Below are 1,153,433 nucleotides of genomic sequence, written 5' to 3'. Positions count from 1 at the left end.
CCCACATGAATAGGCTTAGTATCTGAAACCAACAGTGCCCCCTACAGGTAAACACCCCCATCGCTCTCGCACTCACACAGTTGGAGACACACCAAAGCAACTTCAGCTGCCAGACCAGACATTAGCTTAGTTCCAAGCACAACCAGCCATCGTGTCCAGTGTGCATGACAGCTGTAGCCAATAAAAGTAATCTGTCAATGGCCAAATAACTTATCAGCACCGGACTTTTTGTATCGCGCCCCCCATCCCCCCACTGCTCCTCCACCACAGGTCAGTATGACCCCGCAGAGTAATGGCTAACACTCAAATAGGCAGGGTGTTAATTAAGCTGAAGTTCCTGCCTTACCCCGTCAAGCTTGACTGGTCCCAGCATCCCATTTATCCTCCTCCAGTAACTGCCCATAGTCCCCGCACCCTTTTAATTAGATCACGCCACCCCCCCCCCACACACACACACACACGCGCACACACACACATAATAAGTACAGGCTTGTAGGTTCAGCGTTCTAAACAATCTGCAGATACACACACTGATACCCTCGAGTTCCCAAGATGTACCAGCATATCACGAATCAAGGATGCCAGAACTTTGGCCCACACCTTCTAAGAAGATCATTGCAGGCAGGGAGGGAAAGAAAATCAAATAAAACTCACAAGCAGATTAATAATGGACTCTTCTTTACTGGGGCCTACTTTTGGCACATTAGAGATGAAATACTGCTGAAAGACTTTGTATTCGGGTGCCAGGCACCTCGGTGCAGCTCCTCGCGATGCAGGAGACTGACAGAAGGAGTAGCTGATGGTTTGTGGTTGAAGTTTGCATGGAATACTTGTGTTCTGCCTTTTCAATACTTCTGTTTTCTTGACTGCAAGCCAGAGTCTGCCCATCCTCTTTTTGAAGATGCTTTTGCAAACTTTTGTATGGAGGACAAAATCATTTACAGAAATATTTAATGAAGCTGTGGAAAACTCCCTAAATGTCAGAAAGTTCTGTTGAGAAAATAGACGGCAAAGTCAAATTGACAGACTTTTCCTGTTTGTACGTGTTCGAAGGGGTTAGGCTATTAGTGCCAGTGAAATTAACTACCTTTCTCATTCTCTCAACAGGAAGCAGAGGCCTTAGCCAAAAGGCAACAGCAGTAGTCAGCAACTGTCTTCCACGGTCATCGGCGCCCTCTAATGTCAGCCTCCAGTACTTCAGCTCGATGCCAGTGCATTCTGGGAGGGCATTCATAATCACAATCTTTGCGTCCTCTGTTAAACTCAGTCACGCCATTTCACTTCATGTTTATTTGGGTCATTTCCTGTCATTTTGAATTCTTTAGCTTCCTGCCGGTGTTTTAAGAGCATATAACACGGGGAGGGGGGGGGAGGGGGTCCATGAATGTGTTTGTCTTTACAGCCATCCTGTTCAGTCAACTTCTGAAAACCATGAAATGCAGCCTGTCACACATGTACTCCACTGCAGATCCTACCATATACTGTGCAGCATTTTGAATGTGCTACTTTATGAAGAACTCATTCCTTTGACCTAGTAACCTTCAAACCTATGAGCCTTAATACAGCTTGCTGCAAATAGTCACCTTATTACATTATATTGAAAATCATATAGGCAAGTATATTTGCACTGATATAAGGATGTTTGTTATACTTGTGCTAAGGGTACCAGTTCATTTATCTGATGCACGAAGTGTATTTGTTTCCTAATGTAAGTCTTAATGTGCTTTTTGTTTTTTCTCCTCTGTTTTTTGCACCCTTTGTCTATTTAACAGAAGTTGACCAGATAATGCCAAAAGTAGAAGGTACATTTTAATGCCACAGACAATTATATTCTGTCTTAAAGAATGGGTTGGGAAGGTAAGATAGGAACACATTGAAACAGACTAGTGACAAAGGTTTGGTGTACTGATGGCTCACGTAGCCACTGAAGAATCGTTGAGAAAAATGCATAGAACTGTATTCATCTACAAAATTTGTGCCATTCACGTATTTGTAGTATTTTGAGGGACATTTTTTGTTCTTTTTCATTTGTTCAGTCAATTTGAGGTAATTCTGAAATGGGTATCCGTAGCATTAGTGTAGAAATAAAGCTGCATCGCTTCTAAGCCACCGGAAAAAAATAAATCAAAATTGTTTTTACGGTTGTTTTTGAAATAATAAAGACGCAAATCGAACTTTCGTCGTTTGTGCTTTTATCACTAATACTGCAGGAGAAACACGTACGCCATTGGTATGTTAATTCCCAGGCACTCACAAGACCTGATTTTTCTTATGTTTTGGCATGCACCAAATGTCTTTATAAACCCGATACCTGAGTCATTGTGACGGCGATTTTGGACGTGCGTTGCAGGATAAAATCCCAGGTGGGGGAATTGCTCTGGTACTTTGAGTAGCACTTAAGACTCCTTTGCAACCGTAATCTATCCGTGTAGCGCTATTTGCCGTGGGGAGAGATCCGTGCTGCGGATCTTTAGCAATCTATTTAATTTTTCTTTTTTATCCAGTCATTCCCCAAAAGTAGCGCCAAGAGAGTGAGGCTGAGCCAGATTGCAAGTGCTGCTGTGCTTCGGATCGGGACAAGCTTGGCTCCCTGTTAACATGGGGATTTCTGTACGCCGCCCCACCCAATTCTTGATTCGGGACACGTTTGTACCAGTTTATTCAGAAATGAATCGCATTCATTATTTCTGTTACAAATTAGAAAGGAACAAAGTTTACCCAAACCATATGTCCCCGATTCTCTTGAAAATTCTGGTACAGGGTGACGGGTAAGAATAAGACCCGGGATCGGGGGTAGAAACTGTGGGGCTTTGGCGCAGCTGCGGCACCAATAAACCGGCTGCTTCTCTGCGGCCCTGCTGGGTGTTTCACGTGGAGGGGAATACATGACTTGGTGTTTTTTGAAATGCTGGAGTAATTGTCTGTGTCTAATCACGCAATATCCACAAGGGGATTTTCTTCCTTTTCGTAATCCGTGAGAAGACGCAGTTATAAAGCTACACTAATTACGCGAGACTAGTGTTTTTATAATTTAGAAGTAGATCTGGCATTTTCACCGAATAGCCTCTATATTTATGGGGAATTTTAAAAGGAACAAATAAATATGTATATTAAACGGATGGAGGGCGAGAATAGTTTCTATTCTTTTCTCCCGTAGAATAAGAGAATGGAATCTTTCAGTTTATAATATGCATGGATATGGCTGGATTTGCAACAGTTTTTTAAAATGATCATTTCTGCTTTATCTTTTCTCAGTGATATTGATACTGAAATAGAAATAGTTCATTTCGATGGCACAAGGTACCATCCATTTTTGTGATTTACAAGCTATAAATGTAAAATATCCATTTAATGCATTGAGGTGTAGTTAATTAACTGTTAATTAAGTGCTAAATATTTATATCTGGCTTGCACATGCATGCAAATCTTGGCATTGAGAGAAAGCAGACAGAAATGGTTCAGTCTGGGCCATGTGCAGTCTGCGGAACTGGTGAATGACTTGGCTGGGGAGGGGCCACATATGCCAGAGGGGGAGGGGGGGGGCAGCCTCAGGAGGACCTCATGGCGTGGGAGACAGGCATGCAAGTCCATGGCCAGAAAACCGTGACCTAAAATGGATGCCAGCTGCGGCAGGGGGGGCCGGCGGCAGGTGGAGGGAGGCACAGCCGTGGCTGGGCGGGGCCACAGCTTGTGGCCATTTGGGGGGGGGCACATGGAGCCGACAGGGAAGTCTGCCTGGGGTCTGATGCCGTTGCCTAGGAAACAGAGCATCTGGGGCTAGAATGGTAGCCGGTTGCAGGAGACGATAACAAACAGGAGCTATTACTGCAAACCACAAAGGAGGGCTATTTCAACAATGACGCTGCTGACTCACCATAGCCATTAATACCCCAGGAGAAGCTTCTTAGAGTTCAGGAGACGTCTATTTAGCAAGATGAGCAAAAAAGTGAACGTAAACATGGCCGAAATCCTAAGAAAAAAGCAAGGCTTTCAGGCAGAGGTAGATAGTTCAGGTCCAGAAAGTAAAAATCCAGACCAAGACTTTGTCTCAACCAAAAACTTGAGAATAAAGCATCACAGTCACAGAGTGCTCAACTGATGGAACTAAATCTTGGTCTGGATTTGTACTTTCTGGACCCGGACTATCCTCTTCTGGTTTCAGGAAGCCTCAGGGTAGAATGTGACAGATGCTATGGTACATTGTTCATTGTGGGTGTCTGACAGACCAACTCAGAAGAAGCTGAGAAGGTCATCAGGTATGATGGGAGGTCAGGTGAGCAAAATAAGGGGCAGGTGTTGGTAAAGGGCAGGCGAGGGGCCTTCTAAGCAAAAGAGTGACCACAAAAGAGTGATCACAAAAGAGTGATCACAGTACGGCTTTCATTGTCTTACATAATGTGGTTATCAAAAAAATAACCTGCAACTGATTTTGTCCATTACAAAGCCTGACAGTATACAGAATCCTATGATCCTATGATCACTCCCCCTTCCTCTGATTATGGCCACGCCCCAAAGTGGTCCAAAAACAATATTAGTCAGGTGTTCATTCATCCTTTAAGGCTCCGTGTTACAGACACCTAAAGGCTCTTCTTAAAAAAAGTTTAAAAGTATCTGGGTGTATATTTCAGTGCCCACTGGTTCCTGTTTTTCTGCTGTGAAACAGTTTCAAGAGCTCCTCCTCCTCAGTGAGCATTCAAAGACAGATGACCGTAGCGCTGTGAGGGCGAATGGCGACGTGAGCGGCGTATCTGCTCTCCGCATACCGGGCAGTGTCTTCCCTGTTGGGTCTCCATCCAGAACTGCTGGTAAGGCTTCTGATGAGCTTCTCTCCTTTAATAATAATGGGTGTATTTACAGTATAGAGCACCTTTCACAAACTCAGTGTTGCTTGACAAGTAGGAGGGAAAAAAAAAGATCTATGTAGTTAAGGAAATGTTCAACAAAAAGGAAGGTCTCTGAGTCAGATTTAAAAGCGGACATTGAAGAACTGTTGTGTTCGATTATGGGTGTCTGTCAGATGTCTGTTTTTGTGGAAAGTTCTCTTTTCCTGGATGATATGATGGCTTTACGGGTAACGTCGCTGTCACGCACTTTAGGCGTTTGTTCGTGTTTTAATCTGGCTCTGGGTCTGGAGGTGGTTGTCATATGTTCATCCGTTGGGTTTCCTCTGGGTTTTCATACCAAAATTTGTGACTTGCCCCCCCCCCCCCTTTCCCCCGGCTAGCCATTACTCTGTGAGGGAACGGGCATCTGTGTGGATGACCCTGGAGATGGATTGGCATCCCACCAGGGAATAACCCACTCCATCTCCTATGGTTCCCACGGCCACAAAAGTGGTTGCTAAAAACAGATGAATGGGAAATGTCTTTTCCACTTTGGTCTTCCAGATACCTATTGCGAGTGCATCCATAATAGTGCTCAATCTCGGTTTATATTTTCGCCGAAAAATGTGTTTCCTTCAGGATATTCCACAAGAATGACCATGTATACACTGAGCTTGCTGGAAAGTTCAATGAACATGAAACATGTTACCAGCTGTTACTAGCTGATAGTTCGCAAACGTTCCTCTAACCAATGACCTGTTTCACCCAGGCCTCACGTTCGCCCCAGCTGAGTTATGCTGAGTGAGAGCTTCCTGTCTGTGCTCAGGTATAAGAAGGAGGTGGTGGACAGGACACCCCCAAGCCCTAGCATCAGAGGTACCCACACCTGCACTCACCCTGTCGAGGTCACCCCAGACCTCATAAGGCTAAAATATCTCAAAGGTGAGGGGAATGTTTTTTTTGTAAATTATGAAAAGCAATGAAGATAAACAGTGTAATTCAGTTTAATACTAATCAATTTCCTTGCTTGGTTCTCCCATGTAAAGGTCAAGACAAGCCACCAGGCATGTCAAAAGTTGTGGAGAACCTGAGCTCCAAGGTGTTGGCCCAACCAAGCCCCACCCTCTCCATCCCTGGCACTGAGGGTCACCCCTACTGTGGACTGGAGCTCTACCGCTCCTGGTGCTGCCCCAGCTTTTGCAAAGATTACCCCGATCTGCAGCTGGGAGGGGACCTCATTGGAGACAAGGCTTCAGAGAGCCCCATCCTGGACGATAAGGCCTACGGGGGCCCGTTTCTGAAGTCCGAGGATTTGGCCGAGATGGCGCCCCTGCTGCTGGAGCCGATCTTCTTGGATCCACAGTGTGATGTGGCGCCCCCGGCTGGAGAGGCAGCAGACAGCAGCATCATCCTGTCAGGGGAGCCACAATCTGATTCGATGCTCAACAGTTACCTGGAGAACAAGCAACTGGAGGTCTACTTGCAGCACCTACAGGACATGCTGGCCCGGGGGGGCTCTTCACCCAGCATGCTCCCTCCCAGCCTGGCCTCCCCTAATCTGGCCCCGTCCACACCAGCCCTGTCCAGTCCCCTCCAGTTCAACCAGCCTCAATCCACAGAACCTAGTGCAGTGGGTCCCCTGACCTCCCAGTCCAACACGGCTGTCAGCTCCCACTTCAGCTCTCCCATGCTACGTATCTCCAACTCTGACCCAGGGAAGAGGCAGCCTCCTCTCTGTCACTACGACCTGCAGGCGCCGTGCTCTACGAAGCCGGGTCAAAATCCAAACCCTCGGTGAGAACCATGCTTCTTTTGGCTGGTAGCTCTGGAAACATCCCAGATAAGTTCAGGTTTCATTCATATAGTTGTTGACAGTAGCTAGAAGTAGCTAACAGCTTGCTCTACAAAGAGCAAGTTGAGGGAGGCGTAAAAACAATTTCCCCACGGGGATCAATAAAGTACCAATTATTATTATTATTATTATTATTATTATTATTATTATTATTATTATTATTAACTAGATCACACAGGCCTTCCTTAAGAAGGAACAGTCCAGGTCATAATAGACCAGCATTACTCTAAACCAGTGTTTCTCAAAACATGTCCACCAACCCCCAAGATGGTCCATATTTTCGCTCCCTCCCAACTCCCAGGAAATTGTGAGAGAGCAAAAACTGGACTGTCTGGTGGTCCTCAATGACTGGTTTGAGAAACACTGCTCTAAAAGGTTCTTTGAGGCTGTAAAGACAAAAGACAGAAAATGCCTCCCCCCCACATTTGACATGATGTTACTTCCTGCCTACTCAGAATTCTGCACTATTTCCTGTTTCTTATGTGTGACTTGTAAGCGGGCGAGAAGATAGGAATAGCTGTGTGACGCATGTCGTTTGTGATGTCTGTGGATGTCATGTGCAGGAAGTCATATTTCTGGAACAGTAGAACACGAACCATGAACAGCAGAGCACGCAAAGTGGGAAGAGAAATCGATACCGTTCTGTATGAATGGTCCGTCCTCCCTACAGCTGGAACCACGTATTCTTCCCTGAATTAAACTAATATAAGCGTGACAGTCACTCAGACACGAAGCCACAGAGATGGGAAAAACGGGAACCTGTACAAGAAAGAAGAAATTTGCTGAATCTCATTCTTTGTAAAGCAAGATGCCTGTGGTTTACAGGATTATAACAGCACTGTATTTTAAGAAATGTGACACTATCCATTTAATTTAGCCATTGTGATTTAAATGTTATATATAGTGTACGTAGATAATGTGTTTTACAAAATAAATAGAATCGTCTTGATGTAAAATATCCATTCTCTTTTTATTTATTCCTGTCATTGCCTGTAAAGATATTTTTATTTGAGGAAGGTGCTATATGAAGTGTTGCCTCTCACCTCTGGGGCCCGGGTTCGAGTCTCCACCAGGGTTCCATGTGTGTGGAGATTGCATGTTCTCCTCGTGTCATTGTGGGGTTTCCTCAAGGTACTCTGGTTCACACCCAAGTCCAAAAACATGCTAAGGTTATTTGGACTTAAATTTTGCGCATAGGTGTGCATGTGTGAGTCTGCCTGTGATGGGTTGGTACCCCACCCTGGGTTGTTCCCTGCCTATAGCCTGCAGGATAGACTTTGGACCCCCCCCCCTCCCAGCACCACCCACCCATTAGACAAGCAGTTACAGAAAATAGATGGATGTAAACATTTCATCTGTGTCGATAAATGGCCAAAACGGCATTTCAAAGGCGTACGGCATAGACTAAGCATATCTTTTTGTAAACGCCTGCCATCTTCTGTTTCATTTTGGTATTGCGTCGTTTACTGAATCAGCCTCGATTTGAATACACTGCGAATAGAACAAAGTTTAGTAACTCAGAATCTTCGGGCCAAATGAGACACGTTTTCCTGAGTTGGCTATAACCAGCGGAATAAAATGTCGTGTTTTCAGTATATAATTTATTATTTTCCAATTTACCGATTCAGAGCACCATATGCTAACAGGGTTGGTACACAGCCAATCTCTACCAGTCATCCAGCTATCCAAATATTTTCTGATGCTCACATCGTCACGTTGTTTAAGTCTATGTTAGGACTTAAAGTCAAGTCAAGTGGGGCTTTATTGTTAACGCAACCGTATCCAGGACACTGCATACGGTGACGCAAGATTTCCCCGGACCACGGTACTACGTAAACAAGCCCACAGTTGAGCGATGAAATAAACGTCTGGTGGTGAAGTTTGTAGGGGGAACCCCCCACTAAAATGAGCCACGACAGTGTTCCTGAGTATAACCAGTGTAATAGGCTGTCATGTAAAAAAGTTATTTTCAGTATGTCATTTAAAAGCAATGAAGCTGAGTATAAGACCATGTAGTAACGTGGTCGGTGCAATCCATACTAGTCATTCAACTATCCAAACATTTTCCGAATCTCACATCCTAGTGTTTTTTAAGTAGGCCTATATTAGGATGGGGGCGCTGGTGGCAAAGTTTGCCGGGGCGGGGGCATCGGTTTATAATTCGGCACCCCCTCAGAAGACGATGCCCCCTAGGCGGCTGCCCATGTCATCTAAAGGGTTGACTGGCGCCAGGGATGTACTCCAAACAAAAAGCGCGCTGAAATTTGCTGTCAAGCAGCCCCAGTTGGATATTTTCTCGGCTACTGGGCCGTATATTTTTTCCGATCGTGATCATATATGATATTTAATGCCGGGGCATCGGGGAAGAATTTCCAGATTTTCTCAATTGCCGGTCTGCACCCGACTGGTACTGCTCTATGACTATGTAATGGATATTATTGGTCTGATGGCTTTGAATGAGTCCACATTTGATACCCGCTTCAGCGTCACGAAGTAACAATGTGCAAACTCAATATCCCAATGTAAATGATCGGATGTTTACGCTGGGAACTATTTCCAAGTCGACACATCCTCATATTTTTAAGTCTACTTTAGGATGCTTTGGGGATGCGTTAAGTATAGTTAGTCTTTTCTATTTGTTTTCGATCCAGTTTGCCAGTACTACAGGTCTTTATTAAAAATCTTCGCTTATCCTATTCTTCTGTTGGGGCATGAAAAATAACGTTTGCATTAACGTTAAGAAATTATAATGCGTTACGCGTTATAACTTTAAAATTAACGCGAATGGATTAACTTCGACATCCAATTTTTCACAACCCAATGTTGAGATTTTTTGTAGTAACTTTCATCTAAATTACTAAATGTATAAAGATCTTGAAACCAAGAACATGGTCTAGGGGTCCTGGGGTAGCTGGGTTAGAGTCCCTCTCAGCTCTGGCCTGTGGTGTTCACACTGTTATACTGTGGATGGTGCCAATGGTCTTTAAGGGCCTTTTGCTGCCAGTTATGTCCTACTGCTAGCTAAGTGATTCCTGCGCTTATTACCATCTGGGTGCTTCTAATATGGTATGTACAGCTATGGGGACAGGTTCGCTATGGAAATACCTGCTGGTGCTCCTGGCCCCCTCCTCCCCACCCGGCTGAACCTCCTGAGCATCGACTCCCAGCCTGAACGGGGCTTGGGTAAGGCTCCTCTCATCACTGGGCATAAATATCAGTGGGGCAGCTATAGGGATGTCATGGAACGCTCCTCTGCCGTATCGGCTGTCGTTATAGCTGGATAGCTGGCCTCTTGTACATCAAAAGCTGATGTGACAGTATTCGCAGGAAAGTCTTCGAACTCGGGAAACAGGCCTGTCCTATTTGTGGCATTAAGGTGCTTGTAAACATTTCCGCAGGATCGGTAACAAGCAGCTAAATAAGTAGGAGATATTAAATATCAGTTCGTTGCTACTTTGAAAAATGATGAATGAAAGTTTGTGTGGGCCCTTAGCCATCTTAGGAGGGACTGTCTAACGTGAGATCTTTGAGATCTTCCTGTATAAACCCTCCGTGCCTTTGTTTTGGTAGCCCCTCTGACCTCCTGGCTCGCCTGGATCTTCCTCTGCTTCCTCACCTCCACAGCGTAGCACTTCTGCAGCTCAGAGGGGCGAACACTTTAATGCTTCTGTTTCAATTCTGCATGTCCCGGCACACCTGTCGATGCAGCGGAACGGCCTGCGGCCTTTAAAGAAGAAATGAATCCCAAAGAGCTATGAGAACACTTTTCAGCATCCAGTCCAAAAGTATTTAAAGCCGTAGGTTTTATCGCTGCCTCTCAGGCTACACTTCCGTCCCGAGGGCGGTGAGGACCCCTGACTTTTTTCAGGTGTCCCTCTTCATCCTGCATAGATTTATTAATATACCTGTAACTCACTGAGACTCCTTTCTCTGTCCTTTTTGCTGTCCGGCCACATTATTTTTTGGGGGGGGGTTGATCACTTGCCCCTCGATAATCTCTACATGGCACTGCTGCTGTAAACTGCATTTTCCCTAAAACCCCCTGTGTACTTGGAGATTTGCATGCTCCCCTGCCTGCCCCAGAGGGTCACAGTCATGGAGGGGGGGGGGGGGGGGGGAGGTCATTGTAGTCACTACAGCTGCCAGGAACAGGCATGGATATCATATCCCCTCAGCCCCTCTCAACATGGTGGGGGAAACATTCATGCAAATCCATACATTTATGTAAACCATAATTATTACCTATCTATTAAATTATTGAAAATGAATTAAACTTTGTGGGATCATTTGTGTCGACATCTGCACTTTCTTTCTGTTTTACGTAGTGCAGTTTTGTGATGTCAGTCAGCGCCGTGAGCGTTGCCTTCTTACTGAGACCACGAAGAAGTACGCGGAGCCCAACATATCGCAGTAGTCCACTCTCATCGACTACTGCCTGAAGAAGGGGAGCAGCGTCAGCGAGACTCTGATCATTCATGATGTCTATGTGCTGAAGCTGGTTATCTATCTGTTTCACAATCTGCCTCTTCTGAAAGGTAGGTGGACTGCGTCCGTCCGAGAGCTAAGATAATTCAGCCTGCATACTCCGCCTTGGGTTCCTCTAACTCAGAGTCCATTATCATCCATAGGGATCTTCTGCAGATAGTCAATTCTTACACACCAATAAAGTGTGTGTGTGTGTGGGAGTCATATATATATTATATTGCGGGGACCAACTATTCCCACAATGTGATAAAAGCCTGTTATTTTGATGATCACTTTTTTTGTTCCTACAAGGGGAAACTACATTTTATAAAAAAAATCTGTGACTGCAATAAAAAAACTAAACCTGTCAAAAGTCTGGTTTTGTTTGGTTACTGATGGTTTAGGTTAGGGGTGTATTGGGGTTAATTAAAGGTTGTCATACCGAATCTGTGTATGTGAGGGTGGGGGATTTGCATGGTCTGATTAGTGTTATGTGTTCCTCTGAGTATTCCAGTTATTGCAGTGTAAAAGTATGCTGTTAGGTGAACTGGCAACACTAGCCCATGTCTGAATCCGGCACTGTACCAGTGCACCAGCAGCTGGGAGATATGGGGGAGCTGGCCAGCAGGGCATGGTAATAACCCATAATGCATCTTTCCCACGGTGATGCAGACCACAGCTGCTGTACTGTAATGTGGTGTTTTGATGTGTTAAAAGAAAAATTATACATGCATACAAATATCTAAAATTAGTATGCTAAGTATCTGTAAATTGCTCTGGATCATATTAGTAATAGACAAACTAATTAATAATAGACAAATGAATGTTATGACAACTCATCCTATTACTAATAATACCCAGTCTCACTTCATTTTACAGCGTGTTAAGAACTTGGCATAGATGTAGATTTCAGGATTCCTTGGAAGTTCAGAAGTTCATAATGTCCAGCAGGGGGCGCCGTTTTACTGTGCCACTAAACGCGGTCCAACATTCGTAAGTGCAGCACTTAGAGAATGAAACCGGGCGGTCTGTTTTCTTCTTGGAATCGCTTTGAAAATGTAAAAAATCTGAGCCAACATTAATGAAACAGGCTACGTTAATATAACCCGGTAGTTCAGTTTAAATTACACAAACTAAGGAATGCTGACAGGTAGCAGTAATTCTCATATACACAAAATGAGCAGTGGGGATTTAGACTAGAAAGTCTAGGTTGTCATTCATGGGAACTGGGGTTGTACCTTAGCATGTCTCTGTTCTCATGGTCCAAACTGATATAGGCTCGTAAAAAATCTTGCATACTCTCTTTGCCAAACCCATGTCTATGCTGGGATGTCTAGCAGACCCAAAGCTGACCCCTGTTTCCAGAGGAACTGGGCAGCATAGTGCAAATCCTCTCTGGGTACCATCACGAGGATGTATGAGGGTGGTGTGGCATCTTAACAAAAAGGGATCTCCAGATTTTAGGACGTTTCTCATCAAATGAAACTGGATATTTTTAGCGGGGAATGGTTTTTTCACCATTTTATTTATTATTATTTTTTAAAATGTACTCCATTTCCATTTCTTTTGAATTTGAGATCCAAACCAATAGAAGCCTGAAGAACAAGCATTTCTTTTCCATTTATATTTATTTTTAGAAGATATAAGAAAAGTCTTTTAGGTGCTGATAAACTTTGCCTCAGGTGTATATGCCTGACTGAGATACAGTGATGGGTGCAGTGACAGGTTTACCAACCACAGACAGGTACAGTCAGAGAGACACTCACTGAGGGCAGGTACAGACTGACACTCACTCACTGAGGACAGGTACAGACAGAGACTCACCCACTGAGGACAGGTACAGACAGAGACTCACCCACTGAGGACAGGTACAGACAGAGACTCACTCACTGAGGACAGGTACAGACAGAGACTCACTCACTGAGGACAGGTACAGACAGTGACTCACCCACTGAGGACAGGTACAGACAGAGACTCACTCACTGAGTGCAGGTACAGACTGAGACTCACTCACTGAGGACAGGTACAGACAGAGACTCACTCACTGTGGACAGGTACAGACAGAGACTCACTAACTAAGGACAGGTACAGACAGAGACTCATTCACTGCAGACAGGTACAGACAGAGACTCACAAACTTCAAGGCAGGTAAAGACAAAGACTCACTCACTGAGGACAGGTACAGACAGAGACTCAGTCACTGCAGACAGGTACAGACAGATCCTCACTCACTGCAAGGCAGGTACAGACAGATTAACTCACTGTAGACTGGTACAGAAAGAGACTCACTCACTGCAGGCAGGTACAGACAGCCTCATTCACTGCAGGCAGGTACAGACAGATTCATTCACTGCAAGGCAGGTACAGACAGACTAACTCACTGCAGACAGGTACAGAAAGAGACTCACTCACTGCAGGCAGAAAAAGACAGAGACTCACTCACTGCAGACAGGTACAGACAGACTCATTCACTGCAGGCAGGTACAGACAGATTCATTCACTGCAGGCAGGTACAGACAGATTCATTCACTGCAGGCAGGTACAGACAGATCCTCGCTCACTGCAAGGCAGGTACAGACAGACTCACTCACCGCAGACAGGTACAGACAGAGACTCACAAACTTCAAGGCAGGTAAAGACAAAAACTCACTCACTGCAGACAGGTACAGAGACTCACTGCAGACAGGTAGGCTACAGAGAAAGAGACTACAGATTCATTATGCATTGTGTGCCTGCAAGAAGCGGAAAAGTGAGAAGTAAGGGGGGACTCGCCCGCAGGTAACAGTGCTCATGGCCGGCTGACAGTGCAGCAGGGTTGCGGTAGGAGTGAGCCGGGAGTGCAGTGGGAGGGTGCTGGGAGTGCACAGTGTGGCCTGGGGGATTTAAGCAGATTTGTTCTGCTCAACAAAGCAAAGTGCTACGCGTCACCGGCGTTCACCGTAACCACTTATTAAATGGACGCTGAATTATAACTGTCCTCCTCCGGTAACCCACCTAATTAGTTGTAATTTTGCTCAAATTACAGGGAAGCCTGAGACCTTTCCTTCATTATTTGCGGCGCCGTGTCAGTCGCGTTGCGCATTGCAGTTGCAAATTACGGGATGCCGGGTGAATGTGTTGGTACACTGGTATCGTCTGGGTGTTATTGTTGTACTCTCAGCTCTCCCACGACACCGCACCTCACCACCATCCGTGTAATTTAACGGCACCTCTCAGTGTTGATGAGGATCAGCACTCCCTGCCCCCACTGTTTTAAATACACTCATCTCATCCGCGGTCTTCGTCTACAGACGTCGTCCATCCCGGGGAAACGCTGTTAAACGGTAAATGCCACTGTGCGCTTCTATTAATGAGCCGTACATAATTACCGAATAGTCTCCTCTGGTTGTCAATGCGCAATCTTGTGTTTGTTTAGCACACGCTAGCTAACGTCTAGCCCTTCGGCCGTTAGCCGCATTAGCGGCTCGAACATTTACAAGTGAATGTTTGCCAAAGTGATCTTGTGGGTTCAGCAGTCGTACCCCTCATTGGAATTGAACCCAGAACCCAGAACATCCTGGTTACTGAACATCCTTGTCATAGCAAGGTGATATCATCCACAGATCTTTATACAGCATCCTCAGACCCTGGCCTCAACCTAAATCCCCCACGCCATCAAAAATTGGTGTTGGGTGGGGGAAGATCCAGCAGATCTCACATGGCGAAAGAAAACCTCCCCCATCTCCCCAATCCCCAGCTTCTCCCTAAAATCTATCTGTGAGGGCTCTCCCTGTACTTCAGTAGACAGTGGTGTTTTCCAGTGTTGTTGATTAACTGCGGCTGGTCTGCTTTGCATAGCTCAGTCATTGTCATACCCTCACTGAACCTGTAAGAATATTTATAGTTACCATTCTACATTTTTGGTAAAGGATTTATTCTCTTGTAATGCCTTTTTGGTTCAACAGATTCTTCTTATGAAGCAACCCAATCTCCACCTGATGCGTGCGGCTGCCAGTCTGAACCCATCGGCCTACAGACAGTTAAATACGTTGAGCTGAGGCCGGGAGAGAAGGTTAAATGCTGGACATGGCTGACAGCTTCAAGAGGCCAACAAGTCAATGTCAAACCATTAACACCAGGAAAAACAGTTTTGTTTTGTTATCAGAAAAGTTTTGTATCTTGACAAACGCCTTGAAGGAAGGTCTCTCTAGGACTGTGAAATGAGCGGTTGGACACAGACTGTTTGCAAAGTTGTTTCCGCATAATGGGGGCCGTGTGTCCCGAAACCGTTGTCAGCTTCCATTAAAGGCGAAAGGCATGTGGAGCACTTCAAACCAGCTTTCAGAACAAACACTCCTTTCATAAATCAAAACCCGATTTCTATCCCCGGCACTGGATTCCGCAGTGACATATACGATGATGACAGCGGTGATTTTAGAAGCATGTGAAACTGCAAGGAGAGTCGTTGGAGTGGCTTATTCATGTGCCGTGGGACGGCAGAGTAAACGGGGGAGGCCCCTGGCCCTCATATGGTGTTGATCTGTAGGCCGTGGAAGGTGAGATCTTTAGTGGCGCCGAAGGTGGCTGTTAAAAGGCCACAATCAGCCGTTATATCTTGGGGCTTAAGCTTCAGGATCATGGCACAGATTTGAAAAAATTGTAACACTAGTGCTTTGAAGAAACCTTGATGTCTATCTGAGATGAGACGGGTGGGCTTTCCTTCACAGAGTGGTGTTTAGACACTTGTAAAATGGAAACGACATCTCGGGTTTTACGCAATGAGACCTCGGCACTGGAGGTTACATGTGGAACATGTGTGGAACCAGCGACATACATGAAGATAAGAAGACCTTCAACAAGCATGAGGTTTGACTGCTAAGTTTGATTCCATGGTCGGGTTGAGGGGGATCATTGTCCACACAGAATCTTCTTGTGTCCCTCTTGGGACCTTTTCTTAGCACTATTTCAATTTTGATTGACCAGTTTTGTCATATAGAACTCTATGCTACACGAAGACCATAAGATGTTCCAGCTTGTAACAATGCTCTTTCCATGAATGAGAAAGTATCAGATAAGAAAGGGTCAATGCCAGAGCGAAATGTCTCATTGCCCCCAGTCATGTCAGCTGTGTAACAGGCCTCATATATCAGTTATGATACTCCAGCTGTGTCATAGTTTGATTGTTGGCTCATTAGGTCCTAGCAAATGGTTATTGTGTGAGGGAATTTTGAATTGATCACTTTTATTTCTGTACTTTGGCTTGTAATAAAAATTATTATTATTGTTATTATAGCAGTCAAAGTCAAGAGTCAAGTGAAAGCATCCTTATTGTCATCTTCAGCTATATGACCCATGTGTCATGCCTCATGCGCTGAAATTAAATGAGTCTCATTGGTCATAATGTAAGAAAACAGCAATAGAGTATAAATATCAATAGGAAAGACATTCAAACACCGACAATTTTAACATGACATACTGAGACTTGGACATGTAATAGAAAAAATAGCCAGGTCACACTGCCAATGCTGACTGCTGTCCACTGCCAAAAGCGCCTACAATGAGCATGTAAGCATCAGAACTGGACCAGGGAGCAACGGAAAATGGTGGCCTGGGCTGATGAGTCATGTTTCCTGTTACATCATGTGGACGGCTGTGCATGTACGTCATTTACCTGGGGAAGAGATGGCACCTGGATGCACTATGGGAAGAAGGCAAGCCGACGGAGACAGTGTGATGCTCTGGGCAATGTTCCTCCGGGAAACTTGGGTAACCTGGCATGTGGATGTTACTTGGACAAGAACCACCTACCTAAATATCGTTGCAGACCAAGTACACCCCAACATAGCAACGGTATTCCCCAATGGCAAGTGGCCTCTTTCAGCAGGATAATGTACCACGTCATGCTGCAAAAAATGTTCAGCAATGGTTTTAGCAACATGACAAAGAGTTCAAGGTATTTACTTGGCTTTCAAATGTTCCAGATCTCAATCTGATCAAGTATCTGTGGGATGTACTGGATAAACAAGCCTGACCTATAAGGGCCCATTTCACAAGTTACGGGACTTAAAGGATCTGCTGCTAATGTCTTGGTGCCAGATACCACAGGACACCTTCAGAGGTCTTGTGGAGTCCATGCCTCAGTGGGACAGGGCTGTTTTGGTGGCATGAGGGGGACCTACACAATATCAGGGAGGTGGTTTTAATGTTGTGGCCGATCGGTGTATTTGTAGTTGTGTAAATGAGTAAAGAGATGTATGTACAGGAATGAACGGTAATGGATGTTTTAAAATGATGATAATATGCAGTAGATATTTCAAAGCTTCTGTGTCTGTGGAAGGTAGACCTGGACGTTTGGGTTGGTTTTAAAGCACCATCACTTCCTGCTGGTCTCACGCCTACGTCAAAATGCCGGCTGACAGTCACTCTCCAGCCCTTGGAAATGACGGGCGGAAACCCCATTATGGGAGCGGCAGTGACTCGGCTGACAAAACTGGCGGCAATCCCATAAAACCGGCTGTCACTCATTTTCAGTGTGGGGGAGGCCACCCCTCCCGCATCTGAATGCTCCCACTCATATATGACTGTTATTAGCGCTTGCTGTTTGACTGTCTCCCACCGGTCTCGGCCTCTGGGCCGCACCGCTGTCGGGTCTAGCTCGGGTGCTGGAAGGGTTCTGCTTCTTCTCACAATCAGGTCCGGATGTCGGTGGCGCTCAAATGGAAGCGGCAGTTGCATCTGTGAGCAATTGTTATGTAAGCAAAGTAGCTGGAAAGTTAGCAGAGGACGATATATACCCTAGCTAATACTTACTACTTAGAGTATTATGCAAAAATGCAGTATTTGGCAGTGAAAGAAAATGTCTAAAGCTAATTATATGGGTAGTAAGAGTATATGTGCTCAGAAAAAAAACTCAATTTAACATATGCAAATTAGCAAGGACAATAAAAACTAATAAGAATTTCTTCTGTTCTTCAAAATTAACTGTTATCTACTTAGAACCACTTTGCTTGTCAAAACTCTCCTCAAGGGCCCCCCAGCTATTCCACGTATTTGTTAAATTTCACCACCAACTAAACTAGTTAGTTACATAACTTGATGAGGTATTGATTAGCCAAACAAGGTGGGGTAGTGGCTGAGACAATACATACACTGGCATATTGGACGGTTGCTGCAAATATTGGGGTGATTTTAAGAAGAGGTTTTGAAATGGCTTCTCAGATAAACCGAAGAGGTGGATTGTGGGACAGGCTTGTGTGGTGCATTGTGGGACCTCGCAACTTTGCGATCCCCGCAAGCTGTTTTCCGAAGGAAGGCTGCACCCTGTGGTTCCAATAAGGGGCATTTCTGTGCTTTAGGGCACAGGGACGCAGGACCCCATACATGAACCCCCTCCCCCCGACCGGGTTTTACATTCAGCCCTGTAAGTAAACATGTGGGGGGAGTTGAGCAGGTGGGGAACATGAACTGCCTGATGCTTTTTTTGTCGTCAGAGGGGTGCCGTTAATAGACTGAGTCACAGAAGCTTCTGGATTCAAAGCAGTGTGACCGCAGAGCTTTATGAGTTTAGGTCTCAGCCTGTCGCACTTTCGTGACACGCCTGATCACTCATTCTCCTGTGTGTGACACCCCCAGTCTTCAGTAAGGCCCTCCTCCTTGCCCCCTCTTGCCAGCAAACCCAAAGTACGGATAATTCTTCCACCCAAAATAGAAGGTGACCCTCAGTGTGGCTCTGCCCCCCTGTTCTTTGAAGCGCTGCTGTTCCCTTCTCATCCTGTTTCTCCAGGACTCCTTGCATGGGGCTCAGGATGAAGGCGAAGCTCGTGGCCCTGATCGGGGCCATCCTGGGGGTTGTTGGGGTGCTCTGCTTTCTGGTGGCATTCACCACGGATTACTGGCTGCTGGCAAGCGATGACTGCAGGCCGCGGGCTTCGGCCACTGGCGGCTTGGCGGCGCGGGGGAATTACTCAGAGGTGAGTCACATACGCTCGGATCTCCCTGCACAGCCCTCTCAGGACACCTCTGTGGTTACTAAGTGTTACTCCTGCTGCACTGTCAATGTAGTGTTACATTTTACCATCTTGCCAAACTACATTAGTAAAATTTTTGCCCAATTCTTTACTGCAGTACCATTATATTAAACTTAATTAGTAGAAAGTGAAGGCTCTTCAGTGATTCAAATCCTTTTTGCCACATGCTTTACTGTAGTACCACTATACTATACTATACTATACTAGTATGTATAGGGTCTTCAACATCTTAAGGGTAGAAAGATCTTTAGAAAGATTTTTTGCCACATGCATCATTGTAGTGCCGTTATATTATATTATACCATACCATACCATACCATACCACGTGACTGCTGCTTTGTTTACTCTCACATTCAAAAGTATTTTCATCCACAAAAAATTCACGTTGAAAAGGAAAATTTTAATTTTAGCATGTTTGTCTGCCATTGACAATAGAGTGTTTATTCTATTACATTATGAATTTCGGTCATAATCGCTGGTCAGTTATATATCATCCTACAAAGATGTACACACATTTTCATCATAAGTTCCAAGATGTTTTTAGTTTAATTAGAAAATCAAAATGGTTGCGTCAAATAAATATCTATGTTCAGGTCTGTAAGCAGTTAAAATTGCCCTTCTGGAGCGTGCGCACGTCCGTAAGAAACACTGCGCATGTACACATGAAGCATCAGCACTTCAGAGATGGTTCGTACCGGTGGGTCATAAGGCTACTCAGAAGCCATTAGTTATGAGATGTGAGGGCAGCGGAGATTAAATCCTGGTCATTTGGACACTCGATTTATCATCACCGCTCTCTCAGTCGCTATCCATTCTCACCATATCACTCCGCTACCTTTGTCTTATTTGTTCCCCATCACGTACTTCTATGTTGTCACTGCTGTCTGCTTCTGCTACTCGTTGTTACTCCCTGTTAGTGGTACCGGCTCTGTCCTAGAAAGGTGGCTCAGTGGGTTAGAATACCGTGCCTATGATTAGCAGGTCGCTGGTTTAAATCCTTCTCTCAGCAGTGTAATTTTACCATTGGGCCCTTGAACAAGGCCCGTAAGCCAGGGACTGGCTGACTCTGATTTCTCTCAGAACAAAATGTACATCGATTCGACGTGTATTCTAAATAAATGTAATGTACTGTGAACTGATGGCCTGTAGGAGCCACGTGAGAAACCAGCCTGTTGGACTACATACGTTTGTCAATAAGCTTGATGTTGAACTTGAGATTGCTGGGGCTTTCGGAGAGGAGAGAGTGGACATGGAAGAATCTGTGTGCTCTGTCAGTTTCTGGCCCTTGGGAACCACATGGACTGCATACTTGAGTACATCTTGGGCTGATCCAGAGCCAACACAAAACTCGCATGCCACCAAGAGACCAACGGGATACATTTCCCCACCCGCACACTCATGGCATCTGTCCCCCCTTATAAGTCCTGTCAGAGGCCAGCCCCTGTGCACCCCGCCCACCCCTGGCCTCCAGTGGGTGTTGTCTGACTTGGCTCTCCTGACCTGAAATACCATTGGTAGCCGATTCCTTACTCCATGTTTTGAAAGTCCCCTCATCCAAAAGATAAATAACAAATCACTTTAATATGTATCTTTTTTTGTCCAGGCAGATGGCAATTAGGATATGAATCTAATGGCGGAAAATCAATTTTTATGGCTAAAAGCATTGATGCAGGCATTAAAAAAATAATAAATAAAAACCTTTTTCCAAAGCTGAGTCATGAGTTAATCTCTCGTTGTCCCTTCTGGGAGACTTGGGTCCTTAAGTGCACCAGTTTGGAAAGACACTTGACCATTCTTCAAAATAAATAAAGAAGAAACACACAATTTTCCGTTGGCCGTAAATTCTTTCAAACCTGAAGTGCTGAAAAGGATTAACAGAAATTAATGAGCTTCAGAATGCAGTAATGAAGACAGCCCTTGTCTGCCATGCAATAAATATGAAAACAGTATTATATGCATTTACATATAATTATTTTCATTGGCTATCATCTTGGAGCACCTGGCTGGTCATAGTCTTCGGGTCACTGGCCATTATGTCAGAATCACTGCCTATCATGTCAGAGTCCTTTGTCTTCATGTTAGAGTCACTAGTTATTGTGTCAGAGTCCCTGATCTTTGTGTCAGAGTCACTGGCCATTATGTCTGAGTCACTAGTCATTGTGTCAGAGTCCCTGATCTTTGTGTCAGAGTCACTGGCCATTATGTCTGAGTCACTAGTCATTGTGTCAGAGTCCCTGATCTTTGTGTCAGAGTCACTGGCCATTATGTCTGAGTCACTAGTCATTGTGTCAGAGTCCCTGATCTTTGTGTCAGAGTCACTGGCCATTATGTCTGAGTCACTAGTCATTGTGTCAGAGTCCCTGATGATTGTGTCAGAGTCACTGGCCATTATGTCTGAGTCACTAGTCATTGTCTCAGAGTCCCTGATCTTTGTGTCAGAGTCACTGGCCATTATGTCTGAGTCACTAGTCATTGTGTCAGAGTCCCTGATGATTATGTCAGAGTCACTGGCCATTATGTCTGAGTCACTAGTCATTGTGTCAGAGTCCCTGATCTTTGTGTCAGAGTCACTGGCCATTATGTCTGAGTCACTAGTCATTGTGTCAGAGTCCCTGATGATTGTGTCAGAGTCCTTGGCCTTCTTGTTGGAGTCATTAGTCATTGTGTCGGTCTCTGGTCATTGTGTAAGAGTCACTTGTCATTGTGTCAGAGTCATTGGCCTTCATGTTGGAGTCACTAGTAATTCTGTTAGTGTCACTGGCCATTATGTCAGCATTTGTAGTCATTGTGTCAGAGTCCCTGATCTTTGTGTCAGAGTCACTGGCCATTATGTTAGAGTCACTATTCATCATGGCAGTGTCACTGGCCATTATGTCAGCGTCCCTAGCGTTCATGTTGGAGTCACTGGTCATTGTGTCAGAGTCACTGGCCATTATGTCAGAGTCATTAGTCATGTCAGAGTCACTGACCATTATGTCTGAGTCACTAGTCATCGTGTTAGAGTTCCAGATGATTGGGTCAGAGTCACTGGCCATTATGTTAGAGCCAGTAATCTTCATGTCAGAGTCGCTGGCCTTCATGTTGGAGTCACTAGTTATCGTGTCAGAGTCCCTGGTCATTGTGTCAATGTCACAGGCCATTATATCAGAGTCGCTAGTCATAGTGTCAGAGTCCCTGACCATGGTGTCAAGGTCCCTGCTCATTATGTCGGAGTCCCTGATCATTGTGCTGCCCTCAGTCTAACGGCTATGAATGAAACTGACCTTGGGGCAGCAGCATAAAGCACTTCCCCTAGACTGTGTTAAAGGTGTGTTATTTTTGATGAGCCAGACGCACACACCTTCGTCCCACATCTGAGGTTTTCCTCGTTGTTAAACCCATTTATATGCTGGACATGTTACGCGTGTCACAAACTACCACAAACTGATTATCTGCCATTCTGGAACCCGATTACAAGGATCGTAAACGCCGCGCATTCTGACCCACCCCACCGTAGGAGTGTAAACCCTTAATGCTGGAACTGTGAAATCAGGTGCGGCTGAACATGACACCATTTGTGCAAGTGACCGTATAAGGGGAAGCATGCGGTTAGTTTTCCCGGTGACCGCAAACACTGGGGGTCCCTATCAATGGGCTGGCAGCTTTGGCGGTGGGGTTGGGGGCTCCATTAAATTGCCCCACACTCAAGTTAAAAGGGGACAGTTAGAGCCAGTCAAGGAATGGGATTGTAAGAGCGATGCTCAAGGTCCTGGGGGGGCATTTAATGCTGACAGACTGGGGCTGGGGAGACATGTAATTGAGTTGGGTGATAGAGTCTGATTTTTAACCCCGTCACAGAAAACATTGGACACTGTGACAGCCGCCGAAATCTGTGAGTGCCGGCGAGGGGCCGTGCGGCGGTCTGGGGAGGCGGGATCGGAGGGTGGAGGGGGGTTTAACGGGGGCTGGGAAAGAGCTGCTGTTTATTAGTGGCCAGGTCAGCAGCCGGGGGCTGCAGGGAACTGGGTGGTAAATGAGCAGAAGGGGCAAGAATGGAAGGGCTTTGAGCAGAGCTGTCAACTTAGTTACCCAAATTCCTTTGGTGAAAAACTATGGGGGATTGTGGGAAATAGAAAGCAACAAACAAATAATAATAATAATAATAATAATAATAATAATAATAATAATAATAATAATACTACGAATAATAAACATGAGTGTTATTCCTGACCGGGAAGTGAGAGCAGGAGATGGACGTGCGAATTAGCAGGGGAACTGAAAAGCCCCGTAACCGTGACCGTGACGTTCGATCTGCCTCCTTTGGGGCTTTCCCCCCCCGGCTATTATCCGCAGCCACAGTGAGCAGGACGCTTGATAACGGCGACTCCAGCCGGCAGCAGAATGGCACCACCATTCATTTGGCACCATCAATCACGCTGTGACAGCCCTGGTGAGGAGGCAGCGTGCAGCGTGTAGCGTGTAGCGTGTAGCGTGCGCTTCATACACCGCCGGCCAGATCCACTTTATATTCAAAGCGTGTGCTTGGCTCCAGTTTTCACTGCCGCAAGGTAGAGGAGCACTGCTGGTGTTTAACCTCCTGTCCCAGTGCTCCCTCTCGCGGGTAGCAGGTGTCGATGCTCACTGGAGGTTTGCAGCAGCCGGGCGTTGACGACACACTGGGATGTTTTAACCACCGCCCCCCCCCGACTGTGTTTCAGACGCTGCCAGTGACTGCCGGCCCCACCCCACCTCCCTTCGTCGTACATCACGAGGGTTTCTTCCGCTGGTGCAGGTTTGAGGGAGATGGCTCCACCCACATCCTCTGGGCAGTCCTGTTCAGTGAGTGACTGGGGGGGGGGTTGTGGCAATCACACGGGCAAACTGACCATCGAGGATAATAATGTGTGAACTCAGACTGGCAGGCAGACGGACAGACAGACAGCAGGACACTAGGAACAAGCCGCAGTGGAATAGTCACTCACAATCTTTTAATATTTGTGGCCCAGTCAGCATCATACAAAAATAAAATTTCATTTATTGGTGGCGGGGGGTTGTAGTGGCAGATCGATTGACGATTCTATTAAATCCTAAGATTTTAAGTTTAACCATTTCCATTTTATTTAGATGCAAACAGATCGTGTGAACGTGCAGGGTCATTTTTTTCTTTTTTTTTTATTATAATTTTTTTTTTTAACTTTTTTTAACCAATCCCTCCGCAAAACCCCCATCTTCCCACTGCATGGTGGGCAGACCCGGGACTGATGACAGACCCGTACCAGTCTGCAGACCCAGGATTGGGAACCAGCATAAAGACTGACAGACAGACAGATGGAGAGACCGATGGACAGACAGAGAGATAAATGGACAGTCAGGGGGACAGAGACAGAGAGACAGATGGACAGACAGATGGACAGAGAGACAGGCAGAAGGATGGACACTAACATATAGGTGCGGAGACAGACAACATGAATACTGAAGCAGAAATAGGCCAACTAACTATTAAGAACAGTGACAGCAAATAAATGAAATAAAGGTCACATAGAGAATTGTTAACAGCTAATCCATTGTGATAAATGTGCTTTCAGCCAGGCAGCCGGCCCCCAAAGTCTGTGTCACCGGCTACCTCTTTCCTCTGCCTGTCACCGTGGGACCGGTTCCTCACCCAAATTATGACACCACAGCAGGTGAGCGTTACGCCCCAGGCTGCTGGCTCCATGCTGCAGCGGTACGTTACAGATCTGATGCTCATCTGCCCCCCCCCCCCCCCCACCCCCCACTCTGCAGTGTTCCGTGGGTTCTGGACTGTGCTCATGGTCCTGGCCGTCTCCATGAGCCTTTCGGGGGGGTTCCTGCTCGTGTGTGCGGTGCCCTTTACCAGTGCCCGACTCTACAGGGCAGCAGGGATCCTGCTGCTCACCAGTGGTGAGTCACCACCCCAGCGAAGGAGCCCCCGTCGGCCTTCGGTGGCGCTGCTTTTCATTTCATCAGCTTCCCCAAGCATGTTTCATACCAAGACAGTCCGTCCATCCATCCGTCCATCCATCCACCCATCCAGGCAGAAAGCAATCTCAGAAAAATCAAAAAATGTAGAACGTTGAGTCTCCTGCTTGTGATCGGGACCGTTGCCATGGCCGCGATATACACACAATGCTGTCTACTGAAGCCATGATGAGTACAGACAGATACATACAGTCTACTTTTCCTGGAACATCTGCGCAGTTCTCATAGAGCACAGAAGGTCTTCAAAGTGAAGTAGTGACACATGGGAACAGTGATGGGAATTACTGACCTGTCTGGAGAAGTCAGGCCCAGGCTCGGATCCGACACTCTTACTTCTGGCGCTGCAGTGGGCTGCAGACACGTGAGTGTCGAGCTGGTGACACTGTTCTAGGCGCGCGATCATGTGACACGCAGAGCCGAGCACAGAGCCCAGCGGATCCCAGGAGGAATGCAGAACCCAGGGAATGATTGGGGGGGTGGGGGGGTTCTTTACAGCCAGATCAGTGAGAAGCTGCGTGTCATGGGTCCCATAGCCCCCCCTCCAGAGAAGCCTGCACTCTGGCATGATCGGTTTTCACCACTGAGAGCTCTTTCATGCATCGGCACTCGGGCCTAGTCTGCACCTGTACTTCTGTACTGTCTCACAAGCCCCAAATGTCACCGGTGCAGACCATGGTGGGGGGGGGGGGGGGGTCTGCTTGCACGCACAGCCCAGCAGGTCACTGACTTTCAGCACCTCCGGCCTGCGGACAAACAACCTGCCCCATCCTTCCGTGTCCCATAACCGTTATCAGCAGGACAGGACATGCTGGACACTGTAGACAAGCTATTGAGTGACACCTAAACGCCTAAACCATTTCCTCAGGCTGTAAGAAAAAACCGGCGTGACCCAGAAGAAAGCCACACAAACATGTCAACGTGAAGCCACATAAACGTGAGAACATGCGACCCTTATAAGCACACAGCTGGGCCAGGAATCGAGTCTGGAACCCTCAAAATCAGAGAGCCGACAATCGTCCATCAGCCAGTGTTCACCATCATTATCCACCCTTCTTCCAACCACTTATCTAGTGCAAGGTTATGCAGTGAGAGTACGACACTTCACTCACACGTGTGGGGGTGAGATTTGAACCCCCACCCTCCCCACTGAGTCGCTGTGTCACCATCTCCCCATCCTTTTGCTCTATATTAAAATTCAGCCGTCTCAATTATTAAATATGACAATTAAATTAATAGTCGGAGGACAATCCTCCTTCATATACAACAAGCTGGAGGTCTGCTGTGTATTACCAGAGCCTTCCATACCATTACTCTGTGACATCAGCTCATAGTCTTGCATTGCTCAAGGGGCATCAGCAAATTGGATAGCCGACCAGATGCTGCTTTGCCTACCAGTCCAGGCTTGGCACTGCTCTGTCTCGGTGGAGCAATCGTTGGTAGACGGTGGAAAGTGTGAACGTTTCTCTGGAACCTGAAGGCCTGGCTGGGCCATAACGCCAAAGGCTGTCGCTACATTTATATTCCAAGAGACTCTCTTAGTTCATTCCCCAGCAGAACTCTGACATCCCATGGAAAGGTACAACAGCTGTCCTCGCTTGGGATTTGATCTCAAAAAAACGATAGTTCAAAGCACGTTACCTCCTCGCCACCCTCTTCCCGCATAGATCACGAGCAGCAGAAACAGTTTTCGCAACTCTGCCATCTTCATTCAACATTACTGTCAACCCCATTAACACAGTTAACATTTTCCTTGAGCCATGCTTACGGGTCTTGGTGGAATGGACCACTTAACATTATTTATGGTGACCTTACTATTAAACACTGACATTTACACCTTTGCACTTTCTTGAATGCTGACATTTACAAACAAATAAAACCTCCTCATTGCCAGTATCTGCAGATGTCATCCGTTAGCCTGGGCGATTATTTAAATTTCAGATGAAGTTCAAAACATTAGTAGCTAGGATTTGTAAAAAGTTAGAGATCATTTTTGGATTCAGGCCTTACATTCACACTGGCTGATTTTTTTTTCCATTACCTCGGATCCTCAACTGCAAAACTATTACTATAAGCTTGTGATGATGCAATCCAACAGGAACTGTATATGACTCACAAACCAACTCCAAAAAAACTACATTTCCCACAAGTCTGTGAGGCTGCCATCCAATAGGAATGTTCACACATTTTCAGGGACACTTGTCACTTATGTGTCACACCTGTTATCATACATAGCATTTTACCTAGCAGAGAAAGAACCTCCACTGAGATACAGATGCAGAGTTTTGGCTAATTTAGTGTTAGATTTTAAGATGCTATCATATGTTTTTTATCAAGGAGGAAAACAATAATTCTGGCAGCCACATGATTAGCTAACACTCTTTTGGAGAATGCTGTGGGCCCCCAGAATCTGCCCCTCTGACAACTCTGACTATAAGCGATGTGTTTTTGTCTTCCAGCCTGCCTCATTTTAACCCTGGTCTGCCTCTTCGTGCTCTGGAAGGAGCTGGTAGCCGACGTGAAGAAGTACGTTTTGCAGGAACGCGGGGAGACCTGCCCCAACACTCGGCTGGAAGCTCACTACGGCTGGTCCTTCATAGTGGCTGTGGCGGGGATCCCGCTGATTTTCATCTCCGGTCTCCTTTTTTATTTTATTGGCTTGCACGTGCAGAGGTATAGATGATCAACCAATCAAAAGAGAGCGAGATGCTGCATCTCAGATTTAGTTGGTCACATGTTTCTGCAGGAAAGCTTTCTATAGTCATATAATGATTATGATGGTGATTATTATTATTAATATGTTAACTGTACCTCAAAATTCACATTGACACCAGCGAGATTCTGAGCAATTATTTTATTTTAAACCATTTCAAACTTTAAGGATTTCTACAGTTATTATTCCATTTCCAAAATGTCATATTATACAGACCTTTAAAATAATATGTTCACTTTGTACAGAAAGGTGAACAGGCAGCACATCGGTCTCCGCCGTGCGTAAACGCGACAGGGGCTCATAACGTGCATTTCGCCCGCAGTAAAATGAATAGAAACTCAAAGCTGTGGGTATTCTGCCAAAAAAAACTATCTGCGGGCAACTGTTCCACGGTTCATAAAAGGCAAGAGAAGATGACATAGAAAAATAGTAGGTTATATATTTCACTCTGTACAGGACATGACTAAGGACCCATGGCGAAAGGGACCTGTTTTTTGGAATTTAGCGACAATTAGTTCTTGTAAAAATTGAAATATAGCAGTTATTTTTATGCGAGATGCCGGGTAATATTTAAGGGTTGTGTTAATGTTGTGTTCAGTTATTTTGCATTTCTACAGAGATTTATGTTACTAGTTATTCTTTGTGTCCCCGCTGTTAAATCCACTTTGTTTTGTCTTTTGAATATTGTATTGCACGCTGCAGTACCGTTTATTATTTTGTTTAATCGCAAAATACACTTGTGAAATCGCATGGCATTCTGACGTCGAACAAAGGTCTTATTAATAAAAGTATTTAATTCCTTTTGGTGCTGATGGGAGAGATTAAGTATTTCAGGTGTACAGGATCGAGCTCTGTGAAAAAACACAAAATTAGGTCGAGATATAATGACGCCGGTTCGCTAGTCCCAGTATGTTGTGGGATTTAGGTCACCAGTCAATATAACAATGGTTTACGGTAGAATGGATAGTAGAAATGCAGAGAAGTTATGAAATATGCCTGGACAGTAGAGACGGAAATCATGATTCTTTTCCAGTGATTCAATTCTTTAAGTTTGCTCAGTTACAACATTCAGAAATTCAGACTCGCTCACTTTTTCGCTTGATTGAGACTCAAGTGATTAGCACCATTATTCCACACCTCCCGGACTGTAGGGTTTGAATCCCACCTTCTGTGTAGCCTATGTGTGGAGTTGGCATGTCGTACCTCTGCAGTCTGAAGGCACATAGATAGGTTTATATTTATACCGGAAAAACAGACTCATATTATAAGAAGCTGACTTTAAATACATTAGTACACACATTATCTCTCTCTCTCTCTCTCTCTCTCTCTCTCTATATATATATATATATATATATATATATATATATATATATATATATATATATATATATATATATATCCACACACTTCCGTGTCTAAAAAGACGCACAGCCAGGTGCATGAAGAAGGGATACTGTCATTTCCTCAGCGGTGAAACACAGGGAACAGCGGGGCACAGGGAAAGCCAAGGCGGCCGCCTATGGCGGGGAGCCGGACAGGCGTCAGTGCCGTGAAGCAGACGGAGAAAAGCCGCAGGGGCCACGGTCCACACGGGCCGTTTGAAACACCGCAAAGCGGTGACCGCACGTAATGCAGCAGGACACGTGACCGCCGAAGCTCTTTTTTCGTTTATCTTTTTTTATCCCCCTGTTTCCCGGCGTCCAACCGCGACACGTTTATGCCTTTGTCTCCATCGCCATGATACTGAGCGGTCGAGGAGGTCGCGCGTCTCGGGCAGATGACGGTCATTAAAATTCACACACAAACACACACACAGAGATAGAGACATTTGTTATTATATGTTTGTGGAGACTCTCCATTCATTTCTATGGGGAAAACTCTAATCTCAACATGACAACATTAACTCCTACCCAGCCCTAACCTTAACCATAAGTAACCAAACAAAACAAGAGACTTTTGCATTCACAGATCTTTGTGGGGAACTGAAAATGGTCCCCACAACGTCAAAAACAGGTTTTTATCACATTGTGGGGTAAATTTGGTCCCCACAATGTAATATAAACCTAATCCACACACACACACACACACTCACACTTAAACTCAAGTCACAACCTCTAATTTCCCGAGCTCAAATCTAAGGCAGCCCGAGAGTCACCATCTTGTGGGTAAGTGTAACCCTATTTACCAGTAGGCTACTCATAAAACCAGCACTGTATAGGCAAGAAGAACATTTATCTTTTGTTTATGCAAAGCATTTTATTTGATAAATTGGTCAGAGGTGTGATTTAATTTCGCAGTAGACTTTACTAAACCATGTTTACTATCCTAAATGAACTATTTTCACAATAACCGCACTGTATTCAGCTCTGGATGTGTGACAGACGATACATTTTACCGAGTTGATTTTCCCCACCTGCATGATTGGTAAACAAGATTAAGAAGTTTCTCACAAATTGATCTCACAATTTAAATTTTGATGACTTGCAGCAATTACTTTTAGAGAGCAACTGATATGGATACAGTTACGGCTGTGCTTTACTTACAGCCCTTGCCTACCCCCCCCCCCCACCCCACCACCACCATCCACAACCACTACCACTACCACTGCACACACCAGACTATGTTAAACCAGACAGAAATTACAATGTAAAAGGGAAACAGAGACAAGCGGATTAACTACCCAGCTGCCTCCAGATCTGAAATCGGATCACGCTTAAATGAACGGAAAATAATGGCGCGCTACTCCTTAAGTCTGCTTGACCACAATAGTAATGCCACCTGTCTGTTCTACTCAACTGCTCCCCCCATGCTGTCTCTCCCATAAACTCTGGTCACGTGACCGAGGGACATCTGGGGACAGGGGAGAGGGCGGGGTTTCCATGTGCCACTCATCTCGGTCATTTGCATATGACCGTTGTCGCACAGTTTTGTTTTCCGCTGAGTTAGAATTTGAATAATGAGAACGCAGCTTGTCATTGCGGATCGTGTATACCTCTTATCCGCTTTTTTAGGGTTGGAAGGAATAGGTCTGTAAATGTAGGGGCACAGTTTGGAGGTTAAGTATCAGAGCGGGAATACACAAAGAAATCTAAAGGCATAAATTGAAAACACCAGTCTGCTTTCGAACAATGTAGCTTTATACAAGAGCCTGATGTTTCCAGTTTGATGTAAGCTGCAGCCAGAGAGGCCAGAATTCTCCTTGCATATTATTCCGTGCCAGTCCTCTGTCACACATATAGGCTACACATTTACGTATACATACATCTAGGTGCGAGTATATTTTCATTAGCTTACCTATGGGTGTCTAATACTGTTTTGTTATTACTGTCACACACCTAACACCGAGTATATTCACCTGCATATTACCCGATACTGTCCCTACAGACTCCACATATGCAGTGACCAGTGTACGGCATTTCACGAACACGCCCGCATCCGCGTGCACTTACGCGACCTTGAAGGGAAGCGAGTCCCCTAGCTGCGGGGGACCGAAGCGCACGCAAACAACGCCAGGCACGCTCCCGCCCTATCCATCGGGCCTGCGCATGTGCGTGCGCACACACACACACACACACGCAGGGACACACGAGCGCATACAGTTGTAGCATATAGTACTAGAGAATGTCCAGAGAACAGAAGAAAAACTATGACAAGACACCCTGACTGAAAACAAAAGAAGGTCTTATTCTCGGTGTTTGTGACGTTACCAGTAAATCAATAGGCCTATCATTTTAATATATATTTTCACGCAACTGCGACAAGCCAAACGAGACATGGCAATTTTATAGCACCATTACTATAAAAATATTAAACCTTACTCCCCTTTTATTCTTCTGAATGGGAACCGCATAAATTCGGGGCTGGATTTACTTTTCAAAATCACAGACCATTATCTTTTATCCTTTTTTCTAAAAAAAAAAAAAAAAAGAGGGGGAGAGACGAAAAACACGCAGCCTCCTTCAAAGCGGCAATTGATCAAACTGTTGTCAGAAACGGAATGAAAGTCATGCTAATAGCCAGCTGAAGAGCTTGTTTTAATAGGCACTTGGCATACTCGCACGCACGCCCAAGCGCGCACACGGGGCTTCGGTGCACGGGCGCGGTCACCTCCTTCCACCCAAACTGTGCTACAGCAGCACTCCATTCTGCGTTTTATCCGCACAAATACACCGCAGGTAAAATCTGTCCATAGTTATAAATAAGGTAAAATATTTTGAATATTTCGTCAATAATCACTTAACATTTTACAATAATATTGAATAGCACTGTTAAGTTTCTTTGGCTAAAAAGGGGCACATGCATGACCCATGAAGTCACCAACGTTGACGGTAAGGTTTTTAAAACGTTACAGACGAACTGCAGACGGCGGTGACTGTCAGCTCATCGACTCGTACAGCCGATGAGCGGTTTCGTACGGCGGCAGTGTGATCAGTGCGTACCTGTGATTACTGAGGTACACAGCGCCTCACTCCAAGCCTGCGCAGGGGGGCAGAGGTCAGTCTCACACCTTGTTTTTGTGAAGCGCTCCCGGGCCTCCTTATCCTGCACGCGGGACCGGGATCAGGCGGCGCGGCAGTGCAACGCGAAGCGTGACAGATTTATAATCTGCTTTGGAGTTCTGCACATAAATCAAACTAAAAAAAAAAATCACCACCACATGTTGTGCGAAAGCGCGCTGTTTATTTCTGCGCACATGCGTGACCGAGTGCTACCTAAAAAATGGCTGAAAGATAGTAGAAGAAAATTGATTTTGTTAAAAAAATAAAAAAAAAGTTAAAATGCGGGGGGGAGGGGGGGGAGAGGTGCTTTTATAATTGGATCAGTGTGATGGGAAGCTGGGGGCTCCTCTACCCTCATTTTGCTGGGAGACGACCTCTCTCTCTCCGTGTATCCCCCTCCCCCCAGTGTGATTGTGGAGAGCGCCTGAACGTTTGACCATCCTATCTCTGACAGGCAGCCCGGGGCGGGACAGGTTTGATAACTCTTGTCAGGCTGGTGACAGGCGCTCTAATCCTGGCAGTCGGAGAGAGGCGACGGTCAGCTGAGCAGCGTCCCCCCGGCAATAACGGAGGCTCCTTCGTTCTGCATAAAATAAACCCCCGCGGTGCCTCTCCTGCCTGCAGCCTCGCGGGGGGACAGCTCGGCCAGGGCTCCAGCTTCTGTCTGTCCCTTTATTCCCTCATCCATGTCACCCACCGCTCTGTCTGCACAACGCCAGCGACAATACTAACCTGTATCTTCACCTTCTGATTTAGACCTCTGTGCCTTGCATTGGCTGTAATTTATTTCTGTATTTATTTCAGATCTGTTTCCTTTTGTATTTAGTGATAATTTTAATTGTGGAAATAAAGTCAGAATTTCAAATACAAGCATTTGCTTGGTAGGCATTTTCATCTGATGTAAATCTCGGGACCACGAAGCAGACGCATACACTTGAAATTATTAATTTATTTTTTTATGCAGATTTAAAAAATAACCTCGTCTTAGCTGGTGTCTATTGGTAGGACAGTTTATTTCTTCGGTGTGTGTGTGTGTGTGTGTGTGTGTGTTGGGGGGGGACTAAATTTGACATTCAGATGTGGGTTTGAATGCACGACCTGGAACATCAGCTGACTATGATATCGGAGGAAACGCAGTAGCGTCAGCTCTCTTAATTACTAATGTCATCACGGCATTTACCTATCTTAAATTACCAGGTAGGCAATTTGGCACAATATTGCTGAACAGTATTGCTGTGAAGTTGAGGGAAACGAGAGAGAGAAAGAAAAATGGGACACACGGAGCTATGCTAAGCGCTTAAATGTTTCAAGGTTTTCTGACCTCCAGGCAATTAGAAGAGTGAAAGATTTGTGAGGGGAAAAAAATGACGCAGATTTTTTTTCGCCGGATTTGGACGGTGTTGGTTAACCGAGGCGGCGTGTCGCCAATTACTTGGCCTTAAGTAGGACCTAACGGTGGGTATGCGTCACCTTGAGTGTCTTGTTAATTGCTGCGTTCCTCCTGCTTACACAGCTGCTCAGATCTCAAGCAAAACTCCCACAAACATACAGGACACTCTGTTTCTCTGTGGGGTTTTTGTGCCACCAGGCTGCTTTTACAAGCATGGCCACCAGAGGGCTCCCTCGCTCCTCTCAGCACAGAACCTTTAGGTCGGGATCCAGCAGAAAGAACAGGAAAGTGTTGTTGTGCTTCACTTAATGGAAGCCGGGGCGGATGGGGGGGGGCGGCTTATGATACAAAACAACCTCTTGAACTCGGCAGCTCTCTCTCTCTCTGCACCCTTGTTTAGATTCTGAATGAAGCTCAAATCCAAACACCTGCCTCCTTCCTCCTGAGCTGACCCCCACATCGTGTGTCCCCCCTCCCCCGCCTGTGTCCAGAATTACACAAAAGGTCGGCGGGGTTGATAAGATGGAGTGTGAGGTGTTTTTTTGGGGTGGGGGGTGGGTGCATGCATTACTGCGAGGAAGACGGGCTCATGCATAAAGAAGGAACGAGTGAATCGAGGCACAACGGTATTAAAGCGCATGATTTGTCTTGGCAGCCGTAACTCACGTTCCTGCAGGAAACTTGGCTACTCAAAAAAATAAAACCCCAAAGCAGTGACCTTCCCACACTCCTTATGACTCAACTCCGAACGAAGGAATGCAGGGGAGAGCGATCGGCGTCTGAATCAGGGTGAGGTTAATGGCATTTCCCCTGTCTCTGACTGTACTATCCCTGTGATTTTTGTGACGAGGGAGATTATGCATATCAGTGTAAACATCTTCATCCTTAAACCTGATAATCCTGTCCTCTCCGCCGGGGTGCGTCAGGCATCCCAGCTGCGGCGGCTAGCAGAGGCTCTGCGCAGATGCTGCTCAGCTCTGTGTGTGTGTGTGTGTGTGTGTGTGTGTATGTAAGGGCAGGAAAGGAGAGGCAGTGGTTGTTGTTTTTCCAGCATTCGGTGCCTAAATCAGTATCCTTCCCAGTGCTGCATGTTTCTTAGGTGACCCCCCCCCCCCCCCAAGTTGTGCCCTAGCACAGGGTGGAGATGGGCTCTCACAGCAGAGGCAGGGGGCTCAGTAAAATTTGCCAACAGGGGGGGAGGGGGTGGTTCTCAGGAAATTGTTGTAAATTCTGAGTGATCGTCTGTTATCAAAACAGACAGTCGGGTCTCCCTTGGTAAATTTTGCAGTGGCCCTCCTTGTCCCTGGTACCACCATGATACCCCCCCCCCCCCCAAGAAGAACACTGGGGTCCTTATAAAATCACTTCGGTAATAGTTTCTGATCATCATTCCTACCAGCCTACTCCATCATCCCCCTCCCCTCCACACACACACACACACACCCCCCCCCCACACACACACACACACACACAAACAGAGCACTCTAAAAGGCTAGCCCAAACGGTGATGAATCCTTCCTCCACTTCCAGCCACAAACTATTTAATTATCGTGTATGGGGAAGGAAAACAGGAACAATTAATGATATGTAAATAACCGGGATGAATCGTGAAACAATTAGGACCCAGCCTGACGTCTGAAAGCTGCCAAGTCCCTACAACGTATGTTTTAATAAACAGGCCGGATTAAAGCACCCAGACATCGATGTGTCATTCGCCATGGCGATAATCGGACCTGGCATGTGGCAGCCTAACCCCTACGTCAGCTAGCTGTGGGCCGCACTTTGAGATGAAAACTCCCTCTAGGGTTTGAGCCTGTGGCCTTTTGCTGAAAAGGAAATTTAATATGCGATGGGTTAGGATCCATCCATAGACTGCTGCATTACAGACATGAATGCAAACGATGTAAGCAGGTCATAGTTTGACATTCCAGCACGCCGGACGTGTGAGCAGCAGGCAGCTGCATGGAGCGCTGCGTTGAATTCATTTCTGTGAGACACCCTTTGCAAAGAACGTGCCCAGAAGCGTTTAGCGAAAATTTAGCAACACCATTACATCTGATTACAGCGGCTGTGAAACGTGTATTATTATAAATTATTCTCATAATTAGACAATATTAAAAGTCGGGCAAGAAAGCCAGATGAGAGCTGAGGAGAAGATGGAGGTTATGGGGGTCAGAATCATCTGGGGGGGAAGTTTCAAAGTCAGCCCTCCCTTGGATGCTGTAAGCTCTTGCAGAAAGTGCCTAAGTGTAGTTATAACCAGTGCTAAGGTCAAGCTGCGGTGGTGTTTGGCACAAGGAACTGGAAGGGTTAACGGTGTCATCATCACCACGGCAAAAATACGGGGACAGATCTGCGTCACAGGAAGTCACCTGCAGGGACAATCCTAGGATTGTTTTTTTAAGGTGGTGCACATAAGAGGGGTCATAATTTGTAAAGAACCTCTTCAATAGCCAATGATATGTTTTGAATCAATGAGCGACAGGGGAGGCACCCCGTCAGCCAATCTGCTTTCAGCTGGGGCCAATGCCCCATGTGGCCCCGCCCCTGTATCCACCATCAGGCGTCATACCAGATTGAGGGAGGTCTGATTGACCCTGTGATGCACCTCCTCATCACCTGCATCAACTGGAATGCCACCACCCCATGCCCATTCAGGTCGGGCTATAAAAAAAAAAAAACGACAGCAGTTCTGAGTGTGACAGTTCGGGGAGGGTTAAAAATGAGATGTGAATGTGGAAATAATGCAGCTTAATGATTCACAAATTAACCCTGTCTGATCCCCTAACGGCTCGCGGGGCATTAGCACACACTGGCCCGCTACTTCCGTAATAAGTTCAGCGCCAGCACCTATAAACAAACGGGCGCATTATTCGGCATGACAGTAATTACGGCGCGGAACTCCGCCCGCGTGCGTCTCGCCGGCCGAAGCGCGCTAGCCGCGGCTTTATAAGCTGTCACCGGCAGGAAAGATGAGGAGCAGGAGAATTGCATTATTAAACAAAAAATTGCTTTATTAAAGATAAAATTGCGTTTCTTGATGGCGTTGGAGGGTAAACGCGGCTGAACCGCGAGTCGGGCGGCGTTTGGAGCGGCGCCCCCCCTCTGATTTCCTGCCGTATTATCATATTTATAATCCGCAACTTTATTTATCAGGAGTTATGTTTTTTTTATTTGCTTTCTCCCTCCCGCCAACGTCAAACGCGGCTGAACGTGATTCCGCATCGACCCAGGTGGTCAGGCTTGCCACCTCCCTCCTGCTCGCCAAACCCACCGGGTCGCCATCGGTGAGTCTTCAAAGCCGTTAAACGCTTCGGTCTTTTGAAAATATTTTAACGCCCCCAGCCGCTGGAGGCACCAGTGTTCCGGTTAAGTACCGCGCTCAAGGTCACTACTACAAGACCCTCCCCCGCCCCTTTAGGATTTGAACCAGAAGCCTTCAGGATATAAAACTGCGTACTTACTCACGACCATAGCGACTACCTCGAGACCAAAAGCAGACCACCGCTGGTTTATCGCCGCATTACCGCGATAGTTAAAATTTGCGGTCGACTCCCAGTGGATAAATTAAGGTAAAACCATGTCAGAGTAGAAGCACGCGGTGGCGGTAACCCAAACAAGATGATGTGGCTCGTTTTAGGCGAATTTGTTTCTCTCGGGAGCCCTGAGCTTTTGCGTCCATGAAGGCGGGCTGTCTGCCTCCTCTTCTCGGCTTAGAACCCGTCTCCTCACGGTCAGAGCCGGGAAATTTAGATGGGAGGCGCCGGCGAGTGCAGGCTGATTGAGATTGATACCGTGCATCTGCGTTATCAAACATCATTCACTGCCGAGCTCCAACCTGACTTCCACAAGCACTTGTCACACGGAAAAGCCTCTCTGATTTCCATTCCGCCTCTTCAGTAATTGCTGTCATCAGTGGCAGGCTATTATTACAGGTGAATAGACCTGGTGTAATTACTTTTTTTTCCGCATAATTGGCAATCGAAGGCTATTCTGACAGTTGTCACTTTTTAAACCGTTTGGGGAAAAAGAAAACACATTAATTTGATTTTGTTTTTTGCCTTAAAAAATAAATTAAAAGAAAAAACCAGGATGCTTTCTGTCCTGCGATTGTTCCCGAAGAATGCGGCTCCCCGTTGTCATCTCCGTGTCGGAGCGGAGTGAATGGAATGAGCTGGAATTCTGATGCGCGTTCCTGATGTTCCTGGCATTTCAGTCGCTCTCTCTTTCATTTCCAATGAAACCAAAGGGGTCCAGCCATTGTTTCCTCCTCAGTGATCCTTATTAGGGCTTCCACCACACTCCCGACTTGTCGTCGTTTTGATGGAGACCTTCCATGCCGTTGAACGCACACACAGATGGAAGCAAACAGAATAATGGTTCATGTGTCGAAGGAAGAGGTTGTAATCCCGCCTTCGACTCACGAGCGGTTTCCAAGGCTCAGCGGGTTAGGACTATGCGCCTGTCATCAGCAGGTCGCTGGTTTGATTCCCTTGCTTGACAGAATAGCCACATTTTTGTAGGACATTAAGCAAAGCCCTTAACCACCTGAAAAATGCTTCAGGACTGCTACATAAATGGCTAACCCTGTCGCCAAGCCCCAAGGTTTGTTCTCACCTGTATATATGCGTGCGTATGTCTTAAAGGAGAGCAAGATGGAATATGTGAAAAGAAGCATTTCAATGTACCTGTTCTCATACTTGTGCAAATGGCAATTTCCAAGATGCCACCTGGAACCCTATGTTGAAATCATCAAACAGAGTTGAATTTAATGTCGAAATGAACTTGGTGTGGAGATGCAATCCAGTGGCATCCGACGGAGCTGTCAGATGCTGCGGGGGTATAATATAGAATATAGGTGCCTTCATCTTTAGGAATATGGTTAATAGGCAATGAAGAGCTTTTGCAGGCAGTGTGTTGGGATTCTGGGATGAACACACTCACACACAGAATGATCCTGTTATTTCAAACTTGTTTCATTTTCAACTTTCAGCTTTTCCTCGGGTACCCAGATCGTTATTGGCCTGCTTAGGCTGGATCAGGTGACCTATGAAGGTATCACATGGTAGATCATGTGATCATGGCCATTTGGAGCAGGGGAAAGGCCCTGACATCCCCAATCATCACTCTGAAAGCAATTTGTCAAGTAGCGGAAGCACTAGTCAGGGTGAGGTCTGTGTTCTCAGCACAGCAGTAAAATGGACAGGCTCAGAACACAGAGCACTTACATCCCTCACAACATCTGCCGGCTCAAGGTGCCGCCCTGGGTCAACTTTATTGGGTCAGTCAGGCTATGGAAAGTAAATCTTTAGCGGTTTGGCTAGGCCAGGATGCCGGTGCTTTCAGCTAGCATGCCGGCTACTGTAGCAATAAAGCTATCACACGTTACGAGACGGACAGCATGGTACCATAGCCTAATAAATCTGGTTATGGTAAAAGGCATCTTTTCTCTGCGTACAAGTCAAAACAAATCCATTGCAGTGGGGAGACAGGGCTCCCTGATCCGGCCGCCACCCCCTTGCTAACGTCTCAATCGCTGCCACACAAACGATTCATTAGAATGATACACTCGCCTTATTGTAATACATACGGTCCGTGCAAAAGCCCTTTATTAGCTCAGAGCGTGACTCAACGCTCATCGGTGAATTTATGCTCCTACCAATGGCTTGAAGAGGCCCATCTCTCTCTCGCTCTCTCTCACTCTTTTTCCGTGACAAATCCGGCATTATCATGTAGAGACCTCACTTGGGATGCGGAATCTGCGTTCTGTTTCCACCTCATTAATCGACTCGGAACCATTGACAAGATCCCCTATTCCCTGGCCTCCCGCCACAGGTTGAACCCCTAACGGACCATGTCGTAAAGCGTCACTGGTGATACCCCTCACCCTGTGTCCACAGTACGCCCTACCTGCCACCTGTGAGGTACAGAGAACGAGGTCAACAGGAATAATTCCCAATCTTCCACGGCTCCTAATAATGATTAAACGAGTCTGGGTCTTTCAGGGTAGGGTGGGGTAGGGTGGGGTGGGGGGGGCAGCCTGATTTGCAGCCTGTTAGCATAAGGGCGCATGGCCCTTCTTCTCCCCAGCATCACACACTCGGTCTTTCAGAACCATACAAGAACCACTCAAATGTATGAGCATGCATATTCACCTGTTTTAATTTAAGGATCCTGACTCTGGCTGTGGGGTGGACTCCCCCACGCAGGAGAACAAGATCAAAGACACGACCGCGCTCGGAGCTGCGCTGAGCCTTTGCGGCGTTTGCATTAATCACGTCAGCCTGTCTCTCTTCAAATCCTCCCTGCAACTCTTCTTGTGTTCCCATTCGGGGACGGGCGGCAAGCCGGGAGACCTGCGATCTGCCAGTGGGCGGGGCTACGAACATCCCTTTCTATTACCGTGATTCGAGTCACCCTTGTGGCCACGGCTCCTGAAGTCGGAAGTTTTATGGAAACGGCTCACGTACTTCTCTGGTTTGGGGCGGAGGGTTGAGGAAGCCTTTTGGGCTTCAGGGCCAAGCTGTGGGGGGGGGGGGGGGGGGGGGGGCACAGGCTTCCTGGCTCGACCTTCAGAGCCTCAGAACCGCCCAGCCCCCCTGGTCCCGTACTCAGCTTCGGCTTAATGAGTGCCTTGGGGGCGCTACCACACGGCCAGTCCCTCTCCAGAGTGTGCATCGGTCACTGTGTCAGGCACTCATGCTCAGAGCGTTTGGTGGCAGCGGAGCACCAGCAAGACCCCCTGCTAAGAGCCACACCCCAAAAATGCCCGCTACAGAGTGAATGGGTAGAAGGGGGCACAGGGTGTGGTGGGGGGAGCTAGGAGGGAGTAATGAGGCGTTAAAAATGCAGGAGCCACTGCAGATTCTGCTAAATCTCTGCCCTAGGAGCATTTCCCCCCCCTTCCGGTTAGCAGATCACCTGAAGTGCTGGGGGTTGGGGTTGGGGTTGGGGGGGGGGCACAGAGGGGCTGTCGACAGGCCCGCACAGACGCTCTGATTAAGGCTTACAGCCTGGCTATACATCCCCTCCCGATAAGCGGACATGAAAGGCAACCCTGGGAATTACCACACGCCCCCCCCCCCCCCACAGACACACACACACGTCCCACTGCCCCCCCCCCAAAAAAAAAATCCCATTTTCCTGCCTAAACACACCAGGCGCAATACCTATCCTTAGGCCTAATCTGGATCTGGCCAAGGCTGGGGGGGTGGGGGGGGGGGCGCTTTACTCGTATTTATGTTTTGAGAAAAAAAAATGACTTACAAGTCATAATTAAAAGCCGTCCGCACCTCCGGGGGGAGGGGGGCCTGCGCCTTAAGTGCCCGCTTTTTCTCGTCTCCCATTAACGGAACTAAAACAGGATCGGTTACGGCAGCACTCAAAACTAAAGTCAGAGAACAAGGAGGGGGGGAGGGGCGACGAAAGGAGAAAGATCTGTGAGCGGCGGAGGGGGATTTGCCGGCTGCGTTTGGGAGACAGACAGAGGGTGGGTTTGGGGGGGGGGCTTAAGAGCAGGTGATTCGTGAGCACCTCTTAAGCCCCCTCCACGGGCCTGTCGATTCTGCTTCCGCACCAGAGTGACGTAACCGACCTTAATCTGCCGGCATGCGGCTTATCCCTGCCTCGCCTCGCCCCGCCTCCCCTCGCTCCGCCGCGCCTCGCCCCGCCCCGCCTCGCCCCGCCTCGCCCCGCCTCCCCTCGCCTCGCCCCGCCCCGCCCCGCCCCGCCTCGCCTCGCCTCGCCGGCCGCCGCCACGGGGCAGCTGTCCGGGATGGCAGGCGGTTTCTGGAACCGGATGCAGTCCCTGAACATCCTCATGAGGAGGAAGACAGTCAGTCCAGGCTGGGCCGGGCTGCTGTTCTTGTCTCCCGGTTGAAGCAGGCTGATGTGGACCAGCGCCTGCCTCAGGCTCAGCCTCAGGCACCGGAACTTCCATGGCAGCGGCCGTGAAAAAGTGGGCCACGCTGTAAAAACAGGGAAGGCCATGCTGCCCTCCCTAAAAAAACATACTTCCCAAGGAAATAGAAAAATGACTCAACAAGGCATCTTTTTTGGGGGTCTCTATGTAAATTGCACACCCAGGACTGGCTTCCGCTTTAACGGGTAAATGATATATTTTTGTATCGCGTGAGAATGGTGGCAATTTATCCAGTTATTGGATTGCTGCAAGTATGTCACTGTTTAAGTAATAAAATACAAAGCAGAGAGAGAGAGAGTAAGAGAAAGAGAGAGAGCAGGCCGGATGAGAGAGCAGGCCGTGGCGGTTACCAAGGGAACACATCAGAGGCTGAACGGCGGAGCATGACTGTACATACATTCTCAGGAAAGTCCAAACACCATCCCCACATCGCCCCAGGGCTGGAAACGAGCCACACCATTGGCTATCAAGACGGCAGCACAGGCGAGCGCATCACTCAGTCACCGGGGGGGGGGGGGGGGGGTGTCACAGCTAATGGAAACAGATCAGCTGCCTTGAATTTCGGTCACTCTGAGGGGCCACACATTCGCTTTTCCTGACGTGGTGTCAAAATGAGCATAATTATTCCCGGGTTTACGGGGAGTTTATGTGAGGCACATAGCAGAAAGAGATCCGCAATATATGAATATGTCTTTCATTTTTTAATATGAATTCACAGCGAGAAATCGGCCTTTTCTTTTAGTTTTAACGCATCATTGTAAAGCCTGCAACACTGCAACTTGTATTCTGTACAAAACAAAACCAAACGGAAAGCTTCGGATGAAAACAGCAGTGGCATTTAGCATGTTGGACAAAACCAAGGTTTTCAAATGACATCACTGGAATGTGAGACCTTTTGGGTGCGTCCCATTCTGTATTGCAGGTGAAAGGGCGGAGTTTCGTGTTTTTGGGGATGGGGAGGAAGCTTCAGCAGGTTGGATGTGGTGGTGGTGGTGGTGGTGGTGGGGGGGGGGTTGGTAGTCCTTTACATTTGGGAGCAGGAAAAAGCAAGATGACAGTTTGCCCGCGTTTACATCTGAGGAACCAAATATTTGCCTGAAGGGAAATGGGGGGGGTGGGGGGAGTTTATTAATTAGTTTGCCTACTCACACCAAGATGAGAGCCTGTGAGACACGTCCACGGTAACCAGCAAAAAAATGGGAAATCGTCATCATCTGACTGTAGCTAAAGTCAGCAAACGTAGAGGCATGAGCGACTTCCCTGGTTTCGGGGGGTAGCAGAGCAGAAACGCCCATCTGTACCCCTTCCCCAGCCTGCATGCTCCAATGGAAATTAACATTTATATGTGTGTCTTCATCGGCTGATAAAAAATTCCTTGAGCCTCCCTAATTATTTTTTAATTATCATCTTTAAGTTAGCCACCACAAACATTAGACAGGGAGAATTAAAAGCATATTATGGGGCTGGTGTAGTGCCATAGTCGCCCTCCCCCTTCCCACAAGCATTACAACCCGGCAGACGTCACAGGGGGTTAAAATTCTGCTTCCTCATCGCTGCTGCCAAGTGGGACTCCGGAGCTGAAACCTGGTCCGCTGCTTCCCCGACCGCTAGACCACCCAATCAGACCCCCAGCCGAGTTCGGTTTTGGTACAAGCTTTGTGGGTTATTGGCCTGTTCCACCACACCTCCCACCCAAACTCCACCCAGAACCCAGACCCAGCACGTTCCACCCGGGCTGAGAGAGAGAAGGCGAATGCATGCCCTCTTCCAGGCGTCTGGCTCTTGATTCCGAACAAGTGCTCAATTAGGGAACCTCGGCGGTGGCTGCGCTTTAATATTTCAGCGTGGCGGGATGCTTCAGGCCCACGCTGGTGACATGTTGATTTATGGCGCTAATCGCCACCACGGAGGCATAATTCTGGATTTGGCTGACCCTTTTATCCAAGGCGACTCGCGGAATTCATGGACGTACTTCGGCAGACAAGATTTTACAGGAAGAAGCACTTTGCTCAAGGGTACGGCATCAGTGTCCTCCAACGAGACACCGTCTCCCGCTGCTCCTGATGTTCCCACTCTCCCGCTCCCCCGCTGCCGGCTGTTAGGAGTCAGCGGGGCTCAGCGGGGCCCCCCTGTGGTTACGCGCTGTGTGCATCTCTGCCTCACTGGGGCTGTGACGTGTCGACAGGCGGCCAGGCTGTAACTGCGCATCACCTGTGAATGCACTCTGTATCCCGATGATGGCGTCATGGTGATCTTTTGGACAGGGCTGCCTCTTATCACAACAGCTTCTAGTCACAACATGCCTCCTGCTCCATATCTGTTTTTCATGAGCCCCATGAGTTCTGCATTAGTCCATGGGTTCTCGATTGACCTATGGGTTCCCAATTATCCTATGGGTTCTCCATCAGTGCTGTAGGTTCTGCATTAGTCTATTGCCTCTTTGGCAGTCCTATGCATTCTCCATTAGCCCTAGAACCATGGGTCTCCATTGGCCCTTGGGCACTCCATTTGTCCTATAGACTTTTCACAGGCTTTACAAGTTCTCTGCACGTCCAATAGGTTATCCATGGGTTCATTGGCATACAGATTTTCCTATAGATTTTTCATGGTTCCTTTAAGATTTCTGTGTGTCCTACAGTTTTCCTGTGTCCTCTGGGTTCTTCCTGTGTTCTATGAGTTTTTGTTGTGTCCAGAAGGTTCTGAGTTTGTCTTAAAGATTTTCCTTGTGTTCTAAAGGTTCTCCGTGTATCGTACAGGTTCTTTGTGTGTCCTATGAATTTTCCATGTGTCCTACAGGTTAATCATGTATTCTACAAGTTGCTAGTGTGTCCTACACACATTCCATGTACTCTACAGGTTGCTAGTTTGTCCTACACACATTCCATGTACTCTACAGGTTGCTAGTGTGTCCTACACACATTCCATGTACTCTACAGGTTGCCCATGTGTTTCTCTCTTTAACCATGTGGGTTTTCTCCCATTATTCAAAGGTTTGTTTTGCGACCACGTGACGCTAAATTGTCCCTGTTTCAGACGCTGCTTTTAACTGGTATCCCATCTGGAATTTATTCTGCTTTATGCCTTATTCTTTTCTGAAGAGGCTCTGGACCACTAAGGCCTTAACCGCATAAGTGGTTAATGGTTGGACGGATTAATACTTGCAGGGGTCCTGAAGGATCTAAGGTCAGGAAGTGAGATGATGCTTAAGCCCATGGCCTTGTGATCTCAGCATTGCTGGTTTAAGTCTCAGAGGGGGTCTTGTGCAGTTGGTCTTAAGTTAGGGACTTAATGTAAGTCACTGCAGTGTAACGCCCAGCTGTAGAAATGAATGAGAAGCATAAGCAGCTTTGGGTAAAACCACGACCTGCACATGGGAGTCGGTAGGTAGATTAAACTCCACGCAGGGCCGATTCTGCGTGATTCTAGCTGGAGTACATGCTCCGAGATCGCTCAGAAAACGTGCATAGTCACGACCCTCTGTTACTAAGTACGGCCCCAAAGTTTGGCTTTCGGCCTCTTGTTTAGGAGATGAAAAGATTTGGCGGCTTTGTGCATTGGGAATCCTGTTTGTATGCTGTATTTAAGGGCAGCTATCAGACATCAGAGCAAACAACGAATCTGCAGTGTAGGCATTGGTGGGGGATGAACCTCAGTCTAAGTGCTCCCAGCAGCGGTATTTACCACTGCGCAAACTGCTCATTTGCATGGGGCCCCGGAGGTCTGGAGGTCCCCTGCTGGCCACAAGCAGTCTCTTCACTAAATTGTAAATAACCACGTTCCTTATTTAGGAGATGCTGAAGCAGCATGTTCTGCTAACCAGAACGGCTGGCTATAATCTTCAGACTTGTTAGTTATTTATTTTATTTTTTAAAACATTTGGGGGCTGGGGGGTTGAATTTTTGAGTGGGGCCCCAGAAGCGACACACCTGCTCTTGAGTACTATGACCCTTTGCTAATTAAATTTAGAACTCCTGTCTTCATCCTTTGGGCAGCACTGCAGAGGTTTCTGTGACATAAATGGATGTGTTGCATTCCTTCTCTACCACTGGGCATCTTCTCTGGTCCAAAAAGCAGGCAGCGCACATGAGAACCCAGCATTCCCTCATTTAGGGGAACGCCCACACAGACCAGCGCTGGGCAATTCCTGTGTCTCACCATGGCAGGGCCTGGAATACTTGCCCCCCTTACAAACGCTCACTATGAACACCCAGACTCCAATATTCCGGCATGTTCGGCGGCCCCCGTGCATATCGATGAGGGTTTCCACCCCATTTTCGGTACCCCTGATCTGAGATTCCGCGTGGATTCCCCCTCCTGGTGAAAGTGACCGTTGAGGGCAAAGCCGTTTCAGAAAACGCCGTCCTCAGGGGGAGGCGGGTGGTCCCCGCAGGATCCTGGTCTGTGCAGGATTTCATCGCAGGGGTGAGGAAGTCTCTCCCCTGGGCATCCACCAGGATTTTTGGGTTACCTTCCTGCTAGCAGCTGACTTGTAGCTGAAGCTCCAGGCCACTTTAGATCCTATCTTAATAATAGCTTCCCAGAAGCAATTAGGAGTTGAAGTAGAGCGAAGACAGGCCTGTCCTCCGGGGCGGGGGCCCCCCGCCTCGCTGTCGTGTGACGTGGATCTCCTTCATCTTCGCCCAGTCCTCCTCTGCACTTGTCCTCTGCCTTGGTCCTCTGGGTGATATAACTCTAAGTGTTAGTGGAGCATCTGACAGGTACAGTTCATCATAAGTACAGATAAATATTAGCAGTAATTAAAGACAGAAGCGTGAGATTTATGGCGCAGTGCTCTCTGCGTGTGTGTGGTTTGCATGGTCTCCCAGAGCCCAGATACTTTCATTCCTGCTACAGTCCAAACAAATGTAATTAGTTGAATTGGTGTCTCTGTATTAACCATATAGCATGACCGTGTGTGTGTGTGACCTGCAATGGACCAGCATCCCATCCAGAGTGACTCCTGCCCTGTGATTCTTGCAATGGGCTCCAGACACACTGCAGCCCAATACAGTTACTTATGGCTGAACATTAGAACAGCAGTTTTGAACGTGGCGCGATTGTTGCAGCCAGACCTGGTGGTTCCAGTGTTTCAGAAACAGCCTCCTTCCTGGGAGTGTCACACTACAGTGTGCTGAGTTTCACAGGTAATGGTGAAAAAAAAAACAACAACCAATCAGGGCAGTGGACAAAAACACCTTGTTGATGAGAGAGGTCACAGGAGCAGACTCATTAAAGCTAATAGGATGGCCACAAGTGAAAAAAATAACAGCTCGGTACAAAATCTATGTGCATGTACACCTTGAAGAGGTTCTGGACCCAAAAGAGGGTCCTACCCAGTAATATCTAGGTGTACCTAATAAAGTGGCCACTGAATTTATGAGCTGTACGTTTGTGTGTCTGTGGCATGAGCAACTGGCCTGGGGGGGTGCGGGGTGGCGGTAGGCTCAGATGTGAGACTTTCCTAAGGAGAATAAGAAAAGAACCCAAAGACAAGGAAGAGTTCTATTTGGGGTCAGTTCAGGGTGCCACTCACTGTGCCTAGCAGGGGTAGTGGACCTGCAGGACCTGCACCTTGATCAGCCAGCAGGGGGTGCCACTCAGCAGCTCCGCACCAGGCCATTGGTTTCTATCCCACTGCTGATATTCAATGCATAATATATTATTCAATATAGATTATTAGGGTTAGGGTTAGAAGATACTATGGTCATTTTCACAGAGGAAATGTATTACCGAACAGAGAGAGTTCAGAGGCAGTGTCACAATAACCTAGTGTTGGTAATGTGGCTGAGTGATCTAAAGTGCTGGATTTGGGGAGGTAGGTTTGTATCCCACTGCTGGTTTTGGTGGGGGGGTGGGGTGGGGGTTGTAGCTTGGTGGATGAAGCCTCTGTGCTTGTGATTGAAGGGTTGCTGGAGAGAATCCTTTGGCTGAATAGTGGTAAGGCCCTTGACCAAGTCCCTTAAATATATAAATAACTGACCCTCTGCTCAGACCCCAAGCTTTGGTCTTGTCTCAGTATGTGTCAAAAGAGCAAGATGTACCAGTACTCAATCATGTGCAAATGGAAAATAAAGCATCATTCCTTCTAAGGGACACTCGACAGCTCCTAAATGCCCAGACACAGCAAAACAAGACCTCTGGAATGTAAACCAGCACTAGCTTCAACGAGACATACGAACATTAGTATGCTGGATACATGTCGACAGAAACAATCACAAATGCACATAATCAAACGGAACAGCCACTAAGGCACATGGGAGTCCAAAAGAGAACCAATCACGGCGCAGATGATCTTTCTGGAGAACTGCTGCAAGGACGTGCTCTGTTCAGAAGCAAAAGGATACACACACACACACTCACACTAATTAATGTAAGGCTCTTCATTACATTTATTCATTTGGCAGACACTTTTGTCCAAAGTGATGCACAAGAGGGGAAGACAATACATAAACCTGTTATCTAACATTCATCTCTGCGTTCAGGCCTTACGCATTTGCAACATGGCTGCTCGAAGCCAAACAAAGGCAGGGGGGGGGCATTGGAAAGGAGACAGTCCATTAGTGTCAACTAACAGTGTACCAGTGGGGGGGGGGGGTTCACAGCACTCAGCCGCCACCCCCGCCCTGTGGCCCACATAGCCACCCGCACCACAATTCGCCTACAAGGGTGATCACACTTGTGCGGGTGCTGCACAGAATATGACTCAACTGAGGGTCATCTGGGGTCGAGAGAACGACTGTAAACTGATCAAGAAACTGAAGAAACAGGCCCAGGAATCCTGTCTGTGATATTTACTGTTTACTCGCTGTATGTCAGCCAGCAGCACGCACTGTGAGGAGAAAGGCACCGCATTTTGAGTAGATTTCCATCATCCATCCATCCTACTTAACCAGTACTGGGTGACAGTGAGCCTGCACCTTATCCTGCTAAAGCACAGGACAGAGGGCATAAATTCACACACTGTAGACAATTTTGAGACAACAGTTCATCTAAGCACATATTTCGTGTGAGGAAACCAGTGCAAACACAGTGAGGAGGGGGGGGGGGGAGTCGAACCCACAACCCTGGCAGTGTGAGGGTACAGTGCTATCTACCAAGCCACCATGCCGTAGAATAAATGGAATGTTCAGACCGAATCTCTGGACCGTGTCGGTTCCCAGGATGTGAATCAGTTCCCATTTCCCATCACGACGCTTCCCAAGACGCTGTGGTGCTGCTGGTACGGACAGACGCTCCTGCACGGAGGACGAGACGATCTCACCACTGCTCCTATACATGCTTCCTCTTCTAATTACCGCATGGAGCTGAGGGAACGAGTAACAAGAAAATGAAATCGTATGAAAATGTATTTTAAAATGAACTAAGGTGGGGGGCAAAGGGGTGGGTGTGATTCGGAACATACCTGTGAGGACCAGGCATCAAAGTAGCACTCGGATGCAAGGCGGGAAATCGCTTCTGTTTTCCCAACCAAAGATGAAGTCTGAAAGCCACAAAAACAGAAACTTTCTTTACTCTGGGCCATCTCGTGGAGTAAGCTTTGTTGGGGGGGTGGGGGGGGGGAGGCGCACACAATGAGAGTATCCCACTCCACACTCAGGACGCACATGAAAGCCCACATAACAACGGCAGATATTATTTTGGGGGCCCATTTGTGTTAGCGGCCCTTAAAAAGAGATGTTTTCACCACCATTCATTAAGCCAGGCTGCTGTCTTATTTTTGTTTTGCCTATTTTCGGCCGTCCGATTATCACCTTATTGCCGCCGAATTAGCAGGCGGAGAGAAAAGGCGTCTGTCCCCCCCCCCCCCCATTCTCATGCAAATCGGGCCAGCTGTTAGCTGCCGCCGCACCGGGCGCTCAGGGGCGAAAGTGTGAGATCTGCATGAGAATGGAGCCGGGAGCTGATATGAGACCGCCAACGAGGACGGATCGGGGTGCATGAGCGTGTGTGTGTGTGTGTGTGTTGGTGGGGGGGTTTATGTGTGTCTTACACTGTGGGGACCAAGTGTTCCCACAGTGTGATAAAAACCTGCTATTTCGACGTTGTGGGGACCATATTTTTGGTTCCCACAAGAGGAAGCTCAATTTTATAAAAATCTGTGACTACAATAAAAAAAACAAAAAATGCAGCAACTCTTGTATTTTGCTTGGTTATTTATGGTTATGGTTTGGGCTGGGTAGGGGTTAAGGTTGTCATAGTTAGCATTAGCATTTTTCCCATAGAAATGAATGAGCGGTCCCCATACAATATATAACATGTTTACCTGACGTGTGTGTGTGTGTGTGTGTGTGTATGTGTGTGTGAGACAGAGAGGGAACCCGCTTACCTCCAAAAGACTTTGCTGACAGAACAAAATGAGGCTGTCGCGGGCAAAAATTGGGAGTGGCCCCATGGCAAGGGGTGGGATGGCAGGGGGGGTGCCAAGATTCTCCTCTGAGAAACAAACAAAGGCAGCTGACGTTGGGTGGGTGGGGGGGGGGTTCCATGAGAAGCATAGCAAGCCACCTCTGCTGGGGCAATGTGGACGCTTTCATGCATACGGCTGTGTGTGGGTGTGTGTCCTCAGCTACCGGACACGCCAGGGCCTAAATATTCCACCCAGTCGATGAATTTATCAGGGAGAAGGGAGAGGGGGGCTGCGGGAACGCCAAGCTTGCGTCCTCAGCAGAGGGGGACAGTTTGTCAGGGACGGCATTCACGCGCAGTGTCGGGGGTTGTGAAGAGGACCAGTTCCGTGGACCCCCAGATTTTTATTCCCCATTTACGATTAGATGTGTCCGGTTTCCACTTCCCTCAGCTGAAACAGCGCCATCTGGTGTGCCTCTGTATGTTTGCATTCTCAGAGGCTCGTGTGTTTTTGCCCTAACTATGTGAGCTCTGGGGCTGCCCCCCTCCCTGCGCTTTCTGCAGAGATACATTGGCTTTGTGGCCATCTGCCAGGCACTTACCCATGATCCACCTGACCCGATAGCCATGTTTACAATCCGGGCGCCGTGATTGGTTGGCACTCGTTTTGTCATCACTTGATGAGCACTGTTGCATTGAACAGGTAGTGCTGCCGTTTAACGCAAAGTAGAGCATCAGCGTAAGTTTGAGACGCTGTGCGACACCTTCGGCACACGTGCCACAGACAGACCCACCCAGTATTCCCGGCTTTACATCAGCAACCCCCCCCGATGAGCTGAAGGTCACATTTCAGCCATTTTGCTGATTATTTCCGCTCCATTTCATTGGCTGATATGGACATTCCCAGCTGAGTTAGCCGCGAGAGCGCCCACCCCCGGTCGCGTGTGGCAGATGGAAGCATTCCAAAGGCGCCCCCCCCACGCAGACTCCCTCTCTGGCGAGCAGTGGGCAGTCTCTCCCCTTGACTGGAGGGCATGCATCCCACTCGTCCTTCTCCTCTGACAGACAGAACAGACAGATGTGCACTTTAGTGGTCTGATGCTGGCGTGGCCCCCGCCCCCACTAACGCCGTGCGTACTCTAGGCAGGGGTGGGGGCGGGGGCTGCTGATGGGTACTGGGTGAGCTTTTATCCACTGGTACCTGCCCTCCCCCACGCCAGCTGATGAATCAGGTGAGAGACAAGGCTGTATGCCCCTCCCCACTCCCTCTTCTGTTTCTGTCCTTTTTTTTCACTCGGTCGCTTTCCGTCCGTCCCCCCTGCCCTATCTTTTCCATGGCCTCCTATTCGAGTCTGCAATCCCACCCCCCCCCCCACCCCCCCATCTGAGAATGTGTCCATCATGTCAGTCCCCATTTTGTTCTCTCTATTATTTAGGAATATAAACCAAACCCAGTGATACAAGCGGTACCCCCCCCCCCCCCAACCCTGAGCCCTCTACTGACTCCCCCTACCCCCCCCATATCTGCCTCCTCTCCCCGCTCAATCCATGTGCACTGGACCAGTGCAAATGCAAATGGGTTCACTTTGTGTACGGTATTTAATCCCCACACACACACATTGGGCCGGCCTCCGAGGGGACACCATGACATCGTTTTGCCACAATCGGCAATGCTTCCATCTCACTACCCCACTTCATGGGCTGAATGATGCCCGGGGTGATGGTGGCAGGGGAAATGGCAGTGAGCAGGGGGCAATTCTAGGATTTTTTTCAGGTGGGGGTCATAAGAGGGGCCATAATTCATATAGAGGGGTCAACCCTATCATCAGCCAATGAAATGTTTTGAATTGGTGAGTAACAGGGGAGAGGGCATTCGCCCCGCCCCCTATATACTCCTCTGTTGGCGAGGGGCCTGGCAAAGGAAAGTCTCATGTGACCCAGCATGACAGGAAGTTACCTACGAACCCTTTACACAAGCGTGTCTACATGCCAGTGCAGGTACGTGTATGACCATGTGTCTGTGTGTGTGTTTCTGTGATCGATGACAGGTGACGAGCGTGTATGTCCCTCATGTCCCCATCGCCGGATTCTTCTGCCGCATCCTGTTGCTCTGATTTCATCTGATTTCAAAAGTCGGATATTTAAACGGTAGATTTCCTAAAGGCACTGCGCTTGGTTGGCCGACTAATTTTAGATTGCGTCAATTTTCGCAGCAATGAAATTCTCAAGCAATAGGAGTCTCTCGGTTTGTTATGTGAGATAACACAGAGCAGCATTTCCCCAACTACACTTCAGGATCCACATAGAACCAACTCCAGCCTCAAAATGAACTGGGATCTAATTCACATCCCTGCCAGTCTTGTGCTGTGGTCAGTTGGTGAGGACACCTCCCACAATGCACTTGGTTGACCGAGATTGACTCTGTGCTGCATTCAGATGCTGACAGGAGTATATCCTGATGCAACAGAGCTCAGGAACTCTCCTTCTTATCAACGCCATTCTCTTCCAGGTTAGCAGCTGGTGTGCTAAAATGGTAAACAGTATGTTGCAGGTTTACATTCAGTAACCATTGTTATGAACTTCAATAAGCAACTGGTTCATCTGTCAATAAATAAATACATTTTGTTTATTTAGCAGACATTTTAATCCAAAGTCCCTGGAGTAACTGGGACTAAAGAGCCTTGCTCAGGGGCCTGACAGGTGCAGCATCCAAATCCACACTGCCATCAAATGTGGGAACAACGACAATCAGACGCGGGTTTCATAGACGACCTTCACGTGTTACAGAGCTGGGTAGCGACCCTGAGATCTGTGCAGAAGGAATCCAGGCTCTCAGCGTGCCAGATGCAGGAAGATGGGCCGGAATAACCAACCCTTTCTCCCAATTTCTCCCAATCGCTTGTGGGAAGCCCACCTTGGAGGTGGGGAAGTCCGGCTCTCTGCCAAACTGGGACAGCTGCTGTATGGTGAGGCCTGGCCTCGGGGACATAAACGTGTCTGTATGACCCGGCGGAGAAGACTGAGGTTCCCCCCACCCCCCCCTTCAGCAGGGATTAAAGAAGAAAAGAAAACGTCCCGATCCATAAATTAGAGGCTGGAATGGCCGGCAAAGAGGCCCAAAGGCAAAATAATTATTTATCCAGCCCTCAGCAGCAAGGCGTGAAGAACCATCAATCAACAGCCAATTATTCACTAGTTAATCAGTGGTGGCCCTGCTTTTATTGGGGGGTTACAGTGTAATTAAGTTGGCAGAATCCTTTTCATTCATCAAAGACTCAGCACACGGTGCCGGCACCAGCCTGGCCCACGTGCTCCGACCCCCTGTCCCGGGGCCTGCTGGGAAATCTGGGGAGGGGGCGTGGCCCCATGTCTCCTATCTCTTCCGCATGCTTGGCTGTGGCAGTAACAAGCAGCAACACCTGATTGGTGTTTTATTGCCATTACTGCCGATGTCACCGGTGGCGGTGCTGGAAAGATGTGACTGAATGCATCCGTCTATGGCGCCGTTCCAGCAAATGACCTTGGAGGGGCGGGGCCGAATGGGGGGCTCGTAACCTGATCCCGCTATGACCAGACTGCCCCTATCCTCTGATCCCACGCTATAGCGAAAATCCAGGGAAGGCTGGCTGACAGAAATCAGATGACTTACGTCACAGTGTCGTGGGTAGGATTAGGAGATGTGTGTGTGTGTGTGGCAGGGGTAGGCCGCACACACACACACACACACACACACACACACACACACATATGTGTTCACGGATACACAGAAGAGAAGCGTGAGCTATAATCAGGGATCAGTCTCACATGCTAAGAAATTAATCAGAATTAAAATACCGAAATAGGCCTTTTTTATTGGGAACATTGCCTCCCCAAGGAAGGCCCAGAGGTTTACGCAGCCTCAGACAGCGCTAACATCAGCCCCCGCTCCACATTATTGATGCCGCCTTGTACAGGTAGTGTAACGTGCCATGTACCTAATTTATGGCGACAATATCGGCATTAATTAGCCGTTTCCAAAAGGCTCAGGGAGCGCCGGTACATTATTTAACATGCCGCTGCTTAAAACCACGCCGCCACCCATTTAGCGGTGGCATAGACAGGGGGGGGGGAGGGAGCTGAGTTCCAGGCCTGGGGAAATCCTGCCGAGCGGGCTGGCTTAATTGCGGGAAATAAATAAATAACGGGAGAGCGCCCCGCAGTGCCTGGGAATTATGTGTGCATGGGGGAGGAAAGAGGGGCAGAGGGGAGTAGGGGGGTGGAGAGAGAGATGGAGGTGTGAAGAGATGGAGGGAGACAAAGGAGAAGGCGTGGATGGGGAGATGGAGAGAGTGGGTGGAGGGCAAGAGGGAAAGGTGTGAGGAGAGATGGAGGGGTGAAGGAGGGAAAGACAGAAGAGGAAAGGTATAGAGAGCTGGGCAGGGAGGAGCACAATGACCTGGAATATGTGATGAGGGTACAGATGAGCCGGACCTGATATAAGAAGGGGGACTGATGGAGGCAGAGGAGGAGGTGGAGGAGAAGCCGGGGAGAGGAGCAGGGGGCGGAAGCCTCCGCAGGCTGATGGGTCACCACACATGTGAACTCCATGTGTACTCACTCTCTCCACTGCCATTGGTGTGAGATGCAGTATCGGCGCTGGCAACACGCAGCCATGGTCTTGTCCACCCCCCCAAGAGGAGGGCATTACATCGCATCACTGAGTGACTCATCAGATGGATTTGTCTCATTGCATGGTCTTCATCTATTTTTGGATATCTTTCAAGTACTCAGGTTCAAAGGTACAGAAGTAGGCCCAACCCTGAAACTCAGTCCCACAATGCTTCATTTCCCAGGGCCACTTGTTGCTTTATGCCGATCGGGGTAGGGGGGGTGGGGGTTTCTCAGCTTGCCTTTCTCCCTGGCACGGCGCTTTCTGGATGTGCGACGTTCCCATCCTCCAAATTCCCTCGCGGTCTCCATCTTAGAGTTAGGTCCCCTCTACTTGCGCTAGCTCATAGGGGTCAGGTCACCAATGCGGACCCATATGTAGTCAAGCAGTGGCGTACGGATGGAAGGGGCGCATGAACACGGGAAGCGGTGCCCATGTGCGGGCATAGAAAGCAGGAGGGGGAGCCTGCATCCTCGGTGACCAAGAGGAGCATCAGCCACATGGATCTATCACGTACAAATGCTACAGCTAACCCGACTTTCCATCACGCTCCATAAAATGACAACCCCCCCCCACTTGGCCGGCTAACGCGGAGGCTGACTCTTTCATCTCAAGATGGACGCGGAGAGCTGAAACTTTTGAAGGGGCGAATACGGTAGTGCTAAAGGTCGAGTGACGGGCGGTGGGCGTGCAGAGGCGTTTGGCTCTGAGATGTGGCCCCGAGCATCTGCTGCGTGGGCAGCAGTCACCCGCCCAGGTGTTTATCCGAAGCAGCTTGCATCAATTGGCCATTTACACAGGTGGATACTGGTTAAAACCTTGAAGGAATGCCTCAAGACCCTTCTGTTCCAGGAACACCTCTACTCCCCTACTCCACTTCATGTTCACTGAATGCTCTGAGTGTTGCACTCTCCCTGCTGATTTGAAGAGTTGTATTACTGGGCTCTTGCTGTGTTTGGAAGATGCTGTGTAGCTCTTGCTCCAGTTCTGCTTACACTTGTACCTGGGCATCCACTGGAAGCTCAGCCTAGCTGTGGCCGGGCTGAGCTGGCGCTGGCACCTTGACAGCTGTACGCTTGTGAGGTATCACCTGCCTCACTTGTATGTTGCTTTGGACGAAAGCATCTGCCAAGTAAATAAGTGAAAGACAGAGGGCAGGGGTGCAGCACAGCATCTATGGGCACTCATACCAACAACCTTCTGTGATAGCAAAAGGAAACCTGATATGAGTCTAAGTCCTTAAACACTGTCACACATGAAGGTTGCTTCCCACAGAAACGGAACTGCCTGCCCTCAATCCCATTAGTGACCCAAGGGGGGGGGGGGGGGGGGTTGGTTCATGTGGTCTGAAATAGTGATTGACTAGCTGGGATGTCCAGGGGGCCTTCTGGGGTGTCCCGGCTAGGGGGCCAGGGTGAGAGGCCAGGCTGGGAAGCTTTGGGCTTTAGGCTAGGAAATACTTTAGTGGGAAGGCTAGGCTGGGCCCAGCTATGGAGAAAAGAGGCATGCGCTTCCCCCCTCCCAAAAAAAAAAAAAACGTTTGTAGTGGCATCGTCTGTGGTGTGACCACAGGAGGTGAGCAAAGCAGAGATCTCGCCACAATCTCAGATTTCCCTTTCATCCTGCAAAGGAAAACAGGAGGCAGGCCCTGCCCCCCCCCCCCTGCCCCTCTCCCGCACCCGCTGGGGTGATGAAATGTCCTGGAGCAACCCCATTCAGGGCCTCCGTCTTCGATACCCCCCCCCCCCCTCCACCCCCGAGCAGGGATACTCTTGGCCGCCGACGTTGGTGGGGGGGGGGGGGGGGCGAGAGGTGTCTCCCGCTGGGCAAAGGGTACCTCTGGCAGTGAGATTGGCCCCCGCCATGCAGGAAAACATATCTAACCCCTCCCCCCCACCAGCTTGGGTTATGGGGGGGAGCTGGAACAGCTACCTGAAGAGGATGTGCTGGAGGGCCGGAAGATTGGAACATGCAGGAACGGGGGGGTGGCTGGCGTGTTCCATCCGCTCACAACCGGAGTGGCGGATGGACGACGGAGCTCGGCGGGTACGTGTGGGTTCACATTTCAAAGAGCCCCATTGTGGTTGGTTGCCGGTGAATCCGCAGCTGCACGGGATGGGGGATGAGGTGGACACAGCCCCCCCCAGCAGACCCATAGAGTCAGAGAAGAGGAGAAGGGGTCACAAAATGAACTGGCGCAGAGCCCAGCGGCTCAAATCGCACCGGGGCCACTGCTATTGGACCATAGAGGGCAGTACTGAGTGTGAATGAGGCCAGCAGAGCATCTGGCTGAGAGAGCTAAGCTGGAAATCAAGGGGGAGTCTGTTAATATTATTATTTAATATGATGTAATGCACCCCATCAGCGCCCTCTTGTTGTGGCCTCCCCACTCAGAGACGATGCCCCGCAGCCCCCGAGGGCCATAAGACGCCCAACCCACAACCACCTCAACCCACCTCAATCCCAAAACAATGAGTCTAATGATCTCGGCCTCAGCCCCCATCCCCCGCACCACCTCCCCAAGACGGATTCGGAATGCTGGCTGGAAAGCTTGGAGATAGTCTCTGATCCAAGACTGATAGATGCGGAGACACCGGAAGACATGAGATAGGGATTAAATGCCACCCCCCCCCCCTCCCAGCCTTATCAGAAACACCAGCTCCCAGAATTCTCTTTGGGAGTCCGCTGGGCTCCCGGACCGCTACCACAGCACTGGCCCAGGACACGTCCCGCGTGTTTTCCATTCTCTGGGCTTTTAGTAGCCTTTGAAAGATGACCAGAGGTGTGTAGATCACCCCCTCTCCCCCCCCCGCATCCCCGGTGGGTCAACCGCCAATGAAAACAGGCGAGGTGGCAAGCGAGGGCCCGCAGAGAGAAAAGATGGGGCCACACTTCTTCCCGTTTCCCCGTTTTCCATCTTTCACAATCCCGAGTCAGTGCATTCCTGCAAAAGGCAAACACGATAGGGTGTACAAAAACAACATCTTCATCTCTCTCTCCCTTTCGCTCTCTCTCCCTCTCTCTCTCTCAGAAGCCCACATGAATATGCACACTCACGCAGCAGCGCATGCACGCACGCATACATGCAGACACAAAGCACCACCATCCACAGGCTGAGAAGACTCTTTACCTAAACAGAGTATTCAGGTCAGCTCTGTCTAACAGAGGTTAATGCAATCAAGATTACCATTTCCTGCTGTTTTGCTGCTGGGGAGAGGGGAGGAGGAGATAGGGGGGTGGGGTGGGGTGGGGTTGGGGTGCGTGGGGGGTGTTCTCTAACATGACATTGACAAATTGCCCTGTATTTATTTAAATAACGTAATCCAATCTACCGGTAGGCTTGTAATATATGTGTTTAAAGTAGTTGACCTCACTGACTAACAAAAACAAATTAGCCCGCTGGGCAGAGCAACAGCACATCGTGTAATTAAGCAAATCCGTCTGCTTCACCTGAAGGCCGCAGAGCCTGACAAACAGACCGGCCCCTTCGTCACGGCGACCACCTGCCCTCAGGTGTCCCGTGATTTTCTCTTCTTCCACTCAGCGACCGGCTGGACGTCCTGGGGTTTGCTGACACTTTCCTCAAGATGCCACTAACATCCAGAGCCCCGTTTTAGCCCAATGACCCCCAGTGCCCCCCCCCCCCCCCCCCCCCCATCCTTTCCCCAAGGCCTCCAGGGATAATTAAGCGCTACTTCTTTCTCTGAGGGAACTTTTAACGGCCCCTGGCGTGAGACCCGGGGCTTATCGTGCTGTGTCTGTTGTTCGATTCGCTTCGCATTAGCGCCGAAATCTATACAAGAATCAGAAACCATTAAATGTGTGTAAAAGCATGCACTGTTGGACATTGGGATGCTTGAGCAGGGAGAGAAGATGACAAAAGAATAAATATCAGTTTCCGGTTGCATGTTTCTTTAGTGACATGGTAAGGCAAGGTAGCTCTATAAGCTATCATAGTGGAATGCTAAGCTAACACCGAATTGTGCTAAAATAATGCAGGATCATGTTAAAACATACCTATGATTAATCTGATTAAACTGATGGAGTTGCACTGGATATAAATGTAAGCTAAGAAGCTAAATGCAAGCTATTGCCATTTAACTAAATGATCTCAGCACACTTTATCTGACGCAATTTGCATTCGAGCTTCATTTTTCATCACATATAATGTCACAACAAATCAGACGCACAATAGTGGAGTGTAGTAATACTGACTGGAGATTCACCGACTACCAAGATTCACATTATTTGTTAGTTTTATTCGAAGCAATTCAGGCAGTGGGTGAGACTGCGTGATGAGCTGGTACCTATTTGTGGATGTTGACTGAAATACCCTCACCCGATTGGGTCAGAAGTGATCCGGACTTGAACCTGCAATCCCAAACGTAGTCTCCCTGAACATGCAGACCCATATGCGTGTTTGGCAGAAGACACTTGGCACTTGCAAGGACAATCGGTTTTCCTGCAAATGGAGGTGGTTCTAATCTGGGAAAGCTGTCAAGCACTGAAGATGGTGTGAACTGTTCAGAAGAGTCAGGCACCTTCTGCAGTTTACAAAAAGTGAACTTCACCTTTATCTTTACTCATAAAAAAAAAAACCACAGCATACACGGTTGACTCATTTCAGAATGCTCTTTCAGATCGCGGGCGTTTCTATACACGCTCCTCTTCACTGGGTAGTCATGGTGATTCACCGCAGAGTCACCTCGCCGAGGTTTAGGATGCAGACTTGTAGCTACAGAGGTCATTCAGGGTCCAGGAGGGCGTCTCTGTTGTACCCTTGAGCGAAGTGATAAACTGGAATTTCTTCAGTAGAATTTTCAGCTGAATAAATCAGTAAAAACAGACTTTTATTAGGACAAAAGCACCAGGTAAGTGATATAAGGTCTTCTACAGGTAGGTATAATTTATAATAGTCAGTTTCTGTACACTTGCATTCTACTTATTTAGGAGATGCCTTAATCCGATAACATCACAACCTGAAGACGTTTGCTAGGCAGATGGGGCAGCTTGGCAGGTCTCCATTGCCCCGGATTCGGCGGCTGCGACATGCCGCTGGTGTGTTTACATAGCAGTTAGAATGCTTTTATTGATTTGCCTTGAAAGAAAGGGGAAAAAAGAGAGATGAAGTTGTCTTCGCTATCGTAGACGACTGTTGGCCCCGCCTGCACTGTGGTAGTAATGTATTCCTTATCTTTACTGCCGTGGAGAGAAAGAGATTGATATGGATCAGAAGTTGGATGGCGTGACATGTGCCTAATTTGCCCACAGACTGAAAGCAACAGTTCCCAGTCTATTCTCTCGGATCAGCGGCAGTTCTCCTGCAGAGCCTGACTTTTCCATGTATTGCTCTTTGATTCCAGAGGCCTGGCCTCCCCTCCCCGCTCTCCAGCTTCTCCCAGACTTTGCTTATGTTCTGCTCCCGGATTTAACATAACCCTGCAACCCTTCTGGGGTTAAATATGCGAGAAGAAACAGACAAGTGGCGATATCCTTTCAGTGGCAGGGCTCATTTTCAGCTTGGCATGGCAGAGTCCCTATGAATCACATGTATATTGTGGTCGTGATTCTCGTCTCTCTCATACATTCTAGTCCTGATTCCCTCATGTACCCACCTTACAGTCCAATCATGACTACCTCCCACACAGTCCGGTAATGACTCCTTCCAGTCCCCATGAACCAATTCGGTAAAGACTCCCTTCAGTCCCTCCCAAAGAGTCCGGTTGTGACTCGCTCCTTCTCGTCCAGTACTTCAGTCTCAGCCCTGCAGGATAGTAGGTTAGCATTGGCATCAGCCATTAGATCAAACCACACCTGTCTCAGGGCCTATGGGTCCACATTTCACCCAGCGGATGCAAGGAGGCGTGGCCAGTGTCACATCCTCCCCTGTCTCAGGGCCTATGGGTCCACAGCGTGCCATGTCACCCAGCGGGTGCAGGGGGCGTGGCCAGTGTCACATCCTCTCCTGTCTCAGGGCCTATGGGTCCACAGCGTGCCATGTCACCCAGCGGGTGCAGGGGGCGTGGCCAGTGTCACATCCTCTCCTGTCTCAGGGCCTATGGGTCCGCCAGCGTGCCATGTCACCCAGCGGGTGCAGGGGGCGTGGCCAGTGTCACATCCTCTCCTGTCTCAGGGCCTATGGGTCCACAGCGTGCCATGTCACCCAGCGGGTGCAGGGGGCGTGGCCAGTGTCACATCCTCTCCTGTCTCAGGGCCTATGGGTCCACAGCGTGCCATGTCACCCAGCGGGTGCAGGGGGCGTGGCCAGTGTCACATCCTCTCCTGTCTCGGCGTAGGAGTGACAGTGGTGATGAGCGGCCTCTGGGGTAAGGCCCCTCATGTCCTCTCAGCGTCTCCATCTGTTGTCTGTGGCAGATGTTTACTCAGGTAGCGTGGCCGATGTGGTCAGAGAGGAGGCGACCCACTCCCTGCCCCGCCCCTCCGCCCAGCCCTCTACTACACACATAGCACCAGTGATCTGAGGTCTGATTGGTAAAAATGGACTCCTGGCACTGGGAGAAGAGGCACATTGAACAGCCATTCTGACCTTGGCCAAGCCCTCATGGACAGGCGTGCCCACACACACGCCCACACAAACGCACATACAGGTTTGTAATTATACCTTTGTGGGGACTCTCCATTCATTTCTATGGGGAAAACTCTAATCACAACATGACGACCTTAACCCCTACCCAGCCTTAACCTTAACTATAAGTAAACAAACAAAATACAAGACTTTAGGCATTTTTAGTTTTTTGATTGCATTCATGGATCTTTCTGAAAATGTTCCCCGACAATGTCAGAAAAACAGGGTTTTATCACATTGTGGGGTACATTTGGTCCCCACAATGTATTATAAACCTAAGCCGCACACACACACACACACACACACACACACTCTCACACCACATTTCACCCCAACCAAGCTGCATCAGCTTATTGACTGATGCTGGGACGACAGGGATGGTGATTTCATCGTTTAATCTCTGCTGTAATTAAGTCCTGTCCCATCCCTTTTCTATCAGGACAGTGTATTAAAAACACACAAAGGCAGAAAATGCCGGAAGCCTCTGGTCCAGACCGTGCAGGGGGTATTTTTCTGGTCCAGCTAACTCTCACTCTTGCTTGAAATAAACCTGTATTATTGCGTTACCTTCCGCCAGCTTAGCCGGACCATTACGCCAAGGGGATGCTTTTGCCCATTTCTTCAGCTACACAGCGTATAGAGCCTTTTCAAGGGAAAAACAGCAGTGTCTCCCGGGACTCTCACCGATGACGTCCAGGTTACACCAAATAACACCACACACGCCGCACGCACCGCGAAACTCCCGCCAGCCTTAAATCCCGACCGACAGTATGGAAACGGAGCCTCCCCGGATTCTCCCGCGAGCGGGTCGGGAGACGTTTCTATCTTTTTAAATGAGCAAATTGAAAATGAAAGTCCTCCCCAAAGGATCGCAGTGGTGATCAAGAATCTTTCCCTTCTTCATTTAACAGGATTATTAATTTCCTTGCAAGGTTAATTAAGGGTGCCCATTAGACAGCGGTGATTATTTCAAAGGTTACTGTATCAGTGTGACTTACTGTTCCCCGTTTCTATTTACTTGCCTCGGCGAAGGATTTGAACACAAAGGACGGCGCTGATAAACAGAGATATTGTAATGAAATACGGGAAAAAAACGGAGCCGCGGTTTAACGGACGCCCCAAGCCCCCTCATTCCCGCCCCGTTTCCGACGACGTTCATTTCCGGAAAGTCACTTAAAACCCCAGCTGGACGATCTCAGGATGGAGGGAAACACCGAGGGAGTCAGTATGAACCGTGCTTATATATCATCATATGGAGGACTGAGGGGAGGACCGTGATTTTTAGAAGCTTTAGCAACAGCAACGGAAGTCATATTTATTGAGGAGACGGTATTGAGCACATTGCTTGTGCTAAACTAACAGTGTAAACTGGTTAATATTCAAAGGCCAAACGAGGGATGGTGGGGGGTGGGGTGGGGGGGGGGCTGGTTGGTCCCTCATTAGTTATTTGCCGTCTGATTGACCCATGTTGTGTAGGGTGGTCATGACCTGTGTTGGCCTGGCCGGGTGCCTGAGGGAGGCGCTGTCTGGAAGACAATGACGGTGATCTGGGCAGCCTAAGTGCTCTCCGGGGCTGATAAATTAAGCGTCCGACAAATTGTACAATTTGTCAGCTAATAATGCTACTCTATCAGGGCAAACATATGTCTGTCGCCTTCCTGGTGCATTATTGTAAGTGCCAGAGGAAGATAATGTGCATTTTACAATGTTATGTCTTAAGTGTAATGGATCATTGACCATGAAGAAGTGTGTTAATAAATCTCCAAGGCTTTGTTAATTGAGCCCAATGAAGTGTCTCTGTTAAAACAGAAAAGATGTAATGCGGAGAGCTGAACATAATGTCTTCTAGTTTTACAATTAACAGTTCACTAGGCAAATCGACCAAACAGCTTATCATTTGTTGAAGGCTTATTAACTTGTTTCTTTCATAGTCAAGGTCATATTGTGAAATGCAAATGAAACTGCCGTGTACCTACCCTGCTTCTACTCTCCCCCCTCCCCTCCTTTCCCCTCCCCCACGGGCCTCACATGTGTGTGCGTATGTACGTGAGTGAGAATATCCCCGCTCACCGCTCAGGGTCAGTGACAAAGGTAGACGGTTCTTCGTGGACCAGGCTGTCTGCTCTCACCCACCTCTGGACCTCCAAAGCCGTGTAGGGCACAGGGTCAACGGGGCACTGGCCCCAGCTGAAAGCTGATTGGCCCCTTCCCCTGTCACTCATATATTCAAAACATATGATTGGCTAATGACAAGGTTGCCCCTCCCAGTATGAAATATAGCCCCTCTTATGCCCCCTACCTTAAAAAAATCCAAGAATCACCCCAGTATCCAGCTGGTTTCCGTTTTTCTTCATGTGGCCCCTGCTGTCCAGGCTTCCCCAAAAGAGCAGCAGCATCTCTAAATCGTTTTGCGCAGACAAATTTGTATTACATGGCTGTGGGACCGGACGGCCGATTTCCACAGCTCAGTCTGTTTTATTTCGACGGCAGTGCATTTAATTAATCAAGCATGCTTGATGCATTTCACACGGATGCTGCAGAGTAAACATATTAATAGGCGGCGTATCGCGGAAGGGATTCCTAAAATACATTTCCTAGGATGATCATTTACAACTAATAAAGATCATTTTGCCCAACCAGAAAGCAGGGGATGCCAAGGAGGATTCGGAAAGTCATTTGTCGTGGCCCGAGCCCAGACTCTCTGTCGAGATCCGGCATTTATGAGTTTGTTAGACGCTACTGGTGTCCTTGACCCATGGCATGGCATGTGGGCTCTGTGCACGCTGACCCAAACCCAATATGAGCACAGAGAGTATCCCACAATGCTGCCAAAAATGTATAAAATAAGACTATTCATATTACCTGGTGCCATCAATGGGAATATGACGTGCTTTTGTTTTTTTTAACTTCTGTAAATAGTATTCATTTATAGGGAAAATGTCAGTGCTGCATTAACAATGTTGCACTTGCTCCATTTGTAATGTGGGCAAAAGCTTTGTTTTCATTCTGTCTCTTTCTGTTTACAGTATATCACATGACCCAGTGAGGGCTGAACAATTACTATCTGCTGCCACTGCGATGGATTATTGTGATCTTTTATAAAGTAATTACCTTGCCCCATAAACATTACCTCTTTAATTACCGTCCCGCTCACGCTTTTACAGATTGGATCGGCAAACGGAACTGACGCGGCAGGTGCGTGGCTCTGAGGCGCGGCCACCACGTTTTCCAAGTGCATGAGCAGTGCGTATTTCCCTGCGAGTGCTTTGGGAATACTGCCCCCCCCAGCATATATACACACACACACACAAGCGTGTGCACCCCTCCAGGTAGAGATGATAAATAGACCGTGGGCCAGCGGCGAGACCCTCTCCTCTGCATGCCTCCCCCCTCCCCAACCCCGTCGACACCTCACAGATTTCTCATATGATCAGACGTGAGCGACGTTAGCCTTGGTTTAATTCCCTCCGTCGAATTAGGAGTGCAAGAAAGACTGGGTCCATCATTCTTCCAAGGCTGGCTCCTGCAGATAAAATGTAGGCACTCCCACAATAAATTAGGGCGAAGTGAAGCATGCATATATCTGCGGTGGGGATCTCCCAGGAGGGCCCCGCCGCCCCGCTTCTGCACAGCCTGTTCTGCTGACAGGCGGCAGCCTGTCTGAAACGCATTACAGGGTGAGCGGAGGGGCCGGGGAGGGCTGGGGTGACGCCGAGCAGGCAAACAAAATGGGCAGACACACACGAAAACAAACAGCAGACAAACACACGGACAAACAAATGGGCACATAAACGGAAAAATAGACAGACAAACGAATCGGCAAACAAACAGGCAGACACAAAAACGAAAATACAAACATGAAAATAAACAAAGAAACACAAATGATTGGACAAACAAACTGAAAAAACTGGCAAACAAATAAAGAAAGAAATAGACAGACAAACAGGAAAACAAACAGCCAGATGCAAAAATAAATAGAAAAACACAGGCATATAAACAAATTATAAAGCAACAACGCAAACAGACAGATGAATAGACAAACAAAAAGATGAACATGCAGACAAACAAATGGGCAAACAAAAAGAAGATAGACAAACAAAAAAAGAAAACGGCAATACACAAAAAGGAAAACAGACAGGCAAATATACAAAAAGCAATCAAACTGGAAAATAAACATACATACAGACAATCAGACAAACAAATGGGCAAACAAATAGGCAGACGGATTTTTTTTTTTTAATTCCTAATATGGTCAGATCGAAGGTCACAACTTTCAGGATCCATCTGTTTGTCTCCCTGGCAAGTTCGTGTTTTGAATGAATGTCTCTGAACCTTTCTGCCATGTCCCTCATCTCTCAACCTTTCCCTAATATTTGGAAAGTGTAATAATGTGGTAGGAGCATTTGACAGCACGTCTTAGTCCAGGTGACCCTCCATTCTCCAATCAGAGTCGAAAGCAATCGCAATTGAGGCAGCATGGCTGGCCTGTTCATTATTCTGAAATCTATTGTTCCAACTGTATTCTTTTGTTTGTGCATATATATAAAACAGGCCTTGAAGACTTCACATTTAATTACAGGTAATAATGCAAGCCGGGCTTTGGTGTGACTTGCGAACGCATGACCGGCTGACTTCATTACAAACAGCCTCATTTCAAATTAATGGGCTGCCCTGCGGTATGGCGGGAATATGACCTCTCACGAATTACCGTCTGAGCATGGCGCTGCCGGCAGATCGGGGGCTGGCAAGAAATGCATAGAATCGCCTCCACTGCTGTGTATAGAGTGGCCACGAATTAGCTTTCTATCTCTCACTCCCCCAGCACGCCGCCCCCCCCCCCCCTTTCCCTAGCGTTGCCGTGGACACCTAGCACTATCTCTGGCTTTACTAATGGAAGCACCCACCCCCCAAGGCCCTCGAACCGGTGACCCCTTCCTCCCTTTCCTGGTGGCACCACGCTGCGCTCTGAGTGTCCACACCTTCACAGGGGCAGAGAGGAACTGGTGGCCATTGCAAGAACACTCAGACCTCCATAGCTGCTTTAAGGAGCCAGGATCCAGACTTACTTGTGGCTTCATTCTTAATTGTCTTATCTTTTCTCTTATTTGTCTTATTTTTTCATTCATGGAATCATAAGGCAGAGCCCCCATACAGGTCTACTTGCTCCCTGTCCAATTGCACACTTCAATAGTCTAAATGGGGGGTGGGGGGTGCTACGGTTGAGCTTGAATCTTCTGGAAGCAGTGATACTGGGTAGATAATGGTTTCAGCACATCTGGGTCATCTTCTGTGCCTTAGAACAGATTGTGACTGAACAGCTTTTCAATGAGTATAAAAGTCAGAATAAGAATCACAGTAATATAGACCCATATAAAAATCATATGTAATCCATATAAAAATCACACTAGTATAATATATCTCTCAACACCGGCAGCAGGGACATTTACAACCACACTGGGATCGCAAACATAGCATCAATTTTGAACCAAAGACCAGTGAAGACTGTAACTGACTTTTAAGCTGATGTGAGCACATATGTCCGTCCTCCAGGTTGTGAGGCTGGACCACCACCTCCATGTCGTGGGCTCAGCCGGCCCAGTAGGTCTGATCTTTCCGCCGGCTGCCTCCTCTGTGTGCCGCTCTCCCTACCCTGCTCTGCTGATGTTGGGTGGTTGGTGATTATGCTGTCAGCTGTTAAAGGTTATAAACCAGGGGCAGGGAGCTGACCTACAGCTGAGTCCACGAGAGGTGATCTTAACTGGAATGTTTTGGGCAAAATTTATCCATCTATAGAATCTATCCCACAGGAAACAAGGCAGGAAGACATCCCTGGATGGGGATGCCAGGTCGTTGCAAAGTTTAGACACAAATTCAGTTTACTGTGTGTTTTTGGACCCTGGAAGGAAAACATGCATATTCTACAAAGACAGAGCAGAGGGAGAAAGCAAACCAAATAGGCCAACCTTGACATCAGCCAATGATATGTACTGAATCAGTGAGTGACAAGGGAGGGGGCACTCCAGGGGCCAATCCGCTTTCAGCTAGGGCCAGAACACCTGTGGTCCCACCCCTGTATATACATCTGCATGTGACTGTGGAGTCTTGTTTCAGTGTTTACATTTGGCTTCCTCTCCCAGTGAGGACTGCAATCACTCATGGATACAAGCACCTGAAGATATCTGGACCAACTACCTTCAACATTGCGATGAACGAGCAAGAGTGTCTTTAATCACATGGGTGATTCGATTTGGGAAAGAGATTCGACAAAACAGCACAGCGAGGCCAGGGTAATCGCCAGGAAAGAACCCTTTATATCTATAGCCAGGCCAGAGCAATCGCCAGGAAAGAACCCTTTATATCTATAGCCAGGCCAGAGCAATCGCCAGGAAAGAACTCCACATACTGCCAGATATCCAACTATTGAGAGTTTACATGCAAAGCATCAGTTTGTTTCACATGAAGACTGGGGAATCAGTGAAATATCATGCATATTCCCGAGGTCCACCTTTTCTTCTCAAGCACCTTCTCTACCTGTATAGAGCCAGGAGCATACAAACCCATGACCACTGATCTGTGAGGTGACAGCATTTGCTATTAAGCCACTGTGACTCCTCAGTAGACTCTCATATCAAGTCCCGTTAAACCCCAAACAGCATAATGTGGCTGCTTTTGAATCCCTCTTTTCTGTTAAGATGTGTGTTGGCATGTCCCTCAATGATGACCCAAGATGCACACCCTCTCACCCTTTGATTTGCATTCCTTGTCCTTCATGGTCTAACTGCAGCATACTCATCAGGTATGTCATCACCACCAGAATCCACATGTATCCTACAGAGCCTCCAATACTCCCTAACTGTGTATACGCTGTGTCCTATCCACCAGGACCTGTACTCTCTCCTCAGACGCTGTGCCTTATCCACCAGGACCTGCACTCTATCTCCCCAGACGCTGTGCCCTATCCGCCAGGACCTGCACTCTATCTCCCCAGACGCTGTGCCCTATCCGCCAGGACCTGCACTCTATCTCCCCAGACGCTGTGCCCTATCCGCCAGGACCTGCACTCTATCTCCCCAGACGCTGTGCCCTATCCGCCAGGACCTGCACTCTATCTCCCCAGACGCTGTGCCCTATCCGCCAGGACCTGCACTCTATCTCCCCAGACGCTGTGCCCTATCCGCCAGGACCTGCACTCTATCTCCCCAGACGCTGTGCCCTATCCGCCAGGACCTGCACTCTATCTCCCCAGACGCTGTGCCCTATCCGCCAGGACCTGCACTCTATCTCCCCAGACGCTGTGCCCTATCCGCCAGGACCTGCACTCTATCTCCCCAGACGCTGTGCCCTATCCGCCAGGACCTGCACTCTATCTCCCCAGACGCTGTGCCCTATCCGCCAGGACCTGCACTCTATCTCCCCAGACGCTGTGTCCTATCCGCCAGGACCTGCACTCTATCTCCTCAGACACTGTGCCCTATCCGCCAAGACCTGCACTCTATCTCCCCCGACGCTGTGCCCTATCCACCAAGACCTGCACTCTATCTCCCCAGACGCTGTGCCCTATCCGCCAAGACCTGCACTCTATCTCCTCAGACGCTGTGCCCTATCCGCCAAGACCTGCACTCTATCTCCCCAGACGCTGTGCCCTATCCGCCAAGACCTGCACTGTATCTTCCCAGACGCTGTGCCCTATCCGCCAAGACCTGCACTCTATCTCCCCAGACGCTGTGCCCTATCCGCCAAGACCTGCACTGTATCTCCCCAGACGCTGTGCCCTATCCGCCAGGACCTGCACTCTATCTCCCCAGACGCTGTGCCCTATCCGCCAGACACTGTCTCCTATTTTTTAGGACCTGCACACAATCCTCAGACACTGTTCTGTCTTCCGGGACCTGCAATCTCTCCCGAGACACTGTATCCTATCTGTCAGGACCTGCACTCTTTCCCCAGACACTTTCCTGTCTCCCAGGGCCTGCACACTCCGTGTATACACACCACCGGTTAGGTCCAGACGCCCTGCCCTCCCAAGTATCTGTTAAAAATGCCGCCCTGGAGCTGTGGAAAGTCCGAACGGGAAGCGGATCCGTAGGAACGGTCCGGCTGCAGGCAGTGCTCCACAGGGATCCTGGATCTGACTGACATGTTACCTGTTTGTCCGTATTTATACATCAGTAGCTGCAGCAAAAATGTATTTAATTATTAGTGAGTGGCAGATGAAATATGAAAAACAGAAGCTGGACATGTTTGCTTTTTAAGTTGCCATCAAAGCGAGCCCATCATTCTAAACTGTCACCGGGGGGCGGAGCAGCAGCATCCCAGAGCTGTCCCCCTCCGTCACTCACTCTCCGGATCAGTAGCTGGCACAATTCCGGGGGGGGGGGCGGGTGTGGGGAACTGAGGGCTCAGGCTATGGCCTGATGGAAAACAAACAATAAAAGTTCTGGGGGATGGGGGGAGAAGGCATTGTGGAGGATGAAAAAAAACTCTCTTTGTTTCACCGGACTCTCTGTTGACACTTTCTTCAGTTTGCTCCATTGAGACCGGGGGGGCTCTCCCTCGATCCCCGGCTTTGATATGCAAATGAGGAGTAGGCTGGGAGATTCGGGATTCATAAAAGAGAGGATGGTGGTCACAAGCTGGGCAGGGGTGTGGGGGGGGTGCAGTCTGGGTTGGATCTCCTCCCACCCCCCCGCACCCAAGGGTGCTGTCAAAGCCGGGACAGGTAGGCCTTTATTGGGCTCATGTGTGCGTCTATGTGTTCATCGACCTGGGGGGTGGGGGCTAAGCACTTATGTTCCTTAACACCCACGAATAAGAGAGGCAGGGAGCAAATTTTTTTCTCTAAGATTTTTCCAGAACCATGTGAGTGCAAGGAAAACCATCCCAGGGCACTCTGTCATGGCCAACTGATTTCCAGAGAGTTCGGTTCTACCCACTCCGGTCCATCCTGGACCCGCCTCCCCCCACCATTTCAGGCCAGGTGGCTGAGCAGAGAAAGCCCGGGTCGGACCGTTTCCCGGGCACGGTCCAATTACGGGGCCGGTACCCTGACGTGCTGCCTGGGACGTGCCGTGTGATTAATGTGGAAACGTTGCAGTTGGCTACCTTGTAACTTTGCCTATTTTGGCATCCAATTAGTATGCTAATAACAGTAATTATACTGCATGTCTCATCACCTACAGGGTTTTTAAAATGATAAAATAATGAGAATAAACAAGCCGAGGCTGACATCGGCGCGGCCGGCCTAATTACTCACCGCGCGCCCGCCGGGGACTCGCTGCGATTCGCCGAGCGCCGTACTGCTCCCTCTCGTTTCCTCTGGGGGGGACAGGTTTGGAGGGCGTGTGGAATTAACACCATGCAGAGACCTCTTCTGGGGCAGGGAGTGCCGGCACTGGAAGCCCGCCCCCACCCTGGAGCCTCAGAGCATCATGCAGACCGGAATTACACACTTGAAACACCCCCCCCCCCCCCCCGCCCCCCGTCATGGTACCCTTCAGGCCTCTCATTTGGGCTTCCTAGGCTCACGGCCACCAGCCTGCAGACCCACACAGGGAAAATGCTGTAGGGAAAACCAGCGTGACACGGAGGAACAATACCAGATGTATGGTGGAGCGTGAAAGAGAGGAGGACAGGAGAGTGAAAATAAAAGGGAAAAAAAAGAGATTAAAAGAAGCCCTTAAAGCCACAGTGAGGCCTTTAACTACATGACGATGAAAAGTGGCATATTATTCAGGACGATTTCGGAGGTGTTGTGCGACGTGAAACACATGAAAGCACATAAATATGCTGTAAATCTATATAAAGGACCCTTTCTGTCAAAGGACAACATTTGCTAATTTGTAGGACAAGCGGGAATAGGGGTTATTCTTTGTTGTGTTGCCCATATGTTCTGGGTCAGACTCCAGACCTCCACTACCCTTTATAGGACAAGTGTGTACAGAACATTGGTGGGTGGATGGATGGATGGATGGATGGATCTATTGCATGAAAAAAAACTTCCAACTCCTGCTCTCCCTGAAATATTAAATTATATTTTCTTAAATAGTTCCTCTGTCACTTTGATACTTGATATTAAGAAAATACAGGAGGTTGGGCTGAGGCTTGCAGCTGTGGCGTCTTGTATTAGGTAAATATTATGAGAAAGAGCATTTTTCTGGGGCAATCCAGCAAGATAAATATGATTAATTTGGAGAGGATCAAATAGATGAAAGGAGCAGAGGCTGATGGTGAGTTAACATGCAATCTGCTGATGGATAAGTTCTCAATTAGTGTGAAAGCTACGCCAGTACATTCTCTGTACATATTCCACATTAGCTGTAGTAAATGTCTGGTTCTATCTATCTATCTATCTATCTATCTATCTATCTATCTATCTATCTATCTATCTATCTATCTATCTGTCTGTCTGTCTGTGTGTCTGTCTGTCTGTGTGTCTGTCTGTCTATCTATCTATCTATCTATCTATCTATCTATCTGTCTGTGTGTCTGTCTGTGTGTCTGTGTGTCTGTCTGTCTGTGTGTCTGTCTGTCTGTCTGTCTGTGTGTCTGTGTCTGTCTGTCTGTGTGTCTGTATGTCTGTCTGTCTGTCTGTCTGTCTGTGTGTCTGTCTGTCTGTCTATCTATCTGTCTGTCTGTCTGTCTGTCTGTCTGTGTGTCTGTGTGTCTGTCTGTCTGTCTATCTATCTGTCTGTCTGTCTGTCTGTGTGTCTGTCTGTCTGTCTGTGTGTCTGTCTGTCTATCTATCTGTCTGTCTGTCTGTCTGTGTGTCTGTCTGTCTGTCTGTCTGTCTGTCTATCTATCTGTCTGTCTGTCTGTCTGTGTGTCTGTCTGTCTGTCTGTCTGTCTGTCTGTCTGTCTGTCTGTCTGTCTGTAACCCTGTGACTCTTTATACAACTGATTGGTTGAAACAAAATCTTGGTCTGGATTTTCACTTTCTGGACCTGAACTATCCACCTCTGATGTTTGTACTAATTCACATTTATATTCATGATGGTCATTTGTATGGATTATTTTATATTGCTGATTTTAATGAAGTTAATAGCTAGACAGTTCGCTAATTAACATCATTGTTAATTGTAAATATACAGTGAGATTAGTTTGCATCTTGTTGACACTGTTATATTTGCCTTACTTACAACAATCCACATAAGTCTACTGTACCTAAAACATTAAACTGTTCACTGCTGGCTGTGTAACGGTAGGTTTCTATTTCTGGAGCTATTTTGTTTCATGAGGTTTATTTTGTAATGTAGTTTCTAAGAAAATTCTTGCTCCTGAAATAATGGATTTTGGAGATGCGTGCTTTTCACTGGACAGCGACAATGCAGTATACATCAGTACATGTGTGCTCCTTGTTTACAGTGGTTTGACTTATGATATTTGGACTTTACAGTGATGTGATAGCAGTATACATTATGTAGTCAATTTTGAACGTTGATCCGCTTCTGGACTTAGCGGTATATTGTATAATACTTTCCACTGATGCTGGACAATGACAGCATCCAGCTGGCCAGGCTTCCAGTCTCTGTAGCAGCTACAAGCGTAGACATCTCATACAATGTTTAACAATGTATTTTAAGGCGTTTTTTTTTAACTCCAGGAGCACCTGCATTTATGTGGTATATATGAAGGCTGGGGTGTCCAGCCTCAGATGCTGCCATGTACACAGTGATGAACTACAGCTGCTTCTCTAACCAGCTCAAGGTTTCTGACCATCTCTGACCTCCACTACGCACTGGGGAGTCTGAGTCTAAGCTGGCTGATGGAGGCACCGCGCATTAAGGAACATCTGTTGAGAGGATAGGGCACGTCGGCGAGGCTGACCGCCTCCCCTAGCGAGGCGGAGCGACGACAGGAGCATCTCGCCGATCTCTCAGTTCGACAATTTCCTGAAAACCACCTGAAGGATGGATTGGTGGAACGACGCTTAGAGACTGGTGAGAGGGGGTAAGAGGAGGAGGGAATGGAAACTTTATTTGGGGGCGGATCGAAAAATTGGAACGGAGGAATGAAAGCAAAACGCAGCCATTTCAACAGTGAAAGAGAAAGTGTGAGATAATAAAACGGGTACTGGACCTTGGGAGGGACTGTGACAGGGTGAGAGGTCAGGCATGAGGTGGGCGTGTCCTGGGAAAGCAGAGCTCTGATTGGCTGGTAACGGGGCATTGTGAAGCACAAGTGCCCATCACCTGACTTTGCCCCACCCTGGGATGTCCAGCCTCCATGTCTGACACACCACTGAGAAAACACCTCGACCAGAAAGGAACATCGCGCTATAACGTGCATTTGCGCAGAGCAGAGATAACGTAGCGAAAATGGCACAGACCGCATTCGGTTAGCGGCAACGCGGCGATAGCTCTCAGAGCCAGTGTGGGTGACTCACAGACACACATGACCCCGCCAGCATCTTCACTGAGCCATTTTTATATTTACATATTTAACATGTATCAACATGAAGACATTTTGTGAGCGATGGACAGCCGGCTCTTTGTTTCCCAGGGAAGCATAATCGTGCCAATCGCACCCCTTTGAGTCGACTTCCTGCCACTTTCCTGACGTAGGTGGTCCGCCAGGCCCCTCTGGCATCTCCTCTATTCCAAAGAGATGCTTGCATTTGTGGATTAACTCTTCCGAGCTCTTTTGTGAGTCTCAGCAGCCCCTGACAATACAGTGAAATATACCCAGTATGGAATTTGTCATCTGTATGAGTGCAGATACAGTGGAATACTTTAGTTTTTACATATTCCATCTTATTCTCTTTTTAAGGATTACTTAGTCATAGGTGGCAGCATGCTAAGTTGCAGTGACCTCTCTAGGTCCAAACTTTGGCGTGTGTTGTTTCTGTTTTTTGTGCACATTGGTCATGGAGGAACAATGTGTGGTTTCACTGTATACTGTGTATATGGCTGAAATGACCAATAAAGCTACTTGAATTGACATACACAGGTCAGAATGCAACCTGGTGTTTGACTACAGGTTCAGGCTATTTGTCTGGTGGCCCTGAAGCATTTTGGTTGGGTTATGGGCCTTGCTCAAGAGACTGACTGAGATATCACTATTCTGTCAAGGATGGGATTTGAACCAGCAATCATCTGATTGCAGTGACAGGATGTCAGGGTTGCAGTGATTCTGGGGTCTTTTCCATTCAGCACAGGTGGCAGGGGATGCCCAGGATGGGATGCCAGTCCATTGCAGGGCACACACATCATCAGGTACTAGCAACAAATGTAGAGACACCAATGTACATGTTTCTGCGGGGGTTTGCAGTCATTGAGTGAGTGTTCATCTTCTGGCAGCTACTTTAACTGGGATTTGAGCCTGTCACCCCCATTTCGACACTCAGAAGCCTCGGTGGAAATCACTCCACTCCACTCCCCAGTTTGTACCCCAGGGGGTGCTCTGTTGAAAAGCGGCCAGGGCCTCCCTCTCTGCTCGCACGTCTCCTGCGGCCTCCTGGTCATGTGATCAGCTATCCCGGGGCTAATTGGTCAGGGGAATACTTTACAGCCAACGTCAGATATCTAATTGCGTTAACATGTTTGTTGTGGATCTGGCTGCTTCCCTCTGAGGGGTGGAGGGGGGGTGGAGAGAAAACTAACATCATTAAAATGGGGGGGCATGAAGCAGAGTAGAAGAGCTGCTTGCCAAAGGATCTCCTGCATTCTTAAAGTGCCAGTTCATTAACAAACACCCCCACCTCAGAAAGCCCAGCCGCATCCCTCCCTGGGCCCACGGCGGGAGAGCGACCAGTGCCCCATAGTGGTGGGGGTTGGCATTGTTCCCAGGGTCATTGTGTTGTACCTAAGTGTGGGGGGCATTGGGTTGGACAGCTGCCATTTCCATCCGCGTGATATGACGCCCTCTCATGGCCAGGCACCTCAGCGCTGAGCCAATTCCCTCCCATACCACCTCCTTCCCCCTGTAGGGAACGAAATTCCCGAGACGAAGACTGCCCCCTTTTGGTGGAAGCTGGACCATGTTTTGGCACACCATCATCTCCCATAGCTACTCGTGACGGCTGGTCTTTCAAACACCAATCAGCTGGAGTGGGTAGGGTGGCCAAGGCTCCGTCCTATGCAGACCCCCCTGCTTGGCTGCTGTTGCCCTGCCCTCCCCGCCCCTCTTACCGACTGGCACCACCTGCCCCCGGTAAATGGATAATGAGGCGTCCCGGGTTCAGCTTAGTGAGGCTCGGCACCCTTCCCGTGAAAGCTCTCCATTCTAGTCAGATGCTCTTAATTAAATGGAAACTCTTAATTTATCAGCAATATCAAGACACCCATTTGCCTCCAATAACTGCCCTGTTAATGGGTAATCAGCGGCCCTGTACCCTGTTCGCGGTGGCAGAATGATGGATTGGGTGGCGCAGGGGATAAATGTGATTTATTGTAGGTGTAACACCTTCAGAGTGCACTGAACCCTCCCCAACCCAACATGCACCCAACCCCCAAAAAAAATAAAATAAAAACCATGCTTGGGGTTGATATGCCCAATAGGAGTCACTCCGCGTTGGAGACTCCAATTTGAGATGGAAAGACCCACGCCTCCTTCTTAGGCCTTTCCCCGTGATCAGGACACACTGTGGGGACTTCCACTCGATGGCTAAGTGTGGGTAGGACCTATATCTCATGCGTTTAAGACCCTGAAGCAGCTGCTGCACCCTGGGACATAAAACCTGAATTTTGTTTATAGATTGAGCCCCTAACAACCCAAAAGTAAAGCTTCAATGGGGACATCAGTTAAGCAACAAAATGTTGCTACTATTACAAATAAAAATAATTGTAATAATATAAAGGTCTAAACACATTGGTCAATTAACCGCCCGGCAGTCCTACAAGCAGACCCCTGTGGGGAACGCCATGACAGAACAAACGAGATAAGGAGTGCCCCCTTCTGGCAGAAGGTGGACCATGTTTTGGCGAGGCATCTTCTCCCGTAACTCCTCATGATGGCTTGTCTTTCAAACACCAATCGGCTGGAGTGGGGGCGGGGGGGGGGGGGGGGGGTATCACTAGTGTTCAAAGCGCACCACAATCTGGCTCATTCTCCGGTGTGCAGTGCTGCTCGTGGCCGATGTGTGCGAGGAGAGTGCGCTCTCATTCGCTCGCTCGTCTGGTTGCGTGATTTATCTCCTGCTTTGCTAGATTACAGCCACGCGGCTAATTTGCTGTTTCAAAGGGGGCGGCGCCACACAGGGGCAATTGGCAGGCGGTTTGCGGTGGTCGGCGGAGGCGGGCCCCTCCCTCCCGCTCACACCGCCGCCGCCGCCGTTAGCCTGCGTATCGGCGTCACCGAGGTAATGATTAGCGCCACTTACAGGATGAGACGCCGGCGTTTTCTCAGACTCATAATTACGCCGGCGACTGAAGCTGGTGAGGTGTCTCAGAATTCCCCAAGAGGAGTCGCAGCCACAGTAGGACAAACAAATGGTGCAGCGTAGGGGGGAAAACGCCCCCCCCCCACACACACATGCCAAGGTGCTAACCCTCACGGTAACGAGGAGTAACCATATATTAGCAATGGTGACCAGCAGGGCGGCAGCACAGCCTGGAACAAATGGCCCGGATTTATGACCAGCCTCACCTATTTCTGAGGAAATATAAATGAATCCAGGCTTTAGTTTGTGGTGTCATTCACTCCATACGGCATATACATGGCAGTGCATAAGAGAGGGAGACATGGGGGGTGACATATAATCCGAGTGGCACACCTCCCCCCTTAAAGAAGACATGGGCTGGTTCATCTTGAAGCATTCTTGATGCACGTGTTGGTCCATCAGAGAGGTGGGGGGGCAGGGGGTTCTGATGGTAACGGTGCCACAGCCGCAAGCTTTGGTGCAACTCGGCTGTTAAAATCCACCCTGCGGTTACGTAAAGCCCCCCCCCACCTACCCCCTGAATTCCACTCAGGGCCATTTGCATAAAGTGGTCATCCATACCCGGGAAACACTGGACACAGAAAATGAACGGCTGCCGTTAAGTGGCCTGTTTTTTTTTTTTTTTTTTTTACAATTATCTCTAACGGTGTAAGCCCCCTCCCCGCCCCCCCTGCCGGCTTCAGCCCCCACTTCAAGGTGAATGCAGAGTGTCCTAGAACTGGTATGAAGTAGGTATTTTATATTTCAAAATATGAGCTCTGTTTCAATGGCTGGCCATTAGAATCGGTGCTCAGACCAAACAAAGCACCCCCCCCCACACACCGTTCGCACCCCAACCCTCCCTGTGGTGCAGATGTGGGTGCAAGTGTGTGTGTATGGGGGGGGGTCAAATGCTGTTCACATATTCCTCTCCTCAATTAGGACCGTCTTTGAAAACCAGTTCTGAGGATTGTATTTTGAAACACCTCATTGACACAAATACACCCCCCCCCCCCTTTCTTTTTTTGAAATTTAATTAAATGTATTCTTCTGCTCCGGGTTGTGATCTCGCTTCCACACATCTCCTCCACTTCCTGTTTTCATTCAGGCACATGAAAGGCGCCGCCATATTGATATCCGAAAATAAAAAGGTGGAAAAGGAGAGATAGACAGGGGTGGGGTGGAGGGTTGGGGGACTGGGGGGGGGGGGGACCCAAAGGTAACCTCGCCGCATTGCGGAGACGGAGAGTGTAGATAATGAAGTAATCGAATTTGGGCAAAAAAACAGCAACATGCTAATTAAATTAATGTAATATGCAGCTTTAGATAAAGGGCGTGCTTTTTTTAACTGCGTATTATTTCGGCGTGTGCGATTCACGCCATTGTTTTCGCGAGCCCGTCTTCCGGGGCCACGGAGACTCCGGGCGGGCAGAGCGGCCGCTGGGGGGGGGATTATCGGCGCGGGGATGAATGGGGCTTTGTGAGGGACGCAGCTGAGGCGAGAGAGTAAGAGGGAGAGAGAGAGAGAGAGAGAGAGAGGGCTGGGAACAAGAGCTACTACAGTGAAAGAGTGAGCGAAAGAAAGCGGGAACAGAGATGAGAGAGGCAGCGGGGGGGGAAGAGAGGGAGCGAGAGAGAGAGAGAGAGAGAGAGAGGGTGTACACAACACAGCCTTTGTTGAGTTGTGCGAGGCGGCGAGGCAGGGGGGTGAACAGTCAGCCCCGCACGCACTTCCCGGCCGTCGCTGTCTGCCCCCGACGCGCATGACATCAGAGGAGCAGCCTCGGCGTTTCGTGGTGGCGCTCCGGGGAGAGTCTGCCTCCCCCTGTCCCTGTCACAGCTCCAGGCAGGCACGGGAGGTGGTCCGATTCCAAGCGGAATTAGTCCCCTCTTTTGTGAGGGAAAACACGGCTGCTCCGTCTGTTCTGTCCCATCTATGAAAATGCAGCGCATCTCCCGGTCGGCCGCGGCTGGTGACGGCGCTCGCAGCGACGGGCCCTCGCTGGCTGAGTAAGAGACGCCCCCTGGGGTGTTTTTCCCGTCACTGCGGGTCAGACCGACACGGTTGGCAGGGAGACGTGTATTCGGCAAAGCTTGCCGGTACTTTGGGGTGTGGCTGTTATACTGTACCTTCATGCAATTTGCTGGTGTAAATATTTGGTCCTAGGTCTGCTTGAGATGAGGTCATGTGTACCAGTGATTCCAGATGCTTCTCTGACCAGCCCTTTCTGTATTTTGCCTTCTGCAGGCCTGATTTGGAGTTTGATCAAATTGTCTAGAGATGGTTAAGAAGGTAATCAGTTGTCTAAGTTCAGTGTATTTTGTTGACCCTCCATTGATCTAGAATCTTCAGGTGAGTTTCAGTTGGTGTCAGAGCCTGTTCCTGGTGTCAAAATGTTCTGTATCCTTGTGCACCACGTTTACCTTCCACACCATCAGTGCCATAAATAAATGAGTTACATTACTTATTTACCAGAAGCTTATACCCAAAGCAACACGCAGTCGAGAAAGCAAGATCAGCCATTTTCCATGAAAGTTAAGAATGCTGATACCACTCTGCTGACCACAGAATTTTAACCACTGACCTTCTGATTATGAGTGTAGCATCTTAACCTGCTGAGCCACACAGCGCCCCCTACCTGCTGACCCATAGAGCAGCCCTTACCTACTGAGCCACACAGCGCCCCCTACCTGCTGACCCATAGAGCAGCCCTTACCTACTGAGCCACACAGCGCCCCCTACCTGCTGACCCGCAGAGCAGCCCTTACCTACTGAGCCACACAGCGCCCCCTACCTGCTGACCCGTAGAGCAGCCCTTACCTACTGAGCCACACAGCGCCCCCTACCTGCTGACCCATAGAGCAGCCCCTACCTACTGAGCCACACAGCGCCCCCTACCTGCTGACACGTAGAGCAGCCCCTACCTGCTGAGCCACACAGCGCCGGGACACCGGGAACCTGGAGTTTTGGGTGCATTTTCTCGGCTATGGTGTCTTTCACAAAGGTGCAGGGGACAGATTCAGATATTAGCGCATTTGGTCACATGACCCAGGAAGACCACACCTCCTTAACGCTTTCCAACATCTTGGCTGGTTTTGCACACTCGCTGATCGACACAAGATGTACAAAATCCAGATGTGTCTTTGAACACTGACCCTCACTGGTGTGGGTGTGCTTCAGCCCAACAGTTTGCGGCCATATCATGCATTTTATAATGGCCCAGCTGGTCTTATCAGGGCCGACCCGCCACAGAGCAGCGCCGTCACAGGTAAATGGACACATGGGAGCTCAATCAGTCCATGGCTTTGACCAGGTAACACCCCTCCCACACAGCTCAGTCAGGCCCCCCCTCCTTCCCCCCATTGCCTGGAACATCGGTGTCACTGTCAGGGTTGAGGAGGAACTGAATTACTGATATGAGACCAGGGGTAGGGCGGGGGCCAGGAAAACGGCGGGGCGTCTCAGTGTTTGGGAGGAGACGGGGAGGGGCTCCTCTGTCCGTATGCCCCCCCCCTCCCCGTTCCGGCGGAGCTACCATCAGTTATGGGAGCGCCCTGTACAGTGTGACAAACGTTTACTGTGGAGGGGGCATATATGGTGAGCAGAGGCGGTGAGCGTGAACAGGTGTGTGGATCAACACGGAAGGGGGGGGGGGTCGCAGGGCAAACAGAGGAAAAGCAAGCTGGAAGGAGCCCCGTCGGCTTGTAAAATGTAACAAGGGAGAGGCTGCGCTCAGTTACCGTGTGCGGCTAACATGGCAACTGTCCCGTCTACCAAATGTCCGTCATTCCTCTGCACTTCTGAACTTCCTCTGTAAATGAGGCTTTCTTATAGCCACCAACCCCCCCCCCCCACCCCAGCTGCCCCCACAGCATCCTGACATCTTTCTGGATCTTTCTTAAGGCTTGGCAGTGAGCAGGTCAAGGGCTCCTTCTCCTTAAAAGACCCCGGTTCATTTAATAATCCCTCGATCCGTGCAGCATTCCCCCCCCCCCACCAGCCCCCCTCCCCCCATGGATGGTAATCCCTGGTCCGCAGAGAAGGGGTCCGTGCAGTGTCGGTGAATGAAACTGTTTTGGGATCTTTGTTCGGGGGTAATGGTCCAGAAAGTGACCCCGAATGGGGACCATGCCATTCAGCGCCGGCAGCCGAGGAGCCGTGAGAGCGCTGGGATTATTCCGGAAAGTTTACAAGGCGCCTCCCCTCGTGTGTGTCCGAATAAGGTCCCCCCCCCCCAGCCCCCGGCTGGCCCTCACCAGCCCTCCTGCTAATGGTCAAGGGAATAAGCGGAACATCAGACAGAGCTGGGGGGGGGGGGTGAGATCCCATCCATCTCCTGCCAGAGCTAGGGACCCCCCCACCCACCATTAGGAGGCCGGAAGAGGAGGTAGGGTGTTTTGGTGGGGGGGCACGAGGGGGGGCGGGGGTGCTGGCACGAGAGACAGCATGAAGTGACTGTACCATAGCCGAGATTTTACCTCGTTTAGAGATCCGCCGCAGGGCACACGGGCTGAGAGGAACTAAATTCCGTCTGGCGGATCTTTCCGGAGACTAGATGTCACCCTTCCCAAATTGTTAACGTCAAAGTGGCGCCGTGTGCACTCCGCGGGCAAAAGTCACCCGCGTAATATTGACAGCACATGCGAATATCCAGGCAGACCCACTATGTGCCGGTTTGATGCTTTTTTTGTTTCCACCTGCTGAGATCTCAGCGACGACTTAATGAATCCGAATTTAATGTTCGAAGTGTCGTCGTTTTTAAGGCCTCTGTAAATTTCATGTTCTCCCCGGCATCGTGTACGCACTGCCAGACTCGTCGGTGGACCAACGATGCCAGAGCAGTCCAAATTAATCGATGCCCGAGCGCACCCAGCCCCCTTTCAGCTCTGCCTGCATAATTTAACAGTAGAGTGACTTACACGTTATGCGTTCGCCTGCTCCCGTAACGGTAAAGTCACTGCGTCATGTGACTCCCCCCGTGCTCAGTGGTGGGGGTCGTTAATTAGGGTCAGTTCCATGTGATGGAGACTGTACTGGGAGCGGAGGTAGGCGGTCCTGGGAGAGCAGGGTTAATGAGGGCCTGCTTAGCTTATACCTTGCCCTGCGTTACACATGCGCTCCCCGTGAAAGGACAATTCATTAGCACCCCCCTGCCCCCCCAACTGGCTTCAACCTCCGAACCCCAAGCCGGCTCCACATCTTCGGGGCGGGGCTTTACCTGCTGCCTGCTGCTGACCCCAGCCATTCCCAGGTTCGAGTTGGCCGCTGTGGATGCCCACATCTCGTCACCCCCGTCTCTCTCCCCGTCCGTCTGCCCCATTAGTGCCTGATGCTGGTCATCGATGGACATTTCAGTGCAAAGCCACTGGGGCAGATGGGGACACTAGGGCAGTATTGATGAATCCCTGAGGAGTGTCCAGCACTATAGGATATCAATTTCAGATATCGATGCACCCTTCAGTTTGCATGCATTGTTTATACATGAGGTACAGAGCAGGAAACATTAAACTAAAGATTTCTCTGTGTCAATGTCCATTAACCTATTGTTAGATGTCCAAACAGTGTAGCTGCTGGATGCTTCTAGATGCTTTCTCCAAAGCTGATTACACTTCCCGTGTTTATATTAATGTTTATTTCTTCAGTAAGGTGCACATCCTTCAGTTTTTTACCTTCATCTGTTTAGCTCCTTGTGCTGTTTTCCCGATTCCTTAGCCGTTTCGCCACCTGTGCACAGTGTTGGCTACTGCATCTTCAGGAAGTCACATGACCACTGGCAGAGAGGAATGGCTTTGGGCATGAGGGAGATAGTGGATAGTACCGGGTTAACCCTCCTGCACTGCCGCTCTCCCCAATCCCATCAAGCATTGAGAGTATTTACAAAAACTCGGAATGTGTTCATTTCAGTAAAGAAACAAGGCCTGACTACTTTGAAGGCATAAAATTAATGGTTTTAGGGGGAATGAGTATGAGGAGAGGGTCACCCATTAAGAGCAGTAAAAACCAGAGAGGCATTGTCCACAGCCTTATTTATACTCAGAAATTCTGAGTACCAAATTTGAGTACCTGTAAATACCAAGTACTAAAATGTGAGTACTGACAAGTACAAGCACATTGATAAAGTAACAAAAGCAAACTGAGTACGTTGCTGAATCAAGCTGAACAGATCAAGGAATATTGCTCTGCTGCATGGTGGAGCAATAGGATTAAAATGAGTATGAGGAAAGTCGCCTGCCTCGGCTTTGCCGGTGCCCAGGGACACTCCAGAACTGTCCACAGCACTTTCATAGCCTCTACATGGTTAGACCTTTATTTATCTGTTTTCCTATTGGAAAATCTCTCCATTTAATTTGGGCTATGTTTTATGTCTCTGAAGCCACCTGAGGACACTAAGAGACCTTACACACACCGTCCACAGACTGTGGGGTTAGAGAGAGATATGAATGAGGCTGTTCTATCCATCAGTCTTCCTCGTCCATTTACCCAATACAGAGTCACATGGGTGCCTGGAGGCTATGCCAGAGTGCACAGGGCGTGAGGTAGACGATGCCCTGGAGATAAGTCAAGTCCCTCACAGGATACATAAATGCTCACACGCTATGGGCTATTTGGAGAGCCTAACCGTGTGTCTTTGGACTGCAGAAGGAGTCCAGGGTAACTGGAGGAAACCTCATGTAAGCATGGAGAGGATATGCAAAGGTATTCGAACCATCAACCCCAAGAGGTTGTTATAGGTTTATATAGCCTAAAGGTATACCAGCTGATCTAACTGGTTTTTGATCTAAATTTAAAGAGCTTTAAGAAGTGACCCAGCTGAATCAGATCCTTACCTTCCTTGTAGAAATATATATTTTTTAGATACATAAATTTTCCATAAATTACTGGAGAATTTCGGCAGCACTGGGGAGTTGCCAAAGGGGCACGATCATGCTGGCCCACGGTGTCACACGCGAAGAGAAATCCATCATGATTATCACCCCAATGTTTTGCAACTTCTTTCTTCCTTGAAATAACTTTTTGGGTCGTTCACTGATCGCGCGGTCAGAGGTCATGTGCTCAAAGCGAAAGCTGATGACCTTGCCACACGTTCACACGGGTTATAAAAGTGCAGGAGCAAAACGTGCCATCAGCAGATTTCTGCAGCAAAAGACTTCATAGCCCAAGGAAACCTATAAAATCCTTCATTATATTGCAGCAATACATTTTGTCGCTCATTTGAAATGTGTGCTGCATGTTTATGTTAAATGCATGCATAATTATGGATTAACGGGAAGTGTTAGACTGTGTACAGCCCTCTGATCCACAATAATTGCAGTGCCAACTCCTGACACTCCCCCCCCCCCCCCTGCCAGTTGGTACGGCCTTAAACATATCCGGATCCCCCATCAGTGGCGCGCTCTGCCTCCCCCCTCACCCCACCCGCTGCCTTCATCTCTGCATCTGTCCTCTGTCACTGCACGCCCCACACAGACATATGCAGGGACACCCCCCACCAGAGCCCTGAAGTGTATTTATCCAGGAGCTTGGGGGGGGGGGGAGAGCGAGATGGAGGTGTATCGGAATAGGTGGCGGCATACGGACACGGCCCCCTTTCTGGGTGTCACCAGAAACCTGCCGGTCTGTCTCAGGGTCTGGCTGCCGCGTGGCGTGACTCAGAGGCTTGGTCTCACCTCCCGTTCTTACGATGCCACCTCCTCTCCCTGCTGGCCCCCGCATCTGGCGGACGGCCCCTCTGCAATATCTCAGCCCAGCCGGCGTCCACGCCTTTGACAGGTTTGTTGACAGGTACGTACACACACACACACACACACACACACAGAGGTTTGTGATTATATCTTTGTGGGGACTCTCCATTCATTTCTATGGGGAAATTCTAATCCCAACATGATGACCTTAACCCCTACCCAGCCCTAACCTTACTCATAAGTAACCAAACTAAATTCATGGCACTTTTGTCACTTTTACTTTTTTTGATTGCATTCACAGATCTTTGTGGAGACCTGAAAAATGGTCCCCACAATGACAAAATAATAGGTTTTTATTAAATTGTGGGGGACTTTTGGTAAACCTAATCCACACACACACACACACACACAACCTCCTCTGCTCCCTCCTTCCTCAAACGGCCACATTGCCTCCTGCAACCTCTCCATACTCTTAATTGCGCCTTGCTGACATGAAATCAGGACCATGTTCCTTCAGACCCGATTAATCCCCCCAGATGCTTCTGAGACTGTGATGTGGTCGCAGGCATGAAGGGAAATGAAGCACATTTACTGTCACAGGAGTTCTGAGCTGAATGGCTCTTAGACTGCCATCCGGATATTTCCGTATCCCCCCATCGAAGGAGGAAGAGGTTGAAGGCACCCTTCCTCCAGCTCGCACTTCACCCCCCCATCCTGCCTCCAGCCCCATCTCCTTACCCTCTGTTGCCTCTGTCCCCCGTCTCCCGTTGGTGGCGAATCCATCACCTAACACTCGATGCCGTATGAAGGCTGAACAGAGTACGCATGTATAAAGCAAATCTGAAGCTGAAGCTGGGTGATAATGAAGCTCCAGCTGGATCATCTTCATACGCAGCTCACTCTCTGTAAGAGGTGGGGATATATTTGTCTTTTGTGTCAGGAGATATTTTCTGTGCTTGCTGAAGCTTCAGATACTCTCGAGAGTTTTGTTTGCTCCATCCATCCAGATTGACAGGGGCCTCTTCAAATGCACCGGTCCCCACATCCAACCGTGGACGTACCTGTAGATTCCTGCTCAGCTTTCAGTCTGCTCAGTGGCAACATCAGGACAGCGGGGGTGTCGAACCTATCAGATTTGACAATGCTGTGAACCCCACAAAACGATGTCATAGAGTGTGTATTGAGCTGGACGTGCGGGGGGGGGGGCTGATCTGTCTGGAAGTAAGGACTGCATGATCATAGATCTCGCCGCATGGCAGAAACCTCACTGTTTTGTGGCTCAGAAGGTTTGGATGCCATATCTGTGATCGGAAGGTTGTTGGTTTGAATCCCAGGCCCAGCAGCATGAGTTCACTGTCGGGTCCTTGGGCATGACACCTACTGATCCAGGGACTGTCTGACCATGCTTTCTCAATAAATCAATCAAGGGGCCTCTTCAAATGCACCGGTCCCCACATCCAACCGTGGACGTACCTGTAGATTCCTGCTCAGCTTTCAGTCTGCTCAGTGGCAACATCAGGACAGCGGGGGTGTCGAACCTATCAGATTTGACAATGCTGTGAACCCCACAAAACGATGTCATAGAGTGTGTATTGAGCTGGACGCATGGCAGAAACCTCACTGTTTTGTGGCTCAGAAGGTTTGGATGCCATATCTGTGATCGGAAGGTTGTTGGTTTGAATCCCAGGCCCAGCAGCATGAGTTCACTGTCGGGTCCTTGGGCATGACACCTACTGATCCAGGGACTGTCTGACCATGCTTTCTCAATAAATCACTTTGGATTAAGGCATCAACTAAATGAATGTTAATTACGTGTGGCCCTTACTAAGGCACTTTAAGAACAATATGAGGTGTGATCTCTAGGTTCAAATGTCCTGTAGCTGCTTTGGAGGAAGAAGGACACCCATTAAACACAACACCCACCCGTTTTTTTTCTAGCCTATTCCAAGAGACAGTATCAGAGTGTAACACTTCCATTGGCCACTAGGGGTGCGGGAGATCGTCATCAGGTTACAGAAACCAGGGTGCATGCCTGCCAATGACCTGACATCAGAATCCAGCACCATCTTGTCTGTCCCCCTCCCCCCTCAACCACAGAAGGGGGCATATAGGTACTCAGTGACTCTATGAACATCGACCACTCCCGTAAAGTGTATTTACCCGGCAGAAGCAAATGTATAACCAGACCTTATTTCGAAGTTTGGGCAATCGATGGAGGATCCGTCTCTCCCTGCCCCCTACTGCCCGCGAGGAACAGACCGGTCACTCTGAGGTACCTGGTTAAGATGGAGAAATGTGTCCTGGAACATGGTCTGACTACAGGATTCATTTACGGGCCAGGAAACTATTCAAATATGGTGGAATTAAAAGAAAACAAACAATTTGGTAATTCCAATTAACCTCAGCATGTTTTTGGACTGGGGGGGGGACTGGAGTACCTTGAGGAAACCCCACGATGACACGGGGAGAACATGCAAACTCCACAGACATGGAACCCTGGCAGAGACTCGAACCCAAGTCCCAGAGGCGTCAGGGGACAGTATTATCACTGCACCACCATGCCGCCCCTAATAAGGCATGAAAAATTTTAAGCCGTATAGTTGCATTATTAGACTCAAATTTTTCTGGAAATGAAAACTGTAATAAACTAAAGTCGAACCTCAAAAACACTCTGTAAGATTTCATTAGGAAGGTTAGTTATTAAGAACAAATGTAGGTAACACTGTAATTTTCTGACTTGTCACCAGGAAAGTCTAATGAGACATTTGACAGGATAATAATATTTTTATCTATTACAGGATTCCCTGACGTTTAAGAAATATGATTCATTGTCCATAAAAACATTTCAATTTCTATGATTCCAACTCTCACACTAGCATCTGATCCATGATCCATTCGCGTGTGTTTATTTGGTTAACGGGGTAACTAGTTTTAATAGACACACATCAAATTAACAACGGACCAGGCACGAGTGTTAACCGGTTTTTAATTTGCGTTCTTATCGGTTCGGGGCTGGATATTTCCGGAAGGACTTTGAGGACAAAAATGGGGAGGGGGTAGTTTTGCTTAGAACAAACTGATTGGGTAAAAAGGCTCTGCTGTGGTCTGATAGGGCCCAGTGTTCACTTTAATTAAACTTTTATCTGCGGGCATATTTACGGGGCACTTTCAGTGCGGTGCGTCGATAGGGAAGTCCGGGGAGGGCAGCGTATCTTACGGGACTCAGAGACCCCAGCGGCGATAAGGGGGAAGGAAATTTCATGACGTGGTTGCCAACATGGCGCTCCGCAGCGAGGCTATGTTAGATTTGCCTGTTTTTTACATGTCTTCCGGTGCAGTCGTCACCATTTCCATTATCCAAGCAGCCCAGCGTCTCCCACCCCTCCGCCACTCCTCATCCCCGGCCGCCAGGCGGGCCTGTGAAATCGCTATTCTCCCCGGCGCCTTTTGTCTCGCGGGCGCGGGTACTGCGATACGTTTATGTTTCTCTTTTGTTCGCATGCCGCGCGGATTAATCCGTGGGCCGCAAGCCGGCAGACGGCGCCGCCGCCGAGCCCCCGGATCCTCCCGGATCGCTCACTCTGCCTGCCGCGATTAGCCGTAGCAGTCGGGCTGGGTGGGAGTGGGGGGGGGGGGGGTGCAAGAGGTATCCTTTCTGCTCAAAGGCACGTCCCTCTAATTCAGGCCAGGTATTGTACAGGGAGCTTTCTGATCAGCAATTCGAAAGGGGATTAGGCTGGGAGGAGGAAGCTTCTGGATAAACCCCTCCGTGGCGTATCTGTACTGCAGGAGGAAGGGGAGCGCGAAAGATAAACACAGCGGGTCTTAGGCGTGATTTAATGTCCCAAAAAAAAAGTCACGTTACCGAAAAGCTATTCGGAAGCATTTTTTTCCTCCACAAACTCAGGCTGGCGTTCGATCCTTGACTACAGTACAGGAGGCGGGAGTGAGTCAGGTGACTCCGCTAAACACCTTTTGCTGTGGCTCAAACCCACCGTTTGCTGTTTTTGACACCGGTTCCCTAATTAATTCCTCGGCCCGCTTTCAGCGGCCTCTCTGCCAGGGACAGGTTGTTAAAAACACGATTCCTCGGCTCGCCAAAACCGCACCGGGGAAAAAAAAAACAAAAAAAAAAACACAAATCAAGCACCCAGACACGCCGGGAAAACTCAGAGCGGTCCAAACTGTCCGCGGAAACCTGGCGACTTGTTTACCCCCGTCAGAATGGACACGTTCCACCTCGGAATGCTGAGTGAGTGGGGAGCGGCTCAATCGGTCGGATCGGGTCGAGTCCGGCCCGAAATCCCAGGGGCTGTGGTCTCACGGCTTTCCGGAAATGTTTTAATTACCTCTCGATTCACACCTGAAACACCAGGCCATCCAAGCATCTGACTCAATAAACAAATTAAGGGTGGGGAAGGGGGAGGGTGAAACCAGCAATCCCCACAGCTCTTGAGAGTAGAAGATACTGAATTACTAAGTGTGTGCAGGGATCCCACTGGAAAGCTCTCTCTGCTGCCTGATCCCGGGTGGATATGAGGGCACAGCCCAGCAAGTAAGGGCTCCTGCTAATGAGAGCAGGTAGTGCGGTGCTGGTAATGATCTTACCCTCTTTGCGGGCTCTAATCTATTTGCTTTTGAGTTATTCTGACGTCGAGGCATGTTCCCTCCATTGACAGCATCATCAATCATCTTCATATTCTGTTTTGAATATTCCTCCTTTGGCTCTAATTGCTTCAGTGTGTGGCCGGGCTTTTCCATTGAGCACCACTGCCCACCACGTCCACGTCACTCCCTCCCCTCTCCTGTGACCTCATCCAGCCCCCATGGCTGCCACCACCCCTCCCTGCATGTGAAAATAGCGGCTTCAACCTGCAGGCATACTGCCGGCTGATTCTTTTGCCCGCCCCACCCCCACCGGAAGATGGCTGCGTTTTAAGGTCCACAAAATGCCCAATTCATGCCCATCATTCTTGTGATTCGTTTTGCGATAAATCTACCAGTCTTCTTCTCCGAAGCCAGAGGGAGCACGTCGTTCCACGGCTGCAGTTGAGCCGATTCCAGCATGGGCAACCCAATTCTGGGCTATGGCGGTCCTCTTGCCCAAATGGATGTGTCCCATGTGACCATAGCAACCTGGGAGCATTGGGTCGGAGGACATACCCTGCTGTCCTCATAGCACCCCCTACTGTTGGGGCAGGAGAGATACAGCAGGATCTAGCCCTACTTGCATTTTTGTTCATGTTGTTACTTGATATTTAGAAATAATAACCCAGATTCCAGTATCTCGGAATCCCAGGAAAGGGAGAGAGAGGCGCGAGCGTCCATTTGATCTGCTGGCCCTTTAACACGATGCAGAATAACCGTTTTCATTAACTTTAGAGCTAAATCAACGGGAACAAAGTTCAGGAAAACGTCTAGTGCTAACAAGATCGGAACCAGGTGTTGCGAAGGGGGTGCCGGTGTAACGTTTCGGCGTGAGACGCCGTGTGCCCTGACAGCTCTTCGCAGGGTGCTGGGGCACCGCCACTAAGAGGCCCCACTGCTGCTCGCGACACGGGGCCCCCGCTAACCAAATTTGACACGAAGCCGGGGCGAATTTTCTGCAGCGGCGTGGCGGGTAGGCGAGACCGGTGTGCTGGACGATTAGTGGCAGGAGTGAAGCTGACACCTGGAATTGGACCTGATCCGTCCACGTGTCCCAGCCGCTTAATCAAGGCCCCCGTCTATATCACAGTCCCTGCTCCTGGGCCCTGGCTGTGATGGCCATGTCATCACCAGGGCGGGGGGGGGGGGGCAGCAGAGCCCCCAGGCCAAGCTGTCATTTTCGAATCCAGACCCAGCAAAATAGTCTGGGAATATTTTCGGCAGTATGGGAAACTTCTAGAAGACGCCGTGCTCCCAGCATCAAAATAAGCATTGCCGGGGTCTCAGGGGGCGCTGGTCACACACCACGTACATGCCTGGCCAGGCTCGGGCCTCCTTTAGCGCCCGTGTTTAATACAGCGAGGGTAACCGTTTAGCACCAATAAGCTTGCCAACCGCTTCGCCCGTATCTTTAGCTAACAGGCTAGCAGCCGAGTCTGAGCGACCTTTCAGCCAACTCTATCTTTGTACATTCTTAAGGCATTGCGGCGAGGCTGATGTCAATCTAACCTTCTTTTAGGGATTATCAAAGCTTCCCGTTCCGTTAGATATAAGCCTCTGTCTAATACTGACTCTCTCAAAGAGATAAATAAACAGGCTACAAAGGGAACTTTTTACAGCAAATGGGTCCTAAATGTCCAAACAAAATTCTGCACTTCACTGTTAAATACAGGTATGGAGGTGGTCCTCTCACTGGTACCACTCATAGTTCTGCAGCACAGACCAATGTACATGGGAGATGTGTAATTGCCATGTTACGCATGGAGTCCCAGGTGAGCTGGCCAGTAACGCCCACATGCCCTTGTGCAGCGATGTGATTGGCCAGAGCGTAGCCCTGCTGATCTCTGCCCCGCCTCTGCTGGGACTCCCCGCCTTCTCATCGGCTCCTGGGGTCCTTGATGAAAGATGATTGATTGGCCTTGCAGTGCCAGGGTTTGATTGATTGAGCTCTTTTTTTTTCTTTTTTTGCGCTCTCCATCCGCTTCCCGCACGGAGAAATAAAAACCCAGAGGACTCCATTTTACATTTCTCCCTCCTCCACCGTACTTTATCTCCCCATCTAGTCTAATGACATTCATTTTTGTGTGCTACACCCCCACAGCCACCTACCCACATCTCCCGCCCCCAGCTCCCCCCACCTCCACATTCTTATGGCTTACTGAGCTCACAACTTGCCTAGCAAGACCCACATTTCAAGGCCCGGTCCCAGGATTAATGTGTGTCGCTAGGGGCTAGTGAAGGCTAGTAGAGCTAGTGGGGCAAGCAATGGCTAGCATAGTGAGTGGGGTTAGCAATGGCTAACAGTAGCTAGTGGGGCTAGCAACGGCTAGCAGAGCTAGTGGGGCTAGCAACGGCTAACAGAGCGAGTGGGGCTAGCAACGGCTAGCAGAGCTAGTGGGGCTAGCAACGGCTAACAGAGCGAGTGGGGCTAGCAACGGCTAGCAGCAGCTAGTGGGGCTAGCAATGGCTAGCAGCAGCTAGTGGGGCTAGCAACGGCTAACAGAGCAAGTGGGGCTAGCAACGGCTAGCAGAGCAAGTGGGGCTAGCAACGGCTAGGAGCAGCTAGTGGGGCTAGCAGCTGGCTAGCTGAGGGTAGCAGAGGCTAGCAGGGAGACCTTATGGATTTGCGCTGCATAGTGCTGGCTGGCATCATGAACCCCCCAATGAATCAATCTGATGCCAGGAGACAGTGTTTTCTGTTTTCTTCAATCCTTCTTTCCCTACTTTTAAAAATTCTTCCTAGTTTACTGTATAGACTGATAAACATACATATGCATTCTCACTTCAAAGGGCTCCTGTATCATTTTATTTAAATATTTTAAATTTTGGGGAAAAAAAACAGCGAATTATTATTTGTATATGAAAAGGATTCTTGCTCTTCATCTTGGAAAACATCATGGCGGAGGCGGGGGGGTAGATAAAGTTGAACAGAGATTCTCTACATGAAAGCTTTGTGATTTTAATAGCAATTTAGATTTAAGTGATTTTCATGAAAGGTGTGTGTCTTGTGAAATTTTGTTTTAATTCAGGAAATATCACATGAACAACTAGAAAAATAGCGAATAAATTTGAAGATATAAGAATTATATGTAAACATTTGCAGAAAAATTTGTAAAATCTTTCAAATGAAACTAAATTATTATATAGCATATTTCTGCTGGAGTAGAGAGATTTTTTGATGAAGTTCTGTCCTAATACACATTTAGAAGATGTATGGATGGATGGATGAATGAATGAATGGATGATGAAATTAGCTTGTAAGCTGGGCATTCATTACTTTCTGGAGAAAATCCTTTTTTCTACAGTAAACAAATGGCATTCACATTTCAGAGACCAGAGGTCAGAACATACTGTACTGTTCAGTATATTGCCAAAGCATGCTGGATTCTGGGCCGGGTGTCTGATGTCATCGGGCCCCCAAAACCCCGCTGGATCCTCACCCCGGCCGTGACACACCTGAGCTGGGCATGCGCTTCCCTGAGGATAGGCCAGCTCAGGGCTGCAGTGACAGTTAGGCTGCACCTCAGCTTGATCAGCGGCCGGGGTGGGGGGGCAGGAAGCAAAGGCTCTGTCATTTTCCTGTCACTTTCTAAAAGACATGCAGAGAGAAGCCTCAGCGAGGGATTCCCCGACATGGGGACTCCATGTGTCAGCCGTTTGGACAGTTCCCCTCTGAGCCACCAAGCATCTTGCCCTGATAAGTTTATACTCTGCCCCCGGACCCTTTATGTCCACAGCAGGCCACCGTCCCTGTCAGGATCTTTTTTTCCTTGTTACTCTCCCTGCTGTGCGTGTGTGTCTGTGTGTGTGTGTGATATGTCCCCTGCCCCCTCCCACAATGCCAACCACGCATATGGCTTCCGGTTGTGCGGAGGAGCCTGGCTTATAAATCTAAATTAGCCACACCGATTCTGCGTCGCGGCGCGTCTCCCAACGTCCTCCGTGCCACCCTCCCCCTCCCCCTCCCCCTTGACGTCGCACACGTCGGCTGGCGAGTCATTAAGCAGTCTGGGAGTGGGAGGGGGGGTGGTCGTCTGGCCACGTGGCTGCACATGTGAAAGGGCGACAGTGATGCATTCTGGTAAAGACAGGTTTGATTACTCCCCCCGGCCTTTTGCATTGGGGGAGGGAGAGTGAGCAGTAGCCCCAGACATGGTGGACATCATCGCACAAAAAAGGTTTGGTAAGAGTATAAATGCCCCCCAACAGATAGAGAATCACCAGTAACACTACACAGGAAACGTAATTCCATAAAGCCATCAAAGGATGCCTTGGTGGCATGAAGGGTGTCCCCGTATATAGAAAGATCATTTAGATTCTCCTATGACATCACGACGAGGCCTTGGGTTTAGCGGGAGGGAACTGATGCCCACGTGAGCATCATGTCTGTGGCGCGGGATTCCCGTTCCAGGAGATGAGGGGCACCGTGGACATAGTCGGGGGTCGAGGTGGCCGACTCCCTCATTTACAGGCTGATTCGTAGCGGCGTCTCCCAGCCCCGCCCCGCAGGTTTATGGAAGGAGGCGGGAAAACGCATGACCCCCCCTGGCAGGTGATGCTCACTTCACTGGGCCATCGTCTGAAATCGCCGAGCGGCCACGCGGGACATTCCGCTAACAGACAGGAAATCATTAGCCGCTTAGCCGCCAATCGGCCCGCAATCTGAATCTTTCACATGCGAGTTAATTAATTAGAAGCGGCATGTAAAGAGCTAGATTCTCACCGAAGTGCTGTATTAGAGCAAAGTGACTGCAAGCTTGAATTTAGCTACATTAATGCTTAGCCCTCAAAACATCATACGCCCCCCCCCCCCGCTTAACAACCGCCCCTCCAGCCCTTCCCTGTACTCCGAAGCTGATTCCCAGCACTCCCCGCAGTGGTTACGCCAACCGGTCCATGACAGACTCTGCATATGACCCATCCCAAAAGAGGCTGCGGTGATGTCACACCAAGGCGAAGAAAGCAGCGAATCACACAGTCATGCCTTTCGAACAGAAGGTGATGGTCCCTGGCCTCGTGAGCCCCCTCGTTCAAAAGCTCGATCCTCCGGCACCATAAATAAATCATTATGTATAATCCAGACTGCTCATACTGCGAATTTAGTACGAGCGGCGCTGTGCGGACTCGCCTGGCCCCGCCCCCATGCTGCTCTACCCAGTAACCTGCACGCCGCAGAAGCCCAGTGTCTCAGCTCCTCTCTGGGGACTTCCCTGATAACGCCCCAACATCAATTTTATCCGCTGATTAGTATTCAGCTCAGATCGTTGGACAGAAACCAATGCAACAACCAAGAGGTAGTTTAAATCACATAACTCATATATCAATGACAGCCTTCTAAGTACTGGATAGATTACAGAAAGTTTGCTTTATTTAAAAACAGATTAACCAGTTTTCCCTACATAAGGCCGAAAGTGTGAGGGACCTTGTTTTGTATTGTTTAGTTTGCATTTTTTTTCTCTCATTTTATTGGCATCCCTCGTGCAAGCTCACAAGTGCCTCGGCATGTGTGTACGTGTGCTGGTGCGTGTGTGTGGATCCTGTCCGTTTATAACATGCTGTATTTATTTTGCTTCATATACATGTAATCCGTACAATATTTTTGGGCAAAGGTATTTTACATGTTGACCTTGTGTGCGTTTATGGTTGTCCTCTGTATTTACATTTCACTTCACCCTTTTTACAAGCATGTTGTGGACTCTTGTGTTGTGCAAAGGTGTCTCTCGCACGTACTCTGTGCTCGTGAGCTGCACTGCACCCACATGGCATCACCACACCATGATGCTGGATCTAGGTGCTGATTCCGGGATGTTCAGTCAGAAACCATGGACTGGTGGGGGGGAGGGGGCACTTGAACCAACGCCTGTCAGAAGGCAACAGCAAAGACCTGACAGGCCTGGATACTGTATGAAAGTTAAACCCGACTTCAAAGCGGGCCGCAGCGCGTGCCTCAGATATCCTAACACACAAAAACCTAAACACTTATACAGCCAGAGGAATGTTCATTAGCAGTCAGATTCTTCTATTCTAATACCGTTTCCAGAGGTTGAAAACGCCATTACCTCTCCCCAACTCTCATGACTGAGCTCAGCTGTGGGTCATATCTCAATAAAGGACAATAAGTTGACAGAAAAATCTTTTACTGCTCTTTTACACCTTACTGAATAATGACTAACTTACTTTAAAAGAGTAGCAAACAGTAAATAGACCACCTAAAGATTGAAACCTGTAATTAAATCAACGCATTTAGATTCCTTGCGTGAAAAAAGTGAATTAAGCTGCAAATCATTAATGGTTAAAAAAAGGATGTACATACTCACATATATACACAGAACATCATGGCAATACCACTTTGTTAAGTACGTAAACGCCCGCGTTATTTTTAAAAAGTTACATAAAGTGCACTTGTTGAATATAAATTATTCTTTTTTATTTAAGAAAACATCCTGAGTTTACTAATCCTAAAAGTGTAAGAAGCAACATTACACACACCAACCCGTACACGAACGCGCACATGAACACACCAGCCCGTATACGAACGCCCACACACACACACACACACATGCCCCAGCCCGTACACGAACGCGCACAGGCATACACCAGTCTCTACACAACCGCGCGCACACACGCCCCGGCCCGTACACGAACGCGCGCACACCCCTATACACACACTCTGTAGCACTGCCAAGACGGGGATGGACACGGCGGAAGGGTGTGGGGGAAAGCTTCCAAAGGGGGTGGAGGGAGTGCGCGTGAATTAAGAAGGTGGATTTTCCTGTCAGAGAGACGGGAACGGGGATTAAGCTGTGATCTCACCGAGAAGAAGAGGAATTGTAATTTAACAAAAGAAGGCTGGGGGATGGGGGGGGGGCAAGGATGACGCTGCAAATGAATAAACAGATGAATAATAAGACGGGGAAATAACACGCTAAAGTTTATCGGATAAATATGAAGAGATTGAAAGATTAAAACGGAGGACTGAAAGGGGCACATTAGGCGCGTATCCGACTAATAAAGGAGCCTCGGCGTAATGTGCCGCATGCACCCGCACGGATTCGGGCGCGTAAACCCGCGGAGGCGCTGGAGCGCTGCAGCATCCAGGAGCGATGCGGTGCGCCCCTGAGGGGCTGGGAAGGCGATTTTAAAACGAGTCTTGTTTGAGCAGCCCCCAACCCCCCCTTACTGCACCCAGTTCCCCCGCTGTGTTGTTTTAATAGGGAAAATTAGCCAAGCAGAAAGGTGGATCCTGTTTGCTATGCTTGACCGTCTCTCCCCGACAGAGCCACCCAGCCGGGCGAGCACGTCCTGCATCCTCCCTCGCTTCCACCCACGGGGCTTTGGCTCTAACCTCCAGCTGTTGTCCCAGCCTACCCCCCCCCCCCCAAACACACACACTCACACACACACACCCCAACCACACACACCCCCCTCCCATCTCCTCCAACAAACACTCCCTCTCTCTCCCTCCCCTCTGCTCCACCTGGAGGAGGCAATTTTTTTTTTCCCTCCCTCCACCGGAATAAATTATTTATCGTACATTTTCAGGAGGTCTCTAAGACCATGCAGATTGCACCTTTAGAGGGCTTCCCAGCTTCTCTTCTCCTCTTCCTTGCACAGCTCGCCACCCGGACTTTCATCTGGAGAAATCTCCTTTGCAAATGCGGACACTTGACAGACCAAAAGCTGGGGAGGGGGTTGAAGAGGAGCGTAACATTCCTGGAGGTCGTGATTTATTAAAAAAACACGATTTCCTCGGTCCAGTGGCTGATTTAATGTTGCATTCACCTGCTGAGGAGAGGCAGACCCCTCCAATGTTTTTTTCACCCGGCAACTGGCCTAGGACCCTAACCCCGCCACAACCGACCCACCAAGGATGGGTTTTCAAGGCACCCGCATCTAACGGGGTTTCAGCCACCAAGAGCGATTAGCGTGCCCGTGGCGATCAGCTAAAGCGGGCAGGTGTGCGGACCGGACGCCCACGACGTCGCCTCAGAGGACCCGCTGCCTGTTCTCCATTCAGCGGACACATAATTAGCACCCCCGCTCCCCCCCCCCGCCCTCCCGGATGGCCCCTCCATGCTTCCTGCCCCCGTGCCCACGTCAGGCCCTCCAAACCAGCCCCGTCCCAGGTGCCTCTCTGATCACTCTGGCACCTTCCCATACATTTTGTGTGAATGTGTCTGTGTTAACCCCCCCCCCCCATCCAGAGCCACCTGGTCAACAAATCTCCTTGAGGGGACAAAGCCCAAGACATCCCCACCACAGTGCTACAAGCTACCGGTTATCTAGCTATCGCCCCTCTTCCCTTCAAACAAATACCCCTTAAAACTCGGGCTAATAAACCAGTTCTAAAACTTTGAGGTCACTTCCTGCCGAATAACTAATAGTAACTAGTTCTTGATCTATAACCAGCGCAGGGTTTTTAGGCTGTCTGTGTCACAGTCCTCTTCCTGCAATCTGGGGCCCCGTCACTCACTGCCCCCATGCGCCAACCACCCCCCCACCCCGCCCATCACAGCTGAAAAACACTAACAAAGGCAGCCTCAGACTGTCAGGCTGTGCCCCCCCCTCCTCCTCCGTTTCCCAGCACCCAGTACAAACGACCTTCCCTCCAGCCGCTCGCGTTTTTCCCCTAAAGGGACAATAAAGGCAGGTATCAGGAAATTGATTTCCAGCACCTGAATGGGAGCACGATTTTTATTTTATTTTATTTAGATTGTACATAAATATATATATAATTTTTTTGTTGTTGCCCTGAGTTGGTGCAGAGCGATGTCTGAATGGCACGAGAGCCGAACTGAGAGACGTGCCAGCGAAGGAGGGGGGGGTTTTGGGGTGAGGTGGGGGGGGGGGGGGAGTGAGGGGCTCCTTTGTTCTGCTCACCCTGGAGCCCGAGACAGCTGACATCTTCAGCAACCTCTGCTCTGGAGCGACCCTCCCCCCCCCCCCCCCCCCCCATTCCCAGGCGGCACTTCCCAGTCCGCTGCCCGACGATGGAGCAGGCGAGAGCGGTCGGACAGATCGCCGGCTGCGGAACCCGCAGCCCCCCCTGGCTTCCCACACGGTCGGATCGGGGATTCGGCGGATCCGCTTGGAGTCCAAAACTCCATGCTTCTGGCTCTCCCTTGCCGCATGGCTGGGGCGCTGCTGGGATACCTGGTACCCAGATGCTAATCAGCGTGTGTGATTTCAGTCCCAGAGTCCCAAACAGTAAACTCTGACGTGACAGCGATGGCGGTACAAAGAGCTTCCCGCCAGACATGCGGCGGGAAACACCGCTCGCGGAATTCGTTGATCCCGATGTTACGAGTCCCTTAGGGATGCAGAAGGACACTTTAATGAGTAATCAGACAGATGTACAAGAGGAGTAAAATAGGTGAAGGCATGAGCGGACTCCCCCAAACAACAATAAGCACAAAAATAAAACCGTACAGGACTATGTATTACAGTGTAATATTCAGCTGATTAGAAAACCAAGGAAATAGAACATTCTAGAAATATGTGGCTTATATCAACCCTCCATGTCTTCTCCATTAAAAAGTCACAGAGACCTATGACACACACACACACACACACATAAATATACAGTTAAGATTTACTCCTAAATAAATATATACCCTGCCCTGTGCCCGTAGCTTCTGGGATATAGACCCTCGTAACCCTGTACAGCACAAACGGGTGGATGGATGAAGCAGAATGATCGTGTTTGCTATGCTTGACCGTCAACAAATATATAATTATATTCATTCATTCATAGACCCATTTGTCTTAGGTCTATATATTAGAAAACCTGATACGTCTGTAATTCGCAATATGTACCACATACTATATGAATGGAGGTTATTCTGAAATGATAATGGTGTGATGTGCAGGGTGGATGAAAGTGGCGCCCTCCGCAGGGCTCTGGGAGGAAGTGCGCGGCTCTGAGTGTGGATGACACCCTTTCAGCCAGCGAGGGCAGCTTAGTCGGCGTCGGCTGACACGCGACGCGGGGCGGCGGCACGGCGTGCCAGTCCGCAAAGCGCTTTCCCCGCTTTCCTTGAAGACCTGGGCGGGGGGGGGGGGGGCGCCACCCGCGATGCCACATCTGGCTCTGGGTGGGAGCTTGCTGGAGCCCTGTCTCACATGCAGCCGCGAGGTACAGCGCAGCGAGTCGCGTCAGCGAGGTCCCCGCAGAGTGGCGGGTGGGGGGGGGGGCTGATCGGAATGTCGCGTTGGCTGGATGGCTCGTATTCGGATCATATTCCATTTTTTACCCCCTGCATCGAGTCTTTGTAAAATAATACGACATATTTCTCATTCTGATAACTTGCGTCGTTTTTTTTTTAAGTATATATTCAGGGGGGTGGGGGTGGGGGTGGCTCAGTGGGTACTGCTGTTGCCTCACAGCTCTGGGGTTGGGGGTTTGAATGTATGTTTGTAGATTTGCATGTTCTCCCTGTGTTGCACTGCCCCCCCCCTCGAAGTCCACAGACACATAATTAGGTAAACTGGTGCCTCTAAATTGCATCCCATCCAGCCCTGCACCCTGTGCATTCTGGGATAGGCTCCAGGCCCAGTCTAACCCTGCACTGGATAAGCAGCATGGAAGATGGACGGATTAAGCAGTATTACTAATATGGTACTTTTACTAATGACTAACAACTTATTTATGAAAATGGGTGCCAGTGGGTTTCTGTGGAAGCTCTAGTTACCCACACACCTCATATAGCTCACAGATATGGGAGCAGCGGAATAACAGCCGCAATACTGATGTCAGGGTTACCAAAGAATGGGGCCGGAAGCAGAGTGGGATTTTGACAGCTTTGCTTGAGGTTAAATCTTTGTATGAAGCTGTCAGGGAAAATGCAGGCGATGCAGCACAAGGTCTCACACTGATTAGGGGGACGGTGTCTGAGAACCGCAAACTTGGATATGCACCTCACTATGAAACGCTAATTTGAAGTTGGCGAGTTAGAGTTTAAGGATGGCGTGTTGGCGGGTTAGAGTTTAAGGATGGGAAATGGTCAGAGATGACGATTTCAGTGGATGAACCTGAGGCCTGTCAAACTGCGCCTGGCGACTTCATGATGGAATATTCCAGAAATATACATGTATGAAGATAATACTTAATGGTGCAATAAAGCACAGAGCTCAGAGCAAGTCTGCAGCGCAACAGCACTGCAGTGTGTTACGCAGAACCCTTAACAGCGAGCATCATTTGGGGCAATCAGGCAGAATGTGTTATGGAGGAGATTATGTATAGACATGGTAGTGGATTATATATAGAGGTGATATGTAGTACATTATGTGTAGAGGTGATATGTAGTACATTATATATAGAGATTGCATGTAGTAGATTATGTATAGAGGAGGTATGGAGTAGATTATGTATAGAGGTGGTATGTAGTAGATTACATATAGAGGAGGTATGGAGTAGATTAGGTATAGAGGTGGTACGTAGTAGATTACATATAGAGGAGGTATGGAGTAGATGATGTATAGAGGTGGTATGTAGTAGAGTACATATAGAGGAGGTATGGAGTAGATTAGGTATAGAGGTGGTACGTAGTAGATTACGTATAGAGGGGGCATGGAGTAGATTAGGTATAGAGGTGGTATGTAGTAGATTACGTATAGAGGAGGTATGGAGTAGATTATGTAGAGGTGATGTAGTAGATTATAGAGATGGTATGTAGTAGATTATGTATTGAGGTTATATGTAGTAGATTATAGAGGTGGTACATAGTAGATTATGTATAGAGGAGGTATGGAGTGGATTACGTATAGAGGTGGCATCCAGTAGATTATGTATAGATGTAATGGTATGTAACAGATTATGCATGTAGGTGTTATGGGGTCTCTTCTTGCATGTTCTCTGTCATTGACTCAAATCGCTTCAGCTGATGAGCTGTCATCCTTGTGTCTTTCACAACATCTGTCCATCAACAATATCCCCCACAATGTAATAAAAACCTATTTTTTTGTTGTTGTGGGGACCATTTTTCGAGTCTTCAGAAAGATCTGTGAATGCAACCAAAAAAGTAAAAATGCCAAACATCTCATATTTTATTTGGTTACTTATGGTTAACGTCGTCATATTGTTAGTTTTCCCCATAGAAATGAATGAGAGTCCCCACAAAGATATAATTACAAACCTGTGTGTGTGGGGTGGGCTTTTCTGATAGGTGAAATTTATTCACAGCTGAGAGGAGAGTTTCTCCGGATCTGTTTTCCTCATATTAGGACAGCATACGTCAAACATGCAGAACTTTTACTTTTTGGGTTTGTGTTTAGAATATATTTTGGTTTGTTTGTACAGAGTAAATCTTCTGGTGTTTCGCTCTAATAAAAACAAAGTTTCTGTCTGAATGACTGTCATTGACTGACCTCTTGACCCTTGACCCTAACCCTGACCTCCAATCAGATTTCATTCGTGTAAAATTGGGGATTCTCCACACAGTCCAGCCCTGGGCCAACCTCAGATCATTACACTTCTCTGCATTTTCATCCTTTTCGCTTCTGCTGTTCCCAGCATCACCATAACCATCTCATTTCTCTCTCTCCCTCTCCCCCCACCCCCCCTCAGCCTGCCGCCACTCTCTCGTTCTTCTGCAGCACGAATGTGAGAAAATCAAATTCCCCCTCACTTCTCTGGCAGGAGCAGCGGGGAGCTCATGTAGGAGGGATCGGCGGTCTGATTGCTCAAACCCTGCCCGCCGCCCTGTTGCCCTCTCACATCAGACGCGCGCGCGCACACACACACACACACACACACCCATCCCCCAGTCAAGGACGCACCATACACATACAATACATCGCCCCAAGCTCTTCATTTTTAGCTAAGGTGCGTTACACTAAAATTAACCAGCAGTGCCATGCGAGCAGCAATCAGGTTGCAAATGTATGGATGAGATTGGACCATAAATGGACCCCCTCCCTCTGCAAAATTGCAGGGGAATAAGGTGGGGGGTGCGTCTGCGGGGGCCTGATGCACACCAACGGCTGGCATGCATTGGAGAGCGGCTCGCTTCTGGGTGCCCCCCCCCCTTTTTTGCATCGTGCTGCATCCATGACAACAGGGTCAAAGTCTGGTTTTAATGCTATTATACTAAGAGACCTCGAGCAGAATACTAATGTCCCAGCCCCCGCCGGGAATCAGTGGAAGGGATCAGTTATTTAGTGAACTGTGACCAGCGTACGGAAGGACGGATCCGTGACCTGCTCCACACAGAAGCCGGGCCGGCAAGCCCGGGCCATGATCCGTTCAGAGGAGGTGGATCCAGGCTGGAACAAAAAAAGCCGCCTTTGTTTTATACAGCGTCACACGGCATGGATGCCGCACCAAAGTGCTGCCTGCCTGAACGAGCCACTGCCTTATTAGGGTGGTGGGCAGCTGTCAGACAAACATCAGGGGCAGACAAAAGGCAGATAAAACGACACGTAAATAGCACAGATCTCCTGGCGGGAAGCAGTGAGCCCGGCGTGGCTCATGGCTGCTCCCAATTGATGTCTGGCATCCAGTAATCCGTTGGTAACGTCACGGCGGTCAAACGGCCGGGACTAACGCAGACTCGTGTTTGTCCGGCATCATGCCCGTGCTTTGCCCGTTTCTGGATCAGAAAAGGAGCGCGGATCATCCTGGACACTGTGTGTTTTCCGTATCCGCGGGCTGGGACGCACGTCAGGACGGAAACAGTGAGCATGCAGCAAAACGAGCACGGCACGATAAAACACGCACCTGCGCTCCCTCTCTCTCCCTCTCCTTCTCCTTCTCTCTCTCTCTCTCTCCCTCTCTCTCTCTCTCACGCCACCTCCTCACCCGCTATGGCAAACACGCCGGCCCTGAGCAGACTAACTGAAATGGTCGGAATGAAGGGAAAAACAAACGTGGGAAATTGTCAGTAGACAGATGACGGTGGACAGAGGGAGCGGGGGTGTGAGCGTGTGTACATACGTGTGCGTGTGTGTGGAGCAGCCTGACGGGCGAGTGCGAGGTACAGCGAAGTAGGGGGGGGCGGAGGGGGCACTCTGCCCTCAGGCTGACTGACAGCATGTCTCTGGGCACCGTTTGCAGGGGGCTGGCACCGTTCCAGGTCGTCTGGGTGCGCTGCCCGATGCTGCTCTGCCTGGCTGGCTGCCCACAACGCTGCTTGGGATGTGCTGTGCCCTCAGCCGCTTCCCTGGGGGGGGGGGGTGGGGGGGGTGGCGGTGGGGCGGGGGGGATACGCGAGGCACACTTCATCAGCGCCCGTCGACCTGCCTTCATCAAAGTGCTCAGCAGCAGAAGGCATTGGAGAGAGAGGGATGGAGAGAGAGAGAGAGAGGGAGGTGGGGGGGAGAGAGAAAGAGGGAGAGAGAAAGAGGGAGAGAGGCATCGCGTCCAACTCTGGTTCGGACCCCGAGATCAGACATCCCCAGATTCCTGCCGCGATCCACCTCCACCATCCCCTTGCCGATCCCGTTGCATGCATCCCGAGAGGAGGCCATTCAAACTAAATGTATGCAGGAGCGTGGATGCCATCCTCACCTCCTGAACCCTTACCTCCCAAACCACCCCCTCTGTCTGAGGCTGGCCACCTGCCACGCTCTCTGGGGGGGGCTCTTTGTCTGCGGGACGCGTGCACCTGAAAAGGGCAGACGCCTGGCATTTGAAACGGACGTCGGCGAGATGCTGGCACCCCTGATGCCGATGGCCAGGCCGCAGCGCCTTATCAGATCTGCACAGGAGAGATCGCGAGGAATTAAGCAGCATAGAGACTGAAACACAAGCTGAATATCAGTGATTGATTATTATCTTTTTTTATGAATCTACCATGTTTTTAGATCTTCCCACTTCAAGTTTTCATTTCCCCTCTTTTTTATTTATTAACATTAATCGCTAATATTTATGAATACAACTCTGCTGCTAATTGCCTTTCTAAGCTCTTTGGGGTGACTGAGTTAGGAATGTCTTTGCATCAAAACGACCTGAAATGATTTGAATGATAAGAGGAACTTCGGCTAGGTTATCCCAGAAATCCCAAGAAAGGCAGAACTGCAGTGACTGATGAGCCGATGTGATAATCTCTGCTCAGCCTGGACTTTCAGGCCGTCGGCTCGGGGGACGGAAAAATCAGATCTGACATCACTTCCTTTATGGTCACATGGTTTAGTGCCTTGGCTTCTGGGACGTCAGCGTGGCCTTGCTGTATTGATCACATTTTTTCCTGATGCTAACGTGCAGCGGTTATTCCGCTGTGGTCGAGCGCTCTGCCCTGGATGGTCTCCTTGAAATGAAGCTCCTTCCATTTTGGAAGATCGGCACAATTAGCGCGTTCTGTATAGCTATCCCTGTGTGACCTGTCACAGAGGCTCCATTCATCGCCCCTTCGTATTACTCCTCTGATATCTCGAATCAGTAAGTGCTTTTTGGAGCGATTCATGTTTGCTGTCACTTCTGGTTGCTATGCATGTAAACTTTGAAATCCTAACACTCGTTCGCACAGCAGGTACTAGGAAATCCCCCCCAAACTATGTTAAGATTAACCACCCCGATTCGAAGGACCCCTGTAGAAGCTTCTCCTGGTTCTCTTGCCCCTGCCCTCCTCAGAGGTCTCCTCTCCGCTGCCTAGAAACACTGTGTGCTTTCAGACTCACGCTACCGGATGACATCACACAGCCTCTCTCCACCTCTGTCTTCCATCCATTTGTAATAAGTACTTAATCCAATTAGGGTCATGTCAAGCCTGAGCCGTCCCGGGAAGCTTTGGGCATGAGGCTGGACGTGTGGCGTCCATGGCGGGACGCTCGTTAGCACAAACGCTAGAGCGTTACGGGATGTGTTTAGCCTGTGGGGGGAGGCAGGTGAAGGGCACCGAACAGACGGCTGGGTTCACACACCACAAGCCCGAAGCGGCGCTGAGACGCTGTGCTATCCAGATTGCACCTTCCCCTGGACCCTCGCACCGTGCGATAGACGCTTAGCCACTGGCGTATCACCCCTGTACATGTTGTAATTTGGTATAACCGCCTTTAGCACCCATACTGCAATTTTGTGGAGTCCGTGCTACAATAAGATATCAAAATGCCTGAAAATCGATTTGTAGTTGCTTATACATTATTAGCAAGTTTTTTTTCCACAATACCACAAAGGCTCTGGAAAAGCGTAAGAGCTAAACATATATATGCAAATCTAAGCGTCTCTCATTGGGGACGTACCACTGGTCGGTTTAGGATGGGGGGTGGATATTGTGCACTTACTCAAGAGAAACCAGCATGCAATTACGGGCGCTCAACAGGTGGTGGCCCTGGCAGCGGACCCTGCCTAGACCTGTCAGACCTCCCCAAAAGGTCGTGTCTGACTTCCAGGACGTTGGCTCGGCTCAGCGGCGCAGCAGATGGACGGCGTCCAGCCCACGCTGTCCAGGAAGATAGCCATCAGAACTGGCTGGGTCTTTCTCCTCCGTCCAAGCATCAGATCCCCAGGTGAGTGAAACCCTTGCAGGCCTGGACGACTGTGCGCCCCCCCTCCCCCCCGCCTTGGCTTATGTCCTCCCCCCCCCCCCCCAAGTCTGATGCTTGTTCCCTCTGCGGGTTCTTGTTTGGGACATAAAGGGTGACTGTCCCCCAGCCGGGGAACGCACAGGCTACACTAATCAAACAGCGGGGATGGTACGGCCCATCTTCCAGCCCAACACGCTAATGAGGTTGTTACCCGACGCCTTGCCCCCATTGTGCCCCGGCGCTCCCCGCTCCTGGATAATAAATACTCATTTAGTCATACCATGACGCGCGGAAGGCGACAGAATGGCCACGGCGATAATCATGGCCTCGCGAATTGTCTGAGGGGCAAATTAGTGACCCGGGCGAAATCATTAATGCGCCAACCGGCTAAAGACAGAGGAGTAAATAAAACCAAGCTAAAACCGAAAATACTGAACAAGGCCTTTTTTCGCTCTCTTTAACACCCCCCCCCCCTCCCAACAACCCCCTCTAAAAAAAAGGAAAAGACCTGACACAGCAGATAATTACAAAGTGCAAACAAATCCAATAGAAAAAAAAGCGAAAGCATCTAAAGGAGGCGAGCGCCTGGACGACTTTGGGGTGAGTTAGGGATTAGGAATTAAAAATTCACCAGAAGCAATCAGCTCCATTTTGGAGGCTGTTTCCTTTGATTAACCTTCCCGTGACCCGGCCTGAGGGCAAGCCAGCTTCTAATTGTTCAATTACAACGGTGGAGGCTTTCCATGGCCGGCCTTGCCTCGCCTCGCCTCGCCTCGCCTCGCCTCCTCTCCACACCTGACTCCCCTTCAGAGGGCCGTGCAGGTCAGGATGGGGGCTCCACCCCAGAGGAGCGCTGATTACAGCCTGGACCAGGCAGACGGAGGTGGCAGGATGGGGGGGGGGGGGGAATCCAGGGAGGTTTGAAAAATGCAAGTAGTCTGAGACGCCATCTTGTCGCCACAGGAAGCACGTGTGCGTTAATGGTTTTTTTTGTTGTTGTTGTTGTAGGGCTGATAACACAAATAAATAGGTTTTAGCACTGTGGGTTATAGTATTTCAACTGTGTTTTAGGTTGCAAATACACAGGGACTGGTTCTGTATCTAGTTTTCTCTGCAAAAAATGTTCATTGGTAATAGGAACCATCAGTGGATCAAATATATCTGGTGATTATGACTTGGAGGTCATAAATATATACATATATTCATAAACACAACAGGAGCATATAATAAGACCCACAATGCACGTGTGGGGCAGGTGTGAGCCAATCACAGGGAAGCTCTCCTGGCTCACAAGCTTGCTGGCCTCCTCGTCCCAGCGGCCCATGCGAACCCGAGCCGTCTCCGCGTCCCTGTCGCGGACCCATGATCCCGGGCCTCTCTTCCGGCCCGGCCGCCGAAACCTGAAACTGCGAGTCCTCATTTCCCTCGCTTCCTAAGTTCCTGGACCCCAAAGCTGGGGGGGGGGGGAGTGAAGTCTGTCTCTCTTTTCACGCGTCCAAGTCAAACATGAGCTTCAAAGACAAACAGAGAAGCAGGATCCCACATGAGAAAAACAAATCCAGCCCGAGACTTTCCAAAGATTCCTGTGTAAACTTATTATGCTGTATTAAATATTTCCCATATTTATTGTTTTTACTTTGTGATAGATTCCAGATGGTGCTGATTCTTCTTTTTTTTTTTTCTTTTGGACCAAAAATTCTCGTTTTTGAGAAACTCTTGGGTTCACTCTGGCCTGAGATGATCAAATGTCTGTCCTCCTGCAGTCATATATCATGTTGTTTGTGCCTGCATTCATCCCGCGTTCATCCTGCATTCATCCTGCATTCATCCTGCGTTCATCCTGCATTCATCCCGCGTTCATCCTGCATTCATCCCGCATTCATCCCGCATTCATCCCGCGTTCATCCCGCATTCATCCCGCATTCATCCCGCGTTCATCCCGCATTCATCCCGCGTTCATCCCGCATTCATCCCACGTTCATCCCGCATTCATCACACGTTCATCCTGCATTCATCCCGCATTCATCCTGCATTCATCCTGCATTCATCCCACATTCATCACGCGTTCATCCTGCATTCATCCCGCGTTCATCCTGCATTCATCCCGCGTTCATCCCGCATTCATCCCGCGTTCATCCTGCATTCATCCCATGCTCATCCTGCATTCATCCTGCATTCATCCCACGCTCATCCTGCATTCATCCCACGCTCATCCTGCATTCATCCTGCATTCATTCTGCATTCATCCCACGCTCATCCTGCATTCATCCCGCATTCATCCCGCGTTCATCCCGCATTCATCCCGCATTCATCCTGCGCTCATCACACGTTCATCCTGCATTCATCCCGCATTCATCCTGCATTCATCCTGCATTCATCCCGCATTCATCACGCGTTCATCCTGCATTCATCCCGCGTTCATCCTGCATTCATCCCGCGTTCATCCCGCATTCATCCCGCGTTCATCCTGCATTCATCCCATGCTCATCCTGCATTCATCCTGCATTCATCCCACGCTCATCCTGCATTCATCCCATGCTCATCCTGCATTCATCCTGCATTCATTCTGCATTCATCCCACGCTCATCCTGCATTCATCCTGCATTCATTCTGCATTCATCCCACGCTCATCCTGCATTCATCCCACGTTCATCCTGCATTCATCCCACGCTCATCCTGCATTCATCCCACGCTCATCCTGCATTCATCCTGCGCTCATCCTGCATTCATCAGGGCAGATGCATGTATCACCAAGCTGTGCCGTTGCCCTAATAGAGTTTTTGCTTCATTCCCTCAGGATGTGAGAAGTAGTCTTTGTAGTCATGGCCATGCATTTCCTTTTCCACGTTGATGCGTTTCCAGCTGTATGTAGGCCGGCGGGCCAGCAAGGTGCCAAAGTCACTATATGCACAGGAATCGTCGGTATCATTGCACGGCTAAGCAGACGATCAGCCCGGAATGGGATAGCGAGATCGGGGATAGAGGTGATATATAAACACATTGAAAGAAGGGGGGGTCGGGGACAGCACTGGTGCCTCCCACCCTCTGGGTTGTGGGTTTGAGTCTTGCCTCTGCTCTGTGTGTGTGGAATTTGCGTGTTGTGCAAGTTTCTTTCAGGTTCTCCGGTTTCCTCCTATAGTCCAAAGACGTGCGTTTGGCTAACTGGTATCCCTAAATTACCAATAGCATATGACTTGGTGTATGTGCCCTGTGACGGGCTGGCATCCCATCCAGGGGGTGCCCTCAGCCCTGTGCCCTTTGCCACATGGGATCCAGGCCCCCCATGACCCTAACCAGAATAAGAGGATGGGGGGAAAGGCCTCAGATAGGGCAGCAGTACATAAGTAAAGGTGGGATCCTTTTTCCGTGCAAGGTTGAGAGTTTGACTTCCTACAAATATTTGGGTCGATTCTTTAATAAAACCCCCCCCAGTGTGGCTGAGCCAGCAGCCTATTGGAATTACAGTCGTGGCAGCATCCCTCGTGGACCCCCCAGGGGTCACGCCCCTGCCTCCCCCCCCCCCTTCCTTTTCCATAGCCTGATTTCCCCAGTGGCTGCTTTTGCGGATGCGAAATCTCCATAACTGTTTTGACGTTGAGTCACGCCGCGTAGCTTAATACACGGATAAGTGGGTGGAAGAAGGAGCGGGATACACTGGTAAATGTTAGTTTCATTGCAAGCGCATTTCACGCATAGTTAGCCCTGTCTCATAATTGGCTGCCTTAAAAGTAAGACGTCGTAGGAAATCCTTATTTTTTCCCCCCACTTGTTCGTCGGTCATTTGTGATCACACCGCTGCTAATGAATGTTATTAAAGGAGTCTTAATTCCGCTGATTTGCAGTAACGTTTTTATCTGGGCCTTTGCAGCAGTGGGTGCCTTGGTGGCTCAGTGGGCAGCCGTCACACCTGGGGTTCCCTCGAGGGGGGGGGGATTCCATTGCCCCCATTCTGTGTGAAGCGTATATCTTATTCCTATGCAAGTAAAAGATACATGTTACCTAATACAATGGATTTCAGCAGTCCTTTGAGGTACTCCAGGAATGCACTTCTTAAATATTTAATGCAGGACCAAGAGGGGGCTTTTATAGCTAACTTTTGGAGCATCATTAAGAATGCAGTGATTAATAATCACAAAAAAATTACCTAGAAATAATTTAATGCAAACCAATAAAACTTGCCCAATGAAAGCCCAAATTATTTTTAATAAAAAAGGTTATATCTGAGTTTTTCAAAAGCAAACAAACTTGCTCAGATACATTCCACAGTCTGATTTAAAATGGATTTTTAGGGTCACCACGAGTCCGTTCTGCCTCACAATGTCTTTAAGGCGAGATCTTCATCGCCACGGCTAAATTCTTCAATAAAAATAAGCAATTCTGTAAATTTTAATGGGACAGCCTCTCAACATTCAACTGTTTATAAACATAAACTGCAATGGCTGTTGCCCACCTACATGTAAGGGACTTCTCAATTCAACCATTATTCCATTTCAGAAATAACACAGTTTTATTTCTGTTCTCTTCAATGGGGATCAAATTATATTATGCCTGCTTATTAATTTTGGGAGACGGAAACTGAGTAATTTGCTTGGGCTATTTGACAGCGAAAATAATAATAATAACAGTGTTTCATTTTCACCCCTTACAATACAGGTCGAGATGATCAGACATTAACTGTCGGTGTGGTGTGTATTCACTTGGCACGTCTGGCCGGCAAAAGACAGTGAATTATAAACATGATGTTATTTTTGCCCTTCAAACTCAATCATTCAGTGCTGCGCTTTTTACGAGAGAAGCTCTTTAAACCAAAAAATTATTGTAAAATAGCAGAAAAAGATCCTCCTTCATCGCTGCTTTGTTGATTCGGCACTGGGAGAAAAATTCCCATTTTGGCGTGTGTGTGTGTGTGTGTGGGGGGGGGGGGGTGTCTCAAGCTAAAGAAGTTTAATATTAGCATACAATTATTTTCCCCAGTGCCCCGCGTCCCTCAGTACCAGCACAGTATCAGTGGCTGCGGTCACGCCACACTCCGGCGACCACGGGTTCCGGAATGTAGGTGCAGGTTGTCCTTTGATCACGGAATCCACAGCAACCGTCGCCGGGACACGATTGTTTCCACCGTGGGTGATAAAAGAAGCCCTAAAAATAACACGATCTCTATCGACGACATGCTCTGCACCACTGGAACAGAAGGCCCCCACCAGCGGACCGCTGTGCCATCCAGAATGGCGTTTATTCTCACAGGCTTCTACCCCCTTGCGAAAAAATCATAGCAAAACTGTATTATAAAAATAATTGCATTAAAAGTTAAATAAAGAAAAACTAACAGACCCAAAAGGTCTGATTTTATTTCCATCTTCACATTCACACAGATTCACTTTTTAGAAGTTATAAATAAAGATACACATGTATCTCTCTCTTATTCTCTCTCTGTCTGTATCCTTCGCTCCCTCTGTCTCTCTCTCTTTCTCTCTCTCTCCTTGATTAATTGTTTTACAGTCAATGCAGTGAGCTCTTTGCTCCTCTATTTACGGTGGCTGTAACACTCCCTGCCCCCCCTGCACCTGCGCCCATGTTATGGTGTCTGAAAGCCACCCCCCCACCCCCACTGCTCTGAAGGCACGTGGCTGCAGGGCGCTATAAAATCACTGGGTCTTCTGAATCAGTGACTGAGTGATGGACAGGGCCCTCAGCAGGTCCATAAAAGCCCGCGGAGCCCGAAATGAAGTTGGGCGCCCCCCCCCCGACTTCGCAAGGCGATTCTTCCTGCACTTCTCATAAGCAGCACTCTTAATTGAATGTGGCATATTGATTTAAGTAAAATAAATATCGAAGCGTGTCCAGATATGGAAATGTTCAGGTGGGTGTTTCATGAAAAATAGGCATCTACAGCTGGGGGGGGGGGGCATCGCACCATGGCGGCTAACGTGTCTTCCTATGGGGTCAGTACTAGCTGGCCAGCATGGAGTTTGTCCTAAGGATGCCCTGTACACTGGCCCCATGTGGTGCAGCCTCCCAGCATGCCAAGCGGCCTGGGCCATCTCAAACCCCCGCCCCCCCCCCCATCCAGATCCATGGTCTCTCCCTCAGCCTTAAAATGGAAAGCAAAAAGATTCCTGGACTCCTCTGTTACAGGCCTACGTTGTCAGGACAAATTAATTTCTGCCAAAACCCCACTGCGCCCCCTTGATACCATCTCGGAAATGTAGGATTAATAGGATCTCTCTATAGCTCCTCTGTTGGGAAGTCTGCTTGGGGATGTGGGGGGAGGAGGGAGTGGGCATCAAGGGGGGGCTGATGCCTCGAAAACAAAAATGGAAAGGAGAGGGGTAGTGGGAGGGGGGGGATCAACCAAAACACAGGGGCCCAGAGGAAGCTTTCCCTCGGCCGTCCTCTGCTGAGATATCAGTCTGAGAGCACAATGAGCCTCAGTGTGTCTCCACTCAAGGCATCTGCCTGGTTTGGCTGAAGGGAATGTGGGAACCGCGGTGGAGACGCGGCTCAGGGCTCCGCTATCGATTTCATAACTGCACAGGCAAAGGGCCGGCCTGGTGGCGGCTGGCTGCTCTGCGTGTGGGGGTGCGCGTGTAGTCTCGGGGGGGGGGGGTGGTGTGGGGTGCGTTTTCTATTATAAATAATGGATAAGCATCCACGCTGAACACAGAGGAATGAGCGTACTGGCACATTTCTGCGCGAGAGATAGCATAGCGGGCCGGTGCTCGCGGCTGGAGACACGATTAGGCCAGCGGCCTGTGGCCCGAGATCGTGGAAAACACGTTGACCGCAATAAAGCTAATAAGCTACGCTAAAGACTATGGCCAGAGACTGCAGTTATGCTAATGTGCTGAGCCACCGTCTGTGGCCAGAGATCACGGTAAAGCTAACATGCTAAGCTACGGTCTGTGGCCAGAGACCTGTGCCTGTGGCCAATGTGCCGGTAGCCAGATACGGCACTTAAGCAAATGCTGCATGCTGTGGTCTGCGGCCACCGAAGGTGCTAACACTAGCGTGCTAAGCTACAACCAGTGACCACGCTAAAGCTAACCCTCTGAGATACAGCATGCATTGAACAACCACACTAAAGCTAATGTGCTAAGCTATAGCCAGTGACCACGCTAAACCTGACGCTCTGAGCTACAGTCTGCGGTCAGAGACCATGCTTGCCACCTTGCCAGCTAACTTCAGCGTCCAGGTGCTGTGAAGAAACGGGGGGCGGGGGGGGGGGGGCATTCAACAGCAAGGGGTCGGCTTTGGAGGACGGGAAGATGAGCGTTTCTTCCAAAGACCTAAATCGGGCCCTGAATATGGCCGGAGAGCCATGTGAGGCGACCACCCCCAATCAACAGCCTGCATGGGTTGGGGAAATGTGAGGATTTACACTAAATACACAATGCACATAGCATAAATAATGCATTTCTCTCCCCCCAGAGCCGGCTGGTGATGCCGTGTCGGGACCTAGTTACATATATAAATACCCTGGGGCTGGTGTAGACCGTGTCCATCATACAGACACCCGGCAGCACGTCGAGTCGGGGGGGGGGGGGGAGTCCGCATGTGGGAAATGCTCCAGCAGCACGTCCTGAAATCAGCCAGCTGGGTTTCTGAGAAGAAACCGAATTCGATTTGAAGAAGTCACAAGCACACAACAACGGGCAAGAACCATGGGCTCCTCACCAAGGTGAAAAAATCATAATGACCATTTGGAGAATAACAAAGGCCAATTCCGCGAGTCATCCCTGGACCTCTCTGCCCGGGCTACCCCTCCCTCCTGCCAAAGAGAGCGAAAAGATGCCCCTTCCTTGGAGTACAGCACCTCAATGGGGATAGGTCCAAAGACAGCCATAAGACTGCGGGGGGGGGGGTGACTTGGATTCCTCTGCCCACCCACACATGTGGCCACTGTCAGCAGTAAATCACACTGGCCCTGTGTTGGGCGTGAGGGATTTTGGGGGGGGGGGGGGGGGTCAGTTGATTCAAGGCCTGGACAGCTGGCCATCAGTTTGGTATATGATTATGGACCTTTCGGTTGTCTAAGGACAAGCGGGGTGGAGGCCGAGGGCAGCGCGGATCAATAAATAACTAATTGAGCCTGGCTAGTTCACAGCCCCCCCCCCCCCCCATGAGCCCTATCCATATCTAAATATGAGGGTGGTGTGCATGGGTGGGGGGAGATTACGTGGCGATTACACTCGTCCACAGTCGATATCCTCGGAGAGTGAGAGGCCCATTTGGAAGGATGACAGTGGAAAAGGCACCCCCCCCCCCAAACAACAGGTGAAATGGGGAGAGGCCCCATGTGGGAAGCAGCCTTCCAGGATTCTTGTCACGCACCTGTGATCCTGCGACACTAACGAACAGGCTACCTCGGCCTTGAAGGGAATCGTCATCCTGCATCTAAAATGGAGCGAAAAAATTAGCTATGCGATGCAAGTCATTCTGGGTAAGAAAGCCGACTGGATGACACCCATAGAGTTTCCTACAATGCAGAGCCTTAGCACCAGTGGGCATGACAATAGGAGGAAGCTGACACATCCCTGCCTTCCTGTAATTGTAATTAATATGTATTAATTTCATAACAATGAGGAGGGACAAAAAAGTGTTATCAGAGTGCTGGGTAGACGGCAGAGCCTGAATGGATATGGAAAATGTTTGGAAACAAGGAGACAGCGGGTTTAGCTGGCCACAAAAAGGCCTGTTTGATATTACGACATGGCTCAGTAATAAATCGTATTACACAGTGCAAGGGCAGAGATTTGGGTATGGAGACACGTTCCTACCAATACCGTGAGAGTGATGTGTGTGTTTAGGGGGAGAGGGGCTTCAGGGCTAATTTGGCCCCTTCCCGAGGTTAAATATCGACAGAGTCTGATGGAGCGCAACTCAGCCTCCTTTTGTCCAAACCTCACCTTCCCAGAATTCAGCTTCACCTCCTCCAGCATTAACCTTTTTTGTTAACGTTCCAAAATTTTGTAAAAGATTCAAAATGAATGGTTTAACAAAGGGTCAGTTTTGCGCTAAAAATCATGTTTGTTATGAGTTTTATTGTTAATTTTCATTAGTAGCTCTGATCAGACATTCATTTCTTGAGTGGATGAGTTCCTATATGACGCCTTGATTTCTGTGTTTTAGCATTTTGACTTATTTCACTCAGCATACTGCTGCCAAACTTCACTTACTAGCTAGACTCTGCTGGAGGTAAGACCTGTGGAAGAACTCCGAAGAAACAATTCTTGAAAAACTTTCTGAAAAACATTTTCACAGGGACATTATAATTGAATAAACAAGAATATTACTTGTAGTGATAAGCCACCTTGATGCATTTTTAAGTTTTATTTACAAGTTATGTTTCCAAAAAAGCAAGTACTATTTAACCAAGCGATACGTAAAACACCCATATCAAATAAAAAATAACATTTTGTAGTTTATTTTGTATTGCTTCAAAGTGCAGTGATGGGAACACTGTGGTCAACAGGGAAGCCCATCCTGTGGTCTGTGTGGATCCCAGTGCCCCAGTGCAGTGATGGGATCACTGTGGTCAACAGGGAGCCCATCCTGTGGTCTGTGTGGATCCCAATGCCCCAGTGCAGTGATGGGATCACTGTGGTCAACAGGGAAGCCCATCCTGAGGTCTGTGTGGATCCCAGTGCCCCAGTGTATTGATGGGAACACTGTGGTCAACAGGGAAGCCCATCCTGAGGTCTGTGTGGATCCCAGTGCCCCAGTGTATTGATGGGAACACTGTGGTCAACAGGGAAGCCCATCCTGAGGTCTGTGTGGATCCCAGTGCCCCAGTGTGGCGAGAGGGACACTGTGCTGAGATGTAACACTGAGGTCCTGACTCCATCCTTTGAAAGGGTAGTGGAGGAACCTTGATGTCCCCACTAAATTGCCTGCAGTGGCCTTATCAGATCTGGTCTCCTAATCATCCCCTATATCTAATTGGTGAATCCCCTCATGCCCCTTAGCCACTGTGTGGTGAGCATACTGGTGCAGAATGGCTGCCAGTGCATCATTCAGGTGGGGGCTACACAATGATGGTGGCTGAAGTGGCTCCCCACCGCTTCTGTGAAACGCTTTGGGTGTCTAGAAAAGCACTATATAAATGCAACATTCATTCAACATACTGCATCTTTAGGATTGTGACCATTAATACATATGATAACTAATTAATGTACAGGGCAGCTTATTCTGGACTTTCCCCCCACCAAACTCTATCTTTCACAGGGCACCGCCTCCTATCTGATTCTGATTTAACCTATGGTGCCTACAAATGTTGAAACCACAGCCATGCCCTTGACACAGTGGGGTGAATGTGCAGTTCTAGTCCATTCAGACTGTTGGTCACTCCCCCCCTCTCCTGCCATTGAGTGACTCGTTTTTGAGTCTAATGTCTGAAGGTAGAACAACCTTATATAGCATTCCCTGGAGTAGCACAACTGTCTCAGTCCGTTGCTGAAGGATGGGAGGCAGGTCTCTGGTATTTTCTGGGTATGAAACAGCTAAAGCATCTCACTTCGGCACGACCTACAGCAATCAGACAGCGATGGAGCCCCCCAGGAGGAGCAGAGTCAGAACGTGGATGTCGGACGACACTCACTTCAAGAGAAGCATCTTCCTTTAAATTGGGCAGTCGCAGCAGAGGGCGTAGCATGGTTCATTACAAAAGTCATAGCTTGACCTGTCAAAAATACCTGTGAATAAAAGAACCACAACATGCCCCATCAGAAATACCTGTCAATACAGAAACCACAGCGCCGCCCATCAGAAATACCTGCATATACAAAAACTGTAGCACGACCAGTCAGAAATACCAACAAATACAACCACAGTGTGACCCATCAGAAATACCTGCGAATACAAGACCCACAGCACAACCTGTCAGAAATGCCCGCAAATACGATTTGCCTGATAATCTGCATCTGTGGGTTGTGGTGCTTCGGGGACCTGTTCTTACACAAAGCTGGGCCCCTGCTGCGTGACGCTGTCCAAACAGGGCTTTTACTTTGACCGTGGAACTTACAGGAAGAAATACGATACTCTCCAAATTATTCTGTACACCTCTGAATTACAGTTGTGATTTTTACCCAGAATACACATTATACTTACATTCAATTCACACTGACGCATGTTCACATTTGTATTAGACATTGTATTGCTTGAAACATAGGGTGATATGTTAGATCGGTGGAGAGCACTGTTGCCGCCCAGCTTTGGGTTTGGGGGGAGTCAAATCCAATCTTGCGCTGTGTGTGGAGATTGCATGCTTTTTTCTGTATACTACAGTACAGGCCCACCCTAACCCTAACCCTAACCCTGCGCTGGGTAAACAGCATGGGAGATGGATGGATTAAGCACTTTTACTAATATGGTACTAATGACTAACACTATTAACAACAACTAACCTATTTGTGAAAATGGGTGCCAGTGGGTTTCTGTGGAAGCTCTAGTTACCCACACACCTCATATAGCTCACAGATATGGGAGCAGCGGAATGGAACTCAATAGGCTTCTACTACTACTGCAGTCACCCAGCAAACCAATGCCACGCCAGTACATTAACTGATGTCTCTAAGTTGCCTATAGTCTGTGATTGTGTGTGTGCCCCACAATGTACTGTCATCCTTTCCAGGGTATCCCCAGCCCTGTGCATTCTGGGATATGCTCCAGACTCAGCATAACCCTGAATCGGACAGGCATTATGGAATATGTATGGACGCTTGAAAATCAATGGGGTGACTGATTACTCTCTGTGGGTACGAATAAGCAGAACTCCGATGAGTCCCCCTACCCCCTTGTGATGGTGAAGGGGCGCACTGTGACAGCTCTGAGGCTTCATTAGCGTCATGGGGCAAAATCAAATGTGCAAAGCGTAGCTGTAATATCCTCCCATATTCAAAGTTCAATTAAAACTGAAATAATTCCTTAATGATCCCAAACATTAGCGTTACATCCGGTGATTTTTCGCATGTCTTTGCCCCAATCCGACTCATCCCAGCGACTCGATCGCTCAGACGCTGCTTATAAGGCTTTTTCTTTAGTTTTACATAGGCACCTTCTGGTATTAATGCTGCCCTTATTGCCGGTTAATAAACTAGACACGTCTTTGTGGTCCTGAAAGGCAAACCATCGCACAAAGACAGGGAATGGGGAAAAGCCGGCTCTTGACAAACAGAGCGGGGGACAGCAACACGCTCTTCAGCTCGGCACAGTGGCTTTCCTATGCGGCCTGCCCACTCAACGGTGGCTTGATGGTCGATATATTCAGTACCGCTGTCTTATGGAACCCGGGGTATTCCTGCTACAGTGCGTAACCTGCTTCGACATTGAGCCCCTCGCCCCGCTCAGAACGTTCCAGAACATTTATCAGTGGCCTTGACATCTGGGCGATCTGGAGTAACATCTACCCCTGACGGCCGTTGAGTCTCCACCACCATCCCAGTTACTGTTCCTCGCCTAGAAATTCACCTTAATAACAATTTGCTTTGACTTTCACGTTTACAAGCTTGTGAGGGGCCGTACCGGCTCATTTTATTCCTTGGGATTGATTCACATCTGGACCAGTGGCTTCTGGATCTCACCGCCACGTCCGGAAAGTCCATCGCAGGCCCAGAGTTTTACAGAATGTTCTTATGCTGTTTTTTTTAAAAATTTGATTAGTTTTTAATTGCCTGCCCCATTATCTTTGCATAATCAGTGTTTGTTTTTGAGGTGTTTTGGTATTAAGCATGTCATCCACTGCTGAATAATCAGGCAATCAGGCTAGCCGGTGTTAAGGCGTGTTCCCCAGTGCCGCGAGTAGGCCGGTTTTCAGGCATACCCTTCCCAGTGCCACTGGCCGACTGGAGTTAAGATGTGCCTTTCCCAGTGCCATGGGCCAGCAAGTGTTAAGGCATACCCTTCCAGAGCCACAGGTTGACCAGGATAAAGGCATACCCTTTCCAGTGCCATGGGCCGGCCGGTGTTCAGGTAAGCTCCATCCAGTGTCAAGGGGTGAGCAGTGTTCAGGCATAATCCTCCCAGTGCCATGCGCCAGCCAGTGCTTCCTTAACTGTTCACCATTCGCTGTTTTAATGAGAAGCCCCCTCCCCATCACCCCTGGGCCCACACCCGTTCCTTTCCTCCAGGCCTGATTATATGTATAAAAAGGTGTCTGCAGAGCTCCCTGGTGATTTACAGGTTCACACGCGTCGCCGCAGCTATGTGAGGGGGGGGGGGGGGGGGGGGGGTCAGTGTCACAGCCCAGTACCATCTAATGAGGTTCCACTGCTACGCTGCAAGCCGCCCGTCGGCTAAGGGGCTCCGCTTTGCAGGAGGTGGTGCTCCTCCCCCTGCCCCCCCCCCCGTCCCAGGCAGATGGGAGGGTGTCTCCAAAGGCCCCCCCACCACGCCTTTAACCAGCTGGGGATCCTTTGCTAGGGGGGGGGGGCGTTTTCAAAGGTCACCGATCGTCGGCTGACGATAAGGCGGGGAGCCGCCGGGAGCGAACTGAGCGGGGCCCCCGACGAGATCTAGGAGACGTTTGCAGGCGGCCCCCGAAAATCAAAGAGGCAAAACCAGGAGAGACACAGCCGAAAATACAGCCCTGTCTGTTCGGATAAAAAGGCACCCCTGTCTGTGACGGGGCCGCGGGAAAACCGCTTCACTTTCACTTACAACAAAACTTTTGAGTTGTGCCTGCTTCCCAGTCTCTCCTCTTCCTCTCCTTGCCCCCTCTATTTACAGATTTATTCAGATAAACTCCAATTTCATACTCCCCCCCCCTACCCCCCGGATCCTTGAAAATGTCCTGCCAGTCTTCCATGTCTCTATCTCCTGTGGTACCAGCAGTCAGGCTTCTCCGCACCTTCCGCAGCGTCTATTTATACCTCTGGATCGTGAACGGAGCGGACTGGCACCCTGACCCCCCAGCCCCCCCGTCCTGTTGCGGGGCAGCTGCAGAGATCCGCGGAAGCCTCATGGAGGATGTGCCGGGTTTCCTGCCAGCTTGGGTCGCTCTCGGGGTCTCTTGGATAAGATGGCTGGGCCACTGCCAAAAGGAGGGCGTCAGGGCACTGACCCCCCCGCCCCCGCCCCCGGCTCGGGCCTAAAGCATCTTGGAAAAACCATTTCCTCTCACCGGGCAAGGGTCCTGGGCCTCCACGGGAAAGGGCATATGTGTTCTCCTCAGCCCGCCAGCGCCCAAGCCTTGGACCAGGGGCTCCGGAGTGAGATCAACCCCCCCGCCCCCCCCCATTTTTTTCAAGGGAAAGGAGAGATGTCCTCCAGCGTGGCCCAAGCCACCGGTGAAACAGGCGATGGACGTGTCCCTCCATGGCAGTCGGGCGGAGTCCCCCCTGACCGACGTGGGATATGAGGGCATCCAAAGTGCCTCTGAATTTTAGCCGGGGCCCATATGTAGTTTGGGGTGGTGTCGAGGTGGGGGGGGGGGGGGGCTTGCAGTGTCTGCACTGAAGAAAACAAAACAGCCACCATCTGCCCGGGCTCTTTAACTCACTGCTGCTAACCCACGGCCTCCAAGGTGCACCATTTGGCAAAGCCAGAAAAGGCGGCCTTATAATGGGGGGGTGGGGGGGGGGGGGTCGGAGCTGTGTGATTCAAAAGGGAAAAGGTTTACGTATTCTGCGAGGGATTTCCCCACAAGAAGAGAAAAGGGGGCATGAGAGTGGGGGGGGGGGGGGGGAGGGGGTCCAAGGTAGAGGTCAATGAATAAGTATCTGCAGGCTGAATCCCCAATCCTCCAGGGTGACTGTAGGCTAATTAATAATTAATGCCAGAGACAGTGCGTTTGAAATGCAGATGTGATAACTGCGGGCTTGGCACGGCGGTACAGAGGAAGCAGATTTGGGAGCTACGGGGAATCGGCACTCCCCGGTTAGCGGGCTGCGGCGGCAGGCTTGGGTGCAAAGCAAGGCCGATGGTTTAGATTAGATTCCCTTCAGCCGCTAATTACCTGAACCCACTTTGAAGTTCCTCCCTCTTCGGGACCAGGCAGGGTGGGGTGGGTGGGGGGGGGGGCGGGGTGGTTATGCTGGGGTTTGGCCAGGGGACTCGGGGAAAGGATCAAATGGTAATAGTCAGGGGAAGAGGGAGAGTAAGGAAGGGTAAGAAAGGAGGGCTAGAAAATGGCTAAAAACAAGAACAAGAAAAGACTATATTTATATATCTAAGTTATATAGCTGACATTTTTTATAAAGTGTTTACTTAGGTTCAAAATCTGTATTCTGGGAATAAGGGTGCCACTTAAATGTTCGTATTTCATAAAGGCTTTGTGAGGGTGTGTGTGTGTGCGTGTAAGACTAGTACCACAGGAAACATGAGAGTTTAGCAGTGAATCAGGTGGTATCCATCACACTGAGTGTCACGGAGTCGTAGTGCAGACGCACCTCTGCCACTGGGTGCGGAGAACATACCAGAACAGTGCTGTGATAGAAATTCGATGAGGCCGCACAACTTCGCCGCGATGAAGGCCCAGCGTTCCCCGGAAGATTCTGGCTTGCTTGCCGTGAGCCCAGAGGCACATCGAAATGCCGCACATCTTACCAGACAGTATGGTCATAAGCCTTATTAAACCGTTGCCAAAGAACTTATTTATCTAATCTGCTCAATTTGCTTTACTATGTCCCAAAAGTCTTAGGAATCCAGTTATACAAAATTGCAATTTCAACTTAATCTGGTTAAACAAGCTAAAACAACGGGAGCCGGGACATCACCAACGGAATGAATCGCTTCCATAAACAAGACAGCTAAATGTTTTATCCGTCCGGTGCGTCTACCTGAAAATGAAATAAAACCCACCATGAAGTTTTTTATAATCTTTAGCGGGTCTCCTAAAGTGCGACCGGCTGGATGCAGCTCATCATTTTGTTTATTTTGTCGTTATTTAACGTTTCGGTTCACGTTCGAAGGTCATGCAGTGGCGCACACTCAGCCCTCACTCAGTGAATTTCAATATTAAACAGATGAGTCACACCAGTGGTTATGGAAAACAAGGTAGCTTTAATGGTGGCATTCAAGTCCCCATCCCCCCTTGTCACCGCCCCCCCCCACACACACACACACACACCCACTTGGCCTTGAGTCCAGGTTTGGGATCCTGGTATTGTCGGAAGGGTCCAGTGGAGAGTGTTTGGAAAGGTGGATCTGTTACAGGGAGCCCCCTCTACAGGTCAGCATCCATTGTGAATGTTGTGGGGGGGGGGGGGGGGGGGTGTGTGGATGGGTGCCCATGAAGAGTCCGTTTGAAGTTAGAGAGATCGTACTGGGATGCGGCGTTGTGAAGGACATCGCTGACTCCAAGGCTCGGGGCAGAACAGGACGGCCGACCCACCTTTCCAAAAGAGACATTTGTTAGCAAACCCAGTTTAAAGACAGAAACTGCTAATTAAAAAGCTCGAAAGTATATAAGGACAGGTGGATCAATCAGGGAGGAGGGGGGGGCCATGCTGGACGAGGCCGAGGGTGTGGATCCGTTTCTGACAGTACTGTAAAAATGTTTTGGGGGAGCATTTTAATTTCTAATGAGGTTCAAAGCGCCAACAAAAGCCTGCAAATAGGAAGCTGTTAGAAAATGTAACAAATGTAACAAATACTGAGAAACCAGCAAGGTCCGCTAGGCCATGCTTTTGCCACTCATTCCAGCTTTATTAACAATGAAAAATCGAGGTAGTCTGCAGCTTATTTACCGGCCACGATGTTGTACAAATTTGCTGCTAATTTTAAGCATAAAATGTCCATTATCTCGCATTACACCCTGCATACATGTACCGATCTGTGTAGGCGGTATGAATACTCCATTGGTTATTTATGCTACGAACGTTATCATCAGAGCAACAAGTATGTTAATAGAACTGTCAGCAAGGCGAACAACGCATTATTAAGGTTGTCACTTAAAAATGTCTGTATTTTACGTACTAATCGTTTTAGGATTGCTCCACATTATTCTCCGCACATATAGGAGGAATATAACGGTAATCAGATGGCAGGGATGACACCAGCGCAAGGATGACGCATTTTAGGAAGTAACAGGAAATCTTTTCGATTTGTTTATAGAAGATCGTGTTCCACAATATTATCTTCAAGCACTTTTTGGTGTAATATGTTCAAAAGTACAAATGATTATTTAATTAGATTTAATTCTTTGGGGGGCAAAGGGTAGATTCGAGCGTTGTTTCAATATCCTCTATTTATAGATCAAATCATTTCGGTTACAGTCGCAATAAAATAATGTCTTGCCACTTTCTGCATGCATTAATACCACGTGCACTGAGAAGTGCGCACATGCTAATATAAGTATTATTTAGGTGGCAATACTTTCTTAGTAACACAACATGCTATTTGCAGTTTTTATAGCGCGGCGTGAGAATTTAACTTGAAATTGATGTTAATGTTGACGACAAGGCTCTCGTCGCATTTTCACTCCATTTGGGTGCAAACGACGGTAAATATTTCAGTAGTGAGAGCTGGTATTTGTGTCTGTGTTTTCACCTGATTATTCTGACTCTGAGACGGTTCATACCCCTCGAAAAGCACCTCGGGGCGTTTATGTATCATTCACCTCCATCTCTCTGGCGCACGGAAACTGTGCCTTCGACTCTATTTATAAGCAAACTCACAAATTATTAGGAATACTTTTGGAAATGTAATAAACGCAAAGAGACCCTTCGCGGCTGCTGTAATTTGTATTTAAACAATTTCGGTAAAATGTGTGTGATGCAGCTTATTTTTTCCCTCATACGCACAACTTGAATTATTAGCATCATAAGCATTATTAATATTAGTGCGGCTGTTGTTGTTTTTGCGGTTTATAATCAAGTTTATGACCCAGTCAACACTGTTCTGAGGAATGATCTCACACTAATAGCCTACGGATGAAGGCTATATTGCATACCTTTTTTCCATATTGGTCTCAGCCACGCGATGACACCGTGGAGGAGAGAAACTCACCCTTGGTTTGTCGCTTATGTGTCACCATGCCGCAAACGTGAAACATTGCCCCATATAAACTGTTTTTTTTTCCAGTCTTGTCTACTTACCTATCTCTATACCTGCCTTTAGATGTTACAGGTTGGCCGGCTAATTTGTCTTCTTCTAAGCAGTTTGTGAAAAAGGTTTCATTTTTATATATTGAAAAAAAAGTCTCGCATGTTTTTTGTCATCGTTTTGGAGTTGTCCCAGAAAGGAATGGTACTCCTGCGTGAGTTTTAATTGGCTCAGAAAACGAAATTGAATCGAAGTTCATTATATACGAAATGCACTTACAGGTTCATGCAAGTTTATTTTCCTGTGCTTTTGTGTCGCAGTAAAGTATAGGGTATGAATTAATGTGTCCTTGTGCACGTTATCTTATTTTTTTACATTTTCTTGAAGAAAACAATCCATTTATTTAGATAATCTGTTCGTAGTGAAGGAAGTAATAGTTACTTACGTACATTCGATATACTGTAAAAACAAATGAGTAATGGGACACGAGAGTAGAAAGTTGGAGAGTATGAATCGAACTGCAATGTTAGTATATAAGTATAAATAGGATTAAATACACAACAGCACCGCTGCATTTTCTTAAAAATTGAAGAATTTGTTAATTAAATATTTTGTAAGGGCGAGAACTGCATTTTTTCATTTCATATGAAAACAAGGAATCAAGGCACATAAAGTTTGTAATGGATATTTTAGTAGAGGTGACAAGAACATCAGAGTAACGACATTAAAAGCGGCATCTCAGGGAACAATTAACCAACTCACAGCTTATTTTAAATATAAGATTCCTGCTATTTTCCCATGACTTGAGGTAACAGATGATACATAAATATTAGTTTTTCGTTTCATTTCCGGTTAGTCTTTGACAGGCGAGTTAAACGTGGGAAGGAATGAAGAAGTCAGATCACATCACATTATTACACTTTCTACTTACTAGGTTAAAATAAAAAGCAGAGAAAGTGGATTAATGCATTGAAAAGCCGGTATAACACACTTTTTTGTTGTACATACACACACACACACACACACACACACACACACATAGCAACCTGCAGAACTGTCTTGCACACCTGTTTAGTTGTTTTTCAAAACACGTCTTCGTTTACAGCAAAAGCATAATAACCTTTATTGTACAACTGTACTGTATTCGAAGGACGGAGATGCGGTTATAACGAATTAACTTCTTAAAGTAAGATTATACTGTACAAGCCAATAGCTTGTTCTTACTAAATCCAAAACATTAAAATATTAATACTAATGAGCGGAAAAGCGCCGGTGTGCCGTAAACAGTAAAGAAGTCTTATATATTATTGCAATTACAATACACTGAATGCCGTTGGGACCCTAATTAAATAACTGGTTATTGGAAATGGGGCTATTTATGGGCAAAATGAATACTTAACAGTTTAAAAAACAGAAATGAAAAACCTGAAAACTCTGATGTTAATTTACCTTAAATATGAACGCAGAACGTCATGGATTCAAATAACAGAAGAAGTCTCTATGGAATTCATCTAAGAATAGCCATTATTCGTGAATGGTAATACGGACATTATATTAAAACAGATGCGTTTACATGCTTAAAAAAACTCAAAACACAGACTAAATAATCTATGAAGTCGGATAAGTCAAGCAGTATGGCATGGTGGTATGTGTCTGTCTTTAAATCGGACGTTGTATCTGGGGATGGACTAGGGCAGCAGCAGCAGATCAATGTGCGGACGCTGAACTTTCTTTAGGTCGAGGATCAAACAATGCACTGTCTGACGCACGGTTTCCACTTAGCGTCCAAGGAAACAGGGCTTCAAGCAGTCACATACTGTTATGGCCCGTATTTTACAGCACCGCACTAATAGAAAGCGATGCCTTTAGCAACGCTTAGAAAGCAAGAAAGTACGACAGTAACGACGATAACAGTAACAGCAAAATGAGTATAATGGTTTTTTTTTTCTTCAAATTTGTTATAATAAATCAGGCGTGTTTTAAAGTAGATAGGCCTACAAAAAAACCTAATGAATACCAGATAATAATAATATTAATAGTACGACTACTAATAATAAGAAGAATAACATTATTATTATTATTATTATTATTATTATTATGTTTACACGTGTGTCCTATATTTACACAGAATAAACTTTCAGCGAGGTGCAGGTTTAATAAAATGTCTGTTAATTCATACGCGTTTTTCCTCTTTTGTTTATGATAGACCAGCGTCTTGGTAAGCTGGCTCCGGGACTGTCACAGCTCACCCCAGTTTGTGTCCTACATCCTCTTTACTTTGGCGTTACTAATGCATTTCTTCCACTGTGGTCTCCCTGCCAAAACTGCCCTGAGGTCCCATTTCATTGGGGGCAAAATCACCATCACTCTTACGTTCTCTTCTATTGTGCGTATCTGTATAGAGGCACAAGGAGCGTTTAACTGCATAGAGTATGTTACGGGAATATTATAAACACTGGAGTGTCCTCCGTACCGAGCAGAAAGCAATGTAAGGTTCATTAAATCGACCAAGGTTTCCCGTTGCTTTCACTCATTCTCGCAATGCACCGCGATACGTGCCTGAAAGATTTTAGATACTAAACTCAAAATATTAATGGGACTATACAGCCTGACAACGGGATGATGTTAGATTTGTTTTCATTTGCCGTTAGTATGCTAAATAATATTGCAGTTCCCCCATAATTAATTAGAATTTCCTTTATTATTGCACCGATAAGCAGTTATATATAATTATCTTTTTCAGAATTGTAAATAAATAAATAGATGATATATATTTCCATGCAATCCAAATCAGAATAAGCGAGTAGAAGATGGATGGATATTATGTATTTGTGTAGGCCTGTATTTGTAAATAACTTTTATTGACGTCCGATTGATGTTTAACGTCATGATTAGTGTTTCATTGCTAAGCAAGTACAACTAAAATTACAGCCATTTGGAATATAACGTTACAGAGGCCTTTTTAAACTATACGTTTGTCTCAATATTATATAAACCCTATGATATTCGTTTTCTATGTTAATATAAATGCAATAAACGAGATAACCTTCATAACAAAATTAAATAACCCATAGATGTATACTTAGTACGTAATATGTGAGCGAGACGTGATTAATTTCAGAACAGGGTAATCTTTGCGCTCTAGCTTTTATTGCAAAATGCAGCAGTTGCTTCGCTGTTGAAAATGGTAAAAGCACCGAAAACGTGCAAACTTCTCAGCCTTAAACGTCGCAGTGTTGTATTTACAACATAGCGGGCCACAGGAATTGTTTAGTAAGGGATGGGGGGTGGGGTGGGGGGACCAGTCAGCGGTAGCTTAAGAAGGTGACTGGGATGTTGAAGAGGTCATGACACGCGGGTGACAGTTCCTGCGCGGAGCCTGATATTGTATTCAGTACACAAGTCTGGTTCGCCTTTATGTATCTAAAAAGGCAAGTGCGGCACAGCTTCTGTCGTAAATAGTCCAGAAATAAAACGTGCTCATTTATTTTTGTACTTAGTCCAAACTCAGGAGTTTAAAATACAAAATTAGGAGCTATATTATATTTGTATATTTGCATTTTGAAAATATTTACTTATATTTGTTAGAAATGTATTATTGGTTTTAGCGGTATAAATGAATATTCCTTTAAACAGAGATAAAAGGGTACAGTTTCGCTCCCGCCCGGTATGGGTAGTTTTATTCAAGCGTTTTTGGACCGAACTTCTGTATATTGAAATAATCACACTGAATCTTACTTTTGAATAAGACAAGCAACACAATATGCGTCAAAACAAAGAGAAAAATGAACCGATGGAAAGTTTTTTTGCCCGGAATATTTAACTACAACAATGTTAAAGTTGCCTGAAACTACTTTACGTTTATAAACATTTACAAGGCCCTTAAGCAGCGTGTCAAATATATTCTGTTCATCGCAATTATGCCACATCAATGATAGATGTGCTCTACTTATAAGTATGAGAGCAAATGGGTGGGGGGAAAGAAGGCGCCAAGTAAAATAGCCTACTTTTAATTTTTGATTTTTGTTAATTTGTTATCATCATTTTAATTACAGATTTTAATACGAGACGTTATGGACATTTCGGCGAGTTCGGAGAAGTGTCAAAACCCCAGTTTGTTGTAACAGTAGCTTCGGATAGTCTTATTTTCACCAGCGTATACAACGGGCCCTCTTTTGAATGAGGCTCTTTATTACGCTCGGGACGGGGATTTGTGGCCGCGGCCACCTTTTATTTCACTCTCTATGGAAACCCGGATCGCGCGAAGAAAAATGTGGGTCTGAATAAAGAGAATCGGCACAAGGAACGGCTTGAGAGCAGCATCTGTTACACTTGGAAACTTAAACTATCGAGAGAGAAGCACAGCGGCAGCCCCCTCTGCTCTCCCACCATTGCGCTGCTTTGGATTTTCACAAACCAGTCGGCTTTTGTGCAACGGGGGAACAAATAATAATAATAATTCTATCCATTCTATCTGAAACTAAACCTGTCAAACTTTATTTAATATTGAACCTTGAGCCAATTCTTCAAAAGGTCGGTAACGAGATTTCAGACTGCACCTTACTAATCTGCTAAATTAGCCTATTCAGAATAAACAGATCATAAAATTGAGAACGACTCCATTCGCTTTTGAAAATTTCACCGCATCATTCAATGTGGCATATATAAAAATATGATGTTAAGACGAAGTGTCAATATTCCATTTTTATATTAGTAACGTCACCGTTTCGGATAAAGCTTCGCTGGCAGACAATGCAAACAGCGCCTGGCATGTTTCATCTGTATTGATAAACTGAAAGCGATACGGCACACTAAGATTTCAAATGATATTCATTTAACATTTACGGCGAATTAATGTTTTTATTGCTATTTGACTCAGACTTCTTTTGAAATATGTAGTTATTGTCCAATAGTCGACTTCAATGCCCTAATTCGCATATAAGAATAATGTAATCATATTCTCGGGTTACGGTAGGACTGATAATCAATATTCAGCATGTAATTATTATCATTATTATAATTATCATTATTTAAGATAAAACACCCATAACCCACTATTACTGTCAATGTTTACATAGCATCTGGAATGCGTCGGTGCCCGGTTTTCCAGCAGACCTCAGATGAACTTTAACTCGCAAAGTAAATGCAGTAAATAACTTACGCTTTCTTAATATCACAGTAAGAGCGCTCACCTGTTCTCGCCTGAGCTTCCTCACAATTCGCTTCTGATCACTCTCCTTTAGAGAAACTGCAGTCTTTAATGAGTTTCTGCTGGCGGCTGGCCTTCTTTTATTTCTGCTAAATGTATGAAAATGTATGCAAATTTAAATCAAGCTTAACCTGGGAGCTCTTGCAATATATTTAATGGAATTTCAAACCAATAAGGGGACTCTGATGTAGTCTTCTAATGGCAAATATAATTACGCAGCTAGGTAACCTGTAAAATATGCGGAGCGGTCTTTTTTCAACTTTGTGAAGACCTGTCTAGATTCTTAAAGAACTACCAGCAAGTTTGCACAATATATACACGACTCACAAAAAAACTGTTTGCTTACCAGTCCTATGTAGAGGTTTTTATGCATTAACGGCAAAAGAAACGCAATAGACCAACCGTTACTTTCCACGCAGAATCAGTGCATGTGAAACATAAAACTTTTCCTCATTACAATTTAGGGATATCGATTTTGAATATAGTTGTATGTCTTGGGTTTGGCCTTGCTATATTTAGCCTGTTTAAAATCATTATGCGGTCAGCTAGTGACTTATTTTAGTTTTAGTCTGAAAACAAAAGCATATACTTAGTCACTCTTCTTTTTGGATCTTTTAAAAATAGCGGTGACGTTTCCAATAAAACTCACCAAGCTTAATGAACTGCATTTATAGTGTAACACCTCGAAGGAATGCAGCTATGCGTTCTGTATTTGGGAATTTTCCCGTGGGGTTCTCGAAAGTCATCAGGATGTCTCACATAACCAATAGCAACCGGACGGGATTTCATGCCCTTTTGGGCGGGGAAAACACCAATAGTAATAACCGAGGCTTAAATAAGTTAGGAAATAGTTAATAAGATCTGTGAAGCACGGACAGTCAATTACACAGCGGTACCCAATAGAGCCCGCAGACTTAGTCACTTCCTGTTTTGTGTCAGTTTTCTCTTCAAGCTCCCGCAAACCCAATTTGATAGACCAGAAACAGCCTCCCGCTTCGCCATTGGCTGAAACTGGAGCTAGCTCGCTCGAGCAGCGCTCCGATTGGAGCAGCGGCCTGCCAATTATTAACTGCTTGCTGATTTGGCTCCCTAGCCTGGTAGATGTCAAAGGCTGAAGCTGTTCCCTTTGCCACATTATAACTAGTAGGGGATCTACAGTAAGCATGGCCACAGCTGCCTCGAATCCCTACAGCATTATCAGTTCCAACTCTATGGTTCATGCAGACTCCTCGGTCATGCAACAAGGGAGCCCTTTCAGGAATCATCAGAAACTTCTCCAAAGTGAATACCTACAGGGAGTCCCGAGCAATGGACACCCTCTTGGGCACCAGTGGGTGACCAGTTTATCCGAGGGAAGCCCATGGTCGACCTCTTTAGCGACCAGTCCTCTGGAGCAGCAGGACGTGAAACCGGGACGGGAAGACCTCCAACTCGGGGCGATCATTCATCACAGATCCCCTCATGTCGCCCATCACTCGCCCCATACAAATCATCCAGGTGCATGGGGGACACCAGTGTCTCATAACTCATCTATAAACACCGGTGGACAGCCTATCAACATCTATTCGCAGCCTGGCTTTACAGTCAATGGCATGTTGGAGCACGGAGGTCTAACGCCACCCCCGAACTCAGCGCAGACCCAGAGCTTACATCCAGGGCTGAGAGACACCCCGGACCACGCCGACATCGGGGCGCACCACTGCCACGACCACTCCGATGAGGAAACTCCGACCTCGGACGAGCTGGAACAGTTTGCCAAACAGTTCAAACAAAGAAGGATCAAACTGGGCTTTACGCAGGCAGATGTCGGACTCGCGCTGGGGACTTTGTACGGCAATGTCTTCTCGCAGACGACCATCTGCAGGTTCGAGGCGTTGCAGCTCAGCTTCAAGAATATGTGCAAACTGAAGCCCTTGTTAAACAAGTGGTTAGAGGAGGCAGACTCCTCTACGGGCAGCCCCAGTAGCATTGATAAAATTGCAGCGCAGGGGAGGAAAAGGAAGAAAAGGACCTCCATTGAGGTGAGCGTCAAAGGGGTGCTGGAGACCCACTTTCTTAAATGTCCTAAACCAGCCGCTCAGGAGATATCCTCTTTGGCAGACAGCCTACAGCTAGAGAAGGAGGTGGTTCGTGTCTGGTTTTGTAACAGAAGACAAAAGGAAAAAAGAATGACTCCGCCAGGAGAGCAGCAACAGCACGAGCTGTATTCTCACAACGTCAATACGGACAACTCATCGTGCCACGATCTCTGACCAAGGAACCGGGATCCACCCTGCGAGACTCCAATACCGAATGGAAATCTAGTGGCTTTTTAAATTATGGGTCTTCTTTTTTTCCCACGTATTCCCTCTTTCTGGTTGTGTGACGATGACAAATTACTAGAGGCACCGAGAAAGAAAACAAGTACAAAAAGTTTCATTGTTTTTTCTTTTTGTCTCAAGCATTTTCAGCAATACGTCAAGGCAATCCGGTGTTTATTTCCATCTCGGCGGAACCCTTTTATTGCCTACGTTTAATTTTATTTTTTTTAATTTTATTTGACCATTATTACTCTTTTTACAGCAAGGATATAAACACAAAATCGTGCCTATTAATAACCTTCCAGCGCCTTGGTTATATATAAATATAAATATATATATATAATTTCTCGAAAATATTTTGTAATATTTTATTTTGTGAGTGTGTTGCTTGGCTATTTGATTCGATAAGGTGTTTTACTGTATTTACACGACAGCTAAACCGTCCAGCAGCATGGGATACTAAGGCAAAGAATGCTGTTTATTTATTTATTGGCTTTGAAACGGACTTTACGTGCCAACGGTTTCAAAAATCATATATATATATATATATGCTTTATAGCAATAGATCACTTAGGTAGCCATTTTAAGGAACTTTGTGAAATGCCTATTCTCAACAGTAAGACACCTTAGTGGCGGAACTCAAGGCTTCCTTTAAACCCGATAGTTCTGTCTCAGCTGTTCTGCGCCAGCATTTTCTCGTTTTCATTTCGAGCAATGAAAACCTGTGTCTGTCACATGAAGTTTTCATGATTATATTCTAGGTCTAAAGCAGCGATGCGAATCCAACACTCCACGAACAATTATTCAAGCCCAAACTTACTTTCCAAAAAGAATATATATACTGTGTTTTGAAATGCAACGCAGAGGTGTATGTGCAGTATTTTATGGTTCTTTGTGTAACCGCGAAAATTGGATTTTAGTCATATCCTCGACCATATTACTGTGCTAAATACTGGCCGTTAAACTAGAACCGTAAGATCCTCGCCAGTCTAAAAGCGTTGTGGCACATTACGGCATCATTTTATTGTACACGCTGAATATCTAAACTTTTATAATCTTCAATGCTCCAGTTATTGATTTATGTCTTTAATATTTCTTCAAATATTTGCTATTGTACAGTTTTGTATAATACGACCTTTTTGAAGTCATTAATTTAAACAAATACCTTTTAGTTTATTCATGCACCTAGTGCTGTAAAAAAAAAACAATATTTTCATTAAAAGTCGACGTTTTCAGCAGTTTTATTCCAAATATGATGGAAGTTCAAGCGATTATTTATTTTGAGTATAAACCTTGTATTATGTTTTCAAACAAACTGTAAAACCGTTATTAAAATGTATGTTGGAATAAAAACACTTGTTGTTACAATTTTGGTGTCAATCTTTAGATAAGGACCTATAGGTAATATATTTTATGTTAACTGCTATTTGGAAATGCTATTTCACGGTTTCAAAAGCGAGGGGCTGTTAAACATGAACAAGAGCGTTTAGCGCACACTCGTTAATATTTACCCATAGCCTACAATGCACAGACGCAGGCGGGTATGAGAAATGTGTGTTGCTCGTTTTCGAGAAATTTGCTGATTATAAAAGCAGGCGTTTGAAAAAATGAGTTATTTCAGACTACACGTTTAGACCCAGTGCCAATTTTCAACTTTCGTGGTGACTACAGTAATACGAATAATAATAATAATAATAATAATAATAATAATAATAATAATAATAAGTGATTTATTGAATTTCAAGAATGCACATTAATTTGTAATTATTGTTCAGATACCAACAAACAACTATATTGGTCAGTTTGCAGTAATGTAAACCGTACACGGATGCATAGAAATGTAGCTGCAGTGTCTTTTTTATGCACGTACTTCCATTGTAAACAAGGCATAGAGTATTGCTTAGTGCGTGCAGGCATATACTGCGCTTAAGTCAGGTTACCAACTTTTCTGCAGAAACCCCACTTTTCAGCAGCAAATGTTTTAAATGTTTCTGGCTTATCTGAGGTATCTAAGGTTTTCTCTTCTGAGTACATGCATATAATAATAATAATTATTATTATTATTAATAATAATAATATCCGCGGTGGTGATCGTATGTATTTATATGTATGTATGTATTTTCCTGGACAGTTTTATTTGCTTTTCACGGCAGTAACGGCAGAACCAGGCCTACTGAAATCGCTGTATAACGGGCGAGCGTAATGCCGGGGTGACCTTTCGCAAAGCCGCGATACTTCACACATCGGGCCGTTGACCGTCACGCTAGACACTTAAATACCTACATCTTTATGTTACGTAGGCCACATTCGATATGCAGGCCCGATTTCCCAGTATTAAAGGCCTATAACAACGCCATATGTCGGATGTGTGTGTTGTAGACAGTACTCGCACGTATTCTTATAAAAACTGTATAGGCCTACTCATTTAAAATACTATCTCGTTAGCCCAGTCTCGGAGGTATCCGGGAAGACTATCGGCTCGAGGTCATTGGTCAAGGGCACGGTACAAACTTAAAAATACAGATGTTGTCGCTTGATTCGACGATCTTGTTTATGAAGAGAACATCCAGACGGCACATTCTGTGGGCGAAAATATTCTAAATTACAACAAATTAAATTAAAATGAATTGCAAACATATGAATGCCGCCTTTGAATAAGCAAAGATCAATCGTGAATATAAAACCGAAGGTGAAAAAACCCTTCTGAATAAGCACAATAAAACAACAAAATAGTACAACCAGAAACAACAATAACAAAATGATAACAACAAGAATAACACAATACTACTACTACTACTACTACTAATAATAATAATAATAATAATAATAATAATTATTATTATTATAATTATTATTCCGAAACATTTTATACAAAAACACCTAAAACGTTTAAAATGTTAGAGAAGCTTATTCAATCACCACCATTATAAAGCGCAGCAAAACAGTCACTGTAGAATTACTTGCGAAGTTAACATAGTCTGTAAATATAGAAAAACCCGGAAATGTTACAAATTGGTATCTTGTAGCTTGTTGTGAATTTACAGGATAGGATTTAATGAAATTGAAAACAAAAAAAAAATAATAATAAAACACAGGCGGTTGGAGACAACCATAGAGAGAGAGAGAGAGGGAGGGAGGGAGAGAGAGAGAGAGAGCGGAAGGAGTCTTGGCCTTGCCTGGAGATGTGAGCCCTGACTGGAATACTAATTCTGCTTGATGTATGCATTTCCTCGGTCTGCAACTTAACAGGCCTGTGAAGGCGACCGAGGACTAAAGCTGAAATATTGCAGCGAGTACCAACGAAAGATAAGGAAATTGATCAACCGCAACAATTAGATCTTAAACTCATCTTTCTCCTCGCACTTAACGTAGGAAAGTTCTAATTATAAACCGTTTCAAGTGTAAATTAATATCATACTACTGTATAATACTGTATAACGTGATACTTTCAACTATGAAATACTTCGAAACGTCAGACACAACTAATACGGGCACAACAATTAAACATAAATAGCACAATAATCAGCTTTGAAATTTTGAAATACATCAGTATAAATCACTGATTCGTTTATATCCGTGGAAAGACGACAAAATGTTTTATTTATTATTATTATTGTTGCCATTAACTAATATTACAGTCACTTGTCACATTTCACAGTTGCGGGCAGAGAGAAATAGATGAGATTTGTGTTTATTTATAATGTTCGTATAGGCCCGGTGGATTCAAAGTGCTCCTCGGGCAAAAAGACAGGTAGCGATAAGTAATGTGAAATCCACCACCGGCTAATTAACGACGCGGTAACTCATCTGCGCGGGGCCCTCGTACGCCTTAGCCTGCGACAATAAAACACGTAAGAAATAAACATTATTTACTTAAAGTTCTTTAGAAGAGATGCATCCTTTTCAGAGTTGACTGAGATGTTTTTTTTTTTTTGAATACGTGAGTAGAGAGGGATCAAAGCGACTGAGATTTTATATTGCTAAATACATTATTTTCAGCCGTTTCCATTTAAAATAAGATAGGAGCGGGGCAAAGCTCCGGTTGGGGAGGGCGCGTGAAGGAGCGCTTGAAAGAGAGGCAGTGAGCCAAAGTCAGCAGAAATAGCTTGCCTGTTCAACTTCAATTCCCCTAGCTTACTGTCTGCCACAGGGTGTCGCATCCTGACACACCTGACAATATCAATAAGTAGTTTCAGATTTCATAAACACCGTGAGGCGGTTTTTGACGCGGCTGGGGTGAACAGAGGGCTCCCATATTTCTGGGCTTAATTGCTGTGATACTTACAAAACGCTAAGGCCTAATTGAGATACAAACTTTTGTTTTCGGGGATTATATCGCTATTGTATTTCCCAAATACACGAGACACGGAGCTTTATATAAAACGTTTATATCATTAATCGCCTTTTCTCTGACAAAAAAAAAATAATCATAATTTCATCTGTGCAACGTATGTTAAAAATAATTACAACAAAAGTAAACGTAACACAGAGAGTCAAATCCAAGAAGGAAACATCTAAATACCAGTATTAAAACACACAATGCACAAAAGGTCACAGAAAACATATTTTCAAGTAAAAATTAATCAAAAGTCCAGCGGAAGTTAAGTTTTTTAGAGTAAAGACAATCTTCTATTTAGAAGCGGTTCTCTTGTGAGGACTTGACAGGTTTGGCATCCCTTTGCTTTTCTGCAGGTGACTTTTTCAGAGGATAACAGTTGGGTGCCTTTAGGAGGCTGTAGTCTGGAGAACGCGTCTTCTTCCCACAGTACTGGGCTGCTTGGAACATTCATATTGAAATATCAGGGGGAAAGGCTACATATTGTATCCAAATTTTAAATTCATGTTGTAATTAGGGTCGTACATATTCCGTTATATGTAGAAGTGAGCGTCATTGAAATGCGAGATTTATTTTGGTACCCATATTCCAGCGCACTTAAAATATTTCAGCGGCACACATTGCCCAGTGGACCGTATGAAAAAGTGCGGCCACGTCAAATTAGACGCCAAACCTTAGGTAATAGATGCGGGATTGTTCCAGACCTCCCAGGGGTCAGACAAATAACTCTCAAAGCGCCACAATGCCATGATTTCAACAGCTTGTTTCGCTTTATTTTGCTCACTTCTCCGCTCTATACCTTTCCTCCCGTGTTAAACACACGTGTCTGTTGCTCGGAAGAGACAACTCGTTGGTTGCACTGTCTTATTGCCAGAAACGGAATAAAAATAGTGATAATAAATGCAATAATCGGACTGCTGCATTTGAAGAATGCCTGGGATAGCGTGCTTGAGAGATGTGTTCTCCTCGAGGAAGGGAAAGGTAGGGAGGTATGGAGCGGGATCCCGATATGATTAATCGCATTTCCCAAATCAGTTCTGCATTCAGGACTCACACACGTCTGCTGCGCACACCCATGACACAACTTCCCCGCTCCGCCTTGACGAAAACAGCCGGCTTGTAAGTAGGAGCGTTTCACAGGGCTCAGCAGTGAAGCGGCGCGTGCTCCGTGGCCCAGCAATTACGCATCGGATGAACCGAACTTCAAGCTTTTCATAAACAGCCGTCATTCCGGCTGAAAACTGTTATGGTTCGTGAGCATAAATTATATCTGATGATTTAAAGAAATGAATCATTTTATTTTTGTTAGCACACACGCTGTTTTGAATAGAAGTTCTGAGACAGTTGTTAGTGTCCACAAAATACGACGTAGAATAAGAACCAAGGACCTTTAACCTGCTCCTAAAAGAATATAATAATTCACAAAAAACACTGCTTATTAATTTTTCCACCGCAGTTGTGGTTGTCAATTGGAAACCAAGAGCATTTCATGTTTGACCACTGTTACCTCGTATTTAACCAGTTTTACAAAAAAAAATTGTATTGCTATATTGTTTTATTGATGTATTATTTCCGTACTGGAATTTATGTGAGAGTAGACAGTCATTTTTTGAAGGTTTACACAAACTGCGATGTAGGCCAACAGTGCATTTTGGTTAGCTAGGACTATACGATGATTCATAGACCATGTAGGCCTACATAAACTGTATTTTTGTAACTGTAATTTTTATACGTAAGCATTGCGTAGATCATACAATTAACCTCGGTAAACTATTTATGTATATACTTAAATATGCATGGACGACCGCAATGAACCTCAAATGTATCAGAACAGGGAACCTTGGAGTTACAAACCCAATAACGATGCACTCGAAATGTTGTGTTGCCTTTTGTTGCGGTTCAGCTTGAAATTGTTCCGTTATCATTTATCATGCACAGGCCTGTGACAATAACGTTTTTAGGCTGCTATGTACAAAATGTGGTAGTAAGGGGATTTCTCTGGTCAGATAAACGCCACTGAGAGAAAAATGTTAAGATTCAAGAAAATGCGAAGTTGGTTCCTCTGTATGTCTTCCCGTGAGAATTATATAATAGTTTAACTTTCAAACAAGCGCAGTATCCCTGCATAAATACCATTTATACTTCTTGTCCTCATAAACTTTGTGCGTATCAGGAAAGGAACAAGCTGGCTTACTATTAACTGTTGTTAATATGTTGTTACTATTAAGCTATATATCTCTTTATCCAAAGTAACTTATGAAGGGCGTAAATCTCGACTTCATCTAGTCTGTTTAATATATTTTTTTTAAATGGGAGAAGAACTTCGTGCGATTTCAGTGGTACCTGGTATAACAGACTGATTCGCGGGACCCCAGAAAGCATGGTTGCAGGTCCCTAGTGGCTGAACTGCCTACCACCCATCACATCACGTGCAGGGACAAACCATTGACTTGTGGCCGATTATTATAAAGTAGAGCAAACTGGGACTGAGTGTGGCGAAGCACGAACCACCACTAGCGATGCACAGTTTTTTTATTGAGAATTACTCTTCATTTCGGACTGCCTTTTCCCAGCCTTGTATCTTCTGCTTCCGGCTCTGTAATACCTAGATAAAGCGATCACATTTACATGACCCCCCCCCCCATTCATTAGCGCAGAATGCTGCTGTTTTTTTTTTGTACAACATTGTCAGCGACTTGAGGAAGGTAATAATGAGTCAAAACCAGGGGATGAGGCTTGAAATCAAAAGATCAAACGTTGCGTTGTCGGTCGGTTCATTATTAATAATGAATATTCCTGAACCGATTTTCGTTGGGGGCCCAAGCCGTGTTAAGAAATGTGCACCCTTTTTGATTAGAGTTGATTGCTTTCTCAGTTAAACCACGCAGGGAAAGGACTAATTGTGAATGATCTAGGAAACAAAATCGTATAAAACCAGGCGGTGACCCTGCGCTAGTCCCACCAACGACGATCTGGTTCTGCAAACTGACAGGTGACCGGACCCTCGCGCTAAAACGGATAGGATAGAAGTCTCAGCTTTTTATTAGGAGGATTCCTGTAGGGTCTGGGAAACACGGGAAAAGTACAACGGAAATTAAAAAGCCATATTAAAGGAAAGGTTCAAACGACAATGATAATAGCCCACACTTAAGTACTGCGTTTAGTCCCCACTTAGTGTCTGACAAGCACCTAATATATGAGAGAACTGAGAAAATTCACTACAGAGGAAGAAATCTTTTCTAAGTAAATGACTACCTCAATGATATCTTCATTTGAAACAGTGGGCTGATCAGTCTCTGTCCTATATGTTCCACATTAACTCATTATCTATGCTACTCAGTCCATTAATTCTGCTGGTTTTATTAGTCAAGTGTTGTGCCTGCGTCTGTACCAATGACAAGCATTTCCAAAAGCTAATCTGACAGCTAATGACTTCATTAAGTGCGGCACACTAATTGGCTTACTACAGGGGCACGCCGTTAATTGGAATAAATAAATTCACACCTGAGCATGGCTTCACCCCAGCCACGAGGTATGACGCTAATAACAATAAGATAGCGACACAGGGGTCTCCGCCAGTTTAGCGCGTTTGGGAGGAAATTGAATAAATACGGAAGGAGGAAAAAACGGGGGGAAAAATAAACAGATCGACAAGCCAGTGTTTGAATGGAAGGAAAGACGTGAGGGGAGGCGGGGTAATTAATGTTATGGGTCCCAAAACAAAGAATTGTGTGGCAATGTGATTTGCGGTGTTTACTGTCTTCGCAGGAACGGTATCAGCGCCATTGCACGCGCTCACTGATCTGAACTGAAAAGGGGAGGACTGGAGGAGGAGGAGGTGGTGTAGAGGGTGTATCAGACAGCTTCACGTCAGCGTGGGATGTGGAGCCGTCTCCAGCTGTCGCAGTGCCTGTGTGTGGGGAGGGCCAAAGGGAGGGACGAGAGAAGGAGAGGAGAAACAGGCATGGTTGGTGGGGGGCATTCGGGTGAACACCACGTGGGGAGGGTTCCAAAGGTGCAAAGGCGCCGGCACGTGGGCGTGGTCCTCGCTCCACCCGCGTGGATTCCTTGTTCTGCAGCGACACTCCTTCCCTTCATCACCCCTCGAGCCATGGTCACATGGTACAAACCAAACGTCAGAACCTATGGGGAGACTTACACTAGCTGTAGGAGAACCCAATTCTGATTTTATATATAATTTAAGGAGAAAACTGAGTGATCTTGACATGGAACTGGCCCAGATGCAGATGCATAAAAACAAACACAGTAAGCCCGTTCTTCTTAGCCATCCTACGTCCATATTCCACACATTTGCAAACACCTGCTCCCTCCTACAATGGCGCATCTCCGCACTCTCTAAATCAGAGGAATATCGATAGCCATGGGGGAGCCGCATCCCGGGACAGCGTGTTGAAAGCGCTGCCCTTTGGCAGCGCCCGGCAAAGAAACAGCGGCATCTAGAGGGAGGGCCTCATAAATACACCAGGGATAGAATAGAACGTCCGTCCATCTATCCGTTTCCCGTAAGCGTTTTTCCCTGGAGCCTTTCTCCGGAAACACAACGCACGAGGCGAATTACATTCTGGACATAAGTGCAATCCATCACAGGGTACAAACTCACTGCGGGCAGTTTAGAGCACAATTTATCCAAAGCACATGCCCCCCCCCCCCCCCCAAAGAAAAAAAAGAAAAAAATCAAACACTTACGGGGCAGGTTTCAAACCCACAACTTTGGCGGTGTGCTGTTGCCGTGGCATCCCAGAATAAAAATTTTGGAACAAAAGATATATGCTCCTTTAGTAAAAATGAGAGAAATATTTTTGACAGGAATATTTTGAAGTGGACCACGGAAGGGAAAAAGGGACAAAGACCAAGAACGTGAGCAGTATTGTAATACAGTGGCACAATACATATTTCACTGACATGGATGGGGAGCTGAATACCTTTCGCAGATCCCCATCTGCTTTTGCACACTACGAACGTGCTTTCCAACAGTTCTGTGGGTTCGCTTAATAAGTGCATCTGCAAGTCTTACGTGGCGGCATGAGCACATGAATTCTGGTTTTGCAAACTAAAAATTCGCAGAAATATTTTACCGACTCGTTTATACTCCTAGACGTATTTGCAAAGCTGATACAATAAGACATGGAAAAATGCAAATGCGAATGTTATTCCGTTGTCTTTGTCTTCTGACAGGAGGTGAGAAGGTGGCAGATGATTTTAATAAATCACTTTAGATGCAACAGAGGATGTCTGGACTGGCCCGTGTCGCTGTTAACAGCCGGCGTTGATTTTCACTTCGCGATATCACAGAGACCGCTGGTACAGGCACGTGGACTCCCCCTCCCCAAAAAAAGGAGAAAAAAAACCCACAGGGATGAGGGAGACGACCGACGTGACGGAAAGGAGGTGCTACGATCGAATATTACGACCCCTGACTGTACGCCTACCCGCTGGGCGTCTCTGCAAGCAAAGTGCGCTTTGGGGAAACTGATCAGAGAAGCGCGCGGGGAACATTGACAGGTCTTTGCGTGTAGCGAAGGCGCCCTGTGCGGCCAGCCGAACTGATTCATACGAGACAATACGTTCGCTGGAAAAGCTTAAAGGAAATCATCAGAAAATTAGGATAATCGCCCAAGTCGTGGCTCCTTCATTCCTGAGGGTTTCGGTGGAGCTGAAGATTATTACATGTCCCTCTATGAATCCCATTTGGAAGCGCCTCAGAGTCCGAGGTCTGATGGAGGAAGAAAATACGACATACGTGCTTTTATTTTTTAAACTTCTCTTAAGAAGAGTATTACAAACTACAAGAGCAGTCTGTTTGAGTTTAAGACTAAAACAAGCTCTTAAAGTTATTCGGAGGGGGGGGGGGACATAAAGCATTAGTGTTTATAGTAAAATCGGTGCAAGACATGATTTTGGAAATAGTAACTAATATTGAAAAAAGTGAACGAATGAATGCATGGCACAAATTAAAAGACGTGATCGTGACAGGGATCCACATAAGTTTTAGCTAGTGTTCTTCGGGAAAAACATTTTTTAGTCCAAGATTCTGGTTTTGCTGGAGAATTTGTCAAACGGGTTTTCCCAATTCCCTTGCTCAAATTGGTCCAGGTTGTAGGCATTTATTGCTTGCGTAATTTGTAAATATTTCCTGAAAAGAACTTAAAAGATGCGCACACACTTGGGCAAACACAGCCAGAGGCACAGAAAGGCATAAACGCGGCACATCAATAATGATCTTTAATGTCAATATATACAGGCCTCCAAAGAAAAATATATTTGTAAAAACTAAACGAAATAAATACAGTATGATACAATTTCCACAATGTCGGTGAAGAAAATCATGACAGTTCATCCCCACTCACAGACCCACAGTCCACCCGTCAGAATTAACACTGTACCAACAAGGTTTTACGTTTTAACCTGTTGCAACATTTTCGTTAAGCATGTTTGTTCAATTTAAATCAGCCCAAGAATACAATCGAAAAAGATGCTTTTAAAATAAGAAGGAAAGCGAGAAAAACGAGTAGAGTGGTCCAAAAAACACTGATCTTAAAGAGCAATACTCTGGAAAGCGCTGAACGCAGGAAACAAAATCAGTGAAATGAAAAATAAGTACGTGTTTTATTAAACCGAGCACTGAAAGAAAGCTCCACTTCCCACAAACGAAAAAAAAAAGCCAGGCACAGACTTCTGAATTAGAAACACTGTAAATTTAACGATTTATTTTTTCCTTTCTGCACCTCTAGACGTGATTTCACACTTAACGATTTCTGACTAGTCCCAGGCCACGGTCCGACGCCAGATCTCCAGCGCCGATGCCGCTTCCGAAGTGGCCAAGTTATAACGCTCCTCCCAGGAGCGTCAGCCTTTCCCGGAGATGAAAGATAAAGGGGTGTCGGCGTCTCTGAGCACGGACCGATGGCCCGGGGAAAGGAGGAGCGGATCGTCGCTCGGACGAAAACGTGATGCACAGTTCACTAAAGCAGCTTTGGGTCGGCCGGTCACAGTGAATTGAGGACGGGGGTATGTGTGTGTTTGCGTGTGTGAGAGAGAGAGCTGGTGTTTTACCTCAGCTTGTGCGAGGGAGCGCTGAGTTCTAATAGGATGAATAAATAATTTAAAAATATATATACTGTATATTTATATACATCACCAAGGATGCTTGTCAGATCACGTACACAAACATATATGTTATTAGGATTTATTCAAATTTCCCTGGGCCCTGATTGGACAGGCAGCCTCCCTGATGTCAGTGCAGGTTTTGTGGGGGTCTGGAAGGATGAGGGCTGGAATGGGGGGGGGGGGGGTGGCTGGTTGCAGTGGCAGAGTCAGGAAGGTCACTATAGGTCGGTGGAGGTGAGCTTCTTCATGCTCCTCCGCTGGGCCAGACTGGAAGCGGCCACCGGCTCCAGGACGGGCTGCCCCGACTTGTGGTTCAGCGCAGAGTATGTGGCGGCCATAGCTCCCTGTACGGCGCAAACACACACAGACAGGCAAACACAGGCACACACAGACAGGCAAACACAGACAGGCACACACAGACAGGCACACACAGACAGGCACACACAGACAGGCACAGACAGGCACACACAGACAGGCAAACACAGACAGGCAAACACAGACAGGCAAACACAGACAGGCAAACACAGACAGGCAAACACAGGCACACACAGACAGACAAACACAGGCACACACAGACAGGCAAACACAGGCACACACAGACAGACAAACACAGGCACACACAGACAGGCAAACACAGGCACACACAGACAGACAAACACAGGCACACACAGACAGGCAAACACAGGCACACACAGACAGACAAACACAGGCACACACAGACAGGCAAACACAGGCACACACAGACAGGCAAACACAGGCACACACAGACAGGCAAACACAGGCACACAGTGTCACTCCACTGCTCAACACGAGTGCCCTGTACATTTCAGGCACCATTACAAAGGTAATATGCGTAGCTCAGTGGGTTAAGGGTCATGTGCTTAGGTCCAGAAGAATATTGGTTTGAACCCCACTGCTGACAGAGTAAACAAAGATCCTTAACCAAACTAGCTGCTGACTCACCTCAAAATTTCTTCAGTCATACATCGCATTAGATGAAAGTGTGGAGCAAATGAGTAAATGTAACAGGCCACAGAAGACACACGGCATCTGACACCAAAACGTCCCACGTGTGTTTATTTACAAAGGGGTCTTGGGAGATCCTGTTTGTTTTTAGAGGTTGACAAATTCGCTTCACTTGTTAATCGTCAAGTGTTTTGCCCACGGTTTTGGCACTAGCTCACTTCAAAGTCCCTTACGGTTGTGGTTATAGTGTCTGATCCTGGTTATTTATTCATAAAAACTTGTGGCTGTTATGCAGTCGTGGCCTGGTACCCGGAAACACACAAGGGTCACGACACCACTTATAATGTCACCTTCCCCAGTTGAGCCTGAAGTGGCACCAGCTTCCTAAGCTCTTTAAGCAAGCCCCCTCCCCCCTCCTACAGCACTGGTCCAGACCCCCAGTGACACAGGGTGCGGTTCAGACACCCCCGGACAGCACACTTGCCTTGACCAGGTGCGGTGCATCGTGCCTCGTCAGCTGGAAGTGAGGCAGCTGGTCGCGGCAGGAGATCCAGGGATGTTTGAGGACCTGCTCCGCGGAATAGCGCTGGTGAGGGTCCACATGCAGCATGTGGGACAGCAGGTCCTGGACGTAGGACACACGGATAAGGGGGACACCACTCAGTAACAGGAGTCAACCAAACGCGCCTGTGTGTCACTGCAAGGATATGAGTCACCAAGATGACTTCCTGGCACTTTTCTGGGAAAGACGTCCCCAAAAACAGGTCTTGTGGAAACAGCTGCACAGCATAAGATTAAATGTTTTTGAGTTTTATTGAGCTTAGACATTATAATACACTCCTTAGCTCAACAAGTAGAGCGCTGTGCTAATAATGCAAAAGTTGTGGGTTTGAATCCCACTGAGTGCATATAAATTGTAACTCAGGAAGGTGCATGTACAGGTCAAACCTACGTAATATGTATTTGTGATGCAAATTATGATTAGCGAGGGTGCATCTGCATGTTTACTATAGATGGCGCACGGTGTCCGGGACATACTTTGGAGGTGTCGGACACGCCCTCCCAGTTGCCTCCAGTGAGGGAGAACTTCCCGCTGCCGATTCGCTGCAGGATCTCTTCGGGGGTGTCATTGGGGCCGTTGGCGAAGGGGGTGTACCTTCAGGCGAGAGGGCGCCGGTGAGCTCACGCGGGAACCGACGCAATATGAATGAGCGGATTTCGGAGCAGGCGTGAGGACGGGGTCAATCATTGAGCTAACTGGTTTTTGCCGACCTTTTAGCTAAAAACCCGGCCTTAACTGGTGAACGCCTAACATTCACCAGTTAATCACTGGCTATGATTTGTAATGATATGGAGTACTATTGCTGATACTTAAAGCTATTTTACTTACATTTTTAATTTCTTAAATTTACTTTCTATGTTGTTTGTGAATACATGCACCAATACTGGAAGGACAAAAATTGCACTTTATGAAGTTGCAGGCTGGCCAATAAAGTGAAATCGGATTCCAATTCTTAACATTTCACGAGCTCCCAGTGAGGAATGTGAAAAGATTATTTTTAAGGGGTTTAAAAGCATCATGCACAATTGTGATTAACTACTGATGTCCTTACGCTGCAGTTCATTAACAGCCATCGTCGTTGTGTATAATGCGGGTTGTGCCTCTTATTTTAACTGCCGGTAGCAATTCCTGCCGACTGACAAGAGGGAAATGATGGACGGTGAAACTGCTGCATTTTGAGCTCAGGACCCAGGACAGTTAAGGCTTTAGATTCTCCCTGATGGTCTTCATTCTGTTCCCAGAGCTTCTCCCCAGTGCCTGCCCTGCGCTGCTCTCCTCATCTGCCACTAGGGGGCACACATGACACACCGCTCATTGACCTCCCACCCACTTTGCATGAGGAGACAGCATGGCACCATGTAGCAAAGTTCCGGGTGGAGGAGTGACACGACTGTCACTGCTGGGCAGCAAACCCGGGGGGGGGGTTGACACCACTATACACAAGTGAACCAGATGTGACTCATTCACAGAAATCCACAGTCACATCTTTGCCACAATTACACCTCTGAACTGCAATTAACACCACTCTCATTTTCTCTGCTTTTGGAACTGAGGATCAAAATGCATCAAAACATATGTATCAAGCACGGAAGACGACAATTTCCTAAACCATCTACCCTTTAAAAACCTGGGTGTGTGCATAGTGTCAGTGTCCACACTTCCTGCACGCATTCCCTCTGCTTAACAGTACTTAAGATCCGGCAACTACTGAACACAGTGTAGTACCATCCATCCCTGTCAGGGTCAGGGTGGCGGGGGGGTGCTGTCTGGGGTTTATCCCAGACAGCACTAAGCAGGGTTATACCACTGCATCAAAGGCCGCATACTCACGTAATCATACACTACAGACCATTTACAACCTAATTGGATGTTTCTGAACATGTGACACATGCAAAACTCCACCCACAGCGGTGGCAGGATATAAGCCTTCCACCCGGAAGGTGTGCCGCTACCCACCGAGATGCCCCGTTTAGTGCCAGTAGGACCTAAATTAAAGGAAGCGAATAAGCATCACATACACTCAGTTTGCTCAGCATATCTGGCTGAATAGTTACAGTCTCCACCGCAGAATCACACAGAGAAGCTGTATTTTTACCAAGTTCCCACTGTTCCCACTATTACCTGACAACAGTAACGACCTGATCCTGGCAGAATGCAAGATCCTTCCTGAAACGGGAGGTCGGTCTAATTAGTTATCATATAATAATTCGCCATATGTGGGAGAGACGTCTCTCTCTCTCTCTTCTTCCTGACCCACAATAAAAAGCGACGGCTTTAATATTTGGCGAGACAATCCAGCACACGGATCAAAGGCTCCGCTCCGAGGGCTCCTTCCATCACGCTCGTCCACCAAGACGCACGCTGCGGCCGCACAGCCAATCGCTGACGCGGTTGGAAATGATTCCCGCTTATTTATAAACGAGGGGTATTCGTCATGGAAACGGGGTGGGAGGCTGGTTTGGGTGGGCAGCGTGGTGCGAATCCAGATGGAAGCCTAACAGCTGCAAACGTCACTCCGCCCATATATGGTAGGTCAGAGCGCCCCCTACGTGCGGGGCTACGTGTCGCGCTCACCCCGCCAGCATGGTGTACAGCAGCACCCCGAGACTCCAGATGTCACAGGCGGCGTCGTAACCCTGCCGCATCAGGACCTGCGAGCAAAACGGAAGGCGGTTAGGATCAGAACCACGTTATAAAGCCACAGCGTCTGTGTACCGAGGACCTTAGAGCATCAGCAGCGTTAACGCGCACTTTTAATCACCGAGCGCCTAATGGACGTAAAAGGTCACATCACGCCTCTTGCCGGTGACATTTATTTCAGACGCGCTCCAAATTCCCGCAGCTGCTCGCTGCGCACCTGCTTTTAACAGACACCCCCCCCCCCCCCAGGCTCTCAGAGCGAGGTGCACCTCGTTACGGCTTTACCCCCCACCCCCCCCCCCCCCGCACCTCAGGGGCCACGAAGTTGGCCGTGTAGCAGGGTGTCAGCAGCAGGCCGTTCTCCCCCCTCAGCTGCTTGGCGAAGCCGAAGTCGCAGATGCGGATGGAGTCGGGGTTCCCCGAATCGTCCATGTACAGGATGTTGCTGGGCTTCAGGTCTCGGTGGACCACCTGCAGGGAGGGTGGCATCATGTGACACCTTACAGCTTACCCTTCCCCCTCCCATCTCCACCCTAAACCCCAGACCCCACCTCTCCTTCAACCTCCCCCTCCACCCCAGCCTCCCCCCTCCACCCTCTCCCCCAGCCGCACCCCCTGGCAATGCAGGTAGTCCACGGTCTTGGCGATGGTGTACAGCACAGCACTGGCCTCCCGCTCGGAGAAGCACTTCTGCCTGAGGATCCTGTCCAGCAGCTCTCCGCCTTTCATCAGCTCTGTCACCAGGTACACGAAACGACCTTCGTCGTATACCTGCCAGGAAATTGGGGGGGGGGGGTGCGTTACCATGGAGACCAGGCTAAGCCACACCCACCACCACCACTCATACGCAAAGCTGGCCGAGTGCACGGCTACTGCCACAGCCTGGAGGACCTGCTGGACTTCTCCAGGTGGATGTGCTAACCGATGAGCATCACCCACCCATGATGAGCTAATGCGTTCAAGCTTGTAGGTCCTGTGGCCTATGAATGGGCCAGTTCCGTTACATACTTTACATGTGCCTTTCAAATGTTGTTTCGAAAGGAAAACAGCAGTTAACTTACATCTTTTAGCGTGATTATGTTGGGATGTTGACCATATCGCATGAGGATCTCGATCTCCTCTGATGGGTCTCTCTTACTTTTGTCTATTATCTACAAAAGATGAACAAACAAGCAAACAAATAAACAAATAAACTGAAGGAGAGAATCAGAATGAGCAATTCTGTCCTCAAAGCAAATCTTCCTGTATGCCAACCATGACGTGACGGTGATCGTGTGGAGGCATCAGAAAAGTGGTACTGTGCTGCCCTCTGCTGGCCATTAAAATAAACACACTCGATGTGTAATTCACACTGTACAGATACAGTTAAGAGTCAGAACACTTTTCAGAAACATGATTAATTCATCAAGACTTGGAGATACTGTAGAAAAAGAAAAGCAGCAGCCAGATGTGGGGAGAGCCGGAACCGGCAGACCCGAACAGGGGCTCCTGACGGTACCTTGACGGCGAACTCCGTTCCGGTGATCCGGTGGACGCAGCGCTTGCAGATGGAGTAGGAACCGACACCAATATCCTCTTTCAGCTCATATGCCTCCAAGAACTGAGTAGAACCTCCGTGCATCTGCTGCAGGGAGAACCCGATTTGGGGGGGGGGGGGGGATGTTAGCATGTAGGGAGGTGGTCCATTTCATCCCCGGTACCGGACATGAAGCTCCTTTCATAGGCAGGACACTAGTTACACAGAGACCAAGGACTCACAGCTGTGACTTTACATATTAATATTAATATTAATATTAATACCATTAGCAGCCATGGATCCAAAGTGACTTTCAGGGGGATTTCAAGGACTGGAGCTGGCCCCCCTGGGAGTGCGCCCCCTGGTGTAGTAAAGGGGGTGGTGCACCGAGAAAGGGGTGAGTCACGTTGAGGCGGCCTACCTGCATGACGGGGAGGATGCTGACGGGGGGGGCCGGCTTGCTTTCGTCCATGGAGGGGGGGGCCACGAAGCTGAAGCCTTTGAAGAGCTGGTGAGCATTGGCACTGGGGGGCACGCCCGGGGAATCTGCAGACACCAACAGGGTCAGACAGGGGTGTTTAGCCATGAGTGGTCACAAGGTGGCACTGTTGTTAGAGTTGTTGCTCTAAGGGTTTCTCTAGAAGAATGGCACGTCCCCTGCACCCCAACCATCCCCCCCCCACCGCCACCTTCCCACCCCCACCTTTGGGAGTCTTGGCGGTGAACTCTGGGTCGAAGCAGAATGTGTCATCCGGCTTCCCTGAGGCCGGTTTGAATGGAGGCTGGATCTCTCTCCTGTACAGCTCCTTTGGTGGGGGGTGGGGGGCAGAGATAAACGGCGAGAATGAAAACGAGAGAGACAGACAGATAGAGAGAGGGGTGAGGCGGGGGACAGAGGGGAAACGAGAGAGAGAGAGAGAAAGGAGAGAGAAATTGAGAGGGACAGGCAGAAACAGGAGTAAGACAGGGGGACAGAGAGAGGAAGTGAGAGAGAGAGAGCGAGAGAGAGAGACACACAGACAGAGATAGAAACGGGGCAGGCGGGCAGACAGGAGATGCCAGTTGCCAGTGTCTGCTGTTAGACACAGAGAGCTAATTACCCTGCCAACAAACAGCCTTCCATCGATCACTCGGGGCACACTGCAGCGGGCACAGGGCCAGCACCCCCACCGTTTGTTAGTCTGCATCCCCCACACAGCCTCGGCCCCCGTGCTGCCCTAAACCGACACCGACGCGGGGTCAGCGCTCTCTACTTTGGCCGGGGGGAGACGCGGCTTCGGGGGCGAGCGGCTTACTCGGTGCGGGCGTCTCCCGGGCGGCGGAGCGGCCGGCGGGACAGGCGGATTAACCTTGTCCTCTCGGCAGGGGCGGCTTGTCTCGGCTTCACGCTCCAGCGAGTGCCGCTCGCGTCTAAAGGCCGCTCGCGGGGCCCATTAGCAGTGCGCGGTCGGAGCTGGCCCGCGGCCCGGCCAGCTGGTGCCCCCGGCACCCGCTCGGGGAGGCGGGCGGGTGGGCAGCAGCCGCTGGCGCTCTCGCTCTGGGCCATACGCTTCGCTGCCCAGGGTTTCTGCTCAAACCCGAGCGGACGAGCTACATTTCCCGCACGGGGCACCCTGTGTTCCTGGGGCCTGCTCATTAGAGCGACAGCGGGGGTATGTGATACAAGCCCCTCCCCACACCCCCACCAAATCCCACTTACGTTCCAGTCTACGGTGGAAAAGAAGGGGTGTCTTTTGATCTCCTCCACGCCATCAGGACCAGCTCCTATTAAAAAATAAAAAATGATATCATAAACAATACTAAGAATACTAATAATAATAATAATATAAACAACACTACTACTAATAATACAATATAACAACAACAACAATAATAATCTATAAAGAGCTCACCCTGCTGGAGAAAACTGTCACACAGAGGTGCATATTTAAGCATACACATTGTCTGTTTTTGGCTGGGGTGGGGGGGGTGACTAAAATATTCCACAGAGAAGCAGGCAGAAACTGGGGATGGGTGTAGAGGTGATCTGCAGGACAGCTTCGCAGTTTTGGCACAGAAGCACAAACTCCCCCTGGACTGTCATGCGAAGGAGGATGAGGAGGAGGAGAAGCACAGCTGAGGTGCCCCCCCCTCACCAGGACTGCTGAAGAGTAGGAGTTTCGGCAGGCCTTACAAGGAGAGCAGAGCGGGCCGGCATACCTAAGCGATTCGCTGGGTTCCTCTTGAACAGCATTCTTAAGAGGCTCTGTGCTTCGGTGCTCAAAAACTGCGGCATTCCCAGCTTGGCTCTGTGGTAGGGGCCAGATGGGAGACATCACCGCGACAATTATCCGACTTTCCGCTAAGAACGGGATCGGCGCAAGACAGTCATCCGGAGACTCTGCGCCTGTTACTCTTAAATAAAAACAGCGCAGATCATCTCCAGCGTTCAGATTCATTTTTCACAGTGCCGTTAGTACTCAGGAAATATCCCCGAATAAAGAAAGGGTGCCTGTCTGGCCCAGATGGAGGATTTGCATGCGGAAGCTGGGATGTGTAAACAGTATATACGGTTTTAATACTTGTGTCCATTTTATTTAGGTATCCAGTGACAGCAGACGAGGGAGCTTATAAGAGGGAGATGGAGGTTATACCGCATTACCGAGCCGAGGATCAGAGGATTAGACGGCAGCCTAACTTACTTGAGGATCATGTTCATGGTCTCGTTGCGGTCTTTCCCTTGGAACGGTAACGTTCCAGTTAGCATTTCAAACTGGGGGAACAGGGAAAAGCAAATGCGGACTGTGAGAAATGTCCAGCAGAAACAGCGACGGCACATTCATGCTCTGAGGACCATGTGAAAGCGGCAAACTAAAACTGGCAACTCCAGAGGTGCAAGAGGAGCGGAAGGATTACAGCTGGGTAGCAAAGGGCTTGTGGGAGTTTAACTTACGCAAAAAAAGTTCTCAGGGCAGAACAAAAAGTGATTGGTTCAGAGGGATAACCAATCGGATTGTAGAGGAGGTGGGTTCAAGCAAATAGAATTTAGTGATCAGTGGTCATTGTTGACGCACCGCAACAAAACAACAACAACGAAATGTGTCCTCTGCATTTAACCCATATGTGATGTCGTGACATAGCAGGGGGCAGCTAATTCAGCGCCCGGGGAGCAGTGCTTGGGTGCGGTACCTTGCTCAGGGTACCTCTCAGGCTCAGTGGTGCCTTGCTGGTCGAGGAATCGAACCTGCAATCTTTCAGTAATAAGTGTGCTTCCCTAACCATTAAGCCACCACTGCCCACAGTGGTGCCCACCAGACACCTTGGTCCTGCCTCCTCTAGTCACTTGGACCCACCTCCTATACAATCTGATTGATTATCCCTCTGAACCAAATGCATTTTTCGTCCTGCCCTCAGAACATTTCTGTGCAAGTTAAACTCCCAAGAGCGAGCAAAGGTGTGTGTGGTGGCGCTGAATACACATAGTTTGTCTTCTGCTTTCGAAATGTTAAGGATATTCCAGTGTATTGTGCATTGCTATGATGTAAATAACGGCAAACCATATTAGGCTTGCAAAAACAAACCCAGCTTCATTTCTTCCGATGTGAAGCAGAAGTGGGGGGGTTCAGCGGCCAGACGTACCATGAGAACTCCGAGGGACCACCAATCAGCACTTTGGGTGTGTCCTCTTCTGTTGACCACCTCAGGGGCCATATACTCCACAGTGCCACAGAAAGAGTAGGCTTTCTTATCTTGATCTACCGACTCTTTACTGAGCCCAAAGTCTGCACAGAAGCAATGACAGGTCAGAGACGTGCAGACAACATCAACCAGGGGCAGACATCTAAAGCGTGATAATGACCGCGACGTAAACAAGAAGCTTTTAATGCAGAAGTGGCCTGGTTTGGCTCTAGATATCTGCTGGTCGTTTTAGAAACGCAAGGCCCACGTGACCACAGTTACGCTACACGGCTGCAGACAGGACATATTACAAGAGCAAGCGTCGCCAAGGGGTCCCACGCACTTTCCGCTTTCCATTCTCGCGGCTCGGCAGAGCATGTGAAACGGGGTGCCACCTTGGCACCCGGGGCCGCTCTCTTTCCGCACGTCTGACGACTGATGGCCCGCGTGCACAGCCGCGTTCACAAAATTTACAATGGAGTCGCACGGAAAAAGCTAATCCCGGTGAGAGCGAGCACACAAAACGAGGCGTCGCGAAGGAAGCCGTTTCCATGACAACAGCACGACAACGTAAACAAACGGAGGAGGAGGAGCAAATAAGTACCTGTTAGCTTGATATGTCCAGCTTCATCAAGCAAAATGCTGAAAATTAAAATCACATTCTCCAATACAGGTACACAAAATATTTTCCCACAAAATGCACATCAACAGTAAAAGCGGAAACGTTATCTGGGACATCGCTGGTAACTGGTTCTGACCTACAGTACTCGGTACAGACCCAATTGGATCAAGATCAAGGCTGTATATGAAACTTAAAACATGTATAATTCAATGTGACTAAGGAGTAAACAGGGAAACTGCAGGCAGATTTACTGATAGAGAATCACACACTGTCTCTAAGCATTATGGGTAGTTCATGTATGTCAGAGGGTTTCACAGCTTTGAAAGCTTAGAAAATCTCTACATTCACTGGCATCAGTAACACTACACCTCAGCACGCACAGGAGAGGTACACTGTATGGACATCCTCACTGGCAATCTTGGGGCAAAAACTTGGGGTCTCCGGAAAGTCTTGTCTATGCGTCTCCCATGGAGACCGTTGCCTAGGTTACTGGCGGGGCGGGGAGGGGGCGGGGGGGATCTTGGGAGATTAAGGGACAAAGGGAAGCGGATACGTTACTTTTCAGGCTTCAGGTCTCTGTAAACAATGCCTAGGTTGTGAAGATGGTCCAACGCAAGGGTCAGCTCTGCAAGGTAGAATTTCACATCCTCCTCTGTAAACATAACCTGATAAGAACTGGACAGATTTACCCTCTGATCTCTGTTCGCAGACAAACAAGACAGCATCATAGTCATCATCAACAGCAAGGGGGGGGGGGGGAAAACCACACTAGCAGAGGGACAAGGGGGGGGGGGCAAAATTAGTAAGAGCAATAGTGAGATTTTTTACTTATAATTGCAAGGTCAGGCATGCAATGGTTTGCACAGCATCGTCGTCTTCTATACCGGCTACGTCATGCAGGAACGGTTAGCGTATATTACACGGTGCTTTGATGCTCACGGCGAGAGCAGGCTGGCATGGTCAAAGGTGCGTTTAATTTCCGACACTTTCACGGAACACCTTGGCATCTAAACCGAAACAGCCACGGCCTTTGCTTCCCCGTGGTGCACGAAGCTGAGAATCTCTATGCAGCTCGGGGATGCGACACCTTCACGTATATGATAAGCGGAGAGCAACAGATGGGCACTAGGTCCCCCCCCGCTGACTGCTGACGGGATGGATGTTTCTCTTGACTTATATAGGCCTGTATGTGTGTATGTTTGCCGGGGGGGGATGGGGGGGGGGGCGATCAAGAGAAAGGTCAGCTTACCTCTTTGGATAAGCGGGTAAAGACATCCCCGCCCTTGAGAAAATCCAGTATTAAGTACAGCTTCCCTTCAGTCTGAAAGGCTGCGGAGCACAGGGAGGGAGCAGAAGGTTAGTGCCTTGTGAGATGGGGGGGGTGGGGGGGCGATCACGCTAACCGATGACCTGTTTGGAACCTGTTCAGAGAGATCCAGCATCTAAAAAGCTGAGGGCCAGAGGCTTGGATGCAGACTCCACCCCTCAACTCCCCCCAAAAGCAATGACTGGATGAGGGAGGGGTCATGTGACTCAACTCACCATAGTGTAGCTTCACAATGAAGGGGTGATTGACCTCCACCAGAATGTCCCGCTCCATCTTGGTGCGAACACGGTCCCTCACTTAAGAAAGGGGGGGGGGGGGAAACGAGTCGCAGTCAATATATCTGATGATAGGGCTAAGCACTGGAAACATGAGCTCCAACCATCATACGACATGCAGGCTCAAAGAGGAAATGCGGAAACTGTTACTGACTTTCCTGTTTTACATGGGTACAGTTTGGAGAAGTCCACAAAAATCAGAAGACTGTTATTGATGTGAAGCCATATTATTCTGACCAGTATCCATCACCCAGTAGGTACACCATGTGACAGTGACATTACAATAACTTGTAAAGGAGTATATAAGTGCAAATATGAGAAAGCAGCTATATTTGTGGTGATCTAAAAAACCAAGATCTGAATCCCATTCCAATGACCAGGTCATTAAAGCAAATGGTCGTTAATGATGCTTTTCCACTGGTATAGAGTTGTAGAAGAGCCAAACCGCGAAGGGAGACTAGGTACAGTGCAGTTCTGGCTCGCTTTGGTTTTCCCAAGCAAAAACAGAAAAAGGGTCGGCTCGGTAAATGCGTCACCAGGTTTGGGGAGCAACAGTGACGTAAAACTGAAAAGATGCTAATTTACTATTGACGCGCTAGGGCTGCACGAGATCGCAATTATTTGGGGCATATGCAATAATCACCAGGACTTTGGATGCCGGCTTCTTGGTACTATACAAATGTTTACTTGCGCCCACAATTTGGTAAGCAGATTAGTAGTATACCTAAAATAGATGCGTATTGTGACACAAAGCTTATAAAGATATGCAGAATTTATGCAGATTGCTGTTTATTAAGTCCGGTTAGCAGAGCGCACCACATGCTATTGTTTTGGTAAATCATGGAAAGAATAAGCACTGAAGTGGCGGTGAAGAAAGGGACAGCTCAGCAGCCACGACATCTTTAGAAAGAGCAAGTATTGTGGATAAACAACGTAAAAAGACGTCGGTGGTGTGGTGGTACGTTTTGCAGTATAAAGTCACATTTACACATTTAAAGACACATTTGTTAAACATAAAGATACATCTTATTTATACAGATTACTAACTTTGGGTGTCATGATACGCTTCTCGTTAATATTTTAGGGGCACTACTTCTCTGATTACCAAATTGTGGGCATAAGCAAGCTTCTGTATAGCACAGAACAGCCAGCATCTGGACAAATGTTTACACCCATCTAAAGCCCTGGTGATTGTTGCACATGCGTGATGTGATATTGTGCAGCCCTAATTTACGCCAGCAAGTCTGTGAGAATTACTGCCTAATGTTAGCGCCAAATGCTAACGGAATTCGCATTTGCTTGCATAATTTTGCATTAGGAATCCGCTCTGTCCAGCTGTTCTCTAGCACGTTTTTTAAGCAGGTGGCTGGAAATTTTCAAGTTGCAAGTTATCAGTAATGCATCAATATATTGCGACGTGCGATACTACATATAATAAATAATATACAGAATATGCCCTTTTTTCCTATATAATCCATGCATATCGATGCAGATCACTGGTATCTCCTTGCATTCCAACCAATCAGATGGTGGTGACGCAATCAGCTTGGTTTGGTCATGCTTTCAGCTCAGGCAGTAAGCAGGGCCGTGTCAGTGCAGGTATGGTTTGGGTACAGCTCAAATAATTACGATGGAAAGTTCGCGGTACCGTGTGGTTCTGGGTGGCAGTGGAAGAGCTCCATACGTGAAAAATCACGGTAGACAAGGCATGACCACGACTATAAGTATGGAAGGCTGAAGTAAAGTCATAAGCAATTTCTTTCATCCTTCATTTGCTAATGGCTAATGCTATATGCTACTTGTTAATGGCAAACAAGGTAGTCTCTAAAGGAGGAACGGTTGCATCAAACTTGTCGAAATGTTCATCGTCATTAATCCGTCATGTTTCTTACAACAATGCATACAGAAGAACCACTGCCGCCCAAACTTCACCTTTCAAAGAAGCTTTTTTCAATACTTTCATGGCATATAGCTGCCCGGCATCTGGTCCCACCATCTTCCGGACAAGGAATACCTGAGGAGGACAAGGAAAACCACTCGATAAATCATTTTCACTCTCTTCATACACCTTCACAGAATCTCAGTCACGCTGAGGGCTCCTTTGCAATACACACCCCGCACTTTTGCTATTCGGTAACTCGCATGCAATGACGTGGTAAGTAGTTATTCGGCTGCTATTGATCTCGTGCGAAATGTCAAAATCCAGCCTCGGCGTGTGTCCATTCACCGTCCTCATACTTCTGAAGAAACCACGACATTTAACGTTAAGGGGCGATCGATGTGACGTAACGAAACACTGAGAGATGAGTTAGCGCAGCTAGCATGAATTAGCATGGCAACTAACAAGGTTTGCAAAAGCTTCTCTGTCCGTATTGGTTTAATGTGGAGGTCCTGGGAGAGCGTGTGATGAAGCTAACGTGCTAACACGTGCTGAGCTGCATAGTTTGCATAACTCCAAGTGCTGGTCCACACATTTCCCTGCCATAAATGGGTGCGTGGACAGTGGGGCTGAGAACAGGCCAAGGGCATGCTAATCACTGTAGCGCCATTGTCTCAGGGTTTAATTGGCAGAAAAATAGCTGAAGTCGGCACTGAAGGTGTGTCAGTGAGGTACCAGCAGAGTGGCCGAGAGCAAGTTGGTTTGCGGATCAGGAACTGCCTCTGTTGCCACAAGGTTGCAGGTTTGATTCCACTGACATTCCACTGCCCTGTCATTACAGTACTAAGCTTAATTCATGGCCAGCTGTGAAGCTGCATGAACCATAATCTCCCCTGACTAGCAGAAGATATTAAATCTGGCTTATAGGGTACATTAGCGTATACCAGTCTATACCAGGTCTACTCCACATTTGACATACATTTCTATCCAACAACCTTATTTTTACATTTATGAGCTGAAAATGCATTTATCAGTAGAATTTCCTTCATACGCTAATGATTAAAATTTTTGCCTAGTTTCCATTACTTTTAAATTGTGTTCTATGGCTGCAATTTCAAACAACTTTATTTACAATTAAAGATTACAACCATGCATTGTTTTACTATTGTGATTCGCCTTGTAGGCGCTACATGTGCGATTATCGAAAATTAACACTCTTCTGACCAATCAGATTCAAGAATTCGACAGTGCAGCTTGATATATCGCTTTGCTTAATGAAGGTATTCCTTCAGAGGTATCAAACCGTCTTGCAGACGACAGAGACCCACCTTCCCGAAGGAGCCCTGACCCAGGACCTTCAGCAGCTCGAACTGGGACGGGTCAGCTTTCTCGCAACCTTCCTTTACATGGTGAGTGATGGGGATCTCCTTGTAGGCACCTTCTTCCTGGAGAGGGAGGTCCCAAAGCCACAGTAAGCCTTTTTCCAGAATATACAGATACACACGCGCCTCAAAGTTTCACATGCAAACAGAATGCCCAGAACAGAGCATCTTCACAGCCAATCACGACCATCTACTAGATAAGAGGTTGGAAGATGGACATATGGATGGATTTCGTAACCAATCAGTGGGACAGAAGTATTTCCATCTGGGGGAAACGGCACAGCCAATAACCCGTCTTTAAACACAAGCTGCTCCTCCCCCCTTCTGTTGTATAACTTCCCTGTACCGGATCCGGAGGTGAACAGTCTGATAAAATAAATAAAATGACAAATAAATCCTCCTGACGAGGACCGAGAGGAAGAGCGACGGGGAGTCTGGAACCTGACCGAGGACCTGGCTGGAGGTCACAGCCCCACGGACAGTACGGGGGGGTGCATACAGACTGCCTGCATTATTAATCACAGGCAGATATGTTGCTGCTGGGGGAGCAAGCCGCAGCCGCGGCGGAGCCCTGGTCTTCAAAGACTCACTAATCAGCTTAGCTGGGTGTAGGTCGGGCACACGGTGCGCGAGTGCTGGAATCACCCGCCGGCACCGGCAGCAGTGGGGCACGTACCGCGGTGGGGGGGGGGGGGGGGGGGTGTTACATACGGCAGCACAGAGGGCAGACAGATCCCAAAGGCTGACTGACATCCAGCTCGTGGTGAAGGGGGAGTGTGACACAGCCTCTCCCTGAGAGTCCAGCCCAGTGTTCAGGGGCAACAGCAGCACCGTCAAAGAGCCACTTTGCAAAGGTGAGGATGATGAACTATATACACATTCAGTGGCCATTTTATTACCTACAACTATGCTGTAGCAGGAAGGACCCATTTTCGTCTATGAAGCTGCTTCAAGCACAGATGAGGTGTGTATTCGGAGAAGCTTTTCTGCACTCTGCTCCTTCTACTTCTCCCGATTTCTATGTTATTTTTTTTACTGCCCCTGACAGTGCGTTACATTTTTTGTTCACTTGATGCTGGAACCACCACATCTGACACCACACTACATCCAAAAGTCACTTGGGTTATACACGTCCTAACACATGCATGGCACCTGAGCTTCTTGGTCCTAACTGCATGCTTGGTCCTCATCCAGCTGCAGCCACATGATTGGAGGAACATTGAAACGGGGGTACCTGATGACTGTTCGTTTACTCGTAACACTGATGTTTTTGCAAGTCAAACTCAATAATAAAACAAGACAGATGATGTCAGATAAAAGAACTTGCTGCCTTTAGACTTGAGAAATTGGCTGGAAGTAAGAGCCACACACTGATCTTTTCACACACAAAAATCAACAGCTGCTAGACTTCGCCCAGCTGTGAGATGGGGTGGGTGTGGTCAGTGATGTCACCCTGCCAGGTCAAAGGTCAGCAGTCACCCTCTTCTAGCTGGAAAACTGGCTGTTTAGACTGCAGGGTTCAGATGTAAAACTGGAGAGACAGCGGGATGCCCTTCCGTTAACCTACAGCAGTGATGACGCACCCAGGCCACGGGGGGGGGGGGGGGGGGGGTGTCGAGGTGCTCGCTTGTGTACTCACACAGTGTGGGAGAGGGTCTCCCTCCTCCATCGGCTCGTCCATGACTGGGTGCCCATTCACCTACGAAAATATCACAGGGGTGTGTCAACGGACACAGGACGGCATGTACCATAGCGGGAGGGGGGGAGGTTAAGAAAATAATACATTTACATAGCAGAGAAACATTTAAATTTCCAGATAAAGCAGGGTTAGTCGATCCCCGCAGCAACTGGGGGTTAAGGGGCAGTGAAATCACTCTGCCGATTACGGAATTTGAACAGCATCCTAAACCATCATGAGGGAGCAAAAATGTGGACTGTCTGGCAGGGAGCTCGGAGGGAGCAAAAACATGGGCCGACTGAGTCGCCGAGGACCGGACAGGGAAAGCTTGTGGGAAGCTGATCTGTAAATTATTGATATTTTTCCACCTTTTAATAATTAATATAACATGGGAATGCTAAGCATTTGTGTAGCTTACCATTTTATCGCATACTTTCGTTTTCTCATGACGCACATCGAATGCTCAGAGGGGTAAAATATTTTTACGCGCCGGTTAAATGGGGCAATTAAAATACCTCGCCTGGGGGTGTTGAGGCAGAGGCAGGGGAGCCAGCTGTGACCGCGGCAGAGTCGCGGTGCGAGAGGCTACAGGATGCGTCTGAAGGTCAGGGTCACCAGAGTTCAGGCGGTCATGTGCCCACACGTGAGGAGGGGACAGCTTAGGGTCCTTCGACACACACACACACACACACACACACACACACACACACACACACACACACACACACACACACACACACACACACACACACACACACACACACACACACGCACACGCACACACGCACACACGCTCGTGCCACCCATACAGTACACAAGCCAAAGTCATCACATCGGATACTGTGTGTTTGGTGTGTAAATTCAAGCAAATGACAAACGTACATTTTTTTTAATGATTTATCCAAAATGGGATCTAGAATCACCTATGGATCAAACTCCATGTGGAAAATTCCATTCTTCAAATAATTCATTTTTGACCGGCAAAAGTGGCTCGTACCCCTAAGCAGGTTAACAGCATGAACCTGTCACTGCTCTGGAACCCTGTACACCCAGAATACACTAAAAAAGGTACAGATTTGGGGGCAAATGCAAGACTTTATTACCATCTAACTCACCCTGTTACCAAACAGCTAGTAAAACTCAAGATAAACACACACAATAATCGTATTGTTTTGGGTGATAATGTGAAAGATCACCACCCCAGTCAGAACCCCTCCCTTATACCACACACACACACACACACACACACACACACACACACACACACACACACACACACACACACACACACACACACACACACACACACACACACACACACACACACACACTTTATAGGTGTTTTGATATTTTGATACAAGGCAACTTTGTGTGTTACATGAAATTCTAGCTTTTGATACATGCGCCCAAAACAGGCTGAGTAAACTGTATGTTTATATACGCACAGACACACAGACAGAGACACAAGCGCATGTGACATCGCGCATAACGTCGACGTTGCGACCAGAGTCAGCTGGAAGAGGAAAAAGGAAAGCGAGCCTTACATCCTGAGTAGGAGCCCTGGTGGACTATCAGGCATTCAGCTCAAACCACAGCTCTTCCTTATTCCCTAAATCACAATCCCCCCCCCCCCGCCTCACCCCAACTCCATCCTGTCTCTGTCTGGGAAGGACCCCCCCCCCCCATTAACAGTCCAGTTCCACCACACAGCAGGGATGCACATCAAGACCACGTCCATCCCCACCCCACCCACGTCTGTCTATACTTCCTGTCCGTTTGCTCTCACGCGAGTGAGCGCCATCGCTCCTTTGGTGAGTCAAGTCTCCAACACCTCCCCCCCCCAAAAAACTGTACTGGCAAGCAGGAAGAGGCAGGAGAGGATGAGCAACAGAGCAGTTAAAAAAAGCAGCAGCGTGTAAATGTCACCGGCGTCATCCTCAAGCTGGTTCTTTTTAGATTAATTAATAACGTCTCGCTCGTTTGGCGATGAGGAGGCCTGGTGGCTCCTTGCCGAAGGGGGCCTTTCAGGACCCTGGGGCAGCTGAAGCCAGAAAGATCCCGACACCTCAGGCCGGACCCCAGGAGGACTGGTGCACCGTGTGGTGGCTTGCTCGGCATTTTTTCCCCCGTGCCCCGAGAATCTTCCATGCTTCAATAAATGCGTTAGCAAGACTGTACATGTCTAGCATCAGCCTCTACTCAGACTTCCTTTAGAGAAAGAATGCAGTCTTCGTCTCCCAAGACCTCTCGCCACCATCTCTCGCAAAAAAAAAAAAAAAGAGACCGACCCCAGAGCTCTGTAGCATGCATTAGGTGACTTCACAGCGCCTGCACACGGAAACAGGCAGGTGGAGCCAGCGCGGTTCTGCTCAGGCACCGGATCTGCCATCCTAAAAAAAGACCGCACGGATGTCATTGCGGCATCGGCCCACAGAAATTCACCGAGGCTCAGAACTTCCAGATGGTCCCTGGGCTTATAAACGAAATCCTGTCTCCGAGGCTCAGGCTGGTAGTGCCTTCATCTAAAACCTCGACTGCTGACATTTCTCACGACCACGTATCCTCTGAAATCCCTCACGCTGTACTCCTACAAGACCCGCTCCGCGTCTCCTCTGTGCGTTCCCCAGGCGACTCTGTGGCCTACCGCCCGAGAAGCTTCCGGAAGCGGCATGCGGGGCGCACGTTCAGACGGGGCTCTGGCGATTCCGCTGATCTACCTCTCTCGGTTCCCTAAGCCTTTCAGTACCACTCCCTCAGCACCCACCGGACATAAATAGCATCGAGGGGAACTGCTGCATTCTTCTCCACCTGAAACGGATGTTAGAAAGAACATTTTTATATATTCTTTATTTATATCTAGCTGAAGCTTTGTGGCGTATAAGCCAGGAAAACTTGGAGCCAGAGGGCAGGACAAGCCAGCAATGCCACAGCAGCTGGGGTTGGGGACCTCACTCAGGGGACACGCCGTGATTTATAACAACTCTGCCAGACACAAGATTTCAACCCTCAAGCTCACACACAGACACAAATCTCTTCACTACTGAGCTACACATACATCCACATTTTTTCACATATTTGGCACATTTTTGGCACGTCTAAGTCTATATGACTGATCCCAAAATATACCTTTTGCGAGCTTTGGACTACTGTAAAAATATTCACCTATATAAACACAGGAAAAGTGCCGAAACCATATTCATAAGTCCTGCTATTTCATCCATCCATCTTCCATAATCTCTTATGCATTATAGGTTTGTGGGGAGTCTGGAATCCAGCCTAGAAAGCAGCAGGTACGAGGTAGGGGACACCCCCGATAAGATGGTGGTGTACTGACAGAGTCCAATTGCCTCACTCCATTTCTAATCTACTGAATCATCATTTCTTTTCCAGAAATCACTGGGTCGAAGCTACTGGAGACACAAGATAGAGGAGCCAGGCAGGAAAAACTCCCACAACCTAACATTAGAATTACAGATTTCCGCGGTCATGCTCGTGGACCTTCACCGTCAATCCCAATCCACATTTCCGACTCGCACACTACGGTACAATCAAGCAGGGTTCTATGCAGACGCCCACCAACACCTCCACCACCTCCTTCACAGCTCATACCTTCGCCCCGTGGTCTCCAACAATTACTCACCAGCCTCGCAGGATGTGCGAGGGAGAGAATCTTCCGGACACGCTCTGGTTTATGTTTTTCACCCCGATTCCGCTTTGAACCATTTTACAATATTACTCCGCCAATCAATTTAAAGTATTCTGCCTGGTACAGAGACAGGATGACTCATAGCGTTTATCAGGAGTCCTGGGGGGTGGGGGGTGGTGCAGGAGGGCTGGACAGCTTTACTGTTTTAGCCAACATATCACACAAAGCCATTTTCCCTCTAACACAAGCCTTTCATAATGGGTCAAACGAATCTTGTACAAGGAATTTAAACATTTGTTATTTTAAATGCAATATATCTTTTGAATATATCTATGACGTATATTTTTTTTAAATCAATAAACGTAATAAAGTTCCCTAATTTCCCCAATAACACTCCATATTAATGATTTAATATATGTCTATACCTATTTTATTTTTCATATCACTGCCATTCAGTTAATTTCTTAGACATGCAGATACCATCCGGTAGCAGCACATGTCTAAATACGAAGACAATAACTTACAATCCTCTGCAAAACATAATAGACTCCAATAAGATCAGAAAGGAAATGATCATATTTATACATATATGCCTATATTAAGCTGGTACAGTTATCTTCCCGGAAGAAACATACACTTGCAGAATTAGACAAAAATATATATTTTAAAAAAATCTAACCTAACAGCAGAAGGCTGCTTCTCACCACATGAGTAATGGCGCTTTCGCAGCTACCGTTCCTCAAACCTACACAGCACCCCTGACTCACGTCCACACTGACGGCCAGGATGTGTCAGCGGCCAGCCGGCTCGGTGGCAGAAGGCGGCGCCCCCTCGCCGGCCGCGGAGTGCGGAGAGCGCGGAGCGGGAGAGGAGCCGGCCGGTGCGGTCTGAAACTGCAAGGGACGAGAGAGCATTACTGCGGGGAGGGGCTCTTAGCAAGGGGGGGCATTCTCTAAATCTTCCTGCAAGTCATCTGGCAAACAAATTTCCTCTTATTTTATTTATAGTTCTTTTTCGCTACAACCAAATGCTTTAGTCTCGTTAAGTTTCTGCGGATCCTTTGTGCTCCCACGAGCTCTTCTCCGTATGGGACGGGGGGTGGGGGGGGGGCTGCGAGGTGCGGACAATGCCGACCTTTGGGCCTCTGAGCCACCGTCGAGGGACCGTGAACCGGCTCATTGTCGTGCCCCCCCCCCTGTTCCGTGTCAGCACGCAGCCCTTTGTCTCGTCAGCAGAAACCGGAGCGGAGAGGCGGCGTTCAAACGAACCGGAGCCGACGGCCAGCGAGCCGGCGACCGGACGGCCTCCGTCGGAGAATTTCTGCCCTGCCCCTAGAACCGCACCGGCAGCAGCGCACAATGGCCTGTCTGAATACGCGGATCAACTTCACATTATTAACCCCGTTTCAGCCGGGAATTTAGCAAAACGCGGCTGTTTCATTGAACAACTTAAAGGAGTGTTGCTGGAATGGCAAAGAAGTTGAACAGTGTCCAGTGTCCCAAAAACCACGGCGCAAATGCCGAATACTGAATGGAAAGTTAAAGGTCAGCACTTAAAAAGACAGGAATAAAAGCACAGATTTTAAACACCACCTCCCCAATGAAAGATCAGGCGAGATGTTTTAATAAATTTATTGAAATAACTAGAGATCCCTACAGTCGTTTTGTTCATAAAAAACAGCGGATGCTGGGATGGGTCAGTCAGTAACATTAATTAAACCACGAGTGAAAACGCAGATCCCTTTTCCGTGATGGCATCCAGCCGGACCACGCGCGGCTACACCTGCCCATTCTGGGTGGCGCAAACCTCGCACTATATCCAAAATATTTTCAAGGACAAAAAAGCAAATAATGAAGAGACCGCATCCTATGTCGGCGTTAAAACAGAAAATAACAGATGTGCACGGTGTGAATAAAACACAATGGAAGTGCCATTTGGCTTTCTAATACCATTTAACCTAATAATATTGAGCGGATTATAATGAAACTGCAAACTTAACTTTGATTCTTCTATCCACAACGGCATGAAAGATTCCCCCCGATATAACAATTAGTGCATTTACTCAATCTAATTGTCATCACCAGTTCTTATTTCTTTCAGTGCAATCGGACCATAAATAAAATATATGACGCCTTATATTATAATCGCATAGAAGGTGAAATTTTCATCAGTACATTATGAATTTATTAGAAATACGATACTTATTAAATCCACAACAGGGAGCACACAACCAGTTCGCGCAGTTGCAAAAATAAGCTTGACAGAAAGTGGCCGAGACAATACGACCATACGTATTTCAAATATCCCCCGACTATTACTTATCATACAAAAAGGACATTAAAGAGAAGAAAATAAAACTTCTCCGCACTACGCAGGCCAGGCTTGCCAACTCGTGCCGAGACGGATTTAAATGCGCGTACACACAGAGGCTACACATAACATCCCCATTACACAGTAATGCACAGAAGTTGCGGCAATCAGCAGAACCTCATTTTTAAAATGGGACGTATTGTTACTAATGCGATCGCTACATACCTCACCAGTAACGGTATGCACCTCCATTTTGTGCCAGCAATCTTGCGATTGGGAAAAAGGCATCGTGCAATCAGACTAGTCCATTATTTCACACTGCAGTTTTTTCCATTGCACAAACCGGCTGGGTTAAAAAAGCCCTCCTTCTTCAACCAAAGAGTGAATTTATAGCTTGTATCCCGGACTTCGTAGAAGCGTGTAGGGCGCCGCTGTCACCCCGTCCCCCAGCCCCTGCTCCTTATAAATTGAGAGACTCCGATATATCCCTATAGATGTGAATATGGCCGCCGCAGATTACCTGAACAGCATGGAAACTGAATACATGCCGACGTAGCTCTGACGCAGTAAATTAAGGATTTCCCCCCATCCCAGCAGCGCAAAACAAAAAACCCGGAAAATAAAATAAAACAGAAATAAATACAGCAACGTGACCGCTTGAGGGGTAGAAACGCGACATACACACCCGACTGTGTTGTGAGTGAGACAGACGTGTTTCTGGTGTGTTTTGCATGGGGGAATAAAAAAAAGCTGCGAGGTTTTAATCGCAGTGGATATTTGCAGACCTGAAGTCATCACGCCGACTGTGAACGCAGAAGGTGCACAAGAGGGGGCGCATCGGCTTTGAAAATGATTACAGGAAAATTACATAACCCGCACTGCATTACTCACTGTTTACTTACTCTGCGATCAAGACCCCTTACCATCACCATTTGTAGTTACTTACCATCTCATACCTAAAATCTCAATTAACGCATATGGTTTGTAGTTTTATGGGCGATAAATGATGGTTTTGACTCTTTTGATGACTATTTAGGACGTTGCATTCTCTCAGATGTAGCTAATTTGGAGTCATTACAGAGAAACAAAATGTTATTGTGCGCGCGGGGGGGGGATTAATGAATCATGTTTTGGTTTGTTGTCGCAATTGTAACACGGCACATATACAAAACTGGCCAATTTATTTGATATGCCTTGCTAGTACCGGGTTGGACCCCTTTTTGCCACCAGAACTGCCTTAATTTTTCGTGGCAGAGGTGCTCGAAACATTATTCAGAGACTTTGGTCCATGTTGACATGATATCATCACGCAGTTACTGCAGATTTGTCGGCTGAATCTCCCGTTCCACCACATCTAATAGGTGCTCTATCGGATTGAGATCTGTGGCCTGTACTACAAAGCGGGGTTACTGGCTTATCCGGGTAACTTGTCGGATTTAAGGTACCACAATTTAAATGGACCCGGTGTGGTTTTCTGCAGCTGTGGCCCCTCTACTTCAAGGTTTGACATGTTGTGCATTCAGAGATGCTCTTCTGCATGCCTTGTTTGTAATGAGTGGTTATTTGAATTACTGTTGACTTTCTATCAGTCTGAACCAGTCTGGCCATTCATCTCTGACCTCTGCTATCAACAAGGGATTTTCGCACAGAGAACTGCCACTCACTGTTTTTTTCCTTTTACGGCCCATTCTCTGTAAACTCCAGCTTGTGCGTGAAAATCCCAGTAGATCAGCAGTTTCTGAAATACTCATACCAGCTCAGCTGGCACAAACAACCACACCACGTTAAAAAGTCTCTTAAATCTCCTTTCTTCCCCATTCAGGTGTTTGATGTGAACATTAACTGAAGCTCCTGACTGATACACTGTGTTGCTGACGACTGGCTGATATTTGCTTTCACGAGCAGCTGTACCTAATGAAGTGGCCAATGAATGTACTTGCTAGGCACTGCTGTGCTTCACACACAAAAATTTGTGCTAAATCCGTGCTACTCGAAAGACAAATATGTTGAATTGTCACTTTCATCCTATTGCTTCCTACACAGTTTTAAGCACAGGCTGTCAGTTTAATTAAACATAAAGCAATTCAATTGTTTTGGGAAGCTGCTTCTGGTATAGTAGCGATCTCACTTTAAATATCCCATTTATTAAATGAAATATAAAATATGGACTGTATAAAAAAAAAATATTTAAACATCTTTAAACATCTCTGTCTGGCAACATGTCTTCCTCAGACAGAAACAATCGCACACAGAGAGTCCTTCAAGTCAGTGGCGTTTATTATTCTCAGACCGATCCCTCAAACAAGGCGGACAGACAGGCAGTAGAAAAAGGCCTTCAGTGCCGTAACAGGCCAGACCTTTCTGGAGGCGTCCTGGCCTCACGGGGATTTAGGCACCACTTGTCTCCTGTCATCAGGGCCGGTTAATCCTACAGTCGGCATAGGCGGCTGGCTGCCGAGGGCGCCCACTTGAGGGGGTGCCGATATGCCAGCCGATTTCACTGTGCCGCAGACGCGGGGCGCTGGCAGTGACGCTCGCCTAGGGGGCCACTTCGGCTAGCAGCGGTACTGCCTCTGATACAGAGGAGTTGCTGTTGGAAACGGAGGCGGCGACAGAATCGGCACACGGCTCTGAGCCCAGCTCCCAGTCTTCTTCCACTTCTTGAGGTAGACTGGCCAACAGCTCCTGGAGAAAAGCAGGAAGTCGGAAAGGAATTTGGAATGTGGGAATAACGAGCTGGCCGTCATGAAAGCTGGAAAGATGGCCGCCCCAAAGTGTCCTGCGTCTTCAGCAGACCAAAGCCTCCGTGTGACGTTAGCAAAAATATTTGACTGTCTAATAAATTCACAGATTAATAATAAAATCCCACCTGAAATACTAGTGTCAGGGAGGTGAAATTTGACTACTGGGGGGGTGTGTGTGTGTGTGTGGGGGGGGGGGGGGTAGGAGGGGGTGTTTGCTCGCGGTAAAATTTGCTGAATTTCTTGCCAGCAAATTTTACCGCTGTTGAATAGCGGAATGACAGATTTCCGGCGCGCTGCACATCATTCGCGGGTGTCAGGGAGCTGCCGTCAATTTCCGGAAGACTCCCGGAAATTTCGAGACAGGTGGGATGTCTGCTATTGTAATCATAGGCCACTTAAATATAGGCAAAACAGTTACATAATCCATTCGTATGACATCATTTCTTTGGCAGGTATTTTCCAAATTACCCATAATGCATTTGTGCCCTGAAACAGACAGGCATCCTGCCCAGGGTGTCCCCCTGCCTAGTCACCGTGACCCCACACTGGTCAAGGGCCCGGGAAAAGGTTCCCACCTGCTGTTTCTCCTGGTCCATGTTCTTCACGGCGCTCAGCAGGTTCTTCGTGAACATCTGTAGCTTGTAATACTTCTGTTTTTGGTTCTCTAGCTCGCTTTCGAGATACCGGACTTCTTCTTGCTGAAAGGACACAGGGAGGCTCGCTGAGACATCCAGACATGTTACCAACCTGAAATGGCCGCTACTAAAATGCAGAAAATTAGCCATGATTGTTTTCAATCAGTATGACTGACTTAAAGCCAATGCCACATTCAACCTCAGCACCTTGTGGTCCTACTTGAATGTTCTTGTATATTATATGTATATATTTTAATGTATATTATTTGTCCTATCATTCTGTTATTTACCATTTATTATTACTTTTGTATATTGTTTAAGTCAGTAGGGAGATACGCAAGCAATTATTTCATTGTACTGTATAAATGAGAGTAAAGTTTTTGAATCCTGCCTTTGCATTAGGTGTGCATTGACTAGATGAGTGGTAGCAGTGACCGTGCTGTTAACGCTACGGCCATGTTCAGACCCCAGACAGGCGGAAGCCCAGGGAGATGAGACAGCACATCACAGCTGTGCAGAATCCTTCCGGCTCTGGCTGAGGGGGGGGGCTAAAACCGGCCCAGGCCAACTGGTACTAAGGGTTAGCTTCCAGCTTGCTGAATCGTCTCCCGGCGATCTACCAGGTCCAGAAAACTGGAACCGGGCTGAGCCCCAGAGATGTGGGCCACGGTCCTGATGCTTTCAGAGGTGCGCAGTGAGGAGATGCGTCGGGGCGACAGATGGATGGATCACAGATACCCACAAGGTCGCCGAATGACTCTCGGCGTGACCAGTCGCACGTGCAATTCTGAGTCAAGCCACGTTTAAAAAAAAAAATAAAAAATACAAACACAGAAAAGCAGGTGCATCTTCCAGAAAGGTCTGTGACACACACTGTGCATCATTATGATTTTGGGGGGGTGGGGGTGTCATAAATGGCAGTCCACGCGTGAGGTGGCTCCAGACGGTTATGTCACCACTAAGACATCATGCTGCTCTCTTCGGGTTCTGTCTCATGCATAATCACACACGTTCACCCATTTTCCGAACCTGCTAGTCCCAAAGAGATGCGGAGCCTATCCCAGGATAACAGGCAAACTCCACACACACACACACACTTGAAACTTGGCCTCCAGAGATGTGTGGCAATGGCAATAACCACTGCACCACTGTGCCCCTCAAACCTGTTAATCTATCACTTAATCTTAAAAGCTTTGACAAGAGTGACATTTGATGTCAGAGTCGGGTAAATGTGAGCCTAGCGTGTCTGTGTGATTTCAAAACGGTGTTCACTTCCCTGCCGCTGTGACCTTCCCACCTACAAATGTCACCATTCTCCAGCATCCAGTCCAGGTCGTCCTCGTAAACTTTCCAAATGGCACCGACAGGAACGGTGCCACATAAACGCATCCCAGGTTTGACAGTAGGGGGCGCTCGGAGCCAGTAATCTGCTCCTGACCTGGCCTGACTTTACTGGGAGCACCATGGGAGAAAGAAACCAGCAATCCGTCGGACATCCGGCGACGTTTAGCATGTTAGCGCCGGAGGCTCGGACAGGACACATCAGTGCCGCTGTGAGCTGATGACTGTCTGTGGGAAGCAGAAGGGCAAGGAGACGACCCCAGGGGACACTGTCAGGCCAGGCATCCAGGCCAACGTGCCTCACGAGAGCCTCTCCACCACCAGAGACTCCTCCGGACTCCCAGACACTCGTCGCCTCTTACAAAATAAGAGGCACTCCGCTCCTGCGTCACCTTCGGCACTTGCAACCTTTCAAGTCGGGATTCCGGGAACAGTGATGGTTCCACGGCGTTCCCCCGGGGATGTCTGAGTCGCAGCACGATCTCCTTTCATCGCAGGACTGCGGGGATCCGGCCTGCAGTGATCTAGAGTTCATTCGGGCGATCTGGCCAGAGCTGGTGCCAATGGGTGACAATGAGCAAAAATTGCGATGTCGCAATGGCGCACCACCTTGACGAGACTGGGAAGTCTGGGAAGGAGGCTTCAGCTCATTGCAGCTTGTTCCATTGCCCATTTAATGGCATATATATAGCTTTTCTGGTGACAGATGCCAGGTGCTCAGGCTCGCCGGGAACTCAGCTTTGAACCCAAGTTGGCATCTTGACAGCTGTACGCTTGTGACGTATCGTCTCCCTCACTCGTACGTCGCTTTGGACGAAAGCATCCGTTAAATAAACAAACGCAAATAAATATAAATAAATGGAAAAGAGGGTCATCCCTGCCGCTGCTGGGAACCACACACATGCACTTCCACCCCCTGCGGAAAGCATGGAGCCTGGAGGGGACGCCGAGATCGGGAATGCCGAGATCGGGAACGCCGAGATCGGGAACGCCGAGATCGGGAACGCCGAGATCGGGAACGCCCGGCTCTGTCTGTACCTTGAATTCCAGCTGGCTGTGCACCAGGTCCACGTCTGGACCAATCACTTCATCGTCGTTATCTTCCTCCTCATCCTCGTCATCGATTATTTCGATTTTCTGCGCGAAAAATACCACTCTGAGGAAACCACTGATATGCCCCCGCAGCTCTAGTACATATTAGAAATGTTGATTTTAATTCTGTCATACAAAAACTCGACTATATTTATAGTGCTTTGTAATACTATCTAATGCTATTGAGAGCTGTTGACAGCAACTGCAAAAATACCCAATAAAAATAATCCCTTTAAAATTGCAGCCACAGTGTATTTATTTGCGAACCATCTGCACTACTAAAACATTTTATTGTCTATCGGCTAAATGAAAACGCAAATAATGGAAATGTGATATTTGCCATCAGGTACACAGCTAAATCCTTTTGTTTTCACATCTGGAACTGAAAGCTGAAGACCGCTTGAATAATTGAATGGATATCCAAACGTCTGCTTTTGGAGTTAGATACGGTGTAAATTAAATTAGCTGGAAATAGGTACTTTGTCCTCATTTAAAAATGAAACAGGAACACGGGTTGCCCAGTTACGGGCTGTAATAAAGTATCATTTTTGTCACGGAAGGTAATACTAAACAAGAAGAATCGAAGGCCGAATTAATTCTCACGCCAGGCCGCGCCGAGTTGACTTGCATGCGGCGCTTCACCCAAGCCAAGCAGCTAATTAGGCCACGTCAAGCCACTTATTGAATCCTGACTGTGATCTGACACATCTTGACATTTGCGAATAAAAAGATCAGACGTTACTTCCTGCTTGACAGGAAGCGTGCGGGAATACGCCAACAGCGCAGGCTGAGAGGCACCCTGGCGGCAAATAATGTCCGACAAGACGGATGATGGATGGATTCAACAAATGTCAAGCTAAATTTCGCACAAAAATAACAATTATCTAGTGGTCTGCACTGGACTGTGTACCATAATAGAGCAAACCCTTCACTTTTATTTTTATTTAATCCTTTTTTGAGCGATTAGCTAACGGATATATAGAAAATGATTATAGATTTTATCTATATAAACACCTGGATATTCTGCTCATTTCAACGCGATATCAGAAACACCAGTGGGGAGTGGGATCAGGGGCCAATCGGACACCGTACCACGTTGTCGGCCAGGGCGGAGCTGCCCTCCCCATCCATGTCTTCATCTTCTCTTTGGAGAGTGTCACTTGCACCATCTGGAGAGAGAGGATTTTCTTAGGTAACTGGTCTGAAGTTCAATCTCCAATCAATGTCAATGACCGGAATGGATTTAATGTATAGGCAAGGGTACAGGAGAGAGTTGGATACTGGGGGGTGGGGGGTGCACAACTTAATAATTTAAATGCACAGGTCTTTTTTGGAGGACAAATAAAGCCATATTAAATATTGGGGGATACACATCCCTCCAACCCCCCCAATTCCTAAGCCCCAGTGGATAGTTTTTAAATTTACAAATATGCCGCTAATGCCAGATTCTTTCATTCGTTTTCTGTTATTTTTCTTTATTGGTACAAAGTGTCTGTTGAAAGGGACAGTGGCAGAAAAATTAACTTTAAACTAAACCTAACATCCGAAATGAAACAAGCAGGATGTTGGCACTGATGCCCAGACACCGTGAGCTGGGGGGGGGGGGGGGGGGGTGATCGCAGGCACCAGCTGTCCCCCCACGGTGGGACGGCGCTTGTCTGAGCAGGAAGGACACCGGAACACTCTGCAGCCTCGCTGTAATTTGCCTCGCGAGCCCCATCAGATGGATGTCGAGATCATCCGAAAAGCTCGCATCTTCACCCCCCACCCCCCCCCCCCACACTCAAGCACCATGTCCTCTCTGCAGCTGGCCTAGACGGAGGCGCCAAATGGCGCGCGATTAACCAAATCTCTCCAAATAACAAGTCAAAAAAGAAAAGGACCAAACATCGGATGGCAAACCTCTGCCACCTGCTGACCGGGACGGGAGCTGATCTGCACCTCTGAGGTCACCTGGTTTGCTCTCCCCTGAAAAAAAAATCGCTCCCCGCCTCGTTCAGCGATCCGGCACAGCAGGCGAAATAAACAACGGAAAAATAAAAGTGACCTTTCAGGCCGGGCACTGATCAGCACACAGATGGCTCGGGGAAATGCCACGCAGAGCCGTCTGCGGTAAACGGACCGCCGGACGGGACGGGACGACACGAGCGCACTGCGATCCGGAGGGAACCGCCACTGGCAGTGTCTACGGGCGACACTGGAGCAAAATCAAGGCCTCTGGTGCCAACCTTTGCAAGAAATCTGGATACATCACACATAAGTAATTAATAAAATAATGCTTTTATCTAGTTGATCACAGTCTGGGGTGATGTAACTAGGCTCCTACAGCTCAACAAGTACAGTACTGCACTAACAACCCAGAGGTCATGGGTCCAAATCCCAGGCAGCACATATAAAGTAGTGACCCTTCCATCTACTGTAAGTTGCTATGGATAAAACCATATTTTCTCTGCTCCTTTAAAATGAACCTGAGCTGTCCGTGTAATAAGTTTGCATCTTGCATTAGCGCATTGGCTTGGGACACAAAACCACATTGCAGGGTAACAGCTCTTCTGCTATTTCAGCTCAAACAACAACTTTGTGAAAACAGAACATAAACACTTGATCTAATTCAATGTCTAATTGCTATGTTCCTCACTAATATGTGGTGCAATGCCATAGATCATGTGATGAATGATCTGCCCTGAAAAGACACATTCTGCACGGATTGATGCTGATTATCACGGCATCCTCACAACCGCTTAACCATGGCGATTAACTTTACGGCCGGCAAAGGTGCATCCGCCGATGGCTCCCATACCGGGGTGTTGCCGCACCCCCTGTAAAACCACACTGCTAAATTCCGCTCATGCTTGCATGCGCTCCCTGCAAATCTGTCTGCATTATGCGACTCTGCAGCTGCCACTTAATAAAAAGGCCAAAAACGGGTAAATATTTAAGCCGGAAAAGATTCTCAGGCTGGCACAGATTTCATCTTCTTGTGAACTGATCTAAAGCTGAGTTTTTTTGAGTAATTATTAATAGTTTTACTTCGTCAGCATGTGCATGGTTAGCATTTTGCATTTTCACATTGGGTACTAGTGTAGGGTCCTTCCTGGGACAACAACGTTCAGCCACTACACTCCTCTCTTACAGATTTCTAGGGGTGGGGGGGGGGGCATTTCATTCGGGAGATCCAGAAGCTTCTATGGGTCCAGTGTGTGTGTGTGTATGTGTGGGGGGGGGGGTTCCTCTCACCCTCAGACAGACAGATGGAGACCACATCGTTGCTTTCGCCGTCCTCCCCCGGCTCAGGGACGCTGACATCGTCATCCTCGGGGGTCATGGAGCGGGGTGACTCCATGCTCGACTGCTTCGTGAAAACGGCGGGGCCGCTCGTGGGGGTCGGGATCTCAATACCCATCAGGCGATACTTCCTACGTCGATTTCCAATCCATGTCTGCACGTAAGGAAGAGCACAGATCCTGCAACAGGCCACTACAGCCAAGCTGGGAAAGAGGTCGATTCTGTGTGTGACAAACATCATACCTCTACACTAAAAGAGCCAAACAGACCATGACATTTATTATTTGTTTGGTCAGGCTTTTCAGAGGGCAACCCACGGGGCCTTGACAAACCTTGATGATCTCACTGTCGACGCTGAGTTCCGTGGCCGCTGCGGAGATCTTCTCGCGACACACGGAGCCCAGGCTGGTCATGCCATTGTCCCAGTACCTCTTCAGAGTGTGCACATCCCTGTCACTGAACTGCGTCCTGTCCTGCAGCTGCGTACACAGACACCCCTTCTTCTTAAAATCAAAAGTGCGTCACACACGCCGTTCCGCTACCCCTCCCAAGACACCCCTTCCTCCCTTTCCATTCTGTGCTTATCGCACCGGGCGGTTCCTGACGTCAGGCCCCTCACTTGGGCACAGAGCAATCTTGAACACCGGAACCAGAAGAGCCCCATGAGGAGCCACAGGGGCGCTGGCCTCCTTACCGCCCCCGTTATCGCCGTTCTATTAACATGGATTGGATCTCGGGGAGCTCGGAACCCGATTAGCATGCCCCCCCCCCAATAGGAACACACAGCTGAGGAGTTTGCGTAATCAGATGGAGAAGTGGTCCTTTCAGTCTGGTGGGGGAAGGGATTTTTCAGTAATCAGGACACACGCAAGTCGCTCAAAAAAAAAATATATATATATATATAAGCTTGCACATTCCTGTTCTAATATGTCATCAGCCAATTAAACATAACTGGACTGAAAAAATGATGCAAATAAATACTGTGTGTTTATCCATCTTATGTAACTGTTTATCCAGGACAAGGTGAGTCTGGAAATTAACCAAGGATGCACAGGGCGCCCCTCCATTGCAAGTGGGGGGCATAAGAGGGGCCATAATTCATGCAGAGGGGCCAACCTTATTAGCCAATGATGTGTTTTGAATAAGTGAGTGACAGGGGAGGGGCCCCCAGCAGCCAATCAGCTTTCAGCGGGGGCCCCATATGGCTCTGACACTGTATACGCCCCTGGACATCATGCACAGAAATGTGGGCAAGAATCAGTCTGCCATCGCTGCAGATGTGAGGGTAAACTGTATCATGTGGGATACCCGCGATATTTCTAGAACAATCCGCCCATGTGCAGCAGGTAACATATCCTTCTTAGATGCATGCCTGATTCGCAGAGCAAACTCTGGATACGCCCTGCCCTCTGTCTGAATTAACGGTCACCAGACACCCCCCCCCAACACGTCATGCTTACGGTCGGCAGGCCTGGCATGGCCGCCGACGTCACGTGACACTTACTGTCCGTTTGCGAGAGTTGCTGGTAATCCAGGGAGCAGACAAGTTACCCGACACCTGCAACGGGAAAGGAAAAGGAGACTCAACCAGGTGTGACTCGAACCCCTGCCTGGTCTTCCGCTTGTATTCTAGTGACCTGGAATCCTGCTAGCCACCAAATTTACTCTACAGACCAACAAGATTCTTATAAACACCCAGAACTAAGGCTGGGGCTCTTGCTCCACCCCTAACCACAGATCCCCAGACCTTACCTGGAGGTTGGACACGCTCTTTGGCGACCCCTGCTGGTGAATCCCGACAGGGTAGCTGCCTCTAGCACCTGTGTTGCTAAGGAAGAAGCTCAATCTTGGAGGACAGTGAGACGACATAGGTTGGCTCTGATAACCTTTCGCCCCGAAAGGGTCAGAACCAAGCATCTTGACAGCGGCTGGATTCCTCCCAGTAGGTGGCGTCCCGGGATTGTCCATTCGCGGATATGCTGTGGCCCCATAGTTCACAGTGCTGCCGCTGCCTCCCACTGCCGAACATGTCTGCAGCTGTGCCCCCATGCTGGCCAGCTCCTCCTCACGGGCGTACTCGTCATCAGCATCCGCCGTTTCCATGGCAATGGAAAAGCAGCCCGAGCCGTCAGGAGGGCGCGTCTTCGACGGCCCCTTGGGCGGCCCACTCTCTGGCGCCCCCCTGTGGTGTCCTTCGCTCAGTGTGGCCAGGGAGAAGACCTGCTGGACCCTGACACCTGACTCCGGTGTGCAGGGCTGGGTGTGCGGTGACGCGTTCGACGACGAGCCGGCAGGCTGAGGGTGCGAGAGGAAGGGCCAGGGTTGGGGTGGGTTGTACTGCCTGGCCCAGGTACGATGCACGGCCACAGCGTCGCCTGCAGGGAACGGCTTCCGGACCTGGATCGATGGGCCGCAGGCGCCGCTGGGCTGGGGCACCCTGCGAGGGAGAGCCGACGGCCTCACGTTGAGCGCCACGCCGTCAATCTGCTGGGGAGGGCGGGGGTGAGCCGGCGTGGGGGGATCCACCTTGGCCTGGGGCGAGGGTTCTGTGCGGCTCAAGCCAAGGGGGCGGGCCAGCGAGTAGATCCCCGTCACGATCACATCGCTGTTGCTGCCGTTGCCGTTTCCCATGCCGCTGCCATGTGAAGAGCAAGAGGAGGGTGAGGAAGACGACGTGGTTGCCGGAGACGCCGCCGGTGTCATCAGGAGATGCGTCCCTCGCTGGGCGGCGTGAGGACCCCCCATCTCCGGCGTCAGCTGGGCCCCGGACGCCGCTGGCACCGCACCGCCGCAGCTCCCCACCGTCCCATGGCTGGCGACACCCCCATTCTGGTCCACCTTGGACGCCAGCTTCCGCCTTTTGTTCCCAACCCACGTCTGGAAGAACATGGGAGATGGAAGGTTACACCACAACTGGCACTGTCTCGGACCTACAGCTTTGCAGGGACCAGACTCTCAGTACATGGGTAGTACGGCATGGGGTCTGTACCAGCAGACCATGTGACTGACGGTGGGTGACGGTGAATACTAGATCAGAAGCTTCCGATCACATATACTGGCCTATTACAACACTTTATATCAGCCCTATGGCTGAGTTGTTTTTTAAAACAAGATGCCACCCATCCACCTTCTAAACTCATCTAACAGAGGGTCGAGGTGGTCTTGAAGCCCCGCAAAAGAATGCACAAGACACAAGATAAGAGAACACCGTGGATGGGATGGTTGTCCTTCCCAAGACATGCACTGGCACCAATTCACCCAACTGCATATCTCTGGACCCTTAAGAACCCCAAAAGCACACAAGGAGAACCTGAACTCCACACACAGAGAGCAGGGGCAGGACCTGAACCCCCGGGCCTGATGATGTGCAGCTACAGCTCCACTCACCAAGCCCAGAAGCTGCCTCTGGAAGTAAAGTGTAATTAATTTCAGGAGGTGAGGGCACGGTGTGCCCCGTCTCAGCCCCCCGTCTGGGGGCAGACATACGACCCTACCTAGACCTCTGCTAAGCCGTGCTCATTTCTCATCCTCTGGCTCACTGCCGAGGCACCCCCCACCTACCCTGACCACGCTGAAGTCCAGCTTGGTTTCCTGGGCACACTGCAGAATGAGCTGGAAGCAGCTCTTGCTCTGATTGGTCATCCCGTTCTCATAGTAGCGCTCCAGGATTCGCTGCTGCTCGGCCGTAAAGACAGAGCGCAGGTTCATCTGGGGGGGACAGGTGTGAATCAGCGATGAACTTTTACCTTTCGCCGATGCAAACAGGTTACCCACAAACAGCTACATCTTCCTTGACCCACCTGCCACAATCTCTATTTAATCAGTCTTGCTGGCAAATACAAAATCCAGCTCAACCAAACCCAGCTTGAGTAACATTTACATTACAACAATTTTCTGTGACAGTTTTACCCAAACCAACTTATAGTAGAGGGGTTAGAATTTTCTGTACTCCCCAGGATTTGATCTCACAACCTGTGCATTGTTTGCACAACACTCTACTTGTTGAGCTATGTATACCTAATGCAACTGCCCCCCTTTGGCTCAGCTGTAGCTGTTTAACTTAAACATCTTTAGGATTCACTCACAGTTTGGACAAGCCTCTTCTCCTGCCAAGACTCCTTACTCCCTGGGGTCATGTAAGAGTGCATTAGGTGACTCCCCTCTTCACGAAAGGTCAGGCTGTGTGGGGCGAGCCCCCCAGGGCGAGACTGTCCCGGGAGGGGCTCCAGTTTTGTGGTGTCCATTTTGCCTAACTCTTCATCTGGTGCGAGGGCTGCCGATTCCATCATCGCACCTCGAAGCACCGGCGCCCGGGCCGCGTGGCATCCCCCAGCCCGCAGCTGTTCTTGTTTGTTCGCTGGCTTTGGGGGGGGGGTGGGCAGGAAGGGAGGTCAGGAAAGTTCTGGAAAACAAGCAGATGTGACCTCAAAGCAACAGCATCAACTTGGAGAAAACAGCGCCCTTTTCAGTGACTGAACTATACACTGAAACACAAAAATGAAATAAAAACTTAAATCATTGTTGATGTTAAAACTCATAAGGCTGAATACAGATAAATACTCAACGATTGCCTCGGAGACACTACACTACCTGAAGGCCACTGGGAATGTACAGGCAAGGGGGTGTAAAATTCCAACAAGCAAATGTTAGATTCCCAAAGCGAGTGGCGATTTTACACCGTAATTCATCATTCAGGATATGAAAGACTCTCTGTTCTTCTTCAAGTCGCTTCATGCTCATCAAAAGAGGTCTACAGTTTTACAGTTTTTTAAGTGTGGGAATTATTAACGCAACCCCAATTTCCTAGTGAAAATAACACTAATCCAACTGTATATCATAACTCAAAAGGGAGGATCTGAGGTCACACGCCAGCATATCCAATAATAATAAATGATACTTTTATTGATCCCTGTGGGGAAAATATCTTTATGCCTCCCTCAACTTGCTCTTTGTAAAGTAAGCTGTCTGCGAAGGGCAACCACCTGCTGGGGTGCCCAGGGAGCTGGAGGTTAAGGGCCTTGCTTGAAGACCCACAGTCAGACTGAGGCTGGGCTTGAACTGGTGACCTTCTGATTACAGGCACACAGACTTAGCCCACTGAGCCACACACTGTCCCAATGTCTACCAAACAGTTTATACCGTAATATTAATAACAAATGCCGGGCTTTTGGTCAAATGGCATTAATTTATAAGGCAGTAAATATCTATAAATATCATCAGCGGAGATATCCTGGCATTACATTAGTTGTACGAGTACCACTTCAAAATTAAATTAAAACTGTTAAGTTGCTACATTTCACTACTATTATGATTTACCCGGAACCTTAAGAACGAAATCACAAAATATCCAGCAACCGGTATATGATATCGCGTCGGCTGCTAACCTTAGCTAGTTATAGGGGGATTGCAAGCTAGGTAGCAGCTCCATTGCTGTTGAAGAATAAAGTATCTCTGCACCTTAATCATGCAAAAAGAAGCGTGTAATAAACCTAAAGGGTATGGTCGAATACAATAGAAATAAGCAAGCTTTTGTTAGTTTATTTTTGCTGTGAAGAAAGAGAGAGGCGCTCTAAGGGTTACTGCCGTCCCCTTCTCCGATCCGGGGGGAGGTTCAGTGCGCATGGCCGCTGAATATAATATTGATTGCATTCGCTTAAAAAAAAAAGAAAAAACGGAGCAGCGCAGATGAAGGAAACGCACAGCCCATCCAGCTCGCCGCAAGGGCGAATTGGACGCCGAGACGGAACGACGGCGATCGGGAGACGCTCGGCAACTTCCCGGCGCACAGAAATGTACGTAGGGGTAGGCGGCACGTCGCAAACACCGAAGGCAAAAGCGAGGGCTGGCAAGCAGGGAGCGGATCCTGCTCGCAATCCAGGCCCCGGAGGCCATGCGCCCGCATATAAACCAGTCAAACTTTTTCTGCTAAATACCTCTTGTTGTTACCCGACCCGCTCCGATATGTAACATATATAACTCGGATTTTCCGGAAAGCGCCTGACCGAAACCCGGCAAAGCTAGGAAGTAAATGGATTCGTTAGATACCTTTTTTTAGCTGACAATTCAAACGAACGCTCGAATTCAGCTGATTTCTTCCGACTCCCTCCGCCAGACAATGAAATCAAAACGTCCGATCATCAATTCTAATCATGATTGTGACGTAGCGGCAGACAGGAGCCAATGGGCGCCCGAGATCAGGGCCGTGACAGCTGCAGCTGACTGAAAACTGAGCGCCGTTGTCCCGCCCCTCGCTGACTTTGTGGTGTGGAGTACGAGGGAGGGAAGAGGGAGGTCAGGCGGACCACAAAGCGGCTCGGTTTTGTTTCCGCACCCTGATGACACGCCGCTTCGTCCGTTATCGATTCATCTCATCGAATCCTATTCGACGTTTTGGCTCCCGTTCACAAGTTGTGCGGAGGACATGAAAATGATCATAGCTGCATATTGTAGATCCTTTTTTATATATATACCTGGCGCTTTTAAATCTGCTTGATGCGTTGCTAATTATGCTCCCGAGATGAATATCCAAGGTGTCTCCCTTCACGCAATAATACATAAAATGTGTATTATATCTAGAAAAATTAAGTTTGCACATTAAAAGCAATTGACATGCATTTTGAAAGTTAACGGTTTTACTTCTAAGCTAGGAGACTCAATGTAAAAATAATGTGTGTGGTTTTTGTTTCTGGTGTACAATGGGGTCACTATTGAGGCTGGGTTATTCCGACTCAGTGGTGTAGATTTAGGTATGGAGGGTAGGGACATGTTTCTCCCAATATTGCTGGAGTACTGTGTGTGTCTAGGGGTTAGGCTAATTTCGCCCCTACCAAGTTTGAACCCAAACATATCCCCTTGTTCATACGTGAATGACTGTGGCAACATTTGAGATCCATTTCTCAGCTGTTCCTGACTAGTCAAGCAGGGTGCAAAGTTGCATTTATTTATGTTCTGTTCGTTGTTAAATAGCATGTTATACCGGTCTCAGAAAATAGTAGTTAATTTAATATTTTTGTAGCTGTTCCTGATATTTCACGGGATAGGCCCTTGAGACACGGTTTTGTGTGTGTGTGTGTTTTAAATCCTTCCTGTTGCAGGATTTTTTTTTCTCCACGCGTCCTGCCATTTAGCATAGCCTATTTCTGAAAAGAGGAAGTATCTTGATGTGATATTTTTGTAACATAACAAAGATCTGTAGACATGTGGTATGAGCAGAGGAAGTTCGTAACCGCAAAGCAACAAAGAGGTTTCCATACGCGCCTGCGAAGCTGGACCGAAAGACGCCTAGTGCTGAAGCGGAGTAACGACGAACCCGGCGCAGGGCACGTGAAGTTGAGACCGGCGAATTTGGGGGAGTTTGCTGAGAAACCGCCTCAGTGCCGCAAACGACATCCACCTTGGCCAACCATGATCAAAACACTTTCATCTTTTTTTCGCTTTACCATACTTACTATGTTTCCTTTTAGCTATAGGGAATAATCGTTTCACTCTTTTTAAAGAAAATCTGTTACATTGTAATATATTCCATTAACATAAGAAAAAAAAGTTTTAATGAGTTTTACAGTATTCAACTGTAATCCTCTTTTGCAGCTGCACAATGGAAAATATTTCGCTTTGAAAATAGATTTCTATTTTAAAATATTTCCTTCATCAGCATATTTCACCTGATTTTAAGTTGTTTCTAAACCTTTTGGGGCAACTATTTTGTGAAAAGCTGTATAAAAATAATACCCGAACGGATACTGAATGTGTGATTGTACATGAGGACGTCATCCATGTTATGTGGGTTTTCTCTACTCCAGTTTCCTCTTGCTGGTCAAAGACGTGCAGTTTTAGTGCTTCTTCGTGTCTAAATTTAAGTTAATGCATGATTGAATGTGTGTGGACTGCAGCAAACTAGCGTGCAGTCCAGTATCTCCACAAGTTCCTGGGGTAAGCTCCAGGCCCTTCTTAACCCTGTCCTGGATGCAGAAGACAGATGGACACATAATCACTGCACCATATTCAACATTATTTCAACCATTATGGAATTTCTTTGAATCTTTTCTGCATCTCAGACTGCTGTTTAATAAACCTACCCAAATAGCTCATTTGGATGAGTGTCAGATTGAAGACTGAAGGACTTCAGTTTGATCCTGGTTTCTCCATTTGGGATGCCGTGTGGCTCGGTTGGTTAGAGCTCCAAGTGCCTAATCGGAAGGTTGCCATTTCAAATCCCGTGGTGTGCAGTGTGATTTCACCATCAGGTGCTTTAGTGTGTCCCTTAACCTCTATTTCTGGCTACAGGGGTCTGTCTGAACCTGCTTTCTTAGTTCTGCATTGCTTTGGGTCAGGAACACAGCTGGAAATTCCCAGCCCCCTACTAAAATGTTATCTTGCCCTCCACCCACGCTTACATTATACAATTTTATGTACTCAGGGACCCCTGTAAAGTACAGGCCCCCCGAGTCTGCCAGGGTATCCATGCCCCATACCGCACCCCTGCTTTGGATAATAATAAACAAACAAACAAATGTGACAATTTAACATTCAAAGCTAAAGTAAATGCATTTTATGACACAAGAATCTTTGCCGACAGTGGGGCAGTCAACCGGCAGAGGTTTGGGAACACGCAGAGAAGTGGCCTTGGTGTGCCGCAAGCAGGGGGAGGACGTGGGCAGCGCGGGGCGGGGGGAATTTGCTAGGAATGTGAACCGAAAAAAAATGAAGCTCCATTACTGAGCTCCAGTCTCCCAGGCGTGTCGTGGGTCCAGGGCGTCCTCGGCATAAACACTGCGCAGAATGCAGTGGGCCCGGTTTCCATGACAAAACCGATATCCCAGCAACGTCGATTTGCAGAACTTCTGGTGTCAAGGGAAGACAGGCAGCTGGGTGGTTAAGGGGTGGCATTTGACTGACGATCTCCCCAAATCTAGGCTGCCGCACGTGGCGACATCAGAGAGTCTGATCCCCTGGACCCAGGACCCTCTGCAGCTGTGGATTTGTCATGAAGTCTATCTTTTTTAGCCTGTGGCAACGCATGGCGTTTAATGATGATGTTGATCCCACTGGCTGCATTCCCTTCTGGATCCATTATCTGGGTCCAGCGTTATTTTATTTATCTGTTTGTTTATATGTGTGTTTGTTTGTTGGTTTAATTGGGAGGGACAATATATGTTGATGCTATTGCTGTGCATATATCAGAGTTAGCCAAAAGTCCCTGGGTTCTTGGATGGAAAAATTGAATCTGAACAGGTAAACAATAAACATGCATCAAAGTACAGGCTGGATAAGAGTGTCTTTCAATGGTAGGTTAGTTTGTTCACTTTGCATGCAAAGGGAGTAACACCCAATATTTCTACGCATGGCTACATTCCATTGTGAAATATTACAGGTTATATATGTTTTAGTGACACATGACACGTGACATTTTGTGTTGATTGGGCAAAAAATGGTTTCCCCTTTATGCAAGGGATTAGTTCCCCATAGCAACTGAATTGCTGATTTCAATTCAACCATGGCTTCCCAGCCATTTGGTACTTCCCAAGGTCAGCATGCACTCCAGATCACCTCTTGCCCTTTTAACGTCTCCAAATATGTTTTGTGATGCTTCCCAATTTCTCTTATTGCCTGGATATTCACCTTTTAACTGCTGTGTCCAGACTGGGATGTTATCTGAAGATCGATCATGTCCTTCTGTTGACTTTACTTTCTTCTGTTTTCTTAATATTGACCATGCTTAATATTTGGTGAATCAATCAAATCAATCAGCTTTGCGATATATGTACACTGCTCAAAAAGAATGAAAGGAATACCTTTTAATCAGAGTATAGCATTAAGTCAATGAAACTTCTGGGATATCGATCTGGTCAGTTAAGTAGCAGAGGGGGTTGTTAATCAGTTTCAGCTGCTTTGGTGTTAATGAAATTAACAACAGGTGCACTAGAGGGGCAACAATGAGATGAAACAAGAATGGTTTAACAGGTGGAGGTCACAGACATTTTTCCCTCCTCATCTTTCTAACTATTCTTTCACTAGTTTTGCATTTGGCATCAGTGTCACTACTGGTAGCATGAAGCGATACTTGGACCCTACAGAAGTTGCACAGGTGGTCCATCTCCTCCAGGATGGTGCATCAATACGTGCCATTGACAGAAGATTTCCTGTATCTCCCAGCCCAGACTCAAGGATATGGAGGAGATTCCGGGAGACAGGCCGTTACTCTAGGAGAGCTGGACAGGGCTGTAGAAGGTCCTTAACCCATCAGCAGGACCGGTATCTGCTTCTTTGTGCAAGGAGGAACAGGATGAGCACTGCCAGAGCCCTACAGAATGACCTCCAGCCGGCCACCGGTGTGAATGCTTCTGACCAAACAACCAGAAACAGACTTCATGAGGGTGGCCTGAGGGCCTGACATCCTCTAGTGGGCCCTGTGCTCACTGCCTGGCACCGTGGAGCTCGATTGGCATTTGCCATAGAATACCAGAACTGGCAGGTCCGTCACTGGCGCCCTGTGCTATTCACAGATGAGAGCAGGACCCTGAGCACATGTGACAGACGTGAAAGGGTCTGGAGAAGCCATGGAGAACGTTATGCTGCCTGTAACATTGTTCAGCATGACCGGTTTGGTGGTGGGTCAGTGATGGCCTGGGGATGCATGTCCATAGAGGGACACAGACCTTCTACAGGCTAGACGACGGCACCTTGACTGCCATTGGGTATCGGGATGAAATCCTTGGACCCATTATCAGACCCTACGCTGGTGCAGTGGGTCCTGGGTTCCTCCTGGTGCACGACAATGCCCAGCCTCATGTGGTGAGAGTATGCAGGCAGTTCCTGGAGGATGAAGGAATTGATACCATTGACTGGCCCCCACACTCGCCTGACCTAAATGCAATAGAACTCTAGGACATTATGTTTTGGTCCATCTGATGCCACCAGGTTGCACCTCAGACTGTCCAGGAGCTCAGTGATGCCCTGGTCCAGATCTGGGAGGAGATCCCCCAGGACACCATCCGTCGTCTCATTAGGAGCAGCCCCGATGTTGTCAGGCATGCATACAAGCACGTGGGGGCCATACAAACTACTGAGTACGATTTTGAGTTGCTGCAATGAAATTTCGGCAAAATGCCACATCATTTTTTCACTTTGATTTTCGGGGTGTCTTTGAATTCAGCCCTCTGTAGGTTGATCATTTTCATTTCCATCAAAAAATCTGGCATCTTTTTGTTCCTTACACATTACCCAGTCCATATCAGTATAGATATCCAGCATGATTTTTCTCCCATTGAGATCTGATATGTTTTCTTTCTTTTTTTTTTAGCAGTGTATATATATATGCTTGATTAGTTCACTCATGAATAAGTAGGGTATATCACTTTCTTGCCATCAAATCAAACTTTCCTTCCACATTCTCTTTGTTAAACGTGAACCTGCAAAGAGTAAAACATTCCCAATACAATAAAAGCAGGAAAAAGCAATAAAAAAAAAACAATAAAAGCACATAAAACAAGGCCAGTGCCCTGTACTACGAAGCTGGGTTACTGGTTTATCGGGGTAACTTGTCAGATTTAAGGTACCACAGTTTAAATGGACTTCATATTCGTTCACTTACATTTTGCCCAGACTAGCTTATATCCGACAAGTTACCCCGATAAGCCAGTAACCCCGCTTCGTAGTCCAGGCCCCAAGTAAACAAGACAGAAACACATGACCCTGTTCCAGTGTATGCAAACTTCATCACTTAAAAGCCAGTTGTGAAAAGAGGCCAGCTGAGAGAAGAAAGAATGATAAGTAACTGTACTTCTTATGTGTTCTGTTGTAATGTTCCAGTCCTGAAAAAGAATTTTAGGCCAGAACATTAGGCAAACGCTCTCCCTTTTTCTTGTCTGACGATACTCTGTACGGCTGACGAGTTTTTGCGGAGCAGGCGTACAAAGATTAAAGGATGGCATGTTCCGGGTCTCGCCGCTACTCAGCCACATCTCTCTCACATCCTTTGAGGTCTTTGTGTGTCTCGTGTCTCCGCTAGAGCTGACTGCCTTCCTCTCTCACATGTTTTGTTTGTCGAATCATCTCTGTGCTATTTTCCGGTTGCTTTTATAATGCAGCAAGAATATGTGAATAATTATATTTTATAAGTTAAACAGACAACGCAGTTGTCGCAGGGGATCGGAGGCAAGGTAGCATGCTCAGTGCCCTCTGGGCTGTTTGAGTTGTCAGAGTCCCCCTGCTATTTTCCATGACGGTGCAGTTGTCGACCAGGGGCCTCTTTAATTAAACAAGGTTAGCTGAGGCCCCTGGGCTTCAGCCTGGGTAAACCCGTGCATTAGAGGAGCGCCCCTAGAGAGGATTATACCTGGCACTTAGTGTTAATTTTTCTAGGTGAAGCAATGGAAAGGGTTTATATATATTTATTACACGGCTCTCTGGAATGCTTGATTCTGATTGGTCAGTTGAGACATTTGCAGGTTCATTATTTTCAAATAATAACCGCTCCAAAGTAATAACGCATAGTCACGTGGTACTATATCGTTTCGCGGAAAGATAAAAATGTTATTTTAAAACAAATATGCCAATAAAATGTTTCAAATTCATATTCATGTCCATGTCATTTTCCTTATGTGGCAAGTAGCCGTGTAATAAGCGGGATAATGTACAGGCAGCCGGTAGTTATCGCGAAATAAGCCCCTTCAGTGTGATACAAGACCCTCCGCTTCGCGTCGCGTCCTGATCACACTGTCGGGGCTTATTTCTGCGATAACTACCGGCTGCCTGTACATTATCCCTTACATAATGTATAGTAAAATTCAGCGTGCACATTTGCTCAATGGGAACATCGTGTTTTTGCTAATGTCGCTAATGTTTATTTAAATCAGATTAAAATTTGAAGCATACTGGAATACAGCCTTTCCTAAATGCCAGTCTGAAACATCCTGGTTTTCATCTGATGTGTTCTGCCAGACTTTGCCCTGCAGATCCTGCACTGGGTCTCTCTGGAGACCTCAGCCATCCTGAGCTCTTCAAGTACCAGTGGGAATTTATTTCTGTTTAAATGTCTGTATTCATTTACATACATTTATATAATTGTCATCCATTCCATTTTGCATAACTGGAGTAACAGATATGCAGTATCCATCATAGACGTTGGCTCTCATTAGTGGTACATTTATTTCACAGGTGCTTCTGTCTATAGTGCTGTATAAGAGAACCAGAGAGCAGGGTTACCCGGCGTCACTGGGGCAACTGTGCTCAAGGGCCCAACAGTAAAATCACTCTGTTGGTTGTGGGATTCAACCCAACAACCTTCTAATCAGGGGTATGCAGTCTTAACCCACAGAAGCACTCCCCTCCCTGCTAGATAATAATCGATACTTTACATCGATTTTTTTTTTACATCTTTACACCTCCCTTAACTTGCTCTTTGTAGAGTAATCTGTCCACACAGGGCAGCCAACTGTTGGGGCGCTCAGGAAGTTGGGGGTTAAGGGCCTTGCTCAAGGTCCCACAGATGTGCTGAGGCCTGGTTTGAACCAATAACCTTCTGATGACAGGCACACAGGCTTAGCCCACTGAGCCACACACTGCCCTAAGTGATGACATGAAAGTGGACAGACTGACAATGTGAGCCTGAAGGGGAAAATTCTATAAAGTAAAATATCAAGAAATACAACCCCACCCTCCCACATTATGGGCTACATCCACACTGGGAGATGTGAAGTTCTTTCTTATGTCAGCCTTTTATCTGTTGCCAGCTATGAACTTTTAATGAACATTATTCGGCCCATCACTGTCACATGACACCCTTGTCCCTGTCACATGACATCCAGGTCAGCATCAGCCATATTGAAGTTTGGTAGCATTTTTCACTTGAGTCACAGGGACTCTATAATAAAAAAAATATTCTGTGTCTGTTTTGACTTTAAAGTGTTTAAAATAAACTTTAAACAAAACTGTAAGATTTTAACTGTGTTCAGAATATGTGTAAAATAAGCCCTTTGTATATCGTTAACTGCTTAGCCAGTACAGGATCATGGTGAACCTGCCCCATGAATGACAGGATATGAGACAGGGATCCCTTCTGGACAGAATGCCAGTCCAGGGATGTCCTGTAAAAATCCATCTTCCAACTGCCTTTCCTGTATAAGGTTGCGATGAGCCTGGAGCCCATCCCAGGAGACACAGAGCATGAAGCAGGGGATGGAATTCCAGTGCAAAACTGCATTATAAAAATGTTATATTAAACCACTCCTTTGAGTGCAGACTGGCTTACCTCTCGCAGTGTTATTCATGTACAGGAGCTTCTTCTGGGCTTGGAGGCTGAAGGACTATGGACCCCTGCAGGTTTTTCAATGCCATTCATCTGCCTGGATCTACTGAGGCCTGTTGGGGTCTGCCCTGGACTACCAGGGTCTACTGGATTAGTCCAGGTCTATCAAGGTCTACTGGGGTCTGTCCAGGTCTATCAAGGTCTACTGGGGTCTGTCCAGGTCTACCGGGGGCCTACTGGGGTTTGTTCAGGTCTGGGTTTATCGAGGTCTTCAGAGGTCTGTCAGGGTCTACTGGGGTCTGCCCGGATCTGCTGGGGTCTGCCTGGGTTTACCGAAGCTTTGAGAGGTCTGTCAGGGTCTACTGGGGTCTGCCCAGGTCTGGGTTTATCAAGGTCTTCAGAGGTCTTTCAGGGTCTACCGGGATCTACTGGGATCTGCCTGGAGCATAGCAACTGAAGTAAGGCTAACCCCTTTGCGCAATGCTGTCACTGCACACTATTTGCTGTGCCTCATGTCAACAACAGCTGCTTGGCCACTCCCTAGCCCCCCTGACGGCTTGCAGAATGGGACCCCCTCCCGCTCCAGATGGTTCTATGGATTATAGGTTATGTCTAAAACATGATTTTTTATGTACTCAAAAGCCCCAGTGCAACACTGTCTTTTTACTATGTATGTAATTCTCTCATCCTGCTATGAATTGCAATAAACAACTCACATCCGGAATGATATTAGGATAGCGTATTGGCTAAGGGTACCAGTTGGCAATCTGCAGGGGGTATTCTTGGTGTTAAATCTTTAAGCCAGATACTTAAGCTGTATGGCTTCGGAAAATACCCAAGTGTAAAAGTATATAAACATGCAAGTCACACTAGATAAAACAGTTGATTAGCCAACACGATAATGATTGTGCATTGCTCCATGCCTCCAATCCAGAATTTCTGCTCATCAGCAAGATGTTTCATGGTCTTAATTTATCGTGTAATATACTGTATTTCAAACCCCCACAGCCCAGAATCTGGATGGCTCCTGTGATATTGTATATAAGTTCAGAGGGTGAACACCCAGGTTAGTGTCCCTCTACTGGATGCCAGAATTTCAGAGTGCTGTATTTGGCCTGAGTTCCCTTTATCAAATACCAGGATGACGTATGTACTGTACTTTAAAGGCCTGATTACAGCCAAACGAGAGTTCACTTGATTGGATGGTAACATGATAATAGATGAGGTCACCTAATATTTTCCTACGTCCAACATGACTGCACTTGGCAATCGACAACTTGAAGCCTATTTGGCATCTAGGACTCAATATAAATATCACCAGTCAACATCTTGGAAAAGAGTATATGTCATAAATAAATGTGATTATCTGATAAAGGGCTTGACAATTTCATTCTGCAGCCGGAAACATGAAAAAATTAGGCCTTGCCATGAGTGGTAGCTCCTGATAATCTTCAAGTTAGGGGCAGGAGCAGCAGTGAAATGGGGGAGGGGGGGGTTACTGGCGTCACAAAACACATTGTCTTAAATTGCACACCAAATGTGCTTATAATTTTGGTATATTCATACAATCGGGGAACAGCTAACATGCAAGTCGTTCCACATACAGTAGGTGCGTTCAGGAAGCCTTAATTCCGTGTGATCGACATCACTCAGAGCCAATGAAGATGGGGGACAGTTTACTATCCGCATCCCATTGGCTCCTTCACAGCTCGCATTAGAAGGCTCGTGGGTCATCGGCCATAGCTGGTGAAGAAACCGTGGTGGCTCATTCGGGAAGTTTATACCTATATTTATTTTAAAATTGTATTCTCTCAATTTCTTAAGGGGTAACATTTTAATGTGCTTCCTTTTTATTATTAAATAACTTATTGATGAGTCCGTTCATTCCTTTACTAGCCACATTTCACGAGTGAATCTTTTAATATAACTGCGAAGACTTATTTTCAGTGGCCGTAGAAAGTACCTTTTCGGTTAAAATTGGGGCAAGGAATCTGAGATAACTTACCCTCCTTAATAATGGCATGAACAATAAACTCATTGTTTTTTTTTCCTTGTGCAAACGTTATGTGAAAAGAAGAAGCTGCAGAAGTTACCAACATTTTTTAAAAATAAGTGTGAAGTTACAACTCGCTAAAATACGAAATGGGAAGATGCTGCGTTAATATATACGTAAAGTGTGTAAATATTTAAATAATTTTAATGAACTTTTAAAGTAGAAAAAATCGGAAGGGCAAAACAAACCATTGACATTTTTAACGTTATTTCGTTATATATGTTCTGAATAGGACTATATCTATAGTGTGATATTTAGTTGAACATCAATACTTTATTCTACCAGCATGACTAAATAAAGCAGTGGGACTGGCGCCCAATAGCATGGCACAGGGCACGTCACACTTGTTAAAACTCCGAGAAACATACTGTGAGTTTGCACTTGTTTTAAACTGGGTCACGGGTAAACTTAATTAAATGCCTTACAGATCGTCTTAACTGGACGGACGACGTTAAATCAGGTCATTGAAAACAGTCGTTTATCTACAATTTCTGTTTGGCTATGATGTCATTATATAAATAACTGGCTGTGTAGTATAGTTTAACAGCAGGGGTCGCTGTCAGTTATAATAACAGCGAATATGATTTCTTATACTCATGGAAATAAACGCCCGCTGAAGTCTTTATTTGCGTTTGCATAAGTTCCGAAACAGTAAACCAGTCCTCCTTTAACAGTTTTAGTGATGGACAGGTGAGATTAAGAAATGTACATGATACTAGCGTCATTACTCGTAAAGTGTCATATTCCTCTTTAATGTTCTGTGTACGCGCTGTCTGCGCATGAAAATAAGCAAAGGAGTACTATCACAGGATATGCATCCTTATTTTTCGTGTTTTAAATATTCATACTTTTCCCCAATTGTTTAAACATATTTGCATTTTGCATGTAGGCCTATATATTTACATGGTAGTATATCTTTATGTAGTTAACAAAAGTTTTATATATTTACACCTGTTCCTACGGAGAAAATGACATAATTTCATTATGATTGAGAAATCAGAACACTGGAAAGTACTAGAACAGCGTATCCCAAATTAGGGAAGTAATTAATCTGTACTTAATTAAATAATTAATTAAGATAGTTACGTCATACGTAGAAATGTACTAAAATAAAAATGCAAGGTAATTCTTATAATGCTTCAGGCAGGCTATATTCAACTATACTTTCTGATTTATTAACATGCTTTCATCGATTTGTGATATCGCATCATATGAGGATATATGTGATTTTAATAATACGGTCATTCCCGTTATAAAGTTTAAAAGCGCTTCGGTCGGGGTTTAACATTGTACTTAATGTACCGCATTTTCACTTTGCATGGTAAGTCTTGAACCGAGTGTTCCGCTTGCAGCGTAGTACAGCGCTTTGTATTGCACCATTCCCTATGTCTCTCGCAAAGCGCGGCTCCCGGTTAATTCTGCAGCGTGCGGGGAAGGGAGGGAGGAGGGTGCTAGACTTGCTCGTTCACGGCAGCCTCACTTCTTTACAGTATTTCAGCGAGAGTTGGCCAGCACTGGGGGAGTGAGCGGCAGAGACGTACAACGAGACGGAGGAAGCGTGCGTGTCCGCGTGGATTGCACCACCGCATCCTCTACGCTGAACATGCAACCAGCCATGCTTTGAACTGCCGCGCCAGTCTCACCCGCTTTCGGCATACATTGCATTTTTATTTTATATCGCTATATCGTCTACGTTTGCTCTGTCGGTAATTAAGAAGAGACGGTAACATCGGTGATGGCATTGGTAATGGAACCTATAAGTAAATGGACACCCAAGCAAGTACTGGACTGGATGAAAGGTAATATACTGTATATATGCCTAATTATATTATGTGAACAGTGATGTGATTGTGCATTTAAAGTATTAATGTATATATTAATTAGCGTATGGGTAGTGAATGTCTCGCATGCTAAGATGATGCTGGCCTTAGTAATGATGAAGCCGACGATCCTGACGTAATTCGTTTTAAAATAAAACGCCTGTGAGCTCACATTCTAACGCAGACCTCTGTTCACTATGTGGGCATATCTAACTCGAATTTCATTAACGCTACTATAGTTTATGTTGCTGCCATCAATGACACAGGACTGTGGCAAAGATCCGTTGGATATTAAAAATCCATGGTTTTAAATTAAGGTGGTTAATCAAGGAGTTGCTCACCCTCAGACAGTCTAATTAAGTAAGCTGACGAGGTAAGAAGTCGAATCCAGCCAGGGCAAATCTGTGGTCATGCTCAGGGATTATGTTTCTCTCTCTCTCTCTCTCTCTCTCTCTCTCTCTCTCTCTCTCTCACACTCACACACACACACACACACACACACACACACACAGACACCAATCAGCTAAAGCATATCAGGGTAAACCTAGCACCATGGACAGCGCACAACGCCGTTACTGTACGTTACATAAAGCCGATCGACGGACCTTTCTCCTATCTTACTGTAGCTTATTGGAGGGTATGTGAAGCGGGTCTATATGGCTCGACTGGTACAGAAGCAAATAAATAAATAAATAAATAAATCAGCAAGCACTGCATAATATATTTCATCTGCGTTTGGAAACATGCAATCCATTTAACCCCCTCCGTTTATACTCGGAGAAAACTACCTTGCTTCTAATATGAGAATTATGCGATATGACCGTTTAGTCAAATTAGGGGATAAGTTTATATATATTGCTTATATGCACATGCATGTACACTTACAAATATAGACCAGCGTAATATACTTGGGAAAATAGATTTATTTGGCTTGGATTCACTTTGAACGGGCACTGGATTGCTTTACCGATGATGTGCTTTACAATTATTTTGGTGTGGAAAACCTTCATGACGTCAGGGGCATAAGGATTTAGAAATGGCTGAGTAAATGCTCACACGCCAAGCAAAAGTGAGGAGATTGTACGACGTAAAGGTTTTTTTTTTTTTGTGCTACCGGCTATTGTATGGTAGGTAGCCTATATTGGCTCAAATAACGACGGGAGGTGCATAAATAGTTTCGGATCAATACAATATTGCCTATTTTGAAAGGCGAGCGGTTAGTTCCTAGAAAAATGAGAAAGATCGCGTCCTGAGCATCGGTCCAGATGTGCAGAAATCGCCGTGTCATTTGCGGATCCGCTGCACCGGTTCAGCGGGCTGGTCTCCTCCTTTCGGGGTTATTAAACACTCGTAGGTGCATTCAGAAAACGGCACTCATGATCAGCTGCCAGGGAGGGAGCCAGTGCATTTTCTCCGCTGTCCCAGAAAGACACATATTACCAAGCATTGTCAATTAACTGCTAAAGATAATCAAGATGTGATATGGCGGGAAGGTATGAGGGGGACCTTCTGCAGTTCGGGCCGTTTCGTAATGGCACTGCACCAGAGGCATCATGTATCCCGAAACTTGGGGGTTTGAAAGGGATAATATGTGCTTTCGGCTTTAACCCAGACCGCCCTTGCTCATTGCAATTATTGATTTAATTCGGCATTCCCCGTTTTAGCTGACTATAACACCTAATTCGGCGGCTTCGCGCATCGACGGCTATTTAAAATATAGAATCAATCCCTGAAATCACAAAAACGTATTATTTGTATCGACTGAAGGAACATTAAACTTTAACTGGGTATTGTGTGGTATAATACGGGGGTTATTTGATCAGTTGAATGGCGTTAAGCACAGAGAGCTTTTTATTTCTCCCCGGCAGCTGCTGTCCAGTGATTTGTGCCCTGGGCGGATCTGCCTTGACAGTCACGTTTATTCATTGCTGCATAGTTTGTTTAGAAGTAGACATTCCTTTCAAATGTCCAAGAAACTAAATTAAAAGTAATCACAGTTCTTTATAGGAATCCTCTAGTAAAGAGTGGATGCATTTTAGTACAATTACAAATAGCAAGGCGCAGGGCAAAGTTAAATTATAGCGAGGCCATAATTATTATATGTCTTGTAAATTTGAATAATGGTAATGAGGTAAAATTACCTCAGCAATTAAAGGTATCATTTAAAATGCATCTATAATGTAAATCATGTGTATGCATGCGGGATTATGTTTTGGTTACTGAACCGTAAATCAAATTGTATTTAGTGTAGGGCGTTTTACGTGGAATTTTACAGTGATTTACATGACTTTTACAGGTAGTCATAATAATAAAAAACAATGATCTCAAAGTGCCATTACTGGCAAAACTTTAAAAATAAAAATAACACGCGTATATGATTGTGTATATGAATATGTGCAGCATATAAATTGTTTTGATTGTGGAGAACTAGGGCCCAGTGATACAGCTGCTGATGGTGCGGTTCTGATCCAGACAGCTGTGCTTATCTGACTGGATAATGGCATCACCAGGGTGGGGTCTTGTTGGCTCTGCTGTTCTGCTCTAACTGGTCATTTGATAGGCTACAGCCAGAGGCTCTGAGTAAAGTGGCAGCAGGAAAAGCAGAATAAAATATGATATTGTATACTGAGGGATATATGATTGGATGTTGGTGTGCACTAGGTCTATGGGAAAGTATCGTATAATATATGATTGGATGTTAGTAACCACTGGGTCTATGAGAAAGTGCAGTATGATATATGATTGGATGTTAGTAACCACTGGGTCTATGAGAAAGTGCAGTATGATATATGATTGGATGGTGGTGACCACTGGGTCTATGAGAAAGTGCAGTATGATATATGATTGGATGGTGGTGACCACTGGGTCTATGAGAAAGTGCAGTATGATATGTGATTGGATGTTGGTGTGCACTGGGTCTGTGGGAAAGTGCAGTGTGGTATATGTTTGGATGTTGGTAACCACTGGCTCTGTGGGAAAGTGCAGTATGATATATGATTGGATGTTGGTGACCACTGGGTCTATGGGAAAGTGCAGTATGATAAATGATTTGATGTTGCTGGCCACTGGGTCTATGGCAAAGTGCAGTGTGGTATATGTTTGGATGTTGGTAACCACTGGGTCTATGGCAAAGTGCAGTATGATATATGACTGGATGTTGGTGACCACCGACTGGGTGTATGGGAAAGAGCAGGAGCCAATGCAATACTGACGATGATATCTGGTGTCTGGATCTGATTTGAAATACAGAGAGGGTGAGTCAGACATCATCAAACACTTAGGGACTCTAGTTTTGTATCAAGTGCTCACTGGAACGCGTTGCATTCAGTGCATAAGATGTGACTGCATTTCATGCATGACTTGTGATTGGATCCCAGTCCAGCTGTTGAACCAAGTTCCTTTTATCAGAGCACTTCTCTCCTGTAATTCATGTGCTTTAGAATTAAGCAGGGAGCCGCAGCTTTCAGGATCCCGAACAGGGTAGCGGTCGAACGAAATCTGCTGCCCGGAGCGTCACATAAAAGACTTGCAAACTGGGTTTTCTGTTCGAGTCCTGGGAAGGGTGCTTCTAGTGGGGCTCATGAGGAAAGTGCTTAGTTGGGACTGTTCTTGTAAGATATCCAGCTGGAATTACAGATAAAAGCTGTAAGTGGCTTCTGGGTGGGGGTGGGGGGGGGGGGGGACATGGCCGAGTGAATGTATGTAAATGTGGGTCACTCCTGGGTACGTGTTCGCTTGGTGGCATCTCGAGGGCCTCGTATCAGGCTCCCGGGCACCAATGGAAACACAGCGGGGGCCTGGTGGAGTGGGGTGGGGTCGATATGGCCGAGGACACGGCACTCGTTAAAAACAGGACTGGGAAGATGGTCGAGCGGAAAATGGATGCATCTTGGGTGGAGTGGCCCTGTGGCAGGGGTTCTTGGGGGAGGGGGGGGGCGTTCCTTTCGTTTTGTGCTATCTCTGCTTAATCAGATGGTTTTATCCCTCCATCTAGTCCCATTGCTGTTGGGGGGGGGGGGGGGAATAAACCCTCTGATGAAATGTCCCAGCTTCAGCACAGGCAGGTGGCAGATTAGAGGAGGAGGCTGGTTGGGTTTCAGTGTTTAACCAAGCCCAGAAACATCCAGCCCAGCCGCGGTATTACAGATGCAGGACGGGGGGGGGGGGGGGGACTGGTAAATGGGGCGGCCAGCTCCCGGCAGGTTGCCGGTTTGCAGGGAAACGTTCTGTGGCTGAATTGTTATCCCGGTGCTATCGATGGGATAGCAAAGGCAGGTCTCTGGCGGGATGGGGGCGGGGCGAGTGAGATCCTGCCCCTCCGGTAAAAATTCAATTAGGAGGCAGCATGGCATGACAGGGACAAGTGGCTGAAAATGCAGCCCGCCGCTGAAAATTGGATCACACTCCCCAGTGAGGCACACCGGTCCCCCCGCCCCCCCCCCCCCCCTTGCTGAGATGTCACACTTTCCCCTCATCTGAGCTCCAGCTCTTTACTGTGGTCACCCAGAATTCCTTCGCAGGGGGAAGATCGGTTCCCCTCGGACGCAATTCCTGAAATCGATGCAGCCACTCCACCGTTTGGCATGGCGGCATGAGACTGCCAACTGTACCGAGACGTCTGATTGGCTTCGGGGGGGGTTTCCACAGAGGTCTTCAAACAAAAACGACAGCAGTTCCCAGGTTGCGGGTCTTGTTGACACTTCTAATCATACCATACGTGAACGTGGGTCTTATTTACGATTCCTGTTTCTGCTCATGGACCCTTGTCTGACTCATCGTTGTTCACTGGAGTGTTTATTTCATTAAAGCTCTAGTCAGAAAATGGCCACCTAACTTTTCGCAGAAAAGCACAAGGGTCCACCTTCTGTGTGATGTATTGTAAACGTAGCTTCACTTATACCAAATATACAGTGATACAGTGGTGTTCGTGATGAAACTTCATCAGGTTGCGGGCCTTCTTTATAAAAAATGAAAGAATTATTAACGCATTCAGCTGGAGTAGTAAGCAGTACTCCAAGCATTATCATCACTTGAACAGAAGCGTTCTCTGAGTAACCAATTTAAAGTAAGTATTAATAAACCATTTAGATGATATAATTGAAATAGTTTGGATTTTAAATTCCCCTAATGCCGCCAGCAGGTTTTGTTTTTGCTGGTGGGAGGTGGGTAGGCGTGTGTGTTGTGGATCTCGGTGGGCATGTGCCCACGCAGACGCCCCCTAACACTGGCCCCTGGCCTGCGGACACACACACACACACGCACACAGGTCCGCCCCCCCCCCATGAACTGAGTCCTGGTCATTAACAGAACCCAGCTCCGTCTACACCTCCTCTGAGACATCATTAGTCTTTACTGCTCTAGTGGGACCTATTGAATTTTTGCTGCTAACTCTTTATATATTTTTTTTCAGGATAGGAGGCTGAAGTGCTCATTAACGTGAACGCGTGACTGGTGGGGGGGGGGGGGGTTGGGGTGGGCTGGAGAGGTGACCCTTAAACCGAGTATATTATGTGCAACAGGTGATATTAAAATATCCATCCACCCATCTTCCGTCACTGCTTATCCAGTGCAAGGTTGTGGGCAGCCTGGAGCCTGTCCCATAATGCACTTGGCACAAGGCTGGGGACACCCTGGATGGGATGACAGTCCATCATAGGACACACATATACACAGAGACACACACACACTCACATGCACCTCCACATACTAAGGGCAATTTAGCAAAACGAATTTCAAGCCCCTACCCTTACATGTATGAGGCTACCTACTGAGATACTGTGCAGCACTCATTCAAAATATTGCTTCAACAAAAATTAGTGTTTATATTCTAGGCACAGAAATGGTTTTGCCCATGTACGTCCTGTACAGTTAGTTATCGGTGATGTATTATTAGCTGCACTGAGATTACAGGGCTTTGAAAACAGTTTGTCCTTCAGCCCTTCTTGGTTTTCCCGCCTTTAGGAATGTCAGTGACCTCTCTGTGTCTCGTCTATTTACACGGCAGTCCACTGGGGGCACTCTGTGTTCCTTCTCGAACGTTGTGGAAGTGAGTCCGAGTGCCGACCCGGATCACAGAGCTCCCCCGCCTTTTAATTTGACCCTGCCTATCTCTCTCCCTCCCCCATCCTCAGCAGTTGTTAACTTTTGAAGGCACCCACCCCTGGCATGCTGAGAGAGGTGGTGGGCGGGGGGGATGCAGGCTTCAGCAGGCGTAGCTTACTGGGCTGTCCTCTGTCCGCAGTCAGAGCTGGGGGGGGGGGCAGGCCTCATGATTTCAGTGTACTCAGAGAATGAACCGTTTTGCCAAAATTGATTTAGTTCGGCTAATTACACTGTCAGCCCCAGGACTCGTTTGTGGCAATTTGTGCTCCCTTTTCCATACTAGACTCCCTTTTCCATACTAGACTCCCTTTTCCATACCATACTCCCTTTCCATACTAGACTCCCTTTTCCATACTAGGCTCCCTTTTCCATACCATACTCCCTTTTCCATACTAGACTCCCTTTTCCATACTAGGCTCCCTTTTCCATACCATACTCCCTTTTCCATACTAGACTCCCTTTTCCATACCATACTCCCTTTTCCATACTAGACTCCCTTTTCCATACTAGGCTCCCTTTTCTTTTGGCAGTTGATCTCTTCATGGTTATTCGTGTGCACCACTCTCAGCTCCTCCCTCACTTTTATTCTGTGCTCATGCTTCCCATCCTTACCCACCACTTGTATCCTCAATTGTTCTATGCGAACATAACAGCTGGCAACTTCCATCCATCCATCCATCCATCCATCCATCCATCCATCTATCTTCTTACTGCTTATGCTGCACAGGGTTATTGGGCACCACTAACTTCCAGGAACAGAATGTCACCACCTCCCCTCAGTTTCTGGGAGAAATTTGCAGTTCTTTTGGTCACTTAAAATCAATCAGCACTCTTTCTTCACCCCTGTTGCCCTTTCGAAATCCATCACAGACTCCGATTCTTCCCCCATCTTTCCGAACGTTGGCAGTTTGTTACGATGTTGAAGTGCTTTCTCAATCGTGCATATTAATATCCATGATGAAAATCATGCAGTATTTCATCCAGCAAATGTCACAACCGACAATTAAATAAACTAAATGCACGCCTCAAAACAGACTAAATTGTCCGTATTCCCATATTCATTAGCGCTGGCAAGATTTGCAAATATAGTGTGCGAATGTAGCTGCACTGGAATGATTATAGATTAACTGTTTTGAACACATATGGGGCAATGTGTGGCTCAGAAGGTTGGGATGCTTTGCCCGTGATCAGAAAGTTGATGGTTCAAATCCTGTGGTTGGCAGTGTGATGTCACTCTTGGGCTCCTGAGAAACGCCCTTAACCCCAGTTGCTCCAAGGACTGACTGACCCAGATTTCTCTGTTGTATTTTTCTTCAGATAAAAATCCCTCCTGAATGAATGAACGAACACTTATCAGGAGTTCTGTTGTCAAAGGCATTTGAATCCTCAGCAAGTACAGAATCTCGCAGCCCTGTGATTGGCTCTTTCGCTAGGCCACTCCCACGCACACGGTTTGATCTGGTCGTATTCCCGCCGCTCCTCTGTGCGTCTATTGGGATTTATATCGTGGCAGCCCTCAGCGAGTCTGTCTGAGAGCTTGTCAGAGCTCTTCCCTTCATGGGCGAGATATTTTCGGGTTGCCTCATTGCTGTCTATTCTGAGTCATCCCTCTTAGTGCAACACGCTTGTCTGTGTCTACCTGTCAGTGATGTTTAGGATTCTTTTTTCTCATCCCAGTCCTGTAGTTTTCACACTCTATCCTAATATACTGCAGGGTTCTAACAAGGCCCAGGCTCACAGTTCCATGTGTGTGAGCCTTGTCGAAGGAGTGATTTTGGCACTGGATCCTTAAGATTTACTTTGTTTATATGGTTTAGTGTTTACAGTTTGCATCCTACGTTGTTCTATGTTTTTAATGTGAAACAGTGATGAGATGCTGTTGTATCACAGGAGGCACAGACCTGCTGAAAAGTGAAATGTAGCTACGTCTGTGTGTTTGAAACAAAATACTGCATTTGTAAGCCTGCCCCGTGCCGATCCAAGAGACGCAGGCGCTCAAGGTCTGTAAGACAAGCCTCCTTCGTGTCCGGTCTTGCGTCTTTGCTGAGTCGATGGAGAGTGACATTTCTCTCTATCGCTGATTTCATTGTCAGCAGTCATTTGCAAACCTCCAGACCCCTGAAGATAAAAGGGCAAACATCTCGTCATATTATCTTTTTATATTTTCGGGGTTTTGACTGAATTCTGGTCCAATAAATTCACCCCTCTGTCCATGCATCTTAGAACCGCTTCTCCTGGACTGGGTTGCAGGCAGTATAGAGCACTAGAGAGGCAGCATTGGGAATGAGGCAGGCAGCATAGGGAAAGAAGAAGGCAGCATAGGGAATGAGGCAGGCAGCACAGGGAAGGAAGCAGGCAGCATAGGACAGAAGACAGGTAGCACAGGGAACGAGGCACGCAGCTTAAAGAACGAGGCAGGTAGCATGGGGAACGAGGCAGGAGGAATAAGGCACGAGACAGACAGCATTAGGTATGAGACAGGCAGCATAGGGAATGAGGCAGGCAGAATAAGGCACAAGGTTGGCAGCATAGGGCACAAGGCAGAGAGCATAAGGTATGAGACAGGTAACACAGGGAATGAGACAGGGAGAATAAGGCACGAGGTTGGCAGCATAGGGTACGAGGCAGAGAGCATAAGGTATGAGAAGGCAACATAGGGAATGTTGCAGGCAGAATAAGGCTTGAGGCAGGCAGCATAGGGCACGAGACTGGGAGCAAATGGCACTAGACAGGCAGCATAGGGCAGAAGACAGGCAGCATAGGGAACAAGGGAGGCAGAATAAGGCATGAGGCAGTAGCATAGGGCACGAGGCATGGGTACATTGTGGATAGGATGCCAGCTCATAATAATGGAAAGATACCAGTTAGCCTGGCTGCATGACTTTGGACTGCAGGGGGAAACAACACGGGGAGAACATGCAAAGGTGGGATTTTAACACCTAGCTTTGGGGGTGTGAATCAACAGTGCTACCCACTGAGCCAACTGTTAGAAATGGCTGTTTCATTTAGGTCATAAGATATTCTTAAATGATTCATACAACCATCCATTCATCAATCCATCTTCTAACCTCTTATCCTGGTCAGGGTCATGGAGGGCCTTATTCTAGGCAGCACAGAGCACGCACACACACACACACACACACACACACACACACACATGTAGGGTATACATATCCTTATGGGGACTGCTCATTCATTTCAATGGGAAAAATGGTAACGCTAACTATGACAACCTTAACCCCTACCCTGCCCTAACCATAACCATAATTAACCTAACAAAATACAAGAGTTTTTGCATTTTTATTTTTTTCATAGCAGTCACCAATTTTTATGAAATAGAGTTTTCCCTTATGGGGACCAGCAAACAGATATTTATCACGTTATGGGGACATAATGTCCCCATAAGGATAGGTAAACCCGCTCGCACACACACACACACACACACACACACACAGTGTTACACACTCATCCTCCACAGCTCCCTCCTGGACGTCCCTTAGTCTAATAAGATTCTAATAAGATTCAGGATCAAGTGGCTTGTAGGCACTTTTCACAGCTGTAGGAAAATAACGCTGCTACAGTGAGATATTACATCACATAACCCCCAGCACGCTCTCTTATGCATAGCCAGGCAGGTAGCTAACATGCTAAGCTCCGAGGAGGCTTGAGCACGTCAGCATTTACCTTTACGGCATAATCAGCATCTGCCTGGTCAGGCTTGCTTCATACATTATGCCACAGTGGTGCTTCATTTCCATGCAGAGTACGGCATTACATCTGTAATACTCCATCCGCGCTGAGGTTTTTCTGTCTGCAGCGAGGCGTTAACATTTGTAGGACGTGTTAGCACGTCAGGGTACTTGCGATGTAGTATTAAATCAGGACAGGAAGGCATGGAGATAGAAGCGCACGTGTGCAAAGGCCCCGATACCTCGTGCCGGCGAACGGCTCCTGTACCATTTCCAGTTTATTCTTTTGTACCTTCTGATTCGTCGGTAAGCCGAGGCAGAACGCAATTAGCCGAACAAGGGTTTCAGACGTGAATGTGGAACCGGGGGAGTTGGGGGAGAATTTTGGAACATCATTAAGAATGCAATGATGAACAATCATGAAAAATCACCTACAGATTAATTAATAAAGTTTTATTGGCTTGAATTAAATGAAGGCGAAATTACATCCAGGGTTGTGTAAAACAAAAATCTGTCAATTTCCCCCTTATGATCAGCTCTTGTTCAGATGTGTTCTCTGTTCCATGTTTTTGGACCTGAAACTATTTATGGGTCAGGTGTTGCTCGTAACATCAGGATACCTGTGTCCACTAATGAGCTGCTAGATGTTTATGAGTCTAATCAGAGAGCTGGACAGAAAAGGCCGCTTGAAGGTGTGTGCTCTTCTTCACGGTGATCGCGTCCCTGTTGACCATCGGGATTTATCTCTCTCTCGGGGGCACCACTCAGGAAGACAGATTGCCATTCCCGAGGGAATTCCATTCGGAAGCAGCCAGGATGATCAAAATGGATCCAGGAATCGGCAGGCGTCCTCATCACCCCGCAGTGACCGGCATCTAGAGTGGTGGTGAAGGGGCGATGAATCCACATCGTGGCACTCGTGACACATTCCTGAGACAGGAATTTTTGAGAACGAAACGGGAATCGCTCGCGTTTCATTCAGTCAAATGCCACTGGTTTCATACCGGCGCATTGATTCACGGAGGAAAGTCATTGCCCATAATTCACATTTTGAAAGGCGGGCTTGCCTCTCGGTCGCCAGGCAACCATCGCTAAGGAGTGCTGCGCGCAGGATTGAGGCACAGGCACTCAGTGTCAGAACATCTCGCCGAACAGAGGTGACTCATCGGCGGAGAGCCGTTCTCATTCGATGGGCGATGGCTGCATGCACGTGTTTACCCGGACTCACCTGGGCCCGCTTTCCACTTACGCCGTCCCTCATCACACTAGGTACAAACACCTGAGGCCACGGCCGTAACTGCATGTGCCAGAACTCATTTATACATGGTATCTGAACACAGAGTTACCCCATGGATGAAGATGTGGCAGATTGAAGTTTAGCTGTTTCAAAATGAACATATGACTACGTGCCAGAGGCATGGTGTATGACTAGAGGCAAATTGCAGTAACCGAGTTTTGTGTTCCTGATTAGTCTTCTCTGCTCTGATTTCCGGCATTAACTATACATTGCCATGTTTCCCCCGTTCGCATTTCGCCTAGATGCACTTCTCAAGAGCCCTGCACGTCCATTTTATTTGTCGGCCATAACTCCCGCTGGAGTTTTTGCACTTTTCCTGCCTGCTGTAATGGCTCCTTTTTCTCCTGTTCAGCTCTGTGTAGTATTGATCTCCATCCCGCCCCATCCCTGCTATTTCCCGAAAGAAAAATCCCAACCCTCAATAAACATGTCCTTTCCCACCGATGTGCACACTCTTCTCCCAAAGCCAACCAAAGTTAGTTCCATCCATCCATTTTCCAAACCGCTTATCCTTCTGGGTCGCGGGGGGGGGTCCGGAGCTCATCCCGGAAGCTACGGGCACGACCAAAGTTAGTTATTACTTGTCATCCTCGGAATGTTCTGCTAGGTTCCTACTGACCCTTCCTCCCTTTCCCTCTGGGGTTCCATCATGGCGGACAGAAGCTCGCGTCCCAAAGGTCTTGACCACTCAATGCGTTGCTCCACAGTGCTTCAGAACTGGGTCAGAATTGACACAGTCATTGCATGTGTTGATTAGGTACACAAATGGGTTTACCAGGTCACGCTCACATTTCACGTTATAATGCTGTGCGGAGGCGGCATGGTGGCACAGTGGTTACTGCTGTTTCCTCACACCTCTGGAACCAGAATATCTGTCCTTGCTCTGCGTCTGTGGAATTCGCATGAAAATGGATGGATGCTTATGTTTGTTTTATGCAATTCTGTACTCTGACTAGCTACTTTCAAATAGATAAGCGCAACTTAAACTGAGTGTGGATTACTGGACACACACAGACGTCCCCGGGTCTGAGTGGAGGAGGAAGAGAAGGAGGAGATACCCAGTGAGAGTGCAGTGGCAAAGGCACAGTCTCAGAATAATAAGACAGATGAACTGATGGACTCAATCTCAGTGGGAAATGAGAGACTGTTGTGTTTTCGTTTTCATGGAAAATTAGCTGAATCCAAACATTCCCCCTGGATTTATACACCGCAAGAGACACTCCATGGAGGACATCAGTACCAAATCACCGAGACGTCACAACTAGAGGCAGCGACACGCTGGACCGCCGTTACGCCTCCATTAAAGGGATGCACCATGCTGTGCTGTGCTCAAACGTTGGCAGATCCCACCACGCTTCTGTCTTGCCGCATCCAGAATACAAATCGCTCCTAAAAGTCTTGGCCCCTATGGAAGAAGGTCTGCACAGGGCTGGTCTTCCAAGGCAGAGCACAGCAACTCACTGATTGCTTTAAATTCACATAACTGAATGCATTCAATGATGTTGATATGTGTTCCTGCAACTAAGATGCATATTTTTACAAATCAAAATTCCAGGCTCACCAACCTCATAATAAAGAAATGTTTGATGCTGTCAACTCTGGAAGCCTTGAGTGGTTCAGGGGAGGGCAATCAGACATTCAAGAAGTGATTACGAGGACAGTCTTGGATCACAACGTGGGGATACCGGCACGCGGAATGGTCCGCGGGCCATCAGCAGCTACAAAGGACAGAGGAGTCAGATGACAACTTCTGATGTCACTCTAAATAACCATGTGTGGTTGGAGGATCAGAATATGGGCGAGGCGCATGGAGTTGCCAGTGAAGCAGGGGGAATTTGTCCAGAAGGTGCCTGAACAGGACATGGGAGGGGGGGCGGACTTTCTGCAAGGTCAAAGCCTGCAAAGCTGTTAGAACCAATGGTGTCCCTTCCTGTGTTCAAGAGGCATGCAGTGCGCATCTGGCCCCTGTCTCTACTGACTTCTTGAACATCTCTTTGTTCCTGGCCACTATGCCGGTGCCCCTGCTGGAAACATCAAAGGTGTCATGTCTCAGTGGCACTAATCTCAGCAGTCATGAGGTGCACGGAGAGCCTGGTCATGGGGCGTATTAACAACATCCTTCTAGACTCTCTTGACCTGCTGCAGTTGACGGAATCAGTCGGTGGATGGTACCTTCCCTGGCCCTTCACACCACCCTAGATCACCTGGATCACACCTGTTCTCACCTCTGTTTCACTGCACCAGAAGGCTGAAAGCTACAGGAACACCTACGTCAGAATGTCGTCCTGCCAGACCAGCTAGCGGACACACTCCGGGATCTGTGCCTCAGTGACTCCATCGGCACCTGGGTCCTGGACTTCCTGACAGGCAGACCCCAGGTGGTGATGATTGTGGAAAAAAAACTTCATCTCCTCTTGTGCTCAGTGTAGGGAATCTCTCAGGCTTTCGCCTGTGTTCATGGCTGTACTTGTTCTTCACTCATAACTCTGTGGCCAAATTCAGATGCAACTGTATCAACAAATATGCTGATTATGCCACAGTAATTGGTCTCATCACCTATACTGACAAAAACACACAGAGGAGTGACTGGGCGAGGTGGTGGAGGTGGCGGAGCGGTGCCGAGACTTCAGCCTGAGTATCAGTAAGACTGCTGTGGATGTCAGGAGGCACAGCGGGAGTCACAAACCCATCACCATCAACGGCTCCCCAGGGGAGTCTCTCAGCAACTTCAGGTGCCACGGCCTCCGCATCGCAGGCGGGCTGAGCTTTGACGGAAAACACCGGATCAATCCTCACGAAAGCCTGTCAGTGCCTGCACTTCCTGAGAAGGCTAGGGAAGTAGCAGATGGGCATGGCCACACTAACTCAACTTCTACCACGGCAGCATTGGAAGTGTCCTCAGTATTACAGTATGGCATGCTGGATCCTCAGTGCAGGACAGCAAGGTCACACAGAGGGACCACCTGCCGTCCATCAAGCAGATTAACATCAACAGCCACTCCAACAGAGCACAAAGTCTATCGTGGCACTCTGGAGTCTCTGGTAGGAGGTTTCACTGCACCAGAAGGCTGTCTGGCACACTGAAGAAGAATTCCTTCTCCCCCCCATGCCCCCACACGGTCAATAACTAACCTGAACCCGCTATACCTGTGCCTGCACTTTAAGTGAACTATAGCATAGTGTTACTTGTTGTCAGTGTATTGAATGTTGCATTTTACCTCTCTATTGGCCTTTGTATATTACGCAATTGTATATGTGAAATTTTGAAAAAAATAAAATTACAGTGGTACCTTGGAACACAAACTTAATTTGTTCCAGAAGGCCGATCGAGTTGTGATTTGGTCGATGTCTAAGTCGAATTTCCCTATAAGAAGTAATGTAAATAAATTTAATCCGTTTCAGACCCCCAACTGGTTGCCTATTTAAACCGATCTACTTATCTCATGATAAGAAGCATTAACAATTAATATAAAACTAATACTCACATGAAAAAGTAATACACAAAAAAAACAATAATCATGAAATAAGTGACATTTTATGAGCACTTTACCTGTATTGAGGTGAGATGATGGCAGGTGGTAGGTGGAGAGGAGGAGGGCCGGGGGGGCCGGGGGGGGGGGAGGGGGGGTCGCCACCTGGCCCTTATAATATGGGATCGGTCAAGTTCAGTTTAGATTGGTGAAGCTGAACATGTCTCGCCCCATACAAGTTTTAGCAGAAACGGTCGAGTTCCAAGATTTTGGTCGAGGTACAAGTCGAAAAAACTTTTGAAAGATCCGTTCGATATCCAAGTTGGTTGAGTTAACCAAGATCCATTCCAGATCCAAATTTCTACTGTGTGTGTGTATATATATATATGTACACACACACTATTTGATTGGGACAACTAGCCGTTACACCTACAGGAACTTTTATGACATTCCATTCTGAATCCATAGGCATCAATATGGAGTTGCCCCCCCTTTGCAGCTGTAACAGCTGCCGCTCTTCTGGTAAGACTTTCCGCACAAGATTTTGGAGTGTGTCCCTGGGAATTTTTGCCAATTCATCTAGAAGAGCATTTACGAGGTCAGGCACTGATGTTGGACGTGAAGGCCTGGCTCGCAATCTCCATTCTAGTTCATCTCAAAGGTGTTCAGTGGGGTTGAGGTCAGGACTCTGTTAGTCATTCCGGTTCTTCCACACAAAACTCACCCAACCATGCTTTTATGGACATTGCTTTAGGCACTGGGGCACAGTCATGCTGGAAGAGAAAAGGGCCTTCCCCAAACTGTTCCCTCAAAGTTGGAAGCATAGATTTGTCCAAAATGTCTTGCTATGCTGAAGTATTAAGAGTTCCCTTCACTGGAATTAAGAGGTCTATCCCAACCCCTTAAAAACAACCCCATACCATTATCCCTCCTCCACTAAGCTTTACAGTTGGTACAATGCAGTCAGGTAGATAACATTTGGCATCCGCCAAACCCAGACTCCTCTATCAGACTGCCAGACAGAGAAGCGTGATTTGTCACTCCACAGAATGCATTTCTACTGCTCCATAGTCCAGTGGCAGTGTGCTTTACACCACTCCATCCTATGCTTGGCATTGCACTTGGTGATGTGAGGCTTGCATGCAGCTGCTCGGCTATGGAAGCCAATTTCATGAAGCTCCCAGTGCACAGATTTCGTGCTGGAGTTAATGCCAGAGGAAGTTTGGAAGTTATTGAGTAAGCAGAGTGTTGGTGACTTTTCCACACTCTGTGCCTCAGCACTCGGCGACCCCACTCTGTTGCTTTACATACTTCTGTTGTTTCGGTTGTTCCTAAACACCTTCACTCTGCCATAATACCACTTATAGTTGACTGTGGAATATTTAGCAGAGACGAAATGTCATGAACTGACTTATTGCAAAGGTGGCGTCCTACGACAGCACCGCATTAGAATTCACTGAGCTCTTCAGAATGACCCATTTTTTCACAAGTGTTTGCAAATCTGCCTGCATGGCTAAGTGCTTGATTTTATACACCTGTGGCAAAGGGTCTGAATGAAACACCTGAATTAATTGATTAAGAGCTGTGTCCCAATACTTTTGCCCACATAATGTATGTTTACATATATACATGCATCAATCTATTTTACACTATAGGGTTATGGTTTTGTTATAAATACACAAAAACTATACAGTTTTATCCATCCATCTATTTTCTGTAACCACTTGTCCTATTCAGGGTCACGGAGTCTGGAGCTTATGGGCACAAAGCAGGGAACAACCCAGGGTGGGACACCAACCCATTACAGGGCACAATCACACACTATTCACACCTATGGGCAATTTTGGCAACTCCAGTTAACCTTAGGATGTTTTTGACGGTGGGGGGAGACCAGAGTACCCAGAGGAAACCCCACGACAACACAGGGAGAACATGCAAATTCCAAACACACGGAACCCTGGTGGAGACTTGAACCCTGGTCCCAGAGGTGTGAGGCAACAGTGACGTACAAATTTGTTGACTTTATTTTTGTTTTAATAGAGTGTTAGTGCCTTCATTGAGGCTCATCTAAGTGAATTGGTGCATATCATCATAAATTATTTAAATTCCTCACCATAAAATTCGAAACAGACTTTATTACCAGTTTACGGCAATGAGCTTGATGACATGTTTAATTTAGAGAAATTCCTATTACTGTGCTCTTAGTCCCTCTAAACGTGAAATAACTTGGGTTTCACTTCTCCTTCCTGTTTCATCCTTGTAGCCATCATCCATACCCATTTAATGTGCGTGTTTGTCGTTGCGATAACACGGTAAAGTACTCAGCATTCGATACCAGCCTTTAATCATTTGCTTTCTGGAAGGAGTGATTTTCTTACTCGTCACGAGCAATCAAAGCGACGGGTGTAAAAAGACGGCAATCTTCCGTTTTTTTCCCCCGAGAGAGACGTGCTGTGAGGCCTGAGTACGATCAGACGCCTTTGGTCTCGCTTCTGCTTCCCACAAACATCAGGAAATCAGCAGGATATCCAAAACACACGCACACCCTGAATCGCAGTCAAAAGCAGAATCAGGAGTGGCTGCCTTTTCTTCCTGGAGCCTTGTGGCTCACCTTCTCCTTGGTAAATAACGTTTCCCTCGGCGCCTGTGGCTTACCTGCTTTGGCATTTCATTCTGTGTGCGTTGCTGGGGGGCTCGTCCTCCGGAGAGACTCTGGCCGCCTCTGCTGCCGCCCGCCTTCCTCTGAAACCGTGGCTCCTTTTGTTTTCCCGTCTCTGCGTTTACCTTTTACCTCCGTTCACCCTGCTTTCCTTTTTTTTTTCTTCCCCCGCTACTTTCTCCTGCCTGGGCTAGAAGCTGCATTGCATGCTGGGACTTTTAGTCTATTGACACATGAGTTTATCAGTGACACAGCAGCCTCTGTGAATGACGCACAGCAGGGGATTTTGCCCTGGGGTCCACAGCCCCCCCCCCACCCTAACCCTATTCCTAACCCTAGAGCAGTTGCAGAGGGTCTGGAGAAATGGGAATTGCAGGTATTACCATCTAGTTAACTCAATGCATGAATTATTAAAGGAAGAGAACTACTAAAGTCTGGATCTTAGCTCTTAGTTACTTATGCTGCCATGTGTCAGTCAGAGGGGGGACCCAGGTCTGGTTTGTTTTCAGTATAAATATTATATGGTTCCTCTAATGAACGTTAAGCCAGCAACATACATGACTAAAAAGCATCAATGCTTTTTTCTTGCTGACTTGGATTAGTAGGAAAAGAAAAAATGGACACAGGAGATGATAAAGGAAATCCTACTCAATGGCGATTGAATGTAATGGATAGTAAAAAAATAACAGACAAAACTCGCAGTATAACTTCACTCAGTCCCAGCTGATTCATGGTGGCCTGTCACTGTGTGAATTCAGCAGGGTCACCTTTGCTCAAACATCGATTAAATGTGGACCCGTCTCACCTGGACTTCTCCCCTTACCGGCATTGTGATGCAGCTTTTTTCCAGAACTTCCACTCGACCTCTCTTTGCGAATCACCAATTCCCGAGCACCAATATCATCTGGCATTCGAACCATGAGCTTTCCCATAACCTGTCCTCTGATTCTTCCTTTCTCAAATACGAAATTCTCTTTTCTGTGCTTTGTATTGTCTCTGAGATCGCTTTTGCAAAGGATAATCTCTTTGGCAAAGTGTCTGGGCTCAGAAACAACTGACAGAGAGAGTCGGGATTCCAAATGGATGTGCGTGGGATAACCGGAGTCCCCTGTTTCCATGTTAACGGGATGACTTTCCATCTTTGGTAATGCCAGCCACAAACATGTTTAAGACACAATTCTTTTATGAAAAGAAAAACTGAAAAGAATGTGTACAAGCATCAGACCGCATAAATATCCCCTCTGGGGATTGTTCCATGTCCAAATAATGCTGGGCTGGCATCTGTGGTTTTATGAAGCAGAAGGAGACGTTTCTCATAATGATGTCACTAATGTTTGAGAACTGTCTTTCCTTGGATGCTATTGAGGCTCAGCTACAATCTGGCCATTGCTGTAGCTCAGCTACCACAGCCTGTCTAGGTCCCACATTGGTGCTGGGCATCCCTCCCCCACCATCCTGCTACATCTACACCCGCTACTCTCCACTCTGTCTGAATTACAGAACATGAGTGCAGGCAGAGAGGTGATGTCACTCCACAGTGACTCAACACGCTGCTGCTGCTACCTCTCCTGGCCTCTCTCTCTCCACATTGCCCCCTCCACATTACTCCCCCCCTCTCTCCACATCACCCATGCCCCCTCTCTCCACATCTCCTCCCATTGTCTCCAAAACACCTCCCCCTTTTTCTCCACATCACCCCCCTTTTCTCGTTGCTTCCAGCACTCTCTCTCCACATCAAATCCCCCCTCTCCTTCCTCATCACCTTTCCAGCTCTCTCCCTATTTTTCTGTGCCCTCACCATTCCCGCCCTCTTCTCTCTCCACATCATCACTCTTGCTCCTTCTATCTGACTCTTTCTCTGTCATTCCACATCACGTCTCCTCCCCTCTCCACATCTCCTCTCCTGCCCCCCCCCCACACATCTCTCATGCACTCTCTCCGTCTGTCTGTCACTCTCCCCATCACTGATCCCTTCTTCTTGCCTGCTCCCCACCATCACCTACCCTGCCCTCTCTTTCTTCCCCCTTTCCAATCCTCTCTGGGAGTTAAGATGCTCTTGGCCATGTCAGCAGGCCTTTCCCATAAATGCTCACGCGACAACATTCAGGCAAATTCCCAGCTGCTAGAAGTGGGAGCAAAGCACATCTGTCTGCAGCATGGAGCATCATCGGCCACCGTTTCTGCAGATGTGTGCCGGGTGACGGCACGAGCTCGTCCCACTAATGACGCGTGGGTGAAGCGGGGCGGCAGCTCTGCCTCGCTATGCTGATGATGAACAGGGAAGCGGATCAATGGGGCCAGAGGATGCAAAGGGGTCAGGGTGGTTCGGGGGGGTCCATTAGTCCGGCCTGTACAGTGTAAAAAGACAACATTTTGCATTTTCCAGAAAAATGACCTGTAGCCTGCACTGTCCCCCAACAGACCGTAGCACACAGGCTGCTTTTTATGAATAATGTAATCTCCACCATCTGCTGCTGGCTTCGTCCGGCGCGGGAACACAGCCCGGCTAAACGGACCGGCCTTTTCCGAAATTGGGCCACCGTACTTCTCCTGACGTGAATCACGTTACTGTTGCGTAATGTCTGCTTAGTGGCTGACCCAGTCGTGATGAGACGCAGAGAGGTTCGTTCATGCTCGTTAATGCAGCCCCCCCCCCCCTCCCCCGAGGTGTGACCAGCGTGCTGCTGTCGCCTCCGCCATGATTGTATGGAGAGATGCAGCGTTTGGTGAGCCTGGGTGTTTCGCTCATTAGGCAGGCCGCTGTTGCGAACGACCTTTTCGCGCGGGCTGCCACATTAGGCTCGCAACGAAGGGCGTGTGGAAGGAGACCCGCTGATTCACAGTGGGAGGCGCTGTACCGGGGGCCCGAATGCCCGCACCCCCTCCCCTCTATTTCTCGCTTTTTTTTTTTGTTTTTTGCTCTTTTTTTGGCTTCCTCTCTTTTTCCTGGACAGAGCTGTCAAGAGTGGAGGCTGAGGGGTGCCAGTGTGGGGGTGTGTGTGTGTGGGGGGGGTGGGATTGGGGGCTTAGCGCCAAGGGACTGGAAGCAGCTGTGCCTCATGTGACAGGGCCTCATGGGGGGGGGGGGGAGGTTGTGATGGCCAGCACAAGGACAGGGCAGCTGCTGTTCAGACGATGATGTCACACACAAGGTCTGCAGGTGTTGTGTGGCGACGGAACCCAACTTGACAGAACTGGGCTGCGGAGGACGGGCCGGGGTGGGGCCCGATGCATGCAGCGTGATGAGTTTGCACCAAACAGGGCCTCGATGCAGCAGTACGGGCGAGGAAATGTGCAATAGGCTACAGTCTTGGGCTCTCTCCACCTGGGGGCGCTCCAAAATGAGCATAAAGCTTCCAGGCCCTATTTTCACTCCCATGATGCTTAAAAGACCAGCCGACCAATTAGCAATGGAGGCTAACTGACCTTCAAAGACACCTTCATCCATTACAGTTCAAGACAAAATTTTTATTTTGAGAATTAAATACCAACACACTGCCAGGTCCATATTAAAATCATGGGATGCCTTGAGATGAATAATGTGTGTTCGGCTGGGGCACGGTGAAAGTTAATTGTTTCTTTTGTCAGTGGGGTGTGTTGTGGATGTGAGGCAGCCTCCTCTGGCAGACATATGAACAGGAGCGTGGGATTCCTGGGCCATTACAGCGAAATGAGATCAATGCTTTTTTACTATTTACTATCATAATTATGAAGGTAAGACCAACGCGAGTAATAAAAACTCGTGCGATTATATCCATTCCTCAGCGCGTTACAAGGGGGCAATTTTCCTGTAAGGAATCTTCATTTAAAACCTTTTGCTTTTTCATCGTCTAAGATGTGTCATTCTGAAACATCCTGTACAGGGATCTTAAAAAACATTTTTATCAATAACACTTTTATTGAAACAAAAGCGCAAGCTAGTAAATTATAATTATAACAATTATTTTTATTATTGTTGTTGTCGACTCTAAATGGGACACAATCATTTTTAATAATGGGTTAAAAATCAAACCTGCAGCGACTGGTTCTGAAAAGACCAAAGAGTGGTTGACCAGAAAAAATGCCTGACTTTGAATTCGGGAGGATATGCTTGTTTCTGTTTTCAAGTTACCTAGCTCAATTTATTGATGTGAAAGAATATCGAGCAAATATGTACTGAAAGTCGTTCTTTAGATATGTTAAAAATTTTCATTAACGACTACTTGGTATCTCAGTTTCTTTAGGAAAGCAAAGGGTTTTCGTTCTCCCTCCCGGTTAATAATCGCGGTGCTCCGTGGCCAGTCAATAAAAAAGCTAGCATTCCCTCCAACATTAAAGTTTTTATTTAATCGCTGAGCTGGCACCTTTTTTGCGCCCCAAAGCAACAACTTTAGCTGCAATACAGCTGGATATTTTACGACAGCAATTCTGGGTTATGCTTCCGGCGCAGACCACCAGAACAGAATCTTGTACTAGGAATGAAACAGGTGTTATGCCAAAAAAGGCATCCCTGCCGTAGAATGCATGCCTGTCTCTAAATGATCCGATTGCTCGCTGATCTGAAACGAGTTGAGCTACTTTGTCGAGTAAGGCTACCTTAGTGCTAATCAATAGCCCCAAAAAACCCGTAAAACTCTAACCCTAACCCCCAAAAAACCAAAAAACGTCTAAAACCCTAACCCCTAAAACCCTAACCCTAACCCCCAAAACACCCCTAAAACCCTAACCCTAACCCCTAAAAAACCCCTAACCCCAAAAAAACCCTTAAAAGCTCAACTCGTCGGAACACCAGCATGCATTCTAAGGCAGGGATGCCTTTTTCGGCATAACACCTGCATGCATTCTAAGGAAGGGATGCGTTTTTCGGCATAACACCTGTTGCTTTTACTGTAGGTGCAATAGCGACATCCCCACCTGCCCACACGTAGATGTACCTTTTTTGTTATTTTTTAGGAAAATATTTTTTAAACTTGCCGTCTATGAACATTTATTTGTGTCAATGTTTATAAAGTTTAAAAAATATTTTGCCCATGCAAATGTATTTTGCTCAGTGGAAACTACGGTAAATTAAACGGTGAGCAACTTTACCGTGTAGCGCGTCGCTCGTTTTTTTAATCTGCTGGTGAGCCTTTATGACAGCCACAGCCGTGCACGCAGGATGCGCCCGTCTTTAATCCTGAGGCAGGTAAACCCCTGCAAGAATAGCATGTTTTCAAAACCGTAGACAGATTTCAGCTGGATAATTGCACGCCTGATGGCCACAGACAACGGTGTTTACAAAGCATGGATTTCCAAGATGACATCTTCCATTCTGTTCCTTTCCTTCTGCTCCTAAAAAGTCTCTAACTTAAAGGAACCAACGGATTATATACCCAGATCTCTTACATGTACAGAATGAAATATTATTGGCAACATGCACATGTAATATTACTTCAGGAAGTAAAAATAGCACCAAAGTATGCAGTAATATGTACTCTCCAGATGATGATAATTTCAGAACTACTTTTGTAGTTTTATTTTGTTGTTTCAAACAAATTGTGACTTGGATTGTGCTGGTTTTGGAAATACTGGTGCTTTTGCTGCTAGTGCAAGTCCTCCCAAGCTGTCAGGTAAAGAATAGAACTATCACGCAACATGAACAGGACTCAAACTGTAAGGAGGAGAAACATTAATCTTATGTTAGTTCTGACCTCCAGTTCAGTACTGTGCAGATGTTCATGGAAATTCCATGGGTAAACACAGAGGGAGGCCACAGCTGATTGGCCCCCAGAGTGTCCCTCCCCCCTGTCACTCACTGATTCAAAGCGTATCATTGGCTAATGATAATGATGGGCCCTCTCTATGAATCATAGCCTCTGTAATGTCCCCCAGCTTAAAAAAATAATCCTCTTCTGTCAGTTTCCCAAAACACCCTGCTGCCCATTCTGAGAGGTGGCACTGAATGCCCCCCAGATGAATAATAGAGTGATAATCAGAACAATTCATCCTTTAGACGAGGGGACATACCAATACCTGACTTTGGGGATGGCCGTGAGACCGCGGCCGTGTCCTCAGTGTCATTAAGCGGCTGTCCTGAGAGGTGAGGGGCAGGGTCACGTTCAGCCGGGCCGAAACGCTGACTCACCGTGATGTAAGGCTGCGCTGCCATGAAATGGTAGCGGATCAGAACCGGGTCAATGACGGGAATGGGTTATTGAGCCTCGGTGATCCCCCACCTCAGTTCTGCCGAGCGCCAGGCCATACTGGTCACACTGTGGCTTCAGAAACAGAAAGAAACCACCCTCCCTCTCTTCCGGTCAGCATGGAGTCCGCTGCCGGCCCATTCTGTTCTCACTTCTCCTCGTTCTCCCCTCCATGTTGCCTAGTGCTGGGGTGGTTCCTGCATTACCTCTTCCCAGCGATAGGTTCTCCATGGTGTCCTCTTTGCATGGTGCATGACCCTCATGGGCAATTTTCTTCTGGGGTCCAGTACCCCCCCACGAGCAGAAGTGAACCGCAGGCGGAAATGCAAGGGCCTGCAATTCCCTGCTTGTTCTCAGGTTGTGAGGCCCGGTTTTAATTTAATTTTAATTAAAATGGGGGGAAAAATGAGCGTGGCCGGTGTGATGTGGACCACACAGAGCCGGGGATGCAGAAGTAGGTCAGGACCAGAGCTGGGGCCTTCGGGGAGGGGGCCGCGTGAACCAAAGCGAGGCCTCCTTCCCTCCGAGTCTCTTTCATCCTGGTTTTTATATAACCGTGCAAGGCGGCGTCTCTGTGGCTGAGCACCACAGGCGTGCGGCGGTAATTACCAGCGCAATACGATTTTCTCAAAAAACGGAAGACGGCAGATGTTCCTAAAGGGGACCTTGACCAGAAAATTCACCTAATCGTGAAGTTAATGGTAATTTGCAGTTAAGGCTGAGGTTACTGTGATTTTTTTTTTTACAGTAGCAGCATGGCTTCTGGTCTCCTCCCCTGTAAGGGTTGTTATCTCCATTCAAAAGGGGTCATGATATGTCTTTTTTAACAGAATCATCTCGCCATACTGGCTGAAGGACGCAAGGAAGATTCATGTTAATCAAAAGGTGACTAAATTTGAGATTTTTCTGGAGGCCTTGTGTTACGCTAATCTCTGGCATTGAAGCCTTGGGTGGGTAGGGGAAGTCTTGAAGTCCTGTTCCCCCTTTTCTGGATACTCCGACAGCCAATCAGCTTTCAGCTGGGGCCGATGGCCCCACCCCCACCACACCCCAGACGGTTCCGATTCCAGCAAGGATGATTGAACCCCTATGGCGATGCCGCACAGACCCACCCACCACGGTCCATGGGCAAGCAGGACGCTGGATGCCCATTCACTGCCCGTTAAGGGGGGGGGGGCGGGAAGGGTGCGATGGTTATCAGAGTTGAGGGACGAGCAGTGTTTCCGAAAGCGGCACCCAGATGCGAGAAACCACAGGCACCGTAAGCACCAATAAATAAAAAAACCTGCCTTTACATAAACAGGGAGCATTATAATTCAAGACACTAATTAATACCGCCAATGCCAAGGATATTGATACGTAAATACACTGTACCGAATTATATAAATATTATATAAATATAATATTTATACATTGTTAATATGTACCTGGGCTGTCTCCGATCTGCTTCTTCCAAGCTGATGAATCATCTGCTGCCCTGGGAAAATACAGGAATTGGGGCTTGTGGGTAATCGTGGTGAAACATTAAACCAAACTAATCCTCGGTTTGGTCCTCCGACAGCATCTGTGTGCCCTTAGCGTGCGGCATTAATGCATTCGCTGGGGGGGTTGCTGCATCCCCCAAATTCTGGAATCCAGTTAAAATGTAAACTGTTTACATCGGTAAATTTGTGTCGACAGTAAGGCCGCAAATGTGTGAATCGACCAGGGGCTCTGTCTGATGTGCCCGGCTGTGGGTTCAGACTGACGAGAATCAGCCAAGAGATAAGAAAGCAAATTAATTTAAAAGTATAGGAAGCTAAGTTAAGGCCATCAGTAAATAACAAGAATAATAATAGTAATGATGGAATAGATGCACTTCATTTATCCCCATGTGGACGTCAAGTACTTTTCGCATATCCTTCCGTGCTCTCCATGAGAGAAGCAGACACGCATGTACAGGTTAGAGCAAATTATGAGGTCAGCGTGTAGGATCAGCCAGTGTGCAGCCACCCTGTCGTTGGGTTAAGGGCCTGACAGTGGTTTGATCACTCTGCTGGATGCGGGATTCAAACCCATGACCTTCCAGACACAGCCACTGAGCCCTAATCTGATGAGCAACACAACACTAACAACAGCAACAATAATAATAAAAGTTTATGCTCTAGCTAGTCTAACATTGTTTTGAATTTATGCAAGACAAAGGCATAAAAGCATAGAAGCTTCAAAGTTTTTTTTTAAACTTTATTTATAAATAATGTCTATTTTAACCATACTGTCTGCATAAAACATCAGGTAATGCTTGCACCTTCATAGTGCATTCATAGAATATTAATAAGCAGCATGTATGTATGTACATACTTTAACAGCTTTAATATACATTGATACAAGCATTATATGATTATACAATTGTAATGTTTGTTATCATCATATAATGTTCATTATGAAGGTGCGGTTGATGTAAAGTGTTACCAAAAATTGGGAATCCTATTGTTAGAAACACATATGACCCATTACATGCCATAAATGAAAGATACACTGAGTTTAAAGAAGGCCACCCACTTTGCCAGCTGTCACCCCATGTGACGTCCCATGTGACCCCCCCCAGCGGCTCCAACGCCATGCCGGGGGGCACATGGCGGTTTTGGAGACAGGGCCGAAGCAGAAAAGGGGTTGGGGGCAAAGTTCCCCCTCTGTCCATCTTCACGCATGACTGGGAGTCAGCCAGCACTGCTCTAGGTCGTCTGGGGGAGTCATTCTCCTGCCTGGCATGTTCGACCTTATTTCTCCGTTAGCTGATTGTCATTTACGTGAACGTGGGTTTTACGACCGGTTTTTATCAGTAACGATAAGAAGAGCGCTAGGACTGGAAGATGCCGGTGTCCGCTTGCGTTCTGTCTACATCTCAGGCTCTCGCCTCCAGGTTTCACTGGCCTTGGTGCCGGCATGGTTAAACCGGAGCTCAGTGGCGCCCCCAGCTGGCTCTGCTGTCCCGAGCCGTCAGGGGACCACAGAGGTGTCAGCTGGAGGAGTTATTATTAGATGAGTTGAGTGTTAGTTTGTTGCGTCACGCCGTGCGGGAGGCAGAGATGTGGGCTACGTTCCTCTCTGCAACCAGGCCGTAGCGTGTTACACGTTTATTTTAACATCGATTTTCGCCGTCCTTTTGGAAGGATTTCCTTACTATCATTAAGTCTTTAAAACCCTGTATGTACTAAAAACCAGTTTGCTACACACCGGAAAACTACAACCGATGAATAAGTACCTGGTGATATTTCCCATCCATTATGATTGATAGCCTATAAGAAGGGAGAAAGGGGCACAGACACTAGGGGTCGCCCATGAGTGTGTGAGTGTGTGTAAAGGGAACTGGGACTGGTACGGGGTCATAAATAAGCCTGGAGCCCATCCCAGGCTGTCGACATCCAGAACAGGATGCTTGCCTGTCCCAAAACGCACGCCTGAGAGATATTATTATACAGCAAACTGCTTAGCATGTGATGTTATTTGGGGTACAGCCATATATAGAGTTAACCATTTTTACTTGGCCAATTCAGGTTAAGTACCTTGTTCAAGGGTACAGCTACAGGAGCTGAACTCGCACTGGTTTTTGCACACTGTCTTCACTGCAGGTGATTCAAAAGTACACCGAGTGCCCCCGCCCCGCCAGAAACTGTGTCAAGGTTTCCATGTGAAAGACTCGGGTGAATCATGCTTCAGTGCCCCGATGATAAATGCGCATCGGCTCGCATGTCATGTGAGAGTAGCGTTCAGCTAATTGTACTTTCAGCATTCTGCCTCTCCAGACTGCACAATTAGGGGCGATTCTGGGATTTTCAGGGCAGGGTTAAGAGGAGCCATAATTTACAGAGAGAGTCCAACCTTATCATTAGCCAGTGATATGTTTCGAATCGATGAGTGATGGGGGAGGGAACACTCTAGAGGCCAATCAGCTTTCAGCTGGGGCCTGTGCCCCTGTGGCCCTGCCCCCTATATATATATATATATATATATCCCGTGCGGCACTGGCATGTGCTGGCTGTACCCGGGAGCTGCTTGTCACCACTTTATACCCGGTGTTCACTTAGTGAAGCATGTTCCTGTCTGCAGTCCTTCTGAAGACAAACTTGCTCCCATTGCATCCCCTTAATCAAGGATTCAAGGATTCAAAAACTTCATCATCATTTATTCAAGTACACTGAAACACTTGCTTGCCTACCACCATACGGACTTAACATGTAACAGAATAGTTAACAATAACATATATACAATATACATACAATATGTAGAATATACCAGCAATAGAATATACAAGTTGGACAACAATGTGCCGAGGTTCCAGTGGTAGTGGTTCATAAATAATTACTAATGACTGGGATTATAGTATGAGTCAGTCTTCTGTGCCCAGAACTTGGTCCCTTGTTGCTCCTCAGATGAAAGGACATTCTCCTCTGTCGACTTGGTTTTTCAGGCACCTGAGAGCAGTACGCTAATCGCCGTTAGCCTGTGTTAAGCTACGTCCTTACACTTCTTTAATCTGCCAGTGTTGCCGAGTGGCTGACGCATTCTCTCTACTGTGTTTTTTCGCTCATAGAACGTTTACCCCCCCCTCTGTCCTTAAGTTCCCCCAAGCGTTAAATGTTCCTGGAGATGTTTCGTCTTTGTTGTTCTGCGGGAGGGTCGTCAGAATTCTCAGGATAAATTATTCAACAGAGGTTTACATTATACGCCATCCGTCTTTTACCTGCTGATCCGGGACAGGGTCACGGGAGGTTGGGAGTCTACCCCAAGCGCACTGGGAAGTCAAACTGGCCCACACATAAGCTATGGAAAAGCTAGGGAGACTAATTAATGTGTCTTTGGACTCCAGGAAGACTCGAACCCCTAACTCTGAAGGAGTGAAGGTACAGTACTACCCACTGTGCCACCTTGCTACCAACTTTATGTCATGTTCCCATGTTTTTTATTTTATTTTTTTTTGTTTGGAATGTGATTGTAATCTTAGATCGCTGGAGTGCTGTACTGATCTGCCCATGTTCATTGGCAATCACCCCTCATCTTGACATTCACAGTGTCTGGGCGTGATGAAAATCCCGGCGGAGCCTCCTTTGACCGTGTCATTCGCCCAATCAATCACGAGGCGGTCGCATACAGGTTATCTGGAATGATTTATTCCGACACCTGCGGCAGCTACTGGGGCCCGAAGGAGCTCAGCACCTTCCAGCCTGGTGTTTTTTGGGCCGTGACGGGGATTTCGGCATCTGGAAAAATGCTCTCAGCGAGGGTTTTGCGCAGACCCCATTTCCGTGGAAGCGCGGTGCATTTTTTTTTCCGTTTATGGGAACGCGGTGGGGGGGGGTTACAATAGAGTCGTGCTGTTTCCATCAGAGACCTGGTCAGTCTGAGGCTGTATTTTCCATCCTGGAGCTGTTCAGCAAGCCCGGCTTTAGAGGGATGAATGTGGAGCGCTGTCCTTCATGGGGGGAGAGGACTGTTTCTGTTTGGGGGGGGGGTGGACTTTTTTCTGGGCGCCGAGAGGAGGATCAGATGGAAAACGGAATGGTGCAGCTGTTCCTGCAGGTTTTATTATATGATAAGCTTCAAGCTTAAATGCAAGCATGAGTTTAAGCCTTAAATTTCAGTCTTTTGAATTTCTACTTGAGTTTCGGGAGCTATGAGGCATCCCCTTTGCAACCAATAAAAACCACCCAGAACACTAGTTTGGATTGGATGCCGATGGCCTCCTGCCTTCGCTGGGAACCAGCTTCTCTTTCCCAATTCATGATGTCATAATACTGGATAAACAGGCTTAGTCTAATATCCAGGCCTCATTAGCTAGAGAGAGAATCATTGCTAATGCTAACGGGCCACTGGGTCCGAACGCTTTAAACTGCCGAGATGTACATTGAGAAATCCCTTTCATGCTCTTACCAATCCTGGTCTTAGGGACCCCGCAATGACTGACAAACCAAGGCCTCTGGAAACTTCTGCGTCCTGTCTGAGAATGCTGCGGTAGCCCGTCAGCATTAGCATCTGCAGTGCCCTGTTAGCATTAGCACCTGGGCAGGACATGAAGGAGGTGGCAGAATGTGCTCTGATCCTCCCTCTCATCGCTTCGCCGTCTGCGTGGCTCAGGAGAGGGGAGATGACACGTGGCCAGATCGCCTGCCTGCTATTTCTCATTTCCCTATATCCACCAAAATGATTAGCTCGTTAGCTGAATAACAGACTAATAGAATGGAATTAGCAGTATAATCGTGTGAAATGTATGAAAAAGGCAGGCAGGTACCACACATTAAGGTGACAGGAAGCATGCTCTCCTGTGCTGGACCGTCCATCTATCTTCCCTGACCGCTTATCCAGAACAGGATTGTCCGAATATCCCAGGAAGCTATGGGCACAAGGTGGGGTACATCCTTAATGGGAGGCCAGACCATCTCTGGGCGATTTAGAGACAGCGATTCAGCCAGTCGTGTGTTTCTGGGCTGCGGGAGAAACCCTGTGCTGGCATGCGGAGAACATCCACGCTCTCTCAGGGGAGCATCAAACCGTAAGCCTCGAAGCGTGCAGCTACAGGTCCGCTGACTGATCCTCCGCGCCACCTCCATGGTGCCAGTCCGCAGACGGTAAATGGAAGAATTTTGTCCTAGTTACAGAAGTAGTCAGCTCTTAGAATACATCTCTAACAATATTATTCAAACAGATTCCCCACCGGATAAACACCAGCTCATTTGTATACAAAATATGGTCCTGGGTGGGGGGGGAGAGGATGCTTCCTATTTCTCAGAAAAATAGCTGTAATTTAACAAAGGGGCATTTGGGGAGGAAATTGCAGCTCATTGTGCTTGCACAATATGCTCAAGCACAAGATCGGCATTCCTGCATCACGACCAAAATAAGACGTCAGGTCGGGGTGTTTCTATGGGCCCCCTGGCCTTGGAGTGGTATTGCGAGCTTGGAAATTTATTTTCCCGCGCCTCCACCCCTCCACACTGTACCCCATCTCACTCCCCCCCCCCAATAACCTTCAGCAGGATAGGCCACTATCTGCCTTGTATAACTCCAGAACACAATTTCATCCCATTGTCGCTATCCTGCGTGATCCGCCATGATTAACGACACGCTGGTCGCACCTTTTCGTATAACAATTAAGAAGTCAGCAATTCCGAAAATGGCTCACTGGTGTCAGCGGCAGCACCAGACGGTGTCTTTTGACAAATCGACTTGATGACAGATCGGCGTGCTAATTTAATTCCTTCCATTGCTTAAAATATGTATTTTTCTCCTTTATTAAGCGACTACGTCGGAAGGCAATTTAGCGAATCAGATGCGATGATCTATTAGGCCTAACAGCAGTCGTTAGCAGTCAAGATGACTTAAATAAACAGCTGCGATGCAATCCGAATGTGGTATGATGTGTTACCCATATGAGCATCCTGTGAATGCAGCTTCTAAGTCCACCCTTGTGCATTCCTAAAAGATGAGACCCTGAGAACTTTACTCAAGACATGCTAATTAAAGTTATGTGTACATGTGGCAGAGGGGCGTATCGAGGGGGGGGCTGTAAAACAGAGGTATGCGAAACTGTGAATCAGATACTTGAGTCCTACCTAATGATCTTGTTAAGCAAAGTAGCACGTAAACCACCCCCAGTGAGTCGTCGCACTTGGGCTAAACGTTCTCCAATTCCCACAGGCCTGGACGACTGCCTACAGCAGTACATCAAGAACTTTGAGCGGGAGAAGATCAACGGAGAGCAGCTCCTGCACATCACACACCAGGAACTTGAGGAGTTGGGCGTCACCAGGATTGGGCACCAGGAGCTCATCTTGGAGGCCGTGGACCTACTGTGTGCATTGGTGAGTGCTCACATCAGTGTCCCGGTGTCAACTCTGTCCTCCTGGAATCCTTGCCATCTTGAACGGTGGATATTTCTTGCTGAGTCTGCTAAGTGCCTTGTGACTCTTGACATGTTAGTTGAGCTAAATCTGTTCAGCCTCAAGCAAAGGAGACTGAGGGGGGACATGATCCAGGTCTATAAGATTCTAACAGGTTTGGATGCTGTTCAACCAAATAGTTACTTCAGCATTAGTTCAAATACAAGAACTCGTGGCCATAGGTGGAAATCAGCGGGAGAACATTTCAAACTGGATTTAAGGAAGCACTTCTTTACACAGCGTGTAGTCAGAGTATGGAATAGTCTTCCTGATAACATAGTGCAAGCTGAATCCTTGGGTTCCTTTAAATCAGAGCTAGATAAGATTTTAACAACTCTGAGCTATTAGTTAAGTTCTCCCCAAGCAAGCTCGATGGGCCGAATGGCCTCCTCTCGTTTGTATAGTTCTTATGTTTTTATGTTCTTATGTTGAAGTCACTGGTTTACTGCCCCTACAAAGAGGTTAACACACGTGCAAACTTAACCAAGCTGCAGTCTGTTTTGGTCGACAACTAGGTTCAACAAGATGTGGGTGAACCTCCAAGCTTACCAGCATCAAAGTGATTAAAGCAAACCAATGAAATTGGTAGGAGGTTGATGACACGTAAAGGACTTGCGATGGGCTGCCTAGGAAAGAGCAGGCTTCCTGTTTCCCATTTTGATGAAGAGGAAGGTCGAGAGACGTGGTGGTGTTGGGTCCCATATGCGTGTCTTTCACCTTGGTGTCCACACTAGTCCGTGTTTCTGTTTTGTGTCTGTGCCCTTAAGATATGTTGTTGTTTCCTTACAGTCAACCTCACTTGTAAATTTACCCCGAGGATACGATTGACGGTCAAGCCTACCTTCGGAGAGGAAATTGCCCGCTGGATTTACTGTGCCCCATTATCACATTTATTAGGCTTTGGACATAATGCATGACATTTAAATGCAAAGACTTGTTTTTTGTTGCTGCATGAAGGGAGGGGCTATGAAGTATCACACAACACTCATCAGGAAGGGGCAGTGTGAAGATGACCTCACTATCTTTCCCCGACTCTTTATACTGATTTTCTTACTGTCTCTCTCTAACTCCTCCACACTTCATACTTCTCGCTTGCTCCCTCATTTCTTCGCATTTCACGCTCCTTCATTACGCCATTTGTCCCACTTAGCCATACGGTCTCCTTCTGACTTATAAATTCTAACCGCCCTTTTTCATCTTACTAAACTGGCTTGCCACTAATAAACTGTTATTTTCGCTCATTCTGACCAGTTAAACACACCCCCTCCCTTGTAAAAAATCGTCAAAAATGAATGTGGCAGTCACAGGAATCCCGACAGGAGGCATGATGCGTTTCCACACTGAAAGCACCTGCTGAATACATGGTTATGGCAAATCAGTGCAGAGCTTGTTGGGGTATGTACAAGGCTACGGCAAATCACTGAAGGGCTTGTTGGGGTACCTACAAGGCTACGGCAAATCACTGAAGGGCTTGTTGGGGTACCTACAAGGCTACGGCAAATCACTGAAGGGCTTGTTGGGGTACCTAAAAGGCTACGGCAAATCACTGAAGGGCTTGTTGGGGTACCAATCACAGGATTCTTTCTCATTGACTTGGCAGTGCTGCAGACCAGTCAAACGCAGGTGAACATTGTGTTAGCCAACAGCTATTGGCTATGTCTACACCAATCCATTTATACAATGGAAGATCTGCTGTCCTAATAAAGAAAAAAAAAACATTTCTGAGTAGAAGGCTCAGGGGTTAACATTGTGGACTCATACACTGTCCTCTGTGCAGCATGTGCTGTACCCTTCCTGGCTTAGGCTGAACATGAATTGGGGTCAGAAGCTGATATGCTTGGAAATAGCTGTTGGCTTCTTATAGTTAACTGTGCTAGTCAATGTCGTTTTTTTTTTATATCCATTAGTAATAACTGAGGTAGACATGGGACATTTTCTTGTCTTGCTTTTATTGAAGATCACTTAATGCATTTTATAAAAGGTAAGATTTTTACCTATTTATGCAGCCATTGATTGCACCGGTGCATCCCCGCGGTATTGCCCTCCTGTGATTTATAACGATAAACCTTGGGATCCATATTCTTAAACCACTGCGCTACCTGCAGTTCCATTCCGGATGTGGGGTGCTGACCATAGGCCCCCTAAAGTCCCCCTTACCTCGTGACACCTTTAAGAAGTGAAATAATCTCACATCATCAAACAAAACTGCCCTTGTAGTCCCTCCATTGTTCCGTGTCCATATTCGAAGCGATGCAGCATTTGAAATAATAACCGACAAGTTCCTGGTACGTGATGTAATGACGTAGTGGGTTTTTTTTTTTGGGTTACACCGACAACAAGTGAATTTTTATAAATGTCTGTGAGGATGTATATTTCAGGTCAGTGCTGAAAATAGTCAGTGAATAAATAGTCGCACAGGGTGGCACAATTAAATTATTAAAATGAGCTTAATTCCTTGTGCCTTGATGATGTCATCTGTGAAAAGACTAATAGTGTAATGTACCTTCCATTTTTTTTTGGGGGGGGGGGGTTGCCAGTGTGCTGAGCATAGCACAGCCTGCTGACCTGTTTCTCACAATGGCATACAAAATTTTAAAAATTAAAATGATTATCGTGTTGTCTATACCATAAGGCCTTTTTGGGAAGTAAAACAAATATACGGACACCTTGTATGCGTAACGTATGAGTCCGTAAATTATATTGTATCGTATGTCTAACATATCAAATTATATTTCTCACCGTTCTGTATGCATAAGGTATGAGTCCATGAGGGATTGCATTGTATCTCTGGATAGCTGAACTGATCAATGATGTCATTCATTGCATGCCTGATATATCTCAGTCATGTGTGATATCTGAATCCTCGAGTGATTGCATTGTATCCCTGGATATCTGAATTCATGCGTGATTCCGCTGCATCTGTAATTATCTGAATCCATGTATGTTCGCATTGTGTCTGATATCTGAATCCATGTTTGATTACATTGTATTCCAGGATGTCTGAATTCAAGCATGACAGCATTGTATCTGTGAATATCTGAATTTATATATTATTGTAATGGATCTGATCTCTGAATCCATATGTGATTGCATTGTATGGCAGGATAGCCAAATTCATGCATGATTGGATTGTATCCCAAGATATCTAATTCCATGCGTGATTGCATTGTATACTAGGATATCTGAATTTATGCATGATTGCATTGTATCCCTGGATATTTGAATCCACACGTGATTGCATTGTATCTGTGAATACCTGAATCCGTGTATGATTACATTGTATCTGATGTCTGAATCTGTGTGATTTCATTTTATCCCTGGATATCTGAATCCATGTGTGATTGCATTGTATCTGTGGACAACTGAATCCAGCAACAACAGCATTTTTTCCAGGATATCTGAGTCCACCAGTGACTGGATTGTATGTCTTTCTCAATCTATGATTGATTGTGTTGTGCGCCTAACTGTATGAGCGATTTCAGAGCCCCACATAATACTTAATACCCTTCACTCCCAGAGTTCCCAGTACTTTAAAACTGGCAGACTGTGGAATTTGAAGTCCATCCACTAGCAGCTTTAATCTGAACCTTGTCCCCGACCTCCGCCTTTATCACCTGCCACTTCAGCTGATTTCCAGCCTGTACTCATGTCAGATGAGGTCTTACCCGCATCTCCTTCCCACTCTCCCATCAACATGATTAAAAATGTAATCAAAAACAAATTACAATACAGTTCAGTTCATTGAAGCTCAGCCTATGAGACTGTAATTCCGACCGCTTTTCCGTGTCCATGGCAGCCAAATAAACAATCGGGAATTTTTTCTGCCCATCTGACTGCACTGAGATCTGAGATGGACTCTTGACCGAAGCTTCCGGAGCAGCTGTTTGTGGAAATTGGGGGGGTGGGGGAGCGGGTGCAATGAAGTAGGCATCAGCGTAGTTAAGGACCTGGATTTGGGTCACTGCTTCCAGCAGGGCTGGGGGGGGGGACAGTACTGAACATGAACCTCTGCTGTGAACATGCTGTGAATCTCCCCCCCCCCAGGTTAAGATTATTAAAGTGTCTGTTGTTAATTTTACTGGCACTGTAAATGCATCGGTTTGTCTCCGAAAGCTGCAAAAACGACATCTGTAAAAGGTGTTTGTGTTTGTAGTGGTCATGGTGTAAAGGGCTGCTGAGATTTGGATGGAGGGGGTTTGGAGTTGATTGGAGTGGTTTACCTCCCCCACTGCACTGCCCTTGGACCCGTGCTACAGTATCCGGTTGGAGGTTTTTATGCACCACCTTCGTCTTCAGTGATAGACAATATCAAACTCCTTTAATGAATAAAGTAATTAAATACCTCCTCACCGATCTTCTGCTAAAAAATGCCCTTCATTGCAGTCCTGCATAACTCAATTAGGTCCCAAAAGTGGAATAACAGTACCTCTAACATATAATCCTGCAGATGTCTCATGTAATTATGGGTAGTTTCTCTATTCCGTGTGATTCAATAATTACAGTATTTAAGATAATATGTTAAAGTAAGTGTTTGTAAGTACTCATTTGTATAAAAGTCTAATGGGACCCAAATGATGAATCTGGAGTTGTGTTATTAATATATAACGAAGTAAATCATAAGCATTATATGATCATTTGCAATACAGATATATATATATATTTAGTTGATTTTAATTGCAAATATATGTTCTGTATAATATGTGCATAATTAAGGTATAGATGTCTGTTTTATCCTCATGGGACACATTTAAAAAGTTTCATCACTGAATGACTTATAAAGATGTTCTGTATACAAACACACCTGTCAGTGTCAAGATGCATAAATCCTTGATTATGCTTCAGTCATTTGTCACCGCTGTCACCAATTTGGGGACCCAGCTGCTTGTGATCAGGGACACCAAGCAGATCAGATAAGGTCTGAGTCTGAGTAGCGGAGGTGGGAGAGGAGAGCTGTACTTTTGCAAAAGCCGCTTTATGCTACGTTCAGATGTATAGCACGTTCTGAGCTTTCAGGATGCCGGTGCACAGACAGTGCTGCATGGCCAGACCTTACGTTTGCACCTCAGAGGCGTCCTGGCGACTTGGGGAGACCAGCAGCAGGATGTATCGACTCATGAACATGTTGTTAGGAAAGGTTAAGACCCATGTGTGGACTCAGTTTATATTACCGCATGTCCCCCACAATGTAATGAAAACCTGGCATTTTCATGTTGTGGGAACCATTTTTCGGGTCCCCACAAAGATCTGTGAATGCAATCAAAAAACAAAAAAATGCTACAAGTCTCATATTTTATTTGGTTACTTATGGTCAGGGTTAGGGCTGGGTAGGGGTTAAGGTCATCATGTTGAGATTAGAGTTTTCCCCATAGAAATGAATGGAGAGTCCCCACAAAGATATAATTACAAACCTGTGTGTGTTTGTGTGTGTGTGTGTGTGTGTGTGTGTGCGAGCGGGTTTACCTATCCTTATGGGGACATAATGTCCCCATAACGTGATTAATATCCGTTTTTTTTCCCTTATGGGGACCAGTTTCCTGCAAAAACTCTTGTATTTTGTTAGGTTACTTATGGTTATGGTTAGGGCAGGGTGGGGGTTAAGGTTGTCATAGTTAGCGTTAGCATTTTTCCCATTGAAATTAATTAGCGGTCCCCATAAGGATATGTTTACCCTACATGTGCGTGTGTGGGTGTGTGTGTGTTGGGTCGAATCTCCTTCATGCTCAGCAAATCTCCTTGAGTGAGTCACCTTTATGCTGAGCATGTTTGTGAGTCGTCCGGCAGAATGGGATCTCGTGGCTGCATTGTGTCTCATGGAGTCATTGGGGTGACAGTTGAGGGGGGTTGGGGGTTGGCGTCAAGAGAGGGTGAAGGCACAAGGAATGGCTGTGCCAAGGTGAGTCTGGGAAGAATCCACCAGGTATCACGCCCGGTGCCACTGGGAACTATAGAGAGCCATCAGAGAAGTGGCAGGCGAATGCAAATGTGCTCCGAGTGGACCGCTGGTCCTGGGGCCGGGGAGCCTGGTAACAACCAGAGAGAGACGGTGCCGCTCTTTTGGTCTCTCTGGCCCGCATAATTCAACCTGTCTGCTCCACAGATCCCCGTTAGCCGGGCCGGTATCAGGACTTACAGGTAGCCGGAGTCTCTGTCATACACCTTTTTATGCTTGAGACTCCCCTTCATTTGCAGCCTGGTGGTGGTGGTTTGGGGGGGGGGGGGGGTTTCAGGTGAGCCTTGTGGACTCCAGGGGTTTTTGGCAGGTCAGGTGGCCTTTTCAGACTGTTGATCTGCTCCCAGACACCATGGGGGGGAGCTGTCGGTTGTGAAATTGTTACCGTCACACTTGTCTGCTCCACAGGCGCACCCCGAGAGAGGTCTGCCTCCCCAAGCACTGTCTCTCTCCCCCCGCCCCACCACGGTTTGGCTGCGGGGGGAGCCACTGGACCAGATAGGTCTCATTATTGCAGCGCCACATGAGGCAAGATGGGAGGTCTCTCCATAGGAGCATAGGAGCGAGGACCATCTGTGCAGGACCAGAACGGGGACGGCAAGCAAACCCCCGGGAATTTTGGGGGAGACGGGTATGGGGGGTGTGCTGGGGACCTCTCCCAGCAGAAATCCACTCCACGACGATGACACGCTCTGCGTCTCCGGTGACCTGCCCCTAAATTGGGTTTCCTATTAAGTTCTTGCCGAAATCTTGGCCCATTTCTAGTAGGCAAGGCCGTGCCGTCCCATTATGAATAGAGCGCGAGTACGGGGAAGAAGAAAAAAACAAATCGTAAGGAAAACGATAAAAACATCAGACTGGGTGCAATTAGTGGCAGCTCAGCCTGTGGTTGCCATGGCAACTGACGAGACTGGCGGGGGGGGGGGTGGGGGGGTGGTGGTGAATCTGAACAGTTCGTCGTCACCCGCTTTCAATGCAGGGCTGTCGATTAGTACGATTACGCTGCCACGTTTGTGTGCAGGTGACCTGTCCAGCCAGCCTGGGGGCCACGTGTCACTTCCTAGCAGCCAATGGGAGGGCTTGGTGGAGAAATCCACCACTCAGTGGTGGTTTCTAAAGCCTTCGGGAAACTTCAAGGGTAGGGGGAGCAACATGGAGGAGCTGTAACAGGGGGGGGCTTTTTATCTAGAGCATGCATGTGGTGACCTGCAGGCTACCAGATGCATCAGGACCTGTAGGATGTACCTGCTTGCGGTGAGGTTAAAGCTGTCTCTGAATTTTCTATCTCTTAGAGACCCTCCTTTACATACCACAGTTCAGATATGCAAGCAGTCGAACCAGCAACAAATTCTGCAATTCGTCTTCTGTGGAGAATTATGGCACTCAGAGCGGCACAGACGCAAAAGGCCTCGTCGATAAAGCCAGGCTCCCTCAGCACTGATGCATTTGGGAAGTGTAGTGTGTGGATGCCATGTGCTCCTGCACCAGCCAAACCATCCAGAAAGTGCTGGAGGTTGGGTGATGGGGATGGTGGTGGGTTTGGGGGTTGGCCTGGTCCAGCTGGATTGAGCTTGGGCTGCAAGGCATCAGGTGCACTCTAGTAAGATGGGCTCAGATTGTCTCCTGCACCTGACAGTTCCCTCTCCTTGGCAGTCAGAGGAAACTTTTGGAGCTCTGCCTTCTTCAAGCCTGAGTGGTTCTTCCTCTGGGGGATGTCAGACCTGAGGGGGGGGGGGGGTGGGTGGTTAGATTGCAAGGTAATGGATGGATGACTGAAGCAAGCGAAAGCACGTTGCTATGGTGCCCTTCGTACCCCTATTGCCCTGTTTGGCTCATGTTTACTCCAGGCAACGTTTTGCTGCACTTTCAGTGCCGCTCCCCACCGTATCCCACCTGCTGTCTGGACGCTGGTGACCATGGTGCGGCTCGATCACGTAAACACATGCAAACTCGTGGGCTGTGCAAGATGCCTCCAGGTGGTTAGTGCATCTTGGTAGCATTTGGTTAGAGTATCTGAAGTGTGTCCCTCGTGTGTCATAAGTCGAGGTGAGACCCAAGCCCATGTCCCAGGGACCTTGCTTGTCTCTCCAGATCTCATTAATCCTTGATTGCTTTTATCAGTGACTCTCCTGACTAATGAGATGCAATAGCTCACTTAATTAAGTTGTGAAAGATTAGGGTGAAATGGAACCAGATTTGCTATGTGACGCCCAGGGCTTGGGTTTCGGTCTCGCCTAAACACATGTCTCCCTCTCTCTTCCACCGGGGGCCTCCCGTCCCAGAACTATGGGCTGGAGACGGAGAACCTGCGAACGCTGTCCCACAAGCTGAACTCGTCCGCCAAGAACCTGCAGAACTTCATCACTGGCCGACGACGCGGGGGCCACTACGATGGCAGAGCCTCACGACGCCTACCCAACGACTTCCTCACCTCAGTGGTGGACCTTATCGGGGCAGCCAAGAACCTGCTGGCCTGGTTGGACAGGTCAGCGTCTGTCCGTCTGCTCTGCCATTCGTCCGTAGTCCATCAAGTCATTTGGTATCCGCGATACGCAGAATTACTCTCCTTGCTAATTGCACAGTCTGTATGCCTGATGAAATGGAAAGGTTAATCTCCTTCCTCGTCCTGTTAGTCTACTGTCCTTTTGACTCATTCTGCCAGCTTTATTAATACCAGCCAGATGCTGGTTATGTGCCCAGGGTCCAACCTTTTGGTTTAATGAACAGCACTACAAACTCAAACTTAACCATACTGTAGAAAATGCATTTTTTGACATATTCATGCAATTAAACCCTTGATCACTGACTCGAGATGTTGGCTGCGACTGCCTCAAGCTAAGATCTCGAGCCAGGGGTCGTCTGACGGACGCCCGTTCCTCCTGTCTCCTCCAGGTCTCCGTTCGTCAGCGTGACGGAGTACTCGCTGTTGAAGAACAACATTGTGCAGTTGTGTCTGGAGTTAACCACCATTGTGCAACAGGCAAGTCTGCCCCCCCCCCCCCCCCCCCCCAATGAGACTCATCAAGCCATCAAACGGGTCCTGGGCTGTTTTCTTAGGGACAGTCTGTGGGAGGTTAAGGGGCGTTGAAATTTCAAGGTGTGCGGACTCACTGTTTCACCTTTCTTTGTCAATCATGAGATCTTCTAGGGCAGTGTTTCTCCACCCAGTCCTCGGAAACCCCAAGACAATCCACACTTCTGTGCTGGGTGTGCTAGGGCATGGGGTCTCTGGGGGTCCCTAAAGACCAGGTTGAGGAACACTGCACTAGGGAGAAACTCTGCAGTTAGGGAGAGTCGAGAGGACCAGGTTGAGAAACACTGCACTGGGGAGAGACTCTGCAGTTAGGGAGAGTCGAGAGGACCAGGTCGAGAAACACTGCACTAGGGAGAGACTCTGCAGTTAGGGAGAGTCGAGAGGACCAGGTCGAGAAACACTGCACTAGGGAGAGACTCTGCAGTTAGGGAGAGTCGAGTGTTAGGGCCCAGTCCAGCCCAGACAGGTTAGGTCAGTTACTTAGTGATAAGCCCCCCCTACTGCTGTACATCCATAGCTCCAAGTTATCCCTGAGTAACTTCCAGCAAGGTCCCGGCTTGGTGTAGCTCTCTCCTGCACTCAGTGGGACGCTTACAGATCTGGCACTTAGAGAGTCGTGGAACGGACACCACAGCGGGCATTCCAGCACCCCTAGCTGTGTGTCAGGTATTGAGCGACATGCATGGGGAGGTATGTGTATGGGAGATGGGGGGGGGGGGGGCAGATAGTCAGAACACTGTCTCTCCAAATCCAGCAGGGGTCCGCAAAGCCGCAGCGAGCCAGGTAGACCTCTTAATGAGGTCCCTGTGCACCTCACCTTCAGGCCCTGTTATTTTTTGCCTCTCTCAGTCCTCCCCCCCAGAGAAAGTGCCGGCACATTCCCTTGTAAAAGGGGGCAGGCCTGCTCCACGTCTATCTAAGGCAATTAGCTTACTCCTCTTTCAGAAGGGGCTTGCCCGTGATTAATGTGGCCCGTCTACACAGCTGGCTGGTTTATTTGTTTACTGAGCAAGCACCTTAATCGGCCAGTGTGCCCCTAGCTCCCTGAAATGAAAGGTCTCACTGTTCCAGTTCCCTTCCCTCGAGATGCATTCAATCGCCACGGCAACGGAAGCCCGGCTCAGACCTACATCCCACGGAGAGGAAGCACACCCCAGATACATCCTCCCGCCTGGCCACCTCGTCAATGCCGACTTTAAGGGGATGGAGTCCGCGGGGGTCTTGGAATGTCCGGATTCCCGATATTGTCCCTTGTGCAGATGGTCTATCCGTTGCTCTGGGGGCGGGGGGGGGGATCTCCCCACAGTATCACATCAAAGTGCTCTCCTCCTTCTGCTTCCTTCCTGAAGTCCTTGTCAGGCACCAAATTGCTCTGAACAGTGTTGTCTGAACTGCCCCCACCCCCATTTAGGAATTGCCCACATTTTCCCTCCCAAAATAAGGCCTGTAGAATCATCCATCCATATTTTTTCTCTGTAATGCACAGCAATGCTGCATTAATACTGAGCATACACCAATGCAAGCTGTGATACCTGAAACACACTGATTATACACTGATACCTGAAACACACTGATTATACACTGATACCTGAAACACACTGATTATACACTGATACATGAACCACTGGTTATACACTGATATCTGTGGCACTGAGTATGCACGGATTATACTCTGATATCCGTGACACTGATTATGCACTGAGTATACACTGATTATACACTAGTACCTGAGCCAGTGATTAATTGCTGATTATACACTGGTACCTGAACCACTGATTGTACTCTGATATATATGACACTGAGTATACACCTAATATAGACAGATACCTGAGGCACTGATTATACACTGATACGGATACCTGAGGCTTTATTATACACTGATTATACACTGATACTTGAGGTACTGTTTATACACTGATTATACACTGATACCTGAGGCACTGATTATACACTGATACTGATACCTGAGGCTTTATTATACACTGATTATACACTGATACTTGAGGTACTGGTTATACACTGATTATACACTGATACCTGAGGCACTGATTATACACTGATACTGATACCTGAGGCTTTATTATACACTGATTATACACTGATACTTGAGGTACTGGTTATACACTGATTATACACTGATACCTGAGGCACTGATTATACACTGATACTGATACCTGAGGCTTTATTATACACTGATTATACACTGATACTTGAGGTACTGGTTATACATTGATACTGATACCTGAGGCTTTATTATACACTGATTATACACTGATACTTGAGGTACTGGTTATACACTGATTATACACTGATACTGATACCTGAGGCTTTATTATACACTGATTATACACTGATACTTGAGGTACTGGTTATACATTGATACTGATACCTGAGGCTTTATTATACACTGATTATACACTGATACTTGAGGTACTGGTTATACACTGATTATACACTGATACCTGAGGCACTGATTATACATTGATACTGATACCTGAGGCTTTATTATACACTGATTATACACTGATACTGATACCTGAGGCTTTATTATACACTGATTATACACTGATACTTGAGGTACTGGTTATACACTGATTATACACTGATACCTGAGGCACTGATTATACACTGATACTGATACCTGAGGCTTTATTATACACTGATTATACACTGATTCTTGAGGTACTGGTTATACATTGATACTGATACCTGAGGCTTTATTATACACTGATTATACACTGATACTTGAGGTACTGGTTATACACTGATACTGATACCTGAGGCTTTATTATACACTGATTATACACTGATACTTGAGGTACTGGTTATACACTGATACTGATACCTGAGGCTTTATTATACACTGATTATACACTGATACTTGAGGTACTGGTTATACACTGATACTGATACCTGAGGCTTTATTATACACTGATTATACACTGATACTTGAGGTACTGGTTATACATTGATACTGATACCTGAGGCTTTATTATACACTGATTATACACTGATACTTGAGGTACTGGTTATACACTGATTATACACTGATACCTGAGGCACTGATTATACACTGATACTGATACCTGAGGCTTTATTATACACTGATTATACACTGATACTTGAGGTACTGGTTATACATTGATACTGATACCTGAGGCTTTATTATACACTGATTATACACTGATACCTGAGGCACTGATTATACACTGATACTGATACCTGAGGCTTTATTATACACTGATTATACACTGATACTTGAGGTACTGGTTATACATTGATACTGATACCTGAGGCTTTATTATACACTGATTATACACTGATACCTGAGGCACTGATTATACACTGATACTGATACCTGAGGCTTTATTATACACTGATTATACACTGATACTTGAGGTACTGGTTATACATTGATACTGATACCTGAGGCTTTATTATACACTGATTATACACTGATACTTGAGGTACTGGTTATACACTGATTATACACTGATACTGATACCTGAGGCTTTATTATACACTGATTATACACTGATACTGATACCTGAGGCTTTATTATACACTGATTATACACTGATACTTGAGGTACTGGTTATACACTGATTATACACTGATACCTGAGGCACTGATTATACATTGATACTGATACCTGAGGCTTTATTATACACTGATTATACACTGATACTGATACCTGAGGCTTTATTATACACTGATTATACACTGATACTTGAGGTACTGGTTATACACTGATTATACACTGATACCTGAGGCACTGATTATACATTGATACTGATACCTGAGGCTTTATTATACACTGATTATACACTGATACTGATACCTGAGGCTTTATTATACACTGATTATACACTGATACTTGAGGTACTGGTTATACACTGATTATACACTGATACCTGAGGCACTGATTATACATTGATACTGATACCTGAGGCTTTATTATACACTGATTATACACTGATACTTGAGGTACTGGTTATACACTGATACTGATACCTGAGGCTTTATTATACACTGATTATACACTGATACTTGAGGTACTGGTTATACACTGATTATACACTGATACCTGAGGCACTGATTATACACTGATACTGATACCTGAGGCTTTATTATACACTGATTATACACTGATACTTGAGGTACTGGTTATACACTGATTATACACTGATACCTGAGGCACTGATTATACGCTGATTATACACAGATACCTGAGGTACTGATTATACGCTGATTACACACTGATACCTGAGGTACTGATTATACACTGATTATAAACAGATGCCTGAGGCACTGATTGTACACTGATTATACACTGATTATATACTAATTATACAGCAGCACCTAGAGCTCCGACACCCATCCTTCTGGCTGCTCTGCCATGTCCGCCTAGCCACGTTCTGCTTATTGCTCAGGCAGCTTGGAGCCTCTGAAGCTTCTCCCACTTAGCTCACCCCCCCCCCCCACCACCTCTCCCCCCTCACAGATCACTTTCCTGGACGGCGCCGGTCTCGTCCCCCAGCCTAAGAGCTTCCCCCTCAGACCTTGCTTTCTGGCCTCTCGGTGCCCTGCGAGGCTTCCCCAATGCCCTCTTGGCCCCTCCCACGCGGTGCGACCGTGACAAATGTGTGGGGTGCAGCAGCATGCCGAGTTTAGTCATTGGTCTCCACTCGGGGGGGGGGCGGTCTTACATTTGATTCGTCGTCTTGGTCAAATAGTAACATGTGGCGTCTCCTACTTGAAAAGACTCCTGCTTTATGTGTAAACAGAAAGATTTTCAGTCTCATTTTCTCAGCCGTGTGTGTGTGTGTGTGTGTCCCCTGCAGGACTGCACTGTCTACGAGACGGAGAACAAGATCCTTCATGTGGTGAGTGCTCTCCCTGCCCCCTGCCGGACTGTGATCTTGCCGCATGCGTGTGTGTGTGCATGTCGAGCATAGTCAGCTGGGTGCTCAAGTCCTCTCAGCTCCGTAAGACCACGCCTTTTAAATGCCCCTTTAAGCACCGATTGGTTGACGATTCTGATGGGACGGCCCCCGAATGGTAGTTTCGATGCACCGGCATCTCGAAATTGCCTGTAGTGCGTGAAATAAGCACTTAGGGAATGGATGGTTGTTCCCACTGCTGTCATAGGCTAGAAGTCACTGTCATAAATCATTTCCCTGAATAGCGTGAAGTGACGTCTGTAAAACTTGCTTTAGCAAATTGATAGATCTATTTTTATGAGCCGCGCGTTTTGGGATTCGAAGCGAGAACGTGTTCATGGGCACAGTGGTCTGTGTGTCAGTCTGTGATCCTTTACTTCTGTGCCGTGCTGAGTCAGGTGGTCTCGTATGTCGGTTAATTTCTTTGGCAACAGGTTTCTCTGTCCTCTTCGTCCTCCATTTTTCAAACTAAAGTGACCAAAAAGCACGTTTTTATTATTTATTAGTTATTTTGCTGGTATATGATAAATGGGAGTTAGCAGGACGTCCACACAAACACAGGAAGTGTGTGCGTGAGTTTGCATGTTTCCGACCCCACCCACTCCTCCCTGACTCCTCCCCAGCCATCACTGTCATTCGGCCACTAGAGGGCGAACCGCTGCCCTGCTCTGGATCTGGTGACACGGTAGTGCTGGACCTCCCGGCTGCTGCATACTCTGAGCTCTGAGGGTCACTACAGATGCAGGGTAGCCTGCTGTGCATGTGTGTGTCTGATGTTTATATGACATTGTAGGGACCAAATGTATAGGGACATTCTTTTGGGCCCCACAAGGGAAAAAATAATTTTATATGTGAATGTGAATGCAACCGACAAACTAAAAATGCCAAAAGTCTCGTATTTGGTTTGGTTACTTATGGTTAAGGTTAGGGCTGGGTAGGGGTTAAGGTCGTCATCTTGGGATTAGTGTTTTCCCCATAGAAATGAATGGAGAGTCCCCACAAAGATACGAGTACAGGTCTGTGTGTGTGTGTGTGTGTGTCTCTGTGACAGGAGACCCTTCCTCATTGCCATTGTAGTCAGTGTGTCAGACTCATTAAAGCGACTGTCAGCTGGGTCAGTATTACTGTAAAAATGATTGTGTCTGTCAGTGTGTGGGGGTCAGTATGAGTGTACATACACACACAGGTTTGTAATTATATCTTTGTAGGGACCCCTACCCGCCCTAACCTTAACCATAAGTAACCAAATCAAATATGAGACCTTTGGCATTTTTGCTTTTTTGATTGCATTCACAGATCTTTATGGGGACCTGAAAAATGGTCCCCACAATGTCAGAAAAACAGGTTTTCATTGCATTGTGGGAGACATTTGGTCCCAACAATGTAATGTAGACCTAATCCACACACACACACACACACAGATGTAGGGTAAACATATCCTTATGGGGACCGCTCATTCATTTCAATGGGAAAAATGCTAACGCTAACTATGACAACCTTAACCCCCAACCTGCCCTAACCATAACCATAAGTAACCTAACAAAATACAAGAGTTTTTGCATTTTTCGTTTTTTCATAGCAGTCACCGATTTTTATAAAATACAGTTTTCCCAGGAAACCATATGGGAAAAAAAACGGATATTTATCACGTTATGGGGACATTATGTCCCCATAAGGATAGGTAAACCCGCTCACACACACACACACACACACACACACACACACACACACAGACATGCCACCGTCTGGGTTATTTTAAAAGGTGCTCCTGCCTGTTCCTTTAAAGGACATTTTTGAGCTTTCCGGCTCACAGTCAATGTTCAATAATGCAAAGCCTCACTTCTGCTATCCCCAACCCCCCCCCCAGCCCAGGTCTCCTGCCTCCAGCAGTCAGATGGGGGGGGGGCTTACACGCGCACGTGAGAAAAACTGGGCACTCACCCACCGTCTGGCATGCCATCATCTGGCCACGCCCCTCCCCATACCACATGGGGTGAAGTCAGCCCCCCTGCAGCCACCCTTTGATGGCAGTGCAGTGTTTTGGGAGGGGGGGGGGGGGAGGCGGGTTGCCCGGTCATCTCACTGCGGCTGGTGGGGGGAGGGATGGTGTGGGGAGTGCGCTTTGGAGAACTTGCTGACCAACCCTTTCAAGCGGGCCGTTCACACACGGCGATAACGGCGGCCCGTAATGGCACCTATTAATCACCGCAGCCGGGCCGGCCCACAAAGAACGGCAGCCCGCCGGCCATGAAAAATGGCCCCCGTCCTCTACCTGCTCATTAAAGAAACGGGCCAGATTTATAGATATTTTTGCGCAGCGTTTTCCCTGTTGATGTGGACGCGCCGACAACGAGGCCGGGGGCTCTGTAGAGGCACCTCCCTCGGAGAAAGGGGTACCGTCTTCCTCTGATGACTCCATCTCTCAGTCCGGGAGGGCGTTGGCACCAGGCCCAGCCTTTGGGGGGCAGCCCGGAGGGATTGATGGCAATAAAAATGATGCGTGTAATCATATACCTGTGGAAAGACCCAGAAGAAATGACATACGACACAAATGTTGTAAAGTGGTTTGGAGGCTGAGTGGGTGTTGTTGTAGCCCATCACCTCTAGGGCTGTGGGTTCAAATCCCACCACTGGCTGTGTGCATGTGGAGTTTGTGTGTTGTCCCTGTGTTTGTATCCTGCCAGCTTCCGTGCCCTGTGCTTCCTGGGATTGGCTCCAGGTTCACTGAATAAGTGGATATCGCAGGCAGATGGGTGCGAGCATATGAAGCCATGTCATGTGACAGCGCCCCCCTGTGTCCGCAGTGTAAAACCCTGTCTGGGATATGTGACCACATCATCTCGCTGTCCTCCGACTCGCTGGTGTCGCAGTCTGCCCACCTGGAGGTGGTACACCTGACCAACATCATGCCCACAGAGGGTCTGGTAGGTGCCACCACACCTATCAGTGGTCTTAGGCAGGTACAAGCATGCTTGTAAGGATGACAGATGTCTAAGAAGGAGAACCGTGTAAAAGGCCATGTTTACGACGGAGAGCAGATGATGTTTTGGACCCACTTAAGATAAGGTCTAATTTTTCTTTACTGATTTCTCGATGTCATCGCTCATTCCTGGTATTCCCTCTCCTCTCCGGAATCCTCTGCCTGTCCTGTCGCTCAGGGGATGTACATCAAGTCCACCTATGACGGGCTGCACGTCATTACCGGCACCACCGAGAACGTGAGTGTGCGCAAGACGCCGCTACGCTGTTATGGAAGCAAACAGGGTGGGGATTAGGACTGGAAATGGTGGGGGGGGGGGGGGGGTGCTGCTTTATAGAACTAAAGTAAAAAAAAAACCAAAACAATGAAAAAATGTAATGATCATGTTACTGTGCATGTTCATATTTCAGTTGTCAGTGGTTTTTGGCTCTTTACTGAAAAGAGATACACACCCCCCCCCCCCCCCCCACACACACAGGTTTGTAATTATATCTTTGTGGAGAATTTCCATTCATTTCCATGGGGAAAACTCTAATCCCAACATGATGACCTTAACCCCTACCCAGGCCTGACCTTAACCACAAGTAATCAAACACAATACGAGACTTCTGGCATTTTTAGTTTTTTGATTGCAGTCACAGATCTTTGTGGGGACCCGAAAAATGGTCCCCGCAACGTAAAAATAATATAATATGTATATATGTAATATAAACATAATCCTCACACACACACACACGCAAACTTGGGAAGAGAGGATCTCACCGTCCACACGGCGCCATGCCCCCCCACATCGGATCAGCTCCGCTTCAGGGCTACTGGGCTTGCCGTCAGGTGGTGTGTTTGGCATAAGGCCCCGGTGGGGGCCCGTTACCGCGGGCTTAGCATGCTGACTTGCTAGGTGATGAAGCCGCTTGACCCACCCACAGTCCCAGAGACCTTTCCAGAGGGACTCAGTCTGTAGAGCGTTCCCTCCAAGTACACCGCCACCTGCTGGTCGGTTTGTTTTACTGCCACTAAACTGGCTGTCACCCGTTCTGCCTATGATTAAGCAGGAACTGTACTTTTCCCTTTCTAGCATTTAAGGATGACATACTCCTGAGAGACTCGTAGACTAGTGCAGACTTTATATGGCTCCATGCTGCCCCCGGTGTCTCGGTGGGGCAGCACCAAATACCGTGAGGAATTTACCCGAATCAAGACTCAGCACTCCCTTCACCCCACCCCCACCCCTCCTCCTTCCTGATGAGGGTGAAAAAGTGCACATCCGTGGCACGTGATTGGCCTCCTGAAGGCGCGCCGCTTCAGTTGCTACGCGACTCCACTGTTACCCGGGAGACGGTCGTCAGCCACTGAGAGCGGAGAGTAAGGGTGCGTCGTGCTCCCCCAGCTGGGTGATGGAATGCAACTAAACGCCTTCCCTGCGATAGGCAGCAACTGTTGAGGGCGGGGGGGCAGGCGGCAGAGGCCGCTGGAGGGACCCCTACAGAGACGGCAGTGAGACAGACCCGAACCGACGCCATGTGGCCACAGGCCGGCTTGCTTTGCGTTTGCGCTTTCCCACAAATCCTTGTTATTCTTGCTAAACTCACTATCACCTGTTCTCTCGTTAGGCTAATTGATGATGCATTTAAACACGGGGAAAGCGTGGTCTTCCTGTCTGCACCCCACCAAGGACTGTCGGTGGGTACAGATCCTCTGGTGTCCTCAAAGCTTGTGGCCCGGAGGCCAGTCACTGGGGCCTGGGTGTCCTCTGCTTCAGCCTGTCACGTGCTCAGAGATTCATTTCCAAGGGGAAACTATTCAGCAGTTAGATAGATATAGGGAGTCAGGTATTTACCCATGAGTCCCTTGGCAAAGATAAATAACGCCAACAAGGTCAGTTAAACAAAAGAACCGTTTATTGGTGATGAACAGCTGCTATGATAATTTGCATACACAGTCTGGCATCCCCATGCCAGTACCGCCGCCAAAGCCGAACAATCCCTCCTCACATCAGGGCCATGCACCCCCCCGCCCAGCCCCACGATCACAGCAATGCACAGCCTGGTAACGCACGTCGTCCTGTGATTGGGGTGGAACATCGGAGTGTTTTTGTTGCGTTTGAGGGTAAAAGGAGGAACAACAGCAGCCATTGAGTGGCCACTGATTCCCCCCCCCCCCCCCCCCCGCCCTCAGTCTCCTGCTGACCAGTGCAAGAAGATCCACGCTGGAGACGAGGTCATCCAGGTCAACCATCAGACTGTGGTGAGTTTCCTGGGTTGTGGGTGCTGGCTTGATGGCCTCTTGCCTCATGTTGGCAGAGAGGAAGGAAACATAGAGGATTCGGCCATGATTGCCCCCTATTATTAGTCGTTTACCATGTAAATGCCCCGGTGGCCTCCGCGCTTGTGGTCAGAAGGTTGAAGGTTCGACAGGTTTGACAGAATAGCGTAACCATTGGGCCCTTGAGCAAGGCTTTTAACCTCACAAAATACTCCAGGGGCTCCAGATGAACATGAAAGCTGACAAGAGGCATTCAAATACACGTATACTTTTGCAAATGACAAATAATTCAACTAAATTCAATTTCAGTTAAAATAAAGAGGAGTAGAGTATCATGTGTATGAAGGAAGACCTTTTTGTGCCATTAACAAATGCAGAAAAGCTTAGTGTGGGACATTGTAAGTACAATTATTCCCGCTGTAGTTAAATGTTAATTTTCCTATGATCCGATCAGTAGGGCAGAAATATTGAACTGTAAGCAGTTATAGTAGTCCCTTAAGTGCCTCTATACTATGTACCATGTATACAGTATGTGTTACCACCTAAGTAAACACACAATTATTATATGTACATAGGGCGTGGCCCAACCCACTGCTCTTTTGGAATTTTGCTATACCCCTTAGAAACATACTCCTGTGGCCCCCGGTTTAATGCGACGCCTCGATACCCCAGTACCGCGATGTAACAAATCTCCAAAACTCCCTGGTCTGCCATAAATGGAAAATATTGCACACGCAGCTAATGTAGTTATTTGGCCGATCCAATTAGCTCGCCAGCTCCTGCCAAGAGGTGAGTTCAGCATAGTGGTCGGCGGCCATCCCAGACAGCGACCGCCTCTTAAAGGAGAATACCTCTAAAAATTATCTCCACCGGCTCAGTCTACCCTCCGTCAAATTATGAAGATTTACGGGTCTAGAGGAAAACAGATCGGAGGAACACGGAACGGGATCTGCGACTTCCTGTGCCATTGGGTCTCACCTCTTGAAATGAAACGTTCTACTTTGAGATTTGAAAAATGGAACTTAGCTCTGCAGCCATACTCTGGGTGTGTGAGTTCCTGATTTCCATCTGCAAGTCAGCAGTTCAACTTTGTCTGTGCCCCCATAGGGTGACATCTATAGAAACGTGTGGCTCTGGGTGCTAAAGCCATTTACTTGTAATTGGAAGGTCAGTGGTTTGAGCCTGGCATCTGCAGAACAGTCACATGTTCATGGATCCTTGATCAAGGTCCTTAATCCCCAACTCCATGGGCATCTGCAGGTGGCTGCCCTTCTCTGCCCAGTTTGCTTCCCACCTCCATGTGTGTCACTGAGAGCAAGACAGGGCTGGAAAAAAGGCAATTTCTGCACTGGGATCAATAAAGTGTCATCATTATTATTGTGAATCCTTTGTGCTGTGAAAGTTTGAAGGTTCGAGTAGACCAGTGGTTCTCATACTGTTGTGCGGTAATTTGTTGTTGTGATTCACATTACTGTGATTTTTTTGTCACCCCCTGGTTCTTGGCCACTTTGGTTTCCAAAGTGGTACTTGATCCAAAAGGTTTGAGAACCACTGGTCTGGAAAATGGCTTAATTCTCACCACACTCACAGTTTCTGCATTCATCTTGTGGCCTCTTCTCTTGTGGAAGCTTCTCTTCACTGAAGGGTTAAGGTTTCAAAAATGCTGCTCAGTTTTCCATTTTTATAAAATATTTTTCCCTCCTTATACAGTAAGTCAGATATAAGCATGGTTACATCATTGCTGGTTTGTGTGTCCATAGTCCAAGTGTCCTGGGGCTTCATTTTGACCAGATAGTCAGAGTCCATAAATGGTAACATTCGTGCAGCAGAATGTCCTTGAACCGTAGCCAAAATTTGTCCGTCATCCTGAAATCGTTTTAAAAAATTATCACCAAGGAGAGATTGGATTTCTCAAGTCGACTCCCATCTTGCATTCATTAATTCATCTAAACTGCGTGACATGACCACCTGGGCAACGGGCCAGTCGGCATCTCGTTCACGCCGCTCTCCGCCACCGTTTCACATGGCAGGCTCTTGCATGTCCATGTCAGCGTTTCTCGCCTTTTCTCCTACCCTTTTTCACATCCCCTAACCCATTTAAATACCCGGGGAGCCCCAGCAGGAATCAGGGGAACAGGGGCTGATACCCATCGACTGGAAGAGTTAGCGGTAGCTAATAATTATCTGTTCGCTATGTGGCTCCCGTCCAGGGCCTCCTGTGTTCCCTGTGTGAGACGGACGGCTCAAAATCACGGAAAAACGTATTTGTGACTGGTGTTTTTTTCTTTTTCCATTTTCCGAATTTGAATTAGCTAGCGCTTTTCTTGGGACGCTGCGTGCGTGCTGGGAATGGCAGCGTATCCAGACGTGCGCAGGCAGGCAGCCTCTGCATGTGGCAGCTGTGTTTTAAGTTTCTAAACGAGAGTGAGGTCTCTCTGCGGTGAATCTGCGGTGAGTAGTTCACCGTGCTCTTAACGAATGTTGTGCTTCTTTCCGGTGTATTATTTTAGTCTTTCCCCATCGATGCTAAACCCGATTAGGTCCCTCAGTCCCCATTTTTGCCAGTGGGATGGAGAAGCAGCACAGGCGTCTGGGAAATAAGCATGACATGATGGCATCTTCATGCACATCTGGGCGAGGACGATCATAGACATTGCCTTTTTAGGTTACGAAGATCAAGATACAGTGATGCAGTCCAACCTAAACGTGCGTGAGATGGAACGTCACTCAAGTTTTTGGGAGGCTTCTTTCTGAGATTTGTACCGGAAATTTCTACCATGACTGAAGCATCCCTATCCCAATTATATGTTATTGTAACCATCACCCTTCGTACATGTGGTTCAAATAAGCTACAGAAAACCTGCTTGTAAATCCCATTTGTTCTGACACCACAACCGTAGTTAAGTCAGGTAGTGAAGTCAAGCTTTCAAGGCATGTTCAGTAGGGTAGATGCCAATGCAGTGCCCTAGGTAAGCTTCAACGTAAGTGCCCCCCCCCCCCCGCCATTGCCAGGAGGCCAACACTTGAAGTTGCCAACTGTGGGGGTGCCCATGCTATTCTATTTAGTGCCCATGGCTGATATTGCCCTTGCCAGGTTCTGCCACTGGCATTGTGGAACACCTGACATCCAACCTTCGCTATCCTAGATCCAACTCTACCTTGTTCTTTCATGATTTTTGTGTCTTTTCACAGTCAGATCATTTCCTTTGTGCACCTCTGATGATCTAATTTGCCGGCTTGATGTGCTTGCTCTCAGCCGCCCCCCCCCCAGCTGAGATCTCCGTCCCTAATGGGACGACTCGCTCCGTCCCCGGCCACCCTCCAAAGGAGTCCATCAATTGGTGATTGATTCTGAGAGGAGAAGGCGAGTGATGAACAGAAGATGAAAAAAGAATTACAGGCAGAATGACTTTGAGAGCTCTTCAGCTGGTGTGCTCCTTTAAGCTCATTACAGTCTGTGTTTCTTGGATTTAACAACTATGAAAATTAGTTTTGGTCTCAAAAGGTTGTACTTAATGTACAATCAAATGGATGCTGGTATTGAAATCATTCACTGATCTGAAGTTTCAGGTTTCTGTATGTGTGTGTGTGCGCGCAGGCATATTTGCCTAGCAACCAACGATAAGTGAATCGCGATTACTTCCTTTCCCTAAGAAGTGGTCTTTAGTGATGTAACCAGTTACCATGGGATAATAAATGAGAACAGATGTACCAAAAAAATCCATCATAGTGAGTTTTAGCCCAAATTGTACTGAGTGTAGCCCGTCTGCTAAATGAAGGGATAGCACAGGTGGCGGCCATCTTGTCGTCTGGCTTGGGGCACGTCTTGTTTGAGGCAGCCTGTTCCGTGTAGACCGCCGAGCCGCGTATGTCTGACGAGCCTCAATAACCCATCATTTTTATCCACAATGCAATGTGATGCGTTGCTCACCATTAAGGAAGTCCATTAGCATGTCGCTGCATATGCGATAGAACTCTCAATTGACACCAGCGGAAGGGGAAATGAAATTCGGATGGGGAAGTGAAACTCTTTGATCTGCGGAGCGAAAAACTGCTGCGGTTCCTCGCCACGGTGTCTGCCGCCATCTGACTGCATTAATACAGGTCCCGCTAATTGCTACCTCCGCTGGTACATGCCACCAAATGTTAACAAACTGGCTTTAAATAATCACCGTCGATGAGCCACTCATAGGGAGTATAATTTATCTTTTTTTTTGGGTGAAGGAGTGTTGAAAATGTCATCCGTTCACTTAGCGCGGCGGGAATTTGTCGCTTATGTGTTTAGCCGCGATGTCAATGCTCTGAAAATAACCGGGGGTGTGTTCCAGCTGAGCAGTGACAGCATGTTGGTGTTTGTTGGGGGGGGGGGGTGTTATGGAAAGGCTAAAAGGCTGACTGGGATCCGGCTGGTGACGCTGCAGCTGAATAATTCATTGTGTTTTGAGATAAGTTACATTTTTAATATGGCCGCTTTGATACGGGTAGGGAGGCTGAGCCCTGTGCCTTAATCAAGTCAGCCTGGGGTCTGCTGTAACCTCACTCTGGCCCTCCCCCTGCCTAATGCTCTGAGATGATCATAGGGGAGACATTGGGGGCAGAGGGGGATTCATATAAACTTACATACTCTTCCCTTGGGTGTGGTGTGCAGCTCAGCCGGCTAGGTCTGTGTCTGTGATCAGAAGGTGACTGGTGCAAACCTCATCTTTGGCAGCACATGTTTTTTTTTTTCGGCCCTTGAGAAAAACTTAACCCCCCCCCAGAAATTCTTCAGGGGTGCCAGACCCTGCCATGAGATCTTAAGCTTCGCTCTCACCGTATGTGCGTGTATGTTTCAGAAAGGAGAGCTGATGTACCTGTGCAAATGGCAAAGTAAAAGGCATGTGTTATATGTAAAGAGCACCTGTTTGGACACACGCACCGTTCCCAGCGTGCAAACGCACACACGTTCTTGCCCACGAGGGGGTTCGAGGCACAAGGTGGTGTCTGCGAATGTCGAATCAGACTGTGGGCTAGTCAGCTAGTCAGCTAGTCAGCTCCCCTGACAGTATTGCAGGCAGGGATTATACAGACGGGCACACAGCACTTGGGCTCCAGGCTTTGACAAAATCTAGACATTGGACCTGAAAGCGCATAACTATACAGTAAATAACACTTTTTTCCTTGACCCTGTTAAGAACGGTTCCCATGTCTCGGCGAGGCGGTTGCGTATTTGATCAGAACCCTGAGCCGCATACGTGCACCGTAGAGTCCCGCTGCTGCTGTTGGCGCGTGTGACGCGGCGTTGGCGTCTATGTGGTTCCGGCAGCCGGCTTTGAGCGCGGCGTCTTTATTGTGCTTGAGACTGGTGGCTGGAAATACGACGCCTTCGGTGTTTGGGGAATGGGTAGTGACAGCATACAAATCCGGCGAGGCCCAGATCGCACGCACACACGCACTCACACTTCTATCACTAGGAAAACCACAGGTAACGCTCCGTCATGACTGGTATGGTGGGTTTTTTTTCATCTGTGCTTTTCCACCCGATGATTCCCGAGGTGTCCGGGAAGTTGGTGCGTCAGAGGCATCTGAGTGGCCAGTTTTGGGTACTATGGTGGCTCAGTGGTTAGCGATGTTTCCTCACGTCGCCAGTGGCGGGGGTTTTAATCCTAGCCCCAGCAGTATGTGTTCAGTTTGCATGTTCTCCCTGTGTTTGTTGGGGTGTCTGTTGGCAATAGGATAGGCATTTCCTACAGGTGCTCTGGTTTCCCCCCCCTTTGTTGTCAAAAAATGTACTGAAGTGAATTGGAGTTGGCAAAGGTATGAATGGCATGTGAGTGAATGGCATGTGACTGTGCCCTGCAATGGGTTGGTGCCCCATTCTATGTTATTCCCTGCCTTGTGCCCGTAGCTTCCCAGATAGACTCTGGGCATCTCTAAATTACCCTCTGATGCGCTGGCATCCTGTTGAGAGTGTATCCACCTGTCTTGTGCCCTAAACCGCCTGGAATAAGATCCAGACTCACTGGCACTCTGTACTGGATAAGTGGTTATTGAAGATGAATAACAGACCAGTCACTAACAATCATGAAAGATGAAACATCAGAGCCTGTAAATGATAGGGGACTATTCTGCTGAGGAGGGGATTCAACCCCACACCCTTCTGATTGCCGGCAGAGAGGCCTTAACCCACTGAGCCACACACCTCTTCAAAGCAGCTACTGCAACTCTTTAGCAGAAGAAGGAGATGTTATTGATTCGGGGGTGGGCTATGTTTATGTATACTTCTGGGGATGGTTTAACCCAAGAGCAAAGACCCTAACTTGCCGAAAGACATGCGGATGACAGATCAAGCCCTATAACAACTGCTTGGGACTAAGCAAAGCTGCTCAGTATAGCTTTTCATCCTTTCCCGAATGCATCCCTGGAATACGGATACGACGCTGCGACAGGGAAGAGGGGGAGACGGCAGCTTTTAGTTGGAATTTGCTGCGGCAGCCCAGGCGGCGAAATGAGCCCTCCGGGGGGGATGAATCTCATCCATCTGTGACAGGTCAGCGCCGGGAGCTCCCCCCGGTGGCCGCTGCCTGTCGCACCAGCTGTCCGCCCCCAGAATTGGCGTGCTCACCCAGGAGACTCGGGCGAGGCACTGAGCTCCGAGCGCCATGGGGGCCTCTGACAGCTCATCAGCGGGGGTCAGGGACAGCGGGCTTGCGGTCCTCCTCCTACACGGGGGGTTAAAGACTCTCTGACCGGGTCGCCACCACCCATCAGGAACCCGCTGACCCCATGAGGCTCAGAAGAGCTCAGTCTGCCAAACAGAATGAACAGACGCGGGAAAGTTTCCTGCTCTTCTTTGTCCTTCTCTCAGTTCATCCATTAATTATGAATCTGTTAATTGTAGCCCATGTGTGTGGCTCAGCAGGTCATCGGAAGGTCGCCAGTTCAAATCCCATGGTCAGCAGACTGATTTCACTGTTGGGCCTATAAATAAGGTCCTGAAGCCCCGCTCGCTCCCGGGACTGGGTGACCCTGCTTCTCGATTGTATGTTGCTTCGGATGAAAGTGACAGCTAAATAAATGTATTCTCAGTTATGGTGCTGTTAGTCTTGTGTCACGTGATCCTATTCGTGACGGTACTTGCAGTGCAGAGATGTTTATGGCTCACAGGCTCTCGACCCCCACGACCCTGCATAGGACAAGCGGGTATGAAAGATGGAAGTATGGATGGAGGATGCTGTTCATAGGCTGATTCTGGTCCTTCTGCTTCTCAGGATAGTTACGGTATCAGCGATCATAGTTAATGCAGCTGTTCTGGTCACATACCTTGTAGTACAGTTCGGTTGTGGTCCAATCACTTGTGAAACTTGTGTTCCTGATTTTTAGGGTCCATAAATTATAATCATGAACATTTTTCCAAACTTTTGTTTTTGTTTTATTCCTAATACTTTATGTAATAGCTACATATTGTGACGCATTATTGCTAACATCTTCATTGTCATATGTCCAAAGGTCTTTCCTCGATTTTAATTTGATTTTTCTTCCATTTAATTCTTAATTCTATTAGTATTATCTAATAGAATTAATATACACATGCTGGATTGATGTTTCCTTTTGGTTGGGTTTCAGCTTCAGAGTAGCCAGCTGCAGTGAGGCCTCCTATGCAGTAGGGGGCACTTGGCTGGCAGGAGCACGGTTTCGTGGCATTGGTGTCTGTGCTTCCGCAGGTGGGCTGGCAGCTGAAGAACTTGGTCAACGCTCTCAGAGAGGACCCCAGTGGCGTCATCCTCACCCTGAAGAAGAGGCCGCAGAATACCCTGACCTCTGCCCCCGCCTTGCTCAAGAATGCTCGCTGGAAACCTTTGGCTCTCCAGGTACTTACACGCACCCCCCCACCCCTGCTTCTTCCAACTTCTCATGAACACCTGCTCCATGTATCCAGGCCAATCAGCTTCAGCATCATACCGCTGCCAGAAGAACATCTGATGATTTACTTTGTTGCAAATATTTCATCCTGAAATGACCGACCTGCTTTGCATTTTCTCACTTTGTTTCTTTACACATTCTGGGCGTTAGCTGGAGCTCTTCAGCTGACGAACCTCCCTCAATGGTACAACAGCTGCACCCCCTTATCTCCTGGCTGTCGAGATGAGATACCAAAGGTCCCTCATGAATGGGAGCCTCACAAAGGCCCGTATCGGATCGCGCATCAGAAACGAGTGCGCCGCAGATTTTTTTTTTTTTATACGTAACTCAGTAAATTATTCCACGATTATTCAGAGCGTGATTAAATCCGAGACGAAAGCCAATCACTCGTGGCCACGGCTGATTGTCACGTTTGATCGATAAGCGTCCTGTCGACGTCTGAATAAAACATGAAATGAAATGTAATTAAAATAAAAACAGAGCTAATGTCTCCATTAACCTTGCCGGCGGAGACAGGAGCAGGGGGAGCAGCGGAGACAGGAAGCCCAGCTCTGAAGGGGAAGTTCCCCCAAGTTCTCGGGTGGGGAATTAGGGCAATATCTATGGGAAGGTACTAGACTCCATTTATGTCATGTAACAGATGTTCCTTTTTTAATACATTCGTTGTTTCTCTTATGTGCGGTTTGTGTCACAGATCCCTTAATTCAGTTTTTCTATATAAAATGATGCATGAAAATCTGTAAAAGAAAAAAAGAAGTATCTCCAAAACTCGAAGGCAGTCTAAGAAGATGCTTAAATGGTCTTCATATTGGTTTAAAACTGTGACATAATGTCTTTACGTTGTGGCAGCATTTTCAATACATCTTCCGAAAATCACCCCAATATTTATAGCATCAGTCCACTGTACTTGTTGGCGGCTAGCACACCTTGCTTGGCTAATCAATACGTCGTCGAGTTCATTCATTAATTGAGCTGGTGGTGAAATTTAACGCATGTATGGACTGCCTGAGGTGCCCCTGAGGAGAGGTTTGGGACCTGAAGCGGCGTTCATCTAGCTATGGAACCAGACATCAGTAACTTTTTGGAGAATAGAAGAAATTCTTTTTGGTTTTCATTGAGTTACTGACAATTTAATTTGTGTATAATCTGCATATGTTATATGTAAGGAATCCACTGGGTTTATTGAACGGTAACAATAATATATCGGAAGGCAGCTCAAATACAAATTAAGGGCAGTTCTTCACCCCCTTTATACCCCAGAAGACCCTCCCCAACAAGGTGCTGTGTGTCGGTGCTGTGAGTGCAATTGCATATGAAGAGTGACCCCCTGGAGTGTGAGGGTCCTGAGGCAGGGAGGGGGCAGGGCAGGACGGGGATTTCCCGTGAGAGCAAATGGTAGCTCTGCCCACTTCTCTGGCCGCTGTAAATTCAGTTATTTCCATAGCACCCTAGTGGTGCCAGATGGAACCCCCATTCTCTCCCTGATTCCCCCCATGATCATAAATTGGTTACACTGTTTGTATTCAGATGATCAACCAAGAACATTGAGGCATATATACAGTATGTGTGTGTGTGTCTGTGGCCTGGTATCCCTTACCTTGTGGGGAACAAATGTCCCCACAACGTGATGAATACCCGTTGTTTTTTTTTACCTTATGGGGACCATTAGCATTTTTCCCATAGGAATGAATGAGCGGTCCCCAAAAAGTGTGTGTGTGTGTGTGTGTCTGTGTTTGTGTATATCTCAGCATGGGCACTCTGACTGGCCCGCGGCTACGCAGCCCCTAACGCAGCAGGACTCCATGCACTGTGTTATGAGACATTACTCTTGTGAACCTCATCAACATTAACTGCCATTTGTGCTACAGTAGCCCTCCCCTTGCTTGGTAGCACACGGGACACCCTTCATGCACATCTCACATCCATGAGTCCTGGCTGCCACACCCCCCCTCTCAGCAGGTACCCCCCACGGCTGACTGTGACACCCCCCAAGCCTTGTCGTTTCGGAGATACAGTGACCCAGTTATTTGACCAAAATGATTTGGCCCATGTCAAAGTGACTCAGATCTTTATCCCTGTCCATTTTTGTGCATTCAGCATGTCAACTATGGGTACCAAATCTTAGCTGGCAAGAACTGTATTGTTTCTTACAGTTAATAGTTTCAGCTGGATTCTGAATAGTGAATAGTGTGTTTATTCTAAGTACTATAAGTGTAATTCAGATCATTTAACGAAGTAGCTGATTTTAAAAATATCCCACATAACACCTATGTCAGCCTTGAGTCATTAAATCATGTGCGTGAGAGTGTGGCGTCCTGTTCAGGCTCCTCCCCCCATCCTGTGCTTCCTGGGACAGGCCCCACGTTCCATGGCGCCCCCTATGGGAGATGGATGGATACACGTAACGGGAGGAATCCTGGTAGCACACGTGTCCGGTGATGGTCCCAGTCCCTTCTGTTCTGGTGAAGGGGCAGGGAAATCTCCGCAGCGAGGTCGGGGGTGGGGAGTGGGGGCGGGGCTGGGGAGAGGCCTGGGGTGGTGGTGGGGGGGGTACAATTGACGTCAGAATGCATTCAGGAAAAACGCTGTCTGCGTGATTGCTTAGGGAGTCCTGTATTGCGACGCGGCTATTTTTAGAAGCCCGTTAGGTTAATTCATTTTCATGCGGAGTGCTTGCCTTGATGTCACGGCACTCCCTCTCTTTCGCTGTCGTTCCCCCTCTCTCTCTATCAGTGTTTCCCCACCGAATACCAGTTCCCATTCCATTTCTAAAAGGACCTCCCCGTCCATAAATACGTTAAACGCCATTTACCCACATCACCGAAGCCGCGCGTCGAAACGAAGGGAGCAATATCAGCGACCCCGTGCGCGTGTCGTGTCCCCCCCCCGGAATGACACCCTTGGTGGATGAAGGACGTGCGGGGAGAGGCTGTTTGTACTTAACTCTGTGTCGCAAGACATTTAGCGGAGAAAGGACTGGGCCATCTGCTCCCCTGAAGGAGGGCCCTTGCCTGCCAGATCAAGATCAGCGTTAAAAACGAAACAAGGAAGAAGCAGGATTAGCGAACGTTTTGTCGATGCGGCCCTGGCTAATCCTCGCACACCGCTCCTGAAGAGCACAATGCCGCTTTTCCTTTGTTTTTCATCAGTGGGAGCCCTAAGAAAGAACAGGGCAGGGGTCCAGCACCATAAAGCACTGCAGCACCTCTGCGCGCTGGTGTAGCTCTTTACCAAATGCAGTTCCCTGTGCCTTTCTCTATGTTTCTGTGTGCCTGCTCTCCACCCCTGCTACGGAATCAGACATTTTATGCCCCGTTCTCCCATAATGCACTCTGCCAAGAGTAATCTGCTGGGGAAATCCAACAGTCATTATTTCATCGATACTTATTTCAGCAGCAGGGGACGTGGGAGGGATGAGGGAGAGTTGGTGTCAGTGATCTCCTGGTATATGAGGTTGTACCCACGTTAACGGAGCTGTTTGACATCTAGGCTCAGTGCTGAGTAACACAGCGTTTTGGTCCCGCAGTGAAGGGCGTCACGTAGGGACGCAGTGTTCGAACTGTGCTGCGTCCCGGTTTCATTCCAGTGTGTTTTTTTCCCTTTTGGGCTGCCATGCTGTGTTCCTGGGATCTCCGTGGGGCAGATCCGTGCCAGGGACGTGCCCCAAGGTGGCTGCGGGAACTGGGTCATGACACATCCCTCTAAATTCAGATTTCAGTCTGAGACAGTTTTGGGGTGGGGGTAAATACATCATGGTGGGTGTCTAGCGGCTCCTACAGTGTCATTATAGCCCAGAACTACGCGGGACTGAAGACCAGACCCGATTAACACTGTCCCAACACGTTCATCCAACAGCCAAGCTCACCAACGACCGTTTCCACGGATACCGGTCGACTGACTTCAAACTGGGTGCACTTAGGCCACGCCCAGTTTTGAGACAGAGCTGGATACTTCATCACACATTATTTTGCGATACGTTTCTTTTCTCTTTTTTTTAACAGAAACATTTCCTTTGATATACATATTTATTTAATGCTCACTGAGTAGCTGAAAACATCAACGGTTTGGTCTTAATAAATCGTTCAGCAACACTTCTACAAAAAGTCGGTTGTGTCTGAGGGGACGAGGCTGGGGTGAGGATGCTCCTCTAGGGGGCAGCACTGCCCCCCCCGTGCATCCGCGGCCTGTACTGTAATCTTCCCATCAGGCTGCAGCACGCCCTATCAGCACAGGGCCATCTCGCAGGGACAGCCAGCCGGGCTCCGTAATTAGCAAATTGCCGTTTGCTTTCCGGTCCCTGTCACAATCCCGCTGGCGCCGTGGAAGTGACATCGAGGGGGATCGCTATGCACCGAAGCCTTGGGGGTGTCAGCCTGCATCGAGACAACGTACACCTGCCCCCCGCACCTGTCTGCGGGACAGCAGAGGCGAGCAACCTGATTCGTACCTGCAATACTAACTGTAGTTACTCCAAAGGCAGTGTATCTGTGTGTGTATGTGTAGATACACCCACATTTATACATATATTATAGTAATATATTACTATGACTGAATGTATCTATAAACAGTCTCACACATATACAGTATACAGTATAAATACCACACACAAACACACATATATAACCAGCCTTTAGAGGGACAGAGTGATAGCTTCTTCTACAAACAATACTATACAATACTCTGGGAAGCTAAGTGTTTGATACAAGAGTATATCAGTGAGTAGGGAGGCGGTGGGCTTGCAGTGGTAAAAGGGGGCTGGGTAACAATGAAACTTGCCAAGCGGACTAATTTCCTTTTGCCGGCCACTCTGTGAGGCTCACTGTCCGAAACAAAGTGAAATTCCTTATAGCGCGCACATGTGTAAACAAAACGAAATAAACTGTAATGAATATGATGAATTCTGTTTCTGAAAACTGCAAGCCACTCATTGGCCCTGTGCCATTTGATGCTAGTAGCTGACTGGCGATTCGTCGGGGACCGAGTGGCCATGTAGCATGTACACGTTTATTTATATGTACACAAATCTTTGTATACGCACCATTTGTACAACATTAATCATCGGGGCGGCTTGAAAAACCCCTCGATAGCACAGTCTCCCGGTTTTCCATTCTGCAACCTGCAAGATCAGACCTTATTTTTTAGGTATTCCTCTCTGTTCCATTCTTCACCCATAGGAACACAAATCAGATTACCGGATCACATGACGGAAACCCCAGCCACATTAAAAAAAGCAATCTCTTTGTGTTTCCATCCAAATTAGGAGATAGCCCTTGTTGTCATAGGAACAGACATCTCATGCTCGAGAGCTACCGGTTTGGGGTTCTTCAGCAATCTTTTGAAATTCATAAGAGCACAAACAGACAAATTTGTCCCCTAGTTGATTTGAAACTAATATTCTCATATTCAGGGATGTAATATCGGAACCAATCAAGTTGCTCTGAATAGTGCTACGGCATTTCATTAATTAATAACAAGAATTTTTTTTTGTTTTGAACCTTATATGATGCATCCGATTACTTCAAAGGAAAAATAGGCACCTGGGTTCTGTTAATTAGATCGATGGTTTGATGTGCTTTTGACCTCTGCCCTGTCGCACGTCTGTTTTTAGGTATTTATTAGTATTCACATGTTCTTGCTTCTGGATGCAAGAGAGTCAGGGTTGCCAGGAGACTTCTGTCAAGCGTTTCCTGGTTGCTAAGTATGTGCACATGGTTGCTAAGGGCAGAATGACAGGTCCTAACCATCCCGTGTCTGATTGGTCAGCTGGGGGAAATTCCAAGGTTAGATGTATTCATCGCGTGATCGGCTCCTCGCTGTTCCCTGTCCCCTCCTCCTCCGTTCATTAGCATGGAAATGAGTGCGGGGGGGGGGGGGGGGCAGGGGGCTTGGGGGAAACGCCAGCATGCTCGCAGGTAATAAACACGGAGGATTAATCATGCCGCCGTGACTCGGTTCTCCTCGAGGAGAGACGTGCGCTGGCCGTGTGCATCGTGACAAGGGGTGACAGCGTCACGGGTAGATAGAAATGCAGCCTGAATGAAAACCATGAGGTGGCGCCCCAGCCAGATCCCTGCATGATGCAGATCCTCTCAGACCCCCCCGCTCATTGCTCTGACCGCTGATTAAACCACCAGAGCACTGCCAGTACGCTTTGCAGTCTGTCCGGGTTCTCCTGGCGCTGGGACATCCTAGCGGTGCCTCCCAGCCGTGGCATTTGGCCAGCCGTCCCAGAAGAGGGCGCTACCTCCGATGATTGGATCTGTCCTCTGGGCCTGCCTCTCTGTCCGCAATCTCTGCTTATTCTCTCTCTTCCTTTTTTTTTTGGTCTTCTTCCCTCCCCAGCCCATCCCAACCAGTCCCAACAGCGACTCCACCACCCCGACCAGCACCATGGGCATGTCTTCCAAGATGGATGGGTCCAACATGCATGATGTCTTCATCCTGTCCCCCGTTTCTGGGCTCTATGGCGCCAGGTAGGGTCCTAGGCGGGTCCCGGTACATTCCTGCCTTCCAGCTCCTGACATTACCCATAATGCTGGCAGATATCCCCGCGTTCTGCTTACGCGGTTCCCCCCAGTGTTAATGGCTGCCCCTTTCTGCCCTTCACTGCAGGGACGAGATGGGCATTATGTCATGTGATGACATCAGCAAGTACGGCGTGGCTAAGTCGGGCATGAAGAGCTCCGACTCCCCAAGCTACTACCTCGACCACGAGAGCGGCAAGTACTACACGGTGATGGAAGGCGAGGGTCCGCCGCTGGGCCCCGAATACGACCGGGGCCGCTCCACCAGCGTCCGCCGGCGAGATAAGACCCCCACTCATGGTAAGCACCCCCCCCTCACACACACACCCCTTTCCAAGTTCCATCACCACCCACGGTACCCTCTGACTCCCCCCCCCTGTTCCGGCACGTTCTGCCTCACGCCGCATGCGCTCCTGGCTGCTGTGTATGATCCCGCTGTACGTTCCGCACGTCTCTCACAGGTTTTTTTTGTTTGTGGTGTCTGAACTGTGCTTAACACCTAAAAAGGGAGGAAGGAAAGAATGCTTTCTAGGGAAGGGGGCGCTCTCTTGCCGGAAAATGCCACACCTGCCTCTGTGGAGATAAACCTGGCGGACTGTAGTGACGTGAGGGATACTGCGAACTGGGAGGGGCCACAGATTGGTGGCCCTTACTCTGAAGGGCCCGCTCCACTTATCTGAAACCCGGGAAGAAAAATAGAGTGCTGCCCCCGTGCCCCCCACCCCCCCAACATGCTGACACCCTGCCCCCACACTTCCGCATACCCGCCTCTAGTCCCCCCCCGTTCACCTTTTCCTGCCCACACATACTTTGATCCCCTATAGCCCTGCCCCCCCCCGGCGAGACTCGCCGACTCTCCTTGGACTTCTTTCCAGGTGACCTCAGACCCGTTTCCATGCCGACGGAGTACAACTGGATGCCGGAAACAAGGGAGTCCCATGTATACAAGAGAGGTAGCCGAGGTGGGTCCCAGGAATCGGAGGACTCCCTCTGAATCCGAACTTGTCCCTAAACACGCATGCGACACGCATATGCCCCCCCCCAGCCCCATCCTCTGTCGTACCAGTGACTCACACTCGTTATCAGCCGCTGCCCTTCGTCCCGGTGGCAGCTCGGAGCTGTATCACATGCTGTCTGCATTCTGCCTTTCCGTGTTGCCCCGTGTTATGATGTAATGCCTAACGGACGTCTACACGATTCATTAAAATTCATGAACATACCGTGTGTCAGACAAACAAAAAACCCCAGTGTTTTGTCTGAAATGCCGAAATGAATGACTGAGCTATGGAATGCTTCTGAACATTTCAGAATGCCGTAAACCCCGCAAGGCAAAGCATACAATGATCAAAATCATAAATTTACCAGCCTTTGTCATTATTCGTTAATACCGCCAGCGATAAAACGGTATAGCATCATTATGAATTGAGCAATAAAACAAAACAACAGTGCAAAATCAGAATAAAAACAGCCAAAGAATACCACAAAAACGTAATAGTTTTCAAAGTCAAGTTTAGCCAAAAGCAAATGGAAAAATATGTAAAATTCTATGAATTGCATTAAACTTTTTTTCCCACTGACATCCTGTGCTCTTCTCCTGCACAGAAAATCACACGTCATGAGTCTTCTCATCTCCCAGCATGCTTAGCACCGAGAGACGCTGGTTGTTTAAGTTATCTTTGTGTATCTCAGGCCACATATAGCCCATTTATAATCCCACAGCCCTTAAATAATTTGAAGAACCTCACTGGCACACGATGCTGGACCTGTCATTTGACAGAACTATTTCACAACTTCTTATCTCAGAAATTGTTTAATTTAATATTTTTACTGTCATTTTGAAAGCCCATCAAAGCAGTCATTTCATTCATTTACAAAGCCAATGGAAACATAATTTTGTAGGGAGAGATTCCCTTTGACCTGCAAATTACTGTATGAAGTATTTAGTGTATGGTGATACATCTGGTTTCTTAAGTGCTGGGTGGTTGTAAAGATATACTGTGAAAATGTTTAATTATAAAAATGAATGTCATTTTAGTCATAGTACTTTTTTCTTACGTTGATATTATTATAACAGATTTTCTGCTATAGAAAGATCCTTACGCTCATGAAAATATTGTTTGATTGTCACTGACTGTGAAAATCAGCATCAGACAAGGTTTCCAGCAGCAATACTTACAGCAGCACGCGGGCAGGTCAATACTGTGCCCTGCTTTTTTCGAAATCCCCTTTGGGATGAAAAACAAAGTTTCTGTTTCAAGTCCTCCCCCTTGAAAACAGGTCTAGCGGAGCGCATCTTTGCGCTTGAATACTCCAGCTGCTGTTTTCCGTGTGCGAACAAACATGGAAATAAAGCTTTCTGCAGTCCAAATACAGTGGTGCAAAAAATTCCATTCTTCCAACCATCCATCCATCCATTGTCTTCCACTCATCCGGGTCCGGGCTGGGGGGGCAGCAGTCTTAGCAGGGATGCCCAGGCCTCACCTGCAGTCGCTTCCTTCTGGTCCACTGGTGGAATACCAAGCCATTCCCAGGCCAGCCAAGAGATATAATCTCCCCAGCATGTCCTGGGTCTGCCCCAGAGCCTCCTCCCAGTTGGACATGCCTGAAGTGCCTCCCCAGGGAGGCGTCCAGGAGGCATCTTAGACCGATGCCCAAACCACCTACACTGGCTCCGTTCCATGCGGAGGAGCAGCGGGTCTACCTTGAGCTCCTCCCAAATGTCCGAGCTCCTCACCCTATCTCTAAGGCTGAGCCCAGGCACCCTGGGAAGGGAGCTCATCTTAGCTCAGGACCGTAGGTGAGGGCAGGAACGCAGATCGACCGGTAAATCAATAGCTTCGCCTTCCGGCTCAGTGTAACTGCTGATGCTGCACGATCCATCTGTCGATCTCCCGCTCTCTTCTTCCTTCACTCGTGAACAAGACCCCAAGATACTTAAAGTCCTCCTCTTGAGGCAGTAACTCATCCCCCACCAGGAGAAGGGCAATCCACCCTTTTTCGGTCAAGAATCATGGCCTCGCACCTGCAGGTGCTGATCCTCATCGCGGCCGCTTCACACTCAGCTGCAAACTGCCCCAGTGCATGCTCAAGGTCAGACCCAGTGCATGCTCAAGGTCAGACCCAGTGCATGCTCAAGGTCAGAGCTCGATCACACTCATAGGACCATATCGCCTGTAAGCCAAGACATGACCATGAGGCCCCTGAACCGAAATCCCTCCACCCTTTGGCTGTGCCTAGAAATTCTATCCATAAAAGTTATTAACAGAATTGGTGACAAAGAGCAGCCCAGGTGGAGTCCAGCACCCGCTGGGAACAAGTCTCACTTACTACTGGCATGTGAACCAAACTCTCATTCCAGTTATACAGGGACCCGATGGCCCGGACCAACAGACCTGGCACCTCACACTCCCAAAGTCCCCCCCCCCCCCCCCCCCACAGGACCCCCTGAGGGGCACGATCGTATGCTTTTTCCAAGTCCGCAAAGCAGTATCCTTGTGACGGTAATCTTCTGGTCCAGTCTTCCGCATTGCCCCTCCTGGGTCTGAGGTTCGACCAATGGACAGACCGTCCTCTCCAGTACTCCGGCACAGACCACTGAGGAGTGTGATGCCTCTGAAGTTGGAACACAGCTGCAAAAAAACAAATTAAATCAAAAATCTTACATCAGTTATTATGGACTCCCCCCCCCCACACACACACACACCTGGCTGAGATTGTTTGGTAAGGGAATTCGTCTGAGAGAAACACCCAATAGTAACATGTCGATGATTAAGAATTCCACGTCTGCAGACAGCTGTGCAGACATATTGCTGGTTCATACATCCACTGGGTACATGGAGGGTCTCCATCAGGAATTTGTTGTCCCGCTCATTACAAATTAGCAAGCCATGCAAGGACATGTGTTGCTGCTTAAAATATATATTTTTACCTTGGCATCAAATCGTGTTGATATTGCTGTTTAAAAGAAACATGTTTTAAAAATACCTTTAGAAACTTGGATCAGATAGAGAATGACAAGAAAAGATTTGCCAGATAAAAAAGAAGAAAAGAATATTGATCCAATTAAGCATTCCCCCCCACGTCGTCCCTGGCCAGCGAACTGAAATGTTCTAGCAAGCCTCTCTGTGCCACATGGCAACTATTGTTCGGGATTTGACACTTAGTGCCGTTTTTTTGTCTAAGTAATTAGGGCAAATGTGCATTCCAAATCTGCACGTGTTTGGATGGATGCAAAGGAAGTGATGGTAAACAGCATTTTCCTCTATGTAATCATGCATTATAATTATAAATATATGATATTATAATTATAAAATGACAAAGATATCATCAGCAATTAATCATTATCATGAATGAAGATTATTTATTGCGTTAGCCCTTGATCCAAACAAGCATAAATAACATGAAAGTTTTAAAAGTGAATAACTTTTACAGGAAGGTGACAAAGCATTTGCACATTCAAATGAAAAGCAATCAAACGCTCCCTGAAGTAATTTCACACAAGAAGGTGCAACCTGCAACAATGACTTCTGGGGGGAGGGGGGATGATTAATTCACGATGACGACTTTCCTTCCGAAAGTCACGAACCCAGTGAGATTTTTTTTTAACCTATTACGGGCTGTCCTTTAAACAGTACTTATGAAATGAAGACATCTCGTTTTTATTAGTCATTTATTAGTCGTAGGGTTACTGTCGTTGCAGCTTTGACTGATAAGTTAATCCAAGAGTATGCAGATAAATTCGTGTCAGGAATTATAGAAATTTATCATCAATAATTCTTGTACGTAATTGTTTAACCGACATTTGTATTTAAAGTGTTAGTGTTCATACCAATTTATAGGTTTACAGCAAATTCTATTCAGAACCTTGGTGACTGAAATCCTTAGGTTATGAATCCTCGACCACTACGCCACCTTCTGGCTATTCTCCATTATTTACGAGTTGTGACAGGGAGCAGACACAGCGGGTTGAGGTACCTCTTAGTGCCCCCCGAATGCCAGTTCGGAGCAGAACAATCACTTATTTTGTGTTTGCTGTTAGCAAGACGGGTATTCACGGCAGGGGGCTTTGGGGGGCGTCCGCGCCTATAAGCGGACACTCACACACCCAGGCCGCCGCCCTTGCTTTTCCAACCAGACCGTGATCACAGGTCTACAGCTGCGCAACTAGAAATCACCTCCCAGACAAGGATGGACAGATCCCAGCAGAATGCAAGCTGAATGAACCAGTTACGGTCTCGACAGATTTATGCATTCATCAGAATAAGATGAATAATGCAGTAACGGTCTGTCCGTGCAGTGTAATATCACGCCAAAACATCTTTACTAATAATATTTCGTAAATATTGGTTTAAAGTGGGCGGCACGACGGGTTAGCAGTAGGCGCTACTGCTTAACACTTCCAGTGCTGGTGGCTTGATTCCCTCTGCCGGCTTATATATCCTGTGTGTGCAATTTGCGTGATCAGGTGAGCTAGTCTTTAAATCGCCTGCAGCTTGTGCGCATTTTCGCAGTAATCGTCTGCCATCCCATCCGGGGGATTTCCTCCAGGATCTCAACACACTATGTATTTCACAAGCGGTTATGAATGATGAATAATGCAATTGTCTATTTTGCAACTACAACGGTATAACATAACAAAAGTAATTGTAACGTTTAATAAACATTATTGTAAAATTTGTGTGAAACTGTGACGCCTCCATAAAGAGCAGGCCCTGTAAGTGCTCCAAACCGCTGATCCGTGGTAATGTCTCCTTGTTTCTGAGCTTTAACTAGGCGGAGGGTATTATAGCAATATGCAGCTTTTGCGACAGATGCACTGTAGCTTTCAGGCTTTTTTTAAACTAATCTCCAATTTATTTACCCATTTAAGCAGAGCAAGCCCGAAATACCTCTCTCCCCGTGACTTAAATACTTCCTAACAAGGCTGACTGTGGCGGTTCTTTTAATTTTTTTTTTATTTAAAATATAGCGTCGACCAGGTTCAAAGCAGCAGATCGCATCTTAGATATATGGACATATGCACCAATCAAAACAATAATTTCAGAGGCAGCTCTCTCTCTCGCTGTTAAAGTTCCCATTTTTTTCTATCGGATTCTAGCGTGTGGAACCACACAGGACAGAAGATCAAAGTCGGCTGGTCTGAAAAGCCCCCGATCACACACGACTTCCTGCGGCGACAGATCGAAACGCCCGCATTTATATCCAAGCTTATTGATTAAATATGCATTATTAAGCTTTGAATAATGCAATCACCCATGTCAAATACAAATAGCGTGTTTTTGGGAACAAAGGGAATGGATTGTTATCGTAAAAAAAAAAACTCGTAGAAATGTTCGTCTTCATACTCTGTGATCGTGCTGTGGCAATCGCCGTTTGACAGCACTGTAAATTATGAAAGAATAGTTTTTACGGTTAAAATGGCAAAAGGAGATGAGACGATACCTAACAGAAGACATTAGAAATTTAACCAGATAGTTAGCCGTCCTCAGTCCAGCAGTCATGACTGTGCAGATTTGCACCTGCTAATTCTCTCTCTTTGCCATACCCTTGATCTCAATGCTTTCTTCATCTTGGGAATTAATCCTTAATTTTCAGCATCTCTGCTTGAACAGGCCCAGTCTCGCCTTATCATATTTATTGCCTCTTCAATGAAAGGATGGTCCATTTTGCTCCCAAGAATTGTTCACTTTTTAATTTAAAGGAACAGCCCTCCCTTTTTTGATCTGGGTTATCTCCCTGACACAGTCACCGATGTCGGGTGTCACAATGGCCGCTCGTTTACCGGGAGCCAATAAAAGTCACATGGCTGAATGTTGCTTTTCAAAAGGGTCCTGTTCGTCTAATTGGCTGTCGCCGTGGGCCACGTCACCCAGGGAGACAGGGGCTCCATCCAACCCGGGAACAAATCGCACATCCCTGTCCAGAATTAGCGTCTGCTGAGACGGATAAGGACAGGTTCCCTCTGGGACCTTTTCTCCAGATGATTACCGCATTTACTTCCATCCCCTAACCTGGCATCTTAATTATTTATTTACAGAAGTATTGTTTTTTTTTTGGTTTGTTTGTTTTGACTGGAGGTATTAATGCGTAGGATTGGTTAAGTCGCTGGAGAGCTAATGAAATAACACCTAGCCTGAATGAGACCAGGTGGAGGGACAGAGGAGAGAGGGTGGGAGGAGTTGGCTTCCCTCACTCCCTCTGCCCTCTTGCTTGCTCTTTCCAGCATCACCATTAGCATTCAGGGGACACAGGCAATATGACAGAGGCTGCTTTCATTACGTTAGCCTGGCAGCCCCTGGAAAGGTGGGGGGAGGGCCAGTTGCACCCTACACACACACGCGCAGGGCTATATATAGCCTCCACCCACCAGAATGACCTCTCTCCCACACACGCCTGTGTGCACGCGGCCGCCGCTCTGATTGAGGACACACGTCGCCGAGAGTCGTGATGACTCATGCTGTGTGTGTCAGATATCCAGACCCGGACCCGTCCGACACATCCGAGGCTGCGGGGAAGCTGGTTGCCTAGCAGCCGGACGTAGCGGACGCGGCCGGCTGAGATGGCAGCCGTGCCAGCGCCGATGGGGGCTCCGGGCACTGCCACGCCCTCCTATACCCCTCTGAGCTGACCGCGCCAGCCTGACTGTCACATCAGCACAATTACCGTGAAGTGTGCCAATGAGCCTATATAAAATAACTATACTCAAAATAACTATATATTTAAAAACTAAACACATAATATTGTAAGGTTTTTAATTATTCATACATTTTGGATGAAAATTGATCTGGCCGTGAAATGGCTAACCTCTAACTATGTATGAAAGACCTGAACGTCAGCTTAGTGTGTCCTTAGCTATACAGTACGTGTAAAAAGCGAGTATCAGTCAAAGGATCTATAACATCTAGGTGATAGATGCTGACTTTGATTGCTGGCTTTGTTTTTTTTTTTTGATACTTGAAATGACAATATAGTAGCTGTGAAACATGGTACCCATGTATATGTGTGATTTACTTGTATCCAAGGTAACTTGCAATGTGGGTGTCATGGTGGCTGGCACTGGACGTTGTCCATAGGGGTGAATGGTGTCTGAATGTGCTCTGTGGTGTGTCGTCCCCCCCCCCCCCCCCCATTCTTAGGCTGTTCTGTGTCCTACACGGAAAAATGGATGAGCTTACACTACAAAGTTTTACTAGAAGATGAATCTAGATATTAAAAAAATACGTTTGCCTAGGTGCCCACTTATCGGGACAGCTGTGAAGTCCGACAGGGGATTAATCTCTCCTTTCGTAATTCAGGTGCCATTAAGCAGCTTTGACTAACCGCTACGCTCCGGCTGACAAAGACCTTCAAAGCCACATCACCTGACCGGCAACATTTTCCCCGTTCCTCCCGCGCAGATTCCGAAAGCTCGCTGCTGCACTACCTGAGCGACGACAAGATTCTGGTCATCCAGGAAGACCCCGATATCCCCCGCGACTGCAAGCGGGACACGGGCCGGCGTGCGCGCAAGAAGGGCAAGAGCCCCAGCAGCCCCAACTACCCAATCAGCCCCACCCTGCTGGCCTCCACTGTTAGACTGGACTCAGGACCCCCAGAGGGGCTGCCCTTCCCACTGCCCGAAAATAACACTGTGCCGTTTTATCACGTGAGTCTCTCCCTCCTCTTTCCTCAAGTCCACTGACCCATTTGCTGCAAATAAAGTTATACGTTGATATTAAGGCACAAGTCGAATATTCTCATGTGAAAAAAATCCTCAGTTTCGCAAACTCAGAAGGTCTTCTTTTACAAGTCAGAACTTACAGTACCTGTATTACCTATGAACTCAATAAAGTCTTTAAAAGAAGAGTCACAGCCTTGTAGGAATTTTGGTTGAAGGATAGTTACAAGACTATAATACTGTAAATATTCTAAATGCCTGGAAAGCTTTCACTGCGAGACGCCTGTTAGCTTGGGCTACTGTGGTTTTTCATTCTAACTAACCTATTTAAATTAAAATTTTAGAGCTTCCCTGGTAAGCTGTCATTCATTTCATGTGAAGAGGTGAACAGGTGGAGTTTTTTCTTCTCCCATTTGCCTAGGAGATTTTTATTAATGGCAATATAGGTTATTTAGGCCTTGTGCCTATTTTCTTGAATCAGTTCAGGCTAACTGGCCCCGTAGAGGAGAGAGAAGCCCTCTTTCTGCGGATGAAATTAGCAGCGCTGCAGTCAGAGTCTAATTACTGCCGTCCCAAAGCCAATGTTGTTGTAGTCTTGTATTTTTTTTTAATTAGCTTTTATTTTTATGCTATTTTCTATTTTCATTAGAAATCAAGTTTAATTTTAGTTAGCTAATAAGCATGTTTTTTTTGTTTTTTTTTAAGAAATATTTCTATTTAGTTTTTTATATATATTCAGTTTCAGTTTAGGTAATTTTATTTCTAGGGGTAGACTGAAAGTTGAATGTGTCTGTCCTTGAGATAGTCCTGTAGTCCTACACAAATACACAATCTGTCCTCAAAATGGGCAAATTGTGTTCTAGGTATTATCAATGGTGTTTAAAGATAAACCAATCATACGGAAAGTATTTGATGTTTGTTTTTATTTTATGTTAGTTTCTGAAGCAATATTCATAGTTTTTTTAGTTGTAGTTTTTTATTTGTCTCTGTTATTGTATTTCAGTTTATGAAAATGTTTTTTTTTTTAGCTGTAGTTAACTGTAATAACGCTGCTCACAGCAGGCCGATTAGTAGCTGATTGGTAGAGAGAGATCACAGCTGCCGATCCCAAAGCCAGAGCCGCCAACAGCCTCCCTCCCTCCATGTCCGGACCCCTCATGCCCCCTGGGTTCCTCCTCAGAAATAGCTTATGCAAAGAACAAGGCTGTTCTGCTGCTCCAAGCATGATCAGACCCTCAGAATACTGTTTCCTCCGCACTGGATCCGAGGCGACCCTCGGCCAGTCACGGAAAAGACATGAATCAATGTGGGAAAAAAATCTTTTTTTTTTTGTTTAACTTATCTCTTTATCTCCAGTGCTGACCGCCTGATTGGTTTATTCATGATGCTGGAATTCCCTTTTTAAAGTTTGGAGCTCGCCGTGTAAGTAGGGTGTTCGTGGGAGTTTTATTTACGCAAAAATGTTCTGAGGGCAGAACGAGAAATGATTGGCTCAGAGAGATAACCAATCAGATTGTGGCGGAGGTTGGTCCAAGCAATTGGTGGAGGCAGGACTAAGACATGTGATTAGTTTGTCCCGTCTCCTCTAGCTCCTTGGACCTGCCTCCTCTACAATTACAATCTGATTGGTTATCTCTCCGAACCAATATTTTTTTTGTTATGCCCTCAGAACATTTTTGTATACGTAAAACTCCCATGAACAAGTAGGGGATGTTTGTTTTATCATCCAGACCCAGAGGATACTAAGCCTGGCTGGTTTGTCTTTATCATATTACCTGTAGTGAGAAGAGTCTCTGGCTCTGTCTCCTCCAGTCGAACGCTTAGGAACATGCTGAGGGGCAATTTGCATAAAAATTGACCCGGAGCCCCACCCCATGCCCACCTGTCCAAATATGTAGCCCATCTGTGAGGCCGGCAAACATGCCCCGTTGGCCTCAGCTCTCGCACCTACAGAGTGAGACAGGAACCAGAGGACCTTTTGGCAACATTGGCCTTGAAAAGACATCCTTGTGCCAGTCAGTAGCTCCTCTACCGCTGGGTGCGGGAAGGCGTGCCATTGGCCAGAAGGCCGCCATGTGACAGGTAGTGCTCGAAACCGATAGGTGGGAATGGTGAGGACAACATGGGGCTGCCGTGACAGACATCTTGGTATTTTGCATCCGCAAGCAGGTCGAGAGTCATGCACCAGGGGGCACCTCTGAGTTATGGGATGCCTAGATTAGTCCATAATGGATGACGAGATGAGAATCGTGCTCGTCGTCCAAGTTGTTGGTCTCTCCTCCGGGTAGGGGTGGTTCAGGGTGGTGGGGGGAGTGGTTGGGCTGTGCGATAAATTGGTGCATTGAATGTATGCCACCCGCCCACTCCATAGCAGTGAACAGAGAACAGTGTGGCTCTCCCATGGTGCAATGGGGCTCCGAAGGCATCAGCATTCATCAGGTTGGCAAGGACAGTGTTCTCAGACTAATCTCTCTCGCCGGCGCCTCGATCAGGCCAAATGAAACGTTTTCAGATTCATCTCCCTCTCTTTAGCTGTGCCTTAATCTAAATGAGAATGCATTTTGGACAGCTCCTATTTTCCTGGTCACAGCTTATATATCCTCCTCATGGGTTTATAATGATGTAAATACCCTGAAACTTATAAACAAAAAATAAATGTACCCTGTGTTCTTTGGTGCTGTGATTTTCAAACTAAAGAACTGATGATTAGAAGAATTGTGAACAAGTAAGCTTTTCGGAAACATCAGGTGAGGACATTTCTGTTTTCTTCTTCAAGATCTGCACAGCCAATGGGAAAGCAGCGCTAAATCCACTTCTTCAGTGATAGAGGCTATAGACATAATCTCATTTGTGGCTCACAGACCTTTAGTTCATTTCCTCGAGGCTCTCACACCATCACTAACTGAATTAGTGTCTTCAGATTGCCCGTAGTGTGAGTGTGTGTGTGCATGCGTGTGTGTGCGTGCGAGTGTGTGTGTGTGTGTGCGTGCGCCCTGCAATAGACTGACTTCCCATCCAGCTTTGCCTTGACTACAGGACTATCTCATGCCTTGTGCCTGGTACTTAAATGCAGGGGGAGATAACGTAGGAATGTTATGGTGAGCTGTCTCTATCCGCCGCAGTGCATTTTGTGTGCCTGTGAATCACTGGCCCCTGATCTGCCTTTCTGTCCCCTTCCCGTCAGAGAGCCGGGGACACACTGCGGCCAGAAGCTGACCGGTGAGTGAAGCTGTGGAATGAAACGCTAACTGGTCCTTGTGCAGACTTGGCGCACGACCCATAATTGTAAATGCTTCGATGCAGAGCTCTTCAAAAAAACAAAAGTACGATATTTTGAGGTACGAGGTCTGTAACTGGAAAGTCGCCGGTTCAAAATTAAGACTCAGCAGAATGATTTTATTTTTGTGCCCCTCAGTCAGGCCCTTAACCCCAATTGCTCTAGGGACTTGACCCTGATTTCTTGATTCTATGTCACTTCGGGTAAAAGTGTCTGCTAAATGAAAGGGTTAAGGGTTAAGCTTGGCCCCTTAACCCAACAAGAGCAGGAAGATTATCCCTTTGATAAACACGCAGAGTGACACCTGCCGAACGGCAGTGATTTGTTATGATGGTCAGGATCACAGGGAGTGTGTTGGCATGGATGCATCAGTAAACCCCACATCAAAGCGCCGTGTGATCACATCAGACAGCCCCAGGTTCGAGGCGGCCTCGAGGATCGCCGCAGTACCAGCCCGCTAATCAGGGGGCGCTTTGATTCCCTCCTAGTTTGACCTTGGGCCCCTTGTGCATCCTGCCTGTAGAGTCATTGCATTACATTATACATATACACACACACGTATAATATGGAAATATGAGAAATGCATTGGAAGGTGTCTGCGGAGTCATATTCAAGTGCTTTGCTTGGGGTGGACATGCTACACGAGAAAACTGATGTCAAAATATCAAAAAATATCACAAAAAAGTGAAGTGTGCACAGATTATAAATGTATATAAGCAAAAGCTAACGATTTCGGTGTTGCTAAGCATAAACAAGTACATACCATCCACAACTGAAAGTGTCCTCCTCTCTTCCGTGATGAAGGCTGAAGGTCATCCCAACTTGGGGACTCGGGTAGCAAAATTAGTTCGGGAATTTCTCACTCGAAAGTACAAGTTGACGGGGGCATTGACGTGCCAACTTCCGAGTCGGCGGCACGTATTTATCATAAATCCTGTTAGCGCGTGAAGGCAGAGTGATCGTTCCTGTATTTGGGACTTAACTGTAATCATCGGGAATTTGGGGAGATTTCGACCCATGCTGATGCCGGATAGGCATTTCGTGAATGTGGGACCCTGCTTTATAACGCAGTCCTCCTTCTCCACACAGGTATCCCAGCTCTGGCCTTGAGAGACAAGCTGGTACATCTATGAGGAAGGTCAGTCTGACTCTGAGACCATTGTAGAAAAGTGAGCGACTCAGCGAATGTTCAGAGGATGTAACTCAGAAATTAACTCGAGTACCTTTGTATGGATATTGTCCTTTTCAGTGTTGTAATCGTTAATTTGTTCATCAGGATTGGGTTCAATAAAGTTTGTTATCTTATCTTAGAATTATAGTTTTGTCAAGTTTTTTATGACACCATATATCCAGTAAAGCAATACAGACTAAGACATATATTTCTAGCACACAGGAGCTGCACTGTCTCCTTCATACTGCCATGTATTGGAGGCCTTGACTAAAGTATCTTCTTGACTAGATAATGAGCCTCTACTGAGATGGTCACGCTCATTATGGCGGGGTCCTCGGCTCGATGGCCGCCCCACTTCTCAGGCGTCACGAGGACGCTGCGATTAGACTGAGGGGCCTCTTTCCATTTGCTCGTGCCTGACCGTTAACTGAGCACATTCGCTGTTCCGTAGACACACTCAGCTTGTGAGTCGCCCCACTCTTCGGTTCGATTGGACATCAACCTAATATCTCTCTCTCTCTCTCTCTCTCTTTCTCTTTCTGTCCCTCATCTAGTCTTTTCATTATGCTTCCCTGAGAACTAAAACCAAAAAGAGGACCAAAGGTAAGGTGACCCCGCCTAGCCGCCTACCATACTGCCACCGTATTGTCACCATGTTGGAAAGGGTTCAGATTCAAACAGATAACTGTGCAGACTAATGAAAGGGAGCCTGGATGCCATATGAGCACAGGCAACGTGTGGGGGGCGGGGGGGGGGGGCTTGGGTGTTGATGATGGAGCTGGAAGAGAAACGAGATAAAGACGATTGAAAAAGATGCAGTGTCGATAATGCACTAATCAGTACGCACAGTGCTGCCGGTAGGACTCGCCCTGCCGGGGTCGGGGGGGTCGGCAGATGCTGACAGTTACATTAATAGATCTGGGCTGAGAGGGGGTGTGATGAGGGTGCGATCGGGGATGAAGAGATGCTGCCAGTAAAATTTATCCATTGGGTGGGGGGCTGGAGGGAGGGGGCTATCAAATTTGCTGATTGACTGATTGCCCACGGTGGGGGGGTCATATTTGACCTATAGATCAACTGACCAGATTTAATAAGTTTGACTCTTCCATTTTTCCTGCAGCGAGGAGGGGCCCCTGATTTTGCCAGGGTCCTAGGTTTTAGCTCACCATTGTCGGTGCATTAATCCGCCTCTGGTTGTCAGGCTGGGGTTAAAGGTCGACTCTTGTCCAATGTCAACTCATGGGCTGGATAGGATTGGCTGTGAGATGCCATGTGGTTCAGAGGTCACCCTGTCACCGTCAAGGGTAACGGCTGCCCGGAGCCCGCCCCTCTCCCTGGCAGGTTCTCTGACAGTCGGAAGCCGCAGACGCATCTCCTGCAAGGACCTCGGCCACGGAGACTGTGAGGGCTGGCTGTGGAAGAAGAAGGACGCCAAGGGCTACTTCACTCAGAAGTGGAAGAAGTACTGGTTCATTCTGAAGGACTCCTCGCTGTACTGGTACACCAACCAGAACGTAAGCAGCCGGAGCGTCAGCCCGCTCGAGAACAAACGCACGGTGGAAGTACGGTTCACTTTGAGCCGTCTTCCTTATCTATTTATCCAATACGGTTGTGGTAGCTGAGAAGTGTAGGACCAAGACGGGGAGACGACTGTGGCAGACAATAACGTAGTAATACCTGTCGCAGAGTTGACATGTCATACAATATTAATCCAATCCCACTGTAGCTCAAAATATGGTAGTACATATAAAATTTAATTTTAAATCGCATACCAGGTTCTGATTTAGTGATTTAGCACTGATATGGAAGAAAGGAGGTCTCTGCTACCTGTAAATAAACTGCGATACTATATAAATGACGCGGAATGCGGTGAACCTCAACTAAGCAACATTGAGTCATCAGTGGGTTCTAAAGCCACCGAGGTGATAGGAAGCCATCAGAGCCCTTGGGAGCTGAGGCAGGCTGGCCTAGTGTAGCGGCCATCTGACAGCGGCAGCAGGGCACCGCAAACACAACATTATAACCGGAATCCCTTCAAAACACGCTAAAGCTACGGGAAAGCGTGTTCTAATCTGGCCTTAAGATCTGAGATTATATCTGATGCCCAGACAAAGCCTGGAAGATTATCCCGCTGCGGTGGGGCCTTCGCTGGCAAGAGGCCTACTTCTGGCATCACTACTTGATATTGAATATATCAGATATTTTCATGAGTTTCCAGCACCTTGAGAACAATGGGAACAGTTTTCCTGGTCTTGGAAAGTATCTACATCCTTCTAAACAAGTTGAAGGATGTTCATTGAAGTATTATAGAAGGCTGGTAATAGTTCTACCAGCCTGTTGATGTGAGGTAACAAATGCATGTGCCATCACCACCAGCAGTAACACCAGCAGCACCACCAGCAGTAACACCAGCAGCACCACCAACATTAACACCAGCAGCACCACCATCACCACCAACAGTAACACCAGCAGCACCAGCAGCACCACCAGCAGTAACACCAGCAGCACCACCATCACCACCAGCAGTAACACCAGCAGCAACAACAACATTAACACCAGCAGCACCACCAACATTAACACCAGCAGCACCACCAGCACCACCTACATTCCCCCCATCATTGATGGATTCCAGGTGTCTAGTTGTGGCGATGCTTCTGATTCCCTTTGTGTTCATGGATGTCACCTCAGTCTTTATTAACCTTATATTCAGAAAGTCAAATTTATTGAAGTCTGGGGTAATAGGACTTGTGCTTCTAGAAGATCTAGCATATGTTATCACCCAGGAAATCACTGCGGTGTCAACAATGTCTTCTTAGCTCTGATCATGGTTCTTTCTGGAAACGAATGTCAGTAGTGAGCATCCGTTATGCTGGCGAAATTAGCTAGCTGACGTTTACATTCAGGAATGCAGGTAACTCTAGCCAGCTCATTATGGCTGTGGGCTCTGCTGCTGGCTAAGTTCTTCCTTAAATGAGTCTGTCTCCATACAAAAGGGCAGAAATATTACTGGCAATTAATGAAGACCCTATTGTAGGAAACAAAACCGCTTAGTCTGCCAGAATTTTGTGACAAAATGGTGCTGGAGGCCTGAATCTTAGAATGTTAATAGAATTTATATTTTAAATTACTTCTCATTGTCTCAGGTGAACAACAATAAAAATTTAAAGATGTTCATGATTCCAGTATAATGATATCGACAGGTGTAAAATTTTGGCTTTATGTACCTTTCCCAACTTGGACATCTTCCTGTGTCTTTTAGAAACTTAAGTTCCTGAAGGTAAAGTTACTAATCACGCAGAGGGCCTTGAATGGATGTCTAAGATAAGCTGTTTCAGCAACAACAGCGACCTTTTTCAGAAGGCTTTCACGGCTATGAGTCATTGGCAGGGTCTGTTTCCAGTGATGGATGTTAAACACGTTTGGTTGAAGGACATTAGGGTTAACTTATTCTCTCTCCCTCTCTCTCACTCTCTTTCTCTCCTCAGGATGAGAAAGCAGAGGGGTTTATCAGCCTACCCGAATTCAGGATAGACAGAGCGATCGAGTGCAGGCGGAAATTGTGAGTGCATCACTGCCCCCCCCCCCCCCCCCCGCCCCCCGCTGCTCCAGACCTCCTTCAGGTCATAGTTTGTGTTCTGACAGGGGTACAGAAGGGGCATGGATACCCTGGCCGATTCAGAAAGCCGGGCATTTTACGGGGGTCCTTGAATACTTTCAGTTATCTTGTCAGGGGGTCCAGCATTTCTAGCTACGCCCCCTGCAATCTGACCTCGGTCTGATGTCATCAAACAGAAACCGTGGCTCCTTTACGGTATTGGGAGCGTGAGGTTTGACCGAAAGCAGATGTTAACTCTGATTGCGAGCAGAGAGCCTCACGGTGCACAACAGCGTGTGAGTGCTGCCTCTCCTTGGGTAGCGTCAGACCGCACCACCCTCTGCTTCATTCCCCTTTTCGAAAGTACAGAGAGACGAGCAAGGTTGTGAAAAAGGGGCCAGATGCATCCATAACGCTGCATGGGTGGCGAAAAACGATGCACGTCTGCTCCCCAAGTCACTGATGTCCACCCGAGAGGCTGATTGAGCTCTGATGTCGGTTATCACGCAGAACAGCAGTGGGGGGGCGCGCTCTGCGTGTGTGCGTGCGTGAGGTCACCCCTGCGCACGTGGGCTGGACGGTGCTGGCTGTCTCCTCCTCCAGTGACTAACTGGCTCCCTCCATCTTCTCCAGTGCCTTCAAAGCCTGTCACCCCAAAATCAAGAGCTTCTTCTTTGCCACCGACTGTTTGGAGGAGATGAACAGGTAGGTGAAGGCAGTGATGACAGCAGAATGCATGCAAGGACTCCAGGAACCCCGTTATTAAATATAGTAGGTCTAGCTGCATTCCCCACTGGTTTACCCTGGTTAACAGGGTATAACATCATTACTGCCCTCTATCGTTAATACACTAGTGCACTAGCTAAACTGTTACATTTATTTACCACTCACTGGCCGGTATCTTGAGCTATTGTCGTTCCAAAACTAAAAGCTGGTTTCAGGTTTTTAGATCTTATCAATGTATTTAGTGCAGAATACTGGAAAAAAATGCAAAATACTTGCTCAGATCGACTTGCGACTCATTCATACTGCTTTACCGCTATCCAAATCCCTGCCCATTAAAAAAATGACGAGGAGCAGGGAAAGGAAGTTCCCTCCGAAAGGATAAAAGGTCTTATCCAGTGAAGGGAGGCGAGCCCCCGACAGCCGACTCCATGTCCGTGGGCGGTGGCTCGGCTTCAAGCAACGCTCCGCGTCTGCCGAATGAATACAGTCCCTGTCTGAAAACCTCCGCGCACCGCCGGGCCAGTTTGCCTTTCATCCGTAACGGCGCCATCTGCTGCCCGCCACGATGGCGCGTCGTCTGCCTTTTTACGGCCATTTTCTCCGTATTTACGTATTATTATTATTTCGTCTGATTCGTGCTGGATTTTGTCATAGGACAGAAAATGGAAAATTGAAATGAAATATTGCTTAAAAATACAGCCAGAAGAATCCCGTTGAATTTTGTGTGTGTTGAAACAGGAGAGTGCAAGGTCCTGCATACATATATGGAGTTTTTAAGATTATATTCATTCATGCATCTTTCAACGTTTGCGGATCACGCAAACTCCACACCCACACAGGACTAGGATTCAGTCCAGTGGCGGGTCAACTGTACACTGGGCCCTGGGGCAAAAATGGACCATGCCCCCCCCACCCCCTTCCAAATTCACACCTAGGACCTGCCTACACCAAATGCAGCAGTTGCAGATGATGAAATTTAAGTAGCCCCCAAATATTGTACCCATCATGCACTATAGTAGTTGGCAAATTCCACAAACATGCTTTTTGAACAACATAGTTTGAAGTATTTTTTTTGTATGATGTTGTATACATTGTATACATTTGCATGAGATTGTATACATTGTATACATTTGCATGAGATTGTATACATTGTATACATTTGTATGAGATTGTATACATAAAAATGAGATATAAAAATCAGGAGTCTGTATTATATGCATGATATCAGAACTGTAATTCTCATGACTATTTCACACATATGTGAGACTGGAGGTGAGAGGGTGGGCCTCGACGTCGCTCTGGGGGCCCAGGCTCTGTGACGGCTGCCCCGCCTCTTAGTCTGCCCCTGATTCAAACCTCCACTCATTTTAAACATGTATTCCTTACGATGACACACTAATTAACATTGTAATAGTATTTTAAAGAGTCACTGATGTACTCCAGTCAGAAACGAAGCACTGAGAACCCACATGAGGCCAGACTTTTGAAATATTTTCATTTTCAAACCTCTGTCTCTCAGCTGGGGGTGGGGGGGGTGTGAAAGTATTTTAGGGTCCACCAGAGCCCTTCATTACTGATTGTGTATGCTCAGCCATGTCTAAGATCACCTGCAATCTGCTAAATTTGGAATAGGGCCTTCGATGACAAGGGTGCATAAATAATTTAGTCTCCCTTTTGTCCCAGAAAGAGGTTACGCTGACCTCCTTATTCATCTTCCTCGCTGGCTCTGCTCTGAGGCGTAGAGAGCCACGCTGCATTGTGGGAAGGCAGAGGACTTTTTTAACCGGTGAAAGAGAGAACTTGATGAATCTGTGATATGCCCTTTACATTCACTTTAATTAATTCATTAGGGGGTCACTAGTGCAACTTTGAGAATGATCTGGTCTCTGTTCCTGTGCTTCTTTTAACAGACCTCTGTTAGTTCCATTGATCTTGTATTTCTGCATTTGTGTTTATTTCTATTGAGTTAATATTAAGGTGACTGAAAATGTGGGGAACTCATACAACACATGATAATATAGTATCATAATGAAAGAATTTTATTCTCTAGAGTCTTTGGATCTTGCTCTAATTAGGGTTAGGGTTTTTTGATCACCGCTTAACAATCTTGTGTTTTTAATTAAAAAAAAAAAAAAAAAAAGCATGCTTAATTGCAAAATTTGAATCTTGAAGCAAGCCTACAGCATTATGAGGATGTAACTGATGTTATTTATTTATTTTGGGATGATCAGATAAATTAGCAGTTGCTTCTCCCCTTTCGCGGATGCAGTTTCGGTGGCGTTGGAAAACGGCCGGTCAGGCGGCAAGGCCAGCTGTGCTCTTTCTCTATCATAAGTTGTTTTCGATTAACCCCCATGCAGTAGCTCACCGTAACCTCACATCCTGTCACACAGCTGCCACCTCCTCTTCCCAAAGGATGGGGTATAGACTACATCCTTCATATCCTTTGCAGTCCAGAATACAGTAGATGCTACAGGGACTATGGAAGACCTCATAAGATTCCGGGAGTTTCTTTGTACCAGGTTGTCACTCTAGAACTTCAGAAGAAGGGATCAGTCTTCACACTTTGTCCTTCTAATCAAATTGCAACTCATGGAGATTAGATGTATAAAGTACCTTAGCTTGTAGCTGGTTACATAAAGCTAAATTTATGTCACTCCCTCTGTGATCGCACCTGAAATCGTGTTAGCACAATCCACAGCTAAACCCTGCAGTCCAAGTCCATCCCACTGGGCAATAATCAAAAGAATACTGTAAATGACCATGCAAGAATGTGGAATTACATGAGGACTGGATAAAAAGCATGATTATCCCCGTCATCTGCTTCAGATGAGGGGTTATGATTCACAGACACTGTAGAAGCAGTGTCCGGGCGGCTCTCACACTGGCCATCTTAAATGTACTCATGTACTGCTTTTCTATCCAGTTAATTCCAAGGGTCTTCTCTCAATCCTTATCCCCCACTCCAAGCCGTTCCACATTTTAGTTCTGTTCTGCTACTAGCACCCCTCGTTTTACTTGCCAGTTAATTATAAAACCCTTTATCACCTGGCTCAGGCACGCAAGCAGTGGACTAGAACAAATATGTGGACTGGTTGCGGAGGCTTGAGGACTGGGTTGGGACCCACTGGGTTAATTTACCCAACTCTTCTGAAGCTCACTGACAAATACCCTCCTGACACACTCTCACGCAGGAGGCGACACTGCTCAAGTCCCTCCTCGATTCAGGCTGGCATGTTTTAGAAATTCCCGTGCTTGCTGTTCCCGCACAGGTCCCGACGGGTGAGCAGAGGGTGTGATTTTAAGCTTCAGAACCTTGATGCTGCTCAGTATGCTAGTCTCTGCCTAATTCCGGAGACCCAGATTTTTAAATAGTCTGCCTGACGTCCTCGGGGACACCAAACGCGTCCCGCTGACACAATTGCTCAATCCTCCGCGTTCCAAGGTCACCTCCCTGTAGCGGGGTAGCTGAGAAGGGACTATTACTTTTTTTTTGTAATCTCTCACAAACAAATAAGCAAATAAATAAAGAAAGAAATCAGTAAGAACCACCACCCTGGACAGTATAAGCAATAAGGAAGATGGATGAATATTTAAGGTCATTATAATTTTATAGATCTGTTTTATAATACAAGTGGTCAGATGGGGGGAAGTCACGGACATCCCGGTGTGGGGCAAGGCTATTTTTCTGTGGTTGCACTACAGTTTCCTGTTTTCTCTATCGCCCCCTACAGCTCAAAAAAAAAAACTCCAAGTCCCTGTTCCAGTTTCTAGTTACCATGTGATCTGAATGGAGCAATTCAATGCATTGCAAATAATTACATTATTTCAATTATAATTACACTATTGCAGTTAAAATACAGCATTATTGGGTATTAAAAAAAAAAACTATTCCCATTCATAGGGTGAGATGCTGTATTTGTGCCACTCTTCACGTGTTTTGCACTGTGCGTCGTACAGATTGCCTGTGAAATTTACTGGAATCAACTGGAATTAACTGGTTAATTCACAAGACTGGATTGTTAATATTCCCCTTCAGTATGACATTATGCTTACATATTACACCCAAAAATAAGCACATGTGTTTATATATAGTCTATATATTGACATATAGTGATATATTGTATATTCACAAACACATACACACACAAAGTCGTGTAATCATATCTTTTTGGGGACCACTGATTCATTTCTGTGGGAAAAATGCTAATGCTAACTATGACAACCTTAACCCCTACCCAGCCCTAACCATAACCATAAGTAACCAAATAAAATACAAGAGTGCTTGCATTTTTAGTTTTTTCATTGCAGTCATGGATTTTTATAAAATTGAGTTTTCCCATAAAAAAGGGTATTTATCACGTTGTGGGGACATTTGGTCCCCACAAGGTAAGGTATACCTGGACCACACACACACACACACACTCACACACACACATAATGTGATAACTCCTCAGAATACAATGTTAAAGTGAACATATCTTCACCATGTTATGGGGAGGAATATTCCAGTACAAAAAAAAACAACCCCCCCACCCCACCTCCCGCCCCCCCCCCCCCAGAGGCAGGGCAGAATTTTATGACTCAGAATAATGCACTGGCCCCATTCTCCCCCAGTCCTCCTCATTTAAAAAAGTCCAGAGCACAAGTGACACTTCAAGTCCTTAATGTTTGCAGTGACCTGGACCTGCTTGCCATCCCGCTCGCATGCAGGGCGCTTTGTGCTCACAGCTGCACGGTACAGCAAATAAAAAGCAGCCGCGGGGGGGGAAGCAGGGGAGGGGGAGATGGGAGAGATGTCCTGTATTGTGTGTACTGCATCAGTGTCGTCTCTAACGGGGGCACGCCTCACCATTGAGGGCCGGTCACATGTCAAGGATCCGACAACTTCCTTGGCTGTCACCCATGATTCTGCAAAGGGGGGACGTTCCCAGAGCATGACCCCCCCACCATGCGCACTGCTTACAGCATAGAATGAAGACATAACCCAGATACAGCGCGGTCAGGTCCTGGGTGGAATAGGCGATTTTACTGGGGGTGAAGGGGTGCAACTGCACCCTCTACTGGTCAGATGAAAATGCCATTTGAACATATATAAAGTTATATTTGAAAATGCGGCTTGTGTTAGTCATATCAATATGTAATAATAATTCATTGTAAATCCATATAATTTTTCTTACAAAGTTATTTATCTGGTTGAATGATGGCTGGGCTCTCTCACCTTCAACCCTTTAGGAGAAAAACATAGAATCACTTATGCTGGGGTACGTTTCCCATGCAATGATAGAAGTTAGCTTTAACAAACTAACTAACATCAGAAGTATGACTGTTTTCCCAAAACCATCATACTTTGTTAGTACCACAGTAGTTTGAACCACGTTAGTTCGAACCACCATAGCTCTGGTTTCCCAACATGAATCGTTTGACTCTCATGGCGGGTCGCTTGCAAAAACTCACTTTGTGATATTATTTCTAAATACGACAGTTGTACCGATAATAGATTATTAATTTATTGTGTTAGTCATATAAGAGCAATAATAATATTAAAAACTTGAAAATATCTATAGTGTCATAATAATAATGATACTCAAATGATGATTATGGAGGAAAAAAACTATTAGTTATTTGGCTACAATGCATTTAGTGGAATCGACTCTATCCGTAATTACGTTTATTTAATTCTTACATTTTAATTACACTATTAACACATAAATTCCTGATCTGGTTTTGAATATACAGCCTATTAACTGCTCAGTGGGAATGATGGGCGATCAGGTTCGTTGCCTATGTGGCCATGGGTTTCATTCCAAACACCTGGGTTTTTTTAAAATATTTTCCGTATTGCAACGAAAGCTCTCAGTCATTAAGAAGTGATTCATTATTTGTAGCCATTAATTTGCCCGTGTTGTTTGCTTTCTCCATGTATTTTCTAATTTGTTACTGTGTGTACGTAAGCGCTGAATGATAAATCGTTTCAGCATGGTCATCGCTGTGTGCGCGTGCGTAATAATCCTATTGCATGTGTCGGCGCTGCTTTGTTTCCGTTGACACAACCCGTGGCAACACTACTAACTTACAAGACACATTTTATTGTTCTATTTGGCGATAATTTATTTTGGGTAATTCCATCTCCTTTTTGGTTTTATACATATCGCAATATGTGATATTGTGATGTCATAATCATGTAGTTTGCTTTGGGGCATGCTATTGCCCTTTTTTGTACCAAGTGCACCACCTGGTGGGGTCAAAAAATACAGCGCATGGTTCATGAGGCATCATTTTGTCCATTACTACAATATATACTTTACCAGGCTGTTATCTGTCTTGCTCAGAGGGTCCAGTTTTTAGTTTTAACATTGGCTTTGTAAGAAATCTTAAACAGCATTTACCATGCAAGAACCCCCCCCCCCCAAAAAAAAAAAACAAAATAAAAAAATAATAATAAATTGCATCGTATTTATATTTGTATTTATGTGCAGCACTATAGGGGGCACTGTGTACTTGTACTTGACATGTGACAATGAAGAACTCTTGAGTCTTGAGTTTCTTATGCAGCTGGTTTATCTGAACCACTGCAAAAAAAGCTGTGTAAGTGTTAGAATTTTAGCTCTCTGTAAAAACTTCAGGTAAGCAGTTGATTGTGCTTAAAAAGGGGAAACAGTGTCTGCTTTTGATCCCCCGGCAGGTGGATGAACCGGCTCGGACTGGCAGCTATAGGCTATACACCCGATGACAAAGTGTCTCGCCCCGATGAAGGTGAGGGAGCACAGCGGGGATCCTGCTGCGCCCTAAACGAATGCAGCCTCGCTCTCAGGCCATTTTAAATACTGCCCAGATATAGTCACCAACGTGTCTGCCGCTCCCACAGCCGGCTCCTCTCTCCATGCCGTGAAAATGTGAATCATTGAGCACGTCTCTCTGCAGATTACTGGAGCGAAAGTGACCAGGATGACATCGACGGGTCTATGACCCTCAAGCAAGAAGGTCCCTCTTCACTGTGTGAAACATACCACCGAACTCCCTCTGTAAGCCCTCACTCTCTATTTAGCAGCATACACACACACACACACACACACACACACGTGTTTGCTTTTATGATGTCATGGTGACAGCCTGTTGTCTCACTTTAATATTTACTGATCCCATTCTTTGGCTCCTTAAAAAATGATGATGATACTATAAAAGAAAGGCCTCTGACAGTTTTTATCACGCTCAGTCTCCACAAAGATGGAAGCATATGCCCACAGTCAGGGACAACCACTCAGAGATACTTTTCTGCCTTGAGGAAAGCATTATACACAACTGTCAACTGTCAGCACTCTTATTTCACTGTGTGCAAGCACAGGACAGCAGCGGGTTCAACAGAACAGTGACGGCTTTTAGGGTGAATAAAACATCACAGCCCTCCCGCTGGCACAGTAGCCCTTAACTGCCTCTCTGTTTAACTAACGTGAGAGCAGTCGACGTACAGATTCGCTTGGTGCTTAACAGGTGATGAACACTAGATGGCGCCAAATACAAATCTAAAGAGGATTATGAACTAAATGAATTGGGAGCAGTAGTGATCAAGCAAGTCATTAGGAGGATTTATTAGGGGAAATATTTTGCTACCACTTTACACTAAGGCTCTTTTTTTGCCATGTGGTAGTAACTCAATAGCAAAAAAATCTGTGTTATAAACAATCCTTTGGGATTGTGGGCTGGTACTCACTGGTCCGCAGTATCAGCACCTCTTCCTTTCCAGAGTAATGCCACCTCTCAGTATCTTCTGGTTCTGAATAACAAAGGAAGTACCAGAATCTGGTACTGAATAAGAAGTGACATACCGGCACCTGAACACTGAATAACAAGGGGAGTACTGGCACTTAGTACTGAATAACAAGGGGAGTACCAGAACCTGGTACTGAATAAGAAGTGGAGTACCGGCACCTAGTACTGAATGACAAGGGGAGTACTGGCACTTAGTACTGAATAACAAGGGGAGTACCAGAACCTAGTACTGAGTAACAAGGGGAGTACCGGCACCTGGTACTGAATAACAAGGGGAGTACCAGAAACTGGTACTGAATAAGAAGTGGAGTACCGGCACCTAGTACTGAATGACAAGGGGAGTACTGGCACTTAGTACTGAATAACAAGGGGAGTACCAGAACCTAGTACTGAATAACAAGGGGAGTACCGGCACCTGGTACTGAATAACAAGGGGAGTACCAGAACCTAGTACTGAATAACAAGGGGAGTACCGGCACCTGGTACTTAATAACAAGGGGAGTACCGGCACCTGGTACTGAATGACAAGGGGAGTACCAGAACCTAGTACTGAATAACAAGGGGAGTACCAGAACCTGGTACTGAATAACAAGGGGAGTACCGGCACCTGGTACTGAATAACAAGGGGAGTACCGGCACCTGGTACTAAATGACAAGGGGAGTACCAGAACCTAGTACTGATTAACAAGGGGAGTACCAGAACCTGGTACTGAATAAGAAGTGGAGTACCGGCACCTGAACACTGAATAACAAGGGGAGTACCGGCACCTGGTACTGAATGACAAGGGGAGTACCAGAACCTAGTACTGAATAACAAGGGGAGTACCAGAACCTGGTACTGAATAAGAAGTGGAGTACCGTCACCTGAACACTGAATAACAAGGGGAGTACTGGCACTTAGTACTGAATAACAAGGGGAGTACTGGCACATAGTACTGAATAACAAGGGGAGTACCGGCGCCTGGTACTGAATGACAAGGGGAGTACTGGCACTTAGTACTGAATAACAAGGGGAGTACCGGCGCCTGGTACTGAATGACAAGGGGAGTACTGGCACTTAGTACTGAATAACAAGGGGAGTACTGGCACTTAGTACTGAATAACAAGGGGAGTACCGGCGCCTAGTACTGAATGACAAGGGGAGTACTGGCACTTAGTACTGAATAACAAGGGGAGTACCGGCGCCTGGTACTGAATGACAAGGGGAGTACTGGCACTTAGTACTGAATAACAAGGGGAGTACCGGCGCCTGGTACTGAATGACAAGGGGAGTACTGGCACTTAGTACTGAATAACAAGGGGAGTACCGGCGCCTGGTACTGAATGACAAGGGGAGTACTGGCACTTAGTACTGAATAACAAGGGGAGTACCGGCGCCTGGTACTGAATGACAAGGGGAGTACTGGCACTTAGTACTGAATAACAAGGGGAGTACCGGCGCCTGGTACTGAATGACAAGGGGAGTACTGGCACTTAGTACTGAATAACAAGGGGAGTACCGGCGCCTGGTACTGAATGACAAGGGGAGAACCAGAACCTAGTACTGAATAACAAGGGGAGTACCGGCGCCTAGTACTGAATGACAAGGGGAGTACTGGCACTTAGTACTGAATAACAAGGGGAGTACCGGCGCCTGGTACTGAATGACAAGGGGAGTACTGGCACTTAGTACTGAATAACAAGGGGAGTACCGGCGCCTGGTACTGAATGACAAGGGGAGTACTGGCACTTAGTACTGAATAACAAGGGGAGTACCGGCGCCTGGTACTGAATGACAAGGGGAGTACTGGCACTTAGTACTGAATAACAAGGGGAGTACCGGCGCCTGGTACTGAATGACAAGGGGAGTACTGGCACTTAGTACTGAATAACAAGGGGAGTACCGGCGCCTGGTACTGAATGACAAGGGGAGAACCAGAACCTAGTACTGAATAACAAGGGGACTTGTCAGTAAGGTATGTTATTTATGCTGCATTTATTTGATCAGGTGTGATCTTATCTTTTTCACCCTCAAACCTGCCATCTCCCTCTGGGTGTGGCTAGCTGTCTTACATAATGATGCTTCACTTGCCTTTTGCACAAGTACAGGTGCACTGGAATGTCTATTTTCACACACACAGCTGGGAACAAAGCTGGGAATGAAGCTTGGCATTAGAATGCATGATCACACCATTTATCTGGTACCTCTGGAGCATTTTGGGGGTTTAGGGCATTGGTCAAGAGCCCAACAGATATATGACTCTTCTGCCGAGGATGGAATTTGAACTAGCGACTTACTGATCACAAGTCGAGTCGCACACCACCTCTCTGGTCTCAGAGCTTTAATGTGGTCCCCCTTCCTGGCCTGCCCCCCACCCAGGTGAACTCCTCCAGTCCATTCCCGGAGTCCAAGCATGGACGCCATTTCTCCAGCGAGTCCACGTACTCACAGTCATCAGCGGAGGACTCGCGGCCCGATGTAGCAGGCAGCACTCACTCATCTGGCTGCCGCTCCACGCACCGTGAGCGCCGGTCCTGGCAAGACCTGATCGAGACGCCCCTGACCAGCTCGGGTCTACACTTCCTGCAGACGGTGCCGGCTGAAGCCGAGAGCGTATACGGGGTGGCAGTAACAGCAGGCATCGGTGGCGGTGGGGGGCGTCTCCCCATGTCACCCGAGCGCCGGCGCCAGGCCACATTGCCCGTGCAGCGGCGGCACCATCAGGACCGAGACGGACCCTTCCCACTAGCGGGCAGTGAGGAGTATGGGCCACACACTCACCGCCGTGCCCACAAGCAGCGTAGCCAGAGCCTGCCCCGGAACCGCGAGGTACGGGGCCCCAGGGGCGTGCTGCACCCTGCTGGGCCCTCGGAGGAGAAAAGTGAGGACGATGAGGTGCCTTTCTTCAAGCACAAAGCCGGTGAGTTACCCATGAGGGAAGGATGTGCATTTGGCATAAACAGGCACACCATGGCGAGGTGAATTGGTCCCAGGAAAGCACCTCCTCAACTGAAGAGCAAATTCCCAAAACTCACTGTCTATTTTTTAATGTTTCTGAGATGAGACAGCCAATGATTGACAGTCAGGCTTTCTCATCGTATGTTATTATATCAGGAACCAAATCTCAGTCAGTCCTGAACCAATCTAGCAAAGAACTTTTGTTACATTTCCAAAGCTCACTGAGTCCTCAGAAATTTTCTCAAAATCATACCCCATGGATTGAGTGGGTTTTGGAAATTTGCTTGGCAATTAGTATCGATCTTTCTTCATCATATCCTAAAGGCACCCCATTCAAGGGCTTGTCAGTGACTTACTCAGATTAAAGCCACACTCCAGTGAACCGGTAATGGGGCAAAACCGTCCAGTGTAACTAGTGAAGATGGGTGTAGTGGTGGTCACTGATGTCAACTAAATGACTGGTTTTAATATTTTTTTTTAATACTGAATCAATGTATAGTTCTTACAGCTGCAATCAGTGTGAAACATTTGAGAGCCAGAGCAACAAGAAAAGATTCATAATGCATTGAGTACACAATTTAGCCTACGAATGCGCTAATATGCATGTCGATTAACATACGTGGACGCGTGAAAGTGTTATGTAAAGACAAAAAAGCACAACACTTCATCACCCCAAAAAAGAAGCGTGATGGATGTGAGATGGTATCATGGCAACAGCAGCACTCAGAGGGATGCAGGAAGCTAGGAGCCTCTCCCACCTGAGCGAATGGCTCACACCCCATGTCCCCTGGCAGAGTCACGGCATGATGAGCGTGACGGGGAGGCTCCTGACGGGCTGCGGGAGCTGTACCGCTCCCTGGAGCAGGCTAGCCTGTCGGCATTTGGCGAGCCACGACCCACCACCAAGCAGGAGTACCGGAGGGCCTTCCTGAAGCGCTGCAACGACCCCGTTGTCAACGAGAAGTTGCACCGCATCCGAGCCTTGCGTAGCACGCTCAAGGTAAGCTAGTGTGCAGTCAGTAGGGGCCAGGGCCAGGGCTTGCCTTGTTCCCTGGCCTCAAGTATTCCTTGTCTCTTTGGACAAAAGTGTCTGCAAAATAAATTAATGGCAATGTCACTGGAGTGTAGTGGAGCACGTTCTGATACATTCAGCACTTTACTGAGTATCACTAGTCATACATTTTGGCTATAGTATGGTAGCATATGGATGTGAAACTTGCAGTGGAAGAAATTGCCACAAGAGATTAAACTTCTAAATATTTTTAGAAAAGCCCCAGTTCTCTTTTTACAATCATTGTAATTATGTTATGATGTGAGATTATTTCTGGGCTAAGGCCTGGATGCCCTCTAACCCGAGAACTGCCATGGATTCATCATCGCAGCTACTGGAATTCTCATGTTGTGGTGTGAAAGCCGCTGAAATGGCCCTCCATGCAAGCTGCAGCCCGTGGCTGGCAGAATATGAAGACTTGTGATGACCAAAGGAAGCATCATGAACCATGTGCTGTGCTTTCTGACACCACTAGATGGTGCTCTCTATAAGAAAAAAGGCTCAATCCATGTTCCAAAACAAACCAAGAGTGCCATCTAGTGGGTTCAAAAATACTGAAAATGATTCATGACCTTTTCTGTTCTATTCACCTCTCCTCAAGGCCAAAGAAGGGGAGCTAGCCATCATCAGCCAAGTTCTCGAAGACCCGAAGTTGACCTCCAAGAAGTTCCGAGACTGGAAGCAACGGCACCATGAGCTGTTCCTGGACATCTGCGAGTTCGGGCCGGGCAACAATGGCACCCCAGAACTCTCACCCCTGGCCCCACCCCTCATGACGCACACCCACTCCTTCATCGAGACCCATGTGTGAGATGGGGGGGGGGGGGGGGGATCATGGAATGAAGGGGTGGTATGGAACCCCCCATCCCAGTCTAATGATCCCATCAGCCCCCACCACTGTTCTGACCCTCTCCACATATCCTCCACGCCCACCACCCTCACACCAAAATAATGACCAGTCAACCACTGTAATATGTGTAAATACTGTACTGGGAGCAGACAGAAGTAAATGCTTTGGATTAAAAGAAGAACAGCCCAAAGGTGGCATACTGCATGTCTGAAGAAGAGAGTATTACCCTTCAGTAGTCTTCTGAACTGGGAACATAAAACGAAAAAAAAAAAAGAATGAACTACAGGATAACGGAGATTATATTTTTATTTGATCGTTTTCTTTTTTACGTACTGTCTTTTAGTTGTATTTATTTAATTTTTTATTGTTTGAGCTGCAAGTAGAAGGAGCAATGTAGCAGTATGATGGGAAAAAATACCATTTTCACATGGAGCTTCTTCACGAAGGCATTTTCTCCTCGGTACTTCGGTGCCAAGCATCGCAAACCACGGCTAGGCAAAAATATACAGGCAGAAACAAACGTTTTTCGTACGGTAAAAGACGGTTCATAGGAGGAGGATCAGGCACGTAAATCCGACGTGAGAAAAAGAAAAGTCACATGCACGCCTTAGATATGAAACTTCCGGGCAGTTTTCTGTTAATACTCACGTGAAAGTAAAACCTGCATTTACCAGGATAAAAATATACAAAAAAAACCTTAATGACCTTAATTTTGCATAGAAACAGCCACTGTTGAAAACTGTGAACTATCCTTGTGAATGCAATCTATACTGTAGATTCTGTCTGCGGAATCTTTCAGAATAATTTCCTGTTTATAGAAAAAAAGTTTTAAAAACTTTAAAAAAATGAATGGAAGAAAGACCATGCACATTTTTGTTCTTGGTTACATGTTGCAGTAACGTGCAGTTAGCTTAGGGGGCTAGCGGAGTCCTCGATTTGGGCTGAACTCAGGTTCTGTGGTTCCGACCCCTTCTTGGTTCGGTACTCCTCCCGATCGCTCTCGCCGGGTGTGTCGGTCACATATGTGCAGTTTTTGGGATCTGGCAACCTTAGCCATGCGTGAGCGGGACGGCCAGGAGACAAACGGCTGGAGGAGACGCCATGTTGTATCTGCGCGTTCGTTTTACCTGGGGTTTTTTAAACCAAGGCAAGAAATGCACTACGTAGAATGCACTTTCATTTACGGCAACGTGACGTCACCGCCAGGCAACGCGAGGCTCCCGCGAAATTTATTTGCATAGCAGTACTGTTACCAGTACTAAAAATGTTATTGACCCCACCCCCCATTCACAGTCTGACTAGAAAAACAACGTATTTCAAGTCTCGGTGTCTGCAAATATATTCACTTTAACTTGCTTAAAAAGATATATATTTAAAAAGAATTACTTAAAAATATTCATAATTGCATATACATAGATTTGAAATAGCATCTATTTTAAATTTGCATATCATATTTTCAGGTAGCTGTTTTTGTGTTCTGTACTAATATTTAATGTAGTAGGATTAACCTGAGTTTAAACTACAATGACTCCCTGTATGAAGAGGGATGAACGCTAATCTGTAAACACACACACATACACACACACACACAGTCCCATTACATAGTAAAAAACCTGGCCCATTATTATATTATAATAGAATACTGCTTTGTTTTGATTACTGAGGAAGCTTTTTCTCCAGAGTGGCTGTTAAAACGGAAATGAAGACACCATAGGATACAAAACTTAGAACAAAACAAATTTCTTGTGTTTCAGGGATTAATTTATTTCTTTTTAGTTCACTTCAACATTGTTTTCCTTCTTCTTTTTTTGCTGTTCTTGTTTATCTTTCTTAAATGATTTTAATGTTCTTACAGAGAATTATTTTTGCATCAATACAATCTTGACCACGTGTATCAAGCAACACATACCGGAATGTGAATAAAATACTCTCGATTTTTTATTTATATATTTTATTATTATTGGCCTAATTCTTATTAATGCCGCAAAAGCTGTTACAGAATTAATAATCATAACCAAATTAAATCGAAAAACAAGTACAAATTTTTAGAGTAACATAACTTTTAAACTTTTACTATAAATGATTCTGTGACAGAACATTTCAAATGGATTATATGAGAGGGCATGAAGGTTATCTTACATTATGTAAGGTATTTTGTTACAATTATATGTTTTATTATGATTGTTGTTGTTATTCAGTACTGTAATTACTGTTTTTATTACTGACCTAAGTACACACATACTGTTCTACCAAAAAAGTCATGGGACATAGTTATGGATATCGACGAATAGCACGCTGGCTTACCGTCAGCCTTAATCACCTGCTGTAGGACATCATAGGTGACCTTTTAGAAAATGACCATCAGTACATTTTTTGTGCTTTACTCCACTTTCAATCCAATAGTGTGCATCACTTTGTAAGAGGGCTGTTTTGAGACTTTATCCCCATGACCTGTTCTGTGTTTTCTGGAGCAGCAGACCCATCATTCTCTCCTTTTTTCCTTTAATCAAAGGCGTGTCCCATGACTTTTGCCACAAGGGTGTAGTACAGGAGGCTTGCCTCCCTTTGCAAGATCCGGCATTGTCCGCAAACTCCAGTGGATCGCACGGCACTGCCTCCTGTTTCCAAACCGCAGCACCCATCGGCAGTGTGCACCACCCTGGGCGACAGTGTTATTTTCCCATTACAATCCGAAATAAAAGCTTAGTGGGTGCTGAAACTGACCGGGCCTGGTCTCGGAACCGCTACTTTCATTTTAGGTACAGATGGCCTTGCTTCTCTCTGTCCATGTGTCTCCATCTCCTGAACTCTGTCCAAATGGGATTCCACTGTGGGTTCATTTGAGGGAGGGAAGCCTCACGGTGCATTGCACAGGTGTGTAAGACGTAAGTTGCACTGCGACATTAAAAAAGGAACATATTGCTCTTTTTTCAAAGACAATAACTGTTATTCTGTATATTAACTGATAAAAAGAACTGATAATAAGAGAGAAAGAAAATTACATTTATTCTTCCTATGATTCTTAAGTAGCCTTTTGGTTTATAATAAGTATATATATATATATATATTTACTTGATTGTAAAACTTCGGTTGTAAAATTCAATAAAACTCTGCACTATAAAATATGTTCTTGCTTGAGCTCTTTAATTTGTAATTCATTTAAAATCTTTTGTCTTTATTGAAGCTGTATTTGTAACAAACAATTCCAATGTCAGACGAGTGTAGAGCATATAGCTGTACTGGGATAAAAATCGGCTCTGGACTTTGGAATACCCACAATAAATTGTTGCCGCAGGGTGGTCCCCCATGATTAATTTTGCCAACTGGGGGAGGGGGAGATTCTCCATGATAAATTTACATAATGCCTCATGCACAGTCATACAGTGTGTACAGTTTGGAGGGCCAGGCAAACCTACATTTCACTGCACACTGTACACACTGTGTATGTGACAAATAAAACTTTTGACTTGACTTGAATGCCAGATGGCCAGTCCAGCCCTAGTAGCCCTTGTGACTCTGCACACAATAAATGGTCCACAATGGATGAATTTTAGGTTAATGCAAGATTTATAGACTGCCAAATTCAGGAGACTGCCTTGGACACCACATTCTGAGGGGACGCCAATTTTTGTCTGGGATTTTGAGCAAGACCGTGCACTGTACATATGTCCCACGCCCCTAGAAGTACTCGCACTCGCTGCTGTGGTGTCACAGAGTAGCTACACGATGCAGGTCCTGCATTATGGGAAATGGATGGGAAAAATTAGTACAGAGGAAATGAGGTTATGCTAAATGCAGCCCATTTGAAATAAAAGCCAGTCAGTGTTTATGAGCCATGAGGTTACCCAAATCTGCATATACTTTTGAATCAACATTAATTAATTAAGGAAGAAATTATCGAGGACAGAAATTCCCACCATGATGGAAACATGAATAATAGAAATCTAAAATGCAGAAGCCTCAGTTTGCCAAGTATATTTCAAGTATAACAGTTGTTATCCAGTTTTGACTTCATTTACAGAAAATGTTATGACAGGTCTGTAAATTATTCAGGAGGTGCTTCCTCAGTAGCGGTTCTTCACCTCTTCAATGGGGGGCAGACTGGGGCTAGTTGTTCTGTTAAGAGGGCCGGATGCATTTGACCTTAATGCCCTCCATGTTTTACACTATATTGCCAGCATTAAGAAGCAAAAGACAATTTTGAAAACCGGTAAGTCATTTATGCAATGCTTTGGAGTTACATTTCGCAGTTTTTACAAATATGTCACTCCCTCTGATGTCTTGTTTAGACTGTATTGCTTCCACAAGCTTGATTCTTTTGTCTGTCGTTAACTTTTCATGAACCGAAACAGCTGGACCACCCGTCGCATGCTCGTTAAGAGTACATCAAGAAAATGTGCTTATGTTTGTGTTTCGATTGTTCCCAGCCCAGAGAATTTTGGCCCGCATCTATAAATGTACATAATAATAATAATAATAATATTTAGGGAGGCCACAGGGAGCACGCATGTTATCACGGGGGGCACGTCCCCCCAGAGAACCGCCCTTGTACGTCTTATGTCAGGGGTGCCCAATACGTCGATCGCATAGGTCAGGGGTGCCCAACTCCAGTCCTGGGGGGCTGGAGCCCTGTGTAGCTTAGTTCTTTCCCTGTTCCACCATAAATGATTCAGCTCAAGTGCTGTGTGGTAATTATCACAAGGAGTTGAATCAGGTGTGTTAAATGAGGGGAAACCCAAAAATGTGCAGGGCTCTATGGAGCTGGGCACCCTGGCATAGGCAGTGTGGGTAGATCGTATGGCATAAAAAAATAGAGGATGGTTAACGCATTCAACCGCGCCAGCTGCTGCAAAACTCCTACCGAGTCGCCTAGTTAGCCTCCAATTGATTTCTAATAACTTAAGAAACGATATAAAATGGGGGAGCTGGACCAAGTAAGAAGCCAAAAACCGACCCATTCCATACAGAATGGGAGGCGGACTATTTTTCACCATGTCATATTCGAAGTGCGTTTGCCTCATCTGTCAGTCTACCGTCGCTATTCCGAAGAAGGGAAATGTGGAGCGGCATTTTCACACTGTTCATATACTGTAAACTACGACATTAACTTCCCTCCGAAAAGCGAGCTGAGAAAGAGAAAGGTGAAGCAACTAAAATCCCAGTTCAATTCAAAAACACTTTATTTATTTATAAGGGAAATTATTACTACTATTATTATTATTATTATTATTATTATTATTATTATTATTATTAGTAGTAGTAGTAGTAGTAGTATTGATAATAATGATAATAATAATAATAATAATAATAATAATAATAATAATAATAATAATAAAATACTCTATATATTTACAAATAAATATGTTTTGCACTTTTAGAGTAAGTAGATTATTTTGTCTTGGTCATTTATAAGTAGCTAGCAAGCTGAAAAAGTGTGGGCACCCCGGTCCTACGTTAACTATTCTGGAAACGCGTTTTATCGGCTTGGGCTTTTTGTGCCCTGTTGCTTTCCGTATGACGTTTCGGTGGGCTGGTCCGTCATGGCTGCCAAGGTGTGTATGGCCTTTTTATTCAAAGTCGTTTAAATGGTATACGATGTTGCTGATGAAAGTATAAACAAAAGCAACAAACGTGAAAATCACAACTTAATAATAAAATTAATTGTATATGATATGCCACATGTTCAACATTGCACACTCGAAAGTTAGTGAGTCAGTTTGAACGCAAACCTGAACCGCGAAATAGATAAGGTTAGTAAGGGAAAACACACATGTCGAAGTAGCATACGCTTATATTTAAACAATTACTTTGATTATACCGGAAAATAATTGACCAATTACACGAAAGTGTTTTAGGAAGAGTAGTTGACATCCGTAATTTAACTTAAACATAGCATAGAGTGAGAAATTGTACACCCCGTGGCCCGCGTGTTTCGGTAGTTGTTTCATCCTTATGTGCAAAGTCCATGTGTGTGTTTGCAGGTTTTGAAGCTGTCGGCAATCCCAGCTGCACTTGGATTAGCGTCTTTTCGGATTTACGAGTTAAATAAAGAAAAGACAGAAGGACATGTCAATTCTCGGGAGGTATTTTTCCCCGGGATTAATCCAATACAATATTACATAACTGTTGACCTTTAATTTTTGTAGCCTCTTTATGTATGGCCTAACCTCGTGAGAAACAAGCTCCCTTTGCGTCCTCCCAACTACAGCTGTCCATCTACACACCAAGGTCCCAACCGTACCACTTTGTGGAGGATCAGCCTGGAAGCGTGGAGAAAGGGCTACATACCGTAAGGGTTGGACTGCAGCCCTTTGCACAGGCTGTGAAGGTACCCCCCCCCCCCCTCTCCCCTCTCCAGTTTAGAAGCCTTAAAATGGCTTGTACAGTACACCTGAAAACTCAATGTTGAGGTTATTTCCCCTCACTGGGATGTTTTTCCTTACAGGATACCTGCATTTCATTCAAAATAGGAGCTGTTAACCTGTACTATGCAGGAGAAGGTGAGAGGAAGGATTACTGTGTTCCTTTTATATAGTAAACCTATTTCAATTTTAACACAGTATTTTCTCCCCCATAGATATTTACCACTACCTTAAAGACCCTCCTCCTGGATTTTTGCCCCGAGTGAGTTTAATTACAGTTTCTGGACTAGCTGGATTGGTCCTGGCAAGAAAAGGTAACCACTTTCTCTGTAAGCATCACAGGAAGGCGAACACACAGCAGGGCTTTCCAAATGTTGCTCGGGATGCTTTAAATATGTGTATTTGAGTAGTTTGACAGTAATATTTTTTCCCCTCTGTACTTCAGTTAATCTAGTTTATATAGAAGTTTGAGACTTGGATGCATATGGGACCTTTAGCCTGCCTGTAGATTGACTGAAAACCTCTGCAAAGCAGGAGCGTGCAGTGTTTTTCACCCCTGTATTGTCTCCCGTCATGTTTCCTGCCAGGGTCACGCGCGAAGAGGATCGCCATGTCACTGGGCTTGGCCACTTTGGGTACAGCCGTGTGCTACCCGGGCCAGACAGTCAAGGTTCTGAAGGTAGCTTTCTGTGGATTGGTTTCATCAGGTCACATGACATGCAAACAAGTGGGGATGGGGATGTGCAAATAGACCGCAGTGTAGTGAATAATAATGATGAAGTACAGAGGTGGTGTTTTAATCATAGTGGGCAAAACTGTGCAGTGGGGACAGATACAAAAAAAGTGCAGTGGGGACAGATACATGTCACCGGATTAGCTACCTGCAGAGTTGGGTAATTCAGGTCCAGAGGGTAAAAGTCCAGACCAAGATTTTGTTTCAACCAACCAGTTGAGCATAAAGAGTCACAGTTATACATTGTTCAACTGGTTGGCTGAAACAAAGTCCCGGACTGTACTTTTACTCTCTGGACCTGAATTACCCAACTCTGGCTACCTGATGGGGAAAGAAACTGTCTCTGAAATGGGTGGTAATGCCTTCCTGCGGGCGGGAGCTGGGTGGCTGTTATCCCTGATGATGTCATCTCAGTCCTCTTGCATGTCCTTAGTACCTACCCCTGCATTCTGGCCTCTTAATGCTGCACATACTTCTGAACTCTGACTGGTGTCTTCCTCATCCTCAGATCACTGGGAGGAAGACGTACGCAGGCACGCAGTGGGCGGTGTCCACGGCCGCCTCGCTCTGGAAGGCCAGTCCAGCCAAAACTCAGCTCGTCGGGGTTCAGGTATGACCTTCCACTAGGGGGCTTCACAGTCATTTCTACTTTACTCCTCATGCAGTCAGTCAGTTGGGACGTTTTCCTGTTTTTCAGTCTCCCTGTCCAGTCTACACTTACATATTCCAGGACAAGACGTGCCTTTAGAATCTCAGCTTGATTAAAAAAAAAAAATAAATCTTGTTTGTTTACCAAGCTACAAGCACCTCAGAATTGTTTTTGTACTGTACCTGTTCCTCTGGCAGCCGGTGTCCGAGGCACCCTCTACAGAGCTCACACCTGAGACCCCGCCTCCCCAGGAGACTCACTCTCTCCCCACCCCCCTGGAGGAGTCTGTCCCCCAGCTGACCCCTGAGCCCAATTGGGACCGGCCTCCACACCCTGCAGAGGACAGCCCCCCTGTGGAGGGTCTGGCTTCTGTACCTCCCACTCCTCAGAAGTTAGATTTACCAGAAGCAGCAGGACTGGCACTGAATTCTGATGCCCCCGCAGGTAAATTTTCTGTCATTGGCATTTCTGTCCTGTTACCCCACCTCCCCCTGCTGTAGCTGGGCCTGTTACCCCACCTCCTTCTGCTTTAGCTGGGCCTGTTACCCCACCTCCTCCTGTAGCCCCACCTCCCCCTGCTTTAGCTGGGCCTGTAGCCCCACCTCCTCCGGCTGTAGCTGGGCCTGTAGCCCCCCCTCCCCCTACTGTAGCTGGGCCTATAGCCCCCCCTCCCCCTGCTGTAGCTGGGCCTGTAGCCCCACCTCCCCCTGCTGTAGCTGGGCCTGTAGCCCCACCTCCCCCTGCTGTAGCTGGGCCTGTAGCCCCACCTCCTCCGGCTGTAGCTGGGCCTGTAGCCCCACCTCCTCCTGCTGATGTACGATAAGCCTCCCATCATGTCTGCATTCTCCTGTCTCCCCATTATCCAGATTCTTCAAAGACGCCTCAGTTCAGCATTGACCCCAAGCTGATGGACCATGGTCAGTCCAGCCCTGAGGATGCCGACCTCTACAGCACCCGTAGCTGAGGAAGGATAACTTCAGCTGGGGGAAGTCAAACCAAACTGTGCCATCAGAAACAATATTACATCACGCCCCAGTGATTTTTGTACTTATGTGGCCCAATTCTCACACACCTCCGGTGTGTTTCAGTACTGTGCATGAGTATTCCAACACCCAGAGTTATTTGTGGAAGGTATCTGTAAATACAAGCACCTCGGAATTGGAAGCAAAATGGTATGAAGTCATTGAGTGACATATTCACTGCCGTCAGGGAACATTAACTGACCGAGAAGTGCTAGGACTTTCCACTTGGATTCTAGCTTTTCCATCAATATCTCGATTTTCCCCATAAATTTTCTGTTCCTGTATACTTTTATATATACATAAAACATATATTTCCTTACAGTGTCATTAAGTCTTGGCAAGGAAGCAGATTTGGGGTACAGGAGAATCGGGGTTTGGGCACGGCTGTGTGCCTGCAGCTGTACAGATGCCCGCATGATGTCACATGCAGATTGTTCTGAGTGCTGCTATCCCACTAAACTTAGGAATGAGTCACAGTTTGTTCAGCGTTCAGTTGTTTGAAACACAACGGGAGTGTATTTTGTCTAAATGTAAGACGATCCAAGACTATTTTTGGCCTTTTATTTAATTAAAGTAAATTATGAAAATATTGCAGAACTTATATATATCTCACAAAAAGACAGCTTGGCAATGATGGAATATTACAGAGAAAATGTTTATAGGTAAGAAATTTGAAATTCTGTGTATAAGAAAGATGCTTTTTTTTGGAGTGTTTAGGGGGGAGGGGGAGGTTGCATGCCTTCATTTGCAAGTGTTGTCCTGCTATCAACACCACAGCCCAGAAAGTCAGGTGCCTTCTATTTAGCTGCATTTTAAGAAATAGTCCTCACTGTTGCTGTAAGGGAAGTTTGGATGCTACTTTAAATCCATGGGGAATGAATGGTGATGGTTTGGTCATCGGTGCTTTCAGCGGGACCTGTAACAGAATGCTCCCAAACGTTCTGTTTCCCAGTACCCTATTAAAATGAGGTTTCACCCCTCAAATATGACTGAGCAGTTCTGTGTACAAGTGCGCAGTTCATACGGTATTGCCACTCAGTGGAATTCGCTGCAGTTCAGTACAATTCCTCTAGAGGGAGCGGTTGTGCCACAAATTATGTAGCGCTTAGCGAAAGACGTACGTGTATATACACTCGCCTAAAGGATTATTAGGAACACCATACTAATACGGTGTTTGACCCCCTTTCGCCTTCAGAACTGCCTTAATTCTACGTGGCATTGATTCAACAAGGTGCTGAAAGCATTCTTTAGAAATGTTGGCCCATATTGATAGGATAGCATCTTGCAGTTGATGGACATTTGTGGGATGCACATCCAGGGCATGAAGCTCCCGTTCCACCACATCCCAAAGATGCTCTATTGGGTTGAGATCTGGTGACTGTGGGGGCCATTTTAGTACAGTGAACTCATTGTCATGTTCAAGAAACCAATTTGAAATGATTTGAGCTTTGTGACATGGTGCATTATCCTGCTGGAAGTAGCCATCAGAGGATGGGTACATGGTGGTCATAAAGGGATGGACATGGTCAGAAACAATGCTCAGGTAGGCCGTGGCATTTAAACGATGCCCAATTGGCACTAAGGGGCCTAAAGTGTGCCAAGAAAACATCCCCCACACCATTACACCACCACCACCAGCCTGCACAGTGGTAACAAGGCATGATGGATCCATGTTCTCATTCTGTTTACGCCAAATTCTGACTCGACCATTTGAATGTCTCAACAGAAATTGAGACTCATCAGACTAGGCAACATTTTTCCAGTCTTCAACTGTCCAATTTTGGTGAGCTCGTGCAAATTGTAGCCTCTTTTTCCTATTTGTAGTGGAGATGAGTGGTACCCGGTGGGGTCTTCTGCTGTTGTAGCCCATCCACCTCAAGGTTGTGCGTGTTGTGGCTTCACAAATGCTTTGCTGCATACCTCGGTTGTAACGAGTGGTTATTTCAATCAAAGTTGCTCTTCTATCAGCTTGAATCAGTCGGCCCATTCTCCCACAGGACTGCCGCATACTGGATGTTTTTCCCTTTGCACACCATTCTTTGTAAACCCTAGAAATGGTTGTGCGTGAAAATCCCAGTAACTGAGCAGATTGTGAAATACGCAGACCGGCCCGTCTGGCACCAACAACCATGCCACGCTCAAAATTGCTTAAATCACCTTTCTTTCCCATTCTGACATTCAGTTTGGAGTTCAGGAGATTGTCTTGACCAGGACCACACCACCTAAATGCATTGAAGCAACTGCCATGTGATTGGTTGATTAGATAATTGCATTAATGAGAAATTGAACAGGTGTTTCTAATAATCCTTTAGGTGAGTGTATGCAACATATGCAGTATGTGTTCTGGATCTTTCTGAATGTAAATTATAGGCAGTGAATAAAATTGAAAAAAAAAAAACTGTTATTATTCTCTAACAAAGCAACGCAGAAGATTTAGCGCTGTAGATAATTTTTGCAAACATCCGAGGCGGCGGCGTCGTTCCGCTTCGGCAACGTGGGCCTCCGCTTGAAATGCGTGTTTTCCTCTTGGTGCGGTTAGATGGTTTGATAAGAGCTTTAGGGAATGGAAAACTGAAAAAAAAGCTTCACGAAGCACTGCGAAAGCACGCGTAGGTGTTTTAAGAGTGCCACATGTGTGGTAGGAAAAAACCCCAGATCTATTGTAAAATAGCTCGGAAAAATAATTTTCATGTGCAATTAATTTTAAGCAACCTTGACATTTTATCCTTACCGCTAACACGTCTGTCATATATTTTAAAAGGCTTTTCTGGTCTCAAATGGGTACTGAATGTGCTGTACTGTAAGGCCTAAATAAGAATTATTGCTAATTATTTTAATAAATAAGTTTGCAGGCAGGAGCTGGTCGGTGTGTTTGTAATGTATATGGCAGGTTTGCTGATTCGTGCCGTGGCGTGCGGTTGATCGGCCGCCGCACCGCAGCCGGTGACCTCCGGGTCTGAGCTCAGCAGGAGCGGCCCTTGCAGGGCAGCCCCAGTAAAACTCCAGCTGTGTAAATGAGTAAGAAGCATGACGTTTTCAATCATTTAAGTCATCAGGTTTAAGACCTATGCTGAGAAAAATAGGGAACCCGTGCGTTTAAGGGTTATGGAGTTTAATTAAACCAGCAGACGCCAGGAAATTATCCGTATTTTCGTTCTGTATCTCACGGGATCTGAGATTTTTTTCTCCTGTATTTGCTTTCCTATTAAGGCTTCGACAGTATGTATTACACTGTTTGGTTCGTTGATAGATGTAATTTTTTAAACCTTTTTTGACTTCATACTGGGCGGGTTTTACTTTTCTCTAGGACACCGTAGATCGTTGAAGATCTGCGTGGACGGACTGGTTCAGACGGTCAAGTGCAGGTATAAATTCACAGGTCTCGAGTGATGCAGATCTCAATCGAGTCTTCATAAAGATTCATTTAAATAAAAATCTGCCTGGTTAAATATTAAGTGAAATTTTACATGATTGTTTACAATACAACTAAAGTGGGAAATAATTGCTTGTTTAATTTAACGTACTAGCACACGAACGATACACTGATATCCCGACTTGTATATACCTACCTACTTTTCTGCTTTTTTTTTTTTTACTACAGAGAACCGCATGTGTCATTGCTGCCGATTAGGAGGTTAAAGGTTTAAAAGTGCCTTTACCAAGAACTAAATGCGGCGTCGTACGGGTCATATCCGATCCTTCGCTTGATTGTATGCCTACAGTTTCGACATTTCCGCCGTGGTTTTGTACTGCAGTATATTTCAAAGAGGGCAGTGTATTTTGGGAGCGTATACAGAATGACATCACCCGCTGAAGGAATGAGATGGGGGGGGGGGGAGAGATTCTGGCAAAAGTTTTCATAGCTCTGGACCAGAATCATAACCTTCTGGGAGGATGCCGAGGGACAAAGCAGATGTTGTATCGGTTCAGGGGGCAGAAAGCGCTGCCCAATAGCAGTACAGAATTTCCCATGTCCCAGCTTCGTAACTATGGCCTTAGTCCCTCATCCCTCTTTGTGTGACCCCGGGCCCTCTGTGCGTCAGCCGTTTTTTAGCCGGAACGGGGTTCGCTCGAAAGCTGGCGGAGGAAAGTATGCTTGCAGAATCTCATCCGACCCAATTTACACGCACTGCACGCTCTTGTACACTCTTGCACTGCTGGTTCAAAATGAGAGTTTCCGTAGCCCGAGGTCAATGTCAGCGAGGTTTATGCCGCCACGCTTGCAGGGGCACTGCGATGCGGCAGGCGCTGCACCGCGCACCCTGACACAGATCTGCTTTTATACCATGGGAAGGTTGTTCTCCATACTAAGATTTATGAACTATGTTGCATAACTGTATGCAAAAATACACACAGCGTGAAGGTTAAGTATTGACGTCTTGAGATTATTTCAGAGCCTAATACATACAAAATACAAAATGAATTCTGAAAGGCTCAGATAAACTGGAGCTAGGAATAATTGCTGGTAATTCAGATTTACCGGATTTTTTTCGGTAGGAGGTTGTAGGGATGGTACAGTCTAACAGTCAGTCGACATGAACCCTGTTTTTAACCCTGTTTTTATCTCACATTTGTGTGGATAATATGGTAAGAAACAAAAAACATGAAAATTGCAGAGGTCCTGCCTGGTAACCGAAGCTGAAAGTAATATGATATTTGAGAAGATAGGAAGTTTTAGACAAACTTTTTTTTTTACATAAAAACTTCCGTTCGTTGGTTTCGAGTGTTAGCTTTTCTTGTAATTGGCATACTTGGTGCAAAACCACTTCGATCCATTCTATTTATTTCCTGGGTTCCTTATTTGCTTGCCTGCGATTTAATTTAGTTTTGCAAAACATATGCAATTGATATACATAGCTGTTTTGTGGTATTTCTTGGTATGCACAGTTTTTGTCACCTTTAAGTGTGCGGCAAATCGTGGGGAAGTTGCTGGAAACGCATCACACGATTGTGCCCCCCCACAGAGGTCAGTGATAAATGCATGCATCGTATTCTTCCACTTTTGCAGCACCTATGAAGAGTAGTGCAGGCATGATTAAAAATTCGAGAGTTGCCAGCGAGTTACAAGGTCCCGACCTGCTTTGTGCTTTGTTTCGTGAGAAATCCAGATCGAGCCTTAAATGGACTGGTACGGATTAATTTTAAGGACTCGCAGTGCTGCCAGATAGGAGTTGCGTCTTTTTCTCCAGCATGTTAAGGTTCCACGTTAGTGATCTGTCTTACATTACAAAGGGCTTTTTGGCAAAATGTGTCAATATATCGTACCACTACAAACCATATCTCTATATTTGTAGGCAAAATAGCGATACCAAGATCGCCAGCTCTCACGCATCTGTCGTGACATTCACGCTTTCAGACACTCAAGTTCACGCAAGAAATCAATACTATTCTATTACATTCTTAAAAATAACTGCATCGAAAGCGCATAGGTAGTTTGCAATCCCTACAAACTATTTATAAGGTGGCAAACTGATGCATGCATACATGTAAATGCGGGGGCAGGATGCCAGAGCTTGTGATGACATTGCATATATATATGTGCAACCATATGTGTGTTCATGCCAGGCCCCATGGGCTGTGGCTGATTAACCCCTGACCAGAGGTGGAGATTTCAGGTACAGAGAATAGGCTACAAATCCAGACCAAGATTTTGTTTCAACCAACCATGCAGTTGAGTACTCTGTGACTGTGACTTTTTATACTCAACTGGTTGTTTGAAACGAAATCTTGGTCTGGATTTGTACTCTCTGGACCTGAAGTCTCTACCTCTGCTCTTGACTATGGTAGTGTTACCGCGTTTTAACTTCTGTTTTTGAGTTTGTTGTTTTCATTTCCGTTTAGGTTGCGTCTCGTGCTTTTAGTTATATGTTAATTTTTAGCCTATTACTCACTAACTGGTTCTGCATTTTGGCAAGTTTGTTTCAAGCGGTTTCTCGACAAAACTTGACACATCCAAAACTCACAGACTGGTTCTGATTGTGCTGATAACCTGCATGAGAGTTAAGAGAACCTGTTAGCCAATGTGCCAATCTCAACAGCCTCTGTGAACAGCTCTGTTGTATCCTGTTTGTTGTGATCAGATCCCCACGACCCTGAATAAAGCAAGTGGTTACAGAAATTGGATTGATAAATGGATGAATGTTGTGGCCTTGGTGTTGGTTTTTAACCATTAATGAAAGCTTTTTAGATTATAAGTACTCGACATTTTACCAGGTTCTTGGAGGCTGACTGTTTATATTTTAAACGCTAAAACCTGTTTACGTGATTTTCATTCATTTCATTTCTATAAATTGAACCGAACTTCCCATACTATTACTAATATTTCTTGGCGGGAACCAAATGATCCATAGCCAGGTCCCTGGGAGCGGCTTATTTGTTTTTCGATGAACACCTTTATTAAAAAAATAAAATTTTTATAAAATAAAAACTGTGTTCCGGCCAGCAGTGATATCTGAACGAAAGTGTCCTTCCTGATGCTCGAAAAGGGTTGGGGTTGGTTGCCGCTCAGTAATTCCAATCCCTGTTTCGTATCTGTGCCTTCCAGTTAGAAAACGGGACTGACTGTGATACGGGCGAGTACATCCTGAAATATCGCCCCACTATCTAACCTTATATTGTCAAACTGCATCGGAAAACTGCGACGCTTTACATACTGATGTTAAAACAGCTAAATAGTCAAGGTCACCAAGTTGTGTCGCTATTTATGACCACTTCTGATTGGTGTATATCCTTGAGTGCCTCTATCTATCTCCATGTGACTCCGGATCGATTTCATAAGTGATTACTGAACTTAAATGGATGGAGTAACAATTTACTGGGATCCCTTTCTGTCCGAAGGAGCTCCCCGCGTTGCGTGTAAACGAGTGCCTGAGTGAAATCATTTATCCCCCAGTTAAGTAACAGAAGAGAACCGACTTAAAATTCAATTGTGGATTTTTTTCGTTAAAAAAAAGAAAAAAAACTCCGCCGTGATTTACAGCGATTGTAGGCTTAGGGGGGGGACAGCCTCTCTCACTCAGTTCTAGGAATGATGAATTACATATGGGGGTTAGGGGTTTAAAGACACAGCCCCCCCCCCCCCCCATCGTTATGAAACATGAACATGGCACGGGAAACATCTATAGTATTTGATAAACTGTAGACGTCGCAACTGAGCGGGGTTACTCTGGGGAATGAGGCCCGTGGTTGGGGTGGTGGGGGACAGGTTCACCCCCACCCCGTACGGTTCTCCTTTGCTGGTGACACACCACGCTTTTCACGGTGCACACGCCCCTCCTTCATGCAACAGGCTGCGTTTCCTGCCAGATGTCTCGCGGCTGGCTCGGCGCTGAACCTCCTGCAACGGATTTTCCTTAAAGCGCCGTGCGATCACACCATGCATGTATTCATCCATACAACCGCCGCTCCTGTCCAGTTCTTGGGATTAAGTTCCCCGCTCTATGGTATGGCAGCTATAACCATTGCAGGACCTGGGCCATTTGGCGATATGGAGAATCATGTTGTTCATGCGCGATAGGCTTGAGTGGGCAGAGATGGATCCAGGAAGACTAATATGTACGTTTGGCTCCCTTAAATACAGCACATCGTGTAAAACCACTGAAAGCAACGTATTATTTCAAGGGAGGGGGGGGGGGGGTTTCCCTCTCTCACGGCTTTAGCCTCCCCTTCCAGCTCACTCTCCCCCATATCTGTATCCTGTTTCTCTTTTGGGCACGCACATTTTTTCCATTCACCCTGACAGATTCTCAGGAGTTTTTTTTCTCTCTCTCCCTCCAGTCTTATTTATTTATTTGACAAAATAATCCCTGCTGCAAACTCTGAACCCAGTTATGAAGGAAAAGTGTATATCTCGCACTTCAGAAAGCCAGCCAAACTCCCAATGGTGTTTACTTGTATTGTATATCTTTATTTCAAGTTGTCATTTTATGTATGATTTATTAAATCTACCCTGAAACAGACTTATTTTCATAAAGATATGTTCAGACCTCAGAATTCTGTTTTCTTCTATCACGCTCCTTAGATTCTTGATGAAATTTCCGTGGAAGCCTACAGACCAAGTCTGCTTCTGATGTACCCCACAAAGCAGGTGGAGACCGAATCGTTCGGCTGTGACCCGGAGTACCTACCTCCCTGGCCCAGCACTGGCCGCTCACCGATGAACATGCTTTCTCATGCTCTGGTACCCCTGTCCACCCGAGGATGAGTAGCTGTTTGATCGCAGGTCAACTTGCTTTACCGTATTTGGGCATATGGGGGAGGAGCAGAACACAAAAACATTCAGCTGGGTTTCGGGGGTCACCACGATCAAGGCTGCTTTTTAACTTGGCCTGTGGAGTGTTTGTGTTTGCAGGCTGTGCATCACTCCATCATGTCCCCTTTTATAATACAAAAGGGCAATGTTAGAGGGTGGCAGTGGTTAGCACTGTCGCCTCACAGCAAGAAGGTCCTGGGTTCGATCCCTGGGTCACCCAGGGTGCCTTTCTGTGTGGAGTTTGCATGTTGTCCCCGTGCATGCGTGGGTTTGCTCCAGTTTCCTCCCACAGTCCAAAGATATGCAGATTAGATCAACTGGCTACTCTCAATTGCCTGTCAGTGTGTGTGGCTGTTTGTCTGTGGTGGACTGGCGACCTGCCCAGAGTGGACCCCACCTCTCGCCCGAAGATGCTGGGATTGGCTCCAGCTTTGACCCAGATGGATTAAGTGGTATGGATGGATGGACAATGTTAGATATCATAATGTGGATTTATGCAGTGCTGGACGTCGAGGAAACCTGTCCTTGCTTCAATAGGTGCTTCCGGTTGTAACTTTAAGTGAACAAAAGAGCGCCCCCCCACTGTCAGCACCGAGGGGTGAGAAGTCATTCCTCATGCTGTGTGCCAAAGTAAAGTTTAAAAAATGCTTCTACTGTTGTTCCCTGGGGGGCTGGGGGGGGGTCTAGCTGACCGGTGGCACCAGGCCTCCTTGTGGCACTGTCGTTCCTGCATCTGGGTGGCAGCGCCGCATCTTGCCTGTTGCAGGTCACGACCCCCACCCCCCCAACTGCCGCAAAATCTTCCCAGAGCCGACAGGCATGAGGGAGTCGGAACGTTATATCAACATGTGAGATCTCCTGTGAAAAAACAAACATACCTCACCAATCCACAGCAAAGTGCAGACATGTGTGCGTGTGTGTGTGTGTGCGTGTGTGTGTGTGTGTGTGTGTGTGTGTGTGGGGGGGGGGGGGTGCGTCATTCTTCACGTGGCCTTGGGAGCCTGGTCCTTCCCATGCCTCCAGAGCTGGGGTAGCTGATGAACGCTGGGAGGGTTAGGGTCATCTGGGTGGTGCGTCCGATGGGGGAGGTGGCTTCCTGACCCCTGGCCCCTGTGCTTTGTGACCACCATCTGGATACAAGAATGCCTGTCCTGTGCATGTATATAATGGACGGACGCATATACCATATTCTTCATAACGGTACTCAAATATTCTTGGATGGCCAGAAAAATGCAGCTGTTTCCCAAAACTCAACGGGGCACCCAGCAGGTCCTGATTTTGCCAAGTTGGGTTTTTAGTTTTTTTTTTACTTTATAACAGATTTTCAAGCAATTTTTCTGAAAATACAAAATAAACCAGAATCCACAAACAGTATATGTATATATATATATATATATATATATATATATATATATATATATATAAAAAAAAATAATAATAATAATAAAATATTTTTTTTTTTATTGTGTATGCTTTTTGTTAAGGGACATGTCATAGATACAAAACATAAGAACATGCTTACCTGCAAGGGATGGATGAAGCAATATAAGGACGTGTCTTTATTTTATGGTACTAAAAGAAGAATAATAAGAAGACTTGAACCGGCAACCTTCCAATCACAGGGGCAGACATTTAGCTTGTCGAGCCACATGCCACCTCCTGTTCAATGGCAAGGAGCCTTGAGTTTGAAAATGAAAAAAAAAAGTCAGACCAATGTGGTGATGTCATACAATGAAGACTGATTGGTTGAATAAGTGAAACACAAGGCCCTCCCTTGCTGACCCAGGGTCACGTTGAGCTCGGCAAAATCAGGATGTCTGGGGCACCCCAGCCATTCAATGAATTTGATCATTTTCATCGTTGTGTATTGATTAGTCAGACAAGGTGTGTTGCATGGTAACTGCAAATACTGGGGTGTGGTTTTGTAATGAACAGGCTGACACACTTTGGCAGACAAAATCATAAAAATGACATTTTCTGCAGTACTGTTTTGGATTATCATTTCATAATGTGATGTAATGCACACATGATGATTTACAGATAAGGTTCACAGGTCAGTGGGTAGTTTTGTCTTCCCTAATATTAGAAATGCTGCAAAGCCACTTGTTTCTGCAGCCATTCACTGCCTGCAGAGCAGTAACCCCACCAGAGTCAGCCCTGGTCTCCCAGCAGCACTGTGTGGCTCCCTGTGGCCCCTGAGCCGTGACACAGTTACGCTGTTGCGCAGCCTGGTCTCCCAGCAGCACTGTGTGGCTCCCTGTGGCCCCTGAGCCGTGACACAGTTACTCTGTTGCGCAGCCTGGTCTCCCAGCAGCACTGTGTGTGTCCCTGTGGCCCCTGAGCCGTGACACAGTTACGCTGTTGAGCAGCCTGGTCTCCCAGCAGCACTGTGTGGGTCCCTGTGGCCCCTGAGCCGTGACACAGTTACGCTGTTGCGCAGCCTGGTCTCCCAGCAGCACTGTGTGGGCCCCTGAGCCGTGATACAGTTACGCTGTTGCGCAGCCTGGTCTCCCAGCAGCACTGTGTGGCTCCCTGTGGCCCCTGAGCCGTGACACAGTTACTCTGTTGCGCAGCCTGGTCTCCCAGCAGCACTGTGTGGCTCCCTGTGGCCCCTGAGCCGTGACACAGTTACGCTGTTGCGCAGCCTGGTCTCCCAGCAGCACTGTGTGTGTCCCTGTGGCCCCTGAGCCGTGACACAGTTACGCTGTTGAGCAGCCTGGTCTCCCAGCAGCACTGTGTGGGTCCCTGTGGCCCCTGAGCCGTGACACAGTTACTCTGTTGCGCAGCCTGGTCTCCCAGCAGCACTATGTGGGTCCCTGTGGCCCCTGAGCCGTGACACAGTTACGCTGTTGCGCAGCCTGGTCTCCCAGCAGCACTGTGTGGGTCCCTGTGCCCCCTGAGCCGTGACACAGTTACGCTGTTGCGCAGCCTGGTCTCCCAGCAGCACTGTGTGGGTCCCTGTGGCCCCTGAGCCGTGACACAGTTACGCTGTTGCGCAGCCTGGTCTCCCAGCAGCACTGTGTGGGTCCCTGTGCCCCCTGAGCTGTGACACAGTTAAGCTGTTGCGCAGCCTGCCTGCTCATTAACAGCTCGACAGCTCGGTGCTGAGTTCTCTTTAATTTGTTTCCGCTAATAAATTTAGAATGGCTGGGAGTGTGTAACCCTCCCCCCCCCCAGTTCTTGAATTCTCGCTGTGCCTTTAGGCCCTTAGGAATTTCACTGTTCCATGGAACACTGAGGGTTTTGGGCAGTTTATACAAAAATAAAGTATATATTTTCAAGTCACACCATTTTTTAATATGACCCTTATGTTTGCGCAATCGATCCACCGGCAGCCCCAGCTGCCCCCCCCCCCCCCCCCCCCCCGGTCTACATACATCAGTATGTTGGGGGCCTGTAACCTAAAGGATGTCTCTGTGAATTAAAGCAGATTCCAGTGCTAAGCAACCCCTCCGCAGTGCACCTCGCTCACACCATCCCTGTCTGACCTTTCATTTATCCATCGGTGGAAGAAAACCAGAAAGCTGTTTGCAGAGTACGCGGGGAGTGTGTCCACGTGTGGGATTTATGGGGAATCCACGGAGAAATGGTGTTCGTCTTAATGCTCAGCGCATGAACAGTGGTAGTGCACTCCTGTTTGACGGGGGACGGACGGACGCATGTGTCATGCATAATTAAAGCTGCATGTAACTAGGCTAATAATAAAAAGTTATAATCAGTTAAAGAGGCTACACAGGAAATTAAATTGATTACGATGTCTGTTGATTGCAGAGATACGGGTATTTATACAAGCCAAGTATTCAGATTCTGCTGTTCAGATTTTTGCTAGTAATGGCTTTCAGCTGGCCACCACACTGCTGCTGTTTGGTGTCCAAAAACACATTCCTGAGATTTAAAATCAAAAACTAAGAAGCGCAGACCACCGGGACATACCCATGTAGATCAATTCTGGCGGAAACAGTGGAAATGTAGTGTCTCTGTTTTTATTAATTTATTAGCCTGCATGAGAAATAATTGATAAGCCTGTTTTGAAATGCTTTGCCTGTTTTGATAATAGCTATCTAATAAGAGTGATCAACGTTTATCCTGACTATCTATTATCTGTTTATTCATTGCCAGAATTTTTGCCTCAAGTTGCATACGTGCAAAAATAAATGTCAAACTGACATCCAGAGATTGCATCCACTGGGCGATCTTTGTGTTTGCTCTGTTTGAGGACTAATTTCAAACATGAGTGGGTGGATTCAACTTTAATCATGCTTCATGACCCCCCTGGTGATGGGGGTAGATGTAGACCATGGGTCTCCAACCTTATTTACAGTGAGACCCCCTTCCCCAAAGAAAATAATCTGGGGAGTGCTACGCGTTTGTACGTGGATTGGGGGCAGGGGTGGTGGTTGTGGCGTTAATTATTAATTTGATTTCTAATAAGTGTCGTGCAAGCTACTCAGTGGCTCCCTGCGGCCTACTATTAGTGTGACATTGCTGTCATGTAGACTCAGTCCCCCCCCCCCCCCCCATTCAGACAGCCACTATGGGGTCATGCTCCCCCTGTTGGTGGGGTAGAGGTAAACACAGTAACTTTGCTCTGCAGGTGGTCACTATGGGCTCATGGTTCTCCCTACTGATGGAGGCAGAGTTAGTTAGAAAAATACCCCAGCTGTCTGCAGTAAGACGCAGACATGCTCTATGTAAGACTGACACAATCTTAACACTAGGGGTTCCTGTTTGCCCGATCAGCTTGGTAATCTCCGTGTATCCTTCGAATTTAGGGAGACACATCTTGATTCCATTTCTCCTTGCTTCAGCTTCTTCCTGAGCCCCTGTGGACCTAAGTCAGTTAAACCAGTGGATCGGGGTTTGCGGGGGGTGGGGGAAGACGGGGAGGTGGAGGGGGTGGGTTGGGAGTTTCTTACCCATAAGGCTGCTGTGTGTCCAGGCTGTTGATTTATATGCCTGAATCCCCGATGGACCACTGAGGAAATATAAGCAAGAACATTGAGTTCTGCTTTAGCCAGTCAGTTAACAAACTACGGACTACAGTGTTAAGTGAAAACATAGAGATTCCCATCAAAGGTAAGGTGGCATTTCATGATCACAAATATTTTTTTTAATCACTGCTGCTGAAAACACAGTGAAGGGGTTCATTCTCAGCATATGTTTTCGTCTAAACGACTTTTTCAGCTTTTATGTATTGATGATGGTGTAGAATTTTTCTTGATATCTCCGTATGTTCGCAAATTAAAATGAAATGTTTTTAAAGAGTTTTTCTGCAATTGAAAGAAAGTCTTAGGTTTTAGTAATTTTATCAATAACGAAATTGGCTTGTTACAGGCATTTGGATGTAAAAAAAAGTCATCATAAAGTGCTGACATGGGTCCATAGACATTTGAGTTTAGGGATGGTTTGACTGGTTTCTGCAACACTATCGTGTTCTTTCAGTGCTCTCAGAACTCTTGCAGAATGCGTCTGCTTGCAGCGATTCGTCACAGAGTCTTTCACTTCAACTATAATAGGCACCACAGCCAAGAGTTTGCTAAATGTGAAAGTCCATCATCTGCAACATCGACTTAAGGGAGCAATAAAACCTGTTGTTTGCATTCATCAAGTTTCCATCGTGAAGTTATCAGGGCCATTGCAAAACTTTTGCAACAGATACACTACCAGTCAAAAGTTAACACTGAAAATTTCTACATTTGCATGTTACTCGCTTAATATTTACTAAAAATATACCCAATATTCTTTGCTAACAAATATACAGTATGTTCACCATTTTAGTGCCTTTATTAGCAAGAAAATGTCATATCTTTGATTCTTTAAAGTAACCTGCTCTAGCAGTTATAACAGCAGAGAAAATTTGAGGCATTCTTTCTACAAGGGACGTTAAATACTGCTGTTTCATGGAAGGAAACTGTTAACTAGTGCATTTAAAGTTAAAGGACAGTGTAAAATTTGACTATGCCAGTATCACCCAACCAGCTAATAGGATGTCAGAAAAGCACTGTTACATACTCTTTCCATGTTATAAAGAAACTTGTTTTATTTGACTTATATTTCCATTTAGAGTTGTTCACTCCACTTTCCAATGCTCATCAAGATTAAAAAAAATCTGCAGTTTGGTGAAAACGTGTGGTGTGAAAAAACTGTTATGAAGAGCGGTAATGTTCAAAAGTCCTCAAAAAAGTGTCTTGACCTTGACCATGGAGAATTTTGAGTTTTCTTCAAAATGCATGTTTTTTTTTCTTTCTTTACTATGGCCATGGCATTTAATCACATAACCCACATTTTTTTTAATCAATTAAAACGTTTTGCCATGAACATGTTTGTCTGTGCACAGATTATGAAGCTCTTAAGGTCATGAAGCTCTTAAGTATTGAAAAAAAAAAAACTAATAAAAATGCAAAATGTGCTGTCTATCTCCCAGCAGACTTCTCTTCATGCACCTCCCCTGACTTGGTGCAGGAAATGCAGAACCTCTCCTGCTCCTCACCAGCCAACCATAAGCTTCCACTCACGTCCTCCTCCAATAAACCGCAACCAGATGCAGAGTTTCTCATACGAACGCAGGGAATCATTAAACTGAAATGTGCAGAAGGGATGTAGCCGTACCCGCAGGGAGAATTTTTATGTGTGGGGGAGCGATGGATTTTATCATTGTTTCAGAAGGGAAAAAAAAGAAAGACAACTTAAGGACCCCTCCATAGGGAAATGTCAAGGGGGCATGTTTTTTTTTAATAATTGGATCCTGTTTACCATGTTGCGGTTCGGCCTTTTCAATGGTTTCTTGGCACTGATGAGTTAAGAGAATCCCACTTATGTTACGTGCATCTGGCTCTTTAAACGGAATTTGACTTGAAGTATCGAATAACCAGCTTTCAGTTCTGCTTTCATTGACGGGTCAGGTGGTAGCATTGTGAGGCAAGGGAGACTAATGATGGGAATGACAATCAGTTAATTAACTTTCCTCCACTTCCTCCACAGAGAAACACAATCTGGTGAAGAATCCTGTCGGCCGCTTGGTCCCATGATGGCTACTGTTCCTCCTACTGGCTTCTTGACTATCAATTTGACTTCAGTGGACAATGTGACCAATGCCTCCTGTGACACCATTTTGCCCCCCCAGCATCAGAATAAGCTAATCCCCGTTATCTACAGCATCATTTTCATACTGGGATCCATGGGAAATGGCCTGGTAGTATTCGTGCTGTGTCAGAAAGGGAGCCGCAAGACGGTGGCTAACACTTATATGCTCAGCCTGGCGTTGTCCGACCTGCTCTGCGTCCTCAGCCTCCCTTTCTGGGCTGTCTACTACTTCTTTGATTATGACTGGATCTTTGGCATGTTTATGTGCAAGCTTTGCGGGACCCTCGTGACACTCAACCTGTATGCCAGTATCTTCTTCATCACATGTATGAGTGTGGACCGCTACCTTGCCATTGTCCACCCCTTCCGGTCCCAGTGCTGCCGTAGCCCGTGTCGGGCGAGAGCCGTCAGCTGCCTGGTGTGGACTGTGGCCTGCCTGACTGCTGTGCCCGCCATGATGTTTAGGAAGATCTACTACTTGGATGAGGTGGGCGTCACGGCTTGTGTGATCATATACCCCAATGTAACATGGTTCCCCAGGATGGCGCTGATGAAGAACATCCTGGGCTTCGTGCTACCTTTCACTGTCATCGCCAGCTGCTACTGCAGCATCGGCCATCACCTGCTGGCAGGCAAAGGCCTGACTAAGAGCTCCGACAACCTGGACCGCGTCCTCAGGATGGTGGTGGCAGTGGTTCTGGCTTTCTTCGTCTGCTGGTTCCCCTTCCACGTGCTCACCTTCCTGGAAGCTCTGGCTGACCTCGATGTGCTGAGAGTCTGCAGCATACGGCAGGTAGTCAGCATCCTTCTTCCCTTTGCCCTGTGCATCGGTTTGTCCAACAGTGCCATTAACCCCTTCCTCTACTGCTTTGTGGGGATCCATTTCCGGCAACAGCTCAGCGATCTGTACCAGGCTCGGATGTCCAGCCTATCCCAGAAGAGAGGGTCCATTAGCACCAGGCTCAGCTCCTTCTCCAGGAAATTGAGTGACCTTAAAGACCTTGGTCCTCTAGAAATTGTGGAGCAGCACAGTGCCCTCTAGAGAATCTTAGGATGCCAGTCAAGGACCGGATAGCTAGATTACGGCCTCTCCTGCTGAATCTTCTGGCTGAGCAGCTCTTTGCTTTCTACTGTCTAGCCCTTGCCGTTATCCAAAGCGGCTGACAAGCTGGGCATTTTTTACTCCAGGTTCGCTACAGAGTTTGAGGTCATGTGAACAGGGCCTCAGCCAGCAGTCCAACACACAGCCTTCAGGTTAAACCCACTTCAGAACCTACTGCCCTGTTGTCTTCCCATCCTTTTTAGAATGAGAGGTCTAAAAGTTTTCAAAAATACCTGTCTTTATTCTTCAAGTGGATATAGAGGCCAAGAGTTTTAACACAAGAGTGCAAGGCACCCCCGCCCCCACATGCACAGTGATGATATAAATATGTGTGCCTGCTGCTGTGGACTCCATATCCAGGACTATTAAACTATTTTATTTGTTTTAGATTTTTTTCACGTCACTCACAAAACTTGCCCTTACTTTTTATAATAATTTTATAATGCAAATTGCACTTTTTTGTTACGTTTTTAATTGATACAGACACAGCTGTGAATACATTTACATACAAGGGGACCCTCTTGCTTAGCAGTTTCTGTTATTTTTTTTAACTAATACGATAATGTGTTTATGGTGTTTCACTTTTCACGGCTTAACAAAAGGCGTTTATCGATTAAATCCACTTTTCAACACGAGGTGTATGTTTAAAATATGCAGACAAAATAGCGTAACGTTTATTTACTAGCGCTATAGCAATTCTATTTCGGTTTTCACCAGATCAGCTCACTACGAAATGCTAATGGTCGCATATGCAAAAAGTATTTTTTTTTTGTCTTGTTTTTCTGCGTACAAATGATAAACCTGAATGTTAATCGGGGTCCCTTCATTTATTACTTTCAACTTCTTCAGCCACTTCTCTCCAAGTGAATCGTAAACTCCGGGCACGTTGTGCGCCTCCGAGAACAGGAGTGAAGTCACGTGACCAAAGCACCCCCCCCCCCCCCCTCACCACCCAAACAACTGCGAAAACAGCGCGGTCACGGTACCCCTAAAAAACGAAACCTTCAGTGGGTACCGCAGCAGATGTCGAAACCCCACGGCCTCCTCTACGCTGATTAGTACTAACAGGAAGCTCAGGGGGCTTTTCATGAATGATCACTTTCATGAACGAAAGTTAAACTTACAGTTTTCTACTTCAGAGTAGGTCAAAAAGGAAGTGTAGCTCTATCTGCTCCCCCACCCCCCACATTGTCTTTTTTTTCAGATATTGTTTATTATACAGATAAATACGGAAGAGGATTAGGGCCACCATGAAAATATTATTTGAATTCTGACTTTAATATCAGAATTCTGACTTTTTTCTCAGAATTCTGAGTTTAGAAAAAAAAAGTCAGAATTCTGAGATTAAAGTCAGAATTCTGACATTAAAGTCAGAATTCTGAGAAAAAAGTCAGAATTCTGACATTAAGTCTGACATTAAAGTCAGAATTCTGAGATTAAAGTCAGAATTCTGACATTAAAGTCAGAATTCTGACTTTTTTTTCTAAACTCAGAATTCTGAGATTAAAGTCAGAATTCTGACATTAAAGTCAGAATTCTGAGAAAAAAGTCAGAATTTTGAGAAAAAAGTCAGAATTCTGACATTAAAGTTAGAATTCTGACATTAAAGTCAGAATTCAAATAATATTTTCATGGTGGCCCTAATCCTCTTCCGTAGATAAATGACACATATCTCATTCTGACAATATATATTTTTGCCCAAAAGTATTATTCAGATTAGTTATTCTCATAACTTAATTAATGTTATTCTGAAGGAGTGGTTCAGAATAATGATATCTTATACTTAAAGTATATCACTGAGTGCAGCATGCTTTTAAATTTCACTGGTGTAGTTGGAGGCATGACATTTCTGGATAATATACGCTGCTTTATGAACTACACCTAAATACAACCAAGTAGGACTCACTTTTTCCTCCAAAACCACTTCAACGGTATTGCAATTAAATCAAGCCTTTAAGTCTACCTCTACTTAAGATGGGGTAAATGTTTTGTCTTACACCTAAATAAAGAATGATTACTCTGAGCTTGTGTTTCTCAATCCTAAGTCTTATTACTACACTTCTACTATAGATGTTCCATAAGAATAATATGTTTTTTCAGTATTCATTTTAATCTCAATGTACAGTTATCTTCAAATCTTTGCTCTTTTATAGAAGGGGTTCCTTCATGGTAAGAACTGCCTTTTCGAAGGAGGTCACATGGTCATACAAGTAGCACTGAAGTTTTTAAATTCATTAAGCACACGGTTTAACCAGGCTATATAACTGTTCAATAGACAAAAGAAGTCAACAAGTAGTCGTGAAACAAAGAAGGGGACCCTGATCATGTTCTTGTTAATGCTGTTCCCTCTTTTGTTCTTAGAAATGACATCATCAGATCGGGTATTTTCTGATTACTAGTTCCTATTCAGATCCAGATGTCTGATGGGGAGCCCATTTTTGTGTGGGATGAAAAAAGTCTTCTAGTTGTTCTTAACTTAGTATAAAAAGTACATATAAAAAATGTGGCAGTGTAAGCTGTCGAGCTTTTTTAACCGTTAAAATGTAAAACTACTGCCGAATGCATTTGGGAATATATTAGCAGTGATCTATTCTGATGATGTATCTTGAACCCCATCTGCTTGGCAGTAACGTCATCCTGACATAATTAAAACTATGTGGAATGGCAAGCAGGGCCAGGATCGGATGGTACTCTCTTAGGATCGGATGGTACTCTCTTAGGACCGGATGGAACTCTCTTAGGATCGGATGGTACTCTCTTAGGACCGGATGGAACTCTCTTAGGATCGGATGGTACTATCTTAGGATCGGATGGTCCTCTCTTAGGATCGGATGGTACTCTCTTAGGATAGGATGGTACTCTCTTGCCCTGAAAAGAGACGGTTTAGCTCTGGAACCCTGAGTCAGTAGATTTCTCTCTGCTGTACTGTAAAGCTCTCAGTCGTGTGATTCTGTGCACGGCTGGAAATCACTACTTAATTTGAGCTGCATTAGTTTTTTCTGCATTTCAGCTCAACACACTGAGATGTCAGACTTTGCAAGGCTGTTTCATGCACATATAATGTTTATCTATCTATCTATCTATCTATCTATCTATCTATCTATCTATCTATCTATCTATCTATCTATCTATCTCTCTCTCTCTCTCTCTCTCTCTCTCTTCAAGTAACGCCACATGTTCCACACTGCCATCTTGTGGGCAGATGTTTATTTTACCCTTGAAGCATCACCCCAGGAATGATATTTTATTGCAACAGGGTGTTATTATGAAGGATTTTTTTTTGGGTAAGTATTTAATAATATTTTAATATTTTCATTTATTCAGAATGCAGGTACCGGTAAACTAAAAAAAAGGGACTTTGAGGTTCTCCAAAAAAAAAATATATAATTGCTAACCTCCTCTGGAGCCTATTTTGTCATTCAGTATGTAAGGACTTGTTCACCAAGGAAATAATAGTGCGCATTTTCATTGATCGTAACTGGGTAATTACCTTATTTTCGTAGCTAATGTCGCACCTTGTTTTTTTTTTTTTTTTTTTTGCTTTTTCCTTTTATCATCACCAGAGGGAGACAGAGGTTGCTTTAACTCAGTAGTGTTTTAAATATATATATTTTTGTCTCCGCTATGTTGCACTTTTGGTCACATATTTTTGTGATGATTTATTTGTTGTGTATGACAATAAAATCTTCAGGTATGAAGAACTGATTTTAAACAAAAGTATTTAATTAGGGACAATTTTTCAAGCCCAAGTGAAAAAAGGTGATCAGTCCTACCTTCTGTGGAGAAGTTGTCAGGGGCTTGTAGATGAACTCCAGAAGATGTCTTAGGGGTGGGACTGATGCTAATACTTCCAGTTAATATTCTGAAAGGAATACAAAGCATTTTATAAAGCTCAGCTCAAATGGAAATATTTAGGATGGTACTAGATTTTCCCAGAAGTAGGTGGTCCGGCAAAATACAACAGCAAGGTGAAAGATTGCCAAATAGTCACAAATGGCTACAAAAATATGTATCTTTGGGCCTATTTTTTTAATATCACCTTGCTGGGAAGACGGTGGGTTGAAATGGGAGCTTGGCCAGAGACGCACAGAACGTTACAACCTTGCTAAAAAGCGATGGTCCTAGAGCAGGGCTCAATAGACTCAAAAGTGCTACTGTCACAAGTCAAGATCTGTATGGAGAAACACAGGCCCTGTGAGCCACCATAAGAATCTCATCCCAGCAGCCTGAACATGGTGGTGTTTGTGCCATGGTTTGGCAGAAATTCACATCTTCAGCACTGATGAGAAGTATTGCACTATCCTTGACTAGAGTGTTTGCTCGCCTAACTAGCTCCAATTCAAAATCATCCATCCACCCATTTGCAAATCCCTTAATCCTCAACAGGGTCACGGGGATGGAAGCTAGAGTCTGTCCTAAGCAGCACTGGGCAGCAGGCTGGCATAAGCCCTAGACAAGATGCCAATCCGTTGCAGGGCACATACACTCACACACAAGAAGCTATTTAGAGGTGCCAAGTAGTTGTATGTCTTTGGAGTACCAGAGGAAACCTGTGCAACATGAGAGCATGCAAAATTCCACATACTCCAAATAAAGGCAGGACTCGAACCACCAACCCTGGAGGTCTGAAGCTAAACTGTCCCCACTGAGCCACCATGCCACTCCCATGTGAAATCAGTCCAATTAAATTTATTGCATTTTTTTACATAGCTTTGAATTTTCCATAATTGTTATTAATGCTACAAATAAGTGATATAGCATCACATAGGCTATCCTCTTTCTCATTAGTGTTCACTCCTGCTAAATTCTTCCTGGCTGAAATTTCAACAGTTGCTTAGAGGACAAGCAAGTGATATTTAAGAAAAACCATCACAGATTTTTTCGTTGTTGTTAACATTAAAACGAAACGTTGTTTCAGTCATTTCAATCCCTTTTTTTTTTACTATAAAAGCTGTTTCAAATATTCTCCCAGACACGGCAAAATGTCACCAGCTTTATGTATATGAATCATAATAAATGCCGATGATTAAACAGACACTTCTTGATGTCATATGGCTGTGCCTGAGGGTGTGCAGTCTACTTACATGACTTGTGGTATGACGCACTCATCGAGTAATGGTAAAGTAATGGGAAGAGTGATGAGATGATTCTGAGAAATCTCATAAGAACATAAGAACCTAAGAACTATACAAATGAGAGGAGGCCATTCGGCCCATCGAGCTCGCTTGGGGAGAACTTATCTAATAGCTCAGAGTTCTTAAAATCTTATCTAGCTCTGATTTAAAGGAACCCAAAGATTCAGCTTGCACTACGTTATCAGGAAGACTATTCCATACTCTGACTACATGCTGTGTAAAGAAGTGCTTCCTTAAATCCAGTTTGAAATGTTCTCCCGCTAATTTCCACCTATGGCCACGAGTTCTTGAATTTGAACTGATGCTGAAGTAACTATTCGGTTGAACAGCATCCAAACCTGTTAGAATCTTATAGACCTGGATCATGTCTCCTTTGCTTGAGGCTGAACAGATTTAGCTCAAGTAACCTTTCCTTGTATGACATTCCTCTAAGACCAGGAATCATTCTTGTGGCCCTACGCTGCACCTTTTCAAAGGCCGCAATGTCCTTTTTAAGATATGGTGACCAAACCTGCACACAATATTCTAGGTGAGGTCTCACCAAGGAATTGTATAATCTTAGCATTACCAAAAAGCCTTTTGGAAATCTAAGTAGATGACATCATAGGCCTTCTTATCATCAACTTCCTGAGTAGCTTCCTCAAAAAACTCCAACAGATTTGTTAAACAGGATCTACCTCTCCTAAATCTATGCTGGCTATCCCTCAAAATGTTATTTGAGTCCAGGTAATCTACCATTTTCTCTTTGATTATAGCCTCCATAACTTTACAAGTTATACAAGTTAGACTGGTTGGCCTATAGTTTGACAAATTACTTCTATCCCCTTTTTTGAAAATGGGCGTTATGTTGGCATACTTCCAATCAGAAGGTACCACACCTTCAGATAAGGATTTTTGAAACAGTAATGTTAAGGGTCGGCAAATAATATCCCTCATCACTTTTAACACTATAGGTAAGATGCCATCAGGGCCCTGTGATTTATTTATTTTGAGCTTAGCTAGGCTTTGCAAAACATCAGCCCCTCATGGATGTCATATGGTGTGAAATCAGATGATTTCATAGTGTGGCACTGAGGCCGCCGTGTATAGAATGAACAAATTTGGGGAGGGTAGGGTGCGCGTCTTGTATTTAAGGAACTAGGCCCAGTTGATCAAGCTAGTGATAACTGAAAGCAACTGGCAGCACAAAGACAGCTGCTACCCCAAGTGGGAGACAAACACAGTTATGATGCAGAGAGATGGGCATAGACACTGTCTCAGCCCGCAAGGAAACAACTGAGAAACGACTGCAGCTGGGAGACGCTCTTTACCACAGGTCATTTCCTGTGCCACAGAGAACCCGGGGTGTTAGGGCGGTACATGGCACAGGTGGAAAAAGAGTGACGATCCACGGAGCGGCTTACAAGAAGAAGCGGTTTATTAACAAGAACTAAACACAAAGGGATAAGAACAAAATAAAGGAACCACAAGTAGCCAAAAACCACAAAAATAAAATAATACGAAACCAAGCAAAAACTCAAAGCAGAACTAGCAAACAACTAAAGTTCAAGCAACATCAACACAGCTCAAATATCTACACGTCTAAGAATACACATTTAACAAAATGAGAAACTGAAGAACAGAATGAGGGCAGACTCTTAAACACATAAAGACAACAAGGGTAATAAGGGGCACGTGTGGACTATAACCAAATCAATCAATCAGGACAGGCACAGGACAGCAAGAAACAGGTGGAATAAATTCCTATTAACAACATAGGATCATAAGTACTAGCAGAACAGAATTAAAACAGAAACAAGGACAAAGAGCAAAGACAGAGATAAACAATACCAAACACTAAGGATAAAATAAAACCAAATAAATTGGCCAGACGGGGACAAAACAAATGGAACAGGCACCGACCCTAACACAGGGAGCTTATTCAACAAAGTAAATCTCTCTGCATTCCTGTCTGTCCATCCCTCTCGTGTGGGACATGATTGGATATGTTCAGGTAAATACTTATTCCATAAGCAGGGCTACCAACTTGCTGGAGTCATATTTTCAATTCAAGACAAATCTGCACACACATTTACATGTATGGAAGAGTTTTATTACCTTGTAAATAGTCTGTATGGATTTAAAACTGCCCCAATGCCTTTGATGTCACAAATTTTAGGTTTATAATGGAATAATATAGATTTGCCATTAGATTCCTTGCATGAGTGTGAGAGTCTGAAAGTGTGCATGTTGCACCAGATGCGTGAGTTAACGTGGGACCATGGTGGGTTAACAAAAATAGTGCTATTGCTGCATGCAGGGGCGGATTAACGCACAGGCTAGATATGGCTTAAGCCTAGGGGCCCCACGTGTGCCAGCCTGCAAGGGGGCCCACAGACTACTGTAGCCTAGGGGCCCCACGTGTGCCAGCCTGAAAGGGGGCCCCCATTGGCACGGAGGGGGGCGGGGTTGGGGGGCCCACAGACTACTGTAGCCTAGGGGCCTCTGTGCACCTTAATCCGCCCTTGGCTGCATGCTTCTAGGATTGTTTGTTGGAAATCCGGCACTGCCTGGGTGCTTGACACAGAAAATTAATTTGTGTCCAGCCCCCTGTTTGTGTCCAACTCCCTTGTTTTAAACTGTCCTGTGTTTTGCACTTTATGTCCTTTGAAAACCCTCTCTTTGTCACTTGCTGTTTGTATATTGCACTATGGTCCCAAGGAGTATTATTTTGCACCATTTTGCACCATTATATACTTGTATATGGAACATATGACAATAAAGCCACATGAATTAAGTTTAACCTGGCTTGTTGATGTGCGTGACACAAGCCTCAAGGACAATGGTATTGTAGCTAATCTTAAAGTCTTGGGACTGCCCAATCTGACTCCTCCTTTCCAAACATGACATTATAACCAGGTGCTGGTCAGTTTATAGTAGCTATGAGTGACTGCAGCTGTAGCCTAATGGACCTCTCTGACAAGCATTTTGAACAGCCCTTGAAAGGCGCTGTGTGACATTTTATATCACTTTTTTTCCCCATTGTAGAAGTCTGTGATGCTACTTCCTGTCGTGGTTGTTTTATTTCCTGCACAGTGCCTGCAGCAGCACACATACTTTGGCATCTCCCTCATTTGATTTCTTTCCACGTTACGCAACTCAATGGAGGCTCTGTCTTTCTACCATGGCACCATCAACAAGGAGATGGGAGAGAAGATCCTCTGTGCGACGAAGGAAGATGGCAGCTATTTGATACGTAAGAGTGAGTCCATGAGTGGGGCTTACTGCCTATGTATTTTGTAAGTATCTTCTGCATAGACTTTGGGAATCCATGTACAGAAATGTAAAGTGGGCCCTTCTGTTTTGCCCGGTGCAGCTCGCAGAGGACCGTTCAATGATCTTGAATTGTATATCTTGTGTACAGAGTACCCTGATACACAAATGTTGCAGCAAAGGCAGATTTCTGATGAAAATCTAATGTTTATTTGTTTTTTATTCTGAAGTGCATACGTTCTGACTTTATTATGCTTCCCCTTCATTATTACTGAATTTTGGAGTTATATACTGAATACTACAATTAACTCTCGAAAATGTTTATATACAACCACACAAGCTCACAATCATACATATTGAAACCACAGTTTCTGTTCCTTTTTCTATATAAATATTTCATTGGTTCACATATTGTATGAAACAGCCAAAGAGCATGATTTGCATTTAGCTTGGACTTAACCAGAAAGATTTAGATTTAGATTACATTTACACGAAGTAAACTGTTGTACATATATCATTGCCTTGGCGCTGTACATAAAATATAACAGAATATGCAGAACAAACTCAGCTGTATTCAGCTGTATTAATGAGAAAGGTTGCAGTCTATGCCATAAATAATGTAGTAGTACATGCTTACTTAATGCATTAATTAAGCAGTAACTAAGTGTTAGTTACATACAGATCTAATGCTTGTTCATCATTAATAAATAATGACATTTCATGTATTCCATTCAGGCACTATATTAGTTAACAGTTAACTCATTAGTTAATAGTGGTAAGACTACTCGAATGGGCAAAAATTACTTAACTCATTTACTACTCATGAACAAATCATGGTTTCCCCGTGAAATACATGAATTGTCACGATTGATTAATGATGAATGAACATGGGATCAGGAAGTTAGCCACTTTATCTGTCCTATTTATTTTAATAGCAGAATTGACATGTACCAACCTGAATATATTGCATATGTCACAGGTTCAAAGGTTTAGTCTACACCTACAGAGTATATCAGACCAACGACAGGCTGTGGGTTGCAGAGGTGAGACATTAAACACCGAAGACTGTCTTTTGTTTATGTTTGATTCTGTATGTGACTGGAGGGATGTAAAGGCAGAAAATTCTGATGCAACTGACAGTGATGGGGCTGTGAAGCCCGCCTCAAGTGTGAATTCTGCCTCGCATAGACCGTTGCATGCAAGAGCTCTGGTGCGAAATATGTGCGCAGCAAGAAGCCGCATCAACTGTCAGCATCAGTTTAGTGCACAAATGAAATGGGACTTTCAACTGGCTCCCATTTGTGTTATAGACAGCTCCGGGTGTCCAAGAACGAGTCTTTCGGAACGTCAAGAACCTGATAGCACATTTCCGCGAGCCGGACAAAGGCATCATCATACCTCTACTTTATCCAGTCCCAGCCAAATAACCAGATGCCGTGTCCTGTAAAGAAAGCCTGGAATGTGTTTGTGATTGGACTGCAAAATAACAGAAAAAAACCTGTTCACCCTGTCGCATATACAAAATACAGTTTGCGCAAGTATTGTTTCTTGATACACATGGATGATATCTGAAATGCCTAGACTGTGAATTTGTATAACATCTCTGTCATACAAACTTTTTTTTAAAAATCCTAAATATCCTTCTGTCCAAACTGCTTATCCAATACAGTGTCAAATCACTGTTGGAAAAAAAAAATTCTAAACTTATAAAATGGATGACCCAAGTTTTTATCAAACTATACTGTCAGAAAAAAGTACCAATGTGTACCTTTCAGGTAACAAATACTTTGTACCCTCAAGGGTCTCCCAGTTGTACCCTAGCTGTAGGTAAGTGTTCCTTTTAAGGTATAGAAATGGACTCTGAAGAACATTTTTGTACCATTGGGAGTACATTCATGTTATTTCACAAAACTGCAGCAGAGTTGCACCCATTTTTCTGATAGTGTATCTGATTTTAATGTTGGGATATGCAAACCATGAGTAAATCATCCACTGATTGGGTGGGCTAATGCTTTCACAGGAGGCATCGTTGAAGGATGCTTGCATACACACATGAGCACATGCAAGACAATTTATAGTATTTTGTAAATATTCATGCATAAAGAATTAGAGGAATAGGCCTCATTTAGATCTCAAAATAATTTTGATTTAATGCTAACCTTTAATTGAAATGGATACACATGTATTCATGTGAATTATGCAGTGATTTTGAAGAATACTATGAAAGGCGTTTAGACATTTAGCGACTGATCAATACAAATAGATCAGGTATACATTCATGGCTAACTGACATGTGTTGTGACAACAGGCAAAGGTTTTTGCTTTTGGTTCATTTTTATAGGACTGAATTGTTAATAATGTCAGTGATAAATGAGAGGACTTATTTTGGACAACAAATATTTTAATTCCTTTCATTGAGAATCATTGTAAAGGCTACCAGTATTTCTGCTAACAGTGTGACTTGTTTGAAGCTGAAACTACATTGTAGAAATTAAACATTTTGGCAGTATGAGTAAACTTCAAAAGACGGAAACTATTTGAAGAAGCTTTTTGTCCCATGTTGATGTGTAACTTCGAAACAGAAACCATTGTAGTTTTTTTGTCGAATTTATGGTAGAATAATTTGTCTTCTGTTTTTTATCTGAAATAATTTCATAAACATATGAATTTCTTCTACGGAACTTCTGTCTGCATTATTCCTGTAATAGATTAATAAAGTTTTTTTGTTCAGTCAAGCCTATTATGAACTAGTGGTGTCTGATTTTGAAAATGTTGTTTATCTTTCATTAGCCTTATGCAGGTCCGGGGACTGGGTGATGTGAAATGTAACATTGTCAAGCTGCGAAACGACAGGGTAAACAGCAGAATACAGGGACCTTTAGTTACTAAACTATGTAAATATATTTTGTTTATGTGTATGTGAGTTTTCATCCAACATTCTAGAATTCAGTATTTGCCAAAAATGAACAACATAGTTTGATGTTAATATATGGCTCTAATAATAATTTTTTTTTGTCATACAGGCTGCAAAGAAATAGGTGTTTTTACAGATGAGTTTGTTAATGTCTGTTAGTTCAGATTTACTGCCTGTGTTAAACAGTCATTTTCCTGCTGAAGAATGAGATTTGACAGTTAAGGTGTCAGATAAGCAAGTTGCAAATTTAATGTAACTACTGCAGAAGAAGCATGGGGAGAAATGGATTCCTGTGCTCAAGGAGTGGGTACCGGGTCATAATTAAAAGAAATGTATGCACGGTACTATTCTTAGAAGTTCGTAGTCTAGCATATGCATGTCCTGTAAGTCAAGCAGTGTAGACATCGCTACACTTTTTTCAAATGTGATTTCTCACCTTCAATCTCCACCTTATTTTCTGCGTGCTTTGCGTTTTTTTTTGTATTCTGACTCACACCTACATGTTTTGATCACAGTCTTTGCCCAGTGGCTGCTGGTACTTCTACAAGCAGGAGTCTCGAGTTAAATATAGGCAGTCCCCAGGTTACGAACAAGATCCTTTCTGTCTTTAAGTGCATGCATAATACAGTACAGTATACATAATAATACAGTAGAGTAATAATAATAATAATTCTACAGTAATAATAAAAGTAACTATATAGCAACACACTGCTGAAGCCGCGCAATGTTTTCACGAGGGTCACAAAGAAGTGTGTGCGTTTGTTATTACGAAGCATTGTATTTAACCTGGACATGTAATATAATAGGCTTCATGGCAGTTTGTTCGTAAGTACAAGTTGTCCATTCGTCAGACATTCTTAACCCTGGACTGCCTGTACTTGTTAGGGGAAAGTGAAGCTGTGTCGTTGATCTGATAATTATCTCCACCCCATATCTGACTTCCCCAGCATTCTGAAAAATCTCTTTTATGATGTGAGTAGATTGTACTTTTGAGAATACTAGACTGTGTGTTAATATTATAATCACAAAATGTTATTCTTGTACCTTAACAAGTAGAGCATTGTATTTCTAACCCACAACTTGTGGGTTCAAATCCCAGGGAGTGCACATAAACTGTAATCTTCCATCTACTACTAAGTTGCTTTGGGGAAAAAGCACGAGCTAAATGAGTAAATATCAATGTGGCGATATCATCAGTACATTTCCAGGTGCTAAATTGGAAAAGCGTGTAGTTTAGAGACTTAACTTCATTAAATGTTAATGGTCTAGCTTGGAGTATTGTTTGCACATTATATAACATAAGGTTAAAAAAGCTTAAATGATCGTTTACACATTTTTCTTTTTTCCTGAAATAATTTCCCCTGCTGGTTTCTAAACATTTTCAGCTGTGTCACAGACACCTCTTATAACATAATACTCTCCTTTTTTGCCTTGTAATTAACGTAGTTAACCAAAGAGCCATAGTTACTTTTATTTCATTACAATGGGAGAAAATAAAGCAAAGAACTGAGGCCTCACACTGCTGGATTTGCATGTTTATTTTTGTCAAAATTGAAAAGAGCTTCTTCTTATTGAAATTCCCACACTCAAATATTTGTTTTTAAAATTATTTACAGCTATTTGCTGTGAAGAAGATGCTTGCCTCTGGACTGAAGACTAGACCGGGAAATGCAGTCAGTCAAGCGAATTCAGGGTCGTCGTTCTGCATCACATCAGTCTACAAAGTTCTCATGGGCCAGACGGAGTGACTTCTCTCTAACCTTAGCAAGGCTAAGAGGCGAGTTTCATCGTAACACACAGTCATCAGAACATCCTACGTCTTTTTTCAATATAATATTCATCAATTCAAAATTCACAGTATATACTCTCAGGCAATATCTTAAAATGATGTATTGAGAAAATGCAACAATATATGAATTATGTATTTCATAACTGAATACTGAAGCAGAAGGTATCCATTTGCCGTAAATTGTGGATTTTTGTTTGTCCTCGTGAAATGGAACTCTCAGAAATTGCAGAACTCACTCACAGCAATTAATCACACATAATCAATTTTAAGCAAATCACTGAAATAAATGCTACGGTCTGTTAAAAATCAGACCAATTTTTTTTTTATAGTAAATATGCATAATTATTACTTAATGTTAGTTAATAATAATAATAATAATAATAATAATAATAATAATAAATTGTGAATTGTTGAATTGTGTTTTGGCTCTAATCTTTATTGTAATTTCAGATGTGTATTTAAGAATTATTCTCAGTGGACATTTTATTAGATACACCAAGTACTGGATAATATCCACTTTTGTCTCCAGAACGAATACAAGGATGGATGAGTTGTCCATTACGAAATGCCCGATATAAGGATATACTGAGCTGCTAGTTTTTCACTTGTGTCCTTCCGATTCTTGTTAGCTCCTGCTCTGACTTCTCCCATTAATCAGGTGATTTTTTTCTAATCGCACCACCAACTTCAGACAGTGTAGCGCAAAAAAAAATAATAAAAAAAATCCAGGAGCGTGACTGTTTCTGAGATTCTAGAACAAGCATATCCACCTCCCAGAATCACACCACATTCAAAATCAATGTACGTTAGCATTTTTAATGCCCAGCAAGACAGGAATGGACTCTCCTGACTCTGTCTGTGTGCCATTATCTGGTTTCGTTTACAGCCACATGATTGGCAGCATACCAAGCAGGTCTTCCTAATAAACTGGCCACTGAGTATATTCCATAAAAAACTAAATGCTGTTTAAGCTGAATTGTGAACCTTTTTAAAATGCTGCAAAACTCATGAGTTAATCACAATAAAAATATATTTCAGTCATAAGAACATAAGAAATTTACAAATGAGAGGAGGCCATTCGGCCCATCAAGCTCATTTGGGGAGAACTTAACTAATAATTCAGAGTTATCTAGCTCTGATTTGAAGGGACCCAGGGTTTTAGCTTGCACTACTTGAACAGGAAGACTATTCCATACTCTAACTACAAGCTGTGTAAAGAAGTGTTTTCTCAAATTCAGTTTAAAATGTTCCAGTCCAACTGGAAATCAGTGTGTTGAACTTAACATGAATGAATTAAATGCTACTCTTGCTGAAGATCAAACCAGAGCAACAGAACAGACCATAAAAAGGCATTTTTTAAATGACAAATTCTCCTTATTTCTTGTTTCTCAACATGAAGCTTACAGTAATGTATAGTGGAAGTTCTGGTGTATTTTCATTATATATATTTACAAAATTACTGAAAATACACCAGAACTAGAAGAGTCGCCCGCGGACCTGTTCTAAAAATAGCACAACTCACCAGTGAGCAGCGTCTAAAATTTAATTTTATCCTGTTGCTATTCTTCTTGTAGTCTAAGCCTTAAAATATCCCTCCAACGCGCTTTAAAAGCGACAGGTGAACATCCGTGACATAGAAAGACCATATAAATAAACATTTTTTATAGTTTACGCCTTAAAATGCCCCGCCCCTCCACGCCTTAAACACATGCAATCTTATTAAAACACACTTTGTAAACACATATGATATGTGGATGTCGGGCTAAGGATATGAGTAATGTAATAATAATAATAATCCACAATATAGCCGGGGGCGCGATAGCTGAACCGCGAAACAGCGGGTTATCACTGTACATATAAAATTACTGAAAATACACCAGAACTTCCACTCATATGAGATGAGTTGGATCAGTGTATTGCAGGACTTGGGGCCTGTACTACGAAGCGGGGTTACTGGCTTATCAGGGTAACTTGTCAGATTTAAGGTAGTCTGGGCAAAATGTAAGTGAATGAATATGAAGTCCATTTAAATTCGACAACTTACCCCAATATGCCAGTAACCCCGCTTCCTAGTACAGGCCCTTGATAAGGGCAATGCAGGGGTGGGCAGTACAGAAATTAAAGATCCAGACCAAAACTCTGACTCTTCATACTCAACTGGTTGGTCAAAATAAAATCTTGGTCTGGATTTTTACTTTCAGGCCCTGAACATTCCACCTCTAGGGCAATGAATAGACAATGGTGTAATCAGATCAAAACAATACTTTTTCTTCACGTCCCAAGTCATATAATACTGTTAGAGGAAAATTATTACAAATATAAGCCAACAAAAAGTAAAACAGTAAAAAAATATCCATTGACCTGCGACAAACTGGAGACCCTTCTCTGAGGAACTGAGAGTGAAGATGCAGGAGGGCAACACTAATTGATCGTTGCAAATTGGTAGAGACCGTCCATATGTCATTTATCTTTGCAGAAGCCATCAAACGCTCCGAACCACTGGGAAGCACTGCGGTTTGCACTCTGGCTGTGCTTCGAGTCACACTGTCACCTGTACAGACCTCCACTCCATGTCTGAAGACGATGCAGAGTAGGGGAGCTTGAGACTGAAAAAAGGAATGTTCTTTAATTCATTTTGCGTCTTTTTTTATGAGTTTTATTCACCTCTGATCAATGGGAAATAAGGGCAACCGCACATGAAAAATAAAAACATTGCCCGAACGTGGTAATAAACAGAGCCATCTTTTAAACGCCGTATCATTTCAAAACGACTGGTTTCAAAGTATAAGAGACGTACAGGTGCACACGATCACCGAGCCGTTCCATGAAGACTGAGATGACTAACAAATATAGCACTGAGCAACACATCCCGGAAAGGAACTTTGTCCCACTATAACATGAACACTTGAACATATGAACTCTTATACGTGAGCAAAACACACACGGTCTACGCTGTTTTCTGTTATTGTCAACAGATTCTGAAAAGTTGCACTGTGGCCAAGACGATTCTGGTCAACCAGTCTGATCTTGTGGTCAACCGTTCTTTACCAGAAACATTTTTGTATGTTTTTTCTATTCCGCATTTCAGATGTATATATCCTCAAAACAAAAGGCACAAGCTGCTTCGAAATAATGCATTATATCCATATAATGCACAGACTTTAATTTTAATCTACTCTGTCATACGATAAATCATTTGTAGAAAAGTAAATCTTCAGGTTGAATAATTTTCATAGCGCTGCTTAACTCTGCAAAAGTGTAACTCGTCTAGTTTATTTTTCTTTTAAACACTTAATGGGTCAAACCATTGTAATGCTTGTTCTTAAAGCACTTACTATTTACAACTTCTCATGAGTAAATATATATACTCAAACGATTTTGAAACATACTGAAGGCAAAACAATATGTATATGTTCAAGTTACTTTTGGACTTTTTTAAAGATAATATTTTCAAAGAAGAGGGAGAATAACAAAGGTTTTCTCACATACCAAAAAAGATGTTTTTTTTTCTTGGTGCTGTATATAAACCCAAATGTAAGCTTAGGAGCCACTTTTTTATACTGATATAAAAGAAATATCGAGATTAATATTTGCTGTCCATGTTACTTTTTCAATATGTTTAATCAAATAGGAGAACTAGTGAATACTATAGACTGGAGAAGAAAGTCAACCCAACAAAACGCCAAGCCACTCCTAAAAAACAAAAGAAACATGTCTTTTTGTATAACAAAATCATAAGCTGAATAGCGTGTGCCACAGTTATAAAGGAACATTAATAAAATACCATCATTTGTCACAATTAAAGGCAGTAGGATAATTTGATTTCTCCAGTTTTCCTTTTGTATGGTATATATTTACAGTTTTCTTGCTAGAAAAACAGTAGAACAAATCATTAAATGTCTAAAAACAGGCAGTCTTTGGTGAAGGAAAAACGGGCAGGGTGATACCACTGTTACCTCCTTCCTATTTCACTCTGTCTCATGAAGTGAATGTTGTTGGCACTGTCAGAAAGTTCGAGGTACTGCTCCACAGACAGGACAAAGTAACCGTCGTAGCCCAGCACCTTCCCTGTGGTTAGCAGCTGCTGTTTCTCCGCATCGGTCCACACCCTGGTGCCCTCCTCACCCTCCTGAACCCTCCTCTGCTCCTGAGCCCACGCCCGCTCCACGGCCCTCTGTCGGGCCTGCTCCAGCACGTGGGCCTTCTCCTCTTCCGTTGTGGCGCCATAGCGGATGTTGAAGCACAGAGCGCCGTGTTGTAGCTGGATGTCGGCAAAGCGCCTAGTCCTCCCGTTCACCACCGAGGTCATCTGGGACACGGTGACATTGACGCCGTTCTCCAGGATGCGGCCACCACCACTGTTGCTAATCGTCACCAGGTCCTCCTCCAGAGGGCCCAGCTTGATGAAATAATGTGTGTCCCGACCCTCGATGGTGAAATGCAAACCACTCAGGTAGAAGGCGTTGTTGAGGATGGCGGCAATGCGCCTGCTGTCTTCCTTGGCTACGCCAATGATAGTGGCAGAGACAACGTCGTCCACAATGGCGAACTTAATACCCTTCCCGAAGATGGAGGATATTGCCGAGAAGCTCGGCATCCGTCCGGGTTCTTGGCCCACGGAGCTGCTGACCTGGGTCATGGGCAGTCGCTCCAGCGAGATGAAGGTCCTCAGATGCTTCTGGAGTTCACACTGTATACCCAAGACCACCTTCCAAAATAAATCAATGAATGAATAACATGCTTACACATGACTACCAATGAAACATGAAGTCTGACTGCATTCACCTTGCTGGGGTCCCAGTCCTGTGTTTTGGTTTGGGTCTTCTTAAGCTCATAAGTTTGTTCCGTACTGTCTACATCAGGCTTGGGAAACCCAGGAACCACATTGTGAAGCTGAAAACCAAATAACTGTAACCAGCTGCCGATGTCTGCAGATGATAACAGAAAGCTAGATTAACATGGTAACAAAAAAGCAAGCCATCCAGTTGACAAACTAGAGACTGTTGGTGAGCATAGGGACCTCTGTGCTGACATATAAACAGCATATGTTCATATTCCTGCACTTAACTGATCAGCTTGAACATTTGCTAAATCGTTAGTGTAAAGTGTTCAAAATTATTAGTGGAGAAACACATTTTCTTGTGCTAATTTCTGGCTCTAAGGTTGAGCATACCCTACAGTCTGTTCTTCACATTAGAACATCTGAGCACATCTACTGTTAATTTTAGAGTGTAGCTAAAATGAATGCTACAGATCTGACCTAAAGAAACCAACAGCATAATGACTATATTTGTGCCTCACCTTGTGTGAACTGAGTGACTTCCTGCAGATGTCCAACTGGACAGTTATTTTTAAACGAATACAGATTGAAAGGTTTTGGGTTAGTACTCAGCTCAGCCCACAAGTCATAGTTGGGAGTGGTCCAGCGACCTGCCACTACATCATAGTCCCTTCGACCAAGGTGAACCAGTTTCGTGAGAGGATCATAAAGGCCGCCATGGAACCCAACTATCAGCTTGAAGCTAGGGTTGGAGTCTTGGTATATGTCTCCATAAGGAGTGTAGAAGATCTCTTTCACGATTTGCCCACGACTGCTAAACACAGCCAAAGGAGTTCCCAAATTGTCACAGGCAACATAGTATTCCTCACCACTGCTTAGCTCCATGGCTATAAGATGACCTTGCAGGTCATAATACAGCGATGCAATTTCCGAGCTGGTGTGATTATATATGTGGGTGACCCTAGTCGGTTTACTGAGGTCCGCGTAAAAAAACTGTAGGTACTCTCCTACATTGGACCGACTGACCACCCTCCGGCCGAGACCATCATACCGGTAATGCACACTCTTCCCAGACACTTTGTTGTAGGCCTTAGTGAGGAGTCCGTTAGAGTTATACTCAAACACGTCATTGCCCCTGAGACGCAGGAAGCCGTCCTCATCCATTTTGTACTGTATCTCTCCGAGCCTGGTGATGCGGTCCCGCATATCATACCGGAGCGGTGTAAGTCGGGCGCTATTGCCATGACTGAGCAAGTTGATGTTCCCATTGAGGTCATAGCTGTAGCGCCACTGTGGCCGGTCATTGACGGAAACGGTCTGGAGCTGGCTATCCGCGTCATACTCGTAGGAGTAGCGAGTGATATTGTTGTCGACGCCGATTCTGATATCGCAGACGGTGGTTCGGCCCATGTTGTCGTATTGCACCGTCATCCAGTACGCGATGGACTTCAAGATTTCATATTGGACCTCAATCACTTGCCCGTTTGCGTTGAAGATCTTGGTGTGCTTCATGGCATGAGTCGTGATGACCTGGTTGAGGTCGTAGTTTATCACACTAAATTTGCCAAACTGCTCGACCCGACCTGATACATCGACATAGCGATACAGATCGATGGGGAGCGGCGTCTCATTGATCATAGCTTGCATACTGGTCACTCTGAAGTTATTATAGCTATAATCAAATCGGGCATTTACAAGACCTTCCTCACTGAACCGGAAGATCTGCCGTCCTACAAGAGGACCTGTAAAAGAAAGAAATATTAGGGTGAAAAAAACAAACTTCAAAGATACCATTATGAGACATAATAGCATAAATATTAAAACAACAAGTACATGCATTCTGGCCTCACTGCTCCATTCTGCCCTAGTGGCTGCATACTTACATGTTCTACTGAGAGCTCTCACACCTAACTGTACAAAAACATGTGGTTTAGAGGGCTTGGTACCTATAATTGTCCCTTTGTTTGTGTGATGGCATGATAAAAATGTTTCCTCCAGGGTTACTGCAAACCTACCCTGGAAAGTAGTTATAGAACATAGAGTGATGTTCATGAAATATCTGCTTAAAATTGAAAAAATATATATGAATGCAATTTCCACAAGAGGGCTATTCCCGTAACGATTAATTGCTTAATGGTCTACATATAGTATCTCTCTTGTAAATGGGGAAAATTCAGGTCTGTGTTAAAATGGGAACACCCTAGAAAGGACACCAGTCCACTGCAGGGCACGCACTTCTTCATATGCTAAGATCAATAGAGAGGCACCATTTCACCTAGCCACACATTTTAAGGAATGTGGGTGGAGCACTAGGAGGAATCCGGCAAACAGACAGAAGGAGAACATGTAAACTAGCAATTGTTCACATACACTTAATAACCTTGGCTATGATTTGGCAATAAATTATTCATTATATAAATCATATGAATACAAACAAATTGTAATGCTTCAGCATTAAGTACCTCTAACTGAGGTTTGTTAATTGCATTTATGTATGGTGTTTAACCTCTAATTGCAAAGCATAATGGAATCCAAAGACAATAGTTTTGATTACACGTGCAATATGGCTGTAAATATCGGAACATTAAGTTTTAGACCACGATAAATCAGATGTTAATCTCCTCACAGAGTCAGCCTCGTTCTCATTATCTGTATCCTCGACGGTCCCGGGCGCAGTTAGGCAAAACGACCCCCAAATGAAATTTGCATGATGCTGGAGTCCATAGAGAGACGAAACACAGCTATGAAGCGCAGAGGGCGGGATCTCGCCGCACTGTCAATCACAGCCTGATCAATCCCAATTGGACACAACAAAGTAGTCAACAGGCAATGGATTTTAACTGGTCTGTGACTGACAGTGCACAACGATCTGAATCTCAGCGGGGCTTGGCTTTTACAGTCAACGGGGAAAATTTAGGTCTCTGTTAAAAAGGGAACTCATTAAATTAATAGATAATCTGATAAAGTTATGATATAAACATTGATGCTTTACAAATTTGGAAAACTCTTTTGTCCAAAGCAACGTACAAGTGAGGCAGATAGCACATTGCAAGCATACATGTAGCTAAGGAGTCGACTAGGAGTAAGACTAGAGAGACTAGATTGCCTATATTATGGGGAAGTGCTCACCAGGAGACTAGTACTCCAGGCATCTTCTGGCTTTCCCCCATCTCCTCCTCTGCCTACGATTGGCTGTAATCGGCATTATCGGCCCGCACAAAAAGAAGCATTTGCTATGGCAGAGCGGAAACGGCTAATGCGAAGCTGCAACTGAGGGTATTAGCAAAGTAAGGCTAGGAAACAGTTAGAGGGGCTGGACCGGGGCGGGGCGGGGGGGATGGGGGAGGTGAGATAAGGTTGACAATCAGCTGCAAAGGCTTGTAAAGTTCTCAGAACTGAAGGAAATTGTTCATCAGCATCAGGAATTAGGCCATTCACAGTCCAAGGCCCTTTTACAATAAGACTGATGTGGCCTCCTGCATAATCACCCGTGATGAAAGGCGGTGGGTGAATTTCTCCTCGCCAGTACATGCGTTCAAGGGCACTATGACCTGTGGTTTCTCCCGAGATTCAAGCGACAGACAAGGAGTTTTTACCATGATCGTATAGGCTGGGGCTTCATAAACATTATATTCATGTACCAGAGAAGTTTAACTTTTTGATGCAAGAATTCAATGACAACTTCTGAAATTGAATTTTAAAGAAAAAAAAAAAACTAAATTTTGAGATAAATTATGAATGACGACATAAAAATTTCATTCACTGTTTTGAATAACATACAGTATTAATAATAGACTGACATGGTTAAGCACAGCCTCTGACTTCCGGTTTGTGATTCTCCTTTACTTAGAATGCAGTGCGCCAAACTTCTGCCAGCATACCTGTTTGCCTGTATCGGATGGTACAGACGAAGCCCTCCTGCATGAGATGGATGGTTTTGACCACGCCTGAGGCCTCATCGTATGTGAACGTGACGAGAGCGGTATCGTAGAGGATCTCCGCTAGGCGTGACTGCCTGGTGTACTTGTAAAGGACGCGGCGGCCAGTGCCGAAGTAGAGGGACTGAAGGAGGCGGCCATCGCGGGTATAGTCCTGAACGACGCTGGCGCTGTTGTCCGGGGGGCTGTAGATGTTCCTGTAGTAGCCCACTGACAGCATGGACTGCAGGCTGTGGCGCACCATGCTGGGCATGGTGACGGAGAGGAGGCGGTCCGTCTGGTCGTATTCAAAGATGTACCTGCGCTGGCTGTGCAGCAGGAGCACGATGGACTGCGAGAAGACAGACAGATAGGGCTTCGTGAGCAGAATCGCGTCGCTGACACCCCTGAGAGCGCTGGTATGCGGAATTATGTCAGGGACACCGTTTACTGGCAATCGAACCAGGAACAGCCCTGACAGCATCGATACATTGAATCAAGTCAAGGATACCCATGACAGCTTTGGTAAATGGAGTCAAGTCAGGGATACCATTTCTGGCGCTGGAATGCAGAATCAAGCCAGGGATTCCCCTGACGGCATTGGTACATGGAATCAAGTCAGGGAAACCCCTGACGACGTCGGGAATGTGGAATCAAGTCAGGGATGCCTGTGATGGCGTCGGTATGCAGAATCAAACGATGCAAACCCCTAGCGGTGTCATTGCATGGAAACAAGCTTGTGTTGGTGCATGGAATCGTGTCAAAAACTTCCTTGACGGTGTCAGTAGATGTCATTGAGTCAAAGACACCCATAACCGTGTTAGTACACGGAAACGAGTGAGGGACACTCGAGACGGCATCTGTACATGGAATGAAGTCAAGAATACCCCTGGCAGCCCTGGTACGTGGAATTAAGTTGGGGATACCCTTGCTGGTGTCCCTGCACGGGATCAAGTCAGGGACACGCAGAAGGGACACCCTCGACAACATCAGAGCATGGACATAAATCAGGGACAAACTTGATGGTGTTGGTATGTCCCATTATGGTCCATGCACAGGGGGAGTGATGAAAATTTTATCAGCAGGGGTGTGTCTGGACAGTGCACGTGCGGCCCGGATTGTTGTGCACTGGTGCACTGTGATGGAAATTGGCAGCGTGGTTCCATGCAGTGGTAGCAGAGCAGTTGTAGTTGGACACTTAAGATAAGCAGCTGTGTAAGGAGGTGCAGTAGTTACCCACATATATATCAGAGATGGCACAATATATTTCTTTCTAGTCTGATCTCAATACAAATAAAATCATTTTGAGTATCTGCCAATTTCGAGACCAATCCGATATTTTTTCTCCTTTATCAGCTACTAAGCTTTAAATGAGATTTGTATCGATACATTTCAATGAACATGGCAAACTATCTGCATTTAGTGTTATAACCCCGTTGCTTGAGTTTGCTAAGAACAGGAAAATATAATGGTCATGTTGCTCAAACAAAAGGTGTGTCACTGCGCTCCAGGACGGAGTCCACGGCCAACGGGATTTACACAAGTCTGCTTCTTTGTTTTATTCAATAACTTTCACAAAAATGAGCAGAAGTATTTCCTAAAGTGCAAATTGTGCAGTCTGTTGCCAAATTTAATATGATGAAATCAATCATGAAAATATCACTGTATGCCCGAACTAACAATTTCTAGTCAAAATGCACATACTGTACTGTAAGGCTCTAGTACAAAATATACAGTGGAGCTCAGATAAAACTTAAGTAGTAATTCACGAAACTTTAGATAGAATACAAGACTGAAGACATCTAGTTTGTATAAATTTTACTGTGTTCAGACTAGCCTTACGTACATTGCAGTCTTCTGAATTAAGCAAGTGCCCCAAAACTTTCTGTGAGCACTAACACAAACTAAGACAAACCAATTTTATGTATTCCTAGCATTTTTATATTATATGCTTTTATGTTATCCAAATCATTTTCATTTCTGTTTTTGGCCTTACTTGTTGTACTGTATGCCAGTCTGCGATCTTTCGGTAAGCTCCAAAAATATTTTCATTTAATCGTACATGGCCAACTCGCAGATAATTCAAACTGAGACCATCAGATGTGTGAATCCACACAGCTGCAGGCTCCCAACACCACTCTCAGACCACTTCCTATATGCAGAGAACAAATAAACATGTAGCCTATTTTATCAGGTTCATGTGTTTTCAAGGTCTAGTTCATCTGTTTAACGTGTTTGAAAAAAAATATCCCATGCATGTATTTATGCATGACCTATGTTATAATTATCAATCTATTCTAAATCTATTATTACCAGTTTAATTTTGTATTTAAAGTTTTACTGTTTATGTTAAAAATTCACACAGCAAAAACCAAAAAGCATTTTTAATGATATCAGCAGTTACCTATGATTACTTGTCAAAGTTCTGCCTAGATATTTAAAATATGAAACATTATAAATGTTAGTTATAACATTCTCAGTGGTATAATGCTGTGGAGACATCTATTGCATTACCTATTGCATTAGTCATTCTTGATTCAGGAAATACAGTTGCATTATCAAGCAATATCATTACACGCTAAGCAATATTTATATTATATTTACATTATCAAGCAAAACCATTACTTGAGGAATCTTTTAGTCTTTTATTCTCTTTTGCGTATGCGGGGTCCTAAGAGTGGTGAGGCTTCAGAGTGGTGAATTGTTCGGTGTATTCGTGGACCAGAAGGGGCCTGAGAGCGGCAGGACCGAAGCAGGGAGGTTGCAGTTGGTTACCTCGCGACAAGTCAGCTCTGTTGCACATGCGTTGCTGAACAACTAGCCAACCCATGGCTTCCACTTCTGGTTACTGTATGTCACACAAAGTCTACAAGAATTTTCACGATTTTTCAGGCTAGATGTAACTGTGATGGAAAATCAGATTGATTCTTGCTCCCCCAATATCAGACCCAGCACTTCTGTTGTATGTATACTGTATGTAGTATGTACTACAGAGCTGTACATCTCCATCCTGTCCTCACGTGTACCAAAACCATTCCCACTCTGTCCCTGTATACACCAAACCCGTCCTCATGTGTACCAAAACCGTCCGCACCTTATCTCCGCATGTACCAAAACCGTCCCCACCCAATCCTCTCACGTGTACCAAAACCGTCCCCACCCCATCCTCTCACGTGTACCAAAACCATCCCCACCCCATCTTCTCATGTGTACCAAAACCATCCCCACCCTATCTCCACATGCACCAAAACCGTCCACACCCTATCTCCAAGTGCACCAAAACTGTCCTCACCCAATCCTCTCATGTGTACCAAAACCGTCCCCCCCCTAACTCCGCATGCACCAAAACCATCCCCCCCGTCTCTGCGTGCGCCAAAACCATCAGACCTGACACACATGCTCCTCATTCAATATAGTAACAGCACATAGTAAGATCAGGTACGATGACTCAGTATTGAATTTACCAGGAACTGCAGCTGACTCTGAAGAGCATAGATCATTTTTTTATATAAAACTGTGCACAACTCAGATAAAATGTCTAAGAATTTCACTAATCTTTATATTCTGGAGCACCACCAAAAGTATAATAAAATCTCGGGTTTAAAGCTTTTTACTTACAAAAAAACAAACAAACAAACAAAAAAAGCTCCATGAAAACAGCAGACGATGGATGACAATTCTGCCGGAATTTACCTTCTCTAGGAAGGTGTAGCTCCAAATCCGTCCATTGGCCCACGTTCTGGAGACGAGCCTGCCATTGTCATACTCCAGCTTCTCAGACCAGTTCCCCCGCTGAATGGTGGTGACAAGGCCAGCTGGCGAGTATGTGACATTTACCTCGTTGTATTTGCTACTGGGAGACCACAGGATGGGACGGCCCATTGGGTCATAGAGGATCCTGAGTGTAAATTTGCGATGGTCATCATAGATCTTGCCCACTCGTGTGGCCTGGTCAAAGTCTATGGACAGCAGATTTCTGTTATGAGCCTGATGACGAACACAACAACACAAGATCAGTGATGTAATCATGGAACAACAGGCAAAGCAGAATCATCAAAGCACTGTAATAATAATAGATACTTTTATTGATCCCCATGGGGAAATTGTCTTTACACCTCCCTCAACTTGCTCTTCGTATAGCAAGCTGTCTGTGAAGGGCAACCACCCATCGTGGCACCCAGGGAGCTGGGGGTTAAGGGCCTTACTTAAGGAGCCACAGATGTACTGAGGCTGGGTTTGAATCAGTGACCTTCTGATCATATGCACGCAGGCTTAGCCCACTGAGCCACACACTGCCACACAGCCCTTAGTGCATTTTTCTTGAAACACACAGATTTAACGAAATATACAGAAATCTACTCTAAAACAAAAAGACTTCTTGAATATAGTTTTATTAATATTGTCACAAGTTAGGGCACTTTACTAACTGGGGTTGAGGGAATATTAAACAATTATCTATATTCATTAGCTAAAACCTGAAATATACATATGTAAATTGTTTCCACATAATTTACATACTGACTTTGATTCCATTATCTCAACATTTCATTCCCCTCTAACAGCGTGGTGGAATGTGTTGACATTTGGCACCCACCTGCACTATTAATTTCCTTTTTCTAATACATTTCTCCTTTTATCAAAACCTTTATAGCGAGGTTATGTTTCCCCCTTTGACTGTGAAAATGTGGTTTCTCTGAGCTCCAGAAAAAAAACCCCAGAAATGTCATGCAAACAGTCTTGCTTCAGATTAAACTCGTATGAGTTATTGCAGAATAAATACCAGAATCTCCATTGTCGCACATAATTACTGAAACCAACCGAAATGGAGAGTCAGCCTACATCCACGCACTTTGTCCCAGTTTAAGTTGGGACTTACGGTTTATTTCCAGCGTGCGGTTAAGGTGGCTTTGAAACCGCCATTGGGGTTTAAGAAAATGAAGAACATTTTTTTGTCGGGCAACTTTCGTGAAACCCTTCTCAAGTTTATGTGTGGTTGCTTTGTAAAGGCGCCACAACATGGATCAAGATGGCTGCCATGTGGCGGGGGGTAAATAAGTATACATCCTCTCTCCATCTGTGCCCCCCCCCCATGTTCGACCCGCAGAGATGGCGGTCGCCACGTACCCTCAGCCTGCGCTCGTAGGCCGTGTGGTTGCCCTTGGCCTGCTCCCTCCTCTGCCTCCATTCGATGAGGCTTGGAGCGTGTTCACTGGGCAGCGTGATGTTGCACTTCCCCACAGCGGGGCTCACGACTCCGGAGGAGATGTGCGCCTCCGTACTGAGCGTCACCTCCATGCCACTGGCGAAGGTGACGCGGAGGGAGCCATCCGAGCTGACGCGGTACGTGTTCTGAGCATGGTCTGTGCAAGACAGGGTTTAACAAAGAGTCTCACACACTTGTTTCTAACAGGGGTTGCCAGCTTCGGTCAGTTGGCTGGATTCAGATTTTCAGTTCCACACAAATCCGCACACGTTTACATGTATGCAACAGTTTTATTACCTTGTAATTTGTCTGTAGGGTTTGCAAACTACCCCAACGCTTTCAATGTAGCTAATTTTAGGTTTATAATGGAAAAATACAGATTCGCCGTAAAATTTTCTTGCATGAGCGTGAGTCTGAAAGTGCGAGTGTCACGCCTGATGCGTGAGAGCTGGCAACCCTAGATTCAGGCCTTTATGAAGTCACTACACACTGTCAAACAAACTTCGAGTATGGATGAGGAAAATATCTTCTTTCTCAGACTTTTTGATATAATAATTCTTTATATGCTTTAAAACCTGTAGTATCTGTAGCTTGAAAGTGTATGTGAAGTAAGTATGTGGCCCCAGCCCACCTCAGCACCATCATCTGGTCTGTTTCCTGTTTATGCAGTCATGGCTTCACACTTTTGCAAAAATCTCACATGCAGAAAACTGAGCCACTATGGAAACAAAAGAGCCTTTCCATTGTTGCGAGATCGTACTGTTCCTCCCTCCAAAGAGATAAGGGCATTTCTAAAATTTAGAATACAATAAGTCTACATTTTACCTTGTTGCGTTTTCATTGAGCTATAATTGAATAAATGGATTCACTTAGAAAGATGAAATATTTGCATCGCATAAAACCACAGTTCATAATTATAAGCCATTTGTATTCCTTGACGGCCGGGCCACTCCCCATGCAATTCCCAAACCCATTAAACAGCTAAGCTGATTTAATATTGTCTAATTAAATGCATCACCCCCAGAATAATAAAAACACATCGACATACATAAAAACAGAACTTTCGTTATGAGACTAAATGAACACGGAACGCGATCTACAAAATGCGGTCAAGCCGACTGAAATTGTCGGTTAGTGTAGAAGAATTGCAGATATTTTGTCATTGGGTTAATATAAGTTTTAAGCAACCAATGGGAAATACGATTATATTTATGTTATGTCTGTGTTCAGCTTAGCCATTTCAAAACCTCTCCTTAAGTCACCCCCGTATTTGCAGTCACCATCCAATGCACCAATGTACTTGTCAAACTCATCCACCAGTAAACCTTTTTAGGTAACTCGTACGTCGTGAAGTTAACTGATTAATTAAGCTGATGAACTAAATGAGTAGTTGCTGAAGTTTAACGAATACATTGAAGGGTGGAGAAAGCCCCAAGGAGCGGCTTAGGGACCATAGCTGTACTCCTCAATCCAAATCTTCATCCATCAGGTTCTCAGCAACAATTTGGAGAACACAAGAAATTCTTAAAAATCATATTACTGCTTCTGTATATTCTGATATTCAGATGGTTTTCCTTTTGCGCAAACATTCATTTACTGCATAGACATCTTTAAACATCACTTCCTTTTGACTGCGTATGATTTTTGCACAGTAGAAGATAGTCACCACTGGTTTCCCCTTTGGTGAGCTGGTGAAGGTTTTCACTGCAGGCGGCATATAAGAGATGGTTTGGTTTGACACCTAGGGCTTCTCAGTATCACACCAGTGGGCCATGCATCGTTGGAAGACGTTGAGGGTGGGAATAAGTGAGCACGTTAAAGGTGTTGTTTTTTATCACCATGGAGTGTACGTGAGTTAACATCATCAAGATAACCACATTATCAAGATAACCACTTCCTGCCTTATGGATGAAGGTCCCTTTCACTGTGACCTCCTGATTCTTGCTCATCTCCTTGGCCAGCCATCTTCTTCTTCTTCTTCCTTTTTGGCTCTGGTACCACTTCCATGGTTTGTACACAGCACAAGGAATGAGTTGTACGCTTTGATTTCAGCGGTAACGTTGTAGGGTGGCGTGGTGACTCACTGGGTAGAGCTGCTGGTTCTCGCTCCCGCTGCGCGTGGAGCTCGAATGTTTGAAGGCCCAAAGATGAAGGAGAATCGAGGTCTTGAAATTGCTCATGGTGTGCGAGTGTGTTCACTGTTTTTGTACACCGCCTACCTCTTATGACTCAGGAAAAGTGGTTGAAAGATCAGTGGATGGATGAAGTCTGTGTTTATCAGTAATTTAAATAATAAATCTGCTAAATCCCTAGACACACAAAAAAATGACCTTAGAGTACCTTAGACACAGACATACATTAGATAAAGAATCCTGAATTCCCAAATCATAAAATTAATTTAGTTCAACTTACGTACACATTATCATTTATCATGTGTAAGGATGTGACGTTTAAATAGGAGTGAAAAAAAACCACAGAGGCATACATACCTTGACGCAATGTGTAAATCGTTTTGGTGGCTGAAAAGTTGGTCGCCGTAGTGAAGTTCTCACTGTTTGAGGTGTCTACTTCCACTTTTACGGACTTCTCCATGTTACCATGGAAACTGATCACTTCTCCCGTAGGATAGGTGACATTGATAAGATGACCTTCAGTGTTATACCTGAATGGGGGTGTGGGGGTGGGGGGAGGGCGCAGTAGATCAGGTTCATTTAAAGAACTTTAAGTTGAACATATTTAACACAAAGTCATCAAGGAGAAACCAGGAGGTGGGTGGATATTGAAGAAACTTCATAAAATGGTTGATTTAAATAAGCTTGGTATGAGGTTATGAAAATCAGTCGCAAGGAGTAAACACATATTGTGTCTGTGACTGTAATATATTTCAAGTAAAAAATATAAAATATAACTCTACAAACCTCTGCTAATAATAGAAAAATGCAATATGATACTTGATAGAAAGCCTGATACATTTTAGCACTCCTCCAATTTTAACCCACTGTTAATTAAAATAATTAAAAGAGGCGAATAACACTCTTCAGTTGCAGGGCTAATTGAAAGAAATCTTGTGGCTGCCTTCCGGAAATGTTGCTAAATACAGATACTGCCAGAGCTGCTTCATGGCGCCTCCCTGAAATTCTACACCCGAGCCACAAGGGGGCACTCATGTTATACTGATGTAACCAAATGGATGAAGTACACTGGGCTTGACTATTCTGTCTTCGGAATTCTTCTAAATAAACCAAAGCAATATTAAATGTCATTTGCATTGTTGCAAAATAACAGAAAAATGAGAAAAGCTACTTCTGACAATTAAAAAAGTATACATATATTAATAATGTAAAGATATGGGATGAAAGGAGACAAACGACTTCCTGAAGAAACCCCTTAATTTGCCTGCTATAAACATGTAAATACATCTGTTTTATTTAAAAGCTAAAATTTAAAACTAAGTTGCCCTTGCAGTGATAAATTGGGGTGAAATAAAGGTCACTGAAACAACGTAGTCGATACGAGGTCTGCTGGTAACTTCATTTCCCAGCTGATTTACTTCTGCCTTAAAAAAACGTATTTTTTGCTAATCAGAATTAAATTATACAATATCTTTAACAGATTTTGATTGCATTTACATATTTTTCTCCAAAAATCCTTGTATGTTATCATGTAAGAAAAGCATCATTTAAGCTAGTTCAGGAAATGTACACTGAAGTGTTACATTTAACTTTGAAAGAATGAAGACCAAAAAGCTCATACTCATAGACCATAGTCCAGCCGTTTTCATTGCTCTTGGTTGCTAGGAGACCGGAGTTTCCATGGTATGTGACTTGAGCAAGGTCATGACCCTGGGCAGAGACTCTCTTGAGGGCACCATTGTTGCTGATGGTGAGCCAGTAGACCTGACCACCGGGCACCACCAACCAGAGAGGCACCCCGTTGGCATCTCGCCGGACGTGGATGGAGTTGCTGTTGCTGCCGATGACGGTGCTGACATGGCCGTCAGAAGAATACGTGAAGTTGTGAATGTAGTCCCCCGTGATGAGGTTCTTGGTGTGGAGGTGGGTGCCGTTGGGACTGAAAAGGTAGAGCTCCTGGTCCACCGACGAGGCGATCTCGAACATGCTGGCCGAGTTCAGGTGAGGCCGGTTAGGGCTCAGGGCGCGGATGCGGATGTTGCCCAGATCAGCGATGTAGAGTGTGCCATCGGGGGACACTGCCAACGAGGAGGGTGCCTTCAGCCTGGCGTCCCTGGCATACCCGCCGTCGCCTGCAGGGAAGAGAAAAACGGCGATAAACACATTCAGTCCCTGGCTCACACTGGTCGGGCCCTGCACGGCTGCCCTATGCATAACTGGGAAATATGTGACTTGAAAAACACATTTTGCTCAACAAGGTCTTTAGGACCTGCTCGACGGGAGACAATCTTTAGATGTTGTCAGCTCCGGGGGAGGCACGGCGCATTGACGGCCATGTAGCGCCAATGAGTCGACGGGGGACAGACGCTGGCGGTCCCAGCCACGCGAGGTGATGGACAGAATGTGTATTTGTGGAGAGAGGGAAATGGGAGATGAAAGCCTCTGAAGAGAGTAATCATCTGTTAACAGCATGACATGATGGGAAATATGCAAAGTACCGCCCGCCAAAGAGTAACTGTTCCGCCCCATTGGTTCATGGCCTATGTGAGCCACCCGCCCGCCCCATTTTCAATCTAAAAATGTGATGCATTTTACAGCCAGAAGTCGACACTGATAGGATCACATTGTAACCACGTGTAAGAACAGGGAAGAGTGCCTTGCAGCCAAAAATATTTCAGTATATAGTATAGCTTTTAAATATCTTAGAATTAATATATTAAGGCATACAGACCCCTAAATTTTCCAAAATGACATCTTGTAATTTCTTGCTAAAAAATTGGGTGAATAGGTAAGACACTACCACTTAGTAGACTTTAATAAATATTAGCAACCGTGTTTAACCGCACATTGAGTACTGTTGAACTGTTGAATACTCTTTTCTGCTAAGGAGGTGAATGAATCCACCCAGTGATCATATTACACGTGTGTGTGACGGCTTTGGAGAAAAGTCTTGAGATGGTTGTGGCTGTAATGTCGCTTGAAGTTAGCACGTTATCCTGAGTCTTACCAAAAGGGGAGTCAAAGACTAAGTAGACAAAGACAGAAAATCCTGGTAATAAACACAGACCTCTACAGATGCTGGATACCACATAGTCTCCAAGGGAACGTGAAGCAAACTCAGAGAAAATTGACAATTTCTTGAAACCCCCCACAGCTAGTTCTATTTAGGTTCTTCTCTCTCAAGTATATTTGTTTTGGAGGCTTCTACTTGGAAAGTAACAAATCTGCCAATATTCCTTGCATGACATGGCCCACTAATCCTTTTCAAGTGTTTGCTATATCACCAGCATTATACTGGTCTTTACTGTTGAGTGCACTTGATACAATGCACTATTTGATAAAACACGGAGACCACTGGGTGTTAGACAACTCCCATCTTGTTCTGCTAGATAGTGCACCAGGAAGAAGGGATGATGCTCCTCCACTGAGTTAAGTCACTACGCTGGAATGTAATCAAGAAGAAAATGGCACAAGGCCTTTAGGAGACAAGAGTTCTTCACAGTTACCGAGTGAGATACAGGTGATCTTGCTCAGTGATATTTACTGCCGTGGGGCGGACAGACAGGGGATTGTAGCCTATATCATACCTGAGAAGCAGTCGCAGTTAGGGTCAATCTTGCAGTCGCATTCTGTTGGGGCCCCGGCGACAATGGAAATCTCGCCATTGGTGGTGACCTGCTGGATGCGGTTGATCTTCCTCTCATCAGTCTCGGCGATGTAGAGCACACCCTGGTGTGACACCGCGATGGCTTTGGCCGCCTCCAATGTGGAGTGGGCGGCAGCCTTGCTCACCAAGTAGTGGTCCGTCCCAGGGACTTGGCAGTGAATAGGACGCCCCGCGATGATCCTGACCTGATTTCCCTCCGAAACCTGAATGACGATGTTGTTGTCCAGGATGTAGAGGGAGTTATCCATAGGATTAACGGCCAGATCAGTAGGCCACTCCAGACGTACCTAAACAATAAGTGAAAATGGAGTTACACCTCCATCCAGTTGCCTGTCATCCTTTCCAAGAGAAGCGCAAAAATTGATTTGAGAAGTTTAGAACTACAAGCACCAACACCACTTGCTGGATATTACACTCACCTTCAGTAAATGCTATGATGTTATAATATTCTAGAAAAGATGCTATCATTTATCAAAATGATTACAAAATGAGAAAATTCATTTGACAAATAATAAAAATGGAGAGTGCTTATTTCTGTGGCAAACAAAATCATCTATGGGATTTACTTCAGATGCATTACTGAAGTTTACAGCCAGTACTGCCAACAAGCCTTTACTCATCTTATTCATCTTCTTTAGCTTATTTCAGCATGGAAATGATAGTGGTGTACAGTACCAAACCACGGTGCTGGATCTGAGCTCCCATACTGTTACATATAAACTTGCAGAGTTGGATAATTCAGGTCCAGAGAGTAAAAGTCCAGTCCGGGATTTTCTTTCAACCAACCAGCTGAGTACTCTGTGACTGTGACTCTTTATGCTTAGCTGATTGTTTGGAAGAAAATCTTGGTCTGGACTTTTACTCTCTGGACCGGAATTACCCAACTCTGCAAACTTGGCGCCAAATTCGACTGCCTTGTTTGAAAAAAAGAGTGATACCTAACTCAAGAATAGCCGCTGGTATCTATAAAACATCACTCGTTCAATAATTCATATGATAAATAAGGCACTGACCATATGTAAGGACGTTCCGAGAATCAAATTCAATTCTCTGTGTGAGTATGACTTTAAAGACCCATAGGAGTCCCTAATAGAAGCTTTCACCTGTACAAGCGCATTGTTAAAAGCCCAGACAGGACTGTGCGCTGGACTCCCCCTGGCAGAGTCTTAAAAAAATGTAAATGTGCCATTGTACCCTATTCATTCATTATTCATATGCCATTCTAACGGCTCTGATTTCTTTCATAGCGACTATCCTATGTGCCGCTTATCAAACTTTTATACATGAAGAGGCTCTTCCTTGCACTTTATCTGAGAGCCGTCAGCTTCAATCAGAGGTGGCGAGGCCGGACGGATATCCCAGGGCCGGGCGGTGAGAGAGCTGAGGATCCGCGGGCTCCCGGCTCCAAGGGCACCCAGCCGATCGGATTTTTAATTCCTTTTCCGGCGATTTCAGACCTTGTGGCAGGATCTCATTTAGAAGGATGGGACCCTATTTGCACTCGTGGCTGACGTGACCGCGATCTGGCCTTCCTCCCGAAGTGAGCCACCAAGAATTCCCGCGGCGGTTCTTCGCGACGCCGCTTTCTGTCCCTGCATCCCTGACCGGTAAACACATGGCGTGCTGAGAAACCCCTTTGGAAACGTCCTCACCTTCCTTTCTCCCCACGCCGCACGCGTGTGCTCGCCTTGGGTGCTTAATAATGCATTACTGTTTTGACAGGGGATAATCTGAAGGGCCAGGCGTTGGGACCGTATGCATCCCTCCCATCTGCCATACGCAGCAGTAGGGGGGGGGGGTTGGAGGCCCGTGACAGGGAGTAATGAGTGTCATGTCCTGACCACAGAGACTTCAAGGAAAATCCCAACTTAATAAACAGCAGCGATGCTAACTAACCAATAATCCTTGAGGAAGAAGGGATCGGTGTCCAGAAATAAAACCCTGTCATCGGACAGAGGTTTCTGATTGGTCATGGCTAAAGTGAAGGTTACAAAGACCAAAGAGCGCTGCTGTCCTAATGTCCACCCTCAAGCAGAATAAGGCGCCTTCTGGGCAAATGCAATGGGCCCCTTACAGGCCATGTAATGTAGCCCACAGGAGCAGTGTAATCCACCTGGTTTGGGCATTAACTTCGCCGAACACTATTGTGCACACGGCATGGAGGGATCCCAGGAAAAAAATGAATAAACAGGGAAAGCCGTGGGAATGCATTTAAAGTGAATGAGACTGGTAGGGATTTGATAAGCGTAAGAGGACTTAACAATGGGCAAAGCAATGCTTGGTAACGTCTGCAGCACGCTGGGGGACGATTGAGACGGCGGTGGTTTTACCGGAGCTCCCGGTGGTGTAATGTATCCGTGAGAGCTGCGTCGACGGGTCGGCTTCACTCAGTCTCCCAGTGCTGTGGGTATTGGGCTTGTTTGGGATACACACGGAGTGGGGGGGGGCGACCGAGGAATGTAGGGCAAACAGGCTCCTTCATCAGTAAATACAGGAGGGTTTGGACGGTACCACTATTGCTAGTGGTATCACTGTCGCAGATATAACGCAGCTAGGGCATGACTCTTTCTGATCCAGGAAACCATAAAAAGTGGCTAAAAATGCACATGAAGTTTGATTTTTTTTTTTTTTTTTGAGAAAAACCAACTCGATAAAGGGTGCTTTAACTCCTCGGAAAGATTCCTTCGGAAGTGAACGGAAAGGTGATGATAGGTTAAGCCTTCATGGGTGAGCGGCGGTTAATTTTTCTCCTGCGCGTTTCGTGATAGAAGCGACTCCAATATGGGTCAATGTGCTCCATTTCCCAGGCGGAGAGTGACGGTCAGGCGTCTCCCCTCTCCGGAGTCCTTCTGAAGGTTACCCGGCCTCAGCGTTTTCCATCTTTCCACCGACACATCATAAACGGCGGCCTGTCTAGCTAACCTCATCCTGGGCAGAGCAGCGCGGTCCTGACCAGATTCTGGGTCGCGATCCTCCCCTGACAAACCGCCTTTCCTATTCTGGGAACGCGACTTCCCAAGAGGGGAGTGTAAAGGCAACTGGGACAATTCAGTGGGACGTGGCGATAACTCAAAGTGATGATGTTCTGGAAGAGGAACTTTGTATGAACTCACCATGTTTTATGATTCCGACAACAACAAAAAATCTGTGTTGCTGACATTGCATTGAACTTTCCATAAAGCAAAGCATAAATGATCTAGCTAATCACTCCCACCTCCAGTAATAATGAGATGTGTCACGGAATATGAACATAAAATCCAATTTGTGATCATTTACATACCATGGTTAGATATACCTATGCAGTGGATGATTTTACCTGAGGCAACTATGATAATTAATGAATGACTGCATCCAGGAGAATCAGATCCTATGAAGGAGGTATCAGATCCTCCATAACTGTTGGTGCAGAATGCATTTGTAGTGACAGGACGGTACATAAGCTCCTAGCAGGATATAACTGGTCAGATCGCATGCTACTTTTGCCTGTCAGCAATCAGTTGGACTGGAACAGGATAAGGAAAAAGGCTCACCTGGGTGATATCCATGCGGGAATCGCAGCTCAGGGGCTGAGTGGACATGAGACCATTAGAACCAATTATGGTTGTTATCGTGCCTTTCTCGTTGATCTTCTGAATCATGGTTCCATCGACGAAGTAGACGAAGCCTCTCCTATCCACGGCGATACCTGGTGGGAGGGGGGGGGGGGGCGACCGACTTAAATCCTAAGGCTGAGGTATGGTCTGAGGATTAGGTAGATTTAGTCGGTATCTGTTTTAAAGAAGAGGGCTGCTTTTGCATTACACAAACACAATGATGTTGTCATTAAAGAAATCGTGAAAGGGTCTGATTTGTCTGATGTCATGGAGCTCTGAAGATGATTCTTATAGATCTAAAAGAATGGCAACAGGCATTTGTAACTGACATATTATATACTGAATTTACGGCGATGAGTCTATTTTGTAATAATGAGGACGTGCATTTTCTTTAATGACGACATCATACAGTAGCAAATGCAGAAGGATTAATGATCTCCAAGTACATCATTTTTACCACAAATGAGTGCTGGTCAACTTTTAACACTCAACTATATGCCAGAATTGGTATAGTGCTGAATATAGCACTAGAGCTGATTGATTACCAAACAAATACAAGATAAAACGTTCTGTTCTCAACAATGGATATCTGTCGAAATTCTGCATGTGTCAAATGGATTTGTGTGGTGGCTCAGCTGTTAGTCCTTTATATTTCCAAAGTTATGGGCTGTATCCATGTTCACACCTGTTTTCTCCAGGTATTCTGGTTCCCTCCCAAACAAAAATGCATAGATGTATCACTGTCATCAAATTGCTCATAATGGGTGTTACTGCGTGCCCTGTGATGCGTTGGCAGCCCCTCCTGGGCATCCCCAGTGCTTCCTGGGATTGGCTCCAAGCTGACCTTCTGACCCTGACCTTCTACAGTGGTTATGGAAAATGCACGTCCTCATTTAGACTATCCCAATGCATGGACAGTCAAGGGTTATTTCCACACGATCAAAAATTCAGAGCCCTCAAGTTCAGATAGTCAAAAATAGACGAGAAATGAATTACACTTGACACGTGACACATTCCTGCTGGCCAGCCTAAGAATAATAGTACACACACTGTTGGAGGAAAGAGCGAATAACTGTGCGCATTACACAGCTCATTAACGCTTCAGTCAATGATGAAGCACTTATGAAGTGTACAGTATAAGGATCAACGGTATGCATATTCACAAACAGGAGAGAAACAAAGTTATTCCACCTGAACTCTAAATAAGAAAAATGCCCATCAAAGCAATATTTTGTATGATGTAGGCTTCCAAAAAGTCTCTGGGCCACTGCATCTAAAGTCAAACAGTTTTGACTTTCCCTGCAGTGAAAACACTGACCTTTTCTGTGCCACTAATGAATTCTGCAAGCTAAGGGGCGATGAGGGGGGAGATTGATGGCACAACGGGGCCGCACGGCTCCTGAAGAGGACAGGTGGACTGTTCCATATTCCTTCCAACCTCTTTCATCATCCACCTGGCATAGACAGATTAAGGCAGACAGACCCCCCCCACACCCTCTCCCGTTAACCCGGGCCTTCTCCCCCTCTCAGGTCCAGTCTCTGTCTGCCAGTGAGTGACCCCGACCTCTCACTGCACCCTACCCCCCCCCCCTCGCATACACAGGAGCCTGGAGTGAATACCAGCAGGGGGTAATCATGAACAGGCACTTGCGAGATGCTGCCCACGGCACTGGGGGACAGAGTCACGGCATTCCGGTCACAGGCTTTACGGGAAGCCACACTCCATTTGGATGTCATTCTTTTTTTACCTCTCCACCCCCTTCTACCAGCGCCGGGCAAAGACCTCCCAGGGGGATCGGAGATGACAACGGCGCCGCGGAAACGGAATTTCAAAGGTCACGCCTCCTTAGTGACGCTGACAGGTTGCTGGGTGACTTCAAGTATATCCATCACCGTCTTAGACCCACCTGAAACACAATATTTCAAATATGGGCTCCCATGACTTCCTGTTGCCTTGGCGTGTTTCGTTAGTAGGCTAGAAGCTGTGAATCAAGATGACTACAAGGAGCATGTTGCTTTAATTCATGCCATTTAACGTGCCCCAGTCTAAGACCGCAATAGTTTATGGGACCAAATTAAATTCATGAGACTGAACGAAGCCTTTGGCTAGTTTCCATCAATATCTGTGATGGGACACGTTCACAATGAGTGCCTGTCTTAGTGTCTCCATCTCATTCTATGCAACAGTTATTTCTCAGTAATTAATGTGACTGCTAATCTCCTTCTCATTAAAATATGTCGCTATCGGGAGACAGAATTGCCTCCGTGACTTTATAAAATGCATTTTTTTTAAAGATCCATCTCTGTGCTGGAAGATAAGCCCAAGCGCTGCCATTTCTGCAGTGGTCGCAACTGGTTTGGCTGAAACCCGTATCTCTCACCAAAATCGTAGCCTGCCCGCATTCCTATAAAAGCAGATTCATTGCAGACCTCATAGTACGCAGCACGCAAATGGCTCTGTGAGTGCCGAGGGAAAATCTATTACCGCATGTGGGACGGGCTAACACCTGTGATTACATGCCCCAGTGTTCAAATCACTCCCAACGATTTTGAGATTTCTCCCCCTGCAATTTTACATTTCACGGTCCCATTCTGTTTCGCGCAATCCAAGCCAAGCGTTGTGAGGAAACTGAAATGAATTCAAAAAGTTCTAGGAAGTTGGTGCAAAAAATATATAAAAATCCAAACCCAAAGGCACCAGTTAATGGAAGCTTAATGCTCTACGGCTGTAAGAGGAAGTCGAAGTTCCACACGGTTCATATCCAGCATATATAGCCTTAGAATTCTCGGTAACATTTTCCTTAAGGCCACGTTTTTAGTCATTTATAAACACATTCCTAATGCATTATAATGCATTCATAAAGCATTGTATACATGTCTATAAATATTTATCAAAGACATAATGCATTATGGGCAACTGTATTATGCATTTTGAATGCTTTATGAAGCTCTCATCTATTGTGCATTATAGATACCTTTATAATGCATTATAGTGGTTGGTGTAAAAATTAAGGATGCTTTGTACTGCATTATAAAAGTATCTATAGTGCATTATAGATTCACAAGGCAGTCATAATGCATAATGCACACAGCTATAATATATTACGGGTTTTTATAAATATTTATATCTATGTTTATAATGCTTTATGAATGCATTATTATGCATTATGAATGTGTTTATAAATTACTGAAAACATGGCCTTAGGTAAAGTGTTACCAAAATCAGTGAGATTCACACTGCCAAGTAATTCTAGCAAAACATAAGCAGATTTCTTGTTTATTCCTCTGCTGGGTCATTCACATCACAACACAGCACCATTTTCGTGGAAATAATTCAGAAGTCTTCGATGAAATCTGTCAAAGCACGTTTTAATTCTTCATTTTATACGTATGTACATGACATGCTGTCAGAGAGTATTTTGCTCCATACCTTCAGAGACGCCACGCTCAGCCATGTTTTCCTCCACCAGCAGTTCTGTCCGCTCTGAGCCCCCCCACTCGCTCGCCAACCTGCCATCGTGTTTCTCACTCTCCCTTCAGGCGTGATGGTGCAAAGTATCGATCTCTCAGCAATCGTGCAGATTCCTCCCAATAAATGTCATATCCTACAGCTTTCCAAAATCATTTCCTCTTGTTTGTATTTATTTGGCAGATGTAAAAATGAGATAAATAATACTTGATAAGTTTAAAGCCATGAAGGAGCCAAGTTTGGAGAGAGATTACTTTAGGAGCGAAACGTGTGTCTCACGGTCAATGCGTCAGACTTGAGAGCCCTGCCTACCGAACTGATCCAATCTTTCTCTTCCATTTCTACATTTTCTGGCATCTGTGCGCATCCATGTAATAGCGTGCTTGCAGCGGGATCACATGTAACTTATTTAGGAATTTACCTGGAAACAACAAATGCTATTTTATGATTGGCTTGTATATGGTTATTAACTCTGCATAACTCAGGACAGCTATGACCTCGGCGGAAAACTCCACTCCGTGCATCATCCATTAATTCTACATAACGGGACCCTTACTTCAGTGTGGCATCCCCTTCTGGGCATCCCCAGCGCTTCCTGGGATTGCGATCCGTGTGTCTCACGGTCAATGCGTCACACTTGAGAGCTCTGTGTAAACCTTCAGTTGCTTAAGCTGCCATTGCTGGACGAAAAAAAATACATGTAACATCTAATTACTCTGTAACATCACACATGGTAATGATAATAATTAAAAGGGGGGGGGGGGGTCACGATTTAAGAAGTGATCACAGGAGGGGGTGTTCAGGAATGGGTTCTTTTCAGGCCCTCTCTGGCATGACTGTGCGTTTCCACTCATTTAAACAAATGGCCGACGAAACGCTCAAATTAAATTTGCTGGTAACAACGCGATTACCAACGCAGTGATGAGAAAAGGAATGATGGTTATGTGCTGTATAATTTAATAATGCAAATTGTTGTGTCTCTTTTTTAATGTATTGCCCTCGAGAGGGACACAGATGCGGAACTTTATGTAAAGAATTATACCCCCCCACCCATACAAACACAAATACATATCCCACTTCACTGGTTTTTAAGGGGTTGTTGAGTCACCCAATGATTCCTCTGGGAATATACATGGGAGGTGGATTTAAAAAACAGAAGGGTGCCTTGTTTTTAAAAAAACTCCAGTTTCAGTTTCAGAAATCAAACAGACAAACACTTAAATGCCCAGAAATACATCTTTCATTACGGCATCCTAACTTACAGAAGCCATGGATTTGCTGACACTTTGAGCAGAAGCTCTTTTTTAGCTATCTGAAGGGAAAAAAACGCTGTTATGCGTTATCTCTAGGGAGATAACCAAAATACATGCTTCAGGTCACATTTTGGAACATGGTACGATTTCATGACGCGGCGCAATTCGACACGATACCATCACCTGCTTTGGCCGGATTTGCTGACTAGTATCGTATTCAGTCATCATTCGGACCTTCTGCAGAACGTAACACAGGAAGGACGCCTCCCTGCTTAATTTAATTAGCATCCAGTTATTAGCTGATGAAGTCTGCCTCATTGTTGGACTCTTTAGAGATACAAAAAAAAAAACAGGAAACACAAGGACGCCTGTCTCTGGCTATGCTACGGATTAAAGGATCGCAGTTTTTTAGCTAGTAAACCATTTTTAAGGAGCTTACGAAATTTAGTTTAGACATTTAATTTGTTGGTTTAGACGTTTAATTTGTAAGCAGCCATTTTGAGTAATTCCACAAGAATAAAGCTGAGATAATCTCTCCGAAATGCATATTATTTGTGTGAAACTTTTCCATCTTTCCGCACAACCTTGAACATGTACATGCAGCCATTTATTAGAGCCGGCCCGGGAAAGAAGTGCATTAGAACTGCTTCTGTAATATATTTGGTGATGCATCTGGATGGGCCTTGTGTTTAGGGGAGTTTCAGCCAGCCTGCAAATCGGATTAGCTTCGGGGGAGTGAGGCCTTTACGTTCTGTGGGGCGTACAAAGCGATGCCTGAGAGAGCGACGCTATCCTCCGCGAGGGACTCTGATCCCTCCCTGGTGCTTCCCGGTCCAACCAGGAGGAGGAGAGCACAGGGCTGTGTTCAACAGCGACTCTGCTGCAGCTTGGAGATTATACAGGGGCTTGCAAGCTGCATTATCAAGAAGACCTTATAACAAACCTGATCGTGTGGGTCTAGAGGCAAGATGACCTTCAAACAAATAATGTTCCTAGCAAGCAGGATTAAAAAAAAAAACCCATTTAACTAAGTCTGCGAAAGTGGAGAAGCTTATTGCTATTTCATATGACACAGAGTGACTATGTTAATTTAGTAGGTGCGCTCAAGGAAATATTATAGCAAATAAAATACCTTTTGGAATTTTATTATGACACCATCCATCTATTTTCAAGTCATATCAAATGAGGGTCTCTGTGATCTAATTCCAGGATCCAGGAACTAATTCTAGGAACTGCAAAAAATTCGCACACCACAGATATCGCAGATTTGCCAACTCGAATAAGCGACGGTTGTTTGGGCTGTGGGAGGAAATGGCCAGAGGAACCCCAAGCAAACACAGAGAGAGCACGCAAACTAAGTCCACATGGTATTCAGGACATGAACTGATCTGGCAAACTGGAAGGCGTGAGGTGACAGCTCTACCCACTTAGCCGTCGTGCTACCCACGGCAACACAACATGACAAATAAATGCCAAATAAACTGTGCGGTCTGATTTATAATCTTCACAGATCTGTCTTCTCTCAGCCTAAGGGTGCATCAATACATGAGAAGAACCAGTGTTATAAAATCTGATGTATAACAAAGCCAGAAAAGTCTGAGGTACAGACTTTGGGTAAAAGTATTTTTATTTTTATTTTTTATAAAAAAACTATATAAATCCGTATTATGAAATGTGACTCTGGTGAGGATGCATCAACGAGCACAGACTAAAATTTAATTTAATGCTAAAATTAAATCCGGGGCACTAATAGCTACTACTCAGTGCCCCTGAGCTGAAAGCTAATGTAAAAATATTAACGTGAACAATTAATTCTTAAATCCTGCACAGATGGCTGCAAAAATAAAATAAAATAATATATATAAGTGTGTTCCATAGGTGCATGCACTACAAAGACTCCCACACCGCAACCTGACTGTGACAAACACCAGCATCTCAGAAGAGCAGATATCGCATTTCTACCCCCCCAGCTGACTGTTTAGCTGGGATCATGTTATACACATTAGCACTGGCAAACAAAGACGCCAAGAGAACATCCTAAACGGCTCGGCCGAACAAAGATGCGGTAACGCCGTAATGCAATTACATCCATGCTATGCACTTGTAAACGCAGATCACGGGAAAAGCAGACACAGTCTCTGTCCATCCCACACGATGTCATTTAACCACGTTGAAAATAGCACCGAGGCTCCAATTATGTAACTAGGGAAATGTGATTTCTGACACCGGCAAGATAACACCGTTTAGTGTTAAAAAACAGTACTAATTGATGTCCAGGTTTTCAGAGACAGCATGGGTAGGAAATAAATAAAGTAGGACATAAGAAATAGTATTAGAAGCAGTACATGTGCTGTAAACACAACTCCGCTCAGCAGTCGATGAGGTTAATATGGAAAATACTCGTCGATGCAGCTAAATCGTGGATATGTAACTGAAAACACGCTCACAACGCAGAAGGTCACGAGTGCAATTACAGATCGCCATCGCACAATATTCCGGCGATATCCCTCCGGAGCGTTTCCACGGCGGTCCTCCGTCATGCCGTTATGCAGCTTCCCCGTTTGCAGATAGTTAGCTAGTCGAGTGGAATTTCATTTTTCACCGGGGACCCTCTGCTGACAAGCGCAAATCGGAATGATAAATCTGGCCGCCTCGAACGCCGCCCCCCCCTCCCCCCCCCAGCCTTCCACCTCTCACGCAACCAAACGGACAAACTTCTGAAGACGGCGACTTGACCCTTGGGTGTCTGTCTCACACTTCATCGAGATTTCCCGCCCACCTTCACCGGACCTCTCCTGCCCCCAGGACCACCCCCACCCCCAACAGATCCCCCATGCAGCCTCAGAGCGTCTGTGTTTCCGCGTCCACACACGATCGCCCCTGTGCTCACCCCACGCTACCGCTTGTTAAAGTGACCCCAGCGGCATCCTCTTCATTTGCCCCCAGGCGAGACCGTGACGGTAAGGTGCACGCTGACTCTGCTCCAATCTCGGGGCCAACCAGCAATGTGCGCCTGAACCTGCAGGGGGCCAGTAATAGGCCACGGATGAGAACAGCCAGTGATGAGAGCTGGCACCTCTTAGCCTAGAAACACGCTGGATTGTCTTGGATCTTTTATACAGCAAGATAAACATTCAGCAGACCTTTAAGACAGTCAGACAGTATTTGGAGAGAGACAGAAAACAACACAAAGTCTTATAATACTTGTATTATGACATTTATAATGTTAAACTACAATGATCTTGCATAATTTTGTAGAACGGAAGCATACATTCCATTGTATTAAAGCTCGTTGCTTATAAAGACAGTTAAGATGCAACAAGACTGGCTATTTTTATAACAGTTATAAGAAAAACATATTCATGTTCTTTACTGTGGCTTTATTTTGAGAGATAATAATATATCTGGTATCTCCAGTACTGTAATTTGTTACAAAGGATCAACATTTTGTTTACATTTTTGTAGGATGCCGTGCGGACCAACCTCTACTATCTCCGAGGGTTTGCTTCGTAATGAGATTTCACACTCGGATTGTCTATATTTTATGAACAACTTGGCACAAATCCAGTAATTAAATACGTCCTGGCATCTGACAAAGAAACTGAATGTGCATTATTGGACTTGCACAATTTACATTTATTTTCACAAAATGATTGGACCACATGACAAAAAAGATTACTATATATAATGGATGTATCCAGTAATACTATTCAAGTACACAAGTATTATAGGATTTTATGGAAGGGAACAAAATTATTTTAAAAAATAACTGTCTCTGCAGTGAACCAAATTGATCTATAAATTTCATAAATGATAAAATAAAAATGTTACAACTTGCCTATAAAAATAAAAAGCAATTGTAAGCAATTAAAGGAAATTTATTGTATTTAAATTGCATGATGGAGTATTCTTGTCAGTCAACAAAACTTAATAAAAACACAGAGTTTAAGCAATATAGCAAGCTTGCAATATTACTTTTTAAAGACTCTATAAGGAGTTAATTACTAAAGAAGTTAACATATCTGCCAAGATATTATATAACACTAAGGCGGGAGGTGGCCATTTTGGCATGAGGTTCTGTGTGTTAAGTAGCTAAACAATGCTAAAATAAAACAGATCCATCGATCTTCTATATCTGCTTCAATAATTGAGTCGTGCTGAACCTGGAGCTTATCCCAGAAAACACATGGCAGGAGGGAGGGACACGTTGGTATAGGAGAGAGGATGATATGGGTGCGTGTGTGTGTGTGGGAGGGGGCAATTTGAAGGTCTATTTTTTTATAATTTTTTTTGGGGGGTGTGGGGGTATGATGCCAAGTTAAATATTTATAAATATCTCCCCTGGTTCCTATACCCCTGAGGGGACACTCTGGATGGGTTAAATAAAGCTATAGATAAACAAACAACAAAATCTCTTAACTGACTCGTTGTTCACTAGTCCCTTGACAGGTATGTTTTCTAATTTTAAGGCAAATCTCCAGCCGCAAGCATGAGAACCACACACAGGAAGAAAAGACAAAATGACTGCAGAATCCTTAGGTCTGACATGAGACGCCTACGTTCATATTCAAAGGTTTCGCTCTTTCACACCTGACTAGCATTTCAGGGCCGGCTCCTCGTAATTTCTAAACCAACCTCAGATTTGGTGAATCATTTGGTTGCAAGTCGTTTAAAGTGAAAAGAAGTCAAGTACATAGCATGGCCAGTTCTCTCAGCCTGTTAATATGGACTGTCACTCTGGATCATCCATATACTACTACGGACGTTAAAGAAAGTGGCTTCGTCTTTCCTCCAGCATGTGAAATGGAGTGTTTCATGGCCTCTCGGCCGCATCCAAAACCCTCCACAGACACATTCTTCTACCTATGAGCCCGGCCTTCATATTTCTCTCGAGTATGCGTGCGCTTGTGTTTTCACGGATGATCACTCCCTTCCATGGACCATGGAACGCATCTGAACAAGAGGGGCATAAAGTCATATCCACTTGTCTGTTTGCTTTTGAAAAACTCAGACATAACCTTCTGCCTCTTCATTTTTTTTTCTCCCATAAATTGTCAAAGTCTGCTAACCTCACGACACATTTTTTCTTTTTTGCCTCGCAGAGCATTAGCTAACATTCAGCTAATGCAGTCAATGGCGTAACAATAAATACAGTCTAAAAATGCAGCTGATTGGTAGATATTAAATTCACATTCAGTGAATAATCATTATCATTGGCCTCACCTAAAAAAAAAAAATCTCATTTTCTTTAGAAAACAAAAATATATAATTCAGTCTTTTATTAACGCTTTACCAGTTTCCAATAAATTATTTTTATTGGGACATGATCCAGGTCTATAAGATTCTAACGGGTCTGGATGCTGTTCAGCCAAATGGGTATTTCAATATTAGTTTAAATACTAGAACTTGTGGCCATAAGTGGAAATTAGCGGGAGAACATTTTAAAACAAATTTGAGGAAGCACTTCTTTACACAGCGTGTAGTGAGAGTATGGAATAGTCTTCCTGCTAGTGTAGTGGAAGCTAAAACCCCGGGTTCCTTTAAATCAGAGCTAGATAAGATTTTAACAACTCTGAGCTATTAGTTAAGTTCTCCCCAAACGAGCTTGATGGGCCGAATGGCCCCCTCTTGTTTGTAAATTTCTTATGTTCTTATTTGTAAGTAATTTTTTCATGATCATCTCCATGCTCCAAAAGTGACTCAGGTGCAGCTCTGTGTGGCCTACGGTCCGGGTTCCCGGTGGAGCTGCTCATTAAAGTGACCTGACACGCCTTCCATTTCGCTCGTCCCCGAGCACAGCCATAAACAGGGACGCCTGCCGAACCTGCAGCGACCTGCGGGCCCAGCTGTCCGTGCTGCGATCAGTCACGCTCCTACCCGAGCGCTAACCCTGCATCTGCTGGCGCCCTACTTCCATCATCAATCGGGCAGCTTGAGAACTCTCAGAATGTGATCCATAAACCTTTGGTGGCAGACTAGGAACAAGGACCTGGATGCAATACTCAGGCAGCTCTTTCTAAGCTGTGTAAGGATGGCCTGCCTTGGGACCACGTCAGCTAGCCTGTGGGTCTTTGAACTCCAGGAAAGTGTCTTATTATCCCCAAACCCACTCACCCTGTTCTCTGTCACCATCTGGCATTAAGTACTGTGGCACAACGTTGGCTTTTTGTTCTACCAGGTACATGCTGAACGTGGAACCCTGCCCAGGCAGCACCGGGGACAAAGCAGGGGAACACCCTGGTCAGGATCCCGGCCCACCGGAGGACAGACAGACAGACACCATGGGCAAGGTAGAGATTCCTGCTTGTGCAGTCACATACTTCTGGACTACAAGAGGAAACCAAAGTACCCGGAGGCAACATAGTGAGAACATGAAGTCTTCACAAGCAGAGGGGGGCAGAATTCTTACCTCCAAGCACTGTGGTGCAACATTCAATGCATGCATTTAACATTCAAAGTATTTCACATTGAACCAAACTTACAGTATGTGGATCATTGACATTGGGCACAAAAGGCAGACGTCTGCATTGAACAGGACGCCAATCCATTCACCAGCCCATCCATCTACGTGCTAAATTAAAATGCTCCTTCCAGGCATCAAATTTTCCAACGAAATCCTGGTGAGTTGACAGCTCTGCCTCCTACAGGGCTCTCCTCCGTATTATTTTCCCAAAAACAGTCAACAAAGATCGGTTTCTCGGATTCCAGCACTCTCGACCGACAGTGGTCATTTGGTAACCGTATTTGACAGTTGGGGCACTTTCAAGTTTCGCCGTGTCAGCCTGCATTGACAATAAGGAATGGCGTTAACTCAAGGGGATGGGATCTTGTATGCCGGATAACACGATAGCTATTAAGCGGCAGATGGATGATAGCTACTGCTGCGATACGGCTTCTTTCCTCTGTCACGGTAAAAGGGCTGTTCAGAAAAGGAAGTTGCGGTGGTTGCTGGGGGGAGGGGAACTCAGTGACGGGGCTTGTACAACACTGTAAGACCCGTTTTCTATAAGTCCATGTGGCCTTGCGTTGGTTCTGTGCCACCATCTGGAGAGATCCGATCAGAGGATCATTTCTGTACCAGCCGTATGGGGCTTCGTGGGATATGTGCTGGCCCGCGATCAAAAAAAATGGGCAGAATCTCATTAACTTTAATGTAATTTATACATGTATGTGGAGCTTAATAATGCAGAAGAAGAGTTGTGATAAATGCATGAACTTTTTAAAAAAATAAATACTTGGCCACCCTTAAAACAACAAAGTTTTTGCTCAGACAACACACAGAAAATATACTGTAATATTTCTAACAATTTCAAAATAAAACGACATCAAATAACCTTTCATTATGTACTGCACTCAACAGCAAAAGTCGATACTACTGGTCCACTCATAATAAGCATTTAAAACATTTTTACTTGAAATTTCTTACTTTGACATTTATTTTCTGGGTTTATTAATAACACAATTAAAAAAACACATTAAAATGCAAAAAAAAAAAGTTTATAGAAACTGCTATCCTTAACTTAATGCTTATTCTGATCACTCATTCACTTGCAGTCACACGACTGGAGACTGGTAATGAGTTTTCCAAGTACAGAGTACCGCTTTCCATAAGCCATCTTATTTCATGTGTAAATCCTTCAAAATATAATTTTGTTCATACGCAGATGAAAGCACTGATAGGTGAATGTCTCTCAGAATGAAAAGAATAACACCCAACTTTATTTTTCAAGGCGCAGTTTTAAAATGTACGACAAATCCCCAATCATTTTTCCAAAGTTTTTTGATGAGCAGGTGTGATTGCATCTGATAATTTATCTGCCTCATTTCACTGCTTCCTCTCTGAACATTTGTAGTGAGGCGAATAGCCGTCTCTGAATCGCCCGTACAGAATGTTGCCTGTGACGGAATAACTTTTTCAGATCCAGGCTCATCTCGACCCTCCACTCGATAAGTGTTTATGGAAAATGACTGGAGGGATAATACAAGGTAATAACGCATATTGAGATTTACTATTTTAACAGCTGGAAAATATCATTGCATTGCTATAGTACCGATCAAAAGGTCAGTGTGCGGAAGGCCTCGTCCTCAGTAACCGACTGGCTCCGAGGTCAATTGGTATGCCAACACCGACACAGCAGGAAACTCATTCATCAAACATTTAAAATGGAAACAATTAACGGTCAGTATATCAATCTTGCGCTTTTATGAAAGTCTTGAAAGAGGGTGGGGGAAACATCTGTATCTTAAAACGGCTGAAACAGCTTAATGAACTTGTGAACAGTAAGCCACAATTACGTTTGATTAATTCTGACAAATATGATATTTGTTCATTTGCTTCAATAGATTTGTTTTTCGGTAACGGCTGGCCATCTGCTTCTCTGTTTTGCTAACTTGCAGCATCGCCCTTATTAATTACTTATTTTCGCTTTTGTTTTTCTGACTCATTTCGAACCAACTGCGGAGAGCTAGCAGGTTTCCGAGTCCGGAGCCGGGAACTGAGAGATTCAGGGATCGGCGAGTTTAGATAGCAGTTAAGCAAAAAAGATGCAAGGTACCTCATCCGTAACAAACTATAAAAAAGAAATGTATAATGGTTTTGCAAAATGAAAGGTATTTATTTCTGAATTTTAGTGTTTAATGGGCTAAGATTTCTGTCATGTAAGGTGCCCCTAGAACAGATTGAAGTCTCTATGTCTGTGACCAGAAGGTTGCTGGTTTGAATCTAATCCTTGGCAGAATGGCCACGACTCCATTTGAACACTTCAGCAAGGTTCTTAACCCCCCATCATGCTCCAAGGGTGATGGATAAATGACTGACCCTGTGCTTAAACCCCAAGGCTTTGTCCTCGCCTGGAGATATGAGTGTAAGTCGCGAAGGAGTGCAAGATAGAATATGCACAGAATAAGAATTCCAATGTACTTGTGAAAAATGGCAAATAAAGGGTTAAACCCTAAAAGGGGGGTCAGCTTATAGGGGCCAAACTATAATGCTGCTATTTATGATCCCTGAAACCTCTACACAAGTTCAAAAGCCTTCAAAGGGGGGGGGGGGGGGGGGGGCAGGGACCACATTTCCAAGGTGAGAAGGTGACCCCATAATCAGTACCGCACTTATCACGTCCTGGTGCCTGTCAGGCTCCTGAGGCCTTTCTGGGAGAGAGCCAAAGGGCGGACCGCCTGAGAGACGCATCCCCCTTTTGCCCCTCCAGCCCCCAGCCGCAGTATGGCATCAGTGCGGTTTCCCACCTGGGGTCTCATGCAGGCCTGCTGGGGCCGCTGGCATCTCCACGCGTTCCCTCAGGAAGCTTCTGTTTACCATACATTTGATCCTCTGTGCAACAGACAGCTGAGGGCTCTGAATTTTTACAGTTCATTTATTAGTGGAAAAAAAAAATCCAAACAAAGAAACACAATAGGCATATACAAAACCAGGACGTCTTCATTGGGAAAATCGAGCAATCAGGAAATCGTACATTCCATGTAACGTATGCCTAGTTTACTTCGCTACTACGTGACTGTTTTTATTATGGTGGAGTTGACCATCTTTCATTTCACGGCAAATATTACTCTGACTGCATACCTTGCAAATAAAAATCCTTGGATCCTTTATTAGAGAGTGAATTTACCGATGAAATCCCTGACACAAATACAAAAAAAAATCACGAACTCTTCTTATTGGCCCATTTGGCAAAGAAAATAGAGCAAAACAAAAACAAGAGCAAATCAAAAAGCATCTGTTTACATTATTTCCCACTTGCCTGTCAATCAGGGACCCAGACAGACTGATAAAGGGAGACGAGTGACTAGTGAGACAGTGACTGAATAGCTCCCTCCAGCATCCTTAATTGATTCACTGCTTGATTTAGCGAAGCATGAGCCAATCTCATCCTTCATAATCTGGCCCCCGCATGTTGCTTTTTAATGAGAGCTGAAGGGGAAAAAAAAGAACGTATTTCTCTCGAAACCTGGGTCAGAAGTCGTGGCTCGCCAGAACTCAGCCCAGTGCGTCAATGAGGTGTTTTTCCTTTCCCTCTTCATTGTTGTGACACCTCTTTTTTTGTGTGTGTGCCCCCGAGTCGAAAATGTCACTTTTGGTCAGCCAATTAAACGGACTAAGAGGTGGGAAGCGGAGGCGAACAAACAAGGATCAAACGCGGAGGATGGAAAACGAGCGAGCGAGGCCATCAACAAGGACGCAGAACCGCAGACGTCTGGTCTGCCGAGGAGAAAAACTAATAATCTAACAAAAAATAAATATATATTTCCCGTAACCCGAACCTTTGCTTGTGGTCTCTTTGTTGCCACACTTTAATCAAATGTTCTAGCTCAGGATCAGGCAGAAATGTTATTTTGTGTTTCTGAAACAGTTGAGCAAGCCAAGAGAACTACATGACGCTTAACTCGGCAGGTATTGGGATCCTTATTTGGGGGATTTCTGGTTATTTTCAGAGGAAGAGGAACTGGACTGACGTTATTCAGCAATGAGATGGCAAAAAGGAAAATGGTAGCATGAAGTTAGCACATCCAACGTCTGGATTATTGGGGGCCTAGTGTTATCGAAACTGAACACACCACTTGCTGCAGGAAATGAGACACAGGTGGAACTAATCAGTCCGCCCCCATCCACCTCACACTTACGTAACCACCATAGCGAGAGTATGGCAAGCTACCTGCACTTTAGCAAGCTATCACTTTTAGCTAGCCTAGAGCAGGTGACGCACAAGTCGCCAACATCCCATTTCACAGCAAAGATGTCCCCTCCCACACGCCGTGTCTCGCAGGTTTGCCACGCAGGTTCAGTGGACACAGTCCCTTAATCCTCCAATGATGCTATAACAATTAGCCGAAAAATAAAACGTACAACTCTACTTTCACGCATTAGCCAGTCCATGCCATCAATCATTGCTAAGTCAACGCATAGCTAGATGACAAGCCAAACTGCTGCTTACTGAATTTCTCTTGCATGTATTTCCACGCGCTAAAGCAGCATATTGCGCCCTGCTTGCCTGTTTTGGAGACACATCAATAACCGACCTGACTAAGTTACGAAAATCAAGGCAAAATGACATTTCCTGTCCAGGAAACTAACGAAAACTCTCAAGTCAGCCGAGGATGATACACAAGCTTCCGGGAAGACGAGCTTTTTCATCACATCTTTAAAGCCAATTTTTGGGGGGGTTAAAAGTTAAATACATAAAATCAACCGAATCAATGGTTAACAATGTAGAAATGAACCCCTTTGAGATTTAGGGGCCTGATCGCCCTGGAGGCAGCGAATTTGAGTAGGGATGAAGTGCAGCAATTTCCATCCACAGCCTAATTACGAAATCAGCATCCATTGAACGGGCGCTGAGGCTTTTCGGACGTGACGGGGGCTTCGTCTGAAACTCACGAAGGCAACATTTACATGCAATCAACGGGCCCCAGCGGCTCGCAGGTGCTTCGCTACATTTTCATAAACTGACCAGCTGCTCGGAGCCGGAGGATTGATAGTGTGACTGTGAGTAAAACAGAGCTTTACCGTAATTATTTGTTATGAACCTAATGAGTCACTAAGTGATCTTACGTCCCTCGGATGAATGCGCAGAGGCTGTACAAATGATGTGTTTGCATACCGCAAAAAGAGGTTACAACACGGGCCCGTTTCCTTGGCTGGCGTCCCTCTTCGCATAAACGCACAAACCAGTAAACGGGGGATCAGAAATGGGGGAGAAATTCGGCTTGAGCAGAGGTGATAGTTAACTGTTGTCAGTAGTGTTGATAAGATCTTAAGATATCTGGGGCTTAGCCTCAGTTCCCAAACTGATAGCACAGTTCTTAAAACATCTGAGCTAAAAAAAATAATAATAATTCGGAGCTCACTCAGATTCATTTGGGGCTTCAGTGACGAAACTGACTGTTGCTGGGGCTGCACAGAACTGGAACCTATTATTGGCACTATGAGTACTATAGAGGGAGACGGACAAGCAGATCCACAAAGATGTGACCGTATGACCGCGGCTACGAGGAGCAGACGAGGGAAATGATCCACAAACAACTGGTCCTTCAGATCCCCAACGTGTTGTTGTGGTACAAGCTATTGACCGCCGAATGTACCCACTGTGGGGACACCTGCATCTTTTGTGCCATCACATGTCACATGTCACATGTCTTAGCACCCTTCTGTCACACAGCCTATAAACCTCCACCCTCCGTGACTGTTCGCATGAAGCTCATTCTCTTTCATGGTTGTGGCTTAAGGCATCTGCTGTCATGCTGTAATGGAATGAGTCAGTGATAGGGGGCCCAGATGAAAGGGGATCTGCGGAGGCTGAGTGTCATCAGCCGATAAAGGCATTAGATAGCCACCTCTGGGGCTGCCCGACGTCGCCGACGTGGGCGCGGCAGACTCAGGGGGCGCTTCCGTGGAGAGTGGCCTTGCTGGCTGCTAACGCAGCCACTCCCAGTTCTATTCGTGCCAGATACCGGGAGGGGGATGACATACTATCAAACGCTAATAACCCCCCGGCACTCCTGCAGTCGCCAAACGACACACGGAGAAGCCCGGGCTCATTTATCTGCTCGCATCGTCCTCAGGCAGCTCCTCGACATTCAGGTCGGAGGAGTTTCACACACTGGAATTTCCCTCTTAAAAATGTTTTGAACTTTAAAGACTAATGATTCAAGGGCTGTAAATAAATGATTTTAGTTTATACTCAATTCCACTAAAAATGTAGTTATGTGTAACAGACTGCTTTTATTTTCCTTTGCCATAATTAATTAGAATTCTGTTAATTGACCATAGGGGGGAAATGCGATAGGAAATAAAAGCAGCAGTCCAAGTGTGTTGTGCTGGAACCCCGTTTTATTTGTTAGGATTTTTTTTGCTTCTTCTTCTCATTATTATTATTATTATTATTTGTATTCTGCACAAAAATGATACGGAGAGCAGAGACCATAAAGTGTAGAAACACCAAATTTAGTGGAGTGGTGTAGAATCCCCCTCACTACTCAGGCAAGCAAAATCATACCCATCGGCCTGACGGTGGCGTTACAGCCCAGTGTTTTACATTTTGGCCTATATCTCCAGATCCATGAGTCAGACAAACAAAATATTTTTTTCCAGACATTCCCTGGCTCATGTTAAAAAATACTGCAAATGGGACTATGAAGCTCTGCCCACGTAGATTTTTTTTTTTGATAATTTGCATAATCTACTTTTTCAAACTCGTCCTAGACAGTTCATGTGAATTTCAAAAAATTTTAACTGTGGCATCTTAAGACCACGCAGACAAAAAGCTGTCTGTAGGATTCTAATCAGGCAAATCGTTCCAATGCTACAGGCATGGCCTTTTTGCACTTAATGACCAATTTCTTATCAACTGAACATCCGGTTCTCACCAAACTTGCTATGTGTAATTAGTACGATGCCACTCCCCAAATTTAATAAAAATCACCCAATAGGGGGCGCTAAAATTCAAAATAGCTTATAACTCAGAAACCATTGGACAATGAAAGAAGAAATATTGTATATATATATTTATGGGCAGATGTCCCAACTAATCTTCTAATAAATGTTCATATACTCATTAAACATGGCTGACAACAGGCAATAAGATTTCAGCAGGATATAACTATCCATGAATATGACCTAGGATCACGAAATTTGGTGCCATGTTGCAACTGTCCCTGCACTTTTCTGGGCTGCAAAAAGACACCAGTCAGCCTAATGGTGATGCTATAGTGCTCTGTTGTACATTTTGGCCAATATTTTCAGAACTGTGGGTCATAGAAAGTAAATTCTCTTTTCTGCACATTCCTTGGCTGCGGGCAGTTATATTTGCTAATAAGATCGTCAAACAATGTCCCTTAGATCTTTAGTTAATTTGCAAAACATGCAAAATCTACTTTTTTGAACTTAAACTGTTAATCCGATTCACACAAATTTTGAACTGCAACATCTTGAGACCATTTAGACAAAAAGTTGTCTGCAGGATTTTGATCACAGTAATTGTTCCGATGCTACAGACCAATTAGTTTCTTGGACGTGGCCTGTCTGCACTTAATGAGCTATTTCTCATCAACGGAACATCCAAGTCTCACCAAACTTGCTAAGTTTAGTTGGTGTGACACTGCGGGCTTTATTAAATCACTCTCCAAATTTCATAAAACTCAACCAATGCATGTGCTTATAACCCAAAATAACTTGGAAACCATTGGACATAAAGACATGAAATTTTATATGTGTGTTTGTGGCCAGATGTCCCAACAAATGATATAATAAAAGTTCATCTGCTCATCAAACATTGTTAACAACAGCCAATCAAATTTCAGCAGGCTATAATTACTCTTGTATATGACTGAGAATCATGAAATTTGGAGTAATGGTGCAATATTCCTTCCGCTACTCGGACCAGAAACAAGACACAGGTTAGGCTTATTGTGGTGCTGCAGTGCCCAAACTCCCTAGTCCCTTATACAGTAAAGTAGAAATTATAAAGCCATACAAACACTAAGTCCTTCCGTACTGAAAACACATCCATTTACAGACATTCAAATGGAATGTGGCCAAAGTGTCTATTTATGCCGTAGTACTTGGACCCCATTAATCTCTGCCTGCAGTTATATTTACATGTTTGCTATCCTATGAGAATTGAGAATTTTCTGCGGTATTTCATCACATTCAACGGATGAAAATTAATTCTGCGTTGGATAGCGTACAATATTATGTAAACAGTATTTCGTATCGCTTCAAATATCCGTGTTTTCACACTCTGAAGACAGGGGGTGCACCCCAGTCTCGTGGTGATGGATCTGACATCGGGTGGTTAGCGTACCAAAACAGGGAAGCACGAGATTTGTTTTCACGCCGAGGATCATTATCTGCGACATGGATGTGTTCAAAGCAGCTGGCGACTAATAGATAAGCTCTCAATTTCTCACCGGAAAAAAAAAAAAGAAAACGTTTTCTCATTATGAGGTTTACTAATTTATAAAGTGCGGTAGAGCCAGTAAGCGCAAGGGTAGGATTCAGACAGCAGGTCTTAAAGATTGATTACCCTCCCACTGGTGGGCGGATGAACGTGATGAATTTTTTAGGGCCTCCGATGACTGAAGGCATCGCGGGCGCTCTAAAAGTTTTACCTAGAATCACTAATCTAGGTCCACGAGCGAGGGACTTGCCCGCGGTTAGCGCTTGGCCAGTTAAACACCATTCATCATGTGACCTTGGATGGTCCTGCTATACCGAGTACATTGTTGCAGGGCTTTTGTGGTGTGGCGCATTGAAAGAATGGTACATACTGTACAAAGCCTGGTGCATCAGCATCACTCTGAAAAGCGCCGCTGGCTCACACCCTGTGGAAGCACAGTTATGCTAATGTCATCAGGGACTAGAACTTTCTGATGCTGCTATAATGCCTGTCATTTCATTCAGGATGTATGTATGTATGTATGTATGTATGTATGTATGCATGTATGTATGTATGTATGTATGCATGTATGTATGTATGTATGCATGTATGTATGTATGTATGTATGTATGTATGCATGTATGTATGTATGTATCTATCTATCTGTCTGGCTGTCTGTCTATCTATCGTGGTCTTCATATTTCAGTGCACCAGCTATATATGATTCGTCAATATATACAGTAAAATGTCTCTATCTATCTATCTATCTATCTATCTATCTATCTATCTATCTATCTATCTATCTATCTATCTATCTATCTATCCATCCGTCCGTCCGTCCGTCCGTCCGTCCGTCCGTCCGTCCATCCGCCTGTCTGTCTACATATTGAAATATTTTAATAAATTACTTCCATCCAGGGTCCACCCCTATGTCACCCCTATGTCACCCCTATGTCACCTGGGACAGGTTCCAGGACTCTGTCTAAGGTAAGTGGTTGGAGGATGGATGTATATGCACGAATGTTTGCTTTTCTGTTATATTATCCTGTTTTTAAGAAGCCTAAATTTCCCTGGCAACCTTTTACTGGAATCAGAAAATGACTTTTCCGCCTACAGACACAGCAAGATCAAATAAAGCATCACCATGATAAAAGCCTGATCATGATGATGACAGAAAAGCTGCCCATTTAGGGTGCGTTAACTTAGCTGGTAAGACACAAAGTGCAAATTACAATTATAAGTAGAAAAAAGTCCAGAGAGTAGACAACCTACAACAACAAATGCCAAACCAGCAGCTTTGAGCCGGTCGACTTTACTCTGCCATATAGCAGAAACCTCAGAACACAATGTAAGCCATGCAGTCTCTCATAAATGTTAGTTGTGACCGGGGGTGCAGTTAATGCGTTTCTCATGGAGGAAGCACAGCAGGAACAGTTCTGACCTCTAGACATGCTAGTAAAAAAAAGAGAGCAGAACTTAAAAATTTAAATTTAAAATTAAAACTCATTCGTCAAATGCAGAAGAAGTTATCCCAGGATGAACTCAGTCAAGGCCAAACACAGGAAGTGTGTAACCCAGATACAGGAAGTGACATAAAGAGGTGGGGCACCTGGAGCCACTGCACAGGAGGGCTTACCTCTGGGATTGTTGAGTGAGGCCTCCGAGGCCTTACCCCCGTCCCCACAGTGGCTCTGGTCGAAGGGCAGACACTGTTCCCCTGTTCCCGCTACCACCTCCAGGTTCTTGGCCAAGTCCTTGGGTTCTATGAGAGTCTTCAGCCGGTAAACCCTCCTGCTGCTGGTGTCCGACAGGTACAAGGCCTCGTTCATCGGGTCCATGGCCAGATAGTACTTATGAGCCGGGCTGGTGCTGTGTGACACAGAACCATCCGGCATTGACAAAAACCACTCTAAAAACGAACGTGCATACAATTATAATATACATTCATTTGCAGTATTTCATTGTTGAGATACACGGCGATGCTAGCTTATCGCTTGACGGACATTGCAGAGGACATATGCTTTATTGCCAAACGCTTAATATCCGATCCGGGCTTTATTAAATATCGCAACACTGTGGTTGCTTGCCTTGCCTCCGAGAAGTAAAATAAATGGAATATGGCAACGAGGCATTCAGAGATACGGGGAACACGGCCCCCTGTATGGAATTCATCACCGCCACAGGTGCCTTGTCTCCGAATTAAGTCCATTAGGAGATATTCCCCAGCCCGCGCATACGGCTGCGCATTAACGAACATTAAGTGGGTTGGGAGAAGAAATAAACTCATTTCTCTTTCTTACACATATCTATTTACTTCAGGTTCCTGCTAATTGTGAGGGACCTGGTCGTAATCGCGGAAAAGAAATTAATTTCAGCGTTAGCATCATAATTCATTATTACTCCTCCCCAGTGTCACATGCATTTTATGCAATTACCAAGCCTATTAATATCTATCTGCCTGGCCTTGTACAGGGGATGTTGAGGGAAAGGACACACTCCATACGTGCACGCATAGGTAGGACTAATTAGAGGTAGCGCATGACACACTATGACATACCCCGTAGACTTATTATAATAACGGCCCAGCCACGTTTACCTCATTTAATGGCCCTATCATGGCTAAAAAAAAAAAAAATGACAGCCGACACAAACAGCGACTAAAATAAACGTTCAGGTTATGCGACTGTTGTGAAAAATGTCGATTTGGCCCAAAGGCCGCCGGCTAAAATCCCACAAGGGTTCTTCACATAAACCGCTTCAGTACGTATTTAGCCCCTCCCACCCCCAACAGGTGAACATATAAGCAGTAAAATCTTCTTAGTTCATAAATAGAACCAATGGCTCATAAATCGCTCGCTTTTTTTTGCTAGGATTTTGACCATCACATTGATTTGATTTGAGCAGTAATATCATTTAAAGGATGCACTGATAAAATAATAGCACAAAATGTGGCTTTTAAACGCTACGGATATGAGGGGCAGACGCGGACCCACGGGTCCAGCCTTGTCCTTCGCCCCCTGCTGTATGTCTTTGTGTTCCGCATGTTTTATCCTCCTGATACATCCACCTGGCAGCCGAAACAACCTTTTCTCGAGCCGTTTAACTACGTGTAATAAAGCAGACAGTAAAAGGTGGAAAAACAATATGGCAGGATTCTTAGGTCACACCACGTGGCAGCGTCAGGCTGAAAATCAGTGGACTGAAAAAAAAAAAAAACAATGATATAAAAGCATTAGAAAAGAAAATAAATTCAAGCGGGCGGTTCGGATCTTTTCGTTTATGCACTCTGCATTGACACCTTCTGCGGTCTGGCACCTTGTTTTCCTGTGGAGCAGATTTCATCTGTCAGGATCCAAGGTCAGCCAGACCCACTGTGTTATCATGCCCTCCCGCCGTGGGGGGGCCCCTGCCTTCCCTAAACACACATTAAAGTCCAGCTTTGTCTCAGATATGCAGCACACTCGCAAAGACCACCCTGCCGTCCTTTAGCGACACGACAGCGTTCCTAATCCCGACTCGTCCGAATTTTGGGTCGGTAGACCTCGATATCGACAGCCATCCATTCGCCCTTTTTAATCCCCCTGCCCCGAAAGAGCATGAGAAAATTGTTTTGCTGGGGAAAGGGCACAAAATAAATGTTTCTTTAACCAGGATGCTAACGACCCATGAGGGCAGGGTGCTGGACAGACAATCCCAGTAAGCACTGGAGGACCGCGGCCTCTTACCTGTGCCTGATGTCCCTGTTCCTGGTAGCATCACATCCAAGGAAAGAAAAACAGAGAAAATATTAAGATGAAAAGATCATTTATTCACAGGAAAAAAAACACAAATTCCTTCACATGAAATAAGATCTTTCTGCCGGTGACCCGCTGGGATTCATTACCTTGACCGCTTACTTGCGAGCGAAGCTGCACGATTTTTTACTTATGTTGTGTCTTTTGTTTTTACTTTTAAGTGGCATTCAAAGTCTTCCCTGAGCTTATGTGCAGGTTGTTCCCTGCACCCACCCCAAACTCAATCGTACCTCCGCAGAAAGCAGATGGAATCCATGACAAAAACGTGCTTGTGGACGAAAGGTGCAATAGAGAGCTTTCGTTAAGCCAAAGGAACCTGCTCTTGAGATACTTGGCTCAAAGACCTGTCATATGAGTCAATTAAGCAGCTACCTCTGTATGTTTTAATTGGTTGAAAACAGAAGTTTGCTGCTACAGTAGCTACTTAATAACCAAAGTCGGCAATAACGTCTCACGTACAGAGAGAAAAGCCCGTCGCATCAAAAAAAGCAAAATGCAAAAAATACATCATCTATTAAACGGTATTAGGCAAAAAAAACCAAAAAATATAAATCATGTTTTTTTTTTTCTTTCTGACATTGTGTTAAAGCTTTATGAGTAAAGTAAAATTGATCCATTCTCAATAGCGACGTTGCTTTAAATCGCATTTAATTTCATATCTGCGAAGTTAAAGGACGGGGGTAATTTTAGGGACGGCACAACAAATCGATTTTGTGTCGGGAAAGAAGATGAAAAAATCGTTAAGCTCCCTCCCGACTCCCGAAGCACATGTGACTTAGGGAGGATCCGGCAAGTGACGGTACCTGAGCTCGAGAATGTTGACAGAGAAGCCGTTGGGGAGGATGCGGCGAACGAAGTTAAAATCGCCGACGTACACACTCCCGTCAGAACCGCAGGCCACAGCTACGGGAGCGAAGAGCTTTTGTTCCAAGGCGGGGCCATTGCAGCTGGGGCAAGGAATGGTGCGATAGTTCCCATTACCCATCACCGTGGTGATGACCGGGGGCTGCTGGGATATGAAAATGTTCTCGCCATTCCCTTTGTGCAGGATCCCTGCCGGTACAAGAATTGCGGTCATAAATGCTGAAAAAAAACTGGAAAATGAGAGATGTATCATTAGCATATGCAGAACACAGAGACGATAACAGCGGGGCCGCAATTCAGCCGTTTTTAAATTACGGCGCACTCTTCTGTAAATTATCTTATTGTTTGCTGGTGCTGTATTTAAAAGGAAGGAGCTTCGTGCTAAAAAAAAAAAATAACAAAGAGCCGCAGAAGGAATATTATAGCAAAAGAATTTAACAGAAAAGCTCATGTCGGACGAAAATCAAGCCTTGTTCCTCAAGGTCAACGCAGTCTTGGTTATGGCTGCAAGGAAATGGCTAAAGACACTAGAAACATCAGAAAGTGCCAGAGGTGACTCTTTGACTGAATTATACAGTCCAGGCTTCTTTGGTCGTGAAAGAATTTTGTGCCAAACTGAAAGCGTCTCTCTGCTCACATAACGATAAAACAAATGGACTGGGGCTGAGAGCAAGCATACCGCTTTGCAAGTTCAGGATGTGGTGCTTGTCCAGGGACCATCCCCCCAGGTTCGAGCCCGTCATCTCGAACCCTTGCAGGAGGGCCGTTCTCTTCTCCCACAAGATGAAGCCTGGGCAGCTCTCGTACTCATACCCCACGGAAACTGGAACAAAAAGACGAGGCCATCGCCGGGGGGGGGTTCTGTTTAATTGCATGTTTGGGTAATGCAGGGGAGACGTATAAGCTGCGGGCGGGGCACCAATTTAAATATCGCATAAAAATCTGAGATTACAACTCGGTTCCAGCTCTCTTCAATGACATGGGAGACCTCAGCAACACGGAATATTTTTAACGAGAGGAGCTTCTCGTCCTGCGGTAAGACAATAAAAAGCATTTTGTCTACCACAGGTGCCCTAATACCCCAACTGCATGCTGAGACTCGGAGAACCTGCTCAGCCCCAGAGAAAAACAAAAACAAGCTGCTAGTCACGACCACCGAAGTAAGCAGCCCGAACGCATGAAGCGCTGAACTTGGGGGCGTTTCCTGCCTGTCCAGGGTGACCCCGGCGCGGCTGCGGCACGGGGCGGCGGCGGGTCTGTGTACTGTCAGGTTTGAGTTCCCGGGAGCCCGCTCCCTGATCACAGCCCGCGCTGGTGGCTCTCTCCCATGGTTACAGGATTACAAATGCCTGCAGGACACACTGGGTTTCAGGTTGCAGCAGAAGTGTCCCGCTGCTGTCATCTTGATGGATCTGGCTCTCGGCCTTGGCCTTCGAAATGAGATACGGTTTTGGAATTCGTACACGTGTGGAGGGGGTGTGTGCCAATGCCGGGACATGGATGCGTTTCATTTCAGGGGTTAAAAACATGGGCGTCGGTGCTTGTGGAAGCTCTCGGCCCTGCGTGTGACTCACAATCTAAGCAGATATTCATGCCCAAATGAGAATGATTAATATGATTATTTCCAGAAGCCAAAATGGACCAGAGACCGCATACATGACTCATATAATATATTTATAGCGTTTTTGGTCATTGGCCGAAAATAGCAAAAATAATCGCAATAACTTAAAAAGCACCATATATAAAACATCATCATGTTCTACTAACAATGGCATTTCATTTGATAGATGGCAGGATGCAGAGCCATTTAGAGATGCCTCAAAATAAATCGCTAATGCATTTTAAAATGCATTTTATGCTATTCTGTTGGGCTAACACAGCCAGAAGGTGGAGATTAATGGAGATTAATGCATGACCAAAGCTACCTGACAAACACTCAGGCTGTCGCTCAAACACTGCACCATGTAACATTGGGTAGCCGTTCTGCCGCTGTACTACTTCTGGTCACTCAGCTACATTCTGTCGCTTACCATCTTCCAAAAACAAAGCACAGAATCACAGAATTTCTTTCACAAATATCGCAGAAAAGGCAATTTAATATTTGTTTTGTACATTGCACAAAGGATCCGTTCAAAGTTCAGGTCCAGTCAGGGCCAGCTCTAGCTAAAGGCGGAAGAGTCAGTAGCCTAAGGCCCCAGAATTACCTGCGTAGCGGAGGAAGTGAAATGACCATCGATTTTCTCACTGGGGGGTCCCAAGTAAAGCTTTGCCTAGGCCCCCTGCGAAGGTAAAGCCCGCCCTGGCCCTGCTAAACCATCATGGTCGAACCCGAACGGCATACCGGCAATTCACCTGGCCGACATGTACACCGGGCAAATCACTTGCTGCTGATGGGAACAGTTCAGATTCCACCGACTGCTGGCAAAATTACTCGCTCGGGGAAATTGTCGAGTCACTTTCGATTCTTCAGACTGTCTGGATTTTTCATTTGCAAAAACATGCAAGCGATGCGTTCTGCTCGTATACTTTTACGCTGTGAAGGATGCATCAGTTAATGTGAGTGTGACTTGAAATAAAATGCATGTAAACTGTTTAGCTTAATGTTGAGTTGATACTGCTTATTCCTCAGCACATGTAAACTGAATTATCCTTCAATACAAGCAGTTCTGCATATTTAATCCAACCCATTGCCTCTAAAGCACTGTTTCCCAATCAGCATTTCCCAATCTGACTAGAGCCGGTCCACGTTTTTGCTCTCTCCCAGCCCCAATTTGGACTGTCTGGCAGGGAGCTCAGAAGGAGCGATAACATGGACCGGCTCTGGGTCCCCAAGGAACAGACTGAGAAACGCTTCTCTAAAGTAACAAAAGATGTATATAACATCAGTTTGCATTCATAAATAATCCAACATGCCACATATAAGACTTTTGTGTATCTTATTTTATGTGCTGGGCGAGTAAATTACAAACCTGATCTGGAATGATAAATGCAGGTGAAAACCTTTTGGGGAAACCAAGGCTCAGTGCCAGTCAAATGCCAGGTTTGTAATGCCGTCTCAACAAGTAGTGCAGTGTACTAACAATGCAAGAGTTGTGTGTTCGAGTCCCTAAATGCAAACATGAAGAGTAAACCTTCTATCTATTGTACACTCACCTAAAGGATTATTAGGAACACCATACTAATATGGTGTTTGACCCCCTTTCGCCTTCAGAACTGCCTTAATTCTACGTGGCATTGATTCAACAAGGTGCTGAAAGCATTCTTTAGAAATGTTGGCCCATATTGATAGGATAGCATCTTCCAGTTGATGGAGATTTGTGGGATGCACATCCAGGGCACGAAACTCCCGTTCCACCTCATCCCGAAGATGCTCTATTGAGTTGAGATCTGGTGACTGTTGGGGCCATTGTAGTACAGTGAACTCATTGTCATGTTCAAGAAACCAATTTGAAATGATTCGAGCTTTGTGACATGGTGCATTATCCTGCTGGAAGTAGCCATCAGAGGATGGGTACATGGTGGTCATAAAGGGATGGACATGGTCAGAAACAGGCCGTGGCATTTAAACGATGCCCAATTGGCACTAAGGGGCCTAAAGTGTGCCAAGAAAACATCCCCCATACCATTACACCACCACCAGCAGCCTGCACAGTGGTAACAAGGCATGATGGATCCATGTTCTCATTCTGTTTACGCCAAATTCTGACTCTACCATTTGAATGTCTCAACAGAAATCGAGACTCATCAGACCAGGCAACATTTTTCCAGTCTTCAACTGTCCAATTTTGGTGAGCTCGTGCAAATTGTAGCCTCTTTTTCCTATTTGTAGTGGAGATGAGTGGTACCCGGTGGGGTCTTCTGCTGTTGTAGCCCATGCGCCTCAAGGTTGTGCGTGTTGTGGCTTCACAAATGCTTTGCTGCATACCTCGGATGTAACGAGTGGTTATTGCAGTCAAAGTTGCTCTTCTATCAGCTTGAATCAGTCGGCCCATTCTCCTCTGACCTCTAACATCAACAAGGCATTTTCGCCCACAGGACTGCCGCATACTGGATGTTTTTCCCTTTGCACACCATTCTTTGTAAACCCTAGAAATGGTTGTGCGTGAAAATCCCAGTAACTGAGCAGATTGTGAAATACTCAGACCGGCCCGTCTGGCACCAACAACCATGCCACGTTTAAAATTGCTTAAATCACCTTTCTTTCCCATTCTGACATTCAGTTTGGAGTTCAGGAGATTGTCTTGACCAGGACCACACCCCTAAATGCATTGAAGCAACTGCCATGTGATTGGTTGATTAGATAATTGCATTAATGAGAAATTGAACAGGTGTTCCTAATAATCCTTTAGGTGAGTGCATATTGCAATGGATAAAAATGTCCAGTAAATATAAACCCCAGGGAAATTGGTGTATCTGTTAGTAAGGTCACATGATCTGGGCTAGAGGCAGGTATGGATACATGGAGAGTTAACATAAAATCAACCCTTTTGTGTTTTCCTGCTAACAGACACAATCACAGCACCAGGTCTGATTTTCAGCTTGGGTGGAGGCCGTATCGTCACATACGAGAGCTCTTAAATTAATCAGAGGACTTTATAAAACAAGATGGGTGGGGGGGGGGGCAGTGAAACAAGATATACTTTGCTCTCCATTAATAAAACTCCTTCATTGGTACACAATGGACAGAAAGGCTACACTTAAAGAGCACTTAAAGCCCGTTCACGTCAACAGCTTTTCAGTCGCACGACGCCGAACACACTGGTGTCAATCAAGCGCCCTAGCAAAACGCTAATCAAAGAACTTTATAATTGCAAATAGGTTTTCCATAATTAATACGACGGGGGGACGCAGCTGAGAATAAAAAGCGTCAGATTTAACTGGCGGCTGATAAGTTATATCAAATCCTGTGGCGGAGCGGCGCCTCGGGAAAAGCGTGTCACACTGATATCGTCGGGAATAATTATCCCCGGCCGGTTCAGTGTTACACAGTCAGCCCATCCACCAGCGCGCTCGATTACTCAGTAAATAAATTAAATGAATTCCAGTTCGCAAACTGCTTTTGGAGGAAATTATGACTTCACCCTGCAAGGCATCACTAACCAGCAGGGGGCGACGGGGAGACGGACGGACATACCGACGGCTTCCGTGAGGCCGGACACCTTCTGGCCATAGATGTCGGTCTTGTTCCAGGGAAGCAGGTACACTAGCCAGGGGGCAGCGGTGAACCACTTCTGGAAGCGGCGTCCCTCGACGGCGGCGGACACGTGCACCTTGGTCAGGCCCAGCGGGAGGACCGAGTGGGTCAGGATGATCCTCAGCAGAGACTTGTAGCCTGGCGTGCGCGTGCTCAGGTAGCTCAACTTCATGAAGCTGCCAGGAATGGCGATGTTCTCCTGCACGGCCTGCAGGTGGCGGCAATGAGACAGTGGGTGAGAGGGGGGGGGGGGGGGCAACCGTCACCATTCACACCAGTGACCACAGGACGACAGGCGGCTCGCTGAGGCCCATTGGCTAAGCCTGTCAACACCGTGTTTCTCCCCACAGTGGATGACGTCAGCAAACAAACAAGCAGAGCTGCTGTCAGAATGCAGTGCTGAAGCGGCCGTGCTTCACTGCCACCTGCCTGGAATAAAACATACATTTCCTGTTCTTGCTAGGATATCCAGGGGTTTTTCGAATGACTAACATTGATTAAATCGATTATTCTTCATTCTATGAAAGGCAGTTTTGTTCAGTGCCCCCTGCCCTCTTCCCTGCTCCCGAACCGCGTTACCTCCCTGTCTGTTCATGCTGAATCTCATTCCGGATCCTTCCCCCCCTCAGGTGTGATGCGGGTCGGCGCCGTCCTCTGGTAAACGTGAGCTGTGTGTTGATGCGGGAGGAGCCTTCTTCCCCCGCCCGCTTATTAGTGGTACTGGGGACCTACCCACCGGCGCTGTCGAGTCAGCAAAGCTCCCCACTGACTGAGGACCCCCGCAGGCCAGGACAGTCACGTTTAAATGAGGAGAGACTTGGCCCCGGGACAGTGCGGAAATGCCCTCCCATCCACCTAATCCGCTCAGAGTACATCACAAGGGTCAAAAAAAAAACACGCAGGCTGGACTTTGCTCCGATTGCATGCGACTCGTATCCATTTAACTGTCAAGCACTTTTTATATTTGTAATATCTATTACTTTTTCATTTTTTTTTATATTCATTCATTTTTTTAAATATCCATCCAACCCAGGGCTGTGGGGGCCTGGAGCTCATCCCAGGTAGGACAGGCCACACTCTTGATGGGATGTCAGTCCATCGCACAGCACGCATTCACACACACACACACACACACACACACACACACACACACACACACGCACACACACACACAAGATCACGCGCTATTAGTAATATTGAGACACCTGGACTGTGGGTGGAAGGCTGTGCTGAACAAGGAAACTAAATAAACTCCACACATGCAGAACAAGTGTGGGATTTGACCCCACAACCCTGTAAGCGTGCCCTGACACGTGTGGCGCATTTTTTTTTTTTTTAATTGTGCCAAGAACATCTCTCAACCTGACGAAGATACACCTCATCTAGCGTGAGACTTAGCGCTGGCTGAAAAAACATCCGTCTTCTCTAATCGCCCCTGGATCCCGCTGGAGCGTCTCCCGCGAAAGCCTCCCCCGCCCTTGCCGCCGCCGCAACTCGCCCACGCGTCCCGGCCTTTCGCGCTAGTCGCACTGGCTGCGCGACGCGCGTTTGTCAAGCCCCGACGTCTGGGGCGCTGGAACAGGACGGGCGGATGACAGATGTGTGGAGGTGCACGCGGACAGATAATTAGTGCAAGAAGAAGCTCCAAGATACGACATAGAACCCAGCAAACAAGCAGGATGACTGGGGAAGCGAGAATGAAAAGGCAGCTCAGATGTGCGGAAAACCGGCGATGCGAATACGGGGATACATATCCGGGAACGTCGGCATCGGCAGATAGCGGAATTATCCTAATGATTGAATGTTACTCTTCAAAAACTGTAACACATTCCTTACACTTTACTCCTTTCATACACACATGCTCTCTAGACAAACATTAATGATTATTATACTGTTATTTTAACATGCTGCAATGTCACCGCAGGACAAAGTCAAACATTCAGTTATAACACATGAGATAAACAATGGTGACATACACAGGAGGACCATTACAGTGTAGGCCTGTACAGGAACTGACACATTGTTATGACTGTTTAATCTTTCTACTAATATTTTTGAATCCTGCATCAGACCCCGGAATCCCGTTCAGGCTGCGCTCCAGCCTTGTGCCTTGTGCTGGCTTGGATCTAGGCCCCCCTGCCCAAGATAGGTGGGTGGATGGATGGATATATATATGAATGTAAAATCACAATCTTTATTTAGTTCCATATATCCAAGTCTGAACCGCAGGCATGTTCTCAACATTGGCAGCCACGGTGAGCGTCAGTGACGGGCCCCCTTAGTACCTGCAGCTCTGGGACGGTTGGTCCCCTCTCCACGCAGGCTGCAGCGAACCTGGTGAGAGGGGAAGGCAGGACCACGGGATACGGGCTGGCAAAGCTCTTGGCATCGCAGGCCGGGGGCGGGACTTCCTCCTGGTCCAGCGTGACCTTATCCAGGACGACGAACTGGTTCCAGGGCAACCAGACGGTCTTCCTCTTGGTAGGGAAGGGGGCACGTTGAAAGACGAGGGTGACTGCAATTCCCCCAGCGGCCACTAGGTCAAAACTATATAATAAAAAAAAGCAAATATGAACCCATAATAAAAATTAACATTGATTTACTGAAGAATAGTGAATATATCACATACTGTATATAGATGATGGCACAGATTTTTCCCTTAAAAATATTCAAAAAGTTTCCAGGCCACACGGAAAGCAGAACAAAGGGAAGCGACAGGGCACAGGATGACCTACATGTGAACGGCGGCCTCAGCTCACCTCCCGTCCTGCCGGCTGACGGTGAAGCCGTACTCCGGGTGCTGCAGGAAGCTGACGTTGACCCCCACCAGCGGACTCCCGTCCAGCGCCACCACCTGACCGCGTATCACCGAGGCCCGCCTGCCGGTCAGAGACGGCGCAGCTAATGGAACGGACCGGCGAAGCCGAAAAGGCCGACCGGGAAGGCGACCTCACGAATCACAGAGCTCCGCAATTATTATGAACTAAGATTTTTAATTAGTCATGTGCTGTGCTATTAGCAAACGCATTTGCATATTCCACAAATGAGATCTTATAAGTACGTGATAATGTATACGACTTGGACTTTAATTAAGACTCTAATTAATTAAGCAATTTATGCATTTCAATCCTTTTGTAGCCATCTATTAGACCTTAAACAGACAAGCTTTTCTCCTTGCGAGGCAATTTAAGGCTTCGGGCATGATGCATGATGGGAAATAATGAGTGAGAGCTTGAATGGCATCCTAGCTGAATATGGCAAAAAGCAGCCGTTTCGTGGGTCTATGAGAACAAGGTCTCAGCTACCACAGCACAACCAAGGCACGAGCAATTAGAACATACTAACCAATCCAAATGATTCACATGTGAGTCTGAATGAGGGCAGCTATTGGGTGTTAAAATTTACTTTATTGGATTTGGACCATAAGGACAAACCATGCAGCCATCCTTGAGATTGAGCATGAGGCAGACGTGAAGAACCAGTGACCCATCCATGTACCAGATGGGAGCAACAGCCGCGGGTTCACAAAAAGTTGAGACCGAGCTGAATAGTCACAGATGAGCGTAGGAGACGACTGAAGAACGACGATGGAAGAGCGCATCTCCAGTCCACGGCTAAAAATACCCGCGGAGCACGCAAACAGTTTACCTCCTAGGATAATGTGGCACTATAATATTTTGCTGCAGAAAGTCCAGACTATTTAATGAGTTACTACAGCAGAGTTCCCCCCCCCCCCCCCCGAAAGAAATACACAATTAAAAACAATTCCCGGTGCTGTCGGACGCACCGCTGCATCGGACACACCTGCTGTCGAACGGGATGTCCCCAGGAAGGACGTGGGTGCTGGCCTTGCCCACCAGGAAGCGAACGCGGTCGAAGAAGAGGCGGGGGGGCAGAGGCACGAAAGGGGTCTGGCTCTGCTGGATGAGGTCCAGCGGGTCAGGGGACCCCTGACACAGAGGACCGCTGTAACAGCTGGCTTGCTGGCAGCAGTCTGGGTCGACGCAATCCATTAATCCATCTAAAACACACACACGCAAACACACACATACAGCAGAGTTGGTCGCAAACAGTCCTCTTGGTATTTTGCAACAATAAACTGGTCATATCAGCCTTATTTGCAGTGAGAGCAACTATACAACAATAATCGGGCCAGCTATGTGTTCCTTTGAACATACAAGATCATATATATATACAGTATAGACTCACAGACATACACACACACAGACAGTGACAAGAAAAGTTAAGCGCCCAGACGGAGAGGTGGAATTGAAATGAATCTGCACGTGGTGAGATTCACTACTAGCGCATGGGAGCACATCGACACTAATCAAGACAAGGAACGCGCGGGAAAATCAAAATCATCACATAATCATATCCAAAACAGTGCCGATTCTGAGACAGCGTAGGCTAATGCATTGTATTTCATATCACAATATGAAAGTTCATTTTTAGCAAGTAATTATTATTGTTACTTCTGGTGTGATGAGCGTCGTTCACTCTCACCAGTGTGAACAACCCTTATGCTCTCATTTATTAATTGCAAACTGATTGTTCAGTTCACTCAAAATATGAGCATGTTCAAGGAATGGCACTAATTTAACACTTTCATGCACAACACTGGGTGTTGATGCTAGAAGATGACAACTGAAGGGGTGACAAAGGTAAAAGACTGGGGGGTGGTAAGTTAATATCTGATAAGTTAATATGTAGAACATTCTAGTAAACTACAGAACTTTCCATGAAATTATAGAACTTTCCATAGATTTGAAGAATCTTCCATCTAATTGTAGAACTTTCCATCCAACCAGCTGTCTTTTCTTCCCCAGTACTGAAAGAATTGTACATTGTGTTCTGGAACATTATAACTTTGCCAAATAATGCCTGTTTTTCGGTGGCTGATAGTTGTGCATGTCAGTTCCTTGATGGATTTCCATTTGCTTAAGTGGAACGTTGCATTAACATAGACACAAAAACAACCGAATTAACAACGAGCCACTTACTTACGAATCTAAATGCGAATGGAAATTGTTTGAAGGCAGAATGTTTCATTGTCATTTATTTTAGCTGTCAATTAATAGGTTGTTGCATGTTAAATAGAAAAATGTTAAACAAGTCCTGGAAAGACCTGATTTCCACCCCCCCGGTCATTTTCATTTAAGGATAGAATAAAACCTGACAGTTCTTGTGGAAAGCAGAGCCTGCGTTGTATTTAATGTATCACAGGTTTGGTGCTCTGATACCCTAAAAGATCACCATGCTGAACTATAACGCTCGTTACATTCCTGCTTCACACGATAAACCTGCCCCCAGTTCAAAATCTAATTACATTTTTTTCCCTCCAGTTCACAACAAAGTTTTCCTAAATAAATTAGGCCTCCAACTTCTTAGGCTTAATATTAACTCTGGGCCTGGCTTATTTGTAAAAGATTATAACGAATGAAAATTAGGACATAGCTGGCGGCTAAGCAAACATGTTTTAGGTCACCACTACCAAGGGGTTAAACGCAATTATAATATAACCAGAGCCAGACTATTTACTTTCTCAGGATATGCATGAGTCTGACACTTAAAAAAATGATTAAAAACAGAAAGTGACGCCATATAGAAAGAATTGGTTTAATGAAAAATGTTTGGTTTTTAACAATGACAGGAAACAAAACTAGCAAGGAATATCAAGTGGGAAAAGCTACATCGTTATGTGATGTTCAAAATGTGCTATTATAAGAGTACAGAGTTATGACTTCATGGGGAAACTACAGAGGTAGAAGCGGAAAGCTTTTGGCACGCCAGCTCAGTAGCCTGTCTCCTTTAAATAAATGAAAATATATAGCGCCATATTTTATGTAACACTGTTTTTTTTTTTTTTTATCTTCTGTGTAATTTCATGGGGGAAATTTCCGAAGGGAAAGTGGGGATGATTTTATCCTGTTGGCAAACTTGCTCATGGGAGTTTCACTTACACAAAAATGTTTGGACGAAAATTAACAAAAAATGATTAGTTCAGAGAGATAACCAATTAGACTGTAGAGATGGTGGGTCCGTGCAACTAAAGGAGGCGGGACCAACCAATCAGCTGTCTTGGTCCTGTTTCCTCTAGTTGTTTGGACCCACCTCCTCTACAATCTGATTGGTTATCTCTCTGAACCAATCATTTTTTTTGTGCTGCCCTCTGAAAATTTTTATGCAAGTAAAACTCCCGCGAGCGACGAGCTTCATCCACAAATTAAAGGTTTACTTTGGGAGGTTACGTCACATGGGAAGGTTGGAGGCACCTGAGTTTATACATACATACATGTATACATACACACACATACAACACACACCAAAACAGCTAGAAGGGACTGGATGCAAACCAGCAACACAGCAAATCCTCCGAGACCCGGCACGGCCGCCCAGCTGACCCAGTTTAAAGCCCAGAGTCAACTATCAAATCAGGGCCAGCTGTGTTTCATTAACTGAGGGCACGCGGGGGGCAGCAGATTGCGGAGGATCGGCAGGAGGCTGACAAGAGAACACCCGGGCCCAGCTGTGCGTGTTTGCCGGCCCACCGCGACCTCGGGAGACCTCACGATGTACCAGGACGACATCCGGCCGAGCTACGTATAGTAGAATGAACAACTTCAAAACAACACACGCCTCAAAATACTGCCCCCCGACACCTGCCTTTCTAATGACGGGCGCAAGATTTATAAAGTCAGCAACGTACAGATGGCTGGAAACTTCATTATCTCTTAATCACTTTATTTGTGTAAGGTCATTAATTGCCATTTAGTTTTACTAACTGCAGTCTTAATGAGGCCTCATTCGGTATACAAATGGCATATTTAATGAGGTCTCAATCAGATGAGGATTAAAATGTAGGTCTTATTCGGACGTAGATGCTGCAGGTGAGTAATTTGGAAACAGCTGAGTGTTTTGTCTTGATTGTGCAAGCGCATCTGGCCGGTTCAAAGCTAGCTGTCTCACTTTCCACCTGGCTTGATGTGAAATGCGCTTGGATTCAATTTACATATCAGGTCAGCTAACTTTAGTCAAGTTGGTCATTCTTAAGGTAGTTTTAGTTACTCGTGTGACCTATTTCGATTTAGCTTTAGCGTTCAGCATTTTTTTGTACACAAGATATGTACATTGGCTTGCCCCCTTTTTGAATTAAGTACCATTTCCCGCCAATTTTGTTTAACGATAACCTTGACTCACGCAAAGTAACATCACAAAAATACCATTTGCATATGCAGCGACCAAATGTAGCCATGATACCAAGCTAAAATAAAGATATACATGACTAATAACCCACAGACACTAAATACAGGATTTATAAGCCTAGTTGCTGTGACAGTCTTGGCCATTTTCATAATTTTTTTTAAGAGAAATTTGCCCCATTGCTATCCCTGCTACCAATTCAATCTTTGCTAGCTTTTAATTTGTAGTTTGTTCTGGAGGCAACGGCATTTTCCGCACGCCTTCTTATTCAAAAGAATCTAAATTGGATTTCTGCTCTCTTATTCACGGTTACCAGGTGAGCAAATGACATTTAAATCTGCTGTCATCAAATGCCTTTCAGTTCAGTTCACATTCTGCAAAGTTTTCGTAATTGTCTCCTTTTGAGGGCAATATGTGCATATTCCTCTGCAAACCACTTTAAGATAAAAATGGAGGAAATGGAATCGTAAATAGTTTCTTCACTAGAGATGGCTAAGATATAGGAAGGAAATACGTCCCAGGTAGAAACACAGGTATTAAGTCATGTTTTCGGTTAAGTGAAATGGCTCAGATGATATATAATAAAGCTTGTTCGTTTTTTTCTTTTCTTTCCATCGATCAGTCTGCGTTTTTTTTTCTTCTAAAATATATTTTTCACTCAGCAGTAAGACAGCAAAGTGGAATAAAGTAGGTTTTCATTTGGAGGGAACATTTTTTTGCCTCCAAAAAGCTTGTGTGTTATCTCAGCAAGACAGAAACGCATCAGAGGCATTAAGCTACTTCGACAGGATGAAGAGCTGTTTCAGAGGAGGAGGAGGAGGAGGAAGATCACGGAGATGTTGCTCCCACGGCGCCGGTGTTTTTGTCGAGACTCACGAACCCCATGCAACTGGGGGCACCCTCGAACACCCCCTACACAGTGATGATTCAGACACTGAAACACAGACGGCGAGGGCAGAGATGGACGGGGGGGGGGCGGGTTGGCACACCAACTCTACCTCCGTCGTTGTCCACGTTGTCGTCGCATTCCGTCTCCATGACAACGTTGCAGCCCGCTCCACTCCAGCCAGCCTGGCATGCACAGTGCCACCCGTTCTGCTCCAGGGTACACCGTCCGTTACCGTTACACAGGCCCGGGCATCCGTCTGAAACACACGCCCAGCACCCGTCACGATCCCCAAAGCCCAGACGTCGCTTCACCCATCACAATGGATCTGTGATGATATTATCGGCGTGATTGAGAATCCCACCTTTAACCACGGCATCCAGGAAGTGTGCTGCAAGTGAAATAGAGAACAGAAGCATTACACCACACTGCATGTCTGCCTTACACACTCAGACTCTCTGGAAAAAAATCATATGCTTTTATTAACGTCCAATACGCTTTATAATTTTTTTTGTCTAGAGAGGCAAAAGGACTTTTAATTCCTCGATTTAAATGCAGGGGACGCACATGGACTCCTAAGCTCAATCTGAAAAGCTGCATGTCATTATCTCATGAAGCAACATGTGTGATTGTTCAAAGGACTCTTTCAGGGGTGGTCTGACTAAGAAACAGCCTGATGTGAGATGAATGGGAGGCAGTGCGCTTGGCGCTCCTAGGCAGCGATGGGGCGGGGGGGCCGCCTGTTTTTCTGATGCAGCTCACCGATGGTGCAGTGCTCGCCCTCCCAGCCAGTGTGGCACTCGCAGTGGCCGTCGCGGCACTGGCCGTGCTCCTCGCAGCGGGGGTGGCAGGCGCGCTGGTCGCAGGCCGGCCCGTCCCAGCCGTCCTCACACTGGCAGCGGCCCTCGGAGCACACGCCGTGGCTGCCGCAGGCCACCGGGCACAGCTCTGCGGGGCGAAACGGGGGCCAGGGGGCGGGCAGGGGAGCGAAAGGGCCAGGGGTGAGGCGAGGTGGCACAGACCCCAACCCTGTCTGTGCACCACGTAACCCATTTACCGGGCCGCTCGTGATCCACTTAGGCTCCAGGTGGTGTCTCTTCCTGAGGCGACCAGCCCGGGAGCAGCTGAACAGAGATGTAGCGACTGCAATTGGATTTGGAGCAAATTAAGGACGGCACCAGAGATGGACGACGGTATTCGATTTTATACGGCGTTAGTGGTCAGAGGGGAGAAAGAAAACCTACAAGACAACAGAGGAGAGTGAAAAAAAAAGGGGTGGATGAAATGAATAAAGCATGCAACCCATCTCTAAAAGACAATTTTTGCATGCAACGGAGGTCTACAAATCCCCCTCGCCCAGGTGTAAAAACCGCGGCATTCCGCGAAAACAATCAAACTGAAAACGTTAGATCCTGCAGAAGGCAAACAGCCAATCTCTTCCCATCAGCCTAGGTGCAGATTTCCAACGAATGCAAAGAGCCGAAGAGAATGAAGCGTTAAAGAACATTATGCGAGTATCTTGGGCCGGAGTAGTCGCACAATTAAACAGCCCAGAATAAATAACAACTCGTCAGAAGAAGAAAATTCGGTGCTTGTATTGCAAGACTTCGCTTGATTCGCAAGTGGATGAGGCGAGAGGTGAGGTGAACATGGAGGTCGCTTACTGAGATGCACTAAAATTAAACGTTGCTTTTAATGACTTTCAGAGTCACAAGGGCCACTATGGCTGCAGTTAATTACACCACCAAACCTGCCTTAAAAAAAACAAAACAAAAAGTTTTGCTCAGTTTTAGTTTCAATTCTTTAAATTTCTGTTGCTTTGATAGTTTACCGGTAACAGAGTAATCGTACCAGCAAACCATATTTTGTTAAATATTAAATACAGACTTTGTTAGAATGAAGCAGAACCCCACACAGACAGACACACTGAAACTCTGACGGTTGAGCTCATAATCAAGGGTGCAGATTTGGTTTCAACACTGGAAGGGATCAAATCAACCCCAACCGCCCCACCCCCCTAAATACACATGGTTCTCCTACAATATCGGTATCCGTATCCAAATCTACACCCTCGTTCGTAATTAAACCATTAAAGAAAGAGACAAGTTGCAGGACTTTTCAGCCAGAAAAGCCACTGCTTTATACTTCCTTGATTCATTTACACAGTCAATGTTAATATATTAATACGGGCCGAATCGCAGGTGTCACCCCGCGACACCCTGACAACTGGGTTCCATCCAGAGCAGGATCAGGATGCCCGACATCGTGACACCTGCAGGCGCAGCATGTCTGGTGAGGTTAAAGCGGTTTTCCTGTAACCCAAGTAAATGCGGTTTATTAGGAAACGTCACGTCACAGAAGATAATCTGGGAACATCGTGCACATTAGAAAAAAAAAAACAAACAAATAAAATTAGGGGCCATTTTAAGGGACACTGTCTTACTGCAAGACACGAAAATCAGAGGATGTGTGAACAAACACATTCTCACATGAGCTAGCCTCCACCCTCATCCCCCCCCCCCCCCCACCTGCCCATTGGGACAAGGGTGGGGGGACGTGAGAGCTGCTTTTGAAGAAAAAAAAAATATATATATATAAAGCAAAGTGTCATTCCTATCTGACCTTGATGCTGACTTTTCCCTCCTCTGTATTTTTACAAGTTTGCAGAAACCAAGTTAAAGTCTATAATTTGACAGATGGCAAACGTATAAAAATTTACACCCGAGGCTTTGAAGCGTTATGGTAATGAGCCAAGTTTTCCCACCACGTCGGTGGCATAAATGCCAGATATTTTTCCCAGAATTTAAAGAAGCGGAATGAACATACAGGGAAAACAAAGACAGGCTTTTCTTACGTTTGCTACATCTGGCCCACAAGCACCTGCTATCACTAAATGAGTAAGTCTCAGTCTGTAACTTAAGAAAAGAAAAAACTAAACAGAGAGAACTCCTTTCTCAAACCAGCCTTTCTGCATGGAACTTAAAATGAAAGACCCAGGTGCAAAACAGTTTGTTAAAGAGTATTTAAATCTTTTTACTCAGGGATAGTAAAATACTATATGTATTAATACATTTCTACATAGTAGTTTTATCAGATCCATCCATCCATCCATCCATCCATCTGTAACCAGCTCCCTGGTATAGTGAGTCTGGAGTCTATTCCAGAATGCAAGGCAGGGGAGACCCTGGGGTGACAGAACATTGCAGGACACATATTAATCTTACAAGCCGCCCATTATATTTTATGTATGTGAGTCTATATACATTGATGCACTGTACTTCCTGAATCCACCTGATTCCTTTCATTTCCATGACATTTTGGATGGTGCCTTGTTGTCGTCCCCTGGTTTTCTCTCCTGAACTTTCTGTGGTCCCTCTGTTTTTCTCCCTTGACCTCCTGCTAATGATTCTGCACTAATGCGCTCATCAGACTCGTGGGTCAGGCCGCCGGGCTCTGCTGGGTGCCGGAAAACACGTCAGAGCCCCATTTTCAGGACCCAGTACGGCCCAGCCCTACCACTCCAGCTTTCCCGGAAAAGGCCTTTGAGAGTTTGGCCATGTCGACATTTTCTGTTTTCCTGTCTACGAGCTTCCATTATACACCATTAAAAAGCCTGTTTTTCATCATCATCGTGCCTGAGTTTTTTCTGTATTTGCGCAAGCCATCAGTTACTCTAGCTACTTCTTGCTACTTTCTGAAAAACAAAATAAAAATCCCCCAAAACGAAGAAAGGAAAAACAATATATATATATAAACACACACACACACACACGCACACACACATACAGTGGTACCTTGGTATATGTCCTTAATCCATTCCAGGTCCTTGGACTTATACCAAACAGGACGTATACCAAACAAATTTTTCCCATAAGAAATAAAGGGAAAATAATTAATCCGTTCCCATGAAAAAAATTCTATTGTTATTGGCATATTATACATTGATGGGGTTGTATAAAATTATTTAAACGCTGCTTAATACTAAAGTACACAAATACAAAAGCAATTAGAAAAGAGTTATAAAGCGGGTTGTTCACTGAATGGTAGCAACTGGCTCACTGACGCTGGTGCGCAGTCGTGGCTTTGTCTCAGGAGGTAAACAAGGGCAGCGCGCGGCGTCGGGACTCATTTTGACCCATAGAAGTTCACGAGTTGTATTCCAAACAAAGGTCGTATACCAAGCAAAATTTTTCGCGTCCAAGCAGGACGTATACCAAGTTGGACTTATTCCAAAGCGGACATATACCGAGGTAACACTGTGTGTGTGTATATATAAATAATACACATACATATATATACACATACATACAGTACATATACATAAATATATAAATATACATACATATACATACATATATATACATACATACATACATACATATATACTGTATATATATATATATATATATATATATATATATATATATATATATATATAAACTACCCACACAGCACACCATTGTCCTTTGTCAGCATTCACATCTCGCCGAGGACATAACGGGCAGAAAACCGGGGGTGGGGGGGGGGAAATGGTGGCAGGGGTGTGGGTTACCCCCTCCCATACAGAATACAACAAAACAGTACAGAACAGAAACCTTCATAGGGCTTCACTGAATTTCTGAAAGCAAAGGTGAAAATCTTATATACATGCACGGCATATAAACGACCTCCAAAAACATAAATAAATAAACTGACAGAAACCCGTTTCCAGCCAAAGTGAAAAGGTGAAAATCATATAATATATATGTACATCCATCCATTTTCTATAAGCACTTAGTACCGGGCTGAGTGGGGCCTGGAGCCTATCCCAGAATGCACAGGACACACCCTAATGGAATTTGTGTCCATTGCAGGGTACAGACACCCACACAATTTCCAAACACTGCTTTGCCTAACTGTGTGGAATTGGCCTGTGGGAGGAGGAAATTATATTGCCACAAGGAATCCAACACAACATGGGGAGAAGGTGCAAATTCCACACGCACAGAGCGTGGGCGGGAATCGGACCCCCAACCCTCCAGGCACGACGTGACAATACTACCCACTGAGCCACTATGTCACACAAAAGGAAAAAAAAACACCACAATTCCTACTTCGGAGTTCACACTTGTCTAGAATTAAACGTAGAAATTTCAAAATATGCATGAGTCACAAACCAAAAATCACCTGAGACACTTTTGTTTACAGCCCTGACCACAATTTAAAAGTCAGGGGTCGATATGTTCAATTAGAAGCCAAACCGAATGAGGACATGACTGTACAGACGACGCGAGTGAGAAACCGGGCCACCGCCGAGCTTCAGCGTAGTGTAAGGAAATTTATTTAAATACATTTTAGTGAAAAGCAATCTAAATTTCCCTGGAGGAGTTTTATTCATTTGCAAACAAGTCTTGCTGATACTTTCCCGGGGCAGGAATTGACATTCATTTGCATGTAACAACAGCGCGATTCCCAATATGCGTGAGGGAGATTGAAGATTTCAAACCGAAAATTAAGTTACCAAAAAAAATAAATAAAAAATTGCGCAAAGACACATGGCTCAACAGACCACGAGGATGGGCGAAGACGCGGCGCGGACACACCGGCGGTCAGGTGGATGGTGGGGTTGGGGAGCAGCTAATTTACACTCAGCATGGGGAGAAGATGATGTGTTGATGGTCAGCCACGCGGACGGTTTTCCATCCGCGATGTCAGCGGCGGGTCAGTGTAATCAGCATCCCTCACGAGGCGCGAAAACGCACGCGTCTGTCCGCAGAAGCACGTGGGGTATCTTGTTCCGGAACCTTCTCTAGCACAATTAGTGCTGCGTTGCCCCATCCCAGAAGTATGGCGGCTTTTTAATTGGGGTCGGGGTGGTACTGACCTGTGTAGCAGTCGGAGCCGGTCCAGCCGGGGTCACAGGTGCACGTCCCGGCGTCGGGCAGGTAGGTGCCATGCCCAGAGCACTGCTCCTGGCAAGAGGGCATGGGGGTCTCGCAGCCGGCACCCCCCCAGCCCGGCGAGCACAGGCACTCCCCCTTCACACAGACACCGTGGCCCGCGCACTGGGGGTCCAGGCAGTCCACTGCAGCAGAGAGACGGCAGGGCGACAAGTCAGGGTGCCATATGGACAGGCGTGGTCCGTCACCGAGCCGGCTACTGGCAGGTAGAGCCGCCCCCACTGCGAGTCACCGTGGTTACAGTGCTCGTGGAAACCTGGCGCTAATTGCTCAGTCATCCACATTAAATACAATAAGAATCATAATAAGAATCATTGCTGTATGATGGATGTGTGTGTGTGTATATATATATATATATATAACTTCATAGCCATTCGAGTATAAAAATGCTGCCTCCTCTAACTAGGCTCTCATCAAAAGTTAACAAGCCACAACACAATCTATGTTTCAGGGCAGTTAACTGCTTATCATTCGGTTACACTTAAAAACATCCCTGCCGTAAACCACGGCTCACAAAACTGGCTTTATTTAAGCACTGCAATCACTGCGGTGCTCTCACCCGTCAGCAAAGTGTCCGGTGCCACGCAGCTCGAAGTCGCTGCCCATGCCCCGATTCTGGACAGCCGCGCATCTATTATTATTTAGCTCATCAGCTATTGATGAATGATCATGTGTGACCATAATACAATGGAAAGCAGAAGTCAGCAAGACCACTGTGGTCTTGTCCTGCTTTGTATCTGGTAATATAAACTCAAAAATTATTAACTAAATTGCACAAATTTAATGGGGCATAAGCGGATCAGGCTACAATGCATTTCCTTGTCTGACAAGATCCCAGTCAAAACTTTGTCATGAGTGATAGCAGGGCTGGACTGGCCATCTGGCATGGCGGGCATTTTGTATGGTATGAGGGCTGGCAAATGCATTTCCCACCTCCACGGTTGGCAAAATTCATCACGGTGCCATGGGAAACCCCGAAGTCCAAGGCTGAGTTTTAATCTCAGCTCAGCCCCGATTCAGACTCTTAATTGTGCGTTTTGGTAATATGGCTTCTTTCCCAGGGCCTGGGCATTTAACGGCACTCGCCTTGCTCACAGCTGACGCCCTTGTAGGCAGGGTGGCACACGCAGGTGCCCTGGACGCAGTTCCCATGATTGGAGCAGGTGGGGTCGATGCACTGGTCCTCCTGGATATCACACTCCGGTCCCTTCCAACCCGGGTGGCACAAGCAGTGGCCCTTCTCGTACTCCCCATTTCCGCTGCACAACACCGGACAGGCGTCTGCAACGACATGGTGCATTTGGGTTCACAGGGCGTCCCTCGAAGCCCCCCTTGCCTGAACGTTGCGCCCCACGCTCTCTCTGTAAACAGAACTACTGGGGAATGAGGAGGATCTACCTAGAACCTACCTAGCATTACCAAATGAAGTTGCCCGCTCTGATAAATAATTCAGGCTGCTGGCTCCTTCATCCGAAGCGACCTTCGCTGCCCGTTTATGCAGCTGGACGATTCCACTGAAGCCATCCGTATGAAGTGCCTTCAAACGAGTACAACAGCAGGGCCCCATTGCGAGTTTTGAACAGGCAACTTTTTGGTTCCCACACGCATGGCAAACCCAACTGCTGTTGACGTAGCATTGCATTTTTAAAAAAAGAATCCTACCCACATATAAATCACAGAGTGCTTACGTGGGTTTTCTGGTGCCTGAATCCATCAGATCGGTCACCAGCTGTGTACAGAAAAATGCAAAACGTCGCAATACCCACACGCTTGGGCTATGGAGGGCCATTCTGCAGGACTCAGCCGCCCATCCTGTCACATTTAGTCAATGTGCATGCTGTTCTGGTTTCCACCTGAGTGGAATCCAAGAGGCCAACATTCCCGATCCGGCCTTTACGCTCCCGGAGAACGCGGCATGGAAAATGGTATTCATGAAGGTGAGAGGAGAGTAGGTGTATTGGCATCACTCAGTAAAGCCCCAAATCAAAGGCATTTAGGGCCACCAACCCACTCCACCGATGACGGATCCTCGCTGAGATATGTAACTTTAGAAGGCCACACATCACAAGGCAGGTTATCCGGGGCAGAAGCCCTAAATGAATCTGAACAAGCCGCAAATGATTAGTTTCGCTCAGATGCTTTAACAGCCATGCTCTCAGTTTGAGAACTCCATACATCATAGAAGTCTTAGTTTGGGGCAGCTTTACCGAAACCCCCCCGTAACGGTACAATCAACGGAACTTCAGAGAGAGAATTCAATATGATGGCCCTCGTACAGGTTAGGTCTTGGGGGTTAAGCCCCTGTCGTCTTAAAATTCCAACATCACCCCAGTCTGGCAGCAGCACAATGACAAAAATCTCTCGTTGGAGCGTGTGGAATTGGTGTTGCTGTTCGCATGGTGTCTTCGGCTGACTCATCGCAAGACCGCTTGACCTGTTGGCTGCTGTTGAGCTGAAATCACTTTGCCCCATGCATGCGTCGCTTTCATTAACACACACCCCAGTGTGTCTGTGTGCTGTAATCACGCCCAGGCACAATGATGTCTGACGTCTGAGCGAGGCCTGAATCATTTCCAAGTGAATTTCCATGTGCTAATCCAGTCTTGGATCTATATGTTTTATTTGTATAGGTGATTTATGGTCTAAGTACAATTACCATAATATTTGTGCTAGTGAGATTAAAAAGGAATACAAGTTTTACTTTTCTTTTAGAGAAGAAACAAAATAGGACCATAAAATTCAAATTTATTCATGTTATGTGAATTCAGATTGACTTGTAAGCATATAATTTAACCAATCAATAACTTTGTTTCAGTGGGTTCTTGCATGGAAAAACATGACAAATACAATTATGTAGTCATAAATGAATGTATATCTATTGATCTAATAACGGATGGTATTATTTGACCTAGAGATAAGCCATAAGGAATGCAGAATACTATGCATGTGTCTTTTCATTATTTTGAAGTCATCCTTCATTTCTGCTTTTCACTTTAACAAGTTTGGACCTAATGTGTTTCATTTTACCTACAGTGAACTGTAATAAAGTAACCACTGTATTTCATGCATAATTAACTGATCTGTTGGGGATGCTTAGACATTTACTGTATATACCTATGAATCATGTATAGCTGGTGCACTGAAATATAAAGGCTATGCAGATAGACAGATAGACAGAGAGAGAGAGAGAGAGCGAGAGAGAGAAGAGGACATACACCAGGAATAAATAATAATTTAATAATAAACAAAAACCTAACTAACCATAAACAGGGTACATGCATAAGCTAACATGCCAGTGCTAATGTGTGACTTTACTGCACATCAAAGAAAGTCGATCTTCATTACTGGTGACTCTGAGCGGCGTTTTCCCTGCCTCGCGGTTACTGTGCCTTTTTCCATCTCCTCCGCGGACAGACAGCGCGCTGCGCGGCAGCTCCCACCCTCACACCTGTGGGTGTCCATCAGTCTCGATAGCATCACGCTAAGGGCTCCCCGCCAATTTCGGCAATCGTGTCTGCTACGGCAATTCACAGGCCCCAGTACCTGGTTAGAGTCGGGGTGGGCGGGGCCTTGAGATGCATTACGAGTTGAATTTGGTTTTTATTCTTCCCTATGTGCGGAAGCCATTCGAGAGAGTATATGAACCAGAAAGACGGAAGAAAGGTTTTATTCACTGGATCTGACTGCTAGAGAGTAACATCTCTACTATGGAAGAGCTTCTCCGTGACTCTAAGAAAGGAGCATTACTTTTATATTAAATAAAAACCATATTGTCATGTTAAGATTATATTACGATTCCATGCATCTCCGTATTTGCGCATATCATCTCCCAGTGTTCTCATGATGCAACTCAAACGGAAGAAAATGGTGACCTGACTCTGTGGAGCGCTGAAAAACAAATGGCATTGAAAAAGAAGGATTTTATAAATGACAGAGTGCAATTCACTGCAGCTTTTCTTTTATAAACTTCATTTGCGTAATGGGGGGGGGGGGGGGGGGCTAAGAAGCCAATGCAGGAAATTCACTGGAAACTGTGCCGTCCTTAGCGCCATAAAGTCTGCCTCTTCGGCGAACCCGTGCTTTCCGGGTCACGCCGCCAAGAAACGGGTCTTGCCCCAGATCAACGCCACGATACACAAAACCACAAGAAGAACGACGTCAGCGGCCTGGGCTGCCCACCGTCCGCGGCAAACAGGAACACGCGGGTTTACGCTTTCAAGCTGTTAGGACGGAGTGCGGGTTTGCTCCTCATTGATCCTTTCATCCGTAGAATACTGTTTTAATGCAGCTTTCAGGCTGTGCGATTGCTGTTGTTATTAAAGATAACATAGACGGCAATTAGCTGAATGGATATATTTCATGGGATATCATCTATTTCTTTATAGATATCTGAGAATATTGACATACTTTACATCCCATAAGGCAAATTATCTTTCCGAAGTATCTTAAAATTTTTAGATGTATTTATTAAATTACAGATAGTTTCAGAGCAATCATTTTAAAAATTCATTTAAATGATAGTGGTAATTGATTTAGAGGTTATCTGGAAGTGGTTGTGAGTCTTGCGAGCTGTTCTGGGTGGAGAAATTCCTGTGACGAGTTATGATATCACAGAAATGTTTAATAATTCTCTGTTCTGTACTGATATACTGGCAAAGTGCCATTGTGATTTAAGCTGGTGATGATCAATGATATTGATGGACCGCTCAAGGTTTCTTTGTGGATCTTCTGTGTTAGTCACACAAGCGTACGTGCGTATTCACAGCAAAGATGAAGTATAAACCCTTCAACAATAAGGTTAAACTATACACACGATATGTGTGGTTAAATGTTACAGGAGAAATATCATTCATTTCCAAAATGAAAAAATAACATCATATATATATATATGATATATATATATGATATATATATATATATATATATATATATACATGTCCTGTTCCGTTTCATTGGATGCATCACCAAGAATCTGGCTAGGAGATAAAAAGCAAAATCGTAAAGGCATCTTTCCGTAAGACGAGGGTATCAGTGCAAATGTGCCTGGACACGGGATTCTAGCTCCAAGCTCTGTGTTTATATTACATTCCCCAGCAGTATTTAGCGTTCATTCTAGATTTAGCTATCAGGCCGCATTTAGAAATTAAAATGACGAGACCATCTTCCCACCGGAGAAACAGCCCACCCCCCCAAAAAAAAACATGGTTATGCTAATTTTCCGAGGGTGCAGCTCCAGATTACCGATCACTGTCATCTTCCGTCTCACAGCCCAGGTACGAATGCCGCTGGGAGACGCATCTTCCTCCTCTGCAGCTGTCGGCTTCCCCCGCCACGGTGACTCTTCAGCTGTCGGAGGTGCGCGGCCGTACTTTCTTCCGCCGCCACTTTCTCGCAGGCGACAGGTATTTCGTGTCAAGTAGAGCCACGCCTCCGTGGAGCTCGTGCGCCGGCTGCCACGGTGGCTTCCCCTGACTTCAGTGCCTCGCATCTCTCAACCTCACCGTGCTGTTCCCGTGGCACCAGCGGTGGCAAAACGGAATTACCGGATGGGCGGCCCGGATGAGGCTTACCTTTGGTGCAGTCGGGCCCCAGGAATCCAGCGAAACAGTGGCAGTGACCGGCGACGCACTCGCCGTTCCCATTACAGTCTGTTGAGCAGCCATCCATGGTTTCTGCGTGAGGATGACATCAGCGGATTGAAACGGCATGGTGGCTCAGGAACAAAGCAGCCGGGCCTGTTTCCTGACACACCCCGAAAGAAAACTCTCTCGGATAAACTCGAACAGCTTAGCGTTTCCACTGTGACCTCGAGCTCCGAGACGGGCGTTTTCGTTCATTTATCCGCCCGCTTACACATCGTTAACGAGCCGATAATGGCCACGATACCGCTACTAAGAAAGGAATACTAATTTAGTGAACTTTAGCGAAGCATAATCACATCCGAATGTAAGGTACCCTCATAACTGCTAATTAGTAAAAATGCAAATAGCTGCCGGAATATGAATTTCAAAGCACATCTGCCACAAACCCCACTCGTCACCTGATGAAAAAAATGGCACCATTTATTTTGCAGTTCAAAGAAAAAGGAAAAAAAGAAAACAAAGAAAAATAATAACTTTAACAAAACTTCAGTACTTGCCTGGGGGGACTTGAATACATTAGTTTTTAAACCCCGGCAGTACTGTGTACAGTAGAGTGAGATGAAACAGAGTTTTCCAGAGCAGATGGGGAGAGTTTTCGCGAGTCCCAGTCCTTTCCTGGCATATGTTTAAAGATGAGTGACCAAGGGTCTGTCAATTAAGGCTGAAAGACTTTCGTTTTGGCACTTTGAAAGCCGTGGAGGATTTCTATTCTGAAGGACCTGTCGCTCAATCAGGATGCCTTAATTGGACAATAGGCGACACGAAGCAGGCCAGGATTACGGCCGTTTCCCCGTCCGAACGTCAGTGCCACTGGCAAAGCAGAGCTACGGCGTCGCTTCCGAGCAAGAGTCAGCTTGGGGAGGAGAGCTACAAAGATCTCCGTCGCTCTCCCGCTCTGCTCTCCTCGTCAAGCTCAAAGACGCGCACCCGCACATCCGTGCAGCAAATTCCCAGTGAGCGGGCCTTCAAAACTAACGTAATATATTTTCGCGGTAGCGTTGTTTTTTTTTTTTACTGAATATCTACAGAAAGAAAAAAAATAAAACAGTTCAATAATACATCAAAGGCAGTCTCGGGGTACATCGAGAAGCAAGATAGAGCTGACAAGTGCTGAATTAAGCTTCTTTACTCATCGGATAAACAGTAACACTTGCTTTCCAATGCACAGGCCCCACAATCACCAGCGTGTTTACAACATTTTCCTTTGTTTCTCTGGTTCTGACACGGACCTTTAAAATGTAAGGTTACCTCGAGACTGCTTTCTCTATACTGTCTTGCACTCAGATTTTCACTGCTATATAACATTAAATGTTGTCAAGTTAATCTATTACCATAAACCCTAGTTTGAAAATGCGCAGCTGTGCTGTTTAATACTTTTTTTGATTAATTATATGCAGGCATACATTGCCGTAAATTCCTATATACAGCTATACCACTATATACAGCCATCATTCACAAGTACAGACCATATGTACTTGTCTAATTATTGCTTACTGCTTGTATTACATTGTGAAATGTATGTATATTGTAGCCCACATTGTCACTGCACTGTCTCTGCACTGCTCTGCATATAATATAGTGCTGTCTGTACACTGCGCTATATGCTCTGTACACTGCGCTATATGCTCTGTACATAAGTCATTGCACTCTTGGTGGACTGTCCTGTATACTGTCTGTACATTTTATGTTACTGCTCATATTTTTATACTCTCTACATTATTGCTCTGTCACTGGATTATACTGTACTGTCTGCACATTGTATCGTATACACTCTGTAGATTACACTGAACTGTCGGCATATTGATTGTATTTTATATTGTATAATGCCTGTAAATTGTGTATTGTCTGTATATTTTCTGTAAATTTGATGTACTCTCTGTGTATTGTATATTGTTTGTATTTTATATTGCCCGTACATTTATAGTACTGTCCTTAAATGGTATATTGTTCCTACTTTATATTGTCCAGCCTGTAAATAATATTTTGTCTGTAAATTAATTGTACTTTCTCTATATTGGTTGTGTTTTATATTATCCAGTCAGTGTATTGCATATTGCTTGGATGTTGTATATTGTCTGCACATTTCTTTTGCTCTTTGCACACCGTATTCTTCTATGACACACTGTAAGAAGTCCATACTAATGTATAGCTGAGACCGAAACGACACACACGGTCCACCCGTCCTGCAGAGGGCGCCATACGAATAAAAGGAGCGGATATATTTACCGATGACAGAGCTGAGGACAAACACTTGCTCCATCTTCTTGCCGTCGTTGTAGAAGGCCAGGTACCAGGTTCCCGGGTCCATGTACTCTATGAATCCGGTCTCCTGCGCGGCGGCCAGGAGCAGATTCCGCGATGTGCCGGCACCGTCCTCGGAGCCCTTCAGATTCTGCTTCAGCAGCTGCTTCCCGTCCAGGAGTTTGACGAAGTCGAACTGCGGAGTGCAGGCAGACATTGTAGTGGCACGCCGGTGCTGATGGGGCGCGCTTCATTACCGTGACGACGGCTTCCGCCCCATGTGTGCTCTGCTAAATCCCAGCTAGCACGTCCCTACTTATGGCTGTATTTGTGCTGGTGTGCATGACTAGCATAATCCAATCCCAGTGACACTGCATTATAATCCAGTAATGACCGTACCGCCTAGCTCTCTCTACACAGGCTGTGCCGGCGGATTATAGCGGCCTTTGGAGGTTAGAGAATTATGTGGCCGTCGCCTCTAGTGAGGGGCCGTGCTTTGGCTCGCTCGTGCTTTTCCCCCATAGAGAAGGACCGGATCAGGATTATTCCTTCATTCGCTTCTGACTGGCTCTTTGATTTCTAAACCCCCGGGGCCACAAAGCCAACCCCCCTCCACTCCTCATGCCACCGCCGCCAAATTAAGAAAATGCTAATGATTTAAGCCTCGCCATCCCAATGTAGCCCAGAGCTTAAGAGCAGCTCGGATGACTCAGACACATTTGTTAGCGTGGCGTTCGACCAAATACGCTTTCCAGGATGAGGAGGGAAGGTAATTCTGCTTTTAATTCCTCCCATCACCAGGGGCGACCATAGGCCCTCGCGAGGCCGGACGCCTGCAAACGAACCTCGCCCCGACGAGAAAATGTCAGCCACCTGGCATCCTAACAATGTGTGGCCCAGGAAAGGAGAAGAAACAAACGGATTTCGGCCTCGATGACATTATCCCACAGGCTGAAGCATCAGCAGCCATCATTGTCGTGCTTTTTCATTACATTCTGCGGATGCTGAACACTTGATTATGTGTTTTGCTCGCTTCTCTGTGGGACACATTTTTAAGGTAGTATTTCCCTACTCCCTCCAACACCCTCCTCCCCTCCATTCCCCTTTGTCGAAGAGGCAGAAATCTCCTTGGAATCAGGGCAAACTCCACAGACCACCCAAGGGACAGGCTCCAGTTAATGAGAGTAATATCCAATTAGGCTGTGCTGTAAGTGCTCGCAGGTCTGCGGCAGCTCAGGAAGGAGTCACAGCGTATGACAGATGAATGGGCGGCAGGAGGGTTCGGCGTGACCCGGGTCTGATGACCTGTCGGGACTCTATCAGCCATCCCCGTGTACGAGCAGGCCTGGTCACCGGCAGCATATGTCTGTCTGCGCGGGGTGGGGCGCTCTTCTGGGGTGGGTAGACAGCTCGCAGATTAGTCAATGTCACCGACCACACTGACTCCTGAAGGTGCCATTACAGAGGAGGAGGGATCCCCCCCCCCACCCCGTTACTCCACAATTAGCATAACTAAAGCATAGGAATTCAAGTGGAGGGTCCTGGGGGAGTGAAACCGTAAAGCTCCGCAGCTAAATCTCACTCCGGGTCGGAGTTCGGGAGAGGTCGGGCGTAGCGGTAAGAGGAAGCCGGGAATCAGGCCGCAAGGATCCTGCGCGGCTGCTAGATGGCCTTCCTACCTACACAGGAGAAGATGCCAGCAGTGCCACACAAGGCAAGGCGATTCACCCAGCAGAATTCAGATGCATGGCAATTCAAAGTGCTTTACAAAGGCAGAAGGATACATTAAAGTACACATTTATCCATGGAAGTACTGGGATAGGGAATGGGATTTGGCCGACCCGGCTAATTAAACACTATTTCCACTACCACATGGACATACTCTCAGACTGGACCATGAGTTTTGAAGTATTAAAAGCTTTAATTATTTCTTTACTCTTTGTGTCCTCTATGCAACATAATAGTCCTCTGTGTAACACAGGGGCATAAGAGGGGCCAACCTAATCATTAGCCAATGATACATTTCGAATCTGTGAGTGACACTTCAGGGGCCAATCAGCTTCAGCGGGGGGTCAGTGCCCCCATTGGCCCTTACATACGCCCCAGTCCAACAGTTAATTGTTAAATGTCTTAAGTGTCAAATGTCTGAGTATCTGCATATTAATCTGCATTTAAAATAATCACATGCATACACATCACATTATGAAGGGCATTTTAATTACGGCTGTAAAAAAGGATATTTAAAGGAGAGTACCTGGGTGTGGGTGGGGGGGATGTTTCTCCTCCCGTAGATGCCCAGCAGGGCGTCCCGCGCCATGGAGACATTGAACTTTATGTACGTTGGGTGGTGGATGGTGAGGTGGAAGCGCCAGAAGAGACCTGGAGGGATGGTCTGCATAACCTGGGTCCCGATGTCCACCTCCCCGCGGTCTATCACCCGGCCTTTCTGAAAGAGCCCTTTGTCTGCAACACACACACACACACACACACACACACACACACACAAATGATGTTTGTATTCATATCTTTGTGGGGACTCTCCATTCATTTCTGACTACCTTAACCCATAAGTATTCAAACAAAATACAAGAGTTTTGGCATTTTTGATTTGCAGTCACAGACTTTATAAAATTCAGTTTCCCTTTGTGGGGACAGAAAAATGGTCCCCACAATGTCAAAATAACAGGTTTGTATCACATTGTGAGAACATTTGGTCATGAAGACTCATAGCTCTAACTGAAAAGAATAATAATTAAAATTTGCTTAATTGTGCCTTATGTTTACGTTTGTATTTCAACAATTCAAAACTTGAAAAACCAAAAGGAGTATTTACAAAAGCACAAATTAATGATAAATTAACTGAAATCTATCCTATGCAGTTTATATTCAGAGGAAAGAAAAATTCAAAATTATTTCCACATCTGGGGATTGAACTGGATGAAAAATCAGGTGGTTCGATCCTTGGAATACTGTCATAAACTTCTGTTGCCTGCAAGTTGTGGGAACTGAAGGTTACTCTGTCAGTGCTCCACTTGGGCCCTGGATCCTAAGATAGCACTTACAGAAGCATCAATTGCCTACATGGTAAAGTTGGAATAGCTGGATTTTGCGCAGCTGTGTCATATATTGAGCTGTATGGTTAGAGATGAGAGCACAGATAGCACTGTTGCCTCAGACCTTCGCAACTGAGGGTTTGAAACCCATACCCTTCTGGGGTGGGTGCTTGAAACCCATACCCTTCAGGGTCAAGGGTTTGAAGCCCATATCCTTTAAGGTTCAGAGTTTGAAACCCATCCCCTTATGTGAGCAAGGAGTTTCCATTTAGTTCCCGGTAATTCATGAGATTCATCGTCTAGTCCGAAAACATGAGGCTAAGGTTAATTGGTGTCTCCCAATATGTTGTGTGTTTATGTGCCCTGTGATGGACTGGCACCCTGTCTCCTACCTTGAGCCCTATGCTGCCCGGGATAGACTCCAGGGTCACTGTGAGCACGTTCTAGATAAGTGGTGGGAGAGAGGATGGATTTTTCGAGACGACCGAATTGATTAACCTGGCTACAGATCCATTCCTGCATGAAAGAAGCCAGTACGTCAAATTTCTCTGACAGAAAACTGTTGAAACGTGGGTAACCAACTTCGGCATAGACTTCAAAACCAATGAATTTACCCCGGCTTTAACTCCTTGTTATCTCTTCCAAAAACCTCCTTGCTGGGTATGATCAAAGTATGCTCAGTAGAAACAAGGGAAAGGGGGGGGGGGGGAGCACAAGAAAACAAGTGTGACTTCCACCTTGATTAATGCTCATAGCCCCGGGGTTATCTGCATTGAAAAAAATACACCTGTAATCCCTTTGCAGAGAAACTAAACCGTCTTTTCAATTAGAGCTATTAGTCTTCACGACTTATATGGAATCAAAGGAGGGTGCCTTTTAATACAGATCCAGATGAAGGCGCAAGGAACACATGCACCAAGACAACTTGTGTTCCCTTTAAACCCCAAATGGATCGCTGCAGAAAACTTTAATGATTTTTTTTTTCTTCCAAAGGACTCGCCTAAGGAGGAACAGAAATATCGCAGAAGAACGGGTCATTATAATTAAGGGGATTCAATTAAAAGGATTTTGAACAGGTAGCTAATAAGATTGCGGCCATTTTTTTTCCCATTTTCACTGCCAAATTAATGTCACCTGATGTCAGTAAGCAGATAATTCCACTGGCCCAAAAGGCTTATCTATTTATATGTTTAATCTTTAACCCATTATCTCCACCCCTGCCTTAAAAACTGGAAAATCTACAACTACAACATCTGAAAAATACCACACGTAACCTCGTGTTGAAAGTTGCCTCCCCAAAGCTTCAGGGCCGCAGGGTGGGGATTCTAACGCAAAGCTGTTTTGTTACGCCCCTGCATGTTTTATTTAAGATGAAAGCTTTAAAGGAGTCCCGATAAAGCTCTCGGAGCCCATATCGTCTCCGCGGTGCGTACGGCCCGCCGGGGGGGGCAGCACAGAGGTCTTGTCCCCATAATATATGAAAGGGGGAGATCCCTCCAGCGGAGAAATCCTGAGATTGTATCACGACGCGGTGAGATCGATAGACGTGATGAAGCGGAGAGCGGTCGATCGGCGGGACATGAGAGCTGTGTCGCCGTCGAATATCAATGTCCTCTTTAAAAACCCGTTTCGCTTTGGCCACTCCCACGCGTCACCAACCCCCGAAAATGACAGACTAAAATGCCGACTTAAAATGACAGTCTTTATATCAACGAGGGGTATTGCATTTTACACTCTGCGTACAAGAGGACTGTGAGTTTGTGGTCTGGACCGGCTATGCTAAAGCCGTGCGACGATAAGCTGGAGGATGATGCCATAGCGTGATTTCCGTCACATGAGGACAAGTTACTCACTGCTTACACCTTACAGAAAAATAAAAGCATTTGATTGGCTATCATTCGTTTACTTATGTCATTGTCTTAAAGTCCATCATTACATGTAGAAGAAAATATGTCACTCCATCCATCCATCCATCCATCTTCCACAAACGCTTACCCAGTCCATGGTTGCGGAGTTGATGATAGGCAATCTTAATTTATCACAACAGACATATTTTCTGTGCTGGTCCCATTAAAAAAGTCACTTCAGCGACCCCCCCTCCTCCAACCCCCCTCCCCCCCCGAGTGTAGTGACTATTTGTGGCCAAGAGGGGGCCCCAAATGCACGGTTTCATGGCAAACATGACCACAGCCCACAGGAAAGACAGACATACATACTGTATTGGGGAAAATGTGCAGGAAAAAATTAACAAATAGTGTAAAAGATTAAGAAAACAGTAACAAAGTGAAGTGGCTTTAATGCGCATTTCCCAGAGTGCAGCGCTCTGCAGGCCGCGACCTCTTAGGTGGGAGTCGGCGAGGGAGGGGTTTGCTCGCAGCACAGACCCAGTATCTGATTCATTACATACAGAGGTCGCTAACCATGAATAATAGACCAGCGATTTACGAGCTGCTAATTGGGAAAAAAAAACATTGATAATGCTTTATTGAGAGAATAGTCCTGAAGGCTTTTCTTCTAATCCCTGGGGAGTAAGTGGACTTCACAGGGTAAATGTGGCGGTCACGCCCCTGCATGGCCTCGCATGTTTCGCTGCATGCTCGGTACACATTGCAAGGTGGACCGGGAAAAAAAATCATCTATCTAAATTAAAATATATTGCTGTTTTCACCATGTGGCATTCAGGCCACATTCTCTGTGACTATTCAAATAAGCTTTACGGTTGTTCCTATAGATATTAAAAGCGATTTAAATTTGTGTGAGCGACTGGGATGATGCAGTGTAAAATGAGCACGCTGGGTGTTATTGACTAAAATGAGCATTATACCCTATGGGTGGCAGATGAAAACAGACTGTACCACATTATCACGGTCATTTTAAGTTTTTCTTTTACTGCGGAAACATTTTTAAGCAATCTTTTTTTCCTGAGCCGTCTATACCATACAGGGATTCGACAATCCTGGAGTCTATCCCAGGACGGACAGGACACACGGCAGGGGACACCCTGGACAGGATGCCAGTCCATCGCGAGGCGCGTATACACACTGACACACGGCGACGGCAATTCGGTGGCGCCGGTCCATTTAAACTGCATGTCCTCGGACTCCCGAGCGGCGAGGAACCGGAATACCCCACAAGGAGGAAATGCAAACTTCAGTCGCTGAGAGCCAGGGCAGGAATCAAACCCACAGCTCTGGATGTGAGCGGCCACTCTGCTCTACATTTGCCCGGCGTATACGTCCCTGTTTTCACTTGAAACTGACCTCTATCCAGCTTGGTAAACTCTTGGACTTCCCAGAGACTCTCCGCCAGGCTCGAAACATGCATGTATCACATAAGTGAGTCACGATTTCGTCATGATGTCCGCCTCGCTATCGCGCGATGGGGGGGGTGTTAACATGGTCAGAGGCCCATGGGCTATTTTAGTTGAGCTGTCAGAGACCCACCTACTATTTTCTGTTTGGCGGCGACAGTAAAAGTTGTCAAACGGGACGGGGGGGGGGGGGCGGTTGGAGGAAACGATAAAAGTTGATGACCGGGGGGGTGGGGGGGGGGGGTGTCAAAATAACTCAAGGTTAGTGGCCCCTTTTAGCAGAGGCCCCTGGGCTTCTGCCTGGGTAAACCCGTGCATTAATGTTTCCCTGTAGCTGATGTTCCTATTGACACACAAGAGGTATCGTGATCGAGCTCGTCCTTAGGGTCGCCACTTTCAATCTAAAGAAATACGGGATCCCGCCCCCAGGGCCCTAAAATAAAATCACAAAATACAGGACAAATTGAGCCCCAATTTGATTCAGAATGGGGCATTTGCATTTTACTTTTTTCACTGCGGAATGACCCTGTAAAATGAAGGACGTGCGGCAGCCCCACCCAGTGTTAATCTCTGCTTTGTATTACGCCTCGGTCCAGCCATGCTAGGCTGTTCCATCTCCCGCGGTTTCCAAGAAACGTTATGGAATCACGTAATAGGGAGCCCAACATCCGCGGTATCTCTCAGGATGAAGTGCTGTTCTTTCGCTCGGACTGATTACGCTTAACGCGATACGCGCCGGAGCTGTTCGACTCACCCCAAAAACCGCCGTAGCACTCGTGGTAGCACAGCAGACACGGATGTTTCATAATGGGAGAGCAACCTGTTCATTACCCCCCTCCCGACCCCCCCGCCTTATCTGGCCTGGATTGCATTCGCTGCAAGAAGATGAAACGACGCGTCAGGAATGTATGACAGGTTATGCTATGAGATTAACCTGATAAAGAAACAGCGTTAATGCAGTTTAAATCACTTTGTCTGGATGAATTTACGGCACGGGGGGGAGGGGAGGCCCGTTCGCGGGAAAGCGGCAGGCGGGGAATGTGGATGCCGCCCTCACCTCCTTTCCCGCCCCTGTTAATCTTGTCAGGGCCAGGTTTGTCCACCGGGGAGGCGGTGCTGCCTGAGCCCAGCAGGTCCCCGTCCAGCTGGCTGACGCCGTTCTCGTACAGCTCGCCGTCCACGGGCTTGAGGTGCCATGTCAGGCCGAACAGGTGCACTGCTGCAACAAATCGGGGGGGGGGGGGCAATTTCAGTTATTTGGGAGACAGGGGTGACCAGTGAATGCAAATGCAAACAGTGCCCCCCCCCCCGAAGAACTTCGCACTTCTCACAAGGCCACTTTTTGGCTGGAAATGGGTTTTCAGCTGAATATTCGACTAGGTTCAAATCATCACATATGAACAGTTTCATGTTATTTACAAGTTTATTAAGAATTGTGTTGTGGGGGGAGGGGCATGGAAGGGGGGAGGGGATTACCTGAAATCTTGTGTAGTATAGTGTTTACATCATAATCCTTACGTAACCTTTTATGCATGACTAATGACCTTTATGGATGAATGGTTCATGACAGCAGAAAGAGACAGAGCATTTTGGGATATTTTTGCAGAAATGTCGCTAATTGCTTATGTAATTACATGAGTGCTTTTAACAAAATTAAACCCACCTGTCATCTGAGTTAATAACATATGGTAAAGCTACGCTATTACTGGATCTATTTGAATTCTACACTCCAAGAAATATTGTACAAATTCAGAAAGACTACAAAACCAGTTACGCAACATATTTAACATAAAAGTAATTATGTAATGTGAGCAAAATCATTTAAAATCCCAATTATCTGTAAAACAACAGTACTTTTCAATAACCATACTGTATGCTATCTATTGCACCTAGACAATTACACTTGTTTTGCTTGTAAAGAACACACAAGCATAATAAACAGGTATAATAAATCTGTTTACATGCCACAAACCACTGTTTGTAAACTTCATAAGCAAATATGCAATTGTACGCTTCATAAACTATGTGTAGTTCTTCATTAAAATGCTATATTCCACACAACTTTTATGCGAGAGAAGGTAAAAAAAAAAATCTTTATTTGCCTTCTATATTCTGTGTGATAAGCCCAAGATAAAAACACTGAATGTAAACATACAAAAGCAATAGTTGCCCTATACTTGTGTCATTATCATACTGTAACTCATGTGATTTCTTACATGCATGTTAGTCCATACAGCGTTTAACTATATTGAAACACCTTGATTGCTTCAAAAGCAAGTTCCAGCTTTAAAGGACACAGGATCTCAATAAAAGGAATAAAAAGATGAAACTCTAATTGGATCAAGTCAATTCATAGAGCAGAGAATCTGTTAAAAACGGTGGAAATACAGATGAATCAGATAAATGAATTGAGATTGGCTGTCATTTGATACTTCAACCAACAAAATATCTTAGATTATGCTCCAGAGAAAAGACAAATAATTCTTTGGCATTTTTGCCTAAACTTTTACTAATGCCAACTGAAATCTAGTAACGAATCTTCTAAGGAAAACATTAGTTGGCTGTTTGTTATATGAAATGAGGCATCTTTTAAGCAATAGCAAACATATTTTCGTTGCAATAATTGTAAACTACCGCCATCATCCACTAATAATTCAGTTAAATAACTGGCAGGATATATTTTGGCTTAAAAAATCCGTTACTCTATGTATTTAGACAAAAATCCCGTCACATGCACCAGCACACATATTAATTTGTCAGATCTGTTGAACTAGCACAAAAAATCCTCATTATTAGCTCACTGCTATTATCACCTTGATACTGCCGCGCACGTTTCTGCTTCAGTTTGAATATAATGACTAGCCTCTGCGCTATGGCGATTTCTTACCTACAGCTCAAGCCTCGGGTCATTCTCTTTGAGCGCCCGCAGAACCTTGACCGGGTCACTTAGGAGACACTATAAAGCAGCCTGCAAGTGGACCCGGCGAGAATGACGTTAAGGCGTGTGGTCTGTCTCACCGCCAGATATAAGGACACGCTTAAGACCGGGGATGAAACCAATTTTCTAGCCATCCGACCACCCCCCCACCCCCCAACCCACTTGTATATCTGTGCCATTACGTCTTGCTGAAGTAGCTACAAATCAAGGTATTATCATTCTAACGGTGAGATTACCGCGGGGATTGGGTTGCATTACTCTTCAGTGGTGCCCCGCGGAGATCTGTGTAAATTGTACGGTAATAATGTATAAGTGCAGGGAGGGATCCTCCGCTTAAAGGAGAATGTATAAACAATCCCTGAGGAAATGTGCTTCTCACCCCTAAGTCAGGGGCTTTGTCTTCCTTACAAGCCGAAGAAAGCACAGCATAAAATTTTATATCGCATTATATATTTTTTTCTCCCTGCATTCAGTTCCAACTTAGGATAATATAGCAAGAAATATCACAGCTAAGGACACCGCATTATGTCCAAGGCCTATTGAGCACCCTGTGTGCGGAATGTTCCGGACAGATTTATTTTTTTATTTAAATGGTCGAATCGTTCCTGGTTTCGGTCACATCCTTCAGGGGCTGTTAAACCGAGCCTGTCATTGTGAAGGCTGGTCGGGGGGTGGGTTTGAGTGAGAGACTTTCATTGTCATGACTCGTACTTTTTGAGGGAACTCCCGCCAACTACCCCCCCCCCCCCCCCCCCCTCCCCACCCCACCCCACCCCAGGCAACCGTGCTGAACCCAGCAGCGACAAAAGCAGGTGATATTTCAGCCAGGGAGAGAGGGCTTCATTATTCGAGGGTGATAATGGACCAATTCTCTCTGTCCTTCTTTGAGGGATTCAGGCCTGGGTCAGACTGACACAGAGGCAACTGCTCGGCAAAGAGAAGACTTCAAAGTCTATGCTGGAGGGAAGGTCTTGTAGCTTCAAGGCCACGAAAAGGAGGCCTAGACTAATATATCCATGCGGTACGTGAGTTACCTGAATGAATACTTCTGAATATACGTCTTGCCTCAACCGGCAAAGATATTCATTACGGTTTAATAGCATAAGGCCATCAGGCTGATGAAGTGGAAACGTCAATCTAGGGTCGTATAAAAATCAGCAAAAGTGCCAAACAATACAGCCAAGCGCTAACATGGTGAACAGCAGCCCAGGTCGAAGAGCCCTGTGCCAACATATCACTCGTTCATTACGACATAAATCCATTTCTGTAAATTTATGGGTTGCTTCTGCCAAATTTCCTAATTTGCTTTTACTTAATGAGAAGACAAATAATCCACGCATTTGGGATAGAAACTAATTAGGTGACAAAGAGCTGAATTGCGTTTCCTTCAAATCCACTCACTGCTAAATGGGCTTCTAATTCAAACAAGTACAGTGCGATGACGGCCTTTAAATAGCTATGGAATTCAACAATGCTGTAAAACAAAACAAAGGGACAAAAAGATAAACATAAAAGTACAGATAAAACATCTGAGCGACGTCTGCGCTGGGGGTGAACGGCCAGCCAGCTTTCGCCCCTAAATCGCAATGTGGGGAAGCTTAATACGGCGTGAATGAGTGACGTCTCATCTTCTCCAGGCGAGGAATTATTTATGAGGCGCTCCTCACGTCCAGAGGCTCCTGCTCTTTCCAAAAAGGTGAGCCCAAAGTTTACAGCGGCGGCAGCCCAAACGGAGCAAGACCTCGAAAACAAAGAGGAAATGGGCCGATCGATATGATCACAACGGAGCATGAAAGGTCTGCTAGCTTCAAGGCTAGTCACCCGGAAGCATAAATTCCTGGGCAGCCGAGCGGATTTTCAAAGGGAGCCAAAGCGGACAGCACCCTTTTGACATGACGCAGGCCTATCGATTATAACACTCGTCAATCTGTTTACGTGACAGTGCTTCCGACAGATGTCCTTTACTACGCCATAACGAACCATAAAAACAGGTATCTTCTCTTCTTGGCCATATAGTGTGACCAGCTATTTAGCGTGGACACACCAGAATAGCAAGAAGTGAGACGGCCGCGATGCCTATCCGTTCGGTTGGCTCGGTGTGGTAAGCAAAAACCTTGCGCAGTTGGGGGGCCTGGGTGGGGGGGGGGGGTTTAACGGCATACTATGCAACACTGAAGTAGGGAATCGCTCAGGCGCTTGGCTGTACTTGTTCTGGTCTGCGCCCCTCTCTGGGTGGCAGTCCAGGATCGGCGTTTCCGTCGAGACAGGAAAGTGAACATCCTCGCCTCGGATCGGCAGCTGAGCCAGTCACGGTGGCGCTCTATCGACCCAGGATTTCAGAGGGAGGCTGGGGCAGAGCTGGCGGCAGAGGTGTTTGGACGACGGTGTCGCCTCATGCCTCGATCAGATCGGTGGCGCATGCTTTACTGAGCAGGATTAACGAGTTTGGGTCCCTTGGTGATCTTTAAACACGGCGCCCCACCAGGCCTGAAATTTACACCGGGCCAGGACAACAGCATCCATTAGTGGAGAGAGCTGGCTTTTAATGCCAAAGTAACAAGGTGACATTAGACCAGCACCGTCAGCACTGTGTGTTACTGCAGGGATCCAGGTTCCAGGACTGCCGTTATAAGGACACGGTGACCCGGATCGCGTTCTGACAGGCGTGGGCCGCGAGGTGGGGGGTACAGCTCAGGCAGGGGGCCGTCGTTATGCGCGCATGCATGTGCAAGAGCGCAAAGAAGGGAGAGATAAAATTCAACAATCTGCCACAGGAAGCAACAGGAACGTCCGGCAGAACCTCACGAGAGCGGGCCTACGCGGATGCAGGGCCGAACCAGAACAACTGAGCTCGGACTCGCGAGGCATGGTTACATCGACAGGTCAGGGTGACACGTTAGCCAGTCGAGTAGCGAGCCAGACATAACGGAGGCGCAATCTCTCCCCACACAGCGCCGTGTGACCCTGTGGAGCGTACTCGCGGCTGGTGGGAGGACGAAGTGGGTAAACTCGCGCCAGCTGAGCTTGATGTGTTTTGGCATGTATGGGAGAGCAGAGAGGACAGACAAGCATAAGGCAGAGCTGGCTGTGGCAGGACGCGGGGGGGCGGGGGAAGCAGGGGGGAGGAAATAGGGACACGTAAAAGGTTTCGGGAGACAAACATCGTTTTTTTTTTTTTTTTTTGAATTTTTAAAATAGTTTACGATTGCAGGCGGGCGGTGATGCAGAGAGATGTGGGTCTGATTTCGATTACCTAAGAAAGATGAGAATGCACCCCTGGCATATAAATGAACAGTCCAGCACCGGCTAAAACCCCCCCCTCCTTCCGAATGCAATCGCGATAAACTCAGCTTGGTGTCAATGTCGTACAGAGGGCTTCTCGCAGCTACCTAAATGTCCCCTCCGAACCGACATTCCTGGAATGAAATCAAAGCCCGGATCATCCCAGGGTGTCACGGGGAACTCTGCGGTGCGCACACCTTCCCCGGCGAGTGCGTAAAGCGTGTCGGTGGTTATGAGCACCGGCTGACATCTCGGGCAGGTTCTGCGTGGGCCACCTTTTCCCGTGACGCATCACTCTCTCTCATCACTTATTCGCAATTTTGCGTCTTAATATGAGTTTAAATTTTGGATCTTCCTCGGGAATGACGGTCAGTTGAAATTTAAAGATAATTTCTTCGAAGTGCGTTTGGCACAGATGTAGCAATGACTAAAATCTCTGTGTTTTGGATGTATGGAAATTAGCCGCCGTGGTATATTGTAACGCATAAATAAGACTGAGGCTTTCAGCCAAGTCGATTTGCAATACAGAGTCAATAAGGAGTGCGCTGAACATGCCTAGAGCAGCCGCATCGTTAAATAAAGGCTAATACACGGTCAAATAATTAAGCAAATCCTGTTTTTATTTGCCTGGCTGTAGCTTGTACTTGGCTCCATCCTCACTGACTGGGATCCAAGCCCCTTTTCGCTTAAATGGAAGGCCGGTAGCTCTCAGCAATATTCAAGGAGGAATTTCACAAAGGTTGTTCAGAAAAATGCCGGAGCCAAAGGGAAAACTGCCCCCGAAACCACATCAGTGCTGCTCCGCAGCTAAACAATAGGCCGACTCGTCATTTAAAATGAAGGCCTTGTTTTTTAAACGAATCTCTTGTTTTGATCCAGCTCCTGTGATGTTTATTCGTAACTCTAACACCTTTAAGCAAGTGTTACCTTTTAGTCGCAAACACATTATAAGTAAATCTGAACTGAAAGAATGAAAATAACAAGAAAAAAAACAAGCAAGGCAACCCAGTGTCTCACCGGCATGTAGATAACACAGGTCTGTATTATTTGGGAAAAAAGTGAGCTTTATGTTGCTTGTATTTCACAAGGGCATTGCAATGTTTAATGTCAGAAAAAAAAGGGATCGCTGTATTGATTTAAAGGAGAACCAAAAGTAAACGCATCAAAGACTCAAAGGCGTGTGGCTCCCGTTTGAGGTGTGGGCTTTCATTCAGCCTTCTGTGATATTTTATTTCTAATAGATAAAACAGCTGCGATCTCTATTGCTTTCCTCCGTCCTGAGTTATGTGGCATATTAGCCATTCCAGCTCAGCCTGCAGCAGCAGAGGTCCGCAGAGCAAAAAAAAATCATTTCCTCCTATGATCTTGCACCAGTAATAATTCAATGTCATCGCTGCAAATCACGGGAAATATGGTTACAAACGGGAGAACTTCCAGGAGCGGAGGAACTTGGTTACTTACTAGCACCGTTTGGGCCCAGAATAAGGGGTTTTGGTTTTGCATGGTTTCAGTCTACTAGAGCATGGCTTCACCAACCCAGTCCTTGGGGACCAGCAGACAGTGCATGTTTTCGCTCCCTCCCAGCTCCCAGCCAGAAAATCCACATTTTTGCTGGGAACTTGGAGGGAGCAAAAACATGGACTGTCTGCGGGTCCCAAAAGACAAGGATTGAGACTGCACTATGGCATAACCAAATGGGTATTTCAGATGCCATATTTACTAAAGCTGAATTTAGTCACTTATCCAAATGTTAAGCTAAACACAGCAATGGATCATATTCCAATGTAGTTCTTGATGCAGAAATCTGACCCCTGATTCCAAATCCAGGCCTTGTTTTCAGTTCTTCCAGGTGGTTAATTTAAAAATTACTGATTCTGATTGGCGACAGGAGAGGCTGGAAAGTCAGCAGTGCTCAGTCCTTGAGGGCTGTGATTTGAACAGCCCTGTCCTAATGTGCCCGACGTGAGACGGGATCTCCACTCACCGACGACGTAGGTGAGCAGGAGGGCAAGGGTGACCGTGATGGCGGTGGCACTGAGGGCGGTGCATTTCCAGTTGCAGCACTTGTAAGGCTTGCTGAAGGTGAAGGCGGGCCTGGAGAAGGTGCTCCTGGGCAGCGGGCGAGGAGGCGGCGAGTAAACGGTGTTGGAGGTGAGCGGGTAGTTCTGGCTGGCCGCACTGAAGAGGGCGGAGGAGCCAGAGCCGTGTTTGAACAGGAAATGCCTGCAGAACACAAGCCAGGATGGTCATCAGCACTGAAGAAAATGCAGCAGCACATCAATAAAGGCATCAATTAATAAAATGCATTGTAAAAAAATAAAATTGCGAATTAGCTATGTTTAAATATCGTATTAAGGTAAAGTAGCCTGCAAATGCACGTAAATTTCGATTTTTCAAAAGTTTTCAAAAGTTTGAAATTTAATCGAAGACATAGTCAACATTAAGTTTATCTGCAACAGTCTTTTTCATATGGAAATATCCTTAAATGATAAGGGACACAATTTCACAGAAACGTAACTCTCACATGAAAATGCTCCTGTAAAGGTAAATCAATGTTCGGCACAATATACTGTTAAATGTCAAAAAACCCATCGGCCTAATGAATCAAACTCATTCAATCGTATGTTTACAGACTCTCCCGTTTGCATTTATCTTTCTCTCTAATTAATCCTTGCTGTGGAATATAAATGTTCAGTGTTTAATGGCATTGATTCCCCGCTGTATTATGGATTAGCGGGTGTTGCCACGTTGAGGAACACAGAAGTAATAAACAACATTCATTATAATTTACACACTGTCACGAAAGGCACCGGCTGAGTTAATATTCATTTCTGTTAATGCCGCAGTTGACATGCCGTGTCCTGACTCTGAACCTGACCTTGAAAGTCACGTGTTTAATTCCAGTCTGGAAAACAACAACAAAAGCAAGATCAACAACAACAATAATAATAATAATTATTATTATTTTTAATATCTTAAAAGAAATGGTTTAGCGTCAATAATAATAATGATAATAAAAATAATAATAAAGAGAAAGGAAATCCAATCTACAACAAAAATAAAAATCATGACTTAAATCCTTATTTATTGTTACTCTTTATTTCATGATGATACAATTCAAAAAATAAGCCTACATCAAGATTACCGAGAAATCTTTGACCGATTACTTCCATGATCTAATAACATATTAATGCTGGAGTTAAATATATCATAATATCCCTGTACATATAATAAGACTGTGCCTGACGACAACACGATATACTGTAGCAGGTTGTTAGATCCGAAAGACATAAAGGTAGGAAAGCAGTCGGGCTGTTCCTCACCCTACGAGACGTAACATCAGGGGGCACTAAAAATGTTTCCGTATCACAGTTAATCTGATACCAGACACAGGCCGTGGAAGCAGGCGCTTGCAAATGCCTGTCAACAGCATTTATAGACGGAAACCATGAGTCCTTTCAGGAAATCGATCCTGTACAGTTCGTTCAACCTAAAGATACCTTCATTGATTCGTTCACTTCCGACGAGCCCCCCCGTAGATATTTTCTCACTTGGGGATGGGCTCCTTTTTGTATATAACTATAATTATATATATTTTTATATATAGGAAACCCCACTACAACATGGGGAGAAGATGCAAACTCCACACACATGGAGCCATGGCTGAGACTCGAACCCTGGTCCCAAGAGTGTGAGGTAATAATAAGTGAAGCAAATTGTTCTGGCATTATACAGTTAACATGAATGTTGTAGAAATTTGAAAGAATCATTTACACTTGGTGTTTTTAAATATCGCTGCACATCAGAATACATTCTGGTTAATTCATTAATTTGTTTCCCAGACTTAAGTTATTTGATGTGTTTATCAATAAGTAATTTTAACATTATCAAAGTGCTGCTTGGATTGAAACTTGGAAAGTCTGTCCCAAATCTTGTCAAAATTTGGACTAATAGCACGAGCTAAGACACTTAATATAGCTAGAGTATGTAAAAGACAAATAAACAGAGGTCTTGGCTATAAACCCCGCAACCTGTTGAAGTGGCCATTGATTAACTTGAGTCGGCTGCTGCCAGATTGCGGCAAAATCACAGCAGAGAAACTGGCATGGAGTTAGAAGGTACGTTTCAATTATAGTCTGTAGAGATGGATTTAGGTGCAGTGTCAGCGGTCACAGGCGGTTCTCAGTGCGCACGTTCTCACTTAGGTGAGTGTGTGTCTCATCGGCTCAGCCATTTATCTGGGAGTGAGCTCTCCGTTTAACTTAGCTCCGTGCTCCTCGCCGAGTCGCCACACGCTGCGAGCTCCCATATATATTTTTGCGAGGGCAGCTCTCGCCAACCGGCGGGGTCGGGTTAATCACAAGCGGCAGCCCCGCGTGACGTCCCTTCCTGCGGCCGCGTGCCTCATCTTCTGTGTCACCCCCTCCCCCCCCCCCCCCACGAGTCGCGGCGTGAACTGATCGAGATGGCGAGGATAAAATCAGAGTGGGAGGCCAATAAAAATCTCCAAAATAAAACAGCAGAATCAACCGCATCTTATCTACACAGAAGACTGAGGCAGGGCTTTCTGACCTCATCTTACTGCTGTGCTGTCTGTGTCGTCACTTTCAATCTTCCAGCACTGGTTTCCTTTTCAAATTTGTGTGCGTGTGAGTTATGACTCAAAAGATCCTTATATCATTTAAAACAATACTTTACCCCTGATAATGAAAATTAGGATTCATTTAGCAAATTGTTTTATTTTAGTTAAATAATAGCTATCTAATAAAATGCATTTATAATTACATTTTAATTTAAGAAATGTCAGTCGATTACTCTATGACAGTGCAGTTGTGTTTACTTACTGCTTGTCAAGTTTCCCATTAATAGAGTCATTACTTTACGTCTGCTCTCATTGAGGAGATACTTGTACGATGGATGGAGAGGGAAGTTGGGGGGAGAAGGGGGTGGGTGCCTGCCAATGCGAAAACAATTTGTCAGTATTTATATTTGCTATTTCCCGTTTTACTGGTTACCATTAAACGACAATTTGCAGGCTGCCAGGCTGGAAGAATTCTGATTCGTCCGTCGTTACTGCTGGAGAATGCTGAATGCATCCTTAAACGATGGCGCCGATTTACCTCACAGTGCCTGAGATTGAAATTAGGCCACGGTGACCCCGAAACAGCACCGTTTTTTAAGGAGTTATGTGAGGAATGACGCTTGAATGCCCGCAGAGGGTTGTGTTGGATTAGCCGTGCTGCAGGATGGAAATCAAGGCATTACTTACGACACTAATTTCGGGCGGCCATATCTACATAACAGCGAAATTATTTAATGACAGCACTTTAATGAGAAAAACACTAATTCAGCAATAAAAATCTGTTCACTAAAAGATATTTGAGACCTATTCACGTGTTATTGTGCCATGGTTGTACTAATGCGATTTATGTAGTGAATTCAGAATATAGTAAGGCTATGAATTCTTTCATAATCAGTAATTTTTCTTGCATTTACAACCAGAAAAGCCAAATTCCAACACATTTAGAAAATAACTTGAAAATTATATGCTCTGAGACCTTGAATGGGAAAAAGTGTACAGACCTCAATAACAGACACTATTAATAAACTCAGGTCTTGCCAACTGTCTTCAAGAAGACGCGAGCTAATTAGCTTGCTCCTGTAATGATTCCAGCAAGGTGGGAACTGCTCCTGTAAGCCTCCTTTACAGGGTGATGGATCTCAAAGTAGAGATTTAACAATGAGGAACAATGAACTTCTAGAAGCTGTTGAGAATTAGGCTGTGGAAGAGCACAGATCGGGAATAAAAAGTTTTAAAAGTATTTTGTTAGCCCTACCCATAATGAACACAATCAAGGCCATATTGAACCACCCAGACCATCCATCCATCCATTATCTGTCGCTTTTTCATAGGGTTCTTTTGGATTGCTCTTTGTCTGGCCCCTCCCCTGGGACCTTTTTGCCTTGGGAGACCCTACCAGGGGCTATTGACCCCGACAACATAGCCCCCAGGGTCACTGAGGCACGCAAACCCCTCCACCACGATAAGGTGACAATCCAAGGGAGAGCCCAGACACCCTGCGGAGAAACCTCATTTCGGCCGCCTGTATTCGCGATCTCATTCTTTCGGTCATTACCCATAGCTCATGACCACCCAGACCGCGCCTGTCAAACCAGGTTTTGGAACCAGGGAGAGACTGACTGCAAAGGTCACTGATAGCACTGTGGCTTCCTTGGAAAAGCTGCAGACCTTTTTGTCAATTTCTGCACGTGAGTTTGCACATGATACAACAGTATCACATGTACCACTCAAATGTAGCTTCTGTGGAGATGCCGGGAAAAGGATCAGTACCTCACAGAAGCTCATATCGAGGCTTGTTTAAGGTGTGGAGCAACACTCTGGGGGTCCTGGAATCATGTGGAAAACAGTTTTGTGGTCAGAAGAAAACAAGAAAGAACTTTCTTGCCTCGAAAAAAAAAAAAGCTACATTTGCTAAAACCTGAAAACCTGAACATAGTACAGCACTAAAAGAACACCAGCATAACATGTAATGGCAAGGGGGGGCACAGCATCCTTCCGGGGGGGTGCTCCTCCATGTCATGAATTTGGATAGAAGGACGGTGCCAAAAACGGCCCGATTCTTGGAGAAACCCTACGCCCTTCTCTCCAAATGTCTCCACTGACATTTGGAGAGAAGCTTACCATGGCAATAACCCATAGGAACAATGGAGAGGACACAGAACACCATGTAAAAGTTCTGGAGTGGGCCACACAAAGTCTAGTCCAACTGGGAAAAACTGTGCAATGGTTTGAAGAGCTCTCCCCAAAATTTGACAGAATTTCAAGGGTTATATGTAGAAGAGTGGAATGTAGAATCCTCAAAGCGTCACATGTATCCAGATAGGGTATGCACACTTTTCTGAGCTATATTTCCTACCTATTCTTCCAATTTCCATAGCTGCTTATCCAGAATATATTTACAGAGAGACTGTAGCCATTCCAACGGGGCATATTGTATTGGATGCCGGCCCATCAAATGATTAACGCACTCAGACACACACTATCAAACATTATGGATAATTTAGAGATGCCCATTCATCTAAGTGTCTTTGGATTGTGGGAGGAAATCAGAATATGTAAGGAAGGGCAGGTAAATATGGGCAGAATATGCAGACTGCACACACACAAAGCATCCCCAGATATATGAGTTACTTATCCGCCTCACCAGACTATTTTTTTCCATTAGTTTTTCACATGGGTTGAAAAATTTTGGTCACTGGCCTAAAAACAGACATCATATTTAAAGGGCTCATGGACGTCCTATATGCGTTGCATGTGTTAAGCGTTTCACATAAATGACACGCCATCATCGAGCAGCATGAGGGTGTAGCAGGAAATCGCAGCAGGCGCCATGCACAGTTGCGATATTTGCTTTGCATTTTAATGAAATTTTCTTTATTGCTCGGCAGTAGAGAGCAGGTGTAAATTCAAAGGTGTAATTGCAGAGACAGGGTTGAGATATGCTGATGGGACGAGAGAGTGTCATTTGGTCCGGATCAGTATACTTTCCCGTACACAGTATGCAAAGGCAAAGAACACATTATAGGTTTGTTGTGAATTATAGGCGAAAGGACTAGCATTATAATAAATCTTTGTTGTAAAAATTACATATTCTTTTGTTAATCCAGTAATAAAACATTTGACTTTGCTCAGAGATTAAGTATAATTTCATGCTTAAGGAGATTTATTTTTTAATTGATTTACACATCCCCTCCTCCTCCTTGCTCTTCCATCACTGATGAAATCCACCCTATTCCTATTTTTCTACCACATCTATTCGCCCCTAAACCGACCTTTCTCTCTCCATTTCTCTTCTTACTCACTCTACTCTCCTTCCTTCTCTCCCTCCCTCTCTCTCAATCTCTGTCTCTCTCGCTGCATTAACCTTAACCTCAAACTCCACTCAAACACTCCTCTTATGGCCGTGGACACTCTACAGAGGAGTACCTTAATTTAATGACTCTCTTCCCTGAATTATGGACAAATGTCTTATAGACACATACTCACAAAAGACAAAACTATTCATTCCATAGCTGGGTGGGAAATAAATCTTTGATAATGCATCTAGGTGGTACCGTGACGCTTTTATCCTATGTGTAAAGCCATATATATGTTATTTATTACTGCAGTATGTGCATTGTTTAGTCTTGCAAGGTTCTCTGGCAAATTTAAAGTCTATAACTAGTGGGCTGCAAAATTATCAGGAAATTTCACATGATGCTGAATAAATGCAGAAGACTATGTCACATCTGAGACTCAAAAATATATAAAAAAGTTTATAAATGATGCCTAGATTAGTGGCTAACATATTATGAGAAAACCGTGCATGTGGGAGCAATGACAAGATTTACTGACAGCTCCAAATCAGAGATTCAGTTTTAATATTCAATTATGTATGATCTGAGTACATCAGAGGCAGGGGACGCTGCTGTGCGGGGATTTCACAGCTGTGCGAGCATCCTGAGGAGTCCTTGACAAGCATCCCTGAAAGTCCTCATCTTCCCAAGCCCCGAAACGGCAGTAAGTGGACACTACGTGAGTATACAGCCTCAGTGCCGCGGTGTCTGAGAGCAAACACTGTCGGACATGCCCAAGGTCAGCGAAGGACAGGTCAATATCAAACTCAGCAGCAGGTTATGCTCAACACAGCTGGGAAGCACGCTTCCGGAAACAGCTTCTAAGAAGGTGAAGGCCATTTGTCCTGACATCAATAGAATCGCAAATCGAATGAGGCTGAAGTTTGTTCGGTCACTGCCCTCGCCAAAAACGATACAGGGCATGCTGTTTGTGAGTTTTTTTTTTATCTCACGCCAAACTGTTGCGAACCAACAAGGCTTGTACTGCTTTCCTATTCATAACCAGTTACAATATTCCATGACAATATCCACTGGCTTCATGCTGCAGTCCTGCACCAAATCTCATATAAACAACCATATTTCCCCAGAGAGCTTGGGGGAAATGCCTGTTATTTCACTTTGACTAGCAAGGTCATTAGAATTACTACTCTGCATTTGCTTTTAAGATGCAGATCTCTGTTTTCGTAATCTCGACAAAAACACCTCAATCTCATGGAAAAAGTAATTAACGAAAAAACAAAAAAGAACAAAATCAACTACACCAACTCACATACATACATACCATCATAAAGGTTTAGCTTAGCTTAACCTGGAATTTAATGAACATTTTTATTAAAATTAGTTTAAGTAGCAAATATATAACAAAAATATGAGAAACATTTGAAGTGGTTGGACTTTTGTTGTCCACAGAGAACGGTACACAAAAACACAAATGTACTACAATAGATCTGGAGTAAAGTGTTTCTAGTTTGTTCTGCTACGTCTCTTTCTGGCCAGCAGGGGCGCCATAAAAAAGGAGGGTGGGGGGTAGGATGATTCCAAGGGTCCCCTGAGTGACAGCGGCCCTAAAAATTCAGAGCATAACTGGATTCGGGGGGGGGGGGGTGTAATATGATATACTGTAATGGGGGCCAATCTCTAGCAATGCCCCCTGCTGGCTACTTTTGTAGGATCTGAAATAACCAACAAGAAACACTGTCCTGCGTCTCCTGTTTTCGCTAACAATTATGATTATAAGAATATTTGAGGGATGCTTTCCATAACCTAAGTACGATATATGTAGTGCATGGGCTACAGTGACTGATATGGATACTGCTTCTGGCTGCGTTCATCGCTAGATGAACTGGATACGCAGACACATTAGAGTGAAGCTTAAATATATAAAGAAAAAATGCTAATGTTTTAACACCGCTAACCTTTGACAGTTTTACAACTGTGTGAAGAATATATACCTCTAACAGTCAAATGTTTAGGAGCATCAAATTAGAAAGGGTTATGAATTTTTCTTTGTATTATAATTGGCCAGCTATCTGAAATGAAATCTGTCATTGGATAATGCAAGCTAAGCTTTGTAGCTAGATATCGCTCAAACATTTGTTCGCATTATTTCGCTAGACTCCCACACTGTGTGTAAATGGATGAGCGTCCCTTCAAATCCTTATTAAATACTGTAGCCATTTTAGCGAATGTTGACATTTATTAATGTATTCCCCCGCTTGCAAACTCGATGACATCCTGTTAATATTAGCTGATGCAATGAGGCACGGCTGTCCATCAGGATGCCTGTGTTTTTACAATTAGCTTTGGGTCCTTCGACCCCTCTTCCTGTATTTGCGACCACTATACAATGGCTGCTTCTTCCATATGGTCGGGGCAGCCTTCGGGCAGCTGTCTCCATTTTATTTAGTTATGGATTTGGTCATTTTAAAGCGCTATTTGCATCAATCTGGCCATTTTCATTAAATTACACTAGGGCTTCCATAGTCACTGCTGCCATATCACTGCGGGAGACATTAAAATGACACAAAAGTAATTAAAATAATGGCAATAAATCTTAATACAGAAATGGGTCTATAGCAGACAAGGTTTTGACTAACTGCAAGCAGACGGCTCTGAGAGCGGCCTTGCGTAGGCTAACTGAGGTTAGCTGTGGCCCTGTCTGACAGAGCACCTGGGAGCTCATTGAAAGAGAGAGAGAAAGAGGGAGGGAGAGAGAGAGGGTGAAGGAGAACACCATTTGTTTGTGCTGTGCCTGACTGAAGGGGTCAGGCTGTCTCCCTACCCAAAGTGGATGTGCTCTTTTGTTCTTGTCGTCTGTTTGCCTGAAAAATAGCAAACAGGAGCTTTAAAATGCACGTGGCATTTTCCACTAACAGCTTGGACTTTGGCAACTCGTCCGCTGCCAAAACCTTTGCCGGTACCGGGGGCCCGTCAATCCCCCGTGAAAGGTCCATTGTTGAAAAGTAATAAGCAAAGACCTGGTATATGTATGTGTGTGTGTGTGTGTTTGGGAGGGGGGGGGCTCACGGCTGGACTGCCTAGAGGGGGTGGAGCCAAGGACAGCGGCACCTTCTCCTGAGGTTCAGACTGCAGCCTGCGGTTAGTGCTGCCACCTGGCTGGCCGGAGGGGGGGCCAGAGGCAGTGTGGAAAGTTCCCCGGCAGAAGGAGGTGTCCGAGGGGACACCACCACCTGTCTGCTGAGGGGTGAAGCCAGGGTCACCCCCCTGCTGAAAAATGAGGACTCAAAATTGCTTAAAGAAAGCTCAAGAGCCCCCATGCTCTCCCCCATACTCAACATGGCAGTGTTTATGTCATCGCCCACCCTGCATCCATTTAGAGAGGAACATGTCTATTCCTGTACCCCCGTCACCATTCTGAGCAGGAACAACTGTGTATACCGTTTCCATACCCCCCGGGTTTGCTTCTACCTGTCCCCGTTTGGGTCCAGATTGGGCCCTACTCAAGGGGGCTTTCCCTGTTCCGCCACCTCGAGGGGGAACGGTCTGCTCCTTGCCCACCAGATAATTTCTAGAGCTGTATTAAAAGGCAGCTGCCTCGCTCCACGACAGAAGGGGCACCGTGAGTCGTGCGCCAAACCTTCTGCTGACAGTTGAACCAATTTCTGTGGTGGATATTTTGAAATGTCTTTTTACATTTTCCCTTTTCTCTCTCCTGGGATAAATGGGAATGAGAGATGAGACAGTGCAGGTCAGTGGGAGCCAATTCTATTTCACCTGTGACCCCATGCAGCTGTCGGTGGGAGCTGTTCCTTCTGACTGCCTGTCAATTATCACCCCCCCCCCCCACCCAATCTCTTTCCGTGCATCCCCACCCTGGTCCTTTAATCTAGTCTCTTCTGTTCCCATTGACCAAAGGGAAGAGATTAAGACCAATTACATTTAAAGAAAAAAAAAACACAACACTTTCATTACCTGAAAAAGGAGATTTCGGTTCATGGGGAAGACGGATAAAGGCCACACTCTTTGACTTTTTGAATTTCTGAGGAAGATTTAATTGGGCTCCGAGTGATGAAAAAAGATGGAGGATGAGCTGCAAAAGGCACTATTGCTTGGGGAAAATGCAATATTCGTTTGGCAGCCAACTAAAAACAATTAAGAATATCATATGGATAATGCAATTAACTTAAGCATTAACTTCACACTAAACCGACATATACATACTATACTTCTACAACCAATTTAGTAAAATAATAATGAATGATACTGAAATACTAGTCCTAGTTGCCCCACTGAATTAATCTGAAATAAAGGAGGTAAATTACATAAACACAGCGGCTACCGGCTGTTTCCTTAATCTGATCATTATTTGTTCAGCCTTTATACACTAGACCCTAAAAACCATGTATATAGAACCGGGTTCACAGCTTTGATGCTGTCAATAACAGAAGTGTAAAAAATTCATCACGGAAAACGTGCTGTTTGAAAAGAAATGAAATCTGGGGAAGATGGATTATAGCTTATATTGTGAAATTATAATGGGATTTTCCAGCGTCTATACTGGGGAGTCGTCACGGTGGGACTTGTGGCAGCAGGTACTATAATGCTTTGATTAAATAACACGACTGGAAGGTTGCAGGTTCAAGTCCTGGAGGGTTCTTTCTGTTGTACCTTTGAGTCAGACTGCCGGCTAAGCGGCTAATTAATGGTGGCTTACAAACGAGTGGTTTCTACTCACCTGGTCTCCAGCGGTATGTTGCTGTTGAGGACCCAGCTACTGTGTGGTTGTGTGCCCTCCGTCTGGCCCTCGCCCGGTCCCCCCGTCTGGCTGCTCTGGGCTCGGGCTGGCATGGTGCTCCTCTGCAGTGTCCCTGGGGGGTGAGGGGCAGGCCGGGCACAGGTGCAGGCGTGTGGGGGCGGTGGAGGGGGCGGAGGCAGCGGCCTGAAGGTGAATTGCCCGTGGGAGCCACTGGGAAGCTCTGTGGAGACAGCAGGGGGGGGGGGTGGTGGCAGAAGCATTTGCAGATCCGTGCCACAGAGACGCAAAGACCTTCGCTTAATATGAGCTGGATGACAGCCCAGTTTACCCATTGTGAAGCCAGTAATCACAATGAACTCCTGAAGGCGCTTTTTCTGGACCAAGCCAACAGAGGGAGTTCAAGACGCAAAACCCTAAACTAAAACACGATACGGTAATACGACAGTCAGGCCTGCTTCAGACTTGAGGGTGAACGGGTCTATGGGCACAGGGATTTGACACTCTGGGGGTGGGGTGGGGGGGGGGAAGTAACACAAATCCTTAAGGATAAGGGGACAACAGGCAGAAAACAATAATGAGCCTATCTATCTGTCTGTCCATCCGTCCATCCATCCATCCATCCATCCATCCATCTATCTATCTATCTGTAGAATATGAAAGTAATGTCCTGGAAAGCACCTCTGAAAATTATTTTTAGAAAAAAAAAAAACAATATATGTTTATTTATATATCCCATGCCCGTAACACAAATCGACCTAGCGTTACTTATTTTCAAAGTAGAGGGTATTAAATGAATGTTAGTGCAGCACCCCTTTGAGGAATCACATTTGTAAATAATAGAAGCGCATCCAGGAAAGTTTGGGAGGAGATTTACAGCTTCCCCCTGCACCCATGCTACTCCGTCCTGCCAGAGAACAAGAGGCTCTGGCCACGTCGATTTCCGTCTGCATATTCTGGGAACGATTAATCACCGTGGATGTTATCCCAGAGAAAGTAAATTCCCTCGGAAACAATAAAAGCTGAAGGAGAGGATTAAATCTGCCTCTTTTCGTGACCTTGAAAAGAAGGGATCGATAATTTCAAATGCTTATGTATCTGACACAACTCGATCCCGGAGACTGATCCACGTAACGGATCTGATAAGCTCGACTCATTTTCTGATAAGGCATAAATGAATACATGCATGGCTTGTGTAAAAGGGCGAGCCCAGGCCCCCTCCTCCCAATATTGACGCTGGATATAATTAAGTTAAGGGGTGCACATGCATTGTCCCGCAAAACCACTTGCCGTCACAACACCGTTGTCACACCCTGCATTCCTTCCCCCTCGTTCTCTCCATTGTTTAATCCTGCCTTTCGTTACAGGCCTCGTGTGGATCACCCCAGGTGCCTCTCGTCTGCTCCCTCGTCAGTGATATATATAGTGGCTCCCTGTCACAAGCTCCCCAGTCCAGTCACTGATGTTGCTGCCTGTGTGTGCCCTGTGTTCTGTGCTCTCGCTTGATCTTTCCTACCCTGTTTTGACCCTTCATGGTCCGATTTCCTTTTGCTCAGTTCATTTAATTAAAGCCCCCTTTTGGTTTTCCCCACGCCTGCCTTTGCTTCCGTCCTTGCCCGTGACGTGACAACCGTTCACTTTTTTGGTAAGCCTATGTTAAACCTACCATGGACGCACAAACGGGAACAGCTCAGTCCAGTTTTACTGTGGAAGAGACTCTAAACCCTAAAGCAAATTATGGGTACTTTGCGTGTTTTAAATTGAAAATGTATTTCAAAATGACTCCCCGGTTTTAAGGAAGGAGAGAGAGAAAGGGAGAGCACAGAAGTGAGCAGAATTATGATAAATCTGATCTTAGAAATCTATATTTGAATCCTGTGGATCAGGCTAATCTGCAGGTTTTATGCTGGTGCGTTATGTTAGGATTTAAATCAAGTAGGGACTTACGTCGACAATCTGCTTCTCCCCAGGTCCTGTTGGGGAGGGTGTCAGTTTCGATTCATCTCATTCCGGCAACATCTTATTCCACTGTATGTGCTTTGTAATGGAGTCAGGGAACATCTAATGAAATTTAAAAATTAAGACACTGATTCTACTTTAATTGGCAGGGCGTTTTCCTTTAATGTATTGAATAACCAGTGTCACTTGTATTAAAAAACAAAATAAATGCTTGTCTTTTTGCTAAAAATGCTTCCAAAACTATTATTGTAGATAGTTATAAGATAAGATGAACTGTTTTGATTCCAGCAGGAAATTCTTCTGCAAATAGCAGAAAGGTAAGTGCAGACAATCAAACATATAGTGCAAAACAAGACAAAACGCAAAGACAGTAAACAGGCCAGACAAGTAAACATAGAATACACAAACAAAAATAAAACAAATGCTATATGTACAATTATATTTGCAAAAATATAATGGATGGGGTTACGTGGGTGGGGGGCGTGGCCTTTGCTACACTTTGTCATTATTATTTTGCACTTGTTGAGCACATGCATTTCACAATTTTCTACACACAATCAGCATACTCTGGGTTCCTCCCATGGGCCATAGATATGCAGTCTAGGTGTATTTGTGACTGTTGTCCATAGAGTGCAATGGCATGTGAGTGTATGCACCCTGCAAAGAACTGGGATCCTATCCAGCACCTCCCCCCGGGCTCCTGCCCTGTGCATTCTGGGACTGGCTCCAGTCTCACCATGACCCTGCACTGGATAAGCGGTTATGAAAGATGATGGATGGATGGAAACACAAGCCAACAAGTAAACAATGATGGGGCCTCTATCAGAAAAGAGTTATACTCTAAGTCAAATATATTCACATAATCCAATATCTTGACGCAGACTGCATCTTAGTTCAAGATGCAATGCATAATTCTGCCTGTGTTTAAAGAATAACCATCACGACCGGGTCGGCCTTTGACGCGCCACGTCAGAAAGCACGTGAAGGAGGGCGCCATCTCGTGGATAAGCGTGCCTATGACGAACGCCCTCGCCCATCGCCCTGCGACATTAGTATCCCAGGCTAGTCGGTGGCTCCAGCTGATTTCTGTTTGTGTATCGGTGCAAAACCCAAGCCTATCGTTCCCTGCAGCTGCCTGGCCTTTCGCTCTCTGCGGGAAACATAGCAGCCTGTCGCTCGGCGACTGTCGGCTCTGCCGCTAGTGAAGTCAAAGAAATAAATAAATAGCCCTTTGTCCCTCATTAGCAGTGGGAATTTCCATTCACATTACATCCATTAAAGCTATACTGCGGAAGTGTCATACTTTTAACCCCGGAGATGTATGTGGATTCAGTCACCAGAGATGAACAGCACCGGCATCTGGTGGGAAAACTCCACCGCAAAACGTAGCTTTAAATAAACCTGCCGAAGTAAACATTTTACGCACAATCCTGTTTTTTTTTAATAAAATCTGCTATGGTGCCATTTGCAGTCTGAAGGAGGAGGATAAGAGCCATCTTAGAGCCAAAATAGTTTTCGGGGAATCATTAGAGAAATCCAACAGATTGTGTGTTGAAAGTTCCCCAAGCTACTAGCGAAGATACTCCACATATCCTGAACAGCGGTAAAAAGGCCACAGTCATCTCAGATTATCAGACCGCTCATTAAAATAACAACATTGATTACCCATCCGCTTCCTTGCGAGTGCCTAATTGTTTAAAAGTCATGTAATTGTATTGCTTGATATCAAAAAGGTCACACCAAATAAACACCATTTATACTTCTGGACCGCACAATTATGGGTCAAAGGCTGTTAATCGCGATTCAGAAACCACACAAAATAACAATCTGCTCCGGCAATAATTGCTACTTGCACACGCGGACGCAAAGTGGGTTTGTAATTGAGCGGAGTGCGTGCGGGGCGTGCTGGCACCCCCCTGCGGATAGGTCCAGGGCTACTCCTCGTTTCCGTCGCTCTGTAATCTCGGCGAGCAGCGTGACGCTGGGAGGCCCGGGCTGCTGGACGGCTGCCAAAGCGGGGCGGAGAGGCTGGCGGCACCAGATGGTGCGTTAGCAAGCTTAGCCGCCGCCGCTCCTGAGTGGGGGGGCACTCAACCTGAGGGGTGTGGGGGGGGGGGGGTCACATACACAGGCCGAGAAGCACAGACGAGCTCTAGCGCGATGTCGCAGGACATTTATACCTCTGTCTCACCAACCGCTTAAGACTGATATGTCACCTGTTACATGGTCAGCCGGCTGGCTGGTTGATTTTCAATTCGAGGCAAGTCTGCACACGGTTTCACATGTATGCGACAGTCTTATTGCCTTGTAAATAGTCTGTAAGGCTTGCAAACTGCCCCACCACTTCTGATGTAGCTAATTTTAGGTTAATAATGGAGTAATATAAAGATTTTATGCATAAGTGTGACAGTCTGAAAGCGAGTGTCACGCCAGACGCATGAGAGTTGGCAACCCCGCAGTGCTCCAGTGCAGCACGTCACTGTTGACCTGGAAAATGACGTCAGTCAACAAAACATGAGATTAGTAAACTAATAACTATTGCCAACCAGCAAGGGTGTGTTAATCACGATTCAGAAACTGCACAAAATACCAATCCGTCAAAGTATAGTTCACACTCACACTCTCACACACATTCTGGGGTTACGTAACAATATAGCTATCTGAAAAGACTTAGGGTGTATGTACACCAGTATGGGAGGACGATGTAAAGGTTCATTTTAAAATGGCATAAAATCAGTTTTAAAACATTGCCGCAAAAGGGAAATCATTCACCCGAAGCAACATACGTTACATAACCATCACCATTTACCCCAGAGTATGTTGCACTTCATTTATTTATTTGTTTATATGTTTATTTATTCACTTAGTTTTATTTATTTATTTGAATGTTCCTAAAGTATCTAAATGACCTGACTAAAAAAATCACAGTTCTGTACTAGATGTGTTGTCACATTCACTATTCCTTTCACATTAGTTTCCATAGAAACTGGGAAAAAGACACATCGTAACTGATATTTCAGTCGCACTCAAAAACCCACTATTGACACTGTTTACCGAACTGGATTATTATTTTTGCGCTAAATTTTTTCCAGTGTTATGCTTATAACATTCACGGAACGTTACACTTAAATAACTGTAAAGCAAGAAAATGCAAACAGTGGTATGGCAAGAAAATTGTTGCCTTACTTTAGTGATCAGCAGGAAACAGCATTGTAACAAGCTCATAATCTTTATAGTGGTACTGGTAACATAAACCAGCATTTGATTCTATCCATAATAAAATATAAGTAAACTATAGATACAAACTTCTTGCATGTGTTTGTGTCTCAGGAATTCTAAGCCTTTCTTGGGCCATTTATGTTGTTTTTCTTCTGCAAGCATGAAGTAACCATCTACCAACCAGCAAGTTAAAATAAAATGACAGCCATTAAGTTTCTTGTTATGGTATTCAGAATGATTGCGGGTTGTGACATATGCATGTTGCACTTGACTAAATTTGCTACCACTGGATTGAAAAAAGGTTATGGAGCCGCCAGTCAGGAAGCCACTTTTGTTTGGCAGAAGCTTTTGCCACGTAAATTTGGTCCTTGTATAAAATGTCAAGTGACTATTGATTGTAGCAAATTAAAAGGTTATTTCCAGGTTAATCGGCCACAAGTATATCCTCGAGAAAAAAAAAATTGCCATCTTAAAATTGGTCTCCCAAATAAAGCTATGTCCTGGATAACTATGAAAACAGCAGAAGAATCACTATTTATCAAATAGTTATTACAAGCATTCTAATGATATTATACCTGGAATTTGCCCCTAAGTTCAGTTTTAAAGATTCTCTGGGGAGGATGCCTTCAGTTTGCGTCGTCTAGTAGAAGCAAATATGCAGTGATAAGAGGACTTTTACACATCTGAAAGCTCTACTGGACTCGAGCAAAATCTGTAAGGCTTGGGAGATACTTAGCTACCTCATTGTACCCATGAAACTGATACGTAATAGCTAAAGCGTTTGCACAGGCATATCCGGGGACAGCACGTAAAGGATAACTTTTGATGAGAACGCAGCAGGTCACATTAACCTCACCCTGCTAACGGAGGCAGAGCCCCGAAAGCGGTCGGATACTGCCTCCACAATTACCCAGGCTCCCCTGAGTAGCTGAGCGCAGACGTGGAGGTCCGAGTGCCCACGCAGGCGTCTTTAGTCTGGAACACGGTGAAAAGACGGCTTATTGAACAGCGCCGCGTCTCCAGTGCGCTGCGGCACCTGGAGATACACACGGCCAGATGTTGCTAACGGACAGGGGCCCGTCGATTGTAGCGCTTCGGAAACATCATTTCACGCCCGAATGAACACGTGAGAAAAGTTTTCATGAAATAAACACATTTTTAGCCTTGGCTTAAATAATTCTAATATTATTCAGTAATACCATTGCCTTTAATTTAAAAAGTACAAAAAAAAAATGTAATATTCCATGATTTGAGCATAAATATTACAGACACATAAAGAAAATATGATTTACTTATATCTTTTGTAACCCTTGCTGTGCTTTGTTCTCAGAGGAGAATGGATTCATAATTAACTCATTTTACTACTCAGGAGAAATCCCTTAAATGTAAGTGAATGTATCTTATTAATTTAACATAATGATAGCAATTAAAAATAACGAAGGCAACACAACTTGGTCGCATTTAACATTTTATGCTTCAAAACTGGAAAAGTATGATTTGTAGGCAAACTAGAGGTACAGCACATTGGAACATCTCATTATATCTTCCCATTTATCTTCTCTAGGAACGCTGTCTCAGGAAATAAGCATCTGAAAAGTGATTTTTGTCAGCAGCATGAATTGATATAGCATTTCCAGTGTATTTAATTGCCTTATATGAGATATTATGGCTTGTGATCCCAATGAATTTCAGTATAGAATAAAAATAAAACATAAAACTGCTCCTCTTTCCTTGAACCACTTGTGCTTCTGGCTGCGCTGTGACAGAATTTTGTTTTCTTTACATCTGAGTTTAAAACTGAAAGGAGTCTCAGCAGCTTGAGCCCATGGGATTCGCCTTGCCTTGTGTTTTTTTCTCCGCGTTCTCCCCAAGCCGGGGAAGGTAATTACCGTGGGCTGTAAACTGTCCAGCATAACGTGGCGTGGATGGAAATGGTGCTGTTTGCTCTGCGCTTTGCCTGTGAAGACACTACTAAAGACCCCGAAGACAGACATTTTTTAAAGTGTGGCTTACAGAGGCAAAGGGGACGCCTCGACTGCAAGACACAGACCTGGGAATAGCACAGAATCTGAGCTCTGGTGCTTGTTTACAGCGCTGTTCTGTCACGAATATCTGCCATACGGGGGTTCAGACTGCAGTACAATGTTCACCTTCTGACGGGGCTGCACATCTTACACTGGATGGGCTGCTATACTTTCTGAGATTTACTTTAATTTTTATTTACGTTAAACAAATGCTTAAGTGGAATTCATGTTTGCATATTTGTTTGGTTTGGAGCCTTGTGGGCACAAGGCAGGGAACAACCCAGGATGGGGCACCAACCCATTACAGGGCACAATCACACACCATTCACTCACACACCATTCACTCACACCATTCACTCACAAAAACATTCACTCACACCATTCACTCACACATCATTCACCCACACACACACTCACACAACATTCACTCACTCACAAGGCGGAAACAGGAAGCCTGGTGCAAGAGATGTAAGGCAACAGTGATAGCTACCATGCCCTTTTTTATATATATATTTGTGTGTGTGTGTAAGTGTGTGTGTGTAATGGCGCTTTTCCACTGCATAGTACGGCACGACACGGTTCAGTTCAGCTCACTTTTGGGGGGTTTTCCACTGGGAACAGTACCTGGTACCTGGTCCTTTTTTTAGTACCACCTCAGCCGAGGTTCCAAGCGCGCCGAACCGTTACCAAAACGTGACGTGTAAACTCTACTGGTCACTGATTGGCCGGAGAAAATCGTCATTACTGCGTCACTGAACTTGCGACACGAAACACAACAGACCCGCTAGATTTTTAGCACAGCCAGCGAAGGTTCGGACGCACCATTTTGTTTTAACTAAAATGGTCTTGCTGTTAAAAACATCCACATGCCGAAAATGAAGAACACCATTCCGTCGATATGGTCCATTGTTGTGTGTTTGTTTGTGGCGCATTTACGATGATGTCACGGCAATAGAGGCGGCGCAACTATAACGACACGTGAATAATCCCGCCCACTCTAAAGCGGCACTAAACTGCAGTCGAAATGCAAACTGAGCCGAACTGAGCCAAACCAAGGTGAGCTGTACTGAACCGTGCTGTGCCGTACTATGCAGTGGAAAAGCGCCATAAGTGTGTGTGTGTGTGTGAGTGTGTGAGTGTGCAAAGATCATGAGCGCACACGCTTAAAACCAAATTTAGCCTTGAGTAATACTTTATACACTGCCTATTACTTGTAAGGCACACAGAGGAGGAACGGATGAGTTCTGCCTGCGTGGTTCACACTGTCAAGCATGGAGGAGGCGATGTCACAGTCTGCTGCCGATTTGCTGGTGATCTTTACCAAATCCATGGCACGAGGGGACCCAGGCTGACTGGACAGCCCTTTAGACTCCGAAAATAATAAACCAAAAATGCTGAAGCTGGAAAGTGATACTCAAACCAACGTCCTGCCATGCCCAAGTTATGGAGTTATGGGAAATCCGTGGTATCAACATCCTCAACACGATTGGCGTTATTATAAAGAAGGAACGTCATAAACTGCTGCGGCCACTCTGAGGTGCACTTCTGGCTTTTCTAATAACACATTTTTTTCTTGTTATCACACAGTCATTTATGGCTGAACAGAGGTATTTGCAGGACCGGCAAAGGTTGCTACCACCTCTGGTCAAGCTTGGTGTTTCTCTGCGATTGCTTTGTGTAGCATGAAAGTCGACGGCTTACGCCATACATGAAAGGACTCAAACCCCAACAGGTGTCTTATTATCTGGAAATACCACATGTAGACCACCACATGACACAGAGAGGGGAGGTCTACAGGTATGAATTAGTTTTACATATTTTTTGGGGGGGGGGGTCTAACCCTCCAATAATCCAAACCAGCTAATATAACCCCCAATAATCATATCTCCCCCTAAATGAGTGGAGACCTCAAGCCCCCCGGTGTTCAAACCAAAGTTACGCGCTTGGTTATAAGGGTGTAATAAAATCCATGTAAAATATAGATCCCGTTTGACTATAATTACTGCCGAGCGAACTTGGCATTTATTGAGAAATTAAAGTACTTTGCTCAGTGTATTAGATCTTTGAACTTTTGCAATAGTTTAAAATGAATGCGGACAAATTATTCACGTGCCATTTGCTACTCACGGCCTTTTTGTTCGCCGGCTCGAGATTTCAGCTCTAAGAACTTTTCGCAACCTATGGAATGTTCCAGAAGAAATGGAAGACGCGTGCAAGTTCTCATCAAAGTCACCGAAGGTACCACACTGGCGCCACGACGAAGTGACGTATGCTGATGAGCACCATAATGGGGGGGCGTTGGGGACGTCCCACTCGCCGTCTGGCTCCGCGGCGTTTCAGGCACTGATTAATGGGCCTTATTGGCCTACTCAAGAGTGGCTAGATTTGCAGAGCTAGGCTGTTAATTAACTGGAGGAGCTGAAATCAGAGCGGACAGCAGGAGATGCTAAATAAACACAAATATGAATCGCCAACGAGGGCCGAGCGGCCGCCTTTAAATAACCCGTCTGCAAGGAGCGTCTGTCAGCCCCGCTCTGCTATTTACCCAGCACCCCCCTGTCACACGGAAGCTCTGCAATATCGAGGCATGTCCCCCGCTGAGATATCGTTGGTGGCAACCTTCTAACTCACCCCCCCCCCCCCCCCCCCGCCTTCTCCCTCCTGAAAATTCGTCAAACTTATTTTTCTGACCTATTTTGTCAAATGCCCTCCAATTAACAGCACCACCTCTGTCTCCAGCTACCGACAAACAAACGGAACGGAAAACAGTCTGAAACAGAAGGTAAATCCCGAAAACATTGATAGCTGGTCCAGATTCAGTTCAATGGATTTTATTTTCCCCTTGACTCTAAGCTCATTATAAGTTCAGCTTTATTCCCATTGATTAAAAATGTAATCAAATTTCTCAGACATATTTTAGGCTAATTTATCTCTTCACGAAGAGCGCTCCAGATAGCCCAGGGACCGCGGATTGGGTAAATAAAAGTCTTTGTTCAAAAAAGTGAGGATGTGTGGAAACTCGCCGAAACTTTCCGGAAACCACAGTAGCTCTAATTCCTGTCAGAGGATTCTTTAAATTCCGACAATAGGCAGATTTCACCAACTTAATAAATGATGTTACATGGGAAAAAAGAGGAATAAAGTACCCATTACGATACACTTCCCAAACCATTCGGTACTTAGCACCCTAATAAATATAAATATAATCCACATTGTGCATTTTGCACTGTCAGCTTGACATTTGCACTGAATCATCTAATGTTTACTTTTAAACCCCATCTTTGTTAACTGAACTGCACCAGGTATAAGGCGTAGGAGGCTGTAATTTCCAATCTGGAAGCCTGTTGGCAGATTCATTAACCAAGCTAGCTCAATGCATCAGCCTCACAGCCGTCCTCAAAAATGTGCTTATAAACGTTTCCACGTTCTTCGTTTCCTCCACATATCCAGATATTCTACCCACTTATATTTTTTTAAATCATGAAAAATCGGAATAAAAAAAAAAACTTCTTCACTGTCACATAAGGTATTCATTATCACCAATTACTAAAAAAGAACAAACAAACTAGCATGTATTCTACAGCAGTATTTTACAAAAAAAAAAAATCGATAATTTAACCTAAGTCAATAACAGCTGGGATTCTTCCATGTGCCATTATTTTGTAACCCCGAGACAGTTCGGGGCGATGCTTTCAATATGTGCCGTGTTATTTTTGTAACCCTCAGAGATTATTGTCACTTCTATTCGGCAAGGAGATACAGCTGCCAGAACGAGGTCCTGATCCGTCCGGCCCCGGCGCAGTAGCTAAACAGCAGACCCGGACGGGTGACAGGCTGTCCTGCCTACGCCACCCGACAGCGGTTTAATCTCCAGTCGCTGTATATCTGACCGGGGAGCATCTGCTTGGCTCTGCCCCCGTCCTGAAAACCTGGGGTTCCTTCCTGATTTTTGCCATCTTTTAAGCCCACCAATGCATGTTGGATGTACGGCTTGATATGGCATATATATATATATATTTTTCTTTTCTTTTTTTTTTTCCTCCGAATTTGCAGTACATATTTCTATAGCTCAAGAAGCTTTCTTGGGGCGCACATTGGAAGCGATGATTAATTCAGATGTTCCGAGTCGATTCAAAATTCAAATTCGATTCAGATTCAAATTAAATTTTAATTGGAGTTAGTCTGTGAGATGCTCTGGAATCTTACAAATTAAAATGCAAACAGGAGAGAGAATAACTGCATGTGAACATCTTTGCTTTGCATAAAGGCAGTAGCATATGTCATATATGGATAATTAGAGCAATTGAGCATAATATGGAACATATGGAATTCAATTCATATGGTTTGTTCCAAGCAATCGTAACTTGTATAACCTCATCCATCCATCCATCTATCCATCCATCCATCCATCTATCTATCTATCTATCTATCCATCCATCCATCCATCCATCCATCCATCTATCCATCTATCTATCTATCTATCTATCTATCTATCTATCTATCTGTCTATCTATCTACCAAAATCTGCACCCTTGTATCTTACTGCCATCCAGGGTACACCCCTTCCTTCTGCCCTATTTCACCTGCCATAGGCCCCCGGACTCTGTCCAAGGGCAGTGGCTGGAGGATGGATGGATGATGCTGCTGCCCGTCTGCCTACCTACGCACTTACACATCTGTCTATCCGTCCGTCTGTCTGTCTCTCTGTGCATCTGTCTGACCTCCATAACCATCAGGCAGAGAAGATCTTTCAGCAGATTAAACGTAATCTGGACAGAAGGTGGTTTCATATGTGTGTTATTCCTAATCCCCCCCCCCACCCCCCCTTACACATGCAGTTCTCACACCAAAGGTCTCACTGCCATCCAGAGCTTCCTGGACCGCCATGCTGCTGTATGACAGCTTCGGTGGGAATGGACCTCAAAATGCCGTACATAAAAACAAAATAGCTCCGTTCCATAATAGGTTTTGCTCGCATTGTTGCTGTTGCTCTTACAATGTCCATCTGGAGGTGCAGGCACACATTCCTGGGCTGTAGGTTAAGTGTTGTGCCAAAGGGCAGAACAGCAGGACCTTTTGGTATCCTAGCAACTGTTTGGTCAATATGCAGTTTAGATCAAGCAGGTCCACACTTGCAATAGGGAAACAGCAATAGGAGTAACGCTAACGATATGATGCAGAAGAAACAAATAAAGAAAGGAAGGAGGGAATAAAGCAAGGAATGAAGAAATGCTAATAGAAATAATATCGCCATAGTAGGGATAATTCCCTCCATATGAAAATAGATTAGAATGGAGGCTGTTGGTTGAACAGGCACAAAATCACCTGACTTATCTCCCAAATGCAGGTTTTAAGTGAAATGTGTTTTATATAATACGATTGGGCAGTTAAAGCCCCATTTCAGGGCGAAAGACGGAGACAGCGGCTCATCCAGAGTGTGTGGGGATTTGGAGACGGAGCTTTTAAAATGAAAAGTCAGGCGCTTCTTAGAGGAGTGTCACTGCTGAAGGAGTCCCCCCCCCGGGCAGCGACGGGGCCAGGTCGATAGTAGGCCTGTTTTGGGGGGGCGGGTCTTCTGTTCCCACTGGTGGACACGGTCCAATAGGTTCAGTTCCGGCCTAGGAGCTCTGCGGAAGCGACAGTGAGTCCCCGGCACGCCTCTCGGCGGTTCAGCGAAAGGATATGACACGGAGGGACCGGCCGCTGTCGTCAGAAGGCATCTGGGCAGGCAGGGTCCCGTGTTAACACCCCCACGCTCGTGTCACTGCCACCTGCTCGTGAGGTTAGTGACCGGGCCACTCCAGCCGATACAAGAAGAAGGTGACAATCCCAGTCGAGACACACCACGTGAAACGCAGCGTTAAACTGACAATTAGCCACGGGGAGGAATATGCATGAGGCAGCGATGACAGAAAGGGCTGGAGAGGCAAAATAAGCGCAACTACATCAGCAGCCAGCGAGCGAGAGATGAGCAAACGGCACCCATCCGCTGCAAAACAAAGATCTGCAAAAACCCCTCCCGATTTTCCTTACGCGGGAATAAAAATGAGCCGTGCTGCCAAAAAGCAGAGAGGAGAATTTACAAAACCGAGCCACACTGTGTGTGAAGCGCTACAGTGAATGTGCATGAACACGGTGTGCTAAGTAGCTACAACAAACGGAAACTAAACTCCTGGTGTTCAGCATCAGTGAGGGGAGTACAGAGAGCAGAAGCTACGGCACTGGATGTCTCACATCGGTCTTGGTATTGCAGTATTTGGCATTCCATGGATCTTTCGTATTTTTAAGTACCCAAAGAGAACATGTATCTTTAAAAGTTCCACTTATATTTTAAAACATTTCACGAGTGAAAAAAGTATATTTGCTTGATACACAAATACTGAAAGTATCTGATTTGTTCTGTTAAGGATTCAGATTCCTCTGTGTAAATACTAATCTTTGGCCAGAAAATGATTATTTTCCACTAATAAAAAGTAAATTGATTTTTTTTTACTCTCCTTCCTGCTATTTCGATAATAACATCCCCTTGTTGTTTTTTCTCTTTTTATAACACTGCCAAGGACAATGTCTGCGAAGATGGTGATTTCACCATTTGAACGCCATGACAGAGTACGACCCCAACTCCCCGCCGGCGTCCGCCCAGTTAACGTGGCGTTGTGGAGAATTACACGTCGCGTGGAGCCGCGGACGCGGCCATGCAAATGTGCGACAATAGAGCAGCAGCGTAATCTTCAAATCCCTGCATCATTAATGCATGCAAATGCAATTTTGCTTTGCTTTGCGAATATCCCCCCCACCACCACTCACCGTGCCAGTTTTCCTAGTATTAAACACCCTGCAAATGTTTGATAATTCAGGCACTGAGCCGCTGTGGTGTGAACACATACTAATTATATGTTTTTTTCTCAAAAGGGAAATGGGCTGAAATAAATTGAAACAGTGGCTCCCTCGATGGATTTGTGAGACTAGAGGCAGGGGCAGGTGTGGTTCTGCTCACAGAACATGCGGTCACAATGTCCAATGGGAGCTCATGTAAGTGCCCTTTTACCTGCCTGGTCGAAGAGGGGATTAGCCTGTAGAGGTGACCGGCCGGAAGAGGTGATTGGCTCAAAGACATGCCTGACTATCATAGGTGATTTTTTATAATAGGTGACTGGACAGAAGATGTGATTGGCTAGAAGACATGCCTGACTATAAGAGGTGATTGGCCAGAAGGGATGCCTGGCTAGAAGTGGTGATTTTCCAGAAGAGGTGACTGGCCAGAAAAGGTAATTAGCCAGAAGAGGTGATTGGCCAGAAAAAGTGACTGGCCGGAAGAAGTAATTGGCCAGAAGAGGTGATGTCAATCGGCACAGCTGTAAAATAATTGCCAGGCTCTGCATGTGAAACTATCAGTTTTTTTTCTCTAAACCCTCAGCGTTTACTGTCTTTATACTTTCCGAAATCAGTGTGATGCAAATCTGAGTGACGGTAGTATTTTCAGCCCTAAACAGAATACTATATCGCATTTTATTTTTTTATTTTAAAAAGAGCTGAAAAATATGCTTCCGGGCTTCGAGATGGCAAGAGCCCTCCATGTCGCCCAAGTTAAGGAAACAGGCGAAACATGATAAATGGGACTAGACATCTTTCTGTGGGCGGGGTGGCTCCGTGGGTAGCACTGTTGCTTCACACCTCCGAGGCTGGGGGTTTGAGTCGCGCCCCCGCTCTGTGTCTGTGCAGTTTGATATTCGCCATGACGTGCTGGCTTCCTCTAGGAAACTACATCCCACTTCCAGAAACAAGCAGGTGAAATAGTGTCTGTAAATTGTGTGATTTTTTTTTTTCCATGCTAGTATGTACCCTGTGATGGACTGACATCCCATCCTGGGCGGCCCAGTGTTAGGCTCCAGGCTCACTGCGATTCCACACTGGATAACAGGTTATGACAGCTGTATGTTTGTAACGTGCTATTTGCTTCACTTGTATGTCACTTTGGACAAAAGCACCTGCTAAATAAATAAATATAAAGGCTATGAATGCACACACACATGGATATTCTGTATCTGTGTTGCTTTACTCTAAAACTGTAAGATAGAGGGTAAATTCATCCATAATTGTGACATTATGACGTTATAAAAATAAAACTTGCTTGAAGAAGCGACTCCGATAAAGTGTGTGCCAGCAGCTCTCTTATTGAGTTCTCTTTATAAAATGATACACAAAGGTTATATGGAAGTCGATGTCTTTAACCGAGCAAAATTGCTATCTGTCAGTGTTGGGGATAGTGGGGGTGTCAAACACAGGAGCTTAGTTACTGCTAACAGACGTAGCTCGGGAAGCGCAGCACTAAAGCCGCCTCTACACGCTCGATCATTGTCATCTGGGCCTCTGTTGATGGGTTTTATCAGTATGTGTGGCTAATATTTTGACACGGGAGTTCCCAGTGTAGCTCAGAGTGGTCATGTGACTGCATTCAGGGATAAACCTGAAAACCCCCACCTCCTCAAAGAGAAAGAGAAAAGTTCACAAAATATAATCTGGACATACACTGGGTATCAACACTGCACAGGAAGACTGGATTTTAGCTTACAAGTGGGCTGGCTAAATAATGACAAAAAAAAGAAATAAATCGGAAGCTAAGTATGTGACAGTGCGAGAAGCGCACGGTGGATGTGTTACGCACTCAGCTGAGATCGGTCGAGCTCCTTCACCCCAACACTCGACATCCCGATAACTCGAGTCAACGAGGGGCAGAGATTCGGAGACCCTGGGCCGCCTTTACAAGGAGCCGTTCCGCTACGCCGAATGCACCTATCAAAACAAATATGCAAGAGCAGATGCGGGGCCTCGGCCTTCAGCGAGCGTCGTGGAGAAGCTCAGACGCTATCTTCTTACCTTCCCTGCAACGCAAAGCTGGGTGCAGAAATCAGAAAGCATATGTCAGCTCCGTATATACAGCCCACGGACTTCATCGTAATTTCGTTCACAGAATATACAGCTGCAAGCAGTTGCAGTACTTTTGTGATACGTTTTTTATTTTTACATTGACTCCCGATATTGTACTACTTTAATATCTTTGGGAAATAAATGAACACAGTGTTCAGTGTTTGGTGTTCCTTTTGCTGCTCTGAGAGGTAAGCAGAAAGATTGAGAGAGCCAAAGAAATAGCAGAATCCACTCCTCTCTAATTGCTTCTGTGGCTACAGTGATGTAAGCTATTGCAATATATTTTACCAATTCATGCCTATCCATCTCAGACTGTCTTTATTAAAAAGTATAGTAATAATAAAGCTATGGCTGGGTGATATAGAGCCCATATCTTGATATTTCTAGGCAGAATAGTGGTACACGATATATATGCATGTACGTACGAAGTGGGCTAAATATTACATTTTTAATCAACGTCACATGTGAGATGTTGCCATCACTTTTATTAAAAGTGTCTTCACAACAAAATGCAAATTCAGGGTTTTCTTTCCTTTTTGCAGATATACAACTGTAACTATTCAACACAGACATTTTCATTATTGGAAACAGCCTCTGCATTTGCTCTTAAAGCTGAAGGCGAAGGTTTATGAAAAAAAATCTAAAGCTAAAATCTATTCGGTAAATGGACCTAAAAACAGAAGCCTGACGACAATAGAAAGTACATTTAATAACTGGAAAGACCCTCATTTTAAGGTATTGTCCTTCTGCAACATAAAAAATGCTAATTATGATCTTTTTAAACTGTCAATGTTTTGAAACAAAATGAACCTCCATCAAATTTAGCTGTGGATTCTGGGAGTCTGTGCAACGTCACAACTGAAGCTCTCGCATTGTTTACAACCAGGAAGGAATACTCTCACTACTAATACTACTGCTAACAACAACAACAACAACAATAATAATAATAATAGTAATATTCAATACTAGTATGATTATTATAGTCACGTCCAGCCTGCCCCCGCTATAAACTCGTTACTCTTACCTTTTGTTCCTGCCCTGCTGTTAACCAGCCACAGCTGCCTTGTGTTTAATCCCTTGTTAGTCCCTGTTTTGCCATTGTTTCCTGTCGGCGTGTTGTAAGCCTGTCTGATCCTGTTACTAAACACCCCATTGTGGGCTTTGCTTGACCACACCCTGCATTTGGGTAGTCCCTCGCCCACAAACGTGACAATTATTAGTACCGGTAATAGTGAACATTCCAGTCTGAAAAGAGGAAAGGAATGGTCGAAAACAAGGCAGGCAGATGATATTTCATACTTATTAGGTGATTAGGTGAAACACAATTGTGTAGGGTCTCCATATGAAATATGGCAGTATTCTGCTGTGAATAAATATCTGAGTTATATGCAGATCAAATACAGCACACTTTTTTTTTTTTTTATAATATAATAGTCCCAACAGTCCCAAGTAATTCATCTGAGGGGAATAGGTACTTGTGACAGATCTAGACCTAGAGAGGTATGACAGGTTCATGCTGTTTCTGAACAGCTGTTCTGTCCATAAAGTCTGTCATTTCCGCAATTATTTATTTATTTGTCACTTTACATGATCGCATTGCTGAAGTTCGAGTGTGTGCGCGCGCACGCAGATACTTCTTCATTGCTTTGATGTTTCTAGCCATGTACAGCATGTAAGCACCGCACCCAGAAATAAAACACAGTCATAGCCGGGAATAACCAATGCGAGTGCTTTGTTATGTAATGCGCCTCAGTGTTATTGATCTGACGCCCAAAAATATCAGAGTTCCTTCCGAAGGCCCTGTTATCCCCGGCTTTATAATAAAAAGTTATGGTTTCCCTGACAACCTCCATTTTCCAGTCTGTAGCTGTACATCTGGCTCTCTGAAAGGCTACAACAAGAATGACTGAAATTGATACTATTAAGCAGAGAATGATAGTAGTGGCAGGAGCACTTGTTTATACTCTAAAATTTGTACAATACAAACACATTCATTTTGTTTATCAAAGATACAAGCAACAGGGGTTTACAAATAACAGCGGGGCCTTATCCTGGGGCCTTGGCCCCAAGCAGGAGGTTCAGATGCAGAGAGTAGAGTTCAGAAAAAAAAAAACACAAAACAGCCTCATTTTTCAGAATGATGCATAATGTACATTCAGCTCGAGTAAAAAGAGCAAAATCATCCATCTGACAAGGCAATTAATTTTGCCTCTTCCTCTCCAACTGGCATATTCCATACTGGCAGGTTTCATGGTAACGGTTGATAAGAGCCCAGTGACCATTATTACAATAATTGATTCTCATTCCTACCTAAAAGGGACACTTTATAGACCTTCAACGATGACACCGCCGTTAAAGTGATGGCCCCCAGGTCGGAAAAATGACAACCCCACAGTGAAGGGCGTATCTGTCGCCAGTCATCAGATATACTTCTCTCGGGGACGGTGGCTGTTCTCGGTCTTTGTGGGGGGACAGAGGAAATGATGGATGAGTGGCGACATCGCAATTAGGGGTGGAATGAGCTCTCGGCCGAGGCAGCGCACGGCGGAGAACACTTTTTATCTTTCTGCGTGTGTAGCGGGTCGCAGGACGCAGACTAGGAAAGGACGACAAACACACCCTCGCATTTGTCCTCCGCATCCTTTGGAGATGCCTGCGAATGAGACCAAAACTGGGTTCTATTAGGGGGAAGAACCACCAAGACACCAAGGAGAGAGAGTAGCAGGAAGGAACCCATTCAATGATAATGGCAGCCTATAAACGTACTGTAAGTGTTTCCCTTAAAAAAAAAAGCAAAATATATGACTCTGCTAATAGAATTGTCCCCAAAATCTTTCATGACATGTATTATTCAACGGCTATATAAGGCAGGTTCATTACAGATAATTTGATCAATCCCGCTATCTCGTCTGCACCAGAGCGAGGTTCTCGGAGAGTGGCCTTTTCTCCTGCAGAGACACGGCAAATGTCACACGTGATTCTGCCCCCTGCAGGCCTGTCGGGTGCCGCCAGGGGATGTGGGGGAGGGGTGGTAGGCGGGGAGGGGTGGTGGGCGGGGAGTGCGGGCACATCTCTGGGGGCGAGCGGCCGGAAGAATGCAGAGTGCCATGCGATGTCAGGCTGTCTCAAGCCGTCTGGCGTTTCGCCAACATCTCCCTAGAGCGTCCCCGGGTAGACACAATCATTTCAGCATGCCGAACGGGGCCAGGGCCGGATGCTGGGGAGGGGAGGACAATGGGAGTTCATAAGCCACCCCCGTTGTGACGCATCTAAATTATACCAGCTGTAACAAAGCAGTAACCGCGGGAGCCTTTAGCAATGTTGCAAGGACATCAGACATCTAAAAATACCCTCCCCTTTGCCAATTCGCTGATTAAAACAACTATGGAGGCGAGGTAGCAGGCCTGAATGCATTCTTATCATCAACTATCAAAGGAGCCGGCCTGGGGACCGCAACAATACGGAATCATCTGGGGACGTCAGCTCTTCCAGGCAAAAGACCTTTCTGGAGCAAGGGTGGAAAATCACTGCAAAAAAAGAGAAAAATAAGTATTTTCTCCACGTCTGAATAATCGGTTAAATTATCAAGAACTCTCCAAGGAACCCCCCCCCCCCCCCCCAATAAACTAACCCCCCCCCCACCCTCGACTTTATTAAATTGATAATTCCTGCAAACTGTGTTAGGACAAATTGAACTCTTCTGTTGTTGATGTCGATGTCAGCTGAAAGACATAAAACAGTGGCGCAAACAAATTAAAACGGCCACTTAAAATCTGAGCACATTTTACACCATTTTCAAAGCAATTTCCACAGGCCAATTCTGTGCAGAAACAAAATCACTTATGTCTACTGCAAGAATAATTTATTCAATTTTCTCCACAGAGGCCAGCTGGTAATCACCAACTATATATAAGTCAAGACATCGCTTAAAGTAATACTAAATTAATATGATTAACTTGCAAATGTTTGCCTGTGTTCCCATAATGGCAAACCAATTACATTAACCCCACCACTATGGCCAAGCTGCCAGTTAGCAACAAGAACACTTATTTACGCTGCTTTTAGCAATAAAAAAAGAATTGACCCTCCGTCATTACATGTATATGGGCACAAGTCATCTGAGATGTCAAAGACATTGACTTGGCCTTATTGCTTAAACATCCAGCTTTTTGAGATATAAAAGGGCACTTCAAGTTGCTCAGGAAACCATTGAAAATGTTTACCGCCTAATTTTGCAAAGGGATGGAAACTAATGGAGGAGACCTTGGCAGGATAGGGGTTATCTATCTCCAGCATGGAACAATGTTTTGACTTTGCCGGGTGACTTAATGAAACTGTCTTCCACAGAGGTGAAACGCATGACAGGCACTGATAAGAATTATGGCAGAAACAAACACAATTTGTGTGCCAGGAAAGCTGGCTTTGATAGAATATTGAAAGTAAGCGATTAAAAAAAAGATGCACGCCAAAACCAAGATGGCGACCACATCTGAAATTTCTTCTGAAGTAGCGAAGAGGAATATTCAAAGTGAAATTAATCTGTGTTGACAGAGTACTCCTGTAAGAGTTAAATGACATTAACTGATGACATTCTTACTATAATTAAAGTATTAATTACTTTAACTGAAACCGTGAATAGCCATACTTATTAAGCAAAACGCCTCAGTCTGTGAAAAATCTGTAAATCTTGGAAATCTTACTGTTTTTTTTTTTTTTTATTGTGTGACACAAATAATCAGCAATTGAATGCTCCTCCACAGCACGCAGGTAACTCTGAAAGGTGCGGTGTGGGTTTGGGGAGGACAGGCACAGCTGAGAATCGACGTCTCAAGCCGTAAAGGTAGACGGTTTCAAAGGGAAATGGGACATCTTTGCAAAGGACTTTCATAAACATCCAGAAGAAGCGTGAAATTATGGAAAATATGAAAGTAAAATAGATGTTTTCTCCCATCTTTCTTATGCTTTATGGGGAAAAAAGCAGAAAGTGCCTTTGAAAACTCCTTAGACAGGATTTTTACATTTTTTTCAAGCAGCAGCCGACGCAATAGCATCACTGTTGTTATGTGTCATGGTGTCTCGTTGTTATGTCATGGTGTCCTGTTGTTATGTGCCATAGTATCTTGTTGTTATGATTTTATGCTGTCTCATTGTCATGGTGTCATGGTGTGTCATTGTTATGTGTCATGGTATCTCATTGTTATTATGTCATGGTGTCGTGTTATGTGTCATGCTGTCGCGTTGTTATGATGTTGTGCTATCTCAATGTTATTGTGTCATGGTGTCTCTTTGTTATGATGTCATAGTGTTTCATTGTTATGGCGTCATGGTATCTCATTGTTATGGTGAAGTATTTCTCAATATGCAGACTTGACCATACTTGTGTTCTATTGTCCTCATTTTACATCATCTTCCATTGCCTAACGGCAGTTCTAATACTAAGAACAGAAGTACAGAGGATGGTAAACAGCCCTGAATGTCATTCTTGCCCCACCCCAAATGTCAGGGATACATCGGTTGCATCCTTGCCAAATGAGACCAATCCCATGATTCATTGCATCCCAAGTTAGACTGCAAGTATGATCTTTGTGTTATTGGTATTGAGAAACACCTATGGTATCTTGTTATTAAGGTATCATGGTATCTTCTTGTTATGGTGTTTCAGTGCTATGGTGTCATGGTGTCTCTTTGTCACGTTGTCTCATTGTTAGGGTGTTTTGTTGTTATGGGTTTATGGTGTCACACTGTTATGGTGTCTTGTTGTTATGGTGTTCTGGTGCCGTGGTATTTCATTGTCATTGTGTCACCTTCTTCCGTCTGTATGGACCTTCATCAAAGATCCACAAGTTACTCTGTTATCACAGTTTACCTGAACTCCAGAAATACTCTTGATAATGATAATAATGTACCATGATACCTATTTGTGGGAAGGAGAGGGAGGGCAATTGATAAACAAACATCCATCCATCATACCCACACTTATCCACCCTTAGCAATGGTCCCAATATTTGCATTTCATGTTTACACTGCAATGTACATTACACTGTGTTTACATTTTTATTGCCATAATCATACATGTGTTTATTGTCTTATTGACTGTTTAATTGTGCTTTTAACACCTTCATTTGCATTTATGTCTTGTGTTATCATTTGCATTTACCAGTGGCTGGAAGGACATGCAGAGCAAGACTTTCATTGTATCGTGCAACTGAATTTATTTTGCATATGACAATAACCTCTTGGATATCAAATCTTCCAACAACTCATAAAGTACTATGTTGTAAGGGAAAGCCTGGCGGTGAGATCCTGTAAAGAATAGGGAACAAGGTAGGAGATGGATGGGACAGAGACAAATAACTTAATATACCTCCAAGTATTTTCATATAACAACAGAAAGTAACAAAATGTGCACCTGGACAGCTTGACTTACATTTTATATTCTCAGCATGCCCTCCCTTGTGGAAAGAACGAGAAGGAAAAACGAAAGCCCTGATTAAGATCAAAGATCCTGATTGCAGTGCTCCACAATCAGCAGTGTCCCTGCCATGATGAAGGTGTCATTTCAAACGAGTGGCTGAGGATGGAACTCCTATTGTTGGGGGGGGGGGGCTGAGATCGACCTAAGGTTTCTTCAAAGCTGACACTTCTCCAGGGCCAACCTTGCATTCCTTTGATGTCTCACACAATTGGCTTCTCTCTACCTCATTTTCCAGCTTTTCCGAAATATTTGTTTTGTGTACTTTCGAGAAACAGAAAAAAGGAAATTAATAATGCATGGAGTGTGGATTATAGCAATGCCCAGACACCTCAGTCAAACAGAAATCCCCTCCCTGTTTGAAATAAAGCACCGAAGGCCATTGTCTGAAGCCTGCTTAGTTTGTCAAATTCTTATTCAGTCTACAAACAAATCCTTGCTCAAAGTAACAGCTCAAAATTTCTTTGTTTTGAATGTGATAACTAGGATGAAGTTGAAAGAATATCAGCTAAATCCCTTCTCTTCTGTTTAAATTGCATACAATAGTAATTCAGGATAAACAGGTACACTCTCAGTCCTGCAGATGGCATAACGGTAGAGGTGATCGACTTTTAAACAGCAGTTTACCCATGAGGCACAACTTTTTAATCATGGGAACAGGTGATTCTTCTATTCTCTCATAGTCACCCATCGAGATATTAAAGTAAATGAATCAATGCGCAGTAATGTGACACAAAACAAAAAGTAAAGAGGAATCATAGTGGTGAATCACAACAACAAAAAAAGTCAATTAACAATAATTAAAATAGTAATTTGTAAATTTAAAAAAATCTCTTTATTATTATTCCAATCATCCATCATCTATAGCCGCTTGTCCAATACAGGGTCACAGTGGACCTGGAGACTGTCCCGGGAAGGACAAAGCAGAAGGACGAGGACACCTTGGAACGGATGGCAGTCTGTGACTGTATACAGGCTCAGACACTCAAAGCAATGAAGAGAATATGGCCTCCCTAACTGCGGGTTTATGGTCAGGAGGAGGAAGCCACACACCCACTCACGCACCTTATAATAATAATAATAATTATTATTATTATTATTATTGTTGTTGTTGTTATTATTATTGCTGTTGTTTTGTTGTTCTTCATAGCAACAACAACAACAACAACAATAATAATATGTAACCCTTAACTTGAGGCTTGTCATCCATAATGCACTATAGATACTGTCATAATGCACTATAACAGTCAGTATAGGAATTAAGGATGCTTTGTATTGCATTGTAAAGGTATCTGTAGTGCATTATGCATGAAAGTTTCATAAAGAATTCATAATAATAATAATAAGCATAGCTGTAATGTGTTATGCCTTTTTATAAATATTTATAGCCCTGTTCATAATGATTGATGAATACATTTGTATGTTATGTTATTCATGTGTGCATAGATTCTTACAGACAAGGCATTCACAGAAAATGTACATAATAATAATAATAATAATAATAATATTTCCTTAGATGAAAAATTCCTATGCAACATGTTATCCAATGAGTATGTTACATGTTATCATTTGAAATGAATGGTTCCATTAGCACACGGGCACTGTAGGAAGCCCATTATTTCCTGAAACTCTTAATGCACATAAAGGCCACAAGGTGTTGAGCATGTGAATACATCAAAAAGCATGATTAGTGCATCTATGATGTACCAGTCCGTCAAAACGGGCAGCACTGCTACCCACGTGTGCACACTTATCACAGGGGTCTCTGGGGCGATATATATAATGGGTGTAATGGTTGTACAAGAAAATATACAACATAGAGCAGAGATTTGCATCAACTGGATAATAAAAATAAAGCAAATCTGAGAGCTGAGCATCTGTACACAAGCAATGTTATTTCTCCAAGACATGTTTTTATGTTATAATAATTTCATGTTTATAATATACATGTTCTTAATGTGCGATACTGTTGGCTTCATTATTTGCCTCATTACTCACAATAATAATATAGTCAAGCGGTTACCCAGCAGCATTAGCCTGCTGCCTGAACACTCACTGCGATTTGTTACTGCCTCCAACAGGAGAGCCCAGTGAAAAGTTCAGCGATAAATATTCATGCTGGTTGTACATGCAAAGGGAGCAACCCATCCGATGCACACATAATATTAGCGAGATCAGTCTTGGGGTTGAGAAAATACAGGACGCAGCATTAAGAGGGAGCTGAGCAAACTCCCGGAGGTGCCAGAGATGTTTCTGGGACTCGCATCTCCTTGATGGCCCAACTGGCTCAGGATATTTGGAGGATTTAATGCGCCCAATGCTGTGACCTTCAAAAATGTGATGGATCCTGGCAGTCCAGGAATGCCACCTCCAAAGCTTGGTGCGGACAGCTGAAAAACACAGCTTGAGGACGTCGACGCTGTCAACAGTCGTTATCTGTCTGAATACATCAACAAAATACCGGCTTGTTTCTCTATTTAAGGATCAAATACACAACACCGCTCTACTGGTGCTGTGAAGAACACTGAAAATATTCATATCTATATTTTAACGTGACTCAGTGGCCATCCAGAACAGGATTAATATCTACTTTTACTGTCACATGGAGCATGACAACATCTGCTATCCTTTTTTCCTTTTGAAACAAACCACTTCAGTAGCATATTACAATTTATGCCGGCCCCCCCCCCCTCCAAAAAAAAATAAATAATAATAATAATAATCAATTTATATAAACGCACTTTAAATATAAAATATTAGGCTTAAAATTCAATTGCATATCTCGAATTTATGGGTATAAACTGAAATTTTGGTTTCGATTGAGTTATGCACGGCGTTTCAAGTTACGTGGGCTTGGAGTGATGAATTGGAATGGAGTATCTCGATGGAAGCTGGCTGATTTTAAAGCTTTTATACAATAAAGTGGGTATTGAATAAGTGTTAGCAAAAGTATATATGGCAGGGGAGGTATGTGCATACTGGAATTTGATTGGAGACTAACTGAATATTGATGAGCCGTGAGGGAGTATTAATGACGAGCTTCGGCGATAGCTGATACCTAATGCAGACAGACAAATGAGCCTCTTTGCTTATTACTTCTCAAATGAACACAGCTTATCATTCCTGAGTAGCAGCACCATGCAAGAGGCTGTTCTGAAGTGTGGAACAACGATATCTGCCGCAGAGATTCCTATCTCTATCCCCCTCTTCAAATTGATAAGACACCCCGGCGATGCTATCACGGCCCACTATTTTAGGCACTCATTAAATTTCCACGTATTTAATAATTTACGAGTCTAAATCAAGCTTTTCTAACTACTTTTGAGAATACTCCAGCCTCTCTCCTTCGCGGGCAACAAACTCCGAACGTCCGGTTAGCGATGAAGGCATTCAGCGTGTGAGGTTTCTCCATGGCTGAGCGGGTGTGGGGATTGTGATAGAAATACATTGTTCTCCCGCCACAAGGATTCTATTCTTATGAAAAGGAAAGGTTACCCCTTTCTGACATACCATAACACATGGATCAATGCATCTGTCAGAATTTATTAGAATTTAAAATAAGTCAACGGCCTTGGATCTCTGTGAGTACAGTGAACGTTTATCATCACAGATATCTTAATTCTTGCAAATGCATCCAGTGAGATTCAAAATGCGCTAAGTCCCAGGCCTGACTCTGTGAATCAAAATGTCATCGCAATTAATACGGTAATAATTACGTGCAGGGATAATAGTTACGCGATGTCGGGGAAGAGTGCAGCGTGATGTTTACGCTTAAAATATGAAAAGAGCAGAAATGCACGGACAATTAAGAAAAGGGATGAATAAAAAATTATCTATCAGCAACTGGAGCGGAGGCCTCAGGCCACTGGCCTCATCTGACGGGTCAGTGAATTTGATGCGACTGCCGTTGAGACCTGTTGGCCGAAGAGCTTCAGCTAAGGCAAGATTAATGGACCAGGGCCCCTCACGGCTCAGGGTATTAAACACATATCCAAAGCCCCCACTGCGGGAGTCGCACGTTACGAGCCCAGCTGTGTAAGCTTCCAGAAGGCTCCCAGGGAACCTCCGGTGAACGGGTAAGGAAGGCATTATCATACTCTCCCTCAAAATCGCACTTGCCACAGAAGCTGATGAAAGCTGCCCGAGGCATATTAAGCATTGATTTTTTTTTAACTCATTTTTATTTATCCTGTCAATGGATATATCAGAATGCAAAATACATCAAAAGCTGTAGCGAGACTCAAAGCATCTACTACATAAAAATGGGAATTAGTTCTGCATGTATCTGTATGAACAGTAGTGTTGAAGAAAGATTTAGCTAAGTCTCAATCCCTTACCATTCATGTGAACTGCCGATAGCTGAAGATCACATTATGCAGGCAGGGGGACATGAAGACCCAGTGCTGTATGATCATAAGAGGTGCAGAGGGTGTGCACGGTGCTCACACTATTGGTGGTATTTCATTCATTTTCAATTCACATTTTTAGCTACATAAATGTATGTGGTATTTTCAAATAATAAATTCACCCATATATCTTCTGGCCAGTTATCCAATACAGGGACATGCGGGGGCTTGGATTGTATCCCAGGCTGCAAAGGGCAGAAGACTAGGGTACACCTTGGACAGGATGCCAGCCCATCACAAGGCAGACAGATATATACACACAGACACACACACACACAGATACACAGACACACACACACTGTGAGCAAATACATGCCAAATTGATTGTCTTTAGACTGTGGAATGAAAGGAAAGCACCTGGAGGAAAGTGAAAACCTCTCTTTCTCTCTCTCTCTCTCTCTCTCTCACACACACACACAAATGCACACACACGTGCACGTTTGTATGCATATCTTTGTGGGGACCATCCATTCATTCATTTCTATGGGAAAAACCCAACAATTTCAACCTTAATCCCTACCCAGCCCTAATGTTAACCATAAGTGACTAAATAAGATACAAGACTTTTGATTTACTAAACTTTTGATATTTGACCCCCCCCCCCAAACACACACATTGTAATTATATCTTTGCACACACACACACACACACAGCAGGGTGGGATAAAACCCACAGCCCTGGAGGTGTGAGGCAGCCCTGTTGCCCACTGGGCTATCATATCAGCCCCAGCCCATAAACTGTACATAGTATTTTGAGCTGGCATCATAAAAATGTATGCTGTGTTTTCAAATAACCCATCCACCCATCTATCAACCAACAAATCTCGGTGAGCAGAGGGCACCCTGGGGTACACCCTGGACAGGATGCCAGTCCGTCACAAGGCACACACACTATGGGCAATTTAGAGACGCCAATCAGCTTAACTGCGTGTCTTTTGACTGTGGGAGGAAAAGTATGTGACAGAGGGAAAACATTCAAACTCCTGAGAGTGGAGGCAAGACTCAAACCCCCAACCCGCGAGATGTCAGGCAAACAGGACTTCCCACTGAGCCACCATCCCACCCCCTAACAAAAAGAATTATTTTTATTTCAATGTGAAAAAATTCACAAATGTAGGCAAGTGGCTACGAATTTACTGTCACTCAAATAACACAATCCCTGCTATTCTCAAGCTCCTAGATTCAACAAATCTAATCTTAAATTTTATATCAACGATGAAAGAATAATCAGTTATGATTTAAGGATATATTAGTGATCAGCCATACTTTGTGACTCTGTGTGATTAAGCACTATTCACCGTGATCTGGTTTTTGCTTTGGTGATTAAACATTATTCATTATAATTAGGCCATAGGTTGTGCCTTATAAATAGAGCATAGTTTGGGGAATGCTTCTTGAGCCCAGATCACAACATTTGTCCTGCATAATAGACAAATTATGTAAGTTTATAGTTGTACAACCTTGAAGTCTGGCTAAGATCTGGAGTGGAGTCTGTATGTCTGAGAAAGATCGGAGAAGGTCTCATAGCAGAAGGTCAACTCTGAACATTCATTTTACATGTGCCAGTCTTGAGCCAGGTGGACACCAGGTGTCCACGTGGACTTTCTCTTTTCTTAGTGGTTAAAACATTGCCTATGTTAATGTGATTGGTTGAGGGCATGAAATAGCATGATGATGATGATGATGTAGCATGAATATAAAAGGGGATAAGGGGAAAAACCTGGACTCTCTGCCTCCTCTTTTTTGCTTTGTTACTTTGTCTTTCCTTGCAGTAGAATGTAATGCAATGTATTTATATTTTCGGAAAATAGTAATGTTTTATACATTTTTTTCAATTTTAGTAATAAAAAACAAGCAGTGCAGACTGTCACAAAGTGATAGGTGTCAAACCTGCGGTACGTGGCATTCACATTTAAATTCTCAGTTTTACCAAGATCGTTTAAAAGCATCCTCTGAACGTTAGCATCCTGGAACATTCCCGGAGCTCACGATTGCGTCTCTAAACCCGGAGCGCCGAGGAGAAAAAAATAAAAAAAAACTCGGAGCTTTTTTCGCTCCGCCGCTTTCGCTCACGGGCGACCACTGCGGAGTACGCGCGCGCGTCCCCTGTTGTGCTTCCTTGTCGATGCCTACTCGAACGCACCTCGCGCCGACATCACCCTCGGGGCCGCGCCGCTTTCCGCGCGCCTGTCACGCAGCCTGCCAAGGTGCGCCGACAATAACACGCCCAGCAAAGTAAGTCTAGAGGCACAACTTCCTCGTACGCGTGTACATCACTGGAGCATCACTGGCAAGAGAGATTAATATTTTATATGTCAGTCATGTACGTGGGACTACATAAACTCCGCAAATATCTCTCGCACCCCTGGTACTTTCCGTTTCTTGTTCAGTAACGGCATTTTAAAGTACAACGGTGTCTGTTTTAGCGAGTGTAACTTTTTAAAAATCACTCAGGGGCTCCTACTTTTAATAAGATGAGTCGCCATTTGTATTCCTGACAGAATGATAACAGGTGAGGGAGATTAATTCCCACAACAGTTAATGTGTATCTGGTGATAAGACAGACCGTTGGGACTTATTGTGTGGACGTTCTATTGTATCATTTTGGATTGCCCGCTGTGACGTCATTCTAAATGGGCTGCTCGTGTAAGCCTATAAGCCTATATAGGAATACCACAAGCTGATTTTTGTATTTATTTCCTGTCTCCGCCTGGTATTATTGTGACAGTTTCTTGTACTGAACAAGAGGTTCTATAACCTTTGGTTATATGCAACAAATTGTAAGTCTACCTCCTGAACATTTCACTCAAAATTATATTTAATTAGTAACAGTCCCTCACAACCTCTGTCTGTGCATACCGGAACAATAATCCATGTAATAAAATGCAAATTGATCTATTTCCCCCGTGTCACAAAGCTCATCACTAAGAAACGGCAACATTATCCGTTTTTCCCTGCCTTGATCTCAGCAGGGGCATTTGCCGTACTCTCTCAAATGCCTCAGGACTTTATACCAACCTGAGGAAGCTGTGTCACAGTGAATCCTTTAAACAGCAAGATTACCAGGGACTATAGCCTTCTTTTGTTAAAATTGGAGGTAGAGTTTCTATGGCACTCGGGGAAAAAAAATTAATGTTCAATCAGTCTTGGCCAAAACCCAGAAATGGTTGTAAATGGAATAAAAGAATAGATATTGTTGGTGAATGACTGCAGGTACTTGTGTTAGATGGAGAAAGATCCATCTATCTTTCAATCAATTAACTAGTGCAGGGTCATGGAGAACCTAGAGCCTACCCCAAGGAGCCCAGGGCACAAATTGGACAGGATATCAGTCCTTTGCTGTGCACTCACAGACAATCACACACTCTGGCCAATTTAGAGATACCAATTCTCCTAACCTGAAGTGTTTGGAATGGGGGGGGGGGGCATCCAGGGAAGGGAAAAAAAACTTGAAGAAAATAGAGAGTGAACATCAAATTCTGCAAGAATAGACCTGGGGAGAGAGGCAAACCCCCAATGTGGGAGGTGTGAAATGGCAGTGATGCCAGACCCCACCTACAGAAGGACATTTAGACTTATTAATATTTTTTCCCTTTTTCATAACTTGAATGACGAAAAAGTCTCTTTTTGCAGTTTTCATTTCTCATCAAATAAAGACTGAAATGCAATATTCTATTCTGCTTAACAGAGAGAATATTGCTGTCAAACAGCTTGACATCATCCCAATACCAGAAACTGTAACAATGACTTTAATATGATTACTAATAACTAGTGACAAAAAAACATATACAGTTAGATGCACAATACTGTATTTTCTAAGGTATAAGTTAGAGAGGATATTTCAATGACACTTTTATAATCAGACAAGCTGAAATATGAAAAACATATGGAAGACATGTACAATGCCAGTATATGATACCTGGTACAGTTACACGGCTGGTTTCAGAAAGGCATTTTTTTCCCCCTAGACACTGAAGCGGAATAATGATATGCAAGTAATTTCCATCACCGTCACCTTACACTTTACCTTCCTTAATATTGCACACTATAAGCAACTCACATTTTTTTTTTTAAACCTTAGAATCGATGAATACATTCATCCCTCCACGTATAGCTGCATTTCCAGCACAGGGCAGTTTGTGAGCCTACCGCAGGACACACGGAGCACAAAACACGGGACATCCTGGATTGGATGTCACCGCAGGGCACACCCACAATTTAGAGACACGGCTTCACGTAACCACAATGGCTCTGGACTGCAGGAAGAAACCCATATGAGCACGAGGAAAACCTACAAACTCCCCACCACACACAGCTGGGGGCAATAAATAAATATAAATGTGGAAAATAAAATATATATCAGTATTCATAGCTCTTGACATTGGATGACAAGGGAGGTGAACCTTAATTTAGTGGATGCAGTCACGGCAATGCAGGAAGTCTAACAGTGAATAACACAAGATGGAGTCCTACATCAATCTATCTGTGACATAATTAGACGGCAGGCATTTCTGGGAGTCACCACATGTGTCGTAACTCACTTCTGCAAGCTGGCTTTTAAAAATACAGCAAACTGGAATGGTGTGAAGCAAAAAAAATACAACTTCAGCATTGTCATGAAGCATTTGCATCAACCAGTCCATCACTTACTCAGGAACACACCGTCAGGAAGGCGTGTGAGCGTGCAGAAATGACCCTAATGTAAATACCCCCCCCAGGACACTGCTATTGATTATTTCTCCAAATGAAGGCCATTTTTCCTTTTCTGTACAGGAACCTGTAGTGAAATTAATCCAGACCTTCAAAAGCTTAGTTTCATGCGCCTAGCATGGATAAACAAAACATTTTCTCAGAAATGATATTAAGCAGCCAACTGAGGGGTAGTGGGTGGGGGGGGGGGCGGGGGGGGGGGGGTGCGGAGGGTGACAGTGCATACATTTCTGTGTTTGTTTTTTAAAGATGCCCCTTCCCCTTCAGGCTAACTCAGTTTGAACCAAATTTTTATTTTTAATTAAGTATAATTGCGCAATTTTACTATAAGGCAAAACTTAATTAAAGGAAATGTTATTTATTTATGTTTAAAGGGAAACGTGCTTCCCGAAACTGTCACACCGCACAGCTTCAAAACAAATGCAAACCCCTGGTTTCTGCGAAGCAGCCCTGTTAATTTCATAAGCATCTGCAATAAAAATATGGATAACATATCTATTGCTGTAGTCCATTACGCTCAATCTATCTTTAACTGATACGAAGAAATTCTGAGCATTGCATGTCCATTTTAATCGAAATCAGATATTGCATTTTAGCTGTTTTACCCTGATTCGTTTTATTTTACGTAGAGTACTGGAATACAGAATAGAGACTGTGTTTGAAGAAGAGAGGGATTTTTCACTGGCAACACGGTCTGAGAGAAAAAATATTTAAATGAAAAAAGATGGATGAACAGGCAGACAACTGAAAATATTGGCAAATAGGATGATGTATGTTACGCGCAGGAGGAACTGACTGGACTGGAAATCTTGGGAAGCAGCTTGCAAGAGGACCCCTGCTGTTGATTGAGGAACTCAGGGTTCAGCGTGCGTGTGATGCAGGTGAGCGCGCGAGGTCACGGGCGGATCAGCCAGACTGCGGTTTGGACGGCTTCCATCCCTGCTTATGAGGAGCCGCAGAGGCGAGCGAGCCCCAAGAAGAATTAAGGGCGGTTGCGGGTGGCTGGGTGTGGGGAGGATGAGAAGCGGCAGGCACCGCTGGGAAGACTGCGAACTGGATCACCTGCTGGGCTGCCCTCGAAAGTCATTTCCTGTGAAAATACGGGATGTGAGAAAAAAGGCCCGACCGGAAATCTTGTGGGGAAAGACGTCTGAATGCAGTCATTCTTAATAGCCCAGGACACTTTCCCACTCTTACACAGAGGAATCTTTTGAAGGAATTATCCACCAGCGTTAACAGCTAATGGCCTGCGAACATTATTATTACAAGGCTCGGAAAAAATCATTGGTCTGTTAGATGACTATATACTGGATAACATGCATAACACATATTCATTTGTCTTTTAGTTTAAAAAGATTAACGCATATATTTTGCAGTTTAAAAAAGTCAGTGATATCTATCTATCTATCTATCTATCTTTCTATCTATCTATCTATCTATATATCCCAACACTTCTCTTGGTGAGGGTCACTTACAGTATTTCCGCTCCTATCCACCTTGTAAAATGCACGCTCAGGCTCTTACACCACGTGCTCTATCACTTGTTCCATCCATATTTTTGTTCTCTAAGCTCTTTCTCTTTGCTGTCTTTGTTTTTCAATTCCCTCTTTTTGTCTCATACAACTTGGCTGACAGGAATTTCATTTTAAACCACTGTGGTTGGGAGGTGTCCATCTTCTTTCTGTCTTTTTGAGATCAGTTTATTGTTGGCTTTAATTATATGCATAACTATGGCTGCACATGCCACAGCCATGGCAGACGACCTGGTATTAAAGGCAGCTGATGTCCAGCAGCAAATTCATGTTTTGTTAGTTAGCAAAAAGAATGCAAACATAAATTTGCAAAGATCTATGTCAGTTTTCTTGGCAGGACTTCAAATTCTGACAGAAATGCATTTCATGACTTTGCATAAAAGTTGATTTTCATAATATTTTTCAATATTCCCACCACCCTATGTTGTGAAAAAGGATGGGTAGATGGATGGATTTTTCAGAATTGATTGTGGTTTCAGTGACAGGCAGTAGCACCCCCCCTTGACCAATTTCTGCAAAATATGTCGTCGTACTACAGCCCCACTCAACATTTATTTATTACAGCAACTTCTGTTTCACAATTCAGATGCATGAACCAAACAGTTTTTTATTATTTTATGTGGCCATTTCAGAGTTTGTTGAGGTTTTTGCCATCAAAGATGCTACAGTACCACGTAATATATGTTTCAATATGAGAAAAAGAACACATTTGAGTTTGTGGTAATGTATCACGCTGCCCTTCTTCCATATCTGTATATCTGAAGAATATTCATGTCACAAATAGACCCCAAATGAGCAATCCTAAAGAAATTTGTTGCACCCATAGCCCTTTGTAAAGGGATAAATAATAATAATAAGCTAACAAATATGCTGTATGTACTCTACAATGCAAGGAACGCAAAGTTTCACTTGAACAATTATACTGCACTAGCCTGGTACACAGTAAATAAAAACTTCTAAAACTACTTATGCTTTACAAAAGCAACAGTGAAAACACATCTGCCAAAGATGAAAACCATATTTTTACCAAATGTTTCTATAGAAAGTAAAATTACAAGTAAAGCAAGTATTATTTCATGAAGAGGGTATATGGCACTAGTTATCGTATATATTTAAATAAATTAATTTCAATCCACATGGGGAAATTATTTATTCACCTATTTCATCCTGCTCTCTTTGAGACACGCAGACAGATCACAGCTATCTTTGGGGGGGGGCGGGGGGGGTGTCACAGTACAGAGTCGTCCAGTGTCCACTACCCTGGGAGCAATTAGAGTTAAGGGCCTTGCTCAAAGGCACAACAGGGGCATCAGTGTACTGACCATGGGATTCGAACCGGCGACCTTCTGATCACGCTCACAGATTCGTAACCTGTTGAGCCGCACACCATCCCCATGATGACTCATTATGGCTACAATTCACAGGTTAAGACCTTTTATTTACACATATGTGCACAAATATTAGAAATCGGTTCACAAAGGCCAGGGCGCATCCTCCAGGGCTCATATTTACTGCCGGTGTCGTCAGCCACACCTCGTCAGTAGACCTCTGATAGGCTGGGAGCCTGAACACATGTCAGTTTAACAGTTCGCGAGTAAACAGAGGAGACTGTGGGACCGCTGTCGCCAGCCTGGCCGGCAATCACACGCAATCTGAGGAGCAGGTACCCCTCCCCCCCATGCGTCCTCAACACCAGTGGCGCCGGTCGCCACAGGCAGACAGAGGCGCATGTCATTAGACGATGTTGATGGGGACAGAGCCAAATGCCACAGAGACGCTGGGAGAGGCCAGCACCTTCCAGGAGGCTGAACTCTGCCCCCCTTAGCAATCCTCCCTGGCAACGGGCAGAAACACTCAACACCGTTATCGCCAAGCCAATGGAACATTCCGGGAGATTCTGGCACTTACTACCAGCACGTTTAGAGCTGCACAGGACTTGAAAATGCGACAAATGCTTAGGCAAATATATTTATGGTCATATGTCTTTGAATAACGTGTGACAGTTTAGCCACTCGCTAATGTTGCCTCTGAGGGAGAAGCTAATTACTTATTTATTTGGCCAAAAAAAACCTCAAACATTATTTAGGAGAGGCATCTGTAGAGATGGCTTGCAAATACTGTCCTGTTTAAAATTCACATTTAATGTCATGCAGCCTTCCTGCTGTGGCATTTTGTGTCACTCCGGCGGTATTTAACGGGACTGAAAAGAGTCGCATTTCACTTGCAACGGCATGTCATGCGTCCGCCCTCGCTAGCCGACTCCTGGTGGCACTTTGTTCCCGACGCCCCTGTTTGATTTTGCTGTCACGTGCGGCAGCGCATGCGGCGATCCATTGTTCCTCTGTCATGCTTTCCGGTTCTGTTTTTTTTCCTGCAATTTTCATGCACTGATGGCTGCATTGTTTCAATACCTGCTATTCTAAGAGTGACACCTGTACAAAGACGGCACTTCCATAATGCTTCTGGCTTTGGTAGTTACAGGATTATATTTTGGATTCTCCAATATTCAGTATAATACGGTAGCTAATGAAACATGGGGGCGGGGTTTACCCATGAGAGGGAAATGAAAATGATGGTAGAAAATTGGGTAACAGAGGTTGATGACGCAATACACAAGCATTAAGTAGGGATAGTGGTTTGCAATATAACCTAGTCTTCTGAAATGTGTTGAAGATAAATTGAAGTCCTTAAACACAAAAAAGGAAAAGTTAGAAGTGAAAAATGTGTGAAAAAAAGATTATTATGAGCCATAAGCTTAAAAGCCTCTGTAGTCTAGGACTTGCAAAGTGCTTCTGAGTCCAGTCAGCCTTTATGGACATGTACTCAATAGCAATAAGAACTGCCATGGTAAACTGTTGTCCGCGGCATAAAATTCTCAATGCTGCTTCATTTCACATTGCGGTCTGCAGGATTTATCTGTGTGTTTATTTATTTATACATCATGCACAAGTACATAAAGCCAAACTCCAGCAAATGCCTTGGGTAGCATGGTTTAGCATTGCTTTAAACATATGTGCATTTTATTGCATTTCCCCCCCCCCTTTTTAACCTGTATCTGCTACAGTTTCTTCAGGAGTCTCATATCATTTTGCTGCAAATGTACGTTGCTTACTTTACCCATCACATGACCAGGTTTATAAGCAGGACATTAGTTACATCTGGATATTTCGGAAGAGATTCGAGTTAGGACCTCTAGTTAAGGAATCTCCAGAGTGGTGCATTCTAGGACGTCGAGAAACAACCTTCACATATTGAAACTGCGGCTTGAAGGACACACTGCTCAGAGTACACTTCAGTGATGACCAGGAGTCAAAGCTGATGGGACAGGATTGTGGTCAGAAGACGGATGGTTAAATGGACAGATGGATGGATAATATCTCTACTATTTTAGTGGAACATCTAGACTGTGTGTCACATGAGTGACACTGTACATTCTTGGGTTAAATTGACATTTTGGTTTTCCTTCTACTTTTCACTTGTGTATTCTACAGGTGCCCAGTGAAAAATTTACCTGCAAGAATGTGTTTTACTTAATGAAATGTTGAATCCATTGTGATCTAGATGTATAGATTTATGTATAATGTATGGCAAATGAAGGAGTTTGTCTATCTCAAACTGGATGAGTATAAAACCTAAAGTGTCACAACATCACGATAAGAAAGATTAAAATGCTCCAGGGACACAAACATGTGAAAGCAGACAAACTGGGTTCTGGCATATTGTAATTATTTGGTAAGAATTCCACAAACACCCTGGTTGCAACATTGTGTAACAAAAAGCACTAACTGCATTTTCAAAGTTCTGATCTCAGATCGTTACATCCAACAGATCAGATTATAATGCTGCTCAAACAAATGTTAATGAAAAGAAGTCAGAGCTTAGGTGGGTAATTTTAGCTGCCCAATTCACCTACATTTATTTTTCATGAATTTTAAATGGATCCCTTAAATGCCCCAGACTTTCTGCCTATACATTTTACCATAAATTTATCTGTATGCTTGTTTGTTTTAATCTTGCAGATAAAAAATCAAGAAATGTCTGTTTAATGCATTTCAAACAGTAAAATATATGTAAGTAAATTAACCTAATCTTTTATGGTCTGTCATGAACAAGGGAAAGTTCTAGAAATCCATCTATCTGTCCATCTATGCATACTGCTGACCAAGATCCTGAAGCTTATCTCAGGAATCAAAGGACACAGTGTAGGAGGGCATCCTGGTCTGAGGCACACACACACACACACACACACACATACGTGAACAGTCACCCAGCATCGACAATTTAGAAAGGTCAGTTTGCCTAATCACACAAGAAACTAGAGAATTGGGAGAAAACCAGGAAAATCCACATGTGGAGACCCAGGGATGGGAAGGTCTGGAGAAGTTAGGGTTAATCACATCAACCAGTCAGATGGTCAGGTATATACGAAGAGGCACCAGAGAGACACTTTTTATAAGCGTAAATAGGGTATAAACATGCAGCTGATGCAGAAAAGCGGCCGTACCCAGTGAAGAGAAGCCATGACGGAGGCAATTTGATTTTGCCTTTTTTTCCCAGTGACACAAAATTCTTGAAAAGCCCTGCTGGAGCATTCGGAGTAGGTCAAAGTGATGACAGCACATCATAAGAACATAAGAACATAAGAACATAAGAACATAAGAACTATACAAACGAGAGGAGGCCATTCGGCCCATCGAGCTCGCTTGGGGAGAACTTAACTAATAGCTCAGAGTTGTTAAAATCTTATCTAGCTCTGATTTAAAGGAACCCAAGGATTCAGCTTGCACTACGTTATCAGGAAGACTATTCCATACTCTGACTACACGCTGTGTAAAGAAGTGCTTCCTTAAATCCAGTTTGAAATGTTCTCCCGCTAATTTCCACCTATGGCCACGAGTTCTTGTATTTGAACTAATGCTGAAGTAACTATTCGGTTGAACAGCATCCAAACCTGTTAGAATCTTATAGACCTGGATCATGTCCCCCCTCAGTCTCCTTTGCTTGAGGCTGAACAGATTTAGCTCAAATAACCTTTCCTCGTATGACATTCCTCTAAGACCAGGAATCATTCTTGTGGCCCTACGCTGCACCTTTTCTAAGGCCGCTATGTCCTTTTTAAGATATGGTGACCAAACCTGTACACAATATTCTAGGTGAGGTCTCACCAAGGAATTGTATAATCTTAGCATTACCTCCCTTGACTTAAACTCCACACACCTGGAGATGTACCCCAACATCCTATTGGCCTTTTTTATTGCTTCCCCACACTGGCGAGAATGAGACATGGAAGCATCAACATACACACCAAGGTCTTTCTCATAATCAGCTACCTTTATTTCAGTAGGTCCCATAAAATACCTGTACTTTATATTTCTGCTCCCTACATGGAGTACCTTACATTTGTCTATGTTAAATTTCATCTGCCAGGTGTCAGCCCAGTCACTAATTAAATTAAGATCCCGCTGTAGCTGCTGAGCCGCTAGTTCAGTATCTGCTACACCACCCACCTTGGTGTCATCTGCAAATTTCACCAGTTTACTGTATATATTGGTGTCTATATCATTTATGTAAATTAGGAACAAAAGTGGTCCTAAAATTGAACCCTGCGGTACCCCACTATGAACGCAGGCCCACTGTGACATCGAGCCTCTTATAACTACTCGCTGCTTCCTATCCGTTAACCAGTTATCAATCCAAGTCGCTACAGTTCCTAAAATACCTGTCGCTTTGAGTTTAAGTGAGAGCCTCTTGTGGGGAACAACATCAAAAGCCTTTTGGAAATCTAAATAGATGACATCATAGGCCTTCTTATCATCAACTTCCTGAGTAGCTTCCTCAAAAAACTCCAACAGATTTGTTAAACAGGATCTACCTCTCCTAAATCCATGCTGGCTATCCCTCAAAATGTTATTTGAGTCCAGGTAATCTACCATTTTCTCTTTGATTATAGCCTCCATAACTTTACCAGTTATACAAGTTAGACTGATTGGCCTATAGTTTGACAAATTACTTCTATCCCCTTTTTTGAAAATGGGCGTTATGTTGGCATGCTTCCAATCAGAAGGTACCACACCTTCAGATAAGGATTTTTGAAACAGTAATGTTAAGGGTCGGCAAATAATATCCCTCATCTCTTTTAACACTATAGGTAAGATGCCATCAGGGCCCTGTGATTTATTTATTTTGAGCTTAGCTAGGCTTTGCAAAACATCAGCTTCAGTTATATATATATTAGTTATAGACGATGTTGAATTAGTAATAAGAACTGGTAAGTTACTAGTGTCCTCGACAGTGAATACCCGTGCAAAACTATCATTGAACTCATTTACTATGTCAATGTCGTTTTCAATTATAAGACCCTTACTATCCTGCAGATTAGTAATTTCAGCTTTTAGAGCTCTTTTAGAGTTAAAATACTGGAAGAAACTTTTAACGTCATCCTTAGCCTCCAATGCGATCTTCCTTTCGACATTCCTTTTAGCTCGTCTAATGTCATTTTTTAATTCAGCCTGTAGATTTAGATACTCTTGCTTTATTATGTCATCATCAGTTATTTTCCATCTCTGGAACAAAGCCCTTTTCCTCCTTACTTTATACTTTATGTCCCTATTAAACCACCTAGGTTGCAATTTCCTAGATTTATTCTTGCTAGAAACAGGTATGAAGTCCTCTTGTACTTGCAATAATGTGCTTTTAAAAAATTCCCATGCCTCTTCAACAGTTTTGTTATTTAACTCCATCCAGTTCACGGTTTCTAGTTTTAATCTCATACAATTGAAGTTAGCCTTCCTAACATTATATATTTTTGATTTGGACTTTGCTCTTCGGGCACTAAACTTAACCTCAAATTTAACCATGTTATGATCGCTACTGTCAAGTGGTTCTAAAACATCTAATTTACCAATCCTGTCCTGGTTATTAGACAAAACAAGATCAAGAATGGCATCTCCCCTGGTAGGGGTGTTAACAAACTGAGTAAAAAAACAATCCTGTACTAATTCCACCATCTCAAGTTCATTTTCAGAAGAGCCAGCAACAATGTCCCACTGTATCCCCGGTAGATTAAAATCACCCATAACTACCACATCATTTTTATTGCTCATAATCCTAATATCACTGTATAACAATCTGCTTTCCTCAGCAGCTACATTGGGTGCTCTGTAACAAACACCGACAATTAGGCTATTTGAGTTTGTAGCATCTAATTTTACCCATATAGCTTCCGTACTTTTACTTATATCAGTAAGCTCCCTTGCCTGCAAGATTTCCTTTACATATACTGCAACACCACCTCCCTTCTTACCTATACGGTCTTTACGGAACAATGTGTAACCATCCATATTATATTCTTGTCCATCCTTATCACTCAACCACGTTTCAGTTATTGCTATAATATCATAAGAGTCCAATGAGATAAGAGCCTCTAAATCATGAATTTTATTCCTAATACTCCTGGCGTTTAAATACAGACAACAAAGGGTAGGCTTATTACAGTGCCTACTTATAATATGATTTTTTTGGGCTTTCCGTTTCCCCCCAGTTACATACTTAACTAACCTCCCTGCCCCCCCAGTCCCTAGTTTAAACATTCCTCAACTACTCTACAAATACGCCTTCCCAGTACACTGGTTCCCCTCCGGTTCAGATGCAACCCATCCGGCTTGAACAGGTCCCACCTGTTCCAGAAGGTCCTCCAGTGCCCCATAAACCTAAACCCCTCTTTCCTACACCATCCTTTTAGCCACGTATTTAATCTCCTTATCTCAGCTAACTTAGCCTCACTTGCGCGTGGCACGGGGAGTATTTCGGAAAATACTACCATGGACGTTCTGCTTCTAAGCTTATTGGCGACTTCTATAAATTTATCCTGCAGAACAGCCCTTCTACCCTTGCCTATGTCGTTGGTGCCAACATGCACCACGACAACTGGATCCACCCCAGCTGGGGCCAAAAGCTTGTCCACACGATCTGGAAGGTCTCCTACCTGGGCACCAGGCAGGCAAGACACCGTACGGGACCCTCTATCACGCGTGCACACATAACTGTCTACTCCCCTAATAATTGAATCCCCCACTACCACAACCTCCCTCTTTCTGGGGGGAGGGGGCTCCTCAGTGCCCAAGGGCCCACCTGCTTCCCCAGTCCCTTCCGGCTCTAAAGCTGGAAGCACCTGAAACCTGTTAGACACAGACACCTCAGGTGATGCCGCCTCTGTAACGTGTGTACGCCTTTTCCTGCGTCTACGACCTACGGTCACCCAGCTCTCTCGACCTCTCTGCTCTTCATTCTCCCTCCCCCCCGTTAGTGGCGTACACACCGTCTCCCTAAACGGCGTATCAACTAGCTCATCTAACTCACTGTTGCATTGGATGCGAGCCAGTTGCTCCTCAAGGTCGCGAACCTTGACCATGAGTGAGTCCACTAGCTTACATCGCTCGCAGATGAAGTCCGACTGGACACTAACGTCCAGAAGGGCAAACATCTTGCAAACGCAACACTGAGCTGGCCCCATAATTAACTAACTCACTATGACCCCGTACTCCCAGCCCAGTAAATTTATATAGTGTATTTAACTATAAAGATTAATTTGCGTAACAATAAATGCAGTAACGTGCGGAGTACACTAAAATAAGTTATTACTTGTGTTAAAACGGAACTTAATTATTATTTTATTAAAAATTTTAAACCTGATAAACTTACTACTACTTACCAGAAGAACTTCTGCCTGAACCAAGTATGAACTAAAAACAAGGCGAAATCGAAGTTGCTCTTGGGAGGTCGAAAAACCACAAAAACCCCCTCACAGCAGGCTACTGCCGGAGCGGGAAAAAAGTGGAAAATGTCCTCCCGGCCCCGACTGGCGACCGAGCAAAGCTCAGGAGCAACTGTCCTTTTCCGACGCTTGGTAGCGATACCGACGTTAGATGTTGTTAGTTATAATCGCCCCGCGGGTGTTCGTTACGGAGTTTAAACGCGGACAGAAAAACGCCGCGCACGCGACACCCGCAGCTCTCCGTCGGTAATAATCGCGCTGTTGATTAACAGACAGGACAGACAAGCACTCACGCTGACCGAAATAAGAACAATAAATAGAAATAAACAGCCACCCACGTAAACAGGTAAAGCACACAAACACTCAAAACACTCCAAAAAAACAATCCCAAACAATCGCTGCAGCTCAACACCACTCTCTCGCAGCAATCCCAGCAATCCTCGCAGCAATCCCAGCCTAATCCCAGCCCAGACATGTATAATCATCTCACGTAGGAGTCGACACTACAGTCAAATTGTCAGCCTTGGACGTGTAGGCGGCGAGAATCACATCATTCACATTCGACTGACTTTAAACTGCTCTGCGGGGCAATAACAAAACGGATAGCTGGAAACAATGCGGGCAGCACTTTCTCGGACATTGCATACCAAAGGCGGATGGACAAACTAGCTAAGCGAATTAGCATATCTGCACTAGCGTACCAAGTGGTGTATGTGATAGGGGAATGATATTCCAAGCTCTGCTGCCAGGGAGATTTTCTTTCACAGTTCCTCTGCGTTTATTAGTTTTCGCACCTTCTACTTGCTTTGCCACAATATATATATGTATATATATATATATAAACATTAAAACAATAGACACATAATACGGAAAAAAACGTACATTTCATAATAATGAATGTGGCATGTACATCCAATAATCCATAGCTGCCCATCCAGTACAGGAACTGTGATGAGGCTGGAGGCCGTCCCAGGAATCAACGGGTGCTACAGCTCATAATCACGCACTGATCACAATTTATAGACATCAATTTCCCAAGCAGCGTGTTTTTGGACTGCAGGGGGGAATCCCACACAACCACAGGCAGAACAAGCTAAATCTACACATGCCAAGCCTGGGGGGGGTGGGGGGGGGAATTGAACCAACTGACTACGGTGCTAATCACTGAGCCCGCACACCAGTTACGGCAGGCATCTTAGCTTCTAAGTTTCGCATCATAATTTTATATATTTCTGTGCTACAATAATATTAGCTTGCTAAGCAATGCAGGTAGTTACTGTTGTTTGTGAAAGATACACCCAGACATGTATAATTCTGCATGGCAGGTGACCTTATTTTAGACCAGAGTGGCCCAGAGTCTCGACATCCCCAAAGTGATAAATTAAGTGAGTTTCTCTAGCTCTGAATGTCAGCAGAGTATGTGAACGCTCTAGATGCATAACTTCAACGAAGGATTTTTCGGATGGTACCAAACCTGCCGATCTCTTCGAATATAAAAAATTAACTGAGTCATTTCACTGAATGGCTACAGAGGTCAGGATGTCCTTATCTCATTTCCTTTGTAGCGAAATATCTGACAAAACGTGGAAAGGGTAAAAAATAATTGCGCATAAAAAAAAATCTCCAAAAAAATACCCTGTGGCAATACTGACATTAATCATGAATAAAGGAATATTTAATCTGGTATTTTTGTTTCATGACTTGTAACAAAAATCCATACACAGCTTTTATAATGAACAGGGCTATTAGAGGCGTTCAGATTAAAATGAACTTTATTGTTTTCACCTAAGGCCCCTGAAAATACCCTTCGCTACGTTACATCCCATCTTTATTAAAACACACCGCGCTCCCCGCGTTCGCCCGTTAAATAGCGAGATGGTAATACCTTGACGACGGCTGGACGGGACGCGGGCACTTCGGTGACCGTCACGGGATTAGCCTGTGCACTCGAGCATCTCCATGGCGATGTGCGCGCAACACCTCAGCGTTTTATCAGCATGGCCTACATTAGGTGATTTAAAATACATAGCTCAGTAAAAAAAAATGAGGTTAGCCCAACACATAATTCATCTGCAGCGTTAAAAGTCAGGCAGCAAGAAGACAACGGTTTTGCAGAATGCGTTTCTCACTTACTGGAGCGCGCCCAATGCTGGAGAACCCACTACAGCTACAGAGAAGTGTGGGATTGATTGTCATCTTTTATTCTTTCACACACCCCCCCCTTCCCCCACTCTGTCCCAGCATGGTACCAGCCTGACCCCGCGCCTAAAGATTCCCCCCCTCCACCCCCAATGTGAGGAGTGCAGCGATCGATAATGATGCAGACTGGGCGACACTTTAGGAGCTAAAAGCCAAACGTGTTTGTACAGACCCCCAGGGTCCCGCTCTGTGTGGCGTAACGGTACACCGGCACCTTCCTGGAGGTGGCGCCGCCCGGTTCCTCGTCATGGCAACCGGGGTTAAGGCTGGGTCATCGGGCTGGCAAGGCGCAGTGACTGAACCGCACGAAGGGAATGGATGCAACGTTGGTAAACGTCCTTCAGAGCGCAGCTAGGGACTCCCTACTACCAAAGCGTGATCGCATAAGTAATTAATAACTGTGCCTGGGGGGGGGGCTTACAACTTCTTTTTGTACTTGAATATATTTGCCTCCAACCACTTTTTAGCAATTTTTTTGCGTCGTGGAAAAGAGGTACTGTTTCTTACCAAGATCAAGAAGCATTGCAAATTTGTTCTCTGCTGCCCATTGGTATCTTTCCACTTCTACTCTCTCCCAGCAAAAGGAGCATGTGTCATATGCTGCTCTGAGTAACGGTCCCACAAATGCATAGGGTGCTACACTGCCTGTACCTGTTTCTTGCAGGAATCTTTTTTGATAGTATCTTACATCCAAAGAAGTCGGTTTATTTCCAAATTCGGCATCACATTTCATTCTCTAGTATGATGTTTGGTCTGAGGTTGGACACTGTGTTGCTCCATACGTCTTTTTCATTAGTCAGATGATTCTTAGGAATAAAATTGCATAACTGTTGTAATTTAAACAATGATTATATTTCAAAAATGGTAACACTTTACTTGAGGGGGAACAACAAACCTAGAAAACTCACTACTCAAGTACAAATCTTGAACAAATATAGTAACTGCATGAAATACATCAACCATTATGAATGACTAATGATGAACAATCATGGGATCGGTACTAACATTTAGTTTTTGGTTAATTCATGCATTAAGTAAGAGTGTAGTACTACATTATTTCTGCTCTCTATAGTGTTACCAGGAAACGTAACTCACTGACTCACTCTGTGACCGAAGTCATTCAGTAGAAACCAGGGGTGTCCAATCTTATCCAGGGAAAGGGAAAGTGTGCATGCAGGTTTTTGGGGTAACCATTCGGTCAGCTGTTCAAACCCAGGTGTGAGGATTCTTTATCCAATCAGTCGTCTGATTAGTGATCTAATTTGGGATTTGTGGTGAAAACCCGCACACAAAACGGCCCTTCCTGGATAAGAGTGCCCACCCCTGATATAAACCTTAGATTTATTCCAGAATTATTTCTCAAGTCTCTTGTTTCTCATGACATGTGGTTTAGTTGGACTGGTCTAACTGGCCTTTACTGTGTGACTGTATGTGAGCGTGGCTGCACCGTGCCTTATCTCATTTGCTTCCTGAGATCTCTATATATTTACAATTTAGGAAAAACAGAATGCAGTAAATTCCTACTGACATCTAAATACCAACCAAAGTAGAAACTAAATCAACCTAAAAAGTTTAAACCCAGATATCTCCAGATAAACACAGCATCCTCCTTTGCAAGGCCAATGCATAATCTATCACAATTTCTCAGTATGCACCCAACGAGATATTGACTTACAAAGGACCTTTATTTTCACTGTTTTATTTGTGCGCATTCAATTTGTTGCTGCTTTGTTGCCGGACAAATGAAAACAGAGAGCAGGCATATAGGCGAAGGCTGTAAGCTTTACAACAGATTTTCCAAGGGCTTCCAATGTCAGTCTTTATTTTGCAATGTATGAGTGCAAGTTTTCAGAGCGCCGCTGACAACCAGATCCTGTCACTGTTTTTTTAATCTGCAGCTCTTTATCCTAATGGTCATGTCACGCTGGAACAAAGGGAAGGACAACGGTGGTGGTGTGGGGTCTCGACAGGCAGCTTTATCCCCTCATACCTCCAGGGTTCAGGGTTTGAATCCCAACATGGAGGTTGCACATCATAAAATTGCTTGCAGGGGTGTGTGCCCCATGACGGACTGGCATCCCTTCCAGGGGATACCCAAGCCTTGTGTCCTGTGCTGCTTGGGATGGGCTCCAGGCCCCCACAACCCCTTAAAATCGGTGCATCACCTTGGACTCGAACCACAGTCTGATTTACTGGACAAAGATTAAATGTATGTTCATAGGAGGTCATGGACAATGGAAAGACTGTACCTAGTATGGTACAAAAAAATATAGACCAGACCGTTTCTGTCCCTGTAAATCCCCTCGGAAATTCCCGCTAAGAGGCTGTCAGCGGCTAACACAGAAAATAGATTAGCATAAAAAATGCATGAAAGGACTGTGCAAATTAACAGTGGAATTAATGAATCACATCTGCATTGAATTAATGTTACATGGAGACATTGAAAGAAAATGTGGATATTAACCCCAAAGTATAAGAACTGAATGTCGTTTATTTAAATGTGCAACATTACACATTTTTGCATAATTGCAGGAATCTAAAAAACATTCCTCTATTGTGTACGTTGCAGAGAAGAATTTATATCAGATTTTGAGGGAGTAATTAAATGAACACTTTTGGTATTCGAAAAAATCCCACTAGATTTTATCTTGTTGCAGCTAAAATTAATTAAGGTATAAATAAGACACCTAGTTAGCTAGACTATCTAGCTAAAATGATTAGTTTCACTGCACCAGTTTCACTGCACTACACCAGTTGTTATTGCTATTTTTGTTTATAGGGAGTTTTCACACTGCACCCTCACTAAAGAGGAAAACAGTAGCAGCAGAGGTGAAAGGTGCCTAAATTATCATCTACAAGAAGCAGAGGTTCGATAAAGAGGAACGAGCGTCAGCAAATGCCTCTGGAGCGTGCACTGGCCTCCCTCCCTTCACGCGCCCGTCAGCATCCCCCTTAGAGCCACCCCTTAAGCGCGTGCGACACTTCACTTAGCAGTGTCGCCTTACTGTCACTGGCGCTGTCTCAGGGCACCGTTTGACGCTGATATTATGGACGTTCCGGGCTTCAGCGCAGCCCAATCCGTGTAACAAAGAGGGCTTCATCTTTCAAAGAGAGCAACGCTGTAGCCTGTGGGATAATTAGACCACGGGCTAATGCGTGGTACAGCACGTTTGGGCAGCCCGAAAAATGCCAACCTGTCTTGATAAAGTTGCCACGGTAGAACAGGTTTAAGTGCACTGATGCAATGACCACTGGGGAGTTTCTTCACTTGTTTTTTCAAGAGATGCTCTATTGATTGAATTTCTGCAGCGAACACGCATGGGGTCATTTATTCTTATTGTCCAGCCCTAAGCAGAAAGCAGTGTCAAATTTATCAATAAAGATGAACTCTGCAAAACTTTTTGCATTTTCACTTTGCTTCACTCTCACACTTAAAAAAAGCTGCATTTAAATAAATGAATTTAACTTCACCAGTAAAATGAACTGACTTCTACGTCTACTGGTCTTGAATGCCTTGCACGAGATTGCACCAGGAGGGCGCGCATGCGTTTGTGCATGCCTCAGCACCGAACTCCTGTCAGCTGGTAGTTTTTTCGGCCCACCCAGGTCTATATTGCACCTCTCAGGAGAGCCAGCGGCAGCTGAAGCAGTAGTGCATCGCGAGAGCAGCCAACACATTCTGCAGAGGTGCTAATGCTTTGGTGAGTCCAGACTCCCTGGCCTACTTAAACCCTCCTCTCCCGACGGAACCATCAGGCTCGTCTCTGTGGAATTCCCCTTAGAATCGGCGGATTACCTTGGACTCACAGTCTGATTTACTGGACACAGGATTAATACCTCTACTCAATCTAAGTTACCTCACAACCCCTATAAAGCATTTCTGGATAGATAATATGCTACTGTCATGCAATCATACCAAAGCTTCCTTAAATGTATGGTACATTTTTTATGATTTATTATTATTTTTTGCAATATGTAAGTTTGAGAACTGTGTATTGACTCGCACAGTGACTCACTGGATCTCAGACAGCACTGTTTCTGCTAATAAACACTAATTAATCGCATTAAATGCCTCATTCTTGTGGGGCAGGTGTCCCCTTTGCCGAAACCAAAACAGATCCCCAGATCCCAGGAGGGCATTGGGAGGTAGGAGTTTTTAAAGCTCCTCAAGTCATTCAGTTGCATTTAAGTAGTTTGGCAACAACAAAGATTCTTTCACAAGTAAAATCATCATTTTGAACCGGAAGTACTAAACAGGGGTTAAAATGAGCCGTGCAATGGGCTGGCGCCCCATCCTAGGCTGTTCCTCGGCTGGCGGCTGTAGCCTCTGGGATTGGCTCCGGACCCCCCATGACTAAATAGGCTAAGCGGTTACAGACAATGGATGGATGAACTGAAGGGGGTACTGCAGGTGGTGGTCCACATCTGCAGGTGGTGGTCTACATCTGCAGGTGGTGGTCTACATCTGCAGGTGGTGGTCCACATGATCTCCTAGTGTTGGCGTAGGTCACTTCGGTTTGTTCTGTCTAAAAACATGCACTTTGGTGAATCAGTGTCTCTAAATTGCCCACAGTGTGAGAGAGTGTATGCACTGTGACGGCCTGCACTGCCATCCGCGGCGTGCCCTGCGTCATGCCCTGCACTGCCATCCGCGCCGTGCCATTCGTCATGCCCTGCACTGCCATCCGCGGCGTGCCCTGCGTCATGCCCTGTACTGTACTTAATGGCATAAGCTCCATGCTCGTCAAGATACTGTTCTGGGTAAGTGGAAATGAATGGATGGAAAAACTGAAGAATTATTGGAAAGGTATTGTTCAATTGCACTTATTTAACTTTGGTTTTGCTGTTCTGACAAATAATTGGCTTCAAGCTGCCTTAGGATCTGAACACAATATGAAACAAAGGAGTCTTAGTAAGAGCTGCCAGGACCAGCGACATAAAGCAACCATCTCACTTACTTCTACTTACTTACTACTTACAAGGTTCTCAACAGCACTACACAATCTCACCATAAATGTATTACTTCACTGTTGCTAACAGGTAACTATGGTCATATTAATTGTTTATTTACTGCCTTTTTACAATAAACTCTTGAAAATCATCTATAGGAAACCCCATCATTTATATTAATAAAATCTGATTTATTGCTAATTAAACACCACATAAATATGCATTGTGTGGCATTTAATGTATGCTGTGTGGTTTATAAGAATGAATTTTCAGCAGGGAGGAAAGAGATGATTAAATTCACTATCGAGGGGGGGGGGGATACAAACGGCAGCCTATTATGCTAATTTTCTCTTCCCAGCTGATAAGACCGTCATTGAAATTTTGTAAGGAGGACATCTTCATGATAACATCAATCTTTCAATCTACATTTTAATTCTCGTTCAGGACAGTAATGGAAAATAGCCATTTCCATTTTTTTCACCCAAAAACAACCCGAAACAGGTATGCTCAAAACTGGAACACAAGTCAATTAAAATACAGAAAACTGTGTTTATAATTTAATTGCATTGACTCTATTTCATTGTCTTTTCAAACTGAAGGCAATTTCCTGAAAAGATATTTATCTGCATAAAGGTGGCTGAGCTGAAGATTACATAAAAAAAACAGATGCAATAAAAACAACCAAAATCGAACACTTTTGCCTGTAAAATTTGTTTCTGACTTTCACATAAGTCATCTGAAAAAATTATAGTTTTTAACTGATGCTGACATTTTGAAATGATTTTGACAATGGTCATTTTCAAGAAATGGGTGACAAACTGCTATCAAGATCAGCTGTACTATGAATATACAATCTTTTGTCTAGCCCCCCTGTTTCGCTCTGTCCTGTATTTTACACTTTACGTCCTGTGTAAACCCTCCCCATGTCACTTGTTGTCTGTCTAGTATGCCGATTGGTAAATTAATAGTAAATATTTTCAGTAGTCTTTGATTCATGGTGGTCTCCCCATCACGTCTAAATTTCTGCTCTTATAATCGTAAAACTACGGGCAGCTGGGAGACTCTGCCTGACAGACAGTCTGCAGTGAATGCAGGCTGGATACTGAAGGTCCATTTTAACCTTGCTCTGCCCATACATCCGGTTTAAGCTGGAGATCGAATCCACAGCCAAGGATGCTTTGGCGCCATGTTACCACCGTGCTTGCATTCGCCAGCCCGTTGTGTAGTCCTAGATCACAGAGCCTCAAAATCAGTCCCCCCGCCCTGATAGTTTCAAGGCACTTTTTTTTTAACCAAAAAGAAATATTAAATTGACTTGTCAGTCTTGCTTAGACCATGAACAAAGGCGTCCCTTTGGCTTGAGCTCCTGATAGCGTTAATGGGTTTTCATGGAAAGACTTTGAAGGCCAAGAAAAACATATTTGGGGAACCTGGTATTTAAATGTGTAATTAAATTTCGACCACGGTGTTTGTGTTTGGGTTTTTGGTGACTTTTTTTTTCGAGGGGGGCTATATCTTTCGCGATAAACTGGCACACAGAGGGGGGTCAAAAGCCTTGCACTGATGAAAAAGAATACGGTATCAATAATGCATGCGTGGTCCATTTTAGATCTGGCCCGGCTGTCCGAATGTGGGAAGAGAGGAGATAAGACCAGAGATGGGAGGGAACAGACGTGGGAAAACACAAATAATCCGTGGAGCCGCAACCCCTTGGCTGCACGGAAGAGCGAGCAGAAAGCCACCGACCAAAAAAAAAAAAAACGGCAGAAATATCTCTATGAATGCAGAGACCCAGAAAGACACGTCCTGCGGATGGAATCTCCTCTTCAGCATACAGATCTTTCATTCCCGTCCGCAGAAAAGGTACGGAACGGGCCGCATTTCTATCACGATCTTCATATCTCGGCCGTTTGATATCAAATAACTGACTGGCAGAGCAAATTGATTTTCTTTCCCCGACGTGGGACGTGTGCAGACGCGACCCGATTCTCTGTTTCGCATCCGTTGCCCCGCCAACCCCCCCCCCCCCACTTGTGTATTCCCAGCCTACCTACGCGGCCTACGTTCATGTGCCTCTCACTCATGCGGGTATCTGCCCATGGCTTCCCCCCCCCCCCCGTGAAGTCTGACTTTCAGAGAGGCGTAGCACTGGCGCACCGATCCTCCCTCTCATTAGAAGACAGCCCCCCCACCCCCTTTCCGGCGGAGCCTCTGCTTCAGATCGGGGCCCACAAATGCGATGCCCCCTCTGCATATCCTTGGCTAGCCAATGACTCGCCTCCCTCGCAAGATCAAATAGAAGAGGCTCCCATCTTCGCTTGCGCTCATTACTTGTTTTATTTCCAGTCTGCCTGGATCTCTTGAAAGAAGCCAGGTTCCTGCCCTCGGAGGAACCCGATTTGCCCATTCAGCTGACGAGAGCCCCCCAATAAAGGCAGGCTGGCAGTCTCCATAATACCAAATCCATAATTATTTCCAGGATCATTAGAGTGAGCTCAGTCCAGTTTTTTTCTTTCTTTTTTCCTTTATCAAAGGCAGTTTTTTTTGATGGGGACAGAAAGGCTCGACAGGAATTTGCAGAAGTTGTTTTTTTTTCCACAAAGATCCTGCTGCCTCCATATCTTAAGAGTGGTGGCAGTGGGTGGATTGTGAGGTCAGGAAGGCTATGACAAACAGCGGATGACTAATGACACAGTGTATGCGCTGTGCATAGCCCCGTGTAATTAAATGCACATCACCACCAAAACGAGTGCACACTTTAAGCATTACTGCTCAGGTGAGGTTTCATTACTGCAAGATCAAAAGTTTAGACTCTTCAAACACATAAAGGGAATGTCGAGAGAGACAGAAAAAAACCTGCTTAGAAGGGGAATCAGAGAGTTTTCGATCAGACATTAATTGACGGTCGGGTCTGTTTTGATATTGGGTAGATGTTTTATTTCAAAAAAGAACTTACTGGCATGATCTGTCATTCTAGACCCTGAAGATGCAACAACAACGACGATCCCGATTCCTAGCTAAATTTCTCAGTTTGGTGGAAAAAAGTATTGATTGACCAGCTTGTTGTGTTGGCTGATGATGAATAGATCCCTAAAGTAACTCATGAAATAATAATAATAATAATAATAATATCTTCTATAGCCGGGTTACCAATAGTAAATCCTCTGAAACTGATGGCTGCCTAGGTAGTATGACTGCGATGCAACTGTTGCTATGGAAACATTAAAAAGGAAGTTGAGCGGCCATTATTAGTGTCATTGTTCGTTTATTTGTAGAAGCATGGTCTTCCTGCGCGGCGGCCGTTTGCATCGGATTAATTACGAAAAACATCTGCTACCCGGATCGGTTAGAGAGAGTAACATCGGATTTTTTTCCCTCCACTTATGTTAGGTTCTCAGAAGCATAACAGGAAGCTATTAACGACCAACACACAGATTGTTTGGCTAAAGAGATTAGCAGATTTCCTTCGGTTAATGATGCGGTTGAGGAACCGGTGAGATTTTAGCAAATGGATATATTTTCCTATAACAAAATAATAATTCGACAGCATATGTGACATGTCCAAAGAAACAACGAGTCCCCTTTTCTCATACTGTATAAGCATGTTCTCCTGCCCTTCAAAGCATACTGCTAACCCTAACCCTAACCCTCTTTAGGATCCCTCTCATCCAGACCAGACACAAACACCTGACTTCAAGCAGTTTTATTTCTGCTGAGTTTCACCTGAAAAGCTTCTGTTTCTCTTGTGACTTCATCTTTCAAAACCCCAGACACAACTCAGTCATAAAAACTGGAGCAAAAACAGGTAAAGCAGCAAGAACATTGTGGCACGCTCTTAATCTGAAGGCTTGGTCATGTGACAAGGGATCTTACCGTTCTCCCCGTCGGACTTCCTCTCCTGCTCCGTGTCGGTGAGGGACAGCACGGAGTTGGCCCGGCTGGAGAGGCAAGAGCTGTGCTCCGACTTGATCTCCCGCATCCAGAGGTGCAGGGCGTGGCTGGGGGAGGGGCCGCCCTCCGCCTCCGTGTCGATGTCGGAGCCCACGGCCATAGGGTAGCCGCGCGGGGGACCCGAATGAAGCTCTGCCTGGTAACTGGGGCACAGCATCTGAGGCGTCTCACGAAAGTCCAAGTCTACAGAGAACGAGCAAGAAAAAAACACAACCTCTATAGCACCTCAGCTCCGGTGAGTATGGAAGACGATGTTATCTGAATGCTTCCAGGTTTGGTAGTGAATGGATCCCTGATACTGCGACGCCTCGCTAACATGTTGCTAACATCAGGTGAGCACCCAGTTAAGGCTGATTTATACTTCTGTGTAGAATCTACGCTGTAGGTAGTCATGTACCTTATGCCATAGGCTACACCGTAGCCTGACTTGCACATTCCAGAAATGTTACTACAGACATCAGGCTACAGTGTGGAGTACACAGTTAGCTATAGCATAGTGTATGCAGTTAGGTATGGAATGTGGTACACAGCTACCTATGCCGTAGGGTACACGGCTTCCTATGCCGTAGGGTACACGGCTTCCTATGCCGTAGGGTACACGGCTTCCTATGGCATAGATTCTATACAAAAGTATAAATTTCCCTTTAGTGGTGATAAGTCTAAAATACATCAAGTTCTTCAACTTTCAATGGCAGCTATCAGTTGTCATTATATCTTGAGGCCATGCATTGCATCAAAATTGCTATATGTCATTCGGTTTTGTATCAGACGACTTGTTCAGTCTCCAGATGTTTTAGCAATATGTATGTCTAGATCAGGGGTCTCCAACTCCGGTCCTGGAGAGCTACCATCCAGCAGGTTTTCTATCCTACCTGGGTTCTGATGAGCCACACCTGTTCTCAGGTAAATACCAGGAGCAGGTGTGGCTCATCAGAAGCCAAGTGGGACAGAAAACCTACTGGATAGTAGCTCTCCAGGACCGGAGTTGGAGACCCCTGATCTAGATAGTATGTAAACATGTTGCTTCCTACAACATGACTACCATGTTAAAACAGACAAATCATGCATAATATGTAAACATACAAACATTGCAACATAAATATAAAAAAATTAAATGCACTAAAATAAGTACTGTACAACTGAAACAAGATGTTTTATACTAGGCTAGTCAGGTGTACATAATTTAAAATTGCCTAAATAAATATTTTTAAGACTTTATAAATTTCATCACAATCATTTTCTCACTCATTATGTACCTGAAATGTGCTGTTAGATTACACTCTTCACCACGTACTGAACAGCATAGCGTGTTTTTTATACCATGAGAAGCTGCGATAATTACCGTTCATTTCCAACATGTCACCTCAAAGAAGGATTAATCTCTCATTTCTGAAAGTGACGAGCTACGCTTTCAGACCTATTATTCTGTTTTTAGCCTTTTTGTGTCTTTTTTAACCTTATGATAGCATCATAGAAGAACTACAACCTAATTAAAATGAATAAAACAAATAAATAACTAAAATAAATAACTCACTTGATTATAAACATATATAATATACAATGCATGTAATATATAAAAGCGTGAATTTTAATGTACATAGATCTACTTCCCTTATTCATACATTACACACATTATGTTACACCACAAGATGAAACAGATGCATTTTTGTCCTCTGAGACTCACAAATATTTCCAACCAACAAATTAATCTTATTGCATTAAAACTATAATAAGACTGAGCTTTATTTGTCTTTATAGAAAAAAGATGATATGATTTATGGCCAAACAAATGTGCTTGACATACAAATAATAGTGTCTCTTGAAAGGGTTTCATTTTCACCCAAAAACATAGCAAACTGTACCCTCAATGCACTGCATTTTAATTCCATTCCAAATTTCACAACGTGAGACGCAGCTGCTTGTTATATAAGTGTGCTTCCCCACCCCAGCACAGAGTGCAAGCCCTTCTCTGCAGGACAGGTTCAGTGTTTGGTTGGTGCTACACGTTCCGGATGAAGAAAGCAGACCAATCAAAAAGAGCATGATGTTTTTACATTTCCCTTGTAAGCTTCTACGAACTAGTTTAATTTGAAATTTCAGATTCTGAAACAGAATTCCTGTGTATTTATCTTCAAAAAGCTCTCCATGCACATGTTAGAGTACAGGCTTAGATCTTTGGTGATGGATTTCACTGCTTCACTGCTGGTTCTTGGCAGTCCACCCAATCTTCACAGCTCCAGATACTGTGAAATAATTCAAAATTCATGTTTTTTTTTCTTTTCTCCCCAAAAGTAAACTGTTCTGTGAGTCTAAAAGCTCTTTATAAGTGCAATGACAGTACATATGATGGGGTGGTGTGTTGATATCATTCTTGTGCTGGTCTACAGACAAATGTATACTTTAATTGAAATTGTAACTGAGATTACTGTATCCTGCTTCATCATAAAGTAAAATGCAAGCTGAATAGTATTCCATATTAAGATGAGAAGCTGTTGCAATATTTATGTATGGCTGAATATTTTTCCGTCTTTGATACCAGAATATCCACCCGCAAAATAAAAGGTCATTAACTAAATGGTCCATCAAACCCTTACTATCCACAGAGCCATCAAATACAACAGAATACCCCATTCACTGAGTACCAATGTGTGTCTTGCATATAGTGCCCCTCAGTGGAAATACATACAGTTTAATGCTTCAACTGCAAAGGCAGCCATTTCCTATTAAGCTGGGTGAAATTCCAACAGAAAGGAGCAAAAATAAAATTTACAGTGCTTCTATGAGAGGGTGTAAAATATTGCTCAGTATGTACCTGAATGCACTCTCCAACTATACATGGGAGTGTGTAGGCTATCACTGACATGTGCAGACCTAAAGCTCCCGGCTATCAGACATATAAAACGCAAAGCCTGTCGATTTTAAGCAAATATTATATATTTAACACTGGTCCATTGACTCTTGCGGCGGATAGCTGCATTATTTCCAAACATGCCGAGTGGTACGAATTCCGTTGAATAATTCAGCATCGCGGACAAACGAACTTCTAACGCTTTAAACCGCATCTATGCTTTTATTGTTTGTTTGTTTGTTTATATATTTATTTTTTTGTTTATTCATTTAGATCCTTTTTGTTTCACTGCCTGAATTGCACCGCAAAGTGAGCAGCCCTGGAACATACCGGCCGAAACCAAGTGTGTCGAGCACCATCTGTCTTGTTGCGCGTCTCCCGATCGAGCTGCCGAGCGTCGGGATGCTTCTCTAGTGTTTTTCGGGGGAAGCGACACTCCTTTCCTCTTCCAAAATCCGCTTGCGAAAGTAAGAGCGGAAAAAAACCAGATGATACTTCGCTTTTCCCGCGCACAGCTGTGCTTTTCAGCATGATAATTGCCGAGTTGCCTTTCACTATTTATGCACCACACATTCGATGGCTTCAAAAAGAAGTCAAACGTAGCCTATCTCCGAAAAAGTGCTTGATAAAAGATGGGAGTCCCATGTATTTAATTGGTATACTTTAACCATTTAACGATACCAGACAAGAAGATCATTTGCCCAGGCTCTGGATTGTGTATGTTCGACTAACTTATCCATATATGCCCAGGCTTAGATTTTAAATGCAATTTCAAATTACCATGGGAATTAAGGTAAATATTCATCAATATTAACGGAACTGAACCGCTATTTTAGATATATGTCAAAACAAATTAAATATTTAGGCCATGACTAAAATATACATGTATTATATGTAGAACATATTCATTCTGTAGGCTACAGTTTATTCTCGCACATTGAAAATTACCGTCATTCAGGTAAAAATCATGCATGTCAATGGCGAAATGGCCAATAAGGTGTTGTATCTTAAAGGGTCAGCAAACTTGACATATAACACTTGTAAAATCAGAAAAGTACGTAACAATTTACATTGTATGGCTAAAATGGTAGAAGCTGAGTGTCCACGTCTCGAGAGGAGGCAATCTTCGAAAGCACCCTTAAGATTTCACCACATTTCTTGCTGATTAACAGTAGCACAAGGTGATGTCACGGGACCCAAATCTTCGGAAATAGCCCCTTCGCTAATGAAGTAAGTCGAGGATGCTTCTTCTTGACCTCTCTCAGTAGGCTGCGAATATTTCTTCTGACCCCCCTCAATCCCTGAATCATAGCTACTCCACTGAAGTGCTGGTAGTAAGGACCAGTTCTCCGCCAATACATGTACGAACAGGTCTCATAAATTCTTACTGCGGTGACTGCCTTGAGTGAATAGTTAATATTCAGTTTGTGTAATTTCCAAGGCAAAAAGAACAAAGGGTTTAGCATAATGTGTGATATGAACACAGTTTTAGAGTTTTATGGCCTTTTAGAAGGTTTTAAAAGCAAAATCGTCATGCCATTCTTCCAATTTTAACCATTAAATTAAACGATTGCCAACCTACATGCTCCTTCGGAAGAGAGATAGAAAAGAATTAATTCTTTTTGTGTTTCCTCTCATCTGTTTTTTTCTGTCTGCATTCAGTCATTTCAAACAGTCACACATAAACACAAATAAAAATCCAAGGCTAACCTAGTGGTGTTTCTAATTACATGTATCATTTCTTGACATTGGTGCAATTCCAGGTCTTTTATTGCCATTGGTTTATAGAGTTTTAGTTTATACTTTTGTAATGAGATTTGCATTTTGTAGAACGTGATCATAATATAATAGTTTTCATAGCTGATCAATTGGTGTGTCAAAACTCTAAAAACTAGCACATGAAAAATACAATGACTGTGGTGTTTATCATTAGAACAGATTAATATAAATTTTCAGATTCTGCAGTTTTATTTCTAATAATGTATGCATTTCCGGTATATGCTGATGTTACTGAAAACTAATATTTCTGAGTATGGCCAGCATTCTAAAGACAAATTACTGCACTGCTGTTTTTAATGCTAAAAACATTTTTTTTACAGACAACGTGTGACCTGTGCCTTCAGTTTCTGGTGATTGAATGTGTGAGTAGAGCACTTAAGATTAACATTCAGACCTTTTAGGATACATTAACAAACAGCCTCTTCTGCTTTTATGCACAAAAAAATAACCTTCTGTTTTTCTCTGAAAAGGTGCAATTTGGTTCCACTTTTCCTGGATGTCACCTGTGCGATTATGTTTACCACATTTGTATTTGATGCTGAGATACTTCATAGCTAATCGGCCTCTCAGTTATATTCTGGACAAGGTCGGATTATACGAATCTGCTTTCCTCACGTTGCTGCTAGCCTGAACATAATTTTACTGGCTGAATGTCTATTAACAATAGCCTGATGGGATGGTAATTACTCATTTTGGCGGAGGTTCCAACTGACTGTGCTTCAAAACTGTATCACCTTTAATTTATCTCAGTCCCCTTGCCACGCGACGTGATTTGAAGGTCCATGAATGGCTCATTTAAGCCGCTGTATTGAAATATCGTACAGCAGTCAATTGGAGAGACTGGGGAACAGCGAGCATCGTTTCTCGCCCTTTGTGCCGAGACGATCCAGACCAACCGGAAACGATTACCCTTTAGTGCCTTTAAACTTGACGTCAAGACGACCTTATTTGCGAGTCTCTTTCTTGATCACTTTTGACATTTATTAGCATAGCGGGTAAGTCAACAGCTAATGAGAAACGAATAAAGCACATGTATGAACTAAATATTTATGTGGGCTGCATCTGATGTCCCCAAGCAGTTAAATACAAAAAAATTAATATAAAAAAGTGTCATAATATTTAAATTTGCTGCTATGCTATTTTTGAGTGCTACACACACACACACACACACAAAGCCAACGTGCTAATCGGAAATGCACAGGAGAAACTACTAATTCTAAACATGATATTAATGCTATCTGTCCATCATAAAATTAAGCATTTACACTTTCTTCCTGTCAAACAGGTTCAGTATTTTGCAAAGTACTTAAGTACAGTTGGTACATTTAAAAAAAAAAATGAGCTTTGAAGGTTAAGGTTCCTTTGCATAAAGTAGACTGGCCTCCAAAATGCTTATTCATTTCACATTCAACTCAAACAAGAACTGTTTCTTAATTAAACATGTATATCATTAATCAAAAGCTCTATGTAATTCACTTGCGACTTGCAATAAGATAAAATCAGTGATCTGAGACTAGTCTATTATCATTCTTGTGTCAGCTGTCATTATTTGCATTTCATATGATTAATCAATTAAAGGGAAAATTAAGCATCTCATCACAATAATAAAGATGGAACAGTTTGTAATGACTGACTTAATTTAACGGTTAAAGCATTTTGATGAATCATTCATTTACCTAAGGTATTTTACACACCTTTCAACATTAGTTAACAGTGCATGTTAAGAATATTAAAAATGGACAGAATTACAATACATTTAGTAACAATGTGCAGGGTATATGCATTGTAATTCCATGGGGTGTATGTGCTATAATTCCTCTCTAGCTACTTAAGGTAAATGAACCTTTATAATCGTAAGAATCACACCGTCAAGGACGGGACGGGCATAATCACTGAGGGTGACATTTTCCTTTTTGGAGGTTACAGCCATTGTGCTGGTATCAGCAAAGCATGAGTGAAAATGATAAAGGAAGATCTTTGGATGAGCGAGGGAAGGAACAAAAACAAGATGCATCATGCATACAAGTCTCTAGGTGCCGGGACTTTAGCCTGAGGTATTATGGCAAAACAAAACAACGGCTTGTCGCTTTATGAAATTTCCTGGAAGGAGGAACAGGCAGGACACATCAGCGCAAACAATCTGGGGTCACCTGACTGACAAGCCACAACCACAGGCCACGACTGTATCAGGGACAGCCTTGACTAAGCGACAGAGTACATGAATAGGCATCTTTCATAAATGGTCCAGAAGGGAGAGGTCACTGTTCTTGGGGGGGGAGGGGGGGGTCAGTCAATCCCGTCGGCGATTGTAATGTGCGGCTTCATCTCATGAGACAATGTCAGTTAGTAGGAATGATGGTCAGAATTGGGGGGTGGGATCAAAAGCAAAAGAAGAGGTGGAGGTACACTGCAAGGAATGTGGCTTGGGACTCCTCCTGGGGTTGATGGTGGCTCTGTGCGGTGGTATATGCATGCTTGGGGTGGTTGGGTTTCAGTTGGGAATGAGAGTCGATTAGTCATGCCTGATTGGCCCACGCCCCGGAGCCTGTGCTAATGCTTTAGCGGCTGCACGGGAGAAGGTACAGTTTGCTTGGGGCTCTCTTTCAACTCACACGGAAGTAACCAGATTGGTGCTGGTTCGTTGAGATGGCAGCTGCCATACAGGACAGATATTGAGTAGTAGGATTTTTTCACAAAGATTCTAGCTTTTGAAAATATATGAATTCAGTAACTGTATAGTCATTTACAATATATATATATTATACATATTGCCAGTCAAAAGTCTGGACATATGTGTTTTTAATGCATTTATCTCTATTTTAGCTATGTTATTTACATCTTAGTAAAAGGCCTCGAGGCAATGAAGTGATACATATCAAATATTGCAACAACCAAGAGAAGTGTTCAACATCTCAACAATTTGTCAAATTTTAGACTCTTCAAAATATCCCCCTTTTCCTTCGATGACAGCACTGCTGATTCCTGGCATTCCTTCAGCCAGCTTCCAGATGTAGCCACCTGGAATGCTTCTCCAACAGTGCTGAAGGAGATTCCACAAGCTCTGGACACAAGTTAGCTACCTTCCTCATACTCTTTGATCCAAGTCATTCAGTTCTGTACGGTTTAGGATGGGGGGATTGTGGGGGCCAGGTCTTCTGTCACAGCACTCCATGTCTTTCCTTGTAATCACTACATAACCTGGAGGTATGCTTAAGGGTTGTCGCTATCTTGTTGAAAAACCATTTTCTGCAGGTGTGTCCAGACTCTTGAGTGTCACTTTTCAGTGTGTGCGTGTGTGTGTGTGTGTATATATATATATATATATATATATATAGTAAGCCTACATATATACAGTGGCATTTATAATTAATAATTCACTTGCTATTTGGCTGCATTATATGAATTTGCAATATATTAATTTTAATGCATATCCAATTTTTTATATATGTTTTTCTGGAATACATTACTTTATGTCGTACCTTGACTATGAAAAATGCTTAGTTTGCAAAGATATCAGGTACGCTATTGTGTTAGTCATTCATACCTTAATACATCTGCCTGTTTAGCTTTTTTCTGTCCCATAACTTGATCAATATGACTTTGAATACATTGCAGAAAGGTTACAAAAGAAAGTCACAGTTATTTTTTATTTGCTAATCCCATAAGGCTTTGGATTCCTTCCAGTTTGATTCAAAAAGAGGTTTAAAGGAAAAAAAAGCTTTAACTATCGGTCTTGGAATCATTTATTATTACCAATGAGAACTAGTCCAAGCAATTTTCAAAAATTATTATTAAACAATACAATGCTAAATGAGTAACTGCAGGTAACACACACGGTGCGTACATGGTGTGCTTGCTGTACTGTGTACAGTATAAATGAATCTACTGTGTAAGCATTAAATATTTGTTGAGTAATTATGCGCAATACAATTGGTGATGGAATGCATGTTGTGGCAGTATGTATCTATCTGTGTCATACAGGAAGAGTTTTTGCCTTGTAGAATAGTCCATGCAATTTAATTAAGGTCTTTAAAAAGTTATGGTAAATTTGGACAATGCCGTACAAATCTTATTACATACTCCAAAGCAGATTACCTGCAGACTACCTTAAATTGTTAATTGACATTCCATTCTAAGCTTAAGGCTGGACTCAGCCATTACTGACATATTTCATTCCATTTAATTAAATGTGAAATTCTAGTTTTTTTTATCTCATAAAATTTTATTCACTAACGGTATATTAATTTTATTCATATAGAGGCATGCAGGAAGTAAGTAAATGACACAGGTCAAATAATATGTGCCTTTTCTGGAACTTATAAAGAAAATTAAACTGTATACCAAGACAGCCAATGGCCGATGCCATTGTTGGATTTTTTCTTTCGTGAGTGCTTCTGTTGGCTTATTTGTCCAAAATTGATTTTGTGTATTTTTAAATGCCAAATAATGCCTTCAATGTCATGCATTAATCCATCGTAATGACCATTCTGTTTTGGTTTTCAAATTAGGTGCATGTTACAAAACATCGTGAACAACAAGTGAAAGAAAATCATACCTATGTGACCCCATATTCTCTGGAAATTATCCTTCCAACTCCTGCACAGATCTTCTTAAGATTATTTGGTGTAGTGGATTGAATATGCAAACTCTCTTAATAACAAACTAATGCAGTGTGATTTTTCATCTATGTAAGTACTCTGAAAACAAAACCACATGAGAGAACTGCTAAAGTCAGATAAATAGTCTCTTTCCAAAATATTTATGAAACGCAAGATGCCAAAATATGGCAGGGCATGAGGTTCTGGATGAATATCAGTGGGATCAGACTCACAGATCACAGGCTGAATGATGGGATGGAAGCGGGGAAACTGTACTGATAACAATCTTCACAATTTCTGATCTTTGCAAAGCCCAAAGCTTATAATAAAAACTGAGATATATAAATCAAAAATATACTGTGTAGCATCTAACAAAAAATGAGTTTTTGATTACTTAGAATCCCAAACACTTTAACACTGGCCTCCACCGGTGTTCTAATAATCCATCATGCCCTACGAGAATCTCTGCTTTCAGCAAATAAATAAATTCCTAGCTAGCTACATTTGTTGTCATTATTACATTTCTGTCTCATTGTTTGTGAGACTTGGTTGCTTTGAGAATGAACTGTTGTACTTTGCTAAGTAAATGATCCTGCTGGAGAGTCTGTAATCAGTCCCAACAGCAAGTTCCTCTAGATCTCATAAACACGTTCCACAGGGATGGTTTGGCGGTGCCCGAGAGCAGCAAGTGAGGCGGCCTGTCTCGTACCTTGGGTCGGTTCCGTCTGCCTCTTTGCATGGCTATTGTAGCTGAGCCTCAGGTCCTGTCCGTAATCGGGCAGGGTTTCCCGAGAGGTGTAGGACTTGCGCAGGTTCTGCCCGTCCTCGCTCTCATCCGAGGAGCTGGTGTAGGCGAGCTCCATCTCATGTCGTACCTTGGAAAGCGGCTGGTAGGGTTTACAGTCCATTTGTTCCATGGCTGACGAAGCTCAGCTGCACACATTAATTCACTGGATCCACGATACTGGGGACACCGAGTAATCTGGGGGGAAGAGAGGACAGAGAAGAGTGACGTTTCACTGAAAGAAGTACCACAGAAGAGGCACTGAGCGCACAGAGTCAATGTGGAACACAGTGTTTATGGGGGGGGACACATGGTGGATGTGTATCGGGAATTTTATCAGGATGTTTCCAGCTGTTAGGTGGTATCTCAGACATCCAGGAAAAGCCCTGGGAGGAGAGGAAAACATTTAGCGGTGCTGAAAGGCTGCGTGGAAACAGTACTGCAAGGAGGGAATGCCACCCATCTAGAACTGAAAAACGAAATACTGCATGGTGACACTATTTATCCCAAATTCTTGCATATATTGTTTCATACAACAGGAGAAATAAAATGTAAACTGGACAGGGAGGTCAACACCCCCTCCCCCCATTAAATTTGACTGTTGGGGATCCCCAATCGGCAAATTGTATCGTAGGGGTATCCCTGGTTTCTTCAGATTAAAAGTCACATCCATAATGTAAGCATTACCCCCATAACTAATATTTAGCATTATCCTACCATCACATTTTTAAGTTACAGGCAGTCCCCGGGTTAAGAACGTCCGACTCATACGAAACAGCTCGTACTTACGAATGGACCTAATACATTAAAAATTCACGTTAAATAGTTCGTAATAACAAACGCATTCAGCATTACACAGCATCAGTGGTATGTTGGCTTGAGGTACAGTACTGTACTGTATGTAGTTATGATTATTATTACTGCACAAGTATTATTATGTACCTGTATTATTTTTTTTTCCAATTTACCTGCAAATTTGTCTTAAAAACAGACTTACGAGATGCATCTCGTTCATAATGTAGGGACTGCTTGTAATCCCTCTATGAAAGAGAATCCAACTGTCCACCTCACTCTATTTTTGGTGTTGGACTTCCCTTTTGTTATATGCCCATTATATATATATATATATATATATATATATATATATATATATATATATATATATATATATATTAAAATGGCATATTTCAAATGAATGTCCTCAAGTGGCTGCAATCTTTGTTGTTATTTGCAATCCGTTTTACAGAAAGATCAGTTAAGAAGCCGGTTAGACATGGACCCATTAAGTTGACGCCTTTGAAGAGAAAGTGCCAAAAAAAAGAAGGGAATGAGTTTGGAATATGTCCAGGCAATTACAGAAGCCTGATGAATACCTTTGAGAACCGTTATGGAAACGGTAAACGCTTTCACAGATAAAGGAACACAAGTGACCTTTCAACTGCTGGATTAACGTCTTTTTCCAGGCACATAAAGTTCCCTCGCCTGACCTTTCTGTCGACCCCCATGACAGCCAATAAACCTCGGCCGCTGTGCTGACCCAGAGCCTTGCCCCACATACAGAAGATGACACACCGCTGTTTTAACACCTTCTGGAAGTCCAGCAGAACAAGTGTGGTAATTACTCTGCTTCCCTTCTGCCACGACGTTGGAGAGGAGAAAATAACAGTACATCCTTTGCACGGCTAACGTAACGCCAGAAAACTTCGGAATTTCACCTCGCCCGAGATCAATACTGATGAAATTCTCGGTGACGCCATCGGCCTTCACCTTGCTCAGGTAATAAGTCATTAATTATGCAAACAGGCAACATTTGGGTGAATAATTGATGTTCGATGCCGATAACGGCATTCTGGATGGGCGTCCTCCGGCGAGGCTGCTCATGCCAAGAAGTGTTTACTCTCTAGCAGGTATGGGGGGGGAACATGTGGAGGGAGGTGTCGCCTGCTGTTTGCAGTAATGATGGCCAGCTTTTACTGCAGGTGCGGTACTGGAGGTGGTGGGGGGGGGGCGTTATCCTCAGCTTGCGGGGCGACAGATGTGAGGGACTTCATGCCAACTACACGTACCATAAAACCATCCATTGGACTGCAATATGGCGAATCACGTACTATGCAAGGCAACTGGATACATCAACGCTTTCCCTACATTTTATCTATTATACAAACCAATATTAATACAAATAAAAGTAATATATGCTATGTGTACTCATTATATGCGCACATATATATTATAAGAGATGTGTAAATTACGGCTGTTGCTTGAAGCGAAGAAAAGTGACTGCTACCCTTCTGAAAATCGGAAAATAGGGTTGATTCATATCAGAGATAATTACGCTAATGACGCATTAAAAAAAGCCAGTGCTTGCGTCCAGAGCTAGATAACAAAGCGCCTAGTAAAGTGACAATATAGTCTGCTCTCTTAGAAGTATTTAACTGATTTCCAGGCTCATTATCCTCCATCTTATCCAGGAGGGCATCCATTAAGGATTTAATCACTTTCAGCCTATTTGCCTACGAACAATGTTCTCCTGAAATCAATGCCCTGTGAACCTTGTGTTAGTGCACGACTCTTAAATTCAGAGCGTGTGCCAGGATTTTTGGAACTACAGCAAGCAGAGTGTAAAAGAAAACCCACCGGACTGGATAGTGCAGAGACATTTTCACAGAATTCTAGAATGCACTTATACAATAGTGTTTTTTTTATATCACTTGGCAGTTAGCCAATCTAACAACCTTGTAGTGTTATCCTAGTTGGAAAAAAGCACACACGCACACAGACACACACATACACATTTCGCTCAATTAATGTGGCTAAAGCTCAGCAAAGCTTGGCACAGAAACACGAGGGCTCTTCTTTCTAAATTACCTGTGGAAAACGGGGAAAAAAGGGAGAGTCAGACATCTGCAGAAGATGGCAGAGTCGCGCTTTAATAACCGGAACACTCCAGAGATCTTTCACTAGCCATTAGCTAAAATGCAATTATCACGAATCAGTTCTGTCTCATTTTAATTTTATTTTTCATAGATGGTGACCTCCTTTTTTCTTTGAGCACTCTTTCCAGATTTCCCCACAAATATAATAATTTAACACCTCCTGCCAGTTTTCTGCCGGTGTGATACGTGGACATGACTGAACACTCACTGACGCATGGCAGAAACACAGTCGGGGGCCTTTTCAGTGAAACACGGCCCCGCCTGAGCGAAGGCGATCTGCAACGAGTCTGATTGCGCTATGAATAAATAACACATGGGGGGCAAGATATCATTTTCTGCACATCTAAAATCTGGAGTAAGATATGATCACACTTTCCCAAAATGAATTAGTGTAGGCCAATAACCGGCAGACAGAGCAGCTGAGATGGAGGCAGGCCTATTAAGATAGCACAGAGATCGCAGATTAAGTGAGTAAGAGCACAAGATCCTGGGTGGATTTTCTGTTGGACCCCTGGAGGTCGACACAAAATCTTTTTAATTCAAACTACAAGTTTGTATCTGCATATTTCTGAACAAACTGGTCAAAAATTCAGGCCAGCACTTGTGGTAACCCCCCCCCCCCCGCTACCCTTCACTACTGTATACTGAAGCACCAAAGGTGGAGTCCAGCATACCGTATTCTGTGGAACTGGCTGGCGGTTAGTGGGGAGATGAAACAATGACAAAGGTGCTCAGGGACAATCTGCTGGCCCCCATGTGTGTGGGGGGGTCTGCCCCGCCACAGCGCTGCAGGCTGGCTGCAGGCTTTCTGCAGGCGCTGGATGTCCAGGTCCTCCCGGGGGCCGCACTTCACTGCTGTTTTTGCCCTGGCGCGCTTTGGTGAGGTTTCACAGCGATCCCAGGCAAATGTTTGTATCCTGTGAGGTGTGGGGTTGTTAATTCGCACTGCGAGGCCTGCCTGCCGCTTCCCACGCTCCGGCCCGTCGGGTGCCGTTAGCGTGCTGGTAACCGTGGTGAGTGCCGGGATGCTGAGAGCCGGCACCATTAGCTCTGTAGGCCTGTAGTTTGGGGCCTTACTGTGGGGCCCATCCTCGGGTTCCAAATAAAGGAAATTTTCTGTTTATATTCAGAAAAATAACCCCACACTGCTGGAAAATGCATGCCACACACTTTTCACGTATATAAATATGTATATCCCTGAATCAAATATCTTTAAAACAGGTACAACCTATAATTTTATAGTAAGAGACAGCTAACTGAGACGTAATTTTAATGTTTTTGTGCCTATGTGAAGTCACAGTTGTAAATCGGTGGTTACTGGAAATATTGATCTACATACTCGGTTTTTAATGTTTTAAATCTCATTTTTATTGCCGCAAATGATGCCGAAGATGCATTGTAATATTCAGATGATGATATATTCATTTTTTATATAGTGTTTGTGGTGGTATTAATGATTAACGGGGGTAATGACTGTAATCAAAGTGGTACGAAAGGAAAGGTAGCTGAAATGAAGCCACAGCGTAACAATCACAGCATGCAGTAGAGTAATGACGCAGCACAGACCATTAATTCGCCGCTCAGATTTTCCAGTTAGGGCATATCAGTCGACCAATCCCGGTGCGCGTCTCACAGCCCGTTACCGTGTGATCAGGCGACAACACTGGAATCACGCAGCCGTAATTACAGGTGCCGCTCGCCTCTGATTCATGACCCCTCTGCCCGGCGCGGGGCAATTTGCGCGTTTTCACTGCGGCTCTACGTGTCTACGTGCGCGCGGATCATATGGCATCCCTGCAAATGCGACCGCTTCGAGTCGTGCCTCGGAACGCATACGTGTCTTCTCCCACACGGCGTCCGCGGGGATGATCAAATCTGATTTATGCGGAAGAAAAGCCAAAATTACCGCAATATAATGACCATCAAACACTTCTGTGGAAAGGGAGCAGAATAGCTACAGCAATACATTTTCCGGGTTACGCGTGTGCCACCCTGGGACGGCGCGTGATAGGCAGGTCCTAATCTAACTGCAGGGCATGAATCCTTCATGCTGCAGATACTCAGCACAATCCATTTTCATGAGGCCTGCATAGGGCTATTACCCAGGTGGCCATAACTAAATGCAGTCACAGCCATCCGAAAGGGAAAAGGAAAGGGAAAGCCACTAGGCACTTTCTAAGAAATGGTACAGCCCTCCTGAAACCCTTCAGAAAACCCAAAAAGTAAAAACTATTTTAATATTTATTCCCTACCATCTCCCGCTTTCTGGGACCCCATTCGAATGTGTAACACGTCTCCTCGGTCCGACGAATGAAGGAGCGATTTTACAATATACACTAAAATCTAATGATGCGGTGACAGTTTGATTCTAAGACGACGACCCATCTATGCATCTTTCTCCCGTCTATAGCATAGGCAGCGCATCACCCAAATGCATGTTTCTGGGGCTGAAGTAGGAAAGTGGAGAACCTGGAGGACACATGGGGAGGACATGCAAATTTAAAACACCCACACAGAGCTGGTGGCGGGATTTGAGCCCACCAGCCCTGAAGGTGTGAGGCTACAGCACAACCCCCAGAGCCACTAGAACGCCCTGGTATTAGCAGATGATATATGATTCTGAATATGAAGAGACCACAATGTATTCTTCCAGAATGCAAAGTGAATACTTCTGAAAAGCTAATAGCATGTCTGCGCAGGGCATGCTGGGTAAAGATGGAAAAATTAGTATAGTGAGTCACGTCTAATGGAAGCATTTGGCTGCAGCATAATGCTGTAGAAATGCAATATTTACTGTTTCACTGGTCAATTGGTGGCAATCATTTATCGATCGACGTTTTCAACTTGCAGAGCTAATGACGAAGGCTTCCCTTCATCTTTGCAGCCACACAACGAGTAGACGGTATGAGACGTGTGGAAGGGGGACATATTTAGTAAGTATACCGTTACCATAGTAGCGCCTTCAAGGAACTAAGTGATTCAGCCTTTTGATTAGTTGGAAAGTTTTTAAAAATTGGTTGCGTAATAATTACACAATTTCTATACCCAAACAAGGGTCATTCTTTGGAATGTCACTGCTAAACATTTCTAAGTCTGGAAACATTCTTAATCATTTATTCATTGATCATGAATCGATATGTATTGTCATCTACCATATGCAGGGTGTGACATGGCAGCTCATGGGGCAGCAATGTTGCTTCACATCGACAGGGTTGGGGGGCTGAATCCCACCTTGGGTCTGTCTCTGATGGCTGCACGTCGTCCCCTTGTTCTGTGGGGTTTCCTACTGCAGTCCAAAGACATGCAGTTAGGCTAATTGGTGTCTCTAAATTGTCCAGTGTACAGTGTGAGGTCTCACAGTCTATTCAGCCTTGCCCCCCCTCCCACCCCCACCATGTTCCTGACCTGAATAAGTAGTCGGAAAATCGACGGAAGCAGTATCTATTGCATTTTCTTATTGCATTTTCTTATTATTGTTTTGTGTTCATGGCTCTATGTTCCAAGAAAAGCGCACAAGTAAGACTTTTATTGTACTACATAACACATAACAATAAAACAACCTCTGAGCCTTAATCTGAAAAGTTGAAAAGTTCAGTCATTTGCTAAACTTAAAATTGTATATGCAGCACTGCTTAAATAACACTGACACTCCATACTGTCTTTGTTGCGTTTCAGTTGGAAAGTGCGACGTAAATCATTGGGTTAAAGCTGAACTATCCTCAGCTCTATGATGGGTTGACTTCTTCATTAGGGTATATCCCCCTCTATGTCCAAGGCCCCCAGTGAAAAGGTCAAACTTTGAGCTACCCCTGTATGGCATAAGCATTTCAGTCAAACAGGTGAGTGATGGGTGAACGGATGGGTGGTATTTGAAAAATACGGCAGGCTGTCCGGTTGTTAATTGTGGTCGGAATGAAAAGAACACGTTCACAAAAATATCAGCCACTCATCCACCGTCGCTTGTTCCACTTATTCTTAAGTCCTGTAAACTCCCTCATCATTTCCATTTCCTTTTTTCATCCTTTTTTCACCCCAGTGCCTGGAAAGCTCTGTTAAAGCTCCCCAATTTACAGTTCCCATTTTGCAGAGTGATTTTCTGTCTCACACAAAAGCTAAAAATATTGTCCATTGTACCTAGATGAACAACACACATCTGTGTTTCACCTTGGATCGCATCCAGTTCCGAAAAATCAAACAATGGTCAACAACCTGCAAAGGCACCTGCTTTGATCCTATCCTGTCGCTGAGCAGGAAAAACAATTTTTGAAACTTCTTTAGCTATTGATATTACTATTTACTTTTTAGCATTTGGATTAACAGAATCATTGGATAGGGGGTCTTTCAAAGCAAGCTTCTGCATCTAAAGAACCAAGCAATATCACACCCTGGCATGATGGTGTGAGGGAAATGCAATGCTTAGACAGCCTCGAGAATGAGCTAATGATGTAATATCCATTGCTATGGTAACATTCATATCAAAACGTCCTTGATTCCATGGCTTATAACTCCAGGACAGAGTTTTCTGTGCAACTGATGATAAGGGTAACAGATTGGGTCATGAGAAAGCATGTTGCACTTTGGCTGATCCAAAGCGGACGTCACGTAGCTAGCTGTAGCTAGTGATGTGGATATCAGTGAGCCAAGGCTGGCTTCTTGGCTTCTTTATTCGCAGCTTTATCAAGACGGGGTTAAAGCCACGCAGCCTGTAACATCTAACATGCTCAAGGGACCGGTCCGCGTCGAGGCTTTAATTCAAAGACCTGTTTAAACCTCAATTTCTGCCTTGCTGCTAATATGAAATAATACCGTGTGATCCACAGCAGGACAAATTACAACGAGTGAACGAATGACCTGTTTACTTTGGCTATGAGATCTAAGTGAGGGTGACTTGACATTAGTGAGAAATGAGTAATATCTGGACACCAAACAGAGTTTGCACTGTTTGTGCCTCGGGATATTTGAGAATTAAGATAGAAAGGGCACATTTTATTTGAGTATTGATAGGAAAGACCAGGTTATGGATTTGCAAGCTTCTTACGTTCGGTGCTAGTATGATATTATTAAACAACTTTCAGAAATGGCAGCAAATCATTATATACAAATAAAAAAATAATAGCTTCTAACGACCATCCAGCCTCCTTCATTCCCGTTTCTCTGGGTGAGAATCGAGATGTACCTTTCACAAATTCCTACAATATCTCTGTAAGTAATATACTTTATATTTTTGGATAGTGCAAGAACTGTATTGCATTAAAGCTATTTGTCACAAATAAGAAATACCTTACAAGTAGTCTTCAAAATTATAATGATGGAAAAAAATATATATTAAACAGGCATTTCAACCTTAATTCTACTACTGCTGGCCCACAAAAAAAAAGGTATAAAATGGCACTTCAAATACCTCCACATTAAAAGCCGTTATAAAGCTTTAACAATGAGCTTCAGATAGTGGGAGGATCCCTCTTGTTAGTTGAAAAGATCAAACATATTTTGAGAAATTTTGGACACACGTTAAAGTACCTGCGGGCCAGTAATTCATCAACATTATCCTCGCTCTTTAATCTTTGCTAATGCCACACATCAAAGTGCTCTTCCAAAGTGCTCCTCAGAGAAGTGCCGTCACCACCAGCAGCTATCCATAGGTTGCTCCAGACTCCATTACTTCTTTTCAGATTCTTTGATTTGTTCATTGTTTCATGCCGTATTTCTATGATCAGACAGCATATAAGAGCGACCTTCATGAGGAGGAACGAGTGCTGCCAGCGAGCTGAACCCACGGCCCTGAGCTGTGAGGCTACCATGCTGCTCCTTGAGCCACCCCCCACCCCCACAAGCCCCCCACTAACTACTATAAACTACTATAATTAGTCATAGTTATAGTTATTTAAGTCCATCCATCCATTTTCTGTAAAACAGTGCACCACTGAAAAGGATCATTAATTGCAACTATATAACTGTAAACTACTGAATAATTTACGGAAAAAATAAGACTTTCGTACATCCTGTGAGGGAACAAACAAAGCACGGGGGAAGAAGAGAAGCAGTAATTAAAAGTGAAGGCCTGTCTTCCCTATCCGTACACGTTAGCCCGAAGTTGGAAAACAACAGACTGCTGAGGCTTTGAACGTTCCGTATCTCTCGGCTCGACTCTCCTTCCGCGCCACGCGCCAGCTATCCCTGCAGTAATGCACCCGGGTTCCCTTCTGCAAGTACACGTCTCCTGTCATACTATTTCACCAAAACTGCATCTATAGTCCCACGGACATTAATCTCGGGTACTGACAGGAACACAGTCCAGAACAGTAATTCTCAATAAACCTTTCATGCCGGTCCATGCCAGTACCTGACCGCGCAGGAAAAAAAATATGTATCACTACCCAGACTAAAGTTTTAAAACGTGAATATTTCTAATGGGTGCTATGATTTAAAACTTCTTAGTGTCTCTTACCTCTGAATTTGTATATGACATGCACTTTCTACTATATCTTTCAAGACAAATGCGTACAAGATTTTAATGACATAGAAGACTAAATGAGGGTATTTCTATTAATCAAAGCACCAAACGCAGATATAAACAATTCCTATAATGAAAGTAGAATCTCACCGAATGATGAGAGTAATGTTGAGACACACACACACACATAACTGCAGCAGGACCACAGATGTGCAGTCGTCTTGCCTTATGCCACTTATGACGTAACGCAGACTCAGATTTAGCTAGCCGGTAGGGTGCTTCAGCTCAGCGTCGCCACATCTGTGACGTTACATTAAAAACTAGCGTGAAACTGGTCACGGCGTCACCATATTTTTAAAAGTATCAAGGGGTGGCGTTTATAAGTATCCCCTGTGTTTGCAAGGGCATCTCCAGGTACACAGGCTTCCTCCAGCGATACAAAAACATGTGGTCAGGCAAACTGATGTCTCTAAACTGTGGTCGTGAGTAAGAGTGTATGTTCAGACATGAACTGGAATTCCAACCATGGTGATGCCTATCCGTTTTTATGGACAAACTCCAGGCTTATTGTGATCCGACACCAGATCAGAGGTTATGGGGGATGGATGGATGGATGAATGGATAACTCAAGGTAGGGCAGGATTAAACTATCCCTGATCCTTATAAAACTCTTGCTCGCTCTCTCAGAAAAAAATAACATAAATCTTTTATTAATGAACTAGCAGCCATGGTTATTCTCAGCATAAATTTATTTTGTTTTTAGACTGCAACTACTGAACCAGTCAAACGTGGTAAAATCAGCTTATTCCAGGAGCCTAAATGCCTTATGCTGATGGTACCTCAGCTTTGCCCCGCTTCGATTTCCAGCTCATCCTACACACACATTTTTTTTTTATCATAAATTTTTTAAAGATTTTAAGCTGCTAAAGTCAACTATTGTATTTAGAAGGACCACTCTGCCTTGCTCACACATCATTTAGTGGTAATGTGTAGATTATCTGTAATGAAGATTTATTTTTTTTCTGCCTCAAATCATGAGGGTTTCTCCTCATCGATACACGAAAAAAAATACAAGAAGGAAGGATTTGGATATACTGCAACAGTATCGCAGGTTTACACACAGGAACGCAAGATGCAAGTAATTAGAACTGTTGCTGGATTTCATGTGACGCTTGACACCAGTTTTGGCGAATGGTATAAACAGTTACAGCTGGTGTTTGTGATCTGTGGATGTGAAAGGGGACGTTAACAAAAAATCAGATTAGGCAACGTGCCAAGTACCACTCCCACCAACCCTGTCAACCTGAAAACACACACATACATACCAGGCAAAACAGACCCCATCGGGAGCTTAATAATTATTTATGTTCGTTTGTTTGTTTGTTTATATATATTATTTTTATTATAATCGCTTCATAGACATTGACAGCCTGATACTACTCCTCCTTTATTTGTCTCTGAAATGTTTTGTCTCGTTTAATATTCAGTACATGCCTGAGGATCACAAGAGAGACGCATCTTCTCGTGGTGTCGCAAAAATTTCAAGGTTAATATATCCGGCCAAACAACGAAAGGTATTTATGTATAGCGAACCAAAAAGCCCATATGCCTTTGGGAATTCTTCAATGCATAAACTAAAATATATAAACACTGATGTGGACAACTCAGAGCTTATGATAATGCATGCTGGTGCTATATGTAATTAACAGCATAGTATATTTTTTCTTCATGATGTTAAATGAGCAAACATGGTCAACTGCAAAGAGAAGTCTTAGTACAGAACTATATAAAAGCTCATGGAAGTTTTACTTATGTAAAAGGGCAGAAAGAAAATTGACCAATCAGATTGTAGGAGGTGGGTCCAAGCAACTACAGGAGGTGGGACCAACCAATAAGATGTCTTGGCCCCACCCCCTCTCATTGTTGCCTCTACAATCTGATTGGTTATCTCTCTAAACCAATAATTTTTCGTTTTGCCCACAGAACATTTTGTGTAAATAAAACTCGAACCGAACGTAAAAAAATACATAAATGAGCAAAAGTTTTATAGTTCTTTGAATGTTAACTAGGTTTCCTTGGAAAACAATGGTTTTCCAACATTGATCTATGAGTTACCTTGAACTTAGAATGTTTTCCCCACTGAATAAATAGAATAAATACTGTAGGCTAATATTTTCAGCATAAATTCACAAAAGAAAAAGATGATTTTCTGCAGATTAGCATACTGTTAGCCAACCAATTAACCAAATTAATTTACTACTAAAACAAGTCAAAATAACTTATTCCAAACACAACTATATGGTCTATCTATCCATCCATCCATCCATACATACATCTTTCCATCCATTTCATGTAGCAGAGGGTTGTGGGGGAGCCTTTCCCAGGTAGAACAAGGAAAACTCACTGAATGGGAGGCCAACACAGAATGCACACACAAACACACACACACACACACACACACACCCTGAGGCATGATCACACACTAAGGGCACCTGAGACATGCCTGTTCACCTAACTGTATTTCTTTTGACTGCAGGAGGAAACTGCAGTACCTGGAGGAAACCCACACAACACAGATACAGCGTGCAAACTCCACACACACAGAGCAGGGGTGGAATTTGAACCCCCAATCCTGGACGTGCAACTCTGATTTTTAATTAAAGGCATTGTAAAGATTGGACCTGCTCTATGATTTGCGAATTTAAATGAACTAGAGTAAATTATTGAATAAGACTACAGTGTAGAATACTCTATGTGAAGGTGAAATAAAATAGCACATGTATAGACGGATATAAAAAGCAAAGTACTGAAGGGCAACACAATTACCCAGACTGACTGCAGAAACACTGGAAGATTTACTCAATACACATCACCAGGAAGGTTAAACGCTCATTTGGGATTTGTTTGAAATCCCACTTCAGCATTTACTTGGTCACTAAGGTTAAAAACGTGTCTCTTTTCAAATAAAAATGTCAGCTTTCTTCTGCAAAAATACAGTCAGCACAGCTGCAGATCAGTATCCTTATTATGGGATGTGGTAATATTGTAAACACATATTGCATGCTCTGTGATGCTTCTATAGTCCTCCATAGAGTCCCACCTGCCACTTAGCCCAGTAATGGGACTGCAACTGCCTGGCATTCACATGAAAAACAGGGGCTCTGGACAAAGAAAGTCAAAAAAGGCATGAAAAATGACTGTAATACAGTCTGAGGTTTATACAAAGTCATGTGCTTTTTAAAAATTCTGGTTTATAAGTACAGATGCAGAGAGGAGTTTATGAACTCAAATCAAAGAATCAGACACTATATGTTGGATTCTAAGGATCTGTGTAATTGAAATTGAAAGGTAATTAAATTCCTGCTGTCAGTAAAACATTGACTATTCTGGTGAAATGGAAAGAATTGTTTTTAATCATTATTCCACGCTGCATAATTTCGATAATGACAATAAATGCCCCAAAAATATATTACATGTCCAGTCATACTGTTCCTTCATAATATTGTACAAGTTCTTTTTTTCAATAATGCAATTTCATTTCTGGGGAAAAAACAGTTTTCTTCAGTCTCTCCTAAATCGGATCACAGTCTATTGTATCATATCAAATTATGTGAAATTGCCTTTCATCTTAAGGTGTGTCTGATGTAATTTATTACTGCTTTTGTTTGGAATTAAGTCTGTGATTCCCATCGCTAGTTCCTTTCCTTTCATTTGTTTTATCTTACGAACACACACACACACAGTCATGTAATCATATCTTTTTGGGGACCGCTCATTCATTTCCATGGGAAAAATGCTAATGCTAAAAGTATCAAGGAGTGATCCCCATAAGGTAAAAAAAATAACGTATTCATCATGTTGTGGGGACATTTGGTCCCCACAAGGTAAGGTATACCTGGACCAGACACACACACACACACACACACAGGTTTGTAATTATATGTTTGTGGGGACTCTCCATTCAATTCTATCTAATCCCAACATGATGACCTTAACCCTTACCCGCTGTAACCTTGATCAAACAAAATAGCATTTTTAATTTCTGAGTACATTCACAGATCTTTGTGGGGACCTAAAAAATGGTCCCCACAATGTCAAAAAACAGGTTTTTATTACATTGTGGGGAAAATTTGGTCCCCACAATGTAATATTAACCAATATAACAGTACAGGTGTATTTATTAACAACACAGTACTCTATAGGTACCTACCACTATAAAAATGGAGATGCCAAAATCCCAGAATTCCAGCAAGACCCAGCTTTGGGAGACCTATCAGCTTCATCGGCCCGGTTCCAGGAGACCTATCTGCTCCATCGGGCCGACTCCAGGAGGCCTATCAACTCCATTGGCCTGGCTTTGGGAGACCTATCAGCTCCATCGGCCCAGCTCCAGGAGACCTATCAGCTCCATCGGCCCGGCTCCGCGAGGCCTATCAGCTCCATCGGCCCGGCTCCGCGAGGCCTATTAGCTCCATCGGCCCGGTTCCGGGAGACCTACCAGCTCTATCAGCCCGGCTCTGGGAGACCTATCAGCTCCATCGGCCCGGCTGTGGGAGACCTATCAGTTCCATCCTTTCAGTCATCGCGTTTCCACTGGTCTGCCCCCGTCGAGTTTCAGACGCTGACTTTCCGTGGCTTCAGCTCACGGCTCTTCTTACAAATGACTACAGTACTGTGCAAGTGTCTCAGCCAGTCAAAGGACATGCTTAAAGCGATATATCTGGGTAGTGAGTGTATATTTGCTCAGAACAAAACACAATTTATGATTAGAAGTTAAGTAAATGCTGACTAACAGAAAACGCTTGTTGGATGGCTAGATGAACGCCGCTTCAGTTCCCAAACCTCTACTCAGCGGTATCTCAGCCATTCCATGTATGCTTTAAATCTTACCAACCTCAATTTATTAATTGATTATTACATTTTTTAATGAGGTACTGATTATCCAAATGTGGCATGCTAGTGGTCAATTCAACAAATACATGGGTGTACTGGACAGAACTTGAAATACTGGAGTAACTTTAGGAGAGATTTTGGAATAGCTAACACACTTTAATAGACATAATATCATAGTTTTACATAAACAAGAAAATCATTTAAAGATCATTTTCTTTGACTGTCTAAGACTTTTGCACGATACTGTATATTGTATATTGGATGTGTTACGACCACACATCCAACAAGCAAAAAGTATATAAATTAAACTGAAAGTGTATTATCATTTGATTCTGTAGAGCAAATGCCTGAGGAAATAATTATTAATTTTTCAGGGCTGAATTAATTTATGCTGATATTGCTGCCTTGAAGGGACTTACATTACATTCTTATATACTGGCAGTCCATTGATTTCAAGTATCTGCTAATCCAGCTTGAGACTGGTGGGATCTACGTAAGCATCCCAGTAGCTACATGGTATAAGATGTTGTATATATTCGCCACAGCTCACTCGCTCAAAAAACGTCAACCAGCAGTCACCAATCCATATGACATAAGAACATTTTGACTAAGGTTTTAAACTATAGGGCTTGGTTCCAACCATCAGGTAGAACATGCAAACCCCACACAGAGCAATACGCAAGAGCAGATTCAAGTGCAGAGATCGTACAGTTTTCGGCAACATGGTGAATTCCTTCAGGTATTTTTAGTTTTAAGCGAGACCTCTTTAAACATTGAAGACGATTAAAGTGATTAAAGTTTTGATAACATCTGGATATCCTTGCTGGGTTGTTTTGTTTAAACCATGCAAATTAAATGTTAATCTGTTCTTCCTCTGCGGAGCCTACTGTTTGGCATGTAAAGTGAGAATGTCTTACACACACACACACTCACACACACACAAAAATCTGAATAGACAGGACAATAAACTGTAATCTTCGTCATAATTGCGGAAAAAAAAGCTCAGCAATCAATAATTTTTGATTTCAGGGGTGTTGAGTAGTACTGACGCCCACTGGGACAGACCTTGAGATGTCTAGGTTTGTCTCGTCTGATTTGTATAAGACGTTCAGGCACTGAAAAAGCAAGACGAGGCAGCAGAATAGAAGGTACCTTCATCACTGTAGAAACCTACAGAACTCTTTACACTGTGGCAGAATCCTATTTCGTCAACATTCCTCTTTCTGCAATCTTATCAAGCCTTATTATCAGTGAGCATAGAAAATTGACAATACAGACATAAAAGGAGAAACAGTAAATACCAATTGCGAGAAATGTTTCAAATTTTTTAAATTGCATTAAAAGCCAGGGTCGGTGTAGAGAACATAAGAAAAAATGACAAATATTATGTCTACACGGTGCCTCCTACAGGGCATGTATTTCCCATGAAAGATTGATATCTTGCCTTAAAATTATGTGTCCTAATCTCAAGCAAATATTAGATACACGTCATAAACAGAGGTGCCCACATAGAGCAATCACATCGTATGAGATACATGAAAAATCGTAGCAACAAGATATACTATGCATTTTCTTTGAAAGACTTCTGATAATAGTTATAAATTGCAAAAAAAAAAAAAAAACCTAGGAAAGTTTTTGTTTGGGGGGTAAAATCAGTAGGCTGACTATTAGACTCTTGGAAGATTAGAAAATGTTTTGTCATTTCCACTTTCACAGCATTCAATTTACTCTGTTAATATATGCTGTGACCATGTCAATAATATGATTAGGCCATGCGTAAAATTAATTTAAATTGCAAAATTAATTAACCGTTGCTTTGTTATTTTGTATACAGGTACTGGACCACAACTTAAATCCAAGAGTTGAGCACAGGTAGTTTTAGGGAAGAGCTGCTGAAAATAGTCACAGCAGCAGAGTGAAAGCCCTCCGAAAAGCATCAGAACGAACCAAAAACTAAACAGATGGACAAATTAAATCACCAGCGTGTGTGATGAGTACACCCAAACACAGATTGCCTTTTCTCGTTAATTCTCTGGCTCCTGCATGGAAGGCTTTATTTTATTTTATTGTGCGTTTTTTTTCTCTCACAGTGCTGGGGAACTGGTCGTGTTATTGCCTTGGTCAACCCTTAACAACAAGCTGTTTATGGCTCTACTTGGTATTACCTTTGTTTTATGTGGTATGAAGACATAACAACTTGTCTTATTGATATTTTTTGTCAGTAAACTTGTGATAATTTTATGTTTATCCGCAATTGCAAAAAATGGAAATTCTGGTCCAGATGTTCAGCAGATTAGCATTAGCGCCCAACACCTCCACAATCATCACTCAGAAACGCACCCCCCCAGCGGGGGTTTGGGGGGTTCCATGTGACCTTCTAGGGCTTATACGGTTTCCCTCCTACAATCTGGAGACATGCATGTCTGGAGAAATGGAGAGAATAAATCCCTTTGTTTGTGAGCGAAATGCAAAAGACACAAATCTCAGATCAACGCAAGCCCGGCCAACTGAGAAGTTATTAAAAATCAGTCGACTCCCTTAATTGGGAATCCATGTTTTTAATACAGAACGGTGAGTCTGCGTCTGCTGTCCAACACCATGCTTCTGTGACGTCTTTTGGTGTGAAGAAGCACAAACACCAATTCAAGCACATATGTCAGTGCGCTATGCCTAGTGAGACATTAAAGCGTACGCTCACTAGCTATGCTCCTACAGATACTGTAATTTAAACAGGTTGCTATTATCAAAGGAATAAGATTAGCTACCAAAGAGAAAAGATACACATTTTTCTAGGAAAGTGTACTGGATCACCATAGGGCGAAAGGGGGAAAAAAAAAAGATTTAATCAGGAACTAAGCAATATTCTTTGGCAAAAAAGAAGTCATCTTGTGATTTAGTATTCAAATCACTGATAATCTTCAGAAGTGCGAGTGATTAAGGCAAACATCTGCATATAGATTGCAGAATGAAGCAGATGCTGAGCTATGTCGTAGATTGTAATTAATCATTCGACATTAATTTGATAGGAATGTAAAATGTCTTAATTTCCTCTTCTCATAATCCCCCATTTTATCTGTTTAAAATATGGGGCACCACGCGTGTCGTATCACGCTGATTATCCAATGCAAATACATACAAAATAAAGTCCATACTTCAAATGTACTCGCTATTGTGATTAGCTTGCGATGTCACTCTGCTCCATAATTTAGCTGTGCCCGAGATCCGTGGTCTTTTTCAAGGAACTTTAAGAAAGTGTTCCTGTATTCGGGGTGGCATGGTGGTGCAGTGGTTAGCACTGTTGCTTCATACCTCTGGGACCTGGATTCAAGTCTCTGTCAGTGTGGCATTTGCATGTTCTTCACGTGTTGTCATGGGGTTTCCCTCCACAGTATAAAAACATGCAGAGGCTAATTGCAGTTACCAAATTGCCTGTAGGTGTGCTTGTGTGAGTGTCCCCTGTGATGGGTTGGCACCCCATCCTGGGTTGTTCCCTGCTTTGTGGCCATAGGCTCCAGACCCCCCACAACCCTGAAAACGACAAGTGGTTTCAGAAAATAGATGGATGCTCCTGATTGCTGTGGACTTTCGATAACTGCACATTGCACTAAGAGCACCTCTGGGGTTGAATGCAGCTATTAAGGTGCCCATTAGGATGAGCTAATCAAGCATTTATATTAATGACAAAAGTTATGCATCATCCGGGTGAGCTCTTCCTCAAGTTCACGGCCTTTCAGCAGGATATGTGGCCCAAGAGGAAGAGAAAGATCTGACAGGTGAAAACTTTTATTTTTCACGAACGATGGAAATAAGATCAAGTGGCTCCTAGTATACTGGCACATCAGATAACATTTTGCCTAAAGCAACTGCACTTGACTTGAGCCTCCACTCAGAACCGCACATTTAATCATTATTTTTCACCTTGTTACTGGGCAAGATCAGGCCCACGAGAAAGGCCTCTGGACTGTGAAGAGATCATTATCTCGCACATTATTAATAAAGCTGGCAGAGGTCAGAAGATATCGCAGATATTTTAAGAGCAGTGGAAAAAAGAGACAAGTCAGACCGTTGTTTAGTTTTCACAAATTAAACTCAGCTAGCACAAATGATGCAATCACAGTGCTTTTACGTTGAGCACAATGTCAATAACGTATTTTTTAAATCCTACTCAAAAAAATCTACTACTAATGGTTCAAATGAAAAGAATCCAGGATCTCCTTGCTATGAAAAAACGGATCGAAACTGGCTAGACTGCTGTTGCTTTGTTTTATTTTAGGAACTGGGTCTATCATTACAGGCCTCTGATGTACATAGAGAAAATATTGGTCACTCACAGGCTGGAGGCAAAACGAGAGATTACTCCACTGACAGCAGAGCATTTGTCACCGTTTGTAGTCATTAATTTATAATGCATTTACCACTGACGTTATATCAACATGACCAATGTCTCTGTATGTACAGTGAAATATGTGGCACTAAACAAGTATTTTATATGTGTAGTAAAGGTAATAGTAGTAATATTGTAAATTATTAATACTGGAACTAGCATGTCAGATAAATTCCAAAGAGCAGACTGACTTTTCAAATAGCAAAAGACCACAGAAGCAAAACAAAAGGGGTGGAAATATTTCACACAGATTTACAGGTGAAATTTGCACTAACTACTGCTGGATAATTTACATCCCACTTCTATTTGGAGGTGAAATAAAAATGGATTTCCTTTTTCTCGAGGTTGTCTAGAGACTTGATTAATAAGTGATTTCACTCTGCTTTAGAGGTCCCTACAGATACTGTTTTCCTTTCTAGAAACATCCATTCAAGGGCCGGGTAATCACTTGTTTACGCATTGTAAGCTGTTTATTTTATGGGGAGTTTCAGGTCAAAAGTTGCCCGTCACATTATATAAGCGCCGTTAACTTTAATCTCTAAGGCTCCTGCGCGATAATCTGCAATAACCTTTATTAATCATCATAAACGAGTGGGTCTTGGGTATTACGCTTGGGATGGCCACACAGCAAAGACTCCCGGGATTAGGGTCCTGCTCTCAAAGAGACAGCTCTCCAGAAGGACCAAAAGCTACTCCATGAGATGCGCACTACTTCTCGCGATGGTGAAGTACAGCATGACATTGCAGGTATGAGAGTGCACATGTATGCTGAAACTCTATGCTCTTCACATCAGGCACCTGGGAGGCATGAGTATAGTACGGCCCAGTACTTTGGAATATTACCACACTCTACTTTTTGTTGAGAATACGGATACTCCGCAGACTCCATCAGGCTTCCCCACTGTTCAGCAGTCAGTTTCCTGTCGAACGCTCCTAGCATTGAGCGCCTCATGCGCTGACACACTCCATGAAACCTCTTCTGCCAGCTGATACCACGGCTCACCACCTATGTTCCATTTCAGGAGGACGAACGGCGACGCACAGCAGTCTGAGTGTGCGCCTCAGTCCTCCGCCACTCTTCGATCATGGTGCCCACACTCTAGTGTCACCTGCGGCTTCTCGCAAGCCTGTAGCACGTGCTGTTTCTGCAGCCTCCTCCGCTGCCATAAACCCATGCAAACACCTGAGCCCAGCTCACTGCACTGCAGCAGCAGGCATCCAGTTTAGTGCAGTTAGCTTTAGCTGCATAGCACATTGAAGCCTACATTTCCATTTTGAGTCTTTCCGACAGTCGCCAAGTCTATTTCACCTATTGAATTTTTCTATAGTACTTTCAATCAGCCGCGCTTTGCCCAGGAACCTTGCTGGTAATTTAGATAAAATTGACATGTTCCATTGTATGCTGATTGATTCGAATATGTGGTTATTTGCTGCGCGAGGTAACTCAGCCCTTGACGCTCTTAATGAACTCTCCAACAGCCATCAATAATACTTCCCAGCACTCAGGCTGAGTAAGCCTGGGCTACGACTTACCCAGTCACGCTTCCTTTGTTGCCTGTGAATCTACGATTCGGTATGTTATTATGAATATCTGCACATACTGTATCACTTTAATTTTTCAAGTTGATTTTAATTTTAAATCATTAGTTGTCCTTAACAATTACTCTTTTCTCCTGAAATCCACAATACTATCTGATTCTTTGCAATGATAGAGCTACAATAATTTTGCATTATTTTTATTTTTTAAATGTTTACAGTATGAAATATCAGTACAGTGCTACATGAAAATGTTAATTTTTGTGTGGGATATTTGCACGTATTTAACCAATATCATATAAAAAAAAACATTTTCATTAGTAAAACTAATCATTACAATCACGTATTATGTGAACTTGACTTCAATAATAAAACTAATTTGAAAATATATATTCTGCCCTACACTTCTTAATGAGGCAATATAGAGGTGAATTTTTGGGAATTCGAAAGCCATCAGTTTTGCTTACTTATAAAACTGTATGACCAATGACATTTTCTCTCCTGTAATATTTTTAACGTTCCTCTTATTGAACCATTTGCAGAATCCACATCCACATCCCAGTATTTGACAGCATTGCTATAAAAATGTGTATAGATCCATCCATCCATCTGTGCATCCATCAGGGTAATTACAAATGAACATTTTAAAATAGCTTCTACTGACCCGGTGACATCGTTGAGCACATTGTTTAGTGTTGAGTTTAGGACTGAGGTGCTCCGGTCAGTAGAGCTTCATGACATAATGCTCTCCAAGATCTTAGAAAAGTCAGAGTCAGAAAAGCAACAAATGGCTTCTTCTGGGAACAAAAATGTTGTCAGCGTCTAACAGCTCAGCTTATTCCTATAAAACCTGACATAGCTGGAACGCTCACAACAATAAAAATGCGGTTGATGATGACAATGACCTTTATTATTATTAATACTATTATTATCATTAACTTACATTAAGCTTGGATCAAGCTGCTTTTTAAATGAATGTTTTCCACAATCCAGTAAAGAAATGGTATCATTTCCACACACTGCACGTGGAGGGCCTGCACCATAGTCTGTGACAGACAGCCGCATGTCCGTCATTGTCATTCAGCTCTACCATGACCAGAGTGGCCGAGCCCCCCAAACAAAGACACTCACTCTACACCTACAGCTCCTGCCTGGAACCTCAGTGAGACCATCAGCTGTCACCAAAAGCTCATCAGCAGCAGTAATGGAGTCACCAAGAAATCTAGGGCATTTGTCTTCAATAAAAATGATTTCACTGCAGATTCCTACGCCCATATTTAAAATTTTCACAATTTTTTTGCTACTTATATTGACTTCGCTGTAATGGATGGTATGTGGTTCTGTGGGTCAGGACCCGGTACTGTGATCAGAAGGTTGCTGGTTCAAATGTCATGGTTGGCTGAGTGATGTCACTGCTGGGTTCCTAAGCAAGTCCATTAACCCCCAGTAGCCCCACCAAACGGGCTGACCATGCTCTCTCAATTTTAAGTCACTTTGGATAAAAGGGTCTGCTACATAAAGGCAATTAGATACAAAATTTCTTTCTTTTTTAAAAAAAAAAAATTATATAAAAAATGAAATGAAGAACACCCCTCAGTAATAGACCCTTGCTCTGGGAAAGGGGCACAGAGGCTAGGCATTACCCAGAATGCCATCTGGGAGCACCTGCTGCACTGCGTGTTAAATTAACCAAATGAAAATGAGGTGTGACTGAGGCAGAAAGTACCAGTCACCGGTGCCCTAGACCCGATGCTCGGCGCCGGAGGAGGCCCAAAAGCGGGCCCAGAAATGACAGCCAGAGCTCTCAGTCCTCGAGTGCAAATACTCAGAAGAGGAGAGGGGAGGTAAACGACAACAAATGATTCCATTAGGCGAGCTAAACGAAGCCCGTGCCACTCTCGATGGCTTCGCAAAATTAAAGCATGAAATCGACAGATTACTAGAGGACCTACGGTAATCCTCTCCAGAAGAAAACTCAGAAATACACTACTAGAGGAGCTACGGTAATCCTCTCCAGAAGAAAACTCAGAAATACACAACGGACACCATCTGTACTGTATGTTATGACCAGTCATATGCTCCAAAATCTCTGCTCTAAAACTGACCTCAATTTCTTTTTCTGAAAATAAGAATATCAAATTTGTTTATATATATACTTTTTATGGAAAATTTTGAAAAATGCAAAACAACAACAACAACAAAACAGTGCAGGAAACGTGGCACAAATGATCTATCGCAGTACATCTACCATCTAACGCCTTCCCGGGAAGTGATAAAAATGCACGGTCTGCCCAAATGTCAGTCTTCTAACAAATGTCAGTTCGTTCTAATGTGAAGTAACACTTCGACTCCCATTTAAACCGAGCAAATGCCAGAGCGATACGTGAGCATCTGCAGTGTCATCCTGCGCCAGCAACTTGCACCGACTCCCTGTCTGAATCATCTATTTCCAAACGCTGGGTAAAAATTGTCCCAGATAAATGAAGCCATTCGCATTCAGCGCATAACTGGGAAAGGTGGAATGGAACAAATCCAACGTCAGCCTTTTCCTGCGGATCTGTGCTGCTACAAGCTAATTGGATCAACTGATGAATAAAAGAGTAACAAACAGTAATTAATTAATAATAGTAATTGATATTTGTCAGTGATGAGAGTCACTGAAAGAGTCTGATCGAGGTTTTAGTATAGTTGCTAACTGCCATGCATCTGACGTACGTGACACGCTGTCAGACTGACACTCACGCAAGAAATCATACGGCAAACTTATATAATTCTATTATAAACCTAAAATCAGCTACATCAAAAGCAATGGGGCAGTTTGCAAACCTGACAGACTATTTACAAGCTAATAAAACTGTCACATACATGAAAAGCCTGTGCAGACTTGTCTCAAACTGAAAATCTCTTGACAGTCAGCTGACCAAAGCTGGAAAACCTGTTTTAGCGTTTCGGAAAATGCAGAGTCGCATGGGAATAGAGGGCAACTTCCTATACAGGCACATTTCCCATAATGCAATGATGACCAGTGGGATTCATAAAGACCATCATGTGTTTTGTGTGTTGGCCACTATGTGAGAGTCAAGGGAATTGCACGTAGGGTACGGTCAAACATGGAGAGGAGAGCAAGACTTAATAAAGGCTCACACAAGAGCCTTAAAGACCTTTTGAGAAAACCGGGTGTAAAGGAGTGAGGTGGTGTCATGGGTATGATTGTTCTGCGGCTGGGGGGGTTTGCAGATGGAAGAATAAAGGTGTAACGTGCCACGCGCAAGGCTACGGCGCTTTCATTCCGATGGCGGAGCAGCCCGTCCGTGTGACCTGCTGTTCCCACACTCCTCAACCTCTCCTTCCTCCGGTCAGTTAGAGGAGTTCGGCCAGACCCCATCCTTCACGTCTGCTTCTCCCGGCAGCTTGTGCGACCTCAAGACGGAAGGCTGCCAACTGCCACATACCCCACGACGGTGTTTCAACCATCTTGCAACAGAAGATATAAATAACCAAGACGGCCCTGCTCTTACCGAATGCAGGAGATGTTTCTCCACGGTTACCAGCGGGGAAAACAGGTTTAACCGATTTCACCAGGGCACTACAAGCGTTTTCCTCAGTTCGTCCAAAGTTTAAAGATAGCTACTGTGTATCGATTCTACACAGGCTTGCAAAGAAAGTGTTTTTGGGATCGAATCGCCTAGCGCCACGAGGTATACTTTTTTTAACGATTGAGAAAACTGCAAGATGGGCGTCCTGGTACTTCTGGAGCAGCTCGGCCTTTGTGCCGCTCAGCCACATATTCTTATTTACCATCTGTAGAGTGAAAAACTGGAGTTACAGTACTATCACGTACTCTTTGTTCTGCTAATTCACACCCTGTCACACTCGCGCAACTGTCAGGAAATGAGACGCGTTCTCATTTCTCAGATCTCGCTGACTTCCTGGCATCAGCAAGAAAGTCAGCATGCAGATCCAACGTGCAACATCGAGGTTCTTTGGTGAATGGCTAATCCTATTGCTTTCTATCAGTCTTTGCGAATGAGAACCAATCTCACGAGAGGAAGATCCAAATCAGGCAGCGCCCTGGAGTTGGAGTTGGTGCGCGAGCCAAGGGGACATTTTCGAATATAACGGCAAACAAACACAAAAACAATCCTGTAGGCTCTGTAAGCTAAAACTGCTGCTTTATGCAAGCAGATTGATACAGTTAGTTCTTCTGTCGTTTTATAAGTTTGGGTTTGAGCTTGTAAACTTTAATAAGGCCATATTTTTTGATGACAGGAGACAGCAAAATAAATTAGATGGCTGTTCCCTGCAACAGCAGCAGATAGTAACGGTGATAATAACATTATTTAGGACTCTTACCTGGTAATTAATTCAGGAATAAATATAACCAATGAGTGGATTTTATAAAGCATTTTATCATCATATTTACATGCTTTTACGAGAAGAAGAAGCAAACACATTAATTGTTGGTTTTCATCTAGGGCAAACTCAGCTCTCTGCCGAACGACATTCCTATTCTAGTGCCAGTGATCAGTGATGTTTATTGCTGAGCTTTGGGGGGAAGGCAGGGAGATCTGGAGATGCAGGGAAAGGTGGCCCCCTCTGATTGCCAGGTCAGCCAGGGGTCTGTCGAGGGGGTCCTGGACCAAGTGGAAATGGTGTGGTATTCTAAGGATGCCTTGTGCTGTGCTGCTCATCACTGCTCTTTTACAAATGACAGGACATGTGACCCTGGGCATCATCTTCTCTGTAATTGCAGCTCAGCTCAAGTTATATTTTCATCTCACTGTTTAATTCAGCTATGCATGAATATTCATGGATATATTTACACAATCCATCCATCCATCCATCCATCTTCCAACCACTTATCCAATACTGAAGTGTAGGTATTTTAACTCACAATCAGAAATGCCCTTAATACAAACAAACAAACAAACAAACAAACAAACAAACAAAATTCTGTTCATGTTATAAAGGGGGACCTGGGCAAGTAATGGAGCATTAAAATTGCTTATCGGCAAAATCAACATGTCATAATTACACATGCCATTCAAAACGCGACATTGTGAGAAAATCAAAATGAACACCAAAAGACGACATTGATGATGTCATCTCTCTCAGATTCAGTGGCAAAAACAAAATAAAAAGACTACAGAAGCTGGACTTCCACAAGATACAAAATACATCAAATGAAACAGGACCTAAAAGCTCAGGTCACTGTTAGGTAATGGCCACCCTGGCAAGGAGTACCAATGAGGATGGAGATGGCCTTCCTTAAGGGCTCCTGGGCAGGCGGTGAGGTTAGTACAGCTGAATCTGCAAGAAGAAGAACCTGTAAGGGCTAAAAATGGAAATGTGGAAAGGTGGGTATCTGGGAGAGGAGCTTTAATGGGATCCTGACGAGTCTGTTACAAAGCAGGACGCCTTAGGCCCCATCTGCCCATCACAAAGCTTAGCCTGGCTGCTGATTGCCTGTTTTTAATCACTGCCATCAATATTCCCAATGTGGAACTGGGATTGAATATCGTTATCCAACCGGCTCCAAGATGCAGCGTTCAGGCAAGCCCACGTTGGGCATTTCCATGTGATTTATTGAGTCACTCTACCTTAAAGGACACAGAAATGAGTTACAGTATGATACTAATATCCTCTTTATAGGGGACATAACTCAATGAATATCCTCCCGTCAAGGAAGAACACACTATGCACCCCTGCTTTTAGGGTCCCTCCACAACACCACAAAACCTCCCAGGCTGCGGAAGGATTCAGCCAATATTCGACGTGCTATTTAAATACGTGAAGCTTTACTAATAACCCAACATACTTGTCCCCTTTTGCTTTCAGAAATTAGAATCCAAAGAACAAATAATGCGAACAAAACCTATTCAGCAAGCCTTTCAGATGATGCTAAATCAATATTTTTCATATAATTTATTCATATATTTGGGTTGATATACCACTTGGGGAATAAGTTACACTGGTACAATATATAAATAAGTTTTTAAAAAAAGTCAAAAAGCTATTAATATTTTAGGTGTCTGATTGTGATTATTGCTTTTTAAGAAGGATAACTCAAGCACTTTCTTATTTTATAGGGTACATATTCAGGAGGGAACCCAAAAGACACGACTCCAGGTGGAAGGAGGGTGTTGGAGATATATTAGAACTCAGAGCCAGGAGCAGAGCGATGGGGGAGGGGAGGGGAGGGGAGGAGGGGATACACTCCCGATTGTAAAAATATAACGATAGCATCAGTGAATGCCGGCCTAGCTGAGGCAGCGGAGGTGAGACAGGCCGCCGTGACCTTTATAATAGCCGGGGCTAAGACCACCATGCCTGATGGGCTTTCTGTCAAGATTTCGACCCCAACCCAAATCCGAGACAAGCTGCTTCCGTGCGGAGCAGCCGAGCCAGACCACCATCGGGCCGTTAGTCATCGGGATGGAGGGGACACCTGGACCGCATGTGACTCCGAGGAGGAGAGAGGCAGCCCTGCCGTCCGTTTCACGGGCTCCGTTCGGATTTAACGGCAGAAGCTGCCAGAGGTTGAGAAATGCAGGCCGGCAGAGACTCCAGTTAAGCGTGGAGACCTGTCAGGTTTTCATGGGGTGGGGGGGGGTGGGGCACACCATGGTGCAGATGATGAAGCTCAGTCAGGAGGTGGGGCGTCAATAGCAGTATGTCCAGGGTAGGGATGGCTCTCCCCATCAGGGGAGCTGGTCTCCGGCTTATAGCAATTACAGAGCATTGACAATGCCCTGCGCAATTCCCGGGTTACTGACAAATCAATTAGATAACGAGGGGACTGAGGCTTTGAGATAAAAGATGAGAAGAGGGACACTATAACTGAGCTCACTGGCTATAATGAGCTACGATCATTCAATCGGTGACGGATACAGTGTGTGGATGGCGTCCGGTGCATTTATACACACACCGCATCGATTCTGCTTAGAAAGACTCTGATTAAATAATAGCTACGATGTGGATATGTTATTTCTCGTGTTGACTTCATCTGCCAGACATACGGATGGAGAATTAGCGTGGCGTCAGGCTACCTACTACAGGGAACCCCACGGGCTTGCTTGAAAAACTGCTCCCCCCGCTTTTATAACGGCGCGACCTAAAGTTTATGTGGTGCGCAGACTTCGGTCTGTTCCGTGCTCCTGTAAATGTTACCGGAAATGTTACCACTGCCCCTGCCAAAGCCGCTGTCCAAAGAAGCGGCGTGCCTATGTAAATTTCTGGGTCTCCTGTGCCAGGATCGCCGTCGCTCTGACGACTCTCCAGAGTGCCGGCCGGCAGAGCGCCGGGCTAAGCCAGAACAGAAATCGGTCGAATCCTCAGCCTTCCTGGAAGATCCTATTCAAATGTCTAGCCAATGACTTCATTATATGCAAACAAATAGCGGCTAATGGACATATGCATCAATATAACATAAAACGTCCTTCTACAGACGATTATCGATAGCAAGAAGCGCTAAATGTCATACATCTAAGGAAATGCTGTATGCTGTCCACTTGTATTATGACAAATTTTGGCTTACATATGACGTAATAAACTCATTTTTGTTTTTTGCCTGCTAACCAGATTTGCTTTAAACACCTGATTCCCCAAACTCCAGACACGACACCCCCCAATCGAGGCTAAAGGTCTGTACCATTCTACAGCTTGTTCAAACAGAGTTTGAATATTAATGTCTTGGTAATAGACAAAACATTGGGATAATTTCCAAACAGGTGCACTTACAATCTGAAAAATAAAAAAATAGACAAACGACAAAATGATACCACTCCCACATCGATCTATCTATCTGTCTATTGTTCAGTGATTTGTAACAGAAATGCATTTGTGTACTGCCCCATCACAAACCCACATGCGTGCCTGCATGCACGCGCGCACACACACACACACACACACACACACACACACACAGTGTCCTTGCCATCAACCTACATCAAGCCTCTTGTGGGGACTTGGCCAAACAACCATGTACTTTTTTTATGACACGACACATTTGTATTCTGTAAACACATGAACAGAGAAGCAGCATCACCCAATAAATGAGTGCTTTGTTAGCTTGTAAGCTTAGTGAACATAATGCAAGCTAACATTAGTAGGTGAAAATCAGCTGACCTGCTTCAAGCTCTTCTGTGAAAAAGACTAAATCCAAAATCTGATTATGCCAAAAAAGGTCACTTTCTTTCTTCTAGCCTTTCTTGCTAAAGGTCAGTATTATATACCAAGTCAAAACAAAAGTCAGAACTTTCCATTCATGTCAAACAAAAGTGCATTTAATCTAATATCCATATAAATATCTATGCAGGCAAAGGTATGGGATCTGTAACTCCAAATAATTTTTGGTAACTTTACCAGGAAGTCAAACATTAATCTCATATCACATGATGGATATTTAAAGGCATCTTAAGGTCTGAGATTACAGATGCAAGACAAGTCAGAGCATGTGATCTGCACCGAACATGTAATTGGGAGCACAGTGGGAATCTGTTAAATCCAGCAAAAAATCAGCAAATGTATGCATTCTGCCATCTAGTAATTCACCGTCAAACACGGCCAGGGCAGAACTAAGAAACACCAACAAGCATGACGAGTCATGCAGCTAGAAACTGAGGGTTATTTATACATATTATAGATTATATCTATAAATGGCTGGCATCTCTTTAAGTTGTCGAATCCATTTTTATCCCTCACCTTAATACGTTTGATCTAGATATGGTCAGATGCAAACTGACAACCTTTTTTTCCATTACTGATTTTGCCTGTTCCTTCCAGGCAAAAAATGCAGTGATAGTAAGCGTATCAAGTGAAGTGGAAAATATTTTTGGCATGCAGAGTCTCTTAGCATTGAAAATTTACCACGATGTCAGGGACTGTTAAGGATATATTTAAGTTCATATCAATGCTTTTTAAAATATTATTATTATTATTATTATTAATAATAATCATAATAATAATAATAATAGAATGCTTTATATCACTGACTTACCCATGCAGTAAAAGGACAATTTGGTCTTTTACTGGTGAATATAGTCATGTGGGATAAACTAGGAGGATTTCTTAACTATTTTACGGTGTCATGAGTTAAAATTCATAAATCAGAATTTCAGATTTTGCAATTTTTATTTTTAAGATATTAAAGTATAACAAATCTTCTTCAATAAGCCCCTGCTCCTTTAAATTTCAAGATAATTAAAAGGGGAAAAAAGAACATCGCAGGATGCCTTGATTGTGGACAGAATGACAGATTGGCCATCAAATACAGTGATTAAAATTCAATGCTGCCCTCCACTGCTTAGAAGAGCACTGGGTGCTGCTCATAATCAGAGCTCAAAGGGGGGCAAAATTCAAGGCCTCACATGTGCAAGTGGGTTTAAGGCGGATATTAAAATAAAATATAACATTCGCATTAACGTGCGTCATCATCAAACTGACCCTCATTCCGTCGCTGACTAACACACCCCAGTCCATGTTTAGCTCGCACGCAGTTCAGTGTTATAAAAACACACCTGACAATAGCGAGACCTCTGCTCTCCATTTTCCAAGTTCATGATGACAACGCGTGGCAAATCCAAAACGGAGTAATTTACCAATCTATTTAATAGACTGCCTCACTTCCACACTTTCTGCTCCCTTCGTGCGTTTAATAAAAAAAAAGCCCCTTTTACATTTAGGATTCATTCTACGTCGCCTCGTTAGGCGACACGAAAGCTCGCGTTCGAGGAGGTGACAGAAAAGGAGATAAAACGCAGGAAAAACGTGACATGAAAGAGAACCGTTTTACCTTTAATGTCTATTAACACTGGACCGCTTGAGGTAGACCTGAGTACATGGCAGCCTATGGGTGCTGTCTGTACTCCTGCTTTTCAAAACGCAGTGACACTTCGGAGCATCACAGGGTGAGCGACCCAGAAACTGATCCAATGTCCGTAACTGCGACACCATGTGAAATTCGGGGGCAGAATTCAGCCGGGAGGATTAAATCCGACTGGTTACTCCTTTTTTTCCCCCTTTGGTGCATTAAATAGTCTGTCCGTGAAGCTGTTTGGGCCGCGATTTGCACCGACGTGTGAGACAGAAATAAAAGTTAAAGCAAAACAAAACAAAAAAAAAAAGACTCGCAGACCTGTAATGAGATCACGACCCGAAGGAAAAGGCAGAACAGAGGCGCGCAGCTGCCACGCGGACGCACGCAGGCTGCACGGCTGCAGCTGACGCCGCTTTATGGAGGTGTTTGTAAACGCGTGATTTAAACGACGACCAGCTGGCATGAATGTTTATAATGCATGTATGGCAGTTGTAAACAAAGGCTATACCACTGATGAGACATGAGCGCCCCCTGGCTTTGGAAGCAGACTGCCGTGCTCATTTATTTATTCATTCATCCATTTATTTATCTTATTTATTTGTTTTGTCTGTCTGTCTGTCCAAAGATCCCAAAAACGGGCATGAATCAGAAATATATATATATTGAGTATTGAGAGAGAGAGAGAGAGAGAGAGCGCTGCTTATCCGTTGCTTAGTATATTAAGACATTCACAAACAAATTTATGCATACAGCTAGATATTACTCTAGACAAGTTCAGGTCACACAAGGATAAAACAGCAGAGCTTCCTCTGGGATCTAACCGGATAACCTCAACATTATCGCTCTGTGCTACTGCATGTATATTTTGCGACCCTCTGTACTTTAGACGGCACAATAACTTTAAGTGCAAGATCTCCAGTGGATTTTATGTCAGAAACACTTTCGGCAGGTTTGCATTTACTACGATTAACAATGTTGGAAGTGCAGATCTGGGATTCATTTAGTGAGAAATAATAGTTGCATATGGTCTTTGTATTTAGAAACAGCCCTTACAGTTATTTTACTAAAATAAGAAATTGTGTAAATTATGAAAATAAACATCTAGATAAAAAAACGCCCACATCTTTATTTCGATGTACTGCTTTCTAAGAAATATTACAAACTAATATTTAAATCGGGAATATTTACAATCCACATCGAGAAAAACGCAGTGCACGTGAAACAACTGAAAAGCCACTTCTGCACTACTAGGCACATTTAAATTAAGTTAATTCATTTACATTGCCCCCATTACTTCACTTCATTGAAAAATGTATTTCTTGAAAGACCAGTTTCACTTTATTTTGCACTCCCACGCTCCCGTTACGCTTTACGTATTGGTTTTCCTCACTCCAGGAGTATTTAGGGTTTTACAGGTTGCTGCATGTTACAGTAACGCCTGACAGTACGTACAACACAAACCCGCCACTCTCACTTGTTGCGCAGGCACGTCGCGGGTTGAATTTCACTATATATTTCAATCGTATATCCTGTACATTTTCTGCGTAGCGGGAAACAAATGTCGAATTACTATTATTTTATGAAAAATAAACTGCAAATAAAAAGCAGAAAATACAAATTGAACGAAACACCCGCTGTACTGATATATATATATATATATATATAGCTAGATATTTTAGACCGCAAATATCTTGCCTTAAGAGCATAAGAAATATCATGATTCTGGAATCTCACGCTGCATCAACATGACTGAGTCCCATAGTGCCTGTGCATAGAAGGTTCACTGTTCAGAAAATATGATTGCTCAAGTGTATACATCTACCAGAGCGTAAAGCGACTGTCCCGATCTGAAATATGAAATATCCATCAAAAGCAAGGTATGCACAGAAGGAACATTCTGACAAGTATGTAGACATGTATGTATATATGCATACATGTGTGCACACATAGGCTGTAATATGTATGTTTACACATATACTTATGGATGTACAGTATATACACATATGACTTAGTTTCGGGTTGTACGGAATTAACGATTTAAAAGTTAACATTAATATGTGAGTGTGCGGGCTGATAACGGAGAGAAAGAAATACTGTACTATAGCGTTTTATCCAAAGATGTCCAAACTTTTTTCATTTGTTAAACGTTAGCAAACATGTCAGCGAAGCCAAATTAAAACGGCATTCTTTCAGTGTGGGAAAAACCAGGAAAAAGCGCTGTATTTGCATACAGTGAGAATGAAAATCATATGAACACTGTAGCCCACCGCGGCCAACGGAAACTGTGTGTGTTTAACTAGGAGCGGATACTGGATGCAAAAATTGTCCGAAGGAAAAAAGGTTATACGTAAAAAGTATGACGGCCATGAGACGTTCATGTCTACACACCAAACGGGTGAGTACGCTGTGTGAATCTGTAGTTTTCTTTTTAAAAAGGTTATTGCAAACGCAAAAATCATCACGAACATTTCACATCTGGAATTACCTTTGCGAGATGTTGCCATAACAAGAGCCTGGTCCCATTCCATATCTTCACAGCATACTTGCAATTATACGAGATCACATATATCCCTCCTTAATTAATCTTCATTTATCCTTGAAACATACCCGAAGCCAGTGTCGCTTATCAGTAAAATCTTGCACCGTCACACGCCAGGTTAGCGTCTCTGACGCACACAGCACTGGGAAATAGCAAGAGTGAGTCTAGTTCATAAAGGGAGCTGGAAGCATGCGATCGGGTTGTCTTTTTTTCCTGGGGGGGTATGGATGAGCCGCAGATCTTGCCGGAGTCTGATGCTGTTGCGGAGACGGGCTTTCACACTCACTACAGCATCAGCATCAGCATCCCCGGAACATACCACGGCGCCGCCAAGCAAAGGGGGTGTGGTAACCGACTTCACACACGCCGACGCTGCTCCTTAACACTGCCTCTTAGGAAGCTGCAGCACGTTAGCGCTCGGGGGGGAAATTAATATTTATACATAAAAGCATTTGGAATATTTTCGTTCCATTGACACTGGTATACCATTTTATAAAACCACAAAGAACGACCTGTAGTAAGGACTGTTTTGCTATGTTTCATTATTTGTTTATAGTTGAACATTATCGGATCTAAATATAAATACCGCAGATCATAATTATATTTTGAATTTATACGTTTGATTAAATAAAAGTGTCCTTAAAACGTGGGAACCTGTTGTTTAACATTTTGGAATATAACATTTAATTTTCTACAATTTACACGTTGAGTATGTGTTAAGTTTGTGTATTTATTTGGTTTGGTGTTAATTAATCCCTTTGGGGGGGGGGGGGGGGGGACTGAAATTACATTTGGTTAAATCGTCAAACATTAGCCTTCTGTACATATTAATGTAAGTTGCGTCCCTTCCATGATAAAAAAAAGTCACCTGCAAGAATCTGTGTTTGGTTTCTTCCTTCTTCTCTACTTGCAGTCTCTCTGTGCAGGGAGGGAGAAGAGAGAGAGGGAGAGAGACGGGAGGTGGGGGACCTCAGTGTATGTGCTGCCTGTGTCACAATCACTATATTTATAAACGCTTCTGGTTTGTGGGTTTCATTAATTTTACTTATGATACAAAGACATTTCCAGGGTCACAGGTCACTTGACCTACTCAGACCTGCACAGTTCACGGTAACACAGTCAGTCAGGCCTGGACGAGTCCACATACCCTTCAACTTTGGAACCGATGGCAATCACGCGGTTTAGTTAAACAGAACAAAAAGCACTTCTGGTAAACTTTTGAATGACTGATCAATCTAAAGGGATTTTTACTCCAGAAAATATTCTCCTCGGTGTCGAATAGTAGGTCACCAAATACAACACATTTCCTGAACTTTTATTGGAAAGATGATGCTTTCACTGAGTTTGTATCTACGGCTCTTGTTCTGACTTCCATTGCAGCCTCAATGTCTTAACATCATGCTGAGTTTGAACAATCACATGTACTTTTTACTTAAATACCGACCTGCTGCGAGGGGCAGTGGATTTTAAATGCTACAGTTACACAGCAGCATAAGTGCCTGAATTTATTTGCAAGAGACAGATAGCCATTGAAAGCTCATGCCTATTACTATATCTGAATTCTTATTAAAAATAATATTGATTCTTGTGTTTATTATCCTCCTGAGACCCCACCCATTCATTTATGTCCATTGTAGTGGACATTTTATTTTTGCATCTCTCTTTTCACTGATGTTAGGAAACTTATTTATTCCTGTTGTACACTAAAGAGGACATGCTGGGAAATTAAAAATAAAAATACATTTGAAAAAAATCTAAATTGTAAGATGTCTTATTTCCTCCAAAGACAAATAATCTAAAACTGAAGGACACTTTTTTTCCCTTGGGTCTCAGGAGGATATAGTATTTCAAACTGCAGTCCAACCGAGAAAAGCGGTCTGAACTTGGCATCTTAATTCCATGTCTCTAAATTTCACCAAGATTTTCTGACAAAGCACAATGTTTTGCTGGCTGTAATGAAATACACCATCTCTGTAATATTCGTCTCAAAACATTTTTTAAAATGATTCTTAAACAATGACTCTAAACACTGTCAAATATTTTGGTTGGGCTCAAGTTCAGATTTGGTACAAGTCTGATTGAAAAGTGGCCTGCTCTTGACTGCTGCGGTTTAGATGGACCATCCAAGGTTATTGTAATCAGTGTGAAGAAGCCAATGAGATGGACGGCAAATACTCAGTATAGTTTGAGGAACAGCTTAGCTGTGACACTCAAACTATGTTTACTGTACGTGAGCTTTGCCCAATTACGGATAAGAAAAACAAACTTTGACTAGAAGTTGCGATTGCTGTAGAATAGCGTAAGGTAATTCAGAAATGCGCTAAAGGTGAGAGAGCCTTGAATGAGAGGGAGGGGCTGAACCGTGACATCTTTACAATTCTTCTTTGTTTTATTATCTTTTACTGAGGGAAAGAAGCTTGAATCATAAAGTTTGCATGCAAGTTCATAACCATATAAGATAAACAGGAAATTCAGAAATCATTGTAATTAACATGTACAGAGGTTACTGGCAAGAGCTGACTGCAGAAGTAAAACATGTAACATTCCACAAAGGTGCAAGCTGGGGTTAAAGACACCTTAGATTGTCCTTTAACGACGTTCAGTTTATCCAACCATTCACTGCACCACGTATCTAGTAAAGGGTCATGTAGTGCAGTCAATCCCTAGGAGCGCAGGTCCCCATATAGGGAAACCAGTATGCCAGTCTGTTGTAGACCACATGTTCACACACAATCGCAATTCACCAGACAGCATGTTTTTGGACTGTGGGAGGAAACTGCAATACCTGGAGGAAATTAGCACGAACAGCACAAACACAGACAAAACACAGAAAAACCACACAAACACAGGCCGAATTCACTAACAAAACCGGAATCAATACTTGTTCAGCACATTTGACATTTGAAGAATGGTTTGGTTAGCATGGTAATCGTCAGTACCTCAGAGTAGAATCTTACTCTCATCAAATCCTGCATTTCTGTAGTCATGTATTTTAGAGTAATAAGGAATGGGCAGCATCCAAAACTAGCAGGTAGATATAGATGTGAACGGTGTGCAAATTCCCCTTAAACAGGCCGTTTCCATGCTGATATTCCGCGTTGCTACTACATCATGACTAATTTGAATTTCAATCCGTATGCGCCAAGCTCAGCGAAGGGAACGCAATGGCCACGTCCGTGTCTCGCGAGGACGAGGAAAACAGACAGTGTGAGCAAAGACAACTGCTGCCGTGTTAAATCAATGCAGCTCATTTAAATGGAGATAAAGAGGAACCCTTTGTTTGTTACTGGCGGAATTCCCTGCATCTTAAATTATCATCTCATGCTTACTAATGCTTTATTGTGTTTGTCATTCAAAACTCTTGCTATGTTGTTCACGGTTAGATCGAGACAATACATTGTTCATTATAGATTTTATATACATAATGCATATTTGGCATTTTGATGTCACTGCGTACAGCGTTTACACTGCCATAAGTATATATTGGTTGGCATAGTGGATCTGTTTATATGTTCTGGGTTTGGGGTTTGAATCATGCATTCATGACTGAATCATGCTTGTGGAGTCTGCATATTCCTCCACTGTCATCTCCTATAGCCCATTGTCTTACACTGGCCAGTGTGTGTGGCTCTGTGCGTGACTGAGTGTATGTGAGAGTGTGACATGCGATCGACTAATGTCCAGTCCAGGGTGTTCCTCTAGTGTGAAGATGGATGGATGGATGAATGGATGGATGGATATTACCTGTAGAATTAAACAAGTGAATGTTGGTTACTACATTTTGAGATTAGCTGTTTTTGCTTATATACCAGGCGATAAAGGCTGTAATGACTGAAATCCCTTTACCAGCTGGGGAAGAGAGACTATTTCCAGGACCTTTTATAAGAGTACAGTCTCTGCAAGTAACAGATCTACATATACTGTTTATTAGGCATGTAAATTCTAATTATCACTGGCCAAACATTTTGGCAATGGTAAGGCTTAATATTTATTAATGTACTGTGTTGCTGTAAGTCACATTGGGCATCGGAATTAACAGCATTACTGAAAATCAATGCTTGAATAGTGGAATCAGGGGTGAGACTCAGCGGCTCTCTAAGACAATAGCTTGCAGTACTGCATCAATACCTGCTGTATTGGATTAGAGAAGCAGATTTATTTGTACCTGCACATGGTGAAAACACCACTGAACCACACCTTATAGTACAACTACTGGGAATTAAAAAACAAAGCAGGCAAAATGCCAAAATTAACGTGGCAGGCCCGTTGAACACTTCATCGATTTTTCCCACTCTTACATGTTAATTGTTCCCAAAAAGAGCAGTTTTTACCAGTACGGATTACTTAATGTGCATCTCCCTGGAAACTGCCTGGATGGCAGTATTAAACAAAGCCATTCCGATCTCCCGCAAACAGTTTTAGAACTTATTTGATGACTGTGATCTGCGTGGTCAACAAGTATGTTCCATAACCCGAGAAGCCTCGGAAATCAACCCTGCAGTTGTCTAGCTGTCAGTGTCACGATGTTAGCCGAGTGACAAATACCCTCAAAGGCAATCAAAATGTCCCGGAGTACTGCCAAGCCAAAATCATGAACCTGTTACAATAAACACAAACCTCCCATTCTGTGTGATCGAGGGCTCTCTGTGTTAGACCTCGATATCTAACTATTCTAAAAGCTTAAATCACAGAATCCCAGTGGAATCGCACCCAATCAGCATTCAATAAATTATATTGAATTTATATTAGTTCTTATCACAGCAAGCACACAATAAACTATTATTTGTGTATTTCTTATTTTTATTCATCGTAATATTTTAATTTATTTAATTATACTGAGGAATATGGCTGTACTGGACTTCCTTTCATGACACGTTGCCCTGTTGGATCTAACAGCTTCGTAGGGATCTCGTTTTGCTTTTTAAGACGGCCAAGTGACGATGTGACACCGGCGGCCCTCGTGTCTGCATTTTCACGCCGTGCACATGAGTGAGCAGCCCTGGAACGGCCCGAGTATCTCGTGCTCACTCGGCTTGTAATTCACATGCAGCAGACGCCTTGCTACAGAAGCAGCTTGGTCAGCCCTGGGGGGTTAGGCCATGAAAATGTTCCTCCCCTAAGGTCAATTTGACGAGTGCAGTTGAATTTTTTAACCATAATTCCTTCACTCTACCACAAATCATTAAATTCTTCAGCATCATTCCATATGTGTGATATGAATATGTATGCGTTTATAGGTATGTTGTTCGTGTTTTGAATCTCCTTGACTCTGGATGTATCTTGAGCCTTCCCAACCTCTGAGCCCACACCAAGACCTGCTCATTTCTACAGCCGTACATCTGTACTCACTTAACGCTGACTGTCCATTGGTTTATAACTCTGTGGATCCGCCATCTTGGATCATGAGTCATAGCATTGATAAAGGCGCTTGGAGCTTTAAGTTACAGAAGCAGAAATATGCTTTTTCAAGCAGTACCATCTGACCTTTTTCCACTGGTGTTCTTACATGTTGTCACATATCTACGAGTAAACTCCACATACACTTCTAGAAGCTCAGCCAAGGGACCTCGCCAGAGACTTTATATATGATTATGAAATGTAACCTTTTAAATAATTAACTCCCTTCCCATTAGAATTTCATGCCGTTGACAACCTTCCAACACTGTTTTATAAATTCACTCAGAATAGTACAGAATTCGACCAGCTATGTGGTACAAAGACGAAACTAAAAATGACTGTTTACTAACACATGTTTCCAAGCAGAGCACATAATTAAAACAAAAGCACATTTCCCACAAAATCCAATACAACGGTTTGCACTTGCATTTTGCAGTAATTAATAAGCTCGCGATAATTGTTTGCATTTCTTGTAATCTTCACAAAATATCTATTTGCCAAGCAAAGTGTGGATCTCCAGGGTGTCTGTTTGGGTATGGGAGTGTGTATTACTCTCATGTGTAACAGAAGGTGACTTAAACGCGGGCTGATGTGCCAAAGTGCAGATTGTCATTTCTCCTCTTGTTAAGGCTTAAGTGATACCTTGCTTCATTGCCAGGGGAATGAGGAGAAGAATTTTCTGAGCCATTGAACCTTGTGATTGAAATTAAACAATATGAAAAGCAGAATCTCTTACAGGGGTCTGCCACCAGGACGCTATCTTGTTGGAGGGAGGAGATGAAAACAACAACCCCCCACCCCCCCAGTCGCCTAAGAAGGATTATATCACATTAGACACAGAGAAACAATATTCCAGAATGTATGACTGAAATGTTTTCTTTCTAACTTGTTTGTACACAGCCTCACAAGGCACAGTTACTCAGTGGTATCTAGTAGCGGCTGATTTTGGATCCGCCCAGAAAGCTGCTTTGAAATCATTCAAACGTAATTTTATCATCTTCATCATCATGACACATTTCTCCAAACAGATACGACTATGTGTGTCATTTTTCACTTTTCATATGGCAAGCCATTCAGAGTTTAATTGCAGCTCTGGCCGGTCTCTGGTTACCATATACAAATGCAACAGAGCCTCCAGGATATGACTCTCTGGCTGAGTTGGATAAGCTTGGAAAGAATGCTTTCATTTGAGATAACCTCATTGCCGCTGTTGATAGCCTTAGCTCATAGAGTAATTCAATTGTCAAGTGCAACGGGGGAACATTGCTTTCAGGTAAAAACATTTTCATACTGAAAAAAAGCTCCTAACAATATCAAAGTGTGAGTCTGGAACTCAGAAGACAGACGAATGTGAGTCAGAGTGAAAGGAATAAGCGCAAGCAGTTCATATACATCGATAATGACCAAATTCCATAAATATTCATGATTTATGCTAAATCCTTGTGGCACAATTAGTCATTTGGCACTTGGTGATATTATTTTCAAACCGGAATATGAATCTATGCAAAGATGTATAGGATGCTGTGCGCGTTACGTAATCCGCATCGTTATTATCGTGAGGTGTGGTGATCTGTATCAGCTGCCTACCCATAACTAATTCAGAGTTCTAGCAATTAGCGACCAGTTGTTTCAGGACCCCTTGCTCTAGGCTTGTAACAAGATGTGAACAGTCAGCAGGTGGCTGGCAGGTGCACCAGTGGCCACAGAGTTGGGACACATGACGTCGCAGAAGAGCACCTGCTGCCGTGCCCTTGAGCTAAAAATCCAGAGCAGCACGAACGCGTAAGTCTCAGACTGCAAGCTATGTTCAAGCTCCCCAGTAGAGCAGTGTTTCCTAATCCGGTTCTCGGGGACCAATAGACAGTCAATGTTTTTGCTCCCTCCAAGCTCCCGGTAGCAAAAATGTGGACTGTCTGGTAGGAAGCGAAAATGTGGACTGCCTGGCAGGGAGCAAATACATGGACCGAGTTTGGGTCCCTGAGGAACGGATTGGGAAACACTGTAGAGCAAAGAAAAAGATATATAATTATACCAAGTGTCCATTTTGGGAGCCTTTATATCCACAAAATTCTCCAGTTTAAAAAGAGCCAGCGAGTTACTTCATTGAAGCTAATTAAGAAGAGGAAGGACATAGATTCTCGAACTCTATAGTTTTTCCTGCGCAAGGCAGCTGATTTTTCTACACTGTGCAATGAAATTCTCAGTGAGGAAAAGATCCTTAGGAACACAATTAATGTCAACTTCGCTTAATCAGGCTCCATTATTAAAAAGTATATGGAACGTAATGGTAAAGGCACAGGAACCAGGTGGACGACACACAATTTACTAACATGCAGGCAGAGCCTCTTGTGACGTAAAGACATAAATTGTTATCCTGATCAACGAAAGACTACAACTCTTTCTTCCTCTTTCTTCACCCTGACAGTAGTAATTAGGACATGGTTCTGCTGACCAATCACAAGGACACAACCTATTCTTTAGGTGACAAATCACACAATATTACTGGCCAGATCAGCAAATATCTTTGTTAGTTCAGCTGGATAGGTGATAATCAACCCCCCTCCCCGCCCCACTGCCATTGTCTCACTTTATGTCTGAATCCTTTCTAGGGTTGCTTATTGGCTTTAGCAGTCAGGATGAGGATGCCTTTGATCAGCGTGGGTTGAGAAGGCGACATCTTTCCCTGGTTCAGTCCATAGGTGACCCAGCCACCAAGGCGATTATGCGACCTGCCCACTGTCACCGGCTTCCGTGCCTCTCTTGGAGTGTGACTTCCTGTTCTATCAGTAGATTTACTCGAGAGCGATGCGCTTATCCTCATCACTAGTCCCTCCTTCTGACTGCACCCTTCAATAATTTTACAAGTTCAGGTAGACGCTGAAGCTGCTGGTCATCATTCAATATGGAAGAGAAATGCCAGATGTGGATTACATCAGAGAGGGAGAGAGAGAGAGAGAAGGAGAGGGAGAGGGAGAGGGAGAGCCCTCCTCGTCACCTGCAGCCACCTCCAGCCGCAGGTCTTCACTTCATCGCTTTCCCTCCCCAGCTCTGTACCCCCCGCCTTGCAGTATACCCATGTCACCTCTCCTCCGCTGCTCTGCACTGTTCATAATTGGCCACCAGAGTCGCTCGTCCATTTCTTGGAACCTGATTTCTTTTCTTCTGGCAGTCGATCTGTGCCCACGGGGGACTCCGACACTCGCGTTTCAAATCCGAGCCTCTTGGCTGATTTTCTCTATCTTCTGCACCCCTTACTCCCCCCCCCTCCTCATTACCTCATATCAACAAAAGTAGAAGTCAGCTTAGTATGATTTTTTTAGAGCTCATCCATTCCTGTCACTCTGCTCCGTTATGATACCGTGATCTCTTTTTATTTATCACTGTATGTATTTTTTTATCTCGCCCTCATACAGAACTCATATAGTACACCTTCCTAGAAAGTCTGCTTCTCCTGTCAGCCTTGCGTGATGCCTCGGATCTCTCTATCAGTGACTGTACCTTGTGCCCTGTCTATTGGGTTTTTAATGTCAATCGGATACTGCCTTTTCCTGATTGATCTTTCTTCTGCTCTTAACTTTTCACCATTACATGCCTGCACCTCCCCCATGCACCTCCCCCATGCACCTCCCCCATGCACTTCCCCTTCGCACCGCCCTTAGGGGGTTATTCTGCACCTAAAAATTAAATGCATTAAATCCAGCCAAGCTCTTCCCTACTTGCGTATCTCCTTAGCTTTGGTGTCAGTGGTAGCCTAATGGCTGGGGACAGACACTTCTACTTGAAAGACTGACCAGCAAAGTACCACTGAGGTACCCTGAGTAAGATACTGCTCCCTAGGTGTAGAATTAGCTGCTATTTCATGATGTGATGTCTGGGCTAAATGCAGAGGACACATATTGTTGTTGTGCACTGTTTGCTATGGCATGACAACTAATTACTTTCCCACCCTATTCTGTTGGCGTACCCCATAAGGAAACCACAAAGAAATTAAACCAGCTGAAATAGACCACAAATGATCAGGTACCCCTAAGTCCACATTTTTTTTTCTCTGTCCTACTTTGAACACCTGGTCATTTTCCAAAAACATCATGTTTTGGCAAATAAGTATTCATCCAGCCATCCGCTTTTCCAGCACACGGTAGCAGAACAAATAAATATTACACTGCTAAATCCAGCCTACAAACATAAGCAAACTGTACCAGCTCAAATAATAAGAATTATGAGAGACTTTGTGTCAGAGGAAATCCTTATGGACAAAAGTATTGTGCTTTTTTATACGGAGACCATGTGTTTGACCAAATACTGCATGAAAGAATGTTACAGAAGAATGCCCTCCCCCCATTACCTAATTACCCCCTCAAATGTTTAATTACAATGATTTGCCCGTTTACGTTTACATCCATGTTTAAAATGGATCTTCTGAAGTATTTATCTCATGCTGGCACTTCAGAAAATATTGCTATTCCTGCACCAGAAGCCAGGGGGCACACTTTGAGCCCATGAATATGGCAATGTTGTTTCTCACCAGCAACAAACAGGGTGTCATGATCAATCACAAAGCCTTTATCTAAGGCTGACAAGTTGGATAGAGCTACAGCTCTGCATTATTTAACATCTGTATTCACTGCTATGGTCCAGAAAGTGAAAACCCCTTGCATTTCTTTCCCTTTAATTAAAGGCATAGGTAACACCTGCTTTTGTTCATCACTGAACGAGCACAAAAACATTACAAATGTTATTATGAGAAATGCCGATAGTGGTTTCTTCACGGCAAGGGCCACAACTTAAAATAAAATAAAATAAAAAAACAACTAAGATCAATCAAGTCTGACGTTGTAGCAAAGGAATTTTTCGCAATTACAGTTTGTTGTTTTTATTGATTTATTTGTTGTGCACTTGCAGAAATGCCTACCGAGGCAATATCGCAGAGTATCTCCATTAACAGAACTACAACGAGCGCAAGTTGAATAATAAACTGAAAGCAAATAACAAGTACAGTAGGTAATGCACAGATATTACATTTACTCATAGTTATATTATGCACAAAGCGGCCTACAGTGCCAGAATGCTGTTATGAATATTGTTTATGCTACTTTGTATGATTAGAAATATTTTTATTTGAAAGAAGAAACCAAACGTGATTTTTTTTTTCTAAGCAAATGAAATCTATAATACCAGACACTGCTGGAGGAGATTTTGAAAGCTGCAGTATTATTAATAAGTCGGGAAATACACTGTTCGTTCTCAAGACAGAAGTGATGCGATATTAAGGCAGAGTGCAGTGACATCATTAAATCCACGTCCCAATAGTGGTAACGCACTTAATTAGAAGTATGCTCACAGACGGAGAGCGGAGATGGAAAGAGAAGGAACCGAATACCTTACGCGAGAATTTTTCCTTTTAACGATCATTTGTGTCGTGCACAGCTGCCTTAAGGTAGCGGGACGGCAGACAGTCTGACTCCCACAAACACCATCAACAGCGCAAGCAGCGTTTCTCAACATCCTATAGGAGCTGGAAAGGTCAGTGTAGAAAACATGTATACAGTAATTACCCACTGAAGCGGAACAGGAAAAACCCGAAATGCATTCTTATTTTCACAATTTTCAGGGCCACTTTTTTATTTTTGAATAAGCGTCGTTGTTGAATGCGACGAGCACATTTCATTAACAAATGCAATGAACCCTACAGTTGCTAAGGAAAATGAAATCCGAAACAATTTGCAATTTCATACATTTCATTTTACAAGTCTATCTTGCTATGACTGAAATGTAAATGTTAAATTCATAATACTGCTAAACACAGTATGGAAAATATGATCATATTATATCCGCCATGATTCCGCTATAAACTTCCTGCCTTAAAGTGATGCATTCAGAAGAGGAGATTAAGGCACTTCCCTGATTTTTGCACAATTGGCATAAAATCTCAGGACTTTGGCTGAATCTCTGCTTCAGGGTATCCAGCAGCAAATACCTCTATTACGGTTTCACTGCACGCAAAGCAGAGTGGTGAACGGTTTTAATGTTTATATGATGTATTGACCAGTACTGGCATTGCTTAATATTTAAAACCAAAAATACCAGTGTATCTGGAGTCCCTAAGCTAGCTTATAGAAAGGAAATCCCAGAAGCAGATTCCAGTGAAACCACTTTATTTCTGTCTTTTCCCATTAGAATTTCAAACCTCCATCCTTCTGAAGCGTGACCTTAATAATGAGCAAAATCTTTCAAAGGGCATGACATTCATAAATTTCATATCAAACACTCACTTATAAATTGCTGAGAATTCGGAGGGAAGCAATATTTTTAACCGTCTCAATGACATTCAGTGGCTTAAGGATAGTGCAGGGAGAATGTCATGCTGAAGAAGCAATGGGACACGGGGGTGCTGGGGGGGGCAGGGGGGTATTATTTTGCTCCACTAGAATGGAGACTGGGAGCAAAATCATGTAAGGTGCATCATCAGCTCAAGCACGACAGCCACCAGGTCCCGGGATGGGTGATGCCCAGGTGCCCGGATTCATTATTTATTATAACAATAAAAAAATAAATAAGTACAGTCTTCTGGATGTGTGACCACCAGCTTCCCAACCTCCAGTGTCCCCAGCCTGGTGCCCTGGCCAGCTGCACCCCTGTACTGCATTAGTGGCTAGAGAAGATGGACGGACAGACGGACGGCTGGATGGATGGACAGACGGATGGACGGATATCAAAATTCCATGCAGATGAACATCAACCAAATTCAATAAAATACTAACGAATAAAAAAATGCTTTCATACACCTAGAACAATGTGCATGATGCTCTTACTGTTTGCATGAACACTGATAGTTTATTTTGCATGCACGCTTAAGCAGAGAAGCAAACTTATACTAAAGGAACAACGGTGTGGCAGAAAATATTCATGTTCATGGAACATTGTTATCTTGAAAAGACAATGACTTGTGGAAGAATGCAGGACAAGGAAAAAAAAAACCTTCCCCCTTTTCATCTGCAGTTCTGAAGCATATCAAATGCATGGCCAGGGTTTCAAGAGAAACCTCGCAGATGTTCTGGCTTTTAAGAAAATTGAGAGAAAAATCAAACTTGAAATCAAAGGGCTTGGATTCTAGTTTCTGCTTTCGCTACTTGGATTGCCTTCACATCTCGGCGCAAAAAGCCGTCGCAAACATCACCTCACCGGACGGGTGTTGCGCTCCTAGCCCGCCATGTCACTCATGAAGGGCCTGGCCACGGTACTTCCGTTGCCCGTGACAACCTTGGGATTTCCACCGCTCCCCCAGTGCATCTCATTGAATTTCAAAAGATACTGGCAATACAGGTACTTTCGCGAGACTCTTACACACATCCAGCTGTCAGATGCCCAAATATTTACTTGTTTTTTAACCCCCTTCCCCCACCAAACTCCCACCCAGCTGCACCTCCCCCCCCCCCCCACCCCACCCCCACATTGCTCACTTTTTGTTCAGGAAAATAATCTTTCATCTAAGCCACAGCTCTCCCACATGAACATCCTGCGTGAAAAGTATCCATCTTTTTTTCTTCCTGTTCAAAAAGATAAATGGCAATGGAATACATATTTAACCACCTGTTCTCTTATTTCTCTTCCCGACTTCAGTCTTTTGCCCTTACAAGATGTTTCCATGTGCCCTATTACAGCATGTGCATCTACAAATACACACAACTGCAAGGGAGAAAAGTCTGACCTTGTGGCATTATGGTGTCGCAGGCTACAGCTGACACGCAAGCAAAAATGTTAGATTTCCAGGATAAATGTTTTTTTGAAATACAAAAATTAAGTTTATCTTCATGATGCTCTAGTACAGATAAATCTATTGCACCAATGGTTTATCTGTTCACCAACTTTATCGTGCGATATGTCCAGTTACCTGGTTTGCACATTTCTGTTTCATGTTGTCTGTGGTCAGAGGACAGGCCCACGATATCCTAGTGTTTAATTCCTCTGTCATGTACGCTGTCTCCACTCATTGCAGTGGCATCTTTTAAAACCACATGCGAATTACGCAGAATTCAAAGAAAAGGGCCAACCTTATCGTTAGCCAACGATATGTTTGGAATAGGTGAGTTACTGGGAGGGAATACTCTGGGAGCCAATGAGCTCTCATCTGGGGCCAATGGTTGTGGCCCCTCCCCTGTACACGGCCCTGGAATTACATCATCCCGTCCAGTCCTAACACGGACCCATGCTGCTGCCTCTCTATCTTATTTAATCAGTGTCAGCTCGTTAATCCTGTGTACACAGACACAGCAGTGCTTATTCACGTCTTTTTTTTCCTAACTGACCTGCTGCTGAATGCTGTAGCGATTTATTTTTCCGTTTTGGCTCCCAATAAGCCTCAGGGTGAAATCCTAATAGAATGAAGATCAAGATGGTTTGTTCAAGGATGAGTGTTGCCATGCAGGTTCAAAATGTAGCATTTGACCGAATGCCTAATGTATAGTTCCTAAGCATAATCAATATTGAGAAAGGGTTAGAAAACTATTAAACAAGAAACAATTAAGTACCACTGTTTTCCATCCATCCATCTTCCATATTGTTTATTCAGTACTGGGTTCTGGTGACCCTGGGGCCTGTCCCATAATGCACAGGAACAGGGCAAAGGGACACCCTGGACAGGATGCCAGTCTATTGAGGGACATACATTCAAACACAAACTACGGTGAGTCAGTGACATTAATTCTGTTGCACATATATTTATGGTCTCATATTTCTTTGCATATTATGTATTTGAATGTCTATACATGTGTGTCTCTATTGTCCTTGCATGTATTGTTATTATACTATGTTGCTGACTGGAGAGATGCAAAATGACATTTCGCTGCTCTGTGCAGCGGCAATAAAGACACTTATTCAAATTTACCTAACTGCACGTTCTTCGACAAAAAAAAGGAAACTGGATTCCATAGAGGAAACTCATATGAACACAACCCTCAAGGCTACCGTGCTACTGCGCTGGCAATTTCAATGTGTTATTGTTTCTTAAACTTAAAAATTTCATGTACGGCATCATTGTGTGTAGGTCCACATGCAGTATCTTGTTTTACTGTCAAGGTTTTCAGTAATTAGAACTGAATAGCAGAGCAAACTGCTAATTAACACTTGCTAAATTAGTATCCTTTTTAAATGAACTTGCATTACTGGGGTTAGAGGAAGTGTGGGGAAACGGTTAGCAAATGGCTGCAGTTTTGTCCTTTTTATCTAAGGATGGGAGAAGCAACAGAAGACAAGACATGAACTGTTACGCTCGTTAAAATGTTCACAAGGCTCTCCCTCTCTGGGAATGCTGAAATATAATTTCTGGACATAAGTATGGTGACACTGCACACAATCCATCCAGGTCAACTGCTGAAAAGAAAGATATTTACATAATTGAAATCTCTTAAGGAAATAGCATTGCATAACTCTAACTGAAAATCTATCATTTGAGAGCACGTTTCCTATTAAAAACTGACAGCCGAGCATTTATACATCACCAAAATATACTAGCAGTGCTAACATCTTTAGCAGCGATGTCCGGTACGGCGGCTCAGTGAGCAGCATTGTGACCTCACGGCTCCAGTGTTTCACTCTGGTTTTGTCCTGAAGTCAATAAAACATGTGGTCTAGGTTATCTTCAATCGCTAAAAACTCCACAGTGTGTGGGATAGCATTCAGACTCACCGTAGCCCTGCAGTGGATGTTTGGAATGGAAGATGAACGGTATTTGAACGGTTTTGTTATAGTGAAGGCAGGAGTCACACTAAAATGCACTGTAAATTAATATCACATATACTTCCAAGTGCACCCGTACAGATTAACCGAAGACGTTTTTAACGCGGGTATAAAATCTCCCTGGAAGACTGAAATGAAACAGATGAGATATTAAAAACCGAAGGAGCGTACTCAGCCCCTTCTTACTCATTTAATAAAACATAAAATTAAACCCCCGATAACCAATTAGAACTGACGCCTGAAAGAGACAGGAGCTCAAGAGGTTTATGCGAAGGAACTTGCTGGCATTAATCCCGGCTAGTTTTAGCTTGCAGCCTGGTGTTAGTGAATGCTTGACCTAATACATGCACTCGCATTATGCTGAGTCCATTTCCGTTGTTGGAGCCTCATGATTGCAATTTAGGTAATTTCAGCCTGACTTGGCCCGTAAAAAGGCGATGCACATCTCATAAACTCCCCAAGGTAATTATAACTTCCTTTAAATGGGCGAATGTGTCTAAATAGAGAGCCACAGTTGGAAGAAAAAAGATAAAGACTCTGGCTACCCAGTGTAATTATCTATAGGGACAAGAAGACAAAACCAGTTGGTTTATTATTGAGATGAAAGGCAAGCACACATTTACACGTACTAACTATATGATTAGCTTTTTTCTGATTAATTAAAGAATGAAATGTTTGATGTCACAAACAAACAAAAACGAACCGAGGCACTAAATAATAATCCTGGTATAATTACAAGCTGAGTATATCATATGTACAGATGTTGTTTTGCATAATATTTTAAGTCTTGCAGCACAGTTATTATGGAAGAACCTGTGTTCATCCAGGATGGATACATGGGGTAGAAGCGGCGATGCCAATGCGCCACAGGGTCTCTGGCGTTACGGAATGCCCTGCCTCATGGGAACAGCCACAAGACCCTGGGATTAATGAATGAAGTGCGTGGCATGGCTGAATGCCCCCAGCCTGCTGACTAATGTTCAGCTATACAATCCTATGCATTAACTTCTGTTCATGAAATAAGGAACACGGTTGTACAAGACAGTAAGTCAAATTCCCGTTATTGATGCTGTTATTGTTGTTGCTGGTAGTGCATTTTTTACAAACAGATAATTTAGAACAGATTAAAAAAAAACATAATACGACAGAGCCTTAGGTCTGAAACTACGAGCCGCAGTGTTTTATCAAAGTTATCCTGCTAAATAACACGGCTGAGAGAAACAAACGTATTCATCCTTTGCTTGAAGTGCGTTATTGTACGGACACAGGCAGGGAATCACCACTGCCAAGTAATGAGAATATTGTTGTCACGGCAGATATCAATTATCGAAACAAGTATTACCTTGTTGTTCAAGCTGAATTTTAACGTCTGACCTGGGGAGTATCCTGGCAGAGGTCAAAAGGTTTTAAGCTGCTGTAGCTGCTTAAAAATTGTCTTTGAGCAGTGATCTGCTTCCCTTGACTTGAGCCCAGTTTATCACAGAATAGTCATCCACTACAGTTACATTATATGTACTTCGTTTATCAGGGGCTTTTGTCCAGGGTGATGTACAAGTGAGGCAAGTACTACATTTTAAATATACAGATGTGAAGGAGTCAACTAGGTGTAAGAGCAGCAGTGCTGATCTTCTAATACAAGTGTAATCAGTATTGGCTCAGACATTAGTATGAGGCTGATTAGACTGTTTTAAAATGGATAATCTGATGGTTTCATCTCATATTGTAGTGCTATATGGGTGTATAAAACATTTGCTTGTGTCTTATCACAGTCTAGTTCATTTTCTGTCATTTACTATTGTACATGAGAGTACTTTTAAAAGGAAGCAGTTTGAGAGGGATTTCCATCGTTTTTCCTGTTCATTATTTAAATTTTATTTTCTTTCGAATGCTTGGGCATCTTCATCAAATAAACATAATTGTTACAATGCAGATATTTTCAGGTATTTTATAGATAAACATGCCTGCTGCAATAGCAAATTTTAGGCTGTTTGGCAGTAAGTAAGGAAATGCTTCATCTCTTCAGGAATCAGAAGCACCAAACAGATGGTTAGTTAAATTCCAGACACGCAAGTGGGGCCTGTTTTAATAACGCCAAATACCATTTCCCCCTCCTCAGAATCATATCTTCTTAAGGCAACTTTCAACAGCACTAATCATTTAAAGTTAAACTGCTGAAAGACAATCACACCTGTTAGTAGGCGTGGGAGATGTTCTCGCTGGCCCGTTCACCCTGCATACACCTGCTGTTTGTGCTACTCTAAGTGCATGGGCCTGGCAGACACCACGCAGGATCACCTACAGGGTCAGGAAGGATGGTACCCCCTGCTTCTGGCTGCTCTAGCTAATCGAGGGGTGCAGGGATCCTGTCGCCTATCATCAGAAGTTCCCTGGGAGCTGCACTGTCACAGCAAACCACACACACACACACACAATGGGCAATTCAGAAACCGCAGTTACCCCCAAATGATAATTCGACTGCGTGAAGAAACTGGAATAACCAGAGAGAACAGACAAAGCTCACACACGCAGAGCACTGGGCAGGATTTGAGCCCCAATCAGGGCAGCCCATAAGGGGCAAGAAAGGGGAAGACAGGTACCAGGGACAGGCATGACATGGTGAGTGAGGATAGTAGCAAGGATTCAGTATAATTTTTCATGGTCCCAGCCATGTTCTTGTGTGGACCATCCTGCCCCCATACCCCCCCAGGCCCCATACTGGTACAGTCCTATTTATTTATAGTTCTAAATGAATAATGGACAGTCATCTTAAATGTTATGTCAGTAAAACAAATACTCAGGTAACACACTGTGTCAGAGGGGGAAAAACAGATAATGTAAGTATTTTCATAAAAAACACATATTAAGTGTAGGACATGCTATATATGTGCCGCAAATGTAAACATGTGGCCAAATAATTTATATTTAATGAATATCAGCAATATTGATTGAGTCTAAGTTTGTAGTAACCAAACACATGTGTCTGTGTGACCACTGGAAGCAGAGGAGCCTGAAAGGGGATTGGGCTGTCAGATCGAAACTCTAGCAAAGCAACCAGGATAAATATATACATTTTCATCCAACAAGAGTCATTTACCAAAAGTTGCAAGTTGTAAATCTTAGTAAATGTGCTGCTTACCACAACGACTTGAAGATGGATGTGGAATAAACGCACTGAGGACAAAAAATAAATAAATAAAGTAGAAATAAAACTGACATTTTTAATATGTTGGAAGCAAATTTTGTGGCGAGCCCAAGACACACAGTTACAACCAAGTTTACGTGACATTTAATGCGCAGTGCGGTGCAATCTCTTTAAAAGATGTGTTATCTTGCGTGCAAACAGACAGCGTAATTGGGATATATTGACCTTGGGGGAGATTTGCTTTCACCAGCGCTAACAGCGGAGGCAGATGACAGCCTTAAATCCACCGCCGGTTCAATACGTCACTGTAATTAATGGATGACGTCGGCGGTAAATCTCAGAAACCGACCTAGATCCCGTGCACTAAAATAACCAGACTAAGTAGTTATGATCGATGTGGGGGGAAAAGACGGCAGCTGCCCGCGGTCCCCGCGATTTGGCCGAGTCGCCAGAGGGAGTCGCGTCTTGTCGCACAGGAACCGCCGTCTGCCATTAAGTGTCAGCATTGCGTAATAAAGGCGGGGAGGGTCAGGCGTGTCCTTTCGGCACAGTCTTACACAGCGTTTCCCCAGGGGAAATATTGTCCCCACAGACTGCATGGCTTATTCACGACAAAACAGGATGCAAATATGACGCGTGACAGTAAATATAGGGACCGCGGGACGACGCGCCTCCATTTAGACGCAGCGCAGCGGGGCGCGTCTCCGTAGATGTCACTGTACATGCGTGTCATACAGCATCGCTCTGCCGTGTCTCGCCGTCTTGTTTACCTCCGCCGGAACAAAAGACAGACACGCTGGAAATAGGGTTATATTATTTCACCAGAAAATGGCTCTCTTTCTTCGACAGAGGCTGTAAGGAGGGAGCGTTTTGGAGCGGGCTTTACCTCGCGACGTTCCACGAACTTGGTTCCCGAGGCGCAAAGCGAAGCGGAGCATCAACGCCGGTCGGGATGCTTATGGATTTATTATATGTGGAATGACTTGTGGAAGTTCCAGTTATGTTTCTATATATTTTTAAATTCACTTCTTTTTGAGCACTCAGTCTATCCAATAAAAAAGAATATTATAGCCTATATAAAATCCTGGGACACTGAGCAAATTATTAATGGCGATAATGGGGGTAAATGAAAAAATAAAATATAAAAAATAATAACATCCATATATTCGCTGAGTATTCATTATTTATTAATTAGGTGAATTAATAAAGACAGCATGCTCGAACATCATAAGGTCATGGTCACTGTTTGCACTGGAAAAGCTAATCCCTTCCATTTATCATTTTTGGAAATGGTTCATAAAAACACACTTTTATTTTTATCTAAAGCTGAGTAACATTTTGGATGTAAGCTATTATTATAATTATCTTACTTGGTTGACATGCTTCCCCCCAAAGCGTTTTCTTTTTCTTACTTTATACAGCTGGATATTTTACAGGATAAATTCAGATTTCAGGACGTTGCTTGAGGGCGTTTCAGCAGAGGCTCTGCTGGGATTACAGATGCTAACCTTTGGGTTACGAGTCCTGTGTTACAGCTGCCATGTAACATGCAGCCTTCCCAATACCCCCCCCCCCCCCCCCCCCCCCCACACACACACACACTCGCAAACAAACACAGAATGAAATAGAAAAAGAAGAAAAAAGCGCACTGAGCCCGAGAAAACAATGAACAAAGCCAAATTAACTGGGGAGTGCTGGCTCTGTTGCCTGACTTTTTCCAGTTGGGCACAGATTTCCTCTTTTTAATAAACACTTTTCCCCCGGAAAACCTTTGCTGGCTGGTAATTGCTGCTGTACATCTATTTATTGTGCCGATAATGAGAGAAGGCAGGCAGCTTTAGACGTGCCGGAGCCATGGCTCATTTGCATGTTTTTCTACAATATTACCCACCATTCCTGCACCAAAGACACGTGCAGAACATCACAAACACCTCAAACAATTAACTCTCACACTCTTTTTTTCCCTTCTTTATGCCAGTTTAACTTTTTTTCTTTTTTTGCTATGATTCATCGCGTATAAACTTTGGACTTCGTCTGTTGATGATCTTCGGCTGTTTCTTGACCTTGTGTTCAGGAAGAAGTTTAATTCCGTGAAGGCACTCATACTGTACATATGCCTTGTGTTCATCATCACACCCACAGACAGTGAAACGAGCCAGCAGAGCCACGAGACACGCACGAGGATGACAGGGAGAAATTGGGATATCTGTTTATCTATACAATGGGAAAGATGCTTATGGTGCAGTTTACTCAACAGAACCATGTGACATGAGTTTGGCAACAGGGCAGAATTTTAATTGGTCAAACTCAGGGATAGATGAGAAAAGGAAAGAAAAAAAGTACAGTAAAAAACTGAAATAATAATAATAATAAAAAGCCTAAACAAGTACAAAATTGGTACAACGATGATGTCCTAAATTTCCCTGCTGAGGTGGATGGTGGCTCTGCACCCCTCCGCTCCCCCCCAATAAGAAAATAGTCAGGCAATTGTGAAGGAAACCCTTAGCGCTGGAGGTGTGAGGCAAGACGCCACATCACCCTACATGGTACGGTGAGACAAAACCAGGGAAATGCTTCGCCTTCAGATGAGCTCCCATTTTTCTGGAAATGACGTTATAAATCCTGAACCGTGTGGCGCAATATCGGACCTTTTTTATGTTAGAAAAAGCCTCTACTTCACTGATGAATGAAGCAGCAGAAAATCTACTTTATATCAGGTGCTCCAGAACCTCCAGAAGACTTCAGACTTTATCCAGCTGCTGATGAAACTACTCTTGAATTTGTTGAGTAGTGTTTCTGGAACATCATGGGGCAACAACATTTGCACCATTGGTGGCATCTGGTCCTGTAAAAAGGCTTCATATTCCTTGGCCTTTGTATGACGGTGATGAGTCGGCCTCGGACCTAACGAGTCCCATCAGCTGCCTATCCATACCAACAGACATTGACCGTGGAAAGCATCCTTCAGCTTGCATCATATGTAAACCCGTCTGGATATTTGAAAAAGGGTGAAAGATGACTCATCAGACCATATTACTTTTCTCACTGCTCAGGGGTCCAAGCTTGGTGCTCCTTGATGCAGGTTATGCGTCTGTGCATTGACCCTGGACACAAGCGGTCTTCAAATAGCAACCAACCTATACATTACAGCTTTCTCTAGCAGTCAGCTTTTGTCAAGGTAGGTGTCACGGAGGTGCTGATTCACTACTATGGCTAGACTTTAAAGTGTTATTTAATTGTATTTATTTATTTATTTACTTATTTATTATGTATTTATTTAGCAGAAGCTTTTGTCCATAGCAACGTTCAATAGCGAGCAGTGTCTGTGAGTCCCTGAAGCAAATGGGGTGAAGGGTTTTGCTCAAGGGCACATCAGAGGCATAACTCTACCAGCCACAGGATTTAAACTGGCAACCTTCCGATGAAAGACACACCTCACCCACAGAGCCGCCCACTGTTAAATGCTAGTGATCTCCAACTTGTTACTGTAGGTCTTTTTCGGTGCGGTTTGTTTGGTGTTTTAACAGTCTGAGACTGTTCCCCATGACTCATTAACAAAAAGGAAACTTTTGGAAATCTTTACCCTATTTTTTTTGTTGGTCTCTCTCTCTCTCTCTCTCTCTCTCTCTCTCTCTCTCTCTCTCTCTCTCTCTCTCTCTCTCTCTCTCTCTCTCTCTCTCTCTCTCTCTCTCTCTCTCTCTCTCTCTCTCTCTCTCTCTCTCTCTCTCCCTCTCCCTCTCCCTCTCCCTCTAGTACTGGTTGTCAGACCTCTTTATGGCTGACACATAATGTTAACTGGCATTGACTCTAATGTGACTCACCGTTGTAACCCTGTTTGTAATTTTGTTTCATGCACTTCAAAATTTAAGCCCTTGTCATACGGTGCTTTTTCTACTCTTTTGTCCAACTCAAAAATCTAAGTGCACTGTTTTATTCCACCGGAAAGAGAATCAGGTTAAAAAAATGACGTTAACGACTGCTGCATTGGTATTTTGGATAAGATTATTGTCGGCTAAAGTCTCATTCAAGCCAAACTGGTTCCCTGCTATGAAACTGGGAATTTGCTGGGTCAAATGTTAAAGCTGATACAAAATCGTTCATATTCTCTTTGGGGGAGGTCAGTAGGAAAACTACAATTGGCAGAGAAAATAATACTTTCATATATACATTGTAGTTCTTCCCATGCACATTCACAGTCTGCATTAATGACCCTAATGGCCTAGAATTTCTTCTCCCCAAGACAAAGTAAATGTAATGGATTTCAGCTCAGTGTGAATACTGCTCACGCTGGCGTTCAACAGAGCCAAGGACTTTATAGCCTGGCCGTTACATTTGCTGGGAAGGTAACATGCAACTGATGCTGAAGCGCAAACATTGCTTGTTGATTTCAATTTTCAGAGTCCACAGGACACCTGCGTTAAACAAAAAAAAGATAAGATTAAGCTCCAAAAGAGGGTTTTAATGGGTTTCTCTGTTATTTAATTCTGGAGTTTTCTGGAGCAGATTATCCCCTACTTGTGGCAGAAAAGGCAAACGAGACATTCAAGTTTTTCACTAAGTAGTCCTTGAGATAGGAGGTGCTATTCAAAATTGTTACAATGAATTGTGTGAGGAACTAATTTACGTTTACATAAGAATGTACTCTTTCAGGCAGTGGGCTCAAGTTATATAAAACAAAATAAAAAGTATGTCAGAAGAATGACACTGTACTGTGCTTGCAAATTTGCATTCACATACAGCAGAATGGGAAATGTTTATTGTACAAGAAGCTATAGAATATTATATTATGCATTAGTGTGATGTAACGATTCTCGTAATATGTGGTTCGGTTCAGATGTTGATTTTTGAGCTATGCTTTGGTTCATTGATTGGTTGTTGTTGTTTTTTTTTGGGGGGGGGGAGAGGGGCGGGGGTGGGATGATGAAGAGAAAACTATGGTAAATTTCAAAGTTTTACTGATCCATCAACAATTTGGAACACTAAACAAAAGAACACTAAAGAACATGTTAGATTAACTTAACTTCACACAAAATAACTATGCATAAAAAAAGAAATAATAATAAAAAAAATACTATTCTCTACTGGATAACCAAAATGTTCCTACACTGCTGACTTGACTGTGCCCAGGTGCCCTGCAATCTCAGAGTTATTATCACTCGATCATGATTGGACTAAAAGAATCACATGACGCACACAGTTGGAAGACAATAAAATAGGCGCAATGTGTAAAATTTACAAAATATTCAGTTTGCCCTAAATTTAAATGCAATAATAATTTTATGATTTACATGTGTTATAGTGTTATTTGTAAAATGAAAATTAGTGATGTGATTGGGGTAGCTCCGTCTTCCAGAATCGTGAAACAAGATCGTGAATGTTTGTATCATTGTTTTGGTCTTGGCTTCCGAACCATGCTCCACTAATATGCAATATATGTATCTGTGTTTTTCAAAAATTCACAACATAATTTTAATCAGATATATCTGCCTTGAGAAATAAGCTGATTTTTCAAAGTAGTGGAGAAGTGGATCTCAACAAATTTCAATGCAAACGGACAGTCATGTAACTGTAAACCAAGGAATTATAAACTTCCATGGCATTTGGAACACACAAGTGAAATGTGGGCAGTTCCATGTTGGCAACAGCAATCAGCTAAGTCATTTGCTGGCTCAATAATACCTTCATCGCTGACATAACAACTAATTGACATTTATTGAGACGATTGTTACAAAGATTCCTCATTCCAAATGAAAGATCGAAACCAAGTGTTATCAATTATGGCATGATTGCATGGTTTTAATATAACTAATAAGATAATGAAAACAAGTCTACCACATGAAACATTTGTGCACATATTTTAGCATGGAAAATTATTTTCACCAAAAAAGCAGAAGTGAAGATCTGAACTAAACCATCTGGCTTTATCTGAGGACATTCATAAACGTCAATAATTTGAGTTATAAAACCATTGCATTCACAGTTGAAAAACTGTCAGATTAATTTAAACACCCGGTTCAGTGCACTGTACTTTAAAGAAGCTTTCTACGATGCTCACTCTTTAAGTTTACAGGCAACAGACTGCAGTCAACAACAGCGTCCTCTTCCAGAAACTGAGCCAATTCAAATGTCAGACTACTCAGTTACAATACCACCAAACTCAGCATGCAAAAACAACAGTTAATGCTGCTTGAACGTCTAACAAAGTTATATCCATCCATCCATGCATGCATGCTTGCATCCATCCATCCTGGTTATCCTCTCTCAGGAAGTCTAAGGTACAGAGCAGAGAAATACTCCTGATTGTCCATTGCAGGGCACAGACACACGATGGGCAATTTAGAGGCACCAATTTACTTAACAGCCTGTTTTTGGCCTGAGGGAGGGAAATAGAGTTTCTGGGGGAAACCCGCTGAAACACATGGAGAACATGCAGAACTCCGGGCAGATAGAGCCAGATTGCAGAGTTACTTCATACATACATATATATAGACACTGTCCAATGAAAAACATGTATCTCTAAAAATGCATTATTTCAGAGGCATGGAGAGACACATTTTCTCAGAAAATACTTCACAAAATAAACCTAAAACAACGTAATGAGACACCCTTTGTCCACACATAGAAACCTATGTTTACACAGCCATCAGTGAACAATCTAATGTTTTAACTGGACTTTGGATTCTACACAAACTAACACATAGCAGAATTATTTCTTCTTAAGTGTCTCAAACGAATCCACTGTGCTGTGTACAACCAGAACTGTTTTGTTGGGTAAAAGGTGGGCAAATGAGCAGTGAAAAACAGCAACTTGGGGCGTCTCGTACAATGATGGCTTGAAGCAAGCCTCAGAGGGAACAGAAGGAGCCAGATTTTTAAATCAAAACATCTAAGCATTGCTTGAATACAGCACATCATTTGGTAAGGGCCCCAAGATTAAAGGATGTACGTCCTGTACAAATCTGATCCACCTATTTTTCCGAAAGGCCTGGTATTCCCTTTCAAGAAGAAGTACTCAGAGGGTCTGCTGGTGAGAATACCCTGAAAGATGTGTTTTTGGCCGATTTTCCCACAAAACGAAAATGAAATCTTGTCCATCTCGCTTGTGCTTCCCCACAACCATGCAGCAGACGTCAATTAGTAGTCTTCCAGACACTGTATGGGGAGAATGTCAAATGTCCTCGAAGATTCAATTATTCTCCAAGTTAAAACCACTTTTCACAGTTATACGCTGCCATAAAAATACTCCTGGTATCCACTGGAAGCGAGGGAAGCAACAGTCCAGACTTAACTGACACATTAAACCTGGTAACAGATACACCAGATAAAAGTTTCTTCAATTTGTCCTCATTACACAACATGCATTGAATGATGACCTTTCACCCGCCATTTTGGGCAATCCACCTGACTTCAATAATAAGCCCATGATTGCTTAGTACTTCATTTTATACACAGTAATAAAGCCTTGAGGGTGACCTTTCACAGCTTCAGCTGCAGACTTTGTCCCTACATTCTCTTGTTGACATTACAGTAAGGTGACATTAAGAGCAAGAGGATGGGGACACTTCAAACGTAACTCCCAGTGTCTTAATCTTGTCACACCTGCATCTAATGGAGTATCCATTCAGCCCCCTCCAGATTGTATACAAGGATGGGGCCACAAGGAAATTGGCCTCAGCTGAAAGCTGACTGGTGGTCAGTGTGCATCCTCCCCTGTCACTCACCGATTCAAAACACATGATTGGCTACTGATGAGTTTGGCCCTTCTGTATGTATGTATTATGGCACCTTTTACACCATATGCTAACTCAAAGAATCAAAGAATTGGCCCTGATCGAGCCCAGATTGGCCACACGCTGTCTCAGTGGATCATCAGCCCACCTACAGCTCAGGAACTCGTTTACCTGACTGGGCATATTAGGCCATGGTTCTCAGTGACCTCTTTCTGAGGTACTGTGTGTTTACACTGTACTGAGCATTTGTTTCCTGGCAATTCTCTTTTTGTGCCTGACTTTTGCCTGATCAAGCAGTTTTCGCTCTTGTGTTTTTCCATGTTGCCCTTGCTTGCCCTGTAATCTACTGCATCTGTTTTGACTGCAGTTTTGGGGTCACGTGTTGGATTTGCAAACAGACCATGTAGCTCCACATCTGAATCCCTTCGCCACTGCACTACAGATCTCCTAATTGGTGCAGTATCACTGAGGATCAATACATAGGTGGTTCTAGACCCTATCTAGACCCAATCATGTTACCTCAGCCACCCTAATTATTGTCTCAGTCCCCCCTGGGGAAAAAAAAAATTAAATCCATTTAGAGAATTTAGTTGGGAGGTTGTATTTCCATATTTCTTCAGATTGAAAATGGCAGCCCTATTAGGGGCTGAGCCCCCCCTAAGGGTCAAACCCTAGAACTGCCCCCGGTAAAATCACAGAGTTTTACTAAGGATTTGATCAATGCATTTTTTTTTTCTGGGACGCAGAGTTAATGAGATGATGTAATAGTGCGATGTTATATAGCAAAGCAAAAATAAAATCTAATTTAAAATACCTGAGTAAAAAAGGGCCATTATTTATTACATAATCAACAGGCAACCATTAATGTATAACTCTCATACAGCTAACATCATGCAGGTGAATGTGTCCTGCACTCTGCCTAGTCAGCTTTGCCTAAAGTGCAATTACACAATGAATACCAGAGCTAGTAAATTTGTCTGTTTGTTCTGTTTAGTTGTCTTACTCACTCTCGTCCAACTTCTCCCAAGCGTCTCTTTTTTTTCTATGCCGTGCACCAGAAATGTAAAACAGTCCATTAATTTGGATAATGGAGCCTAGTGTGTAATTGCATTGCTAAGATACCATTACCTACTGCTTACTGAAAGCACTTTCAACTCAAGACAGTTAGTTATCCTTGAACAGCTTTATTTATCTACTGTTGCTCAAGAGAAAACACAAACTGAAAAAGCTGTAATGACCATTAATTGTATTAAGTGGTGAGGACATTATTTAGATGGTTGGGCATTAAGAAACACACTGTCAGACCCCAAAGTCAGTAAGTCTATCAAATGTGTCCCACAATATATCAGCATAATAGCTCTGGGTAAAGCTACCAGTACTCACCATGCAATTAACACCCTTAAATATCACCACTAGCTGCACTAATATACACACGCAGTAGTAAATATTGAAAGGATGCCGTCCATGGTCCTGAAATGAATTGAAAAATTGATGCAAGAGTTCTCATAAACATCCCATGTACACATAATCCGAGTTGTTACTCTTCCCAGAGCTGTGACTCTCGTGGCAAATAGATAAATATACAGGCAGACAAGAGATGCTGATTTCTGAAACCCTGGCGTGATCAATAAAACGAGATCTGTAGAATTTGAATGTGTGGTGACTGCAATATAAGTCTGAAGAAAAAAAAAGAGAGCAAGAGAAAGCAAGAGAGAGTGAGAGAGAGAGAGAGAGAGAGAGAGAGAGACTTTTCACAGAAATCCTTTGCGAGTTCTGCTGCAGCAGCAGCTTCTGGCGTGGATTTTCAATTTGTTCACCCTTAGCCACAGCAACGCCTTCGCAAGATGGCACCCCTCCGGTCAGAAACACCCCGCCACGATCAGAGGAATCTTAGATGAGGTCATCGGCCATCCAGCCGAGCACTGCGGCACTTAATCGCCAATGCGTGTACTGTAAGATTAAGCCAGTCGCTATGTTCAGAATGGCCTGTTATGATGATGTGAGTACATGTCAGTGTGGTTCATAATCTCGCCAGACTAGCACACTTTAGAAAGTCAAAAATACATTTTTGGGAGCAAGCAGAATGTAAAAAAAAATAAATAAAGAATGGCACTTTGGTGTATTGTGCATATTTGCTTATTTTTCAGCAAAACGTTTTCTATTGGCAAAGCGGCTTTTGTCTCAAAATTTTCATGGCAAATACCCGGCAGTCGGATTTGGTGGCCCCTTTCTTCAGAGTTGGGGCATGAGATCGGTGAGGATCAAACGGTAGCCCAGTCTCCCCGGTCACCGAACCACGGCCGGCTCTGATAATCCGTTCGGAGATTGAGCCTCGTGTTATGTCTGGCGCGCGTGCCGGTGCCACGCTGCTAAATGACCCCGATTCTTACGCGGCTGGGAGTCACAGGATTCTGGGAGGCCCTGCCCGGCACACTTCACAAAATAAACTCACCAAGCGTGTTTGCCAGGCATTAGCAACAGATATTCAGGCGTAAAAGAGGCAGCGGGTGAGAAAGCCTCGATGTGATCTTGCTGCTCCTTTGTAAGACGAGTCTAAGGATAATATCACGTGTGAGAGAGAAGAGCTTCTCTGTTGCAGTCCTTTCTGCTTGGATAATACGAGTGTAAGTTTAATTCATCCTTAATGAGCTGCAGAAATACCTTTGGGAAACTTTGAACATCTGTTCCTAAAAGATAAGAAGTCTTAAATACACACACCGAATAAATAGCCTCAATAAAATAAAATCAAAGTGAAGGCTTTCATCTAAGATAGCCAATGTTGCATTGACTTACGTATCATGTTTGTAATAAAAAGGGCAAAATAAAGGTTGCAATGTTCCCAAAGGAAAGTTTTTTACATTCCCCTATGCTTTGGGAACTCTGAAAATAATCTTTGCTCTAAACGAATGAGGCTGCGTTACAATACGGAATCGCTCACTACCCTCACTATTAGCAGTGATGAGCATGATCCAGTTGATGTCAGCAATTGCTTCATTGCCCTTGAAGGGCAATCCTTCATAAAATTTTAGCAAACGTGTTGGTTTAGATACATCCATTCATGTGATTTCTAACCACTTATCCTGGTCAGAGTCGTGGGGGGGGGGGGGACTTACATGGGGGGCTTGGAACTTTACCCTATGATGCATAGGACACAATGTAGGAGTACACCCTGGATAGCACGCATGCACTGACACAATATGGGCAATATGGACCGAACAATGTCTGTTTTTGGACAATTGCAGGAAAGCCAAGCGAATGGCAGCCTCACAACAGGGACAGCATCTGAACACTCAATACTGAAGCAACGGAGTAGCAGTGCTGCCCACTCAGTCACCATGCCACAGTACAAACGCAGGAAGAACACAAAAAGAAGAAAAACATAAAATGGTTCTGACCACAAAAAAAACGCAGACGGAACACAAACACCGCCGATACAAAGCTTGCTGTGAGCATGTGTACAGCTTCCTATATCTGCCCTGAATGTGCTCAGCTGACTGTATTTATGCCCCAGCAAAGAAATGCTATCCTTTGAAATCCTGCTGAATTTCATTAACTGAGGTGACTTTAAGCAAGGAGCTGGTAATCAATCATCACAGAAAACACCAAAACACCAGACCTGCGAGATTCCAGTCTCTCCCACACGCTCGAAAATGTATGATAGGTCTACTTAAACATTTAGAAAATTTGACAAAACAGTGTGCTATAAAGCCCAACACATACATCTTGCACAAATGCAATAGCTCACAATATAAAACAGCAAATATCTCCTAAGCCATATTTTTATGTTAAAAAAAAGTTACTTTGCAACATAATGTTCATTTAATTTTGTAAATGGTCATGATTTATGTTCACATTTCTAAACTTTTTAATGAAGTTTTACAAAGTTTGACACTGAAGAATAGTTTTGCGGCCCTCACGCAGCACTGCGTTACCATGAATCCCCTGGGCAGTGAGAGAGATCAGAGATCCTTTGAGCTTGCATGCAGAGCCAGGTGCCCCAGGCAGAACCTCTCACAGAGAGGTCAGCTGGCATGAAATATACCATTCGATCCTCAATGCCAAAGGCCAATGCCAGCGATACACAATCCTCCCCCCAAACGACAAATCCGATTGTCACCCTTTGACTCCCACCCTCTGCTTTGCACGAGAGGGGTTTCCAAGTTGTTCCAGTTGGCGTGAGTTTTGTCCCACGATTCAGAAAGATGTAGTAAGGAAAACTCTAAATTTCCAGTACCCGTGAACTGTCCTCCATGCTTCCTGGGACAGACTCCACGTTCACCAGGACTATGTACTGGATAAGGGAAATGGAAATACACGTTTCCTGTGTAGTGATCACTAATTACACATGACTAAATCATACTTATTGGCTCAGTGCTCCTTGAAGAACACCGGTAAGGTCAAACACGTTAATTTATGTATTTGAAGCATATGATCTTACCGTAGTTAATTTGAAACACATTTACAAACTAAGTGATACCAATGAAAATGTAGATGTTTTATGGAAAATGAGGTGACACATCCTTTTAATGATAGTGATCATGTGGAATTTCTTATGAGCTTTTATGTCTCAGTTTGATCAGATAGATAGATAGATAGATAGATAGATAGATAGATAGATGCATTTCTTGAGAAAAATTGTACTTATATCGACTGAGATGCAACAAATGTGACAAGAAATGTCCTGCAGAGAATATTCAGTTGCAAGTGTTGCTTCTACATCAACCAGTAAGTCTATGTGAGACTTATTTTGCATTCAGTGGCTAGTTGTAAGTTGTGAGATGTAAATTGTAAAGATTAAGTAGCATTAAGCCGTATTAGAAGTATTAAGATTTCAAACTAAAGGGACCTACTCAAAAGGCCTGGATATGACCTGTCTACACTGACTGAGCAATAGCTAAACGTTACAGTGAAGGGGAAAAAAAAAAAAGAAATAAAACAGCATTTTATATGATTTATGTGTCACGATGCAGGGAAGCATTTCATAAACGCTGACTGTGCAGTTTTTTTAGCTAGTAAGGACTATGAATAGTAATGAACACTTATGGCTCTTTGTAAGAGTCGATATGTGATCAAATATAGACAAAAACAAAAGTGAGTATATTAGCCTTTCACTAAAAACAATAGAAACCTTTATTTATGGTGTGGTTAGTTTTATTTGCATGCTCATATCCAGAGTGCACTGTTTATAGATGGCGGTACTGAAAAAAATAAGAGGAAGAAAGGTGAGGTATAAAAGTATATGAATGCATAAGTATAGTAAATTATATAAACATAATTAAATGTGAGCCGGGGTGCACAGTGAGGACAAGGAGCTTGTGCAATCACCCAAGCTGTGGGATTACTCCTTTTGATACTCCCCCTGCTGGTGGTCGAAGGTCAGGACCGATGAGACTAAGCTGTCTTCATTTAATAATTATGGACTGGGTTAGGGTCTGTGCTTTTTGTTTCATGCACACCAAGTGGAAATGGGGACAGTTTAAAAGGAGGTTGACTGTGAAGGGCAAAACCGTGCCCAACTCGGAGGGTGAAGGAAGGGACAAAGCTCACTTTCAGGCAGCAAAACCCGGATTGTTTGTTTATGTTCAGTAGGTTGATTCTAGCTTCCTTTGAAGGGCCTAATATATTTGACCTTGTGGTTCGTGAGTTTGAGTCCCCTACGTCACGATCTTCACGCGTGAAAACGATCGCAGATTCTTCAGTTATTCTCTTTGTTACAATAACAAAATGTGGTTTTATATTTTAGCAAGAATTTCATGCAAATAATAGCATTGGGAGAGATAAAGACCGTTAGCGAAAAACACTGTGAAAAATATGAAAATATACAATAAACAAAAGTCTCTCCGCCAAAGGACACTCAACGGTCGCCCTTCGGCTGCATTTCATGAGCTTCTGTTCATTTCTGAAAAACAATGTTTTGTCAAAAACATTTTAGTATTTAAAAGGAATATTTATCTGGAATGTTCCTCAGCTGAGTTCAGAGAAGGAGACGTGAGTTTGACATTGACTGCTGAAGTTTTACTTATTTGTACAAGAATTCTAACAATTACACAAACAATAGAAATGTGCCTTTTCCGGTAGTAGAAACAAACACACCCACATTTTTTGGAGTTGACATACTGTATAGACAAGTTAGATATGCAGTATCATCAAATATACAAATGACAAATAAAAGTTTTAAGGGGCAGTGCGTGCCTCGTTGGATTAGGTTGGCAGAGTGATTTGGATAAAGGAGTATAAAATAAGAGTGTAATGTAATATAATGCATACAATATTACAATTAAAAAAGGCTAAAATGTAACTAAACGACCCATTTGTTACAATACGATGTATCCATCCATACTGCAACTGATTATCCAGTACAGCAGGGGCCTCCAACTCTGGTCCCGGAGAGCTACTGTCCAGTAGGTTTTCTATCCTACCTGGCTTGTGATGAGACACATCTGTTCCTGGTATTTACCTGAGAATAGGTGTGGCTCATCAGAAGTCAGGTAAGATAGGAAACCTACTGGACAGTAGCTCTCCGGGACCGGAGTTGGAGGCCCCTGCAGTACAGGGCCTCAAGAAGCCTTTCCCAAGGAAACAAGGCAGGGTGACACTATGGACAGAGTTCCAGGCCATCAGAAGGTGCAAACGATCAACAATGGGCATCTTAGCGATGCCTCTTTGCCTAATTCCACGTCTTTGGACTGCAGGAAGAAACTCAGAGGTCCTAAGAGGAAACTCGCTCATCACAGGACAAACAAGCAAAGTCCCCATGGATGCCGGCAGGATTCAAACTCTGGGGGTACAAGACAACCCCCTCCCCGAAACCCCCAGGCCACACTAAGATGAGGTATTCTTTAAGGATTAAGGACACGTGAGGCCATGTCAGATATTATTTTGTTTTTTTAATACTGCTGGAAATGTTTCGTTTTTTGTCCCCCGAGCTGCGCTACCCTGCTGCATGTCGTCCTTATTGAAAAGGCTGCCCGTGAGACAAGTCGCTCCACAGACCATTTCATAACAACAAAAGCAGGACGGAATACAAAGAATGGAAGGCCACAGTGTGTATAGACTTTGCAGCATTTATCCCACTGCCACATACTGATGACTCAACATCTACAGACAGCCCAGGACCAGCCAATAACATCGGATATTGTCTGCCGTTCTTTTCACTGATAAAATATATGGGACGCTAATCACTCAGCGAGGCTCATTTCCCTGGCACATTGAAGAGGCAGCTTCCCTTTTATGTTTCTGTTTGAACAACCTATATGAAGAACCTGAATAGGAGCAAAAAAAGTTTTTGTGCAAAACCAATGGCTGTATCTGCTATTGTAGTTTTCACTTTAAATTTCCTTATATCCTTATTCTTACAATATGTGTTTTTCTTCTTAAAAATAGTAATTATACAAGCAGTCACCACAGCACACCTAAAAGAAAGATCTGGAAAGGATGACCATGGAACATCAATTACACATTTACATTCCTGTTAGCTGATTCTTGACTGATGACTGGAATTTCACCTGCCCACAATCCCATAATAAATATGGAAATTATGTAAATAATCTGCAATTAAATGTGTATTATTTATCATTTGCAATAATACAGTTATCAGTCAGAAATCGTGCCCAGGTAAATAATGCATGTGTACGTACATTAAAATGACCAAATCTTAAAATATATCCCATACGTTCAATATCTATTGGATAAATTCATTAATATGTAATGAACAGAAATATGATTCATCATTTTTCCCAATGCATAGTAGGTCTACAGCTTCTTTTTAAAGTTTAATATACACAGCTGGTTCAGAGCGACGTGGCAGGACATTCATATGTTAACCAGATGCTTCACTTTATTACAGGAGACGATGGTCAGTCATTCTGCCAAGTTTGAATCTGATATGACAAGAAGTATCTGCGATGGACACCAACACGACGATGCATCAAATCGAGTCAAATCGGAATTCTGCTCCCCATTCCTAAGAGCTGATCTATTATAGGCTGGACAAACAGCTCTTACACGGCGGTAATTAAAATGAACTATGAACCAAACTTCTAAACCACTCAGTCTCCCAAAAAGAAATGAGTTAATAAAAAATATGTGCAACTAAAAAACCAACATGAAAGACATATTGAAGAAAGCATCATAAACTGCTGGTACAATCAGTAATCTTCTCTACATGGTGCATAGTATTATTATTATTATTTACTAAAAACCCACTGGTGATTCTTTACATTTGATTTTTGTGAGCGTATCAGGAAAAGAAAGAAATAAAATAATTGTACAGTATATGAATATTTATCACCATCCGGAGGTTGGGAGTCTACCCATGAAAAGGATGGCGGTCTGGGGAGGAGTACATTGCTAAGTTTCTCTTCGACGTGTCATATATAAATAATCTCCATTTTCCTTGTTTAAAGCTGCACTTTAAGTAATTCGTCACGATGAATAAAAGCAAATCGTCCGGCATTTGTCAGCTTTCAAGGGTTCTGGTTTGTCATGTGCTATTTACAGTCAGTAGAACAAAAGCAGAAAGTCTAGTATACTGTATGCTTACCTTAAAGACACACACACAATGTCATGCATAAGATGCCTGGGCTATGGCAGTCACATAGGCCATTTTTAAACATGGATACAATACCCCCCCCCCCAAAAAAAATGACATATTTCATTGAGCCAATTCTTGTAGGAGAGTTTTAACCTTTGAAAACGCCTTTCAAGGAGAACACAGGTACACGACACCAGACACTTAGCCTCAGATTTTCCCAGATCACCCCGTCACGCTCCCTCATTTAAAAAAATAAATAAATAACACGCACATTCTTAATGACTGATTTGTGCAAATTGGGGCTTGTTACGATTTTAATTTTACCTTTTTTGCCTGGGTGGATAGATGACACCTGAGGCGCAAATATAATGCAATGAAGGCACAACAGAAGCAATCTGACGAGGCTGCAGCAAGACACACGCTGCTTCCTCCCAGAGCCTTTTAATGACTCTTTGTGTGAATTGCCGCATTACCCCTCATGTGCAAAGACACATATAGTTCCTTAGCTAAGATGGGCCGCATGCATAAAACACCAGCGCATAACGTTAAGTGGAGATCATTACAGGTGACTCCATGCGATAAATCCTGATCCTGCAGTGCCCTTCACCACACCACGGGCAGACAGCGGCAGTGTGGGGATGCAGCCAAGGTTGTCCTCATCAGCTGCAGGCAGCCTTGCAGGAGATCAAAATGCAGTGGCCCCGTGCTTAATGGAACCCCCCCCCCCCCCCCGCCCCCGAAAGCTTGCGGGGAGAGCAGCTGCCTATTTAATCAGAATGTTTGACTCTCACCATTGCGGCTCTTAAGTTACGGAGACTGATGATAAAAATCCGCACAGACTTATTACTAGCCCAGATATCTCTGGCCTATTGGCACACATGCTATATAACCAACTAGCGGCATTTTAAGAGAAAAATGTGTATATAGTAATTCATCTATCCTTTATCTTCACGGTGGGCCTGGAGCCAATCCCAGAACGAACTAGACACAAGTCAAGTGACACTCTGATTCATCATAAGATACACATGCATAAAATATGGGTGATTTAAAAACTCCAATTCACCTAAGAGCATACAGGAAGAAACCAGTGTAACCTTAATACAACCAGAACCGGGGCTCAAACCCCAAACCTGCTGTCAGGCCAGAACGATTCCCAGTGGGCAACTATGCTGTCTCATATATGATAATTGCCCTTACAATATGCCACACTGAAGCAACTACAACAGCTTCAGTTTTTAAGATCTCATTGGGGCTATTCTCCATATCTACAGCTGACTCTAACATTTTTCTTAATTTGAAAATGAAGTACGTCCTTGAACAAACATTGTCAACTATAAATTTCTGTTGATCTTTTTTAAGCAATGACCATCCAAAGCCCCTCAGTTTTATCTATAATGTACATAATCCCACGAAAAGCTCTTCGTTCATAAAGTATTACGATTATTAATTTTCCCTAGAATCCAAGTTTTCTGTCAATTTGACAGCTGTTTATCCCACAAATCTTTCCCCAGTCTCTGGAACCAGAGCATCTGTGGGACTAAGTTGACCGCAATACCTTTTGTAGGAGGGGGTCTCACGAAAGTATTGCCCTTTTTTTAAAGTTTTGTTTCTATAAGGCTTTGATTCATGACACTTTTGAGGAAATAATATTTGTATAAATACATATCTAAGAGATGAAAGATAAAAAAAGGAATATTAAAGTACATAAAAATGAATCAGTGAACTTGAGTGCACGTGCCCTGCGATGGATTACCATCCTTCACAAGGAGCTACCCCAACCGATGTTGCTGTCTGGGATAGACTCCAGGTCCCCCTATGACCCTGCTTAGGATAAGTGGTTGGAAGATGGATGGATGAATGGATGGATGAATGGATGGAAGGGTAGATGGATGATTTAATCAACTATTTGACTCCTTTGGCATGAGCTACTCAACCCCTGTGGCCTGCAGGTCAGCATTTGCGAGGATTAATAAAAAGCAGCCAAATGAGACAGTATTTGACTTGCTATTGGCCTCTGCCTATAAACTGTAGGGAAGTGACATCACATTTTTGGATAAAAAATCCCATTTGTTTAGGGATCAACGATCACTGACTGGATCAGAAATAAATGTCAAAAAGAAGATGAAAAAGATCATTCCTCAGAAGTTAGAGACACAGTGATAGAAAGATGAGGGAAATGATACAAAGTAATTTTAAAAGTTCAGTCAGATTGCCTCACATCACCTAGGAACCGTCCCTCAGAACTCAAAGTCCAAAAATGAATTGAAGAAATTCAAGGCGAGTCCAACAATAATGCTGAAAGAACTCCAGAATTCTGGGGCTAAGGTTCACGTAAGTGTACAGCAGTGCAAACTCAACAATATCAAGTGTTGCATAAGGGATAAGGTTCTCTACAGGAGAGTGGCAGGAAGGAGACTGAAAAATGACCATCAGAACAAGGAATTTGTTACCCTCTCAAGACTGGCAAAAGTGTTTTTTGTGCTGAGAAGAGATGAAGATTCTGGCCACAATTCAAAGCTCAGCGTGTGGTACAACTCTAACCTGGCCTACACCTCAAGAAACAGGAGTGTACTTGGTGACCTTAACACGCTGAGGGGATGTTTCTCATCAGCAGGGGCTGGACATCCAATTAGAACCGAAGGAAAGAAGTGCAGGGGGACATCATGAGGGTCCTGCTCACACTGAGAAACGACACGGAAGGGCTGAAGTAAATTTACATTTCAGCTGGGCAATGATCCCACCCAGAGTGACATCGGAAAGGCTCACCTGTAATGAGGTAAAAATGCTCTTCAGGGGTCTAGTCCATAGTCTCACTCAGAATTCATAGCACTGCCTATGAGCATAATTCAGCTCACTTCAATGACATGGAGGAGATCCCCAAAAATGATTTGCCAGAAGTCCTCTCAAACAGTGCACCATGAAGGTGGACACCAGCTTGCAAACGAAGGCACCAAAAAAACCCTAGCGCTATCAGGCACTTGAACCAGGGAAAGCAACTGGTAATGGGGCTTTTTGTTTTTACCTTACCATATATACCCATTATAGTGTAAGATATTGCACAATTGCTCTTTCAATACAGTACTGTTTGTATTACATATAAATACATATACAGTGGTACCTCAGTTCTCGAACTCATTAGTACTCAAATTTCTTAAAAGTCGAACCAAAAATTACCTAGAGCTCGATCTGAATCTCAGAAGTCAAACCGTGAACGCAGACCTAAGATAACTTGTAGGCGCCGGGAAATGAGTCTCTCAGCGGAAACAAAGGGTACGTAACGCTTCAGTCTCAGCCTCACATTCGCTGTGATAGCACTGTGCATGTTTATACTACCTGAATACATATATTTAGACAGTAAAAATACATTTAGACAATTGATAGACAGTAACAGTAATTATTATTATATAATAAAATACATTTAAAAATAAAGATTTCTTATTAATTATTTTAATATTAATAATAAACCATTAATACGTTTAATTATGATAATATTGTCATGCCGAGCGGGGACTGAACGGAAAAAAAGGCGCAGACGTCAGGGTATCGGGGAATACGGGGTTTAATTACAGGTAAGGCAGGCAAAATGCAGACGGACAATACAATGACCGGACTGGGGAAACAAACTGAAACGCGGACGAAATACAAAGGACTAATGACAACAACCATAAACTGATCACATGGGGATTCCACACGCGGTTGAGAGGGGGCGTGGCACACGGAAGGAGCGGACGATCGGGGCAAGACACATTGTTTGGATACATTTATTTTCTTACTTTACAAATTACTGTTTTGATAAATGTGCTTAGATGTGTTTAGTACAGTATATGCTGTTCTTGTTTTATCTTGTTCATTTTGTGTTTAAATGCTAGAAAAAACATATTTAGGTGTATTTTTTTGGGGCCGGGAAACAATTACTTGGTTTTCCATTATTTCTTATGGGGAAAATTCGATCACAACTCGAACTTTTTAGGATTCGATCCGGAGTTCTGAACGGATTAAATTCGAGTTCTGAGGTACCACTGTACTCTTTATTTTATTATCTTATTAATTGTTATTCTACCATTGTGCTACTCTCTTCTTTTATTCTATTTTAAACTTGTTGCACCAGCTATAGGAGTCACAAGACATTTCCTGTTACACATGTACCTCTGCATACTAGAATGACAATGAAGTTGAATCGAATATTACCCTGCAGGTTTTGCACACTTGAAATAACTTAAAATATCTACTGTACACATAAATAACTTAATTAAATTATTATATATATATATATATATATGCAGCAATCACTTATCCAGGAAAAATAAAATCAAACTTTCAAAGTGCTTTGGTACTAGTGGAAGGTGTAATATCACAGAAATGACCCATCTCTCTCTCACTCAGTGTGTCCGGTCAATGACCCACTGCTAATTTCATGCTGGTTTAATTTCCAGCAAGGCTCCAGAACTCCAAGTTATCTGGCAAACACCAAAGCAGAATCTCCATGCGGTGACCCTTTACTCAAATTTAGAGCAAAAGACCATAATGGTGCACAGAAGGCAGTCAACATGAGTTGAGTTGTCTATGGCTACTACCACTGCTACTAGCAGTATTATCATTATTATCATTATTATTAGTAGTAGTAATGGCAGTAGTATTAATGAAAACAACAGTAATAATACTATAATAAACAACAGCAGTGGTAGCCTTGGTCTTTCGTCGACTGCAATTCTGTAGTATGCAGTTAACAACAACAATATTAACAATAACAGCAAATATCTTAAGTGATTACAAGCAAGTTCGTTTGAAAAAATAAATCTAAAGCTTAAAAGGCATGATTCAAATGGATGGGGATAGATTGCACCCTATTCAGCGGAGTTTAAAGATTTATTTTTTCAATAGACATTTTCAATTGTACAAATCACACAGCCAGAAGCCAGAGCAATTCAAATATCATTTGAGCCAGAGGCAGGCACATTAGGAGCCCTAAACAGTTTTATTCTATGATTCTTGGAAGAAAAGAAAAAATAAAGAAACTGCTGCAGGCATTTTTGTCATGTCAGAGTTTTTATAATTTTCCCCCTATTTTACTATTCTATTTGAGGGGGGAAAGGATATGAGAAAGATCAAATATAACGTCAATACGAATGTACCCTCGCCCATGTGACAGTAGTGCCTCCTGTGTTCTCAAAGAACGGCGTCAGTGTCTCTGGGAACCTCCCCGCGCACGAGGATCTGAATCTGCATGTGAACGAGTCAAAGCGTCGTGAATTTATTCTGTTACCTGAAAATCAATTCGTGCTGTTGACGTACAGTGAAAAATTCAGTTTGCTAAACAAATGCACTCCTGGCTTCCCGTATTTCTTCCCGTCAACTAAACTGTCTCCCAGTCCCCCCCACCCCCATACCCCCCCCCTTCCCCCCCCCCCCCCTCGGGGGTGATGATTTTGCACAATTGCATACTAATAACTAAAGAAGAGTTTTGTTACAGTGAGACCTCTGAAGAAGACGACACGATGACACGGGTCATATACATCTTCTTAATTTTCCGCCTACGGTGACTTGGAATAAATTTACTCCAAGACATCAGAAAGGGTGCTGGAAAAGATCCATATCACAGGTCTGGATGGGCTGGCTGTGCCTGATCGGTATCCTGACAGATTCAGGGGGGCCAGTTCTGTATAGGGGCCCCAAAATATAGAGAGAGGGGCAAAATACACAGAAGAAGATCTACAAATGAAATACATGCATTTAAGTGAATTTAAATTGAACATCACAGGGAATCAGGCAAATTTTGGTCTTTATATTACTCACGGTGTAATTCTGTGTGTTTCTGTGTCCTTTGTAAAAGACTGACATTCTGTCTACGGTGTTCCCACGCCCTGGGAAAGGCTTCCGGCTCCCTGTCTGGATAAGTGGTTACAGAAGACGGATGAAGGTATGTAAGTCTGTATGTTCTTATGTGCTTATGTATGTATGCATGTTTGTATGTATGGATGGATGGACGGATGGATGAATGAGGTCTTGAGACTCTTAGTTTATCCAACAATACTTCTTTTATGACTAACTGGTATATTGAATTTAAAGAGCTTAAAGATAAAGATAAACAGTAACAGTGATTTCCAGATACACCAGATCAGTTACGCAATATTTTCTGTTTACAAAAGCATTTTATACTGCTGCATTATTTCACGTTATATTTTCCAGCTCCACGGCTTTTTGTTGTTGTGCAGTAATCCATCAATAATGATGGAGCACATTAAAACACACTAACCCAGAAGAGAGACAGACAAATGAAGAAATAAACAGCCTCTACGTTTTCTATTTATATCGGTCTTTGACAGATGACATATCACCGAAGTGCATCTTGGGTAAAACGCCATTTTTGAGGTATTGCGGACTGTTATGCATTCAACTCTGGGCATTTTCTTTCGTTCGTTTCCTTTGGAAATAGCTAAAATGGTACGATCGAGCTGCATGAAAAGCTGCAATAGTAAGTCCCATGGTGGAAAAGGTAGAAAAGTTAACCACGAGGCAAAGTTTTTTAGATTTCCTACCTGGGAAAAATGGCAAGGACAGAGGAGATGACAAGGAGGCATCGGACGGCCTGGGCTGCAGCGGTGAGATGCAAAAGCATTACTTTCGCCAAGATATCTCCGTTTATTTATGTTTCCTCTCGACATTTTCATAAAGGTCTTGGCTGATTGTGGTTTTTACGTACAGGAAGGTGTTGGCATGTTGCAATCAGAGGTCAAACTCCCTGCCTTTACCAAAGCACGCTGTCACCTAGCTGCAAGGGATGTAGAGGGTATTAGAAAAATCACATGTCTAAGAATCCACGTAGAAAGGGTCATCGGAATATGTTTGCCAGAAGTACAAAATCTTAACAGGAACAATGCCCATAAACCTCTATGTGAAGGTATTTTGGATAAGACTGTTACCGTCTACTGTGCACTGATAAATCAATGTCCAACTATACTTTGGAAGTGCATTGTGTACTGGTGCATCTGATGTAAGAAAAAAAGATTTTCCATTCTATTTAACTTTATGCTATTGCTCTACAAGTTAATGTTAAACTAAAAACCTAAGTACCTACAGTAAACAGACAAACTGAATAGTTCTTTCGCCATTGTATCCACCTGCGGTTTATAAATGCATTGTGTGCTGTTTTACCCTACTTGTCACTTCTAATTCTGCTGTGCATTTTAGAATTGCTTTTGTCCCAGTTTTGCACAAACAATAAAGTGCGTACAATGACATTCTTAATAGATGTGTTGTTCCTGACTGTCCTGATCAATTGTAATAGCCAAATTACGTATGGAAACCAAATGACATTCTCACAAATGTCCGTGGACTTCAAGGGATTTGCATTACAGAACTGCTCACTGGTATACACACTAATACCGTGAAGAAGACAGTTGGTTATGTCCAAGTACAAGGTTGGGGGTAGCAATACGGGGTCAACACTTTTGCAGTCAGGTCGTATGGATCAGTGTTGCTTATAATTGATAATTAGTTCAAATAATGGTCTCTAGTATCCTTGCTAAGTTTGTCCCTATACGGTATCCTCTCATGTTGCTTCTGTTTCTACAATTGTATACCTTTAAATGATATAAAAGTAACTCAAGATCTTTGCTTTTATCAGACCGCTCATTGTAACAACACCTCTAAAATGGCGCCTCAGTGACGTAAACGCACCTGACTGCCATGAACTGATAACAGGAAAAGCCCTGAGCAAGTAAAATGGCAGGGAAAGGCCTGAGTTTGATTTTGCACTCATACTTTTAAGAACCTCAAATACATGCATCAATTGCTGCCTTGGAAAAGGTTCGAGGTAGGGCTACAAGAATGATTCCTGGTCTTAGAGGAAGGTCTTATGAGGAGAGGTTAGCTGAGCTGAATCTGTTCAGCATCGTGCAAAGGAGATTAAGGGGGGACATGATCCGGGTATACAAGATTCTAACAGGTCTGGATGCTGTTCAGCTAAATGGCTACTTCAATATTAGTTTAAATACTAGAACTCGTGGCCACAGGTGGATATTAGCGGGAGAACATTTTAAACTGAATTTAATAAAACACTTCTTTACACAGCATGTACCTGTAGTTAGAGTATGGAATAGTCTTCCTGCTAGTGTAGTGCAAGCTAAAACCCTGGGTTCCTTTAAATCAGAGCTAGATTGAGCTATTAGTTAAGTTCTCCCCAAACAAGCTTGATGGGCCGAATGGCCTCCTCTCATTTGTAAATTTCATATGTTCTTATTATCTGTAATTGTCAATAGAGACAGAGTGCAGGGTTTTGGATGAAGCCCTTTGTCCTGTTCTTCTCATTGATATTAACATCAATAACATCTTCCAAACCCCTGCAACACTTCAGGTGTGAGCATTTCAGACAAAGACACTAATACCGGGCCCTGAAATACATCTGCCTCAGGAAAAGTTAGACAATTTAAAAAACTAAATCCAAATATTGCTAAAAAATGCGAAACTGGGTCTTCCGGTTGATGAAAATCACCCCATATCATGGGATGGCGAGTCTGGTGAAATATGAGCCTTCAAAGTGTCTGGCTTTAGTGGATGAGAAAATTTGGACCCTCCTCACTGCACCATTCAGAATTAATTCAATCAGAAAGCAGAGATGCAATAAAAGCCTGTCAAATCTCAGGCTGTAGCACAGAGCAGTAATTTCCACTCAGCGCTGCTTCCCTAAGAGAGGAATAATGGCAGAGTCACTCTCAGAGACGAGCCGCAGCACACGCCGAGTAAGCGAGGTGCTCATGGACGCAGCAGGACAGTGCTTTAGCAGAGGTAACACATTCTCATCTGTGCAAAAGGGGAAGATTTTTCTTTCCCTAATGCACAAGACTGGCAACACTGTTGCCATGGCAACAGCTAAACACCTCAGTTTGGTGGTGGGGGGGGGGGGGGGTGGGGGCTTGGTTTTAACCCAGGTAATATGACATCTCATTGCACTTCATTCAGTGTTTCACGCTTCCCAGATAGTCATACAAGCAACTAAAAGGTTAAAACAAAACAAAACTGGACACAAAACTGTGTGTGTATTCTGGCCTGTTATAACAGTGAATATATATATACACACACACACACACACATATATATACAGTATATGTATATATACATATATATGAATATGTTCATGTTCAAATTATGGGCATATGTCTGTATATATGTAGATAAAGGAGTAGTAAGCTGTGTTGTAAAGTCATGTTTCATTCATGTCTCATTAAACTCAAAATTCAGAAAAATTCGACACCCCAGCATCGTAAATTATATCACACTATATCGTACATTGTATCTTATTTTGCAAGGTCACGTCTACTTATACTTTGCAATATCAAATAATAGTAATAAAGAAGAAACTTTTTATAGCTCTCTCATAATCAGTTATGAAGACACATTTCAAAATATACACCGTGATACTGCACCAGTTATGAAACAACACAAAATCATAATCAAATTGCACAGTGTGGAGGACCCACTCCACATACATACATACATACATACATATACATTTCACAAACATATGTGAAATGAAAATATAACAGAAACATGTAAAAATCAGTTACAGACGTAAAATGTATATATCTCTGGAGTTTTGTTCACACGACCAAAGCAGCTCCTTGAGCTTATTGTTTAAAATATTGAAATGCTCTGCGGTGAGCGGCCTGTTATAACAGTGAAGCCGAGTGTCTCAACATGAAAGCCAGACAGTAACGGGGCCATCATTGGAGGCCAGTACCAAAACAGGTGTTTTCAGATTAATAATTTGACTTAAGTTTATTCATTTAAGTTCTTCAAAATCTGACAGCCAACAACCATGAATACAGCATCAATTATAGTCTGACCTCTACCCAGGCCTAACCTTAACAATAAGTAAGCAAGCATAGGTCTGAACATTCATACAGCTTTGTGGGGACCTGAAAAACATCAAAAAACAAGTTTCTATTACATTGTGGGGGACATTTGGTCCCTACAATGTAATATAAACATAATCCACACAGACAGACAGACAGACACACACACATTACAAAAATTGTCTGTGATACAGAGTACTGAGAGGAACTTTACAAATCCTATAAATCAGCCACACATTTCGCCTCCTCTCCAATTCTTAGCACCATAAATACATTTTACTAGGTAAAGCATAAATGTGGTATAGCTGACCTATTATTACAAAACATATAATTTAGCCCGATGAGTTAAAAATCTATATTGCTGCAAAGGCTTCAAGTTGACTGAAATATATTCTGTCATCGCTTGAAATATACTTGCAAGTGTGGTAAAATAATATTGTGAGCCAGTAACACAGGGAAATGGAACCTGACAACCTTAAATTATGTGTCAGACATATCTAGTAGAGGACATTTTCTTCAAGACAGGAAGCTAATTAGATATTTCCATGGCTGGCAACTTCCTTTTTCTTGTAAAGCTTTGCAAACTGTAAACTGTCTAATTCTTGATAATAGCACAGGACCATCAGGTAGCTAATAGAAAAACGTATTTTTTTGTTCTTTCCAGAATATTAATGTACATATGTATTACCGGTGTTCTACAAATGACTACTGCCACATCCTGTGCTGATATTTTTGGTAAGATAAATTCTCAAAGTTTTTGGATGAATAAACATAGAACTTGACAATTTATTTACAATTATGATTTATTTACTATTATGAAATAGTTATCACACAAGGTACACGTGCTTGTTAACAAAAACAGTCTGCTTCCCCAGTTATGTCAGCTGAACACATACAGCACACAGACAGGGCCAAAAGGTTCATTTGTTATTTGGCTAAACATTAGAGCATCTTGGACCCGTGGTCTAAGCAGTTTTGAACATGGCGTGATTGTTGGTGCCAGACCTGGTGGTTCCAGTGTTTCAGAAACGGCCTCCTTTCTGGGAGTGTCACACTACAGTGTGCTGAGTTTCACAGAGAATGGTGAAAAAAAAAACAACAACCAATCAGGGGCAGTTCTGTGGGCAAAAACACCTTGTTAATGAGAGAGGTCACAGGAGCAGACTCATTAAAGCTAACAGGATGGCCACAAGTGAAAAAAATAACAGTTGTGCAGAATGGCTTTTCTGACTTCGCAACTCGCCCATCCTTGAAGTGCTCCTGGGGGGAGGGGAGTGGGTTCTACCCAGGGACACATCGACATGGCCAGAGGCCCCTGGGCGATTTGAGTTGTGAGAGCCCCTCCTATTTTATGCAATGGTGCAGTTGTTGTCACATAAAGCAGTCACTGACAGTGGGTGTTAATAATGCCTTGTTGAAATAACAACATCTTTAGAAGAGAATAGGGTAATCTGGGTCTTCCGCCTCTGAAAGCTTTAACGGTAAAATTAAATCTGGTGGCTGTAGTGAAAAAAGTAGGAATGCAACTGTGGTAGGGAACCTATTTGCCATGTTGACAAACTCGCCTCTTGGAGAAGGTCCAGTTCTAAATAGCTGGGCACTCTCTGGGCCAAAGTGAAGTGTCCTTGTAGTGACATGAGAAGGGGTCTCCCATTTCGCTTATTGGCACTGTGCCCCAGTTAAACCAGTTCTTCCTACAATTCCCACGTTGCTCTTATATAAAATTAGGATTTAATAGGATCAAAATCAATGACAAGTGCAGACTGAAGAAAAAGAAAATTCTCAACGTCTCTACAAAGATACAAATGAGAAAAAGGTAATTTAGCATATTATAAAACAAATCCGCAACAATGGAATTTATTTTATTCTTATTGTTTTCTATCATTTTTATGTTCTTAATTTATTTTTCAATTTCATACTCATTTGCAGTCGTTCACATATATAAATTCTATCAATATATAATAATTTTCGAAAAAAAAAAAAAAGCTGCACACATTTCACGACTCATATTAATCTCATAACAGTCATAAGTTTATTGGAAAAAAGTACAACATTAAATATGATTAGCGGAGTGTGACTTTCTTCTTTTAGTGCTGGTATACAAATGTTTGTTAAAGCAAAAAAAAACATGGTTCAGGTTTAACTATGAAACTCTAATAAGAATTTATTATATGGCAATAACATTCATTCTTACATCCATCCCTCCATTCATCAACCGCCTTTCCTGAACAGTGTCGCATTGTAAGCTTGTAGCGTAACCCCATGAAAAAGGATTGTGCAAGAATACAAGTCAGGGAACATTCTAGATGGGTTGCCATTCCATCCTAGGCCACATGCCTGCATACACACAATCACTCACTAAGGGATATTTAGAGACACCAGTTCAGCTAACCATGTGCTTATGGACCATGGGGAGAAAACATGGTTTTCTCCCTATGGGATGCAGGAACACTCAAACTTCATACACATAAAGCTGTGAGCTGGAATAAGACCCACATCAACAGAGTAAGACTAACCACTAAGCCAAGGCAGTATCACCATTGCTACATTATCTATGACATATGTCTCTGTTTGTTATATATAGCTGTGTAGGCTTGTCTGTATCCCAACCAGTTCATTATTATTATTGTTATTGTTATTATTATTCGATGTCGACTCCTGGCAGCCAAGTAGAGGGCATTCTGCCGGAACATTCTCTCGGATTCCTCTGGCCTCAACTGGTTTATTACTTGTCGAATAAAGTTACCATGGCATTTGTGACAGCTTTTGCTTTTGTGGTTTTCCAGTTAGATGCTTATTGGATGCACACTGACCAATCAAAATCTGACATTGTACCTCCCAAAGAGTCATGGCTACAGCACAATGACAACGAGCAAAACAGAAAACAGACCTTTGCTGCAAACAGGTTTAATAAACAACTGCCCCAGTTTATGTAGCTTTGTCATTATTCTTTTGTGTGGGGAATAGAAAGACTTCACAGCAGCTATTACTTCAGCTCCCTCCATCCTAATTATGCCCACCTGGAATCAAAGTACATCTACTGTCCATACCTGTCACTGGCAAGGGACGGCCTGGGAATTTATGCAGAAAATCGACTCGTATAATTACACCGTAATTCTGCTGAGATCATTTCAGAGTCTGTCATGCAGTTAGCCTCGACAGTTCAAAAAATATAAAATTAGCATGGAAATGTGCTGGAAACGTGATTAAAAATGTACTGTAGGAAATGTACAGCTGAGCTGTGGGTCCTGCTGAGAGTGGAAAAGGCTGAACGTGAGGCATGTTTATGAGGAGTGCCTAGTGTAAGGCCCCTTATCAAATGAACTACAATGTGTCTGCATGAGAGGGACAGTGCAGGTCACATGGTCATACATGGTCATACAGTACATGGTCATACATGGTCATGAACTGTGGGCTGTGTGCCGATTCACAACTCGAGTCCTGGAAGTTTATTCTGGATTCTACCCATGCGTTCCCTGTCCTTATTATTTATTATTAGGGGTCTGTACCAGCAACCGGTACTGATAAACCTATTTGTAAAAAATGTATGATTTAACGTAAATTAAGAATGGATTTAGACTTGAGTGAACAAAAACCTGTAACCATCACTGAACCGGCAGCCGCTTTTTCTAGTGCGAAATCAGGTATGTTCCCCATATATGGAAAATAATAATTATGCCTGTAATGATAAATAAGAGAACTACACATACACACAAACACACACTGATACAAATATACACACACGCTCACACACACGCTCACACACACACACACATACACACACTGATACAAATATACTCACATGCACACACGCGCACACACACACACATACACACACTGATACAAATATACTCACATGCACACACGCGCACACACACACATACACACACTGATACAAATATACACACACGTGCACACACACACACATATACACACACTGATACACACATGCGCATGCACAAACACATACACAAAGGTATCTGTATCTTTGTGGGGACTAATTTTTATGGAAAAGCCTTATCCATAAGAAAACAAATAAAACAGAAGACTTCTGCCATTTTCAGTTTTTTGATTGCAGTCACAGATTTTTAGAAAAATTAGGTTACCCTTGTAGGGACTGAAAAAACTGTCCTCACAAGGGAAAAAAAAGGTTACAGGGAAATCTGGTCCCCACAATGTAATAATTACAAACACACACACACGTTCTCCAACTTTCAGTACACAGGGATAAACCACTAAACAGGATTCTCAGAAATGCAGAAATAAAACCGGGATAGCAGAATGGTAAATGTTAAGATTATTTGCTCTCCTAATACACCCACACTTAATGGGCAAGTAAGGTTCCCCACAAAGGTCACAGCTGCTGCAAGAACTGAATTCAAATGAGGCTGTTGGACTGGATTAAAGGAAAAAAAAGGAAGCATTTCCTCATGCATTGGGGAAACACACACATGTATATGCAGAGCACTGCAAGAATATGCATTATGTTTATGTATGTGTGTGTGTCTGTGTGTGCGTGCCCACACGCTAATATTATGTATTATATATTTTATATTATGGTTAATCTTTCCGCATGCTCCTCTGGCATCTGTTTACACTGCTTTTGTTTCCGAAAATCTGCTTTTTTGTGACAGCATTCGCATGCCTGTCTAATCCTTTCTCTCTTTGGGGAATGAAGCTGTGTCCTTGACATCATCTGATATTACCCAAAAGTGAGGGAGCTATAATTCGGGGAAAACCCTTTCTGCAAAATAAAAAAAGTGTCACCAGATTTCCATGCAAGCCACACTGCCGGGTATTTAGTTTAGTTAGTTTTAGATGAAAAGACAGTAGAAATTGTGAAGGTATGGCTCCAGCTAACACGTTGGGCGTGCCAGCGAGTGGTGATGTCACTGATCCATTGACAGCGCTGAGCGCTCGTGTCTGAGGGCCGCATAGTTCCGATCTACGCTCTGCTACAGCCAGGCATCGGGGGACAGGTGCTCCCTGAACAACTGATCCCATGCTGAATAAAATGAACCAATGGTAGCCAATCAGAGAAGGCCACTCCCATTAGGTAATCCTTCACCTGCTCCAGAGTGGTAGAAGGCTGCGTCTGGGGAAATTGAAAAAAAAAAAGTTTCACATGTTTTAAGGCCTCAAAGCCTGGAAAAGATAAGTAGCTCATCAATTCTTAAGCTTTTAAGTAACCCTTTAACCCCATCAGATTCAAGGGATTTTCACTATTTTTACACTCAGTCAAACAGACTTACTTCTGTTGAAATCCACACCTACCTGTGAAAACTCCTTAAAACACTTACGTAAATTATAATCATTATTAATGATTACTGTTTCTTAAGAATTCCAATTTTAAAACGTCTGTTACATTGTATATTTTTCTTCTTGTCCTGGAAATGTACAGAATGATATGAGTTAACTGCAGACTCTGTGTGTGTGTGTGTGTGTGTGATTGTGTATGTTTGTATGTGTCTGTGTGCGTGTGGATTCTGTGTATGTGTCTGTGTGTGTGATTATGTGTGTCTGTCTGTGTGTTTGTGATTGTGTGTGTGGCTGTGTGTGTGTGTGTGTCTGTGTGTGTGATTGTGTTTGTGTGTGTCTGTGTGTTTGTGATTGTGTGTGTCTGTGTATGTTCGTGTGTGTGTGTGTGTGTGATTGTGTCTTTGTGTCTGTGTATGTTTGTGTGTGTGTGTGTGTGTGATCTACTACATTGATCATTCACAAAACTTTAGCGATGTTGGACATCCATAATTAGTCCGTTACGTCAATTATACAATTTATAAAGTACATAATATTGACCCAGAAGAAGTTTATAGGCCAGAGGTAACCAAGGAGGAATGTATGGGTTAATCCTTTATATGTAATTATAACTCAAATGTTAATCAATGTTTTGCAAGTATTTTTGTGGGCTTTGAGTGAATTATTAACAGTTATTGCACATTGTGCAAAAAAATACAGACAAAAGCAGGTCATGGTTTTAACTGAAAAATTAACTGAAGTGTTAGAAAACTTTTCCACTAGATTAAATGAGCAGTGAATAAATGTCACAAAACCAAGAAGTGGATAAAATAAATCTGTCAGTCAGGTTGTGTTTAATTACACACTGGGATCATTTGCCACAATACCTCCTACATAAACTAATTCTCACTTTTTCATTTCCATATAAATCACCTTGTCTAGTTATTTGTTCATTTGTATCAGGTATTTTTTTTAATTATCATCTTATTACAAATGATTCTTCCCAATTAAAATTCATGACATTTCTGTAATATTTTGACCAATTCACTGTGACCAAAGTGCTGGTCACAGTGGTATGAATGGATGGATTTTTACCAGTGGGCCAGACAATTTCCATTCTCTGCGAAGATCTAAAATTACCCTGTCTGTATGTGTACATGTCCATACGTGTGATTCATTCAAGGCCTAATGGGGTTTGGCTTGCGCCTTTCTGTTTCTGTGTTCATTCATTAATATACACATGCAGGCGTAAAAACACACATATGAGTATGTGGGTGTGTAGCGTAAGCCACGTTTTCCGCTTCAAAAACTAAAATGTAGTTCATCTCCAATTTATCATCAGACATCATGTGACCACAGGAATAAAAAAACACAATGAGTGGCAATGTGTGGATATTAAGCGTGTTTCATACAATACATTCAATACCTTCCATTAGCTTGTACATGTAAAAAGAATGAATGCAGACAGGAAAAGAGAAAGAGGAAAAAAATGAAGTTCTGCTGGCACTGACACATTTTCTGCTGATGAAAATTATGGTGTGGAAAAACCAAAATGACTTGATGATGTCCAACTCTGAGAAAAGTAATTACTGTAAAAGCAACTATTGTATAAATTTAGCTTGCTGTGCCTGTCCTTTTTGTGATTTGGAAGCAAAGCACTCTGGGATGAGCGATGCTTGTGAACACGCAGAGAGATGCTTGGCTAGGAAATACACATAACACCTCCTGGGTATCTTACGTGGACATTCATGGCTACTGCAGCGACAATACCAGGAACTAGTCATCACACACTCAAGCTTCGTCCAACACTCAAAAGAACGTTCTACACGGAACCCTAAGTGTAAAGTACATCGCATTGTTCCTTGAAGGAGAGTAAATGCATTGGGGGAAAAAAAAACACATTTCAACAAGTTTGAAAAATGGTAGCATAAAAATATATTTTTTAAATTGCATCCATTCATTTTCAGTAACTGCTTGTCCTATTCAGGGTTGCAGCCTATGTGCACAAGGCAGAGAACAACCCAGGACGGGGTGCCAACCCATCGCAGGGCACACTCACACCCCATTCACAACAATTCAGTAACTCTAATTCACCTCAACATATTTTAGGACCCTGGGAGGACCCACAAGAAACTCCACACTGACATAGGGAACATGCACCTCCCAAGCAAATTTTAATATGGGCAACCATTTTAAGCAAACAACTTTTTATATGCATTAATTATTACAGAAAAAAACCTTCACTGGTAAGGATAGTAGCAATCAAATGAATTTTCTGCAATGTAGCGCTGTATTTCTGACCTTGTTACCTCGGTGATAAAGCACAATGAAGTGTCACTAATATGAGTTGGAATCACTAAACCACAAAAAAAATGCTCCAAAAGTAATCCTCTCTGAAAATGTTATCACCCTCTTTAATTCACTGTACAGGTCAAAACTTTGTATGTGTGTGCGATATAGAAATAAAAATGTCCAGAAAGTCGTCTGCTTATTGAGGTGAAAAATTGGCACATAAAGAATGCAGCGGAATCTGCAGAGCCAAATCCATCCCTTTGCACTAAAACTGAAAGACTTTCCACAAAATTAAACCTCGTCATTAGTTATTGTTTTAGTTACAAGAATGGCATTTGTTTTTGAGGCGGAAGACTGGGCAATACCTATGGTTAATAACATAAAAGGCAATTAAATTCATCATGCCCGAGAGGTCACTGAGTTGACCAAGTTCTGAAACTACACTCTTCACGCATAATCATGGCACAAAGACATCAGTGAAATCACACACAAAACACACATATAATATACAATATATATCTGGCCTCCTAATCATCCCATATATCTAACTGGTGAATTCTCTCCTGCCCCATCACCACCTTAGCTACTGTGTGGTGAGAGTGCTGGAGCAGAATGGCTGCCCTCTCATCATCCAGGTGGGTGTTTCACAGGGGTGGCGGTTGAAGTGGCTCCCCACTGTTTCTGTAAAGCACTTTGGGTGTCTTGAAAAACGCTGTATAAGTGTAACCTTCATTCATTCATTCATTCACTCATTCAATCATCCATTCTAGAATCTGGAAAACCATTATTTTGAATGGTCCTTCTTGATGGTGTACAGTCTGAGAGGATCTGTCATTATTATCTCAAATAAATTCATCTAATCATGGCAGAAACATTAGGCTGGGGTTAAAGTTGACAATGGAGCACCAGCTGTTTTCAGTTAGACGCCGTAGTTAATCATTATGATAATATGCAGCAGCATGGGGATAGATGATACATCGTGGACGGAGGTCAGGGGCCTGTCTTCGGCCATCATCTGTTTCCTATTTGTTCATGGCAGACGGGCCGATATGTTTGTGCTGCTACAGTTACCAGCATCTATGCCGGGAAAAAAAAAGAAAAAGAAGAAAAAAAAACTCATTGCGTTCCATAGCAATCAATTATCCAAAGCCCCTTCATCTTGCTCAGAGGCTTTTATTAAATATGGAACAAAATCTGCACAAAGAACGCCCAACTCATCGTGACGCCGTGTCGGCTTCTGCTCCCCCTACAGGTCATCCGCCAGGCTGCGCCCAGCATGAGCCTGGAATCATTACAGTCTGAGCAGTGAAACCTTGAACCATGAAGATGCCGTTAATAACTTAGTCAAACAAACTGGCAATCCTGACACAGTGAAGAAAGCATGTTAACATGACACTTTAGGAAAAAAAACACAAGATAGACATCAGCTGTCCAGACCTTCGCAAATCAAAGTTTTCGTTAATGAGACGAGACAAGACTTTGACTAGAACCAAACTGAGGCACTACCATCAAAATTATAATTGACGTACTTCTTTTTAATCTGGTTCTTGTTCCTCCCTTGGTTTTGTAACTACAGTTTCTCAGCTAGACACATTTCCCTGTCACAGCAACATTCATCCGCATATATTTAGTAAGAACTTTTGTCTATTCTAGAAATTCATCTTTCATCATTTCATCAGCACCATATTTACTGATTTCAGTCCCATACATGTTTCCATCTTTATTCACAGTCTTAAGACGCCAATGAGGCTGCAGCCCATATTTCAAAGTCCTGTGAGACGACCCAAAAGGCTTTTGACCTTATTACACAATCACCTACATTTCATTAATTAGCCCCTGATTTCTGGGGAACTGCGGTACTATTGCTTTACCTGTATGAATCAAAGTGCAGATTTTGTAATGCCTATCTTGCCACACCATGCAATTCTCCATCACATCCTCATTCTCATATTCTCCAAAGTCTCTGAGCTGTAACTCAAGACTTATAAATTAAGGCCAGGCTTATTTCAGTGGTAAAATGCTTATAATGTTCACCAGCCAATTTTCAGATGGCTAGTCATTTACAACCTTCCCTTTCACAAGATTGATCACATCAGGACTTTCCACTAAACCCCCCCCCCCCCCATTAGTTTTGCCCTTTCATTAGACATACTGGAAGAGAGCAGTTAGGTAGAATTGCTTGATATCATCCAATGAAATGAAAGGGATTTAAAATCCCACCGGGATTTCCAATGGAACTGCAGAGGTACGAAACTGCAGAGATTATGACTTTGTCAGGAAAGTGCACACCTGAAAGGCTTATATGTAAAAATCAAGGACTTCTCACGTCAAGACTCGGCCTCAAATGCCACCTGCCACCATTCATTCACTATAGAATAAACTACGGATTTCCATGAAGTATAGACCCTGAACACCACAGCTAGCTACAACTATTATTACACATTTTATTTCTGGTCAAATACAAACACATATATACTGAGTTACCATTCAAGTCTACTGTACATATAGCAGGATTTATAAATACTGACCCTTTTGTCAAAATTTGTTCAATGACAGCATTAAATCAGTTGGCGTAGTGAATAATCTTTTAATTCATCAGATATACAGTCTACTGCTATCTTCAGTAGTCTTTACACAAATGGTTTTAAGGTTTTTGAAATGAATGGCCATTTTTCCCTTCAAAACAAAACTGTAGTTTCAATTAAAGTCATTACATCTTTCGAGACTGAATCGCTGTTTTTATACAGGCCTTTATAATGGTGCTGCAGACCTTCAGTTAAATCAAAGAATAAAGTGAGGTTAAAAGAAAAAAAGGCCAGTATTTGATACTGAAGAACAAAATTAACAAAAAAGGTTTGATTTTTAGGATCACTCATTGCAACACACTGCGTAAGAATAAGAAATCCAGACTTTCGTAATGTATCGTAAGCCATTAATGCTTATATTCCGACATAAAAATGTAAAATATGTAACAGGCCCTTGACTGTAAACAGCTTGTCAACTTTTATGTGCATTAAATTGAAGTGACACTGGATGAAAAGATAAGCTGTTCACTCACACTGGGAAAGAGAATCAGACACTAAAGAAAGAAATAAATTAAGAAAAGAACTGTTACTCCATGCTGGGAATGTGACAGCTTGTGTTTAAAAGAATCACTCATTATCTGGGCAGTCAAATGTTCACTGCGCGGCGGTCCCAGCCGAATACCCTGCGTTCCATGCATAAATAATAATAATAATAATAATATTTCTGAATATATTAGCGTGTTTCATTAGTCAAATTATATTAATTTGGGGGTGTCTTGCTAATGCATTTGCAACAACTCTGATAACAGTATTAGACTTTGTTTTGAAAATACGAGGGGGTACTACAGTATATCATCTAAGGGAAACTGTGAGACGAGTGGCCTGGTGTCACAAAGTATATCATACTGTAGCAAAACTCTGAAAAATGCCAGCTTATAGTACCCGGGCTTGTAAATCAACTGGGACGCCCAATCAATCATTCAAAACAGCACGAAGTCGCTCAATGCGAATCAATTGGTCCCCGTGTACACCCTGTGGATCCAATTAGCATCTACTTAGGGATGGCAGGGATAAATCTCTATTTGATGCGTGGAAGAAATTCTAGTGGGAGCCGGGTACATTTAAAGCTGAATTAACCACGTATGCCGCAACGGAGACAGTGTCAACACGAAAATAATAATAAGAAACGTCAAGTGAATCTCAACCATTTATGCTGGTAATGAAACAGGAAGCATTTTACTTTGCTTAAATCTTTCCGCAATGGCCAAAAAATACTCTATACATGATCCTGATATTCTGTGACAGGCTGTGTATATTGAAATTTTTTTAGGATTTATGAGCACAGGATACGAAATCTGTAATTATAGCCTATGGGACATAAAAGTGTCGCAAATTGGTTATAGTTACGAGAATGTCCAATACTGATGCAAAACGAGTGCAATGTGCCCGTCATCTGTTAACACTGGGATTTTTCAAAAATCTATTTTTGGTGCTGGAAAGTGGTTAGCCCACTTTACGTATTTAACAACGAGAAATTTAATTTCACAAGGGCTGTCTTCTTCTATCCGATACCGTCTTAATGGAACACTGAGGAGATTTCCTAATTATTGAGTCTCTGCAAGATAATTTTCATGGCGGCGAGATCGCCTCCGCCGGCGAACAGGAACCATGTGTCGCGGGAATTTGGCGGCAAGGGGGAAGGTTCATCGGCAGCACTTCCTTTAGCCACTTCCTTTAGCCAGAGACAGGGTGGGGTCAGAGCTAACATGAAAGAAACATACAGTAAATATCAAACCAAAGATCTTGCATTCAAAAGGGGGAAAGAAAAAATAAATACATATGCAGAACTGATGCACTGAAGCTTAGTCTGCTGAACTGGAGGAGGTTACAGATCTTAAAAGTCTTGGATTATTTGGGACAAAAAAAATCAATATATACACATTGCTGAGTTTTAAGGGGCAAGTGGAACAAATCAACAATATGTCTCCTGACTCTGGGGGCAATTTTATCCAAAGTAACATACAAATGAGGTAGACTGTAAGCATACATTTATCATCATGCTCCATTGGCATTTGATTTTTGAATGAATGAATGTTAGATTTATATAATGCTTCATAAAAGCAATGGGGAGCCGCTTCAGCCACCATCACTGTGTAGCCCCCACCTGGATGATGCACTGGCAGTACGTTCACCACACAGTAGCTAAGGTGGTGACAGGGCAGGAGATGATTCACCAGAAATAGCAGGTTATTATGAGGCCAGATCTGATAGGGCCACAGTGGGCAATTTAGCCAGGACATTGGGGTACCGCCCATACTCTATCAAAAGATGGGGGGATCTTTTATGACCTCAGAGAGTCAGGATCTCAGATTTACGTCTCATCCCAAGGACAGCACCATTTTTACACTGGGGCACTGGGATTCACACTGACTACAGGATGGGCTTCCCTGTTGACCATAGTGTTCCCACCACTGCACTGGGGCACTGGGATCCACACAGACCACAGGATGGGCTTCCCTGTTGAGCACAGTGTTCCCATTACTGCACTGGGGCACTGGGATCCACACAGACCACAGGATGGGCTTCCCTGTTGACCACAGTGTCCCCGTCACCACACTGGGGCATTGGGATCCACACAGACCACAGGATGGGCTTCCCTGTTGACCACAGTGTCCCCGTCACCACACTGGGGCATTGGGATCCACACAGACCACAGGATGGGCTTCCCTGTTGACCACAGTGTCCCCGTCACCACACTGGGGCACTGGGATCCACACAGACCACAGGATAGGCTTCCCTGTTGACCACAGTGTCCCCGTCACCACACTGGGGCACTGGGATCCACACAGGCCACAGGATGGGCTTCCCTGTTGACCACAGTGTTCCCATCACCACACTGGGGCACTGGGTTCCACACAGACCACAGGATGGGCTTCCCTGTTGACCACAGTGTTCCCATCACTGCACTTGGGCACTGGGATTCACACAGACCACAGGATGGGCTTCCCTGTTGACCACAGTGTTCCCATCACTGTACGGGGGCACTGGGATCCACACAGACCACACATCATCAACTCTACCAGCAGCAGCCCAGCTCTCCCAGCTGGTCTCTCATCTAAGACCCAGCCTGGCCCAAACCTGCTTAGCTTCAGACAGATGACCTAGTTTGAGCTACAGGTGGTACAGCTGGCAGATCGTATGGATAATGTTACTACATCATCAATTGATGAGCCTTTATAATGAATCAAAATGATTAATAGTAACAATAACAAGTAAACCCTATGTTATCATTACTATCCAAAATGTATTCATCTGTAAAGATAGCAATTGAAATTCCACTTAACAAAAATGAATAAATGGAGAGTAGACAGTACACAATATACTTTCTGGATGTTTCGGTATGACATCATGAGGACCAGCTGACTATTGGCTATGTCGTATGTCCCGCTGCAGAGAACACATTACCCAGTGTCATGTCATGTCATGTTGTCATGTGATGCCATGTCATGTGATGCCATGTCATGTGATGCCATGTCATGTGATGCCATGTCATGTGATGTCTTTGGGACTGAGATATAAAAGCAGCTCCAGGATCCCACTGTGAGGGGGCTGGGAGACTCTCTCAGCAAGATCAGCAGTGGGAGCTGTCCAAATCTGGCACAGCTGGAGCCAAAGAGGGTGATCGCTCCAAGCAGGATAAAGGTAGGCTGCAGATCAAACAGCGTAATGGCGCTAGAGACGGAGCCTGGGAATTAACTCTGACTGTATTTAGCGGAGAATTCAGCATAGACTCTACAGACCACCTGGCGTGGTAGGAGACTGAAAAGTCCAACACATCTAAAACAGGACAGTAAAAAAAAAAAAACATTGTCTTTTTTTTTTCTCCCTCATTTTCAGTTCAAGGTTTTCTATTAAATCAGAAAGTCAAATAAGAGGCAGACTCTGTATAATGTCATCTACACAGGTCTGGGCTCACCTGCCCATGCAAGGCTCAAGACTGAAATATAAAATAAAGGTTTGAAAAAAGTTAAACAAAAGCTCACTATTCATGTCCGTATTTCAAATACAGCAACACTCCAGACAATGGGTAAATCAGAAAATAAATGCATCGAATCAAATTAATAGCAGATGCTACGTCTGAGTCGACAGCACAGACTGGTTAACATTTAAATGAGTCTAAAACTCTTTCCTCCCGCAGTGCAGACATGTCAAACTGGCGTCCTGAAATTGGGCTCTTATTTCCAACATGTGTGAGCGCCCAGTGAGAGCCACGTTATGAGCAAACCATCATGTTAGAATGGCTATACTGGGAAGCGCTTTACATGAAGCCACTCTTACAGTCAGATATCCCTTCAGTGATTTGTCTCTCTTTACTTCACAATAGACTTGTATCTATTATGTGATTTCCTTGAATATTTCCCATGACTACAAAGCACCTCAGACTGACTGTGCATTTGCAAGTTGTAACATAGCTACAGTAAGGCTTGGGAGGTATTACAGAATATTGCAGTATTTTGATATTTTGGCAACAGGGGTGCTGGTGGGCCCCCTCGATGAAATTTGCCACAAAGATTATCTGGAGACCTCACCAACCCCCCCACCCCCCCGCTCAATTAATTTTATTAGCAAGATCTCAAAACACCAGAGTAGTATTGCTTTTGAAAACGCTATCAAAATACTGTACGTGTATGCCACGGTATAATGTCTGGATGGTATGGTGGTGTGAAAAAGTAAATACTGCCCAAGCGTAGATACAGCACTGCATTTTTAAGCTCCATTTTGGATTTGTTTTCACAATAAGCAACTTACAGAAACTTTACATTCCTGTGGTCTGTAGGGACAACAATGTGTTTATTTGCACAAATACAGAAGTCTACAGTACCCACCATAACAGAACATTTATATTTACATAAAAGACATTCGGTTTCATGTCATTTAGTGACTGAGAAAACAATTATAAAATCAAGGGTATTCGACAGGTTTTAGTAGCTTTGCGATGTGTGACACATCATTTGCCGCTGAGCCTTTCCTTTGTTTTCATGACAGTAACGTTGATAGAAGAACTGGCATTAACATGTACTCTGATCAATAGGATGTGATCCTTTAAAAGTGGACCAGGCACAGAAAATATGAGCCGGGAACAACACAGAGCTTTGGGAAGCATCGAGTCGGTTGCTATGGAAACACCATGGAGAGTTTCCACATTCATGGTCACAATAGGGAGCACTCTACAAACATGAAAAGACTTCTTATTTTAAGTAGGCTGGGAATTATCACTGAAATTATCTAGGGGCTGAATATTAAAAGCACACATGAAAGGTAGCATGAAAGTATAAATCAGAACAAAATGTATTATTAATTTATTTGTTTGTTTATCGCTTTTAAGACGGAAAGTGTTCTGTTTTAATTTGGGAACAGAACGCCATGTGGCTGAGCGGGGACTTTGTTATTGATTTGTCCTTGATGTAACAAGTAACGATGCTATAAATTACCTTAATGGTGGTGATGTAAGAGACCTAAGTCCATTAGCTTCCTTTCGACAGCTATGGTAGCGTAGATTCTTCTGTGAGATGTTTCCAAATGATGAGAAAAAAAATTATGTTTCCACCCTCTTTTGGAACTAAATTTACCTATGGCGTGTGTTTGTGTGTGTGGCGGGGACCACGTACGGAGGGGTTCACCTGATGAGTGTTACACATTACACACTCAATAAAAGGTAGCGGCTGGAGTTCCCTCTCGGTAACCCAAACCCGACGAGTCACCCTTCTCCCCAAAGACCCTTTGACTGCCTCTGATTGAATGACAGTCTTGTTTGTCTTCTCTTCATTCCTCGTTTTGTGTTTCTTCTTCCTATTAAATTCCCTCCTACCAAGAAGTGGAATTTCCCAAAACACAGAAACCTGATCCACTGTTCAAGTGTAATTCTAACAAAGTTACTGTGCTCCCCAAAAACAATTACTTATTTTCCATATATTAATAAGCATTTTATTGTAATAATACCATAATGCATCAAAGAACTCTACATGCTTACATGGAATATAATATAATTTACATAAAGCAATGAACTTCTTAGGTAAGAAACTGGATAACCATACAAGGTATTAACTTTTGCAAGGCAACTGATAATGAGTAAATATTTTTATACTTCATTGAGTTACCAGTTCTGTGTGTTTTATTTACATCACTGTGGATTATAGGAACCAACAGCGTTTCCTTCCATCCTATCAAAATGCACAGTGAATGAGGCACTGCAACAGATCTCCTCCAAGGTAAATCCCGAATATTGTTATCTGAAGCGGTAAATAAATAAATGCACTTGCCAGCTGATGTGCACAAAAGTGACAGTATCTCTGATGTAGAGGAGGATCAGGAGATATATAATGAAATTTCCTTACAGATCTCCGCTGATTATTCGAGCTGTAAACCATGACGTCGCCTTCCATTACAGAGGCCTGGTGTACAGCCCTGTCATCCTCCCTTTGCTTAACTCCTACACAAAGTCTCTACACAAAGTCTCTTGTTCAACGTGCTTTGACTGACATTAAATCCAGCTGGCCCTGACAGGCATAATCCTGTGGCAAAATAGAGTTCTATATCTATAATGTAATCATCTGTCAACATTTGTGATGTGGCACCACATCAGGGACAAACCAGGTATGCATTCAAAGTATGACAAAAAAAAGTAAATCTTATGGTCATTATTTTTTGTTTTGCCACACAAGTCACCCATCTTCTGTATTATTACAGTACTTGCCTTAGATGGACATTACTTAATTATTCTTCCTATTATGTTCTGAGTCTGTTGCATGGATTCAAGAGTTTCATTCAACAGCACAAATAGTTAATCTCTCCTCTGAAAAAGATAATAAATTTTTCATCGGAGTTGTGGACCCCGTTTGGGTTTCTTGCAGATTTACTCCCCCCCCCACCCCCCCATGGTTGTTCTAACAGATCTTTTATAAAATATCTAAATGCCTGAAAGAGCTTTCTGGACCCTTCTCATAGTCATTTGTGCACTGACATAAGGTCTACGAAGAGACAAATTAGGTCTAAAATATTAAGTGTTACTCCAGGTTCTAGGTGGTGATACAAAGAGAGAGATTCTCAGAGATCGTTACACAGTACAGTGAAATCCTGACTGTGCATTTTCCAATAATAAGAGACTCTCTGTTCCCAGTGTAACCTAAACAGAAAAAAATTCAACCCCTCAAATCCATAACATACAATCTTGGAACTCTTTAAACTCTTTACACCTCACTTTTTTCCAGAAGGTTTGTAGATATTTACTGGGCTCTTCAGATGCTTTGTAGTATGCAAAGAACGGAACAAAGATTTGTTACAGTAACTAGGTCACACAAATCATTTCACCTCATGTAAATGGAGATTTGTTTTGATAACTGTGACACCAGAAAGGGAGAAACTGGCCATAATTGCAGCTACATGAAATGAATGGAAAGAAATTTCTCAGATGGTATAAATGTATGGTCCTGACCCTAATGTTACAGTGGACTAACATAATATAATGTGCAACAACTTCTTTGTAGAGCTGTCATGACTACTCAATTAAACTTGATTTCTAGATTATTAAAAAGCATTGATAAAATTTTCCCTTCTCGATTACTAGGAAAAATGGAACAAGGAAGGTGGTGCATAGCAGATGAGGGTTAAAATAAAGAGCGGAAGCATCAGTTGCATGGAAGAACGGCACTTTAAATTTAAAATGCAGCCATATTTCAGTACTGCAAAGCAGGACTTGACTGTAATGCAAATAACAGAAGACATCCAGGTCTGACGGACTCACCCAATAATGCAAAAGTAGCCATTCATATGCACTATTTACCCTCTCGGAGTAGCCTAGCTTGACTTCGCCATCACGTTGACTTAAATCATTTGCTTAAATTTATTTTCCATGAATATATGTCAAAATATTATTTTCTGTGAGCATATTGTGTGTTTTGAGTAGGACTGAACAATTACTGGAATAAGTTCACATTGCGATATTTGAAGTTTTTGCAATATTTAGGAAATGAAAATGACTATATAATCAAAAAGAACTTATTATCTACCAACAGTGTCAAATAATTTGATGGTTTTACCGAGAGTAAATCCTCCCATATAAAATACTTCCACACAGCGGAATGTCTTTTTGTCACCAGTTTTTTTCCTTTACACTCTTTTTTTCTCACAAACGTGGCGCACGGTCTATGTTTGAGTCCAGCAGCAAGGACAAGAATGATTATGATTGACTCAGACAGCACATGAGTTCATGCAAAAGCAGCAGTGGTGAAGTTTAGAATGTTTTTTTAAAAAAAAAAAAAAAAAAAAAAAACATATACTAGATAACTATACTAGAACCATCAATAAAATTGCAAAGATTGCTAAGTTTTGCTTGCTATTACTGAGTAAAACTGCACAACTTATACAGTAGATGGTTTGAACTTAACAGACTATCACGGTCCTTGTGACATGGCGAATTGCATGTGCGTGAAATGCCATGTCGATATTAACATCATTAATCAGTCAGAAGTCAGAGTAGCACTGTGAGTAGCGCTGTCCCTGCCGCTTTGTGTGTGGCGTTTGCATGTTCACCGTGTAGCTTTTTGCCGGATCCTGCTGTTTCCTTACACTGTCCAAAAACCCAATTGAATCGGCGTGTCTAAATTGACCATATGTGTAAGTGAGCGTGCACCCTACAATGGTTGCAATTGCAATGTATATATTACGTTATATTTAAGCGACAGCATACGAGAAGGAGCGCGGTTGTACTCCAATATATCACGGCTGTGATTCGGTCATATACAACGAGGCTGCAATTACTCGATGAATCGTCAGCTCGGTAGGTATCCCGATTATTGATATAATCGATACTGACAGCCCTATTTTTTGCATTGCATATTACTGGAGCTACGGCAGAGGACGCTGATTGTCCTGCAAGGACAGACGAACAGTAAATAATGTTCAGAGCAGAGCTGTGATTTATTATTACTTTTCTCAGAACCTATTACTGTTGTGCCATTCTGCCCTGAGAAGAACAAGAGGGTCCTCATTACGAGCGAAAGGCACAAAGATACATCTCTAAGAAGAGGATGGGGTAAGGAGCCAGAATTACCCTAGGTTGCGATTTCACGAAGGGAGGTCTCGACACTCATGACGAGGTGACACCAACGTACAGCTGCTTCACCGCAGTGGCAGTTGTCAAAATGTCTACATATAAAGCTTATGTCAGCTAGGCAGGAACTAACCAGCAGTGGGATGACCGAAGTGGATAACGGCATCACTTTGCCGTGCGGAACTCAACAAGGCCTTTATTAATGTCCAGATTTAGTGGTGTGACCAAGTACTTAGAACCGCTACACGCTCCAATGTTCCTGCATGCTCCATCGTCAATTTCAGTCAGAGTTACACAAGTGTCTAAAATACTACTGGACGGAAGGACCTTCCAGTCATGCGGTGTTTTGTTGATGTTCAGCTGCGTTCAAATTTGAGTACTGAAAAAAAATGCAGCCCACACCATAACACAAGTGCCAGTATCGTTCATCTTGAGGAGCCAACAGATTCTTTGGGCCTGTATACCTCTGTTGGCATGCACCCCGCACGCAGTCATCTGCCTGTTAAAAACTGGTTGACTCATCCGTTCATGTTATCCCCCTTCTCGGCAGAGCATTGTCTACATTTTTGCAGCACCTTGCATCCTTAGCCATGATAATCGGTTTATGCACTGCAGCTTGACCAAATTACCCCTTTATGAAAGCTCTCAAGGAGGTGTAAGTGGTCAAACTTTGTTATTTTTATATCATTTTTAGTGAATGGTTTCAGAGTTGCATGTCTGTTTCCTTCTTTTATCTTCAAAAAGTTGCGTATGCAGATGTTTTTTTCTCTTTTTCTGTAGTCGATGAAGTCTGTTGCTTGCTGATGTCGCCTCAGCGGTGGTTCTCCGTGACACATCGGCGAGTTGAGCAGTCGTTGGTACTAAAGCCCCTGCCAGGAACATGCCCCCAACCATCATCCCTCTCTCAAAGCCAGTGACATCTCTTTATAATCCTAATTACTCAAGTCTTTCCTTTATCTTCATCGTTACATGTGGAGTAATGTGGCACAGACAGAACACCCTCCAGGTAATGAAGGTGAAAATGAAGTGTTTTCCTCTAGTAGAAAAAAAGAAATACTTTTAATGAAGGTGTTCTGGGTGACAAAAGTCAGCCTTCTGGTGATGCTGAAAGGTACAGTAACTGAAAACACATTAAGAAAAGCATACAGATACTAAAGATGTGTACAAATATTAGTCTCCCAGTCCCTGCTTACTGTCAACAGAGTCATAAAATGAGTCTATTTTAGCTTCCACTTGATATTTCTATAAAAAAGGGGGAAAGTTCATAATTACCATGTACTGTGATTAAAATGATCTTTCATCTCCTCCTCACTGAGTGATGTTCCAGTTGTGTGATGGTTTAATAACATTTAAACCCAAATTACACATTGGCACCAACACCATAATTGCACATGTACAACATAAGTAAGGGAATGCAAGTGATGTGTTGCAAGTAGCGACAGGCATCACCGCTTGTACAAATCTCTGCCTCTGCGGCACCCTTATGCAGAAGTTTAATGCGAAGACGTTGGCTAGACCATGTCCATGGGTGGAGATGAACTGGAACGCGCACTGACAAGCTGCCGGATGCTACATTCAGTGCGACAAAAAAGGATGAGTGACGTTGCCACAGATGACAAAAATGCTCTGAAAGCTCAAGGAAGAAGACGAGCCTTCAGGTGTCAAACACTCACTTACAGGAGAGCAAAATATGGCCTTTTGTTTGTCCTATAATAGAAAAATTGCAATAAACATAAATAACATTCATGCAAAGCAAATAACTAATAGTTTCATGGTGCATGTAGCTCTTTCTGTTGCAATCCAATTTACTCTATCCAGTCCCACCTTGTGAAAAGATATTTAATGAATATACTCATTAATGTTGAGTGGATAACAATAATTATGGAAATACACAAGACAATGTACTATAAAAGTAGTGACACATTAAAGAGATTATTAAACGTGAGGGTATAACCTAGTCTTCTCCTTTTGGATGATATTATGGTTCACAGATTAATCTGCAGAACATAGTCCTACTTGCAATATAATCTGTTATTCAATGTGTCCACTCACTGAACCCACTGAATTACTTAGTTGGGCATATCTTGCACAATCAATATCACCCTGTTACAATGTGTAGCTGTACATGACAACAAGCAGAGAAGCAAAATTGAAATACATTAAAATATATTCAATTATGTTAATTTTTTTAAACCAGGCACTTATTTGAATCAAAGAAGTCATGGAGAGAGACTGTTCAGCAGGAGGTGAATTGCATTAAATTTAATTACAGCGAGAACAAAGGGTCTGGATACGCACTGGAGATTTAGAAAATTTCAAAAAATGGCATGTTTTTAGAAGGCATCACACAGCACACATTTGTATGTTTGATTACAACAATTACTGAAAGGTCAGATTCACGGGTGATCATCCGTGTTCTGAACTTGGAATCATACATGCTTATTAACATGTGTGGAGGCTTGCTGAGAGAGCAGCAGCATTCTGACATGGATAATTAAGTCCTTCTTTAGGACTGCGGCTGGTGAAGGTTTTTTTTTTTTTTTGACATGAGAGGAGTTTGTAAATGATACAAGAAGATATCATTAGATGATAAAACTTGTATATTCAAGGACGAACTTTGGTAGCATTGATACATATTTAATTGCAAACTCAAAGACGTAAATGGGGTTGGGAGGTGGCTCAGTGGGGAGCGCAGTTTCCCCACCCCTCCAGGCTTTGGGGTTTGACTCCCTCCCCAGCCTTGTACTGGATAAGCATTGCAGAAGATGGATGAGGTCATGAACGACCATACATTTGGGCTGCTGTGCTGTAAAACAAATGACCGAGTAGTCAGTCAGTTTTGCTTAGCTTTAATAAGTTATAACAAAAATTGAGTGTCCATGTTCTGGAGGTTAGATGCTAATGTTTAGCATTCAGTTAATTCAAATAATTTTCAAGTAAGTTTATAGTATTGGAATGTTAGTGATGTCAGAAAACCAATTCAGTCTGTATCTGCTTTGATCAACACATCCCCCCTGTCCCCCCGCAATGTGTCAGCGGCTACATGAAAGTGTTCAGATCGCCAGCAATCAACATTTACTTGGAACAGAAGTTGCATGTGTTTGATACAAGGGAAAATGAAAATCAGCAGTGTTTGGAGTTTGCATGTTCTGCAGATGTTGTAAAGGTTTCCTTCAGGTTTCCTGGGTTCTTCTCGCAGTCGAAAGACATGCAGTTTGATTAAGTGGCAACTCTAAATTGCTTTTGTGTGTGTGTGTGTGCATGTGCGTGTGTGTGCCCTGCAATGGGCTGGCATCCCGTCCTGGGTGTACCCCAGCATAGTGTCCTGTGTTGGCTAGGGTAGACACAGAGGTGAAAAGTTCAGGTTCAGAAAGTACAGATCCATACCAAGATTTTGTTTCAAACAATAGTTTGAGTCTGAGCCAGTGCTGATGGACGCCTCCAGTGGACCCCAAGCGTGAGACAGGACTCAAGCAGCCACAAAGGCACACTCTATGAATATTTTTATATTTTCAAGAAAATTATTAGTTGTTGTTTTATTTTCTGTTTTCGCTTCATAAATTAAAATATTGATACCTTCTAATGAGGTCTTTTTAATCCCCGAATGGCTGAAGGTGGAAATGGGGGGGGGGGGGGGGGTGGTCCTTTATGTAAGATTAAGATAAATAAACTTTCCTCCTCTGCTTTATACTCCTCTGAGTATAAAGAGCCTCATTCACAGAGTATTCAACTGATTGTTTGAAACAAAATTGTTTGGAACACCTGTGGGTAGACTTCCCACACAACATTAACCATAAAAAGTAGTTGGAAGATGGATGGATGGATGGATGGATGGATGGAAAAATAAAAGGTTTGCAGTCTCAAGTATGTTATGTAATAAACTGAACTTCTTAGAGTTATATGAACAAAGAATTGGAAATTTAAATTGTATGTGTGTTAAATGTACAATTGCGTGTGTATTTTCAAACCTATCATTTAATTTCTTCATAGCACCTTTCAATGAATATGTTATTAATGTGACCAAATTATGCATCACTAAGAAGGTTATATGAAAAAAAAAAAGTATTTTATATAATGAATGTGTCAGCTTCAGTCATTATTCAGTTACCTTACTAAAGTGTTTAAATTAAGGCCATTCAGAGCTCTACTTGACGACAGGGGTCCGTTCTGCAGAACATTGCATTTTCTGATTATGTCGTGCTGTATATTCTAGCTAGAAGTGGTAGCATTATTAGTAGAAGTGCTATTATTAATCATAAACAACATAATAAAAAGATCAGCCATAATATATCGTATGAAAACCCATAACCATGCCTTCTCCTGTCCTTCATGATGAAAGTGAAGATTATATACTGAGGCTGTAAAACCATCCAAGCACCACAGTCACACACTGTAAATCCTCACATTCCAGCGAGGAGGAAAGTCGGCCATCTTACATAAAGGACCACCCCCCCACACCCCCCCCATTTCCACCATCAGCCAATCGGGGATTAAAAAGACCTCATTAGAAGGTATCAATATTTTAATTTATGAAGCAAAAACAGAAAATAAAACAGCAACTAATAATTTTCTTGAAAATATAAAAATATTCAGAGAGTGCGCCTTTGTGGCTGTTTGAGTACTTAGCGTCCTGTCTCACGCTTGGGGCCCACTGGGGGGCGTCCATCAGCGCTGGCTGACAGAGGGAGCATGTGCAGGAGCACGATAGACGGGGACAAGGAGACGGGGACAAGGAGACGGGACGGGGCCGTGAGGCCATAAGCAGCCCCCCCCCCATGATAAAGGCAGCTCTCTGAATAGCCCAGCAGCACTTCAGCCTCATTTGATTAGCAGCACAAGGGGGCGTATAGGAGCTTCCCCTTGGAAACTCCGTCAAAAACTGCCCTTGCTTCAGGTCGGGGGGAAAAAATGTATAAATGCACAAAACAATGACTTTATGTACTTCCTAATACAGCTTCCAATTACAAGCCAACCCAATTACAATCTAAAAATTGGATTTCACTTACTTTCAATCCTCTTTAATCCCACCCCCAAACAAAGAACTCCAATGAACAATCTAATTATTCCTGACCCATTACCTTCTCCCGATAAATCACCCTACATGTGCCCTGACATGACAAGACTTGGAAATACACTGATATTCTCTTGGACACCTTCTACATACCTAATTAATTTAAAGAAAAATGTACATAGGGCACAAATTTTTCATTATTATACCGAAGACTAAGCAGCATTGTAAAATTGGCAACTTTCCAAATTTCTCCCACATTATAATCATAAACAAATAATAAAATACCTCAGAAATATATTCCAGCATAGGGAAACCCTTTTCGTTTTTATCACATGCTACCTAATTCCTGCATGCATCACCTAGAATGGATGCCAATGAATGTGTGTATGACAGACATGGAGTTCATGCGTGTGCATGTGCACAAGCTTGAATAATACAGCTAAAGGCCTATCACTGTGACACGCTATGACTAATGTCTAATCAAACCAGCAAGGAACGCTGCTTCAAAAAGTGCAGCAGCCAATTTAACTTAAATGTAGTCGAACAAATGAATATTATCCGTGAGATTAACTCCGTTCGAGTTATGGTGCTAAAACCCTCCCGCAATATTACATAGGTAGATGCATCCGAAAATGTGATCATCGTACAAGCGAGAATGGCACTGCTAACATTCATGCCAGAATGTCGTCTATCAAAGAGGTTCGTTAAAGTAGTTGCAGAATAATGGAATCGATGATAGAGCTTGAAGAATGGCTATTCAAGGCACGACAGACATACTGCCATGATCAAGATGGGCTGAGAACCTTTCCTGACTTCTGAAAAATGTAGCCCAGATATTTTTTTTTTCCTATTGAACCCCCCCCCCTCCCACACACACACACACACACACACACACACACACACACACACAAACCAGGTAAAACTTACATAGTGAAATATGTCAGAAGCAGGGGAGGGGATGTTCACATTTTCAACAAATCACTTGTCACTTTCTATCTTCCTGGTACAGAATCCCTATGGCAGATACTAAAGGCAATCTGTAAGACCAGTGTTAGATGCAAGAACAAGTGTCAGTGAAAGAAAGGGGATTCTACAGGACTATCCCTTCTGCAGCGGTGTGTGCTCCCTGTCTCACTTCTCTCTAGAGGGGAGGTGAAGGAGCCAAAGATGTCCCATAAGGCAAAGGGGGTCTGCAGGTGGAAGACCCACTGGTACTCTTTGTAGACACAAGATGTCTGTTATCTGCTGAAGAACTCAAGAATGAAGACCAAAGCTTCTCTATGTGCTTAAGATATTCTGCTTCAAGGGGAGCAAGAAATGAAAAGATCATACCAGTGCCAGGTCCAGCTGGCTTTGTAGCGGACAATCTGGAGCAGGAGATAGATATGACGACAGCAGGGTTTGGGTTTATAAGGAAAGACACCGCTGGCTGTCCTGCACCTTGTCCCAGCCTAGCAAAGAGGCCGTTTGATCAGCCAACCGAAGTCGGAGCTCCAGTCTAGCTATGTCTCTCCGTCCTGCAGGGATGCAGCCTCCACTCTCCGCCAACGGTCTGACTGGCGAATTCCCCACTGCCCGTTGATGCCTCACTGAGGACAAGGCGGGCCGTGTCTGAAGTTGGCTCTACTGTTTCGATTGTGTGGCTGTGGTACCATTTGGTGCCAAGACTCCCTCCCTGGCGATTGTCACAGTGAGCCATGCTCAGGCTCGGCCCAAAACATCTCATTACAAAGTGAGATTAAATTTCTCAGGCCTGTGGTGTTATCTAAAAGATGCATATACAATACTGAAGAACCCTGGATAATACAGTAGGTGCAATTTCATCAGGGTTATTTTATCCATAATTTTTTGGCACAACAATTTTACCTCCGACATTAATCATTTCATTACATATCCCTTTCATCCAAAATGTATTATGTTATTCCATGTACTCATTGACTGTAATTCTACTACTACTACTACTATTACTACTAACAATAATAAGTATAATAATAATAATAATAATAATAATAATAAATAATAATAATAAAATAATAATAAATTATTTGCTTTTATTTTATTGCATAGGAATTTAATTTCACAGTTAGCTATGGAGAAAGTCTAGCACAAGAACATACAGTTAAAGCAAAATATGTCTATTCTGGGTGGGGAGGATCTCTATATAAACTCCCTTGCATTGCCCACGAAAATAACTTGAAAGTTTCTTGAGATCATTTTTTTTTTACTAGAAGTTTCTCCTAAAAGGTGGAAATCAGCTGCTACATGCTGAAGACATTTTCAGAACTCAAACATCTCCCCCATGCTTTATTTCCCAAGCATGTTCTGCTAACCGCTAACCGCTACAATGTGACATATTAAATTGCACCCGCACATGTCCAGGCTCTTGCCAGATATGTCTGTTTACCCCATTTCCTTTTCATTACTCACGGTCCAAATGTTTCATCATGGGCATAAAGGTGCTTCCGTGTCTCACATACCACTAGCAGAGAAGTAAATTGTTACAAGAACAAAACATTTCAATGACAGGTGATTTAGGCTTGTAGTATTGTCACAAAATTCAGCATGTTTCCATAATACACGCATGGACTTCTTCATTGCTACATTAACACTAGAAGTACGGCAACTGAACAAACCATCTATGATACTTAAAAAAAAAAAAGAAAAAAAAAAAAGGTTTTGACGTTTTTAAAATTTTTGGGGGGAAAAATATTTTTTATATGGTTTATTTAAGTGTTACAGAAAAAAATAACTATTCCTTATGTTTGCCTTTCAAAATATGTTTTCATCCTTTCAATGTGTCCTCTCAGTGATTACGGCTCATTAATAAACTTTGATTATAGGCAGATTTTTTTTTTTCCCACCTAACTGCAATTTTGCTCAGATAACTCTTTGAAATGCCTGGCTATTAAATGCATGAATACTGTGACCGCAGTGTCACCCAGAATATGAAATGAGTGGCGCTATTATTCCCATAATATTGAGTGTCCCCTTAAAGCGTTTCAGTTCGTAGCTTAACATTTCGCTGTTCTTTATAGCTTGCTGACTAGGGTCTGGGAAAGTAAGGTCAATTAAAAGTGTCCCTCCACTGGGCTTCTGAAAAGAGGATTTTTATTAAGTTCGTGGTTTGCTATAGTACAATAATCTTTGAATGCTCTTAAAGAGATATGATGGAAGATATTAATTAAATATCCTTAGATTTAAAAACACCATTCAAATTCTTATCTATTCTTAATCGATCATCACCACAGTAGAGCTATACTTCATGCATATGGAGCTGTCAGGCTAACAGCATTTACTTGACTGTACTCTGTATAAAAATTCTGGATTTTCCCATTCAGATTTAAATTCACATCAATTTGTTTTCAAGTGGCGTACAATAACGTTCAGTCTCTTCCAGCGATAATATTCAACAGCACAAATGTTACATTGTACTTTGTTTACAGCAGTCTGAGCAATTAGATAGTTAAGAATTATAATGGACCTGTGCTATTTGCACAGATTTCTACGACTAAATCACAACAGGTCAGTTTGTCGCAAGGCTGGAACAATAATCTGACGCCATGTACTGATTTGAATAATTAATACAGTAACACTTGGACCAGTGATTCATATAAAACAAGTTACATAATCAGCTAAACTTCTTTCACTTTTGTGTACTAGAGGAATTTGAGGAATATTTACCATTTTAGGCATTTATTTATTCTGCATCCTGGCCGCTTTTATGCACAGCAAAATTAAATATGTGCTCTGCAAGTAGAACTAAAATACACATGGTACCCATGATGGCTATTTGAACAGCTGCGCACGTTATTCAATTAATCCCATCTGCATTTACGTATTTACTGGCAATTATTCTCATAGGGTAAGACAAGTCATTTTTTCTTTACAGGAGGGAACCATGAAAATGAAATATATGTGCAATATCTATCTTTCACATAGAGATGTTGGGCATCACACATGCTACAGTAAGTTACTGTAACTATTCAGTCACAGAACTATAAATACTGTAACACTGGTGAAACGCAATCCTTTCACTCCGAGGACTCTAATCTCCCTTCAATATTCTACATGGAAATAACCTTGTACGATTCAGTGCACGTTAGTTCAACGCTATCGAATGTTAATGACTTTATTTTTAAAGTAGTTTGAAATTTCTTCTCTGAATGATGAAAACAGTTTTGGTAAATTGCAAGAGAGCAGAAAAAAAGGAAATGGCTATTTTTGAAGCTTTATTCAGATTTATTTTTGACTATTAAAAAAAAAAAACCTGAGGTTTCACTAAGAACTCAAGAACCATAAAGTCCCTTGATGCTGCCCATAAACAAACCATTAAAACAAACCAGAACTGTATTTTACAACTGCTACATGTAATATATATGGACTTTTAGATGATATCCATCCTTTTCAAACAATAATGAAGTTTAAACAAAGAGCACCTTCCAAAGAATTCGGATTTCAATTGATTTGAATAAAAAGGATCAAATTATATGCTATTTGACAAACAAACTTGATGTCCATGTTTCAGTTCAGTCTGCGTCCACAGTCTGTCAAAAAATTTTGTTTCACAAGAACAACTCCATTGATTTCACACCACATGAACAGAGAGCAACAGTTTTTCAGTTTAGTTTTTTTTTCCTGTTAACTCAATGTGCAGTGTTTGTATGACCAAAAGCCACAAAAAAAACTTCTGCCCTTAGACTAGTAACACACAATTGTGGCTAGTGAGGTTGATATTGACTCCTATCAGTCCGAGCAGGGGGCATTATTAAAGGCGAATGGAATTTAATAACCATGCCATCATGTGCCTTGATGTCCGCGGTCAAACTGATTAAAAGGTAACGGTAAACGTCAAGCCCATAGTACCATTGTTCTAAGGCCACGCATCCCATAATACACATTGTCTCACTTTCCTAGTGTGAGATAAACAGCGATGCCATATGGCTCAGGGTGTGATTTCCCTAATTAAAACCTGCATTGCTTTCTGAAAATGCATCACTGTTTAGACGCTTGGCTCACTTTGCCTCAGCACACTGGCTGCCTGCTCTCCCATATGGTACTATTTGAATTGAAATCAAATACAAAACTTGTTTTTTTTTTTTTTCTCCTAATGCCAAATGCAAATGGACATCTGTCTTCATTACATAAGCCGAATAAACAGTGATTCTCAATAATTGTCATCCCTTTTCAGAAATATTTTGTTCCACTTAATTATGACTAAAACATGCACTTATCAATTTTATATATTTGTCGCTTCATACATGACTATCTAACCCTCTATCTTCAAGAAGTGGTTTATCAGTCTGGAGTGATTTGGAGACTCTACCTGTGGAAATACAGAGTGCATAAGTCCTGTCCATCACTTCTGAGGTACAAAATAAAGAGTGATTTAAAGCGATCAATCATCACTTTGCTTTTTATTGTATGTCCACCAACTGTTGTTCAATGCTAATTAGGCATACAAAGAATTAGTTTAACAATCTGATAACACTTTACGTGAGGGCACTAGTAACTTATTAACTTAGTTATTACTGAAGTACGAATTGAAGAAAAGAAATGAATGAGGAAATTAAAGAAATATAGTAACTGCAAAAAATACATTGAATTATTAATATGGTAATTAATAATTAATACGATTTATTAATGATGAACAAACATGGGATCAATATATAACTAAGAATTCTGGTTAATTAACAGTTTCTGGTTAATTAATACATTAAGTAAGACTGTACTACTACATTATTTGTGCCCCCTCTAGTCAGGGACGGATTATGGGCTGTGTGGGCCCCTGGGCAAAACGTTTGCGAGGGCCCCCCCCACCCACCACCACCACCACCAGCACCACCACCACAACCACCACAATTCAAGGGCCCTTGGCAGCCAAACGCCCTCCCTCCATGTTTCCATCAGAGGCCCTATAAGGTCAGGGGCCCTTGTAGGCAAAGGATCAAAGAATGTAGGCCCTCTAAAATAGACAAACGAAAATACATTGTTGATTAGCGTTGCAAATTGTTTTGGGCTAGGGGCCCCACGGGCCCCCTGCACCCCAAGGGCCCCTGGGCAGCGGCCCCGCTGGCCCGGTCCGTAATCCGTCCCTGCCTCTAGTAAGTTGGGAACTGCATGGTGGCTTAATACTGCATCTTCACGCTTCCACAGCTGGGGGTCTAAGCGTCACCTCTGGCCCAGTGCATGTCCAGTCGTTGTGTGGGATTCTTCCAGGAACCTCTGCTACCTCCCACAGTCAAAAAATGCAGCTGTAGGTGAACGGGGATGATGTGTCACGCATTCTGCAAGCGCGTGACCACCGACGGACTGGCATCGCTTTCAAGATGTTCTCTATCCCAGTGCATCCTGGGATTTAAACTTGAAAGGCGGTTATGAAAGATGGATAGGACTTCAGCTTCTCGAAATGAGACAAATATATAACACGGAAAAGTATGTGCCTCTGCCTTATCCGGCCTTATTACATGTTAAATCACTGATGAATAGCGGTGATTAATATTACGGCATAAAGGTGGCAATATGCATATTATGACATAAAAGCAGGGCCGCAAAAAAGAAAAATAATGTCCGTATAAAATATGTAGGCGTGTGTTTTACTGCCATATAGAGACCGTGTGTGACACCCCCCTGGTAATTCCTTAACATGCTTATGTGTAGATACACAAAGGCACACAGACACGCACATTTATAGCGGTAGCTCCCAGCACACCGCGGCCTCAAGATGAGATCTCAGGGCGTATCTGTAGAAGAACATTTAGCAGCTGGTGGTTGATGAGGGAGTCAGTGGGGAAGCAAACCGAAAACATCGAGCCAAAAACATTGACACGAGAGCCGCACCTCAGATCTTTTTAATGAGAAGTGGAGCACGCGTGCATTCACGGGACACAGTGCAGACTGACCTGCAGACGTCGACGGTCAATATATAAACCGACATGATCCCACCATGTCGCTCGGCACAGACAAGTGAAAAACAAACAAGCAAACGCATAAATGAAACCTGCTGATTACTCTCCATTTCTGTAGCACTGGAAATAAAAAATAACACACTTCTGAGGGGTGGATGATTGTATTCGTCGTTTGAGTGACATTTTCTTAGTGTTGGGATTCTGAAGAACAGAAATTTCATTGAAAACATAGAGGATATTTACCAATGTCACTCCCTGCTAAAGCTAGACATGAGTGAGTCTTTCTGACTCAGAATTTGAAAGTTCTCTTTCATAATCTGAGGGATAGATTTTGGTTGTTGTTTCAATAATAAATATTTAAGAAGGTGCCTCCTCTCACGCATGGTAACCCCTCTCTGTTTTGAAGTATGTGGAGTATCTGTTATCACCATGACGAAGATCAGAATTGACCTCCATCAAAACAGGCCACGGCATCAAACTGTCCCTGAAACATTTAAAACTTTAACTGGTTACTTGTAGAGATACACTCCAATGCACTTGAAAGAAAAACCAGATTCTTTTAGATCTTCGTGCAAGAAGGCCATTTTTTCAAAATTGCAAAGGTGACACTTCATTTCACCATTAGCTAATACGTCGTGTTCAGTCGAAACCAAGAACACCTGTGACATTTTGAAAGTCAGCGCCGCGTTCCGAGCGTCCCGGGAGCAGGTGTTAGCGTGTCCGACGCGTTTCAGACAGTGACATAGTGACATGGCTGTAAATAGGACCAGGTTTCCCCGCGGCACGGACGGTGTGCAGAAAATGTGCCCTAACAGCAGGGCTCCAGAAGGCAGCGGGAGGGAGGAACACCGGAGTGATGCATCAGGCCCGTCTCCTCCCATTGTGACTAATGCCTCACTCTTCTCAGCGGAGATGGTCTGACAGCGGCCAGTAGGCTGAAAGCTCCACACCCCGGCTGCGTACCTGCGAGGCCTCCTGCACAGCAGCCCCCAGTTTCCCCCTTTTTTATTACACTATATCACACTTTCAGCCATAAAGCACATAAAATGCACCCTTGTGGGCGGATGCTGTTTTTTGAATATATAGAATATGCAAACACAGATTTAAACATCCCCACAGACTTAGACACTGAAATCTTGTAAGATTTTTTATTCTTCATATGAATTACCTATCAAGAAAACCTTGAACCTTTCCTTCTGCTTTTGGTAACAAATTAAAATTCTGCAGTGTTTGCTATGTTTGTTAAGGTTTTGCTGGGATGGGGTCAGGATTCACCTCATTAACGTGAGAGTCACGGGAAAACCCCCACAGCCATGCCTGTCTTCTACAAATCATACTTCACATTCAACGGTGTCACACACGATATCCTGCAGATGCATTAAATCACACCTGAGTTGTCTTGACGCTTTGACATCTCCCTGCCGGTGACTCGCATTACCTTTTAATTCTGCTCCTAAGGCAAGTTCTGGCAGTAATCTGGAGGAGGACCGGTGCCTCAGTGTAAGACCTTAATCCCTCTGCATACTCAGATGTTGCTCCTTGAGACTGGACTGCGCCTCACATTAGCCTGATCACCTTTATTAAGAAACTGTTTCCTGTCTGGTTTATTTCACGATGAAAGACCATTATTAGGTACCTCCCCGGTCAGGTGCCACTCCACTAATCAAGGTCATCACCATGTGGCAGTGGGGCTCGTCCTTTGCTCAGCTATACGAATTCCCCCACGCAGAGAGCCAGCTGATTAGATTACTTGGTCTCCACCAATTCTACCTTAATCAGTTCTTTCTCACCTGCAGTGTGCCGTGACCCAGATAAAGTTACGGCCCAGTTTTTTATTCACTCCGGTCCACTGCCGGGGGGGGGGAGGGGGGGTGAGGGGTTGGGCCAACTTCCTCACACATTCATTACCCCGGACATGTCAGCGTAAACACACTGGTCATCGATCCCTCATGTATGGGACTCTGCCACTGTGTTGGGAAACAGACAGAGCGTTTACGGAGGACCGACACATCACATGAGAGGCGCCGAGTGGGAGCTGCACTGCTGATTAATTAAGTACCACCTTCCATTTAGCCATTAGCAGAAAATGATCAGCTTCTCTGGGATCTTGAGGTTTCAGACTGGGTCACATGACTAATTAGCATATTAGATAAAATAGACACGTCCCTATAAAACATATTAAAGTAAAAATAATTATACAGTTTGCAGTATACATTAACACAATGACAATAGTTGAATTATTATGCTGATGTTTAATGAATAGGAATAATAACTCATTTCTACATTTAAATCGCACAGTATAAGGAAGTTTCCTCTTTGGACGATCTTACACCTTCTACCGAGGGCTACTCCTTTGTTCTGGAAACTAAGGAACAGCTGAATTCATCAGTACATAGACCACAAGCTATGTGAAACAACAGGGATGTTCCTTATACCAACTGCAAATCTTGCCGGAGGATGGTGATAGATCTTGGACGACTAATTTAATTTATCCATAAATGAATCATTTAATGTAATGTTAGTCTTGAAGTGTACAGTTATTGTGAGGTGACAGATAATCTGTTTGAGGGGTCCTCAACTATTCCATCAGCAGCACAAAGCCCAAGGCCCACTGTCGGGGGTGGGGGTGGGCATGGCAGACACCGTGATCCACATTAAGCTGTATTTCTGCAAGTTAGGGACCGCTGACTTAGCTGAGATGGGGAGGTGCCCCATCTTGGGTTATTCCCTGCCAAGCACATAGATAGGCTCCAGACCCCCAAAACGTAGGGTAGAGAGAGAGAGAGAGAGAGAAAGAGAGAGAGAGAGAGAGAGATGGACAAGAGACTTTTTGTGTGAATGTAAACAAAAACTCCACCTGGCCCAGTATGACAGTAACCTAGCAAAGCAGAGCCCAGAGCAGCGGAAGCTACGCAAAGGCAAACTCTCCCAGCCTTTTTACCCCCTGCTGGTTTTAGCAAACAGAGCCTGATTCATCGGCATCAAAGGCAGCCTTCCCTCCCATCTCCACTCAAATCCCGGCGCCTCCTCCGTGGGAGTCTGGCGAGGATTTGCGAAGGTGTCAGAGACCGCCTCCGCCGCGTTCGCTCTCCGTCGGTACAGCCGAGGGGATCCGGCAAGTACTACACACTGCCGACAGACAAAAGGAAGTCTTTCACCAAGGAAGACACCAAACACCTGACTGGTACATATCACACTGGTGATGTCAGCCAAAACGTCCCCGAAAAGCCCTTTTTATTATTGCTTGCTGGTGTTTATTCTTCTGAGATTGTTAAAGGAAGAATGTTTGTATTTTTCTCTATACAGGGCACATATACAGTTGTAGTTTTACAGTACTGATTGGGTCGTGTTAAGTCTGTTAGGCCTCTCTCTGACACTGACTCACTTTAGCACACTAGTCCCGGTTAGCATCAATGTCCACAAATGCTTGCGAGATGAACTCCTTCAATTCATCCACTGTGTGGGGCTTCCTCTCATAAACTTTCTCCTTTATCACACCCCCCCCCCCCCAAAAAAATTTTTACAGGAGTCAGGTCGGGTGGCCAGTCAACGCTGCCACATCGCCCGATCCAACGCTGCGGAAAGGTGTCGTCAAGGTGTCACAGTGTCAGGGACAGGCTCCAGGAATGTATCCACGTGACCTATGTGTCACCTACGTGACTAAACAACACCCAATCAGTACTGTAAAATGAAAACCATGCACCTTCCTTTAAAAATAACTTTGTTAAATAAAACAGAAACTTTACTTTGTAAAATAAAAACTATATAGCGGCTTTTGGCCAGCCCTGCAGCGGGATGGCATGCTAGCTCAGTGAGCAGCACTGTGGCTTCAGACCGCAGGGTTGTGTGTTTGATTCTCACCCTCGACACTGTGTTAGTGTTGTGCTCCGATGCTCTCGCTGCCTCTGTGCAGGTTTCTTCTTGCCATCCAAAAATGGCTTGGCGTCTAATCGTGTGTTGCTTGTGATGAACTGGTGTCCCCTGCCTCATGTCCTGGGATAAGGTCCAAAACCACTCTGTACAAGATATGTAGCTATGGAATTAAAGTTAATTTTGTCTGAATAATGGCTGGGGGACATAAAACCAGTTATCGAAAATAAAATAAAAAAACATTAAATAAGAATGGATCCATTTCACAGAGCCCTGTACCTGCATTAACATTTCACTGTGTGAGCATCTGATGAGGAGGTCCATTTCAAGGCGACAGAAGGTGAACGTGATAAGGTGACCGCTCACGGCGTGCATACACGGGGTCCTCACAAACACATCACCGCACACGCGCCTCAAAAGCTACACCGCTCTTTGAACGCTGCATGTAAATGCCTGATTTGCATATTCTTCACTACCTCCTGACCAGACTAAAAAAAAAAATAAGTAAATTACCATGATGTTCTCCCAAGGTTTGAAATTCAGAAGCAGCTTCTGATGAAAAGAAAAAAAAAAACACCTTGAAAGAATTACATTACACCGTTCAGGCTGCAGTATGGGGACTACAAAAATGATCTGTGTAAATGCACCCCAAATTAGCTTCATGCAGGACCTGATTATTTCCTCTGTGATTGCAATATACCACTTAATGAAAGTGAATACTGGAAGACTGCAAAGCATCTGTATTAAAAACACCTAAGTCTCTCTGATATTACTTTCTCTGTAGTGCAGTATTTATAGATTTCCAGAAAACGATAGTACTTCAACACACCAATAAAAATACATACTCATTTTGAACTAGATACAGTTTACAGCTAAAACACAAATTATATACACACGCGAAAATCAATATTACTCAAATTCTAAACACAATGCACTTATTTTGTAAATGTTTTTAAATCAGAGAAGAGAGCGGTAAACGTGCAAAATAATTGGACTGTGATGTTATTTGAGCGCCACGCCAAGTGGGAAAAAATACCAAACCAATGTGTATCACAAGGGAGCTAGTCTGTGCCTAACAGAGTGTCCAGTACTAACAGGCAGAGAGCTTATTTAACTAAACCAGCTGGGGGAACATTTCTGACCGTACAGTATTAACAGCCAGTCAAGAAAACCGGCGCTGTTTATTTCAAGGTGTTTGATTGCATTTGCCAGTGAGATGCATTGTTATCCAATGAATTTGGTTTCTGATTCCCCCCCCGCACCCCCCCGACACACACACACACACACACACACACACACGCACACACACGCTTCAGTTTATGTCAGCCTTCTCCAATCATATTTCAGCACTGATGTTTGTATCTGAAGGGTTCCTTTTATGCATTGATTACTGCCCATAATTCAATGATACTGTATCCAGTCTCCTGTAACTCAACCACCATGAGCAGAAGTAACATGCTTTAAATGTGTAATCAGACAAGCAAAGTAAAACAAAACCGCGATACCGTGTACAATATCTCACAGACTCTAGCTCGATGCACAAATTCATACATTATACAGGTGGATAAATATAAATATTTAAATAATGCCCAACGGTATTCATGATTATGATTAGCTATGCTAATCTTCCACAATCTCAGTGTTGTTTGTGCAGCAGCTTTCGGAACTTGATAATCTTTTTATTAAAAGTTTGAAGCATAACAGATTGTACTTGTAAGGCATCACTATGTGATATTTTACACGCTGGGGCAAAGAACCACAAATAGTGTATTTGTATACAGTATTGTTGTGTATATTTAAGCTACTTAAAAAGCTGACGTTCTTTATGAGAAAGACCCCTGTACAGGCCTTAACTGAAAGCATATCATATTTGGTCCCCAACCTGGAACAATCCAATTAAGTTCCAGATATTTTAGGGCCCCTGTTACTAGGAATCGTTCTAACTCCTCCTCCACCCCGAACCACACCCCCCCCCCCCACCCCCAATGGTGCTCCTTAGGCCTTTCCACAATGCAAAAGCCCGATTTATCAGACACCTCTCACAAGAAAAGGCAAAGCACATAGTGTAGGGAACAGAACAAAATGAAATACAGAAAATGCTGTAAAATCGTATTTGTCGTAAACAGGTCTTCCCTATCCAAGTCTGGGCCTGACACAGTTCTCTTTGTTTCGAATGCAGCCCTGTCAGTGAGATATAGTGACACTGATCCCCCCCCCCCCCCACCCTCCCCCACACACAAGGCTCAAGGTGGTTTCTGTTTCAATCTTCTTTTGATCAATGTTCAGTTCAAGAGGACAGAAACATAGGATCAGTGATGATATCCCTGCATGCAGAGCCTGGGCGACTAAGCACCCACCTTGTCAAAAAAGAAAAATACTCATGGCTTTCCGAGGGAGGTGCACAGGGGGTTTTTGGGGAGGGTTTTTTTTTTTTTGCCTTGAGGTAAGTAAAGAAGCTCATCTTTGGGGGAGTGGGGGTCTCAATTTGTGACTGGAGTAAACACCAAATGCAATATTTATTTCCAGTAATCATAGAAATATGTAATACTTGCAGCATTTAAATTAGTTTGGCCTATTTCAATTTTGTTAAGGAATTGAATATTTAATAAAACAATTAACATGAAGTAACTGATATAAAACCCAGAGAAAATTAAGTAGTCATGATTTCCTTTCACGAGTCTGATTTTGATTTATTTTGTTCTAGAAGCTAAAAACTCCAAGTAAACAGCTTCTACAATTTAAAAACAAACAATGAGAAATTTAATTAAAATTTGTGGTTCTTGTTAAAAATTCTAAATGCAATTTATTGGGAAAAAGGAATGGTTTTCACTAACCTTTTTTCTTTAGCATTTAATTACGCCATACTGCAATACTCCGTCAAATTTATTACTTCTGATAGCAAGCTTTATTACAACAAAAGAACTATCATGGCACTGCAAATAGGTGATCCATCACGAGGTTACCTGTCCTTTGTAGTCTGTCATGTTTCTAAAATGGACATGAAGATCACAAATGCTCTAGACATGGACTGATGCAGCAGCTCATACACAAACATGCACCAATCCTTTAATTAGCGTTTAATTTAACTTAGCTGACGCCAAAATTGACTGTGATTTTTTTACATTTTATGGAAGCAATTCAGGCTGAGCGCCTTTCTCAACGTGCTGCAAAAGGGCTCTTCTTGGCACTTGATCTGGAAACCCATCCGAAACTAGTCTAAGTCCTTACTTGCTAAACTCCCTGCAGCCCTACGATGAATTACAACGATACAAAAACATGGGAAATCTGAAACCAAAACTCAGCTTTATTGAAATTTCAGCTTTCGTTGGCTGTAAATGCTGAAATCAAGACAAATCATAAGATAATAAAAAATATTTAAGTAAAAAATAAACAGATAAGAAAATGAAAAAAAAATGCCTTGGTTTCGTATGTGTGCATACCTTTTACAATGACTATTTTATAATTATGTTTATATATAACTAATCAAATGCCAAATCAGGTGCAAAAGTAACTGACATTAGCTGAAGTAATTCTCAATAGCAGCAGAATATACCTCGATAACACACTGTACTAGCTCCTACCACTTTCCATCCAGTGCAATACAAGTCATTCCCTACGAGTAAAGCAATGGTTCATTTTCATGGTATGACATGTCTTCATTTCATTTGGAGACAAAGAGTGCCTGCTTCATTATACAATTACAGTTAGTTAAAAGATGACAGTACCGTGCTACTGGCCGCCTTCTGTAAGCGTTTTAAAACCACAGGCACTTAAAGGAGCCACGTGAAATGATGTAAATGGAAAGTAAAAGCAAAGGCAGGCCATTTACCATTATCACTGCGAAGTGATGTTACATACTAAATGTCTGCTCGCGAGAAGCCGCTGTAAAGCACATGGAAATGTCTAAAATGCTCCAAAAATGGATTTGCAGAAATGTGTCTGCATTGTCTGCTTTGTCTGTTTATTCATTTGGATGATCTAAGACCTGCTTTATGTCTTCTTGTAATTTTTTGCCTTATCCTTGTCACTTGTTTGCTACACTACTGCAACCCCTCCTCCTCCTACTGCTACGTCTACTAATTATCATTACTATAACAAAAACTACTATGCATACTAATTATCATTACTATAACAAAAACTACTATGCATACTAATTATCATTACTATAACAAAAACAGTAGCAATTATTGATTTCATAATTGAGTACTCTATCGATTATTTTCACTATTAAATCAAGTAATCAGATTAAATAAGTATATTGTTCAAGTGTGAGAATATATAAACTTAGGCGAACCGACCCGGAAAAGCGGTAGGAGATCGATCGATGGACTTGGGCAAACCGGTTCATTTTATAAACAAATCGGGGTTTTTACGTCATGAAAACCAAAATTAAAAAATTTGCAAAATTCACTCCTATTTAGTGCATTAACTGTCATATTGCATCCGTATATTCTGCTGTAAGGCAAACGATGCCCGAAAAGTTCAAAGTTATAAAATCTGATCTCTAGGGGTGTAAACGGTGCACAAAAACCACTGTTTGGTACGCACTGTACCGTGGTTTTGAAGTCATGGTTCAGTACGATATCGGTACAGCGGGGGTAAAAAAAAAACCCCAAAAAAACATAAACTGCTTCTTTTTTTCTTTATTAAACAGTGGTTTACTGAACAAGAAGTATGACAGTCTTTCTTAAATAAAAAAGTATCTGTCATTACTGCTGCAACCTAATAATAAAAAAGTAAAATCACTTAAAAGTAAATATTCTCTTAAGTAAATAAAAATAAATATACATTAAGGCGCACATTTAAAAAAAAAAAACTGCACCTTCAAATATTGGTTTATCTGTGTTTGCGGTAACTATGCACGCAAATTTTGCATGCATACATACAAAAATTTTTGGTACAAATATGTGCACCGTTATACTCCTAGTGGTCACTTCGATGGCGCATGGTGAAAAATGTTGTCAATAGAAATCTTTGCCTGCTGAGGTGAACACAGGGTTGCTAACTCTTAAAAATCTGATGTGAAACTCATGCTTTATCAGTCTCTTACCCTCAAGAAATCTTACGGCAAATCTACATTACTCCATTATAAACCTAAAATTAGCTACTGTACATCAAAAGTGCTGGGGTAGTTTGCAAACCCTATAGACCATTTACAAGGTAATAAAACTGTTATGTAAATGTTTGTGCAGGTGTGTGCGGACTTGTATCGAATTGACAATCTCACTCCAGCCAACTGACCATACTTTAAGATATTCATATTTTTACCATACCAATGCTGGTAGACAGAATGCGAATTTTGCTGAATGACCAATTTGGAACCTTTCAACAAACACTCTGAGCAAAGTTTAACACCATTAAACAGCAGTATTATGACATCACAAAATTAAGTGTTTTGTTATGGATATAATTAGCACAGCCTGCTCTTCCCAATCACCTTTCAAGCTGAGGTTATTAACATTTGAATGGAGCGAAAGGAAGAGATGAGAGGTAGAAAATGGGAGAAACTAAAAAGTTTGGGAGAATTTGAACTTGAGAACTCACATACTGCTAGTTTTGTTTTACAGTGCTTGCATTGTACATTTTTTTTCTAAATCTGAAGCTGAAATGTTTTCTGCCATTTTCTACGACTCTTCTCTTCCATTCACTTTTCCCCATTTTCATTTCCCTCCATTCTTCCAGTATACACACAACAGCACACTTCTCTCCCGACGCTCCAGTTAATATCATCTGTGCACTGCTGCAATCTGTGTATAATAGTTCCGTGGATCATAAAGCGAATAATCAAGGCAGAGGACTTGTCTCAAGGATTTTTATGAATCGAATTATTTCAATTATTCGAGTAATCGTTTCAGTCCTACTTCCTTGCCAGAGGAACTTTCATTTGTTTGGACCTCGTGGAGCTGTGATTTTCATCCGCACAGGTTACCCTGGAATCACATCATATGTACTTTGCATTTCTTTGAGAGTGTGCGAGGCTTCCATTTGCATACGGGTGACAAGTTCAATTTTGATCAAATGTAACAGTCCCATTAAAAGGGATGCCAGAATGAAAAACGCGCATCATCAAAGTATTCGTTCCTCCACCATTAAAAGGTAGGAATCCTTTGAAACCAGACAAAATCCAAACATATCTTAAAATGTGTTACTCTCTCTCAATTTCTCTTAAAAGAAAAAAAAGATGTAACGTAAGAACGTGAAATGCTATCCAGTGACAAAAAAGTTTCAGTGCTATTACAATAAAATTGCAGTGATATATTTAAAGTTGATTACAAAGCATTGAATCCTATGGTAGGCTGGACTCACTGTGACCCTGCACTGGATGTGTGATTTCGAAGATGGATGAATGGACATATTAAAAGATTATGATTTCATTTATTTATCTTATCACCATCCGACAGCCTCCGTCTAATTTCCACATCTGAATACTGCATTTCCAACATATAATATATAAATTTCATTTCAAGCATCAATCCATACTTAAACAGTATATCTGTGTCTGCATTACTGCTCCCAGTAATAAAGTATGATTTGTGAAGCGTTTCAAACTTCCTCCTTCATTTAGTTTAAGCAGGAGAGATGGCACTCTCTCTCTGATGTTATCAAGAGGTGCCTTTGTTTTCCTGAGCTCCCCTCAGATACCCCCATACAGCAGAGCGGTGCCTTGCACTCTCCTGTTCTGCTGCATCAAGCTAATTACTTTTGATATTGGAACTAAACAGGGTCTTTAGTTGCCAGGCTGGGTAATGACAAAATGGCCAAAAGATCCATACTTTACTATAAAGATCACATAGGCATGATATTGGTTGCTATGAAGGTATGATAAATGTCTCTGTGCACTCCGTTTAAATCTTCTATTCTTCTTATATAGAACTATCCATCCATTTTCCATAAATACGTATCCAGTACAACAGGGCTTCCCAATTCCGGTCCTGGAGGACCAGAATCCGACACAGTTTACAGATTTCCCTGCTCAAACACACCTGCTAAACCTAGAAAATCAGCTGATTAAGATGTGTTTGAGCTGGGAAATCTACAAACCGTCTTGGATCCTGACCGTCCAGGACCGGAATTGGGGGAAGCCTGCAGTGCGGGTTTGCGGGGAACCTGGAGTCCGGCCAGAAGAATCACAGGACGCACCCAGAAAATGGAGGAACACCCCGGACGGACAGCTAGTCCGTCAGAGGACAGACACCTGCATGGGCAGTTTAGGGGCAGCAAATGACCAAACCGCACTTTTTTGGGAGAGGGAGTCATTGTAACCAGAGGAGAACATTATTATTTTCTTATCTGAAAAAACATGATAGAATCCTTTCCTATCAATATTCAACTATGTATACAAATATACAAGAGAAAGCAGAGTGATTGTATTCAGTTCGGGTTATAGATACGGTTTTCATCTACAGTGTTGTACTCATTCTGCCTTTTGGAGATGTAAACAACTTTTCTCTGTCAGAAATGCATGCAAAGACGGAATATGAATTATAGACAAATTATTAATAAAACTGGATTGACAGTGGCGTTGAAAAGAATGAGTAATCCCTCCATCACCAGTGGCAAACAGACAATGGAGAGCGCGAGTAAGAACGAAATGTTCAGTAGCAGAAGTGCATGATGGGGGAGGGGCTGTGAGTCATCAGAAGCCCAGAACAGTTCATCTAATGGGAGACACTGGGATATTAGACAGCAGAACGGAGACGTGGACTTTATCATGACAAAAGGCGGTTAAGTGGTACTGCTGCATTTTCATCAGCAGGTTGGGGATCCAGTTCTGGTGATTCCTATTGGATGAACTTTCATGTTAAAGAGCTTTACAATGCTTCAATGAGAATCTTCAAAATAACAAAAAAAAGAGGAAAAACTGTCCTTAGCCTATGAAAAAATGGAGTTGCAGCCAGGGTTGGTAAATTCTAATCTTCTGAAGGGGCTCCAAATTAGGTAACAAATTAGCCTGCACCCCCCCCCCCCCCCCCCCCCCCACACACACACACACACACAAACTGTATCTCTGTGGGGACCATCCGTTCATTTCCACGAGAGAAACCCTAATCCCAACTAAGACAATCTCCTACCCAGCCCTAACCTTACAATCCTAACCAAACAAAATACATGTCTTTTGGCATTCTTAGTTTTCAGTTCCAGTCACAGATGCACACTGTCCAACAGAAAGTGTACATTTTTGCCACATGGGCTTCTGGTTGTCTTAATGGACTCAGGCACTGAAAAAGAGTTCTTCCTTCCAGAAAACCCAGAACGTGCTGCTTCGGCGGGAATTGTGGGGGAAAATTTAATTCAGCAGGATGACATAAATATCTACCATTTTTCGACCTACCCTGAGTACACGCGTCACGAACAGAAGGTGAAACCACTGGGAACTGGGAACGGTTTGTTAGATGGGAAATGCTACCAAGTAATCAGGACATCAGGCCACAATGGGCAGAATTCATAGGAGATAAAAAAAGTTTCAGCGAATGTCCAGTAATTATACTAAACCAAATAAAACAACATGCAAGCTTCAATAATGATGAAAATTGCAGGTTAATAATTTACTTCCTGGCTTTATTGAAATGACTTGTGAAGTTTACAGCAAATAAATTACCCATACAAATTGAAAGTAAGGATCTCCAGGGTAGAAAGTAATACCTATTTTTGTAATCCCAGGATGACATCGCGGATGAGCCATGGCATCAGATAAAGCCAGCTTCTTTTTAGAGGGCTTGTTGCAAAATATTGTAACCTAATCCAAAACATGATCTAATCCTACTGGAGTCTTGTGAGACCAAAACCTACAAATTAGTACCTTCTTCATAGAGGCTTACAGTCAGCAGCTACCACAAGTCAACACCAGCACAACAGTATATAAATGCCATTGATTAAAATGGTATGGCACTAAATGTCTTTAACCGGGTGTCAGACTAGCCTTTGCATGTGATTGACAGGGTGACCAGAGCAGACATAGTTATGAAGGGTTTGCTTTTTGTAGGTGCAGCCAAACCAAAGATTTATCTCCAGCTTATGGAGAAAGTTACATTCTGAATGTACTGGAGAAAAGTGCAGAACCAGATCAGGTTTTTAAAATTGAATGTTCAATTCAGCTATTGTAATCCACATTCAGCACATTGCTTATTTATTCAATTGTTAAAATATCACATTATCTTATTCTCTGTGTTCCAAATACAAGTCTATCGTTTCACTTTTTTCCTTTCATATTCTAGATGGACGTCCTTGCTTTCTGTAAAGAAAAATATTGCATTTTAATCTTCTAATAAATAAAGACGGTCCCTTCAATGGAGCAGAGGCTACTGAGAGTCAGTTCTGCTGCAGCCCCGTGGGATTTGAAGTGCAAAACGGCAGGTAAAAGTCAGACAGAAAAGGGATCGTGCTTCAACACCCATACGCATGTCTGAGCGAAGTACAGAGGGGCCAAAATGAAAAGCAGGCTTTTGGGAAAAAACGGTACAGGTGCACTTCTCTCCAGTTCCATTACATGTTATTTCCCTCACAAAATAAAGAATAATATGAATCAACAATAGTAGCTGTGGTAGTTAAATTTCAGCCATTTAAATTCAGTCATTATCATTTTTTCCCCTTTTTTTCTCAAGAGTAAAATAACATAATTCTTTCCCCATAAAGTGTTACTGTTCCATTATATACAGGTTCACATTAAAAGGCAGCTTCTAAAGCACTAACATGATGGGGAGGTCAATTTTTACTCATAATCATAGATTTTGTAGTTACTTAATTAAATGTACCTTGTGTTCTGTTAAAATGCCAAGCCTCAACATCCTGCACATCTTGATAAGTAATATCAATTTTAGCAATTTTCTTTGGTTTTCATGAAAATCTCTCCACAAATGCTAATTATTTCTTAAGACTTAGAATAAGAATGTCTTTGCAAATAGTAAGAGAATAATGAATATCTAGTGTGTTCCACCTCATTATACTCTATTAAAAATTAAATAAAGGAAAGTTACATTTCTTTTCAATGTTTTTTACATATTTTTTTAGCTGATAGGTTTAAACGATTCCAGCTTTTCTAGAAGTGCATAGTGTGGATGCTTGTGTTTTTCAGGATATTTTCATGTTAATTAGTGCAGGTTCATTAAATCTTTGATTAGCGATTATAAACTGGTCAGTCAAACACTGGTTAAGCTCACAAATCTAGTGCTGCCCCATTCAGCCAATGTTAACATATAATAAAATTATAACCATAAAATACATTATATATATATATATATATATATATATATATATATGTGTGTGTGTGTGTGTGTGTGTGTGTGTGTTCCAAAAACCTTGCATATTTTGTGTAGCAATACTGATAATTTATCAGATAAACACATATTATATATGTTATATATGTTCTTATACAACAAAGTTTCAACAAATAAAGGTAACAAACCTTTGGGATATTGGCATTATGACAGAGGAAGTTTTATATTGAAAGAAAATTCCCTTTTTACACCAATACTTTACAGCATTACTCTGCGAGACACAAAAATGCTACTGGAAGAGCAATCGATACATGTGAAGGTTCCTGGTGGCTAGAAGTTTAACAATGAGATGCAAACTGAATCACTGACCCTCTGCTTCGGGCCAGAGACTCTCTCCCTTTCTCTAACAAGCCAGCATTTACCAGCCTTCAATTTGCTACAGCATTTTTTTTTCCCCTCGCAGACAACAGTATCAAAGCCGTGTTTCACTAGGAAGTAGAAAAAAAAAGGCCAATTCTTTTGGACTCCTCTCCCTGCCATTTGTATACTTAAAGCAGCTGTGGGTAAGAGCCGTGTAGCCTCTGGTTCCGTGCCGCAGCTGGGTGTGCAGGGGAGGGGGGGCTGGATGGCGCTTAGGGCCACTGCCAGGTCCCACTTAACAGGAGATGCCTGCTTCCCGCTAAACACGGAGTAAAGGACGAAGAAGAAGGGCCATGTTCTGGCTCTGGCAGATAATGAGGAGTCACCAAATCCTCCCCCAGGTAACCCTTCCATGAGAGAGCGAGGGCCACGGCTGTTTGTTCTCCCCCTGCTGGGCTGCTCGTTGGGGGGTTAGCGTGGTATGAGTGCTAGCAGGAGTAGTAACAGTAACAGCAGTAGTATGTGTGTAGTACCCCTGTACTTCATCCAAATATGGGCAGACTATCGATGTTCCATTTTATTTAAATATCTGTATCCACTTTTCAACTGCAATGGTTTATCTATCTATCTATCTATCTATCTATCTATCTATCTATCTATCTATCTATGGCATACTCATTAGATATTATATTTGTATATTATGTAACGAATGGGGAGGTGAAGCCTTTACGATGAGCTAATTACATTCATATTATATTAACACAATGAACTATATAGAAGCCCTTTTATCTTTATATATGAAGCAAAAAGATTGTGTTGGAGACATTATGCATAAAGATTATGCCCTCTGGAATCATTAAAATAATAATTTTCCCTATTTTCCTTTTTTAAGAGAACCAGTTGATGACAAATGGAAATTTCACACAGGTTATGATAATGCAAATTGAATGTTTTTTTTTATTAATTCTTGGACAGCACAGCAGTGAGCTTAATTGAATCAATAATCTGTCCACTCCTGCTCATGTAATGCATTTTTAATACTGGGCATTTAACAAACTTACCCGGAGTCAGGCTACACAGCTCAGTGGCTTTTCTGTGTTAAAGGCTGTTTTGTATTTGCTCATTTTACTTGCAATCAACTGGAATACATGCTCACAGGAAGCCACAGACATATATGGCTGCAAAATTGTTTTTGAACTTTCGTTGTACTATAAGGTTGTACATGCTTTACTAGTAAACCTTTTGTATTGCATATACAGAAATAATGGATATCATGTGGGTTAATAATACATTTTAATACAGTACAATCCCGTTATAACGGACTCTAAGGAATCTAGCAAAATGCTGTATGCCCAGAACACAACTACAGGACACCATTTACTCATGCCACACCCCAGCAGACACACTTGTGGTATAGATTATTATATTGTACATGTAGTAATCTAACTTTAACTGACTGTTGGAGGTATACACTCACCTAAAGGATTATTAGGAACACCATACTAATACGGTGTTTGACCCCCTTTCGCCTTCAGAACTGCCTTAATTCTACGTGGCATTGATTCAACAAGGTGCTGAAAGCATTCTTTAGAAATGTTGGCCCATATTGATAGGATAGCATCTTGCAGTTGATGGAGATTTGTGGGATGCACATCCAGGGCACCAAGCTCCCGTTCCACCACATCCCAAAGATGCTCTATTGGGTTGAGATCTGGTGACTGTGGGGGCCATTTTAGTACAGTGAACTCATTGTCATGTTCAAGAAACCAATTTGAAATGATTCGAGCTTTGTGACATGGTGCATTATCCTGCTGGAAGTAGCCATCAGAGGATGGGTACATGGTGGTCATAAAGGGATGGACATGGTCAGAAACAATGCTCAGGACGGCCGTGGCATTTAAACGATGCCCAATTGGCACTAAGGGGCCTAAAGTGTGCCAAGAAAACATCCCCCACACCATTACACCACCACCACCATGATGGATCCATGTTCTCATTCTGTTTACGCCAAATTCTGACTCTACCATTTGAATGTCTCAAGAGAAATCGAGACTCATCAGACCAGGCAACATTTTTCCAGTCTTCAACTGTCCAATTTTGGTGAGCTTGTGCAAATTGTAGCCTCTTTTTCCTATTTGTAGTGGAGATGAGTGGTACCCGGTGGGGTCTTCTGCTGTTGTAGCCCATCCGCCTCAAGGTTGTGCGTGTTGTGGCTTCACAAATGCTTTGCTGCATACCTCGGTTGTAACGAGTGGTTATTTCAGTCAAAGTTGCTCTTCTATCAGCTTGAATCAGTCGGCCCATTCTCCTCTGACCTCTAGCATCAACAAGGCATTTTCGCCCACAGGACTGCCGCATACTGGATGTTTTTCCCTTTGCACACCATTCTTTGTAAACCCTAGAAATGGTTGTGCGTGAAAATCCCAGTAACTGAGCAGATTGTGAAATACTCAGACCGGCCCGTCTGGCACCAACAACCATGCCACGCTCAAAATTGCTTAAATCACCTTTCTTTCCCATTCTGACATTCAGTTTGGAGTTCAGGAGATTGTCTTGACCAGGACCACACCCCTAAATGCATTGAAGCAACTGCCATGTGATTGGTTGATTAGATAATTGCGTTAATGAGAAATTGAACAGGTGTTCCTAATAATCCTTTAGGTGAGTGTATATGGCCTATAAGTGGTTATACATGTACGGTACAGTAGTAACCTTGACCTCATTGCTTACTGCATCCCACCAGCTGCGAGCGTCATCTGCCGACGCACGGCATGCCTGCTGATGGACAGCCACACAGACCAATCAGTGTTGCCTGCTGTCACGCCGTGCCTATTTATAGAGCGTGACTATTAATAATCCCGACTACGTATCTGCGCTGGATATCACCGGCACGCCACGCGCCTTGTAGGCGGAGCCTGCATGTCCGTTATAGCCTAACGAAACTATACAGCTAAAAGCGGCCCTGGAGACCAAAATGTTTTTCCGTTATAAGTGAAATTCCGTTATATGCGAGTCCACTATATCCGGTGCTTTTTCTACATGTTCATAAAGGCGCACGGCCAGGACCAGTGGATCTCGTCCGTTATAGATGATATTCCGTTATATTAACAGGATTATGCTGTACATATTGTAGATATAGTTCCAATAAAAATGATTACTCAGATTCATCAATTTTAAGTCATTGTACATTTCCTATTCAAGTGAGCATTTGGAGTCAACAGCAGCAACTTTGTACAGTATATATATAAAAAATTACACGGTGCGTGATAGTGAGGCTACAGGTTAAGGTGCGGTTAAGTGTTACTACCCATTATAAATCTCTCACTGTGGTGTGTGCACTGATTCGGAGCGGGAAATGCAACTTCATTGTATTCCACCTGCCATTCCATCTGTAATTTCATCAACGTTAATGCATCTGGCTCTCAAAGCCAATTTAGAACGACTGAAAAGCAAAACGGGAAAATGGTCTGAAGCTGACATCCCCCTGCACTGTTGCGCTCGCAATCAGGTTTTAATGTCTTGGTTATTTACATGAGTAGTATTTTGCAAGAATTATGAAATTAAAAAAAGAACAATAGTAATAATGGCAATAGAACATATTGCAGGAAGGAATCCTACAGGAAAATAACTGTGCAAATTTCCATCCATCTTCTGAAACTGTTAAGGATATTTTCAGGAGGAAACCCTATGAGGGCACAGGGAGAACATGCAAACTCCACACAAACGGAGCCATGGCGCAGACTCGAACCCAGCTCCCAAAGGGGTGAGGCAACAGAGCTAATCACTGCACCACCATGCCGCCCTCTGTGCATTTTTTTAACTAGTGGCATTTCCAGTTAAGCATGGCCAAAGCAAAGCTTTGTTGTTCCGTCTCTTTTGTGTCAGAGTTTGACAAGTTAATTAACTATTCCACCAAAAGTGCTACAGAAACACAAAGGAAGGATGAACCTCTGTAGATCATTAGCAACTAAACTACATGCGCACAATGTTACACATGCAAAAGTAAACAGAGCAGTTCTTTCAGATTAACAACATTTATGAATGTGTGTGTGTGTGTGTGTGTGTGCATAGCAACACATATATCTGGTTTGGTTTAAGTGGGAATCAGTCCATATCCTCCAGGAGCACAGACTAACAATTCAAGGTTAGCAGAACAGCAAATACTTTGATTATAAGAGATAACACAAAATGGATACAAAATCTCGGAAAATCTTAAGTTTTAATTAACAGTAAGATTCAAAATAACAATTTATAACCAAAATAACCTTTATGATTTAATTGACTTAATTGACTATAGAGTTAGATGACTCAGAGCTTTTTTTTTGTGTCAAAAAATAAAGATGAGAAAATAATCTTTTATCTGAAACCAATATCAGAATCAGAAAAACATAACATAAGACTTGCATCAAACTTCGCAGATGCAAAGCTGCAAGGCCGATCAGAAATGATGTTACATTTATTTCACTGGTATTCCACGTTTGTCATAGAAGTGGTGATGAATACATGCAACAGAAAGTGAACGTAAGGAAATCTGAAACATTATTTCTAGAGTAGTATCATTTATGTGCAAATTGCGCAACAGTAGACTTTTTGGTCTGACATACACTACTAGTCAAAACTTTGAATACACCTCCATAAATTCATAATTTTATATTAATAAGTCAAAAATTGAAATACTGCCGTGTACCTGTAATATATGGAGAAGGCAAGTGGATGAGCTCTCTGGGGGTGAGGTCACGTCTCGGGCTGCTTTGCTGGTGATAGTGCAGATGATCTTTACCAAATCCACGGTGGGCCCAAACTGCCTGGCTATCCTAGCACACTTCAAAGGCATGTCATCCCATCTGGATTAAAGCTGATTGAGCAGCAAAGCAAAATCACAACCCCAAAAATCTAGGCAGGCTATAAAGGGAAGGACAACTCAAAGTGATAACCAAGACTGCTCAGTCTACAGACTTCAGTCCCATATAACATTCAAATGGTTCCGTAAATAAATAAAATTAAGCACGCATTAATCCAATAAAATCAACTGCCAACTCATCGATGTAATTTAAGTACACAGATCTTTAAATCTACGAATCAACGTGTCAGTACAAAAATAAAATTGCAGTGGTAAAATAAGAGGGCACAGAGCAAAACTCAGACACTCTATAATAAATGATTATATATTAGTCATTCAATCATACGCAAGTTATACATTTCAAATTAATTTGAAAATGAACTGCTTCAGGCAGGCCATACACCATATACTACATGCACACCCTACAGGTAAAGTTTATCACTTTATTTATGTAACTTATATACCCCACATATAAATACATTGGCTGCTCTCAAACAATCATACATGGCAACATTTAATTTAGCCAGTCCTCTAGTCAGTGCTAACAAAATATGTGTAACAGTAAATCCAGACGTTCCAGCACAAAAGAACCTTTCGATCTCTATGACGATTTAGCGAGAAGTCCCGCCCTAGCGCATTTTCTCAAATTCATCATTCAGCATTTGCCCTTCTACGGATTTTATAGACTTTCGTTTTTCAATACTCACTCCAATATTGAAGCTTTTGATCATGATTTGTTACATTATTCATAATTTTTTAATTAAATAAATTATTAAATCAATGGTAAAATCAATTATCAAAAATAAACTTAAACTTAATCAATGCATATTTGTAGGGGGTTGAGAGCATGACACTTACAATGAAATACGCTTATAGTATGCAATACATTTTGTTCTAAATTTAAAACACTATTAACGTCACTGTTATTGACAGGAGTCGAGTAACACATTAATTACTAAGATGGTGAGAGGAGGTGGGGGTCGGGCCGCTATCGATTTGTAAAGGTTACTCATGTGACCGTCATCATTTGAGTCGATTTGTTCCACTTGTCTTCATTTTAAGAGTCCTTAATTATTACTGTTTTCCTCCTGTTTGGACAGCAACCTCAGGCCAAAGGAACTCACTTCATTTGCTCCTCCAATACCATGCTAGGATGCGTATACTGTATATATTCAGTATTTTGTTTCTTGCTTTTTAACAGAACATGTTCATCACATTACTGCCCCATTTTCTCGCTACTGCCTTTCCCTGAACAGACCTTTATTCTGAACCCTCTTTTGCTGTGTCATGCAGTGTTGCATTTTTGACTGGGAGGACTTTCACAGACAAAATTACTAGTAGCTGAACTTAGCTACAATAGCCTGTGGCTTTTCACATAAACCAAATTAAAAAATTTAAATAATCACGGCTTTCCTATGACAAAGATTCATACCATAACACCTACCACAGTATGTGCTCACACTTAGGGATTTTTTTAAATTTTTTTTTTAAAACAAAGTAAAAATACTTCACTGTTGGTGGCATTGTGTATTGATGCGTACACAGGTGCAGGCACGCAACCGCCGGCATATGGCCAGATCTGTACACGATGCATTTTATCCCTCCATATTTCTCACGTTGTTGCTATTCTCGCCGTGTTTACACTGCTCATAAAGTGCCCCCCCCCTCGCTGATATATGGCCCATTTGATGGTCAGACAGAATTATGGAACATTCTCAGAATGGGTGGTGATTGTTAAGGATCAAAATCAGGACCCGCAGGATGCAAAGCATGTCACAATATATTTAGATATAACGGAGATCAACATTTAATATGGCCTCATTAGAATACTACTGGAAACATATTTCTATACCATTAAATTGTCCCTGAATAATGCATCATGAAATATGTTTTTTATAGTGTTGACACGTCTTTGTTGAGCAGAGCTATATCTCTCTTTTAATGATGAACATGAGTAAGATAAAGTAAGAATAGTATCGCTTCTGGATCAGCTGTGTGTCTTTTAAGTCTCTGTGTGTGTTGGTATTAAGCCAGTAGGCTCAGGCTAGTCAGAAATCAAGGTTTGTTCTCACAAATTGCATGTTTATTCTGGCAGATAGATGCACTGATGATTCAGTCGGCACCAGCGAATAAAAGATCAAATATTTTCTTCTCCTTAAGTTGTAAATAAACACAATTTCGTACAAACTATGCATATAAAAGATAAAAACTGCAGAAAAAAAAGAAAAAAATAATAAACAAAAGCTTTAAATCCAGCAGAAGACTCGGAAAAATGACTATTTCCCGTTATTCATTTCTCAGCAATCGTGGGTAGTAAAAACAAGCAGACCCTGAACGAAAATAAACGCATAGATCAAAAAGCGTTATCATAGTTTGAAAGTGTGGAAAACTTTAAGCAGAGCTGTAACTTTTCTTTCTTTCACTGGTGGCTTTGATATGACTAAAGGACCCACTTTATGTGGGTCTCTTCCAGAATTCCCGACTGCCAATCAAGTACCCTTTGGTCATGTGACACCTAAAATTTCATTATTAGATAGAAACACGACACAAACAAACAACAACAACAATAAAATTAATATTCCTTAGCATGAAGAGTTTCTATGTTAATACCAATTCTTCTACTTTCTCCCAAAAATGTGGTTCCAGATCCTGTCAAATATTGAGCAAGTATTAGAAGCAAACAGCAGTGGCACTCGCAGGGTAGGGGGCACCTTGGCTGGACAAGTCATCTTACACACGCATATATTAGTAAAGGTGAAACCTGGCATAAGTATCCCATGTGGTATTACTCAAGTGGAACTACCCCACCCCCCCCCACCATCAAAGTATGGGCAGAGAGGCTCTCCAGCACTTTTGCCTCTTTAAATGTGAATTTTTGGTTCTCACAGTTACAAAACTTTCTGTCTTCATTAACATGAGAAGAAGACCATTTGCATAACTGTATTACACAAACCACATCCCCACACATGAATCAATCGATTGATTAATCACTCAATGTTACATACATTTATAATATGGCAGGTACATTTTTGCAGTTGATGTTCCACTAATAATAAGAATAAATGTTTGCTGATTAAACTAATCCTCTTATATTGCTCATATTCATTCACCTACTGGCATCTTTTGAGGCCCGCAATAAGGGCATTTTTATACACTGTGTATAATGGTATTTTGAAAAACATGCCCACACTGTAATTAAGACTGAGTCAGGCCACATTACCACTCACAATTGCCCTTTTTCCACTAGACATAAATGAACTTACTCTTTTGTTACGTTTCTGGATTGTAGGCAGCCAGATGTAACTGTTCTTTTTCCCCCGCTGTCACCATGTGCCTGTTCAGGGTGATTAACATACAACCATTGTAGATGCCCTTGCATAATTTTTAATTACAAGTTTTACACAAGGTACGACCATTTTTACTATATATAAGCGTGTGTGTGGATATACGAAAAAAGAAGGCAGAACGGTGAGGAAAACCCTGAAATTAAGGTAAATATTGTGAGCCAGCGGGAGGTTGAATAATAACAAAGGTAAAAATTCACAGGTAAAAAAAATAAAAATTCAGCTGGCTCTAGTTACATTGTCCCTGTTTGCCGGTTCTCCCTCTGGTGAGTTTTCTGAAATACAGTCTTTTATCTGCTTGACCCCTGACGTCCTGACTCAACCCCCTAACCTACCACGTGTATACTGTACCTAGAAAAAATACAAATGTCAAGCCTTCAGAATTTTCACTGTTCTCTTATTATCGGTATCTATTGTGATCCTTTACTGGATAAGCGTTGAGAATTTGGAGGGATTATTATTAATCTTGGCTTGTACCATAATTTTCTGTACGTCACAGAACTATACACATACCATTTAATACATTCCATACAATTCTATGGTTTATAGTGGAATGAATTCTCCATGAACTGGCCTTTCTCACTGGCTCCCTTCTCTATGGTCTTGTCATTCCCCAATCTCTCGCGCATCCAGTGCCACTTAAAGACCGTAGCCAGGTTTTCTCTCCCGCCATCCTACTGTAAACCAAGACCCAGCAGTGAGGATGACTGTATGTTTTCACTTTCACACACCCAAGCATTTCTGTTGACGCTGTTAGGGTTGTGCGCCGGTTACACTTTTCAGCACCATATGCATTCATTACATTTCTCACCTAGGACTGATATAGCTATTTCATTTAATTGAAACTCCTTTTTAATCACAGAGAGCACTAGCATAAAACTTAACTAGGCATGAAGTTGCATAAAGGACTTATATCCATGATGAAAACCTTTTAAAATTATTTGCTTGTTTGTTTGTTGATGTATTTGTTTGTATGTTTGTTTAAAAAGTCATTGCTAAAAATATTCCAAATAAATACTTTACTTTGAATTGTGTGTGTGTGTGTGTGTATATATACACACACACACACATATATATATATATTAGGGCTGTCAAAATTAACGCGTTAACGCGGATTAATCCATCATCATGATTAATCTGATTAAAATTTTTAATGCAATTAACCCATCTGCAGCGCAGAATGATTCAAAATCCCTGAAATGTCTCTGTTAACCCATTTCGGGCAGTTTTAGTGCGTTCCATTTGCCCTCGGAACTCGTATTCCGAGTCGGATTCCGGAGTTTTGAAGCCGGAAGTGACGACATGCGCTCCAGTTTCTCGGAGATCCGAGAAATATCTCGGAGCAGCACAGAGGATCCCGAGTTCAGAATCCTAGATGGCTGCGCCCTTTATCAACAGAAGGGAAAGTTTTAGTTTTATACTGTTCAAGCACTATTTCTCATTTGTGGCTCATTAAATCGGTCGCACACGCTATACTGTCCAACTTATCTTTGGATGTATTGCTACGGAGTTTTATATGTAAAGCACTGCACGTAATGTGTTATCAACTGATATTGCTAACAATGGCAATTAACCGGGCTAGAATTGGACTTCATGATTAGTTGGATTATTTGTCGGATTTACGGTAGTTCGTGCTAATTGTAAGCAAACGAAGATAAAGACCATTTAAACTGAGGTACCTTAAATCCAACAAGTTGTCCGGCTAAGCAAAAAATCTTGCTTTTTGATATGGGTACATGGTATTGCACTTCTGTGGCAGATGGAATGCATCCGACTCATGTTCAAGATGTTCAATAAACATGTTAAGTGCATATATATTCCCTTTTTTCTTGAGTGTGTTTGCTCATGCAAAATTAAATGTGATTAATATAGATTAAAAATGAATGATATTTAATCGTGATTAATCGAAATTAATCCACAGCAACCCTGTGATTAATCTGATTAAAAATTTTAATCGTTTGACAGCACTAATATATATATATATATATATATATATATATATATATATATATATATATATATATATACACATACATATAAATTGAAGGCAATTTAACAACAGAATCATAATAATAAATCACACAATTATTTTAAAACTTCACCATTTCACTCTGATGTACTCTGAATTCAGCGAAACACTTCCCATCTCTGCTTAAATAGGATGCCTTAACCTATGCTCAGAGGTAATAGACTCTTGGGGATGGTAATTCTGCAGGAATTACCACACAGCGGTTCAAAAACCTTGACCTCAGTTGTTGCAGTGAATCAAAATAAATTTCTGGAGAGGGTGCATTGTCCTGAGAGTTCATTCACATTCCCGCATACTAAACGTTACTAATGGCCAACACGAGACTATTAACACCCGATGATAATCGGACAGGTTTCAAATTTATGGTGAGACAAGCTGACCACATAGAAGAAGATATGTGCTGTGAAAAAAGACCCATCTCTCCATTCATACATACATCAATCACACTTACTTAATAATGAACCACAATGAGTTTGGAGCCTATTCCAGGAAACACTGTGTTTGTAATTGCAGAGCAGAAACACCCACAAAAACACAAAACATCACAAGCTACAGGTAAATTACAGATGCCAATTAACTCAACTGTATGATTTTGGAGTGAGGGAGGAAAACAGGACATCCAACAGAACATCTTCGTGCAAACGTGGGATATATGTGCAGCCATGAGACACACACACACACTTGCTGAGTGACTACATATAGTATACTGTATGGGCAAAGCCTTTATGACATCCCATCTGAAATCCATAGGCATCAATATGGAGTTTGGTTCCCCCTTGGCAGCTTTAACAGCTGCCGCTCTTCTGGAAAAGCTTTCCACAGGATTGTGGTGTGGTGTGTGTGGGAATATTTTCCCATTTATCCAGAAGAGGATTTGTGATGTCAGGCGCTGATGTTGGACGTGAAGGCCTTGCTCACAATCTCCATTCTAGTTCAACACAAAGGTGTTCGATGGGTTTGAGGTCAGGGTTCTGTGTGGGCCAGTCAAGTTCTTCCACACCAAACTCACCCAACCGTGTCTTTATGGACCTTGCTTTGTGCACTGGGGCACAGTCATGCTGGGAGAGAAAACTACCTTCCCCAAACTGTTCCCACAAAGCTGGAAGCATAGAATTGTTCAAAATGTCTTGGTATGCTGAAGCAGTGTTTCCCAAACCAGCCCTCGGGGAACACTGTACGGATCCACATTTTTGTTTTATCCCAGTTCCCAGTACAATTGTAAGGTATTTAGAGCTCCTGATTGCTTGGGTCAGGTGTTCTGGGAACCGGGATAAAACAAAAATGTGGATCTGCCCAGTGAGCCCAGAGGACTGGTTTGGGAAACACTGTGCATTAAGAGTTCCTTTTCCTAGAACTAAGAGGCCCAGTCCAACCTCTGAAAAACAGCCCCATACCATTATCCCTCCTCCACCAAACTTTACAGTTGGCAAAATGCAGTCAGGCAGGTGATGTTCTCCTGGCATCCACCAAACCTTGACCTGTCCCATCAGACTACCAGACAGAGAAACGTGATTCACCAGTCCACAGAACACGTTTCCACTGCTCCAGAGTCCAGTGGCGGCGTGCTTTACACCCCCTCCATCCGACACTTGGTATTGCAAAGGTGGGCTCCTGTGACAGCACAACACTTGAATTCACTGAGCTCTTCAGAACAACCCATTCTTTCAAAAATATTTGTAAACTTGACTGCATGGCTAGATGCTTTTATACACCTGTGGCAATGGGTTTGAAGGAAACCTGAATTCAATGATTATGAGGTGTGTCCCAATATTTATGCCCATATAGTATATATATATGTATACATTATATACATCTGTTTCATTTTATTCAACGTTTTAACACATTGCTTTATTTAGTCCCTAACCCTAACACTCAACAGCCTTGCAAACAGCATTAACTCCCTTTCATTTCACACTTACACCATCCCAGAAATAACAAAGGCCCAAAACAGTGACTGAAAGGTTGGTATTTCCCCACAATACCTGCAGGCATTCAGGACAACCCCCTTAGACCTCTGGCGGCTGCTTCCAGATGCCCTACGTGCAGAGAGAGAGAGCATGCCTTCATTTTCCCCTTCAGAGTATGTCCACCCTAAGATGCAAAGACTATAATTAAAAAAAAAAAAAAAAAAAAACAAATACACGTTCTTGGTGTAATATACTGGCTCATAGCACAGAAATAAATGTAGTACAATGGCCGTTTAACAAGATGTCATAGGTGTCAAAAGCAAATGACTATCAAACAGTGGCGCTGTGTTTGGTAAAATGTATTTAAAGGTCAGGATCGTTACAGCGTGCAATTTGACATCTTTTCATGCAGAGTATTCGGCGAGACACAGGGCTTGGGCTTTCTGGGGAAGATCCACAGCTAACGATGACGCCCACTAATGCGAGCATTTTTCACTCGGCTAACCTAAGGGCCCGACCTCGATTATGCGCGGTAACTAGCTGCTGAAATGCTGGGGCACGCACCGCAAACCTCAGCATGCTCTGCTGCCGTGACGCCGCACGCACTCCAGGCAAGACGACATTAAGCCCAGCGTCGTGTGTTTTTTTTTTTTTTTGGAACGGATCGTCATGACGTCCTGGTTACATTCACGGCCCAGAGGAGCCAGGGAATCAGAGTTGTGTTCCACAATCACAGCTCTGCCAAAAAACTGAAAAATGATAATAAAAAAAATGATCAGCTTTGTGTCCTGAGAACATCCTAGGCATCCCGCAGAGTACATCAGAGGCCTTATTTTCTATTCACACCGACGACACTGTAAATGTTTATGATGTCCTGGCCTAGATCTATAGAAATGATCTTTGTCACAAAGGGTCCCCTGACAGGAATAAACTGAGGCTTTATATGCGGCTGGGGGCCGTGGACAACAAACAGTTGCCATGTTTTACTATGGCACAACACACACTGACACATTGCCCATTTACAAGATTTTGCCGGCGGTCGGGTCTAAGAGGGGCAGTAAAGTTTTAATGTATTCCTTGCTCGCCGTGGTTTTAGTCGCCGTGCCCCTTCTCACCTTTGCTTCCCCACTGTTTATATGAAGTCCTCCTGAAGTTTAATGAGTTTTCTCTCCGGTAAGCGTAACTGGTGGAGAAGCTCCCGCCTCTATGCAACTTCATGGGCGTCTTTAATCCACCATCGATCCCCTCAGTGATGTGTTACTCTCAGCTCTGAGAAATAATAAAGGGGAAGAGACAGGATCCTCGATTCCAATTAGCCCCATTTATAATCGGGGATTATTACGACCTCAAGAAGCCATCAGGTTAGGGGGTGTCACTTTGCTGCCACTGAAAAGCCCCTTGATTCTGTCATAGAAAAATGCCAAATTCTTCGTCTTGAAACACTTTCCAGACGACTTCCCAATGATGGCGTGCATGGTGTACGGTGTAAAAACGGTGTCCAGCGCCATCTCGACAATACCTCACCTTCGCGTCATTTAGCCAACAATCCATCTGAGTAGTCCATAGCCATTAATACCACGCATAAAATGCATTGCGAAACCTCATTACGATATTCATGTAATAACGCAGTCAAATTAAGCAATGTTAAGGTGTTAAAAAGCATTTTAAGTTAACACATTTTCACATTGCTAAATATATCAGGGCCATATTTTACCTCAGCGCAATCATGACAGGAAGCAGTTACACTGTTTGTAATCCAAAATGTGCTGCATTCATCAAATCTGTCACACATCAAAAAAAATTTAGCAATCATTTTATTTTAGGAAGCTACTTAATAATTCAGAATTGTGCATAGCAAACATTATATTAACATGTCTGATTTTGTAAGAACTCCAAAATAATTATCGACAAGTGTTTTTTAGCATGACAGGCATAAGAATAGTATTCTTTCAGAACCTGAACAAGGAAATGTTGCTCAAAGATAAATACAGTACATTAACACTGCATACATAAATAAATACAGTACATTAACACTGCATAGCCTTGTCCCAGGACAACAACTGGATACATTGCTAAATATATGTAAACAAGCATGATTATCCAAAGCCCTGTTACTATCAAATGCAACATCTTTATTTGCAAAGCCCCAGGTACATGAATTGTATTAACAATAATTTATTTGACTGCATCCTGCACAAATAACTTCTCTATTTTTGTTTTGAGACTACAGCTTACATATGACCCTCATCTATTTTTATACATTATACATTCTGTTAAACTCCCAGAAAAAGGCCTGAAAATACGGAACAACTGAGTCAAGCTCTGTGCAAACAACGCCAAATGCCACTGACCCCAATACTAAAGAAAAACAAATGTAACTACTTAACATAATCAAAAATAAATAAAACAGCAGGCATGTCTACCATAATGTCAATTTTTTTTGTCTGCCCCAATAGTTTTAGGATAATTGAAATTTGAAATTTACATTCAGGCCTGAATAATAGCTGCAGAAGATCCCAATGTGTACTACCAGAAAAAGAACCATCAGAAGTCGTTCTCCTCATTCTCAACTGGTACCAGTCCATGTGGCTAAGGAACTAGACCTGCTCTTGAAGCTTCTATCTCTATGACAAATTAGCTATCTCTAGTGATTTCAATGGCATCTGGATGTTGACAATAAGGATCTAATATATGGGGATGTTGCAGACAGTCCAGAACAACTTTAAAGCAAAAGCATCCATGACCACCTAGATGCACTGTATAGAGACTTATAAAATATGCCTATACATTCACTCAAGGGTAGCCTGCAATTTGTCCACTACAATTTCCCTCCAGTTTTAGATTGTTTAAGTATGGCTAGATAAAAATGACCAAAGGTACATCTGTAGGTACTCCAGCTTGAGAGGATTATTGGCTTAGCATTTGGGAAGGAGGTGTGCGACATGGTGGATCAGGAAGGTGCCTGTGACCGGAAGGCTGCTGGTTTAAATCCCTACCGTTGGGCCCTTGACCCCCCGCACATCCCCAACTAGTCTAGGAGCACTGGAACATTGGCAGACCCTGCACAGTGATCCCCCAAGCTTGTTGTGCCTGTGTATCATAATGAGTAAGCTAGGATAGGCAAAAAGACTATTCTAATAGCTCTGGAGCTTCACATGAGGCAACCAAAAATACTGTATGTGGATTTAGATCCTGTGTCTGTTTCATTGGCCTCATCGTTTGCTGCTATATATGTCCAGCCATTGCTATGCCACTGTTGAGTCATTTGTTCCCGAATTCAGGCAAAATGTTGCTGATGGGCCTCTGTGGGCCTTGTATTATTAGCTAGCATGTAAATGCATTTGTGGGAGAATCATGCTGGTCAAGATGGGAGTTGGACATTTGAGGAAGTTTTATTTCATATAAAGGAACAAGCGAACGGGCGAAACTTGTTTTCAAGCAAACAAATGCAATGAAAAGGACAGGTCATCCGCAAATGCTTGTACATTCAGTAAGCCCCACATCGATGCTTTACGTAGGTACACCTTCTAAAAATCCACTCATATGTTATCTTTCTCTCTACTTCCTTCTCCATTATCGTTCCATATCCATATGTACTAGATTTTCAGAGAAATAGCTAAATACGAACAGCTCAAACAAAGCAGGGAAATGGAATTGTTTCAAATGCTGTCAAACGTGTTCGTGCTGAAGTATCCAAGGTGTACACAAACCAAAGCTGATGCTCCACACCACGGCCAGACAGACATAATTTATTCTGTCTTGCCCCCTTTTGTACCTCTGCTCCCCAGCAATTTGAAGAATTAGACACCACATCGTAAACCTGCCAAGGTGCCAGGGATCTTTATTTATCAGCAATTATATCAATTAAAACATCTCACCCTTGAACCCTGTGAGATCTGGCTTTCAGATTTTTTTTTATTTTTCATGTTTCCTGCGTACTTACAGTTGTCATGGTGGTTTAACATCCCTGTTGGCTCCGTTAACAGCTCTGTGGCTAAAGTCGCACGTCACGAATTCTGTTTAATATTTCTTATCTGCCTTTCAGCATTAATAAATCGAGCCGAAGTGAATAATCCTGGCACAGCATATTAGTCACACGGTCATTCTGTGAGACATACTGTGAGCTTACAGACTCACAATCAGCACTCAGGGCTTTTATTTCCTAAAGCCCAAGCGGACGGAGCAACCGCCTGATGCACCTCCGACAGGCTCCAGGTCCTTATGTCCTTAAATTTATGCCACAGATGAGCCACGGTTTTTTTTTTTATTTTTTTTTTAAAAAAAAAAAAAAGCTCTCCAATATTAGCATGGGAGGAGGGGGACGATTCAACAGGAACTCACAAGTTCAGCACCAGGGACAGCGGCATTCCTCGCGCTCTCACACGTACTGTAGGTCTGGTACCCTACTTACCATCAAGCCAAGTGCCTTTTCAGCCGTTCCAGAAAAACACAGTCTGCACAGGGCCTATTGATTGCCAATTTGCTCCCGTGCTCAGCAGCTCCTTACAGAGCATTCCAAAATGAATCAAGCCTACTTCACCTACCCACGTGCTCACGCCGCCTGTTCTCGGCCCGCGGGAATCCGTTTTGTTTTCGCGATGTTGATAAAAGGTCGGGTGGCGTCCGGCCTTCCTTTGACGTCTCACGGCTGCCACTTGGGCAGCGTGTCATCGCCGAGCAGAGAGCTCCATAACATCTATAAAAAGCTGAGATATTCAGAGCACCTGACCCTTTTCCCATACATTCGACAGCTTGAATTTATCATGCATTTACCCTCTTTTCATTTTTTCCTTTGTCTTCTACAATAATAACAACAATAATAGTGTGTCACTCTGGTACTGTAATGTCCCACCTCCTCACTGTGTAAGCATGTCATTCTCGCCTTGGGTGTCCAAAGGCATGCAGTTATGCTAATTGGGGTCTCGAAATTGTACATAGTGTCTGATGGCGTCTAAGTGCCCTGTGATTGACACATCTCACCCATGGGTGGATGGATGGATGGATGGATGGATGGATGGATGACTTCCCCAGCGATTATATTCCTTTCTACTGTTTTACAGGAAGTGCTACTTTTCTTCCACTGGCTGTTAACCAAAATAATGCCAAGGTGTTATTACTGTGTTTTCCATTGTTAGCTTTTAGCTTGAGCTGAAGGATAAATGCATTGATTTACCTGAAGGATTCCAACAACAGGGGCAGTGAATTAATATATGGTTATAGGCAGAAATAAATAGAAATAATTACTACAGGTTTAATGATTTAACTTTGCTTATTATTTGGAAAACAGTGAATTTGTAGCAGAGCCTGTAATCCTGCCAAAGGTTAAGAAAATGTTCCACATATTCACTCGCTTCTGAACAGGTGAAAAATGCTTCAAGGAAATGTTTTCATTAATCTTTAATACACAGGAACCGTAGTACGGAATGATAGATACGACTCCTATCCTGCAGTTATGCCACTGATGGGTCTAAATGTTTAATTTAAAAAATATTGCTCCTCAGAATATGACATGCTTGTGTTTTAAGAAGCTTGTGATGAATTGTGGAAGTGATAAACAAATTCTATTGCGGCTCAATAGTGTTAGAGTTACTCTTTCCAGAAGCAATTTAAGAGACACTGCTGAAGAAAGGAAAAAAAACATAAATCATAGCAGATGAGCAGCAAGGATCATTTGACTATTCCGAGTGAGAACAGTTTACTGTTGCATTTTTTTCCAGTGTAAAGGTGTTTTATTGGTAGGTTATTGCGGCATTAATTTTAAGCATATCTGGGCATAACTGTTATGTTTTAGAAAGGAAAAACACTCCATAGGCAGCCCAGGAATAATATGCCCATTAAAATACTTTGCTACTCTTGAATAAATTAGATTTTCTGCCTTACTCTGGCCAACTTTTTCTTTTTTGAAAGCAAAAACAATATTAAACAGTGGAAACCATGGCAGCAAAAACACTAACAGATATTTGTACATATAAACAGACTTTTAGAATAATTAGTTCCTTTTCACTGGATAACTGCTGCTTTGTCGTCAAAGACTGTAAGTTGTAAGGATGCAGGGAAGCATCATTTGTGAGGGTAAGTGATGGAAGGTAGTTATGCAAAGGCAGGGACCCTTCATCCGAGCCAAAATCTGAGTATAGTTACTCAATAAGCAGCAATCTGAACAGAAGCTTCACAAGACAACATATTCAAGGGACCTAATAACATACGCAAGACAGCATAGCAAGCAAAATCTTTTTCATACATATCCAAAAATTTGAATTTTTTTTTAGTTTCAGGCAATTTCTATATTTTTATAGGACAAAAATTCCAGGCAACAGGCTGTATATAAGTGATTGACATATACTGCTCTCCTACCACTCATTATGTAACCAATGCAAGCACACTACAGTCAATATAGATATTTATAGCACTCTACCATATGCCACTCATTTTTGTTAAGGGTTTAGATTTGCTTTAAAGGCAAATGTCTGTGCTTTCATAAAGACCACTGGTTTTGAAGGCAGCAGTTTTCTGTTATTCCAAGCACAAGGACCATTTAAGAACCAACCAAGGTCCTGCTAACAGTGGAGCTGTGCTCTTCATCTCTTTGCCCCATGTGTCTTTTACCTCTTCCTGACAAGACAGGAAGTGGGCATTAATGCTTTATTATTCTGTTTTGTATTGTATAAGCCTGTAGGAAAAGCTGTGTGACAAGCATTCAGATCATTCAATCTATTCAACCGGTACAAGGCCTGATGATGAGACTCTTTTCTTTCCAGTGAGGTAATGTTTTAATGTACCCGGGGTCTGTTTCACTGGTGAAATCTTCCTTTTACGCGGTGGAGTACTTCATGTTCCAGGGAAAAAAGAGAAAGAAAGCATATTGCTCATACGCAAAGTTTATGGTAGTCTCCGTCATGAGACTCTCGCTAAGTTTACCCAAGATGCATCACTGTGCAACAGTGAAAGTAAACTCAGGATCGGAGCTTTTCAACCCTAATTCTGAACATAAACAGCGTTTCATGCCTGGGAAAAACTGCAATACCTCTAAGTTCTGCCACCTTGTTAGAAGTGGTTTTCTCCTGGTTATTGGTGGAAGACATGCTGGCAGAGCATTAACCCGGCTGACCTGCATCCACCTCAAAATAAACCACACAATAAAGAGCACTGCACTTGGACTGGCGTGCACTTCTTCACATTAACCCCTGCGACCCATAGTGTGGATCCAGCAAATGACGCCAACCCAACTGCTATGAATGTTCCTGACGTGTCGGATCAAATGAGGATGCAGTTAACGGAAACTCCAGTGGTCCATCAAGACCTGAAATGTAGCTGGGGCCCTGTGGACCCTGCCAAGGATATCCGTAATATAGAGTAACCCAGCCAACTCTCAAGGAGCCGTTAGACCCTTTGATGTCTTCATTAACTTTCCAAGTAGGCTGGCAGAGTAAATTACATGAATCACCCGCTGCATAAATTAAATACGGTTTTAATGCTTTTCTAAATAAAATCAAATTACGGCAAATTGGATTTAGTTGCAAAAATGATGCTTTTATTTATATTTTTCATCTGTCGTGCTGACATACCTCACATTTAGTCACTCCAATAAATAGTGACAGCTTCCAAACAGTTAATTTGTGGGCCACAAAACAATCATGGCATGAATTATAAATCAGTATACGAGAAACATGTGTTTATGAAAAGGGCAAAATATGATACTTACTATATAGAGACCAAATATGTTTATATTGATACGTCTATTAATAATGACATACCTCCAAATGGTGAAGTCTATACATTACTCATGAGGTTTTCTAGTAGAGTGTATCTAATACTTAAATGGAAAATAATCAGTAATTGGCACGGTCTTTTGTTTCACTGTTTCTGTTTGCATGTTTGTGTGTTTGTGGGGTGGGGGTGTTGAAGCGCATTTAGGCCTCAAGTGGCCTTCAACAAATCAAGATGAAAAATCGCCACACTCTAGGCATGTCTTGCACACGCACGTTATAAAAATAAGGGAATGTCGCACACAGCAATGTCTATTTACATGTTTCCAAATTTGATATGAAAACATTTTTTTTTTATGGAAATAGCTTCATGCTTGAACCAAAGAGCAAATGCATTTACTGCTTTCCTGTTATTACTGTGATTCTACAACTGATTCATCAAAGTACACTGTTATTTCAATTGTTCAAGCGTGTCTTCTTTACCCATAAAAATTTATTATATTGCAGGAAAAAAACGAAAGCCTTGTTAAAAATCCTAACAAAGAGACAAATAAATACAAAATAGCTACATTTTCAATTTACTGGCAAAAACAAATTTCAGCAAATTAAAGTAAAAAAGGATGCATTTTTTTCAGACATCATTACATATTTGTGGACTTTTATAAAGACAGAAAAATCCTTTTGCAGATATGTGTCCAAACTCTGGGTAATCAATGGAACCTGATCAAATGTTGTAAGTTAAAAATGAACAATGGTCTTGGAGCAGTCAGAGAAATATGAAATGAAGTACTTAAACACATATATGTTTAACGTTAAAGGGATTTGCTTATTCCCTGTTAGCTGTGCACTGTAATTAAGCCTCTATAATTAGCCATTAACAAAAGTGGACTCAAATGAATGTTTGAATATCTCCTGAGTCCCAGGAAAACACTCCTGTTCCAGAAAGCCATGTGCTAGTAATTCAACGTAAATGTATTATAGCTAGGCCTGTCACTATTGATTATAGTAATAATGAAGTAGTTTACTGATTAATTTGACGATTAATCAAGTAATCGTTTATAAAATATAGCCTATACAATATAAATATATTTTAAAAATACATTAAAAACATATATTAAAAATACAGCTCTGGAAAAATTTAAGAGGACACAGCAAAATTTTCACTCATTTCTCAAAATATACATTTTTTTTGCAAACTCCAGTCTGCCTCTTCCCTGCTTCTCGTTGATGAAGGGCTTCTTCTTTGCTTTATGGGTCTTTAGTTCTGCTTCCAGTAGCCTATTATGAATTGTCCTAGCTGTGCACTTCACACCACTTAATGTTTCCCATTTGTTTTGAAGGTCACCTGAGGTCATCCTCCGATTTATGAAGCACTGTCAGATAAGTTGACCGTCATCTCTTGCATTAGATAGTTGCGTCTGCCTTCCACCTGGCTAGTTTCTGGTTGTTCCCAGTGTCTCCCGCTTCACCTTGTTCTTGTGTACTGTTCTTTTAGAAACTTTAAGCCTGGAAGCAGCCTGCCTCTCAGTATAGCCTTCTGTGAACAGAACCAGGATCAAACCAGGATTTTAAAATGCAGATTTTAAATAAATGGGAGAGGACTATGGTAGGGGCACCTGGCTGATAAGACACCTGAAACAGACCAGAGTGGCTTCCTTGAAGGTGGGAAAGGACATGAAAACACTTCCAGGTGCTTCTTGTGTAGAAGATCTTAACGAACAAAATGCACCATAATTTAAAAGCTACTTCTGATGCAAGTGATACAACGACATCCGGTGTGGCTGATTGTGTGGCCATGAAGCATTACAGAGTACTAATCCTCTTGTGACATATCACCTCATTTTCCACAGCCTCGGTTTCAACTACGCAACCACTGTGCCTCACGTCCTTAAAGTGATACTTTGTAAATTATTACGGTGCAAGTTCAGAGCAAATGTCAATGCAGGTAAAACTGACAAAATTAAATTCAAACTGAGAAGAGGGGAAAAAAAATTAAACCAAACAATTCTCTGAAAAACAAGAACATTCATCTTTTTCCTGCAATCAGTGTATATCTGGAGGCTGGAAGAGTTTTACAGGAACGATGATCTCATTCCTGTGATTTATTTAACAATGATATGCACACATGCATTATATAGTTACATTTATGAATTTCAGACAAGCGGAGGACAACGCCAGCAGGCACAGGACAACACGTCTGCATCAGAGGCACTTGGCACTATCCCAAGAAGATGGTCTGTTCCCACTCAGACTATGATTAAAAGCAATTTTAAAGCATTTTTATTAGGCATTGCTGATGACTGAGAGCTTCCCGCAAGTTTAAACACCAGGGGCATCTCCAGGCATGTTTCATAATAAATGTACACTAATTAGTTTAGTTTATTTTCATAAAAATCAGACCCCTCTAGTAAAGATTCAGCTGTCCTTTTCAGAATTCTCCAGCGATGCTCCCGTTAAATGCTACATTATTTGGGCAGGTGATAGTGCCTTTGGTATAAGAGATTCATACGTTCCATAATTTCAATCCCTTGTATTCAAACTGCCATCAATCAACTCAATCAACAAAACCACATCTTTAGTTAATACATACTGTAGACACTAACACTGTCTCATTATAGCATTCTCTCAAACCTACAGGGCAGACTGCATGAGTCAGAGAACGGATGTAAAACTGTTTACTCACTGTTACGAAGAAACTTCTCAACAGCCTTTAGGTTAACCCAAGTGGGCACCTGGAAAAAAAAGTAAACAGAAGAAATGTTTCAACACTGACATCAAACGTCTTGTGGCTTTCATTAACCATTTTACCCGAAGAAATACGAGAACCTTCATTAGAGCAAGAACAAGATTCTCAGCTCCACCAAGGGCCGTTTAAAGCAATTGCCCTTTCAGCCTGAATCCTGCCTTAAATTGTCCTCGTTAACTGCATCTGACTGAGATTGAAGTAACAAGTCCACAGTACTGCTGGGATACACAGGGGCAGGGGCGTGACCTTGCCAACTGGCTGCCAGACATACACTGGATGTATTCAAGTTGAACCGACGTCTGAATTGCCAACAAATACCAGTGCGGATTCTCAGCTACAAGCTCTGCAGTCGAATGTCTGCATCCTAAAACCTCAGAAAGGGTCAGACTTTTGCAAATTAAATTTAAGCACATCTCTGTGCGGAATGTCCTCCCTCGTGAAATCGGGGAATATGCACAGCAGAGACAAATTGTGTTCCAACAACACAGCAAGTTATTGCTAAGGGATTCCGTCTCAGGCTAAGTTTTATGTAAAGGCCCTGAGTGCAGTGAACTGCTTATCTGTGTTTTGTATTACTGTTTTTCATTAACACATTGACATGTTTAGGGGTAGTTTTAAAGTCTCAGAGTATCCTCCCCTAAAACCAATCTGCACCAGGCATAAATGTGGATTGTCTGGCGCATAGCCGCTCTGTGAGTGATCTTGCCTGGAGAAATAGAAGTGTTCTTCAAAAACATCTTAGCTACCAAGAATATCCTCCTCAATGACTCATCCATCCATCTCCCATAAAGCTTATCCAGTACACCGTCACAGGAAGCCTGGAGCCTGTCCCAGAGAAGCATAGGGCACGAGGAAGGGGACTCCATGGGTGGGATGCCAGTCCATCACAGGGCAAACACGAACATATACTCACACCACTGGCAATTTAGAGATGTCAAGTTACCTAACTGCGTGTAATTAGACTGCGAGAAAAACTGGAGCACTGGGCGAAAACCCAAACAAAGCAGGGGAAAGCATGTAAACTGCACCTACATAGACAAGGGAATCAAACGTCATCCCCAATGATGTGAGACAACAGTGTTAACCACAGCGCTTAAGTCGAGTTACGCCTGATCAAGTCACGTCCGATCTAATTTACTTCCGAGCTCCATTGTAAATATTACGCACTAGATCGAGAGTAGCCTGAAGGATGCTAGCGGGTGTATTTCTTAGTCTAAAAGGTGCAGGAGAATGGGCAGCTGTATCTGCCCATATCTAACCTGGAATACAGTATGCATACAGTAATGTATATGTGATAGACAGCTACAATACTGAGATACACCCAGACTGACTTCAGACTGACTTGTGTGCAGTAGCCCAGGTCCCAAATGGCAATGCAAGTCGAAGCAAGGCAGTACAACAGATCATCAGGACGTAGGAATCTCATACCTAAATACCTGAACACAGTTACATTGTGTGCAAAAAAAACCTATTTTGATAGATACCAGAATTAAACCACATCTAATCAAAAAGGTCACGCATGAAACTTACAGTTACTATAACGGTTGTCTTTTTCTGTGTTGTTTTACGTGTCCAGTTTTCTATACAGTACTATATCAATATTACAGCAGTAATGAAACTAAACCTAACTGAGATATGGCCCAAGATAAATATTTTTACTTTTGAAAATACATTGGCTGGAAAAAAAACAACCAAAAAACAAATTTTAGCCAACGGTTCCGTGTAAAACGAGATAAATATTGAACAACAAACAGAAAACGGGGACTAGCACGGATCGCCTGCAGACTGACGGACTTAACACCTAAGCGGAGCGTGGGCCTGCTAACTCCAGCACTCTCTATCTGAGAGAAAACCTACAGGCTTTGAAACGTACCGGGAGAAAAGACACGGAACAGATGTGCAGGTTTCTACCGAGGCGAAGGTGTCAGACTGAAAGTCTGTCTGCTTTGCTTATACCCATTTCTGCTCGTAATCACCAGTATACGCAACTCTTTTTAAAACATTTTAAATCGTTCATTAATCATGGCATTTTAAAATGTGCAATCTCTCTGCAGAAGAGTGTGATTATGTAATTGGTTATAAAAACGCTATTCTGGAGTGGTAGTGAACTTCTATGCCATATCTTACAGGCGACCGATGAAGAAAAGTCATATAGAAGCACACGATTGAATAAGACTTCCTAGGCGACGCTGGTGCTGCTTACATAGTGCTGTCTTTGTGCATGTCTGTCACACTTCAGCATTCCCCAGCATTTTCCCTATTCTTCTCCCACGCGCTCGCGCGCTGCTCACCCCGAAGTGAACACGCACCGCGCGCGAGCCGCCGTGCCCGGAGCAGCGGCAGATACGGCGCGCGCTGGCGGCACGTCATTGGCCGCCCTGACCCAGGGCTTACGGCGAGACCATTGCGATGCCTCTGAAAGTGTCCTGAAGACACTTCTGTAAGGTTAGCAAGCCGTAAGGAGCTGTAACTGGAGGAGAATGAACACAATGACATGCTCTTTGATGTATTTATCATGCCATATCGACATTCTATCATTTTAACCTAAAAGGCTACTTTGGAAAAATACCGCTTATAAAAGCTTGACAGACAGACAGACAGACAGACAGACAGATAGATAGATAGATAGATAGATAGATAGATAGATAGATACAGTAGATAGATAGATAGATAGATAGATAGATAGATAGATAGATAGATAGATAGATAGATAGATAGATAGATAGATAGATAGAAAAAAACAAAGAACCCTTTGAGACATTAAGGATGCCTCACAGTACATTGCCAGGGAGTACAATACAATTCTGCGGGGACGATTAAGGGATTATTTTGAGCTAATTATCACAATACAATTGCAGAAACCAGTCATCTATTAAACAATTCAGAGGCTCGAAGAAAGCAGTAGTGTAAAGGTCCTAAATATCATGCTTTAATTATCCTAAGCTCTTAGGCTGCAGAGCAAGGAATTTACTCTGAGATTTATGATATTGGCTTTGGGCTTTCCAACTTTTCCGTCCGTCGTAATATAAGAGCCTGCTTTCTAACAGTACAAATGTGGTTATTTCTTTACGTTGAAATTTACCATTCTTTAAAGAAAAAAACAACCAGTCTACCTCAAGGATTTGTATAGATTATCCTCGCAGCCACCTTAATAATAATGTTTCTACTGCTGACACCACACGTGAGTCGTTCCCTGTTCTGTCAGATGTGCCGAAAATCACTAGGAAGTTTGTCAACCCTTTCACAAACCCCCGCCTGCCTCCACCGGCCGTGGACGCCCATACATCAGCATCGATCGGCTGCCATGCCCTTCACAAAGCGGTAGAAGGTGACGCGAGACCAACGTCCTCTAATTTACGAGGGACGCGCCGCATCATGACACACACAGACGCGCGCACACTCGAGACACCTTCCCCGCCTTGGTGGATGGGAGGGGTGCTCGCGGCCGTGACAGTAAAGCGGAGACGGAGTGATGCCCGGCAAATAAGCTGCCGCCCAGGACCCTTATCGGCGCGTATGCGGTTGCCATGGAAACAGAGTGCTAGAGATTGCGAGATTTTCATCAGATAAAGACGGGGTAAGGCGTGTGCATTTGCTCCCGCACATATCTTTCCGTGATTAGAAAGGGGCCTGATTGGAACAAAGCATCCATGCTGTTATCAGGTATGCCTTTCCTTGCTACATTCTGTTTTATGCCAAGCTAGCCTCCCAAAATGGCAAGATTTCCATAAATCAGATAAAAGGCTTTGAAATATGTTTTATTTCAATATATCAGTAAATCATTTCAGTATTCAATGAGTTTTTTTGTAAATAAATCTACAATTCATTCTTTGAGTGATTCAGTATATAGAATTAGAGATATACAAATTTAGCAGTATATCTTTACATATACCATTCAATTGATAGGAAGAAGTCAAAACTAAATAAAAAGTAAATTAAATGTAAAATTTTCCAGTTTTCTAGATTCACAACACATCTAACAAAATATTTAAAATATTATTATTGTTGCTGTTGGTAGTAGTACTGGTGGTAAAGTAGTACATTAAATAATTGTTTTGCTACATTTAATAATGGATTATAGTTTAAAACTTTTGCTCTCTTGGGAAAGGGGAGGTACTCAGCTTCCGAGATTTCGCTGAGTCAGATCGACGCTGGGTGAGAGTCTCTCCTCGTTAGCACAATTCATCCCGAAAACTGGAAAATAATTTTGGGCTTTAGCAGACACCTTCCCCCATTGGGTGAGCCTCAGGGTACTTAGAAAATGTAAGAACTCAGCCACAGATGGGACCCTTAGCTGGGCTGAGGCCTGGAACCCAATGAGAAATGTTCTGCTTTCTGGGAACAATAGGGTGCAAGTGCAGCAGGGGCTGTATGACTGAGCAGTCAGACTGTCGAGGGCCCCAAGGAGGGAGATCCACGTCATACGGGGACACTGGGGTGAGCGTAGGAAAGGAATCAAGAACCGCACACGGGAAGCGTATAAAACAGGTGGCCAGGCAGAGCCGGCCCAGTAAACAACAATGCGGGAAGGCTGGGGACCGCCATGCACTGAGCAGAGACCAGGCAAAGGATCAAAACCAGGAAAGATTAATGCTTTGATAACCCTGGAAGATGACCAAGACTGAGCAAACTTTCTAGCTGTCGCTATATTTATGAGGTCAGAGAATGTCCCTGCTAGGAAAACGTACTCTTGGCTGTGGTGACAGATACATCACACATGGACACTTCAATGGAACAGGGGAAAACAAAAGAAAAATGACAAGCCCAGGCATTTCACCAAACTGAAGAAAGACAACAGATGCTGTTCAACAGAGGTGCTTGTTGAGACACATATAAATGAAAATGGAGGAAAACATACATTCTCTGACATGCTAAGATTCTTCTCCTTTGTTTCTGCCAATCAATACAGCAAACCCGGTGGAAAATGAAATCAAAATAATACCAGGGCCTAGAAGATTCCTATGACATGAATCCATGACATGTGATCATCCTATAAATTATGTACACCTATTATGAAGACTGCACTCGACTACCAGCCTGGAAGAGAAGCAAGTGTTTCAAGAAATTCGCATCACTTTTGATTGGTCCAACTTGCAGACAGAATGGTTATATAACCTAGAGTGTACAAATAAAAGCAGACGAAACTGCTAACTGTTATTGTATAGGATGGAGGCGGAGGAAGGGTGATTTTTTTTTTCCTGTAACCACTCGAGGTGGCATCCTTTCACATCAGCTTGTAGGTGATTCTTTTTGATACCCGTGACCCCCATACCTGCTCCGAGTAAAAGAGACAAACTGACTGAGACCGGAGACATCCAAGATAAATGGGTAAAATCCTGATTCTCGCGTACAAGATACATTTACAGTCCTAACCCTCATGTTACAGTGGGTAAAGGCCTCGTCCCTCCAGGCACTACATGCCAAGCATGGCTGTGAAGCACCGTGTCAGAATTCTGGCAGCATGTGTGATTCAAAATCTGGCTATGCACGGAAAGATCAAAGCGTATACTGGCAAACCATCCAGGGGACATCCCGAGAAGAACCGGGGGGTGTGGGCGGGCCCCGATATATGAGACTGAAAGACTGCAGGGTCATAGCAGGACATGTGAAGTGCCAACTTGGAGCTGAGCAGTAAAAGAAGGAGTGGACGACTCTGCGAAGGAGGAGGAAACGTTATCCAGGCCTTAGAGTTGGATAATTCAGGTCCAGAGAGTAAAAGTCCAGACCAGGTTTTTGTTTCAACCAACCAGTTGAGCATAAAGAGTCACAGTCACAGAGTAGTCAACTGGTCTGGACTTTTACTCTCTGGACCTGAATTACCCAACTCTGCCAGTCCTCTCCGAAGAGCTTGGGAAGATATGGCACAGATGTAAACATGTTTTTTTTGTATGTTTGTGTGTGTGTGTAGTATGAGCTGTTTACTGAATTTGAAATGTGTGTGACAATATTGTGTCACACTTCGAGCATGGTCTGGTGAGCTAAAGTAATGGTGTGTACTACAGTTTTAATATCTGTGTGTCAGAACTGACCCAGAATATAAAATATACGACAGCTTTAGCCATTACAATAATAAAAATCACATACTTAGGCCGGCTACTGTGTTCCCGAGACCCATTGCTATATTGAAGTGTGTCTCAAAGCAGCAAGGGTTAGGGGGAAGTGGCCCGTTATACCCTCATGAAGTGAGTCAGCATCGATGCAAGCTCACAAAACTCCATTACCACTTTCATGTCCCACAATGCTTTGCACACAGGAAAAGGGTAAAAAAATATTGAGCACAATGTATTGCCATATAAATGTAAGAAAACAATTGCATATTAAAAAATATATATTTCATATCAACTTTTTTGATTTTCTTAATTCATACAACTCATACTTCTTGAGGGAGCCATTTCATCATGTTACTACATAACGCATTTCATTTCCTGTATCAAAGACTGAACAAGGCAGAGAGAGGGGGAGCCTGTCAAATCTTTCTTGTGAAATTTTCCTTCAGTTTCATTGCATAGGGCCTGTTATGAGGGTGACTCAGCTTGAGTGTAATTCATAACGAAGGCGAAGTGTCAAGGGCGTAGTTTGGGATCGGACCTTAGCCTGATCGCTAACCGCGCCGGAATACGTAATAGATCTGACGTCAATAATGGGACTGACACACGAATGCACACATGTACACTATACATGAACCGAACTCAGAAGGAATGGATCGGGAAGGCTGTACAGATAGCATCATTTCCCCCCCGCAAAACTGTGTTGCAAAGTAATAGTGAGCAATGAGAGTATAGGCGAGAGGGGGATCAGTGTTCATATGATTTGTTATGTGGATTTTGAGAGGGTGCTGCACCGACGACTGAAGAAAGATGAAAACACACGAGCACATAAAACTTTAAAGCGTATTTCTTCCGTGTTCAAATTCATCACCATTACTCTCCACTGTAAAAAGATAGCAAACAGGTGATACAAGCACCCTTGGAGATAGCAGACTGTTCTGCTTTCTTCTGCTGATCTGCTCAACAAACATATAAAACTTTCCACGTAGGGCATTACGTTTTTTTTTTTTTTTATTTAACTGTTTAAAACAGCGTAGCATAATAAGATGCAGGTATAGATGCTGGTTTGATGATGTTAATGTGGCCTGTTTGCTATATAATAAGGTTTTACTATACGATACCTTACATCACTGACTTGAACCCAGAGGTGGAGATCCAGAGAGTACAAATCCAGATCAAGATTTTGTTTCAGCCAACCAGTTGAGTATAAAGAGTCATAGGCATGCAAGATACACTCATTAATCAACATAATTCAAAGGTCAAATAGTTCATATCGGTTTGAAATTTATTTCTGAACTCCCCGCAACCCTGATCAGAATAAGCGGCATGGTAAACTCCAGCTATCTTATAACAGATAACGCTGCACTGAGTACATAATTAAACTAGTGCACTCTTAATGTGTATACCTGGTATGACATGATACTGCTCAAAAAAAGAACATTTTGTTATATATAGTAAAGGAGAAGATTAGAAAGACGTTATGTTACTCTCAAAAACAGAACTGAGGAGACCGTACCAAAAACTAAAATGATTAATTGGAACGATACATTTTAAAGCCCATAGCAGTTAATTAAAGAAACAATTGTGTGTCTCTAGACACTCTTAAAATAGAAGGGTTAGGTGAAAAGTAGGTTTTTTCCCCCCTCTAGTTCGGAGAATATTTTGTCTTCTTTACTTACCTTCAGGCAGGAGTCTTATAAAGTAGCTTTACAAGAAAGCCTGTCGTAGTCTGTCATAGATGACACATCACTGGCAAATGAGGGACACATCGTGTCTGCCTAGAAGAGATCCTGAGACTTGACATTTTGATTCGAGCAAACCAATGGAAAAAGACACTGGGAGCACTCCTGGGTCACATGACACATTCCAAAGTTGAAGCCCAGTTCTTAACTCTTTCTCGCAGAAGCGACCAAGAGAGACAGCACCTAATCAAAAAGGATTTCTGCCTTTATGCAGGGATGGCGTTATGCTGCCAGACAGCTTAACCACTAAAGAAAGGAACAGACGCAGAAACTGTATGCAAAACACATACATTTAGCTCCAAAACAGTCAGTCGTGTTGCAACTCTGAAAAACTACACTGTACTCAGCATGCAGCTGTCAAAAAAACAATCTTATTTTTTTCTAATTGTTGACTTTCCTGTGCAAGGTGACTGTTAAACTCTTCTATCAAACTCTGTCATTACATTTTGATTACCAATTTTATGTTTGTGACAAATTTGAATTCCAGTTCTAGACAAATAACCTAAATCAATAATGTGGTTTTCCCACTAAAGATTTCCAGATAACAATTTTGTAAACGGCTGTCTGTGTAACAAAAATACGGAGAGCTGTAACACAAAGCACTCTTTTGAAATGGGTAAGTGGAGGATTCCCCTGTTAGAAAACACACTAGAGTTTTGCTTTTTTTTAATTGCTTCTTCCTATGTAGGATAATTGTTTTCTGCTCTTCACAATAACAGTTACATTATAAATTAAAGGTGCGCAGTTGTTAAGCCTAAATAATCCCATCATCATACACAATTTTTTTTTCAAGTTGCCTACTGTATGTAGTCCAGTGCTCTACTGAAATCAAGTACAGTGGAAACCGCTTATAGTGATCATGGTTATAGTGATCAAAAGCTTATATGGATCAAAAAGCTTAGGACAGCATAATTCCTATACAAATATTGTTTAAACAATTCACTTATAGTAATCAAGTAGTCTGCTGACAGTGTTCATTTTGGACATCATATGGAAAAAAAACTACATTTTTTTTACTTTACTTTGGGGGCCTACTTTGCCTTGTGGTAACCCATGTGATTCTGGCTAGCTACTGAAGGCTAATGCTACGTGCACAGAAAACATGATGGGAAAAAGAAAGTCAATTTCTCTCAATGACAAATATAGACTCATCAAAGCTTATGAAAAATGAGCCAAGGAGATGATTTAGCGAAACTACAAAAATCTATATTAATATAATTTGTACTGTAATTGGAAAAGCGTTTGAAATAGCTGTACTGTATTTTGAAAGAGTAAATAAAATTCTGCAAATAGCGATGCCATCTGTTTTTTTTTTTACCTTATATTCATGTAATAAATATGCAAATATCAATTAGATGGAAATCTGATATAAAGAAAGAAAAAAATTGGTTATAATGATCATCCGCTTATAGGCTTAGTGATCAGTTTCACCCAGACAGGTGTGATCACTATGTACGGTTTCCATTGTACTTTGAAATTGAAATATATCTCACTATGTATATATTCCTTAGATAATGGCAAGCGTAAATGAACAAAAAGTTCTGACTGAAGTAACGTCTCAAACTAAGTAAAACTGATTACATTTTAAATGGAAGCATAGTATTCATTTGTTGCAGCTTTAAGGATTGGTATGTTAATGTGTAAACGTTAACGTGGATTTCAGCCATTCACTTATCGGCAGATTATGCATAATAGGAAGCCGTATCTTTTGTTTCTAAGTCATTAAAGACTCTGGTGACAAAGGCGGTGACTCGAAGCAGTGTCTGATTTGAGAATTATTTTTCAAACTATCCTGGAGGGGCGAAAGAAAGAAGAAGCTATTTTCCGTCAAAATATAAGCTGGCAGTAATACTTTGGGAATTAGAAACACAGGCAGGATGGCGGCCTCGGGTGCCGAGGAGGCCGTGTCAGAATATGTGTGTGCATGTACAGTACCCTGAGACATCTCCTCATTGGCATACATCTATGTTTTAATAAACCCATGGATTGTTTTAGAAAATGTAATTTAATCAAATGTGTTCTACTCATACAGTATATATATAACTATTTTCACATTAATTATCCCCCTTTCAGAATATTAAACTAGAAAAGATGCTGAGAAGCCACAGCACTGTCACCCTACCCCCATTAAATCACCACTCCTCCCACACCCCGCAACCTCTACAATTTCTACAATTACTGGATGGATCAGCTGGAAATGTGAAAGCCAATAAATATGTTTTACTCAAATGCTCTACGTGCTAATGGTGACACGTAACTATGAAACTACACCTGTATGTTATTTGCACATTCCACGTACAAGCCAATTTGCATCTTTACCCAGCAATTGGGTGGTTAACTGTATTTCTTTGTATATGTAATAGCCTAAATGTTAGTGGAAAATTATGGAAAGTGAAAACATGTGTGAAACAATGTTAGAATTAGCTGGTAACTGGCGCAGTTTACATTATCAACCTTATGCTTGGATTGCAGATGAGGATTTCATTGGTTCAGGATATCACGACTCACGCCAAAGCTATAAAGGTTGGATGTTCAATGGATGCGTCTTGAACTGACATGCAACAACTAATCTGTGAAACAGACTATTATAAGTGCTCCAAAATAAAATGTACCATGCTTGTTCAAAGACGTGAGGTGAGTCAGCCTTCCTTGATGAAATTAATGGCTCTGGAAGGTAAAAGAGGCAGATAGATAGATAGATAGATAGATAGATAGATAGATAGATAGATAGATAGATAGATAGATAGATAGATGATAATTTTAGTTCATTTGAATTCTGATTGCAATTCTATTTGACTTGCAATTAATTGTTCTTGTGAATAATGCACAAATACAATTACCATCCTTGGTAATGTTTCCATTTTTCTCAAGGTGTGTACACTGGAATCATTATTTCAATAGTGCACATGCGTATTCCGTACAAATAAAGTTATGAAACCAGTTTCTATTTTATATGCCCCTCAGATCCACAATTTCCAGTGTACTATATCTGTCATATTATTCAATGCTTCCCACTTCTTTACAAAAAACAATAACTATAAGGTAAGTACCTTAATTGTCTAAAGTTGCTATTTCTCTCTAATGAGGCTGTCACACACATCCATTTATGGAATCTATTGATTTCAGTGGTGCAGCTCCTTGTGTTAGAATCTAGCCCTGAAAGCTACCTTACTCATTTTCCCCGTAATTATATATACTCTTGTAATATGTAATTAAATATGTATTTATTTCATGTTAAATTTAAGGACTGGAGGCTGTTTTTCTAACTGGAAAATACAAAAATAAAATAACCCAATACTCCCCATAAATAGAAACATTTTGTAAAATAAGAAAGGACACATACTGAATTTTAAACCCCTTGAGAAGGTAAAGACTAAATTAATTTTCAGATGGTTTGCGGAACAAGTAATGCAAAATATTAAGTGCTTATGTAATAATGCTTCTATTATTCAAAACTTATCACCCTGGGGGAAAAACACAAAAAAGACAGCTAACAAACTATTCAATGGCTTCCAATTATTGCGCAATAACGTTCATTTCAGCAATTTTTTATAAAATCATGAAAGATGGCAATCGTACAAGAACATATTCACCTAATATCTTGGTCGAGTTTCACTGTACCGCATAGGTCTATTTTGCAAATCTACACAGTACTGCTGCAAAAGTCAAAATGTTCTTTTTAAACAAACCATTTCAAACTGAAATTTTTATGAGAAGGCCGCTGAACACTGAACACTATACTGCAGAATTTTAAAGGGCTATTAGAGTTCAGTCCCTCATCTCACTTTACAGCTTGATGTCTTCATCCGAGGGGTAACGCAGCCAGATGGTCTAAGAAACAGTGCAGAGTTTCCCAGTGCAGTGGAAGGGTCCTCCTTTTGGAACTCCCACTTGATCATGGCAGGAATCCATCACTGACCATATCATATTCATAATTAAATTCAATTAGAATCCCCATGACAACACAGGGCAAAATTATAGCATAACAGTCTGGGGCGCTAAGCTGGCAGATAAAACAGATTTTCCAATAACAGGGAGTCACTCATTTGACCTGAGAGGGAAGAATATGGTTCAACTGTGTTCAGGCCCATACAATAAAGAACTCCTTATGGAACATTATTGTCAGGCTAAACAAATTACAATGGTCAAGAAAGATTACAATGAAGGTAGTTATGTGAATGAACTGTGTATAACCTTTTACCTTTTGGTCTGCTGCTAGGAAGAAGGAAGTTCAGAATCAACAACTACAATGGATAGTGCCTCTTATTTTGGCAACATCAAAAGGAATAAACAATTACAATTAAAATGAATATATTTTCAGAGACCTTATCCACCCTTTGTTCTGGAGGTTTGAAGTAAATTCTATTATTGTTTTACAAAATCAGACAACCCCATGACTGCAGGAAAATTGTGACTCTGAATGATGCAGATATTTTGCTTTGCAGAAGGCAATACAGAGGTGTAAATTCAATCGATAGAACATATTTGGCCTAAATTAGATTAAGAAGCCCTCCTTCCCATCCTCAGTTACAAGGCTCACTATTGCTTTAAAGGAGGAGTGGAGCACAGTGGCAAGTTCCCATAAGATATTTTGACAAAATCCTTCTATATATGTTGAGCCAGTTTTCAAGGCTAAAGGAAGGAGCGATTCTAGGATTTTTTTTTTAATGTAGGGGGCATAAAAGGGCCAATGAGAATCGGTGAGTATCAGAGGAGGGGGCCAATCAACTTTCAGCTGGGACCAGTGCCCCTGTGGCCCCACCCCTGTAGATGCCCCTGACCAGAGGTGAGTCAACAGCCTGTTTATTATACAGGAATGGAGACACTTTCACAGACACAGTGATCCATTAGAGGATACAACTCCTAGAAAATTCCGGAATACATATTGCAAGATTTAAAGACACTCTGAAAACACAACTTTCATTCTAAAGCTACATTTCCAGTTCAATATTCTAGCGCATAGCCTGAATTTCAACAATGCTCATTTATGCTCAGGAATAGTAGATCATTCACATTGTATTCCACGTTCATTATCTATCAGGCTGTAAGGTCTCGGATTATATTATTAAAATCTTACATTCTCACAAAAAACGGACTGGGGACATCCGAAAAAGGCACCAGCAGCTGCTCATTACCAACCTGCTGGCATTCACAAACTATCTTGCCTGCAATAGGACCAATAGCTGCAGCTAATGTAAATGTTATGTCAATGTTAATGAAGTCATATTTGACATGTAGCAATATCACTGGCTCCATTTAAAATGCATGATCACCATAAGATAGAACTGTAACGTTAAACGGTCACCAGTCAGGATGGGGAGCAAAACCATTTGACTTGAATCCAGCTAGGGACCTTTTTTTTGTGGGGGGGGGGGGGGGGTCAGAACAGGGTCAGAGAGATGACCAATCAGATTGTAGAGCAGGTGAGTCCAAGCAACTAGAGGAGGAGTGACCAACCAATCAGATATCTTGGCCCAGCCTCCTCTAGTTGCTTGGACGCACCTCCTCTACAATCTGATTGGTCATCTCTCTGAACCAATCATTTGTCATTCTGTCATTCGAACATTTTTTGTGTAAGTTAAACTCCCACAAGCTAAGAACAGGGACGATAAATATTTTAAGGGAAAAGAAAAAATGTGCCTATTCAGCAGAGAATGAGAAGAAAAGCAGCAGAGATGGTAAGGGACAAGAGATGATTAGGCATAGGGGATGTGGAACGGGCCGGTAGGGGTATGAGGGTTCAGGTTGGATACTTGGGGTTAAAATAAGAATACGCCCCTGCACATGAGGAACAGCCTGCCCACCTGACTGTCCCTCCCAACGTGGTCGGATGCCCCCCCCCCAAAAAAAAAACAAAACAAAACACTTTGTTACTAAAATTTATCTTTTAAGCAAGAAATTCCTTAGTTGAAGAAACCATAAAACCCTACTAAGCAGTACAGTGGGGGTGGGGGACAGTACAGATATCCCAGTAGTAATAATGCAGAGTCACAGGCACAGCATGAAAACATCTATAAGAGAGCCGCTGATGCCACAGTTCACGTTATTATCGATGATGTAGAACGGCAGTACATCAAGACATCCTACAGCAACATAAGAGCAGTAGCAAATGTAACCGCATTTCTGTACTTAGTCAAATCACCAACCCCTCATCTCGAAACCAATCTTTGTAACCAGCATAAATATGCAAAGCATCTATATCTTTTGCCAAGACTGTTACAACAAACTCAAAACCCAATTTTTGTCTCAAGTCGCCATTGGAGATGTGTGACACAGTTCACGCTAAATCAGCACTGCATTCTCTTATCCACATTGTACTTCGACTTGGCACAAAAACAGAAAAAGAGCGGCAACTGAACTTGGTCCTCTTCCAGAAGGCTACACTTCACGCACTTCTAGAAGGCTCCTTGAGAAGCGAACATGCTGCCAGTGGCCTTCGGAATGGAAATCAAAACGAACAGCTCAACACCATGTTTGCTTGACGACTAATGTAAGAGTAGTGGTTTTACAATGGCTTTAACTGCACATGGTAGCATCTGGCAATTGTACTGTTTCATGCTCACCCTATGAATCTCCTTAACAATATGCAAACAGTCGTAACAGGTAAAACAAAGGTTCCTCTTAGAATGTACTGCTAAACCCGTGCTTACGTGAGCTCTGGTAATCTAATGCTAGCATTTAGTGCTACGTAATTGGTCACAGTAATGTTTATGAGAAAAAAAAAACTAATCTATTTTCATATTTGAAGTCTCTTTCACAGTGATCCTCTGAACCTTAACTCCACGTGACCACATTGTGCTCCTTCTGGTAAGGAAATTTAAATGACAGCATCCAACAGTCAGTACATTTGTTTGGTGATCTGTTTTGAACGTCTCTTTCAGCCATCTGAATTGCTCAAAGCAAAAGTACAAAAAAAAATAGAGCACTCAAAAATTAAACAAAGACTTGAAGAAAATGTAATAATGACAAAGAAGAAGTGAACCTAATATGAAGGAAGGGAGACCTTTTAACATTGATTTTATTCTTGCGAGATCACTGAACATTGATTTTTGTTATTCTCATGTTCATAATTTTTTTTACAACAAATTCAATAAAGACGGAAGAGACATTTTTAGGCTTGGAAGTAAATTCATGAAAGTCTGAAAAAGGAAGGAAAAAGAAAAACCAGCCATTACATAGTCAATCAATGTCATATACACTATAGTTTTACATAACATCCATAACAATGACTTCTGAGTTTACTCAGCTTAATGCGGCTGTAATCCCTGTCTGCACTGTCATGAATACAATGCGAGCCTGCGTGTGTTTATATACAGTATGTATGAAAACTCACACAGAACTTCCACAGCAGAAACTTGAAAGATCTGGGCCTTAACCGGAGCACCCATCCCAGAACATAAAGTCATCTGCAAGGATGAAAAGCAAGGAGAGGGGGCACGGGTGCAGTCGTGTCGCGCGTTTCGATTAATCGGCATGAAAACAAGAGCATTCCTATGAGATCTCGCAAAATACCGGGAGGGGAGTATGCAAATGCATGCGCGGCGCATTCATCAAGGTGACCTCCAAGTGCACCGTGCAGGAGCAAGCTGTGAGTAATCCCAGTAATCCAACAGCAGAAGAGGCAAAATATTTGTACATCCTATTTTGTCAGAGTCCTGTCATTTATACAATTACTCCAGTCACCCAGTAGCACTGTGTCAGTTTCCAGTGCATCTGCTGTATTTTTACTGAAATTTCAATAGTGTGTATATATATCTATCTATCTATCCTCTAACTGCTTATCCAGGACCAGGTCATGGGGACGTACATGAATGCTGAACTTAAAACAAACTGTGAATTCAGCAAAATTACATTATATATGGCTTGTGTTATATATAAATACATATTAATAAAGTATTGCTTTACAGTCTGTAGTTTCACTGAACTTTTTTTCCCACAGATAACTTACTCTAAATATAAAAAGTGCAAATGCATATATTTCCTGTTTTATATGTAGAGAGAGGTAAGGAGTGCACACTGATTACAGTGCATCGCCACACGTGCCACACGACAAATCACCTCAGGGATGAGAACCTGAGTGCAGCCGGTGATACCCCAGCCCCACACCAGTCCGAATGCACCAGTGTGAGTTTTTTTCCCGGTGGCTGGAGTGCCAATCTTGCCACCAACCCCCAAAATTTCTTGTAACTTGGAGGACCTCCTTACCGAGCTGGAAATAGATTAACGTCATACCCAGGACGAAGCAATTACGGGTTAAGGGCCTTGTTCAAGGAGCCATCGGAGAAGGATCACTTGTGACATTCAAAGGATTCAAACCAGCAACCTTCCGATTAGTGGGACAGATCCCTAGCCACCAATCCACCATATATGCATTTATATTGCAAAAAAACTGCCATGTTTTATACATATAAACTGCAGGCAAAAAAATAGCCGTACGACCTCCTCCGAAGGGTGAAATGTTAATGCATTTTCTGTTCATTTTGCAAGCAATTTTCATCAGACTTTGTTAAGCTGGTAAATGATTGAACTATTCTGAGGAGAAAAAGCATCTTTTTCAATATCCACAGATCGATTAATCAGAGGGATAATATGGGGATTAATAATAATGGGGGATAATGGAGGAGAAAGATTAGCCATCCATTTACCATAATTATTTCTTATAGTTGATGGAATGAAGGGATGTCCAGGGGTGTGTATGTGTCTATATTTTATTTGATCGATTCTTTGCTGCGTAGTTTCCTCAACAGTTGCCAAGGTAACCAGTATACATACATATCACACCACCTGCATTATTTGCTCGTACACACATAAAATTATTTTTGCCACCACGCCTGGTACCATCATTCCACCCAAACCCATAGCCCCCCGGCCCGTTTCCCTTCTCCCAATTTGGCTGATAATTTCGTGCCTGTCACATAGGGGCCCGTCCGATTGCTCAATAACGGACGAGCAAACAAACTGTTGATCACAAAAAATGGAGAAAAAAAAAAACAACTTTGACGACCGTGGCGAGCTGAACATAGCAGACCCCTGCGACTGCAGTAAACTAAATCAAAGATAATGATATTATACCAGATTGGATGGGAAGTCATCATGGCATGTTTAGTGTAAAATCCCTAACTGCTGGTCTACATCAGTGCCTTAGCATCTGGCATCTACTCCATCACTCTGCCAAGACGCAGAGAAACCTGGGGCTCATTTGTATAGCACTGTGATGGCTGAATAAACATTCACACAGACAGAGGGAATATTAAACCCAGGCCGGGATCCAAGATTCTGCTCTATATTGTGCGTTTCCTGTTTAATTAGGGCATTGTTTGCGCCACTGCAGAAGGTGTAACGCTGCCAGTTGTCACCAGATGTACGTGTCTTTCCCTCTGAAAACAGTTTAGCTGAGCGCACTTAACACTTACGGACAGCCCCGTCCATTTATTTTGGCCTGTCCAGCAGCGGGCTTCGGTGTAGCCAACCCCTGACAGCACCTCGATCCCAGTTATAACGAGGCTTCCCAAGCAATTCCCAGCTGTGCCAGAATCAGCCAGGGGACCTGCTCCCTTTGGCATGACTTTCGGCGAGTCAACAGGTCTGGACGCGGCGAGCCGTGTCTGGGACGGCTCCAGAGACAGGGCCCAGGGGACATGCTTTACCGGGCCCTGGACAGGATCTCAATGGGCTGCCCTCAGCCTGAAGAAGCAGATGCTGCTTTCTGGAGCGCCTGGCCCATCTCAGCAAACAGTGACACATGTTGGACTTTGGAGGGCAAACTTTCCTGACCGGGCACAATAACTTCAAAATATCTCAGAAAGCATTCCAGACAGAAAACAGCGAATGTCATTCATTGGAGTTCCACCTGTATATATCACGAATCACAGCATATATACACAAACACACACATTTTTATACATACACACACACATAAAAACTGAGACAATGAAATATAAAAAATATGATATATACAATTTAGACTATTTAAGCCTTTTGTTAATACTTAATCTAGCAGGTACTGCAGGTGACCTTTTGCTAATGAGCAAGGTATCAGGAAGTTCTTAAATGGGGTTCAGGCCATTGTAGGGCTTTGAGTGATAATGTTATATTATGGTGAACATTTACAATAATTAACCAAATACGTTGTGCTGTATCATTGGGGGCCCCATTAAATCACATCACCTGTGCCTTACTACTGATTATAAAAAGTTGGTGATGCAAATGTAATCGTTTTCATGGTGTTTTCCGTGTGCTGAAGTTTAACCGGTCTGCCCAGCTCCATTCCTATCCCTAAATGAACACCTGTTCCTTTTGCCCATTCGTATCCATCCAATTAAATGTTAAATAAACCTCGCCAGTCCTTCTCTCTCTGACAATAATCATGTGATCAGCATTTGACACTTCACAGTGAAGCCACAAACTTCACTGGTACTCTTTGCCGCGCCGCTCCGGGGATCTGCAGGGACGCATGTTTGTGATGCAGGAAGAGTTGCATGCAGAGCGCTACGAGCCTCGCTTTGTTTCCCTGCCTCTCTCTCGGCACCAACGGGGTCGGCGACCGCTTGGCCACGACCGGCTGGCGACGTTCACCGTACGTGTCCCTCCTCTGCCAGCCCTGTCACCGATCCGCCCCCCCTCCCGCCCCGGTTAGAGCTCTCACCATACAGTGCAGACTGAGACGACAGATGAAAAGATATGAGGAAGGAATACTGATCGGATTAAATGTGAGAGCTACAGGATTATGGAAGGAGGCAGACAAAGGTACTGCTGCTGGGAAGGATATAACACTGCTCATACACGCAGTCGGCAGCCTAATTACAACGTGGGCAGTGCTAAACATGCCTTCACGCACGAGGGTGCTAATACCTCACTTTATGTGCACTATAATGTGATAATTGGGTTTAATGGAGAGCCACATAAGGCACACAGTCCTGTTTTTGAAGCCTAGTGGTGAAAAACAATGAAAAGTACTGAACACTGGAAAATAACCATGAATTGTCTGAAACCATGAAAACCTCGTCTCACTTAAAACATTTTGTCTCGTACACCCTATGTCTGTTGTTTATTTTGGCGACGTCTGCCTGTATATCAGAGGCTCAGTATTGTTGAAAACATATAAACATAATGGGAGTGTAAATAATAATAAACAGGTGGTTGTGCCGGCTGAGAACATGGACAGATTCCTAGTGCCAGGTTATAGACAACAAAAAGCGAATAGCTGATGCTGTCAGGCTCTCAGAGGCGTCCTGATTGGTGGGCGGCGGTGCAGGAAGCAGCTGGGAGGCGTGTCCCTACAACAAAGCCTGGCACCTTCAACGGAGACCTCTGTCTCTAGTTCCAGAAGACCTCCAAGGCAAGTTAATCTGTCTATCAAGCCTTAATCTACATGTGGAACTCAACAGGTTGAAAGCGCAGCAACACTGAAGATAGTGGCTTTGGCTGCCACTGAGGACCAGATATCTGATATCCCGAGTGCTAGACTGAATCACGGCGTCCCAAGCTGATGAGAAGAAGATCAAGGAGACCTCACACATGGATCCAAAGGAGCCAGAATGGGAATAAAGACCATTTTCAGTGGCTCTCTGTGCATGTTTTCCGATTGAATCTGACAACATAGTTGGACATTACATATCTGAAGATCTGACTGATGATGTGGACATCTACAGATTGTACGCACTAGCTAACATGCTGATACGCAAGTTTGGGATGTGTTCTGTTTCTGTGAAAACTGCACCTTTTAAAGCATATTGTACCCCTATGTACACTGTCCATCTATGAAAGCGCTACATACGAAGCAGCATGCGGAAACTCACTGTGGCATACAATGATGGAATGAGGTCGATGCTGAAAATGCCATGATGGTGCAGTGCAACTTTATTGTTTGTTGATGTTGATGTGCCTACAAGTCATGCTGTATTACGGAACCTCATGTACAGTTGTATGTGTAGGCTAATGGACTCTAAGAACAGCATAATCCTGTCTTTGACAAACCCCACACTGAGTTCCGTCAGGTTTTATTCTGCTTTGCGGAACTATTGACGTTTTAGCCTTTATGTAAGCCTGTAATTATTATGTATTATCCTTGCTATGGACCTACTTTTGTGTCTTTATTAAAGTGACCTAACTAACTAACTAACTACAGTAACTAGCATAATCACTTCATCACTTCTGATGGCAAATGCAGTTGCAATTTAATAAGTCCACTCTGAAACACACTTTGCATTCAACTCCTGTTGTTTAAAAGTGCTCTATAGATAAATAAATATAAACTTGCTCACTCTCTCTTCTGTCCTTGTAGTACAGGAGATCAACCTTATCCTGCCACCACAAAAGATGGTAAGTTAGCCAACACACTTTAGTGAAATTATCTCTTGTGGCATGATAATAGGATTTTACCCAGTGCTGTAACATTCCTCACCTCTGCCCAACATAGCGTCTTACTTTAAAAACTCTGCATAAAACCCTCTCCTGGGCTGAAAAGAATAATGGACATTAGCAGGATGAAATATTCACCACCCTGTAACATTCTTTCCTTCTACAGCAGACCTAGTCATTCGCTTAATGTGTCTCCAGATTATGTGTATGGTCCCTGACCCACCAAAGCCCTGAGTAGTACAAAAAACAAGCAGAGATACGGTGCTTCACAGTCTTTTGCCAGTATACTCTCCATATGTTCTCTTCCAAAACAAAAATGATCTATGTAAGCTTTGGGAGTCATGGGAGAGAGGTTGCTCAAACATAGTTCAGTGGGTATACTGATCCGAACACACAGTACAGTACTGTACATATTGACAGTGAAGTCTGTTCCTTTTTAAAGGCATGGCAGTTTTTTTTTCTAGTATGAATCCTCCATTTCAGTGCGGTAAAATAAATTTGGGTTTATTCTGCTTGAGCTGCAAAGGCTTCGAATTTGTCATCTGTGTTGGTTAACAAGCTTTTATGTTGATATGCTTGTTGTGTGTGTGTGTGTGTGTGGGGGGGGGGGGGGTTGTAATCTTTGGGAGGGAAAAGCCAGGTGACCAGAGTTGGTATCTTTGACTCTAGCCATCCACATTATCCAGTCCTTTTCACTTTTCCCATCTCCCACTCTGTATTTTTATATACATATTCTGCTGTGTTGCCACCAAAAGGCAGTTTTATGTTTGCTCTACTTAATGTTAGCTATCTCACTTCTACCCAACTTTCTCAATCAAAGGATTTGGTTTCCTCCAAATAAATACCGACCGACAATCTTTCACAATAAAATTCCTATATATAAAAATATAAGATCTTATAAACAAACAAACAAACAAAACAAATAAATAATGATGTTTCAGGTCTTGCCTTTTAATCATGTAGCTGGACTTCATTTTTGTCCATGAATCAGTGCACTGTCAGAGTTCGCCCATGTTTTAATGGATGGCTCCCTCATTAGGGATAACTGGCATGCATTTCACTGGCCACTCCACTGCGTTATTATAATTACGTTTGTTTCTGGTTTGAATTAGTTTGTCAGGTAAGAGACTTTTATTATGCTTAGAAAACAACTTGTAAATGAATATCCCTAGCAGGTCTCAGTAGCCAGGATTTTTAATATACCGACGTGTCAGCCCTTCCTATGTGTGCCTCGTAATGGATCGTGGTTATTGGAGTTGCAGGAAATATACTGAGGACTTGACCTCAGCATCCTCAATTGTAGGTGCAGGCATCATCTCAACAGAGGTGGAAAGTTCAGGTCTAGAAAGTACAAATCTAGACCAAGGTTTTGTTTCAACCACCCAGCTGAGTACTCTGTGACTGTTATGCTCACCAACTCAACTGGTTGGTTGAAACAAAACTTTGGTCTGGATTTGTACTTTCTGGACTTGAATTTTCCACCTCTGGATCTCAGTGCTTGCTTTAGAGAACAGTTTCTGGTTTCCCCGGAATCCCAGGCAGGGTTAGGTTTAGGGTTAGGGTTGGGGTTTACCCCAACCGGGTGCCAGGTGCTGCTTCCGACTTGCTCCAGTCCCTCTGTGATGCTGAACAATATTTCACTGCATATTTTACAATTAAACAAAATCAGAAAACAATTCTGTAATGATTTAATTTATTGTTAATTAATTTTAATTTATTAAAGTTTTACTTTATTATTTACTTTATTATTTACCTGTTTAAATATTTAAATTTTAAATTTTTGAGTCTCTGGTGAACTGTAACTTTTGGGGTAGTTTTTATTTCCATGAAGTGTAAGTTTAATATTCCAAATTTTGATTATAGTCTGCAAAAATGACACAAGGGACAGCATAGAAACTCAACTGTTTGTTTTTAATTTACTTACCTCATTTGCTCATTTAAAAACTCATCAATTTATTCCATTATTTGTCTGAGTCTTAAATTCCCATTTAGGAAATCGCCCACTGTGGCCAATTTTATAATACAGTAAATGGTTGTCTGGCAACCCATGTAGACACAGATTTCTGGACGCCCACGTACAAGCAGTGGTTTTGTAGGCAGACCTGCCATCAAAGAGAAATGGCAAACAGGCTTCACTTTACGGGAGGGGAAATGCAGCCTGTCACAGACGCAATAATTCCAAAGAAACTCTGTAATGAGCAAAATTCACGAGGGACATTTTAAGCATATTTATGTCAGAAATTACAGCTGTTTTAGTAGGAAAATTAATTTAATAGGATGGGAAAAGCACATACCTAATTCTGGTATAAACCCAGCCTTCAAGCTGTGACCTTTTTGAAAATGCAGCTCCAGGGTTTATAAAGCAAGGTTTTGAATCAATTAACTCCATCAAAGGGCACCTTACTGTATCAGTCTGAGATTGCCACAGTTCATACTTTATGCGGTCTGTACAATTTCCTCCGAGGCACTACAAAAGCATAAATTCAGAAAAGCTTCTCATTCCGCCGCAGACGTATCACATCCCCCGTCGGTTTCATTGTCTCGTACCTTCACTCCTTTGACTACATCCTATCAACTGATGAGCAAAAAAAAAAAAAACCTTTGAGCTGAAAAAAAAGGCGGGGGGGGGGGGATGAATGTAAGTTACGCCCACGAGAAAAATGATGAAAACAAACATTACATAAACAGTGTGTTCTTTTTTTTTTCTTTTTTTCTCAACCGGGTCACACTGGCAGTTTATACAGATATTTTCCCTTTTAATATAAACACTGTCTTTTCCAATTCCAGATCCACACAAATATTTGCCGGAACCGCGTGTATTTTCATAGCGCCTTAGCCTCACGGTGCCTGGCAGCGCATGGCATTCAGAGAGACGTGCCACCGCCACGTTTACTATCCACACAGTGCGGGGTGGGGTGGGGTGGGGGGGGGGGGGGGTAGTTGGGGGGCAGGTAGGCTTATAGCTCTGAGGTCTCTTAATAAAACGATCACCTTCCCCTTCTCCTTAAACAGGCTCCCGCAGCGTCGTCGCTTTAATCTAGATTCACTTTGTAATGCTCTCTTCTCAAGCGAAAACTAATTTTCTGGTTTGTCAGATGGGGAGGCGAGGTCGCTCCAGCTGTGCCGAGGATTCAGCGGAACCAGGCAGGGCTTGTTTTGTCTCAGCAGATTAGGGGAAGGACCCTGACCATGAGCAGCACACCAGCGATCTGCACACGTGACACAGCTCCAACTCATTAAAGTGTTTTGTGCCACATGGACTTCAATATCTATTTTTTTCTTCTATGGCTTCTTCCCTCTGTTTGTCGACTTGACCCTGCGCATGATTAGCCCGTACATAATAATCTTTTGAAGACTCAATGAGGACAATTACGAACCAGGGGATAGTTAAGGCCACACAATATATAAGGGCCCCTTGGTGAAACTCACTTTGTTTACTTCCACAAAGCACAAAGAGTATGCAGAAATGAACTGTCCCAACCACGATTCCAGATTTTCCAGCCACCTGTTGCAAAATCCACTGGACAGTGCCCAGGCCACTGTCAGGATGTGCGACTGCTTACTGTGTCGGGGGCTCTGATGTCATGAATGCAGGCCACAGAAATAGAAGCTGAAATACAAAAAAAAAAAAAAACTAGAGGAGCAAGGAAGAGGAACCGGGGAATGGGGAACAGGCCACAGGGGATAGGGATAGAAATTGGAATACAAAATAACTAGATGAGCTTTGAGAAGGAACCAGGACATGTGGACCAGACCATGCGGTTCAGAGATAGAAACTGAAATGCACATACAAAAAAAGACACTACAGTGACTAGAAACATGAATGAGGACATGAGGATCAGGGCACAGGGGAAAGGGAAAGAAATACAAAAAGAAATCTAGACAAGCTTGGCACACCAACCAGGACATGGGGACCAGGCCACCAGGTTCAGGGAGAGAAATTGAAATACAAAAAAAAAAACCTAGAGGAACTACAAACACCAACCAGGACACGGGGACTGGGCCACTGGGTCCAGGGGTAGAAAATGAAATGCAAAAAAGTCCAGAGAAGCTAGGAACACCAACCAGGACATGGGGACCAGGCCACAGAGGACAAGGATAGACAATTTAATGCAAAAAAAAATACTACAAGATAAGAACACTAACCAGGATGCAGCATTCATAGATAGAAATTGAAATGCAAAAAATATACAGTAACTAGCACCATGAACCAGGATATGAGGACCAGGCCACAGGGGACAGGGAAAGAAACAGAAATACAAAAAAAAAATTCTAGAGGAGCTGGGAACGGGAACCAGGACACAGGAACCGGGCCACAAGGTTCAGGGATAGAAAATGAAAAGCAAAAGAAAAATCTAGAGTAACTAGGAACATGAACCAGGATATGAGGACCAGGTCACGGAGTTTGGGGAATTGAAACTGAAATACAAAAGAAAAACCTAGAAGACCTTGGAACATCAACCACGACACAGGGACTGGGCCACAGGGTTTGGGAATAGAAACTGATATGCAAACAAAAAACCAAGCAAACAACATTTTTTTAGAAGCGCTAGGAACAGGAACCAGGACAGGGCAGGGGGGCTGGGATGGGATAGAACCTGAAATAAGAAAAATAATAAAAATGCAAACCCAGAAATAAGTAGCAGCAATAGATCTGCAAACCCAGCAAAGGAGAGCCAGAAAAACAGGGACAAACGTGTAGCAGATAAAAAAAGAGTGACATACCTGGTCCCCAAGCAAAACTCAATGGTCCGTCTAGAGAGAAATGGAAGCCTGAAATTCCAGTTCATTGCAAGGTCACATGAACCTTACTCTCTGTTCCATGACCGACAAAACAACTAAACAATAATTAGTATATCTTTCAGTAAATGCTTCACTAAGGACATAAAATGCAAATGATTGTTACTTAGTTGAACCTTCATAAGGGCCTGCTTGTTATACGCTGTATGATGTAACATGTTGCTAATCTCAAACCGCTGAACACAGTGCTAAAGCATCAGTGTCATATTACAGAGCGCTAGAGCACGAGACGACTGAGGAACGCGGTCATTTGGCGTCAAGGGACTCAGTGAAACAAGCGATCGGCGTAACACAATATTGTCATTGTCCATGGAATATATTTACTTATGCTGACATCTCGGATTACTTTTCTTTTTTTTTTTTTTGCTGAAGTGTTCAAATCGGGGCAGTTGCGGTGTGGCAAGAATCATCAGTGGGCCAATTTCGATGGAGGTTTCCAGGTGCTTATGCCCACGAGGCAGCTGGCCTCCATGTGAGGTTTCAAGCAAGGGGATGGAAGTTGTGTCACAAGGGGAGGGAAAGTGTTGTGAAGCGAAAAAATCCAACACTAAACCAAAGCACTAAGGAGTTAAGTAGAAGTGAGGCATTCCGGCACCGAATCAGACTTCTCCCGAAAACAAAAATTAGGCTAAACATCACAACAATCGTAAATGCGTCATCTGAAGTTTTACCACCGAATTTCCCTCTGAAAAAGTACATTTGCACCTCTGAGTGGCAGGCTGGCTAGATGAAACTGAAACATAATCTGTCTGTGGTGTGCCGGAGTGGAGCTGACTTGAAAAGAGGATTATTCTCCTGTCTACTGCATTGAAACTCTCCCACTGCTGACGCTAAATCGGACTATTAAAACACAGAGATGTGAATTACTGCATCTGAGCATGACCCTCATTTCCATATGGAAAATAACTTGTCTGCTTCAATGCAACATTTATCCACTGGGAAAAAAATATTTAAGTCTCCTTAAATAGATGGATTATTTTGAAAGCAGAACTGTAATGAACGAACAGCATGTTACAATTGCGCTTTCTTAAATTTCTATTTCCTTTTCCTGCTGTTGTTGATTTTTATTTTTCCACAAACAACACATCTCCACAGCATGCCCTTATTGTTCATTAATTTTTTTATTTACTGCGTAATTTATTAATGCACAGTATTCATTTATTTACTTGTTTCACTTGTGGCTAACATTCAAGAGATGGCCTCGGTGGCAGTGGATGGGAAATGCAAGCAAGCTACAATAGCTGAACGCCAAAATCGCGGAGAGGTAATATAACTGAAATGTCAGGCCGGTCTATGAACACAATGAAGAGCTTAAAATACTATTTCAGGTGACATTTATGAGGAGTGTAAAAACTCTACACTGGATTGACTGCTGAGAAGAAAACAGCTTTTCTAAAACCACCAATCCTAAACTGCACCCTTAGCTTCAAATCCGCGCTTACAGTAACGCTTAGAAGAGTGGAGCTGTTAGCTAGGATTTTTTTTTTTGGTCATTTAGAGTCAACATGACCTTAAGCGTCAGGAAAGTCTATTCATTCAGAAATTGTCATACATGAAAGATCCTTCTTCAACCTCCAACCTCCATCTTGTTACCTATATACAATATTATCTTCAGCCCACGTCGTGAGTATGGAAATAAAGAAAAAAGAGTGTTACAGGAAACAATAATTAACTAATTAATAAATAAATAAACAAACAAACAAACAAGAGTGCGGTGGAAAAACATTTATCATATTTAAAAACTGTTTTATTCAAATCATGGTTTCATCTTTTTAATTCAGGTATTTTATTACAGAAGAAGCTTGAGTTGTTTACCCGCATATTACTTCATCTAGGCATTTCCAGTACCTGCTTATCCAACCAAGGTCATGGCAAAACCCACTCATCATTAATGTTATATTTTAAAAGATGCCCAGCGATACTATATTTCATTAAGCACACCACATTGGTGCCATTTTAAAATACATATAAACAGGATTCAAGAAAAAACAGCCTGATTTATATTCTCCAGGAAAAACAGGGAATTGAACGACAACTATTTTTTATTATTTTTAAACTTTTCTTTTTCCTGTTACAATTATTATAATAAGTATTCACCCCTTTGGACTTTTTCACAGGTTACCACAATATGGAATCAGAAAGGAATTCTTCTCTCAGGAAAAAAGCTGAAGTTCTCTGTGTAACTGTTCGCTACTTCGTACATGTGTTCACATGATATTGATAGACAGGAAGAATATCAAATCCAAAAGAGTTTCCTTCCCAGCCTCGCCCCACATTCTCTTCTGTTTATAGCCCTGACATAAACTACCTGTCGTTTATTTGTTTACACTTCAGCACTATCCTTTGTTATTGGGGAGTCTCTACGATGTGAAAACAGCACCTTATTTTTAATACCAACGCTCCCTCGTTACTTCCATTCCACTGAGGTTCCGAGGATATGAGTTTCCAGGGTTTCCACGTGAACAAAAATACACCTTTTTTTTCCCTTGAAAGGCCTGAGAATTGCCAGACTGTACGCGGGGCGGCACATCGAGCGCCTGAATGAATGCCGTTTTTGCTGAAAGGGGATCCTCTTGAGTTCCAGGATACGTTTGAGAAGCCGGGCCCGTTAAAGGTCCCGATATCCTTGGGATACGTGCAACGGTGATGCGCCGCAGATTAAATTAGTGGAACCTACATCAAAGTGAAAAATGTGGCATCGACCTCAGGTCTCTCTCAGGCACGTTAATAGGGCTGCACACTTCCAAAGTGGATGTAAAGTCAATTTAGGAAGTGTCTGAAGATCTTTAAATTACATTCACACACATTATAACTAATTATGTACTTCTGCTCCATTATCCGTTTCTCTGTCGCTTTCTCTTTTTTCTCCCCCCCCCCTCTTGGATGTTAGAAAGAGTGGAGCTGTATGCTTCCACTGATAAAGCAGTTAAGCAATACATCATTCCCACTTTGCATTGATGTAGGGCAAAATCTACATTAAAACACATTAGGGTCCAGGATTTGTACTTTTCTGAAAGCTTTTCAATCTTTTACCTGGTATTAAATGAGCTGAAATGTAGAAAAAACAAGCATTTTGTCCCATTTATTCATGTATTACTACATTTATAAATCATTTTTCACAGACCATTACAACGCTGAGAACAGTCACGTCCTGTATTTAATTCTTGGCAAAAGTATATTTGTCTGAAGTCTGACGTTGAAACAAAGTGCATCCATATGTCTAAATGTAAAGCGCAGAATAAGAGAAAAGACCAAAATGTAATATTACTGTAATCCATTATTTAAAGGTTATATACACTATTTGCGGAGGGTCATGGGTGCAAATTACATATAATGGCTCTCTGGTTTGCTTTATCATCTGATGACTGATTTTTAATTCTAAATAAATGGTTTTCAAAATTTTCAGGAAAAAAAATTCTATATTAAGCTAAAAACCTATGAAAATAACTGAAGGTCAGATGTTACATAAACTATGCAAAAACATCAACACAGGCTTTTGCTGCATTGTGGTGCTTTAGACATGTGGAACAAGGTCTCAGAAGCACTTTGAAGGCTGCTAAATTAGTGCAGGTTCATAAGACTTTGTTGATGGATACTTTTCCTGCAGCACCACCATTTCTGATTAAAGTCTGGGCACCACATCTTATATGTATTGAATGTCGGCCGTTGAGAGTGAGGCCTGCTCCCGGGAGGTGAGGTGTTGGCCGCACGTGTTTCTTTGACGGATTCGATTTTGCTGCGTTTCTTTCCAGTTGAAAGGCGGCTTTGAGCCGGCCGCTGTATGGGTCTCGTGCAGTTTCACACTCCATTTTGTCAATAGGATGGTCACCGAATACTGTGCAACCTTAATACAACAACGGCGCAAACAGAAAACATACATTAGCAGTCAAAATTTTTTACACATCTACCCATAGAAAGGTTAATTTGTACAATTTTCTACATTTCAGAATAATTATAAAGACATCAAAACTATAAAGTAATATATATGAAATTAATACTTTTTTGGTCAGTGCATAAACAAAAAAAAATTATAATTTATTGCAGGGGGGCGGTGCTGCGGGTTGGGACTCAAAAGGTTTTCGGACCAAATCCCTGGGTTGGCAGAGTAACCCACCGTTGGCCTTTTGAACCAGGCCCTTAACCCCAATCACTCTAAGGACTGGCTGACCCTACGGTCTCCTCTACGCCAGTTTCATGAGGTGGCCTCCTGGGATGCCTTTCCAGCCATCCTGAAGGAGGTCCCACAAATGCTGAGCACTCATTGGCTGCTTTTCCTTCACTCTGGTCTCCAAAACCATTTCTACTGTGTTTAGGTGGCCAGGTCATGTGATGTGACAATCTATCGCTCTCCTTTGTAGGCGGCTTGACACGACCAGACTTTTGATTGATACTGCATCATCTGCTGATTTAATGCTTTTAAGCTACGATGGAATTGCATGAAAAGTGAAATGGTGGACTAATTGCCTTGTGCTACCTACTAGGTAAGTTCTACCCACTGCTGCAAAATGCAATTCATGGAATACAGTTCTCAAGGTGAAGAAGGATACAGTAACCACAAAAAGTGCATAATACTTCAAAAAAAGTTGATAAAGGTAGAAAATGCTATTTTGAGGAAGTACAACGCAACTCTAAATAGTCTTTTGCATGTGTTTTTCTTGTTTATATGCATTTTCTGCTTGTACAAACTGAACTGGCGCTGTGTCTATGAAGTAAACAAGCCTTGAAGGCAGGAAATTGTGTGTTTGTTAAATGTGTTTCTATTGCTTAATTCATCACTTCGAAATACGAAGCTCACTGCAGTTAGCATAAATCAGGCAAGGCTATGAGGCCTAAGTCTGCTAAGCCAAAGAAAGAGGCTATTCAGTGGAAATAATGAGATGGAGTATGGAAGGGGTTTACTAGCCCGAGTTGGATTTTGGCTCATGCTTTTGTAGATCAATTATCATAGTGCTGCCAAGTCAATCGGGGTGACAGGACTATGTTTGCTAGAAAGGGAAACAAACATAACTGGTATTGAGGCAATACAGGGCTTTGTAATGTATTAACACATTGTCAATATTTATGTGTTTTCACAGGGACCTTTTGCGCTACTTTTGAATAGTTCTATACCCCCACAGTACAAAAACATGTATATATTGTTGGGATTAGGGTTTTTCCCCATAGAAATGAATCAGCAGTCCCCACAAAGATATGAATATAAATGTGTATGCGTGTGTTTGTGCATTATGATTATATTACATTGTGGGGAGCAAATGTTCCCCACAATGTAATAAAAACCTGCTATTTTGATGTTGTGGGGACCATTTTTCAGGTCCCCACAAAGACTTGTGAATGCAATTAAAAACTAAAAATGACAAAAGTCTCATATTTTGTTTGATTACTTATGGTTAGGATTAGGGCTGGGTAGGGGTTAGGATTAGGGTTTTTCCCATAGAAATGAATGGACGGTCCCCATAAAGATTTGAATACAATATGTGTATTGAATACAATACGTGTGTGTTTGTGTGTGTTTGTGAGAGAGAGAGAGAGAGAGAGAGAGAGAGAGAGAGAATCCTGTGATGGACTGGCAATCCAGATCAGGCTGTTCCTGTCTTGAGCACTGTGACCCAATACTGGATTAGCAGCATTAAGGATGGATGGGTGGTTCTTTCTCAGTATGGCTTAACATGATACAAAAATCATTTCCAGTAGTTGGGTTTAAACAGGAAAATGAATAATATCTCCATGAGGCAGACAAATCCATGGGAATCAGGTATGAAGAAACTGCAACCCCACAACAGTGAGGGGTGAAATAAATCAACAATCAACTAACTCCAATCACACCTGAGGTAGCAGCAGGCCAAGCCCCCTACCAAACCCCCACCCTCTTCTCTCATAACTACATGGCAAGCTTGAGACACGGTTAACTGTTTTTGTTCAACTAATAGACGTTTTTCCTGGCCAACACAGTTCAGTTCACATGAACTGCACACCTTTGGAGTGCGACAGAAACAGAAAGGGAGAGAAACACAAACTCCCAGCCGGATTCAAACCTGGAGGCGTTAAGCATGCTCGCTCAGCTTCGCTGTAACCTCACTGAAGCTACCATCTTCGATGAACTTCCAGGCGAGCAGAATTACAGCATGATAAGAAGAAGGCCTTTTATGTCCTTCAATGGAACAAAAGTTGAAATCTACAGTATAGACAGCTTTATTTCAACCACATCACCCGTTTTCACTGTTAATTGCTTTCGGCTTATTTACTTCCCAATAAAACGGGCCTTTTGTGATTTTCAACTTCTCTTATAAACAAGAAGCAATAATTAAATTCAATTTTATAAGAACCGCTTTGTACGGCTGTCAGAAGCTTCTACCGTTTCTTAACCTTTTTTGTTACTCCTACAAAAGGAGGCTTTTGAATTATTATCTTTGAAGCATCACACTTTGTCAATAAGAGATTAAAGGTGAAGAGGAGGAAAAAAAGACATATGGCTTCATTAAATGTGATTTAGGATGGCTTTACAAATGCCTTTCAACAAACGATAGACTTATCCCAGCTTGTTAGAGGGGTCTATTGAGTTTGGCCTCCTACTGGCAAGTTTATCAAAATGATGTACTGCAAGGATTCCACAACATGAATACAGCAGCAAGAATCATTTCATTTACCAGTAGAACACAGTTCTGAGCCTGCACATTTTACAGGGGACATGGGGCAGGCTTGAGCGGCCGTTTGGAGAAAATCCTTCATCGACACTTTGTGACAAGGTGCTGAAAAGGACTTATCAAATTGGCCGTGAAGCCTGATTTAGTACCTTTTCCAGACAAATCTTCTTAAACACAACAACAACAACAACAACAATAATAATAATAATAATAATAATGACAATAATAAAAACAACAACAAGCTGTTCTGCATTATTAAGATGTCTTTCAAAAGTGCTGAATGTGTAGAATACCTAACCAGTTATTAATATCTTACAACACATATAAGCCACCTAGATTGTATATCAAGATTTGCACATTGAGATAAAAGCTGTTTTAGATCTATCAGAAAGATTAATTCTCTTTTTACTGACAGAGGCTTCATTACATAAGCTATTTTGACCCTATCCAGCAAACCCTTTGTACTTTTGTTTATTTGTTTGCTTTGCTATACACCATACAGGGCCTTAGAGATGCAACCCTCCTTATAGTTTTTCAAATAATTCAAAGCATAAACCGTCATAAAGCTTATTTCCTTTGCAGACCTGATCCATTTACAATATAGTGACACATTGTGTGCAGAGATCATAGTGGCACACACACCACAAAGTAAATGTCAACACATAGTTCATCAAATGGAAGAAAGAATGGAAGCTCCGCCAAGATGACCTTCGCGAAATAGCTTCTGACTATGTATGTCTGGACTGTTTCCCTCAGACCTACCATAAGGGAAGGTCCTCTACATCTCAGGTTGTAACTGGTCTGAAGGTTGAAGAGCCATGATGCTCATCACTCTGTTAATCTGAACGCATCAGCCGACAATGAGCAAGTGAGCTTTACACGGCCTCTGTGAATAACTTCATTTACTCTGCAATAAAAGATGCTCTGGAGCTAGTTGGCTTCTTGTATAATTAAGAAGCAATCATTCAGTCCAGATTTTATGAGAACTGCATCTTACTGGTGCAAGCAGCTATAATTTTAACCACTTGTTGCTGCCAAGAGAAGATGAGCTATTATCAGACCCATAAAACTTTTGAATTTCTTCACAAAATAGTTTAAAAACATGGAAAAAAATTTAGATGCGATAAAATATATATGCTCTGTAAAAACCTTCAAACTATTAAGTGAAAATTTGAAAATATACGTATCCAGAGTTCCTCAAAAACCTGAAGTGAACTCATTAGTTTTCTTAGTAAATTCTTACCTATTACATTATGAATACATTTGAAATGTACTTAAAACTCTTTTTTCGATGAGATGCAATGAGACCTGGAGTAGCGTGATTGGGAGGAACGCCCCCCCCAATCTGAACCCGAGTGGTGTTTTGTTGTTTGACTTCTGTGCTCGTCACGGATTGTCCATAATGAACACCATGTTCAAACATAAGGGTGTTCATATGTGCACTTGGCACCAGGACACCCTAGGCCGCAGTTCGATGATCGACTTTGTAGTCGTGTCATCAGACTTGCGGCCACATGTCTTGGACACTCGGGTGAAGAGAGGGGCGGAGCTGTCAACTGATCACTACCTGGTGGTGGGTTGGCTCCGCTGGTGGGGGAGGAAGCCGGCCAGGCCTGGCAGGCCCAAGCGTATAGTGAGGGTCTGTTGGGAACGTCTGGCGGAATCCCCGGTCAGGGGGAGTTTCAACTCCTACCTCCGGCAGAACTTCTCCCATGTCCCAGGGGAGGCGGGGGACATCGAGTCCGAATGGGCCATGTTCCGCGCCTCCATTGTGGAGGCGGCTGACCGGAGCTGCGGCCGTAAGGTGGTCAGTGCCTGTCGCGGCGGCATTCCCCGAACCCACTGGTGGACACCGGTGGTGAGGGATGCCATCAAGCTGAAGAAGGAGTCCTATCGGGCCTTTTTAGCCTGTGGCACTCCAGAGGCAGCTGACAGGTACCGGCAGGCCAGGCGGGGTGCGGCTTCGGCGGTCACTGAGGCAAAAACTCGGGTATGGGAGGAGTTTGGCGAGGCCATGGAAAACGACTTCCGGATGGCTTCGAGGCGATTCTGGTCCACCATCCGGCGGCTCCGTGCGGGAAAGCGGTGCAGCATCAACACTGTTTATGGTGGGGATGGGGTGCTGCTGACCTCAACTCGGGACGTTTTGGGTCGGTGGAAGGAGTACTTCGAAGACCTCCTCAATCCCACCGACACGCCTTCCAATGTGGAAACAGAGTATGGGGACTTGGGTGTGGACTCTCCTATCTCTGGGGCAGAGGTCGCTGAGGTGGTTAAAAAGCTCCTCAGTGGCTGGGCCCCGGGGGTGGATGAGATCCGCCCAGAGTACCTCAAGGCTCTGGATGCTGTGGAGCTGTCCTGGTTGACACGCATCTGCAACATCGCGTGGACATCGGGGGCAGTGCCTCTGCACTAGCAAACCAGGGTGGTGGTCCCCCTCTTTAAGAAGGGGGACCAGAGGGCGTGCTCCAACTATAGGGGGATCACACTCCTCAGCCACCCTGATAAGGTCTATTTGGGGGTTCTGAAGAGGAGAGTCCACCGGATTGTCGAACCTCGGATTCAGGAGAAGCAGTGTGGTTTTCGCCCCAGCCGTGGAACAGTGGAACAGCTCTATACTCTTCGCAGGGTACTGGAGGGTTCATGGGAGTTTGCCCAACCAGTCTACATGTGTTTTGTGGACTTGGAGAAGGCATTCGACTGTGTCCCACGGGGAGTCCTGTGGGGGGTGCTCCGGGTGTATGGGGTGCCGGGCTTCCTTTTAAGGGCTGTTCGGTCCCTGTATGACCGGTGCCAGAGCCTGGTCCGCATGGGCGGCAATAAGTCGGACTCGTTTCCGGTGAGGGTTGGACTCCGTCAGGGCTGCCCTTTGTCACCGATTCTTTTCATAGTTTTTATGGACAGAATTTCTAGGCGCAGCCAGGGCGTTGAGGGTGTCCGGTTTGGTTACCTCAGGATTAGGTCTCTGCTTTTTGCAGATGATGTGGTTCTGTTGGCCTCATCGGACCGTGACCTTCAGCTCTTGCTGGGACAGTTCGCAGCCGAGTGTGAAGCGGCTGGGATGAGAATCAGCACCTCCAAATCTGAGACCATAGTCCTCAGCCGGAAAAGGGTAGAATGCTCTCTCCAAGTCGGGGATGGGGTCCTTCCCCAAGTGGAGGAGTTTAAGTATCTTATGCAGGCGCTGCATCGGTCCGTCATGGTAAAGAAGGAGCTGAGCCAAAAGGCAAAGCTCTCGATTTACCAGTCGATCTACGTTCCTACCCTCACCTATGGTCACGAGCTGTGGGTAGTGACCGAAAGAACGAGATCGCGAGTGCAAGCGGCCGAAATGAGTTTCCTCCGCAGGGTGGCTGGGCTCTCCCTTACAGATAGGGTAAGGAGCTCGGTCATTCGGGAGGGACTCAGAGTAGAGCCGCTGCTCCTCCGCATCGAGAGGAGCCAGATGAGGTGGCTCGGGCATCTGATTAGGATGCCTCCTGGACGCCTCCCTGGTGAGGTGTTCCGGGCATGTCCCACTGGGAGGAGGCCCCGGGGAAGACCCAGGACACGCTGGAGGGACTATGTCTCTCGGCTGGCCTGGGAACGCCTCGGGATTCCCCCAGAGGAGTTGGATGAAGTGGCCGGGGAGAGGGAAGTTTGGGGTTCCCTGCTGAGACTGCTGCCCCCGCGACCCGACCTCAGATAAGCGGGAGATAATGGATGGATGGATGGATGGATGGATGGATGGATAGCTCAGCAGCTAGAAAATAATTTATTAAATAATATGAATTCTGATCCACAATGCTAGAAAACAGCAGATACTTTAATAATATAAATTTATTGAGCATCTAATAATAGAGAAGACGCAAACATTCAACAAATACACAGATTCTTTTTTTAACAAATTATCGTAATGTTCAAATATTTAAGGAAAGTTAATTATTCTTTGACAATGGAAAAAAATTGCAAAGTAACAATATAAAGTAAAAGTCTGTCACAATATGCCTTATTCAAAGGAATGAAAAAGACCACATCATTACCTTGAAAAAGAAGCTTAAAAGGCCCTAGTCTTTTCCCTTTTCATTTCTACAAGTACTTAATTGACCAATTATTATTACCGCTTTGCCTTAGGGCCCATTTGTCAAGACTGATATGATGGGCAATTAGAATTATTCAACCTTGAAGGATAATGTTATATTCTGATGTGAACAAATTGCAACCGGACCATTTCAAAGTCCAGGAACTTCAGCCATTTGAAGTTGAATTTTGAAATTCAAAATGTAATGAATAAACTCAAGTTGTTCTCTCTTTCAAATGCTTTCAGTCAGTTATTTGTCAGGTATGCTTTGTCAAGGTTACCGCAAAGGTTATTCATTGTAGCATCAGAAGTGGAACTGATTTTGGGAGTGGAAAAATGTGAAGAACCAAACCTGGAGGCCGAATGAGTCCATTGAAAGAAAAACGGCAACAAGCCCTGTTTTGTGCACCGCGGTATTCATACTTGTATACATATTAGTGGTAATGAGATGATATCTGTATCCACGGTATACCACGGCTCAACTTTCTGGATTTTTAATGTCTGCAACTCTCCTCTGAAGTTTTGACCTGTTTTTTTTTTTTTTCTTTTGGTATTTCTAACTCTGAACGCAGTGAGATCTGAAGACTAATTCTTAAGGAGGACATTATTTCCAGAATTATTTCGTTTTAGCAGAGACACAGACCGAATTCCTGCACCGTTCTTGCTGGTATTAGCTGTAACTCAACTATTAAAGCCACCAGTCCTCCAGGACTAAGTCTCCACCAACTTTCTACACTGTAGCTGGCCTCGTTTTGTTGTTATTATTCTTGGCAGATTTACTTAAGCTCTCCGGGGTTTCATAGGAATTGCTCATGAACAGCAGTTCAATATTGCATAAATGTAGTGAAACAGCTAGTCTAATTCAATCTTTACTCAAATTTACATTGTTTCATAAATTAATTTTCACACTTCCCAAAAACAAATCTGCCATTGTTGAATGCTTATAATAATTTTTAGTAAAATAATCTGTCTTAGATTGTTACGGGATATTGGATGCATACCATAGGTATTGGATATTGGATATATTTTAAAATTGCGGGTAAAACAGTGTGTATGTGATGTGTTCTATCCTGCAAAGTTTCCAGCTTCCAACAATCTGTACTTCAAAGCTGAGGAATATTGGTCACCAGGGTCACAGTTTCACTATATTAAATGATATCCCAGAACATCCAGCCAGTCCCAATATACCAGGTTAAACCCCTCTTCCAAAGAGTAACAGCGTTACAACACGGTACCAGAAAAATATGCCACTATCTCTTGAAGGATTTCGTTTTTCATTAAATTGGACCGATAATGCAAAAATTGGCCAAAAATGTAAAAAATCAAGTAAATAGCCATCTTGAGTGTTAAAAATACAAAAGCATAAATACTAGAAAAACCAATCAGTACAGCTTTTTGTGCATGTGGGATGTTTATTAAGGATGTATCTAATTTCCCAATGAATACCACATATTAGGTTATGTTATGTTACTTAAAACAATAAAATAATATAGAAATAAAATTATAGAACAAGAGTTTCATTAAGTGTGTTGGGTGCCTATCCTGTGCGGTCAGCCGTATTCATAAAGCCCAGTCTTCCATTAATGATGGCTGGGAAAGCCGATGGGTCACATCCTGGTTTTAACACATATCTTGCCAGGGAAGTCACCTGGTGAGGCCTTATGCATTAAAATGCATTTTTCATTGCTTTTTGAAAATAACTGTATTTGTCCTTTAACTTTGAAAATGAAAGGAATGTCGTGCAGATTATTGAACTCCTACTATTTAGTTTTCAGATGGTGGAATGCATAAAATTGCAAAACATTTGACAGGGGACTGCATACAACCAACCAAGCAACCAAACAGATAATGTGTGGGTCTGTGTGTGTGTGTGTGTCTGTGGTCTGTGTGTGTGTGTGTGTGTTTCAGTGCCATTCTGGCTTTGTACAGCAGCACCTTAGGTATGCACTGCACATTAAATGAAACAAGCTTGGATATACAGTATTATTATTAGATATACATATAATTGGCTACATAACATGACTTACAAAGACAAGCCTAGGAAACGTGAATGACATTTTGTTGCAAAATGACAAATGCAAACATATAATAATTCTCTCTACCACCAAGGATTAATTTACATTGAGTGTAAATGCAGCTCCAATACAAGATAATTTTCAAACTAAACAGGAAGTGAGTCCAAAACTAGAAGTTAAATAACAAGCTTTGAAATTATGCTGTGTTTTGAGCTAAGTTTGTGATTAACTTAAATAAGTGTGCAAGTGATGTATTGTTATATCTTCAAAAATCAATTAAACGATTGTTCTGCACAGAACAGATATAATTAGATATAATTATAAGATATATAGTTTGATTAGCGAATGAACGCTCTATATGAGAAAGCTGCATGAAAACAGAAAGAACTCACCTTGACTCCTATGGCAACCACAGAGTCAAGGAACCATTCGCTTTCACAGTTATTTGTACCTTTTGCAAACATATGATCTGATAAACTCTAGATTAAAATTTTGTACCTGAAATAGTATCTAAAACATGAAGGTAAAACAGGAGCATTATGCTATTTGAATGCAAGTTTATTCTAAACCAGTACACGCCCAAAGTTATTCAGATACCATAATTGAGAAGTGCATAAAATGAAAAGAAAAAAGGATGAAACACACAAAATAATTAAGTGATATAGCCTGGGGGGATCTAGCCTTGTCCATGCCCTTACTGAATATTGAAAAAAGGCAGTTAATTCTAAAGTAATTGCTATGGAAACACATGCATAGTGTTCATACTAGAAGTCCGAGCACACTTCATATAAAAACAATGTGACCATCCAGGTTGCACGGTTGCACCTCTTCATGGGTGTTACTTTAGAGCACGCTATTTTGTTTCAAACAGCAGAGGGCGCTACAGCTTCTGCAGCCTTCCATCTGCGAACAATTAAACCCGTGAAAGCAAGACAATGGGACTGTCTGACTCCCTCCTAATTGAACAGGTACAGTATACAGTACAACCGGAATGGATTAATTAGAACGCTCCACAGACTGAAAAGAGCTGAGGCAAAAGCAGGCGGCACTAATAGAAGGTAGGAAACACATACAGGGAGAGGGAAAAAAAAGCCATTGTCCATGCTGCCAATTTAGACACCTCACAAATAGGGATTCTTCAAGCAGCCTATGAATTCTGGGTAACCAAGGAACAGAGGAAGAAAAGGGTACAGATAGACATAACAAATGTACTGTAAAGTGTGTAGAATGCTGAAAGATTGCCAGCGTTAAAAACTACACATGGGTTTTGCTTTTAAAGGAATTTTGCACAATTTAAGGGCACAATTAAAAAGTTCAGGAAACCCCTAGGTGTAGCCACATTTTTGCAGAAGTAACCGATTCATATTCGACAGGATAGAGTTTCTTTGATTTTTATGTCATTCTTGACGTAAGTGCTCCAGGAGAGAAAAACAGTACTGTACATAAAGATAGTAACATGCTAGTATAATACATACATAATGCTTAGACATGTATAAAGGGAATTCATGATAGATAGATCAATAGATAGATGGATAGAGAGAGAGAGAGAAGGAGAGAGGATGAATGTGGACATTTACATGTACTTTGTAGGAAACGTAGAGCACAAGCTCCCCCCCCGTCAAATACACACACTTCAGCTGCCCGTTAGCAGAGTCACCATTGACAGCTACAGCCCATAATTTTCTTAAGAGTGAAGTTAAGGTGAAACGTACATAAGAATCAATATTTGTTCATTTAATTTGTGGCTAAATTCAATTCAGATAGATACAAAAATGCATAACCTCCCTAACATTTATCAGCCATTCAGCTGAATAATAAACAGAATTATATAAAATCTTTAAAATGATGTTTTATTCTCTTGCACATTCATTACTGAGATTATAATTGTGGAGGAGGATTTGGAAGCTATAAGACAGACAGACAGATACTTATAATGAAATGTATTTTAATTATAACTGTGTAATTATTGTGTAATGTGTAATTACTGCATGGATGAAGAGGCACCTTGAATATTGACCTAAGTCCCTCATTAAATTACTGTTAGTCTGTATGGTGAAAAACATGCAGCTCCAATACAAGATAATTTTCAAACTAAACAGGAAGTGAGTCCAAAACAAGAAGTAAAATAACAAGCTTTGAAATTATGCTGTGTTTAATTAGCTAAGTTTTAGGTGCTCATTAAATGTAGCTATATATTAGTTAGCAAAAGCAAAAAGTTACCCGGAACAAAACAAACAAAGAAGAGCAAAATAATATTTTGTGATTAAAATAATAATAATAAAGAAAATAATAAAAACTGTGCTGTTTTAGGAGACTGACAGATGACAAACAAAAAATATCATGGAGAAGCCCTTTCTCTGTCACAATGGAGAGTACTGTCTCTGAGTCAGGCAGCCGTATTCGGGCTTCACCATTGACAGGGGACACCTTTACAGTGCTCTGTTATTCAGCCTGTCACCACCCACTTATCATTTTCTCAAAGGATCTCATCATTGACTTAAACAGCAACAAAAACAACAAAATGAAAAGAGGAAAAAAGAATTATCTAAAAAATAACCTTTAAGCCTTTCTGTTGCGTGTGCATTGCTGTATTTTCTGCACTGAATAATTGGCTATTGATTAAGATCTGCGCAACTCCAAAATGTCAGTAGCTTTATTTTGCAGTTATCAGCTTTATATTATTACATAATTACTAATCGTGTTGAAATGACATTTAATAATTCTATATCTTTGTAAAGTTTACATCAATAAGTTACTATAAAGGGAGCATTGGGTACTTGAAGTGTTTGTAAAGGTAGAATTATATCCACAGAAATAGAAGTGATGACATTAGCAGAGGTAGGTCATCCATCCATTTTCTGATGTCCTATTCAGGGTCGCAGGGGGGTCCTGAGCATATCCCGGAGGCTATGGGCGCAAGGCATGCAACCCAGGATGGGGCAACGACCCAATGCAGGGCAACGACCCAACACAGGGCACACTCACACACCATTAACCCATGCATAGCAGAGCAAGTGAAGACAGAAAATTAAATTCACTTATTTTTCATCATCATCAAATTAATGTGCTAGTTATTGACATCGGTCAACTGAAATGGGTCAAAAGAAATCAGGTAATATGAATGAAGTTATGTAATGAACCAAGCTGACCAGACCAAAAATGTGGAGTCCCATTACCTGTGGCAATGTGACCTGTTATTTACACTTCAGGGGTAGATTGAGATTTGCTATTTGTCATTTTTCCTCTGCTTAATTAAGGGAACACAATCAGTGAAAATTAAACTAAATAAGTCATCATCCTTAGCATGTAAATACTCTGTATATTAAAACTGCCTTTATATTTAATTTTTACCCTTTTCCTAGCATAAAGAAAAAAAATATATAATAACCGTTAAGAAACATCACCTGGAACTGAAAAATAATAAATGATAAGTAATATATGATCATTACGTGTCCTAACAAGGTCTTTGTGAAAGTTTCAGACGTCAGAATCATGAGATCGAGTAACAGACAAAACGGCTTCGAAGAAATCAACCTCCTGCTAAACATTATTCGTTAAATTTCCAAAAGGCTTCAGCTTTTAAGGCACCAGGTAAACATGTGCCTGACAAAAAAGCCTAATATAAAATGGGCTCATCTCTACTCTTTTCACCTTTCTGTTATGTTTTTCACCTCCATATGTATAATTTAGCTTAACTTGGGTGCTTGATAACAAGCTTTCACCCTGTGCATTGGCTTAAATTTAACTACCGTAGCTCTGTCTAGTGGGCTGCTATTAAACTTCACTTTCCAAAGCCAGGGAGTTGGATAAAAATCTGCGACAGTAATTTCTTCAAATAAAGACCCTCATCCTCCTCCAGCATTTGTCAAATTAATTTGAAAATGCTGTTTAAACTGGTGACAGAGGAGATAATAATAATAAAAAAAACCCTCGGATGAGGCCTCAGCACCTAAAATATGAAGCCTGTATCTTTCTAGAAAGAAGGCGATTTGTCTGCAGCCATTTGTCGAAGGCTGGTATCTTAGTCGCTGAGGACGTATCTTCTTTTCCCTGAGGACCGCCGAGGCCTTTTTGAAGGGGGGTTAGGGCGTCTGGTCTGCAGACAGAAGCTGTGGGGTCTGAGAAACAATTCCTTTGGAGGTGCGTTTGAAGACTGACAAAGGACATCAGGACATCTGCGAATGTGTTTACAGACGTGGTAAGCGTTTTTATCCAGCTCAATTTTGACAGCTGAATGTAAACAAAATACAGCCTTCTTAAAAGGAATCTGTGCAAAATCAAATAACATGCACTTTTAGCTATAATAAAGAATATTAACGGCTTAGATGTTCCTGATTGTATAGACTGCAGTGTTGAAAATGTCTGGAAACACCTCAATATGTGTAATATACATAATATTATTATTTTAATTTTAAAACTCCTGAAAAACCAAAAGGAGCATCCATAAAATGAAAGTAAAAAAATTATAATTCAACGTTTATTGAAATTATTTTCTGACTGACCTGATTGAAATACAGAAATCTTATTCAGAATAATTTTCTCTAAAAGGATTTATGCTCATTCTTTCAAAGCCACCTAATATTTTATGTTTGTACGCTGCAATAGCAAAGGAATTAAAGTCAATATTAAAGGATCAAGCATGCATCAAAAGCTTCCCAGAAAAGATACATTTCCAGTGCAGACAGCCATTACATGTTATAAAGGAAGGTTTTTAGACTGTGTTAATTAAATAAGGCAGCTATTTAATTATTCATCACATTTTAACCGTGAATATAACACTGTCTATGAGCTGGTAATTTGGCAAAAACAAACAAACTCATAGCCAAAGTTGCAATTACAGTCTCTAATTCACTCAAAGTTTAATCATATGATACAATATCCATCCATCCATCCATCCATCCATCCACACGTAGATTAATTCAAGAAACATTCCAGAAATGTCACATGGTGTACTTTAGTGCTTTCACTGTGTTGACACTCGAAACAATGTATTCTGTTTTTCTTCCATGTAACTGAATGGATGGGTATGTGCGCGACTTCGTGTATTTTCGTACAAGTCATGTCTTATATGCGTAAAGTCAAGATGATTAGCTGTATGATGAGATGTTCAACCACAAGCCAGCCTGCAGATTACCTAATGTCATGAAATTTACATCCGTATCTGAGGAATCATACAACATTTGTAAATGTGCCATTTCGATGTGGCGCCTTTTTAGGACGCCCCATTCAGCGGGATCATAGAGTCAGCCGCAGATTTCTGTCAATAAAACTACGTGTAATATTCATAAATGACATGATCAGGCCCTGTAATCCATAGGCACAGTAGGTTAGTCATTCAACTTTATAAACAAATTTGAACAAAGAAAAATAGTAAACGCATTGACAACAAATTATTATTACACATTGATGTTGCTAACAACAGCCACATTTTCGAATATAACTTTACAATATGATTTAATTTTATTGAGCTTAATATGCTTAGGTAACATATTCATTTGATGAATGCACCCCCTACACCTCCAGTATAATAATACCCCAAATGATCTCAGCTTTTGACCAGGTTCTCTTAGCTTTTCTTTATTTGTGTTGACTTTCCCTCATACTTATTCAGTATCTGCCAAGAACCTAAACATAGAAATAGTATTTCCAAACAAATAGGACAAAGTGAAAGCAATGAGAGCCAATTCATTGAGCTCAAAAAAAAAAAAACTACCAGCATAGTTAATGACAACTGTCTCACGTCCCATAACAAAGTGGAGAACTTGGTCACGAAGATGCAATTCCATATACTTAATAGAACAAAGAATGCAATTTGCATCCAGGTCTATACATCTATTCACTGACTGACAATCTATATGCTATTGGCTGTAAAAAAAAAAAAAAGTTGTCTGCAATTAAATCCGTGCACATGCAACACTTCCTGTTTTGGGAACAGAATAGTTTTTCAAAGAGAGAATTACAATAAATACGGTATTTGATTTTTTAATAGTCCAACAAATAACTTCTCATAATATCTAAAAAATAACATACTGTTTCATCATACGAACGCTGAGAAATATGACCAGCCTTTTCTGCACTTAATTTTACGGCTGTGTAAGAAAGCGGTACCTTGTCTAATCCTCTGAAAGGCTGTCAGTCACAGAATTGCCCCAGCTGATTCCTGGTAAGACTGATCGATTTTTCAGGTGCTTAACTCATCTTCGTGCAGACAAAGACTACAGAGCCTGTCAATCATTTCTCATGGTAATTTTACTGGAAGAGACACACTATGATCATACAAAACGTACAGTAACACTTCAATAGAAGCTTTTTGTAACACTAGTATATGTATCTTATTGTGACAACTGGTGTTTGAGTAAATATATACACTCTTAATGTTGACTATATTTATGCACTGGATTGTACACATCCTCCCACTTTCCATACCCTCCTTATCCAGCACAGGCTCATAGCCTAGATCCCAGCACACGAAGTCCACTGCAAAACACATTCACACACAATCGCATACTAAAAGCACCATTTTTCCCATCAACAGATACATCTAGTGATATTTTATTATGACCTGTCACTCGCAACACACCCTCCTCTAATGGGAATGAATCAGGTGATGCTCCTCGTACTGCTCTCAAACCATCTATCTACTCCAGTGGTTCCCAATCTGGTCCTCTGGCAGCCACAGACAGTCCATGTTTTTGCCCAGAGGGAGCAAAAACACGGACTGGTTGTGGGTCCCAAGGACTGGATTGGGAACCACTTATCTTTTCCGTAATCTGACTCTGGGGAACCTCAAGTGGAATCTGGGAGCTTAAGATGAACTCTGACCTGAAGTGTGTGGTAGGGACCTCACCACACCTGGTGAGGAACTATGATAAATGTGTTTTCATTTTGCAGGTTTAATTTATTCTTTAATATTAATGTTGTTATAGTTGGTAGAACTATAACAACATTAATCTTTTTTCTCCCAATAGTCAAAGATTTAAGATTTGTTCATTGCGTATTGTGTATGTAGTGTAGACTGTATATTGGTTTTACATGTTTGGACCCGTGATCCTCGTATCATGAATATAATTCTTCTTTTGGTTGACCTTTTAAAAACTATGTCTAGGGTTTTCCAAAGAGACGAATATATGTGAAAGCAGATATCATCACAACTGCACTTAGGTCAAGTGATCATGCCACAAGACTTAAATGAAATAGCAAATATACTTGCTCAATAGAAATATTTCAGTCAGCGATACTGACGTGGGCATGAATTAATCATAAGAATGAGAACATAATACTTATGTTATCCAGCTATCCCAGAAACTGCTTATCCAATAAACTAGCTAGACTCCTAATACCCAATGTGCTGCTTCATACTTTATACTCTCCCTCATTCGCTACCTTATGTAAATACATTCATGTGTCATTTTTATCGTCTAAATTTTAAATACTTTCTTTTTATCGTTGCTGTTATTTTGCTATCTTTATCGTGTAATTATTTTATCTTTTTATAAAACAATACATTATTTATTTTTGTGGAAAAAGCATTTTGCTACACACACACGTGCGCTGTACATTTGTCTATGCGATGAATAGAACTTTAAAGTAAACTAACGAACTTGATGGTTTTGATATTATAATTGTAGTACAATTTTTAAAAAGCAGGTAGATCCATACAGCTTTCTTTACATATATCTGTATGTGTGTGTTTGATAATAAATAAGCATTTATCACTTTTATGATTTCATAATGGATTGTTACCATCCACCAAATTGTAAGTATAACATGTTTTATAATTCCCGCCGTATTAGTGACTGTCAATGCTGCCACCATTTTCAGAGCCTGGCAACACTGGCAACACTGGCAACACTGGCTGCATTATTCTTTTATTGATTTAGTTCAAGCCGACATCCTGCAGGTGGTCTGTCCTAGGCCTTTCACACCATCATGGCTCTGGCTCCGTGTCCGGGGGGGGGGGGGGGGAGGGGGGCATGGTGCCGCTCAGAGTGTGGGACAAATCTCCTGCCAGTCACCTAGTTTTGTTTGTGCTCTGTCTCGTGCAAAGTGGATATTATTTCCCATATGGTTCGCCAGCCATTAATTAGAGCAAAAACATTACATGGAGCGACAGTATCAAACCAGCCAAACGGAAGGATTGGATTGTTTGTGGTATTTTTTTTTTAATGATTACTGAATATGCATGTTACAGGAAGAGTTTGCGGGGTAGAAATCTTCCAGCATTACTCATTTTTAATTAGTACAATGGCCGGTTTTAAAAATATGGAATCAGTTAAGTATTTCCTTGTACCGGCAAAGCAAAACAGATTACTACATGATTGTGATTCAAAAAATATATTATTTAACCACAGAGGTCACATGGTGGCCCCGTGGTTAACACTGTTCCCTCACACCTTTGGGACCAGGTTCTGAGTCTCCACCATGGCTGCATGTGTGTGGAGTTTGCAGGATCCCCTTGTGACGTTGTGCGGTTTTCTCCAGGTACTCCGGTTTCCCCCCGCAGTCCAAAAAACATGCTGAGGCTAATTGGAGTTATCAAATGACCTATAAGAGTGCATGTGTGAGTGTGCCCCGCGATGGTTTGGCGCCCCATACTGGGTTGTTCCCTGCCTTGTGCCCCGGATAGGCTGTGGACCAATCGCCACCCTAAATAGGATAAGTAGTTGCAGAAGATGGATGGATGGATGGAAATGACTACACTAGCTTTTAAAGGAGTTGGGTCTAACTGAAGTTCTGAGGTGCATTGGCCTCAGGAATAACCTGGCTGACATGCTATAGACTTAGATATTATCAGTCTCACTGATGTTACATGCTATAGACACAACCACCATTTTAGAAACAAGCCTGCAGACAGGTCTACCAAGCAACGTTCATCCACAAGAACCACGGCGTGGCACCAGAGTACAAACACAGTGGTGGCGGCGACAATAGCGCTGCGTAGCATAGCGTAACGTAGAGGTCAAAAACCCTTTGCCCTTTCCGGGGTCAAACACCTAACCATAACATTCCCATTGACTGCCTATGTACCTGTAAGACCTAATTAATGACATGCGCCACCCAGCGTACACAGAGAGAATTGCAAACAAACCTCCCAGCAACATTTGGCTTCAACAATGGCTTTGGGATTGATGGTGCCAGTCTGCTTCGACCGATCAGATAAATTTTATTTATTGTGATCTGTAAGATGACGTGCGTTGAGTGAAATACACGTGCAGGGCATCAGGCAGCATGTAAGGTGAAAACTTACAAAGCGACGTACCTGTACGCCGTCATACAGTGGAAAACCCAAGGTTACGGAGCAGGCCCCACAAAACAGCCTTGCTTAGAGGTGGATTTATTAGCAAAGGTCTGGTGGAGAAAACACATGGCTAATTTAGCACACCATCAACGGTGACATTTTGATGAATGGAACAACCTATACTTGCATACACATGCAATATGCTGGTCGATTTACCAAAGCCCGCTCCTAGGTACAGAAACTGGGGATTAAGAAGAGGTGCAGTGAGAGGCGATGTTATAATTTCCTTTTCCGCTCAAACGCAAAAGTGGGATAAACCAAATCTCATGGATTGGGTCACCTAAAGGTTTCTGGGACCTGGGCAATCCACTGATTGGGCCCAAATTGAACCATAGAAATCAATGCAGAGTGAGACTTTGGGGAGGTGACACATCAGGCCGTCCTGCAGAATGGAGCTTTTATCTCAAGACCTTAAAAAAACCCATTGAAATCAATGTTGTCAGAAATATTGAAGCGGAGAAACAGAAAGGCTAAATCAAAGGCAAGCTGTCCAAATGTAAGCTTGGGTTAGATGACAGTGTGATAACACTGTGACATTATTTAAATCTGTAAATCACCCAAGCCTGTCTCCTGGACCCCCAGGCACTCCGCACATCCTGCTCTACTCTACTCCTACCATACCTCCGGTAGCTCTTTGAAGACACGTCATTATGGTCGAAACAGGTGTGCTGGCAGCGGAATACGAGACGTGTGCGATGTAGCCAGAGGGTTTGGGGCGCATGAATCGTTGGGAACCACAGATTCAGACCAGCACTGTCACTACCAAGTCAGTAACCGAAGCTGTTATGGCATGGTATTACCGCGGGTTGTATCTGATCGTAATTATCCTACTTTAAAATGAGCAACCTGATACTGTAAACACCAATAACATACCATCAGATCTGCCCCCCCACATGAAAAAGTATAATTGCCCCATAAATATACTTGTGTATGTATTTTTATATAAAATGTACAATATATATATATATGTGTGTGTGTGTGTGTGTGTGTGTGTGCGTGTGTGTGTACACGTGTGTGTGTGTGTATATATGTACGTATGTTTTTGTGTGTGTGTATATATATATATATATATACACTCACCTAAAGGATTATTAGGAACACCTGTTCAATTTCTCATTAATGCAATTATCTAATCAACCAATCACATGGCAGTTGCTTCAATGCATTTAGGGGTGTGGTCCTGGTCAAGAAAATCTCCTGAACTCCAAACTGAATGTCAGAATGGGAAAGAAAGGTGATTTAAGCAATTTTGAGCGTGGCATGGTTGTTGGTGCCAGACGGGCCGGTCTGAGTATTTCACAATCTGCTCAGTTACTGGGATTTTCACGCACAACCATTTCTAGGGTTTACAAAGAATGGTGTGCAAAGGGAAAAACATCCAGTATGCGGCAGTCCTGTGGGCGAAAATGCCTTGTTGATGGTAGAGGTCAGAGGAGAATGGGCCGACTGATTCAAGCTGATAGAAGAGCAACTTTGACTGAAATAACCACTCGTTACAACCGAGGTATGCAGCAAAGCATTTGTGAAGCCACAACACGCACAACCTTGAGGCGGATGGGCTACAACAGCAGAAGACCCCACCGGGTACCACTCATCTCCACTACAAATAGGAAAAAGAGGCTACAATTTGCACGAGCTCACCAAAATTGGACAGTTGAAGACTGGAAAAATGTTGCCTGGTCTGATGAGTCTCGATTTCTGTTGAGACATTCAAATGGTAGTCAGAATTTGGCGTAAACAGAATAAGAACATGGATCCATCATGCCTTGTTACCACTGTGCAGGCTGGTGGTGGTGGTGTAATGGTGTGGGGGATGTTTTCTTGGCACACTTTAGGCCCCTTAGTGCCAATTGGGCATCGTTTAAATGCCACGGCCTACCTGAGCATTGTTTCTGACCATGTCCATCCCTTTATGACCACCATGTACCCATCCTCTGATGGCTACTTCCAGCAGGATAATACACCATGTCACAAAGCTCGAATCATTTCAAATTGGTTTCTTGAACATGACAATGAGTTCACTGTACTACAATGGCCCCCACAGTCACCAGATCTCAACCCAATAGAGCATCTTTGGGATGTGGTGGAACGGGAGCTTGGTGCCCTGGATGTGCATCCCACAAATCTCCATCAACTGCAAGATGCTATCCTATCAATATGGGCCAACATTTCTAAAGAATGCTTTCAGCACCTTGTTGAATCAATGCCACGTAGAATTAAGGCAGTTCTGAAGGCGAAAGGGGGTCAAACACCGTATTAGTATGGTGTTCCTAATAATCCTTTAGGTGAGTGTATATGTGTGTGTGTACATGTATGTATATGTGTGTGTGTTTAATAGATATTCCATCCATTTATTCAGGGTTGCAGGGAGGAGCCCATCCTGGAAGCCATGAGCACAAGGCAGGGAACACGACCTAAAGTACATATGACAAGCGAGCAGAGAAAATCAGTGGATGGTTGTAAACTAAATCAAAAAATAAAAAGCCAAATAACTAGCCAAAGAAACAGCCCATACAGAGAAATGCATAGATGGGTTACTCCATTTCAAATTAAACCACTAGGTCTGACCACTGAGGTTTGTGCCTTTTCCTTACATAATCACCCCTCATTTACTGAAAAGTGGAAGTATAAATAATTATCTGATTCAAAATCTGAATTCCAAGCCTGCAAAGCTAACTGGGAAATACAGCGTGGATTCCTAATTGGCTTCAAAGAGTGGAACAAATCCCTTACGGGAATTCATGTCAACCTATATCTGTCTCTCAGCTGCGCAAACCTGACGGGAGCTGGTAACCACAGACTGGTGTCAGAGTCTTGTCAATCACAGCAGGGGAAGAATCCAGCTGCCCACAAGCTGCTGCATTTGCAATTTCAGCAGGTCCTGACACAACACTGTTGGACGTTTTAATGTTCAATTTTACCAATAAGTATTGAGTTGTTTGTACATGCAAGGAAAACCATTTGCCTCGTTTTGAGATAAGGTTATTTCGGGAGTGAATGTCAAAGAGGTTGTAGGAATGACATGTATTTAAAGTATACGCTATCAGTAACATTTTAAAACAAATCATTGTCACCAAAATAAAATTTTGATACATGCGATGATGCAAGCTTGGATTTATACAAATTCTCAGAGTGCATTCTTTGCAATTATTTTCTGCACTTGCTGTAAAGTTCCAAACATCAACAGCTGCTATTTTTGACCATTCCTCCTGGCAAAATTGCTCAGGCTTGCTCAAGTTGCTTAGGGATGCCTTGTGCACAGCTGGTTTCAAGTCTTCGCAAAGACCCTCAATAGGATTCACGGCAGAATTGACTGGGACTCTCACTCGCTTGCTTATTCCTCGCACACTCCCGGGTAGCCTTGACTTTTGACTGTAACTCTGAAGGACACTCACTCCCTTATTCCTGACACACGCCGGGGATAGCCTTTAGCCTTGCTCTGGATCTTTCTTTCCCTGTTGAACCGTTCGTGTTAAGCCAGTTAGTCAGCACACTGAAAATGGATTTTGTTCTACAATTTACCTGGAGCAGGAAAGAAAAGAATACCCACACCCTGATGATGTCATGGCTGTAAGGATGTGGCTCATTGGTTAATGTGATGATGATGTCATGGCTGCAAGGATGTGGCTCATTGGGTAATGTGACACACCAGTCTAGCATCAACCAAGTGTTCTAGTGTGGACTAAGCTGACCACATGCTTGACATTCTCATTTTTTAATAGGACAACTCAGTGCTCAGTTGTAGGCCTTAAGAAGGCTTATTCTTAGCTATGCCTCTCTTCATTAGACCCTACTATACAGATTAATTAAGTAAAGTGTTCTGAGTAATGCTAGCTTAGCCCTTGTCCCCCCATCTCAGCCTTTGAAGCTGTCAGCCCAGAATAAGCATCCGTGATCCCTGACGTAACATTCAGAAGTATTAGTATTACCTCATTAACCTTTATTCCACCTGACCCTAAATGTGTTTTTTTAGCCTTAAAATTAACCTTTAACTACATTTTGAATTTCCAAATATGCGCTTAGTCAGCGTGTTTTGCGTGTAATGTGTTTTTTTTGCAGACCAGCTAATTTTCTTCATATGGGTTTGGATGTTTATTCTTCACATGTACTGGAATGTCACTTTCAGCGTATAATGCAAATTGTTCATTTTCTCCAATATACCGTATGATATGCTGTATATGTTGTTTATGTAACTTTACATATAGTGTGAATTTTCCACCAGAAAAAAAAGCCAAAAATTCTTAAAATTCACAAACACTTAATGTTAATACTATATTCCTTTCATTTGTGTATATTTCCCCACACACCTCTATGCATTTCTGTGTAGATGAGTGCTGTCAACTCAGATTCATTCAGCATGCCATGAATTACCCAGTTGTTGGTAATAGGGGTAGGACGTATTCAGTAACGTAGTACTGACATTCACAACCATTCAGAGATGGCCATCAGCCTAGCATATTCCCGTATAAACGAAATCTGTTCTATGCCTACTAAATCTAGCATAAATAAGACAATGGCGTTTAAGAAGTATCAATACTCTCGCATATAAAAGGCACGCGCGCGTATGCTCTCCGTGCAGTTGCCTTTTCTGCAGTGACTTTTATATACATTAAGACGAAGCGAGAAATTCCCACAATCGGGCGCTTTAATTATGCACACACACGTCTGATTCACCTCTAATGTGGAAAGATGTTAAATCAGTGCAAGACTTCCTCGCTCCGACATTATGACAATGGTATTCTCATTGACTGGTCAGTGATCATCATCTTCTTCCAAAGCAAACAGCCAACCATAGGATTCAAAGTGACCAACTAACTAAGCTGAGAAATCAGCCACTGTTCGCGCCCCTATGGTCTCAATTATTCAACCTGTCGTGCAAGCGCGTGCTGTGCAGACGCGCGCGCGTACTTTGGATGGGTTTCCTGCTCGCGAGAGCAAACGTGCTTGTGGTTTTTATGTGCGCGAATTTTGAAACTAATTCAACGCCATATAATACATGCATCCACAAGTAAAACAAAATATTTATGTAGGCCAACATACATGAGAAGCTTAATTGATACACTATCTTAAATTGATAAGATATCGCCTCCATCAAATAGCATACAGTCATAACAACATAGTACATTTTTATACTGTACATTACTGTACTCTTACTCTCTCAAATGAAAAGGGATTGAAAAGTTTTAGCCTAATTCTCAAGAGGTGATACAGCAATGAAAAAATATAATGTATAAAGTTATGATGGTGCAATGAAAATAATGGTTTTTATAACCAGTTTCTGGAAGTTTGTAACTTTTTTTTTCCAGGTGACTGAAACAAGTTACTGAAACCTTGGATACGGGGTTTCCCACTATAATTACAAATAATGCACACAAGTCTATCGGACATCCATCTATACGCCTGCTTATCTGCATGGAGAGTTCAGACATGACGTGTTTACTTTTGTTCCCCTAAAAGACGAACCCGCGATACTGACATTTCTCATTTTCATATCCTCAGCTCCTTCCGACACAAAACTGAATGTCAGGTTACAGTGCATCCCTTCCAGCCGTTCTCTAAGCAGCTATGAAAGACCTTCAGCACCGCATTTGCTCTTTGTTTACCACTCTGCCACTGTCAAAGGATTCTTCCTTTATCTATGACACATTTCGTGTCTATGCCATTGTATTTATTTAAGACAAAACCTGAATAAGACGGATATATACATAGAATGCATTGTTGATAGACTACTTCAGTTTGCAAGTGTGAATATTCTAATACATGTTAAAACATCTTTTTAGTATGTAGGCACTATTTTTCATTAAATCACACACAAAAAAAAGTTAAACCACTGAAAGGCAAATTATCCATCTTTACCCACATAACTATAATTTATGGACAGAATACTGACAGTATGGGAAGCTGCATCAAAAGTAAATCATCAAATCAAAGTTTTTAAATAAATTGTCCATATTAATAGGCTGATCAGCTGTTGAATATCTTACTGTGAGTAATTTAAAATTTCTCACTTCTGCTCACTTAATATAGGCATATTTCTTCACCTGGCAAATTCACTTTTTATTTACTTTTAGTGCTTCTTCATTATATAAATGTCTTTTTGCTGAATTGACATTGGACCAAGCCCCACGTTACGCCACCCTGCTGCCCGGGCTCTCAGCTGTCTCTCCTCGTCACTCTTCTCGCGCTTGTCCGCAGCAGGCCCCCTCGGCGCGTGCCTGCCTGCTGTCTTAGCCGCGGCGCGTGAAGGTGCATCAGCATCCGCCCTCAGAACGCCCGTACATCGCACCCCGCGCCTCAATCAGGTCTAACTCACGCCTCGGTGCCTTCAGCGGTTGACGTGGGCAAGATCGGCGCACGATCTAATAACGGCTCGGCGAGCGGACTCCAGGGGGAACGTGATTAAAACAACGCGATCGTGTCCATCCTCGTGTCACCTTTAGTAGATTGCACGGCGGTAAGCTTTTCTTGTTAAGCCGTGAAAATTCAACAAGGAGCATTAAAAAGAAACCTGAGGTAATGATCCAAAGACACATGGTTAACACCAGCATGACAAGAAATATATTCACCACGCTTACCTCTCCCTATTCCCCTGAATCGTACATCTTTAACACGTAAAGGGAATCCATCATCAACACCACTGGTCAAACCAACTTAAGCCTAAGTCTAATAGTGATATAGCTCTCCGAAGCGGCACTGAATTTGCAGCACTGAACTTATTTCAGATGAGCAATTCAAGCTGAATATGCAGGCGCCTGGGATGTGAACAAACAACCTTCAGGTGATAAGAGCTAGTCTTATTCTATTTGGAAAATATCACAATCATGTCCAGCCCTGGGAGCTGACTGATCACTAGTGAATCTTCTATGGAAATAAAAAGTAACACAGATACCCACAAACGACTAAGCTGTACAGCACAGCTACCTGAACGTTTAGCAAAAGGCTTTAGGCTTCATCCTGTGCCGGGTCTCTCATGTTCATCCTTCTCAGGTCATGTCACCCTGCAGAAGTTTAACAGGCTCTGGTACGTTAAGTGGAGCGGCATTGAATTAAATGACACATTATGCCAAGATGCCATTGTAACACAAATAGTCTGTCCTCGGTGTGGGATATTGTAAAGTCCCAGAGGATCAGCCCAGCCACGTTCATCTTATATTAAATGAAAGCAGAAAACTGAGGACTTAGATAGTCTTACTGTCAGGTATCTATAATACCTGTTCCTATCTAGTATAGATAACATAGATCTGTTACACCAAAACCCATAACGTTCAACTAAACTGTACAAGTTCAGGTTCAACTTAATTATATTGCTGACTGTTTCAGCGTCTGACATGATGATTCATTGGGTGGTGTTATCTCATCCCACTGCAGTCAGTCCTCCAGTGAGCAACACAGGATGCATGCGCAGTGAGATTACTTTGGAGGAATACTCATAGATTGGAACACAGTATTATGAGGTCATAGTATAACAGCAGTCCTTAAACATAAAGTATCTGCATTGCCTTGATTATTTATTCTACTCAGTATTATACCTACATAAACAATACCAGCATCCTGTAAGTTTAATACCTCAGTGTTGTCTCTCACCAAGCAAGTCAGTATCCAAGTTTATGAGGGGTGACATCCTTAACTGCACGAGGTCGGGAGTCAGACTGGTATGGAGCAGTTTGTGCATCCGGCTGCATATTTACTAGAATGTACAAAACTGGGGGTCCAGCAACATGAGAATCATTAATTGAATAAGTGCTACTTCAATCATTTTTTTGTACTAAAATAGTAAAACAATGAAAATTAAACAAAAAAACTGCATTGAGCCTTTACCCTTTTATAGGGGGCAAAGTAACAGCTGGGAACAATTTTCCCATTTTTGAGGTCCCGATGAATGATGTTCATATTATCGTTCACATTAGCCAGCAGTTTAATATTACGTGTCTGAGACCTAACCTCTCCACCCCAATCAAAAACGAAACCCGATTTAACTCTGCCCAGTAGCAAACTGTCCAAAAACGGTGTCAGCGTGATTTAAAACGATTCCAAGTCCACCTCCTTAATTACTTTTATGAAAGGTCAACGTGCAAACATTAACAAGTTCAGATCCATTATCCATTTACATAATAAAACCTGACTAGATACAGTAGACAGCCATACTACATATTAATTGTACAACAATATCACTTTATTGTGCAAGGTTTAAACAATGTTTCAGTGTTTTAAAGTTATTTATATCTTTTCAGTTGGGGCTATATGATAAAACAAAACCACATCTCACCTGCTCTTCCCACTATACAACTCTTAAATAAGTAGAACAGCTGACAAAACAATGATATAATTTAATAAAACATTATGCAACATATACTGCAACACAGTTCCATGTGTTAGGGACAGGAGATTTTTTTCCTCAATATCTCAATAACTTCATACCAAAGCCTAATTGTCATAGGACATGGATATTATTTATGCATGTTTACAGCAATCAATCATTATTGAAACATTTACAGAAATTTACTTAAAATAAGGATATTTGATAGATGCAAACATGGAGCCACATTTAACATCCATTAAAAGGCAGAGGAAGACATGCTTGGGACTGGTGAATCACTATAATGACTAGCCTTCATTATCGATATATGTTGTCTAAGATCATTAAAGAGCCAAACATTTCTTTAACCAGAACTGTTTATCAAACATCATCTTTATTTAGAATACAAGCGAATCTTCCGACCCTCATCTGTTCCTGCAAATGAGATATTAATAATTGATAATAATGCATCGATATTGAAATGAATATGATTTTGCTTTTGTCATCAAGCTCTTAATTTCGGTTGTAGTAATTCTTATAGTCAGGCCAAAACCTGCTCAGTGCCAGTTACTTTTTAACCATTATTAAGTAAATGTAACGAATACAAAAAGATTCTATTTAACTGTCTAGGCAACATTCTTTAATCAACTGCTATTTAATAGTACGGAGACTATTAATAAAACTAATATTACCATAGCTACATATAGAGTATAAACACTTCTCTCTTTTAAAATAAATCTGTTCAGAAATGTCAGTATGGTGTTACCAGCACGACCGTAATCGATGGCTTTGATCGTTTAATTGAGGCAATTTTGGTGGTTAGTGACATCGTTGTTTACTACTACAAATGGAAAATATGTCCGCCTCCTTTTTATATTAACAATAAATAAACCAAAAGGACATTTCGCAGTTTCACAAGTGGCTGGACTTTCTGTAGAATAAACGTGGACATATATTTTTAAATGCATCAGAAGTTTAATAAACTACATGTATAAAAACAGAAAGAAGAAAATTTTGATTATGCATTCACAGCCTTTTCTAATTTATTCCAATCCGACCAGATGCACTCTGCAAATTAATCTTTGGCACTGCAAGAACTCCAGGCATTTTAAATCCTTATACTGTACACCTCCAACAATCTCACAATCTATTAATAAAAACTCAGCAAGGAATATCTTGGCTGTAACACCTTACAATGTTCTTCTTGATATTATTTTTAACTAACAGTATGGTTTGCACAAAAAATAAGTTTAAAGAAACAACTAGACGAACAAGTCGGTCTTAACAAACTAAAGTTCCCAGTAGTTTGGTTAAACTTTCACCACAGTAGCCACTATTCCTGCTTCCACGCTGAAGATTAAAAGCAACAGCAAGCATTTTTCCCCCTAGAAAAGCCGAGGATGGGGAAGCAAATAGAAACACATGCAGACACCGCGCATCAGCATTCTGCAGGCGATCTGCAATTAAGGTGCCTCAATCCCCACTTTGGTTCCCACGGAAGGCAAGAGCCAGAGGGGGAGGGGAAGAAAAGAAAAGGGAAAAAGCAAAGATTGCCAGGCACTGCGTAGATCAGCGCCGTCAGAGAGCTGAACAAAAAGCGGACTGACGCCGAAAGGGCTCCCCTACCTTAAGCGCCAAAGCGCCGGCAAAGAGCGCACCGCCGCCTCGTCTCCGCACACAGGCAGGGACTGGTGGGGAAACGGTAACCAGTATGAGCCGATCGGGGAAAGAAGCGGACTACTAATGAGGCTTTCCTGGGAGATTTTATTTTTAGATGTCTCTCTCTCACCCCCCCGACTCACAATGACAAGCAGGTTCAAGGCAGAAGAGCACGCTGTTTGTTCTGCCTGTGCGATTGCATTGCATACATACATGCACGCGTTCATTTGCTCCCTGCAGCACGGTGGTCATGCTGCAAGGTTCATGCGAAAAGAGAACCGGCGTTAGGAAAACAGGTAGCTGATCCTTACCGGCGTTTGCGGGCAGGGACGGCGAAAGCAAACGCTGAAAAGCGGGCTTATTTGTTTAAAGTTTTACTGTCACTTGTAGCCTGTTCGGGAGGATACAGCGAAAGTCATGTGCCTCAGTTGCATAGGGGGAAGAGGACAAGCAGCATAACCCTGAAATATGACTTGTATCAAAAAGTAGTGATTAAACGCAAGGCAGGGACTCAGCTTTGTATGCTACTCTACTGCGGGGATTTATGAGGCAGCGGTCGTACTTTGTAGTTGCCATAGGCCTAATTAGGCTGCAAAAGCCGAGTTCTCTAACGTAATAATCACGGAATTGCTTGTAAATTAGTGATGCCTTGAAAATATATTGGCGGGATTAAATTTCAGATTAACAATAATTAGATAGAAAAGGCGGACATTGTTACAACAACAAACATGCTTGCATAATATAAGTATAGAACTTTTATATGCCGAGTCACATCGCAGCACGTTCAAGCACTGACTGAAAAATGTATTTAATCGTGCAAGGAAATAGGTGAAAAATAGCTGTACATTGTGGAAGAAAATTTCAAAAGTATTTCAAAACTATAAGTAGTTTTATCACAGTTGATATTGTAGCACAGGGATGCTGGACTGGTGACAGCCTTGTAAATAATGTAAATTGTATAGTCAGTGTTTATTGTGCCATCATTGTGTTTTACTGTGTTTTCACGTATAGTGTTTAATGTTATATGTTGTATATAGGGGGCAGCACAGTGATTAGTGGTTAGCACTGTTGCCTCACGTCTCTGGGACCTGGGTTTGACTCTTTGCCATAACTCCATACAGTACGCGTGGAGTTTGCATGTTCTCCTCTAGTCGTTGTGGGATCTCCTCCAAGTTCTCCAGTTTCCCCCCAACATCCAAAGACGTGCTGAGGTGAATTGGAGGTTCCAAATTGCCCGTGGGTGTGTGTGTGTGAGTCTGCCCTGGATGGGTTGGTGCCCCATCCTGGGTTGTTCCCTGCCTTGCACCCATAGGTTCCAGACCCCCCTCTGACCCGGAATAGGACAAGCAGTTACAGAAAATGGATGAGTGTTGTATGTAGCATGTGTGTGTGCACCCACCATGTGCTGCAGGGATGGTCGGCACAGTCGGCAGAATACATCAGTGTATGAGTGAGTTGGGGGGCTGTATCCAGTCTGTTGGGGGGGGGGGGGGGGGTCTGAAAATTAAAGGGCAAACTAGATCAGCTTGAGCCATGATGCTTGGGTCTGCTAAGTGCTACAACATTTTAAACAGAAAATCTCTTTTTCTTGTCTTATTAAACTGCTTAAATTAACATGTCTTCATATTTATTTTTTCGCTTCCACCTACCAGCTTCAGATCTTGTCTTTTATTTGTTTTGATGTGGCCAAAAAGGGTCTTGAAAATGGCAACGGCAAAATATATCTATGAAATATATCAAAACAGAATAGATCTGCGCCTCAGCATAATACATAGAAAAATATTGTCCATGTGTACTTGTAGGGTAGAATAATCATAAGCAATTGTAAAATCCATCCATCTTCGAACTGCTTATCCAGTGCTGTGGCTGCGGTGGCCCTGGAGCCCATCCCAGGCAGCCCCGAGTGAATGGCAGGCGACACCCTGGATGGGATGCCAGTTCATCATGGGGCACAAAGTCACGCCCACAATGGGCAAATTAGAGACACTAATTAGCTTAAGTGCATGTGCTTTGACTGCAGGAGGAAACCCACACGACACGATGCATGTTGAGAATGCTGACAATACAGAGACAATACTGAGAACACTATTCAATAAAGTCTAACTTTTCCTTATATTTCTTGGTTAAGGTCTGTATTTACATATTACCACTACTAATATTTTCTTTATATTATTATTGTCATTATTATTATTATTTTATTATTACTGCTGCAACAGAATTTTTTTGTCTTATCTGATCTTCAATCCAAACCATATAGGAGATAAAACTGAACCTGACATAATTCCTCAGTATACCATTTAAAAGTAAGGTGGACCTCACCCTGTTTACATCCAGTAACTGACCACAGCAACATCAGCAGCAATAAATGCAATGAAATGCTTCCTGTGTTTACTGATTAGCATCTCAGAGTATTGTTGGTGGGATTAGCATCTCAGAGTATTGTTGGTGGGCTGCTCCTACAGCACAGGTCTCCTTCAATCCTGTGACATTTCTAGGTTTCCTAAGATGTCTGTCTTCTTGCAGCATCTCATCAGCCTTTGGGTTTTGATCCTGCCTATTTAACGTTCCTGTTCCTTAGCCAAGCTGTTATACACCCGCTAGCGTGTTTCCGATTACGACCTGTGGATATACTTGTCCACTGTGACTTGTTGCGAGTGCAGAGAAGGAAACAAGCATGAATACAAATTATATACCAGGGTTAGTCAATTATTATTATTATTACCCAGGTGCAAATTCCATCCGCGACACACAGCTACAGTCCAGGGACTGAGGGGGGTCCTCAGTAAATTTTGCCGATCATCGGGGGATCTCCCTGGGTAATATTTGATGATGGGAGGGGGGTGGGGGGGTAGGGGGGTCTGACTGGGAGGAGGTCTCTCGAACATGTGGTCTGGATTTAATTGCATTTTGGAGTTCACCATTCCAGTACCCGTCATATGGAATATACAGAAGCATGGGGCATTTTATTGGCCACAGATATTTACAATAAAGGACAGTGTTACATTCCAGCAAGTCCTGCACCTCCCCTCTCAAAAGCCAGAAGTTAGGTCCAGTACTGCCCAACTCTTCTATTGTTTAATTCTAATTATTAATTATAAGTTCTAATGCATACGAAATTTATAATAACACATCCATTTAATAATGTTGTTAACTGAAATACATTTAAAAAAAAATCAAGAAACCATATGTGTCTATGATGCCTTCTACCCCTTTAAAATCAGGTGCCATTAGGGTAACCAACAGCCATTACTGATATCAGCGTAACAGACACGTTTGAACATTCCTATTTTACCATCTGAACTGGATCATTGTTTTGCATTTTTCCAAATCAAAAACCTCTTAAAAACTTCCACATCATCAAAGAATGAATATTCCTCTGAATGCTGAGCGCAGGTACTTACATCCTCTGCTTCTCACCTGTATTAGTTTAAGCTGGCGCTATGTGAAGACAAAGCTCGTCGAAGTGGATTTTACTTTGCACAGGACGGTCGCAGAATCAGCTTGTGACAGCTGGTGCAGCTGCGTACTATAGAATGCAGAGTTAGCTTTTCGCAAGAATTAACAGCATAGGCTAGGGCCAGTGAGGAGGAGTTTTGAATGCCTTTTTCCCACATGCTTCTGTGGAAATGAAAATGGTTATAGCTATTTGGGTAGTTTTTTCGTCATACTTGAGCTGAGCATTTTTAAATTTTTTTTGGGAGTAGTGGTTTTTATCTTCTTACTTTAACATGTCTTCCATTTCCCCAGTGTACTTGCGATGATGGAGATTTAAACAGTGACCTCGGGTGAGATGAGAACCTTGCCGCTGTCCAGATGTTTCTATTGCCCTCTTAGTCGCTCCCTGTCAGTTTTACACTCGTCTCTTGCAGAGATTTTGGAAAGAAAAAAAAATATTTACCCCTTAATATTGAACGGTCTCTCAAGCATTCTTCATTTAGATAGCATAGATATTCAGTAACTTAGTGGAGTAACACAGCCTTATAGAACAGCGAATATACCTCTATCCAGGCTCCTGCAAATCTCTCCAGGAATCTAATTCAATGTGACTCTAGAAATTGTATTTTGAGACCTTCAATCCAATGGTAAAGGCAAGATTTTTTTAAAGTTAGATTTATTGGAATGGTTGCATACCAAAAGACTAAAAGAATTTTACCATAATTATTCCTGTATTTGTGCAGTATATTTTAAGTTTGACTATGAGAACTGGATATGGATATCGTGTACAATTTTCTATAGCACTCACCCCATATAATCTAAATCTTATATGCCTAATGATAGATATCTTATAACAAAATCTGTTTTTCAGTGTAAGAATGTGGTCCTACTTATGCCAAATGCATTATAACTGGTTAAAATATGGTAAAATTGGAGCAAACCATAACCTTTTGAACTCTGAAACAGCCATACATTTAGAAAGCATCTACAGCCTAATTCTGGAAATGTCTTCCTCCAAATTACACTATGTTGCACGGAAAGGCGATACAGGTGGTGAAACAAGGTTCTCTTCGCAAAGTTTCTTGATCTTGTTGCTGAGCAGATTGGCGTATTGAAGATCACAGAGAAATGGCGCTCAACCTTTGTTGACTTTCGCAGAGCTTTTAAAGGAGCCAGACCAGGCCGAAAACCACAAAAGGAAGTATACGAACCCGCAACACGTCAAGAAGAGCTCAGCTGCACACCGGCACAGGCCTTTGAAGTGCAAATAGAGGTTCAATAGGGGTTCCTCCAGTCTTATTTCCTTTTCCAGCAAGTAATACATTTGACATTGAAGAAATAATATCTAAAACCAATGTTAAAGCACTGCTTATTTGTTTCTGCAAATGAGACGTTGACAATGATTCGGTTCACACTTACAAATCAAGGTGCTTTGGATGTATATAAAGTACCTCACTCTGCCCAGGACCATCTCCTGGGACGTGAGGTGACCTGGGATGTGAGGAAGTGTGGCAGAAGTGACGGGGGGAATATCGAGAAAGCCGGGGCTTTATTTCATGCGCCATCTGGGAACTATTGATGGAGGGCGGTCCCTGAAGATGAGGACCGTTCCCAAGGGAGCAGATTGCCCGCACCCTGATGACTGCCATGATTGATGAGAGGGTTGAAAAGTAGTCAGGTGGTTATGGAGCGTCCTATCCCCTAAAGAGACAGATAGAGGGAGACGGTAGAATCTCAGCTCCGCCGCCTGGCGCTCTGACCCCCTCTGATTTAAAGGCATTATACCTGATGCTCCTGAAGCTTCACCTCGAGTCCAGAAACCACAGTAAACGCTCCGGCGTGGGAGTGCGGGGGAGATCAGCCGTCACCGCTACAGATGCCTGCTCTGCCGCCAGAAGAGGCCCAGCTGCTGCCGATGTCGCCGGCTTGGCGAAGGGCCCACTGTTATGGCCGTGTACCCCCCCCCCCCCCCCCACGGGAGGGCCGACATGAGATCTTTGAAAGCTCCATTAGTGATAAATTAACAGCGTATCGCCTGTCCCCCCAGGTGCTGAAAGGTATCCTGTGATTGAGTGATCTCCAGAGAGATAGGCAAGACCACAGCACTGGATGGGATGGGATGCCCACTGCACTCACAACAAGATGCAGCAGCGTCCAAAGCCCGACCAGAGAAATGGCCACTGGATCTAGATGAGCGTGAAGCCAATTCCTGTCCCGCGGTAAAGCTGACCCTGATTTCATAGGTGCTCCCCGGACGCTGAGAGTCTTGCATTGTAACTCTGTAGCTCTCTGACTTAAGATATGTGATCTTAGTGTGATTATGAAGTATACCTCATTATCATAATATAAGCAGAAATTAATTAAAAGTTGAATAATTTACATAATTTTGGAATAGAGAAACTCTTACTAAAATGAAATATTGAGACTGATCTTGCATGTTTCCCTATAAGTTATCTTGATAAATTTCATGCAATTTATTAATCTCCTTAGCCCTCTCCTCTGAATTATCGTATCATTTGAATCTCCAAAAAATACCTCCGTTGAATTTTTTTTTCTCCAAAAACAAAACATAATAAATTGATATGCAAAGCATAACTCATAGTGCAGTGATACTATTCTCTAAGCCAAAATATGAATTCCAAATTCTTCTTTTCCGTATATCGTATTGCATTACAAAAGGTCTTTTTGGCAAATCAGACCCACACATATTAATTACATTTCTTTAATGTAATTTTTGTAACAGAAAACATTAAACATAGTAATATTGTGTAATGGAGATGTCTTATTCCACATCCAACAGCCTGGGAAGGACCAGTCGCATGGTGCTGCAGTTCCTTGATGTGTGTGACACAATGTCTGGCACAATTAACATTCTGCACAGCAATGGCAGTGCTGCCAACAGCTTATTTATGTCTGATAAAGGAAGTAATTACATTTATTAAATTGACTTCTGGAAATGTCACCTTCAGTGTGATTCAGAAGTCATGGAAGCTGAAGGCATCTTCCTATAAGATGTACTGTAAAAATCAGAAGGTGGCTTTTCATGACTGAAATTTGACTGTTTTCACGGCTGTGGATGATGCAGATTTCTGACATCATATATATATATGTGTGTGTGTGTGTCTGTGTACATCTACATATACATACATATTTACACACATACACACACACACGCACATGTAGGGTAAACATATCCTTATGGGGACCGCTCATTCATTTCAATGGGAAAAATGCTAACGCTAATTATGACAACCTTAACCCCTACCCTGCCCTAACCATAACCATAAGTAACCTAACAAAATGCAAGAGTTTTTGCATTTAAATTTTTTTCATAGCAGTCACCGATTTTTATAAAATAGAGTTTTCCCTTATGGGGACCAGGAAACTGGTCCCCATAAGGGAAAAAAAAACGGATATTTATCACTTTATGGGGACATTATGTCCCCATAAGGATAGGTAAACCCGCTCGCACACACACACGCACACACACACACATATATACACACACACACACATATATATATATACACACACATATATACACAGACATAGAGACAGAAAGAGCCGTGTCAGGTAAGTGTGAAAGATACAGAGATGGGTGTTGTTAAGATAAAGATGACAGGTGACAAATACATACGGAAGAAGGGCTGTTGGTTTATATATGTCTTCCATATAAATAACTTTGCTGCCTCAGGATATTAGATCAGATTATCACCGTTTGTTACTATAATTTTTATTTGGCTCCAGCCAGAGATTCACAAGATTAAAGCTGTATATTTCTCGTTCTTCCAGCGGTGGACAGCTGGAGATGAGAAGCCCCTGCTTTGGGGGGGGGGGAGGGGGGTGCGGCCCTATTCCATCAGCACGAGAACATGATTGCGGAGAAATTAAGGTAATTAATGACTCACTCCTGGTTGTGTTGCAGCTTTGGGGGAAGGGGCAGTGAGTCTCAAGTCAGTAGAGCCCTTCAAGAAGCTCCTGTAATTACAGGGACATATCTGAGCGAAGTGACAGATAGCAGAAAAAACGGCACTTAGCCACTGCTTATCTAAACAAACATTTAAGTATCAAAGGTATCAGTTTTAAATGGGTTCATGCCAATTGTGATATTAGATGTTAGTAAATCATTATGGTTATGGTTATGGATATCTGTATTTTCTAGATTTAACCTTAAAAACAGATGGATGAATGGATGGATTGACAGATTGATAGACAGATGGATTTTTCTAGTAAAACATCCTTTTAGCATTTTATGATTTGACATGACGAAGGCCTTCAAACTCCCTGTACCCCTGTGAAATTTACAGAGGATCATGCTATTTAATCGAGTGATAAATAAGGAAATCTCTTAAATACATTTAAGCATTTTAAAAAGAGAATAATTGTGTTTTTTATATTTCACTCAAACCCAAGCTAACATAATTACAAGGATTCAGGAATGAAATATCAATATTTAGGCTTTTTAATTCTGTTCCTAAAATGTACTGATAATATGAATGTTATATCAGTATTTTTAGCAACCCATTTTCAAGTAGATTCAAATAGATTTCACAGCATTCTATTAATCACAGATTTCAAATTACTTACATTTTCAGTTTTTGCAACAATTACACAAGTTTATTGCATGCAAGAGGACATACAAACTTGCTCAGGTGCTCCCAATCTGGGAGATGCTTATTCTAGTTAATTAAAGGAAAGCTACCAATTCAGTACCTGCAAACATTTATAATACGTGAAAAATTTGTCATTGTAATTAAACAGGATAGTGTCAGCAGTATCTGTCCAAAGGTGTAAATTACTGACCCCAAGTGTCCTTTCTGAGTCCCTTATTATATTGTCTTGTTTGTCACAAGATATTTCACAGCACATTTCCCCTTATTAGAGGTTATGCATATTAATTTTGTTTTTACATACTGCTATCTAATAATGTTAATGTTGCTTTAAATTACTGTACTAATGGGAAGTAAAACATTTAAATTCCATTGGAAAGTAAAGTAAATTCTATCTATTGCATTCATTTTTTTTCCCCACGACAATTTAATAACTGCTTTCATTTTTTTAAGTTAAAATTGATGTGGACACGCATTCTAAATGTAGCCTTTAAAACATATCTAAGATCTTGTGGTTTATTCCAGTCCTGTTTAATAATTGCACAACTCTCATTGTAGACTACAAAACCATTCATCCAATTTTGTATTTTTTTCCTGGCAGATATTAATTTCTTATGTATTTAAGTCAGCCAGGTACAAATCTCAATGTGTAGCCTTTCCTCATAGTTTAAGTATGACTGTATTTCATAATATACCACAACATAAACCCGGTATATTGTTTAATTTGATATTAAAATTGAGCTAATTAGTTAGTTAGCACATAGGTGTCATTAGCATGACATTGGTGTCAGTTACCTCACTGAAAGATACGTCAATGTAAATTGCAAAAATGCACAACTGAAAAACGAAAAAAAATAAAAAATAAAATTAGAGCTCAATTCTTCCTCTGAGTGCTGGTACCTCACTCCCCCTTCTTGCTCTCATCTAATCAGGCACCTCTTTTGCAATCTTACTCTTTTTCAGTCCAATAAAACAGTCAATATTTCATAGTTGTTTTCGAACTACCGCTGCCATGAACACGAGAGTACTGTCGGCAGGGGGGTATCTTTGACCAAGGGACTTTTTTCCCCAGCAAATAGCAAATGGCAGTAGTGGTGTTTTGTCTCCTCGGCCCCCCATCAGCGTGATATTTGGCCTGAGCTGTACAACATGCGGCTCAAGACACGCTGTCAGCAAAGAAAAGCACAGCCAGACAGATGAAGGACAAAGAGACCCCGTTCAAAAGAAGAGGAAAATGTGTTTGCTTGCTTTCAAACAAATCAATGAGCTAGGTTTTGATATTTTACCTGCTTCTGGACATTGCAAAATCAATGGTGCTTCTTTAAACATTTCCCGCTCCTTTTATGCTGTCTGTTTTTGCTAACGCCTTAGGGGTTCGCCGTCAATCCTGTTACGGGGACATCAGCACTGATAGAGCTGCAGGGATCCTGGTTAGCGATGCTGATGAGACCGATAGCGACTGGTATCCCTCCTTCTCTCAGGCCACTGTGCCCTTCAAATCAGTTTGATATGGAGGCTCCTTGTCAGGGAATCTTTTTCATTGTCCCTCTCAGGCCACCATAGCTCAGAACAGCCATGCCGCCTAGGTCCGGATCTTTCCAATGTTGCTCTCTGTCCCTGCATTTAAAAACACTAACTATCTCCATCTAACACACTATAGACCACAAGTATTGATTTGGGAACAATTAGTCATTGTAATTAAACAGGATCTATAGTGTCTGCAGTATCTGTGCGAAGGTCTACATTACTGACCCTAAGAGTCCCTTCTGAGTCTATTATTATATTGTCTTGTTTGCCACAAGATATTACACTGTATGTTTCCCCTTATTAGGCTATAAATATTAAATTTATCCTCACATACTGATATCGTATCGTTTTAATGTTGCTTTGAATTACTGTACCAATGAAGATGAATTGCATTCATTGCATTTTTTTTTTTTTGAGTTTTCCCTGTGTGAGCTCAGTATCTACTTTTATTTTTATATATATTTTATGAACTGGAAGGACTGATTTTGGAGGAACGCAGACTAAGCAGTGTACCAGTGCTGGAAGTGGATTCACGGTGTGGCAGAAGACAACTGCTGAATCCAGGACTCTGCTCTATGTTGCTGAATTCACTATTCTTATGTAGACTGTGTGAGTGCTGTAGCACCTTTATATACCATGTGCTATTATGTTCTATTATTATATAAATGAAAACTCCACTCCTAGTCCAGGTTTCCGAAAGTATGGCACGGATTGGTGAATTAAATTCAAAGGAAAAGTAAATAACTCAATTGATGCATTAATTATCATTTAATTAAAGCATCGCTAAAGGTAAAGAAAAACAATAAAAGGCATTTATTCCCTCAAGCAAAATAACTCGCACATTCTCATTTTTGAATACTGATTGTTCTTCACCGTTTCATTGCTGCCTTCATCCGAATGCTAATGTGTCATCAAACAAAGCTGCCACTGCAAATTAAACATTTCTGACAAGAAAATAAGAATGATTTCACTTTGTGGAGGGAATGAGAGAAGACTGTGGGAATTTCTTACATTCAATTCTAGTCGAAAAGCCATCTTTTGAACCTTTCTCTTTCATTCTTTCTGCATGCCTTAAATAAAAAAAATCGATTTGCAAAACAAGGTTGCTGTCACAACTTGGATTCAGAGAGCTCGGTTAAAACATGTTTATTGGCTTTCAAAAGTCAGAGCAGTCCAAACCAGGCTGTCCACCCATAATGCCAGATTTTCTGCCTGATGGTCCCAGAGACCATTGGACGGCACAATGGAGGAGAGTTAACCCTTGGGACTTGGGGTTGCTGCCTGGATGGGCAGATTCAAAAGAGGTGCACAAAAAACAGACCCAAATGCAGAACACTGGAAAAACCAGCAACAGGAAGCAGGAAATGGGACTGGAGCACAAAAACAAGACAACCACTGCAAACCTAATACATGACAGTGACTCCGGATAACAAAGTCAGGGTAACCAGGGAAGAAGACCCCAGATATACAGGATCGTGAAAATCGAGACAAGATGCTGGGCAACACAGAACCGCAAACCCAGGAACAAGATGCCGACTTTCAGAACCGCAAAACCAGTGATAGTGTCGCAGATGAACGAAACCCAGCCTCACAAACCCAGCTTCTAGACTCCAAACTAAGCACAACACTAAACCATACTCTCCAAGAGCAATGAGAACTGAACCCAAAACAATGCTCACTGCTAAGTATGAATAAGACTTCGCCCTAGCTAATGCTGCCACAGAGCGGACCTTCCTCAATAACCTGATCACAATGCAGCAATGGTATAACAGCTGCTCAATATGCAGCTAATAAAAATAATCAAGCAAACAAATAAATAGCATATTGAGCTTGAGGTATGCACATTTAATTACTATTATAACTCCAAGGCCAGGTGTCAGGGGTGATTGATTTGAAGTTGGTCAGCACAGCACTGGACTGGGTTTGACCAGCTGATTTCTCATGTTTCTGCCTTGGTTGTTTGAAATTAATAAACTGGAGCTTGGGAGAAGGCGATTCTGGGGCCCGGCGTCATCAATCATTCAATTTTCCAGTCTGGTCTCTAAACCATTCTCACAAGTACTATATAAACCCCTCTATACTTCAGTAATCTGCTTCGCAATGCCTGCTGCATCTGTGCTCAGAAATCACGCGCTCATCAACACCAGTGCTTCCCCCAACACTAAACTACTCCACACGCATTGATTTAAAAAGTTATTTAGCAGATATGCTTAAGCATTTGTCCTACCTTCCTGGTTACTGCTTCAATTAACTTCATATAGATATTTGATGTATGTTATGGGCAAAAGATATTGATAATGAGCATCAAAGGCATATTCCAACTAATGTTAATAGTAATTAAGTAAACATTAACTAATGTCAATTTTTATGCACTAAGGGAATTGTGTCACGGAAGGTTATGATGTGAGTAAATTGCCCTAATTCCTGTTCAGTGAGATTCTTTGAAATGACATCAGCTGTCTATCACCAATCGCAGAGATTTAAGTGCTGTTTGAGAAAGTTAAGGTCACGGCCTGTGTGATTGGCTCGTAAGCCATTCTTCATCCCTGCCTCTACTGTCCTGTCATTGGCACTCGCCAACATTAACATTATAACTATCGACATGTAAAATAGTTAAAGTTCAATTAAATTGCTGTCAATGAATTTTCTAGATCAAGACCATCGATAAGGGTTTGCTCACATCATTACTGCTTCCCAGCACACTATTTCCGGCACATTCTTCTATCATTGAGTGCTGCTAAGCTTTGATACAGGTCTCTCATGATATATTGGGTTTAGATAATAACTTGGAGTTGGATGCTTACCTGAATCTGTGAATGAAAACAGTACGATTTAATGTTCACCTTCCAACGGGGGATGGTGGTTAGCTTCAATCAATGTTCTGGTCCCTTTTCCATTTCTCTCATTTCCCACAGACCCCTTGTCATAAATACTTCAAGCGCATTTTAAATTTAATAAACAGGCTCGGACAAATTATGAAGGCCGTGTTCCTTTCTGAGCTTTCTGGATCCATCGGCATGAAGCGATGCCATCCCATCCCCGGATTTATTTTTCCTGCTTCGTGCCGAATCGGGCGGGGAAATGCAGAAAGCTGCAAAACCGCAATGCAATTAGCCGCAAAGCTACGTGGATTTAGGGGCATTACTTAGCAGCTAAGACGATCAAATAAAGAAGTATCTTAGTTCAGTCAACTTATTAACTGGGCCTTACACTAAATCTGAATTGCAATACTGATTAAGTAGGCCACATGACCATATAAATTATGTAATATCTAAAAGGTGGAAACAACTGTATCTTTACAAATTTCAATGCAAACAATTAATAATCCAAGAACACTTTATTTATACCTGAAAGAACACACATTGCTCTTTAATATGACACCAAGGTTATATGGTAATTTGCAAACACAAATTGTTCTTCAGTATGAGACCAAGGTTATATGATATTTGCAATTTAAAATTTCCCATTTGCATTTTTCAACAATTGTAGATGATAATAACAAGTTAAACAGACTAAAGGTTATTCCATTATCTGAAGCATATTTAACTGAAATTATGTATCGCATAATCTTGAGAAAAACTTAAAAAATAATAACTAAAAAAGGCACCTGTATTTTCACTGCCATTCATTCGCGTGATGCATCTTAATAACCAGTTCAATCAATTCTTCTGACACAATATTGCTGATACTGTATAATGTCATGTATGGAACTGTAACTTGCTTATGAATCACAATGCTTAATGCATATTTGACAGGGCCTGGCAGCTCGGGCAGCACTGCCATGTGACACTGGATTTTGGCAAGAGACTGCAATTTATTGTTCTTTTTCTGTCCTGGGAACACATGGGGTGGAAAAGTGGGAGTGTGTGCTCAGAACAGATTTTATGGTTGAAATTGCAAGTAGAGAGAGGCAGAGAACAGAAAAAAAACAGTTTAAACAAGGAAGAAAACACCGAAACTACAGCTGTTTGTTCAAAGAAGAAGACAAATGAAACGATTCGGTCTGGCTCTTATAGTCAGAGGAGCCTCACGCAATGAATCATGGGACAGGTGGTATGGATCAAGACAAATAGGGGTGATCACCTGACTCAGCCTGCCGTGACGGACGGAGGCTCCGCCCCTCTGCTCACAGCACCTGTGCCATCATTATATTTAAATGTGCTCAACTGTGTGACAAGCATGGTTCACAGTCACTATATTTTATAATTATATTATATTATCTTTATAACATTTTTGTTCTGTCGGAAGTACAAAATATTGCATTAAAAAGAACTTACCAGACAACCATGTTTAGTATTTACATGTGACAAGCTTTCATACAGATTATAGTAAAAATATGAATTTGCTAACAGCATATAAAGTGAAAGACATACTGTATAGCCTTCAGTATAGTGCGGTGATTACTGGACTCATGTACAAATGGTGACTAAGGATTTTTATGAGTGATTGCTATAGATTTTCTTTTATCTAGATTTCATGCTTAAAACTAGTCTGAAATGAAAAGATTGAGTTTATGTGTGTGTATATATATATATATATGTCACTGGAAATTTGAATGCCTGAACATTACTGTATATTCTTTTTTAACCATCAGTCTGGCTTTACTTTAGATGTCCTTCCATGCTGAGAAAGAACTGAAACCTGCTCCAGTAATTTACTGGCTAGAATAAAAGATTATACAGCTTTACTGGCCCAGTTTCAAAGTATTTTTCAGCAACACATTACTAGTAGTTATGGTCTAGTATCATCTTCCATTACTTCGAATTCGCCCAAAATGTATGTTGAATGTCGTCTGTTGCTGCTCTTAGATTTGTGCCTGAGGAGAGCGTCGACTAGGGCATTAGACGACATTAGATGATGATAATAATTTCATGCCTATTGTCTTGGGGGCATTGAGTTCCTTGTTTTGGCATCACCAAGAGGAGGAATAGCCTGGACATGCCTCTGGCCAACTTGGGCAGGGCTGGCCGACCCCTAAAGACCCCATAGGTGGCCGCCTCGGGCACCAGCTTCTAACAGGCACTGACTTAGCCAGCTAATTTCACTTTGTCTCACATGGGGGGAGTCGGTGGTAAGCTTACCCAGGGCACCACATGGGCCTTGACCTGTTCTGTCCCAGTGTGTTCCCCAGAGGTGCTAACGTGGTCCCAGATCAACATTCTGGTTTTGGTCTCCACAGCTTTTGATTATTGTTGGGTAATCTATGCCAAACAACTAAACCTTCAGTGATCACAATGCATCAAATTTCCTTTGAAATAAAATATGGACTGGAAAAAAAAACCTCTAAGGCAGCCAGACACTCCATGATAAGCACAGACTTTTCTGCTAGGGCTGCCAAGATCCTTCGAGTACCAGCTCAGGCCCTCTGAGGATATTGATGTCTAGATGCATTACTTGGGGGGGGGGGGGGACCTCCATCAACATCTCTGATCATTACAGATGGTACATCCTGTTGCCAGTATTGATTTAATGCATTATTCAATTAAAATAATACCTTCCATCTGTGTCAAAAGAAATGCGGTGTCAGGAACAGCCTCTCACGGTGACAAAAAACCTCTAATTACTTGTGTTAAAAACTCTCTGAGTGTAAAGACAGAGTAGTATGCTGCGTCAGTCTGGAGGAGTCCAGCTCTGGCCCTCAAGTGCCAGCAAGAGATTTAATCTTCTAAAGAAAACAAGCCATAAAACAACTGAAATAGAAATTACTGCCAGAAACGTGGAGTTTCAGCTCTCTTCTGCGTCTTTCAGCAGTCCTGTGGACTTTCCGATCGTACTTTCTGTACACTTTTCAGAAACCTAACAATGGCAAATAACAGTCGAGGTGGAGATATGGTTATGTAAACATATGTTAAAACTGATAAGGATGCTTGTTAAACAGAGATCTTCCCATCCAAATGACAGTGCGGTTGTTGGATTCCTTTATCATGTCCATTTGATCCGCTCTAGTCTGTGCACCTTCCGTAACTAGGACAATTCTGATTTGCAGAGTCAAACATTTTCAAAGATGTGGCCATAAATAGTTGCCCAGGAATCAGCCTGTATGAAAACATAAGCAGACATTATTGGGAATATTATACGCTGTATAATACACACACACAGAGGTTTGTAATTATATCCTTGTGGAGAATCTCCATTCATTTCTATGTGGAAAACTCTAATCCCAACATGATGACCTTAACCCCTACCCAGCCCTAACCTTAACTGTAAGGAACCAAGCTAAATATGAGACTTTTGGCACTTTGAGTTTTTTGATTCATTCACAGATGTTTCTGGGGACTTGAAAAATGCTCCCCACAATGTCAAAACAACAGGTTTTTATTACATTATGGGGGACATTAGGTCCCCACAATGTAATATAAACCTAATCCACACACAGAAAACACATACACACACAAAGATAACCTGAGAGCTGACATTCAGATGACTTACCACTTATGATCAATTATAAGGTATATGGTTTTACCACATCATGACACATTTAGTTATAGACTGAACTCTGTGCAAAGTCCTACAAATTTTCATCCATAATGCACAAAATCTGCTTTCTTCTCTTGGATAATCCTGCATTTGTGAAACATTAATTCATTTCATAATATAATTAATGAATGCAAGGCTATGGATCTGCAATGACTAGAACATTATGCATTAAATACAAATAAATATTAATAAACATGTCTAATAAATAAATCTACAAAATAAAACAAAATATCTTGGGTTATTCCCTGCCTTGTTCCCTTAGCTTCACGGATTAGCTCTGGACCCCCACAATCCTTTGCAGTTTCATGTTTATGTGAAAGATTATAGCCATTTATCTTTTCCTTGAGCTTTTCCTTAATATGTTCCTTAAAATCATGACCAGTAGAGTAAATTTTATTTCCTTTTGATCATCTGTTTCAGATCTCACTTTGATTACAGTAGGGATGCATTAAATACAGTCCTGGCTATTACTGCCAGTAATACAGACCACATCTGGGCTGCTGCACCCAGGACAACCATGGACGATTATAGACTGTAAAGTTTTGCATCTTTGCACCTAAAATGCTACAGTGTACCTGTCAAGATACTCTCCCATCTGCTAGAACATGCTAATTTTACATTCATTTCAGACTAAAAATACAGGCCTCCCCACTCAGAAAAGCACCTGTGACGCCCGGCTCGTCCGATCCTCGTGTGTGCCACGCCCCCCTCGTTACCTCGTGTTAATTCCTGATTGTGTGCACCTGTTTTACTGTGAATCCTGGCTTTTCTTGTGTATTTAGTCCGCGTCTGTGTCAGTATCCCTAGATCCGTCACTAACGTTAGCCTCCGTGTTGTCCTGTCCGCCCTTAATAAAACCCGTTTCTTGGAGCTTCGGCTATCTGCCTTGTCATTCCCCACACCCTGCCTGCTTGCCGGACAGCGCGGCATAACAGAATGATGGATCTCGCTCAAAACGCACCGCGGCAGATCGAGGACCAATGCCTCGGTCTGCTGCAGGAGGTGTTAAGGAGGTCCAGGAGGACCCTGTGGTGTTAAGCTTAGCTCCTGAGTGAGGCACCTCCGCCGGGAAATGCGTACCCCATGCTGGAGGTACACGAAAATCTCCGGCTGCTGACGGCGCGCATAATGGAAAGGCGGGTCCAGCTGTTCATTGAGCCCAACGAGGAAAATGCTGCCCCGATACCCGCCAGCTCCGAAGCGCTTCCAGCTGTGCCGCCCCAAGCAACCCGGAGGAAGAAAAAGAAACGGAAAGAGAGGCGACCAGCGGAGGACCAGACGATCTTCCTGGGTTCCACCTCTCTCTGCTTCGCTTCTCTGCCGGCCAGTGATTGAAGGGAATCCCCGATCACCCAAGACCGGTGCCTGACCTGCCGGTGCCAGCTGCCGCGCACGCGGCCCCTGCTGCTGCGCCCCCTGCTGCCGCGCCCCCTGCTGCCGTGCACACGGCCCCTGCTGCTGCACCCCCTGCCGCCGCGCACGAGGCCCTTGCTGCTGCGCCTCCTACTGCCACACACGAGGCTCCTGCTGGAGCAGTAGCTGTGGTGGCGCCTCCTCCTGGCCACGTGTCGACGGTGCCTGCTGAGGCGCCCCCTGCTGGCCGCACGCCCGAGGTGCCCGTTGCGGCGCCCCCTGCCGGCCACACGCCTGCTGTTACCGCCACGCCCATCCAGCCTACCTTGCCTGTCTTGCGGGCGCCTGATCTGCCTGTCCTGCCAGCGCCTGATCTGCCTGTCCCGCCTGTTTCACCGGCGCCACCTGCCTTGTCCATCCAGCTTCTTCTGACGGCTGCCGTACCAGCCAGTGCGGTTCCTGCTGGGGCAGTTGCTGCGGCGGCGCCCCCTGCAGGCCGTGAGTTGTCGATGCCTGCTGCTGTGCCCTCGCCTGACGCTGCTGCAGCACCCGCTGTCCAGCCCGGCTCGCCCGTCTTGCCTGCCTCCATGCGTATCCTGCCTACCTTGCCTGTCCAGTCCGTCTTGCCTGACTCGCTGGCACCACCTACCCTACCCGTCCTGCTTGTTCCGGCACTCGTCAAACCGTCCAGTGAGGCGGGGCCTGCTGCAGCGCCCCCTGCAAGCTGCACATTCCGTGCTGGTCGAGAGTTGGCGGTGTCTACTGCCGCCTCGCATGAGGTAGCTGCGCCTCCTCTGCCTGTCGCCACGCCCGAGGGAGTTGCGGCTCCTCCACCTGTCACCACACCCGAGGCAACTGTGCCCGCCACCACTCTGCTCGTCCTGCCTGTTGCAGTGGTTGACGCTCCGCCTGTAGCCCCGCCTAGGGTCCCGGCTGCGCCCGAGGCTCTTGCTGCGGCTCCGCCTGTCCTGCCTGTATCGCCGGCTCCGCCTGTCCTGCTTGTCTTGCTGGCTACGCCTGCTGCTCTGCCCGCAGCACCGCCTGAGGCCGCCGCTCTGCCCGCAGCACCGCCTGAGGTCGCCGCTCTGCCCGCGGCACCGCCTGAGGCCGCCGCTCTGCCCACGGCACTGCCTGACCTGCCTGTGCCTGACCCGTCTGTCCAGCCCGTCTCGCCTGTCCAGCCCGTCTTGCCTGTTTCTCCAGCTACACCGCCCGAGCCGCCTGCTGCTCCACCCGAGCCTCCACCCACTACTGCTCCCAAGTCCCCTGCTACAGTCCCGCCTCCGCTCGCGCACAAGGTCCCAGGGCCACTTGCGGCTCCGCCCTCGCCTGATTCCCCGGCTCAGTCTCTGCCTACTCCAGTCCCCCCTGCACCGGTTCCAGTCCCCGAGGTGGTCCCTGATAGTCTGCCCACTGCTCCTTCCTCCTTGGAGGAGGAGGAGCTCGAGTGGGACCCCTCGGGGACCTCCCTAATGACTCCTCTTCCCTCGCCCTGGCGCGGTCGAGCCCGACCGGAGCCCCGCCTGTCGGTATCCCAGAAAGGGAGAGGACATAAGCGCAGGGGTCGGGTCCCACCCGCCCTGCCCCCCGGCTCGCCTGCGGTCCCTCAGGCTCCTGCTCGCCGGTCGCCTGCGGGTCCCCCGTCGTCGCCTCTTTAGCCACCTGTGGTCCCGCTTCCGACGCCTCGGTGGCCACCTGCGGGTTCCCCCCCTCCAACTCGTCGCTCGCCTGCGGGTCTCCACACTCTGGCTCGTCGGTGGACGGCGCCTCTGCCTGCTGTGGCTGCGCCATCGCCTGCTGCGGCTTCCCCTCCCTCCTTGCCTTCGCCGTGTTCCCCTTCTGCTCCCTCCTCGTCTTCACTGGTGCCCCCTCCAGCTTCCTTCTCTGCCCCTCCGTGGGTCCCTCTGGCTTCCTTCTCTGCCCCGTCATTGTCCCCTCCAGCTCCTGCCTCGCGGTCACCCGGGGGCCCTCCGGCTTCGGCTGCTCGGTCGCCCACGGCTCCTCCTGCTGCCGCCTTTCGCCCCCTGGGGTTCCCTGGTTCCTCCTCCCTTTCCCTTTCTGCCTCCTGTCTCTGCTCCTCCTCCCTCTGTGTCTCCTTGGTTCCCTCCTCGTCCCTTTGTCCTTCCTGTCTCTGCTCCTCGTCCCCTTTTGGTTTCTTCGTTCACTCCTGGCCCTTTTGTTCCGCCTGTCGGTGTTCCCCCTGTGTCTCCCTTCCTGGTCTGTCTGTTTGCGTTCCCCGTCATTTGTCGGGTTTTGTCTTGGTTTTTGCCCCTCTGCTTGTTTTGTGTTTCTGTTCTGTTCCCGGTCCCTCCCGGAGTGCGCGCCTTTGGGGGGGGGTTCTGTGACGCCCGGCTCATCCGATCCTCGTGTGTCACACGCCCCCCCTCGTTACCTCGTGTTAATTCCTGATTGTGTGCACCTGTTTTCCTGTGAATCCTGGCTTTTCTTGTGTATTTAGTCTGCGTCTGTGTCAGTATCCCTAGATTCGTCACTAACGTTAGTCTCCGTGTTGTCATGTCCGCCCTTAATAAAATCCATTTCTTAGAGCTTCGGCTATCTGCCTTGTCATTCCCCGCGCCCTGCCTGCTTGCCAGACAGCACGGCATAACAGCACCTCTGCAATCCCATGAATCTTCCACATAAAAAAAAAAATCCTTGTACAGCAAAGAAATTAGCATATATGGCTTTGTAAATGTCATGGACGCCCCTTCCTTTACTGATAAAACACTGTTGATCAGGAGTTGTATGTTGCACACACAAATGAGAACCATGGGATGAGGCCGATTAGTGCAATGAGCTGAAGACTGTATTATAACGATAATGATGCAATAATTATATAATTAGATTCAGCATTACCAAAAGATTCTAACAACTGATACAATCCCACTGGTACATGACTTCATTATTACAATTGTATTTAAGTAAAAATCAGGGGGAAAAGTGTCGGAAATGAAAGAAAATAACATTATATGAATGCACTGGAAGCATGAATAAAATATTAAGTGTTATATTAACTTCGCTGAACTCAACTGAAAACAAATGAAATCATTTTGATATAGATGAGGAAGAATGATTGCAAGACAAAGATATGACAACGAGATTGATAATATGAATGATACATTAAACTGAATTAAGAATGTAGTCCATTTTATAACAGCAAAGATACATAGTTAGAAAAATGATTTAACAGGAATAAAGCCAAGAACAGCCGATAACCTGGGGGACATTTTCACAGGATAATGTAACAATAGTGGGAAAGTATATGGTTGAGTAGGTAGTACAAGTTGCCGATAAGTTGCAAAATGCTTTGAGGATTAAATCTCGAAAGTGAGCAAAGCAAAGGTGACAGCTGTGGGTAGAGATACGGTCGATACTGACCACACGCATGGAATAGTTGATGGAAGTTTCGACTGGATATGAAAGATGAAGCTAGACCAGGGGTGGAGGTTGAGGATCTTGCACTGAAGGAAAGTTTCTTAGCAAAAGAACCTCCTTAACTTACAATCACACGACTTCTAGCTGTACGCTGGACATGATCCTAATTCATTACAGTGCTAGCTCACCACAAGATAACTCAACAAGGGATTTCTGAGCAAAACACTCAGGTTCCAGGTAGAGGTTAAAAAGTTATAGACTGTGACAACACAAGGCAATAATGAACAATGAAAACCTGAGAATAACTGATCGTCGTTTTCGTCGTTGAATAATAAATGATTTGTTTTCGAACACGTGATTTATTGGAACTGTTTTTGCGTACAAGGAATTTCATAACTGTACTTAATCCAGTTTTGTCTGACTACAATATAATTATCACTGTTTGTCAGTTTTTGACAGCTGACATATAATTAGCCATTCCCCTGCTCCATTATGTTAATTGACCATTTGTCTTGCTGCATTCATGTTCTTTGAGCTGCAAAATTGATACATAGTTTTGTACGGCTGAGGTACAATGCATGGATCAAGAAAAGAATGGCGTCCTTCACCTATGACAACTGGTTAATCAATGGAGTGGCCTAAAATTAATTCATAAAACCACAATGCAATTGAAATTATCTGTGTGGTATGTGATGGAACAATTCTCACGGCAATTTTATTAGCAGGATTTAGTATTAGGAATATTTTCAACCTGACACCTGTGTACCAGCACAAGGAGAAGAAATGCCGGATATTTATAGACAGGACTATATTTATTTAAATTAATATCCAGGTGTCTTATATTTCTCAAGTCTTATAGGTAGTGCTGCTGTTTACCACCACTCAAAAAACTAACCAGGTTTTTTTTTTTAACCAGAAACAATGAAATGCCTGATAAGGATACAGTAAATTTTACTAACAGCCCAAAGTGACTTTTTGAGTGGGGGCCGAAAAACAATAAACCCATCCTCTTTATTTATACGTTGAGGAAAGATTTTTTTTTATCAGTTCTGGACAGGATCTTGGAAACCAATTGTAGATTATGAATCTGCTGAGATTTATTTAACACATCAAATGACATTCTGTACCATGAAAACCACATGCGCTCTTTACACGTTCAGTGGTCACAGACATAATCCCATAACACGAGTCTCATAATATTACAAAGTGCGGATACAGGCAGAGTGAAGACTGCTCATGTTCAAACTCCATTCTATCTGCTGTAAAAATGTGACTGACCAATATAAATAAATATGCGTTTGTGAAAGATAAAAGTAACGGAAAGCCGAGATCCTCAAATTCAGATTCATTGTCATTTACAGAGTACTTAGCACTCCAAACAATGTTGTATCAGAGTACACAATACTCAGTAATGCTCATTACTGGTGCAATGTGGTAAATAAATGTAAAGAAATAGTGCAAGATTTGATAAAAGGTATATTTTACTCATCCTTGAGGAAGTATTATATTGTATATTGCAGGATGGGACATTCTAGGCTTGACTTCTGTTCAACAGTCATATGGTTTGGTGAAGGAAACTCTGGTAGAGTCTGTTTGTTCAGGATCTGATTCTCTGATAGCACATACCGATGGGAGTATTCATTCAACATCTAAATGGATATAGCACCATAGCTGCATGAGAAATGCAGAGAATAAGCAGGCCAGGCTAAAATGATAGCAGAAACAGGTTTTGCTCAGTGGTGGTCTTAGTGGCACCAATGTAGAATCGATAACCAGAGAGGTGCAAAGGAACCAGATTTAATTACTGTGCGATGATAAGACCTTGGACATCTAGGTGCACACTCGACATCAATTCCACCTGTGAAGGAAACCATGGGGTGAACAATTTAATGGGCTCTTCAATCATCCACAATCGCAAAAGTCAGAGATAGAACGACGGACATTGTGGCAGACGAAAACAAATCCGGAAAATTGGCTAAAATAGACATTTGTGATTACTATCAACCAAGGATCTACCTGGCATTTTAGTAAACAATGTGTTAAATGTGTGTACGCCATCCACATCCAGCTGTCCAAATTTTTACATGTTTTGGGTATATTACTTGGACATTTCCTCAAAGATAATGCAGGTCATAGTCCTGCCATTTTCCTGCAAGGTTCTGGGGAATTAATCTGTGCTGAGGCTACAGCTGTGGAGCTTATTTCCCTTAAAACACCCACAAATGCTTTGGAATAATGTTCTTTTACGCAGAATCATAAATGTTTCATTTTCTGTATAATCCACCTTCACATCACGCACATTTATATAGTGACTTAAAAGATTTCAAATTTATTTTTTGGTGATTTTAACACAAATCGGATGGGAATTTTACTAGCTGATATTGATGAAGTCTAACTTTCAGCAGACTGAGAATGGCCCCGAGGTTCAATAGACGAAGCAAAACATAACATGATATTATTTTTACTAAAGACTCAATTTGATTGCAAAACAGGTAGCATATTTATACTCTTCAGTATAAACTGGAGTGGATGTAGTAGGTGGAGTGAGCTTCAAGATAAGCTAGCTATTCCATATAACAGCAATAGTAAAACAACTATACAATGTAACTCAAGAGTAGTACTGAATGCAGAACTTGGAAAACAGTGAATTTTGGCACTTGGAACATTTTGATTATATTCCTAATATTGCTCACAACAGAAACTGGAAATGTCAGAAAATATAAAATGCCTGTTAATACTTTTGCAGGGAAGGTTTTTTTTATAGAATTCATTTAATAAAGCCACACTCATTTTATTATTAAGTACAAATATGCCAAGTGTCCGCGCTACAAAGCACCTGTGTTATATTTTAAATTAAAATAAGACTCAATAAAAAAATTCCAAAAATACTGTTAACCAGTAATATTCTGCTCCTTCTTGTCACTGTTTGACAGTCTAACCATTGTCTCCATAGTCCCGTGTCATTTATTATTTATATTGTTATTTATGTTATTATTGTTGTTATTTTTGAATCATTAAAAATATATAGTCATCATTCTACCTTAACTGCTTTACGCAAGTGTAATATTAAGATTAAAGGAGAGGATTTTTAAATAATTTATAGTAATGTTTAAAGGTATTTATATGAGTAGTAAGTCTATATTGTCTATATTTTGCAAAAAAAACACACAATTTAGCATTAGACCATATGCAAATGAACAGTATCAAAACGGAAATGAGCAAGAAGTTGTAATATCACGTTGGATGGCTAGATGAACGCCGCATCAGTTCCCAAACCTCTCCTCAGGGGCACCTCAGCCATTCCATGTGTTCGCTAAATTTCACCAACTCCTCACTTAATTAATTAATTTAATTAGTTAAATAACTCAATGTTGTTTGGATTAGCCAAAAAAGGTTGGGTGCTGGTCAAGTCAAAAAATACATGGGTGTATTGGATGATTGATGCAGATACTGGTGTGACTGGGAGAGGTTATGCCTAAGCTGATACACTTTGACAGACATAATATCATAGTTTTGCACCAGTATGAATATCATTTAAACATAACTTTCTTTGCCTAGGACTTTTGCACAGTTCTGTAGATTATACAGTTCTTTAGTAACCTATGATGGGATGGCATCCCAACAGAAGTTGGGATAGTCTCACCTTCACCTTGAACCACATAAGCAGTTATATAAAATGGATGAATAGATGGATCTACAGTTCTTATATGTAAAGCTTATCATCCATATCCTTCAGAGCAATTTTCATTCATACATCCATCTTCTATCCCCTTATTGTTGTCAGGGTCGTGGGGGAAGGGGGGGCGGGAGCTGGAGCCTATCCCAGACAGCACAGAACACAAGACTGCGGCACACCCCGAATAGGGTGCCAGTCCACCAGCACACACACAGTCTCACACAGGCAGACACACACAGGCTCACACAGGCAAACACAGGCAGACACACACAGGCACACAAGGCAGACACACACAGACACATACAGGCAGACACACACAGGCACACAAGGCAGACACACACAGACACATACAGGCAGACACACACAGGCACACAAGGCAGACACACACAGGCAGACACACACAGGCACACACAGGCAGACTCACACAGGCACACAAGGCAGACACACACAGGCACACAATGGCAGACACACAATGGCAGACACACACAGGCAGACACACAATGGCAGACACACACAGGCAGACACACACAGGCAGACACACACAGGCAGACTCACACAGGCACACAATGGCAGACACACACAGGCAGACACACACAGGCTCACACAGGCAGACACACACAGGCACACACAGGCAGACACAGGCTCACATAGGCAGCCACAGGCTCACACAGGCAGGCACACACAGGCTCACACAGGCAGACACACACAGGCACACACAGGCAGACACACACAGGCTCACACAGGCAGACACACACAGGCTCACACAGGCAGACACACACAAGCAGACACATGTGCATCCGCACACAGCAGGCCATTTGGAGACACCAGTTCACCTAACTGCATGTCTTTTCACTGCAGGCGGAAACCGGAGAGCCCAGAGGAAACCTGCAGATGAGAGAGAGAACAAGCAAGGCCAGTCACACAGAGAGAGCGAGGGCGGGATTGCAGCCACACAGCCCGCAGGTGTGAGCTGACATCACTACTCTCTGCACCCTCTGACATCACACGGTGCTTCTCACTCTGACGAATCTCCTCCTATTGTTTGGTTTTTTTACGCTCCCTCTAAAACGGCTCCAGCAATGAGAGTAACAAAGCTTTTGAAGGTTGCGTAGGATTACTCTGCCCTGTCAGTCATCAAGTGGTTTAACCCACGTTCCATTAGTTACTTTGTTGGTTCCCAACGGGTTGAATCAGTTGGTGATTGACAGCTGCATGGATAATCCCACCCCCTGTGGGGTTTGAGAGCCTTATTGTACCAGTACTTAGATCCATTATGTTAATTGTTATGAAACGGCGTGCTGGTACAAATTTATATATTTTTTGTCCCATAATTATACATTTTAATTGATCAGCAGAAAACCAAATAGCGTGGTGATGGCTGGGAGGTCATTTCTCCTTACAGTTCTAAGGTCAGACGCGTTTCAGATGCAGCATCAATGTCATTGAGCAGATGGTTATAAAAAAAAGTAAAAGTGAACTGCACTGGATGCAGCTCTGCCTCATGGGGGATTTCGACCTGCCCATTTTATAAACAAAAACCTGTAATAGATGCAGAAAAAGATACATGACATAATGACACTCCTTTTGGCACATAATGGGCGAGGACTTAATTGGAATCAAATATCTTTGCCTCAGCAGTTCTGTCTGGCTCAGTCAGGGAATCAGTCTTGATTCTTTCACGTCATTAAGGCATATCAATAAGTAACGATTTTTATTGAAACCTCTGAGTGCCTTCACCAAGCACACAATAGGACACAATGTTTGCAGGTGATGTCTTATTCTTGCTCATTATTTTATTTAGAAATTAAAGTTAAAATAACTAGTGCCTCTATATTTGCCATTAGTATATTATTATTGTTATTATTAAATTATCCTCTTTTCAGAAGTCCCTTTCACATAGATCCATTACCGGTTTGCATGGATCCATTTTTATACTTTAGCATCTTGCATCAATGACTTAATTTGTACAAATAACCAGTGCTTGAGTCGTAATAGGATCCACGTGGATGTCAAAATGACAAAAACCCTCCGCAAATACACCCCCCCCCCCCCCAAAAAAAAATGTTCTGTGTAGTTTCATGTACTTAAGAGTAAATCTACCAACTCAATCAGGGGTCCTCCTGACTGAAATGCAATTTAAGCTGGACCCTGTGGCAACTTTTATTGCCAGGGACCCCCCCTATACCCCAGTGCCCGTCAAATTTTAATATACTCCCCCGGCCTTCCCCCTTAACCCACATGAAATATTTTTACGGCTTGACCAGTGCATGAAACCCTACATGGGATGCATGTCAATAGGAAAAACTGTAAGTCCTCTACTAGCATATTGTTTCTTTACATTTCCTAAATGTTCTTATGTTGCACGTCCGATCTTTGTGTAGCACTTTACTTGAGGGGTCACAAAGTACTTACTAGTCAAGAACAAATCATGAACTAATACAGTTCATGCATGAAATACATGAACGATCATGATTCATGATGAACAAACATGAGATTAATGCATAACTAACACCTTAGTTACTGGTTAATTAATGCATTAAGTAAGACTGTGCTCCCACATGTAAAGTGTTACCGGTGTTCGAATAGTCTTATTAGGTTCTTGCTTTGCTAGAAGTTGTTGTGTAGACCCTGCTCCAATACAGCTACACTTCTGTACCTGAGCATTCATTGGAAGCTCAGCGCAGCTACACTTACACCTAGTTGGCTCCTTGACAGCATGTAGGTTTGTAATGTGCTTTTGGCCTCACTTTTACTTCACTTTGGACAAAAGCACGTGTTTAATATGTAAAATGGGTAACATTTTACTTGACGGGGCAGAAATTCTTAGTAATAACTCAGTTACTACTGAAGTACAAATCATAAACAAATATCGTTGCTACTAGAGAAGATGCATCACAATTCATTAATGATGAACAATCATGAGATCAGTATTTCACTTGTGTTGTTCATGACTTGTTCCTTCAATAGTTCCTTCAGTAGTTCATTAAGGTTTACATAATTTACAGATATAGTAACAAATATAGTAACTTCTTGAGATTTGACATGCATCACGATTCATTAATGGTGAATTAACATCAGATTAGTATGTAGGTAAGACTTAGTTTGCAGTTAATTAATACATAAGTAATAGTATATCACTATATTATTTGTGCCCCGTCAAGTACAGTGGTACCGTAAAGTGTAAATGTAAGTCAAGCTCCTCATCAGTAACCAATGAATGTATGACACATCTAATATCTTCTCAGTGGCCAACTTATTAGAAGTTCCTGTTCATTACCAAAACCAGCCTGTTCCTCCAAACAGCAAGGCATGCAGCTGCAGCATGCAGATAGAGTCAAGTGCTAGATAGATAGACAAGAGGATCACTAACTGTTTGGCAGAGCAGCATAGTGGTTAAGATGTCTGATCTAAGTGATTTTGAATGCGAGGTGATTGTTTATGCCAGATGTGGTAGAGCCCCAGCATCTGAGAGACAGACACTTATGATGGGATTTTCACAAACTGCAGTGCCTTGAGTTTACAAAGAATGGTGTGATGAGAGAAAAAAAAAAAACATCCAGTCAATGGAAGTTCTGCTGCTGAAAACACTGTTAATGAGAGAGGTCAGAGGAGAATGACCAGACTTGTTAAAGCTAACAGGAAGGCCACAAGTGCAACAATAACAGCTCAGTACAGAAGTGTTGTTCAGAAAGGCAAGTTTGAAAGCGCAACTGACTTGCCCTTGAAGTGGTTCTGGAGACATAAGGAGGCCCTATCTGCTAGTACACAGGGGTACCTAATGACGTGGCCCCTGGGTGAACGTGGAGCAGATGTGTTTTATGTGGTGAGATAGGATGCACATCATAGGATGGTGATGTTTCAAATGTGTTACTTGAGTTATTTGTTTGTTTGCTTGATTCAAATATGTGCTGATCCTTCTTTGACTAACATTGCTTTTAGACTATGGAAATAACTGGAAGTTTGAAAATCAGAAAGAAGGTCTTACCTAATCTCTTGCAATGTTTAGCACTGTATTGCATTACATAGCCTAGAAAGAGAGTTAAACAAAATGGGCTTAAAGCTTGCCAGTGTTATTATACATCTGAAATACTGCTGTCAGAGAAAGCATTATATATATTATATATTCTAGGTATAAACACACACACACACACACACACACAGGTTTGTAATTATATCTTTGGGGGGACTCTCCATTCATTTCAATGAGGAAAACTCTATTCCCAACATCACAACCTTAACCATAAGTAACCAAACAAAATATGAGACTTTTGGTATTTTTAGTTTTTTGATTGCATTTACAGATCTTTGTGGGGACCTGAAAAATGGTCCCTACAACGTCAAAATAAGTTTTTATCACACTGTGGGGGACATTTACATGTACATATGTATATGTGGGGGACGTATATATGTGTGTGTGTGTGTTTGTGACTGTGTACGCATAAACATAGCCATTCAACTACTGTCTTTAATTCTATGTTTCTTTTTTTTTATTGAATGATTATTATATTCCCCATACTTTGCTTGTTTGTTCATGTGTTATTCTTCCCTGTGCTATTTCTGTGTTTTAGTGAAAATGTCTGTGGATTTGCCTCTAACTGTTTTCATGCAGAAATGATTGGAAATAGTTTAATAAAAGCAGTGAGGTTATGCACTATCTGTACTTTAATGTGTTTTAATGGCATATTTTGCTACTGCTACAGTATTTCTGTAAGTGTGGTCTGTGCTGTGAGTAACAGCACTTACCTTTGAAATTTCACAGTCTGCACAGACCCAAGACCCCGTTATGCTTGGGGGGGGTACTGGCAATGGTTGTTGCCTGTTCTGTTGGTACCTCAGCACCGATTTATAATTTTATGTGATCAGCTAGTGTAATAAACTGCTGTAAGCTCTGCCTGCACCCCTGCACCGGAATCTGATGGGAGCAATGTCCAGGGTCACATTTTCTGTCCCGAATTCGGTACATGCTGCTCCCCCAACACCCGACGGAACCCAGAGCCAGGCGCATTGCTTGCTTGTTAAGGGCACAGGGAATCCTTCTGGGAGCCGGAGACTTGCGGATAATAATCAGTTTACTTGAGATGGGGCGCACGGAGCAGCCGGGTGGAAGTCTGGAGCAGTGTGATGCCTGGTGGGCCGTGTAGAGTGGCCAGAAAATGTGTGTGACAAGAAAAGTTCAACATGTTAATGTAAAAACATATAATCCGTTAGAAAGACCCAAAAACGTATATATACACATACATGTATTGTATATAACATATCATATAGGCAATAATTTGTACAGTTATTTATATTATATTTATAAGTGTAAATGCATCATGTATATACAAGAAGCTGTTGTTGGCAGCTGATTCTTGCTAGACTTGCAGGACCATTGGTCAGTTGATGCAATTGCTGCAAGCAAGACAATAAGGGTAGAAGTGGAGGAGCAGATAATAAGGTACAGAGATCTGTTGGGGATGTGGAATCCTCTCTCGGAGTACTGTCACTAAGCAGATGTTCGGGTATCGCTGGAGGTCTACGATGGCGGGACCAGCTGTCCTGAGCTGCTGGCAGGAGCGGAAGGAGCAAAGGGACTCGGAGTCGGTTTATGTTTGGTAATTAATGTATGCCGCATGTACAGTATGTACATAATGCATGTCTTCGGTCCCATCCCTGTCTGCTGTGATACTCATCACAGACATTTTGTAGGAAAAAAAAAAGCTGAGTAACAAATACAGCCAGATTTTACAAGACAACAAAGAGAGATACACTTGCATTTGCTATTCCCTTTACTTTCTAGCCAATTAATCGTTCTCATTCCGACATGCCGAAAATGCAGTGTATGCCCAACGCAGTTCAATTGTGTGTTGGATGTGATCCCTCAAGACATTCCGGACTGACACAATCAAAGCTCACTTGTCAAAGCTTGAGTTAATCAAGAGTGTGAACAGTTAATCGGGTTAGCGCTTTCCGCTAACACCTGCCATCCATTCTGCTTAGGGTTTCCTCTGTGCTCAATAAAAGCGTTTTATTTCAATTAGCTTGTTATCAGAGTTTAGCACATTTAGAGAAGTTTCTTTGAACTTTCCTGAAGATAAAGCGAGATTTCGTAACCATGTAGAATTTTAAACAGGCAACCAGGAATAATGATATTTGAAAAATATCCATTGTATTTTGGCTTTTAAAATCAAAGTCAAGGATTTTAAAATTTATTTTTATTTATATTTTTAGATGAATCACTGAATGACCCTTTAGCAAGTGACCTTTTTATGTGCCTGAAATACAGAGACACAGAGATACAGAGACAGAGACATTTTAAGTAAATTGAATAGCCACTTAACATCACATCGTACACATTACTTCTGTTGCTTAAAGCTACCAAATAAATTCAATGCTAAAACAGTCTTAATGGACATGTGTAATTGTTCGTATCAATTCATAGCAGAAGCAAACCCAAATGTGCCATTTCTCATTGTCTGTTTTCATACAGTACATGGTATCAAGTAAAAACAGGCAGAATAGACTCCTGGATTGATGTGCTGTTGAATTTAGTATTGTAGAGCGGTTCCTGCTGACAGATTTTTGCAGTATTAATCTGGCTGGTTTAGGAGGATAAAAACCGCGGCTTCGTTTAGCTTGCCCGTCTTGTTTGGTATTCATCAAATTGAAAAAAAATACTGCAATACTTGCCTCGGTATGTGTCTTTGTAAAAGTTAAAACAGTCGACTCATCAGAAATGTATTTACACAGGAAAAAAATGCAAAACCTTTTGGACAGTGCGGTCAGCGTGCCGAACAAATCTTTAACGGAGGCAGGATTTCGAAACTCTTCGGATAACAACCGCCCTGCTGTGAAGACATGAGTAGGAGTCAACGGATGTTCTCTGATTGACTGCCCCCTAGGCAAAAATTTATGTAGGATTTTAGATGAAAAAAAAGAGTTAAGCTAAAGAAACCAGTGGGGTACAGATTACCGACAAAGCGCCGCTGAGCAGCTCCTGCAGCGCGAAGACAGGAGGATGGGGAATAAGGAGGCGCTAAAGGGAAAGAGCAAGAAATCTGAATCCCAGGTTTATTGGATTTCCTGACCTGCTTGGCTAAGGGCACCTGGGATGGATTGTACCCAAAGGACCCAAGGAGACGAAGGTAATCTGGGTGAATAATGAAGATTTTCTATAGACATATGGATTGTACTTGGTTTCAGGATGTTCTTTGGTTAAGGATTCCCAGAATCAACAAGCATGCATCTGAGACAGATTGCCAAAAAAGGTTGCATTGAGTTCTGCATGACATTGCAGGTTCCAAGCACCTTTTAGTTTTTGGTATAATTGTAGTATAAATGTTACAAGGTGTTGTTATAAGCCAGAAATGGCAATGCAAACAGTAACCAGCAGCTGACCAATTGGGGATGTATATGTAAAGTGTTATATGTACAAATACAGGTTTAGCTTTAGCATATCCCATAATGCTCTTATTCAAGACATACGCATATACTGTATAGAGGTAAGAACGAAGCTTGTCATCAGAGTGCAGGGTCAGCTATTTATCTGCCACCCCTGGAGTATTCTTTCAGGGTTAAGGGTCATTGTCATGGGTCCACTTTTAATACAATTACTGACCATGGGATTTGAACTGGCAACCTTCCGGTACGGAATGCTTCACGAATTTTCATGTTATCCCTGATCAAGAGCAATGCTTATCTCTGCATTGTTCCAATTGTATGTGCAAGCATATATGTACATAATTGCATGTCTCTTTACATGCATGTTACTAATTAAGTCTCATGTCACTTATTGACAAATGTTAATATTCAACATGGCTTTCAAAGCCATGATGACATATAGATATATGACAATCGTATCGCAGTTTATGTGCAGGAATAATGACAGCAACACATCATGGAACATAGCACTGTGGGTGAAATTCATCTTGAAATGCATTTCATTATGTCATCCGCCTTACTAGCTTATGAAAACTTTCAATCAATAATCATTCCTTATTTTATGATATAGATATCTGTTACATTTTTTGTTTCAGGCATATTGCCTTTGTTCAAAACTTGTATTCATCAAATTATACCCATATAAGTTTTTGACTGGTTTGTTTTTGGTTAGAGAACCAAACAAATCTTTTTGCATGCTTTCTCAGCTTGCCTAACACCTCGTATTCCAAGGTTCCCAATAAAACTTCACATTTCATCCTCTATTTCCCGTGTTACACAAGTCTGTTCCCTGTCGCAAAGAACACGTTTCTCCACAAATACTGCGCTTATGTTTTCATATTCTGGAAATCTGTAGCTGTACTTCCACATGATATAAATATAAATCTTATGCAGTACAATCTTACAGCCAGTCCTGTAAATGTATTTTTTTTTGCCAGAAACGCTCATTCAGCTCATGGTTGAGCTGATTCTTGAGCCAATTCCAGAATGCAAAGCGACTGAGACAAAGTGCACCCTAGACAGGACAACAGCATACATTACCAACGGGTCTATAAAGCTCATAAAAATGTTTGATAGGGTAGATATATCTGTATTACACCTGTTTCAAAACTCCATGAAATAAGTTTAAGCAAAATGGTCCAGTATTACATCATAACTTATGACATTCCATTATTCAGTTTAATTTTACATTCGTAAACGGTTTACATATATATTCTGTTAAGATTACCATTAAACGTAATTACCACTTCCATTCAGCATAAAGCGAAAGTGTTAGAATGTCCTCTAAATAATGTAAAAGGCTTGCTCTGTATTGACCTGAATGAATATCAATATCGGCATCAATCCTGTACAGTATCACGTGATGAATTTATTCACTTACAGCCCTAATTGTATATTAAAGCAATTCATTATCAGACATTAACATTTGCATAGACTGACTGTACATCTCTAATAAAGATGCAGCAGACACCTTTTCCAGAGCAATGAAAGGAGAGAGTCTCCAGACAGTAGATTACTAGACTTGAACTGACTCCTGAGAGAAATAAGACATTTCCTCACTCTTTCCCACATTTGTTTCAACAGCCCAGCCTGTCTGTCCCCAAGGGAAGACAATCTCCAGTGTGAGATAATCTGCAAATCAATGACGGTGGTTGTAAGACTCCAGATAATCCATGTAACCCCAGCTGGGGGTAAATTCACCGACCTGCAAAGTAAAAAGTCCTAATTGCCAAAAAATGTATTACTAATTTTTTCGTTTGATTTATACATGCATATTAGCAATATATTAGATATTCCTGCATACAGACACAAACCCACACACACACAAATTTAAGAAATTTAAAAACAAATTCTGAAGGAGAAGTGACTGTTAGCTTGAGATATATGCTGTTGTCCCATGAGGAAGGTAGGCGAGGCAGTGAAGCGCAGTGAAAATGATGTGTTAAATACATCATTTAAGCAGAAATACCCGAGTGGCCATTCTTTGGCAATGAGGTTTGTTAGGTGCAATGCAAAGCTGAGAGAGTGCACCTTTCCAGTTGCCACATTATTTTAAAAAATATTTCTGTTGTTTTCCAAGAAGATTATAGCCCATGAATATAAATAAAATACTGCACAAGTACAGTGGTGCTAGAAAGTTTGGAAAACCATGTAGAATTTTCAGTTTCTGGATAATTGTGACTTTTAACGTGCGGTTAGATAATACTCTGTGATAAAAATAACTACAACTGAATAAAACAAACAAAATGTTTCCGTTCATACTTTTCATTCATTTACTGATCAGAATGTCCCAATGATTAAATATCTTCATTGGAAAAATTACGTGAATCTCTAGGATCATCAGTTCATTCAAAGGGGATGATTAGAGTTAGGAATATCAATCAGTGGGATGACAATTACATGTGTGTGTGGGTGGTCTTGTCATATTAAAAAAAAAAAAACAATGAAAGCTCTTCACCAAACAAGTTGATGAACACCTGCCTCTACCACAAGAGGTGCCTGAGAACCTCAGGGAATAAAAAAAGTTGTCAATGCTCATCAGGCTAGAAAAGGGTACAGAACAATTCCTACTGACTTCAGGCCTTGCTAGTCTACTGTCAGGCAAATTGTGTACAAATGGAGAAAATTCAGCGTCTTTCTTATTCTCCCCAGGAGTGGTTGTCCAGAAAAAATAAGCACTGCAAGAGCAAGACATATACTATTCCTGGAGATTACAAAGATCCACAGGGTAACATCTCTCACACAGACTACCTACCATCAGGCAAACACTGAATAAGAATTTAGTCTCAGAGAGGACAGCGTGGTGGGAGCCAATACTCTCCAGGAGAACCATCACTGCCCATTTAAATTTGCTAAACCACTAAGCAGAGCCTGAAGACTACTGGAAGAATGGTCTGGGGAGAGATGAGTCAAAACTACAACTTTTGATGTAAATTTAGCAATGTATATTTTTGGTGAATACATTTACTGTATAGGACAGTGCAGGACAGCGTCAGGTTATGTATATGTGGACTGAAGCTCAGTGGGAGGTGGGGTCTTGCAGCGCGATAACTACAATAAACAGATAAATCTACCAAATGATGCTTTATGTGCAAGAAATTTTGTGTTTTGGAAGCCAAAGTCCAAGACTATACTCCGACAGAAATCTCGTGGCAGTAAGTGAGGATGTGAACTCGTGCAAGTAAGCCCACAAAAATCACGGAGTTCTGTAAGGAGGAATAAGCCAAAAAACTGGATGTAATAGACATGCAAAATTGAACATATGGACCGTGCTGTGTTTAGTTATAACTGTACTGAAATTACCACAAGGTTTACGGCAGTCTTTTTTGATGGACAGCTGTTGTACTCTCTTCTTGAAAAGAAAATGGTCATATTGTGAATATTAAAGCTTACATGTAAATTTCAGGCATGTTTTGTGCTATGATTGTAATTATGTATTAACATTTTACATTATTTAGATTCAGTAGGACACCGTTGTTCCAGGTAAATTGACCAAGTAATTAGCAAAGGGAAGGTGTTAAATATCTTATTAAAATAAATACATACAATAAATGTTTCAGCATTAATGGCTGTGTATCTACTGCATGAGGTACTTGTATGGATAAAATCTATATTTTTAGTGTTAATACACATACACAGGTACCATAAGTTTAGATGTTTAAGCCTGAAATGCTTTCAGCCTCTTAACTTTGTTAAAGAAGAGACCTTGGGTTGTTTATGCAGACGGTGGCCTTTCCGTAATCCAAGCATTTCCCCTGTTTGTCCCAAAAGCACTGATTGCCTTTAAGAAGACAAATAAAGTATATCCCTAAACTCCCCTTGGATCAAGCTTGTCCAATAATTATTCTACCTCTGGACAAAGAACAAGTGATGTTGAGCGGACCTGCCCATCTCAGTACAGACAGTCGATAAATCAGGCAATTTCATTTCTCACGTCTCGAAAAGCAGCCTTTCAGTCTTTGTATCAGAACAGAATGAATTCCACACATCTGATTTTATAACTCTACACTAAATTATCAACATGTAAATGTGAATGCTTGCTAGAGATGTACCAGAGACCTATCCCCTATAGACCTATAGTTTGCAAGAGATCTCTAGAAATCTATCTGTGTACACAAGAAATAGTACCTAATGACACAAGTTATATATAATAAACAACATGCATGCATATTTTTTTATTCAATATTCAGGCAAAAAAAATGTTTGTCACTAGACAAATGAATCAGAATCTATCCTCATCATTATTTACACAATTTAAATAAATGTAAAGAGGTCAGCTACCGGAGGTTGAAAGAGGGCTCGGGAGATTGTGTGGAAAAGGAAAATCCCACTGAGTGGAACTCGAGTCATTAATAAAGCTCCACATCTCGTAATATATCTCTGTAGGGCTTTGCAGTTTGGAGGAAGGTGAGGTGATGAAAAGAAGCATCTGATCCAAGCATGACAGCTCTCTCTGACTCTTCATTAATGAGTCTTATGCTACGACGATTTCTTCTCAGGCTTATGCTTTTCTTTTCGTATTTGTTGCTACAGTTCACCCCTCAAAAGATTACTGAGCTTTTGAAAAGTCTATAAAAGTAGAATTTTAGCTTTTCCTAGGTCACTACCACCCCCCCCCCTCCACAGCACCCTCTGGGATTTAAGCATTTTCTTTATAGCACACAATGATTTCCTTATAAGTGCAAAATTTGCGACTTAACGATCAACTGTCATATTCGCTTTATTTTAAGAAAGACTCAAACTGTACATTGGAACGTCGATTGAATAGGTCACTGAAAATTTCATAGTCCTACCTGGGAGAGTGTTATGCTGTCGTCTGTGTTATATTCCAGCAGGATATTCACAAAGATTGGCTGCATAAGCCTGCTTTATTGAATAGCCTCAAGTTACAGACCTGTTTTGGACAGCATTAAATCAATGACATTCATCCATACTATGTTTAAAGTTGTGTGTGCATTAAAACCATTGGGGTGACGTGGTAGACTTTGCATTTGCAACTCCAAGCTTCTGGGATTGATTCTGTTTTTTATTCTGTTCTGTCTAGTTCTGTTTTTTATTTTTTATTTTTCTTGCGGAGTTTGCATGTTTTTCTTGTGGGTTTCCCCCGGCTACTCTGGTTTCCATCGGCAGTCCAAAAACATGCAGTTAGGTGAATTGGTGTCTGTAAATTGCCCTCAGCGCACCAACGACTGTGTGACCTGTGAATGACCAGCATTTTGTCCAGGACGTCCCCTGCCCTAATCTTTCTGGGATTGCTTAGAGGATCTCAATGACCTCACCAACTAAAATTTGTTTTTGAAAGGAAAAAAAATCACTTCGATCTAGTACTTATCTAGTTCAGGATCTCGCCTACACACACATCTATTTCCCAGAAGCAGAGAATATTAATCTATTGTGTTCATTGCATGTCATATGCATATGAAATTAGGAGATTTTATCTCTTTAATGGATCAGCAGGGGCTAAAGGAACATAAAATAGCCACCAGTAGCAAACTGACGTATTTCCGCACACTCTGCCCAAGCGGAGCTCATGGTTGGAGCGGTCCCATTCTATTTGTGTAACTTCTCATTGACACAGTTTGAGGTTACCTGCTAGTCCTCGTTCTGCCTCAGTAAGACCTGGCGTGACGCTGCCCGGGCCTCCCGCTACCAGGCATGACTAATTCACCGCATATAAGGAACAGGCATGAATGTGGAACAAGCGCTAAATACCACACAACCCCACAAATTGTCATAGCAACCTCAGCGGCTAAAATCCAGGCCGCATTTGCATCAGCACTTCAAGGGAATGATGAAATCCAGCTTTCGCAGTGGCACTGCTGGCACTGCGGTGCAGTGGAATGATTAATAGTGCACGTTTACGCAAAAGCCGGGAGGATAACATAGGATGTGGTCACTCCATATTACACCGACAGAAAAGGAAGGTGAGCGAAGGATCAATGCGATAAACTAAATTCAGACAAAGTTTATCTTTCTAATACTCCTATGGGTAACAGCCTGTTAAAATTGCATCCTAAAACCTTATAGAAAGGGACTGAATAAAAATACGCTATTACTACTATTAAGAAAAAAATTACAATGAGCAGATTATGTCTTCACTTATGGAATCGCTGTTTTTATTATGATTTTTCCTGAACATAGTTACTGAATTCCTTAATCCAAAATTCTGATAATTGTTGATAATTCACCTCCCACTGCTGATAATTCAAAACAAATACTCATCCACTAAAAAGCAGTGGATATGGTAGGTAGATGGAATATATTGAGGTGGATAAAACATAAATGTGAGAACTGTTCAAATTGATGGAATGATTGAATCCACATCTGGCTTATGTCTGGCAAAAGGGGAACGACCCTCTCAGTTTCAATTAAATGAGAATCTAAAATAAATTCCATCACCTCACACACTGGAAGTTTGACTCCCATGCAGCGACATATCGATTTGAAAGGTGTCCTTTAAAAGGTTAAATGTAAAGTACACCGATATTGATCACAAGATCTGTCTTCCATAATGTTTGGACTGTCAATGGTAAGTCAAAAATCTGTGAGAAATATCTGTATGCACGTGCGCAACTAGGTAAGAATGTGTGCACATACCTTTTAAGCATTTATGCATGCTTGGAATATATGTCCCTATCACTGGAAAATGAATGTACTATTCATCTATTACTTGACCAAAGCTATGGAGAACAGCAGAGATGAAAGTGAATTAAAATATTAAAATATTAAAATTTAAATTATTCTGGGGGCCTGTACTGGGTATAACAGTATTTCCCATTTCCAGGGTAGAAAGTTTGAAAAAAAGAAAAGAAAAAAAAATAACACTGAAAAAATTCATATATATATTGCCTGCGCTTCTGGTCCAATGTTTTCCACTGACTCCAGAAAAAAATAAATAAATAAGGTGCTTTCATCCGTAATCTAAAATTGCCAGAAGTCGGAATCAAGTACGTTTTAAAGCGCTAATAAATCTTTTAAAATGGAGTGGGCTCTGTGATAGTCGTATGTCCAGAGCCCCTCAGGCTGCGACACAACACACTGAGAAAGTATAATCTGCTGTGCCTTGGAAAGCTCTGTCATCATTCTTTAAAAATGATCTTTTTCTTGTTTTATTTTAACCCCCCCCCCCTCCCCCCAGTACTTTTCCATTCCATTTTGATTGGTACGGTATTTGATTAATACGTGCCTTTATAAAAAGTTGATTCATACTTTATAATTTGATACTTTACTCGTTTATCGAATGTTTTGCCCAGTGATTTATGCTAAAACGATTTAACACCCCACTCATTTTTTTTTAGAACTCAAGAAACTACTGGGTCATACCTCAGCCACACCCTGCCAATCCATTTGTAACTGTTATTGTAATAACTCTAGCAAGGCACTGTCTCCCAGGTGCCCGTGCTGAAGGCAGCGAGCCTTAACTGTATTACCAATAGACTAGCATCCCTGGGATCACTCGAGTGTCCCCTCCGGGACGACACGCACTCACAGGTCTCGGGGACTGCAGTAGCCCTAGCCACCTACAAGGACCCACACTGCCGTCTTTCTGTTCCACCTGTAGGGTGCATACACATCGATACTTAACTCATCCTGTAGGGGCGTCTCTGTGAACAGCCTGCAGTGATACTGAAACCATAGACAGGTGAGCATCATGACTTCCAGGAAAAGTCATAGGAATCCTAAATTATTAGTATACACACATACACACACACACACATACACGCACACGCACATGCTTACAAGGGCACAGTAGGGGGACCTTGGCTGATTCACTCACAGAGGCTTCTGAATACATAAAATTGCAGCTCTGGAAAAAATTAAGAGACCACAGCAAAATTTCCAGTTCCACTGATTTCACAATTTATGAGTATGCATCTGGGTAAAGTATAGATGTTTTTGTAAACTCCAGCCAGTTTCTCGTTGATGAAGGGCTTCTTCCTTGCTTTATGGGTCTTCAATCCTGCTTCTAGGAGCCTGATGCGAACTGTCCTAGCAGTGCACTTCACACCTTCACTTAATTTTTCCCTTTCTTTTTGAAGGTCATTTGAGGTCGTCCTCCAATTTTATGAGGCACTGGCAGATAAGTTGACGGTCATCTCTGGCATTAGAAAGTTGCTTCTGCCCTCTACCTGGCTGGTTTTTGGTCACTGCCAGTGTCTCCTGCTTCACCTTGTTCTTGTGTACTGCTGTCTTAGAAATTGAGCCTATAAGCAGCTTGCTATGCAGTGTAACCTTCTGCCAGCAGAACCAGGATTAATCTTACCCAGCTCTGACTGTGGAGTTTTTATGCTCCTTCATTTTACGAGGGTTTCTGCTAGCAGTCCCAAGACATACAGGTAGGCAAACAGGTGTCCCTATCATTTATTTAGATCCAGTGTTTCCCAGTCGGGGACCCCACAGATAGTCCACATTTTTCCTCCCTCCCAGCCCCCTACCTACCGGGAGCTGGGGGGGGGGAGCAAAAATGTGGATTTTCTGGCAGGGAATACAAATATCTGGGGATTCCCAAGGACCGGAATGGGAAACACTGATTTGGACCCTTTTTTTAAGAAAAAAAAAACCTGAAACTAAATACTTTGCCTTGCTTGAGGCAACAATATACCCAGGCAATAAAAACTGTTAGTAAAATAAATGCTTAGCAAACCCAGTTTTCTTAAATGGACAGTATTCTCATGGGCTGCCTTACAGTTAGACATGCCCTCTACAATATCTGTGCAGATCTTCGTTAGACTGAACAGGACGTCAGACAAACGATGACAGAAGGAGAGGAAGGAAAACTAAACGTTTGTGCTCTTTATAGCATGTTTTCATCACACAAAACAGATTTTCCATCAAATTATAGCACACATCCACCCAGCTGTGGAGCAAACTACAATAAAGACCTATTAAGCTATTATAATATGTTCATGGCATACATTTAACCATAATTTGGATCAATACTTCTTTGAGACCTGTGATTAAATCTCTAAGACACAAGATACAAAAATCATGACCAGATGGGGTGTAAGGCCACGGACAGAAAATAAACTCACTTAAACTACATTAAGTTGGGATAGAACATTGAAAGAATATTAGTTAATATTATAATACGGGTGAAAGGATGCCAGGTTTTTTTTTAATTTATGAGGGGAAAAAAACACATTTGCACTTTCCATAACAATTAGCTATTGCATCCTCTGGCAGTTCAGACAGATCAAGAGAATAAATTTGTTTTGTTTTAGAGACAATGGAGACAATGCAGAGTCCCAGCTGCTCCCCCTTGTGGCCTTACGCGACTTTCTGAACCATTTCTTCTCATGACTGGTGTTTCTAATAAAAGTTTACAAGTGTTAAATACCACCTGTCATTCATTCTCCAGTCTTCTGTTGTACCACTAGACAATGGGTGCATCATGATTATGTGGAGATTTCGCTAAATCATAGGGGATTGCGTCATAATATCTCTTGTCATAAATGAAGATGACTTGCTTTGCAAGATTATAGGAGTTCCCTACTTTATTGTTTGCTATTATAGAACCCTATTTTTCTGAGAAAGCTTCCTCATATATAAATCAACTGGAAAAAAAATGGTAGAGACATACATGTTCAGCTTAAAGGAGCTTAAAGGGACCCTATCATGTTCATTTTCACTGCTCATGACTTTATTTTTGGGCTCTACTAAAATAGATTTATATGCGTCAGTGTTCCAATAACACATTATTAACTATACTGTACACCTGTATTTACTCTGTGTCTGCAATACTCTGTTAAAGCTTTAAGCCCCAGTGTGATCTAATTGGTCAGCGCGCCCGATTGGTCAGCTTGCCCTACACGTTCCACTCATGTCTCGCAGTCTACAGACAGATCCTTGCATGTAGGCGAATAGTATGGATTGTGTTACGAGATGATCTCACCATGTCACAGAAGTCCCTTACTGGATTTCCAGTGAGGGGTTTTTAGGCTGATTAGAGAATAGTGGTTTTTGCAGTGAGAGTTAATCCCTTTAGGGTGGAGTGTTGGCTCTGAGGCTAGGGATCTGTGCTGGCAACTGGAAGGTTGCTGGTTTGAATCCCGTGAATGCTAGGAGTGATTCATCTCTGTTGGGGCCTTGCGCAAGATTTCAACCCTGAAGTAGGAAGTCAAAACCATTGCTTCATCCTGGGTATGATATTAAGGTATATACAGCCCGAAAATCTGCATATACACCGGCCCTTTGCAGATAAGATTGGCCAACCCTGCATTAAAGGAAAGGGAAAAGCAAGAAAAGCAAAATAAGGCCCCTTTAAAAAGGGAAAAATTAGGAATTTCCATCCATCTTACGACCACTTCCAAAGTGCGAGGTCACTAAGATCCTGATTCACAAGGAAAGGAGGAAACAGCTGGGACAGTATGTCGACCCATCATAGGGCACACACAATGAGCAATTAAAAGTTACCAATTAGCATATTTGCAGGAGAAATTTTATAGAACACAAGGAGAAACTACATCCCCACAGAATGGGGTGGAATTCAACCCCAACCCTGAAGTTGGAAGTCAAAAGCCTTACTTGCTGTGCCAACATGCGGACCTATGTGATGAACTTGAAGGGTGTAATCAGAGACGGCCAACCCATCAGGGGACATCAGGGGACATCAGTGTCCTCCTAGGGTGCCAGATTAGCGACCCACAGATGGCACATCTCCATCAAACAAAATGAAAATGCAACAGGGTCGTGAAGTTTGCACTGCGTGATGAAGACCAGTTCTGGGTGGAATGTGAGCAAAGTTAGCATGTAGTCATTCATACTTTTGCTGTATAAGACTAACATGTTTCCTGAGATTTCTCCAACCTGTTTAAGGCAAAGAATGATATACAATCCCATCCATCCATCCATCCATCCATATAACCCCTTATTCTGGTCAGGGTCACAAATACAGTATATAGTTTTTTAGTATATGCTGTTGTTTATCTTTCAGGTGCCTTGTAGGCATCTGTAGGATTGGCAGTTTTCGAGACATGAGAATGACATTGCTCCACAATATGACAATGACACAGAAAGACATACATCCTGTCGAAGTCAAGTGCTCCTGTCAGTCAAAATTATTATGATGTGAAGTGGAAAGTATGGAAGGAAAAGAATATCTCACAATACAGATTCTTGATCTGACTCTCATTAAGTCATTAAATGATACAAGGACACACTACTACTACTACTACTAATAATAATAATGTTGACTAATTTATCGTGCAACCTTTGGGAATTTATGTTAACATCCTCATATTGTTTCAGAGTGATGTATATTTTTTTGAGACATTACATTGATTTCTGTACTCAATACTAATGTGGTCAAATCAGCTTAAAGGGCATCCATAGTGCACGTGGGAAACACTGTGCATGAAGGTGAAGCTCTCCGCTTCATCCACTGCAGCCAGCACATGGCCCTTCGGCCAAACCGTCTGCTCAGGCACTTTCTCAACCAAACATCACCTCCTTCTGACGCGGCTCTTTTCTAAAGCCACTGTCTCGCAAAGGCAATCAATATGCCAATGCACAAAGCAAATATAGTACCTTGTCTTTGCAAGGGTATACTTGAATATATCTGCAGATCCATTTAGATTAAGCTAGGATTACACGGGCTTTGGGTTTAGCATGAACCGCGCGGAGGAGTGCAATAACAATGAAATCTCAGAAAACTGTACTAAATGCAAAGCCTATAAAAATAAATGACTTCAATAGGTGATGCTAGGCTAAATATCTAATTTTCTGCCATTCCATATAGCATCTGTTAATATGGTTGTCTATGGGCATTAGCACAAAAGCTAAAAGTCTTGGTGAGACTAACATTTTACTACAAATGCTTCTAAACAGAAATAATAAAAGCTCACTTCAGAAATACTTTGGTAAAGGATTCATTTTTTTTTTACATTTAGAAGGACTGATGTGCACTATTAACACTGGTTGCTGTTAATTTGTTGCAAATCTGTATTCCTTGTTGACTTTCATTGATATATATATATATATATAAAGTATATTAGTTGTTTAGGTAACAAAATATTCCCCATGATTCAGCTTCAACACAGCAACATGTAAAAGATTTATTTTTGTGCCTTTCTGAGCACAGTAGCTTAGATCGCTTAAATCTGAAAGTAATAGTCTACCTCACAAAATTACCTTATACCTTGATATCTACCACTACTTCAATAAACCTCCTTCAGACCTGCCCATCATCATCAATAACAGCCTACGCCAGATAGCCTGGCCTTTAGCCGCCCTACCTTATTTGAGGCTTTTTAAACAGCAAACAATTTCATTGTATCTTGGCACTTCATTATGCATCTGTATACCTGCATTTGCAACACAACGGGAATCTACACAATGCTTCAAATGTCATTCCCTGGAGGACCACAGTCTTGATAATTGGCAAAGTAGCGGAAGCTAAAGTAAGGATTGGCTAGAATTAGTGTGAAATGCCAGGCAGTAGGCATTTTTTTCCTGATATTTTCTCATTCGGCAATATTATTGGTAAAATTGCACAGCTTTCGGAGAAGGTCAATGTCGAGTGTTTTTGTTTTTTTCCTTAATCAGGGGTTCTTGTATTTTTTTCTGACTTTTTTGTTGATTGCATCCATTCTTTAGCTGCATGTGGGATGTCATGTGTTTAGCACACAAATAATACTAATGAATTATGATCTCCTCTATCAGGGGCCAACTGCAAAAAAATCTATGCTAAGAAGACTATACACACAGAATATAATGCGATTCATCAGTGCATACTGGAAATAAGCACTTATTTACTTTGGGTCACATTATTCCAGGGTGCAGGGTGCATTTGAGTACTCAAATACACACACACACATTTACACACTAATGGTACTGCACTTTCACTGCCTGGTTTATACTATGCAAAAAGTCTTAGACTACTGAGGAAAGCTATGTTTAAAGCCATTTATTGCTAAAATTAAGAAGAGTTTCTCCAATTCCTCAAAAAGTTACTTACTTACTGAATGGTTAGAATGCAGCTTTGGCCCTCAGCCCCTGGGGATACCTCAGCCATTTCACGCATTCGTTAAATTTCACCAGTCTGCTCAATTATTAACTCAGTTTATTATTTTCATGTATTTTGATTAGCTAGACATCGCGTACAGAATGGAAACTGCAACTCGGGGCGGGGTGAGGTATTGGGGCATCAGATGGGCGGTGTTGCAATGGCTACGTTTCGGGGAGTTTTACAACAATATAAACAATTTATACTTAAATGTTTGGCCTTTAGCCTATCACGGGGGGTCATGGGGGGTCATGGGGCATCAGCAGCCTATCCCAGAGGCTGTGGGGACAATAGCATTTGTACACAACCGCATACCTATTGCCAAAGGGGGGGCGGAGAACCCAGAGAAAAACCCCATGAGGACACAGGGAGGACATGCAAGCTTCACACACATGGAGCCATCATGAGACTCGAACCCTGGTTCCAGAGTGTGAGGCGAGAGTGTTAATCGCTGCCCCACCGTGGTGTTTAACCAGTACTCTATATACTTCAGACTTTCTGAGGAAATTCACTATTATTTTTTTTAATATAACCCCAAACAGCTGCAATAAGGGGGTTTAAATTAAAGCCTAAGCAAACTAAAACTTCAATTTCTATAGCTGGACCTTCAGAAAAGAAAAAAAAATGTAGAAATATTGCTAATTTAACCAGCACCGTTCCATATCCTAGGGGAATGTGTATTATAGAACATATCTAAGCTTGGGCTGTGCAAGCATTAGACCAATTTCCCATGCAAATCTCTCAAGGATAAAGTTAAAAGTAAAAGTTCTTACAGTTAAGAGGCTAAACAGTTTGTGGCATTCTTTAGGAATCCACATGCTTAACATTCTGAGTAGTAACTGGGAATAAGACACAATGTTCTTTTCTATTTATCAGTTGGATCATTCAAGCTGATTACTGTGTAATCACTTTTTGGGCATTGTGACAATAGGATATTAGTGTGGATTATAAGCGTGGTTTGTGTTGAGTGACAAAGTGTGTACAGGCCTGTGAAGCAGTTGCTTTTTCCACATGTACAATAGATTTCTTTGTATGGAAAATAACCTTGGGTGGAGGGGTGGCATTAACCTTATTTAATCTGATTCTGACTAATCAACACAATAATCATAAATTCTTGTGCGAACTGGGGCGGGGGGGAGGAAGCGATATAGGACAACATGAGTTACACAGATGAAAAACAATTTGTTGACAGACTGCTACACAAATGAATGAAGATCTATTCAATATATTATGTAGTGTGCAAGGTGTTCATGCTGATGTACGTTCCATCAACACATGTACCAACTGTATCAGGAATATAATGTGCAATATATTGATTCTGGTTCAAAATGTAGTGGCACAGAAGAGGGAAACATGTAGAAGAGAAAAACAAAATACCAAAAGCGAAGAAAAAAAAGAGCAGAATATTTTTTCCTTTATGCACTCTGTCACGGGGTCAAGCCAGAACATCAGGAGGAGCTGTAGTTACTGAAGTACAACCCAGGAGAAGCAAGTAACTCACCAACTGCAGGAGTACAGTATGTTGTCTACAAAACAAGAGATGGTGTAAACCCTACGAACAACAGAAAAATGAAGAGTGGCTGAAGTTCACTCTGATTACAGAAATGCCACAAAGTCAGTGATGCCACTAGTGAATCTGCCAGAGATTCCGTCAGTGATTCAGTCAGTGATTCCATCGGAGAGTCCATCAGTAATTCCAACAGTGATTCCATCAGTGATTCCGTCAGTGATTCCGTCAGTGATTCCCTCAGAAATTCCGTCAGTGATTCTGCCAGTCAGTACATTTACATGCACAGCTAAGTCAAGCTATGGTTATAGCTCGACTACGCCATTTAATCGGACTACATTCTTTGTCCCAGTATACATGCACGGGAAGGGAACTGCATGGTTTATTGACCAAAGTATGTCCGATGTCACTGCAATTGGTGGCGAAATTTCCTTTCAGCTTGTCAGTATTGGGGTTTTTGTGGTTGACCTATTACGTCACAGATGTAAAAAAATGAACGGATACTGTATGTGGACAAAAGAAGTGATGCATGATTTAATTGTGTCTGAAGAACAGATACAATTTTTCAAACATTGCTATGTGATTTTGTAATAAATACTGGGGTATTTATGAAGCAAAAAAAAAGAAGTTCAAGATAAATTTCTCATGAACCCGTCTAGGAGTGATTTAAACAGCAAGGATGAAAACAATTATGATTGTCTCGAAGAATGTGTGCAGCGTTCATGCAAAAGCAGCAGAGGTAAACTTTAAACTGATTTTCAAACATATACTAGATAAACTTGAAAAGGAATAATCAGTGGAACTGCAAAACTTGCTAGGTTTTTTTTCCTATGACAGAGTAAAAATGTTTTAGCGAGACTGCGCTATAATATCCGTACCAAACTGAAGGTAAGAAAAATCCTGATTTTAATCTAGCTGACTAGCGATGTAAGAATTGGATGTTCATAACATGCGATGTTGGTATCATTATCGCACATCATCCAGTCCTACTAGAGGGATTTTTCAATTCAGTATAAAATACCCCACCTCGCCGCATAGGGATATCATCTGGCACTACTGTAAGTTTTTACGCCAGTGTAAAAACAACACCTTCAAGTAATGTACTTTTGGTACCTTCTTGAAGTACCAAAACTACAGTACCTGGTGTGGTGGAAAAAGCTCCCTTTAGTTGAGTGGTGGATTGGACAGCTGTACAGCGCTGTACATTTTGTAGGTGCTGTATGATTTTTTTTTTTTTAGCAAACGAGATGCTCACTATTCCTTGTGGCTAGTGTGTTATCTGAAGGCAGATGACATCATCGTATGGTGCTGCAGTGCACCAACAATGCGACCTCTGCAATGCTCCGTGCTTCTTCTGTGTACTTCCGGGTCAAAGCCTGTGGAGGAATCTGAAGTTTGATGGGCAGCTGCTGTCCAGGGTCCTGTACTGAGGACACATCCACCTGATCATCAGGTCAGAGTAGCACGTGTTAGTCTTGGAGGCATCTCTAACATCTCCTAACAATAATAAATTATAGACTGCTATAAAAATAATAGAATGTAACACCTGCTAATGGAAACATATCTGGACAAGTCTGCCCATCATCTTTGTTTTCATTTTTGTTTAATTTATCTAGCAGACCCTACTGGAGTTAGCAGCTTTACTCAAGGGCCCAATGGTGGAATAACTCTACTAGCCATGGGATTTGATACAACAACCATTGATAACAGACACTGGGTCCTAACCAACCTAGCCACAGACTGCTCTCATAAGTTATACAACGGACAGTGAACCTCCATACAAATGTATATATTCTCACATAACAGCCAATTATTGTGAATGTTTAACTATCTCTGCATTACTTATGCATCTTGATTTGACAACACTCATGGACTACAATGTTTAAATCAGGCTAAGGATTTTCAGCTGGGCTAAGATCAAGCCTGAGCCACTGAAGTTTGTTCATCTTTTTAATCTTGAACCACGCCAGCATTGCCCTGGCCCTATGCCTGATATTGCTGTCCTGCTGAACTGTGCTCCCACATTATCTTTTCCTTTCCCTGACCATTATTCCTTCTACTATAACAAGATTCCCCATTTCTGTTCATTAGGAGCATTTCTACCTGCCATTTCCAGGTCTCACTGTAAGTATAGTGTTTCCTGAGTCATTGGCAGTGTGTGGTCTACATCACAGCAGTGTGTGGTCTACAACACACATCAAACATTAAATTTTCCTGAAAGTTGCAGGAAGATGGATAGATGGGTGGACACTTTATCTGTTTGTAATTTGACATCATTTCATGTATCTAAGCTCAGTCAATCATGTATCACCTGACATAGACTTGCTCTTTCCCTCGAACCTTCCATACTGAAAGTCTTCATTCAAATTACTGTTAACTTTTCATTAGCTTTCCCTCACAAGCCTCATCATGTTGAACCAAATTTTAGAGGGTGGGCTCTGTGTTTGGGTGGCGTGCATCATCTTCCTGGGTTCGATTTTGGATGTAGCACTGCTCACCAGGACACATCTTTGATCTTCATGTTCTCAGCCTTCATATTTAATTCCTAGCCAGTGATTTGTAAGTGGACTGTCTATAAAATCTCTCAGACAGTTCAGTGGAGCACAGACAAATATATCCTTGTCAGTGGATTTTTTCCTTATCTGTGTAAACTTGAATCTAGCATAGAATAAACCCGAAGAATGCAATTAACCCACTTGTACTTTTCCTCTTGCGTTTTTGCAACGTGTTATATTTGACTGGTTTAAAGTATCATTGTTACGTTCCAGAATGTAGAGAATGTCGCGGTGTTGTCATGTTTTTGTCCAGTTGTGTATTCCAGGTGGCAAGGAGGAAACTGGAACTTGGGCCGATCAATGGATGGGACAGACACTAGGAGGCCGAACGCCTTTCCCATGCTGTCAACCGAGCATCCTCTACTATCTTTTGTAACTCTGCATGTTTCACCTAGTAAACTCTCACTGTTATTACCTAAGTACCATGCTGTGCTCTGTTTTATGAATGCCTTATTAATCCCTAAGGTTATGGAGGAAAGATGAGATGTGTGAGCACATACGACCTGTAGGATGTACCTCTGATAAACATGACAGAATGGAAGGCAAGTGCTGATCCATGTATGTTTCAGAGGGTTAGCTTTGCCTTTGGGTGCGTGTATGGGCAACTGGAGCTAGTTTTGTTTTGTTTATTCCTTTGGTGCAGTCCAGTCTCCCTTCTTTAGTGATCAGCCTCATGGTCCTCGCTGGGATGACTGGTCTGGCTTGTATTGTAAATAAACACTCTGCAGGTGATCTACACTCACCTAAAGGATTATTAGGAACACCATACTAATACGGTGTTTGACCCCCTTTCGCCTTCAGAACTGCCTTAATTCTACGTGACATTGATTCAACAAGGTGCTGAAAGCATTCTTTAGAAATGTTGGCCCATATTGATAGGATAGCATCTTGCAGTTGATGGAGATTTGTGGGATGCACATCCAGGGCACGAAGCTCCCGTTCCACCACATCCCAAACATGCTCTATTGGGTTGAGATCTGGTGACTGTGGGGGCCATTTTAGTACAGTGAAGTCATTGTCATGTTCAAGAAACCAATTTGAAATGATTTGAGCTTTGTGACATGGTGCATTATCCTGCTGGAAGTAGCCATCAGAGGATGGGTACATGGTGGTCATAAAGGGATGGACATGGTCAGAAACAATGCTCAGGTCGGCCGTGGCATTTAAACGATGCCCAATTGGCACTAAGGGGCCTAAAGTGTGCCAAGAAAACATCCCCCACACCATTACACCACCACCACCAGCCTGCACAGTGGTAACAAGGCATGATGGATCCATGTTCTCATTCTGTTTACGCCAAATTCTGACTCTACCATTTGAATGTCTCAACAGAAATCGAGACTCATCAGACCAGGCAACATTTTTCCAGTCTTCAACTGTCCAATTTTGGTGAGCTCGTGCAAACTGTAGCCTCTTTTTCCTATTTGTAGTGGAGATGAGTGGTACCCGGTGGGGTCTTCTGCTGTTGTAGCCCATCCGCCTCAAGGTTGTGCGTGTTGTGGCTTCACAAATGCTTTGCTGCATACCTCGGTTGTAACGAGTTATTTCAGTCAAAGTTGCTCTTCTATCAGCTTGAATCAGTCGGCCCATTCTCCTCTGACCTCTAGCATCAACAAGGCATTTTCGCCCACAGGACTGCCGCATACTGAATGTTTTTCCCTTTGCACACCATTCTTTGTAAACCCTAGAAATGGTTGTGCGTGAAAATCCCAGTAACTGAGCAGATTGTGAAATACTCAGACCGGCCCGTCTGGCACCAACAACCATGCCACCCTCAAAATTGCTTAAATCACCTTTCTTTCCCATTCTGACATTCAGTTTGGAGTTCAGGAGATTGTCTTGACCAGGACCACACCCCTAAATGCATTGAAGCAACTGCCATGTGATTGGTTGATTAGATAATTGCATCAATGAGAAATTGAACAGGTGTTCCTAATAATCCTTTAGGTGAGTGTACTTGAGACTATGTGTCCTTTTTGGGTTGCTGGGGGCCTACAGGGGATTGGGGAACTGTCTTGCTGACCTCAGTCATACAATGTGTTCACCCTTCATCTAAACCAGAGGGTGATAACAGTACAGTAAGTACAAGCTTAGGCACAATGAAACATGTGAATTATATAAGAGTCCAAAGACATTATATATCAAGCGAGTGCAAGTCATCCATGTTTAATAAATAGTGTCAGATTTTACGGCCAACAGATTATTGTCAAGAAGACATTGCGATCTGTGTTGTACCACAAGCGGTAAGTTGATTACTGAGTGTTTCCAGGTAGTAGCTGCACAACTGCAATGCTAGTAGCTTGTTGATTTTTTATTTTTTTTTTTGCTGGTGACATATGAAGTATATAACACATTGAGTGTATACCACTCAGCGTGAAATCACATTACATCACGCTAATTCCGTGTCACGCTCATATTTGTGTTGGCATTGTACAGGCTAGACTATTACCTAGCATTTTGTAACCCCTTCATTGGAAGCTCTGTTTGGTAATACATACTGTCAGAAGGCACGATACTCTCGTCTAAATCCCTTCCATAAGATTAAAAGCTTAACTCTTGTTTTGTTGACTGGCAAAAGACTACAAGCAGTGAATAAAGCAAAATAATTATGAATGAACTTCCAGGGGATAATTACATTAGGCAGAAAAAAGCATAGATTGGACATAGACATTTAACAAGGGGAACCTCATTCATTTGGTGCAAAACTTCTCCACACATTTCATACTGTATCATTCCTATCTCTGAAATCACTCACGACATTATATATCTATGTGACCCACATTGGTTTCAGTAAGTGGCCTTCATGCATGCATGCATAATGAATGTGACACATTTGAATCCCCTTATCCCGTCACGCAGCTGAACTCAGTTAGGACATAAAGCACTCAGAAGCATTTTGCCATGGCAAAGTTACCAAGCGAAATTACACGCGAGCTGTAATGGAGGAAGCTCATACGTTCTGTCCCGTCCGTTTTTCTGAGGCCTCATTTGAATTTAGTTGAAAACCTTTTGGGAGGAAATGAGGGATAAAGGGGTGGTTGTAGATCTTATCTGTGGAAAGAGCACAGTACTTTCTAATGATACATCATTTATCTCAGGCCAGGCACTTCCATATTTTTTATGGGGGTGGGGGGTGTTTACCCATGGAAGTGCTAAAGGAAAGAATGAATGGCAAAATCAACAAGCTTCATCTTTGGTTGTGTTTTTTTTGGGGGGGGGGGGTGGGTGGGTGTACTTGTAAGGCATTATTATGTCTGTTTCTTAGAAGGAGGCAAATGAGCGAAGGAACATCACTTCCTTGGTACTGACCGCCTCCTTCAGTGTTGTGATTGGTTCTTGTGTCTACAACTTTGACCAATGAGATCAGCTTTGAGTCAGGCTCAGGCGCTGGAACACAGGATTATTTTGGTAACACTGTATCTTATTATTATTAAGTTTCATTTACAGTTGCATATGTGCTGTGTATGTTATATACCTCCTACCTGGCTCACATTGATAAGAATGTTTTAAAGTATTTTATTCAGCATTTTTTTGGTAATCGAGAATGCGAAGCAGCTTAGAGGAAGATAAATGGCTGAAGGAGTGGATGTACGACAACTGGGAAGGTTATAAATAAAAGCCATAAGCCATTATCAGCTAGTTTTGACAGAACATTTAGGCTGCGCACCTTTCCAGGCTTCTCAAACACTCTTTTTTATTGCTCTTGAAGCTTGATGCCAGGCTAGACAAACAGATAAAATGAAGTTCACATGTAGGCAGCCTCTACCTGGGGTTTGAAATGACAACAAGTACATAATTGCATAATTAATTTGTGTTAATGGGAATTTAATGAGCTGAAACACAGAAATGTGTCCATGCATCAATTTGAAAAAAAAATGAAGTCTCTCTCTCTCTCTCTCTCTCTCTCTCTCTCTCTATATATATATATATATATATATATATATATATATATATATATATATATATATATATGGCATGCCTATGGCAAGCCAAACAGGAAATATTTAATCATCTTTGATATATATGGAATGAAATCCGATATATATGGAATGAAACCTGATATATATGGAATGAAACTCGGAATATATACTGTATGTAATCGATATATACTGTATGTAATGAAAGTCGATATACAGTATATGGAATGAAACCCGATATATATGGAATGAATGTCGATATACTGTATATACAATGAAACTCGGAATACATTGAATGAATGTTGATATATATACAATGAAACTCTGAATATATGGAATGAAACCCGATATATATGGAATGAAACCTGATATATATACAATGAAACTGGGAATATATTGAATGAATGTTGATATATATACAATGAAACTCGGAATATATGGAATGAAACCCAATATATATACAACGAAACTCGTAATATATGGAATGAATGTCGATATATATACAATGAAACCTGATATATTTGGAATGAAAGCTGATATATATATACAATGAAACCCGGAATATATGGAATGAAAGCTAATGGTATCGCCCTTGGTGAACAGATCGAGTGAACGCTGAAAACTGCCTAAAAAGTTTTTTTTTTTTTAATTATCTTTGTCGTTTATATGATGAACAATTTCTGTCTTTACACCGAATGTCTGTAAAATTTATATTTTGAAGAACTGCTGTTCGTACGCTAAAAGCTAAGATGATTTTGAATGAAATACATCCACAAACAAAGACAAAACCAAGAACTGGGGCCTGTTTCACAAAGCAGGATTACTGTACTTGCTTAGCCAGATAACTTGCCAGATTTAAGGTAGTCTGGGCTAAATGTAAGTTGATGAAAATAAGGCCTATTTAGCCCAGACTACCTTAAATCTGGCAAGTTATCTGGCTAAGCAAGAAATCCTGCTTTGTGAAACAGACCCCTGACGTCAATGACCGGACTGGGGAAAACATACCTAATGCAGACAAATACAAAAGACTAATGACTACAACAAGAAACAACTGATCACATGGGGATTCCACACGGGGTTAACGAGGGGGCGTGGGACACGGAAGGAGCGGACGATCGGGGCATGACAGTGCTGTTGCTGCATGCATTTGCAACAGTTTCTATAAAACCTTCTTTGTTTAAAAGACACTGCACTACAGCTCGCGCTCTTTCTGCTATGTTTAGACTTCAGGCATCACAGTGACACGCCCCCCTCATCGCGCGCCTTGAAGTGGAAGACCCAACGAAGTTGACCAAAGCAGTGCCTATCTGTAATTTCACGTTCATTGTATATATATCATACTTTTCATTCAATATCATCTTAGCTTTTAGCGTACGAACAGCAGTTCTTCAAAATGTAAATTTTACAGACATATGGTGTAAAGATAGAAATTGTTCATCATATAAACGACAAAGATAATTTAAAAAAAAAAACTTTTTAGGCAGTTTTCAGCGTTCACTCGATCTGTTCACCAAGGGCGATACTATTAGCTTTCATTCCATATATTCCGGGTTTCATTGTATATATATCAGGTTTCATTCCATATATATCAAAGATGATTAAATATTTCCTGTTTGGCATGCCATAATATATATATATATATATATATATATATATATATATATATATATACACACACACACACACACACGTGTGTGTATGTGTTTATTTGTATATATATCTTTAATTTAGTTTACATAGAACTATATATGATTAAAACTATATGGCTAAAAGCATAGAACTATGTATGTTGTTCATCATGAAGAAAATGATTATGTGACCAGGAGCGAGAGTTTCAAATGCAGCTCCTCATTTCTGATGCAGGGCTGTAGGGGTCCTCTCAGCATTTACATTGCAAAGGCCAGAGCATTAGGGCAGATTTAGACAGATAAAACGTGTTTACAGGTCTCCCTCCAAACATTGTATTCACTGCCATGTACTAAGGAAAAATGATTGCTTTAATCCCCCCCACCCACCCATGCAAAATGAAGCCAATATTGTGCCGTGTCACGTCCCAGGATTAAAAAAAGATTACCGGGGAGTCCCACTGAATGCTATAACAGATTAAGGAAACCAATATGTTATTCTATTTGAAAATTCAGCTTTTAAGTAAAGATTAAATAAATCACGGCTCTGTAAGCAAGAGTATGGCTGATTTTGACAGTTTTCTCCGGTAAAATTAAGGATATTCTCCTCTTTCTTCACCCGAAATCTAACTGCTAGTGACAGACACAAAATTATGATTGAATGTTACCCCTGAGTAACTGCATTGCTTTACCTTGTAAAGATACCTGCTTTTAAGCTGAATAACTTCACAAGCTGAATAAAACAATTTAAAGACTCCTGTTTGTCTAAAAGGCAGAGTGGTAGCTCAGTGGGGAGCACTGTAGATTTGGGGGTTTGATTCCTGTCTCCACTCTGCGTGTAGAGCTTGCATTGGTCTCCACAGGTTGGCATTGGGCTCCTCTTTGCAGTCCAAACACATGCAGCTGGGCTACCTAGCATCTCTAAACTGCCAATAAAGTGTTATTGTGTGTGTGTGTTCTGTGATGGACTGGCATCCCATCCAGGATGTACCCCAGCCTTACATTCCATGCTGCCTGGGATTGGCTCCACCCCCAATGAATTTGACCAGGATAAGTAGTTAAAAGATGGATAGATGTTTATTTAACATGCAGACAGCAATTAAATCTTGTTAGATAAGACTACCTGGTATGAACTGAGAGGTTAATAAGTGAGAGATTATCTTATTACTTTCCCGAGTCTCTAAGGACTGGGGTTTAGGGGGTGCAATGTAATATGGATGTTTTAATAACATTGTGCCTCAGCATTGTATAATCTTGAGGTACACAGGGTTTAATTAGTGTAGACTATTGTGAGAAGACTTTATTATGACACTGCGGCAGATTGAAAGATTTGTTGTCCATGTCTTACAGTAGGAGGATATCAAGCAGGTGCATTACTGTGGTCTGATCTCTGTCAGCTGTACATAACTTGACCAACGGTGGTGCAGATAGAGTTGAGCAGAAATGCTGTAGACGGTGGAGGGCCATTACTGTCATCAGAAAGGATGTTGTGCGAGCATGACTTTCCAATGAGGCAGAAGGCATTAGAGAAAGAGGTATTTTTCTGGTGTTCACTGGGCTGGCTAAAGAACGTAATTGAAAGAGGGGTGAATCCGGTGATTTATGGGTTCTGTTAAGTGCTCTAATCTTCAATCACTTCAGCAGGTGCTGCAGGGCCACACGAAAAACCGGAAACAAACAAAAGTTCTTATTTGACCCGGCAGTGAACTCGCACATCAAAGATGCAAATAAACAAATAGGCAAAGATCTTAGAAAATGACCTGAAACTTCACCTTGATATGGAGCACAAAAAAGTTAGAGTTAATGACATGACAGTTGTGCATAGACCTTTAAAGTAATGTGAGCTGTGGATTGAGAGGGAGAAAAACAGAAACAGAGAAACAAAAAGCTTAGAATTTTTTCAATAACTATGTATTGCCTTTTACTTATTTTTGGTACATTGGTCTGCAGGAATCATGAATTACATTGTGGTACATGCACATGGCAATATAACCTTGAAAACCTCGACGGAAGTTTAAACACGTCCTCAGTCTGTTAGGACTGTATGTCCCTCATTCAAGACTGTTACAATTCACGTCAGGCACTCTTTGTACATCTGCATTGGAAGAGTAGCATTTGCTGGGGACCTCTGGTGCAAACCCTTCACTTTCAGGCACTTTACTACTCAAAGGGAAGCGTCAGGTAAGAGGCCAGGTGCAGCCGCTATCACGCGGTAAACAGCCGATACTTGTTATTAGCAGGGAGTTATTTCAGAGAAGCCATTACCTAAAAACAACCGACACCTTGAGAATCACTGCAGTAACTTCTGGCTCTGGACAACCACGAGTACTAAAATGTGAAGAATGAGCATTTTGATGGGTCAAGCCCCAGGCCCACTGGAAAAGACATCATGGAAGATGGACGGATTACAAATCTCACAAATAACCTAAAATGTGTTGTATTAATAAAAGGATTAGCTATGTACAGTATTCTTTCCTGTGTTGTCAAAGTAAGCCAGGAACCTATGAATATACGAGGTACTTCTCAGAAATCCCCTTGCAGATTTCAGAAACGGGACTGCAAAACATAAATAGTAACTTTAATATTACTTACACTTCCTGTCTTGGTCGTGAGAACCAGTACTGATGCATCATTGTCTGAAAGAAAACTGCTCTGGATAAAGTAGAAAGATCAATTATACATATATATGAATACATGCCGGTATATTTGAGTAATGTGCACATGTCTTGTATACAGTATGTGTAAAATCAAATTAGGTAAATATGTATTTATGTCCAGTGGTGTGTGTATGTGTGTGTGTGTGTGTGTGCCCTACACTGGGTTGGTGCCCCCTCCTTGGTTTTTCCCTCCTTTGTGCTCATAGCCTCTGGGAGGGGCTCTGGATTCCTAGCAACCCTGAATAGTACAAGCGGGTGGATGTATGTAGGTACGTATGACTCTGCTTTGTGTCTGTAGCTTTTGAGATTGGCTCTAGACCCTCCGCAACCCTTTATAGGCATGTATGTACGCATGTATGCATGCATGCATGCACACGTGTGAATGCCTGTATATACAGTAGGTAGGTATATACACACACAGACGTTCACTTATCAGCGCAGTTGCAGTATTTCACAGGGAGGACTCAGCCACTGAGGCGTGTTTTTGTATCTGTGGCTCTGCCGCTATCACTAATATTGGAAGGCTGAATTTGTTATTTATGTCACAGCCCGTGGCCCCCGGTGCCTCTTAATTGGTGATAAGTGTGGAGGTGCTGGCTTGTGACCATCTGTGAACGTGCACCAGGAGGGTTCTTTAAAGATAATCGCCAAGGCAGCTGTGCTCTGTGCACGGGATACAAAACCCGCCGCTAATTTGCTCATTAAGCTCTCCAGACGATTTAGCAGTGACGCTGTTGCCTTTGGTTTAGGAGAACAGAACTTGGTCCTCATTAATACCACCCATCCGGGCTTTGCTCAGATATTCCTCACCTATAGGACTTTAGTAGGCTGAGCAATCCAAATAAAAGCATAAATGGAACTGAAAAATTATTATCGCAAATATTTACATTCATTCTTAAATTCATAGAGTGCTTAAAACATGAACAACATGAAAGATACTTTTCTCCAAAGCGACATACATTTTTTAAAAAGAGGGGTCAAGCAGACCATGGAGTAATTAGGGGTTAAGGCCCTTGCTCAACGGCACCATGGTGGCAGCACTCTGCCAACCCTGGGATATGAACCGGCAACCATCTGATCACAGGTGCAGAGTTCAAACCACACACTGCTGTGTTTCTTAGGGGTGGGGTGGGTGTGGCTGTCATAGGAGAGACATGTTGGAGGCCCCCAAGTAAGTATGCTTGGTAACATGTCTATTGTTCCTAGTAACCCTGGCTGGGGTCTGTTCCTTCTTCTTCTTTCATGTTTATTTGCTGCAAGATCGTGGAAAGAAAAAGTCACAAGGCAGTGGAACCCTGCATAGATTACCAGTCCATCACATGATTCATGCATTTATGAAGAATAATCATAATGATAGCATCAGCAATTAAGAGACATGCCTGACTCATGCTGGTGCAGTAGTCAGCACTGTTGCCTCACACTGCTGGGGTCAGGGTTTGAATCTCCACCATCACTCTGTGTGTGTGGCGCTTGCATGTTTTCCCTGTGTCATCGCGGGTTTCCTCCAGGTACTCTAGTTTCCCCTCACAGTCCAAAAACATACTTAGGTGAACTGGAACTGCCGAATTCCTTGTGATGGGTTGATGCCTCTGTTCTGCATTGTTCTTTACCTTGTGCCCATAGCTTACAGGACAGGCTCTGGACTCCTGTCACCCTGAATAGGACGATGTATAGAAAATGAATGGAAATTTGCTTCACATTTCCACACTATACTGTAAAAGGCACTACAGATGGTCTCTGACTTCCCGGCATGGATTTGCGTTGTTTCTCATCCTCCAGGTATCAGGATCAGTGCCTGTCTGACTCTGTTCCATGTGTCATGTCCCCATTTGGCCTGCAGGGGTTTCTGACCATCCTGCTTTCCCCCTCTGTCTAGTAGCCCCTCAGTCCCTAGTGTGTTTCCCTACTACCTGGGCTACCATGTGGCTTAATGAGCCGAGCAGTTGGCCATCATCCTGACTTCGGTTGTGGGTTTGAGGCTGGCCAGAAGCCAGCTAGTTTTTTTGTTTTGTTTAACATTTGTTATTTTATGTTATCTTGGTTTATTAAGTGTATGTATTTCAGTCATAGTCCCTTCTACCTGACCTCCCCTGCTCCTTGTTGCCCTAGTTCTTTATATCCCATACCTGTCCCTTGTTAGTCTTTGTTATGAGTATATTTAAGCGCCTGCCTTTGTTCTTTTCCTCAGTTAGTCATGTTTGTTGTTCCTGTGTGTTTGTAGTGATGGTTGTTTCCTGGTCTTGCTTCCTGGTTTGCTCTGTTCCTTAGTTGTGTTACTATGTGGTTCTTTTAGCTAATTCTCTTTTTTCCCTGTTTTGTACTTGACCCCATGCGGTCCCTTTCTTGTGGTTTTCCCCTTTTGTGTTCTGCTTTGGTTAATAAATGCTGTTTTGTTGTGAGCTGCTCCGCGAAACGCCCTCCGTAACACTGGAATGTTTACTGTTGCTGCCCCTCCCTGTGATTACTGAAAGGAAGAGGCCTTTAATAAGACCATTTAGTCTTACAATTGGCTTCATTTGCATGACCATAGCATTATTAACTGTAATAAGTATAAATATTTAATAAGTGTATTGCATGTTATTATATACATGATGTACAGTACTGTGCAAAAGCTTTGGGCAGTCAAAGGAGATGTTTAAAGCTACACTATATGGACAAAAGTATTGGGACACCTGGCCATATACCTACAGGAACTTTTATGACATCCCAGTCTAAATCCACAGGCATCAATATGGAGTTGGCCCCCCATTTGCAGCTAAAACAGCTGCCACTCTTCTAGAATGACTTTTCACAAGATTTTGGAGTGTGTCTGTGGGAATTGTTGCCCATTCATCTAGAACAGCATTTGTGTCAATCACTGATATTTGACGTGAAGGTCTGGCTCACAATCTCCATTCTAGTTCATCCTAAAGGTATTTGATGGGGTTGAGGTCAGGGCTCTGTGGGGGCCAGTCAAGTTTATCACTGGAACTAAAAGGCCTAGTCCAAACCCTGAAAAACAGTTTGTATACCATTATCCCTCCTACACCAAACTTTACAGTTGGCACAATACAGTCAGGCAGGTGATGTTCTCCTGGCATCTGCCAAACCCACACTCATCCATCAGACTGCCAGACAGAGAGTCGTGATTCGTCACTCCACTCAACATGTGTGCACTGCTCCAGAATCCAGTGGCGGCGTGCTTTACGCCACTCCATCTGACGCTTGGCATTATGCTTGGTGATGCGAGGTTGCTGCAAATACTGGGGTGACTCTGGGAGAACTTTAAAAATAATTAAGCTAACATACTTTTACAGACATAATATCGCAGTTTTACACCAACATGAAGTTAATTTAAATATTTTCGTTGACTGCACAGTACTGTATGTGCATACTGGATTTATGAAGAGGAAGATAAATTCCTACTGTCCCGACTCCTGTTCCACGCAGGACATTCCTGCTACTCTAATTCTCTCTCCCGTCAAAGAAATCAGAGGTAGGTCAGCATTTAGAATTCCTCTGAGCACGGCAGATTTCTTACACGAGATTAGACTGAGACATGCTGTAGAAAACAGAATGGCCTTGGGGTTACCTGGATGCCCGCTGTCGTCAGCACCTCCTTAGGAGCACTCACAATATGACAGGACTCATTAGCAGGCCGTCTGTTGTGATAGCATAATGCAACCCTTGTACTTTCATCGGGCAAAACTCAATCGCAGATGCTTGGACAGGAAGAGCACCCCAGTGGACGTGCTCTTCCTCCAGGCACACATGGGCCACGACTTCTGATTGGCTGGAAATGCTTGCAAGTCATCTTATACGGAAATGACTGGAAGGTAACATTGAAAAGTTCTTCTAATTAGTAATTAGTCTTTGACAGCCTAAACATAAAAGGACACGTTAGTCTTATGAAACCATTAGCCAATTAGTCATGACTGTAATGCTTTATACATTTCCCCCTCAAACCAACACATTACTTTAAAGAGTTATTAAGTCTGGCATGATATGTTCGTATTAAATATTTCATGTTTATGCTACAACTGTAGTTCAGAAAACAGAGATTAATAAATATACTATCATAATCTAAGATGCAAGAGCAAACCATATCAGCAACATTTAAAATACTTAGCTAGTGAATTCTTGTTTTTTGTATACAAACTTTAAATAGAAAGCGCAGTAACATGAATCCTTTTAATTGTTAGCATTTAAAACTCTTTTATTAGTCTATTAAGGATAATGGCTCATATGCTTCAACTATGGAGTGTAAATCATAATTATTTACTTCCTGTATCAAGCTAAACAAAATAAATAAATCCCAATGAATTTGGATAAACGAGAAATAAAAATATGTAAATATACAGTATAAATGACTCCTTTTTTAATTTAGGATCCTTTAAATAGATAGTTCTTAGATAGTAGTGGCTATTGGCTTTGCTTATATCCAGACTTCATGCTTATAAATGAACGAGTCCTGTTATTTTGATCTTACATTTAGCACAATCTAAAAACACAAATGCGCAGAACATTACTGTTTTATAAACTTCATAATCTTAAAATGTGTAAAAACATCCCTGTACTTTGACTTATTTCCTATTACATAGCACTATAATATCAGAAATGGATTTAATGAAGACATTGCCCTCTAGATTAGGGGAAATATAAATTATTTGTTATGTTTTAAAATTAAAAATGTCGGATATATTCATCTAAATTGATACTATAAATGATTTAAGGAAACACAGCATGTTAGATATTATCATAAATGTGTCAGTAGAGTATTTCAGGAAGACGTTTTTGTGAGATTTAGAGCCTCTGTATTTGGAAATTAAAGCCCAAATATTTAAGCTGCCATAGATTTTTTTCAAATGTAATGGTAATTTTCGTAATGCCAGACCGGCACCTTTACAATCGCAAATACGAAGGTCGAAAGGGGACCGTAATTGCTCTTAATTTCAAACAAGCCGGGATTTCATACCAGTTATAAGCTAAATATAGCGTGAGTATATTCGGATTGTGGTATAACTATATTTTCAAGTGATTTTCTGATGTACTGCAAGGCACCCCAGAAGCACTGTAAACGACGAGCGAAACATATTTTTTTTACATGGCAGTTAATTAGCAATGTAGTATTCAGAGTCTAACTTCCCCAAGTAAGTTCAAGCATGTCTGTTTTATGCTGTAGATGATTTACGGGATGCTGGAGTTTCGCCAACTCGTTTGACTCTTTGATGAAAACAAATGATTAAGCAAAGGCAGTGAACATCAAAGCAATCAAGCAATCATTATATTTAATTAAGAGCGTCTGTGACTATCCTGTATCTTAGATTCTATCTAATAAAAAAAAAAAATCTATATTCACATTCTTTCAAATTATGTGCGTGTGTGTGTTTAGGTAATTATTTGTGCATGATTCACACTGCCAATTACACGAAATGCTTGTCAGATTAGACATGAGCATATGGTATGAATTTAAGGAAATCTCACTAAGCCCATGAGAAAACATCATAATGTGATATTACTCCCTGTGCATTAAGAGATCTGGGTGCACTTTAGGGTACATTCTTACCAGGATGTTGTGTGGGATGTAATTGTCTGAAGCTGCAGGTTCTGTCCATAATTGGGCTAAGAACTTGCAAAGCCTTGGGTTTCATAATATTAATAAGAAATGATGGCTTATCTATGAAACTGATGCATATTATAATGAAATGAAGTGTGAAAATGAGCCTACTGTTTGTAGCAGTATATCTACTTTCAGATAACTAGAGTAGCAACTTGTCTTGTTGGTGGGTTTTTGGAAAGCAATCAATATAATTAGGATTTAAGAAAATGTGTGCCGCATGGGGGTAATTACAGGAGTCCCTGACACGCCAAGCCGGAGTCAAGCCAGATTTGAACTTCTTAATCATTCCATGCACCAGAGTCTAAACCGTTTGAACTTCCTGCTTCATCTGGTCTCTGCTCACTTTTGAAAGTTCAAGTAGTCCCAGTGCTGAGAAGGAAATAACAAACGATATTTTACGAAATCCCCGCATCTGACCTTGTCTTCCTGTGCACCAGGAACAAGAACAAAGACAAGGGAAACAGTGTGTGGCATTTCTTGGTAATTGCACGTCAAGTCAAAATAACAAAAAGACAGCCATGTAAATAAATGTAATATTTATTTTAAAAAAATTGCATGAGCTGTAAGTCATACTTTACAATGCAAGAGATACAGCTACCTTGAAAACAATTTGCATGGCAGGCTGTCAATTTTTTCAAGAAAAAATGAACTGGCAAGCAAACTGGTATGCTTTCTGTTTGTATATGTCATTACATGATTCTTTGTTATGCAGTATGATATTTTCATAAATAATTACAATAATTTGTAATCCTGAAGGATTTTCACTGTGACTAATCAGGTAGTCAGGTAGCGCTGTCTTGAAATGACCTCAGTCTAGTAATTTTGTGACACTAACTCAGGTTACGGTATATTGTACCAAAATCATAAGATGTAGACGTTAATATTCAATGGGTGAATGAACTTGTACCTAAAAGGTTACAATATTTATTAGAATTTTAAATATTTATTCAGTAGTTAGTAAGAATGGGAAGGCTTGTTGAATGAGATATGTAATAGGATCATGTAATATTTCTTTTGATTTCTTTCATTTGGTGTATAATTGGTGCACTTTCATTAGGAGTTTTAAGAGTGAGGATATGACTGTTTTTTTTTTTTATATTGATAACAATGCTCCAGTTTTGTATTGTTTTAATTAATGTACGTAACTGCAAAACGGATTTCTAACGTATTTATATTATTCAAATGTGTAGTTTTATATTAACGTTTAACGTTAAATGCATGCAGCAATGCCACTTATGGAGTTGCCCTAAACAGACACGATGTCTGTGGGGCAGGATGTTTGCCAGGAGCCTTGTCCATAAGGGAAATCCAGTAAGACTGAATGGTGGCTCTTTTTCATTGTCAACTTCCTGGAGAGCCTGTATACCTGCTGCTGAACTTCCACTTTGGCGAGGGGCTTTAAAGACCTCTCCTCTGCTTGATATGTAGCCATGCCCTTGGTTAGACATATATATTGGATATAGGCTTAGGACTTTATCCAAGGACCCAGTAGAAAGGCAAGGAGCGATGTGTATGTTCTCCAGAGCAGACATTGCTGCCGGACTTGGGATTCTGCAGAATGCGGACGATCACAATTATTTTTAATCAACTGAACATTTTTCGGGACTATTATGAGACCTACAATTCTGAATAATTAACAGTAAAGCATGAGTGATTCATCTGAACGAAAAAAGAATCATTTAGTACAAAATGCAATTTTAAAACATTTTCAACTGCCAAGTAGTAATACAGCAATCACATACCAGAGTAACATCTCACAATGACTCACAAGGAACAGAACACAAGCAGACACTTAAATGCAAACAGACAGCCAGGCTATCGAGGGGGCAGGTGTAGAGAAGAAGCAACAGGTAGAACAATTAGCGAGTACTGGCACAGGGAAACGGGTGGAACTAATAAAAGACCATCACTGAACTAAGAAGCTTAACAGACAAACTTGGAACCGTAACCTGGCGCTAGGAAACTAAAGAAAAGTAGAATTATTGCAAAATCAGGAAGGTACAAAACAAAATCCAAAATAAAACACAAGGAGGGCAAACCATAGGAAGGAACCAAGCCTTGGGAACAGAAGTCTAATACTATGAACACTAGAAATAACAAAAACTCAAATAAGCAAAACAAAAGAAGGGAGGCTATCTTCATGCCTGCCTCAGACCCACAACTACCAAGGTTGCTCTCTGAGCCACACATGCAGCCCACTGAGCTATGCAGCGACAGGGAGGAGACACGATGGGCGGGACCAGGCGGAGGAGACGCGAAGGGCGGGACCAGGCGGAGGAGACACGATGGGCGGGACCAGGCGGAGGAGACAGGAAGGGCGGGACCGGGCGGAGGAGACAGGAAGGGCGGGACCGGGCGGAGGAGACACGATGGGCGGGACCGGGCGGAGGAGACAGGAAGGGCGGGACCAGGCGGAGGAGACGCGAAGGGCGGGTCCAGGCGGAGGAGACGCGAAGGGCGGGACCAGGCGGAGGAGACGCGAAGGGCGGGACCAGGTGGTTGCCGACCCTGGTGGTGTGTGTTACAAAGTAAAATGCTATTGATCTACTGCTGGCTATTTTGTCAAGCTACGTAATTCAACCATTGCTGTATTTTAAAAAAACAATAAAATAAAAAAAAATATGACCATTGCGTGTTGTGTCGTTACCGTGCCCCAAACACCCACCACCATTAATGTAATTCTTTCGCCCCTGAATATAGGGGGAAGGAAATGACACGTTGACATGGGCGTTGTTTCCTCATCGAAAACCGTTAATTGAATTAAATAGAACCATTTTCCTTTTACATTCTCTCTCATTTGAACAGGTTACAAATAATCGTAATAAAGCATGAACAGTCTCATACTTACATTACACCGCAGTTTGTATCACATGCGCATACTTCCCATAATAATTCAACAGAAAATAAACCATATTATCTTAATGAGCAAAATACATCCACTGGTTTCAATTCCCTCCGGAATCCACGTTTAACAATTATCTTGCTTTAGTGAAATAAAATATGAATATCAAAAATAGCATACACATCACGATTAAACAGACTTGTCTATGTAACGAGTCATCCTGCAACGTTTCGATAAGCACGATAAACAATCAGATCTCCCCCTATCGTATCGGCTAGACCAAAGCAATCAACAAGATGCTACTGTAATCAGGCCTTATAATACATAACTGAAACAGAGAATATTTCAACATACTAGAATTTAAACAGAAATTCCTTAACATTTTAGTACCCTTCTTTCCACAGTTTTGCAGTTAGTGACAGTCCCACAAGCTTATAATTACTTAAAACTTTTTAACATACTACATACTCCCCTGCAAAATAAATGCCCCGACATTGAATAACATTTTCTCACATGATCTCTTTTCACATTGACGTATACTCCATGTCCAAAGGAAATGTCCTCCCTACAATTGGCGAAAGACTGCTCAGCGGTAAACAGTCCAAAAAATAGCTGTAGCAAAAGTCCATATGAACCATCAATAAATTGCTCACATTATGTGTCCAATTATGTCTCTCACACCTGTTGGAGCATATTATTGCGAGCGGGCCAATAGTAAGTTGGCTGAGTAAGGGGCTGTGTCGATAAGGTATACACCGGCACTATGTTGTAGCATAAGGCTGGTTCCCAACTGGTCATATGTAGCCCGCCTGGCTGGACATCTGTTCCTCTGTGCTTGCTGGTAAGCTGGAACTGCAGGTTCAACAACACTTTCGAGCGATTCAGACTACTTACCAGACGTAACTCCAGAGGGCAAAGTTGTTTCTCTTACAGAGTCATCATCAGATGAAGGAACCTCTCTGGAACCTCATCCTCTCTTACAGGACAACCAATTCTAGGTCCCCTTTTGTTCTGAGTGTGGTTCTGGCTGGAAAAGCTTAGGTTTGGGTATAGTTGAGGAATCACATAACTAAAGTCATTATCTTCCTCACTCTCCTGATCTACTCCCTGACTTTTTGCAGATTGTAATCTCCTTTCCCGTCTTTTCTTGGCATTAAAGGCCAACCCTGGTCGAGTTTCAAAAGGTAGGTGATCACAGGGCATAAGCAGGTTTTCGTGTAAGACCCTGGGACATCCTAGCCCCCCCCCCCCAAGCCTCACTTCGTAATCAGGGAGGTCTGATCCCAGTCGTCGCACTACTTTGTGAATACTGTCCTCCCAATAATTTTGGAGTTTACCAGGGCTTCCCCTTGGTGTTATATTTTTGACCAACACACGATCTCCCAGGTGTAGCACGGCACTCCTGACTTTGTTGTTATAATACTTCTTACTGCGTTCAGCAGCCCTTTTAGCATTTTGGCTTGCAATGGCATACACCTCCTCCATACCCTGTTTCCACTTCTCTACAAAGTCCTGTCGATCAGTGGGGTTCAGCGGAGGATGCAATCCAAACAGCATGTGAACAGGAACCCTTGGCGATCTCCCATAAAGGAGATAAAAGGGTGCATAGCCTGTTACTTCACTCCTAGTGCAACTGTAAGCATACAATAGCTTGTTCAGATGCTCCTTCCAATTTGACTACTGTTTGCTGTCAAGGGTCTTCAAGATCTGTAACAATGTCCTGTTCGTTCGTTCCACCCGACCGTTTCCCATTGGATGGTAGGGTGTCATCTGGGAACCAGCAACACCGCTGATGGCCTTTTACTGAGTGAACAGCTGGTTCTGAATCTCACCCCCTTGGTCATGGTGGATATGAACTGGAAACCCAAATTTCAGGGCAAGGTTGTTAAAGATAAGGTTAGCAGCCATTCTACCAGACTTGGAAGTTGTAGCATATGCTTGGGCGAAACGAGTGAAATGGTCAACTATAACCAGTATGTATTCATATCCACCCTTGGACTGATCAAGATGCAGAAAATCAATAGACACCAGTTCGAAAGGCTGTGTCGGTTCACTACTGGCAAGGGGGCTCGGATGTCATGGTAAGGCTTCTTTTGTTTAAGGCACATACAAGCTTTAGTTACATAGTGCTCTATATCAAATTGCATATAAGGCCAGAAGAAACAATCATGGGCAAGGGACATTGTGCGGTCAAAGCCTTGGTGCCCCAGGTTATTGTGCAATTCTTGCAACACAGTTAGCTTGTATTCTTCAGGCAAGACTAGCTGTTTGCGGGTTGCGGTGGCCCTGTACATCATACTATCATGAGCTATCGTCAGTTTATCCCACTCCCTAAATAAGCATTTGGTCTTGATACTGTGTGTTTTCAAGACTCAAGCTAATGGCTTGGAACCTGACAGCTTGTGATCCAACACAGGGCGAATGGTTGGATCAGACTATTGGGCTCCCCTTAGCTGTGCTGTTGGGATTGGCCTGACTGACTGAGATGCTGACTCAATTTCCACTGGTGGGGATGAAATTGCCAAAGCTACTGGCCAGTCCATTTTAAGTCCATCCTGTACACTAGTACTTTGTATTGTGGCCATTATTGCTTCAGAAGACAGTTCCTCAGATCACTCTCCCATAAATGTCTCCACGTCAGTCAAGGGGCATTCATGATAAAGCGTCGGCATCACTGTTCTCCCTTCCTGGTTTTAACTTGATTGTGAAGTGAAAGTCTGCTAGTTCTGAAACCCACCTAGTGGTGGTTGCATTCCGTTTTGCAGTCAACAAGACACAAGTTAATGGGTTATTGTTGCTGAACACCGTGAAGGTAGAGGCATAGTACAGATAGTCCCTAAACTTTTCTGAGATTGCCAATTTCAGCACGAGAAATTCCAGCTTACTCGCGAGGAGGTGATAAGTCTTCTCAGCTGCTGTTGGCGTTTGAGAGCCATAAGCTATCACTCTCAGTTTGCCATCTTGATGTTGATATAGTACTGCCCCTAAGCCTTGCTGTGACTTGTCAATGTGTACAATGTACAGTATGGTAGGGAGAAGTTGGGGAAACCAAGGACTGGGGGGTTGAGTAAGCCGTCAATCAGTTGTTCCAGTACCTCCTGGTGATAGGCTGTCCAAGAGATTGGCTGACTTGATGGCACCCCATGGCCTTCCATTTTTACTTCGCTTTGCTAACATTGGACAATGGAGCCCTCTTTGGGTTTTCATTTGAGCAAATCTTACAGGAGGCAAGCTATCCTGGAAAAGGGTGTAGTAAGGGTGGTAAGCCAGTAAGCAAAGGACTTTTCTGAGTTGTCCAATGTTCTGTGGTCTGCTGTCTTTCAGTGCTCTGACAGCTTCAAAATCAACAGGGTCAACTCTGCTGCCTTCTGCTGAGACAATTATCCCTAGGTAATGGACCTTCCTACTAAACAGATCTCATTTACTGGGCTTGAGCTTGATGTTATAAGCCCTTAGTTGTTGCAGGACTTTCCGGACATCATTCACATGATCTTCAAAGGTCCTGCTGTAGACCAATGTGTCATCTAAGTAAGGAATACATATTTTGTTCCACAGTCCCTCGAAGCATTCCTCCATGCAGCTTTGGAATGCTGCTGGGGCATTCAGAAGGCCAAAGGGGATACTGTTCCACTCATAGAGGCCCCAAGGGGTCACAAATGCTGTGAGTGGTTTACTCTCCTCAGTCATAAACCAGGGGTGATATGCTTTCCCTTGGTCCAGGAGAGAGAACCAAGAGTTACCCCCTGTAAGCTGTCCAGGATATCTTGAACCTTGGGTATGGGCTGGCGGTCAGGGTGTGTCTTTGAGTTAAGGTCCTGATAATCTACACAAAGGCATAGAGGTCCATCTTTCTTTCAGACACAACCTACAGGAGAGGAGTAGGAAGAATTTGATCTTCTGATCCAGCCCTGTCGTATCAGGTCCTGCAGGTATGCTTTCATTTCCTGGTAGAGTGGTTTAGGGACAGACATATAAGTACGTTTTACAGGTTCTGGGTCTTTCAGGGAGATGTTTATTTGCAGCTGTTTGATACATCTTATGTCATTTTCTGATTTTGAGAAAGAATGGCTTTCTCCCTTAATCATCTGTTTCACCACGTTTCTCTGGTCCTCATCCAGGTGGTCAACAGGGGGATCTCAAGCTTCTCCAACTATGTCAGCATGAGCTGGTGGCTCCACACCAGCATGACATACACTGTCTGATGTCACAATTCCCTCATTGGTTGGGATAGGTGACATCACCATTATAAATTGAACCGTCCCGACTTGGGTGCGTCCTGCCATGAAAATGTCCCTGCCTGTTGAGTTAGAGATGGAGAGTGTGATAACTGGGGTAGACATTTTCATTACTGCACCAGAGTGTCACAAAATTTCAGACCTTCAGGCCACTGAGGATTAACATCCGGTTCGAATGTCATGGTTACGTCATTTTGGGGTGGTTGAGAGGCTACACAACACTCCACTAAACAGCACTGTGTTTTGGAATCACTGTCCCCATCCTCTTTGCCCTTATCCTATATGTATATATGCATCTTTCCGGATAATTTGAATAAATGCCCCTATTTTATCCTTCCTCATCCTTGGGAAAGCTTTCCTTACAGCACCATATTATCTGGTCTCCTCAATATTAGTTACAAAGTTTCTACCCACCCAATGTTGTGAGGGAAAGAAGACAGACAGTGATGCGGCTCCGCTGTAAGTATCGCTTTTTATTTTATATTCTCCACAGAGAAGTCAGAGGAACCTGGGGCTGAGCCCGAAACCGTAGCCAAAACTCAGGCGGGGAGGTTGGGTGATCGGCATCGGTACAGATGGGGGGCAGGCAGAAAACACGGTCGGGAATCCAGGCAGGGGTCGGGCGATTGGCATCAGTCCAGAAGGGGGCAGAGTAGTAAAACACGGTCGTGAGTCCAGGCAGAGGTTGGGCGATTGGCGTCGGTCCAGAAGGGGGGCAGGCAGAAACTCGGAGTCTAGGAAATGTAGCAGAAGTCAAGACACAGATAAACACACACCGGGGAAAACGCTTCAACTCAGGGCACACCATGAAGATCTCGCACCGATCGGAGAGCAGAGTTGCCTGATATAGTGAAACCGAAACCGGGGAAAACAAGACACAGCTGGGAGAGGAGTGTCTGGAACGGGAGCAACCGGTACGGCCAGAAAATCTGATTGACCGGACACGGAACCTCGAGGAAGCCCTATCGATCGGAACCCGCGGAGGGGCGTGGCTGAGACGACGATGGGGATTCCTCAGTGCTGTCCATGACACCCTAGGTACGGCATGCTTGCCCCTTTGCTGTTAAACTGTCAGGTGAGTCAAGCAATTCATTTCTCAGCTTTGCAGTAGGTAGGTATTCTTCCCGTGAATACCCCGTGTCCCACTGGGCATGTATTTTATGACCATTCAAATAACACCCAACAAGACACTGACGACCAACCAGAGAAGTCACCTTACGAGGGGGGTTAAATTTGAGACGCATTGTAGATTTTGTCTTCTCCCAAGGAAGCCTTCCCACAAGAGTATGACAGGCCAGTACACCCTCCCTGTCAGTTGGGACTCACTGTTTGGTATGATTAACACTTGTCCCATGGTGGTAACCCCTCCCGGTTTAAAGGAGCCTCTCCTGCAGGTCTGGTGCCCCTGACGCTGCATTCAGCTTGATAACGTTCCCCACTTCCACATCGATAGCAGTGAATCCATCGTTCAGCAGCTCCATTTTGCTGACACGCACAACAATGCCTTAGCATTCGAGCAGTGTTTTTAAACAGCAAATTTAGAGCACACTTCTGGGCTGGGGTAGGGGCCTTCGACTGGCTGTTGTTACTGTAAGCTGGACAGAATTGGGTTTGTTAAAATTGGGTTTGTTGCAGCGGGCCCCCAGTACTGCTACCAACACTTAGTTGCTCAGTCCCTACTTTCCTTATGACCCTCAGTTCAGATATTTTGTCCTTCGGTAGCAACAGTTCAGACATACCTCCATCTTCTATTTCGCTCAACTCCTCTCTCTCTCTAGGTGCCTCAAAATGTGGGTGATTAGTGAAATGCGAGACTTTTCTATCACATCTACCCTTCTCTCTCCTGATATTTTAAGGAAATCAAAGTTCTCCTTAGTCATAATGTGCAATTCTTCCACTACCTCCTCTTGCAGAACCTCCAAAGCGGTTATTTTTTTTCTTAACAGAACGCAAGGATCTTTACTGGGTGGAAATAGACTTCAAACTGTGGTTCATACAATGCTGGATGATCTCTGACTGGCCTCCAGGAATGTGAATTCAACCATCAACTTTCTGTTCTCCTCCAGACAGTAGCACTTCCCTCACTGCAGTCTCCTCAGGTTGAAGTAATGTGGATAAGCTGATAAGCAGAGACCGTCTAGAAGCTTGTAAACAGCCAAAACCCAAACAGCTTGATACCAGCGGTGCCTCCAAATGTTATGCCCCTGAATATAGAGGGAAGGAAATGACACGTTTTCATTTGCGTTGTTTCCTTATCGAAAACCCTTCATCGAATGAGGAAAAGCCCACAATTCCCCCCTATTGTATCGGCTAGACCAAAGCAATCAACAAGATGCTACTGTAATCAGGCCTTATAATACATAACTGAAACAGAGAATATTTCAGTGTACTAGAATTTAAACAGAAATTCTATAACATTTTAGTACCATTCTTTCCACATTTATATTTAAACGCACAGTTTTGTAGTTAGTGACAGTCCCACAAGCTTATAATTACTTAAAACATTTTGACATACTACAAAATTAGATACTCTTTCGGCATGGGGGGAGCTGCTTAGTGTTCCTTCCAAATTAATGGAACACCCAGCTCACACGGATTCAAATACTACTCACATTTTTTTCCTCCAGTAGAACAACAATACTGATATTTCCTAATGTGTAAATAATAATAATAATAGCAGTAGTTGGTAGTTTAATGTATTCTTTTCAATTACAGACTAATTTGTAATTGTGAAAATAAGTAAAGGAGCTGCAGTTACAAAATTGCCTCCGGGATTATCTAACTACTTGATATACCTGTATAGGTCTGTTATTTTTCTGCTTCATCACTGTGGTTAGCCAGGGTTTCCACTTAGATGGACATACTGTAAACAAAATGATGTAATGGATATTAATACTCAAATTTACAGTAAACAAGTAGTCAACAAGAAATTCTGTACTTAAGCTGTAATACATAATGTTGTTGTTGTATTTTATTGATAGTATCACAGAGTATTTTGATTGCTTACTTGTATTTTATTCCTCAGTGACATTACTAAAGTAAGATTCAGTTTGCAGTTCTCCAGTTTTTAGTATTTATCAAATTTCAGCATGTTCTGGTACTTTTAACTTGAATTTCTTGCAGCATTTAACAATTCCTCTAAATAAATAAATAGATAAATAAAATATATTTTTAAAATGTGCATAGAGGCATATGCGATTTCTCAGCCCTGCTGTCACGGCAGGCGAAGGCAGTGCTACAGCACGTGTTTTGCATGCTGAAGTTTCCACGAGCAGCGATAGCCCGTCATCTTTTCGCCAGTCATTTCCAGTGACAAGCTATTGAGGTTCAGCTGGCTTCCACCCAGCCCTGAGCTGTAAACTTGAATTGAGCTGTTAAAAATAATGCCGTAATACTTGACAAATAGCCAGCTAGCATCCATTCTGCACAGAAGATTTATGTATTTTAGAATGCATGCAACAGAATGCGACTTAGCCTAGTACAGCTAGCAGACAAACTATTATTAAATTATAATACAAATCTATATGGTTTGCATTTTTTAGGTTTAAAGATACATTTTTCAGGACAATGTGATCTTTCTTTAGACCTGTGATGCATTGATTTTTCAGTTTTGAAACATAAAGTCCTGAGTCTACATAAACTTGAAAGTTACCTCTTCTAGCTAACTTTGTAACTAATTTGCAACAAATCATCCAAAATCCAGGTCTTAAACAATCAGTTGTATCAATGTGAATATATGCTCACATTAAATCCATTAATTGTTACATTCATACAGCCACTTAACCAGCATTTCCAGGGTGATTCCAAGTACTCAGGTTTCTTGCAAACACATGCACTTCAATCTGATAGTTGCCTGTAGAGTATGTGTGTATTCAGGGTCCAGGGTGCGCCCCAGCTTAGCAGCCTGTGCTACCAGCTAACCCCACTAAGATAAGTAGTTGGATAATGGATACATGTATGAATATAAACATAACATACATAACATTGAACTAGCAACGATATTCAATGAATGACCTTTCAAATTCTTCACAAAATATTGTGAATTTTATGCACAGTATTAATGGATTAAGCTTACCGTATGCATGTATATTAAACTATTAAATTATTTTGCCATTTCGAGTTAGAAGTAAAATGTTTTGACAAGGACTCCTCAGTTCAAGATAATTTTGTTTCGTGGAAAACTATGTTATAAGAGTGTGATTTATTTGAAAGAAGCATGGCTATTGATTGACATAATCAATAGTACTTACTTTCTGAAGTAATGAGAAATTATATCCATTTGAGTAAATATGTTCTTCCACCCTTGAGCTAAAGCGAGGCTAGGCTGAGATCGATAATGCTTCCTGACCAAACTCTGAACCTCTCTTGAGGCAAATCTCCAGTGTAGCGCCGTAGGCTCCCTCTGTCTGAGTCACACGCTTCTGGAAATACATCAGCACCCGGCGCCATTACAGGCAGAGTCACTGAGACTGCAGGTGCCCGTCCAGCCGGAACTGGCTGTTAAACACCTCACGTTATACCTCCCTGTTACACAGTGCTCAAAGAATGTCTTGGGACAGTTTCAATAAAAAATATTGCAAATGTATTTTGACAAAAGTCATTACTGCATTTATTTGTTTACAAATAAACAACTAAATAAATAAATAATGAATGAATTATATATATATATATATATATATATATATATATATATATATATATATATGTGTGTGTGTGTGTGTGTGTGTGTGACACAATAAAATATAGTAATAAACTGAAACCCAGATTATAGTTTTAAAAGAGCTGCCTCAGAACCACAACCGGTTCTGGTATGATCACAAACTGGCAATAAAGTGTTCTGAATTCTGAGTGCTTTGAGATAAAAAGGTTCATCGACAAGCATCGTTGGCTGCTTTTTAATTAGTAACACCTTTGCCACATAGAACACCAAATGTTTATTTTTTTTATATCGCTTTGGAAGCTAATGACTACAATTGCAATTAATAGCAAAATGACAAGAACAGAACTGAATGAGTCAGTCAAAAAAATATGACACTTACTAAAAAGAAGATGTCTGTGCAGAAAATATGTACAGATACGTTAAACAGTGCTTATCAGTGGACTTTTGTTATGAAAGCATTTTTGTTGTTGTTGTTTATGAATTGTTTTTACAGAATTAATCAAGCATCCCAAGACTTTCTATGAATACTGATCCATCTTATAAAAGTGAACCAGCATCACAGGCAGGTTACTATGCCAGGATTTATAATTCATAGTTCAAAATTACATCCTTAAATTTACCTTTCCAATATTTATGCATGACTGTTAATAAATTAGTACAGTGACATTCCATCATACGACAATTAAAATGACTATTGTTAGCATGCATATCTCTAAAAGATTTGTTCAAATATCCCCTGGAACATAATATTACTTAAGGACCTCTTACCGAGCTTATGTGCCAAGACTTCTTGTCCTCAAGGACACTTTGCTATCACTTTGTATAATGTTCCTGGGAAAATTACCATCTCACATTTGATTATCCCTTTTGATTCACCTTTCAAAGACTCCTCAACCTGAAGCACTTCATAAGACAAAGCGTCAATTACACGGATTAAAGAAATGAACTTTGCTGACAAACTAGCCTTTTACTGTTGTAAAATCTGACCCAGGTCCACAGTGTGTGTGTGTGGATTAGGTTTATATTACATTGTGGGGATCAAATGTTTTGCATAATGTAATAACAACCTGTTATTTTGACATTATGGGGACCATTTTTCAGGTCCCCACAAAGATCTGTGAATTCAATCAAAAAACTAAAAATTTCCAAAGTCTTGTATTTTGTTTGGTTACTTATGGTTAAGGTTAGGGCTGGGTAGCGGTTAAGGTTGTCATGCTGGGATTAGGTTTTCCCCATAGAAATGAATGGAGAGTCCCCACAATGAGATAGGCTTTCTGCTGCCCTGAATGGCTGGTTAGAAAATGGATGGATGGATGGATGGATGGATGTTAGTAGCATAGAGATGTTTACACAAGCTAGTCATACAGGGAAAAAAGTGTATATAAACTGTTGTTAGCCGAACAAAAACAAATTATGCAATGATGACAGGCTGTCAGTGCTCGTTCAAAGAAATGGAAAAAACCAAGGACATCATTTTTTGCATAAATAAATGTTTGATAGATATTTTTTAAACATTATGAGAAAGCAATATGTATATAGTATACAGAATAATTAAAAATATATTCATTTTGATATTTTGATTGCTCTGGGGGTGGGGGGAGGTGCTGTTTATGAACCAGCCCAAATGAGTCTCTGCTTCGTTCCGTTTTTTTTTTTTTTTGGAATTTGTTGAGAGAAAGTGTTTGACGGAATTTAATTGTTGTTTCACTGCAATGTTCTGGAGCTTGTTAATTACAGGAAACAAGGGCAAACTACGTATAAATATTTTAAATTCTTGTACAAGCTGCAGAATTTTTTCTTTTTTGCAAAAATCTGGCAGTAAACAGCACGGCGGCCATAATCCTCCTTAGTCATAGCTGTCACTGCTTATCCGGCTGAAGCATTAGATCATGTCCATTTGAACCTTCCCCTCAGCGCTTTCGGAACTGTGTTTACAGTATTCTGGCTCTGCCCCGACACCTTTGGGTACTCTCAGTGGATCCCGCAGACACGTCCATTCTCTGTGGGTATTCCCTCAGGCCCCAGTCACAATAGTTATTCTTTTCTTCCATTCACTCCTAGGCAATTTCTGTCCAGCTTAGAGACACCTTGAATAAAGCTCACATGCATGGGGTTACAATCACCTGCAGGTGTACTCTTTGTCCCAGAAAATACTTCAGTTGGATTTAAATATAATTTTTCACTTTGCCATGTTTAAGTTTTTGAAAAGAAACAAAGAAATACATGCACACAATTCATCAAAACCTATTTAATGGAACCCAGTAAAAATACATATAACATCAAGCTTGGAGGACTAGAAACCAATTTTAATGTTCATTTTTAGCATAAAAAAGATAAAATCACATACCTGCTGATAAACAAATTACAGCAAATGCAGGGCCCCTGAAATGGGACAGTGACTGGCTATCCAACCTGTCTGCCATTATTTTTAAAACACCTCCAAAATAAAATGGCCGTGTATCCATCAGGACTGTTCCACGGCACCAATTATGTCCATCTTTGTCGAGGTGAATCAGAATAACATTAAAATGTGTCCTCTAATAAACAAGTTCATTTGGCTGGGATTTCAGGAGCAGTGGCTGAAAACAAAACAAACAGGAAAAAAACAGGCATTTCACATTCAGTCTCCATTCACCTACTTAATGTAAAAATCCATTAGCTAAACATTACCACTTCTTGCTTACATTTTAATCAGGATGTCATTAAATCCCCCCATGTTGCAAAAACACGATTTTACAGTGAAATCTACAGGTCGGCCTGTTTTGTTCTATAACTATTGTCTGTAATCTTCACATAAGACAATAGAGGAGATAATTAAGGTCCTTGAATGAAGGCTCCTTCTATTGCCACCTTAAAACAAATGAATGGCAATAATTCTGCAAGGAGGCTGGGAAAAGTCATTGCGTTTGCCTGCCTGCTTTGCTGAGACACGGGAGATGACATTCACACCAAAAAGAAAGTCACAAAAGCTGTCTGGCCAAAAATAAATAAAAGCCCCTTTTACATTTCAAACCCATACAGAGAGAAAGCAGAATTAATTAGCATTAACAAAAGCACCTTTTCCTATTGCTATGCAAGGGTGCTGTCAAATCAACGAGACAGTACATGCACACATATATAATACCACGCAATACGTGCTTAAAAACACTAACACTAGTGTTTAACACTAATCAATGCATTAAAGCAAAGGTACTACTATTGGAACATGCAGCAACTGTACAATAAGAACCAATAAAAGCATCTCAAATAATAATATTTCAGAAAATATTTATTTGTGGAAAAAGACTTCTGAGTTGTAATAGGCAAAAGGGGATGAAAGCACTGTTTGGCAACTCATGTTCTCCTTACCCTTAAATGATCTGTTGCTTTTTGTCTGCACTGTCTGGGTTCTATTTGGGGAAACACTATGAAAGAAAGTACTGATATTGAACTCCAATGCACTGTCCACCTTGTATGCAGATTCTGGATTCTTCCTCGTTTCTGTGCCCCCAGTATTGTGCCATAAGCATCCTGGCTCTGCAGATCACAATGCAGTCAAAGGATACAGCCGAGACCTTGATATAGTTTAGCTTATTTGTTATGCAATACGTGTCTTTCTCAAACCAGTTTTCACAAAGTCCTTGTGAAATTTACTTTGAAGTATCTGTGAGGCAGCGCGAGCAATGACAACCGGCATGTATTCACTTATCTACAAGTTGTAATGTCTTATATAAATAAATCATTTTAATGTGGATCCTTATTGCTTATCATATTTGTGGTGGTTGTAAGAGAATGCCGCATTTATGGTCATGTCACTTTAAGAACCTAATGAACAAGATATTAGTTGTTTTAATAAAATCAAAATTTATTTAATTTGGTAATTATGGGTCAGGGTGAATTAAAACTAGTGCCTTCTGGTCCTTTCGTGTCAGGGTTGTGTACTTTTCTGTAGATTTGATTAAGTTTTAATCTGTAAATACTGCTGCAGATTTATATTAATTACAGATAAGTTTGCCCTTAAAATATGGGATCGTATAAATTTGTGTTCCTTACACATGCTTCTCTTCCAAAATCGAATAATGCCCTGTTGTAGAAAAATTTATTCACGCAAGATCAAGACCACTTAACGTACCATTATTAATAAGGATCTTAATTAGCATGAAGACAGGGGACACGATGGAAGTCAAGGAAGAGCTGCGCTATTAATGAGCGCCGAAAACGGGAAACGGAAACCAAGCACAGATAAATTGTTAGGTCCCATAAGTGCCCTAAATATCTAATTAAATTGACAAATTAATTAAAAACAGAAGGATAAAGGGTCAATTAAACTTTTGAAAACCTCTTATTTCGTTATAAAATACATAGCATTTCCTAAATCCCAGATTCAGTGAACTGTTGTATTGGCTGTAATATTAATTTTGAATAGCTTCCCTGACCATTTAAACGTTGTCTCAATTTTAAGTAAGCCTATATATTATTCAGGATTATTTAAAAAATTACAATGAAAAGTTCTTACATTTCATTTGTACGCGCAAAAACCAGCTGGGAAATGAGGTAGCGTGGTCATTGTAGTAAATTAAACGTTATAGTGCTTGAATAATAAAGAGTTCTCTACGCGTGAAAATGCAAGGCAATTACCAGGTGGTTAACGGATACATTAGTCTTCTTGTCAGCAAACCAGGAGGCGGGATAGATTGTAGAAGGTGACCAAAGCATTGTGAAAGCACCAGGCTTTTGTGTCGGCTTGCCATGGAAGACCCAGATAGGGCTGAATAAAGTAGCATATCACTGCCTAACTTTTGCAGCGTCGTAGGTGTTGAGTTAGCAATACTGTAGGTGTTTATGGATCAGGTTTCTTCATAGCCGGCTCTGTCAATTCTTGACCAGCTGTTCCTCTTTTTCCAACATCTAGAACAAGTCCTGGGTTAACAAAATTACATAATTGGATTAATAATGAACTAAAACACGTTAGATATATCAATTTAGCAATAGTCTGCCAACAGGGCCGTTTCTGACCATTTTGGCACCCTATGTGAGAGTCCAAACGGTGTCTCTACCCCACGCATCACCAATATACAATATATTGGCACTTCTCCACTGCCACCAAGGACTGAGCCACACTGTAGTACGTCTGTAAAATTCATCATAGATATTCATTTACTGCCTGAACAAAACCTAAAAACTAAATGCGGTTAGCTTGTGTTTATTGGGACATAGAGTATACACTTCATACTTTATTTAATTTTTTGTTTAGTGTTATTATAAAATTATATTATTTGGGGTACATTAATCTCCCATCGTTTGGGGACTGTCTGTAATGTTATAATGTTATCATTTTTGTCTTCAATTTTTGATGTCAGTTGTTTAGCAGGGTAGCTAATCATTCATACTAAATTAATTTGTTAAAATGGGAACAGAAACCCAGGAGACAATGTTCAAATGTCACAAGTCTAATTTGGACTTAAGTTTTCATCATTCTCGTTCCTCGGTTTCCGATATTTTGCTCCATATTGCTTTAATTGATCGCTTGGCTACCACCACACACCAACAATCACACACAGAGCAGTGAGCGATAAACTCAGCATCACCTGTTTACGTCGATGCCCCCCTAACCCAATCTCAGGCTCTGTCCACCGCTGCTGTCAGTCTCTGTCTGTACGTAACCTGCAACATCTACTTACTGGAAAACAAAACATGGACCCTGAATGTAACTTTAATCCAAATTAACAGAGAAAGTCAGATGGAACTAATCTGATGCACCAAATAAATTAATCTTTTAAAAAGCTTCTCTCTGGCGCCCCCTGGAGCAGGCTGTGCCCTTGGCACCTGCCTAGTTCATCTAAATGCCTAAAAATGGTCATGGCTGCCAATATAGCAGGGGTGTCAAACTCCAGTCCTGGAGGGCCGGAGCCCTGCACAGTTTTTGGTTTACCTTCATTTAACACACCTGATTCAACTCTTTGCCACAGAGCTCATAAGCTAAATCAGGGGTGGGCAATCTTACCCACAAAGGGCCGGTGTGTATGCAGGTTTTTGGGATGACCTTTAGGTCAGCTGTTCAAACCCAGGTGTGAGGACTCTTCAGCCAATCAGTCCTCTAATTAGTGACCTAATTAGGGAGTTGCAGCGAAAACCAGCATACACACCGGCCCTTTGCGGGTAAGATTGCTCACCCCTGAGCTAAATCATTTGTGGTGGAGCAGGGAAGGAGCTAAGCTATACTGGGCTCCGGCCCCCAGGAATGCAGTTTGACATCCCTGCTATATAGGGATAAATGTTCCAACTAAGAATGAATGTGTGTGAATGAGTTTTACCTCATCTATGCTTTCATTAAATTTTTACTAAAATCCTGTAAACACAATTTATCCTGCTTTTATGCATTTATGCTTTACTCTGCACTGAGCCTTGAAACAAGGGGACTAAAGAATGGCCTGACATGATACTGTAAAACCATTAAGTGTTGAGGGCTTTGTAAGCGACATGTGCCCGTCTGAAGTTCTTCGTATTGTTGGGTAGAGAAAGAGCTCCAGTTTTCCTCAGTAGGTGTCCTTATGTATCGTGTGTCATTGGAATATAATGAATCAGAGGTGATTTCTGAATGGTCATACTTAGCCATTCCAGCTACTTATTAAGATGGCAATGCTCACAGACACAGTAGCTTTGCGAGACTATTCTAATGTACACATGCTAATAATATGAATTGCTCTGCTTTGAGCCCACATGCTGCCTTTCTCCCTGCATTGGAAATTAGTTCAAAGGCAGGTGCTCTCTGTGCCTTTGCGTTCCGTGTTCTCCTGTTTTGAAGGAGACTCTAACGAAGTAGGCAAAAGGACACTTTATTGTAAGAAAAACAAAGTTGAACCCTCATTTTGGAAGTATGACACGAACAAGGATGTTTCTGATTTAAGTGGATTCAGGTGGGAAATTAGAAAGCATGACTGGGAAATGAATCCAGCACAAAGGCATGCAATTCAATGTGACTGTTCGATAACAGAACAGCAAAGTCATTGACACTAACATCGTGAGTGAATGAAGAAACGCAGCAGGTAACATCAATTTAAAACGTATTTATTTCCTTAATATAGTCCTCCGGTTATGAAGTTCCATTCCCTAAGTCTGTCTTTAAGTCCAATTTGTAGGTAAGTCGCAATGAATAATTAAGTGGCAATGAGTCATATGTTTGTCTTAGTTTATAGCGTATATTTTACCATTCTATGCGTATAAACCTCTTACCAAACACCAAATACACAAAAGGGAAATATTTCAGGACTTTTTTTTTTGCTAAAGAAATTTATATGCATACACTGAGTTCATTCATTGTAAATTAATTTCTTTTCAGGCATCATCATATAAATGAATATAGCTAGAATTCATAAGAATTTGTACTACCGATATTAATATTGTGGGAGAATTTTTGGTAACACTTTACATGACACTGAACAAATACTTAGTAATAACTCAGTTACTACTGAAATACAAATCATGAACAAATATAGTTGCTACTTGAGATAAAAGATGCAATACGATTCATTAATGATGAACAAATATGAGATCAGTGTTTCACTTGTGCTATCAAATTATCTTCTCAGTATGCTTCCAAAGATATATATTTAATCAAGCTGCAGAATAAACTTCATTCTTGTTTTTTCTACAGTCAGTATTAATACCCTTAGATATTGTTTCCCAAACACAGGGCCAAAAGCAAAACATTGGTATAGATGCAATGAAAACACGGCAAGACACTTTATAAACTCTAGAGAATGCTTGAGTACTAGTGTCCTTGCCAGGATGGTTTAATTACACATTAGTATAAATTTTACTTTTGTTTTGCTTTTTGTGAATTATATTTAATCCATTTTAATTGTCTGTTTGTATAGGGCAAAACATTTTCATTACTTGCAATTCTATTTTCTTTCAGTTTTATTAGTGCGGCTTCAAATTGCCCCAGCATATTCAAAAGACATATTTGTAGATGCAAATTGTATGTGAGTCAAGTTTACAGGTGTTATGGAGTAAACTGTGAGTATTACATCGAACACCAATGGCTACTGTTCATGTGAACTGCTGTGCTTTCATTTGTATGAACAGGCAATATTCTTCCAATACCAAAAATGACTAGAGCGTGTTGATAAATAAGTCTAAAATGTCAATAAGGTTATTGTCATGACTACGGCCTTCACAGATGCATTATGTAGATTATGGATTTGCCATTCTAAGGAAATACAAAAGAACCCAACACACTTAAAAAGAAAATGCATGCAGACAATGCAGACCAATAAATCACCACTAACAGCACCCGGAAGCCTCACTAATTTACTTTGAAGACAATGAATGAGACCTCCAACTCAATGACCATCTTGAGACAGCTAAATAATCCCAAACATTGCTTTCCAAGGATTTTTGGAAAGATGGATTCATTGAACACATAAAGGTATTCATGGAGAAAAAAAACAAACTGCTTCCATTTTCGGACTGAAATCCTGAAACCCAAGTGTTGTTATCATTATTATTATTATCATCTGACTGATGTTTTGCTAATGTTTTTGTAATCTCTTACATTTTAAAATCACAAGGCTGTGTATAACTGTTCTTCATCCATTGTTTCTCAAATGCTCTCTCTGTAGTACTGGAGACTACCTATACTAAATTTAATATTATAGGAAACTTTAGACATATTCCCAGGTTGCATTTCCAGCTCTGGATTTTCTTTTGCTACACCAACTCTGCGTACGAACTTAAATGCTTCGGCATGAATATCCCTGTATTAATGCTGACTTTCACCAGCAATAGTAACAAAAAAATCATTGCTTTAATTTGAAAGACATGACCACACAGGATTTTTCAGAGTTTCCCTTTCAGTTTTCTCGGGGATTTCGGGAATTATTCAGCTTTTTCGAATTTTACTCCAGACCCACACTTTTTAATGAGCTGTGTGATTCTCCCCCAATAGTAAAAGCCAACAGCATAGTCTCTGCCAGTGATGGCTGTTCCATGCCTGCACCCAGCAGAACTCCCAGGAACCTGTTGAGCACAGCGCTAGCTCACATGCTAATATTTCCACCATTTTCTGTACTCCAAATTCAGAGCGCCCTACATCTCCCCTCAACCTCAGAACTCGCTGCTGGATAAGGTCTCTTTGGCAGGGAGCTTGCTGGAAGCCATCTACCTTTCAGCAACAAAGTAGGAACTCAAAGTCCGTGGGGCAGCTTGATCTGAATACGCTAGTCTAGAAGTTTTTCTTGACAAGTCACTCAAAAAAAAAGTTTAAGGTTTATCCCTAAAACCACACTCAACACAGCCTTTTATGCTTCAACTTCAGGCGTCTGTTTAACGATTATTTGGGCAGGTATAGAAAATCGAACGCGGCATATTTCTTATAATGGACTTGTTAATCAAATCATTATCCCTCGCAATCATCTCTCCACCTGCCCACAGTTTGGCTGTCAGCTCGCTGGCTTTAATAAGCAGCCTCTGAATATTGCTTACTTTTCCTGCCAAATAGAATGAAATCAGTCTTGAAGTGTGATGAGTTGTGTTATTGGTCGTTTTATTGCATTTTGTCGCAAAATCTGTGCAACTCCATAATATCACTCATGCAGAGGCCATAAGATGAATTTTTGATAAGCTGGATGCACTGCACAAAAGAATAACGAGAGGAACCCATTCATATGACTCAGTTTTCTGCTACTTAGATCCCAGTCCCTGGAGAAGCAACACAAGATACCTTGTTAGATTAGTGTCATCTAAGTCTTTACTAGTCAGCTCATGAAGAAAACACCATCATTATCATCTTAGTTTAATTACTGGCTCTCTGCTTCGGAGCAGTGGGCCATCGTTTTGTCGCTGCTGTTAAAGGATAGATTTACTTATGTTGCGTAGAAAAAGATAATCCTTGTAGATGCCTGTTGCTTATTGCGTGGCCATATAACCAGAATCCTTGCCGTAAGTACTTACTGCAAGTAAGAGCTGCTTCTTCCATAGCTGCTCCAAACATGCCGATTTCATTGCACAGCAGCTATTGTTTGCTGAGATTATCTGGATTTGGACTTGAAGTGTGACATCCAAAAAAAAAAAAAAAAACTATTCGGTCCAGCCCTATAGAAGACTTAGCATCAGAACCTAGGTTTGGGTTATAGGGTTATTTTGGATTATCCTCTATGATTTAAATAGAAATTCTAAGTACAATCTAAGTATTTAGCTTTTCGTTAAAGCTGTCTTCTACAACCAGCTAGGGGCAGAATCTCTTCTACATTTCACTCAAAGTTAACTCTCTGATTTGGAATTCAGATTTCAGCTCAGGATGGAAGTCCTCTGACTCTCCATTGACCTGCACGGAAAAGGGTCAAAAAGACACTGGGATAATGAAAAGCCCCGAGCTGGCTGTTGGAATATTGGAGCTCATCCCAGAGGGTCATTACAACGTGATCTTTCATGGTGTGTTTGCAAGCAAACAGTTTTACTGGCCAGTTAGTTTGGAGAAGTTTAAAACTGAGGCATGCCAGCGTGTGAAAAGTGGGAGATGGACCATTTAACTCATTTTTAAATGCATTTTTTTTTTGTTAACCCTTTGCTTAAGGCCATGTTTTCAGTAATTTATAAATACTTTCATAGCATATAATAATGCATTCATAAAGCATTATAAACATGGCTATGAATAAAAGGCATAACACATTATAGCTATGTGTTTTATTCATTATGGATGCTTTATGAAGCTCTCATGTATAATGCACTATAATTACTTTTATAATCCATTATAATGGTTGGTATAAGCATAGAAGATGCTTCGTACTGCATTATAAAGGTATCTGAAGTGTATTATAGATGAAAGCTTCACGAGGCAGTCATAATGCATAATACTCATGGCTATAATGTATTATGCTATAATAACTTGGCCTGAAGTAAAGTGTTTACTTTTTTGTTGTTGAGGTCGTACATGTATGTTTTCTAAATGTGAAATTTATAGCACGGAAACATTCTTTTTCATTATTTTCCTAATCACTGAAGGGTCCCAGTAATCAACAGTACAGCTTGGAGAGAAGACCAGCCCATCCCAAGGTACTCAGACAGAGATTAACACACAATTATGGGTAAAATCACCAGCAGAGTCAAAGGAGGGAGGTACCCTGAACAACCATGATCCTAATTTCACCTGCTGTGTACTGTGTCACGCTTCTCCATTTGTCTTAATTGGATATCACATAAGTGCCAGCACTGATTGAACAGCCCTCAAAGTAACTGTTAATGTGACTGTTGGTGGGGCGGCATGGTGGTGCAGTGGTTGGCACTGTTGCCTCACACCTCTGGGAACAGGGTTTGAGTCTCTGCCTTGCCTCCGTGTCTGTGGAGTTTGCATGTTCTACCTGTGACATCATGGTGTTTCTTCTGGGTACTCCGGTACACAGAAAATGAATGGATAGTAACTTTGCATATACTAAACCTTTTGATAGTACTCTTCCATTTTATCTAATAACTGCTTTTCCTGGTCATGGTCATAGAGTTTCTCTGTTTTTTTTTGGTGCATTTCAGCTGAAAAACTGAATCACCTTTATTATAATAATGATAATAATAATAATTATTATAAGTAACACTTATTCATTCCAGGCCTAATTGCATATGCATATGTAATTGACCAATGGCATTATGGAAGACAAACAGCAGTTAACCATTGGCCTCAAAATTTACATTACAGATATTAGTCTGCTATAGTATGATATACCTGCCCTGCCCATGTTCCAGACAGAATGTTGACTCCACACTGATCTGATGGGGTTTTTTTTGTGATGGTTACCTTCCAGAGGTAGGCCTCCCGTCTTCTCATCATCAGTTGCAGGCCTCCTGCAAATGTGGGTCTAGGTGCAGCGCCGTCCTTCCCACCCACTGGCTGCCCTAAATTAAAATCCACAAGGACTGAAAACACAATATGACTAAAAAGTGCAGTGACTAGATGCCCATATCTATCCTTCACAATAATCCCTCGGATTCCTCCCACTGCATCGTTATTGCAGTGCTGTTCTCTAAAATAGTTTCTTAAATATGGCCTCAGTTCAGTCATACATCAGTCGCTGCATGACCAAACATCACACTTCGCAATCATTTGCGTAGCTAAATTAACGCCAAATATAATTTTGGTCCAGTAAATAGCAAGATGTGGAATAGTATGGTCCCTGTTCCAAGAAATCTGAGTGTTTTCCAAACTGTTACATTGTGAGAGGGAAAAAAATCCATCTTGTAAATAATAAAGACTATCCTCACCTTTACTATTGTGGGTCAAACTGCCTAGATCCATGTTAGATAAATCAATGCCTTAAGATAACATCATTATCATCTATTTCACAGTAAGAGTATATGATTTTATATATTTAAAAAAATGCACTCTGGAAATCTATTATTTGATAGAAATTACTATGTAGAAAAACTTAAATATGATAAGCCATTTTTTCCTTATAATAAGGCACAACTGAACGTCATCTAAAGAGCTGGTATTGATAGCGACAAAGTGTTATTAAATCTGAATTATTCATTTGGTATCTTGGTAAAACTTTTGTCACATAAAATATAATCCATGTTTTTTTCATAAGAATTTAAAATACCGTAATTTAATTTGAGAAACTCAATAAGCATCTAGTTATTTCTTTGTAATTCACAAATATGTTTTGTAACATGCCTGTCAGACCTAAGAATCTACAAAACAGAAGGCTAGCAAAAAGGAATTGCATTCGATCCCATTTGTAAATTCTGCTACTCACTGAAAGTGAGGCCCAGACCTCGGCAAGATATTTACCTCTTTTTAAAACTATTAAAAACTAGTGGCTAAACGAGGACACCCTCTCCAACTTAGCACTACGTTCGTAGTTTGTGTGGAGTCCCTCTGATTCTTTGAAAAGAACATCACGCTCAAATTCACTCCAAATTGTCAGTTATGTACAGCTGGTATGACACTTCTCCAGCAAACCCCCCCATCCCTTCTAATCCCCCATATTGAAAGAAAGTCTGTGATATCCCATCTGGCCTTGAAGGAGCCGTGTCTCACATTTCTCCGTGCTGCCTGTCCTCCTGCCAATGCTGTAGTCACAGGTCTGTAATGATCCTCGCGAGGCGGGGTGTGATGAATCTATGCGGCGCTCTCATGCAGTCACCTTTGATCACCTGGTGCCCCTGCAGCTGGGGGGGGGGTTACCCCAGGGGCAGTACAGGACACGCCTCATCAGCATCTCGCATTAGATGCCCATCAGACGCCCCTGGAATTTATGCTAAGGCCTCATTCATGGCTCACCTGCTTTGTTTGCATCCAGTTTTGGTTCTCTAATGATGTCCGTAATTAACAAGTTGTTTGCCTTGTGCAAATAAGACTTAAGGAATTTCAAAAGACAGTCAAGCAACAGAACCAATGCCTGTGGATGTTTGTGCTGCGCTGGCTGCTTCTTTTTAAGGCATAAAAATTCAAGTCTCCTCCAGTCGGATTAAAGTATAAATAAAATGAGTAAAACATTACACACACACACACACACACACTCTATACATACAAATATATATACACACACACACACATATATATAAAGGTGAAATATTAGAGTTCAAGAACATGTAACATTTTTAAGAATGATACCACTGATAGGTTGTTTACTTATAGCAGGTGACATTGTGAATATCTTGTACGGTTCCACCTCATCCTGGTTTATTTCCATATACAAACAAAATGTCTCTGACACGATGTTCGGAGAAGATGCTTAAACAGCCATGCAGGGTTTATTTTTAAGTTTAAGGGTAGATTTAGCTACAGAGGGGTTCCACCATTGTCTGTCCATCTCTTGCAGAGACTCACATTTGTAAATGTGTATTCATAGCTAAACATCTATAAATTATATAATTATGTCCAAGTACTTTTGTTCAGAAGTGCTTGTGAAATCACTCATTGTAGCACCTATTTTCTCCATGCTGGAAATTGTGTCTATTCAGCACTGATATATTTAAAAACGAATCAGATATAACACTGCAGCAGTAATTGTGTATGCTAGGCTGGAACAGGAGCATTACTCCAACACATAAAATGCATATTTTATGCCATGTGGAATATTCTGAAAGAAAAAATAAATGATTTTTTACAACTAGGGCTGGGTTGCTCTAACCATGATAATGCCGTGCAATTGTCAGCCCACCTAGCAGACATCTCTTAGTGCCACATTTTATCATGTTGCTAAGCAACAGAGTTTGCAATTAACCTCAACTAAATACATCAGTGGATAAAAATCTTACAGTCTGATGGCACAATATGGGGCACCAAAACTGATCTGTAATATTGGAGAAGTTATTAATGGCATGCGTCATCGATATACAATTAAATATCCCTGAAGTTGGGTGGTAGATATCAAAAGAAACTTTGTGTGCAAATTTTGTCTTAAGAATTCATTTTGGCCCATGACCCTGACCAGGACAAGCAGTTGGAAAATGGAAGGACTTAATTTTTTTCACACTAAAACCACCTTTCCTGTTAATGACATAGCAAACAATCAGCTCAAAAATAATTTAATAATTTAGTCTGTTCAAATTATGACTACATTTAGAAAAAGAAAAACAAAATCATGTGTAATCAGGCCATTGACATGCTAATTTAGTGTCAATGATTAATTTAAGTAACATCTCTTTAAATGGTGGAGGCCAACATCTTGGTTACATATAAAGTTTGTGGGGGGGGGGGGGGGGTCGGGGAGAACAGCAACCCTTCAATTTTCTAGCAGCAATGCTACCAGCTGCGCTCCCACGCTGCTCTCTGGTCCTGAAACTGATTCATCAGTCAGATCGCTTACAACTGAAACGGACCAAACGCAATTTTGAAACTTTGAAAATTTTTTCCTGCAGCCTTTCAAGTCATAAGCCAGAACTCTTATATGTCTAATAGATTTTCTTCAGCTCACAATAAACATTTTCCTAAATATGCTCGGCACACGTGCATGTCAGCTATAATTTCAGCTTCATTCCTGGCCTCATTTGTAAAAGAAGTAGAAAGAGGAGGCAGGATTAAAGCAGCGGCGATGCAAGTGGCCTCTCTCATGTCTGTCGCTTCATACAAACACGGGTATATTAGTAGGTTTACGGTACATTTAACAAGCAGTGCGCTGGAGGCTAGCGTGTGACTGAGCCACTGCAGATGTGATTGCCAGGAGAGGGCTGCCTCTCTGCATGGATGTTCTGCATATTCTGCTTGAGGCCACCGCTGCTGTGCTCACATTGATGTGCGCAGATTTGTACCTGGGGCGCAATGCGGCCGCTCTTTACACAGTGCCGGGCCATGCAGGAATATCGCTTTTCCGGTGTCTTATCTCAGACCTCAAGTCAGCTTTGATGAAGGAGGGTCTACTAAAAGCGGCAAAACCAGCAAAACATAAACATCCCACTTTGTCAAACGCGCCCAGGATTAACGCCTGCAAACACACTGTATAGATTCACACCTGCAATTCAAATATTACACGATGTCACTAAATCATTAAAGTTATTGTGATATTTTCATTTGATGAAGCAGGGGGAGGAAACTTAGTATCATGTAAATATTCATAAATTCCCATGAACTGAATCTGAATGTCATCATTAATATGAATGCATACCAATAATTCTCCATATCACTTTATCAGTAACTTACAAATGATTTAACAGGAAAAAATCTGTATACTGATAGCTTTCTGCTCCACAGTACATCACAGCTTTCATTGTAAGATTAATAATTAATCTTAGGTTTCAGACTCGATATAGATTTCCCCAAAAATATGACAAACAAAAAGAACCACTTGACATATCAGAAAAAGGATAATAAAAAAAAAAGAAATGAAATGTTAATTTCACTCTGTATTATTTATGTGGTAATGGCGTAGCTTCTGCTTTCAGTATAATTTATATAACGGTAAACACTATGGACTCTATCTGGATCCAGAAATTAAAACTGTCTTCTAAGGGACAATATTTGAAGTAACTAAGTCGGTATAGTAGTCCTCACTAGTATTGCAGTAGTCTTCAAACGGCGGTCTCTGAGCATAAATTTCAGATGTGGTCTTTGCTAAACAGCTGTGATCACTCACTTGTTACAAAGTCGCAAGATTTGTTCCGGTTCTACTCATATTCTCGAAGCTTCTAGAAGATACTGTCCCGTTCTATTTCAGGCGAAGATAAAATTTACATTTGAGGGAATGGGGGAGGCTAAAAGTGTATTTAGGTGGAACCACTAAAAGTCTTTTTTTGTACTTCTATAAATATAAACAAATATAATACAAAATAAAATTTAAAAATACTGATGAACTTTGTTATATTGTTATACTCTGGTGTTGGCTGTTCTTTTAGCATGTTTGTATGTGTGTGCAAAGTGATGTTTTGTTTTGAAGGTGGATGGATGGGTGGATGGATGGGTGGATGGATGGATAGATGGATGGATAGATGGATGGATAGATGGATGGATAGATGGATGGATAGATGGATGGATAGATGGATGGATAGATGGATGGATGATACCTGCACATAACAAACATGGGCACAAATGTGGGTTGATACACAAGCTTCGACTCTTGATACCAAGAATAAACCATCAAATCTGACTTCCTTCAGCACCACACTCTGCATTCTTTATATCCCTATACTGAATGAAACATTTTATCTTCTGATTCTGGCAGTCCTGATAGATAAATGCTCTGTGCCAGGTTTCCACATAACTTATGTGTACAGAATTGTACAACTATACTTGAAACAATTATTAATCATAAGTCTTCTCTGCAACACATACACACACGTTTGTATTCTTATTGTGTGTATATATATATATATATATATATATAGCCACAGATATCCATTGTCTGTAACCACTTGTCAGGGTTTCTGGGGGTCCAGCGCCTATCCTGAAGGCTAGGGTGCAATGCAGGAAACAACCCAGGATGGGGTGCCAACCCATCGCACGGCACACACTCTCACACAATATGGTAACTCCAATTAACCTCAGAATGTTTTTGGACTTCTGGGGGGAAAGCAGGGCTCCTGGAGGCAGCCCCCCCCCACTACAATATGGGGAGAACATGCAAGCTCCACACGCATGGAGGCATAGCAGATACTCGAACCCGGGTCCCAGAAGTGCAAGGCAACAACACTAACCACTTTGCCAGCTCCATTTACGTATGCACCGCTACTCCATTTACGTATACAGCGCTACTCCATTTACGTATACAGTGCTACTCCATTTACATATGCAGTGCTACTCCATATACGTATGCACCGCTACTCCATATACGTATGCACCGCTACTCCATATACGTATGCAGCGCTACTCCATATATACTGATAAACCTCTCATGGATGAAAAAAAAACACTAAATTACAGCTTTAAGTAATGCGTTTACTAAGCATCTTTGTGTTACAGATGATCCTGATTTTAAATACATATTAAATACATTATAGCACTTCATCAAACATGAACCCATTTTTAAAAATTGCCAGTGCTCTCATGCAGTATTGATGTCGATTTACTACCTTGACACTGTAACATTCCTTAAACACCCTTCTGCTGGTGCTGAACGTTTCAACTTGAATAATGACAAATCTCACGTCCAAGCAGCACATCAACAACAACATGTGCAGGTGCAGATTGACTTTAAATTACCATTATTGGCATACAAGGCTTAAAACAGTTTTTCTCTGTCTTGTTTAAATGAGTTACCTACTTCTTTCGATCTCTTGCTATTGCTTCAGTCACTAGGGAAAGACTATCAGTTGGTTCCCAAGGTTTTGAGAATGAGCTGAGCGGAGTTTGTGATTTCATCAGGGGATTTCTACACTAAATCTGTTTACATGAGATACTCAACATTTCCATTTATGTATTTATCTTTTATAAATTTTGTATTTATAAATTAGGTGTCTGAGGTTCTGACTGTTTTTGTAACCATGCCTGACCACTCTTGCAATCCTAATCAAAACATCGATGATAACCCACAGCTGGAGACCTTAAGATAACAGTCTGAACACTTTACTTTACCTGTGCATAATAATTGCCGCCATGAATGTGAATCACACTCACACCAAGACATATTATTGGGGCCCTGCCTGCTCACTCTTTCGCTTCCAAATCAGGCCTGTGTTACCTTGTTCTTTGACGAGATTTTTAGATGAGTGTGTCCTGACAAGATTGCAGTGTCAAACAATCCATTAGATCATCTGACCAGATGTGTTTACTGATTTGCATTCCTCAATTCAAGAGGAAATTAGAAACTTCAGTGAAGTCCTGAATTACCTGGACTGGCCCAGAAGGTCAGAGGAGGCAGGGGAAGCTTGCCCAGTAATATTAACCTGAATGAACAAGAGAAGTGGAGTCTTGTCAGCATTGGTGGTGTCATTACCCTTGGTATGAACGGTGTAAATGGTCTGAAACAGCTTGCAATGTTCTCCCAGTCACTGGTTTCGCATTATCCAAAATGTAGTTAGGGAACAATCCTTAGACACAAAACCTCTCATTTGTTGTCAGAAATACACAGCCACAAACAAGCGGGGAAAGTTTTAGTACGCGGTGAGGAAATGATGAGATGCATTTAGCCACAAACTCTGCACGACACAATCACCAAAGAAGGACATCAACGTCAAGAAAATAAATGGAGCACATAATACAATGGGCGTGGGGTTGCTTTGAATTTTTTGTCCTGTATTACCTTATCTTTGGCACTCAATTTGCTTGTTCATTACCGAGACATCACAACACCCGGCGTCTTCTCGGCAAGTCTGAAGACAGCTTTTGTGTTATTCCAAAGGCATTTCTAGGTTATGATGAAGCTAAACATGACCTTATAAAAGTGAATTTTGCTTAATCTACAGAGAAAAAAAGAACTTCTGTCACATTGTCATGCTTGCTATTGTCTGAAATGATTTGAACCTTACAAATCTCCTGACAAAAGAGCTGGGGAAACCATATAATTTCTTTCAAACCTTCTGAATATCCACTAATACTTAACACCTGAACTCTGCATAATTCGGTGAGATGTTTCTAAACCTATAAGCAGCACATCTCGAAATGCTGTTTTTAATTTTGTACAATTAAGTTTATTTCGGGGACGTAATGAGATTCGCTATGCGTTATTTATACATTCTTACTTATCGCTTACTACCATGTTAGACTTAGCTTCTTCCATTTCGATTTTCTTTTGAATTTTCTTTTGAAAGTATTACATACTGCACAAGAATACCAAACAATTTCCAAAAGTATCATTGCATGATTACGTACTATTTTAGGCTACATTATATGAACACCTGTACCAGGGGCATAGTTAGAGATGAATGGATAGGGGAGCTGAGTCTTTACTGGTCAGCGGGGGGGGGGGGGGGGGTTGATGGCAAAAGCTATTCATGACTTAAGCCAATAAGGAGGGGTGGCGGGCAACAAAACGATGCCCCTGACCTGGAATATTACAATTCTACCCGGTCCTTTGAGATCATAGCAGCACTGTGAGAACTAAGGAAAGGGATCGCACTTAGAATTTACAAAAGTAAGCATGAGTATTGATAAGTATCGTGGTTCAAACATGCATTCAGGTGCTTTGGAACATTTTTGAAACTGCTTTTGTTACTGGACACACTATCTAGTTAAAACAGCCAATTTACCTCACATACATCCATTGGCTACATACAATAAAATATTAAGAGGCAATCGCTTTTAAAAATGATGTTTACGCCAAACAGCACCCCTTTAGTGTTAATCAAGCCAAAAGCTTTAACTTGGCAGAGGACAAGAAGAAAACAAAGAGTTAAACATGAAACATACTTGGGAGACCTCTGGAAAGCAAAGGTACACCTATTACGAAGAGCCAACTCAAAAGTATGTTCTTTCATTATGATTATTTGAAAGTGCTGTCAGCGAGCCTCATTATGTGTTAATTATCAGCAGGCCGTTATTCGGGGGCAATTTAGGATGGAGTTTTATGAAGGCCGTAAAACTGAGATACTTGGTATAGTTCATCTTGGCAGTTATGGGGATCGAAGATGCCTGTTTGTATAATATTTCAAAATGCCCTGCTGAGACTTAATGACACCACAGTACACTGTACCTTTTCGGCTATCCTCGTCAAAATAACGCATAAATGAACAGATGAATGCACTAATAAAAATGAGGGATGCTTATTTATTTAAATGAGCCAAAATACTTTCTATGCTAAGCATGGGTGACATAATTGTATTGGTGCGGGTTGGGGGTCCAGTATATCATGCAACCATGGGTCCCCTGAAGGTCTAAGGTCATGGTGCTTAGGGGTTGCAGGTTCTTCTCCATGTGTTGATCTAAACAGGCACACGACTCATTTCCATCTGTGTCCTTCTACTTTTTGAATCAATACTAACATTAAACTTGTGCTCAGGTTTGACCTTACCTGCCCCCTCAGGATATTGTACACTTAAATGTCCCCCTCTTTCGTCGCCTTTGCACCGAGACTAAAGAGATTTAATGCCACTAACCTACAATAGCAGCCCTTTCAGACCGCAGCCTATTCTTGTAGCTCTTTGCTGAACTTGCCTGAAAGCCCCAATGTCATTTCTGAAGCGAATTGAAAAGAGCAGGTTCTCTGAGTTCCAGCCTAGGGTTATGTACAATTCCAGTGGTAACTGGATTCTCCATAGCATTACTGTTATAAAAATTACATTCTATTATTTGTATTAGTATTCTTGGTTTTTCATTTTTACCTCAGCAAAACAAAAACAATATAAATCTATATATATATTTTTTTCATCTTTACTAAGTTACAGGATCATACTCTCCTCAACAAAACAGATGCATACATTGTCTTGCAAGCTAGAAGGACCATTTTGTTTATTCGCCTCTGTGTTTATTCAACAGATGCGCACCGGCTCAGAAGCTGCATGGTCGGCCTGCTGAACTGTTATTTACAGCAGAGTTAAAACGCCCCCAAGTGGACATACATGCTAAAAGCTGGCATTAAAAAAGAGGGACACATCTCGAATACGAAAAAATGCATCTCACTGGGGCATGTGTTTTAAAATGTACCCTGATAAGCTGTGTCTATACGAATTCAATTTGAAAATTTCAATATTATATCAATGCTGCTTAAAGCTTGCAGAACAAGAACATGTTTTGAATTTTTGCGAAATGGAAATAGGGGGGATGAGGGAGAGAATACACATGAATGAAGGACATTCTGAGACTTGAGTGATGCATAAATTACTGAAAGAGGTTTCACAAGTAAGAAAAGCACTTAATGCTGACCATAATTTTCACAATAATATTTCATTACCAGTCTGTCAGACAGCTTGACATTCAATATCGGCAGGAAGCAGAAGTACTGCATAACGTTGTTCTATGTGATTTTTTTTTTTCTTTTTCCGAGAGACGGAGTTCAGTGTCGCATTGCTAGTATATGCATGCATTTTGCAAATCAGCAGATCTCAAGTACAATCAGCATATAATTCACAGCTTGGGAGCACATACTCTCCGGTTATCTATATACTCTTCCCTGCAAACACATGCTTTAGATACATAAAATGATCCCTCATTCTGTATTTCAAAATTAATTTTGCATATGAGAAATTAACCTATTAATGCACTATTATACTGAACACTGACATTGACTAATCACTGAATTTGGTTTTACTCATGTTTGTTCGTTGGTATATATCAATAACTTTCTGTTTACTATTGTTCTTCCTCCATTAGAGGTTCAAAAATACACAAGGAACCCCTTTAAGAAGGTAGATATCTGTACTTTCTTGGATTCTTCTGCATCCCATAGACCCAGATCTTTCGCTGCCTCTTGGTCAATCTGCCTTCTAAAAGAATCAAATCACTTGTCAAAACAACGGGCAGCTGTGAATCAGATCCAAGTTCTAAGACTCAACTCATTGAAGACACCCTGCGTGCCTGAAAGCATTGTAGAGTGCAGGTTAAAATGAGATTCTTCATCTCCTGTTTGAATGTCCATCCATCCATCCATCCATCCATCCATCCACACACACGCACTGAAAGACAAACACACACACAAACTATTCCTGCTTGAATGTGTTAACTTTTTTTTCTTGCTGTTTCTAAAGCAAAAATGAACAAACCAAAATATTAGCATTTAATGATAATATATAAAGCCATGCTATTTACATCTCAAGCCACATGACAGCTTAACAGGGAACAACAAAAACGAAAGACTGGCTAATATTGCCAAACATCTAATTAGTCCTCAAAGAATCATTTATATCTTTAATTGTGCTAGAAGATTACCTCAGATGCTAAATGCTAAAAGTCAAGAACTGGGTACAAGGTACTCACATGAAACAGAAGTAGTTGCAAATAAATAGATTAAAACGCAGCAACTAACATTTTAGCTATTTTGTTTTTATAAATAATTCAAAATTGAAAGGTTATGCAAAGTTTGTTGCTTTATTACTGTCCCTCTATCCCTGCTGAAATATAGAATTTAATATAGCTGAGCTCGATAGATTAGATTGAACTTTTCTATTGAATATGAACACACAGTGCTGTGAATGACATAGAACCATATCTATTTCTGTATATTTCACATCCACTTTAAATTATTATGTCTGTACTTAGTAGCAATGCAACAGTGATTAAAAGAGGAAAGTAAATCAGAATAAGATTAGAATAAATCTCTAATATTAAATCGTTTTTATGACTTATAACGTGCATTTACATTCTTGTACACATTTAATCATTCCATGCACAGTGTACCCCTGCCTTGTGTCCTGTGTTAACTAGGATGGGCTCCAGCCCCCCCACCCCAGCAGTGTCCTCTCAGGCAAGTGGTTGAAAGGATGGATTGACGGACCTTTAATAAACATTAGAAATGTTCCTGTCACAGACTAGTTAGTTGGAAAGAAAAATATTTGACTATATTGCTTATTTATAAGTCCTTCATAAACAACACCTTAATGCTGTGTTTAGCCAGCTATATTTGCACATCCCATCTATAACTTGGCCACGCCTGCCTGCTCCAGCTCTCACCAGAATTAACAGTCAGAGGAAAAAGATGTTGCCTAGAATGACTCCCTTCAATCAGTGATTAATGTTCCAAGTGTTTATTCTGATTTATCCTGCTGCGTTAATAAGCAAAGAAAAAAATAATTTACGAAGTTGATTAGCTTTATAAAACCAGATGTCATTCAATCACCAAATGCAATAACATCACCAAATACAATTAAATAGCCAAGCCACATTGTTTATTAATGTATATTTTCAATGAATGTTTCCAGTGAACCTGTAAATGATGTGTAGCGCAGTGGGTGGGAGGTATTGGTTGGGGGGGGGGGGGGGGGCGTGTTGTAGTTTTAAATCCCATGGCTGACAGAGTAATCATATTACCCCTGGACCCTTGAGCAAAAAACTTTGACCCCAACTGCTCTGACCTTAACACTGGCTTTCAGCTGTATATACATCTGTACAGTATTTGCGTCTCTGATGGAGAGCAATATTTGAAACTACCCCACAGGGATGAATGATGCACCACTGTTTTTATGTATTATTGCAGTGCATTGTAAAAGCCTAGTGATGTGTATGTGAGAAAGTGACTACAGTTGATATATTCCATAAGCCCTGCACAGGAGTGATGGAAACATCGTGATACTTCAGCCTCGTGTCCCATCCAGGAATGTCAGAACTGAACAAAGTCAATAGAGCCCAGTGGAGACAGGTACTGTAGACGCAATCCCAGCAGACCACACACTCAATGTGTCAAGTTAAAGGGCACTGCGCTTACACACAGTGTTTGTCCCACCATTGTTGTGCCATTGGACCATTTCACTGTGACTGTAATCATAATCTTAATGGAGAACTCTTTTACACTTAAGGAAACGTGAAGATAGAACAGAAGCAGCATTTACTTTAACAGAACATTAAGAACAATCGATCCTAATTATTGATATGAACTGTAAGACATGCCAGTCCCTTTGTAACCTGGAGTAATGACTTAAGCATCATGAATATTGAGTCAAAGTTGTGGAGACTTCTATGAATGCTGTTAAAAGGAGTCCGATATCTGAAATTGGAGTGCTGTATAAAAAGGGTTACAATTGTAACAAATTACAGAGGTAAAATTCAAATGTTCAAACTATAGAAGGCGGTTCATGAGCCTCAAAAGCCTTTTTTCATTCTTTCATGTGCTTAAAATCCAACTGTAAAATATTTACAGTCAATGCAACTGCCATTTAACAAAGAGCCTATGATGACCAATATTAAATGGAGGCTACGAGACAGAGCTGCTTTCGCATTTCCTTATTTCAGCTAGTTTAATACCATTGGATAGTTTTGTATTATAAAACATGGAATAATGGTTTAGTACGATTTATGCCGAAAACGTGTGTTTGTGTGTGTGTGTGTGTGTGTGTGTGTGGGATCAGACATCGTAGGGACCAAAGCTCCCCACAACATGATTAAAAACTTGTTATTTTTACGTTGCGGGGACCATTTCCTCGGTCCCCACAGGGGAAACTCAGTTTTATAAAAATCTGTGACTGCAATCAAAATCTAAAAATATCAAAGGTCTTATATTTTGCTTGGCTACTTATGGTTAAACTTAGGGTTTGCTAGGGGTTAAGATCGTCATCTCTCTTTGACATGCAGGTTTATTCCAAGATATTTCAGCTTCCTCCTGTAGCACAAAGACATGAAGACCATAAGCATATCTTACTTGACCATAGTGTCTAGGAGAGCTATGTGCTACACAGGCAACTTCTCCAGGATGCACCCCTGCCTTGTGCCCTGTGCTGACTGGGATAAGGAACAGGTATAAATATGTGTCAATGCATATGCGTTTTGTTTTTTTCCCCCCTATTGAAGAGTGTTTTGGAATCTTGCATCACAAAGCACCATCTCGCAGTCAGTGGCAGCTCAACCGTCTGCCTGCTTCTTTGATGTCTGCATGAATTACGCTGCACCAGTGTAGGTCTCTGTTTTAATATGTTCAGCTGGAGGTGGCTGGCTGGCCTCTCCTGTGTCGTAGCATCAACCGCAGGCGTTGTCACATCCCTGCATCCAGGAATTAATTGCAGCCTTTTATTGTTGTTGAACTGACAGGGGTCATTTTTGCTTTGCCAACACTGGAAATAAACTTGTCCATCTTCCACTACCGCAGCACAGGTCCGCAGTGAGCCTGGATCCTGTCCCAAGAAGCACAGGGAATGAGCCAGGGGACCAGAGGACACCCTGGATGGCATGTCAGTCCATTGTAGGACACGCATGTACAAATAAGACACAGGGTGCCCAAACCAGACCAATCCAATTATGTTTCAATTTTTAGGGCTCCTGTCATTTATGGGCCATTGGAATCATCCAAATACCCCCTTATTACGAGACACCAATTCACAAAACTGCATGTTTTTTGAAGTATGGGAGGAAGCTGCAAGGGGCAGATCATGAAAACTCCACACAGAGAAGAACAGGAGGCGGCGATCTGAATCCCCACTCCCGGAGGCATGAGGCTACAGAACTACCCACTGAGCCGCTGATTGTGGTACATCTGTGATTATTAAAACTGTACTGAACGCAACACGGGCCCTATCCCAGGCTGCACAGTACACAAGGCAGGGGGACCACCTCGGCAGGATGTCAGTCCATCATATGGCACTTAGGCACACACACAATAACGGGAGGCTTTGTGTTGTATAATTTCATCAACAAAGAATATTATGTGGGACATGCTTAATCCAGATAGTCCCACGCAAACCAAAACGGCACACTGGACGGATCAGCATCAGTGTGCACACGGCTTAAATTATTAACGCGAGTAGCGACGAGTGCTTCATGTACGAGGAGGAATGAAAGCACGGATGAAAACGCGGAAAATGACATCTAGACGGGCATTAGACGAAGCCCGTCCAAGCGGTGACTAATGCTGTGGTCCTTCAGTGACAGGCTTTCAGGAAAAGCTAGCCGGAGACCTGAGACGTCCTCCTGTGGTTTGCAGTGCACGGCTGAGGCAAGGCCTGGCCTTCTGGAGTGCCTCTAAAAATACATTAAAAGCTGCTTAAAAAAATAAATAAATGGGGAAAAAAAACTGGCAACACAGGTGAGAAAAGGGAAAAGGCGCAGATGGTGAAAAATAGCCTTAGGGAAGCCTCAGCCCGCTGTACCCTTCCCGCTGGAAATATCATAAAGAGTAACTTAAAAATGAACGAGACAGGCAGTCAGGGGGGAAAATCAAATCTGCGGAGTAGGACGCGGCCGGCGGGAAGCAGGATTTTGCTCTCTCTCCATCTCAAACAAAAGGATTCCCCTCCTTACGGTCCCAGAGCCGGAGGAAAAACGGAGCAAGGAGACGCTCATGCGGGGTTGTTGCGGTTACTACGGTGACCGCACCTCAAAGGATCTGCCGGATGACGGCCCCAACAAACAGCTCGGATAGCGGGTCAAAAACGAAGGCAGAACTGCGAAAATACCATGGCTTAATCAGCACTGTGGAACGGGTGGGCCCCTAGCAGTATAGAATAGGCGTTTGATGGCATGTCATGCGGAGTTGCACTGAGCAACAAAGAGAACATAACGAGGTCAGGCCAGAGTAGATAAGGCCGTAACAGGACTGCAGTCATTGCAGGTCGTGTGCTAGAGGTCACAGGTACTGACGGCAGCATTACGTACTTGGATCTTGTAGCTGGCGTATATACAGTACGTTTCTGTTTGTTGTTGAACACGTTGTTTAAGATGGTTGAGTCTTGGATATAAATTCATGAAAATGGCGATTGCGTGTTAACCGTCAGCAGTTGCAGATCGTGGGCATTTACTTCCCAGCAATAAAATCTCTGCATGGTTGGCTCTACTGTGGAAACTGCCTTGTTAACATTAGCATTATAATGCAATAAACTTTCTCTATAAGCTATCAGCGAAAAAAGAATGAGGAACATAAAACGAGGCAGAAAATAACTCCCGCTGCAGTTAGCTAGCTAATAGGTGATGCGAGCATGCTAGCTATCGATCATTCAGTCTTAAAGCAGTTTCCAGAATTGGAGAAGCTTTATGAGCTTAGATGCTTAAATACAATTGTTGTTGTATAATGGCTAAACATGTGTAACATTTGTTTTTCAAGTAAGAGTAACACCAAAAGCTTATGAGTAAATGGTTGAATGAATCATAGAGAGCTGTAAGTATCAATTTCTCCTACATTATTACAACATAATACATAATATTATACCACTTTCATACCATACTGAACTACTATAGAATGACTTCCACTCCTTATTATCTACGTGAAGCTTCCTGACCAAAATCTTTAATGAGTCAATACGAATAAATCGAATACAAATCAACAAACCATTAACATTTATCCCACAGAATGGAATGAAAAATCGTAACGTATTAATTTGTTGGGTAATTCAGGTCCAGAGAGTAAAAGTCCAGCCTGGGATTTTGTTTCAACCAACCAATTGAGTACTCTGTGACTGTGACTCTTTATGCTGAACTGGTTGGTTGAAACAAAATCCTGGTTTGGACTATTACTCTCAGGACATGAATTACCCAACTCTGATTGTTATATAAATGTTTTTGACAAGGGGCAGCCAGAGCTGTAGGGTAAAGCATGTTTATCAGAGGAGTCGACAGCTGCTCCACAAGGACGAGTCTGGTGACCAGGCGTCACAACATCAGGACAAAGCTAAGGAACATCCAACTATATAAGCAAATAGGCACACCATGATCTTTACAGCCTGACATGTCAGGTCGGTCTCTAAATCCTCAGTGCTTACAAGACTTAGGATGTTCTCTGTCAGGTACGCAGTCGATGTAGCTGAGCAAGACAGAAGTACTGAGTACAAATGAGCCCAACCAAACAAAACCAAAGAACCCAGAGTTCAGCAGCTGAATGAAAATAATGGAAAATATATATTCCCACAGTCCTGACACTAGTCCAATGACCTGATATAGTCTACTGCCCAGTGCCTGTTTAAGTCCCAAACACCTACACACGTTTTATTTTTTTCTTTTCTTATTCACTGAAACAGTTCTTTGTATTTTCTGTTTGCATGCACATTTCCCATAATTCTTGTCCACTGTATCACATATCGCTGTTTACAAACCCTACCGAGATGATTCTCACAAAACAATTATAAACGCAGGTCATGCATGACAGATCAACCCTTTAAGAACCTAAATCACAAAAGTGAAAAGAGTCTTGTGTTAATACTGTGGTTGCAGGGCTGGGTGTTGTTAATATCAATCAAGGCTGTGGAGCTGGATTGCCGTGAAGACACAGAACTCCAGCCCCGAGCTGACGTCCTTTACCCTGTTGGCTCATACTTGCGCTTAAATGAATTTACATGGGCTGAGAATACCAGAGACCTAATGAATGGAATGTTATTTCACAGTCTCTTGCCAAATTTGAAGGGTCCCACTCGAGGTGGCAGCGTTCAGAACCTCTGTGATCATCCTTAGCGTCAAGGGCTGCAGTCATCAAATTAAAGATGAGGACTCAAACCTCTTACCAAAAACGCAAACAGCCGAGTTGACCGCTCAGTGGCACGATGTGAAGTATGGTCCCAAACATCTAACGAGGTTGTAGAAAAACAGAACAGCTAAAAGCTTTTGAAGAACAGTGCCTTCATCAGTTTATAAAAGGAAATCACAATGGAAAAGTGTCAAAAGCTTTTAGCAAGCTAGTATTTTTATAAACAAAGTGAGGAAGAAATGCTGCAGAATTGAATCAGTTAGGGCTCATTTCACCAGCATGACTTATCACAATGGATTATGTGAAATGAATGGTGTTTATGTCGTCAATAAATCCATCCATCTTTCAGCCGTTTATCCAGTCCGAGGTCATGGCCAGCCTGGACTCCATCCCAGGAATTATAGGACTGGGGAACACACTGGATGGGATACCAGTGTATTGCACACACATACACACACGCACACACACACACACACAGGTTTGCAATTATATCTTTCTGGGGACTCTCCATTCATCTCTATGGGGAGAACTCTAACCCCAACATGAAACCTTAACCTCTACCCAGCCCTAACCTTAACCATAAGTAACCAAACAAAATAGTGAGCAACTTATAGATGATCATTCACCTAACAATTCACTTTTCAAATGAAAACTTGTGGGCTGAAGATATAAACCCCACAAGCAAAGCAGTGGTGGAATTCGAAACCCCGACCCCCCCTGGGGTGGACCAGGGTATGCCTCCCCTCTACTCAGCCATCACATCACCCTGTGTCATAAAAATACATAAAGAAATCTAATAATTTGTGATGTACTTGCGGGAAACATGGTTACTGAACAATAATGTGAACTCAGGAGAGCGTTTAGAAGATAAGGCACAGAACAGAGCCTCTGTAATAGCAAAACTACATTCTGCTAGTTGCAAGAGAAAAGGGAAAGAAGGTCTTTTGTTGTTAACAAAGCTATTATTGTGTGTATATCCTAGAGCACAATGATTTGTGTGAGTTATGAAACCTACAGATGGCAAAAAGACTTCAAAATGAGAATGTTACGACTGTGGAAAGGCAAACGATCCGCAGGCTCCAGAAGCGATTCTGTCAGGGTTCACACGCGAGCTGCTTTTAACACTTATACATTTGATCGAAAACAAGCTCAGCAGGTTTATATCCATTTTCACACCTGAAGGTGAATTAGATAAACACGAGAGAGAGAGATTCCTTACAGAAGCAAATGGAATGACAATGCAGTGGCACATAATACGGTGAATGTGTGGCTGAGATGCATAGAATAATGCCTAAGGCGGCTAGAGTGGAAGTTAGGGTGATTCCAGGGGCCCCTCAGTGGCAGGGGCCCTAAAAAATGGAACATAATTGGATTTTTCTGGGCTGGGGGCCTAATTTGATATGTTTTCCGGGGCCCAAAATCTCTAACAGCGGCTACTGAACATATATTATAGACAACTTGGAGGTGTCAGTTATGCCAACTTCATATCTTTGAGATATCAGTTAGCCTAACTGCATGTTTTTGTGTTCTGGGAGGGAACTGGAATTCTGTACCTGGAGGAAACTCACATTACATGGAACAAACTCCACACCTTGCTGTTAAAACACAGAAGCAAAACAGGACATCATTGAATTCATGATTCATAACTGCTTGCATCTTCTAAGGGACCCATGACTGTTTTTTTTTTCCCTTATAACTCTCTCTCTGAACCTTGAGATTATCCCTAGTCATCATTAATTGAAATCTTTCATTACTGGTACAAAACATCTATATTGCTAAAGCCATCATCTACAGAAGAGCAATGGTACAATTCACCCACCTAATACTGAGCAGGTGAAATGGGTGTCTGAACGTGATTATTTAAGGGTGTTTAGTTATGTGGCTAAAGGTCATTGTACATCAAAGGTCATCGTCAAGTGTTCTTTAAAATTGGGTCACTATTATATGACAATTTGCATCACAATGCTAACCAAATGGATTAAGCTGCCGTTTAATGGTTCATTGCTGTTCCTTCATCACATTTTTTTTAAATCCCCAATTCACAATTGCTATTAAACCACTTTGCAGGGTTAAAGACAAGGCAACAACACTGATTGATGAGTGCCACTTTTGGAAAGAAAAATCAGTCTCAAGGATGTTCCTCAAGTGTTGAAGGGCAATTAGCTGGAGAAAGCATTAATTGTGCATACTCCTGTGAAGACCTGGCTGACTGGAGAAGGTGCCACACGCCTAAGGTGTGGTTGACACTGAAACAGGGCCCAGCTTTGTGTATCTGTCAGAACCAGCTTGTGAAGGTTTTTTTCCCCCCCCAGGCTTTCTTGACAACACCAAAGGCTTTTTGATGTTTTGAAGCAATACAAAGTATAAAGTATTACATCTGAGATTGGGCTTTTATTTATTTGCCTAAGTTTATTTAGGCTGCTTTGTGCACTTTGCGCTCAGCACCCCATGAAACAACAGATAAACCTGTTGCCATGCAGGCAGCCTTAAGGCACCACACAGGTCCCCGAAGGGCAGTTATGTAACCTTCTGGCAAAAATAGAATGGTGCACTTTAGCTGTCTCTCCTGCAGTGAAACATTAACAGATCCCAGTCGGAGCTGCTGATGGAGAGACATCATCCATGGTCTAAAATGGGGGTTCAGTCTGACCTCAGGAACAACACCTTTAAGTCACTCTAGATGTGCATGACTCGGGGTTTTGTGGTCACATCCATTCCCATTCTGTAACTCTGGCAAACATGTCCATGCAGAGAAGACTAGAAAAGATTACTGTGGTGAAATTACAAATTTGGTCTCTTTGGAAGAAGAAGGAGAAAAAAAACATTTATCAGCCCTAATTTTCTCAGAATAATAGCAACCAAATTAAACCAATACGCTATTGAAAATTAAGCATTTCTATCTTCCTTAGTTTAAACCACTAAAGGAATAACATCTTATTTATTTAACAGAGGCTTTTATCCAACGCGATGTTTTTTTTTTTTTTTTTGGGGTGGGAGAGCAGGACCAGACAATCCCTGGAGTGACTGGGGGTTAAGGGCCTCGCTCGAGGGCTCAGTGGTAAAATCACACCACTGATTCTGTGATTTGAACCAGAGACCTTCCACTAACAGGCACAGCAGCCTATCCCATTGAGCCAGACACCCCCCTAGACAAGTGCTTCCTAAATTAGACCCAGTATGTCCTGCAGGCTGCTGCTCTCAACGTTGGGTCCAGTTGCAAGTAGTCCCTGTGTATCTTTAAGTAAACTCGTAGTGCGCTGGTCGCCTCGTACAAAAACATGCAGCTTCCTGTCCAACCTGCTCCCCTCCACCTCCATGTCTTTAGAGTACAGAACTCCAGAGGCTACACTAAAAATGATGCTGATTATTCAAATGAAATAAATGTCTTTGATCCACTGAATTAAAGCTACTAAAATGAGTGAATCCGTCGCAGGCATTTATTCACAGCTCTGCCGGTCAGTCTCACTTATACATTCCTGTAATGGTGAGCCATTCACACGACATTAGGAACTGCAAATTCAACCCAGATAACAAGACGAGTGTAATTATTGAGACGGCACAATACCTGGAAACAAAATACAAACAAACAAAACCTCTTTGCATTGCTCATTTCATCTAAACTTCTGTGCCTCAAATCTCCCGTTAATTAAAATCAAAGGAATTTTGGCATCGAAAGAAGAAGAATATTTGCAACTGCTGCAAATAAAACACACCTCTAATTTAAATTTAATGAATTCAGGACCTAGAAAAATGAAGATAAAAAAAAATGGAAATTAACTTTCAGTTTTAATTAATAGTACTGTTGGAAAAAGAAAGGTCAAATAAAATTCAAGCGAATCAATTAAAGCCATATAAAAGTCAGAATATTTTCACTTTTAAAACAATATTTTTACTTGGGCTTATGAATTATTTGGTATATTTTTCAGGTTGGAGTCATAGAAAAGAATGAGATAGTCATCCTGGATCTCGCACAAACGTCCTATGAGATGTACAGACTGGAGACGGATGTGTTTATGAGTGGATGGGTGGGTGGATGCTCTGTACGGTTAGGAGGATCTCCAACCTATCTGAGCTATCGAAAGGAGTAGGAGAGAGCTTCTGCTTAACTTCTGTTTTCAACCTTGTTCATGTGAAAGCCACCTTTACAAGAAAAAATGGTGGACAACCAAAAATAAATAATGGTTCAACAGCAAGTGCCTCAACTGACCACAAGATGACCTTCATTCGGCTCATCAGAAAACAATGTTTGCCTATGAATTGTCATAATGCTTTATTTACCCTTTGTAAAAGTATAAGTGTGCGTTGGAATGCTGTTTTTCAAAAATTTCATCTATCTCTCTTTTGAGAAATACACACAGCTACAGGTGAGAGTGCAGGGCCCCTGGAGTAATCAGGGGTCAAGGGCCTGGCTCAAGGGCCCAATGGTGGCATCAGTCTCTCTGCTGTGGGATCACGGGCACAGAGTCCCAACCTGCTGAGCCACAAGCCACCCCCCACAGTATAGGTGTCCCTCCCCTCAGTGAGTCGAAATATATTTGGCTTCATTATCAGCGACCGCTTATCCAGTCAGGGTAGCAGTCTGTCCCTCCAAGCATATGGCGGATGGAGAAGAACCAGAATGCTTTGCCAAAGCTTCGCAGGACGCTCACGCCTGTGCTGAAATGCCGAAGGCCCGGTCCCACCTGAACAGCAGGGCTCTTGGCCTGAGGGAGGAGAGCAGAGAATGCCATAGAAAAGCACATGGAATTGAGGAGACCCTGGGGCTCAGGCTAAGCTAAGACCCTGGAATTATAGTGAATTCTTTAGTACATGTGAATGTGGGAATACTACCAGAGGAGCCACGATGTATCTGTAAATATGTTATGTAACTCTATTTATTTACTTTCATCTGGAAAATGAGTCACCCTCATTTGACTAGTGAATGTCAATGCCAAACAAACAACCATCGCAATAAACAGTATTTTAAGTGGACTGTTATAAAACGACACTCCTGATCAAAGTGTTAAAGCGTCTGGCCATCTCAGAATCCTTCCGGAGTGGTTACACTGGATCTGCCATTCCTTTGGAAAGATGTGGGTATATTCAAAAGACATACATCAGAAAGGCCTAGTTTCACAAATGGGAACATGACTGTCAGACGACCCTGTTGCTAGGTAACCCTGTTGCCGGTTACGCAGGACTAAGGTTCGTTATGCTATTAGCAACTCATCCTGGACTCGTTTACTTGCTCAAAATAGATTAGATAATGATTAAGTTAAGCTAATCCTGAATAAGTTGTTGAAAGAAGCCTTCGTCTTTATATTTTTCCCAATTTTTGGACAAGTGCATGTAAAATTGAAAGTGTTTGAATTATTTTTTAAGTGCTCCATCTGTTGTTACGGTGTGTGGCAATTCTTCAGATTTGTGCTGCATATTTGCTATCTAGCTTTTAACAAGAACTGAAGGGCGTAGTTAAGGAAAGGATATTTGTGCAACTTGAATTGTTTTTACTTTTTTGAAATAGCATAGAAAAGCACCGGTTACAGCTGTCACACTGAGCCGGCAGCAGTCGATGTGTTTGTTGATAAGAAAAGATACAGTGTGGCTGAGTGTAGTTAATGAGCACATTTTGCAGGCCCCTCAAGCATGTAGAGACATCATAAACAACCTGGAAACTGAGGCAGTCACTCTGCCTTCAAGTCTTCAAGTGACATGCGTCACCGTCGACAACACCCAGCGAAACAATCACCTGACTTATTAACTGCCAAGTAGGCAGCTAGTGGGGATTTAGCCGCTAGCTGACCATTCAACGGTTCTGACGTACAAAATTTCAGTCTCCATCTGGCCGTCAGCTGCTCTTCCTGAGAATCAAGGTTGTCCGACTGATCTAAAATTATTTTCTGCCTGTCAGTTTTACAACAGTAGCTCTTTGACTTTCCGACACGCTGTGTCCCAGATGCAGTTTCTGCACATTTGGTGGTGGTCACATATAACAGTCCATAGGAAAACAATAAATGGATCAGTTTATTTGTGATTTGAATGGTGTCTGATGGGGATAATTGCATTTTACTGCATTGTTAGTTTGCCATTTATTTCAAGAAAAGAGCATCACAGGTAACAGAAAAAAAATGAAAATTCTATTTTATTCCATTTCAAATTGAAAAATATGGTTTCACTTAAAGACAGCTGTCTTGACGCAACACTTGGAAATTGTTTCATTGTTAACATCCTTGGTGGAAAAAAGAGCAACTTTGGAAATATAAAAGATGTGGCATTCTTCCAGCACTCAAAATGACATCAAAACAACTAGCCCAAAAAAAAATAATAAATAAAAATATGGAAACTGAGAACTTCCTGCCAGATATGAGGGGAGCTTCAGATATGTGTCATTGTATCTGTGGATCAAGCGAAACTGTTTTTTTTTCTGTTTCTCTTTCCACATGCACCTTGCGGATGTTAATGTGTAGACTGAGCCCGGTTTCTGATGAAGCTTTGCTTTTGTGTGTCACTGTTTTAGTCCCTGGCTTGGCTTTTATGGTTTACTTCTGGTCAGGAGATCACCCAAGAACAACAAGCCTAAATGAAATAGGTCACCCCAAACTTGAAGTGTAACAATAATGTAGCATAGTTTTAGCGATTCAGATTTATTGCAGTGTGTGTTTTATGCATATTCCTGCACAGTCTACTGGTATGCAGTTAGGCCCAGTGAAATTTCCCACAGAGTATGTGTCTGAGCACATGTATGCTGTGATGGACCAGCTTCCAATCCATACTATACCCCTGCCTTGTACCCTATGCTGCCTGGAATAGGGTCCAGGCCCCCTGTAACCCAGCCCACAATGAGCATCTTCATGACTGATGCTGTGTTTCTGCCAAAAACCCCCATTCTCTACATTCATTAAGCTGTAAAAGGGTCTCAAAAACTGAATTGTGTCCTAACCACATTGACTAAACGATGTAAATCCCTTAGTTTTTGTCCCATGTGACAAAAGTTTCAGGATGACCCCTCTGCATCATTTAACGCTTCTTATCCAGCATTATTTATTTGTGTCTTTTGCATTTTGAAATGTTTGTTGTGCACATTTTTCATTTTGTGCAATGATTTCACTGTGAGCTGATGTTATGAAGGCAGGGATTAGAATTGATCAGAGCATTAACAGGCACAGTTCCTGCTTAACTTCACCAGTGAAGATGACAGTGGAAAAATCTAAAACATGGCGCCCACAAAGACTGATATATCACTGAAATCAACAAAAGAGCCGGGACACTGATATCTCTAGGGCAAATTAAACATTAAGAGGTTATACACAACCTAACTAGAGGGAGGTACGGCTAAAACCTTGTTGACAATAATTAGTAAAAAAATCTAATTATGATGTAGCCAAGCACAGAACATAGAACCAACATCTTAATGCTACAATAAGCATTCATTGCACGATTGTCGGTAATTTCAGATGGAAAAACACAACTGTAGATATAAAATTGACGATAATTAAACGTCACAAATGCACCCACAAAAGCTGGAAATAAACAAACACACCTTGTCCCTTTTCAGCACAAATTCTTTGCACCTGTCAACATGAGTGTATGCGCTTCCATTGCCATTTGAACTTTGAAAAACAATGTTACGCAACCTACCCGCCAGATTGAGAATGTGCCGCTAGATGTCAGAAAAGGATCAGGATTGAGGTGGCAAGCTTGCTAAGCGCAAAGCGTGAAGATCTGCGCAGTGGCTAATACCAGCTAGATTTGCGCAGTTTATACACTTGCGGTCCATCCTATATATTTGTTGTCCTTTTCGGCAAAATTTATTAAACACTTTTCTCACGGAAAAAAAAAACTTTTAATCCTAATATTAACAGTTGTTTAAAGGGTTGAGAATGGATTTCAAAACAATAGCCTTACGAAGCAATAGGACTGTTCACAAATCCGCGTAAAATGAAATCTTATTAGTCTTGAGTTAATACAGTCAGTTACAGCATATGCATCTGTTAGTGTTAGCTTTGGGTAATTTTGTTATTGATCCACACACACATACACACACACACACACACACACAAATAAGATTTACACACAAGACCAAAAAAAATGATATCCATATACTATGTGAATATGATGCAATTAAGAGTATGATATGAGATAAGGTGTATAAATGATATCCAGTTATGAAATAACGCTCAGTTATTAATTAAATGGAATTGGTATTTCCTTGAATTTTTCTGTAGTGCTGGCTGCAGTCTTTGTGTTGGACAAAGTAAAATTCATTGCAAGCTGTAATTCTCATTTTACATATTTTTGAAATAGTCACTTTATAAGTGCTTAAGGTGACCGGATTTACGTGGAAATGCATCTCCAGGTGGGGGGGGGGGGGGCTCCAATTAAGCCGAGCATATGCCTGCTTTCCAGAAATCCCACGGTGCCATCTGCAGACAGTCCCTCGTGACCCCCCCCCCCCCCCCCCCAGCCTCAACAACAGCTTGAGAAACGGAGAATATCACATTTCACTAGGAGTCATCATATTTTGAAATAGATGTGGACTGAAATAATAAACAGCACTCCCAGAATTCCTTTGTGAACCGTGCAATTTAAATTAAAACTGAACAGCTTTTTTCATGAACCATGTCGCTAAAATAAAATGGGGATCAGGTATTATAAATGTGCAACAAAAATAAATAGAAACAGCACACAAGGAAGACCATAATTTCAGTATGATACAAGTATAGTATGTCATTACTCTGTCACATAATCTAGTAACCGGTCTGCTTTCACTTGGGCAATGGATCTCGTGATTTCTCGACCCCGAATAAACCACCATAAACTGACCTCTACCAGCTACTTCTCTGAAATGTTGATTGCCCTGTTGCCGTTTCCTTCTTTTTTATTTGACCCTCACAATAACGGTTCCTGCTGGCAATAGTTTCCCTTTGTCTGTCACAAGCATGTCCCCGCACGCACGCGGAGCCCCAGCGACAATTTCAGCTCGCGCCGGTCACATGACCCAGCCTCCACTGACAGATGTCTCTCGGCGTTTTCCACATGTCTGCTGCTGTGTTTGTAAAATATCCTGATCATGTGCTTTGCTGAGCAAGTGTATTGTCTTTTCACTAGTGGGTGTGGGTCTCGTTTTCTCTCTCTCCTCCCTCTCGCTCTCTCTCCTCTCTCTGTAGCTTAGTCTGTTTCTTTTTTTCAGCGTGATCAATGGCTTGACTTCCTCCTTTGGTACTACCAGTGCTGGGGAGCGCAGAAATTCGACTGGTGCTACTCGGTTTTTACACGGCATCGAAATTACCAGCGATACAGGTCACGCACCGGATTGCCTCAGCCCGGCGCTCAGTCGATAAGATGAGTGCAGAGGATGTGGTCTTCACGGGCTGGCTCATCAAATCCCCTCCCGAGAAGAAATTAAAGAGATATGTGAGTACCGAAATGAGGAGGGATGCGTGGGTAGGGGATATCCGTGATGGGTCCTTGGGATGCTTTCTGATCGGCTGTTGTTGTACTAGTTACTGCACCAAATGTGTGCAGACCGCCCGGTCATCAACAGTACATCACTGCCATGCTTGTAGTAAGAGGAGTCACTTTCTCTTTTAAACGATTGTGCAGTCCTGGGCATTCATGCGTAGTGTTTTTTTATTTTGGGTACAACGTGCTCTCAGGCAGTCTAAATATCTTCCACTTAAATGCTGTAGCAACTGTGATACAGGCACACACACACACACACACATAAAGGCACACACACACACATACACATATACACACGTCTAGAAATGTCAGACGTTTCTATTTCCACATTGCGATTGTCATTTTGAGTGAACTTGGTGTTTATATTCTGTGTGCATTTTCAATTAATTTATTATTCTGTCCTGTATTTGGTTGACAATTTAAGACTGTTTTGTTATATTTGCATCAATGTCAATTTCAAGCCCATTGAGCTCCTTAGTTGCCATTTACCAACATTCTTTTTTTGTAAATAAAGTGTGCTTGAACTCTAGAAAGAGAATTTAATTACTTGCTGGGGAGATTAAACTGAAAGACATCCTAGAAAAATGAAGCAGGTTTAATTCTGAAACTGAGGTGAACATTTCTTATGTGTCTGGTGTGTTTGAGAGTTGCACTCTTTGCGCTGCTGCATTGGGCTCAACTGTCTCTTTCTGATTCTGTGAAATTTGGGTGTGAATTGCAAAACATAGGAAGCTATATCAAAGGCCAGGCTGCTCAGAATGTTCAGACTAAGTGATGGCCGTTATTTTTCCCCCCTTCTTCTTTAGATAGTGCAGTTAGAGGAAAACCACTCCAGTAGCAGGGGGTGGGGGTGGGGGGGTCGGTTGGGCTAGGTGACGGGGGGGGGGGGCACTTGTTCAGTATTGTGTACTTAAAGTTGCATAGGAAATTCCACTCAGAATTATTTTTGGTGGAGCATATGGGGCGGTGGGGGCAGGGGCAGGGGTGGGGGTCAAGTTTCTTTGTGGCTAGAAGAAGGATGTCCCAGACAACAGGAAGCTTTGGGCTTTTCTGTGTTGGCACTTGGTAGGAGGTTTGCCAGGATGGGTGGAGCACGATGGTACAATAACACTCTCCCATATACTGTAGGAATTACTGGGCCAGATCCTAAGAATGCAATAGGTACTAACTGGACCAAGTCTCTCCCCCCCCCCCCCAGCAAAAGTGATAACCTGGGAGCCTGAACCATAATTAATAAAATAGAAACAGGCTTGAGATTCCAGCTTTATAGTATATAGTGGATAAAACTCTCTGCATATCGACAGGAATGTAGCAGCAGGAACGCTGAAACGGCTAGAGGGACGTGAATGATATCCTGATCCCTCACACTGCCACTGAGCCCAGTCACTGTCTCAATGCAGCTTTATTTGTTACCATAGAAGACCGACGTCCGACTGCCTGGCGTGGCACACCCACTCTGTGCCAACGCTGGCATCCCTGCACTCACCGCCATGCATTTCTGCATTATAGTCGGTGACCATTTACCTATTTCTGCATCTTCAGATTGTATCGCTGTCGCCACCGTGCTGCATTTCCGTAAATGTCAGTCAGTCAGCCAGTCAATAAATTCCCTCAGTGTATCTTTTTCACTTAGTAGGTTCATTAACATGCACACAGTAAGCAAATGTGTACAGTTACAGAAGAACCTGTCAGCTGTGTGGACGGTTTGGATGTCAGAGGTACAGAGCAACCCCTATTGATGCTTGAAGGCTTGTTGGGCAAAGATAGAGTTTTGCAGACAATAGCCGTGTTTATGTAAGGACCTGGTTCACAACTTAAGTAGGCCTATTTCAAATATCACTCACATCCTTTATTATAAATCAAATTAAACTATTTCTGTTGTACAGTATTGTAAAATCAAGTGATCTACTTTAAACATACACAGTATAGCATATCTTGTACCATGTGATAATTATTTTAGTATTTATCTGAAGTGTCTCTTGTAAACAGCATATATTCTATGATGCACTAAAATATTGTATAATTGCCAAAACAGCTAGGTGCTGATGGCGGTCCTTCTTTTAGAAATGGACTCTAATCTGCTTTATGTTTCCTTTGAAAGGCTGTTACAGTCTCGGTTTTTGGTCTTGCTGGACGCAGAATTATAACGATGTACATTGTGCCTACATGTATATTTCTGAAATTAATATAATTCTCAATATATTATTTGTATTGCCCTGTTGCCGTTTCCTTGTTTTATTGTATTTTTAATTGTATAATGTATTTATCATTTTTGAAGCAATTGAACATATTTAGCACATTTTGGCATTTGAGTAATTCCTTTGCATATTTTAGGGCTACATTTTCCCAAGCCTGAATACACCATCCCTCCATCTATCCATGTTTTTATAACCAGTACGGAACCACACTGCTTAATACACCAACACTGTGTAATTATTACCCATTAATAAGGAGATGTATACATGTAAGAGTACAAAGGAAATGTATCTTCTGTTGTTTGCATAGCAAACCACGGTTTAGGGGAAAAACCCAGAAGTAGCGTTGAAATCTAAGCCCCAGCCACATCAAACCAATACTGTTGCATCAAAACTGCCATTTCTTACTCTGATGAAAAGACTAAGGTAGCGGGAAAAAAATCTGAATTAAAGCATTATAAAGTAGTCATATTTTTTTGTTAGATCAAACGACACAAACATTTAATGTTCATGAAGTGTCCTAGAACGTTTTTTTTTTAGCTCTTTTTAAGAGAGCCTTCATTCCCCCCAATATCATCTTACTGAAGATAACAAGTAACGTCCTAATATGAAAAAAAAAACTGCCAAGGTCATGAAGTTTAAAATAAGCCATCCAAAAAAACAAAACAAAAAAAATTTGAAAATGTGTGGGCTCAAGGACATTTCTGTCACTTGCTGAATTTGTTTTGTTTTGAGTCTGGCGGCCATGCCCTCGTCACACGTAGTGTGGTTCAGAAGAAGAGGCTGTGGGATTCACACTCGTGTTTGATTCTTCTCACATGCACACACCTGCGTCTGGCCATGAACGTAAAACGAAGGCTTTAAGCAAGTAAAATAGAAACATGAAAAAATGCCATTGTGCTTGTGAAAACTGTGACTAGTTTACAGACATCACCGAAAGATCTAGAGTGGGTTAGGGTTAGTGTACAGACATGTATGCAGCGTAAATCATTCAATTTTTCCATCACAACAATAATACAAGTTCTACTACTACGACTTCTGTTACTACAACAGCCGTTTGTGTTTATTATGCATTTTTGTTTCACTTTTAGTTTGCTACTATCTTACGAAAACGTCAAGTTTCTCGGGGGACTGATTTTCATTTCCAGCTGCAAACGCTGTCATCGCACAGAAAGCTTATCCTGGGCCTAAAGCACCCACTGTTATTAATAACCTGCTTCTGCTCCTGTTCATTTTGGTCAGATGACGTAACGTCACCAATAAAAGCTTGAAAAGGTTAGCTGATGTGTAAATTATAAATAAATACTAAGTAGCATGTTATGGCTTGCGTTGAGAGTCGCTTCCAGACAGACGCAGGAAAACTGCGGAAATCAGACAGTGTTTATGTCGGTTTGGTTGAAACAGTCAACACCTGTCTTGAAAAAAGGAAGTTTGAAATTGCCCCTTCCAAGCAGGACCTGAATTGACAGAATTTCCAGAGCCGTTTCAAAGGTGTTTATCTCACTTTTGAGCCGGTGTTCATTTACTGTGCCCTGTCTCTAACACATTCTCTTTGAGATATTCGCTGCAAAAAGGCTTTATCGGTCCTGGCTTGACTGTCTGTAGCAGTTTTTGTTCTGCCTTTTCTTAATTCAGTTCCACTTAAGTTATGAATGTGCAGCTACAGTGCAGGAGACTGGATACAAGATATAAATAAACAGAAACAAGTAAAATGCAGCAGAGTACAATGAAGTGAGTTATGTAATCTTGTATTTGCGGGGGAAGCATTTGGGAAATTATACAATACAGTAATTATAAAAATAAAATTATTATTATGTGACGTATAATGTGCTATATATACCTTATATCTTAAGGGCCTGCATTCTGGTGTCGTGTGTTATTACAGATCTGAATCATGTTTGGGAGTAGTGCATTTTTTCTTTTCTGCTTTAGCATTTCCAGAAATGACAAATGATCTTTTGTTCCAGCCAAAACCTCAGTTATGAAGAAAAAGCTTCCTCTTTTCAGCCCTTATGGGAAATGTTGACTAGTTCCCCAGAAAAAAAGACAGGCCACCAAAGATTTTAACAGCATACTCTGTGAGAGACGTGGTGGTTCCCTTGGCATTACCAATGTTCAAAATGAATACAAATGATCTCCTAGCAACACATCACATGTTTTTCTGCGTCTGCGTATGTCGAATCCATATAAGGCTGTATTGTAATGGTAAACCAGTGATATTGTGGTATGATGCTTGCAGGACTATAATATACACCGGAGAATATTTCCGCTAAATTTACAAGAAAATGTCTCTTGTATTCCCTTGTGGGACCTCTAGAAAGAAGTTAACATAGGTGTTATTCCACATGTCTCATGAGAAAAGCACACATGGAGAATTATTTTTATTGTTATTTGAAGATTTAATAATTCTGTAAACCGCTTTCCCGCAGGCCTGGAGGAGGCGCTGGTTCGTCCTACGTAGAGGCCGCATGAGCGGCAATCCAGACGTGCTCGAGTATTACCGCAGCAAGAGCTCCAAGAAGCCCATACGCTCGATCGACCTGCGGGAGTGCAAGGTGCAGATGGAGTCCAACGTTCAGCTAGTCAAGCGCGAGTTCCAGAACCAGCCCCTCTTTGTGGTGAAGACCCTGACCCGCGTCTACTACCTGGTGGCCAAGACGGAGGAGGAGATGAACTGCTGGGTGTCCCACATCAGTCAGATATGCCACTTCAGTCCGTTGAATGATGAAAGAGGTGGGAGGAGCTATGTGACATCATTTACATAATTTATGCATTCAGGAGAGAACTTCTGAGAATTGGGTCCATTCAGGCTGGGAGGGGTCATGGGAAGCCCTAGGGCAAAATGATAAAACATTAATTAGCTGAGCATCCAGCTTAAAAGGGCTGTGATACTTAATCAATTTTACTCCATGTGCTCTTATACATTTGCTCCATAAACCAAATGACTTCTGTGCCTCGAGGCATTAAGAGCACTTGACAGTTTAAGGTTTAATATTATTTTACAGCACCCTATTGTGAATCATAAAAGGTTCTTAAGTTTTTAAGGGGAGGATGTTGCAGGAGGGGTGCCACTGTGGGCTGTGTCTTACACCTCTAGGGGTGGGGGTTCGAATCCCGCTGCCGCTCTGTCATGTTTCGTGTTCTGTATGGCTTCCTGCACAGTCCAAAGACGCGCCTTGATTGGCGTCCCGCTGAGAGCACGTGTTGTATCCAGTTTCTAATCAGTCATAAGGTTTTACCCAGCGTCATTTACAGTGTGTTTTAATTTAAAATTTCAGTTGCTTTAAGTTCCCAATAAATTAGCCCGGATGTACTTAACAACGGCAACATAAAAGCAGTAATCATCTTACCAACTGCCTTACAGCTCCTCCTCTGAGCAGCAAAAAAAAAAACAAAATCCATTTTATGTATCACTGATGTATGTATAGTTTCCATATATATATATATTGCTATATATTTTTTAAGACCTTGGCCACCTGACAGCAGCACAGTATGTTTTCTAAAGGCCAGTGAACAGGAAGCGTAAACCTGCACGAACGGGGATCGTCTTCCTAGCGGCTTGCTGACTGCTGCAGTGCGCCAGGGAGACCTATCAAGGTGGGGGAATGGAGATGATGGGAGATATAGAAAGTTCTCCAGCAGTTAACCAGCAGATATTCAAATTACACAGCTCACCCCCCCACCTACCCACCAGCAAGGATGTCTGGATAGAAGGATGGATAAATATTCAAATATATATTCAACGACAGGGGTGTGAGTTGAAGCACAAATACTTAAGGCCTTTACTAACTGGCAGACTGTTAGGCCACATAATTATAACCCTAACTTTAAGCAATTTTAAAAAGGTGCATCTTAAGCAAATTATCCAAAGCAAATTTAGTTAAGTTATCCTTGCTTGATAATCCGATGTATGCAGCTCAAGCACCTAAAGTTACCTGCCGCTTATCTGCACTCTAGCTACTTTGCTGGATTGATTTAGGATCAGAATCTGAGGGTAGCGGCGTAACAACACAGCATCTACATCTATGAGACCTTACAACAGCAAGCTTCAGATCGCAAGTCTCTGTCCTTAGCTGCCCTCAGCCACAGAAAGTTGCGATTTAGCATGGGTAGGGACCTCATTCAAGTGACGACGAAGACTTTCCTGTCAGAAAGATAAATGTGGTATAAGATGGCGGAGCTGCTGAAGCACGTGTCGATTGAGTAACCACAGCTGAACGAGAGAAACCGCTCCAGCAATTTTTGACATTTTGCATAATTACTGCAAAACCACCCTTTTACTTGTCGCTGCAGTTAGCGATGGAGCACGCGAATGCTGCAGCGATGCGTCTTATCTTTAACGCATGGAGCACTGCATGCGCTCGCATTACGACATGAACTTTGAAAAGTGCTGGTGGCAAATATTTACATAATGTAAGAATGGGTGTAGTGATTTCGTCAGGCAGCGTTTAAATGAGGCTTTTGAATTGAGAGCAGGTGTTGAATGGCCTGCAGGTTGTGAGAAGACAGGGAACCCCCCATTGAAAATGTACCCAGTTTGCTGCGTGTGTATAGAGAGAGATTTAAAAAGTCTGGCTGTTCTCCTCTGACCTCTCTAATTAAGACGGTGTATTTTGGCCACAGAGCTGCCCATGGCTAGTTTCTGTTCATTACACCATTCGCCACGAACTAGAAGCTGTATTGCCGTCTTTGTGATCCTGGAACCACCATTTCTGGCACCAGCAATCTCACCACATTCAAAATAGCATCGTAGCCACTTTAGTGCTTAGTCAGACAGCAAGTGTTGGCCCTACCCACATGCAGTAAGTATTCAGTTGCTAATAAACTGGCCCTGGTACAGTTTTGTACCCCAAGGTACAAACAACATTAATGTACCCTCAATGGTACAAAAATATTCCTCCAAGACCATTTCTGTACCTTAGGTACATTTATCTATAACTGAGGTACAGTTGGCAAACCCTTGAGGGTACAGCCCCAGTAACAAATCATTTCTCTTTCTGTCCGCTGTATGTTCAGTTTGTAGTGTTTAGCAGACCCAAGCATCATAACGGTAAGAACAAGAGGAAGCAAGACAGTTCCAAAGAGGTCGATTCTTTGATTGGGCATTTTTAATAGGACCGCACGCAAATAACCACTTCCTACCACAAAGAATGTGGTCAGATGCTGGACTTTAAGGCACGCACATGGTAACTATTTACAGAGGGCAAGAAAACACGCAAGTAACTAGCAAAGATCAGGGCACACACAGGTAAACACACTTACATACACCGGAGACACAGCACAAGTATTTACAACATGAAATACACCCAGAGGCTATATACACCGCTCTCGAGCATGCTGGGAAATGCTAATGAATGCCATCTCATTGCCGCTACAATATTAACATCTTTTATTTATTTTTTTAACAGTCTAACATAACTATACAGTGAATTTATTCACATTAGGTCTTGATTTTGTTTATTTCAGTAGTTTAGTATTAATAATACTAATGGCGCCCTGGCATATACAAACAATAATTTTGTTTTTGTCAGATTGCATGTAAACTTCATCGTATCGTCATAGATGCTTAGACTCGAATTCTGATCTTCTTTGTAGTCTAGTCATCGCCTCTCTCGCAGTCACCCTTCCTGCAGCACTCAGATAAAAAGCACTCATCCCACCAGCTGCAGTGAAACCCGAACCCATTAAAAATCCCCTGCACTACTGATTGGAGGACAGTAAGCGGACGCGCGCGGGACAGGCTGAGGATGAGGGGTGAACGCGCGTGAGAGGGCCTCCCTGCGGATGAGGGGTGAACGCGCGTGACAGGGCCTCCCTGCGGACGAGGGGTGAACGCGCGTGACAGGGCCTCCCTGCGGACGAGGGGTGAACGCGCGTGACAGGGCCTCCCTGCGGACGAGGGGTGAACGCGCGTGACAGGGCCTCCCTGCGGACGAGGGGTGAACGCGCGTGACAGGGCCTCCCTGCGGACGAGGGGTGAACGCGCGTGACAGGGCCTCCCTGCGGACGAGGGGTGAACGCGCGTGACAGGGCCTCCCTGCGGACGAGGGGTGAACGCGCGTGACAGGGCCTCCCTGCGGACGAGGGGTGAACGCGCGTGAGAGGGCCTCCCTGCGGACGAGGGGTGAACGCGCGTGACAGGGCCTCCCTGCGGACGAGGGGTGAACGCGCGTGACAGGGCCTCCCTGCGGACGCCCCCCAGCCAAGCCGAGTGCGCTCTCTGTAATCTAACCATCGCGCATTAAAGCCATGAAACATTAATGAGCGGGTCCGCTGTGATTTTGTTTCAGTGCGTAGCCCTGGCTCAAAATGGGATCTGTCCGTGTCGAAAACGAAAGCTGACAGTATTAATACACGTAAGAAATCAGCGTTTACCTTTCCTCCAGAATTTATAGGTGATATTATTCATTACATGTTTGGGCATATATTATGTATGTAGTAATTTTATGAAAATGGGCATGTATATTACAGTGACGATGTTTTTATTTGCCATTGGTACAAGGCCATACCATGACTCACATATACAGGTGAGAGTGAAACGTAGGGTCAGCTGTTTTTGCGACACTCCTGCCGGTGTCTTTGGGGTACAGGGCCTTGGTCAAAGGCCCAGTAGTGAGATCATCACTCTGCCGGTCATGGGATTCCTTTCGGATTTGGCCACAAAGCCTAATCCACACCATCCCATGTTAAACTCGTTATATGTTGAAGGTTTCATTCTTATAATTTCTTTTATATGGTATGATTCATTCTTGGGGTAGGATGGTATCTGTAGATGTGTGGGTTACGCTCCAAACCCTTCTGTGACCCTACCAGCACATGCAGCTAGAAGATGGATGTGTTACACCGATATGAAAATAAGCAAGTACATTATTATGCAATGCTTCCCACTTGTTTTTACAGAAGAAAAAAACACTAAACATGTGAGCTTAATATTCATTGAACTGCAAGCATAATCTAAATAATGCAGCACTAAGTTCGAGGTGAGAACTACCCAGTAAATGCATTTTTCAAATTTTATCGGGGAGGGGGGGGGGGGGGGTTCCAATGGTGTGAACTACTTTTCCAGCACTTTTGCAACATTTTGTGTCATGTGATAAGAAGTCATATGACCGATGCTATTTTCGGTCAGGATCAGAGAAAGGCAAAGTCTTCCGAGGGAGAAAAAAAGCCACAGATATCAGTCATTATAACTGAAGCAGGAAGTAGGTCCAGTACTTACGGTAAAATGGACATTTTCAATACTAGTGTGCAAGTATTTTTAATGACATTTAGGAGACCCCAGGCGAGGCACACTGTTACTGTAGGTTACCTCCGTCTCTCGCCATAACCGGCCCTGTGAAACCACATCAGAGTCTTTGCTGGAGTGGGAGGCACAGTTGACATCACCGGAAACAAAGTCAGCAAAGTATTAAATCACGTCATGCTTCAGTTTTCCTTCAACTACGGGAATGAGTACCGCACACTGCGGACACCAGATCTGTCCTCACCTTGTTAACTCTGTGATCCGCTTGCCTGTATCATTTTGCCATCCCCTGCAGTTTTGGATGTAGATATGTTTTTTTAAGAAAAAGAAAGACAGAAAGATAATGTGGAAAACAGTGATCTCTGTAAATGTTTCGTGTTGAAATTATAGTAAGTGCTTTTAAATATAGTGAGTTGCAGATACAGTTTTGTTCTGGAATTTGCAGAGCAAATGGCCAGTTAAACTTGAATTTGCAACATTTAGCTTAGCGGTTTTTAAATAGCCGCTCTTACGCTGCTTGAAATAAGCCCCGCCGACTTACTAACAGTACAGATGTGTATGTATTTATCCATGCATCTCCAATCCTGGAGGTGTGAAGCAGCACTGCTGTCCGCTGAGCCGCCATGACACCCTGTAGGCTGTTATGTGTAGGCAGTGTGATTCATTTTGCAATCTTCTGGCAGGACCTCACTCCGTATTTTGTTTTTTTGTTTTTGAAGCTGATAAAGGTTGAGCGTGTCAACATTTATCAAACAGTTCCCGTAAATAGCCTGTTTACCGAGCCTACATTTGAGGAAACATACAAACAGTGTTTACGCAGAGAGTGGGGGCTTAATCTCATTAGCTGTGATATCCAGACCTTTTTATAAAAGCTAAAGACTCTTTCAGATATACCCCAAAATAAGCACCTGCCTGCTTTAGTGACTCAGACATGCGCCCTCTGGTGGATGGTGTAGAGAACTTCATTCAAGGAAGGCAACACCATATGTTCACTACAAATGTTTCTCAACTTATTGGTCATACTTTGCTAATAATGTTCTACGAAACCTAGTTAAATTAATGATAGGTAATACAACTGATTAACCTTTGAACTCGATCTTTTCTGTTCTTGAGAAATGTCGGCTAGTCATCAAGATGCTATTCATGGTCATTGTCTGTGTCTCTTGATTTGTCTTCCGCAGAGTCTGCACACATCTTCTCTCACGCCCCGTCGTCCCCCCAGCCGTCACCCCCCGACTCCGCCCGTGTGTCCCGCGCCGCCAGCCACGACCTCACTGCCGACGCCAGCGCGACGGAGGACAGCCGCAGCGAGTCCGAGTCCAGCTTGCCGCCAGATTACCTCGTCCTGTCGCAGTGTGAGACCGGCAGGGTTAAAGTTAACAGGCGAGTCGCCGGGCCCCCTCCCTCCTGGGGGTAGTTGTGTTCAGCGACCGGTCCCACCCCCACCCCTGCCCGGTTAACAGTCTATGCTACCCCCACCTCCCAATTTATTTATTTATTTTTTTCAATCAGATCAATTCTATTTTCACTGCAGCTGGGTTGGCTACGTGTGCCGAAGACAAATTAAAGTAGATGCTTTTCCAAGGATGGGGGGGGGGGATATAAAAGACGCAGAATGGCAGAGCATCGCTTAAATCGTATTTTTACATGTCCATCTGTACAGTTTTGGAGAAGTTCCACTTTATTGTGTTCTTCCATGGTAATGCAATCGTAAGCAATCATGCTGACACATGTGCAGTGCGATCCATGGTTGTTTATTCACAAAAAGCCGTCGTTAACTTGGACAATTCATCAAAATGCATCAGGGGCCAGAGCCGTACCAAAATCATAATCCAGAAATTGAGTTCATTGGGGAGTTCACCCCAAAACGAAAAAATAGACATATATTTAGAGGGGCTTTAGTGCTGTCTATCCATCTAGGTTGCTCTGTTGGGTTGAGTTGCCTAGTTTCAGAGATATCGGCCGTAGAAATGTTAGTCTTTTCTCATATATAATAGGACTGAATGGGATTATTTCTGTGGTAATTAAAGCACCAAAAATTCAACAGCAATGTCTGTTACCAGAAATTATGACCTCGGTACTCAAAATAATCTATAGACTTTGTAGGGAGCGGTTTAATGCAGGAACAATTTTCTTCTACTGATCTCCACACACCAGTCATATCACTGCGCAGAAGATACAAGCACGAGTACCCCGGTGATGTCATCTGCGCAACATGGCCCCTTTAAGACATTAGACACTATGGTGGCACATGTAGACAGTACAAGCAAAGAAAAATTCTGAAGGACCCTTACAGGTATGTTCACTATGGAGACAAACTCACAGTACCTCACAGGGAACTGCTAAGTGGAATGGTGCTTAAATGATTACACGGGAAATACATAACAAGTGAGTCCTATGAACAGTGTGCAGAATCGGGGAAAGGTGCTTACTGGGTTGTGAACGTTAGTTTTCTTTGATTTAAACATTTTTTAAAGATCATCTGAATTGCAGGCTCAGGCAAATTTGCTGTGCTCACTCCTAACTGCCTGTACAGAGATGCATGACTCTGATGTTTTTTTTTTTTTAAATTAATTTATTTTCTTTTTTAGTTTTAACAGCTGTTCAAACTCCGAGAGATCCCTGGAGCAGAACTCGTCCGACAACGCCTTTGAGGACGTCTTCTTCTCGCCCCTCAGCGCCAGTCAGATCCTCTCCCCCTTCAGCTCTGGGAGACCCCTGGAGCTGAGCCTCAGCACCTCCTGCTGCTCCACCCCTCTGTGCAGGACGCTCGATCGTCACGCCTCTGCCACCTCCTCGCCGGCTTCAGATGTTTTTCAGTTCGACAAGCCGCCGTCTTCCCTGCCCCCGGGGGGAACAATGGACGGTCACACGCCTCCCCCCCGTCCCCCCAAGCCCAGCCGCTTCTCGGAGCGCTGCGGGGACGAGGCAGTCCACTACGTGGCGCTCCGGAGTACTGAGGGGCCGTTCTCTGTGCGTCCTGCTCCCATTCCGCGGAGAATTTCCCTGCCAGGCCTTGATCACATTCGGAGAGGTATAGCATACCTAGCGAACGACAGAATCTGTGTTCTGGCCCACTTGCAAGTCTCAGAGCTCTATAGAAACTCTTTAAACAAACACTATTCATTTCAAGCTAACCAGCTTAGAAAAGATCCGCATTTTCTTTTAAATCAGGAGTTGCTGTTCTTGCTTTATGGTGTGAATGGCATAACTTTTGATAAAATCGCTTGTCCTAAAGAGTATACTAAAGAGTATATTAAAAGAGTATATTAAAGAGTATACTAAAGAGTATACTCCCTCATGCTTTACAGCTATCTTCCATGCCAGTAGCTATTTTGCTTCACGCTTTACGGACTGCTACAGTACGTAACTCCATCGTCCTCTGCTGTGTGCGAAGTCATGCTTGATGTCATGGCTTTCTTTTGTAGAATTTGATACGAAGTCTGAAAGACGCTGGAACAAACGACTCAGTCTTAATTTGGTAAGATATAATTCCCTTTGTTAGTAAAAATAAAGATTTTTTTCTTTGAAAAAGAGGGGTGCTAAATGAAAAAAAAATCTTTATAATTAAAACTCAAATGAAAAATGAATTAAAATAATGCAAATTCCTTTAACGGTATTTAATTAAAAAAAGGATTGTGTTGGTGTCATATAATCAAGAAAAACCAGCAAGCATGTTTACTCTCTTTTCAGCCTCATCTGACAACCATGTCCAACTCGAATTCGACAGACTGTTGTGATGACTCTTACGTCCCAATGAATTCTGGGACTTCGCCACCTGCCACTGTTTCAGAGCACTCCCCCGATGGGTATATCCCCATGAGCCCTTTGTCAATTAAATACCTCCTGTCCAATAATAAAGCAGAGAATCTCCAGGCCACGCCCAACTTTCAAGTGCTGCCCAATGACATGGAGCCTCCTCCGGTGAACCGTGATCTGAAGCCTCGCAGAAGAGGTGAGGATGACAAAGCTTTGGATGTGCAAAGCAGAAAAATGCGTGTCTGAATATTTATTAATGCACACGTAAAACACTTCCGGTGTTTTTACCCACACAATTATTAATGTCACACATGAGTAGATTTTGCTTTATGAAATTTGATTTATGAATGTCACAAGGAAGGAACTTTATACTGTATTTTTTTTCTAAATTATTACTTGTCAGATTTCAGTTTCCTTATTTAAACACTTCATCATTATTCTAAATAATGTATCATGCAAAAAATAAGAGGAATCTATAAGGGAGCTTCCTCTACCTTCAGACTGCTTATTTTGGACAGGGACACGGAAGGGGATGGAGATTATCCAGGAAGCACAAGCTCCGCTGTAGGGTACAAGCTCACACACACAATGGGAAATTTATACCTCAGAATGTCTAGACAGTATGAAAAATTAAATATGTGGGTACCTCCAAGCCACCTCATGCAGCTGATCACCATAACTACTACAACAACAAAGAGCTATTCTTCCTCTACTCTTTCGTCGTTGACTTCTGATCTGTGAAAGTCGGTGCTGCCACCTGCTGGAAATACCTCGTCAGTTATGTTGCACGTGTGTAATCGACATGCACAGTGGGGCACGACTGCCGCCAGATGAAAAAAAAATGATAAATCTGTGCTACATGCACAACGACCGCAGCCATCCGCAGCCAACCCACTGATGAAAACATTTACGTCACTTCTCCTTGTGCACAACCGAAAGCGTACGCAGAAAAGTGGAACATAGAGGCACCACTTAGCCAGTGTGCATGTCTTTGGACTGTAGGAGACCCTAGTGACATGGGGGGAACATGCAAACTCCACACACTGCGGAGGCGAGACTCCAACCCTCAATCCTGCATGGCCACTGTGCCACAAATAAGGGACCTTCCAACAGCGAAAATATGAAAAACAAAATGATCCATGAGCCAGACAATCATATATTTGTATTATACATAGTAATTGCTAGAATGGTGTTTGTGTGGGTTTGCAAAGATCACATTTAGGGACCAAAATGTCCCTAAAGTGTGATAAAATCTGAAACTAACTTACTTACTTTTGTGGACTTTTTATCAGGTTGCCGTTTGGATAACCTCAATTTTATAAAAAAAAAAAAAAAATCTATGACTGCAGTCAAAAAAGTAAAAATGCTGAAAATGTGTATTTTGTTTGATTACTTTTGGTTAAGGTTAGGGCTGGGTGGGAATTATGCCGTGATTGAGATAAGGCTTTTTTCCATGGAAATGAATGGAAGGTCTTCATTTAGATACTGTAGGCCCGCCAACGTGTGTGTTTCCTTGTGTGTTTGTGCCCTGCAATGGGCTGGTGGTTCCCTACCTTGCACCTCTAGCTTGTGGGATACACTTTGTTCTCCAAAACCCTGCATAGGACCAGCAGGTACTGTATAGAAAATGGATGGACTGATGGATTGTTTGGGGTTTGATTCGGTTTCCAGCGAGACCTCCACCCCTTGACCTGCGGGGCCTGTCCACCATCCGAGAATGCCCGTTCCACCTGCCTCTGATGAGGACGCTGACGGAACCAGGGTAAGTGAAACACCTACCAGCTAAACTCTCCATCTTGCTGGCTCTGAGAAACACAGAAGTGGTAATTGAGGTTATTTCCAGGTGGAGGAGTGCCAAAGGCGGTGTCCGTCAAAGCGGGGGGGGGGGGGGGGCAGGTGTTTTCTCAGCTCAGCATGTTGTCTGGCATTTCCACATACATCAAGCTAGCCCGGATTGTGGCTCCACGCTTGATAGAATCCGACACTTGGCTATAATCAAGTGTCACAAGCCGTGATCATCAACGTGCTCGCCATGATAGCAAATCACGCTAGCCAGTGCAGAACGCATCAAGCCAATGCTCAAGACCCAAAACGAGGCAAATACCTCAGTGCCTCGGGGGACATCCCCTAGCTAACGCCTGCTTTAAGATCTTCTGTATTTCTAAGTGGCTTTGTTTCCTGTCTCTTTACCTCAGCTACCCTCCTTTTAATTACTTTATGCATCAAATGTCTCTGTCTTCAAATCCCTGTGCAGAACCAGGCAACAAATTAAGATATTCATAAATGTCGAATATGGGGAATCGCTTTTGCTGTGTGATATTCCTGCCGTTTAATAGCCTGCTGTGTGTGCTTGTGTGCTTTTTTATACCCAGACCCTCAACAAACTGGTTCTCACTGGAAAGACGATGTAATACAGGAGGGAACCCAGCAAACGGAGAGGGCAACTGTCTTCCAGCGGTAATGGAGTTTAATTGCTTCTAAAATTAACCACTGAGCTGAAGAGTCGCTTTGATATTGCCATTCCATATTGTAACTTTATAGCTACGTTATAGCTGTGTTGTAAGCATTATCGGCATCACATGATGTAAACGTGACGCCTAATCAGCCTGATGTATAGCTACCTGCTTGATAATCCGCTAGCATTTTTATTCTTTTGGGGTAGACCCTTCAGAGCAGTCTGGTGTTCGTTTTATTATTTAAAGCCGATAAAGGAAAATCTCTTCACAACCCAATGAATACATTAGTGAAAACATGGAACAGCCAATCTGCTCATATGTTTCCTTGTCAAAATGCCAGACCTGAGCTGTCAGCAAAGCAGATGGCTATTTTGCATAGATGTGTAAATGTGACTTGATGCCCGGTGAGTAGGCTTACGCCATTTTGCCTAAAATGTAAATTAGATTATGGGTTTTTTTTTTTAATTAGGTGGCCACTAATCTCCAGGCTTAATGGTTTGAGCTCGATCTCGGCCCTGTGTTAACGTGAAGTTTGGGTGTTCGCCTTGCGTGTACGTGGGTTTTCTTTGGGTACCTCATGCATTTGAAGGACATGCGGTTTTTCTAGCCGGCTTCTCTAAATTGGCCATCGTACAGTATGTGTCCTGTGGTGGACTGACTGCCTGTTCTGCGTGGGATAGGCTGCAGGCCTACCTGTGACTCTGACTGGGATCGGTGGTTGGAAGAAGGTTGGATTATTATTATTCAGATCAACAAAAATGCTTTTTGCATTCATATGGCATCTTGTGTTCAGGTTATGTTATTATACATTTTAATCTATATTTAATTGCTTATAAAAGGAACAGACCTGTCCTGGTCTTCCCCTGAGATAGCAGCTTATCCTGGCAGTACCGTGACAAGGCTGCATTTAGCTACCCAGTGAGGCCCGTACCTGAAGGGCACGTGGACCCTGCACGCGTCACAGCTCGGCAAGTGGATCCGCTGAGCCCCTCTCTGTCGCTGCAGGAGCCCAGGCAGCTGCTGTTCCCTGCTAGCGGAAGCCCCACCCCCCATATGCCCAGGACATCAAACCTTGACTACCTTTCCCTGGACTTCAACTCCGCGTCGCCGTCGCCCGTGCAGAAGGTCAGCACATGTAATCCCGAGAGTTTTTCTCACTGTTCTCTACGCACTCTGCACAGAACATACTTTCCACACTTTGATTTGAGTGGCATGACATGCTACAGAAAGCAAATATAAACCACCAAAATAGCGTAAAACATCTCGACTGAAGCAGTGAGTCATGTATTCACATGTTCAACATACGAACAAGCAATAATAGCTAAACACCCAAGTACACAATTAACAAATAGAAATAATTTTTATAAGATATATTTAGAATGTGTTATGTCTCTTAATTTTGTTATAAAAGGCTGGATAAATTGTGTTGTTTCTCGTCCCTATTTTCCTAATTACATTGGAGGAATCCATTTTTCATGCCCTTCTGTGCCGTATCTAGGCAACCACAGTGGCACTTATGCAATACCTCCTACGTCTATAACACAAGGCCCTCTCAGAGAGGCCTCTCAAATGTAGTCATCAGGGACACCACAAAGGGTGATTCGCACCCATCTACTTCATAGGTACGAGAAGATTTAAAAGGTGTGTCGGCTAGCAAGTGTATCTCCAGGAAAAACAGTCTTGCACGTCGACTTTGGAATAGCAATCAAGGCATCCCTCTGATGCATCTGATAATCGACAGAAATCCCCGCTGATCCTTTTGAAACAACCTGCATAAACCGGTGGTGTAAAGTGGGAATTTTATTGTTTAGTTTTGAAAACTAAATGAAACTTGCATTTAATATAGTACATTCATTTATTTACATTCGCATTTATCTTGCAGACGCTACATCACCACGCACCTCACCTTTCTTAATATAAGCAGGTACATTTCACAAAGGGAATAGAGAGTAATTAGGTTGGAGATGCGTTAGAAATATGTACTGAACAAGTGGCACGGGTGTTTGCAGTTCAGCAGTTGAGCTTGAGCTGGCAGTCTGCACTCTCTCTGCCACAGAAAAATGCCTTGGCAGGAATGGTATAACCATTTTTTCCCCGACTAAAGCTTGTGCACCACATGCTACATGGCTACCTGGAAATTTTGGTTCCTTTCTTCTCCTCTTTCCTTATTATAATTATAAATGGTTTGAATGTCAGGAATTGTGATGACATACGTGTGTGCTTCTTTAAAGAACACGCAATTGTGCTTTTTTTTTTTCAGAAGGCCCTGCTGGCAGACGAGCAAAGGGTGGATTATGTGCAGGTGGACAAGAAGAAGACTCAGGCCTTGCAGAACACTAAGATGGACTGGAAAGACTTCCGACAATCCAAAGAATAGCAAAGCATCCTGGGAAAGCATTAATGGCAAAGGAGAATCCGTCACGGCGTGGGGCTGCATCAGCCAGTGGAACCAAAAAAACTATCGAGCTGTCAAGGGTGGATAAATATCCTTTTATTAGGTGCCATTTACTGATGAATGTCCCTACACTGCCTCAAGTATTTTTTTAAATGAAACAAGGACTTTTCTTCGTTTTAATACAGGGATTTGTTTTCTATTGAATTTTGTTCGCCAGTTTTCAGCTATACATATGTCGCAAGACCAAACAAACTGAATGTCATGCCACTTTTCATGTTTTTGTTCTCTGAAATCATGAATCTTAGATCACAGTACTATGATTTCCTACTATGATCATTGTGTAACAGTTACTATGCATTTTTTCCAGCTAAAGATTTAGCTTCTCTTACATCTGCTAACTTCTAAATAATGCAAGACAGCAGTGTGTGCATATATACTGATATATTTCCATTTTGCTGTTTAACTCCTAAAATCATGAATGCCTAAATTATGAGTTATAAATTGTCACTTTGAAGATAGCCTGGCATCCAGGTATATACTTTGCCTTATGATCTGTGCTCTGGCCCACCGCTTCCCTAAAGAATAATTATAAAGTGAAAGAAATATAATATGTGTTCAAAACCAGCATGACCTCCATCACAGGGCCAGTCTAAAGTTTCCACACCCAAGGGCCTGATCCTCTTTCTCTTTTAGCTTAATACAATCAGTTCCAGAAAGTATGCTTTTGTTCCTAAACATCAATTAAACAAGTCAATTAGGATTAAATTACTGCCACAGAACTGAGAGCAGAATGAAATGTCTTCATTGAAAATTGCTGTATCTCAAAATAGGCATTTAATATGCAAAGCTGCCAGTATCTATAAATGTTTTTGGCAAAGCGGGCGTCTGATTTTCCTCACATTGGACTGTCCTAAAGCGTGCATCTTGGAAAATATAGTGGCAGTTTATTTACTCGCTCAGTGCATGATTAACCAAGGACGTCCTAATGGGATTTGAGGTGAGGAAGAACTGAAAGGCAACAATGCAGATAACAGCTTTCAATGAGGATGGCAAAATGTAGGCTTTAGTTAAGTGTGGCTACCCATGAAAAAATACGATGATAAATGAGCTGCAAGGACTAAAAAGAAAACTATTAAAATGCATAAAATATTTCTGGAAAAAACACATCGATAACATACTGTACAGTATTTTTCCATGTTTGATTGTAGTCTAATTGCTAAATCTGATGATAATGTCTTTCAGGACTTTCAAAAACGTTGAGAGTAACTGTGCTCATTCTGTGTTTGATGCAATTACTTTCATACTACAGATTAAGAGTGATGATGTTACTCTGTCTATAGTTCCCTATCATTTTGCAGAAAACTTAATACATTTTTTTTTCAATAACCATTCAAATACAATTAAACCCATTAATATTGTTTCATTGACAATGGGACTTTAACAAAGAGAATTTTGTTATATAAGAGCAAATGCTCGTACTTTATGTGTAATTAATATGCTGCTGCTGGAGAGAATTTCTTATTTTTTCTAGACTGTGATACACTCAGAAACCAGGTACTGTGTGCTCCACTATTGCTAGACAATTAGCACATACATTTACAGAAAAATCCAACATTATAAATAAATGAATTGCCTTCTGTTGACAGGAAAATATTATCCGATGGCACGCCAGTTTTTCACTTCTTTGGCCTGTTACTATGCGTGTTGAAATAATCAGCTAGTCTCATAGGATTAAGTAAATTATTTATTCTCTTCAGAAGGAAAAACAGAGCAGGAAACCCGTGTTGCCAAAGAATTGTCTCTTTTTAGTCTTTCCCACTGTGCGTGTGGTTTGTTCCTACCTGTGGTACAGCTGGCTGGTTTCTATCTTTGCTCTCTTTTCATGCTACAGTTGGCTGTATTTCAAAAGGTAACCATACGTGTCTTAAAGAAAGAAGCTTAACATTTTCTAAAGTATCTCAAAGAACAAATCATGGTAAGCCTAAAGGGCAATGTATAATTACTGTGAATTACTGTGAATTCATCTTATCTATAGGGCTACAATAAAGCACATCTGGGAAAACTCACATTTCAATTGAATGTGGTGTTTACTGTTGAGTGACTTGGATGTACTAGCTAGATGAAAATCAGATATTGCAGGTACTAAAGAGACTAATCACTTTGTAAGTTTACTCAGGGGTAATTTGCTGGCATTATTGTTATCTGGTATTAATATGAAATCCTTAGCATTCTTTGTTAGAGATTCTTTGCTGTTGCCTAGTTAATACATTTTATTTAATATTATTATTATTATTATTATTATCATTCAGGGAAAGAATTCCAATAAAACTATTCTATTGATGGCTGAGTTGTAGTGAAAAACAAGCTACATAACAATGAGAATGATGACTGGTGAAGTTACAGACTCCGTTCTTCATCTTGCTTTTACATTAGGTGGTATAGACTATACACTAGCTGTCTGTCAGACAGAGTCACGAACAGCTCGGCTGTCTAACCCGGCCCCGCTTCTCTCCTTTGATCTCCCTGTGTTCTTCAGGCGGATGAATTCTGAGTGCAGCTAAGCTTGCAAAGCGCGTTCTCAGGTGCACTGACTTGGCAATAACTTGAGCAAGTAGCGTTGCTGATGTATCAAAAATGGAACAATCCAGGGCAACGTCCAGCAGGAAGACTGTCATGATTTTAATCGCAGGTTTCATTTCAGTACTCACGCAATTGTAAAAAAAAAAAAAACATTCAAATATGTTGTAGAAATTGTATTTTATGTACTTCTGAGTTGATGTTTTCATTGTGGACACCAATGCATTAAAATCTATTAAAATTGAAAGACTGTAAATCTGTAAAAAAAAAAAAAAAAAAAAAAACTTTACTATTGATAGTTCAAATTAATTCTCTACATATATTTATGAAATTTCCCATGTTATTAAAATCTTCTTTGCGAAACTATTTTACATAATATATCATAATGTACTATATGACTATGTACCATGTTATTCACAGCACAGAGTAACTAAGATCCATCTTCCCAATGTCTATTTTGCTCATGTTTACAGGCAGGATCCTGGAGTCCGTTCCAAGTCCATTTACAGATGCTAATAAGCCTTATCTACATTCATCCATCCATAAATCCATCCATTCATCCACCCAACCAACTTCCATCCATCCAATCAACCAATCTTCCATCCACCATTACAGATAATACATGGCTATCTTACATTAGAATAATGCCTTCTAACCATGGCACCTTTGGTCTGTTATCATTCCCATCTGCTGCTGCCAATGACTGGAATTTGTTACAAAAATCTTTACAACTGGATAAATGTATATCTGTCAGCTTTCAAAGGCCTACCAACAGACACTTCTTAATACTTGTAAATGCTTTAATTCTGCTTAATTATTGTGCTGTGGTTCTTTTGTGTGTGTGTGTGTGTGCGTGTGTTGTGTGTATACCTTACCTTTCGGGGACACAATGTCTCCATAATGTGATAAATACCTGTTTTTTTCCCTTATGGGGATGGGTTTCCTGAAAACTCAATTTTGTAGAAATCGGTGACCACTATGAAAAGACTAAAAATGCAAAAACTCTTGTATTTTGTTTGGTTACTTATGGTTATGGTTAAAGTGAATTAGCGGTCCCCATAAGGATAGGTATACCCGGCATGTGTGTGTGTGTGTATGTTTGCTGCCTGGCACTTGCCAAGCAGTCATTGTAAAAAAAAAAAAAAAAAAGAAACTTAATGCTTTGCCTGATAAAATGAAGGATAAATTATATATATATATATATATATATATATATATATAGCATTTGGAAAGTCCTCCCAACCCAAACACACCCCCCCCCCCCAACCACCACCACACACACACACACACAGGTTTGTATTTATACCTTTGTGGGGACTCTTCATTCATTTCTATGGGGAAAAGGCTAATCCCAACATGACGACCTTAACCCCTATCCAGCCCTAACCTTAACCTTAACCATGAGTAACAAACAAAATATGAGAGTTATGGCATTTTTAATTTTTTGATTTCAGTCACAAATCTTTGACCTGAAAAATGGTCCCCACAATGTCAAAATAACAGGTTTTTATCATATTATGGGGGACATTTGGTCCCTTCAATGTAATATAAACATAATCCACACACACATAGATTTGTAATTATATCTTTGTGTGGCCTCTCCATTCAATTCTATGGAGAAAACTAATGTCAACTAAATACGAGACTTTTTCCATTTGTACTTTTTTGATTGCATTCACAGATTTTTGTGGGGACCTGAAAATGGTCCCCACAATGTAATATAAACCTAAACCGCAGACACACACACACACACACACACGTGCGCACACACACACACATTTGCAGCGGTCTTGATTTGGTTTTTAAATTTTAGCATGCGACAGACCTCACATTCTCAAGCAGAGGGTTGGAAGGCTTTTATTTCACTAAGCACATCTCACCACGCATGAAAGTGTGAGTCTGTGAGACAACTGTGCTTTTCAACATACATACTGACTGGTTTTCTCACTCATTCAAGACAAAAAAAACCCTGCACCCTCCAAATGTGTCATTATACTACATATCCAAAAGGATATCTTAATTCTAAACAGAATAACTGATTATACGAGAAATATCATGACTGAATAATAGTGTGGTACTTACAATGTAAATTGTAAATGTTAAAAAGAAAAAAATAAATAAATAAAACTGTGACAATTCAATGGTAATTCCAACCTCAGGGAAACATTTTATGTCATTACATCTCCACAATAACCTTGAAGAAGACAATGATGAAATGCTTAAGTTTCAGTTAAATTAACCCTGTAATGGGAAGGTTATCCTACACTTACTGTAGCAGTGGCTATCTGCCTCACGACTGCAAGAAGGCACCCTTTCGAAAAAGAAATGGAACTTTTTGTCGATAAATGATTGATAATTTTTTCCCCCAGATACAACTGATGGCACATTGTAACTCCATTACATTCTTCCATTACAGAGACATGATACGTATGAAGGAGAACAACAATTAAAGATTTTAATAATTGTTTTCTGAGCTTTTCACATGTTTTATTTTAAGGGAAACAAAGGGGAAAAAATGAAAAAAGAAATTTCAGAATCAGTACTAAAAGTTTATACATAACAACTGTTTGTCAAATGGAAGTGCAGTCTGTATGGCATGGTTATCTAAGGTTAAAATGAAAACGGTGTAGTGGCGATATCGCCAAGTGTACTGTTTCAAGCTCCATGAAATTCCAAACTGTGTATTTAGGACAGAGGACACTTTGTTTTACAATCATTACATTACAACTGCAGCTAAAAGCCATACAAATCATGTAGCATTTTGACTTTTCGAATTCTGTATTAGCACACGAGACGAAGGCAAGAAAAATCCAGAAAAAACATAAATGACATAAATAAAACTCAAAGTTTGAAGCACAATTTAGTTTTCAGTAGGAATTCAGATTTTGAATTCTAAACATGTGTAGTTTGAATTATGAACTACAAATGCAAACACAAATAGCTCCAATTCTTCTCTGGTTTGTGAAATCAAAAGTGAAAAAAGACTATTTTTTTTAAAGTCCTTACACTACGTTCGAAAGTGAGTAATAAACTTGTTCTGTGTTATTTGTTATTTAACAACAACTGACCAAAGGGCTGAGATCAGGTACAAGTCACTTATTTTTAATATATTAAAATACCCTGATAGAAACCTAATTGGTGCTAAAGGAACAACTAGCATTTAATACTTGTATAATTACATAGAGCATTAAAAGTTACATTTAACTAAGGTTTTCCCTTGAAGTGGATAATATTGCAAGTTCACACTCAAACAAGGATTTAAAAATTTATGATGACTGGACATTTCCCCTGGAGTCACAGCGGAAAATGCCCAGTCGATGGATGGAGCATTGTAGACATTGGTAAGTGCCAGTGTTCTGAATATGGAAACATAGCTATATGCCCATATACCAGTAAGGGAAACCTGGACTGATCTGGTTTTCTTTGGGTTAGTTACACTTCGAATGGTTACGCTTTAACCGAGGTGGGTCACAGTCCTAAGTTGGCACAATTTAAATTAATACAACTGCACAAACTGTTAAATAATAACTTTCTGTGAATCAAATGGATCCAATTCAAAAGCAGTGTTTCCTATTAAACAACCAAGTGAACAAAACAATGAGATAAACACAATTAAAACAGAATGGAACGTAAAATCAGAAAATGCTGCTTGTGTCATGCAGAACATTTTATGCCATTCACATGCGTTCACGAGAAATCAAAACCTAGCACATAACTTAAAGAATAACTGTATCATACTTAAAATATCAATATTTAAATATATGATCTGTCATATTTACAGTATATACACACGGTTTAGCTGCTAGTTTAATGTTAAATTATTGTTCATTCTGATTCTGGGAAAAAGATTGACATGTTTTAAATACCCATAATGCTCTGGATTGCTAAGCATAGATGTAAACAACATGTACAGTTAAAGCTCCATCAAACCGCTGGGTGTGTGGCAGTGTTTTGGCACTTAAGAAATCAAGGCCGAAACTATACTTACAAAGGAAATCTGTAACCAAGTAAAACAAAAATAACCTTAAAAAGGTTAAAAGAGGAAGAAATAATTGGGAATTCTTATATTCTGAATTTCATCTAGCCAACACAATCCTCTGATCCATCCTTCAACAGTCCAATGAACGAAACTTTTCTAAAACTGGCGGCAATAAATTATTACATTGATACTGCACAAACCATGTGTAACATATCAAAAAAAAGAGACCAGGACAAAATGGTTTGGCAAACTGAAATGTGACTTTGTCCATTTTGCTACAGCATTGGTGAAATGTTTGAAATCATGATTTTAATACAGCAACAAGCATAAGACAAATGTAACAAACATGAGAGTTAATTATTCATATCTGGATAATTCTATTAAGGATTAGCAGAGGAATGGTAGAAGGCACATTTAACATGACATGAAGGTCTACTTATAAACTCTATTCTGACAAAAAGGGTCAGTTATTTCCTAACAGGTTTCCAAGTTCTGTTAGCAAAACCCACACCGGCTTCAAAATCAGTAGCTTTTTACATTTTTTCTCTCATTTCACCTGTTGAAAAACCAGCTGAAACACAGTGTGTACCATGTGCAAATCTTATGCATGAGTATGTGTATTTGTGTATGTGTGTGTGTGTGAGAGAGAGAGAGAGAGAGAGAGAGAGAGAGTGTATAGGCTAACAAAGGTTAATAAATAACGTGGAGTTACACTGTTCACATACTGATTTGTCAGTGCAAATAACGGACTGGAGAAGGGCAGTTGCATCATTGTGTAGAACACCAAAATACCGACGGCTTCATTTCCCCACAAAAGCCACTGCAGTACAGGGTTTGCTTCTATCAGGTTACAAACAGTACATTCATTTCTACTCTCAGAGCTGCATCTAAGACACCGACTACTGTAACAGTTTTACAAAAAAAAAAATAATTCTTTTGACCCCGTTGCCATTTTTTGACACTTTAAAAATCTATCAAGCAAGTACGCCACACCTAATACCATTATCTATTGTCAGTAGAAGATACAGCTCGCAGAATTATTGCCTATTGCCTCTGACTATTCTCCAGGACCAGCTTAAAGTCTGCTATATGTACATGTGAGCTTAACTGGGTGGATGACCACTTAGGACAGTTCAGGGTTGGGACAGTTGACAGAATATATCAAAATACAGCTGTAATGAAGAAGGGGGAGCTAAGCACCATGGGATATACCCACCAACACAGCTTGTACTTAAACCCACCAATGACGCCTACAGTTCTCTGTCAAAGCGGGTCCCTGTTACTGCCTCCCTCATGATCTTATCCATCGCTGACGCTCTTTCAGGTGCTTTTAATATTCATTTTCCAGACAAAGTATGTTATTTCTGAATAACATCAATTCAAACATCGTTCTCAAATACAAAAGAAAGGAAGGAAAAGTAACAAATGTGTCTTAAGGCCCGATTCTAACTATGAGTGTTTTATGACTTAAATCTCTATATCTGCTTTATGATTTATCTCACTAGAGATCTGAAGCTATTCAACAAACGGTACAGCAAGTAAATTCAATATCATTAAAAACCCTTATTTAGGATTCATTTAGACAGCAGACTTGTAACTCAAACTGAATGGAAAGAACTGAATAATCTCTGTTATGAACTTCCTTTATGACATGCAAAACAAAAGTCATTCTGGTCTTTAGGAAAAATAAATAAACACCCTGTCAACAACATTTGTTACATTTGTTACTTGTACTGGTGTGATCCTTGACCCATAAGAAACCTTATGTTACACAGAATTTTCAGGTGGATGATTTCTACATGCATCTATCATAAGAACACGGAAGAATAAAGAATACGCATTGAAAATTTTTGCCAGACAAAGTCTTGCTTTGTTCGTCCCAAAACACCCTTTTACATAAGATACTACTAACAACCTCAAAAAACTGTGTGCAAGAGGAAAGACAATATAAGGAACCAGAATTACCCATCAAAATCACAGTGCACTAAAGGGTACACCCAAAATGGCACAACAGTTGAAACTATTAGATATTTTTTTCTTCCAGTTAGATTCATTTGTTGAGTCTGTTTTTTTGTTTTTTATTCCAAAGGAAAAAAATGGTAAATGTGTACTTCCAATCCCCAAAAAGCAAAGCCTAACAACATAAAAAACTCAAAGAACACGGGAAATGCAGTTATTTTGGTCAAAGGTTTTTTTTGTTTTTTTTTTCTGTTTGTTTGTTGTTTTTTATTGTTTTTAAGGGTTCCACGGATTTGGTGCTGCAGTTGTAGCAGAAGTATCTGTCGCAGAAGCTGTAGTACAAGTGACAGTTTTAGCAGTGAAGTCAGGTGGATGTTACCAATCAGTATCACTCCGAATGATCCTTCTTTCCCTATTTTTTTTTAACACCCATTATTAGTTATTATAGTATAGTGCTTCTCAAAAAATAATGTGGTCTTTCTAAAAATATCTAAATCTTCTCTATTTTTTAAATGGTGTTAATCTGCTGAAATTCTGCCAGAATGGAGACTGGCTCCTTTTGGGTTCGTTAAATTCAAAAACTTGAGATTCTGCCAAGCCGTCTGGTACCATATACTGTCCATGGTTCAAGGGGTCCAGGGGAGGTGGATATGAAGGTGGCATGGACCGGTTTTGGCTTACACCTGAATGTGGGAAACAGACAGAAAAACAGAAAGTGAGCCAGAAAAGAAAGAGGGAGCAGGAGGCGGGAAATATGACTGTTGCCAGTCATGTTTTGATTAACGAATGAAATTTATCGAACAAAATTATCATGCCAAAACGACAGAGAAACAGACAAATCGATAAAGCACACCGTCCCTATCGTATCAACCAGGGCTGGACGCCTTAGCTACCCTCCAACCTCGGGGATACGATACATAGATTATGGAGTTTGTCTGTTTATGTTGGACAATGGAAGACAGTTAAATAATTCATTAAATGGAAGTAACATGGTAGAGGTCACAGAGGTGTCGACAAAGACCATCATGATAAACTGCTGCGTTACCTGCTGCTTTTTCAGCATTTCTTGAGAGCATTTGGAAATCGCCACTTTGCTACTGAAGATATCCATTAACACCAAAAGAAACTCAATTACATAAAAACAACCTTTGTAATGAATGAGAAAGTAAGTTGCCATGGCATCTTAAAGGATTTTCTACTTGTTTGTTTTATTGTTTAGAACATTCACCGGTTTCCCACAGAAACACCCATATCGTAATAATTTTCGGTCCTGAATGGTATGAAAGCAACGATATTTTTAACATTTTTCAGAGCCAGAGTAAAACATACTATGTCTGCTTGTTCATTCCACCACACTGTGGTTTCTTCCACATAATGGGTAGATGAAGGGAATGCTTTGCTTTGGCGTTTGAAAATGATTTCCTGCAGCAGTTGCCATGGCATCTTGAATAGTTATTATTACGCTACATAGGACTCTAATAAATATACCTTTATCATTTTCATACCATGTTGATATAAAAACGCCATCTTTCTCAAGATGATATCTAAGAATGAATCTGGAAATTTAAAAGAATACTTCACCTTGTGTTACCCATGCACAAATGGTTACAAACACATTATGACAAATTTCTATAATGTAAAAAATGAGGAATCTGTTACTCAGACACTATACAAACATATAATGCTCATGCAAGTCATAGGTTGCTATTAAAATTTTCAAGTGTAAAAGTCCTACACTAATCGTCAATTATGTTAAGCGAATATTTATTACTGGTAGTGGGAACATTACATATATAACTGCAAACACAAATAAAGCACAGAGCAAGCTTTTTAAAACCAGTTACACAAATATATTTCATCCAGTTTTAATCTGATATATGCAGCAAGCTCACATTCATATACACAAACCAACATACAATAAACGAAAGCGTATGCAACCAATGTGAGCATCACCATGTCACAAACGTTATATAGACACAGTATTTTCAACTGAACATAAAGTAAAATGGAACAACACAACTTTTGTGCAACATTATTCCGGCCAAATACATAGCGTATGCCATCATTTGGGTTTTTGCTTGACTGAAAAATTTATTAAACTCACACAACAATTTCAGGTTTTTCTCACCAGGGAATTTCTACACCTGTGACTTCAATTGTTAAATAAAAGAGAAAAAGCACATACATAGTACTTCGAAACCGAAAGGATTAAAAAATAACATCGAAACTGTGCATAACTGCATGTCAGTCAAAGTTCACAACTTTGTTCAAAAGAAAAAATTTTCAGGGATCAACTGGTGTCTCTTTGAAGCCTCACCTTTCTGTTTGGTGACTTTCCTCACTGTCAAGGCCGCTTGTCGCTTCTGATATTCCGAGATTTCAAACCCTAAAATTTGAGAGCCAGAGAGTCAGAATTGGAAAAGCCACCCTTCTGACCAAAATAGTGCACATGTTACCCTGCTTCAAAATCTCATTCTGCAAAATAGGGGGCGGTGTGGTACTAAAAGAAAGTTTTCAAATATGAAATAAAAACTCCTTGTTTCAATAACTAAAATAATCTATATATAACCCTCAGAAAAGACAAACTGACTCATACAACTGACCTATCTATCTATCTACAGGTATCTATTGATCCGTCCATCCATCCATCCATCTACCCATCCACCATCATAACAACTTTGATGGCTATGTTCAGCAAAAGGCCCCTACCTATTTTTTCATCTTCTTGCACCATTTTGCGCTCTTCTTGAAATGCTCTGACCCACCGGATCTTCTCCTCCAGCTTCTTGGCTAGGAACAGATGGATCTCTTCTGCGTCCCTGTTCACCAACTTGAAGGCGTTCTTGACACTGACGTTGAAGTCCTCGTCTCGGCCATCATCTGTGTCCACTACCTCATACCTGTCCATGTCAATGCGCCCCTTGTAGTACAGGATGTCTCTGCGTATCAAGTCCTGTGGATATATGAAATTGTTACTCCGGACTTGATTTAACTAACATCTCTGACGTTCTGCTTTCAAGCAAGAAGCCTCATGGCTTAACCCAAAGCTTTTGCTTTCCCTTGGATGCGGAATGGAATGCTCTCACATAACAATCAATTGAATAAAGAGCAAAATTCTTCAAAGAACTACTAGATTAAAACAGAATTAAGTAGAAAGTGCAGCTGTAAATTCCTTTTATTCATTCTGCCAATTTGTGCCTTTTGAATTTATCAGATAATGAGCTAATTATTTTCAGCCACTGATCTGACAGACATTTTCAAGAGCCAAACTCTAAATAATTTGAGAATGGAAAGCCAAAAAATTGTGCTGGCAATACTCTACCACAACTTGCTAAAGTGGAGACTTTAACAATTTTACATTTTAAGCGAAAGTAGCGCAGGATTATCAAACTGCCACTCGGTGCACTGATCCAGAAAATGAAGGCCAGAATCGATTGGCAGCTTAATTGACAGAGATGAATGGATGCAGACATGCATTGCAAAAAGTAAACAAACAAACAAACAAACAGGAACTTCAACTTCTAATCGTCTCAGCATTATCCCTGCATGAAAGCCAGTCTCCTCAGGGAATTTCAACTAGTGATGTTGAAGTTCCATTTCTGTCTCCTTAATCACAATGCTCTCTGTACTCCTTTCACGAGATCTTGTTTGCTGTGACTGCTAATATGATTATGTTCACAGATCAAAGAGTGCTCTCATTTTAAATTAGTGTTCTAATTTTAGAATGGTCTTGCAGTAATAGAACTAGTGCAAGCAATGTGGTGTTAAAGACAGAAAATCATCATTAGTAAGATGTATGAACTAAATCAATAAATTCACTTGAGAATATATTTTAAAAAAGTGATTAAATTATAAAAGCATTCACTAGGAATTGAACATGCTTAAAAAACTGACAGGGTGTGTGAAACCAGAGCTGATGCGCTTGGAAGAAAAGCGTGGGATCACTCCTCATCCTCAGCATGTGATCAACAGTGAGTGACCGATGTCTGTAAGTGATGACGAGTAATTTGCAGTTTTATTAAGAAAAGCTGAACTAACTTCTCGGAATGTGTACAGACATCACACTGTACGTGCCTTTTGTGACGGTAATGGCAAATCTGAGACGAGCATTTAAAGATAAATACCCTATATGCACCCTAGACTAATAAGGTCTTGCTATAAGAGTGAGAAATGGTCAGTAACTTATAGTCTACATCACTCAGTTTCGGGCAGTTAAGAGTGTCAAATTTTAGCAAATTTACTCTGAAGTCCAATCTTACGAGAATTTTCTAGAACTAACATAAGGAGTTTTGTAAACTTGTTCTTTGAATTTTGTTCTCCTTCTGAATTAACCCATTTTCAGATTCAGTGAAAAACTTCATATGACGTATTTCATTTACCTCCCGCTTTTTTAAAAGCATTGTAAGCTTGGAGTTATATCGTCCAATACATATACCTCACCTTTTTACACATAACCATCTGATGATCAAACAGGAAGAAGACTCTCTGTTGACTCCTTCCATACGGCTGGTAAATCCATGACATCTCCCCCGTGTAAATCAACTCTGAACTTCTGTCCAGAATATCATCCCCCTGTGTGGACAACAGAAAAATAAGTACAGCAATCGCCCCCTATCCATGGGGGATATGTTCTAAGCAGGTCTGCTGTGCCAGGGGACAACATCATCTCCAAAGCCTCTGCCATTTTGTCAGTCAAAAATATTTGCAATAGTGACACGACTGCAGTTGGTGCAGTTGATGGTGATCTTCCATTATCTAGTGTTTATTATAACTTATGAAGCTCAAGTAATACCAGACATCAACAGAAACTCAACAAGGCTGGTATACACGATCCATACTCGTTGCTGAGTCATCTTTTCATACCTCTGCAGCGTTACAATATGGGCGTATGATGTCACAGTAGACGAAATCACTGTAGTTACACCCACTGAGTAGCAAAAAGACTATATATGTGGCAGCGTTAGCGTTCAGCTTGAATGCCGCCAGAACACAACTAAAATGGGAAAGAGCTGTCATGTGTCCGATTGCTCAAATCGATTTAGTAAGAAATCTGAGCCCATCTTTTTACCGACCGCAGAAAACAGAAGCAAAGATCACTGCAATAAACAGACACGCCGAGAACAATTGGAATCCAGGCACTGAAATGCTGACTGTGACTGTCATTTCTTACTAAATAAAAGTTGTAATAAAATAAAAATATTTGTACAAACCTGTTTACATATAACCAAAATATCCACTGGCGTCCATCACTCTAATTTTGTCAACAAATCCCACCCTAAAGTACAACCAGGCGCCAGGGTTTTTGTATGCATTTAGGCTTTGCTTTGTGCAGTGTCTAAATCAGGTACATATAATTCAATTCAATTTCAAATGTTTCATTATCATTCCCATACATCAACACACTGTGCAGCAGTGAACGAAATGAACGAAATGTGTTTCCTCGGATCCCGTTGCACGATACAAAGAAAAAGAGGGAGAGACAACAAGTAAAACAAAGGAATGGAATTAAAAGTAACAGAAAAATAAAAATAGAAACAATGAAGATATTTGAAAGTACAGTAAATTTAAAATGCAAATAGAAAGTGGTTGGGAGAAACACCCATCGTCAACTATCTAGTTCATACAGTGGAACAAACAAGCAGCCATGTGGACTGTTGGACCTTACAAAAGGGCATAACTGGTGAAAGTTATATAACTAAACATAAATAAATAAAATAAGTGTTTGGTGCCACAGGTACATAGAGCTCTGGAAAAAATTAAGAGGTCTCTCTTTCTCTCTGTCTGTCCCTCCCTCATATTCTCATATATGACACAATTTTTATATATATATATATATATATATATATATATATATATATCCGCATTTCTAAATCCTCGTTTAATTGGCTACACTGAGAAGCAACTTTCCCATGCCAGACATGACCGTCGACTTATCTGGCAGTGCCTCATGAATCGGAGGATGACCTCAAGTGACCTTCAAAAGGAATTGGAAACATTCAGTGGTGTGAAGTGCACTGCTAGGACAGTTCGTATCAGGCTCCTAGAAGCAGGACAGAATTCCCATAAAACAAGGAAGAAGCCCTTCATCAATGTGAAACAGGGAGGAGCCAGGCTGCAGTTTGCAAAAAAAATTATATTTTACACAGCTGCATACCTATCTGCTGAGAAATGAGTTAAACTGAAAATTATGCTGTAGTCTATAATTTTTTTTTCCAGAGCTGTATATTTGCCCTGACAATGTTTTTTCCGGGTTTTATTCATTGTTTTACTTTGTCCTACAATATTATGAGCCAATAATGGCTCTCCGCCATGGGCACTGTCCTTCCCGATCATTACAAAGGTTACCATAGCTAACAGCTGAAAGTGGGACACCCCTGTAACAATTCAGCCGTCACTCAGTAATGAGGTCATGTCTCTTTGTTTAAAGGAGATGCCGGTTATACCAGGGAGCGTACGCATCCTCAGCACAGGCAACATTAAAATGGGTTCTGTTAAACGATAAAGGCTTTGAAAGCAATGCTACAAACACGTCTGTTCTCTGACAGTGTACAGCAATGTGTCAGACGCTGCCAGGATTTGCAGGGAAGAGAAAATTCTCTGTGGCTTTTCTTCATGACAGTGACAATGGAGACAGACTTGGCTATAATGGTGAATGACTTAAGCTGTGAGTCTGCTTTCATGACTCAGTTATTCCTAAGGCGAACGCCTGCATTTATTATAGCCATTTGTATAAGGCTACATCTTCGGAAAGAAACTCACACCAGCATGCAATAAAATCCAAAAGCATAAACAGGAAATAGCTACTGAAGTACATCCAGAACCCTTGACTGTAATTTCAGTATATTTTATATCACGTTAAAGGAAATAATATTTTAAGAAATAACTATAGCCAATTTCATATCTGAGCACAACAACAACAACAACAACAATAATAATGTATTATTATTATTATTATTATTATTACCTGTTACCTTTAGTAATAAAATTAAAAGCACAGTGGATTTATCATTATCCTTTGTAGCACTGCACTTAAATATACATTTTATGTAAAGTGATTTTACTATAAATAAGAATAATGTGTGTGAACATGCGTTCAGTGTAAATACAGTAAGTTGTTTGCTGTTGTATTCAAGGCTATATTTGTGTGCATACGATAAAAATAGTGCGCTGCTTTTGTATAGGGGTAAGGCTGCAAAATAATGAATCAATTGATTAATTAGGAAGGGTTACACAGACATACATACATGTATATGTCACATGCACATAAATATGCATATATAATAATATATAATGACAATGAGTGCTACATCCAATTAAGGACTTCTTCATATACTGGTCTTTGTCCCAGTTGGGCTATTATGGAACTGGTTACTGGGTGAAGCATGTAACTTAAAACACGTTAAATCAAATATAAGCTTTCAAATATGCATTAATTGCTTGAAAATGAAAATACTTTCTTCATTTGAAACACAGGCCATTGTAAAGTCACGCCGTATTTAAAATTATTCAATTTACTTTGTTTCCGACGGGCTACGCTTACCTAAGGTTATTATCGAATAATCAAAATAATGAGCATCGATTGTATTCTTTCAAGGGGTAATTCTCATTCTTTGTTTCGCCTTTAAACGTATTCCCCTTATTACACGTGAATCTTCAAGTAGTCGTAATTTGCATCATGTTCATTTAACAGCTCAATCAGAGCATAATACTAATAATAAGGAATACTTAAACCTGATTACATTCTTGCATAATTTGCTATAATTTCAGTACAATTAACCTGAGAAGTCAGTTTGAGAATATTGGTGGGGTAAGTTTCCATTCACTGGTATTTCTTTTGTAAGTGTAAACTGTTGCTATGAAGACTGAGAGCGGCGTAAAACAATGACTGTTTGCGCTTTCATAATATAGTGGCTACTCACCTCCCAGTCCAGCACTGATGCCTGCCATTGTGCTATCTTATCGATGTTCTCCAGCCTTCTTTTCCTCTCGTTGATCTGCTGGGTGACGTTCCTCATGACAGCCAAGGCTGCAGCTACGTATCGGTAATCGCTATGAGGTGAAAATACAGACGACGTCATACTTTGATATTTATAAAGCTACTGATTTTATTGGGCTCAATAAAGCATACCCTCGCACCTTCTCCCACCCTAAGAGGGGCCATCATTCTTACAGAGGGACCAACCTTATGATTAACCAATTGATTGAATTGGTGAATGACAGAATGTGGGCCAATCACTTTACAGCTGGAGCCAGTGTCCCCAAAGCCCCGCCTCCAGAAACACCTCCAGCCACTTATCCTAATCAGGGTTATGGGGGGCCTGGAGTCTACGGCAGGCAGCACAGGGTACAAGGCTGGGTTACACCATGGAAGGGATGCTAGTGCATCACAGATGACATAAATTTAGAAACACAATCATGGACAATTTAGGGACAGCAGGAGGAAATCGGAATACCCAGAGGAAACCTGCATGATATGATGAGAACATTCAAACTCTTCACACATACAGAGCGAAGACAAGAATAGAACCTCCAGCCCTGCAGATGAGAGGCAGCAGTGCCAGCCATCCATAACTTCATATCATGGGGGGGGAAAAAATCAGCTCGCTTATCAAGAGAGTCAGAAGCACAAGCTAACAGTGAAGGTGGCCATTTGAATTGCTAAAGTTAGCAGTGAAATTCAAATGAAGAATTTCAGAGTGCTGTTGACAGTTGCATCTTCAATCGCTGTTGGCAGATCTGTGCTCAAGGCAATCAAAACTGTATCTTTGAGACAAGGGAGCTGAAAGTAATGACTTTGCTAAAATATATTTGAAACATGAAAACTGTAGGACTGGAAACAAAAAAACAACTTGGTTGTCTCGAGAAAATGGATGCCACAGTGAGTTATGGTAGCTAATTTGATGTGGGATAAAATATTTCTTTTTTCAGCGGGTAGGAAGATTCAATTTCCATGCTTTTCTGAGTGCAATGAAAGAATTATTGTCAGCATAGATGCTGTCTGTTCCCTAAGCAAAAATGTTTCCTTCAAAGCAAGCGAAGGCAGTCCCCTAAATATGAGCTGTGCTGCACACAATATACAGTACAGGCACTGTGGAACAACCTGGCTGGTTTATAATGCTGCTGATATTTTTTAAAGGTATTTTTACTCCGCAATTAACAGCCAATGTACTGGCATGCCTGGGCCAATTTACAGTTAATTATCCCAAAGTATTAGAAGCAGGGCGTCCATTCAGGTCACAGCTTAACATCCCGAAAGCTGCAGGGTATGTCAGCGATTACATAAATGCACTTAATCTCAGTAGTTCTGGTAAAATATCCCACTCCTCCATTAAAAGCTATATGTTTCTTTGATAAATAGTAATAATTAAGAGCAACATTTCAAGGTTAAACTAAAAGAAAATAAAGTCACACAAAGGCACCTGTAAAACAATTTACAGGTAAAACTTTGTAACTTAAGATTCTGTAACCATTCAATGAAAATTATTGCACATAAGTCAGAACTTTAAATAAATCAAATTTTTAAATACTGTTTACATGTATTAAGGACTATCAATAATCATCAATAATCAATATCATTATGGTATAATAATTATAATGATAATAATTATTATTATTAGTAGTATTACTATTATTAAGAAGAAGAAGGAATTTAATTACATGAATGGTCTGCACCAAGTACTAAGTACTAAGTACAAGTACTTTGACTAACATATTAAACATAATAAAATTAAAATACTTCTTCTTACTGAGTATATGTTAAAGCAGTATAAAAGTTAAACAAGGAAAAAATACAGCGCTTCAATATGCTAAAATAAGAGGTCCTTGATGTTTGAATTTACGTAAAATGAAATGGTTTGGGACATTGAAAGCACTCACACCAGTCAGCTGAAGGCAGTAAGACGTAATTCAATGCATAATTCAAAGGGATTCTGAGTGCGATCTGAGTGAGACCATCCTCACTCAAACAGATGATGCCATGTGACCCCATGATACACCAATGCAGTGTCAACTTGCAGGGTGTCTAAATATTCATGTTAAAAACATACAGAGATCATAGAGTTTATGGATCATCTCATGGCCTCCTGGAGGCTTTGTGGACTAATCAATAGAAGCTTTTTGATGACAGCATTCATTGATGACAAGGAAGGCTCACATTTGCGGGGGTGAATAGCTAGCACTGGCGATGGGACGTACCTGTGGTCCTGGGCAGTGTACTTCAGCAGCTCGGCCAGCTGCAGAGGGTACTTGCAGATCTTCTGCACGGGCGTCAGCAGGAAGCCGTCGATGGCGATGTCAATCATCTGCTGCAAGAGGCGACAGGCCTCGAAGAAGTGCTGGTAGCGTCCATCTTTCATCAGCTTGGACAGTTCCATACAGGCGTCCAGGTGGTTGTTGCAGTACTCGGAGTATATCCAGAATCCGTCTTGCTGCACGTCAAATGGAAAAAGGCGTCAAAGGGTTAAAAAAAGCTACATCCTATTAAAAAATTAAAAACAGCTTACAGGCCCATAAAACAACAAAATGAAATTCTAAGGAAAAGTGCGAGGGGGGCTTTGAACATGCTGTGGGGGGGGGTGAGGTCAGGTGACTGGTCACCTGTTTCTTGTCCTCAAGATCACATTCTGTATCCAGACAGCCATTTTGTTTGTTTGTTTGTTTGTTTGTTTTTTTATATCCCCTCCCTGAATGGCGGCCTTTTGTTTATGTTCCGTCCCACTGGTTTTGATAAACCCCTCTCCACTCCACCCTCCAAAATAAGTTTCTATAATTCTATTTACCCTCCTGCCTGGAGCAAGTCTTACAGTGACCATCCTTTCATAAATCACGGCATTTCCTTTTGTCAACCTTACTGCTCAAACTCGGCAAGTAGTGCAAATAGCAATTCATCTGAATTTAAGCGACTGTGAAAAATACACAGGCAGTGGACAAAGATTAGAAGCATTAACTAAATCGCTCAGCAAAGCGCTGATAAATCACAGCACACTGGACGGCAAGTCGACAGAGGAACATGCAGCTTTAGTCTGCTGATATTTGGCAGAAGTCAATATTCCTCAACATGTCACCGAATTACATTAGCTGACTGCATACATTGTTGCAAAGAGCTAAACTATAGACAGAACCAGTAATGAAAATAAGTGGAATGATTGTGTCCTACGGATCCTAAATCCACATGGTGGCAACATGGCTGTTTGCACAAAAAAAAAAAAAACAGTCGAGTACTTCTAAGTCTTCTAATAAGCACATTTCATAACGCAATGTTTTTTATATTATTTTATGTCTACACACAGACATCACACATTAATACTCCATTGGGAGAAAATATCTCAAGATTCTAGAAATTCAAATAACCTGAACAAAACTAATAATGATGTACTATAATTCAATGAAATAGTCTGATTTAGACAATGGCACTTTTCCTGGAATTCTGCAGGAAGTAAAAGCTATGCATTGCCAGCCATTTCTTCGCATCTTGGAGGATTTTCTAAACCTTAATGGACAAAACTGCTCTTGGGTACTTGATACATCAGTGGCTTCTGAGTCCTCGTTTATAGAAAAGATTATAATAAGCCTAAGGGCTGGTTCATGCCTCATCTGAAAGTGGGCTTGCAGCATTGTGCTGGACCCGCCGCAATCCAGATAAAAATAAAATAAAATAATAATCAGAATATAAAAATTAAATTTAAAAATCAAAACTATAACACTGACACAAAAACATTTACCGGTATATGGTGTTGCAGTACAAATGAGTTTTATTTTATTTATATGTAGAAATGTATTTTATTTATTTGTTTGTAGCCATCTGTGAGTCTTTATAATCCTGTACTGAGGAATCATACAAATTCTGGTATTTCCAGACTTTCTCAGTCAACCCTTCTTCAAATCTACTGGCCCTTTATGTTAATCTGATCACAGAGGGTGGAAAAGGTGTTTAAATACAATCCTTGGGCCAATCAACTTTCTGACTTCTGGCTCATAATCAGCGCACATACTGTGGCACTGCAGTGTCAGCGTGAAGCATGAACCAGCCAACATACCCTGAACATACCCTGAACATACCCTGAACATACCCTGAACATACCCTGATCCCAGAAAGTGTGGGACAAGTCACAAGCTAGTCAGATGAGTTTATACTGCTGTACACTTAATTTACTTTAGCTAAACTGATCCTTCACATGCAACACAGACCCTCCTCTACTTACGAACTTTCAACTTTCAAATTTCAGACATATGAACGAAGAGGACTGTAAGTCCGAATTGTGTTCATTGGGCTCCCATTTCCTAGCCGGTACATCATTTTTTTTCTGCGCGCCAGTTCTGCCTAGTACGAGTCCTGGTGGCTATTCCCGCCGCGCAGCAGCATAGCGTGCGTACTCCCAGCATCCTAGTTCTTAGTACTTGTGTATACCCTTTTAAATGATGTTGAATAACGACTTGCGAACATTTAAAGTTGCGAACGGCCGTTCGGAACGTATCTCGTTCGTAAGTAAAGGAGCGTCTGTTTATTTATAAGTACTTATGTATGTTACTCCTAATTCTGAAGCATGAGAAGCTTTAAATACACACTCAGTGGTCCCTTTAGTAGGTGCAACTAGCTAGTACTGCAGAGGAGCCGTTTTTGCATCTCATCCCCACTTTGAGAGTCGACAGCTTGAGCGTTTGTAGCTCCCTTTCTGCCGTACTTCTGCTGTTATTTTTGCACTTGTATCCTTCCTTTTAGCTGTAACAAGCTCAGCCACTTTCTGCTGACCTCCCTCATTAACCAGGTGTACTGTATCTGGCTCAGAAAAGCTTTTGACTGCATGCTTTTTGTTCATCGCACCATTCTCTACAGAATCTGAAAATCCAAAGTGGCCTGCTGGTTCTAGTTGCATGCACCGGCACCAACACAAAAAAGCTTAGGTGAAACATACATCACGGACTAGTCCAAGAGTAAAGGTGATGATTCACGGGGCAACTTTTTGAGCAACGCTGCCGGGCAATGTCACTGACCAGTGGCACTTTCCCACTGATACCGCACAGCAAGTTTTTATTTGAAAAATTGTAACCTGCAATGGGCAACTTTTTGCAATCATCCAGATCCAGATGAGTTGCTCTTTGTCTCACCTGGTTGGCAAATGCTAAACAACTTACTACAAGTTACATTTCACACTAATAAATGTTTGTTGAAAAGGTTAGCATAAAACAGAATAGTTGAAACCCTGACGCATTCGAAACCGATGTGGTTCCTCAATAGCTAGCCGGCCGTGAGTCTGTTAGATGTTGCCGAGAGCTACGCTACCCCACAGCATATTTAAGTGTATTTGTGCATTATGAAAGCAGAGCACATTTTACTGCCGGCCAGAACGTGGAGTACTTACATGTTCTAGAAAGCATGGCCCGATTTCACTGAGATGAGGCTCCTCTGTGTTGTATTGCTTCTCAAGGTCCCGAACAAAACCCATCTGGAATCTGTAGATGTCTTCTATGTTTCCAAATATGACTTTCACCTGGTCTTCATTGAACATGTCTCTCCTCTTTTTACATTGTCGCAAATAACCCTAAAACAAGGGGAATTAAGTTAGAAAAAAAATGCATTTTTCTGGCATGTTTTTTCCACTGAAATTTCATTAAGAATCTCCCAAAGGTATGTTTTTTTTTAATATACTTAGTTTCCTTCTTGCCTTTATTTGTTACACACTGTTACCTCACACCTCCAAGGTTGGGGGGGGGGGGGGGGGGGTACAGTCTGACCTCTAAGTTATGTGTGGAATTTGCATGTTCTGTCTGACTTGTGCCCAATCCTTTACATGATAAACGATTGAGAGATTAATGACCGATGAAATTATCATCGTTTTTCTTAACTGAAATACCTGTATTTATGTTGTGGCATCTTGGTTTTGGAAGTGACCTTCATTTATGGATATGAAAAAAATATTCCATCCAGCTTATCCAGTACAGGACAAAAGCTATATAATAAATACTGTTTCCACCTCAATATTTCAACTGGTAATATATATAAATTCACAGGTCTCGTCTGAGTAGATACATTTGCAATGACAAGACTTAAAACATCCATCAATCCAGAAACAATCTATTTGATTTTTATATAAAAGAACAATAGATAATGACTAAAAACATTTTTGACATGATTGTAGATAATGAATAATGTCCTGTGAGCTACACCATTCACACCACCACATCAACAGTCTATGAGTAACTAAACAAAATGATGGTTTAAACAGTATATTTATGTACCTGTATATATATCCGATAAGAAATGGAGTGTCTTTGTATGTTAGTGTGTGTGCGTGCACTTCCTAATGGAACAGAAACTCCTCTGGAGCTCAGAGCCTGACCTTGACGTCCTGCCTGCCATTTTAACAAACCCATCAAAGCGTCGCCTCAGGTCAACGCAAAGGCCTGCCTTCCCTGATTCAGTACACTCGCGCTGGCTCACTGTATGCGTAGGAGCTTACATTTCAACGATTTCGGATGCTGTCACAAAGGTTTTATTGGAATAAATGACTAATACAAGGTCTGTAAGATTCTGTTACAGTTTATAAGATTAGACGTGATGTCAGACATCTTCTTTAACTGTAAACAACTGATTTATTTTTGCAGAGTAACTATCCATCACTGCCGGACTGATCTGTCACTACAGAGAGAGACGTATCCCTGCAGCCAGAAGCCGAATGTCGAGTAGGAGGGGTAACGTTGAGTAGGAGGAGCAATGTGAAATAGGAGGGGCAATGTTGAGTAGGAGGGGAACCCTAACCCTAACCCTCATTATAAACCCCTCCTACCCCAAGTGATAAACCCCTTCTGCTCAACAATACCCCTCCCACTTGACACTCAGCTTCTGGGTGCAGTGATACATACTTGACCGCAGAGGTCAAGTCAAAGTGACCGTTTACATGAACCAACAAAGATAAATACATGATGTCAAGTGTTGGTGAATGAAAAGCCAGCATTGCTATTCATAAACCTAAAGGCTGTACATTTTTAAAGGGATCAAGTATACTGACATCAACCCAAGTGTAACACAGCGAGGGAATTTTTATTTTATTTGTTCTCACAGTATTGTATGTTAACATACAAGGAGAACTCATAAGTTTATGGTGTTGTGAAAGTGCAGTAACAAAAACATATGAAAATGTGAAAATAACAAAATGTACCAAAGACTGGCTTAAAATAGATCAAATAATCAGTTTTTTACTTATTTCTTTTTATTATATAGTTAAGAAATACCTATCAGTCAGTATTGTCATATGCCAATTATTCCTGTCGCAGTGATAAAAAGGAACAAGGAGCTGCAGACCAATTATTTCCATCTTACAAAATTGTCAGCAATGTCCTCATACATTTCATATTCTCAGCAGTCACTGAGAAAAGCGCAGGTTGAAGGGAGGCTTTCTGCGGATGATTTATTCTCCAGCTGATCTATGGGATGTACCTGTTACGCTTCATCAACGCTTTGCAAGTCAAAGGAAAACACAGCACGGGACAATGGCCCTGCGACGGCAATCAGGCTGCCGGAGGTGCTCCAGTTAGGGCTGATTCTTCAGCCGCTGCTTGCTGATGAATTTTCAGTCATATTGAACACGATCCTTTGGGTCGCTTGGGTGTAAAATGGAAGCCCCCACATCGGGAGCTCTGAGCAGGACAGAACCGACTTCAGGTGATGCTGGAGCACCATTTTTTCTTCTTCTTCTTTTATGAGGAATCTCCAACTAAAAGGACTCACCCAATTATTTTCCAGCAGACAGGCCAATGTCAGATAGGCCAATGTCGGCTGACAACTGAACAGAGCACCCAGATCTCCCCTCAGATCAGAGCTTGATTTTCTGGCCGCGCCAGGATCCGCTGCCCTTATAGGATTTGACAGCCTTGAAATATGGCACTTTCCCTGGTTTATTCAACAAAAAAAGAAATTCCTTTCACTGTCGGTGGGAAGACCACGGATTAGGTGGTGGCAATTTCAATGTGACAGGTAACAAATACAAATGGACTCCGGAATACCGGTATGAGAGCTACCAGTATATCCAGTATGAGAGGTATCAGCTACCAAATATACAAATAAGGGTAAGTTATATAGTGCAAACGCTTGGAATTAAAGTTAGCTTCAGAAAAGCAGTTGCATCCATCTTCTATATTGTTTCTCCAGCATTGGGTCACAGTGTGTGGCTCAGGAGGCAAAGCCTCTGTGCCTGTGATTGGAAGGTTACTGGTTTGAGCCTGGTCCCAGCATGTCTGAGCCTTGAATAAGGCCCTTAACCCCCAGCTCCCTGGGTGCTGCTATGGGTGGCTGCCCCTTGAGGCCAGATAGTTCTCACCTACTGAAAGCAAGTTGGGGTAGGTGGAAGGAGAATTTCCCCATGTGGGTCAATAAAACTATCTATCTATTGTTATTATTATTAGCCTGGATCCCAAGGCACAAGGCAGGAGACAGCAGCCCAATCACTGTACGTGCATCTACACACACTGCATGACCAACCAACACCAGTTCACATAGGAACATGCTTTTAGACAGCTATAGGCAACCAGAGAAACCAAAGAAATCCCGAACACAAATTTCAAACCCACAATCCGGAATGTAAAAGGTCACAACACTAACCACTGAGACACTGCCATACCACCCAATGAATAGCATGTTCATTTTCGATATTAGGAAGACACCAGAAAAATATCACTGTCCCACTTTTTGCATGTTTCTGTTAAGATCAGAAATGACCATCTTTTGAAAGGACGGAATTCAGCTCAGTTCAAACTTAACTTCAGATAGGTGACAGACACAAACCATGATGATGGGCAATGCTGGCTCTCTTGAATTAAAAATTCTCTGACATCTGTATCCAAGGTAAAGCACAGCATATTCATATATACTGTAAACCCTCATTTAGAATGATTAAATAATAAGTATTATTCTTCTAATTGACATATTTTTCAGAGCCGCTTATTAAACAATAACTTATTTAATATTATTATTAATTACTTATTGCAAGACTGCAAATAGCTATATTAAATAAAGAAATACATATTTTAATGTAAGACTGTGTGAGTACATAACTTACAGCTCGACATAATGGCTTAGCACATCATTTCTTTTGGAATTCAGCTCGAAGAGGAAAACGCAGGCTGTAACGATGGCATGTTCTTCATCTTTAATAATGATTTTTCCGTGTTTTTTTTCCTTAGGAGCGCGGCATCATCTTTCAGGGAATTTTCTAGTATATACCTGACCCTGTGAAAGGACAGGCTGCACACTTATGCAAATGTCTGACTCAGGCGAGATGCTATCAAGACGCAAAGTAAAAGTTTTCTCCTCTCGCAGCTAGCAGCGCAGTTAAACATGAAGCAGCAGCGTATTAAAAATAACTGAAAGCAAAATATAACACAATCCCCGATGACTGAGGCAATTTGGTGGGGCCGACGACATCAACAATCAGCTAGGAGCAGAGAGAGATTACCCACCTTACCTGCCACAATTAGCATCTCAAATATCTGCAGGAACAGTCCCTTCTGCTAACAATAATTCTCCTTGAATATTCATATGAACTTGATCATTGTATAATCACAAAAATTGCAAAAATTATAGCAAATCTGATCATTTTACCCTGGAATATCTCTTTGGTCGAACAAATCGGTGCTGCAAATCTATTCAGTGTTGAGTAAAAAAAAAATGCCTCTTGAAATACCCCAGAAAACAACATCTGCTTTAAAACAGTCACCATTAGTCACGCGTCCTTTCTGCCGTATTGCCTCGGCTGCTATGAAAAGGCAGCAGTCACAGCAGAAAACACATTTCAGTGATATTTCCTTTTCCGAAGCAGCACTGGCTAATGACTCACTGCAGATCACAATGTGGAAACTGCAGCCTCAGAAAAGACCATTCTGTGTTTACTGTACCCTATATAAAACAAATATGAGGAGTGGAAAACAGGTATTACATGCAAACCATGTAGAAAAGAACTTTGGGCTTGCTAAAATTGTCTTATGCGGGGGCAATAAAATTTGTGCTGATCGCACCAAACTTGCTAGCGTATGGTGGGTGGATCTATTCAGATAAAAATGCAAGAAAAGTAGGGAAAACTCTAATATACTTCCTATAGCTATGTCCTCAAGGAACTTTTTTCTTGCAATGTCTTACAGATAGTTTTACCTTTTAATTGCACACACTCACACACACACACAGGTTTGTCATTTTATCTTTGTGGGGACTCTGCATTCATTTCTATGGGGAGAACTCCAATCCGAACGTAACGACCTTAACCCCTACCCAGCCCTAACCTTGACCATAAGTAACCTAACAGAATACGACACTTTTAGCATTTTTAGTTTTTTTATTGCATTCAGAGATCTTTGTGCGAACCTGATAAATGGTAAGGTTTTTATTAAATTGTGTGGAACATTCGGTCCCTACAATGTAATATAAACATAATCCACACACACACACACACACACACGTTTGTAATTATATCTTTGTGGGGACTTTCCATTCATTTCGAATGTTCAGTTAGTGTACCATGTATGTTTTTTTTATTTGCTTGAACTTTGTTTGCACGTTTGCACTGTTTTGTTTCACTGTTTTGCACAATATGTTTGTCAGCATTTTACATTCTTTGCTTCTGTATGCACAAAAATTGCCCCCTGTGATCAATAAACTATATATATTTAAATATAAATATTTATTTTCTTATCTTATTCTATTTGGCCCTTTCACAAGCTTTCGGTTCACCTCTGGCAATCAGCACAGGGCCAGCACAAACATCACATGCAGATGTACATCTGAAAAGGATGTGAGCCAGACCTCGATTCAGCTCACCATTCAGACTGCTCCAGTATGTGTGAAAACATCTCTGTGCAGATGACTGTAGGCCTGTCAGATTCTGACAGGCCAGTTGTCATATCCTTCCACTGAGTTTTGTCATTATCAGTTATTTTTAATATAAACGTGGACCACTCCCAGCCCATTTATAAAACCAAGCTTCTCAGCTGAAAGGATAAATTTGCTTCTTTTCACATAACTAGTACCCAGCTATTGAAGGATCCAATAGCTAGATAAATTGCATTGTGATGGATCTAGCTGATTCTGATTTAACATTCAAAGCATCCACAGAGTGATGACAAACAACAGTGATAAAATTGTATGAAATGAAGCAAACTCACCTCACAGATGTCCTTAAGGTGCTTTATATAGTGTCTTTCTGTGCTCATTATTTCGTTGATGACGTTCGCCCTCATCTGGTCCCGGTTTTGAAGTGGCCGGCCCAAACACAAGCAGTCGCTGCTCGGGTCCAGGTGGCCATTCTGTACCTCGCTGGTGCCCTCCGCTGGCTCCACGCTACCATCGTCCTGGTTCACCCATAGCTGGTGACATCAAGAGGCACGAACAAGGGGGTCATGAAGACTCACAGGCTGCTGTCAACACCTCTGCTTGACTCCACCATGAAACAAAGTCGTACATAATTATGATCACAGCCAATGTCAGACCTTAAATGCAAGTATAAGCTTATAGAGTACAGACTACATAAAAATAAACCCCAGCTTGTAAGAGGCATTTAAATAAAAAATATATAGACTGCATGCTTGCCGTTTATGCCTCATAAAAAATTAAAGATGTTATAGGACAGCAAAACCCTGCCAGGGATTGTTTGCCAAGTTTTAGCGGCCAGGATTTATTTATTTATTTATTAGCGATACAGATTAGCATGCATTATTCAGCATTTATTTGTTTGTTTATTTTTTTATATTTTGTGATTTTGGACACAATAGTCATACCAAGAAGAATTGGGAAACTGAGCAGGGGTGAGTTTCTCGAAGCCTTCTTGACACTATGTCGTTTTTAAGTCCTATCGTTTAACGTAGAACTTATGAACGATGTAGCATTACGAAGGTTTCGAGAAACCGGGCCCTGATTGGTGTAAAGTTTGCCTTTGCACAAAATACACATTTTTTTGTTATAAAATCTTTATAGGAAAAAAAAAAAAAAACAACAACAATACATTTTCTAATTTTAATAACATTTGGAAAAGTGTGATACTTCACCAAAGATTAAACAAAACCATTCACTGACTACAAACAAAATATAGCAAATAACACTGACATTGACACTGATGTAATGTGAAAATCAAAACCCATAGATAAAAAATAATCATATTGACAAGAAACAAAGAAATATTTACAAATTCTACAATAAATCTAGTTTTCCTCTAAATTTTTAAGAATGTAGGTGAAGCCCTAAAAGACAGAGTGGACTTCATCACTGCTTGACAGATGACAACAGATTGAAACATTACAGCTGCAGAAGCACAAAAGGAATCTAGAATTAGAAATGCTGTCTTGTGCAGCTTTTCTGCTCTTAACTGAGAATATCACACAGTCAGGTGTTATTCCTTAGACAACACGGAAGAACAAAAGTTACCTCCTCATCAAAAACCAACAACGGCCCTAGTATTTGCACAGATAAATAAATTTTCTTCCTTATAAATGTGAACCTACATATATTTGTTAAGGCAACTGAGATATGGTCATATCAAGTCACAAATCAGTCTTTTTCATATGTCTAGAAAATCATAGAAACAACCGGTTACTTAGAAGATTATTTCTCCCGAGTAAATTCTTGATCAATGAATATAAAACAGTGTTTTTGTGAAATAAGATATTAGAATAATAAAAAAATCATATTAAAGACAAACCCCTTAAATCACAGGGCTAAAAAACTGGATGTGAAATATTAAATAGGGCATATGTAACAATTTCACGACTAGATTTGCGACTTACCGAAGAAGGACACTACTCTCCAGCACTTATCATATAAGAGCAATATCAAATATAACTATATGTTAGCAAACAGTACAAAAAAGCATTATGAATACAAATACATTCAAAAAGTCTCAAGCGTGTCTACTGAAAATCCATAATATCCATAATTAATCACTGAGTTTAGTCAAAGCAGGCTGCAAGCTTCCTGTCATGTAAATCCACAGACCAAAAGAGCAATGCATTCCCACTGTTGGTGGCCATCTCGGAAATATATAGTGTTAATCCTTAATTCAAAACTGGCATGCAAATTCAGAACGGGCTAAAAATCACCCCCCATTTCAGAGAAATTTCTTTACCCATCAGGTAGCTAAACCAGTGATTTGCATCTCTTCCCACTGCATTGTATTGCACACTATTGTTAATATACTACTTGCGCATTTTATCAATATTATATACTCTACCAATGTCAATCTCCCACATTGCATTCCTATTTATTACTTATTTGTTATATTTACTTTTTCCTGTATTGTACTGTCTTGTCTTGCGGTGTCTGTCCTATTACCCCATTCACTCGTCCCCTGCCCTGCAAGTGTGACATCCGAATTTCACTGTCTTCCTCCAAACGCGTGTGAGAAATGTTATAAATTTGCTAAAATGTTAACATTTGGATATCTGACTGATAAAACGAAAGGCCGTATGATCTTGCTTGAGCTGCAGAATGACACATGAGTTGTGGTTATGGCAAAGCAATGGAAAAATTTGATGTACCAGTGAAACAGCTGCTTAGACTGGGAGGGACTCAATGGTTTATGAGCTAAAGAACGCACCTTGGAAGCTGTGTTTTGGAACCTTGGAGTTGCTATAGAGTTGATATAGAAAACTGGTTTTGTTTGAGGTTGTGGAGGGTGAGGTTCAACCTTTGAAAAGAACAACAAAAATACACTGATTCTGGTGCAGTATCCACCATGGAAGATAATTCCTATGAAAATGGAAATGGAAAATGGAAAAGGAAAAAAAACTGTAAACCCTCATCCCATCCAAATGAGAAATTTCAAGAAGGGTAATTGTGGCTATATTCATTTCGGCCTGAACATGTAGCTAAAGATAACGTCCATTTCACTGCCCGAGGACAGTGTTTAAACAGATTTTTAAGCAAACTTCCAGCTGCATTTGGTTTGTAAAAAAATTAGAAAATTGTTAATGTTGTATTTACATAATTCAAAGACAAATTGCAAGCCTGGACTTTTCTTTTTTTAATTAAAAAGCAAACTTATCTGCGATAAAAGTGTCAGAAATCACGAAAAGAAGCCTGGCTTTTCAGGGTTCGTCACATGTAGGTCAGGCAGTGCAGAAACAGGCATGCTGTTTTAAGTAAGCTGCCAGACCCTCAGCCATTTCATGTCACTTGAGGATTTTTTTTAGTCATATGCCTTCAAAAGGTGTTTCTTCTTCCCTTCCTTGATTTTGCATTTAAAAAAAGCCTTGCCGCACGCAGTGGGAGGGCATGTTCCCAATAAAGACGAGAAATGAATGAACATGAGCCACTGCAATGAAAATAATTGCATTCTTTTGTGAGGAATCGTTATGAAACTACCGACGTGTAAATCGTTTAAAAATGGCGCTCACCCTCACGAAGCTTGCAGGAAACCATCCTTCCTCGTCGTCGATTTGTCCCCACCACCAGTCTTTGTTGGAGGCATCAAGGACTTTAATGACGTCCCCTGCCTTAAAAGCCAACTCCCGGTCGGCCATGGTGACGTGATCCCATACTGCCTCGGCACTGACGATTGAACCTCCACTTATCAACTGGATAAAGGGAAGAAAAAAATAGACTTTGAGTTAAGCGAACCTCCCCTGGCTTCTACTGCGAGCTGCTGTGCTTCTCCCACACAAACTCTTGCAGGAGGCTCTAGACAGAGGAACCAGTGGGTCAATGTTCTTATATGAATGAAAACCAGGAATATCATCTACTTTTGAGACATACCTAGATTACAAACAGCTTCAAAAAGGCTGTTGACTTGAGCATCGCCTGTATATTAGGTCCAATGTAATAAAATTTATTATATAGATAGATAGATAGATAGATAGATAGATAGATAGATAGACCTCTATCTATCTACTGTCAAAGTCTCTGTTGGACTGTATTACTACTTTGGGGAGCAAAACAGTAGTAGTACATACCAAGTTACACTTCACAACACCATACAAAATTCCACAGCAGACACGGAGGAAAACAGTTATATAGTTGAATTGCAATTTAGGCAGAAATGATTCTCGCTAATATAATAATTTTTCAAAAATCTTTTTTTTTTCCTTAAATGAAGAAAGCTGATTATTGCAGAATACTGGATTTTGAAATCAATTTTGGAGCCAAGTCAAATTTGTGCATTTAAAGATGAACAGTGGTCAATTTAGACATCTGTTGTACTGTGCCTGAAGTTATGCAGATATGTAAACAACATTTTGTTCCCACAAATCTGCTAAAATACAAATCTGTCAATGCTTTTTTGTGAAATATTGATTTTATTATTAACGCCCAACGGTCATTAACGAAAAGTGACCATAAATCAGCCGGCCATCAGTAACAGTTTGCAGGTAAACTTTCCAGCTTATGACAGGCTAACAGGTGGATAATCACAAAATAGCTGCAATAATTAATTTAATCCCCCTACAGTCACAAGGAACTTATTAGAGATGCAGTACATATGCATTCACAAAATGAATATGTTTCTATTTCAGAATAATTATGCATCACTGACCCAAATTGCAGAAAATAGATAGCAGACAGAAAAGATTCTCTGAATAGGACCAATCTGTGTTTTTTCCCCCTTTTTTTCTGTCCAGATCACCAGCATCTCAGTACCAGAGCATCACTCTGGCCAGATGACTCAACCATATAAAGTAGGGCTCCTTGATTATGACAAAAATCATAATCACGATTATTTTGGTCAATACTAAGATCACAATTATTTAACATGACTACTCACTGACTTTGTAAATAGTATGAATTTATTGAACTTAAGAGGAAAAACTTTTCTTCTTAACAGTGGTTTTCCTTGAACTTTAATTCAACTGAGAAACAAAGAATAATGGCTCTGGAAAGGAGTACGCTGCATCTATAATTCAAGACAAAACAAGCACTGCTGCAAAACGAAATGTGAGGCAATAATCGTTTATCTGTTATTTTGTTTTGATAATCGTTGGAAGCCAAAATTTTTATTGTAATTAAAATTTGATTAATTGCCCAGGCCTAGTAAAAAGGAAAAAGAAAAACTACCCAAATCTGGATTAAAAACTAGTTATAGAATGAATGGCATCCCAAGGATGCTGTACCCTATCCCACACCACACTGCGAAGTCAGTGCAAGCAGTCCTCTTCTCTTGAACATCAAACTGTAGGAAAAAGATGAAAATATGACTGCCGATGGCACCTTGCCATCTTGGGTCTGCTTTGTGATATTTTCTTTTCACCAAAAAAAATGTTTTTTGTGTCTTCAGCATAGTGTCCAAAAATATGAAGGCAAACAGGTGTATGTATGAATGCAATAAGGCCAGAGGGGGCATCACCCTGAACAAGGCTAACTAATACCCAGTTGTTTTTTTTCTTGGACGCTCTGCCAAACCCTCACTAAAATAAACCGACGTGCTCCTTTCCTACTCTGATTCGCCTGCAATAAATTCCAAGTCTATTTTTCACTCTCTGTAACCCCCTTCTCATGTATGATTAAATGTGTTTCCTGTTTAATCTCTGTTTCCATAAAATAAACTATAATCTATCATGATCAGAAGCACAATTTCATGAAGATGTAACAGATGACACTGTAATGCAGCATATTTTTCATTACCCCGGGATCAATAATCACATCATAAACATTATCAGTCTAAATCAGCCTTCAGACAGGCTGAGGGAACTAATTTCTGTATCTCCATCAAAACAATCAAAAAACATAAAAACAGCAGGTTATGGCTGTCATGGTTGGGATTAGGGTTTTGTCTATATATATATATATATATATATACATACACACACACACACTCATACATACAAAGCACACGCAGTTCTTGAGCTCCTGCAGCTCGATGTGTTGAGCACTGGACTAACAACTAATAGGTCATGGGTTAAATTCCCGGGAGCTTAAGCAAACTGCAACCTTTCCCTCTGCTTTAAGTTGCTTTAGATTATAGTGTCAGATAAGTTAATATAAATATACTGACATACACCAGAACAAATATTTCGACCAGCGCTGATTGATTGGCAGGTACTGATTTTGTGCAAATTAGAATGAAGCAGAAATAGATCCCCTCACTTTTGTTACGCAACACATCACTACAATACAGTTTTACATAAATAAGGTTTATAGCATATTTTGAAGATGACAAGTCATGCAAGAATGAATTGATATGTCATCCATCTAAAATAACCATTTATCCTCTTATCTAGTACAGGGTTACTGTGCGTCTAGAGCCAATCTTAGGACGTGTACATAAATACATATAATAGAGCCTTGATTTAAAAAAAATATATAATTATTATTATATTGCACCAGCAAGTTTCCAATTACAATTCTTTATTTGGTTCTCTTGGTCAAAAAGTAGATTTACAATCATGCCATTGCGAGGTGACTTAATCTGTGTAGATTCAATTTCACTCCAAATATTAATGTTTTATGAGTGGTTCTGTGTACCCGAACCCAAGGAACACATTGATGTATGAAACAACTGTTTTTCAGGAAGATTATTGTGTATCTGTCTGCACTCCTTAAATCTGTGTGACATATCAATAATACTCCATTTTTTTCCAGAAATTCCAAGAATTCACTCAAGCATAAGAAGAATTCCTCTCCTTGTAACATACCTATTGCTTGAAACCAGCACAGTGTACTGCCTTGTATTACTTCAGACAGATACATTAAAAGTCCTGAGAGGATTTTCAATAATTGAGATGCAAAATGAAGACCAGCAGCTAATGAGCCATAAGTATCTACAGGCAATCCCTCTGTTGCTTGGCTGTTTGTTCCCACGGCAACACACAGCCCCAGAACTCAAAACTGAGTTGATTGTTTTTTTCCAAGGATTGATGTTAATCAGTCTTAAGCTAGTTATGTAGACAGCAGGAGAGATCATTAGGTCAGATTACTGGTATTGCAAATCTACACAGACATGTACACGGATGGCTCAGGACTGATCTCAAATGTCCAGCACTAAACCCCATCCAATAGCATTCGTCCAAAGACATATTTCTGCTTTTACCTTGAAACTAGCATGAATGGGATTCAGTTTATATAGAGAGTCAGTTTTCTTTAATATGAGTGGGTTACTGCATTTGTGCATTCCGGTCCACCATATCTGTTTAGCCAATATACCATATATGATTGACTACTAACCTGGTATAGGGTAAAGCAATTCCCTTTTAAAAAAGGCTTAAAGGTAGACCAGTGTTAAAGTGTTTCATTTTTGTGACTGAAAATCAGAATCCTGGCAAATCGAAACTAGCTTGTATAAACTTCGAACATTCAATCCACAATCCATCCTACTTGTATAAACTGGTTCCCATTTGCCGCTTTATAACAGCAGAGCAACAAGTTACGATTTATTATATGACACAATGCTAAAGCAAGATAAAGGCTTATCTTAAATATTAGCTCATGTTTATTCAATTTACCTTTTAGATGACCCATACTAATACATGATACATGCTAATGATTTGTTTGTGGGACAAGTTCAATCAGAGTTTGAATTTGATAAGATTAATTTTCCGAATATCACAGGCCACAATAAACTGGAAAATTATAAAGATAAAGCTTTACTACAGCAGTTTACTATAGGCTGTTGACAGAACATTTGTTTTTCACTATGTATTGCTTTGAGGATGCAAATGTATAGCCCTCATTTTATTTAACAGATTCTTAGTAGTCTTATAACCTCAGAACATCCCAGTAAATGTCATTTAGTAAAGAAGTGACAGCCTGGATACAGGGAGCTCTGTAGCAAATGCCAAGGTGGTAAAAGCCAAGATTTTCAGTCCCAGTCAAGCTCTAGTGGAAAGCAAAATAAATTTCACTTAAGCTCCACAACTTTTGTGAAGATTAGATATACAGCGGAAAGACAAATGAACAGAGAAGGTGCATGAAAAAGCCCTATAAATTCAAAGCAAATAAATCACAATTAGAAATGCAGCTACAATGATGAGTCATATTAGGCTGAAAACCAATTAGAAGCGTGTGTCAGCTCTAAGAGAGGTCTAACACTCAGAACCCAGATATGTGTCTTTCAGAAGCAGCATGAGGCAGTTAACAGAGTTGCAACAAGGCTAAGAGCCAGTGCCCAAACTGCAGCTGCATCTATAACAAAAGCTACAATTTTTCCAATGTGGGAATTATTAAAGCAGGGGACGTTTGAGAATTATATATAAACAATAAAATGCAGCACAAAATGTACTATTTAGCTAGTGCTGGGTCATTGGCAGCCTAGGGCCTCTCCCTGGAAGCACTGAGGACAAGCCAGAGGACAAACCAGACAGGACTCTAGTCCATCACAGGACATGCACTCACAGGACATGCACTCACATGCAACCATGCACTAAGAGAGACAGCAGCTCATCTCCAGTTCTCATCTAACTATAAGATTGACTTAAAGTCATTGACTTTAAGTGAGAACTGTTTTACTGAATGACATTTTACCACTGCAATACTATAAAAATCATAGAATTTTATATTATCCATAAAATTAGGAATAGTGGTCAAGAAACGTGATTTGAGATTAATGCCTTTATTTAGCCGTTTTTGTGCAAAATATAAAATTAAATGCTTCCGGCAACAGAAATCTAGGCGTCACGTCATTGACCCATATGTACATTCTTATTTCAAATGCAGTTGAACTGTAAAACCTATTCAAAAGCCTAATATAAGAATAACAGACTTTTCGTTAGGTCTTAATGTTACATTTATTTATTTCTCAGTCCCTATATATAATGCATGATAACATGTATGAGAATATAAGATTTGAGTTATGTAATGTAACATTAAAAGTAACCTTGAGGAAATCAGTGTTGGTTGTATCCTGAAAAGCAAGTAAGGTAGATCAGTGTTTCCAAACCCAGCTCCCAGCTCCAATAGGAGGGAGCAAAAATGTGGACTGTCTGGCAAGCATCTGGGAGGCAGCAAAAAAGTGTACTGTTTGGGTGTCCCCTAGGACTGGGTTGGGAAACAAAGGTAGATTTTGTAGCATTATCCTTGGTACTTTTTTTTTTTTTATCTTTCTTAGGCTTCCTCATTTTGTAACTTCTGAAATACAGACACACAAATAATACGACTGAGAATACGAGCTTCAAGATAGTAGGTCCTGCAAGACTGTTGCAACCCACAAACACTGATATACTGCATTTGTTGTGTTGTGTTGTGCTGTAAAACTCCATGAGGGGACTCAGTCAATTTTCCTTTTATAAAACCAGCTTAGTTTAATAAAAGTGCACTATAAACAGTTAGTTACACTTGGTTCAACTTGGTTACAATCCTGACATTTGAAGGCAATTCAGAGGAAGAGTGATGTTCTTGGTTTAAAAGTATTTATACTTCACTGGGATAAAACAAGTCAACAAAATCAAAATGTTACACTGTTTTTTCTATCTGTGAACTTGGATGAACGTACTCAGTAATAGTCTCAAAATGGGCCAAATACCTGTGTCTACCTTTACGTCTACCACGAAACAGGCATAAGCAACATGTCATTTAGTCAGATGAACAGCACAATTAAAATGCAGCAAAATAAACTTTATTACTAAAGGTGATTTCATTAACGATTTTTGTTTTGTTTAATCTGCACTATTTAATAGCAATTTTCTGGATACAATTAAATGTATGGGTAACACTTTAGTATAATACACTATTCTTTATGTATTAATTAACCGCAAACTAAGTCTTAGTTACACACTGATCTCATGTTAATTCAGCATTAATGAATCGTGACGCATGATTTATCTCAAGCACTTGCTATATTTGTTACTACAGTATATCTGTTAATTCTGTAAACCTTTGTGAAACACTGAAGGAACTACTGAAGGAACAAGTCATGAATAACACAAGTGAAATACTGATCTCATGTTTGTTCATCGTTAATGAATTGTGACGCATCTACTGTATATTTGTTCATGACTTGTTCATAATTTGTACTTCAGTAGTAAATGAGTTACTAGTAAGTATTTGTGCCCTGTCAAGTAAACTATAGCCAGTTTATGTATACATAGTCTTTTTTTGAGTTATATGGGCCAATTTACGATCTCCATCACTATCTGCTCCCCTTATGATTGTGAGAACGTGCTTGGACAAAGGCAAACATGTAGTAACACCTCAAATTAAGTGATTTACATAATAAACACAATACTGTAAAGAGTATGATTAAAAATACATTATGACATTATGGTTATCAGCATTCTTTGTTAAGGATTCGTCTTTTCCGGGTGAGTGGAATTTAAATTAAAAACTATGACACTACTGATAAGTACAATTCTTACATGAAGGAATTATAGGAAAAAACGCTACATTTATTAATGAAAGAAATTTTAAGCAGATCTTAGACTTCTTAAAGCTCAGGTATTTAAAAATACAGTTATTCCTGGTAGTTATTATTCAAACATAAGTGTATTTCATATTTTAAGATTAAGAATTTGTTTCGCAGTGCAGATTGCCAAAGCTTTTCCCTGTGTCTGACAAAAATTATGTAATACGTTTCTCGGGTTCAAGCTCAAAAACATTACATGGTAGTGTGCCTCTTTTCATATCTGATGAAAATGTAAAATTAACTGACAGAGCAATATTTAGGAAACACACTTTAGATGAGATGCAGAAAAGAGATTCCCATGGGGGTGGGGGGCAAAAGAATCACACAGTCAGTCTGCCCACCCCAGTCACAAACACAAACATATCACTGTTCCTCACATACATGTTGCTGAAACTGACTGTACCTTTATAGCGTTACAGAAAAAAGTTATATTTAGCCGTTAATGCAAATGCATGTGATGCCCCCAGCACCTGCGTTAAACAAGCATACTTCGCGTTTTACTATGACAGCCTGCGTTTGTATCTCACTGTTTTAGGCCTATTTAGCGAACTGCCCCACACCGTAAGCACACAGTGTCACTTTATAGTTCATTCTGCGTTAACGCCACACGACCACCGACAGGCCTATTTGGCGCTAGTTTGCTTAGCCACGCATTTTATATGTCTTTATGTAGTAATATTAGAAAAAAAACAATGGCGCGTTTAATTAATGTTAAAGAAGAAAATCCTCACATTGGACAAAAATGTATCGGAAAAATAAAATAAATCACAAACAAATTACATAAGTAGCTATCGACCCAGACATGTCGAGACAAGTGAGACATAGGTAGTTTGCATATATGTTTATATTAAAATGTATAGAAATGACTATATACTGTATATATATATATATATATATATATATATATATATATATATATATATATATATATGTATATATATTGTAGCTGCGTGTAGTAGTTATTTCATCTTATGGAATATGATCACGCGTATTAAGAATGCTGTCACCAGTGTGGGCCTCGCGACAAATCGCCAATTAAACACTGCGCCGTTTGTCAGTTCATAACTACATTTTACTGATATTCAACGACAGGTCTGCTTCATGGAAAAGGCTATGTAAAATAATGACAAATGGTAAGCATGCCTAAGATTAAATAAATATATATACACATGCTGCATAAAAACTGTGTTAATTGCAGGAATTACATTTTCTAACATGGGTGCAAACAATCGGCAAGGGAAGAGGAAGCAACAGGGGGGGGGGGTGTCATTTTTGGACATCTAAAACAGTTACCTGGATCTGTAACGTATGCACAATAACCACAACCACCGCCACCTACGTTTACAGATAAATTATAAGACAAGACACGACAGATAATTGAAGGAGAGATAATAATATACCAACGTCATTCATATGACTGCGTGGCCATGTTGGAGCGCTGGGTGTCCCCCGCTCTGTATATATGCGTACTCGCTCCTTTGCTCCCACTGTATAATTGCTGTATGTATCTCAATGCAGGAAGCCAAACAGTGGCGGCCCAGAAAAAAAATCCATTAACGAGAACCCAAGAGGAACATTAAAATAACGTTGACAAGCACCAAAACCGCGATCACGGTAAACACAACCACCGTTTGCGTTTCCAAGGTCATGGTGCAATGCAGGAGGCTGTAATATTCAGGATGTTGGGGCTGGTAGGTTGTTTTCAATTGCCAACCTGGGCTCTGTGTGACTGTCCATACATCCACCATTATGATAATAAAAAGAAAGGAAAAAAAATCATGACACCAACAGCCCTTTCATTTTCATCTTCTTACTCTTTCTTATTGCCGCTCATGTTTAAAGATCGCCAAACCAGAAGCATCATCATCCTCACCATCATTGTCTTCATCATCATCATCATCAGTTTCAGTACCGTTAATTTCTCTCCGAGTCAAACCTGCCGTCTGCCGACCAAAGGAGGACCGGGTACTGTAAATACACCGAGCGGTGCTTGACATGCACTACTCCGCCGGTAACGCACGAAGCAGTCGTCGCTGCATCTCCCTCGTATGAAGCGGCGAACAGCAGCCCAGGCGGCCGTCCTTGCATGCTAATAAGCGACCGGCAACTAGGGAGCTAGGGGATCAGCCATCAATCAAAAAAGAAAAAAAAAAGGGGGGGGGGGGGGTCTGTGTTTGCAAAGGCTAATATTTAGTGGTCAAAATAAATTCCCATACGTATAAATCAATTACTTCTGATCTAACGCTAGAGAAAAAAAAAATCCTATCGCAACGTGCCGATATGGAATAGCAGAAGAAAAAGCATCGCGTCTGCCAAAAGAGACCAAAATGTAACACGAGTCTTTCCTCCATCTTTTGATCTTCTATTGACACTAATACGCAAGAATCGATTCGAATCCTTACCTCGTGGCATTTAAGTGACACTCCATGATTAATCGCATTAATATCCATGTCCTCCACAGCTGGGTAGAGCTGTACAGTTCTGCAGCTGTGGGCATACATGGACTCTGGATTTGAATCGAAACGATGTATTCCTCTCTCGTATATAGATGTATTTATTTATTTATTTTCTCCCGTGACGTTATTACTCCTGCTGCAAATAAAAGTGTGAATCCCTGCGCAGCGAGTTCTCCTATCACAGATGCGGCGAGGGGAGCGTGCAAGCGGGACATGCACGTTTAGCCACGAGTGGGTTTAATGCATCCGATTTGACATTTGCGATCGTTCTTTTTTAACTTGGCCACCGAGTGCCAAAAACCGTAATGATGCATCGCCGAAAGAAGAACCCATAAAATGTGTGGTACTTCCGGGAAGATTTGGCAAAATTCAAATATATTATATGCATAACGTTAAAATCGCAGTTGCAGCTGCATCAAAACATGCCAACACCCCTCCCAAAACCGTACACTATAAATTATTGGACAATTAAATTGCAGTTACAACTACAGCAAAACAGATTAATTTCCGTCCACATTTTCCAATAGGATACTCTTAAATTCTTTAAGCAACACTGCTTCTATATGAATGAACTGAGTATGGACGGATTAATGAGCTTGCTCGAAAGCGTTGGGTGTTGGTAGAAAATAATATCAAGTCATTTGTTTTTGTTTTCAAAAAGGTTTGGTGCTGCTCCCTTTTATGGATTTCCGCAGTGCTTAATGACCAGGAGTTAACAGAGGACTCCTTATTCCAGAATTCCACTAACACAGTGGAGTGCTTTGTGATTTATCATGAGAAAGTTATAGTTGCATGAGTTCAGTAAAGGTCACCTGAAATGATGCAAAATCTCATTACCTGGAATATGAGAAACGCCTCAATTCATGCACAGAAATATAAGCAATTTAAATAACCTTAACGCAGAGCTTAAGAAATTGTTTTGAAAGTAATACAGGAATTCATAAGAACTTTTCATGATGTTCCATGAAATCATCCCACTGGCAATGCAAAACCTGTACACCACAAATTCAATTAATTTGAACCTTCAGTAGTCAAAATAGCCCCACATAGATATCGTACAGCAAGAAAATCCAGCTAGGTCTGAATTAACAATGCCAAAATGTCTTGTTCTGAAAGGTCTGAATTGTCTGCAGTGGGGGGGGGGGTATTTAACCATTAATTACAAACACATATATGATTACACATATATGAGGCCCAGTTCTGGGTGGGGGGGTAGCTGAGCATGCAGGGTGATTGCTAAGGTCACCCCATCTACACGTATTTCCAAGACAATGATTTTATATTTCACTGCATTTATGATTATTGTGATCTATTCATCTTCTAACTGCTTATCCAGGTTGCGGTCACAGGGGGGAGGGGGGTCTATTCTACACACAACCGTAAATCAAGTGTTAGTCTGGGGATTGTGGGAGAAAGCTTAAGAACCTGAAGGAAACTCACGTGGCATTGGGAGAACATGCAAACTCAACACACACACACACACACACACATTTGTATTCTTTGTCTTGTATCTTTGTGGGGACCGTCCATTCATTTCTATGAGCAAAACCCTAATCCCAATGACAACGTTAACCCCAACCCAGCCCTAACATTAAGTAACCATAACAAAATACAAGTTTTGTAGTTTCATTGCAGTCATAGATTTTCATAAAATTGAGTTCCATCTTGTGGGAATCGAAAAAATAGACCCCAAAACAAAGGTTTTTTATCACATTGAGGGGATATTTGGTGCTCACAGCGTAATATATATATATATAACCACCACCCCCCCCCCCCCTCACAAACATAAGACATCAGAGAGACATCAGTTAGCCTAAGTGTAAAGCCTGATTTTTGGTTGTTTGAAGGCTCTGCGCAGAGCTTTCACTGTGTCTTATGCAAGTGGCCTACATAAGCAGCCTACACTATCGCTAGCATTTATACTTGTGCGCGGTCTGCATCACCGCAATGTGTTTAGTTATTTGTAGTTGGTGCGTAGTTGGTGTGTAGTTGGTGTGTAGCTGGTGTTAATACCGCAACAGTGATCCTGTTGTGAACCGAATGACATTTTTGATACAGTTTGCCCTTATGGCTATGCTTCCGATGCAGTCACATGTATCCGCACTCGCTTCCTGCAGTTACCTTCAGGCGTGGCTACATTCCTGCGCATAATGTGCAGTAATGGAAGCAGCATGGGTATTCCTACCTTAACTGGAGCTACCACACATAAGCCAGTAAAGTTCTTGCCTTTTGAATGTTTGACAGTTCAAGAACAAATTTTATTAACATGAGGTTTGACAAATATATATATGTATCTCTCAGATCTGAATTCACTCTTGAATTCAGAAATGGTTTGGATGATTTTCTAACCACTCTGTAAGCCATTTGGCAGCGTCTGGGGAAAAAAAGGCATTTCCACAGAGCTGAGTAAAAATCATGCATAAAAACTTTAAATAAAACACTTGAAATAAAACAAGCACTGTAAATCTCAGTCGGTTTTAGGCCAAAACACATATCATCAAATAAAACGGTAATGCGAAAAATTCAGCAGCATCACCTGCAAATCCATGGTTCATGTGTTCATGACAGAGAAACCAAAATTTCTGCAGAAGAAGGAAGCAGACTCGTCAAGTTTGGAGAACCAAATAAAATTTATAAAAGACATACGCTAATGAAGAATGCGACTTGTCCCGCATGTTTGTAAAATCCGATAAAGCCTATGAATATAAAATACAACCACTTATGAAAAAAAGATTGCTCTTCAAGTATATGTTTTAAGCAACCTGAAGTATGTGCATGGACAATACCACATATTTACAATTTCATTTCACTTTTCCAAAATTGATAAATCTGCCATCGCCATTTTTTTTGCCAGGGGTGTCAGACCACTGTGGGCTCACTGGGAGTGATGAAATAGTACTGTGCTGTCACCTTACACCGCCATCTTGGTGCAACCATATTCTGTGCACTGCATGCGGTGACATGAAATAATGTTACATAAAAGCAACTGATATAATGAAAAAACAGATGTTATTGAATGTGGCCCATACACACTGAGGCAAAATGGTTGCAAGCTGGCTGCTGTTGGTTATGAGAATATCGTTAATTATCTGGTTTTTTTTTTTGTTCTTTTTTTTAAATTGCGGATAACACAGAAGTGAATGAAAGGGAATAACTCTGGAGGTTTCATTTCTTCATTTTTGCCTCGGGACATGAACTGCAGAGGAAAAGTGTGGACAAATTATTTCGGTAAATATAAATCTCATGCATATTACTCTTCATTTATGATTGTTATATACTGTTTATCATTATCTTATTTTCATAATGTAATGGTAAAATTAAGCAATTACGTTGCTCTGTGCAGCAATGTTAATGTTACAGTGCTGTATCAGTTGTCACGGTCATTACAACAAATCTGGCACGACTGCACATAAGTGAATGTGCTTTAAAGGTAAATTGCTGATCAATTTAATTTATCCCTGGATGTGCGAAAAGGGACTTTCTCAGTTGTTTCTTTTTCTGTTCCTCTCTTGATGACTGTAATGCTGTCTCTCTTTACACTGGTCTCTCCCAAGTTCACTATTGTTGAGCAAAAACACAGATAGTCCTGCACCACATAGGAAATGATGCACCAACATGGCGGATGGCAGCGTTTGCTCTGTGTGACGTCATCTGCAACCCTACTTTTCCTGGTCGGGAGTGGGCGGCATTAGTTTTTGCTTGATTAATACATGCTGGCTTTGCCTGCTAAGAAACTAAATAACAATACACATAAGCAATAACATGTTATTTTGTATTGTTTACAGAAAATATAAGAATGTTAGATCTATGGCCTTAAAATAAGCTGGTCAATGTACCGTAAGTTAATGAAGTAACATTTTCAGCTGACATAGCATGTCTGAAACTGCTTCTTTAGCTCCACTAGGTAAGATCCACACATCTGATAACTGATTTAAGCTGTAATCAAAATCATTTCCCTTCAAATCACTAATACTGAATGCAGGAGAGTTTTCAATCCAGCTCTGGAAATTAACAAAAAGGCTAAGGAGATTCATCTCTGCCTTCTAATAATAAACCATAGACAATGATACTACCCTGGATAGATGCACATCACCAACAATGACAAACGGTTAGAGAATATGGATTGAATTTGCATGGTGAGGCGAAAATTGATTTTTGAACACGGTCCTCTGGAAAAAGGAATCTCCTGCCAACTCGCCTTTGATGGCGCGTCTGTCGACGTCATTAGATTCAGTCAAGTGTGCTGAGCTCAGAAGCATGTTCCAGGTCCAGACCCGCCACCTGTCATTTTTACAGAGCTCACGACCTTCCGGGTTCCTCTCTGCTTCACCCCATCCTAAGCCACACCACCTGTCAACGCTTCCCAAGTGTGACACACATTTGCAATCTGCAGTGTATGTTGGAAGATGAGCACAACACTGGTTCCAGCACATCTTATAGCTATTGTACATGATATAACCACCGAACCAATGTTAGAAAATCATTTTGAATAATTCCATCCATGGCTTCCTCTCCTAGTGCCCTTTAATTCCGATCATTGACTCCAGGACCACCACAACCCTGTACAATATAAGCTGAAGAGAACTGAATGAGTGGATACATTGTAAATAGCTATATTATGTACTGGAAAGCATGCATTACTGTTTAACATAATAAGGACATAGAGCTGTTTAAAAATTGTTGACAAATATATCATTTAGCAAACATATTGAAAACCTCATTAAAAAGAATCTCTTTGACCTTAGTAACCTTTTATCCAAAACCTGGATCATGGTTTACAGACGCAGGGATAGTATCGGGTGCAAGAATGCCATGGTCTCGCGGATGAGGACACTGGCAGCACGAAAAGAGGGCAGTAGCTGCAAAAAACACAAGAGTTCCATCTGGAGACGATCATCTCTCCCACCCAGGAGTAAGGGGAAAGGTCACAGAGTATGCGGACAGGTGGTAGCAGAGAAGTCAGGCACGAGGAAATGGAAAGGAAGCCAGGTGTGGATCACAGAGTATTCATGATATTAACTGTCAGAGCACTGCAAGATTACAGTGAATATACAGCTATGCAGATTCCTGTTTGTGTGTGCCAGTCCTGCTTATTAACAGCATAATATTTAATTGCTGTGTAATATAGCACCTTTGGTCATACATTACGTTTCCATAACAAAACACAGGATACTTTGCTCATTGTTGGTCCAGATCAATGTTTTTTTTTTTTAATTTTCACTATGTATGTTTTCACACAAATACTCATTTCATACAGTAGTCGAGTTTTTTCTTTATAATGTTTTCTAAGCATTTATCTTTGTTTTTCATTTTTAAATGTTTTATTCCACTGAATATGTAGACTACTGTAGTTCAACAGTTCAATAGCTAAAATCATTCTCTTTTTGAGACTTAAATCAAATATCTATATATATATATACTTCCACCTACTACATAAGTGGGTATCATAATGTCAGCATATGCTTCAGACTCTCCAGAATTACAAAATACACTCCAAGGATAGAAACACAGGGCAGAAATGACTCATAATAATAATGAAATCAGCACATTGCCTGCTTCAATTTAGGCGTAGTAGGTGGAGGGCATAATGAGGGGACTGTTTGCAAAAACAAAGGCTGCTATTATGAAGACTTAAAAATAATTCGCATTCTGTTCTTTTTGTGTCTTCCATGCATGAAAGCGCTTGTCACATTTTGCGTTCCGGAAGTCCTCGCATAGCTCTCTATGGTCGCTGCACAGGCTTCATAAACGCATAGTGATCTGCTTCTGATAATCCTTGACAGCACTGTATTTTGTACATTTCCTAACTACATCTGTGGGTTTTCCCTCGGAAACAATCACTAGTACTTCATTGCTTGGCTGTAAATTACTCTATTTGTAGCACATGCTCCGCTAATGGCAGGGAGGGCCCCTCCTCCCATTCCCTCTCCACAATGCCGTGCTGCCCATTCTCCTTTGTTCCCGTTCTGTCTTCTCCTCTTCCTCCCCTGCTTCCTGCATCCTGCCCTTCAGCCACGCAGTCAGTCTGAATGCTCTAAAAATAACGAAAGAAGAACAACTCTCCCCAAACACAATGCTGTTTACGTTGTTACAGCATCAGCTGTTTATTCGTTTAATTCCTGGGCAGCCCGTGCGTGTATGATAGTCTCGTCCTTCTCAGGGTACACGAAGTGGTAGCTTGGTTCACAGAGTGGTGTCATACTTTGTATCCATGGCTCACTTATTTATTATTTAAACTCAGGTTTTTATTTCTACTCGATTATGGCCGTCACTTAAGAGACACTTCCTCAGGCACCAATACACTGTAACATTACATATTGGATCTTGGTATGCATCAAAGATAAGCCACGTTAGAACAGGACATGGTAGCCTTAGATCCAATCAATACTATGTGTTAACGGCTAATATAACGGAAATTTTGTTTCTCTTTTTTTATGATCTTATCAGCTGTAGGCAGCATTGAAATTTGTTCCATAAACGCTTCATTAAATGAAACCTGCAAGATATGGGATATTATCTACATCAACCAGTTATGGCCGGATCAAATGAGGTTGTCTTTAAAAAGAACAACTGGGGGCGGACATGGAACTATATAATTTCAAATGAAAGATAAACTGGGAGGTGGGGAGGGGGGTTTGGTTGTATTGTATGCCCTGTTCAAAAGTGAAAATCAGCAGTGGGGTAATTAGGGCTAAAACAAGCCAAGCAAAAATGCTGCATCCTCGGCCTGTTTTGGAAGGAATTCGGCAGCTGACTGATTTGGACAGAAGAGTAGGGTGCCCACCTAATCCATGCCGTGGGGGGCGAACGGTGGGCCACTTCAGGTGTTACAAATTACTTTAAAACCGAAAGGCTCATGTACCTGGCTAATTAGGCCAGTTCTTCTTGTGCTTTTACTGATTTGTGACCTTGATTGAAAGACTCATCCAGCTGTTTCGCATTAACATTAGTGACACATGCATGATTATAGGATACTGACCATACAGAGAAAACAAGAAAAGTGAAATCTGGGTCTTTTTAATTGAAGTGGTAGTTTCCAGGCTCATAGTGCCCCCCATGGATTAGTGGTCACCCTACAGCGGAAGCACATGTGACTTGTAACAAAACAAACAAGATAGCCGTCAAAGGGCCACACACTGCAACAACCAATGCGATGAGAAGTAGACAAGTACCTGGAAAGTCACAGGACATAGGGATCTGTGGCAGTCACAGGACATAGGGATCTGTGGCAGTCACAGGACATACGGATCTGTGGCAGTCACAGGACATAGGGATCTGTGGCAGTCACAGGACATACGGATCTGTGGCAGTCACAGGACATAGGGATCTGTGGCAGTCACAGGACATAGGGATCTGTGGCAGTCACAGGACATAGGGATCTGTGGCAGTCACAGGACATAGGGATCTGTGGCAGTCACAGGACATACGGATCTGTGGCAGTCACAGGACATACGGATCTGTGGCAGTCACAGGACATAGGGATCTGTGGCAGTCACAGGACATACGGATCTGTGGCAGTCACAGGACATAGGGATCTGTGGCAGTCACAGGACATAGGGATCTGTGGCAGTCACAGGACATAGGGATCTGTGGCAGTCACAGGACATACGGATCTGTGGCAGTCACAGGACATAGGGATCTGTGGCAGTCACAGGACATACCTGTAGGGATCTGTGGCAGTCACAGGACATAGGGATCTGTGGCAGTCACAGGACATACCTTTAGGGATCTGTGGCAGTCACAGGACATAGGGATCTGTGGCAGTCACAGGACATACGGATCTGTGGCAGTCACAGGACATAGGGATCTGTGGCAGTCACAGGATATAGGGATCTGTGGCAGTCACAGGTAGCTGGCTCCTTCTGAGAGGAAACCTGCTGTCACATCCTTGAAAGAAGTTACTTTACATTAACTGCTGCAGTATGAATAGCTATATTAATACATTTTGTTAACTGTCAAGGGGAAATTTAGGTAGCTGGCCACTGTACAAACAAACGTAAGTTTAGCAGCTCTCTCGTTCTTCTTAGTACCATGAAATGGAGTAAATGTTTCATAAAAATACTGACGATACTATAAAAATGATGTATAAGTGCTTATAATTATTTTAAAAAGAATAATTATAGTTTCTTGAGAACACAAGGAGATGAAAAATACTTAAAAATGTGTTTTTTTAAGCCATCTAAACAGCTGGGTTCTTAAAACTGCCAGGTTTTTTTTTAGGAATACGAAATTTAGTGAATCCAAATTAAGTGAAATCTTCTGAATTTGGAAGGTTTTCCAAGGATTCAGAGGATCCAGTTTGCCAAGAAGTACTGAGTGTATTCATGGTAGAAATGGCATGGGCTGCTTGGTAAAGAGGGGCTAGGGGCAATTTTGGGGCTCCTTAGCCCCTCTTAGGAGTGACTCCCCCCCCAAAGATACAGCCATATGAATAACAGTAGGAGGATGACAGTAACTGTTCTGCCTTTACATCAGTGGCTGTTACCCAGCATGCCTTTCCAGCACTGCTGGCTGGCAAGCCGGGCAGCTGTGAGCGCATTGACTGACGTGGCGATACAGTTATTTACACTGCAGTGATTCTCTCGTCATAACACTGCCATCATCAGTCATCCTCACCCGCAGCGCGAGACGGTGGGGCTTTAATTATCCATCCATCCATCTTCCATAACAACCAGAACGGGGGCAGAGTGAGCCTGGAGTCTATCACAGGAACCTCAGGAGAAAAAGAAGCAGGAACCCAGGGCTGGCACAGGATCCACGGGGCACGGACACGTGTACCATACAGGCACAAAAGTGCATGTTTTTGGACTGCAGGAGGAAGCATTATTACCCAGAGGGGCCCTGCATACAAATTCCATAAACTCAGAGCTGGGAGCAGGAGTCCAGCTCACAGCCCTGGAGGTGTGATGAGTCTGTGCTACCCTCTGAGCCACCATGCTACCGAGACCCTAATTATTATCATGAGAAAAAGACTTGCATTCTGGGAGAAATGACTGGCAACACCAGGTCCCGCGATGGGTCCGAGGAGTAGTGCAGTGGAAGTATAGTTTTTACTGGCAAGACCAAAGTGACTTTTAAGATGTTAATGCTTTGAGAAGCCTTCATCCTTTGATTCCCATATCTGGAAGGCATAAATCCTAACAGATGTTCCCAAAACTGACCATCAACTCTGTGGTGCCATCTCAACATCCAGTTAAATATTCCAGTAATGTATGGCATGAATGTCATAAAAATTTTTTGTTGAGTTTCTGATTTTGGTAATGTAACATTTCCCATAAACTTGTAGAACACCATCAAAGAAAATAGTAGCTAAAATAGTGTTTACTCATTGATAGCAAAGGCATGTAAGTATAGCTTGCAAAGCATTTTATGCATTTATGCATTCAGCAAAGTAAATTGCTACTGTACTAAAGTTGTCAACATTCATGCAAATATAATTAAATTGGCTTGAAATAATAATTAACCTGAGATTTGAGCTTCACTAAAACTACTCAAAAATGCCAATAAACGCACTACGGTCACTGAAGTTGAATTTAGATAAAAGCAGGATTTTTTATTTTAAATGGCTTTTTTACTAGAAAACATAACACAAGACCCTCATAGTGACAAACTCCTTAATTTGTTTTGCATACAATTAAGACTGCAAAAAAGTAAATGAAGTTTACTAATGTCACCCTCTCTCAAAAAGCTGAAGAGGTTACACCCTGATTCACCGTGCTTCATCTCTAATATTCCGATGAGAAAATTCAGTAAACACGGCCGTGAGGGAGTTCTCAAAGAGATGCCGTATATAACTGGAAATCCCTGCTGGCGAGGCCTTGTTTTATTTCCTTACTCACTGGACGGGTAACCACTGTCTTATCTGGGCTCGCAGAGCTATATGAATCACTGTCGTTCTTTTATTGAGCTTTATTGCTATTGCTGAATGCCTTGGAGGTGCGAAGCAGCAACCTCAGATTTATTGAGCCGCTCGCTCTGTGCCGTGAAGTGATCTTGAGAGTAAAAATTAAATACCCCCTTACAGGACCTAGAATGAGAAAAAAAATAGTCAGTCTGACATTCCAGGCACTTGTTAAGCAGACTCAGCTCTCTGGCCTTTTACCATGGATATATACCCATTTCCAAAGGGGCTCATCTCTGTCGATTTCAGTAATTTAGAGTCAACGATTCACGTGACCTAGACAGTGGGAGGAGCTCAGGAGCCAGACTACGCAAGGGAATCCCACGGAAAGACAGGGAAACCTGCATACTCCGCACACATAGAACTGAATTTATGCCAGATTCGAATCCACAACCTTGGAGGTACCGATAAATTATAGGGCCTGCCAAACAATATTAATCGTGCTTTCCATTTATTAAACTATTAGGCAACATAATTAGATAATATTAATCCATATTGCTATTAAGTTAAGGACAGCCACTGTTTGACTGCTTGATATTTTGTCGCTGAGTCACAGATCTTTGGAGGCAGCAATGATGAAGCACAGCACATGAGGTTTTTGTGTTTTATTACATCACACCTTCTAACCCCTCCTACTTTGAGCTGTCTAACACCTCCCACAGAAATCGCTTCCTTATCTTACTGGTGACCTCCTGACCTTGGTACCATCTAATCATTTCACATTCCATCCCATGCAGAACATCTGGTCATCATGGCCACAGTCGCCCAAACAAGCAATCTCAGTGAGAGCACCAATAGAGACATCAGGAACAATCATATTCCAGCGAAGGCTTTTCTAATCCACAGCAGTTTCCATAAACACCCATAGACACTGACTAAATACTGTATACAGATGTTTTTTTACTCTCTTTAACAAGGCAAATGGTAAGTACAATGGCTGGGAGCATTTTATAATAAAGTCACTTTCATTTCTGTAACTGGAAAGACATACTGACTTTAATTTTAGCTAGATGGACAGAGTAGCCTTGTAAAAAAAAATAAGAATAAAGAAAAAATAAAGCTTACTGAATTTATACCATAGTGGATGTATCGAACTGACAATAATTTGGATTTGGCAGTGTAGCCGTGTACACTTATTAGTAAGAGCTTATTAAGCTCTCAAATGAGGAATTAATTCCATTACTGAATGTACTTTGCCAAAATTTCATCATGTAATAGCAAGGAAACACAAATCAAATCAAACGTGATGTCGTCCAAGAATGAGAAGAATATAATGTGAATCTCCACTCACGGCCTGCCCATATGCAGAGCATTTCAAAATTCACACTGTGCCATAAGGATGCATTATAAAGAGATTACAGGCTCAGTTCCAAGTTGTGTTTTACTCAAATTACTTGTGCAAACATCAAACTGTATGAAGAAGTAAGGCTGTAAAGGGTAAAATGTAGCTGTCTCTTCGATTAGTGCTACTACTGAGCTAATTATGAAGATAATTAAACCCTATATCTCATGAGTACTGAACAGTAAACTGAAGTTTAAATTGCCTTCATACTATGGCCTGTGTGAGTCAATGTGGATACAAAGTTTACTTTACAAGAAAGAGGTAGACTTTCTGTCTCACTTAATAAAGCCTAGTTAAAATATTTCATGTAGCTAAATATTTGGAACTGAAATTGAAACTAGAATTCCATTAAATATAAATGTGCTCTCCGTTACTCTGTGGTGTCAAATTATATTTAAGGTGTTAATCTGCTCACCTGCACAGAGATGACCACTGCTTTTAAACCACTTGACGACTGAACATACAACCTACAGTCGTCAATTTAGAAATAGCCGAAAAAACAAACAACATCATTTCAGATAATATCATTAAGCTCAATACTGTATTTCATTTCGAAGCAGTTATAGAGAGCAATGGTTAAAGTTATATAAGAAATGGCACATAATTTCAGCAGACTTGGGATTTCCATCACAGCTCATTATTTCTGATTCGATTCCACCTCAGCTATAACACAATAAACAGCTCATGCAATATAATTACACATCATAATGTTTCCAGGAATAAACACCAGGCAACTCGCCATCAGAGTCACGTTAGTGTGATCTTTGTCTCGAGTGATGAACAGGCCCTTCGTCTCGAGCGATGAACAGCCCAACCCACCCCCACCCCACCCCCCGCAAGAAGCTATCTAAAGTTTTGTCAGAATAAAGTGTTCTCCCCAGAGAAAATAATGTGACTAAAATAGGACAAGGCAAACTGATGCAATCAGGGAGAGGAACTGGGCGAGGAATTCAGGCGGCCGGGGGCTACACAGGGACAGGAATAAACAGATGAATCCCCCCCCCCCCTCCCCAACAAAGGCAGCGGTTACGTTTCAGCACGTGCAGCGCTAGGTGCTAAGGTGATAAATGCGTGTCTATGTCAGTAAGGTGCACATGTGATCAGTGTATTCCCCAACATGGTCACGCTATCAGATCACGCCTGGAAGTAACAGAACATAACAACACAGCAGCATGCTCTTCCAAGACGGAGATTACTGTCCAATAAACGCAAATGTCAACAGATCTGATTTACAGGAATATTGCTTCTTAGAAGCCTTTCCATCTCGGGATTTGCTGCGTTTCATACTCATCCATTTTAGCGATAGCATGTTTTATGTGACACTTTACAAGTGAGCAGTTTCTGAGATTAGATTGATTATCACTCATCCTGCTCCTGAAACTGTTTACCAAGACAGTTGACCAAATTTCTCGTTCTTTCAGAATCTGACAGAGCAAGAAAATGTTAACTTTTTTCCGGTGCTAAAAGGAAGGAGTGAAAGATTAAGGAGGAGAGAAATTTCAACAATCAACAATGAAATATTTCAGCAGGAGAAGATCATTAATCCACTTCAATGGTAGCTTAAATCTTAATACCATGTTCCATGCTAAGGTTTCTGCTTTTAAGGTCTATCTCCAGACCCAGCGAATCCTGGGACTTCCTTTCATGTTAATTACTTTGTGTAATGATGCATTTTTTTGTAAGGGAAATATCATAAAGCTTCAGAGGCTAGAATAATGTCTCATTTTTCTCTTTCTGTCACTCTCTTGCACACAGAACATACTGGAGAACGAAAAGCCGACTTCGTCTTGACAACAAAGTCCGCCTGCAGAGCAGGTGATCCAGCAGCCGATCTTGTAATTTTCATTGACTTGCAGCCATTGGAAATGACAACCTTTGAAATCGGACAACGAAATAAAACAATACGAAAACACAGAAGTTGAAATGTGTGCTACTCGACTCAAATATGTTGGTTATGTGTTGTCCCCCATTCAGTTTATTATATAATTATGTTTTAAAAACAGATAAATTCAGTGACTTTATGAAGGTGCCATCCTGGAATGGGCATTTGGGTGTGTTGGGTGGGCACCAGTGTCTGAATTCTCTCATAGGTCTTGGGGGATTTTCTGATGGGCAATAGTTGATGGGGGAGTGGGGTGGCAACACCTCCTGTCCACCTGTAGCCACGCCCCCTGCATAAATTTGTTTGAAATACTTGAGCCACAGGTGTAAAGAGCTGCCCAGACCACTGCAAACCAGCCAGGTGCTTTAAAAGGGTCCCGGGGTGAAATTGGTCTCATCTATAGTCCTCCCGCGAGAGAGGGGGGAGCGCAGCCAGCGGTGCCAGAGGCCGCCATGTCACCGAGCATCACGTGCCAGAACGCCGTCATCAAGGCAGAGTGATGCAACTCGCCACACGCTCACGATGAAACCTCACCTGCTGTTATTTTAGGACAGGGCTTTAGAGGGAGATGTGCCGCGCGACGCGAAAACCTTTGATAAATTATAAAAAAGGAGATAGAACGGGGAACATCTCCCCACTCGAAAGAGAACACGGATATTTATAAACTCTTCAGAGAGCCAGCAATTAGCCTGAAGATATTAGAAAACAGACAGATCTGAAAAGAGGATTACTGGCTAATATTATGTGGATTTTTAATTTTCATATACAGGGGAAAAAGGCTGTTAAACATTTGCAAAGATATAATCACTATAATCCTGCATGTATAAAATTATGTGTATTTAGCAAATGATTCTGTCATCATTTTACATTAGTTTTTTAGCAAATACAAATGAAACCAAAATTAATATTCCATTTGAAAACTTGAAATCAGGCATTAGAAATTAAAGTACAATATACTATCACTCTCTATATATACACTCACCTAAAGGATTATTAGGAACACCATACTAATACGGTGTTTGACCCCCTTTCGCCTTCAGAACTGCCTTAATTCTACGTGGCATTGATTCAACAAGGTGCTGAAAGCATTCTTTAGAAATGTTGGCCCATATTGATAGGATAGCATCTTGCAGTTGATGGAGATTTGTGGGATGCACATCCAGGGCACCAAGCTCCCGTTCCACCACATCCCAAAGATGCTCTATTGGGTTGAGATCTGGTGACTGTAGGGGCCATTTTAGTACAATGAACTCATTGTCATGTTCAAGAAACCAATTTGAAATGATTCGAGCTTTGTGACATGGTGTATTATCCTGCTGGAAGTAGCCATCAGAGGATGGGTACATGGTGGTCATAAAGGGATGGACATGGTCAGAAACAATGCTCAGGTAGGCCATGGCATTTAAACGATGCCCAATTGGCACTAAGGGGCCTAAAATGTGCCAAGAAAACATCCCCCACACCATTACACCACCACCACCAGCCTGCACAGTGGTAACAAGGCATGATGGATCCATGTTCTCAATCTGTTTATGCCAAATTCTGATTCTACCATTTGAATGTCTCAAGAGAAATCGAGACTCATCAGACCAGGCAACATTTTTCCAGTCTTCAACTGTCCAATTTTGGTGAGCTCGTGCAAATTGTAGCCTCTTTTTCCTATTTGTAGTGGAGATGAGTGGTACCCGGTGGGGTCTTCTGCTGTTGTAGCCCATCCGCCTCAAGGTTGTGCGTGTTGCGGCTTCACAAATGCTTTGCTGCATACCTCGGTTGTAACGAGTGGTTATTTCAGTCAAAGTTGTTCTTCTATCAGCTTGAATCAGTCGGCCCATTCTCCTCTGACCTCTAGCATCAACAAGGCATTTTCGCCCACAGGACTGCCGCATACTGGATGTTTTTCCCTTTGCACACCATTCTTTGTAAACCCTAGAAATGGTTGTGTGTGAAAATCCCAGTAACTGAGCAGATTGTGAAATACTCAGACCGGCCCATCTGGCACCAACAACCATGCCACGCTCAAAATTGCTCAAATCACCTTTCTTTCCCATTCTGACATTCAGTTTGGAGTTCAGGAGATTGTCTTGACCAGGACCACACCCCTAAATGCATTGAAGCAACTGCCATGTGATTGGTTGATTAGATAATTGCATTACTGAGAAATTGAACAGGTGTTCCTAATAATCCTTTAGGTGAGTGTATATGTGTCTGTGTGTATTGTATATTGAGGGATCTGCATAAATATTTATATTTTTACAACTGAATAAATTTCTGTATGGGACTGCAGTCTATATCACAAAACTAAAGTTACGTTTTTCTGTAAAACTTTATAGTATTTCTGTACTGGAAACAGTAAGGAGCCCATGCATTTTCCATAACTTCATCCAATGCACTGAACCTAAGAAGTATTAAGAAGTATTCAAGGAAACACTGGACACAACACAAGGGACAGTTCTTTGGGGATGTCAGTCCATCACACGTACGCTCAATACAGACCGCAATTCATATCTTTGGACTATGGAAATAAACTGAAGTTGTTCTTGTGTCTCTGCTTGCAGGTGATTTTTTTGCGTTCACTCGCAGTTGTTTTTGCATCTTGCAACAAGGGAATGAAAATTTTTGTGAGGGAATGCAAAAACAATTGGGAGGAAATGCAAACTGTTAAAAAATAATATTTTCCAAACCTGTCCCTTTAGGGGCTCTGTACAATTCTGTGTTGATTCCAGTGTTTTTTTTTCTACATAGCTGTAGAAACCCCCTTACAAACAGTCACAGGTCTGGGATCAGCTAACTGCACGTGAGGTGATGACAAGGGACTTACTTTGTTGATGTGAAGCTGTTCTGAGCCCATTCTCAGCAGCCTCCTGCGAGTGGTGCCCATGTGTTCCCCGTGTGGCTGTGGCTCCGACAGTAGCGTCACCTCCCCTGTGAGATGCACGGCAGATATCACACAGCAGATAAGCCACCCGGTGTTCCCAATGTCACCCCACCGTGTGTCCTGAGGAGCTGTCCGTTCATATCAGATCTAACAATTCACACGTGGCTTTTAATCTGATACACCTAGAACGGCTTGTCGGGCAGAACGCTCCAGATCCCCAGAGAGTAATTACATACCACATGTAGCGCTACCCATCATTTCATGAAAATGTGCAATGGGGTGGGGGGGCAGGGGTAGGGGTTAAATTTGAAGCGGGCAGCTCCAAGAATTCCTGGACGTAGAAGTTAATTAGTGATGGCGGGTGTTTACCTTGCTAAATATACTGAGCTATAGTTTGCAAACCTGGATGTGAGTTTGCACACAAGAGATACAGCACAGAATCCTCCTTTTACTAAAAGTACTGTATGTTCTTCACCGTATGTCCCTCAACCATCAGGGCCAAGCCTCTGCATAATGCACAAATAACAGTTAGTGTGTCCGGGTCACAGGAAGTCTGGAGATCGTCCTGAGCAGCACGGGGAACAAGGCTGCCTCAGCGAGATGTCAGTCTATATATACAAACACTCATGCCCTACGTGCTATTTAGAGATGTCAGTTCACTGAACTTCAGGTATTTTGACTGCAGGAGGAAGCCAGTGTACCCGGAGGGGACCCACGCAACACGGGGAGAACATGCAAACTCTACAAGCACATAGAACTGAGTCGAGATTCAAATCCCCAACCGTGGAGGCGTGAAGCAACAGTGCAACCCACGGAGCTAGCACACCGTGCTGCGCCCTGACACTGTCACATTATCACTACCAGCTTTGTGAGGCACCTCGTGACAGCCAGCTCTCAGAAAAGAATAAATACTTCCAGTCCCCTGATTAGTCAATCCGTCATGCCAGCCGTGCGTATGAAACAACCACGTCACGGCCAGCACAGAAGTGGACGAAATGCAGTTTTGCAAATAATGACATGTAAACAAATGTGAGTGGCATCTTGCTGACTAAGGATCTGTGAAGCAGCAGGAGCTGCCGATACGCAGGTTTATAGGTGGAGGGAATTCCGCGAGCGGGGATAAGCCCGAGAGCGTGCCAAAGTCCCGCCAGAGGCCAGATTGGAAGGAAGAAAGACAGAAGGACACATCAGAAGCAGCAGCAAAAAGAGGAGTAACTCCTTTAAACATCCTCAGTGACACAGAGCCAGGCAAAATTTTAATAGTCTCGTTCTTTTGCAAAAACGAGTAAATGAAAATAAATAGCATAGCTGTTAGCCATCCAGTAGCATTGCAGCATTCACAAATAGCTAGTCACTATGGCTTTGGCCCACATTAGCTAGCTCCAATGAGAACGGGTTCCAGTTGCCTAGCAACCATCTGCTTTGTCCTATTCAAGGACTATGCCCATTTGTAAAATGATATCTAAGAAGAGTAGTCAGAAATCTTTGTTTTTAACCAAGAAATGTGTCCTGGATTGTTTTAAGTGTGGAGTAGCAAATTATGCGTGTGCACTTCCTATAGCTATAGCTATATGTAAGACCTTAACTCTGGCTGGTAGGAGCTTTGTGGGACACATACCTGGAGCTGCATCTGGCTGCAGGGTCTCATGCATCCAGCCTGCCTGCTCCAGCCCTGTCGGGGTGCTCTGGGACAAGGGGAGCGACCGGCACCTCTGGAGGTCCATTTTGAATGGAGGGTCCCGTGGGGAGAGGCACGGGGGACGGGAGAGGGGCTAAAATTTATAGGGCAAAATGTGATACAGCCCGGGCAAAAACAGAAGTACATGTAGTACAAACAGGTATGATTATGGATGACTGTGAATGCTGTCATGCAGGATGAGGAAGAGAATTTTATTTTAAACCGTGACTGATGTTAGACATGTCAGGAAGCATTAATACATGAGAGATATCCAGAAATAACATGTAGATACAATACGCCGGTTATAGCAGTCCCTATATTAATGATGGTATTGTCTCAAAATACCTTATGAATTATTCCGGTTCCTCAAAATAGCTCAGACCCGTGGTTAAAATATTCATTCATTCATTGTCCATATTTTAGGAGACTGAGCCCAAAGGAGCTTAAAAGCTAGAGAATTTTTATGTCAGGCGATGTCTGTACATGCATTGAAGATACATTTTGCATGTGTTTGGAAAATGTGGGTAAAATCCCACAAGATTTGATCCCATTTGATCCCGGGGCTTTAATTCTGATCTTACATAATGTGCCATCCCAACACGAAAATCTGAAGCTGTGACTCCAAGAGAGTACATCTGAAATATGTCCAGCAACATAAACCAGCCTCGTTCAGCAGCTGGTTTGGTTAAAGAATGCAAAGTTATTGGGGGAGATCATTTTCAGGAGGGCAGGCTGAAACGCCTAGAACGGATGGCAGCAGAGAAAGCGGGAATTCGAACTGAGTGTAAAATGTCCAATTTCACAGTGTGTGCTGTTCCAGCATTCAATCAGCAGTTCCCTGCCTGTTGCTCTATTATAGCGAGGCATGTACATGTTGTTGATTCATTACCAGGCAATGCTATTTTTGAAATTGTGTGGGTGGTGAGTAGGCATAACTGGTCTTTTCCTTTCATTTTTCTAGCAGTCATCTTCACTGGTGCATTGGCAAGTGAGGCTTGATTGCTCCAGTTCAGTCTTTCCTAATCCAGCCCTTGGGGACCCACAGACAGTCCATGTTTTTGCTCCCTCCCAGCTCCCTACCGGGAGCAGCAAAAATGTGAAACTGCTGGAAGGAAGCTGAGAAGGAGCAAAAACATGGACCGACTATGGGTCCCCAAGGACTGGGTTAGGAAACTGCTCCAATTATTATTAATACAACTAGGGAGCAATACTAAAGGCTACATTTACAATTATACTTTGCAGTTCTGTTAAACTTCTATTACATTTAGATGGAAGGAATTCAGAATATTTGTATAAATAAAAAAGTCATTGCATGAGGTGTTAGTGAGTCTGTACGTCTGATGCTGATAAATTTTGTAGCTAATGGAAGCAATGATATGTTAGCCATACTCTGAAAACATGTGCTGTTTCATGCAGCATGCAAAAGTAAATAAAATACAGAAAACCCATCATATATGAGAACCAGTTGTTAAAAATCCAAGGTGACAAATACTATTGCATTCTGTGGCAATTACTATAGGCAATGAGCCAAGGACGGGCCATTTAACAGATGAATTGGCGATTTTTGGATGTCACACCTGCAGCGGATTATAAAAAATGCTGAGCTGATGATCCTGGAACAAAGATTAACAAAAAGAAACTTCCAGAGTGAACAACGTTCACGGCCGAAAGCACTTTGGTTGGGATACGAATGGCCGCGCGGCTGATTATATAATATTTATGCATGCCTATCCTGAGATCAGACGGGGATATAAAACCCCAGGGATCTCGTTAAATCCTTTCAGAAATCGCACGGCCAACAAAAACCTGCACCTTACACGGACTCCGCCTTAGAAGGGTTTTTCCGTTAATCAGACCGTAAATGGTGACACCTGGATGGATTCGAATCGTGACTCCGAGCGTTTCTCTGTAGCCATACGTGGTGAGAGGAGACAGTACCGACAGGAAGTCGGTATCCTTCCAAGCCAGACACACCAAAGGAGGAGGCGGGGGGGGTGGGGTGGGGGACACGGCTTACTCTGAAGGGGTGCGAGGGCTCGGCCCTGGCCACGGCCGTGCCATCGATTACGGAGCGGGGCCTCTTGCGTACGAGCGGCCGCCTCGGCGGCAAATGGGGCCGCCCAGCAGACTTAGCCTGGCACCTCCGTGGCGCCTTCTCTTCGCCCTCCTCTGGGATCGCAGACTGCCGACCCAGCATAGTGGCGTAGAGCGAGGCCGGTCGGAGCCTCCTCCGCTTCTGAAAGGTGATCGCCAAAGCGCTACGGTCGAGCGCTGCTGGACCATCCTTGTCTAAACAACAACCGCCTGCCAGCCCCTGGTTTTCAGCCAATATTGAAGCAAGAAAAACTATTATCTTCTGTCTTTCCATAACTGGCACAAATTCAGTTAGTTTGAATAAAATTCCTGCATTTGTGGGTGACATAGTACAGTCTATCACACTTCACTGCTCACCAGTTGGAGGATCAATGACTCTTTGCTTTGCAGAGACCTGACCTTCCAAAATCAAACCTGAACAGAAACTCTCTTGCACTTCTGTTATCTTAGATGCATCAAGGCTGAAATTCAGTCCTAGAAAGTTTAATCTTGCCATCTTGCTTTAATCAGAAGGCAAGTCATAGGTAAGTACAGGAATGAAAGCTCAGGCCAACAAAAGCAGAGCAAGACGTATGAATCTACGTAATACTGCAAGCATATGGCAGTCTTCCCTTGGTCTGTTGGTCCAATTTACCTGAATGCAGGCAGCCCACATGGGCCCAGAAGCTTTTGATTTATGGTGTCTATGACAGTATAGGGCGTGACACAGGTCCATAATACAACTGAGCTGTTAGTTGTCATTCCTGTTCTTTAGTGCTCTGTCCAGCAGGTGGCACAAAAGGACACAAAACTCAAATATATCGAGTTTATCCCTTTGATTGTTTGGCAGGATATCATTAAAAAAATAATTGTTTCTGATCAGCTTTAATTGTTACTTTTTAAAAAGATGAAGCATGCAATTGGGTGTAAAGGTGTAAGGATGAGGCTGATGGAATAAGTTAAAATAATATTGGAATGGAGGAATAATGTATGAAATACATAATGGTATGTATACCATGCGAGTGTCAGTTTGTACTGTAAATACAAATCATTTGCTGATTTTATGAGGACATCATACAACATCAAACATTGTCAATCATCATGTCATCAGTTTCTTTCCATACTCCAAAAATAATATAAAATTGAACAATAATAAAAAAAATAAAGCATCCGTTGTATTACTATTGCTCACTGACCAAACCCAGAAGTGAAAAAACATCTTAACTGAACAGAAATTTCAACATAATTGAATTCAACATAATTCAACATAATTGAATTTCATTTTAAACCTGTTAATCCAGGACCTTACCTTAAGTGCCCTCCCTGGACCAACGGGTACAGGCTTTGCTTTGCAGCGGGTTTCTTGATTTCCTACATTCCTGTGGCTGTCGTGCATTTCTTTCTCATCAGAGGAGACCAAGATATCCATGGAATCCATATCATTTCCTGACTGTTCCTCTTCCCCAGGCGGGCTGCTATCTGACGGAGTTCCGGCCTCAAGACGAATGAGGCTGTCTGGGTCGCCTTGCTTGCTGGGAATTTCCAAGGAGGTTGTTGACTTGCATGGTAAACCAAGAGGCATTTCCACTTCAGTCAAGCTGTTGGACAAATGCCCATCGGGACTGGGGGGATCCAGACAGGCTCTCCAGGACTTCAGGACCACCTGAGGAGATCCTTTCTCAGCCATACTGTTGGGCGAGAGGCCCTCACTCAAACCTGAGTCAGAGGATAACAGAGACATTGGCATAGAAGGTGCATTGATTTCCTCATGCCTGAAATTTACGGACATGTTATGAACAAAGTCTTGTGACCTCTGAGTGCACGGGGATCCCAAAGGTGAACCCTCCCCCTCCGGTGGGGAGAAAGATCTGGAAGAGTTTTTCCACTTTCTGGCTGTTTCAGCAACACTGCTAAAAAATCTAAAAAGTCCTCCAAAATGAGCACCTCTGCTTTCATTACCCGTTGATTTGGACGGAGGGTTTAACTCTTTGATGCATTCAAAGTCGGCTGAGGCACAATCTGAATCAATTGTCTTGTCTAAAGTATGAAACTCTGAGTCAAAACTCTTTTCAGACAAGCTGGAGGTTCCTTTCCCCATAAAGGAGATCTTTCTAAGGTAGCTCCAGACATCTGCTCCTTTAGACTTCCTTCCAGTCTGTGGTGATTTCGGGCAATCCTTCACGTAAAGATCATCATGAAGTGAGGAATTATTACAATTTGAGAAGTTGGGAAGTGTTCTTTTTGTGTATGATGCAACCATTGGTTTGCAACCATTCTGACTACCAGTGGCATCTTTAAACAGTGGTTGTTCATTCTCCGACGGGATCGATAGTTCTATTACCTCAAAAGAACAGTCAAAGTCTTTAGTGTGGCCGGCATACGAGTGCCTCTTGCCCTTGTTCCTAAAGAGTGCTCTCTGCAGATGGCTAAAGTCATCCCTGCTACCATCCTCTTGCTCATCTCTAGCTGTACTACCAAGTTTTCCACCATGGAGCTTGACTGATTTGCCCTTGAAGACGGAAGGGGACTTCAGCATCTTGAAAGACCTCACTTTGTCTACAAATGACAGTTTTGGTACAGATGCCTCCCCGAGAAGGATCATAGAATGGGGCCGCCGCTCACCCCCCGCGGGGGTTTTACGCTTGGCCAGGATCTTCCAGATCCCAGTGCTCCGGGGCTTCCTACTGAAAACACCCTTTTCTCTCCCCGAGTGTTGGAATGGGGCTAGGGTTTCGCACGCCTCTGGCTCTGGGATGGACATTATGCCAGTCTCGTTCCCCACCTCAGGAAATGCATTGAAGACTTTGTTCACAAATCCATTTGGGTCTTTGTGTTTGGAGGTAGAGTTGCTTAGATCATCCATCCTCTCACATTTGAAAATCAGTTAACAAATTTATACAGTTCCATATCCTTCATATGCCAGGTTCCCTGCAATGACAAAACGGAGAGATACTTTCAGAGTAGATATTTCAAATTCAGCATATATGTACTTCAAAGTTATATATTTATACCTTTCACAAATCTGTCCAATTACCATCATCTCTCACAATTAAACTGAACTTCCTTGATAAACTGTACATCTAGCAGTACACCTTGGCAATACACTAAATTTTCAAGCCCTAAAAACCAGTGGTAATTCAGTAACAGATTACATTGCAATTTTCAAAAACTTTTTCTAGACCAAACAGAATATGGATAACTATAGTGAAAAGAATGAATGACAGCTCTACAAGAACTGATTAGCAACATACGAGCAAACGTATCGTGTGTCTTTCTGAAATTGCACTGAAGCTAACCCCTCCTCACTCCCACGCACACACACACACACCTGTAATTTATAGAGAAAGTATTCCTTTATTATTGCCGTTAATATCATACGTAGCATGAATGGAGACCAAGTTGTTAGATCTCCATTGGAATAACTACTGATGCTCTAACCCAGTCCACCATGACACCTTTCTGACAATAGCTGCATTATTCATTGCAAAGGATTTCATTATAAAGGATGCCACTGAATTTTTTGCATGCGCTTATTCGGTACAGATCACATACAGTGAAACTAGCAAATATGAAATTAGTACAGGCAGTAAATAAAAGAGGGGACATTAACATACAGGAGATAACATAAAATCAAGTTAAAAACATTAGTACTGAAAAGCTATGGAGCATATACATATTTTACAATGTGACTCATATTGGAGAGAAGCCAGTTTTCACAGTGTGGTGACTTTAAACAGACTTTTAATCATTGTTTAGATCAGGGCCTTAAGGGTGTGGCAAAATCACTCTGTGGTTATTTCAAAGGGGAGTGAAATATATGCATTTGTACACTAAGTGCTGTTTTTCAAGCACTCAATAGAAAAACTCAATAAATATTAATTAATACATAAACAAAGACATAAATGTGAACTGCAGTACAACTAAGTTCTTGTATTATAAAAAGAACTGATGGAAAGTTACATTCGAATTTATGGCACTGACTAGACATTTTTTCACTAGATTATGTAAAAATATACTCAACACAAGCTAAGAATGTATTTGCATTTAAAAGGAATTAGAAGTGCAGAATAATGACATAACATGTCAAATTTACACACAACATAACAGTCAAATTTACATACAATCATAACACATATATGCACACAAAAACACTTCTCACAAGTAGTTTATTATTATTGCTATTAATAATTATTATTATTATTATCATCATCATCATCATCATCATCATCATCATTATTATTATTATTAATATGTACTAATTATTATGAATAATAATGATGATGATGGTAATGCTATTATTATTATTGTGCTTTTTATCCTCGTCCTTGATTTTTCCTGAGATTGATATTTCGTACTGAATCAATCCTGTTATTAAACTTCATATCAATACAAATGGTGATAGTTGGGACGTCTGTCCCCTGAAGGAGAGACTTCTTCCCAGAAATAAATGACATAATTAAAACTATGATGGCCCACCATACAGGAAGCCAAACTGCCTCTTACCGATGGATCTGCTGTTATTGAATTGTTGAAAACAAACATACTTTATATTATTGATGTCTGGTTGTCTGCTTTGATTTTAAAGAATAATTATCTTCATTTTAAATTTGGCCAATCCACAGACAATGTTACTGGAATGTGTCTGGCTTTTAACACACGGGTATATATGTCAACCTACAATCCTGATTGATTGTCTGTGACTCCCCTCATGTCAATTTGACAACAAGATCTCTCTAAATATACTCTGTAAAACAGTGGCATCAATGCAAACTATCATGGGTGAGAACATTCTTTCTGAACATAAGGGCCTTCACCATCTATGCTGAGAGCACAAGTGTCACAGCCACAGAGCCACAGAGCGCCTGGATATTTCTCACAGGGTTACCTCAGTTACCAAGACATGGAGATCCTTATATTAACCCATCTGAAGAATTTGCCCTTTACGCGCGACCCTCTCCATCCAACTCAGCACTGCGGCCCCTGTTTGCTATTATCACTCTGCACAATGTGCGCAGATATAACAAAAATTAATTTAAATACATATTTAAAAACTGAATCGTAACAGTGACGATGTTTTGGTGGCCTTTATATTTAATGTGCAATAAATTACATTAAATGAGAGACTGAATCTGAAGAATAAATTATAAGCAGGCATGATTTTTATTACCTTATTTTATTGAAAATATGTTTTTATTACTATTTAAAAAGTTGTTTGTTTTTTGTTTGTTTGTTCGAGAATGTTTTATTTATTCATTCTTTCTTTAATTAATTTGCACACATGTATGTGTCCATCCGTCCATTTTCCCAGTTATCGAGTAAATGGTTGAACTGAGCCTGGATCCTATCCCAGGATGCCTTAGTTAAATGGTAGAAGACATCCTGTTCAGGATGCCATGAACTCTGTCCCACAGTTAAATATATCCCAATAGGCAAGTGGGTCATGACAAACCTCAAAGATTGCTGTTGAAATATTCAAATCAAAATGTATAATTTAAAACAAAAAAATAGAATCTCTCCCAAATATTAGTTCCATATCTAAGATCTCTTCCATCTAATATCAAGCATACAACAGAAGATTGGCTTGTCTGTGCGATTTGTCTTACATGCCCCATTAATCTTCAGCCAATCATCCGATTTTAATAAGCGACTATTCCCCTATTCTTTGCCAATCTGACCTGCACACATGCATCTTCAAATGAACACAATGGCCAGACCGGGGGACAGAAACACAAGCTTTGTCCTGCCGGCGGGAATACATCCTGCAAAGGAAGGGATAAATAATTCAAGAAGAATGTGCAGTTTGTGGCAGGGATTACCTTGACGTCAGGCAAGGGGAAGTCCTACTCATGAATGCACTGCTCAGGATGCGGGCCACAGCTAAGCACTCATAATAACCATCAATACGCTGCGGATGACACTTGAACTACTGAAACATCTGCCATCCTAAATTGCATTCCTCTTGCTTTCAAACGCTTCTAATAAATATCTGGTTACGCTTTACATTAACTGCACCTTCATAAAGCATTCATTACGCATTAATAGAACATTCAATGCACTGTCATAATACATTCATAATGCATTTATAGAACATTCATAGAATGTTCTATAACGTATCTATACTTTAACATCCTGACATCCCTTAACAGCTTTAATATACATTAATAACAAACATTAACAGATTAAATTATTATAATGTTTGCTATTATCATATAATGTTTGTTTTTAGTGTATATTAAGGCTGTTAAGGTATGTTAGAATATAAATGTATACTTCCATGCTTCTTATGAATGCTCTATATATGCATTATGTAGGGGCACTGAATGTTTTATGAATGCATTATAAAAGCATCATAAATGTGCAGTTAATGTAAAGTGTTGCCAAATATCTTTACGGTATCTTGGATGCCATGCTGGTTTGTAGCCCACTCTGTGCATTGGGAGACATGCACTGTTTCAGACTTTTAACTTAATCTCAACCCTGCTATCCAATTACTTTTCCATATTGGTGGATAAAAACCCATCATGCGCAACCAGCTTCACAGCTGCTACCGATAAACAACCAAGTTAAACCAATTAGCCCTAATCAGAAGACAACAATTGGGTTAAGTAACCTAAGTAACAGCTGGACACCTGAAACTGTTAGCTCACACCTTTATTTTTTCCTGTAAAGATTCATCAATGGTTATTTAATTAATCCACCCTTAACCCCAATAAGTACGCCTAAATCAAAAAGGCTGCCACTTAAACAACATCCCATTTCTGAGGTAAACAATAGACTATCAGCAGACTACGTGTGTTGACGGGGCAAAGGGCATAAGGACGCCAATGATTAAATCATGATATTAAGCCTGATATATTGATTTGCTAACGTATCTGTGGGTAATCATTCTTTCAGTGCATTTCAGTTTAAATGGAGCTTAACTTCACTTGGAAATAACATTTACACAACCGACGCTTTTTACACGAACATCTGCCCGTAATGGAGTCAGTAACAATGAAGCGAAATAAAAAATGATAGCGCTTCTAATATTTATAGGGGAATTATCTCTCTCACTCTATTTACACTACTTTGCCTCTTTGTGGTCATGATTGTTTACTTGCAGTAAAACCTCTTATTATCTTTGTGAATTTTAATCCCTGCTTTCGAAAGACATCCCATCTGTTTTAGGACATATTCATGTGAAACACTGAGCCCCCCCCCCCCCCCTTAGCATCCAGAGATACGTTTCCCCGGACAACCAACCACAGCTTAGGCAGGTCAGGCTGGCGATGGCCCAGGAATCCAAAACAACTGTCAGCCTCCCCCGGAAGCGAGAGACAGGCCAGGAAGCCATGCACGGTGGTGTGTTCCTGCGTCGCGAGACTGTCAGCCTTAATCCCTCAAACCGCAGCCAGCCAGGGGAAAACCGGCTGCGACCCGGTAAGGCACGCTCGCTGTATTTCAGCACAGACTCCCTGCCAGACGCGATCGCGCCTTCCATCTTTGGCAGCCGGGAGATCCTGAAGTCAGGGAGCACAGCCAGCTCGGCGAGGCCGAGCGCAAGTTGATATACAAATCGAGTAAATGGAAAAGCTGGGGTGCACTAGGCACTACAGAAAAAATCAGGTGCCAGCCATAGCAACCCAAACAAAGAACTGCCAAATGACACCAACTGTGAGGAACAGGGCCTTCATGGGGCAAAAGTAACAGGCAGGGCACTTACCAAAGCGGCATACTTTCACACACACAGCAATGAAGATGCTCCCTGGTTACGATGGTCTGTGTTATGATATTTAGACTTTAAGATGAGAATTCCAATTCTATTCTGCTTTTCACTTTCAGTACATTATTCAGTAAATTACATGCGATATTCTGTACTTTATTATAAAATAGGTTTTGTGTTAATGGTTTTGCCCAACTGTAGACTAATTTAAGCGTTCTAAGCATGTTTAAGGCAGGCTAGATAAGGCTATGATGTTTGTTAGGTTAGCTGTAGTACTGTATTTAATTGTATTTTCGCCTTACGATCGGTTTATCAGAACGTAACCTCATCGTAACCTGGGGAGCGTCTGAACTGAAAGGTCAAAAGAAGCTGAAAAAAAAACATGTTCTGTTTGCAGTGGGTGCAGTTAACACTTTGTTTATAATGAATAAAATTCATGAAATACCATGTGAAAAACGCAGGTGTTAACATAAAGTTAGAGGAAATTGCTCGCATTTGTCATTTCCCTTGTATATTACAGAAAGTGATGACTGAATAACAGGAAAACACAATGGGACAGTAAGTTTCATGGCATATTCATTGTGTTGTATTAGTGAGCAAAGATTTGGAACTAGATTGTCATTACAGATTCTGCGAAGGCAGCAGTCTGCTGGATAAAAAGGCAAATGTTAATTAACACTGAGTACATTGTAATTTAGAAAATCTTTGGCTATTTTTTTCCATTTACATAATGATGGAAAAATGATCTCCTGAATGTTTTGCTAATAATATCATCTGTAAATGGCAGTAAAATAAGTCATTATTTTCCTAACAGGGCTGCAGTGCAGTGTCGCAGTCCCAGGGTTGCAGTGCAGTGTGGCAGTCCCAGGGTTGCAGTGCAGTGTGGCAGTCCCAGGGTTGCCAGATCTCACACATCTGGTGTGCTACTCACACAAGAAATCTTATGGTAAATCTGCATTATTTCATTATAAGCTGATAATTAGCTACATCAAAAGTGTTGGGGTAGTTCGCAAACCTAGACTATTTACAAGGTAATAAAACTGTTATGTACATGTAAATGTGTGTGCAGATTTGCAGACTGGAACTGAAAATCTCATGTCAGCCAGCTGACAAAAGTTGGCAACCCTGAAGTCCGGGTTTAAGTCCCATGTGTATGGAGTATGCTTCTGTGCACGTCTCCGCTGCATGCTCTCCTTTCCACCCACAGTCAAATGACATGTACTTATTCAAACTGGAATCTCTTAATTGCTGTTAGTGCAGTGCTCACCAACCAGTTGATCACAACATGCAGACCGTCACCTTTAGCACCCCTGCCCCCACCCCCACCAGTCAGCACAATCCACCGAGAGTTGACTCCCACCCCATAACTGGGAACTTGGTACTTCTTTGAAAGAGTAGCTCTGACTGTAAAAAAACGCTGAAGACCCCACTGCGTGTTTGTGAGTGTGTTCCAGCAGTATGGATTCTATGCATTTGTGTATCCCTTTGTAAGTCTGCACTGGACAGGTGCAAGACTGCTCACACGTCCTCTAATTTTTTAAAAAAGGTTTTGGGCAACTAAGTCAGTCACCAATTAAAAGGCAAGTTCACATCCTCAAGAGAGCTAGCATTTATGTACTAGAATTACCCACCACAGTGCCACACCAGTTACTATATTTAGTGTCCTGATCCGGCCTTTTCCATCACAGCCCTGAACTGGAAGTCAAAATAACAGCCTGACCAGCAATATAATGCAAAATTAGCACTTAATCAAAATGTGTGTGTGCCTGTCTAGAAACACTTTAATATTGTCACCTCTTTCTGTTCCACCCTGTGATATTCCACAATTGCCCAGCACATATTTTCCCAGTGAAAAGTTTTTACACATCACAGGTTTTTACCACTTTTTTCATTTATTTCATAAACCGCAGATTTTTTATTCTTAAGCGTTGGAAAGTCAAGTGAACAACTATAAATGAAATATAAGTCAAATTACACAAGTTTCCTTTATAACATGGAATGAGTATGTAACAATGCATGTCTGCCGTCCTAATAACTGGTTGTATGATGGCATAGTCACATTCTAGGCTGTCCATTTACTGTAAACAATACTTAACTGTTTCATTCCATGAAACAGCACAGTATTTAATGTCCATTGTAAAAAGAATGCCTCAAATTTTCTCTGCTGTTACAACTGCTAGAGGAGGTTACTTTGACTTATCAAATATATGACATTTTCTTGTTAATAAAGGTATCGTATATCTATCCAAAATCACTTCTTCAGCTTAAGGTTGTGTATAAATTCAACAGGATATTTTAATGAAGGACTTGGGTACCTTGCTCAAGGATTGGACAGTGGAGGTCTTTCCCCAACTTAAATCTCTTCATCAATGTTGCCATTGCCAGTTGAATACACAAATAGCCTCCTTACCATCATATGTCTCTAACAAATTGACTTCCTGGAAATTTCTTTCTACTGCAGCTTCTTTGCAGGCCTCCCTAATTACAAAATGTACTGATTGTTGGCTTACGGTTGGCCTATATCGTGTCTTTATGCATTTCATGACTTTATGCTGACTCTCCAAACACTCAAGAATATTATAGTTTCCATGTACTAATTCATTTAAGTACTATCTCCAAATATATTAACTATTTTTGTGCTTACACTTAATAGAACGTGTGTTCCATGCATTTTAGAATTTAAGCTATCCAAGCTATCTGAATTCTGCTACCTGTGTGGTTAATATGAGTCGACATTGACTGGCCTACACATAATATTAGTTTTTGTTTAAAAAGGAACAGTTTGTAGAAGGATGATTTAGATTTTCTGTAAATGTAAAAAAGAATATCAAGTGCCTACATCAACCTTCCGATCCCATACACATGGGATTCCGATGTGTGTTTGAGTGGACAGTAGGGAGAACTTCAGTTTACAGAGAGAACCGAAACTCAGTCAGCAAAAGGAACAGAACCTCAGGCGACAGAATGAATAAAACCTCAGTCTACAGAGGAACAGAGCCCCACTATACGGTGGGAACAGAATCTCTGTCTACGGAGGTATCAGAACCTTGGTCAACAGATGGAACAGAACCTCAGTCTACAGCGGATATGGAATGCTAGTCTATCGAGAGAATAATACCACACTCTCTGGAGGACACAAACCCTCTGTCTACACAGGAAACACAACATAAGTCTACAGAACAAACAGAACCAAAGAAAACTTACTTCTGACATGAGTATGAAATGGTGGTGAGCGCAGTAGAAGAGTATTCTTATTTTAGTACTATATATTGGTTAACTTAGATTACAGAGTATGCAAGTTATATAACAGTACTTCACAGTAGAAGAAAATATAATTTCATACAGGAATAAAAAGACATAATGAAATCTGTACTAAGTCCATTTCTTTAAGGTATGATGTAATTAACTCATTTATTAATCCATTAGAATCCTATTACTCATACGGAGGCAATTCTAGTTTTATCTTTCCGTGATTCATAAACCAAGCCTAAGCATGCCGTTTAGAGTAAATACAGTACTAACAGCCATGTCTTGCTTCACTTAATTATAAAATGCTTTCCGAACAGATTTGATGACCAACTTCCAAGTGATGAAAATATACTGCAGTCTTGTGGACTCTGGTGTGTTTCTGTGATATCTTAACCAGTATTCCCATGGTATGTATACAAAAATATTTTTAATGTTAGTGATGACAGGTGTTCTGGTGGTGGTTTAAGTGTCTACTCAACGTGCCTCACGCTGGGAAAACTATTGAGGCATTCACTCATTAGGAAATGTTTAAAAGTAGTAACTCTCTTCACATACATAGCTTCTAATTTGATTTCCTTATATATAGTATCTAAACAGCATATTCCATCCTGAGTAGTTTCATGGGAGGCGTGAAGCTTAATGTAGAGCAAACCCGGGATGGGATGCCACTCACAGAGTACTCAGTGTAGAGATGCCAAGGAACTTAACGACACGTTACTGGACTCTGGGAAGAAAATGGACAAGAAAAATCGCTTGGGATGGGAAGATAACATGCTATCTCCACACACACAGAGCAGAGACTGGATCTGAAACTCCAGAGGAGTGAAGAAACAGCACTAGTCACTGAGCCACTCTGCAGCCTGAAACAGTGCATAAAATGCACATTCTACTCAAACAGGGTAAAATGAACAGCGCTTACCACATGAACAGTGTATGGCTGAGTGGGAAGCTCTTCAAACTTCAGCTCAAGACCCACGACAAGCCATGGATATTTTCACCGCATGCCATTTCACAGGCCATAGTAATTTCTTGTCATTGTTATCTCTTACGGCTTTGGGACGAAGTTGGTTGAAGATCAAAGGGAACAGTACATTGTCAAGCCAAGCAGCCTTTAAGTGGCTGACGACCTTTTTCAAGGATGTTAAGTGGAACTTCAACAGCTGACAGGCTACTTGGTTTGCCGTTCTTCACCCAAACACCTCAATGTATTGCAAAAGTTAACATGCAAGGTTAAAAGTTTTTGCACACCACAGGTTTTTAACCCTTTTCCATTTATTTCATAAACTTCAGATTAAGCATTGGAAAGTTGAGTGAACAACTATAAATGAAAATATAAGTCAAATAAAACAACTTTCCTTTCTAACATGGAAAGAGTATGTAACAGTGCATGCCTGACATCCTATTAACTGGTTGTGTGGTGATGACATAATCAAATTTTACATTGTACTTTACCTTTAAATGTACTAATTAACAGTTTCATTCCATGAAACAGAGCAATATTTAACATCCCCTGTAGAAAGAATGCCTCAGATTTTCTCTGCTGTTATAACTGCTAGAGGAGGTTACTTTGACGAATCAAAGATATGACATGTTCTTGCGAATAAAGGTACTCAAATAGTGAACATACTGTAAATTTATTTGTTAGCAAAGAATATTGTGTATTTTTCATAAATGTTAAGTGAGTAACATTCCAAATTTAGAAATTCTCAATTTGTGCAAAAACCTTGACTGCATGGTGGTGGATGCATAATGCAAAAATTGCAGGTTTCCATTGAAAAAAAACAAGGGAGACATACATTCCTTTTACTGAATGCAGTGTATGATATTTTATTATCATATTATTCAAAAAAGAGTTTTCTTCTTGAGCTCACTTTGTCCATGTGAGTTTTGGGGCAGCTTTGGTGGTAACTTTAGTAGATGTGAAGGTTTTTACACCTGCAAACTGCACGAGGACTTTGCATGTCATTTTTTGAAGAATTGCATGAGAGTTGGAAACATTTCCTAAAACAGGCAAAGGAATGTGGAATTTTTGGATTAATTTCCTGAGATCATTGCTGACTTGCTAAGGAATGACAGCATCTACTGCCACAAACATTGCTGTACAATGTACAATTGCTGTAGAGTCCAGAGAATACTCAATAGAACTGTAATAGTACACACTGACAGAAATGTCAATGGACAATTCTACAGTTTCTGTTTAGCTTGGTGTATCTCTACACATCGAATGAATTTCCAGGTATTCTTTCTCTGCTGTAAATATGTTGTGACAAAAGGAAAGTTTCTATTGAACAGCGTATTAATAGTCATGTTAGAAAAGAATAACTTTTTGTCTTGTAAAATATTATATGCATACACTTCAGGAAACTAATTGGAAAATAAAAACATTAACGTTCATTATAAACTAGGACAAGGTAAGATGTTTAGTTCTGCATTTGTCAAAAGATTTTGAACGATAATTAAAAAGTCTTTCCTTGAGTTACTTGACTGCAGTAATGTTAAATGAGTTGTGTTTAATTTGGCCATAATTTCCCACGAATACTAGTATTTATCTCTGATCTCACGGCAGCTGAGGATAGTCTTAGCATCATTAAAGATGTACAAAATATACAATAATACACATGGTGTGTAATCTATGGAAACTTCTTAGAAATATAATTTTGCTTTTTGTAACAATGTCTGTAATTGACTATATTCAAATTTGTGTTTTTAATGCAGTGTTGCAATACTGCAAAAGTAAACAACTAAATATTCACTTAAAATGTTCATTTTTGGTGACTGAAAGTCATTTTTATATTTATTACTAAACTGCTTGAAAATACAAGTAAAGTTAATTAGACTTAGTTAGATTAAATATGTGTTGTACTAACAGTTACATTCTAAAAATCAGTAACAATAGAAGAAGCACCTACTGTATACCACTACAGTAGCATGTTTTAACAGTAAGGTCTCAGGCAAACCCATCATGCTAAGGGACAGTATATAGGCTTCCCTCCATAATACAGTGACTTACGTTTTTAAGGCTTTGAGCAATCCAGCAGACAGCACAAAGTATTTCAAAAATTTCACAAAGGTAGCAAGGGTGAGAGTTTGCTGCGCTCCCTCTCTCTCTCTCTCTCTCTCTGTCTCTCATTATTATATATTCCCTCTGACTTCTGTAACCTTTGGAATTTGCACATACATACATGCATGAACTTGTTGGATTCACAGAAAACCTTCGGGAAGAGACCTGCAACCTTTCCATAAAGGATAATAAATCCTTCTGTGACATTTGATACCGGTATATCAGGAAAACATTCTGTCTAAACCTAATACATACATAAAGTGGCACAAAAAAGAACTAGATGCCCCTAAATAAGGTTAATTAACTGCTCTTGTTCTATTAGTATCTGTCACAATAATCCAAACACACAACGAGGTAAACGGTTTGGTTTCAGGCTATACTTCTGCTTCTTTAAACAGGACGATTATCTGATGAGATCAGTACGAATTATTCCTGTATCATACGTTATTTCATCGTTTTTATTGGTGCTTTATACACATCATCTACCCGGATTACCCCACGAAATATCTTTATTTCCTTTCAGGTCGCCTATCAAAGTGCGGGTTATTCAAGTTACTAAAATAAATCAATGAAACTGGACTTTGGCATAAGTTTAGCCTTTCTCCTTTAACATGAGCAGCACGGACTGTTCAAAATGACTGCGCCAGAAAGGGTGGAGAGAAACATCATAAGAACAGGATATGAACAGTGATATTCTTCCAGAAACCACTAAACGGATTCCTATTCCCGCGATTAAAGAAACGAAAAAGAAACAAATATCAGGCAGAGAAAAAGCTGAAGGTTTGTGGTACTTGTAGAGTTACTTAGGAATGATCATACACGCAGGCACCTCCGATCAAGGTAAAAAGTCACCTTCTTAACAGATGACATGTTGACTTAACGACAAACCACATGTACCAGTAAATTAACTAGCACGTGATACGTCACAAATACTGGCTTTAAAAAAGCACTTTTCTATCGTTAACCACACACGGGGAAATAACCGACATGTTATAGAGTATTGTTAAGTTTTTTAAAGTCGAGTCTAAATCGGGTGTATAAATTAAATCGCATGCAGTATACATAAGGTGACACCCTTTTAAATGTCATTAAATAGTTAGATTTGAAAGTTAAATAGCGACCTTCAAACTGTATATAAAATACAACGATATGACTCACCTGAATTGCTTTGTTTGTCTTAAAAAAAACTTTTCCATAAAAATGTAGTATAAAACTACGACGAAAGGGGAATATATATGGAATCCATTCGTGCCCATGTGTCATCCCAGTGCCGATAATGTGGAAATCTTTAATGATGTTTCCAATAAGTAGAAATGTATCATTTTAATCCTTCTTGAATCCCAAGTAAGATCTACTGACAACTTATTTTATTTAGTCTGTGAGTCGAATCCGGTCCATTAACTAAAGAAGCGACTTGAACTGGAAGCGATGGCTTCAAAACTCACCGGTGCACCGCAGATCCAAAACTAAATCCTACCAAAGTACTTCAGCAATACCGTGAAACAGCCACATCCTTGTGCTGTTTGGCTGAGCAGCGCTGATTTTCAGATATGCAAGAGGCGCGCGCACACACACACACACACACACACAGACTCTCTCTCACCCACCAGGGAGATGCGAAATTGAGAGCCTGCGCTCCTCTTTTTTGACCCCCGGTCGCACTTTAAATTTACTCCGCTGGATTCCAGTCAGACTGGAGGAGCACTGGGAGAGGTGTGGGGACACGCACCCGTCAGCGCAGTATGCTATTCCTGAGCGAGTAAAGCAGTACGAACAGAAAACAGGTCTTAAAATCGCCTATTTATAAATGGAAACTGCATTTGCTCTTCTTAGCGCTGCGCCGAGCGCAGAAAATTGTTGAAAATGTAAATAAAGCCTAACGCTCGCACGCAGAGAGTCTGATGTAATAATAATGCTTAAGGAAGACGCTGTAAAAACATGTCAGAAGTGTAAGCAAGAGATTGTGACATGTGTTTTTCTCCACACACACACACACACTGGTAGGTCTCTGTGTGTGAGCATGCATACATGTATACATAATATACTGGGTGTGTGTATGTGTATATACACACACGCTATTTTTAAAAAACTTTTGAATGATATACCAGACGTCAGATTTCTCTGAAGCTCTAAACAATTTAGTGAACATCACAAAACTAAATAAATGTATAAGATTGTTGCTTTCTTTCTTTTTCTTAATATCTGATTGTCTGGAGACTTCCTTCCTCAGGACCAGGCGAAATTAGGGGTCTAATTGCATCAGGGGCTGGAGCTCTCTGCGCGTTATCTAACTTGCATGTGTTTGAAGTGAAAAAGCGATCAACTCAGCAGTCAAAATAGGAAAACGGCAGGAATCCTGAAACCTAAACAGGCTTTGAGCAGTGGACTTGTGAACGTCGAGATGTGGAGAGCCTAAATTTAATCATTTCCTTTGTGTCCTGTTTCTGAGCTATTGTGATCGCATAATGCATCACATTTTCCCTCTTTTGCACAGGAAAGACTGGACCTTGCATCGACGGGTTAAACAAAAGATGCTCTCAGCTTGACAAAGACAGGAAGACCGCTGAGCTGTGTGTAAATATCTGCTTGTCTACACGTCTTTCCCCCTGAAATCTCCCTCGTGTTCTCCAGCTTTTATCGTTAAAAAATACAGTCAAGAACAATGACATTAAGCTGGTAAATAAGTAACCAGAATTTTACAGGGGGACATGAACAATGTTACAGTGTTAACAGCATTATTTTGTTGACCCTTTTATCTTGGGTGGCAGTTCAATAATAAAAAATACATTACATTTCCTAACATAAAAACATATTTTCATTTTATAAAATAAGCACTTTGCATTTCCCAGAAAAAAAATTATTGTATTAACTGTTTAGAAAAGTTTCATATGTCAAGTCACACCAACGCAAGCTTCATGAAAGACAAATTACATTGTAATCTTTAAATAAGATCAGTGTTTGTGTTTTGTAGTTAAAGTGAATTACTATGCCATTTCCAGCTTTCTTTATGGGACTATGTATCACTCTGCATTCATTAGCAGCATATCGTTTCCTTTGAAACACTGTGTACTTCACCAGTGAAACTGGGGATTCTTATGGTGAACAATATGCTTATATGTGACTGTCAAAGATTCACAAGGTAAATCCGTTCACCCGTCTTCCAGCCATTTGTCCTGTACAGTGTTGGGGGCTTGGAGTGTATACCAGACAGAACAGAGCACAAGGCAGACAAACACCCTGAATGGGAAGCCTCATACAGTAGTTACCAAATCCCCTATAAGTGTGTGTTTTTTTCAGTATCTCCCTCATCAGACCTTACTTGATTTTCTTCTTCTGCTCAGGACTTTATGGACCGTCACGGCTGCTCTTCCTCAGCACACGGCTGTCTGGTTCTGCTATAGTTCCTGAGCCGTGTATTGTTCCTGATATAGAGCTTTTTGGTGGGAAAAAGAGAGCTACCCCACATTTCAGATTTTTTTTCTTCAGTTTTTCAGTCATTCAGCCCATTTCCTCTGCAGGATTACAGCTCTTCCTGCCATTGCCCACAGTGTCACACACACGCTTCCTGGTTTTTTCTACAAATGGCATGCAGACTTGAGAGAATGCTGGGCGATGCTGTCTTAATCAGTATTCATTTCTCTCTTTGGCTCTTTGACCCTATGATCTATTTTGATTTGTTTTTGGAAAGAAATGCTTTTTCAGAACTTAAGCAATGTGTTGTAAATCAGATGAAATACTTCGGTGGTTTCATTGTGTGGCACTATCACAATCTCAGTGAATAATGCTGTATACCATGTGAATATTTTTAAAGAATGCATTTTCACGAAGTATGTCTTTGAAATGAAAACCCAAAATTGTGCTTAGTCTTTAAATGACATCATGGCCTTTTTATTTGCAAGAACAATTGGCTTCTTCCTGAACTTCCTGCACAACAGTATTTTTCGGTACTTTATTTTTTGGTTTTGCTGTGACTAGAACACAAGCCATGCTATAAAGTATAAAGTAAAAAAAAACTGAAAAGGGCTGGTAAAATTACCAGAATAACACAAAGTATGATAATAAAAATATTAGCCATAATAAATATGAGGATTTACTATGAATGGCTACCAATGGCTGGATAGTAACACTTTACTTAGAGGCACAAATACTTAGTAATAACTCAGTTACTACTGAAGTACAAATCATGAACAAATATAGTAACAAACATAGTGCTTGAGATAAAACTTGTGCCACGATTCATTACTAATGAATTAACATGAGATCAGTATGTAACTCAGACTTAGTTTGTGGTTAATTAATACATTAAGTAATAGCATAATACTATATTATTTTTGCCCCATCAAGATGAATGGCTAGATGAATTTATTGTCTTAGTTTTCATACCAATAAAAAAATACTGAACTACACACAGGAGCAAAACCCACAGGATTATCGGAATTCTTAAAACGTCAACATGAGTTGATACAGCTAAAACCCATTAATACTATTTTCTTCAATGATGAACCTCAGTTCTGTATTTCTTGCTTATTGAGTTTACGTTAAACAAATAACAGTTCAAGTGGATTTTATCTAGGTTTCTTTAACATAGTATCAGCACAAAATACTGTCATAGCCTTTGAACATAAAATAAAAATCTTTCTGGTTATAAGCTTGTGATTTCAACAAGAAGGAAAGTGCTCTATGCAGTATATATACTAAATAAATCTACGATAATGTATCATGTATAGTGTGATTCCTGAGTCCACCTTGGCTGGATGTAAAATAAATGCAGGTAGCTTTCTTTCAACATAAGGTGATAAAGTCAGCGGGAGTTACATGGACATTCTTGTCATTCTAATATACCATTAGCATTCTTAGCATAGTCCTCAGGGCACAAGCCCAGCTCTCTGTGTCGTTGGCTCTTATCATAGGGGCCTACAGGCTTTCTCAAGTCCATGTTCTGCAGTGAGGGCTGGTGTGGCCTCTAAGCAACATGCATTAATGAATTAATTACATGCAACTGCCAAATGCATGGACGTTCTGTCTCAGTGTGACAGGCACTGAAGGGTAGGCTGAACGCATGATACTGTAATACTGAACATTTTTATATGGGTATATATAGAAAGATGTGGCTGAGTTTGCATCTCTGTGTTTTTTATATTTATTTGATTGTCGTTTTGTCCCATTTGATACATTCCTCAACGTCTGCGGCCTTAGGAACGCAGTGGCCAAGAGTAACAGAATTATCTGACTTTGCTCAAGGCCATAAGCTCTTTGTGTAGGGAATGACTCTAAGCTCATTTGCCTCAATGAGCAATGGTTCACCTCAATGGCTGTTTTATTATTCATCTCCACTGGGGCTTACAGAAGTAATGGGATAATCAGATGGAAAGGACTCTCCACTCTGGACTAAATATTTGATTTAAAATAGTTGGAATACCCTCTCATGTGTTATAATGCAGCATGTTTGATTTTATACATAGAGCTGGGTGTGGGCTTGGGTCTTTGACATTCTCCTGGCACAGTTCAGGGTGACAGTTGTGTCTAGTAGTACTACAGATCTACTACAAGCAGCAGTGAACCAGAAGGAAAACAAAAGACAGGAAATGTTTGCAATGGTGTTCTATTTTTAATTTAGGGCCACACTAAAGGTGCATTGTTTTTCGTATGTATCCAGTCTGCCTGTAGAACTACGGAGCTTGCTCATAAAACTACAGTTATTGCAATAACTGTAAAAATCAGATAATGGGGAAATATGCTACAATAAAGCACATCAGAGGAGGAATACAACTATAGCCATATTGCAGGCAACTTCCGCTGTCGGAGATAAATAGGAAGTTATTATTTTTTACAGCATTTAATCAACCTTGTCGTCAGTTTTAAGTAAAGTGCTTTGCCTGGAATCTGAGTAATATTTTCAGTCGGACCGTCTTCATTTTGATGACATGCATTCTTTTCTAGACCCCATACCCTATCATTATTATAACAGATAATGCCTTTCTCTAGTGTAAACCCTGCAAAGCACAGCATCTTATTCCTAAGTATACATTTAACAGGTGTGTATCAGATGCCATTTCGTCAGTGATGTCTGTGCAACAACCAGAAATCTTGTTGCGGTGTTTGGGAAATGCTCTTCGTCCTCTGATTCACAGTGATTATGTAACATCTTTTAGCCTTTTATTGTGTGGCTAATTGCCAAAGTTTCTCTCTCAGTCGGTGCCGGGGCTAACACAGCCCTTGCACGACACACACCAAAGGACATCCTTTTTTGTGGAGTCCACAGGCCCTTCCAGAATGTCCACCATCAAACACTTTGCTATTATAAACAGTCAACCGTTTTTCTTTATATATATGTCATATATGTGTCTGTGTGTCCAGGGAAGATTAATAAAAAAGCAAACAAATAAACAAATCATATACTTACCTGGGCCATTAATTCTGTGATATACAGTAGATTATACTGACACAAGTTGTGATTGCTTTACATACTTAGGGGGTTATGATTTAACATTAATACATCATTTGACAACTTCTATTCTGAGCCAGCCCTGCCCCCCAGCCTATACACATGGAGATCCCTGCAGCCGTGAGGAATCTCCCAAGGGATGCTGGGAAAGATGTCCATCAAGCACTCCGGCAATTACATTTCCCCCGGGAAAGAATGTGACTATAAGCTACTGGGAGACAAATGGGATTCCCTAAAATGTGGATCGTACTGAAGCAGAAAAAGAGCGCATAAGTCACTGAACAAATTCTCTTGCCTCCAGAACACTGTGATTCCAATCAATGTGCTAGAAATCAACAGTGATACAGCAAGTCTTGTCTTTAGCTGTTTACATGTTCAGAAAGTTTCTGAATTTCTGAATCACCTCATCCGCAAGTGATGAAGGAATATTTATACTTCTTGTTGACTGGATAGTGTAGTATAGTATTTCCTAACCCAGTCCTTGGAACTGGAAGGGAGCAAAGATGTGCACTGTCTGGCAGGGAACTAGGATGAAGCAAAAACATTGACTGTTTGGGGGTCCTGGGGACTGGGTTGGGAAACACTGGTGTAGTAGAATACTGAGAAAATGACAATCTTTTACAGAAACTATGCAATAGGTAACATTTTTCTTTATTTTGAGGGTTGGCATCTGACACAAAATGAAATACATATATTCTTGATGTATGTGAAAACACCCTCTCCAAACTGGAATAGCACAACATTTGCACACTAACCATTTTTAAAAAAAACAAACTTTCTTATCTTCCTGAAAGGTACAATCTTACTTGCAAAAGATAGACACTGTCAAGGATGACTCTCTACTACAACGGCAGAGGGGAGCAGTGAAAGAGTTTATTTTTAGTTGTAAACTTATTCAGAAATGTTTGACACAAGATATATTGCTCCGCTACTCACAATTCACATTTCATTTGTAACACTAAGCTGTAGGCTGTTTCTTTTAGTACAGTTTCATTACCACACTTGTGAAATAAGATCTTTGGATGATTACATATCAAGAAGAATTGCATTTATCAGTGCCAGTATTCAAGGCAGAAATAATAAATCTGAAACATTACCATTTTTGTAATACGGTTTTCTTTTGGAAGTAAAAATGTTTAATTTTTATTATTTTGTATGGTAAATAATTATTTTAAAATACAGCTACACAATGCATGGAATTGAGGACAACACGCAAACATAAAATGGATACTGCACGTCATAAGTATGCATGTACTGTATGGGGCAGTAGACCTTTGTGAGGAAAGGCAATTAAAATCACAAGATAAGCGTTCTAGACATACATGTTATGAAGTCTAGAAAAACAATAAATGGACTGTACAAACAAGATAAAAGAAAAATACTGTCACTAACAAGCAAAAGAAATCTGTAGTTAGTTTGCTTCAGAATCCTCTCTGTGTTTCAGTCCAGCTGGTTATATTAGATAGTATTCAGTTCTTTAAAGAAAAACTAGCTGGGTACAATTATTGATGACACTTATACGGAGTCAAGCTGCAGTAGAATTGTTGAATAAATCTGAGCACCTTTCTTTCACAGGCTCACGATATGCATGCTGAAAAACACAATAGACTACTAAAAATATACACAAACTCAATGGAATTTGTACAATACGTGCATCACCTTTGGCTATACTTTTGGGATATATTTAGAAGTGTTTTGTTTAAAGATTTAAATATAGTATGGGGGTGTAACGTTTTATCCCATTTGATCTTCCTTGCTCTTGTATATTGATGGATTTTCTCTGTTCTGAATAATCCTGGAAAGGAAGCGTAGCAGCTCCCCTGGTCCTATGTTACATCTGAGACCTCTGCAAAAAAGTGTGTCTATATAAAAGCAAGTTAAGGAACTAAAATGAACGCATGTTTATATATGTAAATACAGACTGTATATGCACGTTGTGCTTCTGTGAAAAGAATCTAGTAAACAAAAATATATTTTTTTTACGATAATACAATTTTACAGGCTCTTGTATGCTCATGTTTTTCTCCTTGTCAACAACATTCTTTTACCAAGGATCAGCTATTTCTTTTTTTAATGTTTAATGTTATGTTAAAAGGTAGTTTAAACTCAGTGAAAAGTTTATGGCAATTTTCTTAAACACGTCTGTGTGGTAAACGCTCTATATGCCTGTTTATTTCATTTCAGAAGTTATTATTATGTTATTTACGTCTTTATTCAGATAAAATAATCACCTTAAAGTGAGCAAACATATAAATACAATGCAATTGGTGAGTAATATGTTTCAGCATAACAAGGCTTTTCATAATACGATTGTATATCGTAAACTTCTGATGAAAAACATACAGTATATACCTGAAATATTTGTGTGGCAATTGGTTGACTGGTGACTGCTTGGATTTGGCACCCAATCCATCATTTAAATGATTAACCAGATTCTAAGAAAGACTCTGGTTGAAAGACACAATACCCTCCATTTCCACTCAATAATTGGCATTCTTGGACACGCAGAATGAAACTCAAACCCACAATCACTGTAATCAACATCAATCTGTCCTGAGCTCACTTGCCGCTTGAATTACCATGGTTATTTTCCTTTATCCCCCCATGAAATAGTTTTTGAGTAACTTTCTCACTTAACTCTATCACAGGTAGTTTAAAAGAGATTTGATTTGTTAATTCTAATGCTATTAGTTATGAGTAGTCATTAAGTAATTCCTCTTATACATGATTTTCCAAAAGTCTAGAAATTGGCATGATCTTGTGGTGAATGAATTTTCTTAATCACAAAGACAGTTAACGTGACAATCGTAATATTTTACAAATACAAATATCTTAGGCACTTAGGATCTTGCCTGCCACAAGGATCTTATGGAATTATTATTTATTTTTAAATTTCAGGGACAGGTATAAATGTTAATTGTTCAGTTGTCGTAGATAGGTGTATAGAGTGTCTACAGAATGGCCATGTGGTGAATGGCGGTTAAGTTGTATGGAAGCAGTAGCTTATTGAAGTGAATGACTCATGGTTGTGCTGTGAACAAAGTAAACAAAGTCGGGAGGGTAGCTCAGTAGGCTGAATGGCTGTGCTTGTGATTGGAAAATCACCAGCTCAAATCCCAGTGGCCATGGAGTGATTTTGCTATTGGGCCCTGGAGCGAGACACTTAACAGTGCCAGAGAGACACTTTTTGAGGGGCAAGTGCTCGACCAGGGGGGTGGCATGTGCCTGGTCCTTAACCCTCAATTGCTCCAGGGATCCAGGGACTGTCTAACCCAGTCTTCTCAACTGTATGTCACACTGGATAAAAGTGTCTACTAAATAAATAAACATGTAAAAAAGAAAAAAAAAAAAACATGTATCTGCCCCCAGCAGTGGGTCATTGTGTTTGGAATGTTTGGCTAATGAAGGTGTGGCGCTGAAGCCATAATGGCAATGACCCCACAGTGCTGCTAAGAACCAGAACTTAAGAATTTTTGGTACTAGTCAACCGGGCTAGTTCAGTAAAAATGTCCACAATGTACAATGTAATTTTTAAGCATAAACAGCAAACAAGAGCCATCACATCTTACGATAATAAATTACCATGTAAAAAAGTGAATTAATCATAAAAGTATATAAGTTATAAAAATATAAAAGTATAAAAATGTATTAATTTCCATGAACAATTTAGTCATCCAGAGCGCCATAAGATGACCAAGAAGGTGGGGGTGGGGGAGTGGCCACGAGGGACGCTTCCTCAGAAGATGCCTATGTCACCTAATTGGTTGACCAATTAAAAAGTTATTTGCAGTAAATATCATTTATTATTTCCCATAAACAGTTCACTCATTCTGAGTACCACGTGGTTAGATAGTCAGTACATAGTAGATTCTTAAATTGCAATTTACTCTTTTACGACGTTGTGGTTTTTGATTGATATTTATGCTTGTTTTATAGATAAAACAAATGAGCCCCATGCGTCATGAGCAATGTGAATGACTCAGCACAGGTTCGATTACCTGATTAACTAGTCGGGTACGTTACGATCCTGTTAGGTTGTTCGCATGGCTCCGGCCTTTTTCATATTTTTTGTGTGTTTTGCAGGGTGCTCAGTAGATTGGTGGTGCCTCAGAGGAGATGGGAGGGGCTATAAGAAGCATGGCTCAGCAAGGGCGAGAGCCTGGCGCTCTCACTCTCATGCCTGCGTTCCTGGGGAACTGACCTAAACTTACAGCCTTCTGTGGGATCATCGGCTGCCTCTCTTCTCTTAATGATTATGGTTCTTTATATATATAGTTATTTAATTTATGTTTATATGGATTGTTTCTACCTCTACGTAAATAAATATTCTTTAGATGTGAAGGTTAAGGTATGGTCTCCCTTTCATGTTGGGTCTGCTTGAGCCTTACAGTCTTAACAGGTATAAATATGTGTATATTTATTTGTAGCTTGTGTGTGTGTGTGTGTGTGTATATATATATATTACATAGTGGGACCAAATGTTTCAGGTTCCCACAAAGATCTGTGGACACAATCAAAAATTAAAAATGCCAAAAGTCTCGTAATTTGTTTGGTTACTTATGGTTAAGGTTAGGGCTGGGTAGGGGTTAGGGTTGTCAGGTTGGGATTACAGTTTTCCCCATAGACATGAATGGAGAGTCCCCCCAAAGATATAATTACAAACCTGTTTGTGTGTGTGTATGCACACACTGTATGTGTACTGTATATGTACAGTAACAACGTCCTAATTTAGCTGGATCCTTTTTTAATTCATGTAATATATATATATATATATATATGCATACATAAGTGCATATACTTGTGCATATATTTGTATTTTCATCTTCAAATTACATTCATTAAAATAGGACCAGGCTAAATCAGAATGCTGTTATATATTAGTCACAAACTGGCATGCTGGTCAAATGAATTTTAGTTACATGGTATTTTTCATGACAATGTCAGTGGTAATGGTCTTTTTCGCAATAAAAATGTCCTATCAGAGATAAATACCACTTTATTAAAAAAGTGCGTAACACTATATTTAAGGCCATGTTTTTAGTAATTTACAAACACATTCATAACGAATAATAATGCATTCATGAAGCATTAAAACATGGTTATAAATATTTATAAAAAGGCATGACATATTATAGTCATGTGTATTATGCATTATGAATGCTCCACGAAGCTCTCCTCTATAATGCACTATAGATACCTTTATAATGTACTACCAAGCATCCTTAATGCTCATATCAAACATTATAATGCCTTTTCTCAAATAAGCTATAAGACCACAGACTGTATTTACATCTTTTCCCTTCTGACCTTGATCAATTACTGGCAAAGAGTGCCACCAAATGGTTTGAGGAGAGCACGTCCGACCACAGAAAGGCATTTTTTTCACCAGTCGTTTAGACGTGTCTTTCCAACAGAGGGTGATGTTGCACACACAACGATGTGAGACGACCCTCAGTGCCGGCCTCAGTCTATACAGTTCTCTGTGCTGTCACTACTCAGTAATATATGCCAACTTTCCCATTCTGGATAATAACCATTAATGCACATAACTTGCAAAGGACTTGTCTCTGCTTTTGAGCGACGGAGCCGCCTTTCTGTATATGGTAATGCTTTACATTAACTGCACCTTTGTAATGTGTTAATAATGCATTCATAGGATATTCAGTGCACCTTCATTTTGCATTCATTATGTATTCATAGAACATTCATAAGTAGTATTTAAGTATACCTTAACGTCCCAGCATACTTTAACGGTGTTAATATACTTATATGCACATAATATTATATGATAATAATAATAATAATTAACATCATCGTATAATCATATAATATTTGCTATTAAAGTGCTTTTTAAGGTATGTTATGGTATTAAGGTACACCTAAGTTATGTTGGGGGTGTTAAGGTATACTTACATGCTCTTATGAATGCTTATGAATGTTCTATGGATTCGTTATGAATGCATTACGAAGGTGCACTGAATGTTCTATGAGTGCATTATAACCGTATTGTAAAAATGCAGTTAATGTAAAGCATTACCTTGTATATTAATGTTGTAGAGGTCATGGAGATTCAGGAGAAGAAAGGAGAGTGTATGACAACCATCCCCAAGACAGATGAGTTTTCAAGTCGAGAAAAGACATGGATGGCTCTCTACTCTAGTAGAACTAATAGATAATGGTGAAAATGATGCTGTTTTGTAAATGCAGCAATCTGCAGTCAATCCAACCCTACGGGTGTTGAAACAGGTAAGATAATTCTACATTCCCCAAAGATCTGTGGGTCTGTAAATCATTGGTATCCTTTAACAATCTCTGTGCCCCCCCCCCCGCCCCCTCCCAGGATCCTTTAACTTCCCCCCCCCCTCCAGAAGCACAATTAGCCAACAGCTGATAAGTCTTTAGCATCCCACCCATCCCCCGTACCAGGCCGAACCTTCCCCCATCTTCCCCTTTCACAATACCCAGAAGATTATTTTGCATTTTAAGCCAATAATATTACATCACATTAGCGTAATGCTATACACATTTAAATTTGATTCAAATTCAATATTTTTCAATCAGTTGTTAGTCAAGTAACAAAATAAACACAAAGCATCTTATGATACTTACGTATGTAACTTTAGCTTGAGCCCCCGCGTCAGGTAGCTTTGGAACAAATTCTGGACGGCAAGGATATTTATTTATAAACTCTCCAACTTAGATGGGTAATTTACCAGAGTACAAGCGACATAATTTGACTGCCTCAGGCAAAAATAACATGGATAAAGGTCACAAACGCAAAATAAATGGAAAAAAGAAATATGTTTGTGAATGATTTTTTGAATGGTCTGTAATTTTTACATTTTGTGCATGATTGCCTGACAGCAAATTAGCATCAAACCAATTGCTTCTGACAGCTGTACAACCTCTTGTGACTATTAGAAAAGTCTGATAAACCAGCAGTATTGTATTTTATTAAAGGGGACAGTGATCTTCTGTGACTAGTGACAGGTATATACTCTCCTTAACCTTAGTCCTGTGTTAGCTCTCTGTTCCTGTCTCTTATGTTAGACGGGTCAGTGCCGACCCGTGTCTTAAATCAGCCATAAAATACCCTCAAAACAATTATTTATCATCCAATTTGTTTCTTACCTCTTGATTACCTTGTTAGGCTTCCTTATCCATGAAAAGATTGGTTTTAATATTTTGGGTGTGGCTTTCTGGACCTTTCTTTTGACAGCATGCCTCTCGTTTTCAATAAAAAAAATATGGAAAAGTAAACCTCAGGTGAATTATATAAATAAACTGAATTGGTCTTATCTTGCCTTACATGTATGGGCATGCCTTGCCTAGTGAAAAATGTTTTAATTTATTTTGTTTAAATAGACAAAGTCAAAAAGCCTTGATGCAGTACACAAATGTATGTGGTGCTTTTATGCATTTCAGACTTACAGATGGGTGGGTGCCGACCCCAACACCATAGCAAAAGTTAAGCAACATACTTGTGTGATATTTAGCCATTATAGTATTTTCAAAGGAACATCAAAAGAATGGCTAGTTCCATAATAACTTTACCCTAATGTATTGTATGTATCAGAAATTGCTCTTCCCATGAAATTAGAACCTTTCTCTTGGTGCAATTAAACTCTGGGTCCAAGATAAGTTGGTGCTGTAATGGACAAGCTCTATGGCAGGGCAAGTCTTTAAAATTTAAATCATGTAGATAAAAATACTTAAATATTTATGTAGACCAATTACTTAGCATTCAGCATTCATTTGTATCATATAATGTTAATATTTTTCATTGTTTATTTAGTTTATGCCACTGAAAACATCTGAGAATTTACAATAGATTTTGTGCTAAATTTCAGCTACTATGGACTTCAATCGTTTTAAATGTTAATTTGCATACCATACAAGACTATGTGCTCTTCAACAGGCCTACTGTATATTTTCAAAAACTGTAATTCCGGCACAGAAGATTTAACTAAATTTCATGACAGTGAGTGAATAACGGTACAGTTCTTTGTATCAGTCAGCTTTGCTGCCACAAGATCCAATTAGTCAATCCATAATGTGATCAGACTAGTCTGGATGGTCTCCAGTCTGGTCGCAGTTAAGTAATTTATGAGGTAATGACACTTCGAGAGTTAGCTACTTAGTTTGGCACATAAAACAAATGAGGAGAGATAAATGTTGATAAATCACACATAAATCTGTTCTCCAAAATCACATAAAAAAAAGTGAAAATGATGTAGACAATTGTCTATAAGGACAACAGAATGAGTGCTACCAAGCATACTGTTAGTTATGGACTTAAAGTTTTTTGCCAAGCAATAAACCTTATGGTTGCTTAAACCCTGTCTTTCATGTATCTGTTATGACTTCAGCATACTTTTATTTAATTTCCCACAAAAGGAATACATCTATAAAAATAATTTTAAAGCCAGTCATGAAATCTCAGAAACCTTTCTTGTTTGCACAGAAATAAAAAAATGGCAGCTGAACCATAATAAAGCCATTGACTGAACAAGGAAACACCAGTGCTTAGATTGGGTTTAAAAATGCAATAGCTATTATGAAGCACTGACCATAGGTATAGAGCTAGTATTGAACCAGAGTGGTCATGTTGTTTTTACAATTCCTTTAGAGCCCCTTCGTGTAAATTCTGTATTCTTCTTTAAGGAAAATATGAGCCAGGATTGAAACAGCTACAGTGACTGTAGTCAAAGACGAGAACCTTTGGACCCCAAAGTAGACAAGAAGAGGAGCATTGCAGAGCCATTCTGCTATTCTTACAAGCATGGCAGCTGCAGACATAATTAAAGCGGCAGCTCAATGTAGGAAACGATACAGCGGCAATCAGGGCGTCGTGACACAACGAAACTAAATTGTGAGTCACATGTCCGTTTTGGTAAATGCATTGTACTGTGCCTTTGTTATTATAATTTTTATACATGTACTGGGAAAAAACATTCATCTATTCAATCATCCTCTGTAACCGCTTATCCTGTTCAGGGTCAATGTAAGCTTGCAGTCTATCCCAGGCTGTTCAGGGATGCCACTCCATCACAGGGAACAGAGTCACACTCCCAAACTCATACTCTATGAGCTATTTATTTACCTCATGTTCTTCAATTATTCACTGGAAAGTATCTTAGCATATCAAACACATCACTGGCCTGTTTCACGTAGCAGGATTTCTTGCTTAGCAGGATAACTTATTGGATTTAAGGTGAACCAATTTAAATGGACTTAATCTTTGTTCACTTGCATTTAGCTCAGATTACTTTAAATCCTACAAGTTATCTGGCTAAGCAAGAAATCTTGCTTTGCGAAACAGGCTTCAGAAAACAAACATAATGTAGAAGTTTCAATGTTACAGTGGGAATACATACAGAAAGGTCAAACTTTTTCTCTGATTAGTATGTCACCTATTTATGCAAAGACAGTAACACATGCCTATCAGCAGTCTAAATATACTCTCCCTGTCCAAGCTCTCCAAGAATGGAAGTTAAGGGGGATCCATTTGTGACCTAAAATTAGCCTCCTGATGACCAAAGCATGCTGTCTGGCTGTGCAGATTTCAAGCCAGTTCCAAACTTCGTCTGAGCTTACATGTTTATGTTCTACTGGACAAAGAAACCTCTTTTAAAGTCTTTTTTTATGCCATGGCAAAAAATTAAGTGGATACCAACTTCAGTGCTACAGTGGATCTTTCTGGAGTGTTCAGTGAGTCATTTCCGTGAAGGCAAGTACTTCCAATTTGCATTTCTGATTACTTTGTTTCTTGGGGAATAATTCATTTCCAATAAGTTAAGAGATAACAAGACTTATTGCCAGAACAATTTTTTTTTTACAATATTTATGGTTGATTTTGTTTCCACCTGTAATTCCAGATGGAGCCTTGAAAAAATTCTTCTGAATAATGGTGCTTCAGAAAGCAATAAACATGAGTTTAATGGACATTTCCAAGATGTTCTCTATGCTCCAGCCGAGAGAGGAAGAGGATGCAGACAATGGAGAATGTCGCGAGCTAAATGAAGCTGTATCCAATGACGACGAGATGCTCCTGTCTGAGCTGTTGGCCCAGGACAGGTACAGAAAATTCATCAATAGCCGCAGTGGATGGGGAATCCCGGGGACGCCCCTGAAGACCGCCGCATCCCGGGGCCACGTGAGGTGCCTGGAGGTCCTTCTCTCACATGGAGCCGAGGTGGACAGTCTTGACGTGAAGGCGCAGACCCCTCTCTTTACAGCTGTCAGTGGGAAACATATAGACTGTGTCAGTGCTCTCCTAAAGGCCGGGGCAGATCCCAATGGTAGTGTATACAACAATTGTTCTCCGGTCCTTATGGCTGCCCGTGAAGGAGATGTGGATATTTTGAGAGAGCTTCTCCAATACGGCGCAGAGGTTAATGTCAGGCCCAAAGTACCAGAATGGGCTTCCAATGCTTCCGGTTGCACTGGCCCTCTCTACCTTTCAGCTGTTTATGGACACCTTGACTGCTTCAAGCTGCTTCTTCTGTATGGCGCGGATCCAAATTACAACTGCAGGGAGGAGAAAATGCTTGCAAGGATAAAACAACCCAAGACAGTTCTGGAGATGTGTCTTAGATACGGTTGTGGAGTAGAGTACATTCAGCTCTTGATAGACTTTGGTGCAAACGTCTACCTGCCCACTCTCATAATTGAGAAAACTACAAAGCAGAATGAAGCCGTTGTTCAGCTCCTTAAAGAACGAGGTAAGAACATCTCATTTAGATTATATCGATGTTTTATTCCATCGCAAATTTAACTTCTGTCACAATCCATGCAATTCATGTGTATATCGTCAGTGCTTCTGGTTATAGGTCAGTAGGTACTTCATTGTTACAACAGCCAAGCCTATACAATAACAACAAATAAAATAAATACAAAATACAACCGTAATGGCTATAATGATACAAAACAAAATTCTATATATTTGTAGCTGAAAAAAACTGAATTTCAGAAGTACAGTCAGGACCATAAACATTTGGACACTGACACAAGTTTTACTATTTTACCTATTTACTGAAATATATTCCAACTGAAGTTATACAATGGGCATGGACATAAAGTGCAGACTCTCAGACTTCATTTTAGGGTATCAACATTCAAATTGGATGAAGGGTTTAGGAGTTTCAGCTCGTTAAATGTGCCACCCTCTTTTTAAAGGGGCCAAAAGTAACTGGACAATTCACTTAAAACCTATTTCATGGACAGGTGTGGGCAATTCCTTCATTCTTTCATTATCAGTTAAGCAGATTAAAGGCCTGGAGTTGATTTGAAGTGTCTTGTTTGCATTTGGAAGATTGAGGTGTGAACATACAACATGCGGTCAAAGGAACTCCGTATGCAGGTGAAACAGGCCATCCTTATGCTGCAAAAACAGAAAAAAACAATTTGAGAAATTGACACAATATTAGCAGTGGCAAAATCCACAGTTTGGTACATCCTGAGAAAGATAGAAAGCATTGGTGAACTCAGCAACGCAAAAAGGTCTGGACGTCCACGGACGACAACAGTGGTGGATGATCGCAGAATCATTTCCATGGTGAAGAGAAACCCCTTCGTAACAGCCAACCAAGTGAACAACACTCTGCAGGAGGTAGGCGTATCAATATCCAAGTCTACCATAAAGAGAAGACTGCATGAAAGCAAATACAGAGGGTTCACTGCAAGATGCAAGCCACTCATAAGCATAAAGAATAGAAAGGCTAGATTGTACTTTGCAAAAAACATCTAAAAAAGCCAGCACAGTTCTGGAACAGCATTCTTTGGACAGATGAAACCAAGATCAACCTGTTTAGAATGATGGAAAGAAAAAAATAGGGAAGGGCTGGAACAGCTTATGATCCAAAGAACACTGCATCATCTGTAAAACATGGTGGAGGCAGTGTGATGGCTTGGGCCTGCATGGCTGCCAGTGGCTGCCAGTGGCACTGGGTCTTTAGTGCTTCTTGATGATGTGTCGCAGGATGGAAGCAGACGAATGAATGCTGAGGTGTTCAGAGACATCATGTCTGCTCAAATCCAGCCAAATGCAGCCAAATTGATGGCGTTTCATACTACAGATGGACAATGACCCAAAACACACAGCAAAAGCAACCCAGGACTTTATCAAAGCAAAGAAGTGGAATATTCTTGAATGGCCAAGTCAGTCACCTGATCTCAACCCCATTGAGCATGCATTTCACTTGCTAAAGACTAAACTACAGACAGAAAGACCCTCAAACAAACAGCAACTGAAAGCTGCTGCAGTAAAGGCCTGGCAGAGCATTAAAAAGGAGGAAACCCAGCGTCTGGTCATGTCCATGAGTTCAAGACTTCAGGCAGTCATTGCCTGCAAAGGGTTTTCAACATTTTATTTGCAGTTATATTAATTTGTCAAATTACTTATGAGCCCCTGAAAGGAGGGGATTGTGTAGAAAAATTACTTTAGTTCCCCACATTTTTATGCATTGTTTTTATTCTACCCACTGAATTAAAGCTGAACGTCTGCACTTCAACTGCATCTGACATGTTTGTAATGTACAGAACTTAAAAATTGAAAAACTTTCTTTATGTCCAAATATTTATGGTCCTGACTGTATATTGACTCAGGCTTCTCATTTCTGTTTTTTTACAGTCTGCCCAAAAACGCTGATGTCTCAGGCACGCCTAGCTATCCGCAGCTATGTCCCGATGGCTAACAAAATGCGTTCCATTGATTGTCTGGATCTCGCCCCAGTGCTGAGGAATTATCTGAAACACACTACATGAGGTTAACCCAAGGACATTTCATTGAAAAATGTCTCCAGTATTCTTGCAAGCCTTCATCGTGGATACATTATAAATGCATTTCTGATGTGTTATATCGTTTTCTAAAAAAAAACAAAAAGAAATATACAGGAAAAAAAGTGTTTACATTGTTTAACTGAGTTATATTTATTGTGTGTTTTTTTAATGAAGCATAACAAATATTACTATGCAGTTTGAGGCTCAAAGCAAAGACTTGCCTCGTGTTCTCTGGGCATTCCTGTATGAATTAACTTTCATGTGCCAAGCAAAGCTGTTCTAACATACAGTACACAGTTTGAAGCATTTGTATGTTGAATTGCAGTATTTTTGTGTCAGATAGATCAGTGCCTATAGAATGTGACTACAATGGACTGCTATCTCCTGTCCTGTGCTTCCAGGAGAGGCTACAGGGCTCCCTGTAACCCTGCACTGGAGATGTTTTAGTTATTGAAGATGGATGGATGGATGGATGGAGGGATGGATGGATGGATGGGCAGGTGCATGCATGTACTGTATGGACTATTGTGTAAATGACCATCATTCATTTTTAAAAAAAGTTCTATAGCCTTATCTTATAGTAGCATGTATTGTATTAAGGTATCCATTGAAAAAATGAAATCTGAATGAAAGTCTGCGATTGTTTGTGGTACACCAATAAAAGCAGTTTGTTTGTTGTACACAAATAAAAGCAGTTAACTCACCGCAATGACCAAAATATGACCACCCATTTTTCTAATTTTTTTACACACCAAAATGATGATTTTAGTCAAATTATGACATTATTTGTAATATATTATACCTCTACTCTGACATTAATTGGATAGCATAATCTTTGGAGGTTTTCTTAAATTCATTTTTTTAAATTATTTTTACGATGTGCCGTTTTCATTTTGGAGGTATTTCCCAGTTGTATATATCTGCATTTAATCTAGACATACTGGTTTGATCCAGCTAATGCAGATGAAATGGTAGCTGATTGTTTCCCGTTTGCCAGCCATTAAAAAAATCCGTATAGAATATTTGTAAAGCTGCAGAAGAATTATTACTGATATTTCATTATCTTCAAATAAACAATACTCCCTAATTATCTTGTAAGCTTTCTATATCTTTGTCTCTCTGTTTTCATTTACATGTAAAATGGGTGTCAGATCTTCTATTTAGACGTTCACTCTATAAACCCCACACTTTTCTTGGAACTGACCTGTCAGCAGTCAGCAGTACAATCCCATTAATCCATGTCCCCATGTATCTGGGCTCGCGAAATTCTTTACATTCTTTACTAAATCGGGAACTCCCCTTACCATAAATCTTAAAACGGGAATGCCCCATTGGCTTTTTACTACAGTATTTATTTCTACTTCTAGAAAGTCTAGTGAAACGCAAATATGTTTTTTTTTTCACAAGTAAAGGTTTTAAAAGGCCATCTCCTTCACTTTCCTTGGCGGCTGTGAACTGGCCACAAACGCCCCGTACCCCGCTGCGTCTACCAACATTCACCAGATAATGCTCTGGCTTTAATTCTCCTACACTGCTACGATGGTTGGAAACTATCTACACCACACACCGTGGTCAGAAGGACAAAATAACTTCCGTCAAAGCAGGACAGCCGCCCCTCCATGCCCTGGTAATTCTGATAGGAACTTAGTTTGGACGAACGGGGTGCAACACGGAATTATTTTGATGGTGCAAAACTGCGTGTGGTTGTTTGGTTCCTCCTTATAAAACAACCGGCGTTACTACTTCAAGTTATGTAGAACAGCGCAGACTGATCGGAGGTTGATTTTAATTATTTTATTTCAAGCAAAATGGAGGATGTTACACATGTGTAGATGTAATTGCAAGATAATCTAATTGCGATGAGACTATAACAACAACATATGCAATTCTGTAATCTGCTTTGGGTTACATATTATTCAAGGACACGTGGAGCATGAATGGAAGCAGCGAAATAATTTGATTTATCTCTAAGTATGTATCATTCGTGTATATTTTACTGCAGGTAGCCTTTTGTTTGTATTGTTGCATTTTTAGTGGCCAACTGCGGGAATGTGCCCTAGGATTTTCTGTAAGCGATTAATTACCAATGCCTATATTACAGGTAATACTTAGTTTTATGAAAGGTACAAAACCTATTTGTGGTTCGGGCAAGCTTCACTTTTTGTTGAAATTTGAATTTCGGGATGTTTTATTTTTCCTTGTGTGTTTTTTCCTCCACATATTGAAGACAGTCTGAAAATAGGTTAGATCTTTTATAATGAGCAGTGTGGTGTACTTGGGAAGCAGCGAGTCCTCGGCATGTGCCGAGAGGGACGCCTCTGGATCGTGGCCGGGGAGCCGCGGCGGTTCCGCGCCAAATACGGGTCGTGTCCCTTGTCCCGGCTCTCTCGAGCCCCGGAAGACCAAGGAGAACCGTGGCGGTGATTCATGCCCGCCCTTCCAAAGTGAAGTGGCGCTCCATCTCCTAACAGGTATCAAGCTGCCTCCTACGGAATAATGACTAATTTTTCTTAAGCCTTTTAAAGTGTCGCTCCTCAGCATATCAGCATGTTCGCTGTGATGATACTTGAAATGTGACGAACCGGGAGCGTGACATTCATCCGACACTTCTGCGTTTTTCTTATAAGACTGAACAATTTGTTCCTAACCTTTGAACAGGCATCATGGTTCCCGTTACTCCTGTATTTTGTCATACGCAGTAACGCCCGAATCCCGTTTCCTTTGGGCAATCACGTGTACATATTGTATACACTTAATTAAAACAATCAAGAAGATTAGATAAAACATTGTTCTGTAAATTATGGTTTTTGGGGTTACCCTTTTAATGATGGTGTACTTCTTAGTCTAATTTAATAGGATCATCTTTATCCTTAATTAAAAAGCTAAAGTTAGTTTGCTTCAGTTTAAAGCAATGAATTGTCAAGACATGAAACACAGCTGTAAAGTCATGAAACCAGCGATTTCGTAGAATTTGAAATTCGTTCAGTATCAGTTTAACAGGGCCATAAAGGATGAGGCTGTGTGTTACACTCTAATATAACTTAAAACAATATAACAAATGCACTATGTGATAAGCTCATGTAATTTTAGCGTGTTGCAGAATGCCTCCGTATCTTAAAATCGAGTCTCTTCAGTCTTTTTAATTTATCAGACATTCAGTTGGAAATATTGCTGCTTAACAACGGGTGCTGACCACAGAGATTTGATCCTATTTTACACTTAGTGTTGAGTGTGGTATTATTTAAAGCAGTTGCAGCTGTAAGACAGCTGAAGCATACATTGCATGGGAATTCCTAGAACTGATTCCAACAACCAAGTTTGTTTTCTGAGGCATATATGAGAAAACTTCTCCATGATGATCGCATGTAGACCTCAAACGTGAGTGCCTTTCTAATAATTTTCAGCGGTTGTTGTGAAAGTATTCCGTGGAGTATCCAGCAGACCTCTTCACACATCTTCCAGTAGAATAATATGCTGCCAACGTCAGGATTTTTTTTTTGACAAATCAAGTTATGATTCTTAATAATAAATCTTGTTACGTGTTTCAGTTAATAACAGTCATATTAATGGAATTCTTCTTCTTCTTGGAATTTTTATTCAATATTTTAGACAGTCCATTTCAGAATTAAACATTTCTAAATATAATCCTCAAAGGCTTGAGATGAGCTTAGTTGGGAGTGTGATATGAAGACACTGGTGACTCTTCATGGTGCACCTTTATGGCAGACAGGTGGAGTTTGCCTCCTAAAGAGGGCACAGCTCTGAAAGCATACTGCCAGGCAAAGGTCAGGCGGGTTAAAGCATCGCCAAACCAGAGTCTACCTGCACGTCACCTGCAAAGGGACCCAGAGCCGTCCGCAGCCCCAGAGGACTGCCTGGTCCCTCGGCACTTTATAGCTACACTGAAGCTCAAGAGTTTTACAGCACAGCTGAAACAGGTATGTGTGTCTGGAATCTTGTTACCATGGTGACGTGTCCTCAAAATGTCTGGGTTCACAATTCTGATTATTTTCTCAGTAGGTTCAAAAGAAATAAAACAAATTGAAATTGTAATTTTGTACTCTATGCATATGTATTTATCTTCGTGTAATTGTTTGTGCTACCATCAGCCTCTCTAATCATTCTTATCGCGTCTTAATTCTGTAATTTTCAGTGTTGAGTGCAAGCATCCACTGTAAACACAGGCAATAAGATGATGATTAGTGAGTGAACAATATTGTCACCTGCCGTCTATTATATACCTTGACATAGAATATTTGTCTGTCTAACCATGTTTGTGTTTTAGTAATTTTTTTGAGTTAACCTGTAAGCATTTGATAAAATGTTTTATTGCTTTCATGTGCTATATAATATGAATACACATTTTTACTCAACTGATTTTTATAATTTTTATTTAACAGGTTGATAAAATTTGGTTCCTTAGTAGTGACCTAAACTGCATCACATCCTCTGCTTGTGTAGCAGCTGCCTCGTTTACTGACCATTCGAAGACACGACAATTAAAAAAAAATTCTGACCAGTGTTCATATTTACACTTAAATTTGACAGTAATGCCAGTGTAGCTCTATGACACATTCATCTGAATGAGTTGACTGCAACCTGTGATCTTCGCAGCATGAAGCGCAGTCTTGGTCACACCTAGGCTACTGTGATTTTCACTTTCCAACCATTTCGTGTAATTACCTGGTTGTTGAAACTGAACTCTGTTGCTAAGCAAGGATAATTTGTAATAACCTGAGGAAATAACATTTATGTTTAAGTCCACTATTCTTTAAAGATGGTAACACTGAGATTCTGACTGAAGTTGTTGTGGTTTCTTTCTTTCTGTTCTTTTGGATTTGTTGCCCCCAACACTGGATGGGTGTTTTGCTGGGCCCAAAGTTATCTCAGGTGGATATACACACTCCCTCTCACTGCAGAGCTTGTCAGGACCAACAGGCAAAACTAGCAATTCATACCTTCATCAGAACAAAGACAACCCAACTAGAGTCGCAGCTGATGAAGGAGAAACTGGACCTGCACATCTATAATAATGTAAGAGTTTTCCTCTTGGGCTGTTTTCCTACTTGGGTACGGCTCAGTAGGCCTCAGGGAGGAGAGGGAGTGTTAACCCTGATTTCAATACACTGATTGTTTGTGGGGGAGGGGCGGGGGGTGTTATTTTATCATGCTAGACTGGGAGTGTCTTCATTTTGGTCGCATGTGATTTGCATTGTGCATTTTACTCAACAGCTCTGTCAAGAGGTTACGCCAGCACCCCCTGCTGGCAGATGAGTATGAATAGGATGATTTGCATATTTATAATTGTGATAATATGTTTTGGATTATTAATTTAAAAAAAAAAGAGAGAGACAAACAGTAAAACAGGTTTTGGGGTATTCCAGAAAGCAAGTGCTTATCGTCACACTTGCCTTTTAAAAGTGTAGGCAGCTAATTGGCTATAGATGTATTTTAAATTGGTGAGTGGCTCAGCGGGCTAAATGTATGCCGGTGAGTGGAAGGTCTCCGGTTCAGTCTTCGGCAGAATCGACATATGCCTGTGGGCCCCTGAGCAAGGCCCCTAACCCCTAGGGGCCCTGCATGCTGGCTGACCCTGTGCTGTGACTCCCAGACTAAGGAGAGCGAGATGGGACAGGTTCAAGAGGCAAATTCCATCATACCAGTGGTTCAAAAAAATGATACATTATTGATCCCTGTGGGGAAATTCTCTTTACTCCTCCCCCAGCTTGCTCTCTGTAGGTGAGAGCAGGCTGGCCGTGAAGGGCAACCACATGTTGCAGCACTAAGGGAGCTGGGGGTCAAGGACCAGCGGACGTGGCGAAGCTGGGCTCTAACTGGTGACCTTCTGATCTTCTGATCTCGCTCACAAACACTTAGTCCACTGAGCCACACACTGCCCCCATTGTGCTTGTGCAAATGTAAAATAAATGGTGATTATAAATGATTTCACTTGTAGGTTCTGTTTACATTATTTTTTATAATGCTTATTGCTGGTAAAGCATAACAAGTGAAATGGCTTGTAGCTGATTAATTGTTTTGTCTTAGCATGTATAACACAGTCTGAGTGGTTTTTCATTTACATGACAAGTATTTATGCATCGTTATAGTTTAATATCTGTGGTTATAATTGCTTGAATCAGATTTCCTGGAAGTCCTTTACATAATCATCTTAAACCTTTATTGGTTTCTTCCAGAGCTCCATCTCACTGGTAGGAGAGCTGTTAAGAAGTCTTCCAAAGTCCTCTGATGACCCAGTCAAAATCTGGCGAGCTTTGGGAGCAAGAGAACGGTGGAATCCCAGATGACCAGGAAACTTTCCCCCACAGCTGTGTTGGATGTTCAGTCATTGTAAAGCCTTTGTTTCTGTTTTCGAAGTTGCTTAGTGCCCAAAATGTGAAATTGAGGTCACACTATGAGATAAATTAATTAGTACATTGAAAATAAATAGTTCTTAACAAGTACAATTGATCAATTATGGCCTTTCTCTTTATTGTGTGGATGTCATAGTCACATTTGATTTTTTTTATTTTAAACTTTTTACTTTTAACCAGTAAAAGCTGTTCAGCTATTGGCGCTTTTCCACTGCCACCAAGAACCGAGCCGCACTGCAGATTTGCAGTTTTCCATTGTAAAATATGTGAGCCATATCCAAGCCGTAACCGTGCTGTCATGGCCCTGCATACTAGTAGGGCTGAAAGTGTGACCAAACTGGTTGCGTCACCACCATCTGATTGGTCGAAATACATGGAGATACCGGTCTTATGTACATGGATTATCTGAAGGAAAAAGCACATATTCTGTACATTATTAGTAGTATCGATCATCATGATGTATGATGTGCGATACTATTATGTATGATGCACAATGGATGATATATGTTATTCCTGATAACTCAGAACCGGAAAATTCCCAACCTTCTAGTTAAATAATTACTATGAACAGCTAAACGCAAATTTACACAAGTGAACACGGCAATTCTCGCAGATGTGCTAGAAAATTAGCGCATAGTAAATCCTGATGTTCACTGTATGATCAGTAAATAAGCATCTCTTCAGTTTTACTTCACTGTTGCTCTCCAAACCCGGCAACGTTTTTACCCAACTGACCCTTCTGCAGGAAGGAAGGAAGGAAGCTGTAACTGCGCTGTAATTAGTGTGTCTTCCCAGTATGGCTCAGGTACGGTCTGGTTCCTGTACGCCAGTGGAAAAGCACCATACAGTATGATTTTATACAACAATGTAACATACACAGTATATCAAGATAAATTTAAAACATTAAGCTTAATAATATGGCTTAACTTTACAGTTACTCCACAAAGAAGAGAACAATAGAATAATAAAATGCATGACGTACATAGTATTTACTCATCATGGATCTTTTAATGTATGTGGTTTGATTGTAACTGAAGCTCTGAAAATGAACATAACTGGTAATCCATCCACTGTACATGTTCATGAAGAAAGGATCTGCAGAGGATATATATATATGTGTATATATATATATGTGTATATATATATATATGTGTATGTGAGTGTGTATATATATATATATATATATATATATATATATATATATATGAATATGAATAAATGAAATCAATCACATCACTGCACACTACCAGGTACAATATCACTTTTTCATCATGGCCTTAACTGCTACGAGAATACTTGTACATGCTTATACTAAATAAATAAACAAAGATTCATGGTTACACTGTGAACATGATTTACGTTTGAAACAAACAAGTGCCACCTTTCGCTTTAGAGATCTACATACCTGGCTAAAGTATGGCTAAGCCTCATTTAAAACATTTAGCATCTGCTATTTTGTCCACACAGCGCCTTGGATTTTTTTACATATATAGTTTTGCTAGATAAACCCTGCCAAGTTTGACAGAGAGTACCTAGTTTATTTTCACAGTAAACAAGAAACTTTTGGAGTATTTGGCTCACAGAAAATACAAAATAAAATCACAGAACCCTCATTGAAATGAACAAAGGCCAATACTGAGGATTCATGTTTTAGTTGCTAGGAGACCTGATGTGTACTGTGCGTCATTTAAAAATACTTTAGAAAGTATCCCCGAGAGCTCTGGGTCCTCCTTTCATCTAAGTCTGTGGATCTTCAAAACATCTCGATTCTCTAGATGTCCGTCCTGCAATGTGGCTGCCATGTATGGTGTGTGTCTCTGTGTCTGTTATCAGAAGATCACTGGTTTGAGCTCTGGCTTCAGCAGAACAGTCACATGTCTGCGGGCCCTTGAGCAAGGCCCTTAACCCCCAGCTCCAGGGGCCCTGCACATTAGCTGACCCTGTTCTGTGACCCCCCCCCCCCAACTATGGAGAACAAGATGGGGTCAGCGAAGAGAAGCTTTCTAATGTACCTGTATTTGTGCAAATAGCAAATAAAAGCATGTTTGTTGTTTGTACTGTGACGAGTAGCATGTCTGCCTTTTACACAAGTGATACCATATCGTCCCCTGCAGCAATACCATGAGTGTTAGCTATAATTGTAACTGGTACTGGACACGGAAGTAGAGCGGCTTTACTGCACAACTGAGGCTAATTTATAGTTAACTGGTCAAAGGAAAAAGCCAAAATGGAAGTCTATCAATGGAGTAATCATTTAGTTGTGGCAGAACTCCCATGGATACTTAAGGATCTTGTGCGTTATGGCAGTTTTCATGTCGCGTTGGTGAGCCTTATTATATGTGTAGTTTGTCAATGAGAGCTATACAGTATATTAACTAGGACTGATACCACACTTGCATTTAAGCTGAAACAACCATCTTATTTGGTTAAGATGATGGTTTTCTATGCTGTTCTATACATGTAACTACACCAGTTTTGTTTACCTGGAAAACCCCACCAGACTCGTTTCACTCTTGTACTCATTACAAATGACAATTTTTTTGTTTTTTAAATTTCAGATGTGTTTTCATCACATTTTAATTTTCACTCACTTTTTTTAGCAAGCCAAATACAACAGTTAAATACCGGTAATGTTAATTTGAACACTGAATTTTCGACTTGCTGATTGTATAGTTTTTAGAATGAAGATCCTCTGTTATTCAAGGGAGACTCTCTCAATATGGAATGCCTGTTACATTTCACATCATCCATCCTTACATCAGACCTCTGCGTGGCTCACCGTTGAAGTAATTTGTCAGTTTTACATGATATATTTACACAATGTCACAAAGTGACAAAGCACATATATAACTTAAACAATGCTTCAGTGTGCTGGATCTTTTTTATATATACATGTGTCCAAGGAAACACATTTTTTGTTGTAGAGTAGTGTGGGGATCCTTAGAGGCACTTACTCTGAGATCCTGAAAGAGAAGTTTCTTTTTTCCTTCTGACTATCATTTTCTCATAGGCTGTGATGTTCCTCACGGACTCTGGATCAATGCCATCGTTCCACCACATTGCTCCATGGCGTTATTGCCCTGATCCTTCTCGTACTCTTCTTGCGCCTTCTTGAGTTTCCTGTCTTGGAGCTGTGATTTACGGCAGTAGAAAGTAACTAGTGATGCGACTATAATGGAGCAGGCTAGAGTCAGCACCAGCATCAAGGCGATGATGGACGAGAAGGAGTCATGGTCGCTTGGCACGGCCACGTCAGTCGAGTTGGCAGAGTGGATGCTCATTTGTGCATTACCAGTCACCGTTGAAAGAAAAAACAGGTCACCTGGTTTTTTTGCTCTCATTGAGGGTAGGGCAGCAACTGAAATTGCAGAGAAAGAAGAAAAAAACATATCAGTACTATATGCAAGCTGTACTTGGTGACTGAAATGCCTCTTAGATAAACCAAAAACGAGTCATGTGACACTTGGTGAAATGCAGCTCTGTCCAGACGTTCCCCACATGTTTAAACCTTTGTGTGGCTCTAATCCGGTATTTATTGGAAGAGCCAAATCGTTATTCGCAAAATGAACTTCAAATGAGATTTCAGTCTTGGCACCAGTTCAGCTTTTCTGTTATTAAATTCTGGGTAATAAAATTTGCCTGGAGTCACAGGTGCTCTATGTGAACGATTCTCTACTTTCTGTCCCCCCCCCCCCCCCCGTCGTTGTCTGCCTTTTCCCTCTCTCCTAGGGTACAAGGGTCTTATATGGCTCTGGGATTTCCTGCTTTCTCTGTGCACCTGTAGGATTGTGAGCGTGGCTCCATAGGAAAGTGGGGTTGCCTCACAGTCTTTGGATGCTGAGGGTCAGCTCTTTAACCTGCAGTAGTAATCGTCTTCACCTTAGTGTACAAAGAAAAACAGAAACAAAATTTATATATATATATATATATATATATATATATATATATATATATATATATCGTCTGTGTAGGAAATTCTGACCTATTTATAATCCGCATGATCGCCGTTACTACCATGAAAATAATTTTCACACTTAATTTTTTTTTTTATATTTTACTTTTATAAATTAAAATACTATCATTTTATGAACTGTAGAATGAACAAAACTGCTATAACCAATTATTTTGAACAAACTATCATTACTGAAATGTGCGTATGAGTGGTCTTGAGTGTGCATAGATTCTGTTCTAAGCTAAGAACAAATTCAGATAAGAAAACATTGGGGAATGTCAGAATCTTTGTAAAAAAAAAAGTGCGTACGTGGGGTTTAAGAAGAAATTTGTTCGTAAGAACTGTTGGTGAATGAGGCCCAATGTTTACTGACACTGTGTGGAGGGTATATTATGGTGTATCTGAACTGAGCAGAAGACAGCTGAATGGCAGGAAATCAAAGTGGTTCATTTCCACATCATTACACAGTTCTATTCATTTAATAAAATACACCAAGGGTCATGGGTTATCATTAGGCCAGTGCAACATGAGATAGTTAAGAAGAATTTGCCATAAATGAATAAACACTATGACAGTTTTAAAAGTCAGTATGCAAATGCATAAGGGAGCAATGTCTTCTGATAACTGGACAGTTTTCAGGTGCAGGTGTTTGTTCTGTTTCAGTTTTGTTTCAGGTGCAGGCGTTTGTTCTGTTTCAGTTTTGTTTGTTTTGTTTCAGGTGCAGGCGTTTGTTCTGTTTCAGTTTTGTTTGTTTTGTTTCAGGTGAAGGCGTTTGTTCTGTTTCAGTTTTGTTTGTTTGTTTTGTTTCAGGTGAAGGTGTTTGTTTTGCCCTGGTTTCCTTATTAATAATATTGGTTTATCTAACATCCAAAATATGAAGGCCAGCACTCTGTGTTCTGTTAAGTAGAAAACTAGATTTGTTAGATTTTTCTAGGACATTTTAAGAATTTTTACGTTATATGAAGTTTACCATACATTAAGGTTTCTACCATATACACATGGAAGTATGGAGTCATATGAGCATTAAAAATTGCTGTTTTTTTCTACCACATGAAAATGATACACTGTATCAGCACCTTGCAACTTAAAAAAATCCTTAAATGACCTTTACTTTTTCCAATAGGAGGTGATTCCTTCACAAAATCCTTGATTCAATATGTCCTGGTGATTATATTATTAAATTAGAAAAAAACTTTTTGGAAAAATGCACAAATCGCTTTACAGATTGTACTTCAATGGATCGATGGTGTGAGTATCATACTTGAAAGTTTCCAGACAACTGCAGTTCATATAAAATATCTTTAAAAGACATAATTCGTTATATTTATTCAGCACATCAAACTCAGTAAATTATTATAAATGATTGGTCCACTCTAACTGTAATTTATCAAAAGCCAATTAATAGCTAAAAGATCTTATTTCAGTTCTTCACATATTTTGCAACCCTAGCTTTCAAAACATCCTGGCAAAGTTGACCACAGAATACATTACTATAATACCCATGCACATGCAAAATACATGGATGACAGCATAAGGTGAACACAAAGCCTTCAAAGCAACTAATACTGGCTGATTTGTTCCAAGCTTTTCTCAAAGCTTTACTCACCCAGCGTGATGCAAAAATTCTATCCTCATAGTCAGAAAATAATGTGCCATTCTCAAGATTGTTTTTAATCTTTTTTCCCCCCTTTTTTCATTTAGATAATAAATTGCAATGGAGACATACCTGAGTAGCAGCAACTCTAGCCGTGCAGGGAGAGATATGTCACACATTAAATCCAAAGAACTGAATAGCTTGAATAAGGAATCGTGAATCCTGGTGGGAAAACTACTCCTTCTATACATGAGAAGTAGCTTGTGTGTATTATCTGACGATAAGCCTAATGTCAGTCTGCAGTAAATGCAACTGAGACCTCTTTTTCTCCTTCTCTCCGTCCAATCCGTGGCTCTCCTTCCCTCCCTCTCTACCCCTCCACCTCCTCTCTGTCTCGCTCTCTTTCTCACACTCTCTCTCTCTCTTTCTCTCTCTCAGAAAGCACATGCAGCTGAGCCACAAAAGTTAGAACTGTTGATCATTGCAATTGTAAAATGTCACATATTTTTCCAGAAAAAAAAGAATACTGCATGAATGAAATACGATATAAAGTCCATATTCCACTGCCTTCTCCTATGGAGGTTGTTCTTATTCTGACATCAACAGCAGTAATATGTTATTGTTTGATCGTAAGATATGATTTCATGTAGGTTTTCACAATGAGATGCGAAAACGTGATACATAAACAAAATGTGTGCATTTAGTATGTATCTACTGTATACAGGGTAATCACCTGACCATTATTTCTGTAATTTTTTTCTTTCTTTTCAGATTTAAATTTTAGGCTCAGCTTGACTTATTGGAAATCACCGCACGTGAAATATTTGACAACCCAGCACACCAGAAACATGTGGCTGACACAAGAGATTTGGCATATTTCGAATATCGGGTCTGACTCATGCTTCATACGGGAAAGTGATTGCTAAAGCGCATGATTATCTAAACAGGAAGAGCTGAAGTACCCGAGTCTCCTGGTATCGGAGCACTGCTCATTGCTCTCGTCTGTGTGGGAAATTGAGTACACGCTCTTTTGTGCCAGCCCTCGTCAATAAATTAATTTTGCTTTGGAGAGCGGGTACTGTATTTGTTCTGCTCGAAATGGGAAGAGTAAAATTGTTGCCACAGATCATTTGTGCAAGATACAGAACCTGCTCTGTGTTTTCCGAAGCACATCCTCAGCTTGTTTTTTTTTTTTTATTGTAATTATTTTTTGTTTTTGCGGTAAAACCACATAATTGATATCTAACAAATATCTCATTTGGAACAAAAGCTTGCTTGTACTGCGCAAAAACAAATAGAATGAACCCCTCTGTGTTCCATTATTGCATGACTGTGTCAGCGTGTGTGAATATACTCGATTTTGTAGCTGTATTGGCAATAATAGCATGTCAAGCTAAGCACAGACAAAGGCATTCTACACACAGTCAACTGTGCCAGGATGTTGTTTTCGCCTTGTTATATATTCTGTTGCCTTGGAAACACTTTTCAGTGATTAAACATGATTTAAATTGTATGTTAGGAGAAAGTCTTGACCTTGCCGTCACATTCAAGGCTTACGTTTTCCTTGTATTTCATGTTTGTTTATTAAACAACAATCAGTTCATCTCTGTGTAATGGAACTGTTATAATGTAGGTAATTTCTCATGCTATAAACTAAATTGGGAATTACATTTCTGTTCTAGTATGCCAAGAAAGAAAAAAAAGCTAATTCAAAAAAAATGCAGCTATGTTCTCATAAAAAGTTATTTCCAGCATGCATGAGACACTAGATATTTCGATCTTCTATGATAAAGACCGGAGCAGCTCTGAACAGACAGGTGGAAGTTATACCAGCCTGAGAGCTCAATCAGCTGTGCTACGGAGATAAAGCATGCAGGACGGACCACAGGAAAGCATGTTAGAAAGGCTGTAGCCCAAGGCAAAGCAGATCCGTCTCGTCTCTACAGGCGAGCGGCACAAACATCACCTTGAAATCACTCGCTTCATCACTCCACAAAGAAAACAAAGTCAATTTAACAAGCATCTTCAAGATATTTTGTTATATAGTCTGAAAGCAAAGAGTCAAAGTGAGACATATTTTTGAAGTTAACTGGAAAATGGTACTAGGAATATTTGTTTTAGGTCTCTAAAAGAAATGGATCTGTTTCTATATTAAAGCAGACAATATGTTGTGTGCTGCCTCTGCTTATTAATTCCTTGGTTTTCTTATAAGGAAAGATTCTGCGGTTCATCTTACTTTCAAATCTACCTTTCACAAAAGCCCTTCTGGATTATTACATCTCAGCCTCCCAAACCATAACAACTGCTGCATATATCCGATCCTGCTACTTATGGAATCTATGAGCGTCTCTCATCTCACAGAGAGAGTCAAGCCAAGTTCCACATTTTTTCTCTCACATTCTTCCTCTCCTTTATCTCCTACTTCTTTGGGGAGTCCCCGTTTGCATTTACAGCATGTCTTCTAGACATACTTCCAGAACTTCTGCAGCATTTCCGAATTGGCAGCATCGCCTTATTTTCTCGGCCTGTGTCCAGTGAGGCGAAGAAAAACTTTACTCCATTTCACTGCTGTAAAATACATTAGTGGAAGTTAATGCACTGATTAGTGTCAAGCTTTGCAGTGTTTGACTACTTTGAAGTACAGATGAGTTTAGCATTGGGGGCCTCTATTCAGAGCCTTTTTAATTAGTTGGCTTTATTTAGGTAAATTCTAAAAATAGCCCTATAAATAGAACTGCCTGAGGGTATATATCAGCCCAGATTTGAATTAAGGCACAATTCTGTAATCCATCGACTTTCCATTGCGTAGTGTCTGATACGGCCGTCCTGGGTGAGTAAGGCCGCGGTCAGCACTGCACCCCTGACATTTAGGATCAGTTCCTATGGCAACATCTGCAAACAGCCACCACTCTGATTATCTAGCTATAAATGACCTGCACTCCAGGGTGGGAACAAAAGACGAGACTGCAAAGGATCTTTTTTTTCCCCCCTATAAGTAAGTTTTGCCCTAGTTATTGACTTTTGTAGAAAGAGGCTGAATGAAAGCGTCCTTTCGTGACGATTTCTGTCAAGATAAAAGCTTACAACAAGTAAATTCGCTCTGAACAAGCTGTACAAAATCAATATGATCTGAATTAGATCTGTGTACATTTCAATAATTAATATTTTTGCGTAGGCTTACTCATTATAGAACAAGTACAAATTGCCTTAAATTAGGTCTGACATGCCCTGTGAATCTGTCATGGGTTGCCCCCCCCCCATCCTGGGTTGTTCCCTGCCTTGTGCCCATAGGCTCCAGACCGCCCACAACCCTGAATAGTATAAGTGGTTATAGAAGATAGATGGATGGATGGATGGATTTTCTGTGAATGAGATTCTACTGCCACCCTCCCTCCATAAACTCCCCCATGTGTCCCGGCCATGTGCACCTCTCCTGGTGTAGTTATTGGTGCATTATTTTTTTTTCTGTATAAGCATTTGAACTATTAAACTATTAAAATGTCATTAAACATTAAGATCTGTTTTTTTTTATTAGGAGATGTATGTCTAAAACTGCAGTAATGAAATGAAAACAGACATGTGCTCAAATTTGTTATTCTGCATGCATCAGATGAGAGACAAAAAATCTCATTACTTAACTCATCATCTTATGTTCAAATAGACTTTGCACCACTTCATTGCTTTTTCAAGAATCTACATTTTTGCAGCTGAATGACACTGGATGTCCTAATGAGGCTATGTGATGTATGGATCTATGGTACGGAGGGGGAAACTGCAACTACAAAACATACATATAATTTATACTCCATGATAAACTCAGTACACATCATTGTTCCACAATCATTCCTCTACAGAAAGACTTTTACGATGGACCGATTTCAGTGCAGTGAAGTTAAACAGAAATATCACTGATTATTTGTGGTGTTCCACAAATCGGAATGGGATCCTGCAGAAATGGTGGTGTCGCATGAAAAGAGACTACATCAGAAAGCCAAATATTTCCAGACTGATCCCTTTCTGGCACAATCCTAAAGCCTTTCATGGAAAATAATTATATACCAAAGCTCAACAGACCAGTAAAATGCTTGGTGTGTTGGTCAGCCTGCAGTCTGTCAGCCTAAAGAGGCTGCAGGTTCATTATAGTGGGCAAGTTTGTGATACTACTTCACTCTCACAATGTAGGGAGTCAACGAAACCCCAGGGGTGAGATTTAAACCCTCAGCACTCACTACGCCACTGTGCTCCCCGAGATAATCCATGTAACATAACTCAATAATATTCCAAGCAAAATATTTAAAAAGCCATTTAATCTGCATACAATAAATGTACCTTTGCAAACAATTAGACTTACAGAGTTAAAATTGTTTTTCATGTTTAAACATTATGACTCCCTCAATAGGGAAATAAAATATAAAATATTTTGTTTTTGTTTGCCTCTGTAAGTTGGATAAAATAGTTTCCCCAGGAAGTTTGATGTACAGTGACTACAGAATTCAGGGACACAGATATTCGCTTTTGCTGTTCTTTTATGGTACATCCAAGTCTCAGCCATCTTATACAGCTTTTACCTTGGGACCAGTTAAACCACAACACAATGTTTAAAAGAATATTGTTTTTAGTTTTATTCCATGCGTAAGCAATAAAGTCTCTTGTCAGCCTACAGATTTTTCACCATCCGTACTTCACTTCATTTCACTACTGAGAATTCATCTCCTGCCTTTTCATACCCCCTTATGTTACATACATTAATAATTAATGAACTTTCTTCCTTCCCTGCATGTACTATATTTTATTATGCGATTTAATTGGATTTTTCTTTAAAATAAATCTGAATTCATTTAAAACAATAATTGGGGACCTCGACTGACCGGTAATGACCAGAAAACAAAAATGATTGTTTTTTATTATGGAGCATCTTTGCTGTAGCAGCTTTACATTATTTCATTTTGCTTTGATGTGGCATTTTTTGCAACATTTTTCTCCTGAGTGGGTATAATTGGACACTTTGTGGTCAAGTGGGCGGGGTTACATTAAACGCCTGGTTTTCTGCTAACCACACTGCTGCATGCTGATGTAGCCAGGGACCTTGGCAGCAAATCGATTACTGGGTTGATATCCTCTGCTATCTGCCGCACTGCAAAAAATTTGATTGCCACCATTCGCTCATAATTCTATCGGCAGGATTGCTGTAATTCATCTGTCTAACTAGAGCTGATGCTGATGAGCTTTTGTTTGAGAAGCATTCAGGTTAACAGATCTTAATTAGATTCTGCACTGGAACGAGCAGGAAAAAACATGCCGTACCATTTATCTCATCTCATCTCATTCTCCCGCCACTTCTCCCGGCTGGTGAGCAAGCCGAGCAGGTCAGACCAGACCACCGATTCCAGCTCGTTATGGGGGATCCCTAGATGTTCCTAAACCAGCTAATTACTCCAGCGTGCCCTGGATTTTGCCCTAAGGGACATGCCCAGAATAGCCTTCCTGCGAGCTGTCCAGGTGGCATCCTTATGAAGTGCCTGAACCACTTCAGCTGGTTCCTCTAAATCGAAAGGAGCAGAGGCTTCATTCCCAAGTCCCTCTCCAAACTCCTTGCCCTGTCAGAGAGAGTGGGTCCAGCAATGGTGCAGACAGACCTCCCTTATGCCTTTTGTATTTACAGTCTTGTTCTTTCAGCCATTACCCACAGCTCCTGCCCATAATTGAGGACGAGGATGTAGATCAACTCACTCGTACAATTTAACTCCTGCTCTGCTACCACAGACCTCCTCAGTGGCCACAAACCTGAATCCACCTGCCAATCACTTGCTCCCTCTTATCATCGCTCACAAACAAGATCCCCAGGTATGTAAACTCCTCTAATAAGGACAAACTCCCCCCCTCATCTGAAAGGAGCTGGCCGCCCTTTATGAAAAGTGTGGAGTGGAGGAGCTCATTGTCATCCCCGTCGCTATACATTTGGCATTGAATTACATGCTGGACGTCCTGGTCAGATGAGGCCAAAAGCATAACATCATCTGATTATGGCAGGAATGTCATTTAACCCCCCCCCCCCCATATCGGACACCCATCCATGGCTCTGCTTTGATGTTCTGTCCTTGAAAATCACAAACAGGAGCAGAGACATGAGGCCAACACCCACCCTAAAGGGCTTGGATTTTATACCAAGTATGTGGATACCATGCTTACTACATTCAAACAGTGACTGGATACCATGCAGGAGTACCAATGGTACCCCATATTCTAGCCACACCTCCTGTAGTTTGGCCATGCGGTCATTGAATTTTCTCAGTAGTACCACAGAACCCGTAGGCAGTACCCTAGGAAGGTCGGGTACTTCAAACTGCTCTCTGGTGCATACAAACAACGCACAGCGAATTGTTGTCACATAAAGGCAACCCTGTTGTTCACCAAGGAAAATCTCCAGCTGCACAGTTTTCAGCCTGGAGCCTGTGAGTGTCCCCAAACCCACGTGAGGTCTTTCACCATGGGGAAAGACTTCATCTCCAATCAAGAGGCCTGCTTCCTGAGATCACGCTAGGGGAAAGACTTCATCTCCAATCAAGAGGCCTGCTTCCTGAGATCACGCTAGGGGAAAGACTTCATCTCCAATCAAGAGGCCTGCTTCCTGAGCTCACACTAGGGGAAAGACTCCATCCCCAATCAGGAGGCCTGCTTCCAATGCTCACAATGTACGTGGAGGTCAACTATATATCTTTCTCCTGCATTAACTCAGACTCCTTCCCAAAGCTGTTGTTCATTCCCAAGGTCTAAGATATTTTGGCTTTTCCCGCTCATGCCTGCTACTCAAAAGGCACTGAACCTACCCCCATCATTCATCTTGCAGGCGTGACGACTTCTGTCCCATTTGTAGGTTGTTCTGTTCGTGCTTCTTTTGGATCTGCTTGCAGGGGGATATGATGCTGTGCTTTTGGGCCTCTCCGACCAAGACGTCCAGCATATAGCCATTTCAGATGGGAGGCCCAGCCATCAGCCCCTTGCTGGTGGATACTACCCCAAGCCTGGTCCCAGTGGTTAGTCCTGGTCACATGTTCTTCTTGGTACCTTTCATTGGGTTTCTTTGTTGGATTATAGTTTGTCTGGCCTCTCCCCACAGACCTTTTCACCAAGGAATCCCCCACTAGGAGCTCAGTCTCTGAATGATATCATTAAGACATGCAGACCCATCTACCATGCTATGGTCAGAACCCCCCCCCCCAGGGCCACACCACTTAAATAACTCAAATTTATATATTTATTAACTTTTATATAATTCACTACTGCACTTATCGGGGGGGGGGGGGGGGGGGGTATCTTCTAAACTGCTGCAGTCATTCATAATTCCATTACACATTTATTGAAAAGGCCTTCTGCAATTGCTAATCATTAATAATAAATATCGCCCAATTTGGTGGCATTTGTTGAAATATTATGAACCGATGTTAGTCAGAGTCATGCATATAAAAATGTTAAAATGAATGATTAAAAATTACCTGACTACCTATGGGGCAGACTTATACTAATGTCCCACTCAAAAAAAAAAAGCTAGTTTCCTGTTTGTGCTTTAACAGGAGTAAACTAATTACGCTGCATCTCTCCCGGTTCTTATTATCCTCTGTGGCCCAGAGCAGCAATCAGCTTTGGCAGAGAGACTATTCACATTTCAGATGGCTGTCCTGATAGCTTCTCCTTACATGTGGGCTGAAAATTAAACAGGCATCTGCGGCCCGTGGTGCCCGGCCGGGAAATGAGTCCTGCCCGGTCAGGTGATCTCGTACGCCCTGTGGCAGTGGGCTGCGTGCTATTCGCTTCCCACAAGTGGCCTCTTCTCCATCATCCTTGTCGGACGGGTGAAAAATCCAGAGGCAAGCCATTGTTCTCCAGACGCTGTTGAGTTTTTCTTTTCTTTTTTTCACAGCTCTGACTGAGTCAGGGGATTGTTTGTGCTAATGAAGGGCCTCTGCCCAAATTGCGGCAAACATGATTAAGCATGCCTTAATCATACACCTCTAGGCAACGAAAAAAGAATAAAAAAGGGACAGAGGCTAATATCCCACAACCTCCAAACAGAATTAGAATTAGAAAAATGAAATGTACTCAGATGAAGGGTGTCATGGTGACTCATTGAGTAGCACTGTTGCCTCACTTCTCTAAGGTCAGGGGTTTGAATTCCACTCCTGCTCTGTGCCTGTATCTTCACCCTCTGCACAGGGGTGTCTGTGCCCTGCAATGGACTGGTACTCCAGCCTCGTGCTCTGTGCCGCTTTGGAATGGCACCAGTCCCCTACCACAAAGATAAGCAATTGGAATATGGATGTACTTAGATGAAACGGAAAAATATGAATGAGAATAATGTTAAAGAGGTGTTAACAGCCATTTTAGTTACGCAGCTTTGTAGAATACTATTTCATAAAAATGTACTCCTGTTCTGGTTTATTTTCTCTCCCTCAGTTCTCTCTCGGTCCCATATTTAGACACAAAGGGGAAAAAAGTAAAACTAGAAAAGTAGGTCCTTCATTTGTGTCAAACAGTTTGCTGGGCTCTGCAGCAAATCCCCCCCCACCCACCACCCACCCGATGCTCTCCATACTAATAAAGTGAGATAATGACACAGGAGACCCGAAAACGCCTCATCTTCCTAAGTTATGCCTTTTAATTTGCTAAATAGGGTTACGTTTCCGTGCGATATTCTCTCTGTACGTAGCTCGCCCTTGTAGGAGCCATCAATCACACAAAGACAGACGCTCGGGTGGGCTTGTTTCAAAGATGGGCGCTTTTCAGAGCAAGATGAATGGCCGTTTGCCAGGCACAAGGACACGATGCCATCTGGGGATTATAGTTACAACATTGACCTCCAGGTACCTCTGTGTGAGAAACATTAAAATACGTACGACAAGAAGCAATTCGCTCTGCAATTACAGTCTGGACCCATATTCTATTCATAAATATAGTATGTACAAATATGCAGAATCAGTGGACAAAATAAAAGAAACACCACATGAAAAATGATTTTTAACTTTGAAGAAAATAAATCAAAAGGGTGAGTCTTAATAGGCTGACTGCCATTTACGTGCAGCATGTGTCAGCAATAAAACGGGTCTATCAGCACTTTGAAGTGTGAGTTTTTCCAAGCAAAATGAGTCAGTACCCCAAACGGAGGTACATCGGTCACAAATACTGCAGAATTATTTAACGTGTGAAGGGGGACGGTCTCATGGATCACGACGGCATTTGCTGAGCGCGGATAAAATGCTTCGGCAATTGTACGTCAAAGCTCGCTGACGGGGATGGCTGGAGACCAGGATAATTGCTAAAGTATGGCCTCACCACAGGATAGACTCAGCACCTCAGTGAGCCAGGAAAATCGTGAGATTACCAAAGCTGGAATTTATGGCAAGACGTCTGTTTGGGAACTGCATATACCCAATTGCCAATGCATACAGACACGTGGCACACAAGAATTCTGGTGGTGCAATGATTTGATGAATGGCTTTTCATTTTTTTGACATTTGAATGGGTTTACATTTGAATGGAAAAAAACAAAAAAAAAAACAAGATGTCTTCAACCATCCAACTGTACTGTGGGAGTTATAAGGTCCAAAAAAAAAAAAGAATTCCTGATTCAATTCAATCTTCATTTGCATAATCCAGTATCGAATCATAAAATCCTAAGATCGATTTTTTTTTTATATGGGCCTTTTACAGTCTATGGCCTTCTCCCATGGGCCTTTTACAGTCTATGGCCTTCTCCCATGGGCCTTTTACAGTCTATGGCCTTCTCCCATGGGCCTTTTACAGTCTATGGCCTTTTCCCATGGGCCTTTTACAGTCTATGGCCTTTTCCCATGGGCCTTTTACAGTCTATGGCCTTCTCCCATGGGCCTTTTACAGTCTATGGCCATCTCCCATGGGCCTTTTACAGTCTATGGCCTTCTCCCATGGGCCTTTTACAGTCTATGGCCTTCTCCCATGGGCCTTTTACAGTCTATGGCCTTCTCCCATGGGCCTTTTACAGTCTATGGCCTTCTTCCATTGATGTTCGAAGCTTTTACTCGTGTGGCCAGCTTGATGCAACGAGACAAAAAAACAGATAAACAGACACGACAAAAACCAATAAAAAAGGTGGTGGGAGCAGCTTCACTAAAGGGACCGTCAGCTAAAGGCAGATGTCTGGATGTACTTTAGACTTCAGAAATATTAAGACAAAAGAACTGCACAAAAGCAAAGCTGTATGTAAAATGTGCAAAATGGAGGAGAAGTACTGCTGCAATATCCCCAAAACCATTGAAGGAGACATCATCCAGATCTGCAAAACGTCTGATCAGAAACTTATTGGTGACGTAAAATAAAAAGTTCTTTAATGCAGCTGCTTCGGGGTCGATTCTTAATGCTCATATTAATATTTTTAATAATGCACCAGGTGAGAGGGTTCCTTGTACAATTTACAGCATTAGCTCTCTAAGAATTACTTTCCTATTCAAGCAAAATGGATATTGTAAATGAAATATCCCTAATTTGTTTAGTGTAGGGGTAGTGCAGGGTGTTGCCACTGATGTCCTGAATCGATTCAATTCCGATTCACAAGGTTGATTCGATTTCCGAATCAATTCAACACAGAGTGTGAAGCAAAAACCTGAAGTTTTTTTTTTTTAATAAGATCCAACTGCACAAACTTTCCAAGAAGAAGTGAAGCTGTTCTGAAGGCAAAGCACAGCCCTACATCTTATTCGGTCCTTGATAATGATATTTATTAGGTCTTTTAGTTATTTGGTTCACAACCTTAGTATTATACATATTTATAAGACCTTAAAATAATACATATTTAATCCACTCATCTCCCAGTCATCTGTCCAGCACAGGGTAGCAGGGGACAGTAGCCCACCCCAGGCAGCACAGGGTAGTAGGGGACAGTAGCCCACCCCAGGCAGCACAGGGTAGTAGGGGACAGTAGCCCACCCCAGGCAGCACAGGACACAAGGCAGGAGATGCCCTGGACTGGACACCCGTCCTTCACAAGATCTAAACATAACAACATATTCAGTTATTTTCGTTTTTGTGTTGGCTGGTGCAGTGTTTAGCACTGTTGCCTCACGAATCGGGGCCCAGGGTTCTCTGTAGGTGTGCGTGTGCCCAGCAGTGGGTTGTGGGAACCTCCCAGGCTGTTCCCTGCCTTACGGCCATAGCTTCCGGTCTAGGCTCCGAACCCCCTACACGGGAAGGTAGAGAAAATGGATGGATTGATGGATGTTTTTATATTTAGAAAAATGCTGCGTAGATGCAGCTGTGACGGATTTGTTGGCTCAGCGTTTGCGGTTGTGGAGACATTTTGCCCGATGCGCCGATTTATGGGTACTAGCAAGGTATTAAAGTAATAAATGGGCTTATAAACCTTTAAAAGATAATTTTATGTTACGTAACACTAGACATTTCATTGTACAGATGACGGTAATAATGTTCGTTACAGCATTTGCTTAAATGCCTTCGGAGCAAGTCAACGTGAGTGCATGCAGTTTCCCCTAATTAAGAATTTGCATATTAAGGCTTTTATAAACCAGAAGATCCCATTTAAAGGGCCAGACTGAGGCAGCCTGCTGTGATGTTTACAAGGCCAGCTGGGCCACTAGGGATCTAGTTAAACTCTGCTTTTGGCACAGCCTCTGAACTTGGAAACATTTTGTGCTGAGTGGCTTAAGCTCAGAACAAATTGGTGGTACCACAGGTCAAACAAGGGAGAGTAAAATTCCATTCCCCGATCATTTCCCCCCCCAGTTAATACTGACTTTTTGATTTCTTAAATTATATTTAGGTTATATTCTGTTTTGCATGTCCCTCTCATTTAAAATTGTACCAAATGAAGATTTTTCCACCCCCCCGTCGCTTAGCTACAGATCAATATTGTTACTCTGGGCTCATTATAAAACAGTTCTTGTTCTACTGCTGTACAGATGCTAATACCCTGTGATTAAGCTGGAGAAGCTGAAAATGTGCCAGAATAGACCGACCCAGAACAGCGTGGTGCCATACCGGACATCCACTACATCCTGTATCAGTCTTTTATAGAATAACTTCCTCCTGTCTTTTCCCCCAATAACAATGCCATTCTTCAGACACAAATGAACTAGTCCCTTGCACAAAATTTACTGGACAAAAATTCACATTACATTTTACAAAGGGGGGAGGGACACAAACCCCACACAAAAGGTTCTGGATATAAAATAAAATAATTTTAAGCTGCCATTTATATAAAAAGTTGGATTACAATGCCTTTGTATACTGAACATAATAATTATGCAAATAGACTGATCTGTAAAAGTAGTTTTAAAAAGAGAGACCAATATGTTTTGGGTTTCATAGAATGTTTAAAGTCAAAATTATTTGCTTCCTTCACATCAAACATTGGTCACAAGTGCAATTATTAACTTAGAGGAAAGAATTTTTGTAGGATGAAGAATTTTAAACTTTGAATTACTAAAATCATTTAATACAGTGCTTCTCAACCCTGTCCTTGGGGACCCCCAAGTAGTCCACGTTTTTGCTCTCTCCCAGCTCCAGGACCAAAAATGTGGACTGTCTGGCGGGGAGCAAAAACGTGTGCTGTCTGGCGGGGAGCAAAAACGTGTGCTGTCTGGCGGGGAGCAAAAACGTGTGCTGTCTGGCGGGGAGCAAAAACGTGTGCTGTCTTGGGCTCGCCAAGGACTGGGCTGAGTAACACGGATTTGGTATATTTTTTGTCAGTGCTGTTAAGACATATTTTGGTTACTGAGAACTTCTTAAGTAAAAAAAAATGGAACCACAAACAACACATTTACATTTACACAGAGTGTTATGTCTGAACAAAAGAAATTTACCTCATATGTGAAAAGCTGGATTATCATTAAACACCTTTAGGACAGGCTGTAGGTTTTTCTGTACATAAAACATTTATCCATGCTGACTAGAACAGTAAGTTATGGATTTAGACAGTACAAGCACAGCTGTCCTCACATTCCATTAGACATCACAATACAACTTGCCAACCTCGATCACAGCTTAACACGTTTCTCAGAAATACGCTACTCTTCCAGCAAGATCATTCCTTTACAAGGTTAAGTGCAGACGACACCGCATGAGAAGACGAGACACACAATCATTAAAAACGGCACCTAAAATACGAAAGTGACTGGCATGTTCTACACCTAAATACTGTATATATCAATGAACTGCACAAATAATATAAGGACAAGAGACTGAATCACTGTCAGCATTACATTACAGATGATGACCCTAGACCTTCAAAATTTAAAGGTGTTCTTTTATATGGATTAATGTTCCGTACACCAATATCCGCATACAGCAATCCCTTAGACCACTGTTCCTCTAATTTGGCGTGATGGCATCCCTCAGGGTGGAGTGGTCATTGCACAGATTACTCCTTAATGGGGTCTAGGTAACAACTGTCACACTGCCTGGTAGTAAAGACTCAAGCCAATCACTACTGTGACAAAAGCATAGATATCTCACACTTACACCAGCTTAAGAGCTGTCATCCTAGTGCGCCAGCCTGCCTTCTGGATTTGCTGCATAAAAACCCGGTAGCACTTAATTGTAATTATCACACTAAATTAACACCAGCACCAAATGCTCCACTTCTCCAAGTTAGATTAGCCAGAAGTAAGACTGCTTACACCACATTTACACCAAGCTCCCCTTCTGTAAACACAAAAAGCATAATTAGAAAACAAAAAACTTCAATAATCCATGCATCATAGGTCAATTTGGCACCTTTTGATCAATGTAACTTAATTTTACACACACATCCTGAAATTCCTTCATTTAGCTACACTACATCATATGAACGCAAATACTTTTACAGCTTTCCTAAAAGGAAAATGTTTGTGCTTACATCACATGTAAATATGCCTTATTTTATTTTTGTTTGTTTCAAAAGCCAGGGACGTTTTCTCTCCATCATCATTCGTCTTGCTTCCTTTTGGGTTTCTTGGGGTTCCTGGAACGACTTTTGGCCTTGCAGAGCGGACATATTGGTGCATTACGGTGAATTTGCTGATGACACGAAAGGCAGGCCTGGGGGGGAGAAGGGAGGACATAAAAAATTTGTGTTTCCTTCATTCATCTTCTAAACCGCTTATCTTAGTTGAAATCTGATACATCTGAAATCTTTTTCCAGTTAAATAAATAAAACTGTCAGGAAGATACAACTTTAAACAAGCAACAACTTTAGGCAAAAAACATTGTCTTTGACAGACACGTGTACAATTTTAAAAAGCACATGCATTTTCAGATGTCCAGGCAACGCACTGCTTTACAGTGGGGAGTTGCTGCGCGCACTGCGTTTCACTGCTCTTAATGAAAGCGCCTGAAAAGAAGGCACCCTGCTGGGGCATTTTAATAACCCGCAGTTAATTTCTCCTCATTACACAGGAAAATCAGCGGCCCGCATATGTCGGCCCAAGCACGACAGACTCCAAAATATAGTATAAAAAAAACACAAATAAACAAAGAGCAACAAACTGCACCTAACGTGCAAAGTATATGTTGCAATGGCAAGGGGAAAACTTCCATGTGTTTTACTCATTTATGTAATGAGCACCACTGCTCAAACAAGTTCTCATCATAAATCAGTCTGTTGGCAAGTTAGCAAAGTCATAAAAATACATAATGTATAGCTACCACCTGAAAAATGTATGTAGCAGGTCAAGCTTGAAGGTTATTCAACAGCTGCTAATTATAAGGTATAAGTGAACTGCAAAATAAATTGGTGATCCTTCGCACACTCGTAGTAAATATCCATCACAGCTGTCACATGCTGTGTGTTTACCTTGGAAGAATATCTGTGGGAGTGACTTGTCAGTCAGTGCTGTCATCCTCTGATGCCGTTATTTACTGATCCCTTTGTCAGTTATCATCTGACAGCAGCATGGGAGACGTCAATAAGTGCCTCATCGCACTGACTATATACGACAATAAAATCTCAAGCCTGAAACCAGCACAACACGAAATACTAGCAGATAAAATTAAAGCCTGTGACTAAAACTGAAAAACTCTTGTGCTCTTTCACGCGGCCGCCGACTGGGGGGAGGTGTCATTTCTTCAAGTGGCACTTGATTTTCACTGCACGTCGGCAACAAATCCTGCGAATGGGTGTGGACGCGGCGTCACACCTGGGGCCCTCTTACCTTCATGGGTGGGGGCTGCTGCCGGAAAGCGGCAGTCTGGCGGGAGTCCTGCTTCCGGGAGACCTGGAGCTGCTGAGCAGCTGCGGCCGCCGCCGCAAGGGATTCTGGGATGGAAGGCTCTTGCTGCTCTACTTGCCACTCTGCCTTTTGCTTCTCGAAGTAGCTACACGCATCAAATTTTCACATTGTTAGTTTTACGGTGATATCCATGTTTTGAAGCCGAAAGTCTAACAAGATAAGGAAATTAAATCTTTATGAATTTAAATTTTAAGATATGCAGACTTAATTCATCAGATTAGGACTATAAATGTGCTCTCTGCATGTTCTACAAAACATAGTAGCAGAATTTAAGTGAAAATACAGCAACTAGACTTTTTCTGAGGAGTTAAAACAAATATACTCAAACACTAAGTGGATAAGTGTACCTTGACCCAACATCCAATGACACTGAATGTATAACTTAACTCTGACCTTAAGTATACACCACTGATATTCTCTGGTTTAAGCGTGAACTTCTAATTAAGCCAAAAATGGTCAATAGTTAAGTATAACAGTAGTTACTCAGTAGCCAAGACATGACAAAATGAATATACATATAATCTAAGCACACATGGCAGAAACTGGCAGAAATTCTAGTATTTGTAAAGTGGAAACATGTCCCGGCCCACGTCTCCCAAGGAGGAACACAAGGTTGAGATATGGTAAGATGACAGTAAAGTGTCAGAGGGATCAGAACTCACTCGAGGGAGAGCTTCTCCTCCTCGTCGCTCAGGTTGGGGAGCCTCTGCAGGCCCAGGCCCACCCTCATAGCATCCACGTGCTCCTTCAGGGGCTTGTACTCCTCGTGGAGGCGTCGTGTCGTCTCCAGCAGCTTGTTCAGGTCGTTCTCCGACTGCTTGATCGTGTTTTCCATCTACGGGCACAGAGACAGACTTCTTACAGCACTTGTGTATATTTTTGATTTTGGGTCCCTAGCACATTTATTGCCACTCAAAGCGATGTACATTATGTAGAAGTTTTAACATTTTAGATGGACAAAAGCCTTCATAGAAACGAGTGCAATAAACAGGACTTACATTAATTTGAACAGAAATATATAACAAATGAGGTAGCCGAATTTTAGACATTGACATAACATGTCAAATGACATAAACAAAGACATAAATGCATGCAAAATTTATTGTAACTGAAATAAAAAAAAACTGAATTTGTTTTGGCTGTCCATTCATCCATCCATCCATCACATTTGGCAAAACCAGCAGAAATCAAAATTTTATACAGGGCCTGTAACGCTTGCTCCCTAAATAATAATAATAATAATAATTATGATAAAAGGTGACTTTTACTTGTACTCTAAATTAGCTGCTGTGGCAGCTGTAGTTTTTCCACTTGAAGTTCCTGCTTACAATGGCAGAAAACATTCCCCTGTGAGCAATTTAGGAATGGTTGTTTGTCAACACAGGTCATTACAAAACAAATGAAGATATTATAAATAATATTGTGCAGTACTCCAATGGATCTGGTAACCAAGCCAGTTAAAAGCATAGACATCCTCATACATTTTTAAATCCCAAAATTTGAAAGATCAGTCTTCTGGTTATAGCTCCCAATCCTCATCAATCTGAGAAATATTGGTTCATGTCAATGCAGATTAAAGAAATGAACAATCCTAAAGAATTTTCTCAGAAGCGGGCAATTCTTTCCAACTCTCCCTCAAAAATAAATTTCAAATGGAAACATTTTCTTCTGCAAACAAGAACATCTAGCATTAGTTCTGACTGGTTAACCAATGTGGATGGGGGAAATTTGATACGGTGTAACTCTGTAGGGCTTACGCAAATTCTCCTCATCATAATGATTTAAAAAATTATTAAAGTTTCATGGCAATCAGTTAAATAAGGTATGAGTTACTGTCATTTTGTAATCATATTTTTATTGCTTGTTATAGTGCCATCTAATGGCTTGTTGAAGTAAAGATTTGCATAGTTTGTTAATTAAATTTGGGATTAGGCTACATTCTGACCTTCTGTTGTCTTATCTGGTACAGAGGTTTTGGTAATCCCAAAAACCGACAGAAGAATCAGAATAAAGAGCAACACAGTACTTCTCAATACGGCCAAAAATGGAAATAAAGTTGTCTTTTACTGTTAAAGATGCGAGCAGTAGCTAAATTTAAGCAGTATCAATAAAGCTTTATTTTGACACTGATCATAGGGCACATGCAAATCAGTGCTGGTGGACATCATCACACACCACATTGATGTCAGCGTGGATCAGTCGCAGCTCTTCTACGTGTGCCATCTTCTCCTGCAGCAGAAGATCCATCTCCTGCTTGTATTCCTTCAGATGCTTCTCCTCTGATTCCAAGGCCTCAAACTCACTCTTCAGGCGTGATTTTATTCTCTCCATCTGGATGGTCTTATTTCTGAGACACAAAATGTGTGCGACAGATCAAACACGTGCTGTATGCTACTCAGAGAGACAATCAGTCTGCTCTTTCTGTCTTGTTTGCACACATGTCATGCATCCACTACTGAACAGTGCCAATTTTACAATGTGAAGACATACATCATATTATATACAGCACTGATATGTATATAATATACTACAGCACTAAATACTATACTACAATACTAAATACTTCTACACAGTTTTACTTCAAATTATTAAACTTGCATCTGTTTTAGAGCTAAGATTTTTAAACCTTTGAACATCTAATTTTAAAGAGCACAACTTACAGACCTAGCTACAGCTCAAACACAATGGTAGCCTTATAATCTACTAGTCATTTTTGATACCAATTTCTTTTACTTTGACATTTACATAAACGTAATAGAGTAAAAATAATTTTAAGACAATTTCTGCCGGCTCCAAGTATTAATTACCCATTTTAGATTTTTTTAATTGCTACAAAAACTACACATCCATAGATAATTTTAAATATTTCGGTGAAAAAAATGTTGAAACTAGATTTTCCTCACAATACACATTTTACTTAACTATTCAGCCCAAATTCAAACAAAGCTACACAATTTTAGACCCTGGTTAACTCCCTTACAATTGAAAAGGAAATTAGTTACAGGTAAAGCAATAATCCATCCAAATTCACCGTATAATGTCTTCTTTATCCCCCATGCTACTTCCTTTGCCCCCTGGGGTGCTAATTTTCAGGCATTAACTGACAATGGATTACATGCTATTGCTTCTTTCACCCAAGGTAACGTGCCTGTCCTATTGTTAGGGCGCCGCAGTGGAGACAGAAAAATGTGGGCGTTTTTCCACCCCATATTAAAACAAAATTGAGGCGAAGCACATATGTAATGTATATTGCCTTTTCTTAATTTGTCCACATCACCCAGCTAAATACCTGTTAATATATGATTAATTTACAGGGGGGTTTTTTTAGAAGCCAGCCAGCACACAGCTTTCTGAATGCGCCGTCATTGCGATATAAAGTGCTTTGTTCAGTTCCGGAGACTATTCAATTGAGCCACTGTATAACTATTAAAAAATAATTATTTTAAGATAATCCAATCAGACACCCTACCGGTACCCTTGCTACTAAAGAGATAAATTATACATTCAACACGTGCATGATGCCCTCAAACAGTTACGATTAAGTATTGAAAACAAGCAAGCTTCTACTCAAAGACAGAAAGTAACCAACGCACAGGTACTCAACTCGAATAATAAAACCCAGTACTCGCTTACAGAGCAAACTGGCACTAACAGATGCCGGGAACCTCTAACACGTCGGCTGAGGAAAGATCTACATACTACCAGTTATATACTAGCCAGACAAAGAGACAATACTAGAAATGGCCAGTTAAGCATGCATATTACCTTATCTCCTTAATATTTTCTAATTTGCACATGATCTCCTGTTCATCTGCCATGATTGCCTAAGTAGCTCCCAATCACGCAACCGACCGATGGGCTATGCCGCTGCAAACGCCAGAAAAACAAAGATGTAACACATGAGCGCAGCTTTGTGAGCATGTGCTGACTTCTTACTCGCTGGATCCCACACTATAAATTTAACATAGTGGCGCCACCTATCTTCTGGAAAGCGAAATGCATACATATTTGGTTGTAGTGTACGGTATTAAGATAAAATATATGGTTTATGATTACATAAACTGCATTTCTATATAGAGGTCATGTTACAGTGATTTTGTAACATGCCATAATGTCTACACACATTCGCTTGTAAAGTTAAACAGCTAAATTAAAGTTCAGCATAACTTTTAACAGTAATTATAATTGGCAATGCAACAATACATTTTTAAATATTGCGGCTACTCCAGCTCGCTAATGCATCTCAGTTTAATTTACTAGCCACATTTACTATGGTCACAGATACATTACAGTTTTATTAAAAATTAATGCTACTACTTAGGAATTCTTTGATTTCCAGATACCCCTTCTTACTCTCCTGTGAGACACACAGATAGTAAGAGCGAAGCTTGGGGTCAGGGATATGGTTACTCTGCCTGAAATGGGATTCCTCAAACTGGAATCATTCTGGACGCAGACCAAGACCTGTGAGAGCGGCACACTGCTCCATAACATCAATAATATCAATTGGCATCAGTTAACATCAACTGACAATATAGATGTGTCTTAATATTAGGAAAAGCCTTTCCGTTATTTTAACCCAGCAGTTTAAACTATTGCATGCATTTTTTTGATATTTTATGTAAGTTTAATTTTGGAATATGGCAGCAGTATCCAGAGAGTCCAGGTATAGGATGGGTATGGAAATTGGTAACAATGGGGTTTAGTCCGAGTTGGAGCATTATCAAGTTAAGGAGTATAAAGAAGATTTCAAGATACAGTTCTGTGTGCGTATGTGCGTATTCAATTGTTTTTGGAGTGCTTCCATTTGAAGCAGAATAATGGATGTGGCACAATATCACAAAATGCCTCAGAATCCTCTACATTTTTATTTAAAATAAGTAAATAAATAAATGTATTATCGTTAAAGTCCATTACTGTTGTTCCCAGCTCTGTTATAGTGCTCCCTCGTTTTATCGTGGTTTTGTAGCCAATGACCATGCATTTTTTTAGACTGTATTTCTATAGAACTAACCTTGATGTCACATCAGTCAACAGAGGCTGCCTTAAAATTCGAAAGTTTAGAAAATACTTGAAATTTGTAACGTGTGTATTTGTAGTAATATTTTCAGAAACAATTTCAAATGTGGAAATTTTGTTTAGAAGTGAATAGGGTCAAATCAATAGTCCAATCAAATCTAATAAAAGGTAATAGGCTGTTATGATCGAGATTCCTACGAGTAGGACAGTCTTAAAATAACGACAGAAGTCATTACAGTCAATGTCGCATACTGTGACTTATCCTTGGTCTACGGGAATGTCATGCTCGCACTGTTATTTACTATCCCAACATTTCATGAGGCGACGAGCGCATTACTGCACAAATTTCCACAGAAGCGTGACATTCACTTAATGTAATGTGATGGGAAGTAATTACAAGGGCTTTCGCGTTAGATAATAAAACTAAAAATAATTTTGATATGCATTGCGTGAATAGATTACATTATAAACACAAGATCATATTACTATCATGATATTCTTCCATATATATTATACATATTTATCAATAATACACCGTTTGTTTTGGAGGAAAAAAGTGTGATTTGTTTTCTCTGCCATAATGGCCGTATTTGATGTCCCCGAATCGGCGACAGGGGGCGGCAAACCTGTTGCTAAGAGACAGTCTGTGGGAGGCTGGATGATGGAGGAAAAGGGATGCTGTGGATGTTTTCCCCCTATAATGATGTTTCGAACAAATAAAATATTTCGCTTTTAAAGCGTCTGGCCATTTCAACAAGAGAGACCCCCCAGCTATGCTGTGTATAAAATCTGCCTTCATTCAGGAGGCACTTTAATATATATATTTATGTATTTTTTTTAATTTAAATTGATTTGGAGCTGGCAGCGCCGCGGGAGCAGGCCGCTTCGCCAAGCCGCTCCAAGCCGTATATAGAGTAAGTTTTCCGGGTGGGGGTCAACCTTGGTTCCGCTGAGTCAAACTGCGGCAACGCCAGCATCACGGCGAGTACCGAGGAGGCCGGGGAAGGGGACCGCGTAGAGGCTAAAGTAAGAACTTTTACGCTACCTTTTTTAAGTTATCGATACCCTAGTCGTGCGGCTAAACCAGCCCTGCAAGGTGGCTAACTATTGCGTTGAAGGGTATTGGGGGAGAGAAATTGGTAAGGAGCTGGCTAGCAGATTTATTAATACTAGCATGTTGCTGCTAGTTATGCTACCGTCACGCCATCCGCTTCTTCACGGGGTTACTTTCGTTTAACGAGCCCGCAATTTATCTGCGTTTGGTCCGGTAGCCTGCGGCGGAGTTAGCCGGAGACGTGTCACGACCGAAAGCCCCGACTAGGCTAACTGGACCTGGCGTCCGTCCGTTAAGCTGACATGTTAGCCGACGCTTATCCGGGGCTAGCTAGCAGGTTTAGCCGGGCAGCTAACTATCCGCTAGCGAAGGATGGACAGCCCTTACCGCGCTAGCGAGCTCGCTAGCGGGCAAACCGGCTGCCGAATTCCGTGCAAATGCTTTGCTCGGTCGTCAAATTGGTTGCAAGGCAGCGTGTACTGATAACAGCTAAATGTCATTAAATGTCGGCGTAATGATGTCAGTAAAAAAATAAAAAAAAATAAAAAAACTCAGAAAAATACGAAACGTGAAAATGCAAACATTTTGCCTCAGCTATTAAATATCTACCTAATCGATGACGTAATTTAACATGTTTGTACCTAGCTAGCTAGCTGCCTGGATTCTTTAATCTAAGGACAAATTAGGTGTTGTGTCTTTTAAGTACCCGTTATCGTTTTATACACTGTGCAAGGGATGCCTTAGTGGCTGTCAGATCTGTTCATTACAGACGGGGGTTGCACAAATATTGGATTATGTGAGAAGCGGCTAAGCCCCTGTACGTTATGTTTTGTATGACAACGCAAAAAAAAAAAATGTATCCTCCAAGCGACGAGTAGGTGTGGGATGTTGCATGTAGCTAGCTTTAGTTCTGTAAGGCGAGGCTGTTAGCTAACCTGCGAAGGTTATTGATAACGCTAAATTATTATTGTTTTAACCAATTTTATATCCGTATGAATGCAATATGAACATAGAAGAACAGATCCCAGGAATACGTTCATTACGTGATTGCTTTGAGAATATCAATTAATATAAATGTGCACATGTTTAAATACATATATGTTATTTATATGTGTGTGTGTTCTTGAATAACAGCTTTTGCATAATAGGGTATTCAGTATTGCAAGTTAGAAGAAGCACTCTGTCGGCTCATTGCCAAAAGACTGGATAATATGACATTTATCAGTAGCCTGAGTTAGCTGGACTTTTATATAAAGTGTGGTTGTTAAGTTTTGCTTCTGGCAGTTTTGTTTTGTTATATTCAGAGTGGGAGTTACATGTAGGGATGCTACAGGTTATGCCACTCTCACACCAGGTGCTTCAGAAGGCCAAAGGGGAAAAAAATACTCCTTTAGCAGCATGCATCCTGTTACAGATATGGGCCTGTGCTTCACTTGTTGCTATGAGACAGGCTGTGCAAGCCTGCACAGGTCTGTCCATCTGCTGAGGGCACCGTAGCATGGTAGCCGTGCTGGGCTTCCGTCAGTGAGGTGGAGGAGGAGGGGCGGAGGCGGCGGCCTTCACTCCAATCTGCTGTATTCTTCTGTGCTTTTCACAATCGGAGGAAATTCCAGCCTGCAGTTTCCAGTGAAGAGGATGGCTTCCTGTGAAGGCTTTTGTGAGCCCACGTCTTTTGTTTTATGCTTGCAGCGTGAGCTGGAGTGGAAGGTTCTGTATGTCAGAAACTGTAACACTGTGGTCTTTTCTGCAGCTGCTGTATATCTGCTACTTTTTCTTTTTTTTTTTTTTGCTGTTGTATCAAGTAGCTGTGCTGTCACCGAAATCTCAAATGTGGGCTGGCGCCTTCAAGGGATGCTCTGTATCCAGGGAAAATTGCATATAGAGGAATATATATGAAGTAGTGTAGAATACCAGTTTAAAATGTTACATTTATATAGCTTTGTTATGTTATGGTTATAAATTACATAATACTAGGGCACCGTGTATTGTGTTTTGAAACTGTCCATACATTTTAAACATTTAAAATGTATCGCATAGTGTTTTGCTAAATAAAAATACATTTATTTGAACCATAGTTCTAGTTATCTAATTATAAATGATACATGTAAGAGTTAATCTTTGTTTTGCCTTTTCGATGAAATTCTGCCTGTCCCATGGCATATTATCAATGATCATTATCATTATTATCTGTATATGTATTTAAAAATATACTAAGATACATAACAGAGATCGGGCAGGTGTTCACGGCCAACAGCAGTGAATTGCTAAATTCTTGGGAGCCCAAGGTAGCCTGAAAAACAAGAAGTGTAATGGTTTGCTTACTTTAACGTCCAAAGACTGTGTTTACATCAATTAAATACTCATTTAGTTAGGAGTAATATGTTACTTGAAACTGCTGGGTGATTCTATCATTCTGATGTGTTTGTTGTCTTTTAGGAATATTTTGTCTTCGGCTTAACCGGAGCACCAGAAGAGGGGATTTTTAAGTTGTGCTTTGCACATACGGCTGCTTGAGCTTAAATCGGCCATCAAGTATGTCTCCCAGGTTGTGGTGGAGGTGAGCTCACGCTGGAGGTCTCCGGTGGGAAGCACAATGTTATGACAGCTTGGTCCATGGTGGAGAAGCCGAATATGGAGAAACGGTCCTCCGGGGCAGAAGCGAGCCCACCGAAGGAGGCCCTGGATGGCAGCGGGGATTCGGAGGAGGGTTCCAGCTCAGAAAGCGAGGCGGACCAGGTGAGAAGCAGCAGCCAGAAGAAGGAGACCTTAATATCTACCAAACCCCACCGGCAGCTCTGCCGCTCGCCATGCTTAGATCGCCCAAGTTTTTCCCAGAGCAGCATCTTGCAGGACCTTTGCAGCGATGACTCCAGGCTCAACACCAGCAAGCCCAGCACCGACAAGGGCTACCAGGCCAAGATGGACTTTGCCCTGAAGCTCGGCTACTCTGGAGAGCAGGTGGAAGCAGTGCTGAGCAAACTGGGGGCCAGCGCCCTGATTAATGACATCCTAGCGGAGCTGGTGAGACTTGGCAACAAGGGTGACATGGAGACTCAGGCCAGCAGCTGCACAAGCACCTGCAGCAGCAGCAGCAACGCTGGGGCGCTGACACCTCGCAACACCTGCCCTAAGGAGATCACCAGCCCTGAAGTATCATTAGAAGATGACTCTGTGGACAATGTAGACAACCTTCGGCCCATTGTCATAGATGGCTCGAATGTGGCGATGAGGTAAGCATCCCAGAAACCGAAAGGATCTCCGATTTGTAAATGCAAGTGGACCAGCACTGTTCTGAACTTACACGATCAAGGCCTGTTTGTCACCAGTAAACATTTATTTGTTTGTTTATTTATTTCATTACTTGTAGCCATGGAAACAAAGAGGTGTTCTCCTGCCGTGGCATCCAGTTGGCAGTGGATTGGTTTTTGGAGAAAGGACACAGTGACATCACAGTGTTTGTTCCAGCCTGGAGAAAAGAGCAGTCCAGACCTGATGCCCCTATAACTGGTATGTGTGGTACACATTACCTTTCATATGATGGGACCATTTGGGTCCGTTGTGAATAGTGACATGACATCACTTTTTTATGCCTAGCTTGTAGAGGGCTTATTTGCAGAACCAGAATTTTGGAGAGTAGGAGGAGTTTAAAATGTTTGGACCATGTTTGCCAGATTTCCAACATGACTTGCCTTGTCATGTAATACTGTGTTTTACTATGATTCCACTGCAAGATCAAGAAATCTTGAGGAAACTTGAGAAGGAGAAGATCCTAGTGTTCACACCATCAAGGAGGGTCCAGGGAAGGAGGGTGGTCTGCTATGATGATCGGTTCATAGTCAAGCTGGCATATGACTCAGACGGCATCATCGTTTCCAATGACAACTACCGGGACCTTCAGAACGAGAAACCGGAGTGGAAGAAATTCATAGAAGAACGTCTCCTCATGTATTCTTTCGTAAATGACAAGTAGGTTAATAATATTATTCAGATATTTCACGTGATGTTTTAGCTTGAATTTATTGTTAGGCTCAGATATATTAAAAAAAATTTTTTTTACATATTAAACAATGTTTTAGCTTAGTTAAAAAGCAGTTTTTAGAATTGAAACCATACATTTTAATTGGTCTAGCACATGTCATCCCAAGGATGCAGTTTTCCAACAAGAAGCACTAATTTAGCTTGAAACTTATGAGTTTATGTAATCCGGCTGCCCAGCATCTGTAATTCAAACGCTGAGGCTTTTTTTAGATTAATTTTAATATCAAATTTAATTGCTCTAGCCTGAACCTTGTCTGACACGTAGAATTATTTATATGAGTGTTGAAAATTCTGTCTTGTAGGTTCATGCCACCAGATGACCCTTTGGGGAGACACGGTCCCAGTCTGGAGAACTTTCTTAGGAAACGGCCTGTCATCCCAGAGCACAAAAAGCAGCCGTGCCCATATGGTGAGTTAGTTACGCTAGTAGTAGGCCATCTGCAGCATTGCAACATCACAGTAATATCCACATTTCACGGTTATTAATCTATTTACTAACACCTCATAACTACTTCTAAGTTGGTTGTCGTATCGATCGGTTTTACAGGAAAGAAATGTACTTATGGACACAAATGCAAGTACTACCACCCCGAACGGGCGAACCAGCCGCAGAGATCGGTGGCAGATGAGCTCCGTGCGTTCGCCAAGCTGACGGCTGTGAAGACGATGAGTGAGGGCGCCCTGGTGAAGTGCGGGGCAGGCCCCGGGGCCTCAAAAGCCGAGAGCGGCTCGGAAGCCAAGCGCGTGGCCCCGAAGCGCCAGTCGGACCCCAGCATCCGCTCTGTGGCTTGCGAGCCGGAGGAGAGGCTGTCCGTCGCCCGGAAGTCCGAGGCCAACTCTGTGCCTTCCCTCGTCTCGGCCCTTAGCGTGCCAACCATGCAGCCCGCAAAAAGCCATGCGGCCGGCGCCTTGAACACGCGCTCGGCCAGCAGCCCCGTGCCCGGCTCCTCACAGTTCTCCGGCAGCTCGCTGGAACACATGTCCAGCGTGCAGTACCCGCCCATCCTGGTCACCAACAGCCACGGGGCCTCGGTTAGTTACAGTGAACCCTTCCCCAAGTATGATTCGGTGGGCGATCACGGCTACTACTCCATGATGAGCGACTTCTCCAGCATGAGTTTGGGCAGCATGCACAACACCGACAGTTTCTACAGCATGGAGCACGATATGGGCATTTACCCGAAAAACCACTCCAACTGTGAGTCGTTCTCCTCCTACGGCGAGCCGTACATGGGCTCCGTCGACGGTGGCATGGAGGATAGCGTGAAGGGCCACCCGTCCTCGTCCCAGAGCCGACTGCAACCCTTCGCTCATGGATACAGCCACGAGGCCTTGACCAGGGTGCAGAGCTATGGGCAGGAGGAGCCTAAGCAGCCCCCCCGGAAGCAGTCCCACCTAGCCCCCCACGCGCAGCATGCTGTGGTAGGCGCCCGCTCCAGCTGCCCTGGGGACTACCCCGTACCTCAGAACCTCCACCCCTCATCGTCCTCTCAGGCCGGGCGCTCCCTGGGCATGACCCGCATGGACAGCATCTCCGACTCTCGCTTGTACGAGAGCAACCCCATGAGACTTAGGAGGCCGCCTCTGTGCCGGGAGCAGCACGCCAGCTGGGACCCCTTACCCTGCGGGTCTGAATCCTGTGCATACCAGCCGTACCCACTGAGCAATAGCCTGATGCAGCCATGCTGCGAACGGGTGATGGTGCGCAGCATGCCCGACAGGATGGAGCAGATCTGGCGTTCCCCTTGGGAGGGCCTGCCGACCGAGCACCCGGAAAGGCAGGTCATCCCCGAGCATCAGTACCAGACTTACCGCAACCTCTGCAACATCTTCCCCGCCTACATCGTTCACTCCGTCATGGAGAAAAATCCCCACCTAACTGACCCACAGGAGCTCGCTGCTGTTATAGTTAGCCACCTGAGGTCAGAACGCTAGCCACTTCAGTTATGGGAAGGGTTGGGGGGGCTATGATATATATGATATACATATATATATATTTTGTGGACAGTACCACTGTTTTGAAACACATAATGCACAAAGTACAATATATGTTGTATAGATGTGTGTCGACACAAGCACTTCTGTAAATATTTTTTGATTAACCAGTATTTCTTTGTGAGATGAATAAAGACAAAGTTCCGATTGGATCCTAAGGAAGTGCATACCTCAGTGCATGGAACTTCAACTTATATGGCCTTATATTTAAATGACCTCACTGCAGTTATTGTTGACAGCTATTCATTTTGAGTTTTCCTGTTGTCCGAGAGGTCTCCTCCTCTTCTTCATACAGTATCGAGCGCTTTCTGTTTTCCGCAGCTATTTTCCCGGTAGGTTTTCACCATTACTTTCCGCGCCGATTTTCACAAAAGCTATGAACATGAAGCCAAACAGGAACACGGAATACGTTTGCCTTTTGGCAGAAGTGATACGTAGTCACCCTGTATACAAGAAGGTTCAAGTAGCCATGGTTAATAAGTATTTTGAAGCTGCTGAATTAATGCCAAAAAGATAATCAACCGTGTCGCATTAAGGCACAAAAATTATGTTTTTGATGTCGGTATTGGCTGATTTTTTTCTTTCTTTTTCTTTTAAATGATGAAATAGACTATAGTATTGCTTAGGTGTATATATGACACTGTCAAGTGCAGTTACGACAGCAGTGTGTAATAAACTATTTTTATCTGTATCGTTTCAACATTTGAAAAATCGCGTGAAGGTGCGCGCTGCTTTCCCTGGGTCTCCGTTTTGTGTGGCGGAAACAGGCGCATAATCTGGGAGCCTTCAAAGAACTGCACTTTGAGTGATTTATTTTCCTTACAAGTTCTTATTGAGGGGGGTCTGTTGCTTGTCAGCAAAATGCCTTAATAGGGCATTTCTTTTTTAAATTGCTGAAACAGGAACAATTGTCCCCCTTGGAACTTATTTAAACTTTGCCTGTTAATGGCCTGATGGAGTCTGAGTCCAGGCATGTAGTTGTCGTGTTTTTTTCCCTTTCTTCTCTTCTTCTTCATGAAATGGGTGAAACGGCCGCTTACGGCCCGTGGTTTCTTCGTGAGAAGGCGTGACACCACCTAAATGTTTCTTCATGTGAAACACGCAGAACGTGAGGCTCCTGTCAGGGTTGTTTCTGGCATTTGGCTAATGGCTTGTGCGCTGCTGTTCTTTTTTTTGTTAATTTTGTTAAATATCTTTTCTTTCTGCTCTTGCCCTCTTCTTTTTCAGACAAAAGGTCTGTTCAGTCTCATTAAGAAAAGAGAATATAGTCAAACTGTTGAAACCTACTCTGAAAGGTAAAAGATTGTATGTAAATTGCAGCCTCCATGAACAGCTTGTATCTAATGACATCACTTTACCTTTTTCGTGCAATACTACTGTAAAGTTACAGTAAATTTACAGTGTTTCTTAAAACGTGTAGCTCGGTATTCTATTGCTGCAACTGCATGTTCTTTACATTGTGAATAGCCTATTTAATAACATTCTATTTTTTTTTTCTTCCTAGTATGTTTTATGGTCCTTAAACGCAGCAAACAGCAAAGCCTCAAATGTCTAGAAACGACCTTTGTTTGTTGATACAAATTGTATCTATTTCTTGATTGTACAAAATATTTATGAAATGTATAATGTCATCTACGGAATATCTTTATCTGAACACGGAAGAAAAAAAAACTTGCAACAATTTTTGTGACACTGTGTGTCACTGGGAGTAGCCCAAGGGTATGTACTTTTTCTTACTGGGCACAGTAGTTTATAGACAGAAACTCTTTATAATCTGCTACACGTGCACAGAACTTGTGTGCACCGCTGCTGGCATTATTCTCATTGTATATTTGATTAAAAAAAGAATAATAATAATAATACAACCTAAGCTGTAAAGTAACCGTACAAATGTGTGGTTGATGTGTCCTTGCGATGTCAGTGTGGTAACCTAACGAGGGCTGTCAGGAAGTGTTTTCCTACTCCGCCCCCCACCCCTTCTCAGTTTCATCAAGTTTCTAAAATCAGCGTAACCTTATTTTTTCGCAAGGTATTCTATGAATGGTTGAGATAACGGCAAAGCATTCGGGTTACCACACTATTTTAAGAGAGAAGTTAATGTGAAGTTACTATTTTGTTTCCTTATTTGAGCTGGCCGCTCCTGTGGCACATGTACTCGCCTTAAGTATTGTCAAATGAGTGAAAGCCTTTAGGATTTAATTTATATACTGTAAGATGTCATAATCAGTGTTTGTGAACTGGTTAATGGAAAGCCTTTGTTGTTTGTAAAAAAAAAAAAAAAAAAAAAAAAATCGTTTGAGTGTATACTGTTTTGCAATATTGGTAAATTGATCTTTATTTAATTGTTCTAAAATGTAAAAAAATGTTATTTAGCTACTAAGAGCATGCCATGATGACTAATCTATTTTAACCTAAAACAGCTGTTAATCTGTTTGATGGGGACTCCTACCATAGTAGTGTCATTTTTAAACTATTTTCAATGTTTTACTTCAATACACATCGTCAGTTCACCGTTAACAAAGTACCATTATGTTTTCCGAATTGATCGATTGTAGATGTACAGCCCCCAATTCTCAGGTAATACTCGGATTTGTAAAGACATGTATGACATTCACCCACTGCACTATTGACGTTTGCTGTATTGAAAATCAATGAAAATAATTTTAGATTTGTGAATCTTGGTACAAATCTGTCACATGTCATGTGTTTCCAGATGTCTTCTACTTTTGCTTATTATGCAGTTAAAGGTCATAAGAGTGAATTGATTATAATTTAGTCTTGTGTGATGAACTGCAGTAGTTTGTTTATTATTTGTTCAATGAAACATGTTGCTTAAATTGTTTTAACAAAAACTTTATAAACTCTTTGGGTCTGTTGACTCAAACAAAATGTAAGTCTCTATGACAACGGTTGTCTGCTTCTTTATGTAATGCCAAAATGTGATAAATGTGAGTGATCTTAGCATGCTGTGGTGGTATGCGAGAGAAGTACTGATGATCTCCAGACAAGTTCTTTTCTCGGATATCTATAGGAGTGGGTCTCAGGGTTTGAGGGATGTGTCTGATTGGTTAGCGTTTTTGAAGAGAGAAAGTGTCTTTGATCATGGTAGTAGGAGGTTGCCAGAGAGTTGGTCTAAGAAATTATTTACCATTGACAGCCAATGTACATATTTGTGAATGGTTTAACTACGTAAGAGCACTATAAATCGCTAACGCTAGCACCTTAACGTTAATGGGGGAAAAAACTAAAAATCATCCAGTCGATCTGTTATGTTATGAATCACACCTTCCGTTCTGTTTGGCAAAATGTTAACGCCAGTGCACTCTCCAAGATGAGGTACAAATCCTGGAGTTGTGTTGACTGTGGCTGAATATAATTGTGTAGAAGAAAGGATTTGGGTATCATATATTTGAAGGTGCATTATGCAACTCATGTCGATTTGCAGTCAGCCCATATCAAAGCACCACCTTTTATTGTCTGCCATTCTTCCTCAGTGTGAATGATTGTCAGGTGTAGTAACCCATTCAGAGGCGAGCTACTTAAGTGCGAGCAAGCTGATTGGATGGAGTCAACAGAACCGCAGAATTCAAAGCTTGTACTCAGTAACTACCAACTCTGCCGTTCTGAAAATAAAAAATGTTTTCCTCCAGGTCTCAGACTGTTTTTTTTGTTGTTGTTGTTGTTGTGTTTCCTTATTTCATAATTCAATACAATGGCAATATTTCAATGCCACTGTGACACTGTAGTTCCAGACATATTTTTAGGAATAAAAATCCTTAGAATATAAACATTGACTCTAATTCCATAGTACAAAACAATTGCCAGCCCTTAAATTTTAATCCTCTTCTAAATTACTGAAGTAATCCAGACAACACTGTAATTTACTGACAAAACAAACTTTGCCATGTTTTGTGTGAAACATTTGGGTTTCTTTGAATGCTATCCATGTTCCAGCATAAAATGCAATTACCCTCCTTAGATTGATATATGATTTATGTCACTGTGTAGGTGAATGGTACTTTCCTTCATTAGTAATGATAAAAACATATGTTCTTTCTGGCAAATAGAAAATGCACCATGAAATCTCATTACCTATGCTGGGAGGATTTTCCTGTGCTATTTAATCCAAATAGGTCCTGTATAGAATCAATGGAAAGAAGGGTGGACCAATCAGGAACTGACAGTACCAAATAACCTTGGTCAGCATTGGCTTTTGAAGCCTCATCCCTACAGTACCTTCACAAAGTGTTAGGTCATAAATTACATTTAGTCATTACAATTATTCGGTATGCATGAATGCTAAATGTTTGATACAAGACCTTTTAATTAAACCACATGCTTTAGTCTAAGATGATATTCGCAAATGAAAAATTTGCATCTTTCAATGGATGGTCATGATTTGAACATAAAAAGCTGAATTATACATTATAAATAAACATGCAAGATGTTCCTCTGGGGAGCCATAACTTCAATTTACTGACAGCAATAGCTGTTGAGTAGCATTTGCTCAATTGTTTTCAGCTTCTGCTAATGCGGTGAACCATGCAACACAGTTTGCTTATTTGTGGTGTGACTGTGTTTCACGCAAGGGACACAGCAATTAAGATATCATTTTATTCATTATAAAGCAAGTAAACCACAAAAACATACATGTAAACTGTCACGCCCAGCATCCCTTCCCTCTCGTTCTCTCCCTCGTGGTTCTAACGAGCAACACCTGCTGCAGTATTTAATCTCGTTACAACCCTTGTGTGGATCACCCTACGTCTGCTCTCTCACATGCCCTATATAAAGCGTCCTTCAGTCCTGCGCTCCTCAGTCCGGTCATTGCTACCTGTGCCCCGTGCCCCTGCTTGATCCTCCCCTCCCCATTTGTGACCCCTTGTGGTCTGTTTCATTTGCCCTGTCCATTTTGTCGCTTCCTTGATTTCCCCCCAATGCCTGCCTTCTCCTCCGTCCTTGCCCTCGACAAGACATAAACCCACACGCACACATAGTATTTTATGTCAGAAATTTATAGGTGATTATCCACCCGTCCATCTTGGTCAGGGTCCTGGGGGGGACTTTGCAGCCTAATCCAAGAAGCGTAGGACACATGGCAGGAACAGACCTAGGACAGAATGCCAGTCCTTTGCAGGACACAATCACACACTGTGGGCATTCAGAGATGTCAGTTAAAGTTATCGCATGTCTTTAGACTGGGGAAGCAAACCCCACATCCAGGGGTAGAAAGTTCAGGTTCAGAAAGTACAACTCCAGACCATGGTTTTGTTTTGGCCAGCTAGTATAAAGAGTCACATTCACAGAGTACTGAAGTGGTTGGTTGAAATAAAATATTAGTCTGCATTTGTACTTTCTGAACCTGAACTTTCCACCTCTGCTCATTATAAACAAAGAGGAACAAGGAAACTCCACACATACACAGCACAGGCAGAACTCAATCCCCTAACCCTCGAGGTGTAATGCAACAGTGAACCACCATACCACCTATTAAAAAATGTACACTTATATATTTATTACAGTTTATAGTTCTTTATACAATGCGTATTATACAAAAAAGACTGTAATTATCATGAACCCTTCTGGGTTTGTCTCAGAAGAGCTATGAACATGATATGTTGTGGAATATGAGTATTTGTGGGTTTGGTGTGGATTAGCTTACATTGTGGACTTTAACCCTTAAGGGATCAGCCTTTCTGCTTGAAGGGAAAAGCCTTTATTGTTCAGTGGCATTTCGCAGGAAGCATTTCATCCAGCTATGGTGAAGCCCCATTCTTGAGTTCCCTTAGTTTTCGTTTCCTGTTGACGTCCAGCACTTTGTCTTAAGAGACATCGCGTTCAAGGCTACCCCCGCTTCCCATTACACCATGGTAAATCGACAATGTTGTTATTAAAATGATTTTATGTCAGTCTGTATGTTTACCAATACAGCTGATATTAACTAAACGCTTCAGAACTCAGCTGATTAAATGCAGTGAAAATTATGCCAGACAAAGAAAAAGGGTAAAGTACAAAGCTGTTTTTATGTAAAATACATGCATGTATTTGATGAGGTCTGCTAATATGTTGGGTATAAACCCGCCCTGTACAAACACTCAGTGGCCACTTCATTAGGTACACCTGCTTGTTAACACAAACAATCTGCTCCCCCAGACAGTAAATTATGTGATGGCACCAGGATATGCACAGTGGATGGAGAAGGTCAAGAGGTCCCTTTAATATTACTGTAAGTGATTTAAACATGGTGTGATTGCTGATGCCAGTAGTGGTGGTTCCAGAATCTTATATTGTCACACACTACAGTGTGTAGAGGTCATGGAACACATCCACGTTCAGGCAAAAAAGGCAAAGCAGCGTCTGTACCACCTCAGGCAGCTGAGGAGGTTTGGGGTCTCCCCCGCTGTCCTAAGGACTTTCTACTCCGGCGCTGTGGAGAGAATCCTCACTCATCCTGGTACGGCAACAGCTGCGCTTTGGACCAAAAAGCGCTTCAGAGAGTGATCCGTGCAGCAGAACGCTGCTGCAGGTCAGCCCTCCCTTCACTGCAGGTCATCTACACAAGCAGATGTAGATCCAGAGCCATAAGGATTGTAGAAGACCCCTCTCATCCTGGTAACAAACTATTTCAGCTTCTGCAATCAGGCAGAAGGTTCCGCAACATCGTGGCCAATACAAATAGACTCAGAAGGAGTTTCTATCCCCAGGCCGTTCGACTCCTCAATCAGGACACGTCCCTCTCTCTCTACACGGTATTATAGTATTATTATACTACTTTTATACTCAGAGTCTCATACTCGTTGTCATCATTCCATACAATGCACTTTAACCTTATAACTTATAACGGCATTTCGCACATCTGTAAATCTGTTTCAAATCCGTATTATATTCAAAGTTCTATTTTAATATTTTATCTATTTCTCCTTTCTATTTCCTTTCATATCCTTTGTAACAGTTGCCCAGTCAAAAGAGTGGTTCAGGATACATTTCACTGCATGTTGTACCTCTATGACAATGCATGTGACAATTAAAGAATCATGAATCTTGAAATAAATATTTATCAAAAGTCATAACACATTATAGCCATGTTTATTATGCATTATGAATGCTTTATAAAGCTCTCATTTATAATGAGCTATAAATACCTTTATAATGCATTATAATAGTTGGTATAAGCATTAAGGATGCTTTGGACTGCATTTTAAAGGTATTTATAGTGCATTATAGATGACAGATTCTATAATGCTATATGAATGCATTATTATTTGTTATGACTGTGTTTATAAGGTACTAAAAACATGGTCTTATGTAAAGTGTTACCAAAACAACCAGCTAGGGCCATCTCTGTTGCCAAAAACAGTGTTAATGAGGGAGGTCAGGGGAGAATGGTCAGACTTCTGAAAGCTGACAGGAGAGCCAGAAGCCAGCAATAACAGCCCAGTACAGAAGTGGTGTGCAGAAAGGCATTTCCAAATGGCCATCTCATGAAAGCTTCACTGTGGCTCTGGAGGCAGAAAGGGAGTCCTATCTGGTGACCACTGAGTGTGTATTTCTATGATGATATAAAGGTTTGCTGTCAGTTTAATTAAGGGAATGTTAAAATCTATCTATCTATCTATCTATCTATCTATCTATCTATCTATCTATCTATCTATCTATCATGTCCCCCTCTCTCTCTCTCTCTCTCTCTCTCTCTCTCTATATATATATATATATTTTTTTTTTTTTTTTTTAGCTTTTTTAGTTATTTGTGGCACCACAATGGCACTGTGGCAACCCCTTCTGCTGGATTTCTGTAAACATGGCCATTGTTTCATTGTTGTTCTTCACTGGTGTTGTCTGGGTGGTGATTCTCTCAGATAAGACAGGCCCTTTTCCTGTTCCTATCAGTGATTTATTGGGTTTTTCCAAGGAAGTTGCTGTCGAGATTAACCACAGGCCCTACTGGTCCATGTTCTATGCAAAAAAAGAATGACAGAAAAAATATATATCTCTCTGATCTATGGATAAAAAAAATGACTAAATTATAATGAATGAGGAAAAAAACGTTTGGATCAAAGCTAAGGAGTATATGTGCAGCAATCGTTTCAGTCTCTTGATCACTGAAACCTCTGTTTAAAAGTTTCTCATTTGACCAGGCAAGAACAAAAGTATTGTTATAATCGTGTTTTCTATTTATTACAGTTCTGGATGTTGATATGGAACAATTATAAGTATCTCTGAGAATAAATTTTAATCTGGGATAAATTCACAGCATCCAGAAAAGGGATGGGTAGTATCAATGTTTTTTGAGCCAGTCTGATGTCACGCTACATTTAATGCTACAATAACAGGAAATGTTTAGCCATTTACTCTGGCTGGGCTCGTCTCTCTGTTATTTTTTTTCTTTTTCATTCTTTCTTTCTATCTTTTTTTTCTACTTCCTCGACAATATGTGCTTCCTCCAAATAAGATACGGCATCAAATGGTAACTTTGAGGAATTAATCGGAATAGCTGCTTCAGAACAGTTGTAGTGGAAAAATAAAAATGTGTACTTTGTTACAAACAGTTACCTCATTATTTATGAGATATAATAAATTATATGTTTTAAGTTTAAATACGTAGCTCTCATTTGGAAATTGTGCCCCATTCAGGATGCATGTCAGCTGGTAGAAAAGTCAGCAGCTAGGGGTGATTATGTTAGTTCACTTAGTAACATAGTTAACATGTTGTATGGTTTAAGAAACTCCATAAATCAGTATAACCCAAGCCATAAAAACAATTTAATATTTCAGCCATTCATCCATCCATCTTTTTTTAAATAACAGTTTAGATAGTAGATGACATAATTAAATTGGAAAAAAAAGCTAGAATCTCCTAAAAAAAAAAGTGCCTGAGTATCACCTCTCCTCGCTTCGAATCTGGCTACATATTCAAGGCTGCCTTTTCACTGTAACAACTTAATGACGTGTTTATTGGTGCACCACCCATTCTGCACTCTCCACCATAATCTTTACTGGACAACCAGGCACTGACTATGTAAGATGATCACAACTTTGTATAATGACATAGAATATGACAAACAAGGTGCACAGTGTCAATAATAATAATAATAATTTCCATACAGTAATTGGTGATGAAAGGCCATCCTGGAAAGCACAGAGAAGACACTAGGCTCTTCCTGGATGTGATGACATACACCAACACATAGATATACAATATGCAATTCAGAGGTGCCATTTCACCTAATTGCATGGACATGGACTGCAGGAGGAAACCAGATTGCCTGAAGGAAATCCTCTCAAAAAAAAATGTGAGAGCATGCAAAGTCCACACAGCAGAGTTCAATTAACATACGGGATCTTTATAAAGCACAGACTGCATCCGATCAGCCGTTATCTGACAACAGGAGCCGTGAATATTCTGACACAATTTGCAGCAAATGTTGCGACACAAGTTTCATAAAATGACCACACCTTGTGAATTTTCTCATATTTGGATTTTTTGAGAATCTCCCGTTTTATTCACTGAACGATGGCGATTCTGAGTGATAATTATATGTTGTATCTGCTCACATAATTGGATGAAGTTTCCTCCCGGCTCGAGGTGAGGTATTAACTAGCTCATGATGAGGGGAGCCTTACTTTTGTGTCAGAGAAGGAAATTCATAGCTGTACGCGTAATGTCTGCTCTGGCGATGATGAGAGGAGTCTCAAAATAGCCAATGCTGTGGCTTGGAAGGCCTCCACAGATGAAGCCTGACTTCTGGGTAACTCCCATCGTTTCCCTTTTTCCTTTCAGTTAACACTGCATTTCTTAATATGGTCATTTATGGTGCCTGTTCTAACGTGTGGTCAAACCCCCAAGTCTCCCTTTTTACACAGGCGGTTTCAAAGGTATTCACTTATATAACTATTATTAGTGGCAATAAGCAATAAATATCGTCCAGCTGTAAGGAAATACCGCAGGAGTCTCCGAGGACAGAAATACAGGGAGTTGACGGCTTTTTATGAACACACTGACGCAGTAAATGTAAAAGGTATAAATGAAATTTCGGATGGAGAGGGCCAATTTTTTTCTTCATTTTCCGTGGGTGTGGTTTTAAGACATCCGTTTGGGGGACTGTGAAGCTGTACTATAGACCTCTATACAGAGTTGAGAGAAGCCGATAAGGGAACACAGAAGTTATCCACTTAAAACCTTATATTTCTTACATTTTATTATCTTTTTAGAAGGGGGATCAGACTGCTTTCGGCTGATTATACCGCGGATGGGAAAACGTTGCGATCCTTTCATTGTATTTCTCAGACCGCGGATTTAATACTGAACCACAGCAATGCCGAAAACGGTAAGTGATGCAGAACCGGCATACTTTAAAAATGTTTTTCTGTGTTCACGTTTTGTCAAATATTGGATCTGTAGGCACAGTCTCACGTGTTGAATTTTAAAATTATTTTAATACGATTTAGCAAACACTTGAAACATGTTAACTTTCTCAAATGAGCTTTTGATTTGTCAGTCAAAAGTATCATGCCTCTTGAAGTCCGTATCATCTGGCTGTTACACACAACTGCAAAGAACTGCCACACTATAGTGGCCAAAATTGTGGAACGATCTATTATTTTTGGTATTATGTTTTAAAAAGGACTACACGAATATGTTGTAATGTTTAAAAACAATCAATGAATGTCAAAAATATCTTACATTGGACGATTGAATGAAGTTCTACAATCTGTAAAAATTGGAAGTGTTTCCATAATCTTGGCCACTAACATATGGGAGAAACTTGTATTAATTCTTTCTCCTTTGGGGTATAAAAATCGACGGTCACACTTTACTTCAGGGGACATGAATAATGTAGTAGTACACGCTTACTTAATACAATAATTAACCAGTTACGTACTGAGCCCACACATGTTCATTTTTAATCAATTATGACAGTTTGTATTCAATTCAGGCACTAAATTATACAGGTAACTTATTAGCTAATAGTGGTAAGACCACATTAGTGGACGAAATTTACTCATTAAGTAATTTACTACTCAAGAACAAACAATGAACTAAAATAGGTTTCCCCATAAAATACATGAACTCGTGACTGATAAATGATGAATGAACATGGGATCGGTACATAACTAACACTCAGTTACTGGTTAATTAAAGCATTAAGTAAGTGTGTACTACTACATTATTCATGTCCTCAAGTTAAGTTACCAAATAGACTAAAAATGAATGCCTTTCAGTGTTATTTAAAACAGTTAACCACTAAAGCAACATATAGAGCAGGGAAGTTTTTTTTAACAATAAAATTTTCATTCCTGCATCCCAGTCAGCCAGTAAGTTAGTCACTAGCTGAATCAGTCAGGAAATTTAGGAATGTATTTATGTTGACTACTCCACCTTGTTATTCATAGGTTTTAAAATCCATTCATTATATCACAAACCACGTGCATAGCACTGAGTAATTTTCCTCTTCCGTTTTATCTGTGTCTCAATTTTTAAAATAAAAGCTGAATTAATGAGGGTTGCCTCATTATTGAGCCTATCAAGGGAAGCTTTAGGAATTGGCTGAAGTAACAAAGCAGGCTTCACATTCACACAGTAAGACCAGGTTCTGAGTCACTCGTTCACTGTGGGAGGAAACAGGACTCAGGGGACACCCCCACCAGCACAGGAAGAACATGCAAACTCCATACGTACAGAGGAAGGGCCTCAATCTGGCCTTCAGTGTGTTGTTTTAATTTTTCAAATTTTTGCACATTCACACCACCTACTACCGTAAGCACCTTGATATGAGAGGCAAATAAAATCACGTTTTCAAAAAACTTAGTTCAAGTTCAAGCTTGAAAGTTTATAATTTTTTTGGGAAAATGTCGATTTGTCTTTTCTTTTTTAAACGTGGATTATGAAGTTTTTGTGCACATTACGCTAATATGAGTAATCAAATAAAACAAGATATTATCAAACCATCTGACAGAGGCTTCTTATCTAGGATATGTTCGCTGCTAACTGCTTTTTAAATTGTCGGGCTGTTTGCAAAATTACAGTGCATGTCAGTAAGAGCGCTGATAAGAATAAAAATGAAAATAGGAATAAAAAATTTAAGACTAGTTACAGTTATAGTCTATTATAGAGTCTTTGCTGTCGTGTAACTTGCAACTTACATTCCATACAATCAGAAATTCTGTTCATCTATCTTCTAGCCACTTATCCTGGTCAGAGGGCCTGGGGCCTATCCCAGGCAGCATGGGGCACAAGGCAGGGGCCCATCCTGAATGGGACATACCATTATGAATTACGTAGGGGTGCTCCCCTGCCTTGTGACCTGTGCTTCCTGTGACTGGCTGTTGGCTCACCATGAAACTGCATTGGATCGGCTGTTATGGAAAGAGACAGGTGGATGGGTGGATGGATGGAGGGATGGACAGATCAGTGAAATTCATAAGAATAAAAACTTGCTAAAGAATCTATCAGATTCTTATCTACCCTAGTGGCCAAAATTGTGAAAACACTTCGAGTTTTTAGAGATTGCAAAAATTTAGTAGAGCAACTCCAGTTACTAATTCAATCATTCAGTTTATGATACTTATGAACATTCTTTGATTGTTTATAAACATTGCCACTGATCTGTGTTGTTATTTTTAAACTGTGATGCAATAAACCGCTAGGTGTTTCTCCAGTTTTGGCAACTACTGTAAACTAAATGTCGTTATTGCTTTCAAATTTGATGTGTGTTCACTTTTCAGTCAAAGCTAACATTAAACTATTGTATTATCTGTAAAACGGCTGCAACATCATTGTATAATCTTAAGTTATTTAGGTATTGAAAAAGCCATTTGAATCACGTCAAGCATATTAACAAGCAAGTCATATCAAACTAGGATTATGTTCTAGATGTGATTTTGCTTTTCTGATCTGTGGTGTCACCAACAGATCAATGTACGTGTCATCACAATGGATGCAGAACTGGAATTTGCCATCCAGAGCAACACAACTGGCAAGCAGCTCTTCGACCAGGTATTTCATCTTATTATTATTAATATACTCTCAGTTTAAATATGAGAAGCCCTGATTGGCTGGATGTTGATACAATGACATCATAGTCGTGAGTATCAAGACTATGAAGTAGTTTTGGATGTCGTCACACTACCTGAGCCACTAGCCTTCTGTAAGCCAATGTATCTCCCACACCGTATTTATGTGGAAATATTTTACATCTTACCCAAAGAGACAGGAAACATAATGACCATTCAGGCCCTAGACTGAAAGGGGCGGATGACGTGTGAGCCTAGCCTGAAGAAATTCTCTTTCTCTGCCATGGAAATAGGGCATCGGTCCTTTGAGACACTGAGTGTGGAGCCAAGGAAAACTGTCGGACAGAGCCCTTATTGTGCATTTAGTAGTGTCTCTCTCGGACTATGCCTGTACATGGCAAAAATAAATTAAGCTGAGAGGTGACTTATCACTTTTTTATGGAGACATAGAGAAACGTGAAATGTGTAGTTATATAACAGGATGACGCATGGGTGAGAAGGCTGCTTAAGAGTTTGTCATCCCCTAACGACTATGCAAGAAGTTATGTCAAATAACGGTTGTTGTGGATATTGAACAGCACCAAGTCTTTGCAAATTTTTCATTTTTTTTTTAAGCTCGAGGGTAAAGGGAGACTAGGTGCTGCTGATTTAGTGGAACTCCCACTGCGCTTTAGGCTCCATAGGTATGGAGGAGAATGCGAAAGCAATTCTCATATCATTCCCAATGCCACACCTAAGTAGAAGTGGAGGGCACCAGATTGCATTGTATTTAAATAGCAATTGAGCCAAACTCATGAATCACATGCCTAAAACGGCTTGCCTGCTATTGGCTGATAAGATTGTTTGGGTGAATGCAGACAGCCTAGTCTTTCCTATCCAGCTTTTCTCTTTGTATTTGAATGGAAAGAAAAAAAAGCCAAAGTCAAACATAATTCTTTTGGGATTGCACCAATTTAAGTACCTCACCCGTGACAAAAAAAAATCTTCACATTGTGACAGAAATTGACTTGGCGATTCGGTGGGTTTTTAAACGCTTTGTTTCCCATGAAAATCAACGTTGTGTTTCCTTTATCATTTTAACATTTATCATCATCTAAAATGCCACCACCCATAACTCTCCCAAATCCTGCTCATTAATCGTCATTCGCTACCAACTTTCTTTGAAGGTGGTTCTGACAATTGGGCTACGAGAGGTCTGGTTCTTCGGACTACAGTATGAGGACACCAAAGGGTTCACTACGTGGCTCAGACTCAACAAGAAGGTGGGTTCTTATTATAGTGAACGATCTGCAAGCCCTTAAACTAAATTACAATTCTTGGTTATTTCCTTTTGACCTGTATATTCATAGTCGGATCTCCATCTTCCTGGTTGCCAATGGTTTCTTCATGCATCTCCTGACCTTCTGAGCGTTATACACTGACCCTCCAGTCCACTCTTCCCTTCCAGGTGACAGCTCAGCATGTCCGCAAAGAAAACCCGCTCCAGTTCAAGTTCCGGGCCAAGTTCTTCCCTGAGGACGTGTCCGAAGAACTGATCCAGGAGGCCACGCAACGGCTCTTCTTCCTACAGGTTAAGGAGTCCATCCTCAATGATGACGTCTACTGCCCTCCGGAGACGGCAGTGTTGCTTGCCTCTTATGCGGTGCAGACTAAATACGGCGATTACAAATCAGACATTCACCTGTCTGGGTATCTGTCCAGTGACAAGCTGCTGCCAGACAGGTATGTCTCATTTATGGTAAATTCAACTTAGGGCATTGAATTCCTTTTGCTATAATGATATTTTAATTTCCACATTAATTATGTAGTATTACTTCACACCAGTGATTTTCTAAACATTACAAAAATGCATTTTGTTAAATGGAAGCAATAAAACATTATTTATTAACATAATAACCCACATATTACTTTGTGCCTCATATTACTTTTATTCATTAAATACATCTAGTTATTAAAAAGCCCAGTGTTCCAGGGAAGATTCTCTTGAGTCCTCTGGTCAGAGTGACATTTTCTTACTGGGAGTTTTGACCGAAATATCAAGATGTATGAAACTTAACTCAATAAATTTCAAATTTCACAATAAAACCCAATAGTCAGTGCTGGTTAGATAACCAGTAGCATACTGTATCATGGACCTCCAGTTACCTGTATATCTGTATTATATCTTTGGAACTATTACCCAGACTCTCTGCTCTTGGAAGATCATGGTTGTGATGTAATAAAATGTCATATTAATGAACTTTGGAAGAAAAATTGTGTCTGGTTTCCTGATGATGAAATGTGATGAAGTATGCTAAGATAGACATTTTTCACATCTTGGCAACATGCAAACACAGTTGAACAGAGTAGTCTGAACATCATTATACAAACTTACAGTCACATTCTATAAAACATTCCTTATTAATACCATCATTGATTTTGAGATGCAGTAATGGACTATGCTTGACACTGTTAAATAATGCATATGGATGTGAGGCACTGATGATGGTATTTACCATCAGCCAAAGTCAAAGCATTAATTTATGGTAATTGTGAATGGAAATGTATCCTTAATGCATGTGGTGGCACCAGGAGTAACATGTCCTTCGTATTGCGTCACCAGAGTCCTGGAGCAGCATAAACTGAGTAAGGAGCAGTGGGAGGAGAGGATTCAGGTGTGGCACGAGGAGCACAAGGGCATGCCAAGGTGTGTACTGTGTTGGCACGTGTACTCGGGACACACAAGGACCACAGCTTGCACTAGGGGTGTTTCTCAATATGCGTTCTTGACCATACTTGTGTTCTTGTGCACCTGTTTTACTGTACGTCATCTTCCATTACTGAAGACCAAAACTCAAGAACAGAAGTATGGAAGACGGTAAAAATCCCTGGACGTGGTTCTTGCCCAGCCCCAAATGTGAAGGATGCAACAACTGCATCCTCGCCAACGAGACCAATCCCATGATTCATTTCGCTCCAAAGTCATTCTTGGGAGGCAAGTTTAGCAAGAGCGGTCTGGCAAGGACCACAAGTATGAGCGTTGCGTTCTTAATATTGAGATTCACCCTACAATTTTGTCCTGCGGCCATGTCATTAACTGTCTTCCTTATTTCCATGTACTGGTAAATTTTGACTTGAGGTCAATTAATGAAGAAGGAAAGAAATAACAGGGGAGTAGGGTTGGGTTTCAGCGTTGGTAGGGACCAAATCAGCCACAAACCTCCCGTCCCCTAAACACACAAGGGACCTACGCCCGTGGACTAGATTGGAGTATTAGAATTATTCCCGAAAAACAGCCGAGGTTGAAAGTATTTATTGTGGTAAATCAGAGTAAGATGTGCCGTGTTGCATATTCTCCTGTTTGCACTGGGTCCCTCATCTGTTTAGGTGACTAGCTGTTTTCAAATTTTCCATAGGGTGTGGCTTTATGTGCGTGTGTACCCTGCGATAGACTGGCACCCAGTTCAGGGTGTTCCCCTGCCTTGTGCCCTAGCTCACCACAACCCGGCACAGGAAAACGGGCATGGAAAATGGATGGATGGAGTTTTCAGTTAGAATATGGCAGACACAGAGTGGGCAGAATTTCTCAGAGTGCACAAAGTGTGGTGGCATCAAGGAGAGAATTTAAACTGGCTGTTGATTTTTAATGAGCCTTAATGTTGTTGGAATTTAAATTATGTATAAGTGGTCAGTGATCTGTAATATAATTTGAATTTTTTTTTTTTTTGGGTCAAATGAGTGATTCTCAGATTAAATTATGTATTGCAGAAAAAAATGAATATTCTCTCACCTTCCTCTATTAACTTTGTGTAACAGACACAGCAGCGCATACCTGCTTATTAAGACACATTAAACGCGAGCAAAATAAAACTTTTCTAGGTCTGTTTTATGTATGCAATGCAAAGTATAGTTTGCATTAAACTACACTCACGGTGTGTCAAACAACCACTGCTTTGGTTGAACTGAACTGACTATAATTATGTAAATTATTGTGGCAAGAGGAGAAATTAAATACAGTGAGAGGGAATTAACTAATAAGCTGTCTGCCAACAGAGAGGACTCCATGATGGAATACCTCAAGATTGCCCAGGATCTCGAGATGTATGGGGTCAATTATTTCAGCATCAAGAACAAGAAGGGATCGGAGCTGTGGCTGGGTGTTGATGCATTAGGACTCAACATCTATGAACAGAATGACAAGTACAGCCGCTCTTACATTTTTCTATCTGTCAACAGCTTGTAGCTCTTGTTCACTAGTTAAGTCCATGAAAATAAAACACTGAAGCAACTTCTTCCTCAGATTTGAATCAGACAGATTCAAGCATGTACATCGATAAATTTTGTCAGTGATTTCATGTTATAATACATTACGCGCTTTTCCCTAAACAGGATGACTCCCAAAATCGGATTCCCTTGGAGTGAGATTAGGAACATTTCCTTCAGCGACAAGAAATTTGTTATCAAACCAATTGACAAGAAAGCCCCGGTATGGCAAGTATAATTTCACAAGGCACTCATTGTAATGTTTTTCTGAGCTGTCAGGGATAAATTAAAACCGTATGTGGCTCAAATTTAATGACGGATAGATTAAAAAAATCTCCAGAACAACACCGACCCTCCCCTTCCTGTCAAAGCAAAAAAAAAAACATGATGAATTGGGGAAAATAGAGTCATTAAAATGAAAATAATGACACATAATTCAAATTTGCTGTTTTATTTTACAAAATACTTTAATTATTGTTATTAAATTGCATCCTACTGGACAAATGATTGGAAGGTTGAATGAATTAAAATGAATCACGTGTATTTTTTTTTTTAAGTCCAACAAGGTCATTATAAAAAGTAAAGTCTTTTGTTTTAAAAGTAGTATTAAAAAAGTATCAAAACCGCACAAAATATAATTAATTATGAATTTAGCTAAAAATCAACAGCTATACATTGTATTAAAAAGCAAGTGGATTTGATGTGGATTTTTGTGGACGGAACCACGCTGTTTCTTGTATACTTCGTATAAATATGCGCCCATGAGATAAGGCAACCAAAGCCTCCTACCACTTTGAGATTCCTTTATGTATTTTGAAAATTAAATATCCCATCCAGACCATTATGGCATTGTAATGTTCCTATTCATTGTTTATTCATTGTGTGTTTATTTTATATCCTCTCTGCGGTGTGTCGCAGGACTTTGTGTTCTACGCACCTCGCCTGCGCATCAACAAGCGCATCCTGGCCCTGTGCATGGGCAACCACGAGCTGTACATGCGGCGCCGCAAGCCCGACACCATCGAGGTGCAGCAGATGAAGGCGCAGGCCCGTGAGGAGAAACACCACAAACAGATGGAGAGGTGAGGTGCAGAGGAGGGATGGGTCAGGGACATGGATGCACGATGGCTTCGCGTTAAAGAGATAAAGATGCATAGCGCACTGCTGTCTTATCACAGTGATGAAAAGCCTCTGTAAGTATGTTTCAGTGTAATCTTTAGGAAAAATGACTTAGACTTTTATCTAATATATTTCTTTTATTGCCTTGGTATTGTTTATTGAGCCGGTGTTGGGCATAACCTGTGGGAGGTATCTCGGCATCTTGGTTTTGGTATCTTGTCTTTATCCGGGGGCCCCATTATCACCATGAAAGGGCACTGCTGCAGAACGAGAAGAAGAAGAGAGAGATCGCTGAGAAGGAGAAAGAGAAGATTGAGCGGGAGAAAGAGGAGCTGAGAGAGAGGATGATTCAGAGTGAAGAGCAAACCAGAAAAGCCCAAGAAGGTCAGATGTTACTATAAAGCTTGGATTTTAAGCTGCTGTTGTGCTTGCGAGGTCAAAGGAGCTGCCGTGGGTGTAGTTACCAGCCTTGATCACATAGCTGACATCACGGGTGACAAACCAAGTGGTTTTGCTAAAATCCACTGTGAATGTATCCAGGCGTTTAGCGGCTGTCCTTGCGGCACAGTTAAGTGTGCAGCCTATGGGAATTTGTCTTGTGTCTTGGATTGAATTTGGATATGGTTGTCATGACATGTGCTTGGATAGAGTAGCAACCTACATGGATACAAGGTGCCTATAGGGGTATGTTGAACTAAGATGCTGTCTTGAGCATTGAGTGTTGAGCAAGCAATCAGGAGTCCGATCATACCGGGAAAACGGCTCGACCGTAACTGCGGTCACCCCGGTCTTTCATTAGAAATGCTTAATTGCAAGTGAGATAAAGCACTGTGAAAAAGTCTTAGGCAGCCAAAGAAAATGACTGTTAAATGATCTTCATGTTGTTGTAAAACTGTGCTATTATGCCTGTCAGAGTGTGTTAGTCTTTTCAAATCTTCTGCTAAAATCTCCCCAGTGTTTGCAGCCCCCATCCAACACACCCATGTAGATTTTGACTCGACCCCCTAGCACATCTCATAGAGCTTTTTTTTGTAAAACTAATTAAATTAATGAATTGAAGTGAGCTGGTGGTGAAATTTAATAAATACATGGAATGGCTGAGGTGCCCCTAAGGAGAGGTTTGGGAAATTAAGCGGCGTTCATCTAGCCATCCAACAGAATATCAGTAACATTTTGGAGAACAGAAGAAATTCTTACTAGTTTTTTAATGACACTATATTGATTCCCAAGGGAAAATTCTCGTTTTGCCTACCCCATCTTGGTCTCTATGACACATATATATGTGAGAACAAGCTAGTCTGCGAAGGGCAGCCGCCTGCAGCAGCACCCATGGATATGGGGGTTAATGGCCTTGCACAAGTGGCTGTTCTGCCGAGGATGGGCTCAGTTCGGCGACCTTGTGATCACAAGCACAGAGATTTAGCCCACTGAGCCACACGCTGCCCCTATTGTGTTACTCTTACATTCTCTCTTTATGATAGCTAGACTTACGATGTTTCTACTTTACGATGATGCGGTAGTGATGTACATTCACTAGTCATCAAACTTTACATTTTGATTTGTCCGTGGTCTAGTGCTATTCTGTACAATATACTTTCAGCATCCACACTTATGGTCTCTGTAGGGGCCATACAGTGTTTAACAAGATATCGCATTGTGTTATTATTACGTCTGACTAAATATTCCCAAACCCATGATGTTTACTAAATGCCCAAGTGTGTCACCTCATATCATATTCAACTTACGATATTTTCAACTTACGGTGGGTTCATCGGAAGGTAACCCCGTCGTAAGTCGAGGGGCATCTGCATAGGCGTGGAAATGTCTCCTTAGCTTTGGGAGTGTTCCTCACGCAGCGCTGGAGGAGCAGATGAAGAGGGCCATAGAGCTGGAGCAGGAGCGGAGGTGTGCGCAGGAGGAGGCGGAGCGCCTGGAGAAGGATCGTAGGATGGCTGAGGAGGCCAAGGCTGCCTTGCTGAAGCAGTCTGAGAACCAAATGAAGAACCAAGAGATCCTGGTATGACAGAGACACTCATATTACTGTTACTGTTTCCATTACCATATGCATTCCATCTGCTTGGCAGGATAGTGTTTTCAACCATGTACCTGCAAATCACATAACTGAAAAAAGTTCTGATTATAATACATATAATATTTCAAAAAACAAAATACAAGTACTTGAACCTGAGCCTTTGGACCACACTTTCTAGGAATGCCATGTCTATAAGAATCTATTAACACATCAATAACACATTATAATGCATTCATAAAGCATTATAAATATTTTATATTTATAAAAAGGCATAACACATTATAGCCATGTTAATTATGCTTTATGAAGTTCTTTATGAATCTAACATGCACTGTGGATACCTTCATAATGCAGGATAAAGCTTTCTAAATCCTAATACTAACCATTATAATGCATTATGGAGGTATATACAGTGCATTATAGATGACAGCTTCAAGTAAAGTGTTACCATAATGACTACATCCCTGTATTCAGGTGTTGTCCTGGAATTCAAATGGCTGTAATCAGTACTTATGATGCCAAACATACATCTTCATATGCTTAATGAAAACACGGCTGTTTGAAATGTCCCCTTTCTCTCAAGAGTCCTTGAGAAAATTGCTGATCTCCAACTGCAAAGGTACCTGGACACCAACAGTATACTATACCATAAATATACAATACAAGTTTCAGTGAGGCTTCTGCCAAAATCACAGCACTGAAACAGCTTTAACCAGAGTTATAAATCTTGTGTAACTCTTTTCTGATGCAGGGAATGAAACAGTAATTGTGCTCTAACATCTTAAGATATTCATAATACCTTGTCGATGTTACCAAACATTGCTTAAATTGTATATCCAATTCCACTAAATACGTTGGAGAATTCCATTTAAAATTAAGAGCATTTTCAATTTAAGTATTTTCCATTCTTTTTGTTGGCTGTGAATAGATGACTATTTGTTCTTCTCAATTTCATGCAAACCCCAGTAAGCATGTAACCTCAGAGCTCTGTCCAGGGTCAATAGCACCAGGGAAATTTACAATTAGAGACCAGAAGAGTAGGAGTGGAGGAAAGATTCCGCCGTCTAATTGAGAATTTACGATGCAGAAATGAGCGCAGTGCAGCAGTTGACTCTTTGGGTAATGTGGTAGTTTCACACCCCCCCAGAGCTGTGGGTTCGATCTCTGTCTCTCTATGTGGCGTTCACATGCTCTCACTTTGTTTGTGAATGTTTCTTCTGGGTCATCAGGTCTCTTCCTGGAACCCTGAAGTGTTTGTGTTTTATGGTAGACTGGCACCCTGTCCAGGGCATATGCTGGGCTTCCTGGCATACACTTGCGTAGGCTTACTGTGGCGGTTATGGGAAAACATATCGATTGCTATCTAAAACATTGGACACTTTTAAGGAGAACAGATGATCAAGTGACTGATGCTGACACCTGAATAGTTTTTCCTGAACTTTCTATATGTTTCTAATAGAAATTACAGAAGTGTTTCCTAAGGATATGGGGGGGGGGGGGGGGGATTATTTGGGGGACAACGCCTGTAATACCATTAAGAGAAAAGGTTCTCTGATTTCTTTGTCAGCATCTGTTTTATCTATATCTATCTATCTATCTATCTATCTATAATTGCTTGTTGTTTACATTTAAAAACAATGTTGCTGCTGCTGTGATTGGTTGGCAGCCCATCATAGGTTGTTCCCTGCCTACCTTCTGGGACTCTGCATAGGACATGTGGGTTTACAAAGAGGATGGATGGACGGATGGATGGACGGACGGTTACTGCGCAGATTAAAACTAGTTAATTACAATGCTGTGTTCCTAGTTTTATGACATTAAGGTATTCACAGTTCATGGACCACATTTACTGAAAGTGGTATATTAGGGTGTGAATGATTTTTATACGTAATGCAGCCATTCATCAAAGTATTTTTAATAAGAACCCCGAAGGGCAGTAAAACAAACATACATACTAAGGCGAGCACCATTTGATGGGGAAGGCAATTAAGAGTACTGCGGGAATTGCACATAAACACTAGGAAGCCACGTGACCTCTGCACGCACAGTGCCTCCCCCTGGTGGGGAGGCCACAGTGCGGCAAGGTGGTAAACAAAAGCAGTGGTGTAGGTTTGGCACTGAGCATGCTGAGCATTGGATGTAGTGCCTGCAGATAGTTTTAAATTTATACTCATTTGGCTTGGGGTTAATGGCTCAGTTTACAGAAAAACCGTCTCTGTCTCCCAGGCCACAGAGCTAGCTGAGCTGACCTCTAAGATCTCGCTTCTGGAGGATGCCAAACGAAAGAAGGATGAAGAGGCCAAGGATTGGCAGATCAAGGTGAGAAGCAAATGGCATCATTTTAGTAGGATGGTGTGACACCTGTCGTTCATCCTCTCAAGGTGAACAAATCAGCTTACCTTTTGTTTTACGTTTCGCCAAAATTTGTCAAAATGGTTTTGAAATCGAATGGTTATAGGATACTTCTAGCAAACAGAATGTCAATTATCTGGTCGGTTTGCTTTATGGCAAAGGCATAAAATATATTTATGGTCCTGCTGGTCCATCTTCCACTCTAATTCAAGTTCATGATGTTCTAATGGGGGATCAATATGACTTCCTCCCTTCCTTCCTGAATAATAAAGTGGGCAAAATGGAAGATTTTCTGTGATTTTATGAACAGTATTTTGGCAGCTGGAGGAGGACGATGTTCAGTGCAAGATCTGAGCTGACGTTTCAGGAATCTAGCCTTAGATGTGCACTGCATCCCACCGCTAGCCCATCTCCAGCTGTAAATCCAAGTTTACGATATCGCTACAAATGGGAGATGAACGCCTGATTTACTACTGCATAATAATAAAATTTTGCTCCCCTGAAAGGAGATTTTGTGCTCAGTTCTTTATAATGTATTAAACAAAATGAAATATGGCTGTTCCAACATATTAGAGTAGTCAATGCATAAATTTAAATTGCTGGTACTTACAAATATTTATATTTTTAGTCATATACTGACCTGGACTTTATCATAATATATTAGGGGTTTGATAAAGGACTGTACTTAAACAAATATATTGGTTTTGGCAGGCATCGATGGTGCAGGAGGACCTGGAGAAGACTAAGGAGGCACAGAAGAGCAGGATCATGTCTTTCAATGCGGAGAACGAACACGACGAAAACGACGAGAGCAGCGCCGAGGCCAGCGCGGAACTGACGTCCGCCGCAACATGCCGGGACCGCAGCGAGGAGGAGCGCATGACGGAGGCTGAGAAGAACCAGCGTGTGCAGAAGCACCTGCTGGTGAGTGTGTCAGCCCAGGCAGGGACTGCAAGGACAGCAGGACCTCAGTGGAAATCCCATGGCACCCCAGGATCACTGAGTCCGTTTGCGTACATCGACATTGCTACTAAATATAGCCGTACATGCCCTGGAAAGTTTGAACTCGAAAACACAATGTCTCCTACTGTTTAATCATTATAGAGACCCCCCCCCGTGAATATTTGAAGTAAAATTAAACAAAAGGGACAAAAATAAAGATCAAGCAGTAACATTCAAAGCTACTATAATGTCTTTGGGTCATTGCATGTAGATCGGCAGATTTTTTTTTTACACACTGAGGGAAGAACAAAGACTGTGCTACCCAAATATAAATAAGGGATCAGAAACCATTTAAAAAATTTACTCTTAATTGAGACCTCTGTCAGATTAACAAATAACACTGTATGATTTTTCCTAAAATCTTGGGTTTGGTCTGTTAAGAGTAGATTAGGCTCTGGCTAATACTCCATTTTCACTCCTACTAAGCACTGCACTAGTTAACACTGGAATGCTAATTTATGCAGCTTTTCCCAGATACAGTTACACAAAAAATACGCTGTTGGCTCAAGGGCTGAGCTGCCAACTACAGGATAAAGGCATCCAGTTACCTAAAATAACTGCAGCTTGCAGTGCTGAAGGCTTCTCTGCAGGAAGTGTAATCCTGAATAGTCCTAATTCTAGTATTATTCCAGTACACCAGAATGTCCACCAAGCATTTTAAAAGTCTTTAGCTCTTGCCGCAGGACAAAGTCTGCACGTCCTAAAAGTACAATGATAATGGCACAGGTGGAAATGTATCCAGGAGGCAATTATTAAATGCGCTTGATTGTATTTTTTAAATACCTTCACTGATGTGCTCCTTGATTGCTAAGGGTTTTGCTGTTTTCTCTAAATACATTAACAAAGTATGTAATTACATTCAAATCTCATAACCAAATTTGCCATCCCATAATGAGTAAGCGTGTAATGACTTGAGAATACCTATCTGTGGGAGTGCTGATCTGCCTGCCAAGTAAGGGGGACGCTGAATAAAGCACCCCCAAAATGATTTATTTTACTACAGTGATTTTGTTGCGTGCGATCTGGGTGAATGACTTTTCCATTATCTGTTTCATGTCAGGCCCTGAGCTCAGAGCTGGCCAACGCGCGGGACGAGACCAAGAAAACTGTAAACGACATCATCCACGCCGAGAACGTGCGGGCGGGGCGGGACAAATACAAAACCCTACGGCAGATTCGTCAAGGCAATACCAAGCAGCGCATCGATGAGTTTGAGTCCATGTGAGGCGCGTCCGCCGTGGGACGCGCAGCAGCCTATCCGCGTGCCTTGCAGCCTGTTGCTGTGCCTGCTTCTCTACAAGGGCCAAACGCCCGACTGCAAACTTCCACAATACTGCCCTACGAAGGCAGAACACAGTAACTGCATATTTTATCAGAATTGATTTTTGACCAAAATCGAGTCTCTTAGACTCTGTTTTATCTTTGGACAAAATATCTTGGTTCCGCAATGCTTGGATTTGAAGAAAGCAAGGTATAAAAATGACAGTAGGCACAAACTCCACACTAAAAGCAAAGCAAGAGTTTCTCAGATTCAGTGTCAGCGTAATTACTGTGTTTTACCTTTATAGGCCAGAATAATCACCCTGTAATCACACTTTGGTATATTCTTCTTTCCTTGTTTGTGGTCCTTTTAGCTTGGTCCAGTCAAATGTATTTGCAGGGTAGCCTTATCACATAGCATATCAGAATTGGTGCTGTCAAAAATAAGAGCGGATCACTTATTGCAAATTAGCAAATTAATCATTCATGCAAATGCTTTATCGGTCTGGCTTTTCAGAACTTTGCTGTTAGGACAAACAACGTACCTGAATTTAAAAATTTCACATTCTAGACCAGTATTCAGTAATGTTTTAGTTTTGTACGGAGTCAGGGTACCAAGTCTGTTGAACGGTAACTGATATTTGACTAATGCTGTAAACATGACGATGAACTTTCCACACACCGTACTCGGATAAAAGAGAGTGATTCATATTTCCTTTGTACTTTGGCTATATTTTATTTTGAAGTTAATTTATTATTTTTCTATAATAAACAATGCAAAAATGCATTAGTTCAAACTGTTGGATAGACTGACTCTTCCCTGTTTGTCCTCACGTTTAACACTTTTGTTGTACTGCTGTCTTATTGGCAAACACAATGTAGACCAACTGGTTTCTGTAATGTCGGGTAAATGTGTGTTGGGCTATAAAATTGTTGTGTATTGGAACTGCTGGTTTTTATGTGGGTAATTGCAGGACCAGACTTAGAGAAGACTGTTCTATTCCATTGCTTGGAATCTTCTTGTGTATGTTTTAAAGGTTTTGTTTTTTAACCCATTAAATATTATTTAATCTGGTAAGTGCGACACAATATTTCAAATTTAAAATATAAAACATAAAATATTTTCCTTTGAGCAATGTTGTCTTATGTCACTATTATCTGTCTTTTTGAAGTTTCATACGTTTTTATGTAGTTTTAAAGAAAAAAAAATCTTTTACAACTGTATTATTGAGTCAGTATTTAAGTGAAAAAATAGGCCAGCATTGGTGTTTTCTACTTTGTTGATCCATCCGTTGTAAAGTAGCAAATACAAAGCAGATGTGTTTTTATTGTATGCACTATTTTTGAAGTATTGTGTAGCATGAATCATATTCTTGGTAAAGACAATTTGATTTATTGCATTGTAGTTTTTACTTTGACTAAACATGATGAAAGATGTGCTTCTGATTTAATTAAATCTAAAAGCTGGAAGATAAATTTGATATTATAAGTGATTTCATTATATTATATGAAAGCTATGTTTTGGCTTTTCAAAGCTGTCATTAAAATATAAGAATCAGATACCTATGTGCAAAGTATTTCTTGTATATCATAAAATCCTGCACCTCATAATAAAATTAAATAAACATGTACGTTACCTTCCACGTCGTGAATTGACTGTAATTCTTGCTGAGGCCACAAGAGGCCAATATTTGACCAAAAGTGATGCGTAATGGTAGCACCATAACTGACTGTTTCGGGTGTGCAAAATATCTCTATTTCCTTCATAAAAAATAAATAAATAAATAAAATCATAATTTGATTGCTTTAAGCGGTATTATTTAAAAAGTTTCATATACTAAAGATTTTAAATGTTCAAAATTGATAAAAATATAAATATATATGTTTAATTACCATAATTATTTGACACTTTTTAAAAAAAACTGTAACTGTAATCAACTTCACGAAAGGGCCTACTTTGAGTCTATGAGTACATTGAGTACAACTCTTATGCAGTATCACACATTTTCTTTCGACAGAGTCACTGGAGGATGTAGCTAAAAGTTCCCTGATCCGTAAGAAATACCCATATACAGTAAAAGCTAACGAAATAAAATGCACTGTATTGACTGTAAAAGACATTCTCCCTTTTTGAAGCAGTTGTAACGAGCGGTGTGGTCACCTCCCGGCCTGAAGACGGCCTCCAGCTGCCTTTCTGCGCGTCTTGGTGTTCGCATGTCCTGTGTTTGCGTGAGTCTCCCCCAGCACAGTCCCCCCCCCGCCCCAGGGTTGACTCCAGTCGCACTTCTGCCTGTGTGCTGTTTGCCTGCTCCCTTTCTGTGTTTGCACTGCCTTTTCCTGGCACCAGTGTTCCCGCGAGGTGAAAGGCATACTTTTGAAGTGAATCGTTGACACTGAATTGAGACACCCTGAAATGGACAACTATCATAAGGGATTTTGTTTACACTTAAAAAGTATTTGCTTGAAAGGTATTCACATGCTGCAACGCTTATAAATTCTGATTGGTCTCCAACCGGTTTTCCATTATATGACTGTGGATTGAATTTTCCTCTGCTGCTCACCATTTATAGGGAAAACAGCAAATATCTGTAAAAACACCATTGCCGGTTCACCAGATTACAATACAACACTACGGAATGATTAAATCTGAGGCTGTTTCTTATGGAAGCAAAATGTGTTTTTAAGCTGGCTGATTGTTACAATTCTCATTTAATCAAATATTTCACCATTACTGTTTTGATGACAGTGGCTGTTATTGAAGTCCTTTATCATTTATAATTAAATTTTCAGGATGTGTAACACAATCCCACGAGAAAGCTACTAAATCCAAAAACACATGCACAATAATCACAACCCTATAACCTTATTATATTTACAATGAGACCAGCCAACGTGCTGCTACTAGCTATCATTATTCTGGTCAAAAAACAAGTTAGTTTCACGCCCGGCTCCTGTTCACAGAGTCAAATTATGTGTGTGCCAGCCGCCAGTGCTCGCAGGTTCAGACATTTGTATCTGCTGACTAATTTTCTGTTGCCGTGTCAGTACCTTGTTATCGGTTGAATCAATTAACTCAGAGCAATTCAATCCCTCAAGACGGAAGTCATAATGTGCTCCAAGGAGTGAGCTGTGAAGTGCAGGCCAGCCAATCACGTGGAGTGGGATTTGGCCAGGAGCTTCTGTTCAAAGTGGACACCCCAAGTGTAGTGCTTCCGTTCCCCTATGGGTTCCCCCGACCTGGGGAGGCTGCCTATGCGGTATATCCCCTCCCTCATTCAGCACATGCACCCATTAACCACTGCAGGCATGTGCTGATGAATCAGGCTAAAATCTGACTCAAATCAGCAGAAAGCAAAAAAAAATAAATAAAATAAAAAATAAAAATACACGCGACCTTGAGTTCGATGAGCGTAGAACCCAGTCTTCATCAGCATGGCTTGGACTATTCAGACATAAACATGGAGAGCTTGTAACTCACATCAGCGTGGCTTTATAGAATGGCTGAGATTCGATGTACCTGAACTTAGGCCCAATGGCATACCTTGGTATGGAAGCACCAGTCTAAGCTTGGGCCATGAATGTAACATGAAATGGTCTTTGCAAGTTAAAATACTAGTTAAAATTGAAGTCCGAGACCATGGTTCTCAGCCGGCAATGGGTGAATATATATATATGAAACAGAAAACTATACCAAAGAATGCAAATTCCCAGCCAAAAAGTAATAAGCCGCACTGCTGTGCTTGTTTAATTAACGTCTTAGCGAGAACAAAAAACACCAGCGGCTTTATTTATTGTTGACGATCAAGCGTGTAACCCATTTCCCAAAAATCCTACGGTTCGTTCTTTGTTTTTAATGATTATTTCAGTTGTCCTTATCTCGTTTTGTGTTTTGGATTCAATGTTCTCATTCATTCGAGGAAAAAAAAAGCATGCAACATCCAAATGAATATCACACGACTGCAATACAACCACAATCCATGTGATATTTTTGATATCTATATATATATATATATAATATAATATATATATATATATATATATATATATATATATATACATACTTGAAAACTTGCAGCTTTATAACTATTAGCTTCTTATAAAAACAGATGCCTTGGAAATAAAAAATATATATAATTTAATCTCATGCAAAGTTTAAGCTGCTTTCACAGAGGAAAGACCAGTCTGTCATTGCCGGAATCATCACTAGGTTTTTAAATTGCAGGTTCAGTTTTACATAATTTTGTTCGCCGCCCAAACATGTCTATTAATTGCATCACTTTCAGAACATGAATCATTTCACCATGACTTCAGATATCAAGCACTCGCGTGAAATTTTAGTTTCAGCCTGCTTTGATGACCTCCTTTAATGACCTTCAAGGGTGCTGATTCCCCAGAGAAGATCAAGGAGTAGCAAGTGCTAATAAAACGTGATATCACCTTTGGAGTCTGTAACGTGACACCACACTTTGACGGAGAGCTACAGCGACAGCCAAAAAAAACACTGAACAAATGTGTGAAAACTACAACACTTAAAATCTATGAGAATAAACATGACTCTTACGGCAATAAAGTATACGTGATTCTCGGTGCTAAAAATTTAAGGCGTAAGGTAAATCCTTTATCCTGGTTTCAACATTAATAGTTTTGTATATTAGAATGAGCTGAAACAGATTCTTGAAAGCTGCCAGAAGAAGGTCATTGGCCTTTCATCAGTCCTAAATATTTCAAAGACTTTTCCTATTGGACTGGGCACTTTGAAGGCCACGAGTGTCTGACGAACACAGACAGACAGACACTAAAATACTTCAGATAAGAATGGGACATAAACATTTACCACCTGCAGCCAAAGATAAAATTACCCCGATAAGTAGTGTATTTTTACATGTTTCGCATATTTGTTGTCCGGTTGTCCGGTCTAGACATAACTTGCACTTTTTGGGTTTGTCCGTAATAGAATAATAATATCAGAGCTAAGGTTTCATCAGACACTCTCATCTCATCACACTATAAGTAAAAGTGTGGGGTATGATATATGATATAAGCACCATGTATCACGTCACAATATTTAAGCTTTATGTTTAATTTATCTGAATTTCATGTTGTGAGAAGATCCTTTCCTGTGTTTTCCTAACTGACTGTGCACTTTCCCAAGGTTTGGAGAATCAGGAATTGTACCAAATGTTCTGTGCAAGCCTCTTTCTTTACAGTATTCACATATATGTCCATTCATATTACCAGGCTGATGAATTATTCAGTTACTAACATTTATGGTAACCTTGTAAGGTGCCTGCATTACAGTTTACAAAATAACAATCATGGGCAGTCAGAAATACTCCCAGAAAACCAAAATGCAACTTTGTTTGAACACATTTCAAATGTGGACATCAAACCAAATGATCAACAACAACGGCAGCAACAATAATAATATATTCTTCAAGGCTTAAGCTACAATGATACAGCTCAAAGTGCTTCAAACTATCATTAAATGTTTGCAGTGTACATAGGAATGAAGCACAATGCAGATTCAACATTTGACAAGATAAAAGCATCCTAGATAAAACTAAAGATGAATCCATTCATATCAAAATAAAATCTGAAATGCTGAATATGAATACTTATTCAAAACGAGAATATAAAATGTATAAGTTTTGTAATAATATATTCCAAAACTTTAGCTGCATAATAACATACTGCTGTCGCTCTGCTAGTCTAATAGGAGGATACAAAACCATAGAGCAAGTATGACGTGGCTTTGAACAGATTAACTTAAATCTCAGCTGTTACTCTGTTGAAAACTTAAAACGATTAAAAGTACCTTAAAATCTCTTATGATCTGTTCCAGCACATTATACAAAAGGTGACGCCACATGGACAATGCAGGACTTTGCTTTGTGTTCATTGGCATTTTTGTAAGCAAACCTAACTATTGGAAGGTGAATTGTAATGAAAAAAAGCATGGCTACAATTCATAAATGCATGGGTTAATATTTCAGCATCAGGTTGTGAGAGAAGCCGTCTCACTTCTGCTGTTTTACATAAGTGAAATTAAGTTGTTTTTGTTTTATAAGATTTATGAGCTTGGAAGCTTAGATCCCACACAAAACCCTCCCTTGTACCCGATGGGTATTTGGGGTTCTTTTGAAGAATTGTGCAAAACAGTCTGTGTCTCCAAAAATGTATAAGTCGTCTTTTTCACAACTGCTCCATCATAAAAACAGCATAAAGAGTTATTGACTTCATTCGTGCTCTTCACAGAATCACCAGACATTTTACTTTACGTAATCATGCGGAATAAAATGGCAAACGGTAAAAACAGGAAAGATTTACTAACTGTTTCCGTAAATCAAAACCATAAAAAATCCATCAATATTACAGCCTCCTTTGTATAAATGCATGCTTCTATACACCACCTGTCTGGACAAGATGGTATATGCATAACATAGTCATCTTTCATGCGTGAGAGAGGTCAGTCGTTTTAATTAGCATTTTTTCACTATCCTTCAGTGCTAAGTACATAATTCATGAAGTACATAAGACTGGCATGAAAAAAATGCCCTGCTTAATTTACAATTCTTAATACGATTCACATTTTTTATATTTGAACAGATAATAAGTTACATTTTGGAGAGATCCAAGTGCACAATCAGAAATTTTAATTTAGAAAAAAAATCCTAGACATATTTTGCTAATAGTTGTTAATGTGAGATATACAGTATACTAAAAAATAAATAGAAATGATGGAATTTTGTTGCTGTTGTGCTTTTATATATGCAGACAAGTTTGTAAAATGGAACGGGATTTATCTTTGATTTTGACACTATTGCCAAGTGTAGGCTGAACCAAACATGTTTTCCTATAGTAAGGAGTAAAAGTGGATTGTACACTGAAGGACGTTACAGTGCACTGCTCATAAACATTACGTGTTTAGTGCCAGAAAGTGCTCTCTCGATCAAAGCAGTGTGGCCGTCAGTCATCCTAAAGGCTCTCACTGTGTTCCACACCCTGACGGACCGTTAACTGTCAGTTTTTCAAACATCCTCCTAAGCAATAAAGTATGACAATTTTGTGCCACTATTCACACCATCACCATCTTGCTTTTACCTAGCCTATATGAAATATCTCTGAATTAATATTGGACTCGTGGGCTTCAGAAATTACATCTGGCGGTCCAGTGACCGTAATACATACATATGTATACAGTACACACGCAAACAGATGTGTACCATAATAGCATGCTATATTTACACACGACTCCATTCATTCTTCAAGCTGATTGGCTAAGCAAAATTAGTACATTAATATTAGTCAAATTGTTTACGTTTGAATATAGACGCAAACTATTTACTTGCCCGATGACTTAATTGATTATGTGAAAATTAAGATATTAAGTTCACAGTATTTTAAAATTAAAGTTTTTTTTTACTTGCAACACAAACACTGGAAATAGTATCTCCTGGCTCACAGAGATACTAATGCCTTGGTCTGTCACTATGTTAGCCTTATTTGGGGGGGGGGGGGGGGGGGTTGCCATGGGTTTCCTCATAAATCAAGGCCAAGTGCATGGTTCAGTTATTTCTAGTAAATAATAAGGGAGGGCTGGGTGGAGAAGTGGGGAGGTGGCCAGGGAGAGCTTCAGGACAGAAGAGTAGAAACCGAACGCTTCGATTTGACTGATGAGTGAATTTTATTTCTATTCTCAAAGTTACGCTGAGAATACAGCACAATGGCATTTTGCAGTCCCAGCTGAAAACATTTCCCTTAGCCCCTAATATAAGAACATAAGAAATTTACAAACGAGAGGAGGCCATTCGGCACATATATCCTCTCTGCTGGTCTCCCACTGGTGTAGTTGTAAGTGCAGCTAGGGTGGACCGTACAGCTTCACAGAGATCACTCCCTCCATCGTCTACTTTATTGCTGCACGTTAAATGCATCTCCCAGACTATATGGAGTTTCAGATGAGTGCCGCACGTCTCATGTATTTCCACCATCAAAGCAGTACTTTTTAATTAATAAAATTACCATTTTTATGTGGACCGCAGCCAGATGAGAGCAGTTTCACATGGTGCCCAGCGAGCTTTTTGAAATCACCCAAATGGTATTTTTCTTTTCTTTCCATGACACAATGAATTCATGGGAAACTGACCATTAGAATCCAGAATGAGGCCAGGGGGTCTGCACTTGATGTTTAATAGTTTTATTGGAGTGTTGTTTTAAAAACCTGAACTTTTATTTTATAGGAGAAAATCAATAAACAATAAATCCACTGATGTAGCAGAAGATATGAAAACATCTGCAAAGTGTATAAATTATTATCTGCATTTATTTCCATCTCTCCATAACTTCGTGATTTTATTGAAAAAAAGGACTTTGATTCATTCCCTATAGACACATGGGAAAATAACTGGCCATAAATTATTTTAGGTTAATATAGCTGATTTTTTATTGCTTTGTTAAATTTCAATAACTTCTCGTCCAACTTACTGTATACCTTATGTCTGAGTAATGCTTACTTATAACGTATACCAAGCTTACGTACAATGTTGCAATACAGATTCAGCCCTTTGCAAATGATTATCTGTCCTGTGCAGTACTCGCCAAAGGTTCAAGGTCTGAGGGGAGGAGTAGTCATATGATTTTTATTTTTTTTAGTAGCACTGCAAAGCCATTAGTTATAATCACGAAGAAGATGAGCTGCTGCTGTGAATTTGGGAAGATTCAGCTTTGCTGCTAAACAGGTTAAACCACAAAGATTTTGCTAAATGTCACAGCAAAGGTCCGTTTCTTGATCCTGCAGCCCCTGCAAAAAAGTTTATGCTTTTGGACATTATGAAGGAATGTATGCATTCATTTACAAATTGCACATTTATATTCTATTAATTTATTTTTAGTCCCATATGACCAATTAGGAATAGAGCTGAGACAACATTAAAGTTACTTTAACTTTTTTGTACAGTAAAATACTTCAAGGGACCTTGTAAAACAGTCCGTTATACATCTGTATGCCCAGAACACAACTACAGGACACCATTTACTCATGCCACACCCCAGCAGACACACTTGTGGTATAGATTATTATATTGTACATGTAGTAATCCAACTTTACCTGACCAGATGCGTGACTATTAATAATCTCGACTACATACAGTACGTATCTGCGCTGGATATCACCGGCACGCCACACGCCTTGTAGGCGGAGCCTGCATGTCCGTTATAGCCGAACAAAACTATAGCTAAAAGCGGCCCTGGGGACCAAATTGTCTGTCCGTTATAAGCGAAATTCCGTTACATGCCAGTCCGCTATATCGGATGCTTTTTCTGCATGGCCTTAAAGGCGCACAACCGGGAACAGCGGACCTCGTCCGTTATAGACGACATTCCGTTATAAGCGAGTCAACTATAACGGGAATTTTACTGTATTATTATGCAATTCCATGCAGACTCTGTTTCATTTGGTTGCACAGTTTGTCAGTGGCTACCACTGTTGCCTTACACCTCCATGGTTAGGGATTCAGCACAGACACCTGGCTCTGTGTGTGAGCTGCAATGGACGGACATCCTGTTTAGAGGGTCTCCTACCTAATGCTCTGTATCTTCTGGGATAGGCTCCAAACTCACCACAACCCTGGATAAACAACCATGGAGCAGGATGGATCTGTTCCACGTCAATAAGCTTGCGTGACAAATAGAAGGTTTGAGAAGGGGTGTATTGCTGTTACTAATACAGCTTGATTCGATATTGCCCTAATCATACATACTACCCAATTACTAAACTGAACGTTCATTAAAGAGAGCTCAACCATGCTTTATAAACTGTGTGTAGAGTTTAGGTATGAACACTATTATTTGGCGTGAATATGTCCCACAGCTGCTCCAGGTCAGAGGCATCGCATTCATACAAAAAATTCATATGCCATTTTATTTCTTAGAAAAGATACATTTAATGTAGGTTTGCAACTGTAGTCTCATTTGAGTGAGACTCTCATTCATTCTTCACTTCAATTCAGATCGGTTTTTATACAAGAAACTGCCACAATAAAGGAAAGAATGAATAAATAAAGAAAAGAATGTATATACAAAGCAGGAGCTTCCACACAAATGCACTTCCAGCCTATTCCTGTCCAGTTAGCATCAGCACACTTAGGGTCATGCGGAGAGAAGGCTGGGGCGGCTGAGTTGCCCATTATTCTGGTTACCATGGTTAGAAGAGATCTTGGGGACTTTAAGAGAGCAGGGTGAGTTTGAGGCCACATTCGGCAGGTGTTTTCGGTGATGAATACTGCACAACCTGTACTGCGGCATGGAGAACAGTGGCTGGGACTCTGACATGAAAGACACACTATTGACAAAAATTTGCACACTACTTGACCTTGATATCTATTGGTTCAGGATGCAGGGGGGGGGGGGGGTTAAGCAATGGTGAATTGGAGAGATTGGAGGGTTTTTTTGCCTGTTAAGCACAGAACTGCTGTAATTCTTGCCCCGAGAACATTTTGCCCCGGTACAAATACCCAGCTGGTTCTCATTTAAAGGGCTGATTAAGTGCAGTTAGGAACAGGATCACCTGAAACGAAAATGCTGCAAGACGAGGGAAGCCCCCCCAAACGACTGGTTGCTGCTACAGTACCTGTGGGGAGCAGCGTTTGCTTTGTTCGAATTCTCGCTCTGTTTTACTCCTGTTATTCACTTCCAAGGATGTAGTCTCTTATGTAAATGATGTTGGATACAATCCTTAGTTTTATTTATTTATTTTTTGCCAGTTGCGGTTATTTTGCTTGGAATAGAGCGACACAGGACGCCTACGTAAGAATGCCTCTAGGATTTAATATGTTAAGAAATAACAGCAGCTAAGCCCTAGGCACACAGGTGACCAGCTGTCCGATATTTCTAAGACGTATACGTCTTCTACCAAGAGTATGTTTTTGTTTTCAGTCCTGTGGTATGCTCTGTGTAGGCTGACCTGCCAACATTCTACTAAACTTTATGTGCCAAATATGAACAAGATTACATGCTGTTATTACTTTGCTAGTTATTAAACGTTCTGAGGGTTGGACTGATTTGTTCTCTTCATATTTTTGTGGCTATTTCTGACTCCATTCTAAGCCCTCTAGATATGTCTGTCTCCAGTTCACCACTAGAACCAGCAATAACCAGACTGCAGAGATTTCATAGAAAATGGTCACTAATTAAGTGAGTCCTCTGTATTACACTGCTGATGAGCATAGACAGCTCCTCGCTGGAGTCTATATAGTTATGATTGGTACAGTTCCTAAAATTCATAACTTTGTGGTTTCTCTGAAATTCCTCCCAGGGACTGTGGTCTCTGACATTTAATCTCAATTAGATCCGTTTCCGAACAATGAAGTCTCAAATTTTATTGTCCATGCTGGATTAATGATATACGGTCACAACAATACAAATTAATATAGTGAAGCTTCTTATCAATGCATTAAAAGAAAAAAAATGAGTTCAAGAAAATGTCACATCCTAATTGTGTCTGTTCGCTTACCCAATGCGATTTGGACCCCCCAATACTGCTGGTGACATGCTTTTCGTGTATTCAGTCATATAGCCTTTAGGAATGGCTGTTTCTTTTATATAGGGGACAGTCTTCGTCCTTAACCATGGGTGACTATAATGACAATCACAAAACATGGGGAGAATCTTAGCCTATGTGATTATTCTGTTGACCACAGCCCTAAACTGCAGACTGAAAAATCAGAATAATCCATTCATCCATGCATCTTGCAACTGCTTATCCTAGAAAGGGTTATCAGTCCATTGTAGGATAATCTGCATAATTGTACACTTTAAATGTAACAATCATAATGATTAACTCTGTACAATTCAGCAGTCAGGCAGGTACTGGATGAAACAGAGCTATTGGAAACCAAAGTAATCGAAACTGCCAGACAGTCACTGTGGTTTAATTGTCACATAGTGTATTATGCTGGCACATAAACTGAGAATAGGTAAGCAGCAGATCTTTCCATCTACACAGACGGGGAGCCCTGCCTTAGCTGTCTATACCTATTACATACAAACAAAAATTGTTTATATGGTTTCTTTAAGTAGCACAATTTTATGTGTGTCAGCACTCTCCTTGCAAGTGTCACATTTTGCATTGGTGTGCAACTCAGAGCAAAAGTTATTTTTATAACCAGTGGTTGAGCTCAAGTAACCTATGTCGATCCTGGATATTCTGTTTTGTGAGCATCTCACGCGTGACTTGACATGTCATGTGCTGCCGTAGGCAGATGGGCGTTTACCATAAACAAACAGCTGATGATGTAGGTGTAATACGTTTACCATTTCTCACTATCTGCCTTTTGATGTAGCCCAAACTGCCAGAGAGAGCTTTAGGCTGGTATGTTACGGCCAATCAACAATTTCCTTCATGTAAATGCCGCATCTGCCAGGCTGTGCCTAAATTTTCAGAAATAGAGTGACTCGTATTTTACAGATCAAATGCCTTGCCACTGTAGCTCATTCCTGCTCCTGTAGACATACTGTACCACCCTGCAGAACTTAGCACTAATACTAAAATGGTACAGAATGGTCTGATTATTTGTACCAGGGTAAATTCGGGCTGTGCCTAAGCTCTGCAGGGTGATAGATGAGCAGGAATGAGTATCCCTGTCCTTTGTGCATATTTAGGTTTGCTGTGTGCTCTGAGTACACATATCTGAATGTGTTCGGTTCAGATCCCAAAGGCTAAAAGCGGATGGAGAGTGGCTCAGCGAATTTGGATGGTGCACCTCTGAGTGGAAGGTTACGAGGTCAAATCCCTGCGCTAGCTGGGTAATTTAACTGCTGACCCTCTGAACAAGGCCCATAACCCGCAATTGTATGGGGGACTGTCTGACCTTGCATTCAGATTTGTACTTAGCTGTGGATATCAACATCTGCTAAATAAGTAAAATCTAAAATACCCCTGAGCAATGTCTTTACAGTTTAACCTTATATACTGTATGTTAAACTGTGAGTTACAGAATTTTGCTTGGGGGAAAAAAACCCTGCTAATCAATTAAAGTATATGAATGAAAATAATTGTGAAGTCGTTAAAAACATGGAGGTATCTGAGAAAGTTGCCATCATGGGCGCTGCTGTCTACTTCACGTTTGCCGGCAAATGTAGCAGCATTAATTTAACATGGAGAGCATTTGTCTGAAAACTGAAAATTGCAATTTGGCTGTGCATTCATCTGCTTTCTGCCGGCATGCTCATCATGCTCCTAGCTAGGAGACACACTGCTTTGACACCTGTGGCACTCATCACATCAAAAAAAAAGTTTAGCGAGGAAATGGTTCACGCTGAAATATGGTATAAGTTAGCCGACAGCTGTTGAGGCGCTCTGCTTGCATTCAGCTATGTGAACTCGTGCTGTAAGCCAGCAACTGTTACGGTGCTTCATTTGTACACATTAATAACATCTTGCGGTGTCACCGCTTCAGCCAGATTCTCCTGAAAAATAGTGGACATTTGTAAAATTCCATCTTTGAGAGGTTACTTGGAGGTTAGCTACAATTTAACAAGAAGTGGGTATTCATGGTCATTTCTGAGCTGGAAGAAACTGCCATATTGATTTCCTGATAAGCTCATATTTTTGGTTGATAGTTATTATGATCTCTTGCTCATATCTGGCCAGTCAAATAGAATGGCTTCTACCTCATCAGAACCAACTGTTCTTCAAGTATGGAACTTCACTGCAATATGACAGTTAGCTAATCAACTGGAAACAATTTACCCATCTTAGTTTGAATATATTGTCATCCATTTAATACTAAAATGAATCTAGGTGCTGTTGGAACGACAGCAATGTATTCCCTGGATGAACCCCCCCCCCCCCATCATATCCCTACTCCTCACCCAAACCCCCAACCCCTACAATTTCTAGCCCCCTATAGTCTCTCCCCATCTCTCCAAAATTTTTAATCAAAGCCTAACTTTGGGAGACTTGTCTCAGTGTAATCACATCCACGTCTGTGGCTGTCTCACGCACCACCAGATCGCGTCTGTGACTGTCCTCTCACGCACCACCAGTTCCGCGTCTGTGGTTGTCCGATCACGCACCACCAGATCCGCGTCTGTGGCTGTCCTCTCACGTACCACCAGATCCGCGTCTGTGGCTGTCCTCTCACGCACCACCAGATCCGCGTCTGTGGCTGTCCTCTCACGTACCACCAGATCCGCGTCTGTGGCTGTCCTCTCACGCACCACCAGATCCGCGTCTGTGGCTGTCCTCTCACGCACCACCAGATCCGTGTCTGTGGCTGTCCTCTCACGCACCACCAGATCCGCGTCTGTGGCTGTCCTCTCACGCACCACCAGATCCGTGTCTGTGGCTGTCCTCTCACGCACCACCAGATCCGCGTCTGTGGCTGTCCTCTCACGCACCACCAGATCGCGTCTGTGACTGTCCTCTCACGCACCACCAGTTCCGCGTCTGTGGTTGTCCGATCACGCACCACCAGATCCGCGTCTGTGGCTGTCCTCTCACGCACCACCAGATCCGCGTCTGTGGCTGTCCTCTCACGCACCACCAGATCCGTGTCTGTGGCTGTCCTCTCACGCACCACCAGATCCGCGTCTGTGGCTGTCCTCTCACGCACCACCAGATCGCGTCTGTGACTGTCCTCTCACGCACCACCAGTTCCGCGTCTGTGGTTGTCCGATCACGCACCACCAGATCCGCGTCTGTGGCTGTCCTCTCACGCACCACCAGTTCCGCGTCTGTGGTTGTCCGATCACGCACCACCAGATCCGCGTCTGTGGCTGTCCTCTCACGCACCACCAGATCCGCGTCTGTGACTGTCCTCTCACGCACCACCAATTCCGCGTCTGTGGTTGTCCTCTCACGCACCACCAGATCCGCGTCTGTGACTGTCCTCTCACGCACCACCAGTTCCGCGTCTGTGGTTGTCCGATCACGCACCACCAGATCCGCGTCTGTGGCTGTCCTCTCACGCACCACCAGATCCGCGTCTGTGACTGTCCTCTCACGCACCACCAGTTCCGCGTCTGTGGCTGTCCGATCACGCACCACCAGATCCGCGTCTGTGGCTGTCCTCTCACGCACCACCAGATCCGCATCTGTGGCTGTCCTCTCACGCACCACCAGATCCGCGTCTGTGGCTTTCCTCTCACGCACCACCAATTCTGCGTCTGTGGCTGTCCTCTCACGCACCACCAGATCCGCGTCTGTGGCTGTCCTCTCACGCACCGCCAGATCCGCGGCTGTGGTTGTCCGATCACGCACCACCAGATCTGCGTCTGTGGCTGTCCTCTCACGCACCGCCAGTTCCGCGTCTGTGGCTGTCCTCTCACGCACCACCAGATCCGCGTCTGTGGTTGTTCTGTCACGTACCACCACTAAATGACACTGCTTCAACTCTAGTGTTATTTGTCTCAAAACGAAATCTGTACCAGATCGTCACCTGTACAATGTTCCTGGGAAGTTTGGAAAAACCCATTAAATACTCTTAACGTTACTGTTTTCACAAATGTTTCTGCAGCTGCCTTCCCTTCCTTTGCTGTCACCTAGAGCTGCTTTTTTAGTGTTTGTCTCAAAATGAAAACAATGAAAGTGAAGGTGTTCATCCATATACTGTAATGTTTTTTTTTATGAAGTTCTAATAAGTTCCTTCAAATACTTCTCAAGTTATCATGTTCACAAGGTGGCACAGGGGTTAGCACTGTTGCCTCACAGTGGCACTGTGTGTGTGGAGTTTGTATGTTCTCCTCATGTCGTCATGGAGTTTCCTCTGCGTACTCCAGTTTCCCCCCATGGTAAAACTGGAGTTACTAAATTACCTGTAGTTGTGAATAGTATGTGAGTGCGCCCTGTGATGTGTTGGCTTCTCATTCCGGGTTATTTTCTGTCTTGTGCCCACAGGATCCAGACCACCCCAACCCTGCATAGGAGAAACAGGTATAGAAAATGGATGGATGGATGGATGGATGGATGGATGGATGGGCATTCATAGGCTCAAGTTATAGCCAAGCTTAGGGAGATGTTCGCCTTCCATGATAGGGTCCTTTGAGTCCATAAATAGATTTCAGCTGGTACAAAATGCAACAGCCAGAGCTCTTACTAAAACTAAAATATATGATCATATAATTCATTGGCTTCCAGTTAAATTTCATATTGATTACAAAATGCTGTTAAAGCACTGAATGGTCTTACACCAGAATATCGCAGAGATCTACTGGTCTCATACAACCTTCATTACCTACTTCAATTTCAAGGAGCAGGATATCTATCAGAACCTAGAGTGGAAAGAACTATGGCAGGCTGCAGAACATTCTCTAACAGAGCTCCACAGCTGTGGAATAGTCTCCCAGAGGATGTACAAGATTTAGGCTCACTCTCTATATACAAGTCTAGACTAAAGACACACTTGTTTAGTCTAGCTTATACGGTCTTTAGTTCTTGCTCTAGCTGGCTATCCATCCCCAGTCAGGCCTGTAGTGTGAGGTGTAGAGCTGGGTGGTTATCGATGCCATTGGCTTTGGATGAGCTGAGCTGTCAGTGCTGTCAGTCTAGCTTCACGCTCCCTCGTGGAATTGAAGTGTTGACGTTCAGGGACTCCCCATGCCTGCATTCCCACCTGCCTCTCCTTCCTGCTTATGCTGCCATAACCATATACGTTAGAGCTTATTGCACTCACATAACTGTATGCACTTCCTGAAGCCTTCCCTACTAGGGCTAATGCACTTTTTTTATTCCTTCCATGCCTCCTGGATGTGCTGCCTGGAGACCCAAAAATCACGATGCCCTGCTGCCTTTGGCACACTGACTTCCTGAGGCATTCTTCCTGGCAGGCCTCCTGCCCGTGGCATCTCGCCTGCATGGACTGCACCACTGCTCACCCTGTCACCAGGAGCAGCACAATCATCTGCCTGCCCTGACATCTGCACCTATATCTCCACAGGACCTTCCTCATTTACACCCGGACGTTAACAGTTTGCAGCATATAAATCAGGTCTTTGTTAATTTGACTTCCCCCCAAGTTTGACTCCCAAGGGAGTTTTTCCCTTGCTTCTGTCGCCACTGGTTTGCTCACCGGCAGCATTGGGCAGGAACAATGCAAAGTGCTTTGAGGCAGTGTTATGTTGCAAAAACGCACTATACAAATAAAATAGAAATGTCTTCTGAGACCACACAGTGTTTCTTTCTCAAAATGTGAAAAGTTACAGATCTTCACCTGGACAATTTGTCTGCAAAGTCTGAAAAAGATCTGCCTAATGCTTTTTGAGTTATCACGCTAAGGGTTAAGTGTCTTTTCTTTGCCATTATTATGCAGAGCTGCCTTAATTTTTAAATTTGATGAATTCCAGCTTTTCACCCATAAAATGTGTCTGCAAACTTTGAAAAAGATCCGTCAAGTAATTTTTGCATTATCACTATAACGGGATCAAGCGTCTCGCATTGTCCTTCACTTTGATATCACTATGCACTGTCTGTTAGTTCATTTCCAGATGTTTACCCATATGATGTGTCTGCACCATTTGGAAAAGATTCAACAAATACTGAGTTATTACACTGAGAATATCAATGGCTGAGACTGCCCTTCTCTTTTCTAGCATTAAGCAGAGATCCTTCAATTATGGTGTCATCTGTCTCAAAATTTGATCATATCTTTGTGTCGGCAAAGGTTGTCTAATGTCAAATGTCATCTGCAGACATCCTTCCCTCCATATCACAATAGGATCACTTTGGAAAACATTAAGCTGCAAAATGTCATTTTTGAACAGACCACACCAATCCTCACTATACTGGCCCAAACACTAGGCTGTGATATTTTACCTAAATGATAATAAAAAAAAAAACAAAACATTGAGGATACAGCTGGTCCACTAAGAGACAGTACCTTTCTCCAGTGTATTTTTTAAAGGATTTGGTACCACTTAACATTCACTTCCATATGTCACTTTCATTTTGTGCTGATATGTCTGCAAAGCTCAGGCTATGCTGCATTGTGCTGTCACAGGAATCTGAATGCAATTGTGTAAGCAGTCTGCACACTAGGTGACAAGAGGAAAGACCCAATAACTAGGATGAGAAAAATTAGCAGGGGACTCATTCCAGAGTTTTCTATGGAGCAGGGAAAAGTTGAGCCAAAGCTGCTATACCCATAAAGGGCAGACATTATGTACCGTATAAATCAACATAAATATGCCACAAAACGTGAACCGGAGAAAATAAGAACAGTTTTTAACAAAATTGTAACAAACAAGCACCAGTGGTGTTATATCTTCAAGTGGCACATCTCATGATGTAACGATATAACATTACTGGAACGTATTCAGCTAGTTACTAATGCAGCAAACTACAGTGAATTCACAGAATATTCCAGATGGTAAGATGCTGCTTCATTAACAGCTATTTCTCTAGAAGCATTTTTACCATCATCATCAGCTGGGCACATAAAATAGAAGTGAATTAGCTAGCCACACTCAGCAATTATTACTGAGGCTTTCGCCTTCATTTGACAATTGATGCAGCTATTTGAAACTTTTTAAAAGTGTATCTTTCTATTGCTTTTGATAGCACTTTAACTTCTTTGTCACTTACATTTTACTGGCGAAAAACAAAGGGGTAATAAAGGAACAGATGCATGGTGATTTAATGTGCTCACCCTTCAGCTTGGCTCGGACGGGCATGCACCTTTAGCATATGCTAATAAGCGAAACCAGAGATCGAGAAGCCAAAGATGAGAAGGAAGAGCTGTATAATGTTTGCAATATGTGTGAAACGTCGTGTTAACGTTAATGTGCTCAAGGCCTAGCTCCTCAGAACTGGCAATCTATAAATTGTTTTGTATTTGAATTCATTTTCTAGCTATATCCTAGATTCTCAACACAGTTTTATTTATTTATCTCCATTTTTTATATGCTCCTCTGTGCACAACAGTTTCCTGCCAAAGGTAGCTAATGTGTACATATGCAACAGCTACCCCCCTCTTCACACACGGTAAATCAGCTAGCTTTGTATGAAGAAGGCTAAGCACCGGATGGATAATAGATGGTAACCCTACCAACTGGTGACCAGTGTGAGATATGGGAGATGTTATAAAGCCATGTATTGGAGAAGGCTGGGGAGAGCCATCCGATTCCATTTCCCGCTCTTGACAGAACCGAGCCAATTTGTTCTGCTACAGAGATCCCGATCAGAGGAGCCTCTGCCAGATTTCCACCATTTACGTTGATAGGTAAATGGATAACTCGGTATTTTGTAAAAACATGCTAAGAACTCAGGAGGCCCAGATTCTCAAGTGCTGTGAATGACCACTTTTAAACCTCGTCCTATCACTTTGGGATTATACCTATGAGAAATTGCAACGGGTTTTCACTGCAAAATAAAAGCGTTTGTAGGCATCCTCGTTCCCTATACCGATTCTCCTCATTGCTAACTAATTAGGTTAATCAGCTAGCTGGAATCTGAGGCTGCTCCCTACATCGCCTTTCTCTTTTTCACAAGGCTCTGGGCATGACGTAAAAAAAAAAGGTCCCTGTAGGGTTAGAAGCGAGTAATATTTTTTAGCGGTACTTTGCTGTTCATTACACAAGAATGCAGTTTAAAAATGTTCATTTACAGTTATGTTTTCAGTTTTCTTAACTGCGAACAGAAAGCAGTGATAATCAGGACACGATGTTTCTTAATGGATCATCTTTAGCAACCCATGTGGCCCAACTCAAAGCATGCTAGAACAAAAATAAAAAAATAAAAAGAATACCACGGGAAAAGTTGGCTGGTTGCAGCGAGCAGAAACATGTGAAGCGGAATTCTCAGAATGAGCCTTCCCTTTTAAGGACGGAAAGGCGGTGGGGAATAAAAGGTATAGCCGGAGACACAGGGCACACGCGCCATCTTCTGTGGGCATTTAGGTGGAACATAAAAGGTTCTCTTTTCCACAGATCCTGAAGAAACGCCACCACCAATAGACAAACACCAAGAACGAGCTCAAGTGGAATGGGTCCAATACATAACTACAATCACTTTCCTACAATGAATTAATTACTTTTGATCTGTCATAAGTTAAACATTTCGAAGAAATTGAGCTTTATGCCCAATTTATCTATGGCTATAAGTGACTGATTGCATGCCACAGTACAATAAAAAGGCGAAAGGCAAATTGACAAAAAAATATACATTTCAGCAAAAATTGAGGCTCAGTCAAATAGCAAAAGCAATCTGTCTGTTTAACAGCTATGTTTCTGGGTTGCTACAGGGCTGTAGGCGCTGTTATATTTAATTGCATTAAGCACAAATACTTTATATTTCTTTCACATCCGTTATTCCTTGTTAGGCTGTTTGCATTCATGACAGCCATTTTGTCTATCAGCCTTTTTTCAAATTCCTTATGCTTGATTTAAGTTGCATGCAAACACGTATTAATCAGTGCAATATAACTGAAGCGTTTTACAGCCAAGCTGCTACCACTGGTCTGTTAGCATCATTTATAGTCTTCCGGAGTTTGATTGGTTCATACCCATTTTCTTTCATGCCTTAGGACTTGACTAATCAGAACCGGTTGGTTCTCTTTTCTAGACACATGGAGCACATGGATAGATGATCGTCTCGCAGAACCCACAAGGCTCGGTATATGATAGTCAACGTGGCAGCAGAGGGAAATTACATATTTCATAGAATGATGGATAGTCCTAAACACAAACCAGTAATCTGTACCGCACTAGTAAATTAGTGGATGACTATTTATGATTTGCTCTTATCTTTAAAGTACAGACATTGTCAGCCGTGATGTATATTGAGGAATTTACGTAGCTTTAAAATGGGTAATAAAAGTAATGCGAGCAGAGAAGCTACTGCATCTGCTCACCAAATACTCACTTTGTGCGGACAGATCAAACGCTGGCCGACACAGAAGAGCGTTTATAGCCATTTGAGGGTTAATGTCAGGATTTGCAACCATAAAGTACTGCTGCTGTTATTACAAGGCATGGAGGTCTATGGATCAGATGTAACACTTAGATTATCATAGACAAAATTATACTCACTTGTTAAACTGTTTAGACTCCATCAAAAGTTTAAGAATTTTAAGCCCGAGGTGAATTAATGAGAGGAAATAATGCTATCATATTTCTATATGAGAAAAACCTGACGCCTTTAAGACCGAACTATTTAACGAATTGGAAGCACTTCAAAGGAGACGTACACCCAAACTTTGAATGAATTATCAAACACATTGTTACTCTTTTAATTATAGCCTTTAGGATTATCCTATTTTAATTACTTTTCAGTTTTAATGCATTTCCCCTTAAATACCAAATGACTGGGCACTGACTGTTAGCAATCTGGCATTGATGGGGGTCTTGCCCAGCCTTGTGCCCTATGGTACCCGGGATAGGTTCCAAGCCCTCCCTCCGCGATCCTGACCACAAGTGGTTAGACGGATGGTTGGTTATTGATTAATCTGATTGGCAGTTGCAGATATAGCTTTATGTTGTATAGTAATAAGATACAGAAATGGGCACCGCAAAGGTGACCCCACATTTTCATTGTAGTGTGTGGTCACCGACTACAAGACACATCACCTATAGCTTCACCTTCGCTAAAGCCCTTTTACGCACACAGAATAGGAGTAACAATCACTGGAACAAAGTGTTTACAGAAATAACAACCTCCTATCAGATTACAGGGCTTTTGTTTATCTGAAATATATACAGCTCTTTCATAGGCTACAGATATTACCATTGTTAAGTTGCATTTCTTATTTCCTGCTACATCATAGACTTAACAAATGAGAGCTAATTCAACGTGAAACTTGTTTTACAATGTCTACTTGGTAGTGCTACCATTACATTTGTATATTTCTACTTTTTATACTGACATTAGAGTTTTCGTTCGGAGGCTAACCTGTTGAATGAAAAATATGTGTATCTCATTGATATTTTGTTTGATGATTTTTGTGATGGCAGGAAACCCTTCTTAGGGATTATTTTAATTTTTGATACTTCAAAAACCAATAAAATAAAGTTATTCAGTGCACTTATAATAGCATAGATTTTTCTTTGGACTTTAGTAATGTATCTATATAATGTATCCATACCTGTGTATCCATGCCAATGTATCTGGAATGATTCATTATCTTTAGGTTTGTAATGTATATTTATATAAAAAAAGCAAATCATAGTAATGTATTATTTAGCACATGTTTTAAAGGATGTTAACCATGGTTTATTCTTTTTTAATTCTTAGTAAAAGTGTATTGTTGTGAAATAAAGAGTAGGCCTACAGGATGGTCTGTTACTGTTGAACTGGTCAGTTAGTTGAAAAATCTGGTTATGAGGCTTAATTTTTAGCATACTGGCACCTTTTATTTTCCAAAAAATGCTCTGCCTACATGCAAGCTTCCTGTATAAGTGGTAGCTCTTCTCATGCTGTAAATCTACAGTGAAAACAGTAACATGTTTGAACAATGTACTCCTTTGAATGTATGAGGCTTTACATGTTTATTAATTTATCTTGGATGAATGTTGTACATAAGAGGCACTTCAATTTCGTTGTTTTATGACAATGACAATAAAGTTATCTATCTATCTATCTATCTATCTATCTATCTATCTATCTATCTATCTATCTATCTATCTATCTCCCAAATTAGAAAATTTATCAGTGTTCATTGTCAAATCAATGACAGCCCCCTTAATCAATTGTTAACCAATCATTAATGTTAATTGATGTTTAAAGTCATTTTTACTATTAATAAGAATACTATAGCTTCATTATAACAAACAAAGCAATTAAACTATGACAGAATTTTTAACAAACGTGGGTTTTTTACATTAGCATAGACACATTATTGTATTTGCTATTACATTGTACTATTTCCTAATTAGGGAATGCTAATTCTCATTTCTTCATCATTACAGCAGATGTGAGCATAAGCAGCTGGATATTGTTAGTGGAAGAAAAACGTCCATGAACCTCAAAGCGACTTCTGACCCCTAAGCTGCAAAATTCCATAGCATGGCTCCAGTTCCCTACTCAACTCCTTGCAAAGGACTCATCAGTCATTTGTACACATTACTCTCAGTGCACCTTAAATATCACTGAGACAAATTTCTCAATATTATTCCAAATTCAACACCGTGTAACTGCTTCGGGATGAGAAGAGTAGCATTTATCTCAGGGAAATTGCAGAAAATATATAGATAATAATTTAAAAACACATAGTGTTAATTCAAAAAGAGGATTGATGGCATTTGATTGAATTAAGCGGATTTCTTTGTTGAAAACTCCAGTGTGGATCGAAACCAGCCGTGGAACTATGGAAAAGTGAATGGACATTATAAGTGTTTTTATTGAAGTTCATAAAGTCAGACAAATTGAAGCTTGTGTAGGATTAGCCATCTGAGTTCTAGCCATGTGTGTAACAATATACTGAAGTAACTCTATTATCACCTCTTTTACAAGTCCATTAAGAAGGTGCCCCCAAAGTAAAAGAGGAAATGCTGGTAAAGTCAGGAAAAGCACGCACACTATCACATTGATGTTACTGACAAATGCATATATTTGAAGGAATTAACGTTTAGCAAAATACTTATACTGCTTAACATTCAGATAGGGGACATTACACATTGTGTTTATAACACCGGTAGAAATTATTGAGTGATAGACTTTATATTAAAGACCAGGGCCATTGTTCACCTAATATCCTAATGCCTCCACAAAGACTTCATTGGACATGTTTTCCGGTCCACATCAAGTTTAATGTAGATCCAAATGTCACATAACATTGTTTTAATATAAGTAATTTATCATAGGTCTACTCCTTTTCCTGCAGAAAAGCCACATCCCATTTCAAGGTTGTCTACTGATGGAGTAATGTTTTAAACTGTTGTTTTAGGACTGCTGTTTAGTTAGCCATATCGGGTGATTTTCAGCTTTTGAAGGCTTCCAAAAAGATATTTTGACTAAACCAGTAATCCTAAAACACAGATAATTCCCAAAAAGTGAGTGTAAGGGCCAGTGTTTGAAAATCCACATGCAAGAATATTTCATATAACCATATACAACACAGTGCTTAAGTTTAAAGCTTCTTTAGGAAGCTGACTTCGTAACGCTGAAGGAACATTCCATTCTCTACATCCGATTTAATCTCTTGTGTATGTTATTCTGGCATTAGAAAACTGTCTGATCTTGTACAGTGTTGCATGGTTGCTTGCAAAGATACCCATCTCAGCAGCAACCAACTGCAATAGCTTTTACTGTAATAGTTTTCATTATTATATAACAATATTTCATCTCAGTGTACGACCCATGCACACTGACAAAACAATAAATAACCTCTGACTTACTAAGCATAATTTCAGATATTTTTCATTTTCATTCATTCATTCTATCATTCATTCATCCATTAATTGTAAGGGCTCAACCATATGCATTGTGATGCTGAAATAACAATGTATCGGTTGCATACTTTTTAACAATTGCATTGTTTCAGTTGGGCCAATTAGTGATACAGGCAGGATGATTAACTCTAGAGACGGATGCGTAATGGCCTGCGTATGCTCTTTGGGGCCCCTGTTGTCTGTAAAGTCATCTTTGATACATAAATCCATGATCGATTTTTTTGGAAGTCATAGAAAAAGTAGGGCCATTCAATACCATACAGAATGGAACTCTAAGCTTTTGTAATGAATTCCCCCGAGAAGTACAGACTATGTAATGACAAAACATTAATGTAACACTATTATGAAAAGTACATTATTCATTGCCCATAAAATTTGTCATGGGCCTAGGATTAATTGTTGTTTCCGAATATCCATATCTGTATTCAGTGCTGAGTCATACCAAGACTACACTGTCATTAAGTGCCAGATAATTAGCATTACAAGTATGTTTAAGTGACAACACGGTCATTAGAGACTTACTACCGAGGATTTAACCTGAAAATCAGAGTAAGCCCAGACTAAGAGAGGATTTGAATCTGTAGATAAATGGTGATAAATTCAGGAAGGGTCATCTCCTTTAGTGAGTGCTGAAGACAGCCTTCTATCATGTCAAAATATGAACATTATTTCTAATGAATTACTGTACACACAGAACTGCTTTATGATACCGCTAACACTGCAGCGTGAAATCTTTGTGAACCTTCTTGAATCTGTTGTTAAGGCGCAAGCTTATTGGACCAACAGTTGTTTTTTTTTTTTTTTTGGGTGGAGAGGTGGAGCTTATCAAAGGCAGAATCAGGAACAAGAGCAACCTCATGTCTTCAGACTGTAGGAGGAAACTTACCGAACAAAGGGAGAACATGTGAACTCCATAAACCCAAAGGAGAGCCAAGTGGGTGGATCTCCTTCATGCTACTTAAATTTAGCAGTTAATTACATCATGGTTATCAATTTATATCTAAAGTACCCATTAAAACATCAAAACTGTCTTCATCAATCAAACATCAAAAAAACACATGAATCTACGCAGCCTGCCGTTTTGCCTACACTGGAACGTCACACTATTGTTTAATGATGACAGACGAATTACCCCACAATGCCATATATTCACAAATATTCAAATCCATGGCTTAAGCTTGTCAAGTTTGCTAAATACTATAACTACCATAATCCAGGGAAACCAATATTTAGCTATAATTACAAATTCATGCCTCTTTTGTCTCAGTAACATTTACGTATTCAACTAATTTTATTGTTGAAAGCAATCATCATTTGTATACCTGAAATAATGGATCATATACTTTCAATTTCAAGGAAAGTATGAGTGTAAAAATCTGAGAAAACATATTTCTAAACAGACCGTTAAAAACCCTAGAGAACATTTTTTATTACCCATTAGAGTATTAATTGTGCAGTGGATTCTCTATATTTTTGCCAAAAACATCTTATACAAAACCATTACCAAAATGTTTACATAAATCGCAGCTACCATCCATAATGGTACAAAAGCTCCTATTGAAACTTCAAACACAGACTTGAACGTGTTGTTAATAAATAATAGTATTTAATGATAACTTTAAATACCCCCCAGACCAGAATAAGCATTTAATACATGGATGGATGGAACTACTAGCATGGTACCTGATCCCTAGATATTAATCTCTTTTAGTGCCACATAAAAATAAAAATAAAACCAGGTAAAACATACGATGATTAGCCAACCTCAGCGGAGTTGGGAATGTATCTTACATACAAGTGCGTGCTGGACAAATTGCCAGATACTCATGGTCTCAAGAACACAAGCCATACCTGGCACACAATTGGCCAGGGAGGTGCATTTGCAACAATGACTCTGCAATAAATTAAATTCCTAACCATCCACTACGACAGAGCAGGTTTTAATCACACAACCAGTTCATCAGGTGGACGCCCTGCTACTATACAGTATATGGAACAGAACACAGTGGCTGTTCACATTCAGAGGAATTCTCCTACACTTTTAGAGAGATGTTTGTGTGCTGTATTTAACTGTTATTTGTATTCATATTCATTACTGACATGAATGAAAGATAACAATCAATCAATTTAGCCTATAGTTCATATTTTTAAAAGTGCATCTGTTGTTTGGGTATCCAGTTTCCAACAGCCTATCCTGGTCAGGGTCACTGGGTGGCCCTGGAGCCTTTCCCAGGCAACACGGGGCACAAGGCTGGGGTCTACCCTGGACAGCATGCCAGTCCATGGCAGAACACATGCACAAGCAGACTCAGTTGGAAATGTAGAAATACCAATTAGCCAAACTGCATGCCTTTGGACTGCCAGAGGAACTCTCTGCCATGAGAACATGCAAATTGCACACACACAGAGCTGATGTGAGATTCAAACCCACCATACTAGAGGTGTCAGGCAATACTAGGAACCACTGTACAATCCATCTTTTTTGTCGTTAACTCTTTTTACTTAAACTTTAAATTTCGCTGGTAGATAAAATATAGCGACTTTCTTTTTCGAAGCACTACCCTGGTTGCATTTGTCAACTTGTTTTTCTGGGCTTTGCAAACTGGCAAAAGCCCAAGGAATTTAATATTTAGTGTCAAGGGCTAGATGCCAAGCTTAGGGAGGACAAAATCAGGCGCCACAAGAACTGCTGTAGTTAGGCGTGCTCCACGGGAAAACCCTTAACAAAATAACAACTGTCCAATATTTACTAGAGGATAAATAACGCAGGGGTCTATATTTCAATCTGAGAGTGAAATGCAAATCTTCAGGATGTAGTGAAATCTGAAATCTGTCGCGTAACCCTAGGCAGTGCTCCTCGTGTTTTTTCTCTTTTCTTTTTTTAAATACAGTACATATATAGTTCCCTGACTTTTTGCAACAACGAAAGAAAACAAACTTCTTCCTTCCAGGGAAAGATCAACTTAAATTTCAGTACTGAATAATGCTGATTTTCCACCTGGATGGCTATGAAAATTGTATTACATTGAAATCCGGCACCTTTATGTCCCGTATTTCCCTGAGCACCAGCTTCAGTAAGATGGCTTGAAAGTCACCACCAGGCTACCGCGTTTGATTTATCGTTTTTTTTTTTCCGGAGTCCTTCTCTTTCTCCTTGGCCACGTCACGTGCATCGCCGGCGAACTGCGTTTATTTAAAACCCTCCGCATCTTAAATTCGGCAATTCATAAAACTGATTTTTTTATAACCCGACAGCCACCCTACAGTAACGCAGCAATCGGAAGGACTTACTCACACCGAATGTCATTTGGTTAAATGTGCGTGTTGTTCACCAGTCAAATTAGGTTCGGCTTTCCTTAGCAGTGGGTTGATATATCATCACGCTGATTAATCAGGAATAACGCTGATTTGGGATTATGGAGATCCCAGTCGGGTTAGGAGGAGTTTGTGACTCCCCACGCACTGTTTTCCGCGGACCTTACCCAAGCGTTTTACATAACTTACGAGCTGCGCTTCAGAGTAACAGCGCTGACCCGGAGGACTTTGACTTACATCCCAGGTACAGTTTCTCGCAGGATAAAAAGCCCTGCGAGATCGGACAAACTAATATGCAGTCAGCCCGCAAGGGACACGGATTACATTATGGGACCTCCTGTGATTCTCACGGCGCAGTGACGGAAGAAGACAGGAGTTCTTGCTTTTCTACGGTACCGGACGCCGAAACCAAATCGGGCCATTTTTCCCTGATCCGACTGGATCGCAAAAAGGAGATTACTAAGCTTGAGATGGACGGTGTGGAGACCGTACGCGGTCCCTTCGCCCTCGGTTTGCATAAGGGATCCTCTCTGCCTAAAGCGCCCTGTCATAAAGACATTAAATCGCCCGGTGACACATGCATGGGGGGTATCGGAACCGAGTCCGCCTGCACCACTATCTCGGAGACGGCCAGGGAGTTGTGCAACGCCGTCTCCGTGTCTCTGGGTTTTAACGTGGACCGAAACGAGGGCGATCGGGGAGTGGAACACGCGTCCACTTTCCAGCACGACCAACGCCAGGAGCCCTATTTATTTGAAGTGCCTCCTTACCAGCACGCCGAAGACGGGACAAGTACCCCGCTAAATTATAAATGCTTCATTACTCACCAAGAAACAACGTTAAGCGACAGCGATAAGCATGGCGAAATGTTTAAGGCGACCGATTTAAGCGAGTTGCCCTGCGAAGCGATGCCTTTGCAAAACGTAAGGGGAAGCCGCTCCAGATGGGAAGAGCAGCCCGGGATGCTTTCGGAGATCAAATTCTCAACTTGCAGAAACACGGATACTTTCTTTCTGAATTGCTCTAATATGCACAGGGCATGCCTCGACGCCCAGGTGCTGCCAACAAACACGGCAAACTATAATCAAAACGATGCTCTGCTGGTTGTACCCAACAGCCGCGCAACTATCGTCGCGCATACATCTCCTAGTCTCGCGAACGAACTCGAGCAGAACCTGGACAACAGTCGCGCCGATAATCTGTCCCACAACATCAAGATGACAGCAAAGCAAATAAATAAGACACCTCCGGGGCCTTGGGATCTCCAAAACACGAGTAACGAGATCTACGACGCCCCGAAGGGCCAGCCTAGACCCGCCGCGTACCAGTATGGTACCAGATCCTGTAATTCATTTGTTTGCAATCCGTACGAGCACTGGAAAGGGGATGCTGCGCGGAAAAGGTCCGCTTATGAGCCCTGGTACCCCGGCGGGATGTTCGGCTGGACTCCCTACTCCGGCTCCCATTGCTTGAAAAACGACAGGCTAGACGGACCTTATCCAGACTTCAGGTAATCACCCATTAATCTCCTTTTGGATTATCTAAGATGAATGTAAACTTTTGCTAAAGTAGCCTACCTATACTGCACAAATTAACATACAAAATAAAAGGAAAAATTGCAGTGGAAAAAGCCGAATACAAAATACGCAATCAATATAATTTAATGTCCCGCATCTTTAAATTAACGCGCTTTTAAATTGTTAAATGAAAATATACAGTTTTTTTCAATAGATTAAACTTTATTCAAAGTTGCACTTATTTTATGTCTATAATGTAGGTATCTCACGAATTCCATTTCGTTGATTTTTTCAATCGGTACATAAAATGAAGTAGCAGCGCAGCCTGTGCGCTTTAGATGTCAATTAAAATTCAGAAGTTGTTCAAATGTGGTTTGAATTATGCTCTTAAATTAATAACTCAGAATTAGCATTAATTGAGACATGTATAAATAGCAAAACAAAAACATCGTCCTGTATTTAGTTCTGCCGTTATTTGTCATATTAGTGATAATTCATACACCATCAGCTTGTTTTAATTTGTCTATATAAGTATTTCTGTATCTTAATATATGTTTGCATTTTGTACAAGTGGAGGGTTAAGAAAGTAATTTAGAATAAGTTTGCGCTTTTACTTTTTCGTTTTGTATGCAGATTTATTTAAATGCCAGAGTTTAAAAAGTAACATTTTTAAAAGTATTATAGTATAACATATTTAGGCTACTTTAAAATAATATAGGCCTATACACGCCACAGGTAATAATTAATTTACTTATTTTTTATGGCGTTATAAATGGTGGGTAGTATCAGACCTTTAATAATAGATCTTAAAATTTAGTGACTAAAAAATGCATACATTTACCATATAACATCCTGTGATTACTATGTAGAGGCTCGCGTCTTTACTACAAAACAGCAATGTACTTGTTTCATTCAGAAAGTGTTTTTAAAAGTTTTTTTTTCTTTTCACAATACCGTGATCTGTGAAGGTGAATGTTAGTACGCATTGGATACGCTTACATTTACGGACATCAGAGGGTTTAAAAATAAATAATACCCGTTTAAAATATATTTATCCTTGCATGTAGACACCTAATATTTGCATCTTGCACTCGTAATATGTCTTATATTAATAATCTTACATGACTTTAATAAATATTCATATGAGCAGGTCGATCTGAATCAATAAGAATGGATTAGAAGATAAAATACCTATTTCGGGTAGTTCCAAGGTTGAGAATATTAAAGCTTTCTTATTGTGTGCTATTAAAATTGTGGCGATCAGAGATTAAAATAGATAAGTAAACATCTGCTTTACTAATATTGCCTATCAGAATGTGTATAGATTAGATAAGAAGGCCTGTATAAGATCTTAAGCGTTCAGTTCCAGAGCAACATATTCATTCTTAGGCAGAAATGAACATGTATTTATAATCAAATAATTATTTCAAATACTAATGGTTCTTATATGATTTGAGTTTACTTTTAGCAGCAACAATATAGAAACTTTACCAGTGTTTTTTTTTTTTCTTTGCATTTCCATCTGAGGTCAGGTACCTCCTGAATAAATTTTCCAAAGTTTGCTGGCTTATTTACAGTCTTAGTTGGAATAAACCCAGAGAGTGTTCTAGTAATATAATTTCAACTGCTTCATGTTTTAGTTGGAATTGTTCTATTACGAGGCTGTGAATTTCCAGTTCCTTGTGATTTAATGGGTTATAACATAGATTTTTTTTTTAATAAATTGAATGATGAAGGATTCCTTCATTATTTCTTCCCTGTTGTATCTTGGTATTGACACTGATCTTAAGAATGACATTTGAATCAACTGCTTCGAGTGCAGAGCATGAAACTGATTTGGTGCCATTACTTGTCTATTGATTGCTCCTTGAGTGTCATATGATTGAAACAGCTAACTGATGATTGATCGCAGTTCTGAACTTCTTTAATATCTCATTAGCCCAACCCGTTTAACTGGCCTAAGAAGTGCCATATGTGTTGCATCTATTCTTGAAAATCCAGGTGAGGTTAGACGCTTTTCTATGGACTTAAGATACAAAAGACCTGATAGTATTAACTTGTTTTCTACACTCAGCATTATGTCCAGAGAATAGTCACCCTGTAACCTGTGTTGTAAGTGGTATTATTAAAAATCACCTGTGCTTGTGATTCAATCTCTTTTTAAATCCACTGCTCGTAAAAGCAACAGAATAAAAAATGCTTGTATGAAATATATTTTGCAGTTGCAATTATGCAAAAAGTTCCACAAGTGACCTGAACTGAGCCTGCTTAATAAAAATTTTTTGCTTAAGTCTCTTCCCCAGGCCATACCCAGACACGGCTTGTAGTGCAAGTTATGTGTATTATAAGAAGTTCCGTTTGGCCGTGTTGTATTGCTATGTTAATCTAGATTAAAATTTAAGTGAATCATTTCCAGTTTCATTTAAGTCTGCCAAATGGATGGGTAAGTTTGATGCGATATCCAGACAATGGAAATGTATCTTTTTCTCAGTACAGTAGACATTATTTGTAATATTGCTGGTTTTTATATCAGTTTTGCGGTACTTGCCATTGCTTATATTATGGTCTATGCTCTTTATGTGTTTGCGTTATATTATGCAGTCGTGTGTTTCACTTCCAGGTTGATTAATTTATGTTCTGACACCAAGCTTCAGGTCTGATTTATTTGCCTGTGTGAATTTTACTACTCTAATCACGGCTCATATGAGCAATGGCTGTACGGAGGGTCAATTCGCACGGTTCTTTGTTACATTTAGTGCTAAGAGAAACAGGTATTAGATTCATTTGCTGATACACCCGATTGCTGAAAATGTGACTCAGCCGGTGTTGTTGTTTTTGGGCATGTGATCATTAATGGCCATGGAATAGGCAAACAAACGTAGGTAAACACCCAACTGCCACACCAACAAGTAACCACAGGACAAACGACGACCTGCCTACATTCACTCTCAATGGGAAGATTATTTATTCAGTAACTTGAGACAGACATATGATATTTCATTTTTGACATTGTCAGATTGGAAGAATATGTACAGCAGTAATATGTCTAAGAATTACATACTGAACTGTAGCATTTGGCCACAGATTAAACATTTAATTAGAGAGATTGTGTTTAATTAAACGATTAATTTCTTAAATTTTGTGCAAATATGCATCTCATTGCTGTATACTACTAAAGAAAATGTTTGTATTTGTTGTTCTATGTAATTTTGCTAATTCGGTCATGTGCCTGAGTTTCAGTTTGTGTTTTGAATAGTGTTACTGCTGCTTCAGAATAGTTTTAAGACTAATTTTCTGATGAAAATTTAAAACTGGCATGATGTCTGATTTTCTAATAGTAATTTTTCATGACTTTAATTAAAATACAGATGCAGGTATCTATTACATACAATGGACGTATCAAGATTTTCTGTCTTGAAAGGCACAATTTTTTGAAAACATCCATATTATTTTTAGTTTGAATAGTTATTAGGCATATTATTTTGCAGTCAACAATTTTTACATGCGTATGTAACTATTGACTAATGACAGGTTTAATATTCTTTCAGTAATGTTTGTCTTTCACCCGCTTCTGATTATTGTATATGCTTTTTTATGTAGCAGTATTTTTTAAAAAGGAGTCACATAACCATTTTGTTAAAGCATTTAAACTAACTTGGGGGCCCTAGAGCTCTGCAAAACCTATTCAAACATTTGGAATAAGATACTTCACAAATAAAATATTCAGCAGCTCGTGTAACGAGGAGCAGTGTCTTATATCACCTTCACGCGTCACTTAAATATATTTATTTTCTGCTTTTCTGTTACCTGGCCTTCATTTACCACCCCCTACCTACAAATAATAAAATTTTGATAAATTGTACAATTGTAGTAACTCAGTAAAGTTGTTATTTAGACAAATTGCTGCAATTATATGTACAGTATTCTTTCCGGTTTGGGTCAGTACAGTTATGAAGAATATAATGAATTCTTATCAGACCGTAGGCCACGTTATCGAGTTAGAGGACTTCTTCCTTAGTAGTATCCCTGCTGTTAGTACTAAACAGCCTCTACAGCATGGTTGACAGTATTTACTGATTTAGTGTCTTTTGCCTTGAAGCTAGTACAAATGAGCAGCATAAAACCCAGCTCTGTGCTATAATTGCTCTTGTGATTAGTATTTGGTTTGGTATGTAGTGGCTTAATACTTGCCATAATACATCAATTTTAATTCAGTCAACAATTTCAAAGCATATTGCAGCATGGCAGGAGGTAGGCGGTCAAATAAGGAATTTCAGATACATAGAAACAGACACTTACATCATGTAGTTATATCCCTTTTAGTGCCAACATTTTTTTTCTACTGTTTGTGTCTGATTAATGTAAGAGACTATTTCATATTTATATGGTAATTGGAGGTGGCAGTTTGCAGGTTTGTCTTGATTGTTTTTATTATTGCGTTTTTCTCGGATTCGAAGCACACCTTCCGTTCGAGAGTCGTACACATAGCGGCCCTCCCAGAAACGTATGGTTTTAATACATTCTTATATAATAACGTTTTACATTTTAAATATGATGGAAATATCGTGTGTGTTTGCATGTATGAGCACTGCAATATTCTGGAAGCCCATTTAGGGGAAACTCTGTCTTTCACCGTACCTGGTAAATTATAATTAATAATTGTTTTGCAAATAAGACATGGTATGTGATAAGTTTGGAGTGAGAGAAATATCAAATATCATGTGAAACTTTAGATGCGCAACTCTAGCACTCTACATGTGAGCTGTAAGCCCCGATGTCATATAAAAGTATTAACTACGTTAAGAGAATTAAATGTTTTTTGCTAACAGCGTGGATCTTTATTATGATAATTATTTATGGTAATGGTAATGGTATTTATTTCCTGTTCTGGTACCTTTTTACAGCATGATTTATGTTGTGAAGTGACATTGAATTGTCTTACAAAAATATTTCGTTTTATAATTTTTTTAGCTACTTTTAAAATATTATTTAGTGAACACTTCAGTGGAAGTTTGGGTTGTTTCAGAGAAGCAACACTGCACGTTGTTACGCCCATATTATTATTATTATTATTATTATTATTATTATTGTCAATAACAATGACTAATAATAATAATAGGCATTGTACACCAGAATTTGATGTGCATTTGAAATTAGTTGTTGTTGGTAAAGATGATTTTTCTGTGTGTGTGTGTGCGTAACAAAATCTTAAGCTACTTCTGAGACTGAACAAGTAATGTGAATTACATGAGATAGTATCACATAAAATATAAACAGATATTTCACAATATTCAGTTAAAATCTGCACATCTGTACAGCCCGATTCCTGCCCTGGATATTAGAGAAGTTTCCCGCCATCATTTTCGATGGATTTTAGCGTCTCTTAAGATGGTGGATTCAGCGACACCCAGCTGTTAATTCCAAGTGTAGTACCTTAGTCAACAACATTTCTATTTATGACACACATGTCTTTCCGGCTCGCCATTATGCATGTTTTCTGTGTGGGTCATTAAAAGTGAGCGAGTGTTTTACAAGGCATCATAAGCTATACTGCGTCATTAAAACAGACATAGATCGCTTATTAAATACCCTTTACCCTGATGTTATTTTTTATGCATTTACCATTTGCACATGTAATATGTGTCAGCCATGTAATAGTTTTGGTGTTTTTTTTTTTTGTTTGTTTCTTTTTGTGCTGAAGTTGCTAAGTTGCTAAAGTTACATAGCAGAAAGAACATTGATAGCTCTACCGACGACATGTGAGTGTTCTTACCAGCTTAACATCCTGTATATTCTATCTATAAATTCTACAAGAGGCAAATTACTCATTTTAGGGAAGGCTGACTCTAAATTGGGGAACAAAGTCATGGCAGTTAGTTAGTTAGAGTTGTGGAATTAAAGAGGTTCATAATGTACCTTGGTAAACTATAGCCTGAGAAGTCATGTTTCAGCTCTCCCCCCACAAAGGTGCCCCCTTGTGTGACGCTCTTTCTTGGCATCGGTATCCCTGACGTTTTTTTTTTTTTCCTTTGACGATGACAGTAAACAGTGTGACTTCCATTTTTAATTTTTTTTTTTAAACGCTTTGGCATTTCGTTTCTGCAGTGGGGTGCAAGGCGCTTTAACGGTACCGGGTGGGAGAAGCCTTCACAGCTGGCACACGCCATTTTGTGCAGCGTATGCAGATTATAAGGCGACCATCAACTAGAACAGGGTGGGGGGGGGGGGGGTTGACTTATGGATGTCATGTAGCGTTGTGTTCAGAAGGTGAGTTTCACTTTATTGATTCTTCGGTGTGTGAGTAACAGGGGGCATAAAGAGCCATTAAGGTTATGGTGGAAATAAATGTTATTGACTAATCACGAAGATACGAAGACTTAATTTACAGTTTGTCTGAAGGGTCTTCTATTTAAAGTTCAAGGACGTAAACATTGATGAAGGTTATTTTACTTCACACAAGTGTTAAGTAGGTTATTTTACTTCACACAAGTGTTAAGTAGGTTATTTTACTTTCACAAGTGTTAAGTAGGTTATTTTACTTCACACAAGTGTTAAGTAGGTTATTTACTTAATACAAGTGAAATAAGTGCTGTAGTTGATTTTTATCTCATGAAAAGAATGTGCTTCTGTTGTACCTGGCTTACCTGTAATAAGTTAAAACTAGCGGGATATAAGCCCATGTTAATTATTTTAAAATAATTTATATATATATATATATATATATATATATATGTTTTCAAATAATGTTGCACTTTTATTCATAATAGTGTGTTAAGAATTTAAAAATAGAATATATATAAATATATATATATACAGACACACACACACAAACAAAATTAAAATATATATATTTTCCAAATAATGTTGCACTCTTGTCTAGCAGCTTGGTCCCATCATTGCCCGCAGATTTCTTGAAGGCAGATCATTTCCTTTCATGCTAAGCGTTGCATGGCACCACATAGGAGACCCTGTGCCAAATATCAGGCAGACTCATCTCTTACTGCTGGCAAACAGTAACTGGCAGGAACCAGACAGCTTTGTGGGAGGAGCTTATGAGGCAGCCACAGAGTTGCCGTAAACCTCATAAAACCGTGGCAGATCGATGGAAGTTATGTCGCTCTGCGGGAGAAATCCTACTCGCCAGGGGCAGGTGATATAAATCAAACTCAAACCGGAGTCTGAGATAAGAATGTTGCTTCAGTAGAGTCATTCAACGGCCATAGAAGCTCCAAACCTAAAATTTTAAAGTGCTACACTTATTTTAGAGATGGACAAACATCATTACAGAGTTTTCACCCTTCTTTCTTTTTTCCTGAAGTTATCTAACAACAAAACAATTCAGGGCCGTTTAAGAAGACGACTTGGCGGAATGACAGGTTAATTGTAGTGAGATGCAAATGTTTTTCTCTGATCACAGAGGAAACTCAAGTAACACTGCTGGAAGCAATACAGTTGGATGAAATTCTCCATTTGTCTTTCATAGACTATCGCCCCATCTACCAAGAGACAAAGACGCTCTCATTATATTTGCCGTTATTGTTATTTTATTATTTAGCTTCCTTTACAAATCATGCTGTAAATGTTTTGGTCTTCTCAGAGCTGAATGGTGCCAGAACATATGCTATTCTTTATCGTCCATACACAATGCCCTTCGTGTTATTATCTGGGTTAATAAATGATCCATAAAAAGCAGTTTGAGCAGAACTGAAGGGGTGAACAAGTGTTTCATGGGAAAAATAAGGCTCTGAAAAAAATGGGTAGTACTTAGGGACTGGGACTTAACAGCCTGAATATTTTTTCAACACAGCCAATCGGGTAGTTATGTTTCAGTTATGTTACAGGTGACCCATGACTCTAGGGGGAGCTGGTCAGCAGCACAGAATTTCGCTATTACGTTTTATCATTGCTGATGCCGCTAACTGCCATATAGCGCATACAGAATATCCAACTGTTAGGTTGACTACGACAAGAAAAGTAATGAGAATAAAAAGCATCCTCTTCATTCAGTGCGTTTGCGTGATTCAAGTGGCATGCTAATTTTCTGCTGTATCATCTCAGCGGTAAACCGCCCAGTAACTATGGAGACGACAATTAAGATATTTTGTTTCTTCGGTAATTAAATAAGGATTTGATCATGACGCATTTAGCTAGGCATGCCTTTACTGGCTGCATAATATACATAAAAATCTAAATGTAAAAATATAAAAAGACCATTGTGCAAAAAGACATCAGCATATGAAACATAATTCAGAATTAATTATATGCAGTTTAACCATCTGTAATTAATTATGCATGCAAATAATTAATTTAAATAAAAGTGGTACCAGAACTAGAGGAAATTGGTATTTTAATCAGTGGTATAACTATATATTGACCATCCCTAATGTGTTATTATTAAGTGGTTTTATTGGGTCTAACCACCCACCAAACCCATGATCTGAGAGCGAAATATTATGCTGCTCCGTGCAGGAATCATTTTGTAGGAATCACAGAGCAGCCAGTCAACTGAGCAGAATAGTGGTTATTATCTGAAATTACAGTGGTGTGGACTGCTTTTGCATCCCTGTCTCCACAGTCTAGTCAACTAGGTTCACTCTAAATTTCAACAGTGGTTAAAATATCACCCATTCTTGGAGGTTATTATTTGCATGGAAGACATTGTGCCAGCCAACTTCTTCCATGTGACTGTTGTTATCTTCAGTTGATGCCTTGAATTTAAATGGGATGGCAATGGCTATACTTTGAGTCTTATTATAAAAAAGCCCTATCCCCATTTCACTTATATGATACATTATTGGCATTTTATCATTTAAAAAAATGAACCTGATGGTGTTCTAGATAAGTTGCATTGCACTCCTTCTAGATATAGATAAGTTGGGTGACGCTGTGAATAATCAGTTACTTTCAGTGGTTGTCAGTTAAGATAAATCTTCAGCATTTGAACATGGCAAATTTACTTCTGTAACACAGCGTCACAATTTTTTTAAACTGTGAATACAAGCTTGACTAGCAAGAAGTATCAGCTTAGTACAGCTAGTTTAACTTCAAGTGATTGTATCTTACAAGCGTGTTTTTATTTATTTTTTATGATTGCACAGTGACAAAACACATTGCGACACCATGATCTTCTTTATTTTTTATTTAGAAATTGAATTCAGTTTCCACTTCGATAGCTTTAGCAGACACACTACTTTAATGCCCGTATTTATTTCATCGGTCGCTACGGTGATTACCATGGTATCAATGTCATGTGAATATGCCTTGAACTATATCTGTCCTGTCTGCTAATATATGACGTACGTCACACCATAAAGGACTTAAGGGAAGGAGTGAAACCCGATTACATAACTGTGACGAGTATTGCGGTTTAATTTACTCGTACACTTTAAATGTGATTTTTCCCTTCTCCCTTAGACATTTATTAACTAAAAAAATAAGTTATTAAAATGTGGCTAAGTGTTCTGTTAAAGTGTTAGTCATTTACAAATAAAATGCGGAGAATGTCTTTTTTCATTGATGTGTCACTTGTCTTTTTTAATAGGTGTTTGCGCTGGCTGATGTCTGGTGACGAGAAGTAATTATATAATCATTATAATTAGCTTCATAATGCGCAATATTGCTCTCTTCGTCTTTAACGACGTTGTTGTTTGAACGAGGATGCACTTATTACAGTCATTCTGCTCAGAACTGAATATTATAGTTTTGTACACTGACGAATTTTATGATCAATTAATCATATTTATATTTAATTCCACTGCAATTAAAAGCTGAAATGTTTGTTTTTTAATTAGAAACTTTTAAAATGAGTCCATGATTTTATTATTCAGTTATTTGCACAGAATAGCTACATATGATGGTCCATGAAGATAACATTTTGGTCGTGTCACCTGTGGATTTCATACTTTGCCGAACGACTGAGCGAGCAAAGCTCTTCATCAGTCGTGATTCAGAAGCATAATCCCGCCCCCTCCCCACGCCCGCGCTTAGCCCTGAGTGTTCCGGCAGGTTCGAGGACGGCCGAGATAGCGTGTTCCCCCTGGAGTTCTTCATCCCGCCCCAGAGGACCTGTCTGATCTGCGGGGACGAGGCTTCGGGCTGTCACTACGGAGCGCTCACATGCGGCAGCTGCAAAGTCTTCTTCAAGAGAGCCGCCGAAGGTCAGTCAGCAGAACAGGGCATGAATTCACAAGGCGTTTTTTTTCCTCTTTTCTTTTTTTTGTTCTACCCAGATTTATCGAGGAGTGCCTTACACTATGCTGTAGTGCATACGCCATTTTTCTATGCCATCACTTTGGTTACCTGTAGGCCATCATTTCTGACACCTAACTCAGATTTATTACTAGTTTTCTTCTTCTTCTTCTTCCTCTTCTTCTTCTTCTTCTTCTTCTCATTATTATTATTATTATTATTATTATTATAAGTAGTAGTAGCAGTAGTAGTATTATTATTATAGTACTTTTCACATTGCTTTTCAATGTACAGTATTATCGTTGTCATTATTATTATTTATTATTATTATTATTATTCTTATTAATATTATTATTATTATTCATAGGAGTAGTAGTAGTGCTATTAGGCTCTATAGTAAATTTCTAGCCTCAGCCAAAGCGTGTCTAGCTGTGGATGCGACGTGTTGTTCAGCAGCCTGTGAAGTGGTACTCCAGGACGTGATGAAGCAGAGTGCTGTGTTCTCTTGTCTGTCGAACTTTGGCTTGTGTTAATAGGGAAGCAGAGGTACCTTTGTGCCAGCAGAAATGATTGTACCATTGATAAGCTCAGAAGGAAGAACTGCCCATCCTGCCGGCTGAAGAGGTGCTTTGAAGCTGGAATGACTCTCGGAGGTATATTTTTTTGTCATCTTTAGCTTGTTAAAATTATTTTGTAATTTATCACTGGAAAGAGTGTAGGTTCTTCAAATGTGGTGGTACGTATTTTTACTATGAATGATTTTCCATTTTTTAGTGCTTTCAAATATCACAGTCAGATCATTTTTTGTGTTCTCCCTGGTTTGTCGCCAGGAACTATTATATAAAGGAAAATCAATCATTGTTTTCAATCCACTACTGAGTTTTAGTGTTAAAAACACTTTAAGGGGTTAGGTATTTAAACTCCTCTGTAGCACTGTCATACTGAGGTGTTGTTTTAATGCACCACTAGTCAGTTCTACCAGTGTCTTTCTCAATTCCCTGTAAATAATCAACATCATTTTACATAATTTTTTGTCAGTCATTAAATCCTTTTTTGTACTTATAATATTGAATTTTTTGCTTTTAAAGTATGTCAGTTTCAAAAATAAATTTACATACTCTTCCATACAAAATTCTTCCCAGACACCATTCACTCTCCTTTACAATTTCCCCAGACCTGTATCACATTAGGTCCCAGGATGGATATGCAACAGAACAATTTTAGTCCCGGGCTCAATTTTCATGTTCTTCAACTTCATCCTGCTGACTGTGAAAATTGTGCCATTCCGCAAATAGGTGAAAAATGAAAGTGTATTAAAGTGGAACATGAATTAAGGCGTCCAAAATGCTTGTAATTTACCCTTGGTCGTAGACAGACAGAAGGGGAAAATGTGGCGTAATGCGCAGATTGTCCCTGACAGGAATCCTTACCGCCATAAAGCTGTAGGGGGAAACGGTAGTGGAACAGTGTGTCCTTGTAGAGGTGAACTATGCTCTTTTGATCATGTCATTGGCTGAATTTTTCAATAGATGATTCATGTATAGAAAGTATTAAGATGCACTTCAGCTCAATTATCAAGACATTTCTGCTTAAAATTAGTTTCAGAGGTGACCTTTTGCATCCTCAAGCATTGCACTTTGTTTAATTTTGTTAAAAGGAAAAATATTTTTTGATTTATACTTATCAACATTTTTAAATATCACACTGGCCTTATTGTTCAGGATTGTTAATGTTTGCTGTGCTAAAAGCTGATCGTAAAAAAAAAGCCTTAATTCACTTTATTATATAAATCCTGATTAAAATAGCTTGCAGAGATGAGGAGTGCAGATTCCCCAGCGAGCTTTTGTTTTATATGCAAAGACGTACTTCTTAAATAAAAGGCATGGTTACCTCAGAAATGCACTGCTTTTAATGGTTCTAAATTAACTTTCCATTTTAATATCTTAGAAATAAAGCCTGAAAATTAGGAGTTCAGTAGCTTTTAAAGTTTTCCCACTTATCAAAGTCCCCCCCCCCCCCGCAAAGTTCTGGATTTTCACCTCATTACTTACAGCCGCCCTCATTTTCTTACGCACCTTAAGCTGCGTTTTAAATCAGTATGAATGATTGCCAATGACAGGGAGTGAAAAAACGCGCTAAGGTGGAAATAGGAAAGTCACGGCTGTGGTGATGCTTAACTCTTTATGTGAGTGTTATGTGTTACGAGCTGCCGCCACAAGATATATATGTATATATATACACACACACACACACACACACACAGGTGTGTAATTATATCTTTGTGGGGACTCTCCATTATATGGGGAAAACTCTAATCCCAACATGACGACCTTAACCCCTACCCAGCCCTAACCTTAACCATAAGTAACCAAACAAAATACAAGTCTTTTGCCGTTTTTAGATTTTTGATTGCATTCGAAGATATTTGTGGGGGCCTGAAAAATGTTCCGCACAACATCAAAATAACAGGTTTTTATCACATTTGTTCCCCACAATGTAATATAAACCTAATCCGCACACACACACACACACACACCTTTGGTTGTGGGTGACAGTTAATGCATCTAGTGGTAAATTTAATGTGTGTCGTGCTCCACAGCAAGTATGAAATCAATACATCTTAAAAATTTTAATTCCTGGGAAAGGCTGATTTTGGGTTTTGGAGGAAATTGAGTCCTGTCTGGCATCAGATACTGCTGCTTATGCCTACAGTTATTAAATTAACACAGTTTGTGTTTGGGGGAAAATAGCTACACATGCAGCACTGTCCCAAGCCAATGCTAGGCATTTTTATGAATGATAAATTAACTGTATGCAAACGTGAAAGCATTTTGTTAATGCGGGTAACACATCCATTGCTTAGTCTGGATAAAAATTCATCTGAATTTTTTTTTTGTGAGTACTCTTAATTACAGCAAACTGGCTGGCTAGAATAAAATAATGGTTACCTCTACCATTAATGCAGAGAAGCACCCTTATGTTCCTGGAAAAAGCTATTAACCATGATTTTATTACTGTCATCCAGGGCTGGCTTCAGAGTTTGCGGTATTTCTTTGTAGTGCTTTTAATGGCTCGACAACTTCGCATCCACGAAATTCCTCAGGGAGGCACTAAAAATGAAAACAAACATTACTGCAAAGTTGGTTGCTAAGATCATTAAAGCATTGACAGTATTAGTTACATACCAAAAAATTGTACAATTAAGAATTCTTAAGGTAAACGGGAATAAATTGATCAGATTTGTTTTATTAATTTTTTAAATATATCATTTATGTGAAAAATAATTATTTTACTTAGTAAAACATGAATACTAAAAAATGAATATTTCATGAGAGAATAACATAATTGCAGAGTTAGAATTTATAATTTGTGTAGAGTAACTGCAACAGAAAATCGCAAGTGAAAATGTGTTTCTCATTTTGTCTGTAAAGTGCTATTTCTCCCAACATGAAGCTTTATAGATTTGTACTATTCCTATGTCTTAGTTACATTTGTTCTCTTTCATTATGGTGGCTCTGCGTACTTTAAATGGATCGAAGCTCGCAAGCTGAAGAAGATTGGGCAGCTGACATCTCCAGATGATCCTCAAAGTCAGGGCTTGGCTGATGCCGTTCCCTATGTCTCTCCCAAGTCTGCCCTCAACTTCCACTCCGAGCAGATGTTTATTAACATCCTTCAGAACATCGAGCCAGGCGTGGTGAACGCCGGACACGATCATGGCCAGCCGGACTCTGCGGCCTCTCTCCTTTCCAGCCTCAATGAACTGGGGGAGAGACAGCTTGTCAAAGTTGTTAAATGGGTCAAGGGGATGCCAGGTAGGATGGCTAATACACTATAGCAGTGTTTCCCAGCCCGGTCCTCGGGGACCAGCAGACGATCTACGTTTTTGCTCCGGGAGCTGGGAGGGAGCAAAAATGTGGCTCATGGGAGTTTTACTTACCAAGCAACTAGTGGAGGTAGAACCAAGACATCTGATTGGTTGGTCCCACCTCTTCTAGTTCCTTGGAACCACCTCCTCTACAATCTGATTGGTTATCTCTCTGAACCAATCATTTTTCATTCTGCCCTTTCATTCACACCTCCAGTTAGCCTACCTACATGAACAGTTGGAGAACTTAAATGGGGCATATCCAAAGACCATTACCAGTATAATGCAGGATTAAAAATATCTGGTAACAGTACTTCATGTGCTTGCAATTGCAGTTGCAATAAGGTAGCCCTATGGCTGTTCCTCAGTGCAGTTTTTAATCACCAGCTATTCACTGATCTAAAATACTGCCTGTAACCTCATATCTTCTCCGAGATTGACAAAAAGCTTTGAGCTTGTTTTTCTTCATAATTCACCATGAGAGCACAGTTTCGATGATGCTGCTATTTCATTAGCACTTAGGTAGCTAGCTTTTACAGCTACGTCAAAGTCAAAGTAACTTTATTGTCGACTGAGCTCTATGACGCATGCGTCATTCACCAAGATGAAATATCGTCCCTCATTGGTCATAGTGCAAAAACAAGTAACAAGTAGAATATAAATATGCAAGACGTATAAACACGAGGCATCTATCTAGACATGGACATAAAACAAAAAGCCTTATCAGGTGGGAAGGATTTTGCAAATAGGTATTGAAACCGAGTGAAAAGATGTGCTAAATAAGTATCGATTTTAATGTTACGGAAACTGGTCTCTGCTGGTCACTGATGTCTTGATGATTGAAAACATAGGTCTGTTTTTTCAGTCCCACCAGCGATTCATTTATTTTCATTCGCTGAATATTGTGTTCTTTTCAGCACTCTATTGTCCCTCTCCAAGTGGAAAAACTAAGATTAGGAGGGGGTTTTTAAAATTAATGTCTGCACTTTCCAGACTCATCTTTCAGCTCGGATTAGAACTTAAATGAAGGCAGCAGGCTGTGGCATCTGTCGATTAAAACTCGCCCGCAGCTATGGCACACGGCTGTAATTTCATGTGAACTGCTTTTTGTGGTGGGAATTTGTGTTTCATTGTGTTAAAAACAGGCACTAACGATTTTTCGATCATAAACATTTTGTAGTACTTTCTAAATTGGGAATTGCATTTAGATTTCTTTGTCTTCTAGCAAAAGGATTTTATCATGGGTTTGAGAACACCCTTGGACCATTTATATGTACAGTAACTATTTTAAAGCCATTTTCAAGCCACTGTAGTAATTATTAGTGTACTGTAGTTGTTGTATAACTCCTGCTCCAGTACTGCTCACACTTGTATCTGGGAATTCACTGGACGCTCTAGCTGCATGCATGCCTAGTTCGCTCCTTTCCAGCATGAATGTTTCCAATTTGCTATTTGTCTGACTTGTACATCACTTTGGACAAAAGCGTCCGTTAAATATGTAAATGTAAAATGTGCGATTTTACAGGTTTCCCAAATTTGCATGTGGACGATCAAATGACTGTCATTCAGCACTCCTGGATGGGGGTAATGGTGTTTGCCCTGGGCTGGAGGTCTTACAAGAACGTGAATGCCCGTATGCTGTACTTTGCACCTGACCTTGTATTTAATGAGTAAGTATATTCACTCCGCCGATTTCAGTTCACTTCCAACGTGCTTGAGAGGAATCCAGTGAAAAGTGAATTATACATAAACATAGCAAATGTTAAAGTTAAAGGTAAAGCAGTAAAAATCTGTCAAGAATATTTTTGGGGAAAACAGAAGCTTTAAAAGTTCCAGTCCACCACATTTCCAGTCCGCCTTATTGTACAGCTCCCACTGGTTGTTCTAACTGAGCCAGAATAAGCATGTAGGTGTCTTTAGAACTAAAGTTTTGTGGGGAGAGGAGCTGTTTTGCTCAACTCATTGTCAGGACAGCCAATGATGGTTGGCAGGTCGGCCTATTATGTCACTGCATGTGTCCGACATCAGCCTGGAGGCCTCTCAGCTGACGCTCACTGGCGTGTGCCCTGGATGGAAACGGTACCCAATCACAGGGCACTGGACGGAAATGTAGTAAGTCAGCACTGATACTGACTATAGCAGCCGTATATAGACCCGCTATCTACCACATACAGCAGCACCTGCAGCAGTATTTCAGTTAAGCTGGGTTATAAATAGCTTAGAGTATCCTAGACTGAAATAATAGGCACTCAGTCTAGATCTTAAAACTGTGACGAGGGGGCGTCCCTTACGATGGGGCAGATGGTTCCATAAACTAGGAATCTTCCAGCTGAAGCTTTTCCTGCCAACACTTCTTGTATTTATTTTTATTAGTGCTTTTATTTATTTATTTATTTATATTTCAAAAGCTTTCAAGGTAATCCTTGTTTCTGTTTCAAGCCCCTTAGAGAGTTCCCCCGTCACGGGAACAATCAAGTCACGTTATCGAAGTTAAATACTTTAAGTACAACATTGTTTATTATTGTGCAGTTTTACTTTGTAGTGTCATCCTTGCACTGGACTGATATTCTGTGATGAGTTTCCCAGAGTACCAAGCCAGCAATTTCAACACTGCATATTTCAAATTAATTCACTCTAGACCAGTCTATTCTGTTTAATTTAGGTCAACAGATGTGAATTTTTTATTATTTTTTTTTTCGTTGTAATGCATTGTAAGGGGCAATGGCTGTCTTGTCTCTGTATAAAGCAATGATTGGTACCAGGAGGAGAGGGTAGAGTATACTGAGATCAGCCTTAAAATTAACCAAAGCAAACAATTCATGATATATTATGCTATAATTTTAAGTTTAAAAAGTATTATATATGTAAGTAAATTAATTATATCATATATTATATTTATTTACTTCTAGATTATTTCTAATATGTACATAAATTCTCTAGTCACTGTTTAATTGCATTTAGTCACATTCATTGCGGTAATGAGTCACATTCAGCAGAGTTATTCAGTTTATTGTGGAATGTTATGAGAAAATTTACAGTACATTCATAAGCAGACGGGAGCAGCAGTGAACACATCGCCCTTTTCAGTGCGGTATCAGAGGCAGGTGACCCTGCGTCCGACCCTCTCCCGTTGTCTTCCTCTACTCTGAGCTTTCGTCTAAGCAGCCCTCATCCCTCTCCCTCTGTCCAGCCGGCGAATGCACGTCTCCAGCATGTATGAGCACTGTGTCCGGATGAAGCACCTCGCCCAGGAATTTGACCTGCTTCAGGTCACTCAGGAAGAGTACCTCTGTATGAAGGCCCTCCTACTCTTCAGCATCAGTGAGTACAGAGGCCGTAGTCTCACCCTTAACTTACAGGAGTACATTTACTGGGTATATAGGAAGGCTGAGCATTTCAATAACCCTCTACAGTTCCAGTGGAGGGTCTCAAAAGTCAGAAGTATTTTGACGAACTGCGGATGACGTACATTAATGAGCTGGATCGCCTCGTAAGCTACAGGAACAAGGTCAACTGCTCTGAGAGATTTCTCCAGCTTACCAGACTCATGGATTCCCTTCAACCGGTAAAAATCTGGCCACCACAGCTGCCAGTATCATTTTTTATTTTTTTTTTTTACCAAACAATTTTCCAATCAAGTTCCAGGCTTGGATACATCTTATTTAACCCTTAAGATGCTGCAACAGTAAAACAATAAGCAGATTACAGTCTGTCCCCAGGTTAAGAATGTCTGACTTACGGACAACCCATACTTAGGAACAGACTGCCGTAAAACCTATTATTTTAAAATTTGGGTTTAATACAGTGGTTTGTAATAATGAATGCATGCACTACTTGGTGATGCTTGTGAAAACTGTATGTAGTTACTTTTATTATTATTGTATTATCATTATATATTGAATTATTATTCAATAAATACACCTTTGACTTTAAGACAGACTTAGGTAATGGATCTTTTTCGTAGTCTGGCAACTGCCTGTCTTGAATCGGCACTGAAGCATATAAACAACGGAGTCACCTTGGATGATGAGGATTTGCTAAACTGTCATGAATGTTCATATTAATTTCAGCCCGTTCTTTCTTTGTACATACAGATTGTGAGGAAGCTCCAGCAGTTCACGTTTGACCTCTTTGTGCAGGCTCAGTCGCTCCCATCAAAGGTCACTTTTCCAGAAATGATATCTGAGATCATCTCCGTGCAGGTGCCAAAGATTCTTGCTGGTATGGTCAGGCCAATTCTGTTCCATAAGTAGCCGCTAATGTCAGCCATTTTCCCTGTAGCATTTCTCACATCGTTGTCTGACGTTTTTCCATCAGTTGGTTCCATTAGCCATTAAAATCTGTCACGATTACAGTTGCTTAGCCGATAATCAGGTGTAATCGACATCATTTTCTAAATTAGGGATGGTTTATGACTTAAGGTACTTTTTTAATGTAAAATACCCATGTTTTGCTTTTTATGGTGGTTCTCTTGGGGCGTCCGTCATGTAATTTTTTGGAAGGATAATACTGCGTCCAAGGAAGAGAGACATAAATGAATCATTTTCAGGATTAAGAGATTAATGACAAATATGCAGTTATTAATACATCGATGTTTGTAGTTATGATATGAATGAATGATTTCTACATATTCATCTTGGCTTCTCAGATTACAAAATTCTTTAAAAAGCAAAAAATAAAAAATAAAAAAAATCAGATATAGTCAGATCTAGGTCAATAACTCATACCCTGTATCTATATTGCTGCCAACAAATGCTTATAGGTGTATTCTCCTTATGCATATGCCGGCATATACTCATGCATGCATAAATACACATACTACATGCAGCTTCCCAAATTCTTTTTGAAATTTAAATGTATTTGTCAAGAATATCAACTAAGAACAAATAAATGTATAAACTCATTCATTTATAAATTGTCATGATGCTTGTCAGAATCACACACAGCACAAGTAAATAGCTAATTCATGGTATATTTGTGAACAATATCGTTTGGCAAGTCATTGTTTCATTTGTACAATGTGATGTTTACAAAAGATGTGAAATGTAATGCCCCTCTCAACAAACGCTAAAGGAATAAGCTTGTTTTGTTAACTTTTTATTATTGTTATTCTTTTTTTATATTGCAATTCTCATCTTGTAAAGCTGCCATTGTTTGTGATTACTGGCTTGTGCAGTGATTCTCAAAGAAACGGGTCTCCGGTATTAAACTGTTTGTGACTCTTCATACTTTCACTTGTCGTCTGATGCGTAGCAGTTGCACACATTGGCGCTTCTCAGCCCCGGACTTTTAGTAGCCATGTGCATACAGAGCTTGGTTCCAGTTGGACTTTAATTTGGATGTGAATAAGCTGTTGATTGAGTTGTGATTTTGACATCAATGGAAAGTTTGGGAGGGATCCGTTTTGATCCATATCGCCGAATGAAATTAAATTTCTTAACTCGGCCTTTAAAATAATGATTCAGTTCCAAGTGCAATTAACACAATTATTAAATTCTAAGATATAATTACTTAGATGGCTCTGGAACAATTAAACACACCAGAAGATTATTCAAGTATCGTTAAAATGAACCAAAACAAGTAATGGTAACACTTTCAAGATTTTTTTATGTAAATATGTTTCACAGACTTCACAGACTGTAAATCTCATTAATTACACAGGCGTGACAACAAAACAGGGGTCCTTTGGTCTTAATTTAAGAAGATATGTGTTGTTTTTTTTTTTTCACTCTTATTCCTTGGACTGTTCACCTCACTTATGTTTTTTTTTTTCTTCAATCTGTCGTCAGTAGCTGTTCCAATCACGGCTGCAGTGATTTAGGGCTTATGCTGGAAAGCATAGGGATTGAGTATAGGACCGAGGATACCTTGGGGAGTATGGCAGTCTGCAGCCGCCGGTGCCGTTTTAGAGGAATTCACCTGATCTGCATGTATCCGGGCTGTGGGTGGAAAGTCACAGAATCACTGATGGGTTCGGCAAACTCCACGGGCTCGGGCCGGAACTGGCATCCAGTGTGCAGTGTGGAAGTATGAGAAAGCGAAAATTTCACCGTCACCATGCTGTGGTAACAGATGCTGCATCTATTAAAGGCGATTGAAAGGCCTTTGAAAAATATTTTAAGGGATAATTATCCCGATAAAAGTAAAAGAATTAATATTCAGCCAAAGCTGCATTTTTGAATCTTACAATAAATGGTACGATGGTAACGCAACTTTATTTTTATTTTTGCATAACAAACGTGCAGCAAACTATTGAAATGAAGACACGTTTCAATTGCCAGAATCACATTTAGGATTCAGCTCAGTGAAGCATAATTAATTACAGAGCTCAGCTGGAAAAAAAGACCAGCGTCCCCGCAAGGGCCCTAAGACCAGGCGTGAGAGTCCCTGGTCGTTTGCATTTCGGGGCTGTTCCAATATCTCTTAGAGCATTTAAACACTATCTGCATGCACGTATGGTTTTCGACAGCCTGCCAATTTTGATCACTGAACAACAAATACATGTCGGAGCATATAATTATGGTGAATTCATGATCATTGGTAGAGGTGTCTGTGTTTTGTGCATGTGGTGATTGATAAATAAATAAGCCACATCCAAAGAGCCGAATTTCATCACATTCTTTAAATAAATGACTTCCATCATTATATATACGTAATATTTAATGCCTTTGAGGAAGTATGCCTGATGTTTACAGAAACTGAATTAAACGCATATCTTCTACCATCCAAACAACGAGTTTTCTTCCATTTTTCCATATGGAGAAAAATCATATATTGATGGTTTATGTATAATTTAAAATTTCATATGTAACATGTTGTCTCTGAAGTTGAAGGTTTCCTTATCCTGAACTATTCAGTGCTATTTCTAACCTGAATTTCTGCATTAAATTAGTAAAATATTGAGCTGTAAATAGTAGTTAATTCTAAATGGCTTACTATTACAATGTTTGGCTATGATTGTATCATATAATGATTCATATAAGTATAATATCAGTTTATAAGTATTACAAAATAAGTATTTTTCCTGACTTTGGAATGTTTCATATGGGGTATGGTGTAAACCCAAGCAGCACAGGACACAGATCTATCACAGGAAGCTATTTGCTATTGAAACACAAAATTATCCTGAATTAACGAATCATTTTTGATGTAGTGTGTTTAAAAAAAACAATGAAAAGGGTTAAGACCCCTGCCAAAGCTTAAAAAACAGATCGAAGAGGTTAATGATCTTGCATTTTTTCTTTTTCGTTCTTTCCGATTCCCCTCTTTATTGTAGCACTGAATGATGACCAAATTTAAGATCATCCCCAAGAGATGAGGCACATTTTACATTAAATACAAGAGAACATTGGCATCTCTTATTCCGGACAGGCAATAAAAAAGGCAAGGAGCACATTCACAAATCCTGACAGCTGTAAAGATGGTAGCTAGAGTGAAAACAAAACTGGGCTGTCAGAGTCCATTTTTCCATCGACATGCAATGCGCAGCATGCAATTATTTGCAGGTGTTCTTTTTTATTACTTTCTAACAACACTGTATCCACTCTGTTTAAACATTCATGGCTCCTGAGTGAATTGCACGTTTGTACTACAAACATATTACAAACGACACTTTGTTTACGAGAGTCCATAATTAAATGCGATTGCGAAAATATGACCAGCAGCTGACAATTATTGCACATTTCGTTTTTCTTTATAATGATTTGGACAAAGGATGAACAATATTCTATGATCATGTAGCAGCACTGATAACTATCTGCTATAGAATCCTTGTGGCCTGTTTTTTGCCAGTTCTATGTTTGTTTGTTTTTTAATTTCATGTTCCCCGCATAAAACTTGATTTAGAAATCTAAAAGCTAAACTCCTAGATATTCATTGTGGATGAAGATGGATGTGTATGATTAGAGTTTTTGAACCTAATATCAATCATAATTATTTCACTATCCTATGCTTTTTGGATTTTCTAACATTGCAGTTCTGTAATCCTAGGAGGTTTGAAGTGCCATGCGCTGTACCGTGTTGGTTACAGGAATAAGCATGCATAATTGTATGGAGAATTGCCAATAAGAATCATTGTCTGTGCAAAAAATATGTGAAGCACAAGATTCCTTATCTGTGTCAATCAGGTAAGTGTTAAACATTTGTCTCTTTGGTTGTCAAGGTAACCAGTCAGTGAGTCAAATATCAGTCTGTTCCAAAATTTACCTAAAGGTAAACTAGTTTCATATGATTAAGACATCTCAGAGGACTCTCATGTAAAGTTATCTGACTGCATTATAAAATAACTGCAAAATACTTCAGGATTTCTCAGTACAATCATGGCAAAAATTTAAGACCACAGTGAGCATCTTGAAACATTATTCAACAGTTAACCCCAAGACCTCATGAAATCTTTTGCTGGCTTTTGCATGTTGTTGCTGTATAACAGTATAACAAGCTAAATGGCATTTATGGGACAACCATAAGTCAAAGTAAAAAAAAAACAAAAAAAAAAAACACAATTGCTCATCTTAAGTTTACAAACGACCATCTGGAGGATATTGTTGATATGTGGAATAGTGTTATCTGGACAGGTGAGTCTAAAACACATTTGTAGTGTCTGTATCTAGGTGGTATTGAGTTCGATGGGTTATGGCTGTGTGCCAGTGTCTGAAAGGTCAAGGGGTCAAATCCAATAGCTGACAGAGTAATTCATATCACCATTGAGAATGGCCGTTAGTTCCCACTGCTCCGGGGTTGTTGCATGCTGGCTGACCCCTGCTGTTTGACCCCACGCTTTCCTCCCTTTTTTGCCACTTCGGAAAGCAACGTAATGGCTAAAGACTAATGTGAAATAAGCGGTTATATTTCTAAGGATAACTTTAAATATCACAAATATTAGGCAGGTGTGTGGCTCTATGGGTTAGGAGTAATTTCACTGTTGGGATCATGAGCGAGTCCAGCTGCTCCAGGGATTGGCTAACCCTACTTTCTCAATTATATGTCACTTTGGCAAAAAAAAAAAAAACCTAAAGAAATGTTTAGTTATTGTAAGGCTGGAGGACAGGGCTCACATTAGCACGTCTTTAGGTATCACGTTCGGATATAAAAGCTCAATGAGAAGACCTCCTGCACACTAGTCACCAGTTTAAATCAAAAACAGCATGCCTGTTAATTTGGATAATGCGCTCACCATTGGTGACTTGGTAGTTAGGAATGTTACGATCCTTAACCATTATAAATCAGTGGTTTCAGTTAAATGTTTTCCCAGGTCCTGGGTCTCTAACTTTGAAGCTAAACTAGGCTCATTTTCCAGCAGTAAAATCTCCACCTTGGTTGTCCACACTGGAGGCTAATGACCCCAACAATCTGAGCTATTAAAAAGGACATTTAAGTTGATGTGTAAAACTGCTTAAAGAAAATGCCAGAACGTAGTAGTCTCTGGTCCCATAACAATCCGTTATAGAGGGAATGTATCCTATTGTGGACTGCACTTCCTAAACCTCTGGTTAAAGAAGTAATGTGCATACTGTAGTCTAATCTTTATTAACCAATGAGCTGATGTTTGTTAATGGCTTGGTTTTTACAACTGAGATGTTCTGCATCATTAGTGTTATTGGTGTTATTAAAGAACATGGCAATCAGATTGCCCATAAGACTAATCAGAGCACCAATCAGTCCTCAACAATGAGCAATCCTATAAATTGCAGAACCATTTTTAATTGAATAGTATCAGAAAATAGCAACCAGACACTTAGATTAAATGTCAAATGTTCCACTACGGGTTGCTCTGTAAATGATCTCCATTACATTTACAATCTTCCAACTCTGATTTTGTGCAATGAGTAACTTGTTACTTCTTAATAATGATACTAGATGCATGTGTCTTGAACCACAAACCGATATTGTACCCTTGGTTAAAGCCTCACTCACTAGCTTAACTTATATACGTATTCCACAGTCAAGGGTGTGGAGGAGGCTGGCAGGCGTCTTCAAGGAAACAAAAGGAGAATTGAAAACTGTAAGTAAATGTCTGCTATTTGAAGAACAGATGCTTAATATCAGATTTGATTTGTAACATCTACTCTCTTAATATACAGTACAGACCTCTTGGACCACAGACAACGAGCTACAATTAGCTGTTAATTTTGAAGAAATTGTAATATTATGTGTTAAGTATTATAATGATATAACTAGTAATAGTTCTCTGTCTTTCTTGATATCATGATTAAATGAGATTCCAGCAGTACGTAACTAGGGCAACACACATGTAGAACCCCACGTTAGACCTGATTTTGACTCCTGAAGTTAATTTCCCAAATGTGATCATCTCTCCCATAGATTAGTCCTTCTCTGTTAATTTTCAGATTATTTAAAACCTGCACTTACTCTCAGTATCTATTAAAAGACCTTTGTGATACCATCACCTCAATAGCAGGGCTTTTTAAAAGTTTAACAACATCTTCATAAATAATCTCACATTTACCTCCAGTAACAATGTTAACAAACAACTAAAATATAGCACTGCACAGGCCCAGCATAACATAACTGCTCTAAAAATAAAAGTTGCCAAAACTACTAAACACCATGGTTTGATAAGCACACACATACTTTTAAACTGGAGTGCTGCAAATTTGTATGCAGATGAAGAACAACTAAACTGCAGGTGTTCTACTCCGGATGGGAATCATGCACAATTCAGTCTACTGCTCCCAGCTTATTATTAATGATAATAACTCACCCTTCCTGTTCAGAACATTAGGTAACCTTTCCAAAATGGTTGTCAGTCTGTCAACTACGGTGCCTTCTCATTTTAGCAGTAGCAATTCTTTAATAGCAAAATTAACATTGGCATTTAAATTTAGTCAATAAATATTACATTTCAAAGCATTCTGAATGTTGAGAGAATGCATACATACTTTCAGCAACTTCCACCTTGTTAGCAAGCTAGAATTAAAAACAAAACCCACAAAATCCACATACCATATCGTACTACCACAAATTACTTCATGGGTGTCTCTAGAAGCACTCATAGGACCGATACTTAAAGTAAAACGGCATCTCTACAGGATTCTATGAACCCATTCATAACACATAATAAAGCATCAATTAAGCTTTAAAAAAGGCTGTAAATATTTGTAAAAAGCCATAATACAGTATAGCCATTTTTATTATGCATTGTGAATACTTTATGAAGCTCTCATCTATAATGCACTATATATACCTTTATAATGCAGTGCAAAGTATCATTAACACTTATACCAAGCATTATAATGCAATATGAAGCTATCTACAGTGCATTATAAATGAGAGCTTCATGGGAGCTTTTGAAGTATTATAATCAATAATGACTGTCAAAAAAGTATTATAATTAATAATGACTGTCATAAGAAATTATGACTGTCAAAAGAAAATGCTGTAATGCTTTATTAATTTGTATACTGACCATTATAATGCATTATGAAGGTATTTATAGTGCATTATAGATTACAGCTTAAAGTAAAGTGTATTCAGATATTGTCCTGGAATTCAAATGGCTGTAATCAGACCAGTGCTTATGAATACAAACACAATAGCAGGTCTGTTCCAAATGTTCCTTTTCTCTCAGTATTCCATGAGAAAATAGCTGCTGTCCAACTACTAAGGTACCTGGACACCAACCATAAATATACAATACAAGTTTCAGTGAAGCTTCTGCCAAAATCACAGCACTGAAACAGCTTTAACCAGAATTATAAATCTTGTGCTACTATTTTCTGATGTAGGGAATGAAACAGTACCCGTGCTCTAACATCTTATAGTTGATTTTGACACTGTTAACCATAAAATTGTGCAAAATCAGCTGGAGGGTAAGATTAGTTAGCACAGAGTTGTGGTTCGCCTATGTAAACAACCATAAACAGGCCCTGCATTCTCAGCCCAGGCTGGGGCGAGGTCAGGGGTCAGGGGCATGTCAGCTCAGACCATAACAAATCTGTTCAGATATCTAGTAAGACAACTGTATCAGTGATATCGTGCCAGAGGGATAGGTGCTGCGCTCATAGTTGTTCTCCAATTCAAATTGCCATCTCTCAAATTCTTTAAGGAAGGTTAAAAACATTTTGTAATTTACAGTATGTTATAAATATTGCTACATTGAGGTACTTTCCAAGTTAGAGAAAAATTTATTTCTGTATAGCAGGTTAAACTACTGCAATACTCTGCTGTCAGGGAAGCACAAAGGACACACTGTCTTTGCTAGAGCAGATGCAGAATTGAGTAGAAAGAACTGTAACTGGTAGAAGAAAATACAACCATATACCATCTATTCTAATGGCTCTCCACTGGCTTCCAGTTAAGTACAGAATGGACGTAAAAATTCTACTGCATACTTATTAGGCAACTCGTTAAACTGAACTGATTAACAAGAACGTACACTGAGATCACCAAACGAAGGCCCTCTTGCAAATATAAAGAGTACAAGGCTTCTGTTGTATGGCGGAGTCTGCCAGCATAATGAGGGATATCCCCTAGGTCTCAGTACTTAAATCCAGACTGAAAACCTACCACTATATCCTACCTTAAATAAAGTTGCAGGTGTAACTGTACGCCATTTTAACATCATCATACCTGTGCACCATTCTGGCATTATCCTAGCTTTTGTTAGTCACATTTTAGCATGTGCATTGATCTGTTGTGATACTCTCTTCCCCACATGACTGGATACACAATGCCTGGGACGGACATCAACTGGATGTGGGAAACCACAGACGGAACTGTGGGGCAACCAGTTGACCTAGTATCCCTGGTATCATACCAGGGAGTTTTGTTTCATCTCCTCTGTTGTCTTTTGACTTTTGTTCACTAGCCATTTTTACTAATGCTACCATTGCCTGTTATGTCAGTTAGCAACACTTTACTTAAGGCCATGGTTTTAGTGATTTATATGCACATTCATAAGAAGCAATAATGCATTCATAAAGCATTATAAACATGTCTATAAATATTTATTAAAAGGCAAAACACATTATGGCTGTGTGTTTTATGCAATTTGAATGCTTTAAGAAGCTCTCATCCATAATGCACTATAGATACCTTTATAATGCATTATAATGGTAGGTTTAAACATTAAGGATGCTTTGTAATGCATTATAAAGGTATTTATCGTGCATTCAAGATGAGAGCTTCATAAAGCATTCATAATGCATAATAAACATCGCTGTAATATATTTTTATAAATAGTTGTGTTTATAATGCTTTATAATGTTTATAATGCTTCCTAACACAACAGTGTTAGGAAGGCTACTATATAAAAACTCAATTAATTAAAATTCAATTATAACCGCAACATGTCATATCAAAGGAAAGAAAAGAAAAAAAAATATTCCAGCCTAATGGCAAAGCATGTGCCTACGATCTCAGGAATGGTTGGGATTGGTTCAGACCTGCTCTTAGCCTTTGGAATTGTAAGAATTGTCATTAGTGAGGGAAGCATGAATTCCTAATCATGCCAACATATTTTGCAGGTAATGCCCTTGAAACATTGTTTCAGTATGACATTTAACACAAATATTCCAGATAAAATGTAGGAAAGATTAAGAAGAAGCAATTTTCTTCAGTAATTGCTGAGTCAAAGTCTAAGCGTCAGCCCAGTAAAAATATTTTGACAAGGCCCACAAATGTGGAGCAGTTGAAACAGCCCTACATGTAGCAATGAGGAAAAAAAGGAAAAGGAAGATATAAGAGATTGATGTGTAACTGAAGAAAATGTCTGATTGTAGCCATGGCTTGTAAAGAGTATCTGGCAGCACATAAAATTTACACAATTACGTATGAACTTCTCTTCCATAAAGGTGTCTTGTTAATGAATACAAATGTAAAAACATTTTTTTTTCTTTGCTTAATGATAAGATCATTAGATGGATGTGTGAGGCATATACTATCAAACGACACTGTGAATTTATATTATATATATTAAAATAGAAGAGCTCTATTTTTGAGAGACAAGTAACTTTGAAATAAGTTATAACTATAATATTCTCTCGTGTTTGGAGAAATTCAATATTGTTGCAACGTAAAATGTATTTTCTTCTTACCTCCATCGTTTTTTTTTAGCCAGCAGCTGCCACTGATATATATCAAACAAAACAACAGCAAATCCTCTACTACGGCTCATTTTCCTCAAAAGTGTCGGAAGTTGAAAAACAACTTCACCAGAAGAGCTACTTACTGAAAGGTCAAAACCACCTCTGTAAGACACAAGCTCCTGAAAGCTTTCTAAGGGGTCGTAAAATGGAGCCATGATCATCTCCCTGAGTTACAGCTTCAGAATGGCGTTCTGTTTTAAGCCGTTTCTCAGCTTTCTTATTTCTGATCTTAGCCCTTCAAAGTCCCTGAATGGCGATTTTTGGTAGTTTTATTTGTTCATGCTCACATTTTCTTATAATTATGCAACAATCATTCCAGGAAGGAAAATGCACATATTACTTATTGATAATTAGAAAAGGTACAAAACTAATTACTTTCCTCTGTAATATTTGCTCCTATAATTTATAGTAAATAAATTACATCGTGCTTTTCAGCTAAATGAAAGGAACATTCATTAGAATGAATGTTAAAGGGTAATTAAAAGAGATTAATTGGCGTAGTTCAAGAAAAAAAACCCTTCAATGTTCCAACTGTTTATACTGTAACACTATGTGTCCATTAAAAAATGTTTCCCCCATAATTACATAAGTTTAATATTTATCACATGCAATAAAATATTTTTGTTAACATTTTACTTAAGGCCATGTTTTTAGTAATTTTTAGTAATTATCTTTAACAAATAACAATGCATTCATAAAACATAATGAACATGCCTATAAATATTAATAAAAAGGTATAACGCATTATAGCCATATTTATTATGCATTATGACTGCCTTATGAAGCTCTCCTCTATAACGCACTACAGATACCTTTATAATGCAGTACAAGGTATAAATGCTTATACCAACCATTATAATATATTATAAAGGTATCTATAGTACCCCATCACAGAACACGCCTGTCTGGGTGGTCTTTGTGCTGCCTGGCATAGGTTCCAGGCCCCTCTGTGCACCCATAATGGATAAGCTGCTGGAATATGGGTGGATGGGTAGATGGATGGATGGGTGGATGTATGAATTGATGGACGGATGGATGGAGAGATGGATGTAAAATTCTAACAAAATTATTTTTTACACACTGTCAGTGAATCCCATTGACACCACAGAATTCACTGGAACCTTTGTTGAATTCTTTGGTTTGTATTTTTATTTCTTTTCTTTTTTCCAGGAAAGTCACTGTTTGTTATTATAAAAGGTAAAATAACTGGCAATGAATACTGAATATTTATTTATTTATTTATTCAGCTTTATTTTAGCTTGTAAGCACAAAGCCTTAAAAGTTTCCGGAACACTTCATTCCTCATTATTAATAAATGAAAGATGTCAGTAAGTAAAGGCAATGTTTTGCCTTCAATGACCTTTACCAGAGTACAGTAAAGAAAGCTGTAAAACTCTAAATTGAAGCCTACTAAAAGGACAGCTTGTTAATGAATTACTTGCTCCAATGAATTACTTATAAATAAATCTATATCTATCTGTCTGTCTGCTTTTTTGTAATTATTCATTTAATTGCACATATACATATATTTTATCCCCTTCTGTTTTATACCCACAGACCAGTGACACGGTACTGGGTTGCATGTAGTTGCATGAAAGCTTCAAAACTAGGAGGGGCTCCTACAGGACTCTCCCCCAAGCCCCTTTCTTTATATCTACCTACTCTACAGGCCACACAAACACCATTCAAGAAGGTTGGCTCCAGACTATTTTCTGGTGCTGCTCCCAACCTGCGGGCATCTGGTAGGTGTGTAGGTGGTTCTTTTTGAAAAGTCACATAGAATACCTTGGCACGGCTTGCAGTCTCCGTTTGGCTGGCAAGTGTTTCAGCAACAATAAGCAAGTAAGTAGCTGCAGATGAAAGCCACCTAACCTGTTAGTCACGTAAGCATTGAATCTGGTTCACTTTTTTGTAATTGTTTAATCACTTGGGTGCACTTCTCTGTAGGTGTCACTGACCCTGAGTGATATAACATTTTCTTCTTTAAGGAAACAGCTGAAATTTAGACAAGTGGTTTTCGGCACAATGCAAACTTAGTGTAATAATCTGTCTTTTGTTTGATTTGCACTCAACATTACTGCATGGAAATGTACCTTTAAATATAAGCAACCCTGAGCAACAATGATACTGGTTATATACTTATTAATTACCAGAAAGACCATTTTTTCATCAGTGCAGACAATAGTTGTTTTGCTGATGAATAATGACCAGCTCAAATGCATTAGAAATTTCTTTTCCATTCCCATACTAACTGGGAAGTCAATTATCTTAGGCGTAAATATGTACCCTTTTGAGAATTTTAAACTAATATAAGTTTTGATGATTTGATTTAAAATTTGCTCTCTGACTCCATTCTGTAGTCACCTAATTAATAACACATTTTATTTGTATTACTTTGTGGACGGTGTTTCTGACCAAATAATTTATTTCTCCAATACATCACTAAAGGACAGAAATAAACTACAGAACTTTCTGTAACTACGGAGAGACCAAAAACATGAATTTTCTGTACCTGCTTATCTCTTATCAAGGGGGTCTGGAGCCTTTAGGCATGAACAACCCAGGATGGAGTGCCAACCCATCGCAGGGCACACGCACAATTTACACCTATGGACAATTTGGTAACTCCAATTCACCATAGTACGCTTTTGAACTGTGGGGAGAAATTCTCCCTTTGTTGTTGTGGAGTTATGTAAACACAAAATCATGGCCAAGACCCAAACCCCAATCCCAGAGGTGTGAAGCACCAGACTAACCACTGCACCACTGCATGCATTACCCTCGAGACCATAAACAATGAATGTAAAATAGAAAACAAATGAAAGCCTCAAAAAAAATCGCATTATTATACTTTCAGATGTCCAGTCTATTCAGTTCAGCTCGTGGCTCTAATCAGTTTCAGTAAAATGTAAATTTTCATATAATATTACACTTTGTGCAATTTGGTTAGCAATGAGAAGACCAATTTTATGAACGTTAATCAACATCATATTGAATTTTGAAAAGCTCTTTGATGCCATAAAGATTTACTGAAAATTCTTAGATATTTAGATTCATCTAATGAACAGCTTTCTAAAGTTAAACAATGATCAATACAGGCCATTCTGTAAAAGAATTGCAGATTTATTTAAGCTTTTCTGCTATATATCATGCATCCTGTAACAGAACAACTTTATATTGTGGTGAGATATTTTCCGGAAGGGAGCTAAACCAGAGGTGATGGATTTGATGAAATGTAACCAAAAGTTCCCCAATATTTAAGCTCTACACTCCCCCAAAAACGTGGTGTTTTTCTGTTTATCAATTTATTATAAAACAGCACTAAAGCCAATTTAAAAATTAAAAACATTTTTGTAAACATCAAAAACTGCATCTGGAGCATTAATAACACAAGAACAATACCAGATTATCCAGTCCACCCATTCTTACACAGACTTTACTTCACCTTCAACATCAGCAAACAAACACAATAATTATCTACTGACAAGCCAATGAGCTTTGCGACATTTCAGCAAGTACTCATATTAATTATTCATATTTTGTTCCAGCTATTACTATAATTTCTTGTATCCATAAAACAGACATGCAATACATTATCCTTATTGAATGTGGGTCACGTTATGATTCCGGTTGGGTACCCCTTGCCTTGTCTGAAATTAAAATGTAAATGGCAGTCTAAATGATGGTAAAATGCTCTCAGAGATTTGCATGAAACTTTCAGCTACAGCTGTGATCTGCAAAACAGAAAACCAAAGCAGAAAATCCTCATTTTATCACATGCAATATTAAAACATTATTACAGATGATTAATATCATTTGATATACACTCCAATCACAGTAAACACAGGGATCTATATCTGACTGTGAATTAAGGTAGATTGTTTGCCGACCCGAAGCTTTTCTCTCAATACTGTGCAAATGTCAGCACTTTCCAATAATTTCTGAAAGAAATTAGTAGTTTTTCTTTTGCTTTTTTTTTTATTCAGGTTTTTTGTGAGGACAAAAAAGAGTGCAGTTGAAAGTTTTAATAAAGAATATTTTTGACCAACATATTTGCTATATACAGTATGTGCACTCATATGTTCTGGGAAACAAAACATGAAATATAGTCCTCACCACACCAGGCTAAAAAAGAAAAGTCATTATTTATTCACCATTAAGCTACTGTCGCTGACAACATAGAATGCATCCAGATCATTTTCTGCTAACCAGCTTTACATGAGTGACATAATGTTCTTGTCATTACAGGAATACACTGCCTGGTTAGTGAAATATTTATATCAACACCAGTATACAGGAAAAACCCTGCTGTCTATGACAGAGAGTGCTAAATTCACACCCAAACGCAGCTGAGGTTGACCCAATGGAAGAAACCAGTGAGGCGAAACTCTCATGTAATGTGTTTACTACGGCCTGGTTTTAGCAAGGCGTCAGGATGTCAGGCACTCATGACTAGGAGAGTTTCATTGGCCTGCTCACTGCCGGCCATTTCTGTAGCATGGAAGAATCAAAAGAGATGAAGAAGTACAATGTTTTTGGCTGCTTTTGCTTGATCACTTCCGTGGTTAAATCACGATTACAAAGTTGAGGTACCCATTGAAGTTGGATATGATGGAGAAAGGCTTCAGTGGGAAAACCTACCTTTGTGGCTTCCCAAGTTGACAGGCAAGAGTTATTAATGATTGGCTGTGCACTCGGTTGGAAAAAACATTGCCGCCAAACAATGACAAATGAGGCGTATCTGTGTTATCTGAATGTTTTTGGGCCCGGGGCTACAAACAGGCTTGCCATCTCTGCAGTCCATGGAGAGGTTTAAGTTTCATTCATAACTGGGAATCAGAGCGCAACTCAGAAGTTAGACTTGCTGCTAACGCGTATGTTCATACAGGAGGCCCTGTCCTTTATGGAGATCACAGATTCTCCAGAAGCTTATATTGCATAAAAAATATGGCCATAATCAGATTGCAATCATGTTCATTTAGTGCCATGCAAACGCTGGTGCATGTACAAAATCCTGCAAGGATACTGTTACTCTTCTGTTTTTATACCGGTCTGCTGTCATCGCATAAACACCAAAGGCTCGGTGGACACGCACATACCATGCGCTCTGTTTAGATCTGAATTTCTGTCTGAACACAATTGCCAAATGCTTTATATAGCACTTGAAGTTTGGGAACAATTTTGGCAGAGGATGCACAGGGTCCATTGAGGGCATTAAGAACCAGAGTGGCACAGTGGTGCTAGGGAAGGTTAACAGTGAAGGCTTGTTCAGCAGCATCGATTCTGCATGTTATGTCAGGATAAGGGCCAAGAAATCTGGCGGAGTAACTGTATTAACAAGCTACATCATGCATGTGTTAAATAATATGGAAAATGGTGCAGTTTTGGTAGAACTTCCTGCTTCACAAAACTTCATACAGTTACAATGGTGGGAAAGAAAGTTAGCAGGTTAAAGTAATCGAAGCTGTGCCAGAGGGAACTGTGCTTGGTCAGCCCGGAGAGGTCTTGTAACATGATAAACCACAGATGAAACAGAATAAAATGGAATCTCGCCCAGTGACTGATGGCTACCAATGCAATTGTGGGCTCTAAACACACCTGAGCACTGCTGATGAAACTCTGAGAAATAGCAATATTATTTTCTGTTTAAATTTGGAAGCCTTCCAAGGTTCCTCAAGGATTTTCTGCTTTAATTCCAAATACTGTACCATCTAGAGTATCATCAAGTATATAGAATGTCAGCCTGAAATAAAATTACACTGCTGCATGAATTAATAAGTAGAATTATACTCCAAAGTATCAAATTAATTCTATAGTAACTCTGAATAGTGCTTTACATCACCCTAATAAACCTAATGCCGGCTCAGCTGTCTATTACTGGTAAGAATCCTTACCACACACCGATCAGGATGTTACCGCTGACTCTGATATTGAGCAAATATGCACATGTGCCATTAGAGGAAAGCTTCCACTTACTGTCCAGGGGTATGAGATTAGTCCTTTTTATAACCCCTTAAATCTCAGATTAGGAAAGGCTTCCTTTGCACACTGAAATATGAAAGAAAACAACAAAGACTGAAATTCAAGACAGACAAAATAGACAGATAAGATTTCATAGACCTTACAACAGTTCCTTACTTGAGGTGAATTCACATCTTTTCTGGATTTTGAATCAGTGAACATAGACTGGAATGAAAACTTTTCAGGAAATTGTTGGGTAAAACTTTACTTAAAGCAATCATATAAATGCATTATACGTATTATACATAATGCATTCGTAAAGTATCATAAACATGGCTATAAATTGTAATAAGAAGGCATAACACATTACAAACATGTTTATTATGAATTATGAATGCTCTATGCAGCTCTAATCTATAATGCACTATAAATACCTTCATAATGCAGTACAAAGCATTCTTAATTCTTATACTGACCATTATAGTGTATTATCAAGGTAATTAGTGCATTATATAATGTATTATAGACGACAGCTTCATAGAGCATTCAAAATGCATAATAACCATGGCTGTAATGTGTTATCCCTTTTTATAAATAGTTATAGCTGTGTTTAAAATACTTCATGAATGCATTATAATGCATTATGAAGGTGACTATAAACATTTACTTGAATGCTTTAAGTAACTTGTAGTTTCAGCTATTGAAAGTTCTAGATTTTTATGCTTGAGAAAGATTGATTATATTGTAACATATGTATAACATAAATAGGACCAAAAACAAAAGAACGTAAACTTCAATATGAGATGCACGTGTTTGAACATATCTGTGGGATGCTGAAGGTTTCAGGAATTCGAAGCACTAAAATGAGGAAGTAGTGGTGTTTATTGTTAGTGTGTAATTTGTCCTCAGAAATATGTTGGCCAGCTCTTAATTCCAGAAATTTGCTCTAGATGTCTAACTCAGCGGTTTATTTGTTATCATCTATTTTTGATATTCCTCTGCAAGGAGGGAAAAAAAACTGGAAATTGGATTTTTTTTGAGGTAGGTCTACTCGTTCCTTCTTGAAGTGTACAGGCACTTAAATTTTATGTGTAATATAAGTGAACATGAAACTGTTCCCAGAACTAAGCTGTCGTTTCACGAAAACAATGTACATTCCAAAGCATGTACAGTGCAATCTTCCATGACTGAGCACGAAGCACACTCATTCTCCAGGTAAACTGCCCGATCTCAGAAGGCTTTGTAAACAGCATCATTCTCTCCATATAAACAGATAAACCAATGGAAATCAACCAATGCTACAAGTATGAACTGAATTTAATTAGAAATCTAAAAAAACTATCTATAAACTGAAACACATGTATGAATCATTTATCTGAAAGCCTGCAGTGAATTTAAAAATGAAAGCATTTTCAGTGTTAGCAAAATTTTCACTGATTTGTAAGTTCCATCCATCCATGCATCCATCCATCCACTAGCCAGTTTTCCTGCTTTACAACTGAAGACAATTGCTCTACCTACAAATACAGCACAATTCTAATTTCTTAATGTAAGTAATGACTGCCCAGTTCAACTGTTAAACAAACTGGCTGAATAAGGTTTATTTTATCTACTTGGTACATGCCTTATTGTGAGAATGAAGGTAGAAAAGCTGAGATATTTAAAGTGACAGGAGAAAAGCAGGGTTGGTTACACAGTGAAGTTGTTTGTTAAAAGCAGGCTTGTGCCTTTCACTGAAATAAGAGGCACGTTCAGCAGACACTCAAGTGTATCCAAGGACAGTTTTCATTGTGTCATAAGTAATCAGCAAAGATGTCATTTCTTGTAGATGAATGAAATACCCCGTACTGATGAAAGACCTACCTTCCGCACATTAGGTTCGTGCAGATCCTCTTTTTCAGGATATATTCTTATATGCTGCATCTTCTGTGACACCATTCTGTAAAGACTTGGCTTTAATTCTCTTAGTTCTTCAATACTCGGTGTACACTATCATTCAGTACACTTAAACGGTTACTGGGGGATTTGTTTCTCATGCGACCAGCAGTTTTAAAAATGTTTAGCACCTGTTTAAATATTACTCTTTAACTATATGTCTTGGAAGCAATATATGTGTCAGATATAGAGTGTATCCATCCCGCTTCCAAATGTTTGCCCAGTACAGAGTCACGAGGCCCTTCCCAGGAAACTCAGGGCTGGATGCCGTTCCATCACAGAGCCCACACACATACACATGCTCACAAGCACAGTCACCCACTATAGGCAATTCGGAGATGCCAAATCACAGATTTGCTTGCCTTTGCTTGGACTGTAGGAGGGAAACAGAATAGCCAGTGAAAGCCTGAATAAAAGCAGAAAATGCTAACTCCGCCCACACAAAAGGAAGACGGGATCCAAATCCCCAATCCTGGAGCTGTACAACCAATGTGCTGCCCTTATTAGATATGAATGGCCAAGTGTATAGCTATTAGTTTGCATTATAAGGACATGATATACAGAACTGGGAAAGTGCATTTATTTTTATGCTGTTTTGTTTGCAGGTAAAATGAGTTCTGATCATTTAAGCCAAAACAAAATATGATGAATGATTTTAGGCCCTATGTGTTTAAGCTATTGTAGTGTTTATAATATAAATTTAATAATTCATGAAGTATTTCAGTAAGCTGCTTTATTGCTAGAATTTCAAATTTGTTTCCAAGTGCTTTAATATCAAATTTTCTGACAGGTACTGTATGGCTCTGTATGTAATGGTACAATGGTTTGAAGCCAGAAATGTATATACTTCATTAAAATAATAAACTTTTGGAAAAACCTATGTAAATCATATTCATTTAATGGACGATTTAATATAAACTTTGAGGTGACACCAGTTTGGTAAATTCTTTTTAGGATAATCCTCATTAAAATGGAGGCTCCCTATAGACAGGTCTGGGAGGAGAACTCAAATCCACAGCCGAGATTTATCAGACCACAATAAAACCTACTGAACCACCAGGAAATTATATAGCCTAATATATCTATAAAGAATGTGCTTATTGTCAATGTACAGGGAGCAAATACAATGAAATCTTGCTCTCCTATGAGACACAGAGACATATACTGGTCAGATCGACGTTTGTGTGTGGGGTTAGCCATTTATCCGACACTCCTGGAGCAGTTTTCGGGATTAAGGGCCTTGCTCAAGGGCCCAGTGGTGATATTATCATTCTACCAGCATTGGGATTTGAACCGCCAACCTTCCAATTACAGGCACATATAAGACAGTGTGCTCAAAATTCCTTGAAATTTTGAAATTACGCGTCTGAACTTTATCAGGAAGTTACATTGTTGCATTTTAAATACTTTCATGGACAGTAGATGGCAGCAATGTGCTAGTAAAAAAACAACAACACAAGGCCTGTCTTAAAAAAACCAAATGCTTTGTTTAGGGAATGGCTTGAATTCTTACAATATACAGCACTACTTCATTAGTGCATTTAAGTCTCATGTTTGTATTCCATATTTTTGTTTTTACACCCTGCCTCACATCTACGCATACTGTATTGTACATTCCAATACTTAATGATCATTATTGCTCTTGGCACTTTATGTATATCATATGTCTTTTGTTTAATCTGTATATGGCTTGTATATTGTGTATTTTCTGTTATATATTCATTGTCTGTCTATTGTCTAACTGATGGAGACATCGCCAGCCGGAACAAAATTCCCTTTGTGACTTATCAAACTTGGCCAATAAATCTGATTCTGATGATATACATTTAATATATAAAGCTGCATGATTTTTCTCCCTCAACACTGAAATTTCATCAAATGTGTATCACACTCTCATTTTTCATCTGGTTGTAATAAAAGTCTCCTTATCTGCCCAATGCCAAACAAAAAAAGGAAAAGAATAGAACAATTTGGGTAGTATTAGTAGTTTTACTAAACTGATTAACTACGAGAAAATAATATCCTTGTTCAATCTTCATATAAAACTCTTATATCACAAATAAATGAATGTCATATTTAAGTAATGCTTATGGTACCCAACTTACAGTAATGACTATGCATAAAATGTCCACCCCTTGTCAAACTGCTTAGCCCACTCAGGATTGCAGGCGGGACTCTGGAGCCTATCCCAGCAGCACAGTTGACAACAGAGAGCCAACGAGGATAGGATACACAAGGTTGTCAGACGCCGAACTGTAAGACGCATACACGGTGGGAGATTTACACGAGGATCGGACCGGGTCACACAAGACACGGGTAAACACTGAGGGAATAATTTTAAACAATAAGGAAATATAACCATGAACATCAACAACATCACAACAAGGGCTAATTACAACTGCACGCGGGGCATGCTGGGACATGCGCCCCACCGGTGCTACGATACTAATAAAATGCTCCGACGTGCCTATTTATGTCTTTGCATGTACAATAAACTATTTCATCAGCTCAACAGTTATAAAGTCAGCACTGTCTAACTGCAGTCCAGCTACAAAGAGTCTGCGCACATGAATTTCAACGGCTGATTTTTTTTTCACAGCAGTAAAGCACTTCTGTTACATTTTACATCAGAAACCATCTGCCATTTCGGATGAAACTACCCATCTGTGTATTACCAAGTAAAGTTTTATTGTATAACGGGATAGGAGAACTGTTTTATTTTAACAGTGTTTTGCGCTCGTTAATAGTGCAAAAATAATAAAATGAAATTAGGTGCAAATCTGCCTCTTAGTGACTCCTAAGCTCACCCACTGTTTTTATTGTACGGCAACAACTGTGCTAACAGGCGCTGGGAAGACCAGGCGGCGGTCGGTCGCGTTTCGATGACGTCTACTGTTTGTTTCCACGTCGCTCGTGAGTAAAGATGGCGGAAGTGGATGACTCTAACAAACCCCTGGTAAGAGAAACCTCTAAAATTAATTTAATTGGGTTTCTTGGATGGCAAAAAACATGTATTGATTAGATTTTATGGAAGTAACCTATTGGCATTGTAATGCTGGCCGTTCAAAAACAAGAATTGCTACAAATTAAACCATTCTTTTCTATGCCTGACTGTGTTTAGATGGTTAGCTAGTTAGCCGGCTGGGTAACTATCCAACTAATGAAATTTTAAAGTTATTAGTTTATATTTGCAGATGAACTTGGTGATATCATTAAGTAGTCGTTGATAATGTAAACATATACTCAAATCAGATTCCGCTGCTGTAGTATAAGTAAATGTTATATTAACAAGTGAGTCGTTTTGATGGACATGATAATGATATTAGGGTAATTTTCCTTCTTGGTTAAAAAAGAAAAAATACATATGATTTTATGATTATTTTATATCTTTAGTAGTTTTTTTTTTACTGATAGCTTGAAAAACATATTTGAGGCTTTTAGCCATCCAAGTCACTGATTTGCAGTTTCTTGTACATTTATCTTAGTATAGAACAAATACATGCTACATAGAATGAAGAAGAGGTAGAGTACTCCTTCATGGCCAAGGTTAAACGGCTACTGTCGTGGTGTATTCCCCGAGCCAGCATTATATTTAAGAGTCATCTTTAAATATCGCAATCAATGATTCAGGCTGCATTTCTGAAATTTTCGTGTTGTGCTCGTATGAACCCAGCGTTAAACATATTTCGCATTATATCTTTAGGCACTAATTAAAATATCTGTGGAAAACAGTTAATTTGCTGCTGCTTTTTATGTGGGAAATACGATGTTTGAACTTTTATTTATGATAGACAAAATAGTTTTGTTTTGTAAGGTCACCCTACCGTTCAATTTCAGATCATACAAAATATGTTGAATTAGCATTACAGTTGTACAATAAATACAAGTGGCAGAAATGAATAGTCAACAGCCATACATTATGACCAAAAACTAAACAAAAATTTGGAAGAAAAACAGCAATATGGATGCTAAAAAGTATGCAAAATGTTAGTTTACTGACTTTAAAGGCATCTCAGCATAAAGAAGAATGTGTTTACTGCAGAAGATCAAAGTGCATGTTTTATTCAGATTTTAGTATTCAAACTGCATTCATACATTAAGTCCACTGTGGTTCTTTGCAGTTTGCAGGGCTTTCTGATGTTTCCATTTCAGAAGATATCCCCGTTGAGGGGGAGATCACTGTCCCCGTGGGCCCTTCATCGCAGGATGACGCCTACTCTACGCTCGACGAGCCTGTTAAGGAGACAATCGTAAGATACCAGCATCTTTTTTAAACACATCATGACTAAAAGTTCATATTAATATTAAGTTCATATTAAAAGTTCATATGATGCAAATTTCCCACTTGTGGGACTAATAAAGGATTATCTAATCTAATACATAATAGATCTGTATGTTAATGGGTGAATGAAATGATGAAAATGAATGATGATACTTCATTGATCCCCGTGGGGAAATTCTTTTTTCACCTACCCCATCTTGCTTTGCATGAGTTAAATTTAACACATTTAATTAGTTAAAGCAAAACAAAAAGGTTTTGCAATAACACTGTATGCTAATTGTAATCTGTAAAATAAATAAACTTAGAATAGCATATGCAATTTGATTTATATTCTCTCTGCAGCTCAGGGATTTGAAAGCAGTGGGAAAGAAGTTTGTCCATGTGATGTATCCCAGAAAAAGCTCAGCATTATTACGAGATTGTGAGTATGAACTGATTTTGATGCTTATCAACATGAATTCTGCAGTTGAATTATAGATTAACTTTATCTAATGTATTAGCGATTATGAATAAGTTAAATGTAAGCAAGAACACAAAAATTAGCGCTACATTATGGTGATTTACTGTTTGCTATTTTTTGTGAAACTGCTTCATTTCTTGGCCAGTGTTTGACTTACAGTAAATACAGAAGTAAAAAGAAAAAATTTACATATCTATGTGTGTATATGTAAATATGAAAACTGAAAGTATAATGCAAATCAGATACTAAACAAATTTTATTCAATATTAATGCAGTGTTCTCTAAATCTTGGATTGTTGACAAATATTCATTTGGCAAGTTCCAGTGGGAAATCGCTGACATGTCCTCCCATGTTCTCTTCGGCAGTTCCCATCAGCGTGGTATATTTGTTTTGGTTTGAATCTTCTGTCCAAATTATCCCATACAAGCTCCATGCAAGCTTGACACTTGGAGACTGGGCAAGCCTTAGTTGCCTTTTCTCTTGTGGTAGATCTTGCACAGTTTTTATCATTTTCCTTAAGACTGAAGGGCTGCCTAATCAGCTGTAATCCTGTTGGAAGAACAATAAAATTATACAGCAGGAGAGCAATCTCAATGTACTTAAACATATCAAATAATTGAATTGGGAATATCACCTATGTATTGCTCATCAAGACCAGACATGAACAGTAAATACATTCCCATGGTGTATCTTTGGCGGAAAACGTTTTGGCTCAGCTCTTGATTTTGTCCGGTCCTTTAAATGTGAAAATGCCTGTGTGCAGATGAATGCGTGAGAATGAGATACTGGCAGTTCAGCTGTTACATCATAATGCCCATATATGAATCATTCCAGATCAGCTTATGTTTTCTGTATTTAAATGTTTCAGTTTGTCTATTTAATAATATTTCGTCTGCTTCACGCTTCTGTCTTGTGCTTAAGCTGACAGTTTTTGACACGTAGTCATTAGAATTGTTAAATATGTATCTAATTTGTATCGTAGTTGCCCTTTTTTTAAAAAAAAAAAAAAAAAAATCATATTTTAAGTGCTCTCCAGCATATATTTTTAACAAAAATCACATGTCCAGCTCACCAAAGAAAACACAAGCTTTCCAAGTAATTACTGATTTTTAAGACTTGCCAAACAGTGTTTATATGCTCATTGTGAAATAAGACATTTTGGTTCATTCAAAATTCATCCAAGATTTATTCTTGGCAAAGTAGCAACTCTTCAAGTATAAAAACTGCTTTGCTCACATCAAAATAAGTATGTGTCAGCATCCCTGTCTGGAATCTGTACCAGTTTGCCTTTTAAGTTTTGCATTTGCTTGAAAGTGATTGGCAGGGTTTGTTTTTTGGTTTTATGTCAGAACTGCAAATGGGAACATTTAAATGTTAGTAACCTGTCTGTGCTTTTTCTTCTTTTTTTAGGGGATCTGTGGGGTCCGCTACTCCTTTGTGTCACCTTGGCTCTGTAAGTTTGCTTTTATATGCACATTGATTTTAGCATGGATTATACCATAAAACCAATGCATAAGGATAGAATATATATATATATTTTACAGATTTTTCTCTTGAAGAGCTGCTAGATCGTGGTGTAATAGACTTAATATTTTAATAAACGTATGTCCATTACGCGGTCGGCCATCAGTCCGATCAAAGGTGAAGAGCGCACCAAAAATGGCAAGCTTGAATTCACAGGTCGCTACAGATCCGCAGATGGATATGACAAACTAAATCACTTATTGTAATGGTCATTTGCTAGGAAGGCCACAGAAACAGTCACTCACCATTAAGGCATGGGCTGCACGGGTGGCTTGTTTGGGTTACTGCTCCACCATTTAGTGGGACAACCAAGAAAATAACCTTTATGGAAGCAATATAAAGATTTGCGGGAGTTAAAAATTACTACTTAGTTTCCTTACAGTGAGAGTTGTATTACTGTCTAAATCGAGTTTTCTTGACATGCACTCTAGCAATTAATTTATCAGAAAGATAATGGTTTAGTCAAATGCTCTTTGTGTATGTGACCATGAATCTCACTGCTGTTTTTTGTGCCATTTTGTAGTACTGGGTTCCTTGTAATGACAGATTCATGAGCGCCATTGTAGCATAACATTTTCCAGAAAAGCCTCCTTTGTTCACTTATACGGCCAAGAAATGGGTCTACAAGCTGACTGACCAGTGAAACAGAATTTGCTAGCATGCATTAAAATCAGCCAGCAGAGTTCTCCACAACATCTGTGGTCTGATTTCTTTTTCTACTGACAAGTTTGGCCCCACCCACATGACACAGGGGTGCCTGCAGGATCCGGTGGTCGGGACTTTGAGAGATATAGTTAATCTTTTTTTTTTTTTTTTTTTTTTTTTTTTACTACAATTTGCTTCCTTTATTTTTAAAAGATAATCAAAAAATTCTGCCCACCTCACCTGTCCTGTCTACTGTTGTATGCGCATCTGAACACATATAAACCTGAGCTGAAAAAAATAGCTAAAGAATACAAAACAAAATTTGAGAGTTTGCTGTTCTTGTTTTAGATGTATTCAAGATGTAATTGTATCCTGAGTAAAGTATTGTTTTTTGAATGTGTGTGTGAATTTTTATGGGAAAAAAAATGAAACGTATATGAATTTCTGGTGTTGGGTCAAGACATTACCATTGACATCCATGTGAATTGTATCCCAGTATGTTGCAAGGAGGCTCTGCAGACAGTAAAGAAGATGGCGGACCACAGTTTGCGGAGGTCTTCGTGATCATCTGGTTTGGCTCAGTTGTTATAACACTGAACTCCAAACTGCTTGGTGGTACCATGTAAGTACGGACTTAAACTTATATTTTATATCCCGTGGCCAGTAGAATAACCATATTACTGTTGGGTCTTTGAGGAAGACCCTCAGCACTGAAAACTGCCCCAGAAAAGCTGTTAAAATGTCTGACTCTGTTCTCTGACCCCAAACCTCACTCTGTATGTGTGTCTCATAGGAGATTGTCGGAATATGTGAAAACTAAAGAATGTCTGTGTATCTAGTATAGAAGGCAAGCCAGTGAAATTTGACATTTTTTTTTACATTTATTTCGCAGACACTTTTATCCAAAGTGACATAGTTTTTTTTGAGGGAGCAGGATCCACTGAACCCTGGAGTAACTGGGGGTTAAGGGCCTGGCTAAAGGCGAAAGGGCTCCACTGTGAGATCACTCTGCCAATGCAGGGATGTGAGACATTGGCCCTCCTCCTGCAGACCTAATTCTCTGAACCACATACCACCCGTTGCCCTGAAATTTTGATTAAAATCTTTACAAAAAATCCAGTGGCAGCGCATTTTATTCGGTCAACTTTGAAAAAATTATTTGCAATAAATATAATAGCTATTCGTAAAATTATATATTTAAACAGTTTTTCCATGACGAAGGTTGTAGATCTTTTAAAATGTTTTGTATTAAGTATATAACAGAGCTGCTTTTGTGTATTAGCTCACATTGTATGTTTTACTGTTTAAGTTGCCTGTGAAACCTGATTGGCCTTTTCTTGTCATACGTTTAATGCTATTGTTATTAAGAACAACCATCAGCCTGAGATGTTATATGCTTGTTGTAATCCATCTTGCTGGTTACTGAGGTACAGCTAGGGCAAGGTGAGCGCCCAGCGAAATCTGTAATCCCTATAGCTTTTGAATCATGTTAGCTGCAGCCTTCTTAAGAAAACCCGACTCCCGTTGAGACGACGATCTAAACACCAACACAGTACCGAAGGAAAGCGATATGACTAAAAAGTTCCAGGCTCAACTCCCAGGAAGAATCCAATTAAGTCCCATCCAGTCTCCTAGGAGGGGAAAAAGCTGAAATAAATAAAATAAAACTTTATTATGCCATAAAGAAAATTTTGATTTAAGTCTGACAGTTTAAGAAAGAGCACATCTGTAACTAATCATATGACATGTACCAGATGCATATGGGGAAAAAAGATGTTACTTTGCAAATCTTAGATGAGGAAGTATTAAAAGGAACATATAATAATGTTTTTTTTTTTCTTTTATTAGACTTTAAAAGTATGACCTGATGATGAGAATGATTAATATTATTACTGCTTATCATTATTAGTCACAGTGTTGTATAATACATTACAATGATTTAATGTTTTGGAGGGGAGTCTTCATTTTTACTAGTTTACATGGCATAAGTAAGAGTACAGCCGTAGTCCATGGGTGAATGAGAGGTGTAGTAAATCCTGTATAAGGCTGATGAGTCTCATACCAGAACGGAACAGCTTCATTAAAACAAGTGCCATAAAAAAAAAAAACTCTTGCGTGTTGGTCTTTCTCCAGCTCATTTTTCCAGAGCCTCTGTGTGCTGGGGTATTGCATCCTGCCTCTTACCGTGGCGATGATCGTGTGCAGACTGGTGCTGCTGGGAGGATCTGGCACTGTCAGCTTCATAGTCAGGCTCGTCATGGTGGTCGCCTCGTTCAGCTGGTCCACGTTCGGTGAGTCTGGCCGCGTGTGCTTCCGCCGTCAAGAATTTGGTGAATTTAGACGGAATTACAAAGACAATTACACACTTTAACCAGTAGGTGGCGTTGTTGTGCCTTCGCTACTGGAAAGTCGCCGGCGAAGGTTTTGCGTGAAGAAACAACGTATACATAATTGAATGAAAGTGTGGGGATCTTCATGATGACTTGGCCTTAATGTTATCTTGCCATGCACTTGTGTTCCAGCCTCAACAGCCTTTTTGGCGGATAGCCAACCTGCAAATCGGAAAGCTCTGGTGGTGTATCCTATTTTCCTCTTCTATTTTGTCATTGGTTGGATGATTCTCACATTTTCGCCGTCTTCTTGAAGTGGACCCTGAAGGGTTCTCCTATTTAAACTTAAAAGCTGGACCCTTTTCTGTGCAGGAAGTTAAAAACAGCTGAACTCACTCTTTTTTTTTCTAAATTGAGACTGGTTGTAAAGCCAGATTAAAAAGAAAAAAAGACTTGCATGTCTCGGATGTATTAAGGGCATAACCGAACGCTTATTGGTGGATGCATTATGCTAAAGGTATGACTGGACATGGTTCGTTCCTCCCTTTAAGTTAAATATGTTTTGTTAAAACAGTACAAGTGCCATTCTTGGTGTAAGGAACTTGGTTTGTTCGATCCCAAGAAGTTTAGCCTTACTAAAGGAATAAAGCTGAAAGGAAATGTTTCGAAAATCCCAAATGCTTTATTTAGCGCAAAAATAATTAAGTGTCATTTTTTCCCTTTCTGCAAATTAATTTAGAAAAAGTGTATAAAACTGAGCACTGTCCTATACTGTAGTCTGAACTTTTCCATTGCTGGTCTTATCAGCTCTCTAAGCTGGCTTTTGTTCCATTCAAGCATATAATTAGTCTTAGTTTAGTTGTTGACAAAATGGGTCGTTTTTCAAACCAAGTTAAAAGTAACACAAGCTGAGGACTCGCTGTTGATGCCGTTTCGTTTGAACTCATTTTGAACATTTAAAGTAACCAAAGACTCAAATTTCAACTCAGTTTTGGTTTAGCAATTAGGATTTGAAATTTATAATCCAGGTTCAGTTTATGTATATTTTTATGCTTATCAAATGAAAGGAACATAAGCCAGCTACTTTATTATGATTAACCATCAAAACATGTGTCCTTCGCTTTCCAAGGACAGCATGATTAAAAGGTTTTACACTATGTTCCTCTGCTGGCTAAATTTGCGGTTAACATGGTACCAGTTTCTCTGAATTTGTTTTCAATCAAGTTGTTCTTTTAAGCAGTAGTTAAAAGGTTGGCTAAATAAAAGGTCAGGATACGTAGTGAGCCGCCAGAGGCACTCCTGCAAAAAAAAACTTCACGAAGGGCAGTTTGGCGCCGTTTGTTAACATAGATATGTTGTTGTGTAGCACTGTCTGTCATACTTTCCATTCTGCAAGGAATCCTGTTTTTTATTAAATTCAGTCCATTCCTCTTTGCTTCAAAACAGTATGTTATTTCTAGACAATTTACACGTGGATCCAGTGGTGAAGGCCTGATATATTTATGGGAAATATAGAGATTCTGAAATTGTCTATGTGTGTAACATTTTTTTGTATGTATAATAAAAGTCACTTCTGTACATATGTGATTATGTTCTACTTGAGGAGTAGTCTGTCCAAAATGTAAATGTGTAATATTTATGATTTGTTAATCATTACAAGAGTATTTATATTTAGTTATTAGCTGTTATTCAATTTCCAACAATGGGGAAAGGCATATTCCAAACTCTTGTTTAGCCCCTACAGTAATTTATATATATATATAAAAAAAAATTTCTAGACATCAGAGATTAGAATTAATTGAATGCCCTTTGTGTTCCCTGTTACCTTCAAGGTCACGGTAACCCATGTTCCTTTTAAATTGTTCCCAGATCTCCTAATTACACATCTCTCAGATTTTCTGTAATTTTTCTGAAATTTTATGGTGAGGTATCTTCAAAGTCTTTGGAGGAAATTCAAAAATATGTTTGTGAGAAGGTGATGGAGGTGAGCAAGTGAGTTCTTTTTGAAAGCCATGCTCAATAAAGTAATGCCTTAATATGCCTTGTGTTTTCTTGTGACCACATATAATCCTGTTGTATGGCGTACAATGGGCATTTTTGAAGAAGACACATCTGGCTTCATGTATCTTGGTGAAAAGCTGTAAGATTTCTGTTTTTAGAATCATTTGCCAAATAGGTTTTAGATTTAGACATGGATTTTACTAATGTATGACGTGCTATGCTCTCGGGAATTATATAAAGTACGAGGATGCACATGTAGTATAGGCCTTATATTAACAGCAATGTACGTGATAAACGTAAATGTACGTGATAAACCTTAATGATTAATTTAGCTACGTATGTGACTACTCTTTTGTTGCTCATTGCGTATGTTACCACTGACAAAGATGAAAGTTAATTTTTGTGCATTGATTTCTTTCTTTGTTAAAATAGGCAGGAAATATTACACAATGACACTTTTGTTAATGGAAAACAACTTCCTTGTTATTGAGTCAGAATTATCTTACTTCCATAGTGAAACATCATCTTCATACAAAGGTAAGATATCAAAACCTCAAAGTACTATCATGTCCATTTATGTCACACCTATACGTCAGTGTGTTTCTTCATGCTTTAAGGTAACTATTGGCATTATATGCACATAGCAATGACTTAAAATCCAGAAATATGACTACCCGAAGCACCAGAAATCTGAATGACAAACACCAGGAAACCATTACTTAGACCTCTCGGAACAATGATTAAATGTTGTCAAACTTCAAAGGCATTGCTTTAATGGGAAATTCTAACTCAATGGGATACTGCAGCATTCAGAGAACTGGTTTGGAAAGCATAGCTGTACACCGAAATAGCAGTAAGCTCATATCCAACTGAGATAAAGCAGCAAAGTCAGAAGTGTAGCATAAATTTTTAAAAATGCTTGCGTGAATTCAGGAGTCCTTTCGTCCACCTGATTGGCTTAGAGTCTTGTGTATTGAATGTTATTTTGGCTGCTACATACTATCAGTGGCTCTATAGCAGATTTTCTTATGCTCTGTGATTTAAGGAAAGCATGGAACTTGGCTGTTATATGGGAGAGAATAAGGCCTTGAACTAAACTGATCTAAACTAATCTTGTATGAGTCTGGCATTGGAAAGAAACTTACATACTTGTCTCGATACTGATTTAAAGTCCTGTGGGTTCATTTAAAGTTTGGTAGTTTATATATAAATGTACAGTCGACACTTCCCCACCTTGCTGGGGTTAGGGGCGCAGGCCCCCCACGGTCTGGAAAAACTGGCAAAAATTTTCTGGTCTCCTTGGTGAGCAGACCAAAGCGAAACTAATAGATCCCTGCAAGGTCACTGCGAGATATCATGTGAGAGGCTGGCGTAAGAGCACTCGTCGTTCTCCAAACCAGCAAATCTGCAATTATGAGTTATTAAAGTTTTTGTGGGTAATCTGCTGGCCGCGTGTCACCTGCGGCATTTGAAAAAGTCTCAAAAAATTCACATTTAATTTCTCACGTATTTATATACATACATATGGGCGCCACTTTACAATAAAGCTCCCTTTGCCACTTGTAAATGGTAGCAACTCATTAATAAAAAGAAAACTGTGGTATAACTTGTTTAAATTTGTCTATTAATAATTTACAAAGTGTTACAACCTAATTAATAACCAGATTATAAATCATTCATTAACGCTTTAGTAGCCTTTTGTAAAGTGGTACCTACATATATGTGTGATACAGATATGTCTCCCAAGTCTTAAAATACGATAATTTTAGATAAGGAAAACTTTGTTGGGGGGGGGGGGGGGGGGGGATATAAGCAAAAGTCAGTATATAAGCAAAAGATAAATTGTATTATCACCTGAAACCAAAATGGTACTATTTCTTTATTAAACCGACATTCACCAACTGTCCTGGAAAATGTAACCACTCTAATTTATTAAGCTGTGACACCTAATTTGACAGATGTAACTTCGCCAACATGATATTGGCGAACCCTGGGTAATTCCCTGCATTTTGCCCATAGCCTCCAGGATAGGCTATGGATGGACCCCCCATATCCCTAAATAGGACAAGAAGGAACCGAAAATGGATGGATAGATGGATGGATGGACTACTCCCAAATGTATATTATATCCATTGATTGATATTGCACATTAGCTTGGGGGTATTTTGATTTTTCCTCTTTATAAAAGTGCTTCAGCATTGATATTGACACACTACAACATTTCATTTGTGCAAAGGTCAGGACTTTGACTTAAAAATATGAATTTTCTTCTGTTTTTCTATTCTACTTGAGAATTCCTTGTGCAAACACCACATACTTATAAGCTTCAGTTCACAGATACATTGACATTTGCTTGCTGAATTTGCCAGCACCTTTTGAAAGTCATTGTTGCCTTATTAATCATTTCCATCGGCACTTGCCCTCAGATTTCATGCTTCCTGCTGTGAGCTCGTGGTTCCATTCATGGTTTGGGCGATTCCTGTGTTGTGTAATGAGTGCCTTACTGCCGCTTCTCAAAGTATCTCATAAGGATTGTTTAACACAGCTGGGTGGAGAGGAAAGATGGAGAAGGCTAGGAAGTTAAATGTGTAGATTTAGATGTGTTAGTGTTTTTTTTTCTTTTGACTTTTTTGTTACATAATAATAATAATATGTTCCAGGTATCTCGGAACATTGTAATTTTTCATTTATGTAATCAAACCTTTTTTCCATCTCTACCTTTGTCCTCCCCGGTTGCTGTCCACCATCACTGGTTTGTATTGACTAAATACAGACGCTCCTCTAATTAAGAACTTTCAAGTCCATATTACATTAGGGCCTTGGGGGTGCGGGGAGGGGGATGGGGGACTCTGCCATCTGCCAGTGGTGGGGCCCTCATACCCGAACTGCACCCACTAATTTTAATGCATAGTAGACATAAACACACAACTCTCTCACACATGTACATGCACACTTCACACCAACATGGGTCAGGGAGGGGATGGGGGCTGAGGGGCCCCCCCTAACTCTCTGTCTCTGGCCCTGTGCTGGTGGGGTGGCCCGCCGGGGGGAAGACCCATCATGGGGGGGTTCGGGTGGCCCTGGCGGGTATGGGCGGCCTCCTCTCTTGGGCCGCGGGCCGGGTGGGGCCCTGGCGGGCGGTCCGGGGAATCTTGGGAAGCTCTGGGCCCTGCTAGGCGGATTGGGGGGTTCGGTCTGGGCTGGGCGGGGTGTCTGCCGCTCCCCGGTCGCCGCGGGTCCGCTCCCGGGTGGGGGGGGGGCTCTTTGTATGGGCCCCCCTTGGATCATCCTGCAGTGTTGGGGGGGAGGCGTGCCGGGTCGCTGCGGTGGGCGGCGGCCCGTCCTCCCGGGGGACGGGCTGGGGGGGCTGGGGCTCCCCCGGTGTGTGGGGGGCCGTCCGCCGGGGGGTGGGGGGGGTGGTCCCGGTGGGTGGGGCCCTTCGGCCCTGGACCCGCCTGCCCCGGTGGGGTGGTTGCGGGTGGGGCTGGGGGGCTCGCCGCCCGTCCTCCCTCTGCGGGCCTCCCTGTGCGGGGGTTGGCGCCCCCTTAGTCCCTCGCGGGCTCCCTCTCGGGTTGGGCGGGTGGTTGTCTCTGGGATGCGTGGCTGTGGGCCCTTGTGCCGGGGGGGCAGTAGGGTGGCTTCGGTTGCCTGGTTCTCCTGCCTTCGCCTTGGGCCTGGGGGGGGGGGGTGCTGCCGCCTCCCCTGACGGCATTAAATGCCAGCACATCCAATGACAAATCAGGTCACACCTACACTTGCACATGCATACAAGACTGGTTGAGCGATCAATATCATTATTATTATGACTTTTTAGGGTATGTTATAGATTTAGGAATTGAAATATACATATATAACGGTACGATTACGTGTGTGTATGCTACATATATATAATACCGATTTGTATTAATTATTATTAGTATCACTGATGTTGTTATAATTCTTGTTGTTTGATGAGTGTTATGTTTCTTATGGTTGTTTGTATTCTGTATTCCCCTATACTTCATCTTTTTTCCATCCCGCCTACATTATTAGTGTTATTATTTCTGTATACCTTTTTTTTTTTTTTTTTTTCTTTTCTCTCTCCCCCTCTCCCCATGGTGATTGATGTCTGTTATTGTTACGCTGTTGTTTTTGTACCCCCCCTGTTTTTCTCCTTTTCCACGGTACTGGTGAGTTCGGAGCGGCCACAATCTTTACTCTTGAATGTAATGTAAAATAAAGTTGTCCTCCGAAGAGGGGGGGTGGTGGTGGGCAATAAAAAAAAAAAAAAAAAAAAAAAAAAAAAAAAAAAAAGAACTTTCAACTTACAAACTTTCAGACAAACCAATGAAGAGGACTGTAAGTCTAAACTGTTCACTGGGCTCCCGTTTCCTGTCCGCAACATCACTTTTTCTTTTCTGCGCGCCAATTCCGCCTAGTACGACGTCTGGCCGCTACTCCCGGCGCGCAGCAGCATAGCCTGTGTACTCCCAGCATCCTAGTTCTTTGTACTTGTGTAAACCCTTAAATTGATGTTTAATAACGACTTACGAACATTTCAAGTTACGAACGGCCGCTTGGAGTTGTGAACGGCTGTTTGTAAAGTGTTCCACATGTATTACATCCATCCATAGAACCTTCAGGATCTTTTAGGTGGTCTTGAGATGGAAAACTAGAGATGGGCGTCATGTTCTTTTTGGTGACCGCAGATAGAAGAAGATTGATGTATTAGAACGTGGATGGATTGATGGTCTTAGACTAGTTGGACTGATATTAGTGCCCAGCAGATATGCAGCTGCATGGCCTCCTTTTTGAGTTCTTCTTCCATGGGTCAGGAAGAGTAACAATGAGCCTTCAAGCAGAAAATCATGTGGCAGGAGCTGAAAAATTGGACTCAAAAGAATCACATTTATTTTCGGTCAAGTATAAAATCCAAACCATTATCGGAAGGATGTGTTCTAATAAACACATGCAGAATAATCACATACGGTTGCTGTCATACCATTAAATAAATGTAAACATCTGGATAGCTTTCATTAATCATTTTCCACATTATAGCAAGGGAGTCTATGTGCTCCATATTAAAGTCTCGAACTCAGTTTTTTTTTCCTTTAAAACATTAAAATGTTTCATTGCACTACATCAAGATTACATCCTTAGTATGACAAACAAAGACAAATTTGTCACATTAGGGAAATCCCAACCCAGTATTCTTCAATATGTCTGATAGGAGAGAACAAGTCACTGCCATTGGCTGACTGCCTCCACTCACAGTGTAGATAGGTTGGACACTGCTGCAAGTTTAGCGGAAATTGTATATTCTCTGCCTGCGTAATTTTTCAAAATCACTTTTTCTGCATGAACTGCCATCGTTGCCAAAGAATTTCTGTTCCTCCAAGGGCTCTGTTGATGTGACCTTACAAATGGGATCAAAGAATAATGACATAAATGAAAGCTTCAAAGTGTATAAGATAATGACTGGAATTAATTCACATGAATTATTTTCTGGAACCAGGAAACGGCAAAATTGACAATGTGACTGGGTCTTTGACAGGGTCATACTGTCCTATTTCCTAAGAAATTGTCTGTTTGGGGCATCACCCGGAACATTTCATGTGCTGTTACCTTAATTGTACTCAGATGTGGCTCATTCACAGACATACATACAGACATACACTGAGCACCATTTGTAAAGGACATAAATCAAACACAGGACTCTGGATTAGCGTTTCTGCCATACTGTAGGTTAACCAAATAGGCTTTACGTATGGTGCATTATAAAAGACGATTTTGTTCCTTCATAATGTATATTAATATTAATGACAAAAACATATAATTACAATGTTTATGCAAAGTTGCTCTTTTCATGAAAAGGGGGTCTTTATCAGCTTCTTGCATGTGTTATGTGTTTCAGTCCCCTGTAAGGTATCCCTTCAGCTAGCTGGGAACATTTTTACAGTCTCAGGCACAGAAATGCCAGGCCTTGGCTTGTGCAGATATGTTACCCCTTTATTTACACAGGTTTCCGCCCATAGCCCATAAGCACATGCTGAGCCTAAATTTAGTTTCTAGGCTAATCACAATTATTTACGCACAAGCAACTTTATTGTTGATGACAGAAAATCATTGAGACAGGAGAGAAAAACCTGAACATAACTGAATGTGATTCATGCAAAGTTATTAAAAGAAATCTACATTCACACACATATTTATACCTTTTATATATATATATATATATATATATATATATATATATATATATATATATATATATATATATATACACACACACACACACACACACACACACACACACACACACTTATGTGTGAATGTGTGAGATCTGTGCAAAAGTCTTGGGCAGAGGCAGTCAATGTTTAAAGCTTTATGTGGATAGTAAGTATATCTGGCCAGAAATAAACATCAGAACATATGCAAATTAAGAGTGATACAATAAAAAAAAAAACAAGAATTTCTTCTCTGTTTCAAGAAGTTGAAATCTTCTTGGACAGCTAGACGAACCCCACACTGGTTCCCAAACCTCTTCTCGGCCTGTATATAAATATATGTCCAGTGTTTCTCAATCCGATCCTCCGGGACCTGCAAACAGTTCATGTTTTTGCTCTGGGAGGGAGCAGAAATGTGAACTGTCTGGCTTGAACATCTGTGGGTCCTTGAGGAGCGTATTGAGAAACAATGAAGTTGAATCCTCTTCTGCACAGCCCTTGCTCCATATCCCATACTTCCTGAAATGTTCCAGGTTCAACGAAATCCTGTACTGGATAAATGGTTATGGATAGATATATTTATACAGACGGTTCCCAGGTTACGATGGTCCATGTTACGATATTTCAACCATACGAAGGGTGAATGATTTTCACTTTGAATACATCCATCCATCCATTGTCCAACCCGCTTATCCTACTGGGTCGTGGGGGTCCACAGCCTATCCCGGAAGCAACGGGCACGAGGCAGGGAACAACCCTGGATGGGGGGCCAGCCCATCGCAGGGCACACTCGCACACCATTCACTCACACACACACCTAAGGGCAATTTAGCAACACCAATTAGCCTCAGCATGTCTTTGGACTGTGGGGGGAAACCGGAGTACCCGGAGGAAACCCCACGACGACACGGGGAGAACATGCAAACTCCACACGCATGTGACCCAGGCGGGGACTCAAACCCAGGTCCCAGAGGTGCGAGGCAACAGTGCTAACCACTGCACCAACTTTCAATACATTATTCAGTAAATTGCATTAGACATTCGACATTTTTTTATGTTAGGCTTTGTGTTAATGATTTTGCCTACCAGTAGGCTAAGGTAAGTATTCTGTGTGTGTTTTTAAGGTAGGCTTTGGGCTAGGCTATGATCTGTGTCAGGTTAGGTGTACTGTGTTAGAAGGCTGGCCAGCAGATCAGGTGACATTCTGCCCCTTAGCCGACGGTGAGCTGCCGTGTCTCTGGTTACCCATCATCATGCACACGTCTTGGACTATCAGTGTTAGGTCTGATTCTGACCATGTGTTGAAATCAAATGAGGGAGCCCTTCAGAACTAACTTTGTAGCATATCACTCCAACAGCATCTAACTCTTCTTTGATTGCTTCAGGCTCACCGTTCTCCTTGGAATTTACGGAACCGTCTATGTCTCCTGTAGCCAATGGCTAGTCCTGAATGCTAGTGCCTCATTACTGAATTTAGTTGCGGGAACTTGATTTCATAATCACCACTTCCTACTCAAATGTGCCCATAAGAAAGGTTGTATGTAGTGATGAGATGTAGTGAAAAGTTATCAGGCTGGTGTATTTGGATTATTATAAATGTAAAAATTTCAAATTTCAGTGAAAAATGGTTTTAGGTATGCTCCTGGTATAAGCTAAGGCTTATACGAGTCTGTGTACTAAAACTGCAGTTCATTGTTAAGTGTTCATTCCCAAAATAATTATATTGCAAGGAATCTTCCCATCTTACACACTGCTTAACCAGTGTCGTGAGTCTGGATCCAGTCCCAGGAGGCAGGGGGGGGGACACCTGTCCATCACAGGGCTCACAAACACACACTCACTCACTTGACAGAGGGGGCAATTAATCCATGTACTTAGACTACGAAGTGAGGCTGAAGTAGCCAGAGGAAATCCACACTACAGCACCCTCCATAATGTTTTAGACAAAGACACGTATTTCCTGGATTTACCCCTCTGCTCCAAAGTGTAAAATATCAATTCAGACATAATTAAAGTTATTTGCATTCATTTTAGTTTCGCCATGTTGAAACTACAGCACTTTTTCTACATAGCCCCCCTATTTCAGGACACCACAATGTTTGGGACATAACAGTGGTGTGCATATTAAAGCAGTCATGTTTAGTACTTTGTTGCATATCCCTTGCATTGCGACGACTGCTTGAAGTCTGCGATTCACAGACATCACCAGGTGCTGTGTATCTTCTCTGGTGATGCTCTGCCAAACCTCTATTGCAGCGAAGACACACCTGCCTCCTGAAGACTGTTTTCTGATCTGTTGGACAGGTGTTTGGGGATTTTTCTTTATCACAGTAAGGATTCTTCTGCCATCACCAGTGGAGGTTTTCCTAGTCTCATTAGTGCATTCTTTCTTAATGATATTCCAGTCAGTTAATTTTTCTAATCCTAAAGTTTGATCGATGTCTATCTATGAGTTTATTCTTGTTTTTCAGCCTTATAATAGCTTCTTTGCATGGTGGTGCAGTGGTTAGCACTATTGCCTGACAATAAGAAGGTCCTGGGTTTGATCCCAGGGTCGGCCATAGGTCCTGTTTGTGTGGGTTTTTGCTGGGGGCTCCGGTTTCCTCCCACAACCCATAAGTGTGCAGGGCTGCTTGATTGGCATGTCTAAATTGACCCTGTGTTGGCACCTGCCCAGGGTTGGGTCCTGTCTGTGCCCCTTGTTCCCGGGATAGGCTCCAGTCCCCCCTGCAACCCCAGTTGGGAGTAAGTGGAGATGGATGGATAGACTTTCATTAGTACAGCTTTTCTCCTCGTGTTTAACAATGGCAACTACAGACCCCATATGTTAGAAGCAAGCCTAGGAATCTTATGCCTGCACTAATGAAGCAATGAAACACACCTGAGTAAATCACAAACAGCTGTGAAACCAAATGTCCCAAACATTATGGTGCCCTGCAATGAGGGAAACTTTCGATAACGTGTTGTCATTTCTACATGGTGAAACCAAAATGTATGCAATGTATGCAAAATGTGTCTAAGTCCTAAACATTATGGAGGGCACTGTACATAGAGAGAACATGCAAACTACACACAGATGTGGGGATGGGAGCCGAATCCCCAGTCTTGGAAATGTCTTACAGTGATTCTGGTGCTGATGTTTTGGAATCTCAATCTGGAGATCCAACTCGAGACCTTGAAGACCAAAGCAGATTTAAATTCTGTATTTCTCCACCAAAATAGAATACAATGCTTTATTTTGTCTAGCAAAACACAAAACATACAGTAGAACATTTTACCAGTATCGTTCTACATCAGGGGTGGCCAATCTTATCCAGAAAGGGCCGCTGTGTATGCGGGTTTTTGCTGGAACTCCCTAATTAGGTTACTAATTAGAGGACTGATTGGCTGAAGACTCCTCACACCTGGATTTGAACAGCTGACCTAAAGGTTATCCCAAAAACCCGCATCCACACTGGCCATTTGTGGATAAAGTTGGCCACCCCTGTTCTAGATCTTTTAGGTTATCAGCAGAAAACAAGCAGCAGTGTTCCAGTTGAATGGCGGTAAGTTTTATCGTTTTACCTGATCATGCTTCCATGCACGGCACTCAGCTCTTCCCTTGGGCTTATCAACACTGACACAAGTCAATGCAAGTGAGCCATGCTGAGATTTTCCTGAAATGCTGCTCACCTGGCTCATAGAATGAGAAATACCAGGCAATCATTCTGTGCGAGTGTGGTATGGAACGGTTTATCATCTCTACACTATCTGTCCGACCGTTGCTTTGTAGCCTTTTTCAGCTTAATGAACGTGGACTTATTTTTATGATTTTCTCAGGAATTGCTTTTGCGCAGGGGTCAAAAGTCACATCTGAAAAAAGGAAAAAAAAAAACCTGTACGCTGATTATCAATTTGTAATTGGCAACAGCCAGAGTTTGTTTTTAAATAGACAATACAGTGTCCCCTGAAATACAGATCAAACTGATTTAAATTCTGAATTTCCCAAATTGCTTCCTTAACAGGGTTTCAGGACAATGAATGATGAGCCTATCAGCATAATAAGCAGATTTTAAAAAGTTTTTTTTTTCTTTTTCTTTATCAGATAAAATACATAGAAGTACTGCAGAAATATGCAGGTTTTGAAACTGTCAATAGTACACTTCTCCTCTTTAGGTTTCTACAAGTAAAAGGACTGTGAAAATGTGCTTGTGAGCCACTTATCATTCGCTGGAAGTTGTCATGGGTCTGAGAGATATGCCCGAGTGAATCTGTGAGTCTAGTCTCACCGAAGCAAACCTGACAGTTCCCCTTAAGGTGAGACACGGCACATTCCCGAAGGGGTCCGTAGTGACATGTTCCCGTTGGAGCCAGCGGCCTTACACAGCGGTTCTGTGCTGAAATAATCATTCACGTACTGTAGCTTCCTGGATCTATCCTTGCAACAAGCTCAAGTGCCACGAAAATTTGCATTGTTGTTGTCGTTATTATTATCGGCATTAGCATTAGCATGGCATTAGCATTAATGCATAATGTTGGCTCAGTGGGCAGCACAGTTGCCTCTCACCTCCACGGTTGGCGGATGGAATCCTGCCTGCACTCTGTGTGTGGAGTCTGCGTCTTCTCCCCATGATGCATGGGTTTCCTCCTGTTACTCCAGACTTCTCCTGCAGGCCAAGGGCATGCAATTAGGTTAATTTGTTGCTCAAATTGCCCCATAGAGTATAATTGTATGTGTGCATGCGAATTCCCTGTGATGGACTAACACCCCATCTAAAGTGTACCCCAGCCTGGTGCCCTACACTGCTGGAGAGAGGCTCCAGGCCCCAGTCCCACAGCTGAGACCAGGGTAAGTGGTTTGAAAATAGAGGGATGAATTATTATTACTATTTAGAATTTGTGAAAAAATTGTGGGCTTCCCAATAGTGCAAGTGAGGTACATCCTACAGCATGAATTTTAATCCCCTCTGTGCTGCATTAGCTTTCTATAGTAAATAGGACCAGGGAATGCAAATTATCCCAGCTTGTTTGGGGCAGGTGCCTGTGTTGCCCTACAGTGATGTATGCTGTTGGCTCAGCCTCCAAAGGACTACAGATGAAATTCTGAATGCAAATGAATTCTTACACTATTTGAAGGTTACATTATGGTTCACAACCAGAATACGGTTTGAATATAGGTACTATGATAGTTATAATATGACAAACGGAATCTGAATAGCAATGTCGGTCCTTGTTTTATTTGTCATGAAAAATTAAAGGCAGACTGGTGACATCAGATGGAGAAAATGCCCGTGATACACTATTTAGACCTATTTCTGAATATGGGTGTTTTCAAACAGGTTTCAGCAACCAAAGGGTAATTGTGAACAGCAAGGTCTTCCTGAAGTACAAAAAAATTACAGGATAAAGGGACAAGATGCATAATTAAAATAAAGCCAGAGAACTCTCAGACATCCTAAAGGAGAAGGCACATTTATCCAAGCAGCTGAAATGCATCATTAACATAAACACATTAAATTTATAGTAAACGATCAGCTTTATTTTGTTAAAGACTATGCAGAATAAAACAGATGGAAACATACATCAAATTACCATATGTATAAGTGTCTTGTTTACTACAACTGTTTATTTGTATTATAAAATTTCTCGAAGTTACATAACATGAATACATTATGAATCATTTTAATCAAGCTGAAGGAAAAGGCTAATGTTTAAATATACAGCATCAGTCAGTAGTTTTTGCACACCTGCTTGGCAGTATAAATTAGAAAGTAGAAGATGACCTTCTGGACTCTTGAGACAATATTTGAAATGTCCAACCACTGAGGATTTGTTAGGGTGAGTGTGGGTTCTGCATGGGTGGCTCTCAATCTCTTGAGTTGCTTTTCCTTAATTAATCCATGGCAATCTCAAACAGCATGGCTTTCACAGCTCACTTCAATGGCCTGCCATCCCATCAGGATTATGGCTGATTGACTGGTCTTCTTCGGCAACACCACAACCAAAACAGGTCAAACTTGTGCAAGAACTATCAAGCAAAGAAAGTGAACTCTATTGACCTAGCTTGCCCAGTCACATGGCCGTAGTGCCATAACTGACGCTCCCTCACAATGCTGGTTATGGCGTGCCCAACTTGTATATGACGAACTCCACAGAAATGTCAACCCAAAAGTACCCTACATTTCTGGGAATCTAGGCAACAGCTAGGAAGACAAGACAAGTGATTAACTTCTGAAACTTGTCAATCAAATGGTTTGCGTTTGTGAAGGCACACAAGGTAACGCAAGGAGCTATCAAAGAAAATGGCGGCTGCTTTTGAGGAATTCAAGATTGCGATATAATGTCCTCTGGGCTGTCTAGTTGGACGAGACAATAAGTCAGCAGCTCGCTTACCCTAGGCTTTCTGCGCTGGGGGAAACGCCCCCACCCAGTCGAGGCAATTAACAGGCACCAGCCGTGCGCTGTTAGCATTCTTCACAGTGTGGCTACTCGGCTTACTGTGAAGAACCTTTTGTAGCTCTCTGCCTACATGGTGCAGGTGAGAACTGCCAGTGAACAGTGGATTCCCAGTGGGTCGTTGTGAAACAGTACTTACGGGTTTCTACCTAGATTCAACAAACACCTGATAGTGGTTAAGAATTTAGAGTAACAAATGCTTCATTTCAATAAAACCTTTTCATGCATAGGATGGTAAAATCACTTCATTAACTTCCCCTAAAGTTCCAGGCTTTCTTGATGAATGTAGTTTGTAGATACTATAATGACGTATGTTGATTGGTTTCACTTATCTTCAGTACAGATGCCTTGTATGGCTTACAGACCGCTAGGTTTTCGTAACAGGCAGTGTTGAATGGTGTTGTGTGAAGTTGTAGCTAAGCATTAAATATTGAACATGGAAAAAGTTTCTGAAAATGAAGGTCCTATAGTTCTAATATAGTTTACCCCAAAGCTAATTACATGACACACTTGTTATGGTTGTTTCCTGGCTGCGTCTCACTCCTCATCAACAGCAGTAACGCCTTTCTTCTTAAGTTTAGTGTGATAATTTACCCAGACTGACAGCATAATACTTTGTACTTCTCTACTGAAACAACATAATACATTTCCTCAAGAAAGCCTATATTCTGCTGTTATCACTGTCCACCACTTCAATGTGAGATTATATTTATGTGCTCCTAGAAAGTCAAATTGTTTGGGATAAGCTTTTAGCCATTGTTTTTTCCCTATTGCGGTTGTCCAAAAAAAAAAAAAAGATGGCGCTATACAGCTTTGTGTTGAGTACAGAAAATTAAACAGCCTATAAGAACTGTTTTCCCTTCGCAGCAAATAACAGCATCAACTGATGGCATTGCTGGTAGCACTTTGCACCCAGCAGGCGTGAGCAGTCTCATGATCTTGGTATAGATGAATAAGGAGAAGTCTAAGTTCTGCGCCACTTTTGGGTAATCTGGAGTCTAACACAATGCTGTTTGGACTATGTCATGCTCCAATAACTTTTCATGCTTCATGGGGCATCTCTAGCAGTGAAGACCTCCAGTTCTTAATGCCATAAGCGCATCTAGATATTATCTTTCTTCATCCTTTTCAAAAACTCAGAGGATCTTGAAATGGTGCTTCGTGTATTTGTGCATATGAGATACTTTTAAAGGAGAAACTGAAACTTAGGTAGTTTAAGGAACTAGACATGAGGGAATAAAGGGCTAGAAATTATTCAATCAATAATGTATTAATAAGGAAGTAGTATTTATTGAGAAACATTCTAGTCCACTGCGATGGATTAGTTCCCCATCCTGGATTGTTTCCTGCCTTGCGCCTATAGCCGCTGGGATGGGCTCTGGACCCCCATGACCCTGAATAGGATAAGCAGTTGCAGAAAATGGGTGGATGGATGGATGGATGAGAACTCCATTCAACTAAAAGGATGAAACAAACAACTCGACACCCTGAGGAAGGTACAAATGACATAAATATTGCCACAGAAATATATCCAAATTGGACACCTCATGGATGGATGGATATTCTAGTCCAGCTTGAAAGACATCATCTTTCTTCCAGGTTCATGTTGTCAGATGACATTGCTTTCAGCTTATAGGTGGGACTTTGACAATCAGGAAACAGGGATCTTTGAAATGAACTAGAAAAATCACACATCATCCCATTTCCCTGTCATCGATAAGGACAGGCCTGTAAAAACACTGACCTGTAAGAATTAGTGCTACCTGTCCAAGGTTTCTCTGATATGTTAGTTCTATAGATCAATAAGGAAGTCTCTCTTCTGCAGAAATAGCAAGGGCCGTGTTACTGTTTGTGCCATTATACCCACTGTAGCTCTGGAAATCAAGTGCTGCGTTTGTGAAGAATGTTCTGACCCATTTCATGGGATTTGGCTTTGAAAAGAGCCACAAAGGACTAATTTCTCACACAATATTAAACTTTGCTGTACAATTGGAAGAAAGAGAAGTGGACCATATGCTTAGTTAATTTGTTAAATTTTCTGAAACAGTGCAAAACTGTGTCCAGCAAGAGATTTCTTTTCCTCTAACGTCAGATCAGACCTCTTTTTTATTTCGGGTATAATGTGTTTTGTAGAGCTGACAGAATTTACTGCAATGGAAATGTGTTGTCATTCAAGAGATTTTTTTTTTTAGATTCAACTTTATGTATTACAAATTACTGAAACAATGAAATTTGATTTGGCATGTAATCCAAAAGTGTAAAATAGTGCAAATGTGCTAGAAACTGTACGATATATACATATGTGATAACTAAATAGTATGTCTACACATTTTCTTATTTGTGACACATGTGCTTAGGCTCCCAAATGAAACATTTTGTTGTGCCCCTGCCTTGTGTCACGCCCAGCTCCGTCCGATCCTAATGTGTGCCACGCCCACCTCGTTACCTCCTGTTTTTGCCTGATTGTCATCACCTGTTGCCTATTCCTTTTGCCTTGTCATGTGTATTTAGTCTGAGTCTCAGTCAGTCTTCCCCAGATTAGTCATTGTAGTGTCATGTATTGTCATGTCTGCTGTTTCGATGTCTGCCCGTATCCCGTAATAAACCCCGACTTTCCGTATTACCGGCTCTGCTCGCCTGCTTCCCGGCTCGCCTTCTCCGCAATCGTGACACCTTGCACTGTTAGAAATTCTTCATCTTAGTTTTTTAATTAGTCTCTATCGTCGGACTTTGAGACCAGAAAAGATTGATTTGCATATGATATGAGTGTGCAGTTCATTTGCATTGACCATTTATAGATGTTTGTGGGTGACACCTAAGCCGGATCTCAGGCTCGTGCATGTGCGCACATTTACAAGGATTTATCAAAGGGAAATTTGCATAACCCAAGTTTGATAAGATTTTTTTGTGTGTATGCCATTTTTTGTTTTTGTATGTACGCATTTTTTCACTGTGAAGTATATGTAAAGTTTGATAAATGAGAGCCCCATTCGGCTGAAAGTATGAAACAAGCAACTTGACACCTTGAGGAAGGTACAAATGTCATAAATATTGCCACGGAAATCTATCCACATCGGGCGCCTCACTATAAACGTATAAAAATCCACATTCGTGCAAGATCCAAGAAGCACAGCTGAAATCTGCCACAATGGCAGGCATAATTAATAATTTTGCACGTTAGTGTTTGTTCAGATTACCTCTCTGGCATTTTGATGACCGCCAATAATGTACCAAGAGTGGTGTGGCAGCTTTCACCTTATTTGTTGGATCACCGGCAAAGTTTCCATTTGTGATTTAGGTCCTCGTTAAATCCTTTTGTGATTCACTTTTATGGAGGCCCATAATATACTGCTGTGGGCATTCTCTTCATTTTTTTCTGTGGGAATAGAATACACTACCAGAACTTCAAGATATTAATTTACTCTGTGAATCAAATGGTGTAATGGCTACCTGGAGAACAGCCACAATTGCAGTGTAGCAGCTGAGATTGTGCGTTTTAGGTTTCTGCAATGACAGTTGTTTTTGAGTCCGACATCTCAAACAGAAGGCATCCATGACAACTGTGTCCAAGAAATATGAATTTTCCTATGCTTTGAGTCCCTTTTTCACACAAAACGGTATACAGCTGGACTGGTGTTTGTAACTTATGAAATGTATAACTTTAAAAGATTATTCCAATTTATTTTTGTATATTAACTACCGTAAGTCCTGTCCAAACTAAACAAACACCACAAATGAGCTGGGAAGGGGAAATAAAAGAATTTTTACTTCAGTGATGTTAATATTAATTTGTGGCAGAAGACCTTTTAATAGATGGAGTGTATGTGTCAGCTTAGATTTTATTTCCGAGAAGTGCGTATTTCTCAGTTATTTTGTTGTGGTTGTGTTGTGGAAGTTATTCTGCAGATTTTCCCAATTTGCTGTGAACCACTCAATCTGACTGAGAATACATGAGTGGTGAACGAGCTGAGGGTAGGGAAGGCTGCAGGGATCTGTGGTATCCAGGGTGAACTTCTCCAGGCTGGTGGTAAGGCTGTCCTCTTGGCATTGCAAACAATCTTTGGTTTCATTTGGGAGACGGGTGTCATCCCAACCAAACGGATAATGGGACTTGTCCCTATCTGAAAAGGGAAAGTAAATCGCCTGGATTGCAGCATCTACTGGGGGATAACACTGCTCGAAGTGCTGGGTAAGGTCCTTGGTTGGGTCACCCTCAACAGGAATGAAGAAGTGTACTATCAACTGCATCCTGGCATTGAGGTTCTCATTGTGCGCAAATGCGAATATTGGCAGGGTTTCTTTGCAGTGTTTGACTCGGCTGATTGAGCTTCCCTGTGGGATATCCTGAGACTTTATTAATCCCCCAGAAGCTGCTGAACATCAGAGGCGGCCTGTACACCGATACTGTGAGTGCTGTGCAGAGTGGAGGCAGAACCTCTGCATTCTTCCCTGTGAATGCTGGGGTTCTTCTGGGGTGTGCTCTTGCTCATTCTCTGTTCAGTGCTTGCATGGACAGGGTGATTAGGTAGGATCTTGGGGTCCAGCAGTTGTGGGGCATCTGTTGATGAGGAAAGATTTACTGATCTTGACTGTACCGGCAATGCTGCGACCTTTATGGAGTCAACAGAGGCTCTGATCGGGGCTCTCTAGAGACTGAACATGGAATCTGAGTCCCTTGGTTTGCTAGCGTCCTGGATAAAATCCAAGATTCAAGCCTGACCCATTGGACACAGTCCTCAGCAGTGTGTCTGTCTCACTTACTTTAGCGGTGACTTTCATGTCTCTGGTGACTCTTCTTATGAAGTCAGCAGACGGATTGGGAGAGCATGGGGGGGGGGTCATGAGGTCGCTGGAAAGCGGTGTGTGGTGCTCCTGATATCTCTGTAAGGGGACAGAGATCCAAGTCTTTAAAATCCTAGTGGTCCCCGTCTTGCTGTAAGGCTGTGAGACATGGATCCTATCCAGTGAGCTGAGATGAAGACTGGACTCCTTTGGTACTGTGTCTCTTCGGGGAATCCTTGGGTACTGCTGGTTGGATTTTTTGTCGAACGAACGGTTGCTCAGGGAGTCCCAAGTGAGGACCCGAGTGACTGGAACAGGGCTGAGGGGATGCCTATGTACCATCTGGAAGAGGCAGATAGATGGCCATTTCCGGAGCGTAGGACTGGACTGCATTTTGACCTGGGGGGTTGCCAACCAGGGTCCTGAGTTTTTTCATGGTGTGGTAACATGCCGTACCAGTGCATGTTGGAATGTGTGTTGAAACAGTGCTGTTCTCTCTTTGGATAAAGAATTTCATGAAAGGCATTGACAGTATCTTTTTAAAATTCTGTCTCCTTTTAAATGCATTGAATGTTACACCAGATAGACTAAGGTCATCATTTGCATTTTTACCCTGCCATGAAATTGAAGTTATTCTGAATTATACACAAAATATCTTATACAGTGATTAAATATGGATTTTGTAGCTCAATGACTGTCACATTCAGCAGATGAAAACTAATATTTTCAATACCTCCAAGAAAGTAAATATTGAAAAGACAAAATTGGCACATTTCCCCCCAACTTTTTTCAGCTATTGTTCTTTTGTTTTCTGCCAGTGTGAAGCTGCATTACACATCCCTCAACTGACAAGGTCTCGAAGAACCTAGTAGAGGCCTGTGGAGGTGCAGATATTCATATTTGTAAGCTTTCGCATATAGCTATTTTATCTGTCACTGAATGTGTCCAATTAATATGTCACTTATAGAAGACCTGGAAAATTTGTGAACAAAAAACTTGTCAAACAGTGGAGCAAAACATTCAGTAATGGGAGAAACTTTGACATAGTATATCACCCATTGAAACATTTAAGATTATTACTGCTGTATAATCATATAAGCAGAGTGCAATGGAGAGCTCCTGCAGGAGAAGGTCACTAAGGATCACTCAGCACTAGACAGCAATAATGATGAATAAATAGTCAGTCATTTAGGAAAGGCATACTTTCAAGAGATGCTACTTTGCTCCATGATAGTGTTTGACCTATGTGGAAAATAATTTGATAAAAATTGTTGCAAATGGATGTCAAGGACCAACCCCAGAGATCCCCTAGTGACGTCAGAAGGACTACGCCCCCTGGGGGACCCCAACGAGGATTACCTTCCTGAGAAATGGAAACTGCCCGGTTTACCTGCTTCTCACCCTGTTTTTCTGGTTTTTCCAGTTCCTTGGCAATCTGACCTCTCAGCTAGCGGTTTAATCAGTGGAGCCTATTTTAGTTTGCCTGAGCTGAAACTCTGATGCGAGATCTCCATGGCCAGTCTTGAGTTTGAGCCTTTATCCCTGTCTGTCTGCCTGCTTACCTGCACCCTGTTTTCGCCCCCAGACCCCGAGACTTTCCTGCCCCCTCGATCTCCCATGCACGTCGCCCGACCCCTGCCTGTTTCTGAGTACGTTTTCTGTGTGTCGCCTTGGAAGTAGCGACGAGAGTTATTTTTCGCTCTCACAGCAAGTTCCAGGAGTTTTTTCATCTCAAATAAGGCCGCTCCTCGTTCCTGGTTCCTGAAGTGTCTTTTCTTCTCTGCATCCGTAACAATGCATGCAGATATATATAGATACCTTTATAGATATCTTTCTGCAAATTCATTTTCTCGTATTACCAAATGTTTTGCTTTGTCTTATTTCAAGTGTGGTTTCTGCGATAAATTATATTAAATGGCTGGAAAGTAACGTAAGTGAGCGATGCCTAATAGCTACAGTTATATTTGAAAAATTCAAGCAGATAGATACTTATCTGTGTGTTCTGACCTTGTGCTGTACAAGAGCAATGGTAGTGCTTTATAAGAATTTACATTTAGGCCCAATCCCAATTCTATTTTCTACCCCTTTGCCTACCCCTCGCCCCTTCCCCTTGCCCCTTGAAATGAAGTGGAAAGGGGTAGGGTTAAAAAATTTCCCCTAAGAAATGGGACACCACTACTACACTGTTATACGTCATTGTCACTACCTCCTAACGTTACGTCAGAGGACATGCGCCGATGTTTATCACAAATTCCAAGATGTCGCCGTCAGCATCGTAGCATGTAAAGATTACTCACTCCCAAAGTTTTTTTGCGCCGTATTTGGACTTTAAAAACAGATGTTCATTTTCACCTCGAAAACGTATGAGCCTTCGGGTTTCCTCAGCTGTCCCTATACAGAATATAATTTATTTACAAAAATGTTGTCATGTTGCAATAAGTACGAATAGTGTAAGCACCGTTCATTTACATGTACACATATGGCCGTAAGCAAAACAAAACAACGCGTTACCACATGCAGTCAGTTACCGGGTAACGTTATATGACATAAAAATATATTTCCTTATATTGTGCAATCAGTGCTATCCGCAAGCAAACTTTAGCAATTTTTTTTCAAACGTTTCTTTACAGAACATCACCGTAAACACAAACACAAGATTGATGGTAATATACATGTAATGAAAAAATGTCATAAAAATCCTTATTAATGGCAAAAATTACTTAACATTTATGGGTCTGCTTGCTCGAGTGGGCAGCCATGTTGTAAATTTCTCTTAGCCCTTCGTTTGAAGTGAGGTCCCGAAAAATCTTCGTTTCGAGGGCTATCTAGCCCTTCCCCTTTCCCCTACCCCTCCAATCAAAAGAGAATTGAGACACCCCTACCCCTACACGTGAACGCGCCAAACGGAGGGGTAGGGGAAAGTGTAGGGGTAAGGGGTAGAATTGGGATTGGGCCTTACACTAAATTCCCCTCCAATATGGAACTTCTATATATCTGCAATACAGTTTGAGAATTAAAACATTTTAAAGGTTACCCTTAAGCTGTATCTTTTAAGCTTTCATATGTACACTGTCAACTAATGTAATTGAAATTACAATCATTACTTTACTTATTGGGGAAGCTGGTAAAAACTCATATGTATGCACACTGTGAATGTAAAAGCTTAGGTCATAAAAATTATTAACTGTAATGATGCAGGATTCACCATAACAACAACTAAGTGAACTTTTCCCACAGAGTAGAGCGGGTCCTCTACACTATAATGACGGAATTAAATAATAACTGTATAATGATGCCATATACTGTCTCTAAAGTCTAGCGGTTATTTTTCATGTATTTGTATTCTTATTGCTTTATTGTTTAATTTTCAGTCAAAGTGCTCTACCCTACTGCACCTTTGTCCTGAACCTCTGAATTACCAGAAACAATAAGCACCTTTTTAAAAGTATTTTCTAAAAATAAGGGACAGATTTGATTTGGTGAGAGCAGGCCCTTGGGTACTATGTTTTATATATTTGTGAATATCATTAATGACCAAAAAAGGGCAAAAATCCTCTAATGGTGAGTTCTACATCAAATCCAATTGCACATTTGAATGAAGTTGCCTGATTGGTAACGGGTGGTAACGGCATAGAAAACTGCTTAAAATTGTTAGATCAAGACAAAACAATCAAGTGCTTTAAAAAAATTATCTGTAAAGTTAATATCTGTTCCATAAAGTAAAACCTATTTATTTGAAATACCTCTTTCATAATTTTCTATATTTCTGGATTTTGAAAAAAAGACTGAAATCCCAGTTTGCATCTACTGCTTGTAGAGGGTCGTTACTCAACGAAGGTGCGGCCAATTTGCATGACATGCACCTGCTTTTTATTCTTATTTTTTCATACATTTCATTCTTTTTGAAATCAAATGCAGAAAATCTTCCAGGTGGTACAACTTGAAGAAAGTGAGGCACACTGCATTTATATACAGTATATCTTTGGAAGTTTGAAATCAGTTAGATGGCCCTCATTCCTGTCGGTTAGGTGACACACATGAGACTGTCACCCTGGGAATAAATATTAATTCCCCACAATATTGACAATTGGTTCCTATTAAATTTCACTTTCCTGATTTTCTCTCAACTTTTTAAACTGGCACTTCTGTGGAAAAGTGGGACTTTGAAAACTTTTTTTTTTCAGGTTTGCATTTTCAAACTTCAAGAATGGCAGAACCCACTGAAAGGCCTGGTGCCAAATATCCCTCCTCATATGCTCTCTCTCTCTTTCTCTTTCTTGCTCACACATACACACATAATTATATTATTATTGTCGTTGTTGTTTTTATTTTATCAAGGTCTTTCAAAAACTATGCCATTACCCTGGCTTGGATTGATGATGAGTCGCATTTAAGAATGTTCTTCTTGAAAAACTGAATTTTCTTCTCTCCTTCCTTTGGTCTTCAATGTAGATGCTGAATTCAGCTAAAGGTAGTGGGAATGCTCACAGCCATTCATCAAGAACCAGAGCAGACTCCAGATTCCCTGCACTCTGAATCTACAGGAGTGATCGTTCTGGAGGGAGGTGTTGTGTCTGCTGTTCTGCCAAACCTGCCAAAAGCTCAGTGTATTTTATCTGGTTTGATTTATGAATTGAATATAAACTATAAGGCAATGAACACGACATCTGAATTTATTTCAGAGAGTGATTCTTTCAAGGAGATATGCATCTGAATCCCAAACTGCAAACATGGAAAAACCTGCTTCTGAGTTGGAGTGTCTACAGCAAAGGGCTGAATATGACAGTCTGCTACCTTCTGTCAAAGCATACTAGATTATGCATACAAGTTGTTTAAAAATTACTTTCGGAGTGCTGTTGGGCATTAGGAATTAAGATTTGGGGTAATACGTTTTTGCTGCAGTCGACATACAGTACAGTACTGTTGTGTGGCAGAGACAGGTGGTGGAATATATGGAGACAGAGGATGGTGTGCAGGGAAGATTTTATGGCTCTGATCACAGACTGAGCCTGAGCCTCTCATGCACTTGACACACAGTCAGTCTTGCTCACTGCAGGACCATTTTCACGTGAGTTATGGCACCACACAGGATGATAGGATGATGGGTCTGAAGCTGCTCTGCATGCTTGCCCTATTCTGTGGTAAGCAGGGCCACCTTCTCCGAAAACACATACACTCACTGCACACAACGATTCCCTCCTCCAAACTCAGTCCAGTCATTGAGGGCATGCAGGGAGGTAGCTCACCCAATGTAGTCTCATTGTCCCACTAATGTTCCCTGTGGTCAGGGGTGTTTCGTCGCCACCCCCTTGCCGTCAATGGCATGTCCCAGAAACATTAGTCACTGCTGGAGTAAATGCTACTTGGAAGAGTGCAGCTCCAGGCCAGCCTGCAGTGTTGCTTTGAACCTCCCACAGATTGTCTGGGGCCTGGTCAAATCCCAACACATTTACCAGAAAATCATCCAGGTAGATGATACACTACGTCTGGGGGATTCCTGCCAGCGTCCATTCTATGAGGTGCTCAATAGTGCCTGGGGCACTGCATAACCCAAATGGCATCGCAGTGAAGTGTCACTGCCCAGGGTGAACATTGTCTTCTTTGAGTCTGCTGCCAGGGCCAACTGCCAGTACCTGCTGCGGAGGTCCAGTGAACTAAACCTGCTGGAACAAGTCAGGGCATGAGGACATCGTCATTCCAAAGCAAGGGATATGAGTCTGCTTAGGTGATGGCATTCAGGCAGTGGTAGAACTGCCAGCTAACATTCTTTGTACATACCAGGACAGAAGGGGCAGGTGATGGCTGTATGATTCCTGCTCTATGATACTTAGACTTGTAACTAAGCTACTTGCATCTGGTAGGTGATAAGGGTACAAGCAATTGAACTGGTATCTATTTCATGCTGGACAATGTTAGTCAGGGTGCAGCCCACTAGAACCAACAAGCACCTCCATCCCAACATTTGGACCCCTGTCATAGACCTGAGGTAGACCTCAGTTGGAGCCAAAGGGCCCTACAGTGTGGATTATGCAGATCCCTGAGGCGGCCCAATGGGTAGGTCTCAGGTAGCTCAGGGGATTTGGGATGGTTAGGTGGCTATCCCTTCACTGAGGTGCCTTACTGTCAGTTACCAGAAGCTCTGGGAAACGTTCTCAACAGTCCTGAGCCTTGTGCCTTTTCGAACCACCAGTTTCCAGCCGTCACCAACAGATAGCCACCCAATATTCCTCCTGTCCTTGAACATCAGTAACTCTGTTAATCTCAAGTGCAGGGTATGAGGAGCATTTCCAAACTAGCCCCTTCTACCAGGACCAGGGTGGAAGATGCCATGAAGTGGAGATGGTACTGTAGAGTCACTGGGACCTTCTGATTACCCTGCACCCACTCACACTTACGGTAGGACCGTATGCACATTGGCAGTCAGATGCATAGGATTATGGGAAAGGGGCTTATGTGTCTAAAATGTTGGAAAAGTTTTTAAAACAGCCTTGAAGACTTGAGCTCAAGGTTGTCAGACCTTGTGATTGCTTAAGGTTTAGTCTATCCACTTAGAGCTCTTTGTAGAAATATATTTGAATGTTCACTTTACTTGAAGAAAAGTTTGCAATTAGCCATAGCTTTAATATGCAGATTAAATACACGTTGAGATAAATAGCATTTTCACAATTCATATTACTTAGTATAACTAAGCCATTTAAATTGAAGTAATGCTGTAATTCTACTCTGAAGTCCTCAGGAAGATAACTGAAGGTTGAAGAGTAGTTAAATTAAGTCAAAAAGTCAGTAACTCATTTGACCTGAAATCTATTTCATACCTTGTTTTAGAAAAAAATGCGCACTTAACTTTTAGTTGATTAGATAATTCTCTAATTTAGATTAGAATTTTGGTGGATAAAAGTTCTTATTTCTGGAAAAAAAATACACGTACAACAATAAGAAATGAAAATGGTATCTTATGAGGAAAAAGACACTACCATGATATTTGTGAAAGGCGCACAGTTTTTCATTGAACAAATAGATTGCTTCAGCTGTCGGGATTGGTCCCTGCCTCATCCTGTTCTGTCTGTTGTTTCCCTGTTTGGCCAGCAGGTGTCACTGGACATCCCATTCTTTTCTGTTTGCCTACTGTAGCTTTAGCACCTCTTTCAGTCCATGTTGTTTTCTTCTGCTCCCCTGGCCATTGTGTGGCTGAATGAGCTAAGCGTGTGGATGAAAACCCCGCATCCCTAACTGTCTTCGTCAACAATGTTTGCTATTTTATCTATACTCCATGTTGATTATGTTTATATACTCTGTATTGGTCCTTGCATTTAGTGTCTTTGTTACTGGATTCCTCTGCCTGTGTCCAGGTATGAACTTATGTCCTGATATTCTTGTTCCTAGCATCTCCCAGTATTTGATATATACCTCCTAAACCTTAGCGTTTTGTTACTTGGTAATAGTCCACACCTGTCCCTTGTTTAGACCTCGTTCTTTGTGTGTATATGTCAGTATCGGTCCATCATTGAAATGTGTTTCTTGTACAGTATGTGTTCCCCGCTAGTGCTTCTGTTGGATGTTTCCTTGATAAGTACCCTATTTTGAGTGATTTTCCTTGTATTTAGTTTGGATTTCCTAAGTGCTTGCTTTGTCTACCTGCCTTTATTTAGACCCATTGTGGTCCCTTTTGTTTCCTGTTTTCTTTTGAGTTTATTACAAACTGAACATGACGCAAAGTGGACTGTTGTCCCCTTAATGACATTCCCCTTAATGACATTAGCAAAAGGAGTACACTGTGAGCTACTGTATAGTATATTTATATTTTTAAAACTATTGGTGGTAATAACTCTGTATTAATTTATGCATTTTAGTCCTCCATCACCCTTCCTAAGTGTGTGTGTGTGAGGAAGAGAGAGAGAGATAACACACATTATCCATTTGATTGTTGAAGAGAACAGATGGTGACAATTCAGAAATAGAAAACTAGAAACAGAATGAATTAGCTAGCAGGTTAACCTAGAAAGTAGAAAATACAGACAGTAATGGTGTGTGATGTGAAGCATTCACAAGCTTCATTACACTTATTTGTCGGCTTACAGCCACTTAGGTTCTTTAGGTCTGTAGTTTATCTTATTTGACAAGCATAACAATCTTATGACATCACAATGCATTAACGGGCTGAATTATGAAAGATGTGATGTTAGATAAAAAGTCAGATTGAGGGGCAGGGCACAAGGGTAAGTTTGTGATCTGGTGTGCTTTAGTCGTAACTCATTCCCCTAGAAATATACCTCAATGGTTCACATAGGATGAAAATCACAGACTGTACAGTGAGTACATGTCATGGTGTCTGACTTACCCACTTTGGAGCATTTTGTGTTCTGTAGCGTGAATCCTATGAAAAATTGCATGTTGCGTAAATGGTGCTTTAGTATTGAAGTCTAAGAAACTACTTTGCAAAATCTGTTGTCAATATGATGTTTAACCCAGAAACACACAATTTTTACTGCTGTGATGTGATGTGTCTGGTAATTTCATTTTTGTCTCAAGAGTTTTCAGTGGATGCTTTTGTTGGGATGGGCAAAGACTTTGCGAATGCTTTTATTTGGGAGGAATGCAGACGCTCCCCACCAAAAAAATAATAGATTTTTTTTTCGTAATTTCATTTTAAAAACCGTAGCATGGAAAAGGCAGGGAACAACAGAGTAAAATAGAAAAATATAAAGCTGCAAAGAGATATCAACAAATCAAATCACAGTTAAAAGCTTTTTGCCCTCAAATAAGTCAGAAAAAGGCGTATAAGTGTTTTGCACAAAATTGTTGTGCTGAGCTGGGATTCTGGCCAGTTCTTGGTTGGGTGATATTTAGCGCATTGGCTTGTGGCAACACTGCACAAGTCAAAGTCGTCTTTGAGGCTCAAAGCTCACACTCGACTGAGGTTTGCTTTCAGGCACAGTAACCCAGTGATGTGGGCAGACGAAATAAACTGGGTTATTATGGATATGCAAGCATGTAAATCGGTGTCACACATAAATGCATGCATTTGTTTTTCTTGCATGTATAAAAATAGGATCATAAAACTAGGATAGAGCCTGTTATAAACATTTTATGAACAACTGTTGCTTAACTTTATTTAACTTGTTAAATATAATAAAAGAAAACATTTAGATTATCCCTCACTTTATAGAATACATTACATGGTGGTGCTGGAGATAATAACAATTTATAGACGTAGAAGTAATATGGTGTTTAGATTGACTTAATTAATAAGCGTATCTGGTTTTGTCTTTATCATCTTTCCCTGCAGCTGTCTGGAGCAGATGAACATCAGGTTTCCCTCTTGTGGCAGGGCAGACCCATTACATCTGACGCAGATCGCTGTTGTAATCATGATAGCAGATTGCCAACATGCCAGTATACAAATATTTCAGTGACTGATGAAATTCTTTTGCAGAGTTAGCTTAAGTAAAATAGTTAAGTAAAATAACGATATAACAGCATTTATTAGCTGCACATAAAGACATATGAAAAGTGGCATTAAGGAGGCACCACATTAATCATTTTTCCCTACACATAAGAATGTTATGTCGCTGTAAAATGTAGTGTATGCATTTCACTTTCAGGGGCTCAATTCTGAATCAGCTCTGTTGAAGCACACTTTCTGGAACAATATAAAATATTCTAGGAAAAATCCTAAGACAGGTTCCGTGCGATTGAAAATGTAATATTGTGTGTGAGGTGTCAGGACCAAAGTGTTTTTTAAATGCATTTTATACAGACATGGTGATCCTGGTGTGAATTTCAATAGTAGCGTCTTTATTGCAAAACCTGCCTGAAAGATTTCCCTTGAAAAAATGATGTCGCGAGGAAGCCTGATTCCAGTCCAGGGAAATGCATATCAGATTGGAGTCACATTTCTTCCTCCTTTCAGGATTCTATACTTAACAGAGATAAGGTGAAGCTTTCAAATCATAAAGGATAGTGTAGGAATGAATTACATAGTCTTCCATAATAAGCCTATAGACAGGTATGGTCCTACATTTTTTTCCATATGATTTTTCTGTTAATACAGGTTTAAGAAAAAAAGTATGAAAGAGTTCAGTAATTTAAGCATGCATAAAAGAGAAATTACATATTTCATTAACAATTAAAACTGATTGTTCAGGAACATACAATAGACTATTTCACTACAATGGCATTTTCATGTTGCTGTTATCACGGCATTATGTTTATGACATCACAAAACCATTGTCATCTATTGTCAAATTTTTTGCATACCAGGGTCATTTTCACAACAGCTCCCAATATCTGATATTATGTGATGATGATTATCCACAATACAAAATCCCCCTTCCATTTTGCCCATGTGTGCAAGTATTCATGCAGCAGATTGTTTGTTATGTATGCATAGCCCAAGCTGTAATATTTTCAGTAATTCTGTTTCCTTTTCAGCTTGTTTAATGACTTATATGTTGGAGGTAAGACAGGGATGTCAAACTCCAGTCCTGGGGGGCCGGAGCCCTGTGTAGCTTAGTTCTTTCCCTGTTCCACAACAAATGATTCAGCTCAAGAGCTGTGTGGTAATTAGCACAAGGAGTTGAATCAGGTGTTAAATGTAGGGCTCCGGCCCTCCAGGACTGGAGTTTGACACCCCTGAGGTAAGAGGTACATTGTTCTTTATTTTATTTGGAAGCTTTGTGTCGCATCCAGTCCAAAATCCATTTCACATGTTACCTTTGACAGGTGTACTTGTCCTCTCTGGCCATGTCGCCTCCAGCTGGTTTCAATGTAGAATCACCCACACCTGCAGTCAATCTATCAAACTATGTACTCTCCCTCTAAGCATGTGTCTCAGTTGTGGCTTTTACGGTATTGAACATGCTTTGCATGTACGTATTTCTTCGGATATGTGATTTGCATGGGTTCGGTTAGCGCTGTAGTTTTAGCTTAGCGCGTCAGCTCCTGTTTGTCGATCTCCTGACCTTATTTATCTGTACAGCCTTTAGTGATATTTATTGTAACTTAGCACTCGAATCGTGCTCAGTCACCCCAACTAGCAGCCTCAGTCTCGTCAGCCCTGAGTCATTTGAGTCTTGCCTGCTGTAAATGAAAGACCTGACGGCAGCTTTGGCCGTTCAAGTTTATATAGTATGTGGCAGGACCTTCTGCCCTTGTTAGCGTAGCCTGCCGATAAAGTTATACAGTGGTACCACAGAACTCGGATTGAATCCTAAAAAGTTTGAGTTGTGATCAGATTTTCCCCATAAGAAATAGTGGAAAACCAATTAATTGGTTCCCAGCCCCAAACAATTACACCTAAATATGTTTTTTTAGCATTTAAACTCAAAGTGAACCGGATAAAACAAGAAGAGCATTTACTGTACTAAACACATATAAGCACATTTATCAAAACAGTAATTTGTAAAGTAAGAAAGTATCGATCGTCCGCTCCTTCCGTGTGCCACGCCCCCTCGTTAACCCCGTGTGGAATCCCCGTGTGATCAGCTGTTTCTAGTTGTTTTCATTAGCCCTCTGTATTTCGTCCGCGATTCAGTTTGTTTCCCCAGTCTGGTCATTGTATCGTCCGTCTGCGTTTTGTCTGCCTTACCTGTAATTAAACCCCTTTTCCCCGATACCCTGACGTCTGCGCCTTTGTCTCCGTTCCGTCCCCGCTCGGCACAACAATATTATTATAATTAAACATATTAATGGTTTATTATTAATATTAAAATAATGAATAAGAAATCTTTATTTTTAAATGTATTTTATTATATAATAATACCTCTCCAGGAGCCGACACCTTATCGTGGTGGAGGGGTTTGCATGTTCCAATGATCCCAGGAGATAAGTTGCCCGGGGCTTTATGCCCCTGGTAGGGTCACCCAAGGCAAACGGGTCCGGGGTGAGGAACCAGACGAAGTGCGGCTCACAAGACCCCTTATGACGAAAAAAATAGTGGAATCACGGTTTCCCTTGCCCGGATGCGGGTCACCGGGGCCCCTCCCTGGAGTCAGGCCTGGGGGTGGGGCTCGATGGCGAGTGCCTGGTGGCCAGGCCTGTACTCATGGGGCCTGGTCGGGCACAGCCCGAACAAGGCACGTGGGTCCCCCCTCCAATGGGCTCACCTCCCATAGGATGGGCTATAGGGGTCGGGTGCAATGCGAGCTGGGCAGTGGCCGAAGGCGGGGACCTTGGCGGTCCGATCCTCGGCTGCAGAAGCTAGCTCTAGGGACATGGAATGTCACCTCTCTGATGGGGAAGGAGCCTGAGCTGGTGCGCGAGGTTGTGAAGTTCCGGCTAGACATAGTCGGGCTCACCTCGACGCACAGCTTGGGCTCTGGAACCAGTCTCCTCGAAGGGGGTTGAACCCTCTTCCACTCTGGGGTTGCTCACGGAGAGAGGCGCAGAGCGGGGGTGGGCATACTTATTGCCCCCTGGCTGGGCACCTGTACATTGGGGTTTACCGCAGTGGACGAGAGGGTAGCCTCCCTTCGCCTTCGGGTGACTGTTGTTTGCGCTTATGCACCAGGCGGCAGTCCAGATTACCCACTCTTTTTGGAGTCCTTGGAAGGGGTGTTGGAGAGCAATTCTCCTGGGGACTCTCATGTTCTACTGGGGGACTTCAATGCCCACGTGGTCAATGACAGTGAGACCCGGAGTGGCGTGATTGGGAGGAACGGCCCCCCCGATCTGAACCCGAGCGGTGTTTTGTTGTTGGACTTCTGTGCACATCATGGATTGTCCATAATGAACACCATGTTCAGGCATAAGGGTGTTCATATGTGCACTTGGCACCAGGACACCCTAGGCCGCAGTTCGATGATCGCCTTTGTAGTCGTGTCATCGGACTTGCGGCCGCATGTCTTGGACACTCGGGTGAAGAGAGGGGCGGAGCTGTCAACTGATCACTACCTGGTGGTGGGTTGGCTCCGCTGGTGGGGGAGGACGGCAGTCAGACCTGGCAGGCCCAAGAGTATAGTGAGGGTCTGCTGGGAACGTCTGCCGAGTTTCAACTCCTACCTCCGGCAGAACTTCTCCCATGTCCCGGGGGATGCGGGGAACATTGAGTCCAAATGGGCCATGTTCCGCGCCTCCATTGTGGAGGCGGCTGACCGGAGCTGTGGCCGTAAGGTGGTCGGTGCCTGTCGCGGCGGCAATCCCCGAAACCGCTGGTGGACACCAGTGGTGAGGGATGCCGTCAAGCTGAAGAAGGAGTCCTACTGGGCCTTTTTAGCCTGTGGGACTCCAGAGGCAGCTGACAGGTACCGGCAGGCCAGGCGGGGTGCGGCTTCATCGGTCGCTGAGGCAAAAACTCAGGTATGGGAGGAGTTTGGCGAGGCCATGGAAAACGACTTCTGGACGGCTTCGAGGCGATTCTGGTCCACCATCCGGCGGCTCAGGGCGGGAAAGCGGTGCAACATCAACACTGTTTATGGTGGGGATGGGGTGCTGCTGACCTCAACTCGGGACGTTTTGGGTTGGTGGAGGTAGTACTTCGAAGACCTCCTCAATCCCACCGACACGTCTTCCAATGTGGAAGCAGAGTATGGGGACTTGGGTGTGGACTCCCCTATCTCGGGGGCGGAGGTCGCTGAGGTGGTTAAAAAGCTCCTAAAAAGATCCGCCCGGAGTTCCTTAAGGCTCTGGATGCTGTGGGGCTGTCCTGGCTGACATGCATCTGCAGCATCGCGTGGACATTGGGGGCAGTGCCTCTGGACTGGCAGACCGGGGTGGTGGTCCCCCTCTTTAAGAAGGGGGACCAGAGAGTGTGCTCGGGGGTTCTGGAGAGGAGGGTCCGCCGGATTGTCGAACCTTGGATTCAAGAGGAGCAGTGTGGTTTTCGCCCCGGCCGTGGAACAGTGGACCAGCTCTATACTCTCCGCAGGGTTCTGGAGGGTTCATGGGAGTTTGGCCAACCAGTCTACATGTGTTTTGTGGACTTGGAAAAGGCATTCAACCGTGTCCCTCGGGGAGTCCTGTGGGGGGTGTTCCGGGAGTTTGGGGTGCCGGGCTTCCTTTTAAGGGCTGTTCGGTCCCTGTATGACCGGTGCCAGAGCTTGGTCCGCATGGGCGGCAATAAGTCTGACTCGTTTCCGGTGAGGGTTGGACTCTATCAGGGCTGCCCTTTGTCACCGATTCTTTTCATAGTTTTTATGGACAGAATTTCTAGGTGCATCCAGGGCGTTGAGGGTGTCCGGTTTGGTGACCTCAGGATCAGGTCTCTGCTTTTTGCAGATGATGTGGTTCTGTTGGCCTCATCGGACCGTGACCTTCAGCTCTCACTGGGACAGTTCGCAGCCGAGTGTGAAGCGGCTGGGATGAGAATCAGCACCTCCAAATCCGAGACCATGGTCCTCAGCCGGAAAAGGGTGGAATGCTCTCTCCGGATCGGGGATGGGGTCCTCCCCCAAGTGGAGGAGTTTAAGTACCTCGGGGTCTTGTTCACGAGTGGGGGGACGATGGAGCGGGAGGTCGACAGGCGGATCAGTGCGGCGTCCGCAGTGATGCGGGCGCTGCATCGGTCTGTCATGGTGAAGAAGGAGCTGAGCCAAAAGGCAAAGCTCTCGATTTACCAGTCGATCTACGTTCCTACCCTCACCTATGGTCACGAGCTGTGGGTAGTGACCGAAAGAACGAGATTGCGAGTGCAAGTGGCCGAAATGAGTTTCCTCCGCAGGGTGGCTGGGCTCTCCCTTAGAGATAGGGTGAGGAGCTCGGTCATTCGGGAGGGACTGAGAGTAGAGCTGCTGCTCCTCCGCATTGAGAGGAGTCAGATGAGGTGGCTCGGGCATCTGATTAGGATGCCTCCTGGACCTCCCTGGTGAGGTGTTCCGGGCATGTCCCACTGGGAGGAGGCCCCGGGGAAGACCCAGAACACGCTGGAGGGACTATGTCTCTCGGCTGGCCTGGGAATGCCTCGGGATTCCCCCAGAGGAACTGGATGAAGTGGCCGGGGAGAGGGAAGTCTGGGTTTCCCTGCTGAGACTGCTGCCCCCGCGACCCGACCTCGGATAAGCGGAGAAAATGGATGGATATATAATAATAATTACTGTTACTGTCTATCATGTATTTTTACTGTCTAAATATATGTATACAGGTAGTATAAACATGCACGGTGCTATCACAGCGAATGCGAGGCTGAGACTGAAGCTTTACCCTTTGTTTCCACTGAGAGACGTGCCACGTGACTCATTTCCTGACTCATACAAGTTATCTTAGATCAGCGTTCACGGTTTGACTTCTGAGATTCAGATCGAGCTCTAGGTAATTTTTTTTCGAACTGAGGTACCACTGTATATTGTTTAATTCTCTTCTGCTACTGAGACACTTGGCAGCTTATTGAGGATCAGATTTGGTGATTTGTCAACATTCTGAGTGAATTTATGTCTACATATGGAAGAAAATTCCAAACTATAGAAATATCTATTAATAAATACCCACAGAACGTCAATGGTCAAAGTACTGATTTTATGCTAACAGATTAGTCTTGAGTAAAGATTTTTTTTTTTTCTGTTTCAAACATGAATGTATCAATTATCAATCAATCCATTGAAATGAGGGAGGGCATCTGCTACTTTAGTCTTAAATTCATGCATTAATTTGCTTCTCTTCATTTATCAGTTTAATTAGAAATATGAAATAAACAATGCATTATAAATATACCAGAAATGATCAGTGCAGCATATCTAATAAGATGTCATTGTTCGCTGCTTCTAATATCACTCCTCAACTCTCTGGGTCATGGATCCGGTTTGCAAATGGAGTTGGTTAAGATCTGGGCAGATGGGATCTGCAGGCCTGCTAGCTCGATGACCCAGAGATGAGCCCAGATAGAGCAGGTGCCCCAGCAATGACAAGGTCTCACCCCCGTCCATGTTACAGCTGTTAAGCTCCTGGCTGCAAGGTATGGAAGCATGTAGCAGGGTGGGGACCTCCAGTAACATTCCTGGCAGGGTCTGGATGGGCTTGGGAGGGGGCTTACCAACTGTCCCTTACCCCCATCTCACTTGTTCGCCCCGCAGTTGGGTCTTCTGGCCTCTTCGGGGTCGTCGAGCGCTTCTGGAAGCGTCTCTGCTGCTGGCACGATGCAGAGGGCTTATGTAGTCAGCATGACTGTCACAGTGCCAAAGAAAGATTCCGTCAGGCCGGCTTGCACCCTGTCGCAGTGTCACGGGTAAATCACCCGCCGGAGCAGGTGGTGGACATTGCAATCGGGGACCTGCTGCTTGCCAGCGGGGTTTAATGGAATCATTCAGGTTTAGAAACAATAATTCTCTGTAATAATTACAGCAATATTAATTATGTATTAAGATATGTTAATATATGTGTTAAAATACATTTCCCCTCTCTCTCTCTGTGTGTGTGTGTGTGTGTGTGTGTCTGTGTTGTTTTTATTTAAATGTCAGGTGTTACCATTCCATGGGCATGTCAGTATGGAGGAAAACGCCAGAGGGATAAAACACATATTTCACTCAAATCATACTGGATACTGGTATTATGCTAAGAGCATCCTTTGTTTCATTGTTAATGTTAATAATGTAATAGAAATAATATTAGTTAATATTCCTGCTATATAGATAATTGTACAGCCATACTGTTGGTGCAACTAGAATCCACTTTAATGTAAACACAAGTTAACTTCCAGGTTGTTGTAAAACTGATAACAGAAAATTCTCCTATATATGGAAAGAGAGAGAGAGAGAGAGAGAGAGAGAGAGAAACTAATAAACTAGTGACAGAATCTTTAGCAAAAGTACGGAGTCTACAGTTTTTATAGCATATAAAATATTTTAATATTTTAATATTTATAAGCATAATTACAATGTAAAGTGCTCTTTGTTATAGTATATAAATAGTAATCCTCTATGAAAGAGTGTGGTTAATTGAAATTAGAATATACCATGTACAGAGCTTGAACAACTGTGGTATACAGTATGCAAGCAAGCAAACAAACAAATGTTTAAAAAAGGAAATTAAACCTATGGACAAACTTACTTTAACATAAATGGGAACTGTGCCAGCTGAAGGGAGCAGTATGAACATCACCTGTTGTGCATGCAGATGGAGGGATGTGACCGAATGGTAATTCTGCCTGAGTGTGATAATTAAATACCTCTGTGAATTCACCGCAACTATGTAATGACAAGTATCACAGCTACCGAATGATTAAAGTGCAGTAATGGACAGTGACTGACAGGCACAAAAATATATTTTTAAGACATTATTACAATATATATATATATATATATATATATATATATATATATATATATATATACACACTGATGTATCTTATTAGATACAGTATAAAGATAGAAGCTTAATTATCCTGGGTTACACCCAACAGCAGAAAAATACATGGCAATATACAGACACAAGACAAAAAATAAATAGTGAGACAATAATGAAGGGTGCAAATGCCACTGACAGATCATTCTTTATAAAATGATACATAAAAAAAGATACCAAAATGTAATAAAAAAAAAACGTATTGTGAAATGCATACAGCATGCATTATTAAGTATAAAATTATAAATGGTGCGCATTTGAATCATCAAAGCTGTCACGCCCTGCATTCCTTTCCCCTTGTTCTCTCTGTTGTGTGGCTCTAATGAGCCACACCTGTTACTTGTTTAATCTTGCCTCTCGTTACAGTCCTTGTGTGGATCACCCCAGGTGCCTCTTGTCTGCTCCCTCGTCAGTGATATATATAGTGCCTCCCTGTCTCAAGCTCCCCAGTCCAGTCATTGATGTTGCTGCCTGTGCGTGCTCTCCAGTGTGCCCTCGCCATATACTAGGGTCAGAAGGCTTTGTTTGGTCATTTATATATGCCCCAGAAATATGTTTAAAGCTTATTTATACTTTGAAAGAAAGAGTTAGAGTTAAACTTCAGCCATATTCTCAGCTCCATTGATATGGTTTTGAATAATGTATTAAGTAACGTTACTGGAAACTTTATAATATGATATACTGCTTAGATTTACTCCCCTTTGTCTTAGTATAAACATTGAACCCCAATAAAAAAGAAAGCTGAGAATAATATATAAACCTTCCAGTTAGAGGCGTGAAGCAAAAACCTTGCACTTTGTTCACTGGCAAAGAATAACTTTGGAACTTTTGTCAGAAGTTCAGTATTTCCTCCAAAGTAAAGTCATTTCACAAGAGGGATTTTGGCCTTTCTCTCTGCTGTGTTGCTGGAGATCTATTTATATTAGCATGACTGTGGGATAAGATTATTTTTACTGGTTAATGAAAACATTTGCATGCCAAGGTCACTTAAATTCTGCTGCTGGATGAGGACAGCAGGGTGCGGGAGATACTTCTGTGCTGTTACAGGTACTCTTCTTCCTCAGAGTAAGCAAGCAGCCACAACAAACCTGACTCTGCCCTGGGCAACCTTCATTTTCCACCTTGACACTAACAGTAGGAAAGCAACCTCTCATGGTCTAGTGATGCAGCAGCCAGACTCCCTGTCAATATCGCACTGAGAAGGGATCAGTCCTCCTGTAACCTCCAAGCTCTAATGAATGCGGAAATGTTTATTGCCTCTTGCTGGTGTCTGTGTTAACCCATGCTGGATATTTACTTTATGAATATCCTAAATAAAAAGCAAAGACAGAACAGAAATGAGAATTAATTTTCGTTGCGAGCCATACTCATTTTACGGGACTTTTCATGCTAATGGCACCATCAACACATCAACCAGAAATACTGCGATTTGTCATATTTTTTTTAGGCATGGTATTATATCTAAAACTTAACATCTGAACTTGAAAATGAATATAGCTCTAAAATATGGCATGGAAATGAAAGCTATTAATACATTTCTTGGATGTAATTATACAAGGTTAATATTTGTAGATCTGTCGATTGGCATTCACGAGAGAGAATTTTAATGACATTAGTTTGCAGTTTCTATGCTCCTATATGACAGCTGATATTGTCTTAGTGGCCTAAATGTTAATATGAATGTCAGTGTTTTACCAGAGTTGACCTATAAAAATGTAAATAGAATTTGGTAGTTATAATATTCACTTTGTGCATTCATCAAAATCAAAGAAAAATAAGTCATATTTGCATTATTAAGAGAACTTTGACCCAAACATTAATATGTGGTTTATTTTCAAACTATGCTTCATATAAATGGCTGTAAAACTAGCTGTAAGTTCACAAACTCAGGGAAAGGGTTTGAACCAAGCCCTGGAAGTGTGAGGCTGTAGTGCTACCCATAATCCGCTGCACCACTTTAGTAATTATCAGTATCGTTTAGGATCCTCATTTTGGACCATCAGAGGCTTTTCCAGTTATTCTGTGAATGAAGCTTAGCTTTTCAACATCCCAGGAGAACCATATGATGCTACCCACTGCCTAACACACATGTTCCAAACAACAAAAAGCCCATAAATAAACTGGCACAGCAGCAAGTAATATGCAGACAAAAAAAAATCAAATTACATATCTGTGGTGCTTTTTTCCCGAAGCAGCAGTCCACCTTGTGGGCATCCACACAGAAATACTCCCCTGTTGGTGATTAGAGTACTTCTTGATCACAGGCAAGAGCAAATTAATTTCATTGTGCATGCTCTCAAGCCGATCTATATATTATTTTGGAAAATAATCAAGCAGTTCCATTAGAATATTGCCTTATTATAAATGATAATGCTACCAATCTGTATAACATTGCCCTGTTTGTTGGTTTGTGGGGGTGGTGTGTGGCCCAGTGGGCTAAGCCTCTTTATGCTTGTGAGTAGAAGGTTGTTGGTTCAATCCCCTGCTTCAGCAGAATAGTCACGTTACATATATTTTTAGCTACCGACTCTGGTGACTGTTATTCTTGTGCTTTTAGATCTACCTGCTGCCTTTGCCACAGTGGATCATGATGTTTTACTCTCTCGTTTGGAATAGTGGGTGGGTGTAAAGGGCATAGCACTGAATTGGTTCGGATCCTACTTTGCAGACCGAACTCTGTGTTGGTCCTCCTGTGCTCCTCTCTCCTGTGGGGTCCCACAGGGCTCAGTTTTAGGCCCACTTCTCTCTTTATTTGCTTCCGCTGGGTTCCATACTTAGGAAGCATGGCATCTCCTTCCACTGTTACGCGGACGATACTCAGATGTACCTCTTAAAAAGAAGGATGCGTACTCTGTTAGATCACTGCTTGGGTGTCTAGACAATATAAAGGCCTGGATGGCTATTACTTTTTTAAAATTCAATGACAGTAAGACAGAAGTGCTGGTTTTTGGTAGCTCCACTCTGACCCCCACTGTAAATTTAGGTTCCTTGGAACAATATCGTAAACCAGTCATCACAAACCTATGGGTTAAAGTGGACACCGACCTTAAGTTTGACACTCAGATAAGGACAGTTGTCAAGTCAAGGTTTTTACAATTGAGGCAGCTGGCCAAAATAAAGCCAATTCTTTCTAGGCATCACTTTGACACTAACCCACTCATTTGTAACTACTCGTTTGGACTACTATAACGACCTCTATGTTGGGGTTAGCGGCTATTCTATTGCTCACCTCCAGAAGGTTCAAAATGCTGCTGCACCACTTTTAACTGGCACATGGAAATATGAGCATGTTTCCCCCATATTAGCCTCACTCCACTGGCTGCCCGAACATTTTAGGATTCTGTTATTTGCTTTAAAAGCCCTCAGTGGTCTTGCCCCGCCCTACCTCTCTGAGCTGCTTCACCCTTACACCCTCACACGTGCTCTCAGGTCAGCTGATCAGCTGCTCCTGAGGATTCTTAAGACTCAGCGTAAGCTTGGAGGGGATCGAGCTTTTGCAGTTCCTATGTGGAATGACCTGCCTTTTCACATTACAGAGGCCTCTTCTCTGTCCGTTTTTAAATCTTTTCTTAAAACTCATCTCTTCTGCTTGGCCTTTGACACTTTGTGAGACGTTAATAGTACATTTTATCTTAATCTTAGCCTTTTCTTTATTAATTTATTTTATTGACGGCCTGTTACTCACATTTGATTCGGATTTTATTTAACTTATTTTATTTCATTTGCATTTTTAAGTGTGTGAATGTTTTAATGTCTTTTTACTTATTATGCAACTTTTCTCTTTTATTTACTCCTCCTGTGCAGCAATTAAGGTCAATAAGGTTGTTTAAAGTGCTTTACAAATAAAGGTGGATTTGATTGGATGTCTCTGGGTCCCTGATCATGTCCCCTAACCCCCAGCTCCAGGGCTGCTGCACACTGGCTGACCCTGTGCTGTGACCCCCCCAAGCCGGCTCTCACCTATCTGTGCCTTATGGAGAGTAGGCTGGGGTAGGTGCAAAGAGAATTTCCCTATGGGGATTAATACGGTGTCACTTTTTTTATTATGACTGTGGAATTCAAATAGAAAAATTTCCATTTTACATATTCTGGGAAAGTCAAACTGTACTCACTATGCATTTACATGGTGTCTAGATAAGCAGGAAAAAAAAAACTTCCTCAAAAGATATAATCCTATATAGTTATTTTGTCTGGACAGTGTGTATTTTAGAATATATTGCATTGGATGTATTGTAAAGCATCCATCCATCTTTCATACATTCATACCTCTTATCTTACAGTCAGAAGGCAGAGGAACATCCTGGAACAAAGGTCTGTCAAAACGAAGTGATAAAAACTGTAAAAGCCAGTTACGTTTTTAAAAATACTGATATGTTAATATAATGTCACTTAAGTATAATATTTTAATGACAGAGAGATAAACGTGACACTGAAAATGACCAAATTGCAAGGTCTTAATAGAAAAAAGCACTAAGCACCGTAATTTAATGTGTCTTGTTTGTTGTGGGGTCAGTAAAATTCATCGACACTAATAGGGTCACATTAAGAGCCATGTGAATTATTCACATATTAAGGCCAGTGGTTTTCACATAAGAAACAGAAAAATCATTTGTATGTGTTTTTATTTTAAAAAATTATCCTTTACTCTAGATACATATGAATACAATAAATTAATTTATGTACGTTATGTATACAACAAATAGCAATTGTTTTAAAGGAATACAGTGTTGAAACTACAAAACACATTAATTTGATACTTTTATAAGCCAATTTATACATAAGACATGATACTTGAATTTGAAAGTATGATGCCATCTATACAGATTACTTCAACAACCAAGCTATAAAATTGGGTTACATGCAAATTACACAGATGACTGTAAATGTAAACTGGGAAAAAAACTGTTTAAAATAGTAAAAAAATTGGACTGTAAGTAATTGGACAGTAATTACTTCTGATAGAAACTATAACCTGTAAACTGCAGCAATATTTTCACACCATATTGTACCCATCCCTGCTTCTCAAAAAAAACCCAGATTTATCCCTGAAAGTGTATAGCTGGGAACTAACAGATGCACATATTTCATGTTACATGTGTCCCCACAGTGTAATTCATGTCCCCACAATGTGATAACCTGTTAATTTGAGCTTATTGGGATATTTTTCCGGTCCCACAAGGGGAAGCTCAACATTATAAAAACTTATGGCTGCAATCAAAAAACTGAAATAAGCAAAAGTTTTGTATTCTGTTTAGTTACTTATGGTTAAGCTTAGGGCTGGGTAGGGGTTAAGGTCATCATTGCTGGCAATAGGGATTTGCCCAAAAAAATGAATGGATGGTCCTCATGTGTGTGTGTGTGTGTGTGTGTGTGTGTGTGTGTGTGTGTGTGTGTGTGTGTGTGTGTGTATCCATCCATTTTCTGAAACCACTTCTCCTATCAAGGGTTGCGAGGGGTCCAGAGCCTAGTATGAGTGTATATCCAGTATAAACATATGTATATATAATATACATTCAGTACTTATTTGGGATTTTTGATTTAGATTTTGGACGTACAGGTTAACATTACTGTTCAATAAATGAGAATAAAGATTAATAATCCATGAGAGTACAGAGTTAAGCATCATAATGGCAATACTGCTGGTTTTTATTAGATAGTCATTAATCATTATTAGGTGCTTCTTATTTCTTGGTATATGTGAACAAATGGTACAGATGATCAGGAAAAGCATTTAGAAGATGGACGGATGGTATGGTGTGATTCACAGGTATAGTTTTGAACTTCCCTGCAGTTGACTCATGCAGTTAGAGCGGATTAGGGACAACAGATTAAATTGGTTTTCATGACATTGCACATAGCAAGAAGTGGACTGCTACACTGCTATACCTGCTATACCGCACAATTAATAATAAACATAACAAGAAGCTGCCATTAGCCACCAAACAGCAGCATAACTAACACATACTGTGTTATCATGACATTGTTATCTATTTATATATTTTTTTCATAGACATTGTCAGAAAGAAAGAGTACCAATTTGTACCTTTTCTTCTCACTGGGGTTGTACCCTCATAGGTCTGCCAGTTGTACCCTAGAGCTGAAAAACATCCCCACAACATTAATGTACCCTCAATGGATTCATCCGAGCCCTCTTCTGTACCTTTTAAGGTATATTTACCTACAGCTAAGGGTACAATTGGCAGAGCTTTGAGGGTACCGCCCCATTGACAAGCAAAGTAAGAAACGGATACTCTTTTTTATGATAATGTAGGCATTAATGCAGAGTGTGGTCAATATGAAAACACTCCCTTCATCTTTACACGGGTGCCTTTCCCTTGTGCACATGTGTATGTGGTGGTAGACAGAGCCATTAACCACAAAAACAGGACAGCAGGTCGGAAATAACTGCAGTAATTTTGCATTTCATGGCTTCTCCCACTGAGCCAGCGATGAGCACCATGCGTCTCGTCTAATGATGTTAGTCACATTGTGCTTCCATTTCAGAAAGGCCACTTCCTCATCAGGCTCTATCCCCTGTCACTTGGGACCCCATCTCATGTCATGGCGTTAGTATATGGCACAGATAATCACCGGCTGCAACCTGCCTGACATCCGAGACATCTACGGTGCCTCGAGAAGGCCGGGTCCAACCTCAAGGACCCTAGCCGTCCCAACCACAAACCCCGTTCAGTCCTATTGTATCGGAGCGTGGAGCCACAGACTCCACAACAGTTTCTACCCTCAGGCAGTGAGGCTACTTAATATCTGTTCTGCCCATTAATATTGAGAATTTGCACATTCCATTTATTTGTTGCAAATATTTTTTGCTATTTATTTTACAATTGTATTTATTAATTTTTCTTATATATTACTATCATTTACTGTAGGCATCTCTCAGGGAACCTCACTTCATTGCCTGCACCTACCGCCATTTGCTGTACTGTTGTGCATTTCATAAATAAATTTTGATCTAATTTGACGTGATATGTGAGCTACGTCATTGGCTAAAGGGTGCTGGTCTGTGTGTAGATCATCGATACGCTGTGCGACGTCTCCTTTACCCCCAGCTGCTGCCATTTCAGCTGCAGGCAAAGCTTGAGACGCTCCTGGAAAGCGGCTGTGGTGATGGTGTAGAGAATGGGGTTAAGGGCACTGTTGATGGGCAGGATGAAAATCACTACCCACAAGATGACTGTGCCTTGCAGGGACAGAAAAGCACAATCAGAACAGCAACAACAACAACAATAATAATGGCAGGAAGAATATCACAGAACTTCATGAGCTTTGTTTTTGTTTAATTTCATGCAGTGTTTCTGAATAGTAGTTTAATTCATAATAATAATTACCAGCATCTTTTCTGGCATCTTAGATATTTGTGAAACATAATAGCATGTAAGAAATGCAGAATGGATTCATATTACAGTATTTCTAGTTAACAAATTTGCTTAGATAAAATATCAACTTTGTAGTATATCTGTACTACAAAAAATTCCTCAAATTCTCTAAAGTGCTATTTTTAAATTTACTTATTGCTTGCATATAATATGCATCTATGTGTGAGTATTTACAAGCCTTCAGAAGCACATAATCGTATTTCGTCTCAGTTCAATTTCACAATTACCTCTGATTTCCACTTGTAACAAAGAGAGAATTTTAAGAAGGAATATAGGCATCCAGCACAAAGCATCCGTAAACACTATAAAGAAGAACCTTTTCGCTATTGCGACTTCTTCGTCAAAGATCGTCTGCCGAGCAGTTTTGGATCCAGTTCTCCTTACTGAAAAAAACATGCTGGTGTAGGAGAATACTATAATAATGAAAGCAACGAGATTCAGGCCTGAAAGACAAAAAATAATTCAATTACACATTCATTATATATTTATCTTTAAGTGCAGAGTAACAATTCAGTATTTTTGACCTGATGTGTACCGAACAGCCAAAACATTAAAACCACCTGCCTAATATTGTGCAGGTCTCCCTGGTGGCATCAAAACAGCTTTGTCCCACTACAGCATGGACTCCACAAGACCTCTGAAGGTGTCCTGTTGTATCTGGCACCAAGACGTTAGCAGCAGATCCTTTAAGTCCCATAACTTGAAAATGGGCCCCTATAGATCAGGCTTGTTTGTCCAGCACATCCCACAGATACTTGATCAGATTGAGATCTGGGGAATTTGGAGGCCAAGTCAACACCTTGAGCTCTTTTTCATGTTCCTCAAACCATTCCTGAACTATTTTTGCAGTGTAGCAGGGTGGATTATCCTGCTGAAAGAAGCCACTGCCATTGTGGAATACTGTTGCCATGAAAGGGTGTACTTGGTCTGCAACAACGTGTAGGTAGGTGTTATATGTCAATGTAAGATACACATGAATGCCAGGACCCAAGGTTTCTCAGGAGAACATTGGCCAGAGCATCACACTGCCTTTTTCCCATAATGCATCTTTGTACCATCCCTCCCCCAGATAAATGGCATACATGCACTAGGCAGTGCACATACATGCACATTGTGGGCAGTGGTGGCTTGATGGTTAGGGTAGCGCACTTGTAATTGAAAGATTGCAGGTTCGAATCCCCCACCAGCAAGTCACCACTGAGGTACCCTGAGCAAGGTACCGTCCCCAATCACTGCTCCCCGGGCGCTAAATTAGCTGCCCCCTGCTATGTCACGAAAGTCACATATGGGTCAAATGCAGAGGACACATTTCGTTGTTGCGCACTGTGTACTGTGGTGTGTTGACAATGACCACTGATCACTAAATTCTAATTCTAATAATGTAACAGAAAATGTGACTCATCAGACCAGGCCACCTTCTTCTATTGCTCCATTCAGATCTGATGCTCAAGTGCCCTTTTGTAGGTACTTTCAGCAGTGGATGGGGCTCAGCATGGGCAGTCTGACCAGCCTATGCCTACGTAGCCCCATACGCAGCAAGCTGCGATACACTGTGTGCACACCTTTCAGTCATAGCCAGCATTAACTTTTTCAGCAGATTGTGCTATAGTAGCTCTCCTGTGGGATCAGACCAGAGAGGCCAGCCTTCACTCCCCACGCACATCAGTGAGTACTGGGCACCCGTAACCCCATCAGCGGTTCACCGGATGGCCTTCCCTGGACGGCTTTCAGTAGGTAATGGTCACTGCCTACCAGGAAGACCCTACCAAAGCTGCCGTTTTGAAGATGCTCTGACTCAGTCGCCTTGCCACCACAATTAGGCCCTTGTCATATGGCTGTACATGTTTTGTGCTTCCAGTACATCAGCTTCAAGAAGTGACAGTTCACTTGCCTCATGTATAATGGCACCCTTGACAGGTGCCATTGCAACAAGATAATCAATGTTATTAACTTCACCTGTCAGTGGTTTTAATATTATGGCTGATCGGTGTAGAATGCATAATGTATATTCAGTCAGTTTTGAAGTACATGTTTGTGTTAAATTGACCTTCAGTCAAAAACATGACTTGAGGTCTGTGATACTTTTGTGTGAGGTAGTTCAATTTCATTTTGGACAATATGAATACTAAGTGCAATTCAGGTATAAATCTAAGACAGCTAGTGGAAAAGGGAATATAGTGTTGTAACATTCTGATTCCGACTTACCCAAGAATATTCCAGTGGAGTATGTCCTTGCCCCTGGCTTCTCTGTCAGGTCAGAGTGGAGAGGGAAGCAGACTCCATTTCTGCCATAATAGTTACCGAACGTCTGCCTGTCCCAGAACGGGACGACGGCTATCATAAAGCCAAGGGCCCAGATAGTGATGAGGATTGAGAGAGTCTGCTTCCTCCCGGCCCGGTAGTTGTGGAAGGGGAACACGATGCAGATGTACTTCTCGAGGGTCATGTACGTTAGCAGCATAACAGACACCTCGGTGGACAGCATGGCCAGGGAGCCGATGAGCTGACATTGTGTGCTTTCCATCCAGAACTGGGCGTTCCTGTTGTATTCCCCGCAGTACTTAATGTCAAAGGCGCCAATGAAGAACAGATAGACTCCCATCAAGCAATCTGCACCTGATGGACAAAGTCATATGAGAAAGATGTCAGTGTTGGAGGATTCATTCCCTTCAGTTTTCTCACTTTTAATCCTCCTTATCCACTTTGTTTCTATTCAGCTAGATGAATGGTCTTTTATTTTTCTGACTAAACAGTTAGCTTCACTAGGGTTTCGTTATACTTCATTAGCCTATACTCCATACTGGAATAAGTTATGAAATGGGTAGGTGTACCTCGAGCTACGTTTACTCACAGCAGAGTGACTTGATGGACATGGTATGGTGGTGGTCGTTAGATGTGATGCAGGAACGCAGGCATATAACGAAGACGTTGCCGAAACAGATGATGAAAGCCACCACCCAGACGAAGACCCGCAGAATGATATTAGCCAGCAGATTTTCGAAGGAGGATATCCCGTCGGTATTGGGTTTGCAGCTCCTCACATTGGGGGAATAACCACAGTATTCAAACTTCTTAAAGTATCTATAGAGTACCATGGAAGGAAGGAAGGAAGTGAAAGAACATTGAAAACAAAGAACAGTAGATTGAACCAATCTCAAACAAACAACAACTTCAAAGTTTCCATTTTCCTGCTGCTTCTCCTGGTGAAGGTCCCGACAACAAGAGTAATTTAAAAAATCTATAATATTGGGTGTTAAATATAACTGTAGTATTACAAATACAATTTAATCTTTCTGATATTCTGGATACTGGTATTAGGCCCAAGTACTTACATATGAGAGAGGTTTCCAAGAGACCGAAACATTCTGATGCTGATGTTTGGGATCTCTATTCCCTCCATTCCCCTTGTGAAACAAATGTAATTACAATTGTGCATTATTTTAATAAAATATATGAAATTAAATTATATTACAAATTTTCAAACAATGCTAATTTATTCCGATTCTGTATATCCTAAATTTTCAGAAGCATATTGCTGCCATCATGACAAAACAAAATTTGCCCAGTTTCTCATTATAATGAGATACTTATCTTATTATAAAGAGAAAAACATTTCATGACGTCTCAGTGGTATACATATGCATTTTTATTATAGTGTATATATGTATGAATGAACATAATTACATCAGATTAGATTCAACTTTATTATGAATTCATTTCTTTTTATAACAACACTCGGACCTTGTTATAACGAGATACTTTAATCTCATTATGCGATAATTTTGCACCTCATTATAACAAGAATATCAAAGTCAAAGATATCTCATTACAATAAGAATTTCTGACAGCAAACTGACGCCTCTCGGTCACTGCCATGCTTATCAGCTTGAGCCGAAGGTAACCACCTGCTTTGCTTAGAGCTTTAGGGCATTACATCGTGCCTTCAGACTCACAGTGACTGCAGGTGTACTAAGCCGTCAAACTGATCCTGGTGGACGTGAGACAGGGGGTTATGTGAGATGTTCCTGAAAGGAGAAAGCAACACAATGAATCTAGTGTAATTCAGCACATTTATTTGATTTCAAGCAAAGTCAAATCTTTAGGACAAAATATAAATAAATAAATAAATAAATAAATAAATAAATAAATAAATAAAAAAAATATATATATATATATATATATATATATATATATATATATATATATATATATATATATATATATATATATATAGAGAGAGAGAGAATTTTTTCATATACACACAGCGACCACTATGTTATATCTAACAGAGCTAGTACTGCAGAGGAGGCTTCAGAAATGCTTCAAGGGTGAGTTGTATATTCATAGACGCCTTTCTGCAAACTACTGTTGTACTCAGCTCTTTTTGCACTTGTGGTCTTCCTGTTAACTTGAGTGTGCATAATCACCGGTGTCACTAGGGTGTTTTCGCCCACACAAATGCCACTGGATGTTTTTTTGTTTGTTTGTTTGTTTTTTGCATATTGCACCATTCTCTGAGGAACCACCACGTCTGACGTCAACAAGGACACCACATCAGGCGTCTCAGCCATTCATATACTCAGCCACACAGTAGCTTGACCTCTTGACCCTGCTGTATATGTTTGCTTGCAGGCACATGAAGTGCAGCACAGTTTGCATTAACATGCTAGTGCAGCACATAAACTGGTTAGGGAGTGTATTTGGACTGCTGCAGGAAAGATACGTCAATATTTATTATTATTTATTTTATTTAATGGATTGGGGCTCAGCAAGCTACATTTTTTTTATAAAATATTTTACTTTTTAAGTTACGTTTTAGGATAGCTTATTGATACATTATTATATATATGTATATACACACAGTGGTACCTCAGTTCTCGAACTCATTAGAACTCGAATTTCTTAAAAGTCGAACCAACCACTTCGAAAAAATTACCTAGAGCTCTATCTGAATCCCAGAAGTCAAACCGTGAACGCTGACCTAAGAACTTGTTCGCGTGACCCCACGCGGCACGTCTCTCAGTGGAAACAAAGAGTAAAGCTTCAGTCTCAGCCTCGCATTCGCTGTGATAGCATCGTGCATGTTTACACTAGCTGAATACATATATTTAGACAGTAAAAATACATTTATGCTATGAGAGACAGTAACAGTAATTATTATATAATAAAATGCATTTTATAAAATAAATATTTCTTAATTATTTTAATATTTAATAATAAACCATTAATACATTTAATTATAATGGGGACGGAATGGAGACAAAGGCGCAGACGTCAGGGTATCGGGGAATACGGGGTTTAATTACAGGTAAGGCAGGCAAAATGCAGACGGACAATACAATGACCGCACTGGGGAAACAAACTGAAACGCGGAGGAAATACAGAGTGCTAATGAAAACAACCAGAAATGATCACATGGGGATTACACACGGGGTTAACGAGGGGGCGTGGCGCACAGAAGGAGCAAACGATCGGGGCAGGACACATTGTTTGGATACATTTATTTTCTTACTTTACAAATTACTGTTTTAATAAATGTGCTTAGATGTGTTTAGTACAGTATATGCTCTTCTTGTTTTATCCGGTTCATTTTGTGTTTAAATGCTAAAAAAACATATTTAGTTGTAATTTTTGGGGGCAGGAACCAATTAATTGGCTTCCCATTGTTTCTTATGGGGTAAATTCGATCAGAACTCAAACTTTTTGGGATTCGATCCAGAGTTCCGAACGGATTAAATTTTGAGTTATGAGGTACCAGTGTGTGTGTGTGTGTGTGTGTGTGTGTGTGTGTGTGTGTGTGTGTGTGTGTGTGTGTGTGTGTGTGTGTGTGTGTGTATGTATGTATGTATGTATGTATGTATGTATGTATGTATGTATATTTTATTTTTTTATTTTTCATTCAAAATAGTACTGCAATTACCTAAAATATGGCAGTCTTACTTCAGGATGTTATACTCACTCTTTGCACTGTGGTCTCATTGTATTAAAAAATATCAAGAAAACACCAGTATTTCCTTTACTTTTAGTGGCATATAATAGTAATGACTGAATCTACACGAATAATTGTGCCTCCATAGTCAATATGAAACTCAGTAGTGTAATTTCCAAGCATTGTCCAAGCTATTTAAAAAGAAAATATAGTTTTTACTCACAATTGCTTTAGGTTCCACAGACTGTGAAACAAAGATGGGGGTAGTTCCTGAATTCTATTCATCGATAAATCCCTGAATAAAAATATATATTCTTGAAGCAAAATACATTATGTATTCAGTTAAGTTAACAAATGCGACAATAAATAATGTATTTAGTGTTACAGCTTGGAAAAAGTAAGAGAGGTTCTGCTTGGTCCATTATCTCTATAAAGTACACTAGAATGGTATCAAAACTGTTTTCAGTTACTTTTCCCATATTTAAACATGAATATGGTAGAAAATAAAGTGACAACACTGCTCTTACGTTTCCAAGCCGTTATTTTCAGTTTATTCAAGGCTTAACGATCCAGCAGGCCGCACCGCAGATTTTGAAAAGCACATTCTATTTCCTTTGACATTTATCAGTCAAAGCAAAGATTGAGTTACCCAAAAGTACATCAGAGGAGACTTGTTTCTTCCCATCAACGAAAATGCAAAGCAGACATTGTTTACGTCACAATTTCAAAAGCAAGTCTTCCATGGTTCCATCCCAAAATGTCAAGTAAAGATCAAAATAACTGTATACTCACAAGTCTATGAGCTTTTGCATTGTGGAAAATGTTCCCTCTTCAATAATCTCTATGTGATTTCTACGAAGAGCTCTGAAATGGAAATAGAAGAGTTATGATTTCATTTTCCCTTGCAGTCCGACTGCGGTAATAACCATTGTCACTTGACAGTTATTCACCTATATGTACAAACACTTTCATGTGTGCTGGTTGAAAATACAGTACGTGTCTGTGTCATTTTTTTTTGTACCAAAAGTAAAATTCAAAGCAAGAAGACAAAGATTCTCGCTTTACAGCTGCAGGGCTGCTGGTGGCACATTCTGTCGCTTCATAGCTACACGTTTTAGCAACTTGTAAGTATGTGTCTGCAGGAGAGCAGAGAAAAAATTGCTATGCAACAAAGAAATTTAATGTGGGAGTCTTTGTCCAACATAGGTGCTGGAGGTCAGTGAGAAAGGTTCACTATAGTTCATTATCTGCTTCCTTGGACATTTGGTCTTCTGAAGTGGGTTATATCCAGCTATTGGGGTGAGGGCTTTATAAACTGGCCGGCAGAGATAAACGTGAACGTGGAGTGAGAAGGCCGTGGTTGAAGGTGAGATGCCGACACAGAACAGAGCTGACTTGTGGGGTATTTTTGTACGCTCAGTTAAGTTTGACTACTTGTGTATAGAAGATCTAAAAAAAAAAAAAAAAAAAGCCTCCTGGAACAGCAGTTAGAAATCCACTGTGTCTGTGGTGATTTTGTCTGCTTATTACATTATGTTTGAGGTCTTCTGGAATGTTGGTAGGTGCTCTCATTTGGACCAGGTTCTGCTAAAACAAGGTGAATTAAGTGAAACGGAGTGGAATGACGCAGAGTGGAATTCTGAAAAGTGGAAATGACACGGCTGACAGCCTTTTCCCCTGAACAAAACGAATACTGGAATAATCCTGCCAAAAGACACACAAAATGTCATGTCAAAGCCACCCCTTTGATTTCATCCATGTCGACAGTCAGTCAGGTATACCTACTTTTATAGCACGAATGCAAAACAAACCGATTAATTTTTTTATTGGCTATTATTAATATGATATTTCATAAAATACCGGAAATTAAAATATACTGTCTTGTTATATCTTGATAGGTATTCTTCTACGACACAGCAGGGTTAACTGGTTCAGTAAAATCAGAGATTAAACATCAAGGGAAGTAAGTAATTTGTGTCCCTTTGCAGTATGCAGTCTGTCTGGCCACAGCTCCCCCTCTGCTCTGATTCCTCGAGGCCAGGTGCACATTCCCCTCATGTTTCCTCATGCCGTGCAGGACAGCCAGCACTGAAAGTCACACATCAGGCTCTCAAGCAGGAACCCAACAGGTCGGCAAGAGCCACTTACATTATCTTGCCTGGCTGCAGAGTATCTCAATTTAAGCTGTACCCCCCAGTGACAAAACAGACACCAATTATGTTAATCTGCCATGGAAATGCTTGCAACCACAGCCAAACCACGCCGCCACTGGGACAAACGCCTTTCACGGCTGACCTTGGAAATCTGCTTTTCCTTTTGAGGATTGCTTTTCCCATGATAGGTACAAAGGCTCTACAAATGTGCTTTTGCAGTTCTGATGGCCTGGCTGTTTTGGAACCAAGTCTGAGAATTTCCTGAAGTCATTTTGAGGGTGATTCTACAACAGTATCAATGTTATCATTACGTATAAACTTACAAGACAGTGAGAGCTCTGCACTCTCGAAAGCTGGAACTGTGTAACGTTGATATGAGATTCCCTTCCATCTCCCTGGAAAGAAAAGATTTCAAAGCACTCACACATCATTTGGACAAAGAATACTTCACACAATCAACATTAATAATAAAATACTTTCACTTGTGAGGGGTGAAACAAATATGTTGTCATGATCATTTTTAAAATGTCAATATTACTCATGTAACCGGAAACACTGTAACGGATATAACAATGTCTGTTGTTACTCACAGCCAATTCAACCTTGGCATTTCCTGGCAGAAAGAATTGTTCGGTAAGTGCTCAATTGAATTATTCAGCAATGACCTGAATCAAGAAGAAGTTCAATTAATAAACCCAATCAGGAGAAATTCTGAATTAATCTCATCTGAGAAAATATATATATTTTTCGATTTACGTACACAAACTGACTTAGGCTCAGTTAATGGTATTAAATATTTGTTGTAAAACTCCATGGCTCTAAAAATGATTTGTAACATTTTGACCTTTTTTGTCTGTTTTAACTGCAAAACAATATCTGAAAATATGGAGGAAGTGTGACCCGGGATATAGTTAACAGATAAAGGGTGATGTATTCTTAAGGATATTTAAACCTCCTAATCACTCCATAGAATTAAAGACTGATGTAAATTAAGGTCGACAGTCATTTCTAAAATGTATAAATGACACCAGAGTCTAGCAAAGAAAAAAAGTTATTATTATCTACTACAGAGTCAAATATATAGCATTACCGAGATAATAATGCCCTAAAAATGGCTCTGAAGGTCAAATATTTATAAATGTTGAACCATCCATCCATCCATTTTCTGAAACCACATATCCTATTCAGGATTGCGGGGGGTCCAGAGCCTATCCCAGAGGCTGCGGGTGCAAAGCCATAAATGCTGAACTATTCAAAAATAATAATCTTATAAGTGTGGAGTCATATTTTTTAATTTATAAAATGATACCAAATTAATTTAATTCATTAGTTAAAAAATGAATATTTAATGTTAAATAATATTCTGCTGTTATCAGTCTCAGGCAACCAAGCAAATTAACAGTATAACTGTACTGTATATGTGATGCATGAAATTGACTGGATTTTATTGGATTTCAAAACTCCACGTTGTTGTGAGGATCTGTGTTAAACCATCTACACCTCCTTCATTTTCAGTTTCAGGTTTAAATTTGGATTTCTGCTGTATCCTGCTCACATATTCAGAACGTAATAACAGTGAGTAATAGTCCAGGATTTATGGTTATAGAATGCAATGCAACGATACGCAAATGCAAAATCTTCTGTTTCCAAAGAAATGAGGAAATTAAAGACTTGTGCACTTGTGAGGTTAAACATCTAACAGAATACAATTTGGTCCCTAATATTTCATCGATTCATTCTTTAAAAAGAAACAAACCTGGAGCGACATTAAAAGAGCACCGCAAGTTGGCCTGTATTAATGTGCTAATATTAGCTTGTTCTTTTTATAGTTTTCTGCATGATACAAATAATATTGTAGCATGAAGGATCCAGTGCTGCTCAGAGGCGAATTATCATTTACGGTAAGAACTCGTACTGAAAAGGCAAGATTTTTACTAATAGCTCTACCAGAGACAAGGGGGCTGTCTTTGTTTTTTTTTTCCACTCCAAATATAATTGTTGGTTATGACTGTTCTCATTTCATAAATATCCTTGATATTTATGATATTGCAGTAAGTTAATGAGGTTACATAAAGGTCAAGGGTTTCTGTTTATGGTAAGTAATATGAAAGCTGGGAAGCAAACACACACACACACACACACACACAGAAAGACACAGTCCTGATAATACAGGGATGAATTTAAGCTTGAGGCTTATGTCAGCCTTTGCACTAGACGTTAAACACTCCTGTAGACACATACTTACAAGAAAAACAACGATCTGAGTCCTGTGAATGATTCCTGTCTTACAGATGATATTTGATTGTCGTCCAGGATTCTAAAGTGAGACGGAATCAAAAACATGACCTGAAGGCTGCAGAAAGTTAACAAAAAAATACATCTGCACAGTACTGGGACCAGTGAAAGCATTATAATGGAAATATGCAGGAAAAGTACCACATGCATACAGTATGTCAATACATTGAAAGTCTGAAGGAAAACATTAATTTTGCTAGTTATTCCAGTGGCAGAAGGCATTGTGCTGTGCTTAAATGAACCAAACTGCTTCATTTAATTCAGCAATAATTCCAGCGTCCTTTGTAAAGAGTATAAAGGAAAACCCCTTCAGAAATGTTCAGTTTAGCAAATAGTGCAAGAAGCACCACATCCTCAATGGATTAACATCAACATTGAACACAAAGAAAGATTTTTTTGACTTACAGCCATTCAAGATTGTGAAGGTTCCGGAAGATAGCAGCCTTTAGCATAGTGATCCTGTTTTGGCTGAGGAATCTGAGCACAGTTCAGGGGAAAAAGAGAAATCTCTTAAAGCTGACAATATTAACTGTAATAGCTAAGATCATTTTCACTGAAATTAAATAATGCTACAGGATACATTTTTATCAGTCATTGAGCTGATTTTTTTTTAGATGTTATCAAGTTCCCCTGTAAAGTAATTGCTGATTTTTCAACTTACAGTTTCCTTAGATTATACAGTTCTGAGAAGGCCCGGTTCGATATTGTGTGGATGCTATTATTTTGCAAGTGCCTGGAAAGAAAACAGCGTATACTCATTAAAAAAGCAAATGTATCGAATGATAATTGAAATGCAAGTACACTATTAATATCATGGGCTTAATGTCCAAAAGAGCACCGCAAACAACATCAAATGCCAGTTAGCCCTTTGTACACATTACCACATGGGGTAGTATACAGTAGCAAGGAACGGCAAACAGACTGGATATATTTAAACAATATACCAGTCATATGCCGTATAGAAGTCACTTCATAAATTCAACATGAGTAACTATTTTAACTGCTCTTTATCTGTTTTAATACCATTTTAGCCTGCATTTTAGTCCTTTGGTTGTCTGTTTAGCATCTGTATAGTAAACCACCAAGTACCCCAGTGACAGAGAGCTTAAGCTGTAATATGTATTTCCCAGCTCTTCTGAAAAAAATATTACTTTCAATCGTCAACCGTAAACCAAAATAATTCTTTTTGACTCCAAATCATTTTAATTCTGGTACTTCTTTTTAGAGCACTTAGATATAATCAGTATGTAGTCTGGGTTTACTCTGTTGACGTTTTTACTTCTAACTAAAATCATTCATTGTGGACTTTGATGTTACAGTCAAATTCTCTTAGGCCGATTTAAGCAATATCCACCGCAGACACAATATCAACCCAGGCTGATCTTTGTTTAAGGACAACTGGGTGGCACACTGCCAGTGTTTTAGACTGAGAGATGATGAGCAGTGTGGTGGGCTTACACTCTGTGCCCGTTAATGGGAGGTCACCAGTTCGAGTCCTGGGCTCGACAGAACAGTCACATGTCCGTGGACCCTTGAGCAAAGCCCTTAACCCCCAGCTCCAGGACCACTGCATGATAGTTAATTAACCCTGTGCAGTCACACCCCCAAGCTATAGAGAACAAGATGGGAGAGGCCATGAGACAAATTCTACCTGTACTTGTGTAATGGCCAATAAAAGATTATACTTCGTTACAATTTATTACTCTATAATTATATATTTAACGGCGCACCAACCAAAGCGACAAGTCAGAAAGCCACTGTTAAGATCTTAATGCACCATGCTCTTACACTAGTGTTCAAGTATGTACTAATCCTAACATGAATAACTAGGAATCCAGCAGAGATAGTTAGTTCAGAGAAGCATAAATTAAGCAAAATAATTCATTAGCTGACCTCTTTATGGTGGTATATAATGATGTTTTAAACACTGAGACCATTTAGTCACGTAGAACAATGTTTCTCACATCTAAGCATTCTGTGCGGACTTGGTGTGACCTTGGTCTAGGGCAAACATAAGAGGACAGGGAGAGAGGAAGGGACGATATCTGTGAGGACGGGGTGTTCGGATGGACTTGTGAGGCACTTCTCACTTGGTGGGGCGCTGCAGTGGGTGTGAAAGAGATGCCAGAGTCAATTTGTGAGCCCAGTCTTACCGGAGCCAACTTGACAGTTCACCTTAAGGTGAGATACGACGCGTCCCCAAAGTGGCCCCCAGTCAACCATCCCTGTTGGTGTCAGCAGCCTTACAAAAATAAGTAACCTTATTTCCGTACCCATACAAGCATTTAATTTCATTTACATTATTCCTAACTGTTTTATTTAACTGATGAAAAACTGTAGTCATAAATGCTGGCATTTGTTAGTTCCATAAGCACATATGACGCCCGCATTAGAAACTCTCAGCTCAGTTCCATTGATGAATTGTACCATCAACAGCAATATTAAGGCAGGAAATTTTAATCAGGGCAGCAGAGAGTTCGGCACTGTTGCCTCACACCTCTGGGACTGGGGTTTGAGTCTTTACCTTGGCTCTATGTATGTGTATCTATGTACGTTTTCATGGTCGTCCTGTGTTGTATCATGAGAGAAAATGACAATCTTGATTCTTAGTGAAAATAAAATTGTGACTATTTTGCCCAGAATCATGCAGCCCTAATCCTTCTTTTTACAAAATAATATTGCAACTTTAAAATTGTACACCACTTCAGAATGTTAACGAGCAAGTTTTTCTCTCTCTCTCTCTCTCTCTCTCTCTCTCTCTCACAAACACACACACACACACACACGCACATGTAGGGTAAACATATCCTTATGGGGACCGCTCATTAATTTCAATGGGAAAAATGCTAATGCTAACTATGACAACCTTAACCCCTACCCTGCCCTAACCATAACCATAAGTAACCTAACAAAATACAAGAGTTTTTGCATTTTTAGTTTTTTCATAGCAGTCACCGATTTTTATAAAATAGAGTTTTCCCTTATGGGGACCAGGAAACCGGTCCCCATAAGGGGAAAAAAAATGGATATTTATCACGTTATGGGGACATTGTGTCCCCATAAGGATAGATAAACCCGCTCGTGCACACACACACACACACACAACACCTACTTTCATTTCTATGCAAATACATCTAATCCCGACTATGACAAGCTTAACCCCTAACCCAGCCCTATCTTTAGTCATAAGCAACCACACAGACATTTAATTTTTTTTTATTGCATTCACAGATTTTTATACGATTGAGTTTACCCTTGTGAAGACCAAAAAAATGCCCCATAAGGTCAAAATAACAGGTTTTTATCAATGTAATGTATGCATGACCCCCAACCCCCACACACATGCATACAAAGATAATGCATGAGTAGGCTATTAATTTTTATCAAAACAACCATGCTACTATTGTAGATCATAGCAAACTGTTACAGATATTTTGCAGTATATATGAAAATACAAAAAAGGGATGCACTTACAGTCTTTCCAGATTTTTATATCGTATAAAGAGATCTGGTGGAAGAGATGTGATCCGATTGCTGTTCAATTCACTAAGAAAAGAAAAATCACAAAACAAATGTTCATTCTGCACTTGTTTTTCCATTTCAAATATGTTGAAGAGTCCACTGATATAAAAACAGATCCAAATAAATATTCATGAAGAGTTAAAATTCAGTGAAACACTTTACTTAAAATAAAGCTCATTATTTTTACATTTCATTCCTATATTGGGAGGCAAAATACATTTAGCCTGTATTAACATGTCTGTATACCCATTGATTTGTTTATCTTCAGTTAGGGTTAATAAATTATTTATGGAAATACTAGAAGAACTGAGGGGTAAAATAATTTCATTACTCATCCTGTTATTAATTCTGGCTTTTTCACTGGGGAAATTCTGCTTATGCATGTTGGCAGGTTACAAATAAATAAATGAATAGATAAATCATAATTGAAATCTATCTTTTATTTATGGGGCCATATCCAGGATAACATTGGCTCATTCATCAGAGTAAAGTACAGTGGGAGATGCAAATTATAAATTGTTGCAGCTTCTAATTTCTTATCCCTCCACAGAGAAGACGTTACAGTTTTCCGAATGCAATGAATTGAATTGAATGTGACCGTAGGGACATTATAATGGTTTAGTTGTTGCTTCCCCCACGCCACCCCCACGCACACATTATTAATAGTTAATTACATTGAGCTTAATAGGGTTAACTAAGGTTATCATAAAGTATCTAACCTTGGAGCTGCTGCTTAGATTCTGCAGATTTGTTTCCTATTTTAGTGCCTTGTAGATTGCTTTGGATATCCAGGTTACATTTACATTTACAATACAATTACACACTTAGCAGACAGTTATGTCCAAGGTGACATACAAGTGAGGCGAATAGCATATTGCCAACATCCATGTTGTGAAGGAGCAGACTAGTCATGCGTGCAGCTAGACTGAGCTTCCAGTGAATTCCCAGCACAAGTGTGAGCAGTACTGGGGCAGGAACTACGCAACAACGACACAACCACACAACTACTTCTGATATCTGCTGTTCCACATAAGGGAGCTGGATCTAGCCAATCATAACATGAAGTGCTGTGACACAGTATCCTCCATTTTGCCTCCAGCTGTGGTATAAGACTAGTGTGGCATGTTGTGTGGGTATTACAAGGGTGCAAACTACATCCAAGTGTTTGTAATCGATGAAGATGCTCTGCTAGCCGCTGCTGTGTCATCAGCATTTAATCACATTATTTTATCTAGTGTTAATTATCTTTATATATTTGTGCAGCTTTATTGTATTTTTGCATATTATATTAAATGCCATTTTGAATGACCTCATTCACAGCTATTAAGGCATTACCACTATGAGGTAAAGCTTTCACACAAATGTATTACAAGATATTTAATAAATTTCAATTTTTAGTAATTATTGAAGTAGTGGAATATTTTTGCAATAGCTCTGCTATACACTCACACACACACACACACATTCATTTCTATGGGCATAACCCTAATCATGCCTCCGCTAACCCCTATGCAGCCTTAACCTTTTGGCATTTTTACTTTTTTGATTGCATTCACAGATTTTTTTAATAAAAGTGAGGCTATCCATATAGCAACCTGAAATATTTCCCCAAAAGTAAGCAAGTTCCAGGTTTTACCATACTTTGGGGACATTTTGGTCCCCAAATGAGATCTATGCAAACCCCCCCATCCCCCCCCCCCCCCCCCCCCCATCTGAACACACACACACACACATACACACATATATAAATACATATATACAAAGACTGTGTATGCATGAAAGACAGCGAGAGAGAGAGAGAAACTGGCCACATAATGCCTAATTTAATAAGGAGAGGAACAGAAATGCCTTGAGAAAGCCAGGTCTTGTCTGTTTTATTTGACTGAATTTGATCTAAAGTAAATATCTTAGTTTTGTTAAAATCTTTGGTATATCACCTTCAGATAATTTCTGCAACTGTTGCAATTCCAGAATCATATTAAAGGCTGATTTTTGACGTTAAAAAGGCATCCCATCCACAATCTGATGCTTTTGATAAAGTTACTTCACTTCCAATTTTGTAAGTGGCTTTGCGTGGGCAGTACTGAGAAATGTTCGTCAAGTGTTTATGTACGCGAATCAGCTCGAAAGCCCTGTTTGTGCTCCCTCAGAAGGCCTGTTTCTTTTAGCTTGAACAAGCACTCACTTTATTAATCTTTTTTTCTAGGTAATTTTTATTGTCCTGGGTGGTTAAGGGAGGCATGACCCAGCCATGGAACAAAGTCTGCTTTACCATCTTGCAAGACGGCACTTGTTACATAAGCAGCTGATGTATGTAACAGTTTGCCCCTCTAGCAATGTCTGTGCTTTGATCTGACTGCCTTTAGATCACTGACTAATGACTGTCAAACTTAGTGTAGCAGTACTGGCAGACCCTTGACTGATTTCCCCCTTTTTTATATCTCTATTATTCACCAGAGGCGTAGCCTTATGGGAAATATGCTCTTAAGATAAAACACAGTAGGGGGAATTGGTTTTCCCATTTGAAAATACATTAGCTTGCAAGCCTTAGAACAAAGATTTTCCAAGAACACTAAAACCCTTATTTCAGTACAAATTAACACCATGCACATTTACTCATATGCTCTTCAAATTAAGCTATATGGATTCTAAAGGCAAGTCAGTGTCTAAAATGCAGGAAAAATAATAAGTGTTTTCTAAGATACTTACAATGCAGTGATATTGGAAGATACTGCAGGTACATACTGAAGATCTCTGCTGTTACAATTCACTTTCTTGGCTTCACACTGACAGGCTTCTGGAAATACATCCAGCACTACACCAAGATGTTAAGGACATTTAGCAGTGATTCACTGTTCAGGCAATATTAAGGGGACAGAATGTGACCTTATGTTATTTCTTATAATATGCAAATTTACAAAAATATTATTGATTACACCAAATATGATGACAGGGGTGCGGCTACAGATTTTGAGCCCCATGAAAGCATATCATATTCGGCCCTGAACCCACACCAATCCAATTATGTTCTAAATTTTTTAGGGCCCCAGTCACTCAGGGGCCCCTGGAATCATCCTAACTTTCCCCCCCTTTTATGGCGCCCCTGCATGATGATTTTATAGAATGGGGAACTTATCATTTAACAGTGGAAATCACTGGAGTGGATACAAGCATGTTTGTCAGGAAAATGAGTTTCATGGCTCACTGTTGCCTTTCCCCTCTTTTAGAAAATAATCACATGCATGCATTTCACCATGTCATGCCAACACCAGCTTCCTGACGTTCTGGGTTCTTCAGTCTGTCTACTAAAGGCAACACAGCACATTGCTTTGGCAATTTTGCTGACCTTCATAGGGAGAAACTGGAACCTCATCATAATGACTTTAAGAGGAGGGGATTTTACTCACAACATTCCTTTGACTCCTGTATGTTTCTCTTTAAAAATGCATCAAAGAGATGAGGCCATCCACTATTGTCCACTAATAAAAGGAGAAAAACCAAAGAGAAAAAAATATGGATTCAACTTCAAGGCACTTCATTTTCATCAAATCTCATTTCAAAAGGTTCTTTTTTTATTAGAGGCTAAAGGCTGGGATTATGGAATGTTGCTAATTCATTAGCAAGTGTTTCAAATATGTCGGGGAGAGTGGGGTAAGTTAGAACACGGGGTTTGTTAAAAGTTGCAGACAAAAAATGATTAATTTCATGAGGTGCTGCCATCTAGGGGTGGACAACAAGAATATCCATCCACCATTTTTGTTTCTTGAATGAGGACTGAAATTTGGCTGAATGAGTCGGGTTTGTATATTCTCTGACAAGTGGAGTGCATTTTTCTCTGTAACTGTTGTTCTATGATGACATTGTCAATAGATTAAACTCACTCATTCATACTTTACACTCCAGAGCTAAGCTACAAAATCAGACTAAATTGGTCACCAGTAGCATTGTTTCATGAAGTGTGAGAGGGGGCTCCCCCTCAGTAAAATATGGTGAAGGGGGTGTTTTGCATGATCATCTGTCATTATTAGGGGCGCTTGGTTAAATTTGCCGTGGGGGTCCTCCACCCCTCACCCCTACTGGGCTAGTTCAAACATTCAGGGGGTTAGTTGGAACTATGCATGTCATAGTTAGGTCCCTAAACTGATTTTTTTCATGCAAGCTGATCATAGATTAAAGTAGAGCTCTGCCAAGTTTAAGAGTGATTCATGCCTGAATATGCCTGAGATATACCGGAATAAGTGACTCTGTGGCTGGATGTCATGACCGGGGTGGGTGGAGACATGTGACGGGGAAGAAGCTTCTGAATAATAATAATAATAATAATAATTAATAACTGATTCTTTATTGATCCCCGTGGGGAAATTGTTTTTACGCCTCCCCAATGATGGTGAAGTTGCAACCTAACATTGCAGTTAAAAGGAGTGCCCCCCCCGTATTGTCCTTTCCAGATGTTGATGACATCTCTGTTCATGGAAAACAGGACTAGGTCTTCAGGTTTCCAACACCAACTGTACTGGGGGCATCAAGTGTTGTACCCAAAAGCTGATGTTTCCTCTTGATTTGTCCGCTTACAATCCAAAGCAGTAATGTTTGGAATTAATACGGTGATGAGTAGTGATGATGTATGCTACATAAAAATGAACTTATAAGGAGTTTTCAATACTTTCTTCAGCCATGACCCAAATTATGGAAACAGCTGTTCCAATCTACCCTATACCATGTTTCAGCTTTCCCCAGTGGTGGGTATACAAGGGACACCTGAAATAAACTTGTTTGAGGAGGATCATATGGAGTACAATCAAACAATCTAGGAACATCATATGCAACATTTGTAACTATTGTAAGCATTATTGCAGTGGTAAAGGCAGTTTTATTCAAATATAGATCACGTTCATGAATTATAATTTACCTTAATATAATATGGAGGAATTAGTTAAAATGTTCCAACTAACCCCACTCTCCCCTAATCTCATTTATTTAAGTAATTCTAGAGCAACTTCATTGTTGCATTTCATAATAGGTAACAGACGAAAGCGGGATTTCCCGCCCGGTTGCGTCGTTAATTCGCTTTGCGTCACGCTCCGACTCTGCTCACCGCAGTTCTCCTCGTCAGCGCCGTTTTCGCAGTCCTTCACGCCGTTGCAGTGCCGCAGCTGGGGCAGGCACACCGACAGGTTTCCGCACGGGAACTGGCCGAGGGGACAACCCCCGGTGGCAGCATAGAGCTCTGCGGCAGTCAGGTCTGGGAAAAGACACTTAAAGCGTTTTTAATCATCTCTTTTTATAAGCGAGAACGACACTCTCTGCCAGCTCGTTAGCACCATTGACGAAACTCCTGCAAGTCAGATTTAGGTAATAAGCTCCAAGACTGTGAATAAAATGAGCTTTTTATACAAAAGCAAAGAGTTCTAAAAGTTGTGTTTGAATAAAGTTATGGTTCAGTCATCAAGGTTTTGATTAACACCGGCAACAATTTCATACAATAATCTTACACTGACCTATTTTTACGTTTCATGCCAGCACTTATACAGGGGGCGGGGTGGCTGTGTGAATTATTTTTCCAGAGATCAGAACACACACTTTAGCTGCACAAATAAGCAAATAACTGCAGCTAGTAATTAATAAGCCAAACAACTTTAGAGGAAATTTAAATCAGCGGTATTACTGCAATACAGTAAAGTGGTTTGGAGCAAGAACCTAGTGCAGCCAGGCATGCTTATAGTTATATATATATATATATATATATATATATATATATATATATATTGCATATATATATATTGCATATATATATATATATATATATATATATATATTGCATATATATATATATATATATATATATAGTTATTATTATTATTATTGAGAACAAGATACTGAAGGGAACCTAAATCCAATTAATGGTAAAGTTATTTAGAAAATCAGAAAGCTTCATAAATTCAATAAACTGAATTCATTCATAATCTGCAGAATTCATTCATAATCTGCGTCGGATGTTTATATGTTACATATTTCTAGTCAGTTTTTGAGAGATGCAATGATTTTAATACAGACTAAGACTGCAGTGACATTTTGGCAATTTTAATTCAGCTTTTTGAGTGAGTGAGATGAAGTTTTATTTTGAGTTGCTTCATCTTCACTTTGTGAAAATGTCACTGTATTTCTTGCTGTGGTTTGACTAAACGCTTGTCATCTTTGAGTAAAGCCAACGGGTCGTCCTTCATCATGGATGGCAGAACATTTCTTGGGTGAAAAATGTAGCGTACTGTAGATCAACCCGTTGAAATGTGGCTGCATATATTATAAGGAAGTGAGATAGAACCTCTGGCTTTTTGTCCAGAGTCTAGTTCATTGGTGCTCATTGGTGCTTCATATTAAGGATGAAATCCCAGATCATAAAATATCTAAAAAGTTCCACCATAAGCCCTATAAACAGTTGTTGTCATGTTTGTGTAAGGGATGAGTACATGACTTGGGGCTCAATTCCATGCTCTCACTAGGTACCACCTGTATCTTGTCTCCTAATAAGCTATTTACTTATTTTTATGTATTAAAGGATGAGTTCTCAGTAAAAATTACCCAGATGTTTTGGCTCCAGGCAGTGCGATCAATTGCTGAGCTAAATTCTTTCCTTTAAACATATGCTCTTTAAGGCTGTGAGTAGAATTCAGCACATTCATTATCAACTGCATTCTGCACGGAACTCATAATAAGACATGCAAATACGATTTAGTTGCGTTTCAAGCACATACTGTATAAATCACATGTCACGCTTGACCCAATTATCCATAATAAACTCAAATGTTTGTTGAGTTCTGCTCTTTATACATACAAGTCCAGTCATGGTATCCTGGCTTGAAAAGCTAAAATTTATTGTGTTCACCATTTGAAATCCCTGTGATGCATTTCATATTTGTTTATGAGATGGTCCTTTTATTCTCTCCTCTAACAAAATAAACCATCTCATTTCAAACTCTGGAAATGTGACATCTGCCAACACTCCGTCACCACTTCATTAGGTGCAACTGCTCATAAGCACACACTGCATGCTCCTCTAAACATCGAATCATGTGGGTGCAACTGAATATATACAGCAGATAGAGAGGCTCAAGTGGTTCACTGTGATTTAATTGGTTTTAAACATGGTTTGATTGTTGAAGCAAGGCATGGAGTTTCCAAATTTTCAGAAACTGGAATTTTGACACCTAGAGTTTACAGGGAGAGGCCAGACTAATAGGAAGACCACAAGGGCAAAAATGACAGTGTAGTACATCAGTGGTGTGCACAAAGGCGTCATCTCAGCCATACCTCTTTGGCAAATCCATAATATTTCCTGGGGTTACCTGAGTTTTTTTCCAGGTAACCTTAGAACCTGGCCACAGGAGTCTTTGAGTCCACTGACCGCACCATTTTTTTGCTTAGGTTGTTCCTTGATGTGGCACTTCAGTTTGGATTTACCTTTAGCGTAACTTTTCAATAACAGAGCCACTTGTCCACTAAACCCACCATTCAACACGGCATCATTGTACAGCTTGGATCATCAACATTGTCAGGGGTAATGATAGATGACCAGCTATCCTTTGCTGATGTCATTGGCGCCATCGCTCTGTCCTTGCAGATTTAAGAAAGATCAGACCTTACTTATGAAGTCCAAAGTATAGTACACACAGATTATAGTAATCTCTTCAGGCAACTGAAATGGCTTAATTGGCTCCCTATAGATGCCCAAGTCAAGTTCATGTCCTTAATTTTGGCTTTCAGAACCTCTAACTGAACAGCACCCATCTCCTTAAAGTCCTTCATGAAGACCCAAGATCTTGCCCTCTTCTATCAGCAAGCCAGCATCTCCATGTAAAAATGGGCCCCACTCCAGACATTTCTTGTGTGTGGTTCCTTGATGATGGACTCATCCACATCTAGTTGCCAAGAAATAGTCCAAGAAATACCTAAAAACCTAAAAAAAAATTTTCAAGGAACACCTCAGCAAACTCATCTGACCACTGACGTACTCTATCTTCATCACAAAGCCTTACTTATAGCCTTATATTTTTGTGCTTCTCCAGTAGGAGCTTATGTTCCTCTTTTGATGTTATGTCATATGTTTTATAGCTCTTGTTCCACTTGATACTGGGCACTCAAATTAAGCTCAGCTTGGAGTGATTTATACCTAATTTGACTCAGTGACAGTCGTATGCTTCTGATGTACTGTGTCTGCCTTGTAAGTCACTTTATTAGTTATTGATTTCTTTCCTTAGTTTCTCCTGATAAAATGCCCACTTTTATTTCTTGTGAGATGTACAGTGCTCAAAGAAATTCTTGAGACACTTGCTTAATTCCATAAAAATGTTTATTTTTATAAAAATGTATTGGTTTCATAATAAAGTCCAATGACAAGCAATGTTTAACATATCTGCACATATCTTCTGCAAAGATATTTTCTTTTTATTAAGTGTCATGATTTTTTGACTGACTTTTTCAGTTATGTTCTTGCTATTTTGCTATTAATTGCAATTGTAGTCACTGGCTTCCAAAGAGATACCAAATATAAATATTGGTGTTTTATGTTATTGCGAAGGTGTTACTAAATAAAAAGCACCGAAAGTGATTGCTTACAGTATCTAAACCAGTACAGCTCTTTTAGAACTATACTTTGGGTTTCAATGTATTACTAATTGAAATAAATGGTTTACTTAAAACAACTGGTTGTTTCTAATGTGATACATATTTTTGTAAATAAATGAAGTAATGTTTCTTTTGTTAAAAAACCAATAAATTTACAATATTTTTACTGAAGTGTCCCAAGACTTTGTGTGAACACTGCAAACCTCTCAGCATTAGTTGGATATCTGTTTGATGTCTCCACCTGCACTTGAACCATTCAAAGACAGATAGCTCTCATCCCTGACTGCGCCTTGCAACAGAAGTCCAATGAATCACCATTATAATGAGCGACACAACAGCGTAAGTATCGAAAGAAACTCACAGCATGAAGAATCTGTAACCACGTCCTGCTGATTTCTGGAGAATGTGCTATTACTTGACCAGATGCCAAGCATGACGATCTCTCATGCAAACTACTGCAGATTCTTCATTATTGGACTGTTTGTGCTTTTGAACCCCATCCACTTAACTCCAGCATTCTGCTATTTTGCAAGCTATGTGTGTATGACAAAGTGCTTTCCTGAATACACAAGACACAAATTACCCTGTATCTGTGGTCGATTGCTGTGAATATGTAATTATTCCACAATAATGGCAGGTAGTCAAATAAGCTCACTGTTCAACAATGAGTAATAAAAAATAATACAGTAAAAACTTTTGAAAGTGGTCTAAATTAAAGTTATGTGTAACTCAAATGCCCTTTGGAACACTGTAAATACCACCAATATATTAAATATAAATGCAAATATAATCAGAAATATCACATTCTCATACATCTAATAAAGAAGCATATTATTATTATCATTATTATATGTGCACATATAATAAAATCCATTGCTGGTGACAGCTGTACTTTTCTCCAGGTTGCGTTCGATCATGATGCTGTCAGGTCACATGACTGATGGAAGCAGTTCTCAATGATGGTGCCGTTTCTGCCACCACTCGTGTGACCTCATAGCCTCAAGACAATGTTTTCAGGACTTTGGGTGTATTATAAATGACATACACTGTTCCTTGTAAAGACAATCTCTTCATATGCCATAAGAGAAATCTTTGATATTACACAGTTCTTGGCTTCCATTAAGAATGGGTATTGTTTCTAGTACTAAATGTACTTTACCACATGAATCATATTAATTAGTAGTTTATTTAAACAGCTTATTTAAACAAATTTTACTATGATGTGAAGATATATTTCATAATTATTTGCAGAACTATTTCTACAGTATATTTGTAATTTCTCTCTGTTATTCATATTTCTTTTTGCATCGGATTAACTGTTAGAGCTCATAATTTCTAAAGAAGAATTATAGAATTACAGACTTCTTAAAGAAAAATTATAAGTTAGCTGGCAGAAGTTTCCAAACTTTTTGGTATCAGAGAATATTAGGAGAAATTCTGGATAAAGAATAAAGCCAGTTATTTCAGTAGAACACTATGCAGAGGAAGGTTATAACTTGTTGCTTAAAGTAACCTGAGCCTATTAAATACAGTGGTACCTCGGTTCTCGAACTTAATCCGTTCCGGACTCCGGATCGAATCTTAAAAAGTTCGAGTTCTGATCGAATTTTTCCCATAAGAAATATTGGAAAACCAATTCATTGGTTCCCGGCCCCCCAAAAATTACACCTAAATATGTTTGTTTTTTTTTGTTTTTTTAGCATTTAAACACAAAATGAACAGGATAAAACAAGAAGAGAATTTTTTTCTTAATGGCTTCCAAAACGATAAAGATCTTATCCCAACATTACCCCTGTCTTGCCCCAATCGTCCGCTCCCTCCGTGTGCCACGCCCCCTCGTTAACCTTCTACTTGCTTACAGAGCTGGCTTAAGCAAACGCATTCTGATCCTGACGCAATGCATTACGGTTAGATTCATTGCGACCTCTCACCCTCCTGCATAAACTGGAACCACCTCTGTGACGACACACCTTTGCCCTTATTGGCTGAAGAGTTTAGTTACACGCATGACGTTTGTATCCCAGGCAGTTCAGATGCGTAATCTGCCATTTCTCCTGATATTCAGATCGAGTTCTAGGTCAAACTGGTTTGTTCGACTTTCAAGGAATTCGAGTTCTAGTGAGTTCGAGAACCGAGGTACCACTGTACTTAAATAATATGCACGTGGAACACAGCTTAGGGTAAGAGTACCGACATAATTATAGCTAAGCGAGTACTGCAGTTAGCTCCATGCAACAATTTGCCATTTATTTTCTGCAACAAATGACTGTGGCTCATTAGAAAAAAATGAATGACTTGGCACCAAAAAGTTTGTTTCAAGTTTAGCACTTTATCATTGTAACCTCTTTTTTTTTTTAATAAACATTCACCATAAAAGAACGGTTTCTCTTTAGACATACACTCACCTAAAGGATTATTAGGAACACCATACTAATATGGTGTTTGACCCCCTTTCTCCTTCAGAACTGCCTTAATTCTACGTGGCATTGATTCAACAAGGTGCTGAAAGCATTCTTTAGAAATGTTGGCCCATATTGATAGGATAGCATCTTGCAGTTGATGGAGATTTGTGGGATGCACATCCAGGGCACGAAGCTCCCGTTCCACCACATCCCAAAGATGCTCTATTGGGTTGAGATCTGGTGACTGTGGGGGCCATTGTAGTACAGTGAACTCATTGGTCATGTTCAAGAAACCAATTTGAAATGATTTGAGCTTTGTGACATGGTGCATTATCCTGCTGGAAGTAGCCATCAGAGGATGGGTACATGGTGGTCATAAAGGGATGGACATGGTCAGAAACAATGCTCAGGTAGGCCGTGGCATTTAAACGATGCCAAATTGGCACTAAGGGGCCTAAAGTGTGCCAAGAAAACATCCCCCACACCATTACACCACCACCACCAGCCTGCACAGTGGTAACAAGGCATGATGGATCCATGTTCTCATTCTGTTTACGCCAAATTCTGACTCTACCATTTGAATGTCTCAACAGAAATCGAGACTCATCAGACCAGGCAACATTTTTCCAGTCTTCAACTGTCCAATTTTGGTGAGCTCGTGCAAATTGTAGCCTCTTTTTCCTATTTGTAGTGGAGATGAGTGGTACCCGGTGGGGTCTTCTGCTGTTGTAGCCCATCCACCTCAAGGTTGTGCGTGTTGTGGCTTCACAAATGCTTTGCTGCATACCTCGGTTGTAACGAGTGGTTATTTCAGTCAAAGTTGCTCTTCTATCAGCTTGAATCAGTCGGCCCATTCTCCTCTGACCTCTAGCATCAACAAGGCATTTTCACCGACAGGACTGCCGCATACTGGATGTTTTTCCCTTTGCACACCATTCTTTGTAAACCCTAGAAATGGTTGTGCGTGAAAATCCCAGTAACTGAGCAGATTGTGAAATACTCAGACCGGCCCGTCTGGCACCAACAACCATGCCATGCTCAAAATTGCTTAAATCACCTTTCTTTCCCATTTTGACATTCAGTTTGGAGTTCAGGAGATTGTCTTGACCAGGACCACACCCCTAAATGCACTGAAGCAACTGTCATGTGATTGGTTGATTAGATAATTGCATTAATGAGAAATTGAACAGGTGTTCCTAATAATCCTTTAGGTGAGTGTAGTTCTGCTGATATACAGTCGTCCCTCGTTTATCGCGATTAATCCGTTCCAGACTCTACCGCGTTAAATGAATTTCCGCGAAGTAGGATTCTTTATTTCTTTATTATTCGGCTGCACCTGGCGTTGAAGGATTTGCGGGGATGCTCGGATACATAGGCCTACAGTCCATAAGTACAGTAATTTTAATTGTAATACAGAGGTGTTTAATTGACTCAGAAAACCGAGCGCGCGCCGTATCATTTTCACTATCAACTTTTTAATGAATAAATGTATTTGAAAAAACCGCAATAGAGTGAAGCCGCGACAGTCGAAGCGCGAAATGGCGAGGGACGACTGTATATTTGTAAATTCTTTGGCATGACACTCAGCATGTTTATCTTCTTTTTGCAGCTACCTTTCCAGACAGAATTTAGCTGCTGTCTTAGTCCTGATTTTTTCTTTTTCCGGAACTTGCTTTCTTAGTCAGACCATGAAGAAGACCATTGTGACTTAGAATACTAATGGACTTACAGTCTAATTTGAAAACCTTGATGGCTGCCATTGTCTGAACTTCTGTCAAGTTCTGCCAAGTCACAAATATGAATATTCGAAAATATGAAATTCACAAATATAATAAATGAAAGCATATACATCAATAGTCCTATAGATTTTCATTAGAAAATGTATGAGTGTTTATCTTGTAATCTTTTTGATTGTTGCCCAACAGCATAGCTTACACATACTATTTACTGTGCATTCTGTAATATAATTTTTCAGCTGCAAATTTATGAAATTCTAAAGAGCATATTTACTATAAGCATTAAAAAAATATATTTCCAGTCACTCTCCAAAGGGATACAGAAACACAGTCTGAAATTCATCTATGGGATTATTATCATTAAAGACCACTCAAAAGTTCTGAACGGTCCATTCACTAAACAGTTCTGTAACAGTTCTTGCTCATATGCATTATTTATGGTGTTACCATGAACTGTATCGTTCTTACTTTCACTGAAACGCCATCTCCATAGACATTATAATAACACCTCAATATAAAACGTAAGATAAAACGTCAATGTCTGATAGAAAATGGAGAGAAGAAATTGTTTGCAGAAATAGGTATGTAGAAATTGTACATTTTAAAACCTGATATACATTATGTTAGCCTTAGACTCTGCTGGGAAGAGGCTCTCATTTGGACTGAATTGCCAGTCGTTAAGGTGAAGTTGAGGTATAGTGCTAAAATCGGCTGACACAATGCTAAATTATTTGGATTTTTTAAAACTTCAACCAAGTTTGCTCAACTTAAAAACATCCCTTCCAAATATTTATTGGAAACATGACAAATGATACATTCCAATGAGATAGCGTATTCTGTTACTTCTTAAACAGTCATAAATTATGCTGGTCATCTTTTCATCTTGCGAAAACCAGCATCCTCATTACACTTGCCTGTTGTCTGTTAATCTTCCAGCTAAAATCTATCTTAGTAGTTACTTGAAAGAAGACAAAAACAAACAAGGCGGCAATACTAAATATCTGCAAGCCAAAGCGCGGGGTTATTTATAAGAAAACGAAGTTTACAAACAGTTCTACAGGTAGGCAAAATGGGTTTTATATTTTTTTCCAGAAATTTTCCCATAACACTGGACACTTTAAAGTTATATTATAATACAGACAAAATCAATCATTTACGATGTTTGTTTGAGAGTCAAAAAAAGTAAAATGTTTTGGTATAAACATGTCTGTAATAAAGATTATTGTGCATGCAGTAAACATATTTATAATTGCTGAAATAACACTGAACCTTTTGAGTTTTATGTGATAATGGTGGCAGTTTGTTTTAGAGCAAGAAACTGCTGTTTACTACTAACAGTTCTGGGATACCGTGGTGCATCTAGTCCATTGTCATCATTCAAGGAACCAGGAATTCTGCTCTATACTAAAGATTCCTACAAAAAAATGTCGTAGATCTGCAGTTAGACAATGATCTGAAGCAGACACAAAAGGTCAACATTAGAACGGTTGACTAACAAGAAGATGTAAGATATACACAGGCCAGCGGACGACGGGAAGCTAAACCTTATTGGGATATTTTATAAGACAAGAAATGAACAGTTTATATTCCAAAACCACACAGCACAGTGCTGTAAGACTGATAAAAAAATAACACAGGAACCTTCGGTTACAGTCCGTACTGAAGGTACTATAACTACTTACTGGGAGCGAGAGATGATATCTTTCCACGCTAAATCCTGTAATGTATTTTGTGATTATGCTGAACGCTACTCAAGACACCATGTTGTTCAGGGACTTGAGAGATTTTCTTGCTTTATAAGTAGGCCTATTACATGGGAGCTTATTTCGTTTATTTTTTTGCAGAAGCTTTGTTTTGTACCACAGACAGGGAGATCTGATCTCTTATAATTATCTGGGTGAAGAATTTAGATGTGCATGATGTTTCTTGTAGTACAGACTGAAAGTCGGCTGTGAATTCTGCTGCGTTTTGGCCTTTAGGGTAAAAAGAAGTTCAGTTTACATTAATATGACCGACTCCAGTCATAGTCATTTCAGATGCATATTATGACAAAGCAAAAAGGTGACTAAGAGAGTTTTCAGTAGCTGAAATTTAGTAAAGTAAATTCAACAGATTTCACACGAAAATGTTCACACACTTCTGAGTAATGGAACCTTCACAACATTAAAAGTCCTTAGAAGCCACCATGCACAAACATTATTGCGAAGCGCATTCTGGATGATTGTGAACTTCAGGAAACTGGGAGGTAAACAAAAATTATGTTTACCTTTTACTCACATAGAAGATCTTTTTGCTTCACTTTAAAGAGCTATAAAGGACAATATTATCTAACACTTTGCTGAACCTTGTAAAAACTGGCCAGGTTATTCAAATGAACATCAATAAGACTATCCTTAACCACTAGAGTGCCAGTTATTAAGTTATTATTCACAGTACACTATTGATAACTCTTACGTCTTGCCCGTCATGTCCGCCTAACCCTAACCCTGTCTCCCCCTGATGAGCCACACCTGTTGCTTGTTACCCCTCATTAGTCTTTGTATTTAAGTGCCTGTTTGTGTCTTCATCCCCAATCTGGTCATTAATGTCGCTCCTCATGTCTCCCTGTGTCCTTCCCTGTACTCACATTCACGTTTTGACCCCTTGCGGTCTTGTTTGTTTCACCACTCCTATTCAGTTTGATAAACGCTGGCCTTCAAGCCCTTCTTCTCCAGCCATCCATGTCCTGTCTGTCTTGCTCTCTGGTCCCCATTGATGTCTGGTGTTTGTCCCTCTGGTCCCTGGTCCATTGTCCCTGGTGCCTGGTTCTGTCCTATGTTTGGTCTGTTTCGTCTTTATGGCCCAGTTAGGTACTCGTCTTGCCTGTTGTCCTTATGTTCCCTGCTTCCGCTCTGGCCTGTTCCATGTTATTGCTGTGCCGTGTGTCCTATCCTGTCCTGTCCTGTCCAGTCTGGGGGCTCAGCCCCTGTGATCTTGTGTGGTGTCTGTCCCATGTACCGTGTCAGTCCTGCCATGCCGGTCCGTTCCGGTGTCCCATTTGAAACGGCACTGTGTATCTGCCTTTGCGTTCGGTCCCCTTGGTCACCTCCCCTGTGGGGGGGAGGCATACTGTCACGTCCTGCCCGTCATGTCCTGACCCCCCTGTCTCCTCCCTGACGTGGCCCTGATGAGTCACACCTGTTTCTTACCCTTCGTTAGTCTTTGTATTTAAGTACCTGTCTGTCTCTTCATCCCCAGTCTGGTCATTGACGTCTCTCCTCCAGTCTGTTTGTGTCCTTCCCCATAGTAGTCTTCTTGTTTTGACCCTTACGATCTTGTTTGTTTCCCTGCCCCCGTTCAGTTTAATAAACCACTTTTATTCACCAAATGCCAGCCATTGAGTCCCACGTCTCTCACACCGTGACAGAGAATATTCTGTAAAGATTTATACAATATAAATCCCTCTCAACTTAATTTTCCAACTCACAGAAGGAGCTTAAAACATGTCTAGAAACAAATGTCCAGGATAAAGAGAGCACCAGATTTTTGGCTTGATTCAAATATCAGTGGATTGGTCTATTGTAAACCATATGATTCTGGACCACAGTGAAAAAACCTAGAGCTTGAGAGCTTGAGTCTTGACAGTGAAGAACAATTATAGCCAGGCTGTGATATGCTGGAGCACCAAGTCTTGAAAAGACAACTAATGTGCTGACAGTAAACTGGGAAACCTATGATTAGTCTAAAGTTATGACGCACAGATAATAATAATAAACTATTTATATTGAATATGAAGCACTTGCTTGTGTTGTCGTAATATTAAGAGGGTATATGTGCATTGTGGCTTATTCAAGGTAATGTTTGAATTGGTAGATGTCAGTTTAGTGGGTTGTTAAATTTTAATATTCATCTGCATGGATCTAAATTAAATACCCTAAAAGATAATAATAATTTTATACACATGCTGTCATAAAGTGACAAATGACAGGGCTTCATTGGAGAGCAGTTTATGAATTTCTGATGCAGAAAACAAAGGGAGATGCAGCTGTTCTACCCAAACAGGGGACAGGAGGTCAGACTGTATGACAAGGACAGATTCCCCCATGAGGAATATGACATTTTGGTGGCTATGTACCGAAGACTCCAGGTAAGATAAGTAGCAGGGTGAGATGCTGCCCAAAATTCAGAGTGACAGATGTCTCTCTATGACAGCTGTAACTGCAGCTGTAGAAATGCATATTGCGGGAATGATAACTACGGCCAATGATGAATCTTATGTGGGTGGGTGGATAGTGTTTTTGAGAATTCGCTGATTGCTCGAGATGGAGGAGAAACCAGAGAGAGAAGAAAATGGTTGATAGGAGGTTCTCATTCCATCATTAGGAAGCCGTGTGATCAGCTATGAACACCCCAGCTTCGCTCTGCTAGCGCTTCAAAGGTTCTGATTAAAAAAAATCAGTGTTACAAGGATGAATTTTAAATTTGAACTTTAGAGGAGGTTGGTTTCAGTACACAAAAATATCTCACCAGGTGTGTGTGTGTTGGAGTCTAAATCCTGTTAAGAGGGAGACTCATTCTGAAAAGGCTTTAGGCCCTGAACTCCTTAACTTCACCACAAGTACTAACCATTGCAACTGTTCTCTTTAGCAATTTTTCCATCAGTAGGTATTAAGACAACAGCTAATGTACGGCAAGAAAATGCTCCCAAGACTAAAAATATCATTTTTAAATACGACTCATGTTTTGGTTCAAAACAATACATGTAAATTAAAAAGATTAAAAGCTGCAGAATTCCATTAATAAAATTCATAAGATTTTTAACATCGACCCAGAGGTGTCATCACAGGTGAGTGCTGTTTCATCTTAACGTACGGCAGCCGTCTGTGGGCTGCATTTCTTTGTTTGGTGATAATATCAGATGGTCAAATGCGGAGGAAAGATGGCCGGGACCATACCTGTGTAGTGTGTTTTACTGTAAAAACAAAAGGACATATCACACTATAGATGTTCTAAATAATCAGTTTAATGTTTATGTGGCTGTCAGAAACACTAGGCAGCTGTTAGCGAAGCCCAAGATGGAATGAAACACCACAGAATTGATACTGATGTCTGGGACTGAAGGCAGATAATGGACAGTGGTGCAGAGCTAGAAAACACATCAAGAAGCACTGCTCAATGTTCTATTTGGACAATGTATGTAATTACTCAAAGTGAGCCGTACTGTTCAGTGTTCTCTATGGACAATGCATGTAATTACTCACATGGAATGACACATTACTACAACAACAATCAAGGCAGAAAACCCCTGAGCAACATTTTCAAATTAGGAGTTATCCGGCAGGTCAAAGATTAGTTTTAGATTTGCCTACAAAATGGGTCAGTTATGAGGCTACCTGAAATTCCAGTGTTACATGTAGTATGGTTATGTAGTTCATCTACTGACTATACTTCAACAGCAGTACTGTCAGTATGTGAGCTACTGTAGACGTACACACTAACTCTGCACGATGTCTCCAACTAAATGATGTAACAAATGTCACATCGCAAATGGCTACTGTTTTGATTACCTTTAAACATATGGTTATACTTCCAGTCCTTTGGTTGTATAGAATTCAATTAATATGAGCCAAGCCGTCATAACAAAGAGAACACAGGTACTTGGGGAAAAAAATGCACCTTCAACTCCCCCCATAATTTTTCCTGTGTTTCCATTATTTTCACTCTGTAAACGCAGTTAAAGCACAAATATTAATTCATACACTTCAACAGTACAAACAATAAATGAAAGGTAACAAAAAAACAAACAAACAGTTACAAGAAGGACATTGTGTTTACTACTACTCATTTGCAATTTATAGTTATCCAAGGCAGTTGAGGGCAGAACAGCAAATGTATTTTCAAGGTTGTACTAGAGGGACCTGGTTGCATTGAGAATGCACTGAAAAATCTTCATTTGTAGCTTTGTTATTCTCATCATTAAATTCTCCAGTAGAACTACATAATCCCAAAGTCTTGTTTTTTCATGTTGACAAGAAATGTGATATGTATCTGTGCTGCCTTATCAGTGTCACTATTAGAGGCACTGATTATATTGGTAGTAAGGTGTACTTGGGGAAAATGTTCATTAATCTGCATACGTTCTGTGAATAAAATGTACGTACTGTTTCAGGGAAGGTTCAACCTTGATTATTGGAATAACATTAAGATTATTTGGACTCAAACCAAAGAATTATGAGCATCAACCTGAAATAAAAATTTGAATTAAACTATATTTCAGTAAGGGCATTACTTTTAGTTCAGGTTATAAAACATCGAAACAAAATTACGTAAAATTGAATAAATACCTTGTTTACGTGGGTACTCCTTGTCATATGTCTGTCATCACATATTAAACTGAGTGCTGTTAATTACAGCTGATTGCAGAGATTGTGGCTAAGCATATTTAAACGATACGCATGTAGGTCTACGTTTCTAAATGTAATATTATGCGGACTGCTGTTTCAGGAATTATTACCGGAAAACAATATAACAAAATGCATTAACAGCAAAAATATTTTCTCAAGCAACTGAATACTGGTACGTTCATCTTTTGCCCAATGGACTCCTACTTGACGCATTTCTAATACATAACCAATAACTGCAGAAGACTGCTTGTACATTTAAAGTTTCAAGACTTGATGGCTTTGGCTTCATTAGAACCAATAAATTAGTTTTTAAAATTCAGGTTATTGGATTTTACGTCTTTTGTCACAATTCAAATTGTGCACTATGATTATTTTAACAATCAATAACAAATGATTACATCCTTTGAACATAAAAATAATGGACTTACATTTTCACCGGTTATATCGCTCCCTATGACACGGCAATAGGACATTTAATAAGACAGTTTTACTTTTACTTTGACATTTTCATTGCCCTTTAAAACATACTACTAAATGATGTGCCCTGGTCCTTTAATTTATACGCTGTAAACAATGTACATTTCCTGCGTTAAATTTACGAGTAAAAACATACGGAGTGACTTTTACGAATTTGTGCCTGTAAAGTTATGCTGCCGAAGTAGGCTGGCTTATCCTGATGAGTCATTTTAATAGTACTACCAACGAATAATAAAGCACATGACGCTGGGAAAATAAACTTAACCCGAGCTTTAATTGTTGAATTTCGGCAGTAAACCTTTTTTCCCCTCCATGAAAATGAAAAAATAATTAAATAAAAACATTTTAAGTCACTGTAAGTATAAGTACATACATATGTATATATTGTTCATATATTTGTCCAAAGAAGGGAAATTACAGTTCCCGTGAAATGGGTTATTTCAATTATTAAGATTTTTAACCAGAAACATTACTTAAAATTCGTGAAGGAGATGGGTTATTGGAAAATAAGTGACTTACCCGAGAATGCAATTATGCCAGCTAAAAAAAGCAAAGTACGGAGAGGATGCATTGCGGCGGCTTTCTGATAATCCCAGATGGACACCATCACAGGCGGGGGAGCGCTACCGCTAACTGGCTCCTCAAGCTTCAGCTCGCCAGGACTAAGGGACACACACGCGCGAACGCAGGGGCGCGCGCATTCACGCTATCCCCGGCCACTGCATCGTCGTTATGGCTCTGAAGCGTACGCATGCACGCGCACCTACACACACAGGTACACACGTGTGTGCTCAAACTGCGCGCTTTATCAGTTATTTATGATCCAGGAAGCCCCAGGAGCCAGTTTATGCAGAGAGAATTATTCAATGAACTTCCTCTAGGTTTGGTGCACAGAAATGATCTGCGTGTGTACAGACATCATGTACTCAGCTGTATCTACCTAAATATTTCACTGCCATGTGTGTGCAGTCGTCTGTGTTGTATGTTTGAGTCTATAGGCTACCATAAATACGAGACGTAGTCATTTTTGTCTTCAGAACCCCCAACCCCCCCATGCAGCTTCCCGCCGTGTTTTAAACAGTGAAAGGATTCCAAGTGCACTGTGTATTGTAATTGCTCTCCCGTGTGATTTATTATTTTTTTCCAATTTCTCGTGGAAATAACAGTGTTCTGTTTTATTCCCTTGTTTTTATCACAGGTGTAAAAGATATTTCTTGGCAGTGTTAACAACATATGTTCAGTGTTAACAATTTAGACTTTCAGCACACTGTTTACACGAAAGAGGCTGTAGGCTATATAGCCGCGCTTCCAGTGGCTATTTGTTCTTAGCCTTAGCCTTACTGTGCCGCCTGCACTTGGGGGACGGGCTTTTTTTAAGGGTAGGCACCTGAATAAACCACTTAGTTTGGATCATTTAAGTCAAGCGTCTATCCTACCATCTGCGTTTATGGCTCAGAGGAAATGACTGACTGCGCGTGTATGAGTGCCAACCCCCCCCCCTCCCCCTCCAATCCATTCGCGTTATTCTAAAACATGACTTAGCAGCTGCCACCCCCCCCCCCCCCACACACACACACACACACAACACACACACACCCTCTCTCACAACCCACACAGCATTGAGTTTCTCCCGGATGGGGACTGGAAAAATATCCCCGCAAGGTCAAAATAACTGGTTTTTATCACATTTGTGGGTACATTTGTTACTACAGTACATAATAATAATAATAATAATAATAATAACGATACTAGTAATAATAATAATACAAGCAACTATACACGGTTCTGTATTATACCTCAATCCGCTAACCTCTGAGGTTATGTTCTCATGAGCATCACAAAGCAGTGAGTGGGGGGTTAGGGTTAGGGTTAGGGTTAGGGTAAGAGTTAGGGTTAGGGCTATCGATTAGCACCACGGTAGCCTAATTCGACAAAGGAGCTCAACTTGACAGAACACCGGCAGAGAAAACGGGTGAAAAAAAATTCTGTATATGACGTCATTTTCCATTTAGCTTGTAGTATAAATGAAACGGCAATGAGTGAAGACCATTTAATTTTTTTCATCATATATATATATGTGTGTGTGTGTGTGTGTGTGTGTGTGTTATTTGAGAGAAGAATAGCAGAAACCAAACCAGTGTAAAATAATTAGAATTATATTAGCTGCAATATTAAATAAGACAATAATGATAATCAATCAGCTATTCTGCTACTGAGTTCACATATACAATGTCTTTATTCTTAAGATTAATAAAAGTCACATTTATCTGACCCAGAAATGTGCAGTGTTTTCTGTTATAGCCCTCAAAAAAATAATTATGTGATGCGAGACAACTAAGATAAAAGGCTGAGGCGGTCTGCATGTGATTGTGTGTCTGTCCATCCATTGATATTTATGTTTCACCGTGTAATTCTTCTCATCCCCCGGGGGGGGGGGGGGGGGGGTGTGTTTGTTTTCCCACAATATTTATACCAAAATGGCTGCCTTTTGTTTTTCTTCCTTTCCGCTACCTTTGTTACTCTCCTCCTCCCAAAAATGCCCCAATCCATCCTCCCATCTCTATGGCCCTTCACTCTGTACACCATCCCATCAGGAGTGACACCCACCCAATGGAATTGGAGCCCAGAAGCCTAGCTGAAGGTAAAAAATTAAACCACAGAGCTTTGTTATTTTATTACTGAATTGGAGCCATTTATATCTAATATAAATAAAATATGTACAAATAATTTGCCATACAAGTGTTCAGTTTTGGAGTAGAACTACTGGGTGGTACATAAGCGACTTGAATCTAGCATATACAAACAAAACTGTAATGTAAATTCATGAACAGTATTAACTTGCCTGGTGACTGTTGCTGGGTTTCTTAATGTATACAATCCCTATATTCAACTAAAATGTATAGGCAGAGGTTTGCTTTACTGAAGATTCTTGGCTTATCTCAAACAAAGGTTGGTTTCACTGCTTTCTTCGCAGATATCCTAGCAGCAGTAATTAATTCAGTTACATTCCATCCGGAGAGACAGTTAATCATTTAATCGCCTTGCATATTAGACACAGTGTGACTCAAATAGCAGTTCATTTGCAAGTTTGAGCTATTACATCCAAACCAAAAAAAAAAAAAGTATTCACAGGCTTCTCAGTATTTAGAAAAGTAGAGACTAGTTTTTGACTGATTGAAATTAGAGTGATTACACAATTCCATGATTGCAATAAACACTGTGCAGAGGTGAAAGTGAACTGCAGTCATAGCCTAAGTGGAAATTGCATGACTCCAACTGCTTGTGCAACAGGCATGTATGCTGAACGCCGGCCTTTTGGGCACAGCATTGCCTCATGCTCACTGGCTGTAAAATTACATTATGAGCCATTGTTTCTCAGGGAATTGCACATAAACTAGCATTTTCTTTGGAGGGCTCTGTTTTGGAATAACTCCAGCAGACAGACACTGACATGGCTACAGATATTCCTTCCCGTTAAGGGAAAATGCACTTTTCCCAATCTAATCAATTATATATACTCTAAAATAGAATAGAATAGAATAGAATAGAATAGCCAGTTTTATTGTCATTCAGAAGATACACCGGTTAGTGCACATCAGAACGAAATTATGTTGCTTGACATACCATCGGCCCAGCAGAGTGTATTAATACAAAAAATCTTAAAACTTAAAAATATAAATTTAAATAGGAAATAAATAGAAAATAGAATAGAAAGTGGAATTAACATAGAATATACATAAAAATATATTAATCGCAGAATAGCAGAATAGTTATGTGTCCAGCCTGATATGCTGCTCGCTGCCATTGCACAACAATGAAGGGAGGCCAGAGAGCCACTGTCTTATCTGCTGCTAGCCAGGCTGCAGCATGAAATTGATTTCTCAAACCTAGCGACTACAATTAGGTTTTTAAAGAAACCTTAAGGGAAATTTTAATTAGATAATTAGATTTCTTAAATTAACTTAATATGGCCAGGTAATGTCATGCAAAACACCTTTGATGTGGCACTTTTGCTAAATGGGTAATTAAATTAAAAATATCATTTGTTGCAAGGTATAATAGATTTGCTGGTTCATACACATCTCTGCTTTTAAAGTCTTTTAACTTCCGCTGTATCGCTGCAGAGAATGTGAATATGAAAGGTGACTTTGCCGTACCTCAAATCTCAGTTGACAAAGGGTATCCTTTCCAAGCCGTACACCATCATTGATTGCTTGTCTGACCGTTGCAGGCATTTTCAGACCTGTCTTAAATCCCGTTATAAAGTACGGGGTGATATAACAGTAACAGAGTTCACTGCGGGCACCATTAGGACGCCTCCAGCCCAACTCAAGCATTCCAGGATTCTGAGGTAAGATCTCTAATCTAAATCAGGGGTCACCAGCATGGTGCCCGCGGGCACCAGGATGCCCCCAAGGACCACGAGTCGCCCGCGGACCTGTTCTAAAAATAGCACAACTCGCCAGTGAGCAGCATCTAAAATTTAATTTCATCCTGTTGCTATTCTTCTTTAATCACATTTGCATGTACTGTATATAGATTTGAAAATGAAATTGGAAAAAAAAGCATTTAAAACATGTTTATTAAACTGAGCAAATTTGTTATTTAAGAAGAGGGTATCAAACTGGTAGCCCTTCGTATGGCTCAGTACCCCTGAAGTAGCTCTCAGTTTCAAAAAGGTTGGTGACCCCTGATCTAAATCATAATCAAAAGATGAAAACCTCTGTGTGGTAATCTGAGAATATGCTGACATCATAATAGAATTTTAATCTAACTGAAGAATGCTTTTGCTACTTTCAAAGTAAATATCCATCTTAAGAACAATCCCAGGGGGGAATTAGGACCTTAATGTTGTCTAGACCTTTGGAATAGAATTGTGATACTGTATTCATCCATGTGAGGAAATTCTCTTTTGGCCTATTTCATCTTGCGCTCTAAGGTTGTATTTGAAATGTCCACTTGTTCATTCACTCACTCACTCACTCACTCACCATAAAGTGTTCCCTACATAGAACACTAAGTAGGGAATAAGGGCAGACAGAGGTTCATACATTTTGGACACTAGACGGGTGTTATGCTGCTACTAGGGTGACCACCTAATCCATGTCAGGAGGGACACTATGAGCTACAACAGGATTTGTAAACTACCATTTCATACATTTCAATTAAAAGGACCAGGATTTCACTTAAGCACTGGGTTCTTGCCGTATGCTGATTGGTCAGTCTCCTATAATCATGCATATGTGTCAGTAATGTTAATGCGAAACAGCTGGATGAGTCTTTCAGTCTAGGAACTAACCAAACATTTTAGCAGAGCACAGAACCCTTTCAGCTTTAAAGTAGTTTGTAAAAGCTGAAGTAGCTCATAGTGTCCCCCCTGACATGGATTAGCTGGTCACCCGAGCTGCTACATATTTGTGATTGTTATCTCTGTTACATAAACAAACACCAGAATATCACCTCTAGTATTAAACTACAATATTAAAAAATGTACTTTTTTTTTTAGTTAGTATTTTGTGTTAATGTTTATACTTGTTGTTCATTATTGTAATAATAATAATTAAAAAAAAAACCACGCCAGAACATGGACACCAATGCTGTGATTTTGGATAAATTCACAATGTAACATGACACAGCATGGAAATAAAAATAAAACGCTTCAGCGCAAATCTGCGCACATGTAACTTAATTTACAACATACTTGATTGTACTGTATCCACCAACACATTTTATACTAATCACCAATATACACCCATGTAAAATGCCTTGGGGCAACTTTTTTGTGAAAGACGCAATATTAAAAATAAAATGAATGGAAATACATTAAAATAACCATGTGCTTTGAAAGCAGTGATAAGCCCTGCCACTGGTGTTATAGTTCACGTGAAAGTATCTCATAAGAAAGCTACTTAACAACAGATCAGTTACAGTTCACACTGAGGATAGTTTGTCAAATATGATTTAGACACTCATGTTTCAGGCCTCAATGCATGATGGTCTCAGTTGCATGATATAGGGTACAGTTTCTGTGCACTACCTTTTGATGTGCCTTGCACCGATTTTGTAGCACGCTATGTAATCAGTGAAATTTACAACTGAGAATTCCAACAGCACCAAAAAATGGCCGACTTCCTATAGAGTGCAGGAGTGGACAATTTGAACACAGGCCAAGAGACACACAAACGCACATAAATAGGGGAGAATAAGTTTGGGGGGGGGGGGGGTCACAGTGCAGGGTCAGCTAGTATGCAGATCCCCTGGGGCAATTGGGATTAAGGTCATTGCTGAAGGGCACAACATTTGCATCACTCTCCCTGCCCCATGATTTGAACCAGCAACTTTACGGTCATATGCACATGGTTGTAACATATATAGCCGCCCATCATGTATATGCAGAGGTGCATAGTTCAGATCCAGAAACTAAAAATCCACACCAAAATTTTGTTCCAACCAACCAGCTGAGTACTCTATAACTGTGACTCTCTATACACAACTGGTTGGTTGAAACAAAATCTTGGTCTGGATTTTTACTTTCTGGACCTGAATGTTCCACCTCTGTGTATATGTGTTGTATACTGTATATGTTATATGTACCATAAAATTGAGTCTGCTTAAATGCTGCTGCTACTGCCTTTCATGAGCTGAATAGGTACTATGAGAGTTAAATCAATGCCAGTAAGATCCAGCAGAATTCCACAAGGTCACATGTTAATCACCGAATGCGTGACAAATCACATACAGTACAGCACACATGCCACTGCACTCTTAATCTACAGTGTGTATGCTGTTGCCAATTATGTTCCTCAAACGCTGCAGGAAAATCACTGCAGCCAGTCAAATAACAGGTCTAATCTATTGTGATAATATCTATGGTCAAGAAGGAAAGGAGGGGACTCATCTCAATCCACAGCAAGGGAAGGGATTTGGTAACACACAGCACGTTGTTGATGCTGGCTCCAGAAGCCTTGCAGATTTCTGTCTCTATCTAATCAAACTACCACTCTAAATTAGGGGCAGTACAATTAAATCCCTACTCAGCTTGCTTAATTCGAAACAGTCATACTCATAAGAGCATTTTAAGGAAATTTATTCTGTCCGCTATGCTATATTTTCTCTTTGAACATCTATCCATCTATTTTCTGCAACTGCTTGTGTTATGCAGAGTGGCAAGGCAGGGAATTACCCAGAATGGGGCACCAACCCATCAGAGGGCACGCTCAAAGTATGTCAACTTTGAAGATTAGTCATTGGTCTGTTTGATTTTTTTTTTGGGGGGGGGAGGAGGGGCAGGTGGCAGAGGTCTGTACATGGTGTGAATGAATATTTCACTGTAGAGGGGTATGATTATGCACGACATTTTTTACAATCAATATATACCTGCAGCCAGCATGGTGACTCGGTGGCTGGTGCTGCTCCAGGGCTGCCCTCTGCTCTCTTTCTGTGTGGAAATTGTTTTTCTTTGTACGCCATGTGAGTATCTCCCTGCTTACTTCAGTTTCCACAGACTGTCCAAAGATATTTATACTTTATTTACCATAGACTGGCATCCTGTCCAGGCTGTACCCCAGCCTTGTGCCCTGCGATAGACTGGCATCCCGTCCTGGGTGTACCCCAGCTTTGTGCCCTGCGGTGGACTGGCATCCCGTCCTGGGTGTACCCCAGCCTTGTGCCCTGCGATAGACTGGCATCCCGTCCTGGGTGTACCCCAGCTTTGTGCCCTGCGGTGGACTGGCATCCCGTCCTGGGTGTACCCCAGCTTTGTGCCCTGCGGTGGACTGGCATCCCGTCCTGGGTGTACCCAAGCTTTGTGCCCTGCGGTGGACTGGCATCCCGTCCTGGGTGTACCCCAGCTTTGTGCCCTGCGGTGGACTGGCATCCCGTCCTGGGTGTACCCCAGCTTTGTGCCCTGCGGTGGACTGGCATCCCGTCCTGGGTGTACCCCAGCTTTGTGCCCTGCGGTGGACTGGCATCCCGTCCTGGGTGTACCCCAGCTTTGTGCCCTGCGGTGGACTGGCATCCCGTCCTGGGTGTACCCCAGCTTTGTGCCCTGCGGTGGACTGGCATCCCGTCCTGGGTGTACCCAAGCTTTGTGCCCTGCGGTGGACTGGCATCCCGTCCTGGGTGTACCCCAGCTTTGTGCCCTGCGGTGGACTGGCATCCCGTCCTGGGTGTACCCCAGCTTTGTGCCCTTTGCTGCCTTGGCTCTAGCTCCCATTGACGTGGACCAGAATTAGTGTTTGGAAGATGAATGGATGGACAGATGAAGCATATATTTATCATGCAAGTAACATTTAAAAACAACAACAAACTTATCCATTATAATGTCATTTTGTTCCCCCAGAGGCTATTTGTTTAGACATTGAAATGCTAAATGCAAAGCTGAGCCGTAATAGCAGCCATGCAAAACTGACAGTGTTTGCTTACTTCAGTGTTCTTCAGTGTTTCACTCTGTTGCTTTTTGATTCATAATGAAGCTTTACTTCATTACGATGGATAATCGTATATGTGAATATGTGTGTGTGTGCGTGTGTGTGTGTGTGTGTGTGTGTGTGTATGTATGTGTGTGTGTGTATGTGTGTGTATATATATATATATATATATATATATATATATATATATATGTATATGTGTGTGTGTGTGTGTGTGTGTGTGTGTGTTTCTATAAATATGTAGCTTTTCTTAATCTGGGCCAAACTGATTTGACTAATTCTGTAACACTGATTCCAGAAGTGGCATCAAAACAACTAGTACAGCATTTTCAGTGTTTTAAAAATCACACAACACAAACAGAAAATCGCTATTATCTGCTATAACTCAAATTCCAGCATGATTCTATGCATCAGTCTTTTGAAGGGTGTCTCAAACAGATGCACAAACAAATTTTGTGATTAATTTATCTTATTGTACTATTATGTCCCATGTGGGTATAACTAGGATGATACTACTGGAAAATATAAACAAGATTTAGATAAAAAAAAACAATTAGCTATCAAATAACACGAGGCAAAAAAGATTAACTTCTAGGTTATTACAGCGACTACAGGGATGTCGACCACAGGTTAGGGACGCATATGCTGATTTAAATTTGTTTCCTTTTTAAAAATCTCAACGTACCCTGGAGTGCCTTGAAAAGGTTTTATACAGTTATCTATGTCAGAGTTTATTCTACAAATAATAGAAGTATATATTAGAATAATAAAGCAGCAGCTTGAACTCAACAACTCCCTGGTTTGTACCCCGAGTTTCCTGGGCTGGATTCCAGGATTACTGCACTGAATGAATTAATTAATGAATCAATCAATCAAATTGTAAATAAAAGGATGAATGAATGAATCAATCAATCAATCAATGAGTCAATGAAACAATCAATGAGTCAATGAATGAATCAATGAATGATTACACATTTTTCACAAATAACATAATTTGTGCATTACATATTTAGTATAAAATTATAAGACTATCAATTCAAACTATTGAATTCACATTCAGAAGGCACAGGATATACTATTTTTTTTTCCATTGTAATTAATTATGTATATGAAAACCACAAAAGTTACCCACATTTGCATTATTGAAATTATACCACATTGCCGTGAAAGAAATAATTTCATATTTTCAGATGGTATTTGAGAAGCCATCCTACTCTTTTCCACAATGGTGCAGCTGTTGACCCTTGTGGTGAGATGGTAAAGCTTGTCGACTGGGGGGAGTTACAGTTTTATTAGACAAGGTTAACTGAAGCACCTTTTCAGCAGAGGTCAGCGGGCTTCAGCTTGGCCAAGCCCATACACTAAAGCCTCCTTTTGCCAGTACCTGTGCTTACTGTATTCACTTAGCAATTATTTGATCCAATTGTGTCGTACTGCTGCCATCTACTGGTTATTTTGGAAATAAAAAACAATATTTCAAAATGATGTATCCATTTCCAGCTCAATAACCCAACTTCCAAACATCTACATGGGTTCCCAATACAGGGCTCGGGGCCTACGTCACAGAATTTCACAGGACAAACTACAGATGGTAATTGATTTAGTTTTTTCCAATTCAATATATTTCTATATACACAACAGTCACACCAAGGTGCTTTACATGGGTATGTTGTGATGCATTCCTGTATCATTTATTCGGAATAGTTTAAAAACAGGGAAAAGGGGAGACAAAGAAATGAAAGAAAGAAATAAAGCCAGATGACAATGGAGGAGATTAACCAAAAACTCCCAAGTAGGGAGGAGAAAAGGTCTCTGGGGGTGCAAGGTCAACCAAAGTGTGTTCAGTGGTCAAGGGCAAAGTCCATCAATGAGTCAGTTCTCCACGTTGGCCTGTGTAGGGTTGCAAGCTGTAGGCTGAACCCACAATGTTACAGCTGGTAAGTCACATCTATGATGTCACCCTTCTATGGGACTGAACCAGGACCCACCCTGGGCACCATCCGGACATGTGGGAAGGAAGGCAGAGAGCATCGGTGGACAAACACAGTAGATCAAAATGATGAATAAATTACCTTGGTCTTTAGGAGGAAATCAAAATACCCAGTGAAAGCCCATGTGACAGAAACTCTATACACACACACACAGGTTTCATTTCTATGGGGAAAACCCTAATCCCAACATGACGACCTTAACCCCTACCCAGCCCTGACCTTAGCCATAAGTAACCAGTCAAAATACGAGACTTTTGGCATTTTTAGTTTTTTGATTGCATTCACAGATCTTTGTGGGGACCTGAAACATGGTCCCCACAACGTCAAAATAACAGAATTGGCTTGGGAAACATAATTCACACCACACACACACACACACACACACACACACACACACACAGCAGAAGCAGGATTAGAGCCCCCAACCCAGTTATTGTGAAGCTAAACTGAGCCCTACTGATCCACCTTGGCACTATATTTGTTCATTTTCCATGCACAATTTTATCTTTGAGATAAACAGGCAAAAGACACGCAGATAAAACCGATAACTCGGTGGGAGGGGGGGGGGGGGGGGGTATAGTGTATTCCTCCATGTCAGCATAAATGTTTCCGACGGCCAGATATCACACTGAGATCACAATCACTTAGTGGTGCATTTTCATGCTCTGTTAGCTCTGTCAAACACTGATATAGATGAGTCACCAGCACTAAAAACAGACACATAAAATCCGGATGTTGAACAGCAGAAAATGTACACAATACTAGGGGGATACACTTGAGGTGTGACCGTCGGGAAAGGCAAGTTTGATGGAGGAAGGACGTTAAATCATGGGCAGTCATTAGGTGATGAAATAAAAGCAATTACATTGGCAGGATAGTCACACTGATAACATTTGCTTTCTGTGTTATCAGAATGTTTCTTTATTTTCCAAGGGCAACTCTGTAACTGTGACACTGTAGAGATATAGGTGTTTGCTCTTTTTTTATTACAGTTTCACTGTCTCCCTGCATGTAATATTCGAAACTACACCCCAAAGAAAAATGACACATTATTAAACAAAATAATTCTCAAAAAAAGTAATCTCACATCTAACCAGCAATATACAAGCAGCCTTTAATTGCTTAATATTACATTCTAGGTTAGAAAAGATCAGTAACTGGATAATGATCAAGTGCGAAAATTACCAGTGAACACATTCTGTCATACATCTGCTTGCAATAGGAAACATTTTACTCTTCAAATGTCATTCAACAATTATCTGAGAAATATTACTATATCTCTAATTAGGGGTGTAGGAGAAGAATACATACCCTGGCAGATTCAGGGGGTCCAGCACTTTACAGGGGCCCTTGAATACGTAAAACTATTAAACTATATGGGGCCCAAGGTGCCATTTTTTCAGGGGGCCCAGAATTTCTAGCTACACCTATCTAATAAAAAAGGTCCCATTAGACTGTATCTCCAGCCTGGTTTGAAAGCTACTATAGATCTACTGTAATTATGCTATAGTATTATATTAAGTATGCTATAAATCTCCTGTAGAGCTTTGAATTTTAAATGTATCCAAGGTTAGAAATATTAAAAACACTGTGCCAGCTTTTATGTGTCTGACATTTCATTGAATACTTTGTTTCTTTATTCATTTGTTTATCTGTTTAGCATTCATGGTAACAAACAAAAATACTTCTGAGAACACAGAAATGGTAATAAAAAGAAGTTCTTAACCTTTATTTATCCTCCAGGGGGATTATTTATAAATCCCCCCCCCCCTTTTTAATTGACGTAGCATAATACAAATACATCGAATGAATTTCAGGAAAAGGCATGCCTCCCTACAAAGAAACAAACAAATAACAAGAAAGCATATGTTGCTATACGACATAATGATTTCCTGCTACTGGCTCAGTATAGATACATCGCAGTTATTGTTTGACAATACAGTGGTGCCATATCATTTTGAGAGTTTTTGCCTTGACACCTGCACAGCAGAAATTCTGTAGCTCACTGTAAGTACTTATTACAAAGGCAATTAAATACAGTGGCCTCTGTAATATCTATAATATATTAATGCATAATGATACACAGTATTATAGTAATATATAACACGTTATAGTTAAACTTGATGTGTCATAGTTCCCTAGTTGTTGGATATGGTCCTGTGGATGTCTCTCTTAAACAACCTGCCTACCACCTTTGCTCTTAGCTGTGATGCTTTTCATTTTGGACACACCAGGTCTTCATTATCCTCCTTCGACGTTCCAACTCTTGGCCCCCAAAATACATTTGACTGTTCTTCTGGAATGTGGTGAAGATTTTTCAACGGCTTCTGTCAAAATTGGCTTGTGTCAGAACTGGATTTCGGTTTGGAACCAGCAATACTGTGCTTTTTGTGGGGATCCATAATAAGTCCATTGCCTAGAGGAAGGCGCTAAAACGGCTTTGGCTGAAAAAGTGCATTTTTTCGTGTCGTTTGTTTAAATTCACTTCATTCATTATTAGGATGTGAAGTTAAAAACGAGGCAGGAATAAGATTGTTCTAATGGTTTCACAGACTTTCTGTCTCCACTGTTTTTGTCCAGAGGTTAGGAGTCAGGCTTGTTTTGTGTGTTTCATGTATTTTTTTGGGTGGGGAATTCACTATACTGTATAATCCCAAAATGCGGCATTGCAGGTCATTCTTTAATGTAGATGTTGGGTAATTTACCCTGTCTCTGCTTTGTTTGTGTGTTTTTGCATGTTTCCCCGCATGTTGGTCATGGTTCCATCCTGCAGCGATGCACATACTGGCATCTGTGAGTTACCTGTAGCGTGTGATTGTACGTGTCTCCCGCGATGGGCTGCTGTCCCTTCCAGGATGTCTCACTGCCTTGTGCTCTATGCTGCCCCCAACAGGCTCCAGCATTCTGCGCAGCCCTGTTCAGGTAAAGCATTAGAGGATTGGCTGCATAGATAGATGTGCTTTATTGATCCCAAAGTGAAATTCAATCCGTACAGTAGCAAAGGGAGGGTGCAAAACACATGACGAAGTACAAAGACAGTGTACATAGAGCAGACAATGATTTATCTGAGCAAAAAAAAAAGTAGATGCACTTTATATAGGTGGTATTCATAGAGGGACATAGTTACTTATGAGGTCATGGGTGATATTCACCGTGTTGAAATGCTGTCCTGGGATATTTTATAGCACTGAGGTGCCAGATGGCAGCAAATAGAAAAGAAACCCGGTAATGTTTTTCAGCGCACCATGCTGCAATGAGCCAGTGGCTAAACGGACTCCAGAACAGCGCCACGCGGTGGAGATGTGCAGGATCGTTCATGATGCTCTTTAATTCTGCTCCCATCCACTGTTTTGCTACTGCCTCCAGTGGTTTCTGGGTGAGTCCTGTGATGGAGCTGGCCTTCCTGAAGAGTTTGTTCAGGCTTCTGGCATCTGCTCCTTCCTCCTCTCTTGCCTCCCCCCCGTCTCCTAAACTGATACCGCTTCCCATGGAACCCACAGCCTAGTGAACTAAGCTGGACACCCTGGACTAATAAAACATCCTCAGCAACTGATGCATGTGTCAAAAGACCTTCTCAGAAAGTAGAGTCTGCTCTGGTGCTTCTCGCGCAGTGCTGCTGCGCCCCCCCCCCCCATTCATCCACTCCAGTCCGCTTTTCAGCTTGACCCCCCCAAAGTACTTGTAACACCGCACCACCTCCATTTCCTCCCCCCGGATAGCGGCTGCTGTCAGGGGCTACTTGACATGCTGGAAAATCCACCACTAACTCCTTTGTCTTGCGGATATTGAGCCACGCGATTCTCGCTGCACCACAAGACAGTGTCCTACACCAGCCTCCTACACTCTGACTCATCTCCATTGTCAATACCCCCTAATGTTTAAGTAGTTTTAATGTAATATGAAACATAGCAATGCATCTCTGTAAGGCAGGCATTGCACACAAAAAATGAATACTTTTGCCAAAGCTGTCACTGACCATATCATCTTCACATGTAAAAGTAAGAGCTTAGCTGATACAAGTCAGTTTGAATAACTCAGCACAAATGTTGTGGTACTGCTGTTTTGGAAAGTGATCTTCTGTTCATTGTTACTAGAACTATATGGAATATAAGAAAATTAACACAAAATAAAGGTAATTTGAAACAAGATACGCAAAATACTGTTTTCAACGTAATGCTTTGTGGTAAGCGCAAAAAGTGGGTTTTCATTTATAACTGACAAACTTGCGGCTAAAGGGGAAAAAAAAGCCCTAGCTTTCTCCACATTTTTTGATTTAACCCATTCTCCTTTCTTTAAAACGATGTTTCTTTAAAACGATGTGTGACTACTATCCGACTACACAGCTTCTCCATTAGGAGATGCTTATTATAAAAGAAAATGTGGTAACAATTTACGTAATGCACTGTAATGGTAGGCGAAAGCATTAAGGATGCTTTTTAGTACATTATGAAGGTATCTATATTGCATTATAGATGAGCGCTTCATAAAGAATTCATAATGTATAGGAAACACGGCTATAATGTGTTATGTCTTTTTATAAATATTTATAGCCATGTTTATATTTTATGAATGCATTATTATGTGTTACGAATGTGTTCGTAGATTCTTATACATACGGCATTCAGAGAAAGTGTTAGATCCATGCTTTTTCAGAAAGGACTGACCTAAAAGGGGTTTGCAGTGAGTTTGGATCCCTGGAAGCACAAGGCAGGGGGACTCCTGTGGAAGATACACATCCCACCTGCTTGTTTTTCATTCCCGTTCGTCGTTAGTGGAGCCGTGTACCCTGACAGGCTGCCATCGCCTATCTGAGTTATCCCACCTCCTGTTTCACCAGGTGATTTCCTGTGTCGGCTCTTAGTTCGACTCCCCGCGGGGCTTTCATCACCGGCATTTGTCTCTATGGGTAAAGTGTCCATTCGGAGATACGCTGAGTATTTGACTGTCACCATACTGGCCGCAGGCTTTGGCTTGCCATCTGATTTGAGCCCTGGCTCGCAGCTACCAAAATGATCCGTGCCGGGTGGGAGAAGCTCAGCCTCCAGGAATGACTCCAGCACCAGGCAACACATCGTGTCTGCAGACTTTTCAGCTCCCACTGGAGGGAGAAGCTGCTAATGATCTGCTGGAGTTGGAGGCATCATTAGATACGTTGCAAAGCCCAGGGCACACAGCTCTCCTTGTTCATCAGCGTTCACCTCTGCACTCGAGGCTAATTAGTGAAAAACTAATTTAATAAATTAACTTAAGACTTTAAGGCTAATTAAGAAATGGAAGAAAAGCCAGCCTTTGTAGCAAACTGCCAGGATCAAGACCAGGTCACGTCTATCCATTTTCGGAAACCGGTCACGAGGGGGGCGGAGGGGGGGGGGGGGCTCCAGAGTCTATGGGCATGAGGCAGGGAACAACCCAGGATGGGGCGCCAACCCATCGCAGGGCACACTCACACACACACTCACACACCAGTCACTCACACACGCACACCTATGGGCAACTTGGCAACTCCAATTGACCTCAGCATGTTTTTGGACTGTGGGGGGAAACCAGACCACCCACAGGAAACCCCAGGACAAGAACATGCAAACTCCACACGTGGAGTCCCAGCAGAGACTAGAACCCTGGCCCCAGAGGGGGGGTGAGGCAACAGTGCTTAGCACCACACCGCCCAATCCAAATATCAGTAATCCAATCACATTTTGAATTACATTGATATTAGTATTCATTAGGCTCAGCAGTCATAGGAATACCTTGTATGTAGGTAGCATAGCTTGTCAAACAGCTGTAAGCTTCCTTGGATTTTGGGAAAAAGCAAAGAATGTTATAATACACCCAATTCTTACACAACATAGCAGCCTGTGCATAAGTGCAAGTACATACATATCACAAAAACATGTGACACACTATAATGTCAGTTGTCGATTTCACCAGTTTTCCAATACACACATGAACTTGAAATTACATAAGATTTTTAGATCTATGAAAAATGTAATCATGTGTTGTGTGTCTCTAGAAAAAGTTACACAGTAACTGACTTTATGGGCTCATTTTTTTCCTACTACAAGCATGGAGGTTTCTGATACAGATACTAATGTCTTCACATAGCAAATTCCAGGCTAATTTTAATCCATGACTTAGAGTATGTTTCATTCCAGGTGTCATTGTACATAAAATTAAAGTGTTCTTGGAAGAAACAGAAAGAACGTGTTGACCTGCTTTCTAAGAAGATTCAATTCTGGTTCTGCAGCAATGGAAGGAGAAGCTGATCAGGGTGTAAGTCCTGCCTAGGGGTTAACTCAAGGGGTGCTGGACCTGCTACCATGAATATATCTTCCTTTGACGTAAATGCTAAGGCTCAGCATTCTTCAGTTAAACTTTATATAATATGTTTTTTTTACCTGTTGTTCATACAGCCAAATAAAATGCATTTTCTATATTGCAAAAATCTAATTTAAAAAGTTGTTCTTCAGTCTTTAAACTGTCTTTTAATTCATCCTGCAAAATCTCCAGCCCATTAGTCCATCAACATTTTTGAGTTCATTAAGCTCAGTTGAAAAATATTTGCTACATGCAAGGAAGAGCAAGAGCAAACATTTCAGAATATTGTATATCTGAATTTTCAAAGTTCAGTCAGCCATCTTAATAAACTCCCACAGTTGTGACGTGCTCATGTACAAAAGATACCTTCTGACACTTGGCTGACATGAACAACATTATCAAAACTGACCCTAATCAGCATTAATTATATTAGCTTTTCTTGGAGGGTGGGAATGAATTACTTATATGGCTTATTAAAAGACATGGGGGCATTCTTTTAAGCTTGCACTGGACCCAAAACAGCACTGATGAGAAGACTGATTCAAGAATTAATTGTGATCCTTTATTGGAACTAGAGACATTTAAAGGTATTGAATAATTTAGGCTAGTGAAACAGTAACGCAACAATAATCAAACAGTTCTGAAATGTCCTGGTGGGACCCAAGAACGCGTGACATTTCAGAATGCTGTGACCTTCTAATAACCTTTTTTTCCAGGAAATGACAACTGCAAAAGGGAAGGCCACAATAATATTTAACTGCTGGGCCATTCCACCGAATGGGTGCCATTTGCTTGTTGTAACTCTTCCAAATTAAACTTATTTTTTTATCTTTTTTCAACTCTGAATCTAATAATACATATATTTAACTATTCAAAATATGTATTGGTCAATCTCAGGCAGCTTTATTTAATCTTTTACAAGGTTTCTAAGCCGAAGATGGTTACATTTTTCTCAGTCCTGTTACCAAAACTCATGTGACATTTAAAAAGCATGTTTAAAAGCATGTCAACTAATTCCTTTGAGGTTCTCTCAAGAAAGTGTTTATTTTAAAGAAATGGTTGACTACATGTTCAAATAATTGATATTTATGACTTAAAAATCACTATATATGCATGCACGTTGTATTTTTCTAAAAGATGCAAAGCCATTTTTATCTTTTCAAGAAAACTCAAACCTGAAATTGATAAAAAAATTTTATCATGTAATTTATTAAACAAATGGATAAATGATGGACCAAACATAATTGGAAAAAAAGTGGTTTATCTTTATTTTTTTAAAGAAAAATAATCAAGTAACAGGAGTGAACACTCGGTAACAGGAATGAACACTCGGTAACAGGAATGAACACTCGGTAACAAAGACATGTGTGCTCGTGTGCGTGCATGTGTGTGTGTGTGTGTGTGTGTGTGTGTGAAAACAAACTTGTCTGGCCTTTTCTAAGAGATCTTCTCTAGTGTGGCCCAGAGCTCTTTTTCGATTTCCATATAGCGACCTGTGACTGGCCTCGGGGGTGGGATGATACACAAAACATCCTCAAAAAGGTACCAAAGCACGTCTTCACGTGCTGGCCAGAAAAACCTGTTGACCCCAATTTTGTGCATGCAACGGACCTCAACATGTGTTTCACTTGTATCTGTGATGATGCCAGGGTATAGATCACCCTCGTACTTCACCATACACCATTTACCAACAACTTCAGGACTTTGCCACTGAACTTCCATGGCTGTGGGAGCCGTCTGTTGATGACTGAACGTGAAATGCGTTGCATTCAAGCAGTCACAGGTCAGGTTTTGTTTTGTTGTGCACAAGCAGCTGACGTCTCTGTATGTCAGTTCTCCTTGGGCTATGGTCACTGCCTGATGCATCCTCATGGTGGATGGAATTGGTGGCACATCATTGGGCATCTCCAAAACTGCCTTCTCAACTGCTTCCTCACTGACAAAAAACAACTTGATTGTTGTTTCTGCCTTTTGCAACACAGCATACAGCTCTGCAGCATTAGGAATGTCTGTCCCTTTGCTGACCAGACTGTCAGCCCTCCTCTTCAGGGCTCCTCCCACACCATCTGGGGCACCCTTCCCATGGCTCGCCTCAAAGAAGTTCCACGTCCCAGCAGTGAATCCTCTTCTGAACAGCTCAGTACAAAACATGAAAAAATTCCCTCGCTGTCTATACTGAGTGCATGGGCCATCACTGTAAAAATGGATGGTGGAGACCTCTGGATGTGCAATCTGCACGTAATTAAGCACTGGTGACAAGTGCTGCCAAATTGCTGGTGGGCCCTTTTGTCTTGAGGGGGACACTGTGCAGAAGGACATCGGGCGGGAGGATGTATGCACATAAAACACACCCGTGTGCAGTGTTGCCTGTTGGTGTGATGCTCCGAAGTGAACTGCCTGTATTTCTGTGCTGTACTTGCAGAGGTAATTTTCGGAAAAGTCAACATGAATTAGACATTCATGTGCTTTCAAGCCATGTCTCAGTGCCTTGTAGTGGCTAAACTGATTATTGATGTTGTAAGTGTGTCTCTTAAACCTATGCAGTTGCAGGTTCAGCAGTTCCAGCAGTTCTTGTGTGGTCTGGAACTCTTTTTTGATTATGATTTTAGATGTTTTGCCATTGGGGTCATTCTTGTGTTCCTTATCCACTCTTGCCCACTGGAGATAAGTCACTTGACTCTCTGCATTGTACTGGCTAGAGACTGGGCAAGAGAGGTCCTTGCATTCAGAACATTTGCCGTACATGCACTTAATGTTTTCTGTGTCGCATGTGATGACTTTCACAAGGTCATGCAGATTGACGGTGCTGATCACTTTCAAGTGGTGTAGCTTCTGCACAATAAAACCCAGATTCTCATGCATCTTGCACATGCATGTGTCCCGGTCACTCAGAGTTGGATGAACAACCCAAAAAGGTCGAAGCAAACAGAAGAGTGAGTAAGAGATGCAGCTTTCTTCTTCAGCCAAAAACTTCATGTGCAAATTTTTCATGGTATCCAAAAGGAACCGTTTTTGCTTTTTGTTTTTCTTCCAAGTGATGGTCTGCCTCTTCCCAGTTGTGATGCGACTCACATCATCCCTTGAGTAGAAAGCTCTCACTCTGCTTAACAAACTATCTCCAACCCTGTTGTTCTGCTTCCGCTGGTAGGTGTAGTTAACTTTCCCATTTTTCTCACTTTTCCATCTTTTCTTTGAAAAGCCCAATGAATTTTGAGCCAAGCGTTGCAGCCTGTACTTTTTCAGAACTTTTCCTGTTATTATTTTTGAAATTATTTGCCTTTCCCTCTCCCCCTGTGCTGCTTTGTATTTGTTTCGGATGTCTTGTAACATAGACTCATGAAACAAAAGTGTCTTCTGAATGGCCGCACGTGGAAGCTGTCTCATCTGCCTTTTTACTTTTGTGCGTGGAGAAGCATTATTCTTTTTCATGCGCTGGACTTGTTTCTTGTACTTTTCTGTTTTTTGGGTTTGTTTCTTCAACAGAACCTGTAATTCTTGAATTTGCTTCTGAAGATTCTTTAGTTTTTTTCGTCTTCTTCTCTGCCCTTGATTATGTTGCCTAAAACACACATTGTGCATCACATTAAATAACACATTGCAGTTGTTAAAATGCACTGTTGCATTATCTCTGTGACTTGATAAGCAGAAGTTTATACTATAATGCAATCAAGTCTTTTTTGAGTCTGGTTCTGCTCGAGGTTTCTGCCTCCAAGGTTTGCAGCCCTATCCGCACACACTTTATTACATTGCAACAAACACACACACATGCCCTATTGCCTCCCTTGCACATTTTCTTTGACACTTGACCCATTTCATAAACTACACCTGGAAGTGCTTGGTTGTGGATCTACAGCTTGTGCTGCTGATAGCTGGGGACTGTGTGCAGGGGTGATGAGGTGTTGTAGAGCTTCTTTCCTGTCCTTGATTCTATGGAATGTTTCCCTCCACTTTTTGCGTCGTCTGCGCTTTTCTCTCTCACTAAGTTTATTGATCCTTTTCTTCCTGCCTGATTCTAGGTCCTCCCTGTATTTTTGTCGTTCCTTCTCTAAATATCTTTCTCTCCTCTCTGGGTCGGCATCACGTCGAGCACGATAGCGTCGCTGCTTTTCTGCAGCACTTAGGGGTGGTTTGGCACCCTGTAAGTATGGTATCCACATTGTGAAACTGATCTTAAATCTCAACAAATTCAGTAAGTTCAACTGTAAAACTTAAAAGTTGAATAGTATTACACTGACTAATATTCACACTAATAAATCAATAAACTAGAGGGCTCTACTCACTCCTGTTATTGGCACTCAGTCCTGTTACTCTTTATATGAGTAACAGGACTGAAAGTAACAGGACTGAGTTTTTAGTATAAAATTAGCAAAAACATGACATATAACTACATGGTGGCTATGCTAATAGCACGAGAACACTGAGCACATTCTAGTGATCTACCAAAAATTTGTATTTTAAAAATAAACAGATAATATCCAAGAATTAATTTAGGTATCAGGACAGAACATTGAGATTGACCTCCTCAGTCATAGTTAAAATTTGATCAAATACAGAGGGAAAAAAAGGAGGGAACTTACTTTTGGTCTTCCCATGGCCTGCAGAAGATCCAACTGATGCAACTTCCTGTTGAACATGTGACTTGTGGAATGTTCCAAATTTTTCAGATGGGGTAATGTGGTAGGGTAACAGGACTGAGTGAAAATCTAGGGACACAACTAAAATGTGTATTTTAACTTAAATATTATGGTTTTCTTATGAAAAAAATATTTTCAAAGTATAGATGGGATTTGGAGTCACACAACAATGCAAAAAAAATTTAATCTCTGAAGGATTTTAATAATTATATTTCAAGGTAAAGTGTATAGTTAGAGAGTGGGGACAGGTAACAAATGCTACTTTTTCAGTGTTCTAGGTAGTTTTTATTAATGTTTTTAATTATATATCTTAATTTTGCAATTAGGTCAATGTACAAGACACTATGCTTAATAATAAAATGTATTTTACAGTTATTTTTTGTGCACATTTATACATGAAATTTCCTGGGGACGGAAATGGCACCCATTCGGTGGAATGGCCCTGCTTCTGAGAGCAAGAGGAATACTAAAATGAGAACGATTGCCTTTATTTGTTTGCATGATGCAATACCGACAGCTGTGTTCTGATGTCATGCTCTCTCCTATTTTGGTAACACTTTATTTGAATAGTCTGCCTACAGAGGGTACACTGAGTATTTTGTAACATTTCAACTACTTATTAGCTGAGATTCAACAATTATTATAACATCGGTTGAGTGAGTAGTCAAATTCAATCAAATTATTCTAAGAATATGTAAATATGTTCATGAATCATTATATACTCTGTATACTATGTATTCTGTTAAACATCCACAGACACAGTGAAACAGCTGAATTGTTGAATCTCAACTAAGTTGCTACAAAAACTCTGCAGGCGGACAATCCAAATAAAGTGTTACCCTATATTTTCCCTCTGTAGTTAATACTCGAAAGCTGTGTTAACAGCATCGTGTGTTCCGTCTCCTTGTCCATTACGATGCATGACAGGTGATATAACCATGGCACATAGCACAGGCTATGAAAAGAATAACATGAGTAAAGGTAACAGGTTTCTTCATGTCATCATCGCCATGGTGATGGTGAAATGCTAGGAAAAATATTATTAAATTCAATATACCACACTTCAGTGTATTACCACAAGTTTAATACAACTGCATAACAAGTAGCTTATTTTTCTTGAAGCTTGAAGCATGTTTGGAACATGTTTTGAAACCCATTCATCTGCACTCTGCAAGCCTGCAATGGCTAAGTTTTGCTAAGTGGATGGATTGAGTTGCCTGTTTCATAACCGATTGGTAGAATACAGAACGAAACAGAATTGTGGCTTTATACCATACTTCTAAAATGAAATTATAATAAAATTATTCATATTCTTCTGCCATATAACACTTCCCCCATATTGAGCTTGACAGCAGGATTCCCCGCAGTTGTTGTGGAAGAATGTTTAACTGTCAAAAATATTATAACATAATGAATCCAGGCTGACTTTTTGTCCATGTGTTTATCACACACACAGAGATTTGTAATTATATCTTTGTGGGGACTCTCCATTCATTTCTATGGGGAGAACTCTAATCCCAACATGGCGACCTTAACCCCTACCCAGCTCTAACCTTAACCATAAGTAACCAAACAAAAGATGAGACTTTCGCCATTTTTAATTTTTTGATTGCATTCACAGATCTTTGTGGGGACCTGTGAAATGGTCCCAACAACGTCAAAATAACAGGTTTTTAATCACACAAACACACATACACACACACACACACAACATATACATATATGTGTATGTGTGTATGTATAAAACACGTCACCGGATGGAATAGCAGGGCCCTTGGGTTACATTTTACTAAAGGAAATGAACTGAGTGTACTGAATACCAAAATGAACCAGAAATCAATTCCAGATTTTATTGCATATGAAGGCATTCTCCGTTCTAACTATT

General features: G+C 42.4%; 21 protein-coding genes and 9 long non-coding RNA genes across 79 annotated transcripts in view; 21 read left to right on the top strand and 9 right to left on the bottom strand.

The window, feature by feature from the left end:
• Window positions 1-2,174, top strand: part of sh3bgrl (SH3 domain binding glutamate-rich protein like) — a 12,122-nt gene extending 9,948 nt beyond the window's left edge. Inside the window, exon 4 of the mRNA XM_023834568.2 lies at window positions 1,108-2,174. Coding sequence (XP_023690336.1) covers window positions 1,108-1,143 — 36 coding nt within the window. The 3' untranslated portion in view covers window positions 1,144-2,174. The remainder of the gene's footprint in view (window positions 1-1,107) is intronic.
• Window positions 2,172-7,631, top strand: LOC111855499 (TLR adapter interacting with SLC15A4 on the lysosome). 4 transcript variants are annotated; one of them, XM_023834565.2, is made up of 5 exons: window positions 2,172-2,230; window positions 4,664-4,805; window positions 5,593-5,765; window positions 5,870-6,617; window positions 7,239-7,631. In XM_023834565.2, the coding sequence occupies exons 3-5, from the start codon at window positions 5,618-5,620 to the stop codon at window positions 7,372-7,374; spliced, it is 1,032 nt and encodes a 343-aa protein (XP_023690333.1). In that variant the 5' UTR covers window positions 2,172-2,230; window positions 4,664-4,805; window positions 5,593-5,617; the 3' UTR covers window positions 7,375-7,631. The 4 variants fall into 4 exon arrangements, with proteins under 4 accessions (XP_023690333.1, XP_023690332.1, XP_023690335.1 ...); XM_023834564.2 differs by lacking the exon at window positions 2,172-2,230 and adding an exon at window positions 2,310-2,768; XM_023834567.2 differs by lacking the exon at window positions 2,172-2,230 and having other exon boundaries at window positions 2,310-4,805; window positions 5,650-5,765.
• Window positions 7,632-15,962: 8,331 nt separating this feature from the next.
• On the top strand, window positions 15,963-28,635 carry LOC111855495 (transmembrane protein 182-like). 2 transcript variants are annotated; one of them, XM_072717573.1, is made up of 6 exons: window positions 15,963-15,984; window positions 18,902-19,088; window positions 23,843-23,963; window positions 24,710-24,808; window positions 24,909-25,046; window positions 27,581-28,635. In XM_072717573.1, the coding sequence occupies exons 1-6, from the start codon at window positions 15,980-15,982 to the stop codon at window positions 27,802-27,804; spliced, it is 774 nt and encodes a 257-aa protein (XP_072573674.1). In that variant the 5' UTR covers window positions 15,963-15,979; the 3' UTR covers window positions 27,805-28,635. The 2 variants fall into 2 exon arrangements, with proteins under 2 accessions (XP_072573674.1, XP_023690316.1); XM_023834548.2 differs by lacking the exon at window positions 15,963-15,984 and adding an exon at window positions 18,668-18,798.
• Window positions 28,636-121,346: 92,711 nt separating this feature from the next.
• Window positions 121,347-129,165, bottom strand: LOC111855492 (uncharacterized). 2 transcript variants are annotated; one of them, XR_002840906.2, is made up of 3 exons: window positions 128,905-129,165; window positions 128,542-128,647; window positions 121,347-121,697 (listed from the first exon to the last, which is right to left on the bottom strand). It is a non-coding gene; the product is annotated as an uncharacterized lncRNA (long non-coding RNA). The 2 variants fall into 2 exon arrangements; XR_011993611.1 differs by having other exon boundaries at window positions 128,542-129,165.
• Window positions 129,166-129,596: 431 nt separating this feature from the next.
• On the top strand, window positions 129,597-132,226 carry LOC111855491 (POU domain, class 3, transcription factor 4). The gene has a single exon (XM_023834544.2). It carries the CDS (start codon window positions 129,722-129,724, stop codon window positions 130,808-130,810), a length of 1,089 nt encoding a protein of 362 aa, XP_023690312.1. The 5' UTR covers window positions 129,597-129,721; the 3' UTR covers window positions 130,811-132,226.
• Window positions 132,227-141,424: 9,198 nt separating this feature from the next.
• rps6kal (ribosomal protein S6 kinase a, like) lies at window positions 141,425-165,589 on the bottom strand. Of its 6 annotated transcripts, none has more exons than XM_072717568.1 (22): window positions 165,468-165,589; window positions 158,788-158,847; window positions 157,095-157,211; window positions 155,820-155,901; window positions 153,828-153,908; window positions 153,535-153,614; window positions 152,844-152,950; window positions 152,268-152,305; window positions 151,625-151,767; window positions 150,688-150,758; window positions 150,206-150,294; window positions 149,706-149,770; window positions 148,710-148,812; window positions 148,428-148,552; window positions 147,989-148,114; window positions 147,552-147,641; window positions 147,103-147,261; window positions 146,800-146,961; window positions 146,425-146,501; window positions 144,327-144,444; window positions 143,769-143,913; window positions 141,425-142,662 (listed from the first exon to the last, which is right to left on the bottom strand). In XM_072717568.1, the coding sequence occupies exons 1-22, from the start codon at window positions 165,513-165,515 to the stop codon at window positions 142,541-142,543; spliced, it is 2,208 nt and encodes a 735-aa protein (XP_072573669.1). In that variant the 5' UTR covers window positions 165,516-165,589; the 3' UTR covers window positions 141,425-142,540. The 6 variants fall into 6 exon arrangements, with proteins under 6 accessions (XP_072573669.1, XP_072573668.1, XP_072573671.1 ...); XM_072717567.1 differs by lacking the exon at window positions 165,468-165,589 and adding an exon at window positions 165,008-165,459; XM_072717570.1 differs by lacking the exon at window positions 165,468-165,589 and adding an exon at window positions 163,240-163,372.
• Window positions 165,590-167,037: 1,448 nt separating this feature from the next.
• hdx (highly divergent homeobox) lies at window positions 167,038-180,211 on the bottom strand. Of its 2 annotated transcripts, none has more exons than XM_072717565.1 (11): window positions 179,925-180,211; window positions 177,965-178,281; window positions 177,441-177,587; window positions 175,632-176,756; window positions 175,384-175,437; window positions 174,212-174,358; window positions 173,832-174,033; window positions 171,687-171,763; window positions 170,541-170,639; window positions 168,102-168,224; window positions 167,038-167,467 (listed from the first exon to the last, which is right to left on the bottom strand). In XM_072717565.1, the coding sequence occupies exons 2-11, from the start codon at window positions 178,166-178,168 to the stop codon at window positions 167,321-167,323; spliced, it is 2,325 nt and encodes a 774-aa protein (XP_072573666.1). In that variant the 5' UTR covers window positions 178,169-178,281; window positions 179,925-180,211; the 3' UTR covers window positions 167,038-167,320. The 2 variants fall into 2 exon arrangements, with proteins under 2 accessions (XP_072573666.1, XP_072573667.1); XM_072717566.1 differs by lacking the exon at window positions 179,925-180,211 and adding an exon at window positions 179,264-179,527.
• An 11,397-nt stretch (window positions 180,212-191,608) lies between these two features.
• Window positions 191,609-286,897, top strand: LOC111855503 (connector enhancer of kinase suppressor of ras 2). 3 transcript variants are annotated; one of them, XM_023834575.2, is made up of 24 exons: window positions 191,610-191,976; window positions 223,050-223,213; window positions 231,524-231,726; window positions 232,134-232,221; window positions 237,120-237,161; window positions 240,023-240,142; window positions 240,377-240,436; window positions 242,374-242,442; window positions 250,164-250,310; window positions 256,705-256,835; window positions 256,975-257,186; window positions 257,762-257,848; window positions 265,283-265,530; window positions 268,727-268,761; window positions 269,909-269,957; window positions 270,545-270,593; window positions 271,332-271,504; window positions 273,476-273,549; window positions 274,219-274,290; window positions 280,997-281,067; window positions 281,236-281,336; window positions 284,441-284,981; window positions 285,814-286,019; window positions 286,672-286,897. In XM_023834575.2, the coding sequence occupies exons 1-24, from the start codon at window positions 191,913-191,915 to the stop codon at window positions 286,879-286,881; spliced, it is 3,216 nt and encodes a 1,071-aa protein (XP_023690343.2). In that variant the 5' UTR covers window positions 191,610-191,912; the 3' UTR covers window positions 286,882-286,897. The 3 variants fall into 3 exon arrangements, with proteins under 3 accessions (XP_023690345.2, XP_023690343.2, XP_023690344.2); XM_023834577.2 differs by lacking the exon at window positions 250,164-250,310 and having other exon boundaries at window positions 191,609-191,976; XM_023834576.2 differs by lacking the exon at window positions 257,762-257,848.
• A 5,493-nt stretch (window positions 286,898-292,390) lies between these two features.
• apool (apolipoprotein O-like) lies at window positions 292,391-296,670 on the top strand. The gene is made up of 9 exons (XM_072717564.1): window positions 292,391-292,472; window positions 292,902-293,003; window positions 293,129-293,248; window positions 293,366-293,420; window positions 293,498-293,596; window positions 293,870-293,961; window positions 294,524-294,625; window positions 294,862-295,108; window positions 295,531-296,670. The coding sequence occupies exons 1-9, from the start codon at window positions 292,461-292,463 to the stop codon at window positions 295,626-295,628; spliced, it is 927 nt and encodes a 308-aa protein (XP_072573665.1). The 5' UTR covers window positions 292,391-292,460; the 3' UTR covers window positions 295,629-296,670.
• Window positions 296,671-308,854: 12,184 nt separating this feature from the next.
• agtr2 (angiotensin II receptor, type 2) lies at window positions 308,855-313,072 on the top strand. Of its 2 annotated transcripts, XM_023834574.2 has the most exons (3): window positions 308,855-309,013; window positions 310,919-311,813; window positions 311,916-313,072. In XM_023834574.2, the coding sequence occupies exons 2-3, from the start codon at window positions 310,962-310,964 to the stop codon at window positions 312,060-312,062; spliced, it is 999 nt and encodes a 332-aa protein (XP_023690342.1). In that variant the 5' UTR covers window positions 308,855-309,013; window positions 310,919-310,961; the 3' UTR covers window positions 312,063-313,072. The 2 variants fall into 2 exon arrangements, with proteins under 2 accessions (XP_023690342.1, XP_023690337.1); XM_023834569.2 differs by having other exon boundaries at window positions 310,919-313,072.
• A 4,696-nt stretch (window positions 313,073-317,768) lies between these two features.
• Window positions 317,769-325,627, top strand: sh2d1ab (SH2 domain containing 1A duplicate b). 2 transcript variants are annotated; one of them, XM_023834537.2, is made up of 3 exons: window positions 317,769-320,535; window positions 321,489-321,552; window positions 325,040-325,627. In XM_023834537.2, exons 1-3 carry the CDS (start codon window positions 320,399-320,401, stop codon window positions 325,169-325,171), a joined length of 333 nt encoding a protein of 110 aa, XP_023690305.1. In that variant the 5' UTR covers window positions 317,769-320,398; the 3' UTR covers window positions 325,172-325,627. The 2 variants fall into 2 exon arrangements, with proteins under 2 accessions (XP_023690305.1, XP_023690306.1); XM_023834538.2 differs by lacking the exon at window positions 325,040-325,627 and adding an exon at window positions 321,820-323,244 and having other exon boundaries at window positions 319,768-320,535.
• LOC111855497 (teneurin-1-like) lies at window positions 324,947-690,271 on the bottom strand. Of its 8 annotated transcripts, none has more exons than XM_072717559.1 (33): window positions 690,148-690,271; window positions 633,200-633,248; window positions 488,151-488,423; window positions 478,139-478,399; window positions 425,077-425,317; window positions 414,448-414,686; window positions 407,301-407,462; window positions 402,135-402,343; window positions 399,866-400,076; window positions 397,568-397,669; window positions 393,084-393,278; window positions 391,922-392,122; window positions 386,821-387,006; window positions 386,423-386,449; window positions 386,171-386,317; window positions 381,774-381,990; window positions 380,729-380,848; window positions 380,261-380,516; window positions 377,910-378,183; window positions 373,455-373,598; window positions 372,715-372,964; window positions 371,843-371,863; window positions 369,754-369,986; window positions 348,442-348,596; window positions 344,832-345,198; window positions 342,866-343,376; window positions 341,602-341,774; window positions 339,034-339,269; window positions 337,603-337,896; window positions 333,874-334,261; window positions 330,514-331,734; window positions 329,998-330,140; window positions 324,947-329,920 (listed from the first exon to the last, which is right to left on the bottom strand). In XM_072717559.1, exons 3-33 carry the CDS (start codon window positions 488,356-488,358, stop codon window positions 329,165-329,167), a joined length of 8,148 nt encoding a protein of 2,715 aa, XP_072573660.1. In that variant the 5' UTR covers window positions 488,359-488,423; window positions 633,200-633,248; window positions 690,148-690,271; the 3' UTR covers window positions 324,947-329,164. The 8 variants fall into 8 exon arrangements, with proteins under 8 accessions (XP_072573660.1, XP_072573658.1, XP_072573659.1 ...); XM_072717557.1 differs by lacking the exon at window positions 690,148-690,271 and adding an exon at window positions 640,989-641,063; XM_072717558.1 differs by lacking the exon at window positions 690,148-690,271 and adding an exon at window positions 635,466-635,651.
• LOC140593179 (uncharacterized) lies at window positions 578,790-582,058 on the top strand. Its single transcript, XR_011993441.1, has 3 exons — window positions 578,790-578,923; window positions 581,419-581,490; window positions 581,619-582,058. It is a non-coding gene; the product is annotated as an uncharacterized lncRNA (long non-coding RNA).
• Window positions 690,272-801,794: 111,523 nt separating the features above from the next.
• Window positions 801,795-822,580, top strand: LOC111859886 (GRB2-associated-binding protein 3-like). Its single transcript, XM_023843020.2, has 10 exons — window positions 801,795-802,418; window positions 807,091-807,394; window positions 813,086-813,287; window positions 814,496-814,938; window positions 815,333-815,385; window positions 815,598-815,859; window positions 817,335-817,425; window positions 818,036-818,120; window positions 819,125-819,244; window positions 820,380-822,580. Exons 1-10 carry the CDS (start codon window positions 802,347-802,349, stop codon window positions 820,494-820,496), a joined length of 1,749 nt encoding a protein of 582 aa, XP_023698788.2. The 5' UTR covers window positions 801,795-802,346; the 3' UTR covers window positions 820,497-822,580.
• A 2,350-nt stretch (window positions 822,581-824,930) lies between these two features.
• On the bottom strand, window positions 824,931-896,398 carry LOC111859836 (rho guanine nucleotide exchange factor 9). 7 transcript variants are annotated; one of them, XM_023842857.2, is made up of 15 exons: window positions 895,704-896,398; window positions 881,843-883,461; window positions 880,478-880,774; window positions 878,401-878,554; window positions 876,726-876,829; window positions 851,398-851,577; window positions 850,599-850,688; window positions 848,176-848,376; window positions 842,388-842,567; window positions 839,224-839,456; window positions 836,949-837,078; window positions 833,470-833,601; window positions 831,739-831,982; window positions 831,347-831,415; window positions 824,931-829,712 (listed from the first exon to the last, which is right to left on the bottom strand). In XM_023842857.2, exons 2-15 carry the CDS (start codon window positions 883,394-883,396, stop codon window positions 829,531-829,533), a joined length of 3,750 nt encoding a protein of 1,249 aa, XP_023698625.1. In that variant the 5' UTR covers window positions 883,397-883,461; window positions 895,704-896,398; the 3' UTR covers window positions 824,931-829,530. The 7 variants fall into 7 exon arrangements, with proteins under 7 accessions (XP_023698625.1, XP_023698627.1, XP_023698626.1 ...); XM_023842859.2 differs by lacking the exon at window positions 880,478-880,774; XM_023842858.2 differs by lacking the exon at window positions 850,599-850,688 and having other exon boundaries at window positions 895,704-896,208.
• On the top strand, window positions 887,808-889,108 carry LOC111859838 (uncharacterized). Its single transcript, XR_002841908.2, has 3 exons — window positions 887,808-887,952; window positions 888,756-888,793; window positions 889,050-889,108. It is a non-coding gene; the product is annotated as an uncharacterized lncRNA (long non-coding RNA).
• LOC140593178 (uncharacterized) lies at window positions 889,161-892,747 on the top strand. The gene is made up of 3 exons (XR_011993440.1): window positions 889,161-889,181; window positions 891,802-891,891; window positions 892,277-892,747. It is a non-coding gene; the product is annotated as an uncharacterized lncRNA (long non-coding RNA).
• On the top strand, window positions 895,112-898,883 carry LOC111859837 (uncharacterized). 2 transcript variants are annotated; one of them, XR_002841907.2, is made up of 3 exons: window positions 895,112-895,385; window positions 897,040-897,119; window positions 897,887-898,883. It is a non-coding gene; the product is annotated as an uncharacterized lncRNA (long non-coding RNA). The 2 variants fall into 2 exon arrangements; XR_002841906.2 differs by having other exon boundaries at window positions 895,115-895,385; window positions 897,040-897,115.
• A 12,014-nt stretch (window positions 898,884-910,897) lies between these two features.
• Window positions 910,898-914,857, top strand: asb12b (ankyrin repeat and SOCS box-containing 12b). Its single transcript, XM_023842998.2, has 2 exons — window positions 910,898-911,714; window positions 913,622-914,857. The coding sequence occupies exons 1-2, from the start codon at window positions 910,898-910,900 to the stop codon at window positions 913,753-913,755; spliced, it is 951 nt and encodes a 316-aa protein (XP_023698766.1). The 3' UTR covers window positions 913,756-914,857.
• Window positions 914,858-915,225: 368 nt separating this feature from the next.
• On the top strand, window positions 915,226-920,238 carry LOC111859878 (uncharacterized protein C8orf48). 10 transcript variants are annotated; one of them, XM_023843009.2, is made up of 6 exons: window positions 915,433-915,741; window positions 915,998-916,241; window positions 917,497-917,708; window positions 918,652-918,804; window positions 919,003-919,044; window positions 919,965-920,238. In XM_023843009.2, the coding sequence occupies exons 2-5, from the start codon at window positions 916,028-916,030 to the stop codon at window positions 919,042-919,044; spliced, it is 621 nt and encodes a 206-aa protein (XP_023698777.1). In that variant the 5' UTR covers window positions 915,433-915,741; window positions 915,998-916,027; the 3' UTR covers window positions 919,965-920,238. The 10 variants fall into 10 exon arrangements, 9 of the variants coding, with proteins under 9 accessions (XP_023698776.1, XP_023698777.1, XP_023698770.1 ...); XM_023843002.2 differs by lacking the exon at window positions 919,003-919,044 and having other exon boundaries at window positions 915,436-915,604; window positions 915,692-915,741; XM_023843008.2 differs by lacking the exons at window positions 915,433-915,741; window positions 919,003-919,044 and adding an exon at window positions 915,226-915,397.
• LOC111859879 (uncharacterized) lies at window positions 919,926-926,053 on the bottom strand. Its single transcript, XR_002841923.2, has 3 exons — window positions 925,820-926,053; window positions 923,920-924,020; window positions 919,926-923,499 (listed from the first exon to the last, which is right to left on the bottom strand). It is a non-coding gene; the product is annotated as an uncharacterized lncRNA (long non-coding RNA).
• Window positions 926,054-937,801: 11,748 nt separating this feature from the next.
• LOC111859766 (zinc finger C4H2 domain-containing protein-like) lies at window positions 937,802-944,900 on the bottom strand. Of its 5 annotated transcripts, XR_002841891.2 has the most exons (6): window positions 944,707-944,897; window positions 943,117-943,288; window positions 941,604-941,776; window positions 940,864-941,026; window positions 939,570-939,751; window positions 937,802-939,376 (listed from the first exon to the last, which is right to left on the bottom strand). XR_002841891.2 is itself a non-coding variant. In XM_023842736.2 (5 exons), the coding sequence occupies exons 1-5, from the start codon at window positions 944,757-944,759 to the stop codon at window positions 939,638-939,640; spliced, it is 675 nt and encodes a 224-aa protein (XP_023698504.1). In that variant the 5' UTR covers window positions 944,760-944,897; the 3' UTR covers window positions 937,802-939,637. The 5 variants fall into 5 exon arrangements, 4 of the variants coding, with proteins under 4 accessions (XP_023698504.1, XP_023698506.1, XP_023698505.1 ...); XM_023842736.2 differs by having other exon boundaries at window positions 937,802-939,751; XM_023842738.2 differs by lacking the exon at window positions 944,707-944,897 and adding an exon at window positions 944,575-944,649 and having other exon boundaries at window positions 937,802-939,751.
• Window positions 944,901-946,598: 1,698 nt separating this feature from the next.
• Window positions 946,599-956,696, top strand: LOC111859893 (probable ribonuclease ZC3H12B). Of its 2 annotated transcripts, none has more exons than XM_023843029.2 (6): window positions 946,599-946,986; window positions 949,451-950,244; window positions 950,382-950,521; window positions 950,746-950,980; window positions 951,355-951,461; window positions 951,600-956,696. In XM_023843029.2, the coding sequence occupies exons 2-6, from the start codon at window positions 949,613-949,615 to the stop codon at window positions 952,985-952,987; spliced, it is 2,502 nt and encodes an 833-aa protein (XP_023698797.1). In that variant the 5' UTR covers window positions 946,599-946,986; window positions 949,451-949,612; the 3' UTR covers window positions 952,988-956,696. The 2 variants fall into 2 exon arrangements, with proteins under 2 accessions (XP_023698797.1, XP_072573654.1); XM_072717553.1 differs by lacking the exon at window positions 946,599-946,986 and adding an exon at window positions 946,996-948,671.
• Window positions 956,697-962,895: 6,199 nt separating this feature from the next.
• LOC111859875 (moesin-like) lies at window positions 962,896-979,708 on the top strand. 3 transcript variants are annotated; one of them, XM_023842996.2, is made up of 14 exons: window positions 962,896-962,920; window positions 963,257-963,372; window positions 965,958-966,041; window positions 967,225-967,320; window positions 967,506-967,780; window positions 968,661-968,744; window positions 970,091-970,237; window positions 970,427-970,523; window positions 971,219-971,382; window positions 971,673-971,803; window positions 973,276-973,436; window positions 975,678-975,770; window positions 976,515-976,727; window positions 977,866-979,708. In XM_023842996.2, exons 2-14 carry the CDS (start codon window positions 963,361-963,363, stop codon window positions 978,028-978,030), a joined length of 1,722 nt encoding a protein of 573 aa, XP_023698764.1. In that variant the 5' UTR covers window positions 962,896-962,920; window positions 963,257-963,360; the 3' UTR covers window positions 978,031-979,708. The 3 variants fall into 3 exon arrangements, with proteins under 3 accessions (XP_023698764.1, XP_023698763.1, XP_023698761.1); XM_023842995.1 differs by lacking the exon at window positions 962,896-962,920 and adding an exon at window positions 962,930-963,063; XM_023842993.2 differs by lacking the exon at window positions 962,896-962,920 and having other exon boundaries at window positions 963,115-963,372.
• Window positions 971,382-1,005,827, bottom strand: LOC111859876 (uncharacterized). 2 transcript variants are annotated; one of them, XR_011993608.1, is made up of 3 exons: window positions 1,005,739-1,005,827; window positions 973,181-973,433; window positions 971,382-971,679 (listed from the first exon to the last, which is right to left on the bottom strand). It is a non-coding gene; the product is annotated as an uncharacterized lncRNA (long non-coding RNA). The 2 variants fall into 2 exon arrangements; XR_011993607.1 differs by lacking the exon at window positions 1,005,739-1,005,827 and adding an exon at window positions 980,227-980,491.
• A 28-nt stretch (window positions 1,005,828-1,005,855) lies between these two features.
• Window positions 1,005,856-1,026,555, top strand: LOC111859806 (androgen receptor-like). Of its 2 annotated transcripts, none has more exons than XM_023842815.2 (8): window positions 1,005,856-1,007,268; window positions 1,017,281-1,017,432; window positions 1,018,000-1,018,116; window positions 1,021,003-1,021,278; window positions 1,022,857-1,023,001; window positions 1,024,522-1,024,652; window positions 1,024,745-1,024,896; window positions 1,025,426-1,026,555. In XM_023842815.2, exons 1-8 carry the CDS (start codon window positions 1,005,860-1,005,862, stop codon window positions 1,025,582-1,025,584), a joined length of 2,541 nt encoding a protein of 846 aa, XP_023698583.1. In that variant the 5' UTR covers window positions 1,005,856-1,005,859; the 3' UTR covers window positions 1,025,585-1,026,555. The 2 variants fall into 2 exon arrangements, with proteins under 2 accessions (XP_023698583.1, XP_023698584.1); XM_023842816.2 differs by lacking the exon at window positions 1,005,856-1,007,268 and adding an exon at window positions 1,013,362-1,013,542.
• A 19,018-nt stretch (window positions 1,026,556-1,045,573) lies between these two features.
• On the top strand, window positions 1,045,574-1,054,610 carry yipf6 (Yip1 domain family, member 6). 2 transcript variants are annotated; one of them, XM_023843035.2, is made up of 8 exons: window positions 1,045,574-1,045,648; window positions 1,046,178-1,046,288; window positions 1,047,454-1,047,582; window positions 1,047,957-1,048,035; window positions 1,049,486-1,049,528; window positions 1,050,741-1,050,866; window positions 1,052,378-1,052,535; window positions 1,052,767-1,054,610. In XM_023843035.2, the coding sequence occupies exons 2-8, from the start codon at window positions 1,046,256-1,046,258 to the stop codon at window positions 1,052,886-1,052,888; spliced, it is 690 nt and encodes a 229-aa protein (XP_023698803.1). In that variant the 5' UTR covers window positions 1,045,574-1,045,648; window positions 1,046,178-1,046,255; the 3' UTR covers window positions 1,052,889-1,054,610. The 2 variants fall into 2 exon arrangements, with proteins under 2 accessions (XP_023698803.1, XP_072573653.1); XM_072717552.1 differs by lacking the exon at window positions 1,045,574-1,045,648 and having other exon boundaries at window positions 1,046,162-1,046,288.
• Window positions 1,054,611-1,064,272: 9,662 nt separating this feature from the next.
• LOC111859787 (uncharacterized) lies at window positions 1,064,273-1,076,657 on the top strand. The gene is made up of 3 exons (XR_002841895.2): window positions 1,064,273-1,064,326; window positions 1,073,584-1,073,647; window positions 1,076,451-1,076,657. It is a non-coding gene; the product is annotated as an uncharacterized lncRNA (long non-coding RNA).
• A 17,213-nt stretch (window positions 1,076,658-1,093,870) lies between these two features.
• Window positions 1,093,871-1,130,826, bottom strand: rxfp2l (relaxin family peptide receptor 2, like). Of its 2 annotated transcripts, XM_072717550.1 has the most exons (18): window positions 1,130,699-1,130,826; window positions 1,115,655-1,115,801; window positions 1,113,967-1,114,038; window positions 1,113,269-1,113,374; window positions 1,110,512-1,110,583; window positions 1,107,699-1,107,770; window positions 1,107,443-1,107,514; window positions 1,106,988-1,107,059; window positions 1,105,333-1,105,407; window positions 1,105,066-1,105,137; window positions 1,103,382-1,103,453; window positions 1,102,813-1,102,884; window positions 1,100,614-1,100,685; window positions 1,099,993-1,100,064; window positions 1,099,512-1,099,741; window positions 1,098,866-1,099,276; window positions 1,096,888-1,097,103; window positions 1,093,871-1,096,464 (listed from the first exon to the last, which is right to left on the bottom strand). In XM_072717550.1, exons 1-18 carry the CDS (start codon window positions 1,130,784-1,130,786, stop codon window positions 1,096,271-1,096,273), a joined length of 2,187 nt encoding a protein of 728 aa, XP_072573651.1. In that variant the 5' UTR covers window positions 1,130,787-1,130,826; the 3' UTR covers window positions 1,093,871-1,096,270. The 2 variants fall into 2 exon arrangements, with proteins under 2 accessions (XP_072573651.1, XP_072573652.1); XM_072717551.1 differs by lacking the exons at window positions 1,113,967-1,114,038; window positions 1,115,655-1,115,801; window positions 1,130,699-1,130,826 and having other exon boundaries at window positions 1,107,699-1,109,279; window positions 1,113,269-1,113,330.
• A 1,945-nt stretch (window positions 1,130,827-1,132,771) lies between these two features.
• Window positions 1,132,772-1,137,765, top strand: LOC111859808 (uncharacterized). The gene is made up of 3 exons (XR_011993452.1): window positions 1,132,772-1,132,820; window positions 1,134,411-1,134,530; window positions 1,137,719-1,137,765. It is a non-coding gene; the product is annotated as an uncharacterized lncRNA (long non-coding RNA).
• Window positions 1,137,766-1,153,433: the final 15,668 nt, after the last annotated feature.

The sequence above is a fragment of the Paramormyrops kingsleyae genome, chromosome 10, assembly GCF_048594095.1.
Source record: "Paramormyrops kingsleyae isolate MSU_618 chromosome 10, PKINGS_0.4, whole genome shotgun sequence".
NCBI classification, from domain to species: Eukaryota; Metazoa; Chordata; class Actinopteri; order Osteoglossiformes; family Mormyridae; genus Paramormyrops; species Paramormyrops kingsleyae.
This window is presented reverse-complemented; position numbering and strand designations above follow the sequence as displayed.

Coding starts and splice junctions, on each gene's coding strand:
- LOC111855499 (XM_023834565.2), top strand. CDS start 5,618: ATGCTGAGTGAGAGCTTCCTGTCTGTGCTCAGGTATAAGAAGGAGGTG. Junction 5,766..5,869: donor AAGGCTAAAATATCTCAAAG/GTGAGGGGAATG, acceptor TCCCATGTAAAG/GTCAAGACAAGCCACCAGGC. Junction 6,618..7,238: donor GGTCAAAATCCAAACCCTCG/GTGAGAACCATG, acceptor TGTCATGTGCAG/GAAGTCATATTTCTGGAACA.
- LOC111855495 (XM_072717573.1), top strand. Junction 23,964..24,709: donor CCTCTGGGCAGTCCTGTTCA/GTGAGTGACTGG, acceptor ATGTGCTTTCAG/CCAGGCAGCCGGCCCCCAAA. Junction 24,809..24,908: donor AAATTATGACACCACAGCAG/GTGAGCGTTACG, acceptor CCCACTCTGCAG/TGTTCCGTGGGTTCTGGACT.
- LOC111855491 (XM_023834544.2), top strand. CDS start 129,722: ATGGCCACAGCTGCCTCGAATCCCTACAGCATTATCAGTTCCAACTCT.
- rps6kal (XM_072717567.1), bottom strand. CDS start 165,070: ATGCCTTTTTCCCAATCGCAAGATTGCTGGCACAAAATGGAGGTGCAT. Junction 155,902..157,094: donor GTCAGGGCTCCTTCGGGAAG/GTGGGTCTCTGT, acceptor TGTCCTCCTCAG/GTATTCCTTGTCCGGAAGAT. Junction 147,642..147,988: donor GAACGGAGTTCGCCGTCAAG/GTACCGTCAGGA, acceptor CATCTTTTGTAG/ATAATAGACAAAAGTAAGAG.
- hdx (XM_072717565.1), bottom strand. CDS start 178,168: ATGATGGAATCGGCAGCCCTCGCACCAGATGAAGAGTTAGGCAAAATG. Junction 176,757..177,440: donor TGGACTTCAGCGTGGTCAGG/GTAGGTGGGGGG, acceptor ATGTTCTTCCAG/ACGTGGGTTGGGAACAAAAG. Junction 175,438..175,631: donor AGAGCGTGTCCAACCTCCAG/GTAAGGTCTGGG, acceptor TTCCCGTTGCAG/GTGTCGGGTAACTTGTCTGC.
- LOC111855503 (XM_023834575.2), top strand. CDS start 191,913: ATGGCATTGGTAATGGAACCTATAAGTAAATGGACACCCAAGCAAGTA. Junction 191,977..223,049: donor AGTACTGGACTGGATGAAAG/GTAATATACTGT, acceptor CAATTCCCACAG/GCCTGGACGACTGCCTACAG. Junction 257,849..265,282: donor ATACAAGAGAGGTAGCCGAG/GTGGGTCCCAGG, acceptor CCTCCCGCGCAG/ATTCCGAAAGCTCGCTGCTG.
- apool (XM_072717564.1), top strand. Junction 293,249..293,365: donor CCTTTGCACAGGCTGTGAAG/GTACCCCCCCCC, acceptor TTTTCCTTACAG/GATACCTGCATTTCATTCAA. Junction 295,109..295,530: donor GAATTCTGATGCCCCCGCAG/GTAAATTTTCTG, acceptor CCCATTATCCAG/ATTCTTCAAAGACGCCTCAG.
- agtr2 (XM_023834569.2), top strand. CDS start 310,962: ATGATGGCTACTGTTCCTCCTACTGGCTTCTTGACTATCAATTTGACT.
- sh2d1ab (XM_023834537.2), top strand. CDS start 320,399: ATGGAGGCTCTGTCTTTCTACCATGGCACCATCAACAAGGAGATGGGA. Junction 320,536..321,488: donor GCTTACTGCCTATGTATTTT/GTAAGTATCTTC, acceptor CATATGTCACAG/GTTCAAAGGTTTAGTCTACA. Junction 321,553..325,039: donor ACAGGCTGTGGGTTGCAGAG/GTGAGACATTAA, acceptor AATTATTTACAG/CTATTTGCTGTGAAGAAGAT.
- LOC111855497 (XM_072717559.1), bottom strand. CDS start 488,358: ATGGAACAAATGGACTGTAAACCCTACCAGCCGCTTTCCAAGGTACGA. Junction 414,687..425,076: donor AACATACCGCTGGAGACCAG/GTGAGTAGAAAC, acceptor TGTGTTCTGCAG/GCATTTCCTGTTCAAACACG. Junction 369,987..371,842: donor AACAGGGACATCAGGCACAG/GTAAGAGGCCGC, acceptor TGTGTCACACAG/CACCAGCCCGGCTCATAAGT.
- LOC111859886 (XM_023843020.2), top strand. CDS start 802,347: ATGAGTGCAGAGGATGTGGTCTTCACGGGCTGGCTCATCAAATCCCCT. Junction 813,288..814,495: donor GGCAGGGTTAAAGTTAACAG/GCGAGTCGCCGG, acceptor TTTCTTTTTTAG/TTTTAACAGCTGTTCAAACT. Junction 814,939..815,332: donor CCTTGATCACATTCGGAGAG/GTATAGCATACC, acceptor TTTCTTTTGTAG/AATTTGATACGAAGTCTGAA.
- LOC111859836 (XM_023842857.2), bottom strand. CDS start 883,396: ATGGATGATCTAAGCAACTCTACCTCCAAACACAAAGACCCAAATGGA. Junction 876,830..878,400: donor GCAGCCAGATGCAGCTCCAG/GTATGTGTCCCA, acceptor TGCATCTCACAG/GGGAGGTGACGCTACTGTCG. Junction 837,079..839,223: donor TACACTGCCCAGGACCACAG/GTACGTCCCATC, acceptor TTCACCTCATAG/CGATTACCGATACGTAGCTG.
- asb12b (XM_023842998.2), top strand. CDS start 910,898: ATGGTGCTTCAGAAAGCAATAAACATGAGTTTAATGGACATTTCCAAG. Junction 911,715..913,621: donor TCAGCTCCTTAAAGAACGAG/GTAAGAACATCT, acceptor GTTTTTTTACAG/TCTGCCCAAAAACGCTGATG.
- LOC111859878 (XM_023843008.2), top strand. CDS start 916,028: ATGAGCAGTGTGGTGTACTTGGGAAGCAGCGAGTCCTCGGCATGTGCC. Junction 916,242..917,496: donor GGCGCTCCATCTCCTAACAG/GTATCAAGCTGC, acceptor CCTTTATGGCAG/ACAGGTGGAGTTTGCCTCCT. Junction 917,709..918,651: donor TTACAGCACAGCTGAAACAG/GTATGTGTGTCT, acceptor CTGGGCCCAAAG/TTATCTCAGGTGGATATACA.
- LOC111859766 (XM_023842736.2), bottom strand. CDS start 944,759: ATGGCAGATGAACAGGAGATCATGTGCAAATTAGAAAATATTAAGGAG. Junction 943,289..944,706: donor GAAAATATTAAGGAGATAAG/GTAATATGCATG, acceptor TTTGTGTCTCAG/AAATAAGACCATCCAGATGG. Junction 941,777..943,116: donor TCCACGCTGACATCAATGTG/GTGTGTGATGAT, acceptor CTGTGCCCGTAG/ATGGAAAACACGATCAAGCA.
- LOC111859893 (XM_023843029.2), top strand. CDS start 949,613: ATGACAGCTTGGTCCATGGTGGAGAAGCCGAATATGGAGAAACGGTCC. Junction 950,245..950,381: donor GGCTCGAATGTGGCGATGAG/GTAAGCATCCCA, acceptor CATTACTTGTAG/CCATGGAAACAAAGAGGTGT. Junction 950,981..951,354: donor TATTCTTTCGTAAATGACAA/GTAGGTTAATAA, acceptor TCTGTCTTGTAG/GTTCATGCCACCAGATGACC.
- LOC111859875 (XM_023842996.2), top strand. Junction 971,804..973,275: donor AACCAGAAAAGCCCAAGAAG/GTCAGATGTTAC, acceptor TTCCTCACGCAG/CGCTGGAGGAGCAGATGAAG. Junction 973,437..975,677: donor TGAAGAACCAAGAGATCCTG/GTATGACAGAGA, acceptor TCTGTCTCCCAG/GCCACAGAGCTAGCTGAGCT.
- LOC111859806 (XM_023842815.2), top strand. CDS start 1,005,860: ATGGAGATCCCAGTCGGGTTAGGAGGAGTTTGTGACTCCCCACGCACT. Junction 1,007,269..1,017,280: donor GGACCTTATCCAGACTTCAG/GTAATCACCCAT, acceptor GTGTTCCGGCAG/GTTCGAGGACGGCCGAGATA. Junction 1,021,279..1,022,856: donor ATGGGTCAAGGGGATGCCAG/GTAGGATGGCTA, acceptor GCGATTTTACAG/GTTTCCCAAATTTGCATGTG.
- yipf6 (XM_023843035.2), top strand. CDS start 1,046,256: ATGGCGGAAGTGGATGACTCTAACAAACCCCTG. Junction 1,050,867..1,052,377: donor AAACTGCTTGGTGGTACCAT/GTAAGTACGGAC, acceptor GTCTTTCTCCAG/CTCATTTTTCCAGAGCCTCT. Junction 1,052,536..1,052,766: donor GTTCAGCTGGTCCACGTTCG/GTGAGTCTGGCC, acceptor CTTGTGTTCCAG/CCTCAACAGCCTTTTTGGCG.
- rxfp2l (XM_072717550.1), bottom strand. CDS start 1,130,786: ATGGTGTCCATCTGGGATTATCAGAAAGCCGCCGCAATGCATCCTCTC. Junction 1,102,885..1,103,381: donor ATGCAAAAGCTCATAGACTT/GTGAGTATACAG, acceptor ATTTTTATTCAG/GGATTTATCGATGAATAGAA. Junction 1,099,742..1,099,992: donor CTTGGAAACCTCTCTCATAT/GTAAGTACTTGG, acceptor GGTACTCTATAG/ATACTTTAAGAAGTTTGAAT.